This window comes from Marmota monax, unplaced genomic scaffold (genome assembly GCF_021218885.2).
Source record: "Marmota monax isolate L192 unplaced genomic scaffold, Marmota_monax_Labrador192_F-V1.1 WCK01_AAM20220418_F8-fsc00179, whole genome shotgun sequence".
Taxonomy (NCBI): Eukaryota; Metazoa; Chordata; class Mammalia; order Rodentia; family Sciuridae; genus Marmota; species Marmota monax.
Window position 1 is genome coordinate 1,229,734 of NW_026695200.1, and position 1,066,385 is coordinate 2,296,118.

Sequence of the window (1,066,385 nt, forward strand, 5' to 3'; positions counted from 1 at the left end):
GATGGTGTGAGGGGGAAGGAAAAAAACAGAGAGAGAAATGTGTCACAGTAGATTGGGTAGAGAGAGATGATGGGAGGGGAGGGGAGGGGAGGTGGGATAGGGAGGGCAGCAGAATGCAACAGACACTAGTATTGCTGTAGGTATATACTATATACGTGGCTGTATAACCAATGTGATCCTGCAATCTGTACATGTGGAAAAATGAGAATTCATACCCCATTTGAATCAAATGTATGATATGTCAAGATCACTGTATTGTCTCGAGCAACTAATAAAAAATAAAAATTAAAAAAAAAACTTTATTAGTATACTTTAATATGTAATAATTTACATAATTTTAAGTAAGTCAGTACTTAAGCTAAGTTAAAGGCTCATAAAAATGTGATGATTTAAAATGGAGATATTCAGTTTTATGAATAGTTTCATTATTAATGAATTTAAAACCATTCAGTACATATTTAGTGAATACCTCCTATGTGGCAGGCAGTTTTAGGTGCTTAGCATGCATCAATGAGCAAATTCAGGAGAAAGTTTTCCTTGGGGGAGGAAGAACTTGCATCCTATCAGAAGCAGGGATCTAATATTCTCAGTCCATGGGAAGTAGAGTTGATCTTCCATGTCCATGGGTTCTGTTCTGCAGATTCAACCAACAGTGGGAAACATTTTGGGAAAAGAAAAATTGTGTGTATACTGAACATATGCAGACTTTTTTTCTTATCATTATTCCCTAAACAACACAGAATGGCAACTACTTGCACAGCATTTACATTATATTAGGTATTATAAGTCATCTAGAGATGATTGAAAGGATACAGGAAGATGCACATAATCTACCATCTTTATATAAGGGACTTGATCATGAGCAGATTTTAGTACACGCAGGTAGTCATGGTCCTGAAAGCAATCCTTGTGGATACTGATGGATGACTGCAGCCCAGCTGCACCCTCCCCCACCCCCTAATAGTAAACAGTCTGGTTTGGAAAGAAGATGGCTTGAGGACACTAAGAACTGAGCCTTCCTGAGGGAAGGGCATTCTTGGCAGTGAGGAGCCAATCAGAGATCCCGAGTCTCTGGAGGCACCAGCATGGAATGGATGAGCTTGTGGAGGGCAGCAGAGAGAGATATGGGGCTGTGAACTATGGAGCCACCTCCAGTTGTTACCAAAGGAACAAAGGGACCTTACGTTTTCAAAGGGAAATTTAAAAAAGATTCAAACCTCTGGATTTAAGCATATTTCCTGTCTTTTAAAAGTCTAGATGAGCCAGAAACGTGTTAGATATTTTGATGATATTTTAACCAAATTAGATCTGTTGAAAAGAATGCAGGCATTAGTGACCAGTCTTTCAGGAGAGAGAGTGCTAATGGATTCTGGGGTCACGAGGGTTCTGCTGCTCAGAGTGCTTTTTCCGCCTGTTTTTTTGCTTTTGGGTATACAGTGGTAATTATCCTTTGCCCCAATTTTCTGTAATGGGCAGATGAAGAAGACTGTATATGGTCAATTTGAGAAAATAATTGGCAATCAAATTGAATTCTTCCTGCTGGGCAAAAAGCAATAAGTGACTATTTCTCTCATACCCTGGTTTTCTAAGTTATTACGTTCAAAAGTTGTGAATGGACTTCTAGTTTACCAAAACATCTAAGGGAGGAGAAACACTTATTTACTCATATCACTGCAGTTCCCTTAAACTCAGAAGATCCCCATCTCAGGCTTTCACTTATGATGTTGAATCTTGGGGGCCCCAACCATCCCTGTTACTTCCCTGGGTCTTCATCTCTACTTCTTGAGAACTGTGCATGTTGCCATGAACTGCCTTCCATAGGTCCCCTCAGACAGGGGTTCTCTTACTTGTCCCCATGCCCTCAGTGTTGGCACAGGACAGTTTTTGAAGTTGGAACCATTCACGTAGTTACATGTTTGTTTCTTCTTCCCCAAGTTTGAGAAGAGATGGATCCCTGTTCCTGGCCATTTTCACACATTCTCATGCATGATGGAATTCACTGTCCTCAAATTCAAGTTTCTCTCTATTGTTTTCAAGTATAAATTTTAACTCTTTCAGAAATGGAACATGATTATTGTGTACAACGGATCTGCATTTAAAATAAGACTGCCTCTTGTCAGCAAACCCATTATTTCTTAGCATGTTCATCTTATCATATGACAAGGGCAAGTGTCAAGTTCCCTGTTAGACCCTGAATAGTGTGTGTGATGATATAAGGTTCTTGCCTCAAAGTTAGGCAAAAGTGATTGAACCTCTTAGCAGTACTGGAATAGATCCCACACTTTTGTTTATTGATGGAACAAATATATGGATGAAAATGAGAGCTCACATTGGGGAGCCTGGCATGCTAAATGATGTTAACATAAATATCTAAGCCCTCAGAATTCCCTCTATTTAGAAAAAGTTCTTTCTGTCTTTCTCCTAAGCACAAGACACCCCTGAGCACAAGGCATCTTTTAACCTACACCCTGCCCCATGCCCAGGATTAACTGTCAATTCAACTGAGGACATTTAGGGAGATCCCAAGGGTCTCTTGATACAGCAGATACAAAGGAGTGATAAATGAGAGTGTAATGTTTGTGTAAGTCCTTCATGCTTCATTAAATCTAAGAAAGATGTAGTTCAGCATTTCTATCTATAAATAGCTTAACATTAACATCACAATATATTCATTTCTTATGAACTCTTTTTCTCCTTTTATAGGCAGATTGAGGCCAAATCCTACATAGACGATATATCTACATCTGCCACAAAAATGAGATACCAACAACATTTCCTTTTCTAAAAGAGACATATAATTTCACAGTTATATATACATCACAGCTAAAATAGCTATTCATGCTTATTAATATTTTTGCACATATAATTTTCTTACCAGTAAGAACTAATAGGCACTGTAAATCATAAAATCCACTATAAGTTTATGACAAAGTGTATGGGTTTTATGAGACCACTTTTAAAGGCATGGCATGCAAAGTATTGTCACCTTTTGAATTTTAAGGTAATGCTATAGGCAAGTGGAAAGTCAGTTGAAAGTGCAGTGTGCACACGCCAGGTGTTTGAAGGTAACTTATGACCAGTCCTGTGACACAGGTCAAGTCAATAGGAGCTGCAATGCCATTGTACTTATTAAGTGGATACATTTGATTTCAAAAATAAGGAAATTTATTAGTTAATATTAGGGAAAATTTGAAGAAAACATGGACTTCAAAGTTCGTTGATCCATAGCTGAGAGCATTCTAACACTCATTCTTACTGCCCATTCTATGTGTCAGTTTTAATATTGTGATGTTCATGTGTTTTAAGCATGGGTTGCTCTTGTTATTATTGCCCTGATAGTTTAGTTCCTACAGCACTTGTGATTAAATTAAAAAAGTAAACATTTGTTTTTTATCTCTGGCTCCTGGCACATGCTCAAAAAGCTCTTGGAATCTCCAGATTATAACAGTGTCTTTGTAATACTAACTAAGTGATTGATGGCAGGAGGCCCTAGATAGCTTTAGGACAGGGATGGCTGAAAAAAAGTTGGAAAAATGATTAGTGGGTTGAGACTTTCATCCCAATCTGTTTCAGTCAGCTTTTTCACGGCTGTGATCAAGAGACCTGTCAAGAACAATTTTAGAGGAGGAAAAGTTTATTTGGGGGTTCATGGTTTCAGAGGTCTCAGTCCATAGACAGCTGGCTCCATTCTCCAGGGCTCAAGGTGTGGCAGAACACCATGGTGAAAGACTGTGGTGGAGGGAAGCAGCTCAAGACATCACACCAGGAAGCAAAGAGAGAAAACTCTGCTCAACAAAGACAAACTATATCCCTAAAGCCACGCCCCCAATGACCCACCTCCGCCAGCCACACCCTGCCAGCCTTCAATCACCACTCATTTAATCTCTCTCCTTTTTAAATTTTTTTTGTTCTAATTTGTTATATATGATGGCAGAATGCTTTACAATGCATGTTACATATATAGAGCACAATTTTCATCTCTCTGCTTGTATACAAAGTATATTCACACCATTTGTGTCTTCTTCATACATGTACTTAGGATAATGATGTCCATCTCATTCCACCAATTTTTTTCACTCCCTTGCCCCCTTCCTCCCCCTCCTTCCCCTTTGCCCTATCTACAGTTTGACTAATCTTCCCATGCTCCCCCTCCCAACCCCACTATGAATCAGCCTCCTCATATTAGAGAAAACATTCAAAATTTGTTTTTTGGGGGATTGGCTAACTTCACTTAGTATTATATTCGCCAGCTTTATCCATTTACCTGGAAATACCACGATTTTATTCTCTTTCATTGCGGAGTAATATTCCATTGTGTATATATACCACATTTTCTTTATTCATTCATCTACTAAAGGGTATCTAGGTTGGTTCCACAATTTAGCTATTATGAATTCTGCTGCAATAATCTTTGATGTGGCTGTGTCCCTGTAGTATGCTGTTTTTAAGTCCTTTGTATATAGACCAAGGAGTGGGATAGTTGGGTGAAAAAAATGGTTCCATTCCCAGTTTTCCAAGGAATTTCCGTACTGCTTTCTATATTGGCTGTGCCATTTTGCAGTCCCACCAGCAATGAGTGTGCCCTTTACCCCACATCCTCACCAACACTTATTGTTGTTTGTATTCTTAACAGCTGCCATTCTGACTGGAATGAGATGAAATCTTAGTTTTGATTTGCATTTCTCTAATTGCTAGAGATGTTGAACATCTTTTCATATATTTGTTGATTGATTGTATATCACCTTCTGAGAAGAGTCTGTTCTGGTCCTTGGCTCATTTATTGATTGGGTTATCTGTTTTTTTGAGTTTAGCTTTTTGAGTTCTTTATATATCCTAGAGATCAGTGCTCTGATGTGTGTTTGTGATAAAAATTTGCTCCCAAGCTGTAGGCTCTCTATTCACCTCACTGATTTTTTTCTTTTGCTGAGAAGAAGCTTTTTAGTTTGAATCCATCCAATTTATTGATTCTGATTTTAATTCTTGTGCTATTTAGAAGTCTTGTTAAGAAAATAGGGGCCTAATCGGATATGATGGAGATTTGGGCCTACTTTTTCTTTTAATAGACACAGTATCTCTGGTTTAATTCCTTTGTCCTTTATCCACATTGAGTTGAGTTTTGTGCATGGTGAGAGATGGGGGTTTAATTTCATTTTGTTGCATATGGATTTCCAGTTTTCCCAGTACCATTTGTTGAAGAAGCTATTTTTTCTCCAATGTATGTTTTTGATGCCTTTGTCTAATATAAGATAATTGTAATTATGTGGGCTAGTCTCTGTGTCATCTAATCTGTACCATTGGTCTACCAGTCTATTTTGGTGCCAATACCATGCTGTTTTTGTTACTATTGCTCTATAGTATAGTTTAAAGTCTGGTATAGTGATGCCTTCTGCTTCACTCTTCTTGCTAAGAATTGCTTTAGCTATTCTGGATCTCTTATTTTTCCAGATGAATTTCATGACTGCTTTTTCTATTTCTAAGAGGAATGTCATTGGCTTTTTGATTGAAGTTGCATTAAATTTGTATAATGCTTTTGATAGTATGGCATTTTGACAATACTAATACTGTCCACCGAGGAACAAGGGAGATCGTTCCATCTTCTATTGTCTTCTTTAATTTCTTTCTTTAGCATTCTGTAATTTTCATTGTAGAGGACTTTCAGCTCTTTTGTTAGGTTGATTCCCAAGTATTTTAATTTTTTCGAGGCTATTGTAAATGGTATAGTTTTCCTCATTTCCCTTTTAGAGGATTTGCCTTTGATATACAGAAATGCCTTCGATTTATGGGTGTTGTTCTATATCCTGCTGTTTTGCTGAATTCATTTACTTGTTCCAGAAGTTTTCTGGTGGAATTTTTTGGGTCTTCTAGGTATAGAATCATATCAATGGCAAATAGTGCCAATTTGAGTTCTTCTTAAATTTCTTTTATCAGTCTGATTGTTCTGGCCAATGTTTCAAGAACTATGCTAAATAGAAGTGGCGAAAGAGGGCATCCTGTTTTGTTCCAGTTTTTAGAGGGAATGCCTTCAGTTTTTCTCCATTTAGACTGATGTTGGCCTGTGGCTTAGCATAGATAGCCTTTATGATGTTGAGATATGTTCCTGTTATCCCTAGTTTTTCCAGTGTTTTTAACATAAAGGGGTGTTGTATTTTGTCAAATGCTTTTTCTGCAACAATTGAGATTATCATATGGTTCTTATCTTTAAGTCTACCAATGTGATGAATTACATTTATTGATTTCTGTATATTGAAACAAACTTGCATCCTTGGGATGAATTCCACTTGATTGTGGTGCATGATCTTTTTGATATGCTTTTATATTCAATTTGCCAGAATTTTATTGAGAATTTTTGCATCTATGTTCATGAGAGATATTGGTCTGAACTTTTCTTTTTTTGATGTGTCTTTGCCTGGTTTTGGAATCAGGGTGATATTGGCCTTATAGAATGAGTTTGGAAGTGCTGCCTCTTTTTCTATTTCCTGAAATAAATTGAAGAGTATTGGTATTAGTTCTTCTTTAAAGGTCTTGTAGAACTTGGCTGGGGTGTCCATCTGGTCCTGGGCTTTTCTTGGTTGGTAGGCTTCTTTTATTTCATAACTTGAAATTGATCTGTTTAAATTTTGTATATCATCCTGATTCAATTTAGGCAAATCATATTATTCTAGAAATTTGTCAATGCCTTTGATATTTTCTATTTTATTGGAGTATAAGTTTTCAAAATGATTTCTAATTATCTTCTGTATTTCTGTAGTGTCTGTTGTGATATTTCCTTTTGCATCACGTATGTTAGTAATTTGAGTTTTCTCTCTCCTTCTCTTCATTAGCATGGCTAAGGGTCTGTCAATTTTATTTATTTTTTCCAAATAACTAACTTTTTGTTCTGTCAATTTTTTCAATTGTTTCTTTTGTTTCAATTTTATTGATTTCAGCTCTGATTTTAGTTATTTCCTATCTTCTACTGCTTTTGGTATTGATATGTTCTTCTTTTTCTGGGCCTTTGAGATATAGTCATTTATTTTTCAACTTTGTCTTCTTTTAAGGAATGAACTCAATCCGATGAACTTTCCTCTTAATACTGCCTTTATAGTGTCCCAGAGATTTTGATATGTTGTATCTGTTTTCTCATTTACCTCTAAGAATTTTTTAATCTCATTCTTGATGTCTTTTGCAACCCTTTGTTCATTCAATAGCATATTATTTAATCTCCAGGTGTTGGAGTAGATTTTATTTTTTATTTTGTCATTAATTTCTAATTTTATTCCATTATGATCTGATAGAATGCAGGGTAGTATCTCTACTGTTTGTATTTGCTAAGAGTTGCTTTGTGGCATAATATATGGTCTATTTTAGTGAAGGATCCATGTGCTGCTTAGAAGAAAGTGTATTCATTCATTAAAGGATGAAATGTTCTATATATGTCAGTTAAGTTATTGATTGTATTATTAAATTCTATAGATTCTTTGTTCAACTTTTGCTTGAATGACCTATCCAGTGGTGGAATAGGTGTGTTAAGGTCACCCAGAATTATTGTGTTGTGGTCTATTTGACTCGTGAATTTGAGAAGAGTTTATTTGATGAACATAGATGCTCCATTGTTTGGGGCATATAAATTTATTATTGTTATGTCTTGTTGATGAATGATTTTCTTAAGAAATATGAAATGTCCTTCATTATCCCTTTTGATTAACTTTGGCTTATTTCCCCTTTGATTTATTTATTTTTTTAGTGAATACCTCCCTTTGCTGATTTTCCTTGTTGTTTTTCAATTCCTCTTCATGGAATATTTTGTCAAGGATGTTTTATAGTGCAGGCTTTTGAGTTGTAAATTCTTTTAACTTTTGTTTATCATTGAAGGTTTTTATTTCATCATCAAATCTAAAGCTTAATTTTTGTGGATATAAGATACTTTATTGGCATCCATTTTCTTTCAGAGCTTGATATATGTTGTTCCAGGATCTTCTAGCTTTCAGGGTCTGGGTTGAAAAATCTGCACATAATGTAGTTAGTTTCCCCCTATATGTAATCTGATTCCTTTCTCTTGTGGATTTAATATTTCTCTCCTTATTCTGTATGTTAGGCATTTTCTTATAATCTGCCTTGGTGTGTATCTGTTATGACTTTGTACATTTGGCATCCTGTATGCCTCCTGAATTTGGTTTTCCAATTCATTCTTCATGTTTGTAAAAATTTCTGATATTATTTCATCGAATAAATTGCTTATTCCTTTGGTTTGGAACTCTCTAACTTCCTCTATTCCAATAATTCTTAAACTTGGTCTTTTTATGTTATCCCATATTTCTTGAATGTTCTGGTCATGGTTTCTTACCATTTTCACTGTGTTGTCTACGTTTTTTTTCAAGATTATATATTTTGCTTTCATTGTCTGACGTCCTGTCTTCTAAGTGGTCTAATCTATTGGTGATGTTTTCAACTGAGCTTTTAATCTGTTTTATTGTTTCTTTCATTTCAAGGATTTCTGTTTGGTTTATTTTAGAGCCTCTATCTCTCTATTGAAGTAATCTTTTGCTTTATGTATTTGTTTATGTAGTTCTTTGTCAAAATAATCTTTTGCTGCCTGTGTTTGCTCTCTTATATCATCCTTTAATTCACAGAACATTTCAATCATGTATATCCTGAACTCCTTCTTTGTAATTTTTTGTGCTGTGCTTGCCATGGATTCTAATAATGTAGTATCTTGTAATGTTTGGGGTACTTTCTTCCCTTATCTTTTTATATTGCTTGTGTGTCTTCCCTTCTAACACTGTGGATCTGAGTTGTTACCATTTTTACCCTATAGGCTTATAGTGCCCCTGTTGGGATCCAATGCTTCTCCTTTGAGGTGAAGGACAATGTTATCAGATCCCAATATAAACAGCATACACCCTAAAAACAACTGCTTACTATTAAGGTATTTACAGTTTGGTCACAATGCACAGAAATGGTGAATTCAATTATTATCTATAATATACTCAGTAAGTCTGTAAAAGGGTTTACAGTTTCTGATGGTGGACAAAGAACTGAGGGTGAGGAGAAAGATGATATGCTGAGGAGGTAGGAAGTGAGGATATAGAGTTTTTATATTGAAGTGGCACCCCTTTCTCCACAGAAAAGTCTTAACTGGCTTCTCCAGAAATCTTCACCATGGCTGATTTTAGGACTGTCAGCAAAAGAGTCTCTGCAAAAGAGTTCAATGTAGATAAACTTCCTATTTTCGTGTCGTCCTGTTTTACTTGGCCACTGGCTAAGAAGATACCAGCACTCCAGGAGCTGGACACTCCCTCACTAGTTTTTCACAAACATACCCTGTACAGTACTTTGTAGAAATGTGCAAACAAGGCCTTTGGCCTTGAGCTGGGCTTCATAGAGATGTCTACATTTTTAAGATAAGTTACCAACTGGGCTCCATGGTAACCACTGGCAGGGGGAGGAAAGAAAGGGGAGAAGAATTTCTCACCTTCGCAGGTGTTATCCTTGAAGGGTTAACTTGCCCAAAACAGTGAAAGAAAATGCCGCTTTTATGTGAACTTCTGCAGACTGTGAACTTCTGAGCCCCTCCCCTTACATGCTGGGTATAAAACTCTGAAACTACCTGAACTCGGGGTTCAGGGGATTGATTGATTACAGCAAAAGCTGTGCCCTCTGAACCTGGCTGCAGCCAAATAAAACTGCTTCCTGCTATCTTCGGTGCCTTGCCTCATTTGTCGCTACAACATTTTCTTAGTAAATGTGAAAGAGAAATCTAAAGAGGAAGGTTAGTAGCAGGAGAAGGGAGAGGAAGTAATTTTGGGTAGATAAGTAAGTGGGAAGACAGTAGAGTACATAAAACAAATACACATATATATTGAGAAAAACTAAAAATGTTAAAATAGTAGAAATTGGTGGGATAAAAGAATTTATATATATATACACACACACACACACACACACACACAACACTGCTGTAATATACTATTCAGATGTCCCCATCCTCAAAATTCTACTTCATGCAAAGTACTTTGTTTCACATATGTTGGGGATGTGAGGGTGGGAGAAAAGAGAGGGAGAGGGAAAAAAATCTTGAAGGAAGAAACAGGATTGTTTTGGTTGGAAATACATATCTTTCCTGCTTCCCTTCTAATCCAATAGGTGGGGTCATCTGTTGTTAGCTGGTATCCCCACCCTCAGGGTGGTGAAGGTAACCAGCTTGTCACTGTGCCAGGGAAGCGGCTGCTGGGGAAATGGGGATTTAGAAACTGGGTACCTGGCCAGCAGAGTTCCAAACTGGGTGTTGCCCCCCACTGAATAGGGTGATGAAGGTGGCCAAGATGGAGACACCTGCTTTCAGTGGTTGGCTGTTGGGTCATGTGACGGGAGCCCAGTGATGGCAGTGGAGGATGAATTCAGAAACGAGCTTGTGCAGTGTGTGGCTGTCGGCTGACTTCAGAGCCTGTGTGAAGTTCTCAGGTGCAGGCAGGCCACTGCGCGCAGTATTTCCACTGCTGCAGAGTCCCAAGATGGTGGTCATGGGGGAAGCCCTACATTGGTAGATAGGGATCCACACGGGAGTGGCAGCTTGAGTTCCTGCATGTGGGAAGCTGCCGGATATCCTGCACGGGAGTGGCATCGGTGATTTCTGCTTGGGTGGGAGGCAGAAAGTTCTGCACAGGTGTTGATGGTGTCCTGCATGGGCGAGTAGTTGGGAGGCCTACTCTGATGCTGAGGCCTGGAGCCCTGGATGGGCACAGTGGCAGTGATTCCTACACAGGAGCAAGAATATCGCTTGCAGAGAAGTAGTCTTCCTCACGATTTGAGTCCCAGGTCAGGAGCAACATAGAATACTACCTTCCTCTGGCCCACCATCTCATTTAATCTCTATCAGAGGATTAATACATTGATTGGGTTAAGGTTCACAAACACAACCATTTCACCTCTAAACTCTCATTCATTGTCCCACACATGAGCTCTTGGGGAATACATAATATGTAAACCATAACACCATCTCCAACCTCAGAGTGGCGAAAGGGACTGCAGATTGAGTTAATTATCAATAGCCAATGATTGTCAATCATGGCTACCTAATGAAACCTGCCTAGAAAAACTTACATGATGGGGTTTAGAAAACTTGCCTGGAGAGGGCATGGAAGCTCAGTTTACCTGCCACCCCACACCTTGCTTGACTTATCTCACCTCTTTAATTATAAACTGATTACAGTAAGTAAAATGTTTTCTTGAGTTCTGTGAGCCTTTCTAGCAAATTATCAAACTTGAAAGGAAAAGTTCTCATGGTAACCAGAAACTTATAGCAGCTCAATCAGACGTACAGGGGGCTCAGGGCTTGTGACTGGCATTTGAAGTGGGGACAGTCCTGTAACACTGAACCTTTTATCTGTGAGATCTGTGCTTACTCTAGGTAGATAGTGTTAGAATTGCATTGAATTGTTGAACGCATAGTTGGTGTCAGAGCGTTGGGCTGATAATTGGTGTTGGAAAAACCAATTAGTGCCAGACCATTTTGAGTATTAACACTATTAGAACTCTGATACTACCTATTTTTAAAATTTTACTTTGATTGAAGTACAAATTACAAAATGCTAAAGCACCTTCTCTTAGGTTTGTAGCTCAATGAATTTTTGCATGCATATTTTGTGGCAGGCAGAATAATGCCTGCCCTCATTCCCCAGATGTCTACATCCTATTGCCAATCACAGGAGCCCTTAAAAGCAGAGAACCTAAAGAATTCTGCTTAGGTGTAAGCAGAGAGAGAGGGCAGCATGAGAAGGTTTTAATGCTCCAATTGCTGGTTCTTAGATGTTGGGAACTGTGTGTGAGGATCTGAATTCTGCCAACAATTAAAATGATCAAGGAAACAAAGAAATGGGTCTTCTTAGAGCCTCCAGAGAGGATCACAACACATTGATTTTATCCTGGTACTTGAATGAATTATGCAAATTATCAAATGGGTTATATTAAAAATGGAAATGCAATTACCTAGGAAAGATTTTGGGGGCAAAGTTCTTGACTAATGAAGTGAATCACCATAATGTACATGTGTGACCCCAAGGTTCTTGAGAATCTTATACTAGTGGAAATAGTCGCAGCTTGCAGTGAATGTGGTAGAAAGAATAAAAATGAATTGGTAATAATACATTGTTAATTATATTAATCACCACAATTTATTATGGTAGCAATATAAAACTAATGAAATTAATTTTGGGAACGAGAGTGGAGTCGTGCTGTAGCAAATTCCTAAAACGTGCAAGTGGTTCTGAATTTGGGAAGTAGATGGAGACTAGAAGAAATTTGAGGTGATAAAAAAATCCCTAATTGCTTTCAACAGATTATTAGTAGAAGAAATGGATGTTAATAACATTGCCACTGAGAAATCAAAAGAGAGCACAAGGCAGAGTGAAGAAACCTATCTCCAGCTTAGAGATATCTAAATTGTGAACAGAATGTTGGTAGAAATATAGATATTAAACACACTGCTGGTGAGGGCTCAGAAGAAAGCAAGGAGTATGTTACTGGATACTGGAGTAGAGGGAGCTTAGTAATAGTGTAAGGGACCGGCGAACGACGGAGGAAGAGACCACCAAGAGACGGACTCATGCAACAGCAAAAGGGGGTTTATTGAAGATCCAGCATGCTGGGGCTCTGTGCTCACTAAAGGAGGGAGAGCAGCCCAGAGCCCCGAGCAGGGGTTGAGCAGTGCTTAAGTACACTTTTTTAGGGAGGGTAGGGACTTTACATACATCACAGTCTCCTTTAACAAATCACCATACACAGCGGGAAAATCAAACAACAATCCTCAAACATGATTAGTACATTCATTGGTGGGAACAGGTTGGGCGGGAGTGATAGGTCAGTCCTAAGAAGGGGGGTACATTCAAACTGATTGGTTTGGGCCCTGAATGCCTACGTGCCAAACTGTACAGGGCCCAGGTTATTTAACAACTAAATGGTCAGGGGGAATATCTACTGGGTAGTCCCGTGAATTGTCCTAACAGCTACAGGAATTTAAGGTTTTGAGTGTAGCATAGGAGCTTAACAATACCTGATCCTTTACATTTTAACTCAGGCTTTGCAGCTTAGAAACTTTACAATACCCGGTCTTTTACACTTTAACTTCAATTTATTTTACTCTTTCAATAGAACACTTGAACACAGCTTGTAACTCTGTGGAAAGCAGAAGTTGTTCATGATTTCCAAGCAAAGTGTTGAAAAATGCAGTCTGGCTTCCTCTTGATGGCTTATTGTAGAATGTAAGAGTGAAGACATCAACAGAAGTATCATCAAACATAAAGAAACCAGGACTTGATGGTTTGGAAAGTTCTAAGTCTATGCATGTAGCAAAGAATTCTCAAATTAAGAGATCCGCTCTCAGAAAGGCAAACCTTAAAGAAAAGGCTGAAGGTGTGATTCTGAGTCTTCTGTAAAAGTCCAGGGCATTGAGTCATGTTGAGAGCCACTGCCGGTCAGAATGACGGTTGGCATTTGCCAGAGGGAATGTTTGAAAGGTGACGCCAGTGGACCATTGAGATGATGATTTGAGTTAAGCTATATATAATTGCTGTGATGCTGGATTGATTGTATTGTATATTTGACCTTTACTGTTGGGCAATGGGGCAGCTCTTGCTGCCTCAGGCACCCCATACTTTGGAGTTCTCGCGGGGATTCCGGGAGAGTTCCCATTGGTTGGGGAAGTGCCGGAGGAGGGATTTCCAGTGTGGGGGTTTTCTGGAAGCGCTGCGTGGGTGGTGTTGGTGGAAAAGCGCTTCTGCAGTGCCAGTGAGAGTTGAAATAAAGTAGTTGCTGTTTGAACCTACAAGGCTTTGTGGCGGCTTGGTTATTCGTGCCCAGCCAGACTGTGGCAGAGTCATGCAAAATGCTCTTTGAAGAGATAAGGAATATGACTCACAGATGTCTCAAACCAAAGAACAGCATGCTTCAGGGCATTGTCCCTCAGCCATTCCACCAAAGGAAAAAAAAATGAAAATGGGATTACCTAGGAAAGATAAAGATACGTGGGCAAGCCTCTTATCAAATGGAGTGAAGCACCTAGGTACCGTGTGTGACCCATGAGTTTGTTGAGAAAGGGACAGAACGAGAAAGGGACAGAAAGAGAAAACTGAAAGAAGACTGTTGGAACCTTACAAATCTCCTGGCAGGAAACACACACTGATAACACTTCTCAGCTATAGATGGGTAAATTATTGTTATGGTTTGAGACTTAAATGTCCTCCAAGGCCTAGTGTTAAAAATTTGGTCCCCAGCCTGTGGTGCAATTGGGAGGTGTTCAAATCTTTAGGAGGTGAGGCCTAGTGGGAGGGAGTAAGGTCACTGGGATGGACCCTTGGAGAAGAATTTGGGATCCCTGCCCCTGCCTCTTGTTCTTTTTGCTTCTCAGACACCTTGAGGTGAAGAGACCTCCTCCACCATACAGTCACACCATGAGGTACTGTGCTTTATCTCAGATATTTTGTCACAGTAATGGAATGCTGATAATGCAGTGTATTGTGAAATAGTATGATAATTCAGAAGACAGGGTTGAAAGCTACAGGGGACTATTTTGAGGTCTCAAACCCTAATGGAATTTTCCCATCTTGATTTTAAAATTGCTTGGGACCAGTAATTCCTTTTATCTTTGCCTGGAATATCTATCACTCTTATCCTGTATCTGTCCCAACATTATATTTTGAGGACAGACTGCATGTTTTTTTTGAAAGAATTCCCCACGCAAAGACACTTCGCCGGGAGAATTCCAATTTTATTGCAAAAAGCAGTGTGCTTATATAGAACTAAGGGGGAGATGGTAGGGTTTAGATAAATGGCAGGCAACCTGTTTATTGGCAAGTTCTTTCAGATATCAGCTCTGGAGCCCAGGAATTAGTTCTCATTGGGGCTAAGGTTCCCCGCCAGGGAGATTTGAAATTGGCGCCGGCGGGAGAGTTCACACGGGCGGGAACTTTTCGCGCCACTGCAGAAAAGAAGAAGGTAGGAAGAAGAGGTGCTTAGGCGCCATGTTGGGGTTTTTTTCTCTGGCGTATGGCTGCCGTTTATACTTTTCCCAACATTTTTCATATCCAAAGATTTAAAAAACCCAGAATTTTGCCCCATTATGGATTATACTCAGAACCCCACTCATACCTGATTAAGCTGATAATATTTTGAATTTTTAGACTGATGATTTTTAGCTTAGAATATGAACTTTGAATTGATGCTATTATGCGTTGAAACGTTTAGTGATCTTGGGATTGGCTGAATGTATTTTGCATGTGTGCTGGACATGAATCTTTGGGGGTCAGACAGCAGACTAGCGTAGCTCTCCCAAAGACATCCTTTCTGGGGACCTATGAATATGTTATCTTATATAGCAAAATGGACTTCACAGATGTGATTAAGTTAAGGCTCTTGAGTCAGGTTATGTTGTGAAGGATCATTGTTGTTATCTGGATTCTGCTCTTACTAAAATTCCACTGAATCACCCCCTTCTGTGATCATCAGGGCAGGCTCTGCCGGTTGAGGACATCTATCTCACTATTTGCATATAAACTTATGTCTTTGTATTTGTTGTCTTCTAGTAAAGCTGTTAATCTGAATTCTAGACTAATTTTACATGCCTTCATTGTTCTTCTAAATATTATGGATATTTGTGGACATATTCTAATTTTATAAGCTGAACTGACACTATTTTGGTCTTCTGAGTTCTCACCAGAATTGCCCATTAAGCTCCACTTACAATAATCTGAAACTTTTCCAGCTTGCCTTGCTAAACTTTCCAGAATTCCTCCCAGAGATTCCAAATGTTCCAAAACTTCTGAAACACATGGTCAGGTTAATCACAGCAAAGACCCCACTTCTCAATGCCAATTTCTGTTTTGGTCAGCTTTTTTGCCACTGCAACCAAAAGACTGATGAGAACAATTTTAAGGAGTAAGAGTTTGTTTTGGGGGTCACAGTTTCAGGGGTCTCAGTCCAAAAATGTCTGGTTCCATTCTTTGGGGTCTGAGATGAGGCAGAACATCATGGCAGAAGAATGTGACGGAGAAAAGCAGCTCTGGACATGATGATCAGGAAGCAGAGAGTGAACTGTACTCAACAGGGACAAAGGCACACCCCCAGGGACCAACCTCCTCCAGTCACAGCCTACCTGCCTAAAGTTACCACCAAGTTAATCCCTGTCAGGGGATTAATTCACTTTTGGATTAAGGCTCTGATAACTCAATCATTTCACCTCTAAACACCCTTGCATTGTCTCATACGCGAGCTTTTGGGGTCTACTTCATATCCAGTCATAATAATGTCCTTCTCTTCCATCATCATTTTCTATATGGTGATAACTTCATGGTCACCACAGAGATCAAATGAAAAGCCAATTTTGTCTAGCTCTTATAGAAAATAAATTCTCACAAAATTCAAGTGAGGGATATAATTTGCCAAAATCTAAACAGGTCAATCGGGTTCCCTGTTTAAACCTGCCTGGGAGCAGGTTATTTATTATTTATTGAGCTAAGAATCACATAACACCATTTTCAGTCCTAAAATCTCTGTTCTTCACAAGCTTGCCTTTGTGCTTTCACTGTTCTCTCTTCTTCTGACTTTCTGGCAGCCCCCTGAGGTCCTCTGACCCATTTGCCTTGGTGGGAGGTGACACCTATAATTATGTCTCTGAAGCTGGCCCAATTTTCACTGTTGGGCAGAAGCGCTTGAAAAAAATGGGGCTCATAGTGTTTTCCCAGGTTAAAGTTGCCACTTCCACAAGAGTTCCAGGGTGAGACCCAGAGGCACTTGACTTTGGCTGCCCTGCCAGGTCCCCAAATTACTAGACTCTCAGTCAACTTAGAAACTGCTTCAGAGAGGGTTCTCTTCCTAATTTTTGCTCCAGTCTGAGTCTAAATCTCTCTTCAGAGAGATGTAGTTGAGATGCAGCCACAGCCCAAATGTTCCCATTTCACAGAGAGTCAGAAGCTGTGAGTCTTCTGCTGATGATTTGCCACAAGATAACCAACATCCCAGGCTTTCTGCCTTGCAAACAACTGTGTCTTTACTCCCAAAGCTGCATGGTGTACCTTCTGTTACATGAGCACCCCAATTTGAGAAGACAATTTCTTTACTATTTGGGATCTAGGATTGGCTGTCTCTAATGGAGATTCACTTCAACAGTGACTGAGGGGAGAATATTTATTTCTCATGCACCTTTCTGGAAGCAGATGGTCAAACACTGGATCAAGGCTCCTTCTGATGTATCAGCCCCACTCCTCAGGCTTTTGCTCAGGTCTGTACTCTTCAGGATGGAAGCCAGGAGAGAAGGTACACTCCTTCCTACTAGGGGGACAGCAGTAGCACAAGCCTCTTCCCCTCCCACCCCACTATTTAGACCTACTCACCCAGCCACACCTGACCACAGGAAGCTGGAGAATGCACTTTCTGTTCCGACTCCCACATATTTCGCTGAACATTGTGATTTTATGACACTGAAAGACAGGTCTGCAAGCTGCAGCCTAATCTGATCTGCAGTCTTTTTTGTATCGAGCCTGAGATAAGGTCAGTTTTTATATTTGTATATAACTAGTTAAAATCAAATGTTTGCAATTTTAAAAAGAGAAAGATATGTGACAGAGACAGCATATGGCCCACATTGTAGCAAGTTTGAAGGTGCCACTTCTAAAAAGAGGGCATAGATGATGTGGTTCTCTGAGATGCATGCATTCCATGACCTGGGTTAAACTAGAAATACTTATTAACTTCTTTTCTTTTCTTTTCCTTTACTCTTCTTCTTCTTCTTCTTTGTTTTTTTTTTTTTGGTACCAGAAATTGAACCCGGGGGTGCTTAAGAACTGAGTCACATCCCCAGCCTTTTTAATTTTTTTTTTTAATTTAGAGACAGGGTCTTGCTAGGTTGCTTAGGGCCTCACTAAATTGCTAAGGCTGGCTTTGAACTTTCGATCCTCCTGCCTCAGCCTTGTGAGTCACTGGGATTATAGATGTGCACCACCGCTCCCAGCTTATTAACTTTCTTTTGAGAACTTAAATCTCTCTTTTTGAAGAAGTAGAGTAAAAAGCTGGCTGTCTCCAAATCAAAGATGAACAGTGCCCATCCTTCCCTGACACCTAAATCTAAGAGAAGAAAGACCACACAGGCAGAAGCTCCAGAGTACCCCTGGAGGGAGGATTCATTGCTCCCTCTTGGTAGGTCCACATTAAAGTGCAAATTAAAAGGGTTCCAGGAACCTTCCTGATCCTGCCAGTTCTCGTTTTTGCTCCTTGTTGAATAGTGTGAGTCTTGTCTGGCTGGGTAAGGACAATGTTGACATGGTGGGTGCAGTGATGAGAGGTCCTGGCTGTGTCCTACAGCAACATCATATGCTGAATCTGTGAGGGATACACACTGGTAAAAATCTCATTTTGTTTGTTTCTATGTGTGTGGTCCTTACAAGGCTCTCTTCCTAAGCACCCATCCATCTTCCCTTACCTGCTCCACTGCTGAGCAGTTAGCTTCAGTTCTTGGCATTTGAATTGTTCTCCCTTCCTCAATTCCTGGGTTTAACTTGCTGCTTTGAATTTCCTGAGAGCATAAGTATCAATCATAGCCAATTGTCTCATATAAAAAAAAATACTGCTGTTTTATGGAACTGCGGTCAGACACGCTGTGCTTGAGGACCATTTCTTTCACTAGTATTCTTGGACAATGGTGAATTCCTGATCGACTTCACTGGAACCTCAGTTTTCTCATCTATACTATGTTTGAAATGCCTGTCGCATAGCGTAAGGGAAAAGAGTCAGGTATATAATATCTTTTTTAAAAAAAGTTTCCTTTTCCTCTTAGCCATTGAAAGAATAGGGCATTAAAGAAGTCAGGGTTCTAGTTTTTATTCCAGATTTCCAGGAGTTTAGGAATGGCAGAAGGGGACAACAAAGTATAGTCACATGGCCAGCACAATTGATATAAAGTCCCATGGATGTCTGCTATGGGGATGAATTATAGCCCCCCCAAAGATAGGTTGAAATCAAAACCCCCAGTACATCAGAATGTGACTAATTCAGACTTGGTCTGAATAATAGAGGTAATCAAGTTAAAATGAGGTTATTAGGGTGGGCTCTAATTCAAGGGCACCAGTATTCTTATAAAAAGAAGAAATAGAGACATGGAGACAGACCCTCATAGTGTGCAGAAGGTATAAAGACACAGGGAGAATGTCACATACAAGCCAAAAATAACTGAGACCACCAGAAACAAGGACAAAAGCATGAAACAGATTCCCCTAGGGGCCTCTGAGAAGGAAAACACCTCCTTCTCAGACTCTGGATTTCCAGACTGTGAGATAATAAATGCCTGTTGTTTAAGCTCCCCTGGCTGGGCATTTTGTAATGGCAGCCTGGCAAGCTAATATGTACACATTTAAAGCATGATCCATGCTGAGGCAGGGAACAGCCCCATGAGGCCTGTGATTGCAGCTATGACATCCCCCAGAGCTTGTCTAAGTCACTTGGTTTATGCTACTTTGTTACAGCAGCCCTGGGAAACTAATATAGGACTGCATGAAGACCTAGGAGCTAATCAAAGAGCAGGGCCGATCTGAAGAAGCAGTGTTTTTGAAGGACGCATCATGTTTCAGTTTGGATCTGAAACGTCCCTCAAAAGCTCACATGTTGAAGGCTTGGTCCCCAGTGCAGCCATGGTCAGGGGTGGGGGCCTTGGAAAGTGAATGGATCATGAGGGCTTTAACTTCATCAATGGATTAATTCATTGATGGAATCATAGCTAAATGAGCTACTAGAAGGCTTTGGAAACTTGAGGAGGTGGGACCTTGCTGGAGGAGGTAGGTCACGGGTTGGGGGGTGCTGGAGGGGCATGCCCTGCAAAAGGATATTTTGCCCCCAGCCTCTCTCTGCTTCCCAGCCAGCATGAGGTGAGCAGCTGTGCTCCACCAAGTGCTGTCTTCCATGATGTTCTGCCTCACCACAGGTCCAGAAACCATGGAGCCAAGTGATCGTGGACCAAAACTTCTGAATCTGTGAGCCAAAACAAATCTTTCCTCCTTTAAATTGATATGTCAGATACTTTATCAAAAGATGGAAAGTTGGATAATACACATTTCAAGGAGATTGGGGGCATAATGGAGCTGAGAGTACAGGTCTTGGCTTTGCTTATAAATATGCAATTTCCCATGTTTGGCATCTGAGATGTCTCTTCCAGATCATGTACCTCAGCAATCTGACTTTTAACAGATACCTTAGAGAATTCCTTTTATATGAAATGTTGACAACTATTGAAAGATAATTAAATAAGTCTAGTTTTCTGATCATAATGAGTTTTAATTGCATTTATAGAATTAGATAGCAACTGTTTCAGAATGTCCCATCCTACCACATGGGCAGGTTACATTTATAGCAAGATAAAAGGAAGTGACCTATGACATTGAAAGTGTCCATTGCTTACAGCTTGTTTCTGCCTCATTTGAGATGGTTTGGATAGTTGGTGGCTTGCAATTGGCTGAGAGTCAACTACTTGTTAAAAGTGTAGGTAAGCACTTGTTTACATGCCAATTTACACTGCAGTTCACCATGTAAGAAGAAATCCCTCGGCCAAACTTAAAACATTTATGGAAGCAGCTTTAGACCATATTTTACCAAGAGTTCAGTCATCATGACAAGATTTCTGAGTTGAGTTTGATGGATGTGAGGATGGAACTCACCAAGGACAGAAGGTAGAGAAGAAAATGTAAGGAGAGGTTAAAGCCACCCAGGAAGTCAATCATGTCACTCTGTTTCTCTCCAGAGCACCCATATTTCATCTGCCTTCCATTTTTTTCCCCTCCACATTGACTTCTGTTCTTCCATTTCTCCTCTGATATGTGCCCTCTGCCTTTTCCTCAGGTTGTTGTGACTTCCCCTGCACACATTGGCAACTGTGAGGATGTGGTTTATTGGATGTTTATTATGATTTCTAAGAGGAGAAAGAGAAAGGGAGAGTAGGGACTCACAGTTATATACTTGTAACGTGGACTTGGGCATGCATTTGTCTTCATTAGCTAATCATTAAGGAAATATTTATTGATTCCTACTATTTGCCAGGTATTATTCTAGGCAAGGGGGATATGGCAGACACATGAAAAACAAAGTCCCTGCTTTTTCAAGGTGGGAGGCAGAGGTAGGTAGGAAATTAGAAAAACAGATGCAGCTATAATACTGTAAATGCTGGTAAGGGGAAATATATATATATATAATTGGTTAGGAAGATAAAAAATGATGGGAATGGGGGTAGGAAGGTGTCATTGGGATCTTATGGTTTTTTTTTTAATGAATACTGAAAGAAATCTGGTTAAGTAAATGACATTGGGTTAAATTACCCATAGAGGACCGGGTGCTCAATGGAAGAGCACTTACCTAGTGTGAAGGCCTGGGTTCAATCCCCAGCTCTGAAACAAATACATAAATAAATAAATGAAGAAAGAATAAACTGCCCATAGCTGTCTTGGACACAGGGAAGAGGCACACAAAATCACTGCTGCCAGGCGTGCAAACAGAAAAGGCCTTCTGGCATTTTGGTAACCTGTTCTTATGTCCCAAAATACTTGGCACATGACCACTGATGGAGTGATTCGAGTCAGGAATTTATTCTGAACAAATGCCCATGGATATGTGCAAGATCGATGTGTTAGGGAATTTACAGTCACTTTATTTACCTTAGAAGAAGAAAACAAATGACCCCAACAATAGAGGCAGAGAAGGCTCAGCACATTCATCCACTGAAAGACGCACATTCTTGGGTCCTTATGGCATTTCAATAAACTGCTCTGTTCGTAGAGTTAAATATTATACAATAAATCCTAGTAAGTATACTTAACAATATGGACAAATGTCCATATATTATTACATTAAAATAGGTGGTTAGATCATTTTAATGTCATAATAATTTTATAAGATATAAAAATGTCTATATCAATTTTTTAGGAATAAACACCAAGTTACCCATAGACATCATCTCTCAGATATTTTTTAAAATGGGCACGTAGCAGGAGACTTTCTTTTCATAATGCCACTGTCTCCTTCCCACTGTGTGTTCTCATGTTGCCTTTCTGATCAGGAAAAAAAAAAAGGATTCCATGGCTATAAAAAGTATGATAATGTCTGAGCCACATGATTTATGCCTAAATAAAATTGTTGCTTTTATTTATAGATTTATGTAAAATACAAAATACCACCATGCTAGACATAAACCATGCTTATGTGAGATTATTGCAATCTGGATTTTATAGTTGGTAAATGTGATAAATGCCCTTTGGAAATATTGATTATACTTTACTTTCTAGAAGTTTTCACTAGAATTTTATTTGAGTGTAATATTTAACTTTTATCAAAGTGAAGTGCAGATGTTGCTCATAAAAAGCGATTTTTTCCTTAATAAAGGGATTTGAGATCAGATAATTCTTTAAAGAAGTTAAACTCAAAAAGCCATTTTTCCCTATATTAAAGGGATGTGAGATCAGATAATTCTTTAAAGAAGCTAAAATCAACTCAGAACAAAACAAAAGCTATCTAAAGTGTCTAGAATCAACTCACATAAAGCATTATAAGTATTTAAAGTATTACCGAAGAATAACTCAAAAGTTAACCTAATTATGGATGCTTATTGACTGCTGGGGATGACAGGTAAAAGTTGATCTCCAGTCGTTCTCTTCTCATTGCTGTGCATGAACTAACTAATGCAGACAGTTCTTAATAACTACTCAGGGCTCAATGTTAGAATAAGGGTTTCTGCTCTTTTGGGGAAATAAATATGGTCTGTGAGGGTTGCCTGTCAGAGATGTCATAATTGGCCAGAGTATAAATTCCATTTTAATTTTATTGAGATACCAGTGATGTACAGTAAACTGAACACATATGAAAATGCACAAAAAGTGACGTGTGTATACACTTGTGAAATGTCACCATAATCAAGATAGCAAGCAAGTTTGTCAATCCCAAAGCTTCATTGTGTCCCCAGACAACCAATCACTGGCTTAATTTCTGCCACTGGAATTTATATAAATAAAATGGTTAAGTGTGTATTCTTTTTTCATTCAGCATAGTGACTGAGATTTGTGTGTGTGTGTGTGTGTGTGTGTGTGTGTGTGTGTGGAGAGAGAGAGAGAAAAGAGTGTGAGTGAACTCATCTGCTTTACCTCTCTCTCCTTCTGTCCCTCTTTCTCTGTCCTTCTTTCTCTGTCGTTCTTCCTCTATCTACTAATAATATTCTATTGAATGAATATATCATAATTTATTATTCATTAACTTATCAGTGGACATTTTTGTTTTGTTTCAAGTTTCAGGTTATCATAAAAATGCTATGAAATCCATATTTGTTTGGATATATGTTTTCATTTCTCTTGGGAAAGTAGGAATAGCATTTTCAGGTTATATGGCAGCTGGATGTCTAATGAAAATACTACTACAGTGTTTTCCAAAGTGCTTGCACCATGTAAGTTTCTGACATATATGTGTGCTTGAATATGCCTTCATGTATACATATGTGGTATTATGGATTGAATTTTATCTCCCTAGAATTCATGTGTCAAAGCCCTCTTCCTAGGGCAATGGCATTTGGGTTATAGGGCCTTTAAACAGGTAACTAATGTTAAATGAGTTCACCTGAACTCATCATGGTACAAGGGATTCTAGGAAAATAAAGTGATTATGTTAGATGGTGATGTGTACAGCTAAAAGAATAGGAAATCTTATTGATACAAATGAAATACACAGAGCACAGAGTGGTCAGTTTTGCTGGATTCACCCCACCTTCAGCTGTATGTGAGAACGCTGTTGTAAGGCTATGTCTATTGCATTGAATTGAATAGGTCAATCTGTGGCCTTTTTGGTCCAGCTGCTTTTGATTTGAATAATGGTTCTCAGAGTGCAGCTCCCACCTGTAGCTTTAGCAGCACTTAGAAACCATCAGAACTATAGTTGCCAAAGTTTCTTGAAGCCCTTCCATGTGATTCTAACTCATGCTAAAATATAAAATCCACTGTGATGGCAAAGAAATCATGGAGGGACATATTGGGGCAAATGTAGACTAGCTTGTAGGAATTATGTAGAGGGATTATTCTAAAGTACAGAAATTCAAAAGTGATCCCAAAGGCAATAAAGTCAAGTTTTTGAAGAGAATAGATAGACATGTTTGAAAAAAATTGTCACTGTTTAATGTGTTATTTGTTCCCTTGTAAGTCTGTGACATCCAAAGGTGGCAAAACAATATCCACACTGGGATCACAGACCCCATAGCATCCGCATACTGCTTGTTATGCTGCAGGCACTTTATAAGATTATTGATTGAGTGGTTGAAACTGTAGAACAGAAAAGCATTATTTGGGTCTTTATCAGAGCAATAACCAATAATGTATGCCCATGAATTTCAAGAATTTATAAGTCTAAGAATGAAAAATATCCATGGTCAAGCATTTATTTTATAGAGCTCACGGTGGGTTTTATACACAGAGAGAACACATAATTACAAACATAATTGCAAAAAGCATTCATTGCTTGTCTCACTGAAAATATATCCTTTAATTTTTCAATTGCTGCCATTGTAAACAACCACAACTTTAGCTTAAATTTACCGTAAAGTAAGGTAGACTCAAAGTCCAAATCTGGCCTCTCATCAGGCTGTTGGTAGAGTTGTTCTGCTTTCAGAAGGAGGCTCCAGGGAAGATTTCATTTCCTTTCTCCTTCAAGTTGCTGGCAGAATTAAGTTTCTTGTGCTTGTAGGATTTAGATCCCAGTTTCATGCTGACTGAGAGCTGAGGGCCATTTCCAGATTGAAAGACTCTCTGCTTTCCTTGGCTCATGCTTCCTGCTGCATCTTCACAGCCAGCAATAACTGGTTGCATCCTATTCTCACTATATCCCTGAGTCTTTCTTATTCTTTCAGTATTTCTGTGGTGGGTCAAGCCTTCACTAGGCATTTTTACTTGAGATCTCTCTCTCCCCCCCCAGGGATTGAATCCAGGGGTGCTTTGCCACTGAGCTATATCCAAGTCCCTTTTTATTTATTTTTTTATAATGAGACAGGATCTTGCTAAGATTCCCAGGCTGGCTTTGAACTTGTGATCCTCCTGCCTCCGCCTCCTGAGTAACTGGGATTACCAGCATATGACACCACACCTGGCAAGAATATTGTTTGAGGGAATGCCTACTGCTTACTTAGTGCAGTGTGATAATGGCAACTTAAAGGAAGAGACTGGAGCTGCAATAGAAGAAGATGGACCGATAGATGCTGAAGGCCTATTCCATAAAGCTGTGAAGTTTCCCAGACTTGATGGGGTGATATTTTAATGAAATATTGGGAGAAAAAGGAAATAGGGTATCTTCTCTAGATTTAGCTTATAACATTGTGAATGGAAAAAAAATGCACCTGTCAAACTGTCAAGGACAACTTTATTCAGTCTATTGCAATAGGAGTTGTTCAACTTTGTTAAAACTGGGGTGAACTAGCAGAACATATTGGAAGACTTTAATGAAAAATTGTTCCATGGGATTGTCACTGGATGGGATTCCTCAAAAGGGAAAAGGGGACCTCAATTCACCCATGGCAGGTTCTTAATTTATAAAGCAGGAAGGAATTTGAGGATGCATTAAAAGCAGCACAAGCAGAAATTTATCCAGGAAAGCAAACAATAGGGCAGGGTATCCAAAGGAGAGACAGTGTGGGTGCTCCAAGAGACATGCTTTGGGGGCCTCAGACTTCTTCTCTAAAAGGAAACTTGGCAAATGGCAAACTAATTAGAGGTACACATGGTGACATCAGCCTAATGAGCTCAAGACTTCTGATTGTGGAGCACAGAGTGGGGAATGGGGGTCTGGTTCTTTCTGGAATCTTTAGGCTGATGTTATCGAGTCAATAGAAAGTGCTTGGACTGTACTCGTGTCATGGGTTTTGTGGGGTTTTTGACATTATCTCTTTCTCTCTAGGATTCTTTTAATCAGTCTAAAAATGCAGTCTGTAAACTAACAAAGTATGTAGGCACAAATTAATTAGACTATTTATATACTCTGAGATTTATTGGACCTTTTAAAAATTCAGGCCTGGAGGAAATCAGGCCTGGGAAGTGGAGGTGAGAGTGCTCATGGAAGTTTTAGATTTAAAGCTACAGTCCCCTTTTTTTCCCCTCCCATTTATCTCCTTTCTACCTGTTACCATTTCTTCTGCCCTGTCTCCAACCCATTCAGGGCCATCTCGGGCAATTCATAATCTTGTTTATAATGCCTTAATCTAGGGCAGAGTTTTGTAACAAAAGGGTGGAAGATGGTCCACTTTGACTTCTGGATCAGACTGTGAAAGATTGAGGATGAGGCATTTTGGAGGCCAGATGGGGCAGGAGAGGTGGAGAATGTCCCTGCCTGTTGAGAGCCATAGCCGAAGGGGCCCCAGCAAACTTCCAGCTGGAACAAGCAATGCCATTACTAAAACAACTGGCTTATGAGCAAGCGAATCGTTGGTGCAGAGATATCATTAGACCATGGAAACATGAAGATTTAAACACATATATTAAATTATGTAGAGACATTAATGAACAAGAGCAAGTCGTGGCAGCTGCAGTAAAACAGGCTTTAGATGCCAGAGACATTAATGAACAAGGGCAAATTGTGGCAGCTGCAGTAAAACAGGCTTTAGATGCCAGGCCAAGAACATGCTACAATTGTGAACAAACAGGACATTTTAAAAGGAATTGCCCCATTGGAGGAGGGTTTAACAAAACTAGGTATCAAAGGAATAGAATACCAGGTATTTGCCCACGATGCCGTAGAGGGAGACATTGGGCTAATGAATGCCGTTCTCAAACCACCATAGAGGGTACTCCATTATCAAAAAATGAACAAGGACCAGGTGTTTATCCACGATATCGTGGAGAAAGGCATCAGGCTCCATTGCCAAAAAATGGACAGGGGGGGCCCAATGCTCCAGGGACCACAACCACAAATATACGGAGCACTGGAGGGACCCAGCAACCCCATCAGGGTAGTGCCCAGGACACATTGTCCATCAGATCCCTCATCAGACAAACCAGAGGGAGCGCAGGGTTGGACATCTGCGCCTTCCCCAGAGCAGTACTAACTCCAGAAATGGGAGTTCAAATCATTCCCACAGGGGTAAAAGGACCTCTTCCCAAAGGAACAGTAGGCTTATTATTGGGACATAGTTCTTCTACTCTAAAAGGACTTATGATAAGTCCTGGGGTAATTGATCCCGATTATGAAGTTGAAATAAAAATTATAGCCAGTTCTCCAAAGGGTATATCAGTAATTTCACCAGGAGATAGAATAGCACAGTTACTAATAATACCCAGCCTACATGATAAATTTTCCAGTCGTAATGTAGAAAGAGGTTCCAAGGGATTAGGCTCCACAGGTGTAGATTGGGCTATGCTTTCTTTAAATTTAGATTCTAGCCCCATGCTAAAACTAAATATTCAAGGACATGAATTTAATGGGCTACTGGATACAGGTGCAGACCTTAGCATCATCTCTCATCAAGAATGGCCAAAACATTGGCGGTTACAACAAGCCACTCAAACGCTTCGAGGCCTAGGAGTGGCGACTAATCCCCATAGAAGTGCAATGGTATTAGATTGGAAGGATCCTGAAGGATGTGAAGGAACTATACAGCCATATGTATTGGATCATCTTCCCGTAAATTTATGGGGACGAGATGCCCTAGATCAATTAGGTTTGACATTAACAAATAACATCAACCAAAATGCACCCACTATTATGACTAGACAAGGTTTTAGGAAAGAAAAAAGATTAGAAAAACAAGAACAAGGTATAGCAGCACCAATACAAATAGATCAAGGAACAGACAGACATGGGTTGGATTTTCAGAAAGGGCCACTGAGACAATAAAAATTACCTGGAAATCAGAAAGACCAGTATGGGTTCCTCAGTGGCCCCTGACTAAAGAAAAGATACAACCAGCCCATGACCTGGTCAAACAACAATTAGCGGAAGGATATATACAACCTTCTGTATCTCCCCATAATACTCCCATTTTTGTCATCAAAAAGAAATCTGGTAAATGGAGATTATTGCAAGATTTAAGAGCCATTAATAATGAGATGGTTATTATGGGAACTGCTCAATCAGGGATTCCTCAATTGTCTGCTTTGCCAAAAACCTGGTATGTTTTAGTTATAGATATTAAAGATTGTTTTTTTTCAATTCCAATTCATCCTGAGGATAGTCCACGTTTTGCATTTACTATCCCTGCACTGAATCATGAAAATCCTGATCAGAGATATGAATGGAAAATACTCCCTCAAGGGATGGCTAACAGCCCAACTATGTGTCAAATTTATGTTAACAAAGTAATCCATCCACTTAGAAATCAAAATCCTGAACTACAAATATTTCACTATATGGATGATGTATTATTAGCACACAAAGATAAAAACACGTTGCTAGAATGTTATGCCACACTTACAAACTTATTAAAAAATTATAATCTAGAGATAGCAATAGATAAAGTACAATTAAATTTTCCAATTAATTATTTAGGAGTTCTATTATCCTCAACCATGGTCCGTCCACCAAAAATTCAAATACAAGTAGATCAACTCAAATCACTTAATGACTTTCAAAAGTTATTAGGAGACATAAATTGGATAAGACCTTATTTAGGTATACCAACAGGAGAGTTGGGACCTTTATTTGATATCCTAAAAGGTCCATCAGATCCAAATTCACCCTGAATGTTAATGCCTGAAGCAAGAAAGGCATTAAAAATCATTGAAACATATATGGAAAATATGCATTTGGATAGAATTGATATAAGTTTGCCTTTATTATTTATTGTACTACCAACAAAAAATATTCCTACAGGAGTATTTTGGCAAGAAGGTCCCTTATTATGGATACATTTATCTTATTCTCCTAACACTATTCTTACTAGGTATCCTGAGGCTGTAGGACAATTAATACTCAAAGGAATAAAAGCAGCAAAGGGAGTGTTTGGAATTTCTCCCAATAAAATTATTACTCCATATACTATGAATCAAATTGATGAGTTAGCTAATGAGTTAAATACTTGGGCAATAATCATGTGCAAATCTAATGTTTCATTTGATAACCACTTACCATCTAATCCTTTATTGTCTTTTTGGTCGTTGCATCCTGTAATTTTTCCAAAAATGACAAGAAAAACACCTATCATGAATGCTCCAAATATATTCACTGATGGGTCAAATAATGGTACAGCAGCAATAGTTACACCTGATCAAACTTTTACATTTTTAGTACCCAAACAATCAACTCAAAAGGTAGAGCTTAATGCAGTATTACAAGCTTTTGTGATGTTTAAAGATTCTGTATTTAATTTATTTTCCGATAGTCAGTATATAGTTAATGCTATAGCATCCCTTGAAGATGCTGGTAGGATTTCCCCTTCCTCTACTGTTTTCTCTTTGCTTTCCACTATACAAAGTCTAATCTGGGACAGAAAAGAACACATTCTTTATAGGACATATCAGGGCACATACAGGATTGCCTGGTGCCCTTAGTTTGGGCAATGATTTAGCAGATAAAACTACACATGACATACATATTTTCTCTACACTAGAAGAAGCTACAAATTTTCATAAAAAGTTCCATGTCAATGCTAATACTTTACAAAAGCGTTTTAAAATAACTAAGGAACAATCTAGACGAATAATAAAACAATGTCAAAATTGTGTGACCTTTTTACCACAAGTTAATCTTGGAGTCAATCCTAGAGGATTGATACCTAACCATATTTGGCAGATGGACGTCACACACTTGCCAGAATTTGGAAAATTAAAATATTTGCATGTTACAGTTGATACTTCTTCTGGATTTTTGATGGGCTCCCTTCATGCCGGAGAAAAAACTAAAGATGTCATAGCTCATTGCTTACAAAATTTTGCCACTGTGGGTGTTCCAAAACATTTAAAAACAGATAATGCCCCTGGTTATACTTCTTCCTCTTTTAAATAATTTTGCTCCTCATTTGGCATTACTCATATAACAGGAATCCCATACAATCCACAGGGACAAGGCATAGTTGAAAGAGCTCATCAAACTATTAAAATGTACTTATTAAAGCAAAAAGAAGGAATTGGGAAGGGGTATATATTCCCCAAAGATAAACTTAAAATAACCCTTTTTACTCTAAACTTTTTAAATTTGGATTCATCAGGACTTAGTGCTGTGGAAAGGCATATGTGTCCAAAAAATGTGCATAAGCCCAAGGTACTTTGGAAGGATATTCTAACAGGACAATGGAAAGGTCCTGACCCAGTAATTGTCTGGAGTCGGGGGTCTGTTTGTGTGTTTCCACAGGGAGAACAGCAGCCGATTTGGATTCCAGAAAGATTAATTAAAGCGATTTCTACAGATCAAAAAGAAGATGATTTGGCTCAAATCCATAACAATTGATACCCAAAACTCCAGTTTGGCTATTCTTACATCTGCGACAGAACCAGGATGCTTTTTTCAATATCTATTTTATTATTGCCCTTTGCCATATCATGAAGTTCTATTTTGTTTTTTGAGCTCATACAGATCTAGGTTAATGTTTTTGCTGATCAGTTCTATTTTTTTGACTATAGAGTTTTTAAACATTGCAATGGAAATTTCACCTGTAAAAAGTTATAAGGCCTTTACTATTATGTTATGTGTTGTATATATTATATTATGTGTGCACACTTGTGTTTTGTGTTATATGTTTGAATGTACGTATGTCCATATATCATATATGATGAGCGCTCATGAAAAAATGGATGCAAATATATATATTTTTTATATTCACGTGATTTAAATGGTTTAATTTAAATTGGGTAAACAACTGTTGAGGATTGTTTTAATATGTGAACAAAAAAGGAGGTTAACAGATCTGTTTGTTTACTTTCACCTTTCCTTTTCATTATATTTAATAATTCTCTTAAAGATAATGTAAATTGTTAAGAAAATTCTTTTCTTTTAGTGCCTTCTGGAATGTTACATGATTTTTTCTTTAGCCATTATTGCCAGAATTCCTATCTTCATCCCAGTGCCAGTGAAGACAATGTAAATTGTTAAGAAAATTGTTTTCTTTTAGTGCCTTCTGGAATGTTAAATGATTTTTTCTTTAGCCATTATTGCCAGAATTCCTATCTTCATCCCAGTGCTGGTGAAGACAATGTAAATTGTTAAGAAAATTGTTTTCTTTTAGTGCCTTCTGGAATGTTACGTGATTTTTTCTTTAGCCATTATTGCCAGAATTCCTATCTTCATCCCAGTGCTGGTGAAGTCAAAGATAAAACCAATCTACAGCTTCTGCAATAGTCATCACTGAACTGCTTGCAGAACTTGCCTGGACACATTGTGAACTCACCTGTATGCATTGTGAACTATCTGTTGGTGCAGCGATTTGTGGTAGTGTTGGGGTATTTTTGCTGATGATGTCATTGGTGGTACAATTTTTCCAAAAGGAGCCGTCAATTGGCTTGGTGTATCTTCCTCCCTTCTGCTTGTCATGATCGTCCAGCTAAAATTTGGGGGCCAACAGAGGTGAGGCAAAGAACCTCACCCCCCCGCTGGTACAAAGACCTCTCCACAGGTGTGGCTGTATACTGGACCGGTAGTCAGTGACGGGTAAGATCCAATTGCAATGGTACCAACCTAACGGGTAAGGACCATATGTACTATTGGACAACCTAAGGCAGGCACGGTCCCTAAGCCACATGCTTGTTGTTTAAACAGAGAGGGGGAGATGTTGAGAGCCACAGCTGAAGGGGCCCCAGCAAACTTCCAGCTGCCAGCAAACTTCCAGCTGCCGGCTGATGATTGGCTCACAGGGCCCCAGCAACATCTAGCTGATTGGCTCCTCTGTGGTGATGCTCATTGGGCTGTTTCCCTGCCCTTTCAGACCACGGAGCTGCTCACTGGGGGACTTTTTTGGCTCCGCCCACGTGACCCAGCCAATCGGCCTCAAGAGCAGGAGGATTGTGGGAGGTGGAGAGAGGCTTGTGTTGGAGAGAGAGGCTTGTGGGAAGCTGGTGGTGGCAGTTGGGGCTCTGAGGGTTTTTCCTGAGAGGCTGTTTTGTTTGGTGTGTGTGGTTCTAAAAATAAAGTTAGTTTCTTTTGACAAGTGGCTCCTGATTGTGCCCAGCCAGACTGCGGCACCTGCCTTATATCTTTGGGGTGCTGGGCATGCTGAGGAGTCAGGGAAGGCCGGACAGAGAGCCACTGGGCTTTCCTTTAGTCTTGTGCTGCCCCTCTGCCACTCCTAATAACCTTGCAATCTCCCTCCATGGAGACTGCATTTCTGGAAATTGAAAAGCTGACTAGAGAGCCTCCCCGCACTGAGGAATAAGTTGGCACAGCTGCTCAAGCTTGGATGGGGGAGGGGGAACTAAAGCGGCTTCTCTGCTCTTAGAAAGCACAGGCAACACAGCCCTGCCCCGCAAAGGAACATGGAACATGCCAGACACAGAAGCCTTCCTTGTTTCGGAGGAGAGCGAGGCTGAGGGAGGAAGGTGGAGCATGGTCACCCTAACCCTCCCTCCCAAGCAGTTGGCCAAGTAAAACTAGCTATCACCCAGACCCACTCAGAAGGGGGTGGAGCAACGCCTGGTGTCACCAGGGCCCCTCACTGAGTCTGTTAATCAGAGGCAGTCAGTGGAATGCACGGACTGACTGTTTCAACTAATTCACTGCTGGGAGTGCCCACAGCTCTGGGTGACCTCATCAAGTACTTGGAAACAGAGTCCTGATCAAGATACTCTGGGAAAATGGTTTGTTATGATTTATTCAATTAGAAATTGGATTCTAGGCTTCAAAAATTTAAATATAATATTGAACTGCTGGAAATACACTTGGAATACTATTTCAACACTTTTTTTCCCCCCAGGAGGCTGTAACACAGGAAACCAAGAAATAAAATCAAGCCACAGCTGTCCAGGGCACTACACAAATTAACCCCACAAAAATCTACACTAAGCTTTCATTAATAAAAGGAAGGGGTATAACTATTTCCTATTAATATTACAAAAAGCAATACACATGCATTCTCCAAAGATGTGTAAATTGTTTAAAATATCAGATTGTATATAATAACCCCATTTGGAAATTGCCCAAGTGTCCATCAACAATGGTGGATAAATACCTTGTAAAACATTCACACAAAGGAATAGTGCAGAACGATGAGAAGGAATGGCCTATGAGGATGCACACCAACATGGATGAATCTCCAGGCACAAACACTTACCTCAAGATTCTGCTTATGTCAGTTGTGAAAATGGGTATAGCTGGCCCAACTCAGGAGGGTGCAGGCAGGATGGTAACGGCCTCATGACCTGGGGTGGTACACAGTGCCGGGTGGGCTCTGTGAATGAGCCTGTGGGATCTGTTGAAGACCTCTCAAGCTTTCTATAAGAATATCCTGCCTTATTAGGACAGTGTAGATAGCCACACAGCTGGGGACTGACTACAAGTGTCCCCTGGAGACCAGAGAGCAGTGGAAAGCTGGACATCTTTGAGCTCTGTTGTTGACAGCCTCTGTGGTTCCCAAGTACTGTACAGCATAGGTGGGTATGTGATCTTTTATTTCCTGCAGCCTCAGTGGGTCACACTGAAATATGTGAGCTTTAACTTAGATTTGACTGGGAAATAAATTGGGGTGCAAGAAATACTACATGGAGGGAGCACTGAATAATGGGAGTGGGCTGTTCTTTCCAAGTTTAATGTCGCACAAATGAAAATGATACATGTGGAAGAGCCACAACTGGCTTCGGATCCAACTGAGAGTAATTAGGGACAGGGGAATGTCTGCCAAGTTTTGGAGCAGACTGAGAAATCTCAGTTCCCAAATTTAGAAGAAAATGAAAAACTTCCAGCCGTCAGAGTATTGAACTCAAGAAGAAATACATTTTCTCTCTCTTTTTAAAAATTGTGGTAAAATACATTAACATAAGATTTATCAACTTAGTCATTTTAAAACTTGTTTTAATAAATTTTATGAAGTAAGCGAGAGGAATATGCTATAGAGTAATTGGTGATGACAATAGTTTAGATGGGAAGGAGACCAAATTGGTAAATTACTTTTTTTTTTCCCCCACTGGGAAGTGAACATAGGGGCACTTTACTACTGAGCCACATCCTCATCCCTTTTCATTTTTTTCAAAATCTTGAGACAGGGTCTCACTAGGTTGCTCAGGGCCTTGCCAAGTTGCTGGGGCTGGCTTTGATCTTGTAATCCTCCGGTCATAATCTCCTGAGTTGCTAGGATTACAGGAGTGTGCCAATGTGCTTAGTGGTAAATTACTTTTTAATGATAAGAGGACCCAATTTTCTTTATAAATTTCCATTTGAGACATAATATTTGTACATATTTGTGAAATGCAGTATGTAATTCAATACATGTATACAACATGTAATGATCAAAGTAGGTAATTAGCATTTTCATCTCCTCAAACATTTATTGTTTCAATGTTTTGGGAATCTTAAGTTTTTTATCTTTATATTTTATTAACATATGAGTCATACATGCTATTGGACTTCAGTGTAATATTTCCATACATTTGGATAGCATGCACTTATCAATTCCAACCTTGTTTAATCTGTCTTCCCTCCTCATCCTTCCCTATCATTGTTAGTCACTATTCTATTTTCAGGTAAACTTTTTTTTTTTTTAGCCTCCATATAAGACAGAGAGCCAGTGGTACTTGTCTCACTTGTCCTGGTGTGTCTGGTTTATTTCACTTAACATAATGTCCTCCAGTTTTATCCTTTTTGCTATAAGTGACAGGAATCCCTCCTTTATAGTTGAATAATATTCCATTGTATGTGTTTTTTTTATCCATTTACCTGTTGATGGGCACTTAGGCTGACTTTTAAAATCTTAGTTATGGTGAATAGTGTTGCAGAAAACATGGGCATGTGGGTATTTCTTTGGTATGCTGTTCCTTTAATTTCCTTAAGTTATATAACCTGAGGTTGTCCCTTTAATTTCCTTTAGTTATATAACCTGAAGTAGGATAGTGTGTCATATGGCAGATCTATTTTCATAAAGGTAATCATTTGTATATTTTTTTTAGTTATTGGTAGACATAATATCTTTATTTTATTTTTATGTGGTACTAAGGATTGAACCCAGTACTTCACGAATGCGAGGCAGACACTCTCCCTCTGAGCCACAATCCCAGCCCCTATTTACATAAATGTAATCATTCTTAAATGTTGAATTTAGTGTCAGTGAGTACATTCATATTTCTGTGCAACCATCACTACCATCCACTTCTATAACTTTTCCATCTTCCTTAATTAAAATTCTGAGGAAATACATTGTCTACAGTGTGCTTTGTTAGTTACTCCCCTAGTGACCTGAGCAGCCCACTGGGAGGCTACTGGCAATTTTCTTCATGGCCTCTTTTTTCCTAGTGTAGTTGAAAACATTCACTTATTCATGTGTTCATTCATTCTCTTACTCAGGCGGCTTGATTATTTACGTAGGTATTCACATAGGCAGAGTAAACTTCAAGGAAGTTTTGAATAATTTAAAAACATTCTTTCAGCTGAAAAATAAGACTTTATGTATGCTTTAACTCAGAAATTATTCTGAATTATTAAAGTTGACATCCTGTGGGTGGAAGTTTCCAGATAGTCACCTATACTTCCACTAAATCTGTGCAGGAGTTTTAGGAAGAAAAATGAATTTGGGAAACTATAATAACACCATACATAGTTTTTATCTATTTTTATTTTAGTAGAAAAATTGATAATTAATATGAAAAAAAGACTAGAAGAGTTTTCAGAAGCCTGTGGCCATTGTTATGTAAGAAAATAAAAATGGAATAGCATTGGTTTGGGATTCTTAAAATGGAGTCAGGAAGCCATTGTTACCAGGTCTCAGAAGCGTCTGCAGCTGAACCTTTGAACTGAGCTGCAGACATGCCTACTCCCCAGTGTGAAATGACCTTTCAACTGGGCCAAACCTACAGTTTCCTGAAACATTATTAACCTCTGCTGGCTTTCTGTGTAATGGACCCCTCCCTTCAAACTGCCCAGAGACTGAGACTACACTCAATCCTTTTCTTATAAACCAGCTTAACTTTTGCCAACACTGATCATAATTCCTAATAGGTGATGTTTCCAACCCCCCTGCATAGGAAAGCTATAAATATAGCTGCCATTCTGTAAGACCTTGGAGCACATTTTCAAGATTGCTTGAATTTGTGTTTTCTGGGATTGTAACCCTAATTAGCCCTAAATAAATGTAATTTTCTTTGTTCTCAACAAGGTTGATTTTATGCTCAGTCGACATCATGAAAATCATCACAGGTAACTCATGAACTCTAGCAGGTGGCTGGGGGTACAAGCAGTGAATGAACCATCTTCACAGAGTAGCTGTCACTGCCTGTGATTAAAGCTTAACCTGCTCTTTCAGAATCACTGGTGCTGGCTGGTAGGTTTCTGAGCTCTTTAAACATGGTGAATGAGTTAACCCTGGAGGCCGGCTGAAGGTTGGGTTGCCATGGGAGCAGGCAGCATCGAAGGCCACCTGCTCCTCCATGAAGCCCCTCCCTATGCCAGACTAATAGAGCAGAAAGCACCTTTCTTTGTTGTTGGCATGGACGTCTCTGTCCTTCCTGAGCCAGTTGCACAAACCTGAGGTTTCTTACAGAGCATTTGGCATGGAGCATGCAGACCATGGAGACAAGGAGTTAAAGTCAACCCATGTCTTATCTTGATGACACTAAGGAATGTGAGATTGCATTTCAGACAGGATGGGGCTTAGAAGTGCTCCTGGGAGGAGCCATATAAGCAATAGGAATTAGGCTTGTGGGATTTCTCAGAGGTTGGGATCAGTATCCTTTGCCTGCATTAGAGGCTGCTGGGCCCAGCTTCTTGATGGGACCATCCTGGAGTAGGTGCTGAAAGGCACCCAGAAGGGAGCAAAAAGTCAACAAAACATGGAGCTGCTGCCTGTGTGAGGTCAAATGGTTAAAAGAGAAAGAATTATTGAGTCTCCCCTTCCATGCTGGAGGCTCTCTACCTGCATCTTTCTCTTTGCAATGCTCCTAGTGAGGTTTATCCTGTGAACATCACTCAACAAATAAAGTAACTGAGGCTCAGACAATTGAGAGATGCCTCAGCATCTCTCAAATCCAAGGCTCCTCCTGTAAATCTGCTCTGGTCCCTCACTTTCTCCTTCTGGCCTTATACTCTAGTGAAATAAGAGATATCCTTTCCCTCCCTCTCTCCTGGTTAGCTCCCTGGTCTATGCCTTCCTCCCTGCTCTATGGTCCTGATCTGCAAGGAAGAGGTACCCTTGGGGCTGCTCCCCTGTACTGAGCTAACTCTGCTTACCCTGAATAAGCCCCAGCCTAGAATATTCTATGAGGCTCTGAAGGCCAGCCCCCTTCCGCAGACGGCCCATCCCCATCCTTTTTTGACTCCACGTTTATCATATGTGCTTGCACTTGGGTTCTTAATGAGACTCCATCGCCTTCTTGTGTAACCTAAGGCTCAGGTAGAATAAGGCTTGCCTCCAGGACAAGACTGAAAATCGTCAACAGGAAGGATTATGGGTTTCTTTTGCATCTCCAATTCTCAGTGGGCTCCTTCATCTTGGACAGACCTTGAACAGAGTGAGTCTGTTTTTCACTTGGTCTCCAAATGTAACTTAAACGCCTGTGGCCATGAGCAGGGGCAGACAAGTGCACTGCAGAGATTCCTGCCCTTACCCATGTGTCCACAGAGCTGGGAGGCCTGAGCCCTGTCCTCAGCAGAATGTGGATAGCATCCTCTCAAGAAAGGATCAAACGGGCAAAGGGCACAAATAAAAATATTCAATAATTATGGTGAAAGCATGCATTTAAATCCACTTGAAATAGAAACGTGTGTTTTTCTATTGTGAGCATGGCACAGTGCCTGCTTCACAGTAAGCACTCAACAAATACAAGTTTTGTTATAATTTTTCCCAACTTAAACATGCTGGAATAGTGGAATTGAGGGGAAACATGAGGGGAAGAAAGGAAAGGCCAGGGAATCAGAAAAATAGGGAAAGAAAAAGAATAAAGAAGGCCAATTCCTCCTTTAGAATCAGGGGAAACTTTGGGATACTTGCCAACATTAACAGAGCCAAAATCCAAATGTGAAGAAGTCACTTTAGGATTGTCCAAGGTTGGGATGGGTTTAGGCTCTAGAACTATCCAACATTAATTAAATCTTCATCCTCTCTGGGCTTGTTTTTCTTCTTTCTAAAAAGACTAATGATAAAATTTGTCCTATCTTGCATAGAACTATTCTGAGATTTTTCTCCAATACTCTGTGAAATTGGAAGAGATGATAAAGAATTATAACATGATCTGTTGCTAGGAGGGCAAATGATTGCATGCTTTACAGACAACAGGTTGGCAGAATGTGTTAAGGAATTAAAATATGCATTTTTTTGACCCAGCTAACCACTTTTGAGAACTTCTCCTAGGAAACAATCAGAGAGATCAAGCAATGCTGAACAAAGATGCTCAGCACCATATGTCACCAATAGGGAAAATCTGGATGTAACATCTATCCAATAGAAATATCACAAGCATTCAACTAACTAGTGTGTAACTCTTAAAATGACAAGTGCCTGTTGAAAGGAAAAGACACTCTTAACAGAGAGTAAAGAAAATGTGAAGAATAACAGAGTGGGCCGGGTGTGGTGGGTGCACGCCTGTGATTCCAGTTACATGGGAGGCTGAGGAAAATGGATTAAGGTCAGGAGTTCAAGGCCAGCCTGGGCAACATAGCAAAATCCTGTATCTAACAACAAACAAACAAATAGATAGATAGATAAATACCCCAAAATAATAGAATATAAGAAGATTGGTTAAGTTATAGTTAGGAGTAAGAAGTTCTATTGCACAGAGGGTGGCTATAGATGATGATTATTTACTTTTTTTTAAGCTTGGAAGATAGAATTTTTAATGTTTTCATTATAAAGAGATGATAAATGTTTGAAAAGAAAGGTACCTAGACCATGTATACATGTATCAGAACATCACTTGGTACTCTATAAATATGTATAATTTATATCTAATCAGGTTAAAAAATATTGAAGTATAATTAAATTTTTTTTTAAATTTTTCTTTTTGATACTAGGAATTGAGCCCAGGAGCACTTTTCCACTTTTTATTTTGAGACAGGGTCTCAAAATCTTGTTGATACTTGGCAGGAATGATTGGTACTCCAGTCGCACTTGGCCCCCTAAATTGCGTTCTTCTAAGTTGAAGCATTCGTTTGCAGGAACATTTTCAATTTTTAGGTTTCACTCCGTTTTCCCCTATAGGGATAGATGCAGTTGGAACTTTAAATCAAACACGGTTTGAGCCAGCTTAGAGTTTCACTAAATTGCTGAGGCTGGCATCAAACTTGCAATCCTCTTACCTCAGCCTCTATAGCCACTGGGATTAAAGGCATACGCCATGGTGACTGGCTCATTTGATAATTTCAAAACAAATTCTGGAAGAATACACTTGAAAATATTAGTGCTTCTCCAGTTGTAGAGGTCACCACCCAGTGCAGAAGCTCCCTCTTGCTATCCTAGATGGATGGTCACTTAGGTATCATGATCACCTGCCATGATGTGAGCACCCTTCTCATGGGACAGCACACAGTTCCCAGCAGTCTCCTCTTGCTCACAGCCTGCCATTCCATCTCCCTGATACACTGGGATCACTCGGCTGTGCCTCTGTTTTCCCCCAGAACCCTCGTAAGCAAGCATGGACAGTTGTCACACACCACAAGTTGACCACCCCATGCTTCCAGTCTGCTTCCACCAACCAACAGGACCTTGTTTTGAGCACCTGAGGTGACTCATTTATCTTCACAATTCTTTTGCGAAGTAGTTGCTAGTCGCAGAAGGCTTAGTTATTCGATGGTTTTAGGGGAGAGTCAGAGTCATACCACACATTTCAGAAATCTGTGGCCCATTCTATGGGTCCCTGCTCTTGCTAGCCACTGGCCTCATGAGCCATCCCTCGGCTGTCTTCTATCTCCGGTCCTTTTTCATTCCTTTTCCCTTTCCCCAGATCTACCTTCTCCTGCACATGCATTATCTGGGTGCTCACTTTGTAGCTAGCAATATCTCTGTCCCTTCACTTCTGATTAGATTTTTAAAAAATCTATACCAGGTCACTCTGACCCACTGTAATCTGGTTCCATTTTTTTGGTGTCCCACTGAAACCAACCTGGTTAGGACTTTAGTAAAGAATACATTTCAATAGCTATACCTAGAGTATACAGTATACCTAATAGGAATGTGTGTCCTGTGTGATATATATATTCCCCTGTGAGAGCTTCAATAATGGAATATTGAGAGTGCTAGGAAGTCCTGCCAGAAAGAAATTGGCTGGATTTTGTTTAATTCTCCATTTCCCAGCTAATTTTGCTCACAGAGCATTTTCAGCTTTTGGGACATGGGTCCCATCCTATAGCTGTGACTGCCCCTTAGAACCCAGCCCAAAGAAAGAGAATAGGCTGTACCTTAACCTGTACATATCCCCACCCTTACTGGAACATCTCCAGTTTGAAGCCTTCTTCCTGGGGTTGTTCAGAGAGGATGAAGTACCTTTCCTCTTACATGACTCAGGCTGAGCAGGCTCCTCCCTGGGAGATGCACCCTCTTTCCAAGAAAGCCAAGAGTGGGCTTGTTTTGGGCAATGGACCAAGCTCCTGACCCAACCCTACTTTCCAGGTGGGAATACTCAAAGAACCAGTGGCTGCTTTTTATGTTCAAGCACCCAGAGCTGCACCTGACTAATACTGAATGAATGATAAAAAATGAAATTGAAGTTGTCCTTAAGCAGATTGGAGAAGAGTCAATGGAGTGAAAGCTAGGGGGTCATTCTGCATCTCCCGTTGTCTCCATGAGGACCTCCGCAGACACTTGCCCCACTCAGTAGCCCTCTGGCTACACCCCTCTGTGATCAAAGTACTTGTCCTGGTCTTGCAGACAATGATTATATATGCAGGTGTGGTGTCATATGCTGATGTGCTGTGGCTTTTGGTAGAGTAGGGATGGGGGCTGACCCCCACACATGAGCCTTCCAGGCCAATCAAATGCAGAGGGTTCCCCATGTTATGACTTCCTGAATTGCAGACCCCACCACCTAAGGAAGGGAAGTCTTAATTGTAGTGGGAGTAGATGTGTCACACAAATGGCTCGGTCTGAGGTTTTTGAACAGACTCGCAAATGTAGCTGGGCTTTCAGCCTGCAGATCTTTAAAGCATCCCATATCAAAGGAGAAAAAAATATCAAAGCAATGCTCTGTGATTCTTTTGCACAGAGATTTTCAAGATGAGTTTCCTGCAGTCTTCTTGAAAATGCTTCTGCTGCTCTGACCCAAAAGATGTCAGCTGCCCCAAATGCCCCAGGCCTGGGGCATCACCTTGGTAACAAGCCCATCCCCAGCTTCCTCAGGGCCTGTCTGAGGAACTCCCAGAGCTAGCGTTGTTGGGGGTGGTGGTTGGAAGCTTAACTCCCCAGAGTCTATGTTTTTCAGCAAGACTTTTATAATGCACTCTTCTTCTTCTCAATAAATGTTTATTAAGTACTGACTGAATACCAAGCACTGTCCTGGGTGCTGGGTACAAACCTATGAAGAAGTTGAAGTAGTGCCCTCATGGGGCTTTATGTTCTGCTGCAGAACATAATACATCACAAACAAATGGAGATTATGCAGAATATTTATGAGAAAAAGAAACAGCAGGGAAAGGGTGAGGGTGAAAGTGACTGCATTTCTAGGGTGGCTTGGTAATTTGCACTCCTCTCACTTGCCTTGCAGGGCCTCATGGTACTGTATAGTATTCATTTCTCAGAGATAAAACTGCCCTTCTAGGTGCAGGTATCACCCCCTCCACAGGATGGGGTGCTGCATTTACTGTGATCTGCCTGTGCCTGTGTGCACACATGGGGCCCTGTTGTCTGTCATCCTAGTATACCACCCATGTTGGGTACTGTGGTGGGGGGGGCTTCAGCATTTTCACCCTTGGAACATGGGGGAGGCTCTCTGATTAACTGGGACTGGTTTGGACACAGCACCTGTCACCAGGAGAATGGAGGTGAGCACAGGTATGCAGAGGAGGCTCCTGGCCAGGATTTGTGAGGTATATGGCCTGACTGGTCAAAAAAGCTTTTGGAAAACAAAATATAAGCTGATATATTTTCTTGTTTTAGACCATGGTGAGTCAGAAGTCTGCTGGAAAACCCAGAGCCGGGGACAGGGGACAAGGTCATCTTCCAAAGTGCTCTTCTTCTCAGAGCCTTGTTGTCTCTGGGCATCCAACAGGTGGCTCTGGCCTCTGTCTCACCCTCCTTACCACTGACATCATCCTCCCTTGGTGACACTTCTGTTCACAATGTACTCCTCAAAAACCTACAAGAAAAGAATTTAATGCTGTGAGAAAATAAGCCAGGGCCTTCAGAAAAGGATTTATACACATTCTTTCTTGCTAGTGTAATGATAAGCCAAATGCCTAATTCCTTGCAAATCCCTTTCTGTGTCACTTTGGGTCATTGTTGTGCTTCTTTCTATGTCTGCATGGGGAATGCTGTCAGGATTATTTTTACTTTATAGGAACCAAAGAATGGTATGTCATAGTAAGTGACTTGACGTGTGTGCCTGGAGTGTGTGTGTTGGGGGGGCAGTTTGTTTATGTGGGGTGTGGTGTGGGCATGGGTACAGTGTGTGTGTTGTATGGGGTAAATTTGTATATGGGTATGTGTGGTATGTGTGGTATGGCGTGTGAAATTTATGGAGTACATTATGGTGTTTGTATGAGTGGTATGTATGCATAGGATGCATGTGCATGTTTTATCTATGACATGAATGTGTATGTCTGTAGATTGGTATATACTGTGATGCACATTTTGAGTGTGTGTGTGTGTGTCTGGTAGGTAGTGTACGGTAGGACATGAGCATATGGTATGTGATATGTGTAGGATATTCTGTATCTATGTGTGTGTAGTATGTGTATAGCATGTGTGCATGCATGTTGAGAGTGTGTGATATGGGTATATGGTCATATGTCTTTGTGGTGTGAATGTTTGTGTGGTATATGAGGTTTGTGTATATGTGTTTGTGGCTTGTGTGTGTGTATGAGTATGTGTGGTATGACCTATGTGTGTGTGTTGTATGTGTGTTTTTGATTCTGAGTGTGTGTGTATATGTGGGGGCTCTGTGTGTGTGGTATGTAATTATGGTTTGAGTGTGTGTATGTTTGCGGTGTGTATTTAGGGTTTGAGTGTGTGTGTTTGTGCTGTGTGTGGCATGTTATTTCTGGTTGCTGGGATCAGGGAAACCAAGCTAGAGACACTCTGACATTTTCAAATGGCAGTAATGACTTACTTTCTTCCAACGTTTAGAAAGATTAAAAAAGAAAAGAAAAGAAAAAAAACACCTTGAAAGGAGTCGTTCAGCAGAAACAATCCCATTTGAACAGATTGGTTTTGAAACATTTCATTTTTCTCTCCTGTAAAACCCTCACACTATTTTAAGTGAATATCCATTGCTCCACTTTCTCTTGGATTAAAAGAGAATATTCTTTTCAAATAGGCCTTTTAAAGCCAACCAAACTTGGAGGCAGCTTCAATGCAAGTAAAGGTGAAGGAAAATAAAATGTGAAGTTTAAATGGCTGTGAAAGACTGAGATTCACCAAAATAGAAAATCAAACACTGGAGGAATTGTAGACATCTGAAATCCTAAATCAAGGCATAAAACTCAGGCTCCATTCAAAGTAGATGACGCACGCCCCCTCCCTGGGACTCACCCCTGCATGTCCTCATTCTCTTTGGTCCAGGGCTCCCTGTTGCTCTTCTCATTTCTGCAGCCTCACGACTGCACCTTCCACCTGTCTCACTGGGCCCTTTGTGACACTGGTCTGGCCTCAGCCCCATTAGGCATCAGGCGCACCTGTTCAGGGGTGTTTGTAGCTAAAGGCATCGATCCCTGTTATAATTTCATTACGCTTGTGAGAACTACGTGGAGTGGCAGCCCTTACCTTTTTCTTTTCTCCTGCTCATTTAAATTACATAAGAAGGAAAAGTGCCTCTAGTTATGTAAACGCAGTTGGGCATTCATGGCCAAGCTTATTGAATGGCTGGCGGGCATCCCTGTTCTTTCAGATCTCCAATATTTACCAAGTATGGACAAAGGTAAAAACTCAGTTTATGGAGACATTGTAGGCATGGATTGGCTTACTCTTTCTAAAAAGGGGTAGGCCAGACACATCTCTGTACTGACCGCTCAGATCTGCCCTTGCAGTGTAGAAGCCTCGTGGATCCATGGACACAAGTACAGAGGAGCAACTGTGTTGCCATAAAACTTTGTCGCTGAAACTTGAATTTCATGTAATTTTTATGTGTTATGAAATATTGCTCTTCTTTTGATAGTTTCATCCATGTGACAAGGTGGTACCATTCTTAGCTGGAGACGGTACACCAAAAGACTTGGCCTCTGGGAGAAGTTTGTCAGAGATGAGGGAGACCAAAACAACTGTGCCCCCAGCAATGGCCTCTCCGAGTCTGCTTCCTTCTCAGGGTCCAGTTCCAAGAAGTTCTACAAATGTTCAGTGAATAAATGCCCCATTTGTGCTGGTCCTGCACCATGCCCGCCTTTGTCTTTCCCAAGCCCTGAATATTTTAATCATGATCCCTCTCAAACTGCCTTCCTTTCTTGTTTTATCCAGCCCCTTCCCTGAGGACCCATATTCAGGCTTGTAGAATGTTATGTCGGATCATTGTATAGTCAGCAAGCTGCTCATTCACTGCATATGTTAGCCTAGGGAAACCATTAATTAAATTACAGTTTCAAAAGTCCTCAACCCAACTGTAGAAACCCAAGTCGTACCTACTTAGGTAACACTCCAATTTTTTTTTATTGCTGCAGAATAACTAGACAGAACAGTGGGATTCATTGTGACATATTTGCCTATGCATGTGACATTATTTGATCCATTTCAATCCCCAGTACTTCCCCTTATCTTTTCCCTGGTCTCTTTCCTCTGCCACATTGTTCTCATTTCTATTTTCATAAGATTCCCTTTCTTCATTTTTTATCACTTTTACAAATGAGAGAAAACTTATGACTCCTGACTTTCTGAGTCTGGCTTATTTAACTTAATATGGTGCTCTCTAGTTCCATCCATTTTCCTGCAAATGACATAATTTAGTTCTTCTTTATGGCTGATTAAATCTCCATTGTGCATATATATCACATTTTCTCTATCCATTTATCTGTTGATGAACACCTAGGCTGGTTCCATGATGTGGTTATTGTGAATAGTGCTGTTATAACATGGGTATGTATGTGTCTCTATGGAAAGCTGACGTTAATCTTTCGAATAAATACTGAGGAGTGCTATAGCTAGATTATATGGTAGCTCCATTCCTTTTCTTTTGAGGATTTTCCATGCTGATTTCCAGAGTGGATGGATTAATTTACATTCTTACCAACAATCTATGAGACTCCCTTTTTCCTCTGCTTCCTTGCCAGCATTTATTATTATTTGTATTCTTGATGATTGCCATTCTAACTGGAGTCAGATAAAATCTCAGTGAGGTTTTTATTTGCATTTCTCTGGTGGTTAGAGATATAGCATTCAGATTTTAGTAGAAGGGTTATAGGCCTTCACATTGGAGCTAGTTACTAGGTCAATTAAAGGATGCTATTTGATAGCAATGTCCACTTGTTATGGTTTGCGTATGCAATGTCACCCGAAAGCTCCTGTTAATGAAGGAATATTGAGAGGTGAAATGATTAGATTATGAGAGCTGTAACCTACTCAGTACATCCTAGTTTGAATGGACTTACTGGGTGCTAAGTGTAGGCAGTTGGGACCAGGCTGGACATGGTGGGTCACTGGAGATGGTTGGTTGCTGGGGGAGTGCTCTTGGAAGGTCTCATCTTTCTTGTGGCCCTTTCCCCACCTCCACTGCTTCTGATCCTTCCATGAGCTGAGCATCTTTCCTCCAGTGAGCCCCTTCCCCAATGACCTGCTGCCTCATCATGAGCCCAGAGCAATGGAGTTGGCCATCTGTGAACTGAGACCTCTGAAAATGTGAACCCCAAATAAACTTTCCCTCCTCTAAGTTGTTCTTGTCAGGTATTTTAATCACAGTGATGCACAGACTGACTAAAACATGTTCTCTTTATAAGCGCTGAGAGTGGTAGCATGTACTTGTAATCCCAGTAGCTCAAGAGGCTGAAGCAGGGAGATCATAAATTCAAAGCCAGCTCAGCAATTCAGTGAGGATCTATGCAACTTGGTGAGACCTTGTGTCAAAATAAAGAAATGAAGAAAAAGGGAGGAGGCTGGGAATGTGGCTCTGTGGTTGAGTGCCCCGGGGTTCAATCCCTGAAACCAAAAATAAATAAGTAAGTTGTTCAGGTGCCTCAATTGACTTCAGAAAGGTAAGCTCTTTGAGCTATCAAGCTTGGTTTCAAAGATCCTCTACCAACTAGCTGGAAGCAGCGTGAGAAATCAGTTGGTAATTATAGGCCATCTCCATTTATGCTGCCAAGAAATGGTGGAGCTCTTTGCTCTTCAGGAAGGGAGCATAATTTTTTGGTGGATATTTAGTAAAGGAACCAGGTAATCAAACCTGTGTTCTGGGCCCCTGGGACATCAATGATGAAACCCATGGAAGATGCCTCTTGCACAGTGTTCAGCTACATCCTAAGAAACACTCTATAAGTGTCCTTTGTCCAGTTACATTCATCGATTGCACGTGAGCAGTGCTCTCACACTCCTATGGGCCAACTATGTTTTTCTTATGGGATTCTTACTTGTTTCCAAACACAACATGACAGTGAATCCAGAATGTTACTGGAATCCTACGCCAGAGGGGCCCTGACTTCAGGGAGTCCCCCCAAAACAGGTCTGGCCATTCACCCTAGAAATTAAAAGGGAAAAACAAGGGTGAAAATCTGGAAAAGAATTTTATTGACAGATGGAAGGGCTATTTTCAGGGTGTAAATAGCAGTTTTGAGGTTATATAGGGGAATAAACAAAAGCCAAGGTTCAGGGAGTCTGCAGTGATTTTAGTCAGCTTATAGTCTGGGTGATCATCCTCTGGGACTGGTAGCACAGTCTTATCTATGCCAAGGAAATTGCCACTGCTCTTCTAGTTGAGGGAGTTGATTTCCTTGGCAGAATATTTATCTATCAGACCTGAAGTCCTAGAACTCAAGATAAACTGGGAGAAAGACAACTCAGGTTAATAATTGAATCCTCCTTAAAACATAGGCAGTATCCATCCCAATCCCTTGGCACCTTGGGATTGTGTCTGCATATGGACTGTTGGGATAGTGCCAGCCCTCAGCCCTTTAACCTGGGAGTCAGAAATGTTCCAGGGATGAGAAAACACCAATCCCTTGAGGTAGAGTGTGGCCATGGTCAATTTTCAGGCATTTGTTTTAATAGATTGCTGTACAATCATTTCTAAGTCGGTTTATTATTTCTGAGTTATTTGTGTCTCTGATGGTTGTGAAGAATTTTCTTTATATGTTGCCCAATTTCTCTTAGGGAGAGAAAATGTTTTTCTTAGGAAAACACCATGGTGATGCTTGGGATGCAGGTGAAGCACAAAGAAGGAAAGAAAAAAAATATGAGGAAGGGAATTATAAAGCTGATTCACTCTAAAATAAATCAGAAATTGGAGACTGAAAAAGGGAGGAAGAGAAAAGAGGAAGAATAACTGAGATGGCATTTAGAATAAGTATGACCAATGTGTTATTTTAGGTGGATAACTGCTAATTAATTCCATTTCCCCAGATCTTCTATAAAGTATTAAAAGTTGGTCACATGCATCAAATATGTAGGTGATTTTTTAAAAAATGGTTAAGGGCAATTAGATTGAATGAAAGGGAGAGATAACATGCCACATCTGGTTGACAGAATACCAGAGGGCCACCTGTGTTCACTAATCAGCAGGAGTAGGAAGGGGGAGATACCAACTAAGTATGTGCATCATGTTTAACAGACAAGAAAAAGAGGTACAGAGACCAAGCACTTGCACAGGATCACTGTGAGCTGTGATGCACCCACAGGTGTGGTAGTAAATAGGTCTGCAGTGTCTTGCTGCAGGAGTGGGGCAAGAAGCCCACTGCCTCTCTCTAACCCAGAAGGGGGCTGGACATTTGCTGGGCTGTTCTTAGAGACCCCTGTTTGCCATGGACTTTCTGATAACAATTCATGGACTACATCATCTGTTCCTCTCTGGGTGGTCTAGCTTGGCTGTCTGAATCTGTCTTTCCCAATAGGACAGGAGGCAATGCTACTAATGAGCTGGACTGGGGACTATGCACATTTACTTCCTGCTTCCTCCACTTCCTTTCTAGAGGGCTCCATTGTTCAGAATGCTTTCTTACAAGACAGGCTGGGGTATTTCCCCATGGAGGTGATCCTGGGGACAGTCATGGAGCCAACAGGTCTCTGGCAGGGTCCTTCCCAAAGGTCCTTTTACCTGGGACAAGTATAGCCTTCCCCAATTCTGTGACAATTCTTGTAGCTGTTAACTTTTAGGTTCAGCCTCTGAGGTTAGCAATGTTTTAAGGAATTTTTCTGGACAAGGATAATTCAGTTTGAGCAGAGAAAGAACAGGAGCATACATGAAAAACCACTCTCAACTATTTGTAAGAATAGAGTATGGACCAATTTTTATTCAAAATCCATGATGAGATAGAACAGATAATTCCAAGATCAATAAAAAGCAAGTCCCCCAATGCAGAACTTGTTGGCTGGAAAGTAATTTACCTCTAAAGGAATGTCTAAGGATCTAGTGAATTAAAAAGAAGGACATTTTCTCTAATACCTTCTGAGATGATTGTATGAATATCTTCAAGTTTTGAAAAGTACTTGGCAAAGTTTTCAGCGAGGTCTACTTAGCAGCAAATGACCAGAATAGAAGATTAATAGAAAATCCAAGGTTGCCAAGAAAGTTGCATTTATAGCAGCCTTCTGTTTTAGTCAGCTTTTTAACTACTGTGACCAAAAGATCTGCCAATAATAATTTTAGAGAAGAAAAAGTTTATTTGGGAATCCCAGTTTCAGAGGTCTCAGTCCATAGGCAGCTGGCTCTGTTGCTTTGAGCATGAGGTGAGGTAGAGCATCATGGCAAAAGCTTGTGTTGGAGGAAAGCAGCTGAAGACATGGCACCAGGAAGCAGAGAGAGAGAACTCCACCCAGCAAGCACAAAATATAAGCCCCAAAGGCACACTTCCAATGACCCATCTCCTCCAGTCACACACTATCTGCCTACAGTTACAGTGGATTAATGCACTAATTAGGTTAAGGCTCCCATAACCTAATCATTTCATCTCTAAACTTTCTTGCATTGTCTCACATGTCACCTCATATCTAAACCATTACACCTTCCATGGAGGATGGTTTCTGTCTCTACCCAGCTGTAAGTCAATTCCTTTAGATTGAAAGTATTTTTAAGAAATAGTACACCCTTCAATAATACATACTTTTGTAAAAGCTTGTATCTATAACAGCTTTATGGTATATATGCAAATGCAGTTTTATATTTTCTGAAAAGTTACAGGAACCCAAATTATATCATGCCTCCCTTTAATACATACTATATGAATTGAATACTTCATAGTGTTTTTTCAATTAGTGATGCACGAGGTGACCAGAAGGTAAATTTGTATGATTGCTATGGTTGTTTATCTTATCCTTTGGTCCTTAATACTACTTAAATGAATAAATTCATTTTGAAACTCAACTGTCCTCCTCAACCATTCCAATTAACTTTTCTACTTAAAAGTCATGGAAAAAAAGTGAAAATGATGTGTCTGATATTGGGGATGCACACTGAAGTCTGAGTAGATACTTGTTGTCTGGCAAACTGAAAAGGAACAACACAAAGCCAGTGGTCAGTAAGCTAAGGTAGGCTCTTCATGAGTTTGTATGAGATCGGAATGCTATGGCCACAACCACCTCAAATCAAATGGTTTCAAGAAGCAAAAATTTCTTCTTACACAAACAGTAGTTGTGTTTGGTTTAGGCGGGCCTCTAAGACACTGCCCTCTCTTCAGTGAGTCAGTGTCCAGGCTATAGTTGCCTCACTGGAACATATGCCTCTTTGATCAGGATGGCAGGAAGATACAGTGTGAATGATGCACCTTCCCTCTGCTAGTACTTTAGCAAATCATGTGCCTGAATTCATGTCTAAGAATAAGGAAGGAAGTACAGCTATGGTCTGTGTCCAGGAACGAGGAAGACCTGATACTGGTGAGCATTATGAAGTCTACTACACCTTGATAACACAGGGGTCACACTGGGGTGAAACGTGCTGTGCAATCCTGGTTTTAATGTGTGAATTTTGGTCACTTCACTAACTGCATAATGAATGAGTAGTCTATTGGAGAGGTCACATGTTTAAACTTGGATTGAAGGGACAAATGTAAAGTCATGGCTTTACCACTTATATCACCTGGTAGACTTTAGGAAAGTACCTAGCCTCTCTAAGTCTTTCATTTCTAAAATACCCAATAAGGAAAAAAAATAGCATTTGGTCAGGTGCAGTGGTGTATGCGTATAATCTCAGCAACTCAAAAGGTTGAGACAGGAGGATCACAAGTTCAAGGTCATTCCAAGCAACTTAGTGAAGCTCTCAGCAACTTAGGAAGAACTTGTCTTTTTTTCACATCTTCATACATGTATTTTGTATAATGATGAGGGTCTCCTTCCACCATCCATGCTAATCCCCTTTTCCTCCCTTTCCCTCCAACTCCTATCCCTACCTAGAGGTAATCTTCCTCCCTTGCTCTCCCTCCCAACCCCATTTTGAGCCACCCCCTTATATCAGAGAAGACATTCGGCATTTGTTTTTTTTTTGGGGGGGGGAATTGGTTAACTTTACTTAGCATAATTTTCTCTAATGCCATCCATTTCCCTGCAAATGCCATGATCTTATTCTTTTTTATTGCTGAGTAATATTCCATTGTGTATAAATACCACATTTTATAATCCATTCATCTATTGAAGGGCATCTAGGTTGGCTCCACAGTTTAGCTATTGTGAATTGTGCTGCTATAAACATTGATGAGAACTCTTTCCCTGTAGTATGCTGTTTTTAGGTCCTTTGGGTATAGTCTGAGAAGAGGAATAGCTGGGTCAAATGTGGTTCCATTCCCAGTTTTCCAAGGAATCTCCATACTGCTTTCCAAGTTGGCTGCACCAATTTTAAGTCCCACTAGCACTGTATGAGTGTACCTTTTTCCCCCCTCATTCTCGCTAGCACTTGTTGTTTGACTTCATAATGGCTGCCATTCTTACTGGAGTGAGATAGTATCTTAGAGTAGTTTTAATTTGCATTTCTCTGAATGCTACAGATTATGAGCATTTTTTGTATGTTTGTTGAATGATTGTATATTCTCTTCTGAGAAGCGTCTGTTCAGGTCCTTGGCCCATTTATTGATTGGATTATTTGGGTTTTTTGGTGCTTATCTTGTTGAACTCTTTATATACCCTAGAGATTAGAGCTCTATCTGATGTGTGAGGGGTAAAAATTTGTTCCCAGGATGTAGGCTCCCTGTTCACCTCACATATTATATCTTCTGCTGAGAAAAAACCTTTTAGTGTGAATCCATCCCATGTGTTGATTCTTGGTTTTCATTCTTGTGCTATAGGCATCTTATTAAGGAAGTTGGGGCCTAGCCCCACGTGATGGAGATTAGGGTCAATTTTTTCTTCTATTAACAGAGTCTCTGGTTTAATCCCTAGATCCTTGATTCATTTTGAGTTAACTTTTATGCATGGTGAGAGATAGGGATTCAATTTCATTATGTTGCATATGGATTTCCAGTTTTCTCAGCACCTGTTGTTGAAGATGCTGTGCTTTCTCCAGTGCATGCTTTTGGCACCTTTGTCTAATGTAAGGGAGTTGTAATATTGTGGGTTAGTCTCTGTGTCCTCTATTCTGTACCATTGGTCTATTAGCTTGTTTTGGTGCCATACCATTTTTTTTAAGGATATTGTGAATGGAGTAGTTTTCCTTTCAGTGGATTTGTCACTGATATACAGAAATGCCTTTGATTTATGGGTGTTAATTTTATATCCTGCCACTTTGCTGAATTCATTTACTAGTTCTAGAAGTTTTCTGGTGGAGTTTTTTGGGTCTTCTAGGTATAGGATCATGTCAGCAGCAAACAGTGCTAGTTTAAAGAACTTGTCTTAAAGGATAAAAATAAAAAGGACTTGGACTTGGGATATAGCTTAATGGTGAAGCACCATAGGTTCAAACCTTAATACCAAAAAAACCAAACCAAACCAAACCAGCATTTTTCCCTGGCAGCTCTTAAATGAGATGGCGCTTAAGCATTTGAATATGTTTGCAGAATGTCACCTTACTGTCCTTGTTCACCTGTATGCCCCACCTCTCTGTGCATAACAAGGCAGATGGTTATACTCTAGACAAATGATTTGCATTTATTGTCTGTTACTTGAGAAAACATGATTTCTAGGAGGAATCAGAGGAGATTCTGAAACATAAATGGCTTTTATACTAAAAAAAAAATGTGGTTTGCTTTTCTAGCTGGAAAACAACAGCAACAACAACAATAAAAATATCCTAATGCTCTTCCATGACTGTTTTCAGGCTGTTTTGGGAATCTTAGAACAGGAGCTCCTAAAAGATGAGTTTATATCTTCAGTATCTAGAAGAGCACTGGCTGGGAGGGTGCCCCAAATCTGAATCTCCACTCAAGTCCCTGTCTATATTTACTTTGCCGACTCATTATCCTGTTTACCTAAATGTGAGCTGGACAAGTCATCTAATATCACCTGATGATGACAATAAAAAATAGATGGATTTTATTCTTCTAATGGAGAACGTTTGCATTTAATTCACCACGTAGGTGATTGAACATGCAAATGTTTCAAGCCTTTCAAACGTGTGTAAATCCACCCATTCCTCAAATATGTGTCAACACCACCACATCAGACACAGGCCAAGGGCTTGCAGTGTTCATCAAAATCAATGACTCCATTTCATGAAATTCACAGCCTAGAGGAAGAGACAGACATTTAAATAGAGCACAATACACAATGATATTGAGAAATTGTAGCTATGATGCATGTTGTCAAAAAATGGTGCATCTGGCAGCTCTCTTTGTTTGGAAAATAAAGACTATTTAGTTTGTTTATGAAGAAAAGAAATGTTAGAGGATTTTAGGAGAACAGGCTGAAAGGTAACACAACACCATGGTTAATAGTCAAAGCAATTGTGAAAGAGCTGCCAGGGGCATTGGCAGGGTCCCAAAGGGCAGTTTGTTGGCTGCCAATGTGAAGCCAGGAGCTGGTTGGAACCTGGGGCTCAACTTCTCTCCTAGTGCCATTTGCCTTGCTCATCTGGATGATGGTGGAGCTTCACTTGTACCTTGGAACTGCCACAGATGTATTCATTTTGTGCAGCTAAAACAGAACAGCAAAGACTTGGAAATTTATAAAGAACAGAAATTTATTTTCTTGGTGTTCTGGAGGCTGGAACACTCAAGATCAAGGTGCAGACACACTTGGTGTCTGATTCCAAGATGGTACCTCATTGCTGCATCTACCAGAAAGGAGAAACAAATGAATCGCCACATAGCAGAAGAGAAGGGATAGGTGGCGGGGGTGGGGGGAGGGAAAGGGAGGGAGAGACCACTCTCACAAGTCCTTTTTTTTATTTTTTGGGTACTGGGGATTGAATTCATGGGCTTTCAATCACTGAGTCACATCCGAGCCTATTCTGTATTTTACTTAGAGGCAAGGTCTCACTAAGTTGCTTAGCACCTTGCTTTTGCTGTAGCTTTGAACTTGCAATCCTCCTGCCTCAGCCTCCGGAACCACTGGGATTATAGGCCTTCGCCACCAGACCTGGCCACAAGTCCTTTTTATATATCCTTAATCCATTCATGAGAGTGGAGCCCTCATGACCTAAACACTTCCCATTACATCTCCCCTCCCAACACTGTTGCATTGGGAATTAACTTTCTCAGCATATGTGTTTTAGAATGGATACATTCAAATCATAGCAAAGGGGAGTTCACCAACACAGGAAAGATGTGAATACAGCTGGGTGATCAGAAGCCTGTGACACAAGCAAAGTGGTGTGCTCCTCTCCCAGGAGGAGAAAGGCCTATGGACAGCCCTTAGCAGGACAAAGCAGCAGGGAGACTTCTCCAGGTGAGCATCCAGGAAGCAAAAACTGTGGGAGGATGAGCCACCTCAGCCTTCCCAGAAGGCACCTTAGGGTTTTAGTTTGCATGTTGGCCAATGTTATGTTTAAGAACAGTGTAGAAGGTGGGTGTAGGAGGTGACATGATCAGGCTTTCCCCGTGAGGTGTCTCTCTTGAGGTAGTGTGTGCAGTGTGCTCTCAGGATAGGGCAGGAGGGACTGGGGACACAGCCAACAGACCATCTCTGTTAGAGTGCCAGTTCCTTGAGCGTGGGGTTATCTATTTTTATCTCATCCCAGATGCTTACAAGGGTGGCAGACACCTGCTGGATCTTTATGGAAGTCTGTGGAGATGATGGGAATACTGTGGAATGCTCACAGGTCCAGGAAGGAAGTGGGAGGATTGAGGCTGGGCATGAGGCTGTGGGTGCACAGAGGTGGGTGGGCATGAAGGCCTGGGGCAGAGAAGTATCAGTGATTTCCTGGGTTTCTGGCTATGGGAACTAAGGGATGAGTTCTTAGAATCGGGTAACCTGAGGAACACCTATCTTGTTGATGAATTTTAGTTGTTTCCCATGTTCCTTAGTTGATTCCCTCTTGCCTCTGGAAATGAGGCTCCAAACTCTAAGAGAAATTAGTACACTGCCATGGCCTGACTGTGTGTGTCTCACCAAAACTCATGTGAAAACCTAGTCCTTAAGGATGGCATTAAAAGGTTGGGCCTTTGGGTGATGGTTAGGATGTGAGGAAGGAACTCTCACAAATCAAGTTAATTCCCTTATGAGAAAAGGCCTCAGAGAACCAGACTGCACTTTTCACTATGCAAGGATACAGCAAGAAGCCTCCATCTATGAACCGGGAAGAGAGCTCTCACCAAATCCTGAATCTACCATGTTCTTGGACCTTCTAGCTTTCAAAGCTGTGGGAAATAAAATCTTGTCATTTCTAAGCCACTGAGTTTATGATATTTTATTATAGGCGCCTAAATGGACTAAGACATAAAATTAAAATGTGATTTAATTCAGTGAGTTCTGAAGTTTTTTGATCATGCATAGCTGATAACATACCTATAAACTGGTTTTGTACATGAACTCTTAGTACATGCACATAAATGAATTATAACTGTGTGCTACTGTGTTCCTGAGACCATAGTCTACACATATGAAATGTCTGGATATTTTCTTCCTACATCCAACTGTGCATGGTCTTAGCTTGCAGGGATTCTGCTTCTCTCTCTCAGGAAGCTGCAGTGATGGTGCCCTGCCCATGTCTGTTATCCAATAGATGAGGTGGGGGTCCATATGCACTGCAGAAGAGAGACAGAAGTTGGATTCCTGGCCTGGCCTAGAGAGGAAGGATAGACTCAAATGTTCAGTAAGGCTGAAGAGCAAAGTGTAGGGATGTAAGTGAGGCTCAAGACCACCCTACTGGCCAGGTGGGATTATTGTGGAGGGCCATATAGTCATCTGTGTGCTGAGGACCCTCATGTACTGTGCAGAGAAAGGGGGTGTGCAGGCAGGTAGGCTGTCAACCACAACATTCTTCTCATCAAAACATTGTGTGTATGATTGCTGGGTTTCTGCGTATGCTTTCACTTGAACAATTAAATTTTTTTTAATTGGTTGTTCAAAACATTACAAAGCTCATGACATATCATCTTCCATACATTTGATTCAAGTGGGTTATGAACTCCAATTTTTTACCCCAAATACAAGTTGCAGAATCACATCGGTTACACATCCACATTTTTACATAATGCCATATTAGTGACTGTTGTATTCTGCTACCTTTCCTATCCCCTACTATCCCCCCTCCCCTTCCCTCTCATCTTTTCTCTCTACCCCATCTGCTGTTGTTTAATTCTCTCCCTTGTTTTTTTTTCCCCTTTCCCCTCACAAACTCTTATATGTAATTTTGTGTAACAATGAGGGTCTCCTTCCATTTCCATAGTTTGCCTTCTCTCTCCCTTTCTCTCCCCCCACTTGTCTCTGTTTAATGTTAATCTTTTCCTCATGCTCTTCTTCCCTGTTCTGAACTTAGTTGCTCTCTTTATATCAAAGAAGACATTTGGCATTTGTTTTTTAAGGATTGGCTAGCTTCACTTAGCATAATCTGCTCTAGTGCCATCCATTTCCCTGCAAAATCCATGATTTTGTCATTTTTTAGTGCTGCGTAATACTCCATTGTGTATAAATGCCATAGTTTTTTAATCCATTCATCTATTGAAGGGCATCTGGGTTGATTCCAAAGGCTAGCTATTGTGAATTGTGCTGCCATGATCATTGATGTGGCAGTATCCCTATAGTATGCTCATTTAAGGTCCTCAGGGAATAGACCGAGAAGGGCGATAGCTGGATCAAATGGTGGTTCCATTCCCAGCTTTCCTAGGAATCTCCATACTGCTTTCCATATTGGCCGCACCAGTTTGTAGTTCCACCAGCAATGTACAAGTGTACCCGTTTCCCCACATCCTCGCCAGCACTTATTGTTGCTTGACTTCATAATGGCTGCCAATATTACTGGAGTGAGATGGTATCTTAGGGTGGTTTTGATTTGCATTTCTCTGACTGCTAGAGATGGTGAGCATTTTTTCACGTACTTATTGATAGATTGTATGTCCTCCTCTGAGAAGTGTCTGTTCAGGTCCTTCGCCCATTTGTTGATAGGGTTGTTTGTTATCTTGTTGTTTAATTTTTTGAGTTCTTTGTATATTCTGGATATTAGGGCTCTATCTGAAGTGTGAGGAGTAAAGATTTGTTCCCAGGGTGTAGGTTCCCTATTTACCTCTCTTATTGTTTCTCTTGCTGAGAAAAAACTTTTTAGTTTGAGTAAGTCCCATTTGTGGATTCTAGTTATTAACTTTTGTGCTATGGGCGTCCTATTAAGGAATTTGGAGCCCGACCCCACAATGTGTAGATCGGAGCCAAATTTTTCTTCTATCAGGTGCAGAGTCTCTGATTTGATATCTAGGTCCTTGATCCATTTTGAATTTACTTTTGTGCATGGCGAGAGAAAGGGGTTCAGCTTCATTTTGTTGCATATGGATTTCCAGTTTTCCCAGCACCATTTGTTGAAGATGCTATCCTTTCTCCATTGCATGCTTTTAGCGCCTTTATCAAATATAAGAAAGTTGTAATTTTGTGGATTGGTCTCTGTGTCCTCTATTCTGTACCATTGGTCCACCCGCCTGTTTTGGTACCAGTACCATGCTGTTTTTGTTACTATTGCTCTGTAGTACAGTTTGAAATCTGGTATCACTATACCTCCCGATTCACACTTCCTGCTTAGAATTGCTTTTGCTATTCTGGGTCTTTTGTTTTTCCATATGAATTTCATGATAGCTTTATCTATTTCTACCAGAAATGCCGTTGGGATTTTGATTGGCATTGCGTTGAACCTGTAGAGAACTTTGGGTAATATCGTCATTTTGATGATGTTGGTTCTGCCTATCCATGAACAGGGTACATTTTTCCATCTTCTAAGATCTTCTTCTATCTCTCTCTTTAGGGTTCTGTAGTTTTCATTGTATAAATCTTTCACCTCTTTTGTTAGGTTGATTCCCAAATATTTTATTTTTTTTGAGGATATTGTGAATGGGGTGGTTTTCCTCATTTCTATTTCAGAAGTTTTGTTGCTGATATACAGAAATGCCTTTGATTTATGCGTGTTGATTTTATATCCTGCCACTTTGCTGAATTCATTTATTAGTTCTAGTAGTTTCTTTGTAGACCCTTTTGGGTCTTCTAAGTATAGGATCATATCGTCTGCAAATAGTTATATTTTAAGTTCTTCTTTTCCTATTTTTATGCCTTTAATTTCTTTTGTCTGTCTAATTGCTCTGGCTAGTATTTCAAGGACTAAATTAAATAGAAGTGGTGAGAGAGGGCATCCCTGTCTTGTTCCAGATTTTAGCGGGAATGCCTTCAGTTTTTCTCCATTTAGAATGATGCTAGCCTGAGGCTTAGCATATATAGCTTTTACAATGTTGAGGTAAGTTCCTGTTATCCCCAGTTTTTCTAGTGTTTTGAACATAAAAGGATGCTGTACTTTGTCGAATGCTTTTTCTGCATCTATCGAGACGATCATATGGTTCTTATCTTTAAGTCTATTGATGTGGTGAATAATATTTATTGATTTTCCTATATTGAACCAACCTTGCATCCCAGGGATGAATCCTACTTGATCATGGTGCACAATTTTTTTGATATGCTTTTGTATTCGATTCACCAGGATTTTATTGAGAATTTTTGCATCTATGTTCATTAGAGATATTGGTCTGTAGTTTTCTTTCTTTGAAGTGTCTTTGTCTGGTTTCGGGATCAGGGTGATGTTGGCCTCATAGAATGAATTTGGAAGAGCTCCTTCTTTTTCTATTTCTTGAAATAGCTTGAAAAGTATTGGTATTAATTCTTCTTTGAAGGTTTTGTAAACTCCGCTGTATACCCATCTGGTCCAGGGCTTTTTTTGGTTGGTAGTCTTTTGATGGCTTCTTCTATTTCTTCCTTTGTTATTGGTCTGTTTAAATTGTGTGTGTCTTCCTGACTCAATCTGGGCAGCTCATATGACTTAAGAAATTTATCGATGTCTTCACTGTCTTCTATTTTATTAGAATATAGGGTTTCAAAATAGTTTCTAATTATCTTTTGTATTTCTGTAGTGTCTGTTGTGATATTGCCTTTTTCATCCCGTATGTTAGTGATTTTTTTGAGGAATGAACTCCAGGAAATGAATTTCCCTCTTAAAACTGCTTTCATTGTGTCCCATAGATTCCGGTATGTTGTGTCTGAATTGTCGTTTATCTCTAAGAATTTTTTGATTTCCTCCTTTATGTCTTCTGTAACCCATTGATCATTCAGTAACATATTGTTTATTTTCCATGTGATGCAGGATTTTTCCTTCCTTCTTTTTTCATTGATTTCCAGTTTCATTCCATTATGATCAGATATGGTGCATGGTATTATCTCCACTCCTTTATATTTACTAAGAGTTGCCCTATGGCATAATATATGATCTATCTTTGAGTACGATCCATGTGCTGCTGAGAAGAACGTGTATCCACTTGATGATGGTTGATATATTCTATATATGTCGATTAAGTCTAGGTTATTGATTGTGTCATTGAGTTCTATAGTTTCTTTATTCAGCTTTTGTCTGGATGATCTGTCTAATGGCGAGAGCGGTGTGTTGAAGTCACCCATAATTATTGTGTTGTGGTCAATTTGACTCTTGAACTTGAGGAGAGTTTGTTTTATGAATGTTGCTGCACCATTATTTGGTGCATATAAATTGATAATTGTTATGTCTTGTTGGTGAATAGTTCCTTTTAACAGGATATAGTGTCCTTCTTTATCCCTTTTGATTAACTTAGGTTTGAAGTTGATTTTATTCGATATGAGTATGGCCACTCCTGCTTGCTTCCGAGGGCCATGTGAGTGGTATGATTTTTCCCAACCTTTCACCTTCAGCCTGTGTATGTCTTTTCCTATCATATGAGTCTCCTGAAGGCAGCATATTGTTGGATTTGTTTTTTTGATCCAGGTTACCAGCCTGTGTCTCTTGATTGGTGAGTTTAGTCCATTAACATTTAAGGTTACAATTGAAATATGATTTGTACTTCCAGTCATGTTTATTTATTTATTTGTTTTAGTTTGGCTAGTTTTTACTTTTTGGTTGTTTTCCTCCCCCTTTACTGAGATACCTCCCGCTGTTGGTTTTGGGCACTGTTTTTCCATTCCTCTTCTTGTAGAATTTTGCCCAAAATGCTTTGCAGTGCTGGTTTTCTGGCTGCGAAATCTTTTAGCTTTTGTTTATCGTGAAAGATTTTAATTTCATTGTCAAATCTGAAGCTTAATTTTGCTGGATACAGTATTCTTGGTTGGAATCCATTATTTTTCAGCGTTTGAAATACATTGTTCCAGGATCTTCTCGCTTTCAAAGTCTGTGATGAAAAATCAGCCGTTAACCTAATTGGTTTACCCCTGAATGTAATCTGCCTCCTTTCCCTCGTAGCTTTTAATATTCTCTCCTTGTTCTGTATGTTGGCTATCTTCATAATTATATGTCTTGGAGTTGGCCTATTACAGTTTTGGATGTTTGGGGTCCTGTAGGCTTCCAGGATTTGGCAATCCATTCCATCTTTCATCTCTGGGAAGTTTTCTAGGATTATTTCATTCAATAGGTTGTCCATTCCTTTGGCTTGAATCTCTGTGCCTTCTTCTATCCCAATGACTCTCAAATTTGGTTTTTTGATGAGATCCCATATCTCTTGGATAGATTGCTCGTGAGATTTAAGCATCTTTTCAGTATTGACTATATTCTTTTCAAGTTGATAAACTTTGTCTTCATTATCTGATGTTCTGACTTCTACTTGATCTAGTCTATTTGTAATATTCTCGTTAGCATTTTTAATCTGGTTTATGGTTTCTTGCATTTCTAAAATCACTGTTTGGTTATTTTTTAAGATCTCTATCTCCTGGTAAAGCTCGTTCTTTGCAGTTTGAATTTGTTTGTTTAGTTGGTTTTCAAAATATACTTTCAATTCTTGAATTTGCTGTCTCATGTCTTCTCTAAAATTCCGTTCCATCTGAGTTAGGTATGCCTTGATTTCTTTCCCTGTCCATGTTTCTGATGCTTCCAGGTCCTCCTGTAGATTTAAGTTGTCCTGCATTATCTGTACTCCTTTTTTCCCTGGTTTTTTCATGTTGTTCACGTTACTTTCCAGCTCTTTTTGACTTCTTTGTAACTGCTTTCTCCTATACATTTGTTTTGGCTTTGTTTATATCTGTTGTTTCTCCTTTGTGGTGGGAGATTATGCCTATAGATGTTGGGCTTTATTGTACTTTAGAGCTGATTCATTCAATTTATAAAGGGCTTCCGGATTTTGTATGCATATAGTGATTTGTTTTTTGTTCTTAGGACTTTATGTTGGGTGCTATGAAGGTATAAGGGTTAGTATGTCTTGGCTACTTTAGAAGATTGCTCTACTGAAGGGGGATGCTAACCGTCAATTGGATCAGGGTGTTGGTAGTAGCTCGGTATTTAGGAGCACTATAGACGGCCTCGAAACATTCACCTGTTTGCATTTAGACAGTTACACGAAATGGAGGACGTAATGCTTGGGATGAAAGTTGGGGGGAAGGGGAAGGAAGGTGCTCTTGAAAAGAAAGAAGGAGGGGGAGTTAGATAGCATAGAGGAGAATGGAAAGAACAATAAAACTTGGAAGGGGAGAGAAAGAGGGAAAAAGGGAGAGAAAAAATAAAATAAAATAAGAAATAAAATTAGGTCTTAGAGATCCATTTTCTTCTCTTCCCGTAGGCAAAGCTGTGCCCTCCGGGCTGAGATTTGCCCTCAATGTGTCAACAGCAATCCCTGTAAGGCGGCTCCTGGGAGTCTCTCAATCCTGTTGGTCCAGAGCCGTTTCACTTCTCCGGCCCCTCCTCCCCTTCCTCCTGCCAGCCAGCCAGGTCCTGTGCACCGGAGGAGGTTCTCCAAGGATTTGGTTACACTTTCAGCCCCTCTGGGTGCTCTATTTCCCTAATGACTGAGCACTCTCTCTGTCATTCATCTAAGCCCCAGTGCTGTGGAGCTGTGTTCTGGGAGTCAATAGTTTAATTTTTCCGGACCCCTTTGGTGGGCACACCTTCGGAGTCTGGCGGCTAAGACCATTGGTGTCGCCACTGGTGATAATGGGAGTCGGGGGTCGAGGATCCCATCTGCTTCCCTCAGCCCCTACAATCACAACCACTCCGCTGGCAGTAGGGGGAGTTGGGGGTCCGGAGTGTCCTCTGTTTCCCTCCGCCCTTACTGTCACGCCCTCTCAGTTGGCGGTTGGGGGAGTTGGGGGTGGGAGTCTTCTCTGCTTCCCTCCGCCCCTACGTCACTGGCAGTATTGGGAGTTGGGGGTCGAGAGTCCTTTGGCCCTTACAGTCACGCCCACGGAGAGATTTTGAAGTTTCCCGGTTGTTTGTATCTGATGCCGGTGGGAGTCACACACCTGCTAAAGTAGATTCCGCTGGGAAGGAATCTCTTTGGCGAACTTTGGTGACTTCCCCTCTCTGCAATGGCGGGCCCCTGCCTCCTTGCTGGAGTGTCCGAAGGGAGGGGTGGAACTGGCTTGTCTCTGGTCTGACCCAATCTCTGGTTTTAGTTCCCAGTTCGCTATTTCATAAAGGCTTGGTTAGATTTCCTTCACGTCGTCTCAGGGGAGGGCACAGGCCGTCTGCCGGGCGGGGACCCTTCTGCTGCGCAGGGCCGCTGGGGGCCGCCTGCAGAGCCTGGGGCGCTGGCCGCGGGCGGGGCGCCAGCAGAGCCCGGAGGGCGGGGGCCGGTTTGCCGGGTGGGCGGGGCCGTTTGCAGAGCCAGGCGGGAAGGGGGCCGTTAGCCGTGCGGGCGGGGCGTTAGCAGAGCCAGGAGGGCACAGGCCGTCTGCCAGGCCAGGCCGGGACCCTTCTCGCTGTTCGGGCCGCCGGGGGCCGCCTGCAGAGCCGAGCCTGCGCTGGCCGGGGGCGGGGCCGCCAACAGAGCCGGGAGGGGGGGGCCCCGTTTGCCGGGTGGGCGGGGCCATTAGCAGAGCCAGGAGGGTGCAGGCCGTTTGCCAGGCCAGGCGGGGACCCTTCTCGCCGCGCCGGCCGCCGGGGGCCACTTGTAGAACCCGGTAGGCAGTGGCCTCGTGGCTAAGAGCTGGGAGGGCGGGGTGGCCGATCACAGAGCGAGCGGGGCTGCCAGGAGAGCCAGGATGGCGGGAGCCATCTGCTGGGCCAGGCGGGGACCCTTCTCGCTGCCCCAGGCCACCGGGGGCCGCTTGCAGAGCCGGTTGGGCGGTGGCTGCGGGATTGGACCTCTGCGCCCGCATGGCCGGCCAAGATTCACTTGTCTGGGGCCAACTGTCACCTCTAATATAACTTACTACTTCCTGGCAGGTCTCCTTTCAGCGGAATTTTGCTAGAAGTTCCTCAGTAGGTAGAATGTAGCTGTTTTAATGGGTGTTTCTGATCCGGTTAATGTGGAGATATTGAAAGTGCTGCTTCCTTGCCGGCCGCCATGTTGGATCCCATCCTTGAACAATTAAATTTAATTGAATTTGGCCCAAAGTTGTCTGTAAACATATTCTAAGTTTGGCCTAAATTGGCCCCATAACTATTGACCCAGAACCTAGTTCTTTGAGAACTAGAACTTATTTTTTTAAACAAATAGCAAACTGACTTAAGAGTACATTCAGGTAAAGGGATAGCTGAGCCTCAACCAATCACAGCAATTGAATTTCAGTCAATTAAGTCTACCAATGGATCAGACCTTGTCCATACAAGGTCAGTACCTCATCACTTCTATAAGGCAATGGCAGACTGCAGTCAATAAAGTTGTTTCTGTATGTCACTTCCTTTTCTCTGCCTATAAATATAACCTGAATATCTGGCAGTGGGCGTATAGGAAACATTCTAAATTATTTCTTGATGGCTGCCTGATTCTAGAGTCACAATTAAAGCCAAGTAAGATCTACAAAACTAGATTTGTGGTTTTGCTTTATAACAAGGAAAGGGGATCCACAACAAAACAGGCTTCAGAATCCAGTGCTCCAGCCCTTGCTGCTTCCCTGTGGCCACACCCAGCTTCTCTAGCTCCTTCAAGTCACTCACAGTTCACAAAGCACTCTGAGGTATATTACTGAACTTTGTCACGCAGGGGGAAGGCATGTTAATTGCTAAATGTCTGTGAGAGAGCCACATAAGCCCAGCAGCCTCCCTGGCCTTAGTGTTCAGGGAGACTGGGGCAGGGGGCAGGCCTGGCCTTCATTGGTGGCCACCCCTCCCTCCAAAGGAGGTGAAACTCATCCCAGGATATCCAGCTCTGTTTCTAAATAACTCCTTTGAATCTCAAGTTTGCAGCTAAACCTAGAAAATGGGAACACCTTGGAAATGAATAGAGAACCCTCAAAGGCACCTAGAGTGGATGCTCCACTGTATGCCACTCTTAGAGGTCATTGAAGGACAGCACAAGAAATTGAGAGTTCTATGGTCTTATGCTGACTATTTTTGTCTCCAAGAATGAAGGTTTTCTTACAGAGGGCTAGCAGGTCGATGTGAGAAAGTGATATCTGCCAAGTTTGACAGGTAGGTAATTTCAAATTGGAATTTCAGATTTGGCCTTCCCTGTCTTTGCTTTGAAACTTCCATTGCATTTTTCAGACATTTATTGAGTCTACTTGTCAGCTTGAGGGAAAATAATGCACACACTTTCCTTTCTGATTCTCCTTTCAGCTAAGACTGAATGCTACTAATGGAAGATTATCTGAAAGTACCTTGAAGGGTGAAGTTGTCATTGACATAATCTGAGAAGTAAACCTCTGGCATGAATTACTTCACTTGAATCTGACTGCAGTGTAAACAGTGACAGGAGCCCATGAGTGAATACAATTCATATCTACTCAAGATTCTAATTATGTTCCATAAACTTTGGTGTCTCTGCCTTTGCTATCTTGTCAAATGTAAGTATATGCAGTCACTATTCTCTTTCCAGTCTATGAAATATTACCTTTTCCCTTTATGCACAAACAAGAGCATAAGTGAAATTGCCATGTCAAATTTCTAATAGCTCTAGTTCCTTTGGAACAAATACTAAGTAACATAAGGTTCAGACAAAAAGGTAAATAATTTAAAAATGTGTTTAATATAACTGTTTTCAAATTTCTGCTGTAAAAACCTATGTGCAGTTGACATGTATGGACATAATTTTGCCTGATGAGGATGGGATCAAGCTTTATGGATGGATTTTATAAAGAGCATGTATGTAGAAAATTGACCTAACATGTCCCTGTCACCCCAATGTTGCCATTATGTACCCCATATCATACAACAAAAGCTTTTTTCACAGTGTCTGAGGGGGCCTGAAGCTTGGCCAGAATGTGCTCAACAGTGAAGCAAGATGGATTGGGCTGGGAATGGGTGGTAGTGTTGGTTTTGAAGTTTCTTCCAGTAGCAAAACCACATATATGGCACAGAGTGTGACTATTGGGGGAGAGTTGGAAAGAAGAAGATACAAATAAAAAGGCAGGTGCAGGTACAAGGGCTTACAAATTCATCTTAAACCAGGGTTAGTGTTGATGAGCTTCATCCAGCTCTGCTAGTCTGATGCAGAGCACCTCAGCCAGCATATCTGGGTGCAGATGCACATAGAGGCTTATATTCTGAACTTGAGTTTCTTGAAAGTAATATAGACTATGTGAATATCCTGGCATGTTGGAAAAACAGGTGGTCAAGGTAGATTTTTATCACCAACCTGAATTTTTTACAAATAATTTATAAATATGCAATATTAACAAACAAACAAACACATAAGAATACTAAGATAGCCTAAGCAGTGGGAATTTCTCCTTCCTTCTCCACTCTTTCTCAGAACAGATGTCAAAGCATCTAAATGAACCAACATTGCATAATTTGGGAGTGGTTTCCACATTTCTAAGCTACTTTGTTCTAAATTTCAATCACCTCTTTTAAAGACTCCCTTTCCTTACACAAACAGCAAGCTTTGTCACTGGTAAGTCACCTTGAAGTTTACAGAGCAGAAGTGTCAGCATCTACAAAAGATCATGCTGCATAGAGTTGAATCCTGCCATTCGTCTTGCAGTAGTTATGTTCTATGGTCTTACTTGGAACACTGCATTAGAGAATCCTGAAATAGTATTTCCAGGGGAAATACAGGGTTTAGTTCTTGTAGGCCTTTGGCCACAATATTCATCGCCTAATCAATGTACAATCTTGTTTTATGTGTGTCTGGTTAAAGATATGTTACTTAATATATATTGTTGATTAATTAACATGTTGAACTCATGATCAGCAGCATTATAGCTCATACCTGAATAAAGCTTATCTAACACTGTGTTTTTCCCCTAGGGCACATCACAGTCTTACACTTGAGGATGCCAGACAGCACTTCAGTTCTATGCTAAATTATACTATGAAAAAAAGATACTAAATTATACTATGAAAAAATTATACTAAATTATACTATGAAAAAAGAGATACTAAATTATACTATGAAAAAAAATACTAAAGATACTAAATTATACTATGAAAAAAAACAGAAGCTCACCTTGTTCTACCTCAGCTGGGAATGGGTGCATTGGGCATTAGAAGCTTTGATGACTCTGCATGTGCCAGCAAATGACTGTGACAATGCCTTCTTGGGAGATGGATACCAATGCATTTTACAAGTGAATTTGCAAACATGGAGTCCATAAATAATGAAAACACAATTGTATTTATTTTATCACTGTCTTAGTCTCTTGGTGCTGCTATAACAAAATACCTTAGAGTGAGTGTAAGAACAATAGTTTTGTTTCTCACAGTTCTGAAGGCTGGGAAGTTCAAGATGCTGGCAGGTTCCATGTCAGGAGAGGGTTGCCCCATCTGTGGTATGTGTCTTCTTGCAGTAGCATCCTCAGATGGTAGAAGGAGAAGGAAAAAGCCAATGCTCATTCCCTCCAGTCCTGCTAGAAGTCACTGATCCATTCGCGAGGACAGAGTTTTCATGACTTAATCACGTCTTCAAAAGCCCCCACCTCTTAGTACCACCACATTGGTGACTCAGCTTCAACATAAACTTCAGGGGATACCATGATTCAATCCACAGCATTTGTTAACAAAGATCTTCCCAAAGAATTTCAAGAATATAAATTCTCTCATGTGACACATTTAACTCAAGATAGCATTTTATTTTAGACAGGTTGACTTATTTTTTTCATCTCTTTTCCAGATAACTAAATTCCATTTTAATTCTCATAATTCAAACAGGAGATCTATCCCTTGGTGGTCAAGGTTTAAGCCTCTCTCTCACATTCATGCTTTAGGTCTAAAATTTCTGAGGTTGAAGCTGATAAGTTAGAAAACATTTTTGTTTGAAGGGATCCATAGGCTGAACAACACACATACACACACACACACATACACACACACATACACACACACACACTATGCAAGAGCAGAGCTGGTAGCACTAGGGCTCTGGGACTTCTCTGGGACCTTAGCAAGCTTGGAAACCTCTTTGGGCCTCAGTTTACACACTTGTAGTTGAGTAATAATAGTACTATCAGCCAACAAGTCTCAACTTAGGTCAAGAGAACCTTCATCCTAAAGGATTATTGCCTTTCAAGGAGGAGGTTGTTGCTGTGGGGGAGCACGTTGACCACCCGATCGAGGAGCCTCTCAAAGTTGTGTGGAAAGGGATTTCCTTTTATGTGGCAGGGTGGAGCATGTGGAGATGGCTGGGAAAACCAGAGTGAGTATCATGACTCCAGGGTTAAGCAAGAAATGTCCTGAGGTGGGCACAAAGGAGGGTGGCTCTGCATTTGGGAGAAGAAGGGAATCTTCACTATGGTTTGATCAAGTTGAGTTTTTGGATATTTTGTCTTGATTGATGTATAGGGACAAGTTCAGACAATCCTTTGTGAATCTATGTTCAGTCTTATCTCAGCTATACAGGGGTCAGCTGTGAGCCTTATCCTAGTAACTTGGGAAGGTTGTTTTTCGTTGTAAGCCCTTTCTTGGGGAATGAAAGGTTATATGGATGTGGGAGTGGAAGATTTGGAGGTGGTTCTTAACCATCACAGTTTTCAGAAGCTCAGAGCTCAGGGAAAATTCAATTTTGTCAGTGTCTCCTTTTCAGAGTTGTTTCGAGGATTAAAAATTGACTCATGCTGTGGCTAGAAGTGTAGTTCAGTGGTCGAGTGTTCATCTAGCATGTAAGCATGAGGACATAAATTCTATTCCCAGCACTGAAAAAAAAAAGAAACCTATGAGCTATTCTGTATCCTACAGAAAATGAATAGGTTACTTTCATATTTTTATAGAAATTAATGAATAAAAAGCCTTTTAACTTAAAATTAAGGGAGAAGTGATCCCCGTGTGGTAGCACATGCCTGTAATCCCAGTGACTTGAGAGGCTGAGGCAGGAGGATTGCAAGTTTCAGGCCAATCTCAGCAACTTAGCAAGATCCTGCCTCAAACTAAAAGTTAAAAGGGCTGGGGAGGTGGTAGGGTGCCTCTAGGTTCAATCCCCAGTACCATGAAATGGATCAAGAAAGTCCAAGGACACAGTGATATTATGGTAGGAGATGATCCTGCCCTATTAGACAGGATTGAACAGATGTGTGGGCCTTGGGAAGACTGGGAACTCATTATAGATAACCTGAAAAATGATGCTTTTGGGGAAACTCCACTAGACAAGCACTCTCATTAAAATATGACTAACTTTCATTGCAATTTTCTCCTTGCTGTTTCCCCAGCTATTTTCTGGGACCTCATCCCTGTCAGTATGTCTCACTAAGATGTGGGGATGGGAAACAATTAACAGTAACTGCTAGGTTAGGGAACCTACAAGTCATTTTTATTATTAAAGCTCACTTAAAATATTCATTGTGTCCATTAAAACTAAATTTTGGGCTCAAATTGGAGAAGAAAGTACTGAGAACCCAAAATACTTTCTTGTAATGCCATTTCATTTTGAGGGAGAGTGGACTGAATGCCTAAAATGTAACATTATTCTCAAAGAACAGATCATGAAAATGTTTTATTTTTTAATAAAGGAGATCTGACTTTAGTTTGAATTATATGACCTACTTGAGCTCCTATTCCTGCACTTGTTAAAAATCTGAATTTTAGCTGGGTGGGTGTGATGGTGCACCTGTAGTGTCAGTTGTTACTCTGGAGGTTGAGGCAGCAAGATTGCCTTAGCTCAGGAGTTTGAGGCTACCCTGAACAACACAGAAAGACCCCATCTAAAGAAAAATCTGAATTTTAAGTTAATTTCTATAAAAGTATGAGAGTAATCTACTCATTTCCTGTAGGATACAGAATAGCTCGATGGTTTGATTATCATAAATCCTTTCTACTTACAGAAACTTGTAGAGTGCCTGCTTTGTGGCCCAAATTTCTTCCCTTCCCTTCTCTGTTATTTAGCATAGGTCACTCCATGTTTGACAGCTTTGTTCTGACAGAGGCTCAGTGTTTCCTTAGAGAACTAAAACTTTGCAGAGGCACTTGTAATGTTTTCTTGCTAATAATGCTCTTTGACTTCTCAGAGAAGAGTATAAGCTTTGATAAATCAGTGATTTTTTTTTTTCTTATGTGATGATCTTGCTTTTCTTCTCTTTCAAATCACTATCTGAGCCAAAGGTCATTTTAAGACATACTTTTGAGAAGTACATTTGTTTTGAAAAACAGACGAAGATAAAACTCTGCAGCATCTTTGAGCCTTTTGATCTTTGATGATCAAATGACCCATGGGCAGGTGCTGTTTCTATATCTTGCTGTTCGGGTTTTAGACTGCTATTAGACTACAGCCTTCTTTCTGATCCTACAAGCATGGAATGGCTTGCTTGCTATTTGGTGGGGGGTGGTTTCATGGCCATCATGCCTTGTTATTTTCCTTTTATATACAATTTGAGAGTAAGAGAATAAAGGCTCTTTCTCACTTGAAAGGTTAGTTGTGTTCTGAGGTGTATTATGAAGGGCTTGTCTTTGGGTTTTCCTCCTTTTTTTTACTCATCACTTCTTTTCTCCCTGGCACAAATACATCTTCTTAGAAGGCCCTTCCTACCCAGGAAAAGCACAATCTAAATAAAGAGAAGCCAAATTGCTATGCACAGGGCTGAGGTTGTGGCTTAGTTATAGAGTCCTTGCCTTGCACAAATGAGGCACTGGGTTCCATCCTCAGCGCCACATAAAAATAATTAAATAAAATAAAGATATTCTGTCCACCTACAAATAAAAATATAACTAAATGAATGAATGAGTGAATAAATAAATAAATTCAGGAAAACCAAATTGCTTTACAGGTACTACTACTACAGTAACTATCCTTTAACAGGTGCTATGTTTTTTGCCTGTCAGAGCATCCATAAAATGGAAATAATAATAGCAACAATAAACACTTCTTAGGAGTGCTATGATGATTTCGTGAGGTAATGTTTGTAAGGGCTTAGTTTAGAATAAGAGAAGGAAACCAAAATATTTCTCACCCAAATATGGGCTGAAGACCATCAAAATGCAAGGGAACTCCCCGTCTTCTCCGTTTGCCTGAAAGTAGGACAGAGATCTGCAAAGGCAAGAATCCTCCTCCTGCCTAAGGACGGATGTGAACTTTCCTTTGCAGAGCTTGCGTATCAATTTGAAGTCATTGCCAGAAGAATCTGTGAGTGGACTTAATTCCCCAAACATACCTTCCAACAAATTTCCTGCCTCTGAAGGCTAGAACTACCTGTCTTGTCACTTCTCTAAAACTTATTTTTCTGTTGAAGATCTTTTATAAGCTGGGATCCTAAGCACTACTTTGAGTTGCTTTTCTCCTGTGCAATTTGCACAGCATGCATTGATAAACTTGCTCATTTTTCTCTCCTTAATGTATCTTTTTTGCAGAAATCTATCCTAACTGTGAGCTTATAAGACTTGAAGAAAAAAATAATATTTTCTCCCCTTCATTTACCACCACTAAAAATGTTAGTTGCTCACATTATCAACTAAAGCAATTCATCCCAGGGATGTTCATTTCTGAGGCCGTATGCTATAGGGGCACGCAGATCAGTCTCTGATGGTCGGACTGCAGGTATGGTGATAACTTAGACCAGATTTGATTGAGATAATGCAACCATAGTCCTGATGTTGCTTTGATCACCATTGGTGGAACATTATACGCCTGGCTGGGGGATGGGATTGTGGTCACAGAAAGGGACATTGGAAGAGATATTGTGGAGAATACAATTTGCAGGTAAGCTCTTTACCCAAACTTAGCATGTATTTAAATCATCTGGGAGATTGTCTTTTCAAAAATAGAAAGGCACAGACTCTTAATCACAGTTGCTATTTTGAACAGAGATGGAGCCTAGTGACGTTTCTGTTGCTTGTTGACCTTGATGTACTTTGGGGCTTTCCCTCCCAGGGTCTCTGATTCTGGTTCTAACAGAACTGTTTTACCACTCAATAAGTTATAGACAACCGACAGCATTGAAGACATGTCCAGACTCTGGTCATGTAAGCTCAGTCTCATGGAGGCTCAGCTGACTTCCTCCTCATGATAGAGGAGGCCAGTTTGGCCACATTTTCACATTTCTGTCAATATTCCGGATTGATGCAAGTATCTATACTTGGGTTCTCCTTTGTTGTAACTGGCTGAACAGCTTACTAGATCCCTCATAGACAATGAATTAAATACACTCCTTCATATGTGTTCCTTCTATGACTTTATAGGAATAATGATCTTGGCTTTTTTTTTTTTAAGTTACTTGTTAACAATGCCCTGGTGACACAGCCCAGGGTGTCAGCATTCTTTTTGGACCCACTAGAACAAAACTACTTGAAGCTATCTTTTTATCAATTGGTAAAAAACAATTCAAGAAAGCTTCCCATTGTTATCAGCAGCACTGATTCTGGTCTGTCCTGCTCCGACACTCAGCAGCTCAGCCACCGTCCTTCATCTTGAAGGTTCACCTGTAACTGCACAGAGAGGAGGAAGGAGGGCATGAGGACTCAACCACAATCAAGAAGCTGAGGTCAACCCAGGATTACAAATAGTGGCTTCTTTATGACTGGCCTGTATTCGATTCCAAAATGTACATGATTTTTATAAGATTGAGGAAAATTGATTCAGTTTTGGTTGAGAATATTTGCTGAGTTTTGTTTTCTTGGTAGGTCTTACTTACATGGGCCTTACTTCCCATGTCTTCCCAGGGATCCTTGGCCAGGTCAGGGTGGGGTGGTGAGAAATCCTTCTGAGCTAGTCTTGCTGGTCTCTGGCTGAGACACCTATCAGCTCTCCCTGGTGAGGATGACCCTGGGTTCACCAAGGTTGCCTCAGCTCCAGTTAATGGAAAGGGGCTCTTAAGGAAAGCATGGTCTTTGGAACCAGGGCCCTGGCTAAGCCTTCAACCCGAGTATCTGTGCTCTGCTCTTTAGAATGGGATGCTTCCCCTTTTGTGGTTGTTGTGAGGATAAGAGCTCAAGTCCTGTCTCCATGGCCTGGAGCACATAGGAATATGTAGTGTGTGCTGCCAGCATGACTGTGGATAAGTTCTAGCCACAGGGGAACAAATAGAAATTCCTTGCTACTGTCTGAATAATTGTACTCCATAGTTCATGCAATTGGAGGCTTGGTCCCTAGGGTGGAATTATTGAGAGGTGGTGGAACCTCTAACAGCGGGGAGGTCTTTAGGTCGTTTGCATTATGACCTTGAAGGGTCATAATGCTCAGTGTGAGCATTCGCTATGGACTCATGCTCCCGCCACTGACTTCTACCCTCACTAGAACTGAGCCAATGCAGCTGCCATTCTTTTGAACCTCCAAAACTATGAGCTAAGCAAACCTTCTCTCTTTTTAAGTCAATTGCTTCAGGTATTTGATTGTAGTAATGCAAAGCTAACTGTTAACCTCAGATAGGTTACTCTTTACAGGAGATAAGAATAGCATGAATAGCAATCACCTAATATCAGAAGGCAGGAGGATCGCTACTTTCAGCAATGTGTTTCAGAGGAAATTGAAGGAGAGGACACCTCTAAGAGCTGGGACTATTGGATTGTTTGTCTGATTGTGAGATGTCTGCCCATTGATATAAGACCTCATTCAAAGATTAATTTGTAATAACTGTCACCAATACACAGAACATTGACAATAATGAAAAATAAGTGAGAAAATCAGGCTAAGAAAAAAACGAAGGAAGGGCTGGGGTTGTGGCTCAGTGGTAGAGCGCTCGCCTCACACGTGCGAAACCCTGGGTTCGATCCTCAGCACCACATAAAATAAAGAAGTGAAATAAAGGTATTGTGTCCAACTACAACTAAAAAATAAAAATAAAATATCAAAAAGAAAGATAAAAGTAATAATAATTTAGGGAAATATTTCTGTGCCATTGTACTTTGAGGGCTAATTTCATATGCTATATAGTAGTAGGATGCGTGCTGGTGCAGACTTTTTGGTTTCCTGAGTCACAGTTCCCATGTAGCAGACCCAGGATGAGCATGTTAGCAGGTGTGTGGCTGACCGGTGCTGAGCTGCACAGGTCCTCATAGCCCCTTTCTCCCCAGGGAGGATGTGGATGATCAGGGAAGCCATCCCAGGAGACATAAGGACTTGAGTTCCTGTGGGCCTCTGACCAGCTCTCCATGGCCCAGGCACAATGACCTTGGCAGACATTTGCATGTACACTCTTCAGGCCACCCCCCACATGCACACAACTTCTCAGAGCAGAGCTTTGGGCAGGTCTCAGGATTACAGGTATAAAGGGACATAGAATGCTGGGGTCTTGGAACAACAGTCTAAAGAAGCAACTCAGGAACTTTGAACCGCCATGGGAAAGGCAGTCCTGGCCACACATTGGCATTACCCTGAATTCCAGGAGAACAGACAGCTGTCTTTTAATTCTGTGGGATGTCAAGTGACTAGCTACCCTGTTTAGTAACTGTGTCCCATGGGAGGATGTCCAGTTTTGGCAATGTAGAGCCCTAGGAATGGCTGGAATTCCAAGCTCAGTCTCTACCAGTCCCAGGCCCAAGGTTATGAGGTCCTCTGAGAGGTGGTTGTTAGTTGCAGGCACATAATGGTGTCTTTCTATGTACTGAATGCTGAGAATATTGATGGGCTGTGTGTGCCACCTGGAACGTGGTGAGCCCTGTAAGGATTGGTTATCAAGGCTGTCATTACCGTTACTTCATGCAGCATCTGATGAGTATATAGGATACACAGTGTCAGTGCTGGATACTCCTTTAGCAAATACAATTCCACCATGTTCATTTTGTGCATGAGGCATTCTCTGCCAGGTAATAGGGACCTGCCCTGTGCATCTGCCACAAGACTGCCTGTTCAGAACCACATAACCTTCTTCTAACAGTAACAGAATGCCAAAGAGAGGAGTTCTGAATAATGTCATAAGGATGTTCTATACAGGGGAGTAGCTTTCTAGATACTTTAAGATGTTATGCTATTCTATCTTCAAAAGAGCTCTATTTCATCATTTAACAAAATGTAGGGGAAAAAAATCAATTACTACTGTTTGCCAAGTGGGTCCCAAGTGTCAAGAATGGTAGTAGTACACTGTATTGATGAAGTCTTATCCTTCCACCGAACCAGAATGGTGAATAGTATTTTCCTGGTTTACACTGCACTATATTACAAATATATCCAGGTAGAGTTCCAGGCCTTCTGCACACCTGGGATGTGATGTTTCCATTTATATCATGCTGTGAGAGAGGTTTATGGCATGCAGTGATCTTGGCCAAGTGTCTAGACCATGGTTTGTTAGAGTCTGTAAACAAGTCAGGATGGCGCCTGGCATTTTGCCAGAGAAATGTTAGAGTCTGTAAACAAGTCTGGACGGCGCCTGGCAAAATGCCAGAGGGAGTGGTTTGTGAAGTAACGCCAGCGAGCCATTAAGTGTGATTTCTTATTGGTTCAGTGCTGTATCGAGTTTATGTTAATTAGATAAGCTGTGTGGAATGTATAAATACCGCTCTTATCCTACAATAAACGTCTCCCACTCCTGCTGTATCAATCTACACAAGTTGTTCGTCACCCCCCGGTTATTTTGCTGCAGCCGGACTGCGGCAATGGTTCCTCCATGACAGAGTCCTATGTGAGCCCAGGAATTCATCTTACCTTCCCCAGCAACTGTGACTTGCCAACTTATTGACATGTAGTCTGCGCCCAGGGCAATAGGGATATCTTTGCCTTAATGTATTCATCGCATTGTATAATTTACAGAATGCTCACCAAGTATGGTTCATGGAAGGCTCAGAAGGTGAGATTCAACCCCATTTCTTTTCCTGTCCCTCATGGCAAACTCAGAGGGCAGATGTTACCCAGATCTTTGGATTCAAATTTCAACTTCTCATCATTCCACCTATAGCCCCAGTTGAGTTAAATACTAATAGGTGCCTAAAAAAGCTTACAGTGAGATAAGAAGTTCTCTAAAACAATGTGGTAATGAGGGGAATGAGAAGGGGGATCTGGCCACTTCCCTTATCTCCAATTTTTAGGAGAAGATCGAAACAGAGTGAGCTTGGTTGCAAAATAAGGAAATATATTTATAAAACATCTGAAGAAATCTATCTGCATAGTGGGCATCCAAACTATCCTCTATATTCTCCCTGCTTATAGGCATGGCTCAGTCCTCCATTGTATCCCAGTCCCCTGCCACCGAGATATAAGTAATAAAATGTCCAAAGGCTCTCTGTTGAGTCCTCCAATGCCTTCCTTTGGGATCAGTAAACAATGTGCTTGGGGCCTTTGCAGCCCTGGTGTTGAACAGCCCCAAGTTCGAGAGAAGATACTGAGCAAAATCTACAGAAGCTAGACCTCAACAGAGGCATAAAGGGCTTGAGCCCTTCACGTTTAACTTACCCCTTTGCATTTTATCCCATTCTCTCCTCTAAATTTGAATTTCACAAGAATATACTCTTGTGAGAAAAGTATTAGTTTGATGTGGAAGATATGAAATATAAAGCACTAATACCAAATACCTTCATCATTTCATTTCAGCTAATGTAATTGGACTTAGCTAAGCTTTTACAAAGAAACAAAATGATTTTTAGCTTAATTAACAAAGAAAGTTCAAATCTCTGGGTGTGTGAGTGTGTATGTATGACTGTGTGTGTGTGTGTGTGTGTGTGTGTGTATAGGGGGTTAAAATTGTAAGAATTGAAGACAAATGAAAGTAAAAATTATGTGTAACAAACTTGGTATCAGACATAGTAGATTTTAGGTTAAAAATGTGCTGAAAGAGACAAAGGTGAACACTTTGTTATGCAAAAGGCTGGTCACAGGCTGGCTGTGCTAACATTTCAGGACCATCTGCTCCCCTGTGATTCTGTACTGCTAATATCCACTTAGCTTGTGCAGCCAGCGAGTGAATAAATGTATGGCAAAGAAGGCTTGCTGCAGGCTGAGCTTAGCCAAGGACAGGCTAACTCTCAGAAATGGGTTCTGTCTCCCTCCAAATGCAGCAAACCAGTAATTTATGTGTCAGTTTAGCCAGACCGTGACTGTGTTATGCCTCAACCACACCAGTTAAACTTAGAAAAAGTAACTTGATAATCTGAAATGGGGACTGTTATTTTTTTCCTATCAAAGGAAGTAACATGCAATAAAAGTGACATTTCCTTCTTAGCTGCTTTCCAATGTTGCTGGGGTGCTGCTTACTCCATGCTTCCAAGCTACAAAGCTTATGCTTGAGTTATTTCTAAGGGACAGGTTGGAACTGTGGAATTAAGTATGAGCCTTCTGCAAAACTACAATATATCACAAGCCCAAAAAGGTATGTGGTTCTGTGTATATGTGCACGAGTCTGTGTGCATATGTACCTGTGTGGTATGTGTGTGTGGTATGCATGTGCATGTGTATGTGTAAATAAGCATGTGGCACATGGTTAGACATGTGTTCATGTGTGTATGTGCATGCATGTGTACCACATGTTGTGGTATTGTGTGTTCTTGTGCATGTGTACATGCATATGCTCAAGTGTACATGTATCTACACCTTTCATTATTCTCATTTTTCATTATTGCATGAACTATGGAGTACAATTATTCATTATTCTCATTCAGGACCTAAGGAAGTTCTGGAGTAGCTATTTTGGCCCCATCCAGAGACTGAGATAAAGATGCAGGCTTCCCTCCAAATCAAGCTTGGGCTCCTGAGATGAAAGCCCTGGGCTTTCAGAATAGCTGGACAGACTTTGCTGTTGTCCATCTTTCACACTCCTATCTAGTACACATCTGGAGGCAGGGCACTAGAAATTCTGAGAGCCATGCAAACACTTGATATTTGCAAGTGCTATTTAATGACAAACTTTGGAGACCTTCTGTTTGTCCTTTGCAAGATAGTTAGAAATGGAAATGACCTTGAATTTCCATGAGTGAGGTTGTAACTGTGCATGATTCTCTACTTTATTGTGTGATAATATATGCATTTATCATCTTCATCAGAAGGGCCTGGCCATTCCATAATTTTTCTGTAACTCCTGGTGATTAAACTTGGAGCAGAAACCTACCTGAGGTCAATTTATACTTTATTCCTACTTTCCAAAAGATACAGTTCATCTCACTTAGATTTATTTGTCCAGACTGCAGGCCATGCAATTACATTTTAGGTTTGAATATTTTGTATAAAACGTTGTTAGAATTATTCTTTGCATTGCGCATGCACCAAGGAGGGTAGTGGAAAACTGACTGATGCAGCATTTGATAAAGGATGCCCCTGATGATCCTCAGGGCATCACAAGCAGTACTAGAAATCACAGGGGTTGCAGGGAAATAAAGTAACTGGGGTTCCATCAGAAACTGGTGCCACAATCATGCTGTGCACATGCTGCCACCAAACCCCAGGCAGATGACTACACTTATTTTTCTCCAATGAGTGGGACTCGCTGGGTTTCATCAAACTTCTGCCCCATACAAGCCTCTCATGTCCCAAAGTGGGTCACAAACTCCAATCATGACTTGGGGCCAGGGCTGTGCTGAGCCAACAGAGGGTATTAGGAAGAGTGCAACAAGGGATGTCTTATCCATTCAGCCTACCACAGACTGGATGTCTTATGAACACCAGAAATCTGTTTCCCATAGTGTGGAGGCCAAAAGTGTGAGATCAGATTTCAGCATGGTTGGGTTCTGGCGAGGCACCTCTCCCTGGTTCATAGATGACTGACATCTCATTGTGGCCTCACATGGTGGAGAATGAGAAAGTTCTCCAGAGCCTCTTTGATATGGGCACTGTCTTAGTATATATCAGGATACTATCCATTGGGTGTCTTACAAACAAACAACAAAATATGTTTCCCATAGTTCTTGAGGCTGAGAAGTTCAAGCACCAGCACATTTAATTCAGCTGACAGTCAACTTCTTGGTTCATAGGTAGCTGTCTTTTGTGTCCTCGTGGGATAGAAGGGGTGAGGAGACTCTGTGGAACCTCTTTTATAAGAGGATCCCATTCCACTAATGAGGGCTCCACCCTCATGTCCTAATAACCATTGAAAGGTCCCTAATATTATCACTTTGGTAGTTAGAAATTCAACAAATGGATTTGGGGGTGGAAGCTACAAAGAGTCTGTCCATGGCAGAGGGGAACCACAATCTGTCTCAGCAGTAGGCTAAGCTCAAAAAGCTGAGGAAGACTTAGGAAGTGCATGTGGAGTATACTTATCAGAGGGAAAGAGAGCCTGATTCACCCTGAGAGCATGTGTATGTTTGTTAGTTTTCTGTTGCTAAAACAAATACCTGAGACATTGAATTTATAAGGAGGAAAAATTTATTTTGGCTCCCGGTTTCAGGAGTTTCAATCTACTGTCATTTGAGTCTATTGCTTTTGCATGGTGGAGAGACAGTACCTCATGGCAGGAGCACATAGTGTACATAATGGAGGAAGCTGCTCACCTCTTGGCTGCTGGACAGTGGGACAAAAGGGCCAGGAAGGGACCAGGGTCTCATCTCCATACAGGCCTCTCAAGGGCATTTCCCAATGATCTAACTTCCTCCCACCAGGTCCCACCGCCTTCCATTGGCACCATGGCTGGGCTCCAAGTCTTTATCATGAGAGACTTTTGGGGACATTCCAGAAACCCAGGATGGTGTTTCTTCTGCCTATCAGGTCAGTACCTAAGGCAGCCACTGATGGTCCTCTCCATGAAGGGAAAGGTCAGGATAACTTAGGAAGTGCATGTGGAGTGCACTTATCAGAGGGAAAGAGAGCCTGATTTACTTTTTGATTCAAAAGTAAAACTTCAGCCTATATTCTAGACAGAGGTTGGCAGCACATTCTTAGGGGGCTAGATAGCAAACATTTGGGGCCATCTGGTCCATCTGGTCTCTGCTGCCACTACTTACTGTGCTGTCATCTCTGGAAAGCAGCCACAGATGATAGGTACACGATTGGGCATGGCTATGTGCCAACAAATGTATTTACAGAAGCAGGTGTCAGTCTTCCAGATGTACCTTGCTGACCTGGTTTAGATGAAAATATTTGGAAGTGTATCTGTGGAAAGGGTTTCTCTTTTTGGTGGTGGTAAAGCTAGATAAGATCTTCCATGCAGGAAGCGAGGAGGAAGAGTCAAAGATGGTGAATTTGACTCTTGTCACAAGAGGGTTCCTCCACTTCAGAGGAGGTAGAGTTGAGGCTTCCACAGAGGAAACTGCTTTACTCATGCTGGATAAATGCATTTATGTTTTGGATGTTTAGGGTCTGGAAATAGCATGGACCTTCAAATTTGGCATCCATGTGTACAGGCTCTTAGTGGAAATGGACATATCATTAAAAACAACCACAACTGCATTGGGGATATAGCTCAGTGGTAGAATTCTTGCCTAGGATATGAAAGCCTCTGGGTTCAATACCCCCATTGTCCCCCAAAAGACAATAAAAACTCTCCAAGAGATGAATGTTTCCAGGGTGGAAGTCCCTTCCCCACTGAGGCTGAGGCTGCCACTTCAAAATGCCCAGAAGAAAGGAAGGGCAGTGGTAGTCAGCTTTTCATAACTGTGGACAAATTACCTGAGAAAAACAAAGAAGGAAAGATTTTTAAAGTTTCAAAGGTTTTAGTTCAATTGACTGGCTCCGTTATTTATGGGCTGAGGTAAGGCAGAAAGGGTTTAATGGTGCAAAGCTGTTCACCTTGTGGTGGTGAAGCAGAGAGAGAATGAGGAATGGGCTGGGGACAAGATATACCCATTCAGGGCACACCCCAGTGACCTCCTCCCTCCAACTAGGCCACACTTCCTACAGTTTTCATCACTCCCAATAGTCTATCCATTGATGACCCTGTCCATAGATTAATGCAGTGATGAGTTCAGAGCCCTCATGATGCAATAACTTCCCCACAGTCCCATGTCTGAACATCGTTTCATTGGGGACCAATCCTTGAACACATGAGTCTTTGGGGAACATTCCAGATCCGAACTATAACAGGCAGAAAAAAATCTAGAATTTAACTAAATGGAAGCCTGGAAATTTAGCAAGTAGCTCTGTATCCTGGAGGTGGCTAATTCTCACCACCATCATTACCAACATTATTATTTGCTCTTAGGTAGATGGGAAGATTGAGGTAGAAATTGGCTTTAAGTACAGGAACATGGTGCAAGACATATTTTTGCCAACAGGGGCAGCTCTGTGAATCACATAAGCCACAGTGCCACACATTTTTTGACTTAGGGTAATAAAGGGAAGAGGAGGCTAATGTGAAGCAATGTGCACGGGCTTCCATAGAGAAATACCTCCTTTACATGTGCTGGGTGAACCTGGGAGAAGGCTGGCACCTTCTGCTTTGGGTGGGAAGCAGAGTCTTTCCCCTAGAACATGCCAAGGACACCTCTGCACCTCCCCACCTACTGCAACTCAAGGCCAACTGAAGAAAGCCCACCCTATTGCACAGAATGCCCTCCTTCTAGCCAGTGGCCTCCAGCTTCCTAGTGCTGCAGCCCCCCACCAGGGGGTCTGGAAGCCTTCCCTTTTGTTCACTCTGCAGCTTGCCCACTCTCCTACTTACCTCTGTGTCTCTGCCAGTCAAAAGTGCTGGTGTCTACCTCCCTTGTTTTAGCCAGCTCTAAATAAATAGCCTCATCTTGTACTCACTTGCCAGGTCTTTGTCCATTTCCACACAGAGAAGTTCCATGGGGCTCTTGCCAGCAGAGCAAGGCCAAGGGGAGCTGAGGACACAGCAGGGGCCAGCATGCTCTCTCTTTCATCCTTCTTTCTCTCCTGCTTTTTTCTTGGAAAGTCTGGTGCCAGAGCATTTGGCTACTAAACACTTGTATAAAACAATTGCCTGATAAATAAGCAGTTCCATTCACTAGTTATATAATTATCGATAATTTTGGATACATCATGGAACAAACTTTCTGTCTGCATCTTTATTTATTTTTTTTAATTTACTTTTTAGTTGAGGTTGGACACAATACCTTTATTTTATTCATTTATTCTTATGTGGTGCTGAGGATCAAACCCAGGGTCTTGCACATGTGAGGCAAGCGCTCTACCGCGGAGACACAACCCCAGCCCTGCATCTTTATTTCTTAATTGATGTATTAGAATGTATTTTCTTGTTCAATTTCTGATTATTTTGACTCAAGTATGTAGGATGAGATTTATAACTTTGAATACACGAAATATACTACTTTCAGCAACTGGTGAGTGTCTGGAACAGCTGGAAAGTAGTGGAAGGGGGTGGGTGAGATTCCATGTAGCTGTGGGTCAGTGACACCCAGGCCTGCTGCTGGCCTCGCAGCTCTTGGGCCTGTGACCCTGTGCACATTTCTTACCAATCTATAAATTCGCTTGAAAAGTGTGTCTCCCTTGTGTGTGTTAGTGAAGGTTTACTGAAAATAGGGTTGATAAGACATAAAAATGCTTAACACAGGGACAGTATATGTTAAATGCTGGTTTTATTATCATTGACATAGTGTGGCTCTTGAGAATAAATGACTTGCTCATGGAAAGCTTAATTGTCCTACCACGAAATGATGCTCCTTGCCTTTTCATTTTTATTTTCTTTGCAATGTGGGGCAGGCAGGGGGGTGGGGGGTTCTATTTTTTTTTTTTTTTTTTTTTATTGTTGGTTGTTCAAAACATTACATAGTTCTTGATATATCATCTTTCACACTTTGCTTCAAGTGAGTTATGAACTCCCATTTTTAGCCCATATACAGATTGCAGAATCACATCAATTACACATCCATTGATTTACATATTGCCATACTTGTGACTGTCATGTTCTGCTACCTTTCCTATCCTCTACTATCCCCCCTCCCCTCCCCTCCCCACCCTTCTTCTCTCTCTACCCCCCCTATTGACCTTCATTTCTCCCCCTTGTATTATTTTTCCCTTTCCCCTCATTTCCTCTTGTATGTTCTTTTGTATAACCCTGAGGGTCTCCTTCCATTTCCATGCAATTTCCCTTTTCTCTCCCTTTCCCTCCCACCTCTCATCTCTGTTTAATGTTAATCTTCTTCTCATGCTCTTCGTCCCTACTCTGTTCTTAGTTATCTATTTACATGCTCTCAAAACCAATAACATTGAAATATTTCACAATTTGCAAAACTGAAAATTATTTGAGTCACGTCTGACAGTAACTGATCACCTCTGGCATGTGAAGAGGTTACTGGGTAGGGGGGAGGTTAAAAACACTGTTATGGTAATTGCATTGTTTTAAAATGCTCATTAGAACCAAGAAGAGAATGCCTGCTTTCCACAATATGAATGGTTACTTTGGTGTTACAAGGTCAGAATTGAGTAGTTGTGACAATGACAATATAACCCACAAAGCCTAAAATATTTATTATCTGTCTCTTTAAAGAAAAAGTTTGACTTATACAGGGAATTCACGGACCTGGAACAGCCCTTAAAATTATGGCCGTTGGGAGTTGTGCACCTATATCACAGCTGCCTCACTCCTGAGCAGAGGTAAGGCTGAGGCATTTGTCTTTTTGGCTCAGGATCCTCAGTGGGACTGAGCTAGTTGTTCACAATGGCAAAATACTTGATATCTGGGATGTGCTGTCTTCCTTCCTCTGCTTCTCTTCCACACTCCCTGACTGGGCTGGTACAAACTCCCCTACCAGGTAAATAATCTACCCTTGATTCCTCCTGAATTTTGGAAAAGGGACTTTTGAGTTGGATCATTTCTTACTAGGCTCTCAAAGCATTTTGATAAGGACTGGACTGTTTTAATGCAGATATTAAGAAGGTAGTAGCACTGTAATTTTGTGACTCATGACTGAATAAGAAGTGAGATTAGTGAGACTGTTTCAAAAGTAAAAAAGTAAAAAAAAAAAAAAAAAAAGAAGGGTCAGGAGTGTAGCCCAGTGCCCCCGGGTTCAATCCCTAGTGTCACCTAAAAAAAAAAAAAAATGTTGTGAACACTTCTGTCACTTAGAGGTCATTTGAAAGGGGCTCTGGCTCTGACTTGCCAGAGGTTCCTTTCTCTTGTTATAGGTGTGGTCTTCTGGGTCTTTGTGAAGAACTGGGTCACTCTCATAGTTGAGGGCAATGACTAAAATCTCAGTGAAGTCCCGCTCATCTACACTGCCCTCTGCTTTCTCGGCTCCTTACTCATTTTTGGCATCTCAACACAGCCACCTATCTCTTTTTCCTTTGGATGGATTCTGGGGATTAAACCCAGGGCTTCATGAATGCTGAGCATGTGCTCTACTACGGAGTTATATCTCCAGACACTACCTGCATTTTTGACAAATGACATTTGGACCTGTTTTTGCTATGGTGGTTTCTATTGGTCTGACCAAAACAATTGCTATGGTTCTGACGAGACTTTTAAAATCAAAATGAAAGCAGATAAATATGATTTTACCATTGAATGCTATTGTTGTTCACTTAATAGACACTTTTTTATATAGGATTCTCCTCCCCCTTACTACCTAACATGATTTAGTTAAATACTGCACAACAATATTTGCTGAGATAGGGCAGTCTACAAAGCCCTGGCCAGATGAATGCTAAATGACCACTCAGATTCTGTATGCGTGTAACTTCCCTTAAGTCTACTATAAGACTAGAAGATGCCGCACCACACAACACAGATCACCGAAGAGGTTCCACTTTATTACAAAAGGCTGTGTGTTTATATAGGTCTAAGGAGAGGTAGCAGGGCTGAGGCAGATAACAGGTCGCCCGTTTATTGGCAAGCTCTTCCATATGTCAGTTTCAGAGCCCAAGAAGTTAATTCTTATTGGGGCTAAGGCTTCCCATCAGCAGGATTTGAACATTGGTGCTGGTGGAAACGTTTCGCGCCAGTGAAAGAAAAAAAGAGGAGAAAGAAGGTCGTTAGGCGCCATGTTGGGGTTTTTCTCTGGGGTGCTGCTGCCATTATATGTTTTCCCAACATCTACAAACAGGAAGGCTGAAAACACTTGAAGTGAGATTGGAAGCACCCATGCCAGCCTTCTTCCACTCTTACCCGCTGCCCACTCAGAGTGACCCTGTGTCACCTGCAGTGTTTCATAGCTTGCAGGTGTAAGAGAGATTCACTGAGGTTCAAGGGCTTCGACTGTGGTTAGGCAGTCTGTATCTTCCTTCACTGTGGTCACGTCATCAATGTTTTACTCTCTCCTGTGCCCAAGACCTCCACAAGCCAGACAAACCTCAAAACATGGCAGAGAGTTAGAAAAACAGCTGATATCAACATAGCTACCTTCCAAATTAGAAATACACTGATGGTCTTCCTCAGTAGCTGCTACTTTGTATTTTGTTGAAAGTTTCCAAAGTGGTGTTGCCTGGTCCATATGAACAGAGCCAATGATTGATTTGGTGGAAACAGGAACACTAAGGAAGTAATTTTCTGAGACATAACAGAGCCACTCAAAACAAGGAAGATGGAGAGGCAATCATCTGCTCAAATGACCAGTACCTTGTAAGGGTACTGGGTCTAAATACATACTTAACTGACTGTAATAAGCCCATCATGCAGAAAATTGTCACAGATATATCTTTTTCTTAACTTTGGACCATAATTTTTTACTTTTTAAATAAGCGTTTTCTAATTTAATTCTGTTAATAAATGGAATTTTTAAAACAAAATTACAAACCCATTAAAATTCATTTTCTTGATAAAACAGTGCCTTGGTGATATTCTCATTTTGTAAGTAGTTAACCAAGAAGGTGACCTTGTTATGCCGTTACTCACCTCTGTGCCCAATTCTAAACATGCCTCTGCTTTCATCAGAGGCCAGTGGGGACCTGCCTGGGCTAATCCTGTATTTGGGGAATCAAGATTTTTCTCTGTGTCAAGACCCACTTAAGTCAGGTGAAAACTGAGGAGGGCCGTAGAGTAAATGATCACAAGCATTTCCCACCATAAACCCCTGTCCATATGTGTGGCTGGATGGAATAATAATGCTGATTCAAAGAGAACACAGCCCTGTGCTTTGTAATGATGCTTTCGACAATGCTGAACCACACAGACAATGGCCACCCCGTTCTCAGTTATGACGGAGCTGAAAAATTCCTATTGCCTAGTGATACTGAAGTCATTGTAACATCCGACGCCGCAGGAGGCCTTGTTTACCTGTTTGTGGTGATGCCAGTGTAAACAAACCCACTCTGCTGCCAGGTGTATAAAAGTACAGCACATATAATTATGTACATCACATAATACTCCATGACTGTGTTTCTAGTTTCACTATACTTTTTATTGTTATCTTAGAGTTTATTCTTCTACTATGTATATATATTAAAAAAAAAAACAGAAAAAGGGGTTCAGGCAGATTCTTCAGGGGGTGTTTCTGAAGGTGGCATTGTTATTGTAGGAGATGGCATCTCCTTGTGTCATTTTCTTTTTTTTCCCTTTAATATTTTTCCCCATAACTTTATTGAGGTAAAATGGAAGTACAAGGAAATGCACATATTTGAATTATGTAATTTGATCAGTTTTGACATGTATGTAACTAGTACAATCCATATAAAAAGCATTTCCATTATATTTTTGTAAAGTTTGAAATCATGCAGACTGTATTTCCTGCATGATTTATTACATTATAAATCAATCACCTTATAATGTACAGAACCTCACCCCCACATGTCAACTATTTCAAAATTAAATGACACACTTATAAATATCTCAGAGGTCAAGGAAGAAAGCACAAGAAAGGTAAATAAAAAGTGCTTTGAACTAAATGATAATAAAAGCTTAAAATATCAGGATCTCTGGGGTGCAACAGTACTAAGATGAACATTTGTATTAGAAAAAAGCTGGACTAACAATCAAATTATTTTCAAATTATGTAGTTAAAAGGAAAAAAAAAAGAGTAAGAGCAGAAATATACCTTGTGTCACTTTCCCTGGAGACCTTCCAGTGGGATGGGTGTAGAGTGGAAGACAGTGATGTTGATGAGCCTGACCCCATACAGACCTAGGCTACTATATGTGTTTGTCTCTTAATTTTTAATAAAAGAAAAGTTTAGATGGTGAAAAATAAAAGTAAAAATAGAAAAAAGCTTCTGGAAAATCATATTAAAATACAACTATATAGCTGTACAATATGTTTGTATTTTAAGCTAAGGGTTACTATAAAAGAACCAAAAAGTTAAAATATTTTTGAAAATGTATAAAGTAAAAATGTTATAGTTAAGGTTAACTTCTTATTAAAGAAAGAAAAATATTTTTAATACATTTAGAAACTTTAGCTACAGTGTGTATAAAGGCTACAGCAGAGTATAGTTAAGTTGTTGACCTTTACATTCATTTACCACATACACACTCCCTTGCCCAGAGTAATGCCCAGTCCTGCAATCTCCATGCACGGATGGTGCCCTATACAGGTGCACTGATTTATAAACTCTTCTGTACTGTATTTTTTTTTTAAAGAGAGAGAGAGAGAGAGAGAGAGAGAGAGAGAGAGAGAGAGAGAATTTTTTAATATTTATTTTTCAGTTTTCGGTGGACACATCTTTATTTTATTTTTATGTGGTGCTGAGGATTGAACCCAGCGCCCCGTGCATGCCAGGCAACAGCATTACCACTTGAGCCACATCCCCAGCCCCTGTACTGTATTTTTACTATTCCTTTTCTATAATGTTTAGATACATAAGTACTTACCATTGTGCTGCTTGCAATTCAGTGCAGTAACTTGCTGCAGAAGGTAACAGGCCAGGAATAACATGCTATTCCATATCACCTACACTATAGTAGGCTATGCTCTCTAGGTCTGTGTAAGTTCACTTTGTGATGTTTGCACGATCATGAAATTGCCTAATGACACATTTCTCAGAAGGTATCTCCACTGTAAAGCAACACATGGATGTGATTAGGTTTTCTTGCTTACTTGTGTCAGGACTCAGGTGAGGACCACAAATGGCCGTAGTACTGCTAGTCATTCAATAAGAATGCCTTACTGTGTTCGGTTAGGCATTAGCTGAAGCCTGTTCTGTGAACATTCTCCTTCCTTGTTTCTTGAATTGTGTACTGCAGTGCCTCTGGTCACCACTCAGCGTCTCACTGAGATAGTGCAGAGGGCTATATAATAGCAGCTGTCTCTTGGGCTTTGTCATGTACTTCATCTCCTTTGGGAAAATTTGACTTTCCTTGATGATGCTGGAGCTTCCATCACAATGCCGCATCCCCACCTGGGTCAGATCAATCAGAGTGCTCCCTTCCTAAGGCCAGCATGATTGGTTGAAGAGTGTGCAGGTGGCCCAAGCCAGCTCAAGCACAGTCTTGATAGGGGTTTTCAAATTCAAGACAGAGAAAATAAACTTTTGTCTTTGTGTCATCCTAAATTGGATGCCCACTGTACCTGTAAAAGAAAGAGGAGCTAAGAAGCTCAATAGAGATAAGGAGAGACAGAGTACTCCAGTAGGTTTAGTCCCATTATTTTTAAAGAATACACACTCCATGAGAATAAGCACTAGCTGAAGTTTCTCTAGAAATAATTCGCTTCTGTTTTGCTAACCTTGACAGTTAGGTTTTAAGAAAACGGTTTCATTGTGAAATTATTTAATCATTAAACACACACACACACACACACACACACACACCCATAAATAAACACACATACACCACCTGGGCACCACTCTTCTTCATGTATCAAAGTTCTGTTTGTTTCATGCCCACGTTGTGCCATGGTAGGCCCTGGTGACTCTGTGATGAAGCAGGTAGAGAGCTCCTGCCTTTACAGAGCACACAGTCCAGTGAGGGGCACATGTTTCATCACAAAACCAAACAAATCACAGGATTCAAATACATATTGTGGTTAGTGTTTATGGTCTATATGCCACAAAAGAACTGTGGTCAGAGAGTCAAAGTACCTAGGAGTATCTGACTTGGAGTGCAAACCCAGTCTGCATCAATGACTTTGAGATCTCATGTTCATTAATTCTTGAATCATCTAGTGGTTGTTCTGTACAAAAGCATGAATTAAGTTCCAATGAATACTGGTAGTTGAATGCAAGGATTTTACTATTGCTCAAATGGCATTACTATTCAAGGAGAAACAGCTTAGTGTAAAATATTAAGTCGGGCAAAACTCTAATCCACACAATCCAATATAAGGAAACGATGCTTGATGTCTCCACTTTAGGGGATGTTGAGCATTGAACTCAGGGCCTCATGCACAGGAAGTGCATATTCTACTGCTAAGTTGCACACCCAGACCTGCTGTCTTCATTATAATCAGTACCTACTTTCATCATTTTTCAGAGAGGAAAATTCATAATACCAATTATTTCTCAAGTGCTAAATGCTGGGACAAAAAGTTGTGACTCAGACCTTAGAATTGTACACATGGTACTACACTACTTGTTTATTTAACTGGTTAGCTTTTCTTCAATTTGACTTAAATGTGCAAGTATGATTCCTATAACTCAAGTCATATGTTATGTCATTCACCCATGCAATGATTTAATTTGTTCAAACGCATGTCTTTTGAGTCTCTACAATGTTCCAGACTCTGTGTGTATTTCTGTCATTATAGTTTGGAAGGAAATGGCCATGTTAAGGACATCACATTTGTCTTAAGGGAAAAATGGAGGGGATAAATATCACACATCAATGATAGCTTAATATATATTAACATAAATAACTAATATTAAATATATTTATTGATTGCCATATCAGCATCTCATAGCTTCATATTAATTTTATGTATATATACTTTTAGCTCCTTGGCTGTGCCATCTTTTGACCATAGTAACATCAACTAGCAGTGTCTGACTTTGTTAGGATGAGCAAGACTGAGGCTAAAATGAAATGGCACCCAGGAAGTTGGGAAAACATACTTGATTTCAAGAGAAGTTTATAAAGGAGCATTGCTAGGGTCCGGGACTTGAAGGAGGAGTATTGCATGACACCATCTTCTTGGCCTGGGATATGAGTGAGTGAAAAGTTCCATTGACTGAGATTTTAACCTATGCAGAGGATAATAAAAAGGATTGTGAGAAAATTTTAGTTTCAGATTTTTGAGGTTTTAGGTACCCCACAAGTCATCCTCATAGAAAGGAGAGTGGGCAAGTTGATAGGTCTTGAGCTTGGAAGAGAGAACCTGCATGTGAAATATGAGCACTGGATTTAGTCCTTCTCTTTAGTCTCAGACTGTTTGACAAGATTGCCTTGATTTTGTCTTATGTAAGAGTCTTTTTTATAACTTTAACCAATGCTGTTGCCTTATTAAATTCAACCTGAGACCTCATTCCCAATTTGTTTCTCAACAGGTGCCTCTCACATACCTCTGGAGGATGCAGACAAGCAAGGCCTCAGTGAGTTTCTGTTTGTGTTGTTGGGTCTCAGATTTGGGCTGGGGCAGTTAGTGGAGGCTCCCAGATATTGAGCTGGAAGTGAGGTTCTCTGGGTAAGGGTTGGGAGATTCTGCTAGTGAGAAATAGGTGTCACTCTCGGGGCCTCTGAGAGGTCCTGAGAGAGGTAGTCTGGGCTGGAGTATCTAAAGGAGAGAAGTTGACCCAGGTGAGTCCCTGAGAGCCCACAGGCAGGGAGATGCTGGGGGCTAAGTCTGCATCATACAGGGATGGATAGGTAGCGGGGGATAATATATGGAACTCTGCATTCATCAGGGTTTTTCAGAGAAACAGAACCAATAGGATGCATGTATGTATGTATGAATATGGAAAATTTGGACTTGCAGCATCCACAATCCTCGTTCAATTCCCTAAAATAAATCTATTTTATTTATGTCTCTATTTACATATCTTTATTCAGAATGTACACATATGCATGTATATATATGGATGAATGGATAGATAGATTGATTGATTCTAACAAACTGGCTCATGTGATTGTGGGGATTTTGCAGGACCCACTGGCACTCAGGGAAGAGTCGATGTGGCAGCTCTGGAGACCTAGGTAGTTTAGAGGCAGAATTAATCTTCTTTATTTTTTTTCTTAAGACCTTAAATGGATTGGATAAGCCTGTCTCACAACATAAAAGGGAATTTGCTTTACTTAAAGTCTGCTGATTTAAATATTAGCCTCATCTTAAAAATGCCTTCACAGTGATATCTATACTTGTGTTTGACCACATGTTTGTGTGCCATGGCCTGGTCAAGTTGACAATTCAAATTAACCATTGGAGTATCAAGTCATAGATGGAATCAAGCTTGGGCTCTGGAATCAAGTGGCTTGGGTTCTAAGCCTAGCTGAATCTCCTGACTTGTTGCTGTGTGGCCTTGGATTGTTTTGATTTGAAAATTAAGACAACAACAGTGAACCAGTCATAAGAGTATAGGAGCACTTGGCATTGTCTGAGCCACTCTGGATTCGCCAATAATGTTGACCTCTACCATCGAATGCAATAGACTCTGAAGTGTTCTAAACTTTTTTTGCTCTATAAAACATGGAGTGTATTTAATAGCTCTAGGGAAATAAAAAGCAGAGCTATATGCCTAAATTAAGGAATTAGGCATACTCTGATTAGACATTGGGTCTGTCTTACTTGAATTGCTTAATCTTTTAAGATTTAGCTTTCTTGTTCAAAAATAAAAATGAATATAACTACCTCATGGGGTATTTTTTAAAAACATTCTGTTTTGAAATAATTTTGAACTGAAGGAAAAGTTGCAGAGAGAATACTGAGCATTTGGGGTATGCCCTTTGTGCAGCTTCCTTGAATGTTAACATTTTACATAACCGTTACACATTTATCTAAACTAAGAAATTAACATGGTGCAGTATTATTCATTAATCTGCAGACTAACAGACTGCACTCGTCTCCAGTGATATTTGAATTTCCCAGCACATCCATTATGATCTTCTATGTGCTCTTGTGTTAGGGTAATGCTGACTCCACAAACTGAGTTGGGAAGCAATTTCTTCCTTTTCTATATCCCAGAAGAGGATGAGATGAGTATGACTTCTTCTTTACATATTTGGCAGAATTCACTGGTGAATTCTTCTGGTCCTAGAGATTTCTTTGTGTAAGATTTTTTTTTTTCATTTGATTTTGTTTTTGTTTTGGGAGGTTGGGTATAAAATCAATTTCTTCGAGCTATATAGGCTCTTTCAAGGCTCTGCCTTCCCTGTGATGCTGCTGGTGCTTTGGGAGTCTGGCTCTTCAAAGACAACATTAGGAGCCATAGCAATAAAAATCGTGACAGGCAATTAATTACTCATCTGATCACTGTATGACATATGCAGGTCCTTTATGTGGGGAGAAATTATATATCCACTACTAAAGTTTGGATCTGGAATATCCTCTAAAGAACTGGTTTTCAGCTTGGCACTTATTGGGAGGTGACACCTTTAGGAAGTGGAGCTTCTTGGAAGGAATTACTGCATTAGGCATGTTCCCTTGATGGGGATTTTGGAATCCCAGCTCCTGCCTATCTTTCTCTCTTTACTTCCTAGGCATCCTGAAGTGAACAGGCATCCTCTATCACATGCTTCCACTATAATATATAATGTACAGTGCCATCATAAGCCCAAAGCAACAGGGCCAAGTGGCCAGGGACTGAAACCTTAGAAACTATAAGCCAAAATAAACCTTTCTTCCCTTTAAGTGGATTGTCTCAGGTGTTTTGTCACAATAATGAAAAACAGACTAACTACCCCCTACACATGCACAGATAAAGGGTTTAATTGTTTTGTTTAAAATAATGCTATCTTATAGCTGAGATGAGTTTATGGATGATGATTATGTTTGATACAGAACTTGGTTTGCATTCTGCTCAGCAATTCCCCAGGAGCTACATTGTGATGAGTTATGAAAGAGAGTTATGCTAAAATCAATTTATTTGTTAAAATAGAGTATATCTTTTTACAATGAATAATCTGGTTCCTGGAGCTAAGTGATTGTGCCTCATAGCATGGGGGTGGGGTGGGAGGTCACATAAGACATTTATTTTTTCTGATGCTCCCTGAAAAGAGTGGTGCCGGAGGAACCTGTAACAATGCAGATCAAAACCACACCAGCCACAAACTAGGGCTAGGTGCAAACAAACAGCAGCTCAAACATCCACATACTGTTGATTTTTTTTTTTTGTAAGAAAGAATTTATTCATTCTTTTGAAAAAAAGGAGACTTGTAAACAAAATAAATGACCAAATGTCTGGTTTCCCCATTTTTTGCATTATTTAAATAGTACCCTGTAACTGACCAACACCTTGCTATATAGTCTTTGCTAAATTTCTCTCAAAATGGGCCAGTTTGAAGCCTAAATAATTTGAACATGTTTTCGTCAGGTATGAACCCTCTGATTCATTTTTCCGTCATCTCTCTAAGCTGCCTATATATATACCTATAACTGTTCTGAAGGCTCAAGAGTGCAGCCCCAGCATCCGCTTAGCTCTGGGGAGGGTCTCATGGATGACGGCATCACAATGGTGGGAGCATCACAGAGGAAGGAAGGAAAGACTGGGGAGGGGCCAGGCTAGCTCTTTTATAGCAACATGCTCTTGACGGACTTCAGTCACTCCTGTAAGCCCTAACCCATTCTACTAGACCAGCATGAATCCATCCACAAGTTCTGGACCCAGTCACCTCCCATGAAGCCCCACCTCTTAAATGTCCTACCACCTTTGGATACCATCACACTGAGGACCAAGCTTCCAGCCCCTGAAACTTTGAGGGATATACTCAAAGGATATTCTAACCCTAGCAATCTTCAATTTCCTGTTCTTTATAATTTTTCTTTATAAATTATTCCAAGACTTCTTCATAGAAACATAAATCCTGGCCCAAGTTCTTAGAGAAATCATAAAAGAAAAGCAAGGTCACAGTCATTGCTTGCAAAGAACGTATCTTACAATTAGTCAATAGTTATGCCTCGTTTAACTCCTTATATCAGAAGAAGTCTTTCTAGAGTTTTAAAAAGATAGACTCTTTCGAAATGTCTCCAGTTCAACAGTTGGACTCATTCTTCACCACTGGATTAAATATGGTTAAAGGACTGTGAGGGCTTTAAGGAACAGATGCTAGGGAAAATGAGAGACTGGGAAATTAATATGGCAAATTTCAAGAGCTTTAGTTATCTTCATATTCTGAATAATTCCTCACTGGCGCCATCTAAGGTGGAAGTAATTCAAGTCTCAATGAGTAGTGCTAGGAGATGCCTAGGCTCAGGGGATCAGAACATGATTCTGGAAGATGCATTCTCTCAGCAAAAGGGTGCTGAGAAGGCATTTATGGGATTGCATCCTACATGGAACCACAGGAACAAACTGGCTTGAGATTTAGGGAAAAGCAAGAGCAGAATATAGAAAAGGCAGAGGCAGCTTCAGATGGCTGTGCTTGAGTGGAAGGTCAAGAGCCCCAAACATAATTCATCCATCAGGAAAGAGCTACTATTGCCACTCATGCTGGTGGATATTGGTCAGCATGTTAAATTTTATTGTATATGACAGGGACCTCAGTGCCTACTCTTATGTGTTTAGTTTCCTGCCTTGGTAAACCCGAAAGTGCCCCACATGCTTGAGAGCGGTGGGCTTCTTCCTTTGACTGCACCTCTGGCTCCATGGAATAAATATAATGACTTCAATATTAACCAACCCCACTATGTGTGCACCCAGTAAGGAAGAAACAATAAAATATCAGCAACAATCACTAGCATGGTTTGTTGGAACTATGTTTATTGTACGTCAGGAAAAAGAGTGCACCAATAGTTTTGTTTTTAATTGGCTGATTAAATTCTCCCCAACTGAGCAGAGTCTTTTGAGAGGAGATGGTTAAATAGATCCATTGAGACCCCCATGAAGAATTACTTTTAATCTCTGTTCCCACAACTGCTCTCTTGTGAGTGCATTACAATTCTGGTCTGACTTTGGTGTGGATATCTTCATTTAGTGAGTCAGACTGATGCACTCATAAATTTCTGGGTCAGACAACTAATGAATGACATTATCTGACTTCTTGTCATTAAGAAGATTGATTTGCGGCGTGTGACATGAGATGAAACACAACCTTGCCAATTAGAAACGTGGTGGTAACTAGAGTCCAATGCAAGTACCAAATCATGTGGGTTTATTAAAAAGCTATAATGCACAGAGGCAGTTTGGGTGCAGTCTGATGCATGGATGTTAGATGTCAGCTGCTCTGCTTGCCATGAAATGTCCATCTGTCTACCTGTCTGTCTCTATCTACCCACCTACACAGGTCCCTGACTTGCAATGGTTCAACTTAAGAATTTTTTGACTTTTCAATGGTGTGAAAATGGCATATATTCAATAGAAACCATTCTTTAAATTTTGATCTGGCTAACAAAATGTAGTAAGATACTCTTTTGTGATACTGGGCAGAAGCAGGGAGCCCTGGCTCTGTCAGCTATGAGGTCATGAAGTGAGACAACTGAGACTCCACAGTATATTATGTTGCTAAGCGACAGGGTTTGGTAGGTTACATGTATTAAATGCAGTTCTGACTTAGAGTATTTTAGATTTTCTACTGGTTTATTGGGATGTAATCCTATCACAAGTGAAGGAGCATTTGTATACGTAGATGTGTGTGTGTGTGTGTGCTCTGTTGTGAAAACACACACACACACACACACACAGCTGTTATCCAGATTACTCAACTAGCTTGATTACAGCATCAGTCTGTTTGTTCTTCTGGTGGTGTAGTTCATTTGGTATTGTTCTTCTCTCTCTACCTCTTAAGACAACCACCATAAACCCAGAATTCAGACCTTTGGAACTGGGCTGTCTCTGCCACCCAGCCAGCCTTGATGTTTCCAGAATTTGCCAGATCAAGATTATTTTGTCTTGCTCCTACCTATAACTTGGCAACACCTATATATAACTTGAACACCAGAAAGCTATTGTTTCTTTATTTCTTTTAGGAATAGTATTTTTAAAATTTACTAATATTTTTCTGTGTTTGTGATATTAAGGCTCACATAAGAGTAAGAGAAAAGAATACAGCTGGAGAAAGCACAGAAGGTAACATAGACGGTTGGGCAGACGTCTGGGTCTGGGACCCTTGTGAACTCTAGAGTTGACTAGGCAATCATGAGGGATAGCCAGTCCCTGCTGGAAGCAGCCCTCAGGTCCATGGGACGGGATACTACACTATACTTAATGTCCTCATTTAAAGAGTAAATTACTTCCCAAAGTAGATATACAAAATATTAAAATTGTCTATCCACTTCAAAAGGAAATGAAATGAGAGTCCTAATAAATATCAGTCTTCAAATAAACCCACGTGAACTTTAGAGCTAAATATTAAAGGCTTTTTGGAAATTGCCTTTTAGAAGTTTTGCCATATTGTTAGTTCTCTCATTTGGCTTCATTTTATTTTTTAAAATAGATTCACTTTGCTTAGCCGATAACAGCCTCTCCTGGTAGAGGTAGTGCTGGGCTCTGACAGAGCTGACCTGCTCCCAGCCTGGCAGGTGCTATCACTTCAACATCCTCGTGTGCCTCTTGGTAATCTTCTCCACTCTGGGATTATGTTGATGCCACAGCCTTATCACCACTTAGCATTACACATGGATTCTCTTATATGAAATAAGAAGCTTTAAACTTACCTACTTTCTCTAACAGTTCTGGTTTTAGACAGGATTAGTATCCATTAATCTTACCTGTGAACTTCCATGTTTTGTCTCAACAATATGAAACCTTCTCTCATTACACCCCTCAAAAGAGCAGAAGGGTTTGGTGTCCTCATTTTCCCAATTCCCCTCCGTATGAACATTGACAAAATGTTTATTCTTTTGGTTAAACATTTAAGTCTGCTGCGCTATGTCAAAGCAAACCAATAAGGGCACTTAGGGGTTATCACCATGCCTTACTGCTAAGGACAGAGCCGGGAAGTGCGCTTGGGTTCCACATCCTTCCCTGTGGGACGTGGCTTGGCCTTTGAGGTGCTGGAAAGAGAATGCTCAGCCCCAGTGGGTTTTCTTTCCTCTTATCAATCGCTCACAGTCTCAACACTATGTGTTTATTTTTCATTTACATTTTCTCTCCTATAATCTACCTATGGTTCTCTTTTGGTAAACTTGTATAGCTTTTATTTTTTATTTACATTTAGAGACTATCTAATCTGAGGGTTGTGTTTTCACAGTGCCTTTTTTATATCTAAGTTTTTAGTTTTAAAAGAGTCAGATTACCAGTTTCTTTCTCTAAAACGATTGCAATTTAAAGAGAAGCATTCTGCCTTCCTGAAAGTCTTACAGATGGTCTCTTTTTCTGTCATTTTAATTTTGATATCAATCGTATAATTCATCTGGGATTTCCTCTTATAGATGATGTAAGGAATTTTACTGCTTTTTCCTTCCAAGTGCACAGCCAATTCAACTATCTCTATTGAATAAACTTTCTTTTCTTTATGGTTTTAAATGGCATCCTATGTCAAGTCCCTGAATTAATCATAATTCTATTTGGGGGATATTCTGTCACACTGACCTGCAGAGTCTGTGTCAATATTGTTTGATTTCCACAGTTTTATAATAGATTTCTATGTCATAAAGCTATGTTTCTCCTCATTTTAATTCTTAACATTTTTAAGCTTTTCTAGCCCATTTCCTATCCACACATGTTTTACAATTAGTTTAACAATTTCCACTAAAGACTCTCTAGGGACTTTAATAGAATTGCCTTGAGTTTGTAGATTAGTTTGGGGAAAAATGATACCTCTCCCCTGCATTGACTCTTCCTGCCCATTAATATAATTTATTTCTCCATTCACTCATTTATTCATAAGTGTCTTTTAGTAAAGTTTCATAATTTTCTCCATAAAGTTCTTGGCATCAGTTTATTGGCCTCTTCACCCTGGAGGGTGAAGCGATAAATACTTAAGAAGTCATTGATAAGATTTTTTTTTGTATGAAAATGATGCAACTAAATATGCTTAGCTTTAGTAATTTAAAGAAGTAAAGAGTAACTTGCTAGATTTGAAGGACAATTTGTCTTTGACTTGAGTATAAGTACAGAGTCATTTATAACATGCTATCTAATATCTTCCTAGGACACAAGACATGTGGACTGTCCTCAGGTATTGCACTTGTTAATTCCCAAACAGAATCTAACAATAACCTTTTATTTATATCTTGTTCACAGTCCCTCTGCTGCCTTTGCTAAAAGCTCTCCCAAAGAATGCTCCTATGTCCTCTATTTTTTTTTCCCTTTAAAAAATGTAATTATGGGGTTGGGATTGTGGCTCAGGGGTAGAATGCTCACCTAGCACGTGCAAGACCCTGAGTTTGAATAAGTAAATAAAATAAAGGTATTGTGTCCAACTACAACTAAAAAATAAATACTTAAAAAATGTAATTACATGTGGAGGCTTGGTGTGGTGGCTCATGTCTGTAATCCCAGAGGCTGGGAAGCTGAGATAGGAGGATCATGAGTTCAAAACCAGCCTCAGCAATGGTGAGGTGCATAGCAACTCAGTGAGATCCTGTCTCTAAATAAAATACAAAATAGGGCTGGGGGTGTGGCTCAGTGGTTGAGTGCCCCTGAGTTCAATCCCTGGTACCAAAAAAAAAAAAAAAAGTAACCACATGTGGAATCATTCTTCTATTTCATATATAAGCTTTTACTTAAAAAACGAATAAGCATGGGACTGGAGTTGAGGCTCAGTGGCAGAGTGCTTCCCTTGTATGTGTGAGGCCCTGGGTTCAGTCATCAGCACCACATATAAATAAACAAATAAAATAAAGGTTTCGTGTCCATCTACAACTAAAGATTATTTTAAAAAAACTAATAAGCACTTATTATGTGCCAGACACTAATTCTAAGTGCTATAAAATAAACATGAACTCTTTTCATTTTAAAAACAACTCAAGGCAAGTACTTTTGTTATCTCTAGTTTGCAAGTGAGGTACCTGAGCCTTAAGGGGTTTAGCAACTTGCTGTAGTTTACAAAGACACTAATATGGTGCCATCAAGCCCCAAGCCCAGGCAGGCTGCCACCTACTCTGGGCTCTTAGCAACTAGATGTCCTCCCTCCCTCCCTCCATCCCTCCCTCCCTCAAGTTCACTGCACAGGGAGGACACAAAAATGCCTGAGAATTTATTTTTCATTTATGCAAAAGAAGAATACAGTGAAGCTCTTGGAGTTTTAAAACTAGAACTAGAGATGAGGGCATAGATCCAATCCAGCCTCTTGACTCTGCAGCCAGGGCTGGCATCTTTGAGGAATTAAATGGCCACCAGAGTCCAGTGAAGGAATCTATTTATTCTTCATGTAGACAAATAAGGTTTTAAGAAAGAATAAGATAAATGCAAAGTATGAAAATCATAACCAACACTCATGCTGATAAATCACAAAGACTTCTGGGAAGCTTTTTCCTTCAGGTTAAAAATGCCAGAACAATGGCATAATGAATGGAAATGACCAAAATTGTCACTACACAGGGGCTAAGGAAGTGACAGTTTGAAAAGCATTTTCAGTTTAAAGAAGGAAACTGAACATATTCAGAAATCATAAAAAATATGAATGCTGGGAAATCAAGTAAGTAGTTTTGTAATTTTTTCCAACTAAATTTATTGTCTACATGTGGATTTTGGGAAAAAAAGAACATTCTTTAAGTGAATTTTTTTTAATCACCTATCAAGAATATAGTGATTAACACCATTTATGGATTATATAGCATGGAGTGTCAATGTTCTGGGGTCCCTAAATCTATGTTCATTGTTCACTACATAATATAATGTTTATGAAAGTCTTATATCATTTCAGTTATTACTAACATAGTATATATTACTAATTATGAGATATTATATCATTTTAGCTATTACTAATACATATAATTTTCCTCTATTAAAAACTATTACCAATTATTTTCTCTATATTATGTTTTAAAAACATAATTTTAAATGTGGTGAAATACACATAAAATCTGCCACCTTCCAATGCACTTTCAATTGTACAGTTGGTGGCATTAGCAGCATTCTATCACCACCATCCAACCCAGAACTGAAACTCTGTCCTATGGAACACTAACTCCTCATTCCTCCTTCCCCTGCTCCTGGCATCCTTCATCCTGTTGCCTATCTATGAGTTTGACCTCCTGTGAGTGGAATCATCCAGCATTTGTCCTCTTGTGACTGGCTTATTTCACTTAGCCTATGTTCTCAAGGTTTGTCCACATAATAGTAGGTATCAAACTTTCCTTCCTTTTTGTATTGAAAAATATTCCATCAAATATGTATATTGCATTTTGTTTGATTTGATGTATTTGTATATTACATTTTGCATTGATTGGTTTGATAGACACTTTGGTTGCTTCTAGCTTTCAGTTGTGAATAATGCTGTTATCAACACGGGTATGCTAATATCTTCTTGAGTTGCTGCTTTCACTTCTTTGGGTATGTACCCAGAGATGGAATTGCTGGGTCATATGATAATTCCATTCTTAATTTTTTTTTGAGGAACCGCTGTATTGCTTTTCTTTATCTTTTTAAAAAATAATTTTAAAATATTTGTTTTGTTATACATGACAGCAGAATGCACTTCAATTCATTGGACACAAATGGAGCATGGCTTTTCATTTCCCTGGTAGTAAACGATGTAGAGTTGCATCATATGTGCAGTCATACATGTATCTAGGGTAATGATGTCCATCTCATTCCAACATCTTTCCTGCCTCCATGCCCCCTCCTTTGCCCCCAATTCCTCCATTCTTCCCAATGTGCCCCCCACCCCCTCAGCATTATGCATCAGCATTCACTTATCAGGGAGAACCTTCAGCCTTTGTTTTTTTGGGGATTGGCTTACTTCACTTAGCATGATATTCTCTACCTCCATCCATTTACCAACAAATGCCATGATTTTATTCTCTTTTAATGCTGAGTAATATTCCATTGTGTAAATATACCACAGTTTCTTTATCCATTCATCTATTGAAGGGCATCCAGGTTGGTTCCACAATTTAGCTATTGTGAATTGAGCTGTTCTGAACATTGACAAGACTGTGTCACTATAGTATGCTGATTTTTTTTTTTTTTGGTGGTATAGACTGAGGAGTGAGATAGCTGGGTCAAATGGTGGTTCCATTCCAAGTTTTCTAAGGAATCTCCATACTGCTTTCCAGAGTGGTTGCACCAATTTGAAGTCCCTCCAGCAATGTAAGAGTGTGTCTTTTCCCCTACATCCTCTCCAACAACTATTATTGCTTGTGTTCTTGATTATTGCCATTCTGACTGTAGTGAGATGGAATCTTAGAGTAGTTTTGATTTGTATTTCTCTAATTACTAGTGGAGTTGAATACTTTTTCATATTTTTGTTGATGGATTCCATATTGTTTGTCATAGCAGCTGCTTCATTTTACCTTCCAGACACAGGTGTACAAGGTTCCAATTTCTCCACAGCCTTGCTAGCGTTGCTACTTTTTTAACAACTAAAAATTGTGAGGTAATATCTCATTGTGGTTTTTAAAACATATTGCTAAATCATTTATTATTTCTTAGACATTCTTAGAAATACTGAAGAAGACAATTCTATAGTATTTGCATCTTAAAATAGTTTTTCAATCATAGCTTAAATTTCTCTTATTGTGTTAGGTCTTTGTTCCAATTGATTATTTAAGTAATATTTAAAATTCCAGGGGTTACACACAGCATTCTTAGCCTAGTGAACTTAGCCAGCACTGGGCATCAGTGTAAGCAAAGGGTGAGTGCTGCAGTTGGGGTCAGGAACGTCCCCCAAAGGCTCGTTTTCTAAAGGCTTTATCCCCAGGGTGACCCTATTGGCAGGTGGTAATGCTTATGGGAGGTCTTAGGTCATTGGAGGGATGCCCTTGAAGGAACAGGGGAACCCAACCCCTTTCTATTTCTCTTTCACTTCTTTGCCAGGAGTTGAGTGGCTTTGCTTCATCACATATTCTCTGACTCTGTCACAGGCCCAGAGCAACAGGGCTAATCAATCATGGACTGAAATCTCTGAAATCCTGAGTCAAACTCTTTCTGTTTATAATTCTATTTAGCTGAAGCATTTGTTAAAGTGATGGAAAGCTGACTAACAGTGAATGAATAACAGAGTCTATTCACAAAGAAACATGTCAAGTAAATGTGAGAAGTGGCCTCTCCAGTTACAATGATTACATTTTTGTCTTGATTTTCTTTAAACAGTAAAAATCAATCACATACTGTTTTTTTTTAAAGTGCTGTCTAAGGAGGATATTGTGGTGTAATTCTCTTAAAAAACAAATCCAAATGGACTTGTGGATACCTATATCTTAAGTTGACCAGAGTGCTGTGAATAGATGCAGCTCCCTAATTTAGCATTCAGAGCATACATGATCTATTAGCCAGGTTAATAAAAAAAGACATCAGCTCAAAATGTGGCATATGCAATTCTGAAAATTCCTATATTCTGGATTTGATAAAGTCGATTTCTTGTCTATTTTTTAATCTCAGGATTTTTAAGAGACAGTCATAAGATTACTGAGTGGTTTTGAAATGTTTGGCAATAATCACTGGGGCTCTATGGGTTATTATGTCCATATTCAGTAAGTTATCAAAAACAAAAGACAAAATTGTAAAGGGAGAACAAGCCATGGATATTTATGACTTATTCTGTGTGCTGTTTCTGGTTTATGATTTCAAAAATAAAAGCACCAAAAATAAAGAGAGATGCTGGAGCTAACACAATGTTTTCTTGAAATGGCAATCAAAAATGTCATGCTGATTACCAGGAAGACAACAGCTGCTCTGAATCTAGAGTCCTTATCTATCCATCAGCTGTGGCTCCCCAAGGAGGAGTCCTGAGCTGCCCCACCCTTCAGAGCAACAAAGCCTGCACACAGGATGGAGAGCTGTAGGCTTCAGAAACTTCCGAATTATGGGCTCTATTTTTTTTTTTTTTGTAAAAAAACAAAACAAAACTACTCTTCATATAATAATATGAATATTCAATTTTAGAAAGTTATATGTATTTCCTAGGTGATAATAGAGCTTGTCTGTTCTTTTCATGTATTATTTATTTAATTTTTTTTAGTTGTAAATGGACACAGTATCTTTATTTTTTTTAATGTATTTATTTTTATGTGGTGCTCAGGATTGAGCCCAGTGCTTCACATGTGCAAGGCAAATGCTCTATAACTGAGCTACAGCCCCAGCCCTCTTCATTTTATTTTATCTTAGAGAATAAGGAAGAAAAAATTTATAAAATGCCACTTTTCCCAGAAGAGAAAGTCAGGTCCTAACTACTCTGTGCCTTCCAGAGCCCCTGTGTTTGCTGGTCACTGTGGTTAGTGCCTAAATGTTTTAGAAGTCAGAAAGATGAAGGTGTGGATTTTTCTCTGGACTGTACAAACCGTATCATGCTGATGACCAAGAAGACAACAGCTGCTCTGAGTCTGCAGGTTCTTGTCTACTGCCACCTGATTTCCCATCAATAAAACCAAAGCATAATAAGACTGAAAGGATGTTATTTGAGGGAGGAAGGCTGGAGGCCTTTGGCCTGGGCATGGTGGGGAGCTTAGCAAACACTGTTTTCTCTCATATTTGCTGAGACAGCCAACCTTGACAGGAGACTTATCTTGTAGAATCAGAATTGTTATGCCTCCTTGCCCCGCGGGCCCACCCTCTCTCTCCTGGGTCCTTTGTCCGGAGAGAGACCTTTCTCCTTAGGGATGTGGTCTTTGATTCTAATTGCATGGTGGTCACATGTGCACAGCATGTACACCCTGACTGCTGTGGAGTGCCTGTGTGAGTCTGAGTGACGGAGATGCTGTGAACCCACCGCACTCCTGTGCTCCTTCTCCAAAGCCTGGCTCTGCACAGTGCTCCTCGGGTGCAGCATTGCCTTCTGTCCTGGCCTGCTATCTCTGTGAGGACCGGGACCTGTTCTGAAGCAATAATCTGTTCAGTCCTGGTCACTGAGCACTTAATAAAGATTTTTTTTTATTGGTTTAATAAGCATGTTTAGTATTGTCTGGGTTAAGGGGAAGGAGAAAGTTTAAAGATGTCCCCTGCTTTGGCTGAAAGTCTGTTTCTGATACACAAGAAATTCATTTGGTTGTGTTTCTACTAAAGACAACTTTTGCGTGTATCTGTGTTTATGTATGTGTGTGTACAAGTGTTCTGAAAATTGAGCCCAGACATGCTGTGAGCTACATACCCAGCCCTTTTTAAAATTTTTAATTTTGAGATGGGGTCTCCCTAAATTGTAGAGTCTGCCCTTGAACTTGTCATCCTTCTGCCTCAGCCTCCAGAGTCATTGGGATGACTAAGGAGGTCTCAGCTAAGGACAACTTGTTAAAGATGAAGTCCTATATGTAGTGAAGAAAATACTTAAATCTATCTCTCGAACAAATGTAACAAACTTGAGGAAGTTCTTTCTCATTTAATGATGTTACTTTGAAATGAAGATTGTTCAATCATCTTGACTGTTTCCTCCAATTTGAACAAATAATTTACTCTGCACTACAAGAGGAGTATGTATGGAAAGGCATGGGAAATGGTAGCATCATGTTGAGAATATGGTTGTGCAGTTGATGCTTTTCTGAGCCTGCCTGTCTCTTTGGCTTTGAGCAGGATTATCCCAGCAGCCGTAGTCACTACCTGCCACAACCCATAACTATCTTTTAAGAAGTGTTTTGTTTACAGTGAAAGTAATGCATTTATATTAATGTCACTGCAAACCAATGGGAATAGTAATTTTTAAACAAACTTGCTAAATATTGGGAAATTAACCTACCAAGTTAATAAACTATATATAACAACGTAGCTGTTTCCCCTAGAAGGTGTCTCACAATGGATTTTGGTTGCTTGAATATTTTCTTAGTGAATATTTGAACTAAGGCAGTGACTGGGATTGGTAATCTGCCTAAGTATTTTGAAACACAGTTTGAATATATAGTGTTAACAGGGAAATAAAATATGATTTCATATTCTGTCTTTATACTTTGTGTTTGGAATTGATCATAAAAAATAATAATCTCCAAAAGAAGAAATATAGATGGAATCCTAATCTGAAAAAATAGAGTAGAACAGGTTCATATTTTAGTGAACAAATGTGAGAAGTAGAGAGTCCTGTGTTCTGGCTCCAGTTCTTTAGCTCTGAGGGTTCCACATACAGTTGTCACTGCTCATTGGTGGTTTTGAGTTCCATAGTTTCAGATACCTGTATTCTACCACAGTATAATAAGATGTATTAAGAGAGAGAGAGAGAGAGAGAGAGAGAGAGAGAGAGAGAGACCACACTTAAAGAAACTTTATTGCAGTGTATTGTTGTTATGGTTTAGATGTGTTGTCCCCCAAAAGCTCACATGTGAAGCAATACAAGGTTTGGAGGAGAAAGGATTGGGTCATAGCCTTAACCTAATTAGTGAATTAATCCCTAATGGGATTAACTGAATGGTGACTGGCCACTGGTAGGGTGTGGCTGGAGGAGGTAGGAATTAGGGTGTGGCTTTGGTGTATATATTTATATCTGGAGATGGAGTCTCCCTCTCTGCTTCCTGATCACCACGTAAACCACTTCCCTCTGCTACACTGTTCTGCCCTGTTGATCCTGGCTCACTTGGAGCCCTGAGAATGGAGCACGCTGTCTATGAATTGAGACCTCTGAAACCTGGAGTCCTCACGTAAACTCTTCCTCCTTTACAGTTGTGCTGTTTGGGTCATTTAGTCATACAGCAAAATAGCTGACTAAAATAATTATTATAATTATTCTATCTCATTTTTGGTGAGTTGTTGATTACTTATTGTGCGTAATTTATAAATCAAGCTCTATCATAGGTATAGACATGCTGCAATTTGGATCTGGAAAATCCCCAAAAGGCCCAAGGTTCAGTCCCCTATTTGGTGCAACTTAGAGGTGGTGAAGTCTTTCAAGATGGGGCCTAGTGGGAGGTGGTAAGTTATTAAAGGCACGTCCTTGGAGGATTGTGGTACAATAGTCTGTCTGTCTGTCTGTCTGTCTGTCTCTCTCTCTCTCTCTCTCTCTCTCTCTTGCTTCCTGATTCCATAAGATGAACAGGCCTCCTCCACCATGTTCTCTCTCCTCAGTGTCTTATGTCACCACCATGGGCCCAAAGTACTAGAGCCAATTGGTCATGAACTGAAACTTCCAAAACTGTGAGCCAAAATACTTCTGGCCTCTTTTTAAGTTGATGTAGCTCAATTATTTGTTACAGTAACAGAAAATCACTGTGACTGTATGTTTAGGGGAAGAGGGTAGTATATAAAGAGTTGGCTACCATCCACAGTTCCAGCCATCCACTGGGGGAATTTGGAACCCGTCACCCTCGGGTAAGTGGGTGCTACTGTATAACTTTGTGATAGGAAATAAGTCAATACATCTTTCCAAGTCTGTGCCTATAAATTCAAGCATGAATATGTGGCCTGGGACTGTGGCTTTGCTGTTTCAAAGTGATGACATAGAGTGAAGCACTTTGGAGTGTAAAGCTTTATAAGAGATTATTGAGGATATAAATCATGGGCCCTGTGTTCTGGTGGGGAGGTGTGAGGTGAGGAGGAATGTATGCTGTGGCGTTAATCCTTATTCTGTGACAGAAGGTACTTTTCAGCCCCGCTGGAAACCAGCGCTTTGCCCACACAGCTGGAGGGGGAAAACTGTGGGACCCACCACAAAGAAGAAATTGCTTTGTTAAGATCTTGTTTTTTCAGTGAATCGTCCAAGGGAGCTAGAACCACGTGGCTGTTTTATGAAAGGCTCTGAGCACCTGTGATTTGCCTCACAGAATAATCTCAAAATAGGCATTTATTAGTTTTTTCTCCTTTTATTTGTACATAAAGGACTGTGTTCTAAATTGGAAAAAACTAATATTCTCTTGATGGGATTGCTTGGGGGAATATACACCATACAACGAAATGTTTTAAAGGTGTCTTTAGAAGAGTCAGGCATGAGAACTTTTACTTCCGTTTAATCAAGAAAGTTTTCCGGGACAAACTAACATGAGGCTGTAAAGAACTAAGGGCAACAGAATGAAAATGCAATATTATGTTGAATGAAAGCAAGATTATATATCAGGATATCTTTTGGGGTGCCAAAAATATTTGGATAAATGTTGATGAGCAAATAATATATTATTGACCTGTATGCAAATAAACACATGGGATTCATCTAATTGTGATAATTATTTTTCCTTTTCATGCTTGGGATTGAACACAGGGCCTCACACATTTTTACCTCTTTTTTTTTTTTTTTTGGTCCTTAGCCTTTGTAACCATCTCTAAATAGAGTTGGAAGCTTTAAGGAGATAATGAACAGAAAATGCTGGAGAGACATACCAGTCGGGTTTTTTGCCAAGTAAGCAAGACCATCATGGGATTGCAAATTTCTGCCTTTAGCATCATCCAGAGGATTCCAGACCAGGCAGTGTTAGAAGGGTCATCATCCTACTTAATCCATGTTTGGAAGTCCTTTCCCTTTCCTCACAGATTTATGCCCCCACCCACCAAAAGAATGAACAATTTTGTGCAACTGACTATTGAGCTAAAGATTAAAAGGAAAAGCAAAGAAGAGATGTTGAAATGGGTGAAGGTATAAAAATAGTTCCTGCAAAGAGAGAGACACACACATAAAGGCCATTAGACTTCTTCAACATGGAAAATGAATCCCACCAACTCCAGTGGAGAGCTCAACTGGTTCTTGTGCACACATAGCTCACATCTTTTGAGGTCAATTTTAGACTGCTTGCATTTATTATGAAAATCCATGTTGTGGCCTTGGCCTTGATTTAAAAATAAGAGGAGGTTACCAATTATAGCAAAGGTCTTAGTGGGAAGGCAAACCAATCACACTTAAGTAGCTTCAAAAAGGCAAAGGCAATCTCCATTTCTGTGTCTTCAGGAAAAGAACTCTCTAGAGTTCAAGAAATTACATTAAAATTTTCATACATCTTTAGAACAAATTATACAATAATCATTTTCCAACTGAACATACCTGTCACGTTCCCTACTAAACGATTCTCCTCCTCCATGTTTACCTTTCTCTGCACATCTTTTCAGCTTCAGAGACCTACAACTCAGATTCATTTTTGGTTCTACATTTTCCCTTCTCTCTAAACCCTAGCAGTTGCCCCAAGTCTGTTCTTTCAAGTTATAATGAAAATGCCGAAACATTCTGCAAATGCTGTTTAACTATGTCACTATGGCATGGACTCAAGGCATTTACAGCCAAGGCCATTAGGAGCTCAGAGGAGAAAACTGAAATGGATCTGGAGTTGAAAATGCAAAATAAGAGATTAAAATGAAGACTGACCACTTATTTAATACAGACCATGGTTTATGGGAAATGACAAAAAAAGGATATTTACAAAAATTAAAGATAAAAAAGCCAACATGCCAGCCGGAGGGAAGTAGGAGGAAGATGGGCTTAATGGCAGGAAAGGAGAGCAGAGAGTGATCTCAGGCCAGAGGAAGACCTTGGGGTTCTAAGGAGGAGGGACAAAGCTTTGGAAGCCCACAGGAGAACCCTCTCCCTCAGGGAGAGGTAGGGTAGGTCTCTGAGAAGTGACCCCAGCCCAGGGGAACAGGGACCACCACTCACAAGACAAAACCTGTTGGTGCACCTCACCTGGCAGGAAGATCCTCTCCAGAGTCTGTCTGCTGAGGTGTTGAGAGAGATTCTCCATCACGTAATATGAAAATTCAAAATAAGACAAAAAATGTAGAAGAAAGCATTGCCCACAAAAATTTGAGGAAAGCAGATGCCATATGAGAGGATCCCCTAGCAAAATAAGCCGAAGAGATGACTCCCAAGGGGGCAGAGCTCACAAGCTCACAGACTAAGCAGAAGACTTGTCTGGCTGTTCTCACTGACAGGGTAGAGAGGCTTGTGCCAGCAATGAGCTCCAAATCACCTTCCCTTCCCTGCCCTGTGGTGACACCTGTAAGTATTGCTCCCCTGCAAGGAGTACCAGGGAGGTGAGTTGGAGGACCTGGAGGGAAGGAAGGGCTTCTGTGCTTGGTCTCTCTGGTTTTGCATCTTTATTGTTTCTCCTGCATTTCTGCAAGAGGCACCTGCTCCTGCCTTCCATACCTAGAGCATCAAATCTTACAGCTCAAGTCCCAGCCTGGCAACAACTTCCTGTGCCACCCACTTGACCCAGATTGGCACTGTGCACCTGCCTTTCTGCCTCCCTCAGTTGAACCTGTCTGCTCCTGTACCCTTCTCTCACTTGGCTGCAGCACCACTGTGTGCCTGCTCCTCAGCCTGGACGACCTGTAGCCTGAGATTTTTTGTGTGTGTACCCTCCAGAGTTTTTTTTTTTTCATCTAGTTCTTAATTTTAGTGTTTATTATTGCTTGCTTTTAGAATTTCTGTTTTTTTTAAAGAGTTTGAAGTTCAGTGCTTCAGTTCTGAATATTATTGTTTTGGGATTTTAAGTGTAGTTATTTTAAAGTCCATCTCTGGTAACTCAATTTCCTGAGAAGCTTACATGCTTTCTTCTTTTTCTTCTTTCTGTTGATTCTGTTGGATTTGTGACATATCTTTCTGTATGCCTCATTGTAATTCCTTACTGCTTTATTAATTGCATTCTATGTTTCGTTGTTTCACTTGTAACTTTCCATTTGGTTATAAATTCAGACATAAGAAAATCTGCAGAGTACCAAGAATTTCTGTAGAGTCATCATACTGGCTTTCCATTTACCCTTTTTGTTTCATTATTCTTTGTGTGTGTATGTGTGTGTGTGGCGGGGGGTGTGCGTGCCTGCATGTGTGATATGAAGTAATTTAGTGAAATAATTTTGTCATAGGCACTTCATATATTCTTTTTCTAAACCTTGGTACTCTTATTCACTTAACCTAATTAGCAGAGTTAGTCATGATTGTTATTGTTTAATGACCCTAAAATCACTTTTTATCAAACGTTTAAATAAATATACATTTACAGGAATAGGATAAAAATGACCAATCATGAAATATGAACTGTGGAATACATCTTCACTCGTTTCTATGTTTTGTCATGGAATGTAGAGTACAAAATCAGAAGCTTGTACATTAATTTTTCTTTTAAGAATGTTATTTATGATGGGTGTGGTGTTGCAGCCTATAATCCCAGTAGCTTGGGAGGCTGAGACAGGAGGATCCCAAGTTCAAAGCCAGCCTCAGCTACTTAACAAGGTTCTAAGCAACTCAGTGATATGCTGTCTCAAAATAAAAAATAAAAAGAGCTAAGGATGTGGCTCAGTGATTTAGTGCCTCAGGGTTCAATCGCTGGTATTAAAAAAAAGAAAAGAAAAGAAAAGAAAGAATGTTATTTATGCCTGAAATTAAGGTTTTGAACATGTTGATGAGTTGACTCTCAATAGCGAGGTAATTCTGTTTACTTTTGCTCATCAAAATCTATTTATTGTGGTTAATTCAGTTTATTTTTTAAATTTTATTTTTGACACAATACTTAAAAAATTTACAGGGCACAGAAAGATGTTTTGGTACATGTACATAATCATGAAATCCAGGAAATTAGCATACCCATCACCTCAAACAGTTATCATTTCATTATGGTGAAAAGTTGAAAATTCTCCCTTCTAGCTATTTTGAAATATACAATCATTACTGTTAACTATGATTAACTTACAGCACAAAAGAACATCAGATCTCAGTCCTGCTTTCTAACTGTATCTTTGTATCTGCTGACCAGTCTCTCCCCATTCCCCTCCCATCCCCTGGAAATGACTATTCTGCTCTCTACTTCTATAAGATCAACTTTTTCATATTGTACACATGACTGAGATGACTTGGTATTTGCCCTTTTGTGTCTGGCTTATTTCACTTAACACATTGTTCTATAGGTTCATACACTGTTGCAAATAACAGGAATTCATCCTTTTTATGACTGAATAATATTCCATTGTGTGTGTGTGTGTGTGTTTTTGTGTCACATTTAAATTTTCTTTTTTCACTCACCCATTCATAGACTCTTAGGTTGATTCGATATTTTGGCCTATTGCAAATAGTGTTGCAATGAAATGGGAGTGCAGATATTTCTTCAACATGCTGATTTCATTTCCTTTGGATATGTACCAAGCACTGGGATTGTTTCAAAACTGATTTAGAGTGTCCAGTGTAGTCCTAAAAATGATATATGTGATTATGAACAAAGAGAAACACAGCTTAAATCAGGGTAGCTAATAACATTGGTAGTATTGTCATCACCCAAGTTTTTTCCTGATAAGCTTTATAAGAGAGAGCAAATAAACTTTCATATTGCATTCATCCTGGTTTTCTTTCTTAGAACCAAGAAAATATTGTAATTTTAAAATGGGATTTTTTTCCCCCTGAGATGAGTGGCTTTCATCTTGTGGCTGATACTTGATTCAACCCCCCAGGTTGGCTTTGTGCTGTCTTCTATCCTCACTTACAATGTAGCTCCAACAAAATCCCTTTGTAATGGCTTAAAATATTTTAAACATACAAATATTTGCCAGCATTATCTACTTAAAGTTAAACAGAAAAGATTTAAGCTATATAATATACATAAATATAGAGTATTGAAACATTATGTGATAGCCCATTAATGTGCACGATTTTTATGTTTTTATGTGTCAGTTAAAAATAAATTAAAAATAAAAGTTTAATGTGTGCAGGTACATACAAACTGTAAAACTACACTCCGAGTGAGACTCTGCAGTCAGTTTCTTACATGTGCTTAAAAATGCAGTCTCTTCGTTCTGTAGCTATATATACAGCAAGATATTGAATGAAAGTACCGATTTTATATTTATAACTAAAAAAAAATCAGATTGCAGGATGAAATTTTGTCTTTGTCAAAAATATATGCATGTAAGTATTTGCATATAAGTATTTGTTGAAGACATAAAAGTTAACTTCTGTGGATTAAAATTTAATATTTAAATATAACCAAGCAAAGGATTTTTAAGTGAAAACTCCAATAATTAGCTTGGCAGCTTTGTTTAGAATTATATTGCAATCTAAAATACTCTATGCATTCTCTGCTCTTCCTCATTGCCCTTGTTCTTTCTGTCTTCTCTATACCCTTTTCCCTTCCCTAGCTCAGATCTTTTCTTTCTTCTCTCCCATCTCAGACACGAATTAGTCACTTTGAAAATCCCAATATCCCAGGCCTTTGGCAGCAAGGGCGTGCGTGGGGGTGCGCACTCGCGCATAGGTGGTGGTTCTGGGGAGCAGGTGGGCATGCTCTAGAAGGGTGTTCCTCGTCCCTTGCCCCTTCTTTGCTTTCTCTCTCTCTGCTTCCTGGTTATCATGAGATGGGCTCCTGTTCTACCATATGTCATTACCATGATGCTGTGCCTCGTCACAAACCAAGAAACAATGGAGCCAAGTAATCAAGGGTTAAACCTCCCAAACCGTGAACCCAAGTAAAACTTTCTTCCTTTAAGTTGCTTTTCTGAGGGTTTTTTTAATATCAATGATAATCTGACTAAAATATAAATTCAAGTTTCATTTCACAAGAAAGTAAAAAGTGATTTAATTTCATTTTAACTGAGATGCAGATCAGGAAGTGAATTTGTCATGAAAAGAAGTCAGGCAAGCTGGGTGCGGTAGTGTGTGCTTGTAATTCCAGTAATTTGGGAGGCTGGTGGAGGAGGGTTGTGAGCTCAAGACCAGGCTGGACAACTTAGTGAGATCCCGCGCAAAAAGAAAAATTTAAAAGAGGCACACAAATTTAATGTGAAATGTTACATATATTGCCTAGCAATATAAAAAGAAATGGTGATTTTAAAAAGCACCCAAATGTAGAAAATGAGCGTCTTTTAATATTAAAAAAGAATGAAGAGATGTCCAGGAAGTAATCATCAAATACAGCTAGGTATGGAGGAATGTGTGTGATATGTGTTTTATTAAAAAAAAAAAAAAACAAGAAAAAAATAAAATGGTATTTTTATTTACTTAGAAAATTCTAGGGAAAATATAAGAAACCAGTATTAGTGGTCACCTGTGAGGATGGAGGGAGATGGTGGAGGGAAAACATTAAGAGTAAATGCTGGGCTTGGCTGTAGCTCAGTGGCAGAGCACTTGCCTAGCTTGTGTGATACACTGGGTTCAATCCTTAGCACCACATAAAAATAAACAAATAAAATAAAGGCACTTTGTCCATCTACAATTAGAAAAAAAAATTTTAAAGAGTAAATGCTTTGTCCATTCATATTTTATATTGACTTTTAATTTTTATTTATTTATTTTTTAGAGCACAATTTTTCATATCTTTGTATATAAAGTATGTTCATGCCAATTCATGCCTTTATACGTGTACTTTGTTTTTTATTTTTATTTTGCATTGCAATTCTTATTACACATATATAATTGTGGTACATATATACTTTTAAACTCTGCATTGCCTACTGAAATATTTTCACAGCATTGAGTCTTATACTCTCACAGAAAACTATTTTTCTGAACATACTATTATAGGATGCTTTTATAAAATAAAGTTACCTGGGAGTACATTCAGAAAAGTAGTTGTTTGGAAAGACTGAAATGAGGTGGAATCACCCCAAGAGCTAATCTAGCCTGGGGATAGGTTTTGGTGGGTTAGAGGGAGAATGGTCTGCGGGACTATCAGGCAATCATCCATAGCAATGGCTTTGTACAGCCAAGATTTTGAGTGGGGACATTTAAATTGTAACATCATTCTATTTTGATCTCTTGTTTATTGTGACATATTTTATGTCTGGACAGATGATCAACTGTGGTTAATGCTCTATGTATATAAGAGAAGAACACATTTTCTGCAATCATTGGTAGTACTGTTCTAAAAATGTACACGAGGGAAAGTCACTTGATGTCCCACAGATCTTTATGTACTTATAGTTTTCACTTTCTATTTGTCCCATCAGTGACTAAGAGAGACACTTATATCATCTATTATTGTGGATTTGTCAGGATCCTGCTCTAGTTTATGAATTTTGAAGCTCTATTATTTGGTGAATACATATTTGTAATTTTTAGGAGTTTCTGAAGAAATTCCCCTTTTATCATTAGAAACCACCAATTTTTATTCATTTAAATATTATTTGTATTGATGTATATTCCATTGATATGGGCATTTTAAACTTTATAAGTTTTCCTATCGTTTCTACATACATTGTATATATTTTCCATGCAACCATTCAAACATTTTTTTGGTTTTTAATTTTTTTTTTGTAGATTCTATCATTGGAGCTTGTTTTTATACCCAGCAAGACAACCCTAGCTTTTAAATAGATTTTTAACTCCACTGACATTTAATGTAATTATTCATATAGTTCAGTTTAAATCTTCAAAACCATTTGTTTTCAAATTTCCATTTCCATTTTCTTTCTCTTTTGCTACTTTTTTACCTTCCCTGAGGTGGATCAATCTTTTTGGAACCTTAGCTATATGTTCATTTACCTGAAAATTGTCTTTATCTTTTTTTTCTTCTGAATAATATTTTGACCAGATACAGAGTTCTGAATTAACAATCATTTTTCTGTAAGTACTTTAAAGAAATTATTCTATTGTCTCCTGGTTTCTACAATTTCTGAGAAGCTGTTGTCTGTATTATTCTTCTGATAAACATTCCATCCTATGATTTTTAGAACTTTTAACTCTATTTTTCTGCTTTTTTTTCTTAAATTTTGAATTAGATCTTATTTTTAACCTGTGAATACCCTCAAAGAGTATTTTCTTTAACCATTTATGAGGGCCTTTTGGGGGTATTATAAAAATCAATTCTCTTTTTATTGTGTTGTGATCTGATAATTTTATCTTTTGCTACTCAAAAGAATTGTAAATAACTAATAAAAATGCTTGATATCTGTACTAGACAGGGTTCTCTAGAGGAACAGAATCAACAGGAAGTACAATTATAAAAAGGGGATATGAAAAATTCTCTATATATGTAATAAGAATTGTAATGCATTCTGCTGTCAGATAAGTAAAAAAAAACTAAAAAAGAAAGGTGACTGTAGTTAACGATATCATATTATATGAATAAAGATAGCTGGAAGATAATTTAAAAGGGGGGGGGATTTATTGGTTCGGCTTAGGGGAGCAGAAGCTGGATAGTCTACAGTGGCCATCTGCAGGTTGACAATTCAAATTCACCATTACAATATCTTTAGCCATCAAAGAAATCCAAACCAAAACTATAATGAGATTCCATCTCACCCCAGTCAGAACAACTGCATTAGTCTGGATTCTCTAGAGGAACAGAAACAACAGGATATATATGCCACAATAAACTGCAGGCATGATCAATCACATAAAGGGATTTATTAGATTGGCTTAAACAAACAGAAGCGGATAGACCTACAATGGCTGTCTGCAGACTGAGCAGCTTGAAGAACCAGTAGCTGCCCAGTCCAAGAAGCTGGAGCCTCAGAACAAGAGAGATTAATGGCGCAACACCAGTCCTGAACTGAAGGTCTGGAAACTCTCTGGACTGTCAGCAGTCAGAGTCCACTTTGGAAGAGTGAAAGAGCTGGAGTCCAAGGTCCTCGGGCAAAGGCAGCAGCAATTGAAGCACCTGCTCAAGAATAATTGAGCTTGCAAGTGCTCTTGCTTCCTCAGCCTTCCAATTTTGCTCCATCCAGACCCCAAACTGATTGGATTCTGCTACCCACATTTAGGGTGGGTTTTCCCCTCAGTTCGTTGCCCCACATACAGTCATTCCTAGAAATATCCTCATTAGCATACCCAGAAGTCTCTTATTCTTGGACATTTTTTAGTCCAATCCAGTTGACAATTCAGATGAACCATCACAATGAGTGTTATAAAAAATAATAACAAATGATGGTGAAGATGTGGAGAAAAAGGAAAACTTAGATACTGTTTGTGGGAATATAAATTAATATAGCCATGAGAGAGAACAGTATGAAAATGGAGCTACCATATAATCCAGCCATCTCACTCCTGGATATATATCCAATGGAAATGAAATCAGCATACAAAAGAGGCACTGTGTATGCAGTTTATTGTGGCCCTATTCAAAATAGCCAAGATATGGAATAAGCCTAGATGTTTGTGAACAGAACAGATAAAGAAAATATGATATATATATATATATACACACACACACACACACACACACACAATGGAATATTACTTAAGTCATATAGAAAAATGAAATTATGTGATTTTCAGGAAAATGAATGCAAAATGGAACATTGTGTTAAGTGAAATAAGACAGATACAGACAAGTTTGGAGTGTTTTCTCTTATATGTGAAAATTAAAAACAACAAAAAAAAAGGTAACCTAAAAATAGAAATAACATTAGGGATTAGCAAAATAGCCAGGGGTCTGGAGAGAAGGTAACCTAGTGAGGGCAGAAGAGTGAAGGAACATGATCTAGGCACAATACATGAAAATATGGAAATATTACAATGCATCCCATTAATTTGTAAAATTGATATGTGCTAATAATTATAATTTTAAAAAGAGAAATTTTTGTCTTAGCTGTTTCTACTTTTGAAATTTATTGAGGTTTTTTTTTTGTGGCTTACAATTTGCACATTTTCTGACAATTTCATGAGTGTTTGGAAAGGAGGTTTATTTTGTGCTTACAGAATGAACCATTTATCACATAGCAATTACACCCACCTTATTAATTGTCTTGTTTAGATCTTCCATAATTATTTTGTTGTTGTTGTTCTACTTGAACTGCTATGGATTGAGAGAGACAAAATGCGTTCTTTATTCCTAATGTTTTTTTTTTCCTTTCTATTTCTATCTCCCATAGTTTCTGAGTTATGAATATTAATGAATGTTACTTGGTGCATGACTGTTAAATCTTCACTGTAGGTTGCATCTTTTAGCATATAAAGTGTTGCCTTTGTTTCATTTAAGTGTTCTTTTTAATTGCATGCAAGTTTTAAAAACATTAAAGTAAAAAAATTAAAACTACTCTGGCTTTCTTTTATTTGCCTTGTATACTTTCTCCCATTTATTTTGGTCCATACTTTCTCTTCTTCTGTTTTTTTTTTTCAACTTTAGTTTTTATGTGTATGTGTGCCCTACTTGTGGTAATTAAGAGGCTTGTATTTTGGTTGTAGTGATTCACTATATTTTTTACTTTATAGACTATTCATAAGTTCTTTGTTTTTTGAGTTGGAATAATTCTTAATATTTAAATAAAAACGGTGAGCACTGACTTTTTTTTTGCACACCTCTAATAGCCAAAATGTGCAGAGGAAACTGAGCCTCTGTCCTTCACACTCATTATCCCCATTTGGTGTCTGAAGCTGCAACCAGCCTCCCTTCTCTCCAGTATTCCTGGGGCTTCCTGGGGCTTTACAAGACAGCTACAGTGCAATTTGTCAGTTTCATAATATGTGCATGTCTTCCCCCAGCATCTCCATCCATCCATCCAGAAAGAAAGAAAGAAAGAAAGGAAGGAAGGAGTCATTAATGGTCAGGGATCCTTCCCTCCCATTATGGGGCATCAGTTTCTACCCCTCAATAATATAGTGAGGAGATCTTCTAGTTAGGAGCAATTTACTAGAGAAGGTAAGATGGCCAGAGCTGGAACAACTATCTGCATAGCTGCACTCTGGTATCAGAGTGAGGACAGAAGAAACACTGAGGACAGCATGGAGGGCACAGTTGAAAGTTGGGAGTCTCTCCTTGAGAGGGTTTGGATCAATGTGCCACAGTTTCTTAAAAAAAAATTTACATATATATATATATATATATATATATATATATATATATATATATATATATATATATATTTCCCCAATAATCAGCAGGTCAAACACAATTAAATTTCAATTTTCTCCCATCAAGACATTTCAAATAGAGCAGCAACCATCTAGATCTTTCTAGGAAGTGAAGGCAAAGTCCCTGGCATTCCTCCCGACAGCCCTGTATTAGGCCCTAGAAGTATCTGCTGTAGCTACAGTTGTTGCTGTTTCTCCATTTGCAGCTTCTCAGTCTCAAAGACAACGGGAAGAACCAGCATCATAAAGGAGTGGTCCCAATCCACAAGGCTGCCCTGGAAAACCTGTGTACTTTTGAGTCACAAAGAGGGAGAGATCAAAAGTGGCTCTGGCCGCTGACCGGACCCTCTCCGGGAACATCTCCTTTAGACCCCTGAGTCTCTCTGACGGGGTCTCATCTAGCTCCTCATCGTCTTCCAGCTCTTCCTCAGTTTTCTTTGCCTCGCCTTTCGGGAGCAATTCATGGGGGACAGAGGCTCCCCAGCACAGGCAGCAGGGACAGCGGCAGCGATGGTTGTTATGATCATAAGTTCTCCCTTGTCGAATCCAGTGTTTTAAAATGGGAAACCTACTAATTTTTACGGGAGGGAAAATCTGCCATTGTACAAGACTGTCACAGGTATTGGAGGGTATTTTTCATTTCTTGCCCCACCCAACAAATGCCAAAAATGAACCCCACTTATTGTGATTATTGAAAAACATGTACATACATTATTAAATGTCCTTCATACTCAATAGTATTCTTCTGGATTAAGAAATACTCCTTTAGAAATTATGTATCAACTTTCACTTTCATAATTTGTTAGTTTTTAAAAATTGATATTTTTGTACTCTTGACAGGAGTTAGCTTCTAATATGGATTGATCAGCTCTGGAATCCTTTTAACTGTGAGGAAGCCATTCTACTTAGACAGCATCCCATTTTTTGGGCCCTTCCTCTCCCAAGTTTTGTTGGCTACCTCATTTCTTCCCTATCAGAGTTTAGAACTGCACCTTTTGCTCTACAACCACAATTGCTACATAGTCATGTGCCCCATAGTGATGTTTTGGTCAAGATTGGACCATATGTATGATGACAGTTCCATAAGATTGCACTGCCTAGTGACATCTTAGTGAAAGTATTTACTGTGATGTTTGCAAAATGACACAATGTCTGTCAGTGCATTTCTCAGGTCATAGCCCCATCATAAAGCAACATAGGATTGTGTTTGTTTTTATTTCAGTGCCAATGCCTTCTTTTCACCCTAATTTTTCAAGTTATTTCAAAAGTTATTTTAAAAGTGCTCATGTTGATCTTTATATTTGAAAGGCAGTTTACTGGCTTTATGGGTTATGTTTTTTATGGGAATGCTTCTCTGTCTAGAGGATTCTTATTCATTCATTTATTTATTTTTGACATGATTTCTGGCTATGTTGCCAGTCTAGCTAAATTTCTGAGCTCAAGGGATCTTCTTTCCTCAGCCTCCCAAGAAGCTGAGGCTACAGGTAGGTTCCACCACACCTAGCTCAGGATTCTTATTTTTGAGTTCTAGCAGCCTTAATTTTATTTATGTTATGGTTGAGTCAGGTTATTATATATTCTGGACAAAGTATCCCCTTTAATTTGTGGAGGTGTATTTTACTTGTTTTGAATTATGTCTTTAATTATTTGATCTGCTGCATATTTTCTTCTGGGGTGATTCCATTTATGAACATATTTAATCTGAAACCTATCACACGGATTACATTTTCTAATAATTTTTAAACAATTCATGTATACTTCATTGACTTATTTTTCTTTTTGCTTCTGACCTATGGATGGAAAAGTGTTGCAACTTTTTCTGTAAATGGCTCATATAGTAAATATTTTAGTCTTTGTAGACACACATGCTAGATTTCTGTTGCTTAAAAAAATATTTGAGATAATAAACTTAAAGAAGAAAGTTTTTTTCACCTTACAGTTATGGAGTTTTCTATTCATGATCATTTTCTACCCATTTCTTCTGGGTCTGTGACAAAAGTACATGGCAGAACCAATCCCTTTCTCTGCCCTTACTTTTATCTCATGTCAAAAAACAAGACAGAGGAAAAAGGGGACTGGGTCCAAGCTTCCCAGTTAAGAACATGCCCCCAGTGACCTAAGACCACCCAGTAGGCCCCACCTCCTCCTCACAGTGCCAAGTTGGGGACTAAGCCTTAACACCTGGGCTTTGGGGGAACATTCTACAAACTACAGCAACACACTGTCTCTGTCTCATGTTCATCTGTGTTTTTGTTTTATCAACCACTTAAAAACTATTGGCTGCAAGTGGGCCATATAAAGTTGAATGGGTTGGATTTGTACCTTGGGCTGTACTTTGATGAGCTCTATTCTATATTTTTATCATTGGCTCTTTTTTTTTTGAAATTTCTAGTTTCATTTTCTTTTCTGGGATAAATTTAGTTTCTTTCTTGAATTACTTTAATGACTGCTGCCAACTTATACTCTCTTTCCATCTTACCATTTCTTCCATGCACTTTAAAAACAATTTTCGTGTTCTTGCAATATAGAAGTGATTAACTCATTCTTCTTTTAAAATTTAGAGAAGCTCATTTTTCATAATTTTATCAACTCTGTGGAATCACTTTTCTAGTGAGAGTTTTCTAGCTCCTCCTCCACTTTCCCGGTTCTCTGTACAGATTATTTTCTAGGTCATCTATGGTTGCTTATATATGGGGATGTCCATGTTTCTAGACCTGGCTACTCCCAGGCTACCCATGTAATTGGAAGTAGGGATGAAAGGGCAGTCTAACAAGGGATCCTTCCTTCCTTCCTTCCGTTTTTCTTCTTATGTTGGTTCAGTTTCATGATAGACAATAAGAAAGAGACAATTAGACAACTATGATATTAGTAATAAAGTTCTCTGTTGCTGCAAAGCCATGCTATAAAGAAGGTTTCTCCACACTTCACCATTTAGATTTTCCTACTTTGCCTTCTACAAACAGGGCGCAGGGGAATTCTTACAGGCAGCCTCTGCCTCCAGCTGAGCAGGGTGTACATGGATTTAGGTGTTTGACCTTCACCACTGAGTGCTCCTTAAACGTCCTTGCTGCTCTGCATCTTAGGCACAGAGTATGGCTTTTCCACTTTTCCATAGTTTTTTTCCTGCATTGAAAGTAGATGTTCTGATTTTGTATGTTGGTTGCTTTTAAGGAATTTCTAGAAAATAAAAAGTCCTTGATCCAAAATACTCCTTAACTATTTTAATCTAACCGCTTTTATGACTTTCTACAGATTATTCTTTCTTCCATTTCCTGGAAATGTGAATTCTCCTGCTACTCTCCTTGAGGGTTTTTGTAGCTGCCTTGCTTTGGATGGTAGAGCTTTTGTTTTTTCTTGAATCATGGAAGTTTCCTTATAGAGTGGTTCTGATTAGATTTTGCCAGATCTCTTGATGATCAGCTGGTTAAACCCCAGCTTTTATGCCAATTTCTCTCTTTTCAATTCTTGTGGTACATGAGTATTATAAATCTGGTCTCAATATCCCTTGTAGGCTTAGAATTAAATTTATTGCTTATGATTTTTTCCTCTAACCCAGAGAAAGACGAAAAACTTCCATTGTATTTTATTCTGTTAGCAGATGGAATTTCTAGTTTCCATTTTATGAAAATGTGTAACCCTCTGAGATTGTTGGGTATAATATGCCTGATTATGGGCTGTTCTACTTGCAGTACTGAGGAAGGCCACAGAAGGGGAAAATTGTTTCTAAAACAGAACTGCAATTACACTGTTTCTAAAACAGATCTGCAATTAAATTTTCTTTCTGTTCCTTCCTTCTCTTCCTCAGCTCCTCCTGGGTGAGGACATGTTGATCATTCCCATCTCCCAAACTCGAGTCCATACTCAGCTGCTTAGGGCTCTATTAGCTAATGGTCATAATAAAATATTTTATAGGTTTAATTTTGCTACTACTAAGAAAGTAACATTGCAAATAAATCATGAATCAAAGCCAAGGCTAGTTACTTAGCTTTATTTTAAATTACAATGTCTTAAACTAATTTTACAGTTGTATGTTACTTAATGTCAGAAACTAGAGGAATTCTGCTCTGTGTCTTAAGGCAGTATGTGGAAATCCATAGGTATACAATTTTATTGACATCATGGTGGAAGTGTTTGTTTCATCTTTATTTTAATTCATGCAGATAGGATTCTGCATCGACACTGAAAAAATTAGCATTTTTCTATACAGAAATGCAAGAAACAGAATGGCATAGGAAGATAAACATACGTTAATGTGTTTATGGACCCTCTGGGTTAATAACTCTGCTTGTCTTAGTGATAAGAGATTTATTCTCATTACTTTCACACTAAAAAGGTGATCCTGTTAGACTGAGGTTCATTTTTACTAGCTTAATGTTAATTTCTGCCTACCTTTTTGGACTTTTTTGCAAGTGCAGTAGAAAATTGTGCATATTATTGAATGCAATCCCACCTACTAGGGAAGCTGGAGCAGGAGAATCATAAGGATAGTCTCAGAAACTTAGAGAGACCCTACCTCAAAATAATTTTTTTTTAAAAGGGCTAGGGATGTGGCTCAGTGGTGGGGGCATTTATTTTGAATGCATAAGTCCCTGGGTTCAAGTCTTAGTATAAAAATAAATAAACAAACAAATAAATAAGCCAAATAGGAGGTCTGTCTGTTAAATTATATAATAAATGGCCTCTTTTTTCTCATTTGAGCCTTCTAAGTCATTCAATAGCTATTAATTCTCAAGTCTAGGCAATATTGAAGAGAATGGTAGTTGTTTTGTTTTTTATCTACCAGTTCTCTTTTTCTCCTGCCATTTTGGGGGTGGGGATGTGTGTACCAGGAATTGAACTCAGGGACACTCAACCACTGAGCCACATCCCCAGCCCTATTTTGTATTTTATTTAGAGACAGGATCTCACTGAGTTGCTTAGTGCCTCGCCACTGCTGAGGCTGGCTTTGAACTTGCAATCCTTCTGCCTCAGCCTCCTGAGACACTGGGATTACAGGCGTGTATCACTGTAGGACTTTTTATTTGTACATTAGCCACACTTTTGCTAATGTACAAATAGTTTTACTATACTTTTGCATCTGAAGGAATAGTAAAAAGAAAACCAAACCATTAAACCAAAAGGTAGGCACAAATTAACATTAAACTAATAAAAACGAACCTCACTGCTTTTGTTTAAACATTTTTACAGAGAAATTGAGGGACATGGTATGTTAGGAAAACTGATTCCCAGTGATCTTCCTGGCCTTGGCCCTGAAGTAAGAGGAGGCATGCATGAACTAAGTACATCTTGGAAAGCACAGACCATTCCACAGCTTGAAAAAATCTGGAGTTTCTGCTTCAGGAGGCTGGGGACGTGGCAGCCATTGCAGTGGATTTCACATTCTATGAATCATGGCTCCTTTGTCTCCTCACAACTGGATAACATGATTCTTGATTGAAAGAGGTGAAAATGAAGGGATCAAATTCCTGAGCCATATTTTAAAAATGATTTCAAATAATCTCTGTGGACTTATTGAAAATGGCAACCAAAGCAATCTATTTGATGACAGAAAAGTCACACAGTGAGAGAACCCAAGACATTGAGTCCTGTGTTAGTCAGCGTTCTGTTACTGTAACAGATATCTGAAATAATCAACTGTAAAAGAGGAAAGGTTTATTTTGGCTCACAGTTTGGAGGTTTCAATTCATGATTGGTTGGTCTATCACTTATGGGCCTGTAGAGAGGCAGTGTACCATGGTGGAAAGTTGAGGAGGAGGAGGAAAAGGAGTGGGGGAAGAAGAAGAAAGAGGAGAAAGCTGCTCACCTCACAGTGGTTGGTAAGTGAAAGACAGAGGGGAAGAGATGGGAGGCCCACAGTTCCCTCATGGGCAGACCTCCAATGACCTACAACCTTCTACTAAGCCTCACCTCTTAAGTGTCCCACCAACTCCCAATAGCATCAATGTGGGGACAAAGCCATGAACACACGAGCATTTGGGAGACATTTCAGATCCAAACTATGTCAAGTAGGAAGTCACAAAATGGCTTGTGTGTGTGTGTGTGTGTGTGCACGCACACATTTCTGGAGATTGAAGGCAGGGCCTCCTGCATGCTAGGCTGACGCTGTACCACTGAATTATGCCCCCAGCTCCAAAATGGGTCATTTTGAAGCAAAATAGTTTTCTTTGATGATAATCATGTAAACCTGTGGACTGAATTTTGTTTAGCTTTTACTGTAGTCATTTAGAATTCAACCATTATTCCATTAATACGAACAAAAAACAAGGTTATCTATTAATTAGGTTTTATCCCAAGGTGGTTTGCTTTAGAGACAAATGTTATTCAACAAGGGATGGTTTCCTGAAGGTCTTGATTTTTGTTATCCATATTTGAACATGTCTTGAATCATTTAAGAAGTCTTAGGAGGCTTCTAGAAGGAATAAATATTTCCCTAAGAAATTAGAGTTGTGCTGTCATATTGGATGTCGCTTTATCTTTATGTGTCTGTCTTCTTCATAGTATTGCAAATTATTTGATGCAGAAACTATATTGTGATATTCTGTGTTACCTCTTTATGCATTAAATAGTGTATTGGACAGTGTGTATTTTCAATTAATATGTTTTTAGTAAAATGAAACTGCCAGGCACTGTGGCGCACTCCTGTAATCCAAGCAGCCCAGCAGACTGAGACAGGAGGATCAGGAGTTCAAAGCCAGCCTCAGCAATGGTGAGGCCCTAAGCAACTCAGTGAGACCCTGTCTCTAAATAAAATGCAAAAAAGGCCTGGGGATGTGGCTCAGTGATCAAGTACTCCTGAGTTCAATCCCTGGTATCCTCCCACCACCCCAAAAAATGATGAAAGAGTAGTTGTGAAGTGTTTCATATAAATTATAGCACAGTAATCTTTCCTCTATAACAGTATAATGGCAACCTTTCCTGGTAGTCTCAGGGGTTTTAACATCTCTTCACAATAGTCAGTTGTATGGAGTTCAATGAGTGTATAGTTCTTTCCACTATATGGAGATTGCTCTAGATTTATATACTACTATTATGTGTAGTACTGTTTCCTGTTTTTCTTGCTATTTCAGGGAAAGTTTTAAATTCTTTTTAATTAATAATTTTTTAATTAAAAAAAATTGTGTGTGTTGGGGATAGAACCCATGTCCTTGCTCCTGCTTAGTATGAGCCCCACCCCCCCATCCTTCAGTACTTGCTCACCAGGACCTGGTGAGTTAGAAGGAGAGGCCACATGCAGCATGAGTTGACGTTCATTCATTGGGTATGCTGAATAGGAATGCTGAAGGTTTGCAATTTCAGAATGAGTTCTTTTTTCCCTGGATGACAAAAACCAAAGGTTCAAAAATGGAATGAATGCTCCCGTTTAGCTAATAAAGCAGTATGTGCAGCGCTGGACTTAAAGTATGGGCAGCAAGGCAATTGTCCCTTAGGGGGGAAAAAAAGAAAGAAAAATGGCAAACAATTTTAGCTGTCAGTTTTTCCACATTAATTCAGTTCTTGGTAATAAATGTTCTACTAGCTGATTTACAACATAAGACATTCTATAAAATAAAAATGTATGCTTCCAACCTTTAAGAAATAAAAAGGAAAAACTTCAGAAGGATCTTTAACTTTTTTTAAAACTTTTAGTTGTAGATGGACACAATACCTTTATTTTATTTTGTTTATTGATGTGGTGCTGAGGATCGAACCCAGTGCCCCACGCATGCGAGGCAAGTGCTCTACCAGGGAGTCACAACCTTAGCCCCCAGAAGGATCTTTTTAGAATAGGGTGACCAGAACACATGTGGCAATCTTCTCTCCCTTTCTCTTCCTGCTGGGGGACTCAATGAGTAACCAGTGTGTTAGGGCTTGGAGCAGGGTAGAGATCTGAAAACTCACTTGAACCTGCCAAAAGGGAGAGCAGACGCAGGGGACAGTATTTGAAACATTGGTGGGGGTAGGGAAAGGTGGCATATGACAAAGAAACAGCAGAGGTCTGTGAGCCTGAATGCGAGCAAAATTGGCCAAGTGGCTGTGTCCATCCATCCTATGTTAAGCTTCAGTGGGCAGTTTCAGTTGTAGAGAAAATCAGATAGACCATGCCTGGGAGGCACCCACAAGGCCATTCTAGAAGGACAGGGTAGAGTGTGGATAGCAATGTTGTGAAGGGGTTTACTTCAAGATGAAATCATATACATCATATTCTGTTAGTTTTCTGCAGAAGGTTCTCTATTTCACAATTAAAATAGGTAATGTTACAAAGAGTTACATTGTGAATACCCTTAATACCTTTAAAGACCAAAAAAAAAAAAAATCTGATAATGAGAAAACCAACTATTTGTTAAGGAAATGCCTGGTTTAAAATTGGACTTAAAAATTGGCTTAAAAATGTTTGAAATTTTATTTTTAAAATAATTTGAGTTGACAAAAATGGTCTGGGTCAGGTGTCCGTCGCTCTGTACTCCCATAACATTGTAAGTCTAAAATTGGTGATATTTTTACTCACACTCCAGTATTACATAGTCTAATAATTAATCTTCAAATAAACAATTTTAGAATATCTTAAGATTTATAGAAAAGTTGCAGTATTGGTTAGTAAATTACCCTAAACCCAATGTCCCCTATTGACAACATCTTACATTAGTTTGATATGCTTGTTGCAACTTACGAGCTGATACTGATGTTATTATTAATTAAAGTCTCTACTGTGCTTGAATTCCCTTACCTTTTACCTAATGTTCATTTACTATCTAGATCCTGTGCTAGATAACATGTTTCCACTAGACCTCCTTAGGCTTTTCTAGGCTTTGATAGTTTCTTAGGCTTTCCTTATTTTTTGAAGATCTTGACAGGTTTGGGAGGGCTAGACAAGAATTTTAGAGAATGTCCCTCTATTTGGCTATCCTTATTTCTTTACTCATGACTAAAATGAGTTTGTGGGTTTGGGAAGTGAAGCGCTTCTCACCAAGCCTATTAAGGGTGTGAACCATCAGCACGACTCTTCATTGCCCATCTGGACTGCAATTATCTTGCTAAATTTCTACATTGCAAAGTTACCCTCCCCCAACCTTTCCAGGTTGTACTTGATGAAATAAGTCACTATGCTAACTCTACACTAAAAGGATGGGTGTTGTGGTCCATCTCCTTGAAGATGGAGTATCTATATACTTTATCTGTAATGCTTCTAAACAATTTATCATTCTTCCCTATTCACTTATTCATTCAGTTGTTTATTTGTGTCAGTGCAGATTGATGAGTGTTGATTTTATACTTTTGTTGTAATCTGATGCTAAATTTTCCAGGTTTCATCCCCATGGGGAGGTCACTCAGGATGCCACCTACATCCTTTTCATGAGGCACATCCCTGAGATCTTTAGCATTTTCTTGCTTTCTGATACCTCAGGCCACTCCCAGTTCAAACCATCTGTTTCACCTGATTCATCCATTTCTCCAAGGACTCTTGGTTCCTTTTATTGGCAGATAGTATCAGCAACTAAGCTCTAAGCCTAAGTGTGATTGTTGTTGCTAGGGTGTTGTTTCTTCTAGGTCTGCTCAGTGGATAGATCTCAAGAGTACATGTGGGCATACTAACTTGTCTGAACACTCACTTCATAAACATTTCTATGTGTACACATCTATATCCATTGTAAGCAAAACAAAAATTCATAATGATGCCACCCACTCTAATTTAGCACACATGGCTTATTCTAGACTTTTCCTTGTTCATCTGTAAGTTCCCACAACAAATGGTGAGAAATCTGACCCCAACCATCCACCACCTGTATATTATATTCAGTTTTAGTATGTAAATAGAGTGGTTTCTGGGTATCTGTTGGGCACTGGTTCTAGGACCTTCACAGATGTCAAAACACAGATGCTCAACTACCTTATATAAAATGGTCTGGTATTTGTGGATAACCTATGCACATCCTCCCATATATTTAAATCATCTCTAAATGACTTATAAACCCTAACATAATAAAATGTTGGGTAAATAGTTGTTTAGGAAATAATAACAAGGAAAAGAAAGTTAGTACCTGTTCATTAAATTTTTTAAAAATGTATCAGTTATTTAATTAGGTTCCTGGTAAGAATTCTAGAACACCAATTTGTGAGGATAAATTCCATTTGTTAGAGCAAAATCAAATCACATGTAGCCCTGGAGCTGAGGAATAGTTTTGATTTGGGGTAAAATTTGTGAGTCTACATCTTTCAGATTAACCTTGTGACTGCTCTGTAATCTCAGATTTCTCTTCCTCTGTGCCGGATTTCACTTTCTGCCGCAGTCTGGCTGGGCACAAATGCCGCAGTCTGGCTGGGCACACAATCACGAGCCACCACACAGCTTGTAGATTCAAACAGCAACTCTTTATTCCTGAACTCACACCAGCCGTCTACAATCACGTTCTGGGGAAATCCACGTTCTCTGCCCAAATCCACCTCCACTGGGCTTCTGTCTCCCCAAAAATACTGTCTGAATCCCGTGAGAACTCAAGGGGAACTCAGGCAGCAGGATATGCCCTATTCCCAGCAGGAATAATCTTAAACCTGGAACGCCCTAAACCCAATTATCCTAAACCGGGAACACCCTAATCCCGGATCCGCCCTGGTCCTTGAGCAAGGTCACCTAACTGCAATGTCACTGCAAAATGTCCTATTTCCACGAGTCCTTCCGCTAAGCAACATGGGGTACGCTGGCAAGGAAATTGTCATACCTACTTGGCTAATGGCTCCCAGCAACTTTCCTGGTGTCTGGGCTTCCGCAACTTCTTCTTCTTGAAGTAAGCATCAGTGAAGTGTTGTGGGATTTTCACGTTGCTGATATCAATCTTCGTGGAGGTGGTGATAACAAACTTCTGGTATGTTCTATGCAGAGAAACTCAGTTGAGGGAAAGAGGTCCCATCACAAGTAGCAAGCCTCTGCTCAGCTTCTTCAGCAAAACCACTCTCTTGTCTCTGTGGCGCCCAGTGAGGATGATCAAGACCGTCCATCCCAGGAGTGAGACTGGCTTGCAGTTTTCTCACATGCTGACTTGGGGGGTGGTGGTGGGGGGTTTGCTGTGATTCAACAGCTTTTGTGGCACATCTTCAGCGGAATAGTATCCAGGCATTTTGTGAAGCTTAACCACCCTAGTACCACCATTCTTGTTCCCACCAGCTGGTTTTGTGAGAGTAGCAAGAACCTTCTCTTTCTTCTTCTTTTCAACCTTGGATTTAGCAGCTGAGTACTTCTTCTTGTACATGGCCTTTGAGAATACCTAGCAGATCCGGAGGACCAACCAGTGGGGCTTCTCTTTCTTGAGTTTCTTATTCTGAGGGTCTCCTTTTTTAACCTTGCCCACAGCATCAGCCTTCTTGGATCCAGGTTTCTTCTCCTTAGTGTCCAGCTTCTCAGCCTTTTCACCCATCATCTTGCAAGCTAGGAAGGAAACCTAAGTACCTCTATTTTTTAAATAGTATTTTTGATTCACAGTCAGTTGAATCTGAAGCTGTGGAACTCACAGATAGGAAGGGCCAATTATACACACAGTTTTATAATTTTTAACCTGTACCCCCAATGAGAAATAGCTTTGCCAACTAGAATACTATGCTTATTGCAGTTGCTTTGTCCTTTGTCTTAACATCTCCACTCATTTCCACAGTTACCAAGGTCAGCAACTCTTCTCCACCTTCTCCTCAATGATGTTGTGTAAGATATTTTAGAGTTGGATTATTTTTTTGCAATAAGCATTCTATCCTGATATTTCTTGCCAATCTAACCAACTTTACTGTAATCTACATGCTTAGAAGTTCACTCTTTGTTCCATAAAGTTCTGTGTGTTTTCACGACATATTCAACAACAAAGTGCTATACAAAATAACTTCAATTCTAAAAATCCTCTGTGCTTCAAATATTCTTATTTGAGCCTCTCTCCTCCACAAGCCCTTCCAACAGTGAACTGTTTTCTCTCCATACAAGTTTGCCTTTTTCAAAATGCCAATGAATGAAGCCATATAATATATTGCCTTTTCAGGCTGGCTTGTTTTATGTAGCAGTTTGCACTTAAGATTCATCCAGTTGTTACTTGCATAGATTGCTAACTCTTTTTCTTTTTAATCACGGAGTAGTGTTTTTCCATTGTATATACCACATACACATTTCCATATGTATGTACCATAATTTGTTTATCCATTTGCCAACTGGAGGACATTTTGGTAATTTGCAAGTTTAACAATTACGAATAAGGAGGCTATACATATTAGTTCACAGATTTTCATGTGGACTGCAGTGGCTGGATTAAAAGATAAAACTTTGTTTAGCTTTGTAAGGAAACTGGTGAAGTACTCAGAAGAGACTGCAGCATTTTGTATTCCTGCCAGCAATGAAATGAGAGTCCCTGCTACTCTGAATTCTCACTGGCAATTGATATTGTCAATGTTTTTTTTTTTAACTATTATCATAGATGTGTAGGAAGAATCCATTGTTGTTTTAATTTGCATTTCTCCAACGAGAAGTGATATTAGGTCGTTTCTCATCTTCTTGTTCACCATCAGTATATCTTCTTTGATAAATATTGGCTCAGATCTTTTGCCCACATTTTAAATTGGGTGACTTGTTCACTTACTTGAGTTTTTAAATTTTTTTGTATATTCTAGATTCAAAAATGTGGTTTGAAAACACCCTGTGGCGTACCTTTCACTCTATTAACATTTTATTTCAAAGGGCAAAAGCTTTAAATTCTATCATAGTTCAACTAATGACATTTTTCATCATAGATCATGCTTTTGCTGTTCCAAGATCTCATAGCGAAATGTAAGGTCAATGAGATTTTTTTCCTGTTTTCTTCCAGAAATTTTATAATTTTCTATTTTAATTTTAGCACTATGGTCAATTCTGAGTAAATATTTGTGCAGGATGTTAGACCATTTTCTAGTTGCATCTTTCTTCATCTGGACAATGACGTTGTATAAGTGCCCCTGAGTTCAATCGCCAGTACCCCCAAAACAAACAACAATATGCCTGCATTGCAGGCAGTCTTTGTGGAAAGCATGTCTTTCCTCCATTGAGTTACCTTTGCACCCCTACCCCAAGTCATGTGTGTTTTTGTGGCTTTCTATTTGTAGCTTTCCATTCTGGTCCATCAGTGCTGCTTCTTTTCTCAATACCAAACTGCCTTGATGAATGTAGCTTTATAATAAGTCTTGATCAGACAGTGTCAGTCTTCCAACTTTGTTCTTTTTTAGAATTTGTTGGGTATTCTCAGTCTTTTGCCTTTCTGTGCAATTTTATAATCATTTTGTACTATCTATAGAAAACATGCTGGGATTCAGAAGGGGATTGGGTTGAATCAGCAGATCAAGTTGAGGAGAAATGATGTCTTAATAGATGAAATAATTTGAACATAGACTCTCTCTCCATTTAATTTTACTTTTTGTTGGGTGTTGCAGTTTTCTGTTTCTAGACTCTACAAATATTTTGTTGAATAAATACTTAAGAATTTCCCTCTTTGTATTACTATAATTTTTTAATTTCAAATTCTAACTCATTTTTTATATAATAAATGAAAAAGCTATATATATACACATATACATACATATATATATATATACACACATATATAAATTTTAATAAAAATGATGCTCTTGTTCCTGTCTATTAGTAGTTTGATAGTTTCAATCAAAGAAAGGTGTTGGATTTCTTAATATGATTATATAATTTTTAAAGTGTTATTTTAAATTAGTTTAGAAGCAAAAATACATTAGCCAGCTGGGCACAGTAGTACACACCTGTAATCCCATCTGCTCAGGAGGCTGAGGCAGGAGGATCACAAGTTCAAAGCCAGCCACGGCAAAAATGAGGCACTAAGCAACCCAATGACTAAAATACAAATAGGGCTTAAATAAATAAAATACACTGGGGATGTGGATCAATGGTTGAGTGCCCCTGAGTTCAATCGCCAGTAACCCCAAAACAAACAAACAACAAACAAAAATCTAAAAATTAACCTTATAAATCATCAAGAAAAACCCACTAACCTCATGGGGATTAGCATCCTACTTCAAATTCCAATCCCAATCTGAACCAACACTTGAAGTCTAATGTTTCCAAGGGACAAATAAAGAAGTAAGATGGTTTATCCTTCTGTGTGGGGAGCCACTCTGAATGATTTGTGTCTTCTGTCTTGGAGCGGAGAGGCTTTGAACATCTCTGCATCTCATAGTGACTTGGGCATTGATGGGTCCCGGAAGTTTGAGGACTTGTCTTCAGATGTAGGTGTTGCCCTATAGCCCTTGGGCCGAATTATACTCACATGTCCCTTTTAACTCTACCCCTTCTTATCTTTTTTGGATGGAACTTTCTAAGAATGAGGGTCCTCCCAATAAAAGCCCACTTCCGAAGGTCCATCAGTGCTCTCTCTCTTGCCAGCCTCTCCTGTCTATCCCTTGCTCTCCCATTTGGGGAGCTTGAGGCCGAGAGCCTTCCTGAAGCTTGTTTAAAGGTAAAGTGTGTGCCTGTATTTTATTTGGTGTCCCTAGAAATTCACATGATCGACCTTAAGTTCAACTGCCCCCACGGGCCAGGGGTGGCACTTCTGCTTTGTGAAATAAATATTTAAATGAAAATATAAGTTTGGAGAAGATGGCAAATAAGACAGATTCCAATTTGTCTAAAGTTATTCTGTTTCATTCCATTTTAAACATTAACGCTGAGAACAGGAGGGAGGTCAAGCCCAGCTGCTCCAATCCACCCACACCTGCCTGTGTGGGGACCAGGCTCATAGTAGATGCAGTCAAACCCTTCATCAGCAGGGCAGACACCTGCCAGAGCCTAGCCTCTGGCACAAGACTGCCCCTTTCAACCAGCAGACTACCATGGAAGGTCAAGCCCAGCCGCCCAGATCCGCCAACACCAACTTGCCAAGGACCCAGGTCCAGGATGCAGTAGCAAACATTGAGGGACACCAGCAGGGTCTGGAAGCACAACATCAAAGTGAGGTACAGACAATCTGCATGGATACTATAAGAATATAGGGAAGAAACTGTAATATCTCAGATCTACACTGTAAGAAAGGAAGAAACACAGGCAACATGAAAAAACAAGGGAGGAAAGTGCCCCAAACAAATCAGGATACTGTAATAAAAGAACCAATGAACAGTGAAATGTCAGAGAAGGAGTTCAGAAAGTTCATAATTAAAATGACCTGTGAATTAAAGAATGATCTAAATGAGCAAATACAGGCAAAAATTGTTCACTCCAACAATGAGATAAGAGAACAAATTCAGGTAGCAAAAGATCACTTCAAGAGAGAGATAGAGACTCTGAAAACAACAACAACAACAAAACAGTAATCCTTGAAATGAAGGATATAATAAATCAAATAAAAATTCAATAGAAAGCATAACCAACAGACTAGATCACTTAGAAGAAAGAACATCAGTTAATGAAGACAAAGTACACAATCTGGAAAATAAAGCTGATCACACAGTGAAGATAGTAAGAAACCATGAACAGAACCCCCAAGAATTATGGGACAGCATCAAAAGACCAAATCTAAGAGTTATTGGGATAGAGGAAGGCACAGAGTTTCAAACCAAAGGAAGGCACAATCTCTTCAATGAGATAATGTCAGAAAATTTCCCAAGCATGATGAAGAAATTGGAAAACCAAATACAAGAGGCTTACAGGACACCAAATGAACAAAATTATAATAGATCTAAACCAAGTCACATTAATGAAAATGCCTTGCATACAGAATAAGGATAGAATCTTAAAAGCTGCAAGAGAGAGGAATCAGATCACATGCAGGGGGAGACCAATTCGTATTTCAGCAGATTTTTCAACCCAGACCCTCAAAGCCAGGAGATCGTGGAACAACATATACCAAGCTCTGAAAGAAAATGGATGCCAACCAAGAAACTATATCCAGAAAAACTAAGTTTTAGATTTGATGATGAAATAAAAACATTCCATGATAAACAAAAGTTAATAGAACTTATAGCTAGAAAGCCTGTAGTACAGAACATCCTCAGCAAAATATTTCAAGAAGAGGAAATGAAAAACAACCATGAAAATCAGCAGAGGGAGGGAAAATCTAACCAGAGGAGAAACTAAGTCATGTTAATACCCAAAATAAACAAAAATTTCTGGGAATATAATCATGTCTCAATAATAACCCTGAATGTTAATGGCCTAAAATCACCAATCAAAATACATAGACTAGAAGATTGGATCAAAAAAAAAAAAGACCCAACAATATGCTGCCTCCAAGAGACTCATCTCAGAAGAAAAATCATCCACAGACTGAAGGTAAAGGGTTAGGAAAAATCATACCACTTACATGTATTGCAGAAGCAAGCAGGGGTTTCCATCCCCATATCAAATAACGTAGACTTCAAACTAAAGTCAATCAAAAAGAATAAAGAAGGACAGTACATACTGCTCAAGGGCACCATACACCAACAAGACTTAACAATTATAAATATATATTTCCCAAACAATGGAGCATCTACTTTCCTCAAACAAACTCTTCTCAAGTTCAAGAGACAAATAGACCACAACACAATAAGTCTGGGTGACTTTAACACATCTCTTTCATCACTAGATAGATCTTCCAAACAAAAAGATGAACAAAGAAACTATAGAACTCAATAATACAATCAATAACTTAGACTTAACTGACATATGTAGAATATTTTATCCTTCAACAAGAGAATACACTTTCTTCTCAGCAGCACATGGACCCTTTTAAAAATAGACCATATACTATACCACAAAACAACTCTTAGCAAATATAAAAAAGTAGAGACACTACCCTGCATTCTATCAGACTATAGATGAATGAAAATGGAAATCAATGATAAAATAAAAGAAATAAAATCTACTCCAACATTTGGAGACTAAATAATATGCTACTGAATGAACAAAGGGTTGCTGAAGACATCAAGGAGGAGATTAAAAAATTTTAGAGGTGAAGGAAAACACAGATACAATATATCAAAATCACTGGGACACTAAGGAAACAGTTCTAAGAGGAAAGTTTATTGCATGGAGTTCATTCCTTAAAAGAAAAAGAAAGTCAACAAATAAATGACTTAACATTATATCTCAAATCCATAGTAAAAGAAGAACAAGTTATCACCAAAAGCATCAGAAGACAGGAAATAATTAAAAATCAGAGCTGAAATCAATGAAATTGAAACAAAAGAAACAATTGAACAAAATTGAAAGAACAAAAAGTTAGTTCTTTGAAAAAAATAAATAAAATTGACAGACACTTAGCCATGCTAATGAAGAGAAGGAGAGAGAAAGCTCAAATTACTAACATCTGTGATGAAAAAAGAACTATCACAACAGACACTACAGAAATACAGAAGATAATTAGAAATTACTTTGAAAACTTGTACTCCAATAAAATAGAAAATATCAAAGCCATTGACAAATTTCTAGAGTCATATAATTCGCCCAAATTGAATCAGGATAATATACACAATTTATACAAATCAATTTCAAGTGACAAAGTAGCAGATGCCATCGAAAGTCTACCAACAAAGAAAAACCCAGGATTGGATGAATATACAGCTCAGTTCTACAAGACATTTAAAGAAGAACTAATACCAATACTCTTCAATTTATTTCAGGAAATAGAAAAAGAGGCAGCACTTCCAAACTCATTCTATGAGGCCAATATCACCCTGATTTCAAAACCAGGCAAAGACACATCAAAGAAAGAAAAGTCCAGACCAATATCTCTCATGAACATAGATGCAAAAATTCTCAATAAAATTCTGGCATATCGAATACAAAAGCATATCAAAAAGATTGTGCATCATGATTAAGTGGGATTCATCCCAGGGATGTAAGGTTGGTTCAACCTATGGAAATCAATAAATTTAATTCATCACATCAATAGATTTAAAGATAAGAATCATATGATCATCTCAATAGATGCAGAAAAAGCATTTGACAAAATACTGCACCCTTTTATATTCAAGACACTAAAAAAATTAGGGATAACAGGAACATATCTCAACATCATAAAGGCTATCTATGCTAAGCCCCAGGCCAACATCATTCTAAATGGAGAAAAATTGAAGGCATTCTCTGTAAAAACTGGAACAAGACAGGGATGTTTTCTTTCACCACTTCTATGTAACATAGTTCTTGAAACACTGGCCAGAACAATTAGACAGATGAAAGAAATTAAAGGGATACACATGGGAAAACAAGAACTCAAATTGGCACTATTTGCTGATGATATGATTTTATACCTAAAAGACCCTAAAATTTCCACCAGAAAACTTCTAGAACTAGTGAATGAATTCAGCAAAGTAGAAGGAAATAAAATCAACACCCATAAATCAAAGGCATTTCTGTATATCAGTGACAAATCCTCAGAAAGGGAAATGAGGAAAACAACCCCATTTACAATAGCCTCAAAAAAAAAACCCTTGGGAATCAACTTAACAAAAGAGGTGAAATCTATATAATGAAAATTACAGAACCCTAAAGAAAGAAGTCAAAGAAGACATTATAAGATGGAAAGATCTACCTTGCTCTTGGATAGGCAGAATTAATATTATCAAAATGTCCATACTACCAAAAGCATTATACAGATTTAATGCAATTCTGATCAAAATTCCAATGACAGCCTCATAGAAATAGAAAAAGCAATCATGAAATTTGTCTGGAAAAATAAGAGACCCAGAATAGCCAAAGTAATCCTTAGCAGGAAGAGGGAAGCAGGTGGCATCACTATACCAGAACTTAAACTATACTACAGAGCAACAGTAACAAAAACAGCATGGTATTGGAACCAAAACAGACTGGTAGACCAATTGTACAGAATAGAGGACACAGAGACTAACCCAAAAAACTACAATTATCTTATATTAGACAAAGGCGCCAAAAACATGCATTGGAGAAAAAATAGCCTCTTCAACAAATGGTGCCAGGAAAACTGGAAATCCATATGTAACAAAATGAAATTAAACTCTATCTCTCACCATGCACAAAATTCAACTCAAAATGGATCAAGGACTTAGGAATAAAACCAGAGACCCTGCGCCTAATACAAAAAAAAGTAGGTCCTAATCTCCATCATGTGGGTTAGGCACCCACTTCCTTGGTAAGACTGGCGCAAGAATTAAAATCAAGAATCAATAAGTGGGATGCAATCAAACTAAAAAGCTTTCTTCTCAGGAAAAGAAACAATCTATGAGGTGAATAGAGAGCCTACATCTTGGGAGCAAATCTTTACCCCTCACATATCAGATAGAGCACTAATCTCTAGGGTATATAAAGAACTCAAAAAGCTAAACATCAAAAAACAAATAACCCAATCAGTAAATGGGCCAAGGACATGAACAGACACTTCTCAGAAGATGATGTACAATAAATCAACAAATAAATGAAAAAATGTTCATCATCACTAGCAATTAGAGAAATGCAAATCAAAACCACTCTAAGATTTCATCTCACTCTAGTCAGAATGGCAATATTATGCATACAAACAACAATAAATGTTGGCAAGGATGTGGGGGAAAAGGTACACTCATACACTGCTGGTGGGACTGCAAATTGATGTAGCCAATATGGAAAGCAGCATGGAGATTTCTTGGAAAATTGGGAATGGAATCACCATTTGACCCAGCTGTCCCTCTCCTCTGTCTTTACCCAAAGAACTTAAAAATAGCATACTACAGGGACACAGCCACATTAATGTTTATAACAGCACAATTCACAGTAGCTAAACGTGGAACCAACCTAGATGCCTTTCAATAGATGAATGGATAAAAAAATATGGCATATATACACAATGGAATATTACTCAGCAATAAAAGAGAATAAAATCATGGCATTTGCAGATAAATGAATGGAGTTAGAGAAGATAATGCTAAGTAAAGTTAGCCAATCCCAAATAACCAAATGCCAAATGTTTTCTTTGATATAAGGAGGCTGATTCATAGTGGGATAGGGAGAAGGACCATGAGAGAAATAGGCAAACTCTAGATAGGGTAGAGGGTTTGAAGGGGAATGGAGGGGGCATGGGGTTATAAATGATAGTGGAATGTGATGATCATTATTATCCAAAGTTCATGTATGAAGACACGAATTGGTGTGAATATACTTTGTATACAGAAAAAAAAATGGCATAATGTAATCCCTGCGGCTCAGGAGGTTGAGGCAGGAGGAATGCAAGTTCAAAGCCAGTCTCAGCAAAAACAAGGTGCTAAGCAACTCAGTGAGACTCTGCCTCTAAATAAAGTACAAAATAGGGCTGTAGAGTGGCTCAGAGGTGGAGTGCCTCTGATTTCAGTCTCCAGTACCTACCCCCCCCCCAAAAAGAGAATGGCATAATGATGGTTTAATCTTGTATAAAATAAAATTGCAGACAGGGAAAAAAAAAAAAACTGAAAACAAATTTTTGAGTTCTCATTACCCCACATGAAGAAAGAGCTGTATATATTTTATCATTAGTAAGTCCAATAAACCATAAGGTCCTTCTCAGATAGTATTTTTTTTCCCATATTCTTATTGCTATATTATATTATTTGTATACATCAATGGGATTTTTTATTGCTTATTTGAAAATGCACACAATATAACAATGTAATTTGGCCACTGTGTGTGTGTGTGTGTGTGTGTATGTGTATATATATATAATCAGAACCAGGGATAGAACCCAAGGGCACTCAATCACTAAGCCACCTTCCCAGCCCTATTTATTTATTTATTTAAACAGGTCTTGTTAAGTTGCTTATAGCCTTGCTAGGTTGCTTTGAACTTGAGTTCTTCCTGCTTGGCCTCCTAGACCACTGGGATTATAGGCGTGCACCACCACACCAAGCCAGTCTGATAATGTAATGAGTTGTAGTAATTGATTACCAAACATAGGAACAAGCTTGTGTCCCTGGAATGAACTTCATTTGGTTGCAATGTATTATCTTTTTAATACATTGTTCATTTGAGTTGCTGGTATTTATTAAGAATTTTTGTGTTTATGTTAATTAGAGATTGGTCTGTGATTTTCTTTCTCAATAATGCCTTTGTTCTTGTCACTAGGATAATGCCATCTTGAAAAAGTGAGTTGAAAAATTTTTAATTTTTTTTTCCTGCAATAAATTATGAAAAATTTTTATTGTTGCTTAAATATTTGGTTAAAATTCGCTCTGGAAAGAATCTGAGCCTTGTTATTTCTTTTTGAAAGTTTTCTAATGCTAGTTAAATTTCTTTCAGAGATAATGGTTATTCATGTTATCTATTTCTTCTTGAGTGGGTTTTGGCAATCTGTATATTTCAAAAACTCAGTCTATTTATTAAATTTGTGGGCATAGTGTTAATTATTTAATTTCCTTATCATTTTATTATTATTCTTTTTTGATATCTGGAATTGAACCCAGGGACACTTAACCACTGAGACACACCCTAAGCCCTTTTAAATTTTTTGAGACAGGATCTCGCTAAGTTGCAGAGAGCCTTGCTAAACTGCTGAGGCTGGCTTTGAAACTGCCATCCTCCTGCCTTAGCTTCTGGAGCTACTGGGATTATAGGCATGTGCCACCATATCTGGCCCCTTATCATTTTAATATCCATTGAATTCACAGTGATAACTTTTTTTCACTCCTAATACTGTAAATTTGTATCTTCTCTTTTTCTTGGTTGATCCTATTAGAAATTTATTAACATTATTGATAATTTCAAAAATCCTACCTTTGTTTTATTGATCCTATTTGTTGTTTTCATGCTTTTATTTTCATTGATATGTGCTCTAATTTTTGTCTTTTATTCTGTTTCTTTCCATTGTATTCTTCAGGTTTTGGATTGTTCCTTTTCTTCTTAACCTTGTTTTAATTGTCTCCCATACATGATAAAGTTATTTTATTTTCATTTAGTTAAGAAATGTCTTTTGAGACCTCTTCCTGAACCTATAGGTTACTTAGATGCATATCGTTTAGTTCTAAATATTTACAGATTACTATTATATTTCTACTTATTGACTCCTAGTACAATTCTTATGTGAATATGTTTTATGTAACTTCTGCTGTTTTTGATTTGTTAAGGTTTATTTTGTGGATCATAATGTGGTCTGCCATGATGAACAGTCAGACTGTGTTTTAGAAGAATGTGTATCCTGCTGTTGGCACATGAAATGTTCTATCAATGTCCATTAGACTACATTTATTGATCATGTTGTTCAGGTCATCTAGATCCTGATTGTTTTTCTGCATGCTTGGCCAACCCCTGACAGAGAAGTGTAGAAGTTCCTCAATATAAAACAAATGTGTCTGTTTCTCCTTTCAGTTCTACCTTGGTTTTGTTCTGTGTCCTTTCACACTGGGTTGTATGGACACTTGGGGTTTTTGACTCCTTGGACAACCAACTCCATCATTATGTATCATTACTCTTCATTTCAAATATTCTTTGCTATTCTTAACTCTACTGTGTTCAAAATTAACATATCTAATCCATTTTTTAAAATTTTGACTAGCGTTAGTATGATGCTTAGTTAGGATGCTTAGTTCTTTTTTAAACTTTTAATCTGTTTCTTATAAGCAGTATATAGATAGGCCTTTTATTATTCAATCTGAAAACTTCTGCTTTTAATGTGGGACTTAAACCATTCACATTTTAAGTGGTTATTATTATACACAAATGAAAATGCCATTTTCATACTTATTTTGGATTCTTTGCATTTGCTCTTAGTTTTTCTTTTCTTTTTCTCTTTTCTGTATTTTTAAACACTGATTTTTTTCTATATCACCTCTCTTAGCAGATGATATACATTTATTTTTTAAATATTTCTACTTTTTAAAGATTTAAAGATTTCACAGAGTTTTAGGGTGGTGTTTTGTTTGTTATTTTAAAGAAATTTTATAATTTTGTTTGTATTTCTATTTTTTTCCCAAAACATTATGTAATCAACCCCACCATTCTTCATGTGAAAAATCACTTTAAATTTTGTTGCAAATTTTAAATTATTATGGCAACAAAGTTGTGGTGTTTGTGAAATTTCTACTAACGAACTTGCTGATTTTTCTTTCTCACTTTATGTATTAGGGGACAGCAAATAGCAGTCTTCTATTTTGTGTGATCCATGAGCTAAAAATTATTTGTACATTTTTGAATAATCAGGAAAAGTTTTACAGAATAATATTTCATGAAAAATATATGAAACAGATTACAGTGTTCATAAATTAAATTTTATTAGCATACAGTCATTCATTTTTGTATCATCTATGGCTTCTTCTGTGTGACAACAGCAGATTTGCAACATTTTATGGCCTATGATGCTTAAATTACTTACTATCTTTTCTATTATAGAAAAAGTTTACTGACTCTTATAATATGTAATTAATTTGGAAAAACATTATCATTATTTAAGAACTTGTATTTTCTTGTACCTGGGTATAAAATTTGATATAAAATTATATTGTTTATATTTTATATTATGGCTTGGTTTGTCCACTTGCTCTAACTTATTCTGAGAGTGACTTGGTAAAGTCTATTGTTACTCTGCATCTGTGTCTCCTCACATCTCCTATAGTGTCTGCTTTGCATTGGTGGTTGCTGTTTTACTTGGTGTATGAATATGTGTATTATATTGTCATTGTGAATTATGGCCTGTAATATTCAAAGGTACCTTTGCTTCTTTGGAGAATTAATGCTTTTGGTCTTTATTTTACTTTTTCTGCCTTCATGTGCACAACCAATGCTTCCTTTTTATTTTAACTAATTTGTTTTCTTTTATTTATGTTTCATTTACTTTTTATATAAATAAGGTCTCAAACACACAAGAAAGCTATAGAAATAGTACAAAGAAGCTCTGTTGGATGTAGTGTTTGTTTTCCTACATATGCATAATCTCAATTCTGTAGCATTCTCTCTCAACTTGTGCCAAAGTGGTGAGGTTTAAGTGATATTCTTTGTTCTCCTTGTTGATCTGTAGTTTTTTCAGAGGATGTGTGGAAGCTTTGGCTAAAGGTGACTAAAATTACCTTGGCCACTCATTTTTTTCTAACTATATCTTTTTTTAATTAAAAAAATCCATGAAACTTCTAACTAATACATCATGGCAAAATAACAGAGAATGGCTTTATTAGGATTCTATTTTTAAATAATTGTTTAGTATATTACACAAGTAGTACATAAGAAATCTATTTAAATTTTAGTCATTTAATTTAGTTTAGGCCATAAAGTCCTATAAAATCCTATTTGGCAATTATTCCCACCTTCTTAGGATGAATTAAAAACAGAATGTAAATTTTGTAAAATTTTGGTTTTATAAGAAAATAAAGTCATAGTTCACAACACTCTATGACAACTCATTTTTGATCCAAATGTAGTGAAGAGAAAAACCAGCTACTCATAACAGTTAATTTCAATGATCCAATTTTACGATAACAAATTTTAAGATAATATCTTTAAAGGCAATTTCTTATAAGTTAAAATCTGTAGAGGATGTCAAAATATTTAATTTTTCAGTAGTCAAAGATTAATTTGTCTTGAAATGTGCCCAAGGTAATAATCTGTGAAAGATAGTCCCCTTCAGAAAACATGTTACTAACATACTTTTTGAGTTATATTCTACTGTATATCACAACATTTGTGTCATTTTAAAAAGTGAGTTTAAAGTAAATGCCTGTTAGATATCACAATTCCTTAATATAGTGACCCAGGAGCTGAACAATGATTTTTTTCCTTATGTATAATGAGCATCCATAATCAAATTTATAATAATAATATCACAAGTATAATTAATTTTAATGTCTTTATGTATCGCAGAATTAAGTTTATAAAGGTGATATTTGGCTTTGGCTTTATCCATAGAAATTTTATTTTTAACACTTGTCTATTCAGAATGCGACAAACATCAGTATTTAGTATTTAGCTCATCCTCCATAACTGATGATCTCTATGGCACCCATGGGGCTGTCAATAAATGTGGTTTGGTTTTTGGAGGAGAAGAGGGATCTTCCTGTCTGGACATGAGCCCCTCACGCTGAGGGTGAGGGCATGATGGCTGTGTTGCTGGCCAGTGTGTGACTTGGATGAATCACTGGGCCTGTCTGAACCTGATTTCCCTTGTCTGTTTACTGATGGATTTGAGTAAAATCTATGATTTCATATCACCTAAAATTCTGTCCTTTTCTGATTGAACAAAAGCTTACTCATTGGAGAAACAGTCATCACAAAAATTCTTATCATGATGCTCTTCTCTGTAGGAAAATTAGAATGAGCTATTGAATAATTAATGAGAATGAAGTGTATATTTACTGCTGCCTTTCCTAGAGTCTATGGCAAGCATCAGCAGAGAATTTAAATAATTACTTTCTATGAAAATATTCACTTTCTCATAGTCAGGCTAAGGCAAATAAAAACAACTGGACATTAGTTTTTATTACTCAGAATCACAAAGTTAAATATCATTGGCATAATCCAATATTGACTAAAGTGTGTAGAAATAAAAATATTAATACACATTGGTGGGTTGTGAAGTTGTCTAGTATTTATGTAAAATGTACACCAAAAGATAATAATTTCCTATTATAACAAGGACTCGGAGGCTGCTTTATCTAAAAACACTGACTGTTCACTTGAACCTGCAAATGCGATGAAACTTGCCATCTCTGCCTTGACTTTGTATCTGTCTCCTTTGCTGTCAGTCACCTAGGATTCCAGGAATAATTGTTCTGAAGACAAACATCTTATTATAATAAGTGATGATTATTGCTCCCCAACAGCAATTTTCTTAACACAGTCATAAGCCCCCACCTGACCAACCCTGAGATAGTGATGAACCAGACTACTGTTTGATCAAAATCACTAGCTATGCATACTTCTGGTTCCTTCATGTATAAAATCTCTGAGCTCACGTCAGCATTCCAAAGACAGGATTATAAACACTGGTGTCTTTTGCCTTCCTAGTATATCTGTACCCATTAAAGTTCCTTTCCTGCTTTTTACCATTACTTTTCCAATTAGATTTTTGGGGTGAGTGACCAGACCTGATTTTGGGAACCTCTAGAATTGGGCTACTGGCCTAGGACTCTGGTAACAGTCTGAGCTACAAAGCAATTGGTTTACGGGAAAAACTGTTAAAATCATTAAAAATAGGGAATTAAGGTATTAACTGAAACACTGTAATAATCAACTACATGAACCAACAATTCAACACTAAGAGGTTAATTAATTAATTACAATACATCAAAATACTATGTAGGCATTAAAATGGCTATTAGGGATTTGTAATAACTTATCAATACCAAAAAAGATGTTGCCATCACCTTGCTTAGCTTTTTTTAAAAAGGTAGATCTTACAACATAGTGGACATAGATGCTATTATAAAACTGCTTTTATTTCATATGTCTGGATCTAAAAAAGATGCATGCTAGAAGGATAGAGCATACTGTTTTGGATTCTATTAACAAAATATGATTTCAAATTTCTTTTAATTCTCTGGATTGTTCTAGGCCATTATTATATGAAAATATTTAAAAATTAATACATAAGTGGATTTCCGTTTTGAGGTTTCGATACTGTTGGTTTGTTAGGGGCATGCTCTTTATAGAGGGATCAAGAAGGACATGCTCTTGATGTTGTGATGGCTTGGTTCCTCACAGTGACATAAACAAGACAGTCAGTACTGTCAACTCAGTGTGTGTGTGTGTGTGTGTGTGTGTGTTTGACAAGTTCTGGCTATGTTGCCCTGCTGCTGTAGAACTCCTGAGGTTTAAATTAATTCTTCTGTCTAAGCCTCCCAAGGAGCTCAGACTACAGGTGTGGATGACCATACTAAGCTTTCAAAATTTCTCTTCTTTAATATAACACTTTAATACAAGTTTGGAATTAAGGTTAATAGATTTTCCATATTTGATGATTTTATCTTCTGTTTTAGCACTCCTCTTCTTCCTAAAGGTGTTAAAATGGAAAAATATTCTTAAAATAACAAGTGATAATGGCTACTCCTTGAAGAAACCTTTAGGTGAAGCTCTTCCTGAAGGTCATTCAGATGCTAATTTGTGTTACACAGAACAAAAGCAGGCAGGCAGACAGGGAATTCAATGGACACATTATTTTGGGCAAGGACACATATAAAATATAAAACATTTTAATTTAACATACTTTCTGATTGCTCACAAACATTGCAAATCTCCAAGATGAAACACATTTAGGAGGGTTTCCCTAACTTGGCTGGCTATGCTGTCTCCACTTATGGAAGCTAAGAACTAGTGTTACAGAAAAAAAATCATCTGAGGACTGTGCCTGAATGGTATGTACATGTATTTTGGAGTAATCCTCATAAACAGTTTCCTGAAGATTTCTGTCTACAGAATGTCTCAACCATGACACTGTTACCATTTTGGATCAGGTATGTCTTTGTGGTGGGACCTGTGCGAGGTAGGAGTTTTGGCTCTGGCCCCTACCTTCTACATGACACTAGTATAGCCTTACAACCCAAAATGTCTCCAGACGTTGCCAAAGGTACCCTACAGGTGCAAATTTGTCCTCAGTTGTGACCCACTGATGTGTATGGACACCTGGGAAAGAAATAGGATCAATTTGGATTTATGTATACAGTAGGAGGAGGTAAATGTGGTTGAAAGAGCTAAGTGTGGTTGGAAAACATGGAAAAAAAATGTGTCCCAGTCTATTCTCTTCTTGGTGCTGCTATGAGGTCATACAGCTCCTCTTATCTGGGGGTGGACATGTTCTCTATCTGATGAGTATGGTAACAATGCCTCCCTAACTAAGCCATGAGCCTGGATGAGGTCACTGTATATATGAAACTTTTAAAATCATGAAGTCAGACTTAAAGAGACAGAAAAGCATTGATTATTACAGATGAGTCACCCTAAAATGATGTATTGGTTTAAATTCAAGGGAAATTGATATTACACACTTTCTTCTATTTGACATTTGCAGTCCAAGAATTATCTATTCTTGATGGAGAGTCTCTTAATGCTGGCAAGTTAAGGACAGACAATTCATGATCCATCCAATAAATATAGCCTTGAATTTTGAAAGGAATGGAAATTCTTAAGAATGGTTGTTTTCCAAGCATAGAAGAGGTATGTCCTTCTGGTATCCTTGAAAAACATATATAAGTATTTCCAGGAAGGTATACATAATTTAACATGCGATTTCTTTATTAGATTAACATGTATTTGTGTTCAAAATCAGGTAACATGATCTATTGCTTTTATGACATAAAATAAAACCACAAAGAGTTCTTGGTGATGGGCAAAGACTCTCCATGAGGATAGGAGAAAGAATAAATAATCCCACTAAAGGGGTTTCTGCTGCAGTCTGGCTGCAGCAGAATAACTGGGAGGTGATGAATAACTTGTGTACGTTGATACAGCCGGAGTGGAGGCCCTTGGAAAAATTATATCAGCAATGACACTGTTAGCAAAGATACCGAGTTACAATTTGTTGTAGATTACAGTTTGTTGAGGGCTGCGGCAGGTTTCCATCAGAAATTCTAGGGAAGTTTAAGAGTTTTAATGTTCATAATAGGGGACCTGAATTTTTTCAAAGTATTTTAAGTTCCACTTCCAAACAAATGGAGTGGACATCTTTTCTTCCATGAAGTGAAATTCATGGAAGAAGACTGTAAAAGGTAAAAAGAAGAAGACATAGAAGTTAAGGAAGTCAAGAAACAAGAAGATAGTGAGTTCTCTGAGTTTCCTTTTTACCTCTAATAACCAAGACTGTATCTAGAAGAAAACAGACAAAAACAAAAAATAAAACAAAAATGAAAACTAAACAGCCTGCTCTCTGTAGCCAAATGACTAGAAAAAGGGTTGCCTTGCAAACCAGAAAATGTTTAGACAATGAATGTTCTACTCCAGCCAACACAACAGACAGACTCTGGCCCTCCTTCCCCAACCCGACCAACAAGAGCCTGTGGACAGAAGGCTTTCCACCTTCAACAAGGTGCACCTAAGTGCCAGCACCCTTGCTATGGCGTTGTCAATGACCGGGTCACATCAGGAGCCAGGACAGAGAGCCCTTGCCAGTTGGAAATGAATTCCCCTTACAAACACGCAGCGTTGTGGATCTTCAGGTTGATGTTGTCTAGTTCATAGATGTGCTGCACTGTGCTTTCATCATGGGTTTCTCACAATCTCTTTCAATCAGTCTAAAATTGCATTCTATAAGCTAACAAATTATGTAGGCATACAATTAACTGGATTTGGAGTATTCTAAGATTTGTTGGACCATTTAAGAATTTAGACTTTGAAGAAAATAGACTGAGAGGTGAAGGGGAGGATATTCAAGGAGCTTATAGATTTAAAGTTACAGTCAACTCCTCTTTCCTCCCATTTGTCTCCTTTCTACTTATTCCTATTTCTTCTGTTTTACCTCAATCCCATTGTTCTGTCTTCAAGTTCTCTGTTTTTTCTCTTTATTTCTTTCATTGTGCTCTTGAACTCATTCACCAAACTTCTCATTTAGATCACTGTATTTTTTTATTCTAAAATTTCCATTTAGTTCTTCCTTATATCTTCTGTTTCTTTGCTAAGGCTGCTTTTTTCCCCATTTCTTTCAAGCATATTTTAATTACTCATTGAAGCATTTTTATGATTCTGTGTTTTTCCTCTTATCAGATCATTCTAACATCTCTGTCATATCAATGTGGATATTTATTGATGGTTGCTTGTCATTCAATTTGAGACCCCCCTGGTTCTTAGTTTGATTGGTGGTGGTGGTGATGATGATGATGATGATGATGGTTATTTTACCTAAATCCAGACATTTGGTATTATTGTTATGGCTTAAACATGAGTTGTCCCTAAAAAGTTTATGTGTGAGACAATGCAAGAAAATTTAGAGGTGAAAGGATTGGGTCATGAGAGTTTTAACCTAATCAGTGCATTAATCCCTTAATAGGGTATTAACTCTAGGCAGGTAGGGTATGGCTGGAGGAGGTGGTCTTTGGGGGCTGATATGCCTTTGGGGTATATATTTTGTGAGCTGAGCTTAGTCTCTCTGCTTCCTGGTGCTATGTCCTGAGCTGCTTTCCTCTGTCCCAGTCTTCTGCCCTGATGTTTTGCCTCATCATAGGTCCAGAGCAATGGAGCCAGCTGTCTATAGACTGAGACCATTGAAACTATGAACGCCAAATGAACTTTTTCTCCTTTAAAATTTTTCTTGTCAGGCGTTTTATTCCCAGCAGTGAAAGAGCTGACTATATCAATGATGTCTCAAGACCATGGAGCCCCATCCACATACTCTTTATTTTAGTGCCTCAGGATTGGGTCTTGAGAATCAGTAGTTTTAAAAGGTATTCCTAGTGGCTGTGACGCTCACACATTTGGAAGCATGACTGTGATATTCTTTGGGCCTTTCAAAGATCCGAGTTCCTAAGATAGGGTACACATCATTTTCTGCCAGGTATCGCAAGTAACCATTTTATTTACAAGGTCCTCGTCTCTAGATCAGGAACCAAGTTTGACACCTGTTTACATCCCTTAAGCATGTGCGACACATACAAGTTTTCAAGGAATGCCTATAATTGGTGACTGACACATAGCTCTTGGATGAGTGGTTTTTTCATTGAACTCTAAACATTTTGTATTATGTTATGAGGCTATGGAGTCCTTTCCACGCACTCTGACTCAGTGCCTGTGGGCTGGGTCTTCAGGATCAGTAGTTGAAATGAATTGATTCATTTCTCTCTGAGTGACTCAGTCGTAAGGGAGGGGACAAGTGGATCCTGAGGATGAGTCTCTGTGTCCTCCTCTCTCTGGGTCTCTATTGTGCCACCTCTGCTGATGCCACCTGGCTATTGTGGGTGGAATAAAGGCAGATGGGTGACACAAGGAATGATCTCCACTCACACACACACACACACACACACACACACAGACTGACACACAGTGGTAGCATATGACACACACATCCCTTTTAAAAAAATTGCTGCATAAAGGGAGGGTAAATAATGGGATTCCTTTTTTGTTGTTGTTGTTTCCATGCTGATTCTCTTAGGAAAATGAAGCATGCTCTTAGACTACCTTAGATTACAGAACTTTTGTTTAGACTCTCTGGTTTCAGTGCTCCAGTTCTGAAAAATAACTGCTATCTTTTGTGAAATCATTGGCAGTACCTCCTGCATCTGTGTCCTTCTTTAAGAACAGGTGTAATAAAATACCTTGTGAGGATTAATTGTGTGGCATTTCAAAACTGAACATAAAACAGAGGCGGCAGTAGCTTCATGTCTCCTTACACCTAAAATGGTAATATTGTGTTTATATGCCACTTTTTCATTGGGCTCAAACTACAAATCCCCTTTCCTGAAGATAAACAAACCTGTTTCTCAGGGGATCTGAAAAGCGCCTGGCATTAATATGCTCTATTATTATGCAAAAGATTTCTTTTTTGAATCTAGGATGATTTTTAAATGTAGACACAGATAAATAGTGGGAATCCAAAGCAGAAATAAAAGTTAAATATTGAAAAATTAGCATCATAATGTTTTATTTGCACCCTGTACAATTACATTTTCAAATTTTTTTGGCTCTATAGGGATATTTATTTTTCCACATCAGTTTAGTGTGTTTCTAGTTTCTCAAAAAATCCAAATGGAGTTTTTATTAATATTATATCTGTAGAATCACTTGAAGAGAAATAGCATCTTTGTAAAATTAAGTAAGAGCTTAGAACTCTGAGTGTCCTTGTGCCTGATGAAACTGGGGGAAGTCCAGTGATGTGACTTGGGCAAAACAAGAGAACACTTCCCCTAAATGAGCAGATCTACAGCAGAGAGTTCACAAATAGAGTTCAGTTCTTTCAATAAAGAGTCAGACAGAGCTTATTAAAGCATAAAGCTATGAATATATGTGACACAATTGGCCTTCCACATCCATGAGTCCCACATCCATGAATTCAAACACCTGCAGATTCAAATATTTCCTGATCAAAAATACGTTTTAAAAAAATTGTGTCTCTACTGAACATGTATGGTTTTTATGATATGTCAAGAAATTTGTAATGTTTTGAACAACCCACAATAAAAAATTAAAAAAAAAAAATTGTGTCTCTACTGAACATGTATGGTTTTTATCTCATGATTCTCTAAACAAAATAGAACTACTTATATAGTATTTATGTTATAGTAGGTATCGTAAGTCATTTGGAAAACAGTTAAAGTATTCAGGGAAGATGTGAATAGGTTATATGCAAATACTTCACTGTTATATAAGGAACTTGAGCACCTATGGATTTTAGTATCTGCAAGGGGTCCTGGAACCAACCCCCACGGACACTAAGGGGTATCATAAGAAATCTCAGTTGGGCATATATTGCTAGCGAGATGAATACAGGAGCATAGGACATGGCGTGGTGACCATGGCCTCAGGGTAGCCATAACCACACTGGAGCAGCTGTCATTTATTGGGCATGTCAGGCCCCATGTTAAATGTTATGGTTTCTCCATCCCAAGAAACCTGTGGGCATGGATACCACTGCTTTCTTCATGAGGAAACCCACAGAATTTACATGAGTCACCCGTGGTTGCCCAACTAAGAAAGATGAGTTTGAAGCAAGAGAACTTTGGCCGTAAAGCCCTATTTTACGCACTCTATCCAAGCTCAGACTCAGTTTGCCACGTGGGCAAGAAATACACATAGACTGTTGACTTATGAGATCAGGAGACATGCCAAGTGTCACATCAGTAGCCTGCTCTCTGGGTACAGCAGCATATCCACACCACTCAGAGCCATGTGAGGAAGTACTGGTTTCTGCCAGGAGGAAAAAGGAGAAGGAGAATATTGGCATACACCTTTCTTGTAGTTTCTGTGAAAAGCAACGGGAAAAGCAGAGCAAGAAGGTCTGGAATTGACTAGTTAGAACAATTTAGCAGGCTCTGGGACACAGGGACTATTCTTAGTTGTCTAGTTCTCTGACCTGGATTATTGATTAGGGTAGGTGGAAAAGGGGTCTGAAATGTGAGACAAAGGAGGTGCTTGGGGTGTTGGCTCTGGATTGTTTGGTTTGCCTATGGAAGGTGAGCTTGCAGGACAGTTGTTCACTATCTCTAGGAATTGGGTAGCCCTATTGGGAGGGGCAGTCCTTCATCAGCAAAGCACCAGGTTTCAAAGCATCAGCATATGGAAGTAAAAGACAAGGTTAATGCAAAAAATGGCAGCACGCTCCTGTACATAAAGGCATGAGTGGAGGGCACTGAAAATGAGCAAGCCAAGCAGATACTGCACAGGAGAGAAGTGGTTTTCATCTCCCAGGTGGTGCCTCCCCTGGCTCTGTTCCCGGGCATCTCCTGCACGAACACAACACAGTTTATGCACATACATCCTATACAGTCCTGCTAACTTTCTCTTTGTGAACTCTCCACTATATTTACATAAACTTCTTGTAAACTTTCTGTTTTATGAGCACTGGAGTAGGATAAATAAAGTGTGATTATTTTTATAAATGGTCCTCCTTATGTCAAACAGGCATATAACCTTCTTTTAAAACAACCTTTAAAAGAAAAAAAAATCACAATGAATGAATCTCAACTCAAAGATCCTTTTGTAGATATCCAACCCCCAAAGCCTTAGGACTGCCAGAGCAGACAGTAATTAGACACGAGGCCTTGCCTTCACGCCTGGCCCTTCCTCTACAGATCTAGAGCTTGAGGTCAGAGGCAAAGCTGTGTGCTTTCCATTGGCACCAGAGTCTTGGCTTCCTTTCTTGATCCCAGGCATCAGCACAAACCACAATCTGGTTATATTTGGCAATAGATGGAACTGAGAATATCAATGACAGGAATTGAGGATTTCTGGTCCAAAATAAATGCAAATCATATTGAAAAAATCCATAATATCCACCCTTGTGGTTTACTCCCTGACCTATTTGTTTGTTGACCCAGGCACACAAGACATATCTATGCCCCATTCCATCTTCTACCAAAGCTCTACTCCTTCATCTCAGCTGTGCATACATTCCCCACTATCTCCCATGCACCAAATTAAAACACCTTAAATGTCTCCTCTCCCTCCCACCCAGGATCCATCTTCCTGCTCTTAAGTGACTTTCTTCTTTCTCTGCTTCAGTCAGCTTGCTGATGCTCCACATCTTTTCTCATGATCGTCCATTCCCTGACCAACCATGCCACTAGGATCTACATTCTTCTTGCTTCCAGAAGACACGTACAATCACTGCCATTATGTCATCCTCAGATTCATGAGGACATTGCTCCACTGATCTCTGTCTAATAGGTCTTCTTCATCCAGCCCAGGATAATTCGACCATCATTTTAACCATACTCTTAATACAAGCAGTGTTGTGGCTCATACCACCTGGCACACCCCAGCCCCAGGAACACTTTCCCCTGTGTGTCTCCGGGGCAGCCCAGTCTCACTGGGGTGGTGACTCCACAGGGTAGTTAAACCTGGTGTCAATGTCCTAAGTGACCTGAAACTCTAGTGCCCGAAATACCATTTTCCCTGCCTTAACTCCTTGTCCTGTCTCCTTATTCTGCATTCAGAAGCTTCCACTCTCCTCCAACCTCTGGGACCCCTTTCTCTTCTCTCACTCTAAGCAATGACTTATACTCTAGGGAAAATAGGGATCACCAGACTAGAAAGAACGTTTCTGTCTCCCTTGTACAGACAACCCTCCCTGCACCTCGGCTTACCTGAGTACAGATCCCCGGTCTCTTCAGGGATCTCACACCACACACAGCCCCCTCTCCTCCCCTCTCCTGGACTCTGCTTATCTGCTCAAGTCTGCCATGGAAACAAAACTTCAACCTGCCCCTGGGGTCACCACCCTGTCCAGCTGTTCTTCCTCTTAACAGGGAAAGGTCTCTGAAAAATTGCTTGAACTTGCTGAGGTCTTTTCCTAAACTTCTAATTTAAGTCAGATTTTAATATCACTCCTTTATCAACTAGCCCTTGTTAAGGTCATCAGTGTCCTTCAGATTTGTAAATCCAAAGGATGCTTTATTTTAAATTCTGTATTGTGGTGATTTGACTTATCTTTTTAAAATTTATCATTTTGAACATATTTAATTGTGTAAAACAGTGGCATCAAGAGCATTCACCTCATTGTGCAAAGGTCACCACTATCCATTTCCAAAGCTCTTTCAGTTTCCAAGACTGAAATTTAGTCTCCATTAAACAATAACTCCCTATCCCCTGCTCCCAGGGCCCCTGGCAAGTGACATTCTATTTTGTGTCCATAAATTCATAGAGACTCTAGATACCTCATATAAGTGAAATCATACAATATTTATTTTTGTGATTGACTTGTTTCACTTAGCATAATATCCTCAGGGTTTATCCATGTGGTCATCTGTGTCAGGATTTCTTTCCTTTTTAGGGCTGAATAACATCCTTTGTGTGTATATTCTTCTTGTTTTTTTATTCACTCATCAATGATGGACACTTGAGTTGCCTTTCCCTTTTGGCTACTGGAATAGTGGTCCTGTGAACATGGATCTACACAGATGGGAGTTTTAAATCTTCATCCTTTTTGGCCAATCCCTACCATTATGCACATTTGGCCTTTCTTGTCTTTGAAATACTCTCTTTTGTCAGCTTCCAGGCATGATATTTTCCTAGCCTTCCCCTCAGTTTCTGACTGGTGCCTCCTTTGTCTCTTTCTAAGGTAGGTGGTCTTCAAGGCTCCTCTTTCTTTGCAGCCTACCTTCCAGAGACCCTTTCCATTCCAGAGCAAGAGGCACACAGACTGCCTGTCCTGCCTAGTTGGCTTCTCTGAGCTCCTTACTGTCACAACCAGCTGCATAACAATTTGGACCCCAAGTGCGTCCAACACACACCTCACTCACACACAAGTGTGCTGCCCAGGCATGCTCCATCTCTTCCCCTTTACCGTCCCTTCTTCTTCCCACCTCTCCTCCTCCTTTCCTCCTTCTCCTCTTCCTCTTCCCCTCTAGTTCTCAATGTCATCAATCAGTACTGGTCACTTAGACCCACGGAGACAGAGCCTGAGTCATCAAGTTGCTTCCCCACATCTTTTTCCAGAGGACAGAGTTTGAGCTATTAAGCTGCTCCGCTGTGTCTTTGTTCAGGCCACCCCACTCCTCTGCAGGTTGACTTTCCCTGCAGGGACAGCAGTCCTGTGGGTGTTGCTGTAATATACTCCTGACCTGCTCACGCTGGGCCCTCACCCCACCTCTAACCTGCCTGCCATGCAGCTCTCAGGTTTTTGGAAGTTTATGTGTCATGCCTGCCTTTCCACTTCTGCACTGGGCCCTTCTGAAGCCTCTTGCCCTTCACTCAGGAAGCTCTGCTGACCGTTAGCCAATGCCCCTAACTCAGGGCCCACCCCAGCTGCACAGGGAGGCTGTGCTCAGTGTGGCAGTTGTTTTAAATTCAGCTTTATTTTTGGGTTTCAGGCTGTTGTACTTGCACAATCCCTTCCATTCCCTGCTGGCTGTGCTTCCTTACCTCTCAGGTCCTGAGAATCTCAGCTAGTGACAATGACACCCTGCTAACCCCCACCCAAAGCCACTAGCCCAGTGAGAGGATGTCAGGGCCCTATATATCTCCTTATGTGAACTGTCACCATTGCCATTGTACCTGTGTGCTTGGGATTATCTTGTTGAATCTTTTCCTCTCCTCTACACTGAATAACATGAGGGCAAGAACAGGGCTGTTCTACAGGCCATTGTAGCCCCCGTGTCTAGCATGAACAGCCATCAGGCATCTCTTACATGGGGTTCCAATGTGCTTATCCCTGTGAAAAGTCACCTTGGAAGGCATCTCACTTACAGGAAAGCACTGCCATTGTCTGAATTTTTGAAAACTTCTTTCTGGAAGTGCATTCAGGCCTCTGCTGGCTTGTATGAGGCCAGGACATCTCAAGACTCCTCTGAAATCCTTTGCAGTCCTTTTATCTAGCCCAGACCTTGCCAGGTCAGATTCCCCATGAGCATGTGCACAAAAGTGGGATTCCTTGATCATGACAGTATCCCTTGGCCATGTCCAACTAGTCCTTGTGAAGAGAGAGAATGAGAGAGAAAAGAAGACAGAGAGACAGACAAGGAAATGAGGAGGACAGGCCTTCCAGGAGGCTGCTTGTAGCTGGCAACTGGCTAATAGCACTCCCTCTCTTGAGCAAGATGACCAGGAAGTATGTGTCATCAGATGAAGCCATCCCCCTGTGTCCCGGTTCAAAGCTGTGAGTCATACAAGTGACAGTGTGCAGTGGGTAGGAAAGTCACAAATTCAAAACCATTTTACTGGGAACAGATTGGGTCAGGCATTTGGAACTCGGTAGTTTCCCTTCTTTAGCACATAAATGCTTCTTATTACCCTAATCTTATACTCTATTTTTTTTTAATATGAGAAGGTTGCAAACCACTCATGTTCTTATTACCCTAATTTTATACTCTAATTTTTTTTTTTAATATGAGCAAGATGCAAACCACCTCTCCAGGTTAAGTCATCCCCTGGAGGCTGCTCAGAGTTGTTCTTGATCCACTACTTTCCTTTCATAAAACCAAAAGTATGAGGAGACTCATAGTGAACCCCTGGGGCCCATGTCAAGCTGCCTTTCTTTTTACTGTCCTGTGAGCTTCCTTTCCTTTCCCATGATAGCCCATAACCACTCTCCTATATGGTAGTTATTCTTTTCATTTTTTAAAAAGAATCTTCCTTAATTGCCACTGGGAAAGAAGTGTTGAATTTCCTCTTCTGATCATTTGCTTAAGGCAAAGCGCTAGTTTCTGGAAGTGATGTTTTTCTTTCAGTCATCTTAATTATCTCTCTACCATGGCCACTTCTCCCATTAAAGCACAATGACATCCAAGGCAACAGCAGCACATGCTTTGTCCATTAATGCTCTACACTCATGTAGTAGAACAACAGAGGTGCAGCAAGGGTTATGCCCATCAAAGGATGGGCGCTCTGTGCTGTCTAAAGCAGAGAAGTGAGAATTGTGCTGCATTCTGGGCACCCAGGCCCATCTTCTGAAGGAAGAATCGGGCCCGAGGCTTGCAGGAACACGGATCAGTGCTTTCTCACTTGTTCTAATGGAAAGGGGTTTGCTTTTGGCACATATTAAGGATACAATACTTGGGTTGGTGATGTTGCCCAGCGTGTGCAAGACCCTCGGTTCCATCCCCAGCATTGCAAATAAATAAATAAAATAACCACCACCACCAATAACAAAACCTCAATATTTGATAAGAAAAATATTTTTTCTTGTTTTCTCTAGGCCCTGCCCTGTTGAGATCTGAAGATCATCTAACCTCAATGCTCATACTTCACGCTCTCTAACAGAGACAAAAAAGAGTTTAGAGGCAGATTCTATAGAGAATTTAAGTCTTTGTGCTCAGGATTATGATTTTCCTTAAGGCTCACTCTCAGATGTACCTGACTGCTTTGGGTCCTCTGCTTATCCAGGCTCAGCAAGGAAATGGATGTGGTTATTGGGTGTTCCATTGATCCCTTGTGCTTCAGCTGTTCTGGGAATTATAGGCAAATTATCTTCCTGGTGCAGGCAAAATGCTGATGAAGTATAGATCTTTTGCAAGGATATTGGTTTTATGAGTTGCAGCAACAGCTTGAAGGATGATGGTTCTCCCCTTGATTCTAAAGTGCTTCCAATTTCATAATACCTGTTCCAAATGCACTCCTTTACGTACACAGCTAAATGTACAGTTATATCTGGAAAGTATAAGTGTGGCATAAGACCTAAAATTAATATTACATGCTAACTTGGTTTCTGGCAAAATCAAGAGGGATACAGATAACCGACACACAGTTCCCCTACCAATTCTGCTGCCACAGATAAGGTCCTGGGGACAGACAACCATCTTAGGTCTCCTAGGGGAACCAGCACAGATCCACCTCCCTGAGTAGTGGCCTCCATTGCCCTACCAGCTCATGTGGTTATTCAAACAAGGCAGCCCCATTCTCTTGTGAGAACCAAGGTTAACTCACTCTCTTGTTACTACAAAGCCTGCCTCACACAGACCCTAGTTGTTCACTCTGTTGCCAAGTGCATCCCTCGTGTGATTGTGCATGGCATGAAGTATGCTCCACCCCGGCCATGGGTGTATGTGGCTAATAAACGTAACCCTAAGAAAACAAATAACCCAATCAATAAATGGACAAAGGAACTGAACAGGCACTACACAGATGAAGAAATATGATGGGTCAACAAATATATGAAAAAACGTTCAACATCTCTAGCAATGAGAGGAATGAAAATTAAAACTACACTAAGATTCCATCTCATTCCAGTCAGAATGGCAATTATCAAGAATACAAGTAATAATAAATGTTGGTGAGGACAGGGGGAAAAGGTACACTCTTCTTACATTGCTGGTGGGACTGCAAATTCATGCAACTACTCTGGAAAGCAGTATAGAGATTCCTCAGAAAACTTTGAATGGAACCACCATTTGACCCAGTTATCTCACTTCTTGGTATATGCCCAAACGACTTAAAATCAGCAGCTACAGTGATGCATCTATATTCATATTTATACCAGCTCAATTCACAATAACTAGAACCAACCTAGTTTCCTTTTAATAGATGAATGGATATAGAAAATATGTACACACAATGGAATATTACTCAGCCATAAATAAGAATGAAATTATGGCATTTACTGGTAAATGGATGGAACTGGAGACTATTATGCCAAGTGAAATGAGCCAACCCTCCCCCCAAAAAAAACCAAAGGCTGAATGTTCTCACTGATATGTGGGTGCTAACACATAAAAAGGTTTGGAGTCAGGGAGTTAGAAGTTCTTTGGATTAGACAAAGGGGAATGAAGGGAAGGTCAGGGGGATGGGAATAGGAAATACATAGAATTAATCAGACATAAACTTCTCCTGTTCATTATGAATATACAATCAGTGTAACTCCACATCATATACAACCACAAGAATGGGAAGTTATACGGCATGTTTGGGTATAATATGTCAAAATACACTCTACTGCTTTGTATATCTGAAAAGAACAAATTAAATAAATGTTAGATATCTCATTTTTCCATTATCAGGTATCATGTGCTAGTCCTCCTCTCATAATTCTAGAGTGGGGATCCCCATTCACACCGTTAAAGAGGAGCTGATTCAAGAAACTGGCATTATGAACAGGAAGGTCCAACCACTCCTAAGAGCAGTTGGTCAGCTTGAACTAATCTGCCCTTTCTATTTAACTGGATATATGATAGAGTGATACAGATGCCACAGCTGCTGGTGGGCTTGTGCCTTAGCTCTTGGGGCATTGTGCTATTTAGTGCTATTTCCAAGACTAGGATTGTTGTTAACGGACTGTACTCCAGTGTGGTGTTCTGTCAGGCTCATCTGATGTGGGTCTAGTGATCTCAGGCTCTTGTCTGCAAAGACAGTAATAATAAAGTACCTGTAACACCTTGAACGTTTGTGTCTCTTGAAAATGCATGTTAAACCCTAAACTCCACGGTGATGGTATCATAAAGGTGGGGCCTTTAGGAGATAATTAGGTAATGCGTTGGATTAGTGCCATTAAAAAAGAGGTTCCTAGGTCTCCCTGACCCTATTCCTCATGTGTGGACCCATGAGAAAGTGCCATCCTGTGAACCAGAAGGCCCTCACCAGACACTGAATCTTTCTTATCATGGGTGTTCCAGTCGGTAGAAATAAACGTCTGTTGTTTATAACCACCCAGCCTATGGCCCTTTGTTACAGCAGCTAAACTTGGCTGGCCAGCTCTAACCCTACTTACCAAGGGTCAGGCTAGAGCTCCCTGTTTGCTGTGTCTACCCTGGTGACTGTCACTGACTGCTTAAGGTAACATACAATTATTGCTTGAGACGGTGCACCCCAGGGCAGGACTGAGGATGACCCTTTATGAAGTTTGCAGAAAGTTGGGAAATAGCACCTCAAGAAGGATTCAGCATGGCCCATGGTGGTGGTGGATTATGCAAGAGTAGTCACACTGCAGCTTCCTTTGTGTCTTGGTGCATGTCCTCCTGATGCACTGTGGGCATTGAGGTACATATCCACGGCAGTGCACGCCAGCCACTGAAGAGATGGCAGAGGGATGTTATAATTGGCTTTTGTGTTGCTGTGACCAAAAGCCCTGATAAGAACAATGGAGGGATTTATTTTGGCTCAAGACTTTAAAATTTTAGTCCATAGTCTGCTAACTCCATGGCTCTGGGCCTCAGATGAGGCAGAACATCATGGAGGAAGGCATGACAGAGGGAAGCAGCTCAGTACAGGACAGCCAGAAAGGAGAAAGACAGGGAGCACTCTGCCCACCAGGGTCCGAATACAACCACCCTACCTGCCTACAGTTACCACCCAGTTAATCCATATCAGTGGATCAATACACCAATCAGGTTAAAGCTCTTGTAATCTAATCCTTTTACCTCTGAACGTTTTTGCATTGTCTCACATATAAACTTTTGGGGGAAACCTTCATACCTAAACCTAACATTCTGACCCTGGCTCCCCAAATCTCACATCCATTCCACAAAGCAAAACATATTTAATTGATTTCCAAGAGTTTCCATATTCTTAAATCTTCTAACATTGCCCAAAAGTTCAAGTCCAAAATCTCTTCTGAGACTCAAGGCAAACTTTTAACAGTGAGAATAAAGATCAAAAGCAAGTTACATATATCTGATATACAATAGAACAGAGTAAACATTTCCATTCTAAATGGGAGAAATGGGGCCTAGAGGGAAGAGACTAGACCTGAGCAAATCAAAATCCAGCTGGGCAAATAACTCCTGTAGCTCCATTTTCAACATCTGGGGCACAGGGCACAAAGGGCTTGTGCAGCTCCTCCCCTATGGCCTTATTGGTGCAGCTCAATTTGCCTCTCTGGACTTGTCTCTGCTCAATTTCGTAGCAGATAGTCCTCAGTTTTGACATCTCATAAGCCCTTAAACTCTTCCCCGTAGCTTTGGCTTCCTTCTTACATCTTCATGCATCACCTTCTCAGGGGCTGCCTTCTACACTTTGCCTCCCAGGATTTCCTTTAAAACCTCAGTGGAAGCCTCCATGACCCCCTAACTTCAGCATCCTGCATTCCTACATAACCCATACCACATGGTTGATGCCAAGATCAGCAACCATTTAAAACAGCATCCAAGCTTCCTGAGACCATGGCTGTACCAGCCTCTTAGTACAAGGTGGCTGAGTACAGTGAGACAATTTTCTAAACATCTTTGAGCCTGAAATGGGTGTGGTCTTGCCAATCCTGAGATGCCCTCAAGCCATCTTTCCTATTGGGTCTTTGTAAAGTACTTAGTAAATTTTTAGTGACTATAATCTCTTTAACAATCTCACCTTTTTTAGCCCCAGTTTTACTCACACTTCTGGCCAAATTGCAAGTTTTCCAAATCTTTACATTCTGCTTTCTGCTCCTGGTTATCACAGTTAACTTGGCTAAAGCTTCCAGTAATATCCATGCCACTCCCTGAACACTTTGCTGCCTTGAAATGTTTTGCCCAATTCATTAGTCCATCACCTTCAAATTCAAACTCACAGAAAGTCTCAGGACATAGGCAAAATGTAGAACGCTTCTTTGCCAGAATGCAGCATGAATGGCCTTGAGTCCAATTTCCAATAGAGTCTTCCTTCTCCTCTGAAACCTCATGACCCCAGTCTTTACTGTCTACAGTCCTATTGGCATTCTGGTCTTTTGAACTCCCACCAGAATCACCCATTAAGTTCTGCTTACAATATTCTAAAGCTTTTTCGTCTCTAAAATTTTCAAAATTCCTCCCCCTGCAAATCAGTTCCAATGCCTCAAAAGCACATGATCAGGTTAGTTTAGTCACTGCGTCAACCCCACTTCCCAGTACCAATTTCTATTTTAGCTAGCTTTTGTGTTGCTTTAGCCAAAAGTCCTGACAAGAACAAAGTAGAAAAAGAAAGGTTTATTTGGTGTCACGGTTTCAGAGGTTCAGACCAGGGTTGGCTGTCTCCATAGCTCTGGGCCCAAGATGAGGTAGAACATCTGCTTACCAGGGTCAGAATGTACACCTCAAAGGCACTCCCCCAGTGGCCTATTTCCTCCAGCCATACCTTACCTGCCTACAGTTACCACCCACCCAATCCATATCAGTGGATTAATATACATATTAGATTTACATTCTCATAATATAATTTTATCTCTGAACACTTTTGTATTGTCTCACACATGAGTTTTTTTTCAGGACACAGTATATCTAAACTGTGACAGAGGAGGATTTGATACTCAACAACTCTTCCTCTCCAAACCCATACCCAGTTAATAGAATCCCTCAGAGAGTTCTGTTTTAATGAGCTCAATCCTGAGTGATATGCTGAATGATATACACAGCCATGAGTTGTGTAACTCAGAATGCAGTTTAGTGTGTTGTCATGAATTCTAGAGATAGAGAGACAATAAGGACTTAGTCTCTTCCAATCATGGAGAGTCTGTTAGTTCCCTCAGCAAGACAGAGTGGAGAAGTAACATGGCATTTGATAGTGAGGGTGCTGTTCATAAGGAACACTTTCTGTTTACCAATTGAATATGTACAGTCAGAGTCTCAAATTGTGCATTCTTCATCCAAGCACATTTTCCAATTACTTCCCACATTTGAAAATTATACAAACCCCTAATACTGTCACTGGCTTAAGATCATCTTGTTCCTTTGAATTTCCTAGTGCTTTGATGATGTAGCCAGCAACAATGACAAATTCACATGAAGTGACCAATAGTTCACATGCTTTTATTGATTTTGAGGGATATGCTGTCATCACCTCCAAATCTGATTTTCTTCACCTGAAAATTATTTTCCCAAGAGACTGTTAAAAAATTCAAGCTTCAAAATTTGGACACAAATGCTTATTGTATGGCACATTTGTTTTATTTATAAGTCTGCTAATGTTTTATTTTTTTCAGAAAACAGTCCATATGAGTCCCTCTGGATTCAACTTAGATGGCCAACTAGTCAAGCCTCCCCAGGGAGTCTGCCTGTTAATTCATTGTTAGTCACTGAAAGCAAGTAAGGACATGTGACTCACAGCAGTGGTTATTTTGAGGTTCCTGAGTGAATCCAGTTAAAACTCATTGAGCCTCAGGGGAAAAAAGTTTCTTTTGGTTTTGTCTTTTTTTTTCATCTGTAGTAAGTCAAGAGATGTTATTCCAGTTTTTAAAAACTCTCTAGGGAAAAGATGTTGACTACAATCTTAGTTTAGATTCATCAAATTCTATGAATCCTGGGAGAAGAGTTTAGTTATACCTATTGGAGAGTTTCTAGAATGTAATCCTAGATTTCAATATGCACTGCTTAAACTAGATTCTCTAAAGTGAGAGGAGCATCTCTGCTCCCTGGAGATGGCCCTTAGAAAAATACAGGTATAGGTGCTTGATTCGTGGTACAGCTAATTATTGAAGGGTGCACCTATTGAGTTCATGAAAAGAAAGGAGAAGTTAGAAAATTGCCATTGGTGCCCATATAATGGGATTCAGGAATGGAGCAGGGTAGACTGTTAAAAAGATTCATTTCCTGTCACAGAGTATTCTAAATACTTTGTTTTCTACCACTGACTGCTCATTATATTTCTCCTCTACTATAAAAATACATTGAGATATGAAATATAATACGAAACAATGGTATGTTAGTTTCTGTCCTTAGTTCCTGACACAGAATTCCTAGAATCCTTATAAATAATGATACTAAGAGAAAATGTGTTCTAATGCTTGTTTTTCTTGACCCTGGTTCATAGCACATAATTCCTAATTCCCTTGCAATTTCCTGGGTCATAGGAGACTCTTGTTCTCTTGGTATACTATTGGGTGTGGGCAATTCACCAGTAAGACCAGGCCATGACTAGAACCCTGGAACCTTTACTTTAGTCCTTCTATCTGAAGGGAAACAGAATGGCTAAATACTGAGCTAATAAAAAATCATGCCTAATAAGTTACCCATAAAAATCCCTGAATTACAGGGTTCTGGGTTTCCAAGTTGCTGAAAGCATCCAAGAATTGGGAAGGTGGTACAACCCAGTTCCATGGGGACAAAGGGTCCTGCACTTGAGATCCTTTCAACACTTGTTTGTACCTATTTATTTGGTTGCTCACTTTTATGCATTATAATGATGTCCTTTATAACAAACTGATAGCACCAAGTAATGTTTCCTTGAGTTCTGTGTGCCATTTCCTTGAAATGAGAAGGATCTATGGGGACATCTGGTTTGTAGCCACGTCAGAGAGAAGTTGTGGATATTGCTTATGGTTGGCATTTTCAGTGGGGGCAGTTTTGTGGGACTGAGCCCCTAACCTCTACAGTCTGATCCTGTCACCATGTAGATGGTGTCAGCACTGAGTTCAACGGTAGGACACCCAGCTGGTGTCCACAGAACTTGGCATGGGAAGCACTGACACATCTGGTGTCAGAAATGAAGTACTGAGAGGAGAAAATGCTTTGCTTTTTCATATATATGCAAACCCAAACCATTATCTTTGGTGAGATTCATACACCAACTGCTTGTGCATGTTCGAATGCTGGTGCCCACATTTATTCCATTGGCATTGATCAGCCACTGCACCCCTAAAGACACATCTTTCTTGCCTACCCTTGGAAAGATTGCTTCTCCCTACACACTTGCCATTTCTCTGTTTTCATCCAGCATACTTCCTTGTTCCCTCCTAGTTCTCTCCTCCCTCTCTGACCCAGCTTCCTGCTTGCACCTTGACTTCTCCCCATTGACTCTGGTCTCCTTTCTGGTGATCCTTAACCCTCACCACTCCCCACCAGACATGGGTCTTAGAAGTCTTCCAGCAGCTTTGTATTCCACAGGTAAGTTTGTTTTGTGTTCAACTTTTGTCCAGTGGAGGAAAAGCATCATCTCTCTTCACAGTGAGGAAGCCAGTGGAAACCACCCTAGAGAGTGATCTGAAAAAGCACTCCTGCTGAGAGCCATTGCCAAGTAGGAATGACGCATGGCAATTTCTTTGTCAGCCTACCCAATGTTGCTTAGAGGGAGGACTCTCCATTGTGGAAATGGGCTTGCCTTGGACCCAGGTCATTTGCAGTGACATTGCATGAATGTTTGAGAAAGGTGACCCTGCTCAAGGACCAGGGCGGATCCGGGTTTAGGGTGGGTCCAGGTTTAGGGTGTATCCTGCTGGGAATAGGGCGTATCCTGCTGCCTCAGGTGCCCGCCCGCTCCTTGAGTTCCCGTTGAGTTCTCTCGGGATTCAGAGAGTATTTGGGATGCAGAGCCTGGTGGAGGTGTGGATTTTCCCCAGAACGTGCGTGTAGAGTGCCGGTGAGAGTTCGGGAATAAAGAGTTGCTGTTTGAATCTACAAGGCTGTGAGTGGCTCGTGATTTTGTGCCCAGCCAGACTGCGGCACACTCCCTCCCTCCCTTCATGCGGATTAGCAATGTCTTATGTTACACCTGAAATAGTGTCCTGGGCATGAGGCTGAGCCTTCCCCAGGACTCATGTGGCATGTGTGTAAATTTCAAAAGTGCCATCTTCTTCTGCTGTGAGCTGGGAGGGCTTGGGAGTAAACCCAGATGTCGTCCCATTCATGGGACTGTGGACATTTCCCAGTATGCCATATCTCTTCATAGTTCATTTTGATATTGACAAGCAAACCCACTGATGTTTCAACTTTCTCAATCTCAAGATGCCTATGTTGAAAATTTTTTCTTGCCATAGTCAGTATTGTTGCATTATTTCAATTTCCTTTGGGTAACTTCTCTGTACGTATGTGATAGGGTGGGTGATATTTGTGTTTATGCTTGACATTAAAAAAATCTGGCCTCAAACCAACTTACATTTTGACATACAGCTGACATTCTAACTCTGATATCAGATTTCACAGAGCGCTCTTTTTATATCCTAACATAAAATGAATATCATAAGTCTAACCTGAGCCTGGGCAGGAGGCTAAAGCCAAGGCTGGTGGAGCTGTCCAAGGCTTTGGCTCTTGTTCTTCTGTGGGATAATGGTGGAACTGGGGAGTAGATGCCATATAACGTCTCTTCCTAGCACCTGGCCTTGACAACAGCTCCCTCACAAGAATCTCAAGAGACTTGTTTTGTTTTATTGGTTATTTACACTCTCAGGATTTAGCTCCATCATGTCTTTTGAAATTTAAGGGTAATTTTAATGAATGTGCTTTTGACTTTGAGTGGGGTATATAGTGTTTTACTGTTGCACTCAAACGTCTTGATTGCATGTTGCTGTAAGTTTGTCAGGTGATCATGCCATCACCATGCTAAGAAGGATGCAGTGACACTGCCTCAAGAAGTACAAAGAAGCTCAAGAGATATTCCAGGAGAGCCCCTCCCTTCCTTTACACTCTGATCTCCTCCCTTCTTCTTTTTTTTTTTTCACTCCCGTTGTGGAGTAACAGCATTAAATATCTGTGGCAGAGACTCATAGTTGTTCACTAGTCTCTACTGCTAGGCACACAGTAGCTAGCTAGCACTCTAGAAGAGATGTGGTTGGACTTTGACTCGCAGGATGCAGGAAAATGGGATGAACAGCAGTTTCAGGAATAGCCTATGATGATCCCACACTGTTGGGAAAAGCATAAACGGCAGCCGCACCCCAGAGAAAAACCCCAACATGGCACCTAACGACCTCCTCTTCCTACTTTCCCCTTTTTCTCACTGGCGTGAAAAGTTCCCGCCCGTGTGAACTCTCCTGCCTGCGCCAATTTCAAATCTCACTGGCAGGGAACCTTAGCCCCAATAAGAACTAATTCCTGGGCTCCGGAGCTGATATCTGGAAGAACTTGCCAATAAACGGGTGGCCTGCCATTTATCTAAGCCCTGCCATCTCCCCTTAGATCTATGTAAGCACACAGCCTTTTGCAATAAAATTGGAATTCTCCTGGCGAAGTGTCTTTGCGTGGAGAATTCTTTCACACACAATGAGTGACACTTTCTCCACGTTGGGTCCAGCCTGGGCCCTTTTGTATCCTCTCATGTGTGCTGGCTGGTTGACCGTGACATCTAGACTGAAACACTGGACTTTTTATCACCCTGGCTCCATGTTGGATTCAACCAACTGGGCACATCAGCAGGAAACCCAGGGGTGGCAGAGAGACATCAGGCTGATTCGACCTGTTCTTGCTTGACAGTAGGTCTGGCAATGACGTCATTCCTCTATGGTCTCAGCCCGAATCAGATAGCTCTACTTCAAGGTTCCAACTCTCACCAGCATTTGGTAACCATACTCTTCTCTCTTGTCCCTCCAAGACAAGATGGCTGCTGTCTTTGGGTATCTTCCTAACCTCATCATCTTCTCTGATGTGTTAACTCTGCGTGTTCCTCTATAAACTCTTCCATTCAACTGTCTGCATCTAGATGCTTTGTGAGTACCATCTGATTCTAGCCAGGATTCTGATTTACACAGATTTGGAACCATGAGTAATCCCAGGAATAAACACTCAAAGTGTGTTTTTGGAATTTCAGGATTTCAGAATTGGCTTATTTACATCCTTGATGAGTGATTACGGAACTCTTTTTTTTTTTTTCTTGCTGGGGAAGAAGTAGTAGCCACAATCCACGGTGAACAATGAAACATACCAGAGGAGACCAGGCTGGGGCAGATGAAGCAGCTTATAGCAGCTATTGCAGTGTGTGCGTATGTGTGTGTGTGTGCGCGTGTGCGCTTACATACACACTCCGAGGTAGACATCAGAAAGAACACCCAACAAAACAGCACATGTGAGGGCAGGGTGTTGACTGGATTTTACCCAATCTCTTATAATTCTTTTAGCAGTATGATTTTGCTACATGAGGTTGTAATATCTTTATATCACAGCAAGTAAAGTCATTTTCATTTTGAAGATAAATAGAAGAAATCTGTGTGTTCCCGTGTGACCCCCCCCTCCCAGAGGGCCTTGTATTGCTCAGGCATGAGTGAGGAGAAGGGAGTCAGGAAGATGAATGAGACAGAAGTTATTGAAAAACTAAAGAAAAATGAGAAAGTTCGGGAAAAAAATTAACAAGGCCCAATTTCAGCTCTCTGAACATACAGTCAAGTGCTGCTTTTGATGTTCTCACACTTAAACATGCTTTGATAGTTACTTTTTAATAAGAAACAATTATGAGAGTAAATGCTGATACTTCACTGGTTTACTAACGGGGAATTTTGCAAACATAAAAGGAAAATAACAGTTCAATTTATGCTTCCCTGAACAGTTACTCTCTACATCCTTCCCTCATCTAACTATCTTTTCTGATTATAAAAAAATAAAAAGGTAAATACATAGTTTAATGAAGAAAATGAATTTTTTCATAGTTCCATAAAACTACACATAGATATAATATGTAGACATAATAGTTTATGTTGTCTTTACACATATATTCTACATTTCATAGCTATCTTTTTTTTTTAAACTTAGCATTATAAAATAATGTTTTCTACTGAGCATCATAGAAAGGTAGTACATGAAGCACATGGAAAATCAGTCCCACCGCAAGAACAGTGGGCCCTGAGCATGTACAATTTCCCTTATCTGTAATGGTTCCTCCAGTTGCTCAAGTCTTCTCTCCCAGCCCCAGCCGAAATTTCTCCTGCTATAACTCAGCCAAAGTTCAACTGCCCGCCAAAAACCCACAAAGGTAGCTGGCTCCTCCCATCACCTGGCTCTGCTAAGGCCCTATAAAACTCCAAACTTTGTTGCTGCCCTCCCGCCATTTTCTCCCCAGAAAGTGTGCCCCTCTGATGTCTGACTGATTGACTTCCCTGTTTAATATAAGCGTTGCTCATCTGTGGAGATCTGCTCCTGTTTGGGTGATTTTTTGCTTACAGTATATGTTACTACAAATTTTAAACAACATTTTCTTAGCCATCTCATATTCCACTTCTGTGACTATATTATAATTTATTAAATTATTTTCCTCTTGGGGCGATTTTAAATAGTTATTTGTATTTTTAAATAATCTTAACAAATACTAAAACATTTAGCTATTATTTTAAAGGAAAAGGTCTCAGAAATTAAGGGTCTCTGAATTAATATTTATGGTAGTTACATCATATTCTGATAGTTTATATTTTACAAATTGTCAAAATCACTTTCAAATAGGTTTTAGCATTCTTCAGTATTGTTCCAACAAATATTTGAGTATCTCCTTTGTGTTAGATTCTCCTTTCCAGTAAGAATACAATTGTAAGCAAAGGAGCATCTGCTTTTAAGAAGCGAGCTGATGAGAGAAACAAATTGAACAAACAGGCCTGCAACAAGAGTTAAGAGCTAACTTCTGTAAAAGATAAAAATGAGGTTTTTTAACTTGTGAGAAATAAAAAGTTTGATGGTCTATTATCAAAATATACTTATCAAAATGTAATTAATTGGATCCAATTATATAGTCTTTTTAATTGTAGCCCTTCCTTTTTACCCACCCTAATGCTAAAATTAGCCAGTCACACAGATCATACCCCTGAGTCTTCCAATCAGAGTGAAGGGCTGCCCTGCCTTAGATATATAAACCCACAGATTGCATGCCTAGAGCATTTGCTAGCCAGGTTCCTATAGTGTGCCTTATGGGAGAAGTAAAATTTGACCTTGCCCACCCACTTTGGAGCACGTGTTTGATTTCTTGCAGCCCCTCATTTCTAACATAATCTATATGCCCTTCACAGCAGAAACCCAGAGGATCCTCTAAAATCTGTGTGCTTGTAGTAGTGCTGCCGGCCCTCATCCTTGCAGGTCATGGTCACAGCCCCCTCACCATGTAGCTTAAGTGTCCCCTTCCTGAATCCCAGCACTAAATCTTCTCTTGCTCCTGAAGTCCTCCCACTTTGCCCCTGGGGTTCCTGGTCAGTCAGTATCTGTGTTCCATTCATTCAAACTGTTTCTCTTAAAAACTCTTTCTCTCTCTCTCTCTCTCTCTCTCTCTCTCTCTCTCTCTTTCACTTTTTTGTTAGAATGAACATATTTCTTCCCTGAAAAGCATGTAGGCTCATTGAACAGAGGCTGATTTTCTCCCGGCCTTTGGGGTGGTCATCTTGTTGCCCACCATTGATAGTTCTGGACTAATTCCTCCTTTCCTCCCTGGGAATCTCCACTCTATCTACTGCTCTTAGTTGATAAAATTTACTGCTTTATGTTTACAACAATGGCTCCCATTCATTCCTTGTAAATTTTATCTTCTGGCTCACTACTGTTCAAGCCCTAAACTATTCCTGTCACAATTTCATTTGCTTCTGATCTATAATCTTATAAATAGTTGGACAAAAGCTATGCCAAGCAAACAAAAACATAATAAAGTTGGCATGTTTGTATTAATATTAGATAAAATATTGCCATTCTGACTGGGGTGAGATGAAATCTCAGTGCAATTTTGATTTGCATTTTCCTGCTGGCTAAAGATAATGAACATTTTCATATACTTGTTCACCATTTGCACTTCTTTTGAGAAGTTTCTACTCAGTTCATTTGCCCATTTGCTAAGTGAATTGTTTGATTTTTTTTTTTTTTTTTTTTTTTTGGTGTTGAGTGGTTCTGGTGATGGAACCCAGGTCATGCACATGCCAGGCATTCTACCACTGAGTCACACCCCTAGCTCAATGGTGTTGAGTTTTTGACCCAACTATACCACTCCTCGGTATTTATCTGAGAGAATTAAAGTCAGCATACTTTGAAGATACATGAATACTGGTGTTTATTGTGGCCTAATTCACATAGCCATGTTAAGGAATCAGTCTAGGAATTCATCAACAGATGAATGGATAAAGAGAATGTGGTGTAAACACAATGGAGTTTTATTCAGTCATAAAGAAGAACAACATTTATGTGATTTGTAAGAAAATGAACAGAACTGGAAGGCTTTATGTTAAGTGAAATAAACCAGAATCTTTGACAGGCATCAATTATTTTCTCACATATGTAGAAGCTAGAGAGGGAAAAAAGGTCATCATGAATGTAAAAGAGACCATTTCCATAGAGAAAGAGAACGAGGGTGAGTAGATGGTGAGGTTGAAGGGAGGTATTTAGGAGTGAAATTGATCAAATGTACAGATATGCCCAAATGAATCTCACCATTCTGTATAATTAAATGCACCAATAAAAATTAGATAAAATAAACCTCAATAGGGAATAGCATCAAAAAGACTTTTAATAATGCTAAAGGGATCAAGTTATCAAGAAGGTATATAAAATATAAATACAGATATTTCTAATCATGGATTTTCAGAATTCATAAATAAAGGCTCATTGAAATAAAAGGATAAATTCACAACCACAAATTCATAGTTTGAGATTTTAGCATCTTCTCTTAGCAACTTAAAAAATCCACAAATCAATCAATATGTCAGTTAAAACATGGATATAAAGAACACAATCAACTTCCTTGACTAATTTGATATTTGTAAAAATACCAAACTCTTACATGAAGAAGGTACTTTCTTCCCAAGAACACATGATAGTACTATTATCAAGATATTTTTGGTAAAATTAGAAAAATTGAAATCGTTTAAAGGATCTTATCTTCCCAAATGAAAGTTAACAAACTGTGTCAATCAGATGTCAAGGAGAAAAACAAACAAACAAAACCCCCCACAAATTAGATTAAGTTTTGAATATAGTTGTAATGAAAATGTATCATATCAAAATGTTTTCATAGGCTAAAGCAATGTTCACAGTAAGATTTATAGCTTTAGCCCCTTGTATTAGAAAAGATGAAAGTTGAAAAAGAAATTCATAATGTTACACTTCAAGAAGACGGGGAGGGGGAAGAACACAATAAACCCAGACAAGCAGGAAAAAAGAAATAAGTATGAACTATGAATCATAAAACAGATAAACAATAGAAAAAATAAACAAATGTTCAAAGCTGCTTGTTATGGTTTGGATTTGAGGTGTGCCTGATAGCTTCTGTGTTAATTCAGGAATACTCAGAGATGAAATTATTGGATTAGGAGAGCTTTAACCCAATCAGTTCATCATAGTTTGGACTAACTGGGTAGTAACTGTAGGAAGGTGGCGTGTGCTGGAGGAGGTGGCTCATTGGGGGCATGTCCTAGAAGAATTCATCTTCCCCCTTTCTTTCTCTGCCATGAAAGAAGCAGCTTTCCTTTGTCACATCCGTCTGCCAGGATGTTCTTCCTTACCTTAGACTAAGATCAGTGAACTCAGCTGACCATGTTTGAATCTCTGGGACCATGAGCCAAAATAAACTTTCCCTCCTCTAAGTTATTTTTTATAGTTGTTTTTGTCACAGCAAATGAAAAACTAACATGCTGATTTACTTAAAATAGTAATAAAATCAATTGAGCCCTTTCTAGGCTGATAAAAAGAAAGAGAAACATGAACTGCCTGTTATGAATAAAAGAGATTCTAAAGACATAAAAACATTAAATCAAGGGGCTGGAGATGTGGCTCAAGCAGTAGCGCGCTTGCCTGGCATGCGTGCGGCCCGGGTTCGATCCTCAGCACCACATACAAAAAGAGATGTTGTGTCCGCTGAAAACTAAAAAAATTTAAATAAATAAATATTAAAATTCTCTCTAAAAAGAAACATTAAATCAATATTATAAAAAACTTCATAGTAACATATTTGAAAACTTAAATTAAATGGTAAAAATTCCTTTATATGCATAACTTAACTAATGCAAGATTTTAGAGAAAACATAAATATCTCTGTGTCTATAAAAATAATTTTAAATCATTTTCAAAAATCTTCTCTTGGACATGGGATGTACTCAATGGTAGAGTGCTTCTGTAGCACACACAAGGCATTAAAAATAATAATAATATCAATTTTACACAAATAGTTTCAGATATAATATGTGTGGGAAAATACATCCTAACTCATTTTATGAAAGCATAATAACATAATAACTTTCTCACCAAAAAAGTGAGAAAGACCTTATGGAAAATTAAAATTTTAGGAAAAAAAATTACTCATGAAAAATAAACATCTGTAATAAAGAAAAATGGCATATTGAATCCTGGGATATATGAACTGGAGAATGGTAGAATAATTCCCAGGAGGGCAAGTCTTGGTTAGTGTTTAAAAATCCACCAATGTAGTTTGCCATATTAAATAATGAGAGAGAACTCCATGACCAACTTAATGATGCAATAAGAGCTTTTGAAAAGAAGTCAATACCCATTTATGACAAAAACACTTAGCAAACTAGGAATAGAGATAAACGTCATCAACAGGATGGACAGCTGCTACGTAAACCTACAGGTGACATCGCTTGTATTGCAAGCACCACACATTTCTGTCTGGGTGGTGATAAAAGAAAGAATATTTTCTATTGTTACATCTATTCAGTATTATACTAGAGAACCCACCATTGAAATAGGGCAAGCAATACAGGTAATAAGTTTGAAAAGGAAGTAAAACCATCTAATTTCTAAAGACATGATTTGGGGGATGATCGATATAATAAATAACACAAAGCTTACCATTTTGACCATATTTAAATTAACAATTTGGTGGCATTCACAATGTTGGATAATGATCACAGCATTTCATGTTCAAAATGTTTCAACACTGGGAATAGAAACTGTAACTATTAAATGGTTGATCCCAATTTCCCCGCTCTCCAGTCCCTGTTAGCCTCTGTTCTGCTCTCTCTCTCTCTCTCTCTCTCTCTCTCTGAATTTGTCTATTCTATATACCGTCTGTACGTTCAATCCTATATCTGTCCGTTTGTGGCTGCCTCATTTCACTCAGTGTAGTGTTTCCAAGGCACATCCCTGTTGTAGGGTGTATTAGAACTTTGCTCTTTTTTTTGTGGCTATATTTCATTCTGTTGGATGTATATAACACATTTTGTCTATACATTCATCTGTTGATGAGCCCTGGAGTTGTTTTTATCTTATGCATCTTGTGGTAACTTATGCTGCTTTGAACATGTTTTAAAAATTAATTTATTTATTTGTTCTCATTTGTTATACATGTCAGCACAATGTATTTCAATTCATAGTACACATATGGAGCACAATTTTTTATTTCTCTGGCTTTACACAAAGTAGAGTCACACCATTCATGACTTCATACATGTACCTAGGGTAATGAGTCCATCTCATTCCACCATCTTTCCTATCCCCATTCTCTGTTCCTTCCCCTCCCTCTTCTTTTCCCTATCCAAAGTTCCTCCATTCCTCTCATGCTCCCCACCCCAACCCCCATTATGGATCAGCATCCACTTATCAGAGAAAACATTCAGCCTTTGGTTTTTTGGGATTGGATAACTTCACTTAGCATGATATTCTCCAGCTCCATCCATTTACCTGCAAATGCCATGATTTTATTCTCTTTCAATACTGTATTTATACTGAAAGAATTCCCCACGCAAAGACACTTCGCCGGGAGAATTCCAATTTTATTGCAAAAAGCTGTGTGCTTATATAGAACTAAGGGGGAGATGGTAGGGCTTAGATAAATGGCAGGCAACCCATTTATTGGCAAGTTCTTCCAGATATCAGCTCCAGAGCCCAGGAATTAGTTCTCATTGGGGCTAAGTTTCCCCGCCATCGAGATTTGAAATTGGCGCAGGTGGGAGAGTTCACAAGGGCGGGAACTTTTCGCGCCACTGCAGAAAAGAAGAAGGTAGGAAGAAGAGGTCCTTAGGTGCCATGTTGGGGTTTTTTCTCTGGGATATGGCTGCCGTTTATACTTTTCCCAACATATACCATTTATACCATTATGTATTTATACCACGGTTTCTTTATCCATTCATCTACTGAAGGGCATCTAGGTTGGTTCCACAGTTTAGCTATTGTGAATTGTGCTGCTATAAACATTGATGTGGCTGTGTCCTTGTAGTATGCTGTTTTTAAGTCTTTTGGGTATATACAGAGGAGTGGGATAGCTGGGACAAAGGGTGGTTCCATTCCAAGTTTTCTAAGGAATCTCCGTACTGCTTTCCAGATTGTTTGCACCAATTTACAGTCCCATAGACTACAAATATTTGAGTCTGTGTTTTCAATTTTGGGGGAGTATATATTTAGTTGTGTAATTGCTGGGTCTTCTAATAATTCTGTCTGTGACTTTCAGGAGAAACATGAACCTGTTTTCCATGGTGGCTGCACTATTTTGCATTCCCATGCAAGGAAAACTGGTTCCAATTTATCCACATCTTTGCTGATATACTTGCTTTTTTAAATTTTTTTTTTATTATTAAGAGACATCATACTGGGTATAAAAGGATAATCCATTATGGTATTGATTTGCATTTCTGTAATGTCTAATGATGTTGGGCATCTTTTCTTGTATTCATTGGTCACTTGTACATCTTCTTTGGAGAATAGTTATTCAAGACTTTTGTTCCTCTTCTAAACTGTGTTGTTGGACTTTTTGTTGTGGTTCAGCTGTAGTTCTTAATGTAATCTGGACATGAATCCCTTACCAAATATTTGATTTGTAGATATTTTCTCTCATTCTGTAGATTCTATTTTCACTCTCTTGTGAAAACTTAATACCCAAGTTTTTAATTTTTATAAGTTTATATATTTATCTATTTTTGTTGTTGTTGCCTCTGGTTTTGATGTCATATTGAAGAATTCATTACCAAATCCAATGCTATGAAGATATTTTGCTCTTTCCTACTAACAGTAGTTTTAGCTCTAAGGTTAGGTCTTTGATCCATTTTGAGTTAATCTTTTTATGTAGCATGAGGTAAGGGCCCAAATTTACTCTTTAGTCTAAGAATGTGCAGTTTTCCCTGTACCATGATTGAGCAAACTATTGTATCTCCATTAAATGGTCTTGGTGCTCTTATCAAAAATCAAATGCAAGCATTTATTACTGAGCTCTCTTTTTATTCTATTTTTGTATATCTCTGTCCCAATTCCCATAACACTCTTTTGATTATTATAGTTGGTAGTAAGTTTAAAATCAGAAAGTGTGAGTCTCAACACTGTATCTCTTTTTTTAAGATTGTTTTGGCTATTGTGAGTCCCTTGAGATTCCATATGAATTTTCAGATGAGTTTCCCACTTCTGTCCAAAATGCCAATGGGAATTTGATAGGATTTTTTAATGTATATCCAGTATGATGGTCATTTTAATAATATTAAGTTTTTAATCCATGTATAGCTAATGTCTTTAATTTTTTTAGATTGTCTTTAATTTCTTGTAGCAATGCTTTGTAGTTTTCACTGTATAAGTCTTTCACTTCCTTGGTTAAATTTATTCCTATTTTGTTTCTTTTTATATTCCTATTTTATTTTCTTTCATTTTTTTTAAGAGTACATGCAGGGCTGCAGTTGTTGCTTAGCAGTAGAGCACTTGCCTAGCATGTACAAGGCCCTGGGTTCAATCCTTAGCACTACATAAAAATAAATGAAATAAAGATATTGTGTCCAACTACAACTAAAAAAAATATTTTTTAAAAAAGAGTATATGCAATTTTATTAGCATTACAATGGTAATGTATGAACCTTAGTTTATAAACTTAGATAGATGAGCAAGATGTGTAAATATTTTTAAAAGGGGGAAATTTATTTTCTGTTTAAATCCTATTTTTCTATGGTGATAGAAACTTAATTCTTTTTTTTTTTTTTGTAGACAAAGTATACTTACACTAATTCGTGGCTTCTTATATGTACTTTGGATAATAATCTCCATCACATTCCACCATCATTTATAATCCCATGCCCCCTCCTCTCCCCTCCCACTCCTCTGCCCTATCTACAGTTTATCTATTCCTCCCATGTTGCCTCTCCCTATCCCACTATGAATCAGCCTCCTTATATCAGAGAAAACATTCAGCATTTGGTTTTTGGTGATTGGCTAACTTCAATTAGCATAATCTTCTCTAATTCCATCCATTGTAGATGAAACTATTTTTTAAATTTCCTTTTCATATTGCTCATTACGAGCATACAGGAATACAACTGAATTTGTGTGGAGAGTGGTGACACAGAATGGGAGAACAATGTCTGAGACTGGGGTCTCTGATGACCTCATGCTTGATGCCTGGAAAGTTTCTGTGCAAAGGTGCAGGATGCCTAGCTGCTGTGGTAATGCCCTTCATGAGGAGGCTCTGTGCTACAGTCTTACCAGCCTCAACCTTGATTTCAGACAAACAGCTCCTGGGAATAAAGGAATTCTCTTACTGGACAACCACAACATTTTAGCAGCTCTGCTGCTAATGAACCTATCCACCAAACAGTAACTTTAAACAATTAACTTTCTTTAGAGCTACACAAAACTTTTAATATTGAACATTGCAACTGTAGAATGTAACTGCAGAATAAGCTGCATAATGTTGGTAGCCTTGTAACTTTCCTGAATACAAAGAATAATGATTGCATAGTCTTTAATCTGATAATGAGACATATATAAATAAAGATTGCCGGCATAATTCTTTAGACCTGTTTCTTCATTAGAGAGCAGTATTCCACCTGACCCCAGCCATATCTTCAAAAGCATCTATGTGTGTGTGAGTCTTTATTTTTTATTCCCTTTTGAGTCTTGCCAGAACCTGCTAGATTGGCCACACTGGTCCTGGCAAATTTGCATGCTGGTTTTATGTTTGCAACTTTGCTGAAAATTTGTTTATTGGCTGTAGAAGTTTTTGTTTGTTTGTTTTAATATGCTTCCTCATGTGCATGATGAGGGCTTTGGATTCGATAGCTACTGATATTCCTTCTAAAGATGAAAATTCTCTGATTTGTGTTTAATATATGGAAGCTAAAATGTCTGCACTTTATTTTTTCTTTTCTTCTTAAAAAAAGCCTTATCTGTGCTTTACTTATTATTTGATCTTAAGCCCTTGATCCAGGATGCAACTGCAGTAGCAACTTTGCTCCTCAGGGAAGAAATGGTCTAGATTCCAGCAAACAGTGCTAGCATTTCCTTCTCTGGAATTCTGTAATGTAAGGGTCCGGCGAAGCGTAGGAGGAAGAGACCACCAAGAGACTGACTCATGCAATTGCAGAAGGGGATTTATTGGGGATCCATTCCAGCGCGCTGGGGCTCCGTGCTCACTCAAGAAGGGAGAGCAGCCCAGAGCCCAGAGCAGGGGTTGTGCAATGCTTAAGTACACTTTTTGGGGAGGGCGGGGACTTTACATACATCGCAGTCTCCTTTAACAAATCATCATACACCACGGGAAAATCAAACAACAACTCCTAAACATGATTAGTTCTTTCATTGGCGGGAACAGGTGGGGTGGGGGTGATAGGTCAGTTCTAAAGAGGGGTACACATTCAAACTGATTGGTTTAGGCCCTGAGATGTCTACGTGCAAGGTCGCACAGAGTCCTGGGTTATTAAACAACCAGATGGTCAGGGGGAATATTTACTGGGCAGTTCCGGTATTGTCCTAACAGCTACAGGAATTTCAGGTTTTACATGTAGCCTAGGAACTTAACAATACCTGGTCCTTTACATTTTAAGTCAGGCCTTGCAGCTTAGAAACTTTACAGTGCCCGGTCTTTTACACTTTAACTTCAATTTCTTTTACCCTTACAGTAACATAAATGCCATGTCCTAGCAAGTAACAATTTTATATAATTACCATATCTTTATCTATGTACAGTATTGTTATACCTAATATTTCTTACAATGTAACTAAATTTATAAATTTTTTATTTTAAAAGTTTTTGTCAAAATAGCTAGCATCATTTTAAGTGTACTAGATTTTGAAAACATAGTTTTCTCTAACTAATTAAACGAAAATTAACCCAGCTGACATCACCAATACATTTGAGACAGAGTCCCAGTGAGTTAGGTGCAATTTTAATGAATAGAATGGAGGAAGTATTTAGAGAAATGGACTTATCAATATGGTAAATTGATAAGTATGGTATGGTATGGACTAGAGGCATCATCTCCAACATTTTTTGGAGGAAAACATCACAGATAGAACTAATTTTCTATTTATTCTTCACATTAATATCCAAGCTGTTACCCTCAGATGTTTTTTAAAGTGACAGTTGAGTACTCCAATGAGATTTAAATGCTTTCAGTGGCCACTGTAAATCATATTCTTAGTTTTTTCCTTTAAAAATGGGTTTCTATTGATGTTAATAATTTTGTTTTCTAATTTGTTACATGCTTTGCTACCTCCTTTTGAAGTAGGAAAGTAGAAATTTTTCTCCTAGAGACAAGAAAAGCATCGGGGTCAATTCAAATAAGGATGAGACTGATGAAAATCAGTGAAATGTAAGAATCCTACCCCTGTAGATTCCAGGGCTATTTGTGCTGCAGAATGGTCACACAGGTTCAATTATTCAAAAATAATACAGAGCCTATGGGCAGAAGGTGATGGGGAGAGAGGGGGAGGGAGATGGTAAGGGGCTGAGAACTCTACCCTATTGATTTCTTTATCCTTCTCACTGATAAAAATGACATTTCAGGATTTACTCTTCCTTTACAGAGAGAGAAAAGGAACTTTTTATGTATTATAAATTAGGAGCTGCATCTATCAGTCTAAAGTGACATCTCTGTTTTAGGTGAGTTTTCAGTGTTTTTGTATTGATGCCATTGACCTCTTGATTGTTTGTAAGATCTTCTGCTGAGATCCAAGAATACTTTAAAAGTAGGCTTTTGTTGTTATTCTTTTTTTTCTTTGATCAATCCATTTATTTTGTTCACTTTAATCTACCATGAATGAAATACCATGAGATGTTGGAGAGCTGTATGTTTGATGATGGTTGAGAGCTCTGTCTGTGTGTGTAAGCTCTCAGTGAGGACACATTTCTGCTACGTACTTAATCCTCTGTATCCCTATCTATCCATCAGAACTCTACAGGTCACCTTGGCCAGGTCTCTCCATGTGTGAGGGCTTGGCTGTCATAGTCAGGACCCATTCCATTTTTAAACCTCAGGTAATATAGCCAAAGTGTTTCTATACACTTTGGTGTATAACTACACACCAAAAGAATACTTTGTGTATCTATTTCTGACACTTTTTTCTCTCTTTTCTCAAAGTAATCTATTGTCTTTCCTAGCGAATCTCTAGAAGCCTGAACCAGTATTTTTGTTGTAGTTTGTGTTTATGTAGATAAGCAAAAGGAAAATGTAGATGAGGGGAGAGGATTATTCTTTCTCTAGTTGAAAATGACATGAATAGGGTTTTTTGTTTCTTTGTTTGTTTCCCATATGGTCAGCAAAATCAAGTTGTTGTAATAATTGAAACTCTCAGTTAGAATAGAGTGGTGATCACATCAATTAGTCCTATGTCCCTAAAACATTTGTGAACCTGCACAGTTTCAGACATTAGTTAGTCTTTTCTTTTCCTCTAACCAATGGCCAGTTCTCACTTGAGCTCAAGTCATAGATTCATTATTCACCCCAGAGAAGATCAGAGGAGAAGGACTTTTTGAGTTTATATCAAAGATCAGGTGAAAAGATTCAGGTGAAAGAAAAATCAATTTAAGATATATACATATTGTTATGCTCGAATTCGGGACCCCCAAAAGACCATCAGAGACCGAGATCAATGTAAACAGCAAAGAGGTGTTTATTGCGAGCTAGCTGGGTCCTCTGCCTGCACACAGCAACTGGTGATGCTGAGAGGCCCTGAGCCCAGGGTTTGCAGCAGTTTTATACATTCTTTGGAGAAGGAAGAGACCCCCACATACATCATAGCATCTCTTAGCAAATCATCACACACCCTGGGAAAATCAAACAATAACTCTAAAGCATGATTAGCACATTCACTGGCAGGAACAAGTTGGGTAGGGGTGATTGATTACTACAAGAGGGGGATTCGTTTGAACTGATTGGTTTAAGCCAAAAGGGGTGTTCTGCTGAACCACGTGGTTTCCCCACACCATAAACTACTGGGAGGGTCATCTGGCATCCCAGATATTTCCCTGTCTCATGCTGATTGGTGGCTGCTAGGGGGTTGCTATGGGTCCCCACCTAGCCTGAGTGAGTCAGGGACACCTGGCACAGCAGATCTCATTTGTAGATAAACAACTTAGCAGGGTGGGAATGTGCCTAGGAGTGCTCTGTGGGTCTTTCCAAGGACAAAGGTCATGTCCTTTCCTTGGACAGGCTTTGCTCTGAGGTAGAGGCTGGTTTTTCAATATATCTGGAAATAAACACTATCTAGCATAGTCTGCCTTTTTACCAATTAGAAAAACAATTTACTTTTATTTATTTATTTGATGTTTTAATTAGTTATATATGACAGAAGAATGCATTTATGCACTTTGATATATCTTACATAGATGCGATATAATTTCTCATTTTCTGAGCATACATGTTGTATAATCATATTGGTCATGCAGTCATATATATACATGTAGGAATAATGTCTGTTTCATTCTACTATTGAAGCCAGATTTACAGATAGGTAGTTAGTGTAGTTAGGTAAATCAGGTCTAATATCCAGTAGGATGAATAAAATGGAAGCTATTATTGAGAATGGAATCCAGGAAACCAGAGCAGCACTTGGGGAAATTGAAATGTTAATGTCCCCAAGGCCCTGGGGGCCCATCCCAAGGAAATGTTGATGAAGCAGCTCCCAGCAAACGTGGAGATGCTAATCCAAAAGCCACCAGGCCCTCCCTGCCCAGATTACTCCTTTATCCCACCTGTCCCCCACCCTTTGGGCTTCCCACCTACATCCATCACTGCAAGATAAGGGAGAACAAAGGACAGGAATGTGACAGGAAAGGAAAGCAGAAAGAAGACCTTAGCTATAAAAAAGGGAAGACCTCGCCCTTCCACCTTTTGGGTCTCCTTCCTCCTAGGGGAGAAGTCTTTTCTGCTGTCCTTCAATAAAGCTTCTAATTTCCACTCTAAACTTGCCTCGCATGCTTCTCTGGTGTTATACTTCAGCATTTGGGAAGCAAGGACTTGTCACTGGTAAACAGCGGGAACACTATCTTCCTATCTCCAAATAACCTACCCCCCTCCCATCACTTCCTCTACCTAATCTAAGGTAATGCTATTCTTCCCTAGTGCCCCCCACCTTATTGTGAATTAGCATCTTCATATTGAAGCCAGATTTAAAGTTAGGTAGTCAGTGTAGTTAGATAAATCGGGTCTAATGCCGAGTGAAATCTAAAATGGAGGCCATGCTGGCAATGATTCCTGGAAACGCAGGACAACTCATGGAATGTTAATGAAGTCCCAAAAAGGCCCTAGGCCAAAGTCCACCTCAAAGAAATGTTAATGAACAGCCCCCAGCAAAAAGGTGCTGACTCAAGTCCTTCCTGACCAGATTACTTCTTTGGCCCACCTGTGTCCCACCCCTCGGTCCTTCCCACCTACATTCCATCACTGAAAGAACTATAAAAAGGGGAGACAACATCCCTTCCACGGATTCCACCTCTTGGGTCCCCTTCTTCCTCCGGGAGAAGTCTTTTCTGCTGTCCTTTAATAAACTTCTAATTTCTACTCTGACCTTGCCTCGGCTTGCTTCTTTGGTGTTATTCTTCAACATTGGGGAAGCAAGAACTCGTCACCGGTCAACAGCGGTAACAATATTAGAGAAAACATTAGGCCTTTGGTTTTGTGGGATTGGCTTATTTCGCTTAGCATGATATTCCCAACTCCAACCACTCACTAGCAAATGCCATAATTTTATTCTTCTTTAAAGATGAGTAATATTCCATTGAGTATATATACCATATTTTCTTTATCCATTCATCTATTGAGGGACACCTAGGTTGGCTCTATAGTTTAGCTATTGTGAATTGAGCTTCTATAAACATTGATGTGGCTGTGTCACTATAGTATGCTAATTGTAAGTCCTTTGGATATAAACCCAGGAGTGGGATAGCTGGGTCAAATGGTGGTTCCATTTTCAATTTTCTAAGGAATCTCCATGCTGCTTTCCGTAGTGGTTGCACCAATTTGCAGTCCCACCAGCAATGTATGAATGTACCTTTTCACCACATCCTCGCCAACATTTATTGTTGCCTGTATTCTTGATGATTGCCATTCTGACAGGAGTGAGATGAAATCTTAGAGTAGTTTTGATTTGCATTTCTCTACTTGCTAGAGATATCCAACACTTTTTCATATATTTGTTGATAAATTATATTTTTTCTTCTGTGAAGTGTCTGTTCAGTTCCTTTGCCCATTTATATTGATTAGGTTATTTTTTGTTTGTTTGTTTTTTTGTGTTAAGCTTTTTGAGTTCTTTATATATCCTAGAGACTCATGCTTTATCGGAGGTGCATGTGGTAAATATTTTTTCCCAATCTGTAGGCTCTCTCCTCATGTTATTGATTGTTTCTTTTGCTGAGAAGAAGCTTTTTTAATTTGAATCCATCCCATTTATTAATTCATGACTTCTTGCACTTTAGGTGTCGCAGTCCGGCTGCTGCAGCAAAATAACCGGGGGGTGACGAACAACTTGTGCACGTTGATACAGCAGGAGAGGGAACCGTTTTTTGCAGGACAGGAGTGGTATTTATACATTCCACACAGCTTATCTAATTAGCATAAACTAGATACATCAGTCAACCAATAAGGAATCTCCACACTTAATGGCTTGTTTTTGTTACTTCTCAAACCACTCCCTCAGGCATTTTGCCAGGCACCATCCAGACTTGTTTACGAACTCTAACATTCCCCTGGCAAAATGCCAGGTGTTATTTTTGACTTGTATACAGACTCTAACATTTAGGAGTCTTATTAAGGAAGTCAGATACTAGGCTGACATGGTGAAGATTTGGGCCTGTTGTTTCTTCTATTAGGCACAGGGTCTCTGTTCTAGTGCTTAAGTCTTTGATCCACTTTGAGTTGATTTTTGTGCATGGTGTAAGATAGAGTTTAATTTAATTTTGCTACATGTGTATTTCCAGTTTTGCCAGCACCATTTGTTCAATAGACTATCTTTTCTCCAGTGAATGTTTTTAGCACTTCTGTCTAGTATGACATAATTATATTTATGTGGGTTCATCTCTGTGTCCTCTATTCTACACCATTGGTCTACCAGTCTATTTTGGTGCCAATACCATGCCATTTTTATTACTATAGCTCTGTAGAATAGTTCAAGGTCTGGTATTGCTTCACTTTTCTTGCTAAGGGTTGCTTTAGGTCTCTTATTTTTCCAAGTAAATTTTATGATGGCTTTTTCTATTTCTATGAATAGTGTCAGTGGGATTTTAATAGTAATTGTATTAAAACTGCATAATGCTTTTGTAGTATGGCCATTTTGACAATATTAGTTCTGCCTATCCAGGAGCATGGGAGATCTTTCTGTCTTCTGAGGTTTTCTTTAATTTCTTTCTTTAGTGTTCTACAGTTTTTATTGAAGAGGTCTTTCATCTCTTTTGTTACAATAATTCCCAGGTTGATCTAATTTTTTAATTTATTTTGAGACTATTGCGAATGAAGAAATTTTCCTAAATTCTCTTTCAATAGAATCATTGCTGATGTATAGGAATTTGTTTGATTTATGGGTGTTGATTTTATATCCTACTACTTTGCCGAATTCATTTATTAGTTCTAGAAGTTTTCTGGTGTAATTTTTGGATCCTCTAGATGTAGAATCATGTCATCAGCAAATAGTGATAATTTGAATTCTTCTTTGCCTATTTGTATCCCTTTAATTTCTTTCTTTTGCCTAATTGCTCTGGCTAGAGTTTCAAGAATGATGTTGAATAGAAATGGTGAAAGAGGACATCATTTTCTTCTTTAAAGCTGAGTAATATTCCATTGAGTATATGGAATGCTTTCAATTTTTCTCCATTTAGAATGATGCTGGCTTAACATCTACAGCTTTTACAATATTGAGGTATGTTCCTACTATCTCTAGTTTTTCTAGTGTTTTGAGCAGGAAAGGGTGCTGTATTTTGTCAAATGCTTTTTCTGCATCTATTGAGATGATCATATGGTTCTTTTCTTGCTTTTTAGTCAATTAATATTATGAATTACATTTATTGATTTCCATATGTTGAACCAACCCTGCATCTGTGGGATGAACCCACCTGATCGTGGTGCACTATCTTTTTAATATATTTTTGTATGCAATTTGCCAGAATTTTATTGACAATTTTTGCATCTATATTTGTCAGGGATATTGATCTGAAGTTTTCTTTCCTTGATGAATCTTTGTCTGGTTTTGCTATCAAGATGATATTAGCCTTATAGAATGAGTTTGAAAGGTGTCCCTCCTTTTCTAATTCATGGAATACTTTGAGGAGTATTGCTGTTAATTCTTCCTTGGAAGTCTTGTTGAACTTGGCTGAGAATCCATCTGGTCCTGGGCTTTTCTTGGTTGGCAGGCTTTTGATGGAGTTTTCTATTTCATTACTTAAAATTCATCTATTTAAATCATGTATGACCTTCCCATTCAGTTTGGGTAGGTCATACATCTCTAGAAATTTGTTGATGTTTTTGATATTTTCTATTTTTTAGAGTATAAATTTTAAAAATAGTTTCTAATTTTCTTCTGTATTTTAGACTTGTCTATTGTGATATTTCCTTCTTCATCTTGTATTTTAGTAATTTGAGTTTTCTTTCTTTTTCTCTTCATCAGCATGGCCAGGGGTTCATTGATTTTATTTACTTTTTCAAATAATCAACTTTTTGTTTTGTCATTTTTTCAATTATTTCTTTTGTTTCAATTTCATTAATTTCAGCTCTGATTTTGATTATTTCTTGTCTTATACTACTTTTGGTGTCGATTTATTCTTCTTTTTCTAGGGCTTTGAGATGTAGTGTTAGGTCATTTATTTGTTGATTTTTACTCTTTTAATGAATGCACTCAATGCAATAGTTTTCTCTTAGTACTGCCTTCATAGTGTCCCAGAGATTTTGATATGTTTAACACTATTTTCAAGATTATACATTTTGTCTTCATTGTCTGAGGTTCTGTCTTTCAGGTAGTCTAATCTGTTGGTGATGCTTTCTATCAAATTTATAATTTGGTTTACTGATTCTTTCATTCTGAGGATTTCTGCTTTTTTTTCATGATATCTAACTCTTTATTGAAGTGGTCTTTTACTTCCTGTATTTTTTTTTAATTTTTTCTCCTTATACTATCCTTTACCTCACCTATCAGTTTAACTATATACAATCTGCACTCCTTCTTGGACATTTCTTCTACTGTGTTATCAGTGGCTTCTATTGTGGAAGCATCTTGGTTTGTTTGGGGTGCTTTATTCCCTTGTTTTCCATATTGTTAGTGTGTTTTCCCATCCAAAAGTACAAAACTAAGGCAGGATAAATTCTACCCCATAGACCTATAGTGTCCTTGAAGGTTTCCAGCACTTCGCCTTTACTGGTGAGGCCAATATCAACAGCACCCAATGAACACAATATATAGCCTTAAACCCGATAGCTCCCACTGAGGCATCTACTGCTTTCTCACATTGAACTGAATGATGAGTTCAATAACTATCTATAGTACAAACAGAATATTTGTTAAAATGATTGATAATTTCAAATAGTGGATGAGAGAACAGAGGAAGTGTAGTATGCAATTTTCATGAGGGAGGAAGAGAAAAGCTAGAAGTAAAAATTCACAGGAGGTGTGGAAGAGGAGCCTACAGAGATTAGCTGTTGGTTGGAGAAAAGTTGGAAAGAAAATTGAAGAAAATAGACAAGAAAGAGGAAGAATATGAACAAACAGGAAAAATATAAGACATAGGGATACAACAAAAATGCAAAACAACAATTATATATCATTGTCCTCCACACATTGTTGCATAAAAAAAAAATCCTGTTCCAAATATGGTAGAGAGATTAGTGAATCAAAAAATAAAATAAATCTTGCTGGAAAGTCAAACTGTCTCTGTGATCTCAGGCTGGCAACAGCAAGTCAGATGCAACAGCAATGTCCACATCAGTTGATTGACAGGAGACATCTGCTTCAGCAGCAGTGACCACAGAGGTAATGTCTGAATTCACGTTCAAGGTAACCCAGGCCATGCTCAGATAAGTGACGTCTCCACACAGTAGTGGCTTCTGTGGCAGCCCAGAAAGAATACCTCCAGGTGACCTCAGGCTAGCTGAAGCAGAATCAGTAATGCTCTTATTTGTTTCTTAAATTTTAATTTGTTATATGGGACAATAGAATGCATGACAATTCATATTACACATGTAGAGCACAATTTTTCATATCTCTGGTTGTACAAAAAGTATAGTTACACCATTCATGTCTTCATATATGTACTTAGGGCAATGAAGTCCATCTCATTCCACTGTCTTTCCTACCCCCATGTCTTCTCCCTTCCCCTTTCTCTCCTTCACCCTATCTAGAGTTCATATAATCCTCCCGTGAACCCCCCAACCCCATTATGAATCAGCATCCTTATATCAGAGAAAACATTCAGCATTTTTTGGGGGGATTGGCTAACTTACTTAACATTATATTCTCCAACTCCATCCATTTACATGTAAATGCCATGATTTTATACTTGTTTAATGCTGAATAATATTCCATGTATATATACACCACATTTTCTTTATCCCATCTACTGAAGGTTAAATAGGTTGGTTCCACAGATTAGCTATTGTGAATTGTGCTGCTATAAACATTAATGTGGCTGTGTCCCTGTAGTATGTTGTTTTTAAGTCCTTTAGTTACAGACAGAGGAGTGGGATAGCTGGGTCAAATGGTGGTTCATTCCTAAGGTTTCTCTATACTGCTTTCCATATTGGCTGCACCAATTTGCAGTCCCACCAGCAATGTATGAGTGTGCCTTGTACCCCACATCCTTACGAACACTTATTGTTGTTTGTATTTTTAATAGCTGCCATTCTGACTGGAGTGAGATGAAATCTAAGAGTAGTTTTGATTTGCATTTCTCTGATTGCTAGAGATGTTGAACTTTTTTTTATATATTTATTGATTGTATATTATCTTCTGTGAAGTGTCTGTTCAGTTCCTTGGACCATTTATTTATTGGGTTATTTATTATTTTGGTGTTAAGATTTTTTTAGTTCTTTATATATCCCAGATTAGTGTTCTATCTGATGTGTGTGTAGTAAAAATTTGCCCCCTTTCTGTAGGCTCTCTTTTCACCTCACTGATTGTTTCTTTTGCTGAGATGAAGCTCTTAAGTTTGAACCCTTCTCATTTATTGATTCTTGATTTTAATTCTTGTGTATAGGAATCTTATTAATGAAGTCAGGGCCTAATCTGACATGATAGAGATTTGGATCTACTTTTTCTTCTATTGGACACAGGGTCTCTTGTTTAATTCCTAGGATCTTGATCCACTTTGAGTTAAATTTTGTGCATGGTGAGAGAAAGAGGTTTAATTTCATTTTGTTGCATATGGATTTCCAGTTTTCCCAGCACCATTTGTTGAAGAGGCTATCTTCAATTTTTCTTTTTTCTTTTTGTTCCTTTGTCTAATATAAGTTAACTGAAATTATGTGGGTTTGTCTCTATGTCCTCTATTCTGTAACATTGGACTACCAGTCTATTTTTGTGTCATTTCATATGATTTTGGCCTAGGGATTAGCATAGATAGCTTTTGCAATGTTGAAATATGTTGCTGTTATCCCTAGTTTTTCTAGTGTTTTGAATATGAAGAGGTTCTGTATTTTGTCAAATGTCTTTTCTTAATCTATTGGGATGATCATATGATTCTTGTCTTTAAGTCTATTGATATGATAAGTTACATTTATGGATTTCCTTATGTTGAACCAACCTGCATCCCCTGGATGAACCCCACTTGATTGTGATGCACAATCTTTTTGACATGTTTTTGCATTTGATTTGCCAGAATTTTATTGAGAATTTTTGCATCTATGTTCATTAGAGATGTGTCTTTGCCTGGTTTTGGAATCAGGGTAATACTGTCTTCATAGAATGAGTTTCAAAGTGCTCCCTTTTTCTCTATTTCATGAAATATTTGAAGAGTATTGCTATTAGTTCTTTGTTAAAGGTCTTGTAGAACTCAGCTGTGTATTCATCTGGTCCTGGGCTTTTCTTGGTTGGTAGGCTTCTGATACCATCTTATATTTCATTGCTTGAAATTGAACTGTTTAAATTATGTATATCATCCTGATTTGATTTGAGCAAGTCATATGATTATAGAAATTTGTTGATGCCTTTGATATTTTTTATTTTATTGGAGTACAAGTTTTCAAAATAATTTTTAATTATCTTCTGTATTTCTGTAGTGTCTCTTGTGATATTTCCTTTTTCATCTTGTATGTTAGTATTTAAGTTCTCTCTCTCCTCTTTGTTAACATGGCTAAGGGTTTGTCAATTTTATTTATTTCTTCAAAGAATCAACTTTTGTTTCAGTTTCATTAATTTCAGCTCTGATTTTAATTATTTCCTGTCTTCTACTGCATTTAGTGTTGATTTGATTTTCTTTTTCTAGGGCTTCAAGATGTAATGTTAGGTCATTTATTTGTTGACTGTTTCTTCTTTTAGGGAATAAACTCCATGCAATGAACTTCCTCTTGATACTGCCTTCATAGTGTCCCAGAGATTTTGATACATTGTATCAATGTTCTCATTTACCTCTAAGAATTTTTTAATCCCCTCCTTGATATCTTTTGCAACCCATTGTTCATTCAGTAGCATATTGTTTAGTCTCCAGGTGTTAGAGTAGCTTTTATTTTTAATTTTATAATTGATTTCTAATTTCATTCCACTATGATCTGAGAGAATGCAGGGTAGTATCTCTACTTTTTTATATTTGCTTAGAGTTGCTTTGTGGCATAGTATATGGTCTATTTTAGAGAAGGATCCATGCACTGCTGAGAAGAAAATGTTTTTGCTCGCTGAAGGATGAAATTTTCTATATGTGCCAGTTAAGCCTAAGTTATTTTTCATGGGGAGACACCTCAGAAACACTCTAAGTTTGAATTCAAATAAAAAATAGAGCTTTATTTTCCTGACCAGGGACTGTCACCCACCATAGAGACTCAAGCTTTGTGGGAGGATAGCAACTTCCTGGTCTGTTCAAGAAGAATATAAGGACAAAAATTACAACTCAGTGACTTGCTTATCATCATGTAAGTTAGCCAATCACAGAAATTAAAACATTAATAAGTGGGATCTGTGGTCTCTAGGCAAGACTGGAATTTTCCAGCCAGCAAGCAAGTGATAAACAGAGCTTTAAAAAAAGCATTAGCTTTGCAATTCAGTTGACCACAGCCCTGGGCTCAAGCAGGTGCTAGACAGTGATATCCTGAATTTGGGTGGGGCATGGGGAGGTCAGAATCTACTTCAAAGTCATGTATACCCATGAGGGTATTCAAACCCAGGATGTAGCTCACCATGACCACCACTGCATCCTGAGAAGGGTACAATTTGTGGGGTACAAAGTCTAGAAAAACAATTTTTTTATTATAAAACAACTTTCATTTCTATTTCCTAGAAATGGGTCATGTAGTCCTCTCTTCACAGAGACAGTAACATAGAAACTAAAATAGAGTGTCTATAGCTACAAATTTTTAATCAAATGACTGTGATGACCCTATCCCCATAATCCCAGCAAGGCAGGAATTGTTGCAAGTGACTAACAAGTCTCTACCATAGCAATTGCTTTACACACTCAGTACTAGTAACTTATTTGATGCCTGCTTAAAACTACAGTTATCTTATGGCCTACACACACATTTCATCTGTCCTTTTACTATTATCTATAAATCCTAAGTTCTTTATTCTATGCAAGGCTACAAGATCAAGTTGCTATGTTAATTTAAAATTATCTATATTAACCTACTTGCTTATTTTTCTATAAGTACACTGACACACTCACTTATCCTATGGCTTAAATCCTATGTTTTTCAGTTACATGATTTTTCTAGTATTACTTAGGCTTATTCCTGATAAACTTATGCCTTACTATCACTTATCTATGTTTTCTTGCCTTATTACTGTAGTCTCAAATCCATGTCTATAGCTTATTGATTGTCTTGCCTTACACCTATAACATATATCTATGACTTATTGATTATATTGATCAGCTCACACCATAACAATTGATTGCATTATTGAGTTCTATAATTTCTTTGTTCAGCTTTTTTGTTATTATTCTGGATGACTTTAACACTCCTCTTTCATCACTGGATAAATCCACCCAGAATAATTGTGTTGTGTTCTATTTGACTCTTGAACTTGAGAAGAGTTTGTTTGATGAATGTAATTGCTCCATTGTTTGGAGCATATATATTTATAATTGTTATGTCCTGTTGGTGTATGGTTCCCTTGAGCAGTATGTAGAGTCCTTCTTTATCTTTTTTTATTAACTTTTGCTTGAAGTCTACTTTATTTGATATGAGGATAGAAACCCCTGCTTGCTTCCACAGTCCATGTGAGTGATTTTTCCCAACCTTTTCACCTTCAGTCTATGGATGTCTTTTCCTATGAAATGAATCTCTTGGAGGCAGCATATTGTTGGGTCTTTTTTTAAATCAAATCTGCCAGCCTATGTCTTTTGATTGGTGAGCTTAGGCCATTAACATTCAGGGTTATTATTGAGACATGATTTCTATTTTTAAAGATTTTTGTTTATTTTTGATATTTAACTTGACTTGGTTTCTCCTTTGATTAGTTTTCTCCTTTAGTGTAATACCTCCTTCTGCTAATTTTCATTTTTTCGTTATAGAATATTTTGCTGAGGATGTCCTCTAATGCAGGCTCTTTTGTTGTAAATTCTTTTAACTTTTGTTTATCATGGAAGGTTTTTATTTCATCATCAAATCTTTAATTTTGCTGGATATAAGATTCTTGGTTGGCATCCCTTTTCTTTCAGAGCTTGGTATATGCTATTCCAGGATCTCCTGGCTTTGAGGGTCTGGGTTGAAAATTTGCTGAGATACGAATTGGTCTCCCCCTGTATGTGATTTGATTACTCTCTCTTGTGGCCTTTAAGATTCTAGCCTTATTCTGTTTGCTAGGTATTTTCATTATAATGTGCCTTGGTTTAGATCTGTTGTAATTTTCTACATTTGGTGTCCTGTAAGTCTCTTGTATTTTATTCACCATGTTTGGAAAATTTTCTGATATTATCTCATTGTGCATTCCTTTGATTTGAAATTCTGTGCCTTCCTCTATTTTAATAACTCTTAGATTTGGTTTTTGATGATATCTCATAATTCTTGGATGTTCTTATCACGGTTTCTTACCATCTTCACTGTGTGGTCAATTTTATTTTCCAGATTGTATACTTTGTCTTCATTATCTAACATTCTATCTTCCATGTGACCTAGTCTGTTGGTGATGCTTTCTATTGAGTTTTTTTTAATTTGATTTATTGTTTCCTTCATGTCAAAGATTTCTGATTTTTTTTTCAGAATCTCTCTTACTTGAAGCAATCTTTTGCTACCTGTATTTGCTCTCTTATCTCATTGTTGGAGTGATCAATTTTGCCTGTATTTGCTCATTTAGGCAATTCGTTAATTTACAGATCATTTTAATTATGAGCATTCTGAACTCCTTCTCTGACATTTCTTCAACTGCACTGTCCATGGGCTGTTATTGTAGTATCCTGGTTTATTTGGGGCACTTTCCTCCCTTGTTTTTTCATGTTGTCTATGTGTCTTTCTTTTTTGCAGTGTGGATCTGTATGAAAAAAACAGTTTCTACCCAATGATCTTATAGTATCCGTGCAGATTATCTGTAGCTTACCTTGGTGTTTTGCTTCCTGACCCTGCCGGTGTCCCATGATGGATGTTATGGTAAATAAAGGTGATGGCAGAAATTTGAAGATAACTGGAGATGGCAGTTGTGGTGAACCAAGATGGATATAATGTCTTTCAGAGATGGGGTTGAAAGAGTGGGTCTTACACCAGCTTTGGGATGACTGCTCCTAGATGCAGATGCTTCTAGGCCCCCATCCCTTGAGGAGGGGGCCTAGGAGGGCATCTCCTGAGAGGGGGACCCCATTCTTGAGTAGGGGCACTCCCTGAGAGGGGGACCCCATTCCTAAGGAAGGAGGGGCTGCCCCATCCCCTAGAGGAGGGGCACCCTCAGAGGGGGACACCATCCCTAGAGGAAGAGGGGTGGGGCCCCAAGCCCATAGAGGAGGGGCACCTCAAAAGGGAGGATGCCAACACTAGAGAAGGAGGGGCACCCCCTGAGAGGGGGACCACAACCCTAGAGGAGGAGGAGGAGTGCACGCCACCATGCCCTAGAGGAGGAGCATCCCCCGAGAAGGGGCACCCCATCCCTAGAGGAGGAGGAGGTTGCCCCCATCTCCTTAATTTGTTCTTGTCAGATCTTTTTGTCCCAGCAAAAGAGGGGGACCCCATCCCTAGGGGAGGAGGCACTTTCCAAGAGGGGGACTCCATCACTAGAGGAGTTCTCCCATCCCCTAGAGGAGGGGAACCCCTGGAGAGGTGGGACCCCATACCTGGAGGATGAAGGGCTCCCCCATCCCCTGGAGGACAGGCATTCCACAAGAGGGGACCCCATGTCTAGAAGAGTAGCACCCCCGAGAGGGAGATCCCATCCCTAGGGGAGGAGGTACTCCTCATCTCCTTGAGGAGGAGCACTCTCCAAGAGGGAGGACTCCATCCATCCCTAGAGGGGGAGTAGGGGTGCTCCCATCCCTAGAGAAGGGACACCCCCGAGATGGGGAACCACATCCCTAGAGGAGGAGGGGCTCCCCCATCAACTAGAGGAGGGGTACCCCTGAGAAGAGGATACTTCATTTCTAGAGGGGGAGGAGGGACACCCCATCTCTTGAGGAGGGACACGGTCTGAGAGAGGGACCCCATCCTTAGGGGATGCTCAGCTCATTAAAACACTTTTTAAAAATTTTATGAAACAAAGTGTGGCCCAATTCTGGAGTCACAAAATAACGTCAATTCAGATCATTAAACTAAATGGTTTCAATTTTGTCATTTGACAGGTTTATAACCCATCTACTCATGATCAGTGAATTGCTACTAAAATCAGTGATTAAAATTTTCAAACTAATATTGTATTTTGTTTTTCTTGTTAAGAGATCCCTTGCATGTTAAAAAGATGTATATAATCATTTGTCTTGGAAGAAAATAAGCACAGCAATAATGTTCTGTTTCATTAGTTTGTCCATAGACACATGGACATGTCAATAGGCCCAACTGGTAATTGATTAAATAAACAAAGTATTAGTTTGTGAGAATGAACCTTCCATCATATTCACTTGTAGACCAAAGATTGACATGATCGTTGAAATTCCATCATTGGTTGAGAGATACTGGGGCAGGGGGGAATCACTGCCACTACAACCCCAAAGGGCTCTTCTTCAGCCATCAAACAAATCCAGAGGGCTTCATGGAGGCCTTTGGCTTCCCATAATGGCCCCTCCCACCATCTGCCCTCAGTTATGCACATCTCTGGACCCTTCTGTATCTTCTCTGTGAAGTCCTCCTCTGCAAAGATGGCAGGATGTGAAACTCAGTAACAAAAATTTCAGCACTTGGCTGACTTTCACATCAGTGAGTTGGGAGAGGAATTCAATAGCAATCTGGAAAAGAGAGTGCTACACAGTTATGTTAGACCACGGAGAAATGTCCTGTGGACATAAAGCAGGTGGAGAACTGGGGTCACTCAGAGTGAATGGGCAACAGCCAGTGGGTGGTCAGGTATCCCCTTGTACACCACAGCCTTACTTTTCATACATCCCACATGCAGTTGTCACCAGACTTTTCTGAGGATAGCCCTGAGGTTAATCCCTGTTGATTATGGATGGACACAGAAGAATCTTCAAGTCTTTTCCCTCTATTTCTGTAGTCCTTATTAGATATGGAAAATGACAAACCCCCAAAGTAGTGAGACCTGGGGAAAAAGGAGTGAGAAGGAATGACATTCATTGAGAGCATTGATCCTTTCCTAATACATTCTTTCCCGGTGATAAAACAGACCCTAAGGAAGAGGTGTCCATCAAACATGGAAAGGCAGTCTCTGGGAAGAGGCCAAGGCATTAATCCTTCTATAAACAAATCCTTTCCAGATAACAAGCACTGACTCCAGGCCCCCCATGAGGTCCAGTAAGATAAATCCCAGAAACTCACCACTGACCCTATACTCCCTCCCATTTTGCCCCGTAAAACAGACCACAAATTCCTAAGCACTTAAACTGACACCTTCACTGATTGAATGAACAAATTCCAAATTCCTGAGTGCCCAAAGAAAATTGATATGCTCACTAGACCATCTGTCAGAATGACCTAGATAAGCCCAAGCCCTTTCTTTGTTCAGGAGCTCATTTCCCACCAGGAAATTTCCTACCATGGTGTCATGTCATCCCTGCATCCCCTGCTCCTGAGTGAAACTTCATTCCTGAATAAAGTGCTGAGCTGGTTTGTGAAGTTTGCATTCGTCCTGGTCTTTTTGCACTAACAGTCCTAGGTTCATTCTGTTGGCTTATCTGGACTTTCAATTCAGTAATGCAAGAGGGAGGTAGCCTGAATAACAGACAAGGTATTCTGATTACTGAAGCACAATGATTGCATTGGAAATTAATGTATTGGTAATCTGTCTTTTTTTCCTTTAAATTCATAAGACAGTGGTTAGAATGAAATAATTTGCCTGGATCCCATAACCTCTGGGACATCAAAGTGCTAAAAATAATCCTAAATGAAGCCAAGTCCTCCAAACTACTACCTTTATCATTACATAGTTTTTAATTTTTAAGTTTTTGTTACCCAGACAATTAATTACCTCAATTTATTCTATAAATTGCCTATATTACAAGGACCAATTATTTTACAAATTAAAATAGGGTTGTGAGTTTCCAAGAATCACATATTTTGCTTTCTCATTTACCTCATTTCCTAAAATGTCATTTCTATTGATTTTATATGTGTTCTTAGAATTCCTACAAAGTGATCAATTAGTCTTTACAAGCATGTGGTTTTGCCTAATTCTATCTGCCTGGAGAGTGGAAAATGGCATCATTTTGTTTTTAAACCTGTCCACTCTCCTCAGTGGAAAGACTTTCTTCATAGACATTTTGGACAGTAGCAATGTGATTTATAGCAAACAAAATCCAGTCTGTGAACTTACTGAGATAATAAAGTATTGGAAATCATTGGGATCTGCAATCAGATTTTTTATCATATCAGTTGAGAGAGATTTATAAGGGTGGACCACAGAATCATATCTGAAGCCTGACTGAACTGTTGGATTGGCAAGAAGAGGGCTCTGAAGAGTCTGCTCCAGTCAGCCCATGTAAGTATGTCTGACTGAGCCATGCCTACTCTGGAGCTCAGGAGGGACTGGGAGAAACCCAACTGTGCTCTGCCAGCATTTTTATCCCAGTCTTGAACTCTTAATAGGGAATATTGACTGACATCTTTCTATGCTCTGGACACAATTATTGTGTTATGGAGATGAAAACTCAAGAAAAGAGGATAGCAGCTGCAATTTTATTTATTTATTATTGGCACATATTCTACATAATTATGGAGTAAAGGGTGATACTTTTATACATGTATCAATCAGGACAATTAGCATATTGATCACATCAAACATTTGTCATTTCTTTATCATGACATACAAAATGCTCTTTTCTGGCTATGTTGAAAGATGCAATAAATATACTCACCCTACTATGGAATATAACAGGACTTATTCCTCCTAACTATAACTCTGAACACATTGGCCAACCTCTCTCCATATTCCGGTCTCTCTCCCTCCTCAGCCCTTGGTAACCACCATTGTGAGGCCAGGGCAAAAGGACTGTCAGAGTAGATAAAGAATGACTGGGTCAGGAAGAGGGGTGGTTCTAAAAAAAATAAAATGCTAACACCTTCAGGTCACTTCCACCTCCTCATTACCTGTTGTCAAGGTTACCTGCTTCTAGGGAATTGTTCTTCCCTGCAAGGAGTTGTTAATGAGTACCTCTGGGTGGCTCCCTTCCTGCCTGCATCCCTGGGCAGCTTTGTCCCTGCCCTTGGGTCACTCTACCTTTTGGTCACAAAGGCAGGATGGGAGGAGGGGGCATGAGAGCAGAGGAAATCTGAAATGTATAAAAGGGGCAGGACAGCCCAACTCCTTTGGGTACCGGATTTGGACCTCCTCCTCTGAGGAGTTTCTCTCTCTCTCTCTCTCTCTCTCTCTCTCTCTCTCTCTCTCTCTGTTCTATCTTTTAAATAAAACTTTTTTTTGCTCTAGCCTTGGCATTTCTCAGGTATTCAGTCTTTGACACCAGAAGAACAGGACCTGGATCCTGATTCACAATACCAGTATCATCTCTGGTCTCTCTTCTCTCTCTCTCTCTCTCTCTTTAAATTTAATTGATTTTATTTTTTTAAATACATGACAGTGGAATGCATTACAATTCTTATTACACATATAGAGCACAGTTTTTCATATCTTTGTATATAAAGTGTGTTCATGCCAATTCATGTCTTTATACATGTGTTTTTTTGCATTACAATTCTTATTACACATATAGACCACAGTTTTTTCATATCTCTGTTTACATATAAAGTAGGTTGACACTACTCTCAACTTCTAGGAGATCAATGTGTTTATGTCCCACATGTGGGTGAGCTCATACAATATAGTATTTGTGTTTCTGTGCCTGGCTTATTTCACTCAACATAACACCTTCTAGGTTCAAATGTAAATAGAGTGATTTGAGCCAGGGTTGGTAGACATTTCTATAGTCCCAGAAACTGAGGAGGCTGAATCAGGAGGCTCCTTTGAGTCCAAGAATTTCAGGTGTGTGGAGTGAGACACTATTTAAAAATAAATAAATAACAGTAAAATTTAAAAAAAAAAGACAGTCATCTGGGAAAATCCAGAGAAAAGGGGACACCTTTGCTAAGGTGAAAGACAAGACATGAAAGACAAGTGCTGTGAACTTTGAAGATACCCAGCAGCAATGGGGGAGACACTGTTGGGAGAAAGAGTAGATCAGAGCCTTCAGGAGGTGGTGGGGGGCGGTGCTTCACTTCTGTGAAGAAGTGTTTTATGAGATGGAGAGCTGATGGGGGTTCTACCAGGAGAATAACAAGTCACATAACAAAATTGCTGACAGGAGCCCATTTGCAGGGTGGGGTAAAGTAGCAAGATCTTTCTTAAAGGAAAATTAATATAAAGAAGAAAGAAAGGGAGCCAGAAAAATAAGTCACTCAAGTAACAAAGCCTTAATTGTTACAAAGTAACTTTCCTGACAAATGACTCTTGTGTCAATGCCTGGGCTTCTGAACACTCACCTAACTTTGGAGACTTCTGTGAAACCAGGGCCCCAACAAACCTTCCTACTCCTTGCTTAGGAGGTCGGTTGCAATGGAAGTCACTATGTTAGGTGCTTTGAAAAATCACCGTGCATGGTAAGAGCTTAATCACAGATATTGCTGTTATTTTTGTTGAAGGGAGAGAGTCATTTACATTTTGTATTGCACAATAGCATACACCTTAATGCTAAAAGGATCCCAGGGCCTCAGTGGCAATGCAGAGTGGAACAGGGTCAGGGTGGAGAGCAGGAACAGAGCAGAAACCTGGTCTCTATGTCCTGTGCCAGATACCTTTTGTGCAAAGGACAATAATTAATACTACAGTGGGGCTCAGAGTGTAGACCATCTGAGGGAAAGTCTGAGAGTCCCTCTGTCTCTTCCACATATACACCTTCAGGATTCCAAGTTCTTACCTAAGCAGATGGGTTCAAGAAGAACCAAAATTTATGTCATATTTGAATAAAACACATACCCAATAATTTCTTAGTGTCTGTTAAGCAGTAATTAATTATGAGGATAGATTTATAAGACTAAGGTCTAGAAAGTAGAATTGAGGAGTTGGGTGATTGGGAAATGTACTCTCTACCATTTTGATCCATTCTTATTTGATTTCCTGAGGAACTTAAATCTGTGCCATTACATGCTAAATTATGTTTGTAGAATATCAAAACATCCAGAGGTCGGATTCGTCAAACCAAGTAAACACCTATTGACATTTTAACTGAGGTGTCTGAGTTCTCTAAATATAATTTCAGTGTGGCAGAGTCGCTTCAGACCAGCCCTCATATTCTGTCTGCATATTGATCTGTGGATCACCAAAAAGAATAAAACCAAGGCAAATAAAAAACCAAGGCAAATTCTATTTTCAGAATAAAATATGGAGTAAGTGATTTTTTTATCCCTATAATAATCTCTACAGTAATGTCAGATAAAATAAATTTCAGAGCAAGGAAATTACCAGGGATAAAGGCTCTCATTGTATAATGACAGAATGGTAAATTCATTGGGAAGACATAATAATTCTAAATGTGTGTGTAACACAAGGTCAAAAAACATGAAGCTAGAACTGAAAGGAACGGCAGAGAAATCCACAATTAACAGTTGGCAACTTCAACACAGAGAAACCAGAATAGGAATTTGAAAATCCATAAGCTTATAGAAAAATGGAATGATTCTTCCAATCAACTGTATCTTATTAACATTTATAGAAAACTCCACCCAACCACAGCAGAATTCATATTCCTGTCAAAATCTCATAGAACACTCTTCAAGAAAACACAAATCCTGGGTCATAAAATAAATTTAATTTAAAAGAAATGAAATCATATGAAGTATGTTCTCTGGCCATAATGGAATTAAATAGATATGAATAACAGGAAGAAATCCGAAAAATTTCCCTAATATTCTGAAGTTAAATAACATATTTTTATTTTTCATGTGTTAAAAGAGAAGCCTCAAGGGAAATTAGACACTATTTTGAACAAAAGAAAAGTGAAATAAAATATTTCAGTATTTTTGGATACAGTTAATGCAATTTTTAGGGGCAATTTATAGCACTAAAGTTCATATTGATAAAGAAAGCCTGAAAATCAACTAAGTTTTCTACTTAAATTAGAAGGAAGACAAACAAATCCAAACCAAGCACAACAAACAAATAATAGTGATAAAGCTGAAGTCAGTAAACTTGAAACAGAAAGGCAATATAAAAATCATTATCAGCAAGTTGTTTAAAAAAGATTAATAAAACTGACAACACTCTCACAACTCCCCCCACACACACACTCTAAAAAAAGAGAGAGAATTAGGGAGGTCACAAGTTACATATCAGCAGGGATATTATTATATTTCCCACAGATAAAATGATATACTAATAAATAATATAGACAATAAGGATGATAAAGAAGTGGACCTGGTGGCTCCCGCCTGTAATCCCAGCGATTTAGGAGGCTGAAGCAGGAGAATTGCAAGTTGAAGTCCAGCCTTAGCAATTTCAACTAAGAGAGGCCTTGTCTCAAAATAAAAAATAAAAAGGACCAAGAATGTACCTCAGTGGTAAAGCACCCCTGAGTTCAATCCCCAGAACCAAAAACAAAAAAATTAAAAATAAAAATAAAACAGGACATTAAAGAAGTGCTAAAACAAGGCTGTTTGCATGAGTTTTCCAATTTTCATAAACTGTATAAGTCACAGAACAAAACTCACCCCCCAAAAAAAATTGACAACCTGTCTGATTTTATAGCTATTTTATTATTTGAATTCATAATTTAAGATCTTCTAAAAAGGATAATCACAGGTTCATGCAGTTTTACTAGGGAAGTCTATCAAACATTTAAATAAATAAAAAGAATACTTCTCCACTCACTTTATTTCTGATATCAGAATTAGGAAAAAAACTATAAAAGAAAACTGCAAGGACTGGAGGTATAACTCAGTGCTAAAGAGCTTGTCTACAATGTGTGCACCCTGGGTTTCATTATTATTTTCAAAAAAACCCAAAATAATAATACCGAAAATTTTAAAATATTAAAGAAAACTGCATTCTAGTATCCTTCATAAACTTAGGCACAAAAATCTACAACCAAACACATATCAAGTCCGGCAATGTATAAAACATTTTAATATGGCATGACCAAGAATTGTTAATTTTAGGAATGTAAGACTTATTCAGAATTAGAAAATCTGTCAATGCAATCCATCATATTAACAGATCAAAGAAGAAAAGCCACAGGATCACATTAATTGATGTAGGACAGGTATTTGACAATTTTATTGTCCATTCAGACTGTGAATAGAACATCCTCAGTTGGATAAAGAGCATCTGCAAGACAAATATGTAAACAAAACAAAACCAGCAACGTTCAAAACCAAAACACTTAGAGCAGACATTATATTTCATGGTGAAGGAATAAGAGTTTTCTCCCTACAATCAGGAAGAGGAAAAATATGTCTGCTCCCACCATTTCTCTCTAAAACATCCTGCTGGAAGTCCTCACATGGGCAACAGAGTGAGAAAAAGAAAGAGAAGATTGGAAGGGGCAAAGGAAGTCTTGTTTGCAGGTGACATATTGCCTACATAGAAAATTACAAAGAATCTACTTTCTCAGACTGACTTCTCTCTGCTTCGCTGCTTTTATAGACCCATGAGATTAGATTGGACTCACTTGATAATCAAGAACAACCTCCCTAAAATCCTTAACTTAACCACATCTTCCAAGTTCCCTTTGCTACATAAGATTCACAGGTACTGAGGATTAGGACGTGGACATCTTTGGGGATCATTATTCTGCCTCATTTTTTCCCCATTTTAGGGGTTTGCATACTCTCTTGGGCCTGATTTCTTCCTGGAGCAGCCTTATTCAACTCACAGCCTTTTCCTGAATCCAGAGGCACCTGGCCTCACTCCCCTGTAGTCCCTCAGGCATGACTTTGCAGGGCCCAAGACTCTCAGAGACAGCTGTAAACAATTAGCCAGGCTGGTCTAATTGTAATGGGTACAAAAATAATACAATGGCCCCAAATGGCCTGAGAAATCCTTCTGAGTTTTAAATGATTTGTTCTGTACAGTATTAATAGTACTTTCACCTTCATTTTCTTCTCTTCTTTTTGAAATATATAATACATAGTTGGACAATATGGTCACTCCATTGAGCTACAGACACTACAATTATTTCCTCCTAACTATAATTTGGAGCACACTTCCTACATACTGTTCACAAGCTTTTAGTGACCTCTATTTTACTCTCTACTTCTATGAGATCAACTTTATCAGCAATACATATAATATATAGATGGAGATAGAGAGAAAGATGGGGTGGGGTAGAACACTGCCATCTTTTGAAAAAATACAGTAAAGATCAATCAATGAATTAATTTATTTTAAATGAACTTAGCTTTGTTTCCTTCAGAATAAGAAGTGTGTGTGTGTGTGTGTGTGTATGTGCGTGCGCGCGCCTGCACAGGAGGCTGCTTAACCACTGAGTTACATCCCCAGCCCTTTTTATTTTTTATTTTAAGACAGGATCTACACTAGGTTTCTTACAGCTTCACTAAGTTGCAGACTAGCTTTGAACCTGTGATCCTCCTGACTCAGCCTCTCAAGCCGCAAGATTATAGGTGTGAGCCACCATGCCCAGAAATTTTAGTTTTTTATAAACAAAATTATGCAACATTTAAAACATCATTGTGTTAATTAGAGCTGGGCATGGTGGTGTGTAACTGTAACCCCAGTGACAGAGTCAGGAGGATAACAAGTTGAGAACTCAGCAACTAAACAAGACCTTCTCTTGAAATAGAAAATATGAAGAACTGAGGATGTAGCTTAGTGGTAAAACATCCCTGGGTTCAACCTCTAGTACTTATTCCCTACAAAAGTTCTGGTAATCAGAGAATGTGTCTGAATGTTAAAATTCTGTCTCTAAGTATTACATAAAGCAGGTATAAATGCAAATAGAAACCAAGCAAATGTTTATATCAATGTCAAGCTCAGACTAAATAGATATTCTCTGGGCTTGAATTCCATTTAGGTTTCCTTGCTTAGAGTCAGGCTGATCTCATCCTGACTACTGGGCATTTCTGAAATGGCTTAAACAGTTATGGGGGCTCATTTCAGGCATCATCACAATAAAGGGGTCCTTTTATCTTGATCAGAAATGTTAAGTGTCACTTGAAAGTCTAGGACATTTATTATTTACATTTGAACCCTCCAAATATCATTGAATTGATGTTCATTCTCTTAATGAAAAACAACAACAACAAAAAACAAATAAAAAGTAAAAAAAAGCAAATTTTTAAAAATTTTGATGAGATCTAAGATAATTTTTTCTTTATGAATCATGTTTTCAATGTTATTTCTAAGAAATATTTCTCTATATTAACGTCAGAAAGATTTTCACCTATTTTCCTACAAAATTTTTACAATTTTAGAATTTAAATTTTGATTTATTTTTGTACATTATTCAAGAAGCAATATGGGTTCAAGTTCTTTTTTTTTATTTTTCTTTAAGATCCTTGGCACTATTTGTTTTAAAAGATTGTCTTTTCTCCCTAAATTGATTTTATACCTTTGTCAAAAATATTGTCCAACTACGTGCAGGTCTATTTCTCAACCCTGTATTCTGTTCCATAATCTAGCTGGATGCCAGTACCACATAGTCTTCATTGCTTAATAGTCTTGAAATTGGGTAATGTAAATCCTACATTTTTCTTTATCAGAAATATTTTGCCTATTTTTTTCTTGCCTATTATTTTCTTCCATCAGTTTTGCTTCAGGTGTTTTTATGCCCTATTATTTAGTACATAAACATTTAAGATGGTTTTGTCCTCTGTTGAATTGACTTCTTTGTTAAAATATAAACACTTTAATTGTTCATGATGATATTCTTTGCTCTGAAATTTCCTTCATCTGACAGCCACTAAAACTTTTTTGATCAGTTTTAGAATTAGAATAACATGCTCCATGTTACTACTTTTACTCTTCTTGTAATATCCAAAGTTTTTCCTGGAGCCAGCCTATAATGGCATCTTGCTGTTTACCCAGGCTGACAAACCAGGTCTTAAGTGGCGGGTTTACAGTGCTTACCTCTCCAATGCTGTGTCCTCAGAACTCCAGCTATGTATCTGGTCACCAGGACTCAGCATGATTTGTTTCTTCTCCTCTACTCGGACCTGATATTTTTTTCCTCTTATTGTTTTTGCTTAACTTACTGAACTAGTTAGAACTTGCATCAGAATGACAAGAAAGGACAGCACCGCCTTGTTCTAGATGTGAGAGGGGAAGCCTCCAGTGTCTCTTCTCACTTTAGTATAATGTTTTACTTTAGTTAATTGCCATTTAAAATTTTCTGCCTTGTGATGGTGAACACACTTTTTTGATTCCACTTTATATATAATGGTCAATGTTTATTTAAAATTTTTAGTTTTAGCATTTGGCCAAAGGTTTACAATATATGGTCTTTAATTGGAGTCTAATTTGAACCACTTCTTGTGTAATTCAAGAAACCTAAGTTAATACTCCAATTTCACCCCCTTATAATTTTTGCCATATACTCAGCTTTTACATATGTTCTCTATATAAAATACACAGCTACTACTTTTGCTTTATACAGTTATCTTTTGAGTCAATTAAAAGTAAAACAAAATCAACATTACTTATTCCATTCCCTGTACTTTTCATTTATTTGCATAGATCTATTTTTAATCCAGTATTATATTATTTTTTGCTTGAAAATTTTCTTCTAATTTCTTAGTAAGTCTGCTGATATGGCCCTGCCTGGGTCTTCCCTCCCTGCACCACAGCCTGGAAACTCTCTCAAGGCACTGGAGCAATCATAGGATTCACCGTGACTATTTTCCCATCTATCAGCAACCACTGAATAGCATTGTTTCATGCCCAGTATCTTGAAAACTTATTTCAAATTCTGTTTTTGTCTACTCAGACATGAGAAGAAACCTCTTCCTGCTTACCATCTTGGTCTGAAGCAGAAGTACCTGTACAATGGTTTAAATTAGTCATATGTCTCAGTGTCCACTGAAGATTTGTTCCAGGACCCTCCAAGGATAATCAAACTTACAGATGCTTTAAGAGCCTCATGTAAAAAGACATTGTATTTGCTTATAATCATCTGTGCACATTTTCCAATATACTTTAACTAATGTTTAATTATGTACAGTATTATACATATAAATGCTATGCATATATTTTTTTAATCAAATTGTTTGGGGAATAATAAGAAGAAAAAATCTGTACATGTTTAGTACATAAACACAATTTTTTTTCCTGGCATTTCTTATCTTGTTGGTTAAATCTACAGATGTGGAAACTTCAGTTATGGAAGGCCAAATAATAATCACCTTTTCATATTGGACAAAGTGATAGACCCAACCTGATCTTTTCTTAAAATTGGGCATCTCCCCACAAAACCATGAAAAGATAATTTCGGCTTTACTATAAATTACTGCAAATTCTGAACCTGCTTGGAATGCCTACCCGTGCCTTGAACTCACCCATGCCTGGCTCTCTGACCAGATAGCAGCCCTCTCTGAAACTTAGTGACATCTCACAAATATTGGCCTTCCCTGGCCAGACAACGACCCTCTCTGAGGCTCTAATGGTCCTCATAAATTCTGATGTTGGGGCCAGCAAAAAATGTAGACTACCATTAGTGTGATGTTATCTGTAACCCCCCTTTGTATAACTTTCTGGGCTATAAAGCTGGGCTTCAGGAAAGCTGGGGTGCTGTCTTGTTCCTGCCATTTTGGGAGGGAGAGGCAGCCCGGCCGGTCGAAATAATAAGCTTGCTTTAATTTGATTTTAATTGGAGTCAGTGGTCTTTTCTTGCGTCCTGGTCTAACAAAAGTTCAGAGACATGGAGAAGATGCTTTCTGCCTCTGAGCTTTCTCTCCCGTCTGTTTCTGGGTTCTTCCTTCTCTTGTTCATTGAAGCAGGAAGTGGGGAGGACTTCTTTCTTGCCTGCTAGTTGTCATGGTGGTCCTCCATTGTCTTTCTCTGGGACTCATTCTTTTAGAAGCTCTCTACCTTGACTTGGGTTTCAACCTTCCCCAGTAGATGATTCAGGTTTCCCCCTTCTCTTTTCCCCTCTGGGGAGGAACAGAGGCAACAGCCAGGGTAACAGGACCAGTTCAGTAACTACTAACAAGAATGGGGTGTGTCTGAATCCAGGGGTAGCAGACATGAATTCTCTTAGTCCTCAATCTCCACTCTGGAACTAGGGCAATGGTCCTCAACCAGGAGCGGCTCCCTCCTCACCATTTCCCAGGGACATGTGTGGTTGTCAAAACTGGGAAGAATGCAGTCAACATCTAGTGGGTAGAGGCCAGGGATGTTGCTAAACATCATGCAATGCATGGGACAGCTCCCCACAGAAAAAAGTCAATTTTTAAATGTGCCAAGTTTGAGAGATCCTGGGTCCAGGGAATAGTTCTATTGAACACTTTGTATATTTGCTTTCCCTTCTGCATTGTTTTAGTCAGATTTTTCGTTGCTGGGACCAAAAGATCTGACAAGAACAAATGGAGGAGGTAAAATTTAATTTGTAGCCTAAGAATTCAGAGGTCTCAGTCCCTCGATGGCCAACTCCATTCCTTTAGACCTGAGATGCGGCAGAACAAGAAGGCAGTAGTGTATGGCAGAGAAAAGCATCTGAGGACATGGCACTAGGAAGCAGAGAGACAGAGAGAAGCCTCTGCTCAACAAGGAAAAAATATATGCCCCAAGGTTACACCCTCATTGACACAGCTCCTCGAGCCACCAGCTATCTGCCTGGAGTTACCACCAGTTAATCCCTATGAGGGGATTAATGCCCTGATTAAGTTAATTCCTTTCCTCTCCAAACTTCATTGCATTATCTCACACATGAACTTTTGGGGACACCTAATATCTAAACCATAGCATCCACTGTAGTTGTTTTATTCCTAATGCCTAGTTCATAATAGGTGTTATTTGTCTAATGAATATTTATGGAGTTACTATGGCTTAACTTAAATATTTCTTCATAAAAGTATGATTTTTTACTTGAAATAGTTATGTGTGGACTGCTCAGTCAAATACTCATCTCAGTGTTGAATTCAGAAAACCTGTGCCTGCACAAGAGCTAGTAAACTGAAAGGAACCACAGTAGGACCCTTCCTCCTCTTATTCTCCTTCCTTACTACTAGAAATTGCTGGGTTTGCGGGGAATAAATGTAGCTAGCACAGTACTAACAAGAGAATGGTTTTAATTCTGGTGAGCTTTAGATCAATTTTTTGTTTTTCCCCTTAAAAGCTCATTTTGGACACACCAGCACCCACAAACGGTTCAGCATACATTGGCTGTGCATCTCTCTTTACATATTAGAGGTCAGTGGAGTGTTCCTCACCAGCAACAGAGCACTCACCTACCCTCCTCTCTCTGCTGTAGTAGCTGGATTGAAACATTGAGGCCCTTTGGAAGCAGTATGGAAGATTCTTCCATTACCTGCACTCCTGACTCCACTCATCCCATCTTTGGGCTGCTGGGAAGGCATCTTTGAGATGAAGAGATGGGTCCGTGATTGATGAAAACAAGGATATTACAGCAATGCCAATAATTTACTATGGAATGGGGAACATACACCATCTTATTTCATCTTTAAAAGCCCTCTGTGTCCTATCTCTAGGTTACTTTTGAGGAAACTGAACTCAGAAGGGTTAAGCAAGAGTCCAAGATTGTCAATCTGTAAGCAATAGTTGGGGCTAAAGCCAGGCTCCTTCTCTAACACTTGTCTGTGCATACAGGCAGTGGCAGCCCTTTTCTGCTCACCTGTCGCAGGTAGTGGAGTCCCTTCCTGCCCATCTGTCCCAGGTGGGTAGAGTTCCTTCCTGCCCACCTGTCCTAGGTGGTGGGGTCCTACCCACTTGTCCCAAGTGGTGGGGTCCCGTAGCACAGGTTTCTTGGCTTCACTCAGAATGAGTAGGGTTCAGTCATCTCTGTATTTTACAAAACTGGTAAACTTGGTTTTGTAAGCAAGAAATTTACTGCAGAAATTCTCAATTTTATCTGTAACCCTGAACTGCCAGTCTGGTCTTCCCATGAGAAATTAACAGAAAATAAGAAGACTATACTAGAAATCAAAATATATTTCTACAAATAATAGGAAAGCAGAGGCATAAAATGAGTCTGTACTATGATTCTCTGACAAAGTCTCCTTGGATGAGAATCTTCTCATTTTTTTTCCTCTCCTGCTCTCAGAACTTTAATGAAAGGAAGGGAGGAGTGAATGAGAATGCACCTAAATGGGGCTTTAAACTTTAGGATTCCTTGGCTGCAAAAATGAACCAAAGAATAAGATGCTCCCTACCTGTTCCAATAAATTACAGCTCCAGCACATCACCTCAACGACAAGCTGATGTATCAGAAGGCTCTGAGAGTGGACTTAGCAATAGAAAATGGTCCTAAGCAGGGGAAATGCAGAACTTATGGGAGAAAGAGAAAATATAATTTATAATTCATTACAAACACACAAAGCAGCAAGCACTTTGTTTTGCACAACGCTTAAATATCATAGTTTTCAAACATACCTTGGGAGTGATTTTTTTTGGGGGAGAGGGTCTTAGAACTAGGGATTGAACCCAGGAGTGATTAACTACTGAGTCACATCCTCAGCCAATTTTTAAAAATATTTTATCTAGAGACAGGGCCTCCCTAAGTTGCTGAGGCTGGCTTTGAACTCATGATCCTCCTACCTCAGCCTCCTCAGCTGCTGGGATTACTGGCTTGCACCACCATGCCTAGAAGCAGGGATTTGTATTTTCAGGATTTCCTTGTATTGTGAGTAGTCAAAGGTCTTTTTTTTTCATGTTTATTGAGGATAGCAATATTAGCATTGGGACCGATAATTTTGATTAAGCACAATCTCTTCATTCCTAGAATGCCCATAACTGCAAATGATACCCTATAGAAATGCTCATTTCCTCTTCTCACAGACCTGCCCACCTACAGAGATCCAATTCCTGGAGGGCTTGTCTTTTTTGTTCAATCAATAAGGTGAGAAAAAGGAGAATAGGCCCTTAGGACTCCAGTGATGGGTCATGTCTAAAGGACCACGTGCCTGACTGATATCTTACCTGGGGGAATGATAGGAAGTTGTGTCCTAGATGAAGGAGGCATTGTAGGCAATCTCCATTTGGGTCTTAGAACTCAATGCAGCCCACACTCGTGACTTAGAAAATTAAACTAGGTACTATCTTTGATTTATTTCCAAAATATCTTGTTGGCAGCATCAGTGAGAATATTTAAAACTAGACTGGTGTCATGGAAAGGATGTGGGAAAAGAGTAGGGAAGAGGTTCCAGAGAACCTCTGCCAACCTTTTGGAAGTTGTGTAGGACAATGTTGGCAAAACCTTATGCATGAATCTCTATAGTCTTTTGGACAGAATTTCTGTCACCTAATTTGGCATTTAGTAGACATACCAAGAAGCAAAAAAAAGATGATAAAACAAACAACAAATTATAGGAAACCTTAAGTGCCAAAGTAATAAAGTAGATGCTATCCTTTAGTCAAAGAAAATTAATGAAAACAGCAGTGGCAATATCAGAAGTACATATTTAGTAGTCAATTTTAAAAATGGTAGACTTGAGGAGGAATCCTCAATGAAGGCTCAATAAGTAGCTGTTGAATTAATTCAACTACACAGTATAGTGATAAAACAAACAAACAAACAAATAGCAACAAAAATCCTCTCCAAAACCACCCACTAGTTCTGGCAAAACAGATTCCATCTTAGAGTGAAATATAATTGTAACATCAATTCTGGCCTGACACCTGGCTTTCTCTCTAAGAAGTTAGGAACTCTGGATGACCCTACATCAGCCCTAGCCTTTCCCTGGTTCATAGTTCTCCTACTGAAAAGAGCCCTATGCTATAACTTACTGCTATAAAAATTAATGTCCAGTCACTCTTGGTTCTAGCCCTGAAATCTATGTAAGAGATTTAATTTGCAGATAAGGAAGATAACTTGATAATTTGGGATCTTGGAGAATTGGGTGGGTGCCTCTTTTGAGGAGAGTCACTCAAGATAAGGATATTGCAAGAAAGGAGTAGTGTCTGTTAAGAACACAGCTGCAAAATAACTTCAAAAATACCAGCAAATTGAGCCCAATAACATGTAAAAGGAAAAAAAATTATTTGGAGACATCAAGAGATTCTGATATAGTTGGTATCGAGATCCCAATGTCCTGGAGGGAAGAAAAGGTTATTAAAGTGTTTTACTTCCCTTATAACAGGCAGACAGGACAAGAATCTGAGAAGAGGGTAGAGAAGACCTTCTAGAAAACAGGAAGCCATCAATCCTTCTGATAGTTATCTGGGGACTATGGAGACAAAACCTCATAGTTGGTGGCCAAAGCAGCAGGATCAGAAGTAGAGAGATCAAGAGCATTAAAGAGGGCTGGGGATGTGGCTCAAGCGGTAGCGCTCGCCTGGCATGTGTGCGGCCCGGGTTCAATCCTCAGCACCACATACAAACAAAGATGTTGTGTCTGCCGAGAACTAAAAAATAAATATTAAAAAAATTCTCTCTCTCTCTCTCCCACTCTCTCTTTAAAAAAAAACAAAAGAGCATTAAAGAGAAATAACGCCTAAATTTTACTCTAAGCTTTCTTTAAAGGAGTGTGCTTATTTTTAAAGCTTCACAGGAGGGGAAATCGCATTTAATACTGAACAGAGCTTCCATTGATTTCATGGTAGGGATTGGGGATGAGGAAAAATGGACTTTAGCATCCTCTATACCAAAGAGTCTCAGGAAACACCTCTGGCTCTCATATGGATCCCATAAGAACTAATCATAGAAATGAGAGATAAACAAATCTGGACCAAACATTGAAAAGTCTGAAACAGGGTCTGGGGTATCAAGTCATGCTTAAGTCAAAGAGATATTTCCTGTACTAACTACTTGTAGGGGAGAGGGTGAATCCTTTCATGGAAAAATTATCCACATAATGTTATTTTATATTTTATAGAGGATATAGTCCACTGGGCAGAATTTCTGTCACTTAATGTGGCATTTGGCAGGCATGTCAAGCAGGAAAAGAAGACAAAACAGACAATAGGAACAGGCTCACAGGTGATATACATCTATTAGAGTTCTAAGACATGATTTTAAAGTAATTTTAATTATTAATACTGTATTAATGTCTTTTCTGCTACTATAACAAAATACCACAGACTGGGTAAATCATGTATAATAGGTATTTATTGGACTCATGGTTCTGGAGGCTGGTAAATTGGAAATTAATGGAGAGGTCCTTTGTCTAAGCCATAATATGGTAGAAGGCATCAATCACATGGTGAAAGAAAAAGAGAGAGGAGATGAGAGCAGAGTTCCCTCTTTTTATAAATTAACCCATTCCTGTGATAACAGCCTTAATCTTTTTGTGAGGGTGGTACCCCACACCTAATCGACTCTGAAGGGTCTTACTTCTCAACACTGTTGCATTGTGGATTCAGTTTTCAATATATAGGTTTTGGGGGATACACTAAAATCAAGCTAAATATCGAAAAAGGGTAGATGAAAAGATGGAAAATTTTACTAGAGAACTGTAACCTGTCAAAAAGAATTAAATGATGTTTCTGGTCCTGAAATTAAGCATTTGTGTCTTTAATAGAAGATTTAAAACATCAGAAGAAATAATTAGAGAAATGGAAAGTGGGTCAAGAAAAAATGGTCATACTGAATATTACTGCAATTTTAAACTATGGGAATAGGGATATAAGGACAAGAAGTACAGTGAACATGGCAAAAATCTCAAACATATGCCCAGCATAAACAGTAGCAAAAGTGAAGGCTAAACAGTAGAGTAAGAAGAAATAGTATAGAAATAAAAATAATTGAAGAGATACTGGCTGGGAGTTTTCCAATCTCTTGGAATGGCATATGGCCTGAGATTCAAAAATCTCCATCAAACTCAATCAAGATAAACACAGAGGAGCCATGCCAGGAAATATTATCCTTAAACTGAAAAAAGTTAAATAAAAGAGAACAAAATTCAAACAGTCCAAATAAAACTACCAAATCTAATTTACCTTAAAAGAAACAACAATAAGACTGATCTCAGACATCTAAACAAAACTCAAAGCTCATAATCCAATGGAATCCACAGATGATGTTGAAATAGATATTCATGTGCAAAAAAAAAAAAAAAAAAAACAAAAAACCCTAAATTCATATCTGCACCACAGAGAAAACTAACTGAAATGAATCAAAGATGTAATTTAGAAATTTAAACTATAAATTTTTTAAGAAAAAAAAAAACACAGAAATTTCTTGGATACAACACCAAAAAATCAATAAATTGAGATGTAACAAAGTGAGGAAATTTACTCGATGTAAAACATTGTCAAAAGCATGAAAATCTGAGCCACACACTGGGATCAAATATTAACATATCATTTATCATAAAAAATATTGTGTCCAAATATATATATGAACTCTCAGTTCTCAAACATGAAAACAAACAACTCAATTATTTCAAAAATTGGGCAAAGGTCTTGAAGAGACTTTTCACCAAAGAAAATATAATGATGGCAATAAGCATATGAACAGCTGTTCAATATCATTAGCCATTATGGAAGTGCACATTAAAATCATAGTGAAAAATCAACACACAGTACTTAGAATGGCTAGACTAAATAAGACTGAAATATGCAGAGCTGGCTAGGATGGGATGCATAGATCTTTTTCCTAAGTTGCTGGTGGGAATGAAAACTGATACAGTCACTTTAGAAAATAGTTTGTCAGTTTCTTATAAATTTAAATATAAATTTATCCTTTAGTCAAGCAATCCTGGGTGAAGAAATGAAAATTTATGTTCACACAAAGCCTGCAAATGAATATTCATAGCAGCTTTATTTGTAATAGTTGAAAACTGGAAACTATCCAAATGTCTATCGATAGATAAACGGGTAAATAAACTAGAATATATCCATACAAGGGATATTGCTCATAAATAACAAGGAACAAGTGATGCAGTAACTGAGAGGCTGAGTGAAAGACACCAATTTGAAAAAAGTTACATAATGTATAATTTCATTTATATGACATTATTGAAAAGATAAAACTATATCTATGGAGAACTAATCAGACACATGACCTACAGAATAACAAGGGAGAGAATTTGCAAGATTCCTTACTTAAAGTTATGTAAGCCAGAAGACAACAGAATGATAATTTTAAGGTGCTCAAAGCAAAAACTGTCAACCCAGAATTCTATGTATAATGCTCCCCTGCCCCTCACCATTGAAGGAGAAATAAAGACCATGTCAGCCAAACAAAAATTGAGAGAATCCATTACTAAGAAATTAGAAGAAATTTTTCAAGCAAAAAATAATATAATACTGGATTAAAAATAGATCTATGCAAATAAATGAAAAGTACAGGGAATGGAATAAGTAATGTTGATTTTGTTTTACTTTTAATTGACTCAAAAGATAACTGTATAAAGCAAAAGTAGTAGCTGTGTATTTTATATAGAGAACATATGTAAAAGCTGAGTATATGGCAAAAATTATAAGGGGGTGAAATTGGAGTATTAACTTAGGTTTCTTGAATTACACAAGAAGTGGTTCAAATTAGACTCCAATTAAAGACATATATTGTAAACCTTTGGCCAAATGCTAAAACTAAAAATTTTAAATAAACATTGACCATTATATATAAAGTGGAATCAAAAAAGTGTGTTCACCATCACAAGGCAGAAAATTTTAAATGGCAATTAACTAAAGTAAAACATTATACTAAAGTGAGAAGAGACACTGGAGGCTTCCCGTCTCACATCTAGAACAAGGCGGTGCTGTCCTTTCTTGTCATTCTGATGCAAGTTCTAACTAGTTCAGTAAGTTAAGCAAAAACAATAAGAGGAAAAAAATTGGCAAGAAACTAAACTGTCTGGGATGCAATATTTGCTTATAAAAAGAATTCCAAATTATCTCCAAAGAATTATCTTAGACCTAAGAACAATTATTAAGGTTATTACTCAAAGCATTTAAATTTAAAAGTATAATACAATTTATGATATCACCAAAATTAAAATACTTAAGGGTATGCATCTCTTCAAATAAGATAACTGAACTGATAACTAAAACCCTCCTCACAAAGTGAGCTTCACGCCTGTCTGGCTTCCCCAGTGAACCCTTACAAGTATTTAAGATATAAACCATTTTGATTATCCTCAAACTCCTTTAAGGAATAGGAAAAGAGGAACACTTCCAAACTCATTTTGTGAAGTCCACATTACTTTGTCATCGTAATCTGTGAAGAACTTCATAAAATCAGGAAAGAGCAGCAGGAGGATAAGAACAAAAAAAGTAAAGAAAGAAATAAATTTGTCAATTATTACCACAAACATCTGGTTTTTTGCAGAAATCCAAGAGATTATGCCAAATATTAGAATAATTAAGTTCATGTCACTGGATTGAAGATCAGTGAGAGTGAACTTCATTTCCATGTTCTGGCAACAAATACTTATAATGGGAAATTTAATCTCATTTGCCATAACACCAAAATTCTTACATAGCTAAGAACGTATCTAATAAAATATGCATGTCTTTGTACAAAATGACCCAAGACTGTTGGGAGATATTAAATGTCTAAGTATAGCAACAGATTGCACTTTTTGATTATAAGATTTGATATGGTAGCAATATCAGGTCTTCTCATATATATAAATTTTCAATGCAACACAAGAAGAATCCCTGCATTTTTCTTTTTCTGGGAAATGACTAAATTGTAATAAAAAATGCAAGGGACCAAAAATATCCAGGACCATCCTGAGGTTCAAGGTAGGAGAGCTTTGCTAACACATACTTACTCTTTATGTTTTCTGCCTGAAACAACTTCCAATTTTGTTTTGAGTGATAATGTGCCCAATTCTGCCTGATGAGAGGAAAGCATTATTACTTTAGTATTAGTATTACTAATCAGACTACTGATAAAACTTTTTTCAAGGTTTTTTTGTTTGTTTGTTCACTTTCTTTTCTTTTCCCTGGAATGTGAAGGTATAGTGCCTGAGAATATAACACCCATGTCTATTGTAGATTATCCACAATATCTAATATATGGCATCAGTGAGGTTCCTTTAGACAGATGCAAGAATAAAGAAAATGTGTCTTCTATACTCAATAGAGTATTATTCGGCCATATAGAAAAAGTAAAAATTCTGTCATTTCTGGCAACATGGATGGAACTATATAGGACATTATGTTAAATGAAATAAGCCATACTCAGATAGACAAGTATCATAGGTTTTCTCTCATATGTGGAGGCTAAAAAAATATTATACTCCATGTATGAATCATAGTATAATGTCAAAATACACTCTACTGTCATGTATATCTAAAAGGAAGAAATAAAGTTAAAGAATTTTTAAAAAGGTGACTTGAAAGCAGAATAGTGAACACTAAACATAAAAAAAAGGTGTATGGGTCGGGAGAGGGTATAGAATTTTTGTTGGATTTGATGAGTTCGTGCTGCATGTCTGTATGGGAATATCACACTGAACTCCATTGAATATGTACAATAATATATGTAAGAGAAAAGAAAAAGATTGAGGGCAAACGTGCATAAAAACCACCCCTAGAGAGAGACTAAATAGAACAGGAAAGTAAACTAGGGTCCTTGAAATCATTTTGGAGTAGCTGTAGCAGCCCTGGGGCCCCAGCCTACAACTTCTTGCTGTATATGAAAAATAAGATGCCGATTTGCTTTATGCACTGTAGCTAGTTCTCTGTTATAGACAACCCAACTCCTAACACACAAAAAGTTTAAGTTTTAAATTAGATTTATTATGATGATTTAAGATCTCATATGAAAAGATGGGCTGGTCAATAGCACACACAGCTGGCAGCATCAATCACATGCTAATAAAACCCTCGTTTGTTACAAAATGACTCTTTTCCTGTTCTTTTCCATCCATGTAATCTTGGGCAAGTCTATCCTTATGATTCACTTTTATCACCCTGGAATTAGGAGCACAATTGACATTGATTTAGAGGGTTGAGGTAAGGATTAATACCTCAAAAATTAAATTAATACCAGAAAAGGGCTTGGAGTACTGGTTTGTCTTCCATCTGCCCCATAAGATACGTGAAGGTGAAAATTTTTGTTTTGTTTGCTATTTTCATACATAGTAATTGCTCCTTAAATATGCATCCCATAGGTTAGACATATGAATATCTTGACACTTTGAAGAATAAATTAAACTTCTTACCAATGTCCAACTTGTTATTATTAGTAATAATATTGGTAGTATATGTGGTATACTTGATACAGACTGAAGTGTTATTTTCTTTCTTTTCTGTGAAATATTTTGGGAAAGTCTGCATGCAGGTGTCATGTATTTTGCAGTATAGGGCAATCATTCAGGCCTAGCATAAGGTACCAAAATGGCTTGACAATAACAAATATGGCATGTCTTTAGAAGAACAATAGTTATTTTCTGCCCTGTGTCATTTAGTGAGCCTCTCTTTTTATCTAACTTTTCTAAAAAAGATCAAGGCTTAGAGCAGGAAACAAGTGCTTCCTGTGACTATTGCTTGGAGCCCTCCAGGCAACTCCTATGCCATACCTGGGCTTCAGGATAACCTGATGAGAGATCTTGGGAAGGGATCATTAGTCCCAAGGCTTATCTGGACTATTCTGTAAATACATGTATGTGTAGTCTCTTAAGCTGAATCTTCAGGCCCCTATCATCCAAACAGAAAAATTAGTCAGAAAATGCCCCCCGCCTACCCTCACCCAATTGTTGCTCTGGGAATAGGGTCATTCTGAGAGAAAGAACCATCGGGTATAAGGCATCTGCTTGATTCTGGCTAAAGCATTTAAGTGTTTAAGACATAATTCATTTTCATGCCACACCTGCCCTGAGGTCAGTGACTGCAGAAAGACTTTCCAATGGCAAGAACAGATGTGGAAAGCTAACTGAAGATTCATATCCTCATTTTCAGGAAAAAACTGGTCAGCTCAGAGACGAAAGAGACTAACAAAATCTCCTCTTTTCCTTTCTTCCCTCTGCAAATAAAACTCAGAAAATCAGAGTTGTATGCCCATTTGATTTTTTTCCCTGAGCCCTTTTCTTAGAGTCTCTAGTTTCTTTAAAAAATACACCATGTCTGTATATGACTACTGTGCATGTCTTGCTGGGGTCTGTCTAGTGGACCTCTTTAGAAAAGAATATTCCCCATTGTCAATGACAGCTACCCTCTCCAGCCTTGAGTCCTGCTTCCAAATGCACAGACACACATACAGAGTTACCTAGGAAGAATTGTGATGTCTGGGTGGAGAGTTTCAGCTCTGCTGGTCTTATCCACTTTGGCTTTCATTCACTCTGTGGACCCAGCACTATCAATGTGCCAGGCACAGTTCTTAGGATCTTGTCATGAAGAGATCATGACCATTGCTCTCAGGTTTCTGGTCCAGTCAACTGTGTTCCTCGGTCAAACTAAATAAAAAACAGGGAAAAGATTCTTTGAAGTTATTTATTAGGGAGTAGCCAAGAAGTATTGAAATATGGTATGTGTGTGGTGGTGGACCCGGGTCATATCTGAGGAGATTCAGGCAAGGGAAAATTTAAAGGTAAAAGGGAAAAATATGTATAATTTGTTTTGAGACAAAGAATATTGGCTACAGGAGCTTAAGGCAAGAGTTGATGTTAGTTGATTATGGAGACAACGTATCAGGCAAATGTTCTCACACATCAGCCAGCTGTCCTTGTGACTCAGGAGGCAAGTTGTAATTTGGAAAGTGCTTGGCAGTACTTGTTACAGGCATATGTGCTTAGGAGCCCTTCAGAGAGCCTGTAATGGTTCTTATCGTAGTCCTGTGTGCATGCGGGCCTGCTTTTTTTTTAACCTCCTGGCTTTATTTATTTATTTTGGTTGGCATTTGACACAAATGACTCCTTTTTGATTCTGACAATTTTCACACCACATGTCCTTGCAGCATCTCTCTGGGAACAATCTGTCTGACCTGGAGGCTGGGCTGGAAGCTCTGTTGTGTAGGGCCATGCCCCGTCCCCTCTGTGTGGGTGCAGACAAGGGCTACACCTCTTTTCTAAAGGAGCTCCTGTCAATCTACTGTTTTCTAATTTGTCTCTGCACATTGAGTTATGGAAGTAAATGGAACATGCCCAATATGAGGGGTCTGCGTCACTGGCTTGGTGCTGAGGTCCTCGACTTTGTGAGTCCTGAAGGATGATGTCAGAAGACCAGCTGCCAGGTGTCATTTCCATCACTGTATGTTTATAGCAAAAACTTGAAGTATGTTGTATTTATAATGACTCTATAGCTTAGGTTTGTAAAAGATGAACAAAGCTGGGCTGCAGTTACACCCAAGGATAGACTCCATTCGGTACCAACTATGGCAATAGGGAAGAGAGTCCACTGTGAACAGACTCAGCTTCACCAAAACAAAAGGCAGAATGATATTGAAAGGCTAAGAAGGGCTCAGGGAAATGCAGCAAAGGCTGTTAAGGGGGTTGGTCCCTGTGACTAGGTCACCTGGTTGTTCCATCTGATGCTTACCCAGAGAAACAGATTTCTCCATCTTTATGACGGGGGGCTATGGTTCAGGTCAGGGCCAGGGCTGTGCTCTGTCAGGCTTTTCCTCTCACCAGGACCAGGCAAGAGTCAGAGCCAGAGCATCTCTCTGGATATTTGCATTTCAAAGCCACAGCTCCCTGTCCCTCTGGAAATAGTTCTGGGTAGCAGAGCTTTACATCCTCAAAGGGGCACAGCAAGGATTAACATCCCAAAATTTCTACAGTGACTGGTATGAGGGTGTTCAGAGATCTTTCTGCCTATTACAGGTTGTTAATAGTTTGCATGTGAGGTGTCCCCCAAAAGCTGACATGTGAGAAAATGCAAGAAGGTTTAGAGGAGAATGATTTGGTTGTGAGAGTCTTAACCCAATCAGTGATCCTGATAGGGATGAACTGAGTGGTAACTGAAATGGTAGGGTGTGGCTGGAGGAGGTGGGAATTGGGGGACGTGGCTTTGGGGTATATATTTGTATCTGGCAAGTGGAGACCTCTCTCCCTGCTTCCTGATCATCATGTGAGCTGGTTCCTTCTGCCACACTCTTCCACCATGATGTCCTGCCTCTTCTCGAGCCCTGAGGAATGGAGCCTGCAGTCTATGGGTTGAGACCTCTGAAACCTTGAACCCCTAACTAAACGTCTCCTCCTCTATGATTGTTCTGGTCGGATCTTTTAGTCACAGTGGCAAAAAAGCTGACTAAAACACAAGCTTTGGCTGGGAAAAATACATACATTTAGCTGGGACAAATAAATCATGGCAGCACTGAGTTTTCACATGTAGGCATATTAAGGGACAGGGAATGGGGATATGTTTACCCAGGGACATGTCTGAATCCAGGCTAGTGTTTTGGGCAAATCTCTTAGTGCAGTGGTTTGGATAGTTGCTATGTGTCCAGAGTTATCAGGTTTCACTGATGTTTGAATTCCATCACTGAGTCCACAAGTTGAAAACAAAGAAAAAGAAGATTTTCCCTAAGGCTGGAGGAAATATATGTACATGTATGTGCACATGTGTGTGAGTGCACATTTGTGTATTTTCTTTTATAAGACAATCCACAGAATGTTTCAGTGAATTTAACATTTGCAAATTCTGTGTTCATATTTTTTTCCCTAGCTTTTTGGGTAACTTCATCTAACTTTTAGATTTGAAGAGAAAAGGGGAAAAAAACATTTAAAAAAAAAAACAATTATGGTGCCAAATCCCATTAAATAGCAATAGCAGTGACAATGGCAGAAGTCAGGACCCCCAAAATGAATTTCATGCTTTCAGCCCAAGAGGCTGTGTCCTAAGGACATCCAGGGTATCTGTTATTTCCCTGCCCAGTCATCAGATTGGTGGACCACGGACCTGAGAAGCAGGCTTGAATGACTTCATTGGTTCTCAAATTTTCTCTGTTCAGTTTTCCAGTCCAAGAAGGAGCCTATTGTGTAAAACCTTCACAGAGCTCCTCAGGCTGAGTCCTGGCTGGTATAATTCCCCAGTGCATCTCCCACAAGAACTCAATAGACCACAGTTTGAAAACTATAGTTTTCTCAGCTCCCGCGTCTTGTCTTCTCTTAAATGTTATATGTTTCAGTATCTTTATTTGTCTTTATTTACTAGAGAATTCCTCATCCCTTATTTGTCAAAGCGTAGCTCAAATTTCATCAATATATTCTGCTGGTATTCCCTCTCCTCAGATAAAACTGAATCATGTTTTAAAAGGAAATGGTCCATACTTACAAGGCTTTTTGTATCTGGCTTCCACGTGTTTGAATTGAGATCGCTGAGTCTCTGGTTGCTGATATGACACCAATGAACCAGTGATGAGTTTGGGCTCATAAGAATGCAGGTCAGATGTGTTCCAGATCGTGACCCTTTTGCCCAAGTTCATAGAGATCTTGGAAATATATGAGATCCTGAAATCTAAGTCTTTGATTTTACTCATGCCCTGACCATTCTGGTCCTAGGTCATGGTTTATGTTATTAGCCTTAGCAGGTTTGATTATTAATAAGAATTTATATTTCTTTTCCTCTTTATATGTTCACTTTCCTGGTGGTTTGCAGGTAAGATAAGTACTAAAGGAAGCATTGAAAATGATAAAAATGATGATAGTAATAAGAGCAATCAGCTTTTCGTGGCAGGCTTATAACCTATTACACCTGTATGCACGCTGCCCATGTTGGACTTCTTCCTAATGTCTGTGTTTTAAGGAAGATTTGCAGTATCCAAGATAGTGAAATTTTTGTTTTTCTAGAGAACATGCTTGGTGTGTACTTTAAAATTAAAACAAGCAATCTTATTTAGGGAGGGCAATTGAAGTACCAGAATGCCTTCTGTTATCCGCCAGGAGATTCTTTCCCCATGCCTGTGTAGACCGTCTCTTCTGTGTCTAATGGTACTGTGGCAGTGACTTTGCCAGGGAGCTTGCAACTCGACAAATGAGAGAGATTTTCCATAAAGAAATAATGCGATGCTGTCAATGCTGCTTGGCCAAACTTGGCATGCGAACTAAAGTAAGTTATGTCTGCACTCATGGGTGCTCAAAACTTTTAGTAAGCCTGAACTTTGACCCCATCACCAATTAATGTAACCATTTTCCCCTGTGCTTTGCAACTTACTGGTATAGGTTACTAATGGGCTGAATTTGATCTGAATTTTTCCTCAAAACAATCTCAAAGATCAAATAGACCTGTTTTCATGAATTCTGATGTTGTGTGTTCTTCATGCACTTACAGAATTTTTTTTTTTTTCTTTTTTTTTTTTTTATTGTTGGTTGTTCAAAACATTACATAGTTCTTGATATATCATCTTTCACACTTTGCTTCAAGTGAGTTATGAACTCCCATTTTTAGCCCATATACAGATTGCAGAATCACATCAATTACACATCCATTGATTTACATATTGCCATACTAGTGTCTGTTGTGTTCTGCTGCCTTTCCTATCCTCTACTATCCCCCCTCCTCCCTCCCCTCCCCTCCCCACCCTTCTTCTCTCTCTACCCCCCCTATTGACCTTCATTTCTCCCCCTTGTATTATTTTTCCCTTTCCCCTCATTCCCTCTTGTATGTTCTTTTGTATAACCCTGAGGGTCTCCTTCCATTTCCATGCAATTTCCCTTTTCTCTCTCTTTCCCTCCCACCTCTCATCTCTGTTTAATGTTAATCTTCTTCTCATGCTCTTCGTCCCTACTCTGTTCTTAGTTACTCTCCTTATATCAAAGGAGACATTTGGCATTTGCTTTTTAGGGATTGGCTAGCTTCACTTAGCATAATCTGCTCTAGTGCCATCCATTTCCCTGCAAATTCTATGATTTTGTCATTTTTTAATGCAGAGTAATACTCCATTGTGTATAAATGCCACAATTTTTTAATCCATTCGTCTATTGAAGGGCATCTGGGTTGGTTCCAAAGTCTTGCTATTGTGAATTGAGCTGCTATGAACATCGATGTAGCAGTGTCCCTGTAGCATGCTCTTTTTAGGTCTTTAGGGAATAGACCAAGAAGGGGAATAGCTGGGTCAAATGGTGGCTCCATTCCCAGCTTTCCAAGAAATCTCCATACTGCTTTCCAAATTGGCTGCACCAATTTGCAGTCCCACCAGCAATGTACAAGTGTACCCTTTTCCCCATATCCTCGCCAGCACTTGTTGTTGTTTGACTTCATGATGGCTGCCAATCTTACTGGAGTGAGATGGTATCTTAGGGTGGTTTTGATTTGCATTTCTCTGACTGCTAGAGATGGTGAGCATTTTTTCATGTACTTGTTGATTGATTGTATGTCCTCCTCTGAGAAGTGTCTGTTCAGGTCCTTGGCCCATTTGTTGATTGGGTTGTTTGTTCTCTTATTGTCTAATTTTTGGAGTTCTTTGTATACTCTGGATATTAGGGCTCTGTCTGAAGTGTGAGGAGTAAAGATTTGTTCCCAGGATGTAGGCTCTCTATTTACCTCTCTTATTGTTTCTTTAGCTGAGAAAAAACTTTTTAGTTTGAGTAAGTCCCATTTGTTGATTCTAGTTATTAACTTTTGTGCTATGGGTGTCCTATTGAGGAATTTGGAGCCAGACCCCACAGTATGTAGATCGTAGCCAACTTTTTCTTCTATCAGACGGCGTGTCTCTGATTTGATATCAAGCTCCTTGATCCATTTTGAATTCACTTTTGTGCATGGCGAGAGAAAGGGATTCAGTTTCATTTTGTTGCATATGGATTTCCAGTTTTCCCAGCACCATTTGTTGAAGATGCTATCCTTCCTCCATTGCATGCTTTTAGCCCCTTTATCAAATATAAGATAGTTGTAGTTTTGTGGATTGGTTTCTGTGTCCTCTATTCTGTACCATTGGTCCACCCGCCTGTTTTGGTACCAGTACCATGCTGTTTTTGTTACTATTGCTCTGTAGTATAGTTTGAAGTCTGGTATCGCTATACCGCCTGATTCACACTTCCTGCTTAGCATTGTTTTTGCTATTCTAGGTCTTTTATTTTTCCATATGAATTTCATGATTGCTTTCTCTATTTCTACAAGAAATGCCTTTGGGATTTTGATTGGCATTGCATTAAACCTATAGAGAACTTTTGGTAATATCGCCATTTTGATGATGTTAGTTCTGCCTATCCATGAACAGGGTATATTTTTCCATCTTCTAAGATCTTCTTCTATTTCTCTCTTTAGGGTTCTGTAGTTTTCATTGTATAAGTCTTTCACCTCTTTTGTTAGGTTGATTCCCAAGTATTTTATTTTTTTTGAAGATATTTTGAATGGAGTGGTTGTCCTCACTTCCATTTCAGAGGATTTGTCGCTGATATACAGGAATGCCTTTGATTTATGCGTGTTGATTTTATATCCTGCCACTTTGCTGAATTCATTTATTAGCTCTAATAGTTTCTTTGTAGAGCCTTTTGGGTCTGCTAGGTATAGAATCATATCATCTGCAAATAGTGATAATTTAAGTTCTTCTTTTCCTATTTTTATGCCTTTAATTTCTTTCGTCTGTCTAATTGCTGTGGCCAGTGTTTCGAGAACTATGTTGAACAGAAGTGGTGAGAGAGGGCATCCCTGTCTTGTTCCAGATTTTAGAGGGAATGCCTTCAATTTTTCTCCATTCAGAGTGATGCTAGCCTGAGGCTTAGCATAGATTGCTTTTACAATATTGAGGTATGTTCCTGTTATCCCTAGTTTTTCTAGAGTTTTGAACATAAAGGGATGCTGTACTTTGTCGAATGCTTTTTCCGCATCTATCGAGATGATCATATGGTTCTTATTTTTAAGTCTATTGATGTGGTGAATAACATTTATTGATTTCCGTATATTGAACCAGCCTTGCATCCCAGGGATGAATCCTACTTGATCATGGTGCACAATTTTTTTGATATGTTTTTGTATCCGATTCGCCAGAATTTTATTGAGGATTTTTGCATCTAGGTTCATTAGAGATATTGGTCTGAAGTTTTCTTTCTTTGAAGTGTCTTTGTCTGGTTTAGGTATCAGGGTGATGTTGGCCTCGTAGAATGAATTTGGAAGTTCTCCCTCTTTTTCTATTTCCTGAAGTAGCTTGAAAAGTATTGGTATTAGTTCCTCTTTAAAGGTTTTGTAAAATTCTGCTGTATACCCATCCGGTCCTGGGCTTTTCTTAGTTGGTAGTCTTTTGATGGTTTCTTCTATTTCCTTGATTGATATTGGTCTGTTTAGGTTGTCTATATCCTCCTGACTCAATCTGGGCAGATCATATGACTTCAGAAATTTATCGATGCCTTCACTATCTTCTAATTTATTGGAGTATAAGGATTCAAAATAATTTTTGATTATCTTCTGTATTTCTGAAGTGTCTGTTGTGATATTGCCTTTTTCATCCCGTATGCTAGTAATTTGAGTTCTCTCTCTTCTTCTCTTCGCTAGCATCGCTAAGGGTCTGTCGATTTTGTTTATTTTTTCAAAGAACCAACTTTTAGTTTTGTCAATTTTTTCAATTGTTTCTTTTGTTTCGATTTCATTAATTTCAGCTCTGATTTTAATTATTTCTTGCCTTCTACTTCTTTTGCTGTTGTTTTGCTCTTCTTTTTCTAGGATTTTGAGATGAAGCATGAGATCATTTATTTGTTGGTTTTTTCTTTTTTTAAGGAATGAACTCCAAGCAATGAATTTTCCTCTTAGAACTGCTTTCAATGTGTCCCACAGATTCCGATATGTTGTGTCTGTGTTTTCATTAATCTCTAAGAATTTTTTAATTTCCTCCTTGATGTCTTCTATAACCCATTGATCATTCAGTAACCTATTGTTCATTCTCCAAGTGATGTATGCTTTTTCCTTCCTTCTTTTATCGTTGATTTTCAGTTTCATTCCATTATGGTCAGATAGGATGCATGGTATTATCTCTACTCCTTTATATTGTCTAAGCGTTGCCCTGTGACATAATATATGATCTATTTTTGAGAAGGATCCATGTGCTGCTGAGAAAAAAGTGTAACTGCTTGATGTTGGGTGGTATATTCTATATATGTCAATTAAGTCTAGGTTATTAATTGTGTTATTGAGTTCTATAGTTTCCTTATTCAACTTTTGTTTGGAAGATCTGTCCAGTGGCGAGAGAGGTGTGTTGAAGTCTCCCATGATTATTGTATGGTGGTCTATTAGACTCTTGAACTTGAGAAGAGTTTGTTTGATGAACATAGCTGCGCCATTGTTTGGGGCATATATATTTATGATTGTTATGTCTTGTTGGTGTATGGTTCCCTTAAGCAGTATGTAGTGTCCCTCTTTATCCCTTTTGATTAACTTTGGCTTGAAATCTATTTTATTTGATATGAGTATGGACACTCCTGCTTTTTTCCGAAGTCCATATGAGTGATATGATTTTTCCCAACCTTTCACCTTCAGCCTATGTATGTCTTTTCCTATCAAATGCGTCTCCTGTAGGCAGCATATTGTTGGGTCTTGTTTTGAGATCCATTCTACTAGCCTGTGTCTCTTAATTGGTGAGTTTAAGCCATTAACATTTAGGGTTATTATTGAGATATGGGTTGTTGTTCCAGCCATATTTGTTTATTTATGTTACTAAACATGGTTTGTTTTCCTCTTTGATTATTCCCCCCCCTTTACTGTCCTACCTCCCACTGTTGGTTTTCATTGTTATTTTCCATTTCCTCTTCCTGTAATGTTTTGCTGAGGATGTTTTGAAGAGATGGTTTTCTAGCTGCATATTCTTTTAACTTTTGTTTGTCGTGGAAGGTTTTAATTTCATCTTCCATCCTGAAGCTTAATTTCGCTGGATACACAATTCTTGGTTGGAACCCATTTTCTTTCAGTGTTTGAAATATGTTATTCCAGGATCTTCTAGCTTTCAGAGTCTGTGTTGAAAGATCAGCTGTTATCCTGATTGGCTTGCCCCTAAATGTAATCTGCTTCCTTTCTCTTGTAGCTTTTAAAATTCTCTCCTTATTCTGTATGTTGGGCATCTTCATTATAATGTGTCTAGGTGTGGATCTCTTATAATTTTGCACATTCGGCGTCCTGTAGGCTTCTAGAATTTGGGATTCTGTCTCATTCTTCAAGTCTGGGAAGTTTTCTCGTATTATTTCATTAAATAAATTGCTCATTCCTTTGGTATGGAGTTCTATACCTTCCTGTATCCCAATGACTCTTAAGTTTGGTCTCTTAATGTTATCCCATATTTCTTGGATGTTCTGCTCATGGTTTCTTAACAGTCTTGCTGAGCTGTCTATGTTCTTTTCAAGTTGAAATACTTTGTCTTCATTGTCTGATGTTCTATCTTCTAAGTGTTCTACTCTGCTGGTAGTACTCTCAATTGAGTTTTTAAGTTGGTTTATTGCTTCCTGCATTTCTAGGATTTCTGTTTGTTTGTTTTTTATAACCTCTATCTCCCTGTATAGTTGATCCTTTGCTTCCTGGATTTGTTTGTGTAATTCCTTGTCGAAGTGATCTTTCATTGTCTGATTTTGCTGTCTAATTTCTTCCTTGATACTCCAGATCATCTGAAGCATATATATCCTGAATTCTTTATCTGACATTCCATCTGCTGCAGCTGTTACCTCTTCTAAAGTTGAGCTGACCTGCATTGCTTGTAATCCTTTCTTTCCTTGTCTTTTCATACTGCTTGCGTTTCTTTCTTCTTGGTGAAACTGTTGTGTTTTTGAAATTTTTCCCCCCCCTATATATTTATGTTGCTCTTGTATAGTTGAAAATTCTCCCTTGCAGGTGCGGGCAGGGGCTCTGCTCTGCCCCTCCTCCAATTGGTGTGAGGTGTCTACCACGCCCGCGGACCCCTGGGCCTGATCCGCTGTTCTGTCGCAGGTCTGCCTACCTTGCAGGTGGGGGCGAAGGCTCTGCCCTGCCCCTCCTACCACGCCCGGGGACCGCTAGGCCTGATCTGCAGGTTGGTCGCAGGTCTGCCCACCTTGTGGGCAAGGGTGTCAGTTCCGCTCCGCCCCCACTCCAATTGGGGTCACTTGACCACCACACAGGCGAGCCGCTGGGCCTGATCTGGGCGCGGGCTAAGGCTCTGCTCTGCCCCTACTCCAGTTGGGGTGGAGTGTGTACCACGCTGGCAGGCCGCTGGGCCTGATCCACAGGTCTGTCGCAGGTCTGCTTACCTTGCCAGCGCGGGCGGTGGCTCTGCCCTGCCCCTCTTACCACGCCTGCAGACCGCTGGGCCTGATCTGCAGGTTGGTCGCAGGTCTTCCTACCTTGCGGGAGTGGGCGGCGGCCCCTCTCCTCGCCTCTGGCTCAACGACAAAGCGAGAGAGACTCGGGTATCTGTGACTCACCCTCCCTACCAGGGGACCAACTGTTTCCGTCGCCGCTGGCACCGATGAAGTTTTCTCCTCGGCCGCTCTCCGATGACATCAGATCTCTGCCATGCTGGCATCCCCTGCTCTATGGCTGAATCCCATTTTCTTCTCTTCCAATAGGCGGAGCTGTGCCCTCTGAGCTGAGCTTCTGCCCTCTATGTGCTGACAGAAATCCCTGTACGGTGGCTCCTGGGAGTCTCTCAATCCTGTTAGTCCAGAGCCCTTTCACTTATCCGGCCCCTCCCCCTGTTCCTCCTCCCAGCCAGCCAGCCAGGTCCTGTTCACCAGAGGCGGTTCCCCAAGGATCTGATTACACTTGCAGCCCCACCGCGTGTCCTATATCCCGAACGATGAACACCCTCTCTGTCATTCAATTAAGCCCCAGTGCTGTGGTGGGGTGATCTGGGAACCAACAGTTAAATTTTTCAGGACCCCTTTGGTGGGCACGCCCCCAGAAACTGGCGGCTAAGATCTTGGGTGTCGCCGCTGGTGTTAAGGGGAGGTGGGGATCTGGAGTCCCCTCTGCTTCCCTACAGACACGCCCCCGGTGGTTTCCTGGCTGCTTGTATCTGGAGGGGGTGGGAGTCACACACCTGCTAATGTGGATTCCGCTGGGAAGGAATTCTGTCGGCGGAACTCTGGTGATGTCACCACTCTGCTATGGCAGGCCCCAGGCTCCTTGCCAGAGTGTCCGAAGGGAGGGGTGGGACTGGTCTGTCTCTGGTTGGTTTCAGCTCCCGGTTTGCTATTTCATGAAGGCTTGGCGAGAGACCTCTTCCTAGAGTCCCTGCACCACTCCTGCTGCGCTGCGCCTCGGAGGCTATCCGCCCTGACGCAGGGGCGGCGTGCAGGCAGCCGACAGTCGCCGAGTCGCGCGGGCAGCGGCTGGCGGGTCTGGACCTCTGCGCTTCGTGGCGGGGAGGCTATCCGCCCTGACGCAGGGGCGGCGTGCAGGCAGCCGACAGTCGCCGAGTCGCGCGGGCAGCGGCTGGCGGGTCTGGACCTCTGCGCTGCGTGGCGGAGATTCACTCGTCTAGCGCAGACTGTCACCTCCAAAAATCCTTCCAATTCCCGGCCGGTCTCTCTTTAGTGGAATTTTGCTAGGAGTTTCTCAGCAGGTCATATCTAAGCGTATCCATGCGTCTCTCTGACCCCTTTGTTGAGGAGGTACTGAAAGCGCTGCCTCCCCTCTCGCCGCCATGTTGGATCCCCCACTTACAGAATTTTAAAGATAATTATTAGGACTTAGAACTTTAGAAGCACACAAGAATCAGTAAATCTGAATTTGAAATGCGCCATCATGGCACATGTGAGATAATTATTCCAACTGCTGTTAAATTTGAGGTGACATGTCTGGCGAATTTTAATTGAATCAGAATCTTTTTTATTTCCATTGACCTTTAAAGTTATCATAAGATTCAACTATTTGGTGACAATTTTGAATTGGCAAGAACAGTAACTCTCACATTTTGATGTGCCTGCAAATTCAGATTTATTTCAGTAGATCTGGGATGGGCCCCAGTTTGCATTTCCAAAAAATGTTAGGTGTTGCTCCTGGCAGTGGTCCAGGAAGACCACATGTCATACTTATTAGCTATACGTATTTCAGATATTTACATTGCAAAACTTAACCCTTTAATTTCTATTCATCTATGTGGCAGAGACTCTCACCAAATTCTGTGCTCCCTTCTTTCCGGTTATGCAGCTGGACCACATTTTCCAGTCTCTTCTGCAGTCAGCCAGAAGTGACTGTATTCCTTGGTTCTGGCTAATGGAATGTGTGTCATTTTCAAGCCTCACCCATAAACATCTTCCCCCTGAAGGCCTCTCATTCCCAGCCACTGGCTGCATGGAGAAAATGGGAGAGTCACACAGGAGAAGAACCTGAGTCTCTGCACAGTGGGTTGAACTGGTTTCTCTGTGGATGAACCCTGAAGTGTGAAGCAAGAAGACTGAAATTATGTTCAGCAGCTTAGATTTGAAAGGTTAGGTGTTATATCAACCTACCTTATCAAATACAGTGTTTGAGGCCAGGTGGCTTAATTTCATGACCATATTGCTCATGGAGAAGACTAGTTGCTTTAATCTAATTTCAAATTGCTTGTCTGTCTTAAATATTTACTTATATAATTGATGGATTTGTTCCTTGTTCCATCCCTATTTTGCATTTTGAAAGGAGGGGGCTAAAAATGTTCCCTAAGCTATCTCTTCCCAACTTAGCTACACAAATGTTTCATAAATGCCTATTCCTGGGTCCTACCTAAGACTTAGTAAATCAGAATCTCCAGAAAAATCACTCAGGCACTTAACTTTAGCAAGAGCCCCAGGTATCATGCTTAGCAACAGCCCTGTTGGAGAAATGAGGAATTAGGCAAAAAGAACTTTGTCATGAAAGGGGAAAAATGTATTGGAGATTACTGCTTTTTAATTATTTCCATTTTAAAAGACCTTTTATGGAAAATTATTCCCCTCAGCTTTTTTCTCACTTGTTTGGTTCGTTGCATTACCCCAGCCCCCTTGGGGAAAAATGTGTAGGAGTTAAGTTCTTTTAAAATTTCACTTTCAGTCACCAGGTGATCTGTTCTCTTTTTCTTCTTGCTTTTAAAATGCCAAATGCTAGTTCTTTTTAGGTTTGATGTGATGATGTAAATTAAAATGAAGATTGGGCCTGTAGAATACCGGACAGATGAAGCCAGCCAGCTCTCAGGTGACCTTATCTTGCTTGATTTGTGAACATAAGAGAAACTTGGGTCAGTTCTTATGTGAAACAGAGAACTTAAGCTCCATGAATCAGAAGCAGCCTTCTAACTTATGATTAAATAGCTAGGGACTTTCTAGCAGAATACACCAAATAAGGCATGGTTATAACTGCAACCAATCAAATGTTTTCTGTGTTTTATTTCCCTGTCTGTCCTATCAAAGCTCCCCTTTACATCCCTTCATGAAGCTCCTGAATGAATACTTCTGGTTGGCAGCTGCCTGATTCATGAATTGCCATTTGTTCAAATAAAGTTGTTAAACTTTTCTTGCACTTAGTTTACTTTACTAAAAGGCACATTGGTTGCCTGCCTATGCCCATGTCTGCCATTTTACTTAAATTAACTGCAGTGGTTTTCTGCTCCACATTGGGCACATAAGGTAACAGGAGTCGTGCTTTATTCTGACCTTTCACAGTATGGCTAAGGAAGGGGGAAAGGACAGGTCAGACAAAAGCTTAGTGTCCAGAATATGGTAGTTCTTTTTTTGACAAATGTGCCTTTGTTAATGCCCAAAGTCCTCTGACACTTGTTTCTTTGGTCATTTATTTCTATGCTTTGATTCCCAATGGGTTACAGTCAGCATTATTGGAAACTACAACTTACCTGAACAAAGAAGTTGAGTATAGTTGTATGCCATTGATTGGATCAAGTATTGGTATTTAAACACTGAAATGCTATTGAAGGTTAGGCCCTGCCACTTGGCCCCACTCATCTTGGATTACATGATTCCTATTGAAACCCTGAATCCTAGATCCATGGTGGCATTCCCCACCATCATTTGAAGCCTGCCAGAGCTTTGGTGGTTGATGGGACTTCTTCACTAATGTTTTTCACATTCTTTAGGTGGGAGGGTATCCCAAGTCCTGTGGCCAGGTGGCAGATAATTAGTTGCATGTGCTTAACCCCTCCAATATACCCATCTTCCAGAGACTTAGACTTTTTCCTTTACATTGCATTAGGAAATTGCTAATCTCAATTTCTTTGGCTGTAAGTAACTGAGAATCTGGTTTCAATAGTCATTTTACTTGAATAACTGTTAAACATTACTTTGAACCTTGAACACAAATTCCCTGTGTTATTTAACCCCCTTATAAATAATACAGTCATATCAGCTTTAAAGCTGACCCTTTCTCATTTTCATACCCTTAAAATAAGTTACCATGCATATTCCCTGGTTTCTAAAAAAGTCTTAAACCTCTTAAGAGTGCCTGCTGCCTCCCCAGGGAAGAGATCTCAGGATGCGTTTTCTGGGCTCTGTTTGGATGTTTTGGGTCAAAGGTAATGAAGGAATGGTGCCATTCTTGAAAATGTTGTCCCTTGGGAGGTTACTGCCCGAGGGAGAGTCTTTGAAGGCTTTTAGAAAAGGCAAGATGAATTAATGTGGAGTAGAGACACATATCTCCTCACCACTTTGTGAAGTCTCTCCTTACTTGCAGAGGTAATCAGTACAGTCTGGCTCTGGGCATGACCTGCAGTCACTGCCACTCCATTTCTGTGAAAGAGAAAGTCCCTGTTCCTAACTCAGAAGTGAGAGAACAGTCTATATATTACTTTTATAGTTTAGAGTAGCTGTTATTGATTTATGTGGATCCCTACCAGACACAGTTGACCTCAGTGTGCCATTTTAACACATTTTTAAGATATCCCTTTGAAAGGGAAGTTCTTTCCCAAACAGAAGTATTTTTAAATGAATTAAATGTCCACCATATTAAAAGAATCCACTACAGTACACTCCACAGTATCAAAGTTTTGAAGATGCTGACTGGCAGAATGTGGCAACAAGAACGGAATTTTGAAGTGTTTGAAGTCTTATTTCTAGCATTTACATTTTGGGGGGTGGGTGCTGTGAATTGAATTCAGCTTTGAGCATGCCATGCAATCTACGTACCATTGAGCAATATTCCTATCCATTTAATTATTCTTTTCTGTATTTTACTAAGTTTATCTTATTGAGCATGTCGCAGCATTCTCATCAATTAAATGGTGACAAAACTAGTACCTCCACCATAAGGTGCTAAGGACTAATTCCATATGTGCAAAGTCAGCCTTCAATAAATGCCAACTATTATTGTGATTTATTTCTGGAGGGGCTGTGGCTTTGATCACAAAACAGGGAAACTTGCCAATTCTACTAAGAGGATATGATTAGTGAAAGTGAAATGTTCACTATTTTTCAAGCACAGATTGAAGTGATCCAAGGAATAATGCTGAGAACGCCAAAATAGATACTTTGGAGTAATATAACTAATGTCTAAAAACCCGATGTCTTGCATGCCTGGGAAGTGGCTTCTTTGGTCTTGGCATAAATAGAAGCAGATAGAATGGCCGAAAGATGTCTCATAGTCCCCAATTCCTACCCATCCCTGAGGAACAGTGCAGCACCCATCAGGGAGGAACACAACTCTGGTGCTCAAGTCATAATGGGTGAGCTAAGAGACTTGGGATTGCTCTCTTTTAGTAAAATTTGTTCAATTCATATAGACCAAAGTTCAGGACCTAAATCCTTTAATGTCTGCTGTCGGTGGTGGTCAATTTACCTCTGCTTTGCGAAGGTGTTCCCTTCCTTTAGTGTGGGGTTGCAGCACCTTCTCCAAGTGAGCTGCCTTTGGGATCCTGATGCCTTGATGTTGTAGGGGCTAGAGTGATAGAATTAATGCCTATAAACCCAATGTCTTGTATGCCTGGGAAGTGGCTTCTTGTAGGTCTTGGCTTGGATAGAAGCAAGTAGAGGTGGCAAAAAATGTCTCATAGTCCCCCTTTCCTACCTTCCTTATTTAATTCAATTGTGCATTGAACTTAGAGTTTGGGACCAGCTGTGTGACTTGGCTAGACTGGGGTGTCCTGTTTTCCATAGGTGGAGTGAGGGTCATGTTTATGGGCTTTTGCAGGAGTGGAGGAATGAGCTTCCCTTGGAAAATGGCGATGTCTAAGCTTTCAGCCAGAGGAACCCCCATAATCCGTCCCTAGGTCAAGCTCCTCAGAGGTGAGCATCTGAGCAAGGCCTTCGGTGCCACTCTCCTCCAAGGGAGGTAGGATTACAAGCAGACCTCTCTGACCTTGACCCCAGCCACTGCTCTTGGTCATCTACCCAAACCAGAAAGACACACACTTTCAGTATTTCTGACAACATGTGCATTTATTTGTAGTAGAAGTACAAACGTAGGAATCCAAATACAAATACAGAGGGCAGCTCAGCCACGAGGCCCAGCTGGCTCCAGGCAGGGCATGGCCCGGAGGGCACGGCGGGGACTGGACGCGCGAAGCAGGGCGCGGTGCCGCCCAGGTCGCCAAGGCACGTCGGGCGCGTTTGCGCCCTCGTTTCACTAGGACACCACGAGTAGCACGGATAGCGGGGTTCAGGTCCTCTTTGGAGGGGAGGAGGACAGCGGGACTTCGGAACCGCCTGAGACGGCCCGACCACCCAGAGCCAGGGCCTCCAAGCCCTCGCGGGACAACGGGAGAACGAGGGTTGTTGGAGGCCACTTGGTGAAGGCAGGGACCTTGATCCAGCCTCCACCCGTTTGTATGGTTGGGGCCAGACCCACGCACTTAGGCAGGGCAGGTCTCCCCTCTTAGGGGCCAAGCGCATCTGGATCGGATGCTCAGAGCCAGTTCCAAAATGCTTTCAGGTTCTGGAATCCCTACACCTTCATCTCACCTGGACAAAGACTTTCCTGGCAGGAAGGATTCCATAGAACAGAGAGCGGACCTGCGCCCCTCTGCTATCCTTTTCTGCCTGCCGCATCTCCCAAGACCCCTGATAGTTTTGATTTCACTGCCCATACAAGCTTCACAGAGAGAGGATCCTCCGCGTGCACTGTGGCAGATTCCTACACATGGCAAGGTTCAAGCCAGACCTGATGCTACGTATGTCATCTGTGAATGCAGCTTCCTAAACAGTGTGATGATGGCTATTTGCCATCTGAATCTTGAGAACTACTTTTAGCTTATCAGTTAAACCTGTCCATGATGCACAAACGACCAAGGAATGGCCCAGATGTGCATCCAAGTAAAAATGGTGATGCTCAAGTGCTCTTAAAATGAGACAGGCCTGTTTGGATTCCAGAGCAACTTTTGACCAAGTATAAAAGCTTGATTTTTTTTTTAAACAAAGAATGTGATCCCACATTTTCAGTAAATCTAAAGATTGTCGTTTTCTCTCTCTCTGTCTCCTTTCCTTCCTTTTTTTTTTTTTTGTCTTAACCAGAGGCTTAATAAGCTAATATGCTATCACTAGGAAACTGTGCTCCATTCTACTTGTTTCAACTAAATTTGGGGTGGGGGTAGAGTAATACACACGTTAATAAGTTGTCCAGTTTTACCACTGTACATACAGACACAAATACACACATCACTGCATGTAAACACAAGATGGCCCCTTGCTCCAAACAATATACAGATCCAATCCCTGAAAACTGTGACTCTCCTAGAATCTTCCAGAGACTCTGCACTCATGAAAAATGAACTTTTGGCTCTGTCCAGGAGCTACTCATAAAGAAAAACATGTAACTGTACAAACATATTAGCTTGTAAACATTGTTCACTAGCACAAAATTAGCCATTGTGAAGATCCAGAATGATTGAAAGTGTCTTTTAGAAGTTTTAATAAAAGTTATTCTAAACAGAGATAATATAATCGTAAATACTACAAACTTCACTAGTATATATTTTCCCATGTATATTTCTATTCAAAGTAAAAATGTCAAGATAAATTACTGAGAATTAAGTTCAGACCCAAATGATATGAAAAGAAGCTTAGTGATGTCCTTTCAGTAGCAAAGTTTACCATTTACAAAGATGCATCCATTGTAGGGAAAAGAGAGAGTTCTAAGTCAATTAAAATGTTTTCTTTAAGAGGAGGAATGAATTATCCAAATGAAATTTAAAAAATGAAGGTATCAAAAAAATTGGGTGGAATGCTCTCATATATAATGATGTCAGATTCTGCTTGAGTCTGGATTACTGAGAAAAGAGCAGGTCTGAAAATGTTTTAGGCAAAGTTTTTGACTGTGATTTCTTTAATACTTAAGTCTAAATAAAAAATAAAGCTTTTCCATTTTTTTCTTAATAATTAAGTTCAAATTTGGTTCTACATTGGAAAAGATATTCAACCTTTGTGTTGAATCAACCACTAAGGGCTAGAAAGCAACAGTGGTGGTGGTGGTGGTGGTGATGTAGCATAGTTTATTTCATCTAAAAATCTACTGGCCTATCTATCTGGCAAAAAAATTAAAATCTCAGTCCACAAGGTATTTGCACTTTCTATTATATTACTTATCTTTAATTACATTGAAAGTCACTTAAGAATGAAATTTTTCTTTTTTCTTTTTCAACCTTTCTCTAACTTCCTAGGCCACCCTAGGAAGGGTACCAGAAACCAATGATTGTGGTGAGTAAACTGATGGTTGGTTGGGACCCAGGATCGAGCAATCTTGTCACTCCATCAAAGTGTTCTGTGTATTGTAACTGTACAAACATAATAACATGTAAACATTGTTCACTAGCACAACATTAGCCATTGTGAAGATCCAGAATGATTGAAAGTGTCTTTACAAGTTTAGAAGTTTAGAAGTCTTTTCATTGATTGATACAATTGACCCCCCGAATCCTTCCTTTTATAAACATGGATAACACTTGGTTAAAAAAAAAAAACCAAAAACTTGTAACAAACACTAACCAAATCAAAGCACTCATCATTTGTTCCTGAAAATCAGAATTTGACAGTGGGTTAGGACTTAATATGTTCCCAGTACATCTTTTGTAAACTCAAATAAAACACTGTTCTTCCCAACAAATCTCTATAGATTAGGGAACAAGCTTTGATTTCCAATAAAATACTCTGGGCAGCCATAGCCCCATCTTCCTATTAATTACATGAGCAATTAATCAAGATGTGAAATTGATGGGGGTCTACTCCAGCCATCCTGGAAGACTCTTGTGAGCCAGTGCAGTTACACCCTGACTGGGAACATTTGTCTGCCCTGCCCTGCCTGAGGCATCAGATTTCCAAACTGAAAACTCAGCCTGTCTTAGGTACAATGAAGATGCTAGTGGACCCTCTTCCCTTGTCATGCCTATGAGTGATCCCTTCCCATATTATCACCCATCCTGATTATCACAATGTCCATTAAGGGACAGCTCAGTGTCTAAAACTCATTTTCCTGCAGCTGACCTTGCAGTCTGCTTTACCAACTGCTGTGTATTGGAAAAATGTTTCATGGAAAATGGGAACTTTAATCATGTTGTGAAAAAGAATTAGTGGCAATATTGTCATTTTGAGAAGTCTGATACCTTGGGGACTGAAATCAACATGCTGCAGGTTCCTGATCTAAGAAAAGCATATTTCAAAAAAATTCCAATTGAATGTGTTATGTACATAACCATCACTCACCAGGATAGGACTTCAGTAGGTGGGGCAACCAGGAGAAATTGGGGTCTAAGGCTGTCATAGCAAATGTAAACATTATGGTCTTCCTTTGAGATCTGCAGGAAACTGATTCCAGGACCCCCACAGATAACAAATCCAAGGATGCTGAAATCTCTTACGTAAAATGGTGTAATGTTTGCATAGAACCTACACACACATCCTTCTATATACTTAAAATAATCCACAGATGACTTATAATACCTACTACAATGTAGTAAATGCTGTGAAAGTAGCTGTTATATTGTATCCTTCAGGAAGTGACAAGGAAAGTCTGTATATATTTGGTACAGATGCAACTTTTAAAAAATATTTTCCATTCTTGGTTGGTTGAAACTATGGATTCAGAACCAGAGGAGTGTACTTTGCTGGGAAAAATGAAGAAGGAATCCTGAATATATAGAAGAGAGAAAATACAGCAACTACTTGCTCAATCCGGGAGATTTCATTATTGAGAATCAATGTTCTTTCCAGCCTATTCAATTTAAACTGTTCAGCAGTTATAGAAGATCTTCCTTCCCTGCAGGAACTGTTATTACCCTCATATTGTGTAGTCTGCTCACTGGACTGGGGAAATCTTATATTGTGTTTACAAATGCGAAAAATGAAGTGGTAAAAGTAGGTGCTTATCTGAATAGATCAAGCAAAGCAATTTACATTTGCCTCAATTATCTGAACAGTATATTCAAATAGTGCTTATTCTGGGTGGTGTGTGTGTGTATGTGGTAAGTGTGTGTGTGTGTGTGTGTGTGGTGTGTGTGTGTAAATATGTAATTTGTCTGTCTAATTATTTTCTAGCTTATGTACCTGTATAATGTAATCTGAAAAACCCATTTGATTAACTCAAACATGGAAAATTTATTAGTGACCATTGGACTAGCATTGATTTATTTCAACTGGTCTAATATTGGGATCTTATGTAATCATAGCAGTAAGAAGATTAAGGGATCTTTTTGACAACATAAGAAAATCAAGGTATCATTGAACTAGAGGACATTCTGAAAATTAAAAAAAAAAACAAATAATAAATAAATGGAAACAGTCTCCTTTTTGACCTTAACAAAAGTATACAAAGCTTTTATCCTGGAATTGCTGCCTTGTAATCAGAAGAACTTTAAAGAAACAGAAAATAGAAATGCTGTACTCTGTAGTCTTCAAAAGTTTTAGACATTAAAAACAGAACAAAACAACTTTTTATTTTTACAGAAGTAAAGAATGGCTAAGCTGTTACCCTACCATCTAAGGACATACATTTTTTTTGTCCCTGTAATCATAGAAATCTATTTTTTATATTAAAAGATAAGTCAGAGATGAAATTTATCATTTATCTTGAACTGTTAGTTAGTTTTTAGTCCTTTGGGTTTGATTATACAGATAACAAAGATGGAGGTACTTCTAACCTCTTTAAACCTAACTGCTTCCTACAGGCCAAACTGAGAAAAAGAAATATGTACAGATTATACACTTTCTAATTTAGGAAATTTGAAAGAGAACCAGCAGAAAATTATGAATTGAACATTTACAATGTATTCACAATCTGGTTCTTTACCCCCTTGTTTCCAAACACATCTCTGAATAATATTTTTAAAAGGTAGTGTTCTGAAGCCCAAAATGGACAGTTTAGAAACACAGATGGAGTTTAACATTTGAACATGTATGTATTTACATGAGATTATGTTTGTCTCAGGTCATTCACTATTTTTAATATAAATTGAAGGTGAAATCTCATATGTATACAGCTTATAAACTCTCTGAAAAAAGCTTATAAACTTTTGCAAGATCACAGAGTGGATTTGAAATGCTTGGTGCCTTGAAAACATTGAATTTATAAGGTTGTAAGAATAATGGTTGGAGACCAGTTATTATTTTTTCATTCTCAAAGGAAAACACAAAAGTGTTCAGTTTGGCAGCCAAGATTAAAATGACTGAGGAAGTAGAGGTTTGTCTGTGTTGTATTCTAGCCCTTTGGATAGAGTGGCCCGTTGCTTGCCAGTTGTGGCAAACAGTAGTCAATGGAAATGGGGTTACTGGTCTCCCTCCTCCATTGTTTCCAGAGCGTGACATTTTGCAGAGCTGTGAAGCAACTTGCCTCACAACTAATTTTTACTGCAGCAGGCTGTTGCCTGTTCAAATGAGTTGGTGTGAAGATTCTCTATGGACATTCACAGCCTCATCACAAGGACTAGGTTGCTGACTTTCAGATTGGCCCCAATTTCCCGTATGTAGCATATGAAAATGCTTGTGATCCAGGGCAAGCATTTCCTCAATTGAAGAATCCACAGAAACTTTTTAATTGAACTGATTTGATATAAAGTTGAGGATAAAACTGTTTGTCATATAAAGAAATGAAGTCCTCTTCTCATCTAAGCATAAAAGAGAAATAAAACCTGGAATGAAATATAGCTGACTGCAGGAAATGGAAAATCTTACAAGATGCATATTTGAGCTTTGTTTTATTTTAAGGCATATTTTGGGTAAATTGGGGGCAGTTTTGGCTGAGTCCACAGTAAATTATATTAACAGTGTCTTTCTCTGTCCAGTATCTGGAGAGTCTTCTGGCCTGTGGTGTTGGAACCTTTTAATTTCTGAAGAGGCATTTTGATCTAATTTTATTAACGTGTAAAATGCCTTTGTAAGTTTTTCTTTATCCCCCTCACCCAGAATGTGGCTTGAGAGAGATAGTCACAGTTTTAAGTTTGATCCACAGTGGTCAAAAATTTGCAATTCTTGTCCAAGCATGGAACTGTCATCTCCTCAAATTTTGAGTATTTCTAAAGTGAGGAGCACATTAGCACCTTCGGAATGCAGACCACTCAGATAACTTCCACTCAAAATATCCACCAATTCTACTGTAGGGCAAGGGGCAGGCTCTGTGGAACAGTCTTGGGTCTGTGTGCCCCACATGTCCTCCATAACCAATCATCCTGGTGAGGGAGAGTGGTTAAAGAGGATGCCCATAATCTCCTCATTCCCCGCCCCTTACCCCTCCTCTACTTTTTTCCCCAAAGTAAACACGTATATGCTCTGAAAGCCCCTGAGCTCTGCACCTGAGCAAGGTGCATGTGTCTCTCCTATATTGTGGACTGACAAGGCTCATCTCAGGAGTTGAGACTGATGTGGAGTATGTGAATTATGCAGAGAAATGAGCATTGGTATGCTCTCAGGGGATGCTTTGGTTCTTTTTAGTCAGACTTTGTAGATTGCTAACTGTGCAGGAATCTATTTTATGCTCTATTAGGTGAACACTGTTTAGACTCTCTTGAGAGGAAGGTTCTCCTTCATGGAGCTATGAACTACTGCATTGTGATCAGGTGGATAGCTGAGATTGAGAGGAAGAGAATGGCTGGATTCAGAAAACTGGGGCTATGGGTCTACACATTCTACACCTAAAATGTCATGAGAGTTTCTAATAACATTCAAATATTGAGTGCTTTTGAGATAAGAAGCATCTGTAGAATTGTTTTTATAGTAACATGGGACCAAACCTGGTTATAAAAATTGCTTTTAGGTTATTTATTTTCCTCTTAAGAAAAATTTCACTAGAAATTTTAGCTCTCTCCAGAACTTCTTTTAAAATATAACAGGTTTAAATTTTTCATGTTGTTAGAAATTATGTAACATTGGGGATTATGTTGGTGCTGCCTGCTCTCTGTACTCAAAGATTTAGTGTGCCAGGGAATTTCTTTTATCAGGGCACTTCCAGAGTGTGTCTGCCAAGGGTGAAAAGTGACCTTCATTCTTGACAGAACTAGGATACTAATTCTCCAATGGAGGAGAGATTTCATTTAAACTATTGTTTTCAACCTATTTCCCCACAAGTATTTATTACCTTATTTTTTAACTCAAAGTTGCTAAACAGAAGTCAATCGACTTGTTGCTTAAACAGCAAGTATCAAACCTAAAAACAGCTTTGCAGTAAGAACAATGGGATTGAGTATCTTGAAAACTGGGTGATCATATATTAATATATTTGCATTCACTTGATATGGACCAATGTTAATAAGAATAAACAGTCATATCTAATATTAGTCTTTCTGGTCTCTTCTACTTTCAACTCTTTCTCTGGTATACATTCAGTAAATTGTATGAAATTAGAATTTTATATATTTTATCTACATAATGTTTCACTTTTTTGAGTAATAATGATATGCACAATGGATAATTGAAAAATAAATTGTTTCCAATAAAAGTAATTCTGTGTGTGTGTGTGTGTGTGTGTGTGTGTGTGTGTGAGAGAGAGAGAGAGAGAGAGAGAGAGAGAGAGAGAGAGAGAGATGAGAAGCACAAAGATTCTGGTATTAAAATTTTAAGAATTCTGAAGCATTATTAACTAACTGGTAGGTCTTTTTTGTTTTTCCTACTGATGGAGGGAAACTTTAAAAGAGTCATATGAAGGTCATACTGGCATCTAGTTTTAACAAAGAACTAATATCAAGAAGCAAATTTTTTTTGTGTTATAAAAATATCAAAAGAGTATTGACTTGGGATTCTTTTTCTTTGGGATTTTGCTATGTATCCATATTTCAAAGTATAAAACAATATTAACTCACCAAAATATATAATTGATGATTGCCATTAACCATTTTTGCATCTAAAGTTGGTTTGACTTGAAAATTAATATTTGCTAGGAAATTTTTGAAATTCTATCTACATTTCTTTCACACTTTAGAATGTTTTCAAGACAAAGTCTTGTACATTCGGTATCTCTTCACAAGATGAAGACAATTACTGAACCCATAATAACAACATAAACTAGACACATACTCTGCAGTTGAGCCTTGGTCTAATAAAATACAGATTTCAAGGGGAAATGTCACTGAACTCAGGTTGTACTAGTCCAAGAACCCAAAGTTCAAGTACTGTTGATGTACAGTAGTTTAGAATAAAGTAATAACCTAATATCCAGAGATAATCAATATCTTTGAATTCAGCAACATGAGAATTTTGAAAATCATGATTTTTCCCCCTCAAATGGAGACTTGTGAAGTCCTCCCAGGCCTAGGGTGAGATTGTTAGGAAAAGGGAAGGCTAGCTAATAACGATGGTGGTGATGAAGCAAAAGAGACTGCAGAGGGAAGAAACCGGGATCAAAAATCACTGTAGTTTGCACTTGAACTTTGAGTGCCTTGTGAGCATGGGGATGAGGCCAGCACAAATGTGTCTTGGCTAAAAGGGATTCCGTACACTTGGGCTGTTGTGCTAAGACCTATGAAGGAAAGATACATAACAGGTGAGAGCCCGAGAGAGCTTCTCAGACATTTGCTTCTGTGTTTTACAGATTTCTTTGCAAGGGTAATAGGCAGCTGCTTCCAATATCCAAAACCATTCATAAATATCACCAAGCTACAGATGCAGTAAGGGATTAGTAAGAATATCACTCGAAAATTAAATTAATGTGTATATGTGTACATATTAGGAATATTTGCCAGATACTTCCTGTGCTGCTGAAAGGTAATTCATAACTTAAAGATAAAGTGAGCAGTGACCTTCCTTGCTATTCCCAACTGGTTACTACTAGTCTGGGGGTGATGGAAGGTGAAGGATGTGAACCAAGTGCTCCTCACTGATCACTAAGGGCAGCACTTAAAGATACAGGTATCCAACCCAATAGACCAGGTTAAAGAGCAGGAACGACGTGGGGAAAAAGACCCGGGAATACGAGTCCAGCTCCGAGATGTCTATGTGAATCCGCCCTTTCCTCCATGATCCTGATTTACATTCTTCATAGCAGCAGAAGAAGCTCTGACAGTCTTTGCCATCCAGACACTCATAGACACAGGTATCTTCAAATTCCTGCCAATACACCGAATTGTTTAAAGTGATCATAGCAGGTGGAGGTGGCCTCATATCCAGGAGAGAATAGTTCTGCAGGCACAAGAGCAATACATCAACCAATATGAAATGCAATAAAAACAGCCCAAAGTATCTCAAGCAATAGGTACCTGTTTTCTCTGCCCTAGACAGCTATATTTCCCATTGTATTAGTACTTCTTCTCAAGCATGCTTCACATTTGTCACAAATATTTCAAACTATGGCCAACATAGAATTTCAATGAATGCTTCCTCAAAGTCATCATTGGCCAAACTGGGTCCTAGACTTACTCCTTTTTCTGTTGGATAATGCAGCCTCATAACCTCCTGGAATATGGTATTTCTTAGGCACCTGGGAAGCACATAATCTTTGCATTTGATGGGTTTGGACATCAAAGCACAAACTTGCCCCAGACCACACATGAGATTGGAGCCCAAAACATCTTCTCCCTCTCTCAGGAGGCTGCTCATTTCTGCTTTTTCTTACTGGTAATGAAAAGGAGTTGAAGTGGTGACAATTTTCATCGAATAGCTGAAAACAGTCCTTTTTCTTTGACTAAAGTATAAGCTCTGTCTGAAAAATATCTCTGATTGTGTCTTCTCACTTGGTCTGGCACCCTTGTCTGTGAATTGTTCTCTGTTTTCAAGGGCATTAAACTTTTCCTCTTTAAAAAATTTTTTTCTAGTTTTGTGGAAATTTTATTTTTCTCTGTGTTAAAGGATTTTCACCCCTTCCTTTGGAAGTATAATTTCTACACCAAAGATGTCAATATTTTTTTCCCTTAGCTCCCAGCCCCTGGCTGTGTGTGAGAATGTGCTCCTTGGGCCTCAGGCTATTAGTTCTGACTTGGGTCTGTTATTCCACACGGCCTCTCTCCCTTATGTTTCAGTCGGATGCTATTTGGAAGCATTTGCTCGCTTCCCACAACTGTAAAAGTGGCTTGCCCACTAACCTTCTGTCAGAACTACCATGATATACACTTGCGAAGTACAGATAACTACAAGTCTCCTTATAAGAAAAAAGGCTGAAATGCTCTAAATATAAGGCATTGAAAAACAGAAAACCACCTGTGATGTATGGTAGAAGGGGCCTAAAACATTCAGTGTAATTAGGGAATTGATATGGTCTAAAGGAATAAAAGTCCACTTACAAAAGAAGCTTATTATATAAGTAGCAGTTCATATCAGTGATTTAAAATTTAAGTACGTGCTTTTGAGTTATCAAAAGAGGTTATAAAACAATATATAGATCATTATTTATTTCATCTAAAGTATATGAATAAATGTTATTTGAATGCTTAGAAAAAAGTGCATACTATACCCTAATCCCTGAGGAGAAGGATTATGGTTAATTTTGTACTCTATTTTGCAAATGTTCCAAACTGGATATTTAAAAAGTAGCAGCATGTACATCACTCATGGGTCTTCAGTACATGCATATGTAAACAGGAACATCACTTTCAAATGCAAGCTAGTTTAATAAAATTTCTCAGAAATATTAGCACCTATAAAGCTATACATACAGAGGGTGTTTGTAGGCTTATACGCTCAGGAATCCATCTTGAGGAATCTGGGTGTAATAACTGCAAGGAAAAAAAAAAGAAAGAAAAAATTAGCACACTGACATGGGCATCTGTACCCCAAATAACTCTAGTTAGAGAAGTCTTTAAGGCATGCCTAAACCAGTCCTTGTCACCTGCAGTGATGAGCTGGAGAGAAGTTGAGGGTTACATTCACATCTCCAGAATTGCTGTCTAGTGTTTTAAAGTCTTATCGAGTTAGCTATTTATATCATGTTTTGTAAGATCCTTAGGAACATGATAGCATTTTAGCACATGTTTATCTTAACATATCCTTACACCACCTCCCAGAAAATCTCTGCTATCTTTGCCACTCACCGATGTTTTCTTCTTCGTGACAGTTGGTTTTCTACAGCTTGAATAGTAATTGAGGGTGGCATATTCCATTAGAGCAGCAAAAACGAACAAGAAGCACACGGTCACAAAGAGGTCCATGGCTGTCACATAGGACACTCGTGGCAGGGACTTCCTGGCTATGGTGCTGAGCGTGGTCATGGTGAGCACTGTGGTGATGCCTGCGTGAGGGGAGACAGTCATCAGATGGTGAGAAGATGCCATGTGACAAAAACAAGAGATCACTCTACTGCCCCACTCTACTGTGACTGCTTAACAAGAATTCTTCTTGGCCACTGCATACCTTATGTAATCTTACTTTTAATTTTAACATCTATACAATTTGTAGGAGGTTACAATAACATTTCTTATAATCATCTTCACAATAACATTAAAATGTGGACAAGCTCTGACTTATATTCAACTTGAGAGTTTTCTTCTGTATGATGGCATAAAAGTGACATGCATTCAGTAGAAATTGTACTTTAAATTCTAAGGTAGATTTTTTTCCTTGAGTAGCAATATGCAGTAGATACACTCTCTCAATGCCCAGGACTGTCAGCGAGCTGCAGCTGCCAATCAGCCAGAGGATCACCAGAGGGAGCCCCTAAACACTTTACAGTGCACTCCGTTGCTGAGCTAGAAAGTTCAGTAGGTTAGGCATATTAAATACATTTTTGATTTATGATTTTTCAACCAATGATGGGATTTGGGGGGACATATCTCCATTGTACTTTGAGAATCCTCTGTACCTGAATTGACATATTGTTTGATTTAGTAATTTTCTCATTGTTTGACATTTTGTCTTTTAAATACTTTTAGTGAAGATACAATTTGCAGTTTTCCTGTGCATTCTGTGCTATTTCACATCTCACTTTTCTCGCACCAGATAAACCCTTTTCTTTCCCTCTCCTCTCCTCCTATCTTCCAATGTGTAAACTCCCACCATTCTTCAAGCCGGAGTCCAGCACCACTCTTTCTGAGCTGCCTTCCCTTGACAACATCCCAGACAGAGTTGATGATATGAGCATCTGCCATCTGTGCCATCCTTGTACTCTGTGTACTACTTTTTTTTTGCATTATCACAGTGAATTGCATCTGTCTTTACATGTCTGTCTCCTCAAATAGATTGTGTGATCTTCAAAAGCAAAACTGGATCTTTCTCTTCTTCATTTCCCTATCACCCAGTATAGAAGCCAGCACATTTTAGGTACTTAAGTGAACATTTTGCTTCGAGTGAATTAATTAATTGATAATACTCACTATTGGTTTGACTATTCAATTGATAATACTCACTATTGGTTTGACTTTTACTATTTCATATAGGAGAGTCAGCACTAAAGGAGTAATCAAAGACTGTGGAAATAATTAAGTTAGCAATGGATAGTTTAAAAGGAAAACAAATTAAAAAGGGGATGAAGACCATTGAACATGAAGAGTGAAATAAAGAAGACCATAACATGAGGCATGTTAAGGTTCAGTGCCTCCCGGAGGGACTCCTTGGGAAATCAGCCCTGCCAGAGCTATGGAATGGGGAAGGTCAGCATCATGGACCACAGAATCATAGGCACCTGGATGTTAACACTGCATTGCAGTACTACTCAGAATTAGGTACACATGACAGATGAATGACATGACTTCTCACCTTGCAGTTTTGTCACCCTCTTTTAGTTCTTCCCTGCACCTGCTCAAGGCATTTCGGCCAGGGGAAGTTGTGGAATGAACTCAAAGCACCAGGGTGGACAGTTTGACTTAGCATATTGACTTGGAAGTCCAAGCTCTTAGCCTTGCCCTGCACATTCTCTGTATTTGGTAATGGGGTATCAATTATCTTCTTTGATTTTTTTTAAAAGCAATATAATAAGAATAGGATCCCTGTCTCTCCTTTACATGAGGAAATTGCAACGCTTCATTTAAAAATGCTGTGTGAGTGGGACTGCAAATTGGCACAACAGTTATGGAAATTGGTATGGAGATTCTTCAGAAAACTTGGAATGGAACCACCATTTGACCCAGCTATCTCACTCCTAGGTTTATACCCAGAGGATTTAAAAATCAGCATACTGCTATAATGATACAGTGGCATCAGTGTTTATAGCAGCTCAATTCACAATAGTTAAACTATGGAACCAACCTAGATGCCCTCCAACAGATGAATGGATAAAGAAAATGGGATACATATACAAAATGGAATATTATTCAGCAGGGTGTGTGTGTGTGTGTGTGTGTGGTGTGAATGAAGGGATTGTGCAGAGGGGAGTGTTGGGAGGGGAGGCTATTTGGGGATGGGAAGGACAGTGGAATGAGATGAACATTTCTACCCTATATACATGTATGATTATACTAATGGTGAGACTCTGCATTGTGTTCAGCCAGAAGAAGGAGAAGTTGTGCTCCATTTGTGTACAATGTTTAAAAATCATTCTACTGTCATGTATAACTAATTAGAACAAATTAAAAAATCTTTAAAAAATGCTGTGTAAACTGGAAAAGTCTACATTAATTCCAGATGTATGTTTATGGGAAAAGCTCTTATAATAAATATCTAATTTAACCTAAAACATGGGGTAACCATGTCATGTCTAAAAAGAAATTAAAAATCTTAGTTTCTATTTCAGTGAAGTTATCTATTTTGTTCATCATTTGTCACTACTGGCCAGTATTCTGTGTGTAGCTAGTGGCTACCTCTCTGTTCCACTTTGCCATCCCCCCAGCCCCTGCAACCCACACAAACTATACAATGCTGAGAAGAAAATAAAAATTTGGATGGGGAAGTCTTGCTTAGTATGGTATCTAAGCTACACAGCCAACAGGGTTACTCTTGAAAGATCCTGGTTGGCACTGTAGCCTCATCTCCCTCCAATGGGAAAGCACCAGGGCAATCAGAAGGAATCTCAGGTGGTTCTAACACATGTATGATTATTTGGAAAACATCTGGCCTCACAGGACCCCAGAGCAACTTTCTTTTTGACCTCAGAGGGATGGATAAGTACAAATTCTCACATCTCATTTAAGTCAGAAACCAAGAGTATTTTTGGTGTCCCTCACTTCAGGGCAATGCCCTTGAGACCTGTTCAAATTGCTGCTGTACTAATAGTTTGTTCCTTTCTATTGGGAAGCAATGTTCATTCCATGTCTGGGTTGTGCCAGAGTTTCTTAATCATTATTTGTTGAGGCATTTTCCTGTCAGGATTTGGCTATTACAAACACAGTTTTCATGAAGATTTGTGTTAACCTACCTATATTATCCTACTTGAAGTGACTTTCTTATAGACAGATCATAGTTGGTTCTTGTTTTATCTTTTATTCACTGTCAACTTCTTTTTAATTGGTATATTCTGATGATTTATGTTGGATAATTATTAATGTTTAAGACATACAATCTCATTTAGTTTTGTGTTTTCTGTTTGTTCACTATTTTTTGTCTTGTTTTTTTTTTTTCCTGCCCTCCCGTGGGCACTGCACCAGTTTGTAGAATTCAGTCTTAATCTGTCTACTTTTTATTTGTTTATTTACTTTTTTGCCGCCCTAGGCTGAACCCACAATTCTGTGCCCACTGAGTTATATACTCAGTCCCCACAGTGTTTATGAATGTGTCACTTTGTGTAATTTTTAGTGGTTCCTCCGAGTATTAAATATATTATACATACATAATTTATAACCTATTGTCAGGTTTGCCAGTTTGAATAAAGAGAAGAAGATTCTAATGGTCTTAATCATTTCCCTGAAATATTTAAGAACTACAGCAGGCAGTATTATGATTTTGGGCTTCAACCATTACACAGATATTAGAAAACTCAAAAGGAGACTGAAAATCTATTTTATTTACTCATATTTTCACTATTTGCAATAGTTTTTCTGCCTTCTTCTTGTTCCAAATATTGTTTGCTCATTATTTCATTTCTATTTCAAGAAGTATTTTTGGCCATTATTCTGAGGTGCATCGATTGCTGACAGATAATATGTGGACTTCTTCTTTTTCTGGAAAGATAGTCTCATTGGGTGTAGAAAACTGAGTAAACAATCTTTTCCTTTCAGTAGTTGGGCTTCATGATTTGGGTGAGAAATTGTCATTCATGCTGTGTTTTCTTTTCTAGAGATAGTGCCATTAAAAAAAATTCTTTGTATTTATTTTGTTTGGGGCTTCCTTAGCTTCTTGAATATGCAAATTTATACCTTTTGACAAATTTGAGAATTTTTTAGCCATTATTCCTTTGAATACTTTTTCAGCTTCATCCTCTTCTCCTGGAATTTCAGTGACATAATGTTAGGCTGTTTCTGATCATCTCACAAGTCCCCAAACTCAATTTATTGGTATCTTTTCAGTCTATTTTTCTCTGTGTTGCTTAGATTAAGTAATTTTTTCTTGTCCTACGTCAAAGTTCACTGATTCTTTCCTTGGTCCCTCCATTCTATTTTGAACATTCTCCTAAGTTCTTAATTCTGGTATGGATATATTTGATTCTAAAACTTTCACTTGGTTCTCCTTATATCCTCTACTTCCTTGATGAAGCTTTTTATTTTATTTTATTTTTTTTTACATAGTGAAGCATATTTATGCTGCTACTTTAAAATCCTGGTCAGATAATTCTATCTGAGTCATCTCAATATTGACATAGTTTCTTGTATAATGGGTAATATTTGATGGTATCTTGGATATTCTGGGTATTATTTTATGAGATTAAAAATAATCATTCTGCTACAAAATTGAAAAGTACCCATACTTACAGCATATTTAGACCAGAACCCTTCAATACAAAGATTCATAAATAAAAATTTCTGTACATCAAAAACATTAAAAAAGAAAAAAGGAGAAACTATACATTGGAGATGATACCTTTATTGTGTATAAAAAACAAATCTTCATGATGTTATATTATTGTCTCCCCTAGCAAGAAATACCTGTTTGGTCAAGGTATTTTTATGTCATAAATGTTTCAAAGTTTTCTTCATTGGAGGTTTTTGTTTCTAGTCTAAGAAGTTTTTATTTAACCCAATATCAAACTCCTATTTTTTATTCAAGAATATTCACATTTTTAGCTTTTCCATAAATCTTTGATCCATGTAAATTATTATTTTTTTGAGTATGGTGAAGACACAAGTTTAAGTCCATTTATATGATGAATTTGGGGTTCTATAATATCAAATAGTCACAGACATGGATAGTATTGTGTAGATCCTCTATCCTTTTACTGATTTTTTGTGTGTGCTTGTTTATGCATATTCCTTATCCACAGGAGTTATATCCTAGGACCTCTAGTGGATACCCGAAACTGCAGATATTACCAGACCTTATATACACTGTTTTTTTCCTATACAGACAAATCTATGATAAAGCTTTATTTATAAACTAGGCACAGTAAAAGATTAATAATAACTAATAAGAGTGTAGAACAATGACAGCAATACACTATAATAAATTATCTGAATGTTCTTTTTCTCTTAAATATCTCATTGCACTGTACTAAACTTCCTCTTCCTATGATAATGTGAGATAATGCAATGTCTACATGATGAGATGAATTGAGGTGAGTGATATGGGTGTTGTGATTTCAGCATATGTCTGAAATCATTATTAATAATGATTTGTTTTTAAAAAGTCAGTTATTGACTTTTTTATTATCAATAACTTTCATCTTTTCACTTAAAGTAAGTATTTTTTGGCTTCTCATTGGCATATTCGAATTTCCAGTGTTACTACTTTTGCATTTTGAGGCATAGCTAAGTAAAATAAGAGTTATTTGAATAGAAGTAATTTGATACTATTATAAGTGACCTGATAACTGAGATGGCTACTAAGTGACTAATGGGTGAGTAGTATATACACTATGAAAATTCTGGACAAAGGGATGATTCACATTCCAGGTGGGATGAGATGATATGGTGCAAGATTCATTATGCTACTTAGAATGGTGTACAATTTAAAACCTATAAATTATTTATTTCTGGGATTTTTCAATTAATATTTTTGGATTATTGTGACTGTGGGCCACTGAAACCATAGAAAACAAAACTGAATTGGGGCTTGCTCATAATGATAATTAATATTTGTAATTATGAGGATATAAATCCAATAGTAGTTGCTAAATTTATGTTCATATCATTGCCTGCTGATTTACCAATTCTATCATGTATTTTCTATAAGAATGTGAAACTAATATTGGCAGAAGATATTGCAGGGTAATGAATCTCAGCAAATAGTACTTTACTGTCAAATAAAGAATAAAAAAAAATCACAGGGAAAACATAATGTAATATGAGAGACTTTGTGAGGATTTGGAATTGAGGCAGCTTCCCCTTTTCTGAAGAAAATATTTTTTTGGGAAATAAACTCTATATTCATTATCATACTATTACCTGTTACCACAAATAAAAACATTGAAAGCTAGGTGAAATTTTAACCATAAAAACCTGATATAAAATGTTGAATAAGCTGACATTACTATAATTTTGTGCTTTATTAAGAGGATTTTGAGGACCACAGAAAACTCATGAAAAGACTGAGATTTCATATGTGGATTATAGCTGGAAAGAATGATTATTTTCTTATTTGCTGCCCAAATTGCTAAGTAGAACTTCTTTTATTGAGAAACTATTTTACCAATATAGTGTCTTTCATCCTCAAATGTCTGCAGCAAGTTTTATTTTCTGAAACTGAATGAGACTTTCAAGTTGGCAGGTTATAAGATGAAACTATATTTTTTTGTGATGGCATTAATCTTAAGGCTTAGTAACAGATTATGCAGGTGATTTATTCCAAATACCTAATCTGTCTTAATTTAAGTAGCACACATGAAATTTCATTGTCAGAAAGAACAACCTAACTTAGATACTTCAAAAAATATTCTAAGCATGGTTAAGTAACTCTCAAATTAGATGAATTGCTTTGAACCAAATCTCTTTAATTGTAGGTATCTTATAAATATTTCTGAATTAAAATCATAAAAAAATGGTGGAATACTTTTTTTTTTACACTTACCTAATGCTGTTCTTGCTGGTGTAGCATCTTTTTTAATCCAAAATGACACCCAGGATAAAACCACAGTCAGTATACAGGGAATGTATGTCTGAATAGTAAAGTATCCCATTCTTCTGCTCAATTCAAAATATATAGTCATGACAACATAATCCCCTGTAACAAAATATTGTCAAAATTAAGGCAACTTTCATGGGTTAACAAATGGTTTGGGGGAACTAATTATAATGTGTTTTGAAAACAAAAAACAAAAACAAATGACTTGTATAAAAATGTACAACTACAACAATATCAAATCAGGTAAGTGATCAAAATGTTGGTATTCTCAAGCTGAACTTTTGTAGTATTCATGGCTTTGCATGGCATTTCTGGTTTACTGCAAAGGACACAAAAATAGACATATTAATTTCTTGAGGTGACGGACATGCACAAATACCCCTTGACAGGCCTCGACTTGATGAACTATCATTACCAGGTTCTATTTGTATGTTGCATGTTTAAAATCAAGGGTAGTAACCATCAAACAGATCCAAGGTCATTTTAAGGAGAATTTCCCCCCAATAATAAAACAGCTATCATATCATACATAAACTTGTGTAACCATCTTGCCTTTTTATTGTCATATCATGAATTTCAGCTTAACAACTTTATACTTCTCATTTTATTTACAAATTTTATATTTATCTCATCCTTTCCTGACTGTAGCACTTAGGCTGTGCCCACCCAAAAGAAAAAAGAATTTCAAGGCACTCTGCTCTCTTCTACTAAAGCAAAGCCATGCCATAAAGGGGTTGGGAACAATGTAGATGTTACTAGAGATTCCATAATTTTCCCTGGGGGTAACATTTTTATGTGCTATATGTTTCATACTAAAATATCTCTATTCATTTATTTCCTAGGTAACCTCCTTCTGAGATTTTGTTTCAACTCATCTTCCTTATTCAAATCCTCCACCTCTCAGTCTGCTGGAAAAAGCCTTGCAGTGTCTGCAAGTCACCATGTCCAGAATACAATCCCCCCACCGCCCCCCCCCACCAACCCCCTCCCCCATATCAGGTTCTCATTCTGCTCTCTTGCTCAAGGTGGCAACCCAGAAGACATCTTGGATTATTCCTCCTTTCTTCTTAATGGTTTCAGCTGCTACATCATCCTCAAATCCTCCAGGCTACCATCTCCTGTCATAATCCCAAGATTGTTTTTTAATGACAGTCTTGTTCTGCTCCAAAGAGAATCTATTATAATGCAAATACCATCATATTCTTCCCTTTATAATCCTTCACCAATATCTTGTCCTTGTACAATCATCACATTTTTACTGTGGTCCACAACATTCTGTATTAAACACTCCTTGTTCTCTATATTCTTGGCATCTATCCCAGTCCTCAGACCTGCCGGGATCTTTCCCCAAAGGCCACTGATTCCCTCCCCTTCTGCCTACAATGTTCTTCTTTTCCCTTTTTCTGTATCCAAGTAGCTACTATTTTTTAATATCAGCTTAAAATTTACTTAGTTCCCTAAGAAGCCTTTCCTGTACCCTCCTTCCCAAGAGTTCTAATGATTTATTTATTTATTTTTATTTTTGGTACTAACCAGGATTGAGCACAGAGGTGCTGTATGGAGCTACGTTTTCAGCCCTTTTAAAATCTTTTTACTTTGAGACAAGAGTTTAAGTTGCTAAGACCTCTCTCAAACTTGTGATCCTACTACTTTAGCCTTCCCAGTCACTTTGATGAGAGGCATGTGCCACCCTGCCCCATGATGATTTTGTTTTTATAAAACAATAAAATGTTGAAGATATAGAATTTATTACTCTTGTTCACTAGTACTGCTTAGTGACAAGCAACCAGTTAGTGTTTGCTGAGTGAACTGATCATCACCATAGCCCCAGTTTTACATAAAAAAATGACAGGTAAACTTGAGCCCACATGAAAACTTTCAATAAACTAGAATATTTTTGCAGGATGTGTTATTCTATTATAGTAACATTCAGGACTGTTGGTAGAAACCTCAATTTTGAGATCATTTTCTGAGAAACATTTACAATTTTTGCAAATTAGAATTTCAGTATAAAACAATCAGGATAATTAATCTGAGGCAATAAAATACCTCAAAAATAGGGCTGGGGTTGTAGCTCAGTGGTAGAGCACTTGCCTAGCATGTGTGAGGCCCTGAGTTCGATCCCTAGCACCAAATAAAACTAAATAAAAATTGTGTAAACTAAATAAAGTATTGTGTCCATCTACAACTAAAAATATAGTTTTTAAAGACCCTCAAAAATATTTTTCTAAATATTGTTAATGTCAGAGTTATATCATTTTCTGGGAAAATATTATTGAATTATGCTATTCTTTTAAAAGAGAGAGAGGAGAGAGAGAGAAAGAATTTTTTAATATTTATTTTTCAGTTTTCGGTAGACACAACATCGTTATTTTATTTTTATGTGGTGCTGAGGATTGAACCCAGCGCCCCGCGCATGCCAGGCGAGCACATTACCAGCCCTGAATTATGTTATTTTTAAAATGTGCATTAATTTTTACATAAAATTTAAGTCAAAACTGTATGAGAAAACAAACAAAAATAAAATGTAATGAATCACATCTAAGAGTTATGAAGACAGCCCAAATGGAATATTCAAAGAATGGAATAATTCATGAAATTACCACCATTGTAAGTTCCTGAAGAAGAACCAGATGGACAATTCCAGACCCGACGCACATTTCAGCTTAGCAAATCCATCTGCTTTCTCACTACTTGAGGGGATGAGACTCTTCACATCAGTGATCAGCATATTTATTTGCCTAACTCAGAGGTCTGCTTGGATGACCTATAGTCAGTCATCTCTCCCTGGACACTGGGTACCTTGACTTCCTTTCCATTTTATGACTATGGTTCTGCCTTACCTGGAAATAGGTGATTTGCAGGAGAAAGGCAGCAGCAGCAGCGGTATTGAGTATAAAAGTGAAGGTGTACATGACACTGTCAATGATGGAGGGAGGCATCAGAGTCCCAGTGATGGGTACATGAATGGAGGTGTGCATGACTCTGTCATAGTGCAAGGAGGCAGCAATGCCAAAATCCTGTTGTTGTTCATGAATGGGAAGCTGTAAAATAACTCCTGAATATGGTTCCTCTAAACATATTCAGAGGAAAGCCTGAAGCTGAAGCATAGATTTCAAGTTCCAAATAACTTGCTTTAATTATTTTATTAAGCAGAAGTTAATCCTACACAATTGCCCTTTAGCACTGAATCTATTAATAATAATTTACCCCAGGTCAAGGGTGACTATAAAGAGAAATTATAAAGTTGTTTTGAAGTATCACAGTGAAATAGTTAGGACTTGCCTTTCCTTTTCTTTCCTCTTCTTTCCTTCCTTTATTCATAAATTCTCTATCTGAAAGTTCCTAGAACTAAGGACAGAATGATACACATTTACTCTGATTCCAAGAAGGACTCTCCACAAGGTCAATTTCAGACAAGTCAGAGACAGCAACAAAGCCAGTCGTGTGGGACATTACAGTTGGTCTAGGTTGGATGACTGCTTGTTATTGGACAATTATACTTCAACTTGGGAAGATTCATGAAAGAAAAGGACAGTTTCCAGGGAGGTAGTGGATGGAAGAGCAATTTCCAGAAGAGGGGATACCATTCACAAAAGAAAGATAATGTGCTTGCCAGAGATTATAGAGATAATCTGACCCAGAAATATCATGAACAATTTTCTAGTCATTTTATTTAAATAAATCTATATTAAGGTATATGTACATGTTTTGCAGAGAAAGTAAAATCATTCTACACTTATGCTTTATGCAATTACCTTATTGTAAAATCAAAGGGCATGGTGACTTTAAAAACCTTTAAATTTCACTGAATTTTACGCCTGAAATAACATCATATTAATGAATCCTTAGGCAGATAATAAATTGTTACTGAAAAAGGAAGGTGATAGGAGTGTTATTTTTTTCTAAAAGTGTTCAGCAACTGCTGGATAACATCCTTTGGGCTATATTCACAAAATAACATGTATTTAAGCAAACTTACAATATTAAAATTCTAGGTTTCTGCCTTAAAATTTGCCAACAAAAATTATCCTCTTTTTAAAAGCATAATCTTGTTTTAGGAAGAGATATCTTCCCAGAAAATTAAGAAAAGAAAAATTTTTATAGAGCTCTTTAATATATTTCTAATGTGGATGTCTTTGAGATAATCCCATCTGGATTTGTCATCCCATTTTAGCAGAAAGGTTGGAGGCTCATAAATGTGTTTTCAACATTGTAACTGCTCCAGGGTCTCTAGCCACATCTTCCTGATGCCTCAGCATTGTTCTCAGAGTATACCATTTCAAAGCCCTTATTTATTCTGTGTCACAGATACCCTCAATTCTTTGTTACACCTTAGGCATCAAAAACATCCTTTGAATTTCTTGTCAATATCACTTTATTTCTTCTTCTGATGGTTCTCTCTTCTCTTCCTCTTACAGATATGCCTACCCTGGAGTCTTTTGAAAATCACCTAATGTCACTACTCCTTAAAGAAAAAAAAAAGCCACCCAGACCTGATAATTAGCAAGCAATACATAGCATAGTAAAAGCTTCCATTTAATCTTAAATTTTCCTTGGGAAGGCATTTTTAAATTTTATTTATGGTACACATTCATGCAAAAAGACCTTAATTTTAGGGAAATTGAATTCATCAACCTATTGTTTTATTGTGGTGTCCTTTATGACATCCTTGAGAATTTGTTCTGTGAGCCAATATCAAATTTTCTTGTATAAGTTTTACTTTTCTCTCCAGTTGTCCTTACATGCAATGGAGTCTTCTCCAAATTGAGTTTTTAAAATTCTATGATTTGTTGTCACAGCATTACTACTAGGTAACTACAAATATGTAGATTTGTGCTTGTTACAATTATGACATGCTTTCAACCATTCTAACGGTGGCAGACAATGCCCAAGGTGCCCTCCTATTAGTGATGCATTTGTGTAATTCCTTCCACCTGAGTGTGGCCAGAACCTGTGATTTGTTTGTAGCCAATCAAACACAACCTACCCCTGTCTTGATTAAATTACTTTATATGGAAATGGTGAATGTATTATGTAAGTGTAATTATGATAACAAACTTGCTGATATCAAGTTAACACAGAAAGAGATTACCCTGAGTGGGTCTGACTAAATCAAAATGCTCTTCAAAATAGGGTCTTTCATGAAGACAGATATTCTCCTCTATTGAGCTACATCCAGAACCTTTTCTTATTTTTAATTTTGAGAAAGGGACTTGCTAAGTTGTCCAGGCTGGTTTTGAACTTGCACTCCTCCTACCTTAGCCTCCAAGTCACTGAGATTATGGCGTGCCCCATCATGCATGGCTCTCCTCTGGTCTTCAAGAAGCCAGGAACCATTAGCTCTACAGCATCAGAAAATAATGAATTCTGTCTGCCAATAGTGTGCAGAAGTAGTTCAGAAGTAGTTTCCCAGCCACCCTCCTGGATAAGAATGAATCTCATCTAACTGTTCAATGGCAGCCTTGTTGGAGCCTGAAGAGGACCCAGCCAATTCATACCTGAGTCACAGAAATCATTGGACTATAAATGCATCTGTATTGTGCCACTATGTTTGTGGCTGTTTGTTTCAGATAAATGGAAACTAATAAAATGGCACTGATTGATTACAGAAAAGTTCCCAATCTTAGTATTCTTTTCCAGATCTCTCATGGCTACTTTTGGATCTTTGTGCTTCAATATAAATGATAGAATCATTTTGAAAAGTCCCTTAAGAAGTACTGTTTGCATCCTGATTGGAGTACATTTTTTTCATTTTTTTTCCATTTAAAAAAATCTTTATTTTCTCAATTTCTTTAAAAAAATATTTGTTTTAATTAGTTATACATGACAGCTGAATGCATTTCAGAATGCATACACAGAGTATGTGTACACAAATAGAACACAACTTTTCATTTTCTGGTTATACATGATATAGAGTCACACCATTCATGAAATCATATATGTACCTAGGATAATGATGTCCTTCTCATTCCACCACCTTTCCTATCCCTATACCCACTCCTCTTCCCTTACTCCCATCTACCCAATCCAAAGTTCCTCCATTCTTCCTTTGCCCTGCCCCCTCCCATTATGGATCAGCATTCACATATCAGAGAAAACATTTGGCCTCTGTTTTTTTGTGATTGGTTTATTTTACTGTTTCCTGCTTGCCCTGAGCTGAGCATCTTTCTTCTGTCACCCTACCACCAGGATGCTTTGCCTCACCTTGGGCCTAAAGCAATGGAACCAGCCAAACATAGACTGAAATCTCTGAAACCATAGCCCAAATAAACCTTTCCTCATAAGTTGATTATTTGGGTATTTGTCACAGTAACAAAAAGCTGATTAACATGCTATCTGAATGTAGTGCAGTTAAGAAAAAAAAAATTGCCATTTTTCAATGAAATATTGAATTGCTTCTAAATAGTCTTGGAAAATATTTTGTTATGTTTGGTTCTTAAAACATATTTATTTAGGTTTCTATAGATAATAATACTATTTTATAGATACCTTTTATAAAGTTGAGATATGATGTTATCCCTAGATTTTCTAGTGTTTTGAAAATGAAGAGGTGCTGTATTTTGTTGAATGAGTTTTCTGCATCTGTTGAGATGGTCATATGGTTCTTATCTTTAAGTCTATTGATGTGATGAATTACATTTATTGATTTCCATATGTTGAATCAATCTTGTATCCCTGGGATGAACCCCACTTGATCATGGTGTACTATCTTTTTGATATGTTATTGTATTTAATTTGCCAGAATTTTATTGAGAATTTTTGCATTTATGTTCATTAGAGATATTGGTCTGAAGTTTTCTTTCTTTGATGTGTCTTTGCATGATTTTGGAATTAGGGTGATACTGGCTTCATAGAATGAGTTTGGAAGTACTATCTATGCTAAACCCAGGCTAACATCATTCTAAATGATGAGAAAAATTGAAAGCATTCCCTGTAAAAACTGGAACAAGACAGGGATGCCCTCTTTTACCACTTCTATGTAACATAGTTCTTAAAACACTGGCTAGAGCAATTAGACAGATGAAAGAAATTAAAGGGATACAGATAGGAAAAGAAGCACTCAAATTAGCACTATTTGCCAATGATATGATTCTATATCTAGAAGACACAAAAAATTCTACCAGAAAACTTCTAGTACTAATAAATGAATTCAACAAAGCAGCAGGATGCAAAATCAACACCTGTAAATAAAAGCATTTCTGTATATCAGTGATAAATCCTTTGAAAGGGAAACAAAGAAAACAATAGCCACAAAAAATATTTGAGAATGAACTTGAATAGGCAGAATTAATATCGTCAAAATGACCATACTACCAAAAGCACTATACAGATTTAATGCAATTCCAATCAAAATCCCAATGACATTCCTCTTAGAAATAGTAAAAGCAGTCATGAAATTCATCTGGAAAAATAAGAGACCCAGAATAGCTAAAGCAATCCTTAGAAAGAAGAGGGAAGCAGGTGGCATTCCTATACCAGACCTTAAACTATACTACAGAGCAACAGTAACAAAAACAGCATGGTATTGGCACCAAAGTAGACTGGTAGATCAATGGTACAGATTAGAGAACACGGAGACAAACCCACATAACTACAGTTATCTTATACTAGACAGAGGTGCCAAAAACATACATTGGAGAAAAGATAACCTTTTCAACAAATGGTACTGGGAAAACTGGAAATCCATATGCAACAAAACAAAATTAAACCTCTATCTCTCACCATGCGCAAAACTCAACTCAAAGTGGATCAAAGACCTAGGAATTAAAACAAAGACGTTTTTAGAAGAAAAAGTAGGCCCAAATCTTCATCATGTTGGATTAGGCCCCAACTTCCTTAATAAGATTCCTACAAGGATTAATATCAAAAATCAGTAAATGGGATGGATTCAAACTCAAAAGCTGCTTCTCAGCAAAATAAACAATCTGTGAGGTGAATAGAGAGCCTACAATTTGGGAACAAATTTTTACTACATATACATCAGATAGAGCACTAATCTCTAGGATATATAAAGAACCCAAAAATCATAATACCAAAAAAAACGAAAATAAATGGTCCAAGGAACTGAACAGACACTTTTCAAAAGATGATATACAATCAACAAATATATGTTCAACATAATCTCTAGCAATTAGAGAAATGAAAATCAAAACTATTCTAAGATTTCATCTCACTCCAGTCAGAATGGCAGCTATTATGAAGACAAGCAGCAATAAATGTTGTAAAGATATGGGGAAAAGGCACACTCATACACTGCTGGTGGGACTGCAAAATGGCACAGCCAATATGGAAAGCAGTATGGAAATTTCTTGGAAAACTGGGAATGGAACCACTTTTTAACCCAGCTATCCCACTCCTTAGTCTATACCCAAAGGACGTAAAAACAGCATACTAGAGGGACACAGCCACATCAATGTTTATAGCATCACAATTCACAATAGCTAATCTGTGGACCCAACCTAGATGACCTTCAGTTGATGACTTGATAACAAAAATGTGGTTATATACACAATGGAATACTATTCAGCATTAACAGAGAATAAAATCATGGCATTTTCAGGTAAATGGATGGAGTTGGAGAATATAATGCTAAGTGAAGTTAGCCAATCCCCAAAAAACAAATGCCAAATGTTTTCTCTGATATAAGGATACTGATTCATAATGGGGTTGGTGGGGGGAGCATGGATGAATTAGACAAACTCTGGATAGAGCAAAGGGAAGGAAGGGAAAGGGAGGGGGCATGTGGGTAGAAAAGATGATGGAATGTGATGGTCATCATTATCCTAAGTACCTGTATGAAGACACAAATGGTGTGACTATACTTTGTGTACAACCAGAGATATGAAAAATTGTGCTCTATATATTAATATGAATTGTAAATTCATTTTTCTATCATTCATAACGAATTAGAATAAAATAATAATATTTTATTTATATTGCATTATATAACTCTATATTGCTGTTATATAGAAGTAAATTATTTTTACTTTTGATTTTACAAACAAGACTTATTAACTTTAATGTTTTCATAGATCATGTCTTTTGGATTTTCTAGGTAAAATAACTTTATGCTGTCAAGGGATATAGTTAAATATGAAATAACCTTGAACATACTTTTCTTGTTTTAATTTTCTCTTTCTTTTTGATTCACTGTAACTTTAATACATATCTGTCCTATTTGCCTTAGTTTAGTCTCCAGATTTATGTCTTTCTTCATTTCAGAATTTTTTTTCCATACTGCCTTTAAATATTCTTTTTGTTTTCATCTATCTTTCCCAAGAACATTAATTATGTGTTTGCTGACACTCTATGTTCAATTTATATGTCTATTATTCTCTTCTTAACTCTTAATTGTTTGGGTTCATTCCTCTGGTTATACTGCTAACAGATTAGATTTTATTTTTTGTTATTGCTAACATGGCTTTCATTTGTTTCATAATTTTATTTTTTCCTTTTATGTGTTTTTCATTTTTAATGATTTTATTTATATTTCCCCTGCCCTGACATCTCCCACCCTGCTTTATGTCTCTTCTCTTAGTATCTCTTTCTAGGTTTCCTTTGTCTTATTTTTGGCTATTTTAATGGTGAGCTCAAATTTTTTATAGTTAGTTTAAAATCACAGGAAAAATTCATTGGAATATTATTAGGACACCTATCCTCCACTGAATTTGCAGTGTTTCATATTGTCCTGTGGCATCAATGCATAGATCCCATGTGTATTACTAACTCCACTTTCACTGGGAGCATTTAATGGGAGATCTATTGTAAGGATCCCACCAGCAGAGATCATTCAACTCAGCCACAGTGGGTCGACTCAAAAAGCCCTCAACTGTCTAGCCCCCTGTAGGTTTTTCTTTGAGTATTCTCTCTTATCCTTATTTTTGGGTTCTCTTCACTGCAACCTTCATAAATGAGTGTCCCTGTGGCTCAGCCTTGAGATGTCCTCCCTTCTAGTCTTTTGTTTTCCAAAAGATCTCATCTAATTTCAGAATTATAAATGCTATCAATGTCTCAAAGCCTTGATCAATTTCAGGATCCTCAGACTTTTATATCCTAACATCATCTCAGTAATTTCCACAAGGGTATGAAAGGCATTTCAAATTCCATAGGCTCCAAGACCTCTGCTTCTTTTGCTTCCACTATTACATGCCTCTTTGTGTACAATGAATCCAGCTCTGCAAATGTCAACTCTGTCCTTCTTGTTACTCAGATCTTGATAAGGTTGGAATACTGGTTTCCCAATATTGGTATGTTGGAACCTAATAGCATTAGGGAGTGGGGCATTTGAAGCATGATTAAGTCATGAGGTCTCCACCCTCACATGTGAGATTAGTGCCCTTATAGAACACGTTGAAGGAAGAAGCTACCTTGCTCGTACACCATGTGGGCACACAGAAAGAAGACAACCTCTATGAGGAACAGACCATCACCAGCAGCAAGCTGGTGCCTTGATCTTGGACTTACCAGCCCACAGAACTGTAGGAAATGAATTTCTGGTGTTTATAAATTATACAGTCTAAGATATTTTGTTATAGAAATAAGAACAGACAGAACTTCAAAGTCACTTCTCTTCCCATCATCTTATATATTTAAATTATTTAAAAATCCTTAAAATATATTCAGATTCCAACCACACTGTATCCCCTCAAATACACCAGTGATATCCAACCTGATTAATCTGTGATTCTTATATTGCCTAAGTTGACCTTCTGCAGAAAATTGGCCATCAAGCAGGCAACACAATTCTTTCAAAATAGAGGTAAGATCAATCCTTGCCTAAGTTCCTGTTTCATTCAGACTGACACAAGGTCCAGGGCTAAAAGTCCTCCATGGTTGGGGTTCCTTCTCAGTCCGTGAACCCAACTTCTGCCATTCTACCCTGTATGCTGTCCCTCATACTCCTAAAACCTGTTCCCCCTACTCTTGCATCTCCAGTCCCCAGTGCAGTCCCCTGTGATGTCTTCTTCTGTATCACCTTGCATCCCTCTCAGTGGGCACTTGGGATCAGGAATGCTTCTGTAAGCTGCTATTCCACTTACCCCAACCAACTCACTCACAAACACATATACACATTGTTGGACTAGGTCACAAGTCTCTGAATGGATCATCTATTTTTGCAAAATTCTGCATGTTACAAAATAACTGTAGAGGAATGGGGGTATAGGTTAGCAGTAGAATGCTTTCCTGGCATTTGTGAAGTTCTGGGTTTGATCCCCAGCACTGCAAAAAGACCAAAATAACTGTAGATAATTTCAAGTGGTTTTTGCGGTTTTGTTTTGATTTTATCACTGTTTCACTAAGTTTATCCCCTTCTCCCAGGGTTGGCATATTTGTTATTACTTCCTACTTTCAGTAATGAATATTCATCTGCCTGCTTTGCATTCTATTGTTTCCAGAGAGGAATGTGTGGTAAAAAATATTTATACTTGCTCACATTATGCCATTTTAAAGGAGAGAATCACATATATATTTTTATTCATATAAAGTGTTGAATTCACACTCATTTCTTCATCATTCATGTTTCATCATCACTTAAATTAAAAAAAAATTAAAAACAGTTCATATCTTCAAGCACAAACACATAGTAATTTTTTGGTACCAAATCAGTTTTTACTTCATGCCTATAATCTTGTTTAAACACAAGTTAATAGCTTTTAGAATACGTAAATCTTATAAAAATTGAAGTATACTAAATTATATACAGAGATAGTTAGTAACATGTCTATATTTGTGTTATTCAGCCTTTTATTGGTGTAACCAAAATACTTAACAAGACTAAGAGAATAAAATGTTTATTTTGGGCTCACAGTGTCAGAGGTTTAGTGCAAGGTCACAGCTCCATTTTTCTGGGCCCAACATGAGGCCAAACTTCATGGCAGAAGGGCAATGACAGAGGAAAGCTATTCAGCTCATGGCAGCCAAAAAGAGAGAGAGAGAGCACAAGGAGCCAGGGACAGGATATAATAATCCCCAAGGGCACAGCCTTGGTGACCTACTTCTTCCAGCCTTGCCCCATCTTCCTGCAGTTACCACCCCATAATCTATTAAAATTATCAATCTATCAAATGGATTAATCCACTGATTAGGTTACAGCTTTCATAATCTAACCATTTCACCTCTGAAAATTCCAGCATTGCCAAATGAGCTTTTTGGAGGACATTTTATATTCAAAAAATAACAGCATTCAAATGAAGTGCTAGAAGAAGCTTGAAAAATTGCCTTACACAGGTCAATAAATTCTGAATAACCTTCAAAAATACAATTTAGTACTGTAAATATTTTCCCTTCACAGGCATGCTTACATAGTCCATGTGATTTGATCTACTTAGTTACATTATTAACTCGCTGCCATTTCCTTTTAGCACTGAGCTTTAATTAGACACAGCAACTCCCATTGGTCCCTAATCAGGTGAAGAACCAGGAACATGGGGTGACAGCATATGAAAATAGCATGGACTTCTGGTTTCAGCTTCAAAATATGAAGAACAGGGAAGTTGTCACTCCTGTCTTTACAAGAAGTTATCTTTAAAAACAAGGAATTTGTCTTTATAAACCAAAAATCAACTTTTGGGGAGATCCAACAGAAGAATGAAATTTTCATGAAAACCCACCATTTCAGCATCCACAGAATCAAGTGCTTCCAGAAAGATATATCACACGAAATATGCTCCCCTGGAGCAAAGCTGCAGGAAGTCATGAGATAGTAGAAATGCTAAAGTAGTAATTTTGACAGATTTCTGGAAGCCAGCATGAGAGTGAGAAGCTCCTGAGGGCAGCAGTCCCAGGACAGGGAGTGGAGGGTCACCAAGACCTACATAGGCTTTTCTTCAAGTTCCCACTAGGTTCTCAATGGGAGGATCTGAGAAAGCTCTCCAAGTGCTCTTGAAAAGCAGGGGAAGTGTATTGATCATAAAACCTTTCCAGCATGCTCCAAACTGTCAAGTTTACTGAAACCAGAGAAAAATCCAGTAAACTATTCAGATCCCATAAAGCCTAGGGAGATTGATGATGACATGTATTGTGGTGTCCTGGTTAGGGTCCTCAACAAGAAGAATATTATGGGGGAAAAGTGAAGGAAATCTAGATACTATGAAGGAAATTTAGATACTTTTACTTCATTAAAATGTATCATTATTAGTTCTTTGTTTTGTACATGTTCTATAATAATTTAAAGAGATACTACAGGGGAGCTGGGTATGGGATGCATAGGAACTCTATGCTGTTTATATCTTTTCTGTAAATCTAAAACTGTTCGAAAATAAAAGGCTTATTTATTTTTTTGTTTTTTGTACTGGGGATTGAACTCAGGGGCACTCAACCACTGAGCCACATCCCCAGCCCTATTTTGCATTTTAGTTAAAGACAGGTTCTCATTGAGTTGCTTAGCACCTTGCCATTGCTGAGGCTGGCTTTGAACTTGTGATCCTCCTGCCTCAGCCTCCTGAGCCACTGGGATTACAGGTGTGTGCCACCATGCCTGTTTCTTATTTAAACTTTAAAAATAGCATGGCTCAACAATAATTCCAGTCTAATTATTGCAGATTTTTAAAAAAATCAATGTTCACGTTAATTGGACTGAAGAAAACATTTTTATAATTTGTCTATGTCTGAATGAGGTATTTATGAAGTGGAAGTATATGCTTAATTATCCCTCATTATTTCTTATGGGGAGCAACTCTCTTCTACTCCACTTATACCAGGTGAGGCTGTCTATCATTGCTGTTGGCCTTTTCAATGATGACTATATAATCTACTCCTGGTCAATCGGCACTACCTATTCATTTGTCTATGGTAATTGCAAATTAATAACTTTATTCAGCAATATTTTTTTAATGTAATTGCTAAATGCTGGTTGTGGGATGGCACGAAAGTGTGCAGCCTCTGGAAGCTACAGAGCTAATTCAGTCAGGCTTAACATCTGGGAACTCCACCCGGTTTTCAAAGAAAGATCAGAGAGAAAATCCTGAGAGTCTCCACATGCAGTTACCTGTGGAAGAGCAACAGCATCCATTGCTACAACTGCATACAGGCCCATATCCTAGGGACCCTGGGAACAAATGTCTCAGTATGTGCAGGAAAGGGCAACAAAAACTCATTAACTAGGGCAGTGGTGGAAACCTACTACAACTATGGCAGAAAGAAGACTGGAAGATACAGAACACTTAGCCCCTGAGAGAGAGGAAGGAATACTTGGCAGGTCCAGAATTTCATCTGGAGGAGAAACAGGAAGACTTGTGAAGGTAAGACCTCAAGAATCAGGTTTGCAAATCCTGCCTATGGCTGGGTCTTACTTAAAACATCAGAAAACTCCCCACTTTTCCCTGCTTCAACCACCAACACAATATTAAGCATAAAGTAAAAACCATAGTATAGTCCAGTTGGAGTTGCAAGAGAAAAAATGTTCTCTGGGAAGAGTGCAATGGGAAGATGCAAAGCCAAGCCATAAAAAAGTCAAGACGGAAGCAAACTTCAAATGTGGCTTAACTTCTGACAAAATAAACAAAAAACATGGTGAGAGAGATGAAGCAAGCCTCTGAAGGGCACATCAGCAGAGTGATTACAGCCAAAGAAAGAACCACCAGGTGAACAGAAATTATCCAATGTGTTTATAAAGTGAAATGCGAGTTTAAAACATCAGAAAAGAGAAACAAAAGCTGGGGGGGAGGGTGGGGAACACTCTCTAGTATAGGTATAATTCAAAACCCAGAATAAAAATAAAAAGAAAATGGAGTTTTGAAGAAATAAAAGCTGAAATTTTGTGAAACTATGAGAGAGACCAAACCACAGATCCAAGAAGCTCAAACATCAGAAAGGATGAGTACCTAACAAACAGCAGCAACAAGAGCAAATATAAAATATACCAAGGTGTTTCATATTGAAGCTGATGAAAATCAGACACAAAGGAAATATTTTGAAAACAGCTAGAGGAAAAGAGATGCATTTTCTGCAGAAGAGCAAAGATAAGATTTGTAGGAGAATTTAGAAATCACACAAGAAAGATGATTATGGGATAAAATCTTCAAAGTTCTAAAATAAAAAAAGAAAACGTCAAGTCAGAATGAATCTCAGTGAGAAAAAAAAAACTTATCAAAAGTGAAAGTGACATAAAAACTTTCTCAGATAAACAAATACTGAGGGACTTCATCAACCCTGGATCTAATCAACAAGAACTGAAAAAGGAAAATTTTCAGAGAAAAAGAATACTATTTATTTAGAAACTTGCACCCATGCAAAGAAATTAATAATGCTGGAGATGCAATAAATGAATGTACTGAATTGTCTTTAAAAATAATTTCTTAGAGCAAAAATGATAATATACTTTATGTTTATTACACAAAAAAGTGTAATATGTATTCACAATTGTCCAAGAAATACGAGGAAGAAATTGAGAATAAATTGTTATAGGTTATATATATATATATATATATATCTCAGCATAATATTATTTGAAAGTCAACACAGATTGTTAATATATAAGTCCTAGCATGATCATTAAAACATTTTTTAGAATGGTTATTGTGTTAGTCAGCTCTTCATCATCATGACCAACATGCCTGCAAGAACAACTTAGAGTAGAAAAAGTTTATTTGAGGCTCAAAGTTTCAGATGGTTAGTCCATGGTCAGCCAATTTCACTCTTCTGGGCCAGAAGTGAGGCAGAACATCATGGGAAAAAGGCATGGTGGAAGGGCATGGTGGAAAGACATGGTGGAAGGGCATAGTGGAAGGGCATGGTGGACAGACACGGAGGAAGGGCATGGTGGAAGGGCACGGTAGAAAGGCATGGCAGAGGGAAACTTCTCAGGACATGGTAGCCAGGAATCAGAGAGAGAGAGTAGGGGACACAGGGAAGATGAAACCTTTCAGGGCCTACCCCTAGTGACTCATCTTCTTCAGCCTTACCCCACCTTCCTACAGTTACCAGTCCATTCAAACTAAGATGTACAGGTAAGGTTACAGCTATCACAATTCAGTCATTTCACATCCAAATGTTCTTGCATTAACACAGAAGCTTTTAGGTGACATCTCATATCCAAACCATTACAATTATAAAAAAGAAGTCAGGGGAGAAGATAAAATGGAAGCATAAAACTGCTTAATTAAATGCAAAGAAAGTAGGAAAAGGGGGACACGGAAACAAAAAGCTAATGTAGAAAATTAAACTACCAAGATGATATATTAACCACTTTATATACTGAAGAGTATATACACAGAAGAGCTAAATACACAGATTGTCAGCTTTGAAAAGAAAACAAGAACTGAACTATATGCTACATAATAGCCACTTTCAGCACAAAGGTACAGTTAGGTTAAAACTAAAAAAAAAAACACTTAGGGAAATGAATACCATGCAACATTAAGCAAAGGAGAGCTGGAGTCAAATTAATTTTGAACAAGGTAGGCCTCAGAACATGGGATATTTTTAGGAATAGAGACGTTACAGTTACATAATGGTAAAGTCATGAGGAATTCTACAAGACAATGTAACAGTCTTTGATTCTTACCAACAGAAACTTAAAATACATGAGAATAAAACAATAGATTTGAAAAGAGAACAGATGAATATGTAAATATAGTTGAAAAATTTAAGTCTTTCTAAGTAATTGAAAGAACAAATAATCAGAAAATTTGTAAGTACATGTGAAATAGACCCCTTTAAAATTCAAAACAGTACCTGATAACTGCTTTTACTTTATCATGCTTCAGAGGCGGCCAAGGAAGCTGAAAACTGACTATTCTCAGGCTACTTAAACCTGTGTACGTGTATTTCTGTCTTTTGTTCTGCTGGGCCTCCTATTGTCTTATTAAAGCTTTTCATGACTGAGTCCCCCAAAGATAGAGATTTGAGTCTAAACTCCTCTGTTTCCCCAAAGCTGGCTTTGAATAAACCTGTTCTCACCAATCTATTTCCTGTGTTTTAGTGGAATAACCAGTGTTAAGGCCTTTCTCCCACAGATAGTTTTGATAAACTGGTGGCCTGGAATAAGGATCCTGTCCTTGAGCAGCATGGTTCAATCATCTATCAGATGGGCCTCTATCAAAAAAAAAAGACAAAATTTATCTGCACTTTATATATTGAGTCTGGCTTTTAAAACTAGCAAATGATAAATCTAAGCTTCGAAATTTTCTTGTATGCACCTACCTGTTTACATGATTATACATGGTTTGTTTACATGTTACCAAATTGGCTTATAAATAAATAAGCACATAGCTTTGGAACCTGTTAAGTCAGCCCACATTCTCTCTGATACATACAGTTTTCATAAAGTAATTTAAGCATTTTGATAATAAGGATGTCTTTAAAACTTGGGAACACATTTTTTTTTCTGGTCTTCTATCCAATGGGATATTTTTCTTTATAGATTTGAAATATACTGTTCATTTCTTTTTATGTATAACAACTTTTAGGGTTTTAGCCAAGAAATAACTTAAAACATTAACTGTGTTTGATTTCCATTGGTAATCTAAAGATAGCTGTTAAAGTAAGTAAGTTAGATAAATATGTAGGACAGGCATTTATAAACGTTCAATCAGTTTTGTTAAAATCCTTTATTTTTCTGCAAAGCCCATTACTAAAGGATTTTCCAACTAGAATGGATCATTACCAAATATGCTTATTTATGTGGCTTACTAATACCAACAAAACTAAAGGGGCTTCTTTGTAACAGGTGAGCTACTAATATTTTTCCTATCTATACATTGCTTATATTAGATTCTTGAAAATGTAATTTTATTTTGTTTTTACAGGAAAATATTGATTGAGAGTTAAATTGTAGGCTTTTTACACCTCAAATATCATTTATTTATTTATTTGATAAATGGGTAATGATTATATCTATGTGACATTCATTATTTGTCTGGAATATTAATTGTTAAATAGATTTAAAAATCCACAAGTGAGCATAGGAACTAAAATGTATAGATTGACTTTTGACCAAGTTCAAAACAGGTTTATAATTAAATATTATTTAAAACATATGGGCAGAATTCTCAAATAATTTAATTTTATTTAGTATTTATTTTTTTGTTCCAGGTGTGAGATAAGATGAAGGAAATAACCAATGATATAAAATTCCAATAACTGACATATGGTTCCTGTTTCTGATTCCTAAAATAGCTCATTTTATAATGAGCTAAAATATTTTGGGTTGTTGTGGTTGTTGTAAATTGATCATATACCATAGCAGTACTTTCAGAAATGTATGTGTCTCTATCTTCATTCAATAACCTAAATGTCATGTGTACTTCCAGAATTTTGATTGCTCTATTCCATATATTGGATAAAAAAGAAATATGAATTCCCCTTCTCCCTCCCTTTCCCTCCCTCCTCTTTTCCTTGTTTCGTGGTAGTCTTCTTCTCAAGTTCTTCCTTCCTACTCTGTTTTGAGTCACCTCCCTTATATCAGAGAAGACATTTGGCATTTGTTTTTTAGGGATTGGCTAACTTCGCTTAGCATAATTTGCTCTAGTGCCATCCATTTCCCTGAAAACAGAAGGAGACCCTCATGGGTTCACAAAATACATATACAATGGTGTGAGGGGGAAGGGAAGAAAAAAAAAGATAAGTGTCACAGTAGAATGGGTAGAGAATAGTGATGTGAGGGGAGGGGAGGGGAGGCGGGGATAGGGAGGGCAGCAGAATACAACTGACTTTAGGATTGCTGTATGTATACACATGGATGTATAACCAATGTGATCCTGCAGTCTGTACACGTGGAAAAATGAGAATTCATACCCTATTTGAATCAAATGTATGATATGTCAAGATCATTGTATTGTCTTGAGCAACTAATAAAAAAATAAAGCTAAAAGTACACACATACAACACACACACACAAAAAAGAAATATGAAATATGATGTTTGATATGCTTTTAGGCATTAGCTTTTAAAACTAGTTTGCCTTATTAAATTTATTTCAAAACCCCTTAATTAGAAAACATTCATGTTTATATACAGGCCCTTAATTTATGATTGTCAAAGTAAAATTGGTGTTAATTATCCCTCAGTTTAAACAGATTAAAAGTCTGCTTACAATTCTCTGAAAACTAACATCACTCCCTTTGCTAACCTAGAGTTAAAAATGAGTGTATGTGGTGTTCTATTCAGCAGGATGATCACTGCTTTCTTAAAATGTCTCCCAAAGTTGTTAAATAGATTTTGTTCTATATCTGATGTCAAAAGTCTAATTTGCTTCAATTAAATGTTGCAAAATCTCTTTCACCAAAAATTAAGATTTCATCTTTTTTTTTCCAGGTTTATATCATTTTAAATATCTTTTATTTCCTCCATTTTTTAATTACCTAAAGACAGATAATAATAAATTTTGATGTTTTTATTAATGCTTAAACTCTAGAGAAACTTAAAATAACTTTCAAGATGCATTTACAGGTGGATTCGACGGTTCAACAATGGCTGATCTATTCTTAGCAAAGCTTACAAAGAACTGGCCAAAACCAAAGATTTTAGCTATATAGCTTTACAATATTGAGAAATGTCTCTTCAGGTCCTTGGCCCATTGATTGGGTTATTTGTTTTCTGGTGTTTAGCTTTTTAAGGTATCTTTCTCTTATCCCTAGTTTTTCTGGTGTTTTGAATATCAGTGGATGCTGTATTTTGTTAAATGCTTTTTCTGCATTTATTTAGATAATCATATGATTCTTGTCTTTAAGTCTATTGATGAGATGAATTACATTTATTGATATCTGTATGTTGAACCAACATTGCAGCCCTGGGATGAACCTCACTTCATCATGCTGCATTATTTTTTAAATATGTTTTTGTGTACAATATGCCAGATTTTTATTAAGAAATTTTGCATCTGTGTTTATCAAGGATGTTTATCTGAAGTTTTCTTTCCTTGATATTCCTTTGTCTGGTTTTGGTGTCTGGGTGATACTAGTTTCATAGAATGAGTTTGGAAGGGTTACCTCCTATTTTATTTCATGGAATAATTTGAGGAATATTGGTGTTAATTCTTCTTTGAAGGTCTTGTAGAACTCTGCTGAAAATCCATCTTTTCCTGGGCTTTTATTAGTTGGTAGGCTTTTGATGGCATCTTCTATTTCATTGCTTAAAATTGATTTGTTTAAATTGTGTCTGTCCTCCTGGTTCAGTTTGGTAGATTTATACAAATTTAATGTAATAATTTGTTTTAAATTCTTAAGGCCAACATAATTCTAAATGGAGAAAAAATGAAAGCATTCCCTCTATAAACTGGAACAAGACAAAGATACCCTCTTTCACTGCTTCTATTCAACATCATCCTTGAAACTCTAGCGAGAGCAATTTGACAGAAGAAAAAACTTAAAGGGATATGAATAGGAAAAGAAGAACTCAAACTATCCTTATTTGCCAATTATATGATTCCATATTTAGAAGACTGAAAAAAAAATCCACCAGTAAAGCTCATAAATGAGTTTGGCAAAGTAGCAGTATGTAAAATTAACACCCATAAATCAATTGCATTTCTATGTATCAGTGATGAATCAACTGAACAAGAAATTTGGAAAACTACCCTATTCAAATTAGCATCGAGAAGAAGTAAAATATTTGGGAATCAATCTAACAAAAGAGGTGAAAGACCCCTACAATGAAAACGACAGAACTCTAAGGAAAGAAATTGAAGAAGACCTTAGAAGATGGAAAGATCTACCATGTTCTTGGACAGGAAGAATTATCATTGTCAAAATGGCGATACTACCAAAAGATTTATACAAATTTAATGTAATAATTTGTTTTAAATTCCTATTAAGATCCAAGTGACATTCTTCATAGAAATAGAAAAAGCAGTCATGAAATTCATTTGGAAAAATAAGAGACTCATAATAGTTGAAGCAATACTTAGCAGGAAGTGAAGCAGGAGGCACAACATCAGATCTTAAACTATACTACGGAGCTATAGTAACAAAAAAATGGCTACCTGTAGCCATTTGGTATAGAATAGAAGACACAGAGACAAACCCACATAAATATAGTTATCTCATACTAGACAAAGGTGCCATAAACATACATTGGAAAAAAGACAGCCTCTTCAACAAATGGTAGTGGGAAAACTGAAAATCCATATGCAGCAAAATGAAATTAAGCCCCTATCTCTCACCATGCACAAAACTCAACTCAAAGTGGATCAAAGACTTGGGCATTAGATCAGAGACCCTGTGCCTAATCAAAGAAAAAGTAGGCCCAAATCTACATCATGTCATCTTAGGAACCAACTTCCTATACAAGACTCCTAAAGCACAAGAATCAACAAAAGAGATGGAATTAAACTAAAAAGCTTCTTCACAGCAAAAGGAACAATAAAGAATGTTAAGAGAGAGCTTACAGAATGGAAAAGAATCTTTGCTACCTACACCTCAGATAGAGCATTAATTTCCAGGATATATAAAGAACTTAAAAACAAACAAACAAACAAACAAAAAACTCAACACCAAAAAACCAAATGACACAATCAATAAATGGGCTAAGGAAATGAACACTTCACAGAATAAGAAATCTGATAGGTCAACAAATATATGAAAAAATGTTCAAAATCTCTAGCAATTATAGAAATGCAAATTAAAACTACTCTGAGACTTCATCCTACTTCAGTCAGAATGTCAATTTTCAAGAATACAAGAAACAATAAATGTTGGCAAGGATGTGGGGAAACAGGTGCATTTATACATTGCTGGTAAAGCTACAAATTGACGCAACCACTCTGTAAAGCAGTATGGAGATTCCTCAGAAAACTTGGAGTGGAACCACCATTTGAACCAGTTATCCCACTTCTTGGTTTATACCCAGAGGACTTAAAAATCACTATACTACAGTGACACAGCCATATCAATGTTTATAGAAGCTCAATTCACAATAGCTAAACTATGGAACCAACCTAGGTGCCCAAATTAATGGATAAAGAAAATGTGGTACGTATACACAATGGAAAATTGCTCAGCCTTAAAAAAGAATGAAATTATGGCATTTGCCAGTAAATGGATGGAAATGGAGAATATCATGCTAAGTGAAATAAGCCAATCCCCCCAAACCAAAGGCCAAATATTTTATCTGATATGTAGATGCTAACTCACAATAAGGAGTGGGGATAGGGAAAAACAGAACCCTTTTGGGTTAAACAAAGGGGAATGAAAGGAAGGGAGGCGGAAAGGGATTATAAAAGATAGTAGAATGATTTGAACATTACTTTCTTATATGCATATATGAATACATGACCAATGTAATTCCATATCATGTACAACCAGAAAAATGAAGTTATACTCCATATATGTATAATATGTCAAAATAATTTTACAGTCATGTATAACTAATAGAAACAAATTTTAAAAATGATTCTGTTTTATCAAGATAATTTCCTATGTTTTATAATGATTTTGTTAGGTTTTTGATTGCTTAACAGAAAATTAAGTCCTACAAGGGTTAGGTTTATTCAGATCTTTTCTGGTTCTAAAGTTTTTGTGTATAACTTTGATTAACTGAATTACTAGTTTTACAAAGATGTGATATGTTTTACTGAAACAAATGCTCTAAAGCTTTAGATATCTTATAGTCCAAATACAATGTTGCAAATTATGATTGTTGTATTAACATATAGTAGAGGTAAAGCTAAAGTGTTTTGCTAAGTTGCTAAACTCTGTGTAGTAATTACATACCATATTTATTAGTTGTAGTCATTTTAGATAATGTGAGCCATGTTTATAGTTAATAAGGGGTGATTCTGCTTTGTTCTTATTCCACCTCAAGACAAATTTAAGGTAGAAGATTTTCTATAAGTTATGTACAAAACTGGTTAAAGGGCTGTTTTCAGTTGTAGTGTTTGCATTATGACTTTATTTACAAAATCCAATATTTTATAAATATATATTATATATAACATGTATATATAATAACATGTATATGTTATTAATTGGTAAAATGGAGGTAGGATAGAAGAAATATGGGTAAGTAGAAAAGGAGACAAATAGGAGGAAAGCAGGACTGTAGTTTTAAATTTAAACTCCTTGAATGCACTTACCTTCATCTCAGGCTTCTTTTTCTCTGGGCTTGAATTCTTAAAAGGTCCAATAAATCTTCGAGTACTGCAAATCCAGTTAATTAGTGCCTATATGCCTTCTTTGCTTACTGAATGTGTTTTAGACTAATTAAAACAAACCTAGAGAGAAACATTGTTAGAGACCAAAGATTTTATGGGCATAGTCCAAACTCTATTAACTAGATGACACCAGCCTGACATTCTGAGAAGAACCAGATCTGGCCTGCTCCTTGCTCCACAGTCAATGGAACCCAGCTCCTTTAACTGACACCACTCCTTTGTGCTCCTCATATCCACCATTTACAAGGTTTCCTTTAAAAGAAGTCTGAGACACTGGCAGCACATCTCACTCTATAGTGCCGTACTCTCTCAACTTTGAGTAGGTGTCCTGCTCTATTATTTTCTTTCCTGACTAAATCTCTGCTTGTGCCTCTTTTGATGCATCCTGTAATTCCTTTGTATGGTGTCAGGTAAGAACCTGCTAAGGCTGATTTGAGGTCCCCCTTTTTCCTTCTGAGGACCTCCTTGGGTCCCATCCAGTGCAGAGTAACATTCATTCTTACAGCCTGTATTTGAAAATTTTTACAGTTCTGTAAGATATACCTGACTTGTAAAGATGTTATGGAAAACGGTGTTAAATTTTCTACCAGATGGTGATCAACCTTGATTTGCATAAGAAGAACCTAGCTAAAAGGCACTTTTTAGTGCAGATTTGACAGGATTGCTTTTCACAGAAAAGTTGGTTTTCTTTGATTAGATAAGAGTGATAGAACTACAGAGTTATGCTTACTAGTGCAAATTTGTTATACAAATGCATTGTTTTGCTCTTGTCAATGTTTTGTATTTTTTCTGGCCTAATAGCTAATTTTTCCAAAAACCTTCTAACCTTCTATTGCTTAAAATTTGACTAAAAGGTGTCTTTGGATGCTGACTCAAAAACTGTCACTTTTCCTCCAACATGGGGTCAAGACTCCTGCATCGTGGGGCAAAGATGCTTGACCGATAATCAGCAATATCTTCAGAGGAAATTGTTCAGGCATGGGGCCTCTCCTCAGGCCCCATTAAAAGCACACACTGGGAAAGTTATAGAAAGAGAGTTCTTAAAGAACTAGCAGTAAATTTCTTCCCCTAGGTGGAGCTATTAAATGTTTCAGACTTCATCTCCTTCAGGAATAGCACCTGACTCCTGTTTTTTAATTCCTTGGTGTGATCTACACACCTATCCAACAATAAATTGCCAACCAGATGACATGAAGCCGCTATTCCCTCAAGACTGAAGGATGATCTAAATGGAGTTGAGAATTTGAAACAGACCCCTTTAAAGTTAAAAGTAACTTCTTGACAACTGCTTTTACTTCCTCATGCTTATATGACCACCAAGGATTCTCAGGTTAACATAAATGCATATGTACATTTCTATCTCTTATTCCACTGGGCCTCCTCTTATAAAAGCTTTCACTCTCCCCAAACCTAACAAAGATGGAGATTTAAGCCAAGAAGTTTTCTTTTATCTTACTCCAAGCTGGCTGTGAATAAACCTATTTTCCTTGCCAACCTATCTCCTGAATTTTAGAGGAACAACCAGTGGTAAGGCCTTTACATATGCATGTCCTTTGATAATGACAACCAATTGGACACAACTTAAAATTATAAAACATTCCAACTAAAACAGCAGAACACATGATTCTTAAATAGATATGAAACAGCTAGATATGAAATCAGATATAAAATCAGAACACATTCTGGACCAATAGTCAAAACAAATAAATTTAAAGAATGTAAATCATACAAAGTAGGTCTTTAAATTACAGTGAAAACTAAAAATCAATAGCAGAAAGATATCTGGAAAATCCCCAAATATTTTAAAATAAACCAACACATTTCTAGTCTTATGTAGGTCAGGGAATAAATCTCAAGGGGAATCAAAACATATTTTGAACTGGAAATTAAAATAAAATCAATCAAAATGTATGAGTACAATGCAAGTAAAAAACCACTGAGATGGAATCTGTAGCATTCAATGCACATGTTGAAAAGGAAAAGACCTAGAATCAAGAATCCAAGCTACCATCTTAAGAAACTAGAAAGAGAAAAGCAAATTTAAATCAAAGTTATCAGAGAAACTTAAAAAAATTAAGATTGCAGGATAATGAAATTTAAAAGAAAAGCAATAAAAATAGTCAATAAGATCAAAAGCTGCTTCTTGCAAAAAAATCAATAAAGCCAACCTATTAGTTATATATGGCTTCAGATCAATCACAAACTTAGTGACTTAAGAAAACAAGTGTTATTAACAGCTGTCCAAGCAGAGAATTGCCAGATTCTCCACTGAGCACATCAAAAGCAGGAAATCAGCGTATCAGCTGGGCTGTGTTCTCCTCCAGCGGCTCCAGGGGAAAGACTACTTCTAAGCTTGTTCAAAATTCAGATTATTGGCAGAATTCAACTCCTTGTGACTGAATCCCTTGTTTCCTTACTGGCCATCAGCCATGGGTTTCACTCAGCTCCCTGATTCTTAATTCTTTACCATATGGCTGCTTCCATATTTAAATCAACAAGTGCACACCGCATCCTTCCTGTGCTTCCAATCTCTGAATTCCCCTTCTAGAACCGGTCAGTGAAGACTCTGTACAGGGCTCATGTGATCAAGCAAGGCCTGAACAGATGATTTTCATGTCTTATATTCATCCCAGAAAATTCTCATATTCGTATCTCAAATCCTATTTAAGCCAACAAGAGCACACCAAATCCTTCTGGTGCTTCCGATTTCTGAATTTCCCTTCTGGGGCCAGTCAAGAGAAGACTATTTATAAAAGACCCATGTGATCAAGTCAGCCCCATCCAGATGATTTTCAAATCTTATTTCAACTTTGCCATACAACATCACTGAATCAAGAGAATAAAATCATCCAGTTCACACTGTGGAAGATCATGTAGAGGTGAGAAATCCTGCAGGCCATCTTGGAATTCCCCCTGCCATAACTGATAAACTTCGAGATGGTCTGAACAAGAAAAAAGAGATAAGACACTAATTAGCAATAGCAGGAATGAAAGGGCAACGTTACTGGATGACAAGGAGAAAAATGCCGAAGAAACAATGCCATGCCTGCCGAGTCTGGCTGGGCACAAAATCATGAGCCACTCAAGCAGGAACAAACTTTATTTTTGAAACTGCCGCCAATGCCCCTTAGGCTCCTGGGAAATATGCCGACGGACACACGCGTCATTCTCCCGGACCCCAACAGGAAGTCCCTCCTCTGGAATTCCCTCCTACCGCACTTCCCCAACCAATGGGAACTCTCCAGGAGTCCCGTAGCAGGCCGAGGTGGACAGCAGGAGTCCAATATCCATATGAATGCAGATCTTAACATAATCATATCATCTCAATGGCTTGTTGGAGTCACCTTTCAACCAAAAATGCCATGCATCATATTATTTGGCTGTGGCTCTTAGCATATGCCAACTATTCAGGCAAAATGAAAGACACAAACTACCAAACTACCAAAACTAAGTCAAAAAGAAATAGGTAAACTAAATAACCTATTCCTATTAAAGAAGGTCTTACATTTCATATAAAGGCCTTCTACAAATACAAGTCCAATCACAGATGGATTCACAAGCCAGTTCTACTAAGCACCTAAGGAAGAGACAGAACCAATTCAGTATAAGTTTTTCCAGAAAAAAGAACAAAAGGAAGTTTTACCCAACTTCCGATATTAAGCCTGACTTACCAAATAGCAAAACCAGACACTGTTATTGTCTGAAAAACAGGCTAATATCCTTCATTAATATGGATGCAAAAATCAACAGAATAAGGACAAACTGAATCTGGCCACACACACACACACGCATACATATGCATACATATGTTACGCATGTCATGACAAGTGGGGTTCATCTCAGGAATGTGAAGCTGGGCACATTTTAAAAAATCAGTGTAGCACAACATAGTAACTGACTAAATAGGAAGCATTATATGATCATTTAGGAAATGCAGACAAAGATTTTGCTGAAATGAAATATCCATTTATAATTAAAAAGTCTTAGTAAACTAGGAATGGGAAGAAGCTTCATTAACCTATAAAGGGCATCTATAAAAATACTACACCTAACATCATCTCCTCTAATTGATTATAGGCAAGGCTTAGTGATTCACTGCCTCTAGTAGAAAATTAAAAAGGAAAAACTTTATAGTGGAAAAATCTGGTGGACAACATCTTAATCAAGTGGTCAAGGGAGCATTTCTAGAAATAAGTAATGTTGATAAGATGTAATCCCATATGATATAGGAAGAGTCTAACATGAGAGAAACATCAGGTTCAACTTGAGGACATTCTATAAAACATTTCAAAATGTTGAAATATTCAATATTCAGAAGTGTCAAAGAACAGTTCAAAAGCGTCATGGTCATAAAAACCAAATTATCATTGCTTTGAAGAGACTAAAAAATATGAAAACTAAATAAAATGTGGTATCCTTGATTGGATTCCAGAACAGGAAAAGTACATTAATGGAAAAACTGGTAAAGTCTGAGTAAAGACTAGGTGAGCTAGGAGTGTTGTCCCTGTGTTAAATTTTTAGTTTTGATAACCTCACTATGGTTATGCAATGTGTGAACATCAAGGGAAAGTGAGCAAAAGATAAATGAGAAGCTCCTGCATTATCTTTACAATTTATTTGTAAGTAAAAACTATTTTAAAATAAAAATAAAAATAAAAATCTGTCAACTTATAAATCTGTGCCTGGCAAAAGTATCTTCCAAGAATAAGGTGAAGTAAAGACTATTTCAAACATGAAAAACTTAAAAAATTGAATCACCAGCAGGCCCACACTACAATAAATGTGAGAAGAAATTTTTATTGAGGAAAAAAACCATGATACTAGGTGGAAAGATGAATTTATACTAATGAGGGGCAGTCCAGGAAATGATAACTACACAGGTTAAAACGTAAGTTTCATTTTCTTACAATTGAAATCTTTTTAAACAAAAATATTAATCATGCAGTATCTGGCATATAGCACATGTAAAGATATAAAGGTATATAAAAACAGTAGCACAGAAGTTGGGAGTGGATAATGGAAGTATACTCTTACAAAATTCTTATATATAAAGTGGTAAAAGGTTATTTAAAGGTAGGCTGTGGGAAGATCAAGCCGTTTATAAAATGCTCTAAAGTAAAATTCTAACATAATTAATCAAAGAGTTATACCTAAAAAGTCAACTATGGAGAAAAAAATGGAGTCACAAAATATGTAAATATGTTCAATTCATCACAAAGGAAGGCAGAAGAACAGAAAAACATACGTATAGAGAGATTGGACAAATAAAAAGCAAGATGATGTATTTGCAGGTGATGCTATCATATATGCAGAAAATTCCAAAAAATCTATAAAAATAATAAAACTAAGAAGTTAGTTCAGCAAAATCACAATGCACAAGATAAACATACAAACATCAATTGTGTTTCTGTATATGGGTTATGAACTCTGCCTCCTGAAATCAGAGCTACAATACAATTTACAATTGCTTAGAAAATATACAAATGTAAATCTAACAAAATATGTACAGGATCTGGATGCTGGAAGCTATAGTCATGAAAGAAATCAAAGAATTTATTCAAATAAATAGAGAATCAGAGATTAAAGGATTACAAAATCTAACATAATCAAGGAGCCAAGTTTCCTTACACTGACATGCAACTTTAATATAGCTCCTATTAGAATCCCTGCAAGATTCTTTGTAGACATACACAAGATAATGATAAACATATGGAAACATCAAGGGACCAGAAAAAAAATTTTAAATGGAATAAAGTCGGGAGGAGAAATCTACCTGTTTTGAAACTGTAACAATCAGGATTGTGTGGCAATAATGAAGGGATGAATAGAAAAATCAATGGAAAAGGAGAAGCTCAGCAATAGACTCATACAAATATACATGCTTTATTTTTTATTGACAATAACTGTACATATTTTGCGGTACAGTGTGTTGTTTCAAAATATGTAAACAAAATGTAATGGTCAAGTTTGAATAATTAGCATATCTTGTTATACAAAGAACTCTCAAAATTCAACAGTAAAAAAATTAAATGATCCATTATAAAATCATCAGAAGTCAAAGACATTTCAGTCAGGAGGATAGAAAGACAGCAAATAGCACATGTGAAGATGTTCATTATCATGTCATTAAGGAAATTACAAATTAAAACCATAATGACAAATTACTATATACCTATCAGAATGACTGAAATAAAAAAGAGTGACAAATGCCAGTGAGGATCATTTATACATTTTATACATTGCTGACTGAAGTATAAAATGATTCAGCTACTTGGGACATCAATTTGATCGTCCCTTAAAAAAAAGCACACACACTAAGCATATAACTACTTTATGACTCAGGTTTGAATCCCTGACCATTTACCCCAGAAAATGAAAATTTATGTTCATATAAATAATTATATATCTATTCTTTTAGAAACTTTATTTGTAATAGCAAAATCTATAAATAGTCCATATTTCCTTCAATGGGTGAATAATTCAAGAAATCGAAGCACAATAGCATAAGATAATGATGATGATGATGATGATGATGATGTCTTCATCATCAAGGAATAAATCTGACCAAACAGATGAAAGACCTCTACAATGAAAACTACAGGATACTGAAAATAAAAATAGAAGACACCAGAAAATGGAATGATCTCTCATGTTCTTCAATAGCAGAGTTAATATTGCTAAAATTATGGCCATAATTACCAAAAGTGATCTATAGATTCAATGCAACCTCCATTAAAATACCAATGCCATTCTTCACAGTCTGTTTTAGGAAAGAAACAGTCCTAAAATTCATATGGAAGAATAAAAGACCCAGAATAGCTACTCCTGAGCAAAAAGAACAATGCTAGAGGCATCATAGTATTTGACTTCAAACTATGCTACAGAGCAGGAGTAACACTGTATAGTACTGGTATTAGAACAGAAACACAGACCAGTGGAACAGAAGACAGAGACAAACCCAACACAGATAAAGTAATCTGATCTTTAGCAAAGGTGCACCAATACATATCAGAGAAAAATATGTTGTCTTTTTAACAAATGGTGATGTGAAAAAATGAATATTAATATGTAGAAGAATGAAACTAGATCCCTATCCCACCCTACATAAAAGTCAATTCAAAGTGAATCATAGACCTAGGAATTAGATTAGAAACTTTGCAAATGCTAGCAGATAACCTAGGGAAAACACTCCAACACATAGGCTCAGGCAATAACTTTCTCAATAGGACTCCTAAAGCTCATAAAATAATGCAAGGATTAATAAATAGAATGGCATCAAATTAAAACACTTCTTCACAGCCAAGGAAACAAGAGAGTGAAGAGAGCCTATAGAATGGGAAAAAGATCTTTGCCATCTACTCTTATGAGAGAGGATTAATATCCAGAATACATAAAAGATTCCAAAAGTTAACACCAAAACAAAAAAAAACCCAAATAATCCAATTAATAAGTGTGCAAATGAACTTAACAGATATTTATCAAAAGAAGAGATTCAGATGGCCAATAAATATTTGAAAAACCATGTTCAACATCTTTAGCAATCAGGGATGTGCAAGTCAGAACTACACCAAGATTTCATTTCAATCCAGTTGTAATGGCAATCATCATGAATACAAGTAATAATAAATGCTGACAAGGATATGAGAGAAAAGATACACTTATACATTGTAGGTGGGACTGTAATTTAATGCACCCATTATGGAAATAAGTATGGCAGTTCCTCAAAATACTAGAAACGAAACCCACCTATGACCCAGCTATACCACTCTTTGGTATTTATTCTAAAGGATTAAAAGCAGCATACTTGTGTGTGCAGCAGTACAATAGCCAAGTTATGGAACCAGACTAGGTGTCTTCCAATAGATGATTGAATAGAGAAAATGTAGCATATACATAGACTAGAGTTTCATTTAGCCATAAAAAGAATGAAAATATGTCATTTGCATTAAACTGGATATAATTGGAGAACATTATGTTGAACAAAATAAGCCTGAAAGAAAGTCAAGGGTCATATGTTCTCTCTCATATGTAGTAGCTTGAGAGAAAATAAATTAAAAAGAGATCTCATGAACATAGGGAGACTAGAAAATTTGAAAAAGGGAATCAAGGGAGGTAGGAAGGAAGGAAATGGGGGAGGTACTGGGAAATGAAATTGATCAAATTAGTTGTGTGCATGTAAGAACATGTTACAATGAATACCATTATTATATGCAATGCACAAATAGAAGATTTTAAAAATGCAACATGGCCTCAAATACTTTCAAGAAAGGAAAGAAGGAAACTGGTATATTTATACTATGGAACACTACTTAGTAATAAAAAGAAACACTTTATTGTATAATGAATCCCTTGGATGAATTTCCAGAAAGTTATCCTGAGTGAAAAAAAATTAAGCCTCAAGGTTCTGTTTTGTATGATTCCATTTATATAGCATTCCTTATATGATGATATAGAAATGGAAGCAGATTGATGATGGTGGATGAGCATTAAGCAAGTGAGTGAAGGTGGGAGGGAGGCAGGTATCATGCAAAATGAATTCTTGACTGGATTCATGCAAATATCCTGGTTGTGATACACTTTATTTTCTCCAGAATATGATCATTGGGGCAACTAGTTAGAAGGTTCATGGGATTTTTGAATGTAGTTTTTGTTCATGTAGTTTTCTTAAAACTACATTTCAATCAATGATCATTTCAAATAAAATAAGTAATTAAAACTACCCTATGGATGAAGGAAAAAAATACAAATATTATTTGGAAAGTACTGTTAATTGAATAAAAATGATGTTAAATATAAACATTGAATGAAAATGAGTTTAGTTAAAATTATCAATAATTGTAACTCAGACTTTCTGCCAAATTTGTTTAGCTTGTTTGGTCAAAATCATCTAACTTTTATTATATTGAAGCCATATAATCTCCTACCTTGAATATGACCCTTGTTTTAGAGAGGTCTGTTGCTGGTAATTGTGGCACCAGAGTGCTACTTCACCTTGTTACTTGTCTCCAATGGATAAGTAACCCCTTAGAATGCTTCAACATGGTGTTCATGACTTCTGGCCAATGAAGCAAATGTCAGGGTCCAAAGTTGGCATCTCCCCTCACAATTCTTCTACTTGCCAGAAATACCAATAGAATACATCATGATATAAGTAAAATTAAAACTCTTAGTTTCTCATCTCCAGTGTTCAAAGGTGCTTTCAAACAACCATGTAAGACTGAACTTGGGCACAGCTATAAATTCCTTAAGCATGCAGAAGATGAGGAAAGCTGGGTCAGCTGCTTCATAGGAATATATTCCTTTGTATCAAATCTGTTCAAATCCTGTGTCCTAAGGCTTTGAGATTTTTCACAGTTGATAGAATCTGTTCAACTTCAGTGTCAGATGAGCTGTCAGTTAGGAGGCTCAATTTAAATAGATTGCAGGAGAATGAACCTCTTTGGGGATAGAACTCATTATATCTTTGGTGAGGGTTTAAAATGTCTTTGAGGTGACTGAATTTGAGACTAACAGTCTCAAGGACTAGCCAGACGATCAGTCCATCACTGTCTGCAGGGAATATAGCAGGAAGATTTGTGGGGTTTCCTTTGGAAAAGACCCCCCCTGCTTCCCAGTACATCATTGTGGTTGATGCCTGCATTCCTTGGGGACAAACATGCTAATCTGCTTCTACCACCCGCCCTCAACATTTAGGAACATATATTTGTTCTTAATTTGCTCAGAAAAACTACCAGGCTAAAACTAATGTTTCTACCATTTTATTTCCCCTTACTATAAAATTCCTGGGTTAATTTGTTAATAGCAAATATGGATGATGTCTATAGATAACCAAAATATTATAAACCTGGTGATTCTTATAAATGCAGATAAAAATCTGATGCTGAACTCTGCACTCCACATGATTTAATATAACAAAGGAATGTATCCTAAACAAAAATGAATGATTATGGAGTAAGCTAGGCATATTTTTAGGATTTCAAATTGTCAGGTAGGATTTAACAGAAAAGATACATACCTCTCAAAAAAAAAAAAGGTGAATTGAGGGGGACTTAAGGAGCTGCACTGTAAGCACATGTTTATGTTATGTCTGTGCTAGTCTTGGCCTTTCTGCGGTACTACTCTGCACCTCACAGGGACAGCTCCCCAGCTCCTAGGTGGGAGGCTAAATGGAGTAGCCAGTGAGAAAGGTATTTGCCAGAGTGGGGAGAACAGGAGACAATAGGCTGCTTTCCCCCTTCCTGCCTGCCTTGGACTCTGCTGGTCTAGCTTCCTTGATGTTCCCCCGCTTTTTATTTCCCCATAGACTGGACTTCTATCCTTGCTGGTCTCCAGGTTGTATGGCTGGCTATTCCTTGTTTGTCTTCTCTGCCCTTCAGCCCATTCTCTCACCAATTCTCTACTTTCAACTCCCTCTTTCTCTTCTTTTCTTGGTTGCTGTTTGACCAGCTCAAATCAGTTGGTATGTAAGGTATACTTTACCTTACAGAGAGAAATAGGCTTACTTTTCCATGTTCTCCTGGCTTTCTGTGTCTCCCCTTTGTGCCTTCTAGACCCTGATCCCCCACCTTTTATCGTGCAGACACACTGTGCTCCCCCCTGCCAGGGGGACTTTGCTCTGTAATGGCCTGGCTGCCAGAGCTACCTTCTCCACCAGTTCCAGTGCAGCCTCCACCTGGCAAGTTCCTCCTTGACCTTCAGGTCTCAGTTCTAAGGTCTCATTCCTAATGGGGTGAGGTCAGCCTCCCTTGTTCATATCTGCTTACCATGAATAGGGCCCAGGGGCTCTCTTCCACTCACTACAGTTGTGATTTTGCACTACTTTGTCTCCCTGTCCATTTTCCCTATGAGACTGTGAACTTCAAGAGAGCTCTGCCTGTGTTCCCTTCATGAGCTATTTCATTCCCAGTGCCTAACAAGAGACATTACTTAAACCAGATGATCATTTACTGCCATCCAACAAAAGAATGGAAATCTGGATTGCTGCTTTAAAGTGTACCTGGGCAGATTTCTCAGGTAGAAACTGCTGTGGCCTCAAGCCCTGCCTTCACTTCTCACTTGTTTGGCCTATTCTTAGCACCTTCCAACTTTATGATGCCTCTGGGACTCAAAGCTGGATTTCCAGTATCCTAAAATTGATCTTATACCCTTGATTTACATAAATCCTAAAAGTTCTAAGAATTGTTTTAAGGTGCAATTATGAATATGAAAAAGTATATCCTAAAGCATACGAGGCCAATTATTGTGTGAATGTGAAAAAGCATCCTTTGAAGCACCATTATAACTGACCAGATCTGTCTGATGGGAAGATCCCTGTTTTCTAAATTATAGTCATTGTTTCAGAGATATTACAGAATTATTATAGAATTGCCTCTGTATTCAATTTGTCCATCATTGAAACTCTTATTTCACAAAGAAGCAGTACAGCATGGTATATAAGGTCACAGCCAAAGGGACCATGATGCCTGGGCCCATTTCCTTGTGCCCCACTTTCCTCATCTGTGCAATAGGAAAAATAATGGTATTTCTGTCTCTCATGATTGTGTGAGAGGATGGAATTAATAAACAGAAAGTTGTCAGGACAGGATGTAATTACAGGAAGCAGTCATCACATGTTAGTTTGTTTTTCAAGATATACTGGTGTGGTTGGCACTGTGTGTCACTTTCGGTGTTTTGCAGAATAAGAAACGGTGAAAGTTGTGATTTGTATCTAGTTTCTCCAATAAGAGTTACAGGCTTAATTGATCTAATGCTCACTTCTTGTCAAATATTCTTAGAACCATGCTGCGTCTTACTTGGAAATAAACATTTCCATTAAAACAATAGCTTTTATCAAAAGCGAGTTAGCTTTTGAAAACAAATGCAAGCAAGCCTACACCTCAGGTGGGAGTTGTAGTTGTTTTTTTTTTTAATTGAGTTGTTTCTCACCAATAAATGCATTGTTCATAGTTAGGGTCTCTGGATTTAGAGCTATTGTTTCAATAATGGAGGATCTGAATGGAAAAGTGGGTACTGGGAAGCCAATCTCGCTTGTACATTATAGCCTGTTTCTTGAGACTCCTTTGGGGAAATTTTCTCTCTGAGATCAATTAGCACTTAGAATGGAAACAAGTGACCTCTTCAACAAATCTGCATTTTCAATGTCTTAGAATCAATCTTATACCTTTGTATCAAATTAAATCTTGAAAGTGCTAAGCATTGTTTTAATGTGTAATTATGAATATTAAAAAAGTCTCTTCCCAGGCACCTGAGGCTAGTTATCTTGGAATGCTGAAAGCACTGTGCTCAGTACCATGGTAACTGATGAGCTTCATTTGAAAGTACTAATGGATATAAATCTTTTTTGTAAATTATTGTCAAAGGCTGGACTAATCCCAACCGTATCATAAAAAGGTGATGCACATTATAGAAGTCAGAGGAAAAGCCATGTGGATTAAGTAGTGGAAACTGACAATGATTACCATGAACACTGCAGCTGCCATCTTTCTGACAGGATGTATGAATCAGTTACCAGATATCTGGAGCTAAAGATTAGCCAACACTGAACTGGGAAAATGGAACTGGAGTTGGAGGTCATATATAATAACCAAATAAGTACAGAAGAAAATGGAATGCAAAATAAAAAAAATAAGAAACAATACCATCAAGAACAAAGTTTTAAAATCAGAAAGAAACAGGAAATTTAGAAGTAGGAGAGTGCCCTGCTTTCTCTTCAGAAGCCGCACTGCAGCTATGGAAAGGCCAGGTGTAGCTTCAAAGGCACAAGCACCAGTTCTATAGTCTGAGGGAAAACATAAGAAATGTACTCTATGCTCTAGCAGAGAAGGAAGAGGGAAGGGAAAAGTGAAGGAGGGAAGGGAGAAAAGAAACATCACATAAATGACAAATGAAGACATAAACCTAGAAGAACACACAACTAAACAAAAGAGAGAGAGAGCCATACATTGATTGTACTCACTCAATAGCACATGTAAGAAAAATTAATTTATAAAAGTAATAAGAATGGGATAATTAAACAGAATGAGAAGAACAAGATATCATACCCAAGAAAATAAATTTAGAGTTGTTACAGAATTGATTATGATTACTATACATAATCAAGGAGCAAAATAGATATTGGTAAAATTTAAATAACTGACTAAGGGGATTATAGAGAGTGCAGTAAATGCAGAAGAAAATGGACTTTAAGCAACCAGAGGTAAGATATAGATCTGACACCCCAAAAAGTGATCCAATCAACATAAATTTGACTGGTATTTTAGAGGCAGGAAGCATTGATATGAAATAAATAATATGTTCAGAGAAAAGATAGGAGAAAATTTACCTTATATAAGGAAATAAGAACATCCAATCCACCAAATAAAATGCTGCGTACTTTTTTTCCTGAGCTCAAAAAATTTTCTCATTTAAACTTTTTAAAAACTATTTTTAATATCTTTATTTTATTTATTTATTTTTTATGTGGTGCTGTGGATAGAACCCAGGGTCTCACACATGCTAGGAGAGCACCCTACCGCTGAGTCACAACCCCAGCCCCAACTTTTTTTTTTTTTAATATGAGCTTGTTTCAATTACAAATAAAAAATTTAGGTATAAGAAGTGTAAGAAGTCAAAATGGTTTTAATAAGAAAACATGAGATTGGCCTTCCAGTTCTTGAAAACAATAGTGGAGGCCAGAGGACATAGTGGAGGCAACAGAACAATGTTTGCAAAGTTCTGAAGGGAAGAAAAATATAACCTAGTCAAAATGTCATTAAATAATAAAGGCCTATGAAGCCATATTCCAACATAAAGGAAGTCATGCTATATAGTATCCATGGATCTTCCATAAAATAAATTACTTAAGAATAAAATTAACCCAACTGACTTTTGATTCAAGTGAAAAACAGAGAGGAGGCGAGCAGTACATTAGAGAGCAGAGAATTGTTGAATTCACTTAAATAAATCACTACAAAATAAAATAATTTTTAAAAATAAATTTAAAAAGATATTTTGACCTTTATAGAAGTGAACAAAGCAAAAAAAAAAAGAAAAGAAAAGAAAGAAAGAAAGAGTGATAGTGTCTCTGAGTAGGAGGAAGTAAGTCTGTGGCCTCTGGGAGCTGACCTGGTACAACTGGCAGGGGTTGCTGGGGCTGCAGGGAGTCCACCTGACATGCACAGTTAGACTCAGTGGTTTCCTTTTCAACATGAACATTCCATAGAACATGAGCATAAGACAAAGCTATTCTGTGACCATGATATACCAAGACAAAACAGAACAGCTTTATCTAAACTCAAAGCACAAACACTGTCTACACAAGAATGACCTGTTAGGAATAGCTGCAGTCTCTACTGAAGACAGCTTTAGCTTCAGACAAAGTTCCCTCCCTCCAGATGAGATTTGTTATAGTGATGCAATTTCCTGTTCTTTGGCATCCATTTCTGAGAAAATGAAGAATACGTACTTTATCCTACTTACTATGCTAGAAGTAATTTAACAACTGAGATGTAAATACAACATAAACATAGTAAGTCTGAAAGGTGGAGAGATGAAATGTACTGGCTAGGGACCAGAATGGTTAACTCCATGGATTGTCTTTTTGCCTCACGTAACTCAGACTAGAAGCAGAAAGAGCCTGGAAATACCAACAAGGTGAAGTTCAAAAGAAAAAAAAAATCCCATTAATGTTATATGATAAATGCTTTGACTCCTAGTGCCCAAGTTTTGATTCAGTGTATATAAGCAATCACACTCATTCTTTCTCACCCTCCTTTTTGTTTTTAATGATGTGTAAAGTAGCAAACCCATACTTTGCAAATCATCCATGTTCTTTCAGCAATTAATTTTTGCTCAGATGGTTGAAGAATGGTAGCTTACATCACAGCTTTTGTATTTGCCTCTCATATATGTTTCAACATGGTATGCAGTGCCTTGAGTTGCTACAGTTTTCTGGAAAAGCTGATTTTTTTTTTGGAATTATCTTTCACATCTTAAATAATTTTCCCCTTAAATTAAACAAAAAATAAACCTGGGAAAACATCTAATCTCTATGGCCAATTTAATAGAAATGGATGGAACAGTTGAACAAAATACTTTTAGATAGTAAGTGTCCTACTTTAGTCAAACACCACAGAAAAATCTTCAGCTTTAGCCTCATTCATATGAACAAAGACTAGATAAGAAAGCTCGACTTTCACCATTGCTATGCAGTAATATGATTTCCCAACTCCTCCTCTGGGGTAGCATGAGAGAAGGACAACAGAGGAACCAAGACTTCTATCCCTGCTAGCTGCTATGACTCCTTGCTCAGGGTCAGTGGAAGACATATAGGAGGCAGTGACAGCCAGAATGATATCAGCAGAGGTCTGCTGGGAAACTTATTCTTACCCCTGTCCAGGAATATCAAGAAGCACCTCATCCAGGGAGTGTCAATAGAGGTCAAATAACCTGAACTTCCACCCCACCTGTCAATGAAGTGGAAATGTCCCTCTTCTTCCATTAACAGTGTCAGGAGAGGCTGAATAAAACAAGTTTTAGATCCATATTTTCTTGCAAATGACATAATTTTGTTCATTTTTATGGCCGAATAATTGTGTGTGTGTATGTGTGTCATTGTCTTTATCCATTCATTTGTTTACAGGTACCTAGGTTGATTCCATAACTTGGCTACTGTTAATGGTGACAAAATAAACATGGGTATGCATGAATCATTATACTATGCTGGCTTCCACTATTCCAAATAAATACTAAGGGACAGTACAGCTGGATAATATGCTGTTTTAAGTGAAATAAGTCAGAAAGATTTTATATTTTCTATCATATGTAGATATTAGAGGAAGGGGAAAGAAAGAGCATATCATGGATAAAGAAGGCAGATGATTAGTATAAAGGGAGTTATTGGGAGGAGAGGGGAAGGTAAGAGGAAGTAATGAGGAGTGAAATTGATCAAATTATGTTACGTGCATGTATAAAACCCATATGCTCTATAACTTATATGCAGTAGAATAAAACTAGATTTTAGAAAGACCCCAAATGTCCAGCTTTCGAGTCATTTGAGAGATTCAACTTGAATGAGGAAAGACAATTAAGAGGTGCTAATGACAAAAGTACCACTATGTGAAACTTTGGTGTGGACTTCCTCATCTTATAACACTGAAATTCTGTATCTACAAAACATTAATTTCCACTGCCCCCACCCCATGCAGTCCTTGGTAACCATTTTATCAGTTTCCTTTTCTATGATGTGAATCCTTGAATACTTCATGTGAGTGAAGTCACACAGTATGTATCTTTTTCTGATGGGCTTATTTCACTTAGCATTCTGCTCTTGAGCTTCACCTCATTGAAACATGTGACTGGACTTCTTTCTTTTTTAAGGCTGATTGATAATCTCATTACATTTATACACCATCTTTTCTTCATCTGTCTGAACATTTGGGTTGCTTTCACCTTTTGGCAATTGTGGATCATGCTTCTAAGAGCACAACTATGCAGATATCTCTTTTAAAATACTCTTTTTAAGCAGGGCATGATGGCACATGCCCTTAATCCCAGCAGCTTGGGGGGCTAAGGCAGGAGGATAGCAAGTTCAAAGCCAGTCTCAGCAATTCAGCGAGGCCCTAAGTAACTTAGCAAGACCTTGTCTCAAAATAAAAAATAAAAAGGGCTGGAGATGTGGCTCCTAGCATCCCTAGGTTCATTCCTAGTACTAAAAAAGTAGAAAATTCACTGCTTTGAATTTTGGGGGGATACATTTCACTTTAGAACATCAAAGTTTCATCACATTTAGCAGGGAGGGCACAGTGGTGCACATACCTGGGAGGATACGGCAGGAGGACTGCTTGAGTTCAAAGCCAGCCTGTATAATTTAATAAGATTCCACAAAAAAAGTAAAAATAATAAAAAATAAAGGTTTTAGAATATCTGCTCCAATGATCAAATGTGATTTAGCAAACTCAAGACGAGAAGAAAAGGTTGTTGTATTTACCCTGATTTTTTTCCAGAGACCCTTCCACCTATTGTTGATGTCATTTGTTGAGTTTTTTATTTTGTTTATTGCACATTTCAGTCTTAAAATTTCCTCATGATTTTTCTCTTATCTTCTATTTCTTTGTTGAGACATTCTGTTTTTCTATTTGTAATTTGTAAGTATATTCAAATTGTGGGACTTAACACTATTGAACTGGAATGGTTAAGATGAAAAAAACTTTAGTGCTGTGCATTTTTACCACAATGTAAGTAGATAACATAGATTGATAATAAATAGAGTTTGTTGAAGAAAAACTTAAGGCAATTACAAATGAAGGAAAGTAAAGATACACAAAAGAAGGTATGGTTTCTACACCACATTTGATCTGATAAGATATCCGTATTGGTGCAGTATGAAGCATTAGGTATATATAATTCAAAGAATAGCACTAAAAATTATATAAAGAAATATATTAAAAATCATTATAGTGGAGATCCACTTCTGGAATAATAGAGTAAGAAACTCCATGTTTACACCCCAGCAAAGCAGCCAAAAGTAGTAGAAACGTCCTTGAAGTATACATAGAATGAAGACATTTATTCAAGAAAATCCACTAAAATTAAATAAAAGCCATGATCGCCTGTGGCTGCTCCTTCACATTCCCCTTCTCCAATTCATCATGACAGAACAGCCACTCTTGAAGGATAAGGCAAAGAAGATGGGACTTCTGTGAATTCCTAGTCAAGGGTTATATTATAACCCCAGGAGCGGGAGGCCACTAGCCTTTCTCATTGACCCCACCTTTGTATTGCAAAGGTTAATTCTCTGTGAGAATAGCTGAGAAGTTTCTGGCTTTCTTCTCATTGCTAGGGTGGAAGCTGTAAGGTAGGTACTGCAACCTGAGAATATGAGGCCCAAGAACCCTTTCTCTAGCTCTCAAGTAAGAGGTCCCACACCCACAGAGTCAAGCCTAGAGGATCAGTGTCTTCCGTCTCCACTCAATACTCAAGGATGCCCTTCTGTGAGACAAGGGCCATGGTCCGTAGCCCCAGCTCCACCGGAGGATCTCACAGATTATGCTCAGAAAGAGAAAAACACCATAGAGACCTCTGAAACTCTCACCAAAAGAAGACGATGTATTCAGGATCCATAGAATCCGAGGAATAAGAGTCCTCTCAAAAACAATGGGGACTTCACAGTAAGCTAATAAGAAGGGACTGGGAGCATAAAATGGCAAAAACCAGAGTGTAAGCCTGCTGGTTTATCAGAGACAACCAAGGAAAGACAGCTCAGGAGAGCCCTCCCAGGGTCAGGACAAATCTCTGAAAGTTCCCTTAAAGAACACCTCTATTAAAGGACTTGCATTTACTCAGGTGAGACCATGAAACAATTTATAACCCAGGACAAAGTTAAAACAATAAAGAAAGCAATGAAGTTGTATATATATCTAAGGTTTCCCTTTTGAGGAAACATTCAGAGACTTCAAAATGCAGGGGAAAGAGACTTCACTAAAATAGACAAGACTAACTAATAGATCAACACCTCAGCAAGCAAAAATTACAACAAATCTCTTAGGATGCAGAGTGGCATCAGGATTCAGAGGTATTCAAATATATAACCCAAAGTGTTGAGTTTTCAACAAAAATTATGTGATATGCTAAGAAGTAGAAACATGTAGGCAATGCACATGAAACAAACTAAGAAGCCAAACCAAAACCAAAGAAAAAAACAGGCACCAGAAACTATATATAAGAGGGTCAAAATGTCACACTTAGTGAAGGCTGCAAAGCAGCCATCAACAAATACATTCAATTCAGTAAAGGAAATAATGTTTAGGGAAATATGACAGTGTTTCATCAATGGAGAATATCAGTAGAGGGACAAACACACACACACACATACACACATAGAACAAAATGTATATCCACACATGGAACATGATCCAACCCTAAAAAGAAGTTCTTTTACATGCTATGGCATTAATGAAACTTGAAATATTAAGTGAAAGAAGCCACTCACAAAAGACCACATATCATATGATTCCATTCATATGAAAAAGTCCAGAAGAGGCAAATATACAGATACAGAAAATTACTTTGTCCAGGGCTAGGGGTCTTTGGGAAAATTGACAAGTGAATGCTAAAGGGCACGTGGCTTTCTTTTCTTGAGATAATGAAAGTGTACATGGGTGCTTAACCATTGAGCCACATCCCCAGCCCCCTTGTTTTTTACATTTTTTTTTTGAGACAAGATCTTACTAAGTTGCTTAGGGCCTCTCTACGTTGCTAAGGCTGGCTTTGAACTTGGAATACTCTTGCATCAGCCTCCCAAGCTGCTGGAATTATAGGTGTGGGCTGCCAGACCCAGCTTAATTGTATGCTTTAAATAAGTGCTATGTGCATTACATATCAATAAAGCTAGTCTATTTAAGCCACCATAGAAAATCAGAAAATTAGAATGGCATTTTAAAGTACATGTTCAATTAGTTTGGAGAAATGCAGGAAAAAATAAAACAAATGAAAGCAGGCAACAAAGTAAAATGAAGGAGGTTAAACTTTGATTTATTATTAATTACTTTAAATATGTATTCTTCTTATATTAATTAAAAGATTCATATTTGTAGAATAAATTACAAAAAAACCCTCAGCTGCATGTGGCCTATCTGAAATTCACTTAAAATATAATAGTAGGTAGTAAAATGGTATAGGAGTAAAGGATTGAAAACAATACACCATGATAGACTTAATCTAAAGAGAGAAGCAACAACCCCACATTAATATTATATAAAGGAGATTTCAGACTAAAGAAAACTACCAGGCACAGTTACTCAACTGTGAGTATAGTAATAAATCCAATTCTCTTCAAATAGGTGGATTGTAGGACTTGGCAGTTATATCTCAATAAAGCCATTATATTAGAAACTTACAGATAAACCAAAATGGTATTATATCATATAATAAAAGGCTTAATCCATCCAAATAGCAATCTATATAGCACCAAAAAATACTGCAACAAATATTATGAAGGAAATATAAAGGAACTTAAAAGAGAAGTAAATAAATCCACTATTATAGTTGGAGACTTCAACCCTCCTTTCCCAACAATTGATAGAATTACTAGACAAAGAAAAAAAAATCAGCAAGGTATAGACTAACTAAAGAGTACCACCAATCAGATCTCTTTAGCACCATAGAAAGTCTATTCAACAGCTGTGGATTTGGGCTCTGCACATTCCTCCTAGTGCCCAAGGAATGCAAATCAAGGTAGAGCACAACTAGGGTCACACTAATCTCAACAAATTGAAAAGAATTGAAACCAAAATGTTCTCTGATCACAAACAGGATCAAGGTAGAAATCTATACATAAAAATGACTGGAAAACCTCCAAATACTTATAAGTAACACAGCTGGAAGTCACAAGTGAAATAAAAATTAGAACAAACTAAATTAAAAGACCTCAAAATCCCTGAGAAATTTATAGCGATATATACTCATTAGAAAATAAAAAATGTCTGAAATCAACAATCTAAGCTCTTATTTCAAAACATCAGAAAAAGAAGGGTGAAATAAGCTTAAATTAATTAGAATAAAAGAAATAAATAACAGAAGTCAATGAAATTGTCAGCAGAATTCTTTGGGAAAAATCAATAAGATTAATAAACTACTAGGAAGATTGACAAAAACAGAGGCAACAGCAAATTATAAATATCAAAAATAAAACAGGAAACAATAAACTTTGCAGATTTCAGAGGGATAGTTAGGGAATAATATCAATAATTCTTCAAACATAAAAGTCACCATTTAGATGAAATAAACCAATTTGTAGGAAACTGCAATTACCACAGTTTACTCAATATGAGATAAATCATTTGAATAGTTCTATAACCATTAAGTAAATTAAATTCATGATTTAAAAATTATCCATTAAGAAATCTTCAGTACCAGTTATTTCGTAGAGAATTCCACCAAGTATTCAAAGAAGAATTTAAAAAATTCTATATAATCTCTGCCAGGAAATATGAGAGGAAGGAAGACTGCCGCCTACATTTGATGAAGCCAGAAGAATTACCTTGATGTCAAAGCCAGAGAAAGAGAAAGAAAGAAAGGAGGAAAGGAAGGAAAGAGAAAGAAAGAAAACTAGAGATGGAGATTGTTAGACTTCATGAACATTAAATGCAAAACTCTTAAAATATTGCAAAAATAGCTGGGCATGGTTGCCCATGCCTGTAATCCCAGTGGTTTAGGAGGTTGAGGCAGGAGGACTGTGAGTTCAAATCTAGCCTTAGCAAAAAGTGAGGCATGAAGCAACTCAGTGAGACCCTGTCTCTATATGAAATGCAAAATAAGGCTGGGGATATGGCTCAATGGTCAAGTGTCCCTGAGTTCAATCCCTAGCACCCCCCCAAAAAAAAACAAATAAAATCCAATAATATCTAGAAATAACTATACACAATGATCAAATGGAGTGTATTCCAGGAATTCGAGGTTGGTTCAATATTTGAAAATCAGTAAGTGTAATCCACCATGTTTTGAAGTTAAGAAGAAAAATCACATGGTCATGACAATTGATGCACAAAAAGCATTTGCCCAAATTAAATATTCATTATTTCATAAAATAGAATTATCACTGTTTCCTCATAGCATTCAAACCAGAGTCAAGCCAAATCCCCAAAACTTTTCCCTTTTATTTTATAACACTTGTATCTTACAATAATTCTTTAATTTACCTCTTACTAATATGCCCCATGGTTTTCTGTAACCCCTGTTCTCTTTTTGTAAAGATAATAATTAAGAAGTGAAAATCTGAACTTATTCAACTATTGGAAGTGTTCCTGACCATCTCTGGCTGGAGGGTATTGACATTATCTTTCTTCCTAGTGTTGAGACTATCGATTCTGTCTAAAATTGAAATAAGTAGCTAATAATTACTGTGCTGCTGAATCTTTTTAAAAATGTTCTTAACTTCAGAGGGTCATTTAGAAAACAACATATTTGTTAATAAAAAACATTTACTTTGTTTTCCCCCCTTTTTTTCTTAATAGACTCAAGGGAAATAAAACATGTTATTTAATTTTGAGAACAGTTAACAATAACAAAATTATTATAAAATATTTCTCTACTTTTATGTCTGTATATTGATCTATTAATCTGTGTGAATTAATCAAACACTGTTTTGGAAGACATCAACCTAATATCAAGTGTGGTTTTTACTAGGAGATCAAATTTCAGTTGTTCTAAATTCTCATCTTTGTACTTTTCTCCACTTTTGAGTTTTTAAAAATATGAGATCAACTCTATTATATTAAAAAATGTTTTATGTTAAAGCTAAACTTTGGAAACATTTATACTGAAATATTAACAAATATTGAGGGTAGAGACTTAATTCTACATATTTTCTGTGACTTATAAGCTTAAAAGAACACTGAAATTTTAAAATGGAATGGGCACTGATATTTTAGAAGAAAAGTAAAACATTATCTGGAGATAAAAGGCAAACTACCGTTATGAATTGTTATATTGGATTTCAGTGCATAACCACATGCCAACACAGACACATAAAGGTATAGAACATTTTATACAACTATTTTTGCCTACCATTCTATTATGAGCATATTTCTTGGTTTAAAATGACTACTCCTTTTCAGTCTTATTCAATAGAATTTACTTTTTTCTTGGGGGCTGTTGAACAGTTTATGAATTGAAGACACGGAATCTCATGGCTAACAGACACTTCAAATAACAGGTGTGGTGCCAGAGACAGTCTTTACAGACCCAGAGTGAATGCACAGATGTATTTTTGTCAGTTGTCCTTTCATCAATATAAAGAACAATATAAATATATGTCTTGAACAAAGAGTTGTTCTGCAGCAGGAAAATAAATTTATTTCTAAAATAAACAATATCATTCCATTGTATTCAAGTGTTGTTTTGAAGATTCATTCCATAGAAAACATTCTGGGCTATAGTTTAATAAAAATGGAACATGCAAAAAAAAATCAGTTGTGTGTTAGGAAGCAGTTGAGATGGAACATCCAAGTTCAACTGATTGTTCTGTGCTGGACCTACCATGCACCCTGCAAGCTCATGGGTTGATGAAGAGATTTACCCAACTGGACTATGGGCTAATCATCTTACAATGCTCTAGGAGCCATTAGCATTAACTTTACACCATCTTCAGATCCTTTCCAATTGACACTTAAGACCAAAGTATGTCTTTTCTTTTTTTTTTTTTTTTAAAAAAAAAACTCCTTTTATCTATGACTTTATTATATAAGAAAGATAAAGCTGTTGGAATATGTCCTCTCCTTCCACTTCAGACCTACTTAGGGAGCTATGTTGAATTCTTAGCCAACTCTGCATCTCCAAGTCCTCATTAAAATTGTGGGCTTGCTAGCTTCTTTTTATAAAAGAAATTTTATTATAAATTCAGCATAATTAGTCCTGACAAATGGGCTAATCATGACACTGTGCAATTCTGTGCAGAGACCAAACCTCTAGAGCTTTTCTTATTGATAAAACAAAAGACTCTTGTTATAAAGGAGCAATAAATTACCCAGACACAGTTTGATGGCAAAGTTTTGAAAAACAAAATCACACAACTCATATAAGATATTACTAAAAAAATTCTTAAAGCAGAAAATAACAGGGCTTTGGCATGTAGGAGTAATAAGAAGAAAATTTAGAGGTACACAAACAGCCAATGCTGCCCACACATTTTAAATAAGAACACAGGGAGTAACAGAATAACTCCTAAATCTCCCTGTAATTCTTACTTCAATGGAGCTTTCCCTCAGACTGTGTGGCTTCTTTTGGTTTGTCTGTTCTGTTACGATTTCACTTGTTTTTACTGGTAATTACTTCTTTGAGTAATATACATTTAAGCATTACAAAGATGTATTTTTCTATTTTTCCATTTTATTACACTTGTACACTTAAAATCTACCATTAAATACTAGCTGAATACAAGTATACACTAGTCATACTGATAGCTGTAGATTTTTGAGATGTAAATATTAATGAATAGATGTATTAAAGAATGTGATAAAACAAATAGCAGTCGTTGTAGAATCTGGATGGTGGTCTTGGTTCTGTGCTGTGACACATGAGGTGATGTTCAAGTAACAGCAAAAGAGACAGAAAGACAGAAGCAAAACTGCAGGTTGCAACTCAAAGGAAAACCCCATCCAAGACTGAAACAGGACTACCATGTATGAAGCTGAGAGATGGTTTAGTGCTGGTAAAGACAGACCATGGGGTCTCTTATTTTATTCTTTCCTTCCTGTTTTATCAGTTTTTTTCACTGCTGTGCCCAAAAGACCTGACATGAACATTTAGCAAAAAAATAAGTTTCTTTCAGTGCTCTAGGTTTCTGGGGTGAAAGTCTCCCCCCAGATAGCTGGCTGCATTCCTTGGGGCTCAAAGGGAGGCACAACATCATGGTGGAAGAGGACGGTGGAGAGAATGGAGGGAAGTGGCTCAAGACATCATACCAGGTGGCAGATAGGGCTCCACTCTTCAGGGACAACATACATTACCCCAAAGGCATGTCCCCCAATGACCCACCTCTTCCAGCCACACCCTACTTGCCTACAATTACCACCCAGTTAATACCTATCAGGGAATTAACACATTGCTCTCATAACCCAATCATTTCACCTCTCAGCTTTCTTGCATGAACTTTTGGGAGAAATCTAATATCTAAACCATAACAGTTCCCTAAGATGAGTAAGCAGATTGAGTGAGCAAACATGGCATGGGCTACAACAAGGGGCTGACGCTGCGTCACTCACTTGTTACCCATGTAGCCCAGCAGGAGTATTTCATCAGTAGAACAAGCAGAGAAGGCCATGGCCCAGGGCCAGGCTGGTAGACTATCACTACCCTTGTGTAACAACAGTGTTCTGCTGAACTGAGTAAGTCCCCTCCAATCAAAGGAAGGTGAACTTCTAAATCTGAAGGAGCTTGACTCTGATGATAGATTTCTTTGGTGGTCATGAAGACAGATGCAGGGATGAGCCAAGGGCAATATGAAAAGATGGCAAGGTTGTGAGAGAAGAACCCCCATGAGTTCCTCAGCAGTTCTCCATGAGTTGTGGAGAGGGAAGTGAGAACCAGAACATCTGAAGATCAGAGTTAGCCAAGCAAGGTGGTCCACTCCTGCAATCCCAGCAGCTTGGGAGACTGAGGCAGAGAATCACAAGTCCAAAGCCAGCCTCAGCAATTTAGCAAGGCCCTAAGCAACTTAGTGAGACCTTGTCTCAAAATAGAAAATAGAAAATAGAAAAATAAAGGTCTGGGATGTGGCTCAGTGGTTAAGTGCTCTGGGTTCAATCTCTGGTAAAAGGAAAGAAAGAGAGAGAGAGAAAAGAAGAGAAGAGAAGGGAAGGGAAGAGAAGAGAAGGGAAGGGAAGAGAAGAGAAGGAAAGGGAAAGAAAGAAAGGAAAGAAGAAAGAAAGAAAGTCAAGCAAGGGTTATTATTCAAGGAACAATTTGGGGTACACAAAATTTCTTGCACTCAAGTGTCTGACCAGTGACAACTAGTAAAAGTTAAAACAATATGAAAGTGTCATTGGACGAAGAGTAATACTGCCCAGGTTACCAGACTGATGGCATATCATGTTATCCTCATTATCATAAGGGACAATGGACACTAAAAACTGGAAATTCAGTTATCTTGAGAAACAGGCTTACATTTACCCAGATTCTATACTTATTAAGATTAAAAAATGGAAGCCAGATGAAAATCTTCCAGGTGAATTGGATGGACATTACCTATTTAAATTCCTGGACACTCCAGTGGTCTCCTAAAGAATGAACTCCCCATGTAGGGCATCCAGCCTCCAAATAGCACAGAATTAGAAGGGACTTCCTAAATCTGAATCCAGTAGAAAGGATTCAGTGTTTCCATAGAAAACAAGAATAAACTATGCATTGATGTGGAAAATGTATATATTTTTTAAAGAATTGAAATGAATCTCTTTTACTACTTTCACAAACTCTATTTCATACCTTTGTTTCTACATGCCAAAACTAGTTTTCATCTGTAAAGTACAAAGTAGATGAAAGTATCTTTTGATTAAATTTTAAATAATAAAACTATAAACAGAGGTGAACTAGAGCTACTACAATACCAAAACACAATAGTCTCACTCATAATGTGTCCATATTAATTTTTCTAAGATGTAAACTAAATGTTTTCAAAGTGATATATTTATCTTTTAGACTGATTTGCTAAACAGATTAAGCATTATTTTCTCTTCCAAACATTCAAATGCTTTCTTTGAGCTAATTATTTTGTGAGATTCCCTGGGATGCCAATGGGAAAATCTATTGGAAAACATGTAAAATTACTACTAGGTAAAGATTGCTGGTTGCTTTCAAGCTTATTTAATCCTGACTAGGTCCTTATCTAGGAAGCAAGAGCTAGTATTTTCCTCTCCATTCTGTGGAAGAGGAAACTGAGTCTCAGAGAGGTAAGACAACACGTCCAAGATGGCATATCCTGGGTGCCGGCCTGACCTTAAAGCCTAGTGAAGATGGCTCTGGAATTCACATTCTTGGACTCTGAGAATGTCTGTAATAATATGCAATGTGCATGTGCCATTGTGGGGAAAAATAAAGGCATTATGGACATAAATGACTGTCTACTTAGCCTAGTCTTTGTAAAGGAGGAGAAGTTCTTAAAATGGCTTCCTGGTGGAATGACATCCAAGTTTAAGAACTTAGTGATAACCGAAGTTAACCAGGTTGGTTGGGAGGGAATGGTGTGCATGTTGGACAGTAAAGGTGTCAAGTGCTTGTGAGGATGTGGGCAGAAGCAAGTGCTTCAGTTGCCTCAGCAGAGGACTTGAAGGGTTGTTGTACTTCCATCAGGTACAAGTCTCTCTAGCACATTCTAGTATGTTTCTCTCAAGAGAAGCACTCTATAGCTATCTTGAAGTGAATACCAGGATTTCTTGACATTGATTTTCATGAAGATACCTTTAAATCTCAGTTTGCTCTCTGTATAATGAGATAGGAACCTCACTAACTTAAAGACTTGGAACATCATCAAAAGATCATGTGAAATGATGAATGTCTGTGAGCATCTTGATCATGGTGATATCCTAGAGATATACTACTCACAGCTCTATATTACAACAATAATGTACTTAATGTTATAGATAATCATGTTGGTCAGATTTTCATTACAATTAATAATACCTGAGATAATCAACTTATAAAGAGAAAGTTTATTTTGGCTCATGGCTTGGCTTTGAGGTTATAGTCCACATTCAGTTGGCCCTAGGATGTGGAAGCACATTATGGCAGGAGTACAGGGAGTGGAGCAAAAACACTCACCTCATGGCCAGAGAGCAAAAGAAGGGAGGAGGAAGGGGTCAGGATCCCAAAGTCTCCTTCAGGGGCATGCTCTCAATGACCCAAAGATTTCCTAGACTCCACAACTTAAAGATTCCATCATCTCCCAATTGCATCTCCTTAGGGATTAATTGAACACACTGACCTTCGGAGTACATTCAAGATCCAGACTACAGCAATGACTTTAAATGATCATATTCTGTATGTCAGATTTAAGACTGCTTTTTTGATCCAATGATTTGAAGCAGTAATGTAACTCCATAATGGGAAAAAAGGAATATAAAATATCATCTATGCCAGTGAATATATCAAATAACGAAGCTTTCCAGGCACAGTCCAACACTGGACTAGAGAAAATAAAATGTTCTGAAAACTGAGGGTCAGTCGTAGGAAGTAAAACTCACTCTTTCTAGCAGTGATATCATGGAAAAACCATTGACTTCACAGTGAGATCCTGCTGTAGACCATGCCTGGAATCTGCTCAGGCTCAGTTCCTCATTGAAAAATAAAGATATTGGCATATGTCTTACCTTGCTCAAATTGTAGAGAAAAAGTAAATGAAAGCCACAAATGCTATGATGTATAAATATTATTGTCACCCTATATTACATACTATAATTTATTTTGATCTCATGGCAGAGTTATTGATTCAATATGATTTAAAAAAACAGATATTTTCAGATATGATTTCTATGCCAGAATTTCAATTTTTTTTAGCATATGAGCAGTTCATTAGACCAAGTAGAGATTTTTTTCCACATTTCCTCTCTGAATTAGAGATGGAGGATGATTCACAGTGGGTTTGAAAGATTCTTCACTTAATCTTGTGAACAAAGATACTGTCACTATTTTTAGAATGATGACTCTAAAACCCAGACTGATTTATTACCCAGATTGCATTCAGACAAATATGACAAAAAGTTAAGAAGAAACCACTTTTAGACTGTCTTCTACAGGAGCTATTTTAAACATATATTTCATTTGCATTCAAGATATAAATCTCACTATAGTTCCCTGTTAAAGCATGTCTCGTTGAATAAGATGCTAGCAGATGATTTAGTGGACTATTTACTAAGGAAAGCCAAGATGTAAATATCTCAATTCTCCCTCACAGGAAGTACATTAAGGCAATAATAATAGATAATATTTCTATTTATGGATGGCAATTATACACTTGGCATATGTTAGCTTACATAAATTCACAACAACCATATGAATGAGAAGGCAATTTCCTTATTCTTTAGGAAAACAGTACACAGATGGGTCAGAGTAAATGCCTGAGGTCAGACAGTAGGTAAGCAGTGCAGATGCACTCAAACATAGGATGTCTGATGCTAGTGCTGGAGCTCCTGCCTTCTGTACTTAACTCTTCTTGGTGGGCAGTCAGAGAAAATATTTTTCAAAAATTTAGGTGGAGTGATGACTATCTAAAAGTTCATACACAGAATTTATTTTTTTTTGAATTTGGAAACCATCTTAGAGGCTACTAAACTTAAAGCTCAAATCAACTTCAAAAATATTGTGCACATCAAGCTGTGTAACTTTTGCTGTAACTGTGAAAGAACAGTTTTTTTCTCCTGTTTTATTATGATTTTTCTAATTAATTTTTTAATTTATATATGACAGTGGAATGTTAAAATTCTTATTACACATATAGAGCACAATTTTTTATATCTCTGGTTGTACAAAGTGTATTCACACCAATTTGTGTCTTCATATATGTACTTTGGATGAGAATGTTCATCACATTCCACCATCATTTTTAACCCCATGCCCCCTTCTTTCCCCTCCCACCCCTCTGCCCTATCTAGAGTTGGTCTATTGACCCCATGCTCCCCCTCCCTACACTTCACTATGAATCCTTATATCAGAGAAAACATTCAGCATTTCGTTTTGGGGGATTGGCTAACTTCACTCAGCATAATCTTCTCTAACTCCATCCATTTACCTGCAAATGCCATGATTTTATTCTCTTTTATTGCTGAGTAATATTCCATTGTGTATATATATGGCACATTGTTTTTTTTTTATCCATTCATCTATTGAAGGGCATGTAGGTTGATTCCACAGTTTAGCTATTGTGAATTGTGCTGCTATAAACATAAATGTGGCTGTGTTCTCCTGTTCTTTTTTTTCTTGACTATGACAAAGGGAACATATGTGGGGCCTTATGATGAAATAAGATCCAGGAGGAGAGTCACTAATACAATTAATTTTGGGGTCCAGCTTCCAACTTGATCTCATCCTCAGATATCAGGCAGTCTTTGCTAGGAATGCTTCAAGCTGCTCGTATCTTTGCCCTGAGCCTGCCCTCCACATACCTTCAGATTGTCCTATCCACTGCAAAGCATGTTTCACATTTCTGGCCCTGTTTCACAAAGTTTGCTGTGATGAGTGTAAACCTGGGACCCAAAGATGCTGTGTGTCCTCCCCACATTATTTCAGACAATTGGACTCAGATTCAAATGGACATTTGGGGCAGCCTTAAAGTGGCAAAGAAATAGATTAGCTTGCAGATATCTTAAAGACTTTAGACAAGAGAGGAAACCAGCTTGCTACAGAGATCACAGAATTAATCTCTCTATTTTCCTTTAGTATGAGAACATTACTCTTTTGCCTTTATTTTTATTGGCTATTTTGTTTGATATAAATTTGTTTCTTTTCACTTTGAATTCCATTGTCTGCTGATTGTCCTGATTCCTGATGAAATGTCAGATATCATGTTACTTTTGTCCTGTGAAAGTAATGTCTTTTTTTCTCTAGATGCTTAAAGACAAACTTTCTGCCTTTGTTCAGCAGATTTCCTTTTCATTCATTCTCTGGAGGTGATAGACACTCTTGAGTGTGTGATTTCATGTTTTTCACCCATTTAGATGAAATGTAAACCATTCTTTCCTCAGCTATTCCTTCTAGCTCATTCTCTATGGCCACCATTTCTGGGAATCGAATTACATTTGGATTTCATTTCTTTTTCTTTAGCAATTACACTTATGTGGGAATTTTATATACTACCTCACATATTTATTGCATTCTTAGTTTTTAAATTATTTTTTCTCTGTTTTTTTCTTTAGATTTGATATTTGCTATTGATTGGTTATATATCTAACTTGTTTATTTTCTACTTTAATTAAGATTTAATTTGTCTTTGCATTCTTAATTAAAATTCTGAAATTTTCTTTTTAAAATTTCCATTTGGTTCTTTTTATGAATTCTGTTTTCCTGTGAAGTTAATCATTTACCCTTTTCCTCGGTTCTCTTCAAATTACTTTAGTTACTTCCATTCTAAACTCCTCATTGGATAACTCAAGTATCTTAATCACCTCTAGGTGTCTTGGTGTCCTCTATTATTTTTCCTTTGGGTTTTGGTCATTGTATTTTGTATGGAAATTTCTAAGAAAAAATGTTATTATCCTTTAGAGGGATACTCATCATTTTCCTTTCTGGGCCAATGTACTTGAAGCTAACCATGTTCTACAGTCAGCAGTGGGGAAAACTCAAGGTGGAGCTGCAGGGTTTTTTTAGTCTATTCACATTTGCTGTGGAGATAACTCTCCCAGGTTCTAGCAGAGCTCAGTGTGCTCACACTCCTTACTCCTGTGCACCCTCAGTGATAATCCTTGTCTTGCCAACACTGGTAGATTCTGCCTTCCAGAGGTTTTTGCTTTCCCCTCTCCTCCCCTCCTCACAGTTTCACAATCCAGAAAATGTATGGAGTACCGACTCTACCTTCCTTTTTCTCTTTCTCCCTGAGATAAAGCTGAAAGCCTCTAATGATTCAATCTCGTTGAGGCTACAACCCAAATCATAACAACTTCATTTCCAGATTCCTCACCTCAATTGTCCAATTCATGCTCCTTTTCCAGACACTCAGCAAATAGCTTGAAAGAAGAAGTTTTCAGATGGGTCCCTCTCTGTGCAGTATCTCCTTCTTCAGGATTCTGTTCCCTCAAGTCATGGTTGCCTCAGCACTTATCTGATGTCTTCAGACAGAGCTTAATATTATTATAACATTTTTTCCAGTTTATCTCTATGGCTCGTACCCATAAGCCAGTCAATACTGACTGGACTAGAACTTTTCCATTATATATCATAGATTCCTCCTTCCCTCCCTCCCCCCCTTCCTTCCTTTCTTCTTACACCAGGGCTTGGTACCAATACAGGGGTGCTTAACTATTGAGCCAAGCTCCAGTCTTTATAAATAACTTTTTAAAATTTAGAGACAGGGTCTCGCTGAGTTGCTTAAGACCTTGCTAAATTGCTGAGGCTGGTATTGAACTTGCCATCCTCCTACATCATCCTCCTAAGATGTTTGGGATTACAAATGTGTGCCACCATGCCTGGCACAGATTCCTTCTTTGAGTAAACTGTTCATTTGAGAACCATATTAGATTTAAAAAAAACTTGTGGAAATAGTACAGTGAATTCCTATACACCATACAACCAGTTTCCCCTATTATTAACACAGTACATTGGTGTACTCTATTTGTCACAATTAATGAATTAATATTGATACATTATTGTTAAAGTCTATATTTCATTCAGAGTGCCTCCGTTTTTCCCCCTAAAGTCTCTTTTTCTGTTCTAGGATCTTAATTAGGATATTGTATTGAACTTAGTAGACATTTTCCCTCAGGCTCCTTTTGATTCTGACATTTTCTCAATTTTTTTTTGAGATGACCTTGAAAGTTGTGAGCAGTACTTATCAAGTGTTTTGTAGAACATTCCTATATTATGATTTGTCTGATGTTTCCTTAGTAAGTAGCCAGAGGTTATATGTTTGGAAGACAGTAGAAGTACCAATAAACATCCCATAATGGTAAGAACACATAATATCACCTTATTCCAGCACTGGTGATGGTGACCTAGGATCACCTGGCTGAGGTAGTATTTGTCACTTGTCTCCACTGAATCATTCCGCCTCCTTTCTGTATTGCACTCTTTGCAAGGAAGTCACTATGTGCTGCCCATTCTTAAGAAGTGGAGATTATGCCTTATCTCCATAAGGGAATAATGTCTACATAAATTATTGGGAATTCTGCATGAGAGATTTGTCTATTTTCTTCCACTTACATACATATGTATGTAATCATTTATTTATGTCTATGGACACATTAATATTTATTTTATACCTAGGTTATAATCAATACTGCTATATACATTTTGCTGGTTACATTTGTAGTTTTGACAATTGGGATGTCTTTTATTTGGTCCTGTGTCCCCTTAATATAACTCCTGTGTACAAAGTGAATGTTTTAACATTATTTTCCAGCACCATAAGATGTTTCAGACTCATTTTGCAAATTTCCTACCTGGGATCTAGAGTCAGCCATTTCTCCAACAGGCCCTGATTCTTATCACTGAGAATGGTATTAGAAACTAAGATGAGTATTTGTATTGCTCCATGGGCAGCACTGCCTTTAGAATATCTCAGCTGACAGTCATCCCTGGGGAATAGTTGAGGAAGGCAGAAAAATTAGAAAGACTGTCTAAAAACATCAGTAACCTAACCAACACACCACACTGTTGAGCTAGTCAAAAGCCTTAGCAGGAATATTGTTGTTCATTAGCTATGATCCCATAGGAATATGATTTTTATATTATCTAACAGTTACAGACATTAACATTGGGCTAGCTTAGTGATTTTCAAACTTTAGCATTAGGAGTATCCCCCAGAGGGCGTGTGAAATACAGAGCCCTGGTCTCTACCCCAGGATATTCTAATGTGGAGGATCTGAGGTGGGGCCCAAACCCAGGAGTTGCCTCAGTTGCCATTCAGCAGCTCCTAGGTTGATAAATCCTAAATAGCACTGGCCCAAAGCCTGTTTTCTCACTGTATAGACAAACCATTTGGTAGGCTGGTGGAAGGACTGAAACCTGCTCAACACTAAAGAATACAAGTAGAAGGAATGAGTCTGGAGCAAAGAGAATATCTCCCTTCTAAATGCAATTGAAATGTTGCTTCTCTCAGTGTGCTACCCTTCCCAGGTTACTGCAGTGGATTAAATTTGTCCCCCCAAAGGGGTTGGAGTCTTGTCTCCCTGTACCTGTAGATGTGACTTTATTTGGAAATAGGGTCTTTGCAGATGACCAAGATAGGATGCAATCCTTAGGCGGGCTCTAATTCAATATGACTAATGAATGTCCTTATAAAAAGGAGAAATTCAGAGGCAGAGAGATTAGGAGGGAGGATCATGTGAAGACATAGAAAGAATACCATTAGAAGCCAAGGAGAAAGGCCCGGACCAAGCCTTGGAAAGAATAAGTGCTGCTAAAACCTTGATCCTAGACTTCCAACCTCCAGAAATTGAGACACAATACATTCCTATTAAGACCTTCAGTATGTGGCAATGTTTTTACAAGAAGTCCATAGAATTACTAGTTCTTGAACAGGCTTTATACATTTTAAGTAAACATATGCATTGTATTATGTCAAAGTTATTTACAGTGATCTAAAGAATATTTTTGATACTCTTGTTATATCAACACTTATAAATAAAAGTCTGTTTAGGGTCATGTCCAAATCAAGGCTGGAGTGACGACAGTGGAGAAGATGATGTGAGGCAGACCACCTCCAGGTACCTGGTGTTGGTGATGCACCTGGAGACTCAAGATACTGAAGTTTTTCATGGTTTTCCTCTTGAAAATAAATTTCCTAGCAGAATTATTTATGAAGACTTAAAAATACAGAATAAAAATATCTTCCATCATCCTTAAACTTCAAAATTATTGTGAGAATCAGCTAGATAGACAGTGCTGCCAATGCTTTAATCTTCTGGGAAGAAAGGGATTATGTAAGTATGTTTGGCCTTTCAACCAAGTACAGATCAAAAATATTCAGGAAAAAAACAGTGCCTGTACTGAACATATAGAGATTATGTTTTGTTGTCATTCATCAAACAATATAGTATAAGAATTATTTACATAGCATTTACATTGTATTCCATGTTATAAGTAAGTAACATAGAGATGATTTACAGTACATGACAGGATACACATAGGTGGTATGCAAGTACCATGCCATTTTATATAAAGGAAATGAGTGACTGTGGATGTGGGCATCTGTGGGATCCTGGAACCAATCCCCTAAGGATACTGAGGGACAACTCTATGTGTTCTTGCCATCATTATTTTGAATTATGAAATTGAAAACAAGGAATAGCATTTGTCTATGAAGACAATGATCTGACAGATCTTCTAAAATGCCAACAGAACACCATGGGTGATCCTCTACCTGGTAAAAATGGCAACCACATTTAGCAAGCAGTTGTGTTTTATGAATATTTATCAGTCTGGTAACACCTCACTAGATGCTGGATATGGCCAGAAAAGTATAGAGACAACAACACGCCCCAGCCATAGGCCCAATGTGATCTCTTGTGTTTGCAGGCTCCAGCTATCCCGCTCGTCTCTCAATATTTTTTTACTCCACAGCAGTGCTGCAGTTACATACAGGAAATAGTCTCATCCACCCTTCCTGCACCTTCCTGCAGTCCTTCATCATGACCAGTGGTTTAAGTTTTCCCTCTGAAAATTGGAATTTAGATAAATGAATAAATACATGGCCATAATAAAATGTTTTATCTACTTTTAAAAGATTATGAAAAAGCTCACCAACACGGCAACGTTAGTCACTTATCATGAAGCTGCTTTAGGGTAAGAATAAGCTCACAGTACCTCCTTTCAGATCTGTCAGGTCTGGACCTGAGTGCCATTAACCTTTAATTTCTAACAGAGAGAGGGACGACCTGGGAATTCCTTTAGTAAGAAGTGGATTATCAGGTCAGAGCTTCCCAAACAGAAACAATATTTCTAAGACCACTCTGGGGATCTTAAAAAGATGATGTGAAGCTAAGAATATTATTAAGAAACATTGAGTAACATGAAATCCACCTGAATTGAATTAATCTTCAGGGTACAAAGGCCAACTCTCGCTACCAGTAGTTAAACTTCTGCAGGTACAGGCAATTTTGTTTTTGTTTTTATACTTGGAGACATGACAACATAAGAATATGACTGACAAATAAGAGAATAATATAAAAAGAGTGCTATAGTTTGGATCTAAAATTTTCCTTAAAGGCTTCTGTGTTAAAGATTTGTTCCCCAGAGTGGTGCTGTGGGAGACGATGAAACTTTAAGAGGTAGGCCTCATTGGGAGGTCTTCACGGAGGGCATGGCATTGAAAAAGTAATAGGACTCCAGATTGTTCTTCTCTAGACTTCCCAGCCATGAGGAAAGCCGTTTTACTCCACCATGTGCTTTTGCCATGTTGTGTTGCCTAATTATTGGCCCAAAATTATGGGGACGATTGATTATAGGCTAAACCATCAACCAAAATAAATCTTTCTCTTTATAAGTTGATTTTCACAGGTACTTGTTACAGTAATAAAAAGCTGATTTACACAAAAGTTATTCACTTGTTTTTACTTCTTTTTCTCCTTTTCTAGTAAATACATATTTTAGTACTAATGAATCCATTTCATGGTTCGAATAATCTGGATCCAGCCAACAATTGACAGCTATCCTCTTGTTAGGTCTGTTATGTTGATGCTGTGATGGTAGATTTATAATGGCTAGCAATGCTTGGAAGATAAATAATGAACATATGGGTGGGATTTTTTTTAATCATCCAAAGGAGGTTTTTGCTTTTTATAAGTATAACCATTAAAACATTTTTGGGGGTTATTATACAAATTATACAAATGTTTATGGTTGTGAAACTTTCTTGGTACTAGGGATTAAACTCAGGGGTACTTAACTGCTGAGCCACATCCTTAGCCTTTATCCTTTTTTTTTTTTTTTTTTTGAGACAGGGTCTTGCTAGGTTTCTTGGGGCCTCACTAAGTTGCTGAGGCTGGCTTTAAACTTGCAATCCTTCTGCCTCAGCCTCCTGAGTCACTGGGATTATAGGTGAGCACCACCACAGTTCTGAAACTTTTGAAGACCATGGATTTAGATCCATTCTAATTTCTTTATGGGTCACAATCACATTAACACATTAATTGTTCAGATGATCAGTTCAACTCCATGGCTCCCTCTGTTGGTCACTTCCTTGAGCTAGTTAGTATTCCTTTACAATTAATTTCAATACCCCTGAGCAAATTGTTTACATTTCCTTTTGTTTAATATCTTCTTGCCAAGAACACCAGGACTTGGCATTTAAATACAGAATAATCCTCTATTTGGTAAAACTCTTGCAACTTTACACCCCACTAGTCTGCAGGTACGGTGCAACCTAGAGTGTTGGAGACTCATAACTGGGAAGAAACTTCTTTAAAACATTTCTTTTCATGCTGCCACAACAGTTCATTTAAGTAAGTTATGATCTTCTTCTAACCCTGTCATTGTTAAATATTTAAATATAGATCCCACAACTTCACCATCATGACAACCATAGGAAATCTTTGGTTTTCTTCTTTGATCAGGTAGCTTTGTCAGGACCATTCTTAATGTATGAATGGATCTCTATTTTGCAATTGTACCAAGAATTTGTAGTGTCCTTCAAGCATATTTACAATTAGTTGTAAAATCTGACACCTTAATCTAGTCATCAATGAAGTAAATTATCATAGGATTTTAAAAGTGAACAAATTACTCATATTAACAAATAATATCTGTAGAGAAGTTGACTCTAACCTTAAACTACACCTGACATCCTGCCCAAATACAATCAGTTGCAAACTAGTGGGCCATAGGAATACGTAAATACCCAAAATGAAAAGCAGACACAAACATAAAACATCAAAATTAAAACATATTAATACGCAAAGTGTCTCTTTTCATCTAATTACATGCTTTATAGTATGCATAAATGATCACTTAATAAAATAAAATTGGTAGGTAATTATTGTGCTCAATCAATTAAAAAAGAAATTCAAAATTTAAGATGAAATGGCCATAAAAAGAAGAAGCTAGAAATAAAAACTCAAATGACATTTCACACCAGCTCCTTTTATTTGCAAGTTCTCAGTGGTGTTTGATTCTTATCATGTATGTGGAAAGTTTCAGAACTCTCACCATTAGTATAATTGGTTTATACAAATATGGTATTGAAAATCTTAGTTAGGTTTATAAGCAATGCAGATACAGTTCCAATTAAAAAGTATAAATCAATTCTAATTATCCCTCTGTCATCCCAATTAAAGCACATAAAATATTCTCACTTTTGAATTAGTTGTTTTGTCTCAGATATCACTTGTATGTATCATGGTCGCCCTAATACAATTAGTTGAAAACATACACATGAAAGGATTCAACATTAAGTTGCTGACTATATATAGCCTTAGACCTCAGGGGGGTAAAAAGTAAGTAAAAAAATATTTATTTGAGAGCTATACCTTTTTAATTAATTCCTACCTGCAGAAGTTGTCACGATTTCCGTGGTGTTTCTGAGGCCCATGAAGTCAAACTGATAAAGCCGCCATGATTTCTGATCAGCTGCCTCAACTGAATTTTTTCTCCATCTATAAATCATTTCTTCTTTTGGGTAGCCATCTAAAAACACAGACCAAGATATCAGCACTTGGAGATGAAGGTTTATAAATCGCTAATGTCAAATTGTAATTCTGCTCACCTTTAAAAAAAATTTGTTCTTATTAGTTACCCATTAGTGTAATGTGTTTTGACATATTATACATATATGGAGTATAACTTCCCATTCTTCTGGTTGAACATTATATGGAATTACATTGATTGTGTGTTCATATATGCATATAGGAAAGTAATGTCTGATTCATTCTACTTCTTTCTTATTCCCATTCCCCCTCCCTTCACTTCATTCCCCTTTAATTCTGCTCATGTAACAGGACTTAAAATTTTAGGTCATGCTTGTTCTCCAGATTTTTTTCAGAGACATGGAAACTCCAAACAAAAGGGTAATGCCACCTAACCCTGGAGCAGATCTTCATGATCAGACAGGTGTTCTTTAGCCACAAGCCTGGCCATTGTCCATGGATGCAGTAAATGGGAGGTCACTGTCTTCATGTCTTAACCTTGGAAAGCCAGTGGCTACACTTGACCTTTCAAGAGTGAAGGTGCCTGTCAATATGTCACTGGCTCTCAGCCACCACAAATCTAACTGCATGGCCCACATTCATCACACCTTTCCCCCTTTCCCAGAATTTTAGGCATCCAGATAAATCCAGGAATGATAAGTTTCATAAGGCAATCACTCCCAGATTCAAGAGATCAGCAGACTCCCAGAGCTTGATATGGTTTAGAGGTGGTACTCCACCATACCATCACTTGGTCTCAGTGTAACAGTACTTTAAGAGGTGGGGACTCATGGGAGGTCATAGGGTATTATCCTCATGAAAAGATTAATGTCTTTCTCAAGACTGGTATGTTCTCTCAAGACTGGTTAAGTCTTGGGGGAGGGAGTCAAGCTTTAAGAGGCTGGATTAGTTAGCAGGAATAGGTTGTTAATAAAAGTGTATCGTCCTGTTTCTCTCACATACATGATTCTTTCCCACACTCCCACCTCCTCTTTCTACTGTTTTTCATGATCTAAAGCAGCATGAGGACCTCACCAGAAGCTGAATAAACAGTGAGGCTATACTCTTAAACCACCAGAACTGTGCTAAATAAATCTATTTTCTTCCAAATGATCCAGCTCCAGATAATTTTTACAGCAACAGAAAACTAAGTCAGTGCTAATATGATTAGTCTCCAGTTTTGATTAGCAAACTTTGACCTCTTCCAGAGAATAATTCCTGTAATGTTAGTTACCCCTGGAAGCAAGATCCTGGTGCTTCTGTTGCCTTAGGCCTAGCACTGGTGACCTTCCTAGAGCTGAGGCATCAGGTTTTGTTGCTCTGCCCCATTTCTGAAGTGTTCTAGGTTTCCATGGCTTTCTAAGCCTGAGCTAGACATCAACTAACTGCCTGCTTCCCTGACTACATTTCTATGTGTGGGTTCCCAACTACGAATCACACTTGGACAACACCATTCACTCTGTTTGAAAAGGCTGACTTGGTATGCATGAATCTTTTAGAAGTTCTGTCTTATCTCCAGGCTCTGCAGCTGGTTCTGCTCAACCCCTCACTCCTAGGAGCAGGCCTCAGTCCTAGTTGTTACCCAACACCCAACAGTATTGGTATTACTGGCCTTTTGCTAATCAATAGACACTGATGTCAGGATTCTGGAAGGAAGAAGTGTTTACACCATTTGTTATCCTGAACACAAAAAGCACTGGTGCACACATAATTATGCAAAAATATTAATAAGTGGTTGAACATTGCTGGTTAAACATTTGTAAAACTCTTACAGTCTACTTTCTTGATTGTTTTCCCCTTTCTGCCTGACATTGTTGGCTCCTTCATTGAAACAGTGAAATGAAACACAGACATACCTCTACTTTCTGTGTGTTACCCTGTCAACATAGCAGGACACTTTATCCTAACTTGATGAGGTGCAGCTCAAGTCTCTCACACTTAGACTGAAGCATTTCTATGTAGTCATGAAACATTTTACTTGGCTATTTGCCATTGTCCTGATTGACTTAAATCCTTAATAGGCTGACATACTTAGAAAAGATACTGTATGTTACAATTCTTTTAAATTTATTTTTTTAAATAACTTTACTGAGATGTAATTCACACATTAAATGTGCACAATCTGGTGGCTTTTAGTATGTTATAAGAGGTGCAACCATTATCATACTCCAAATTGGAATAGTTTTATCCCTCCAAAATCAAACTCCATTAGCAGTGACTGCATATTTCCCCACCCTACACCCACCTTGAAACTCACCTAGTCTCAGGTAATCATTAATATATTTTGTCTGTATAGACTTGTCCATTCTGTTCACTTCATATAAATGGAATCATAAACACGTAATCTGTAATTGGCTTCTTTCACTTAGCCTATTGTGCTCAAGTTCACTCATCTTGTAGCATACATCAGTGCTTTGTTCTTATTTATCACCAAACATTTCATTGTATGAATATACCGTTTTTGTTTATTCACTCATCTTTGACAGACATTTTGGTGGAGTCACTCTTTCATTATTATGAATAGTGCTGTTATGAGCATTTGTGTATCAGATTCTGTGTTGCCATATGTGTTGTTATCTTGGGTATGCACGTAGGAGTAGAAATGTTGAGTCAGCCTAACTCTGTGTTTAACACTTTGAAAAACTGCCAGACTGTTTTAAAAAATAGCTGCACCTTAAAATCCTACCAATGATATAGGAGGGTTCCAATTTCTTCATATTCTCTCCAACACTTCATTAATGTCTGTGTTTTTGATTATAAAATTTGTAGTGGGTGTGAGGTGAGTCTTACTGTTTTTCATTTTGCATTTCCCTAGTAACTGATAATATTGAGTATATTTTCATGGTTCTATTGGCCATATGTGTCTTCTTTTGGTGCTCAGATCTTTGGCTAATTTTAAATTAAGTTGTTTCTATATTGTTGACTTTTAAGAGTTATTTATGTATTTTTGGCTACAAGTCCTTTATTAGATATATGTTTGCAAATATTTTCTCTCATTTTCTGGCTCATCTTTTTTTTAAGCAACTGGATATTTTTATTGTGGTTATTATACATACACACACACACACACACACACACATATATATATATTTACCATTTTAACCATTTTACGTGCACACTTCTGTGCACGTAAAATGGTTAAAATGATAAATTTATAATATATATGTATATTAATATAATTAATTCACATTAATGCATTTATTTGACAATCTATCTTCAGGTTTCCTTTTCTTTTTAATTGACTTTATATACTGGAGAATTTCTAAGTTCACAGAAATCTAACAAAAATTACAGAGATAGCCCACACACCCCTTTCCACTATCAACTTCCTTTATCAGAGTGGTTACACTTGTTAACACATGATGAGACTACAGTGACATGTGGACTCAACCAGAGTCCATAGTTTTAGATTAGAATTCATTCTTGTTGTCTATTCTTTGGGTTTGGACAAAAGCATAATGACATGTATCCACCATTATAATATCCTACAGAGTAGTTTCACTGACCTACATGTCCTCTATGTTTCATTTATTCATCCCACCCTCCACCCTTTACCACTGGAAACCACTGGTATTTTTATTTCCTTCATAATTGTCTTTCTATAATATCATATAGTTGAACTCATAAGTGTGAGGCTATTTCATGTTTGGTTTATTAGTAATATGTATTTAAGTTTCTTTCATATTTTTTCATGGCCTGAATGCCTATTTCTTTTAATGTTGAATAATATTCCATTTTCTGGATGTACCACATTGTATTTATCTATTCTCATACTTAAGGACACCTTGGTTGCTTTAAATTTGGGCAATTATGAATGCAGCTGTTTTAAACATGCATGCACAAGCTTTTGTGTGGATGTAGCTGGTGTTTTGATATCCTCGTTTTCATTTTTGAAGGAAAGATTTGCCAAGAATAGAATTATTGGTTAACAGTAATTTTCTTTTGACAGTTTGAAATGTCATTTAATAGTCTTATGGTCTCCCTAGTTTCTAATGAGAAATCTCTTGTTAATTATGTTTCAAATTACTTGTGATACATTGCTTTTGTCTTGCTGTTTTCAGTTTTTTCCTCCTTGACTTTAATATTATTAACTTGACTATGATGTATAAATATCAATCTCAAAAGTTTATTCAAGTTCCTTAAGTATCTTGGATTAACAGACTGTTTTTGTCAAATTTTTGGTCATTATTTCTTCAAATAATTTTGGGCCTTCAAATAGTTTTGGACCTATTGCCCTGTTCTTGTCTGAGACTTCCATTATGTGGTTGTTGATAGGCTTTATAATGTGCCACAGACAGATATGTGAGTTTCTGTGCATTTTTCTCTATTCGCTTTCCACTGGGCAATTGCTTTCACTGGGCAATCTCTGTTGTCCTATCTTCAAGTTTTCGGATCCTTCCTTCTGTCTTCTCAGATTGTTATTATGCTCAACTAGTGTGTTTTCTACTTTAGACATTGTACTTTTCAATTCCAGAATTTCTATTGGGTTCTTCTAAAAGTTGTTTGTCTTTTCACTGATTTCATTTATTTTGTGAGATATTTTGTCATACTCTCATTGAATTCTTTAGACATGATTTCTTTTAGTTATTTGAGTGTATTTAAGCTAGTGGATTTAAAACTTTTTTCTAATATATCAACGTCATGGATTCATCAGTGATAATATCTATTACAGGACTTTCCCCTATGTATGTGCCACATGTTTTTTTTTGTTGTTATTGTCGTCATGTTTTGTAAATATTTTGTTGTGAAGTAAACATTTTAGAAAATATATTTTGATAACTTTGATATCATATCCCTTCCTGCATTCCAGGGTTTTTTGTTGTTCCTGGGGTTTGTTTATATTGTTTTTCTTCCTGCTTCTTATTTGCTAAGTGATTATCCCAGACTGATTTTGTAGATTCTAAACTCCAATGAATGTCCACTGATTTTTGGATAATTGATGTTATTGCTTTTACATTATTATTCTCATTTTTAAGCCTGGGCCCATTTGATTTACCCATCGTTCATAATAATTCAGTGATCAACAAATAATCAGTCACAACTATTCCTTAAATGCTTTGTCTTTTTCTTTCAACCTTTGCCATTATCACCATCACCATCATCATCATCAACAACAATAACATCTTTATCACCATCACCACCATCATCATCCTCATCTTCATGACTATCATCATCACCATAAGACCACCATTGTCTCATCACCATCAAAATCATCTTCATCATATTGTTGTATATTTAACTGCAATTGCAGTTCAGGAGCTCCTCCAAGGTGTTTCTGTACAGTAAGTCCCACAATTATCCTAATGACATAGGCACTATTTTATAGATATGGAAGATGAGGCACAAAGACACTGAATATGCATCTAAGGAAGAGCCAGAATAGAAAGTTTGATCTATTTCTTCACCTGCTGGTCTCATTTTTTATTCTCATTGTGATGTTCCCAATATCCATGCTCCTCAACTTATAAAGAGTTTCCTTCAAACTACATATTTTTCATAGAACACATCAGTCACTAAATCCATTTTTCTCAAAAGCAGTGAAGAGATTGTCTTCCCAAGGGCTTATGGTTTTGATCTTTGTGGAAATGCAGATAATGGTAGTTCTTTCAAAAGAACCTTACTAAGAATTGTCAGTGCTTTACAAAATAGCCAGTCAACCATATTTTCCCCAAAGACCTGGAATAAACACCTTTGTTCTTTGAAGGACATTTTATAAAACACTTCCTACTTCCAAGAAAGCTTCATAGCCAAGGATGAGCCAACCAAGGAAGAAAATGCCTTGGAGCAGAAATAGATAAACCACAGAGCCAACAAAACTGGGACTATAGAGACCTCACTTGCATGGGTCCTTCTAAAGGTCCTGGAGCTTTTTGTTAGTAATTTTGAATGATTAGAGACGGATTTCCATTTTCATTTGTTTCCTCTTTCCTGGGATTTTTACTGTATTTTTGATACGCTGAACTCTAAAATTTTTGTATGAAAGTCATCCCTCATGTTTACATTCATCTTATATTATGTGTAAGTAACATTTCCTTAAAACACGCTCAGATAAATATTTCCAAAATTTGATTGCAATTATTTTATTAATTAGTAAATTTTTTGAGGCCAGATCTCACTATGCAACTCAGGCTTACCTTGAACTCCTGGCTCAAGTAATCCTCCCTGTTCCACTTTTCAAGTAGCAAGGACTACAGATACAGACCAACTCATTTTTATATTTATTTTATTAGTCATTCTGAGGTTATTTTGATCAATACTGTCCTTATTAATTGTCCATTTTTTGTGATATAAAACAATACTATGTGTCAGTTTTTTAGAGATAATGCCTGTGGTTAGAAAAATAAAGTTTTCTTATCAGCAAAGGTAATTCCTATTCTTGTGCATCAGTTTATCTGACTGGTCTCACATTGTGGGAGTATTACTGATGTTCACACCAGGAAGTATGCTCAAAGTGGAAGCACCTTCTCCTCAGTCTCACTCCCTGGCTCTGATGATGAGGAAGCTCATCTTCAGACCATCTGTGTGGAGTCCCTAAAACAAAGCATTTTTTAAAATGTCTTAAAGCTAGAAACACTATTGAAAAATATCTAAGACATATAAGAGAAAGACTTCAACCTCTCCATATCATCTGTGTGTGTGTGTGTGTGTGTGTGTAGCTGTAACAAAAGGTTTGATATTGGGTACTTTATGAAGAAAAGAGATTTATTTAGCTCACAGTTCTGAAAGTTCAAGAGCCTGGTGCTGACATTGGCTTCTGGTGAGGCTCTTACATCAGGCAAATAGTATCACACTGTGGGAGCACGAGCAAGAGCAGTGAGCTACAAATTTTTAAGAGATCTCATGGTGAGAGAAGAAGGAAAAGAGTAAGACAAGAATCTAATCTTGCTTTTTAAACCCTCTCTCAAGGTTACCAGTTCAATCCTATGAGAGCTAGAACTCATCCCCTCAAGAAAAGCATTAAACCCTCTTAAGAACTTAATTACCTCTTACAGGCATCAACTCCAACACTACCACATTGAGTACCGAGCCTCAGATAAAGTTTTGGTGGGGACTAGCCCTATTCAAACCTTCAGCACATACATTCTGAATTTACTTAATGATTGCCTTGAGTTTTTATTAAAATTAAGGTATATTATTTCTAACCATTATTTGACACACATCATGAGATATAACCTAATATTTAAATTATAATTTTGTGAATAATATTCTCTAAAGTATACCAGAAAATCTCAATCCTAGTCATAATCATAGATCATTTTGGAAACCTAGTAAATCTTATTTCTCACCTGACTTGTTTTAGTTGCCTATGGTGAAAACATGGAAATCATTTCTTGTTTCTTAAACAATAATGAAATGTGCAAAATTAGATATTGGAAAGAAGAAAAATAACAACTGGCCAACTAGCTTTTTCTATCAAATATTTCACAGATTAAATAAAAATATCACTGATTTATGAGCCAGGTATTTGCAGTTTCAGTGACTGGTGAAAATCTGTCAGAAAGCTCACAGTCTCCTTCTTTAATACAATCAGAGTCAACAAACAACACCATTTAAAGATGAGATAGCATTTTCCCTCGTAAAACATCTCACTTTGCTGATTCTAATTCTCTAAGACAGGAGTATTTCTCTCCCTTTCCATATTTTCAAATTTTCTTTCAAAACAATCTAGGTTTTACAGAAGAAAAATAAAAGGTTAACAAAAGAGGACATGTGAGAGAAAACACCAGGCTCCAGTGCTGTGCAGGGAATTCTACCAAACCTTGAACAATCAGATGCTGTTGATGCTGTTTCACCAGTCTAGAGAGCAGTATATGTAGGAAATCTACCTAATTACATTTTTGTATAGTGAGTATAACAATTATATACAGCCTGATAATCAAGGCACAAGAGAAGCAATCTCACTTGCAAATGTTGATGCAAAATCTTACATGAAATGTTAGTTAATAGAATCCATCAGCACATTATTTTAAATACATTGCAGCCTAGTTGGATTTGTGCAGGAATGAAAGAGGAAAAATTAATGAATATGACCTATTATACATTCATTTCCATTGAAAGTAAAAGGCATTTGATAAAATGCAGTATACATTTATGTTAAGAACACTCAATAAGCTAGAAATTAAAGGATATTTTATATGTAGGTAGGTAAATTGATATGTAGATTTTCTAAAAGCCAATAATTTAATGCAAGAATTTTCTTTTTTAAAATTTGAAACAATTTAATTATCCATTATCTCTTGTTATATCATTATTTGAGATGTATTATTCAACAGACTCCCAGAAAAATAAATAAATAAAAAACTAGAGTCATACAAATTAGAAAGATATGTATCCAGATAACAAAGAAAGAATTAATGGGATGATTAGAACAAATAACTTGTCATAAAATATCTTGTATAAACTTAACAAAATGTGCAAACTTTGTAAAAGAAAGTCCATAAATTACTATTGTGCCAAAAATAGATTGAATAAAGGGAGCGACCATGATCTTGTATAGGGAGATTCAACAACATAAAGATGTTGATTCTTGCCAAGTAAAATTAGAAATTCAATGTGAACCTGATTGCAAGACTGTTAGTTTTTTTTTTTCTTTTTCTTGATTGATTGTTCTTCCAAATAAAATTTATAATCAATTTGTCCAGTAAATCAATCAAGAATAGCCAGGAGAAGTTCAATCCTAAGATAGCTTCTCTCATTAAATATTATGAAGACTTTGCCCTAAATACAAGTGTGCATCCATGTGTCTATCCTGCTTCATTGCACATTCTCTTGGATTTAGCTCATGATGAAGGCAGTAAATTAACTTAGTAGGAGGAAGAGGAAGTTTATGATCAGGGGAAGCCATATGAGAAAAAGATAAATTTGGATCTATCTCTATACCATATGCCAGAATAAATTTCAAATGGATTAGAGCTCTAAATAGAGAGAGGGAGAGGGAAAGAGAGAGAAAGAGACAGACACACAGCCGCTAAGATGGGGACATATGAATGAATTTCTTCATAATGCTGAACTTGAAATTTTTTTTCTAATGATGATTCCAAATCTAGAAGCAATTGAAAATATCTTTGTAAAACTGCAGCTTGAAAAATGATTTTGAAAGTAACATGGTAATAAATAAATAAATAAAGTGACCCTGCAAGGAAAATAAAACTGACAACAAAGTAGGGAAAATACACTTAATGGAAAATAGATTAATTACATTAATGAATAATACAAATATAAGAAAAAATAAGATAAAAAATCCAGAGGGAAAATGAATAAGTAAAAACTACGAACAAATAGTTAACAGAGGAGAAAATATAAATGGATCATAAGCTGATAAAAAAAAAGGCACCCAAGTTCAATCTTAACAAGAAAAAATGTATGTGGAAGGTACCTGGTGCAATCAAATTATACTGAAATTTGATAAGTAAAAGAAGAGAATTAAGTATATTCCCCTCTTTCAAATATGGGCTGAATTCCAGACTAAATAAATACTTATGTGGGAAAGTCTGTTTGTTGGCAGTTCTGGGGATCTAACTCAGGGCTTTACATACAGCAGGAAAGCACTCTGGTGCTGTCCTGCACCCCTAGTCCTGAAGCTTCCCCCCTCCTCCAGCTTTTTTAAATAAACAAACTACTAACAAAAACTGCTAACAAATGAAGGAAGAAAAATACCATTAAGATACACCCACGTGGCACCATCTGTTGGATCTGGGAGCCCAGAGGAAAAGGGCTGATACCCTTGAATTGTCTGTCTTCACATCACTAATGCAGCACAACCATGTCCCTTCTCTCATGAGGAAATAGAAATCACACGGGACTGTGGAACCTGCAACTACTAGGGCTCTAGAGTTAACCACCGCTGTACAGGAAATAGGAGGGATAGAGGAACACCTTCCATGACATCACAAGAGTGTAGTCAACCATCTAGGGTATGGGAGACTCCACAGGCACAAAGAGTCCTAGTTTCTATTCCAAATAAATAGAAGGATCTCTTATTGATAAAAAGGAATGAGAGAAATATCAACCAAATGCAATGTGTAGACTTCAGTTGATAAGGATTCAAACAAGCCAATTATAAAAAGGAAAAATGGAGCTGGTTGAGGTGGCACAAGCCTGTTATCACAGCAGCTCAGGAAGCTGAGGCAGGAGGATTGTGAGTTCAAAGCCAGCCTCAGCAACTTAGGGAGGCCCTAAGCAATTTAGTAAGACCCTGTCTGTAAATAAAACATAGAAAAGGGCTGAGGATGTGTGTGGCTCAATGGTTAAGTACCCCTGGGTTCAATCTCTGGTACCAGAAAAAAGAAAAGAAAGGTGGGAGGGGGGGAGATAAATTGTGTCTGGGTTGAGTGCTTCCAAGACATTAAGGAAACTGTATTCATTTTGGGTGATAACAACATTGGATTTATAGAAGCCCATATCTTTAGAGATTCCTAATGAAGTATATACAGGAGAGTCCATAGACTATCTAATACTTACTTTTAAAGTATGCTTTACAAACATGATAAGATGCTTTACAAACATGAAACTAAAACAGTAAAAACTGATGTGCCAGTAACTACTGGCATACTAGGTTTCATTACATTGTTTAATCAATTAAACTAAAGCCTAGGGGTCAGGGTTGGGGCTCAGTGGTAGAGAACTTGCCTAGCATGCCTGAGGCACTGGGTTCAATCCCTGGCACCACATTAAAAAAATGTGTCCATCTACAACTAAAAAATATTTAAAAAAAACCTTAAAGCCTATATTTAGTCAGTTAAATAGCTTTTTTGAAGTTCAAAAGATTTATTAAAATAAAAGTTGGTGTGTATGCCCAAAATAGCAATACTAGCAATCCTAGGCCCTAGATTCAAACTCTTATTTCCTTGCATGCCCTGAGAGTTTGACCCTATTAACTACTTAAGGCACTCTGCAGATCTTAGACCCTTTTCTGTGAAAAGGAGATTATGGAGAGTGGGGATAGGATTTTTACCTCTTAATAGTGCCACAGTACTGAGGATTGCACATAATTATATGTTACCAACTGAATTTTGTGCTGCACCTTCTGACCCAATTCATATATTGAAGATCTAGTCCACACTGGAGGTGAGGCCCTAAGGAAGCAATCAGGTTACAAGCACAGACACTCTCATGTCAGGATTAGTATCATAAAAAGAGACCCAAAGAGATGATTTCTCTATCTCATTAGGACACAGTAAGAAGGCACCTTTCTTCAGACTAGGAAGAGAGTCCTCATCAGATACCAAATCTGAAAATTCCCAGCCTCCGGAATTGTGAGAAATTAATGTTGACTGCTTACGGGCCGTAGTCTGTGGGGTTTTGTTATAACAGCCAAGTACCTAGCAGTTGTCCAGGTCATAGTAATTGTTGAGCTAATGTTCATTGTAGGTTTATTGTGCTACCAAAAAATCAAAATAACATCCCTTACTCAAAATACTATATGGGAAAGTTCTTCTGGGCTGGGCTTTCTGGGAACCTCTCTCTTGGTTCCCAGTCCTTATTTGCTAAAGGGGGAGGGAGGTGTAGGTTCACCAGCAACAGCAGCAATGCCACTGTCAGCATGATTAATCTTGGGGGGAAGCCCTGCAGCTCTCCTCTCTGGGTCTCTTCTCTCCCTAGGCTTTTAGGATACAAAGGATCAGGTGGCAGCAGCCTTAGAAAATCACATTCTGCATAGTCTTTTGTCAAGAGAAGAGTGGTGTTTGTTTGTATGATGAGAATTAAGTGGTAGTTTCCTTGTCTTTTGCTTTTGACCTACTTTGAGAAATGTTTAGAGGGAAGGAAGGCAGCCTTGATTGAAAAGATAAAATAGGAAGCTGTTCCAAATTTATTTTTGTTCCCATAGAAGAAAAAATAAATTCTGCTTTGTTAATTGTGATCAATTCCTTGTCTGCATTTTTAAATGTATAGCAGTAATCCAGGCATAATGATAATTTTCCTGATACTATGAAAAATGTTATTTTCCTAATGCAAATGCCACACAAGTACTCCAGAGATTGAGAGTGGCTTAGAAGAGCATCAGTAACAAATTTTACACTGTCAGGGTAGGAGGCTGCAGAAATGACAAGGCATGTTATAAAGTCTACCAAATATTTGAGGAGCTACTGGGTATTGTAGAGTCTACTTCTGGGTCACAAAACTTTGAACCCACTGTTAGAAACCATGCCAGATGCTTGCCTAGTGTGTGCGAGGCTGCTGGATTCAATTCCCAGTACTATGAAAAGCAAAAAAGATCCTTCTTTAAATCTCTTTATTCAGAGAGTTCTTAACTCAATGTAGTCCATCATTCAATGGTTCTTTATTACCAAATAAGAACACTGAGCTGGAGTTTATAATTAATTTAGTTTCAGCTTATGGCTTATCTGGTTTGTAGATATTAGAAAATCCACTTAATATTTTGGGTATATATATATATTATATGCAATATATATAATTTATATTATATATATTATGTTATGTATAATATATAATAAGTGGTGGTTTAAAACAATATTTTTGAAACACTGTGCCTATGGAATTACTTTAGTGTATCATGTTCAGCATTTTTAAGTAAAATAGAACTAAAAATAACATATCAGAAGGCACTTGCACTGTCTCATTAAATATTATTTTGTATTATTTTCAGCGTGTGCATATATGTGTCCTTGTTTTGAAATGGAAAATGCTTATTTTCCAGGGAGACTCAGGATGAAAAATTTGAAAGCTACTATCTAGAGGCTAATTTACAAATCCAGCACTTCCAAAGTAGAGGATAAATGAGAGAGGCCAGAGGTAAACTGGGATGAGGGGTAAGAGCAGCAAAGTTGTGGTCACACATCCTTATTCAGAGCAGTGAATACAAGAATCCACCCAGATTCACCAAATAATTTGAGCTTTCAAAAAAAGAAAAGCAGAAATCTGGAGTGCTGTAAAAAATCTCCCAGATTTTAAGCATTGGCAAAGAGTTCATTTTTTTATTTTAAATTAAACACAGAATGTCTATGGGATGAATGTTGTACTGTGGGACATTGGAAAACACAAAGCAAAGGTCTGCAAATTGTGTTTCCCAGGGTGGGGGAAGATAATAGTCAGCCACAGACTTTGGGCTTTTATTCTCTTTCTTTTTACTTTTCAGGGTTTCATAGCTTTAAAAATGTGGAAAAGCAGGTTTATATGTGATTATACCTCACTCTCTCTAATGGTTCTCAGGAGAGTGTCATTGATCTCATCAAATGAGAGTTAAAATGGGCTTGGAGGAGGCGGGCAGGTGCAAGTGTGCACTGTGATCTGCTCCCCACCCTCCACATGACCCATCAAACACCATTTGTTCCTCCCTCCTTAGTGCATCCTGGGAGGACACTAGTGTTCTGCACCTGTGTGTGTGTGTTTGTGTGTGTGTGTGTGAGAGATCCCTATATCCTTGGAGTATTTCACCTCCTTGATAGTTATAAAAACCGTGTCATGTTTCAAACAGTGCACAGGTGTAAAATGCAAACACTTCCGAATAGTGAAAGAGTCCCCAACTCAACTTCACCTGGCTGCATTCACAAATGGCCACAGTCGCATGGCTCCACTCCCCTAGATAAAGTGCTTGATATACAATGTGGAAAGAATCAGTGTGGTTTGGATATCTTGTTTTTGAAAATTTTGTGACGGTCTTTCCAGGGATGTTGGAAGGGAGTTTAAACTTTCATCTTCAGTCATCTGCCTCTGGCTGTTGAAATTAAGATCCATTCTCCAGTTACAGTAGCAAATAACACAAACAATTACACAGAAAAATCCACACCGTTTGAATTCTGATTGAAATATATTAAATACCAAATAAATTATGGAAGAACAGTGTTTTGATTTGGATGTAAAATGTCCCCTCCCCCTGCAGAGCCATGCGCTAAAGGCTTAGTCTGGAGTCTGTGGTGTTACTGGGAAGCGGTGGAAATGTTAGGATGGCAAAATTTTAGGAGGTGGATCTAGTTGAAAAAGGTGAGCATGGGGGGATGCCTTGAAGATATATTTTCCCCAGGACCTTTCATCGATCTCTCTTGCTGCTTCCCTGCTGCCCTGAGGTGAACAGCTGTACACCACCATGATCTTTGGGCCCCCATCTTCTTCCTCATCACAGACCTAGAAACAACAGAGCCAACGAATCATGGGCTGAGATCTCTGAAATTATGGGCCAAAATAAATATTTCCTCCTTTAAGCCGAGTTTCTTAGGTATTTTGTCAGAGCCGTAAAAAGTTAACACGGAAAGACAAGACATCTTTGCAATATCAGTTTTGTTTTCTTTTTTTCCCTTTCAGGTATATGTGCCTCTCTTGAAGAACTTGAGTCATTGAAATAGTTCAAATAGTTTTCTTCATATGTATCTTGTGCCTTTAATATTAAAAATGTCCTTAGAATATATCAGTGCATTTTTGCTCTCCTTTTTTTTGTGTCTATGTAAATAGGTGCTATTCATTTACATTTTTGCATAGATATTGATGATGCAAATAAAAATCATTAAACCTTACAAATTTATTGTGAATCAAGCCTACTTCAAAACTCATATTATTTCTAGTAATTTTGAGCATTTCAGATTATTTGTTCAAAATATAAAATCATATCATCAGGAAATAATGATACTATTGATCTTTCCAGTATTTACGGTAGGTATTTATTTTCACTTCCTTCATGTGTCACTGAAGCAGTGTCAACATTCCTTGTGTCCATCATGTGTCTGGTATCTAGTGTCTCTCCCTTTAATACACATTTAACATTTTTATTGAAATATGCTACGGAATCATGTTTTTACATTTTCAATAACAAATTATTTTAAAAGCTTTTCTAATGTTGCACAATCATCACATTTCTGGAGGAAATTCTAATCTGCTGGATTTTGCCATTGTTTAAAATAAATTGCTGTATTAGGTGTGCTAGTACATTATTAGAATCTTTCAGGTTTTACAGGACATTAGATTACGGTGTGCCATAATTTTCACATTTGATTTTAAAGGTTATTTTGAAATTCTCCATATCATGTAATAGCAGAAGTTAACATTGGAATAAAACACATTATTCCAATGTTATAATTTTAATTAAAATAACAGTTTTCTTAAAAGTTTGATAGAATTAATTAATTAATTAGTGATGCCATATATAGTTGGAACATTAAATCAATAACTTTTTATTGGAAAAAAACCTGCATATAGGAAAAGAAAACATGTTAAAAGTACTCAGCTTGATGATTTACAAAATTTAATATGCTCATATACCAAATACTGTAGTCAGGAAGTATAATATTGCAGATTCCAAAGGTTCCTCATCTTCCCTGACCCCCTCATGACTACCTCAGCCAAAACAACAACAAAATCTATATTCTTCAGCACATTAACTGTCCTTACTGTGATATAGGAATTCCTCCCTCTTCCTCCCAATCACACTCCATGGCAATGATAACCAACCTCTCAGTGCCTCTCAGCTCTGACTACTCTTGTGCTGTGGTTGGATATGGTTTGCTGCTATAACTCATAGTGGGGTGCAATTTCTCAATTGGCAGAGTCATGTTTTAGTGGGGTTGAAGCTTCATGAATAGTCTACTGTCATCTCATGAAAGTGAGCTTCTCTACCTCATAGGACAGTATTCATTATATTGAGAGAAACAAGGTTGTTCCCCATATTTTCTGTCTTCCATAAGTGTTTCCTTGCCCCTTCATTTTCTGCTATGAATTTAAATAGCATAAGGCTCTCATCAGATGTGGCCTCCCAATCTTGACCTTCCCTGCCTCCAGGACTATGAGCTAAATAAAACTTTTTCTTTATAAATTTCCAAGTCTGAGGTATTCTGTTATAGCAACAAAAACAGATTAAAACATCTTGTCAGATCCAAGGCCATCTTAAGCCCCAGGAGCTCCTTATGCACCTGCTTAATCCCTTCCTCACTGCAAGGATCATCAACACCTGAGCCTTTAAACCCACTTACTGTCCCATTATGGCACAGAACATTGCAAGCCACAGAAATCCTCAGGAACCCCTCTAATGACTCCTTTGTACAAACTGTGACCAACATCCTGACTTTCAACACCACTGGTTAATTTTCCATGTTTTTGCTCTTTGAAAGAAAGGAGTGAGTCATATGTTCACCACTGTGTCTGGCTTCTTCTTGGTACTTTTTAGAAAAGCATTTCTTCGTAAACCATTATTTTTTTCTTCAGTGATTGGTCTATCAGTGTTTTCTGATTTGGGGTTAACTTGGAACATTTATTTCTTGGAAGAAAACCATGCATGGTTCCCCCATTTTCAAATACATTGTTCTGTTTCTCAAGTATAGGTTTTAAAATAAGTATCTCTTATGTTTTCTCCCACAATTTCAGATATTCCTGATTTTTTGTTTATTTGTTTTGATTGGTTTTGTTTTCTTTTTATTTTTCTGTCTGATGGGTAGAGATTTGTCTCTTTTATTCAGTTTTCTTCCAAACTCAGAGTTTTGGTTTATTTGTTGCTCTGTTTGTTTACATTTCATTAGGTACCTGGATCCACCCCACATGTTTCAAAAAACCACAGGGGACATGGTAAAGTCCCTGCTGACTTGGCCATCTATTATATGGGGCACAGCACAACAGAGAGTGGTCAGTTTAGAGAGAGCTGAAGGAGGGTAAGGGGTTGCGGAGCAATGGGCAAGACTGGGGCTTAAAATGATTTGAAGATCTCTTTGAAAATAGACTTGAAGGAGGTGGTGAGAAACTAATATGACTCCATTTTTGAGAAACCAGCCTCTACCTCAGAGCAAAGCCTGTCCAAGGAAGGGGGCATGACCCTTGTCCTTGGAAAAACCCACAGAGCACTCCTAAGCACATACCCATCCTGCTGAGTTGTTTGTCTGTAAATAACAGGAGAGGTCTGAGGGGCCGGGTGTCCCTGACTCAGATAGGCTAGGTGAGGACCCATAGCAACCCCCCTAGCAACCTCCAATCAGCATGAGACAGGGAAAATACCTGGGATGCCAGATGACCCCCAAGTAGTTTATGGTGGTTGATAACATGTTGGGAAACCATGTAGTTTAGCATGAACACCCCTCGTTGCTTAAACCAATCAGTTCAAATGAATCCTTGTCTTGTATTAACCAATCACCCCTACCCAAATTGTTCCCGCCATTGAATGTGCTAATCAATGTTAAGAGTTGTTGTTTGATTTTCCCGCGGTATGGACTGTTGTGATGCATAGAGTATCCCCCCAAAACCTATAAAATCTCACTGAACAAAGGACCGGGACTCACTCCCTGGGACCGCTGGAGGAAAACTAAAGGGGAGGCAGATATCAATCTGTGAGCAGAGCAGGTTGAGGTGCTTTAGAAAGAACAGGAAAGACCACATGACTAGGAAGGATCAAGGAAGAGAAAGAATTAAGACACATGACTGAGGAAGCTGGAACTGGTTCACCAACCTGGCAAAAGAATCACCTATGATCATGGAAATAAAATCGAAAACAACCGAGGTTCGCTTTCCTCATGAGATTGGCAAAATGCTTAAAAATATCATGAAAACAGGCATCAAAATATTCAGTGTTGGTGAAAGTAGTGAAAAATACATCTTTATGCACTTTTTTTTGATACTATTACAGGTTGAGCATCCCCAATACAAAAATTTGAAATCTGAAATGTTCCAAAATCAGGTGCACTAGCTGACCCTAGCTGGAAGGTCACGTGGGCTGACATCAGGGCTCAGGAACTCAGCAGATGTGAGATGCCAAGGAGGGGAAAAGAAAACAAGGCACTCCTGTGGGTGGGTGGGGGGCAACTTTGGGACAGCCCCCTTTTCTCAACAGGAGAACAGCATTTCTGAAAGACAACAGTTGTTCAAGCTATCAAAATTTACATCTAAAAACTGTTGTGGCAGAAGTCAAGAAACACCAGCTTTTGAGATTCATGAGTGGGTGCTGAAGGGGAAGGATTTTTTTTTTTTTTACCCTTGAAATATTTTAAAATGTTTATTTGACACAAAATTGTACATATTTATGGGGCACTGTGTGATATTTCATGCCATTATTTTTCAGTGGTCAAAGCAGGGTAATTAGTATATACATCACTTCATTTATCATTTCTTTGTGTCGATTGCTAGCTATTGTGAAATGCACAATAAATTGTTGTCAACCACAATAAATTGTTATCCTGCTGTGTTGGAGAACATTGGAAACTATTCCTCCTAACCAATTTCACCCTGTATTCATTAACCATTCTCTCTTCACCCTTCCCCTTTCACACCTTTCCCAGGCTCTGTAAACTACAACTAACTATTTATAAGAGATCAATTTATTAAGCTTCCACGTATAAGTGAGAACATGCAGTATTTGTCTTTCTATGTCTGGCTTATTTTACTTCACCTAATGTATTCTTGGTTCATCCATGTCACTACCAATGCTGGAATTTCACTTTTTATGGCTAAATTATATTCCATTTTTGTGTGTATGCTACAAAATCACATTTTATTTATCCTTTCATTCAGTGATGGAAAGTTGGGTTGATATTATATCTTGACTATTGTGGATAGTGCTGCAATAAATGTGAGAGAGTGGATATCTTCTTGACATACTGATTTTTTAATCCTTTGGATACATACCCAGTAGTGGTATTAATGGATCATATGGTAGTTCAATTTTTAATTTTTCGAGGAATCTGTTTTACACAATGGCTGTACTAATTTTTATCCCCACCAACACTGTATAAAAGTTAAAAAGGAAGTATTTTTTGGAATACATAGAGCAGGAAGAAAGTTTTATAGAAGAAGATGTTGTAAGAATTCAGCAATGATGATAGGAAGGTTGGGGTATGGAACACTGTAACTAGAGAGGAAGACACAGATTCATGCTAGAAAGAGGACAAAGACATACAAAAAACCTGCTCAGGAGACGACTGTCATTGCAACCTTTTGAAGAGCCACTCTTACATGTCCAGTGCTATGTGAGCCAAGGGGACAATATAAAGAAATCTGGATAGAATAAGCTAACATCATGGCTCCCCTTGCTGTAAGCAATTTGCATCTATTTGGTGTACATAAAAAAACAATTGCCTCTGGGAAATAAGCCTGGATCATTTTTCTTTTGGTTATCTTTTGGCAGAGGTATAAAGAGAAAGTTTTCAGTTTCCAGAGACTTCCTTAAGAGGCACATTTTATTGCCAACCAATCTCTGATCCAAAGGAGCCACCAAGCATTGATTGCTTCTCAGTCAGATAATGAGATTGAGCTTGCATTTCCTCAAATCATGAGCCAGCTGTGGAATACCTCTGCAGACTTGATGAGCGTGTGAATGGGGATACAATTTCAGGGAAAGATGATTACATTCCCAGTAACCAGAATTCTATTAAATTAAACCATTTTGACTATTTCAATCAGGGTGAGAATTGGCTATACAAATATGTGTCACCTGTCAGAAGGTTCTATTGTTAAATGGCCTTGCATTTCCTTCCCCTAAATTGTAATGAAGATAAACAGCATAAATGGCAATAAGATCCACAAGGCTGGAATGATGTCATATTACATGTCATTTAGCGGCATTTGAAGAATGGGAGAGACACTTCTCCTAAAAGCTGCCTTTTAGCAGATTCATTACAATCTGTATTGGCTTTCTATGGCCATGTGGCCAGAATATGTGCACGCTTTGTGTGCTCCAGCATCCAAGGTGTGTGCACAGCTCATAGGGAATGAGATAGGCTGGGGTTCAAAAAGAGAAGACCCTGGGGTGGGAGGTTCCGGCAACATTTCTGCACTAATCCATTGTTCAAGACAAGGGAACAAAAGCAGGCCGCCAAAAGCCTCCTCTTCCAGGCTGTACCAATAATGATGACACATAGGAAACCCCAAAGTCCTGGACTCTTTGATGGTCAAGAGTTAGTGGAACCCACCAGTGGAAAATTGAAGTTTTCTGACAGTGCTTAAGAGTCATCACTCGGGCATCTTGATAGCTGTTCTTTTTCACTTAGAGCTGCTTGTCAGCCAGAGGCCGAGAAAGAAATGTGTACTGCTTATGCCACTGACCAGAAAATACCAATGAGCAGCAATAGGACAGGTCAGAGAAGAAGGCTCCACCAGAAACCTACATGGCTGCAGACCTGAAGTTGGCAGGGCTGCTATTGAAGGGCTAATCCTGGCTAATCTCCCTTAAATATAGGCCAGTGAATGTGTCCATATATGATTGCATATTTTGCTCTGCCAGACATAAATCTCTTTATTTAAAATCTGGCCCCATTGCTACCTTAAACTACTATTTTTTCCCAAGAAAGAAATGTGTCCAAGGAGATTGTCAGGGACAAAAATCAAGAGGAATACAGGGAAATGGAACAGAGAACCAATGAATTGGACGGAGATCTAAACATAATGTCAATACAAAGGCAAAAAGCAGAATTCCAAATGGTAACTGATGACCTAGTTAGTCAAGATATCTGCTGAGCCTCCTGCCTATGGGATGCAATTATAAAGAAAATATAATGCTGTGGCTTGAATCTGTCTTCCAGAAAGCATGTACTGAAAATTTAATCCCCAGTGCAACAGGTAGGGAGGTGGGGCATAATGGGAGATGTCCAGGTCATGACATCAGGGTCATGGATTAGTGACAATTATAAAAGAGCTGGAGGCTGCAAGTCTGATTGCTTGCTCTCTTTCTCTCATCCCTTTAAAAAGCCACTCTTACAGACCCTTCTGACATGGTATGATGCAACAAGAAGACACTCACCAGACGCCTGAGGATGTTGGACTTGTCAGCTTCCATAACCACCCTTTCTCTCCAACACTCAAACATTTCTACACTGGGCACTTGTAAGAACATGGGCTGTTCTGCGGCTTTATGTTCACCTCCAGACCAATCCAAAGTCAAACTGTGGCCTCTAATGAGCCCTGTGACTCTGTGGCCTTTACTACCACATACCCCAGGGATATCAAGGGCTGCTCAAGAGGGAGAAGGAACATCTTCAGGTTTCTCCTCTTTGTTTCTACCTCATCCCTCACCCTCACTCATGTCCTTCTGAGGTCCACAGGGTAAGAGGGGATAGAAAGAGTAGGAGCACCTGTGGGGCTAGAAGGACTCTGTTTGTACCTAGGCCTTGAGTTCATCTTTCACCTGGCAGCAGAAAGTGTCCCCTCTCCTGTTGCCACAGGTACCTGGAAGCCCCCATGCAGATGTCAGGCTCCTCCTGATCCAGGCATCCAGGGAGGCCCTCATCAAGAATTACCTCTGGGGTCCATGAGTGCCTGTGATCCAGAAGACTGGAATGATACACCTTTTCTCCCTGCTCTGGACCCCTGCAGTCTCCAATTTCCAGAGCATGCTTGTCAAATTGCCCATTTTGGCTAGACATTGGGGAAGCATTCTCCCTCTTTTGTGCAGGGGGAGGGGAAGGGATCCTTAACCTCTGCATTCTTGACCTACCAATGCATTCTGAGTCTTTCCTTGTAAAGTGGGAGCTGAATTAAAGGGGAGCCAAATAAGTATCACAATCTCTTTGCAGGTCTTGAGGAGGCAGTCCAGTGCCTTTCTGTGGCATATGAAGGTTCTCACAAGACCCCTGAAGGATGCCAGGAATTCACTTCATCTTCAGTTAAACCATGCAGGTCACAAATTATGCTCAGGGCTTAGTCATTGACTCAGTATTTTCACAGACAATTTTTCATCCATAGGTGTTATTACCAACTGTTTTCCTATAGTACTTGAAGTCTATGGAGAACAACAGCTGTCATGGGAATGATAAACCTTGAGGTTTGGGTTTATAACTATCCAGAGCAGTAGATATGATAGCCCAGGAACAAGCAGGCAGGCAGGGAGGAGGGCACCAGGGGGCCCAACAGCAGGTTAGGAGCTGTTACACTGAGTAAGAAAACTCAGTGGTTTGCAAGATCAAGAGATGATGCAGAACCAGCCATTAAGACAAGGTGGTAAAGGTTAGGGCAGCTGGAGTTGAGGGTAGGAGCTCAATCACAGTGAAATAAGGGTGGGCCCCAGGTATCATTGGGTATGGTGGGCCAATGTAGGTGCTGTGGCTCCTCATGGCAGGCTTCTTCAAATACCAGTATCTATTATGAGGCTTTTCCTATAGTCTGAGACACTTACAGAGCAGGAACAGTGAAGGGAGCCCCACTGGTCCCAGAACTGGAGAGGGAGCGCATCAGGTGAGGTTCACACACTGTCACACACAGCAACACACCAACCCACTCACCCATACCCACTGAACACACACACATACACACACACTGCACACAGAGACATTCCTGCACACATATCACATTCACACATTACAAAAAGCAGCACTCATACCACACACACGCAGACATACCCTCCACAGACACACCTACACTATACTGAAACACAGAGAAAACACACATCACATGCCATACACACACACAAACACATACACACACAAATACCATAAACACACATTCACACCACACACAGACACAACTCCACACACACACAGCAGACACAGACACTGACAACCTCATACACAGCAACACACCACATATATACTACACACACATACACAGCCATATTTGCATGCATGAAAACACCACACACACACACACACACACAAACACACACAGAGCCCTAATATACACAAATAGTAGATTAAAAGAAGGAAAGTACAAAGGCTAAAGAATGTTTTCCTGCTGTTGAAGCTGATTTAGACCCTGGACTGCTTATCAACTCCACATTCTGCCAGTCCACGTGATGGCGATAACCAGAAACATTAGCAGTCTATCACCTCATAAGACCTTACAAATTTAAGATTCTGTTAAGGTAAAAAGGCTCCAATGAAAAGAAAATTATCTTTAGATAGTTTCAGGCCTCAGGAAAAGCATTATTAAAATGATAATGGAAAATGTTTACTGAACTACCTTAAGAGGCACTAAATGGGAATGATGCCTATGTTTATTGAAGTCAAAAAGAATGTTCCAGAGCTAACTGCCTGCAGGGAGAGAGAACAGATTCATAATGACCAGGTAACATTCCAGGCGCTATGGTTAATACAAGATTCAATACAGAATTGACTGAACACATAATAGCTCCCTGCAGGGGCTACTGTTTAAGATTTTCCACTTTGTCCACAAGACACTAAAGCTTCTTTGCAGAGACAAAAATGAGCACTTTTCTAGGTGTGGACAAAGATGATTGCTAAGGACCGAAACAATGAACAAAGTGCAGATCCTAATACAAGTCACTTGGCTCCTAGGGTCTGAGTGTTCCAAACTACGCTATGAGGTTTGATGGGTGGGGTTCACATTTCTGAATGCTTCCCAAGTGAAAGAGATGCCATTACATCAGAGGTGCCAGATATCTGGATGGTGGCAGGATGTTTTAGCTATGAGAGGCCCTGGATCATTCATTGGGCGATGTTGCTCAATTTGCTTAAGAAATATTAAAATCAATATCATCAGTGTGATCAGTTATCCTTCCACCACATTCTTCAACTTAAAAACAAAGCTGTCAGAAATCCATGAATCAACTTTTCTGTATTATTTACTATGTTTACTTTCTGGCATTTTAACAAATACCTGAGCTAAACAACTTATAAAGAGAAAAAGGGTTATTTGGCTCTACAGTTATGGAATTTCTAGTCTATGATCAGGTGTCCTCCTTGTTTTTAGGTCTCTGATGTGGGGGTAGCACACTCTAGCAGATATGTGGCAGAATAAAGCCACTCACCTCATGGCTGGGAAGCAAGAGAAAGAGGGATAGAGAGGAAGAACGGGGCTGGAGTCCCACTATCCCCTTGAAGGACATGTGCACAATGACCTGAAGACCTCCCCACTAGGCCCCACCTCTCAAAGGTTCCACCACCTCCCAATAGTGCCATGGGCCAGGGGCCAGGTCCTTAACACAGGACCTTTGGGGGGACACTTATCCAAACCATTGATACTGCCAGGAGAGCCTTGCCAGGATCTAGATAAGGCAGGCCCTTGTGTCACGACATGACTTTCCTTCTCTTTCTTTTTATTTTTTTTAAAAATACATTTATTAGTTGTAGTTGGACACCATATGTTTATTTTTTTAAATTTATTTTTATGTGGTGCTGAGATCAAACCCAGTGTCTCATATGTGCTAGGGGAGTGCTCTACCACTGAGCCACAACCCCAGCCCTCATCCTGTTTCTTTGCAGACACAGTAACAGGCTGCAGAATCTCCGTAGGTCCACATCATACCACACATGTTTCAATTTTCTGAAGTGCTTAAAACATGGTAAATAATTTCTGTGAATATCTTAAAGGCATGCCAAAAGCCTTGTCTTTAAGATAGAAACAATGGGGGCATATACAGGCACATACTCAAATTGATTTTGTGAAGAGTATTTTTCCCTCTAATTTCTGCATGAACCTATTTAGTGTAGCAGCTAACTTTGTAGACCTGAGTTTCTGTATGGACTTTAAAAAGACTGTAGAATTCTCTAGCTTTAAGAGGACCATAAAGGGAAATACATAGGCATATCTAAGAAACAGAGGAAAGGAAAGGCATCACTGGAGATGAGAACAGCCATGTGAAACAAGGAAAGAGGAAGGAGGGCTTAAGATCACTTAAAATCCTTTGGTATCCCACTCCTTGGTATATATCCAAAGGATTTAAAATCTTAATGCTATAATAACACATCCATATCAATGTTTATAGCAGCACAATTCACAATAGCTAAGTTATGGAGTCAACCTAGGTATCCTTCCACCGCTGAATGGATAAAGAAAATGTGATATATACATAATGGAATATTACTCCGCTATAAAATGACATTATGATACTCACTTGCCAACAAATGGATGGATCTGGAGACTATCCTGCTAAATGCAACAAGCCAATTCTCAAAACCCAAAGGTTGAATGTTTTCTCTGATATGTGAAAGTTAACTCCCAATAAAAGTTAATTGGTGTGAACAAAGGGAATTTATGAAGGGAAGGGAGAAGGATAAGGAAAGAAAAAGACAGTGGAATGAATCTGACATAACTTTCCTATGTACAAATATGAAAACACCACAGTGAATCTCACCAACATACTCATCAACAAAAAATTAATGAAAAAAAAATAACTATGCGTAAGTGGCAGAAAGATCAACAAAGGGAAGGGAGGAGGGATAGAGGGAAGAAAGTGGAAGGAAAGGTATTGAGAACTGAATTAGAAATAAGATATATTTCATGCTTTTATAAATATGTCAAAATGGTTTCTACTGTCATGTATAACTAAAAAGAACCAATAAAAAGAAAGAATATGTATAAAATATCACCATAAACAAAAGTCAAACATTTGAGGAGATATATATGATCATCCTGACTTAAAAATTATACAATGTATAGATGTATTAAAACATTACATAATACCAAATTCATGTGTATAATTTTATATGTTTATGTGCCAGTTTATAAATAAATTTTAAAAAAGAATAAGATCATTGCCATCATCCCCTGGGACGGATATATGGCCTGGATCAGGGGCATCAAAACACAGTTAAATGGGGAGAATTAGTTCTGTTTTCTGTAGCACAGGAGGGCAACTTTTGGTTACAACCAAATGTGACACATTTAAAGATAATTAAAACAGAGGAGTATGCTGATCAAACACACAGGAATTATCACTGTTTGAGGAGATGGAAGTGTTTATTATCCCAATTGATCACTAAACATTGTATACATGTAGTGAATTATCATACTGTACACCACAAAGAGGTACAGATATTATGTCTCAATAAACAAATAAGAAATTTTAAAAATCCTTTGAGGGAATCTGTGAGATTTCAAAGGTAACTGAGGCTACTAAATGACCAGATTTTAACTTCAGGATACATTTCATTGTTCCACTTCCAGATACACAAATGACATGTATATTTATGTTTCTCTAGCTTTATTGAGATACAGTTGACAAAAAGTATGTATATTTAGGGTATAGAAATGACATTTTCATATAGCAGTACACTATGAAATTATTTCCATCCTCAAACAAATTAACCTATACATCAAGTCCCATAGTTATTTTTTTTTCATGGTGAAAGGACTTAAGATACATATTTTTAGTAACTTTCATACTAATACAACAGAGTATTATTAACTTCAATCACTATGCTGAATGTTAGATTTCTAGAACTTATGTATCTTGTATAAATTAAACTTTGTACCCTGGGACCAACAGCTCCACCTTTCTCCCACCCCCATCCCCTGGCAACTATGATTTTATCTTCTGCTGCCATGAGTTTGATTTTTTAAGATTGCAGGGAAATGGATGGCACTAGAGCAGATTATGCTAAGTGAAGCTAGCCAATCCCTAAAAAAACAAATGTCAAATGTCTTCTTTGATATAATGAGAGCATCTAAGAACACAGCAGGGAGGAAGAACAGGAGGAAAAGATTAACATTAAACAGAGACATGAGGTGGGAGGGAAAGAGAGAGAAAAGGGAAATTGCATGGAAATGGAAGGAGACCCTCACTGTTATACAGAATTACATATAAGAGGTTGTGAGGGGAATGGGAAAAAAAACAAGGAGAGAAATGAATTACAGTGGATGGGGTAGAGAGAGAAGATGGGAGGGGAGGGGAGGGAAAGGGGGATAGTAGAGGATAGGAAAGGTAGCAGAATACAACAGTTACTAATATGGCATTATGTAAAAATGTGGATGTGTAACCGATGTGATTCTGCAATCTGTATTTGGGGTAAAAATGGGAGTTCATAACCCTTTTGAATCTAATGTATGAAATATGATATGTCAAGAGCTTTGTAATGTTTTGAACAACCAATAAAAATAAATAAATAAATTTTTTTAAAAAAGATTACACATATAAGCTAGAGCATAGAATAGTTGTCTTTCTGTGCCTGGTTTATTTCACTGAGCATAATGTCCTCCAGTTTCAACCATGTTGATGCAAATGACAAGACTTCTTTCTTTTAAAAGACTGAATATAGTGTTCCATTGTGTCATTTTCCTGCAGACCCTTAGGTTGATTCTGTATCTTGACTATTGTGAGTACTTCCACAATGAACATGGGAGGGCAGATATTTCTTCAACATACTGATTTCGTTTCCTTTGTATGCATACCCAGAAGTTGGATTACAAGTCATACAGTAGCTCAGATTGTAATTTTTTTCCAGAAGCTGTATACTGTCTTCCATCAGGATTGTACCAATTTACACTCCCAGAAACAGTGCATAAGGATTCCCTTTCCTCCACATCTTTGCCAATACTCGTTAGCTTTTGTCTTTCGGATAATAACCCTTCTAACAGGTGTAAGTTGATACTGCATTGTGGTTTTGGTTTGCTTTTTCATGATTAGTAATGTTGACCATTTTTCATGTATCTATTAGTGATTCATATGTGTTCTTTTGAGAAATGTCTATTTAGGTTCTTTGCCCATTTAAAAATTAGTTGATTTGTTTTCTTGCTATTGAGTTGAGTTCCTTATATATTTGGAATATTAACCTTTTGTCAACTATAGAGTTTGTTAATATCTTCTCCCATTCTGTACTGGTCTCTTCACTGTTAATTACTTCATTTACTATACAAATTTTTTTAGTTTGATATAGTCTCATTTATTTCTGCATTTGTTGCCTGTGCTTTTGGAATAATATAAATAAGTAGTTGATCAAACCATTATCAAGAATCCCCCCCCCCATGTTTTCTTTTAGTAATTTTAGAGATTCAGGATATACAGTTAAAACTTTAATATATCTTGAATTAATTTTTTTGATGGTGTGAGATGAGTTCAATTTATTCTAATTCATGTGGATATCCAGTTGCTCCAATACCATTTACTGAAGATACAATTCTCCCCAAATGTGTGTTCTTGGAATCTTTGTCAAAAATCAACTGATTATAAATACATAGATTTATTTATGGGCTTTCTGTTTTGCTCCATTGGTCTATGTCTCTATCTTTATTGTAGTATCATGCATTCTGTCACTCTAGCTTTGTAATATAATATGAAATCAGGAAGTAGTATGCTTCTAACTTTGCTTTTATCATAATGGTGTTGGCTATCTGGAGTCTCTTGTGAATTTTAGGATTTTTTCCTGGTTCTGTGAAAAATGGCATCATGATTTTGATAAGAATTACATTGAATCTGTAGATTGCTTTGAGTAGTATGGACATTTTTGCAATATGAATTATTCCAATCCCTGAACATGATCATCTTTCCATTTATTTGTCTCTTCTTTAGCTGCTTTCATCAATGTTTTATAGTTTCTAGTGCACAAACCTTTTATCTGTTCAGTTGAACTTATTCCTAAGAACTTTGACACTTTTTGCAAATGGTAATGTTTTCTTAATTTCTTTTTCAGATATTTTATTGTTAGTGTGTAGTAGTGGGACTGATTTTTGCATATTTATTTTAAATCCTTCAAGTTTGTTTTATTAGTTCTAACAGTTTTATTTCTTGAGGCTTTAGGGTTTTCTATAATAAGACATGTTTACTTGCTCCTTTCCAAAGATTTGGATGCTTTTTAAAAATTTCTGTCATCTCATTGCTCTGTCTAGAATTATGTTGAATAGAACAGGCAAGAGTGGTAACCCTCATCTTGCTCTTCAATTTAGAGGAAAAGTTTCAGCTTTCACCATTGGATATGATTTTAACTGTGGACTTTCTATATATGGCCTTTATTGTGTTGAGTTACACCCCATCTATATCTTAATTTTTTGGGGAGATTATTAAAGAAAGGAGGTGGAATTTTGCCAAACGCTTTCTCTGCATTTGTTAAGACAATCACATGATTGTGGTCCTTTCAGAGTGGCATATAACACTTATTTTTTTAAAAATTTGGAACTATCCTTGAACACTAGGGATAAATCCCATGTAATTATGGCATATGGTCATTTTAATGTATTGAATTAATTTTTCATATTATTCTGTTGAGGGTTTTTTCAAATATGTTGGCCTGAATTTCCTTTTTTGTATTTTCACATTTTGAAGAATCATATGTAGTAGATTAAACATGAAATGAATGACAGCAAGAGAGGACAATGAAGAAAACAATTTTCTTTTTTTGTCAAGTCCATGAAAATCTACTTTCAAGGGCATTATGCTTGACAGAAAATAACCATGTTATTGTGGAGCAGGCAGAGTTTTTCCATGATCTCTGTTTATGAATTAAATATGTATTTGAGTTTTCTCCAGTATAAAATGCCTGACATGAGGGTGTTTCAAATATTTCAGGCATTTAAAGAACTGATGTATATATATTTATTAAAAAGGGATGAAAAGCAATCTTATCAGCACTTTCATATACCTTAAGAGGAGTGCCTCATTTTCTACTGAGAGAATTTGGCTATCATTTGAGGATATTAAATTATCTCAAACTGAGCATACATGTACTTTAAGAGAAGTGCCTCAGTTTCTTTTTCTTTTTTTTTGGTATCGAGGGTTGAACTCAGGGGCACTCTACCACTGAGTCACATCCTCATTTTATTTAGAAACATGGTCTCACTGAGTTGGTTAGTGACTCACTTTTTGCTGAGGCTGGCTTTGAACTCATGATCCTCCTGTCTCAGCTTCCCAAGCTGGAGGGACTACAGGCATGTGCCACCATGCCTGGCTTGGAGTGCCTCATTTTCTGTTGTGAGAATCTAACTATCATTTGAGGATATTAAATCATTTCAAATTGAACCCAGAAACTGTGATGATGACTACACTAGTACTCACCATGTAGGTGTTTTAACATTTCGGGAATCAGCTTTCATTGTCATAAACGGTGCTGACACACTAATATATGAGGGTAACTTTTCCTATACTACTCACATAAACAGACAAATTTTTCAAGAGTTGGTGCCAACATATCAATGAAATATTTGCCACCTCCACCCCCCCCATTTCAACTTGGGAAACCTGAAGTAATCTGAAAATAACCGAACTCTCTTCTAGCTTAACAACAAGAAATGTAAACAATTTTTCACATTTTTGTATTTTTGTGTGGTTTGCCCTCTTAATTTTTAAAAATGGAGTATCTTTTTTTTTTTAAAGTTTGGATTTCAGCAATATAGGATGGCTTATCCAAAATGAAGTGAGATTATAAGGAAATCTGCAAAGCTGGACTCTTGTTGAATGCATTCTGAAAGATTCTCTAGCCTTTCTGTCTCACCAGAGGTGCAGAGTTCTCCTGGAGAGGTGCCTGGATGTGGGTCAAGGTGAGATGGCCTGAGCACGGTATGAATGGGAAGAGCACTTTTTGAAAGGCTAAAGTTCCCAGAATGTTCCTTTATTTACTGTACAATGAAACACTGGTTGCAGGAGAAAACCAGGGAAAGGACGAGGGATTAGTGTGAAAAGAAAAGCAGACAGACCACATGCTTGTCACACATACACTTTGAACAAGACACACACTGTAGACTTTCTTGGAGTTGCCAGACACAATTAAATTAGAGGCTCTTAAAAGATTGGTATGAAATTGTACTATTCATGCTTTTCCTACACCTGTCTGAAAGAACTATGAAAGGCACATAATTTGGGAAATATTATACCATATATGATGGCATCTACTTTTGAGAAATTTTCTAATATGTGCATGAATGTGTGTATGACACTCCTGTATTTTCTGCATTTTCTGAAGTTCTGCAGTTTCTTTGAGGGCAATCTTTTCTATCAATAGACATCCCAGGAATATCCATGATGTGAAATATGTGTATTTGGGACACATCAGTGGACCTCACAGAAACCCCTGCTTTTTCTTTTTTTCTACTTTCCCTGGCAGAAATTATGTAGTATGCACTCATCATAGCTTTCCAAATTGATTTGAATCAGGTTCTTTAGAACATATAATACAGTATCATCAAATCCTAGTGCTATGTAAGTGCACTTAAACTGTATTTTTCAGGCATAATTATGTGGATAATCATGTCATAACTGGAATTCAAATGAAAATGAGTTGCATTTGCAAGTGATTCTTCTATATGCTCTTCCATGCCAGTTTCTCTGAGATCCTATGAAATGATGTTTTTCAGATGTATACTGTCCCCCATTCATCTGAAATCCAGATCTGATTTGTGATATTTCCAGTTAGAAAGCTCTAGACACTTGTAATAAATTAATTCTCTTGTAATAAAATGCCACTTATTGTCATTATCCCTTTCTTCTGGTAAAAATGTTACAATTTTCCCAGATATGCAGGCAAAAAAATATCCACTATCCATTATTTGTCCTTTTATTTAATCATTAAGATGTGTAGGTTTGTGTTGAATTCATCCCCACCTGTTCAACCCCATTGTTCCTATCTTGGTTCGGACCCTCCCCGATTCTCCTCCAGACTTTTCAGGGGTCTATTAATTTACACTTATAATTACACATTCTCCCCACTTTGAATACTTCAATTTCTTCTCTTAAGAAACATAATTTTATAATTTTTCTGATTAAAACATTCATTGACTCCCCATTTCTCACTGTATTAAACTCCCACCAGGTGAGACCACCTCAGGTCTATCAGTCTCACCCATAATTACATTCCATTTTCATGTCCATAACGAGCAATAACCAGAATGATAGCTCAGTTGCACTTTGATGAATAGAAGTTACTATTTTAAGCATTATTTTAAACTACTCTAAAGTCATAAATACAAGTGTCAAGAAGTTGACAATAATAACTTCTTCTTCTTTTAAAATAGGATGAATTTGACACTAGTGGAAAAAAAAAGTTTAATCCAATGTGCTTCAACATTCCAACAAGGGCCTAGTAGTTCCCAAAGTTTAAACTTTATATTAGGTGGCAGATGCTGGTCCTCAGTGAGGCAGGGCTTTGTAATGACCATGGGATTGTTGCAATGACTGGGGACTCAACTGTTATTTATTAGGAGGGGAGGACGTTTGCTGGAATGTTGGTGGACATTCTTCAGTGCAGAGGAAAACTGTCTTTCCTCCTACACAATGTTTAAATGCTCACGGGACACTGTGTGTTCAAAACAAGCAAAAACAAAAACAAGAAAACAAACGATCTTTGTTTATCTATAAGCAACTCAATACGAAATCATTTTGCACTGACATTTTCAAAAATTTTCAGGGGAAAAAAGCTGATGTATAAACTGAAGTAAGATTCTATTTCTGTCTGTTTTGAGATTAATCATTAATTTTTCATCATTTTGTCAAGTCACATCACAGAGGAAAAGTTGCTTGTAGTACCTAATCCACCAGGTCAGCCCATCTGCATTGCTGTGTTCATAGCTATATTCACTGGGATCCCAGGTACCTATATGCCTCAAGAAACCATGCCAAACATTTACAAACTGAAATACCTTTATTATTTTATTTTGAGTTGCCTTATTTTTCTTTTCCCTTGATGTGACACAGCATTATGTTGGATTTTTAAATTTTGTAAAAATTTGTGTTTAAGTAGGCTATCCTATTTGTAGGCTTTTATTTAAGTTAGGTAAGAAGAGGCATTATTAAGCACTCATTGTATAAAAGAGGCATGGATATTGTAGGTGTTATAGATTGATTTGTTCCCTCCATGGTTTTATATGCTGAGATCTTATCCTCTAATATCTGTGAATGTGACCTCATTTAGAGGTAGGGCTTTTTTTTTTTAAAGAAATCAAGTTAAAATGAGGTCATTAGGATGGGCCCTCACTCAATGTGATTTGAATTCTTATAAAAAGGAGAAAGTTGGACATGTAGCTATACAAAGGAGAAGGACAATATGAAGAAACACAAGGAGAACACAGCCATCGGCAACCAGAGGAGAGAGGCCTGGAACAGATCCTTCTCTTAGAGCAGAGAAATTCCTTCCTCAGAAGGAACCAAGTCTGCCAGCCCCTTACTTTCATAATTGCAGGCTCCAGAACTGGGAGACAATACATTTCCGTTGTTTGAGTCACCAAGTCCGGTAACTAAGGTACTTAGTTACTTTAGCATGTGAATCACATGTTATTATAAATCAGGGACCCCCAACATTGCTATAGACTGAATTGTGCCCCACTCCAATGCTTACTTTGAATCCTCTCCCCCTGACGTAATAGTGTTTGGAAAGGAGGTCTTTGAGAGGTAATTGGGTTCAGCTAAGGTTATGAGGATGGGTTCTTATGATGGTATTAGTACTCTGTAAGAAGAGACATCTGAGAGCTCACTTTCTTGAGACCATGGAAGGACAGGAAGCCTGGGTACAGGGAAGGGAAGGCACCTATGATGGCTGTACACCCAAATTTGCCATCATGCTGCCTGAAGTGACTCTCACTGCCTTTTGCAACATGACAAAAAGTCAATATTCTCTTTTATAGTCCTCAGACTCTCTAACATTGACATTTTCTCTTTTTAGAGCACTTTCCTTTCCCAAATACTCATTGTATTTTCTTCTGGACAGCTTGCAGCTGAGTACCAATTAATATCTTTTACGTGCTCCTACAGGAAAATGTAATTATACTGAAAAACAACATTCTTTTAAGAGGAAATAAAGAAGACATGTCCATCCGTATGAAAGTAAGAAGAGTGAAAATAGGAGTCAAATAGGCAGAAGACAATATACAGGAAGAGAGTAGGTCCTTGAGTTCTCCCTTTCCTCCTTCCTAGGCTGATGCTTGGCAAGTATGCACTGGCCTGATCCTACCAACTTCTAAACAATTCTGAATGATTCTATATTAGTTACAGAGGTATTCTTCCTGGATAATCAACCTACCAAGTTCCTGGGACCTTCCATCATCCTAGATGTTTCAGTTCTTTCCCAGGAATTCTGTGGACTCTGATGATTCAGGAACTTTAAGACATGCTCCTGGGCTTGGCAGGGGCTGGAGACCTGCCCCAGCACGGCTGACTGGCATCTGCATCTATGACTTGTTAAACATCCCACACCTATAACACATGCTAGATTACTAGCTCAGAGGGTAAGACACCCTGTTGGATGGGATTGTCCTTAGACAGTGGGTATATCAGCCTTGGTCAGAGGGAGAAATGTCATGCCCCACTCCACAGTACAAGATGTTCTCCCAGTGGCCCTCTTGTTCTGCCTTAGTAAATGAGGACAAGAACACCCCTGCAGCCTCAGAAGCAGGAGTTGCCTGAGGCATCCTGTGTGAGCATTAAGACCACAGAGGGCACAGCTGAAGTGTAGCTTGTTTGGAGTCCAGAGGCATCAAATCCACCTGATATTTCTACTAAGAGATTGCTACATGTTGGACTCAGTACAGATAAGCCCCAAGCCACTGTGATGGCAAATGCAAACCATCAGAAAATACAGCTTTGGCTTTGACCCAGGTAAGAAAGCTTTGAAACGTTTCCACATTCTTATCAGTTGTAGAGGAAACAAACACATAAATAAGTATATAATGAAAACTAGTGAATCTGAGGTACTATATTGCATTATTTAAAAACTAGTTATCTGTTCCCCACTTTTACCTCACTTGGGATTAATTCAATCCTATTATGGTCTTTAGAATCCATTTGCATGGCTCTTCTGTGCTTTAAAAGGGTATATAAGGTGAAGATTTGAGGATTCTTATTGATCTCTTTGGACAACATCATGCTAAGAGAAAGAAACTAGTCACATAAGACACCATGTGTATATTTATGTGAGGTATGCATAATAGGCAAAAATATGGAAATGAAAGTAGATTAGTGTTTGACTAAGGATAGGAAGTTGGAGCTAATGGAAAGTGACTTTTAATGGATTGGTACTTGGGGGAATGATGAAATTGTTCTAAATTTTTAGCAAATCTATGAAGATGCTAAAAATTGCTGAATTGTTCATATTAAATAAGTGAATTGTGCTGCACAGTGATGTATGCTGCAATCCCAGCTACTCAGAAGGTTATGTAGAAAGATCAGAAGTTTGAGAACAGCATGGACTATTTAGTGAAACCTGTGCCACAAAAAAAAAATAAATAAATAAATAAAAAGGGATGGGAATGTAACTCAATGATAGAGTGCTTGCCTACCATACATGAGGCCTGGGTTCATTACACAGTACTGCAAAAATAAGAACAAAAATATGTGAATCAAATGGGTTAGAAATGAGATCTTAACCAAGCTGTTTTATATATATAACAATGGAAACACAGAAGAAAAAATAGTGCTATTGAAACCAAAATACACTACAGGCAACAGAAAGTCATCACAGGGAATTAAAACAATAGACTTGCTAATTATCTTTCTTTAAAAAATAAATGGTTAATTTAACTATTTAAAAATTATTTTAACATATTTAAAGAAACCCTTTTATCTTTTAACCCTTTTATCTAAGGGTTAGTAATTTTGATACGAAACAGTAAATCTTATACAAGGTGGTAAAATGAAAAACTGTAAAAGCCAAATTAAGAATTCAGCAGATGACCTTGATAGCAGGTTGGACACAGTTGAATGAAGTAATGCTGAACTGGAACACAGCTTACCCCCCCCCCCAAAAAAAAAAAAAACGTGTCCCAAATGAATCAGCAAGAATCAAGTTCATTAACAAGGTGGAACTAATTAAATCATGATAGGACACAGTATAAAAAGTCTACTATGCATGTACTGGAGCATAAGAAGGAATGTAGAATAGTGGGTCAGAATAAATAATTGGAATAATGACAGCCATTGATTTTTCTAACACTTTAAGAAATGTATAAAATCATAGACTAAACAAGCTATGTGAGCAAGAAGTAAAATTTATTTATAAATATAAAGCATTCCCAAGTTTATGGCCAGCCTCAGCAACTTAGTGAGACTGTCTAAAATTAAAATAGAAGGGGCAGGGGAGGTATCTCAGTGTTAAAGCACCTCTGGGTTCAATCCCCAGAACTCAGATAAAATAATAATAAACAATAAGTAAATATAAAGGCACACATAGCCACATAATAATATCCTTGTCAAAAGCAAAGGACAGAGAAAACCTTAAAAGCAGTCAGACAGAATGGTAGCTGCTTTCAAAGCAGCAACTAGACTGACTGCTAACTTATTGTCAGAAAAACAAAAATCACAAAACAACCATAAAACTTCAAAGTAAAAAATGTTTCTGCAGATCTATAATTTTACATAGAGCAAATAATTCTACAGAAATGAAGTAAAGACATTTCCAGGAAAACAATTACCAAGAAAATGTGTCATCTGTGTACCTGAAGCAAATATTTTTGGCTGTGCAGAAAGAAATTATCCCAGAGAGAAGCAGTGAAATGTATTAAAGTATAAAGATTATGCAAAAGGGAAAGCATTCTGGGAAATATAATTGACAATGATTATATAAATCAATACTAATGTACTGTGGAAATTTAAGTGTACAGAGAATTAAAATGCATGACTATAATACCATACAAAGTGAACAAGGTAAATGAGGTTAAAGTGTTCTGTGGTCTTTTTTTTTTTATCTGTAAGTGAAGAAAGCACACCAATTATCATCAATTCTTGATAAGCCATGAGGTTGCTAGTAATTCATGAGATAATTTCTAAACTAATAAAAGATATTGAATAACTACCAAGATAATAGAAGAGGGAAATGTATCAGTAGAATGTAATCTATTTTAAAATGCCAGGAGATAATAAAGGGGCAGGGAATGCAAATTTGGGCTAATTTTAAAAATCAATAGTTAATTGATAGATTTAAATCTAGATCGGCACTAGATATATAATAAAGGACTAATAGCTGTTCTTAAAAGACAGAGTACTTATCAGACTGGCCTTTCAGAAACCTGAAAATCAATCATACACCATTCTTAAGTAGCATATCTGGAACATAAAAATATAGAAAGTTGGAAGTCAATGTTAGTAAAATATATATCATGACTTCATTAATCAAAATAAAGCATGCGTGTATGAATTATAACTAGAATACAAACACTTTAAGGAAAAAATGAAGACCATTTACTAGTGGTAACAATTTTTGGTTGGGTAGAGTTATAAAATTTTTAAATTTGCAAAATCCTAGTAATAAAGACTCACAATTCTTAGAACCAAATGTAAGAATAGAGAAATCCTCAGTCATTTGGGGGGATTTTAATATGCTACTTTGCATAAGTAGACACATAGATTGCCACATAGTTAAGAGGATTTGAACAACATGATTGATGAAGTTGATATACCTCTTAAGATTTCAGAAAAATAACAGTAAACCTTTCACAAGGCTACTAGGAAAAATCAATTGTTTCCAGTTCATTTTGTGAGGGCAGCATTACCACACCACCAAAAACAGATAAAGACATTTCAAGAAAAAAAAAATTTGTTGTGAAAAACTCAATAAAATGTTTGTTATTTGAATATAGCAATACCTGAAAATGTAATATATCATGGCCAAATAGAGTTTATCCCAGCAAATGATTTTAATTTGAAGATCAATGGACATGATTTAACTTTTTTTTTAAGAGGGAGAGAGGGAGAGAGAGAGAGAGAGAGCGCGAGACAGAGAGAGAGAATTTTAATATTTATTTATTTTTTAGTTTTTGGCGGACACAACATCTTTGTTTGTATGTGGTGCTGAGGATCGAACCCGGGCCGCGTGCATGCCAGACAAGCGCGCTACCGCTTGAGCCACATCCCCAGCCCTGATTTAACTTATTAATAGGAAAAAAAAAAGAACAGAAAAGTATGTTCATCTTAGTAGATAAGGGAAAGTATTTGATATAATCCAATATGTATTCATCATAAATTCCCAATAAAATTTGTAATTGAAGGAATTTCTTCAATTGGATAAAGGGCATCTGATCTATTAAATACTTATAGCTAACATTGCGTTTCATGGGAAAGACTAAAATTTTTTCCTCTAAGATCATGAACAAGGCAAGGGCATCTCATTCCACACTTATTCAACATTATGCTGGACATTCTAGCAAGTCTGATCAAACAAATAGAAGAAAAATCATACAGCTTACAAAAGAAGGAAAACATGAGCATGCACAGGGAATGCAAAGTTGGGGTAATTTAAAAATCAATCCATTTACAAAAATCTAAACTTAAATTTATAAAATTTAGTAATGTCACAGATATAAGGTTGGTAAACAGAAATCAATTATATTTCTATATTTGAATTAACAATTAAAATGAGATTTACTGTGCAATATCACTTACACTTGAAATAAATATAAAATCATTAGAGATAATTTCAACAAAACATATGGTGCAAGACATGTTTACCAAGCATTTTTGAGAAAAATTAAAGAATAGCTTACTAAATGAAGACATGTACCAACCCAATAGATGAAAAGACTCATTGTTCTTAAATTCTCAATAGTCTGAAAATTGGTTTAAGAATTTAATGTCATCACAATCAAAAAGCTGGCAGACATTTTTTGTGGACACCATCAAGCTAATTACAAGTTATATGGATATTTAATGGACATAGAGTGGCTGAAACAATTTTGAAAAAAAATAGAGAGGAAAGTTGGATTTCAAAACTAATGTAGTAATGGAGGAAGAATAGTAAAATGGATCATTGCAACAGAACAGAATCTAGGACTATACCCACACCTACATAGTCAACTTATTTTCAACAGAAGGGGCCAAGATTAGTCAATGGGGAAATAATATTTTCAACAAAAACAAACCTTAGTTCTTATCTCACAAAATATACAAAATTAAACTGGAAATTTAAAAATGTAATCTGATGTAGGTTTCCAAGTAAAAACTAAAGATTTAAATCTCCAAGATGAAAATACAGTATACAGGGATAGGATAAGATTATTTATTACAATACAAAAATTACTAATCATAAAGGAAAATTTTGATAAATTGGACTTCCTCAGATCAAAAACTTCTGCTCTTTGAAAGATACTGGTAAAAATTGAAAAGGAAAGCTACCACACATCTACTCCAAAGGCTCTTATTTAAATGACTAACAAAACCAAGTGTAACAACTGAAATTTTCATACTTTTCTGATGAGAATGCAAAAAATTACAAGTCACTGTGCAAAATTGTTTGACAATTTCTTATAAAGTTAGGCACACTTTTATATAAGACCAAACAATCTCACTCCCAGGTGTTTACCAAAGAGAACTGCAGAATTATACCCATGCAAATACTTGTACATGCATCTCTTTGTAGGTTTATTCTTCATAGTTCAGAGGGAATGCAATTCAGTAATAAAAAGGAAATTGAGTACTTTTATATGCAATATCATGATAAATTTTAAAAACATTAAGAGGAGTGACAAAATAGTATATACTTAATTTGTCCACTTGCACAAAATGCTAGAACATTAAAACTAATCTGAGGAGATAGAAAAAAAAATGGATAATTAATAAATAAATACATTTTCTTTGTAAATGTATTTTCTTTTTATGTACTCATGGTCAGTTATTAGGAGAAAAACCTAAAAGGCACAATCTTTAAGATAATTAAATTTAAAATTTTTGGCTACTAAATTAATTCATTGATGATATTAAAAATAAAACTTGAGAAAGAAAAAAAGAGAATTTAATCATCTCATACACTGGAATTTATATTCAGGGTTGAGAAAGTTACTTGTGTGTAGATGTCAATTTCAGTTATGTGTGGGTGTTCCACTCTACCCAGTTGCACCTATCCCATTGCCTACTTATTTCTCTGAACATCAGACCACACTTTTCTTTTTTGTGAGGTAGTCATAGGATTAAGGGGTTATTGCTGCTGGACACAGCTCTCCACCAATAGCTGTGGAGCTGCTGTATTAATGTTCCAATGGGGGAATTCAAAGGCATGTAGGCTATGCTGTTTCCCTGAATTTCCCTGCAAGTTGGTGACTTGCTTGATTATACATATACCCTTTCTCAGCTGCCTCCCTTTTCTCTAACATGATTCTTATGCTAGTGTTTCATGTCCCCGATATTATTGGCATCCATCCTTGGGTTTGCTCCTGGATGAACCTAAACTAAGGGATCAGTTCACACCAAGGTGATCTATTAATTTGAGTCATTCGAACCAAAATGCTGTGTGTGTGTGTGTGTACCAACAAGACGACTCAGTCCCAGATACCAAGATACCCTGTCAGTTTCTTCAGAAGCAACCAGGTCCTGAAGCAAATGTTGAAGCTGAAGTGTTTTTTTTTTTCTTTTTTAAAGAAAATGTTAGGAAATAAAACATGAGCCAGTGGAAGTAAGGACGGGGCTTTGGGTGGAAGGAAACAATTATGAGTGCACTGTCAAGCACATTTCTGCTAGAAGGAACATTAGCTCAACCCAGCAGATCACTTCAGAGATAGTGTGGACCATGTTCAAAGTTGAGAGGTAGGAGCTGGGTACTGATGCTTCTGCATTAGTCAGTTCACAGGGAGGGTGGACCTGGGAGGACATATGCTTTCTCATCACCATGGGGCTCATGTTTGGAGGCCATGCGGTAGGCTCTGGCAGCTTTCCTAGAGGTTTCAGCACTGGCTGTCAGAGTGAAATCATGTCTGTAGGACCCGAGAGGCACAGGGGAGCACACACAGTATGCACTGCAGTTAGAGGAATTTAGTGGAGACAGATGCCTTCTCCCTGGGAGATACCACTGACCAAAATCTCAGGGCTGATACCAGAAACCCTCACTTCACACAGCTGTTCTCAGGCCACCAGAAGAAAGGGAGAACTTGTCCCGAGGGACTTCAAATGGAGGATGTGTTTCCAAAAAGATAATGCGTCTACTAAAGCTGCTGTCATAAACAATTGCTGGCAGGCCTCTGTCCCTGGAGCCTCCCTTCCTGGCACATCAGATGATGCATTGAGCCACAAAACCTGTTCCATCCAGAGCCCTAGTGTCTGAATTTATCAGAGGCCACTCTAAATGTCCCTTGGTTTGGGGGTGAAGATGCAACTTGGTATCTGTAGCTCTGAACCACAACCATATCACTGAAACCAACTAAGCCTCAGTTTATTTTAAGGTTAAGAGATTGTCAGTAGAAACATACCTCATATAAGTGTGCCTCACTTCATTGCATTTTGAGGATATTGAGTTTTTTATAAATTGAAAGTTGCGGCAATACTACATTGAATAAGTCAGTCCACAGGCTCCACTTTTCCAAAATCATGTGCTCATTTCCCATCTCTGTGTCACATTTTGGTAATTCTCACGATATTTCTAACATTTTCATTATTATATCTGTTATGGTAGCCTGTGATCTGTGACCTTTCATGTTACTATTGTGTTGGGGGATGCTGGACCACTCCCAAGTTGAGAGGCAGGAGTTGGGGTACTGACATTAATTGATAAATGTTGTGTGTGTTTTTGATCACCCCAATGATCAGTCTTATTCCTCTTTTTTTTACGTTGGCCTCCCTCTTCCTTGAGACATAAAAGTGAAATTAGGCCAAGTAATGACCCTGCAAGGGCCTCTAAATTTTCAAGCAAAAAAGAAAGAGTCACAAGGCTCTCATTTTAAATCAAAAGCTAGAAATGATTAAGCTTAGTAACGAAGATGTGTTTAAAAAAACAAACAAAAAAAGAGGCTGAAAGCTAAGCCTCTTACACCAATCAGTCAAATTGTGAATGCAAAGTTCTTGAAGAAAATTAAAAGTGCTACTTCACTGAACACACAAATGATAAGAAAAGAAATAGCCTTAAGCTGATATGAATAAAATTTTAGGTGTGAATAGAAGAACAAACCAGCCATAGTGATCTCTTAATCTGAAGACAAGCCCAGGGCAGGTCCTCACTGTCTTCAATCCTGTGAGGGCTGAGAGAGGTGGGGAGGCTAGAGAACCAAAGTTTGAAGCCAACAGAGCCTGGTTCATGTGGTTTAAGGAAAGAAGCCATCCCTATGACATAAAAGAGTAATGTGAGCAGCAAGTGACAATATATTGACAGCTATATACCATCCAGAAGATCTAGTTAAGATAACCAATGAAAGTGGATACACTAAACAACAGACTTCCAAGGTTGACAAAATAGCCTTTGACTGAAAGAAGACACCATTTAGGACTTTTGTAACTGGACAGGAGAAGTCAATGCCTGGCTTCAAAGATTCAAAGCACAGGACAACTCTTCTTAGAGGTTCATCGTTGGTGGCATCAAGTTGAAGACACACTGCTCATTCAACATTCCAAAAATTCTAAGGCCCTTAATAATTATACTAAGTCTACTTTGCCTGTGCTCTATTCTGGAAGACCAAAGCCTGGATGACAGTATAGCATAGTCTTGAGTATTTCAACTCCACCATTGAAAACTACTGCCAAAAAAAAAAAGATTTCTTTCAAAAATTACTATTTGTTGATAACACACTGGTCATCCATGAGCTCACATGGAGATATACAATGAGATTGATGTTGTTTTCATTCCTATAGTCCATGAATTAAAGAAATTTCTTCTTCCCAATTTCTATTATTTAAGATATTTATTTTATAAGACTATTATAGCTGCCATACATAGTGATTCCCCTGTTGTATTTGGGTAGATTGAAAACCTTATGAGAAGAATTCACCATTCTAGATGTTTCATAAGAACATTCATGAATCATGGGAGAAGGTCAAAATATCAACTTTAAACAGAGTTTGAAGGAAGGTGACTCCAAACTTTGTAGGTGACTCTGAGGGATTCAAGACTTCAATGGAGGAAATAATTATAGATGTAGTGGAGGTAGCAAGACAGCAATTTATTGAAGCCCCAAGCAACTTAACAAGCCCCTGTCTCAATATTGAAAAAAAAAGGGAGGGGGTTGCTGAGGATGTGGTTCAGTGGTTCAATCTCCAGTCCAAAAAAGATAGAAAGAAAGAAATCACAAGAGTACTAGACCTAAATGTGGAGCCTGAAGAGGGGACCAAACTGGTGCAATCTTGTGACAAAACTATATGGAATGAGGAGGAGTTGTTTTTCATGGATGAGCAAAGAAAGTGATTTCTTGAGCTAGAATCTACTCATGGTGCATATACAGTAAACATTGTTGAAATGACATAAGAATTCAGGATATTTCTAAATATTACATACACTTAGTTGATAAAACAGAGGCAGGGTTTAAGAGGATTTTCTGCAACTACTTGCAAGTAGGTAAAATGCTATCAAACAACATTTCACACTGATAAGAAAACTTTTATTAAAGAAAGAAACAATCTGTGGCAAACTTAATTCTTGTCTTATGTTAAAGAATCACCACTGCCACCCAATTTTGAGAAACCAGCCTCTGCTCAGTTAGCAGCCACTGATATCCAGGCGAGACCCCCGATCAGCACAAAACTACACCTCACTGAAGACTCAGCCGATAGCATTTTCATAAATAAAGCATTAAAATTAAGGTATACACTTTATTTTTAGAAATAATGCTATTGCATACTTTGTAGACTACTGTATAGTATAGACTCAAATGTAACTTCTATGTACACTGGAAAACCAAAACAATTCATGTGACTCACTTCATTGCAGTATTTATTTATTGTGGTGGTTTGCAACAAAACCAGCACTGTTCCTGAAATGTTCCTGTATCTGTATCAGAAGTTTTCTCAGAGTATTAAATGAGATAACATGTAAGTATCTACTAGATTCCTCCAATCTTGTAGGTTCTCAATAAATAGCTCTTGAAGATTAGTTGAAGAAAGGCTTGACCTCTCACTGAGGCAAGAGAACTCATTTCTCTTTTGAAAGCTGGTGGTTTAATGTCAGATATTTGATCACTTGATTAATGATTGTAAGTTTAGTGGGTAAGACCTGAGAATAGAGGGCTACAATGATCATGCTTGCCATAATCCTAACCATTCTTACCACTATCAGGTGTTTATGCAGAACAAGTGGGTACTCGCCCCGTCTTCTCCCCAGAGTGCCTAGCTATTTTAAAAAAGGCAAGAAAGAGGAAACAAAGCTGACTTTAATATTTACCCAAAATTCCAGTCAGTTGAGAAAGTTTTCTGGTTTTACAACCAAAATGTATATGGTTGTGATTAAAACTGTGTTTCTATTTCATAACTCTTTGGAGAGTGAATAAGGACAAATGCATCAGTGGGATTCACTGGTTTTACTCTAAATTTTTTGCAAGGGGAAGAAATTAAAATTGAAAGCAAGAATAATCTCACATATGAAGTTTATAAACACTGCAAAGATTAAAAACTAACACCTGAGACAATCCAAAATCACTTCACTGGACACCCTGAGGAAAGGACTTCATACTAATTGGCTATTGCTGCCCTAAGAAAGTACCGCAGTGCGGTTACTTGAACAACAGACATTTATTTCCTCATGGTTCTGGAACGTGGAAGTTGGAGATCAAGGTATCCACAGGGTTGATTTCTACGAAGGCCTCTTTCCTTGACTTGTTTGTAGATGGCCTGTGGGGGTCTTCCTTTTGTGTGTATTTATGTCCCAATCTTCTCTCCTTATAAGGAAACCAGTTTTAGGGGATTATAGCCCACCCTCATGATCTCATGCAGTCTAAATTACTTTTTTGAAGGTTGTACCTTAAACACATTCTGAAGCACTGAGGTTAGGACTTTGACATGTGAATTTGGAGCAGGAGGCACAATTCAGATCTTAACAGATTTCATCTGGGGATAGCCAGGCTCCGGTCAGCACAGAAGGCACTGTCCTTTCTACAGCATGCAGAGAAGCCTCATGGCTTTGATGTTTGACAGTTATTATTTGCTTGGATGAACTGACCCACTGACTTTATGCAGTTTACCATTTAGAAGGAAGTGGTTGCATTTATGAAATATTGTCCTGTTTCTCTGAAGCGTAAGATACTATTATCATTTATAGTCTCACCATTTAAACTTACCTGTATAAAGGGACTAAGTTGCAGGAAAGGAGGATGAAAAGGGTGATTTGGGTGGTTCTTGGAGGAGGAAAAAAATGAGAAACCAATGCGGAATATGTGGAAGAGCTAACTCAGTTGGCTTCCAAAGTGTACTCTACATAAGGAAACTCCAGTGTGGTCTCTTTTTTAGGGTGTCCAAATGTGTCCAAGATGACTCAGTTAGACACCTGGTTAGGAGACTGTGTGTTGCTGTGCAGGTCTCCCTTTCCAGTGGTGCTGCTGCCAGGTGAAGCAGAGCTGTGGTACACACATTCACATGGCTATAAAGTAGATGTGCATACAAGAAAGTGTTCCATTGCTCATGTGGTCCATCTTCCAACCACTACCTCCTTGGTACTCCCTGTGCATTGGCCATCTTTCTGACCTGTGGCTATAAAGAGTGGTTTTTTTTTATTGTTGTTTGTTTGTTTGTTTGTTTTTGTGGGGTATGCACAGGACAATGATGATCATGAAGCCCCATGACATGAAGGAGATTTGACCTGGTTGAGCCTGAACTTCGGGGACCAATGGACTGGGGTAGAAGCTGAACAAAGAACATGACCTAGTACATCATCTGGGAGCTTCCCAAAACTGGGAGGGGAGTCACTCCCTCCCAGGGTGCTCTAAGTTATGTTGGGAGGAAGTAATGGGGAATGGGTTTTCCAGGTCTGGCCTTGTTGTTGTGGGATTCACCCTTTGATCCAAGAGTGAATGGGGAGTTTATGGCAAAATAATTTGGGAAAAACTGCATATTATGCTCTCTACTTGACATTTAGAGTTGGTGTGAGTATAGTAGCTCTTTCTTATCCAAGGTTTTGCTTTCCATGGTTTCAGTTACCTACAAACAACCTTAGTCTAAAATTGTTAAATGGGAAACTTCAAAAATAAACAACTCATAAGTTTTAACTTGTGCCCTATGTGAGTAACATGATGAAACCTTGCCCCATCCCCCCTAGGATGTGAAATATCCTTTTGTCCATCAGATCCACACTATATGCTCCACCCACTAATAAGACACTTAATGGTTGTCCTGGTTATCAGATCAACTGTCTCAGTATCACAGTGGTTGTGTTCAACACTTATTTTACTTGATAACATCTCCAAAGTAAAAAGTAGTAATGCTGACAATTATAGATAAGCCAAAGAGAAGCCATGAAATGCTTCCTTTAAGTGAAAAGATTAAAGTTTATCATAGATCTGTATGTAAATGGGAAAAACAGCATTTACAGAGTTTGGTACTATCCATCCACTGGGGTCTCAGAATGGATCCCATGTGAATTAGGAGAGACTACTGTAATCCTGTAGTAGCAATTTTGTTGAAATGTGTTCAATCCAGTGACATCCAAGCTTGGTCACAAGTAAAAAAAAATAATATTAAATACATTATGTCTTATGGGAACAATGATTAAGGCTGGATGGATATGTCTGTTTCTTCCCAGGAAGTCAGAGGCACAGAGTAGGAGACACAAGGGGAAAAGAATCAGTGGTGACTTTGGTTAACCTGGGCCTTCTCCAATTCATACCTGCTCTTAGGGTAGTTTGGGAACTTTCCTAGATTTTTCAGTTCAGGTTTGGATTTTCATCAAAATGAATGAAATCAAAGGCAAGTTCTTAAGGAAATTGTTCTGTGATGCCAGGAGAGAAAAAGAGACATGATTTATTGCTGTGCTCATTCAGGGAGTATGCATTGTGAATACCTGATTGCTTTGTGGTTGGAAGTTCAGGGACATAGAATAGTTGGGAATCTTTCCAAGGCTGTTCTCCACATGAAGCACAAAGAAGCAAAACATCTAAGTACTTTAACTACTAAATCTAGAGCACAACAATGAAATACTTGCCATATGGCTCACAAGGATCAATAACTTAACATGATAAACTTAGGGTGACACAGTATATTCCCCACAAGAGGTTTAAGTCTGCCATGGGCACAGGAAATTCACATTGTAAAAATGTCCTAAAGTATTCTATTACTTTGAAAAAGAAAATTGCAGCAATATTTCAGAAGCCATGTAAAATGGATACTTGAATTAAATGTTCAAAACAAATAAGTATCTGCCTTATTTTTGCTGTACCTTTGTGTCATGACTTCATAAAACAAAAATGAAACAAATCAAACCCCTAATCTTCCTCTCTCATTTGGGCTTCTCAGGTGGGATGCTGGAGTGGGGAAGGTGGTATGTTTTGAACTGATATAGTAGGTGGAAGTGCAGCTCCTGTTGACAAGTAACAACTTAAATATATGTTCCTTCCCAGAAGGACAGAATGATCTAACCTCATGCATTCACTGTGGTAAAGTCTACAGTTTACACTATGATTGCACTTTTTACATTGTTGATGAACTTCTTTTTTATGATTTTCTTAACTGAGTAGTTAATCAAATGATTGAGGTCTGTTCTTAACCATGTTTCATTTATATTTGATTTAAGGAATAACTGTAGCATACTTACTTTGGGCAAAATACTGGATCTCTTATGTCAGTTTATTTTACTGTAACATGAGGAATAAGCATTACAAATACCTAGTGCCTGGGTTTGATATGAGAATGAGTCAACAATGGATGTTAAGTGTGCTTAACCATGTGTGGCATAGGAAGAGCCCTGCATTAACATGAGTAGCTACATTAATACAGATTAGCATGGGTCTGTTAATATCTAGCAGAGACAAGTGACATCAAAAGATCCTTCTGTTGGAATCAGGTGTACTCCAATGCAGAGGCATAGCTAGGGATGAGTGCTAGCAAAAATGAATTGTGGAACCAAAAGCAAGAGTAGTTTACCAATATTCCTATCTTGGTAGAGAAAAAGGTACACTACTGACAACCTCAAACCCATGCATGTGAACCTCAGAAGTCATGAAAACATTTCCTAGATAGAAATAGATTCTTAAAAATAAACGATGATGATGGCTCAAGAGTATCTTCCACTATTTATTTGTTTCCATTTTAATGTTGGAAGGTCCTTCATGGTTAGTTTTGCAGAGAACACAAGGCATTGATCATAAATTCATGAGATTGTTGGGGGTGGATGAAAGGGTAGATAGAGATGGTGCCATAAAAGATCTGCAGTTTGAAGAACTGAGGTGTGTGGATGCCCAGGATGGGGCTGGGATTATGAGAAAAGTGGGACAGAAAGAGACAGTTTGGTCACAGAGTTCACAATTTACCAATGTGCAAACAGGTCACAGAATGTATAATTTATGTGCAGCAAAGTTCTTACACATGTCACATCCCTCAATGTAGCCCTCAATGCAGTGGGGGACGTAGAGGTGTGGGAATGTCAAAAGGTTCCTGGTGTTTGGCCATAAACATAAAAGACTTGGGGAATCAGATTATACCCTGGGAATTACACAGGTATACTCTGCACTTAAATGATGAGATTCGTTGTCTTGAATAATAATCCAGCCATCTGTCTGGAAATAAAAACAGGGAGATCTTAAATTGGAGTTGAAATCTCAGAAAAAAGATGAATGTGACTGTAAAGGGGAATGTGGAAACCGAATGCTATGTGTGCTCTCTTGAGGAAGACCATGCTGGAGGCTTATGGTCAGTGGAGGATCTAGAGAAAGCTGAGTCCTACAGCAAAACTCTACCATTGCCCATCCAGTACTGTCCAGTTTCTGAGAGGATCATGGGCCACCAATATGAGCCCAGGGATAACACCATTTCCTCTTTTTGTTTGTTTTTGTTTTGTTTTACTAATATAGGTTTAATAGAAACAAAGTTGTCTTCTCTAACTTATCACTATTAAATATAATACAAACAAGCAGTTTATTTAACATATCATTGGTATATTTTCCTAAGTATTTTTTTTAACTGATCACATAATATCATTCTCAGTGTCAATGAATAAACATATGTCATTTTGGTATACATGCTTTAACAGTGAAAGTGTTTGTCTGGAAAACTGTGTATGGAGTGATTCTGATGTCCTGTCTGGGTACAGAGGGACGGGCTCTCAACATCAATTTGTGGTTAAATGATCCTTATTTTATTGTTTCAAACAGTATACCATCTACTGGGAAATGAGACTTCTATGCCTTAGCCGCTAGTCAGATTTAATCATGAAACAGAGTGTTTTCAATGATGCTTTTCTCTAGCACCACTCACTGCCTTCATCTCTCCTTTGTCCAGCTTTGCTTGTCAACCACAAAAGGCAATTTCCTTCTCAGTCTGTCCTCAGCCTGTCCTCTGGCTTCACATCCTAGGGCCCTGACTTGGAAAGGGGTTGTGATTCATCTCCTGTTTGGATGAGTGACTTCCTGTTGGACTGAGATCCACTGGGAGGGGATGGCAGCAGCTGGCTCTGACCCTGGAGGAGGGCCCTTTCATTAGGAGCAGGGGGAGAGAGTTAACAAGCACAAATGAGGCTTTTCCTGTTTACCACCCCCACCCCGGTGTATTAAGATCTTCCTGGGGTTTCTCCACCTGATTCTGTGTGCATTCTGAACGCTCTAAGCAGTTGGTCTGTAATTCTAGCACTCTGCTGGGAAGTGCCCCCTCTTCCAGGGCAGAGCCAATGGCCACCAAGGAGAAGACAGACACAAGACTCTTCCAGGTGAGGCTGTGAAAGCTGCTGAGTGGATTGTGCTGAGCATCCCGGCTGTGTGCCATGGTCCACGGTTAGAGAAAGCGATGGCATGCTGCTGATGATTTTTAAGGTTCAGTAGGAATACAGGTGCTTCTTGGTGGGGTCACATCCTGACAAACTCATTTTAAGTTAAAACTATCCTAATTGGAGAATTCATTGAACACACCTAACCTACCAGACATCTTACCTTAACCACACTGTACCCTGTACTGTATTGGTTGTCTCCCTCATGATCTTGTGGCTGACCGAGAGCTGTGGTTGGCTGTCACTGTCCTGAATCACGAGAGTATAATAGCACATATCACTAGCCTGTAAAAGGATTCCAATTCAAACTTCAAAGTATGATTTCTTACTGATTGTGTATTGCTTTTGCACCATGGTAAAATTGAAATATCATACCTTGGGACGGCCTGTAATTTGAAAAGATGTAGAGCTCTGCTTTCTGTGGTGATTTGTCTTTTGTGAGTGTTTATAAGGCAGCAAAAGGTACTTCTGAGGCAGGAGCCCACTCAGACGGAGCAGGAGGCTGGCTCCTTAGATAGTCTCCTGCTCCTAGGTGTCTGGGCTGGAATGTAGAGACATGTTTTCACACATGTGGACTCCAAGCAGACAGGAGTGCTGCCCTGCCTTCCATCAGAAAGGATGGAAGAGCTTGATACATTTACAGGATTCCCAGGTTGACTGCATAGGCAATGTGGGCCTCACATTGTGTCTTTCGACAGTGAGCATAGGACTTTGAAGTATTAGCCTTAGTAAAAATGGGAAATGCACATAAAAATTATTAGCAAGGAGCTTTGAATTTATCTATTGAGAGAACATTGAACGGGTTTCCAGGAAGTGATAAAATCTATTAGAAGTAGTCCTGTCATTATTTAAAGGTTCATAGAATTTAAATGACTTTTGACTAAATGTCCTGAACAAGATAATGTCCTATGTATATAGGAGGATTCCTCCTTTTGTGGTCTTTCTTGGGTCCCCCCAAACTTTTGCTTTCCCTTGGTTTACCTTCCCCCCAATGCTGATGCCCATCACAGGACAGTGGCACCTAGGATTTCTTTCCACTGCACGTCTAGTTTTTGTTGCAGGCCTAGGCACAATGAGTACTGTACAGATATCTGCAAAATGAAGGAACCAATGCAATAAAATGCTTCTATTGGAAGTGAAAAGTGGGATAAGGATAAGCGGGAAGTTTAAAGTCGAAAAATTTTGCAAAAAAAGAAAAAACAAAAGCTATTTTCCTCCAATCTAAGTCAGGTAGCATTCCCATCAGTCTGTTTCTCAGATAGTAAGGAAAAATTATTTCTCTACCCCCAAATCCAATAAGAGCTAAAATTTATTTCCAGAGAAACACTCAGAGGTTTTGTGTACGGTAACTCTGAAACATGCAATCTCTTTTTACCTTAAAAGCTGAATAAATTGCATCATGTGAGAAAATTAGTTTAAAAATTGATTTTTCTTTCAACATTTCAAGTAGGTAAGATTTTAGAACAGTCTAGCCTGTGTGTGACAAATTTAAAATATGCTTGATGATAACCCATATCTAAGCAAATGGAACATGGAAACAAATATCATTACTGATGTTCAAATGAGACTGTGGCTCTAAGTTTTCCTCCCAACCCTGACTATTTTACCATTTACAGAAGAAGTCTACCAAATTATCAGAGAGAAAAATAAAGTAGCATAAGAGGGGAAAGAGAATCTAGGGTGGGGTCCTGTCAGGATATTGATATAGTATACAGTGTTTGGACCCTTCTACCAGAGACCTGCTAAAGCAGGGACATACACACATAAGAATGGGAAATGTGGTCCAGGCAAATAGGGAAGTGAGTACAATGGCCTGACACTAAGCAAACTTGGCATGTTGATTCTGGTCTGGAGGACCAGGGACAAATAGAAATGCATGAGAATATGAAGGAATGAAGGAAACTCAAATAAGTGTACAAATGGACACATGGCTAAACCTCAACTGGACTACAGATACTCCCAAAGAAGGATAATGTAAGACAGAAGGGAAGAAGATTCCCCTCCACCTGCTCAATATTGAATAACTTCTCAACCATAGTCTCTATCTGCTCCCATCAGGAGCCTCATCCTATTGCTCTGGATGGGTGTCCACCACCCTCAAATACAAGTGAAATTGGCTCTGATGGAACTGCTGTTATTTATGCAGGCTTATACTTAGATGGGTTAAGTCAAATTATGTGTTCTCATTTGTTTTAATTTTAAGGTATATTCAACATGAACAAGATTAATTTTCCATTCTGGATTTGCTGGTCAAATACATTTGTCATGATTGATTTTGTTTGCTAGTTACAAATGTGTTATTTATAGCATGTGTTATTTATCATAAATTATTTCACGTAAATGATGGAATTTTTCAATCCATTGCTGTAAACTGCATATTAAAAAGGTTGACAAGATGGGACCCAAGTGATAGGTAGAACAGTGCAAACCTCCCTGTATAATTCAATTTTTTTTTCTCTGTGCTTGAATTCTACTGGTACTCAAAGGAGAAGTTATTTCTTATCATTTTCTCCAACACTCTTATTATCCGTAAGTGCTCATTGTTCCAATCTTTTTCATAGCCAAAACCACAAATTTAAACCATTCTAAATGAATCTGCCATTAACATCTGCATAAATATGCCAAGCATTATTCTGAGCTGCTTCTAATGTGTGTGAACTATAGTGTCACACTAGCAATTTTCATGCTTATTTAGTCAAGCCAAAAATCAACCGCATGCAATTTGCTATACAAATATATTTCCTGGGAAAGATCACAGCTTCATATAGCAGCATTGACATGGATAAGTAATGAAGAAAATGCTATAGGCTAGTGTAAAGTACTATAAAAATTGTGTCATTTGGGGAAAAATAAACAGCTGCTATAAAATTAATTTTAGCTTCTTAGTGTTTTACAGAAGGCACAAACAAGGCCATCTTGGAATTCACCTTTTTCCAGAGATTTGGAAGTCTGGAAATTATCTATGATCATTGTTCCCCAAGAAGTTCTGGATCAGCATGTACAGGTGCAAGAAGCACTTCAGGATATCCATGTACCCTGCTCTGCTTCATTTAATAGCCACTTTCCATAATGATAGGGCAGATTTTTGCCCAGTGAACTGCACCCAAACACATGTAATAGTACCCTGGAAGTTAAGGAGGGCTGTGACACAGCATCTGTTGAATTGGGGAATCATTTTGATAAGCTTAATTAATTAGATTTTAAAATATTCATCAAAGAGGAATCTTTTCCAGAATGATAGAGTAAGGATTTCTGAAAATCCGTTTCCTTTTAAAGGCAAAGAAAACATTGGTAAAACCAACCAACCAAACAAAAAAACACACAATTAAAATGAAAATTAACCTTTGGCATTAACCAAAGCCTTGCAAGAATCCAAGGAGAATGTAAAGCCAACAAGAACACAGAGCTTCATCATGTGTCTCCCCAGATATCTATGGCTTTGAAAACCAAGAACTTCCCAATCCCATTAGCCATAAAAAATAGCACCTTAGCCATTATGGAAGGGGATACGGAACATGTTGTGAGATCCCCAAATAATTCCTAGACCCCCAAATTCAGTTTAACCAATATGGCAGTTTGGGTAGGAAGAATAGTGGCCCTAAAGTATGCCCACATCTGCGTTTCCAGTGTACCTATATTACCTTACATGGTGAAAGAGCTTTGCTGCTGTGATCAGAGGTCCTAGGGTGGGGAGAAGAACTTGAATGGACTAGGTGGGCCCAGTGTAAACATAATGATCCTTTTAAGGAGGCAAGAGGGTGAGACTCAGAGAAAGATGTCATACCTGCAGGAAAGATTGTGGTGATGCAGTCATGAGCCAAGGAATGTGGACATCTTCTGAAAGCTAAGGAAAAAAAGGAATGAAATCTGTGGAAGGAACAGAGGTCTTCTAGCACTTGGTTTTCAGCCTAGTAAGACCCATTTTAGACTTCCAACCCCCAGAGCTATAACATAGTAAATTTGAGTTCCTTTAAATCACACTGTTATGGGTAGTTTGTAACAACTGTGATAGAAAACACCCAATTTGGTATTTCCACAGGAAAACTACAAGAAATGACAAAGTTCAGTAAAGTTCCAACATAAAAGATCCATATACCAAGATGAGTTGTATTTACATATATTAACAATGAAGGATATGAAAGAGAAATTACAAAACCAATTTTATTTTTAAAAATTCCAGGTGGCATATTGCAGGAAGTGGAACTCTGGCTTTGGGGAGTAGGTAGAGGCTGGAAGCATTTTTAGGATCACAAGAGAAAAAGTCTAGACTGCCCAGAAATGATTATAAGTACAAATGGGTTTATTAACAATTCTCCTAATGTGCTCAGAGGAAGTAAGCAGCATGGTAGGGAACACCTATGTCTTCTGAGAGAAAACTTAAATCATCATAAGCACCCCATTGGTGGTGGTGAGGACTCAGAAGGTAATTAAAAATGTGTTATTGAAATTGGAGAAAAGGCACTTCTTATAGAGTGGCAGAAAGCTTAGCAGAATCATTTTCTATAGTTATCTGGAACAAAGAATTTGTAGAAGATGAACTGTATATTTAGGTAAGGAGATTTCCAAGCAGCATTGAAAGTACAATATGGTTTTCTGTTGCCAATAGTAAAATGTGATTTTTAAAAAGAGATATATTTAAGAGATAAATGGCTAAACAAAATGAAACCAGGATTTCATGATATAAAAAAACTCTCAGCATATCTAAATTGCAAAAGATACTAAATTTAGGAAATTTAATATTGGGAAATTATGTTCTGGAAAAAAAAAAAGCAAAGAATGTGACCAAATTACCCTTTGAACCTTCAGAGAATCAAGTGTAAATGATTCAGTCACACAGAACGCTTTTTGAGAAGATGAGGCATATGACTCTTGCATTCATTCACTTAGCCATCTTGGCAGATTAAAGAATATCAGAGGATAATTTGAACCCCCACAAAGAAAAACAAATTGCCAAAGGAGTTAACCACATGGGTAAATATAAAAGACAGTATAATTTTTTTTGTTTATAACACTTTTGTTCAACTAATTTAAAAGGCAACTACATAAGGCAATCTAAGGGTGTTTACAAATTCATAATAAATAGGTAAGTATTTTGTGCATTATTAGTGGCACAAAGATGAGGTAAGGGGAGTGAGTGCTTTTGGAGTAACACTTTCATACACTACTGAAATTAAATCAGTATTTATCTAACTTATATTGTTTTAAGATGTTAAATCAACTTAATAGACCTCTACAGAAAGCACCCCATACACTAAGACACTGCACATCTTTCTTAAGCCCAATGGAATACTCTCCAGGATGAGTAACAGATTAGTAATAAAATAAACTTCAATAAATTTAAAAATATTAAAATCATGCAAAATATGTTCTCCAAATAAAATGGAATAATGTTAGGGATTAAAAAAGGGACAAATTTGAGATTTCACAAATATGTAGAAATTAAATAACATGTTTATAAATATCAAAAAGTTCAAAGAAAAAATCAAGAGAAAAAAAATACTCTGCAGTGAGTGCAGTAATGTTAGTTGATTTAATACAATGAAAACACATTAACAAAACGATAAAAATAACACCATATCAATAGATTCAGGAAAAGTACTTAGCAAAATGCTTTTATGTTAAAGACAGTTAACGTGGAAAAGGAAATACCTTCTTCAAACAGATAAAGTCTGCTACAAAAAAAATGTACTGCTTACTAAAAAATGAAAAACGCATGCTTTCTCTCTTTGAACAAAACAAAAAGTCGCTTTCTCAACCACTTCTATTCAAGATGAAAGAGAAGGCTCTACACACAGCAGTTAAGCGTGAGAATGAAATGAGACATCCAAACTGGAAACAAATCAACAAAACTGTCTCTATTTTTAGCTAGCATGATATAATATATAGAAAATTACAGGGAATCCACAGGAATACTATAAGAAGTGACAAAGTTCAGTAAAGTTCCAGCATAAAAAAAATCCATATACCAAGATGAGTTGTATGTAATTCCATATACTAACAATGAAGGACATGAAAGGGAAATTACAAAATCAAATTTACTTTTAAAAATCCCAAATGGTATATTGTAGAAATTGTCAAACCTGTTCTGAAATTAAAATGGAAATACAAATGACAACCCAAGATAGACAAAACAATCTTGAAAACAGAAAAAAGTTGGAGGATTCACACATACCAATCCCAAAACTTACTAGAAAGCTTCAGTACTCAGTCTAGTGTACTATCATTAGACAGACATGTGGACAAGTGGAATGGAATGAGAGTCCATAAACAAGCCCTACTCTTAATGGTTAGGTTTTGAAAAGGGCATCATGAGGATTAAACAGCCAATACCACTAAGCACACAATGGGACGGCTAAAATAAACATGACAGTACTAAAAGGTTGGTGAAAATGTGAAGTAATCGGAACTCTCCTGCACTGTTGGTGGGATTGTGAACTGGTGAAGCTATTGCAGGAAACTGTCTCAAAGTTCCTAAACTATGACCATGGAGTTACTCTCTGACCTAGAGGTTCCAATATTAGATATATGTCCAAAACACCAAAAACACATCAAAACATGGACATAATAGAATTATTCTAGATAGATAAAAAGTGAAAATAATATAAATGTTTGCTATGGTCTGGATGCGGTTTGTCCCCTGAAAGTTCATGTATTTGGAGGCTCAATCTCCAGAGTGGCAATATGGGGAGGTCCTATGGGACCTTTAAGAGGGAGGACTTCATGGGTGGTCCTTACATCATTGGGAGTGCCCTTAATATGGATTAAGATAATTCTTGTGGGATCCCTTAGGATGTTGCTGTGAGAAGACTGTGATAAAGATCTAAGCCTGATCCCTCAATCCCTCTCTGGCTTCTTGTCTGATATTGTGATCTCTCCTTCTCCTATGTGATCCCACTATTTTGGTGCCATCCACAATGAGGTAATTGTGGGGTCCCTCACAAGGGCTAGTGCTGTGTTGTTTGGACTTTAAGCCTCCAAAACTGTAAGCTCATTCAATCTCTTTTCTTTATAAGTGCCCAGGCTCAGGTAGGTTGATATAATCATAAAATGTTGATTAATACAAAGTCCATTCATCAAAGAATACATAATAAAATTGGGTGTATCCATACAATGGAAACTTACTCAGCAATAGAAAGTAATGTAGTGCTGACACATACCATAATATGTACAAACTGTGAAAATATTATCCTCAATAGAAATCAACACAAATGGCCACATGCTATATGAAATATTCAGAAGAAGCCAATATAAGCACAGAAAGTGGTTGTTAGAAGCTGGAGAAAGAGAATGGGAAGTAACTGGAGATGTGTATAGTGTTTATTTTGGAAATGATAAAAATATTCTAAAATTAGAAAGTAGTGACGATAATATATTTCCATCACTAAAAATACCCTACTGAACTGCATACATTAAAATGATGAAATTTATTATATACAAATTAGTTCTCATTTGCTTTATTTAAATGAGCCATCATGAGAACAGTAGGTTGCAAGTCTAACACTAAGACCTGGATCTTAGTACAAGCCCAGCTACTAATTCTGCAGGGTTAACTGCCACCTACCAACGTCAAACTTGAATAAACAGTCTTTATCTAGAAAATGACAATGAGTTCCATTCCTATCAGTTCTGAATAATATGAATAATTTACCTCCAAATATTTAAAGTTTTGCTTTGAAACTGCTTATATGAACCAGCAATTCTTACCCCCTTGATTTTTAAATGATGAAACTAAATGTATTAGGAAACCTGGTGAGATGTCACTTTATATTGTAAAAAAATAGTTGAATCTTACTTATGTTTGTGAGACTAAATCTGTTTTGTTCATTCATGAAAACGTTCTCATTTCCTCCTTGTATTGCAAAAACTGAGTGGTTTAGACAAGGTGTAAGCATGTAGACACTTTAGTTATAGGAAAAACATTTGAAAATGGCTTTTACCCCAATGCAAATTGGCATTATTTTTCTTCAGTTTCAGATTACTTAGTTTCTTTTTTGCTTATTAAGTCAAGATGACTGACCATAGCCTCCTACTTGTTAACCACAAAAATCCACTATGGATGAGGTGAAGCCAGCCTTCCTTCTCACAGGTTTGTCTCATGGCTTCATTCCCACCTTGTGGTCCAATGAGGAAACTGTAGATTAAATTAGTGGGTCCAACCCACAGGATAATGAATGTGCTAATATATTTTATTCTTGAAAATGGTGCACATCTCATAAATAACAAAAAAAGAGTCAATAATAGGTCATTCTTGGTTTCATTTTAAGGTTACCCTCTTCCTTTGTTCACCTAATTAACCATTCACATGACAATAGATGGGGGACAATCCTCAACTTTCATTTTATTGAAAGTTCCAGTGGAGGAAAATAATACAACCAGTGTGAAAGTAAACATTGGCAATATATTTCTGGTGGTGTTACAAAGGAAAAACTCAAGAAAACCACCTGCTGGCTTCACTTGCTCTTAGTTGACTTAAAACTCACTACTTTGGAGGTGACACAGCTGGGCAATATATTATGACCCTCTCTCCAGCTTTTCTGTGGATTGCACCTCTGATAGGTGGGATATGCTGCTATTGTTTGCCTAGATTACTCTTTAGGGAACTAAAGGTCACTTTTACTGAAAATACGGACTCTTCACTTGGGCCTGCAGCTGTTCCCTGGGCGACTGGAATAGGATAAAAGGCTTAGCATCTGTGTCTCTACATGGTATCTGTCTCCTTTGCTGCCTTAACCTTTGGGTCAGATTCTACTCTGTTCTACATGTAGACATGCTGAACATTTGAGGAAAACTTCACTCAGAACTATAAATACAGTGTTAGTTTGCTCTAGTCTTGCCTAGTCTCTTTCCTCCCCTTTCAAAGCTAAAGACGCCCACCAGCTGCTATGATCAGAAATACCAGACCATGAAAAAAGTGAAAAGAGGTGACACACAAAGTCGTGGAAGAACTCCATCTATTCTCAGGAAAGACATGAATATTGCTTCCCTTTATTAGCCTATCCATCTCCTACATTATTGTTATGCTGTATTTATAACTCCTAAACCCCCTGGAGTGGATAAGTGTACATGCCAGCCCAGGCTCCCACTTCTCCATTCTTTGCCCACTGAATAGAGCCTTTCTTTTCTTCCCATGTGTATTTCTATGGGATGAAGTTTTGGACTAAGGTTCAGTAACTCTATGATTTACACAGAAGTACCCTCCATCATACATAACTGCTATATTTTCATATCTAGTGAAAGCCATTCATGTTGTAATGCCACATTATTGGTATTGGTCTGCAAACTGAAACCCTACTTACTCCCTATCCTCAAACATGCAATTTTAAGGGTTTGTTTGTTCAACTCTTTAAAATTTTAGAGAAGTTGAATTTGACAAGCTATTCAAAAATCAGATGATTACATCTTGATTTATGAAAATATTCAGACTTTACATTTGCGTATAAAGATTAAGAATGGAGGAAATCAAAAGTGAATGAGTGGAGTGAAATTTCTCTTCCATATACTGAAGAGACAAAATAGATTAAATCAACTCCTGAGTCACTGCACTTAGTCCCAGTTTGTACATGTAAGGACCTGTTTTCTGGAACAATGAAATGATAATTGGACATAAAGTTAGGGTTTTGAATCTTAATCTTGGAAATGATTTTTGTTAGATAAAGATCTGTGGCTAGTCACTTTGATATGGCTACTAATAATAACAAGGAAAATAATATAAACATTAATTACATCTTCTGTTTCAGGCATATGAGAAGCTATTTTTATAATGTATTTTTATTTAAAACTCATCACAGCCCTATGCAGAAGGTAGTCTCATTATCTGTTATGGTTTGGAAACATGATCCATGTGTCAAACACCTGGTCCTCAGGTGGTCCTGGTGAGAGTTGCTGGTGCCTTTAGGAGATGAGGCCCAATGGGAGTTCCTTAGGACATTGGGGTTGTGCCCTCCAAGGGGATTGTGGGACCTGGTTCCTCCCTTTCTGTGTCTCTTTTGCTTCCCGGATACTAAGTAGGTAAACAGTGTACTCTGTCATGTGCTCCACACCATTGCCATCTGACATGCCCACTATAGTCCCAAATCAATAAGTCTAAGCTTAGGTTGGAATCTCAAAACAATGAGCCCAAATAAAACTTTTCTCTTCGTAAGATAATCATCTCAGACATTGCATTATAATGATGGAAAACTAATTAACATATTACTGCTAATCTACAAATGATTTAGAAGAGGTAAATCTCTGACCCAAATGGGATAGGCAGAACTTGAGCATGGACTATCTAATAGCAAAGTCTTGGCTGCCACACTGCACTCTCTGTTGTTATCCATGTTGAGCTTTAGGTTCTGCTGTGGTTTGAATGTGGTTTGTCTCCCCAAAATTCGTTTTCCAGAGACTTGGCCCAGTGCAATGATATTGATAGGGTGTGAGACCTTTAAGAGGTGGGTCCAAGAGAAAGGTGTTTGTGTTGTGATGTTCAGAAGCAATTAATGCTGATCTCATGGAGTTGGGTGGGTCTTGAGGAGTAGATTAGTTCCTGCAAAAGAAGGTTTTTATAAAAGTGGTCCTGGCCCTTTACCATTCTTTTGGTTCCACTCTCACCATGTGATCCAGCTTGCTCGCTCTCTCTTTCTCACCATTTGATGCTGTCATGTTGTGTTGCAGTCAGAGAGGCCCTCACCAGATGCCAGTGTCATAGTTTTTGGATCCAGCCATTGAATTGTGAGCCAAATAAAACTCTTTTCTTTATAGATTATCCACAACAGATGTTTTGTTCTATAACACAAAAGAAACTAAAACAGGTTCCTTATCTTCAAAAATAAACTGGAAAATAAATACCTAAAGTTTTTAAATATGTAGATCAGAGAAGATTATATAGAGAGCATAAATGAGGACGAATTAAGATGACACATTTAAAATTATTGCACATTAAATATTAAAGGATTAAAACTAATTTACTATAAACTACAATTATAAAATGATATTGTTGTATAACAGCATCATAAATCTTATATTGACTAACATATTTTGAATGACATATTTGGATTATTTCCCAGAAAAAAAGTGTGGAAATAATAAAATTTTATTTCCTTCTGCTGGTGGAGTCCAAACATCAGATGTGTGGTTGTCATTCAGAGTTCTTCAGAAAATGTGATGCTTCTAAATGCTAATGTGACAGGCCTGGCTACAGATTGCCTGGAAAGTCTATGGGACCAAAACATCCATCAGGGCAAGCCACACCCAGAGAAGCACCAGAGGGCCCTTGGGGAAGGCTTTATTTGCTGTATTCTCTATAATTCAAATCTTGTGTTTGCATTTCCTCATGTGGTTGAGTTGGAAGCTGTGATTCAATATCCCCTGGGACTACTGAATCATAAGCTCTAAGCTTGGCCACCAGACTCCTGAAGGGCAAATTTGTTAAAATACTGAAGTATCCTTTTGGGGCCAACCAAGCTAAAAGCTTTTGATAACTTGTTGCCACAAAACAAGACCTGACTTCTTAGGTATGTGAGGTTAAGAGAGATGCCTTTGCTTCTTTTTTTTTTCTAACCCTCATTTTCATGATTACTACCCTCTTTCTCTGGGGACGATGTATTTGGTGATGGATTCTCAATTTTGGATCATACTTTTTTTCCTCCCAAGACATTCTAAGATCCATCTTAGATTGAGAAGCCCTCAACAGACACTGGACACATTGATCACCTTGGTATTGAACTTTCCAGTCTCCAGAACTGAGAGAAGTAAATGTGATGTTTATAAATTACCTAGTCTTGGGTATTTGGCTATAGTAGCACAAATGATACCTAACTCCATATACTGATGGCCATCATGGCCTCCATCTTATAGATAAGAGAATGGAGATGTAAATGTAATAAATTACTTGCTCAAAGTCTTACAGCTAATAAAAATATAGATTTGAAACCAGAAATTGCACAATACTCTTCCTGCATACTTATGTACAAACCATTCCAGTATGACCACAGAGACACAGGGAAAAAGAACACAGCAGGTCTGATGGATCTATATTTATATGCCTTCAAGGGAAACTGAAACCATCATTGAATTGACCCATGGTCAGGTCCTGTGGATATAGCTTTCTGGAACGTTTTATCATCACAATGAATAATGATTTCTTTATTACACCTGGGACAATGAGCATACCAGTTTTCCAGGTCTGCTTTGAGCAAACATTACGATTGATCAAGAAAGCCTGATTCCACTGTTGAAGTCTGATCTGAATCACCCCAGTTGCTCAGGGAGCAGGATCTGTTTTCCTGGCCAGCCCTCCATGAAAAATTCAGACCCCCTAGATTCACAATGGTTCCCCAGGGATATTTCACTCATGCTAGCAAGAAAGTGCTTATGTGGAACCCAGGAAAGGGAAGGACTTAGAAACCTATGCCTAACTGCTTGAACTCTGCTAAATGCATCTGTTTCTCCTGCTGCTCTTATTTTGTATCTTTTTGCTGTAATAAGCCATAGCCATGAGTGTATCTTATCTTTTGTCTTGGGAGTCCTTCTAGTGAATCAGCAAAACTGAAGGTGGTCTTGAGACCTCCTCACCCCAAACAGGACCAAATTCATACATTGTCTTCTCTTTAACGTTACCAACCTCTATCACATTATTGAATCCAATGTTGTACATTTTCTGCCTCAAAGGAGTTAAGGTGTAACTGATAAAGACCAATAGTATTAAGGAGGACAATATTAGTCAATTTAAGTGTTCTTAGAACATGATATTGGTTTACATACATACATACATACTCATGCATGTGTGCATACACCTGTCCCCTCCTTACATATGCACACGCACACAACCATTCACATGGATGACTAACCCTTTTGGAGAAAATTGGACAGTTTACCATTTTCCCTTTCAGAACATTTTTAAATGATGGAAACAGAATGGGGCAAACTGTCATTTGACGATAAATAACAACTAGTCCCTTTTCCTCCCCAGATTTACTTCTAATTTGAAGTGTGGTGTTCTTTACCATGAACTCCAGAAAACTGAGATGTTCTGCTTAGGGTTTACAACCAACTCAGCAGTAATGAACAATATCCATCTACTTGCTGTCTACTGAGGAATCAGCCTCTATGAAAAACCCTCCATTATCCACAGTGTGTGCCCTACTTAAGGGTCTCAGATGAATGCTGAAACCTGAATGGAGAGTTTTCTTTCCTGCTCCATAATAATCATGTTTTATTTGTTTTAATTAAAGTAGAACAAAGAAAGAAAAAAAAGGCTCCTTAAATTGTCTGAATGAGCAAACAGCATAAAGACCCTCAAACATCAATAAGATCCTCAGCTATTCACTTATTGCATAACTGTTTCTTCCTTATGCATTTATTTGGCACTGCTTTAAAAAATATAAAGATTTTGGTTTATTATAGTTATATAGCCTTGTCAAGGAAAATATGAAAAACTGTCAATATAGTTAAACTATTATGCTTGCATAACTTTATATTCACTGATTTCTTACCTTTGACCTCATTTTATAACTTTTCTCAGTTTTATTGAGATACAATTGAAAAATATAAATTACATATAAATAAGGAGTACAATCTGAATGCATTGTGAAATAATTGCCATAATCAAGCTAATTAGCATATCCATCACTTCACACAGATACCTTTTTATCTGTGTAATGTTGAACACATTTAAGATCTATCTGTTCACAAATTCCAGGTGTGAAATACAGTATTATTAACTACAATCACCACACTATACACAAGAACTTATCCTAACAGAACTGAAATTTTATATTCTGACCAACATTTCCTCAGTCCCCACCCCCAGGCCTCTTATAACCACTATTCTATTCTGTTTTAAGTGTAACTATTTTGGATCCACATAGAAGTAAAGTCATACAGTATTTATCCTTCTGGTCTGACTTACTCATTTGGACCTTTTTTATCATCATATTTTCTTCTTTTCCTTGTCCATTTTTAAAGTGAGATTTATCTTATTTTTAATAATTTAAAACATTATGTCTTTTTACTTAACCTCACTAATTTAGCTAAAAAGGTATTCAAAGGAAAGCTGAGAAAGAATTTGAGAAAAATGAATACTTGAAGAGAGAAAAAGAAGGACTCATAAGATGGTGTGTAAAATTTATAGAATACTGTGTTGAAGAAGTGTATTACTAATTTTTGTGAAAATGAAAGTTTTCAGGGGCAAAACCTCACATTCAATATTCTTGACAGCTTCAGCTCTTATATCCAGAACAGTATCACCCTAGTGTTTAAATTAACTGGAAAATAAATTATCCTCAAGAACTTTTTTTAAAAAAATCAAACACTTTAAAATGTATGACTCTTTGAGTGTTTTAAATACTTCAAGAACACTTTGTTCTTCAAGTGTCTCCTATGTCAGCAAGTTTCCAACCTATTTGTCAGAATTGAAAGTAACTTGACATCTTGCAATTCTGAATGCCAGTGATCAAAGTTCAATATGATTTTGAACCACTCTTGTGTCACATGGTTATAAAATGGGACTGAAACCTTGCTGGCTATCTGCCAACCATCTCTTCTTAACTTAAACTTGTATATTCCTTTTCAGTACAAATAATAATGGAGCAGTCTTAGGTATAATAAGTAGACAAATTTGCCTATGTAGGACCATCATTTGGCTAAGGAGGAGTTACTGAAATTCTAAACTGCTTCAACCTGGTTTGCCACCTCATTTACAATGGTATACCTAGAGGTTCCATTCTTTTATAACAGCAATGTGAATTTCTTTTTGTAAGTGCAAAGAACTCTCAGAAGAGGCAGAGGCCATGTGGAACCATTTATTCCTTAAGATTCATCAGTTTCACAGGAAAAGATTATGCTGGACAACTTAAAAAGCTATGCTGAAATAGTGTAAAAAACAAAGTAAGAAGCAGCAAACGTCAATATGTCAATGTGCCTGAAAAAATAAGTATGTGGGCTCAGTAGATGCTGTCATTGTGAGGCTCTGGAAAGGAGGAGATTGGTCAGGTGTCTGGACCAATAAAAAGGCTGTGGGGACTGTTGGGGCATAGCTAGAGGGTACACAAGGTGTAAAGGCATTTACTTGGTGTTTAGACAGAAAGCAAATAAGCTCATGATTAAATGAATTATTTTTCATTTCCAAGGATGAAGACCCACCATACTTTGTGGTGGTTGAAAAATTAAGTACAACACAAAGAGATCTATGCACATTATGAGAGAGAAGTACAGTATTTTTGCATTCAGAACTGGAACTGCAATGTGACCCTTGTGTTGGTAGAAACAATAGTCCAATGAACCTGAGCTGCCAGCCCTCCCAGCTTCTGGTAAAGCCCCAAGTTGTCATGGCAACCACTTCTGGAGAGGCGACATCTATGGCTTCAGACTTAAGTGGTTTAATTTTTTTAAAACATAAATTTATAGTGCAATAAAGCTTGTTTTACAGTTGTTCCAATTTGTGCAATAATTACTCCCCACTTTCTCCAGGTTTCATTTTTGGTAAGAACTATGTTTTAAACATTACTATGCATGTATTTGTTCACTTATTCCTTAATATACTCCTTCGCTACATGTTAGATAGGGACATAGAAATCTTTGGGGCTTGCTGTGACATGCAAGTGAAGATCTCATCGTAGGAGCTATCAGAATTCACTTGGTGTTCAGGAGGTGAATGGAAGTTGGTTCTACCATCCACATATTCAGAGGGCAGGGCATGCCCTTGTTTCTTTTAGGTAATTCCCTTCATCATACTGAGAACGGACAAGTTCCAAAGTGGTCAAGGAAAAGCCTTCTGTGTCCAAGCTTGCTTCTTGAAGCTATGCACCTATCTTTTCTGTGCTCTGTGGGTTGGTGTGAAATTGGTTCCCTAGTAGACTGCTCCTTCCATTCCTATTTTTCCCTCACTAGATCAGAGTAAAACCATGGGTAGCAGCACCATCTTCCATGGCCCAGGAGTGTCTCATGTTGGTGCCAGTGCTGGACTCATACCTTCTTCTGACCTTGAGGCCCCCTAAATCCATATATATATATATATATATATATATATATATATATATAGTAAGGCTGCTGTACTTCCTCTGCTTCTTCACGTAGTATGCAATGCTTTGTAGAAAGCAGTCATTTTTGCTCACAAAGTTGACCTTCAATTGAAGCTATCTCAGGCTAAATTTATTTAGAGTTGTTTCATGTGCTGAGCTAAGGTCCCAGTAGGGTCTCCTCACTGTATTTGGTTGGAACTCAGGCTGCTCATATCTAGGAACCAGACACTGGTAGTACAGTCCTTTCAGTTAACTGATTTCAATTGCATGAGATAGGTTCATTATCCAATTTTGCACTTCTGAAAAAAGATTCAGAGAAGAAACAGAGGAGGCAGGATTTGAATTCATATTTAGTACCAAAGTTGCTGGTCCCTACTGCTTTTGACTGCCACATGCAAGTTGAGATGTGACAAGACTCCTCCAGAATATAAAGAATGAGTCATGATGGAAGAGGGGACAGTGTCCAGGGTTGCCTAGAGTACAGATTTGGATCTAGGTTGTGGTAGGGAAAAGGAAATCTTAGGTAGCCTTCCTGGGAGGGTTCTTGGCCAATGGTGGAGAAGAAAATATTATAAACAGTTGGTACTACTCCAACTCATTTTCTTCCCTATTATTTAAGGTCTTTCCTGTCAAGAGTACTACCTCTCGCTAATGATTTTGAATATACCTTGTTGGGGGACATGCATGATATTGCAGTAGAGTATGTTAGGAATAAGGGGGATTCCAAGAAGACTGGGTGTTGGGAACTTGTTGAAATCCATTAACTTAAAAAATGAAGCTTGTCAGTGATATGACCAAAGGACACTCCTTATGGACATAAAAATGACCTTAAAATCAATGATAAGATGAGGAGTGACTCATGAGAGGTGGAAAGTAAGTCCATTGCCTGCTAAAGATAGCCAGATTGTAACGAACAGCAAGAAATAAGGTGGAGGTTTAGCAGAAGAGAGGGAAAGTGACCCAGTGCACCTTCTGAGCATCTAGAACATGAAGATCTTTCCTACTTGCCAAGTTGTCAAATGCTTTCAAAAGTCTAACAGGAAATTGGATAAATGGAGTCTGAGAACTAAGACTAGTTAAAGAACTAAGTTTCCAGGAAGCTACAGAACTCGACCAAGGGCAGACACATAGTGTATTATTAACTTTTTACTGCTGTGATCTAAATGCCTGACATGAACAACTTAAAGGAAGAAAGATTTATTTTGGTTCATGGTATCAGAGGTGTCAGTCCATGGCCAGCCAACTATTGTTCTAGACCCAAGATGAGGCAGAGGACCATAGTGGAAGGGAGTGACAGAGGAAAGATGCCCAGTTTTTGGAGCCAGGAAGCAGAGTGAGATGAGAAGGGATCAAGGACAAGAAATAACCTTCTAGGGCATACCTCCAGTTATCTACTTCCTTTAACAAGGCCCCACCTCCCACAGTCTCCACCACCTTTCAGTAGTCCATTCAGCTGTCAATGGATTAACTCATTAACGAGATCAGAACAATCACATACAATCATTTTACAAAATCCACCCCCCTCTAAATATTGTTGCATTGGAAACAAAGCCTTCAACACGAAAGTTTTTTTGGGACACCTCATATCCAAATGAGATTACATAAGAAATGATAGATATTAACCCATGTTTGCAGCTTTTCAAATTTGCACCTGACCCATCAGCCTCAGTGCTTTAGTGACAAGCAGCTGTTAGGCCTGATAGAAAACCACTGTGCAGTCCTAGGACAAGAAGAAAAAAAAGAAAAAATAATTCACTCGACTCAAGAATATCATGTGTCTGAGAGCACAAAGGTAGAGATGCCATTAGAGATACTAGCAGTAACTCTAGTGAAGGAATGTTCAAGGGAGCACCTGTGGAGGTTGACAGGGAAAAGGAAGAAAGGGACTGCCAAGAAAAGACATTGTGAATATTTATGACCAATTGAATGTGGATAGATGAACACAAAAGAGAAGACATACACTTTGTGAAGGTCAGTAGCCTGGGGAACTGACAGGAAGCTGGTCCTTGAAGCTGGTCCTTGTATGAGGAAGAGTAAAAGTGGCTTTTAGTGACGGACAATATTACTTACTAGCAGAACACTACATCCAGCACCAAGCCAAAGCTTTGGAGTCGGAATTGTAAGCAGAGGCAGCAGAAGTAGATTTGTGAGTTGTTGGTCAACTAAAGATTATTCAGAATATATTAAAGAGAGAATATTTTTAGAGGATTGGTGTCACCAAAGACTAAGCCACTACTACTTTTTGGATATGAGGTATCCCCTGAAAGCTTATGTGTGAGACAATTTAGGAATGTTCACAGGCAAAATGATTAGTTTATGAAAACTGTAACTTAACCAGTGCATTAATCCATTTAATGGATTAATATTTTGAATAGATTAATAGATAGACAGGTAGGGCATGGCTTGAGGGAGTAGATCACTAGGAGCATGGCCCTGGGTATTTTATTTTATTATCCCTGGCTCATTGCACTCAGGCTCTTTCTGCTTCCTGTCTTTTCATCAACTAAACAGCTTTCCTCTACCATGCCCTTTGACCATGATGTGCTGCCTAACCTCAGGCCTACAGCTATTGAATTGGATGACCATGGGCTAAACTTCTAAAACTGTGAACCAAAATAAATTTTTGTCCTCTAAATTGTTCTTGTCAGGTCTTTTGGTCACAGAGAGAAAAATCTAACTAATAGACATTGAGAACATAAACTAGGGAGAAATTTCCTGGTGAGGTCAGAAAACCCAATTTTAGAATGACTAGCAGGATCCTTTGGCTTTGTCTTCTAGACACCATTAGCACTTCTCTTCCCAGTTGTGGCAACCGGAACTGTCTCCAGATTTTTCCATAGGTCATCTGGGACAGCAACACTTCCTCTAGCTGACAACAAGAGAATTCTAGTAAGTGACTAAGCCAATATTTCATTTAACAATCACCTTTTATAATAAATTTAAGCCATTTTCAATGTTTCCCTATGGTTATTACCAGTTTTAATATACAGGTCTCTTATTAATATAAATTCCTAGAAAGAAAATTGTGAAAAAAAGTCAAATTATAAAAAAAAGTAAAAACAAAAATCGACAACTCTTGTTGGATCTATGAGAGAAGTGAGATGACAGGAAAGTCTGGTGTCTCAAAATGGAGATACTTACTGGTAAATACAGAGAGTGAGATTTACTATGACAGGAAACTAAAGCTCAGTCCGACTCTGTAAGGATCTGCACTCAGGTAGGGAAAATTGAACTAGAAGTGATGGCATTGTGGGGGGCTCAATGTGGAAGATTATTTGAAATCAAAATCCAAGGTGTCCTGATCACTGGGGATCCTTAATCCTTTTATTTTTAAAGTGCTTTTATTAGTGCATTATAGTTACAGATAATAGTTTGATTCATTTTGAAATAATCATATATGAATGGAATTTAATTTGCTCTATTTGAATCCTTAGTGCCTACTCTTTCACTCCCCCTTCCCCCTTCCCCATTCACCTTTCTTAATTCTACTGATCCTCCTTTTATTTAATTTTAAAAATTTGTTGTTTTGGGACATATATGAGAGTAGGGTGTATTTTGACATATTATACATACATGGGGTGCAACTCCTTACAATTTTGTTCCCATTCTTGTGGTTGTACATGATGTGGAGTATGCTGGTCATGTATTCATATATGAGTACAGGAAAGTTATCTTTAATTCATTTTACTGTCTTTCCTATTCCCATTCCCCCTCCCTTCCCTTAATTCCCCTTTGTCTAATCCAATGAATTTCAACACTTCTTCTCCCTACCCTCCCTTACCTCAGATAGAGCATTAATCTCTAGAATATACAAAGAAATCAAAAAGTAAAGGGGCAATTAAACAGAACAGGCACTTTATGCAAGAAGAAATGTAAATGGTCAAAAATATATTCAAATGGTAAAAAAGTTCAACATCTCTAGCAATTAGAGAAATGCAAATTAAAACTATGCTGAGATTCCATCTCACTCCAGTCAAAATGACAATTATCAAGAATACAAGTAACAATAAATATTGGCAAGGATGTGGGGAAAAACTTTCACACATATTTAATTATTTTAAATTGATACTTTATAGTATTCATAAAGGTGGAATTCACTGTGATATATTCAGGAATTAGATCAGAAACTTTGCAACTGCTAGAAGAAAAAAAAAAGAGTCATCACTCAAACATATTAGCACAGGCACTGACTGCCTTAACAAGAACCTGAAGCTGAAGAAATAAAATCCAAAATTAATAAGTGAGATAATACTGAATTAAAAACTTCTGCATAGCAAAGGGAATTATTTAAAGTGTGAAGGGAGAGCCTAGAGAATGGGAAAATTCTTTGCCAGTTACTTCTCTGAATGTGGTTTCATGTCCAGAATACATAAAGAACTGGAAAAAAAAAGGAACCAAATAAATAATGGACAAACAAACTACACAGACATTCTTTCAAAAGAAGAAATGCAATTGGCCAATAAATACATGAAAAAGTGTTCAACATCCTGGGCAGTCAGGGAAATGCAAATCAAAACTACATTGAGATTCCATCTCACTCTATTTAGAATGGCAATTATGAAGAATTAAGTAATAATTATAGTGAAAATGTGGGGGAAAGGTATACTCACACATTGTTGGTGGGACTGCATATTAATACAATCACTCTGGAAAATAGTATGGAGATTTCTCAAAAGAACAGGAATAAAACCACCAGCTATCCCACTCCTCAGTATTTATCCAAAAGAATTAACATTAGTATACTGTAGTGATACTGGCACATCAATGCTCATAGCAGCACAATTCACAATAGTCAAGTTATGGAACCAGCCAAGGTACTCAGTGACAGATGATAGATTAAGAAAATGAAGTATATATACAATTGAGTTTCATAAGAATGAAATTATTTGCAAGTAAACAGATGGAACTGGAGAACATAATGCTAAGTGAAATAAGCCCGACTAGAGAAATGAAGAGTTGAATGTTTTCTGTCATATGTGGAAATGAAAGCAAAGTATGGGGAAAAAGGAAGGATGGTCATATTTCATAAAAATAGAGGGAAGAAAAATACATTAAGGAGTCTGACCAGGATGAAGGAGGGACAGCAAAGGGGAGGAATACAGAACCAATTTGACAAAATTACACTATGTACATGTATACCCATACTACAGTGTATTTCCTTTATGAGTTTCAACTTCTGAAGCTCTACCAAACTCATGCAGTGAATACCAGAGAACTATTCACTCATGGTTTCAGCAGGAAGAGAGGAAAAGGAACCATTCTGAAATATGCCAGGGCACTCTGTTATTCATAACAAAGTTTGCCTTCAGTGGAAGCTAACCACAGCTTCACCTGCTTGGGTCTTATCAGAGTCTCCCTGACCTGAAGGAAGGGAAACACCCAACACCAGTCTACTGTGGCCAGTGTGTTCCACCTAAGGCAGGTGAGGGTGAGGAGAATGAGCAACACATATGAAGTTTACCATTCAGATATACAGACCTAATCCCAGGACTAGGGAAGGGTCACCTCCCCCACATTGTACCACCACATTATGAAAATCCTGTTTACCAGTTTTTTCCCCTCCAGTACATCATGTTATTAAGAAAAAAATATAAGACATACTAGCAGGGAATAAGCACGGCTTGACAGGACAGAAAAAGTATCAGAACTGAATCAGATATAGCAAGCCTTTGGAATTATTAGACTAGGAATTTAAAACAACTATGATTAATAAGCAAAGCGTTCCAATGGACAACATGGAAGAACAGATGGGCATTGCAGGAAGAGAAATGGAAATTCTAAGAAAGAAACAAAAAGAAATTCTATAGATAAAAGGCCCCACTATAACAGAAATGGAAATGCCTTTGATGGACTTGTTAGTAGATTGGACAATACTGAGGAAACCTCTGTGAGATTGAGTTTATGTCAAAGAAAGTTCTGAAATGGAAAAGCAAAAAGAAACCAGCCAGAATAATGGAATAGAATGTCCTCAAATTATGGGTTATCTGCAAAAGGTGTAATATATTTATAATGGGAACATGAGAAGAAAAGCAAAAGAAAAAATTTTTGAAACAAAAATGATTAAGAATTTCTCCAAAATTAATATTAGGCACAAAGTCACATGTATTAACCCATTTTCTGTTGCTAATAACACAATAACACAGACTGGGTAAGTTATAAAGAAAAGAGGTTTATCAGCTCCCAGTTCTGGCAGTACAAGTTTTAGGGGTGATTGCCATCACTCTGGCTAAGTCCCAGTGTATCACAGGATATCAGATGGAACAGCACTGAGAACAATGTACGTGTGTGTGACACGTGTGCAGGTGTATACACTCTCTTCTCCCTCTTCTTAAGCACCACCTGGAGTTGACAGGTAAGGGGATGGGCTCCACACTCATGACCTTTATCTAATCCTAACCAAACCCAAAGGCTCCACTACAAGTAGCTCTCCTAACACCTTACATTGGGGAATAGATTCCAACATGATCCTCAGAAAGGACAAACCACAGTGCCACAAATATAGGAAGTTCAGATAGCTCTAAGATAAAATAAATGCAAAAAACAGCACACGTGAGCATATTATTTTCAAACTGCAACAAGTCAAAGATAAAGAAAAATCTTGAAAGAAGCAAGAGGAGAGGGAATTGCTGTCATTTTAAAGGCTTTGATATCTATCTCCAAAAAGCTAAAAGGGCAGGGTTCAATTGAAGAGGTTGTCCATGGTCCTGAAAAACAGGAAAGCAAGAAAATGACTTGAAAGCAAATGAATTTGAACTGTGGAATGTCCAAACCACTCTGTATGGTGTATATCCAAAATCTGACGCCTGTTCATGAGAATGTTGTCTCTATCATGCCAGATAACTGGGTTGGAACTATCCAGTTAAGCCGTGCTGTGCAGAGCATGCCAATTAATTCAAGGTATAATGGAATTAAATGAATAACTCCCTTCCTTAGTACCCTCTAATTCCTGGATTTCCTTTGCATTTCCCATCTCTAAATGTTTTTGTGCTTAATATAAGAGGCAGGTTCCTCTCACTCAAGGCATCATTGTAGGCAGCTTCATGGCCTCTTTTAGACTTGGAAGGAGCTCTTTTTCAGATGGAAACTCCTTCTGGACTGTTCAGAATTTCATTACTCATCAGACTGAGGCGTGAGTTGTTCACAGAGATGGCTCCAGAAGATCCTAACATATGGGAGAAAGAGTGAGGTAATAACAAGAAACAACCAGGAAGGGAGAAATCAAGAGAGTTTAGGGAAACACACGAGTTAGAAAGATGTTATGAACTTATCTCAAGGGGAAAGAAAGGTAGAGATGAAATGTTTAGATTATTTGCTTTTAAAATAATTATTTCACACATTTACTTGACAAACTGTAGACAGCTTGATGATAAAACTTCGATTCAGTGTTGTTACACAGTATTTGAGTCACACAATTTCAAATAAGTATTGAAATATCTGTAATTCTTTAAAAATTAATAAGAAGACTCTGACCATTACAATTTCACAACGATCCACCTTGCATATTTGATCCATACAAATTTAATTTCCAAGAAGAAAACGGAGACCTAACAGTGCCTGGTAGAGCACTTCATTCAAATTATTCCTTCTAAGCATGAACGTTAGCTGAAAATATTTGGGAGAAAAATCAGAATGTAGAAAAATTGGTATCTTATTCCCTCTTTCCACCTCCCCCTAAAATACTTGTTGAATAGATAAAAACTAGACATCTTTAGTTACACATAAGTGCAAAATTACAGCATTGGATGAAGAAATAATTTGATTCTGTCAGCTAGCTTCAGCAGCTGAGACTCACTTTCTCAACTCCCTCTGTAATTCTCCATCTTAAAATTGACTGCAAGTTGCACACTGATATAAGCATAATTTTATTTTATTTTTTAAATGTTCATAGCAGCTTTATTTGTAATAACCCCAAACTAGAAACCAAAATAGTTGTCAGTAGGTAAATATTAAACAAACCAGCATATCTATAACATGGCAATAAACAACTTTTATGGATCTTAAGGGTACAGAGTAACTCTCTCTATTATATTTACAACTTTATGTGGATCTAGGCCAAAGTAAAAAGTTAAAAACAACCTCCCAAATGTCCAACTCTAATAATTTACCTGTATGCAACTAGTAACTCCATACTGTCCTATTTTATTTTCTCCATCAAAACAAACCCCAAATCCATAACATTCAGAAACTATGATATGGGAGCTTTCAGCATGTTTCAAAAGGTAAATGGAATCATGACTATTCATACACAATGGCCTGACTTTATATGAATTCTTGCTTTTATCTAATTACAGATAAATGAAAAATAAGGTATGAATAAGACATGGTGGTCAGAAATACTGAACATAATTTTAAAAGTAAGGATCCTACTAATAAAGTGTGTAATTAAATTACTCAAATACAATTTAAACTCTAACCATATTTTGAATATATGAAATTATTTGTGCTATATTAACTATAGGTAATAACTCCTCTCTAATGTTAGGACATACACATGATTTTTTTCTAAAAAATCCATTTTTCATAAATTATGTAATTTCCCAAATAATTGGAAATTGCTTTCTATTGCCTCTAAATTTTAAGAGTTCGCCATCGCCCGACTGACTTTTTTTAGTCAAACTCTTCTCCTCTTTCTTTTGCATGAATTAATAGCAAATTTATGTGTAAGAATAACATAAAATGATATGTCAGACTTTTATAATTATTTCACTGAAATATTTTAATCATGACTTATTGTAAATACAAATCTCCTTTAAAAGTATAGTATTATATGCTAATTTCTCTGAAAGTTGCTCAGATGGATAAGGTATCATTTATAATCTATTTTTGGTTCATGGGCTGTTTGTTCTCAAGGGATTATGGATCTTTCCCCTTTGGGGTTGCTTTAACTTGAAAAGCATTAATGCAAACCAAATTTGGACAAAACATAAAAGTGTAATTAATGTATTATGCAATTAATTATATTCATTTTCACAGTGACTTGCAATAAACACAATACAAAGGAAATGGTTTCCCTCCTCTGAATTTTTTTTAAGGAAGCAAATATATCATTTGTAACTTGACATGAAAGGTTGAATTCAGAGTAATAAATACTGAAAAAAAAAGAAAACTTTAATTTTTACTTTCTCAAGGGAAGTCATAATATTTGCCTTTTCCTTCCAAGAAGTGATATATGATACAAAGTCCTAGTCCTTAATGGAGTGGTACATGAGTAAAGGTGAAAGCTACATCAAATACAGAGCACTATAAAATTGATTTGCAGAATGCTCAACAAAAAAACCCCATAGCCCAGTCCTGTCTTTTCCAAGTTCACTTGTATGAGGATGAAAGAACGTCTCACTCCCCCTTCTCTGTACAACCTACTTCAAATGCATTAGCTTAGTTCATTGATTTGTGCTGTGAATGAACAATACAATGCAAGCATACTTAACATACTTTCTTAAGGATAGAGTTAATGCTGATTGAAAATAAGCCAATACAAAACAATGACATTCTGTATGTTACCACTGACATACCCATGAAATAAAGAAATTATAGAATAAAAGAACGAATGAGTGGTATTCAGTGTTTAAGGACAGGCGAAGTGAATATGGCTATAAACATGTGACATGAGGGACCTTGAGGATGCAAGGGTGTTCTGAGTCTTGACTGTGTCAATATCAATGGTTTGATATTGCTTTGTACAATTGCAAGATGGTAATTGTTGAGGGGAAATGAGTAAAAGGTACATGGAAGCTTCATTATTTCTTGAAACTGCTTATAAATCTACAGTAATTTTAAGTAAAAAAGAATTCAGTAAAACGTTGTATGACAGAAAACATAAAGAGAAAATTAAGGGACCTTCTCAGAAAAATATGTTAAAAGAAGTCACATAAGAAAAATAATATTGATAAAATTGTACCTACATATAAAGGGAATTGTAATATGAGAAAAGTTGGGGAAATATTTATTTTATTTTTTAATTCTTAATTGATCTAAACAATAACTGTTCAAAGTAATAATAGAAGCAATATACTGAGTGATTAGGCATCAATGGCATAAGCAACAAGAGAGAAATTGGGAAGACTCTTTATTAAAAGTCTCTTTACTATATGTTAAATTGTACGATGGTACTTGTAGGTGAATTTAGATTATTTAATAGTGTGCTGTAAATTCTATGGTTGCCAGGTAAAAATGGAAAAAAGAAAGTAGGGGCAATGACAACAGGGGATCTAATATTCACATATGCCATATTTAAATACTTAAACTTTCAATTCTCAAAAAAAAGGAGAGATAATGAATGCCAACAAAAGTAAATAAATAGACAAGTGTGTTCCATATTTGAGGGGAGAAATGTCAACAGAAACTTTTTTGGTGCAGCTCAGGAGATGAACTCACTAGATAGACCTTTAAGGAAAGAATGACCAAGAAGTTTCATAACAAGAGAGGCTATCAATAAAGGGTTTGGAATCAGAAAGAGGGGGTGGGGATGAAATTCTGTATCTGAAAAGTACAAACTGAAATGAAAATAAAATCAATATAGGAGCATAACAGAAGATTTAAGCTTATGGGAAAAACCATTGGATTTGATGATAGCTCTATTGAAATAATCTAATCTGAAGAACAAATGGGATTAAAGAAAAAAATGACAATGATTGGAGCCTTAGAGCCTAGTGGAACAACATCAAACATATCAAAACAGGCATAATCTGAGTCCTAGAAAGAAAAAAAAACAATAAGAATTTGTGACAAATTCCAAAAACTTACCTAGTTTGACACAGTCTTAATTGACACATCCCAGAAGCTTCATGAGCTTGAAATGGGATAAATGAAACTCAAGTAGGATAAATTCAGAGATCATAACTATATGCATCAAAGTCAAATTGGTAAACGTTAAAGACCAAGAGAAAATCTTAAAAGCAGAAAAATAAAATCAAGAGATTAGTGTAAGAGATTCCTAAATCAGACTATGCCCGACTTCTCATGAGAAACTATGAAGGCCAGATGAAATGGGAAGGCATATACATAGTGCCACTTATTGAGACCCTATCTCAAAATAGAAAATAAAAAGGGTTGGGGACATAGCTCAGTGGTAGAGTACCTCTGAGTTCAATCCTCAGTACCACCTTCTCCCCGCAAAAGAAAATAAGAGGGAAAAAAAAAGAATTAGTAAAGGCTAGAATTCACAAAAAGACACTGTTAAAAGTCACCATAGAAAACAGTTCCTCAAAAACCTAGAAATAGAATACCATTCCTGGATATATATCTGAAGGAAATTAAGTCAACATTATAAAGGGAATACCTGTACACCCATGTTCACTGAGGCAATATTCACAATAGCCAAGATATGGAACAAGCATAGGCCCTGTCAACAGGTGGTGGTTGAAGTAAATATATCTTGCTACAGTAGAGTAGCATTTAGACATAAAGAAGAATGAAGTTTTGGCACTTGCAGGGAAATAGTTGGAACTGGAGACTATCATGTTAAAAGAAGTCAGACATGGGAAGAAAGCACATTTTTTTTTCTCGTATGTAGAAGCTAAAAAAAGAAGACCTGAAAATAGTAGAGGGACTATTAAGGAAGGAAGGGGAACGGGACCAAGGGGACCCAGGAGAGGACAAGAGAAGCAGAAGAGAAGGTGGACATGATCAAGGCATGATAAATGCATATTTGGAAATGTCACAGTGAAACCCATTAATCTGTATGATTAACAAGTATTAATAATTATAATTAAGATGAGAAAAGACTTTTGAAAAATAAGTAAGAAATCTGAATAGTTCTTTCTTGCCAAAATTAAACCTACAATTGCAATAGCACCTGGGAAAGAAAACCCCATGCCATGATGAATTTAATAGAAATTCTACCAGATATTAGAATGATATTCTAATAATATCATTCAAAAAACAACCCCATAAAAATGGAACTGTTCTGAGAATATTTTATGTGGCCAATACTACTTAAATATCAAATCAGACAAACACAGTAAGAAAGTTAAAAATACCAATATTTTTCATGAACACAAGTGCAAAATAATTTTTAAAAATAGCAAATTGAATCCAAAAGATTGAATTAAAAAATGCTAAGTTTATCCTAGCAATAATTAAACATGTAAAATTCAATCAAATTGTCAATCAGTTATTCACCATATCAACAGGTTGATGGAGAAACATCACATAATTTCAATTGATGCACAAAACATGTTAGACAAATTTGACACCCATTTGTGACCAAAACTCTCAGAAAATTAGGCATAGAGGAAAACACCCTGATGTTAATAAATACCATTTATAAAATCTTTCATCTAACATCTCACATTATGGTAGAAGAATAAATGCTTTCTCCCCAAATTGAGGCATAAAAATAAAATCTAAGTCATACAGATGGAAAGTCTCCCTAATTGTTTATATACAAAATCCCAATGAATCTATATTAGAAAACCAACTTTTAGATGTATGAGTGAGTTTGACAATGTCATAGGTTTCAAGATCAACATACAAAAAAGTATTATTTTTAAATACTGGTGATGAATATATGGGCAACAAAAATTAAAAACAAAATAACATTTGCAATCACTCCAAAAAAGTTATTTAGCTAGGTATAAGCCTAGCACATTGTGTGTAATCTCTGTGCTAAAAGTTACAAAACACTGATGAAATAAAAGAATATTTAAACAATGTGATAAAAATAAAAGATTGAAATAATGGAGAGACATATGTCCTTTGTTTGGAAGACTCAGTACAGGAAGATGTCACTTATCCCCAGTGCCTTCCAAAATTCCAACAAGATTGTGTTGGACACTTGGACAGGCTTATTCTTAAAACTATACGGAAAGCTAGAGGAACTTAAATAACTGCAGTAATTTCAAAGTAGAGGAATTAAAGTTGAGGGAAGCACTCTACCCAAGTCAAGGTTTACTATGTAGCTACCATAACCAAGACTATTGGAAGGTAGACATAGATCAATGAAGTGGAATAGAGACCCTAAAATACATCCAAGTGATTTTCTTTTTACAAAGGGGGAAAAAATCAAGTCAACAGAAGAAATATGACCTTTTGACACAAGGCACTGGAGCAATTTGGAGCAATTAGACTTTTATGGGCAAAAAAAATTTGATCTAATTTTCATATCATGTGCAGAATTTAACTCTAAATAAATTTAATTATTAAACTTTTTTCTTTTTAGAAGAAAACAAAGGAGATCTTTCAGTCCAAAGTCTAGATGACAAGTTTTAAGATGTCATACAAAAGCAAGATCCACAAAAGAAAAAAAAGATATATTGAATTTATCAAAATGAAAACCTTGCTCTATCAAAAACCCTATCTATAGGATGAAATATAGGCTATAGACTTAGATAAAATATTTGAAATCCACATGACTGATAAAACCCTTATGCCTAGAATGTATAAAGATCATGTAAAACTTGTTAGTAAAAAAATCCAGTTCTATCCTAGGTTTCAGCACCAAAAACAAAACAAAACAAAAAAATCCAAACAATCCAATTAGAGTTTGGGCAAAAGACACAAAGAGACATTTCATCAAAAAGAAAGTATGTATGGCAAATAAACAGATGGAAAGAAGTTTGAAATAATCTACTGTCATGGCAGAGTAAATATATGATGACCTATTACTGCAAACCAATGTAAAAACTAGTGATAATTCCAAATACTGGCAAGGTTATAAAGAATCTGAATTTCTTCAAAATATAAATTTCTGAAAATAGGATGGGAACAATGTCCGAATCTGATTGTTGTTACTACCTTCCTTCTACCTATCAGAGACATGCTGTCCTCATGTCCATTCCATGGGTCATGGTGCATCCCCATTGCCCCACATTTTTGTGGACCTGTGTTTTCTCCTGTCCTATTAGCAAATTGTTGCCCATTATCCACCCTGTCTACCCTCAACCATGGCATATCCCACCCCTCATGCTTCCAGGATTCTGGGTTTTGTAGTCTCTGATCTAATAAATGACAATTTGGTATATTAATTTTGCACGTTGAGTGTAGAGCATTGAAGAGGGATGGGCCTTCAAATTATTTTTTCTCTAGGTCTGGTTACACTAGATTCTCTGAGCCTCAGATCTGTCAGAAAAGACTGAAAATATTCACCCAGCTCAAAGAAAGAGACTTCATGCTGATAATATGAGAACAGAGGAGAAACTAAGCAATTCTTCCTCTTTATCTAGCAAAACATATGTTGTCGTCCTTTTTTTTTTTTTAAGGGCTTGATTGAAGCAGAATTCTTCATTTAACTAATTATCCATAAAACTAAATATACTGCACTTGCTACTGTTTAAGAAATGCAGTCAATTCAGATAAAAGTTAATAGGGGAGGTTTGGGAAAAAGAAGGGATTTAGGATGTCTTCAAGTCTTCACACAGAGTTGTTGACTTCATCTGCCTGTGGGCCCTGGGTACGCTCAACTCCATATTATTCATTATTATCCATTTACTACTGAAGATGATTCTGCATTTTGAGGAATAACTTGACTCTGAGTAGTTCTGTTTCCAGAAATAGCCAAATTAAACAAAGTGGCCCTGATAGATAGAAGCCAACAGTAAATTTCACTCTCCCTCATCTTTGCTCACTATTTACAGAAGCTGGGTGAAAGCTGTATGAGAATCTTGGTGGTATGTGCACACTTATAATGGAAATTAGCATAAAGCAAACTGATCAGAGACTTGGAATACACATGCTGAGTCAACAGAACATGGAACATCAGTGCTCAGCAAAGATCATGTCATCAGCTGGGACCATTGCTGCCACCCGGGAGAGTCACTGTTTCAGAACTGAGAGAGAAGATAAAATGGCACTCACCCATTGGAGAGGGCTCATGGGAAGGCAATAGGTAAAGGCTCTCAAAACCATAATAATAGCTCCTAAATGATCATGTGCTTGTCACTCAAGGCAGCTAAGTCAAAAGACACCATTTTAAAAGTTGGGGGAAAATGATAGAACTGTGGAGATTGTAAGCATCATCAGGAATACAGAAGAGGAAAACTGAAAATCAGAATAAGGGATGGCTTGCTTTTAATTTTTTTTAAGGTTGTATTGATTCAAGTTTTGAGGTTCTAGCTAGAGTTCAACCAGTGGCCTTCTTGAATAGCTGCTTAAATTCACACTCAGAGGATTTCCCTTATTTAGATCTGAAAACTCCAGGTCTACTATACCTCATTCCTAATTGCCCCAGCTAGGTACCAGACAACCTGGGATGTACCTATGCTCTCGAGCCTGAGAAATTACACAAATAAGCCAATCCACTAAGGGCCTGTAAACCTCCTAACACCCACTTGCCATTACAGCTTTGGGCATGCTGTTATTCTGTGGGCCTACATGGTAGCCTTCTCTAGTTTGAACTGTAAGTAACAGAATTCTACCCTTCCTCTATCCAAGTATCAGGTATGTGCCCCATCAAAGAGTCTTTAAAAATATAAAACATTGCCCAAAGTTAAGATGTTAGACAATGGCCAAGTGGAGCCTAGCTGGAAAAATAAGGAAAATACTCCTCTTCCATCCACAAAGCCCTCTGGGTGGGGCACAGAGCCCCCTCAGTAGTTCACCTTTCTGATGGTTAGATTTGACTTAGGCAGCAGGAATCTTGCATTTTAAAAATCTCAGGTGCCTAATGTAGTGTCTGAAACTGTTTTTGTTTACTTAATGCTTTACTCATAGACTAAATGAATACTTAGACAACAATGTCATTTGACAACATCTGGAAATTAAGTAGAAAGAAAATTTAATGCCAAATGATTTATGTTAGATTGTCCTTATGCAAAAATTGTAAGACAAAATGATTTATAGCCTAGGAGTTTCTATGTCTTTGCTATCTCCCTAAGACTAGAACTTCTGTATAAAAAATACTTATCTTACACTTTTCCAATGTTGCAACAGACAAGAAACTTCCAAGTGTAATATCCACAGGTTTGAAAATCACCTGGACAAAAGAGAGGGAGAAGTTTTATAATGGGGGGGGGGGTATGGAGCTGGTCAGTAATCACGAATGGAGTTTGTAATATGTTGATTTGAAAGCTCTATGTTTCTGGGATGAACAGACCTATCATTGGGCAAGAAGTAAGTGTATAGAGAGCATTTTATATGGGAAAGGCACAAGCTTGTTCTGTGTGTGTGTGCTAAAAAAAGAGCTCCCTAACTGGGGCATGGTAGGTCCACAAGAGGAATAGAAAGAGCAGACAGCTGCAGACAGGGCAGAGAGGAGCCCCTGAAGCCCCAGGTGGTTTGGGTAACAAAACACAGAGGAAATTGGTCTGGTGACCTAGACAGAATCCATCTAAAAGAAAGTATGAACCTTACCCATTGCAGAGAAAGGGTCCTTTGGAAGGTTAGTCCAGAAAAGTTTCCAATGTGTGGAAATTCATTGAATTGCCTTAATATCTTAAGCTTTGTTCTGAAAAGCTGTATAATACCTAAATGTTCAAGATGTTTTATGAAACCTTAAAATGTTCTAGAGCTTGATCAATGGAAAAAAAATATGGCTGCACCACCCAAGGTAGCCCCTGTCCCTATCCCAAGCATAGCCTCCCCCAATATCATCATTTTCCATTAAATTGGTATACTTGTCACAATTGAGCATACATGGACCATCATCCTACGAATCCATAGTCTTTGCAATAAATAGTGTTGGCTCTTGGTGTTGCACTTTTCATACTGGACAAAATTATAACTTGTTAAGAAGTTCTTAAGCAATCTTTATGCATCCTCCACAACACACAGACTTGTCTCACTTAAAAGTTCATCTTTCCCACTCCCTAAGCCGTGGCAGTCAATGGTCTTTTTATGTCTCCATAGTTTTGCTTTTTCTGAAATTCCATGTAGTTGGATTCATGCACTATGTAATCTTAGTGATATGCTTCTACAGTTTCTCCATGTCTTTTCAAAGTTTTATAGCTCATATCCTTTTAGTGCTGAATAATATTTCATTGTCTGGCTATACCCCAGCTTATTCATCCATTCACCTACTGAAAGACATCTTGGTTGACTCCAAGATTTGATAATTAATAATAAAGCTGATATGAACTTCTGTGCTCAGGTTTTTTCTTTTTGTACAGAAAGAAGATTCTAGTTCCTTTAGATAAGTTCTAAAGAGTGTAATTTCTAGATGGTATGGTAGAAGTATGTTAATTCTGTAAAAAAACTGCTAAAATGTCCTCCAAAGTGGTTGTCCTTTATTGTATTCCTACCAGCAATGAATGAGTATACCTCAGCAGCATTTGGTGGAATCAGTGTTCTGGATTTTGGCAATTCTAATGGGTGTGCAGTGATTGTATATGATCTTTTAAATAAACAAGTACTTAAGAATAATTTTAGATTTACAGAAAAGTTTCAAAGATAATAAGGGGAAATATCCTTACGTCCGTCACCTTTTTTTCTCTCTTTTGGTTAATCTTATATTACCATGGTTCATTGATAAAGCTATCAGTATACTTACCTAGTTTCTCCTAGTATCCATTTTCCGTTCCAAATCCCATCGTACAATACCTTCCTTGTTCCTCCAATTTGTGAGTTTCTCCGTCTTTTCTTGTCTGTGATGACCTTGAGAGTTCTGAGGAGTACTAGTCAAGGATTTCATTAAATATCCATCAATTTGGCTACAATGGGGTCATGAGTTTTTGAGGACTCCCTCAGAGATGAGGAAATTGTCTCAACATGTTATCATATTCTCAGCAGGACTTACCACTGGCGAGGCTTTGATCAACTGGAAGAGATAATGCTTTTGGGGTTTCTGTATGGTGCTTACTTTACTGTTACCTTCCCTTCTCTCCTCTTTGAAAGAAAGCCATCAAATCCAGCTTGCATTCAAGCAGGGATGGGGTAGTATTAAACTCCTTCTACTGGCAAAGATTATCTACATAAATTATTTTGAATCCCTCTATGAGGAAGATTTTATTTTTATCCTTATTTTTGTGTGTGCGTTTAATCACTTGTATCAATATAGACTTGTATGTATTTTATTCTTTGGAATAAAACTCAAATCCAATTACTTATTTGGTTGTTGAAATTGTTTGACCACTGGAAACTCTCTCGACTGGCTCTTGTAATCCTTTGATGTGCTTCTACCACTTACATTTTTAGCAGTTTATTACCTTCTGATACTAAAAGGTGCCCCAGGGTGTTCCTGTATTTTCCCTGCCCAAGTCTTAAAATCAATGTTAAAGTTTGAATATGCAGGGATCTTATTTTAGGTTTAATGTGGAAAATGTAATGTCCTACTATTATGAACCTAATATTCTTTCAGCACTTCACATATTAGGTTTCCATGCAAGCAACAATCCATCTTTGTGATCTCTCTTCTATTTTATTTTCCTACCAATATCACGCTTTCTTCTTTGCTCCAAATACGTATTAGTTATCTGGCTCTGTTTTGATACAGACCACACTCTTGACTTCCAAGAATACTACTTCTGGTGTGAGGACAGAGTTATCATGGTAGACCTGGTGATCAGTCACCCTGAGGGCCAGAGGCAGTGGGTGTACAGAGTAAAGAATGCCTACTACCCTCGGTTATTATACACTGACACATGCGATCAGAACACACATAGGGATCTAGTCCAAGCCTGCTACTAACACAGATTTCTGAACTCTTCTTGTGTTCAACATGAGTAAGTGTCACTGAACATCACTGTTTCAACACTTTTCTTATAGTTCAAACTCATGCACCAGTAAGCAGGAAAAACATCTATTAACCACACAACCCTCCCCAGTCCAGGTTTGACCAAAACCATGGGGTGACACAATATACACAAGCTCTAAGATATGTGGTGCATTTTGGTTGACCATATATGAAGGGAAATCAGAAAGCACCTCAAGGAAGGAAGCTGAGCTAGGGACCAAGTGTGTGCACCCCAGTATCAGGTAGCCCAGCTAAGAAGCACTGATGATCCTGCTGGTCACAGCTACCACAGAGGGACTTGGACAATTCAAAGAGGGCATCTCCAGCAACTGGGATCCAAGCAGGACCTGTTTTGTGCTCTGGGTGCCCTGCATGTTTGGTATGGCCAGCCTCAGCCATCCCGGGTACAAGAGAGAGACTTGAATTTTTGAAAGCCCTCTAAAGTATGAGGAATTCTGAGGCATGAAGCCTAGATGTTAGTTATTTAAAAGCATTTTTAGTTCACATCATTGTCTTCTGAATTCCATCTTCTCTGTTGAGAAGCTAACTCTCAATCTAATGAGTGCACCTTTGATGGAAATGAGTGTTTTTGCTCTGGGTGCTTTCAAGATTTTCCTGTTTGCTCTGGTTTTCAGTTGATTACCTTGGTGAATTTAAGTATTTTTTAATCACTTCCATATTCAACATGATTAGAGTTCACAGGGGTTTTTGAATTTTTGATTTGATGTCTTTCATCCATTTTGAAAATTTGTCAGCTCTTATTAGAGCTTCAAATACTGCTTTGGTTTCATTTTTCCCTTGTTTATTTAACTCTATAAATATATATACATATATAATATATACATATGCATGTATGTATATATATAATGGATTTATACTGCATAACTTGTTTTCTACTTTTGTTTCTGTATTTTCCATTTTTTTGACTTTTCAACATTTTATTTTAAAACTTTTCTTCTGATCTATTTTATTTAGCAATTCTCTTATCAGTGCTCTGAAATTCCAGTTAGGATTATTCTTTCAGAATTTATTTTCTTTTTCTTTTTCTAGTGTACAATTCCAATTATATATTTTATCTTTTAATTATTTGAACATTGTAGAAATAGTCCTTTGAAAGTCTGGTAATTTATCTAAATCTTCTGTGCATCTGTTTTTATTTCCTGCATTCCTCCTGTTTGTTGTCTATGAATGGAAAATAGATCTCCTTTTATGTCTGCTCATTTTCTATTCACCCAGACATTGAATATGAAAAGTTGTAAACATAATTCAGGACCTATGACAGAAGTACATAAGAGAGGATTTGCATTTGATTCTGAGTAATTAGAAGCTCAGACAGTCCTGCATTCACTTAATGTGATTTTAGGATTGCATGATCTCCTGGGCTCATTCCTTGGAAGAGTTAGACTCTCATTCATTCTTACTCCTAGGATAGATGTATTTGGGATCCATACCCCAAATGGAGGATGTTTGCAGGATGACCCCTTGGTGCACCTAAGACCCATTTTGTCTTTTAGATTTGCTCATAGAAGAAGACTAACCCCAGGTGATCATCTTTCTAATTTTTTCCCTTTTTCTGAAGTTGGTCCCTGAAATCTTTATTCTCTTGTTAGCTCACCAAAATGTTTCAGCACTGTTTTAAGCTTTTTAAGTTTCTCATTCAGGTTAACTTGAATGATACAGTCTGCTATTACCAGTCTCAAAATTCTCATCACATGTATAATTTTTCCCCTTTGATTGGATGGTTTCTGTAAATACATGGGAAGAGAAATTAACTCTAATATTATTAATTCAATAGTAAGCAACGAATGCCTGAAATACTGCTATTTCATATTTTTCTTCTTTCTGAAAGATTGCCCTTTTCTGTACTGCATTTTAAAAATAAAATGACCAGAATAAAAATGGAGTTTAAAAATTCCCTTATAGTGTCAAAATTCTTTCCTGTCAGTGTTTGGGCTAGGGACCAATCATTTGAGTGAAGGCAAACACCAATATGTTAGAATTTAATTTGATGAAATGAATACAGCCTTATTTTTAAGTTTAACCTCATGTTAAAAGACATGATATTCTTCTTTAGTTAACAATTTACTCTTATCTTTTGCCTATTTATTTGAAGTCTGTGCCAACAAAGAGGTAGCAAAGAGACAGGAGGCATGAGCAGGGTAAGGTCAGGTCCCCACGGGAAAACTTTGTATATATCTATGAGAACAAACAGTTCAGAACAGAAGGACAGCAGGAGCACTGGGTTACTAATTTGATGGATAATGAGCACAAATACAGTAGCTTCTTCCCTTTTTTTGGTATTGGGGATTGAGCCCACAGGTGCTTTACAATGTAACTACATTCCCAGGATTTTTAATTTATTTTTATTTTTGAGACAGGGTCTTGCCAAGTTGCTGTGGTTGGTCTTGAACTCCTGATTCTCCTGTCTCAGCCTCCCCAGCTGCTGGGACTATAGGTGCTATAGCACTCAGGTAGAGTAGACCCTTCCCTTATTTGTGTTTCACTTTCCATGCTTTCAGTTACCTGAAGCCAACTGCAGACTGACAATATTAAAAAAGAAAATTCCAGAAATAATTGATGTTTTAAGTTGTGGGTCATTCCCAATAGTGTGATGAAATCTTGGGTCCTGCCTGGGACACAAATCATCCTTCTGTTCAGGGTATCCACGCTTCACTGAAGTATCTGCCAATGGCTAGTGAGGCCAGCACAAATCTATAGGAGGTGAACTGAGCCATTACCCAGGATTAAACAGACAGCACTCAGGTCATTTGGGTGAAGTTAAGGAAGTTAGTCATGTTTCAAGACCTGGGAAATAGCATTGGAGGTTTATAGGATGCTCTGACTCTAGAAGAAGTGAAGGCAGTATCTACAAAAGATTTCATTTTATGAACAGGATTAGATCCAGGTGTTTTATTACAATATAGTGGATCTAAGAATTTCGTTATTGGTATTGTTCATCTGAAAACAAGTTAATACCTATTCAAAGGCCACATATTTCAAGCTTGATAAATAAACTACTTTTATAGGAGCTTAGAGTAAAACTTTTGTATAGCCTTTAAAAATTTCAAACTGTTCCACAAAGACAGGGTTTTGTAACTCTTTGTAATAAAATATACTTTCAGAAATGTTCATCTGGTCACTATTAGAAGCTGAGGAGAAAAGGTAGGTAACTGAGTAAAGAACAAAAATAGGTAAATGAACTAAGGTTGACAAGAGTATTCTAGGAGGATGGATGAGAAGTCTGTGCCAACAAAGAGGTGACAAAGAGACAGGAGGCATGAGCAGGGTAAGGTCAGGTCCCCACGGGAAAACTTTGTATATATCTATGAGAACAAACAGGTCAGAACAGAAGGACAGCAGGAGCACTGGGTTACTAATGGGGATAAGGACTCAGTTACAAGTTTTCTGATGGGTGAAGTCTCATTTCAGTGTCACTTTCTGACAGCAGATATCACCTGCCAGTCTCTGCCCCATACCTGAGTAGGGAAAGCCCAGTGATTTACACATGGATCTTTTCAATAACTGACACATCTCCATGTTATCCATCTAAAACCTTTTTTTCCCCATTCAATAATTTGTCAGTAACCTTCAGGCAACTAAACCCTTCTGGTGACTTCACCAATCCTGTTCTCTAAAGGTCTAACCCAGGCGGCAAATGAATGCTGAAGAACCACAGTGCTTGAGTTTCTTTAGCGGTAAGGAGTTATGCAGACCTGGTTGTTTGGACTGTGCATTTTTTCACAATAATAAAATCACCATAAGTCTTCTGTGAACAACCATCGAAATATGGAGAAAGAGAGAAGAGCTTTAATTTGCCCTTGGACACAGTACTTATCCTAAGGATGAGTCTCCAAAGAGAAAGGCTAAAGTTGAATCTTATCTATGCTGCCAGACATTCTGTAGGTAGGTTAGAGACCAAGTTCATCTCTGTTTAGTGAGTATAGGACATAGTTCTCACTAATTGCACAATGAACAAACCAACCCCATACAATGACAGTGGAACTAATGACATCAAGAGAGGGAAGTTCTCTTTGAATCAATCTATTTCTTCTCAGTCCAATAAGTTCATTGGGAATTTGGAAACTTCATGTGTTGTTTTTTGAAAGAGCACAAAATGGGCACATTCTCATCAAATGATGGAAAATAATGAAATTATACAGTTATAAATCATTTAAAATTCTGCATATCTTCCCTTCATGATTTAGTTCTAAAAAATTTTTTTTCCTAAATATCTTTTAAAACAATAAACACATGAATGGAAAGGTAGCAAAGGGAAAAGAACTGGTCAATTCTTGATACAAAAGAATTTAGATATTAGTATCTTGGCAATGTATAAGGAAGGCCGCATTTTAATCGTATTTTAAAGTAAACAAATTAATTTTAAACATTCCTAAATAATTGCAAAGCACTTTGAAAAATCATGGCCAAGTGAATAAGAAAGTGAGGAATCTGGTTAAACATATTAAATTGCAAACTCATAAAATAAATGTGTTAATTACCATACTATAGATTAAGAAAAAAAAGCCCTGAAAGGATACTTTTAAATATAATGATGACTACTGATGACTGTTTAATATTCTAACTACTCATGACTGTCTAGTATTACCATTGTCAGGAGAAGGAGAAACAAACATTAATGCTCTCAACATCAACTCTTCTACAGAAAAAAAATATTATGTGAGAAATATAAGCTAACTTCAAAATGCCCTTTGATAATAAAAAATAAGAAATTTAAATTTTATATATAGCCTGGAAAACATAGAATGAAAATAAAATAAAAAAGTACATCCAACAAACATGGGTTTTAATTACATACATAGAATAGACTCTTATACATAAATATGTAACTCTCATTTCTCTTTTCACCAAAAAACAGCCCAGCTCTGTCATTCTGTACAAAGAGCATCTTAGTAAAATGGGTATTTAACTTCTGACTCAACTCTGACCTTTTCCGTCTTTGTGTGAAGATCTGGAAGTACTGTCATCACTCAGAGGAAATAACCTTAATAGTCTCGAGGCAGAAAATTGAAGACATTTTAAGAAAATGGACCAAATGCTCAGAGTCAACCACTCAAATATCAAGTATAAGATGATGCTTTAAGTCAACTCTAAAATAAAATACTCTCCGTCCTCCCCAAGAGTTCTGAGGTCAAGCACAGGCGACAGTCTCTTTTGGAAAAAAAAAATACTCCTAAGTTAAGGGTTTCTACAGATGTCAGAGCTGCAGCTTGTGTATTTTGATATATTAATTGAAAATGAATTATGGTTTGAACAAAGGTTACTAGGTATATCTAGGGAAGGTGAAGGTATTATGAAGAAACTGTTGCTATGTAATTAAATAAGGCACTTGAATATTGATTAACCATAGAGATTAGAAACCATTATTAAGCATGTTAAGCATAGGTTTGAGACCAGCAGAAAGAGCACTTGTTCATCTCTACAGGAACTAAGGGCCCTTTCTTTCCTGTGTTTCTTTGCACAGAATTGACAGCCATTTATATTTCCATTTTTATCTTAACCATTCTTATTTTGTTTTCAGGGTTTTCTCAAACAGCTTCAGAATGAACTCACTGCAAGTGTCCAGTAGAAAGTCCTTCATTACTAACTTGACTTCCTGCAGTTGAGGGTAATAAATAACAAAGTTTAGCTAAACAGACACTGTGCCATTCACTTAGCTTTTGAATTTATTCTCCTAATATTCTCATAGATTTATAAATGGGAGGAAAGACACTCCCTTCCCCCCCTTTTTTAAGACAGAGTCTCACTAAGTTGCTTAAGGCCTTACTAAATATAGAGGCTCGCTTTGAACTTGCAATCCTCCTGCCTCAGCCTCCCAAATTTCTGGGATTACAGGTATGAATCACTGTACCCAGCAAGACCCTCGCTTTCAAATGTTCAAAGTTAGAACTAAATTTATAAACTATTGCTGTGATGATGGGAAGGATCCCCTCACCATGGAGCAAACAAATTCCTACCTAGCTGTCAAGTGAGCAAATGAGACTCTGTCCTTGCCTTTCTAATGCTGCTTCTTAGCTTTTACCTGTAGTGTTTTCCCTGTCTCGTCTGTCTTTGTATTTACCTCTGACTATGCAGACTTTATTTGTATTTCAAAGAGTCCTGTGCTCTGTCTTCTGTCAAATTCAGTAAATAGTCAGGAAGAATCAGTAAGCCATTTTCTGAATTCAAAATTATTTAATTGTATAGTGTCTTGCCTTGTGCTTATAACAGGCATGTGTATGATGACAAAACATTTTGAATTCAGGAGTCCTTATGCACTTCCACTATACCATACTTGTATGAAACTAGTCTGTATAAGTTATTTCCAGACCTAATAAAAAAATAAACTAGTTATAAATAAATATTTTCTTTGTTTCTCTTACCATAATTTGCACTCGCATACACAGAAAATATATACAAATGTATATATTCATGATGGGAATTATGAATAAATATTTATAAACAATAAATATTTATAAATTTAAAAATTTATACACAATATAAGAAAGAAGATAAGTCAATTTAATGAGTATGGTTTTGAGAAGGACAATAAAATATCACTTGTTCTTTCAACTCTAATCTCTAAAAATTTACAACAGAAGACATCTATACAACTTGAAACATATCATCTTAAAAATAATTCATCTTAAATATTAGGTACTATGTAAGGCCTTGCCTTCCAGAAACTGCTATTCATAAAGGACAGTCCAAGGCCTTTCCTTAGATGGCTTTGTTTTGTAATTATAAGCGATGCAGATATAAAAGGGTTTGATTTTCATTTATGGATGGTATAGGTGGTAAATATTACTGTGGTTTGAATGTGGTGTGTCCCCCATGGGTTCATTTGTTAGAAGTTTGATTGTCAACATGGTGATGTCAAGAGGGAGCAGAACTTTTAAGAGGTGGAGCCAAGTGGGAGATCTTGGGAGTATGCATCGCCCCCCAGAAGGGATCAAGTGGTTCTCGTGGAACCCCTGTGAGTTCTCAGGAGAAGATTGTGAAGGAGCAAGCCTGACCCCAACTCACTCTCTGGCTTCCTTTCTCACCCATTAATATTTCCCTTTTGCACACATCCCACCATTGTGATGCCATCTATCAAGAGGCCCTCTCTTGAAACTAAGCAGAAGCCCTTACTATGCCCTTGAATGTCCAAAACTGTGAGCTAAATAATTGAATCCAGCCTTAACATTTCATTGAAGCAATGGATAATGTACTAATACATAGTAAAATTTCGGAAAAGGAAATGCCTTTGATAATGAGATAAGAACTGTGATATTGCAAACACCAAAAGAAAATACTGTTATAAAAATTCTGTATTCATATTAGCTATGTGCCAATCACTGTCAGCTGTATTAGGAGGTTGGAGGGGAATGTAGGAATTGGAATGGGAAAGGGATGGATAAGCAAAAGCAGAGGAAAATTTGAGAACAAGGCACATTAAAAATCAGGAAAAAATATGTCCTCTCTGTGCCAGGAAATGTGTATGTGGTATCTCAAGGGACTCAGGTGAGTAGAATAAGGGAGAAGTGTTAATAGAGAGATTAAACCAAAGTTAAATATGTAGGGTGGAATGTGATGGTGCTGAATATTGCCCAAAAAGCCACGTGGAGAATACTGGCTTTGATGAGTCAGAAAATATGGAGAAATTACAGGTTCTAGATATAATAACTGATTGCTAGAATTATAAGCTCTCATAGTCATCATTTTCTTATGTAACAAGGTTGGAACTGCAGAAACTGTAGAAGAATGCATGCTAGCCAAAATTAAAATTGCAGTTGTTTGTGTCTTTAGTTTTAGAGAATCATGTCAACACACTGTTATTGGGGTGAGCTCTTTGCTCCTTTGTCCCTTTTAGTGAAGTTGTATGTTTCACTTGTACTGAAATCACATTCATTTGCCAGAGTATCAATTTCATCTTTCCATTTGTCAGGGCTGATGCAACTGCTAGATTAAAACAGAGTCAACACTCTACCTTAGAAGAAATAAAACCAAGAATCAATAAGTGGAATGGCAACAGCAAAGCATAGCAAAGGAAGTGAGTGTAAAAACAGACCCTTATAGAATGTGAGAAAATCTTTGCCAGCTACTCTTCTGAAAGAGTATTAATATACAGAAAACATAAAGAACTAAAAACAATTAACACCAAACTAATAATAATAATAATAATAATACCACCCAATCAGTTAAGTGGGCAAATGAACTAAACAGACATTTCTCAGAAGAAATACATATAGTCAACATATGTATTAAAACATGTTCAACATCTTTAGCAATCAGGGAAATGCAAATCAAAACTATATTAAGATTTCATTTCACTTCAGTTTGAATAGCCGGCATCAAAAATATAAGTAACAATAAATGTTGGTGAGGGTGTAAGAAAAAAGGTGTATTTGTGCATTGTTGGTAGACTTCAAACTAGATAATTACTGTACAAATTGCAAGAAATTGGTATGAAGATTCTTCAAAATACTAGGAATGGGACCACATATAACCCAGCTACTCCAGTCCTTGGTATTTAATCAAAAGATAAAAAATTAGCGTACTATAGTGTTATGTGCATTCCAATGCTTATAGCAGTGCAATTCATAATAGTCAAGTCCGAAAACCAACATGTCTTAGATGTCCATCAACAGATCAATAGTAAAGAAAAAGTATATATATATATATATATATATATATATATATATGTGTGTGTGTGTGTGTGTGTGTGTGTGAGAGAGAGAGAGAGAGAGAGAGAGAGAGAGAGAGAGAGAGAGATAGTGTGTGTGTGTGTGTGTGTGTGTGATCCTAGTCACCCATAAAGAAAATTAAATTTAAATTTTGTAATTTGTTAGTAAATAAATGCAACTGGAGAATATCCTGCTAAGTGAAATATGCCAGCCTTGAAAAGTTCAGGGTCTAATGTTCTTTCTTATATGTGGAAGCTGGGGAGGAAAAAAAAAATACCTCAGGAATTTAAAAAAAGCCATCTTACAAAAACAGAAGGGAGAACAGTATAGTAGAAGAAAAGGACAAAGGAAGAGGGAATAGAGGAGGGAAAGGAAATGTACAGGGAATGAAATCAACCAAATCATGCTCTCTGTATGTATGGATCCAGTACCATGAATTCCACTTTTGTGTAAAATTTATAATGCACTAATAAAAACATTAAAATTATATATATTAAAAATATACATTTTGGTGCACAATTCTATTGAATTTGACAAATACATAATCTTATGCCCATCACCGGAATTCAAACACACCCCCAACCTTCCCTTGCTATCATTCAACTGAAAATACCTCACCCCCAGTTTCTAGCCCCTGGCAACAACTGGTTCTTTTTCCTTATATGCCTTTCCAAGAGGAATATAAATGAAATCATACAATAGGTAGCATTGCAATTTGACTTCTGTCACTTTAAGATTTGAATATCTTGTATATGAAACAATAGTGAAGCTTTATTTTAAAAGTTCCTGAGTAGTATCTCACTAAATGGATACATATCAGTTTACCATTTAGCCACTTACAGGAAATTACAGTTGCTTTTAAATTTTGGCAATTATGAATAAAGAAGCTCTAACTTTTCATGCATGGTTTGTGTGTGTGTGTGTGTTTTCATGTTCTAGAAGTGTGAATGCTAGTTATATGGTTGGTGTATATTTACCTTTATGTAAACAAATAAACTTTTCTAAACTAACTGTATCACTTTGCTTATCAGAAGAAATGCTCGAAAGTTCTCACTGCTCCACATCTACCCAAGCAGTCATTCTGTCATTTTAAAAAATGACTTCCAATAGTTGTGCATTAGTAACTCAATATAGTTTCAATTCAGAATTCTATAGTGATTTATCCTGTATATATTTTCATATGAATATTTGACATCTGTATGCCATCTTTTCAAAAAATCATTTGAGATATTATAGTTCCTTTGCCTTTCCATCTAAATTAGAATTATCTTGTATCTACAAGTCTCCAAGTCTTACCAAATGGAGGATAATTAAAAAGAGATACAATTTATATTACAAGAAACAAACAGACAATCCAGGATTGAAGAATATTTGAATGAGCGATACACAAAAGGGGATTCAATAGCAAATCTGAGTTAGCAGGATAAAGGATGGAGGAGATCTAAATTTAATATAGGCTAATTGAAATTATCCTGTCTGAGGAATAGAAAGAAATGAAGAAAACTGAGAAAAGCCTCAGAGATAGTGAGACACCATTAGGTGTACCAACATATGCACAATGGGAACCCCATAAGAAGGGAAGAGAGGAAAAAAGAAAGATGGCTTGAAGAAACAATTACCTAAAACGCTTCAAATATGATGCAAAAACATTAATCTGAAAAATCTTAGAAGCTTGAAAATTTCCAACTGAATTTGGATTTCAGAAAATAAAAACTCAATAGCTCATATTCAAACTGACAGAGGACAATGACAAAGAATCAATCTTCAAAGTAACAAGAGAAAAAACATCTCACAATGTCCAAAGGTATGTCTTCAAGAGTAAAATCTGGCTTATGACATTACTTCCTTTTGAAATTGGAATGTTTGTTTTATGTTTGTCTGACAATTGTATTTTGGAAGCATAAAATTTGCTTGGGGTTGGAAAGAAATTTTGTCTCAGGAGGAATCACAACTTGGGTCCACCTATATCTGATTTAGATGATATTTATTTTTTTATTTTGTTAAAAAATATTTATTTCTTTAGTTTTTAGGTGGACACAGTATTTTTATTTCACCTTTAAGTGGTGCTGAGAACCGAACCCAGTGCCTCCTGCATGCTAGGCGAGCACGCTACCACTTGTGCCACATCCCCAGCCTCTGATTTAGATGATATTTAGATGAGACTTTGAATTTCAGAGTTGAGAGCTGATGCTGGCATAAGCCAAGATTTGGGGGTTTGTTGGGGTAAATGAACACATATGAGGTATGAGAAGGACAGTGTGCCCCCCCCCACCCATTCATATGTTGAAGTCCTAAGCTTCATTTCATGGTTTTTTGAAGGTTGGCTCTTTGGGATTTCATGATGGATCCTTCATGACAGGATTCATGCCCCTATAAAGACAGATATGAGAGATGATCTTTTTCTCTCTCCATCATGTGTAGACATAGCAAGAAGACTGAAAACCAGTAAGCAAGCCCCTACCACCAGGAACCTAAACAGTAGGTGCCTTGATCTTGGGCTTCCACCCAGCACTATGGGAAATAAATGTTTATTGTTTAAATCACCCAGTTTTCTATGTTTTTTTTTTATAGCAGCAGGAGCTGAGATAGAAATTATCAAAAATGGTTTGTGAAGAATGATACAATGTATAAGGACTTTAAGAACAGGTAAGAGTAATCAATTAAGATAGAAGTCAGAATGCTAGTTACTTCAATTTGGGGGACAGTAGAGAATGGGATAATGTTGATGGGAAAGGACTCAGCAGACCCAAGTGGAGGATATATGGTGCATATATATGAGACAATTCCTCAACTTTTTCTCTTAAGACAGGTGCACCCTTTATGTATGTATTTTATATTATCACCTTTTAAGTTAAAAAGATACTCAAACCCCTTTATCTTTCATTCCTTTTTGTTAATATGGTGTTGGGCTTGTTAACACCTGTCATTCCATATATACGTCATTCCATATATCTTGATCTGAGTACAATTTTGTTTCAAAAAACACCTAAAATGAACTATCATGTGGGTGCAAGTTAGAATCATCCTTTTCAGAGTAGGCAACATTAGGGAACCAGGAGCCCTATGAATCCAGGCTATGCCTATTTGGTACAGAAGTAGCCCCATACTGTTTTGGAAAACTTGTTCTTTCTGCTTCTATGAAGTAGCTGATATAATATCTGCAAAACTATTTGGTAACAAATTAAAGTGCTTTTCTTTGTCAGTAAATATTGGTATGCTTAAGAAACATGGCTAAAGATATTTAAAAAACAGTATAAGAACAAATGTCTCGGTGTGGGAGCTTTCTCTAATGTTGGATGAAAAACGCAGCTTTCAGCTTTTGATATTTGCAAGCTAGTTTTTTTTGAGGACCCAAAATAAAATAAGCACCTGAGAAGAGGTAAACTTAGCAAATTACTTCCTATTTAGAAAATTTCATATAATTTCTACGTGGGAATACGTGTGAAATTTATTTGTAAGCCATTATGAATTTTATATATATATATATATATATATATATATATATATATATATATGGAAGTTGAAGCCAAAGTTAACAAAAAATATTAGAGGAAGTCAACTTTGTGGTTAGCATTTTCCTGTTTAAGCAATAATAGAACTTTTAAGATATTTGTGATGACATGGGAAATAAACAGGAAAATCCAAGTTACTTGCTATTTTCACATTTTTTTCTGAAATACAATTATATTCTACCTGACATATTACAGTGCATATTGTCTATTAATATACATAACTTTATCCTGGTCTTAAATATCATGGAATTAGAATTATCAATATGCACATTTTTATGTGTCTGATGCCTTTGATACAACATAATCTGTAAAATCTATCATATTGTTGAATTTATAAATAGTTCATTCTTTGTTTTATTGTTGAACAGGATTTAATTATGTGAATGGATTATAGTTCATTTATTCATTCTTCTGGTTGATGTGCATTAAGGACTTTTATAATCCAAGATGCAGTGAGCATTCTTAGTGGGCAGTGCTCTCAATGCCCTTGAATACATAGAATGAGATTGCTAGATTACAGGGTGGTAGCATATTTATTAGGTTTAGAAAATAGTGCCAAACAGTTTTGTAAGATGGTTGAGCCAGTCAGTTGTGAGTCTGTTTTTGTTTTCAAGAGTCCCCAGAAAATCTTATTTTCTGAGCCTGACTCATTTTATCCAAAGTATTAGATAATTGTCAATACTGACAAGAGACCCCTTACTGTCTGTTCCACTTGATAAAATTAGAGCCAGTAACAGTGAGAGTGAACTTGGAATCCAAGTTGGTCAAAGGAAACTTAGCTGCTTTACATGAAACTCTTCAGTTGATAAGCTCCATAAAGTACTGTTAATGAACATGGCAGAAAAATCCCATCCCAGTTCAGTAATATATCTGAAACCTAGCACCTATGAATGCTTCTACCTGCCTTTTTTATTTTTAGATAACAACAAATCAAGATTTATCTCTTTAGTTTTTGAGAATGATAATGATACATGCAGAATATAATGCCTTCATGTGTGGATTCCTATTAACTACACTAATGAAATAGCTTACTAGTTTTACTTTTAGCTTTTTTGTATTGTTTTGTTTTGCAGTACAATAATGCAAAATTTCTCAGAGCTAAATAAGCATCATCCATAGTATTTCATGCAAAAGCAATGTGGTATTTTCTAGTAAAACAAGTCTTATTTTAACAGTGGTTTGGAGCATATTGTGTATGAGGCCTCATTATATATTTTCAATTGACAAAATAACAATAGATAGTTACAAACATAAAACATTTGACATTAGATTTTCCCATAGGTGATAAGGTTCTTGGCCTCTAACCCCACTCCCCTCTTTGCCATCCTCCAACCCCAGAGATTCCAGAAATTCATGAGAACAATCCTGTGTCAGTGGTGTTCTCTGCCTGGGAAAGCTGCTTCACAGTATCTCAACCCCAACAGTATTTTCTCACTGGCTGAGCAAGAGCTGTTCCTGGTGACATGGCTGCTGAGAACAATGGTCTTGATGTCAGTTTATTTTATCAATCATCATTTCATTTAAAAATATTCCCATTCCTTGAGCTGTTAATATTTGAAAGCTGGATGTCAGCATTCCCTTCCGTTAGTGTGCTTCATAAACACTGTGTATTGGGACTATATTCTCAAGGATGTACATATTTGGCTCTTTTTTTCAGGAGTTTGGGAAAGTTCTTACTATTGAATTTAGGAGGAAATTACCAATTTTTTAAGCTACAGAGGAAGATGGGCACAGTAACCCAATTATATCAAACATGGTACTTAAAGCAAAAAAAAAATGTTCACTGTGTCTTCTATGTACAGACTTGCAGCCTGGGAAAGATGGACACAGTGGTGCATACCCAGATAGAGAGCACACAAAAGTCTCCATACCACAAAGCAAATCACTAGAAATCACTAGAAGGAAGTAAAATTTGTAATTGCACCAGAGAATTAAAGGTGATTATTTTAGATTCAATAAAATCAGGAAAATTCCTGGAGAATAAACAGAAATGAGTGTGGTTCTTTCTGGGAAGTATGATATCAGTGTAAATTCAAGCGGCTGGCATCTATGATGGGCATCTGAGATGATTTCCAACAAGGCTTGCTGCCCCATCCACGTTGGGAGACCTGGTGGCAACTAGGGGTAAGTTACTCAAAGAACTTTGGACTAACTCAAGAAAATTCTTTTAAGCAAATTAAAAGTGCAGTTTTCTAATATGCATACACAATCAAACATATTAATCTGCTGTTTTTAATGCACTTTGTGTTATGTGACTGAAATGTAGGCTCCTGGTGGACAATGTATTCCATGTTCAGCACCAGTCATGTGGTAAGTGCTCAACATAAAATACTATTTTGCTCCTTGGGAGGACCTGTGTCCAAAAATGGAATTATATGGATAAATTCATATCATCTACACATACATTTTTATTACTTGTTCTATGTACATACTCTATTCAAATTGAAGAAACTACTCAAGTTTTTGATGAGTAGTATCACTAAGATAATTTTTATATACTTCCTCCGGAATACTCATGAAAAAGATAAAATACTTAAATGAATAAAACAATTAAATTGGGGATATATTTATCATTCAAAATAAAAGGTAGCTTTGATTTTAGAATGTGAAGGACAAACATACATATCTCCAACTGCAGAAAAGAATAGCTTGATCAGCCACCTTATTGTTGTTATTGGTGGTTGGTCCTGAGTTTGCTCTTACTTCCATTCACAGTAGAAAGAGATGGCAGAAAATATCAACCATTATTTTCTTAGAAGTCCTTAATTTCCAGGCATTTTTTTATAGCACATACTTTTCTAAATAAAATATGAGGCTTTACACAGGAGCTCTATGCTCAATAGACTAAATGTATTCCAGCATCTATACTGAGGAAAATTAAAAGAAATTCATTTCCTTTATAAAACATAAAAATACCTAAAATAAGTAACCATAGAAATTTCTGCAGAAGCCATGATGTTTATTTTGAAGACTGTCCATTGATTAACAGATCTGTGGATAGGCCATTTCATATCCACTGCTGCTTGTTAATAGAGATATAAAGCTAAGAAACCAAAACCAAAACAATAAAGTATTCTCCAAATTTACTGACCATTAAACTCAAGTAATACAATTTGATTTTAATTCCTGATAGCATCAATTTGATTGGATCATTCTTGTTATGATCAAATCTAGGGGTGTAGATAATGTTCTGCCAGACAAAGAAAATCATTCTTGTTATGATCAAATCTAGGGGTGTAGATAATGTTCTGCCAGACCAACATACACCTACTGCTTTGATACTCTGTAATATTCTCTTATCATTAGACATAAAACTATGCACAACTTTATATCTTTCTCCTTTAATATAAAACAAAATAAATACATCTTTTTATAGCCCTAAAACACATATGTAGATGTGAATCTGCATTTTTATCCCATTTGAAACAAATCATTCCAGACCTGAATTTTCATGGCAGAGTCTGGTTTTCTTATTGAGTACATACATCAAATTACTACCTGTACCTCATAAATTTGTACAATTAAAATAATGAAAAAATAAAATATAAAAATAATGCTTATCATTCTTTTCTTTCAATAAGGATAAACATATGAGAAATTAAAACCAAAGATGCCTTTCTATAAAAAAGTCAAAACAAAATTGAGTCTTTTTCTTTGCTATTGGCCTAAGCAACCATCTTTGTTTCTGCAAATAAGTCTCTGGGGATTGTGAGATAGGGTGTCTAAAGTATGAGAGAAAAGACTCAGGTGCTTTCTCTAACTGGCTTGGAAAACAGCACTCCCACCTTGCTTATTGCTCAGGGACTTGAAAGAGTCTGATGTCCAAGTTCTTACTCAATGTTATCACAAGAAATCAAGAAATGCTCATGGCTTCTGGCCTTTGAATCCTCTGAGGATACTTGAAGTATATTTTCATAATGTTAATATATTCTGGCCAAATGATACTAATGTACTTCAGGGTGCAGCTCCCTTTGCCAAAGTGTTTAGAACCAGAAGGGTTTCAGAATAAGGATTTTCTTTTTCTTTCTTTTTTATAAATTTTGGAATACTTGCATATACATAATGAGATATTTTGGGGATGAGATGCAAGTCTGAACACAAAATTCATTTATGTTTCTTATGCGCAAAACCAATTTTTATATGATACTTTTAGTGCACCTGCATTTTGACTGATTCATCGTATGACATCAAGTGTGACATGTTCAACTTGTGGTGTCATGTTTGTAGACAAAAAGTTTCTGCTTTGGAGTATTTCAGATTTCTGGTGTTTGTATTAAGAATGCTTGTTCTGTAACATGAAAAATCTCTCTAGGCATCTTTGTTTTAAACGTATTGGCTCCAAATTCAACAATTCAAGATGAATGTACTGAGTCACTCCTAAAAACATGTCTCTTCCAAACAACCTTCTCTGCTTTAATGACAGACCCCTAACATAATATGAGTTAGGGTCTTCCGCATTGCTTAGGCAATTGAAGGGGGCATATTCACACATGGATCTTCATTTATACATCTTTTATCTTAATGTACATCATATATTAGGAGAATAAAAGTGGTAAACTCATCCCTTACTAATGGGTTTGCGATGATGATACCCACTGCTCCATCCCAAAGACAGGATGGGATTGTTCTTGTATTTTCCTCGAACCTGTAGGGTCCTCGAGGGAAAAATCCACCAAATGTTGGATACCCTAATACTGAACACCATGACTTTCTAACTCCTACTGTAGTGGAAATCCAATATTAGGGATTTCCACTCTGTGGATTTTCCTGCAAGGACTCCACAGGTACTCATCATGAAAATCCAAGATTGATTCCATTTGGCTTTGGGATGGGGCAATGAGAGGTGGGTTGAAATATTCATTGTGATCATTGTGAAATATTCTCAGAATCTTCTCCATATCAAAGACCAACTCTTCAGGATAAGAATAGCCTCAGTCACCTCTAGCCTTCCTATATCACTACAGGGACTTGTGAAGACAGTCAACCAGATCCAGGATTCAAGGAAACACACACAGGAACACTGAAGCCTGTGAGGAAACAGGGGGAGGGGCAAAAGAGCTACACCAACACTTGTGACCTTCGCAGTTTGGAGACAGACACCCACCAAAATACTACCAGAGGGAAGGTTACACAAAGCCTTCCTTTACCCACATTTTACCATCTCACAGTATAATAACAGCAGGCTATGGCTGAAATTGCTGCAAGAAATGGACATTTCTCAGGATCAGTAATGGGGAAGTTCAGAGTCAAGAGGGAGATAAAACATTGAAGCCTTTGGCACTTATACTACAATGAACAGTAAACACAGCACAACTCCTGGCTAGATTAACATAAATACATATAATAACCATTCATACAAAGGCCTTTTTAACTCACTTCCTCTGATCTCATGTGAGTCATCAGAGGAAGTGAGTTAAAAAGGCCTTTTTAACTCACTTCCTCTGATTTTTCACAAAGATACTGCAAAGCATTCCAAAAGGTAAGGGAAAAAATACAGTCTGAAGAGAAAAAGCAATTATTAGAACAAGACTCAGATATGACACAAATGTTGGAATTAGAGTCATGAAACTTAAAGTAACTATGACTGACATGTTAAGGGATCTAATAAAGAAGGAGGAACATAAGCACAGATGAAAATGCAGACAGAGGAAAGGAACCTCTAAAAAGAAAAGGCAATACTAGAAATCAAAACCACAGAAATACAAAGGAAGAATGTCTTTAGTAGATTCAATAAAAAAACTAAACACGGCCACAGAAAGAAGTGCGGATGAAGAGAGATCAATAAAAACTAAATTGAAAAGCAGAGGAAAAAAATGAAAATAATCATGACAGGATATCCAAGAATTATAAGCCCATTTCAAAAGGTGTAAATAGATGTAATAGGAACACAAAAAAATGAAAGAGAGAAGACCAGAAGAAATATTTGACATGATGAGGGCTGAGAACTAATTATTGACCAACACTAAACAACAGATCCAGGAAACCCAGAAAATATTGTGCAAAATGAAAAAAAAATATGTAGACATATCATATTCAAAATTCAGAGAACCAGAATGAGAAAGAAATATTGAAATAAGCTGGGATGGGGGAAGTCTTATCCATATGTAGACAAATATGGATAAGAATCGTAACAGACTTCTGATAAGCCATTCAAACAAGAGAATAGAGTGAGATATTTAAATTATTGGGGAAAACCCATACCATCATAGAATTCTATGTATCAAGAACTTAACCTTCAAAAATGAAGAATAAATAAACACTTTCACAGATAAACAAAAACTAAGGAATTTTACTAACAGCAGACCTCCTTACCCAGCAATGTTAATAAGAAATTCTTCAAGCAGAAGGAAAATGATTGAAGTCAGAAACTTGGTTGTAGTGAATGAAAGAAGAGCATGAAGTAGAAATAAGTGCACGAAGATAAAGGCATTTTTCTAAAAAATTATTGAGAATAATGGTAATAATTTGCTGGGTGATTGTAACATATAAATTAATGAAACATATGACAGTGATTTCTTAGGGACAAAAGCATGCATGTGGGCATATCATGTTAAGCAGCTGTACTGCACTTATAACGGGGCACAGCATTGTTATTTGAAAATGTACTTAACATCAATTTGAAATGCATATTGCAAACTTCAGAGCTATCATTAATATTTCTTAAAAATATAACTGATACATAAAGAGAACATGGAATATGGAATCATATGAATTGCTAAATTAAAACCAAGGGAAACAGAAAAGTGAAAAGAGAAATAAAAAATAAAAACATTGAATAGACAATAGTCACATATTAGTAATCCAGCTATACCAACAATTATTTTAATAGCCTATATTCTTTTAACTGCAAAAGTGTGTCAGAGCAGATTTTTAAAATAACAATCTATATGTTGCATATGAGAAATCTACTTTCCACATCACAAATAGGTTGAGGGGATGGAGAAAGATAAACCATGATTACATTGCTCAAAAAAGATGAAATGCTGGAATATCATCATTAGTTTTAGAAAAATCAGACTTCAGAAGAAGTTTTATCAAGGATTAAAAGGGACATTACATAATGATAGAAAACAAATTCTTCAAAAAGACTAGGAATTATATGCATGTATTTTAATAGAAAGCATCAAACTGCATGAGACCAAAATAGAGATTATAGAACTGAATCTCTGTGCTTTACCACCCCTCTGCTAGTAACCATTAGATCAGACAGGGAACCAGCACTTGAATGTTTATAGCAGTTGAATCATAGGTATTAAAATTTGGAAGCCACCAATATAGCCTTGAACAGGTAAATCAATAAATAATGATACAATAACATGGTAGAATATTTTCTGGTGATAAGAAAACATGAGTTATCAAACCTCATGTAGGCATAGATTAATTTTAAATGCACACAATTCAACTAAAGAATCCTATGTTTAAAAAAAAGAGCTGCATACTATACATTTCCATTTAGATGACATTTGGGGTGAGGTGGTAGGGGATCCAATTTTTTTTTCTTTTACAAACTTCTTTCTTTACAGAATGTAAAGAGGTCAGTGATGGCCAGGTATTTGGGGCGGGGGTAGGGTAATAGGACTAAATAAAGGAAGGACAGATTAATTTTTTAGGATGATAAAACTATTTTTATGATATTGTATAAAAATACATGATTTTATGTACTCATGAAAACCTACAGAACCTTTTAGCACTGAGTGGACCACCATAAATGCAAATTAAAAAAAATCACTTAGGTAAAAAGATCTTGGGAAGGAATACAGAATTTAACAAAATAATCTAACTATATTGCAAAAGCATGAAAGAGACGGGAACAAATGCATTGACTTATGTAAATTTGGGTGTGAGTGGAGCCTGTAAGTTAAAAGGGAAGGGGACTAAGACTACCATACAATAGTTGATAAAGTTGTTTCCGTGTGGGGATAGGGTAACAATTCTGAAACCACTGCACACATATACTGGAATTGAACAAATGGATGTTAGATGGCAGTAGCCAACATTCTACCTGTTGAAGTGAGAGTTTGTAGATCAGCAAAGGGAGCAGGTTCTAAGGATGCATGTCGTAAATGATTAGAATTAGAGAACTCTGTGTGACATATGTTTAGCTTAATAGAGATATAAAAATATTTATAGATATGGATGCATACATTGGTTTTTATACACACATATATTTTCTTGTTCTGACAGCAGGGAGGGCTTAAAAACCACACCCCTGTACAGATAAACACACTTCTTCACATTCTGATCTTGATTTCTAAACCAATTCTCTAATAAAAAACAATCAGGGCTCTTTGAGAAATGGCTACTTCTAGGGTTGGCATGGGAAACCCATTAGATGACCCTAGAGTATCATATAGTTCCAAAAAATATGAAAGAAAGTGCTTAAAGTAAAAATATTGAGTATGTCAAAGAATCAAAGGGATAACTAAAAATGTTCCTAATAGACAACGCTAGAACAATTTGAGTAACAAGATAAAGTAGTATTGGGTTATAACCCAAAGTATAAAACAAATATTTCTGAGTCTATACTGATTTAATCAAATGATTGAATCAACAAATGAGAAAGTAGAGATACTTTTCCTTTTCATAAGAATTCCAGATACTTAACATACTTTTCCTTCACAGAGGTGTTACTGCATAACTCCAAGACTCCTTAGTGTGACCTGGGTGTAGTGATTTCCTTCTGGAGAGTTTTCACATCCTCAAGAGAGCAACTTCACAGTAAAGAAACCCAAAAGACATGACCTCGACCAGGGAATCAAGGTCAATGTCAACAACTAAGGTGAGTTGAGCATATGATGCAATTAGAAATGCACTTTTCCTATGCGATCTTCCCCTCAAAACCCCATAGCCTTAGCCTAATGATGAAAAAAATATTCTACAAGTTCCAATGGAGGCGTGTTCTAAAAAATGCTTGACAAGGACTCCCCACAAATGTTAGATTCATCAAAAACAATGTGAGTCTGAGAAACAGCCATCTGCTGGCAGAACATAAGGAAATAGTATCATTCATTGTAATGTGGCACTCTAGCTGGGGTCCCCGAACTGAGAAAGGAGGGGAGGTAAGAAACTATAAGAATATAAAGTGTGGACGTTAGTACATCAATATTGTTTTTTTTAATTTTAATAAATGCATGACACTAAATGTAAGTTAATAATAGACGTACTAAGGATTAGGAGTGTGAGGACTCTGCAGTATCTGTACAATGTTTCTGTGAATTGAAAATTGTTCCAGAATAAAAAGATTATTTAAAATAAAAAAATAAAACAATGCTACATGTCACAGCATAGGTACCAGACCTGGGAATTAATTGTCACATCAGATTTCAAGCACATTATTCTTCTTCAAGCTTCTACTGAGTGTGTGGAGCAAGTCTTGGGCACTGTCTTGCTTCTCCCCCTTTCCTCCCCCAAGTTCATTCTGGTTGTCATATAGTTAATGAACAACATTGCCAAATGAAAAGATTTGGATTACATACTGTTTTAAACAAAAATCTTAAACGAATTCCTGTGAGTATGAAAAATGAAGTTATTTTTCTTTTTTACAAACACTGTTGAGAAGTTGTGTGAACATTTGGTCCCACTTCTACTGTAGGTGTCTTTTGTTATCTGAGGGATTTCTGACAGTGGATTTTAATTAGAATACCTTAGACTTTCTAGAAGTGGTGAGAAACTCCTCAGACAGACCTTAAGGGCCTGACACAGAATTTCCTCATCTCATTTTCTTGGCATAGCCATAAGATAGAAGATGAGGCGACCTTGGACTCTGATCTCCATCACCACAGTGCACCAACGAGGTGAACAGGAACAAGTGAAGTCAGGAGGGAAAACACCAGGCACATCAGAGTCACCAGGACTCACCAATGTCAGCAGGAGGCCGATGAGGGAGGGGCTGCCCACAGTTCACAAACTGCATTTCTATTGCTGGATATTATGTCTTTATCTTAGTCATGGGAAGTACCATGGTTTTAAATAATATTCTACGAAGTCTATATTTGCTGCATCAAAATAAGTAAAATCATGTCAGCCGTTTGAAGTCTGTGCTTCAAAGGAGAAAAACTACCAAACTTCATGTTTTGGTTTGTAATTTGTAATGTGCATATTACAGATTGTAAACTGTTCACTGTTTATAATGCATTTCTAGTGAAGTATAATTTCCACAGAGCAACAAATGCTAACAATAACAATATTGGCTTCATTTTCCAATTTTCAATGGTATAATGTGTCAAATAAGCAAAATCAACTTGAGATATTGTTTTGTGAAGCATTATTCATTGAGAGATTTATTACTCGATGTTTTTCCTATCTGATTTTATCAAAATGTGCATTTGACTTTTTAAAAAGTTACAACAATAAAAATAGCAAACACCTCCCTTAGAGCATCATGGTAAATTTAAAACTTTAACATTGACATTTATGTTTGTATATATTCTTTAATAGATTCCTGGCACACAAAGTTAGCATAAGAGGCGAGATAGATTACATTCTTTGTTCTATAATAATTATTTCCCTATTTCCTTAACTTTGTGACAATTTTTTTATGCCCTCTGGGCAGTTTTATGCTTCTGTACTTTGTACTGCTTTTAAATTCAACCATAAAGAAGGATACATCACAACATGTTCTTTTTGATTGTTTTACTATTTTATGTTTATTGAAGGAAAAGATGGAAACCAAATATTTGGTTGTTTGTTAAGCATTTTATACCAAATTTAATTCAACTTATTAGCTTGAAGATACCAAATATAATTCAACTTGTTAAATCAAGGTGCCATTTGAATACCTTGTTCTTAGATCATGTGACTATAATCCTTAAAGAGTAATTTGTATGTATATTTTACCAGTCAGGGTTAGATTGTGAGATGGGTCAGAAGCAAAAAGACAGTATTTTAGAAGATCAGGCAGCCAGGTGTGCTGGCATATGCTTATGATTCCAGCAACTCAGAAGGTTGAGACAGGAGGATCATAGGCTCAAGACCAGCCTGGGGAACTTAGTGAGATCCTGTCTCAAAATAAAAATGGACTAAAGATGTAGCTCAGTGGTTAAGTTTCCTTGATTTAATCCCCAGTACCAAAAAAAAAAAAAGTCAGACATATGTGGTAAGTGATAAAATGTGGGTAGGGGAGACCATTTTTTTTTTCCTGAGGAATACACAGGTGCCAATAATGTGGTACTTTTTTTTTGGGGGGGGGGGGTTGGTTTTTGTGCACTCAACCACTGAGCCACATCTCCAGTGCTATTTTGTATTTTATTTAGAGACAGGGTCTAACTGAGTTGCTTAGTACCTCGCCATTGTTGAGGCTGGCTTTGAACTCACAATCCTCCCATGTCAGCCTCCTAAGCCACTGGGATTATAGGCATGTGCCATTGCTCCCAACTAATGCTTAGTTTTTATGAAAATAACTCATTTGACTTCAGATAACATTAGTTGCATTGGTACAAAACTTGGATGGATGAGTATCTGGTCTATTCTCTGTGGTACAGGGAAATTTTTCCCACTAGAAGTGAGATTGCAGGTTTAAATGAATCCTGCACTGAATACCAAGTTACTTTTGAGATGACTGAATGGATTGAGGTATTGTAAAACTGTCCCTTTCCACATATACTCTTTTGGTTTTATTTTGATTTTTGTTTTTTGTTTTTGAACCAGGTATTGAACCCAGGGCACTTAACCACTAAGCCACATCCCTGGTCCTTTTTATTTTTTATTTTGAGGCAGGGTCTCTTTAAGTTGCTTAGTACTTAGCTAAGTTGCTAAGGCTGGGTTTGAATTTGTGATCCTTCTGTCTCAGCCTCCCGAATTGATGGGATTACAGATGTGCACCACCATGCCTGGCTCTATATAAATTCACCATTGGATATTTTTAAATAATTTAATTTTTCTAATCTTACAGTTTAAAATGCCAATTCACTGTTGCTTTCATTTATATTTTCTATTTTAGTGAGGTCAAATTTATTTTTTATGTTAAATGTTAAATATTAAATGTCTATCAGCATATCTGATTTTCTAGGTGATTTTCCTATTTCTATGTCCTTGATGGGGATATTGGGCCCCAGGCCTTTCTCTCTCGCTTCTTGGTTTCTGGCCACCATAAAGTAAGCAGCTTCCTCTCATATACACTCATTGCCATAATGTATGGCCTCATTAAAGTACATAAATAACAGGGCCAACCATGGATTGAAACCTCTGAAACTGTGAACCAAAATCAACCTAAGAAGGGAAAGGTTTATTTATCTCAGGTTCAGTGATGAGAAACTGACCAACATATGTTTTGACTAGTTTTCTATTATGTCATCTTTTAATACTAATTGATAGGAGCTCTCAATCTTTTCTAATGTCTAAACCTTTGTTAGTTGAAGTGTGAGGTCAATGTTTTATTCCATCTTGAGCTAAGTCTCTCTCTTGAATTTCAGTTTTATTTCCTGCAGGTAACACTTTGGTTTGCTTTGTTTCTCAAAGTATTCTTCAGCTTCATCTATCACATCACATCACATTATTGTCTCATTGCTATCTTGTCCTTTTAATGAACATTAATTTTTGAAAATTTGGCATTCATGTATTAAATTCTCCAAACATCTGTTCATCTGCTTTCATCTTTTGATAGACACCACTACTATTTCAGGGGTGGAATAGCCTCTCAAGTCTCTCTGCAATTACTGATTATTCTCAGTTTTCATTATGTGCATTGATCTACTTGTGTTCTAGTGGGTGTGATCTTCACTGAGTGTGCTGGATTCCACACTCACTCTGGGTGCCTCCATGTTCCCTGATTCTGAAGAAGTCCCCAAAAGATGCTTACCATAATCAAGGATCTCCAGGGACCCTCACCAAGCTTCTCCAGGAACCCCTGCCATAATTAAGCTTCTTATCAAATTAGGCCCTAACCAACTTAGTGAGATCCTGTCTTAAAAACTAAAAAGGGCCAAGGATGTTGGTCAATGATAAAGTGCCCCTGGGTTCAACCCTAGTGCCACCTCCACAAAAAGATGATATGTAGATTTATTTATTTATTTATTTATTTATTTATCCTGTGACCCAGTCTTCATTTCAGGTATTTATCTCAGAGAAAGGAAAATATATGCTCAAAAATGTGAACAACAATGTTCATAAAAAATTAATCTGGAAATAACCTAAATGTTCATCTACAGAAAACACATTTTAGTATTTTCATAAAAATAATGAAAAAAAAGAAATAATATTCATAAGAAAATCCAGACAACATGGAGTAAGTATGTTCCAACTTATTCTTCTGCTGATCACAATTCAAAAACTGTTCAATAAATAAAGAAACTATCACAAGAGGTGGAGAAAAGAAGGCATACTTGCTAGGGACTTTAGCATTTGGGGAAAGACAGCTTGGTCATATGGGTAGCTAGGAAATCAAGCACCCTATAACCTGGAAATTCAAGTCAGATAGATAGATACATGTACATACACATGTGTAGACATGTACATGCGAACAGAAACATGAGAAAAGATTACCACTTACTCAAAAGATAATGAAGAGACTGTGAAGGATGCACACTTGTGACCCACACATGCCCATTTTTCATGGTGAAAACCATGAAAGAAGCCATGTTCCTTGCCCTTCTTACCAGAGTTTGTGAGGAGAACACTGCAGAGGACACCAACTCTTCACTATCTCCAGCAGAGGGGTGCCACTCCCCTATCCACTGAAGCCTGTGGAGTTGTGGGACAGAAGTCAGACAGCCATCTCACTGTGCCAAAACACACAATCACAGAGTCCACTTCCTATCTCCTCCACCCTACAAGGAAGATGGAAATCCCATACTTTATGTATGTATATTAAGTCCTGAATATACACCCAAAGGCTTTATGAGTGAAACTGACCAGAATTAGCATAAAAGACCATGAGAAATGAAATGAACTAGAATATGTAATAATCTCCATTTACAAATGGCCTCTGGGCAAAACAAAGTAGGGCAGGCCAGAATAATGTTGAATAGACTCTGAAAATAAAATTAATTGAAATGGAAGCCCACGAGAGTGAGCCAGAAAATACACTTGGAAAATAATAGATTTATTTCTTGCTAAAATAAAAAATTTAAATAAGCATTGGAGTAAAAATTTTATACTCAAAATATCCCAGATACAAACTAAAAGTACTCATCTTATTAAAAAGAAGCAAAAATAAGCAAACAAAAATCAGGACAATCACATTGGAATGAGAAATGAAATCAGCAAACATCAACATCAAGAGAACACACAGGGTGGGCTTATCAAACAGGGATTGTAAGGCAATGCTCAAAAATGCTTCAATAAGTAATTATAAATGCCCTTTAAATGTGAGAAAATATAAAATCTCAGAAAATATACAGATGATACATTAAAGAACTAATTAAAATTCAGAATTTAAAAATGCATTAACTGAAATAAAACACTCAATAGATGGGATCACAATCAAAGTGGAAAAGACAGAGGAAGAAATAAATGAACTCAAAGAGAGATTAGAAGCTTTCTAATCTGAACAGGAATGAAAAAAATCAATAATAAAACTAAAAGATCTCAATGAGACAAATCAAGAGAACTAATACTAGTGCCAGAGAAATTCCACAGGGAGGAAAGGCAAAGTGATGGTAGAAAAAAATGTTTAAAAGAGACAACAGCTAAAAACTTCATGATATTGGTGAAATACATAAAACTACAGATTCGAGAAGTTGAGAAAATCTCAGAAATACAAATAGAAAAAAATTTGTGTATACATATATCGTAATCAAATTTTAAAAACTTTTTAAAAAGGGAAAAATTCCTAAAAGCAGCCAGCATATGAAGCCTTACCTACAGAGGAACAAATATTCAGATGACAACAGACTCTTTAATCATGTCATTGAGGTCAAAAGGAAGTTGCACATAATTTATCACACTTTGAGAGAAAACTGCCAACCTAGAATTCTATGTGTTGGAAAATATTCTTCAGAAATGAAGATGAAAAAGAGACATTTGTAAGTGAAGGAAGACTAAGGGAACATGTTGCCATAAGACTACTCTAATATAATTGCTAAATAGTATCACCCAGATAGATAAAAATGACAATGTAGGGGAATTTGGGACACCTGGAATTTAAAAAAAGACAAAGGACACCAAAATCATTTTAGTTATCATAATATACTAATCTCTGGAATTTTTAAAAATTATGTTGAATGCTGGAAGCAAAATTATAGCTTTGTCTGATGTACTTTCTCAATATTGGGAGGGACATGTTAAGACAACTATTATCATAAAATGTCAGAGCATAGGTAAAGGAACCTAAGTGCTGGTCAGGTTTCTATATTCTCTTGAAGTGTTGAAATGCTGACATAAGCCAACAGTGATAAATTACATATGTATGATGTGATCTGCAAAACAACTACTAACAATGTACGATGCCTATCAAAATACCAAAAGGATTTTTTTTCACACATACAGAAGAACTGAATCAAGTATTTATGTGTTCCTAAAGAAAGGTACTAAAATAAGTAAAATAATTTTAAATTAAAAACGTGGAGAAATTATACTACTTAACTTAAAGACTTACTATGTAGATACAACAATAGACATAGAGTAGAATTATGTAGGGATAAACTGGAAGCCCAAAGGAACATAACTGTGGGAGACCAACCTTGCACATGACTAAGTCACACTCCCCAGCTGGGTGCTGAGGCGCTCAGTCACAGAAATGTGGCAGAGCTTTCCCCACCCTTCTTGGGTTTGAGGGATGGTGTCTCGTGCATGGGTGTGTCTTGCTACAGCCACCATGGGTGAAGCTATGCTCACCTGTTCCTTTGTAATATAACCTCTTGCCTTGTTTAGGATAGAATCTTCCATGGAAGTGCCTTGTGTGTGTCCCCTTTTCTTACTGTGCCCTTGGGTGTGGCCTATCCAGATGTCAGTCAACCTGCTGACAGTGGACATCATTAAATAGACTCAGCCCCCTGAAACCTGACCCCTTGCCTCATTTGAATAGCTTCTCCTCAATAAAAGGGGTCAGCGTGTGTGTGTGTGTGTGTGTGTGTGTGTGTGTGTGTGCTCTCTCTCTCTCTTCCTATAAACCCTTAAGGTCAGAGGAGCCCTCACAGTGACCCCAGTGAAAAAGGTATTTGTGTCTCTTGTGTGGTTATTTTATGCAGCCCAGTTAGCCCAGTTCAACTGGAGTAACCCCTGAGCCTTTTAGCCGTGAACTGAAACCCAGCACAAAACGGATTCAGAAGAAACCACAGTTATGGATAGTTGATTTCTTACAAAGATATCAAACTAATGTAACAGAGGTTTGACAGTATTTTCAACACACCATATTAAAACATTTATATAAAAATTCAGAAAACATTTTAATTTCATTAAAACATGCAGGCTAAATTGAACCTTAAGATAAACTTTATTATGGTTTAGATATGGGGTCTTCCAAAAGCTCACATGTGAGACAGTGCAAGAAAGTTCAGAGGAGAAATGATGGAAATGTGAATGTCTTAACCTAATCTGTGAATTAATCCCCTGACAGGGATTAACTGAGTGGTAACTGAAGTGGTGGAGTGTGGCAGGAGGAGGTAGGAATTCAGGGACATGGCTTGGGAGATATATATATATGGCAAATGAAGACCTCTCTCTGTGCTTCTTGATCATCATGTGAGCTGCTTCCCCCTGCCATACTCTTCTACCATGATGGAGCTGACTGTATATAGATTGAGACCTCTGAAACCATGAGCCCTCAAATTTTTCCTCTTCTACAATTATTCTGGTTGGGTCTTTTAGTCACAGTCCTGAAAAGTCTGACTAAAACAAACCTCATACTTCATACAATGAAAATATTAATTCAAATAGGTGATAGTTCTAATGTAAAACATAAAATTATAATAGTTTGAAGAGAGTTCACAGAGAAAAATCTTCATGGTGTAGAATTAGCCAATGAGTTACTATGTTTGATGCAAAATCCATAAATGAAAAAAAGAGGTTGAATTCAATCAAAATTAAAAATTTACTATGTGAAAGACATAATGGAAGAAAAAAGTAAGTTATAGATTGAAAGAAAATATTTTAAAAATCACATATCTAGCAAATTATATTCAAAATACATAAAGAACTATCTAAACTCCATGGTAAGAAAATATATAGTATAATTACAAAATAGGCAAAAAGTTCACCAATTTAGACATGGATGCAGATAAATACTGGAAATATATCCAACAATACTAGTCATTATGGAGATTCTAATTAATAGAGAATGATAACATTTAAAAATTCAGGTGATGTCAGTGGTCAGAACAATACAGAAAAAGGTGATATTTTGTTGTAAGGGAGGAGTATTATACAGAGAACATTAAAAATTTCGATAATTTCTTATAAAATTAAATGTGCACTTTTCATACACCTAACCATCCCATTATTTAACATACAAAAATGAAAATCTAATTTCACATAAAAATATGTGCCCATATTTTCATAACAACTTTTGTTGTGAAACCTAAAAGGTAGAAACAACCTAAATGTCAAAGTGGGTTAATGAACACACGAACCAGAGTAAATCCACACAACAGAACACTGCTCAACACTAAAAAGAAGAAATTGTTGGTACATCAACAAATCTATGGTATTTTTCTGAGTGAAAAAAAAGACTGTCTCAAAAATACCTTAAATTTTTTGGTTATAGTTATAGATCATTTGGATGGGTGCTGGGGATACATTATTCTTAAAATGATAAAATTATAGCATTGAATAACTGACCAGCGGTAGTGACAAGTTATATTTGAGTAGAGAACATGAATACAAAATGATAATATTAGGATGTTTTGGAGGGATAATATAGTATTTCTGTATCCTGATTATGTTAAGGTTACACGAATCTATCCACATGGTAAATTTTCATACACATAGACGTGCATGCACATACATACCTGAATACTACATGATTCTATTTTTCTTAAATCCAAGGACACAGTAATCTATAGTGGAAGAGTCTGATTAAAGAATTTGGTTAATCCTTTCCCAATACAGCAATGATAAACTGACAAACATTTCATAAATTATAATTTTAAATTTCTGGATATTGGCCAAAGATTTTCATTCAAAAAATTGAGAAGTTTTCAAGAAAATATATTAAATCTTGGTGTGAACAGTGAGAGCCTATGACATTTTATCCAGGGTTGAGTCACACACAATCTCCCCTCAGTGACATGTAAGTCACTGGAGGTGCAGGAAAAGCACATTTAGTACTGGTTTGTTTCACTGATTTCAGTAGGCTCTGGGGAATAAGGGCTGTCCCTAGTATCTTGTGACGTGGTCCTGAGGTGATTACAGCAGGAGACGAGAGGTCCTGTGAGAACTTGCAGAGAAGTTAATTGGGGTATGGGTTTACAGATTGATTGGCTTCATATGAAAGGCATCCTTCTAGTCTTTTTTAAAAATTAATATGTGTTTAAATATACAGATTAATGTGTTCATCTAAAAAATTATTTTTCTTTTGCTAATGGGGATTGAATCCAAGGGTGCTTACTAAACTAGATCCCCAGTCCTTTGTGATTTTTTATTTTGAGACACGATCTCACTAAGTTGCTGAGACTGGCCTCAAACTTGTGGTCCTCCTGCCTTAGCCTCGGGAGTTGGTATTGCAGGTGTGTAACAGGGCACACACATGAGTGTAATGTTTCTATATATGCACATACTATCCACTAATTAAATTCCATTTCCCTTTTTTCCTTAATATTTTTAGCTGTAGTGACCGCAGGGTGAGCAGACCTGTGACCAACCTGCAGATCAGGCCCAGGGGTCCGCAGGCGTGGTAGGAGGGGCAGGGCAGATCCGCCGCCCGCGCCTCCAAGGTAGGCAGACCTGCGACAGACCGGCGGATCAGGCCCAGGAGCCTGCCGGCGTGGTACACACACCACCCTAATTGGAGTAGGTGCAGAGCAGAGTCGCCGCCCGTGCCAGGAACAGACCCAGCGACCTGCAGGCGGGGTAGTCACGACACCCCAATTGGAGTAGGGGCAGAGCAGAGCCGCCACCCGTGCCCGAAAGGTGGGCAGATCTGCGACCGACCAGCGGGACAGGCCCAGTGGCCTGCCGGTACGACAGACACATCACCCCATTTGGAGTAGGGGCAGAGTAGAGCCGCCGCCCGCGCCTGCAGGGTAGGCAAACCTGCAACCGACCGGCGGATCAGGCCCGGTGGCCTGCCGGCATGGTACACTCGTCACCCCAATTGGAGTAGGGGCAGAACAGAGCCGCTGCCAGCGCCCAGAACAGGCCCAGTGACCTGCCGGCGTGGTAGCCACGACACCCCAATTGGAATAAGGAGAGAGCAGAGCCGCCGCCCGAGCCTGCAGGAAAGATACGCAAGCAGTATGAAAAGACAAGGAAAGAAAGGACCACAAGCAATGCAGGTCAACGCAACTTTAGAAGAGGTAACAGCTGCAGCAGATGGAATGTCAGATAAAGAATTCAGGATATACATGCTTCAGATGATCTGGAGTATCAAGGAAGACATTAGACAGCAAAATCAGACAATGAAAGATCACTTCGACAATGAATTACGCAAACAAATCCAGGAAGCAAAGGATCAACTATACAGGGAGATAGAGGTTATAAAAAACAAATAAACAGAAATCCTAGAAATGCAGGAAGCAATAAACCAACTTAAAAACTCAATGGAGAATACTACCAGCAGAGTAGAACACTTAGAAGACAGAACATCAGACAATGAAGACAAAGTATTTCAAATGGAAAAGAACATAGACAGCTCAGAAAGACTGTTAAGAAACCATGAGCAGAACATCCAAGAAATATGGGATAACATTAAGAGACCAAACTTAAGAGTCATTGGGATACAGGAAGGTACAGAGCTCCAAACCAAAGGAATGAGCAGTCTATTCAATGAAATAATACGAGAAAACTTCCCAGACTTGAAGAATGAGACAGAATCCCAAATCCTAGAAGCCTACAGGATGCCGAATGTGCAAAATCATAAGAGATCCACACCTAGACACATTATAATGGAGATGCCCAACATACAGAATAAGGAGAGAATTTTAAAAGCTACAAGAGAAAGGAAGCAGATTACATTTAGGGGTAAGCCAATCAGGATAACAGCTGATCTTTCAACACAGACTCTGAAAGCTAGAAGATCCTGGAATAACATATTTCAAACACTGAAAGAAAATGGGTTCCAACCAAGAATTGTGTATCCAGCGAAATTAAGCTTCAGGATGGAAGATGAAATTAAAACCTTCCACGATAAACAAAAGTTTAAAGAATTCGCAGCTAGAAAACCATCTCTTCAAAACATCCTTGCCAAAACATTACAGGAAGAGGAAATGGAAAATAACAATGAAAACCAACAGTGGGAGGTAGGACAGTAAAGGGGGGGAAAATAATCAAAGAGGAAAACAAACCATGTTTAGTAACAGAAATAAACAAATATGGCTGGAAGAACAACCCATATCTCAATAATAACCCTTAATGTTAATGGCTTAAACTCACCAATTAAGAGACACAGGCTAGTAGAATGGATCACAAAACAAGACCCAACAATATGCTGCCTACAGGAGACGCATTTGATAGGAAAAGACATACATAGGCTGAAGGTGAAAGGTTGGGAAAAATCATATCACTCATATGGACTTCGGAAACAAGCAGGAGTGTCCATACTCATATCAAATAAAATAGATTTCAAGCCAAAGTTAATCAAAAGGGATAAAGAGGGACACTACATACTGCTTAAGGGAACCATACACCAACAAGACATAACAATCATAAATATTTATGCCCCAAACAATGGTGCAGCTATGTTCGTCAAACAAACTCTTCTCAAGTTCAAGAGTCTAATAGACCACCATACCATAATCATGGGAGACTTCAACACACCTCTCTCGCCACTGGACAGATCTTCCAAACAAAAGTTGAATAAGGAAATTATAGAACTCAATAACACAATTAATAACCTAGACTTAATTGACATATATAGAGTATACCACCCAACATCAAGCAATTATACTTTTTTCTCAGCAGCACATGGATCCTTCTCAAAAATAGATCATATATTATGTCACAGGGCAACTCTTAGACAATATAAAGGAGTAGAGATAATACCATGCATCTTATCTGATCATAATGGAATGAAACTGAAAATCAACAATAAAAGAAGAAAGGAAAAAGCATACATCACTTGGAGAATGAACAATAGGTTACTGAATGATCAATGGGTTATAGAAGACATCAAGGAGGAAATTAAAAAATTCTTAGAGATAAATGAAAACACAGACACAACATATCGGAATCTATGGGACACATTGAAAGCAGTTCTAAGAGGAAAATTCATTGCTTGGAGTTCATTCCTTAAAAAAAGTAAAAAACCAACAAATAAATGATCTCATACTTCATCTCAAAATCCTAGAAAAAGAAGAGCAAAACAACAGCAAAAGAAGTAGAAGGCAAGAAATAATTAAAATCAGAGCTGAAATTAATGAAATCGAAACAAAAGAAACAATTGAAAAAATTGACAAAACTAAAAGTTGGTTCTTTGAAAAAATAAACAAAATCGACAGACCCTTATCGATGCTAGCAAAGAGAAGAAGAGAGAGAACTCAAATTACTAGCATACGGGATGAAAAAGGCAATATCACAACAGACACTTCAGAAATACAGAAGAAAATCAAAAATTATTTTGAATCCTTATACTCCAATAAATTAGAAGATAGTGAAGGCATAGATAAATTTCTTAAGTCATATGATCTACCCAGATTGAGTCAGGAGGATATAGACAACCTAAACAGACCAATATCAATTGAGGAAATAGAACAAACCATAAAAAGACTACCAACTAAGAAAAGCCCAGGACCGGATGGGTATACAGCAGAATTTTACAAAACCTTTAAAGAAGAACTAATACCAATACTTTTCAAGCTACTTCAGGAAATAGAAAAAGAGGGAGAACTTCCAAATTCATTCTATGAGGCCAACATCACCCTGATACCTAAACCAGACAAAGACACTTCAAAGAAAGAAAACTTCAGACCAATATCTCTTATGAACCTAGATGCAAAAATCCTCAATAAAATTCTGGCGAATCGGATACAAAAACATATCAAAAAAATTGTGCACCCTGATCAAGTAGGATTCATCCCTGGGATGCAAGGCTGGTTCAATATACGGAAATCAATAAATGTTATTCACCACATCAATAGACTTAAAAATAAGAACCATATGATCATCTCTCGATAGATGCGGAAAAAGCATTCGACAAAGTACAGCATCCCTTTATGTTCAAAACTCTAGAAAAACTAGGGATAACAGGAACATACCTCAATATTGTAAAAGCAATCTATGCTAAGCCTCAGGCTAGCATCATTCTGAATGGAGAAAAACTGAAGGCATTCCCTCTAAAATCTGGAACAAGACAGGGATGCCCTCTCTCTCCACTTCTCTTCAACATAGTTCTCGAAACACTGGCCAGAGCAATTAGACAGACAAAAGAAATTAAAGGCATCAAAATAGGAAAAGAAGAACTTAAATTATCACTATTTGCAGATGATATGATTCTATACCTAGCAGACCCAAAAGGCTCTACAAAGAAACTATTAGAGCTAATAAATGAATTCAGCAAAGTGGCAGGATATAAAATCAACACGCATAAATCAAAGGCATTCCTGTATATCAGCGACAAATCCTCTGAAATGGAAATGAGGACAACCACTCTATTCACAATATCTTCAAAAAAAAAAAAAACTTGGGAATCAACCTAACAAAAGAGGTGAAAGACTTATACAATGAAAACTACAGAACCCTAAAGAGAGAAATAGAAGAAGATCTTAGAAGATGGAAAAATATACCCTGTTCATGGATAGGCAGAACTAACATCATCAAAATGGCGATATTACCAAAAGTTCTCTATAGGTTTAATGCAATGCCAATCAAAATCCCAACGGCATTTCTTGTAGAAATAGAGAAAGCAATCATGAAATTCATATGGAAAAATAAAAGACCCATAATAGCAAAAACAATGCTAAGCAGGAAGTGTGAATCAGGCGGTATAGCGATACCAGACTTCAAACTATACTACAGAGCAATAGTAACAAAAACAGCATGGTACTGGTACCAAAACAGGTGGGTGGACCAATGGTACAGAATAGAGGACACAGAAACCAATCCACAAAACTACAACTATCTTATATTTGATAAAGGGGCTAAAAGCATGCAATGGAGGAAGGATAGCATCTTCAACAAATGGTACTGGGAAAACTGGAAATCCATATGCAACAAAATGAAACTTTTTAAATAAGGATTTTTGAATCCCTTTCTCTCGCCATGCACAAAAGTGAATTCAAAATGGATCAAGGAGCTTGATATCAAATCAGAGACATGCCGTCTGATAGAAGAAAAAGTTGGCTACGATCTATATTCGGTGGGGTTGGGCTCCAAATTCCTCAATAGGACACCCATAGCACAAAAGTTAATAACTAGAATCAACAAATGGGACTTACTCAAACTAAAAAGTTTTTTCTCAGCAAAAGAAACCATAAGAGAGGTAAATAGGGAGCCTACACCCTGGGAACAAATCTTTACTCCTCACACTTCAGATAGAGCCCTAATATCCAGAGTATACAAAGAACTCAAAAAATTAGACAATAAGAGAACAAACAACCCAATCAACAAATGGGCCAAGGACCTGAACAGACACTTCTCAGAGGAGGACATACAGTCAATCAACAAGTACATGAAAAAATGCTCACTATCTCTAGCTGTCAGAGAAATGCAAATCAAAACCACCCTAAGATACCATCTCACTCCAGTAAGATTGGCAGCCATTAGGAAGTCAAACAACAACAAGTGCTGGCGAGGATGTGGGGAAAAGGGTACACTTGTACATTGCTGGTGGGACTGCAGATTGGTGCAGCCAATTTGGAAAGCAGTATGGAGATTTCTTGGAAAGCTGGGAATGGAGCCACCATTTGACCCAGCTATTCCCCTTCTTGGTCTATTCCCTAAAGACCTAAAAAGAGCATGCTACAGGGACACTGCTACATCGATGTTCACAGCAGCACAATTCACAATAGCATGACTGTGGAACCAACCTAGATGCCCTTCAATAGACGAATGGATTAAAAAAATGTGGCATTTATACACAATGGAGTATTACTCTGCATTAAAAAATGACAAAATCATAGAATTTTCAGGGAAATGGATGGCATTAGAGCAGATTATGCTAAGTGAAGCTAGCCAATCCCTAAAAAACAAATGCCAAATGTCTTCTTTGATATAAGGAGAGTAACTAAGATCAGAGTAGGGACGAAGTGCAGGAGAAGAAGATTAACATTTAATAGGGATGAGAGGTGGGAGGGAAAGGGATAGAGAAGGGAAATTGCATGGAAATGGAAGGAGACCCTCAGGGTTATACAGTGGAGGGGGTAGAGAGAGAGGAGGGGAGGGGAGGGGAGAGGTGGGGAGGGGAGAGGTGGGGAGGGAGGAGGGTGGAGGATGGGAAAGGCAGCGGAGCACAACAGACACTAGTATGGCAATATGTAAATCAATGGATGTGTAACTGATGTGATTCTGCAATCTGTGTATGGGGTGAAGGTGGGAGTTCATAACCCACTTGAATCAAAGTGTGGAATATGATATGTCAAGAAATTTGTAATGTTTTGAACAACCAACAATAAAAAATTAAAAAAAAAATATTTTTAGCTGTAGATGAACATAATACCTTTATTTTATTTGTTTTTCATGTGGTCCTGTGGATCAAACTGAGTGCCTCATACGTGTGAGGCAAGCACATTACCAAGTGAGCCACAACCCCAGCCCTCAATCTCCCTTTTTTATCCTTCCCCTACCCACTCTGCAAAGTCTTTAGTAATCACTATTTGACTTCAGATCAACATTTTTAACCTCCACATCTGAAACAGAACATGCAATGGCTGTCCTGTGTCTGGCTTATTTCATTTCATATACTGTTCTCCAGTTTCCCCCTTTTTTTGTTTTTTGTTATTTTTTGACAAGATTTCAGTCTTCTATATAGCTGACAGACACTTTATTTTGTATGTATACACCACATTTTCTTTGTCCATTTACCTGATCTTGGGAACCTAGCTGATGCCATATTTAGCTATTGTGAATACTGCTGCCATAAACATGGACTTGCAAGTATCTCTTGAATATGCTGATTGCATTTCCTTTGGCTATGTGCCCAGAAGTGGGACATCTATTTTTAGAATTCTTTTGAGGAACCTCCCTAGTGCTCTCCATAATGGCTATACTAATTTACATTCCCAACAACAGTATATAAGAGTCTCTTTTTCTCAGTCTCAGAAAGGCATGCTTCTAAAGGAGTTATTTGCTCTGTCTAGGAATTAGCTAACTAATCCTGGGGCGGGAGGTAGTCCTTTCCAATGTCAGCAAGGCCCCAGGATACCAAATTAGCAGAATAAAAAGATTTGTTGAAAACATAAAAGGGCAGGGAGAACATTTTTGAGATACTAGAAATGTTCTACATCTTTTTAAAATTTTTTTTGGATATTGTTTACACAGATGTAGGCAAGTTAAAAAAAATACAATAAACTGAATATCTAAGACCTATGGATTTTTCTCTATATCAACTATACTTCAATCAAAATATATAATACCATCAAAACTAAAAAGAAAAACAATCTGAAATAATAATACAAAAATTAAAACAGACTCTATATAATACAGTTAATATGAGGATCAGATGCTATGTATAGAAAGTTTCCAGTGAAGAGTTTGGTGCACACTAAGGGTTTATGATATTAGAGCTATTTCTATTTCTTATGTAATCAACAAGACTTCTTTATTCTCCATCATGTCTCCATATGTAATTCTAACCTGTAATTCACTAACCTGTGTTGCTGATCTAAAGCACAGAACCTTACTAAATAATTCATTAGTAACAACCATCACAGTACATTATAGTTCTCTCTTCTATGAATATTTCAAATTAATCTAAAGCATGAGTTAAACTATTCTATTGATTAAGTCGACTCAAAACATCTTCTTTCTCAAACAGTTGGGTGTATGAACATGTGTGTGTGTGTGAATTTCACTTTTTTTTCATAGTGGTTTCCAAAAATCCTTATTAAAATGTCTTTTTTCATTTTTTCCTGCTAGCAAATGAATTTTGTGAGGACACAGCCTGAATCATCTTATTTAAGGCAATCCTAGAGTCTCATTTTCTAGGCTTGTACTAGATTGGAATGTTCTTCTGAGACTCATTCTCTAGGACACATGATTTGCATTTAATCAAGAAAAGCTACAGATTCTGGAAGACTGAGCCATCTTCTTTGCTACCCTGTGCCCTGACAAATTTTGGTGTCCTGGGTATTTTCTGTTTCTTAAATAACTTGAGTCATCAGGGCATACAGTTTAAGTACCTCTTATCCAAAATGGAATCAGAAGTGTTTTGGATTTCAGAACTTTTTAGATTTTGGAATATTGGCATATTCATAATGAAATATTTGGGGGATAGGGCCCAAACCTAAATATGACATTCATTTGTTTTATATAAACCTTATACAATAACCTGAAGGCAATTTTGTACAATATTTTTTGTGCGCCTGTCACATGAGGTCATGTGTGGAATTTTCCACTTGTGATGTCATGTCAGTGATCAAAAGTTTTTAGATTTTGGATCATTTCAGATATTGGATTTTTTGATTAGGGATGTTCAACCTGTAGTCAACACCAATTGTGCACATAGCACTTAGCTTACATGTTTTTCTTTCTATTGAGAAAAATTAAACACTGTTCATTTATTGAACAGATTGTAATTAATTAAGATAAAAATAGCTGGGGAAGTCTATTGAGGAAAGTCTTTTACGTGGTCCTTAATTATAGCTGATTCCTAAAGAAAATCAGTAAAATTATCAACACAAAATCAGTCATTTGGCCTCAACCAACATTTCTCTTCTGAATTCATTGCGTGCTTGGGCTATCACAAGAATAAAACATGGAGATCTGTAGTAATCAGAACTTTGTCGGGCACTCTTTATTTTGCAAGTTATTTTATTTTCAAGTTTGTAGACACTTGCTAAAAAGGGATAAGCATTTTTACTATTCTAATTAACAATAATGTTAAGCAAAATAAATAACAATATGCATTCCTGTATGTTCCACATTCTCATTTTATAAGGCAAGGGTCATTTTTCCCTTAGGAATTCTCTCTTCCTCCCATTTGTTAAACCCTGTGTCCTGAGTTGCTTGGCACAGTTAACAAGTAGCTAGAAATATTTGGTTGAAAAATGGATAAAAATGAAGCAAATGCTGACCTGGACAGATATTTAGGAAACAATCATAAATTAGAATTGTTTTGGGCAACTAAGTGACCACTCACACTCAGATAGGTAAACTGAGGGAGAGACGAATTGTCCAGGCTACAGTTTAGACTTGCAGTCTGCTAGTTTCTATGAGGGGTAATATAGGAGTCTTAGACAAGGCTATGTCAAGATATGCAAAGCCTTTTTATTAGCCTAGATGGAATACGTGGAAGGGTATTCCTTTGTAATGGGATAGAAAGATAAGGCAGATTTTGCATATTCATGATAGATAGAGTACAAACCTAAAATTAAAATACTGTACTCAGATGAAGATAAGTATGACTTGGCTAAAAAAGTACTTAAATAAGCATGAAACATTCGTAAGCATTGTCAGGTCGTTGCCAGGTTGGGCCCTGGGGCATTAGCATCATCTATGGGCATCTTCTCAGCACCCTTGACTGCTTTTTTCTTATCTCCTTAAACCCTTAACACAAGAGTGATCCATAGAAATGATCATTAGATCATTTCTCCTCTCCCCTCACTTGCACGCTGGGTGATTCCATTTTGTTCATGACATTAAATTCTAAGTTTTTGATAATGACTTCTAAATTTACATTTGAACATTCTCACTGAATTTAGGACTGTTATATCCAACCATATTAAACATTTCTATATAAATATCTATCAAACATCTCAAACTTAGTATTTCTCAGAGAGAGCTCCTTATTTTCCCTTAATCCTTCCAACAAAACCAACTTCTCACGTAGTGGTCCTCCCTCTCTATCTCACAATTGGATGCATGCATGCTTCCCTTGCATGTTTATGTCACATATTCAAACCCCCACCAAGTAGTACCCACAAAGTGCCTGGCATACACTCAGAATCCAAAAACATTGCATCACTTCTGATATACATTTGTACAAACCACCATCCTTGCCTTTCATTGGTCTTCATGCATATACCCTTGCTCTCTTCCCATATGCTTTCCACACAAGTGTCAGAGAAAAGTTTCTAAAACATGAATCAAGTCTTGTCTCCCTTCTGCTGACAACTATGCAATGGATCTCACCCTTATTCCAAGTGAAAGCCAAATGTGACCTTTGGCTGTTTAGTATTCTCCGTATGATATGCCTTTGGATCTTTACACTTCTTTTATCCCCTATTCTGACAGCTTTTGTCACTTAACGAATCTGCCACTATTCCCACTTTAAGAAGCCACTCTCCCTTTACTAACATCTCTATATCCTTCCCCTAACTTATTTTTCTTCATGTATTTGGTCTTAATCTACAAACTGCACATTGGACATATTTGTTCTTTGATTTTTTTTTCCTAACAGAGAATATTGCATGAACATATCAAGAAGGCAGAATTTTTTTTTCTATTTTATTTACAGTTGTATTACCAGTGCCTGGAAATGTACCTAACATGTAGTAGGTACTCAATAAGTTGTTGTGAAATGCTAAGTGGAGGCTTGGTGATATCTCAATTAATGGTGGCTTAATCTTTAATAACAATTATAAATGCAACTCTAGCTTCAAACATCAGATTATATGGATGCTATCAGAATAACTCTATTGAACATCCAATAAATTCTGTTCTACAACTGCAAACATTTCTCAGCACACTTTTAGTTGGGATGTGAAGAGGCAGAAAGACAGGTTTATAAAGGTAGGAAGCTAAAAAGATTAATAATACTACTTCTATCTACCAAGTACAAACTCTGAACCGTGAAAGATGTCTCAATGTCCATATCTCACATTCTCCACATCTAACCAGACATATTGTTCGGAGGGAAAAAAGTGAAATTATCAGCCTTGATCCTACTCATCAGAAATTATCAGGAAAAATAAAGAAGGTATCTATAGTGTTGGAAGTCTTCACCTTCATCCTCATAATAGGAAAAAGTAAAAATTAAAAACTCTCATTAGATCCATTCAAAAATTGAGATCACACTTCAGTTAATTTTTATTGCTCCCAATATTGGACAATCAGAAAGGTAGATACAGAGAAACACAACTTACTGGGGCAGAAATTCAGGAAAGGGAACTCTGTTTGGTATAATAACAGGGTAGGAAAATCTGAACTACAACTGACAAATTGCTGGAGGTTCACTATGGACAAGTCTCAGAGTCAAAAAGTCCAGATAATCCAGTCATTAGGGAAATCCCCCAATATTCAGGAGTTTAGTTCCAGAAGTCCTATCAGTTTTTCATAGTAAGGATCAGAGAGAAATTCCCTCTTTCCCCCAGCAGGAGGAGGGGGAAAGTGGCCATTTGAGACAGGCATCAAGCATTAGGTTCTTGAAAAGGCCTTCCCTCAAGTGAACCGTTTTGCCATGATCTAGCTGGCTAGGGGATTACCCGAGTCTAAGGAAGTTTGAGGAAAAAAAACACACAAACCTAAGTGTCTTCTTTAGCCTATTAGGGAAGTGTTTGTAAATGATACAGCCCAGGTACATAGGCTCACAAAGAAGACTATAAAACCCTCTCCTCCCTGACACATTATCACAACATCAGTAGGGTTCCTATAAATATAGGGGATACAAATGAAAGAGCAGCATGTCTCAGACGTTATTTAAGAACAACTTCTTAGGGAAAACAAAAGACAATAGGAGTAGCCAAAACAAGGACAATGGAGTAAATTTTAGCCTTTGACATCTACAAATACAACTAACAATAAAAACATCCTAACTCCTAGCTGGATAAATATAAAGCCTATATTAAAGACTAATTTACTTCAGTTCCTTTTACATATACATCCATGTCTGTCTGTGTGATTATATATATCTGTATTTCAACAAAAATCACAATGCATACTAAAAGACAAAAAAATTCCCACAATTTGAACAAAATAAGTATCAGAACCAGAGGTAGACAAGGCAGAAATATTGCAATTATCAGATCACAAATTTAAAACAATTATGACTGATATGTTAATATGTCCATAATGGATCCTCTTATTAGATCCATTCAAAAATTGAGATCACACTTCAGTTAATTTTTACTGCTCCCAATATTGGACAAACAGAAAGGTAGATACAGAGAAACACAACTTATTGGAGCAGAAGACCAGGAAAGGGAACTCTGTTTGGTACTAATAACAGGGTAGGAAAATCTGGACTACAACTGACAAATTGCTGGATAAGGGAAAAGTGGATAATGTTCAAGAAAAGATAGATAATGTAAACAGAAAACTGGAAATTATGAGAATTAAGAGGAAATTCCGGAGAACAAAAACATATGCAATAAGAGAAGAATGCCTTTGATAAGTTCATCAACAGAGTGGGCACAGCTGAGAAAACAATCATTAAGCCTGAACAAATGTCAATAGAAACTTTCAAAACTGAAGTACCGAGGGGAAAAAAGAGGTAAGAGCACAAAACAGAATATCTAAGAATAATGGGGAAATTACAGAAGGTATAATGTACACATAATGAGAATATCTATCAAAATGTAAAAAAAAAGAGACATAAAGGAAAAGAAAAAATATTTAAAACAATAATGCCTGAAAATTTTCCAAAATTCATGATAGACATCAAACCACAGACCCAGGAATCTCTGAGAAAAGTGAGCAGGATAAGTATGAAAGGACTTACACCTTTGCATATCATATTCAAACAGCAGAAAATCTAAAATAAGAAAAATATCTTGAAAGATATGAGAAGAGGGAAAACCCACCTCAGCCATAGAAGAGTGAGAGTAAGTATTACATTGGATTTTTCTTCATAAACAATGGAAGCAAGAATGAAGTGGAGTGAATTATTTAGTTTTGAAAGAAGAAACAGTACCAAACTAGAATTCTGTAGCTGGAAGAATTATCCTTCAAAAGGAGAAACATAGATTTTTCTCAAACAAGAATTGAGGGAATTTGTCACCAATAGATCTGCCTTACAGGAAATGTTAAAAGTAGTTCTTCAACAAGAAAGAAAATGAGATAGGTCAGAAATTCAGATACACATAGACAGGAAGAGTACTACAGGAGGAATAAAGGAAAGAAAAATAAAATATTTTATATTTCTTATTATTAATTGATTTATAACAGTTTGTTCAAAATAATAAAAGCAATAATTATTTTAATGATTATAGCTGACGGATGAGTGATATGACTGTAGGAAAGGATGGGTAACCTCTACAAAACAAGAAGTATAATTGACATACTGAGAGGAAGAAAAAATGGAATCATATTAACAGGTTCAATTAAAACCTGAGAAGGCAGGGGAAAAAAGTTGAAACAAGGAAGGAGAGATGACATTTGGAGGCTGGGAAGGATTTAGTTCCTCTATACCTCTTCAGAGTAGGATGACTGGACTATTTGCAAACACAATAAAGAACACACAGGCAATATTCATATGCATACACACCCCATATTCACACACACACACACACACACACACAAAGGGATACAAACAAAACGACACTCTCCAAACAAACATGAAATGATTTGCTATTTCTGCTGATACCTTCAGAAAAGACCCTTTCAATTCCATTTTCTTTCTATATATTCCATAATCTCCTCTCCAGTCTGTTCACAAAGTAACTAGTTTTCTTTTAGGTACCAACTCCAAAAAATGAGAGTTGCATGATCCAATCTTAGTTTTCAAGGAAGATGAAATTCCTTTCATAAAAGTGAAATTTATATCCTAGTTTAAATATTAGTATGTTGTTTATTGAGGTTTTATTCAATATTGAAGATACTATGCAAATAAATTACAGTCAAAACATGAATTAGAAATAACCAAACTTGAACCATAAAAATGCTTAACATATGAAATCATTTGCCTAGTTACAAGACTATGCAATTTCAAAATTCATATCTAAGTCAAACAGGTATAGTAAAAATGCCCTCACCTCCTCCAAGTAAGATTTATTATCATTAGGTAGCTTTGTTTCTGTCAAATATCAGACTATTAGTCATCACTGGTCACCTCTGACACTTATTCAAAGGCCTCCTGATATAACAAATGGTCAGAGAATGTGGCCAATGTCCTGTCACTCCATGTTTGGGCTTCAAGAAGCCCATGTGTGGAGCAGGAGAGGTGATGGAGTGATTTGGAGAAAGCTGGTAAGAGAGAGCACATCCATCGTCCAAAGGAAGTAAAACACCAGACCATTTCACTTCCTCATAACTCTCCAACGCAACTGATACTGATAACATGGTTTCAGATGGAACAATCTTTTAAATCAGTGAATATCACATCTCACACATGAGCTCACCACTCACTGGATCTTTGGGGGCCAGTTACTCAATCATTTGTAAAACTATTCATTGAATAGTTTCCAAGGCCCCTTTCCTCACTGCCTACACCCATCAAGACTATAAGATCACTTAATTGCTTCCCACATTATCCACACCTTGTTCTAGTGAAAAACCTTCAAAGGAGTTTATAACTGGGTAAAGGCCAACTAAAATCTGGTTGAATAAGTCACGGCCATGAAGTATTATTCAAAAAATTCCATACACAAGTTCACAGAGTCACGTTTAGCCAGGCACTTTTATTGCTATATCCACATGTTGCCCACTTTGGCACTCAAGGCCCTACTATTTATGGAACCTGACCTGCTACTCTCTCTCCTGAAACAAAGTGCTAAGACCCCAGCAAGTGGCAGATGGAGTAGAGGATAAACCCTCAGCATGCATGCTCCGGGTCAGGATGACTCCACCCCAGGTGTCCATCATGGTAACCTGATCCACTATACTTCTGACTGGCTCTTTTACCTCTGTATCCCTTGTTGATACTTTCTGAGGTTACCTTCAAATACACTACTTAATACACAGTGTATCTTTAGGGTTATGCTTCTAGGCAAACCCACCCTATGACAAAAGAAATAGCTAGAAAATACAAGTAGGTTGCATGGGTAAAACATTGATTTATGTGTAACAGAAACAAACTCGAATTAGGCAAATAATTTATTAGATGGATTACTAAATTTCAAAATGTTAATACAAAAAGTCAACAACTTACCATATTCTACTATGCTGTGGTCAGGTTTTTCAATGCTATGACTAAAAGACCTGACCAGCACAATTGTAGAGAAGGAAATGTTTATTTGAGGGGCTCACAGTTTCAGAGATCTCAGTCCATGGAAGGCTGGCTCTATTCCTTGGGGATCCAGGTAAGGCAGAACATCAGGGTAGGAGAGTGTGGCAAAGGGCAGCAGCTCTCATGGTGCTCAGGAAGCAGAGAGTGAGAGTCTCCACTGGCCAGATACAAAACATATACCCCAAAGCTACGCCCCCCAATGACCCACCTCCTCCAGCCACACCCTGCCCACCAGCAGTTACCATCATTTACTCCTTATCAGGGGATTAATTCACTAATTGTGTTAAGGCTCTCATAACCCAATCATTTCTCCTCTAAACCTTCTTGCATTATCTCATAAATGAGCTTTGGGGGAAACACCTCAGATCCAAACCACAACAACATAATAATTTTTTCAACTTCACAAAGGTGCAAACACAATGCACGTTCAGTAGGAACTGCACTTTGAATTTCAAATTTGAATGGTTTCCCCAGGGTAGCAATCCCTAGGGTATTTGAGTGCAATACTCTCCCTCAACGCTGGGCGGCAGCAGTAAGCCACAGCTCCCAGTTGGCCGCATGGTTATGAAGGGAAACAACCAATGTTCTACAGTGTACCGTGTTGCTAAGCTATGACAGTATGTTAGTTGTAGTCTATGTTTTAGACTTGTGATAATTTCAATTTATGATGGGTTTAGCAGGAACCCCATGGTGAGTCAAGGAGTATCGCTGCATTAAGGAATATTCCATCAGGTGGAAGTTCTTTTGACAAGGATAATTAAAATGGCATTTGTGAAATAAAAAGAATTCAAGAGGATTCAGAATCTCCTCTGAGATGTGAAAATAAATAAAAAGATGTTCAATGGGAGCATTTTAATGTTACATGGAGATTGTGGTCAGCACATGATAATGATAAAGAAAAGTCAAAAGAAATCAGTTGACCTGACCAGGAGGGGGCAGCTGATGAGGAGGATTCTCTTCCCCTGATGTGTTCAGTGTGACTTGAGTGTTTGTGAATACGAGTATACATGTTTTACTCGTAAGTTATTATGAGAGAAAAATAATTCTCTTCTAATACTGAAGGTTAAAAATAACCCCACTAACTTAAATGCTAGCACTTGGAAAAGACTAGTTTCTCATACATTCTATTAGTAACTGAATTACCACTAATATAATTAATATTGATTAACAACATTTTGGAGTTGGAAGAACACTTCTAATGAACATTGTTAAGATTATTGATTCAATATCCCAGCAGTCATAGTAAAGTGACTTGCTAAGTGTATACTTTTGTCCAGTAGAGATACAAATAATATTTGTCTTGTATAAAAAAAGTATAACCAAAAGATTATAATTTACTTCCTGTAGAAATTTACTAGTTTTGAATCAAACACAGCTACCTTTATTCTTAACACTTCTTTATAAAATTTTCTACAAATGCATAGTTCTTGGAATGCTTCTTAACTGATACTGACATTTTACTGCTTTCCTTATTTATTAATGAATGGATTAACATATTTCTGGGTTTACTTTACATCTATGAGTCATTTTTAACTTTTGAATTATACTTTGAGTTCTTTATTTCATAGGTAGAAACACCCAGAAAGATTAAGCAACTTTTTTTGATCAAGAATTGGAGCTCAGGGCTGGGACTGTGGCTCAGCGGTAGTGCACTTGCCTTGCATGTGTGAGGCACTGGGTTCGATTCTCAGCGCCACATATAAATAAATAAAATAAAGATCTATCAACAACTAAGGGAAAAAGTATTAAAAAGAAAAAAAAAAAGAATCGGAGCTCAAACATCCTAAATTGTAGACTGGGATCTTTTTCGCATAGTTCATCCTTCTCCCACTACGTTTTACTTCATATTTGTGTCTTTCACCTTCACCAGACTGTAAGGTAGGCAACGTAATGTAATTGTTATTCTGAAAATGAAGAAAATTGAACCTAGTTGGGATAATAATACCTTGCTGGAGTTCACAGCGAGGTCATGTCAGGCACAGTAGCTTAGAGGGAGCAGCCATCACAATATGGATGATGCTCACAAGGAGTTCAGTCACAGACAAACATTCATGGTCATACGGTCTGGGACCTGGGGAGAGGTAGAGGCATAGTGAGTGTTGTTGGGAGCTTGGAGGGAGGGAGTCAGGTATCAGGAGAAAGATTCAAGAAGCAGGCAGCTTCTGAGCAGCACATTTAAACAGGCTCAGTGATGGTACCTCTTTAAATAGTGGTGGACTTAAATGTCAAGAAGTAGACTATAAAAGTTGGCCTTGTAGAAGTTGAGAGTAAAATGATGGTTACCAGAGACTAAGGAGATTAGGGGATGGGGGAAGGAATAGGGAAAGGTTGATTGATGGGTACTGTGCTGTAGTTAGATAGGAGTAAGAAGTTCTGGTGTGCTATTGCACATATGACCACATAAAATGTACTGTATACACCAAAAAGATACAGAAAGGATTGTGAGTATTTCATCATAAAGAAATAATAAATGTTTGAGGAGGTAGATGTTTAATATAATTTAAACATTACATAATGTATATGTACATCAAAACATCACATAGTCTCTATTAAATGTGTATAAATTTTCTGGTTTTATACATCAGTTAAAAATTAAATTTAATTAATAAAGATAAATTTTAACAAGTATACTAAGGCCATATAAAGTTCATTCTTCTGGATAAAGTATGGTTGTTGATCAAAGTAGGTTATAATAATAAAGGAGAAAAAAAGCGCACATTAAAAACATCATCTTCAACCCCCATCTAGTGTTCTGATATTACTTTAGCTATTGCTTTTTCCAAAAATAAAAAAAAATCGACTCTAATAACAATAGTATATTTCCTGTAAAATGTACTCAGCTAAAAGCTTGAGGTTGAGTTAATATTTAAATATAATTTTGTACAACACTTTAGGTTTTTATTAACTTAATAAAATATAACTAACATGTTCTAAGTCAATTAAAATAACTGAACCTGAAATGCAAATCTTTAAAAGCATCGAGGCACTTTTCACTGACTACTTTCTGTTGCTTAAAAAAAGAAAAATATCCAGAATATTGTTTTTCTTTTCACCAATCTAGATGGTGGACATTATTAAATTGCATGTTCCCCAACACATTTATGCTCTATTCTTTTAAGTTATCAGTAAAATACTTTGGTATTTTTAATATTATTTTGTATGTTTCTAAAATACGTTGAAGTAAAATGTTAATATCAGTATGGAGATAAATTCATTCTAAGTAAGTTTACAGAAGTGAGATTTAGGGAACTAGGTCATCCCTCTCCATTTCCTCACTAATGTATGGATTGTTGGCTATACACATAGGATGGTCAGAAACCATAGTTTGCCTCTGTAGATGAAGAGGCATCCAATCATTCACAGCCCTAGAAAATCATTTAACCTTAACTATAAACGGTGCCCTTGTACTGTGATTTGCATTATTTACCAGATAGCTCCACTGCCATTATAATATAGTGTAAGGGAAGAGAGCAGTAAAAACAGAAGGCTCAGATTTTCCTGCCAACAAAGGTGATTTAATTCCAATTTCAAAATTATCTTCCTTTGGTAGAATACTATTCAAAATTTACCCAGTAAATTTATTTGCATCCTCCTACCTAGATAAAGAGATTAGTGAGTAATGCACAAATGGGGAATTATAGACTCATTGTTTTATAAAACATGACACAAATTTTTCTAGAAAGTTCATGTCTTAGGAAAAGAGAGGCAGAAAAGTATTGATATATTTTATCAATGGTTAATTGTTAGCTTAGTCCCAGGACAAACACATTCAAAGCATGTGTTTAAATAGCATATGTTTTCCCCCACAAAATATTCTCTGTTTCTAATTCTGTTAGGAGTTTCAGATAATAGAACTTTGTGCACCTGCTATAAAAGCTGGTTAACATAGGATGATCATGGAAAAGCAAATCTTTAAAAGCATTGAGGTGCTCGCTGTTCACTGAATATTTTCTGGTGCTTAAAAAAGAAAAATATCCAGAATATTGTTTTTCCTTTCACCAATCTAGATGGTCGACATTATTAAATTGTATATTATTTGTATAAATGAGGCCACTGGAGTCATTTTAGAACTCAACAATGGACACAAGTGTGTATTTTTCCCTCCATTATCTTAACCTCCTGCTTAGGAAGGAGTGCATGAGAACCATGAGTGTTAGAGTTGCTCAGTGCAATTCAAATAACAAGTTAATCTATTTAGGTAAAATATATATGGAATTGTACCCATTTTTTGCCATCCTTTTATTGGCTTTTATTGGCTACTGGTAGCAGTGCAATGCATGAGAAACCCAGATAAATTTCTAGATCAAATAAGATTAAATAAGATTTAGATATTAGATAAATATCTAAATTTGCTAGATTAAGTATGGCAGGAGGGTAATGTACACAAGTGTCCACTTCATTTTGTTTGTCCTAGTTATTTTTTCAGAATATTAAAATTCATGGTGGGCTTGTTTTATTGAAATATAACTGATAGGGAAAAGACCACGTGGTTGTGTTAAACAAGCTGCGGATGAAGCAGGAGACAACTATCTTTTTTTCTAAAGTGATTTTCTGAATGGATTTCAGGGCAAAAACAGGTCCATGTCATGATGCCTCCTATTCTCAGACTAAGTGTGGAGACCCTCACAGTGGGTGGTCCCACCCTCTGCTACTGAAATCCAGAGTGGAATGACAGAATTATTTCACCAAGAGATTGAGATACTGACAACTTGAGATCATCAGGTGGTGACAGAAAAGAGCAAGAATAACCTGCAAAATGTTTGTGCCAGGTTACTGTCTGAGCAGAATAAATGCCTAGCTAGCAGGTTCTTTTCTGGGAACCTGTGCATTGTATTCTTCTCCTTAGATACCCTCTTAGCTCTGCTAAATGCCTAATCCAATCTTCATGATTGTCCAAGCTGAAAGATACTTCAAGATCACCTAGGCAAATATTTCATTTAATTAGAAACAGAAATCGAGGACCTGAAATTATTAGTGCCCACCCCAATATTTAGTTCCACCAAGGTATGCTGTTTTCAATGCTGGATTCCACTAAAGGTATGTTTTAAAAGTTTTTTTTTTTTTAATCTAAAGGTTCAGTTGATTAGGATGTGCTAAAGGTACATTATGCAATCACTGTTCTACATATCATCTCCTACATTAGAATTGATGGCCTCATCTGGGTCCCTAAAGAGGAAGGGTCAGATGGAACAATTCAATTTTGGTTTCTCCATGACACAAGAAGAAAACCAGATTTATTAATCAGCTTTTTGTTGCTGTGCACAAAATATCCGATGAGAACAATTTATAGGAAGAAGAGTTCATTTTGGCTCATGGCTTCAGAGGTTCAGTTTATGGTCAACTGCTCCAAGGCAGAAACATCATGATAGAAGAGCATGGCAGAGGAAAGCTGTTCGGCTCATGGTGGTTGGAAGCAGAGAGAAAGGATCCAGGGATCCACATACAGTCAAGGCCATGCTCCTCCAGCCACTCTCCACTCCACCTGCATACAGTTACCACCTAGTTGGTCATTAATCAAAAAGTGGATTAATCCACTGATGAGGGCAGAATGGTAACTGTTGCCTGAATCTCATTGTATTAGAGGCTATGCTTCCAAAACTTGAGTTTTTCAGGGGACATTGCTAGATCAAAACCATAATAGCAGATTTTGGACAATACTCACACTGGAAAGGTTTTCCTTGTGAGTCATAACTTCATAACGGGACAATTTGCTCATACACCAAATCTATTCCTAGAATCCCATCCTGCTTTTAGGCAGAACTGTAGCATTTTCTCCTGTTGAGACACAACTGTCTACACTGGCATCATTTTGTGTATTTATTCAGTCATCATTACCCCTAGAGATTTTTTTTTTTTGGTGGGCAACTTTCCTGCTGATGCTTCTTCAGCATTTTAAAATGAAAGGTCATATAAATGACCTTTATAGTGTGAGGTTCTCCTTGCTTTTGTATTCTTTTACCACCAGGTTATTTTGCTGAACAAATTTGTGTTATTTAGAACTTTCCGTTAACTAGTACTGTGTATATTTGTGGTGTAAAGTTATCTGGTGTCAGATAAAATGGTCCTCTGAAACTTTATAAAATCTAGAAATGCTTTGAATCACCAATATAAGATTAAGTTATTCAATCTATTTTAGTATGATACATATACAAGGTAAAATACAATTAAAAAGCAAAAATGCCAGAGGGGAAGTAAACATACAAAACCTTTTGAAATAATGAAAGATAAACAAGTGAATTAAAGTCAAATCTCAGAAAATATTGATGTTTTATTATCTGACCTTTGCCTGCCTATCTAAGATCATTTCAGAAGGTTGAATTCTTTAAATATAAGCTTCATAAGTAGAGAATTTAGTTCACCAAATAAGAAGCCTTTTCACTCTGTGTCTTCCTCATCTTCTTCTTCTGTGTAAGCTTTTGGTCACTACAACAAATACCTGTGATCAACCTATAAAGAGCAAAGATTTAGTTTGGCTCAGTTTGGAGGTTTCAGTTCATGAACAGTAGTAGTTCTATTGCTTTTGGGTCTATGATGAGGCAGGACATCATAGCAAGGAGCAGGCGATGGAGAAAATCATCCCACTTCATGACCAAGATGAAAAACAAAAAAAAAACAAAAAAAGGAGAGGAAAGGGTTGGGGTCCCACTATCCACTTCCAGGACATGCAGCAAATAACCTAGTGACCGCCCAGTAGGTCTCACCTCTTAAAGGTCCCACTGCATCCCAATCCTGCCAGGCTGGGGATTAAGCTTGAACACATGAGCCTTTGAGGGGCATTTAAGATTTAAGCTCTCTTGCTGTGTTTCCACCTAAAAAATTCCGTTTACTCAGCTTCTATTAAATATCCCAGACACTCAGGCAAATATGTTTTCATCTTCTTTATTGTTTTTACTCATCATTTTCAATAATTGAGAGGGTATATACCTGTTTCAGATGGTGTCTGGGCTCATCCTGCATAACCTCAAGTGAGTGTGAGTGACTACATCCCTGTGCTTTGAAAGCCTGCAAACATGGGGGCAATAATAAAGCCTCCCCTGTGAGGTGTATGAGGACTGAATGAGAGACTGCTGTAGTTTGCTACAACAATAATGGGCACATAGACTCTGTGTCAGATAGCACTCCATTAGTATCAATACTTTTAACCATTATTTGTATTATGCAATAACCTCATTGAAATGCAGTTGTTTTCCCAGAAAGACCATAGGCTCTGTGAGAGCCATCTCATGTCCCTTTTCTTATTCCTCATATCTAGACCATTTATTCTGTGACATTTTGGACTAACCATCCTCGCATAGTGTTAAGGTTTGAATATGAGGTGTCCCTTGAAAGCTCATGTGTGGAACAATACAAGGATGTTCGGAGGTGAAATGATTAGATTCTGAGAGCTAAATTTAATTCGTGGATTAATTCATTTGATGGATTAATAATTTGAAAGGACTACTTACTGAGTGATAACTGTAGGCAGGTGGGTGTGGGTGTAGTACATGGCAGGGGCATTACTGGGAGTTTGTATTTTGTCCCTGACTCCTTGCTTCCTGGATGCTTTGAGCTAAGTGGTCTTCTCCTCCATGCCTTTTCACCATGATCTTCTGACTCCTGGGGCCTACAGTGATGGAGTCAGGTGAGTTGTGGACTGAGCCTCTGAACTTTGAATGTAAAATAAACTTTCCCCCGTCTAAGTTGTTTTTGTTAAGATATTTAGTCACGGTGACAAAAAGCTGACTAACAGGTATACAGTGTGTTTTGTGTATTCACATGTTTTGACTCATACACATCCATCAGGTTTCCTGGTGATAAGATTTAGGAATGAGTTTAAAATATAGATTCCAGATGGTGACTGTAATATTTGTCCTTGTCTCCATTTCCCAAAACACAAGCTAGAATCTTGTCATTAAGCTCTGACCTTCCCTATGAAAGGAATGAAGAAGAGAAATAGTCATTTCACCTCTTTTCACTAACCCATTCCTTCCCATGCTGGGATCTCAGGAGGTGGTAGGATTCCAAACCCAAAAATATCACAGTGAAATAGGAGAAGGAAAAGACTGAGTATTTCAAGGGGAGACAGAGGAAATAGAGAAGGACCCTACACTTGTCTGATCACTCTCCACTTCTCCATCCAAGAAAACATTCCTTATTTACAGTGGTCAGAGTTTTCTTATCTAACATCTGGACTTGTTTGCATGGGTAAACAGAAGGGAAACTGGGGCATCCCATTGAGGATGATTGGTGAGGACCACATGCCATATGGTAGGTACTACAATTAATATATGATTATGTGATGAAAATTGAAATAGCAAAAAAAGCCACACAAAGTTTAGAAAAGTGGTCATATATATTTGTATATTAATATATTTAATTTTGTCATGATTTTTATAGACATACTATATTTCCAAGGATGTTTGAAAGTACAACTTCTTCTCATTCCTGTAAAACCTGGCCCCCTATACCCGCTTTCCATGTAAAGTCCAGGACACTATGAAAAAACAGAAATTATAAGAGTTATGGACTCTGTAAAATGATATGACATCTGTGCAGAAGAAAATGGTAGTCTTTCTGCAAATTCTCAGCAAGTTTTAGTCAACTGTTTTCTATAATGGAGCTACTTTTGGACACCATCTACTTTTGTTTTTGTGATAGCATCTTTTATTGTGCCCTTTGTCCATCCAGGATGGATCAAGAGATATGTTTTCCTAATGATGGAGGAGGAAGGCTATTACTTTCTATCCAGATGACTAAAAGTAATCTAAAATAACTAAGTTCTAGGGGTGGACATTAGGAAAATGTGTCATGTTACCACCAGATAGGAAGAACGCAGAGTGTCCTTATGAAGGAGGAGGGTGGGATCATAAAACGCTAGATGAGGGAAAAGATTGCCAGCATAGGGTTGAAAAGTCCACATAAGAGCAATCCAAAGGCAGTGAGTCCCATCACATAAGGAAGGCAGGAGAGAAGCTGTGGATGTGAGAAGGCTTAGGCTAAATAGGCAGGAAGCAGACAGGAATCTCCCTCAGACACTTTGATGGGTCCTGCTATCCAACCATTAGGAGAGAGGGAAGTTAGGTGACAGTGTCCAGCCAACGAGGCTCTCATAATACCACTTGGTAGGAGGTAGAGGTATCACTTGGACGGAGTTGCTACAGAAATGGATTTTCAGAGACACAGTTATTGCCAAGTCAAGGTCAAGTTATCCAAGAGTGGGGCTGGGGGCTGGGTTCCAGGTTCTATTTTAGTTGAGAAAAAAACATAAAGGTCTAAACAGGATGTAAGAGGAGCTTTGTGATGAGGGGAGAATAAGGTCACAGTTGCAGAGATAAGCAGAGACCTCAAGCATCATTACCTTGGAGGTCCAGGACTTCTTTAATCATTGTGAGGGCACTGCCTGGGTCCCTTAACCCAGGACGCCCATAGAGGCATGTTAGCCAGGAGAACAAGAATGAAGCTTGGAGAAGAACCTCAAAAGACTGAGCATCAGCCCCACAGGCAATGAGCTAAGCCAAAGCTAGAGAGATGATATTTTCATTGGCAAGTTGAAGTCTGTTCCCAATTCAGATGAATCGAAGAAAATAATTCCAGGAAGAAATTTAAACCAGTTATACTGTTTAAAGATAATGTGACTTTCTTTTCTTTTTTTCACCCTGGAGTTTTAGGGCATACATTTTATTCTATTTCAATTTTTTTCCTACATATGATGTAGGGAAAGGTCATGGGGTGCCAGTGTGGGGCCTAAGGGATTGCATGTCTGTGGTCACACCAGGGACCCTGGCCTTCCTGCTCTCCTTGTCTGCACTTCTTGAGTTCTGTGGTCCCTCCTCTGTGATATCCCATTAACTTCCTAGAAGAGAAACTTGGCAACCTGCCTTAACAAATCTTCAAAGTCAATGTCATCAATTAGGGGACAAACAAGTGTCATGTATCCCCTGATAGGAGACAACACTGCCAATGTTTCCTCTGTGGTATTCCTGCCAATAATGTGCAGCCCAACTCTAGGATGAGAAACATCACAAAATCCCTAATTGAGGACTACTCTACAAAACAACTGCTCTTCTCACTACAAAAATGTCAGCATCTTAAAAAAGACTAAAAATCAGCCCCTGGGAACACCACAGAGGACACACCAAAGAACTCAGGGAATGCAGACAGGAGACAAAAAGGACCAGCCTCCCTGCTGTGATCACAGATGTGTGGTCCTCTGGGCCCCACACTGCCTGCCTCATAACCTTTCCCTACATATGTAGTAAAAATAAGGAATAGAATAAAAATGTATCTCCCCAAAATTCAGATGGAAAGGACACTAAAAAGAAAAGCAAAATATTGCTTGTTATCTTGGACTGGGTTTTGGACTGGGGATGAGAGTAGAAAGTTAGTGTGTGTGTGTTCCTTAGCTATAAATGTCATTATTAGGACGAATACTGAATTTAAATAAGGCGTATTGATTAGATAACAGTATATCAATGTAATTTCCCAATTTTTCTAAATGTACACTGATTTCTTAAATAAATTCCTGGCTTTTGCGAAAGAGATATCAAAGTATTTAGGAGTAAAGTGAAAGCATGAAATACGTGTGCAATTTGCTTTCAAATGGTTCAACAAAACTAAAACAAAACCTTTTTGTGTGTGTGTATTTGTGTGTGTGTCTGTGTGTGCGTGGAGTTCAGCAAACAAGGTAAAATATCAACATTGCAAGAGTTATTTGCCCTAGTCTTGTGATTTTCCTACAAGCATGAAATTAATTCAAAGTAGTTAAAAATGTGATCATGCATATGTGATGAGCAGCAATATTATGTAGACTAATAGTCACATTTTCTTTGCATTAGGCTAGCTGTTCTGTGCTATGTGTATCACTATATTATGATTAACTTTAAATAGATAGGCAAATATGCTAGAAATGTTCTAAATGATCACAATATAGTTAAATTATAAAAAATATCTTTTTAAAAATTTGCTCAAAGCCAATCATCCCCCAGAAAAACTGACAAAAATAAAATAGTTCTGGAAAAATATACTGCCCTCCTCCCCTCCACTGCCTCTGGGAGTTACTAAGGATACTATTTTCAGTGTTAGAATTCTGAACATAAAACCCATCCATGTACTTATAGTAGGGATATGCATGCAACTTTCCTCTCTCTGAATCGAGCTGTGATTTTCCAAGTGATATTTGAATAGTGTCTTCATTTACAGTCATATCTCAATGTTCTGCAAGTCTTGCCTTCAAAGAACATCTTCCCTACTGTGATTGGATCACCTGTTGTCCAGGCAACATCACAGCTCCCCATCATTAACCAGAGTCTAACTGAGACTGCCTAGGGACATGCAGAAACTCAGCCTGCCCTATGAGATTATATTAATATCCAAGGAGGCACATTCACATGGTGCCTTAGCATAATTTAGCCATGTGACTGCCATGCAAATTAAATTTTAGAGACAAAAACTAATCACTCTAATTTGAAGCAATTTGTGTATTTAGTGTTTGCTTTGAAATATATAAAACCAGAAGGAGCTTTTCATAATGCAGCTTAATACAATGACAAAAATCTGGTTTCTAACATGTTTACCAAGGCCACTGTATAGAAGCTTTTCATGTTCAATTGTGTGTACACACCATGATATTGTCATGGTAAGAAATAATCAGAGAGAGATTCTCCAAAGAATGATTTTTTAAAAATAGCATTGCAATGGGGATAACATGCCACACAAACTATGAGATCATTCAAAGAGGTAGGGCAAGGGGACGTTTTATATTTTAGAAATTCTTAATGAGCCTTTTCAAACATTTTCTTATTTATTTTTATTGATGTATTATAATCATACAAAATCATGGGGTTCATTATGCCATATTTGTATATGCACATAACATAATTTGATCATTTTAATTGCCCAGTTCCTTCTCTATATCCTCCTCTGTCTCCCGATCTGCCTGCTATACTCTATTGCTCCCATTCTATTATTATTATTATTTCAATTGGTACATTACAATCATATATGTACACATATATTTATATGAATCATTGTGATATATTCATAAATGGACATGATATAATTGGGTAGACTTCATTCCATGTAAGTGGAATTTTCTAAAGGAAAAAAATGAGGCTTACAGAAATTGGGAGAAGATGGCACAGTAGAGAAAGTCTGAATTCCTAGTAGCTCCGTGGCTTGGGATTCAAGCAGGGTGTGTGTGTATTTGTGTGTGTGTCTGTGTGTGTGTCTCAGCAGGGTGGGTGAAAGAAGGATTTCATTGAAATTCAATATTGAACATTCAAATTGGCTTAGAGCCTCAGAAATTTGGATATAATAAACAACAACAAAAAAGAGTACAGTGGAACCAAGTCAGTTTCAGCACCAGCACTGGCAGCAGTAGTGATGCTGGTTCACCTCAGAGGAAGAGAGAACACAGGGAAACACAGATTTGGTATGGAAAAACCTGAGATCAAAAAACTGCCTGAATTTAGCTGACCCAGAGGCTGCACTGTGCACTGGTGCTTGAAAAGCTTGCTCTGTTTCTTAACTGGCCATGGAGAGCTGAAGTGGGAGCCATCTTGAGGTAATCTCATTATAACTGTGGCTGCAAGAGATGGAAGATCAGAGAAAACACTGCCACACTGTCCCAGGAAGTCACTATCATGTGGCCTATAGTGTACCTAGTGGAACATGAGTGAAAAAGGCACAGAGAAGATTGTACCAAGGGGGATTCAAGTTGGAAACGCAAAGAGAAGCCCAAGTTCATTCTCTTTTGAGTATAGTGGCTCACATGAACAGCTGAAGTGGGTTGGGAATTTGAACACATGGGTGTGAATACACTCAGGGACTAAACCTTGGAAGGCAGTGCTCATGGGCAGTGGAGTATGTGGCAGACTGGCAGATCTGCCCCACCATTGGAATTCTTGGAGGCTCCTGAGATCCAGACTCCCATTAGAGATTGGCAATTGCCAGGCTCTAGAGGCATGTCAATCTAATCTCCCCAAAGCAGACACCACACACCAAAGACCCAGAGTCCTTATTAGCCTTGAGTGCTGCTCACCAGAACTCTACTCATAGAACTCTTTAGAAGTGCACGGATCTGGTCTCTATGGACAAAACTCCAAAGGACAGTATTTCCTAATCCATCCCACCTCATAGTGGTGAGAAGAGAAGCTGAGATTTATTTCAAACAGCTTCAGTCTTAGACCACTCCAACTGGTATCTTGGAGAGCAACACAAAAACAGGTAGGGGTTAATAACGCCAGCCCTTGCTCGCTCTTTCTCAGTACATAGTTGAAGAAGAAATGTAAAGAACAACAGGCATAGACAGTGACCACCTATTCTAGTCAACTATTTGACCACCTCAGTGGAGTCATTTCCTTCAATTTTCATTAAGAATCTGTGTGTGTGTGTGTGTGTGTGTGTGTGTGTGTGTGTGAATCCCTGCTGTGTTGATTTGTTCAGGGACATATATACGTATGCTTACTTGTTTCTTTTTAAAAAATAATTTTTAGCATTGTGGGGGGGTACCAGGGATTGAACTGAGGGACACTCAATCACTAAGCCACATCCCCAGCCCTATTTTGTATTTTATTTAGAGACAGGTTCTCACTGAGTTTCTAAGTGTCTCGCTAAGTTGCTGAGGCTGGCTTTGAACTCATATACCAAGTCGCTGGGGTTACAGGCCTGCACCACGGTGTCCAGCTTTAACATTTTTCAATGTAGTTATTTTTCCTTACCTTTTCATTTTAAGGTTAGGATTTTTTAGTTTGTATATTTTAGTTTTGTTTTGTATTGTTTTCATTTTTCCCCTTGTTTTTCTCATTCGCTTTTTTCTCCTGATAATGGCCAAATTCTATTTTCTCTTTTCCTCTCTCCCTTTACTTTGCTTCTCCTATATTTCCCCTTCCCTCCTTTTAACCATCACTTGCTACATTTCTTCTGCGTTGGCTCTGCTTATTTTGAAATTGTAAACTCTTTTCTATCTTCCTAGCACATTTTCTTTGCTTCTAATCAATTTTATTTTTATCATATTTCAGAACTAATAACTCCTGTTCCTACCATGAATACTGATGCAATTATCATTGTTGTGGATCACATAGGAGACACTTGCTGTTTGCTTTAAAGTCAGATCTAGTTTATGGTTATTGTTTTTATTTTTGAAAATTGCCAATCCCATTATTCATTTTCTTTGTGGTATTAATGTTGAAGACATCATAGTAGGAATGTGTATTTTCTTTAATGCCATGTATCATTTTTGTTACTACTGTTTTTTCACCCTATTCTGTGAGGTGCAGGGACATTAAAAGTTCACATGGTAGAGACTCTGCAGTTGAACTAAACTCAAAGAGAAGTCAATGAAGATATTTCTAACACAAAAATTAATGGTACTAAATATCAGCCACTCTTAAATACAAAGGAGAGACAATAATAATTAGACTATGTAATCCCTGCCCAATTCAAGTTGGTGTTACCATTAATATAATAGATGACATTGTAGTCGTATGCTGTCAAATGCCTGATCTAGTTCACAACTTGTTATTTTTGGTACTATTGTTAAATGCTGACTCCATCATTCCTATGTATGGCAACTGGTGTTATGAATGTCAAAGTAGACACCAGACATTTATCTTAAAGCAATTACTGATATTTGTCATTCCTGGCTTCACTCTCCCTCTAAAAGTGGCTGGGAAAGGGATTGAGTCACTTCAAGATCAGAGTAGAGATACTGCTGTTGAGAAATACTCATATCTCAATCAAGCAACAGTGACTCTCACTCTGTACACAATCTAACCCCACTTGAGCCCTGACATTACTCCAACTCAAAGAATTGAGGACACAAAAACCCCAAACCAACAATAAGGACCCAAGTAAGAACAACTGGAAGATTTTGACATCTACTCATATATTAAAAACAGAGAAAAGTCCAAGAGCAAATAAGATAATTACACACCAAAGGACCCATGTTTAAAAAAAAAAAGAAGAAAAAAGGGAGTCTTCTCTCAATTGATGTGCAAGTCCATGACCTCTAAAAACAGGAGAAAACAAGGAAGAATATCTGCCTCCCAAATTCACAATGCCCCCAAAAATGATCTCACTAATAATGATGTGAATGAAATCCCAGAGAAAGATTATAAAATAGTGATTATTAAAACATTCAACAAAATAAAAGAAGATTTAAGGAAGGAATTAAGGGAACAAACACAGGGAATGAAAGACCACTTTAATAAAGAAATAGAAATAGTGAAAAGAAAGCATTCAGAACTCCTAGAAAGGAAAGACACTATCAATCAAATCAAAAGTTCACTTGGGCTCTCACTAATTGATTAAACTGCTTATTAAATAGGACTTAATACCTTAAAGACAGAAATTCAGGCCTTGAAAACAGAATATATGATTTTGAGTATACAGAATAGAATAAAAGGAAAAATGATAGAACATGATTAGAATATACCAGAACTCTGGGACAACATTAAAAGATCAAACTTGAGAATCGCTGTGATAGAAGAGAACATCGAGATATGAGCTGAAGGCATAAAGAACATTTTCAGTGAGAGTTACATAAAACATTTCCCATATCAGAAATGAGATATACATCCACACAAAGGAGGCTTACAGGACCCCAAATAGACCTACACAAATGAGACTCTCTCCAAGATATATCATCATCAAAATGCCTAACTTAGAAAATAAGGAAAGATGTTGAAAGCTGCAAGAGAGAAATACCAGGTCATATTCAGAGGCAAACCAATAAGGATCACTTCTGATTTATCAATTCAGACCCTAAAATCAAAGAGGATCTGGAATGAGATAGTCCAAGCACTAAAGAAAACAAATTCCAGCCAAGGTTACTATACCCAACAAACCCAGTTTCAAATTTGAAGGAAAAATAAAAACTTTCCATGACAAGAATACAACTAAAAGAATTCATGAGCAACAAGCCAGCACTACAAAGAACACTTGCATAAGTAGAAAAAAATCAAATATAAATAAATAGACCAGTGTAAGCAAGTCTAATTGAGTAGAGGAAGGAGGTGGGGAAAAGGGAAGATGGAAGGGAAAGGGAGAAGTCAAAGGGGGGATGATGGACTGTACTTGAACCCATGCATGTATGAAGTTGTTGGGATGAACCCAATTACTTTGTAACTATATAACTACAAAGCTCTAATAAAAATATTATAAACAAGAGATGGTGGGGCTTAGATGCAGGTGTAGTAGTGGAGGTCATGAATGATAAAGTTCAGGCTTATTTGGAAATTTTAACAGTAACATTTTTATCATATAAGATGGCGAAATATCAATGGATATGCTAAAAAATTCAAGATAATTTGCTTGCATAACAGGAAGGATGACGTTGCCATTTAATAAGACAGGAAAAAGCAGTTAGTTTAGCAGATGACATCAGATAATGAGGCTTAAGTTGAACTTTGAAGTCTTAAGTATTTACATTTGAGATGCCTATGAAAGCCTCAGAGAGAGAAGCCAATTAGTCAGTTGTAGGTACGAGTTAGGATCTCAGAGTAGACAGAAGAGTGGAGATACATATTTGGGATGAATAATTGTGAAAATAATCCTTAAAGGCATCACATTATATGTGAACACTAAGAGTGGGTGTAAAAAGAAAGAGAGATGTGAAGACAGCACAATTGCATTCCAAAGTTTAGAGACTGTGGACTTGAGAAGCTGTCTGTAAAGGACACCAAGAAGAAGGACCTGGAAGCCAGACGAGGACAGTGGTTCCAGAAACAGAAGTGGCTATCAGGGTTATGTAAAGGAATAGAATTGTGTACTGAAATAGAAGTGAGTGATGCTCTTATCATAGAACAGTTTCAGTGTAATGGGTATACATAGTTGTGTAGCCCCTGGGAATCCTGGGGAAAAAATTCTTACATTTGGCAGTTTATCAGAACCCATCAACTTCTGTTCTGGTGCATTTTCAGATGCACCATTGTGTAAAGAGATGCCCATCTGAAGCACTGATATCTGTGTCTGAAATCAAGGGTGTGCAGCTAGTTGGAAGCTGTGACAACTTATACCTAAATCTGATGATGGCAACAAGTAAAAGACATCCATAGCAGTGAAGCATACAGAGCAACAGGAAAAAAACATTTCCTGTTTTATGGTGGAGTTTCAAAAAGGGATGGATTAATCAAAGGGGAATGAAGGAAAGGGAGGGGGCATAGGAATAGGAAAGACAGTGGAATGAATCTGCCATAACTTTTCCATGTATGTATATGAGTACACCACAGTAAATCTCAACATCCACAAGACTGGCATCCTAATTAGAATAGATACCCTCCATGTTTGTATGTCAAAACAGATTCTACTGTCATGTATAACTAAAAAGAACAAACTAGAAAATCATCATAAAAAAGAAATTATTGGAAAAAAAGGGGAAACCATGTATATGTTTTGTGTTTTAAAATACTAGATATAAAGTCCAAATGGTACAACAGAAATTTCTTATTGTATAAAATCATGAGTAATATTAACAATTGAGGCATGAATTAAGTCTTATTTTCTTTTTTTAAAGAGAGAGAGAGAGAATTTTTTTAATATTTATTTTTTAGTTTTCGGTGGACACAACATCTTTATTTTATTTTTATGTGGTGCTGAGGATCGAACTCAGCGCCCCACGCATGCCAGGTGAGCACACTACTGCTTGAGCCACATCCCCAGCCCTAACTCTTATTTTCTTCTTAATTAATAGTCTTGAAAATCTCTACCTTTGCAAAATCATAAGGTCGCATTTTGATTTTCATTTTTCATATCTTTGGAAGGACATGTTCACAGTCTGATTCAATCCTCAACACCGTCTTTAATTCTATGACTGAACCTCAAGATGAATCTGACTGGGCATTTTCTAGGTGCTAACATTCACTCTTAGTGGAATCTATCTCGAGTCTACTTGGTAACCTAATTCTGTCACTGAAGTAAAATCAGTTTCCAGGAATTTCTGACAATGAACAGAATAGAAACATAATATTATAAACTGTATTTTTTTGCCTTTTTGTTACTGTTCTTGCAATAGTCTGAACATATATTTTAATTGAGCCAATTTGAGCTCCTAAAAGACATTCAATGACACTAAAATTGAATGGCATTCAATCTAGCACTAAATTCACCTCAGCAAATAGCACATCATTTTCAATCACTAACATGTATGGTCATCATCATTAAAAAATATGAGTCTAGAACCAGGAAAATAATGTATGTGTGTGCACAGCCATGTGCATGCATGTTTATGTACATAAAATATACTGTGTTTATTAATTTTTAAACTTGGTCTTTTCTCAAAAGTGAATAAAAAGAAGTTGTCAAATATCCTCAGTGGGGCTACTGAACATCAGTTAAATAAGTCCTAATATTTAAAGACAAGGAATTACAATCATTTCAGAAATGTTAAAATGACATATTGAATGGGAAATCTTGTAAAGTGACTTAATTGACACATCATCGTCTGTTAGCCTGACTCCAGCTGACGGCAAGCATTGCAGAAAGCAAATGACATTTCTATAAGAACAAATCAGCCCAGAAGAGATGCTTGTCTTCTCATCAATACAGTTATCCACCCACCCACACTAAAAGATGGTGTGCCCAATCCTGGGAACCTCCCCCCACAACCCTGGTTCTTAACCAAAAGGTGAAGTCTGCTGCAAAAGGTGAAGTCTTCTTCTGCAAAGGAGCTTGTCAGGGTGACAAGCAGACCAAACATCTCACTTATCTGGTGATGGCTAAATTCAATTTCATGGAAGTTTACTCAGAAAAATCAAATTATTCCTTCCACTCTTTCCTCTTAAATAGAAGGCTGTTTGGGGAAAACACTAATGCAGTCCTCAGTCTCGGTGTGGTAGCATCATTCTGAAAAGAAGTTATTTTGGAATCCTAAAACATTGCTCTTTTAATATACCTCTCTGGTAATTAGTTTTCTCTGGGGAATTAATCAGCATTCCAGAGAACTACACTATTCTAAAATCAGTGCCCCAATGACCTATCCACCTTGCATCAGGCCCCACCACCTCCCAATATCTCTACAAGAACCAAGCATCTAGCACATAGACTCAAACCATATCCAAAACAGACCAGCTACCATTTAGGTAAACAGACACCCAAGACCCAGAAATGTACTGTGCTAGAAGTGGAGGAGCACTTGGGAAGATCTCCAGTGCCACACCAGCTTATGCCATACCTCCAGGTGCTCTGCAGAGCCCAGCTGCCACACAGGTGTATTTCCTCCAAAGCCTTGGAGCCCCAGTCAACGCTCTCATGTGATCCTGTGCAACTGGGAAAGCTGAATGCCTCATCCTACCACAGGTAACATGGCTCACTCTTTGTCAAGCATTGTGCTGTATAGCATTTACACATATGACTTAATTTCATTATCACATGAAATGCCATTGAGATTAGTTACTTATTATGTCCTTTTCCCAGTTAGGGGAAATAAGGCCTCAAGTCAGCACACACACCCCCCCCCCCCGCCGAAATAAAGTTCACACTGCTCCTGGAAGGTGGAGGACAGCTCTGCATTTGAAAACTGAATCTGCACAATCCCTTAATACATGCTACACAACAACTGGATACCAACAATGGAAAGAGCAACCCATAAATTCATCTAGGAATCAAAAAAGCATGGGGTCCTCAGTCCAGAAGCAGTCAAGAGTTTAGCATTGTTGTAGCAACCTTTGGACTACTCCAGGGTCATCTTTGCAGTGTGTGCAGGGGTCCGGTTTGGGCAGGTAGAGGCTGCTCTTTGCAGAGCTTCTGCAGCCACTGCAGGGGAAATGGTGAGTGGAAAGAAGTGGTCTACAGCACTGTGCCTGGGGGGGTACACATCCAGGGGCAGTTTCCCGGAAGGAATATAGGGGGTTGAAGGCAGCTCATCCACGTCCAGGTGCCTGGACTGGGGAAAGCTCCTGAGGTCTTCTGACAACTGTGGTTATATATTAGGAATCACTCCTCACTGGTGGATCATGTTTTTTAAAAATCTCATCAAAGCAAGCACACTTTCTGAGGTGGATGATTGCTATGCCTTGGATTTGTTATGAGTGTGCTCGCCCCCCACCCCAAAGACTTGTTGAAATTTAATCCCCATTATGAAGTATTAAGAGGTAGAAACTTAATCCAACTACGGAGTTTAGAGATAGAGTCTTTGGGAGGTGGTTAGGATTTGATATGGCCATTAGTGGAGACCCCATGATTGGATCCTTTATAAGAGGGAAAGCAACCAGAAGAGATACAAATCATGTGCCCTCCCTGTCTCTTGCCATGCAATGCCCTGTGTTGCCCTGGGATGTTGCCAGCAAGGTCATCACCAGATGTGAACTCTCAACTTCCAGAACTGTGAGCACAAACCAACCTCCTTTCTTAGAACTGACTCAGCCAGTGGCATAGTGTTATCAGCAGCAGGAAATGGACTAACACAGCATTTCCACTGGCTCCTGAGGTTCCCAGGTAAAATATCTTTCTATCATAGAGATATAGAGCCAGAAAAGTTTTAACATTCAGAAGAAATGTTGGTTCCTTTGGATGTGGACTTTCTGACAAAAGCCAGGGTTAAGGTCTCCCTTATGTTTATTCTGGGAACCCAGGAAGAGCGGGGCTATCCATGATAGTGGTCTGCATCAAATCAATACCACTTGGGCCTACTCTGTTTTCATGAGGTCCTTCTGCCACAGCCCTCAAAGGAGCTTGTATATTTGGCCTAGACAGCTTTAATTGGCACAGGGACACCATTGCCTCCTGTCAGGAGTGTCTGGTGACCCCCACATATCTGCATCCCCTCAGGTAGCACTATTGACCCAATGTGGTCACTGTCCCCAGAGCTTACCACAGGGCCTAAAACATAGTTAGCACTCAAAAAATATGTTTTATATTGAGAAACAATGTAAGGTAAGTTAAAAATTACACACGAAAATATTTCTATCAGAACTAAATCAGAGAGCTAGAAGGTTTAAAAAAGATGTTCAGATAATCTTGGCATGACTTCTCCAACTTACATAAGCTTCTGCTTTGAATCTGCCTTACAGAAGAGAGAGTTCCGGATGTGGCTTAAGATAAAGAGCTGTGAAAATAGACGATATCTATTAAACATTCAAAAAATGCAACTTGCTATTTACTTATCCATACTTCATAGAAAGGTTCAGAAAAACATTCAGATGGGAATAAATATACTTGGTGCCTCCAGCCATAAAGATACTTTCCTTTGTATTTTAGGTTTTATTATATTGTTAACCATGGAGATAGATTGCAAAAGCTTGTTTTCTCAGCTTCAAATCAGAATTTATAATATCCTAGCTGATGTATAATGGTATTGTTTATCCTGGCTTCATTTTATGTTTAATTTGATGACTTGCAAAAATAAAGAACTGAATACATATATCTCTTCTCATTAAATGCAGTTTCAGTTATGGTCAATTTTGGTAAACACTGAAATTGATCAAAATTGAATATGCTGCCAAAAGATAACAAAAGAAAGGAAGGAAGGAAGAGAGGCAGGGAAGGAGGGAGAAGTCTGAGGGAAGTTTAACAACAAACAATAAAAAGAATACATTTTTTAAACAAAGTAGATTCAGGCTGTGAGATGGCTGAAAGAGCAGAAAGCCAGGGCAGGGAAGGGGCACCCAACATGCCAATCTCCTGAAGCTTCCCTCTTGCTGTGTTTAGGTGACCCTGTACCTCTTTGCCACCTCACCTGCAAACTTCAGGGTCCCTAAGAGGAACCTGCAGTGTGTACCCATCATCAGAAGGTGTCACTGCAGTCCTTGAATCCGCTGTGCATTGGCCCCACCCTCATTCATTGGCCCCACCCTCATTCTCATGCTCCCCACCCCAGAGCAAAGTTCAATTTAGAGATGAGTAGGCTTTCTGACCAGGACTCCACCAGAGAAGCTGCCCTCTGCACTGCGCTAAGCGCAGGGAGCTGGGCCTCCAAAGGGTCAAATGGAAGAGTTCCCAGAGCATGAGCAGTAACTAGCTAGGCCCACCTGCATTATGTGTGCCTCAGTTAAAAGTAAAATAGAAAGTCATTGTTTTTTGTTCATCCAATACTTCATTCATAGTAGGCTTTTATCTATGTGTGGTTGTTGTTGTTTTCGTTATTTAAAACACTCCTTAGTATGGAAATATTCCAAAGTAGAAAGAATAGCATAATAAATTCCCCATGCTCCCAGTGTCCAAATTTTACACTTATCTAGGCCAGTCTTGTTTTATCCACACTCTTCCTAGCCTTCCACTTCCAAGTAGGCTTCTTTGAAGTTATCCCCAAATATCTGACAAGTTCATTCATTTGTTCTTTATCACAAATTCTTCAATTAAGATAGATTAAACAAAAGCAAATATATTATGCTTAAAATCAGAGTAATGATTCTTTAATTTCATTAAATTTGACATAGATGGGATATAATTTCTCATTTTTCTGAGTATACATGCTGTAGAATCATATTGGTCATGCAGACACATATATACATAAAGTAATAATGTCTGTTTCATTCTATTATCTTTCCTATCCCCACAACCTCTCTTCTCCCCTTCCTTCACTTCCCTGTACCTAATGTAAGGTAATGCTAATCTTCTCTAATGCACCTCACCTTATGTGAATTAGCATTAATTTCCCCCATTGTGTCATGATTGTTTTACAGAGAGGTATGTGTTTGAGTGTGGGGCTAATCTTTTAGTATGCAGTCATTTCTTTTTGCAGTCTTTAAATATTCATCCAGGTCCCGTTTATCATATAATCTGTCTTCCTACACAGTTTTCCTTTTTGGATTCCAGTGGAAGTTGGCAGAAATAACAGAATGAAGTGCCACCATCTGACCTGCTAGCTTAGGGCACAATACATCTGGGGAGGCAGGGTGAGGGTGTGTCATTTCCAATCATGCCTTACTGATTGCTCTACTAACCACTGCCAGCCATTCTTTCCAGACTTCCTTGCCCATCTTGATACTGTCTGGTTTGAGTGGGAATCATATTTCCTACAGCTGGGAAGGAAATTCCCTGCAACAGTGAAGCTCTCAGAACAGTCTTACCAAAGGATTTAGAATGAATCAACAATACTTGCTATGATTTAAATGTGTTCCCCTGAAATTTCATGCTGAAGACTTCATACCCAATGCAACAACATGGGAACTAGAGCCTAATGGGAGGTATTCAAGTCCTGAGAGCTCCACCCTAGTAATTGGATTTGTGCCCAGGGAAAAGGCCTTGAGGTAGCAAGTATAGTTTCTCCCCCTCTCTTCTGTACCCTTTCCTACCCTTCTGCCTTCTACCACTGGATGATGTGGCAACAAGAAGCTCCTCACCAGATGTTGGTCCTTGGCCTTAAACTCTCTCTAGTCTCCAGAACCACAATAAATAAATCTGTTTCTTATTCATTACTCAGTCTAAGGTATTGTTATTGCAGCACAAAATACTAAGACAAAATTCATCTACAATTATCCTTAGATCCAGGGAGCTGAAAGACAAAACTTTTCTCATGAAATAGTGTTTTTACTGGTAACAGCAACAAACAGTGGTTATTTTCAGGCTTGGGTGCCCTTTTCTTAAAAACAAATGGAGTCTGTCACTTTTGGAAAATAATTAACAATATGCATAGCCAATACCAAAATTTGAGATTTCAAGTGGAAATATTGAGTTTAGAACATTTATATCTACCAGGATGAACCTGACAGATTCCCAATACTTAATACTTTCTTAATAAGATTGCTAAGAATATTAACAAATGTGTTTTGTATGATAATATGTCAACATTTGGATGATTTGGATAACTATGCACACCAGTATTTTTCTAAAGGATTAATACATGATGTCACACAATCATGCATAGATTAAAGGTATATTCAAAGCATAAGACAGATCTGTGGATAGTAAGGAAAAAGTATAACTAATTCCTGGTATAGTTTCAAGTTTCACACTATTACTAAATTTTAAGAAACTAGTAGTCAAGTTTAATGTGATATGAAGATAAAGTAGTCATGGTTATCTGCAAAGTCTAATAATATATCCATACATTTTCAAACTGTATCTATCTCAGGCTGGATTTTGTCTTCAGCCAAAATTACATATTACAACAGATTGGATATGGAAGCAGACATAAAAAATCATCTGTCTTTCATTAAGCCAGACATTAAAGATATTTGCTGAAATACAAATGTTATTGTTCTTGCTAAATTACTTTAATAATATAGTTATTATAGTTATTTTATAGAAATATACTATTTATGTTGCCTTTTTCATTTCTTTTTAATATTTATTTTTAGGTGTAGATGGACACAACACAATGCCTTTAATTTTGTGTGGTGCTGAGGATTGAACCTGGGTCCCACCTGTGCTAGGTGAGTGCTCTACCACTGAGCCACAATCCCAGCCCATTATGTTGCCTTTTTGTATTTCAAAGAATTAATAAGTACATAATTTATAGTACTTGTTTTTTTTTTCTTTTTGAGCATGGGTAATATGTACTTCAGTTTTGACAATATGACATGGTGTCTTTCTTTTTTAAACTTTAATTTTATTTGTTCTTTTTACATATACATGACAGTAGAGTGTATTTTGATATATTATACATACATGGAGTATAACCTATTTTAATTAGGATGTATTCTTATGTTTATACATAATGTGAGCTTCACTGGTCGTGTATTCACATATGAACATAAGAAAGTTATGTCTGATTCATTCTACTGTCTTTCCTATTATACCCCTATCTCTCACCTTGCAGAAAACTCAACTCAAAGTGGATCAAGGAGAGGCATTAGACCAGAGACCCTTGTGCCTATTAGAAGAAAAAGTAGAAAAAGTAGGCCCAATTTTCCATCAACTGTTTTAATTTTTAATTCACTAAATAATAAGAGATAATCCATATAAATAAAATTGGGAAAGTTTCAATAATTTTATGAGTTTTGTATAATTATATTGAGAGTATTTTTACTGTATTTGTGCCCATGGGCTGAGCATTTTGTGCCTTATGTCAATTTGCACATTTGAATTTCATACCTGCTAATGGAATCTTCCATTGAAATTCATTGAATCTTCAGAGACTCAGTTACCCACTAGAAAAGGTTCCAAAGGCAGAATGGGGAAAGTATATATTAGAAGAAAGAATATATGAGGACATATTCTATAAAAAGAGACTTCTTAATTTGGGGGAAGATAGAATGCAGCTGGACATGTAATACAATGAAGGAATCCTGCTTATAGGATGAGTCTTATTATTATACTTCATCATAGTAGAATCCCTTCCAGAATTTTAAAAATGTAAATAGATAAACTTCCTATTCTTGGGATCATTATTTTTATAAGTTGATTATGAAAATTATAAGCATGGAAAAACACTGAAAAGACTTTATAATGAACATCCATATATGTAACTAGAATTACCATTGTACTATATTAACTCTATCACTTATCTTTCTATACTAAATAGACCTGTGGCTATGTGATCCCTGCTGTAGTCTAACTGCATTCATCAATCAATGTCATATCAAGAAACTCCTTCCAGCCAGGCACAGTGGCACATGCCTATAATCTCAGCAGCTCATGAGACTGAGTCAGGAGGATTACAAGTTCAAAGCCAGACTCAGCAACTTAGTGAAGCCTGAAACAACTTAGTGAGTGAGAACCTGTCTATAAATAAGACAGGCTGAGAATGTAGCACCCCTGGGTTAAATCCCAAGTACAAAAATAATAAAGAAAAAAAGAGGAAAAAGAAAAGAAGAAAGAAATCCCTTCTATGATAAATACAAATCCTAAGGATCATGTTCAAAGTGGCAGCCTATTTGCTTTGTATGGATACATTAGGATTCTCTAACCCACCTCTGACCATGGAATATTTGGATTTGTTAAACTCTTTACTAATTTGAGAAGTGTTGAGATGAACTTGTTCTTCCATAATAATTATCTTTTATTCCTAAGTTAAAATCTAAGTGTTAGAATTCTTCCATGAATGAGCCCATATATTTTTAAACTTTCTCCTGTGTATTGTAGAGACTTTGTCAATGTGATTTCCCTTTGTAAACTCAGTCCATATATAGATCTTGAAAAAAAGGTAGAGATTAGTTTGAAGAAAAGAATTGAGGGGTCATGGTAGCACCTTTGAAGTATCCTGCAAGTCAGGTAGGTACTCAGTACACACCGTCAAATAATGAGTAATGATGAGGTATGGGGAAAGAAGAATATTTATTTCTGGAGCGCCTGATTGGGAGAATAAGAATCACAAGCAGAATTGCTGGGAGATCAACTTTGGTGACTCCTGCAGACTTCCAACTTCACCTTACCCCATCCTCATTTTCTTCCCCTTACCCCAAGAAGAAACACTCTTGAAATTGTTATGGAAAACAAAGGTACAATGTATGTATGCTGTATGACCATACAATGCATATGTTTAATACACTTTCTAAATCACTTACAATCTTTTTTTTTTTTAAATAATGCCTTTGGGCTGGGGGTTGTGGCTCAGTGGTAGAGCACTTGCCTAGCATTTATGAGGCACTAGATTCAATTCTCAGCCCCACATATAAGTAAATAAATGAAATAAAGATTCATCAACAACTAAAAAATATATTTAAAAAATAATGGCTTTATCAAGTTAAAATCACATACATAAAACTTGCCCTTTAAAAGTGGCAACCAGTGGGTTTTAGTACATTCACAAAGTTGGACATCCATTACAGCATCTAGTTCCTGAAAATTTTCATCGCTCCAAAAAGAAACACTATTTATGGCTTTTAATTACCAATTCCCATTTATCCCTATTCCTATTCTCTAGCATCCACTATGCCATGTCTGGTGTGGCCAAACTAGCAGGTTACAGTGAGGGATGATAGGAGATTGGAAGAAATAAGACTCACGTATGTAGATTGTGAAGATAAAACAGCTGGGATTGGGTGGAGCACTGCTCTCTGATGGAGAAGCAAGTCTAAAGAATTATGCCAGCAATCTTTATTATATATGTCTCATTAAGCACATTAAACACTATGCAAGCATTATTCTATGAATTCATGAAAGTAACAGAGTTTGCAACATTATGCAGTTTATTCCTCAGTTACATTCTACAGTTGCAATGTGCAATGTTAGGAGCAGTTTTCAAGAAAGAACATTGTTTAAAGTTACTATTATGTAGGCAGGTTCAGGAACAGCAGAGCTGGTGAAACATTGTAGTTGTCTTAGCAAGAGAATTCCTTCATTCCCAGGAGCTATGTGCCTGAGAGCAAGGTTGAAGCTGACAAGATTCTCCCATAGAGCCTCCCCATGGAGGGCATTACCATAGCAACTGGGCATCCTGCACCTTTGTACAGAAACTTTCCCAGACACCAAGCATGCCACAGCCATGAAGTCATCAAGGACCCCAATCTCAGACACTGGTCTCCCAATCACTGTTGCTGCTCTCCACACCACTATTATGGAGCCCATTTATTCTTTTTGTACATGGATAAAATAACTATTCCACATTTTATTTGAGTGAAATCATACAACATCTGTCCTTTTATCTGCCTTCTTTCACTTAGCATATTTTCAAAGTTCATCCATGCTGTAGCATCTTTTAGAATTTCTTTCCTTTTTAAGTCTGAATAATATTCCATTATATGGATATGCCATGCTTTATTTGGCCATTCTTTAGTGATAGACTCTTGGGTAGCTTCCCACTCTTGCACAGTATGATGTTGTGAACATCTGTGTACAAATTTCTGTATGAGTACATGTTTTCATTACTGTTGGGTATTTACCAAGAAGTGGGATCACTGGGTCACATAATATTTCCATGTTTAACTATGTGAGGAATTGCCTGTTTTGAAAATAAAGTGTGCTGGGTTACATATTCACCAGCAATGTGCAAAGTTCTAATGTCTCCATATCATCACCAACATGGTTTCTGATATCTTTTGGATGACAGTCATCGTAATAGGTATGAGGTAGTAGCTGATTGGGGTTTTTCTTTTACATTTCCCTATTGATTAATAACATTAGGCCTCTTTTCAAATGCTGACAGATTTGTAAATATTTTCTGGAGGAAAGTCTATTCAAATCCTTTGCACATTTTTAATTGGCCTTTTCATCATTTAATGGTTGAGCTGTACATTCAAGTGCTTTTATTCTTCTTCCTTTCATGGTCTGCTCATTTACATGCAGAAGATGGAGCCCATTTATTATTACTAAGAATCACTAAACAGCTCTCTTTCATGGCAGGTTTGAGACACAGGTAGAGTAGGAGACAAATAGGCTGAATCTCTTTGCAAACCAGTGGAAACACTTTTTCTGTCTAAGGTGACCAAACACCCTGGGGTATCTTGGTAAGGCACATCTGAGTTATATATAATGTTCTATCCTTCTTGAGGGTATTCTGATTAGAAACAGAAATCACCTATCATACAAGTCCTGAGTATACTCAGGAAAAGTTTATTTGAAAGTCTCAATGTGGGTTGGCTTTACCTGTGCTAACTAGAAATGTGGCACCAAATAGCAAGCACAGCCACTGTTCTCTGGGAAATTTTGTCCTATTAATGAATCATCTATAAAATGATGGTAGATACTAAGGATGTAGGAATAGAACCCTACTTTATTTGTGATATTACAGATTGGACCAATGTTATGGTTTAAACATTAGGTGTCCCCCAAAAGCTCATATATGAGACAATGAAAGAAGGCTTAGAGATGAAATGATTGAGTTATAAGAGGTTTACCCTAATCAGTGCAGTAATTCCCTGATAAGAATTAAGTTGGTGGTAAGTATGAGTAGGTGGGGTGTGGCTTGAGGAAGTGGGTCACTGAGGGTATGCCTTTGGGGTATATATTTTGTCCTTCTTGAGAAGATCTCTCTCCCTCTTCCCCTCAACCCTCCCCCGCCTCTCTCTTCCTGATGCCTTGTCCCCAGCTGTTTCCTCTACCAAGTACTTCCACCATGATGTTCTTTCTCACCTTGGATCCTGAGGAATGGAGTTGGCCATCTATGGACTGAGACCTTGAAAACTGTGAGTCCCAAAATAAACTTTTCCTCTTCTAATCATTCTTGTCAGGTCTTTTGATCACAGAAGTAAAATAGCTAGCTAAAATAACCCAGAAGTACTCTACCCTTACCTACATTCCCATTCCTTGTTAATTTTTATTTTGAGGCAAGGCCTTGCTAAGTTGCTCAGGCTGGTCTTGAACTTGTGATCCTCCTGCATCTGCCTCCTGACTACCTCATATTACATGCATGTGACACTACATTGGCTGAGTCATATGTTAAATTCATGTGGTACATTCACCCATGAACTGGAACTTTACAGTAAAACTGTTTATTAACTTTCCACAATAGTTTCTCTGTTTGGGGTGCACTGTTATTGTAACCAATGGCATATAAAGAAGGGCATCAACACTTCTTAAATTTGGCTGTCAAAATCCCTGTTCAAAGAATCAGTGCTTCACTTCACTTAGACTATCAGTATTGAGAGTGGAAGATACCCATGTAGTTCCTTAGCAGTGTAAGGAGTGGCCAAAGGTATATTTAATACTCTTTGCCAAAATACCAGAAAAAGATATGCTTTTGTTAATTAGAAAGGATGCAGGGTCATGGTGACCACTGATCTCCACTGAATTCCATCCCTACTCTTCTAAGAAAGAATGTGGAGGGCAGGAAATTGCATTATTCTCCTTATTGTGAAATTCAAAAATGCCTTCAGTTTTCTACACACCAAGAGCTAGCTCACCATTTTACTTGGGGGCAATACACTTCATCCTCCTGTTATTACCATAATTTTTCAGGCCATGAAATTGAGCCTTAGAGAGATACAGTAAATTGCCGAAAGCCATTCTGCTCCTCAATGCAAGCCTGGAGCTGAGCCAAAGCAATCCGACTTTCTAGTTACCCAGGTGTCCATCAAACTCTGTCTCCCTCCCTTTTGCCCTTCCTTCCTTCAAAAGCTCTTTGAACCTTGACATGGCCAGGAGCTGCCTTGAGGTTAGATTTATAGGAGAGAACAGAGCAAACTCCTGTCCTTATGGTGGATATGGGGTGAGGGAAGCATTGAACACAGCAAGAACATGAATGATATCTCAGAGGAAATAAGGCAGCCTGAGGTGGACGGGGCACTGCTTTGCATAGGGTAGTCTGGAATCCTGCCTGCATATGGTGACCTTGAAGCTGAGACCTAGAGAAAGTGACTGAAACCTGCACACAGTCTATGGAAAGATAATTCTACCAGTATAAGAGAGGAGCTGATGAAGAGTTGAGGCAGGTATGTATCCAGGTGTGACAGGTGTGCATCATGGCTAAGCCCCCACAGGAGCAGCAGAACAGCTGGGCAGAAGGTAAAAAGACCTCGGTGACTGTTGTAGGTTTAAATTAAAATTGTGAATAGGGCAGTGAGTGTTTGTAGAGACACAGCTGACTATTCTGCTAGCTCTGCTGTTAATAAGAGCCCAGGTGATGCAAGAGACAAATGCAGCATTCACACAAAGACAATGCAAGATGACCAAGCAAGAGCGCTGTGTGCCCTGCAAGTGGTCATAGACTCTCCAGGCTACATTGATGGGGTGTGAGGAAAAAAAACACCAAGGATGATCCTAAGGTGTGCAAAGATAGATCTTTTATTTGAGTAGGGAAAAAAAAAACAGGAAGAAACACATTTGGGTGGTTGGTAGATGCCACCCTTAAATACCTCATAGACACCAATGCAAGAAGCTGCCTACTCCCTTTCAATGCTCCCTTGTCAACTCTGGTGAAATAAAACAATACAAATATTAACAGATTACCAAGAGAGCACATTCTGGAATGTCTTCTGGGCATGTTACATGTGTGTCTTACGTGATTTGATGCCCACAGTCCTATAATCTTGCTGTTACTCTCTTGGTCCCTATTATGCTCTAAGCCTTCCACTGTGTTTCTCCTGCAGCTGTAATAAACGTGGACATGGGAAAGGCGTTGAGCTTGGCTGCTCAAGTTCAGCTTCAGCCACTGAAGGCTGAGTCACCTTCATCCTGACCCAAATGTGTGGCCCGTGGCCCAGGCAGATGCACTCTTGGCCTGTGTCCCCCCCAGCTGAGTGCAATCATGTGGGCATGCATTTCATGGGTCAGTGAGAATGTGTGCACAGCAGGCAGCACAGTTCCTGGTCCAGGTCACACATTGTCACCTCCTCACCTCATGTTGTCATCCTTATAGTTCAATACCCAATATTTTTCATTCTAATTAGCAGATGTTCATTCTGATTAATTCACCTTGGATTCATGTTTTGGGGAATTCTTGGATCATTTTACATAGTTTCAGCTAACAAATAAGCCAAAGATTTGTCCACACACATACAGAAGTGTTTGAGGGGCAAACCTCTCTGTCCTGGCTCTCTTTCTCTCTCTGCCTGTGTTGGTAGACATGGTGAAGAGTGACAGTGAGACAGAAATTAGATAACTAAATGGTTTTGGAGATTCCCTATGTGACAAGCAGTTCTAAAAGAACTTCGGGTGTCAGTTTCAACAGGAAAAAAGATTGGAAGTTGTAATTCTGATCTTTACAATGAGACAAAGCTCTTTCTGGATCCATCAAGCCACTACAGGGCAAACAGCCATCCTGAGCTCAGGTTAACAGAGGAGTCACAGTAGAGATCCATATGCCTGGAGCAGAACTGCAAGAGCTTTAAATGAATAGGGAAATTGAGAAAAAAATTTTGATGAATTGCTAGGGGCCAAGTGTGAACCAGTTCAACAGTGAGAAACTCCTGGGGCAGCAACCTCAGGAGTCCCCTAGTATATTCATAGGCTTTCCCTCCAGGACTTTATGATGCTCTCAGAGTGCAAATTCAAGAAAGATCCCTTAATTTCTCTGGAGAGACAGGTTAAGATGAATTGTTGTGAAATATACCCAGAACATTTTTCATATCTGAGACCTGTTACAGCAGAGAGAAGGTTCACTAAAGCCTTATTCTTCCCACTCACCCCACCCAAGTCTTCCTCTCTCACCTAAAGGTTTGGGGAACAGTCAACAGGAAACAGCTACAAGGAAATAGATTGGGACACTGTAGCTAGGGAAGGGAATAGGAGTAAAAGCAGAAAAATTTAGACCACTGGAGAAGATACTTGTGAAGATCAGAGCTCAGAAGCACCGGCCCACTGAAAGAGTGAGATTATCCATGGATTCTGCATCCACAGATTCAACCAATGACAGATGAAAACATTCTTAAAAAACTACACCTGTGCTGAACTTTTTTTCTCATAATTATTCCTAACAATCTGTATAACTTTATATAGTATTTACATCGTATTAGGTATTATGAGCAATTATTATCAAAAATTATTAGATATAATTTGTTTATTTATTTTGGTACCAGGGATGGAACCCAGGGGAGCTTAACCTCCGAGCCACTTCTCCAGCCCTTATTTTGATCATTATTTTTTACTTTTGGATAGAGTCTTGCTAAGTTGCTTAGGGCCGAGGTAAGTTGCTGAGGCTGGCATGAAACTTGTGATCCTCCTGCCTCAGCCTCCTCAACTGCTGGGATTACAGGTGTACACCATTTCACCCAGCTAAATACAATTTAAAGTAGACAGAAGCATGCACATAAAGTCTATGCAAAGATTATACCATTTTATAGAATTGATTTGAATGTCCATGGGTTTTGGTATCTGCAGGAGTCCTAAAACCAATTTCTTGTGGAAACAGGGAGACCATTACAATTCTAAAATTCTAGAGAGCTCCCTACTGACCACCTCTTACAACCATGTGAACAAGGCTCTAGACTAATAAAATGGATTAAAGCTGAAGAAGCTGAAAATGCAAAACGTCTCTGAGGAGCACTTAGGGATGCCCAACTCCAATGGGAAGATGAACACAAGGATGCTAGATGAATTTTAAACTTCTAGTGCTAAAGTTATCACAAACATTAAATACAGCCCAGCTCCTAGTCAGATTAATGTACATCCTCATACTAAAGGTTTACTTGGGTACCTATTAACCAATACTACATACCTGGTTTTCAGAAATTATTTACATGGTGGCCACAGTTAATAACAGTGCAGTGTATATTTCAAAATTGCTAAAGGAATAAATTTTTTAATGTTCTCATTGCAGAAAAATGATAGTTGGTGAAGTGATTACTCTGTTAATTAGCTTGATTAAAAATGTCTATGATATATTCATAGATCAAAACATCATGTTGTACTCCATAAATACAAGCAATTATTTTTGCCTATGTATATGGGGTAAAAATGGGAGCTCATAACCCACTTGAATCAAATTGTGAAATATGATATATCAAGAACTATGTAATGTTTTGAACAGCCAACAATAAAAAATTAAAAAAAAATAAAATAAATAAATAAACACAAATTTTTAAAAGTCTGAGGCATACCAGAAGAAACAAAAATCAAACAGACCAAAACAATCTAAAAATACAAATAAATTAGTAGAACTACATTCATATATGTCATAAATGTTGATATCAGACAAGAAATTTAAAATAACTGTGTTAATATGTTAAGAGTTCTAATGGAAAAGGGAGATAACATATAAGAACAGGTGATGAATGTAAGAAGAGAGCTGAAAATAGTGAGAAAGAATTAAATGGAAATGATTTAAATTTAAAAATTGTTTTCAACAGAAATGAAGAATATATTTGAAGGGCTTGTCACTACCAAGGAAATAACTGGTGAAGTTAAAGAGGAATTCAAACTTCCCAAAAAATAAAGAGAAAAAAAAATAAGGAAAGAACTATGCCATCCAAGAACCAGGGAAAAATTACAAAAGATATTCCATACATAACTGAAATATCAAAAGGAGGAGAGAGAAAAACAGCGGGAGGAATATTTGAAGTAGTAAAATACTGCTAAGAATTTATCAAAATTAAAGACAGGCACAAAACTACAACAGAGAAGACAAGAATTAAAATACATAAACAGACAAATATAAAAGAAAATGAAAAATACCACCTAGGCATATATTCAAACTACAGATTTTAGAAAAAGCTAGAAAATGGAGGGTGTAAATTTTAATATCAGATAAATCAGAACACTAAATACAGTGCACTTCTCATCAGAAACCATGCAAACAAGAAGAGACTGTAGTAACATTATTTAAAGTGTCGAAAGAAAGAATAAAACAACAGTTTAGAATTTAATATACAGATAAATCATCATTCAAAAGTGAAGAATAAATGGTTTTTCCTATAAAGAAAAAGCTAAGGGAATTTGCCAAGAGCAGATCTCCCATATAAGAAATCTTAAAAGAAGACAGAAGAAAAATTATATATCAGAAATTCAGATTTACATAAAAATGAGAATTAGAGATTTTTTTTTCATCTTAATTGAAGAAGATGACTAAAGTAGTAGTAGTATTGATGGGATTATAAAAACAGTTAAGTAAAAGAGAACAGCAATATCAAGAATTGTAAATTCTCTATTTAGGTTCCTGTATTGCAACTGAAACAGTATCTGTTTATTTACAAGTAGACTTTCTTTGTTAAAAATATAGTGTGAATTTTAGAGAGCTACTGTTATTTTTTATAAGTAGTATAACTGATATGCTAAGAGAGTATTTAAGATAGAACCACATAAAATGCTCAACTGAAACCAGAGAAGGCTGAAAAAAGGAGATAAATAAAGAACAGATGCAACCAACAGCCACTACTGACATGGTAGATATTAACTATATCAATAATCACTTTAATATAAATGCTTTAAATATGTCAAGAAAATTACAGAAATTGTCAGAGTGAATTAAAAACAAAACTCCCAACTATGTTTTCTATAAGAAATTCATTTCAAATATAAAGACTCATTAAGATTAAAAGGAAGATAAAAGATATATCATGTTAACATTAGAATAAGTTAAAATAGCTCTATTAATTCTGACAAAGCAGATTATCATAACAAGAAAGTTTCAAGAGATAAAAAGTAAGTGGCATTTCATAGTGATAGAGAGATTAATTCTCCAAGAAAAAAAGTCCACGATGTGTACATATCTAACAAGAGAACATCAAAATACATGAGACAAAACTGAAAGAACTGAAGGGGAAAATACATAAATCCACTGTTTTAATCAGGGACTTCAACATTCCTTCTTAGTAAGTTTAGAAGTTCTCTCAACTATAAAATGGCAGACACAAAACTCAAATCTAAATACAAAAGTCTGGTTTATCAATCAGCAATTTTCAAATTAGTTAATGAGCCTACAATCCAAAAGAGTGCACAAATTTGTGGCTTGAAATTTTTTAACTGTTTACAGAATTTGACACAATCATAAAAGTAACTTTATTATACAAATTACATGTCCTTACAAAAGGTTCAAAGTATTTAATACAGTTAAATTTACAGATCATTGCAGATAACTCTGTCCAATATTAGCTTTTCCATTACAATGAGACTTTAATAAAACTTCTTTAGAAAGACATCAACAGAATGAGGTATATGAGATATGCACTAAAAAGCAAAACTTACTTGTGTTCACCTTCACAATTTGAATTTTAACTATGAGAATTAAAACAATTCATCAGCTCACTTTGCTAAAGACTAGGATTATAAAGAAAATTCTTCATCTAAACTAGGCCTGTGGCTCCAAGATCACATCACCCCACATATGCTAATACAAGAATGTGGGCTAACTCAGAATACAACTGATAAGGTGAGAAAATTCATGACTCTCCTCATTGCTCCCAGAACAGATCATATTATTCACAAGATGATGATCTAAGATCCTAGCACACTTTATATTCTGTGGAAATATACCACTTACTATAAACTATGTGCCAAATATTTATAGAACCCTGAAATAAAGTTCTCCTCTCTCTCAGCAACTTTTTTACTTTTACTCAAGCTCAAAAATTGCATACTATCTGCAAAGTCACAACTTCTTTGTTAGCATAGCTCAAAAAATAAAAAAGCATGAAAATGTTAAGAATTATCTGCTTGTTTCCAGATCTTGGCCATCCAAAGGACATGTGGTTATAAGTATGGAATGTGGTCCATTTGACACAGTATATACTGCCCATGTTCTGTGTATGCTCTCCTAACTGCAATTAGATTAATTGTCTCTGTTCTCAGACAGTGACAACTAATCAAGTATGCATTTCATTGACATCTTTTTTTTAATTTTAATTTTGTGTCCTTTTCTTTGAGATGTGATGAGGAAACAACATTTTCCATAGGTAACAGCATAGGTTCTCAAAGTGAGCTAGTCACCTGCTTATTCAAATGGCATTTCCCAAAACAAGGCATTACATGAGTAGCATGGCCTTGAGCTGTTAATACCTTAGTCACCTACACAGAATAAAAATCTATCAAGCACCTACTGTGAATGAGACATTTAGGAGTCCACAGAAGATGTAACCCCTAGCCTCCAGAAAGCAATTAGACCAAACTTCTTTGAAAATATTGACTAAGTGTATAGAAAGAGCTATTTATAATCCAAATGCATTGATAGATATTCTACCCAATTATATTATGGCTTCAACAGCCCAGCAGGGGAAACTATTTGGTTTACAGATTTCTTACTTCCATTGTTTTCATGCTGTTAAACTGACAGCTAAACACCTGTCTGCCTGAGATGCTCTTGATTCACTGCAGAACCACAGCCCTGCAGGGCAGGCTGCAGGGTCTTCTGGATCCCATGACCTTCAGGTGCATCAGCTGAGGACTCGGATGGGCACTGACAGTTTCTCCTAAATCACAGAAAACTAATGTCTCTGTCCACATTTCTCCTTCCCTTTTCTTATCTGTGAATGGTCAGATAAGCTAGTGGCACTGGGCAATCCAGTTTTTTTTAGCCACTGAGATGAACAAGAGAGCTTAAAGGAGAAAAAAGGTAAGTATTAGAGTAGACAAGCAGGGTTTTAGAACTACTTTGGTATAAATTCTGTGTTCATGGATTATCTATGTATTGTGGTTGTTGCTTGCTGTGTGCACCAGCTTGCTCAAGTAATTATGAAATGGCCCCTACACTTTTGCTGAGTGGTGTTTTCACTCGAGAACAAGGAACAAAGAGCAGCTTCTCAAGAACCCAGACCACAGAGCAGAATCCAGTGAGACAGGAGTGCTGTTCTGTGTCCAGGGCTCACTGGTTCAGACAGAATCCTCTGAACTAGGATCCAGAAGGAAGCTTTCCCTCTACCTTTCACTTTGTGGGATAAGGATAAATCAAAGGAGAGAGAAGCTCCAAGAAACAGAATTTAATAAGTTGTGTACAAACAACAGCCATATGTTTTTGAGGAAGAATGTTCCATCTTCTCTCCTAAAAGAGATATCCTTTCTTAGGAATCCATGAGAATGCTGCAGACCCTCCCATTTATGAGTAGCCTTTCTGTCTGAAAAGTTTGGGGTAATCTGAGCAGTAGTGGTGACCTATCCTTCATGCTGATCCTTGCTTTTCATTCACCCAAGGAGGAGGCAGTGTGGTCAGAGCATGGTTGTGGATGTTGAAGAACACATTTATAGAATACTCTGAGGGGTCATTTCCCTGACATTTGGTTCTTGGCTAACAACTGCCCCAAGATGAAGGCTGGTATAATAAAGAGAATCCTAGACTCAGAGAAGCAAGCACCAAGTTCACATTGTTGTTCTACCATACACTAGCTGCAAGAGCTTTTTCCAGCACTGGCATTTTTTTTTCTGTAAGACTCAGTTTTCACATCTGTTAAAGGGGATGTGTAGGTGGGAAAGGGGCAGAATGTGCTTCCCTGCAGAGTGTCAGGAAGCACATGGACAAAAGGAACATCACTGTTCTCTGGCCACTGCATGGTCCTGGGGTTAGATCAGTCTCCAGAGAGAGCCAGCTGTGGCCTTGAGACTATTACATGACAGTGGTGGATTCAGACATGCTGACACTGAGATTTACTAACTGGCATTTATTCCTCTTTCAAATTAGTTTCCTTGGGAGAATGAAGCATTGCCTTTTAAAACTCTGAAAGCCATCCAGCTTTCACAGACATCTCCAACATCACTGCCATAGTGGCGACATTCTCCTAATAATTTCTCTAGCACCAACATGGTTCCAGCTGACACAGCTGTCAAAGATTTAAAAGTCTCATATATTTTTAAATTTTCATCCAAAATGGTTTACTGGAGCAAAGCCATGCACCAGCAAAATACATTCATATTTTGCATCCCAAGTTTATTTTTATTTATTTTTTTGTACCAATTGTCTACTTCCAATAATAGTAACAGTAATGATGATAGTAATGATCAAAAGCCTCTTTGGAGCAGTGTGTATTGATCAAGTGCATGGACACATGACAGAAGTTCTGCTCAGTTCAAACCTCAGCCCTGTGCCTGCTCCCTGGGTAAGGTTGGCAGACCACACCTTTCTAGGCTCAGTTTCCTCATTTGTGAAATATGCTGGAGAAAAACAGGGCCCCCAGGGCCAGTGTAAGAATGAAATGGGCTGATTATTGTGCTATTGTGTGGGAAGAGCTTCTAAATGCACCTATGAATGTGCTGGGGGAATCTGGGGACTCCCAGGTCCCAGCACTGAGTATCTGAGGGGGTTTGAACAGCAAGGCTGTGACTCAGAGTTCTCTAATACTCAGCTTGGTTTCAACTTTATTTATTTTTATTTTATTTTTTTGGTACTGGGGATTAAACTCAGGGGCACTCAACCACTGAGCAACATCCCCAGCCCTATTTTGTATTTTATTTAGAGACAGAGTCTCACTGAGTTGCTAAGTGCCTCACCATTGCTGACGTGGCTTTGAACTTGTGATCCTCCTGTCTCAGCCTCCTGAGCTGCTGGGATTACAGGCATGTGCCACAGCATCCAGCTCAACTTTATTTTTAAAGTTTAAAAAAATTAGGAATATTTTAGTAAATTAATGCATTATAAACAGTAAAACAACAAAAGCACACAAAGTAGCTAGAGTTTATCTGTGTTTTCTTCCCAAAATAATGTTTACTAACAAGATTTTAGGGGAAAGAGGAAAATAAAAAGAGTAAAGTAAGACAAATAACATGGTTTTTCCATAAAAATATTTAAGCTCCCATAAATTTTTTCAACATCCCATTCAATATACACACACACATATATATATATATATATATATATATATATATATATATATATATATATATAATTTTTTTGAAAGTCATGCATCAAAACAGAACAAAACAAATCCTGATCTAGACAATAAATACTCAAGTGGATTGTGGACCCAGGTCACTAAAGAGTGTGGGACAGGGAGAAAGAAGATGACCAAGGCCCATTTCACACACAGCACAGGTCTGCCTGCTGTGATTCGTAAAGGGACAGTTGATCCCCAGCACTCAGTAGTTTAAAGGGTCTTTCATGCCTCTTAAGTCTTTCAACTCATGTCTCAGCACAGCATTCCAGTTCTCTTGCCCTCCTTTCTCTCCAAAAGTCATCTCAAGAGAAAAGCGGGCATCACTGAGTCTCTGTTCCTAAGAAATCATTTTCAAAAATCAAGTACAAAATTATGAACTAGGACTATAAAAAATGTAGAGAAGTAGTCTTTGCTTTGCAGGATTTCTTTTGTATACTTTCCAGGGGTTTTCAGCCCCATGAGTAAGCACTGTGGGGTAATGTATGATTCCTATAAATCAAGTAGCTGACGACCTTGTGATTAAAATCCCAGGTCTTGTTGCCAAAACTTTGGTCCCATTTTTTTTTACTGACTTCAGTTTTAGCTTTATGCAAGATGGAAAAACATGAAGGTTTTCTGACCTTGTTAATTTTGCAGTATTTGCTTTTGATGGATAAAACAACACAGTAATGCCAAGAACTCTCAGTGGCTCCTTCAATTCATTAGTTCTATGGAGAAGAGAGTGTCTATCATACCCTGCTTTCATTTTAACCCCCTCGGAGCCTGGTGTTTGCAAGTAATCCATATAAAACACGTGCAATGTTGGGTAAATTCTCTAAAATGGTGAAGTAAGCCCAATGTGAAAAGTCTAGTGAGAGTCTGGCTGTTTTCTGCACCATTACAAGACCTTACCTGTGCAGTGTGTCAACCATTGCTGTGCACTCCCTTAGGGACTCCAAAGGCAACAGAGAAACTGTGGAAATATCTCTCACATTTAATCCTGGGTGGAAAGCCATAGCTCTCAAAAACAGCTGCACCATTGGAGTCAACAAATGTGCCCAGAGTTCCATTCATCATGTTGTAACTTGCTACCATTACCCCTCTGCAAATGGGGGGAGTAAAGGTTTATAGAGATGCAGAAAGTTCCAGGACAGGTGAAGGGGTCAGTCATTATATGATAAAATCGGGGACACTGAAAAGTTACCCTCTTCAATTCAACTCCCTAATCTTTCCTGCCACAGCACTGTCCTCCATCCTCCACCTGTGTGGGATGTTTGAGAAAGGGGCATGGTGCCTGCAGAGATCAACCATTACAGGGCACACAGGGCCACTTCAACAGAGAGAAGCTGTGCCATCAAAGTCAGCAGTCTTTACTGCAGTCAGCCTTTCTTAGTAATGTCATGACCAGATTCTTAAATTCAATGAACAAATTGCTTTACTTAAAGCCAGAAGAAAAAGACTAACATTCAAGACTTGCAAGAAGGAGCCAACAGAATCCTGTGTAGCAGTGATTTGCCATTTTTAATGAATTTCCAACCTAACTGAGGACAACAATGAGGGCTGGTGAGAGGAAGGATATCAGAGTCAAGCCTGTCCTTTGGGCTCAAGACTTCATCATTGTCATCTTAGAAGGACTTCATAGTCAGCTTGACCATGCATGTAATGGCCTCCTAAACTTCAAGCTTGACAAGTCTACAGGAAGAGGAAGGTGGAGGCAGGGAGGAGCTAGGAAAGACCACAGGAGCACTAAAGATTGATAGGCAAAGAGAAAATATGGCAAAAGTCCATTTCATTCAAAGCACAAGTCTGTCTGCTGTGGTTCCTAAAGGGAAATTTGGTTCCCGGGTCACCATCTTGATTGTCACTCACAGGTCATGGCTGTGGGACACCACCATGTCTCTCATAAATGATGAAAAGCTGCCTCCTGCTGCTTCCAAAGCATGTGGACACAAGAAGACACTTGAGCAATTGGAACTTTGCAGCCCACATGTCTGGTTGACTTTGGGATGGCGGGAACTCCCCTCTTCTTGGAAGACAGGTTTCCTTTTGGAAGTCTCACACCTGAACATTTGTTTCAGAGAACACAGGGATGCTGCTGGCATCTCACAGCATTTGCCCTTTGGTGACTAACACTTCCAACAGGGAGAAAGGACTTTCAAGGAGCACTATCTTCCTTTCCTTACAGGACAAAAGGCAGGGGAGGGAAGCCCCACCTGCTGGGTAGCTCCACCTGGCAAACAGCCCACCTCATTTATGTACTTGTGCAACAGGCAGGGAACAAAGGAGGTTTTTTAGTTGGCTTGGTTGAATAAAGACACATCAGTTATGAAGCATTTGGATGAATCAGGAATTCTTAGTTCTCTCTCCAGGTCCGATCAACAAGGGTTTAGAAGAGTTTTTTATTTGGCTGTTCTCTGCATGCTGTGCACACAGGAAGAAAGGAGATATTAGCATCTCCTAAAAATAAACCTTAGCTGGTTCGTTTGTATCTCTGCACAGGGAATCTAATGTTGCTGGAGCCTGAGAGCGATCAAGCTAAATGTAAGCTTCCTGTCCTGTCCAACCTGCTTCCTGGCCTCAGGGGAACAAAACTGACCATGAAACACAGATGGTGCCTCCTTGTAGGCGCTGGGCACCTAATTTGAACCACCACCCTCCTGGGATGCCTTAAAAAATCTTTTCCCAAATCAATGTCTTCACAGTCCCTATGGCCATGAGGAGACAGGAATGTGAAGAGCCAGTATCTGAATCAAATTCAGGAGCAATCAACTTAACCTTGAGCCAAAGATCTGCCACAGTGGGGAAGCTTGATCATCTTCAATTATTTTCCATTGTCTTTGGTCTAGCATCTCATCATCCAAAAGGAAAGGTGAAGAGGATGCTTGGCATGCAACACTGAAGGGGAAACAAGCAGCAACCCAACTTTCTACAATACCCCTGGTCAATTGCAGCATGCTGGCATGTTCACATGAATTGTGTTGACTGAGTAACATTTCTGGTCAGAAGTATCAAAAGCAACAGGTGATACTGACACCTGTTTACCTTTCCTGACAACAGGGCTCATTCTCAGAGTGTCCCTCTACAAGGGCAACCTGCAGATCTGACTCCATGATGCTAAAGTCCAGCAGAGTAGGTGTGTGGATTAGTGGCAAACTCTTCCCAGGGATCAGAGAAATAATAATAATGACTTGTATCTCTTATTGTTAAGAATCCCCTATTTCATATTTAGTGCTGAATGACAGACTTACGAATCTATAGGGGATGTATCCACAGGTTCTACATCTATAGATTCAACCAACCATGATTTTAAAATCCTTAGAAATCAAAAATCTCTGAAAGTTCCAAAAAAGGAAAACTTGAATTTTCCATGGGCTGATTTCTATGTTGAATCTATGTGAATTAAGTGATGTGTGGGCATTGATTAGGTATTATAACTAAACTGGATGTAATTTTTAAAATGCAGGATATGCACAAGCCATATGCAAATACACACTAATTTATACGACATTTAAGCATCTGCAGATTATGGTCTCCTGAGAGGGGCACTCTTGGGCTCAATCTCCTGAGGTTACTAAGGAATATCTGTATTTATTATCTGACTATTATAGTCAGTAAATTATGTCAATTTTCATGATAAAGAGAACACTATAAATGTTGGTGCACATGAACGTATCTTCCTTGACTCTGTTATCATGTGTTCTGAACAATGAATGTGCAGACAAGGGCTTAGCAAAGGCATCTGGGTGATTTGTAGCTCTCTGAAGCCTGAGACTTCTTTTGGTGTGAGAGATTCAGATTATACATATGCACATAAATGCACATTAGCATAGATTTGTGAGTCAAGACTGATCTCATGGCTGGATTTCAAATTTAGAACTGAGAGAGTAAAGATGCAGAGCATGCATCAAGAAAAGGGTTGGAAATAAAGAGGAGTCAAAAAACTGGGAAAGGGGAACTCAGAACATTACTAATATGGAATGAAATAGTTTTAAAGGTGTACTGTTTGCTCAACAACCTATGGGAGAGTCACAGACTATGATTTCTGGCATTTTGCTGATCATGAACTCAGATAGGTTACTGAGCAATTCAAACGTGGCTACTCCAAATGGAAATGTGCTGTTAGTAATAAAATCACATTCATTTTCAGAGTGGCTGACCTCAAAGAGAGCCTGCACAGACAATACCATGTCCTTGAGCAACCCTGAAAATGGGCAGGTATATGGATTTGTGTTATATATTGCAAACTAATAGGATAAATACTTAGGTGTTCAAGACTTAGGATTAAAATATTTCATATTAATCTATTTAAAGTAGCTCAATTTTTTCATATTTATTTCAAATTAGAATGGTAATGTTTGGGGCAGATCATATTAAATAAAATGGAGTGGTAAAATAGATACCTCCTGTTTCTTTTTACTTTTTCAAAATGTGATTCCTAGGAAATCTAAAATTAAATCTGTGACTTGCATTAAATTTATATTGGACAGCACAGATCTAAGAGAGATTGTAAAAGAATAAAAAGTGTGAATCTGGACATGGAAACTTTTAGAAATGAAGGGAACATGATGCCACTCAGGGGATAAGGGAAAAATGTCTGTTATGTTTTGAAAGGAAAGTAAACAGAGGAAGACTAATAGAGAGGCAGCGATGGAATCTGGCCCATGGATCTATTTTATTTGCCCAGTAGTATTAACCTCCAAATGTTCTAGTTATGCAAATTTGTTGTCAACTTTAAAATATTACTGGAAGCCTCCCTATAAAAGTTCAGAATCTCAGGTTCTTTTTTTTTTTTTTTTTAATTTTTTATTGTGGGTTGTTCAAAACATTACAAATTTCTTGACATATCATATTCCACACTTTGATTCTAGTGGGTTATGAACTCCCACCTTCACCCCATACACAGATTGCAGATTCACATCAGTTACACATCCATTGATTTACAAATTGCCATACTAGTGTCTGTTGTGCTCCGCTGCCTTTCCCATCATCCACCCTCCCCCCTCCCCACCTCTCCCCTCCCCTCCCCTCCTCTCTCTCTACCCCCTCCACTGTATAACCCTGAGGGTCTCCTTCCATTACCGTGCAATTTACCTTCTCTCTCCCTTTCCCTCCCACCTCTCATCCCTGTTAAATGTTAATCTTCTTCTCCTGTTCTTCGTCCCTACTCTGTTCTTAGTTACTTTCCTTATATCAAAGAAGACATTTGGCATTTGTTTTTTAGGGATTGGCTAGCTTCACTTAGCATAATCTGCTCTAATGCCATCCATTTCCCTGTAAATTCTATGATTTTGTCATTTTTTAATGCAGAGTAATACTCCATTGTGTATAAATGCCACATTTTTTTTATCCATTCGTCTATTGAAGGGCATCTAGGTTGGTTCCACAGTCTTGCTATTGTGAACTGTGCTGCTATGAACATCGATGTAGCAGTGTCCCTGTAGCATGCTCTTTTTAGGTCTTTAGGGAATAGACCAAGAAGGGGAATAGCTGGGTCAAATGGTGGCTCCATTCCCAGCTTTCCAAGAACTCTCCATACTGCTTTCCAAATTGGCTGCACCAATCTGCAGTCCCACCAGCAATGTACAAGTGTACCCTTTTCCCCACATCCTCGCCAGCACTTGTTGTTGTTTGACTTCCTAATGGCTGCCAATCTTACTGGAGTGAGATGGTATCTTAGGGTGGTTTTGATTTGCATTTCTCTGACAGCTAGAGATGTTGAGCATTTTTTCATGTACTTGTTGATTGACTGTATGTCCTCCTCTGTGAAGTGTCTGTTCAGGTCCTTGGCCCATTTGTTGATTGGGTTGTTTGTTCTCTTATTGTCTAATTTTTTGAGTTCTTTGTATACTCTGGATATTAGGGCTCTATCTGAAGTGTGAGGAGTAAAGATTTGTTCCCAGGATGTAGGCTCCCTATTTACCTCTCTTATTGTTTCTTTTGCTGAGAAAAAACTTCTTAGTTTGAGTAAGTCCCATTTGTTGATTCTAGTTATTAACTTTTGTGCTATGGGTGTCCTATTGAGGAATTTGGAGCCCGACCCCACTGACTGTAGATCGTAGCCAACTTTTTCTTCTATCAGACGGCGCGTCTCTGATTTGATATCAAGTTCCTTGATCCATTTTGAATTCACTTTTGTGCATGGCGAGAGAAAGGGATTCAGTTTCATTTTGTTGCATATGGATTTCCAGTTTTCCCAGCACCATTTGTTGAAGATGCTATCCTTCCTCCATTGCATGCTTTTAGCCCCTTTATCAAATATAAGATAGTTGTAGTTTTGTGGATTGGTTTCTGTGTCCTCTATTCTGTACCATTGGTCCACACGCCTGTTCTCAGGTTCTTTTGAAAAACAAAAATACCTGGCAAAATCTTCATTGTATCCTTTCAAACCTGGAGTTGGCCAGCATTGAGAGGCAGCTGCCTCACACAGTAATGGCTGGCCACAGTCCCCACTGTTCTTTCCTGTCTTCTGGACCCTTAGATTGAACATTGGCTGCCATTTACTACTTCCAAGCTTGTGCTCATCTTTCTTATTATACACTTGTGAGAAAAACGACATACATGTGCCAGTCATATATATGGGTATATTAACTGTTATTGAAAAGATAAACAAATTCCTGGCAAAACAATATCTCCTTCCTTTATAGAAATGTTATAGAAAGTGGCATATAGATGATGTTAACCATCAGCTGCCATTTCTCACTGAGCACACAGCTGCTCTGCTGAATGAGATACCAGATATGTGACCTGGAAATATTTTCTCTACTCTGGGGGTTGTCTTTTCATTCTTTTGATGGTTTCCATTGAAGCATGAAAGTTTTCAATTTGATAACATCCAGTTTATCTACTTTTTTTTATTGTGCTGTTTGTACTTCTGGTGTCATATCTAAGAAACCATAGACTAATCCAAGGTTACAAAGATTTATATTTATTTTCTTTAAAAAGTTACGTATAGTTTAGCCATTACATGTTGCCTATGGGGTGAGAATGCAGTTCCAACTTGATTCCTCTTGCTTAATTACATCAAATTGCCTCAGCACTGTTTGTTGGAAAAGCTATACTTTCTTTCAGAATTATTTTGGCAAACATTAAATGACCATAAATATGAGTTGTTTTGTTTTTGTTTTTGCTTTTAGGACTCTCAATTTTATTCCACTGATCCATAAATCTGTCATTTGGGCAATATCTTACCACACTGATCTACTTATATAGTAAGTTTTGAAGTCAAATGTGTGAGGCATCTAAATCTATTGTTCTTTATGTAAGATTATTTTGACTATTCTGGAGTTTTTGAATTTCCATGTAATTTTTAGGATTGCTTTGTCAATTTCTGGAAGGAAAAAAAAAAGCCAGTAGGGGTTTGTATTTGGACTGTACTGAATCTATAGATCAATTTGGGGTAGCATTACCATCCCAATAAGATTAAGTATTTCAGTTCATTAACACAAAATACCTTTCCATTTATTTAAGTCTTCTTTCAATACAGTTAACAATTCCACCTTAGCTTTCACTTCTTGTTTATTTCAATAACTTTACATAACTAGGATCATATATAACATAACCTTTTGAGATTTTCATTCAGTTCAATTCTGTGGCAGTACAATCAAATCGTTTCATGGATCAATAATGTGTTGCAGCATAGTATTTCTTGTTAATGATATAACAACAACTTGCTTACCAAGTCATCTACTGAGAGACATGAGGGTTGTTTCCAGATTTTGGCTCTTAAGAAGAAAGCTCTATGAATATTAATGGGCAAATTTTTGTGTCAATAAATCATTTCTTTCTCTAGGATGAATGTCTAATTATGCAATCACTAGGTCATATAAAAAGTATATTTTTAGTATTGAAAGAAACTTTCAGGGCTGGGGATGTAGCTCAGTGGTAGAGTGTGAGGACCTGGATTTAATCACCACTTCTAAAAAAAAAAAGAAAAGAAAATGCGAAACGTTTTTCTACAGTGACTGTGTTATTTTACATCCTAACCAACAACACCCAATTTTTCTACATCCTTACTGGTATTTGGTATCACCACTGTCTTTAATGTTAGCCATTTCTAATAAGGGTGTAGTGATAATGCATGGTTTTGATTTGCATTTACTAATAATTAATGATGTTAGTATGCATTTACCATCTGTATGTCACATTTGGTGAAATGACTGTTTATGTCTGTTTATATCTTTTACCTATTTCTACCTGGACTGTTTATATTTTGTGTAGTTTTGTTTTACATTTTTCTCAATTGTGATAAAAATGCATGGTGCAAGAATTACCATTTTAACCATTTTAAGTGTACAATTCAGAAATATTAAGTACATTTACAATGCTGACAACCCTCACCAAAATATATTTCTAGACTGTTTCATTATCCTAATCAGAATCTTTACTTGTTAAATAGTAACTTATTCTATTCTCCAATCCCTAGATACTACTATTCTGCTTTCTCTGTATATATGAATTTCCTCTTCTAGTTACTTCAGGTTATTAGAATTTGTTCTTTATTCTTAGTCATGCTCATTTCACTCAGCACGATATTGTCAAAGTCATAGAATGTTGTCACATGTGCTCAAACATCATTAGTCATTAAGGAAATGAAATTTAAACCAATGAGATGCAACTTCTTACCCACTAGGATGGCTGTTATCAAGTGTTGGTGAAATTGTAAAGAAATTGGAATCTCTGCATGGCTGGTGGGAACACAAAACTGAACAGCTGCTAAGAAAAACTGTCAGTTCCTCAATGAATTAAGTAGAGAGTTACAATATGATTCAGCAATACTACTCCTAGGCACATGTTCTTAAGAATTGAAAGCAAGGTCTCAAGCAGATTCTAGTACAATGTTCATCGCAGCTTTCTTCATGATAGTCAAAAGGTAGAAATATTTCAAGTGCCCACCAAATAATAATGGATAAATAAAATATGAAATTGCAAATGATAGAATATTTTTCAGTCATGAAGAGAAATGAAATTCTTTACTGATTAGTTTTTAGAGTTATTTACATAATATAGATTAAAGCCCTTTTTCAGATATGGGGTTTGTAAGTATTTTCTCCTAGGATGTAACTTGCCTTTCCAATCTTTTAGACTATAATTTTTCAACTTTGACAAAGTCACAAACCATTTTTTAAATGCATCATGCTTTTGATATCAAATCTAAAATCCTTCATTAGTTTTACATCAACGATTTTCTCCTATATATTTTTTATAATTTGTTGTGGTTTTATGGTTTTTTACTTTTAAATTTAAGGCTTCTATCCATTTGGAATACATATTTGTATAAGTTCAAGGTTATTTTTTCCAACATATAACCAACTGAATTAATTACTACTTTATTTGTTGTATGATAAGAGCAACCTAGAATTAGCATATTTCTCAAAATGTAGTGTTCCAATGATACGGTGCAAGACATTCCAACAGAAGCAAGACCAGACATCAGTATAATCTGTCTTACAAGATTTAACATTACAAAATAAACAGCAGAAAGTGGGGTACCATTTTTTTTTTGCTGTTAAAATATTAATTGAAGGAATGGGATTTTATTTGAGGTTTTATTCTAGGCCTTAATTTAATTTGAGAAATCACCTGTGAATGCTAGTTTCACACATACAATTTTCTAAATTTCAAAGTGACAGAAAAATATTGTTTCAGGGTCCACAATACCTACTTTAGTTTACAAAAAGTTGAATATGCATGTGAAGTGATCCCTATTTTTGAAAAACACAACAGCATAGGGTTGCATAACTGGCATTCCTAACGTTTTGTCATTGATTTAGACACAGATGCTATCTATGTATCTTGCATTGTTTACTTAAAGGTATATTGAGCGTACTTATTATGATGATTTGACTTAAAATTTTTCTACTTTATAATGGCGTTATAGCAATATGTATCCAAAAGAAAACGTCAAAGTTTTAGTTTTGTTCTTTTCCCATGCTAGTGACAGTCTGTATCATACTATCTGGTATCTGCCAAGCAGTAGTGGAGAGTCTAGCTTCCAGTCAGCCACACCATCAAGAGAATGAGTGACCAATGTTACTGAGCTAGGATATTGAGTAGGTTAGTTGTATTCAACACATTTATGACTGAGGATATATTAAACTTATTGTGGGTTTATAAGGACATAAATATATTGTAAATCCAGGAACATTTGCACACTGTGGCTATAACAAATTAGATTAACACTAATTCTCCAAAGGTCATACATCTTCTGGAAGTAAAATTATGAATTTAATAAAGTTCATGTTAATATATATTTTCAGAGAGAAATGTTTACTTCATAATGCTGATTTTTAACCAAAAGAAAACCAACAATGAAATAAATTATCTTCAAAATAACTAGAGAAATGAAGAATTAAAATACAAGATATATATTTTGTCTTTTTATTTAATCTCTTCTATAAAACATATTAAGATACAAGATGCACAATAAAGTTAGTCCTAATTCACTGGGAGATCATTTTTGAGCTTGTTCTGTCATGTAGATTCTCCCCACAACTTGAGGACTGTGTGTGATACATCTGTCAGCAGGTCCCTGGGCCTTAGAACACTTATGACACCCACAGAAACTCACAGCCCGGTCTCTAGAGCCTGATAATGTCACCTGACGTGGCAGAAAGGACTCTGCAGATACTATGAAGTTGGACATTTCAACTGGGGAGATCATCCTTCCTGTGGATGTGTCCAGTCTATTCAAAGAAGTGAACAGGTGAGAAGAGGAAACCTTTCCTATCTGTGATCAGAGAGACTGATTACAAAACAAGGATCATAGAAAAGCAACCAGCTGTTTTCAGAACAAAGAGTGGACACAGGATTAGGAATATGGCCAGCCCCTAGGAGCTTGGGGAAGTAGATTCTCCCTGGAGCGTCTAGGAAGGAATGCCACCCTGTCAACACCATGCCTGATGCCCATTTCAGATTTCTGAACTACCAAAATGTGAGATGGTAAATTTGTGTTGTTTTAAGCCACTAGGTATGTGGTCATTTGTTGCAACAGTCATAGGGAAGCAATAGAACCACCAATGACATCTTCAACTGAATATTCGTTAAGGCATAAGTCTTATGACCACACTCAGCATACAGAATATAGCCAAGTTCAACTCCAGATATTTCTCTCCCAGGATTCAATATCAGAATAAAGTTTAATTCAGTCATATATATTTTATTTTAAATTTTTTATTGGTGCATTATAATTATCCCTAATAATTAAATTCATTTTGCCTTATTCAAATGTGCACATAATTGATCAATATCATTCCCCAGGACCTTCCCTTACATTATCCTCCTCTCTCCCAATGATCTGCTTGCTCCATTTCTACTGATAACTCTTTTATTATTTTTTTTAATTTTCATTAGTGCATTGTAACTATATATATATATGCATATAAGCAGGATTAATTGTGGTACATTTGTACACAGACATAGAGTAACTTGATAGATTTAATTCCCCAGTACTTCCCCATGCCTCCTCTCAATCCCTTTCCTTTACTCTATTGGCCTTCCTTCTATTTTATTGAGATCATTTTTTAAATATCTTTATTTTGTATTTTTATGTGGTGCTGAGAATCGAACCCAGTGCCTCACACATGCTAGGCGAGAATGCTACCACTTAAGCCACATCCCAGTACCCACTTTTTAAAAAATTTCCCTTTTCTCTTTCTCTCCCATCCTCACTTTCCCATATGAAAGAGAACATTCAATCCTTGAATTTTTGAGTCTCACTATTTCACTTGGCATGATGATCTCCATTTCCATTTTTTACCAGCAGATTATATAACTTCATTCTTCTTTATGACTGAATAAAGGACTCCATTGTGTGTATATACCACATATTCTTTATACATTCTTCTATTGACAGACATCTAGACTAGTTCCATAACTTGGCTATTATGAATTGCACTGCTATAAAAATTGATATGTATGTATCACTATAGTATCCTAATTTTAGTACTTTTGGATAAATATCCAAGGACATAAGCAATTTAAAAATTATTTTCAATAATTTTAATCAATTGAAATAAACTTATAACAAGATATCTCTCTCTCTCTCTCTCTCTCTCTCTCTCTCTCTCTCTCTCTCTCTCAATTGGGATTGAACCCAAGGCCTTAAGCAAACACTCTACCGACTGAGCTATATCCCCAGCCCAAGATCTCTTTCAGTATATATTAGGAGTTTTGTAATTGTGATTCTGAAACTCAATAACTACAGAAAATACAATAAGTTTTTAATTTATTAAAATATTTCCCAAATCTCAACTACTTTAAAATATATATAAACCCAATTATTAAACAATAAGCCCAGGGCTGAGGGTGTAGCTTAGTGGTAGATTGTGTCTTTAGCATACCCAAGACCCTAGGTTTACCCTCAGTATCAAAATAATAAAATAGCAATAGTAACAATAAACCCAAACATGCTATATATCAGATGAAATTACCCAATCTCTGTGAATATATTGGAAAATTTTATAGAATTGTCATCATTTGAGAGGTTTTGCTTGTGCCAGTCAGATAGACTACTAAAGAAACAAAATTTATATTAGGGAATTTACCACCAAAAAACATTGGCACCAAAAGGAGGTACAGTCCTGAGTCTTTTAATTGAATTAAGAAGTTGTTTAATAATAAAGTAGTTTAATAAGTAGAAAGACTTTACTATCATATTAATGATCTCATTAAATTTACTATACATTTTAAGGAATTTTCCTAGCTTTTATTTATGACAGGAAATGTAAACAATTGTTCAGATTTGCTGCTGTTCAATTTTTAAATAGAAAAAAAAATTAGCTCCTGATTGCAAATAACTGAAAAGTACTATAATAATAATTCAAAGCAAGTGTTAACAAACACCACTTCATTTCCAATTGCTCATCAGTGTTATGATGAGGGTTTTCCTCATAATATACATTTATAATGTAGAAATAAGTTAGGTACTGAAATGTCATAGATAAAACTATCCTCCATAACTCCAAATCATCAAAGCACATTTTCCTTTAAAAAAGTGTTATTCTCATTTATAAAAAGTGAATAATATATACATGAATTAATGCCACACATGTAAATTAGTTCAGTAAATTTATTCTTTAAAGCAGAGCTTTACATTTTGAGATTCCCAGTTATTTTTTATTTGGGGCCTTTTCATTTATAATTGGAATAAATTCCTTCTCTACCTCCAATTGTTATTGTTTTTATTAGACTTTTTAAAACAGCTGTTTTAGGTTTGCTGAAAAATTAAGCAAAAAGTGCAGAGCTCCCATATACTTCTTTCCCTCTCTCCCTTCAGAGCCTCCTTGACAATTAATAGCTGCACCAGAGTGGTGTATTAGTTATAATCAATGAACCTATTGACACATCATGATCAACCAAGGCCCATGTTAACATTAGGATTCACTCTTGGTGTTGTCCATTTGGATAAGTGCACAATGTCATAAATTTAGTATTATAGTGTCACACAGAATACATTCACAGCTCTAAATATCTTTTGTGCTCCATCTACTCGTCCCTCATTCTCCAGCCCCTGACAACCACTGATCTTTTCCCTGTCTCCACAGTTTTGCCTTTTCCCCAAATGTCACATAGTTGAAATTATACAGTATCTAGCCTTTTCAGATTGGCTTCTTTCACTTAGAAATATGCATTTAAGTTTCCTCAGTGTCTCTCATGGCTTGATATATTTTTTTCTGGCATTGAATAGTATTTCACTGTTTGAATGAGCCAGATTGTTTATCCACTCACCTATTGAAGGATATCTACTTCTGAATTTGGGTAATTATGAATAAGCTTACTATAAATACGTGTACACAGGCTTTTGTGTGGAAATATGTTTTTTAATTTACTTGGATAAATATCAAGGAGTGCAAATTCTGAGTCATATGGCAAAAGTATATTTAATTCTGTAAGAAACTATCCAACTGTCTTCCAGAATAGCTGGACCATTCTGTATTCCAAAAACCAATGAATGAGAGTTTCTGTTGTTCTACTTCTTCACTTATTTTTGAACTTGTCATTGTTCAGATTTTGGCCATTCTAATGGTACATAGTAGTCCATATCCAGTTTTGTCATTTTAAATTTATTTTTATCTGGTTGTCAAACATCAATCTAGTCATTCAGTGCCCTGATTTTTCAGACATAGTTGCTTTTACTTGTCCACATGTAAAAAGGTCTTTGAAGCCAGGCACAGTGGCACATGCCTATAATCCCGTGTTCAGGAGGCTGAGGCAGGAGGACCATTCAGAACCAGCCCCAGCAAAAGTGAGGTGCTAATCAACTCAATGAGATTATGTCTCAAGATAAAATACAAAATAGGTCTGGGGATATAGCTCAGTGGCCGAGTGCCTTTGAATTCAATCCCTGATACCCAAATCTGATCATGCTCTACCACCACATGATATCAGAGACGTGAAAATACATGTGGATGGTCTTGCAAATCATTTTTCCTACCATGACAGACTTCTTCCTAGTGCTGTATGCTTTCTAGAAAGACATTGTTAGAGTTAAGCTTTTAGAATGGTGTTTCCCTGAGTGGTTGTTTATGTAAGTTACCTTTAAGAATTTAAATTATTTCATTTTTATAAAACGTTTTTTTAAAACAATCCATATAAATACTTTTCTTTCTGGCAGTATTGTAAACTGCATGTGTGGAAAATCTCCTCTTGGAATGAAACTCTTGAAAGGGCTTGTAAATTTTTTAGGCACATTTTGAAAACTTGAGGGAGTAAAGGAAACCATCAGACCCCAAGGAGCAGGACTATACTGGAGCACTCAGGAACCTGACAGTCTCTGCTGGTCTGGACCTCAGCCCCAAGTGAGCAAGCAACACAGTTGGGCCCCAGCAGAGAAGCCATGCTGGGCAGAGAACCCATTAATGGCTGCTGGACTGTGGAAGTGAAGAAACCTCAGCTGGAGGAATCTGGAAAAACTCTCCCTAAAAGAAGAGTCCCTGTCCATCTTTGTGGAAAACATGTAAGAGAAAAAAAATGAATTTCTGTGCAAAGAATTTATAACTACAAGCCTGAAATCATGAAGACATTTAGGTAGCTAGAGTTCATACCATCTATATGGCCCAGGTACTCAGGCTTAAATTTTAATTTACAGTGATAGAAAATAAATTATTGATACATGTACCAATATGTTTGAATCTCAAAGATATTATGCTGAGTGAAAGAAGCCAGACATAAAATACAAAATTCTAGTATAAACACCATTAATCTGTAGCAGTAGACACCAGATCAGCAATGCCGTGAGCCAGGGGTGGGGGAATTGTTTGCAAAGATGCAAAAGAGGGTTTGGGGATGCAGTTCAGTGGTAGAACATGTGCTTAGCATGCACAAGGTCCTACTGGGTTCAAGTCTCAGCGCGCGCGCGCACACACACACACACACAGACACATAAAAAAAAACTATCTGAACTAATGGGAATGTTCTATTATCTCTGTGTACTGGTATTTACATAGATATGTGAAATTCTCATAGATATGTGAACTTTACTGGAAATAGGTTGTTTTTATTGCATGAAGATTACATCCTAATAATAGGGATTTTAAAAAGGAAAGCACCAACATAAATTTCATACCAAATAGTAGTGAATTAGCAGCATCACATTCTGGGTAGTGAATCCAATTATTAGCAGTGTTCTTTAGTTTTATAAGTTTGAATAAAAATTAAAATGATAGTGATACCAGAGAGAAGCAGAGCAAACCATCTTTTAAAAAAATATCTTTACATACAAGACTCAAAGAAACACATAGAAAAAGTCCCAGAAAACATGAACTCGAATTAACAAATAACTAAATAAATTGTGCAAAACCTACCCCAAAACATATTGATATGTTTTGAAAATTTAAATAGTCATTATTCAAAATCTGGTGAAGAAACCAGGGCCAAAATTGCATAGAAGATGCAAAACTAATGTCTAATAATTAGAAAATAACCACTAAAATTACAAACTCAATAAATGAGTTAAGACCATATCAGTTCACTGGAAGAATCAACAGACCAACTTGGGTTAGCTGATAAATTATGAATTGGACAAATCACTCATAAACATTATATCGATATGTGTATGTGTGTCATACCAAAGTGACTCACAACACATTGATTTAGAGGATTCTGTAACTTTTAGAGTAAATAAATAGAGAACTTTCCCAAAAGGATTTGCAGGCAAGGTTACCAGATATTATAAGCATTCACATCCACTGGGTAGGCATGAACTGTTTGTGTTATCAACAAATAATAAGTTTAGTTTCAACTAATTAAGTGAATATTTACAGAAAAATATTTTAACCCAGTCTAGAAGATTACTAAAATTTACCTTTCCTTTTTGTCTTTTTCTGAACCTAAAAGGAATTATAAAGTGCATTCATCTTTTGTTTCATACAATGTCTGCCTGAGATTTCATCAGATTTGTTTGTCAGGCTCCATATGCAATTTTAAAGAAATTGAATAAAGTTAATTAAATTCCTGTGAGTCATACATAAGTACTAGTGATTAATATATTTAAAGTGAACCATCATAAATTCAGCAAATATATTTCCATATTAACCTTTACTTAAAAGCTTTGTGAGTAAGCAAATAAATTTGATATTTCCTTTATATGTACTCTTGTCTGTAGTATTAGATGCCGTCTTAAAGAATTTTTAAGTGATTGCTTGTTAGCTATGATATGAATCACAAATGAAATGTATGACACTATAAAAATGTTCCTTACAGTAGTACAATGAGACAAATACAAATAGATTTAAAAGACATTTTTCTTCCTATTTAGAAAACAATTCACCTTGCCTTAAAATATTAAGCCTAAAAATATTGCAAAAAATTCATATACTTCAAATAATATGCACATCTCATCAGCATAAATCTTTGGTAAGTCCACCGGTCATTAGTTTCTGAACACTTCAATTTTATGGTGAATGGTAAGTTGCTCATCACTTTATCAAATTTATCTATTTTGTAACATAAATCCTGTCTAAGAACATCTGGAATAAAAAAAGGTGGCTGACACCAAAAACCATCATCAGTTTTCTCTCGTTGGACAGTGACACTGTTACCAGTTGCATGACTGCTTGCCAGAAACCAGTACCAGACCAGTCACTCCCTACACAGCACTTATGCCCCACCAGGGTACTCACAGCTGGAGAAGATCAGAGGGCAGGAGTGCTCATCCATGGGGAAGTTGTGCAGCTGCAGCTGGCACTCTGCATTGATGGTGAGCCTGTAGAAGAGCCAAGCATCACTCTTGGGGTCAGAAACAACACAGCCAAGGCCCTGGGTAAGGCCCATGGGGTGGCTGAGGCACCAGGATGCATGGAGAGGGAGAGAAGTTCCATGATGCAGGGTCCAACACATGCAACTCACTCTGGGCAATTGTACTCTTCACCCAGTGAAGCCCTGTTGTTGTCTTTGTATTGTGTTATTTTGTTTGGCTTTTAATCAGAAACAGAGAATTCCAGTTAGTAACATTCCAACTGTGTCTACAAATACAAGCCAAGTCAGGGAGGAGAAAAAAACCCCAACTGTTGTTTTATAAGTTGTCGTTTTCAATCTGTTTGAATGAAATCCCTCCTCCGTTTGAAACTGGTATATTTGACTAAATAGCTATTATGCCAAATCAATCCACTTGTGGAGGGATTACCTACTTGGGCAATCCCCTACTTCGTGAGGAAGGTGATGGTTGTACTAAGTAGCATACTGCATCTTTCCAGAGCGACACCCTGTGTGACAGAGTTTCTGTACAGGATCCCAAGACCAGACATATCTCCATAAAGATTCACTGAGGCTCTATTTCATTCCAGCGTCTCATTGGTATTTCTTTAAAATTGATGAAACACCTGTTTCAAACTCTAGCTTTATCAATGTATTTCATCAGCAGACCTCACTATTGTGACATTTTTTGTTGTTGCTATTGTTCCCTGTCTGCAAAATTATTATTTCTCAGAAACTTTAATATTCTCTTATCTTCTGCTTATTTTGATATTTGTCTATGTCATTTGTGCTACAGGCACTTGTTCAATACTAGGAGTCACTGATTTCTTCTCAGGGCCACAAGCACCTGTAATTGAAAGCTCATGACACTGGATGTGTGTGTGAGAGGGGGGAAATTAAGGGATGTAAGGAAAGGGTACATGAGGAACTTATTGCGGTATGGACTTAACAGGGAGGACATGGAGCATGGGTCAGAGGTAGGAGAGAAGTCGTAGTCCCCTGAGCCATACTAAATTGAAATGCTTGTTAGCCTACAGTAGCAGACAGGCAGGTGGTCTCCAAGAACCTGGAGTCCAGAACAACCACCCGATCCTCAGCTTGGATATGACTTTAAAGTCAAGGAAGTAGATGAGCCAAGCCAGTAGGAACATGTAAAGTTGGGGGCCAGGTCCAGAGGTAGTAAGTACACAATGAGAAGCAGCCACAGGTCAGTGGAAAATGTGAAAGCTGTGCCTTTCTGAGTTGTATGCCCTCAGAGGCCACTGCCAGAGGGTGCTGTCCTCTTGACCCTAGCACTAAATAAGCAAAAAGGCGGCCTGGGGGGCACTATTTTCGTGGTCAGGTAAGCTTAGACCATTCTGGGAATGTGAGGAGCACTGTGGACTCAGACTTAGGTCAAAATCTGGTCACACTACTTCCATGCAGTAACTTTGGAAAGTCAAGCCACTTCTTTGAAGAAGATTCTCTCATCTCCCTGGGTTTCTGTGAGGATTACCTGGCTCTAAGAGGACACATTGCCGGGTTGCTGCATCTTCCTTTAGGGATGAGTTGGGGAACACCCACTTTGTCTTTTGTCCTGTGGTCTCAAATTTAACTATAATGACATTTGTTAATTAGGACTCCAAGACATCTGTATTTTCCCGGCTGAGTGGACTTATGGAGTTAAATATATAAAAGATAATTTTCACAACTAATTTCCAGCAGAAATGGATTCTGATGAATGAATTAGTTCCTATTCATTGCAGATCATTTGAATGCCTTTATTTTTACACAATTGCTATTAGGGGGACAGACTCTTTCAGAACTCTGTAGTATGTTAAACATGAGAAAGAACAGAACTTAAGAGATAAAAATAGGGTCTCATTTCAACAATAACTTAAATTAAGGATCCAAAATTAGACCATAAGTAATTAAAGATTCTGTAGTTAGATGGCAGGAATTAGTTGTAGTATTTTATAGCACAATGGAGTAACTATAGTCTGTGATTTATCATGCATTTAAAACAACTAGAAATATACAAAAATTCCAAACACATAGAAATGATAAATACTGGTGGAGTTGGAATGCTAACTACCCTGATTGGATTAATAAATGTATACATGTATTAAATTATTGTAATGTATTCCATAAATATGTACAAATGGCACATGTACTATGTGTCAGTTAATGATTTAAAGAAATCCACAGGATATCTTACCTTAAAGTGTAAAGGATTTTCCCATCATTCCAAATTCTGAGGAGTTGATTGGGAGTTGTGATCCAGTGAGCCTCTGCCGTTTTAGAATTTCGGAAGATTGTGTCAGGGATCCATATCAACCCAACCATGTTGCTGTTAAGTGTGAGGATTTTCATTGTGCTGTTGAATCGAAGACGACTGTCTGTCCAGGTCTGAGCAAAAAATATATCAATTTGGTATTCCTGAAACACAGGAGAGAGAGAGAGAGAGAGAGAGAGAGAGAGAGAGAGAGAGAGAGAGAGAGAGAGAGACCTATTAGTGGCTTTTCTGAATGTTTTATTTTCTGTGCCAAAGTTGTTTCCCCTTTATTTTCACCAACAAAGTCTATTTTTCCTCCATGTTTACATTTTCATGTTCTCATTCCTCTCTTTGTTCATGACTGATACAGCTCGTTGTTTATAACATAGTATGATTCAGCAAATGATAAATATGACTAATCAATAGTTTAACATATGAGATATTACATATTGCTTTGTAAACCTTAAATTGCAAAAGGATAAGGAGGGACTGAAGGAGACAGTAGAATATATTTCACAAGGTAGATGCAAACCTGTGTTCAGAGGTTCAAGCTTTGACAGAGTGTGGCCTAGCAGAATATATGTTCTCTGTGTTGTAAAATGAGGAACATAGTAATTTCCACTTCTTAAAGGTTTTGTAATGATACAAATTAGGGATTACATGTTAATCCCTAATTCCTGGCTTACATCTATAACTCAATAATGATAATGATAATGATAATAATAATAATAATAATAATAATAATAATAATAATTATTGTTTTTACTCAGATTCTTCTCCTTACTCTCCTCTTCTCCCTTCCCTAATCATTTTCCTCTATTTTACAGATCTCCCTTTGATTTTCATGAGATTTCTCTATACTGGGGAATGATTTTGAACAAGTTATATTGTGTGCATGTATGGATATGTAACAACAAATTCCACCATTATGTACAACTATAATGCACCAATACAAAATATGAAAAATAAAGGGTCTTCTTAAACAACCTAAAACAAAAAAGAAAAAAACCAGCAAAGAACAGTAGATAGAATAGCCATTCAAGCCAAATGCTGACTGAAGGCTGAGAGAGCTCAGGTTATAGAGGCAAAGGGCCAGGTTATAAATCACAGAACCCAATAAAGCTATGCTGAGACCATCAGATAATTAAGAAAGGCCTGAAACCACTATGGGATCTAAAATGTATCTCTCAAATGGCCCACCTCAGAGGTCATTCCCATAATCACAGTTTAAAGAATTACCATCATGCCCAGGGAAAGAAGGTTGTGGAGACTGATGGTTAAGGATCTTAACTAGCTTTCATACTTTCCACTAGGTACTGTAGGTAATTCTCAACAAATCCCATAGTTATCTTTTCCATTGGCAGAGGGCATGCTTGTTCTGTTTCACCATGTGATACCCTCTGCCATGTCATTGTGCAGCAAGAAGACCCTCACCAGTTACCGGTGCCATGCTTGGTCTTCCCAACATCTATAAGCATGTACCAAATAAATTTGCATCCTTTACATAGTCTCGAGAATTTTGTTATCGCAAAAGAAAACATAGTCTGGAAGTACCCAAGTACTCAATGTAGGAGGAAATACAGAACAAGGAAGCTGAGTCTTGCACAAGCTTTGAGCAGCCAGGGGAGCAAGTAACAGGGAGGCAGCAACTGGGAGCAGGTTATCAAGGGCACTTCCCCAGAAGCTTCAATTCTACAAAGATCTGCAACTGTAGTGAGCTGTGTGATAGCAGCAATCGGAGTCCCACTGAAGTCTGTGTGTCTCCTAAAAGTGCCTCTGTGGATTAATGGCTTCTGCCTTCTAAAGCAATCATGAAAGAGAAGAGAAAGATGAAGCTAATTCAGAGCCTGGGTAGGCTGGAAGAGGCAGAACTTGCATGATGCCCAAAGCCTGTCAAATCAACTTTGCAGAAATAATCAAATCTCTAAATGAATTAAGTTTTCATCCTGTAAAATCTTGTACTAAGTAACTATGGCTGAAGGAAAAGACAAAGCCACGATCTTCCACCAGAGACTGATGGGGCCACGTTACCTGTGCAGTCAGCCCTCCTTGGGATTCAACAACCATAGATCTAAAATATTGTTAAAAAATTGCATTTGTATTGATCCTGAATAAAGTTTTTATTCTTGTCATTTATTCTAAACAATACAACAACCATTTACATTGTACTGGGTAAAGGAAAAGGTGTGTGTGTGTCCGGGGGTCTCTGCAAATACCCTGTCATTTTATATGACACAAACACCTGTAGATTTTGGTGTCAGAGCAGGTCCTGGGACCAATTTCCTATAGACACTGAAGAATGATTGTACTTAAGATTGAAAGAAGGAAAATAACAGCAGGGGAGAGGGAGAAGTAACTGGCCTGCAATACCAAAGACACAGATGCCATTTCAGAATCATGTGGAGAAGTGATTTGCAAAAGTGGCTGAGCACTGGCTTCAATGGGAAGAGGCTTGCTATGATCTAAGAAAGTTCTTCCCAAGGAACCACAGGCTAGGAAGAAAAGTGACAATTTGAGACTCAAATGATCCTTTTTATTCCTATCCTTCATGGGCAAACAGCAGCCTAAAAAAACTGCTTTATGCTCTGAAGGAAGCCAATTCTCCAGTGTTCACTTCACAGTGACCAAAGTGATTAATGGATAAAGAATAGAATGGGAGACAATGGAGTCAGGAAGAAAACAGTACTCAGGAGCTCCATCCCAGGACCAGAATTACTGGCAGTACAAGGACACCCTGGCTTTACCCAGGGACAAAGCCCATTCATTCAATATTTGCCCACTAGAGTTTTAATTGCTACAAACCAGTGTGTTCATTGTGGCATGCTGGCCCTTTTCCATCCTGGTGTACATATTGCATGTGTGGGGAGGAAGAAAGCTTAGCAAGCTAGCTAGCTATTATTCTTAGAATATTGGTCAATGTACCAAAAGAAGCCATGTCCAGGTTTTATGTCTTCACAGGAACATGTATGTACATGTAGTCATCCTTTAGTGACTGCAGGGGCTTGGTTCCAGAACTCTCACCAATAACAAAATTTGAAGATGCTAAAGTCTCATATAAAATGGAGGTGCAGTATTTGCATGCTATGCACATCCTCCCCTATACTTTCAATCACCTCTAGATTACTTGCAATACCTAATGCAAAATAAGTGCTAGGTGAATAGTTGTTGTACTGTATTATTTAGGGAATAGTGCTAAGAAAAAAAAAAGTCTGAACATATTCTTTACAGATACAACCATCATGGGCTTAACTATACAGTACACAAAGAAGATGTGAATTGAATAACTAGTGCTAAAGGGAGACCAAGGATCTATGAAATAGTGGGAGGTGTGGTAGCCTTTGCCCACATATCACTTCATTCACAGAAACTCAGCTTACTGGTCTGCACACTGCAAATTCAAGTTTTTCTTTTTTTGAACTTCTTGGGATTTTTTTGTTGTTGTTGTTGTTCTTGTTCTTGTTGTTGTTGTTGTTGTTTTGTTTTTCCAAAATATTTGATCTAGAGTTTATTGAACCTATAGATATGGAACCCATGGATACAAAAGCCCAATCATATAATGTAAACTTGACCTTGGGGCTGGGACAGAGTTGGTTTTTGGATTGCCTCCTTCGAAGAAGAGGATGAGGGAGACAGGGCCGAGTATTTACCAATTATGATACAAATCATGGTGGTCATTGGAGCTGTTTAACAAACCATGCATATTCCCATCTGCAGCTATAGGGTAGAATTACTTCCCATTTGGGGATGAGTGTGGTGACTTCATTTAGGATAAGCTGAAATAAGAGAATAGTAGTGTGTGCCAATTCTGATAGGATTCTTGAAGAACCCATATGGAATTCATTTGCCCCCTTTTCAGGCCCTGCGAGATTATGTGGAGCAGAGCCTCTGCTGATACATGAATGGGCAAGAATTACCCAGAGCTATTTATGAGAGCAGCAATTCCCAGTCTTTACCAACTCATACAGTAGGGAGAGAGAAGACTCCAGGATGTGGGGTTCAAGAAGCATAAGAAGGCCTCTTGAGAAGGCAAGTTATGATTCATCCTAGTCCTTGGTAAGGTGCAGAGTGACCCACATTGACATTTACCAATGGAAGACAGTTCCCAGCAGAGGAAGCAACAAACTCAAAGAATAGACTGGATGAGGGAAAAAAAAAAAACCCTTTCCTCCTTGACGCCAGGATTTGAGCTTCATGATGATGATTTATGAGTAAATAATTATATTTGTACAGAGAGCACACTCAGTACTTTGAATAAAATTGAGAATGTGACACTGGACAATATGGCATTAACAGGCACTCATGAGTGTTAATTGCTTTCCTTTAACACTGGTTATTGGATTAAGGAATGAAAGCCATGTTCTCCCAGTGTGTCCAGAGCTCAACAATGGGTTCACTGATGCCCGGGCAGTCAATACTCCCTGTAAATGCTCCATATGATGTGTTATGGAAAGAACCTAAAGTTGTTTAAATCATTTTTTCTATTTGTTTATTTTAGTTTATGTCAGAGAAAATCAGAAATCTAAAAAAATTTTTACTAGAGTTATTTACTAGGTTGGGATTATTTTTTAATTTGCTAAAGAATAAACTTCTGGATGATCCTGTATAATAATGGTCAGATAAATATGAGTAAGGGCCCTCTTGTCTTCTCTTTTTGTCTTCTCGATTTTCCATCCCCATTAATGTACCTTTTCCATCCCCTTTTCTTAAGACAGTTCTTCTAAAGGCAGATTTGAAATTGAATGGCAGGATAGGCTGCATTACATTACCTAAAGTCCCTCCACCAGGCACAGGTGCATTCTTTACTAGGAACTTGAATTATCCAGACACAGACGATAAGTATCCTTTCTTGCAGAGGGTAAATGAGGTTTAAGAGATTAAGTAACTTCCATACATTCTCACAGGTACTGAGCACCAATTGTTCTAACTTTGCAGTCAAAATCTATTTCCTGCTTGTGAACTAGAAGAGGTACAGCAGCTGAAATCCAGGTGTTTGATTTCAGAACATGTGAAACAAAGAACACCTGGGAAAAATCATCCTCTACTTTTACTCTGTTTACAAATTGTATGATGCCCATTTACCTGCCTTAGTTTTAGTTGCCTCATCTGCCAAAAGGGAGCATTGGGGTAGATTGAATGCAAGGACCCTTCCAACTCTGACATTTATGTTTCTATATTCCTGCCCCATTAGCCTTTCATTGTGGAAACTAATTCTCCATTTCTCTCATTTCTGTATCTCTTGCGAGAAGGACACGAGAGAATGACTTCCTACATTCCATCTTCCACACTTAAGAGGAGGTTTTGCATGTTTGAAGTGTTCAGAAGCTATGTATGAAGCTAAGGCTTATATAGGCAGAAAGTGCTCCCTCCTCCATACTGTTTTCCCATAGCAGAGGAGCACATTATAAATGTCCTGGGAGCAAGAGAAGCGAAATTGCTCTTCTGTATAATGGAATCTTGCCACTACTCCAAGCTAAGAGGGCTCACAACTATGCGACTGTGCTTGGTGTGGATGTTTTATTGTGTCCATATGTGACTAAATGTTGGGGAAACACTTCCCACCCACTAAGAAATATTTTTCTTTCTCTCATAGATTTTCTTTGTAATGGCATTAATCATCTTTGTTCTGCAGAGGAAAAAAAGAATTGCTTTTACAATATCTGTCTAAAAATAAACAACTTTTTATATTCATAAATGGCAATGAAATGAAAGTGTCTAAAATACTAATAAATGTAACAGGTGAAAATGTGCAGAATATCACCCCCACCAAACTAAACCATCATGTTGGTAGAGGGCCTATGCTCATTCGTTTTAATAATTCAAGAACTTAATGATTCCTAAATAAGCCATGAATTTCTGCAGCATGTGGAGCATTTTGACAAAACAGAAGAAAAATCATGCTTCTTAATAATACCCATCTTTAACCCCCTAAAAATTCAAAAAGTTTAATTCTTCACACTTTTCTGCCTTTCTTTGCCAAAGAGGAAGCAGAAAAAGTGATAGATTAATAATGGACTAAGTCTTTGAGATCTCTGGTTGCTAGAGACACAAACTTCTGAGGGCAGTAGCCTCTCTACCCTAGTAAGGCTACTTCCCATTAGCATATCACCTCTTATTAGATAGATAAATACATCACTAAAAGATGCCATTGGAGTTGGGACTTGGCTCGGTGGTAGAGCTCCTGCATAACATGCATGAGGATCTGGGGTCAATCACCAGCACTCAAAACAATATAACTGCTGTCAGTTATTCTTTATAAAATAATAGTCACAGACTATCCACATATGTATGGAGAGACATTCATAGCTAATAAATATAAAAATGTTTATATCTATCTATTGAGGTATAAAGAAGCATGGTTACCCATGGGTAGAGTGAGAATAGAAATTCCACCCCTTACAAATATCCATGCTAGTTTGGTTCTTTCTCCTATTGTTGTACATTGGCAGAGACTTATGTTAAAAATTATTCCATACATAAAGAACATCAAACGAGGGAAGGTGGTTATAGAAGCTAAAATTTAATATCTGGTTCATTTGCATAAAGCAAGTTTTACTATTTATTTTGAAAAACAATTCAAATTATTTGCTTTCACTGTATAAAGTTCCCTTTCACATCTATAGATACAGACAGATATATAGAAAAATATAAATAGATATAGATATTAGATATATAGATCTGGATAAATAAAAAAAGAGATAGATGGGTTGGTGCTCATTGGTACAGCATGTGCTTAGCATGCATTAGACCCTGGCTTCAATTCCCAGTAATACACACACATACAGACACACATATAACAGAGGTATATAAATGAAGATATAGGCAGATATTTTAGAACAACAGGCTGGTTCAGACTATATGGATTGCTTGGCCTGGCCTGTAGGGCAACTGCTATGTACCTACTGGCTGCAGACCCCCATACTTCAGCATGAGTACCCATAGAATTGAGGGTTAGATCTTCTGGAATGAATTTCAGAGCCCTCTAGACCACTTCTGACACCCTTACTAAGATGTCAGAAAAGACTCAGGAAAGCCTTGTTTTCCTTCTTGAGAATTAAAGTGTTGACATGTACACTCTCATGCTTTCTGCAAGAGGTTTGTGCAAAGAACTTTCCTTCTGAACATAAAATGACTTTCCTAATATAGTTGCTGGATTTCTTCTCAAAATGTTGTCCATCTTTTTTCCTGGTATATCTTTCTTTCAGATAACATCTTTTCTTATGTCATTGTTTTTCATGAAATACAAGTTCTGGGAAGTTGCGGGAAGCAAAATGTCTATAACAAATGACCTTCACACTTTTTCCATGAGCCAAAAAAAAGAGAAAAAAAAAAGAATTTGAAAAGTTGCCACCATAAAGAAATTATACATATTTGAAGAGATAGGTGTGTTTAATCTGGTTTAAACATGATGCAATGTATACATGTATGGAAACATCCCATGATACCTACCCCATTGATATGTACAATTGTTATGCTTTTATATTTCAAAAATGTCAGAAGAGTAATCTGTGTTGTTAGAAAGTGGATTCCATAATATCAATAAGCTTACTTACACTTTTTATAGATTATATTCTTGTAATAAATCTGTATTCCAAATAAATGACACATACACAATTTACTTATTGTTCACAAAATATTAACAATCCCATTGCAAGACAGTGACTAAGAAGTATCATCCACATAGTGGATTTAAAATATTTTGGATTTTTTCTCCCAGCTTTATTGAAGTATAATTGACAAACAAATTGTATCCATTTAGGGTGTAGAACACATTTGACATATGTATACATTGTGAAATGATTGCCACAACCAAGCCAATTAGCAAAACCATCACCTTAAGGTCACCCTGTTTTTAAATTTTGTTTTATTGCTTTTTATTTTATTTTTTTCTTCCTTTTTGGTGGTGAGAACATTTATAATATTGTTAATTATAATCACACCTCTGTAGATTAAGTCTGTAAAACTTATTTATCTTAAAATTGGAGCTTTTCACACTTTTTTTAAAGAGAGAGAGAGAGAATTTTTTTAATATTTATTTTTTAGTTTTCGGTGGACACAACATCTTTATTTTATTTTTATGTGGTGCTGAGGATTGAACCCAGCGCCCCGCACATGCCAGGCAAGCACACTACCACTTGAGCCACATCCCCAGCCTGGAACTTTTCACACTGACCAACCTCTCTCCATTTTTTCCACCCTCTTGCTAGCCACCATTCTCTTCTCTGATTCAGACATTTTCTAATGGCTGTGCTCAGCTTTGGCCCCTCACCTTGGACCTTCACACTCTCAGGCAGGAATGAAGAGGTAGGAATAGGCAGGAGGTTTGACCTTAGGTACTATTGTGTCCTAATAGTTGCCATCACAAGATTATAAGCTTTATAGAACATGAAGAGGATACATTACAAATATTTGAAATATCTCACAAAATGGTGCAGACTTTGCATATAACTTAGGTACATCCTCTCCTATACTTCATATACCTTGGATTACATATAATACCTAACACAATGTCAGTGCTATGTGAAGAGTTGTTTTGCTGTTTTGTTTTGGTAATGATGATTAGAAAACTTCCTGTACATACAATACAGATGCAATTTTTTTTCCAAATATTTGTCTTGTTTTTGTGATGGGAGGTCTCACTATGTTGCCCAGGCTGGTCTTTAATTCAATGACTCAAATGATTCTTCCAGTTTAGTCTCCTGAGTGAACTATAAGTCAGAGCTACTGCCCCTAGCTCTGTTTGTTATTTTTCTTTTCCTTTTTTGGATCCAAGGATGGTTAAGTCTGCAGATGAAGAATCCATGAATTCAGAAGACTGACTGTAACACTAATTGCGTCATAATCTGACTTGATCTGTAGCATCCCATGGGCATGATCACTGTTGGGATGAATTGTGGTCTCTGACCCATATCAGAAGCTTATTTAGCTGCTGGCACCCAAGCCTCTCTGTCATTCAGAGAATCATACAATGTCTCAAGGCAGGTCTACAGGAATGAGGTGGGACTCAAGGTGTTTTTCTTCCCCTTCCAGGAGAGCACACATGCCACACTAATTCCATGTGGGGTTCCATATTCATGTTACGTCTCCAGGAGAGACCTGGTTTGAGCATCTTTCAAGAATTGTAAAGTGATGTCCCTTAAGACATATCTTAGAAGTACTTACTATCACCCAAAAGAGAATTGAAAGAACTATAGAAGCTGCTTTATCATGTGCTTTGCATAAGCATGTTTTTTATTGTTATTTGTTTGTTTAGGCCTGGGTATTTTTCCTGTCAGCAACAGTCAAAATCAGGGTTCCATATTTTTTTAAACATAGTGAATATTAAACATATTGAAAAATTATTTTTTGTTCTTGTTGCTTTGGAGATTCAATCCAGGTCCTTGCATGTGCAAAGGATTCACTTTACCAATGAGCTACATGCTCAACATGTACTGTAAGATTTCACAGTGCTAGATTTAAATTGCCTGAATAAAAAAATGTAGAGAAGTCTTTAGAGTTCTCTTCTGTCCACAGTCTCCAAATCAGGAAAATGAGGCCCTAAATGGAATTGCTTGAGACTTCTCAATCTCATTATTTTTAGCTCAAAACTGCTTGACCTTTTTATGGGAAATTGATTTAAATACATAGTAAATGTTTTGTTTTACAACTGACCCCAGCATGAAAGTGGTCACAATTGTTGATCATTACCAGTTGAAGTTTCTTGCTGAATCACGTTTTTGCTTCAGACTGAAATATTCTTTTTCTAAATATCTACATGGAACAGAGATAGATCCTCAGCCTTGCCTTTTGAGATCTCTATAGAACTTTGTGAGACCTCTCTGTGAAAACAGAGCTTTTCTGAAGGACTTGGCATTTCAGGCTGAGTCTGGTCAACCAATAGGTAAGTGAGAAAAAGTGAAACAGGGGACCTCTGGGGAAAGGCAGTAGCCGATTTCCAGGCTTGCCCCTTCTAAGGCTACTACCAGTAAACATATAAAACACATTAGCTGGAAGTAGTCCTAGAGAAGAGAAATTGTTAACATCATCCACAGATTAGAAAATCAGCCCCCACAGTGGAACTGGAGGCAGTATAAACTCTGAAACACAGTGGGAGGAAGGACACCCTGGGGAGGCCTCAGTGAAGACAGGAGAAGGACCACGATTATGATGTCGGGTTTAGAGGTCAGAAGCACAGAAAGGTCATAGGAGACTTACTAAAAAGAAGAGGAGAGGAAAGGGTGAGGTAAGCAATTATGAAAATGGAGAAGGGTCCCCAAAGTCTCCAGAGTTTAGAATGCCTGATCTAGAAAGTTTAAAAGAAATAAGTCAAGACAGTGTAAACTTTATAAACTCAGGGATTAAGATTAGCAGAAGGGAGTAGGATCTTATGCAAACAGTATTTCTGAAAGTCACAAGAGGGCAGTTCTAAGACTTCATTAACTTGCTCTTGCTAAAATTTTCAGATTCTCCATAAATATTTACAAATGACTATTGATTTGAAAACTGATAAAGAGAATAATATACTAAAATTAACTATTTTATCACATAAGCTAGTAGAGATAAAAAAAAAAAAACATCACTTCATAAAACACTATTAGTTTGAGTCATGGCCTACATGGAAATCACATGCCATGCTGGATATTCCACCTGCCTAAAATGCACTAGATGCTCATCATTCAGGGGAATATCTCTCACATGAAAAATGTACAACTATTAAAACAGATTTCAATATTGGATTACAATCTTAGACATTTTAAAGCATAAACTGTTCTCATTTACTGTGCACTTACTACTTACCAAATGTTATAAAGTTTGATAAGTATTATTTCTTTAACTGGCCCAACGAACTTGTGCCAATTTTCTATACAAAGATGGTGTCAGTACAGAGATGCACTTTCCTTTCATTTAGGAGGCAGCTGAACCATTTTCACAGTCTTAATTTTTGCCTAAAATAGCATTTAATTAGAAAGCAGAATAAAGGAAAGTAATTTGCAATGATAATAGAAGTATAATATCATTCAAAGTTGTCAAGGTACATTAGACAAACTTTTTTTTTTAATCTCATCATATTTTATGCTTAAGAATGTGAAATACTATATCCACAGAAGTCAGAATGCAGATATTTCCAAAGACATGAAATGAAACAGATGGTACTGTAACTGGAAAAGTGGACATTGAAAAGCAGAATTCAAACTAAATATATACTTTAATGGTGTACATATAGACTTTATGGGAAATTATCACATAAATCTAAGAATATTTTATGTATTTATAAAGCACTAACATTGGTATAATGAATTCATTAGTAAATAAAGATGGTAAATATTAACAAAATTCCTTTAAAGTGCACAATTTCATAGGACAAAAGGATTTCTATACATAGAAACAATGTTGCTTCTGTTCTTTGCCCCAAGAAGAGGAATGCAATTCCGGTTTCCTATTCAAGACTGATATACTTGTGTACTGTCATTACTGTTTACATATCTCTATAATTGTATTGTTCTGAAGTGTCTCAGAACATTCTAATGCATTTTGTGTCAGGTCTTCCTACTTCAATAGTCACATACACATGAAAAGAAATTTGGGGAAAAAAAAGCCTGCAATGCGTCTTCTAGATCCCTAGTTCTGTATTCAATTTGTAAATTTAAGCTATTCAGAAGTATTCTGACTTCTCTGATTGCTAATAGTATTGCATTATTTAATCTGTGACTCATCTAGACACTGTAAAGTAAGCACCTGGCACAATTTCTAAGTAGCTCATTTCCATGCCATGCTAATCTCTACTATTGATTATGCTATCGCATGTAACTTCAACCACTCTGTAGTTTACTTTTCTCCTTTAAATTCTAGTTTTGATAAAAGACATTATTAGTTTTAATAAAGTCCAATTTCTCACTCATTCACTTTAGGAAAAAAAAATTAAAAATTAAAAATTTGTTATTTTGCCAGAGGCAGTGACAAATGCTTGTAATCCCAGAGGCTTAGGAGGCTAAGGCAGGAGGATCAGAAGTTAGAGGTCAGCCTTAGCAGTTTAATGAGACCCTCTGAGACTTAGTGAGACCCCATCTCAAAATAGAAAATAAAAAGAACTGTGGATGTGACTCAGTGGTTAAATGCATCTGGATTCTATCCCCTGTGCCAAAAAAGAATATATATATATATATCTGTGGTAAGAGTACATAACATGAGATCTATCATGTTTAAAAAATGTTATACACTCTTGTTAACTACAAGGACACTGTTACAGAGTAAATCTCTAGAATTTATCTATCTTGCTAGTTGATAAAACATGCCCATTAATTATCAATTCCCCATTTCCCTCTACCCCAGCCCCTGACAACCATCATTTTATTCTCTAACTCTATGATTTGATTATTTAAAATAAGTCATGTAAGTGGAATCATGTTGTATTTGTCTTAAGTGATGGGATTATTTCACATAGCATAATGTCATTGAAATTTAACATGTTGTCACATATTTCAGGATTTCCTTACTTTTAAGGCTGAAAAATATTCCATTTATGTATGTACTACATTTTTTTTTTTTTTGATGTACTATCCATGTGGACTTTCACTTCTGTGTTTTGGCCCTTCATGGTGCTGCAGTGTACATGGAGTGTTAAGATCACTTTAAGATCCTGATTTCAATTCTTTAGAGAAAACACCCAGAAGTGGAATTGCTGGGCCAGACGGTATTTCTAGTTTCAATTGTTTGAGCAATCTCTGTAGTGTTTTCCACCATGACTGCACCATTTTGCAGTTTCCAAATTCTCCACATCCTCACTGATACTTGTTCACCTGTTTTCTTGATAGCAGCCATCCTAGCAGGTTTGAGGTCATCTCACATTGTGGCTTTGTTGTCATTTTCTAGAGGATTAGTAACGCTACATATCTTTCCACAGACTTCCTGGTTATTTGTATCTCTTGTTGGAGAAATGACTTGAAATCTTTGGCCCATTTTTCAGTTGGTTATATAGTTTCTTGCTATTGAATTACAGCAGCTTACTGTATAGTTGGGAAATGAACCCTTTATTTGATGTACAGTTTGTAAACATTTTCTCCTATCCCATAGGCTGCATTTTAAAAATTCCATTTTTCTCTCTCTCTTTGTTGTCAGAGGAATTTTAGTTGTTTTTTTTTTTTTAATGTTCCTACTTATGTATTTTTGTTTTGTTTCCTGGGCTTTGGTGTCATATTCATGAAATCTTTGCAAGACCAATGTCAAGAGAATATCCCCATGTTCTCTTCTAGAAGTTTTAGAGATTCTGGTCTTATTTTTAAGTCTTAATCCATTTTGAGTTGATATTCCTGGGTAACGTAAGTAAGATAAGATGCAATTTAATTCTTAATTATGTAGATATCTAGTTTTCCCAAAATATTCTCCACACTTGTAGAAGGTTAGTTAACTTGGCATACTTATAGAAGGTCAGTTGACCACACATGCAGAATTGATTTCTGTTCCATTCTAGTAGTCTAACTATGTCTGTCATTATGACAATATCATGCCATTTTAATCATTGAAGCTTTTTAATATGTTTTTAAATCAGAAATTATGATAATTTTTCTTTCTCAAGATTGTGTTGGCTATAAGTTTCTTTCATGGTTCCATATGAATTTTAGTACTTTTTCTATTTCTACCAAAAAAACAAAAAAAACAAACAAAACAAAAACAGTCTATTCTTGTTCTGAAACTATGGAGATCTCCCCATTTTTTTTAAAGAGATAGATAAGAGAGAGAGAGAGAGAGAGAGTTTTAATATTTACTTTTTAGTTTTTTCGGCGGACACAACATCTTTGTTTGTATGTGGTGCTAAGGATCGAACCTGGGCCGCACGCATGCCAGGTGAGCGCGCTACCGCTTGAGCCACATCCCCAGCCCAATCTCCCATTTTTTAAGGTTCAGAAGTTCTACTGTTTTGTCTTTCATATTTATATCTATAATCCATCCCAACTGCTTTTGTGTAAAGCCGAGAACAAGTATTCATTTTTGTCTCATGTGCAGATTCAATTGCTCCTCCACCACATTGAGAGAAGACTGTGTTTCACAACTGTTCTACAATGCCCTGTCTATCATAAACCATCTGTGCCTGGGCATTGTCCTAGGCTAACAGACTCCACTGACTTATTATTGTACCCCTGAACCAATAACACTATCCTAATTACTGTGGCTTTCTATAAATATTGATACCCAGAGAGCCAGTCTTTTGAGGTTTTTATTTTTATTAAAAAGTATATCAGCCATTTCTGGTCACATGCACATTACATCGATTTTTAGAATAGGCTTGCAAGTTATACACACACACACACACACACAGACACATTCTACTGGGACTTTGGCAGGCATTATATTGATTACATTTTATTTTGTGGATAATCATCTAGATTCTACTAGAATCTTCCAAACCATGAATATAGAATATATCAACCTTTATTTATATCTCTTTTAATTTCTTCAGTAATGGTTTGTAGTTAACTATCTTTATGAATCTTTTGTTTATTTTTTCTTAGTTATTTAATATTTGATGCTATTGAAAATATGGAGTTTTTACTTTAATTTTGTATTATCAAACGGTAACTTTTCTCATTTATGTACCATACTTGAAATTTGAATTTTAAACACATGTATATATCTGGGTAACTATCAACATAGAACACAAAATGATTCTTTTATTTAATAACATTCCCTCTGTTTTCTTTTGGTAGTCACCTTTTCTCCACTTACAACTCCTGAGAATTGCTGATCAGTTCTTCATCCTCATAATTTTGTGGATTTTTTTTTTGAGAATGTTACGTAAATGGGATCATATAATATACAACCTTTTGAATCTGGCTTCCTTCCCTTAACATAATGTCTTTGAGATTTGTCCAAGTTTAATGAATTGAAATTCATTACTTTTTATAAATATTATTCCATTGCAGGGATATATCAGAGTTTGTTATCCATTCACCAATTGAAGGACATTGGGTAGTATCCAGTTTTTAGCAATTATGAATAAGCTTATTCTAAATATCAATGTACAAGTTTTTCTAAATATTAATGTACAAGTTTTTATGTGGAAATAAATTTACATTTCTCTAGCATGAATATCCATAAGTGGACCTTTGGGTCATATTTTAGAAAATATTTAAATTTATAAGCAACTGTCTAACTGTTTCCCAGTGTAGTTGTATACTTCTGCATTTTAACGAGCAATTTTTAAAAGTTCCAGTTAACATCTTCGACTGTCTCTGCTGTTGTCAGTATTTTTTTAACTCTTCTATAGCTAAAACAATTAAAATTGGTGAGTGCAACATCACTGTTTTACTTTGCATGTCGCTGACAGCTAAGATGTTAAACATCTTTTCATGTGCCTATCTGCCATCTTTATATTCTCTTTGGTGAAGTGTCTGTTCCTGCATTTTACTAAATTTTATGTCTAAGGTATCGATGTAAAGGTTCCTTTTTTTCATATGGAAAGATAGAAGAACATGCATATATTTGTACTTACATTTCATATGGAAAGGAAGAAGAATAAGCAAATATTTGAACAAGAATATATTAACCATCATATTCACCATTTTTGCTTCTTTTCTTTCTTTTCCCCTGTGGAGTCAAGTTAGCATCTGGTGTCAATAATGTTACTCAGATACAATTTTGTGATTTTTTTCCCCACCCATTACTGAATTTTACATTTCTACATGTTATAAGCATAACAATACAATTAATTTCTCTCTCTCTCTCTCTCTCTCTCTCTCTCTCTCTCTCTCTGTGTGTGTGTGTGTGTGTGTGTGTGTGTGTGTGTGTGTGAAAGAGACAGAGAGTGAGGGAGGGAGGGAGAGATAGACATTGGGGATTAAACCCAGGAGAATTTTATCACTGAGCTATACCCTTAGCCCTTTTAAAAATTTTATTTTGGAAGAGTCTCATTAAATTGCCCAGACTGGCCTTGACCTTGTGATCCTCCTGCCTTAGCCTGGGATTATAGGTATGTCCCACCATTCCCAACTGCAGTTCCTTTTTAAGTTAAGGGGCAGGGGGCGGGGGGAGAAGAAATATTTCTACACTGTCATATTACATAATTACCTTTACTCATCTATTATTTTTTTTCATGTGGATTCTAATCACTGTATAGAGTCACTTCCTTTTTGCCTGAAGAGAGTCCTTTAGTATTTCTTACAAAGCAGGTCTTCAAGATAGGTGCAATGGAGGACAGAGGCTCCTTGTCCACTCAGCCCTTGCTCATAGGTAAGAACTTTATGCCAGGCATGATAGGCCAAGAACACTGGGGACTTATCACCTCTGTCATAGCTCACTCTTAGGATAAAGAGCAAAAAGAGCAAGAAGAGCAAGCCAAGAAGACTAGGGTCTACTGGTCATGGCTCTCCACTGGCTCATAGAGCAGGGAGTCACTCTGGGAGAAGCAGAGGGCCCCAGTCGCCAGGATTCACCCAGGGGAGAGGCAGGCCTATGGGTGAAGATTCTGTTATTGTACCTAAGGGACACCAGAAGCTGTGTCTCCCAGCTGAAACTGTAGACCTAGATTGGATCTAGGGCAAAGGAGGGAACCCTTGTCTTCCTAGCTGTGCCTGCACTGAGCACAATGCCTGAATTGGAGCTTCTGTAAGTTAAAGCAAAGCAGGGTGGAGAAGGGGCTTAAATGTCACAGACTGTTGTGGTTCTTCCTGAGATTTCTTTGAGGAATGACTCTCGAATTGCCCATCTGAATCTTGAAAAGTTCCAGAGACTTTAAAGGAGGGCGGGGGTTGGGGAAGAGATGCAAGTACGTATGTTTATCATTTCCTCCAGCTAAGTGGTTGTTTTTTCAGGGAAAAGGTCTGCTGAACTCTTTGCTTCACGCCAGAAGTGCAACTACATTTGTTATTACACAACTGCTCCTTGGTGTTCATGGGAAATTGGGTTCAGGGCACCGCAGATACCAAAATCAAAAGATGTTCAAGTCCCTTATGCAAAATGGCACAGTATTTGCATATATCCTAGGCATGTGCACCTATATATTTTATCTCTAGATTAGTTATAATACCTAACAAAATGTAAATGCTACATACATAAATGTTATACTAGGCTGTTTAGTGAATAATTAAAAGAAAAATATGTCTTCCTAATTATCTTTGGAAACTGGGTGACTGAATCTATGGATGCAGAATCTTTGGATATAGTGGGTCATCTGTATTATCTACAAAATAGTGATGGCTTTATTTGCTCCTTCCCAATATTTAGATTCCTCCTTTCAGGAATTGTACACAGTCTGGGCCTGTTTCTATTCCACTTTTCCCTCCTTGTCTGTAAAGTTGCAACCCAAAGTGTGGAGGTTTTACTAGACCTCATCATGAAAGGCCCTGGAATCCAACTTGCCCTATTCCAGGTCCTGGGGATGACTAGATTTTCTTCTATATCTCAGCCTGTCAATAGCCTCTTCCAAGATCAATCAGTGCTCCTTAAAGTAGCATGGCCCTAACTGCCCAGATACTCATTGTGATTTTTCCTTATCATCCGTATTTTTGTTCCAAAGACTTCATAGCCATGGTAATAGATCTCTCATCTCAAGCAGAAATTTTATATTTTGTCCTTCCTTTGTCTCTAGTGAGTTCCTTATTCTGGTCTCCCTTGTTCATCATTATCAGAAGCCTAACCCTTGGTTTTGAAATTTTTACATAAACCAGAGTTAGGGTCCAACATGGGTCAAAATTTAAAGATAACTAATGTTTTAGACCAATTAAAATGAGGGGAGTAGAAAGGTACAAGGTATCCATATACTATCCCATGCCAATGAGCATGTACATCTAATATTAAGACATGGAAAAGAAGATAAAAATAAGAACATTTAATTTAAAACTCACTCTGCCCCATATATGGTTGAAAACTGATCCAGTGATGACTTTTGGTAGATCTCTTATCAAGGGCATATTTGCTTTCAGATTGATTCTAGAAATTTTTGTTTGTTCCTTTGTTTCACTGTAAATGAAACTTTTTCTCTGCCAGAATTTCCTTAGGATTGGGTGAGGTGATGCCCCAGGATCTGCATTTGTCCTCTTTTAGGATCACACCTAACCAAGTCTTCATCTTTGGACAGCCATTCTGTCCTCATTCTGTTCAAGTGGAGCAAGTTGAAGGCATGTCTTCTCCATTCAGGTGCAACCGCATATTTTCTTCTTACAAACAAGTTGACTGGGATATATGTGTATATAAGGGCTAGAATCATGATTGACAACTTGCGACTCATTTATGAAAGATTTAGCAGGCAAGAGTCAGAAGTGAGGGAGGTAAGAGAAGAGAACATGTTAAGTATTTATAGATGTTTATTCTCAAAATGACCTGAGAGGCTTGTTAAATCACAGGCTATAGTGCCCCACCTCCAGAAACTTTCCATTAAGTAGGTCTTAGATGCATCTGGAGAATCTGCATTTTTAACAAGTTCCCAGTTAATGCAGAAAGCTCTTAGGTCCAAGGACAAGCCTTGTGATCAGTTAGGACAACTGAACAGGACATAATATTGGTAGGCAGTTGTTTAAGCAGGAGGGTAAAACAGGCTCCAAAACACAGAGCATAGGGCCCTGGGTTTGACCTGAACCTTCCACTGTCTGGGCATGTGATTTGGTCAAGCCTGTCGTCTGCATTCTATTGGGATGCTCATCCCAAGCATGTTGGCAGGATAGCTCCCTCAAATGTCACCTACTAGAGGGGGCCAACACCGATTCTCTTATTTTGAATTGCAATTCTACCCTCCCACCCTAAATTCTCTTCACTTAGCCTCATTTTATTTTATACCATTTCTCCCTCTCTCTTTCTCCACTCCTTGTGCGTGCATACACACACACACACACGTGCACTATTTATTTTATAATTTTGCTTTTTATTGTCTGTGTTTTCCCTTGAGAATAAAGTTCCACAGACATGGGGTTTCTTGTTTGTTTAGAGCCAGATGTGCTCCACATACTTAAAATAGTAGATGTTCAATAAATATGTACATGGAGAAATACCTTTCAAGACTTCATTTACAAGTTGAACATCATGCATAATCCCTAAATGATATTCATTCTTTTCAGTTTTATCTTCTGATTGCTCTTTGTCCATTTCCACCAACATTTACTCCCTATAAACACGCTCACATTGTTGTATCAAATATATACATATGCACGCACACATATACATATACATTTCTTTTATCAGATATTTTGCATGTAATGTGATTCTATTCAGATTTACTCCATGAATTGTAAATCTAATCGTTTTACATCCATTCTTTAATGTCTGCTTAATCTATATCTCATATCCATTGACCTTATTTCTTCTTTGATAGAAATAAGAAAATTGCTTCTGGGTTTTGTTGCAAATAAAAGGCAACATTAGTAGCAGTCAGTGATCCCTTAGCTTCTAAAAGTGTCAGTCATTCAAATTCACAGCCTCACCCCTGAACCTTTTGGCATTTTCAGTGAATGCTGTTCTCATGCATCATCTCATAATAATGCTTTAAAAAGAGGTTGAGGATCAAGGTTTTTTATATATCTATTCCTGCAAAATTATTAATGACTAATCTCAATATTATTAGGTAGAGAAAAGTGTAGTCTCCCTACATCAGATCTCCCTGTTGCTATGGAAATACTCCTGATTTGTTTTCCCTTTGTCCCTTTTCTGAAAGCACTTCTGTTTGCTGCTGGGATACAAATAGTCTGCGTCCTGGTATCCATGGCAACAACTTAAGAAAAGTTGCTTTTCCCATTGTTGCTTCTCTGCTCACCAGGACAGAGTTCTCATTTCAACTAATCGACATGGAAGATTTAGGAAATAATTAGTCAGATAACCTGTAGTAACCTTGATATACAAGTGTCTCAATGACATTTTGAAGTGTGGTTTACCTGAGGAGGCACCACCATATCCTCTTTCTCACACACATCTGACTTAGGCAAATGTACTAGACATACAAAGCAGAAAAGCATCAGGCTCTTCTCTATCATAGGCTGGTCCTACATGGCATAGGTACAGATGAATGCACATAACAGCGACTTAGAGAGGACGCTTTTCTAAAAGCAACAACTTTTTATGTGGGATTATGATACTGAGTGGAAGATTAAAAGCAGAATAAAACTTGGCATTCTCAGCTTTCCTTTTGTTTCTGTTCACTTTATCTTAAACTCTGTGACCTGCCCAGTTCTGCATGTAGGAACATTAATCATTTAAGGAATGTTCAGGTAAAGAGTGGTACTTTAATGTTTATTAGCCTAGAGTTTACCTAAACTGCCTTTCCCCATGCAAGACAGAGACAAGATGTATGGGGACCTTTAGAGCATCCTGATTCAGACCCCTTGATGACATTTGTCATCAAGATACCCCATGATGACATTTGTCTCACAGGAGCCAATTATCCTCTTCCAGGATCACACAGTTCTTACAGCATCAAATGCAGATTGTCCTCTCAAGCGATAAGGACTTCTCCAGAGCCACGTTGCAGAATTACAACTGAGAGAATGATCAGCTAGACAATGGGTAGTCCAAAACTGTTCCATTATGCATCTCTCTGGTCTCCTTCCCCAGTTCTTCCTCTATTTCAACTAAAGTCTACGTCAGCAACCCAGAGACAGGGTTGCGATGCTTGATCTCACTTTGAGTGCCCAGTAGAGCCAAAGTGATTGAAGTTCCTTTCCTGCTTTTCTTTTTTATTTTTTCAGCAGGGGCGGCAGGGGAGGGAGGCAGTAATGGGGTCCACTCATACTTTGAGTATAAACTGTACATGTGTGTTTTTCTTCTTCTTCCTCTTCTCCCTAACCTCAGGGGAAGCAAGATTAACATTCTTCCAGTCCTAAACTAGGTTTCCAGTTTACTGACCACAAAAATAAAGGAATCCAGACCTGGGAACTGGTGCACATAGGTCTAAGCAAGGGCTCCCTAGGGCCACCCTTTGGACATCAATCTCATCTATTGTCAGTCACCTGAGTTTTCCTTAATAAGCCTTTTATTCCCCTGGATAAGGAGGATGGCAATTCTTCAAATGTTAGTCTGCTGCTTTCCCCATTTGCTAGCAAATCAATAAAATTTATTTTTCCTTTTTCTCCAAAACTTGTCCTCATTATTTGGATTGGCGTCAAGGATAAGGACTAATCTTTCAGTACTGGGACAAGTGGCCAGAACTGGTTTGTTGGAACCCCTGACATCAGGCCTCTGGCCTAGGATTCCAGTAAAATGTTACCAACAGAAGTGAGCTGACTGTTTCAAATCTGCCATAGTCTGTCAAATATTTGTTTGTTCTCCACTTTAAATATCAAGATTCATAACAATCTAAAGTGAATTTGAAATAAATAACATCCTTAAACTGTAACTGATATCTAAAATTACATAGAAAACCATATTTACCCAGGAATCCAAAACCAACAACCATTGATGTATTTCCATGTGTATGAGTGATGTCTAACTTTAGAATAATCATTTATGGGAGGTTTTTTAACATCTTGGAAATTTTTAGAACAAATGGTTTGGCAAGAACTACAGCTTAGCAAAGAATATATGTGTATGTATTTATAAAAATAGATATGAAATGTCCATTTCATATAATATATATATGTAAATAATTCTCTGAATATTATTATTTCTATAATTATGTAAAGTCTTATAAGAAAACAAGGGAAGGTCTCTTTTTTAATTTTTTATTGTTGGTTGTTCAAAACATTACATAGTTCTTGATATATCATATTTCACACTTTGATTCAAGTGGGTTATGAACTCCCATTTTTACCCCGTATACAAATTGCAGAATCACATCAGTTACACATCCATTGATTTACATATTGCCATACTAGTGTCTGTTGTATTCTGCTGCCTTTCCTATCCTCTACTATCCCCCCTCCCCTCACCTCCCCTCTTCTCTCTCTACCCCCTCTACTGTCATTCATTTCTCCCCCTTGTATTATTTTCCCCTTTCCCCTCACTTCCTCTTGTATGAAATTTTGTATAACCCTGAGGGTCTCCTTCCATTTCCATGCAATTTCCCTTCTCTCTCCCTTTCCCTCCCACCTCTCATCCCAGTTTAATGTTAATCTTCTTCTCATGCTCTTTGTCCCTACTCTATTCTTAGTTACACTCCTTATATCAAAGAAGACATTTGGCATTTGTTTTTTAGGGATTGGCTAGCTTCACTTAGCATAATCTGCTCTAATGCCATCCATTTCCCTGCAAATTCTATGATTTTGTCATTTTTTAATGCAGAGTAATACTCCATTGTGTATAAATGCCACATTTTTTTTTTATCCATTCATCTATTGAAGGGCATCTAGGTTGGTTCCACAGTCTTGCTATTGTGAATTGTGCTGCTATGAACATCGATGTAGCAGTGTCCCTGTAGCATGCTCTTTTTAGGTCTTTAGGGAATAGACCTAGAAGGGGAATAGCTGGGTCAAATGGTGGTTCCATTCCCAGCTTTAAGGGAAGGTCTCTTGATAGTGGAACACTTATTTATTTTAGAAGTCAACAATTTCTAAATGTACTTTTTCATTCTTTTTATTTAATTATTTTTTAGGAAAAAAATTAGAATGGTTTCAGATTTACAGAAAAATTTCAAAGGTAGCATGCAATTCTTATGCTATTAATATCTTAGATTAATAAAAAAATAGATAATAGAAAATTCTCCCAAAATTTTAATTATCAAAGTTGACCTAAGAATAAATCTAAAACACCAGGTCACTATTTTCAACCAAGAAAACTGAAATTGCTGAAAAACACCTCTATGTATGCCTTACCCTAACCCTCACCCAAACTGCAAAAGCTCATGAGCCCAGGTTGTTGAATAAGTGGATGATCTCTCTCTTTCATAAACTGATTCAGAGGATTTAAAAACCCAGGAAGCTATTTAATTGATTTTACAAAGCTTCCTGAAACACTGGCAACAAACAAAACAAAGCAAATACAAAATGGCAATACAATTAAATATTCTTATTGCTGTTGTAGCAAATTGGCATAAATTTTGTAGCTTAAAACAACATTGATCAATAATCTTGCAGTTCCAACTCTTGAAAGTCTAAATTGGATAGCAGGGCTATTCTCTTCTGGGGGCTCTAGAGAAAAGTCATTCCCTCTCCTCTTCTAGTTCTTAGAGGCCACAGCATTCCTTGGCTTTTATCTCCACATCATTCACTTGCTGTGTCCTTCATGAGATCTGCTGTGACTGACATCCCTGCCTCCCTCTGATAAGGACTTTTGTGATTAGATTAGGCTCACCCAGATTACCCTGGCTAATCTCCCCAACTCAAAATCCTTAATCACATCTGTGCAGTTATTTTTGTTTTGTAAAGTAACATATTCAGTTTTTCAAGATTAGATTATGGACATCCTGGGGGGTGGGGGTGCATTATTCTGCCATTCACATACAAAGTAGAAAATCCATAAAACTGACGAATCATCTGAACAAATAAATACTAAGCCAGAAATGTAAGGTTGATTCAACATCAGAATAACATTATAAGGGAGAAAAATGGTGAGTGTCTTCATTAGTTGACAAATGTGTTCTTTCATTCATAGCAAATAGTAACACTTACTTATAATGTAATAGGAGTCCACTTCATGCTTGCCATGTTTTGTGTATAAACCTTACATGTTTCTCTGTCTTTCCTTCTTTTCTTTTTCTTCCTTCACTCTGTCTCTTCCTCCCTAACTACAGGGAAAGCAAGTTAATATTCTTCCTATCCTACAATAAGTTATCTTGTCCTTCAGTTGTCTGCCACAAGAATGAAGGAATGCAGACCTAGGACCTTTCGGCAGTGAGTCTGAGCAAGGGCTTTTTCAAGGCTACCATCTAGATGTCAATTATATCTACTTATAATTACAGTTGAGTCCTAGCTCCTGAAGGTCCCATTAAAAGCCTTTTGTTCCCCTCTTTATTGAGGACAGTGGGTTTTTTCCAGACATTGGTCTGTTGTTTTCCTCATTTCCTAGCAAATCAATAAAACTTCTTTCTTCTCTTTTTCTTAAAACCTCATCCTCATTATTTGGATTGGCACTAAGGACAAGAATTAAACTTTCAGTATTAATAATAAAAAAAACTTTTAATAACTGAGATTACAGTTGTAAATGAGTAAATGAATTTGGGGTTTATTTCAAAATGATTCCTGATAAATTATTCTCCAAAACAATTTATCAGTTTTCATTTTCTTCAGGAAAATACAGGAGTTTCTATTTTTATACTTCTTCATTTAAAAACTAAGACTTTTTAGCATTTGTGTTAGTCAGCCTGTCCATCTCTGTGACTAAAAGACAAGTGTATTTGGGTTCACAGTTTCAGAGGTCTCAGTGATAGATGGTTGATTCCACAGCTTTGGGTCCCATGTAAGGCAGAACACCATGGCAGAAGGGTTGGGGGAGGAGAGCAGCTCAGAACATGAGAGAGAGAGCTCTGCTCAACAGGACAAAACATAAATCCCAAAGGCATGCCCCCAGTGGCATACCTCTTCCAGCCACCTGCACCTACCTACAGTTACAGCCTAGTTATTCCATATCAGTGGACTAATGCATAGATTAGGTTAAGGCTCTCATATCCCAATCATTTCAACTCTACACTTGTTTGTATTGTCTTACACATGAGCTTTGGGGGACACTTCATTTCTAAACAACAGCAATATAATAAATGCAAGTCTTATTTCACTATTTATTTTTCAATACTGGTTTAATACTGGTTCAATGAGTTTCTTTCTTTTTCTTTTTGTTTGTTTCTTTTCTTTCTTTCTTTCTTTCTTTTTTTTGGCAAATAAGTAATTGCTGATTCTATTTCTCTCTTCTCCAAATTTTCTCTACAGATCCTTGGCCCATTTTTCTAGCATACTATTCTTTCATCTCCTTAGTACACTTAAGGGAATACTTCATGTTTTCTAAATAATAATTCTTCATATGTAAACTGTATTTTAATTTCCTGTAAAAATATTCCATAATCCATGAAAATGGGAAATATGGATAAGATTGTTCCCTGTTGGGTAATTTAAGCCTGAAAATGAAAAGTGAAAACCACCTGATTGGTTACTCAGGCAGAGAACAGAATACTTCATAGCAATAGGATGAGTAGATAAGACCTATATATATGATCCTGGCAGTTTTTTAAAAAACATAAACTTGAATGTAATTAAACATCTCATGGGATGGGGCTATAGCTCAGTGGTAGAGCACTCACCCAGCATGCAAAAAACCTTATTCTCGTTCTCTGGCATAGCAAAAACGCAGAACCAAAAAACTTTTATCTTATTTATATACGTTTGAAATCACCCTAAGTAATGCTATAGATAATATAATCAGAGCAGAAAAATTATAACAATTGATAGAATACATGCCAAATTCATGGGTATGGCTGGTTCTGGGGAAGTATAGAGAGGAATTAAGAGATAAGTGATTTTTGTTTTATCTTAAATATTCTATTTCATTTTGTTTTAAAAACTATATTGGGCTGGGGATGTGGCTCAAGCGGCAGGGTGCTCGCCTGGCATGCGTGCGACCTGGGTTTGGTCCTCAACACCACATACAAACAAAGATGTTGTTTGTGTCCGCCGAAAACTAAAAATTAAATATTAAAAAAATTCTCTCTCTCTCTCTCTCTCACTCTCTTTAAAAAAACTATATTAAATTATAAATATAAATGATTTCATCTCACTTATAGCATTATCAACAACTTGAAGCTATCTGAAAGGATCGATTTAAATTTTTAAAAGATCTCCCAAGAATAAGGCTGAGGTTGTGGCTAAGTGGTAGAGTGCTTGCCTCCTACATGTAAGGCACTGGGTTCGATCCTCAGCACCACATAAAAAATTAAATAAACTTTAATAAAAAGGAAAGATCTCCCAAGAATAAAAGAATTTTTTTTTATAATTAACAAAACTAAAACCCTAAGTAGATAGTCTTTGATCCTGGATACGGTTACAAATAAACTTACAAAGATGACTATTTTCAGGGATATCCATGAGCTATATTTTTTATAGTAGCAGAAAGTTCTATATAAAAGTTATAGAGACCTAAAACACCAATGGATATATTCATCATTCATGACAAAATTCACAAAGACATAAACATGGGTCTTCTTTAGTATTCTGTCACATTATTTAACATTTCATTTTCCTATTGTCTATTTCATAGATTAACTTTCCACCAGTCTTTGAAAAACTATTTGGAAAGAAAAACATGTATATGAAGAGTAAATTTCAAGTACACAAGAAGTTGAAGACATATAAAGAAGTAAGGCTTGGACCAAAGCAAACTCATCTTTCATTTGTTTTATTATAAAACTCTCAACTGTGTATCAAAAATAGTTACTAGTTACTTGATGTCTTTTATAATGTATTTATTATGGCCAGTAATTTCTTCAATGATCCTTTTGGTTTTATTTCACTTACAAAAAGCAGTGGGTGTGTATGAATGATGTCCAGCCTGTTGATGTATGTAACACTCACTGAATAGTGTATTTGTTGACATTGAACAGCTACTCTTCTTAATACCCAAACTAGCTACTACAGTGAGGATCTGGTTTGGAAATCTTATTAAGTTAAATTGATCTTTCATTTCTGCAGGAAGTGAAATAAAAAGTTGTGAAATCTGTTTATCAGCCTAAATAGTTAAGAAGGTACATTATTCCAAAAGTGAGAAAAGAATTGATGAATTCACTTCAAAGGAAAAGAACACGTCATTTTTAATGTTACTCAAATGAAACTAAAAGTTCATATTTGTTCACATTTAACTGGAACTTGGGGTTCATTAAGGAGCCAAGAGATTGTAAAGATTTTAATTAGCAGCTCATCAGCTTATGTAAATATTCAGGGCTGAACACAAGGCAGATGCTTATTCTGGTGTCCCATGCTATTGCAAAACTATTGAAAGGTAAGGCAAATTCCTTGCTCTAAGCTGGCCCCTTACAATATGGTCATTGTGCTCTAAACCCACCTGTACACTATGTTCTTCCTTCTCTTCTGATGGTAATAACCCTAAAACTATGCTTATCTGTTTATATATTCAAATACACAGACAAAGCCTTCTTCTTGACTGAGTATGTCTAACTAAGCTAACTCAATCATCCTTTTTTATCAGTAATGAATTAAAAATAATTTGTGCAAACATTTCCTGTACATGTTTCCTCACCAAAGACTTCCATTCCATTTTTATTGTAAGAAATTTACCAACAGAGGTGACCTGCAATGGAACAGTACATTCTGGAGGAAGAATTAAAATGTTAATTGTAAAAATAAGTCATTCAAATTCTCAAATTCAAGAGATCTATTCATGAAATAGTATGAATTTGCTTACAGAAACTGGCTGTTTTGGTTCAGTGGTAGAACCATTTAGAAGGTATTTATTGATAGACCATGTTCACTATAATCCATAATCCTTCTAAAAACCTTTTTTCACTTCAGGACTAAAATTCAAACTCCTCACTGCAAAAGATATATAAGTGTTTTTTAAAAATTGAGTTTACAGGCGATTGGGGTTTGGCTCAGTGGTAGAGCACCTGCATAGTATGTGCATGGCCTTAGGTGTGACACTGTGTGTGCACACACACCATATACACATGCAATTGATTTTACTGGCTCATATTTTTATCATTTATTTACATTTTGATGAGGGTACTATTCTTTAAATTTTATATAGAGGAAAACTTTTTTTTTTTTTACCATTCTCATGACTTTCTGCAATATGCTCCTTCAGAATTTAATTCTTCCTATTCTTTTCTATTAGTGCACTGCCAGAGTTTCTTAATCATGAAATGGTCAATGTTATCACATACTTGAACATATTACATAAGAAGTAATTTTTAAAATGATGAATGAACTTATTGTATTTTTCTTGGAGATGTCTTTCAGAGCCAACATGTGGTGGCTCATTTACTCTGGCTCATCAGTCTGTCTGTTACAGATCAGCCCCTGTGAATGTCTTCATTTGACTCATTTAGTCCATATTTCCTCATGCCCAGCTAGGACTTACATTGTGGTTATTAAAAATAATCCCTCTTAATTTCTCTCTTTCTTTTGTCCATTCTTGCAAAATTTCAAACTCCCTGTAGGACTCTCTCCTCTGGACCATCACTTTCTTGGATGGGGAGAACACATGAATGCAAATAGTGGTGCTTTCAGTCATCAACTCTGACATCTCACTCTCTCTCTCTCTCTCTTCTATCTCCTGGCCTCCACAGGCATCACATAAACTGCAGCCACCAACACCATGGCATGATGTAGCCCTGGAGTTTCACCAAGTGCCATCTGAGTCACACCTTCTTTGTCAGAGTGCCCTGCTCTGTTCCAAAGCCATTAAGCAGAGGTTGAGGGATGGAGAGAGATTCTTTCCTTGATAATGAATAAAATAGACCTTGGAGCAAAGATAGCTATGAGGAAAAAAGAGGACTCTTATATCTTGGTTATAAGACCAATCTATTAAGAAGATAATGATCTTCTGTGGAAGATTTTAGGAAATGATTTTACGTGTAAATGAAAAGTGAATGCAAAGCTCATTTAATTTGCAGTTTTACCTGGTGTGTTAGCACAAGATTACTCTGTTCTGTGATCTCTTGTGACTACTTATTGGTGAATGGATTATTTCTGAGCAAAATAAGATTCCAACCTTATTTATTAATTTATTAAATATTAATCATGCCCTACCATGGGCCACGTACCATATAATTGTTATAAAGGTGGGTAAGATACACTTTCAGCTGTCTGTGAGTTGTCAGCAGACATACTGAAAAAAATCAGAAAAAGACTTAATGAATGCAGCAACCGGGAGAGGTATGAGTTACTACCTGAGAGGAAGTGAGGCAGAACATTTGATGCAATTCACTTCCTGCCAAATATGAACCCATCTTCCTTGTGGATATCAGAGATGATAGGATCCATTTTCCCCTCAAACTCTTTCACTTTACTAAAGAAGATGAAGATTTTGTGGTCAGAAATAGGACCAGGATAAAAATAGGATGCATATCTTCTCACTCCATAACCTTAACATTGCATCTGTCATCACAATATGAATAGCTTCTCACAATTAATTGGCTACTCACCTGTGCCAAATGTTTTACATTTCTCACTAATAGTAACTAGTGTACTTGTTTCTCTATTTACTCTAGGTTTTGTTTTTCTGTTGAGGAATGAACCCAGGGCCTTGTGAGTATTAAGACGGCACTCTACTACCACAGCCCTTTAGTTTTTTTTATTAAGTGTCATTAATAATTCAAAGCTTGATGTGGAATTTCAGATACTTAAAATTCTTTTTCAACAAACTAACAATTTTTTTTTTCAGGAAAATGTAATCCCCTTTTTTTTCTGGTGAAAAAAATGAGGTCTGGGAAAGTAAAATGAGTATTTTGTTTTTTGTTTCTCAGCTATTGGTTACAGAGCTTGCCTTCTAACCTTACCCCTCTATGTCATAGCTGAGGGAGCTTCTTCAGGCAAAGAGGAAAACACATGTTCAACTTTGAAAATTCAGCAGATTCACGTGTGCAAACTGCAGCTACTGCAATATAGAAAGCACATTATAGAAAAATAAAGTCTCTCAAAATTCTTGAATTTACACCAACGGAGCTGAGTAGAGAGAGGCAGGTTGATTTGTTCTGACATTTACCAATGACAAAATCTCCAAGGTAACTACAACTGAATTCTTTATGGATTAGTGGAAACACTCATCATTGTACCAGAGTAAAAAGAAGCTATCCAGGTACATTTAAGGAAACAATTCAGATGTTAGGACAAAAGGCCTGGATTCATCAATAACTAAATCCAAACTCCACTTTCAACAATGTGAAGTCACCTTAAAGGGGAAAAAAAAACACATGATTTCCATAACAAATTGATTCTTTCCTGAGCAGACTCTCTTCTCAAGCTGTTATACTACAAACACAAGTGATTCTGCTTTCATCATTACGGACTATAACAAAGTAGGGAAGGAAGCCAACAGTCCTTTCTGTAGATCACTAGTCAAATTATCTAGAGCCTGTAGGACAGTAATGAGTTATATTCTGTCTCCATGGAAACTCCTTTCAAAGCCTGATTATCTTGACTGTGAGGATTTTTAAGGCTTATCCAAGTACCCATAATCTTTTCTTGCAGCCCCACTAAGTCCAGGTTCTCCCAGCAAGAAAATATGAATGAGGACACTATTTCCTCTGGCTCTATGGAGTGTGTGTGTGTGTGTGTGTGTGTGTGTGTGTGTGTTTATGTGTGTGTCAGAGAGATCACCCACAACACACACATACATACACATCCAGGTGTGTGTCTGTCTCTCTGTCTCTGTCATATATATATATATATATATATATATATATATATATATATATATATATACTTTCATTTATTATTTTTATTTATCTTATTCTGTAGATTACAAATTCTATTTTTTCATGCCTGTGATATAAAAAGACACCAGGAAAATATTTGGGGAATGTTGAAAGCCATGGCCTGTGTGTGGACCACAGCCTAATGAGGGGAATCTGGTATCTGGGAACTTCCACTGGACATTTCCTCTGGTTGACTGCCCAGACACATTGTGAGCCCTGTTCAAGCTCTGTCAGGTCCCACATAGCACCAGAGATGGGGTGACCTGTTGTGGCCGCATAGTCCCTCTGAAATGGGTGGGACCTGCCAAGATGCCAATCAACCTGCTCACTGCAAGACATCATGAAGCAAGATACCACCCCTGAAACCTTATCCCTGCCTTTGATGTGCCCCCTTAAATAAACCACAGGAGCCATTTTCTAATTGTCTAGCTGTAGCTCCTATATGGACTGGACCTATCAGGGGTTCCACTGTTTTGAAACTATCTTTCCAACTTTGTCTTTTATTCTTCACTAATTATTCTAGACTTTAATTCCTTAGGTAGCTTACACCTTGCTTGGCAGGAAGAAGAATCCCCTAATAAGGTGCTGGCCGCCTGCCCATGGGGGAATTTTTTGATAAAAACATAGATTTTTGCAAACAGATTTAATTCTCAAGAAGGCACATCCTAATTTTATTTCTACATATGTTTCTAACAGTCAAAACACAAAATAAGGTGGTTAACCTTTCATGATAAACTCTAGTTGTTAACAGGAAAGATGAGAATACTTGTGTTTCTGTTCATGTGTACTGCTCAGTTTGTAGTTAGATTTTCTGAGATCACAAAAATGGCCTAATGGAGAACTTTTAGTTCTGGACAAGATGGGCTAGAATTATCTATTTTTATCTCTCCCACTCAGAACAGCTAAAATCCTGGCTATTGACATTAAAGTGTGTGGGGGGAAATCCAAAACAAAACAGAGGACTCTAAAAGGTAGGGAGAAAAAGGTGTGAGCTGGTAATTCCAGGACTCAAGAACTAACATAGAAATGAGTTCCCAATTGTCCTTTTTGCCTTGTATCCCACACAGCATGATGATGGAGAAGACTGAATATAGGAAATTCTAATGTTCATAGATATTAATATCCCTAAGAAATACCTGTACTCTCTAAGGACATGGAAAAGAATATCCCAGCAAGATAATTTTTTTTTGATAATAAACATCCTATTCCATCAAAACACTGGGGAAAAAAACTTTATGCTCCATTCCTAACCCCATTGCCAAACACTTGACAGTAACACTTCTCCAAACCCTTCATGGTATTAGCAGAGGTACTAGCAGAGGTACTAGTAGAGGCCAAGTGAGTATCCTGGACTTTCACCCCCACCCACAAGTAGGAGGAGCCTGTCTTAGTCCATTTCCTATTGCTAAAATAGAATATCTGAGAGTAGGTAATTTATAAAGATCAGACATGTGTTTATTTTGGGTCTGGAGGGTTTAAAGTCCAATAGTATAGTGCCAGCATGTGGTAAAGATCTCCATGCTACATCATCCCACAGAAGAAAATAGAAAGGCAAGAAATCAAGAAAGAACCAAAATCACTTTGATTGGGAAACCATTCCCAAGAGAACTAATCCACTCCTATAATAACAATATTAATGCATTGCTTGCTGAAAGCAGACTCCTTGTGACCCAATCACTTCTTTAAAGTTTCACCTCTCAACACTGTTGTATTGGGGATTAAGTTTCCAACATGTGAACTCAAGCGAAACATTCAAATTAAAGCAGAGCCCTTCTTGCTCCCCAGAAGTGTCATAGTAGAAGTTGAACAGGCAGTCTAGATTTTCACAGGAACTCAGTAATACAAAGCATTCCCCCACCTCCTTGCAGCGTGGTATCATGTGAGTAAATATAATAGACTACCAGTTCCTCTTTGATTTTCTAAAAAAATATGTTATATGATTGAATAAAAGATTATAATATCATCTAAGTCATTCTCACATGTATGTAAAGGAAATAATTCTACCTAAAGAGACGTAATATACTATATTCAAATTAAAGTATAAAAAGTATAAAATATAAGCATATTTTAAAAAGTTACATGTATGTAATATAATATCCAAACAAACCACTAACAAAAAACTATACAAAGTGATAGTTTAAATACTATCAAAAGTGATAGTAAATCAGAAGTGTCATCGTAAAAGATAGGTGATAGAGAAAGAAAGAAAGATAGCAACCCGTAGAGGTCAGAAAAATGAAAAAAAAAAGAGGAATGCTGTACTCTCAGTTTTTCTATAAATCTAAAGATTTTCTTAAAAATAGGATTTTTTAAATGCAGATATGTATGTTTTCAGGATGGGAGGAGAATGACCCAGGAAAGTGACACAGAAAACAAGCAATAATGTAGTAAACTTAAGGCCTAACACATACATTATTATATTAAGTATAATGATCTCAATAAATGAAATAAAAGATTTTGGTAGAATGGATTTTAAAATATTAGCCAGCTATGTGCTCTTTACAAGAAATTAAAAAAATAATTATAGATTCAAAGTAAAAGGATAAATAAGAATATAAAATGCAAACATCAAACAAAATAAGTGTAAATAGACTTCAGAATAAAGAAAAATTACCATGAACAGAGAGGGACATTACTTACTGATAAAATGTTTAACCTCTCAGAAAAACACAGAATCTAAATGTGTATGTATAAACAACACACACTCAAAATATATGAAGCAAAAAACTGATCCAAGTGTAAGAAGAACTAGACACAGTCACTGTATAATTGGAGGCTTTAACACCCTTCTTTTTTAAAAGAACAATTAGTCAAAAAATAAGTAAGGATATAAAAAGAATTAAGCAACATAACCAATTAACAGGATTATATTGGCATTTGTAGAATATTCCACCACAAATAAAAATATATATTCTTTTCAAATAGCCCATGAAACATTCACCTACATAAACCATATCCTGATCCATAAAGCAAACTTCAACAAATTTAAAAGATTTGAAACCATGCAGTTTGTTTTCTGAGCACAATAGTTCAAACTAAAATACAATAACAGATAATAGAATAGTCGCCAAACACATGGAAAATGCAAAACATACTTTAAATAATCAATGGGTCAAAGTAAAAGAGGAAAATCAAATATGTCTCCAACTGAATAAAATTTTCAAAAATTATGTCAAGCAGCTAAAATGGTACCAAGGAAAATTCGTAGAATAAAATGCTTACATTGAAAAAGAAGAAAAGTCTCATATGAGTAATCTAACAAATTGAAAAAATAATGGCAAAATGTTTACAAACAAAGTTGAAGGAAACATAAAATAAAGATAATTGATGATTTGTTAAATAAATCAATGAGGTTAGAAAGAGAAAATTGGCAGGGAGAAAAGTCTTGCCCATTGAAAATAATCAGCAAAATTGATAAGGCTCAGACAAACTGATACGCAAAGGAAGAAATAAGACTGAAATTACCAGGATCAGGAAGGAAAAAGTGAATAACATTATAAATCTTGCAGATATTAAGAGGATAAAAAGAAAAGGACTCTACACACATAAACCCAACAACGTAGATGAGATGGACAATTTTCTTAAAAACACAAAATACCAAAATCAACATTAAACAAATAGCCAACAATCATAAATGAATTCAACTTGTAGTTTCAAGTCTCCTGAGCAAAAGAAATCCCAAGCCTACAGGATAAATTTTGATGAACATGGTCAATTCTACCCAATTTTCAAGGTAACAGAAGAGAATAAAACAATTCTCAAGTCATGTATTACTTGATAACAAAGAGTATAAAAAGAACAAAAATAATACCAAGATCCTTCATGATTATAAATACAAAAATCCTTAACAAAATTTTAGCAAATCAAATCCAGCAGTACACAAAAAGAACTATATGCCATGACCAAGATAATTTTATTTCAGGAATGCAATAAAAAGTACAAACACATTACATTCAGTCTATGTTTGGGTATAAGGGATTCCTTCCTCAAAAGCTCCTGTGTTAATGTAGTGATATTCAGAGGTACAGTAATTAGAATGTTAGAGCTCTAACCTAATCAGGCCATCCTAGTTTGCATGACTGAAGAAGGTGTGTCAACAGTGGTGTGCCCACAAAGGAATCATCTTCCTTGTGAGCCATTACCCCTTGTTCTCTCTGCTTCCTAGTTCCCATGAATGGAGCAGCACTCTTTTAACCATATCTTCCGCCATGATATTTTGCCTCAGCTTGGGCCCAAAGCAATAATGTCAGCCCACCATAGATTAAACAAAACCAAACAATCTACTTAGAAAATGGGTCAAAGTGACCCAGATGTTTAGAGGAAATACAGATAGCAAATAAGCATATGAAAAGATGTTGAACCTTATTAACCCACTAAGGACAGTAGAAAAAGGTAAAATGAAGAAAACATGAGATATTAACACATCTATTAAAAAAACTAAAATAAAAATTTTAAAAATGTAACACCAAACACTGAAAAGGCTGCAGAGAAAGTACATAGTGTGTGTGTGTGTGTGTATGTGTGTGTGTTAGTTACTGGGGATTGAATTTAGAGGACTTTGCCACAGAACTATACCCGCAGTCTTTTTATATTTTTATTTCAAGACAGGGCCTTGCTAAGTTGATGAGAGCCTTGCTAAGTTCTCCCCACTCCGCTGACCTCAAACTCAGGCTCCTGCCTCAACCTCCCAAGTCTCTGAGATTTCAGAAGCATGGTACCTGGTAAGAAAGTCCATTTATTACAGAAGACAGCTGGAAATGCAAAATGGTACAGCCAATCTGGGACATAGTTTGGTGGTTTCTTCTAAACAACAACAACTAAATTAAATACACCCTGACCATACTAACCAGAAGTATTGTTCCTAGGCTTGTATTCAGAGAAATTAAAACTTATGCTCACCCAAAAACCTATACAAGACTGTTATTCAGGGCAGCTTTCTTTCCCTTAATAAGAAAATGTAAACACCTATATTTCCTTCAAAGTGTGAATGGTTAACTATGGTACATTCATACCATGAAATACTATTTGGTAATAAAAAGGAATAAATATAAACAAAATGGACGGGACTCTAGAGAATTAGACTGAGTGAAGAAAGGCAACTCAAGATGTCCTATGCTGTAATGATTTGATTCATAAAATATTCTTGGAGAACACACTAGTGGCTTCCAGGGATTAGGGACAGAGAGGGATAGGTATGGCTATCAAGAAGCAGCATGAGGAGATAATTCTCCTGAGATCTTTTTGGTAATTGCATTTTCACACATTGGTGGTTTACGGACACATATACGTGTAATAAAAATGCATATAACTATGTACCAAAAAACACAAATGAGTGCATGTGAAACTGTGGACATCAAGTTTAGAATCAAGTTTATGAACAGTACCAATGTCAATGTTCTGGTTTTGAAATAGCACTGTATTTAGATGTTATCCCTGGGAGATATGGGGTAAAGGTTACCCAGTCCATTTCATACTATTTTTGTAATTTCCTCTTAATCAAGAATAGTTTCAAAATCAATATTTTAAAAAATGTTCCCCCTCTTTTAAAATTAGCAAATTTAAATTTTAGTTACTCAAAATTAAATTATTGCAATTGGAATTTAGGTCAAACTATTTTGTAATCATTATAACTAGTGGTTGTAAAGCAATAATAAGGAGAAAATAGCACAAATAAAGGGTGAATACATTACAGTAATCAATGTCAAGTTATCAATAGATCATTATATAATTATGCATTTTGTGTCCTAGAACAATGAAATTCTAGGAATATTTTTTACACTAATTATGTCTATCAATCTCCTCCAGTTAGGCATCATTGATTCTCAGAAGTCATCAAGGAATTTAGGATGACTAATTATAATCTCTGTCTTCATAATTATACAATATAAACTACTTTCTATTCAAATATCCATTGGACGCTGCAATATTACATGATAATTAGGAGAACATAAAAGCAATGTGGTTATAGACAGGAATGCTAGAAAACAACCGGTAGTCATTTGTTACTTTTTACATAATTGCAAACAGAAATCCTCTCCTGTAATGTTCCATTCTGCCTTCTTCTCAAAGAACTGCCTTTCTAAATTTCATTAAGGGAAAATATAAAATTGTTTACAAGACTTCTCTCTCATTTCTTGCTGGGCTGAACATGGATCTGCCACTTTTCCCAACTTTTCCAAAGGAAAATCAGTGAAGTTAAGCCCTTACTCCAGAGACTTGCCTTGCCCTGTCTTGCTCTTTCTTGGGCCTCTCATTGCTTACTGAGTTCTGCTTTTCCTTCATTTTTCTTTCAACTAAACAAATGACAAACATTTTCTTAGGTAGCCAATCAACCAAACTTCTGTATCTATTTCGGCTGAGGAAAAAATGGTATAGAATAGAAACATTAGTTTCACCCTAGTAAAATATGTGATTTCAATGACATCTACAAGGTGAATAAACTACTGGTCTCATAATCTCAGTTCAGAGCCTGCTTCGTGTTTGCTTTGTCAGGTTTTCTGACACTTTCATCCATTGTGTAGACCAGGCATTTCTGGTTCTGAGATGTTTCTCTCAAGATATCAATGCAGGTCTGGATCACACTTCTCTTGCCCCTTCACGTCAATTCTGCTATGCAGTTTAGAACAAAATTACTAAAATAGAATTGTCACCATTCTCGATCTCAAATTTCTTGGTAATTCAGCCCATCCTTTTTTTATGTCCTAATATTAAAAAATTAGAGTCCATTGAAACTTTGCCCTGCATGAGGTGCTGTACTGAGTGCTTGGTGGCATCTCATTTAATCCATGAAATTATCTAAAGATGCAAAGACTAAACTAAAAATACAAGTCTTTGCATCTTTAGACAATTTCATGGCAGAAAATATATAACAGGAATCTGAATTACAACCTCTGCATCAAAGAGCCTTGTAAGCTAAGCCACCATCTCTGCAGCCAAGGGTCCAGAACAATCAGGACTCAGCCAAAAATTTAAAGTTTCCTAATTTCGGTCCCCCAGTTCCATTTTAGGACTAATCTGAGAAAACTGAATATAATCCCCAAACCAATGGATAAGATACCCAGCTCCTAGTCAGCTGCCTGCAGCTTCCCAGGTCAACAACCTCCTACCACATCACACCTGATATCTTCCCCTTTTTCTCTGTAAGACTTTCCCACTCCCTGTCTGCCTCTGAGTGTCTGCCAAACCCATGTGATGGTGGCTGACCTTTCCATTCCCCCTACTATACAGCAAGCTCTAAATCAATAGTCTCTGCATTTTCTCATTTGGGTAAGCTTATTTACTTTCACAAGTCCTGTAATCAAGCAAGATCCTGTGTATCAGATGCAAATGCAGAGATCAACTCCTAGTGAGCAGAAGCATGCTTAAAGTCATTGTCAACAACTTAATGTCTTCAGCACTCCAGTCTCTGAGCACTCTTTATCTGAAATCTCTGTGTTGTCTATCATCATTTGTTCTCACTATTAAGTGATACCAGGGGCCTGTTTATCAGCCTTACATTACAGAAATCAGTGTCTAATTATTGCATTTCTCTTGGTGATCTTAATTTGAATGATTAAGGTTTTTACTTTTGTCATAAGAGAAAGGATGCCAACATCTGGCCATATACTGAGAATAGAAAACTATTTTTCTGATAGTTTTTGTAAGACAGGTTTTCTCCTATGTTTCAATTGGCAGAAAAACAGTGATAAGCCTTGGAAACTTTTAGATTTCTAGTGTATTCTCAGTGGGAAAAATGTTGGCTGGTCTGTTTGTTAAGGTTGAAAAAGGTATTCCAAATGGAGATGAACTTTGCTGCATTTTGCTCATAAAACACCATTTTCTTCATGTAGTTTACATAGGTCATGACATCACAAGATCAGTTACAAAGTTTATCTCAAGAAAATGTTTAGGATAATAAAACCCTTTTTTATTTTGGGATATTTAAAGTATTTGTTGTATGAAAGTTGGTCTTACCATTGATAGGTAGGTAAAACTGCACACATAACTCAGAGAAATAATAGGCAGATTTAGAAAGAACCATGAAATTTTGAATAACAGCACTCAGGTATAAATCAAATGCTCAAGGTTACTGACAGCCAGTAAATTCCTAAAATGCAGAGACTATAAATCTCCCCAATGTCTTTGATTGTAACATGCATGGTTGAAACCTTTAATGCACATATCATGGGTGTTACTCAATTCCTGAGGTCACAGTTATACAAATCCACTATATTGGTGCAGCACACGTAGGCTCCACACTTAGGAAATGTTAAGCTTATTGAAGCTCTAACTTATCCACTTACCCTTATTAGACTTCAATTCATAAACACTTGACATTTCTATGGTTTCTGCCTTCACATCTACCACAAACATTTTAATAATTCAAGGACTTGTGTGAAATATGCAATATTTGCATAAGACTCTCATAGGATAAGGCCTTTAAGGCTAATTTATGCTTTAATGAAAATGATATTACTTGTTATCACTAATTTTAGTGTTGTGCTAGGTAAGATGATATAATTGTTGTTCAGGCATTAAAAGTAATCAAAGGACTATGAATTTATAATATTTGTGTTATAGAAAGGAAGGATGTTAAATAAGGTAAGGACACAGATTTTCCATTAGAGGAGAGCATGATTGTTTGAGGGCAGGCAATACACAGGAAGCTAATGAGCATGACATAGATATGTACCATAGAATAGTACAGGATGCATCACTTCAAATAATTACTCTGTCCTTGACACCATGCTCCTGTTGGGACTGCGTTCTCCTGAAGCTTTGACTTCTCCTTCTCCAGAGCAGCATTTTACTGATTCATTCTCTGTAAGTAATATCTATGAAACCTTGCTAGAGGTTCCATAAAAAAAGATGTCCATGGTCTAGTAATTTAGAGGTACAATGCCCTCATATGCTCCAATCTTACTGAAATTCAAAAGGAATGTTATTATGTTAAAGACTCCAAAAAATCCTGAGATTATAAAACTAAAAAGCATCAAAGTTTTACTTTAATTCTTTCATGCAAACTTTTCTCACAGACCATGTTTAACCCACTGAATGGCACTGGTGTTTCTTAGGTCTCCTGGACTTGACAACATGTGATGTGTGGCACTTTTTGACACAGGGCTAGGAGCAGTAGGTAGACACAAAGATAGTCCCTAGAGATCCTTGTCTTCTATTATTTACAGGCTGTGTCTCCCTCCTGTACTCCAAGAAGACTGATCTGTGTGCCTAATACAATAGAGCAGAAATGATGGTATGTCAGTTCTGAAATGAGGTTATAGAAGACTGTGTTTCCCATTTGGAACTTGCTTTTCCTTGGATCTCTCTTTTTGGGACAAGTTGCGTGCTATTTTGTTAGGGAGCTCAGGCAGCCTGCAGAAGGGTCTCCTAGTGAAGATTGAGGCTTTATGCCAACAACCAATGAGTGAGCTTGAAAGTGATCCTTCTTAAGCTGATATTCAAATACAAGTTGATCTCAGACTCTTGAGAGACCCTGAGCTAGAACTACCCCTGAGTTCCTAAACCTCAAAAGCTGTGAAATCATAAATATTTGCTGCTTTGAGCTATGTTTTTGGGCAATGGCTTATGTAGCAACAGAGATCAAATAAAGTCGCTAGTTAAGAAAACCTCAGGGATGTGATATTTGCAGCTGTACTGGGGGTAAATAACCATTCATTCAATCAAGAGTGAGTATTATACTGAGACTATGAACCAGGCACTGCTGCAGACACTGAGAGCAACAATGAATTAAGAAGGCACTCCTGTCTTACATCCAGTTGGTTCTAAGCGTTTTATTTTCTTGGTAGAGAATACTTGTATTCCTTCAGAATTCCTCCTCCCCATAGTGACTGGACTTGCAACTGGAGCCTGGCTGACGCCTCTTTGCTGTTTGCCAGGAAGCACAATGCAGAGACACTACCTGTTTCTTGCCAATAGATTTGGAGCAGCTCATGAAGGATGGTCCATCCTCCTCCTTTTTTCTTGCTTTCAACTGATGCCCCAAAAGACAGACAGTACTCTAACTTCAAACATGCAGAATATGACAATGTCCTTGGGTGTGATAGATCAAAATAGAAGAAACCTAAGTTTCTGAGTGACTACATGGAGCATGTCACCCCACCAACCTGATGCTTAAGTCAAGGCCATTATATGGAAGAGGAATAAAAGTAAACCTCTGTTTTTCAAGCCCCTGTTTGGTTTCTTTGTTGCAGCAATATAACTTAAAACTTCTGATGCAATTAACAATCACATAGTCTAGTAAACAGAAAATCTAAGCAAACTATGTATGGTTATCCCTGAGCTCCTCATGGGAAATAAAAGTCTTCCATGTACCACAAGATAATTCTACTTTGGGTTTAGGGAATATATTTCTCCTTCTGGCATTCTCGCTTGCTTTAACCTTGTCTGTCTGTTTGTATTTATTTAGATCATTGTAGAATAAAAATCTAAAACTATGGCACAAGACTCAAATCTAGCTGGCTACTTGCTTTTGTAAATAAAGTTTTACTGGAATATAGTCATACCCGGTGCTTTTGCACTGTAACTGTAAAGGCTAAAAAAAAATTGAGACACACCCAATATTTACTATATGGTACCTTACAACAAAGTATTTCAAGGCCTACTGTACAGTGTATGTTACAGTGGTTAAATACTTTGTAAAAAACACCTTACCATTAGCTTGTTAATAAAAATACAGTTATATTACACTAGACAAAAACATTAAAAACATTCACTGGATAAAAGCTAGACTATTCAACAAATGGTGCTGGGAAAATCAGAAAGCCACAAAGCCACATGTAACAAAATGAAATTAAATCCCTATCTTTCACCCTGCATGAAACTCAACTCAAAGTGGATCAAAGACTTAGGCACTAGAACAGAGACCCTGTACTTAATAAAAGAAAAAATAAGCCTAAATCTCTACCATGTCAGCCTAGGATCTGATTTCTTTAACAAGACTCTTAAAGCATAAGAAGTAAAATCAAGAATCAATAAATGGAATGGATTCAAACTAAAAGGCTTCTTCTCAGCAAAATAAACAATCAATGAAGCAAAGAGAGAGCCTACATAAAGGGAGAAAATCTTTACCACATGTATCTCAGATACAGCATTAATCTTCAGGATATATAAAGAGCCCAAAAAGCTTAACACCAAAAAACCAAATAACCAAATCAATAAATGGGCTAAGGAACTGAACAGACACGTCACAGAAGAATAAATACAATTGTTCAACAAATATATGAAACTATTAATAATTAGAGAAATGCAAATCAAAACTACTGGAAGATTTCAACTCACCCCAGTCAGAAAGACAATTATCAAGAATACAAACAATGATATATGTTTCTGAGGATGTGAGGAAAAAGGTACACTCATACATTGCTGGTGGGAATGCAAAACGGTGTACCCATTATGAAAAGTGGTATGGAGATTCCTTAGAAACTTGGAATGGAATCACAATGAGACCCAGCTATCCAACTCCTTGGTTTATACTCAGGAACTTAAAACCAGCATATTATAGTGATGCAGCCACATCTATATTTATAGCAGTTCAACTCACAATAGCCAAACTATGAAACCAACCTAGGCGCCCTTCAACAGATGAATGGACTAAAAGATGCTATATATATATATATATGATGGAATCATGGAATATTACTCAGTCTGAAAGAAGAATGAAATTATGGTATTTGCCAATAAATGGATGGAGCTAGAGAATATCATGCTGAGTGAAGTAAGCCAATACCCAAAAAACAAAGGCCAAATGTTTTCTCTGATAGGCAGATGCTAATTCACAAAAGGGAGGCTAGGGAAGAAGAGAGTTACTTTAGATTAGGTAGAGGGGAGTGAAGGGAGGGGTGGGGTATGGAGGATAGGAAGCACAGTAGAATGAATCATACATGTATGTACATGTACATATATAACTATACAACTGGTGGGATTCCACATCATGTACAACCAGAAGAATGAGCAATCATATTCCATCAATGTATGATGAATCAAAAAACATTCTACTGTCATGTATAACTAATTAGAACAAATTTTTAAAAATCACAATGTCTAAAAATCTACTGGCCCTTACTGTATTTTGAATTTCTTGTCAGCCAGAAATACTATAAACTTTTTTGAGTGACTTCTATGACTTTCTTGAGTGATAAAAAGAAAATATGTAGTCTCTTTATGAAGGACTTCCCAGGTGTGACTGAGGCACAGCCCTCTGGTGCTCTGCTGCTTTTTGGGCAGCTGGGATGAGAACCCAATGTGGGCAGCCGTGGCTCTGGTTGGTCACTTCTTATCCTGCGGTGGATGATTCTATCCTGATAGCAGTCAGATTTCAAACACAAACAAAAACTCGAAATCTTACTTTTTTTGAAGAGCTGAAAGTATAGACAGTCTTTGAAAACATCATAAAAACAGGGACTCTGATGTAAATTAACCATCCCCTTAAGATTAGATGGAAACCTCAAAGGTAGTTAATATGATATAAAAGACAGGTTTTATTGGCAAAGCTTAACTGCATTTTATTCCTTGAGCCTCCCTAGCACCTTCGCATGTGTCCTCTGCCCTCTCTCCCTTCTTAATCTTCTGAGATGCACCAGTTAGCTATGTCAAGCGGTATGAAAGTATGTCACTTAGGTGCATTTCACAGCCACCTACATACCCTCTTTGATAAGCAATCCCTATAGAGCCTGCAATGAAGAGCAGTTACATAGCCGATGGCTGTCTTATTTTTCTAATGTTTGCAACAGACTCTGTGTTGCATATTCAACAGCTACCTTCCTCTCCATCTCTTGACCAAAGCTTCTGCAGAAGTCTCCCTGATGAATGTGGCATGGGCCTCATTCATCTCTCTCTGCAGTTCACTGCATATGACCAATCACAGTGGTGAATGTATTGGGAGTATGAGCAACTGGAAGTGAAGAGCATACAGAGATCAAGGTCTTGCAGAAATCAAGCATCTCAATGGTCTTTTCAGCAGGCCTGGAGGACTAGGTCAGGATGTCAGCTGGAGCAATTGCAGTGGGCAGGGCCAGTGTGTTAGTGTAATCTCATGGAAGACTGTCCTGGTTCTCTTATTTACTGCCTGGGGCCCCAACATAGAAGAGGAGAGATAGTGAATTCCTGGAGATTTAGCACTTGTGACCTCTGCTTAGATATCTCTATTGTGTTTTGCAACATTTTGAAATTACAGAAAAATAACAAATAACAATCTTCCCCACCCACGACTTTGAATTCACTTCTTGAATTTCCTCTGCCAGTTTTTCGTGGGTTGGCTCTTGGCCACCTATCTACACAAAAGAACAGTCTGAAATAATCCATCCCACTTAACAATTGTTGGTATTGGACAGTGACTACATGGTGCATCATCTTTAAATGGTACATTTCCTCTCTGGCTGGTATAATTTCTGAGTTGAGAAAACAGAACTGCACGACCAGGTATCAACAGACTGCTAAAGAAAACTAGGATGCTCAAGCCCCAAACTTCTGCAGAAGTCTCCCTGATGAATGTGGCATGGGCCTCATTCATTTCTATCTGAAACAGCATTTGTATTTTAAAATTATCAGAAAAAATTTCAATTATAAGGCATTCACATACAACTTCTTATGGCTTTTTCACTTTGCAATAAAGATGCTATTGCATTTCTAGATCTTAAGCCCCAAAACAGATCATAATATCATATCAATAGTTGCAAAAAAAAGAATTTGTCAAAAAACCATCAATTTATTCCTATAAGTTAAAAAAAATAATTCTAGTAGACTTAAAATAAAAGAGAATCTCCTTAGTCAGATAAATGGCATCTGTAAAAATCAGTGAGCTAATATACTTCCTGCTGAAAAGCTAGATGCTTCTTCCTCAGATCAGGAGGAAAATAAGAACTGCTCTCATCATCTCTATTGAACTTTTGCACTGAATGTTCAAGCTAATGCAATGACTTAGTCAAATAAAGAAATAGAAGACAGACCAACTGGGCATCAATACAGAAAAGAAAAGTTGTCTGGAGATGGCATAACTTACAAAAGCTAATTTAAAAAGTGTATTGGCCAGGTTGCAGGCTATAAACTCAATATGCACATGTAAATTGTGTTTCTATATCCCAGTTACCCAACAATTCAAAAGTCAAACTAAAAAAGCAATACTATTTATGAGACCACAAAAAATATGGAATATATGGGCATAAGTATAGCAGAAGTGAAATGCATGGACACTGACACTACAAAGCATTTAAGAAGTTTAAGAAGACTTGAATAAATGAACAAATGGGCCATGTTTATACATCAGAAAACTCAGTATTAAGATGTTAATTCTCCCAATTGATAGCTCTGATGCATTCGTAATCAAAATCCCAGCAGGATATCTTTTAGAAATTGACAAACTGTCTCTGAGATTTAAGGGGAAATGCATAGCACCAATAATAGTCAAAATGGCTTTAAAAAAGAAAACCAAATATACAGGACCAAAATCTAATTTGAAGGTTTATTGAAAACTTACAGTAATGCAGACAGTGTGATAAAGTCAAATTGACCAATGGAATAGGACAGAGAGTCCATATAATTGATTTTTTGACAGTAGTAAAGAAATAAGTAGATAATCTTTCCAACAAGTGGTGCTAGAAACAATGAATATCCACAGCCAAAAAGAACTCCAACCCATACTTCATATCACATACAAATTACTAAAAGTGGATTATTAATCTAAATATATAACTCTAAAATTTCTAGAATACATTGGAGAAAATCTTCATGACCTCAAACTTAATAATGTGTTTTCAGATGAAACACCAAAAGCAGGATCCATGAAAAAAATTAATAAACTAAACTTCACTGAAATTAAAAGCTTCTATTCTTCATTGAGAGAATGAAACTATAAGCCATAGACTAAGCAAAAAATATCTGCAGTGCACACATTTGATAAAGAACTTGTACCTAGAATAAAATTACTCACCATTGTTTTTTCAATCCTTTTCTCCTGATGAAACCATAATTATCCCCTTAAAATGCACATATGCTCATGTAACTCCCTACCCCAGACTTCCAGTGCTTCCCTTTGCCCTGTGCATAAAGTCCTAACCTCTCTTGATGGCCTGATCTTGATTATCTTGGTTGTTTCCTGCCTGTCTTTACAACTGTTTCAGGTGCCTCACCCTTTATTCTCTGACCATTGCCTGCCTCAGTATCTGCAGAGGCCCTTGTGTTTGTTTTATCTCACCTCCAGATCCACCCTCTGCTGTTCCCTCTGAATAGAATCCAGCCTTTCTCCATGCCTCTTCCCTGTTTAACAATTTCTGTTTATTTCTCAGTTGTCAGCTTAAACCTTAGGTCTCTGAGAGGCCGTTCCAATCCCCCCCAACTATGGCACAGCAGGTCTTCCTGGTATGTGTTCTCAAAGAATGCTGTGCTTGGCTTTCGAAGCATTTTTATTTTTTTTACCATTTAATTTATTAATTGATAGTTTATCCAGTGCTTGTGTGCTCAACATGAGGACCATGCCTACTGCCTCAGCATGTAGCATGGCCCAACTGATAAAAACGAATTCATAAATATGTATTTAAGAAATAATAAATGAGCACCATTAACTTGGTGAGATGAGTCTTAGGCATAGCATCATTGGCTTATAAATTAAAATAAAAATTATTCCCATAGATCAAAAGAAATAAAATGAATGGTTTAAATATTTTGGGTTCCATCTGTGCATCAGATGTTCCCATCTGCTCCTAAAATGGCTAACCACAGACTTCATCTGCTTGTTTGAGAAAGTATTTGACAAGTTCAAATCTCTTAATGTGTGTAAATATCCAAGTATCAGTCATAGCATTGTTTCTATGGAGAATGAATAGTACAGGAAGTTAGGACCTGGTGACTTCATCAAAACAGCACTGCATATTGCAGGTTAATTTTTTGGGGACTTAACAGTTTACAGATGACTGACCACTAGAGTTGAGATCAGTGTAGTACTAAACTTAGGAAACAAGGTTCTGACTGTGACATTGCATTTCTCTGATGAATTTAAAGCAACTTTGTTTCTCCTCATAAGCCCTGGTAGTAAATTTCTCACTGATGTTCTTTCAGTAAAGTTTATGATCAGTGTCACTTTGTCATTGCTGCTGAAGTACCACTGGCATTCTGCATTATCTGTTACAGCCCTTGGCTTTGATGGAAGTGGGTTCCAATGACTCCATTTCCAAAGAATAATTCAATTGATATGTATCCTTGACTAGGATGGGAATGAGAGTCTGGCTAATTTAAAACTAGTCTCTCTCACCTGTGCCAAACTGATATAGTAATCAGCCAAGGAATTGGGGGTTTTTATCTTGTGTAGAAAATAGTAAACACTAGGTATAGAGAAGAAATAAAGATAAAACATACAATATTTTGGATTCTAAAATTTCTCAAAATTATTTACTAGTTTCAAAAAGAAGAAATTCATGTTTCTTTTGTGTAGAAAATGGCACTAGACAGAATGAGGAAACAGATGTGTAATTAAGAGGACTCTTTTATTAAATTAAAATTTTTGAAATCTAAAATGAACCTTTGCAAATTTTAAGCTCAAAATTCATAAAATTGTAAATTTTATTTTCAAATTTAGAAGAACCTTTATTAAACTGATGTATCCTAAATCACTGAACTGTCTTTTGGTTCTACGCATGCATTCTTATAAAGTTCCCAAATTGGTGAAGACAATTCCTAAACCAGATAAGTATATTGTCCCTCATCAAGAAATTAAGAATGACAAAATGTAAAATCTGCCAACTTCTTCAATATTCAGATGGGAGTTAAATGAGATGATGGGGAGTAGGAACAAGGGAAGTTACCCAGGTGTCATCCTTCTAAAACTATTGAATGAGGTCCAAAAGAGAAACTGTTCATATAAGAGAGGATGTGGACATCTAGGAAACAATCACTAAGAACCATAGGGGATCCAGTTGCATAGGGGCCTTGAGCAGAACATTCTTACCACCAAATATTGCATAAATGGCTCTTGCTAGAGACACCTAGAATCACTGGGTGGAAGATACCACTGATGATCTCCATCTTTTGACTTCAAAAGGGAAAACAGATGACATCCAATGGCAGCCCTTTAAACTCTGATGTGCTCAGTTTCCCTCACCTGATGCATATTACCTATTCTCTCCACTCGAGAATACATGGAATTTTGCTGCTGCCCTATCAGTTATGCACAGACACAGGACTTGGATCATCACCTTCTAATCTAATGTAGAAAACTTGACTGGAAAGAATTTGAAAGAGAATAGCTGGCTATATGAATAGCATCAAAAACAAATTTTGACTTGCTACATATTTGTGCAACAGAAGGCAAGAGGGGCACTACTACTCAGGGATTCGTTAAAAGGGGCAGGGGATAAATAATTATAAGCAAGGCTATATAGTAAAGAGACTGTGGGTTAAAAGACTCAGTAAAAGTGGAAGCATGAGATTTACAGGGAAAAATAAAGGAAGAAATGATACTCTTAGTTGGAAAAGTGTGTGGGAGGGTCTTCTAAAAGGCAGTCATTCATAGAATAGAAGCTTTTTTAATCTGACATAAATGAGACAGTTTTATGGAAGTGACACACTGTTTCAATAATTTTGCAAGTCGAGAAGATGCTCCCTGCAGATGGAAATATACATAAAGAGGAAAGGAAACGGGTAGTTTCTGCTTAGCAGTCTGTCAATAACACTGTGCTAAACATCAAATGTATTTAATTACCAGCATTCAATATATTTATTTAATTAAATACATATGCAGCAAAAAAATTAGAATATTCTTATAAGGAAATATGATGGGGGGCAACATTTCTCTGGCTGTCTCACCAACCCACATCTCTCTATCCTGAGTGTTATTGAGAAGGTGGAAGGTTAATTCTTTCAACTCTTTCTAATTCTGAGGGTTTACTCCAGATTTGTAATGGTTAACTACACATCAACATTTTTTGTTTGTTTGTTTGTTTTGCTTTGTTTTGTTTTGCCATGAAAACACACGTGTGGGCAGGTGTGGTGGAGCTGGGGCCTCATGCATGCTAAGCTATTGCTCTACTGCTGAGCTTTATTCCCAGTCCCAAAGCATGAATTGATTTATTAATTTTAGATTCCATTAAATGAAAATCAACCCTTCCAATATGACTACCATTAGTTCACATACTGGTTACCTTTGTAACTGGATATAATTTTTTCCCCACTGTTTTCTTCTTCTTAGAGATGTCTCGATTCACCATACCATCAAACAAGCTGACTCTGCCCCCCCATCCCTTTCTTTCTACTCTCAGCTTCCAATTTCTGCCATTTATAAACACAATTAAAATTTATATATTGATTTTTAAAGTTGAAAAATCAATAAATAATTCTCTTTGATTATGCAACATGTATACTGTCACAGAGGTAGAATATTATCATGTGCCTTTATTTTTATACATCTTGTGTTTCTCTCCAGGATTTCATCGTTTTAGCAATGTGCCAGTGGCAGGTCACACCACTCAATACACACATACCTAGTCCCTATACCTCACTCCCAGTTTATATCCCCACCTGACTTTATATCTAGGGGTTCCTCTCACTGTGTGAAGCTGCTAAAGACCAGAAAATTGCATCTTCTCCTGTGAATCCTGAGGCAGAGTCTCTACAGTTATTAGAAGAATCCAAGAACTACAGGAAAATAAGTTCTCCATGGAAACCCAGGGATCCTTTAAAGCAAAGTGAGTATAGTCAGTAATTTGGAAAATTAATTTCAAGCATGAGATTAGGTCACTCTATTCATATATATTAGGGGGAGGAAGTCATTGAGGAGTGACATAATCTCTGAGAAAGATTTACAATAAGAAATTAAAAATAATGCCAACTCATAATTTATTTCTTTACTCAAAGTGAAATTTAGTTATCTAAAGAAGCTGAGAATAAAAGAACCAAAATTCAATACATGGTAGATGGGAATGACTCCTTCCCATTTCATTATATTGTAAAAGACAATCCTAGTGGCAGATAGTGTCAGCCTCGGTGGGTCTGCAAGATCAGAGGTTTTGCCTTTTTTGATGAAAGTGAGCTCCTGGAGTGTTAGGAGGTGACAAGAACACTTGCACCTCTAAGCCTCAAGTAGCCACTCTCCCCTCTGCATAGGGTGCTTCCCAGAGGAGGCTCAAGTCAGAGGGAGGCCTTTAATCATGCATTTCATAACTAAGAGCAAAAGGAATTGATGTGTACAGGGACAGGAAACCCTGGGGCATGTTTTACCCTATGAGTATTTCTCCTGTGGCAATTAGATTTTCAGATTTGATAATGGACAAATCCACTGACTGGGTAGGGACTGCAGGGGAGAGAAGACTGGGAAGCACAGAGGAAAAAAGGGTAGAAAACTTCCAACCTAAAGGCAATGAATAGAACAGGAAAGAGGATAAGTGAGCATGCAATTAACTCTTCAGGTCAACTTGTAGCACCCAGGAGGAAGCTGCTGTGCACATTCTTAAGCAAGTCAGCTTCTTTAATGTCCAATGCTTCTCATTTATACAGTAAATGGTTGTGTTGTTTGCAATACCTTACTTCTGTGGTACTAGGGATTGATCTATAAAGGCTCCCATTTTTATAACTGGAATTATAGGTATGGTCCACCACACCTGCTTGTACTAACTTCTGACAAGGCCCTTTTCTGCCTGACAGACACATACTCCTTGAGTTCTTCCAGAAGTTTTACAATTAGATAAACTATGCCACAAGGAGCATTCAGAGTATGTGTGTGTGTTAGAGTCTGTAAACAAGTCTGGATGGCGCCTGGCAAAATGCCAGAGGGAGTGGTTTGTGAAGTAACACCAGCAAGCCATTAAGTGTGGAGATTTCTTATTGGTTGACTGATGTATCTAGTTTATGCTAATTAAGATAAGCTGTGTGGAATGTATAAATACCTCTGTTGTCCTACAATAAAGGGCTCCTACTCCTGCTGTATCAACGTACACAAGTTATTTGTCACCCCCCGGTTATTTTGCTGCAGCCAGACTGCGGCATGTGTGTATGGTGAAGTCCCAAGGAAATAACCTTATAAACTGATCTTGAAATCATCTGAGAACCAAGTTCAAGTTAAAGCCAAAGTTTTTACAGTGAAAGAAAATGGACCTTGTTTTGGTTTAGTTATGAGGTATCCCCTAAAAGATCATTTGTGAGACATGCTCAAGAATGAGAACATTTGGAGGTAAGATTATTAGATTATGAGATATGACCTAATCAGTGGATTAATCCACTAATGTGGATTAACTGTGTGGTAACTGCAGGCAGGTAGGGTGTAGTTGAAGGAGTTAGGTGATTAGGAGTATGCCTTTGGGGTTTATACTTTTATCCTGGAGTGCAGAGCTCTCTTTGCCTCCTGGTGCCACGGTTTAAACTGCTTTCTTCAACCATGCCCTTTTGCCATGATGTTCTGCCTAACCTGAGACCCAGAGCTAAGAAGTCAGCCATAGATGGCCTGAGAGCTCTGAAAACATGTGCTAAAACTTATCTTCCTCTAATTGATTTTTTTCATGTCTTGGGCACAGCAACACAAAAGCTGACCAAAACAGAAATTGGTACTGGGAGTGGGGTCATTGCCATTATTAACCTGACCATGTGGTTCAGAAGATTTTAGAGCTTTTTGGAGTTTGTGGGAGGATTTTTTAAAAGTTTAGAGATGCAACCTGAAAGAAATTTAGAATGCTGTAAGTGGAGTTTAATGGACAATTCAGGTGGGAGCTCAAGAGTCCAGAATGCCAGTAGGACTATGGACAGTAAAGACTAGGTTTATGAACATTCAGAGGAAAAGGAGGACTCTATTGAAAATTGGATGAGAGGCCATTTGTGCTAACTTTGGCTGAGAAGTTGTCGATAATTTTCCTGTGTCCTGAGACTTTCTGTGAGTCTGAATTTAAAGGTAATGTACTAATCAGTCTTGCAGAGGAAATTTCAAGGCAGCACAGCTTTCAGGAAGTGTCATCAATAGTGCTGATGGCTTTAAGCCAAGTTTACTGTGATAATCAGGAGCAGAAGGCAGAACAGAAAAAATTGAAAATCTTGCAGTTTGGCTAGAAAAGTGTAAGTAAAATTGAGGCTAGGAAAATTGTGGTTCTTAAAGACATTACAGCTACTAAAGAGATGCTAAGTACATTATCAAGAAACAATAGGAAAGCTAGCTGAGGGCATCTCAGGAAATGTTAAGACCATACCTATCTCAGGCTTAAGGGTGTAAAAGTAAATATTCCTTTGAGAAAAGACCACAAGGGCTTGTAAAGGGAGATTAGGAATTTGTTTCACTACTCAGCCACCCAGAAACAGAAGGTGCTTCAGGTCTCAGGCAGCTTGGTTACTGCTTGAGATAACAGAAGACCTTGGCATCAACCACATGGTGTGGGTTCTGCAGGATTCCAGGATGCTGGAGTTAGGGGGTTATAGGGGTTTCCACCAAAATTTCAGAGGAAGGTCTGGGAGGCAAGGCAAAGAGCAGCAGATGTGTGGTCCCTGCAAGCTGTCCCTGAGAGGGCAAGGCATGAAGAAGGGAGAAAGAATCCAAAGCAGCAGTGGTGACCCCCAAGATTAAAAGATATGTGTGACATCTGTTGAGAAGAGCTACAGGAATTGAGAAGAAGCAAGCCACCAGAGAGGTCATGTGGGTTGCAGCCAGCAAAGCCTTAGGTGTGGATCTACACAAGCTTCAGAATAGAAGAGCATGATCCATGTGCCCCAGATGCTTGACATGAAGCTATAGAACTTGTTTTCCCAGCTAGATTTCTGTCTTGCTTTAGTCCTATCCCTTCTTTCTATGCCTTTATAAACATGAAAATGTTTATTCGGTGCTATTATATATTGGTGATATGTAACTTGCTCTTGATTTTTACAGGGGCTCTGCTGAGAATTTCTTGAGTCTTACAGGATACTTTGGACTTAGACTTTTGGGTAGTGCTGAAATTGTTAAGACTATGAGAAAATGGACTAAATGTATTTTACATTGTGAGATGAGCATGAGCTTTTGGGACCCAGGGACAGAAAGTTATAGTTTAGATATGAGGTGTCCCTCCAAAGTGCATTAGTGAGGCAATGCAAGAATATTCAGAAATAAAATTATTGGGCAATGAGAGTCTTAGCCTAATCAGTGTACAAACCTACTACTATGGATTAACTAAGTGGTGACTACAGGCAGGGAGGGTGTGACTAAAGAAGGTGGGTCAGAGGGACATGCCTTGGGGATTTATATATTGTCTGTGGCAAACAGAGATCTCTCTGCTTCCTGGTGCCAGATTATGTGCTGGTGGCTTTCTTCCACCATGCCCTTCTGCCATGAAGTTCTGCCTCACCTGGGCCCCAGAGCAATAAAATGGCCCTATATGGAATGAAACCTCTGAACCCATGAGCCATGATAAACTTTTCCTCTTCTATTGCACTTGTCAGGTCTTTTGGTCACAGCAAAGCAAAAGCTGACCAAAACAGATCTCAAATACATTATCACAGCCCTTTAAATTACATTTATGAAGACAAAGCCAGACTTGGAGATAAATATATTAATAGAGTTTAAATTTTTAAATTATTTGACAATGACTATGTTATTGTTCCTTTTAAAACCCTCCAGACATGGACTTTTCTTGATCCTGAGTTTCTCTGTCCACCAGATGATGAGGTTGGATTATGAATATTTTCCATATTTAAGATTCTTCCAGCTCTTCTTAGTGTCAGATCTGTAAATGGAGAGACACCCCTTTTCCCAGAGTAAAATTTCCCATCCAGAAGAATTTACCCCTTGTGGTACTGTAAATGTCTGTAATTTTTGTCATTACACAGAGTCCTTGGGTTTAAGGAAGATGTGCACATTCCTTAGAGGATCAACAAGTTTGCCTAGGAAGAAAATGTTGCCACCATATCCTATCAGGGGATGGGATGGAGGCAGGTAAGTCCTGACCAACCAAGACATGATACTCCCCCAGGACACTTGGCAGAGCAGCTGGAATGGCAATCTCACAACAAGCTATGCCAGGACAGCATTGGAGATTGTGAGGTGGTGCTGGAACAGAATGAATGAGCAGACTAAGGGCTAAAGGAACCAGACCAATTCAATGGGAAACACAAGTATCATTTTTTTTTCAAATATGGACTAAAGTGGACTTGTTGGAATGAAAGGGGGTAAGGGCAAAAACAGTACACCAAAGAGAGGATTCTGTCCCTAATTGTCTCCTATGCATAAATCTGAAAAATTACTTTGAATTTTTAAATCACTTTGGGACGTATGAACATTTTAAACATAAAACTTTGTTTTTTCCATTTTTTGTGTCCGCTTCACTTTTGCTCATCAATGTTTTATAGTTTTCATTGAAGAGATCTTCTGCTCTTTGGTTAAATTTATTTGTAGGTATATATAGTAGCTACTGTAAATAGGATTGCTTTCTTTATTTGATTTTCAGATGCCTATAGAAACATAGCTGATTTTCATATATTGATTTTGTATCCTGAAACTGCTTAATTTATTTGTTCTAATAGTTGTCTCGGTGCAGTCTTTGTTGTTTTCTACATATAAGATCATGTTGTGTTCAAAAAATAACAATATGATTTCCTCCTTTCCCATTTTGATGCTCTTTATATATTAATTTATTTTTTTAACCAGATTATTCTGGTTAAAACCAGAGTTCTTAAAGGGAAATAAGTCAAAATCTCACATAAATTTTTGAGTTAAGAAACAAAAAGTCCAATTGAATGATATTAGAACCCATTAAATAATTTTTAATGAATTTTGTTAAAAAAAGCACTGCAATTTATCAGCAATAGGTTTCAAATCAGAATGTTAATAGTTATATTCACTGAGAATAGCACTATTTAAATCAAACAAGCAATGGAAAGAAAAAAAAGTGCAAATAAATGTACCAAGTACAGCAGCAGACACCTGTAATCCCAGCTTCTCAGGAGAGAATTCCAAGTTTGAGGCGAGCCTGAGCAATTTAGAGAGACCCTGTCTGAAAGTTTAAAAACAAACAAACAAAAAGAGGCAGGAAGCTGGGGATGAGCTCAATGGTAGTGCTTATCTAGTATACCTGAGGGCCTGAGTTCAATTCTCAGCACTGGAAATAAATAAATAAATGCAAATATAAATGCATACAAAGATCTACACTTTGTAAATCTCCTGTGTTCTCTCTGTTTTGCTGATGAAGGAGTGGAAGTGTTCCCCTTCTTCTAACCTATCTAGGAAAGTTCTTGACAACTGTTCCCTTGGAGATCAAGAACAGAAAACTGATGTCTGATATTTAGTATTTGTTGGTGAATAAAGTACCAGGAGGCAAGAGTCAATATAGAAACAGGCAGAACCAATGACAAGTGATGCAGAAAGAAATGGAGTCAAGCCTGATTCCCCAGTTTTTAGGAGATCACATCAAAGAGAAACATCACCCCCCAAAACACATCCTTGCTATGATGTGGATAAATATTCCCCAAAGGCCCATGTGTTGAAGATTTGTTTGGCCATCTATTGCACTAATAGGAGGCAGTGGAGCCTCTAAGAGTTGGGGCCTAGTGGGAGGGAGCTGTGAGGAGAATATTATAGATCTCCTTCCTGTGTCTGCTTCCTGGTCACAATCAGGGAGCAACCTCCTATGCCACATGCTTCCACCATGAAACGGTCCCAGAAGCAATGAGGATAGCTGGCCACAGTCTCAAGCCTCCATGACTGAAGCCCAAATAAATCCTCCCTCTTTTTAAGATCATCATCTCAAGTATTTTGTTATAGTAATGGACATATGACAAACACAATCCTTTCTTAGGAGAACTTTAGGAAAATCATCCAAGTAGAATAAGGATGAGCAAGTTTACCTTACCAAAAACCACCACAATGTCCTAGTGAACAGTCATGACTTGTCAATTCCTTCCAGAGCTGTCTTATCATCAGAAAAGCAGTGGCATGATCTCTGCTTCCTGCAAGCATGGACTGTACTGTGAAGTTGAGCAGTTTGCAAAGTTCAGCTGATGGTTTGGGTCTTTCTAGACCTCCTAAAGCCAAGATAGGGAATAAAGGAGCAGTGCCAAGGAAAAAGTTAAAACCAGCACATTCTGCCCTGGGGATACCTGCCAAGAGAAACAGCTGCCTCTACTTCCTCCTCACTCTGAACAGTCTCTACATTTGCACTCTTCCAACCTTCCATCTTTGCTGACTAGGACAGTGTGATGAGACATTTAGGTACTCTCATGAGCACTGTCTAAGGCAGAACTTTCTGTAGGGCTAGAAAAGTTCATACAAAATAACAACTACATTGAACTCGAAACACAGCAAGTGTCAGCAGGAAAGTGAGTTTCCCCTTTTAAAATTTATTTAATACATCAACAAAAATTACTTACAATCCTAAGACTGAAAATAATTAAAGTGTAAGAAAATACCCACCTCTGTCCACTTGTATCATTTTGTCTCAGTTTTTCCAAACTGACACACAAATTTGTATATATTGATGGGTGTCATATGATGTTTTGAGATCTCTCTCTCTCTCTCTCTCTCTCTCTCTCTCTCTCTCTCTCTCTCTCACACACACACACACACACACACACACACACCTATATGTGCATGCATACACACATTCTGTAAATGTTTAAATCAGGGTAAGCATAATTCATCTTCTCAACCATTTATCATTTCATTGTGGTAAAAACACTCATAAGCATTTCTTCTAGTTTTTCTTTTCTTTTTTCATTTACTCAGGGTTTGAAGCCAGGGCCTTGTGCATTATAGACACCCTTGAGTATACCTCAATCTCTAGGGTTTTTGCTGTTGCTATTGTTTTTGTTGTTTGTTTATTTTAATATACAGTACTTTGTCATTATCACTTACCATGCTACTGTGCAAGAGAACACCAGACATTAGGGATTTTTTGTTTTGTTGCTGGAGATGGAATCCAGGGCCTCACACATACTAACCATGAGCTCTACCTCTGAGCTACATCCCCACACAGAAAGCATATTTTTAGCACTACTTACTTTAAATGTAAACACCCTTTAGTGACTTGGACAATATAGATTAATCCATTTGTGAGCAAGGAAGAAGGCAGTAGCTTTCAAGTGGGAAGCAAACAGATGCTCTTCAACAGGAGAAGAAGGGGAACTGTGATGGGTTTCACTGAACTGACAGAACTTTGTGTCCAGACATATAGACTTAAACTTTCAAGTGACCAGCCAGCCCAATGGAAGTGAGGGGCATGTGGTGGTGGTGGAGGGGTTCTATAGGCATGAAAAGGAGGGAAGTATAGAGAGGAGGGTGCAACATCTACCCTCTCCCCGGGTAGTCCATAATAGGCTGACTCCTGCTTCCCACCTCATAGACTTTAGCATCCTCTTAAAGCCAGCCCAAACTGAGGAACAGACCTGACTGTTGACTCCCTCAACACCCAACTGCTCAGCCTTCATTAATTATGAAAATATAATTATTTTAATTCACCTAATCAAGGTATGAAAATACTTCTCTCTGAATGGCTTGCTAAGTGCAGCTTCATTGGGATTTATTTATTTATTTTTTTGCCATTTCTTCTCCATGGTGTCTGATAAAAGGTTTAGCAACTCAGGTAGAACAAACTGGGATGATTTTAAGCAGGTAATATCCTTTCAAGTCATATTATTTTGTTAATCCATTTACTGATTCATTCCATGTGCAACATTGAACCCACACTCTGTAATACTGTTGAAAGGGCTTGAGATGCAATAGTTCCCACTTAATTTAACTGTGCACAAAGAAAGAAAGAAAAGCTATAGTGTGTGCATTGGTAATATAGAACCCTGTGGAAGAGATGCTCAAAGAGGAATCAGCTGCCCATTTTACTGGAGCTCTGGGCTCTCTGAAAGTCTAAGACAATGCTTTCTTTCACTGATGCAACACAGATGGTCTCATTTGGGAGTAAGGATCCTGCATGATACTAAATTGCATTTTTCCTTTCACTGTGGGGAATGAGATAAATGTGGGCTTAAAAAAAAAAAAACGCATAGCATCTTCACAGGTATGAGCTGCTTTTTGTCATTTGTTTGCTGCCCACCACAAATCAGACACTGAAGCCTCTTTATTCTCTGTCAAGAACATTTGCTCTGCGTGTCACATCTGGCTCTATATCCAATTCACATTAATAAACACTCAAAGGGTATGCCTTTCTTCTTGGCATGAAATTTCTGACAGGGATAGAGTTTTCTGAGCAAGGCTAATTTGGCACAGGTGTTAGAGTGGTTGGCAGGTAGCAGACTTCCCTGAGATGCAGGGCCTGGTCAATTCTGCCCTCCAGTTTGAAAAGACCAAGGATGAGTGCTGTTTGGTTTTGGTCCCTGGATCTGTTCCTAAGAGGCCTTCCAGGAGCAAGGCTGTGAGTCTAAATAACCTGGGATGGTTACCATGTCTCTGGAGGCCAGAACATTCAGGCCAGGCATTTTTTTGTGACCTTCTCTCTAGATGTGTTACTTGAGGACAGAATGGGTCACTGTCACTTTTCTAACTACACCACATTTGTCATGTATTTAAATATTCTCCCGTGTGGGTGGTCTTCAGCTATTCTAGCCATTTTATAAATCAAAGGCATCAGCCAGAGAGAAGCTCAGCATGGCTCAGGATCTGGGTCTGACAAGACAATAGGATCATGAAGACTGAGAATTGGAGGAAGAAAGTGGGAGGGTTCCAGGACTCACCGGAGAAAAGTGGAAAATGTAAGATAAAACAGCATCATTTATGTATGTATTTGTATTTATGACACTCGTTTTCATATGAGCATCACTTTGGTTTAAATGTTTCCCAAAGTTTATGTATTGGAAACTTGATTCCCAAATGTGGTGGTATTGGTAGGTGAGAACCAAGGGGGGTTGTTTTGGTCATGGGACAACACCTACATGATTAGGTTAAGGCTGTTATTTCTGGGATGAGTTTCTTCAAAAGGACAAAATTTGCCCCCTCTTTTTCTTTCTCTCACCTTTTCTTTCCCTTCTGCTTTCTACCATGTTATGATGTAGCAAAAAGATCCTCCACAGATGCTTGCCTCTTAATCTTGTAATGCCCAGTTTCCACACTGATGAAATAGTAAATAAGTTTTCATTATAAATTACCCAGTCAACGATATTTGCTTATAGCAACACAAAATGGACTAAGACAAGTATACACAAACAGAACACAATCACCAAACTAAAGAGATACTTGTAAATCACAATACTCCTTAATACATTTATATATTCAGGTCACACTGTTTTTATTATTCTGCTGCCTTTCAATATTTATAAAACCAGGAGAAATTTTCTTTCATGAAATGTCTTTGCAAATTGCTGCTTAATAATCAGATCATGATAACCACCATGTTTATCTAATTAGCTCTGTGGTTATTTTAATTCAATGCAACTAATGATGCTAGATTAGAAATCCTAATGTTAGGAACCAGAGTTTTGCCTTAATTAAAACATTGGCACAAATTTAACATTGCTTAAAGCTAATTAAAAAGGTTTTTAATGTGAGAAAGCCTTTCTAATAGTTTCCTTCAAAGAAAACATTATATTAGATTTATGATACTGAAACCCTAGAAAATGACAACAGCAGGTTACTTATCTATTTATCTTTGCACTTTGATATCCCTTTGGAAATGTAAAAACTCTTCACAAAAAAATGACATGATTTATCAATATTCTTCTATCTATTCTAACTTACTCTCCCCATAAAAAGAGTATACCATGTCATGGAATTAAAGTTTCCTAAATTATTTATATTTGCATATTGATTAGGGAGACAGATAGATAGATACATGCTAGGGTAAAGAACTGCATCTACACAGCATCAGGTCCTTGGAAATCCAGTTCAGTTCTTGGCAGTCTTCAGAATTCAGCCTTTAGGAAGATCTGCTTTTTAGTTAAATGATTCTCAACAATTTCAAAAATTCTTTAAAATATTTTCCCATGTAATCAATGCATTTGTCAAAGAGTTAACTAGGCACTAGGCATTTGTTTTATAATTTATATTGATATTATTTCATTTAATTCACACTGCCCTATGAGGACTTCATAAAGGAGAAAGCAAACAACTTGAAACATCATTTTCTTTTTTTTTCCAGGTTATCTTAAAAAATTTTTTTTTAATTTTTTATTGTTGGTTGTTCAAAACGAAAATACATCCTTGTAACTTCTAATCTCTTTTTTGCACTTGTCATAATCTGATCTCCAATATCCTCTATAGTTGAATCTTGAATGTACCCCAAAAGCCATGTTGAAGGCTTGGTACCCAACCCATGGTGCTATGGGGAAGTGGTGAAATCTTTAGGAGGCGGGGCCTAGTGGGAGAAAGTTAGATCTTTGGAGGGGGTCAGGAACCGTAGCCGCTGCCTCCTCCTCTTTTGTTCTCTTTCTCCTCTTCCTCCCCTTCCCCTTCCTCCTCCTCCTCCTCCTCCTCCTCCTCCTCCTCCTCCTCCTCCTCCTCTTCTTCTTCTTCTTCTTCTTCTTCTTCTTCTTCTTCTCTCTCTCTCTCTCTCTCTCTCTCTCTCTCTCTCTCTCTCTCTCTCTCTCTCCTTCTCTCTCCTTCTCCCTCTCTCTTCCCCCTCCTGGTTTCCACGAAGTTAGCAGCTTTGCTCTACCATGTACCCCTCCTCATCATGGTATGCTGCTTCACAAGAGGCCCAAAACAAAAGGCCAAAAGAACATGGACTGAAAACATGGGCCAAATTAAACCTTTCCTTCTTTTAAGTCAATTACCTCAGGTACTTTGTTATACTAATAGAAAGCTAACTGTATGGGAAGCTGACTAACACATGTTGCTTGCCCTCACTTTGTTATGGTACTAACTCCACAGATTTTAATAAGTCTGTTAACATATTTGTTTACATATGAAAATCAAGAGCCCCTATAGCAAAGGGACCCCCTTCTCTTTCTGTTTTATTTTTCAAGAAAGACCTGATGCATAGCCTTGTCCCCTGATGCTCAAAAAGATAAGTAACGCTATTTTTTCAACTTTGCTTCATCAAAGTTTCCACATCTACATGCTCTTCATCTCCAAGAAGATTAAGACATGATGTCTTCTTTATTTTTTCTACAATTCTCCACAGTGACCAAAATCTAGTATTCAACACTCCATATCCAATAAGTGTTGTAAATTCTTTTCTTTCCAACTGCATTAGCTTCAGTCTATCAACTTAAGATTAAACAAAACCAAAATAAATAAGTAGAAATAACAAACACTGGATGTTTAAGAGTAAGAAAACTTTTACTTGCTGGTAAAATTATGATTTGGGGTCCCTTTTTCCATAAAATTTTCTACCATCATATTTGAGAAAATGTTTTTTAAGCATTATTAGTACTAACTGATGTTGAAATTGGCATGAATAGACTAAATGGGCAGTTTCCAGACCATATATAACAAAAGAATTCTGATCTATAATCTTTGCAACTACCCAAACCAAGAAGCCAAATCACAATGTATGCTGCAATGATCCTAAACATTAAAAACTTTCATTAAAAACTTCCAACTATGGGGCTAGGGAGATAGGTCAGTGGTAGAGTGCTTATCTAGCATGCATGAGTTCCATTCCTAGCGTGCACAGGCACATGCCTGCACACACACACACACACACACATTTCAAAATGTGGGCAACTTCAATAGTTTTTGCTTCTGCTTATAACTTAACAGTCACTAGAGAAAGTCAAATATACTTCCATAAGCTATTACATACAATGCCAGGCTTCCAGATAGCTGTCTCTGACATCATCATGCTAAGAGCTTCCAGAGTATACCAGAAGTTTTCCTTTTCTCTGCAAAGTGACTGATGGCAGTTGGCCCCTCGATATAACAAATTCCAAATAAAAAAAAAATGTTTGATTGTTCTTTCTGGGATTCTGCTCATTACTGTAATAATGGTGACTTTCAAGTGGCTTTCTTCTTGCATTTTTATAAAAAAACAGGCGCCCTGCTTATCAAATATTTATTCTTTTAGTGATTATAAGAAGACAAATACATTATGAATTTTATCTCTAGACACAGAAATCATCTGTAAAAAGTTGACATGATTGGCTGCAGAAATTTGTCATCCCCAGAAGAATTCAAAATGCCATGGCTCACAAGTATTTATAGTGACTGTCACCACTCCATTACTCTTTGGATTCAAGCAGCTGCAATGTCTTTCATTTCTTAATGGATGTTGAGGAAAAAATAGTAATACAGTCATAAGTAAATTAAATATCAGTCTTAAGTGCCTCAATTCATTCATTGATTCTTTTAATTAATATTTATAACCCAACCAATATTTATGTACCAAGCTCTCTGAGAGATGTGAGATTGCTCATTTTTAATTATTAAAGTAATCTGGTAGTTATCAAACAGAAAATTACCCCAAATTAAGTATTTGTCACCCACACATTTTTTGTTGAGACTCTTTCTGTGCTTCTTAGCAAATGATGCCCCTAACTACACTGTGTTAATCCTGTTCTATCAAATCAAGACCTAACGCACCAAACTCTCAGTTTCAACTGAATAGAAAGTAATTTGAGCATTGGCTTGATAAATACACCAGATTCTTGAAATATCTTTGCTCTGATTGGTAATTATTAGCAATGAATCCTTTCAAAGGAAATGAGATGTTGAGCTCATATTTTTTAAAAACCAAAGTAATGTAAATTTTAATTTCTATGTAAATGAGGACCCACTCAGGTAAGACCTAACTGGATTGTCCCTAGTTAATTAATAATTTGACTAGGGACAACCTAACTTAATCACAAATATGCAAAGATTTTACAAAATGACTCTTTTAAGCCCAAAGCAATTAAATTAAGGTCCCATTAAGGCAGAGACCCCTGGTTACCTCTCATTAACCCATTCCTCCCACTGCCCTGTAAGAAAACCCTGAGAAATGCATCCAGCTTAGGGAACATCTTCCAGCCTCCTTTACAGCTTGGTGTGGCCACAAGTCAGAGTTGTAACTGGAAGGACTACTTATTGTGTAAGAATTTCATGACTCATTCTCACACCCTCCCTTATTCCTGCTGCCTTACTTGCAAGTGGGTCCCTTGGTCCAGGTAAGCAGCACATCTTATACCTGAAGAGTGGAAGAGCAGCTTCCACAGAGCAAAGCCACAGGTAAAAACATGGGTCCACAAAGATTTTATGAAGCCACAAGATACCTCTGACCTGTGTACCTACAGATTCCTCCAGAAGAATAATCCTTTGTGTGATTAAGACACTGATACTGAGTCTCCATTACTATTCACCAGATTCAATTCCTAACAGGGAAAATGACAAGTGCTAATACTGAATCTGGTTTTAGCTCTTGTCAAAAGTAGACATCTATGTGCTTGCATTGAAACAATACTTGATATCCCATAAATATGCGCAATTTTTATGTGTCAATTTTAAAAAGTTTAAAAGGTTAATGAAAAAGCTGACCTCTTTTGAGGAAAAAACTGAAACAGAAAGTAATATAAAAGCTGTTATGCATTTGAGGGGAAGAGACATATCAAGAGAAAAAAACTCTGGCATTCCTGGATTAATCACCTTTTAAAAGACAGATGTTCAATTTAATTTTAGGGTTCTTGTTGACTATCCAGCATGCATTAGAAGATTGGTCAATGTGTGTGATGAATTAAACAGTGCATGAAAGAGAACATTTAAGTGGAAAGTGTGACTTTTGATGCTGCATCCAAACGTTCTTAACTGGAACACATCCCTGTCACCAAACACACAATTTGCAATGCTCAATGAGAAGATGAAATGAAAGTCATGAAGTCCTACTGTTGCTCAAGCATGTGCATTCACAGTCACATAAATAGTATAGTTCTGGTAAAGTAGCACCATTCTTTTACCCAAATAAGGAATGGAAATAGGGCCGTTCTTGGCTTAAGTAATTTATGACTTTCTATAACATTTCTGGAAAGTGTTAATAAATGCTTGCTTGATAAATGATGGTGCTAGCAACATGAGGACAAACAGAAGACGGCACTGTCACCAACCCTCATTCTAGGTAATCCAACTCACTCACACTCACATGGACACAAATCTTGACAACAAATGACCTGTTATGTGTCAAATTGTTGATCTTGAAGACACTTTAAAAAAACAAAACTCATATTTGCCTCTTCAGAAAGAGGTAAACCAATTACTACAGTGTGTGTTAAAACAGTTTTCCTCACCATTTCCTTAGGTGCCCTGGACATCTGGAGTTCCCTAAAGTGTCCACCCAGGGGGATGGATGGGCTTAATTTCACCTCACTTTCAGAAAGAGCATCTTATCTTTTCCCAGAGTTCCAAATAAAATTTTACTGGATGAAAACTTTCATAGTCCAAAATTAATGGGCTGGAGTGTAGCTCGGTGGTAGAGAGCAAAAAGCTTAGCATGCTGGAGTCCTTGGGCTCAATTCTTGGCCCAAAACAATAAAAATAAAACACTACTATCCTGGGAAATCACAATGATACAAAAATGCCAACTAACCATATTCAGTTCATTTGGAACCAAAATTTATACATGATTTTACCAAAGTAATAGAAAGTTTTAACAAGTCATTCATCAAATAAAAAAGAAAAAATTAAAATGCAGGGGGTTGTTTTAGTCTGCTGTTTCATTGCGGTGACCAAAAGACCTGAGAGTAACAGTTAAAGGAGGAAAAGTTTATTTGGGGCTCATGTTTTGAGAGGTCTTAGTCCATAGATGGCCAACTCCATTGCTCTGGGCCCAAAATAAGGCAGAACTCATGGTAAAAGGAGGAAAGCAGCTTAGGACATGACAATCAGGAAGCAGAGAGAGTTCTGCTCACCAAGAACAAAATATATACCCAAAAGCACACCGCCCCCCAATAACCCACCTCCTCCAACCACACCCTACCTGCCTATAGTTATCTCCCAGCTAATCCAAATTAGGGGATTAATGCATTGATTAATTTAAAATTCTCATACCCCAACCATTTCACTTCCTTGCATCTTCTCACAATGAGCCTTTGGGGGACACCTTATATTTAAACCATAATGGGAGATACTGGAAGTATCAAACATCTAATTCTTAGACTCAAATTAGTGTACTTAATAGTCATAATTCTCTTTTACTTTTAAAAATACCAAAAATATAGCAGCCCTCCCTCCTCAATGGGAAATATATCCCAAGAACCTAGTGGATGCCTGAAACCTCAAAGAGTACTGCATCCAATATATACTTTCTTTTTGGCAGTGGGTATTAGGAATGGAAGCCAGGGACTTGCACATGCTAGGCATGAGTCTACCACTGAGCCACACTACCCAGATCCTATATATACTATTTCTTTCTTAAACAAGCATACCTATGAAAAAGTTTAACAAGTTACACACAGTAAGAGATGAAAAAATTACAATAAAACAGAATAATTATAACAATACACTGTAATAAGTTATTTTATAAGTTTATGAATTATTTATGGAAATTGAATTTTCCATTTATTTTTCAAATTACGGTGAATTACAGTTAATTGAAATCATGAAAAGCAAAGATTCAGATGAAGGGAGAATACTGTAATCACAGAAATATTCAAAATAATTTTTTTAAACAATTCAGAGGAATGCAGAAATATTTCATTATTTTATGTACATTATATGAAATTTGTATTTAGGCCCAGTTAGCTTCTTGGGACCCTTTTTGTTGAGTCTGTTTTTCTTGAAGTTTGTAATTTTTTATAGTAATAAAAACATTAATTATGAAGTACTTTCTCCAAATTATATAACTTGTCGTGGTTGGAAATTACCATTTGCCTCTTTAAGATGCCCTTACTGGTCAGGAAACAAAGTTTTCACCACCTATAACTTACCTCCTCAGCTTCTGGCACTAGGAACCTGCTTCTGCCTGAAGGGTTCCGAGCATGTGTGTGCAATGGCTCTGATCTTTGCTCTAAGGGATCTGCTGCTGTCTTGCCAGCTAGTTCATTTTTTGAAATTATAGAGTGATCTTATGGGGACTCAGAAAGGAAATCAACATGACAATATAATAGAGCAAGTGAGATTTCTCAGTAGGCCTGTATGAGCTGCCATTATGAAGTTAAAATTTCAGGAATATTATTAAGTAATTGATAGCACTAATTCATTTGGCATTTTCATAAGATTTCAAAGCATCAGTGCTAAATGATTAAATTCAACATCCACTGTATAACCAGTCATTAGTAGTATTATAATAAGAATATGGTAATTTATCACAATACAATTAGCTGAAAGTTCAAGCACATAAATCAATACTATATAATGTTAAGAGATCTTAGATAACTGCTGTGAAAGCTTGGGCAATGAAAATTCTTATGTAAGAGAATGAATGAATGTTAACTATTATTTCTTTTTTAACAATCACTGAGAAATCTTTTTTTAAAAAAATAAAAAACTGCTAGAAATCCATATATTTAAGCAGACAAAAATGTTTTCATTCTTTAATCCTAAATGCATCTCTCTACAGCTTTGGGGATTTTTTTTATCACCCTCATATAATATATATGATTTTTGAAGAATCATATGAATGTTTAGTAGATATCTGCTATTTTTTAATTTTTTATTTATTTTTATTTATATATGACAGCAGAATGCATTACAATTCTTAGTACACATATAAGCACAATTTTTCATTTCTCTGGTTATATACAAGATATATTCACACTAATTTGTGTCTTCATACCTGTACTTTAGATAATAATGATCATCACATTCCACCATCATTAATAACCCCATGTCCCCCTCCCTTCACCTCCCACTCCTCTGCCCTATCTAGAGTTCGTCTATTCCTCCCATGCTCCTGCTCCCTAACCCACTATGTATCTGCTATTTAAACAAATGTTCTAATTCAGTATTAGAAAAAAAAATATTTAAATGCTATTGAGTAAATTCAAGCAATTCAAGCAAATCTTTGTGTTTAAAAATGTGCAAAATGTGCAAATGTTGAGATATACAAGACTAAAAAATGCAAAGATGGTCCTAAACTATTTGAAGTACTTTTTTATTACTATAAAAAATTACAAACTTCAAGAAAAACAGACTCAACAAAAAGGGTCCCAAGAAGCTAACTGGGCCTAAATTCAAAGTCATTTACTGACTAGGGTTCATACGTAGTCTGTGTTTCAGAAACACAGACTGAACTTTTGCAGCCCTTGCTGAAGCATGCTCCTCTTTTAATTGCCAAAAAATAAATAGGCTGGGAAAGTCCCATTTGCCACCTGGGTCTGACCAATGAGCAATCACCCACAATCAACCAACCAGGATTAAGCTCTTCCCAAAAGGTTTGTTACCTTATTCACAGAGCACACCTGGGTGGGAGATTACTCTCTATAACACAGCCTCTCTCTGTCCTTCCCTTCACACTTTTCTCTTGTATGGATGGTTGCTTCTTCCTAGTTTGCACACTACTTATTGGAATAAAGCCTCCATTTTTATCTTAAATTCTTTCCTGTAAATTTTTGTTGATAAGCTTATATTGTTTTTGAAAAAACAATATTTTAAAATATTCTAAATCCAAAATTTTGGCTTTGTGTGTTATTTGTTCGAAGATTGGGATACTAATAATCATAATACAGAAGTGTACAGTCCAAATCACTCCAGGGTAGTACAGCACAAGTGTGTTGCCAGATGTTCTTTGGAAATTTAAATAAATGAAACCATATTACTTGAGCAACTGCTAACTCAAGGGAGCATTGCTTTGCCTTGTCACAATAATCAAACAAGTGATGAAAAATTTCACAAATTCCCAACTCACTCACAAACAAGAAAGAGAATGGGAAGATATGTGGAATAAAAAAGTAATAATTATTTAGTCAGTTACATATCTGACTTAGAGAGTGGGGCTTTATACTCTCTGCTTTTTTCTCTTCTATTTTCCACATTCTCTAGATCAGAGAAAAACAATTTTTTTTTTCCGCTGTGACTTAAAGACCCGACCAGAAAAATTGTAGAAAAGGAAAAGTTTATTCGAGGGCTCATGGTTTCAGAGGTCTTAGTCCACAGAATGGTGGAAGAGTGTGCCAGAGGAAAACAGCTCACATCATGATCAGGAAGCAGAGCGAGGTCTCCACTCTCCCTATACAAAATATATACCCCATAGCCACACCCTCAATGAACCACTTCCTCCAGCCAAAACCCCCACGCCTCTAGTTACCACTCAACTAATCCCATCAAAGGATTAACACCTTACATGGAAACCATAACAATGAGGCCAAGGCCAGCTGCACAAGTTAATAAGATTCTCACCAGATCTGTTTAACCTCACAGTATCTTCTCACATCCTCCTTGTTGTCTCCCTAACTTGAAATAACAAGTATGAGGATGAAATAACAAGTGTGCTCTCCCAGGTCTCCAGCTCAGGCAGTGCCAAATATGGAACATGCCATCAAATAGGTGGAAGATTTGCAATTCCTGCTCAAGGTGTTCTGCGGACCCTTGGTTGGACAGGAGTTTCTCTCCCAACTTCTCTTCAATTTAAGCACATCAAATAACTGTAAGTTTTGTCATTGTTTCCTTTTGAAGGATAAATCCTTAAATTCTTAAGGTCACATTTATCATGAATCCAGTAAGGAAGAAAAGTGAAAGAAAGAAGTGGCATAACTCCACTGCTGCCCACTGGACACGGAGCCTGAGGACCATTCTATCATATTAAGTCCAGGATGAAGGATTGTTTCATCTTCTGAACTTCAAATTGATCCAGGCTTTGAATTAACTCTCCTCTCCTCCTCACCCTTTCCTTCTTGTTTCCTTCCAGGCATAATAGCAATGTTGCAGTGTTCATTAGGGCCATGCAGAGTCTAAGCAGAATAAGTATAAACATACTTAAATTCATGCAGAAACGTATAATTCACTTAATCATCAGAAAGAACCTAAAAGTATGATGCTATTTTTACCCTGATTTTGTAGATGAAGAATCTACTTCTCTGGCTGAAAAATCAGTTGAACGATCCACAACATACCAAGACCCAATAAATAATGGTATCAGCCTAGTGAGGAAAGCTGTCCCTCACCACTCCACTGATGTACCGGTTTTATGCTATGGATGCAGCTGACATGGAGTAACTTGTCAAAGCTGACATAAAGGAATACACTTTGCTTTTCATTTATTCACATTGGGTATTATATATTACTTTGTACTGGTTCTGTGACACATTTTGTTTCTTAGACCCACTGACTTATTTCTAGTTTATCTTAATTTCTGCATATCATTTAGGCCTGTGGAGTGGTTTTCTTTTCATTTCTGGGACAGGCCAAGGTCCTTCTTCCATGGGTCTTTATGGCAATTGCTGCTGCTGGCCACTGGCTGCAAAGTCCAGTGTAGCACCTAATCTGAATGGCATCTATCTTGATCCGACAAGCCCAAAGTTAGACACATTTTAAAGCTCTTAGAAAAAAAAAACAACAACAAAAAATGATTTTCTAGCTGTTGTCGTTGGCAGGACTTCAGAAATAGCAGGGTTTAAAAAAATACTTACATATTTGACCTCTTTCCTTTACATTCCTTCATTCATAACAGTAACTGAAACTTTGCTAGTGTTTTAATACTGAGTTCAAATGACACATTACTTAATTCCTCTTCCAGAGAAATGAAAAACATATGAAGAAGGCTCTAGCCTCTTACAGTAGCTCTAGTCTTCACTTTCCTTTGAGTGTTCCTCATTTGCATATAATTTATGGAATAAAATTGAAAGGAATCATTCGGAGTATGCATCAAAGGAGTTGAATTCTGCCCCTGCATTCATCCTTTCCACTGCTGTGGCTACACATGAAAACATCAATTAGACACCAAGGACCGGCTGACTTCATTCATGGAGCTCTCTGAGGACAGCTGAGCTCCCACAGGAATTGGCATGTTATCTGTTGAGAAGTTTCCAGGCACAGGAGACATGTTTTATGCAAAGTCTTCTGAGTGTCTCCCATGGAGCTGATGAGGCTCCCAAAATATAACTGGGAGCCCAGACTGTCACCCCAAATATGCCTTTTTTACATAAGGATCATACTGAGAACATGCAGACACTGGAGAAGCCCTGCAAATTACCCTATTGTAAGAGAAATTCACATCAATAAAGAAATCTCCATTTGTAAGGCTATCTCTGTGCCAGGAACAGAAGGAGGACTCTAAATTCCCTCAACATTCTTACCAAAGAAGAAAGCACCAACCTAGATCTACAGAAAAACTCTTTTTACCTGCTTTTCCTGGACATTTTCTGATAGCTGGCTTCCCTAATACCTTTCTTTTTGCTTCAGAGAACAACAGTATTTAGGCCTGAAGTCCAGGACAATTCATTGATATCTATTATTTGAGAACTTCTTACTACTCTGCTTTATAATCCATGTAAACATGAGGTGTACATGTCAATAGACTTCAGTTTTCTTGTCATTTATTAATTTTTGTAGCAGGGAGTCCCGGTTAAGGACCCACAAAAGGTGGAAAATTAGATACTGTTTCCTCCCCTACAGACCACCAAAATGGCATGTAATGCCACACTTCCATAATCAAACCTGAATGATCCAGAGCCAGGAAGGGTTGTCTTCATTTGAATGCTGCCACTTCCCACTCATTTTCTGTAGTTAGGAAGTTATCACTTTGTCACTGTGCTATGTACTTCCCATTTATTACATAGAATCAATTTCATCAGGGTATATCATTAACTCTCATGAATGATGTCAGTTTATAACTGTTTCACCTAAAGATTTTTCAATTCAGCAATTATCCAATCTAACAAGTGTTAGTTGGAAACCTTCTCTCTGGGTAAAAGCTGGATGTACTACAAAGTGTTAGATAGACAACATAAAGATCCAATCCAAAGTCAGCTCTCTTTGGTCTTAAGGACTGTAACCGAAGTTATAGTGGTATCAGAACTCAGAAAAGGATGCTGCAAGGACCAGCATGTTGGCAAGCCAAGAGGCCTTGGACTTTGACTCAGATAGACTTTGACCTTGACTTGCTTTCCTTCCCCAACTGAAGGGGAAGACTCTCCCTGGAAATCCCTTATCTGAATGACAAAGTCCCCCGTCCCCCCCCCAAAAAAAAATGCAACTGTCTTAACCCCCCTCCCTAGAAATCTTATCAAATGACAAGGAAAGTTTAGAAGAGGGCAAAGTCTGTACTCTCAGGACAGACCTTTCATCTCTTCTTCTCAGGGCTGCTCTGAGAGATGACCTAAGGGATTTAATCCACATAGGAACCTCTGCTCCACCATCATCTCTCTCCTGACCCTTAGGCAGCCTGTCCTCACCACCCTCTTGGACTCTCTAAGCCCTTCCCAACTGAAACCTCTATCACTCTCTGTAGCTTAGGAAATTGTTGAAGCCTCATTCGTCTGGCCTTTGGAGAGATTCTACTCTTTATATGACTTATACGACTCCAGTCCTATGATTTTCCACCCATGCATGTTGATATACCTGTATACCATTTTTCTCCTATCAGTCTGCCTACTGTGAGTTCAATGTTAGTGAATCTTTAAAGAATGAAGGGAAATCTGTCACACCTACAATAGAAAAACATGTATGAGCAGATGCTCTTTTCAAAGAGCAGTTTCTTTCATTATTCTACTCTGTAGCGTCATCAGTAAGAGGAAAGGAGGAAAGGAGCAAAAGTGCACCCCTGGGGGGCAAAACAGGGTAGGGATTAGTTTCCAGCCTCTGAGAGTCCCAGTAAACCCAAGATATCATACCTTAGAGTATCACATCAGTGCCTGCAGCCATTGACTATTTTGGAAGCTCTAAAAATAGTGATTTAAACTTAAAACCACTTATATGCCTCCTTTTGTAAATGGCATGATCATATTGTCAACCTAAAATAAGAGACTTCTCCAAACTTGGTAAGTTTATTTCAGACTAGCAAAGAAAGTATGCATTCCATAGTAAACTACAAGCATATTCAAGGCAGGGGTCAGAGACAAAAGGAAAACGATTATTGTGTTAGTCAGCTTTTCCTCAATGGGACAAAATACCAGAGGTAACTTAAAAGGAGGAAAAACTTATTTTGGCTCACAGTTTCAGAGGTCACAATCCACGAGTAGTTGGCTCTTTTATTTTGGGACCTATTTCAAGATAGAACATCATGGTAGAGAGTACATAGCAGGGGAAGTCTGTTCACCTCATGGCAGCCAAAGAAAGAGGGGCAGGGAAGGAGAGAGGAAGGGGCCAGGGTCCTAATATCCCCTTTTAGGACAAACCCCCAATACCATAACTTCCTCCCACTTGCCCCACCTGCTAAAAGTTCCATCTCCTCTCAGTGGCAACCATGTCTTTAACATGTGGGTTTTGGGAGACATTTGCTATCCAAACCCTAATAATTACATAAGATATTTTGAAATAATAATCCTTGACTGCAAAGACCTGTACTAACCTAAGAGGCCTGTGTTTCTGTTATTTGTGTCATATTTGTTGTGGGCTAGAGAGTCCGTAAACTCATTGTAGAACTGTACTAGGGGTCTACAAAAAGAATGAAGAATAAGTATGTCATATAGGGAAGTTTATCTTCCTTCAGTGTAAATTACATACAAACAGGAACACAAGATTCTAGGAGATGGGATATGCGGGACCAAGTAATCGCTAGCATCCTTTTTATTTTTGAGAGTCACCTCCGTGATGGAATATACTGATTTTCAACTGTCTAGGTAAAATTCCAGTGTGGGCTGGTGATGTCTGACCCACCATGCATAGCAAGAAGTAGACGTAAAGAATATGCATGTGACTCATGGGTTTTGGCTTCACTTTGTTTTTAAATTTCATTTTACTTTATATTTTTTAGGGAAAGTATGGTGCCTCAGGCAGAAGTCTGGTTGATGGAATTTAGGATTTTGTTGAAAAAATCCAACTACTCAGAGTTACCAAGCGAAAGTTCAAAGTAAGCCTTCACATAAGATTCTATAAGAGTGAGATTAATCTTTTCCTCAGACTTCCCTTTCTTTCTCCTATTCTTCCTATTTCTTTCCTTCCCAATTACTGTGAACTTGACTTTCAAAATGGTCTACAGTTCACTGAATACTCTCCACTGTGATCAGCATTTGAAAGGTGGTCCCCCATATTATATGTATTTCAGGGCAGGGTACTCACTGAGAACCACAGGGAGAGTTCACATTCTGGCCAGGTTGTCTCCCACTGCTTTGGAAATAGGATTTTAGATACCATCAGGAACACTCTAGTGTTTGCTAATCACACAGTCAGCCACCCTTCTCTGTATGTGGAAAGATAAGGAGACTGCTAGAGGGAACAACCAGGATTGGCTAAGGGTCATTCATATGCCATCTCTTCTGTGCTCTATCAAAATGCCTTGGAACTTTCTTTTCACGGGGAGAACCCAGGGGTCAGGAATTAGGGCTCTACTTTTGGCAAATTATTTCTATTTACAGGCAAATAGTTGATAAGAGATAAAGGATGCAAAAGCCCTTTGTAAGAGGAGGAATTTAAGAGAAAGCTGAACTCAAAGGCTGACCAATGACATTACAAAATGGGTAGAAGATCAACCCAGGTACCTGCTCCTTGCCCACTACAACTCAATTTAATCACTGAGCTGCAAGGATTTATAGGTGCTGAGTTGTTGAGATCTTAAGATTAAACTTCTTATTTATTTTTACTGAAATTGTAATTCAAACAATTTAATTTGTTCCCACCTCCACACTAAGGTTGAGCCAGCTCTGCCAGAGTTCGCCACACTTCTGTGGCTTCATATTACAGTCTCTGCTTAGAGTAATAATTATAGACCTTCTTTCTCCCAACACACTGGGTAGTTTTCAAGAGTCACATCACATTCAATGTGAAGTGACTAATCAACTCATAAAATCATTGAGTCTCTCATTTTTCTATTGGTGAAAATTAGTTAATTTGATGTGCTTCAGTTGAATTATCCATAAGGAAGTATATAGAATTCCCCCTCTCCCTGATTTCGTTATGTTCTGAAAATCATTGTAATAAAAATAAGATCCTTTCTGTCTACTCCAAACAAGATAATAACGATGATAACTAAATAAATAAAGCAAAAAGGTTATGAACAAGAGCTCCTGGCTTATATGCCTGATAACAAAAGACTCTGCCAGAACCTTGATGACCTTGAATAAAGGCCATTGCAACTTTACATAAAGTATACTTCCACAAGGACCTCTGTCCCACAACTGCTTGTCCAATGTGTTAGCCAGATTTCTGTCACTATGGCAAAATACCGAAGGCAATCAACTTGAAGGAGGACAGGTTTATTTTGGTTCATAGTTTTAGAGATATCAGTTCATAGTTGCTTGGTCACATTCTTTGGTTCTGTCCATCATGGTGAGAGCACTTGGTGGTAGCTCATGGCAGTCAGGAAGCAAAGAGAGAGAAAGAAGCCAGGATCTCCATATCCCATTCAAGGACACAATCCTCCAAAGTCCTACCCTTATTCCATTAGACCCTTCCTGTTAAATGTCCCACCACCTCCCAATAGGACCACAGTCCAGTGATTGAGCCTTTAGCATGTGGGCCTTTGGAGACATTTAAGATATAAATCATGACATCCATCTTTGAATTGACACCATCCATGAACAGATTCAGGATTTGATATCTCAAATACGTCACCTTGAGATGAGAGAAAATACAAACAGTAGGAAAGTCACTCTCACTTTTCTCCTTTCTCCCTTGAAGCAGGTCTCAAACAATGCCTAGGAAGGATTTCTCTGGTCTTTTCCTGAAGTAGGTCTTAAGACCCTACTGTGAGAGGTGATCATTCTACATCCACCTGGAAGCAACTGCCTTATCTTTGAAGGCATAGTGCTATGGTTTGGATATGGTTTCTCCCTCAAAGCTTTGTGTGCTGGAGACTTGGTCCACTATGTAATGCTATTAAGAACTGTAATCACAAATAACCAAAAATGGGATCAGACGTCAAATGGATCAGCGAGCTTTCCTTTATTGAGCAACACAGTCAGCAGTCCATCAGTCAGGCATCAGAGAGGCTCATTTTCAGGGTGGAAAATGGCCATCAGTTACAGAGGGGCTCTGAGTTTTATAGGTTACAATGATGATGAATTAATCAGTGGAGACTGAAACAGAACGCTTTGGTTTGAGCAGTCAGGAAGAGAGTTGAAACAGTCTAAAACATTGTTATTGGGAAGGGATGAAAGCTCAGAACTCAGTCGGAATTCACTGTTTATCTTTCTCCTTTGGACCCAGTTGTTACCCAGAGCTTAGGTATTTGCTTTTCTACTTCCAGGACTCATTGGCAATGGGAAAGGGTGAAAGTTCATGGCCTAGCCTCAGTCCCTTCAGGACTCACGGTTACTGGGAAGGGTTAATTTTGCCTTATTTTTTCCTCCCTCCTCCAGGGCCATGTTACCCTCTGGCTTTCCCCAAGGGGTGTCTTGGGGGATGTTATTTTCCATGATCCTTCAAGAACTGAAGGAACCTTTAAGAGGGTCCACTAGGAGGGGATGTGATCACTTTGTGCACCATCCTTGTAGGGATTAAAGCCCATGTCTTGAGTTAGATTGGTTAACGAGGAGGTGGGTTCTCCTAAAGCACATGCAGCTTTTTCAGTGTACTCCTTTATTTCCTTTCTTCCCATGTGACCCCATCTCTCACAGGTGCTTCTGCAATGTGGTGCTATTATCTTCCATGAGATCCTCACCAGAATCTGATACTAGCATCATACTCTTGAACCTCCAAAACCATGATCCCAAATAAACTTCTTTCCTTTATAAAGTGCTCAGCGTAAGGTATTCAGTGATAGCAATACAAAAGGAATAAGACACACAGAGATGCCAAGAAGAATCTAAGAGACAGCTCCTACTAAGGTCCCTGGGTTTAGTGCCATTGGATCACATCCCATTTGTCTTTCTCATACTTCTTTGCCACAATCACTATTCATCAAAGTTATCAATGAAAAATACTCAAGTTTATGCCACATTTGGGGTCTTCATTTCCTTATGAAGGCTCCAATTTAAAATCAACCTTATTAAATAAATTTGTATGTTTTTTTCTCTTGTTATTCTATTGTTATAGTAACCTTAGTCATGAACCTAGCAATGGGTGAGGAAAGAATATATTTCTCCACTATGCAGATGACACACTCTCTCCTTGTCCAAACTTCAGCCAGGCTCCTTGTGCCCACTTCTCTGTTTGGCCTTTACTGCTGGATTCATCTTGTCTCTACCAGGCCCACCCATTATAGTTTCAGCAAGAATCCTGCTATGTCAGTTTAGCCTGAATCCCTCAACCCTGATATCTGACCAACCCATCAAGAATCTGATCAAGTTCCTAGTCCCCCACCTCTGCTGTACAAGTCCTAGGCCTGTCTTTAGCATCTTCAGCAAGAACCCTGTTAGATCAGGTTAGGAATTCCCCTACCTTGACTCCTCTTAGAAAATCTTTGTCCAGTGACCGACCCCACCATGCTGTTCATTAGCTATAAATCCCCAGCTGCCTTTGCTGTATTAGGAGTCAAGCCCCAACAATCTTCCCTATTGCAATACTTCTGATTAAGGTTTCTTTACCTATTTCTCTGTGAGTGGTAGGAATTGAACTCAGGGCCTTGCATATGTAAAGCACATGCTTCACTACTGAACTATACCACCAGCTCCCTTTTCTTACATTTTGAATGAATGCTAGAATTATTTTTTATTTAACAGGCAATTTGTATTTGTCATACATTTATTCCTATGCTTGGGTTTGATTTTGACCCTGAATCCTGGGGTAGGTGCACATATTTCTCTGTTAATTCTCAAGACACTTAGATACTTCACATGGTGCAGTGTTTCCAAAGGGCAGACTCCCATGCACAGCAGGTACCAAGGCCCCTCCTGTATCAGGTCTGCTTATGATCTGGTGGCCAAGTGACCAGAAGTTTAAACCCAGAATCTGTGCAGGAGGAGCTATCAGAAGTGTGTCTTTGGGTGGCTGTTAATGAAATAATAAGCCACAACAAGTACTTCTAGAGCCATCTGTATGACACAGCAGGCACTTTAAACTGTCTTCCTTCAAAAAAATAGTAAGAGTTGTGGCAACATCTGTAGCAATCCAGTTGGAGGTACTTCCATTGTTAAACAGATGTTCTGGCTTTGTTTTGTGTAGCCTTGTGAGTGCTTTGACCAAGGAGCTTTGTGTCTCAGAGCTTGCCTTTCCCCATCACAGGATTTAGAATCTACGACATTTACCTGGCCGAGGAGTAGCCTTTATAAATGGTGTATAAAGCACCATGCCAGTGTGAATTATGACTGACAGAGAAGCAGAGTTAAGGAAACTATTGTGGCACATACTTTAAGGCTTGCTTTTTTTTTTTTTTAATAGAATTTGTACAGGGAAACATGTCCAAGCAGGAGCACCTTTCAGTTAAATAGGACTAAAACATGATTTTATCAATTCACTATCCCAAAATGAGGAGCAAGAAGATAGGAGCTGCAGACCATGCTCTATCTATTGATTGAGGTAGAATAGAAGAAATTTAAAAATTCGGGGAAAGGAGACTAAAGGAAGGAAAAGGAGACTATCTTTAATCTGAAAGCCTTGTGCTAAACTTCTTCATAGGAATTTTGTTCCTCCCAGGCCTGTCACTCTCAAGTTACTGCGAAATCTGCATTATCTATCAGTTTACTCATGTATGAAAATTGCCTTGTGCACTGCTAATTAGTTTATGTAATGTATTAACACATGCATTTTAATAGATTATACAAAGGGAGATATGCTGTTTTTTAAAAACCTATAACATAGGGTACATTCCAAACTTTATCCATTGATCAGATATGGAGACATCATCAACCCAAGAATCCTGAGAACAAACAGCCCATCATAAAACATCTTGTGATCACCAGGCTGACATCAACCCACATACCTTCCCATGCCCACCCTCACAAAGATTCCTTTAAAAAAAGAGCCTGAGACCCCAAAACTCTTCGTCTCACACTCCAGGTAGCTCACATTCTGCTCTAAGAATGCACATCTTCACCATTTTGCTTTCTAATAAAACTCTTCCTTTTTTGCTAAAACATGATGTGTCCATTAATTCTTGAATGTAAAGTGTCAAGAGCCTGGAATGTCTGAGCAAAGGTCTCCTCTACCTCTAGAGAGATTTCCTCAAACTCCCTCATGGTGACATAGCACCCAACTGCTACGTGACTGGTGAGGCATGAGCTTCAGCTTCTCACCTCCCCAACACAGATAGCCTCCCACAGCCTGAAAGGACCTTTGCAGTGTGTACACATAAGCATGTGTTTTATAAAATTTGCCTTGGTTTTCTTGGAAAAGTGACAGATTTTTATAAATTGTCTTGGGGCTCAGCATGTATCACCAAAACATGACTGTAGGAGAGCAGAATGTGCACCCCAAAATATATTTCTTTGGCATACTTTGAGCTGGATATTCTGAGAAACTAGATACACAGGAGTAGCTCTGAAATGCTTTCCTTTGTTAAAAAAATTACATTTCTAAGGGAAATCTACATCATTAAGATACCTTTATCAGAAATAGAGCTTCTGTGAGATAATGGTCTGCTACCTAAGAGACTCCATCTGCTTGGAAGGACAGCCCTTGCTCACCAATTACATCCTTGCTCTGCTCTAGCTTGCACTGACTCCCCGCCACCCACCACAAGGCTCCAAATCCCTACTCTGTCTTGGAACTCAGGATGTAATATCAATTTCAATCATTTGGCCCTTCTTCAAATCTCATATTTTATGGGACTTCCATGTGTATACTCATAATTAAGATGGTTCCTCTCCTATTTGTTTGTCTACTGTACATGTGTTTATTTCTTAGACTTAATTATGGAACCTGCTTCAGGGGGTAGAAGTGACAGTTTTTGTTTTATTTTGTTTTGTTTCCTCGTCAGTTGCATGCCTGACAGAGCCTGCTTCCCACCCTGAATCTAGGATGCATCTTTATGGTCCAGGAGAAGCTGAAGTAATTCACAGCAAATGTGAACCTAAAGTGAGAAAAACACTGAAAAATGTCAAAAATTGAGGCCATGTGGGGTCATCTGATTGTCATATGATTGTCAGCATATGTCCCACTGAATCCCAGTGGGAGTTCTTATCTAGTAGACATAAAATGACATTAGAGAATGGGTCCTGGGAATTGCTTGTAGATATTGTGTTTCAAATGTATTGAGGACCAAAATACAAGTCCTATGTCTTTGTGCCAAATAAGATTTAAGCTGCCTGTTCTCTAATTGACTTTATACCTTAACTTGAATTAACACAAAGCTGATAGATTCTTCCTGTTTGCTGAGTCCCACTGCCACATACAATTCATTTCCTATGACCATATAAAAAAGAGATTTTTTTTTTCCTTCAAACCCAGCCTAAGGAAGACAAAACTCCCACCCACACCTCTACTTCCCACATACCAGTTTTAAGAAATAAGTCTAAATTGAACTATGATTTATAAAGATAAGTATATAATCTCACAAATACACTGAGTCATGTGGAGTAAATGCCAGAATCAAAGAGGGATAGCCCAGTAATCAGCCCTAGTCATCTAAGAAAACCTGAAGAGTTGCTGGGCTGTGGGCCTTAAGTTATGAAGGGCTGTCTCTCTAAATTCCCATCTTTCAAAAGTGAGCAAATTGACCTGCTGCACAGGAGCAGAGACAGTGGCCATACATGTTTTCACAGAATCAAATCTTAAAACAAGTACAAAAAACCCTTAACTTACAATTTAAAGGTTTTTGTGAGTCTCTAAGATAAAACAAGTAAGAAAGAACTTCAAGGACATTGGAGTTTCCAGTGGGGCCTCTGTGAGTTACAACAATTGAATTCTCTGTGGAATTGAAGGCCATTTTCTCTGCCACCCTATGAGGAGAGGATCAAAACATGCTCCCATCCAAGCAAATGGGCCAGAAAAGTGGCCAGTTGGTGCTGCAAAGGCATCAGAATAGGACTTTTTTTTTTAAGAGAGAGCGAGAGAGAGAGATAGAGAGAGAATTTTTTTTTAATATGTATTTTTTAGTTTTCGTCGGACACAACATCTTTGTTTGTATGTGGTGCTGAGGATCGAACCCGGGCCACACGCATGCCAGGCGAGCTCACTACTGCTTGAGCCACATCCCCAGCCCCAGAATAGGACTTTTTAATTATTTCTCCACTGAGCAGGCAATGCCCCTCCTGCTTTGTATGCTGCTTCTTAGTGGAGTCACGAGCCAAGGTTGAGTTGACAGCCACTCTTGAAGTCCTGAATCTTCCAGCTACCAGAGCCCAGATAGCCTCTCTTGGCATCCTAGAAGCAGTCCTTTAAAACAATGCATACTTGCACTTCTTAATTATTATATCACTCACAGGAGCGGTCCCTTGCACATGGGTCAGAATTTATCAACAAGATAAGCTAATCAGTCTCAATATAAAGATTTCATAATTAATCATATTCAGAAAGACTCTAAAAGAGACAACAACGTGGTAACTAAAAGATGTTAATTCCGAGCACCAGAGATGAGCACTACCACCTAGTAACTTGTAGGTCTGAACAAAGAGGGCTCCAGATTCAAGGGTGCATCCCCTCCTTTCAAGTGTAAATTATGGGGAAAAAAAGGAGAAGAAAGATGAAGGACAAGCCTGCACCTGTTAAGCAGCAAGTGGGAGCTAAGATTAAAATCCACACGGCAACCCTAGGAAGCAGGCATTATTATCCTTTCTATTTTTCAGGTATTATTATCGTTTCTATCCTTTTCTATTTTACAGATAGAAAGGTGAGGTTCAGAGAAGATCCCTCAGCATGTAAAGATCCCTCAGCATGTAAATGGCAGAGCTGGGATTGGGTCCCTGAGATATGTGGCGGCAGAGACATAGAATTGTCCACTGAGCAATAGCTGTGGTGAGGGAGATTCCTTGGGGAGAAAGTGGCAATAGTTCTTAGGGGCTGTGGGAAGCTTGTCTGGGTTTCATCTTTTTAAGTAATAAGGGTTTTCAGTCCATTATTCTATCAACCAAATGTTATAGAAGTAGACAGAAGACCAAAGAATAGAAGTAGCCAGAATAGCAGTAGCTGGTTCTAAATGATCTTTGGCTCCTTTTTGGACCCAATTATAGAATTTTATTCCTCACTTTTCAATCTCCTCATACTAATGAGGAATAAAAAGGAAAGAAAGGCAGGGACATATTCTTTTGTGGAGCTCTATGGCGTAAGGTGTTTCTCTGAATTACAAATACTTGGTTCACAGTATGTAAAGAGGGGGAAAGGTCATATTTTAATTAATTAATCAATGTTTTGGTGCTAGGGAACCTTGCATAGACTAAGCAAGTGACCTACAATGAAGTGCATTCACTCCTTTACAAATACCATTATAGACTGAATGCTCATGTCCCAACTAAAATTTCATCTGTTGGCTGGGGACATAGCTCACAGGTAGAGCATATGCAAGTCCCTGAGTTGAATTCCCCACATCTAAATAAATTAAGGAATAAAGTTCATATGTTGAATTTACTCCCAAATGTGATGGTATTAGAAGGTATCAGTGTTGGAGAGATGATTAGGTCATTAGGTGGAGCCCACATGCTGGGATTAATGCCTTATGAAGAGGAAATATGAAAACAGGAGCTCTCCCCATCTGCCAGGTAAAGTGATTTTCTGTAAACCCACAAGTGAGACCCCACCAAGAACCCAACCATGCTGGCACCCTGATCTTGGACTGCCAGGCTCTGGAACAATGGGACATACCTGTCTGTTGTAGTCTACGGGATATTGCTAGAGCACTCTACACTGACTATGACAGACATCGTTGGTGACTTTTGCTCACTGGCAAGGCTCAGTTAAACAAAACCACCAGAAATTTAAACAACCAGGATGATTAACAAATAAGTGTGTGGGTATAAAGCCAAAGATAAGCCTATCAATTTTCACAAACAGCTCTTCTCTTCCTGACCTACCTTATTTTATCTTGTTTGAGAAGGAATGTTCAACTAATGGTAACATTTCTCAATGACAAAGTTTATTACTAGAAAAGTTTCTGAATTCATAATGGACTTAGAGTCAAAACATATTCATCCTAGGAGATAAATCATCTCCCCCTTTTCATTCATGCCTTCCTGCATCCTGTCCTCAAGTCATGACTAAAGGATCACTAACAGAGTCACAGAGAATATCTTTTGCACATGGAATATGACACGTCAGGAGAAGAGTGGCATCTGTTTACCCCCAAGGCAGAGAATCCTTACTGCTGTATTCTGGGTCTTTTCCCACCCACCACATGGCCAAACCATCTTTTGTTCTACACCCAGCCAGCAATAGATCCCATGCAGGAGTGGCCATGAAGACAGCTTCTCCAGGGGGCCATGAAGGGAACAGCAGGGGGACCAGGCAGATGCTTGCTGCTTGCACAGTCCCTCCTTAGTTGCATTTCAGGTCAGAGGCATGAAGAAAATGGGTTACTTTAAATACCAATTGAAGTCAATATAAGGCAGATCCACTCTATTTTACTAAGTTATTTTAAATTTGCAGCATCTGCCCTCAATTCATATTCCAGGTGGTTAAGCACCATTTCTAAACTCAGAGTTAGATAGAGTTATGACATACATTTTCCTTCAATGAAATTGGATTTTACTCCATTTAACACAGTACAATTATTATAATAAAACATCTAATGTTTCCATTTTCCCTGAGAAAACTAATCTCTAAGATTGTTCCACTTCTTATAGATCATTTTCACATATTAAAAATGTACTTTTACCTGAATTATAAGAGGTATAATACAATTTATTGTGAAGTTAACTTTATTATTTACCTTGATAAAAATTAAATTTTTGTTTAAGAAACTATTATGAACCTTATGTAATCAAGAGTCACATTATAGTTTTTCTATCTATTATTTGGTCTAGTCAATGAAGTGGAAAGAATCTTCTTCATTAAGTTTAAAAAAAAAAGGTTTGCAAAGTTCAGAAAATTGGACCATTCTTCCTTTCATATAACAGTGAGAAAGTGGATACAATTTAGATATTCTCTATCAATCAAAGCAAAACTGTAACCACATCAAGAAAAGAATTAAGACAAAAGAATATGACAATAAGCTTAAGCCTTCTGTTTTCATATCCACAGCTAGGATGTTAGGGAAATTTCTAGGTTGGCAATCTTACTAGTGAAGCCAGAATTAGACAGGCAGTAGGTATAGATAGGCAAATTGAATCAGGTTGGATCAAGGAGGCCAATCTAAGTTGGAGACTGTTGGCTGAGGGATTAAAATGCCTTCAGAGCCCTTTCTTCACCTTTATCAAGATAACCTGCCCTGCTCCAACTTGTTGCTAAGGTAACCTGTCCCAGGAATTGCCCCTCCCTACAGGGAGTTATAAAAGTTTTTAATTATGTGTCCTGGGCTGCTCCATCAGGCTCTTCCCCTGTCCATCTGCTTCTCACCTTTTGGCCATCCCTCCAGCATCTCCTGGGCCTAGTGACTTAGGCAGAATGGAAAGAGATAAGGGGAAGAGAGCAGGAGAACAAAGGCCTAAGACATTTAAAGAGGCAGAAGACTGTCACTTCTTGAGATACCAGGATACCAGCTATGGCCCACTTCTTTCTCCAGGGAAAAGTCTATGTTACCCGCTTTTAAATAAGCCCACTTTATATGTTTGCCTCAGCGTGCTTCTCTAATGTTATACTTCAACATGAGAGGGAGCAGAACTTGTCACCGGTAACCTGCGGTATCACTAGCCTCTACCTTTCTTCTTCAAAAAACATTTTCAAAGGGGAAAAAAAGTCACCAAATTTTGTTTTATAACTCACATCCTGATTTAGAACAGATAATCCAATGATCTTTAAAAATTGGCTGTTAATCCTTAAAGTTTAAAATCTCAAAGAATGTTCTGAAAAAAAAAAATCGCATATCAAGCAGTCTCCAAAATGATCAAGAAAGGACACTGTCTGTCAGTTCTGGAGGCTTCTGGCTAAGTGTTTTTCTTTCTTTCTTCCGTTCTTTCCTTCCTACCTTCCTTCTTTCTTTGTTTTCTTAAAGTGCAGTTATCATTAGCTTACCTATAATTATATTATTATTGAGCATATTCATTAAACATGTAGAATTGTTTTTCCATATTGAATTATTTTTTTGAAAATGTAAATGCTTAGGAAATTACTTTAAAGTATAAAAGTAACTTTTAACCTCCTTGGTTTATTCATATAAATACATGTAGCTTCAGTATGTATGTATATATAGAAAAATAGATTTGATACTTGCCTATCTGATTTCATGTAATTAATAAGTTCATTAAGGGAGTTTCTTTCTTTGAGTTACTTTTAATACTAGGAAAAAATGCATGTTTTAATGTTTTAAATGTGGCCCAATCATTTAATATATACTTTAAAAACTACATTCACTATTCAAAGGACTCAGATTTTTAGCTGTTTTGCAGTCCACTGCAAAGCACTTTGCAACCAGTTGTTAATGTCATGCTATGACAACAGCATGAAAAACTCAGGTCTATAATTTGCAAAGTTTATTTTTAGGACACATTAAAATTTTTTAAGAGTTAAGTCACTTGATGGTTTAATGCCAAAAGCAAAAAATAAATACATAAGAAGTCCTCAAAAAGAAGGTGGGATAATATAAATGAAGCAAAGGAAATGTATTTACCAAAAGCAAAAACAAATTAACAAACAAAACAAAACAGTATATAAAAGATCCACAGCTACATTTTGACAGGAATACAATGGTCAAAATGTGAAAATAAGCTGTATAATTTAAAAACCAACTCAATGTGTATATGGTTTAGGCAATTAGCATCATACTATATCTCAGATTCATTTTATAGATTTGATTTTATTTGATTTACAGAAAATTTAAAATTCTGTTACTTTGTGCTAAAATGTTTTATTTTTGTGTGAAAACATCCTGAAAATGATCCTTTAATTATCCCTTTTAAGTATTTAAAAATTCTAAAGTATGTGTCAAGAGAATTACAAGTTTTATTCTCAACTATGAGCAAAAATAAAACCAGGGATTTTGTATGACTTATCAAGATTATGAGGAATAATATGCTCAGGAGGCTAGAATTATTCAAATAAATACCTCAGCATCTATGTTATTTTTCAAGAGTAGTTTTGATACAAGGTTTGTCTAACAAACACTTGATAAAATTAAATTTCCATGTTTTTTTGTTGAAACCTAGTAACTGATTTTTTAAGACAAGAGATTATCTGGATTGTTTTAATCTATTAATGAATTATGTGGTGCTATGTTTTCTCATTTCTGTGAGTGAACTTGTTGGTTCAGTGTTGAACCAACAATGTGTTGTATATGTGAACATCCAAGGACTCTGAGAGCTTTGCCTCGCAGGCCGCTGACTGGCTTTGCATCTTTTGTGGAATGTCTTCTTTTTATCTTTATTTATATTTTGGAATTCATGTTTTATTAAGGGAGAATAAAAAGTTCTTTGGGGATAAATTGTATTGTGTCAGGAGGCAAAGGTCTGGGTTTTGTTGCAGTTTTGATTGTGAAGGATCACACTCAGAACCAAGGCCAATTCCCTTTGGGTTTCATGTTTTGAAAACCTTTAAAAGATGTGATGCCACGATCAAAGGGACAAGGTGCTCCACCATGAATAGGTGAGCATTCTTCTGTCCCCATATTTAGGAAGGTGAAAGGAGGAATGTCTGGTCCAGGGAGTTAATGTACTTTTGTCTGTGAATGGGAAATATTTTTTTCCTGGCTGAAAAACTGATGCAAAATGCCCTGCACAGCCTTTGTATGTAGGGGGAAATCACTGGCCCTTACAGGGGCAGGTAGAGCACGCCTGTGACAGTGCAACTGGTAACTCCAGGCATGTTTTACCAAATAGGTTACAGAATCCATCACATCTTTCCTGGTGAATTAAGACTGGAACAGAGAGAGGCTTCATAAGGTGGCATTTGGTGAACAAATAAAGATTCTGATACTTGCATATTCATCCCTTTGGGTGGGAAACAGTTTGAAAGTGTTGAGGAATTCAACCACTCACTAGTTAGGCATTTTGGAATTTTTAGATTATTATTCTCGAGACAGGAGTGAAAAAAATTTTACAATGAATCTTCATTCATAAGTACACTTATTCCAACTTTAATAGTAAAGTCCTCAGAGTAAATAATTTATCAGTGGGGAAAAGCTTGACCACAAGGCCAAAGAAACTTCTTTTCCAAATTGGAGCTTTGGTTCTGGATCCTGGAAGCTAAGGATCCTCAGTGTTAGTTGATGGGCACTATCACGGAAAGGACAAAAGGAGAGGGCTTTCAGATGTATCTGTTGCTTTAATTAAAATTATAAATTTCTCTAAGCTAAGTTTTAATAATTTGAGGCTAATAAAATTAAGATAATTTGGTAAAAATAGATAAAACATTGAATTCTGGATGAATAAGTAAATTTTATTAACTTAATCAATTTTCCATCATTGTGACAAAATACCTGAGAAAAATCAAATTTAAAACATGATAAGTTTATTTTGACTCAATAGTCTCAGGAGTTTTACTCTATGGTCAGTTGGCCTATTGCTTTTGGGTTTGTGGAAAGGCAAAAACATCATGGCAGGAAGTGGGTGTAGAACAAAATACACAGAGGAAGAAGGAAAAAGCCTTAGTGTTTGCCAAAGCAGCAGAGCTTTGTCATTCCTAGGCAGGGAATTCAGGCCACAGGCCAATGACCAATGACCATTCCCTAGTTACTGAACAATAACATTCCGTTTTGTCACTGGAAGGAAATTTATGGTTATACCGAAAAACACGTCCTACAGAAATGACTGAAATGTTTTGCCTTGTAAGTCAAAGAAGAGCTAATGAATTGTAGCATTACAATCATATATGGAAGCTGGGCATGGTGGTGCATGCTTGCAATCCCAGCAGCTCGGGAGGCTGAGGCAGGAGGATCATGAGTCCAAAGTCAGCCTCAGCAAGTTAGTGAGGCCCTAAGCAACTCAGTGAGATCCTGTCTCTAACTAAAATACAAAATAGGGCTAGCGATGTGGCTCAGTGGTTGAGTACCCCTGAGTTCAATCCCCGGTGCTCCACCTCCCCCAAAATCATGTTTGGAACAAATTAAATCCATCCTGAATCCACACAGCATGAGAGAATGTTACACTTCTAAGTATTTAGAAATAATCAAAACTGTCACTTTTTAACCTTTTCTTTGCTTTTCTTTGTGAAAGATCAAATACATTCTCTAGCCATTTTTGTGGTGCTTCATTGCTAGGAGAAGGGAGAACACTACAATAACAAGTTGTTGCCATCTAATCCACTGACTTTCAGATGGGAAAAGTGAGGCACAGAGTAGAAGCACTGTCCCTGCGTGGTGTCACCCTGGGCTTGAACATAAGCAACCCGGTGCTACCCTTTTGGTTGGCATTGTCAGTGTGGGTCTGAAAGGTTAAAGAAATTGAAATGTAAAGGATAAGATTTGTTTCAAGTTCTGTAAAAACCACTCCCGGAAAAGCCACTGAAATGTATGTTGAAATCTCCTCTGACCATCTGGTTGCTCTGTAAAAACAAGCCCCCCACCCAGAAACCGTGCAGTCCGGCACGTACACACCTCAGGGCTTAAGCCAATCAGTTCGAATGTATACCCTTCTTTGTGCTGACCAATCACCCCTACCTGACTTGTTCCCACCAGTGAATGTACTAATCATGGTTAAGAGTTGTTGTTTGATTTTCCCGCGGCGTGTGATGATTTGTTATGCTGTATGTGAAATCCCTGCCCTTTCCAAAGAATGTATATAAGCTCTGCTCAAGCTGTTCTGGGGGCTCTTGGCTCTTTACCCCTGTGAGGTGAGCTTGGAGCCCCAGCATGCTGGACCCCCAATAAACCCTTTGCTGTTGCATGAGACAGTCTCTTGGTGGTCTTTTCCTCCGACGTTCGCACGACCTTTACAGGTTGGAGAAGGGGCAGGCCCAGTGAGAACCCGCTTCCTAGGTAGCCATTGGATCATGTAAAAGTATGATCTAGTAAGTATTAGATGATCTAATAATCACTTCCTTTACAGCTGTTAAGACTAGTTAGCACTACTGAGACTCTCAGTGTTTCTAAGAAAATTATTCTGCATTTAGAAAAACAAAAATCCCAATGAGAATTTATCAGTTTGGTCAAAACATGATTTTTTTTTTTTTTTGGTGCTGACAAACAGACAGCACAATGGGAAGGTGAACACAGGACATTACCAATACCTCAACTCAGTGAGTTCCAGACTAACCATTAACCATGCAGCAAGCTGGCACAGGAAATTGGAGGATGAGATGCACTCTGGGCTCTGTTCACAGTCCCCATCCTGGATGCTCCACCTGTCACCTGTACCCTTCCCAGCCCCAGCTACATCAGGGAGAAGAGAAATAAAGGTGAAGCAGATTTAAAGTTTAGAGAAATGTCAATCTTAAACTCAGATAGGTTCTGGGAATTTCTCTAAAGGACATGGTTCTAAATATGGAAAAGATTGTGTATAAAAGCATTCTCCAACCTGAAGATGTGAGCAAGCAACCTGTTCTGCCAAGAGGCTGCAGGTCAAGTGGATTGTGGGCAGCTACTCACCAGATTCAACTAACATTTTCCAGCAGGCAAAGGATGCATGATCCCCTGCTAAAGTGTCAGGCTGCAGATAACTTATTTAAATCTTTCTTTCTTTCCTTCCTTTCTTCTTTCTTCCCTCCTTTCTTTTTATCTTTCTTTCTCAATTCTTTCTAAATATCTATCCATCAATCTATATGCATGTGTGTGTCTATCAACATGGATTGTTTATTTTAACTATTTAAAAAAGACAACAAATAAATATAGGGTAGAATGTGCAAAAAAAAGAGAGAGCCCTTGTACACTGTCAGTAGGAATGTCAATCAAAACAACTATTATGGAAAATAGTGTAAAGGTTCTTCAAATCTAAAAACAGAACAATCCTTTGACTCAGCAGTCCCACTTCTGGGTATTTATCTAAAGGAAATGAATCAGTATGTCAAGAGTGTCTTCATTATCATGTTTACTGCAGCATTATTTAAAATAGCCAGGACAGGAAACAATCTAAATGCCCTTCAACTGGTGAATGCTTAAAGAATACATGGGACACTGGCACAATGGAATATTATTCTGCATAAAAAAGAATGGAATCCTGACACGTGCAGCAACACAGATGAACCTGGAGACTGTGTTAAGTAAAGTGAGCCAGATACAAACACAAGTGCTCCATGATCTCATATGTGGAATCCAGGAAAGATGACTTGAAGTTGAAAGTAGGGTTGGGGTTGTGGCTCAGTGGTAGAGTGTTCGCCTAGCATGTATGAGGCCCTGGGTTCAGTCCTCAACACCACATAAAGATAAATAAATAAAGGTATTGTGTCCATCTACAACTAAAAAATATTACTAAAAAAAAAAAAAGTTGAAAGCAGAAGAGTGATTGCCAGAGACTGGGGAGGGAAGAGGGATAGGAGGATGAGGTTAATAGGTTTAAAGTTACAGTTAGATAGGAATAGTAGGTTCTGGTGTTCTACTACATAGTAAAATTACTATGGTTATTAGTAATGTATTACATATTTCAACATAGCTGAATTTAATAAGCACAAAGAAATGATCAACATTTGAGGTGACAGATATGCTAATTACCTTGATTTGATCATTGCATGATGTATCCGAGTATTGAAACCTCACACTGTATTCATAAACATGCAAAATTATTATGTAAAAATAATAAATAAATTTGTTAAAGACCAAAATGCTAAAAGTAGTTGTGTTAGGGTAGTAGAATTGTGAATGTTTTAGAAATTATTTTTCTTTTATTCCTATTTTTTTGGTCATAAATTTCTATTATTTTAGTAAGAAAAAGAACCCTTTCAATGATAAACTATTTTCAAATTTCCACACAGTAAGCAAAACATTTTCATTGTTTGTGAGAGCATTTTGTGAAGTCCACCCCACATTAATTTGGATTAAAAAGAAATGCTATAAAGACTCAAATGGATGTTACACCTTTAAATTATTCACAGCCTCACTTTTCCTGCTTTTAAAAAGAATGAATCATGCATTTTGATTACTTCACATCTAATCTCAAGACAATATATAAGAATCAACAAAAAGATGCAAACAAAGAAGAAAGAAAAAAAATCTCTTAATTTTGGTAATTGTTTTTTTAATTACACTTTGCTGCCCAAATATGTCAAGGAATCTAAAGTGAGACTGTATGGAGAATTAACTTGGAGCCACTGTGCGCAGTCTAGGTTCTAGTGAGCAATTCCCAGGACAGTGCAGTCACTGTAAAGGCCTTGGACTTCAGCCAGTGGCTCCCCAGGATCATCACTGCACAGTCAGAACCAGAGAAACACAGACTCTGATTTGTAAGGGGTCATGGAAAGAATGAGGTTCAATGTTAGAATTCACTCCAGTGCTTTTTAAGAGCCTCGAATTCTTATCACATTCAGGGTATGGGTTCCCATCTCTCAGGGTTGTACATTCTGTCCTTTGCCAACTCTAATTTTTACAGCATGGTTTATGCAGAGAGGCTTTATGTTCCTGTGATAATATGCCCATGACAAAAGCATAGGCATATAACTACTTGGAATCCAAAACCACATTTCCCCCTCACTCATTTTAGTAAATAAAGAGTTTACTTTGGAGTATTTGCAGGAAGTTCCACCATGAAGTTCAAGGGAAGAAATGAGTCGGTAGGAATTGTAACAATAATAATTATAACTAACACCTATGTGGTATTATCTTCTAGGTACTCTTTCAAGAACTTTGGATATAATTTTCAGAGAATCCCTGCAAAAGAGCGTCTTCTACTACCCCCATTTTACATATGGGGACACCACCGCCTCTGCTAATAGTGACAATAAATGATGGAGCCAGTATTCAAGCCTATACAGTTGGCTTGGACTTCTATGTCCACAGACTCTCAAAAGTCGAAGGGAAGTGTGGGTTCCTGGCATAGCACTCAAAAGTAGAGAGCAAACTGGGGAGGCTTCAGTAAAAGAACATGCTGGATGAAAGGAAGTCTAATAGAGCAGAGGAAAGATAATGGGAGTGGAGAGGGAGAATAGGAGATAAAAGCAAACTCAATAGATTTCCATCATACAGTCATCTGGGAACACTAAAAAACTCCCAGTGTATGACTTAACCCCCCCCCCCCAAAGAAAAAGAAGATAGAAAACAACATCTTCATCATCATTATTTGCCATTTGAACAGAGGAGATCATTTTGTTGACCTCAAATTTGAGTGCTTGAGAAATAGAGGAAAGAAACATTTTCTGAAGCTAAAATGGGCTGCATTTATTCAGACACACATTGGAAAAATTATGAAGGACCATTTAAGCATTCTAGAAAACATCAACTTGGTTCAAACATGGCAAAATTTACAGAGGCAACTGGAAATGTAATTTAGGTCAAAGGTTGCTGAACAAGCATATGGGAATCCCCTACCTAGTCCACCCAACAACCTGTGCACATAGAGGGGCCCTCCATGTCCCTCAGGGTCTTCTGAGAGGCTGCCATGAGAACAACATCATTTAAAACAGCCTAATTTTCTGGGTACTTTAGAATAAAAAATTAGCATCCAGTTGGTCTTATTTTTGTTTTCTCATTTCTTCAATTCTTCTTTAAATCATGTGGTCACTGATGCTTTTTGCAATTTAAAGAAATATAATGAAGCAACATAAACTATTAACACACCAGAAGCTGACTGGGCTTTAGACTCTTCTCCAAGCAAATGAGGAGAGAAGGAGGATTCCCTCTTTGGGCAGGCAGATTGCTCACTGGGGAGCACAGTAAGTGCCTGAAATAAAGGGCACTATAAGGAAAGCATAATACTGCATCTCTCAGGAGGTGAATCTCAGATATCTTATACAACTTTAATCATTTATTTAATGAAAAACCTCATCTAGTTATGGCATGTTCTGATTCTCCTTAATTAATCCTGTATGCCCAAGCAATTTTTCTCTTTGAAGGTGATTCATTAAATGCACCTCTATACTTGTTGAGTAAAATATAGAGGAAAAAAAAGGAAGAAAAGAGAAAAGAAAACAATTAAGATTCATCCAACTGAAAGTTTAAATAATGACTCACATAGAAAGTATAGTGAATTTTTTTAAAATCGTGGACTAATAATGACAAGATGTATCCCTGACAACACAGTAAAGTGGCCACATTACTTTATTAAACATGCAATCTGGAGTAATCCTTGTAGAAAACAGTTTGTTCAACTCATAGCAAAGACAGACTGATCCAACGAAAACATTTCTGAAAATCTATTTTAATAAAGAATATTACTTGTAAGGAAATGCTTTATAAACAAAGTGAGGACAGAATAGACATTAAGTTTCACCTGCTAATCTGTCTCTTGTCACTTCAATTTTCAGGGCCTTGCCACTGAAATTAAGAGGACAGAGAAAAATATTTCTTCTTCCCATCATGATGAAGAGGTGGGGCCACAACCTCAAGTTTTGAATTCCAGAAAGACTGAGAGGACCCAGGAACCCGGGAGGCACGTGAACTTCTTAACAGCTTGTCACTTCCAAAGACTCAGAGACCCCATCTCTGATAAGAGAAGTCCTCTTCTCTTATCCATGCACCGAAGTTTGCTTGCTGCTCACCCTCCAGCTCTCAGCATCTATAGCAGAGAGAGGCAGAATAGCTCTGCTTTCTAGGAGGATCCCCTCAATGACTTGGTCAGTGTCTATCCTATTGGGAGTGCTCAATAGACAATATTTGAAGAGAATGGCCCTGGTCCTTTGCCTGGCATTGTATGCATCTTTCACTTCCTGGTCTCCATGAGGTGAGCATCTTTGCTCTATCATATGCTCCCCTCATGGTATGCTGTTTCGCTGCAGGCCCAAAAGCAACAGTGCCCATGGACCATGGACTTAAATCTCCAAACTTGTGAGTCTTTTCTCCTTTTGATTTTCTCAGATATTTTTTCACAGTAAAGAAAAGGCAACATGTAAATCAATGGATGTGTAACTGATGTGATTCTGCAATCTGTATACGGGGTAAAAATGGGAGTTCATAACCCACTTGAATCAAAGTGTGAAATATGATATATCAAGAACTATGTAATGTTTTGAACAACCAACAATAAAAAATTAAAAAAAATAAAAATAAAAATAAAAAATAAATAAATAAACTAATTAATTAAAAAAAAACAAAAAAAAGAAAAGCCAATTAATAAAGTCCCTCTGTGTGATGTAGTAACCATCAAATCAGAGTGAAAGCATATTTACTATGATACATAACATTTGTAAAACATTGCCATTCACACAAGCACCATATGACATGAGCAGGGGTTATGTGCAATATCTCAAAACCTTGTAGCCATAACATGCAGCAGGATCTGTGAGGTTGCCTGCTGGCCTGGGCACAGTTTTTCTTTCCAGAGACTAAAGAGGAGCAATCCACCCACTGGTGAATGAGAAGAAGCAGAATGAAACAAGGAGCTCTTAGGCACACATACAAAACTGTGGAACCAAGGGACTTCATTTCTAGCTATTGATAATATTACTAAAGTCCTTATCCATAAAATAGCTTTTGCCTCCGACTGTATCCAGAGCAGTGGTTCTGCCTTGAGGATGCAGCTGTTGAACACCTACTTCCTCCCTGACTCCAAAACACTGTGAGTAACCTTGCACTCAGATGAGGCCGGGCTGGGCTGGCAGCCTCTGGTGTTCACTGTCTCCAGGGTTTGTGCTTGTTCCCAGTACTCCTTTTTCTTTCTTAAAATGTAGGTGAGCTTCATCTTTATCAATTTACCATAGACTCCACAGCTTTGTGTTTCAACCCATTTGTGCAGAGGAAGCATTCACCCACAACTATCTGCAATGCCTTTATAGCCTTTCTCCCCATCTTTTCTTGTCATCTGCAGGATGCTCAGTCTGTCAGTGTTATATGTAACATGCTGCAAATGAGCAAACACCCCACTGGAGATCTTCACTGAGTCTCCTTGATTTGGTGCAGATTTATCCTAGTCAGTTCCTTCAGATCATTAAGCTACTTGTAAATGTGACTGAGGCTACACTTTCATCTCTTCCGGGGACAGTAAAGTCAGCCAAGGGAAAAATACATAAATTATTTTTAATTTGCACCACTAATCTTAGATAATAGCATCCAGATATTTTCCACTGTCCAAAAAGGACAGGGAAGGAGAGGACGTGGCTCAGTTAAGTCTATCTCCAGGACTAGAAAAACACAGCAAACCTCATGTCCTTGCAGAGGGCCACTGCCCATGTTTGTCCATCATGAACTAGTCACTGCATGATCCATACTGCTGACCCAAGTGACTTGCAATGTCCTGGTCTAGACCTTGTAATTTGTGGCTGAGATTGAAACAGAGACTCTTTAAAATTAAAAGCAACTTTCTTATAACTGCTTTTCTGTATCCAGAGTTGCCTCCACCTGAGAAATTACCCCAAAAGCCCAAGAATGCCAGAAAAGTTTGTAAAACAGCAAATATGACATATTCTCTGGTTAGCACTGCCAACCCAAATCTGTATTTGTATATTTTCTGGCTTTTGTTTCTATATATTCTAAGTTCTTCTATAGGACTGGAGGAGATAGGTTAGCTGCTTCTCCCTAGTTTGGCCAAAACTGCAAGCAAATTCACTTTCTTTCCCTTCTTACATTGTTCACTCATTTCTTATGTGGGCAGGTGATGGAATCCAGCCAGCTGAGATCCTCGCAGATTCCCTGGCTTGGCTACTAGTAAAAAGAGGACTCCTTCCTTTCTTCCATAAGAGTTTTACAGATGTGTTTAATAATGTGAGATCAGAAAAGAAGAGGAAAACTGAGACTTTGCCATTGAATAACGGGGGTCTTAGGGTCCATGCAATGTGCAGGACCAGGTTAGAAAAACCTATTTAGATTAGTCATAAGGGGCTGTGGATGTAGCTCATTGGTGGAACACTTGCTTAGTCTGTGAGGGCCTGGGTTCAATCCTTAGTACCACCACAAATCCAACCAACAAAAATAGTCATAGGGCTTCTGTGGAGTCAAAGCACATAGAAAGTTAAATTGCATAAAAGTACAAAGAGGATTAAATGGCAAAAATGGGGTGCAAGAGGGAATGACCATCCCCTCTCTCTGTTCCTTTCTTTTAAGAAACACACTGAAGTTCATAAGGACTGGTCTTCCCATGAGGTAGGGATAGTAGTAGGACAAGGAGTAAAGAGGGTAAACTGAGGAACATCCTTTTATTCTTCTACATACAGCTGTGCACAGCTCTTCCTTACAGGATTTTCTGGTAGGGCACATCTTATACTCCTAACCTGTTAGATCCTGTCAGGTTCTTGCCAAGCTTTCTGCAGCATGTTTATGAGGGTAGTGAAGCCACAGACAAAGCTGTTGAGAAAGAGGGAGAGGCTAGGGCACTCCTAGGCTACTAGGAGCTGGAGGTCCCAAGTCATCTGGCCAAGAACCTTGCTGTCTCCTCCTCCTCCAGGATTTCTGACCTGTCCCTGCAAGGGGTTATCTAAAAATGCCCGTTGCTTCATTTTAAAGGCATATTGGTAGAATATGACATAGAGTGAAAATGAGCCAGAAGGCTGAGAGATATATCCAGGACAAAAAGGAAAAAAAAAAGAAATGGGAAGAAATACAAAATGCAAATCTGACACCTGCCCATTTAAAAACAAGTGTGTATTTACACATTATATCAATGATGTCACTAGTACAGAAAAGTTTCAATGCAACTTATTCTAATATTCACAGCATTTGGACTTTATGGTTTTTACATAATTTTTTTTAAAATTTATTTCTTTTTAGTTGTTGTTGAACACAATACCTTTACTTTATTTATTTATTTTTTTATGTGGTGCTAAGGATGGAACCCAGGGCCTTGAACATTCTAGGTGAGTGCTCTACCACTGAGTCACAACCCCAGCCCCCTTTATGGTTTTTGTTAATGTGTAGAGGAGAGGGCAGGCAGAGAGGGAGCATCACTCTCCTGGAAACTGTCCACTGAAAGCCGGCCTTCATCCAAAGGGAGAGGTGTTGCCTCACCTAGCCAGCAGGGGCTGTGAAACCCCTTCACACACCAGCCTGTGGCATTTCAATCCCAGCAAACAGGGTTTTCAAAGCTTTATTTGATGAAACAAGTCATATGCCTCCCACAGAGGAATGAAAAAAGTGGATATAAGTGTTTCAATTGGATTCATACTGAAACATGTTTGGGAAATTTCTAAAAAATAAATTTTATTGTGTATATTTAAACTATACAGACTGGGGGTGTAGCTATATATATATATATATATATATATATATATATATATATATACACACACACACACACATACACACACACATGCATTAAAATGTTACTATAATGAAACAGATTACTGTATCCATCATCTCACACAGTTATCCATTCACCTTTTCCATGGAAAGAGAAGCTATGGTCTACACATTTAGCAAAAATCCTGAATACAATATACTATTAGTAACTACAACACTTATGTTGATCTTTTTTGACTTGTTTGTCCCATATATTTATAACTTAGTACCCTTTGTCTTGTATCTCCCATTTCCTCTCACTCCTACCCCCAATTTTGGATTACATGAAGCTAGTTTAAGGACTAAATTTATCTTTCTAATTCATTTAAGTAATAAGATAATTTGTTTATATCTTAAAAGCTTTTTTCCTGATGTGTGTTTTTCCCCAAACTGAAAAGTTAAGTTAGGTACTGCAGCCCTTCAACTTGAATTTTTCCTTTCTCGCCCCTGGCTTTGGGGACATAATCCTGGAGCTTTGTGCATGTTAGGCAAGTTTTTCACCATTGAGCTATTTTTCAGACATGGTTTCATTAAGTTCCAGATTGGCCTTGGACTTGCCATCCTCCTGCCTCAGCCTCCTGAGGGACTAGGATTACAGATGTACACCACTGCATCAGGTTCAAAGAATATCTACATTCCTGAGTTTGTATATTTAACTGTAAACTTTGCTTTCAGAAGTGGTCAAGGCTTGTGTAGGGCACTGACTCCAGCATGTACTATGCTACCCTCATGCCCACCCATAAGGATTTCCTTTTGGTCAGCAAGGCCACCTCTTGAAGTAAGTAATCCTGAGCATGGACCTCGAATCTGATTAGAATGTACTTTAATGGATTAACTATTATTTCACATTATATCCTTAATAATACTGCTGTACCTATGACTAACATCACTAGATAACTAGCATTTTCCACCAACTTTATAAACAATAATGATGCATTTAGTCTTCATGAAACAAAAAGAGTCCTTAACTGAGCCCTTAGAAGTTAAATTAGCTTCTAGAGGTTAGATAATGTGGGAGAGTAAAAAATCCCACCCCAAACATGTTCCTTTGTCATATTTTGTTGGTTATTCAGAGGAACTGCAGACTTCTGCAGAAAAGGGCATGACTGTGAAAAGGTGTCTTTTATAAAAAAGAAATCTACCTCTATCTACATTAGTAAAGTAAATCATAAACGCAGACAAGTTCCCATACACCTTCTGCATGGGTGGGATATTTCACAGAAAAAAAGTGTGCGGTGTCTGACACCTGGCACAGACAGAGATGACCATAGGTGGCATCCCCTGCATCACAAGACAACCCCAGCTGGTTGTGTACATTCTCCCCCAAATTTCCAGAATGGAGCACCTCCCTTCACCTGAGAATCACAAATCCCTATCCCTTAAGGGCTATAGAGGGGTCGGCTCTTCTATTTATTTATTGGGTCTAACATGAAAGTAAACTTTGTGACTTCCTTTTTCTATCTCTCTATTGTCTATTTATTTCATATACTAGAACTACCTAACTTCAGAGGGAAAATGGTAAATTTAAGACATCCCAATAGGATCTTCTTCAAAGTGCCTCAATTAGCAAGTTGTGGATAGAGACTCACACATCTTAATGATACCAAAATCCATGATTTTAATTGCTAAAAATATTTATTTTACGGACTACATGATCAGTAATGGACTATTTCATTAATAGGTAGTCTATAACAAACAGTTGAAACTTTGAGATTCTACCTCGGTTGAAAGTTTCTTTCAGGCTTAGGTTGAAAATAAGCAAGCGTGTCAATGTGCTCTGATTTCTCCAATGCTCAAGCTGCTTGCATTATGAAGGCAGAATTGGCCCCAAGTAGTAATTAAGTTTGGAGGCAGGTAGAGCTAGACAAGATTGAAATAAAGTTTTTAAAGGGCTCATGGTTCCATTTTGGAAATATAAATTCATGGGATTGATTTTCTTCAACAACTTTTGTTCACAACTGTAAAACAAATTGTATGGGAGACCACTGTTTGGGACAAGCCTCCAGGACTAGGCGTGAGAAGATAAAAACGAACCAGAGTGGAGACACTTATGACCTATGAAACCAAACCAAACTTTAAAATGGGCCAGATTAGGCAAGCAAACAACAGCATAGAGGTTTCAGTTTACTTGGTCAGTGTAGTAGGAAATCAGTTTCAACACTACAAGAAAAGTAACTTTGAAACCATCAGTTTGCTTTCTGTACTGTTTTTGATTTTCTTCAGCTCTTCTCTACTTCACAGAATGAGGTGTCAAGGTTTATGGTAACAGGCCATCTCTTGGTTTACATTATAATGGTTGGTCTCTTTCTCCTCTCTTTCATTCTTCTGTACATTTAGAAGCCACCTCAATGGGAAATTTGTTAGTCAAGTCTTTTTTTTTTTAATTTTTTATTGTTGGTTGTTCAAAACATTACATATTTCTTGATATATCATATTTCACACTTTGATTCAAGTGGGTTATGAACTCCCATTTTTACCCCATATACAGATTGCAGAATCACATCAGTTACACATCCATTGATTTACATATTGCCATACTAGTGTCTGTTGTGTTCTGCTGCCTTTCCTATCCTCTACTATCCCCCCTCTCCTCCCCTCCCCTCCCCTCTTCTCTCTCTACCCCCTCTACTGTCATTCATTTCTCCCCCTTGTATTATTTTTCCCTTTCCCCTCACTTCCTCTTGTATGTACTTTTGTATAACTCTGAGGGTCTCCTTCCATTTCCATGCAATTTCCCTTCTCTCTCCCTTTCCCTCCCACCTCTCATCCCTGTTTAATGTTAATCTTCTTCTCCTGCTCTTCATCCCTACTCTGTTCTTAGTTACTCTCCTTATATCAAAGAAGTGTTAGTCAAGTCTTTAAGCTAAATATATAACTTCATAACTTTGGCCCTAACTATATTTCCCTATGCAATTGCATTAAAATAAAAACAGTGATAAAATGATAAAGGGATTATAAAAGCATAAATTAAAATGGGCACAAAGTATTTAAGGAGAAATGGATGAAGAAAATGTGGCATGTACATACAATGGACTATTATTCAGCCTTACAAGGGAAGGTCTGACACATGCTACAGCATGGGTAAGAACTTTAAGGACATTATGCCACATGACAAACACCATTTGATTCCACTTATGTGAGTACCTAGTGTAGTCAAATTCATAGCAACAGAAAAGAGAATGGTTGTTGCCAGGGGCTCAGGGTATGGGAGAGGGGAATGGGCATTTATTGTCTAATTGTCACAGAACTTCAGTTTTTCAAGAAGAAAAGAATTCTGGAGATGAATGGTTGTTATAATTACATAACAGTATGAATATACTTAACACTACTGAGAGGTACACTCAGTTGCTAATATTGTAGTTGTAGTTATCAGAATTTTAAAACTTGGCGTGGGACTGCGGGTGTAGCTCAGTGGTAGAGAACTTTCTTAGCATACAGGAAGCCCTGGGTTCCATCCCCAGAACTGCTTTAAAAAAAAGACATAAAGAACTTCTTAAAATTTTCATTATGATTAACCTACCATTTATGCCCCCTGAAGTGCAGTAATGAAGTGAAGAAAGTGGACAAGAATATCATATACCTGATAAGTAAAATATCTGATGATTGAGTTGAAAACACCTGGAGATATGCTGAAGTCCTTAATTCCTATTGGTATTTAGAGTTATGCCACTTTTATGTCCCAATGGTCCCCTTGACACTGCTACTTTCATACTTATTTTGTCTTTTTCTCTAGGCCCTGGGATCACAGGGTATGTAGAATGACATTGGTTCACTTCTATAGACTTGACATTAGCTTGAGAAAAACCACAGTTTACACAACAATTTTCCTTTCATTCCTTGGGTCTAACCACCACAGCCTTCTGTTTTATTTTTCAAAGGAAACCAAGAGCAGAGGAGGAGGAATATTCTGAGCCCAGTAAAAAATCCAACTTTCACCCTGATGGGCCAGTCTCCAGGATCCCACAGAGGCTTCTGGAACAGTTGGCAATAGCAAATGTAAATTAGCTTCTTATGAGTATGACACCATAATTCATCTAGGAGATAAGTCAGATGGGTGCCACCCTCTAGGAGAAAGCGCTCGATGTTGTAACATAGGCAGACAGATGATAATAATTCATGCAAACTTGGGACTATATAGTAAGTCCTGCCCAAAATCACAAAGTACAATTTTAGGCAAATGAGAAGATAGACAAGACTCCTCAAATGGGTGAGTGTGGATGTTTCTTACTTTTATTAAATTCACAGAGGGCTTAGGACAGTTAGCTGGTCAATCTGTATTTACAAAATAAATAAATAATTATTTTTAAACAAGAAAAAAAAAGGAAAAGGAAAAAGGAAAGAAAAGTAGAAGATGTCAATCTAAATTATGCTGTCAGCTCAATGAAAACATTTTAGCACTGCTGTTAGTCAATTTTCAATGTATTTGTGTATAGTTATAGAGAAACAGTCTTCAAATTTAATTCAACATGACTACGGTATTAAGTGATACATTTTTAAAAACTATATTCTGGTTTAGGAACATCTACATTCAGTTACTCTGGAGTGTGTTTGTTTTGGGGACAGGAGGTTTCCACAGTTCACATATTGTTTCCCAAGCAATATTTCTCTCCTATCAAATGTCTTACTTATCCCATCATGAATGACTTCCAGATACTGTCAAAGCATTTTATTTTTATTTAACTGTATGTAAGTGTTAAATAATAAATCATGGCACTGGACTTCTGTGATGTGGTAAGAGAGCCTGATGAAAGCAGGGTATCTAGAGGCAGTGTCACTCCCAGAAAGCCTGGGACTAAGTCTCAGTATTCTCCTCTGCAACATGGATTTCTTAGCGGTTCCCCTCTGAAAAGACCTTAGGAAGGTTATATGAAAGGGTACGTGTGCAGCCAGCCCAAGGCACAATCTCAGCAAGGGTGTGGGTCTTAACATAATTAATAACATGTAGCAAGAGCAAGAAGCACCCCTACATTATAAGCCATATTACCTAACATAAATTTAAATTACTTAAGCTCTCAATCTTATTTCTTCTTATTTAAGGTTTGTTTTTCTGAGTTTCAGGCTACCAAATGCTTAGAAGTGCCAACTAGAAACGTTGGGAATTGCACCCCTATGATAAAATGTAGGGTCACCACTCCAACATACAGGCATAGGTAAGGATTTTCTCAACAGACCCCTAAAGCTCAGGAAATAATGCCCAGAGTTAATAAATGGGATGGCATCAAAATTAAAAGTTGCATAGCAAAGACAACAAAAATGTAAAGAAAGAACCTACAGCATGGGAGAAATCTTTGTTAGCTACTCTTCTGACAGAAGACTACTACTATCCAGAATATATAAAGAACTCAAAAAATGTTAACACTAAATTAAAAAAAGAAAGAAAGAAAGAAAAGAAAAAAAAACCAATAAACAAATAGGCAAATGAACTAAACAAACATTTCTCAAAAGAAAAAAAAAACAAATGGACAACAAATATGTAAAAAGTTCAACAACATTAGCAATTAGGGAAATACATATCAAAACTACACTGAGATTCATATCATTCTAATTAGAATGACAGCCATCAAGAAGATGAACAAATTCTGGAAAGGATGTGCATAAAAAGAAACACTTGCACTGTTGTTGGGATTTTAAATTATAAACACCATGGAAATCAGTATGGAGGTGCCTCAAAAAGCTAGGAATGTAACCATTATATAACCCAGCTATACCACTCCTTGGTATTTGTCCTGAAGAATTAAAGTCATCACACTATAGTGACATATGCATTCCCACTTTTATAGCAAGACAGTTCATAACAGCCAAACTATGGAATCAGTGTACGTATCTATCAACTGATGAATGAATAAAGAAAATATGATATATATGTCAGCCATAAAGAAGAATGAAATTTTGTCATTTGCAAGAAAATGGATGGAAATTGAGAGCATTATGTTAAGCAAAATAAACTCAGAAGATCAAGCGCAGTATGTTTTGTCTAATAGGTGAAAGCTAGAGAGGCAAAAGGAAAAGAAATGTGGTGGCGGGAGGGGAACTCATGAAAATCAAAGGGAGATCAGTAGAGGAACCAAAGGGAGGGAGGAGAGGTGGGAAAGGGGAAATACTGGGGAATGGTATTGTCCAGATTTTATTTTGTGTGTGTGTACAAATATGTAACATGAATCCCACCCATTATGTACAACTACAGTACAACAATAAAAGGTGGAAAAAAAAAAGAAACATGGAATTTCAATTGACAATGGTGCTGACAGCATCATAATGATCACATTACAAGAGCAAGGAGGGACACAATGAAGTGATAAAGAGCCAAGCATCCGGGAGCACTGGTGCTGCAGCTGGCACTGTAGTACCCCAGGGGATCCTCTAGCACCACAGGATACCATGGAAGTCCAACCAGACCTCTATTCATGGACCACAGAGCAATTTTTATTTAATAAACTGTCCTTGAAAAGGCAAACAGAGCCAGGGTGGTGACAAGTGTCTGTAGTCCCAGCTACTGGGGAGGCTGAGGCTGGAGAATTGCTTGAGCCCAGAAGTTAGAGAGAAGCCTTAGCAACACAGGGAGACCTGTCTGAGAAAGAGAAGGATAAGGACAAGAAGAAAGAGAAAAGAAGAAAAAAAGTGAAGAGAAAAGGCAGAATTCCAAAAAATATATATATGAAAACGTGCTACCAAAAGGTTGTCATGAAATCTCTCAATATCATTTGGGGATAATATCTGTGTATTTATATTTACGAGTTCCATCCTTGTGGCTCTGGGTCCCAGAGCATTTGCTTAGGTCTTGTGGAAGTCTTCATGACCGAAATGGGGCACAGACATTACAGATCGCCCCCTGCACGTGGCCAGTTGTTAAGGACGGGGCTAGCTGGGAGGGATCAGGTGGATACTCAGCACTAGGACATTTGGGCCTAGGTGGCTCTTGTATTTCCTCACAGGCTCATTTCTTTCCACATCTTTTTCTTCTTCTAGCTCTCATAACAACATAAATATATCCCCTCACATACTAGGACAGACTCTGGTAAGTTTCCAACCTTGCTTGTATTTCTACTTTCTGGCGAACAGAAAAATGGCCCTTAAGGACTGGTAACCTTATGTCCTGCCATCATTGTTCTGAGTTATCCTTCAAAGATGTAGATGAGATGACATTAGTTTCTTTATTTAGTATCCTTCTAGACTTCCAATTGACTCTAAGATTAAATCCAAGTTCTTTGTACCTTTCATTCACTCACTTAACCAATATTTATTTCACCTGTTATGTTCCAAATGCTATCTTGGTTAGGAGGAAATTCTAAATGGAAAAAAAAAAGGAGAAAAGGAACCAAGATTTATGTCTTCTATGGTCTGAACCCTATGTTCCTTGGCTAGAGCCAGCTTTTCCAGCACATATAAGCTGCAGGGCCAAGCTCTCAGTGCCCACTCCTTTTTGGACTAATGAATCTCTCAAAATGTAAACGTTGCAGCCCCTTCGTGAAATTTTCCTTTAATTCTCAGCACATTCTTTCTTTCCCTCCCTCCCCTCCCCTCTCTTCTCCTCCTCTTCCTTCTCTCTCCTTCTGTTTTCCTCTCAGTGTTTAACTCTCTCCTTCCCTCTGTTTCTTTTCTTCTTTTCTATCTTCCTTTTTTCTTTCCTTCTCCTCCTTTTCCTCCTCCTCCTTCTTCCTCTCTCTCATACACCACTCAGTTAGATGTCATTCCCTGTATTCCAGTGGCCTCCTGTGGAACCCCATATGGCTCAGGAGGGACAGTAGCCATGCCCTGAAGCTGTGTGTCCTGAGGACAAAGGCCACTTCCAGGAGCCCAAAAAGTATTCAACTTAAAATCATTTCCTTTTAAACCCTTCTTTGGAAATCAAAACAGATGTGGTTAGTCAAAGACCAGACAGGGGATACAGACAAATATTCTGCTCTATTTCTCCTCTCCACTCTATATTTGTTTGGATTGATGGGGATTATTTCAGGAGAGCTGCATGGAGAAGGCTGGGCATCTATATACAGAATGTGGGAGACACTGTTCTTTGTGTTTCATAAAGTATGGATGAGCTAACAAAGCTGGAAGCAGCTAAAAGGAGTACACAATGCAGGCAACATCAATAAAAAATTTAAAATGAAGTAAATTTTGAAGACTTACATATGAATTTTCCTGGGGAGTAATACCTAGAGCCAAGGGACAGCATACTGGGGCAAGAATTTCTTCCTGGAGAGGGAAGATGGCGGCGAGGGGAGTGCATTACCCCCGTGCGCTGCTTCACTGTGTGGGAGTATGACAAGTCAGGACGGCTAAAGGATATCTTGTTAGGAATTTCCAGCAATAGTGGGGTGCGCCGGAACCTGGAGGAAGGATTTCCATCGCATGAGGATCGGCTACGGGGACTCAAACGCGAGAGGTTTGTCGCACGGAGGGTAACACTGCTTATTAAGCAAATCGCCCCGCGGCTAGAGTCTGCAAGGCGCGCTGGGATAGAGACGCAGGGTTACAGCGCTGCAGTTTCTGCCAGACGCGCAAGCACCGCACTCAGGGCTGAATTCTGGGTTCGAGACGGGGGAAGGAAGCGGTCCATCTCGGTTCTCCACACCGGTCAGACCACAGAGGAGGCCAGCAGCCACCATGTTGGTAAACTGACGTCACCACACCTGTTTTTGACTGACCGCAGCTCATTCAGCCATAGAACAGGTAATTTCAGGCTGCAATTCGCCTGCGGCTGGCAGACAGATTGCTAGGGTTCAGCGCCTGGGGGCTTCTTAAAATCTGATCTTATCGGAGTGAACACCGAGCGCGGGGCGGCCGAGTTCCGGCTCCCGGAACCGTCCCGGAACCGCCCTGGCTCAGGGCTGCGGAGCCCGCGGAGGCTGCTTCTTGGACCCTGCTACTATCAGAGCATACACCAAGCACCAAGCGGCCGAATTCCGGCTCCCGGAACTGAGCCCGCGGGGACTGCTTCTTGGAGCTTACACTTATAGGAGCTTACACCGAGCACGGAGCGGCCGAGTTCCGGCTCCCGGAACTTCCCTGGACCGGGGCTAGGAGCCCGCGGAAACTGTGTCTCGGTCCGGGTCCTGCTGAGGGCAGGTCAGGACTCACCCATTGCTTGGGTTGCCAGGCAAGGGGAACGAAATGCTGCCATTCGCATAGGATACCAACATGGCAGAGATCTGATGTCAGCAGAAAGCGGTGGAGGAGAGATCTTCATCAATACCAGCGGTGACATAAGCAGTTGGTCTCCTGGTAAGGGGGGTGAGGCTCAGTCACCCGAGTCTCCTCAATTTGTCCTCGAGCCAGAGGGAAGGAGCCGGGCCGCCGCCAGCCCCCGGAGCAGGCCCAGCGGCTCGCCAGCGTGGTGACCGCGTGACCCCAATTGGAGAGGGGGCGGAGCGGAGCCGCCACACACACCCGCCAGGTGGGCAGACCCACGACCCAGTAGTACATGGGCGTGGTAGGAGGGGCAGGGCAGAGCCGCCCTTCGTGCTTGCAAGGTAAACAGACCTGTGACAGCCTGGCGGGTCAGGCCCAGTGGCCTGCCAGTGTGGTACACACGTCACCCCAACTTGAGTAGGGGCAGAGCAGATCCTTATCCCACGCCCGGATCAGGCCCTGCCGGTGTGGTGGTCACGTGACCCCAATTGGAGTGGGGGTGGAGCGGAACCGCCACCCGTGCCCCCAGGGTGAGCAGACCAGTGATCAACCTGCAGATCAGGCCCAGGGGTCCGCAGGCGTGGTAGGAGGGGCAGGGCAGATCCGCCGCCCGCGCCTTCAAGGTAGGCAGACCTACAACAGACCGGCGGATCAGGCCCAGGAGCCTGCCGGCGTGGTACAAACACCACCCTAATTGGAGTAGTGACAGAGCAGAGTCGCCTCCCTTGCCAGGAACAGACCCAGCATCCTGCAGGCGGGGTAGTCACGACACCCCAATTGGAGTAGGGGCAAAGCAGAGCCTCCACCCGTGCCCGAAAGGTGGGCAGATCTGCGACAGACCAGCGGGACAGGCCCAGTGGCCTGCTGGTACGACAGACACGTCACCCCAATTGGAGTAGGGGCAGAACAGAGCCGCCACCAGCTCCCAGAACAGGCCCAGTGACCTGCCGGCGTGGTAGCCACGACACCCCAATTGGAATAAGGAGAGAGCAGAGCCGCCGCCCGCACCTGCAGGAAAGATACGCAAGCAGTATGAAAAGACAAGGAAAGAAAGGACCACAAGCAATGCAGGTCAACGCAACTTTAGAAGAGGTAACAGCTGCAGCAGATGGAATGTCAGATAAAGAATTCAGGATATACATGCTTCAGATGATCTGGAGTATCAAGGAAGACATTAAACAGCAAAATCAGACAATGAAAGATCACTTCGACAACGAATTACGCAAACAAATCCAGGAAGCAAAGGATCAACTATACAGGGAGATAGAGGTTATAAAAAACAAGCAATCAGAAATCCTAGAAATGCAGGAAGCAATAAACCAACTTAAAAACTCAATGGAGAATACTACCAACAGAGTAGAACACTTAGAAGATAGAACATCAGACAATGAAGACAAAGTATTTCAACTGGAAAAGAACATAGACAGCTCAGCAAGACTGTTAAGAAACCATGAGCAGAACATCCAAGAAATATGGGATAACATTAAGAGACCAAACTTAAGAGTCATTGGGATACAGGAAGGTACAGAGCTCCAAACCAAAGGAATGAGCTGTCTATTCAATGAAATAATACAAGAAAACTTCCCAGACTTGAAGAATGAGACAGAATCCCAAATCCTAGAAGCCTACAGGACGCCGAATGTGCAAAATCATAAGAGATCCACACCTAGACACATTATAATGAAGATGCCCAACATACAGAATAAGGAGAGAATTTTAAAAGCTACAAGAGAAAGGAAGCAGATTACATTTAGGGGCAAGCCAATCAGGATAACAGCTGATCTTTCAACACAGACTCTGAAAGCTAGAAGATCCTGGAATAACATATTTCAAACACTGAAAGATAATGGGTTCCAACCAAGAATTGTGTATCCAGCGAAATTAAGCTTCAGGATGGAGAATGAAATTAAAACCTTCCACGATAAACAAAAGTTTAAAGAATTCGCAGCTAGAAAACCATCTCTTCAAAACATCCTAGCCAAAGTATTACAGGAAGAGGAAATGGAAAATAACAATGAAAACCAACAGTGGGAGGTAGGACAGTAAAGGGGGGGGGAAACAATCAAAGAGGAAAACAAACAATGTTTAGTAACAGAAATAAACAAATATGGCTGGAAGAACAACCCATATCTCAATAATAACCCTAAATGTTAATGGCTTAAACTCACCAATTAAGAGACACAGGCTAGTAGAATGGATCACAAAACAAGACCCAACAATATGCTGCCTACAGGAGACGCATTTGATAGGAAAAGACATACATAGGCTGAAGGTGAAAGGTTGGGAAAAATCATATCACTCATATGGACTTCGGAAACAAGCAGGCGTGTCCATACTCATATCAAATAAAATAGATTTCAAGCCAAAGTTAATCAAAAGAGATAAAGAGGGACACTACATACTGCTTAAGGGAACCATACACCAACAAGACATAACAATCATAAATATTTATGCCCCAAACAATGGTGCAGCTATGTTCGTCAAACAAACTCTTCTCAAGTTCAAGAGTCTAATAGACCACCATACAATAATCATGGGAGATTTCAACACACCTCTCTCGCCACTGGACAGATCTTCCAAACAAAAGTTGAATAAGGAAACTATAGAACTCAATAACACTATTAATAACCTAGACCTAATTGACATATATAGAGTATACCACCCAACATCAAGCAGTTACACTTTTTTCTCAGCAGCACATGGATCCTTCTCAAAAATAGATCATATATTATGTCACAGGGCAACTCTTAGACAATATAAAGGAGTAGAGATATTACCATGCATCTTATCTGATCATAATGGAATGAAACTGAAAATCAACGATAAAAGAAGGAAGGAAAAAGCATACATCAATTGGAGAATGAACAATAGGTTACTGAATGATCAATGGGTTATAGAAGACATCAAGGAGGAAATTAAAAAATTCTTAGAGATAAATGAAAACACAGACACAACATATCGGAATCTATGGGACACATTGAAAGCAGTTCTAAGAGGAAAATTCATTGCTTGGAGTTCATTCCTTAAAAAAAGAAAAAACCAACAAATAAATGATCTCATACTTCATCTCAAAATCCTTGAAAAAGAAGAGCAAAACAACAGCAAAAGAAGTAGAAGGCAAGAAATAATTAAAATCAGAGCTGAAATTAATGAAATCGAAACAAAAGAAACAATTGAAAAAATTGACAAAACTAAAAGTTGGTTCTTTGAAAAAATAAACAAAATCGATAGACCCTTAGCGATGCTAGTGAAGAGAAGAAGAGAGAGAACTCAAATTACTAGCATACGGGATGAAAAAGGCAATATCACAACAGACACTTCAGAAATACAGAAGATAATCAAAAACTATTTTGAATCCTTATACTCCAATAAATTAGAAGATAGTGAAGGCATAGATAAATTTCTTAAGTCATATGATCTGCCCAGATTGAGTCAGGAGGATATAGAAAACCTAAACAGACCAATATCAATTGAGGAGATAGAAGAAACCATCAAAAGACTACCAACTAAGAAAAGCCCAGGTCCCGATGGGTATACAGCAGAATTTTACAAAACCTTTAAAGAAGAACTAATACCAATACTTTTCAAGCTACTTCAGGAAATAGAAAAGGAGGGAGAACTTCCAAATTCATTCTATGAGGCCAACATCACCCTGATACCTAAACCAGACAAAGACACTTCAAAGAAAGAAAACTACAGACCAATATCTCTAATGAACCTAGATGCAAAAATCCTCAATAAAATTCTGGCGAATCGGATACAAAAACATATAAAAAAAATTGTACACCATGATCAAGTAGGATTCATCCCTGGGATGCAAGGCTGGTTCAATATACGGAAATCAATAAATGTTATTCACCACATCAATAGACTTAAAAATAAGAACCATATGATCATCTCGATAGATGCGGAAAAAGCATTTGACAAAGTACAGCATCCCTTTATGTTCAAAACTCTAGAAAAACTAGGGATAACAGGAACATACCTCAATATTGTAAAAGCAATCTATGCTAAGCCTCAGGCTAGCATTATCCTGAATGGAGAAAAACTGAAGGCATTCCCTCTAAAATCTGGAACAAGACAGGGATGCCCTCTCTCTCCACTTCTGTTCAACATAGTTCTCGAAACACTGGCCAGAGCAATTAGACAGACGAAAGAAATTAAAGGCATAAAAATAGGAAAAGAAGAAATTAAATTATCACTATTTGCAGATGATATGATTCTATATCTAGCAGACCCAAAAGGCTCTACAAAGAAACTATTAGAGCTAATAAATGAATTCAGCAAAGTGGCAGGATTTAAAATCAACACGCATAAATCAAAGGCATTCCTGTATATCAGCGACAAATCCTCTGAAATGGAAATGAGGACAACCACTCCATTCAAAATATCTTCAAAAAAAATAAAATACTTGGGAATCAACCTAACAAAAGAGGTGAAAGACTTATACAATGAAAACTACAGAACCCTAAAGAGAGAAATAGAAGAAGATCTTAGAAGATGGAAAAATATACCCTGTTCATGGATAGGCAGAACTAACATCATCAAAATGGCGATATTACCAAAAGTTCTCTATAGGTTTAATGCAATGCCAATCAAAATCCCAATGGCATTTCTTGTAGAAATAGAGAAAGCAATCATGAAATTCATATGGAAAAATAAAAGACCCAGAATAGCAAAAACAATGCTAAGCAAGAAGTGTGAATCAGGCGGTATAGCGATACCAGACTTCAAACTATACTACAGAGCAATAGTAACAAAAACAGCATGGTACTGGTACCAAAACAGGCGTGTGGACCAATGGTACAGAATAGAGGACACAGAAACCAATCCACAAAACTACAACTATCTTATATTTGATAAAGGGGCTAAAAGCATGCAATGGAGGAAGGATAGCATCTTCAACAAATGGTGCTGGGAAAACTGGAAATCCATATGCAACAAAATGAAACTGAATCCCTTTCTCTCGCCATGCACAAAAGTGAATTCAAAATGGATCAAGGAACTTGATATCAAATCAGAGACGCGCCGTCTGATAGAAGAAAAAGTTGGCTACGATCTACATACTGTGGGGTCGGGCTCCAAATTCCTCAATAGGACACCCATAGCACAAAAGTTAATAACTAGAATCAACAAATGGGACTTACTCAAACTAAGAAGTTTTTCCTCAGCAAAAGAAACAATAAGAGAGGTAAATAGGGAGCCTACATCCTGGGAACAAATCTTTACTCCTCACACTTCAGATAGAGCCCTAATATCCAGAGTATACAAAGAACTCAAAAAATTAGACAATAAGAGAACAAACAACCCAATCAACAAATGGGCCAAGGACCTGAACAGACACTTCACAGAGGAGGACATACAGTCAATCAACAAGTACATGAAAAAATGCTCAACATCTCTAGCTGTCAGAGAAATGCAAATCAAAACCACCCTAAGATACCATCTCACTCCAGTAAGATTGGCAGCCATTAGGAAGTCAAACAACAACAAGTGCTGGCGAGGATGTGGGGAAAAGGGTACACTTGTACATTGCTGGTGGGACTGCAGATTGGTGCAGCCAATTTGGAAAGCAGTATGGAGATTTCTTGGAAAGCTGGGAATGGAGCCACCATTTGACCCAGCTATTCCCCTTCTTGGTCTATTCCCTAAAGACCTAAAAAGAGCATGCTACAGGGACACTGCTACATCGATGTTCATAGCAGCACAGTTCACAACAGCAAGACTGTGGAACCAACCTAGATGCCCTTCAATAGACGAATGGATAAAAAAAATGTGGCATTTATACACAATGGAGTATTACTCTGCATTAAAAAATGACAAAATCATAGAATTTACAGGGAAATGGATGGCATTAGAGCAGATTATGCTAAGTGAAGCTAGCCAATCCCTAAAAAACAAATGCCAAATGTCTTCTTTGATATAAGGAAAGTAACTAAGAACAGAGTAGGGACGAAGAACAGGAGAAGAAGATTAACATTTAACAGGGATGAGAGGTGGGAGGGAAAGGGAGAGAGAAGGTAAATTGCACGGTAATGGAAGGAGACCCTCAGGGTTATACAGTGGAGGGGGTAGAGAGAGAGGAGGGGAGGGGAGGGGAGAGGTGGGGAGGGGGGAGGGTGGATGATGGGAAAGGCAGCGGAGCACAACAGACACTAGTATGGCAATTTGTAAATCAATGGATGTGTAACTGATGTGAATCTGCAATCTGTGTATGGGGTGAAGGTGGGAGTTCATAACCCACTAGAATCAAAGTGTGGAATATGATATGTCAAGAAATTTGTAATGTTTTGAACAACCCACAATAAAAAATTTAAAAAAAAAAAAAAAAAAAAGAATTTCTTCCCAAGCCAGGTTTATGAGAAAGGTTTGTTTGCGGACCCCACCATGCCCATCGCAAACACGCTCCTGCAGCTTTCAATACCCAGGCAAAGAAGAGAACATGGGGCAGAAACCCCATGGTCCATCAACCCTGAAGGATTTGCTGTCTGGTCCTTCATAGGGAAACTCGGTTGACCCCTCTAAGAGGTAAGAGGAGCTCCTCCTTCACCTTCACATGCCAGAGTGAGCTTCATGAAGAAGGAGGGAGTCAGCAGCACTGTGCTCAGGGATGCTGAGCTCCTGGGGAAGCAAGGTGGCAGTAGTCTTGATTCAGAGACTCGTACCAGAAATACATATACGATCTTCTTATTATATTTCACATAAAACTCCCCAAAGGGAGCATATGTTTTAACAGTGAAGAGTGACAAGGTGGTATTTCTAACATGGCTCACAGAAGACCACCTCAAATTATGGCTAGATGATTTGGAGTGAGTGTGCAGTCACACCACCCCACGTTAACTACAGGTAACACGCTGACAGCTGTGCAGAGCCCAAATCAGCCAGCAGGACCTGACTAACTGCCTACCATGCCCATCCTCATGCTGAATCAGGCTGCGGCAAACTCTTGGTGCTAATGGTCACAAAGCAGTTGGCAGATGTTCATCCTATTTGTCATTTGATTTCTGTTTGGTAAAGTGCAATGTAGACACTAAAATCATGAGAGGGAAGGAGGAAGAAAGAAGAAGGGAGGAGAGGAAAGAAACAAAGGATAAACCAGTCACAACATTGAAAAGGTTTGTATTTTCCTTGGATCTGGAGTTTTCAGCCTCCCAGGGGAGGCACATCCTCTTTTGCCCAGGCCCCATGATATGAAAATCAACCCGGCATTTGAGATGTATTCTGGAAATTTTGTTTTGTTTCAATAAGAAACAAGTTCACTTTAAAATAAAGGTACGTTAGGAGCAGACTAATATAACTGCTGTCCTGAACACGTAATAAAAAACAACATTCTGTCAGCAAGTAGTTCTTTTGTTCCACTACACTTTGGCTTAGTTTGTCCTTAATCCTTCCTTTCTGTAAAATCTTACATGAGGTGTATATTTGATGTTCATGGCTCTTGTGCTTGATACCACCCCTAGCTCAGGCATGAACTCACTGGCTTTCTTCCTAGGTGGCATCAAACACAAGGGCTGCTCCTTCCCTAGCCAAACACAGCTACTACCTTACCTGCATAGCCTTGAAGTAATGGTAAATCCAGGTTCAAGGAAAACAGCAGTCAAAGGAAATAGAGTAACTGCTTGTTTTGCTACTGAAAGAGTTTGGTGTTCTCCTCAAAAGCCCTTTAATGAAAGCAACTTCTTACTTGCATAATGGATTGAAGAGGCAACTTTCATTGTGAAAGCTGTTCAGCGCAGATGTAAGTACCTAAAATCTCAATTTTTAAATGGAAGGTACATTTCAGTCTTTCTAGAGATTTCATATAAGTGTATACCTGAGAGAAACCTGAAGGATCATTCCATCTACACCTTTCCTCGCCTTGTATTTCCAACATTGCAGTGTGACACTGTCTTTCACAGCTTAATAGCTGTGTGCTCTCAGGCTACTTGTTTCAGCTCCCTGAGCCTCACTGTACAGAAAGGCAATAACACTAAAACTCAGCAACAGCAGCAACAACAGAACTGACTAACCGCCTACCATGCCCATGCCTCATGCTGAGAGTTCTCATGCTTTGGCTCCTTGAAGCGTCACAGCAATCCTAAGGCTACTGCCCATATTTCAGGAAGAGAAGCTATGATCCAGATGGTCCTGCACCCCACCTAGCAGTGCTGAGTTGGGATTGGCATGCAGTGTTGACACCTCCAGAGGCTAGAGTTTGAACCTCTTCCAATATCTGCTATTTCGTGATTATCATGAACATTGAGTGAGATGGTGAGATTTAGGACATCACCAGAGCCTGGAATACAGCAGACACACAGGAATTATTGTTAAATAATAAGGTCTTCCTACAAATATACTGTCCTGAGAGATTTTTACTTTAAGAATAAAGAAAGCAGAGAGGAAATATGGAGCACATTTCAGAAACATAGACTTTAATTCCCTGAGAAGGAGCTTACACATAAGCCACACTCTGTGTTCTAAGCAAAGAAATGCCATGATTGGCACTATACTTCTTGCAATTGGTTCATCCATGGTGGGAGCTGCTGGTGGCATCCAGTGACCAGAGTTTGAGCAGATGATAGTTATTACAGATAGAGTCTGAGGAGGTACAGGCAGGAACAAGACGGTTCTGGGAGACCCTAAAAGCTCAACATTAAGGGTACTGACACTGGTATTGATAATAAGGTACATTTATAGGCAAATGAGCTGGCCAGGAAGGTTTGAGCAGAGTTAGGAAGAGCTGACACTCCACGCCACCCATCAGCACTGAGGCATTGGGTTAGTGTTCCATGCTTGTGGTCAGTCGGGGGATACTAGTAGCTACTCCTCAACAAAGGATGCCTGCTAAGACAGATTACATAGGATCCAGAGTCTCCTAATATAATATTCAAACTTTCCAGACTACAAAAAAATTACTTATTATAATATGAACCACAGAATAACAAGGCATAGGAGAAAGGACAATCAACAAATGCAGACTTTGAGTTGACTCAAATGTTGGAACTATCTAATAAGGATCTTAATGCAGCCATCATTTATCCCCTGAGAATGCCATTTTTGCCACCAAGCCCTCTTGCTACTTGGTATCATAACAACAGAGACCAAGAAGAATGGACTTGAAGTTTGGTCTTCTACCACCTTACCAAGCACTTTTGACTACCAATGATTTGATATCCAAACAGTGAGAATTAAAACAATAAGGAGATGTGGCAACAGGGTAAGTTTTATAAAACATTTGGTAAACAGATAAACAAGAAGAAACAAACATCGGGGGAAAAAATCAAACACTGTTAAAGAAATGGAAAAAAAGGAAAAAAATTGAAACTGGACATTACTGAAAGCTCAAGAAAATATATTTAGTTATTGAGGGAATGTAGACCAAAATTAGATATAGAAATCAAATGAAAAATCAGTAAAAAATTAAATTCTCTGATTGATACCAGCAGTTCAGTCTTTGTCTCCAAAGCCAATCTAATAGTGTGAATGAGATTAAGAGAACAAAGGGAATTGTATTGATTTGCTAGAAAATTAAAAAAAAAGACATGAGCTGAGATCTTAAAGGCTGCAATTCTAACTGCCAGGGGGAACAGAGGACTTTTAAAGGGGGGACACTGTTTTTCTAGTATCAGCAGATATAATTAATGTCCAATTTGTATCCTTGAGAGAACTGTTGTTCCATTTTTCAGGTCCTGAGATTCTTTATTCCTGTTGGTAGTGAGCTGAAGAATAGATAACTAGGCTTAGGAAAAGAAGAATATTAATCTTGCTTACCCCATGGTTGGGGAGGGAAAGAAAGAAAAGAGGAAGGAGAAAAAATGCTAGTTTTAAAATAAGCCACCAATGGCTAAGCAGCAAAGTTTACATTTAAATCATGAGAGAGACCCTATTACAGGACACCCATAGCACAAAAGTTAATAACTAGAATCAACAAATGGGACTTACTCAAACTAAAAAGTTTTTTCTCAGCAAAAGATACAATAAGAGAGGTAAATAGAGAGCCTACATCCTGGGAACAAATCTTTACTCCTCACACTTCAGATAGAGCCCTAATATCCAGAGTATACAAAGAACTCAAAAAATTAGACAATAAGAGAACAAACAACCCAATCAACAAATGGGCCAAGGACCTGAACAGACACTTCTCAGAGGAGGACATACAATCAATCAACAAGTACATGAAAAAATGCTCACCATCTCTAGCAGTCAGAGAAATGCAAATCAAAACCACCCTAAGATACCATCTCACTCCAGTAAGATTGGCAGCCATTATGAAGTCAAACAACAACAAGTGCTGGCGAGGATGTGGGGAAAAGGTTACACTTGTACATTGCTGGTGGGACTGCAAATTGGTGCAGCCAATTTGGAAAGCAGTATGGAGATTTCTTGGAAAGCTGGGAATGGAGCCACCATTTGACCCAGCTATTCCCCTTCTTGGTCTATTCCCTAAAGACCTAAAAAGAGCATGCTACAGGGACACTGCTACATCGATGTTCATAGCAGCACAATTCACAATAGCTAGACTGTGGAACCAACCTAGATGCCCTTCAATGGATGAATGGATAAAAAAAATGTGGCATTTATACACAATGGAGTATTACTCTGCTTTAAAAAATGACAAAATCATAGAATTTACAGGGAAATGGATGGCATTAGAGCAGATTATGCTAAGTGAAGCTAGCCAATCCCTAAAAAACAAATGCCAAATGTCTTCTTTGGTATAAGGAGAGTAACTAAGAACAGAGTAGGGTCGAAGAGCATGAGAAGAAGATTAACATTAAACAGGGATGAGAGGTGGGAGGGAAAGGGAGAGAGAAGGGAAAATGCATGGAAATGGAAGGAGACCCTCAGAGTTATACAAAAGTACATACAAGAGGAAGTGAGGGGAAGGGGAAAAATAATATAAGGGGGACAAACGAATGTCAGTAGAGGGAGCAGAGAGAGAAGAGGGGAGGGGAGGGGAGGGGAGGGGAGGGGGGATAGTAGAGGATAGGAAAGGCAGCAGAATACAACAGACACTAGTATGGCAATATGTAAATCAATGGATGTGTAACTGATGTGATTCTGCAATCTGTATATGGGGTAAAAATGGGAGCTCATAACCCACTTGAATCAAATTGTGAAATATGATATATCAAGAACTACGTAATGTTTTGAACAGCCAACAATAAAAAAAAGAGACCCTATTACAAAAAAGGAACCTCTGCTACATGATAATCTATTTAGATAAGAAAATAATGTAGGGCAAACGACAAGGAAAAAGGAATGGATCAAAAGTTTAATAATTTCTACCTGGTGTTGTGGTACACACCTGTCATCCCAGCTACTCAAGAAGCTGAGGCAGAAGGTTCACAAATTTAAGGCCAGTATCAACAATTCAGTGAGACTCTTTCTCAAAATAAAATTTTAAAAGGGCTGGGAATATAGCTCAGTGGTAGATCATTTGCCTGGCATGTGCAAAGAAACCCTAGGTTCAATTCTCAGTACTGCAAAAAAAAATTAATAATTTTTATTATAAATAAGAAATGAATTGTTCATGTTTCATGTATTTGTTATATTGAACACCCAGCTGAAACTTAAAATCTGCAATTTAAAACCACTATGGAGGGGCTGGGGATGTGGCTCAGTAGTAGGGTGCTTGCCTAGCATGTGCAAGGCCCTGAGTTCAATCCTTAGCACCACATAAAAATAAGTAAAATAAAAGTATTGTGTCTGACTACAACTAAAAAATAAATATTAAAAAAATAAAACCACTATGGAATGCTCGCTAGGATTTCTGTAAGCCATTTTGTGTCTTACAAAACAATTCTAAAGAAAAATAAATAAATAATAAAAATACAAGCAATTATAAGTTCTCGTCAAAGTGAAAGAAAGAAAGAAGGAAAGAAAGAAAGAAAGAAAGAAAGAAAGAAAGAAAGAAAGAAAGAAAGAAAGAAAGAAAGGGCTTAGAAAATAGTCAAATGGAAATCATATTAAAATCCAATAAATAAAATTTTGAAAATTCACTAGATGGGAACAATAGCAGAGTGAAAATACTATAAGGTACATGCTGTAAAATTGAAGACGGACATTTTCCATAAATGATTCTATCTAAACAATAAAAAGAAAGTAGAAAACAAACAAATAAATAAATAAATAGGCTTGGGGTATAGTTCAGTGAAAGGACATGTGCCTGGCACATACAAGGCCCTGGGTTCCATCCCCGGCACCAAAGTAAATAAATAAGTAAACAAACAGACAAACAATAAGCAAACAGAGTCTTAGGGAGTTATATGATAATTATAAGACTTAATTTTCAAGCTGGGCATGTTGGCACACACCTATAATTCCACTTATTAAGCAGGCTAAGGCAGGAGGATTGCAAGTTCAGGGCCCAACAACGCAACTTATTGAGGCCCTATATCAAAATAAAGAAGTAGGTAAAAAGGGATGGGGATATAACACAGAGGTAAAATGTTCCAAGTTTCAATTCTCAGTAAGTATCAGAAAAAAAAAATGTTAATTTTCATAGTATCAGAAACCCAGAAGAGAGAATGAACTGAAAATGTGACAAAATAATGGTTAGCAAACCTCTGAAACTTGGTGAAAGACACAAGCCTACAAATTCAATAGGCTGAACAATTACCAAATAAAATAAACTGAAAGAGCTTCATATCGTGAAATCAATCAGAGAGGAATGGCACATTGCATATAGGTGAACACTAATGCAATTGACAATACATTTCTTATCTGAAACCATGGATGCAAGATAGAGATTGAAGAAATATTTTAAGTGTTGAAAGAATAGAACTGCCAAATCTGAATTCTATATTCAGTGAAAATACCTCTAGAGTCACAGGACAAAGTATATTCATTGACAATAATTAAAACACCCCAACCCCAAAATTAAGAAAATGTAAGGGTGGTAAATATCCCTTGAAGAATGCTAATGGAAATTTTCTGAACAGAAAGGAAATTATAATAAAGGAGAGTTTGAAATTTTCAGAAGAGAGGGGAGTAGTAGAATGGTTAAGGGTGAATATAAAAAATAAAATTGATAATCCATTCTCTAATGAGTTTTTTTATTTAATTGATTTTATTTTTTTAAATACACGACAGCGGAATGTGTTACAATTCTTATTACACGTATAGAGCACAATTTTTCATATCTTTGTATAAAGTATGTTCACACCAATTCATGTTTTTATATATGTACTTTTTTGCATTACAATTCTTACTACACATATATACCACAATTTTTCATATCTCTGTTTGTATATAAAGTAGGTTGACACCCAATTTGTGTCTTCATACATGTACTTTGGATAATGATGTCTATCACATTATGCCATCCTAGCTAATCCCCTGCCCCCTCCCTTTCCCTCCCACTCCTCTGACCTATCTAGAATTCATTTATTCCTCCCATGCTCCCCCTCTCTACCCCACTACGAGTCAGCCTCCTTATATCAAGAGAAAACATTCAGCATTTGTTTTTTGGGGATTGGTTAACCTCACTTAGCATTATCTTCTCCAATGCCATCCATTTACCTGCAAATGCCATCCATTTACCTGCAAATACCATGATTTTATTCCCTTTTATTGCTGAGTAAAATTCCATTGTGTATATAAGCCACATTTTTTTTATCCATTCATCTACTGAAGGGCATCTAATGAGTTTTTATTTAATATTTGATGTTTAAATCACAATACCATCTGATGTGATAGTCAATGTATGTATGTGAAATACCTAAGGCAACTATATTTAAAATATAAGGAGAGTTTAGGGAGCTAAATGGAAGGAGGAATTTTACACTTTACTCAATGTGTCAAGACTCAAGACAGTTACATATTAATTATGTATACTAAAATTCTAACAGTATCTATGAAGAAAGCTACACAAAACAATATAGTGAATCAGGATGGAATCCTAAAACTATTCAAGTAACCATATGAGGGAAGTCAGAGAAATAGAGGAATGAATTTTAAAAAATTCTTTTTCCTCCACTATAATTTAAGCTCCATCAGAGCAATGGTCACATCTACATTTTCGGTACAACCAGGGTAGGAAATGAAAATATGTTCCCCCAACAGCCTTTGACAACAGGATTACTTTGATCAGAAGGCAACTGAGAAGAATCAGATACAAGAAAAGCTCTCTGCCCTCCTCCTATTTGCCTAAGAACAGGATTTCTTTAATAAATTTACAAAGGTGTCTTCCTCCCCCTCTCTACCAGAAAGAACATAGGTTAACCATTAAGAAGACTTACGAGCCTCATCTGCTTGGAGATATTACTGGAGGAAACTGCAAAATCAGCTACACTAACCAGAGGTAATCCATCAGGGATTTGCCTTCCCTAGAGAAGCAAGGCACTTTTTGTTTATCTTGTCCAAATATTTATTGTCCTTTGTGAAGACTGATATAAGCTGGAGTATTAAGCCACTTGTTTGAGAATTACTTACTCCCTAGTATGTCCCATGTACATATGAAATATGCATGTACATAACCTTTTATTTTTCTCTTCTTAATCTGTATTCTTAGCCCCCAAATAAGAGTTGAGAGCTCATAGATTAGAGGAAAAAATTTCCTTTCTTATACCATCAAAGTGCCTGGATTTGAGTAAGTGGTCAATAAATATGTGGTGAATGAATAGCCATGCACAGGAAATTCTGGCAAAGAATATGGTATAGTACTGTGTGTGCAGAGTGCATGCAAAATACATATAGTAAACCAAGCTTTAAATAATCTGGTAGATATACAAAAAAAATGTGTTTGTCCTTGGGATGGGAGTAGGATGATGTGGGTGAATGACAGGGTCAAAACTCATTTTTTTTCTGTGTAACATATTTCCTCTGTATGGTAGTTTTTCATTTGAGAGCACATGGTCATGCATTACTTTTGAAACTCAAAATGTTTGTCTTTTAAATAAACCAAATATGCTTCAGTTGTCAAATAAAACACACTTCAACAGTTTTTTTAACGTCCAGAGCCATTTTTAATCACCTCTTCACTTCCTTCAAAATAATACTTTTGTTAATTAAATGTGCAGTGTAGTGAATAAAATTACGGAGTGTGTCTTCAAGCCGCCTGGCTTTTAGTCAGCTCCCCCCTCCTTAGCTGTGCAGCCTCAGGCATGCAACTCCATCACTGGGTTCCCCCAGTTTCCCTGTCATCATCTCCTGGCCAGGAGCTAAATATAAGCTGCAAAGCCAAGCCTAATGTTTTGTTTTGTTTCATTTCCTCCTTTCCAGTCTGTCTGTGGCCCCAGGAAAGTAAGACAACTTTTTTATTACTATTATTTCTTATCATTCAGAAACATAACAGCACATCCAGATACATATTAAAAAAGAAAATAAAGCATGGTGATCATTCATTCAAAACTCAGTTTGATCATTTCTGTCAGCAGAAAAAAATCATCTATAAAATGATATTTTAAAACAAAGAAATCGAGAGTTTAAAGAAAACCACCACCTGCAGCTCTTCTCTCTTAAGATGAATTGATCATTCTCCATTGTATACTAAAAACTCGTAAAAGAAGAAGTTTTATTTTCTATTTCTTGTTTTTGTTCTGTGTAGATTGACCTAAGACTACATCTGTAGCTATAAAAAGATGGTTTTGTAGGTTTCCAGTAACCATTAGTTGTCCATCAGCTGCTTGAGCTAGCAGCAGCTTGTTTAGGTCAAGTGGACATCCTGTTCATTTGGCTCTTGAGCCTCCACATTACCCAGTCCCCAGCAGGACCTCTTTTGATTCCCGGCAGTTGCAAATTTAGCTATGAAAAAGCATGTTCAGTAGAGCCACTTGACTTCAGCACAAAACTCTTGTTGGCAGCCATGTGGGGGATGCTTTTCTGAGTAATACCAACTTCTCAGCTAAATGTCCCCCTTTTGTGTCATTTTATTCAACTCTAGGACCACACTGGGAAGTGGGAAACCTTACCTTCACTCTACAGATGAGGAGGAGAAGCAGAAGGTCTATAAGGTTATCAGTTTTCACATGGCAGATCCAGATTCATGGCAGGGTCTGTCCGATTCCTGTGTACACACCCTTGAACATCATTTACAAAAAATTATATATATCTCCCAGTCAAACTTGTACCATTCGTGGATTTGGTGGTCAAAGACTAGAGTATTTGGAAATAAAAATCTCTGGATCACTATAGTGACACAGCCACCTTAATGTTTATAGTAGCTCAATTCACAAGAGCTAGACTATGGAACCAACCTAAGTGTCCCTCAATAGATGAATGGATAAAGAAAATGTGGTATATATACTCAATGGAATATTACTCAGCTTTAAAGAAGAGTGAAATTGTGGCATTTAAACCAATCTACAAAACCAAAGGCTCAATGTTTTCTGTAATATGCGGATGCTAATTCACAATAAGGCGGGGGGGGGGGGCACTAGGGAAGAATAGCATTACCTTAGATTAGGTAGAGGGAAGTGATGGGAGGGGAGGGGAGGGGATGTGGGAATAGGAAAGACAGTAGAATGAAACAGACATTATTACTGTATGTATATATGTGACTACATGACCACTGGATTCTGAAACATGTACATTCAAAAAAATGACAAATTATATCCCATTTATATATGATATGTCAAAGTGCAGAAATGCATTCTACTGTCATGTATAACTAATAAAACAAATTTAAAATTTTTTTTAAAATCTCTGGATCATACCATTTTACAATCTATAATTTTGAAAAAAAACTACACATTTATATAGAATAACACTAGTGAGTGGGAGTAAATTACTTAACTCCTACCTCCACCTCATTCTCAAGCACCAGCCTGCATTCCAGCCTACAATGTGTGGTCTAAAAGTCAGTTGGAGAATCTGTAACACAATTATGCCAGGGACAATCTCCAGAGCAAAAGTGAAACAGTATTTCAGAATCTGCATTTTATTGGCTCCCTCTTATCACTCTAATATCTGTCTACATCAATTTTGTCACTTTCTATTCACTACAAACTTTCAATAGGAGTTCGTTTTTTAAAAAAGTTGCATTCAATTGCATGTTATAGTGTAAAGGCTATTGTTTAGTGGTGTTTGGTAGTTTGAAAAATTCACTGTGGTTTCTTATGTGCAGAGATAGATGGCAAATGCTGCTAAATACCTGGTAAAGTTTTGTAGGAAAAAAATTCCAAAAATATATTAGCTATGACCTTGTGATCCAAAAATGACCATAAGGCATCACTTTTGAGTTTCAGGATCTTTGTTGGATTCACCACTGTTTACTTAACATTTATAACAATGGTTACACATTCACCAGCATGTGTTTCTTGTCTGAATGAATAATTATTTGCCACTAATATATAACAAAAAATAAGAGGGGGGCACAAGTCCCTCTAGAAAGATATGTCTAGGATGTCCAAGTACACATATTAGTGCATTAGCATAGAACAAATAGAATTAGAAATTCACTGAGACAGAAATCTTTGAATACTTCTTCCAGGTCCTATCATATGCCAGATCAGTTGAGCACAATGGCTTTGGGTGACTAAACATCTGGAACACAGGCTTCCTCATCTGGTGAGCCCCTTACCATTTGCATTAGGATACATGTGTTACACAGATCAGCCCCACAATCCCCTAACAGGAGTTTAGATAAAACCTCTGGAGAACAAGGGTGTGTTGGGTAAGAGGACTGTCTCCTGGTTTTCTCTCCCTCGTGGATAAGGTCTGGATTAAAGAACTTTGGGAACTTGATATGGAACAGCATGAAAATAGGTTCTCTACAGAAATGCCCTTTGATTGCCTGTACTGAAAGGGCAGCTCCTGTTGGTTCCTTCCCCTGTATACTTAACGGCTGCTCTTAACAAACTACTCCTAACACATGCCTGCTTGCAATGTCTTACCTCATAATGCATTGGTGTTATGGTTTGGATGTCAGGTGTCCCCGAAAAGCTCACATGTGAAAGGATGCAAGAAGGTTCAGAGGAAAAATGATTGCGTTATAAGTCTTAATCCAATCGGTGAATTAACCCCAGGATAGGGATTAACTGGGTAGTAACTGAAGTAGTAGTAATGTGGCTGAAGGAGGTGGGAAATAGGGCATGGCTTTGGGGTATATATTTGTATCTGGCAAGTGGAGACCTCTCTCTGTTTCCTGATTGTCATGTGAGCCACTTCCCTCTGCCACACTCTTCTATCATTATGTTCAGCCTCACCCAGAGCCCCGATGAATGGAGACTGCTGTCTATGGATTGAGACCTCTGAAACCCTGAGCCCTCAAATAAACTTTTCCTCCTAAAATTATTCTAGTCAGATCTTTTAGTCACAGTAATGAAAAAAACTGACTAAAACAATTGGGTACAAAGTATAGTAAAATAAAGCAGATAAAGTCTGGTGCTCTTTACATAGTAGAAAGACTAGAGTTAAAAATAACGTGGTGTACAGATCAAAAGAGGTAGAACAGAGGTTTTTGAACATTCTCATCATAAAGAAATGATAAATAGGATGGTGGATATGTTAATTATCCTGATTTGATTATTATATAATGTATACATACATCTAAATATCACACTATGTTCCAGTAATTTGTACAAATATTGTGTCAACCATAAATACTTTTCTTTTTTAAATGTTGACATGTATAGATTTGATGACAAGCTGTTGATTACATAGTTAGTTTTGGCCTCATATCCATTTAGGCCCTAACTGTCCTTTTCCACACCATGAAGTTGAAAACTATGGCTCTCACAGGTGGAAATCAGTACAACCCAACAACTGAAAGTAACACTATGGACTTTAAAACCCCAAAATATTAAATCAAAAGAATCCTGTGTGCTATATTGGTTAGGGAAGTCTCAAGCCTTAACTACAGAGGGGATAGACAATTTACAGTGGCCACAGAGGGTGCACACATAATGGCAGTGATGAAGCAGAAACATTAAACACCTAGGCTAGTGGGCTTAGGGCCAGGGAGGACCAAGTAGAAAACAAAAGAATAAGGAGAGAAAACAGTGTTTTGTTTTGTTAAATTATTGCTGGAACTGACCATGGTTTAATGCATAATCCCCACTAAATACATAGGCTCACCTTGAAAACAGAATGCAAATTGGAGTAAAGCTAAAGGGTTTAGAGATGATATAAAAGGAGAAATGAGTTGAGCTTGATGGTGTGAAATGAGAAGGGTTGCCCCAGGAAAGTGGGGCACTTGGTGAGTAGTGTAAGCTGAAGGCAAGGTACAGGTACAGGAGAGTTTAAATATTACTATTGTAATAGTGGTTCCTTCACCTTCTGAATATAGCTCTCATTGCTTTAAGGCTTGTTTAAAAAAAAAAGGTTTTTCTCTCTCTTCTCTCCTCCTCCTACCAACAAAATTAGGGAGGCAGTTTTCTTTTCTTCCCCTAGTTTTAAGGCCCTTCAATACACCCACTACAGGAAGGAGATGCTTGCTGAGGATTTGGGAAGTGAATATCTCTGAAATTAACAAGCGAATCCTACACTTCATCAGGGTGCCCAGGGACCCCCTATCAGAGCATACCTGGAATGTAACCCCTGAAGAGTTCCATTAAAACCCCTTCCCTCCTGAGGGGAAGAATCACAGCCTTTGGGACAGGAACCCCATATGTTTCTCTTTTGCTAGCAAAGCACTAAACTTTCTTTCTCATTTTTCTCAAAAGCCATGTCCTCATTATTAAATTGGCATTAATTGGCATTGGGGATGTGGATCGTGCTTTCAATTACACTATGGGTTCAGAGTGGATATCCATCACCTAAAAGCAACTGACAGTAATAATTGGAAGAACTTCATTAATGCTCTTCATTTATTATCATTTTATTTTCCTTCATTCAGGTCATTTACATATTTATTCTCAGTTGCTGTCAAAGTGGTACATCTAGTCACTTATCTACACCAATGGTTTACAAATCTTTGCTTAGAGAGAGCTAAGGTCTTTCAGAAGAAGTGTGTGTTCTTGGTGGATAGGCTCAATTCATCTCTAAATAACTTCTTAGTGACCTCTATGATCGTAAAAATTTGGCTATGAGCTTCATCATCTCCTGGGGAAAGCTGAGGACGCCTGGAGATGTTCAGTTAGGCAGCACTTCCATGGGAGGTAGGTTAGACCTCTCCATATAACAATGTGAATACAATGTACCACAACAGGTGCATGGCTGGTTAGGAACAACTTCCACTGCTCTGTAGCACAGGAAGATAACTGTGGTTGATAACAATTTTTTTAAAAAATATTTTATTAGTTGTAGATGGATATATCTTTGTTTTTATGTATGTATTTTTATGTGGTGCCAAGGATCAAACCCAGGGCCTCAGGAGTGCGAGGTAGGTGCTCTACCACTGAGCTACAATCCCAGCCCAGTTGACAACAATGTTTATGGATAATTTGAAAGACCTGGAAGAGAATGTTGAATGTTTGCAACACAAAGAAATTTTGTATGTCTGAGGTGATAGATATTACATTAACATTGTGTGTGTGTATATATATTTATGTGTGTGTGTGTGTGTGTGTATATATATATATATGCCACACTATATCCCATAAACATATAACTACTATGTGTCAATTATAAATTTAAAAAAAAACATACTTTAAAACCATACTCCATGGAATATATTTTTTTTCAAACTTGTGCTGCAATTGTGTACAATGAATCAAAATGCATTCTGCTATCATATATACCTAATTAAAATAAAATAATAATAATAATAATAATAATAGTAAACCATACTGCAAAATAGAACTCTGTGGCCAGGCCCAGTGGCACACGCCTGTAGTCCCAGCGGCTCAGGAGGCTCAGAAAGGACAATTGCAACTTCAAAGCCATCCTTGGTAACAGCAAGGCCCTAAGCAACTCAGTAAGACTCTGCCCCTAAATAAAATACAAAATAGGACTGGGGATATGGCTCAATGGTTGATGCCCCTGAGTTCAATCCCTAATACTCCATTGAAAAAAAAAGAACTGGTATGACTTCAGAGCCATATCCAGCTACATCTAGGAGGTGATGGACTGACTGTGAACCCAGAGAACACTCTGGCAATAGGAGAGAAATATAGAGCTGATTTTATGCTCATAAGTCTTTGAGGGGATCTCCTCCCATCCACAAACCCTGAGTCTTCCAGCCCTCCAATCATCATAGTTTCTCTTTCCAAAGACCCGGTGTTTCTTCTGGCCTCCATTTTTACAATAAGGATGTGAAATGCATTCCATGAAAAAAAATATCAGACAGTAACAAATGGGAATCATACCTGACTTCCAAAGATACAAGACAAACTGGCCCCCTGGCAGGGCAATAGAACCCCAGGGTGCAGTGTTTCTTTGTATTCTGAAAAGGATGAATGCTGAACATTTTAAAACTGAGAAATGTTTGCTTGGGGAGTTCTTGCTTAAAATCTTTCTACTCTACCAGAGGGGAAAATGATAAATTTCTTAGAGTCAGAATAAATATCAAGCCAGTAGGATTTCACTATAAAAGAATTAGAATTTTTAAATGCAACAAGTTCATAGACTGAAAATAATAATTATGAACGTGGAAGTATTGCTATCCACAAAAAATGGCAAAAAGTACAATATACCTTATTTTTAAAATATCTTTTTAGTTATACATGGACACAATGTCTTTATTTTGCTTATTTATTTTTATGTGGTGCTAAGGATCGAACCCATGGTCTCACACGTGTGAGGTGAGCACTGTACCACTGAGCCACACCTTCAGCCCTTGTAACTTATATTGTATATGGCTAAAATACTATTTTCTCAGACACAAAATGAATGCATAATGGTCACACATGGGAAACTACAACCTGATTCTGCAAGGAAAGTGGACAATATTGTATCAGTAGTCTATTTCATGGGACATCATTTTAAATGGTAAATTATGTCACTTCAGTGATGATAATATTTTAATTTAAAGAACAAGTAATATTTCTCTTTCAGTATTGGCTTGAGTTTCTGATGAGGGTTTTCAATTTCTAATTTTTAAGTTTGCATTTATTTCTATTGTTTTTTTTTAAAGAGAGAGAGAGAGAGAGAGAGAGAGAGAGAGAGAGAGAGAGAGAGAGAATTTTTTAATATTTATTTTTTAGTTCTTCGGTGGGCACAACATCTTTGTTTGTATGTGGTGCTGAGGATCGAACCCGGGCTGCACGCATGCCAGGTGAGCACGCTACCGCTTGAGCCACATCCCCAACCTCAATTTCTATTGTTTTTACTGACGATATTATTTTTATTTATTTTTAGTATTGGGAATTGAACGAGAGGCACTTTACTATTGAGCTACATCCCAGTCCTTTTTTCTTTCTTCTTCTTCTTTTTTTTGAATCAGGGTCTCTTTAGATCATAGATGTCCCCAAAGTTCATATGTGAGACAATTCACATACATTCAGAGGTGAAATGATCGGGTATAACAGCCTTAAATGTCAATGAACTAATCCCCTGTTAGGGATTAACTAAATAGTAACTGAAGGCATGTAGGGTTTGGATGGAGGAGTTGGGACTTTGGGCATGTGCCTTTGGGATATACAGTTTCTATCTGGCAAGTGTAAGTTCTCTCGGCTTCCTGGTAGTGTCTTGAGCTGATTTCCTCCATAGCACTCTTCTGCCATGATGTTCTGCCTCATCTTGAGCCTCAAGTAATGGAGCCAGCCTTCCATGGACTAAGACCTCTGAAACTTTGAGCCCCCAAATAAACTTTTCTTCCTCTAATTGCTCTTGTCAGGTCTTTTGGTTGCAGCAATGAACACACTGACTATAACAGTCTCTCTAAGTTGTTGAGGGTTTGACTAGGGTTTGACAAGCTGGCCTCTACCTTGTTATCCTGCTGCCTCAGCCTCTCAAGTTGCTGAGATGGCAGGAGTGTGCCACCACACTTAACAGAACGTACTCCACAAGTCAATAATAATTGCCTTTTGGAGAATCCATGATTATGACAATCATGATTTTCCAGGATTTTATTAAGTTAGTCCTACTGGCAGCCCTGCAAAGTTTTTAAAAAGAGACTGACATGCCCATATGTGTGGTTATGGAACATCCTATAGGAAGAGAACCATAGAAACAATTCATATAGAAAGGTAGGTGTGACTGCTACAAACCCGGTCACCAACTCTTTCCACACAATATACCACTAATCCAAGAATTAGACTCAGCACTATTGACAAAACTTCCCTGTTTGACCAAACATTAGTCAGGCTCCTGAACCTTCTTCTAAGCCTCCTCTTAACATCCAGTTTTACAAGGCAATTGAGTTATAAGGGCTTCCTCTATGAATGGGATTAGGTAACCTTAAAGGATTTGACAAAGGGAGTTTGTCCCCCTTTGCCCTTCTGCTTTCTGTCATGTAAAGACACAGCATTCAAGCATCAATTTGAAAAAAAAAGGCCAACCCCTTATCAGATACCAAACCTGCCGGCAACTTGATCTTGCACTTTTCAGCCTCCAGACTGAAAAATAAATTTCGGTTCTGTTTAAATTACCCAGCTTTAGGCAATCCTCATAGAAGTGCAAACAGACTAAGATACCTATGCTGTATTCAGAGTTGAGCCCAGTTATATTTTGAGGTCCCTTCCCCAATTGCAATAGTCCCAAATAAAATCCATTTTTACTGTTTTCACTACTGCCCAGGTCTAGTTGTCTTTGACACAGTCACTGATGCTATTTGCTACCTTATTTAAAATCAGGCAGTGAGTTCATTCTTTCTAAGCTCTCTTTCCACTGGAAAAGCACATGCTAGTAAACGTACTTAGCCAGGTTGCACATTCCCAACCTCTTCAGCTGCCCAGCATATGGCCAGGCCTTATGCCTTCCTTCTTCCTTCTTCCTCTCTCCCTCCACTCCTCTCTCTCTCTCTCTCCCTTTCTTTATTTATTCTTTCTTTCAAGATAAGACACAGCTTTGGACACATGCTTTTGGAAATATGAACAATTAGTTTTTAGAATAATTACACGTTAGGGGTTGGGGTGCAGCTAATGGTAGAGTGCATTCTAAGCATGTGTGAGGCCTTGGATTCAATTCCCAGCAACAAAATAAAATACAATAATGGCATGTCCATAAGATTTTGTTTGTGTTGGTAGCTAGAGATGAGCATGAATGGAAAAAGGGGGAGACAAGAAAGGGCAATGGTGAAGGGTCCCTGAACAGCAGCTAACTGACCCAGAGGACCTATAATGTAATGTCATGAAGACATAAAATTCTCCCTCCCTTATGTGGGTGGAGCTATAGAAGAAATCCATCTTGGATAGGTAAATATACTACTCAGAACCACGAATAGCACCACTAGTCACCTCCAATTGCACCAAAAAGGACCATCATACTCCTCCACAGATTTATGGGTAAACATCATGGTACCAAGGTAATGCATGCTCCCACAGGCTGATCCAAGGGTTGTCATATGATCTTCCACTGGTGGCACACTGGACCAAAAAGGTCAAAATGACCCAAGTATGAAATCCAGGCCCTCAGTTTTCACACTGAGGCATGTGACTTCTCCTGGCCCAAAGAGGCTTAGTTACCTGCTACTCCAAGGCTTCTGGCACTGAAAATCCCCACCCACTGTTCTAACAAAAGCTCAAAGCCTAATCAAAGCTGTAGCTGATCTATCTGCTCACCCCTCTCTCTTTGGTGTATCACTTTCTCTCACCTTTACCTCACTTTGTAGTAAACCTACTCTAATTGCTACCACTGCTTTGCTATACTTCTGTTTCTGGGATGGGTAAGGCCCTAACCTTAAGCAATTCATCCAATGATGGAGGATCAATCCAGAGTTGACTCTCAACCTCTGGTATCAATCCTATACCACATAATAATGTGCCTGAATCTTATCTGCTTATGGAAAGGCACAAAGTCCCCAAATCTTATTAGTTTGTTCAATAGAAAGGAGGTTTTTATTGCTGCTGGCAGGTTAATAAATAAAAAGGCAGCCAAATGAGATTGAAAGAAATGTCAAGAAAACTAAGCATCTCCATTAACTAGGACCTGTCCCTATACTGAACTTCTTGAATTTACAATAACCATATTTATAGAATGTTTTTTATGTGTCAGCCATGGTTCTAAATTCTTAATTATTATCTTTTTCTTTTTCACTGACACATAATAATTGTGCATATTTATGAGGTACACTGTGATCATAGAATAGGAATTTAAAGACGATGTTTTTTGCTAAAAGCAGTGACTCTTCAGCGTGCAGATACCCTATGGATAACTAAAAGCAGAGTAGAGCGTGGCATCTCTGACTTCATCTTGTATCTGTCTCCTTTATTACCTTAAACTTTGGGTCAAGTTCCTGCTCTGCTCTGCATATAGGCATGTTAATCATATAAGGAGTGTTTATTTAAAAACTAGTAAGGCTGGGACAGTGGTGCACACTTGTAATACCAGTGGTTGAGAAGGCTAAGGCAGGAGGATCACGAGTTCAAAGCCAGCTTCAGTAAGGCCCTTAGCAGCTCAGTGAGACTCTGTCTCTAAACAAAATACAAAATAGGGCCAGGGATGTAGCTCAGTGGTCAAGTGCCCCTGAGTTCAATCCTCAGTACCCCCAATAAATAAATAAATATCAACAACTAGTAAGACAAAGTTTATTAGCCCTAAATTTATCTAACCTATGGTGCTCCTGTTGAAGAATGAGGCTAGACTTGTAGCCTTCTGCTTCAGACCCCTGCAGTGGTGCCTAGAAGTCTCCAGCCATCTCTTCCTTTTCAGGATCAGAGGTCACATAGGCAAATACCATGAGCAAGAAGTGGAAAGTGTCCCCTCAAGTGATAAGGACTTCTCTGAAGCCACCTCCTTGCAGAACCAGAGCTGAGAGAATGATCAATCAGATGTGATTTGACCAAGACTGCTTAATTATGCATACCTCCTACTCCTGCCCCAATTCTTCCTCTGTTTAAATCTAAAGCTCCTCTCAGCACCCAAGACAGGGCTGAGATCTTAGGTCTCATTTTCCTTTCCCAGTATAGCCATACTGATTAAAGTTTCCTTTTCTGCTTTTCACCATTATATTTTATGTTTGGTGTTTGGGGTAAGTAGCTGGACCTGGTTCCTTAGGACCCTTGGAATCAGATGTCTGACCTAGGACTCCTGAAACAATAATTCAGTGCATCTTTTGCAACTTGCAATGACCAAATCAGGATAAGGCACATTTCCATCTCCTTGTCATTGTTTTATGCTTAAGGCCTCAAGCTCTTCTCTTCTAGTTTTTCATAAAATATACAACAGATTATTGAAACTATTATTAGCTTACTGTGCTATGGAATGCTGAAGTGTATTCCTATGATTTAACTTATTTTGACACACTTTTCAAAAGTCCCCACATCAGACTCCCATGATGGTAGCCTTCAACAGGATTTGGCCAGGGTGAGGGCAATGCAGCCCAGCACCTCCTTCAGTTAAATTCTGAAGTTAAATTCTGGGACTCGGACCCTCTCTCAGTCATCTTCTCTTGGAAGCCTTCTTGACTGTCCATCACTGCAAATCAAATGGAAATGCCTGAAGCGACAACTGAATTATCTTAGCACAACTGTCACTTGTTCTTTTAATTATGGCCCTTTATACTCTATAAATACTAGTATTCATCATATTGTAGCATAATGATTTATTAACACTCTGTGTCCTTGAGAATAAGGACCTGAGATTAAGTTGCTTTAGCATAATTAGCATGATGTAGAATGACACCAAGCTATTCAGGAGGCACTGGTTCAAAAAAATTAGGAGTTAAAGAATAAATCTTATTCCTTTCCTAAGCTCATATAGTTCTTTGATGATAATAAGCTTTATGCCCCTTATAGCATTCATTTTGCATTAGTGTTTCTTGGGGGCACAGATTTGGCAAGAGGTGGACCTCTCAAAATAAGAGGTATAAAAAGGGCTGGCTGAGTGGTCAAGCTAGTTTGGATACTAGCTCTTTCTTTAAGCAATTCATAATATACATTAGCATAATGAAGGTTCTGTGATCTCTTAAAAATTGTGAAATAAAAACCAAATAAATAAATAATTGCAATTTACAGCCAAGTTTGATTCAAATCACATGTTTTGCTTGTTGTTACATTTTTCAGCATACTTATTTACATAGGTCAGAATAAATTCCCCTAACACCAGCTAAAGGCATCATGCCTTTTGGATACAAGATTGCTAACAGCAACCTCTCCAAGTCTTTTTTTTTTTTTTTTTTTGGTGCATAATTTCCCCAGGAAGGCTGCTCTAGGCCATACTGAGGCGGCTCTTCAGGCTGCTTAAAGGAAGGGACAAAGGCTCTTTTCTTTCATTGTAACCAGCAGTTAGAGGTGAACTACAAATGTTTAAAGCAACAACTGAATTATTCTTAGCATAAAGGTCAGAAAGCATTGTGAGGAGAAGTGAATAAAAGCTTCCCTTCTTTGGTACAATTCCCAGAGGGATGTCTGACCTACCCAGAGTTCATTTGTAGGGTTTTATGCCATTTGCTTTGTTTTATTGTCTCTGTCAGGAACATGCCTGTAAATGTCTCCATGAGAGGCTTATGTCTATCTTGTGTCTAATCAAAGACTCTCTCTCTCTCTCTCTCTCTCTCTCTCTCTCTCTCTCTCTCTCTGTGTGTGTGTGTGTGTGTGTGTGTGTGTGTGTGTGTGGTACTGGGGATTGAACCCAGAGCATTGTGCATGCTAGACAAATTCTCTACAACCAAGCTATACCCTTAGCCCTCATACATTGATTTTTTAAGTAGAGACATTATTAAAAAGTGGAATCAGGACAGCTACGTCATTTCTGGGTTTCCCCAAATTCCTCCTGTAAGTCAAATGAATGAAGATAATGAAAACATTATTGGGCAGTGTCTTTAAAAACAAAGTTCAACTCCTGACACTGGTAGTGGGCCCCAGCACTTACATTAAGCTCTGGAAGGGGTGAGCATCAAGGCACCTGGGTGGTGAATGATGCAAGGCAGTACCTGAGGCCCCATAGACCACCTACAAACAAGCCACACAAATTAGTGCAATTGCTCAGCACATGATGGCAAAACTGGGAGAAGTCTTTGCAGGCTCCACATTCCCAGTGGAGGAAGAACCTGCCTTCTCAAGCAGAGTAGGGACTCCAGATTAAATAAGATGGCAAGTTCCCTTGAGGTGGCAGGGGTACACGGGAAACGTATCCCAGGGAGATGGAGAAACAGCAAAATTGATTAACCTCAGTGGCAGGCCCCATGGAGGGCCAGGGAACACAAGACTAGAGACTGACCTTAATCCTGATTGCTTTCTTTAAATCCTATCCATTTCCAAGCTCTGAACAGTAAAATGTTCTAGAAATAGTGATAGAATAATAGCAATACCCACCCCTAAATATTAGATGGTATTTTCTAAATGCTGGTCCCATATACACAGCAGAACTCCTTAGAGTACTGACCAAGTCCAGTGCTTGGAAAAATAAGGAACAGAGATCATAGGATGAGGTGTGACAGCTAAGGACCAACAATGGCATATCTAAAGTCACGGAAGCCAACTTGCCAAAGATAGAAAAGTCTAATTCTCAGAATCAAAAATATTAATTACTACAGTTGACTAAAGTGCATTGAAAATATGAGGATGTTTGGGTTCATAAAATTTAGTAAAGAGACAGAGAGAGATAACCAGGGCACCATTCATTCTGAAAATTGTCAATTACAAGGAAAGATTTCAGCATTTATCTTCCTTTTTGTTGTGCACTTGTCTCGCAGGGAAAACAAATACCTCTAATTGATGAGGGAAAGTAGCTTTGTACCAAAGAACTCGGCTATTAAAAGAAATGACGTGATAGAATTCAAGGTATGAAATGCAGACAACTTTTTCTGGGAAATATAACACATTCAATAATACTAAAAGAAAGAAAGCAGACCACTGACTTCAACAAACCCATGCTCAACAATCAAAACACTCAAAAGACATGTGAGTATCACTAAATGCATTAGATGCTCTGATCCTGATTTACGCAAAGCAGCCACAGGACTGTGTTTGGAGGTGGCTGGGAATGATATGATGCCAGAAAAGTACTGTGAACTTTGTTGGTATTATAAACATATTGTTGTTAGGTTTCAGAAGTCCATTTTTTAAACAATGAATTCTCAAATATGAAGGGTAAAAATATTGAGAGGCCTGGGTTTTCATGAAAATATTTCAAGATTAACAAAATGTTTGAAGAAATTATTAAGTATTGAATCAAGTGATAGGTCTATAGGGTTTTATGATCCTGTTTTCTCTGGTAGTATATGTATTTTTTTTCAAAATGAATTTTTAAAAAACATTATTGCAAAGAAACAGCCCCAAATATTTTTTTGTGTGTGTGTGTATGTATGTAGGATTTATACACACAGTGATGCTTTACCACTAAGCTATACCCCTAGTCCTTTTTTCAAATATTGTTTTGAGACAGGGTCATCTGGCAGTTGTGCAGGTTGACCTTAAACTTGAGATCCTCCTAACTCAATCTACTGAGTTGATTACAGGCAAACACCATCACCAGTCATGTTTATATAAATATAGGAAAACGTAAACAACTCTAAAAGTATTTTGGATCAAGGAATATTATTTAGCCTACTAGGTTCTCTCTCAAGTACTTGTGCTCTCCACATCTATCTATTTGTCTACCTATCTATCTATTCACACACACACAGAGAGAGAGAGAGAGAGAGAGAGAGAGAGAGAGAGAGAGAGAGAGACTTTAAATAAAACTATACCCACCCATATCCAGAGGGCTTGGGACACTACCCAAGGTGCAGGAATAATGGAAATGTAGGTTTGGGTTAGAATGCAGACAGTTATCTGTGTATTGCTAATGGGACCCTAATTGCATACAACATTTCTTTGCATCCATAAACAGGATCACCTCTAGAACATTTTGAAATGAAATAGGTGGTTAAAATGCAGCAAGAAGGAAGCCCTGCCATATCAACTTTAGAGCTAGCAAATGATTATAGACTTTTAGAATGGAGCGTTAAGATGCCCTGTCACAAGAGATGAGTCTGACTGTTTGATGTGATGTTGCCCTCCTAATCCCTGAGCTAGGTTTGTAAGCAGAGGGAGTGTTTCTTGAGGTACATTTACAGATGTGTAAGTGAATTTCAGGACACTCAGATGATGCTGGGTATAAATCGCTGCTGGTAGCCTGACAGAGCCCCCTCCATCAGGATGCACTCAGGGTGGCTGGACAATTTGCCCAAAGTTGCCAGACTCACAATCAATCTTGAGGCCACAACTGGCCTGAGCGAAACAAGCTCCTGCCTTTGAGGAGTAACAACCTGGAAAATGGGATTGTCTACAGAGTCTCTAAGGTTTGGAATACTAGGGCCATCCTAGGATCCCTGGGGAGGTAGAAAGATGTCTGCCTAGTAATGACTCTTATTAAAATTTATCCTGTAATTCATTTCTCTCCTTGTTTATTTTCCCCCTTTCCCCTCACAACCTCTTATATGTAATTTTGTATAACAATGAGGGTCTCCCTACAGTAGATGGGGTAGAGAGAGAAGATGGGAGGGGAGGGGAGGGGGGATAGTAGAGGATAGGAAAGGTAGCAGAATACAACAGTTACTAATAGGGCATTATGTAAAAATGTGGATGTGTAACCGATGTGATTCTGCAATCTGTATTTGGGGTAAAATTGGGAGTTCATAACCAACTTGAATCTAATGTATGAAATATAATATGTCAAGAGCTTTGTAATGTTTTGAACAACCAATAAAAAAATAACCTAAAAAATCTACAATGAAAAAAAATTGGCTTTTTGTTTGGGGAAGACTTCTAATATTTTGGGAATGGAACTCTAACAAATATTTTTTAATGTGAACTTTAATCCTTAATTCAGAATGTCTGAGGTTTTTCCATCATTGATTTTTCTTTCCTTAAATAATTTTATCTTTTACCGAGAAAAGGAAATGATAGTAATCATTCAGTTTTTTGCATATTATCATTTTTTTTAAATTTACCAGATCTAATAAATGGTAACAGTATATACAGATACCAAAAGAGATTTAGTGGAAAATAAAAATAAAGAAAAAAAAATTTATCCTGGAAAATGGGAGTTGCAGTCATCCTTAACTTGAATACAAGAATGCGGTGAGGTTTATGGCTGACCTTGTTTGTGGTTGCAGGTGTATGTCTGAAGGGGACACTGCAGGAGGTGATGTTCACCCTGCCTGTGTATCTAGAGAACTGAGGATGTCGGGTACAACTTCCTGAGTGCATAATAGCCTGCAGAAGTGGTCAGAAAGGGTTTTAATATGCAAAATTTCAGGATAATGATTTGGGGGGTAAATATTCCAAGTCATACATGTCAAGAAAAGTCCCCCAACCCATGAGTTTCAAAGGAAGAGAAGGTGATGGGGTCATTGTGGAAATCTGTCCTAACCATCCCGAGAAACTCAGTAACCAGGGAAGCCACCAAGTGACAACCATGCTGAGCACTAAGAAACCTTCCAGGATTTCACAAGGGTATTTCCATGGACACAAGCCAAGCTTCACTCTTGGGAAGCACTTTCTCCTATGACACACCTGTCCACATTGCCCTACACTGTCATGTGTTTTTCCTCTGCTTATACATGTTTGTCCTTCGGATTCCTTGGAAACTAAGACACCCTTATTCATACTATTTTTACACTGTACCCAGAACATCAGTGCCTGTCTCAAGTGTTTTGCTTGACTTAAAACTTAAGTAACATATCTAATAATAGGCATATACACTTAACAGAAACAGGCAAAAACTGCTGAGCCAGGTAGCAAGGTAATAACTTTTTTCTTTTTACGATATTCTTAATTGTTGCTATGATATCTCTCTCCCCCAACTCTTTCCACATAACTACATACATCACATATAAATGCACAATTTGAGGAGAAAGACTGTGACAAACAATATACTCTTGGGTACTTCAACAGGGAATGAGTGAGTTAACTAAGACATCTATGTGCAGCAGAATTCCTTGATTTCCACTTTTGCATTGGTAGGGGAAAGAAAAAATAACTTTCATTTAATGATGAAAAACATAGTTAACTGAAAGATTTTATGATTTAGAATTTGAAGCAGATACTCAAAGCTATAGTTTCCTTCTTAACTTGGGGACTTGGATTCTAAAATCTTAATATTTTATCAATCTAACCAAAAAAAGATAGACTCTATATTAAACAGTAATGTCTTTATGCCCTAGCTCTGACATCAAGGCCACCCAGTGTACCCTTTGGGCAGAGTAACCATGAAAGATCCAGGCTGTGAGACCCGTCCTCTCTTTCCATTCCCCATCCCTTCTTGGCATCAGATGGTGCCCAGCTTCCTGCTGATCTGTCACCTGATGAATAGTCTGAGTCAGCTACAGAGCGAGAGCTAAAAGCCCAATCTGGAAGGGACAGACTTGAAAGTAGTAATTATATATTTTCAATTTGAAAATTGCTTGAGATGAGAGATTCAAAATCTATTTGGAGACACATAAATAATATACTGGTAATTGGCACATTTTTACATCAGCTTTCCCATTTTAAATACTCACTTAGGACAACTAAGGAAAATGCTAACAAAATGAAAATGAGATCCTAGTCCTTGCACACATCTTACTTGTCACTTTCTTTGTCTGGTTCATGTAATATACCTCCACTGTCATGTTCCCAAAATAATCAAGAGCACTAGTACCTCCAATGAAAAGTTGATGTGTTGGACTACTCATGTGTTTGGTCCATTTACACTCAGTGTGATTACTGATGTTTCTGTTTGCCTTCCCTCTTGATATTTATTTTCTATTGTTCCATTTCTGTTTTGTTCCTTGTATTCTTCTTTTATTTGCCTCCTTTTGGATCAATTGAGTATTTTTTTATTGAATCTGTTGTATTTGTGGTACTGGGGATTTGCGTATGCTAGACCAGAACTTCACTATTGAGCTACACACCCCATCTATCTCTCTGTTATTTTTAATGGTGAGTCTAGGATTTATGGTATAGTGTTAATATCTACTCTAAAAATACTAGATTATTTGCATAGTATCATTTAAAGAAACTTAACAATAGTGTATTTCCAAATTCCTTCTCTTTTCCTCTGTGCTATTGTCACATTATTTCCATACATATTACAAACTATATGCATTGTTATTATTTTTGCTTTAAATGGTCAATTATTTTTGAAGAAATTTAAAATTTAAAAAAATCTTTTTTTATTTGCTCATGCAGCTACATTTTTCGGAATGCTTCAACCCTTCAGTAGACTCCAATTTCCATATGATATTAATTTTCCATCAGCCTGAAAAGACATTCATTTTTTTTGTAGTGCACTTCTGTTAGTGATAGATGCTCCTACTCATTAATTATAAAATACTTTTATTTTACTTCATTTCTTAAGGATAATTTCCTGAATATAGAATTTTTTTAGTTGAAAAGATTTTTTTCTCTCATTTTTTTCTTGTCAGTACTTTAAAGATGGTATCAATTGTTTCATGGTTTGCATGTAATATACCTCCACTGTCAGAAAAAAAGAAAAGAAAAAGAAAAGTCAGCATATTTTAGCCAATATTATCCTTTGTGTGATTTTAAGATTTTTCTTCTTTTTTTGTTTGTTTGTTTGTTTCAGCAATTTGATTATAATTTCTCTAGATCTCCAGAACTGTAATAAATAAATGTATATTCTTTAGGCTGCCTAATCTGTGGCATTCTGTTGTGATGATCCAACTGACCAAGACAGGAAGGAATCGGGGACTGCTATAAAAGAGGTTGAGCTATATCCACTGAGGCAGGAGCACATGCTATTCTGATAGCCAGTTACAACATTTCTCATGAAAGAAGGGATGTAAAACACAATTTTGATTGCATTCCCATTACCATGTTCTGATTTCCAATGGTTTCCCAAAGTTTTCAGTCCCTACCAGCCGTGGTGGATCTATTCCCAACCAACCTCTCTAGATCCATCTAGGAACAACCCCTGATTTTTATACAGGAAAACATAAACGAAAACACACACACAAAACTTATCACATGCATAAAGCATGAACATTTTAGGCTCACAGGGACAAGGGAAATGATCTTTACATAGAGCTTATTTCAATAGGGGCTTGGGTTTCTGAGGTGAAATGTGATGTTTCACTCTGTGGAAGTTTGGGGGAGGATGTGAACAACCATCCAGGGTTTTCTTGTGATACAACTGAAGTCCCCCAGGTAACAGCCACCTGTGGTAACTCTGTTTGGACCAGATATCAGACCTCTTGATGTCTTCTTCCTGTAGAAAAATCCTTCCCTGCTATGCACTCAGCTGACTCCTGTCTTAGCATTCATTCGCAAGAATTAAAATTGTTCTGAACTAAAGATATAGAGCAAAAACACCAGGCTTTTTTTTCTCAATGTAGACCTCCAACAGCTTGATTCTTAAGGAGGATCTCAGAGTCTTCTAATACTTCTTTTTTTTTTTTTTTGATAGTGGGGATTAAATCCAAGGACACTCAACCACTTAGCTACATCCCAGCCCTTTTTATATTTTATTTTGAGACAGAGTCTGGCCATGTTGCCCTGGCTGATCTTAGTCTTGGGTTCCTCCTGTCTCAGTTTCCTGAGTCACAAGGATTATAGGCATGCACCACTATGCCCATCCTCTTAGGACTCTTGACCCTGTGGAGAGCCAAATGGAAAGCATTCTGCCTTTTTGTCTGTCTCTAGAGGAGCCAGAAGTCTGTCTTCTGCGGTCTCAATACTCTCCTCTATTCTCCTCTTCAGTCTTACTGGCCTTCAGTGAGTTCTTTCAATAGGCTGTGCTTGCTCCAGCTTCGCGTCCTCTCATGTTGTTCCCTCTGCACAAGGCGAAATTCCACCGCAAGTACAGCTCACTTTCTCAATTCATGTTATTCCTTCAGATTCCAGCATATCCAGTTCTTGCCTGGGGGGAGACTCCTTTGCCTTTCCTAAACAGATTAAATTATCCTTTGTACACTTCATGAAATCTGACCAACATCTGCAAATATTTTTTGTGGATTTTTTTTTTTGTGAACAAGAGATTAATGGTTTACCCATCTTCTCCCCTTGCTCCTCAAGGACAAGGGCCCCCACATCTGTTTTGTTCACCAATGTATCCTCATCCTTTGACACAGAACTTGATGCACATATCTATTGTGAGCTCAATTTAGCAATTCCAATAGAAACATTAGTAAAGAGCAATGAGGACTTGAACTGTTCACACACATGAAATCATGGGTGTACCATTCTCTCTTCAGGACTGGGCTTTATTCCTTTATAAGAACCTTACTAAGTGGGTTATCTAGGTTTCTTCAAGCAGCTAGAATGAAATACCATGATTCAGTGGCTTATAAGAAACAGAAACTGATTTCTCACAGTTTGAAAGGCAAAGCGATTCAACATCAAGTGATAGATTTGGTGTCTGGTGAGGGCTCATCTCATTACTCATAGAATCTTTTTACTGTGACCTCACATGGCAGAAGAGGTAAAGGGTTTCTGAGGTCTGTTCAATAAGGGCACTATTCCTGTATATAAGGGGTTCATTCTCATGATTCATCACTTCCCAAAGACCCCATCTTCTAATTCTACTGTCTCCTGTGGGTGAGGATTTCAACCTAAGAACTCCGGGGAGGGGGCACTCAACCCTTCAGTCTATCACAGGAGTCATACTGAAAAACAGAAAGAGAAACTTTTTAACCAATAACTGTGTTGTGCTTTTCTTGGGGGAACTGCTTCATCACATGAGTTCAGTCATGTTACAAAAAACAACTGTTGAGAAGTAGACCATGGAATTTAGATAATGAATGAAGGATCTTCAACTTGCTAAATGTTAGGCCCCTTCTGATTGATTGATCTACTTATTTGTGGTGCTGGGGATCTAACTCAGGACCTCACACATGCTAATGGACCCTTCAAATTCATGTACTACACAAACCCCATCTCAACTCCATCTCATGACATCAAGTGACTTTGGACATCGAATCATTTGTTAGATGTCTATGCTTCTTCAATTTTTTTTTTAAACTGAGAGCTGCTTTATGAGCAAGCTGCTGCTATCTACACAAGGAACCACGGACTTGGTAAGTTGTTATCCCCTCAGAGTCCTTAGTAAGCGCTGCAGTGAGATTCTAGTCCAGTTCACCTATCTCTCCTAATCTTATACTAACCACTGGACTGATGGTGAGTCTCTGTCTTCAATTCAAGGCAGCACTGGAGCCAGTACCTCCCATTGTGCTATATACAGAATGAACAGAAATGGGAAACACATGTTTATCAAATGTCTTGGCACCTGACGCAATGGGGTGTGTTGAATGTTCCTTACTGACCCTTGCAGCCTTGTCAGGAGTCAAGTTGTCCTCCAGTTTGGGAAGCATCTGTTGTGCACCTCACTGGGCTGTACTTTTGTATGGAGAGGAGGCTACAGAGTGACAAAAAATCACTGGAATGAGGACAGTGGAGGCAGAACAGCTATTTCCTTTGCTTTGTATTTCCTCCAGGAGACTCACTCCAATCAGGCACCCTGGAGAGAGATTTTAGTTTTGAGCTTCCAGTAGGGGTAGGTGATAGGGATTCATTATTTTTAAAATCTTATTTGCTTGAGCTTTTTTTTTTTTGATGAAGGACCTCACTGCTGCATTTCCCCAATTCTCTGTTTCACAACAAACCTGCACATGCAGACAGCTCTACAGCTCTGTAGAGGCTGTGACAGAGTTCAGCAGAGCCCAACAAGGATATCTTGGTATTGATTTGGGGTTCTGCACCTCAGATGACCTTTCTGTAAATGGGGACTATCTCCCACATGCTAATGGCCTCTTCAAATTCATGGAGGCCATAATTAGATGAGTTTAAGGAGAAGAAATAATTTTCAAATTATTAAATACTCTAAAGAACAAAATACAGATGTAGTAAGTCTTCTATATCTAGGGGTCCTTCCTCTGGAGATTCAACCAGCAGTGAATAAAAAATATTGGCGGGGGGATTGCATCTGTGCTGAACATCTACAGACTTTTTTCTCCATCATTATTCCCTAAACAATACATGACTATTTCCATCGAATTTACATTGTGCTGTGTATTATAAATCATCCAGAGATTATTTAAATCATACAGGAGGATGTGTGTAGGTTCTGTGTAAATATGACACCATTTTATGTAACAGTGTTGAACATCCATAGATTTGGGTCTGCATTGGGGTCCTGGAACAAATCCCACACAGATACTGAGGGATGGCTATATATCTTACTGGAGCAGAAACAGAGAGAGAGGAAGAGAATCCTGGGACCCCATGATGGCAGAGGCACAGTGGCTGTGGTATGTGATATCTGCAGTCTTCCCTCCGACCATCGGCCCAATCAGCAGGTATGAAGCACTGTGGCTGAGCTTTGAGTAGTAGAGGAATTGGTGACAGAGATAAGCAGACAGCACTTGCTCTACAGGAGCACATGAGCTGATAATCCAGTGACCTGGAGAGAAGGTCTAATAGTTTAAGAAGTGTTAATTCAGAAGAGCTGAGCTATCTGGGCAAGGTGGAGTGCATCTATAGTTCCAGCTGTTTGAGAGGAGGAAACTGGATTATTGCTTAAGCCAAGTTCAAGGCCAGCCCAGGAGATATACCAAGACCCATCTCCAAGGAAAAATGCCTGAACAAAATTAGTGTAGGTCACACTGAGCTGCAGATTTAAACCCTGGGAGAATAAGGCTCCATTTCACTTGGATTTTCAGTTGAGTCTTACTGCAGCTTAAAGTTCCCAGAAGTAACACAAGAGTAGGTTTCAGGCTTGAAGAGATGACTTCCTCCACTGGGTAAGATTTTAATTTTTATTTACATACTGTATTTGTAATAATATGTTTAGTATCTTCATACCTCAGGAATCAGCAGGATCTGTTTGCCTCTGCAATGCCAGCAGTGACATTGGGTGCTGGAACATCATGGGCATGGCCAGCGTTGGCTGGTGCCACAGGTGGGCTGCAATGCACAGGACCAAGAGGCTTCATCCCACATGGTGTTCCCCATGTGTAGGCCCAGGCAGGGTAACAGGTAGGAGCATCCTTACAAGAACTTGTCCTATTCTGAGACTCCTCCAAAGACATCCCTTTTCAGGAAAGGAGAGAAATAAATGCCTTTACCTATTCTACAAAGTCTCTAAAACCCAAAGAAAAAGGGTTAGGTTATTTCTTAATGTTTGCTTTATTTTGTTTTTTGTTTTTTAGAGCAAAGACAAAAATAAAGTGGAATTAGTGGTGATATTGTTTCCAGTCAACTGAGGTACTATATATTAAAAAAGAGATTGTATGTATTTTCTTTTTTTCCTCTTCAATATATCTAAATATTAGTTTAAAAAGTACACTAAGACATATGTAGAAATATACAATGCATTTTCTGTGGTTCATCCTTCTAAAGGTAAGTTTATCTCTGTTACTACTCTGTAATATGAAGCTCATTCTGTAAGCTTCCTATTACCTAAGGACAGGTTTGGAACCACTGAGACAGATTCAATAGCCCCCCTACGTCTTACAGCTTCTTCTCTATCCCATTCTTCCACCACCCTACATTTTCCAATTTTTTAGCTTTGCTTATCTTCTTACATCCCCCTCCTCCAACACAAACACAGGATTTATGCTCATCCCATTCCTTCCTAGAGGATACCCATTCCTCCAACAGAGTTGTGTTTTTGTTATATGAAGCTGCCAACCACCTCCTTTGTTAGGTGTCACAGACATCCCAGTGTGCTGCCATCTTACTGCCATGAGCATCTTCTGCTTGTCTGATCTTTCACCTACTTAACTGTGAGCACCCCTAAGGATGAGAAGTCCACAAAGTTTCCACATGCCTGGTGAGTGTGTGGTGTTTGAGGAAGGAATTGAGAGTCCAAGTGGACTAGAACATACATTTTCACAAGGAAGAAAGTAGAAAGCACATACGCAGGGGACGTAGTGGGAGTGGCAAAAAGAGCTTAGGATATTAAAAAGGGAAAAGAAGATTCTCCTGAGAACACAGAACTGTCTTCACATATTAGGTAGATAAAGCATTATAATAACTAGAAACTGTTGTTTTTTGTGTTCTTTATATATTCTAGATATTAATCCCCTGTTGGAGAAGTAGCTAACAAGATCTGTTCCCACTTGTGTAGGCTCTCCCTTCCTGTTCTTGTTTCTTTTGCTCTCATTAATTTGAATTTGATGCCATCCCACTTATTGATTCTTAGTTTTATTTCTTGAGCTTTAGGGACTTGTTAAGAAGTTGTTTCCTGTGCTATGTTAGAGTGTTGAGGCTGTGTTTTCTTCAAGCAGTTGCAAAGTTACTGTTCTAATTCCTATATCCTTGGTCCACTTTGAGTTGATTTTTAACACCAAAAAAAAAAAAAAACAATCAATAAATGTGCAAAAGAACTAAACAGACATTTTCAAAAGAAGAAATACAAATGGTCAACAAATAAATGGAAAAAGAAAATTCTTGTCACCCCTAGCAATCAGTGAAATGCAAATCAAAACTACACTGAAATTTCATCTTGCTCCAATTATAAGGGCAATCAGTAAGAAAACAAATAACAATACAGGTTGGTGAGGATGTGGGTGAAAAGGTATACTCATCAATTGTTGGGAAGACTTCAAATTAGTACAACCACTTTGAAAAGCAGTATAGAGATTCCAAAAACAAACAAACAATGATACCACGATATGACCCAACTATTCCACTTCTTGTTATTTATCCAAAAGAACTAAAATCAGCATACTACAGTGATATTAAGTACAAGAATATTTACAGCAGTACAACTCATGACAGCCAAGTTATAGAACCAGCACAGGTGCCCATCATCAGATGAACAGATAAAGAAAATGTGACATATGTACACAATGGAGTTTTGCTCAGCCATGAAGAAAAATGGAATTCTGACATTTGTTGGTAAACTGATGAAACTGAATAATATCATACTACGTGAAATAAGCCAGACTCAGAAAGTCATAGTCAAATGTTTTCTCTGATATGCAGAAGCTAGACCAAAATAAGGGGAAGAAAGGCAAGAGGAAAGGGAACCCATAAACATATAAGGGAGATCAGTGGCTAGTGGAAGGAGTTTGAAGAGGAGAGAAGAAGGAACTGGAAAAGGAAGGAATTGTGTAATGAAATTGACCAAATTATGCTCTGTACACATATGACTATATCACAGTGAAATATATATATATATATATATATATATATATATATATATATATATATATATATATATAAAGCATTAATTAAACAAAACAATAGATAAATAGAAAAACCAGTAGAGTAGAGGAAAGGGAAACAGGGAAGGAGGAGGGGAGGGAAAGAGGAAATATAGGGACTGAAATAGAATAAGCATGTATGATTATGTCAAAATGAACCCCCACTATTACACCAATAAAAACATTTTTAATTTATTATTTATTCTACTTAGTTGTACATGACAGCAGAATGCATTTCAATTCATTGTACACAAAAGGAGTGCAACATTCCAATTCTCTGGTTGTACATGGTGTAGAAATGCACCATTCATGCAATCATACATGTACCTAGGGTAATGATGTCCATCTCATTTCACCGTCTTTCCTATCCTCTTAACCTATCCCCACCCTCCCCTTTGCCCAATCCAAAGTTCCTCCATTCTTCCCATGCTCTCCCCCCACCATATATCAGCATCCACTAATCAGAGAAAACATTCAGCCTTTAGTTTTTTGGGATTGTTTTACTTAGCATAATATTCTCCAATTCCATCCATTTTCCTGTAAATATCATAATTTTATTCTCTTTTAATGCTGAGTAATATTCCATTGTGTATATATATATCACAGTTTCTTTATCCATTCATCTATTGATGGGCATCTAAGTTGGTTCCACAGTTTAGCTATTGTGAATTCAGCTGCTAAAAACTTTGGTGTGGCTATGTCACTAGAGTATGCTGATTTTAAGTCCTTTGGTTATAGACTTAGGAGTGGGATAGCTGGGTCAATTAGTGGTTCCATTCCAAGTTTTCTGAGGAATCTTTACACTGCTTTCCAAAGTGGTTGCACCAATTTGCAGTCCCACCAGCAATTGGGAGCAAATTTTTTACCACACTTACGTCAGATAGAGCACTAATCTTCAGGATATATAAAGAACTCAATCAACCCAATCAATAAATGGGCTAAGGAACTGAACAGACACTTCTCAGAAGATATACAAGTGATCAACAAATATATGAAAAAGTGTTCAACATGTTTAGTGATTAGAGAAATGCAAATCGAAACTACTCGAAGATTTCATCTCACCCCAGTCAAAAAGGCAGTTATCAAGAATAAAAACATTTCTTTAAAAGGAGAAAAAATAGCTATAAACTCAACTGATATGTGTAAACAGTGGGGAAATGTTTATGAAAGGAATTTTCTAATATTTCAATGGCCAGTGGTGCCACAGCAAGGAGACCTTGGAAGCTGGGGTAGGGGGGGGTGGCTTCACTTAGTAGGGGGTATCCAGATCTCAGCAAAGAGTTAGGGTGGGGGAGTCAGAAGGCTAGAATGCATTACCTGGCAGGTGCCTTCCAACTGAGAGTCTGTTTGTACATAAACATATTATCAATCATATGAGACTCTACTATGAAACCCTACTCTATTCACCTCATATCAGACAAAGGGGAAAGAAAATGAACCAGAAGAATAAAATAGCCCCTAATGATTTCTTTCTACCACTATTAGTTTCTGTTATGTCAAATTCTGGATTTTTATTTTATTTTAATATTTAGAGGCACTGTTCCATCCTAGATATCTTAGAGAAGATATATAATAGCAATTTGAAAACAAAAAAAAATTATGATCCAAGATTGATTATTGACCTGGTTTTGGAACTGCATTTCTAAACCCTTCAAAAGCAACACCAATTTTATAGGAGAGATATCACTTCCATTCACAGGAGGTCCACATAGGTTAACATCTTTCCCATATTTTGCAGAAAGCTAATGAGCACAGTCAGATTACAATGCCAAGACTCCCTTTCACAACAGCAATCAGTACATTGGCATTTAATGTTTAATCTAAAATGATTTCACTCTTATATATTTCTACAAAATAAATGTCCAGTGTAAATCTGATCATTATGAAGAGATCAGGTATTCTAGAATGTGGAATGAATCTATCATTCTTGCAGAAAACTGGCCTTCAAAATAGTAAATGCACAGCAAATACAACAAGTCAAAGTGAAGGGTGCCAGCCTAGATCAAAAGCCACGGAGGAGACATAGTGAGTAAAATATGAAGGCATGATCTTTGATTCCTGGATCAAAAGAATACAGCTATGAAAAACATTTTGTACACAGGTGAGAAATTTAGACTGTATACTAGATACTAAATGATAACTTTGATTTCCTTGGTTTGTGAGTAGGTAGGAAAATGTTTTCACCCTTAGGTGATGCGTGTGAAATTCTCAGGCCTGACATGTTATGATGTCTGCAATTTATGTTCAAGGGATTACCAAAAGAGGTGTGTAAATGTGCCTGTGCACACACAAAATGTGTGTGTGTGTTCAAAGCAAGAGAGAGTAATTGTATTAAATTAGATTAAAATGTAAGAGTTAGATTAAAATGTAAGACTTAATCTAGGTGAAGAGTTGGTGGATGTATATTGTACTGCTTTTTCAGCTTTTCTTTTGAAAATGTTCTAGATAGAAGTGGGGAAAAATATTTGGAATCTGATGCATCAAACATGTTGATTTCCAGTAAGTGCAATGACAACAAAATTTATTTGAGGACATGAATATGGGTCCCTCTGGCATTTCCCATTTTTCCTGTTCCTCCAAAAGCTGGATCAGATAAGAGTCCACACCAAAGGTGTCACCAAGCAGTTTTAGGGGGAGCACCTAGGATGCTGGGACTGGTCCCCTCCACATAGTAGGTAGTCATGCTTAGGAGAGAGATGCCAAGGAGATTTTCACAGTCCCTGACAAATGGAGTGTTCTCCTTTGGGAGTGTGAAGGTAAGCAAACCCAGTAACACATAATAGAAAGCTTGGCTTGCATTAAAAGAGAAGACAACACTAGTTCACAAAAGCTTTAAGAAACTAAAGACAATAGAAACAAACAACATGAAAATGTATCCATAGATCCAGGCTCTGGAATGGAATCACCTGCTGAGAGATTAGGTGAATCTCATCATCTCCATGTGACCACATGCATCTTCTCATCTTGGAAATACCTGCAATCTCTTGCATTATCACAAGGATGAAATAAGTTAGAGCATTTAGATGTTTAAATTCTAAGAATGACACTGTCTTAGACTTATGACTTCAAGGTAATTTCCTGCTTGTCCTTTATCAAAACTACTAATGTGGGATCCCTACATCTCCTGCCACCCTTCCTATGTTCAAGATGATAGGAGTACCCAAGGATGTTTTGCACATGCCAGCAAAAAAGCAGTGAACTCTGATAAATTGGTGTTGTGTTTTGGATATGGTTCCTCCCCTAGAGGTCTGTGTGCTGAAAGTTTGGTCCCTAGTTGTTAGTCTGTAAACAAGTCAGGATGGTGCCTGGAATGTTAGAGTCTGTAAACAAGTCAGGATGGTGCCTGGCATTTTGCCAGGGGAATGTTAGAGTCTGTAAACAAGTCTGGATGGTGCCTGGCAAAATGCCAGAGGGAGTGGTTTGTGAAGTAAGGCCAGCGAGCCATTAAGTGTGGAGATTTCTTATTGGTTGACTGATGTATCTAGTTTATGCTAATTAAGATAAGCTGTGTGGAATGTATAAATACTGCTCCTGTCCTGCAATAAAGGGCTCCTACTCCTGCTGTATCAACGTACACAAGTTATTTGTCACCCCCCGGTTATTTTGCTGCAGCCGTACTCCGGCAGATGGTGGCCCGTTACAGGGAGCCCCGGGACACTCGGGGGGTAAGTGACTAAAAAAACCTGCCCGTCCATAGATAGGACGGGAGCAAATCTGCTCGTCCCTAAGCAGATAGGGCGAGAGGAAAAATGGCCATTTTGAGAAAATGGAGAAGATTGATACAGTATGTTTGTGTCTTGTTTTGTCTTGATGTATTGTATTGTCTTTATGATGAAAATATGGAAGGGGTGAGAAGTAAATTACTAAGGGAAGGAGGCACCCCAGTGGAACCAAGAATAGTTAGGGCATGTGTTGATAAAAGCCCAAGAACTCTAGTCAGAAAGAAGAAAAAAGTTCAGAGGAGGAAGGATTATCAAGAAAGAAATTGCAAAAGGCTACTACTAAATACTTTTCCTTACCGGAGGGTGCGTGAAGCCGCATGGAGGCTGCCCCATATAGGAGCCGATCATGGCGCAGCAAGGAATTTCCAAGCTACAGCAGCCGGCTCTTCCCCGCCCCCCACCCGGGAAGCAGAACGCCACTGCGAGAGCCCAAATCTAGACCTGACCTGGAGGCACAGTCTCGCAGGCTCTTGCTCCCTGTGCCCGGAAGCAGTTTGAGTCTGGGACTCTCCCCAGGGCCATCTGGGGCTGCCTGGGACACTGCAGGAGGAAGATGGCCCGCGACCCTGAAGTTTAATGTTTCCAAGGCCAATAACTACAATGGTTCTCCCACACCTGGAAGCTAATGAGTAATAGCACTATTAATTCTTATTTCAAATGTAAAAAAACTTGAGATAATGTACTAAATTGTTCAGAAGGTTGTTTTCTTAGTAGAATGCTACAGGATTTTCTTTAGCCATCCAGAGTTCCTGCCTTCGTCCCAGTGCCGGTAAAGACCAAGGTGGAAGAATTTCCAGTGTTGCTGAAAACCGGACGAGACTTCGAATCAAGCTAGCTGCCTGCAGAACTTACCTGGACTGTGATTTAAGCTAGCTGCCTGCAGAACTTACCTGGACTGTGGTTTACCTAGACTGTGAGTTAATCTATTGAGACACTGCTTTACCTGGACTGAGACAACAAACTGTAATCTACAACAAATTGTAACTCGTTATCTTTGCAAATGGTGTCATTGCTGGTATAATTTTTCCAAGGGCTTCTTGCATGGAGCCATCAATTGGCTTGGTATTGTAGTATGTTGTATCCTCCCCTTCTGCTTGTAGCAGATTATTTATGGTGTTTGTGTAAACACCACTATGGTCATTATTTAAATTAAACAAAAGGGGGAAATGTTAGAGTCTGTAAACAAGTCAGGATGGTGCCTGGCATTTTGCCAGGGGAATGTTAGAGTCTGTAAACAAGTCTGGATGGCGCCTGACAGAATGCCAGAGGGAGTGGTTTGTGAAGTAAGGCCAGCGGGCCATTAAGTGTGGACATTTCTTATTGGTTGACTGATGTATCTAGTTTATGCTAATTAAGATAAGCTGTGTGGAATGTATAAATACTGCTCCTGTCCTGCAATAAAGGGCTCCTACTCCTGCTGTATCAATGTACACAAGTTGCTCGTCACCCCCCCCACCCCACCCCCCTGGTTATATTGCTGCAGCTATACTCTGGCACCTAGTGTGTGGTAGAGAGGTGGTAGAGTGATTGAAATGTGGAGCCTACTAGAAAGTAATTAGATTATGAAGCTCCATCCTCATGAATGGGTTGATGCTGTCTTGGGCGGTGGATCAAGCTGAGTGGGAATGGATTCATTCCTCTGACAATAGATTGTTAGAAAAAGGATAACTCTGGCGGCTCCTTGGTCTCTTACTTCCTTGCTCATACACATGCCCTTTCTGTATGTATCTGCTTCTCCTTCTGCTTCTCTTTCATGTTGTGATGCAAACAGGGGGTCCTTCATCAGGTTGCCAGTGCGATAATGTTCAGAACTCTCAGCCATCAGAACCATAAACCACAACTTTTTTCTATGTAAGTCACCTAGTCTTAGGTATTTTCTTATAGGAACAGAAAACAGACTAAAACAATTACCATGTGGTGCCCATATTTTCTAGAAAATCATGGCTACACTCTTACGTTGGACATGCTTTATTCATTGGTTTCATTTCCACTATCACTGGATATTGCTATCCTTGAACCTACCATATCAACAAAGGACCACTATTTCCACTTAGCTTTCTGGCCCTAATGCTCTTAGAAGAACAATGCTGCCCAGTGGTCAGTAGTAAAGTAAGGAAGAACTAACTTCACTCTTTTATATAGACCCTTATGGTCTTTTATATAGACCCTAAGAAGTCCTAATGCAGGGCTGCTTGAATCAAAATGTCTTACCACAGTTTCAGTGAAATAGCATTAACTGTGTCCTCCCTGCCTTTTTTCTTAGGTATCTTAGAAGCAAATGGAGTTCCAAATGGTACACTCAGAATAGTACCTTACTTCTGTTAACCAAAGCTTTGTTAGTGAGTCACATTTACTAGGTGCTGCCTGAGTTGTGTTCTCTCCCAGGGAAATTCTCTAAGATGTCATGGAAAACAATTTCTTAATTTTCCCTAAGTGTGCTCAAATATTTTGGGTCAGATGAGACAATTTTAGTATTAATAATCATATACCCTTGTAGCTGTGAATAGACTAAGAGAACCATGTTATCAGTTCTACTGTAACAATTTCCCTCCACTTTTATAAATAATAGTGGATGTGTAGAACTTAATGCTATCCATATATTTATAAGCTCCTTAAAGACAGGAAGGAGATCTTTCATCTCTTTTTCCTCCCCTTGAATAGCCTAATCTTCATTGATAAGCATAAAATAATGGCAGCTGCATTTGTTCTCACATCTTTTGTTTCTAGATGCAATGATGTATTAAATACAGTATCACCCTCCCTTAAGATGTTCTTTCCAATGGGTTCCCTGTAGTGACTGACATAATTATGAGGAAAAAAAGTGAACCTTGACTCCTATCTCATACCACAGATAAAAATTAATTTGAAGTGGATTACAGGTCTAAATGTGAATGCGAAAATATTCCAATTTTTAAAAGAAAGCAAGTGGAAAAAAAATTCCTGATCTTGAGGTCAACAAATATCTTTTAAATGGAATATCAAAAGCACTAAACAGAAAAAGAAAAAAACAAAATGACAAATTGAACTTCCTTAAGATTAAGAACTTTTCTTTACAAAAAAATCATTAAAAGGTATATAGATATTTTAAAATATTGAGGATTTCAAAGCTCATTGTTTCTCTACAATGACACCATTCCTTGGTTACTTCACATTGCCCCATGGAACTTTGGGGCAAGAGAATCAAATGCAAACAAGAAGCTCATGATGCCTGCGCTAAGCCATGAATCATGAAGTTCTTTCTTTGTCTATGTCACAAGGATCTTTTTTTTTCCTTCCTTATCCCAGTGGGGGAAAAACAAAGAGATCCTTGAAGTGCACAGGACTTGGAGTTTCCAAATACCCCTAGTCAGTAACTTGCAATTAGTCCAGATGTGAGAAAGAGAAAGTAAGGTGGTCCATTTTCAGAATATAGTATTTAGTCTTAATTGGATCCAATTGCAGCCATTTTAATTATAGCCCTTTCCTTTACCCAATCCAATTTTAAAGATTAACTAACTGAGTAGATTGTAACCCCTGAGCTCCTCCAATCTGGGCAAAGTGCAGCATCCAGTTATGATTGCACAATCTCCTTTCCCTGATTGGCTCCCAACATTTGGTCCACAAGTTTTCAACTTTTCATACAACAACAACAACAAACAACAACCCCAACACCATAACCATCACTTCCATCTGATGAAACTAACAAGCAAAAAACAAAAAAACACCTAGAAATCTTAAACATCCTAATTTCCCAGTTTCACCCCAATGTTAATCTCACTGAGAGTGCCAGACAGCTCTGAGTGTTTTATATCTATGTATTAATGAAAAGCCAGTAGGAAAATGTGTTATCATGAAAGATGTACCCCCAAAACAGAAAGAAAGCATATCAAAGGATACAGAAGCAATTGAGACCAGAAAACTACAAAGAAATTACAGTTAATATCCTCAGACAAAGGAATGAAGCAGATGATACTTTGAAATAACAGATGATGCTGGAAAAAGGAATATTCCAAAAATACAAAGATCCTTTGGAAATTTCAAAAACAATCTGTAGAATGGGCTCAGGGCGGTGGTGCACGCCTGTAATGCCAGTGGCATGGGAGGCTGAAGCAGTAGTTCATGAGTTCAAAGCCAGCCTCAGCAAAAGGAGAGCACTAAGCAACTCAGTGAGACACTGTCTCTAAATGAAATACAAAAAAATAGGGCTGGGGATGTGGCTTAGTGGTAAAGCATTCCTAAACTCAATCCCTGTTACCTGCCCCCCCCCACCAAAAAAAAAAATCAGTAGGATGATAGGAAGGTAATTTTGAAAGGATTTCTCAAAAAAAGAGTACAAACGCAAAAAAAAGAAGCAGTATAAAAGATATTGGTAATAATATAGAAGACAAAAATTTATCAGAGAAATAAATACACAGACCCCATGAAAATCAGTATTGAGGTACCTCAAAAGACTAAAAATGGAACTACCATATGATCCAACTATACCACTCCTTGATATTTGTCCAAAATAATTAAAATCAGCACACTTGAGAGATGCATACATATCTATGTTTACTGCAGCACAATTCACAATATCTGAGTTACGGACTTAATCTAGGTAATCAGTGGGTTACCTAGGATTTAAAAATGTGGTATAAGGGGCTGGGCTTGTGGCTCAGTGGTAGAGTACTTGCCTAGCAGGATTTAAAAATGTGGTATAGGGGCTGGGGTTATGGCTCAGCGACAGTGAACTTGCCTAGCATGTGTGAGGGCCTGGATTCGATCCTCAGCACCACATAAAAATAAATGAATAAACAAAACAAATGTGTTGTGTCCAGCTACAACTGAAAAGAAAATATTTTTTAAATGTGGAATATATGTACAATAGAATGTTGTCTAGCTGTAAGGAAGGATAAAGTTATGTCATTCACAGGAAAATGGATGGAACTGGAGAGCATCATGTTAAGCAAAATAAACCAGATTGAGAAAGTCAAGTGCCATGTGGTTTCTTTCATATGTGGAAAAAGAAAGGAACAAAAAAGGACATCATAAAAGTAGAATGCAGACAATAGGGTAGAAGAAGGGGACAGGGGAAGGGAAAAGGAAATGGGATAGGGAGGAACTAGGACATGACATTGACCAAATTATGCTACATGTTTGTACCAATAAGCTACAATGAAACTCTCCATAATCATAATTAATATGCACCAAAAAAGAAATAATACAAATTTTCATAATCAAAACACTTTACAAATAATAAAGACATGATTAGTGCTTAATACAATGAAAGAAAAGATAGCAAGGAATATCTATATTTAAAACACATCACCTTGGAGTTGGGAGGGTAACTTAGCAGCAAAGTGTGTATTTAGCATATGAGAGGCCCAGGGTTCAATTCCCAGCAACAACAACAACAAAAAAAAAAACCAAACAGGACAAAACAAACAATAGTAACACCATCCAAAAACAAAAGAACCACATCATCACAAAATTCCAGAATGCCAGGGGAAAAGATGGAGGGAGTAGATGGAGGGAAAGCCATTGAAAGGCTGTGGCTATAAAGGTTACCAGAAGTGTTCAAACCCATGCAGAGTTGCCAATAGAACACCACAGTGCTAGCATATTAGGAAGTAATTAGGAGACTATCACTTCCTGTATAAATACTTCACCTTGTGAGCAAAGTAAGCAAACACTATGCCATTTTGCCGAGTCCAGTAATTACATGATTATAACACTATGAATGGGGAATATGTATTTAACCAAATTTTGTTTTATAATTGTTTTGGGAGAATATGGGAGGTGGGGAGACAATGTGAAAGAAATAAATTTTAGATTTCTCCAGTAGGCATTGAAGACAATATATATTATCTTATAATACATAGTATGGAAGTTTTCATAAGTGTATTACTAGGAAAGAGAAGGAAAAGAGAAATTCCTAAGGAATGGCAAGCAGACTCAAGTTCAGGCAAGGTGCAGCACGAGGAAGCTCTGCTTCAAATTCATTTTACTGTTATTTTATCCTTAAACCATGAGAATTAAATTTCTTTCATGAATATAAGTTTTAAAGTAACAAGTCAAAGGGGAGAAGAAGTAGGGAGAGGACAAGGGGGAGGGAGAAAATCAGGATGAAGAGGAAGACAAGGAGGATGAGAAAAAGAAGGAGAAAGAACATGTTGTGGTTGGGATGTGAGGCGTCCCCCAAAAGCTCATGTGTGAGACAATGCAAAAAGGATTATAGGAGAAACAATTAGGTTATGAGAGCCTGAACCCAAACAGAAAGTTAATCCCCTGATAGGGATTAACCTAAAGGTGGGTAGGGCTGGGTTGGAGGAGGTGGGTATTGGGGGCGGGGCTTTGGAGTATATATTTTGTATCTAGTAGTGGAATCTCTCTGCTGCCCAATCATCTGTGAGCCACTTCCTTGCACCACACTCTTTTGCAAAGATGTTCAGCCTCACCTGGAACCTGGAAGAATGCCTATGGACTGGGACCTATGCAATGGTGAGTCCACAAATACACTTTTCCTCCTCTAAAATTATTCTTGTTGGGTCTTTTAGTCACAGCAGTGAAAAGCTGACTAAAACAGAGAGGGGGGATGAGGAGGAAGAGAATAAAACAGAAGGTCCTTGGCTGGTGGATAAGCAAAGTGGGGAATTTGGAGAGAAACCTCCCCTGACTTCATGATAACCTGACCTTCTGTTGGAGGAAGTAAATCATTTTGGTGCACTGTGTGTGGAGGAAGAATATGTGAATTACAAGGTCAATGCCTTTCAAATCTGACAGAATTGGAAAAAAAAATTCCTAATATTCAGAGTTATTTCTCCATATGAAAAATTTTAGCTGCAAAATACCTTTATGTAAAAAGGAAGTACTCCTCCAAATGCCATGGTTTATCAGGGAAATAAGGGAGGTTTTCTTTTCCTTTTATCCTTTGTATCTAACAATAATGCCATTTCCTTGTCATTACACTTTTAATTTAGAAAAATAGTGGTTTATCCTAACCTCTGGCTCATTATTAAAAAGGAAACTCAGCCCAGGTCCATTCCATTGTGAGGATAAAATGATGCATCAAACTCAGATAGAAACCTCATGAAAGTAGGTGTGAGGAGCGTAATTCTTTTGTATTGCTGCTATAATTGGAAAAAAAATGTTTGACATAAGCAAATTTAAATAGTATTTGTGAATGTAATTTGAAAATTAGGTTTAAGTGTACATGGAATTAAAAAAAAAATAAAAGGGGCTTTGACAGCTGTTTTAATTGATTGTACTGATTATGTATTAATAAAAACCCAAACTGAGATGCAGGATCAGTTTGGGTTTTGATTAATACATGCTCAGTCCCAGATTTCAGGCATGAGAAGTCCATTGCCACCATGGGAGCTATTCTTCCATTGGTGTTCAGTGTCTTGTTTATGGCTTCAATGCATTTTGACTTTCCTTGGCCTCTCTGTCCTGGTGGAATTTACCCAAAAAATCAACCAGACTTTATTCTAAATGAATTTTAAACACAAGCCTTCTTCCTCACAACTGTATTTCCCATTCCATCTGTATCCTTGAAGTCCCTGTCCACCTGCAAACCTTGCCTGATCCAAAGGGACAGAGAAAGATACCCAGAGAGCCAACCTGAGATCTGGTGCACTGCTTCATATCCAGGGCCTTGCCTGCTCAAAGTGAGTGCTTGTACACTGACCAACAATGTGAAGAAGTCTACCTGTCTTATTCAGCAAAGCGTAATAGGAATTCCAAGCAATGTGGATGACTACACATGGAGGAGGCGGGTAAACATTCAAATTCAGCAAGAGAGCTCTAAGCATAGGGAGTTAGAGGAGCGACTATCAAACATGAGAAAACCTGATGCCATACACATATTTTTACATATTTTACCTTGTATGTTGTACTAATTCACTCTATCAGTAACTGTAATGACCAGGACATACACATCTCATATTGGAAAATTCCTGAGAATTATTACTATTATAAAGAACATAATATAATTATCCTCAGTTAGTAGGTAAGAAAATGGAAATGTGGTAAGATTAATGTCCTACTTAGGGCTATTTTTTGGATGTGGTTTGTCTTCCAAAGGCTCATGTGTTCCTGCTTTAGTTCCCACTGTAAAGTGGCAGCTGAAGGAACCTTTAAATAGTGGGATCTAGCTAAAGTTCTTTAGGTGTTTGGAGAATGCTTCCCAAAGAAGAGAATACTTGTTAGCTAGGGTGAGTTCTTGCAAGAATGGTTGTTATACATAGCAATATATAATGATCTACATCAATCTTCAAAAATATTCTTGAGTTAAATAAAAAAACACAATTCCAAAAGATTACATTGTCTGTTATTCCCTTTATGTAATATTCTGGAATGAACAAAGCCCCAGATATGAAAGACAGATGAGTGATTGAGATGAGTTAAGTAGGGAAACATGTGTACAAGGGCAACAAGAAGAATCCAGTGGCAAAGGAAATGATGTGTATCTTGCCTATGTCAATGTCAATATCCTGGTTGTAATACTGTACTGCAGTCTTGCAAGATCTAACCACTGAGAGAAAGTGTGTAAAGGGTACAGGGTTATCTTTCTATATTATTTCTTCCTATTGCATATTGATCTATAATTATTCTTAAAGACAAATTTAATTTAAAAACATCTAAAGTATGTTGGGAAAAATCAGTAAGGTTGTGAGATGCTTCAGAGGATTTCTTAATTAGCACCTGAGACCCAGGGGGAAAAAAATCACTGCTGAATTGTTTCTTCTGAGAGCTGATAGTGGATTCAGCAGCTTGGCCAAATTCCCTACTTCCTGAAGTGGGTGTTCCTTTCCAGGCATCCACAACACCTTGTGCTACCAAAGATCACCCTCAGGGAGGCAGAGGTGTGGGCTCCATCAGAAAAACAAATAGGCTGAGAAGTCCAGGTCCCTCATTGGCATTCTGCCAGCAACAAATTGGGCGTGTATTAGCCATAAAATGACCAGGCACTCAAAATGCATTGACAGGACTAAAAAGGAGTTAGTTGGGGAATGGTTAGGGTTAGGAGTGAAATCATTTTTCATTTTGGCTATGATCAAACTACTTAATGGAGTTCTTTCTTTCTTTATTTATTTATTTATTTATTTATTGGGTAGTCTTAAATATTAAAGTTGTTATGAGTGACTTAGGAAAAATTAATGTTATTTGACAATGGAAACTGGCCAGCCCACCTCCACATTTCTTTTAATTTCTTTTTTTCCCTTACTATTTTTTTCCTAACTATTTTCAAGGGACTGCATTTTGGAAAATGCAGAACTAGATAAAATGAAGGGATGTCAATACTGTTTTATAATGTATATTTATTATTTTTTAATTTTAAAATAATGATTGGTGCTTGTAAAACATTATAATACTATACAAGCACAAAAAAGTTCAAAATGTAAATACTATTTCCTTTTCACATCCCAGAAAGAAATCATTTTAACAGTTCAGTGTAAACATGTTCGCATTATTTTTCTGTATATAAAAATATTTTGGTTTTTAAAATAAATAAAAATAAATAACTGCTATAAAAAGGAAAGAAAGGAAGCCAATCTTTTCTAGTCCCACAAGAGACATCCAAAGGATGGCCAAATCATACATGAACTCTCCAGGAAGAAGGAGTAAGGCATAGCTATTGAACTGCTAACATCATCTCAAGTTACTCTTGTCAGAAAGATATTATTATTCTCATTTTACACATAACAAATCTAAAAATCAAACATATTAATTGATTTGTTCATGATCATACAATAGTAACAAATGACCACTTAGTATGTGTTAGATTCTAAGTCAAGGAAATGTTTAAAAGCATCTTCCTTTGGAATACTTATGACAACCCTGTCGAGTAGATACTCCTATCATCCTTCTTCAAAAGGAAACTGAGGGCTCCAGTAAGCCAGATTATTCTTTCCTCCATTAAACTAACTTGAACCCTTGTCAAAAACAATTGGCCATACATGTAAGAGTTTATTTCTATATACTCAATTGTATCCAATTCATATGCATGTCAATCCTATGCCAATACCACACCTTTGTGATCACTATGGTTTTGCAGTAGATTCAGAAATAGTGAAGTTGAAAGTCCTCCAATTTTGTTCTTTTTCAAGACTGTTTTTGCTATTCTGATTTGCTTAAAATATCCATATGAACTTTTGAAGCTCCTTATTAATTTCTTCAAAGAAAAGAATAAATGTAAAAAGGAGGCAGAATAGTGATAGAATACCACTGAATCCAAAATCAATTTGGGGATATTGTCATCCTGAAAACATTTGTCTTTCAATCCATGTACATAAGTTGTCTTTCCATTTATTTAGATCTTTTCATTTCTTTCTCAATTATTTTTCTAGTTCACAGAGTACAAGTACTGTATTCATTTTCTTAAATTTAATTCTAAGTATTTTAATCCTTTTGATACTATTAGAAAATGGAATTATTTTCTAAATTTTCAGATTGTTAATTGTAAATGTATATTTTATTTCATATACTGATCTTGTATCCTGCACAACTGTATTGCTTTAATTTATTATTTCTAAAATTTTCAGTAGGTACTTGTAACTTTTTATATAAAGGAGTATGTCAACTGGAAATAAAGATTGTTTTACTTTTTATTTTCAATGAGATAACTTTTATTATTTTTATATTAAAAGATACCCAATTACATTAGTTAGAACTGCCAGTAAAAATGTGGAATATAGATAAATAACAGGATGCAAGCTTTCAGATTTTCATTAAGTATTATGTTAACTGTGGGTTTTTCATAGTTTAAGTTTACTGGGTTGAAAAAGATATCTGCTGTTTCAGTTTGCTGGGAATTCTGGTTTTTTTTAAATAATGAAAGAATGTTTGACTTTATCAAATTATTGTTCTATATGTAATGAGAATAATGTGATATTTTTGTTTATTCTATGAGTATGAAATATTATATCAAATGATTTTTTGTTGAAACATCCTTTCATTCTTTAAATAAATTGTATTTAGTCATTGTTGTACAATCAGTTTTGTATGATGCTGAATTCAAATTGCTAGGGTTTTGAGAATCTTTGCGTTGATATTTATGAGAGATATTGAATAAGTTTTTGAACAAGTTTTTATTTCTTGTGCTGTCTTTGTGTGGCTTTATTATCAAGATAACATTGGCCTCATAGGATGGGTTTAGAAGTATTCCCTTCTCTTCAATTTTTTGGAAGCATTCCTGAAAGAACAGTGTTAATTCTTCTCTAAAGGTTTGGTAGAATTCACTAGTGAAGCCATATAGATCTATTCTATTCTTGATGGAAAGGTTTCAGTTACTAATTCAATCTCTATTTACTGAGATTGTTATTTGTTATTTTGTTATCTGTTATTTGTTATATATCTATTTTACTTCTTACTGAGTCAGTTTTGGTAATATGTGTTTTTGAGGAGTTTGTAAATTACACCTACGTAATTTAATTCATTGAGATACAATTGTTCATACTACTCCCTTATAATCCTTTCCCCTGTGAGATCAATAGTAATGCCCCAATGTTTATTCTGTAATTTAATAATTTGGATACTTTCTCTCTTTTCCTTGGTCAGTACAGCTATGGATTTGTCAATCTGGTTGATTTTTCAAAATAATAACTTTTGATTGTGTTACTTTTTTTCTGTTACTATTTTCATTTATTTGTCATACAGTCTTTATTATTTCCTTATTTTTATTTGTTTTGGCCTCATGTCACCCTTCTTTTTCTACTTTCTTAAGATGGAAGGTTATCTATATGTGGTATTTCTTGTTTTATATGATAGATATTTGCAACTATCCATTGCCAAGCAGTGATTGATGTCGAAGCATCTCATCAATTCTAGAATATTGTGTTTCTGTGTCCATGTACACCTGAAAAGAGTGTGTATTCTGCTGTTGTTGGATTCAATGGATGTCTGTTAGGTCTGTTAGTTTACAGCATTGTCCAATCTTCTCTTTCCTTTTTCATCTTCTGTCTAGTTTCTCTATTATTGAAAATGAGTATTCGTATCTTCAACCATTCTTATTGAATATCCATATCTTCCTTCAATTCTTTCAATTTTTGCTTAATATATTTTTGGGGCTCTCAGGTACAGGTACATTTTTTATCTCTTGTTGGTGGATTGACTCTTTTGTAATTATAAATTTTTTTTTGCCTCTAATAACATTTGTCTAAAAGTCTGTTTTATCTAATGTTAATAGCTATCCTGTCTCTTTTTATAATGTTAGAATGGCATATCTTATCTCTATCCTTTCACATATAATATTAGATTTGTTTTTAAATATAAACCATGTCATATTGACATTATTTATTTGGGTCAAATCTTTTAAAGTCCATTCTGCTAATCTCTGTATTTTGACGGAAGTGTTTAAAACATTTACATTTAATGTAGTTATTGATAAAGTAAGATTTATGTCTGTCATTTTTCAATTTATTCCACATGTTTGTGTTCCTATATTCCTGTTATTGCTTTCTTTAACAGTTAACATCTTAATTTATAGTAATTTAGTTCACATCAATACCAACTTAATTTCAGTAATATACAAAACATTGCAACTGCATAGCTCATTTCCCACTCCACCTTTGTGATATTATAGTAACATTAATTGCATAATTTTACATTATGTATGTCAACAGAGAATATAATGATTGATTTCTGCATTAACTAAATGCATAAATTAAATTTAGTTTAGATGGGAGAAAAAATATAAACATAAATGCATTTGTACTGGGAAGGGAATTTGCATTTAAAAATTTAGCTACCTCTACTAGTTATTTCTTCCTATAGAATTTAGTTATTCATTATTGCTTTTTCCATTAAGTATCAAGGATTATTTTAGTATATCTTATAAATAAACATATTAGTGATCATTTTTTATAGTTTTTGTTTATCTAAGTCTAAATTTCTTCATTTTCAAAGAAGAATTTTGTGGTATATAGAATTATTATGTGATACTAGGAATTTGTATCAATTTCTATAAGGTCTTTTTATATCCATGACTTTTCTTTTTATATCAGGGATTGAACCCAAAAGTGTTTTACCACTAAGCTATATCCCCACACCTTTTATCATTACTATTTTTCTGATACAGGTACTCACTAAATTCCTGAGACTAGCCTCAAATCTTTGATCTTCCTGCCTCAGTCTCTCATGTAGCTGACATTAAGATGTGCACCACAATTTCCATCCTGATTTACACAATTTGTTTTTTATAAGAAATTAACTGTTAAGCTTACTAAGAATCCCTAGTATATGACAAGTTTCTTCCTTTGCTGCTTGCAAGTTTCTCTTTGGCTTTTTTCAGGTTAAACTGTATATGGTATTAATCTTTGAGTTTTTCTATCTAGTGTTTATTGAAATTCTTAACTGTAGATTAGTTTTTCAACAAAGATGGGAATTTTTAGCCGTGATTTATTTCAAACATTCTTTCTGTTCCTTTCTTTCCACCACTTCTGATACTCCTGTTATGCATATGTTTATGTAGGGTAAGTAGTGAGTCATAGTTCTCTGAGACATGATTACTGTGTTTGTTGCTATTTGTTTATTTAGTGATTTCCCTAAAGTAATTCTGTAAAGGCTATATTCTTTGTTGTACATGACCACTGATATATGTCTGCTAAGTTGGCTTAATGGTACAGTGTAGTGGTTGGACAGAGAGTTCATTAAATGCCTAGAGGTAACCTACCAGCTTTTGTCAAAGTGTTCTCTGTCACTGGGGGCACAACTTCAATGTTCAAGTTGACACATTACTCTTCTGTCTTAACATTCACTAACTACTATGTAGAGCTTCAAGATCAGTCTGAGGTGAAAGCTTAAGGCCTTCTTAGGTCACTACAGGGACTGTACAGCATTAAGAATTCTCAAAGCCCTGCTAATATACCATATATGTGACCTAGATTTCCAGGAATATGCTCAGTCTTTTCAAAGTCTCTTTATGTATATATCATTTCTCATATTTTTCTTTAAATTTTTTGAGAGTTTTGTTAGTCACAACTTTTGTTCTGCATCAGGCAGGTGTTGTGTTAAATAATTGTTTTCAACAAAACCTTTGGGGAAAAGTATATTTGCACAGGGAAAGCTATGATTTAGGTCAGATAAAGACATGACCAGTGAATGGTAGTTTCCTAGGATCAATCAAACAGTTTTAATAATGACAATTCCCTGAGACTATGCTTTAGGAAACTCTGAACCCATTCTGCCTCTTCCAGTAGCTACTAGGAGTCTGATTTTTACCATAATTTCAGGGATGTTGATTTTTAAGGCCACTACAGAGTTGAAGAGGGGACAATGAGAACAGGGAAAGTCTAAATGCCACAAACTCCATGTTCTCACCAAAATTGAGTCATTTTACTTTAAAAAAAATGCTAGTCATATTATTGTAAGATTTGGGTTAATTTCTATTTCTGTAATAGGTGATTTGACAATTTTTGTCAGTATTCTCATTGATTTTATGAAGGTGTGTAAGTTTGAAAGTCCTTGCTTCATCATTCTCAGGACAGATCTTAGGGTTCTTAATATTTCATAAGCCCTTTTAATGATGACTCTCCATGTTGTATTGACATGCCTTTTAACAAGTGACAAAACATTGTCTTTCATGCTGAGAAATAAGTTTTCTCTTTTCTAGTTATTTCCCTACATTATGAAAGAAATTCTATTTCTCTTCATCACAGTAAAGTTTATGGTGATTTCATTTATGAGAGATGATTGAGACACAGATACATAAATATCCAAATCCATTTTTACATAAAGATATATATATATACAGAGATACATAAATATCAAGAATCCAATGTTATTATCAATCCAACTTGTTATTTTTTAGATGCGGTTATATTATAGTGAGTCATTTAACATTTTACATTGTTATTATGGTCACTCTCCCTAATACAACCTTCCAGTATTCACACATCAGTCATTTCTCAGGTCTGTAGAAAAGATCCACTCACAGCTTTTCACACCATCATCTCAAATGCTGTTGTGAAATATCATCCTGTCACCAGAATGTATGATTTGATAGGCCCTTATCTAATAGCATAAAAAAAATTCTTCAGTAGAATTCTCTTTTGAAAATAGAATGAATCTGAAACTGGTAGAATGACTGACAAGTAGTCATGAGACTAATCTGATTTTTGGGGCAGAATTGCACTGAACACTCTCTTGCTACATCTTTGTAAGAAAACCAAATTACCCTTCTCTGTGAACACAAAAGGGGCAGACTAAGGTGATAAGACTCAGTAGTTTGTAGGAAAGACTGTCTTATCCAAAACATTGAATATCTAACCATATGAATTCAATCTGGATGAAAAAGTCTTGTGCAACCGAGAAATTTAAGGTGGCCATGATGTAACTCATTTATAGTAAAATATTGATCAGAGAAAATATATTAACAATAAATCATCAAATTAAAAGTTAAAAAGTTATATGGATTTTTAAAGTATTTCATTTATATATGACAGCAGAATGCACTACAATTCTTATTACACAATTTTTCATATCTCTTGTATATATGGATTTTACAAAATACAGGGACTATCTAGAAAAATGTTATGAAATTATAAATTATGAAATAATGATATAAGTTCAAATTTAAAAGAAACCTGAAATAGTTTTAAAAACAAGGTGGAAATATAAAAACTTTTCCACTCACTTCTTTTCTCAAAAAAAAAAAAAAACTCAAGGAAGAAACAACTCTAGAAAAGTACAAACTTTACCAAAACCAGAAATATTTACAACCCATTCAAATATTGAAAACAATGCAATGGCAGAGATGAATAAAAGATGACTGAAAGGCAGAAAAAGTACACAATTCATAAAAGATAGTGTGTTGATGTAAACAGGTCTTGAAAAGAGTAAGATATATTTATGCTCTAGTACTTCCGTTGGGCTTTTAATATCTTTATTATCATATTCTAAATGTGTACCTATGCTGTTCAAGATCAGAGGGAGATTTCTTATTAAATACTTTACATTAAATATTTCTGTTTCCCCCCTATACCCTAGATCTTAACCCTAGAGTGATGGTATAAGAGAAACGTCAATCATCCCTTTTATGTGCTGAGGGCCTTAAAGGTAAGAAAGAACGAAAATTGACTTTTTCTGCTTATAAAACGGGAAGGAAGAAGCTGCCCCTCATACACCCTCAGAGTTGTATGGAAATGTCATGGAACTGAGTCTCAAAATCAATCCCATGGTATGTGAAGCCCTAGAGATATCCTCCAAACTCTCCAGTTTATTCTTCCTTGAAATATGAATATCTAAGAAGATGGATATTGCAGTCCTGGTATTTTAAATTGTAATCCAGCATCTAGTCTGAATTAACCATTTATAGCCATCTTTATAGAGATAAAATCTGTTTTATTGTACTTTTAGATCAGAACAATTTACTAGAAAAATGGCTAAAGATCTAATTCACATGATATGTGAGGGCTGGGGCTCTTTTACAGAAGCAAAAAGAATTACAAGCAAGTTTTATTCCTCCATGATGCCAAAAGCTGAGTACATCAGATGTGAGAACCTAAGCCTCCTTTCCTACTATTTCATCAAAACACCCCTCCAAGGCAGGATACTGGAGCCCATTTTTCTGAAAATATGAGCACAGAGCAATGGTAACAAGAAAAGAAATCCTACAAAGGCTGACCGTTTCGGATCCCAGATAAAAATTTAGGGGGGAACTCCCTAATACCATTATAATACAACTCACTGGTCTCTCCATCCTATCCACCAGCACACATGCAAATATTTTAATGTCTCACTTGTCAAATGGGCTACCAAAAATCAGGGAATCAGAAACATGAAACAGAAATAAAAATACACAAATAATACAAAGTGCATACAAAAACATTAAAGCAAATTTTAGTATCCTCTAAGAGATAAAAAAATAAAAACTTGGTACATTCAAGAAAAAAGAACAAACAATTTTAAAAAGGAACAATAGTATTGCAAGAAAATAAATTTTAGAATGTACAAGATAGAAATTTGAAAATTAAAGTGGGAGAAATTTCCCAGAAGGTAAAACAAATAGAAAAGCTATGAGAGTTATGTGGATTGGGCCAAATCCCAGTTCTAGAAAGGGAGACCATAAAGCAAGTGGCTTTTGGGGGGAAAAATGTCAGAACAGAAGAAAAAATACCTGTGATTTTTAATTTTAGGTGTCAACTTGACTCAATTAAGGAATAGCCATATAGGTGGTAAAGCATTACTTCTGGGAGTGTATGAGGGTATTTCTAGAAGAGATTGGCATTTAGGTGAGTGGACTAAAAATAGAACTGTGTTCACCCAATCTGAGCAGACACCATCCAATCAACTGATGTCCTACATGGAACAAAGGCAGGGGAGAGGCAAATTCACTTTCTCTCTTCTAGAGATGGGACCCCATTCTTCTCTGTCTTTGGCTATTAGAATTCTTTTGTTCTCTAGCCTTTGAACTCTGGAACTTGCTCCTGTGGTGCTCCCCATCCCCCAAGTTCTCAGGCCTTCAACCTTGGACTGAGAATTATACTATCATCTTCCCTAATTCTGATGCTTTTAGAATTGGATTGAGCCACACTATCAGCTTTCCTGTTCTTCAGGTCACAGACAGCCTTCTATGGACTTCTCAGCCTCCATGGTTATGTGAGCCAATTTCCTTCATATTTCAACATTTCTCCCTCCCCCTCCTCCTCCTCCTCTTCTTCTTCTTCCTCCTCCTCCTCCTCCTCCTCCTCCTCCTCCTCCTCCTCCTCCTCCTCCTCCTTCTTCTTCTTCTTCTTCTTCTTCTTCTTCTTCTCTCTCTCTCTCTCTCTCTCTCTCTCTCTGAATGTGAGTGTATTATTTGTTCTTTTTCTTTGTAGAATCCTGAACGGTATCACATCCAAGATAGAATGTTTGCCTAAAATGCTCAAAATCATGAATGAGGGAAAAAAAAGTCATTCCCATAGTACAACTGAAGAACACCAAAAATTCAGGAAAGTTTGCAAAGTCACTAGAGAAAAGAAAAGCCACACAAAGGATAATTGATACAAAACCTTATAAGTGATAAAGAATTTTCAGAAAGTAAAATCAAGAGACAACAGAATAATACCCACGGATTATTCAGTTCCACTGAAGGGTTGATTCTCAGCCCTTCAGTGGAACTTCACCAAGGCTGAGGAAGGCCACATTTCAAGATAAATGTGCCCAGAACCAGGGATGGAGGCAACAGGAATCCTTGAAGATTATAGTAATCAAAAGTCTACAGGAAGCAGGAGAGAGCTCTAAGAAGTGGAAATGGATATACCATCAGTCAGAATCAACTGCATGGAAAACTCTTTTGAGAGATATGTCAAAACCTATAGAGGAATTGAGAAGATTTAAATGATGTGTTTCAAGAAAATTTGCCCTACCGTAGGAAAAAAGACAAGTTGCATTTCAAGAAAAAAAAATCAAGGAATTTGATGAGAAAGGTCATATAACTCCAGTACACTATTTAACCCAAGAGTGACCAGCATTACATGGTCACACAAATGAACTCTTACTATATGCTTACCCAGTTGAAATGCAGTGATCAGGAAGTGTTGAGGGAGGGGTGGTGACTTACCCACAATCCTTGCAACTATAAAAAAAAAATAAAGTGGTTTTATCTAAAATGAATCAAGGAAGCAGAATATGTAGATTATTCGAACTACAAAGATAAATATCAGGAAAAAGTAGCTGAAAAGTGAAAGATGGAACAATGGGAAGCAGGATTAAGAAAGGAGGTCTAATTTTTTATTGTTATGCTTTTAAAGTATTTGCAGAGGTAAAGTCATGCCCCCTTCATGACGTCTGGATTGTCAACAGAACATATACATGACAGTGGTCCTATCATATCACCTAGTGACACAGCCATCTCAGTGTGTGCAAGCTCACTCTGTGGTGTCCTATACAGAATCCCCTGACAACACAACTCTTCAGACAGAGTCCGTCCTTAGGTGAAACACAATGAAAATAAAGGTAGGCATAACAATTCAGTTATATGAACAAAAAAGTGAATTTAGAAAAAGTATAGGCATCTTCAAAAGTGCTGTCGTACCACCTTCATTCATGACAACGGGAGATGATATCAGATCCTAAAAAAGTACTTTGTAACAGTCCTCAAGAGATTCAGATCAACAAGCAGAGAGTGAAAAGTTTATTTACCCTAGAGAAAACTGAAAGCAACTTTTGCCAACTCATCACCACTAAAAAAAAAAAAAAAAAAGTTGAGAAAGACAAGAGGAAAAAGTTACCTGAACACAAGTTCATTTGTCATGGAATATCTAAGACTTTATAAAAGGGAAAAACAAGAGACAGCTACAAAATCCTGCAAATAGAGATGATCAACCTTTCTCAATTCTTAAAAAGTAAAAAAAAAAAATATTGAGTCCATATTATTAAATGGTGGTCACAGGACTTCTCTTAGTATGATACAGGCCCAGTATATCATGCTAAGCTCCATTGTCCAGAAAGGATGCAGGATGCATGCAGAGTATTTAGAAGATTTAATATTAAATGGATATTGATCTTGTTATTAAACAAACAGAAAATTACATGACTTTGTTTTTCTATGTGTCATATAAGTGAAGTTTCAAACTTACAAGTATAATTTTTCTTAAATAATCTTTTCTTTTCTAGGATACAGAAACCATAAACAAACAAGATAGTAGAGGAAGAACATGGCACTGGATTAGTTTCTTTCTGTAATAATTTTCAGACTTATGTTCATATTCCTTCAGACCACCCAGAATGTGATATGTAATTACTTATGTGAGGGAAAGTTGGGTGTCATTTTCCTAGTGATATGCTCATAGGTATTGGATCCCCTCTCCTCAAAACTGCAGTTACCTCCTTTCAGCCTAATCCCATGTTATTTCACACTACATATCTATTTCTCCAAAATTCATTCAGAACTTAGCATTTATTTTGAGACTTTTCATCTACTGCTTTTCTTCATCACAACCCAATCATGCATTTCCTCAAGCTTGGGGTTATATTGCAGAGAAAAATCATTAATTTATGCAGAAACCTAAGTGTCATTAATTGGAGGCAGCCACAGGGATTATGATCGAGTTTATGATCTAGTTCAGGAGAAGCAAATGCTACTATTAAATAGATGCTCTTAAAGAAGTTATAAAGACTAACTTTGGAAGTGTGCAGAAGGGTTCAGAAAAGACTTCCTGAGATGCTGATTACTGAACCATGAAGACACAGGTTGGGAGAACACCCAGGCAATAATCCAGGTTGTTAAGTTAACATAAAACCTCTATAGGCAGTCTGGGTCTGTTTGGAACTCAAGAAACTGGGGGAGTGGTGAGAGGTGAGGCTTGATTCCGGTAAAGGAGCATCTTGCAAACTCTGGTCAGACACAGGGACTTTTAATGAAGAGGTAAATGGGAGATGTTGCGCTGTCTTAATTAAGGGTGCATCTGGAGGTGGGTGGATCTGGAGGAGTAACAAGGGATCAGACCATGTCAGTCTACAGGGAAATGACAAGGTCTGGTAGAGGGAAGGCAATTCTGTACTGGGTGGTATAATTGTAGACCTTGTGACCTACTGATTGATGTGGATAAGAAGGAAGAATCTAGGACCCATTCACATGCACATTTTCTTTCCTTTTTTTTCACAGCTTAATTGCTCTATGCATTTTTTATCTATCATTAATGCAGAAAGAGGGGACAAAAAAGCTCACAGTCAATCCCAATAATTTCACAGGGTGCATAGCAGTATGAAAAGTGACTTAGATGAATCAATAGTATTCTAGGGTCTTGATGGACACATTCTTGGGGGAAGTGGTAGACCTTTAATTCCTTGTGGTGGAGGCCTTATTTCAGGAGAGAGTATGCCTATTGGCATCCCTTAAGCAGTGGGATGCCTAATTGGTGGGCCCATGTGTGGTCTTATACCAGTTGAAGGGTCCACAATGCCTGGTGGTGGGGTTGCTCTACCTATAGGTGGGGGATGGAGTCCTTGGTCCTGGTGGGTATAGCCCATTCACATTTTCTAGGCTAGGAAATAAATTAGGGATATTATATCCAAGAGAACATATTGGGAAGTGCCACTTTTTAATTCTTTAAGAGGATTTATACCCACTTCTTAATAATCAGTGTGAGGCAACTCATCTAGGACCACATTCCAAGAGATCATGTGCCTGAGAAATGATCTTCACTGTCCAGGACTTATGCCATCCCTTGAACACTATCACTTAAGCATTTGGGAAAACGCAAAGAAGTGCATGGATTCAGCATAGTCACTATGCCATAATGTCAAAAACCAAATTTTGTCTGAAAGTGATTTCAATTATGTTCAGTAATAATTCAGAGATATTAAAACATGAAGTAGAAAAAAGATTTGAAAATCACTTTTTCAAAGCTTATATATGTCAATTTTATATCCCATATCAGCCATTATAGAACTCATTTTCAAATATTTACTTTTGAAGACCAGTCTAAATGATCCCCAATGTGGCAGTCATTCTAACAAATATAGCTTTGCAGAGCCTTAAAAAAGGATAAAATGTTTCATCCTTGGGTTCACAGCTAATTCATGATCTTAGCATCAATTTTTACCTGGAATGGCCAGAACTAAAAGGAGGGAATTACTAATAAAAAAATTAATAAAAATTATTACTTTTGCTCTAGGACACTCTGTGGTTGTGGACTTCCAGCCCTCCAGGTCCCACAGTGCTTTTAGCTCTTTAGAGCCCCTCTTAGAGGAAAGGGAGGAACTAAGGTATACTCTGGTACAACACTGCACCTTTTGTCCTTTAGTTCTTTTAACTATAACAAGAAACAAAGTCACTGCAGGGAAGTATGTGGCATTGTGTGTCCTGGCTCATACAGCTAGCACTGAGGCAGGGTCTGTCTGAGCATTAACATAATCCCTCTTGAATGTTTGGACTAAGTGCTGGGCAGCCAGAGCTACAGGGAGGGAATTGCTAAAGAAATCAAGACAGGGCACAGAATGTCCCTTGCTGCTTATGAGAACACATTGGCTTCCAGTACACAAGAATGGCCACATAGGAAACAGCCTTCATGTATTCATTCAAGGATGATCTACCTGGCCATTGACCACACGTTGTTTAATTTTACCTATTAGGGTTCTTTGTGTGTGTGTGTGTGTGTGTGTGTACTGAAAATTGAACCCAGGGGACTCTACACTGAGCTATATCCCCAGTTAATTTTATTTTTTGTTTTGGGACAAGGTCTCACTAAATTTCTCAGGGTGTCCTGAAACTTGCAATCCTCCTACCTGAGCCTCCTCAGATGCTGGGATCATAGGCATGCATAAGTTCTGGTGTTATACTGTATACTATAACTCTAGTAACAATAATGTATTATATATTTTCTAAAAAACTAGGAGAGAGGATTTTCATCACAAACAAATGCTAAGTGTCTAATTCAACATATGTGCTAATTACCTAGATTGTATCATAACATAATATAGAAATATATATCAAAATATATTGTACTGCACAAAATTTTATTTATTGTATATTAATCAAAAATAAAAAAAAACCCTTAATTTAAAAATATCAGTTCTTAGTTAATTGATTAAATAAGTAGAAACACAATACCATGTATCCACTGCACTTATCTAAACTGGTGAAATATGCTGTGATAGAAAAGAGATGTCTCTCCCTATATAAGCCACCTATCATTTTTCTCTTCACCATAATTGAAAACATGTTTGCCCATCAATATCATAAAATGTTAGAATTAAAGTTTTCAGAGGAGATTATTAATCTTGCCTTGTGTAATGCCTGAAAATCATGTCATCATCCCTCATGGTCATCATTGCTCTCAGCCCACACTGAAAACATGACTCTAATGTGGGGAAGTCTATTAAAGCACTCCTGGAAATGCAATTCAGAAGTATAACACAGTAGCTTCAGAAGTGGATCTCTAGCTTCCAGGACGTTTTCATTTTCTTTGAGACAAAATTGTTCTTTCATCACATCACATGCTTTGGAAAAGGTGTTAGAGTGCACCATGCCAACAATGAGCCCAGAGGAAGAGACCAACATAGACAGTAGAAGTCCAGGAAGGCTTCCTAGAGATGGAGGGATGACAATGTGCACTGAGATCATTCAGAGGCAGCTGTGCACACTGGGAGGGGAGGAGGTGAAGGCAGAGGCTAGGCATCATTAGGATTATGTAGTGCCCAGTGAGACTCTGGGACCTCAGCAATTGAGGGTGAAGAGCAGGCATCTGTAGGTTAGTGGGCCATCACACTGCAGGAGCCAAACAGAGAAAGCTAAGCAAATGGCCACTGTGGTGGTTGATCTTGAGAAGGAGAGTGAGGCTAGAAAAGGGAGCTTTGGAGGATTCCCTGGCAAAGAACTGGAGATGGGAGAGGTCCTTTCAGGATGGTAAGGAGAAGTAGCAGAAAATGGGTGCACTTCAAGAACTAGGGCTGTTTTTTCTCTTGGACAAATTTTGTGCTTTGCATATGCTATCTACTTTTTAAGTGATATGCAAGTTAATGACATTTATTTTTCATTCTTAAAATTTAAGTCAATCAGTATGCTTATAGCCAAGGTCATTTCCTAGCCTTTGCAAAACCCCCTCCAAAATAAAATCAAGTGAATGTCTATGAACAAACTCAGCCAAGTGAGATGGCTTTCCGTAGGTAGTAAGAGGTAAGTAGTAAAGTATTTCCTTACAGGGAAATACCCAGATAACCTTCTGGGTCCATGTATAGGGGAATCTTGATTTTTTTTTAATGCAATTAAATGATTAAAATGTAAGTAGCCCAAAGATCTAGAGATATTTGTTACTCTGTGAGAATCATTTTACTTGCTGAGGTATATGAATATGTTTAAAATGAGAAATCTGGTAAATGGATACTATATAAGAAACTAGACAGTCACATCAACAAAAATAATTTAGCAAGTTCAAGTTCAAGTAAAGAGCCTGACTGCATTTGTAGCTTATAATAATTTGCTATCTGCCAAAGTGACAAATTCAACTAACTCCTGACAAATTGCCTAATCAAGAAAAAGTCATTGTCAGAGGAATTAATAAAAAGCTTTCCCAGATACATTTGTATTTGAATTTTAAAAAGCAGACTATACATTTGTAAGCAGAACAATCAGCTTTTATCAGTATGAAAGGATTTATTAGGAATTTGTTCCAAGGATGGAAAAGCATAAGGTGGAGAAAAAGAAGAGGCAGGAAATGCATTGATCAGAACTGAGTTGTAAGTAATACCTTGTGTATTGGGTATAGGAAGCCATCCTGTAGATTCTTGAATGAGGGTGCAGGGGCTGGGGCTATAGCCCAAAGATTGGAGGCTGATCTGGAAAGCGGGAGGCCCATGGAAAATAAATAAATAAATAAATGCAATATCACTCAGGGAGAGGGGTTTCTGTGAATAACAAATGGTTAAGTATAAAAGGAGCATTGATATGGAGAATCTGAATTTTTATAAGCAAATATTTCTAATAAGTGCTAAAACTAAATCTGTTATTTTAAAACATCCTAATTTGTCAATAGGCTTTCCTATCGCATCCAGCTTTATTTTAAGATTAAAGCATGGGGGCTGTGGTAGTGGTTCAGTGGTAGAGGGCTTCCCTAGCACATGTGAGGCACTGGGTTCGATCCTCAGCACCACACACACAAAAAATAAACAAATAAAATAAAGGTACTGTGTCCATTCATTAAAAAAAAAGATTAAAGCATGGTCATATTCACTTTTCTGTTATAACTCATTTGGGGAGTGGCTGTTAATAATAATGAATTGGAACTAGAAATCAAAAGCAAAAAGAAAACTAGAAAATTTACAAAAATGCAGAAATTAAATAACATACTCATAAACAACCAAGAGGGTCAAAGAAAAAAACTCAGAAAGGAAATCAGAAAATATCTTGTGATGACTGAAAATGAAAACACAACTTACATGATACTAATGGAACATGTAGAAATAGTGCTAAGAAGGAAATTTAGAGCTATAAATGCTTACATTAAAGAGAATGGTGATTTCAATCAAAAACCTGAGTTCACACTTAAGTAACTAGAAAAAGAAACAGTACGAGCAGGTTTGGGCCAGAATGTCCAGATAAATATTATCTTGAAGGACACTGGCTTTCTCTTGTGCATGCTGGGAAGTAGAGCACATTAGTGTTATCTGAAGAAACCTGCTCTCTAACTTGCAGGCCAGTGCCTTGGGATGCTAATTGTACAGTGGGACAAAGAAAGAAAAGCTGGTAATGTCACTGTTTCAGTAGCCTAGCTTATAAAACCCCTCTCCTTGAGATAATTGGTACAGAATTAAGGGCACTAAGGAGAGGACAAGTGTCCCTTATGCAGAAGGTTACCACCTGACAAGGCATCAAGGGGAATGGAGATACTATTTTCTGAAATAGTGTTTCCAGGAATGGAAGTACCATGAGGGGTGAAACTGCTAATCTGTCCAGCTTGTCTCTCATTGGACCACCCCTATAAGCACTTTTCAATAAACTTTATACCTAACACCTGTGTCCTGGTATCTTTGTTTTGTTTTGTCTTTGGTCTCTTGGCAACCTATCCCTTGCCCTAGCACAACTGGGCTGTGCATGGTATACCTTTTGAAGCTGAAATAAGAAGAAATAGAAAATCTGAAAAGACCTATATTAACTAACTAAGAAGATTAAATCACTAATCAAAAACCTCCAAACCAAATCCCAGGACAAGGTGCTTCCCTGGATAATTCTACCAACATTTGAAAAAAGAATTAACACCGATCCTCCTCAGAATCTCCAAAATACTGAAGAACAGGGAATACTTCCAGACTTATATAAGGCCAGGATTATCTTGATACCAAAAACCTGATAAAGACACTTTATGAAGAGAAAACTACAGATTAAGATCTTACATAAATATCAATACAAAAATCCTGAATTTTGAAATAGTATCAAACAATTCAGCAACACATGAGAAGGATCAGAAACCATAACCAAGTGGGATTCATTCCTAGAAAGTAAGAAGTGTTCAACACTATATTAACAGAATGAAGGAAGGACCCACATGATCATCTCAGTTGATACAGAAAAAGCATTTGAAAAAGTCAACGCTCTTCATCACAAAACACTTAAAAACTAGTAACACAAGTTAATTACCATAACATAATAAAATCAATGAAAATCCCACAGCTGATGACTGAAAGCATTTCCACTAAAATCAGCCAGAAGACAAGGATTCCCACTTTGCTACTTCTCTTCAATGTAGTATTGGAATTTCTAGAAAAACAATCGGAAAAAAAATTAAAGTCATACAGGTGGAGCATGTTAGCACATACATGTAATCCTAGTTGCTCAGGAGGATCACAAGAATGAGGCCAGCCTGACAACATGAGGCCTGAACTCAAAATAAAAAATAAAAAGATCTGGGGATGAGCTCATTGGTAGAGCATTTTCCTAGTACATGTAAGGCCCTGGGTTCCATACCTAGTGCCACACACAAAAAAAAAAAAAAAAAAAAAAAAAATTAAAGGAATAAAAACAGGCAAAGAAACCGAAAAACAAGGAATAAAATTATCTCATTTCATGCACAACATGATTTCAAAAGTAAACATCTAAAGATTCCACCCACCAAAGAAAAAATACTATTAAAACTAATAAATTCAGAAAAGAAAGTTGCAGAATACAAAATCAATTCCTCAAAACCAGTTGTGTTTCTAAATAGTAACAGTAAATAAGCCAAAAAAGAAATCAAAGAAACAATTCTATTGATGACAGCACTAAAAAGAATAAAACACTTAGAAATAAATTGACATTGAGACTTGTGCACTGAAAACTACCCAATACATATTACTGACAAAATTAAGAAGTTACCTATAAAAGGAAGCACATTTCCATTTCTATTTCATGGACTGAAAGACTCATTACTGTTAAGATGTCAATATTCCCCAAAGTGATCTACAGATTTAATACAATTTCTATCAAATTTCTCAATTTCCACTAATTATTAGAGAAATATAAATCAAAGCACATTGAGACACCTTCATACTCATTACAATGGCTATTATGAAAAAACACCAGAAAATAACAAATACTGGAAAGAATGTGGAGAAATTGGAACCTATGTAAACTGCTGATACACGTATAAAATGCCATATTTCTATGGAAAACAATATGAGGTTTCTCAAAAAAAATTTTAAATTATCATATGATCCCTTAATTCTACACAAAAGAATTGAAAGCAGGCATCTTGACAGATATTGTGACCATGTGCTCATTAGCAATCTTTTTCACAACAGCCAAAAGTGGAAGCAACAGAAATGTCCATCAACATATGGTGTTCCGCCTTAAAAAAGAAGCAAATTTCAGTACTTCTGCAACATGGATGAACCTTGAAGACATTTTTTTAATGTGAAATAGCCATTCAAAAAAATAAATAAATACTGTGTGATTCCACTAGACTTCAAAAAAGAAACTGTTTTCTGCCAACAAAGAGACATAACTTCCAATGAGACACAATATTCATGAACAGCCTTGCTCCAGGGTTGCTGACAAGGGGCTGACAATGCTGTACACTCAGTGGCCTCTGACAACCCAAGCCATCTCCTGTTGATGCTCTAACCACCTGCTAGGGCTGCCTGAGGCTGCTTCCACCTCTTCATCTGGGGCCCAGACTGCTGGTACTTCACTCTCTTGTACGTTATTTCCCAGGTCAGAGGAAAAGTGAACTCTAAAGGGTCTCTAATTGACAAGTAAATATGCAAGTGACATCAGTCTTGATCTGACCTGGTCCTCCAGCCCCACTCAACTACATGAGTCTAGGAAATACAATTATACCATGTACTAGAAAGAAAGAAAGCTAACAATATTTGATGAAGGCTCTCACGTTACACAGTTTGGCTTATCCTCCTTCCTGAAGGGAAAACAAACTCATTCCGTTTACAAAAGGAGACAACTCACAGCTGTTTATTTGAAGTTTCAAGTTCCAGAGGTTCTGTGCAATGTTGAACAGTCCACTAAGTCCCAGATGCAGTTTTTCTGGATGGGGACATTTAAAACTAAAAAGACCAGTCACCTTCCTTGTCTCTCCAACACTAGGTCACAACACTGAACCCTAGAAGATAGCAGTAACTGTTCCATGTCAATGCTGTGAGGGTTGCTAACCTTAGGAAGGTACAGTACCTGCTAGTCTCTGAACAGAGGGTCCCTGGTTCAATGCTCCAAAGTCCTTTTTTTTTTTCCATTATCTTACTTGGTGTTTCTGCATTGGGCATCAAAGAACATTCCTTTTTAAGGGAGATGAGAAGCTTTCCTATTCCCTGCTTGGAGAAGTTGCATGCGTCGTTTAAATTGTAAATAATCTCAGAAAAATTGCTTGTGACTTGAAGCATGTATGTCTTTTTTTTTTTTAGCAGCATAACTCTCCTGGAATCTAGCAGATTACTTGCAGCAAGATTCCATTAAGAACATGTGCCCACAACAGGGCCATATTGCTCTTTCTAGATATGCTGGTTAATTGTATTGTTTCTTTGCTTCCTCTTCCCCACCACTTGAGCCTCCTGGACTTCCTTTTCTCTCATGACTTCAGTGCAGAGCCTTTGAACTATCCAACTTCGCTGGAAGAACCACAGCCATAGTTCTTTTTCTGAGCCATTAAATGAGTTTGGTAGGTTTACCAGATGTAGCAAGTACAACAGCCACACTTTTTTTTTCTTCAAATTTTTTATAGTTGTGGGTGGACACAATACCTTTATATTTTTTATTTATTTTATGTGGTACTGAGGATCGAACCCAGCGCCTCACACATGCTAGGCAAGCACTCTACCACTGAGCCACAACCCTGCCCCAACAGCCACACTCTTGATGAAGTGCTTGCCAATGGTCTATTTTAACCCACCTGTGTTCATCAAAACATCTCTGAATGCTATACTGTAGAATTTAAATTTGATAAAAAAATTTTTCCTACCTTATAGCTTCCTAAATTTTGCACTTTGTAGAGCCTTATACTTCTACTTGCAAACAACCACTTATTTTTATGTCCATACATTTTTATTTTTGTGACATGATGACCGTCTAAGCCTTTTTTCTTTTCTTTTCTCCTTCCTTCCTTCCATTTCTCCTTCTTGTTCTCTTTCTCCCCTCCCTGTTTGTTTAAACAATAATTAAATAAATATTTATTTCCCACAGTTCCGGAGACTGAAAGTCCAAGATCAAGGTATCAGCAAATCTGACCTCTTCGACGGTTTCCTTCCTGGTTTGCAGATATCCACCTTTTTCCTGCTATGTCCTCACATTGTAGAGAGCAGAGAAAGAGAAAATAAGCTATCTGTGTTTCTTCTCCTGCTCCCAATGTTTTTATTATATTGCAATGCAATCAAACTTAGTGTCAAAATCAATTTGTTTTTCAATATTTTTGATTGAACTCAGGGCTTCACACATGCTAGGCAGCTTTACTACTGAGCTACATATGCAGCCTGTTTTATATTATTGTGAGATGAAGTCTGGCTAAGTTTCCCAAGTTAGCCTTGAACTTTCAGTCTTCCTGCTTCAGACTCCCAAGTAGCTGGGATTACAGATGTGTGCCACCATGCCAACAAAACCATTTTTTAAGTGTATAGTTCAGTGGTTATAAATACACTCCTAATGTTATGCAGCCATTACCACCACCATCATCAAAGATTTTTCGTCTTCCCAAATGTAAATTCTATGCCCATTAAACACAAAATCTCATTCCTTCCTCCCCTAGGCCCTGGCAACCACCAGTCTGTTACTTGTGAATTTGACTACTCTAGGTTTTTCATGTAAGTGTAATCATCCAATATGTGCCTTTTTTTTCTTCTTAAGCCTTGTCAGAAGCAATCAATACCAAGCAATGTGCACTACTGACAATCTGTTTTGCAATCTCTTCCCTGGCCATGAGGTCTGTAGTACCTGATCTGTCCAAGTTATTGTACATCAAAACTGAATGTTACATAAATGCATACATGGATCACTGAGCCCTCAGACTCCCTGGGTCTCCTTCATTATCCACCCTCAGCCCTGAAACCAATGAAACATTGCCACATATGTTAGACTTTGGGTTATTACTTAACCCATTCTGAGGATCTATTCATGAATCCATCCTAACTGGCTAGATTTACAATATGGCAAAGACAACCCCACAATTTCAGTGACCTAAACAACGAGTGACATTTCTGCATTGCTCTGCACTGTGCGGGTTGGTGAGCATTCAGAGCTATGTCATCCTCACTGTGGATTTGCTCCACCATGGAGAAATGACTCACCATGGCAAGGGTAAGAGAGCTCAGAAAGGCCTCCATCATCCATTCAATGCTCAGGCCTAGAAACAACCCCCATCAGGTCCATGGAAAATCCATGACCTCACCTAATCAGGTGGCCACATCCAGTGACAGTGCATGCACAGTCAGGAATTTCAGTCCTGAAAATGGTAAAAAACTGGAGAACCAGAAGAACATTGAGAAGAGTACCACTCTTAGACTTATCAGAATGAGAGATTGACTAAACACACCTCAATGCAATTTTGGATTGACCACATCAGACAAGTCAGACAAGACCTGGTTGGCAGTCCTATTTCTGTTGACATAACCTCTCCATGCCCCAATTTTCTCATCTGTGAGTTGGACAATAATATTATACACCTCTAGAGTATTTATGGCGATCTAATAAGATCATGTATCTAAAGTGTTTAGTAAACTGAGAATAAAATTAAAAGTTCTATCCTCTCAATTTACTATTAATTGAGCTTATGTCAGACTGCTGATTGATATAATCACCTGATATTTTCTTGATGGAATTGACTTAAGAAAAGGCCCCTTTATCACCTCTGCAAGTATACAGTAGTTCTTTATTTTCTGCAATATGTCATTCTGAAGCTCTAAATATATCATATTATTTGCTCTTGCTCTGCCAAGGAAAACTCAACTACAAAGTTGAATTTGTTGTTGTGTTTGCTGATTAAAATGATCCAAAACAGGCTCTGGGATGCCTGTACAGAGTGCACTGGCCCAGCCTCTTGGCTGCTGGGGAACCCTATTTCTATGTGGCATATGGCTACTGTCACCGTGTTTTGAGCTGAAATACAACTTCCCTCTTGGGAATGTGGCACTCCATCTAACAAAACTATTTCTTTACCTACTCTAAACTACCCTTTATCACCCAACAGCGGCTGCAAAAATCAGTGCTATATTTCACTTTGGCTTTGTTTTTCTCCTAAAAAAAAGTCCTTTGGCATATCCTCACACTGAATCTCATTGAGATGAAAAAGATAATATAATTAAATGGCAATGTTTAACTGGTTCCTGTCATTAAAAGCCAATGTCTTATGAATATTTGGGGAAAAATAAGCCCACACTAGTAAGCAAGAATGAAGAATCATATTAAAAAATTAAATGTTGTAGAAAAGAAAAACCAAAATTAGAGTGAAAATGTAATTAGAAGGCATCAAACAGGTAGTCTTGGTACACTACAGAAAAAGAAAAAAAGATAGGACAAGCTTCCAAATATTGTATTTTTTTAAGGTACCAGAGGATCTTCCTATAGGGTTTTTATAAGGGAGAAAACCTCTAGTCAGCCTTGCCTGAGGCAAGGAGCTGATGTTGTGATCCAAGTTTACTCAACACACCCACAGCTGTTCCCACCAGAGAGTTCTCTGTGCCTTCTATCCCTCCCTCCTCCCCTCCAAGAGATGTTATCCAAAACAAGTAAGCACTTAGTCACACACTGAAAGACTGAAAGACGGATACATTACCATGGTTCATGAATGGTTTCCTTTTTAATTGAAGTCAAAAGGCCGTGATAATTAATCAAGGATGACAAGACTTCAGCAGTGACCCTGGTCAAGGCTCTATTGTGGGTGGCCTCATTTCTCTCTCCATTTCCCTGATCACACTAAGCAGCAAGTCCAACAATCTTGTCTGAATGGAAAGATTGCTTGGCTCTAGATGCTGAGAGATAGGACAGTTTGACTGTGTGCAGCCTTGACTTAGAGCCATGAAATACTGATACTGGGCTTTGGTTCAGTCCAATCTAACTCCAACTTTCATTCCCTCACCTGTAAAGTGAGTATAATGAGAACTCACAGGATTGTTGTGAGGTTCCCAGCAGACAAAGCTCTGGCAAACTAGACACAATGAGGTAAATATGATTTCTCATTACAGTTTTTCAAATGATTCCGCTTTACAAATGTGTTTAATAGTGACAACCATGGCTTTACAACATCAAAAAGTGTGTATAACTATGTCAATAGAAATCACGGTCTTCAGCATTTGCTCCTAGACTCCAAAAAGATACAAACACAGACCATTCCATTTGACCTTATGTTGAGTTGAACTGGTGAGAGTTGGCTTCTTCATGATACCCTATACATATCTCAGGCACCTGACCTTTATCAGTATGGATTGTAGGCCATTTCACTTAAACATAAGCTTCCTAGTCAAGTCTACATTGGTCATCAAGAAGAATGTGGCCAAGCTGTGTTCAGAAAATATCTGGTGAATGAATGAATGGGTGAATGAATGACTCCTTCCACAATAGGGTCAAAAAACCCTTTTCCTTATCCCTTCAGTGACTGTGGGCATAGATTATACCACAGTGACTTCAGTGTTCTACCTTTACAAGATGAGCAACCTCAAAAGAGTAAAGGTTTATTCTGGCTCATAGTTTTGGGGGTTTCAGTTCACAGCCCCATTGCTTTTGGATCTGTGCTGAGCCAGACCATGATGGCAAGAGCATGTGGTAGAGCAGCTGCTCATCACATGGCATTGGGGAAGTAAAGAGAGAAAAGGAGGGCAAGGGTCCCGTTAACTTTGTCAAAGGCACATCCCAATGACCTAACTTCCTCAGTAGTGCAAGAAGAGAGCAAAGAAAGTCAACCTATTTAAGACCCAAACAATAGCACTCAGCTTCCTCTTCTGCCTACACTCACTCCTTTGAGTTCTGTTTTATCCACCTTCAAGATCTAAGTTATTATTTTTTGTGAATATATTTCACTATAACTGAACACTTAAATATTTGAAAGCAAGGGTTGGATACGAGTCATCTTTATTTTTTTCCAATGTACTAGCCATTCATTAGTTGATTTAGCCAGGTTTTTCATTACTATGACTAAAGGAACTGACAGGAATACTTTTAGAGGAGAAAAGTTTATGTGGTACTCATGGTTTCAGAGGTCTCAGTCCATGGATGGCCAACTCCATTGCTCCATGCTTGAGGTGAGGCAGAACATCATGGCAGAAGGGTGTGGTAGAGGAAAGAAGCTCAGGACATGGCAATCAGGAAGCACAGAGACATCTACTCACCAGGGACTAAAATGTATTCCAAATGTCTTAATACATCCAAATCTTCAGTGACCTACCTTCTCCAGCCACATTCCTGAAGCCATTTCCTACCTTGGTTTACACACTCAACAGAACTTTTAGCATCAAGTCCTATTAATACTATTGGCAGAAAGCTTTCAACTGGAGGTTGTGGAGACAGATTAGACTAGTGCAGTAGAACAACAGATTTCCTGGCACAGGAAGTGTGTACCTCCATTCTGTAAGAGAGGATATTCTCTGAAATGTTGGTGCTTCGGTTTTCTGTATTTGTTGCTTTTCTTTTTTTCTAAATGCGAAGTAAGGTGACATGGGTGAATAAATTCTAATACACACTTAATGATCTATGGTATATTGACTAGCAGTTCAGATGCTGGGTTTGAACCCACTTCCAGTTCTGGGACTCTGAACAAGTTACATCACCTTGGAAACTGTTTCAGTTTCTTCATTTGTAAAAGAAAAAGATAATAATAATATTATTTCTCATTTTACAAGGTTTCTCTGATAATCAGTGAGTACTACGTATGGAGCACCTAGTGCAATGTCTGGTAAATAAGTGTTTGAATTTGTATTCTGTAGCTGTGTTAGTCAGCTTTGCATCACTGTGACATAAGTAACCAACAAGAATAACTTAGAGGAAGAAAATTTTGTTTTAGCTCACGGTGTCCAAGATTTAGTCCATGGTAGACTGAGTCCATTTCTCTCAGCAGAAAGTAACGCAGTATATCATGGCAGAAGGGCATGGCAGAGGGGAGCTGCTCCCCTAATTGCAGCCAGGAAGCAGAGAGAGGGCGAAGGGGGAAGGAGTTGCAGGGAAGATGTACCATTCCCAGGCAGACCACTAGTGACCCCCCTCCTCCAGTCACACTTCACTTGCTTACAGTTAACACCCATTCAGTCCATTTAAACTAGGGTGACTAGGTTACAGCTCTCATAATCTGATCATTTTACTCTGAATATGTCTGCATTAACACAGAAACTTTTGGGGGACACCTCAAACCATAACAGTGGTCAAAGCAAATCTTATATATTGAATGTTTTAGGTTTATAGGTAATATTGTAGTGTAGTCAGACTGCCTGAGTTCATATCCTTGTTCAAGTATTCTTAAACTTTATGACCATGTGCAACTTCTATAACCTTTCTAAGAATGTAAAGAAGTTAGAAGAGTAGGCATCACAGCATTCACCACTGTGCACAGGGGTGGTTAGCTGAGCATCCCTGTGTTATAGCCTTTATAGTTAACATTAGTCACATTAGCTACACAACCCTAGATTCATTCAGTAGTTATGCTATGGCTACTGACTGAAAATCTGAAGTACCATCTGCTCAAAGGCAAATTAGAAAAGATGGAGCCAGTAAGGGCATCATCAAAGGGAAACTGAGCCAGGTTTATGATTTTGACTCTCTGAAACTGTTGGTTACAAGTCAGAGCACTCTCTAAGGACAAAGGCATCTGGAGTTTCTAAATGTCTATTTTAAAGCAATCATAAACATCTCATTTCATCTCCAAAGACTGAGCTGAAATGCAGGTTCCATTTTGCTAGTATGAAAGTTAACCAGCTTCCTGAATAAGTAGATATTTGAATCTTTTTAAAAATTTATTTGTTTATTCTAATTTGCTATATGACAGCATAATGCATTTCAATTTATAGTACACACATAGAGCACAATTTTTCATGTCTCTGATTGAACACAAAGTAGAGACACACCACTTGTGTCCTCATACATGTACGTGGGGTAATGATGTCCATCTCATTCTACTGTCTTTTCTACCAACATGTTCCTTTCCTTTCCCTCCATCCCATTTGCCTTATCTAAAGTTGCTTAACTCCTCCATGCCTCTCCATCCCCGTTATAGATTAGCATCCACATATCAGAGAAAACATTTGGCATTTGTTTTTTTGGAATTGTCTTACTTCACTTAGCATTATATTCTCCAATTCCATCTATTTACCTGCAAATGCCATCATTTTGTTCTTTTTTTTTTTTTGAGAGAGAGATAATTCTTTTTATATTTATTTATTTATTTTTTAGTTTTCGGTGGACACAACATCTTTATTTTATTTTATGTGGTGCTGAGGATCAAACCAGCACCCCACGCATGCCAGGCGAGCTCGCTACCACTTGAGCCACATCCCCAGCCCATTTTGTTCTCTTTTAATACTGAGTAGTATTCTATTGTGTATATATACCACATTTTCTTTATCCATTCATCTACTGAAGGGCATTGAAGTTGATTCCACAGTTTAGCTATTGTGAATTGTGCTGCTATAAACATTGATGTGGCTGCATTGCTTTAATATACTGTGTTTTTTAAGTCCTTTGAGCATAATCTGAGAAGTGGGATAGCTGGGTCTTCAAGGAATCTCCAAACTGCTTTCAATACTTATTGCACCAATTTGTAGTCCCACCAGCAATGTATGAGTGTGCCTTTCTTTCCACATCCTTGCCAACACTTATGTTGTTTTATTCTTAATAGCTGCCATTCTGACTGAAGTGAGATGAAATTTTAGAGTAGTTTTGATTTACATTTCTCTAATTGCTAGAAATGTTGAACATTTTTCCATACATTTGTTGATTGATTATATATCATCTTCTGAGAAGTGTCTGTTTAGTTCCTTAGCCAATTTATTGATTGGGTAATTTGGTTTGTTTATGTTAAGATTTTTGAATTCTTTTTTTATTGATTTAATAAATAAATAAATAAATAACAGCGGAATGCATTACAATTCTTATTATACATATATACCACAAATTTTCATATCTCTGTTTTGACAGAGATTAGTGTTTTCATACATGTACTTTGAATAATGATGTCCATCACATTCCACCATCCTTACTAATCCCCTGCCCCCTCCTTTTCCCTCCCACCCCCTTCCCTATCTAGAATTCATCTATTCCTTCCATGCTCCCCCTCCCTACCCCATTATGAGTCAGGCTTCTTATATCAGAGAAAACATTGGGCATTTTGGGAGGGGATTAGCTAACTTCATTTAGCATTATCTTCTCCAGTGCCATCCATTTACCTGCAAATGCCATTATTTTATTCTCTTTTATTGCTGAGTAAAATTCCATTGTGTATATATGCCACATTTTTTTATCCATTCATCCATTGAAAGGCATCTCCACAGTTTAGCTATTGTGAATTGTGCTGCTATAAATATTGATGTGGCTGTGTCACTGTAGTATGCTGTTTTTAAGTCCTTTGGGTACAGTCCGAGGAGAGGGATAGCTGGGTCAAATGGTGGTTCCATTCCCAGATTTCCAAGGAATCTCCATACTACTTTCCATATTGGCTGCACCAATTTGCAGTCCTACTAGCAATGTATGAGTGAACCTTTTTCCTCACATCCTCACCAACACTTATTGTTGTTTGTCTTCATAATAGCTGCCATTCTGTCTAGAATGAGATGATATCTTAGAGTAGTTTTGATTTGCATTTCTCTGATTGCTAGAGATGCTGAACATTTTTTCATATATTTGTTGATTGATTGTATATCCTCTTCTGAGAATGTCTGTTCATTTTTCTTCTTTTTGTGTTCTTTATATATCCTAGAGATTAGTACTCTATCAGATATGTGTGTGGTAAAAATTTGCTCCCATTCTGTAGGCTCTCTATTCACCTCACTGATTGTGGCTTTTGCTGAGAGAAGGATTTTGGTTTGAATCCATCCCATTTATTGATTTTTTATTTTATTTCTTGTGCTATAGGAGTCTTATTAAGGAAGTTGGGGCCTAATCCAACATGATGAAGATTTGGGCCTGCTTTTTCTTCTATTAGGCGCAGGGTCTTTGGCTTAATTCCTAGGTACTTGATCCACTTTGAGTTTTGTGCATGGTGAGTGGGGTTTAATGTCATTTTGCTGTGTATGGATTTCCAGTTTTCCCAGCACCATTTGTTGAAGAGGCTATCCTTTCTCCAATATGTTTTTGGTACTGTTAACGATAGTTGTATTTGTGTGGGTTTGTCTCTGTGTCCTCTATTCTGTGTCATTGGTCTTCAAGTCTATTTTGGTACTAATATCATGCCATTTTTGTTATTATTGCTCTGTAGTATAGTTTAAGGTCTAATATAGTTATGCGACCTGCTTCACTCTTCTTGCTAAGGATTGCTTTAGCTCTTCTGGGTCTCTTATTCTTCCAGCTAAATTTTGTGATTGCTTTTTCTATTTCTATGAGGGATATTATTAGGATTTTGACTGAAATTACATTAAATCTGTATAGTAAACTTTGGTAGTATAATCATTTTGATAGTATTAATTCTGCCTATCCAAGAACAAGGGAGATCTTTCCATACTCTAAGGTCTTCTTTTATTTCTTTGTTTAGCATTCTGTAATTTTCATTAGAGGTTTTTCACCTCTTTCATTGATTCCCAAGTATTTTCTTTTCTTCTTTTCTTTCTTTCTTTCTTTCATTTTTTTTTTCGAGGCTATTATAAGTGAGGTAGTTTTCCTAGTTTCTCTTTCAGAGGATTTTTCACTAATGTACAGAAATGGCTTTGATTTATGGGTTTTGATTTATATCTTGCTACTTTGCTGAACTCATTTATAAGTTCTAGAAATTTTCTGGTGGAATTTTTTTGGATCTTCTAGGTACACACGCATATCATCGCAAATAGTGATAATTTGAGTTCTTCTTTTCCTATTCGTATCCCTTTAATTTCTTTTGACTATTTAATTGCTCTGGCCAGTGTTTCAAGAAATATGTTAAATAGTAATGATGAAAGAGGGCATCACTGTCTTATTCCACTTTTTAGAGGGACTGCTTTCAGTTTTTCTCCATTTAGAATATTGTTGACCTGGGTCTTGGCATAGATAGCTTTTATAATGTTAATATATATTCCTGTTATCCCTAGTTTTTTGTTGTTGTTGTTGTTGTTTCTTTGTTTGTTTTGTTTTAAACATGAAGAGGTGATGTATTTTATCAAATGCTTTTTCTGCATCTATTGAGATGACCATATGATTCTTATCTTTAAGTCTATTGATGTGATGAATTACATTTGTTGATTTCTGTATGTTGAACCAATCTTGCATCCCTGGGATGAACCCCACTTAATCATGTTATACTATATTTTTGATATGTTTTTGTATTCAATTGCCAGAATTTCATTGAGAATTTTTGCATCTGTGTTCTTTAGAGATATTGGTCTGAAGCTTTCTTTCTTTGATGTGTGTTTGTCTGGTTTTGGAATCAGGGTAATATTGGCCACATAGAATGAGTTTGGAAGTGTCCTCTCTTTTCCTATTTCATGAAATAATTGGAGGAACTCAGCTGATTTTATCCATCTGGTCTTGCCTGGGCTTTTCTTGGTTGATAGGCTTCTAATGGTGTCTTTTATTTCATTGCTTGAAATTGATCTGTTTAACTTGTGTATATCATCCTGATTCAGTTTGGGCAAATCATATGACTCTAGAAATTTGTCAATGCTTTCAATGTTTTCTATTTTATTGGAGTATAAATTTTCAAAATAATTTCTAATTATCTTCTGTATTTCTGTAATGTCTGTTGTGAAATTTCCTTGTTCATCATGGATATTAGTAATTTGAGTTTTCTCTCTCCTTCTTTTCACTAGCATGGCTAAGAGTTTACCAATTTTATTTATTTTTTCAAAGAACCAACTTTTTGTTTTGTCAATTTTATTCACTTTTTTCTTTTGTTTCAATTTTACTGATTTCAGCTCTGATTTTAATTATTTCCTATCTTACTGCTTTTGGTGTTGATTTGTTCTGCTTTTTCTAGGGCTTTGATATGTAATGTTAAGTCATTTATTTGTTGACTTTTTCTTCTTTTAAGGAATGAACTCCATGCCATGAACTTTCCTCTTAGTACTGCCTTATAGTGTCCCAGAGATTTCAATATGTTGTATCAATGTTCCCATTTACCTCTAAGAATTTTTTAATCTCCTCTTTGATGTCTTTTGCAAACCATTGTTCATTCAATAGCATATTATTTAGTCTCTAGGTGTTGGAGTAGCTTCTATTTTTTTATTTTATCATTGATTTCTAATTTCTTTCTATTATGATCTGATAGAAAGCAGAGTAGTACCTCTATTTTTTTGTATTTATAAAAGTTACTTCATGGCACAATATATGGTCTGTTTTACAGCATGATCCATGTGCTGCTGAGAAGAAAGTGCATTCACTCATTGAACGATGAAATATTCTACATATATCTGTTAAGTTTAAGTTATTGATTGTATTATTGAGTTCTATAGTTTCTTTGTTCAGCTTTTATTTGGAAGATCTATTCAATGGTGAAAGAGGTGTGTTAAAATCACTCAGAATTATTGTTTTGTGGTCTATTTGACTCTTCAACTTGAAAAGAGTTTGTTTGATGAATGTAGTTGCTCCATTGTTTGGGGCATATATATTTATAATTTTTATGTCTTATTGGTGTATGTTTCCCTTAAGCATTAAGAAATGTCCTTCTTTATCCCTTTTGATTAACTTTGGCTTGAAATTTACTTTATGTGATATGAGGATGGAGACCCTTGCTTTTTCTGAAGTCCATGTGAGTGGAATGCTTTTTCCCAACCTTCAGTCTGTGGATGTGTTTTCCTATGAGCTGTGTCTCTTTAAGGCAGCATATTGTTGAGTCTTTTTTTTTTGTTTAGTCCAATCTGCCAGTCTATGTCTTTTGATTGGTGAGTTTAGGCCATTAACATTCATGGTTATTATGGGGACAAGATTATTATTCCCATTCATATTTGTTTATTTTTGATATTTAACTTGATTTGGTTTCTCCTTTGATTAGTGTTTCCTTTAGTGTAATACCTTCTTTTGCTGATTTTCATTGTTGCTTTTCATTTCTTCCTTATGGAATATTTTGCTGAGGATGTTCAGTAGTGCAGGCTTTCTAGTTATAAATTCTTTTAACTTCTGTTTATCATGGAAGGTTTTCATTTTGTCCTCAAAGCTAAAACTTAATGTTGCTGGCTATAAAATTCTTGGTTGGCATCCGTTTTCTTTCAGAGCTTAGTATATGTTGTTCAAGGATCTTCTAGCTTTCAGGGTCTGGGTTGAAAAAAATCTGCAGTTATCCTAATTGTTTCTTCCCTATATGTAATCTGATTCTTTTCTCTTGTGGCTTTTAATATTCTCTCCTTATTCTGTATGCTAGGCATTTTCATTATATTATGCCTTGGTGTGGATCTATTGTGATTTTGTATATTTGGTGTCCTGTAAACCTCTTATATTTGATTTTCTAATTGATTCTTTATGTTTGAAAAGTTTTCTGATATTATTTCATTGAATAGATTTTTTCATTCCTTTGGTTTGTAACTCTATGCCTTCCTCTATTCCAAAAATTCTTAAATTTGGTCTTTTTATGTTATCCCATTATTCTTGAATATTCTGCTCATGGTTTTTTACCATCTTCACTATGTGATCAAAATTATATATTTTGTCTTCTTTGTCTGAGGTTCTATCTTCCCAGTGATCTAATCCATTGGTGAGCTTTTAATTTGGTTTATTATTTCTTTCATTTCAAGGATTTCTGTTTGGTTCCCTTTCAGAACCTCTATCTCCTTATTCAAGAAATCTTTTGCTTCCTGTATTTGTTTATGTAGCTCTTTAATGAAATGATCTTTTGCTGCCTGTATTAGCTATCTTATATCATCCTTTAACAGAACATTTTAATTATGTACATCCTTAGTATATGTCATTTCTTCTGTTGTGCTGGCCATGTCCAATAATGTAATGTCTTGGTTTGTTGGGAGCACTTTCTTCCCCTGTTTTTTCATGTTGTTCTAGCACTGCAGATCTGACATATTACGGTTTTTACCCTACAGGCTTGTAATGTTCCTGCAGGTTTCCAATACCTCTCCTATAAGGGGGAGAACAATGCGATCAGATCCCAATACAAACAATATACAACCTTAAATCAAATAACTGCTATTTACAGTTTTGTCGCAATATACAATAATGGTAAGTTCAATTATGATCTACAATAAAAACAGTAGGTTTGCAAAAGGGTCTGCAGTTTCTGAGGGTGGACAAAGAACCTGGGGGAAGGTGCAGGATGAAATGTTTAGGGGGGAGGAGGTAAGGATATAATTATTAGATCTTAGAAAGCATGAAAGAGGAATCTAAAGAAGCTGGTTTCTCTTTTCAAGAGAAAAGAGTGGAAGTGATTTTTGAGAGACAAGTAAGTGGAAAGATAGTAGAGAACAAACAAACAAACATAAATACTAAGAAAAGTAAAAAATGGCCGCCCCCCACCCACCGCGCCTGCCAGGTAGGGGAACTGTGACCACGGACAGAAAAGGCCCAGTGGCCCGCGGCGGGACAGAGCTTCCAATCACTCCTGCAAGGTAGGCGGGCCTGCGACCCACCAGCAGAGGAGGAGCAGCGACCTGCTGAGAGGCAGAGCCGCCCCCTCCCCCTGCGCCGGCAAAGTAGAGGGAACTGTGACCACGCACAGAGCAGGCCCAGCGGCCTGCTGAGGGGCAGAGCCACCCCCCATCCCCCGCCCCTGCCAGGTGACCACCGACAGAAAAGGCCCAGTGGCCCGCGGTGGGACAGAGCTTCCAATCACTCCTGCAAGGTAGGCGGGCCTGCGACCCACCTGCAGAAGAGGAGCAGCGACCTGCTGAGAGGCAGAGCCGCCCCCTCCCCCTGCACCGGCAAGGTAGAGGGAACTGTGACCACGCACAGAGCAGGCCCAGCGGCCTGCTGAGGGGCAGAGCTGCCCCCCACCCCTCCTGCCTGCCAGGTAGGTGAACTGTGACCATGGACAGAGCAGGCCCAGCGGCCTGCTGAGGGGCAGAGCCACCCCCCACCCCACGCCCCTGCCAGGTGACCACCGACAGAAAAGGCCCAGTGGCCCGCGGTGGGACAGAGCTTCCAATCACTCCTGCAAGGTAGGCGGGCCTGCGACCCACCTGCAAAAGAGGAGCAGCGACCTGCTGAGAGGCAGAGCCGCCCCCTCCCCCTGCGCCGGCAAAGTAGAGGGAACTGTGACCACGCACAGAGCAGGCCCAGCGGCCTGCTGAGGGGCAGAGCCGCCCCCCACCCCCCGCGCCTGCCAGGTAGGGGAACTGTGACCACGGACAGAAAAGGCCCAGCGGCCCTTGGCGGGACAGAGCTTCCAATCACTCCTGCAAGGTAGGCGGACCTGCGAACCACCAGCAGAGGAGGAGCAGCGACCTGCTGAGAGGCAGAGCCGCCCCCTCCCCCTGCACCGGCAAGGTAGAGGGAACTGTGACCATGCACAGAGCAGGCCCAGCGGCCTGCTGAGGGGCAGAGCCGCCCCCCACCCCTCGCGCCTGCCAGGTAGGGGAACTGTGACCACGGACAGAAAAGGCCCAGTGGCCCGCGGCGGGGCAGAGCTTCCAATCACTCCTGCAAGGTAGGCGGGCCTGCGACCCACCTGCAAAAGAGGAGCAGCGACCTGCTGAGAGGCAGAGCCGCCCCCTCCCCCTGCGCCGGCAAAGTAGAGGGAACTGTGACCACGCACAGAGCAGGCCCAGCGGCCTGCTGAGGGGCAGAGCCGCCCCCCACCCCCCGCGCCTGCCAGGTAGGGGAACTGTGACCACGGACAGAAAAGGCCCAGCGGACCTTGGCGGGACAGAGCTTCCAATCACTCCTGCAAGGTAGGCGGACCTGCGACCCACCAGCAGAGGAGGAGCAGCGACCTGCTGAGAGGCAGAGTCGCCCCCTCCCCCTGCGCCGGCAAAGTAGAGGGAACTGTGACCACGCACAGAGCAGGCCCAGCGGCCTGCTGAGGAGCAGAGCCACCCCCCATCCCCCGCCCCTGCCAGGTGACCACCGACAGAAAAGGCCCAGTGGCCCGCGGTGGGACAGAGCTTCCAATCACTCCTGCAAGGTAGGCGGGCCTGCGACCCACCTGCAGAAGAGGAGCAGCGACCTGCTGAGAGGCAGAGCCGCCCCCTCCCCCTGCACCGGCAAGGTAGAGGGAACTGTGACCACGCACAGAGCAGGCCCAGGGGCCTGCTGGGGGGCAGAGCCGCCCCCCACCCCCCGCGCCTGCCAGGTAGGTGGAACTGTGACCACCATCAGAACAGGCCAGACCTGCAACCGAGAGACAGAACAGGCCCAGTGGCCTGAGGAAGGGTAGAGCCGCCCCCCCCCCCGCACCTGCAAGGTAGGCGGACCTGCGACCCACTGGCAGTACAGCCCCAGAGGCCTGCAGAGGGGCAGTGCCGCTGCCTGCACCTGCAAAGTAGACAAAACTCTGACCACCCACAGAACAAGCCTAGCGGCCCGCAGAGGGACAGAGCCGCCGCCCGCGCCTGCGAGGGAGACTTTGCAACTATACAAGACCAATATAAATATATAGGGCGAAAATTCAATAACACAACAGTTTCACTAAGTAGAAAGGAACGCAAACAGTATGAAGAGACAAGGAAAGAAAGGACCACAAGCAATGCAGGTCAACTCAACATTAGAAGAGGTAATAGCTGCAGCAGATGGAATGTCAGATAAAGAATTCAGGATATACATGCTTCAGATGATCTGGAGTCTCAAGGAAGACATCAGACAGCAAAATCAGACAATGAAAGATCACTTCAACAATGAATTACATAAACAAATCCAAGAAGCAAAAGATCAACTACACAGGGAAATAGAGGTTATAAAAAACAAACAAACAGAAATCCTAGAAATGCAGGAAGCAATAAGCCAACTTAAAAACTCAATTGAGAATACTACCAGCAGAGTAGAACACTTAGAAGACAGAACATCAGACAATGAAGATAAAGTATTTCAACTTGAAAAGAACATAGACAGCTCAGCAAGACTGTTAAGAAACCATGAGCAGAACATCCAAGAAATATGGGATAACATCAAGAGACCAAATTTAAGAGTCATTGGGATACAGGAAGGGACAGAGTTTCAAACCAAAGGATTGAGCAATCTATTCAATGAAATAATACGAGAAAACTTCCCAGACTTGAAGAATGAGACAGAACCCCAAATCCTAGAAGCCTACAGGACGCCGAATGTGCAAAATCATAAGAGACCCACACCTAGACACATTATAATGAAGATGCCCAACATACAGAATAAGGAGAGAATTTTAAAAGCTACAAGAGAAAGGAAGCAGATCACATTTAGGGGTAAGCCAATCAGGATAACAGCTGATCTTTCAACACAGACTCTGAAAGCTAGAAGATCCTGGAATAACATATTTCAAACACTGAAAGAAAATGGGTTCCAACCAAGAATTGTGTTTCCAGCGAAATTAAGCTTCAGGATGGAAGATGAAATTAAAACCTTCCACGATAAACAAAAGTTAAAAGAATTTGCAGCTAGAAAACCATCTCTTCAAAACATCCTTGGCAAAACATTACAGGAAGAGGAAATGGAAAATAACAATGAAAACCAACAGTGGGAGGTAGGACACTAAAGGGGGGAAAATAATCAAAGAGGAAAACAAACCATGTTTAGTAACATAAATAAACAAATATGGCTGGAAGAACAACCCATATCTCAATAATAACCCTAAATGTTAATGGCTTAAACTCACCAATCAAGAGACACAGGCTAGTAGAATGGGTCACAAAACAAGACCCAACAATATGCTGCCTACAGGAGACGCATTTGATAGGAAAAGACATACATAGGCTGAAGGTGAAAGGTTGGGAAAAATCATATCACTCATATGGACTTCGGAAACAAGCAGGAGTATCCATACTCATATCAAATAAAATAGATTTCAAGCCAAAGTTAATCAAAAGGGATAAAGAGGGATACTACATACTGCTCAAGGGAACCATACACCAACAAGACATAACAATCATAAATATATATGCCCCAAACAATGGTGCAGCTATGTTCATCAAACAAACTCTTCTCAAGTTCAAGAGTCTAATAGACCACCATACAATAATCATGGGAGACTTCAACACACCTCTATCACCACTGGACAGATCTTCCAAACAAAAGTTGAATAAGGAAACTATAGAACTCAATAACACAATTAATAACCTAGACTTAATTGACATATATAGAGTATACCACCCAACATCAAGCAGTTACACTTTTTTCTCAGCAGCACATGGATCCTTCTCAAAAATAGATCATATATTATGTCACAGGGAAACTCTTAGACAATATAAAGGAGTAGAGATAATACCATGCATCCTATCTGATCATAATGGAATGGAACTGAAAATCAACGATAAAAGAAGGAAGGGAAAAGAATACATCACTTGGAGAATGAACAATAGGTTACTGAATGATCAATGGGTTATAGAAGACATCAAGGAAGAAATTAAAAAATTCTTAGAGATTAATGAAAACACAGACACAACATATCGGAATCTATGGGACACATTGAAAGCAGTTCTAAGAGGAAAATTCATTGCTTGGAGTTCATTCCTTAAAAAAAGAAGAAACCAACAAATAAATGATCTCATACTTCATCTCAAAATCCTAGAAAAAGAAGAGCAAAACAACAGCAAAAGAAGTAGAAGGCAAGAAATAATTAAAATCAGAGCTGAAATTAATGAAATCGAAACAAAAGAAACAATTGAAAAAATTGACAAAACTAAAAGTTGGTTCTTTGAAAAAATAAACAAAATCGACAGACCCTTAGCCATGCTAGCGAAGAGAAGAAGAGAGAGAACTCAAATTACTAACATACGGGATGAAAGAGGCAATATCACAACAGACACTTCAGAAATACAGAAGATAATCAAAAATTATTTTGAATCCTTATACTCCAATAAATTAGAAGATAGTGAAGGCATAGACAAATTTCTTAAGTCATATGATCTGCCCAGATTGAGTCAGGAGGATATAGACAACCTAAACAGACCAATATCAATTGAGGAAATAGAAGAAACCATCAAAAGACTACCAACTAAGAAAAGCCCAGGACCGGATGGGTATACAGCAGAGTTTTACAAAACCTTTAAAGAGGAACTAATACCAATACTTTTCAAGCTACTTCGGGAAATAGAAAAAGAGGGAGAACTTCCAAATTCATTCTACGAGGCCAACATCACCCTGATACCTAAACCAGACAAAGACACTTCAAAGAAAGAAAACTACAGACCAATATCTCTAATGAACCTAGATGCAAAAATCCTCAATAAAATTCTGGCCACTCGGATACAAAAACTTATCAAAAAAATTGTGCACCATGATCAAGTAGGATTCATCCCTGGGATGCAAGGCTGGTTCAATATACGGAAATCAATAAATGTTATTCACCACATCAATAGACTTAAAAATAAGAATCATATGATCATCTCGATAGATGCGGAAAAAGCATTTGACAAAGTACAGCATCCCTTTATGTTCAAAACTCTAGAAAAACTAGGGATAACAGGAACATACCTCAATATTGTAAAAGCAATCTATGCTAAGCCTCAGGCTAGCATCATTCTGAATGGAGAAAAATTGAAGGCATTCCCTCTAAAATCTGGAACAAGACAGGGATGCCCTCTCTCTCCACTTCTGTTCAACATAGTTCTCGAAACACTGGCCAGAGCAATTAGACAGACGAAAGAAATTAAAGGCATCAAAATAGGAAAAGAAGAACTTAAATTATCACTATTTGCAGATGACATGATTCTATACCTAGCAGACCCAAAAGGGTCTACAAAGAAACTATTAGAGCTAATAAATGAATTCAGCAAAGTGGCAGGATATAAAATCAACACGCATAAATCAAAGGCATTCCTGTATATCAGCGACAAATCCTCTGAAATGGAAATGAGGACAACCACTCCATTCACAATATCTTCAAAAAAAATAAAATACTTGGGAATCAACCTAACAAAAGAGGTGAAAGACTTATACAATGAAAACTACAGAACCCTAAAGAGAGAAATAGAAGAAGATCTTAGAAGATGGAAAAATATACCCTGTTCATGGATAGGCAGAACTAACATCATCAAAATGGCGATATTACCAAAAGTTCTCTACAGGTTTAATGCAATGCCAATCAAAATCCCAACGGCATTTCTTGTAGAAATAGAGAAAGCAATCATGAAATTCATATGGAAAAACAAAAGACCCAGAATAGCAAAAACAATGCTAAGCAGGAAGGGTGAATCAGGCGGTATAGTGATACCAGACTTCAAACTATACTACAGAGCAATAGTAACAAAAACAGCATGGTACTGGTACCAAAACAGGCGGGTGGACCAATGGTACAGAATAGAGGACACAGAAACCAATCCACAAAACTACAACTACCTTATATTTGATAAAGGGGCTAAAAGCATGCAATGGAGGAAGGATAGCATCTTCAACAAATGGTGCTGGGAAAACTGGAAATCCATATGCAACAAAATGAAACTGAATCCCTTTCTCTCGCCATGCACAAAAGTGAATTCAAAATGGATCAAGGAGCTTGATATCAAATCAGAGACACGCCGTCTGATAGAAGAAAAAGTTGGCTACGATCTACATACTGTGGGGTCGGGCTCCAAATTCCTCAATAGGACACCCATAGCACAAAAGTTAATATCTAGAATCAACAAATGGGACTTACTCAAACTAAAAAGTTTTTTCTCAGCAAAAGAAACAATAAGAGAGGTAAATAGGGAGCCTACATCCTGGGAACAAATCTTTACTCCTCACACTTCAGATAGAGCCCTAATATCCAGAGTATACAAAGAACTCAAAAAATTAGACAATAAGAGAACAAACAACCCAATCAGCAAATGGGCCAAGGACCTGAACAGACACTTCTCAGAGGAGGACATACAATCAATCAACAAGTACATGAAAAAATGCTCACCATCTCTAGCAGTCAGAGAAATGCAAATCAAAACCACCCTAAGATACCATCTCACTCCAGTTAGATTGGCAGCCATTATGAAGTCAAACAACAACAAGTGCTGGCGAGGATGTGGGGAAAAGGGTACACTTGTACATTGCTGGTGGGACTGCAAATTGGTGCAGCCAATTTGGAAAGCAGTATGGAGATTTCTTGGAAAGCTGGGAATGGATCCACCATTTGACCCAGCTATTCCCCTTCTCGGTCTATTCCCTAAAGACCTAAAAAGAGCATGCTACAGGGACACTGCTACATCTATGTTCATAGCAGCACAATTCACAATAGCTAGACTGTGGAACCAACCTAGATGCCCTTCAATGGATGAATGGATAAAAAAAATGTGGCATTTATACACAATGGAGTATTACTCTGCATTAAAAAATGACAAAATCATAGAATTTACAGGGAAATGGATGGCATTAGAGCAGATTATGCTAAGTGAAGCTAGCCAATCCCTAAAAAACAAATGCCAAATGTCTTCTTTGATATAAGGAGAGTAACTAAGAACAGAGTAGGGTCGAAGAGCAGGAGAAGAAGATTAACATTAAACAGGGATGAGAGGTGGGAGGGAAAGGGAGAGAGAAGGGAAAATGCATGGAAATGGAAGGAGACCCTCAGAGTTATACAAAAGTACATACAAGAGGAAGTGAGGGGAAGGGGAATAATAATATAAGGGGGACAAACGAATGTCAGTAGAGGGAGCAGAGAGAGAAGAGGGGAGGGGAGGGGAGGGGAGGGGAGGGGAGGGGAGGCGAGGGGAGGGGGGATAGTAGAGGATAGGAAAGGCAGCAGAATACAACAGACACTAGTATGGCAATATGTAAATCAATGGATGTGTAACTGATGTGATTCTGCAATCTGTATATGGGGTAAAAATGGGAGCTCATAACCCACTTGAATCAAATTGTGAAATATGATATATCAAGAACTATGTAATGTTTTGAACAGCCAACAATAAAAAATTAAAAAAAAAAAAAAAAAAAAAAAAAAAAGAAAAGTAAAAAATGTAAAAATGGGAGATAAAAGAATATACAACATAACTGTAATATACAATTCAGACATTCCAGTCCTCAGTAGCCTAATTCATGCAAAGTATTTGTTTCACGAATGTTGGGGATATGAGGGCAGGAGAAGAGAAAGAGAGAGGGAAAAAAAATTCTCAAAGGAAGATACAAGGATTGTTTTTATTGAAGATCAGTATCTTTCCAACTTTACTTCTCATCCAATAGGTGTGGTTGTCTCTTGTTTGTTTGTATCTCCAACCTAAGGATGGTGAAGGTTATTAGGGTGGGATGGTTGGTCTTGGGGGCATGATTCCTAGAGGTGGGGTATAGTTCTTGCCGTCCAATGGGAGACTGCAATCCAAGGATATCCCTTGGGGCCCACTCCTGTGGTGTGGACACCTGGTCTTATCTGCTTATATCACCTACAGACCTCTCAATTCCTGGTCTCTAATTTAGTCTCTAAACTGTATCTCATTCACCCCCTCCCTTTCTACTTCCCAATCAGGATCCTTTCTTTCCAGAGGTCTTGTGAGGTGCACTCTGGGGGCTGTGCACCTGTCTTGGAGAGCTGTTTTATACTGGGAAGTTCAGGACCTGGTTTTGCAAGCTATGGACTGGCACTGTGCCAGGTTAGAAGCTGCTGGGGAGAGGAGGTGTTGAGGGCTTTCCGTACCTTTATATTGTTTCTAAGCCCCAGCTGGTGTTCCAAGCTGGGAGTTGCCCCAACTAAAGATTGTGACGAACTGGTCCCAAAATGGAGGTGGCTACTTTCAGCGATGGGTGTAGGGTCAGGTGGGGCCAGCGGTGGTGTTGAGCAGCATGTACAGAGATGCAACTCTGTGGCATGCAGTATTGTGTTTGGCGGCTGTCACCAGACCCAATGCAGTGTCCGCAGGTGCAGGCTACTGCATGCAGAAGTGGCAGTGGTTGCAGTGCCCCAAGATGGAGGTGACCAGAGTAGCGAGCCCCATGTTGGTAGATGGCAGTCCACATGGAGTGGCAGCCGGAGCTCCTGTGCATGGGCTGCAGCCAGGAGTTCTGCGTGGGTGCTGATACCAGTGTTCCTACTTGAGCACCCGGAGGACCTGTATGGATGCATGGCTGGGAGTCCTGCACTGACGCTGAGGCCTGGAGACCTTCATGGCATGGTGGCTGTGATTCCGGCGCAGGAGCAGCTGTCGAGGGTTCTCTAATCACTGGCAGAGAAACAGTATTTCCATTACTTAAATCCCAGATTCCAGAGCCATACAGAACGCAGCCTCCCTCTAGACTGCCATCTTGGTTCTCAATATTTGAATTTTTATATAGTCGCCATTATGGGCTCATGCTTGCAGGCCACCAGAATGATATGCTACTCTGTAGAAATGCCACCTTCTTGCTGCCTAAAAGAACTTTGCTAGCTAGAGACAATAAATAAGGTGAAACTGTATTCCAAACATTGAACAACATTTCTTCTCTAAGGTAGCACTCTCTGAATTCTAGGTTCTGGATGACATCAGATTATATACCTTGTTATTTAAGGTGAACTAAGTTTAACATAAGCTTGAGCAAAAAATAGCTTAAAAAATAAGCAGAATATCCCCCAAATATTGAGATATTGGCAACTGGAGAGATTAACTGACATTTTTATGACAATGAAGCTAATATTTCCAGTTATATTTGACTAAAATGGATATGTATACTGAGACCTATGCAAATAAGTTAGAGATTTCAAGGAGTTTCCTAGAAGTCAATCCTCTAATAACAAGAATATGTGCTTTTAGAAGTTGGCCCCATCAAAAACAATATTAATTGGCAATAAACAATCGAGCAGCCTGGATCTGGAAATCCCAGTCTAAGAACAGTAACTGACAAGTACAGGGCCCATTCATAATTAAAACTTGCTTTTCTGCTGCAAAAAATAAAATATCACAACCTTCTCTACAATAATTGCCACAAACAAAGGCCAGAATTCTATAAGCACTAAAGGTGCAGTGAGCATGCATTCCTAGGGAAGTAACAGCACACCTTTAGGTTAGGCCTGAAATAATACAGATTCAAATGCCAAGGGGCCAAGGAGATAGCACATGTACCTGAAGCAACTAGAGATAGGAAAAATGACTCTGCATGCATATTGATAAATGGCAACAAATAATAAGAGAAGAAATTACCGCAAAGAAATGAGAAGAAATAGACGTTTTCAAAGGGAATCACTCTTTCTCAACACACACAAATATTTGCTATGAAAAAGTATACCTAGTATCAGGCTTCTTAGGGCAGCACACAGATTTTTAATAAGAAATTTCCTAACATTTAAGTGGTATCCACAACTTTAATTACTTAAACATTATGGGACAAGATAGGCTCAAAGGCAGCCCTTAATCATTGCCACCCCTGGTGTTAAAACCTGTCCAGTCCCTACTCTTGGGTGTGAACAGAACCTGTGGTTTCTGACCAGGAAAGCATGGTGAGATGATGGGATGATTCTATCACATTGCATAATACTCTGCCTTATTAATAGACATGCTCTAGAGACTTTCCTTATTGGGAAGGCCCAAGGAACTGCAGGTGTCCTCTAGGGACTGCAGTACTTCTCAGAGCTGAAGGTGATGTCTGGGAGTTGTAGAGAGTCTCCCACTGATTTACAGCAAGAAACCAAGGATCTCAGTCCTGAAAGCACAAGGACATCAACAACTTGAGTGATTTTAGAAGCTACTCTTTCTCAGTTGAGCCTCTAGGTGAGAACACAGCCCAGCAGCACCCATACTACAGCCTCATTATACTCTAAGTAGAGAACCCAGAAAAGCCATGCCAGACTCCTGACCTATAGAAACTATGAGATAAAGTATGATTGGAGAAAAGAGGGTCTGATCTAATGGTAATAAACTAGTAAGAATTTAGTAAGGCCTGTGAGTTCAGACTCATCTTGGCACTTCTGTATCTTCATTTGTTTTTCTTTTGGGTTCAGGAAGGGCTTTGGAAAAAGGGTGTTATGACCTACGTTAGTGGAAGGTCAGATAATTCTTTTCTTGCCTGCTTCAGAGAAGAAAGTTGGAGAAGTTCAAAGTAACGTTCCTGCTTTTCCTATTTCCTCAAACACCAAGATGCCACATTTGGGGGCAACAGGTACCGAACTCCATCAGACAACTAATTTGCAACACTTGTATTCAATCAAACCTAGCATTGCTACTTGCCAAAATAATAAAATTCTCTACACCGGGATTTGTAAGCATCTATAAGAAACAGATGAACTCTGAAAGTCATAATAGAACATAAAAGGTACATTTTTTAAAATTCCACTTCCTCATTAGTGAATCAGATGAATGAGTGATAAGTGACCCTGGATTTTACGATTTGGTAAATTTATTTTACTTGGTAAAAATTTATGTAGTCGTTTGTACCCAGGAGACTACTATGGCAAAAATAATAAAACAAACACCTTTAGAATGGAATTCTTAAGGGACTGAGTGACTCACAAAATTAATGGAACCAGATGCAGAGCAATTACACGTTAAGTAAATGCACATATGATATTTAACGGACAGGTGCTACCTTGGCAAACCTTAGGTGCATTTCTTGTTCCATACATTTAGAATAACAGAATTAGTAACCTAAAACAGAAGTTCTGGATACCAGCTTCATGAGTGACATATTGTTTGGCAGAAAAACAAATGAGATGAAATACCACATTAGGTAATGTCGTCTTCATTTCTGCATTTATCATATAATACACATGCACACACATGAGCCATGCTATCAGAAGATCATTCATCTCAATTCCAGGCCTGGGAGAATCAGGTTCAATTTGGATAAGTACCACCAATTAGAGCCCATCTGGAGAGGTCAAGCCAGCATGGCAGCACTGTTAACAATAAATGTTTCCTGAATAACTACATTATGGGTTGAATTAATGGATGTACTGTAAACTAAAGCCATGAGAAACTATTTGTAAAAGTGATATGTTCAAACTGGTAAGAGAAGCTATAGTGACAATTTAGCTTGTGGTTATAGTGTACTGGTTAAGTACAAGAGCCAAGTGATTAAGGTTCAAATCCCAGTCCTGCACCTATACTTACTAATTTAACCCTTTACTCTTATGTTTCCCTATCTGTAAAATGAGTTTTAGAATACCAACACCCATCTCAAAGAAGGCATATATGAAAACATAATGTGTTAATACAAACGGGTTAGATAAAAGTACAGGACCTAGTTAATTTGGGAGATAGTCATTTCTGGATTGCTTCCTGCCTATGGTACAATGTACTAGAGGACAAATAAATCTGCCTAAAATGGGGAAGAAAAGGTAATCCTGTTTCCACTGAGATTAGAGAGGGAGAGAGATTAGGGAGGAGCTGGAAGAGAGGAAGAAAAAGAAAACGTGTCCATTTTAAAAATAAGTTGCAGTGGCAGAGTAGCAAGGGCTATAATCAAAGCATAAAGTAGACCATTGATACAGACTTAGTCTAAATCATTTCAAAGATCACAAATGATATCACTGGATGAATGAAAACTTTCTAATAATCTGCATAGTACTGAAATGGAAATAGGATTGTTTAGAAGTAAAGAACATTTCACCCCTAGAAATTTGAAAATAATTCTCCATATTATTTTAGAAACACAAATTTATTTCAGTGACTCAGCAATATTTCAGTGTCTCTCTGACACAACAACCCTGACCTCGTGCATCTTGGGGAGAAGGCAGGAATGGCATGACCAATTCAGAATATGGAGAGAGGACCTACTTCTCTGTGGTCTGCTAATATTTACATCTAAGTAATCTCAAAATCTTGAGTGTTCTTATTTAGGGGAGAAGACTCCAAACTGAAAGGTGGGGCTCAGACTCACAGTAAAGGAAGAAAATAAAGGAAATTTACATATGTAAGACTTTCAAAGAGTAAAGTTTCAAGGAAAACACTTCAGTAAATTGAGTTTTGGGAAACAAAGGGAGTTCAAAGTAAGAAACAAAGAACTTGGGATTTAATGTCAAACCACCTGGGCTTAAATTCTGTCCCTTTTCCCTATTAGCTTTGTGATATTGAGTTATTATCTACTTCTAACTGAATTAGCTTATCTAAAAATTCATTAAAAGTATTTATCCCATAGAATTGTTGTGAGAATTAAAGTGTCTTAGTCCATTTTTGTTCCTATAACAAAACACACACAACTGCACCATTAATAAATTCTAGAAATATATTTCTCACAGCTCAGGAGGCTGGAAGTCCAAGGTCAAGGTGCCAGGAGAGCCAGTGTTTGTTGAGGCTTCTCTCTGCTTTAAGGATGGCCTTTCTTCCTGGATACTGACTGCATCCTCCCATAGAAGAAGGGATGAACACTCTTATTGGTAGATGGCAAAAAAGATGAGGAGCAAAAATGCTGAATGTTGTGAGAAGCCTCTTTTATAGGGCCTTAATTTCTTCTTTTTATTTCTTCTCTTTCTCCTTTTTCATAGTAGAAGTATATATAAATATATCTACCAATATTACTTTAGTAGAATTCTTCCTTATTCACAGTATCTGCCTTGGATAAAATAGGTAGACAGTAGATCTTTCTAGTTTATTTTATCCCATGAATGTCCTTAGATAGAGAAATACAAGTATGACATACCCCAGGGATGTGTGAGGAAAAAAAATTAAAATACAAGTTGAAGAGATTATGATTTTTATCCATAAAGAGGAAAATGATGAGGGAATAGTGATAAATTCTCTTTTTGACAAAACTTTAGTCAGACTCTAACTGTCCTTGGGCATGTCTTCCAAGAGCTTAATTCTGGCAAAAATCCTGCTAAATCAGATTAGCAACTTTGATATATGACCCAATCCCTCATCTCTCACCATCTACTTGCTAAGGTCTGATTATACTGGCCAGTCCTTAGCAGAAATTTTATTAGGTCATCTTAGTCAGAATCTTCCTGACCCCTCAGGTTTTCTTTTGGTAATTTTCCATCCAGTGACCACCCACCTGCTCTTTGGCTATTAACTCCTGTTTTCTTTTTTGCTTTCAGAGTTCAGCCCAATTCTATGCTGAGGTCTCTTTTCCCATATCGCAATACTTGTTTCTGAGTAGCATGTTTTTATCATGTTACTGTGAAATTCTGGTTTTCCTTTGACAAATGTCACCACCAGATCCTATTTTCAAAGATTTGTAAATCACTACCTTGATTTGAAAATTGAGAATTTTGAAAGTATTAACTATTTATAATTGTATGAAATATATTTGAAAATACTTATTAATAAAACATTTACTTAAAACATATACTGAAACAATATTAACATCAAAGTTATGTTGTAAGGAATAATTCCAGACTGCTTATTTTACAACAAATGCACTTTTAAAACCCAGAGTATTAAAACCCAGTCAAGGAATGCAACATAACAATTGAAAACAATGATCAAAAACACAGATCTTAAGAAAATTGGGGGGTTTGCACTAACTTTTCATCATTGTTCATTGATAATAATGATATTGATAAGTCACACCTGCACACCAGAAATATCTGTTATTGGGGTTGGACGTGTGGCAGGAGAATGCCCATGTCACCAGAAGAGTATAAACAAATCCTGACTAATTTCTATAGATCCAAGATGTTCTGTACACACATCAGTGGTCCCTGATCTAAAAGAATGTGTGTTTTAATATGGCTAAGTGGAGCTTGCACCCGGCCTTTCTGGACCTGTGGATACCCTCAGACAACAAAATGTAGTCTTTCTTTAATATTACTGTTAAATTAAAATCATGTTCCTCCAATAATAATAATAATTATATCTTTATAATCTTGGCCATTTTGGGTCCTCTGAGGCTCATTGGCAAGAATTCTACCATCATTAGTGAAAAAGTGCAGACTACTTGCAAAAAATAATAGTATAGAAATAGCTGTTATCTATTTGCTCTTTTTAAAAATATTTTTAATATGGCCTGGCTGTGATAATATGAAAGTAAACTAAAAATGATTTCAAACATCAAATAGTTATCAACATAAACCTAAAATTATTTCCAAAATTCAAAGGACCAATAACATGCATCTGCTTATAGACTTTGTCTATGTAATAATAATAATAATAATAATAATTTTGTTTTGCAATGAAACCTAATATTGTTACTTACATCTGAGTTCTGTGTGATGGTACATTTCTACAGGCAAACAGAACAAATCTTTTGAGTACACATTCCTTATTCCTCTTTTATTATAGAGTTGATTAACTTTATCTTCTGCTTTCAACTTTAATCACTATTCTCATTCACAAGCTAAAACTGTCCTGAAACTTAGAGCAGAATGCTTACTCATGTTCATTCAGCTATTTTCAAGACTATTTTTTAAATCACAATTTGATTTACAGCTGGGTGTGGTGCACACCTGTAATCCAGGTGCTTGGGAGGCTGAGACAGGAAGTCTGCAAGTTGGACGCCAGTTTGGACAGCTTAGTGAGACCCTGTCTCAAAAAATGTGTCTTGGACTGGGGATGTGGCTCAAGTGGTAGCAGCTCGCCTGGCATGCATGAGGCCCGGGTTCGATCCTCAGCACCATATACAAAAACCAAGATGTTGTGTCCGCCAAAAACTAAAAAACAAATATTAAAATTCTCTCTCTCTCTCTCTCTCTCTCTCTCTCTCTCTCTCTCTCTCTAAAAAAAAAAAAGTGTCTCACTGGTAAAGAACTTGTGTAGCACGTGTGAGGCCCTGACTCCAGTAAACCACTCTGACTCTAAAAACACTTATTTTCCAGGCAGAGTACTGCAAATGACTCTTCAGAATTCAAAGCAAAGCAAATTTAAAAAGAACAAAACAAAAACCAGTACTTCTTGGTATTATCGTACTGGGACTATTATGCACATTGTGGAACAAAGCAAATGAGGAATTAAGTCTGGGAACTGGGATCTTCATTCATGGGAGAGAGAATATACTGCTATAAAACTGATAAAGTTATCAGGTAGTCAAATTTGAATTCAAATAGTATGAACTGATGATATATTTTAGTTAAAAAGTACTTATTTGCTAGAAAATACCACAGAAAAGCCTAGAACCAATATCTAACCTAATGTCAATAAGTATGCCTCTAAATACTATTTAGTGGTAAAGGGAACTTGTAATGCTTGAAGAAATGATCATCCTATGTTTAAGGCAGGAAATGTACAAGATAGGCATAGAACATTGTGTTCTAATGGAATGCAAATAGTGTACTAAAGAAAATTGAAAGTGTGCAAAATGTCTTAGAAGAAAAATTCTAAATATTCCCACTAGCTAAAATAAGTTTCAGTAACAATAAGTGCAACGAATTGAAATATATATTAATGATAATATATATTTACAAACATTTAATAATATATATTTTATATAGTAGGTATATATTGAATAATTATATGTATTTATCTCTTGCCTTTGGAATATTTTTAAATATATTGGTTGTCTATGCAAAATAATGAGTTGGTTCCTTAGCAGCTTCCAGCTGATAAATTAACATCAAACATGTGTCCACCTTTCACATTGCACCAAGGTATCTAGGCAATCAAATAATTGATAAGAACTTTTTCAATATAGAAGCATCATACCCTCTATTGCTATTAAACATAATTCTGATTATGTAGAAGACCATATTCTAAATCAGTTTTTAAATTTTGGTGATCAGGTTTCTCTTGAAAGTGAATACCCAGAGATGCCCATTTTTCAAAAAAAGACACAAAAGTCCTTGGGTTTCAGGCTCAAAAGACACATTTGTTCAGCTAGGGGCACACACCTCTACTAGAAATGCATTAGGATGTGATTGTCCAACACAGCTACCTGACTCAATTCTCTGCTCAGATCTTTAAATTCAACAATGTATTTTTGCCAAATTAATCAAAGCTTTGCTGATTCATGGCCAGGATATGCCTCCAAACCTCCAACTGAACAGCCACACTGGCATGTGACTTCCTCCATTCATCTCCCAGTAACTCACTGCCTGATATTCCAGGTAATGATATAATTTGGATCTGTTTATTAAAAGCTCTATGATTACATCACAAAGAATCACCAGAGAATTCAAAATGAACAAATGCACACACACACACACACACACACGCAAAATATAAATAAAATAGGAAGAAAAACAGGCATGGAGCAAATAAAAACAAGGCCCAGAGAAATGGCACACAATGAACCATTATTAATAATTTCAAAGAAATGAAAGAAATTATTGTATTGAGATAAATTTTTCATTGATTTTGATTGATTTCATTGATAATGATTTGAATCAATGCAAGAGTAGCCCCAAAACAGAAGAGGAAAGAATTAGTGCAGTTGAACATAGTTAAATATAAACTTCTCCAACAGAAATGAAAATGTGGTGGAGGAGGGGAGATAAAAACTGAATAGAATATCCAAGAATATGCAACATCATGTATGGATGGAACACAAATATCATTTCAGTATTAAAAGGAGAAGAAAGCAAAAGCCTATTTGAATTAACAGCAAAGAACTTTCCAAAGTTATTGACAGATATCAAATCATGAATCTAGGAAGCTCAGAGAACATCAACAAGTATAAATACCAAAACTAGCAAATCTAGGCTGTCATTAACCCCACCATTTCATCTCTAAACTTTATTGCATTGTCTCACATATGAGCTTCTAGGCAACTCCTCATATCTAAACCATGGCTGGCAAGGAACACCTAACTAAAGAGGAATAAGTTAGAAATTACAGTGGTTCATTACGAGGGACCATGCAAGCAAGAAGAATGAAGTGGAATATTAACAGTGTTGAGAGACAAAAACCCACCACTCAAGTTTCTATATGCAGTGAAATAATCCTGTGAAAATGGAGGAAAATAAAAACTTTATCAGCCAAACAAAAATTGAGGAAGTTTTTGCTAGCATATCTGCCCTACAAGAAATATTGAAAGAATTTTAACAGGCAGAAAAATTATACAGGTCAAAAATTAAGATCTATATAAAGAAAGGTGAACATTAGAGGACCAATTAATGAAGGTAGAATAAAAATATTTTATTATTTTTAATTGTTCTAACAGATAACATGGAAGAAATAATAGAAATAATGGATCAGTATTAATGTCTAGCATATATAGTGGTTAAATCAATAACAATAATGTATGAAAATGAGGAAATAAAATTTAGATTTTTTGAGAGACAGAAAGAGAATGCAATGAATAGAAAACAGTTAAAAGAAATTAGATGTATATCTAACTATATTAATAATCATTTTAATGTGAATGGTCTAAAGCAATAATTAAAAAAGGAAGAAAAAATGAACGTAAAAATTAAAAAAAAAGATCCAACCAAATGCTTTCCATTAGAAGATCACTTTTATATATAAAACTCAAGGCAGTTAAAAGTAAAAGGAAGAGAAAACTGTGAAGAGATTGAAAAGGTCAGTCGTTTCCAGGAATTTGTGGGGAAGGAAGGATAAATGTGTTGGACATGGGGCGTGGGGGCTGTAAAAAATTTCTGTACAATACTGTAATAATGGTAGACATATGCCATTATACAGTTGTCAAAATCTGTAGGATATATGACAAAATTTGTAGGATATAACATCAAAAGAGTGAATCCTAATGTAAATCATAGACTTCAGTTAAAAAAAAGGTATCAATATTGGCTCATCAATTATAGCAAACAAACCAGGCTAATGCAAGATGTTACTTGTAAGTGGAACTATTTGTAGGGGAAGAAGAAATATATGGGGACTCTGTACATTCTGTTCAATTTTTTTTTCTACAAATCTAAAACTGCTCCAAAAATCTATTAGTTTTTTAAAGTACATATCTAAAGAGAGACTTTTGAGTATGGATATATTCTATAACCCTAATTTACAACAAACTAAATGCCTAACAACTGAGAAGTACTTAAATAAATTCTGATATATACATCTTATGCACACATGAAAACAAGTAGAGAAACTGTTATTAATCTCAGAAAATCAGACTTCAGAATAAAGATCATCATAAACAGGTAGTCATTTCATTGTGATGAAGGCTCATACTCTCTAAAGAGACTTAATAATCTGTGTATATAGAAACGCAAATATGGAACATCATACTACATGAAGAAAAAAACCTCTAGAAATAAGAGGAGAAAGAGACACGTCCATTGTTATAGTTGGTCAAATATCCGCTCCCCTTCCCACCTGCCATACCACTAATTGATAAATGGAGCAGGCAGAAAATCAGTAAGGCTATACATGATCAGAGAACACTATCAATAAATTTGATCTTTTTGACAATAAATGAAAAATGCCATCAAACAACAACTGACAAGCATCTTTCTCATGGAATGTTCAAAACAGACCATTCACAGGACCAAATGTGCATCTCAATACATTCACAAAAATAGAAATCACATGAAGCTTATTTTCATACTGCTGTAGAATTGAACTTGAAGTCAGTGACTGATAGGTAACTAGAAAATTAACAAATATTTCAAAATTAAACAATGTACTTTGCAATAACCTATAAATAATAGAGGTCTCAAGGGAAATTTGAAAATAATGTAAACTAAATGAAAACAAACATAACTGATAAAAAATTTGTTAGCGACAATTTAAGTAGTAGGAAAAGGGAAACTGAAAACATTCAATGGATATTTTAGAAAAGAATAAAGTGTCTTAAGCTTATACTTTAGGGAATTAGAGAATAATGAGAAAATGAGACCTTAATCAAGCAGATGAAAAGAGATAATGAAAATTAGATGAGAAACTGGTCAAATTGAAAATAGGAAAACAACAGAGAAAAATCAACATAATCAAAAGTTTGTTCTTTGAAAAGATTAATAAAATTGTTAAACTTCTGTTCTATTCTAGTTTAGCCAAGAAAAAAAATGGAGATGATACAAATTACTAATATTAGAAATGAAAGAAGGGTCATTGCCATGGATCCATAAATATTAAGGAAATAAGGAAATGCTATATACAATCCTATGTGCACAAATATAATACTGATGACATGAACCAATTCCTTTAAAAATGTTAACTACCAATATTCATTCAATGGAAAATAGTCAACCTGAATGGCCCTAAATTTGTCAAAGAAACTAAATTAGTAATCAAACACCATCCATAAAAAAATTGACCAAACCCAGATTATTTCATTGGCAAATTCCAGCAAGCATCTAAGGAGGAAATAACATCAATACTTTACAAACATAGAAAGTGGAGGCTGAGGGAACATGTGCAATTCATGTGAAGAAGTAAGTGTTACCTTAATATCATAATTATTACAAGAAAAATCAGAGGTCCATATATTTCATGAAGACATATGCCCAAATCATTTCAAAATACTATTAACAAATTGCATCCAGAAACATAGTCCACATCTAATTGATGTTCATTTCCAAAATGTAAGCCTTGTTCAATGTTCAAAATCTGTCAATATAAATCATATATGAATATATCAAATAAGGAAAAAAGCACATGATTATACCATTAATGCAGAAAAAGTATTTGACAACACTGAACACCCATTCATAAAAACATCAGAAAACTAAAAACAGAAGGGAGCATCCTTATATAATAAAAGGTATATATGAAAATTAATACCTAACATCACATTTAATGATGACAGATTGAAATATATTTTTTGGGAGGGATATAATAAGGGATAAAAGTAAGGTGGGGATATAATTTCTCACCATTACTTTCGACATCTTACTTGAAGTCCCATAGGGGGGTAAAGAAAAAAAATCTAATTGTTTTTATTTTCAGAAGACACAATCATCATTTATGTAAAAAACTACCACATTTACAAAATCTACAAAAATTCTCACATAAATAGGTAAGCAAATACAGCAAGATTTCGAGAAACAAAGATAATAAGTCAATTGCTTTCCTATGTACAAGGAATAAACAATTCGAATTTTAATTTCATAGATATAGATGTAAATGTAGATGTCTATAATTTTTCTATTTTCAATTGCAATGATCTCTTCTTTTACCTTTAGTTTTGTCTCCTTGTTAATTCTCTATCTCTATATTATTTAAGTTTACACATTGGTTTGTGTATGTATATATATATATATATATATATATATATGCATTTATTTTCTTGCTCTTTCAGTGGAGAGTGTCTAAACACAGTGATACTTCCATATAAATGAGCATATTTCATACTTAGCTCCAGAAAGTAAAAGAGCATTGTGTGGGGAGGTAAGAAAAATCAACTTAAAACGGAGATATGACAACTAAGGTTCATGTGGTTTCCTGAATGGGATTCAGGAACAAGAACAAAAAACAATGAGAAAGTATGGAAGTCACTGCTTTTTATATTCTGTTAGAAAATGCAAATAAAGTATAAACTTGAATTACTAATTTGTCAATATCAGCTCATTACTTGTGATAAATGTACCATATTAACATAAGATGCTAACAATGAGGGGAACTGGGCATGTAGTAAATAGGAACTCATGGTGTTATCTTTGTAACTTATATGTAATCTAAACTTTCCTAAAATTTAAAGTTTTTTTTGTAGAAGTCAGAGATGATATGATCCTGATTCTATTTGCTAGAAAGATTGTAAAATTGGAGCAATTGTATAGCATTGTTCTGTAAAAACTATCTTGGCTAAGATATTTCTTTTAGGAAAGGATCGTAATCACAAATTAAATTCCTTTAATGGTTATGGGGTATTTTAGTTTGTCTAACTAATTCTGGGGAAGTTTTGGTGGTTGTAGTTTGGAAAGAACTAAACCATTTCCTTAAGCTGTTAAATTTATGAGAATAAGGTTGTTCATAGCATTTTCTTAGTTTCATTTCAATAGCTACATTTCTATAGATTTCACTGCTGATAACACAAGTTCATACGATCTCTCTTTTTATTTTTGACAATCCAGCTAAAGAGCTGCCTATTTTATTGATTTCTTTTAAGAACCACCTTTTTATTTTATTGATTTTTCTCTATAATTTTTCTATTTTCAATTGCAATGATCTCTTCTTTTACCTTTAGTTTTGTCTCCTTGTTAATTCTCTATCTCTAGATTATTTAAGTGTTTTGCTTTATATTTTAGATTTTATATGTGAGATCATAAAATATTTATGTTTCTATGCCTGACTTATTTCATTTAGCATAATGTCCTCCAGTCTTATCTGTGTTGTGGCACATGGCAGGATTTCCTTTTTTTATCAAGGCTGAATAACATTCCATCACACAAACATATAACTTCTTTGTCCATTTACCTATTGATGGACACTAGATTGTTTCCACATCTTGGTTATTATGGACAATGGTACAATAAACTTGGGAATGCAGATATCTTTTATGAAATGGTGACTTCATTTACTTTGGGTGTACACCCAGAAGAGAAATTGTTGAGTCATATGGTAGTTCTACTTTTAATTTCTTTATAAAATAAAACAATTTGTCCATGATTTCACAAAGCCTCTGAAAAGCAATAGCATTTGGACTTGTGAATTAGCCTATCCTTGCATCTAGCTCTCAGTTAGTCCATTGTCATAGGCAAAAAACAAAAAAGAAAAAAAGAAAGAAAGAAAATGTGATATAAGGCAGCAATAAAATTATTGAAATCTTTGTTTTGAGGTAGGAAAAAAGCTGCACACCCCATAAACAGGAGCTAACAAGGGCTATTTTTCAGGTGATTTCATACTTCATTGGTAGATTTTTTTTTTTCTCCAAACACTAAAAGGCAAGGAGCATTTCATTTTCTATGGCCGCTACATGTTTGTTTGGTGCAGTAAAACTACTCAACTTGATACTTTTCAAATATCAAGCCCCATAGTTCCATAGGGTTCAGGCTGAGCTAGCCTTTTGTCATTAACACAAGTGCTTATTTATTTTCCCACTCACCATTAAAGAAAGTTCCCACCATAAGAAATATATATGTCAAAAGACCATTTAAAAGGTAGTTATTTAAAAGGCATATAATTCTATATTTGAAAGCATTTGCAGGAGCAAGTAGAAAACTGTGGGTAGACATACCCCAAGCTATTGATAATAGTCACCTCGGGTGGGCAAAACTGGGGAGTGGGGAGGGAAGTTGATTGTCTTTAATACACCATTGTATTGTGTGCTTATTACAATGGATGTGTAAAATGTTTGTAATCTTAAAAAAATGAATAAAGAAAGATTTAAAGGGAGGGAAATGATTCCTTTTGCTTTATTCTCCAAACATTCTGCTCACACTTTGATATTTATAAATGTGACTTTGTTGTTTCTTCTTCACCTCTGCAGCAAGAGCATCCTTCTATGGTCTGGTGCCAACAGGCTGGCCATACTGTGTGGACATTAGTGGGAATATCTGGGGGTCCATGGTCCAACACCTGAGCATCAGACATTGACCTGAGGCTTTGGCTGTAAAGAATTTATCTTTAAGACTTAAACCCAGTTTAAGTGACTTTACTAACACCTGACTCTTTATCAAGAGCCAGTCCCGAGAAGCAGGATTCTGGAACAAGGCAGATGGGTGTGCCTGGTTATGATACCTTGAAGAAGAGGCAAGATCTCTGGGCAAACCTGAAACCTAGGGCTCTCATGGAGCACCAATGAATGAGTTACTACAAGATTAAGATCATGTGACTCTCCTAAGTATCTGTTAAATCTTCAAAATTCATTGAGGAGTAGGAAAGATTATGGATATGACTAAGATTTATTCCATAATTCGTCGGGCTGCATATTTGGCACTATCATGGTTCTCTATTTCTTAAAAGATAGTAATATGAAACAATTAAAGAAAACATTAGTGATGTATCATTTTTATCAGTTGCAGTTTTCTTTGTTCTTCGTGGCATTTTTTTTTCTTTTTGTGGTACTGGGGATTGACCCCAGGGGGCACTTTTTCACTGAGTTACACACCCAGTCCTTTCTATTTTGAAATTGGACCTCACTAATTTACCCATGCTTCCCTCAAATTTGAAATCCTCTTGCCTCAGCTTCCCAAGTAGCTGGAATTACAGGTGTGTGTCATCATGCCTGGCAGGATTTTCAAAATTGAGACAGTGAATTTTATACAGGTACAACCATTGGAAGTACTATGCAGGATAAAGTACATAAGCATGCACATGTTACATATTTATATTATTAAATAAGAATTTTGCACCCACACACACTATATTTAATAAGAATTATTATGTATGTGCTGTCAGAAATTTTAAATGGAAAAATAAGCTCATCAGTTAATGTGGTAGAAATTCTGTAATTCAATCCATAGCATCACATTCTTGAAGCACATGATATAGAACACAACACATATAGTTATGTGACTATAGAATAATCTCACCCAAAGATTTTATAAGTTGAACAAATAGACTTTGTTCTATTTGTAAATAGAACTTTGTAAAATCATCTTTCCCAGATGGCATAAAGCAAAATGATTGTCACCAAACTTGGTTTCACAAAATATACTATTAAAGGATAATGATGGATGAAGAAAAGGAAGAATAGCAGCCACCAGGCCAGGACATTTATCTGAACACCATCTATGAGAAGGAATATGCCTCCCTATCATTTTATAGAGCTCAGTGTCTAGCTGATTTCAGGGGAAATCCTGATTTATTATTCAGAATCTTTCCAATAATGAATGAAGTCATGACAAAACCAAAGGCTCTCATTTCCAAAACTGTGTAGAAATGCTAGTTATACCAATTTGTATTTTTTTAGATTACAATGAACTAACAGCTCTTCCAACTCCTAACATCAGAAATAGCCCACATATTTAACTTAATACCTGAACTCAGCTGAAACAGCTTGAGAATGACACATCTACTTTCAAGACATCCACACAAGGACATCCTATGACATCTTGGATGTGGACATAGGGAACTCAGACATGACGTATTTCACAAAATTTATTTACAGTTAATTTTTTATATAAGGTGGGAAGTTAAAGACTAAGGTTTTGTTTTTATTTTGCCTATGGATTCCCAATTGTTCTTGCACACTTCTTCCTCTAGTGAGGCAAAAGCTACCTCAGAAAAACTATGAGTTTATTTCTCGAATTCTCCATTTTGGTTCTTTGTCATACCTTATGTTCTTTTTTGTTAAATTATTTATTTATTCTAATTTGTTATACATGATGGCAGAATGCAATTCATTTCGTATTACACATATAGAGCACAATTTTTCAAGTCACTGATTGTACACAAATTTATTTTCACACCATTCGTGTATTCATACATGTACTAAGGGTAATGTCTTGATTACTGAAGCTATATAAATGGCTTGAAATCAGGTAGATTAATTCCTCCAACTTCATTCTTCTTTTTCAAAATTGCTTCAACTTTTCTAAATAGTAAATTATTCCATACAAATTTTCAAATAAGCTTGTCTGTGCCTATAATAAAACATTGATGGGATTGTTAGAACTGAATTAAACATACACATCAATAGGAGAAAATTGATGTCTTTACTATGTTAACTCTTCCACACCATGAACAAATATATCTCTCCATTTATTTAGGAATTCTCTGGTTTACTTCATTAACATTTTGACATTTTATATTATGTGTTTAGTTGAATTTATACTTGTATATTTTATTTTTAGAGCAATTTAAAATACTGTAGTGATTTTAATTTGTTCTCCATATATTTTTCATTTTATATAAAAGTGTTATTAAATTTGCATAAGATCTCTTTATCCAGAAACCTTTTTGAATTCAGGAAATTTTTTAAGAGTCATCTTGTAGGTTCCTTGTGATTTTTATGTCATCAACCAGATGATCTAAAAACTGAAGCAATCTTTTTTTTTTTTTTTACTGTTTAATCTTTTATTTTACTGTTTCCAATCTGTACTCTTATTTCTTGTTCTTGCCCTATGCAATACCGAGGACATCTAGTACCATGTTGAACAAGACTAGTGGAAGCACACATCCTCATCTGATATTGTCTTTTGCCATGAAGTATGATGCCAGCTGTAGTTAGTTTGGATTCAGCAGATGCTGTGCATCAAGTTGAGAAGTTTTCCTCTTCCTAGTTTGATAAGAGGTGTTTTTTTTTTTTTTATCATGAATAGGTGTTAGATTTTGTCCAGTTCATTTTCTACATTAAATGAGATGATCAAATGGTCTTTTTACTTTTGTCCATGATATGATAGATTACACTAATTGATTTTGAAAGTTGAAACATTCCACCATACCTGGATTAAATTCCACATGATCATGACAAATAATTCTTTTCTACTTTGCTGTATTATGTTTGCTAATATTTGTTGAAGAATTTTGCATATGAACCCATTAAGGAAACAGCTTTATACTTTTTCTTTCTTTTCATTTTGTTTGTTCTGCTTCCATCTTTATTTCCATTGCAGATAAAACCTCAAGGCCTTACATATGCAAGACAATTGCCCTACTACTGAGCTACACCACCAGCCCTTTGGTTTTCCCTTTTTTTCTAATTTTGTATTAGGTAATATTAGTTTAAAAATATTTTTTTAAAAAGGTTTGGAAGTGGTTGCCCCTTTTCTATTTCCTGGAAAAAACGGTAAGATTTTAATTCTTCTTTACCTGTTAAAATTATCCAGTTAAATGGGATTTGAGATTTCTGTTATGGGAGCTTTTAATACTAATTCAATTACTTAATGGTTATAAGAATATTCAAGTTTTATCTTTGTGTGTGTGTGTGTGTGCTTTTTATGATAGTGCTAGATTTTTAAAAACTGGTCCAACAATTCTGATTCTCAGAATAAAGTCAAGTTTGAGTTAAACATGGCCCTTAGCACTCTCTTACTATCTCTTTAGTGGCTGCAGAATCTATAGTGAAGTGCCTCCTTGTTTTCCTGACACTGGTGTTTCATGTCTGTGGTTTTCCCCACTTTGTTTCTCATACTTGTGTTTCTCTTTTCTTGCTAGCGATCCTTGAACATTTTTAGATTCTTTGTTTTATACATAGTGCCTTTACTCAATTTCTTGTTTGGTTTTCCTTGTGGTTGTTCTAGATATAGCCACATGAAGACATAAACTTGGTGATCCAAAATTATATCCCCTTCAAAATGCATACATTGAACTCCCTGTTCCTAGTACCTCAGAATGTGACTGGATTTGGAGACAGGGTCCACAAAAGGGTGATTCATTAAAATCAAGCCATTATTGGATGAGTAAGTCTTAATCTAATATCACTGATATCCTTATAAAAAGACAGAACTTGCTCACAGACACATTTGGATTGAGAACAATGTGAAGACACAGGGAGAAGATGGCCATTCAAAAAACTATGGAAGGGACCTCAAAGACACCAAAACTGATGATAACTTGATCCTATACTTCCAGCCTCCAAAACTAACAGACAATATGTTTCTGCTGTTTCGTTTTTGTTGTTGTCTTCCCAGTCTGTGGTACTTTGTTATGGCAGCCCTAGCAGACAAATATAGTAACTTATCATGCTTTACTGGTACAAAGTGTTTTTAGCAATTTGGGTAAAGTGTAGAAACTTATTTCTGTTTTGGTCTTTTTACCTTCCTCATTTTAAAAATAATAATTTTCTAAGGATTTCCTCTCCCATGACATATTTCTTGAATAAATGCAACACCATATTCATCCTGGTGGTTGCATCTATTATTCTCTTCTCTCACTCAAGTTGCTATTTTCCTGTTATATTATTGACAAGTGAATTTGGTCGTATCTCTGCCATGTTGGATGTCATGCTATGGGGCCATGGCTAACATATCAGGCATCTTAATTCTTGAGTCCTAAGGTCCTCAATAACATGCCTTCCTTTCACACTTTTTGGTTTTTCTATGCTTGTGTATTTTGTTTCACCCAGGGATTTTTCAGCAGTGAGAAGAGGGGTCAGAGGAATGGGTCTGCTCTTTGTTAACTGAAACTCAAAGTCTCTAAATATTTTTAAGCATTTTATCTAGTACATGGTGTGTTTTTGCCCTTCTTCAATCATTTCTTCTTGTCACTTTCCATACAGAAATTTGCCATATCTGAATTCTGTCAGAATTTCTGATTTATGTGAGGAAAATCTCTGCTTGTCCTTGGGGAGATCTTCATTTGATATCTTTTAAAAGACTGAATCTCCTCCTTATTTTTTTCAGACAATATGAAGATAAAAAATACTAAAACCATGATGTCAAAATTACTGAAGCCTAACCCTACCTGTGTGACTTTATTTTTAATTTCTTTCTCTTATTATTTTTTTTATTTCAATGCCTTATAATATGTCTGATTTTTAAAATAATACAGTTAAGAAGGAAAAAAAATTAGCTAATAACAACAGGCTTGAAATATCATCATGATGTCCTTTATCTAGGATATAATTCTCCAGGATGGCATTTCTCAAAATCTTGACACTGTTGACATTTTGGAGCCAGATAATTCTTTGAATGGGGTAGGGGAGGTTGTTCTGTGCACTGAAGGATGTTTAGCAACACTCTTTCAGAGGCTGGTAGCAATCCCACACCCTGATTGCCACAACAAAAGTATCTCCAGAAACTGACGCGATGTCCTCTCTATTAGGGGGGTGGGGCAAGAAGGTAATTATTCCAGTTAAGTATCTTTGCTGTAAGGTGAACAAAAAAAATTAGAGAATATTAAAGTTTAAACTGAAGTCTTGAAAAAACATAAAAAGAAATGATTGGAGAGGGTGATGGAGAAAGGAAGGAAGGAAATAAAGCAGGAAGAAGGGAGGTGGGCAGAAAGAGAGAGGGGAAAAGAAGGAAGAAATGAAGAGAAGAAGGGAGGAAGGGAGGAAAAAACTAAATACATAAAAATTTTCTGTGTGTCAGGAAAAATTGTGGATGATGTGAGCTGTATCCACAGACTCACTCTTCCTAAATTTTTTTTCTACCTTCTACCTTATGACTTCACTCCAGGTAAATAGGTACTTCTTTTTAAGCCCTGTGTACCCAAGGCTCCCATTAGCCCATGCCTTTACCTCAAACCATTTCTATCCATTCATCCAGGGCCTTCCCTAATCAGCTTCCTCTGCATTTATGTTTCTTATGTACCAGAGTCTCCAAGTACCTGCCCACTGGAGATCAGAACTGGTAGAAGGCACCGACACAAACAGTGTGTTAGCATGAGGTTCACAAATGCTTTAATAGAGAGATGGACACATACAGCAATAGAAAGCTAACAACAGCACCAAAACGAAAGAGATAGGATCCAACAATTACCCCTTTCCTAAACCAGTTTAAATTTACTAATAATTTAAAGGTGGTCCTGGATTTCAAAAATACAATTACAGAGATGAATTTGTGCTTCATAATTATTTGTCCCTCCAAGAAAATAAATAAATGAAATATATTCACAGAGCTGCACAATGAGAAGATAAATGCTGGTTCTAATTCCATACATTTTTTTTTGTTGTTATTGTTGAAGATCTCTGTCTTAAGAGGAATTTGAGCCTCAAGCCCAGCATCCCATCCTTCAAAGTGCAAAGATGTAACAACTGTGAGCACAACAAAGGTGAGTAATAATTTCATCATCTCTGCACTATAAGATTCAATTATTTCTGACCTCTCAAATACAATATAGGTGCAATTACTCATCTGGTTTACTAGATGTTTGTGGACACACTTCAAAAGTATGAAGTATCTAGATACTCCTGAAGGACAGTGACTTTCTCTAACCAACTTCAGTATCCTGTAAAACGCTGAGCATAGAGCCTCTACACAGTTGTGTTCAATAAATATTTGTTAAATTGAATGTCAAACATGAGGACAGAACACATGGGAACCAGAAATCTGCTATGTATGATGGCATCTACTGTGAATCCATGAAGGAACAATTTGTCATGGTTTAGTATGAGCCAGTTGTCTGTATTTTGCTGGGAACTGTATGTAATGAATTGGAGCATTTCCGAATGCAAGAATCTATAGCCTGCCAGGGTGGCCATATGGTAGCTGTTCATCAGATGTGATAACCCAGGTCAAGCTGAACTGCTGAAAATTGAAGAACTGTCATGGGCACGTAGGAAAGGGAGATGGGGCCCTGGGGGAAATACAATATCTGGGAGGAACTCAGTCTCAGAACATAGAGAAGGTATCAGGCATCTGTGTCTGAGGTTGGTGTGAAAGAGGAAGGCAAAAGAGACAAAGCCAGGAGGGATGTGTGTTCTTTCTGTCTTGCAGCTCTTGTGGCAGAAGGCAGAGGTGTAGGCTGCAGAGTCTGGGGTCTCTCTTCCTGTGAAGATTCTGAAGGCTTCACTGTGATGAAGCTAAATTCCCAAATGCCTGCTCCCTGGAGTGTAACATCCCAAGGGGAAATCCTAAATTTAGTGAAAGAAAGGCTGGAAAGCGGATGAGATCATCCTAATCTTCTTTCCTTCTCCTGCACTGCATCATCCTCTGCTAGAAAGTTATGAGTAACAGCTTAGTGATGAGAATCATGGAAAGGATTTACACATTATTTAGTTATGAGAGACAACCATATGTGCTTCTGGAAGGAAGGACACTCACTGTTGGATTCCACTCTCTTCCTGCACATCACCAAATATTCAAAATTGAGACAGTTTTACTCAAGGGAAATAATTTTAAATGAGAAAGCTTGCATTTCCCACATTTGATGCAAGAAAGTGTGTAGTGATAACCACTGAGGCTGGGTGGATTGGATCCCCAAAACTCTCCTTTGTCATTGTAGAAGAAAATGTCTATGTGTGTGTTTGTTCAGGTGTGTCTGTGTGTGTGTGTATGTGTGTGTGTGAGTGTGTATCAATTCTTGCACAGGTTGAGCATCAAATACTTTGGACCAGAAGGTTTCAAATTTAGAAATATTTGTATATACATAATAAGATTCATTTAGGTTTCTTGCACATGTTATGCATGTAACTTAATTCTATACAATATTTTTAGTGTGCCTGTATTTCGAAGTCAACCCATCTTGAGATCAGGTATGAAATATTTTTATTTGTATCATTATGTCAATACTCAAAAGAGTTTGGGATTTTAGAACATTTTCATTTGAGGACTTTTAGTTTAGGGATGTTTAATCAGTATTTCTATGAATTTCTGTAATATCCATGCACATGAGCCAAAATAACCACATCAATGCCCTCATTCAACAGAGATGCTGAACCAGCCACACAAAGGCCTGAGCCAACACTGTTGATACCATGGTGACAAAACAATCTAAGTCCAAGCCCTTGCAGAATTTATTACTGAAATGTAATTTAAAAAAAAAAAAGTTGACAATGGGAGACATTGATGTGGCAGAGAACCCAGCATTTTTTGTTTGCAGAGATATCTACCTATCAGAGGATGGAGACTATACTGGGTTCATATGTACAGGCCGAAGCTTTGACACATGTCTGTAAGAAAAATGGTGTAGAAGATATTTCCACGGATACTTATGATGTGTTTTGTGCACAAAGCATACTAGAAAATTCTGTTTTCAGTATAAAATATGAGTTTGTGTCTGTGTTGTATATGTTGTCAGTGTCTGTGTTGCATATGTTGCCATTATAGATACATACACACAATTAATTATAAAAAAAACTCTGCACTAAAATGTAAAGGATGTTTCTAGGACCATCTTTGTATCTCTGCTTTTCTGTATTATCATACTTCAAAACTAATCATTTGTTACTTTTAGAATCAGGAAGAAATTTTTCATGACATATTTTTTAAAATTAATATTTTTTTAAAATTTTAAAATTCAGAACCATCTGGCTGGCTGGATCCCCTCCAGCTTGATCACTGCCCTCCTGTCCTTAGCTTGTCAACCCCACCAGCCTGCTGGTGGCCTGCTCCTCTTCCATGTATATTCTTATCCCTTCCTGTTTCAAGCTGGGCCTTCAACCCAGCACCAGACAAAGGCACCACCATAGGCTGATCTCCTAAAAAGCGCTCACTCATCCCAACCATTGAACATCCTTGTTTCTTTGAGTGGGGCAGCAGGCCTGGAAAATGTGTTAGGGAAGCCAACACCTCTTTATTTCCCAGGAAATCACACCACACAAGAATCTGAAATCCTGGATACCAGACCAGTGTAGTGAAAACCCAGTAGAAGGACTACCCTATTGGAGACAGCAGCAATTACCTGCATCGAGAGGTGCACTTGTCTGAAAGGGAGGGGTCTTCTGCCTGAAGCACTTCTGTGAATTCCATTCTCTAGTTTATTAAATAATGACACTAACAGGTGATCTCAAAAGTCCCTTTCTGTTCTGAAAACGCTATAACTCAACTTGCACACAAATAAAACAAATATTTAACAAGTGCATCCTATAAATTTCCATGGCTGGTTGGCCTGTTGTTTGCATCAGCATTAAATTGTCAGAAATTGAGTCCAATCAGTTGTACAAGCTGCCACTATGTACTGGGCAGCCCAGCAGGGAGCCTGCAGAACATAAGTGGTTGTTAAAATAAACAAGAAAAACCATTAAGTGTGCATGTTATGGATCCTTCAGTGGCTATGCATTGGCAAACAAATTTAAAAAGCAGGCATGCCAAAACAGAATGAAGTCTGAAAAGTGGAAGGTCAATGTATGTGGGCAGTCCAGGAATTTCTAAAATTACAGTAAGAGAGAAATCCCATGAGAAAAATCATTCCCTGCAGCATATGCACATATATTAAGAACTTCCACACACAAAGAAACATTCTTTATAAGACTCAAATCAGAGCGATCATTTCCCCTAAGGTAGACTCCCAAAGAAGAAAGAACTGGTAAACCAAGTCACATGGTTGGTATGATCCAGACCAGAAGCCATGGATAGAATAGAATGCTTTCAGCAGATGCTCATGTAAGAGAGAAAAATGATGAAGATTATCTAAAAGTCTAGATGAAAAGAACTGATGTTAAAGAAAGCAATGACTATGTAACTAAATTTTATTTAATAGGTGTGACACAAGCAAAAGTGGTGTATCACCGCTAGCCTGTTTCTCCCCAAGAGACTTGGAAACCTTGGGCAAACTGTCTGAATCAACTTTATCTGAATGATCAAAGATAATCAGATATTTACAGCAACCTAGAGCACATTAGCCATTGAAAAAGCAGGAGAGCACTGTGGCATTTTAACCTGCCTTTGCTTACCCCGACCCAGTCGGACAGTGGTTCCTCATTTTTGTACTTGGTTTTGGAGGGAGCAGAGTAGACTTATACCCAAGGAGTCACGTTTGTTGGTTTTGATTTGACAGGTTTCCCTTAAGGACTGATGCAAGGGTTTGCCTCAAAAAGAAAATAGAAAATCTGAACAGAAATAGAACTAGCAAAGAGGTTGAATTGGTGATCAAATCTGTTCAAAACAGAAAAGCCCACAATCAGATGGCTTCCCTGATGAATGCTACAAATATTTAAAGAAGAATTCATACCAATTCTTTTCAAGCTTTTTTTAAAAAATAAGAGAAGCAGGATCACTTCCTAACTCCTTCTGTGAGGTCACCATTACAAAGCTAGACAGACACAGCACAAGCATCAAAAACTAGAGAACAACATCCTTTATAAATATACAGGCAAAAAATTTTAACAAAATGCTATCAAACAGAATCCAGTAGCATATTAAAGGGATTATACATCATGATGAAGTGAGATTTAGTCCAGGAATGCAAGAATCATTTCATAGACAAGCTTAATATATAATACATTACATTAGACACAAGGAAAAAATGAAAGAAGATATAAAGAAAATCAACACGATAATCTCAACTGATGCAGCAAAAGCAGTTGATAAAATGCAGCATCTTTTAATGATAAAAAGACACTCAAGGTGCTAAAGATATTGCTCAGTTGGTAGAGTGCTTGCCTAGCATGCACAAGGCCCTGGGTTCAATCCCCAGCACTACCCCCCCCGCCAAAAAAAAAAGATACTCAGTACAGTAGATACAGATGAAATATACATAATACATACAGAAATATCCTCTATATGATAAAAAGCACATATGAAAAACCTGAAGCCAACATCATACTCAGCGGCAAAAGACTGAAAGCATTCTCCCTAAGATCAGGAACAAGACATGAATGAACTTTCATCAATTTAATAAACATTTTAATTTAAATTTCTAGCCCATATAATTAAGCAAGAAAAAGAAAAAAAAGTATCAAATCTGAAAGAAAGAAGTAGAACTATTTTTATTTACATAGGACATGTTCCTATAAATAGAAAATAATAGAATTTTCACACACACATACATCCAAACCCAGAGTTAAGGACTAGTACAGTCTGCTATTATGGACACAAAATCAACTCTCCAAATGTTATTGCATTTCTATAGACTAGCAGTAAACAATCTGAACAGGTAATTAAGAAACAATGCCATTTACATTACCATAAAAATTTAGTAACAAATTTAATGAACAAAGTACAAGTGTTACATACTGAAAACTACCAAACATTGCTTAAAAATTAAAGAAGACACAAATAAATTGACATAGATGATGGGGTATCTTATGTTCATGGATTGGAACATTTAATATTGTTATGATAGACATACCACTCAAAGCAATCTACAGATTCAATGCAATCCCCAGAAAACACCAAAGGTCTATGCCAATATGAAAAAGGTATTTCAAATTCATATGGAATTTCAAGGGAACCCAAGTAGCCAAAACAATCTTGAAAAAGAACAGATTTGGGTATCATACGTTGCTCGTTTTCAAAACTAACTACAAAATACAATAAACAAAAGAATATAGCATTGAAATAAAGATAGACATATAGATCAATGAAAGAGAATTGAGAGTTCAGAAATATACTCATATATGAATGATCCATTGATTTTCAACCAATGTACCAAGATCATGTAATAGAGAAATACCAGTCTCTTCAATAAATGGTGCTAGGACAAGTGAATATCTACATGTAAATAATAAATCTGGATTCTTACCTGACACCATATTAAAAAAAAAAACTGAAAGTAGATCATAGACCTAAATTTAAGAGCTAAAGCTATCAAACTCTTAGAAGAAATAGGGATAAGTTTTTATCACCTAGATTTTGGCAATTTTTAAAAATAAAACACCAAAAACCACAAGTATTAAGTGAAAAAAATGCTATATGATTTCATCAAAATAGTTTACTTTTTGCATTGAAGGATGCTACTCAGAGAGTGAAAAGACAACCAATAAAATGGAAGGAAATTTTTTGCAAGCCATGTATCTGATAAGTATCCAAAATATATCTAGGAGAGAAAATAATTCTTGCAACTAAACATTAAAAGCAAGTCCAATTTTCAAAATGGACAAGGAACTTGAATAGATATTTCTCCAAGGCAAATATACAAATAGCAAGTAAGCACATGGAAAAAAAACGTTCAATGTTACTAATCATCAGGAAAATACAAATCAAAAGCAAAAGATATCACCTCATACCCACCTAGATAGTCACTTACAATAAATAAAATAACAACTGTTGTTGAAAATGTGGAAAATTCCTTGTTGGTGGAAATATAAAGTGATGCAGGTTTTGTAGACAATTGTTTGGCAGCTCCTCGATGACTGAAGCATAGAATTACTCATATGGACCAGAAATTCCACTACTAACATACACTCAAAACAAAACTGAAAACAGGTATTCAAACAAGAACTTGTAGACCAATGTTCACAGTAGTTCTATTGACTATAAATTAAAAAGTGAAAATAACTTAAATGTCCATCAATGGATAAATGGATTTTTAAAAATGTGATAAATTCATACAAGGGAATATTACTCATTTACGACAGGGAATGAAGTCCTGGCACCTGCAATAACATGGATGAACCTTGAAAACACTATGCTAAGAGAAAGAAGCCTGACACCAAAAAACACACAGTATATGAATCCATTTATATGAATTATTCAGCATACAGGCAGAAAACAGATTAGTGTTTGCCATCCTGGCAAGACAGCCTCCTGTCTCCTACTCACATTCTTTCTGCACAATCTTCTGGTAGGCCCAGTGCACAGAACTCTCCAGTCTAAGATCTGCTCTCCACACTTCCCACCTCAAAGGTTGGAAGGGGTTTCTACTCTAGTCACCCATGAGGGAATCCTGTGCAACCACAGGCTTCTCTCTGAACTATCTATGAACTCCAAGTCTAATTAAAGGTTCTGGAACTTGGCTGTACCCAGAGTCATCAGCGGAGATTGCTGACCCACACCAATGCTCGGGAGATTAGACTGGCATAAAATGGGGGTCAGAGGGACAGTAATATGCTCCATAGAAGAACACAGTAGCCCACAGCCTTCCACAGGGTGATTCTTTGATTCCCAAAGCATTTGTGCCACAGGTAAAGGAAGGGCTTGAGGCAGCAGGGTCCTCCTCATTCCTCCCAGATGCCCCCAAACAGGCTGTCCTCTCCAGTCAGAAGGGAGATCTACACCTTATGGATTTGACCTCTACTTTCCAGACACCTGGTCACATCATTTCCTTCCCTGGGGGTTCTTCCTGTCTTCTATATCCCCTCTTCTGCCTCATTTTTGGGTTCCAGGAACCTGGTCTTTCCAGAGTTCCTCCTGAATCCTGGTTCCAAGACTTGGAGCCCCTCTCTGCCCAAGGGATCCTGATCACTTCCCACTAGTCTGGCCTTGACATTCTGCATCCTGTTTTTGAACACCTTCTTGGGGCTCCAGGATTGGTGCAGCAAACCTGTGACCCCTCTAGGCCCCTCAGGCTGCTAATGAATTCTTACTGCCTTGACCTCATCTCCCTCTCTCCCCAAGGAGTTTGGCGTCCTCTCCTGCATCCTTCCACCACCTGCCCTCTTTTTCTTCATTGTCTTTTACTACAAAAAGCAAAACAGCTTCCTCAGACAGTGTGGCCTGTCCCACACATGGCATCCCAGAATGGCAAGAATAAAACACCCTGGAAAGGCACAACATATCCAAGGCACCATTCCTCCTGGATTTGCACAACTTTTCTTCCAGAATTTCACCAGGGTGCTCAAGGGCCTTTGAACTAGAATTACCCCTCTAACTAGAATATCTCTCTCCATGTACACTGGTCTCTGTGCTGTTCTGGAACACTTTGGTGTGCTCCCATCTCAGAAACAAGAGTCAATTTCAATGCTGTTTCTCTAGAGCCACATAATTGTCCTGTGACCGCTTCAGGTCTCTCTTTATATGGATGAATATATACACACACACTCATATATACACATGCTCACATATATACACACCCCACACTCTCTCACATACTCATGAATACACCTCATAAACACACATGCATACCACACTCTACAATACTACATACATGCCACACACTTATTCACAAACACCAAACATTCACAAATACACTCATGCACACTCACATTCATGCAAATGTTTTCACACTCAAACACACATGCATGTGCACCCAAGCTCACACAAGCATGCATGCACATACATATACACTTATACATATTTTCAGATGCCTACACACCATTCACAAGTATATACACACATAGTCACTTATACACTTTAGGCTTTCCTTATTCCCATTTGTTATGATTTGAGGTGCTTTCTGCTCCTGATGATAAGAGTAATGAGGTGTCCCTGAAATGTTCCTGTGAAGTAGGCTAAATAATTAGATTATGAGAGCCATAACCTAATCAGTGGGTTAATCCATTTTATAGATTAATTTAAATGGATGACTGGGTACTAAGTAGGCAGGTGAGGTGTAGCTGGAGGAAATGGGTCAATGGGAGTGCACCTTGGGATTATATGAATCTTGTCCCTGGGTCCCCTGCTCTTTCTCTTTCCTGGCTGCCATGAGGTGAGCAGCTTTCTTCAGCAATGCCCATCCACCATTGATGCTGTGTCTCACCATGGGCCCAGAGCTATGGAGTCAGCCAACCATAAACTAAACCTCTAAAACCGTGAGCCTAATATTAACTTTTCCTTCTCTAAATTATCCTTGTCAGGTGTTTTGGTCACAGCAATGCAAAACTAATATACCATTTTTTGCTTTACTTTTCCACATAGATTTTATCACTGTTCCATTGAAATCCATCATTACTTGAGGTCTAATCAGCTCAAAAGTTGTTGAAGATATAAACTGCAAGCGGCCTCCAAAGTCATCTAAATCATCTCTCTTCCTCCAGTGAACAAACCAAAAGTAGAAGTTTAACCCAGTGCAACATGTTATTCCAGAAGATATGGGGATTTGTAAGGCAACAGCTCAAAGACATGACTTAGGCATGGCTTATTTCCTTTCATCTTTGAGGTCATTCTGAGAAAGTAAGTCCTGGTTTCCCCCTGAAGGTGTGATTATCCCATTGCCTGTCTTTGTCCTGGATCTTGATAAAAATATAAACATACACACAGAGGCCTACACAAACAGCCTGGAAAAAAGAATTTGTCTTATCAGGGGTCTGAGAAGTTATGACATTCAGTCAGAGGAGGCCTCTAGAACTGAAACTCTACACACTAGAGGCTAGCACAATGAGCCATCAAATTCAAATACACTAGAATATTTTTGCATACTTTATCTAGCAAATAGCAATTTATAAATTGTCTACTAAAGGTATTTAGAGTACACTAACCTAAACTCATAAAATGTGTGTTAGTAAGCTTTTCATTACTATAACAAACACCTGAAGTTATCAATTAATAGTGAGAAAGAGTTTATTTTGCCATGTAGTTTTAGAGTTTTCAATCCATGACTGGGTAGATGCATTGCTTTTAGGCCTGTGGTGGTAGTGCCAGATAGCAATAGTGGGAGTTCATGGTGGTACAAAAACGTGTACCTCATGGCCAGGAAGTGAAAGAAAAGGAGAGGCCATGGTCCCATTATTTCCCTCAATGACTAGGGAGCACAGCATTCAGGGGTAGTATGGATATTGCTGGAAGCTTTTAACAAAGTTTACTCTTATAATCAGGAGCAGAAAGCAGAACATTAAGATTTGAAAAACTTACAGTTTGGCCAGATACTTGTGAATAAAACTGAAACATAGGAAAGTGTGTTAAAGAGATTATAGCCATTAAAAAATATGCTAAATACCCTACTCAAAGACAGTAGGAAGGATGACTTAAGGGTATCTCAGGAATTGGCAAGACCACACCCATCACAGCTCCTGGGTATAAAAGAAAAATTCCTTTCATAAGAGAACAGTGGGGCCTCCTGCTTATTACACAGGGGGCCCCCAGGGGAGTTGCTCCACCATGCTCAGCCGCCCAGTCACTCGGAGGCTGCCGCAGCTGTGGTCCCAGAAGACTTGACTACTGCTTGAAATGGTGGCAGACCCAACCTTCCTGATGGCCATGTCCTGAGTAGCTTCCCTCTGTGATGTCTTTCCTCCATGATGTTCTGCCTTACCTTGGACCCAGAGCTATAGAGTTAGGCACCCATGGACTGAACCTCAAAAACTGTGAGCCAAAATAAACTTTTCCTCCTCTATGTTGTTCTTGTCAGGCCTTCTGGTCACACACAAAAAAAGTTGTCTAAAACACTTAGTTTTCAATAAATCCCAGAAAAATAGATGGGGTAAAAATTGTTATTCTCATCTTCAGAGAAGAAGTTGGAGCTTAAGGTCAGTAGGATAAGCCACTCGTTCAAGTTATGCAGACACAGAAATGGAAATGGAATGTACCTCTTTTAGGTCTCAGTGCAGCATGGTCTTCACAATAGGAACAGGTTGAGGGGCAACTGCCTTCCCTCTCTTACCTCTTGCCACTAGGGAATTTCATAAGTTTCCAGAAGCAGTGACAGATATGCTCAGATCCACAAGTATTTCATTCCCATACCCATGTCCTTATGGAAGAAAGAGAACTCTCAAAACTACCAAAAGTTTGATTTTTTAATTTCATATAATATTTTATCTTAAGAATCAAGGAGGAGAAGCTGGGAAAACAAGTTCTTACATCAAGTTCTGCTACTTTGTGATATACATTTAGAGTTTTGAGGGCTTTAATGAAATGTTTAGAATGTTAATTACTTTATAGTTACTACACAAGTCACTATTTCCCATCTCAAATCAGAATACATCCAAATAGCATAAATCAGGATTTTAGATTAAGGAGAACAGTAAACTGGAAAGTTTGAAGACCGTAAGAAGGTTACACAATATGTTGAAATACTATATGCCGGGCATAAATATGTGGCAGAGAATTTTTAGTTACATTTAAAATTGACATTTACTATTTTTAAATTAGCTGAAACTTGTTGCTGCCTCTCTCTAATGCACAAGTATACAGTATTACATTTATCTCTCTACCACAGGTCATAAGCAGAAAAAGGATCATCACTGATCACTAGATTAGCAATTTCTAAGTTAAAGGGCATAAAATCCAGTAACTGGGATAGGGGAAATAGTGACCTTCTACACTGCTGATGGGACTGATTTGAGACATAAGTTTTCAAAGGCAGTTTGGCAATAACTGTACAAATTCAAATGCACAGACCTAGAAAAATGATAGTTGTATTATTGGTATGTCTCATACAGAAATGTCCACCACATGTATACTAGGTGACTGTGTACATATATTTATTTCTAACAGATTTGTTTGAAGAAAAACTGGACTGGAAACACCAGTTTTTTAACATACTGGTTAAAAAAAAAACAGTGTATCCTTGCTATAGAGTATTTTAGTAGAATGGGCCAGATCTATTAAATTAATATAAAAGATGATTTATTGTTTCAAAACCAAATGGGCCTTAATGTTATTTGATGCAAACAAATTAACAGTTAAAAAAACATAGAACCAGCAACTTGTCATCCCATGTGGTTGGACTCCATTCATCTCTAACTCTGCCTCCAGGGGGATCAGGATAATGTAATATTGACTACTCAAACCAGTCTCAAAATGAAATGTTTTATGTGGTGTGTGTCTATTTGCATTCAAACTGCACTTGCTGAGTAAGAAATAAGATTCAAGTAGTTCTTGACAAATTCTGCCAAAAATCACTCCTATGAATTGCTGAGATTAGAGATCCTTCAATTATTATAAATATTCTAGGGACTGTGACAGGCTCCAAGAACTGAATAATCAGACAACTAAAAAACACCAATAGTGGACCAAGAGTCATGTTTATGTTAGATGCTCGGATTCACCAGTGATGGATACCAATGATCACTCATTAAGTACAGCCAAAATAGCTTAGTGTCTTCTCCATGTAACTGAGGGTTGTTTTCCTACATTGTGTTGAAATTTGTTAGCTATTTATTCCTGTTCCCCAACTTACGATGACTTGACTTCATTTTCATTTCCTTTTGTTATTCTTGTTGTTTTCTTTATAATGTTGTAAAAGTAGAAATTCAGGAAGAAAATCTTTGCTACCGACACCTCAGAGCATTAATTTGCAGAATATAATAAGAAGTCAAAAAACTTAACACCAAAAAACAAATAACCCAATCAATAAATGGTCAAAGGAATTGTACAGGCACTTCACAGAAGAAATACAAATGGTTAACAAATATATATAAAAAGTTAAACATCTCTAGCAATTCAATAAATGAATATTCCATCTCACTCCAGTCAGAATGGCAATTATCAAGAATATAAGTAACAGTCAATGTTGGGAAGTATTGGGGAAAAGGTTCATTGGAAAAAAGGTTCACACTTTGTCAGTGGGAAAAAAAGGCTGTCAAATTGTTGCAACCACTATGGAAAGAAATATGGAGAGTTCTTAGAAAACTTTGAATGAAATCACCATGACCCAGTTATCCCACTCCTCATTATATACCCAATGACTAAAAATCAGCATACTTCAGTGACATAGCCACATCAATGTTTATAGCTGCTCAATTCACAATAGCTAAGCTATGTAACCAACTTAGTTGTCCTTCAACAGGTGAGTGGATAAAGAAAATGTGGTATATGTAAAAAATGGAATATTACTCAGACATATCAAAGAATAGAAATGTGCCATTTATCAGTAAATGGATGGAACTGGAGGCTATAATGCTAAGTGAAACAAGCCAATGCCCCCAAAACAAGGTAAAATGTTCTTTCTGATATATGGATGCTCACACACAATAAGGGGCAGAGGAGGGAAGAATGGAGGTTCATTGAATTAGACAAAGGGGAATGAAGGGAAGGGAGAGGTAATGGAAATAGGAGAGACAATGTGATCAATCAGACATAACTTTCCTATGTTCACATGGGAATACATGACCAGTGAAACTCCACATCATGTACAACTCCAAGAATGGGATCCTAATTATAACAAGTTATACTTTATGTATGTATAGTATATCAAAATACACTCTATTGGGCTGGGGTTGTGGCTCAGTGGTAGAGTGCTTGCCTAGCACATGTGAGGTCCTGGGTTCGATCCTCAGCACCACATAAAAATGAGGTAAAGATATTGTGTTCATGTACAACTAAAAAAATAAATATTAAAAAGCACACTCTATTGTCATTTATATCTATCTAAAAATAACAAATAAAAAAGAATAGAAATTCAGATGCATTTGGTAGAAGCTAGACCTTGAATTTTGAATTTTTTTTCCCAGACTAAGGATGTTATGATGCTCTCTCAAAATGTGGCACTGTTGGTAAACAACCGCTCTCAGTCAGCTATAAAAACACCAGAAGAAACAACCATTACTGTATAGTATAATGGGCTGCTAAGCTATGTTAAGTAGGTTAAGGGTATTAAAAGCATTTTTAATTACATTACTTTCAGCTTGAGTAGGTTCATTAGAACATTACTGCATTTTAAGTCAAGGAGCATCTGTATTTGGTTTCCATGATCTAAAAAAGACATAATTAACTTGCTCACTGATAAGCATTTATCAGGTGAGCCTTAAATTTTCTAAAACCTTCTGACTCTTGCATCATCCAGCCCTAAGCTATCCCAAAGTATCTACCCCGTGTCCACATTGGTCCTGATTTCTGTTTGCTTGTTTATCTCACTGCAAAAGCTCCTTGGAATAAAGCCCAGGGTAACCTCAACTCTATGCCACTGATGTAGCTCAGGGTCAGAGAGGAAAAGACATCTATTTCCATTTAGAGGGACTACAGGTGCATGGAAACACAGATATTAAGAATTTCATCTTATCCAGAAAATGAGAAATGTTTTCAGGAAGCTAAAAAGGAGAGGATAAACACTGCTACCAAAAGGTCTCAGAAAGATACAGTAGCCTGTGAGAACTGAGAACTGAAAGACATCAGATAGGGATAATCAGACAGTCTCAAGGGCAAGATAGCATCTGAATCTGGACTGAGAGAATGAGCATTTTCAGTGGGGTCAGTTTATTCAGACAGGTTTTCAATTGGAGGAGGTATGAGCAAGGTGACTGAGGCAAGAGCAAGCCTGGATGTGTATAATATGATCCTACTTGGACTCAGGGTCCCTGAGGGCTAAGAGAAGCTGAGCCTCTCCACTATACCCTCAGCCCAGTTATCAAGCCAGGCTTCCCTTCACACAACTTTGTTATGGATGATGTAATGGACAAATTAGTACAGGCTGAACAACTCTAGTCCAAAAATTATGTCTGCAATGCTCCAAAATGTGAAAGTTTTTGAACTTGGATAATATGCCACAAGTAGAAAATGCCTCATCATGAAACTTTGTTTCATACTCAAAATTATTTAAAATATTACACAAAATTACCTTAACATGATGTATATAAGGTGTGAAACACAAATGATTTTCATGTGTAGACTTGGTTCTCATTCCCAAGGTATCTCATTATGTAGAAGCAAATAATCTAAAGTGCAAAAAAAAAAAAGAAATCTCAAACCCAAAACACTTTTGGTCCTAAGCATTTTGGATAAGAGATAGATGCTCAACCTGTGTAGACAGATTGTGATGGTATGGACAGGAAAAGCTTAGCAGTTTGTCTTCACAGCATGTAAAAATGAGGTTTGTTGAATAAATATCATGAAAATTGTAGAAAGCAAACATTTACTTAAATTCTATTCACAGACTCTTAAAGCACCCATACTCCACATTTATGGCAAAATGATACTGCAGATGGAGTCTGATGCTTTGTGACACTCTGAAAAAAATCTATTTGGAGACTTTGACATCCTTTATGATATTGCATTTGTTTGGCCTTGCATCTAACTACATGTATTAGAACTGAGGAAAATGTCTTTAAAAAAACAGCCAATGGCTCTTATTTTTCAGTAACTCAAATTTTGCCACCCATCCATTCAGATGACTAATATGTTGATGCAGTTATGTAGCTTCCTTTACGAATAAATTCAGGAAAAATAGACTTTGTTAAATGGAGGTTATTTGCTTGTCTGCAAGTATTGTTTTACTAATAAAAACTGTCTTCCATTTTTTTCCTGTCTCATTTATCTTACACTACATAAGCTCACTTTGTTAATATTAAAAACACACACAATATATATTTTAGATGGTTTAGGCTGGTTTGATATTTCCTGACAGTATAAATTGTAATTATAATGATAAAGCCTAATGATAATGATAAACCCTGTATGAAGAGCAGAGCTACAGGGAGCTCAAAGGCACTCTATCCTGCAGGAGACATGGCAAAGGAAATGGAGGACATGGAGCAGGTACTGCCAGGGAACCAAGCCCTAGCATGCTCATCAAAATGCCTCCTGCTATCTTAGCTGGTTTTTATTCTCCAGGCCCATGGTCTACTGAGACTTTCATTGCAGGGAACTTTAAAAAGGCATCACATGATTTCTAAGTGTTGTTTGTCATCCTTCTGACTATGAGCTAAATAAGCTTTCTCTCTTTATCTGCTCCACATAAATCACATTTTCTGCCCACTATTTAATGACTCTGTGGTTTTGCCTTGATCGTAAATGCTTTAGGACATGCTTCTTCAGCTGTGGGGGTGGGAAGCAAGCCCAGCCCTGTATGAGTAACTTTGAATCAGGCTCCACTTAATGCAGGCACAGTTCATCATGATTCCTCTTAAAACATTTGTAATCAGAAACTTTGCTCACAGAAGTTTCTTGTTTTATTATTTTCAGAATTCAGTTATGGTGGCTTAGGAGGCTGAGGCAAGAGGATCATGAGTTCAAAGCCAGCTTCAGCAATGGCGAGGCGCTAAGCAACTCAGTGAGACCCTGTCTCTAAATAAAATACAAAATAGGGCTGGGGATGTAGCTCAGTGGTTGAAAGCCCCTGAGTTCAATCCCCAGAACCCCCCCAAAAAATTCAGTTATGAATGCTAATGAATGTCATGCCAGCTCATGTATTTATTGTTCCCCAGATATATAAAGTTACGCATTAAAGAAGCCTGGGTTCTTCCTTCTATAATTATACCTGCAACTTCATTATTGACTAAAAGCAAAATAATATCTTCAACTTCATTTGAGAATTTAGCAAGGTTTTAAGACAGAGGTAACACATACTGTGAGTCATTTTTCCACAGTGTTTTTGTGCCTGGTACTATATAGCTCAGCAAGGCAACAAGCAGGACTGCTTCCATCATCCCAGGACAGGACCTCATGCCAGGGTCAGAGCTCAGTCTAGACTCTACTAATCCAGATTGGGATTCAGGAAGAAAGATGGGCTTCTCAGAATGACAGTGAGGCATGCTCTTTGTAACGTGGTGTGACTGGTTTCCTTGCCTTACCACTGAAAATTCACCAGGAGATAATATGATAAAGGCTATAACCTATCACTCTCTGGGTCCTCAAGATAACTCTCACTGATTAAAACTCAATTCAGTGAAGTGTACCCAGTTGACAGTCATTGGAGGGATTTGCCACACCAGCAAATACAGTTCCAAGGGCCTTCTTTGAAATTAAAAATATATTTAATATCCATGGGGTGAAGTTATGAAACATGTCTCCCCCAGGGAGCAGGGTCAGTCATAGCAGATAGGTTCAGTAACAGCTTGTTAGACTGGTTCTGAGAAGAGTGTGCTATTGATATTATAACAGGATAGAAGAGTCCTCAGTCCTGCCTGATCACCCAGCATTTGTCCCAACTTCTCTCCCTCTTGGCTTGCAGAGCAGAGGAGTGTTTCACATCATGTATGTGCTCTGACATCCATCAGGGACCAGCTTCTTCTAGTTCTCTGGTGGATAATATACATACACAATGCAACACTATTGAGCATAAAAAAGAAGGAAATCCTGTCCCTTGTAGCAACATGGAAATACAGTACATTTTATTAAATGAAATAAGGCATAATTTATTTATACAGTTCCAAGGGCCTTCTTTGAAATTAAAAATATATTTAATATCCATGGGTGAGGTTATGGACTTTTGAAACATAGAGAAAAAGCACATGATCTCAGTTGTATGCGGAAGCAAAATAAAATGATTCCATAGAAATAGAAAGTAGCACAGAGGTCACTGGAGACTAGAAAGGGTAGGGAGGGAGGACATAGAGGAAGGTTGGTTAATAGATAATGAAATACTAAAGAGAAGAAATAACTATGATTGCTCTATAGCACAGTAGGGTGACTAGAATTCACAACTTAACTATAAAAGAAAAGCTGAAAATTTTCTAGCACACACCAAAAAAATGATGAATGTTTACCTAACCCATAAATATATTCAGTTAAAATATTAAATTAAAAACTTTAAAGGGTGAAAAATATATAAAAATAATGTTGTCACTTATCACTCATTCCCCAGGGGGCCTTTCTGGACAATTTCTTTAGCAAGTAGTCCCCCAAAGGTTTGCAATCTTCAGAGAGAATGAGTCTATTCTGGGAAGATTACTTTCTTCCAAATGCATTTGATTCCTTTGAAATGTTAACATGCCACCTGGCATTTTACCTCATCCCTAGAGACTAGGCTTAGCCTAAAACTGATGCCCTCAAAAACTTAACCTCTATATGCTGAGAGGTAGCCAGGGTTTATTTTAGGATGATACTTTTCTTCCAGGAATAGGATCAAGGGAAAAGTAACCCTAGAGGGTGAGAGGTGATCCTTATTTAATTTTCCAATCCATCCTTTGCTTTTAAGTGTCCTAAGAATGCTTTGTCTGAGGCTGGCATGAACCAGTTTTCTGGATGCTTTGAGACAGTGTCTGAGGCTGTGTGTGCAATTTACATTGCTTTTAAGCAAGGTAAGCCTTAGTTCTTTTTAATAATGTCTATGAATAGCAGGCCCTGAGGCTGGGTCTCACTGCCTGAGAAAGCCCAGTTTGCTGCCAAGTTCTTTTAAGACCCCTTCATGAAAGGGCTCCACTGACATTCCGTCCCCTTTCATCCCAGCCTGCCGGCCGCTGGATCGATTGTTGTCCTTTGCCAAGATGTCAGTCTTGCAGTGAAATCCATTCATAGCATACACACGCACACAACACCTTCTGAACTCACTCTGTTTATGGCTTTTGTATGAAAATCATAATGATGAGCTGCTTCTCTAAACATCTGTACTTGCTTGACCCCATTGTATTTTACATCCTACTTAACTTAAAAAGTGTCATTATGACTTCCAAAAGTCCTTCAATTTTATAGAAAACATTTTTTCTTTTTTCTTTCTTTCTTTTTCTTTATTTTATTTTATTTTTATTTTTATTTTTTTTGGTTACCTCCCTGTGGTAATTTCTGGCTTCTTTACTTTTACACTTGCATTTTCTTCAGCAAACATCAGCTATTTAGGATGTGAGGAAATATCTCACTGTTTACTATGCATTTCTTCCTAAGTGTCAGGGTTCTGCTTACACCTGGCCTTTCCCGCTGTCCAGAATCAAGGTGTTTGTGACCATGCTCTCTCAAAGATCTAGGGGAGAAAAATTCCATGTCTTTCTTTTAGATCTTATGTTGCCAGAAACCCCCTTTTTTTCCTCCATGATGCATTGTATCCTCTCCTGTATCTGTGTTTCCTCCTCTTCTCATTAGAATACAAGACATAATGGATTAAGAGCTCAACCTACTCCTCCAGTGTGACCACATCTTCACCAATTTCTTCTGCAATGACCCTATTTCCTAATACAGTCATACTCTGGGGTTCCGGGAAGAACACCCATTTTGAGAGGACCCCATCCAGTCCAGTCCAGGCCTCTTTATTTGACCACCTAATGTGAGCCTTTCATGATGAAGCTCTGAACAAGACCTCCTTTCCTGTTGACGACACTAGTCTCAAGCCTAGCCTCCACACCTATAATTATAATTATGATTCCCTATATACAGTTTAAAAGACTGGGCAGTGATCAGTGATGACTGGCGTGACCCTCTACAATGGAGGTACTTTTCTTTTTGCAACTTCAGTATTCTACACACGGCATGTATTCTAGTTTCTCTGCCATTCTTTCATCTTACTTCTAGATAGTTCTATTAATATGTTGGGATAAAAGCTTATTTTTCCTTTTATAAAAATGGACTTTTCCATATATCATAGAATAGCTAAAAACTTGGCTTTCCAACTTTAGAAATATCATAAAAACTGTGTGCTATGGTTCAAATGCCCCCTCTAAAAATCATGTTGAAATCTAACTGCTATAGTAACAGTATTAAGAAGTGGGGCATTCAAGAGGTAAGTAGGTTATGAGGGCTCCACCCTCATGAATGTGTTCGTTGCACCTGCTATCATGGGGATGGGTTAGTTAGGAGAAGGTTCCTGAAAAAAAAATGTGTTGGGACCAATTTCTTCTTGTTTTGTGCACTGTCTTCCTTGTAATGTGACACCATCTGCCACATTATGAGGCTGCACAAAGGCCCTTCCCAGATGCTGCACCATACCTTGGACTTCCTAGCCTCCACACCTATAAGAATTTTCTCTTACTTACAAATTACCCGGGTTCAGGTATTTTGGTAGAGCAACACAAAACTGACTAAAGCCGTAAGTAAATTATCAAGACCCCAAATAATAAAGTGAAACAAGTTTTATTAGTCAGAATTCTCCAGAGAAACACAATCAATAGGTATCTTCAAAGAGAGAAGTATTATAGGAAAATGGCTCACACAATTATGAAAGTTGGTAAGTCCTAAGATCTGCCGGGTGAATTTGCAAATCTAGAGACCCAGGAGAGCAAATGGTATAGTTTAGGGGAGGATCAGTCCTTCTGTTCTATTCAAGCCTAAAACTATTTGGATAGGGCCCTCCCACATTGGGGAGAGTAATTGCTTTACTCTGTCAACTAATTCAAATGTTGATCTCATACAGAAATACCCATGTTAGTCAGATTTCCATTACTGTAACAAATTCCTGAGATAATCAGCTTATAAAGAGAAAAGGTTTATATAAGCCCACAGTTTTGATGGTTTCAGTCCATTAAGGTTGGCCCTCATTGCTCTTGGGTCTGTGGTGAGGTAGCACATCATAGAGGCAGTAAGGAGCAAAACCATGAATTTCACGACAAAGATAATGAATGACAAGTGAGCTGAAGAGAATAGGGTCCTTCAGTCTTCTTCAAGGACATGTCACTCATCCTGTCATGAGACCACACCTATTAAAGTGCTCATCAATCCCAAATAGTGCTCTAGGTTGGGACCCCAGCCTTTAATACATGAACCTTTGGTGGACACTCCAGATCCTCATAGCCATTTCCAGAATGTCTGGCAACCCTGTGGCCTAGTCAAGTTGAAACAAAACAAAACAAACAAACAGAAATGAGGATCACACAAGGAAGACCCACAGCATGTGTATTAGGCACCACTAAGAGACCTGAGGAAACATAAACCACGGCATATGTTTTAATACTAGAAAAGACCTCAGCTTAACACCAAGTTGAGAGGCCTTGACCAGCCTCTGCAGGCCCAGGCCTGACCAGTGCTGTCTACTTGTTTCACAAGGACCTGCTGGGTGAGTGATGCCCAGAACTGCCCTCCAGAGTGCTTCACTCTGAGTGCTGTCTTTCTTGCTGGTTCTTGCAAGCCTGAGCCTTAAACATTGTTTAGGAGACAAGAGCAAAAGTCCTTCTTTTGATTTCCAGAGTGACCCACAGCTGAATAGGAGGAGTGATGGGGTGATCATTACAAAGCCTGGAAAATCACTTGCCATCCCAGAACATGGTTTTCTTTCATTTTTACCCAATTTCCTCAAAATATCCTGGAAATTGACAGGGTGACAGGGAAGAAGTCTCGCAGAGACCTGAGGAGGAGGATGTTCATTTTCCTGCTGGCTGCTCTTCCCCACAAAGGTCAGTGCAGGAAGCAATCAATTAAGCTGTAAGGGGCATTTGCAAATTAATCCCCATTTGTCTTGGCATTTCTAAATATAATGTACCCCAGAATAGAACAGAATAGAAAAAAAAATAATGAGAGAATAAGAGGCCAGCTCACCAGGAAAATGCAGCAGACTGGAAGGATCCTAATAAGCCAGTGTGTGGCTCCTCGGGCACATGGATGCATGTGGGCCTGTTATCACTAATTGTCTTTAAAAGAAAGACCTCATGAAACAGAGAGATGCTAGACCAACTGGAACCAGACGGAAGATGAAGTATCCACCAAACACGTCTGCAGCACAGTGCCTGCCTTCTGAGGCTTGAGAGGCAGGAGCAGGCTGGAGACTGCACCTCTCCAGCAGATGCTGCTCCACCAACATCAAGCCACTGTCTTGCTAAGACTGCCTACTGATTGGCCTCAATGGATGGCCTAGTCTGGAAAGTTGAAAAGGAAGATACACAAGACAGTGGAACTTTGGCAGAACTACAGAACCTAAACTCATAGGCCTATTTACCGTCTACCCAGAGGGAGGCCTCAGGTTGGGGCAGGTCACCTGAGCTCTCTGAAACCAGTTTCTCCATTTGTCAGTAAAGAAAATGTATTAGCTTTCTGTGGTTGCCATAATAAAATACCACACATTTGATATCTAAAAGTAATAGAAGCTTTTTTCTCCCTCATAGTAATGAGACGAGGTCTTCCATGAAGTTGTTGGCAGGGCCATATTTGTCCAAAAGGCTCTAGGGCAAGACCGTCCCTGTCCTTTCCCAGCTTCTGCTGACTGTTGGTATTTCTTGACTGACAGACACATCACTCCAAGCTCTACAGTCACATTCTCCTTTCCTATGGGCTTCAGATCTTTATAAGCACACTTGCCATTGGATTTAGGGCCCACCACATAATCCAGGATGATCTAAAGATGGTTAATTCAATCCCATCATCAAAGGACCTTCCACATATTCATTAGCACCCCCAGTTTCTAGCACACCCAGGATTTAAGGTAGGTATTTTTGGCCTCTGGCAAAGGATTGGGTAAGAAGATCTGTAAGACATAGCATAGGGACACCCAAAACTGTACATCTGAGCAAACACTAAGAGCACTTCCACTGTATGAGTCTCATTTCCTGGATAAAGGCACTAGCACATAGTAGAACAGGTACAGATGCATCTGGGCCACAGTTCCCATCATCAGGACCTTCATACTATGGTTACTATCATGGAATCTCTCACACTTCCCAAGATCTGATGGGAAACTTGTCCTTCAAGCACAAATATCATCCCCACTGAGAAGGCAACATAGCACTTCTACAGCAAATTTAGCTTATCCTCAAAAATATGACTTGGAGATCCATTGACTAATAAAGCTCACATTTCCTTATTATGTGTCTTTTAAAAAACTGTTCAAATTATACGACTTTGACTATCTTTCTAGCTTACTTCCTTTGTTTTTGGATTATTTCACTTATTCGATCTAATGAATTATTCAGAGGACAGAACGGATTTCTTATGCAGACACCACGAAAACGTTCTCTGCTGGCTGCCCAAAGCTTTCTGTTCCTGGGGTCTGCCTTCATTTTTGTGCTTGACTGAGGATGCATTAAATAACTTATTTCTTCCATGAGCCAGCATTGAATGCCTATGATGTGGTAGACATTGCCTTTGATGCTGGGCTGCAAAATAAACAAGATTCTATTTTTTTTTTCCCTGTTGATGCATCCTTCAACGTAGAGCCTGTGCACTTAAGAATTTGCAAGTAAAATGATTTTTACAAGTTTTTATAGCCTTTAAAATTGACACAAACCTATCCCACTACATGAGATGATTTGCTCAAAAAAGATAAACTTGTTTGTAAAATAATTTTCATATAACCTGAAGTATCAATAGTTAGTTACACACTCCAAACAAATGAGAAAAAAATAACTGATAGTTAAGCAAATTGTTTAAAAAATGTTTTAAAAATAATGTTCATATTTCACTTGAAGTTGATCATTTCAGACTCATACACTGGTATATAGCAAAAATATTCTTCTACCTCAACTTGAATATAAGCTGTGAGATGTGACTATGTTTATCACTTAAAACTAATTGAGGGGGGAAAATATTCAGTCCTTCAAACACAACAGCTTTTTCAGGTGCTTTGGAATAAAGCCTCAGTGTGAAATTCTCTACAAAACAACCCCAGTTCTTTTCAGCTTCACCTCCTTGTACTCAGTTTCTACCTGTTCCCTCCCAATTACTAAACACACACACACACACACACACACACACTTGAATGTGTTACACTAAATTCTAAACTGGAACCCCAGCTACACAAGATACTAAACAATATGAATTTTAATTTTTCTTATCTATGAGATAAGAATAATAATGGTTGTTTCAAATTTTGTCATAGAAAGTAAATGCCAATGTAAATAGTCACACATAGTAGGTTATCAATAAAGATTCCAATAAACTTAAAAACAAGAATCATATGATCATCTCAATAGACGTAGAAAAAGCATTTCACAAAATACAGCACCCTTTCATGTTCAAAACACTAGGAAAACTAGGGATAGTAGGAACATATCTCAATATTGTAAAAGCTATATATGCTAAACCCAAGGCCAGCATCATTCTAAATGGAGAAAAAACTGGAACAAGACAAGGATGTCCTCTTTTACCACTTCTATTCTACATCATCCTTGAAACTCTAAACAGAGCAATTAGGAAAAAGAAATTAAAGGGATACAAATAGGTAAAGAAGAGCTCAAACTATCACTATTTGCTGATAACATGATTCTATATCTAAAAGATCCAAAAAAATTTTCACCAGAAAACTTCTAGAACAAAATAATTCAGCAAAGTAGCAAGATATAAAATCAACACCCATAAATCAAACACATTCCTATATATCAGTGATGAATCCACTGAAAGAGAAATTGGAAAATGACTCCATTCACAATAGCCTCAAGAAAAATAAAATACCTGGGAATCAATCTAACAAAAGAGGTGAAAGGCGTCTATAATGAAAACTACAGAACACTAAAGATAGAAATTGAAGAAAACCTTAGAAGATGGAAAGATCTTCCATGCTCCTGGATAGTCAGGATTATGATTGTCAAAATGACCATACTACCAAAAGCATTATACATATTTAATGCATTTCCTATTAAGATCCAATAACATTCTTCATAGAAATACAAAAAGCAATTATGAAATTTATTTGAAAAATAAGACACCAGAATAGCTAAAGCAATCCTTAGCAAGGAAAGTGAAGCAGGAGGCATCACAATACCAGACCTTAAACTATACTAAAGAGCTACAGTAACAAAAATGCCATTATATTGGCACAAAATAGTCTTGTAAACCAATGGTACAGAATACAGAACACAGAGACAAACCCACATAAATACGGAACACAGAGACAAACCCACATAAATACGGTTATCCCATATTAGACAAGGGTGCCAAAAACATTCACTGGAGAAAATATAGCCTATTAACAAATAGTGCTAGCAAAACTGGAAATACACAGGTAGCAAAATGAAATTAAACCTCTATCTTTTACCCTGCACAAAAATCAACTCAAAGTGGATCAAAGACTTAGGTACCAGAACAGAGATTCTATGCCTACTAGAAGAAAAAATAGGCCCAAATCTTCACTTCTAGAGACACAGATGTGAACTAAAAATGTAAATGACTGCAATACAAAAGCTCATTAAAAATTCTCAAACACTGTAGGATCTGACTTCCTTAAAAAGACTATAAAGTGCAAGAAGTAAAATCAAGAATCAATAAATGGGATGGATTTAAATTAAAAAGCTTCTTCTCAGGAAAGAAAACACTCAATAATGTGAGGAGAGAGCCTACAGACTGGGGAAAAATCTTTACCACATGCATTTCTGATAAAACATTAATCTCTAAGACATATAAAGAACTCAAAAAACTTAACACCAAAAAAAAAACCAATCAATAAATGGGTAAGGAATTGAACAGACACTTCGTAGAAGAAGAAATACAATTGATCAAAAATATATGAAAAAAGTATTCAACACCTCTAGCAATCAGAGAAATGTAAATCAAAACTACTCTCAGATTTCATCTTACTCCTATTAGAATGGCAATCATCAAGAATACAGGCAACAATAAATGTTGATAAGGATGTGGTGAAAAAGGTACACTCATTTATTGCTGGTGGGACTGAAAATTGGTACAACCACTATGGAAAGTAGTATGGAGATTTCTCAGAAAATTGGAATGGAACTACCCTTTGACCCAGCTATTCACTCCTTGGTTTATACCCAAAAGACTTAAAATTAGCATACTATAGTTATGCAGCCACATCAATGTTTATAGCAGCTCAATTCACAGTAGCTAGACTATGAAATCAACCTAGGTGTCCCTCAATAGATGAATGGTAAAGAAAATGCGGTATACATATTCAGTGGAATATTACTCAGATTTAAAGTAGAGTGAAATGGAGCATTTGCCAGTAAATGGGTGGAGTTGGAGAACAGCATGCTAAGGGAAATAAGCCAATCCCCACAAAACCAAAGGCTGAATGTTTTCTCTAATATGCAGATGCTAATTCATAATAAGGCAGGGAGAGGCACTAGGGAAGAATAGCATTACCTTAGATTAGGTAGAGGGAAGTGATGGGAGGGGAGGTATGGGGATGTGGGTATAGGAAAGGTAGCTGAACGAAACAGACATTATTACAACTGTATGTATATATGTAATTGCATGACCAATATGATTCTTCAACATGTACACTCAGAAAAATGAGAAATTATATCCCAAACTATGTAAGATATATCGAAGTATATAAATGCATTCTACTGTCTTGTATAACTAACTAAAACAAATTAAAAATTTTAACAAATAATAAATAAGTAAAGGCTCCAGGCTGGCCAGAAGTTACATCCACTTGCTGGTCTGCCTGTCTTGTGTAGTCCTTTCCCTGTAGTATGGGCAGGATCTGAGATCTTTTTTGTTTTAAGCAGAAGCATACATAGAGTAACAGAATACCACTGCAGTGACTGATTATAATGTTTGTCTTGTTGGGACACTCTTTCCCTTGGGGCCTCTGATGACACAGCCTTCTGAGAGGTCCAGGTAGCAGATACTGGCCAAGAAGCTATTGCCATAGCCTGAGAGGAGTCACATCAGGATAAGTCACCTGGGTTTGTCAGTAGATCAGTTCTCAGTGGAGGCTTCAGATGAAACTCAGCCCTGGCTCTCACCTTGAACTCAGCCTTGCAGAGTACCCAGCACAGCAGTGCTTGAACTCCTGTCCCTCAGATATTGAATTAATAAGTGGGTGTTTTCTTAAACTACCAAGCTGGTGCTAATATTATTAAACAGCAGCAGTATACTAGTTTGCAAGGTGAGTTCCTTCAAATATAGCACAAAAGCAGAAATAAATGTTGAAGACAAAGGGAATCTAGGAATGTGGGACCTTTGGGGACAGTAAAATCAACTGCTTCTAGAGACACAGATGTGAACTAAAAATGTAAATGACTGCAATACAAAAGCTCATTAAGAATTCTCAAACACAGTAACTAGAACTTTTTAAAAGATTAGGTGAAGTGACATCTTTAAATCAAGCTTCTGTTTTGAATGGCTTTCACAGCCACCACCTAGCAGAAGCACATTGTACCAGCTTATACCACATTGTACCAGCTCTAAGGAGGCTTGTTGCCAATGTCACCTCACTGGAGGTTGTGAAGGATCTCAATCAAGACCTTGGACGAGGACAATCCCCTAGAAGCAGAGCTATATTGGGGGCTTTCTCTTTTTCAGGGCAGAGATACTTCATGTCACATGAGGACAGATTCCTGAAGGTTGTGTGTATCTCTGTCCTTTCTTTTCCACAAAGGAGTTTTTAGAGATAAAACTGTCTCTGCGGCCCCATGGCATATTGGATGGATGTGCTAGGGGTCATAAACTTCTAGGAATGAGTCACATCAGACTGGACAAATTCCCCAGCAGCTTGGGCCTTGAGCTGGAAGCAGTACTGAACAAGAATGTGATAATCAGTTTAGGAATGTTCTTGTGCTGTGTCTGATATTTGTTGGCCAGAAATGGAACTGTTACAGTGATGGCCAAAGACTCATCAGAAGTTCATGTTTCTCAATCCACTGAGTATGGTTGTCCTTAGGAATTGACTTCTAAGGCTGCCTTGCAGTTGGATGAGTCCATTGGTGGAAGAGAGGTGTGGCTCTAGCCTGACCCAGAACACCCCTTGCAAATTCCACTTTTTCCTTTGTGGTGGCCTGGCATTGAAACAACACCAAGGAAAACCTCAAAAGCCTCCCGCAATGTCAGTTGGTTGAACTGCTGCACCATTGATCTGTTATTCACTAAAATGTGACTTCAGCAAGAAAGAGACTTCTGTTGTTTGAACCACATCTATTTATTACATCCTAATTAAAAGGATTCCCAAAGTCTGATATTAAATGACATGAAAATGTCCTCTGAGAGCAGTGATATTTGGGACTATTTTGAATGCCCTGCAGACTCCTAGAATAAGATGAATATGCAGGTGGTTGGGAATGAGTTTCAAAGAATGAGGAGAGTGTTTCAGAGATACATGATAAAGACAAAGTTATCTACTTCATGATATTAAAAATTACAATGGGTCCAGACAGAGTAAAATTATTTTCACAGAATAAAACACAACTAATGTGTTTCCTTGCAGGTCAGAGTTTTTAGATGGAAAAGGACTTAGGAAGATAGCACCCGTCCTTCAGAGGCCTAGACAAGGAGAGGTAGAGAGCTTCTAAATAGCATAATGGAGAAGACTGCTATAACAGGTTCCTACTTCAAAGGGTAGGATGAGAAAACAATGAAGTATGAACTAAGGTCCAGTTTTGTTTATGGCTTAAATGCTGTCCTGATTTAGTAGGACATGACCCAATTTGTCATTCATACCCTGAGGCTGGGCAGTGGATAGAAGAATCAGTGAGGTTTTCACTTGCATGAATCTTACAGCCTGGGAGGAGGTGTCAAGACTGTTTTTCCTTATTCCCAAATCCATGAAAGAGTAAAGTCATTACTATTCACCAGAAAATTTGTATCAGAACTCCTGAGTAAAATGTACAAGCTCTAAGACACACTTTGAGAAGGTAGCATCTGAACAACTCAAACTCAGAGTAAATATTTATATCTAATTGCACACATGACATCTTTGACATCTATGGAAAACAGGTCTTCAGCAAAATTAGAGTGCATATTGCCTTATTATGGAGACAGAAAAGTCCACTCCAACCGTTCTAAACCCAGAAGAGGATTAGAACTGCTGGCAGTGTTCTTGTGTTTGTCCTTCCCATAGCTTGCAGATTGTCCCAGTTAGTGACGAGCAATCCCGTTTTGGGGCATGGCATTGAAAATCAGACTATTTTTCAAGCTAGAGTGCCATATCAGGACTGTAAAATGGCTTCCCTAACTAGGAGCACTTGAGTTTGTCACATCACTGGTATATTCACCAATGAAGACAGTAAGGCAGAGAGGAGGGAAGGACATCAGTCACTACAGAATTACCACAGTACCCTCTCAACCTCGCCTTGCTGCAGTTTGGGGCCACAGGACTAGACAAAAGGAAAAGAGAGGAGAAGGGGTAGGACTGATAATGTCCCACTTTGGTCTCCATGTGCAATACAATGCCACTAAACAACACTGAGTACTGGCATCTTTGGATCCTAAAGGTCACAATGACAATATCAACACAGTCACTACCAAGAAACTAGGGTTATGATATAAACGCACAGGAGGCCTCTCACTCTAGGTTATCCCTGCTCCAAATGGTTGCCTAGGATACAAGGGAGCCCAGACTCTGAAAAACAGCACATACACTGAATGCAAGATCAGACTTCTTTGAAGTTAGTCAGATGGAAGAATTACAATGCAGCAGCCAAGCAATTCTCTGGTGCTATGGGAGAGCCTTAGGTGGAAAAGGAACTTGCAGTTCTGTTTGCATTTGGAAAGTGGAGCTGGCTTAGCCAGTTGTGGGCAGCTAGGAGGGTCTATGTTAGAACACAATGAAGTCAAATGAGTAGTAGTTTCTAAAACACTCAGAATAAAATATGGCCATCCATCATTGAGACATTTACTTTAGTGATTTATTCCAAATAGTGTTAGTTATTAAATAAATACACCATGCCAGTTCTCTCCATGTCTGGCTTCCCAGATACCTCTAAAGTCATTGCTTACTTAAGGTCAAGCAGAAACAGATTCTGACATTTTCATTTATAGTCATGCCCTAATGGAGACACATTTTTAGAAATGCTTTGTTGGGTACATCTTCTCATTGTGTAATATCTAGGCTGTTACTGAAGCTAAGAAGGGCTTCAATATCACCATGGGACCACATCCAGTCATATGTTGCATGTGACATATGTGGTACCTGACTGAACACCCATGATAATAAACCTTAATATTTCATCAAATCCTTCACTTTAAGCTCTAAAGTAAGAAAGGGCAAGGATGTTAACTGAATAAATGTTCTTCAGATTCTTGATATCAAGCATGATTCCATTCCCTAAGATGCAGGAGAAGAAATTTTATGAATGCAAAAAATATATTTAAAAACTCACTCATGTTATAGAATGAGTCTGATTGAGTAGAAGAAAGTATGACATGGAATGAGTTCTGAATGATGAAATAGTCACAAATGAACAGCAGACCATACCACTTGACAGTGTTCCAGAACAACCTGTGCTGTATACCAAATGCACATCTGACCAATGAGAAGCAATATTCCTAATTGATTTTCTGTCTCCTTTTTCATAACACTAAAAACACAAGGAAAGTTCTGAGCTACATTCAGAGTGTTGCAAAATGTTCTGCTGTGCAGATAAGTGACATTAGTAAAAACTGGACACTTTCCTTTGGTTATGTTTTTTAATATATTCCCCAAAAATATGTGTGTTGAAAACTTAATACCCACAATTTATATGTTGACAGTATTTGAAGGTGGGCCTTTTGAGAGGTAATTGGGGTTTGATTAGGTCATGAGAGTGGGATTCCCATGGTAGCATTAGTGGATTTACAAGAAAAAGGAAGAGAGATCCAAGCTTGCATGTTTACTTTGTTTGACCACGTGACACCCTCTGCTATGTCATGATGCAGCAAGAAGGCCCTCATCAGATGCCATGCCATGCTCTTGGACTTCCCAGCTTCCAGACCAGGAGCTAAATAAGTTTCTATTCTTTAAATTATCTGGTCTCAGTTATTTTTTCATAGCAGTAGAAATAGACTAAACTAAGACACCTTTCCTCACTTGGGGGATGACTCCCATCCAGGGTTACTGGATAGCCACTCTTCCTCCTTAATTTGCTTGCTTTTCATAATTCACTTAAAACACTCTTTCTCCCTCTGTTAACTCACTTTTTCTGCTTCTCCTTGGAAGGACAGCCTGTATCATCTTCCCATGGGAATGATGGAATTACCAATGAGATAATAAACAATGGAGAATATTTGAAAGAGGCTTCTTTCTAGAAAACAAAATGATATATGGAGAAAGGACAGATCTACAGGCCCTGTTGCAAGTTTTCTGTTTGGATTCTACCAGTGAGTATGGATGATCAAGGCTTTTGATTTTTGCACAAGTTTTAACATGAGTAGATATGCTCTACAATGTGATGAGGTGAATATTAATTCTAGATCAGTTCTACTTTTCTTTTCATAATTGTGATGCATCCAGATTATGTAACATTTGGAAGATTTGGTAAGGTATACAGATGGAAATTTAAATCCTACATAACCCTACATCCTGGAATAACTTAAGTTAACATTTCTTCTATACCCTGCCAGAAGCCTTTCCCTCCTAGACTTACAGACATGTATGCACAGAGAGTGAGTGAGAGGTGGTATATGCAGTTTTGAATCTTACACTAGGCTTTCTAATAGTGTACAAGTTCTTGATACACAAACTATGGAAACACATGAAACCTTAGATTTTTTTAATACATCTCACTCATTTTATGAATGCAACAATAAAAAAAGTTGAAAACAAGAGGCTTTCCAGGGTGCCCCAGCTGAGAAGTGAGGCTATCACCTCCCTCCAAGTCCAATGCTTTCCCAACTGTGTGAATGTTTGGGCCAGGTGTCTCATGTGTCAAATTTAAACTCAAGAGGTATGACTCACTGTTAAAAAGCATCAAGGTGCTTAAGGACTCAAGGTACCCTGCACCTAGTTAGCCACTTCATAATACAGACCTGCAAGTTCAAAAAATAAGAACAAGGGCAAAATGATTTCATGCAAAGAATGAGTGTTCCTCCTCTCAGTTATTTCTCTGGAGAGATCTATTTGATAGGTGGAGAAACAATGTCCAACTTCAAGGTAGGAGTTTCAGCAGCCATACCTGAACTGCGTTTGCTGGAAAACAGTGGTTATATGGCATCCAGACCACTAGGTGTCATCAATCTCAGAAGTCTTAGAGAGATTGGCAAAGGGAGAGATTAAGTGGCTTTGAATAAATAAAATGCTCTTATTAGAGTTTCAAGGTAAATGTTTTCATGGTTTTCTTCCTTTCTTGTTTCTTCCATCCACACCTCCCTTGCATTCCTTCTTAGGTTAGGGATGACATCTAGGTCCTTGTGCATGCTAAGCATGTAGTCTACCATTGAGGTGTAGCCCCAGCCACTTCCCTTTTTAAGAGTTATAACTTATCTCCTTAAATGTCCTCCTCTTTTGTAATTCCATTGTGTATTTAACACAGACACCCTATCATATGTGTGACCAGGTAAGAGATCCTGTCAGTGTATCATGAGAGGAAATAAGACACTGCTCCAGTTATCAATTTATTATCTCTCAGTTCTGAATTCATCTTTCATTGCCTGTTTCATGAAAATAGATCTGGCCCCTATAAACATATTTTCTTTGCCAATGGCAGTATGTTTTGTCAGGAGAGACAAAGGAAATGGGCATGTGCAGGCAGATCCCTGCAACATGACTGGTTTCTCTAGTTCCCAGTTCCTGTAGCATGGCAATGTCTTTAGTGCCCAGCTCTTTTCAATGGACATGGTTTCTCCATCTCCAGACTCCTTCAGCACAAATGGTTTTCCTCAGTGTTTGGCTTCTGCTGTGTAGTTGGCTCCCCTACCTCTTATACCCTGTAGTTCATTGCAGTCAGTAGCACCTGGTGACAAGCAGTCCCCCTCCCATCACCTTCCTTGGGTGGTTTTCTAGTGGAATGACTTGCCAGTGAAACACCTCCATTTCCCCAGCAGCTTGGATGGCAGATGTCTGGTGAATTCCATGGGTGCAGCACCACAGGGGCCCCTCTCTGTCATCCACAGAGCTACAGTGATGACCTCTCCAACAATGTCTGGAAGTCAACCCTGGGAGTCTTTACCCTCAGGATCTGTCTCCTTTTATTTGCTCCTTTTATCTACAATTCCTCTAGTTCTTTGCTCTCTTTACATCTTACTAGAAGGTACTGCTTTACTCCAATCTCCTATTACAATTAGCCATTCTCTATTAAATGTTCATGTGCTGTACAGTTTCTCTCTCCTGATCTGACCCTGATAGATACAGGCATAAAGCTGTTAAAGTTCTGTGATTGCAAGCAGGAACTGTCAATCCTAAGTAACTAAGAACAGAAAAGAGATTATCAAAAGAATTTGGTCTTTTACAGAATGAAGGGGAAAGCCAGGCTTCCAAAGGAGAGACAATTGGCAGATGGAAGGTTCCAGGTATTAAAGATGACAAGTGATCTCCACCTTGTACCAAACTCCCTGAAAGTAGGCCTGAGATGGGGGTTTCAGGAGAGTCAAGAGCAGAAAAGTAGGATGAGGGATATAGGGTGGGAGCAAGAATGTGACCCTAGCTCGAGGTAATCTGGGTGTTCTAGAGGTACATGGGACCATAGAATTATCTATCTATGGCAAAGTGGCAGCCTTGTGCCCACTTACCAGTCCAACCCTGACTGTCGACTACCCTGGGAGGGTAGTACAAAACCTCTCAGGTATGTTGGCTTCATGTTCTCTGGAGAGGGGCAGCAGTGAGCTCTTTGCAGGCAACACAGCTGCAGCTTCCTATAAAATACACTACGAGAGTAATGAGATGGATCCAGGTATGGTGGTGCATACCTGTAATCCCAACTGCAAGGGAGGCTGAGGCAGGAAGATGGAGAGTTCGAAGCCAGCCTCAGCAAAAGGAAGATGCTAAGCAACTCAGTGAGACCCTGTCTCTAAATAAAACACAAAATAGGGCTGCAGATGTGGCTTGGTTGTCAAGTTCCTCTGAGTTTAATCACTGGTACGCTCCCCACCAAAAAAAAAAAAAGAGTAATAAAATGGAAATAAGGCGCCTCAATGGGACACAGAGGATGGAAGGCATAACCCTTCCATAGTCAGCTATGAAGTGAACACAGACATGATTTTGAAACAAATGCTCATGGTTGAAATCCTTCTTACCCTTCTTGGTTAGTTTTATCTGGTTGAATCAAGGTCTCTTTGGCTTTAGGGGGCACTGAGTCTTTAATAAGCCTTGGATCCTCTCATTGGGTGGACCATACAGCAGTGCTCCTTTGGCAGGAAAGATGGAGTTACAGGAGGAAGATTACTGAGGTTGTATTATGTTCTGATGTGTTTATGTTATTTAAAAGTCCAGACATATTTAATTCATGTATCTATCAGCATTTTCCTTATTTGTGGCTAGAAAGAAACTAGCATTCAAATGAGTCCTCAGGTTCCTCGAAGTCAGTTTCATGTTAAAGTTATCTGTGTGTTTGTTACTGGTTTTGGATTTTGTCTAGCTCACCCTTAACATGCTAGGTGTCAACATTTCAACAACTGCCATGATTATACCTGTTTGATATTTTAAATAAATATAAATGTATTCACTCCTAGAACTTGAACTGGAGAATTTGACAGGATAAAATCAGGAAAGGAATGATTCTGGAAATACGCAAATTAAATTTATGTCCTTTGGGGAGATAAAATGGAGTGGGTATCCAGGAAAAGTGACCCATACGAGGCACCTGGATTCTGATTGGGCCCACACCTCTCTTCCAGCTAACACTGCCTCTCCTCTGATGTGATGGTTGGCCTGCCAGTTCTATAACAGCCACTCTGATATTATGAGTTCTTTCCCTGCAACTGTGGGCCCCACTTGTCTTTTCTCAAAGTCCTTCAAATAGCCTGGAGTCCATTTTTGAGTACTTCCATTCTGATGGTGCCAATCTTCCTTTTTATTCCAAGAATATTTAAGGTGCAACATAAAACAGGTATTAGCATCTCATCAAAAGCAGCTCCAACTCTTCCAAAATATTAGTGAAGAGGTTTTGGTTTGTGTTGTTTTGTTGTTTGTTGTTGTTGATGTTTTGCCGAGGTGTGGAGCAAATCACTCTTTCAGAGCATTCAACAGCCAACATTTAAGAAGCATTCTCCCTCCAAAGCCATATACACAGAATAAAATGTCACCATGAATACATGAACATTCAGAAAAGGATGGGATACCTACAACAGAGGACATCTTTGATACTCAAAAGATACACAGTTAGTATTAAACATGGTTCATACAAACATAACTTTATAGCATAGTAAGAACTTCTAGCTCTATAAGGGTTTAGGAAAAAAATCTCAGGGAAATCTGAAATATGAACATAAATAATCAAAGGATGGTTCCAAGAAACCTAACTTTTAATCCTTGAAAATAGTCAATACCACTTTAGCTCATTTATTTAAGCTATCATTCAGCAATAATATAGGGTTATGATCATGCAAAATTATTCATTTCTGAGAACAGGAGGCAAATGCCACCTTCCCGCAGAGAATGTTTTTCCCTTTTAAAGTATAAATCCAAGCTGACACATCTAAATTGACCAGGATTTTCTCTATATGAAAACTAAAGTCCGCACAATGTTGTAGCTGTCTAGTTAAATTCCCCACAGAGGATTCCAGTGGAAATAAAAGCCAAAAGAATGCACAGGCTATTTTTCTACTATTTTTCTAAAAGAAGCAAGTGAAGTGCTGTTACCCATGGTGGGCAGTTTGGTTGTTAACAGTAATATCAAGGGGACCCCAGTGACTCCAGAATGTTGCTTGGAAGACAGCTAAGTTCTGTTTTATCTTCTTTTCTTTTCTTGTTACTTCCTTGGAAACAAAAATCTTATACCACCCACCTTGGACCAAAACAACACAAAACATATAAAGATAATTTAGGTTGACTCCCAATTTTCTTATAAAACTTCTGGTCCAAACTCATGTGGTGACATGGATGGAAGGAACAATCCTATCTGTTATTCAAAACAGTTTTTCAGGAAACCAAAAGAAAGGAGACAAATTGGCCTCTTGAACCTTCACCAGGTATTCACCAAATATTATGGTTTGAGTATGAGCTGTCCCCCAAAAGCTCCTATGTTAATTCACCGAGATAAAATGATTAGATTATAAGAATCATAAAATAATCAGTGGATTAATCCATTTGATGGGTTAATAATTCAAATGGATTACTGGTGGTAAATAGGCAGGCGGAGTGTGGCTGGAGGAGCTGGTTCATTGCAGGTGTGCCCTGAGGATTGTATATTTGTCCCTGGCTCCTCACATTCTCTTCTGCTTCCTCATTGCCACCAGCTGAGCTGAGCATATTTCCTCCACCATGCACTTCTACCATGATGTTGTGCTTTACCTTGGGCCCAGAGCAACAGAGTTGACTGACCATGGACTGAACCTCTGAAACCATAAGCTAAAATAATTTTTTCCTCCTCTAAATTGATCTTGTCAGGTATTTTGGCCACAGTGATAAAAAAACTGATTAAAAAAATATCACCAAACAACCAAAGGAAAACTTACATATTCCTGGAATTCTGCCTTAAATTTGTGCCATAATGATTTAACAATTTACTATCATTTCAAGCTTTAAAATTTATAGATGGATGTCTGCCAGTAGGTTTCTGAGGAATCTCTCTACACTCTGCATTAGCAGAAAGCTCCAATCCAAAAGCAACCAGCCAAGACCTGCTTAAGAATTTTGCTGTACAATTAATAAAGAACCAACTGTGCACCTTCATTTACTCAGAGTTGCATTTATTCATACATTTTTCTAATCCATTCAGTATGACAAGCACAAAACATGCAGCTATTTCATTTTGAAAAGATTCAAAAATGAATCTTTTCTCCTAAATTTATCAGTTGAGAGGGGCTTACTCTTAATTTTTTTAAGTTATAAAGGAAACAACAGGTGTGTCAAAGAGACTGTGTGAGATCTATGTGTTATAGTTTAGATTTCATGTGTCCCCCAAAAGCTCATGCATGGGACAATGCAAGGAGGCTTAGAGGAAAATCTTTATGAAAGTCTTAACCCAATCAGTGAATTAATTCCCTAATGGGATTAATTGAGTGGTAGGATGTAGCTGCAGGAGTTGGGTCATTTGGGGCATGCCTTTGGGGTATATATTTTGAATCTGGCAAGCTAAGTCTCTCTCTTTCTGCTTCATGATCATCATGTGAGCTGCTTCCCTCTGCCACACTCTTCCACCAGGATGTTCTGCCTCACCTCGAGCTCCAAGAAATGCAGCCAGCTCTCTATGGACAGTTACTCCTGAAATCGTGAGCCCACCCAAAAAAAAAAAAAAAAAAAAAAAACCTTTTCCTCCTTCACAATTGTTTCAGTCAAGTCTTTTAGTCACAGCAGTGAAAAGGCTGACTAAAACCCTATGTCATGGAATTTAGGCCTTGTTAGAAGAGAAGACAATTTAAACCCCATACTAGGATGAGTGACTAAGGAAACCTAAGATAAGCAGGTAAGATAGGAGGGCCCGCAGGACATGACAACTGTCATCCATTGTGTAAAAGACAACTGCTACTGATAGGTTATATTTATTCTGTAAGAATGTAGAAGGCAAAATATAGAAGCAGTGGATGGAAGGAAAAAAAGAAGCACATTTCAGTTTCAAGAGAGAAATTTTTTAGTAATTAGAATAATGCAAGATAGAAGTGTCTCCTACAAATGCTAAAACAGAAAGCAGATGATACCTCTCAGAGACAGGGCAGTGCGCTTTCTGCACAGTGGAGGAGAATTGATGCTGAGGCTTCCTCCAGGGCTGAGATACCCTTTAAAAACGGGCTTGCTGCTGGAATGTAATTTACTCATGGTTATCGACTAAGCTGGGTCAGAGCTGGCATTTCAGTCAGCAGGGAAACACTTCTTTTCTTTTTTTCCCCCTTTGGTAGGAGAAGCAGTAAGAGAGTAGGTAAAGATACTGCTTCTTTTTTTTTTTTTTTTGGTGGGGGCAGGGGGTACCAGGGATTAAACTCAGTGGCACTTGACCACTGAGCCACATTCCCAGGTCTATTTTGTATTTTATTTAGAGACAGGTCTTACTGAATTGCTTAGCAACTTACTTTTGCTCAGGCTGACTTTGAACTCATGATCCTCCTACCTCAGCCTCCCTAGCCACTGGCATTACAGATACGCACCACCGCGCCCAGCAACACTGTTTCTATAAATCAATTTGAGCATTAAAACTGATACTGACTATAAATCTTTACTCTTTCTGACTGGCATGTAAGAACATTACTAATAAGTGCTGGGATTAAACTGGAGAGAGAGATGCAATATAATCTGTATATAACATTTATGTAGTTGAACAAACTGTTTTTTAATTAGATGGCGAAATCTGACATTTAATTTTAACAAAAAAATGCATTTACCTAAATGGAACATTGTTTTGTTAGCATTGAAATATTAAAAATCATTTGGATGGGCAGAGTTCAGCATGCAGTGGTATAAGGCCAAACAGAGAAGTGTTCTGCTGCCACTAACCTCTGGAGCTTCCTTCACTGAGCAATAAAACTAGTGCTCATTGCACTAGTGAGATAGGAACATATGTTTGGTGAAAGTTCTCATTATTACTACAAGTATACAGAGAAAGGTCTCAACAAACTGACCGTTCACTTCTTGTCAATCTAGGTACACTCTTCTATGTATTTACCCTTATTGGAAGAAGAAAATATTAAACACAGGAAGGCAATGGTGAGTTGCCTTGTTCTTAATATATTCCTATTTTGCATTATGACCTTCCCATCTATTAAACTCAAAATGTTTTATTTATGGTTTCACACATTTGAACTGTATGGAGGCACTTCCCATTGCCTTATTAAGAAGAGTTCAGAGTATTTGACTGTATTTAGCATTTTCCCTAGAAATTCATGGGCCTATTTCAACCAAATGGGAGAAACAATAGAATTCTAATCAGAACTGCTACGAGGATTCAGAAGAGTTGAAGAGAGAAAGACAAAAATGTGTCCTATCTTATCATTCCCTTTACAGAAAGGAGGGAGCTCTGTGGCTATTTTCAATCACCTAAAATAATCAGTGAGATTGGCAACATGGAGTTGCCCAAGGAAAACATTTCTCCCTTATGACTACACAACTCAGTCCCTGTACTTCTTAGCACATGACACTTTCTGCCTTGTAACTGATGCTACTTTTGGGTCAGGGACACATCATCCTAGCCCCACCAAACACTTAACTCAGAGTAATTCCACAAATGTTCATTGAATTGCATTAGCTCAATAAAGCATGTATCCATTGACATTCTAGAAGTCCCAGGGACCTTCTCAAAACTGAGAGAAGTCCTTATGGGAAGGGACTGTTTTGCAACATGTGGCGATGACAGTCTGTTAGTTCTGAGAGCCTGCAGGGCTGCCAGCTGTTTTTCTAAGAGCAGTTTCCTGAGCAGCAGGCCATGACTTTATATACTTGTGGGCAAAGTGAAGCTTCAGCCCTGCTCAGGGGCTAGGGCAGCCAATGAGGAATCAGGCTGGTAGGCTGGCAGACACACTCAAATAGGTACCACTCCATCCCTTTTAGCAGCAAAAAAGAGTGGGGCTTCCCCTTGCAGAAAGTGCTTAACAGACCCACCCAGTCTCTCCTGGGAAAGCTCATGGCCTCAAATGGTCTGATAACAAAATTTTACAAACCAACTGTATTTTAAATCCCTTCTCATGTCACCAAAATTTAAGTACACATTTAAAAATAATGTAGTTGTCATTTTTCTTCATTGTTTGGTTTACAGTCACCTTGTTCACAATTTGATTTTATAGCATTGTAAAGGGTTACAATTAATGACATCATCTGTTCATTTTCATTTATGAGAAAAAAACCTAAAAAGGAAAATTTTTTCAATAAGTTTTGATGCTACAGAGATACATTTTTGCTACCATGGACTACAAATAAAGAGCAAACCTTTGCAACATTTTGGTGATTGGTGAGGACATTTATATTCTATGTGGTGTCACCTAGTGGTTAGGTCATCTAACTGCATCTTTATTCAGTCTCAGGGAAAAGCTCTGCATTTGGTTACAAATTCTTTCACTCTGTGTTGTACAACCATCCCATCTCAAGACTCCAGTCTTGAAATACATGTTTCCTCTCTTGGATATCTCAGGTAGAAATGAAAAAAAAGTTATTTGCCAAATATCTTTAAATTTCTTCACAAGATACAGTGCACTTGGTATCAAAATACCAATTGTCAATAGAATTCTAATCTTGTCCTAAGGAATAGTCATTAGAAGAACCATCTGACTAACTTCAATGACATCAAAGAGATGTTGGCTTTGGTCATCCACATCCCCTCTGTTAGCATAATTTAAAAATAGATTCAGATGATCTGAAAACATTCAGTCAAACCTTCACCAACACAGTCTTACCTATCTGGAAGCTGTGGTGCACATTGCCAAGGAAGAAATGAAAAGGATTCAGCTTTGCCAGATGAGTTGGTCTTGAGGGCACCACCAGGGGTCACTGTCACCACTACACTGGGGATAAGATCAACTTGAGAGTGGACAGTGAAAGAAGGGGTACTAAGCTCAGGTTTACACGCTGTTATAAGATGTTAAACTGGTGGAATGAGACTGGCCAAATTATGCTATGTAAATAACAATACGCCACCGTGAATTTCACCTTTATGTGTATCTGTAACACCCTTATTCAAAAATAAATAAATAAATAGAAGGAAGACCAGACTCGAGGAAGGAAAACAGGAGGAGGGGAGGGAAAGAAGAACTACTGGTGACTGCAGTGGAACAAATTATATTCCAAGATTTTATGATTGAGTCAAAATGAATGAAAATAGTATGTATAAGTAGAATTCACTAATAAAAATTGGAGACACATTATTGATTTGGAAATACATATTTAACTTCATATTTATTGACACAAATTTTCAAATTGGAATAAAGGTTGAAGTTATCCTAGTATGAATAGCAATTTAGAATTCACAAACAACATAATATTCTTGTAACTTGGATTTAATCTATAAAACAATTCAACAGTGGTGGAGACTACTATCCAACCAAGATACACTTTCCTCATTTTCTGTAGTCATCGGGTTTCAAGTGGGAGGGAGGAATCTGCCAGGCAGGAATAATGTTTCCTAGATTCATAGGCAGCTGGTTGTAGCTCAGTACTCTGCTGGATTTAGTCCTCCCTGAGTGCACATGCTCAAGGCCTGATAAAGAAAACTGTGCTTGTAGGTTTTCTCTCTGGCTGTAAAGATGACAGAGCAAACTCATCTTGGAAATGATGGAGCCTCCTGTCTTCCCCGAATGGCTGAGGAGACCAGAGCAGCCTACCAGCTTCAGAAATCTTATTGAAGAATGTCGATATTCTTTAAATTACTAAATTACTCTTGAATCTCCTGTTATAGCATCTTAGCACTCCCTAACTGACTAATTGAGCTCTAAAATTATTTTCAAGGTGGCCACATAATCCAAGTTATTTGTGTGTAAAGTTCCTTAATTTTTTTATTAGTCACAAATGGTGACAGTGGTTGCATGTATCCCAAGAGCTTTTAAAAAAAAATGTACATTGCAGAAATACAAAGGCAGTTAAGAAACGTAATTTTATTTTATACAAAATGACAAAGCCAATGACCTTTCTGGATTACAACAGAGTGAGTTAATCTTAAGAACTTCAGATAGGACATCCATAATCTAATTGCTTATGAGGTAACAGAAATTGGTTTTCAATATGGCAATTTTTATTTTTAATTTTTTGTCTTTATTATTTTTATTTTTTGATTGAAACAATTGTACATGTACAGAGTATAGTGTTATGTTTTGATACATGAATACATTGTGAAATAATAAAGCAAAAGTAATGAGTATACCAACCACCTTAAACTTTTAAAATTTCTTTGTGATTAAAAAAAATCCTCTCTTCTAAATATTTTGAGATATATAGTGCAGGATTTCCACTTACATTCATCCTAGTGTGCAATATATCACCAGATATATCCCCAGATAAATCTAGTTATAACATTGCATACATTGGCCAACATTGCCTCATCTCCCTCTATGTTCATCTCCCCAGGTACCTAGCAAACACTAATCTACTCTCAACTTCTATGAGACCAGCATTTTAAGATTCCACTAATAAGTTAGATATGTGATATTTGTCTTTCTGTGCATGGCTCTTATTTCACTTAATATAATGTCCTCCAATTTCATCCCTGTTGCAAACAGCAAGATTTCACACTTTTGTGTATGGCTGAGTAGTATTCCATGGTGGATGTGTACCACATTTTCTTTATCTATTCATCAGCTGATGGACACTTGGGTTGAGTCTATATCTTCACTGCTGGGAACAGTGCTGCAATAAACACAGGAGTGCAGGTGTCTCTTCAACACACTGATTTCATTTCCTTTGGATATAAAAGTACTTTCACAGATTACAATAGATCAAAACAATAAGCAGACATTGGACATGTAGGTGGAGAGTTAGGGAATCATAAATTAATTTCCAAACTACAGAGGTGCTGTGTCTTCTGAATGAGCATGACAGCTCACTTCCTGTTCAATAGGTTTCTCAAAGCTTAGTCAGTCACTGTTTCAGATCTCTGTTGAGCATTTCACCCATTAGACTTTTAAGTTTAAGCATCCGAAACTGAAAATTTTAAACATTCTAAAAAGTCTGTACCCTCATCCACATTGATCAGCAGGGTTCTGCGATCTGCAATTCCACTGAGCACAGCTCTGTGGAGAGTGCTGGACATGGATCCTTGTCATCATGGACTTTGTTCTCAGATAGGTATAACCTGACACCTGGACTTGCTGGGAGAAATCCGTATTTCTCTTGTTCTATCCCTGAATATTTAAGATCTATGTGGTTTGATGTCTTATCACTGTGAGTCACCACGGGCATCCAATAAGACAGGACTTTAAATTTAAAGGCTGTTTTTGCAGATGGAGCAGATTAGCACGCTCTGCAATTAGAGACCATGGCTTCGTCATCTGTTTGCAAAAATCTGTATGCTTCTTCAGCTTTGGGAACTATCCTCCCAGATCCACAGCAAGCAAAAATAAACAGGACACTTCTCAATTGATCCCATGAACTCTCACATCATGAAACAAACTAGGCTGTGTGAGGCACAGCAAAGTCCGCCTGGAGTTGCAATAGAAGCTGAGTAGAATGACTTTTGTCCTGGATATACATGGAAACTTCTTTTATTTTTGTCACTAGGACATTTTCTAGGTTTTGCTTGTAAACTTAGCCTTGCAGTGATTAAATTAAATGGCAAACATGTTGAACAGCATGTAGCCATTACCTACCAGCATGATAGGTTTCTAATGAACAAGGACATGGTACATATTATAAAGCAGCAACACATTTTATGTGTGGAATACCACAAAGGACACACACAAGGACTGAGAGTGACCTCATGATTAAGGCACATTCTCTCCATCTCCAGCTTTCTCTGACCCAGAGGGTCTTTTTAGACAGAATAGACTCATCATTTATGATTGTGCAGTCCTATAGATGTACAAGACACCGGAAATTGAACAAACCTCAAATGACACCATGATTCATTTTCTTGAATTCTTTTGTTTTAATAAATCTTAGATGGTCTACTTATTTGTCATTTGCCATTTTCTCCTAAAAGCCAAAAGCATAAAAAAACCATAGACATTAAGTCTGTTTTAATTAATTCAAAACATTCTCTTCTGGAACTAGAAAAGCAGATTTTTTATTAGTTGTCAGTGGACACAATACCTTTATTTTATTTATTTACATGTGTTGCTGAGGATCAAACCCAGGGCCTCACAGGTGCTAGGTGAGTGTTCTATCTCTGAGCCACAATCCCAGCCCAGAAATGTTTTAATCTGTAAAAATCTGTATGCCCAGTGACATTTGTCCTGACTGGCTCAATTAGTAAATATCTTTATTGAAGTTCTTGGACACTTCAGAGCACAAAAAGTTGAAGGGTTTCTTCTAGATCAAATCAGTTCCATGTATTCCCAACTAGGAAGGAAGAACTACTCTTGGGAAGAGTACCAGATAAAAATCTGGTAACTGGGCTGGGGATGTGGCTCAGTGGTAGAGCACTTGCCTATCTCAAAGCCATGGGTTTCATCCCCAGCACACAACATCCCGCCCTCCCCCCCCAAAAAAAAAGGAAACTGATCACCAAGAAAATCAAGTACTGAACCCTTCAAGAAGGATCTTGGGTTATAAACTTCTGGTCACTTACTAGGGTTTATTTTTTCATTTAGACAATGCCTATGGGAGAGCAATATCTACTCAAGACCCTGTCTCTACATTCTCAATAAGCAGGAAAGTGTACAGAGCTGTAGAAGGACAGAACTGGATAACATTTTCATAGAATGTTTCTTTATGAAGTATGTGAATACATGTAGGACAGAGAGTCACTGGGTCATGTGCTGTTAATTTTTCTTGACTTAGGTCTGGGGTCAAGGGAGGAGTCAGTGAAGAAATCAAGAAGAATGTGCCAGAACCACCCTTGAAAATCCACTGCATATTTAGTTTCATTTATTGAAGAATAAAGTGACAACCTAATGAAAAATCTTATCCCTACCTCTCCCATCCTGCATGTCTACTGGTTTTCTGTTTGCTATAGATACCACCGTGGGAGGGCAGGGTCTCAAGGACCTGCCATTCACCTTGGGCTTAAAGTGCCAAGGGACATGACCTGAGCTACTTCCAGGTGGGGGCTTCTGGAAATTGACCTTCATGCACTACAGTTTTATTCTCCCAATAACACTGACCACTTCTCAGTTATTTCCAAAACCGTTTCTCTCAGGCTGAATGTCGGGTGTTAATTTTCATTTCAGCATCCAATACCATGGCTGACTCAGAGAACGTTTACACATATAATTTCTAAATGAGTGACTTTCTTTGATCAGCATTCTCAGTGTTTATTTTCTATTTGTGATACTTCTCTCACATTTTTTTCTAAATATATTTCCCTTTGTTTCTGAGGTGACAGTGTCCCTCTCCTTCACTTTTGAAAGTTCTTTTATTTTGTTCTCAAAACTTTTGATAATCTATATCATTACGCAATGAATTTATTCAGTTCCCAAAACACATAATCAGATAGCAAAATACCAGGATTTTACAATTAATTCTCAAAGTTATGCTTCTTATAGTTCAGGCTACTTTTTATTGATTCATCTTAGCATCCAAAAAGATCCTATGAGCCAAAGGTAGTATTATAGTTTGGGAAACTAAATAAGCAGTGGAATGTCTCCCGAAGTCTCTGGAATGTCATTGAAGGCTTGGTCCCCACCACAGACATGTTCAGAGATGGGGCTCTTAGGAAGTGACTGGATCAAGAGGACTCTGATTTTATCCGTGGACTGATCCAGTGAGGAAGTCATAGCTGAATGCATTATAAGGTGGGGCATAGATACAGGGAATATGTCCTTGGAGACTGTATTTTACCCCCTGTATCCCCTTCTCTATGTCATGGACACCATAAAGTGAGCATCTATGCTCTTCCATGACCTTCCACCAAGATGTTCTGCCTTACCACAGACTATGAGAAAATGGAGCCAGCTGATCAAGGGCTGAAACCTCTGAAACTGGGAGCCAAAATTAATCTTTCTCCCTCTAGTTTTTCAAGTATTTTTTCACAACAACAAAAAACTAACTAACATGGGTAAAATGCTGGGGTTCTCTGGAGTAGGTGCCAGTAAACTATGAAATGCCAAATAGCAAATACATCAGGTTTTGTAAGGAAGAGTCTCTATCACAGGTTTTCCTTTTGTTTGAGACTATTTGTTATGTTATTCTTATAGTTTTTATAATCCTTTAAAAATCTAAAGATTATTCTTAACTGACAGACAATTTAAGAAAACCAGGTCTCAGTTGTATTTGGTCCTTGGGCTGAGATTCACCAACCTTGCCCAGATTCCCTCAGCTTTGATGGCTTTGCTTCATTCCACAGAAACTCTTCTCTGGGTACTTCTTAGAATGAGGACAGTAACTTAGGGTTTGGAGTTGATTTCAGTGGATTTAAATGCTTCCTCTTTGGTTTCACATCTTTGATGTGTTGCAGGGTTGCTCCTTCTATTTCAATACAAACCTACCATACAATCATGATGAAGTCCCTGGGATCCACTGCGTATCTTTTCAAGGTAACATGGTGTTTTCTTTTCAAGCATCATTCTTTGCATCCGGTGTGCTCTATATTCATTCTATTAGATGATCTGCAGTGATGCGTTTTCCATATCAAGCTTCTGGATTAGGGTCATGATAGCACCACAGGAAAAACAGAAGCATCTTCCCCATCCTTGGAATGTTTCATATAGGTACCTTGAGAGGGTGGATCCTGAGAAAAATCTGAAAACCATGAATTTGACTTGCACAAATTTATTGTGAGAATTCTTAGATTACTTTTACAATTTTTTCCAATATTATTGTTTCCCTCTTCTCTTGATCCAAGTTTTACAATTTATCTTTTCCCCAAATTTTCCATTTTATCTAGACATTTCAAACTGTTAGCATAGCTATTCACTGATATTTTCTTCATCTATTTTCTGATTTTTTGGCCACTTATTTTTGTTTGTCTTGATAAGTAAAATTGTGTTCTAGAAGCAGTAGGGGAAGTAAGAGAGCTGCATCAAGGAGAGTTTGTGGGCACTGGAAGCTTTATCAAGGAGTTTCAGGGAGAATGTTCTCAAATGTTCTGTGATTCGATAGGATTAATGTTCCAACTTGGACCATGGAACATTGAATTGTTCTTCCTCTTGGGCCATATCCCAAGGCTGTCATTGGTGGCAGTGACTGAAGACTAAGTCCTTACTCATGACCTCGTTTCCATGTGAGGCACAGAAGTGAGTCTTCCTCTCAAGGTGGCCAGTCATTCTGTGATGCACACAATGCACCTCACTAGACAAAGCAAGACTGGCCCACATCAGGGCTTCCTGAGGGTGAGATAAGGGAATCAACATCATTCCTACCAGACGCCCCACTTTTCATGTCTATCACTTCTTTCAACCAGGAAAATAAGATTAAATGTCTGATACCACCTCAGTATGTTTAATTTACTATAACAGAATACCATAAACTGAAATGTTTATTGACAACAAAATTTATTTCTCTTAGTTCTAGAGGATGGGAAGACCATGATCAAACTGCCAAGAAATTTGGCAACAGATGACTCACAGAGAGTGACTTTATGCTTTGTCTACACATGGTGGAAGGGACAAGGCAGCTCTCCAGTGTCCTTTTGTAAGGGCACTAACCCCATGCATGAGGGCTCCACCCTCATAATCTAATTACCATCAGAAGATCCCACCTGCTAATATCATCATTTTGGAGATTAAGATTTAATAGATGAATTTTAGGAGAAAAGAAATATTCAGTCCATAATATACATACACAAGAAAACATAGCTGAGAATTTGACTCAGTGGTAGAGTATTTGCTGGGCACACATGCAGAAGCCCTTGGGCTTCATCCCCAGCATTGCAAAGAAGAAGGATATAGAGAAGAAAAAGAAAATAAATTTTATTTTAATTCATTATTTTAATGGTCAATTCAGTTATTTTTTTGAATGAACATTCTGTAGATAGATGCATTTTGGGGGCACATGATCTCAATAAAAAGTAAAAATCAATACACTGCATTTCTTATGATGTTCTTTTTTTTTAAATTTTTTATTGTTGGTTGTTCAAAACATTACAAATTTCTTGACATATCATATTCCACACTTTGATTCAAGTGGGTTATGAACTCCCACCTTCACCCCATACACAGATTGCAGAATCACATCAGTTACACATCCATTGATTTACATATTGCCATACTAGTGTCTGTTGTGCTCCGCTGCCTTTCCCATCCTCCACCATCCCCCCTCCCCACCTCTCCCCTCCCCTCCCCTCCTCTCTCTCTACCCCCTCCACTGTATAACCCTGAGGGTCTCCTTCCATTTCCATGCAATTTCCCTTCTCTCTCCCTTTCCCTCCCACCTCTCATCCCTGTTTAATGTTAATCTTCTTCTCATGCTCTTCCTCCCTACTCTGTTCTTAGTTACTCTCCTTATATCAAAGAAGATATTTGGCATTTGTTTTTTAGGGACTGGCTAGCTTCACTTAGCATAATCTGCTCTAATGCCATCCATTTCCCTGCAAATTCTATGATTTTGTCATTTTTTAATGCAGAGTAATACTCCATTGTGTACAAATGCCACATTTTTTTTATCCATTCGTCTATTGAAGGGCATCTAGGTTGGTTCCACAGTCATGCTATTGTGAATTGTGCTGCTATGAACATCAATGTAGCAGTGTCCCTGTAGCATGCTCTTTTTAGGTCTTTAGGGAATAGACCGAGAAGGGGAATAGCTGGGTCAAATGGTGGCTCCATTCCCAGCTTTCCAAGAAATCTCCATACTGCTTTCCAAATTGGCCGCACCAATTTGCAGTCCCACCAGCAATGTACAAGTGTACCCTTTTCCCCACATCCTCGCCAGCACTTGTTGTTGTTTGACTTCATAATGGCTGCCAATCTTACTGGAGTGAGATGGTATCTTAGGGTGGTTTTGATTTGCATTTCTCTGACAGCTAGAGATGGTGAGCATTTTTTCATGTACTTGTTGATTGACTGTATGTCCTCCTCTGAGAAGTGTCTGTTCAGGTCCTTGGCCCATTTGTTGATTGGGTTGTTTGTTCTCTTATTGTCTAATTTTTTGAGTTCTTTGTATACTCTGGATATGGAATGTCAGATAAAGAATTCAGGGTATACATGCTTCAGATGATCTGGAGTATCAAGGAAGACATTAGACAGCAAAATCAGACAATGAAAGATCACTTCGACAATGAATTACGCAAACAAATCCAGGAAGCAAAGGATCAACTATACAGGCAGATAGAGGTTATAAAAAACAAATAAACAGAAATCCTAGAAATGCAGGAAGCAATAAACCAACTTAAAAACTCAATGGAGAATACTACCAGCAGAGTAGAACACTTAGAAGATAGAACATCAGACAATGAAGACAAAGTATTTCAACTGGAAAAGAACATAGACAGCTCAGCAAGACTGTTAAGAAACCATGAGCAGAACATCCAAGAAATATGGGATAACATTAAGAGACCAAACTTAAGAGTCATTGGGATACAGGAAGGTACAGAGCTCCAAACCAAAGGAATGAGCAGTCTATTCAATGAAATAATACGAGAAAACTTCCCAGACTTGAAGAATGGTACATTATAATTGTACATAATGATGCAATTTGTTTTTACATGTTTAAATATGCACACAATATACCCATATAATTTGACCAATATAATTCCCCTGCACTCCCCTTCTTTGGTCCCTTTCCTCTACTGATCTCCCCTTGAATTTTAGGAGATCCACCTTCACGTTTTCCTTTTTCCTCTCTAGCTTCTGCATATGAGAGAAAACATACAGACTTGAACCTTCCAAATTTGACTTATTTTGCTTAACATGATGGTCTCTAGTTCCATCTATTTCCTTGCAAATGACATAATTTCATTTTCTTTATGGCTGAATAAAAATATATTGTGTATATATACCACATTTTCTTTATTTATCCATCCATTGATGGATACATAGCTGGTTCCAGTCTGGCTTTTGTTAATTGTGTTGCTATAAACCTGGGTATGCATGTATCACTATAGTAAGATGACTTTAATTATTCAGAATAAATAGTGTGGAGAGGTACAGCTGGGTCAAATGGGGGCTCCATGCCTAGCCTTTTGAAGTAGCTCCTCTTTTCTAGTAACAGTTTTACTCTTGGTAAAACTCACAGACCCTCCTACAAACTTCCTAGATGCTGGTTTATCCCAAAGCAGGAAGATGGAAGGATGTATTCTCTGGGAGAAAGCATGTGCGGTGGGCTACTGTTCCTACTGAGGTGAAGGGAGATAGCTATTGTCTGCTCCTGAGAAGTTCTGGCCTTGCCTGCTGGGGATTAGCCAGTGATTTCATCCACCCAGCGGAACACGGGTGAACATGGTGTGGAGCCACCATCACTAAACTAAGGTACCAAGGGACACAGTTTTTCACAGGCATGAGATTATAATAGGAATAAAACAGCTCAATGCAAATGCATTTTTTCATACAGGAAATAAAATATTGTGTTTTCTCACAAAAACTAATGTCTCCATGTGTCATCAAAGAATAAATGGGCACCATCTGAATCCCTGCCCATTAAAGAGACTAAATATCAATGAGGCATCTGCATACACGTAGGAGTCAGAATTGGATGTGTCACACCTTAAATTTAAACCTTCTTCCTATACCAAAAAGACTCTTGCTTCCTCTCCATTTTAAAAAGGCCCATTTCAGGACAGGGAAGAGAATGTTATTTATTATAGTTCTTACCAACACATGTCAGGGAACTTCATAGGCACTTGACATAATATCTTATTAACCTGCACTTTCCCATCTTCAATGAGATTTAATAAATATAAATGGAGTCTTGAAGAGGAGACACAGTATCCTAGTGTCACAAAACTGGACACAGCCTTTTACTTCCCCTACCATTCTGCCTCCTTCCCCCTCCTACCAACTAAAACTTATCCATGGACCCTGCTTCTTCCTGTGTCAGCAACTTATACATGCCACTCATTCTTTTTACTTACACATTTTAGGGAGCAACTATTAGTAACTGAAACAAATATGTGATCCATTTATGAATATTTGATGTAATTCTCAAATATATTTGTTTTATGTTTTACTGTGCCAACTTCTCAAATATGGGAAACTAGAAGAATATTACTCAATAATTGTGAGGAAGAATTTGATAGAATTGGAACCAAGATTTGCATTAATCTGTCACTCACAATGACTCTCAGCATCACTCTTCTGCACTGTACAGGTATCCCAACCATGCCTGTGGCTCTCATTACTACATAGTAGTTCCCCCTAATCCACAGAAGACACATTCCAAGACCCCAAGTGAATATGTGAAGCCACAGGTAGTACCAAGACCTATAATTTAATGCCTTTTTCCTTCTTAACTGAGCACTTACCATGCATTATGGCAATAACTTTTGCCATTTGATATGTGTCAACAACACTAGCATAAATTTCTTTTTTCTTCTTTTTTTCCCTCTTTGTTTTATTTATTTATTTTATGTGGTGCTGAGGATCAAATCCAGTGCCTCATGCACATGAGCCAAGTTCTCAACCACTAAGCTAAAATCCCAGCCCCTTTTTTTCTTCTTGACAATTTCAGAAATAAATAAATAAATAAATCTGGGTAGAAGATTTATTCTTGGAATAAATCTTAGCAATCTCAGCATATATTTTTTTTTGTTTCTTAAAGTAGAGAACTTTTACCTTTTCACTCAAATGAAGCACTTTATGCCTTTTCTTGGGCATATCCAAATCACCAGCATCACTATTCTTGTGCTTTGGGGCCATGACTAAGGAAAATAGACACAGCTTAAACACAAAGACTGAAATACTGTAACAGTACTAAGTGACTAAGGGTAAGGTCACTTAGCATGGACACAGTGATGATTCAAGTCCTAGGCAGGAGGGAGTGGGGTGGCACATCATTTGATCATGATATTAAGAATGGCACACATTTTAAAATTTGTAAATTGTTTATTCCCAGAATTTTCCACTTATTATTTTCAGACCTCATGTTACTATGGGTAACTGAAACTATTACAGATATAGAGACAAAACTATGGAGGTGGAGGAGGGGAACTTCGATAGTGAGTCCCCAGCTCAAGTGAATGATTGATAAGGTCTCTGGAAAGGAAGTCAGCTGCTATATTCGAAGCAGTAAGACTAGAAACTGGAAGACACAAAGTCAACAGTATGAAGAGAAGATAGATAAAAGGTTCTCCAAAAAGATTTTGAAATTATATGATGGAATGATAGTTTGCAGCATGGTAAGATCATACTCTGTGGACCAATGTAAAGTAAAATCAGGAGCCATTTGAAGGTAAAGATTCATCAGAAGCTGGCCTGATACAAAATAAAAAATTTCAATTTCCTTACTCAAAAGTTAAGAACCTGAAGACAGAGACATCAGAACATTAAAGCCCTTGTCTATGCAAGAGCCACATCCTGACACTTACCTGAAGCAGCTGGGCACTTCTCATTAGTCTCTGACTTCTCCAGGCCACATTCTTACTCCAGTCTCTTAGTGCATATGTCCTAAAAAGAGCTGCATGCCAAGTCTTATGGGCACTGAGTCAGAAGCAAGAGGAGACCCTGGTGTGGTGAGTAGCAGGACCCAGGCACATGGAGGGAAACAGGAGCTGTACTAGAAAAATCTGGTGAGGATGGGGACTTGTTTCCTCTTGCAATGTACAGGGGAGGGAGTTGAAGAGATATAGAGACAGCAGGAATTGTGAGGAGCAGGACCCTGCTATTTAGGCCATAACCAGGGCTTGCATTTGCCTAACTGGAGGATTCTGAACCACAAGAGGTTACATCAGGGTGACAGCAGTAATCCCTTATGACTCTGGGAAGAAATTTTACATTTAAAGCAAATTTCAGATGGTCATTTGAGAGGAAGACATCTTTGTTTTAGGTGGAAAATTACAATGCCTGCTCTCCCTCAGGGAGCTGACTGATGTTACGATTTCAAGGTACCCTGTGATTGGTGACAATGTAGTCTCCGGGGGCTGAAACCTGCACGTGTTTCTCATACAGCTACGATTTTCATTTTGATGAAGCCAGGAACTAGGTTTAAGAGTGTAGAGAAGTGAGAACCCCAGCTTCCCTTCCAGCCTTCCCTGTGGAGGGTCCAAGATCTGGCTCCTTAGGCTACAAGCTCCTCAGCTCTCAGCCTGAGTTCTCCAACAAGAACCAGTCAAAAGCCCTGTCTCTGAATGTAACCATGTCGGCCCACAGGGTCTACTGTGGCCCTGGTATCTGGAGTTAAAGAATGTTTCTGATGTCCACCTGGCTCAAGTCCTAGCCAGGTTCTAACTCAGAGGATGGGCTAGCCTAGAAACCAGGCTGGTGTCATCTCTTAAGAAGAGAGAAATTGGGCCTCCTTGCCCTCACCAGAGGAAATTCGCACGTGAGCAACATAAATGAAGTTCTTGGGTAAGACAGTGCAGATGTAGCCTGTGGGCATTGACACCACCCCCACCCCTGTCCCTTCCCTAGCAAGGATCCTTCCTGGTACCTCCTCCCAGGATGGACAGCACAGAGCAGCTCTCCCTCATTGACTGTTTGTTTTAACTTTACCAGATGTAAACAAGATATTCTCAATACATTTGCTCAGACCCCTGTTCATTGGATCCTCTCCTTTTCTGTAATTCAGTTATTTCACAAATTAAATTCTTATCTGGATTCAAAACATTTAACAAAATGACCTCCAATTAAAACCTAATAGATCCAAATAAAGACAAAGTACACAATTAAAGATTGTCTCCCAGGCAGAGGTAATCCATCTTGACTCCACTTTTAGCTCAGAAATAGATTTCACAAGACCTCTTCCAGATCAGCAAAGTCAGTAGGAACCCAAGAGCAAGTACAGTATAATTTTCATCTCATGTTGCTTAAAGCAGAGTCTCACCATAACTCTCAGGAGCTAAAACTTCAATGTTTTAAGGACGTTTGCAAAGTACAAATATGAAAATCTTAAAAGTGTGCCCTGCCCAACATGTGCCAAGGATTGAAAATTCTCTTGGCCTTATTCAATAAACACAGTGTTGATATAAGGGGAACTGACGGGCCTTTTCTTCTGGCTGAAGTTTTTTACATGCAGCAGATAAATGAGAACTGAGAATCATGAACACATATCTGACTTTTATAATTAATTATAATATGACCTTGGGGCTCCCTCTAAGCCAGGCTGTGGGCACATCTTTTTAATCAAAATGACAGTCAGTACCTAAGAATGGCAGTAATGAAGAAATTGAACCTCAAATACTTCAGTGGTTCTACAGATAATTATGGCCCTGTGGCACTTAAAAGAAGGCAAAAGTGCATCCCTGGGTTTTCTATATCCCTCTATAATGTAGCCACCAAGGCTACAGAGTCTCATTGAATAAAGAAACACATGGTCAGAATATTCCTTCGGAGCACAGCAGTCTGAAGATACTCAGTGTTGGGTTTTAAATGAATGTTTGGAGTCTTATCTCTGAAGAATAATGGAGCATGAAAAAGTATGCACCAACTAGCTGAGTAAGCCACTGATACCATATGGTCCCTCAGAAGATATTATCTTATGTCGTCTTTCACTGTCTCACAGCGTTGAGAAAGAGTCGCCAAAGAAAAATTTTAAATAAGTAAAAATCTATAAAGCAAGAAATAAATGTAGCCACAATAACACTTTCACTTGGATATTATTTTGCCTGAAAGCATTAAATTACTCTTAATTTTGTTGGAGGGCTGCAGATGTGCCTGATTCTATTCTACCTCCAAAAGGAGAAAACTGGATGACACAAGATTTCTCTTCCACTCCAAGACCAGTGTGATGTCTTAAAGGCATGCAACAATTTTCAGATCTCCAAAAAACATACCTCATATGTTCAAGAATGATGAAACACCAACATGCTGTGACTTTGAGACAGGAGTTCACAGAATGTGCTACTAATATATTAAAAAGCCAAAGAAGTGTGAAGTATCAGCTTTTCCCTGCAACATGGAGCTATGAAACAAAGATGAAAGAAGCAGGAGGGTGTGTACATAAGATGATAAGGATGGATGAGACCAACCACTCAGTGTTCAGAGATTGAACACACAGTCTAGGAGAATCCATAGCTATTTTCATGTTGCTGGAGAAAATAGGACTGAATGGGGAGACACTGAAAAAAGTAGAAATGATTTTTAAGAGTTTTAAGCACTCAACAGTATCCCATCCTATTCTCCAGCCCTTACTCATGATGCTCCTGTCTGAACCTGACACCCTGTACTGTTCTCATGTCTAAAGCCACTGCCTCCTATGGCACAGCAAATACAATCAGTATCACTATGTCCAGGGAGACTGAAACAGTACTCCAAAATTAGCCAGTGGTTCTCCATGCATACTGGGTTGATTGGCCCATCGGTGCACTAAGTTTTGCTGCAAAGGGAATCAAAGCCTTAGGAGCCAAGATGCTTACACATGTGTATATGAGTCTGGACCATGTTCTCACTGCCCTAGGTTCCCTGCCTCTGAAAAGATGCCAGAAATTCTGGTATCACGTGCTCTAGGAGGACTAAATGAGATAATATGTGCAAAGCATTTAACACACATTGGAAACTTGGTAAACGCTAGTTACTTCCTCTTTCTTCTTCACTGAATGTGCCTCTGCTTTTGATAAAGCGAAGTAGCACTATTGCTGACATCTTCTGATATCTAGCAATTTCAGCAGATTTATGGTTTTGTGTTTTAGTGGAAAGCTGCTTAAATTGATTGTTGCCAAAGCATATATCATTTCATTCATTCTAGATAGTTTATCTTGCAGTAGATACTAGGAGCACTCCAAAAAGAGAAAATTGATGAAGAGACCCTATTAGGCTGTGTGCAAACTAATAAATTTGGAGCATAACGAACTAACTTTCGGCAGCTTTTACCCTGGTCAGAACAATGGGATTTTATCCTTGTTGGAGTTTCTAGGGTGTGCCCTGCTGCACCCAGCACAAGGCCTTTGCATCCTCCATTTCCTTCTGTTGAGGGAATCCTGAACATGACAGCCATCACTGGCTGACCTCTGCTCATTCCTCAAGTCCCTCAGGGAACCCTCTGGTGACCTCTGACCTCAGTCCAGGTCCTGAAGGACATCACTACAGGACAGGTTTTCACCCTACTTCCACAAGTGACTCACTGGAACCTAAATAATCATCTATTTTTGTGTTTATGTGAATTAATTAATGACTACTGCATCTTCTAGGGATTATCATCTTGGTTTCAGAGACCACGTCTCACTTTTCTCTTAGAAGAGGCACTGGCAAAAAGCAGATGTGTGGTCCTTATCTTCTAAAACAGCTTCCAAACATCTCCCCCACAAAGCATTCAATCCTCAGGTATATGTTCATGTGTGGGCTGGCACTAGTGATATGCTCCTATCAAACAGTATGGCCAAATTATAAACAATTGCTGCTAGAGTTTGAATTGTCCTCCAAAGTTTGTGTATGCAGTGTAACAGTATTGAGAGGTAGTGCCTCTAAGAGGAGATCCATTAGGAGGGCTGTGCCTACATGATTGGATTAATATCTCAGTATAGTTTAATTATCACTGGAGTGGGTAGCTGATGAAAAGATGAGTTTGACCCCTTTCACTTCCCCTACCCCTCTTTCTCCCCTTTTTTCTCTCTCCTATACTTGTATATTCTCTTTTGTTCTTCTGTCTTCTCACATGGACTGACTCAAAAAGAAGGTCCTGGCCATAGGCTGGCTCATTTCTAAGAAAGAAATCCCTGTTCTTTATAAATTACCCAGTCTCAAGTATCTTGTTGAAGTAGCATAAAACAGTCTGACATTTTCTTCTTCTTCACCCTCCCTTTCTCTCTCTAAAAAAAAAAAAAATCTGCTTTGTGGGGAAGCTCATGATCAAGGAACTGAAGAAGGCCATGCAAGTCCAACTAGGAACTCAGGCTCTCAGTCCAGCAGCCGAGGAGGAACTAAATTCTGCCAACAACCATATGAGTGATGCAGGAAATAGCTTTTCCCCATATCAAGACTTGAGATGACCACACATCCAGCTTTGTCTGAAGCTTGGGAGAGACCATGGAGCATAGAAGCCAATCAAACCATGCTAGAATTCCTGGCTACATAAGCTGTGAAGTAAGAAATGTTTAAGGTCAAGGTTATGCAATTACTCTGATTTGATCATTATACAATGTATACATATATGAAAACATCACAATGTTCCCCATGTATACATACAACTGTGAGATCATGGATGTGTTCTAAGTTGTAAGAAACTAAATGTCCCAACAAATTTGATCTAATCAATAATTCTTCCTGGGTTTTGCTAAGGAAGACTTCATTAGAGAGTTAGTGAATATTATAATTTGATGGAAAAGATGGAAATAATTTCGCTAGGTGCAGAACTTCCAGACAGGGAAAGGTAGGTTCAGCTGTAAAAAAGAAAAAAAAATGTAGTCATTGAGCATCTGGTAAGGGTCAGTCATTGATCCAGTAGCCAGTGGTATAGCTGCAAGGTCCCTGCCCTTGACAGCATACAACACAAATGCAACACAAGTCCTGTAGACAGGAAGGTGACAATGATTCTCTGATAAACATCTGGCACACATCTCCTAGGGCTTTACAGTCGCACCAGCCTAGCCTAAAGTGACAAGGAAGGTCTTCTTGGGGGGAGGTCAGCCTGATTTAAGTCTGGAGGGCCATAATTATCCTGCTAAGCATTTAGGTACAGCAATAGCTAAGGCAGAAAACTTCCAAGTGTACGGTGGAAAGCCTGATACCCAAGGAGTCAAGGCTGACTGTAGAAGTACCAGGAGCATGGAAAGATGTGAAATGGCTATAAGGAGTAACCAGGAGCCCCAAGGTGGGGAATGCTCCTGAAACACCACACCAAGACTTAGTGATGTGTTGGATGAGGTGGAAGGGAAGGGGAGGAACTAGGGATGATATCCAAAGAAGGTAATGGATATGAGATGGGCAAATGGGCATCCCAGGGAGACATTTTCTATCAGAAGGCTGCCAGGCTCACTTTGCCCAATCTGGGAAGTGACATGGCAGGCATGTTGATGAGGGAGATCCTGTTGTAGTGGCACACACCTGTAATACCAACGGCTCAGGAGACTGAGGCAGATGGATCATGAGTTCGAGGCTAGGCTCAACAACTTAGCAAGACCCGGTCTCTAAATAAAATATACAAAAGTGCTCGGGATGTGGCTCGGTGGTTAAGCACCCCTGGGTTCAATCCCTGGTACCAAACAAACAAACAAACAACAACAAACAAACAAAACAAAACAAAAAAACGGAGGGATGGAGAGGGAGCAGCAGAAGGGGCTATGGTGTTCTGGCACAGGGATTTGCAGACTTGTCACCTGGCCAGCACACCTGGTAACAGGATACACAGAAAGTAAAGGCACTATCAAAGACGATTCCATGTTTACTGCTTTGCTTTCTTTATTTTTCATTAATTTTATTTTTGATTGACATACAATATTCGTACGTATTTATGATGTTACATTATTTTAATTAGCTAATTCGGTAAATGGACCTGCTGTTAAAAATATGGAAACCAACAAGTAAAAGTTTACTTAACAGAATGATTTAGGATGTTCAGTTAAAAATCTGTAACCTCACAAAGAATCCAGAGCCCTCTCCTCAAGCAATAGGGTCTTTCTGACCAATTTCATTAGTCCAGAATTATTCGGAACAATTTCAGAAAAAAACACAGGGGAACTGACTTCACATGGTCACTTTTTATATCATGTTAAATTCCTTTTCAGTGCTTAAAACTTAATTGATTTATTTATTCACATATCTTTCTCAAAAATTCTAACTTATAACTTTGCAGGCAAGGCGGGAAAAAAAAGGAAAGAAAGAAGCCACTATGTAAATACTTTCTTTGATAACTCCAATTCATTTTCAATTTCTGGTATAGTTCAAGGATGAGTCTATCTTTTAGACTGCAGTATTATGAAAGAGAAGGTTGGAGCCAATTAGGGTCAAGAAACAAAAGATGAGTGACTGCAAATCACTGGCAAAACTAATTGTTGGCAGGAAATTTTTAAAGTTTCTTGAATATTAGAAAATCAAATTTCCTTTATATATCACAGACGCATAGAGTCACAGGCCATTAGCCTTGGAAGAGACTAGAGATGCTGCCATAGGGGCAAATTTCTTCTCCCCAGCAACCACCCCCTCCAACATTTTGGTTTCCCTGAGTCACCCCCAGCGATCTGGCAGCAGTCAGCTCTGCCTTATGGAAGGAAATGTGCAACATCCCGCCATCAAGGCTCAGATATTTGATCTGTTCAGCTTTGTCTTCTTGCAGAATTTCAAGGGCTCTTCAGTGGACAACAGGTAGTAGGCAGGAGGTTGATGCAGATGGAAGCCTGGCAGCCCAGCACCTCTCACTGCCCTGAGAGCACTGGGTGCACCAGGTGGAAGTGCATCCACTGGACTCCACCTTCCTGGAATGCTTGCCTCGCCTTAACAGGCCCAGCCCCTCTCGGCCATCCCAAGCTCTGGAACATCATTAGGTACAGAGACATAGGCAGTGGAGCGGCTATTTAGCCAAAGTAGAGATAGCAAAGGCAACAAAAGGAAACCAGGGAATGAACAGAAGTTGGCAGAAGTGGAAATGGGAAAAGCATTTCAGTGAGGAAGAAATAAGAAGAGAGTGTCTTATGTGAGTAGCTAAATAAATCCAAGAGACAGCCACAGTAAGATTACAGGGGAATTGTTGAACCACAATGCATCATCAACGGCAGCCCCTAGGGGATGGACATGAGAGGCAACTGTTCTTGCCTGCAAGATCTGCTATTTGTTTAAAACAAGCCCGAGAATAGAGTTTTGCCTTGTAAGAATACAAAAAACCGACAGAAAAAAAAAATCTGAGCTTCCTTGACAGTAGTAGAGTACTGTAACTAAATATTGGATCTCTCATTAGAGTTGAGATAGAAAATGGATTTGGTATGCTCAGTGTTGTGAAGGGCTCCTTTTCATGTCTTCCTGATATCTTTCCTATGGAATGGAAGACCATTGGATTCAGTTTCCTTCTGGTGCTGTGATTCCTTATACACAACCACTGAGACACAACAGGGACTGGAGGCCACTTCATGGTGCTGGCCAACAAGACAGTGGTGCCCAATTGTGAGAAGATCTACCCTCCTGTATCTTTCTCTCTTATTCAACAGGAGATTCTCAACATTTCTGGAACAGGCAAGCCTCAGAGTCCAACTCTCATATCCTGTTCTCAACATAGCAAATAGTCTCTGCTTAGCCAAACATCGATCAGGTTCAAACTTTCTACTATGATGATACATTACCTGTAAAATGCAATTTTAGCAAAGACCACTACTAAGTCCATTCAACAAGAATTTCCCACCGTCAACCCATGATCACCCTCAGATTCTCATTCTCCAACCTTTTAGCTGATTACATTGGCCTGGACTTCAGCAGGAGCCCTGATAGGTTGGTTCCACTAGAATTTGTCTCCTCTTAGTAATTTTCCACCTGCTGACTGCTGCTTCTTGGCATTACACCATGACTTTTCTTTGTGGTATGAAGAATGGAGCCAGCTCTACACTGGGGTCACCTTTCCCCTTGGAATAGTCCTGAATAAAATGTGCCTTCACCACTTTCCTTATTATCTGCTCTGGCACACAAGTGTTTTTCCTCCGAAATGAGGAGAGTAGAGACATCATGCTAGTGTCCAGAGACTACAACTTTTCAAAACAGTTACTAAGTAGGTATAGGAGAAACATCATCAAAAGGCACTGAACTAGATTTTTCTTGTTGACTTTTACCACCTTTTTGCAAGGACCTTCAAGACTGTTTAAAAGGAATTATGTACATGTGAGTATATGTATATACACACACAAATGTATATAAATATATATAAATGTGATAAATATACATAAATGTGTATATATACAAAAATGTGTGTGTGTAAAGGTACACACAGAGGTTCTTAAAATGTATTTATTGACATATTTATTTTTGTTGCAACAGTTGCTGATAGAAGGAACATACTCAGTGGTGGTGGTGGATAGACTTCTGAGAAGAGAAAAGGCATCAATGTGAACCCTGAAGAAAAAATACAGTATGTACAGAAAGAAAACTAGAGAGTTTGCAAGAATTTATTGTTCATTTCAAAATAGCCAAAGGAGGATTCTTAATGTTCCCAACACAAAGATTTAATGAATGTTTGAGGTAATGGATATGCTAATTGCCCTGATCTGATCCTTATATGTTATATATGTATATTAAAACAACACATGGCATCCCCAAAATATACACAAGTATGTGCCAAATTTTCTTAAAAATATATTTTATACTGCCAAAATGGAAAAAGGAAAGAATAAAGAAAGAAAAACTAGAGGATCTTTCCAGGAGGGGATAGGATGAGAAAGGCATGTATGGAAAGGAGTGTCTGGGGAAAAGCTGTGGGATCTGCATGCATAGAACACTGTGTATCTGAGCGCGTGGTGGGGAGGACGCTGAAAGGAGGCTGAGGTGCACTGCAGAAGAGCCCCACTGCAGGCCAAGGAGACTTCACTCCACAGGCACCTGGGAGTCTCCCAGGGCTTTGGAACAAAGGGGCAATGAACTCAGACCAATCTGCTCGATGGAAACAGTACACTCCTATGGAGGTTTTATGAGTGAGAATTATACACAGAACAGCAGATGAGGAAGCTTTAAAGCTAAACACAATGTAAGCCTGACAAGGGAGCAGGAAAAATAAATAAATAAAGATACTGAGCAAGCAACTCTTTGAACAAAATCCCAAGTGTCTACTGTGTCATTAGGAGATACATTTCAAAACCCACAGTGGTTGCCTGAAACTTCAGATAGTACCGAGCCCTATAATTTAATGCCATTTCCATCTTAACTAAACACTTATCTTGTCCTGCCACTGTAACATTTGCAGTTTGAAGTGCAACAGCAAAACTAACATGAATTTATTTTTTTCCGCAGATATAAGATTCATTCTTACCATAGATCTTAGTAACTTCAGTATATGATTTTGCTTTTTTCGTTTTTTTTTTTTTTGTTGTTTTGTTTTTTTTAATTTAGTAGAGAACTTTGGCCTTTTCACTTAAAGGAAGCAATTTACAGCTTCTCTTTGGTACATTTGAACAACCAGCATAATTATTCTTTGTGCTTTGGGTACATTATTAAGTAAAATAAAAATTACTTAAACACAAGCACTGTGACACCAAGAGTCATTCTGACATTTAAGATGGCTACTCAGTGACTAACAGACAGGTAGATATATAGCATGGAAATACTGGACAAAAGGGTGTTTCACATCCAGGGTGGGATGGAGTGGGACTTCATCCCACTGAACAATTGAAATTTAAAACATATGGATTGTTTATTTTTTTAAATTTTCCAATGGATATTTTCAGACCTTTGTTGACTCAAGTAATTGAATATCAGAAAATGGGAGGTACTGCATTGGAAGGGAAGAAGGGCAGCAGGTGGCAGAGGGAATGAAGAGGACCCTCCCTCCCCAAAGCAGGTGGGAGAAGGATGGGCAGTGAAGAGAGGCAAGTCACTGGGAGTCAGAGTGTGAGCCCAATAGCTCCACATGAGCATGAGGAGACTTGAGAGGCAAATGAGGTTGTTACTCTTCACAAGGGCTACATGGGAAGAAGGACATGCCTTACCAGACTACAGGTGGGGTAAAGATGTGTGCCCCATGATGTTTCACATTGAAGAGAGAAAATACGCACGGTTTTCACTCTTTCTCTGGAAAGATATTTTTCCCTCACTCATTCTTTGCCAACAGTTCTGTACCTGAGCTCATACTATATTGACATCACACTGGCACCTCATCCCCCTCCTGTATTTTTAACCCCTTTAAGACAGACTCTCACAGTCCTGAATGGCCACACTGTATTGCTCACACTATGTCCCTCAGGCTGCTGCGAGAGTGGGGGTTTCCTGGAGAAAATGTGGTTCTTGTTTCTAAAAAGCATGAAATTCCATAGTGTGGTTTGTGCAGCTTCTCCTGGCCTGAAGACCATTATGCTGATCCTGACATGAGGACCAGGTGAAAACACTGGTGTCCAGGAGTGGTCAGCACAGGGAAGAGAGTATATAGCACCAGGGATTGGGGGGGGGGGGTAGGCTCACTTGCAATAGGACCAGGAGAGATGATGATCCCTTTGATGCTGGAATCCAGAAGAATGCCTGGACTTGGGAAGTAATAAGACCTTGGCAGAAAATGCCATGACTGAGCGTGAGACCCTGGGCAAAGTGATGTGTTGGTGATACCATGTTAGGTGGCTTCTGCATATTTCAGAAAATTCCTGACTACTCAATGTAAGTTATTTCTGTTATTCTCAATTTGGAATGATATTTATGGTCTTTTCTATAAAAATTATCAAGTTATTAGATGCTCTGATAAGTAAATAGTCCTAAGTCATTGCACCATAACCCAAAAGAAAACCATATTTAACTAACATGCTTTTGAACTGTGGCTTCATTTCCAGAATCCTAAATCATACTAGAAGTTTAAACTGACTGACCCACATATGCACACACTCCTTGCTTTCTTCCATTTTACACATGTTGCTGGATCTCTCCTTCCAACTTGTGCAATGAGGCAGGCACACGCACACTGGTATACCCCTACCTAGTTTAAAAAGTGTCTTACACATGACCCACATGGTACAGGCAGCAGGTGTTATGAAAGACACAAAGATGCAATGACAGTCTTTGACTCTGGTCTCTGAAAGCTAAATTCAAAGGATAAAGATGTGTACTTCCAGATGACCTATGTCTTTAGTGCTCTGTGCCTCACATTGTTCAAATGCCAGGTTGTATTAGTGGAAAAAGATGATCATGGTCCTGTCTTCCAGAATTTACACCCCTAAATACCACCCACATCCCAAGTCTGTTATGCTGCTTCTTTTCCCAAACTGCTTCCTTCCTCCCTCTATAGATCCATGTTTCCCCACCCATCAACTAGAAGTCAGCCCTGATTCATACATCCCTATTAGATTGGGAACAAAGAGAAAAACAAATTCATTCTCTGGAGGATCTCCAATTCTCATAGAAGAAACGGATCTGAAAACGAATGTAGTTATCAGTCATGCGGGGCATCCTGGTTGCTCTGATGCTGTGATTTAGGGGTGGTGTGGTGCTTATTTTGACATGGGGGATTCAAGACCCATGAAAATTTCACTATAAATATGAAGAGGGGTGCCGTAACCAGCAGGGTTGACGACAGCAACCCGTGCAAGGCACAACCTCTGTGCAAGGCACAGCTGCGCTCTTTTTTCCATAAGTCGCTCTCAGCTCACATCTTGTGATTAACCCCAACACACCCCCGCCCCTTCAGAGGACATGAACAACTTTGCTTCTCAGAATGGAAATTCCAGGAATTATTTTTCATATCCCTGGACCAGCTATGGGTAAATTTAGGCCCTGGATTCAAGTCCTATTTCTGCTTACCCTCTGTAGGCAAGTCTCGGGTTCTTGATTTTTAAGTTTGATGGAAATCCCCAACTCAGTACAGCTTGCTTGGGTATGAATATTGTTATCGCCCCCCACCCTCATTCATACGTTAGAACCTGGTATTCAATGGGATTGTATTAAAAGAGCATTTGGGGAAGTGGTTAAGTTATGCAGGTTCCATCCTCATAAGTGGGATTGGTGGCCTTATTAGAGAGGTTAAAAGGTATTGCCTTGTCTCTTTTGCCATACAATGACACATAGAAGGCACTTTGTTGGAAGCATAGTGCTGGAGAATTGATCTTGGACTTCCCAGTCTTCAGAACTGTGAGAAATACATTTCTGCTGTTTATAAATTCCCCAGTCTAAGATTGGTTGTTATGGCAGCCTGGACAGACTGAGACAGGGCTACTCCGATGACAGTGACAAAGAGTAGGATCAGAACCTGGCTGGAAGAGCTCACAATATTGCTAAAGAGTGATACAAATAGGGATGCCATGGGCTGCTCTGTGGCACCTATCACAGAGCACACCAATAAGGACGCCAAGGCCTGCTCTATTGCACCTGTCATCAGATCTGTCTAGAACTCTGAATTCTAAAAAGGGAGCAAGGATAGGCAGTGAACTCCAGCCTCCTAGGCCAGTAGCCAGCCAGTACCTTGTAGGATATAGCAATCTCTCATAAATGAAGAGAACCTGCGCCTGGCATTAGGGCCAGGGTTGCCATAATGAAGTACTACAAAGTGGGTGGCTCAGGAACTCACTGTTCTGGAGCCTGGAAGTCCAGGATCCAGTCAGCAGGGTAGCTTCCCTCCGAGGGCCATGAAAAAACATTTGGCCCATGCCTGTCCTTTAGGTGCTGGAGGTTGCTGGCCGTCTTTGACATTCTGTATCTTATAAATGCCTCATCTCAACACCTTCCATCATGTTCACACTGTTCTCCTTATGGTGTGTGTGTGTGTCCCCAAATTCTCTCCTTTTGTAAGTTATTTTGGAATAGAGCCCACCTTATTCCAGCGTGACCTCATCTTACCTAATTATAACTATAACAACCCTATTTCTAAATGAAGTAGCATTCTAAGATATTGAGGGATACAACTTCAACATACAAATTGAGGGTGGGGGAGACATAATTCAACCCACAAAAGGTTCCATGGATGTGATTTACAGATGTAGATGTAGTCTTTCCTTCAAAGACCAGGGGCAAGTCTGGTCTTTCAACTGTTTGCATAGTCAGGGTAAAGCATTATTTTTAAAGGTAAACCATGCTGCGTAACTACTGTTTAAGCACCTTTCATGCATTTCCTCCTGAACCAAGAGTAAAATGTAAACAACTCACCATGGTGAGTCTACAAAGCCCTCCTGTGATCTGGCACCTATAAATTCTTATATCTAAGCTCTCTCCTTCTTCTTCCCAATTCCTATGTAGGAAACCTTCATGGTGTAGTCATACCTACATGTTTAATTTATATAGGTCATACCTATCTACTTGGAAATGTTCACGGTTTGAAATAACATTGTGCTTGCTTGGTGTTCCAATGTCTTAAATTATAGGGGTTAAACTTCATAAAATGTTTTGTCTTCATTTGTTCCATTCACTATTTTGTTCCCCTTATCTTATTTAGTATCTGCTCCACTGCAGATACCTAGTAATATTTATTGAATTAATAAACACTCTTAGGATGTGAACCACCTTTGACTTCTCCCAATCCTTATTGCCTACATGTATTTGATCATATCTTAGGAATTACATTTCTCCTCTCCACACCCTCCTCTATAGTACACTGACACTACTCAGATTCAGAACTCACCACTTCTCACACTGAAAATTCATAAAAATTCCTACCATGTTTCCCTAACTCGGTCTTCCTGGTCTCTACTGTCATCATCTACAATGCTAGAGATATTTTTCTAAAAGATCCATGTGACCAATCACCCTTAGGATCTTGTCTCCTGAACCAAATCCTCAGCACAGAACAGCTGTCCACCTATACTCCAAACTCACTGCTAGTATGCACTCTGATCATAGCAAATTGCTACCCTATCTGGATTGTGCAAGGGCTTGCAGGAACTTCCTCAGGGTGAAATGGAAGCAATTCTACAGATGTTTTCACAAGAAATCCAATGCAACAGCCATACCTTTCAAGAAAATGGGTTTTTTTAATGCAACATAAGGATGTTCTTTTCAGAGACACACAATGTAGTGTGCAGAATGAGAAATATCAATTGTCAAGTATACAATTGAAGTGGAAAAATTTAAGATGAAAAGTAAAATAAGAAGCTATTCCTTCATTTGAAAGAGTTTGTGCATGAGATGACTAGTAACAAAGGCCAGCTGTTTTATTATTGCAGATAGCTCAGTGTTCTTAAATTGCTGAAAAGTTCACATCCATTTGTGTAGTGGACATGAGTGCATATTACAAAGTAGTATCTCTAATGGCATTTTCTATAAAATAGTGAGAAATTCCAAGACACCAAGAAGAGGAGACGTGATATAAGTTTAAAATTCATCAGTTTCTACAGTTAAGACATACCCTTTAGAAGAGTTCTTACTGATTCCACTGTTCTTTTAGGGATAGAAAAGATAATTTGGTGGTTTGAGCTTTGTAAGCCTTAACTCCATCAACCTTAAACTTGGGTGATTATAGCAATGGCCTCTTAAGTTTAATGTTAGGATTAAATTCTGGAAACACTGTGCAATAGTTTGGATTTTGAATATCCCACAAAGGCCATGTGTTAAAGGCTTGGTCCCCAGGTTATGGTGCTACTGGGAAGTGGTGGGACCTTTAAGAGGTAAGGCTTATTGAAAAGAAGTTAGGTCACAGGGGTATATCTTTGAAGGAAATATTGGGATCCTAGCCCCTTTCTCTCTTTGCTTCACAGCTTCCATGAGGTGAACAGACTTCTCCACCATGCACCATGATATACTGTGCTTCCATAGGACCAAAGCAATGGGATCAAGTTCTGAACACTGTGAAGCCATGAGCCAAAATAAACCTTTCCTCTTTTTAAGTTGATCTATCACAGGTATTTTGTCTCAGAATGGAAAGATAACACACAGTGGAAGCAGTGAATAAGTTGAGCTAACATTATTAAAGCAAGAAATATGCATCTTTTAACTGAAGAAATGGTACCCTAGAGACATGGCATTGGGTATAGGTTTGCAGAGCATGTGTGCATTCATATATATAGACACCCAATGGGGCATGCATGTGAGAGGCAGAGGGTGAAAATGATGCTTTATTGATTCATTCATTTGACAAACATTTATCAGGCCTCTGACTGAATCCTAGGAATAGACATGTGACTAAAGAGACACTCGGGCTTTCAGCCAAGGCTCATGGTCAAATGAGCACCTGCTATAGACAGAGATTCACTGGATCTTAGGTTAAAAGGGCCTTTCAAGGGAAGATTTTCCTTGGAGTTTTTTTTTTTTTTCTTTAGTACCAGAGATCATTCCCACATGATTTGTGTGGCTTCTCCAGAATATTCTATTGATCAATGGAGCAACAAGCAATTTTTAAATACTATTATTTCTATTGTTATTAGCATGGAAAGAGCTTTCTTTTATTGATAAATCACATCTTGAATATACAAGTTTAGTGTGAAAAAGTATTATTTTTAATTTCTTAAAATAATATTAAAACTACATATGAGACCATCCTCTTGAACAACTGATAATGGGCCAAGGCTATGTTCCTCTAAAGCCAATATTTCTAGAAGAAATGCATAATCAATTTCTATTAGTTTATTTTAATCAATGCATCAATATTCTCAGGGAAAAACTAAAAACACTGGTCCCTAGACCACTCTTCTTAAATAACCTGAGGGCGGTTTGGGAGGTTCACCATGCAAGAAAAAAACAATTTTTCAGTAAGGTTCCTTTGGGCTTTACTCTTGCCCCAAATTACTCCTTGCTAACTATTCCAAATTAAACCTTATTCCATATAAACTTAAAATTTTGAACAGTTTATTGAAGAAGCTGTCCTTTCTCCAATGTATGTTTTTTTGTGCCTTGGTTGAGAATTAGTTGGATGTAGACACAAAGGTTTATTTTCCAGGATCTCTCTTCTGTTCCATTGTTAAGTGAAATAAGCCAGGCACAGAAAGACAAGTACCACATGATCTCTTAGGTGAGATTTTAAAAAGGCCATGTTCCATGGCCTGTTTTTATGCCAGTGCCATGCTATTTTGGTTACTATGGCTCTGCATTATGTCTTTAAATCAGGGGTTGTGATGCCTCCAGTTCTGTTCTTTTTGTTCAGATTGCTGTGGATATTTGGGGTCCTTTGGGCTTCCACATGAACTTTAGGATTATTTCTTCTAGTTCAATGAAGAATACAGAGCAGTGATTAATAGAGGTTGGGAGGAGTTGTAGGGGGTGGATAAAGGGAGGATGGATTTGATCAGTTATCACTCTGTATATGCATTTAAATATCACTGAACCCTACTGATATGTACAATTAATATGTTAATAAAAATAAGATGTTTTAAACATTTTTTTTCAAAGGTTCAAAGTTTTGATGGCATGTCTTATATTAGACCAACACTCCCACTAAGAAAAAATATAAAACCTAGACAAAGTACAAGTTAAAAAAAATCTTTTTAAAGAAGCCAAAAACAGAGCAGGTAGGCTCCCAGGGTGGTGGGGGGGGGGTGTAAACCCCATATCGCAATGCTGTTTCTCCCAGGAACTTGTCTCTTGTTGGCCTGGTGCAAAATGTGAAGGAGCTGGGCAGAAAGCAGCTGCTAAGATGAAAAATCCAGTTGAGCTTGAGGCAAAAACTACAGTTCAGTCAAAACAGGAGAGGCTGTGGTTTCAAAGAACACAATAATAGAAAAGTGAGCCAAGATTAATGGTTTCCCCCTTGATCCATTTTCTGTCCACGTTGTACAGAGTAAAGGGTTGAAAGCAATTATAAAAATGACTAAAAAGAGGAGCCAAATTTTAGACATTTTATGGAGCTTTAATTGGGAATCTCTGGGGAACCAGATTGGGAAGACCAGAGCCCAGCTGAGCTTCAACAATGCAGATCAGCTGCACAGTTGAAGACCTTCAGAGAGGTGGGCAAACATCACATAAAACCTCTACAAATTTTTGTGCACAATCAAAATTGCTAGGCATGTCAAGAAATGGAACCAAGCAAGAAAACAGACTATAGAAATGGAATCAGAGCCCAGATACTGTAGTTATCAACTGTGAATTTAATGGTTAATGTGTTCAAGAACACAGTTTACAGAGTGGAGAATATAATCAGAGAAAAGACATCTATTAGAATCAAATAAAATTTGAGAGCTGAAAAACACAGTCACTGAAATTAAGAACACAACTGATAGCTTTGACAAATCACTGGACTCAGATGAAGAATGACTTAGGATGCTGAAAGAAAGGCCACAAGGTTTCCCACTAGTGAAGCAAGGAAGGCAAAAGGAAAGAAAGGATAGTATAAGCAGTGGGACAAAGGGGACATGGGAGAAATGTGTAACCTTCAAGTTCCTGGAATTTCAGAACTTGAGAAAAAGAAAATGGTGTTGAATCAATACTTTAAGAAACACTAGTTACTTCTTTGTGGTAAGAACATTAAAAATCGTCTTGTGTAGCTCTTCGAAGCTTCCAATGCATTAATGCTAAATTTATTCATTCTAAGGTACAAACAGAACCCAGTGTTTATCCCTTTTATTTAACTGTAATATTGTACCCATTGACAACTTCTCACCTTCCTGCTACTTGTCTCCCCTACCCAGGTGCTGATAATCACCATTCTACTGTTCTTTGAGATCAACTTTTTAAAATCTCACCTAAGAGATCATGTGGTACTTGTCTTTCTGTGCCTGGCTTATTTCACTTAACATAATGTCCACCAGTTTCATTCATGTCATTGCAAGTAACTGAATTTCATCCATTTTATGGCTGAAAAAATAGTCACTCATATGTCGAAAGACACTTAAGTTGATTCCATATCTTGGCTATATTACAAGTGTTCTCACTACAAAGAAATGGTAAATATTGAAGGTCAGCATATAGCTACCCACCCTTGTTTGATTTTTACACAATGTACACGTGAATCTAAACTTGGTTAAAATACACCATAACCATGTACAATTATTATATGTCAATCAAAAATAAAAAAAGAAATAATGAGCAACAGTTTTGATGGAAGGTATCAAACCACAGATGCAAAAATTGCTACGACCCTTTTATGGAATAAATATGAAAAAAATCCTAAACAAAGTTGGCAGCATATTACAGTAGCCAGCACTTCTTTTGGACTTTCCTGAAACTAAATGCCTTCAAGAAAGTTCTACTAAGCAATAAATCATCCTCCAACAAGATCAACTTTTCTGAAATGGAGTTTATCTTCTACAGATCTTAATAAGGGCATAGCTGCCTGGTATCATTTCTTAAAGTTTCAAATAAAAGGGGAACAGAGCAGCATGATGTTGGAGGTCCTCACATTTTCCCCCATGACTCTTGTTGCTACATAATATCCCGTGAGTTTTATTTATCATATAATGAAATTCTGGTGAAGTTTAACTTGTTCCCATGACTTACACATCCACCCCCCATTAATTTATGGGTAACTCACATTATAGTTACATCATGCTGACTCACTACCTGTCTTGGACTACCTCAGTCTGGAGAAGCCACATATGGTATAATTCCAAATATGTGATATTCTGGAAAAAGTGAAACTATGAAGAATGTAAAAAGATTGGATCTCACCAAAGGTCATGGGGAAAGAGGGGTGAATTGGGAGAGCACAGATGATTTGGGGGGGACTATGAAAGTTTTGGGTATAATACTATAATGGTGAACACATATCAGGATCCTTCTGTCCAAATCCACAGGGTATACAGCATTGAGAGTGAACCCTAATGTAAAGGGTGCACACTGAGGATTCTCTGTACAGTCTATGCAAATTTTCTGCAATCCTAAAGCTTCACTAAAAAAATAAAATCTACTAATTAAAGCTTTTTTAAAGGAAAAGCAATCCTAACACTAGATTCATGCTGAGTCCTTTTCATCTCAAAGGTCTTGGTTAAAGCAGCAGCTATACTGGTGCATACATAGAGTTGCATTATCACCAGCCTAACCAGAGAACAAGCCTGGGTTACCACCAAGTGGGTCATAATGAAATCCTTGTTCTGGAATTTCAATGAGCTTCAGTTAACTCAACACAAATAAGAATAGATTCCCCACTATGATCTATAGAAGACTAACTTAGATGAGACCAACAGCATAGAGCAGGTATGAGAGCACCAGTTTTCTTCTTTCTTTTCCTAAAAGGCTACTTTAAGTGGATATTCTCAAAAATAAACCCACAAGCTCCCCTGCATGCCGCTTTAAAAAAAGAAAAACTGCATGGTCCTGAAACAGTTCGTGCACAATTCTGATGAGAAACTGTACACATTTAGAAATGTTGTCATGACAAAAACAGAAGCTGCTACGAAAGCACTGTGCAAAACAATATTCTCCTGGTCCCATCTGAACGAATTCTAATCTCCTTGATAACCAGCAACAATGCTGATAACTGCAGAATAAACAAGACAATCAGAGTCTACCTATTCAACAATATTGAAATGAACCTTCATTTTCATTTAGCAGGAGGAAGGTCTGAAATTAAATCTTCAATCTTAATAATGTCAACAAAAAGCCAAATAGGGAAAAGGCAAAGAGGAAGAAATAGTCCTTGTCTTCCCTAAGTTACTGATTGCTAAGTGGCTGTTTGAGGGGAAAAAATCATCATGCTATCAGGCTTTCGCTTTATGGTAATATGCCAATACAAATTTACATCCTGAAACCCTGCACACATCTCTAAATGGTGCTTTTTCCTGTAAATATTCTTTGATTGTTTTAAGTCTCTCACATTTTTCTGATTATTTTTTTTTCAATTGATGATTTTGTCCTCAATACCCATTTACATAGTCAGTTCTCTACTTTTAAATTTTTATTGTTGGAAGGCCCAAATTTTGCTTTTAAGCATTTTATATTCTTTTACAATAGTATAATGTGGCTTCACAGATACAATGGGTTTATGTGATGTGTTCCCCAAGGAAAGAAGCAGTTCTGTAACATTTTGACTTCCCAGCAAAGTGTTCCAAATGCAAAGGTAAGAAATTCTCATCCTTCAAGAGGCAGTATGGAGGCCCTCGCCTCAAAAGGCCTTGAACACCTCCCGAAGGTCAGCAAGATATTTCCTCCTCTGGGGAGCTCAGCATTGAGCTTTATACCTGGCACCTAATGCATTTGTGCACTTGCTTGCCCCAGGGTAGAAATTCCTTCATCATATTTTACCTGCATCCAACACAGTGCCCTAACACAGTAGCAACTGTTTAGTGAATGAACAAAGAGAGATACATAGAGATTCACCCACAGAGAACATAGAAATTATATGTAGTAACGTGTGTGCGTGTGTTTTAAACAAACCCTTGCCTACCCCATGCTTTGCTGAGCTGAGGTATGTCAGTAGTATATTACCTCTTCCTCATGAAATTAGATGCAGGTTGGAAGGACAGCAGAATAAAATAGACATTATTATTGCTGTGGGTATATACGTGACTGCATGACCAATGTAATTCTGCAACCTGTACACTCAGAAAAATGAGAAAGTATATCCCATCTGATTCAAATGTATGATATGTCAAGATCATTGTACTGTCATGTGTAACTAATTAAAACAAATTAAAAAAAAAGAAATTAGATGCAGAAATGGCCTAGATTACCTCAGCTCTGCCAAGAATGTACCGTAAACATGCCACTATTTCCAAAGTAAAACATTTGCTATTGATCAGCTTCTCTACTGTTGCCTGGAGAGCTGCTTTGGTTTCACGAAATAAAAGCAGCAACATTCATTGGTCCATCCTTTCACTACAGTAGAGTCACATTCTTGAAAGAAAAACATGGACTAAATGAAATTTCAAGACATTCAGGGCATATTTATTCTTGTTGTTGTTGTTTAAATAAGGGGGTTAACTGAAAAAAAAGCTTTATGTTCCTATCCCTGTTCCCAAAAAACCCTAACATTAGTAACTTGCTATATCTGTATCAGGATGTATATGTTGCTTAAGCCCAAGGATTTTTTTTTTTTTTTTTGAGAAGGAGGCCTTAAAATGCCTCAGGCCATTTTGATTAGGAGGTTCCTTGTCTTTATATGAAAGGGCCAGAGTTTAAGATTTTAAATCCTTAATGTCAAGTGTGTGTCCTTACGTGGTTGTTTTTTTTTTTTTTTTCTTTAAAAGGGCGAAAGGAGGTTTGACCAGAGATTTTGCAGGATTGAATTAAAAGCTAATCTCATGAAGTATGATCTGCACATATCTAAGGTAGAAGTGGGTTTTGCACTTTTCCAAACACTGTGATCTGTTTTGGACAAACCTTTGGGCAAAGTCAAATCTTTGCCATGGCTTCAAGGCCTCAGCCTGAGAAGAAAGGGTGATACCCCATGCACCCACCCCCTGGGCATTCCTTGGGACATAAATCTCTCCCCAGTCCTGTCACACACTGTTACACTGTTTTGTAACTAGAGACCTTTCCATACTGTCCTACCCAGCAAACTTTGCCCTGTCAGTCAAGTTTCAGATTGAGATGACCTCAATGAAGAAGTGTGTTCTGTTCTTCCAATTTTCCTGTGGAAGGTGCCTAACTTTAGCAGAGTTCTTATCATATGAGGGTGATATCACACACTTTGCATCCTCTTCTGACACCGTGATTTCCCAATGATTTCAACAACAAAGCTTAATACTGAGCACAGAGTAGATTTCAAAGCTATAAGAAATCCCTACATATACAAATGTGAGAACACTTTGTTAAAATAATTAGGTAACTATACATCTACAGAGGTACCTTTGTTTTCAGTGTTAGGCACAAATTACTGTTACATATAAAGCTGCTAAATAAAATGCTGTGTAACAAACATAAGCAAATAAAACTCCAGAATAATAAATAAATACATTAAGAAATGATTACTCTCACGCAGTCGACTAAGTAATTACTTATCAGGAAAGGGACTATGAGATTTGTAGCTTGATTTTATTACAAAAGCCATCTGTAGTCCATGGGCTGTATAAAGTAATTCTCTTTTATTCATTTTACCTTTATGTTCCAGTTTATTAATAGAGGTTATGGAGATTTTTTATTAATTGGGTGATTGAACCCAGAGCTTCAAACATGCAAATACATGCTATACCACTGAACTACACACACCCAGCCCCAAGAATGGTTTTTTGAAGGATTTACCCATATGTATAATTTTACCCCTCAATGGAACCTTCATATCACCAAAAATAAGAACACTTTTAAAATCTGGCAGTGCAATCTTGCTACTAATTGTGGAGGGTTTATTTCCATCCACAGAATACTGCAATGAAAAGAAGATATGTGACTTAGCATTTTGGTTATTCCCTACTTTCAGTCTCACACGTCCCCCTTTCAGGACAAAATGTGTAGGAATGAGCACAGGAAAGGCTCCCAGCATGAGGCCATCTATGACATGGCTTGGGGCTACAAATGCAAGCCTGCTCCAGGAAACCTTCATATTCCCACAGGTGGAACACACGGTATGCAGCCTGAAAGAGGAGGCTTGTATCTTATTTTCCAGCATATCAGCACTCGCTGAGCAGCTAAGCACCTTTTCATGGGGAAAGACTTCTTTCACAGTAAATAATCCTTAGCTCAATTTGCTTATAAGTCTGTAGAAACACCCTTCTCAAGGAAAGCATATACTTGATCCCATACTTTCTCCTGAAATAAATAAACAATGACAGCTGATGGACCCTCAGACATTTCCCTGAAGACAAGAGTATAAGCTGGGTAATCACCAAAACCTTCCTGAGAAACACTTAAAGGCAGATCTCTTGGATTTTGTTAAAACAAGAAACCAAAAGTAACAAGCTGACATTTATATTCACTCCTAATATTAAATAGCTCAATTAAATCAGTGATCACACAATTGCAAGTAATCCCATCTGAAAATCTATGTGCTGTAAATACCTGAACAGAGAAGAGAGCAGTAGGAACATTTCTTAATCATCAGAGCAATGTCTCACTGCTTACATCATACATTCTACCTCTTGATTTTTTTTAATCATCTTCAATATTTAAACTACCAACAAATGCTATAGATTTAAGAAGTGAATTTTGAGTTTTAAATCTACATGGTAAATCTCAAGCAGAAATCCACAATGATAATGTAAACCAAAAAGGGTGCTATAGCCATCAGATCAGAAAATAAAATCTTCTTACCATGTTTATTGATGACACAGGACCAATGCTGTTAACATAAATGTCAACATCAATTACAGTCGGTTTTACTGTGGAGAAAAACACACATATGTTAATACTTTATGGTAGAAAGAAGAAGAGAGCACAATTCAATGCCCCAATGACTCATTCACTCACATCTCAAGGCTTGTTGGAAACATATGGGTGAATTTTTCTTTGGGATCTGTCTTGCATTTGCAATGCAAACCCTGCCTGTCTTACTTTTTAAAATTTTCAAGGAGAAAATCCTACTTGTTTTTATTAAGTTCTAGGAAAATAAGACTTTACCCAAAGCAAGTTGCTAGTGATGAATGACTACAGATATTCTATAGCAGTAGTTAATTTTATACCAAATATATGAGACAAAATACAAGACATTATATAAGTAATTTAATGTTAAAGCTTTGCTATAATACTAAATACACAAGATAAGCACTATCAGGAATGTACCAGTATTCAGGTTAGTTATCTATCACATGGCTGTCTAGCAAATTCCAAAGCAAAGTAACTCAAGACAAAGTTCTAGTAAGTTCATTGCCAAAGAAAAATAAAAAACATTGTTTATTGATATTATTATGTCTTAGAGTTAAATTCTATAACTTAAAAATGAAGAAAATGTCAGTAAGTCAAAGAATTTCTCTTCCAAATCGTCTGTGCATTAACTTATGAGCACATAAATGTTATATGATCAGAAGATGTGATAGCTAATGTCCCACATCAGGGATAAATCAGTTTGTTTGTCTAACGAAAAAACAAAACAACAATAACAAAAATAGTTTCTCCTTTCATGTCAGAAATCAAAGTGAGTGAGTCCAGTAATGAGACTGCCAAATCAGCAGACTTCTAAATCAGGGAGCTGAAATCCTCTGAAAGGTAGGACATTCCCTTTTTCACCATTTAGTGACTGGCAAAGGAAAGGACAGAGGCAATTTCAGAATATTTCTGTCCAGAAGGAATATGAACAAGACTTAGGAAAATTTCTACATCGAGTTTCTATGGAAACAAGAGTAGTTGTATCTGCAATTATTTCAATGAGCCTTCTTCAATTTTGCTAAATATCTGATCATTCACAAATCGACTCTGCACTCCACTTTTCAGACTATGAGTAGCACCTCTGAGCTCTCTATCTCTTGTAAAATTGTGTATCCAGTATAACTTCGGCAATAATTTTCATATTACACAAAATGGAACAATGATTCTGAATTTGAACCAACTCCTCAAACATCTGTCAGCACAATGAAGTCATATTAGCTCCAAAAAGCTACTAGCATTTTTGGAAAGAACAACCCAACAAATGCTATGCACTACGTTGCTAGTGCCTGAATTTCATCAAAGCAGTATTCTACATTTTAGATTAAGCTTTACTAACAACTATGAGAATTAAGTATCATCTTTTTTCAACCTCACTAGATTCGATAAGTGTTCTGTCTACAAACATTGCATAAACTTTATACCATACAGAAGGCTGTGAAGTCAGTCACTTGGGTACTTAACTTTTTCAAGAGACATTTCTGGCAATTCTGCAATATTTACTAGTCTTTAGGTTTTCAGAGCTTTTTAATCTCATCACATTAATAGGACCTATAGATATAAAGCCTTAACAACTTAAAGTAGGAAACAACAAATATATTAAGTACAATAAAGGTTTTAAGAGATAGAAATGTGGAGTAAACACACATGCACAAAACCTGAGGGAAGTTAATTGTTTTGGTACATTATCTCTTAAGCAGAATCATGCTAGCATGAATGAACCATTTACGAAAGTTGCTCTAACAACAGTACTCAGGAAAGAGACTGGTGGTTTAGGCTCTATCTCAAAGACTCAAAATTCACCTCGGACAAATTACCTTTGACAAGGGTGCATGGTCATCCAATGGGGAAATTAATCTTTTCAGCAAATGAGGTTGGGAAAACTAGATATCCATAAGCTAAAGAATAAAGTTGCATCCTTACCTTATGCCACATACAAAAATAAACTCAAAATGGATTTAAGACCCAGATGTAGACCCAAAACTACAAAAGTGTCAGAAGAAAACACAGGGGAAAAACTTTGTGACATTAGCCTTGGCAATAATTTCTTGCATTTAATACCAGCTCTAGCAACAAAAGAAAAAAATTGGATGAATTTGACTCCATCAAAATTAAATCTTTTGTGCATAAAAGGCACAGCAGAGTAAAAAGGCCACCCAGAGAATGTTTAAAATATTTGCAAATCATATATTTGACAAGGGTTGCAATTCAGTTCAGAAAGAACTTCTACAATTCAATATTAAATGTGCAAGGAATTTAAATAGACATCTCCAACAAGGAGATAAATAAATAACCAATAATCACATAAAAGAATGATGAACAACTTTAGTCACTAAAGAATATAAACAGAAAACAGGAGATACCATTTTTATGCTTTATGAAGGTTACTATTAAAAATAAAACAAAAATCAGAAAATAACATGTGTTGGCAAGGATGTAGAGAAAATTGGAATTCTTGTGCACTGGTACTAAAAAGCAAGATAACACAGTCATGGTGGAAAACAATATTGTGGTTCCTCAAAATTAAACAGAATTACCACGTGACCTTGTAATCACACTTCTGGGTATTTATATAAAGGAATTAAAAGCAGGGATTCAAAACAGACATTGGTACACCTATGCTAACATCAGTATGATTCACAGTAGCCAAAGGTTAAAAGCAATTCAAGTGTCCATCAACAGATGAATAGATAAACAAAATGTGGAATACAATAGAATGTTGTTTAATCTTTAAAAGGAATTAAATGTTGGCACATGCTACGACAGGGATAAGCATTGTGGACTTGATTTTGAGTAAATAATGCTAATTACAAAAGGACAAATACTGCCTGAGTCCATTTATATGAGTTATCTGGAGTAGTCAAATTCACAGAGACAGAAAGTAGAATGGTAGTTGGCAGAGACAGTAGAGAGGGGGATGGATACAGATTTTAAGATGGGTACAGAGTTTTAATTTTTCAAGATAAAAAGAGCTCTGGATGTGGATGGTGGTGATGGCTGCACAACACTGTGAGTGTGGTTAACATCACTGAACTGTGCACTTGAATATGGTTAAAATGTGGCTCAATTGTAGAGTATTTGCCTTGCATTCAAATACTGCCCTGAGTTCAAGCCCCGGTAACACACACACACACACAAACACACACATACACACACACAAATGGAAAAGAAGGTAAATTTTATGTTTTGTTTATTTTACCACAACAACAATTTTCAAATGCTAAATCCTAGAGTAGGAAGAAGGATAAAGAATTGCACAGAGGTAGAAAATCTAAGCATGGCAATGAGAAAGAGCAATTCTCCCAGAGGAAAGAAAGAGTGGACTATCTTCAGTGTTCTGACTTTTGTGGGGCTGTCCAAGGGATTGGTTTCTGTGTTGTTTGAGTATACATGCTAAAAGAAACAAGCTAACAGGTTGGTGAACTCTGAGAACAAAGTCAAGGATGGCTTGGTTTCAACACCAGAGTCTGTAGAACTATTGACAGATATTAAGGAGAGCTCCAGTACATCAGTTTGTTATAACACCAAAGAAGCTGCAGTACTGCAGAGATATATTAGCAAAAGCTTCTGAGTAGGAATCAAAACACTTCTTCAATTACTTTAAATGAGAAAGTTCAGAGAGGACACATCTAAAACAAAGGCTTGAGAGGTCTCCAGAACCTCTGGCCACTCTCATTGATGAAAGTCCTTTCTGTACAAAACTAGACCACAAAAAAAAACTAAGAAAGGTGGCTGATTTTTCAAATACCAAAGTCCCACAAAAGATAACAAGGCAAATACAAATAAAGGAAAATATGATACAGTCAAAAGGATAAATTAAATCTCCAAATCTGACCCTAAAAGGGATCTATGAATTACCAGACAAAAAATCAAAAATACTGTCACAAGGATGACCAATTATATTTTGAAAAGCACAAAACTAAATGAAATCAGTGAAATAATGCATGAACAAAATTAAAATATCATTAAAAAGCTGAGAAGAGTGAGCAAACAACAACTACAGCTATAGAATACAAAATTAATTAACTGAAAAATTCATTAGAGGGATTCAACAGCAGACAACCAAGCAGAAGAAATCAGCAACTTCAAAAATAGTACTTTGAAATTATCAAGAAAGAAGAATAAAAATAAAAAGATAATAAAGAAAAAGGGCCAGAGGCAGAATCACACACCTGTAATCACAGCAGTCGGCAGCCTGAGGCAGGAGGATAACGAGCTCAAAGCTAGCCTCAGCAATGGCAAGGCACTAAGCAACTCACTGAGATTCTGTTTCTAAACAAAATACAAAATAGGGCTAAGGATGTGGCTCAGAGGTTAGTGCTCCTGAGTTCAATCCCTGGTAACCCCCCTCCAAAAAAAAATAGAAAGAAAAGAAAAAAAAGATAAAAAGATAAATGAACAGAGCCTACAGACTTATGTACACCACTTTGGGAGTTCCAGAAGAGGAAGAAAAATAAAACAGGTACATAGAGAACTCTTTAAAGAAAATATGTGTAAAAACTTTTGAAGTCTGAGGACAAAAACTGACATATCAATCAAGGAGATAGAAGAACTTTCAATAAAAATCAATCTAAAGAGACCTACATAGAAATACACAATAAGCAAACTGTCAAAAGCCATAGACAAACAGAATCTTGAATAAAGAGACTTGCCATGTACAAGGATTAATTGTCATTAGACTTCTAAGTAGTCAAAAGAACAAATTAAATCTCGAAATCTGACCCTAAAGGGGATCTATGAATTACCAGACAAAAAAATCAAAAATACTATCACAAGGATGACCAATTATATTTTTAAGAGCACACAACTAAATGAAATCAGGAAAATGATGCATGAACAAAATAAAAATTACAAATGGAACATTCTCCAACTTTGCAGGCTAGAAGAAAGAAAAAAAATAATGTCAATCAAGAATACTATATTCAATAAAAATTGTCCTTCAGAAATTAGGGGAAAAGTAAAATATTCCAAGATAAACAAATGCTAATGAAGTTATCACCACTAGATGTGCCTATAAATAATGCTGAAGGGAATCCTTCAAGTCAAAGCCAAAGGATGAAAAAAGCAATATGAAAATTAAGACTTGCTTGTAAAGGTTAATATAGAAAAAATACAGAATCCTGTAATTTTGTAACATATGTGCACAAATCACCTTTAAATCTAGTATAGAATTTAAATACAAAAGCATAAAAATAATAACAAACAGATATTAGTTAACATAATGTACAAAGAGATAATTGTATCATCAATACTATAATGTGTAGGGAATAATTTTAAAGGAGTAGAGTTTTTATATGAAATTGAAGTTGTTATCAGTTTAAAATATATTATTATAATTTTAAGATATTTTATTTAAGTACAATGATAACCACAAAGAAATAAAAATGAGAAGAGAATCACAATATATTACTCAAAAAATCAGTGAAATAAAACAATAGGGCAGCAAGAAAGGAAAGGAGAAAAAGCTATAAACATGTAAAGAGAGGAGTAAACAAAATAACAATAGAAATTCCTCCCTTGTTAGAAGTTACTTTAAATTGAACTGGATTAAAACCCTAATGTAAAGTCATAGATTGGCTGAATGCAGGAAAATGAAAAATCCAACTAATTATGATCTACAGTAGACTCACACCTTAGATACACACATAAGGTCATTAAACATTAAATAATGTTTAAAAGATCCATGCAAATGGGCATCGGAACCTAACAAGAGCAGGAATAACTATACTTCTATCAGACAAAAAAGACTTGAAGACAAAACTGTCATTAAAAAAAAACAAAGAAATTATACAATGGTAATGCATATAATTCATCAGGAAAACATAATAAGAATAAATACAAATGCACCTGTATTAGACAGTTTACATATATATGAAGCAACATCACCTGAACTGAAGGGAGCAATAGGAAGTAACACAATAAATGTAGGACAGTCAAGACACCACTGTCACATGTTAAAAGAACAACTAAAAAAAAGATAGACAAGGTAAAAGAGAACTCAAACACTAGAGACCAACTGGACTGAACAACCATACACAAAACATTGTGCTTGACAAGAACAGAATATGCATACTCTCAATTACAAATGAAACATTCTCCAAGATAGACTACATAGTAAGCCTCAAAACAAGCCTTAACAAATAAAGAAGCAAAATAATGCAAAGTACCTCCTCCAAAAACAAAGGAATGAAACTGGAAATCAATAGCAGAAACAAGAAAATCAATAAATACATGAAAATTAAACAACTCCCTCTTAAACAACTAATGGCTCAAGAGAAATGACAATGAAATTTAGAAAATAGCTCATGACAATGAAAAAGAAAGAGCGACATACCAAAACTAATGGAATATTGTGAAATCAGTAATCTCCTTTAGGATATTAAAGCAGTAAATGCTTACATTAAAAAAAAAAGAGCAAAGACCTCAAATCAACAACTTAACTTTATATCTCAAGGATCTAGACACAGAAAAAACAAAACAAGAAAATTTAACTAAAAGAAGGATATAGTAAAGATAAGACAGAGATCAATGAAATAGACAATTAAAGAAATAGAAAGGATCCAAGATGGCGGAGTAGAGGAGATACCATTTCTGGCTGCTCTGTGCATGAATCCGAGAAAGCAGTCAGGCAGCTTTTTTCTTTCTCTCACTTTCTTTCTTTCCTTTTTATTTTTATTTCTCCCTCTTTCCCTCTTTCAACCTCTTAATTTTTACTATTTTTACTTCTTGTAATTTTCTAAATACATATATGTGTTTGTTTTTATGCATTCTCCTGTCCTCCCACATACTTGTCTACCCTAAATTACCTCCTGTCTATTCCCTGCTACTAACCCTCTTCTTTAAACTTCTCCTCCAAATTTCCTAAGTTGTATTAGCTCCATCCCCTCACATCTTTCCCCTTAACATAACATATATGCCCGATCCCCAGTTCTCTGTCCACCACCAGAAACTGTACACCTTTTATGAGACTACTGATTATATTTTAAATAATAATTGAATCCAACTTTTCTATTAAGACTAACTATACATGTCTTAATAACATAATTTGCTCATACATGATGTATTGTTGATATTGGGAACCGTCAACATTGTCCTTCCCCACAAAGGAAGGATCTTGGAACTATATAAGAGCACTACAAATCTATAGGGTAAAAACAATAACACACCAGTCCCACAGAGCTGGAAAGAAATGCGAGCAACATGAAAAGACAAGGGAAGAAAGTACCACAAACAATTCAAGACAACACATCATTAGAAGAATTAACAGCTATAGCAGAAAAAATAACAGATAAAGATTTCAGGATATACATGAATCAGATGTTTTAGAATCCCAAAGAAGAATTGAGACATAAATACACTTTGACAATGAGCTACATAAACAAATCCAATAAGCAAAATATCACCTTTACAGAGAGATAGAGGTTATACCAAAAAAAAAAGAAATCCTTGAAATGAAAGAAATAATAAACCAAATTAAAAATTCAAATGAGAGTATCACCAGCAGAGTAGACCACTTACACTTAGAAGACAGGACATCAGACAACAATGACAAAGTATAACATCTTGAAAAAAATGTAGACAGCACAGCGAAAATGATAAGCAACCAGGAGTAGAACATCCAAGAATTATGGGATAGCATAAAAAGACCAAATTTAAGAGTTATTGGGATAGAAGAAGGCATACAGGTCAAAACCAAAGGAATGAGCAATCAGTTCAATGAACTAATATCAGAAAACTTTCCAGACATGAAGAATGAAACGGAAATCCAAATCCAAGAAGCCTACAGTACACCAAATGTGGAAAATCACAACAGATCCACAACAAGACACATTATAATGAAAATGCCCAACATACAGAATAAGGAAAAAATTTTAAAAGCCACAAGAGAAAGGAATCCGATTACATATAGGGGTTAACCAATTAGGATAATGGCAGATTTTTCAACATAGACCCTGAAAGCTAGACGATCCTGGGACAACATATTTCAAACTCTGAAAGATAATGGGTGCCAACCAAGAATCTTGTATCCTACAAAACTAAGCTTCATATTTGAAGATGAAATAAAAACCTTCCATGATAAACAAAAGTTAAAAGAATTTACAGCTAGAAAACCTGCACTAAAAAACATCCTTGGCAAAATATTTCATGAAGAGGAAATGAAAAACAATGATAAAAACCAGCAGAGGGAGGTAGTACACTAAAAGTAAAACTAATCAAAGAGGAAAACCAAGTGAAGTTAAATAACAAAAATAAACAAATATGGCTGCAAACACAAACCATGTCTCAATAGTAACCCTAAATTTTAATGGCTTAAACTCACCAATCAAAAGATATAGGCTAGCATGTTGGATTTTAAAAAAAGATCCAACAATATGCTGTCTACAGCAGACTCATTTGATAGGAAAAGACACACAGAGACTGAAGGTGAAAGGTTGGGATAAACCATACCACTCACATGGACTGTGGAAGGAAGCAGGGGTTTCCATACTCATATCAAATAAAGTAGACTTCAAGCCAAAGTTAATCAAAAGGGATAAAGATGGACATTACATACTGCTCAAAGGAACTATATGCCAACAAGACATAACAATCATAAATATATATATTCCTCAAACACTGGTGCAGCTATGTTCATCAAACAAACTCTTCTCAAGTCCAAGAGTCAAATTGACCAAAACACAAAAATCTTGGGTGACTTTAACATCCCTCTCTCACCACTGAAGAGATCTTTCAAAAAAAGTTCAATAAAGAAACTATAGAGTTCAATAACACAATTAATAACTTAGACTAAACTGACATATATAGAATATATCAACCAGCATCAGGAAGATACACTTTCTTCTCAGCAGCACAAGGATCCTTCTCAAAAATAGACCATATACTATGCCACAGGGCAATTCTTAGCAATACAAAGGAGTAGAGATACTCTTCACACATGTCACATCAATAGTAATTCATCATCATGCATTTTATCAGATCATAATGGAATGAAATTGGAAAGCAACAACAAAATAAAGAATAAAAATTTCTGCATCACATGGAGACTGAACACTATGCTATTGAATTAACAATGGGTTACAGAAGACATTAAGGAGATTAAAAAATTCTTAGAGGTAAATGAGAACACAGACACAACATACCAAACTCTCTGGGACACTATAAAAGCAGTACTAAGAGGAAAATTCATTGCATGGAGTTTATTCCTTAAAAAAAGAAAAAGTTAACAAATAAATGACCTCACATTACATCTCAAAGCCCTAGAAAAAGAAGAACAAATCAGCAGCAAAAGCAGTAGAAGGCAAGAAATAATTAAAATCAGAGCTGAATCAATGAAACCGAAACAAAAGAAACAATTGAGAAAACTAAAAGTTGCTTCTTTGAAAAAATAAATAAAATTGACAGACCCTGAGCCATGCTAATGAAGAGAAGGAGAGAGAGAACACAAATTACCAGCATATGTGATGAAAAAGGCAATATCACAACAGACACTACAGAAATACAGAAGATAATTAGAAATTATTTTGAAACCTTTTACTCTAATAAAATTGAAGACAGTGAAGGCATTGATAAATATCTTAAGTCATATGATCTGCCCAGATTGAGTCAGGAAGATATACACAACTTTAAACAAAGCAATATCAAGTGAGGAAATAGAAGAAGCCATCAAAAGACTACCAACCAAGAAAAGCCCAGGACTAGATGGATACACAGCTGAGTTTTACAAGACCTTTAAAGAATAACTAATACCAATACTCTTCAATTTATTTCAGGAAATAGAAAAAGAGGGAGTGCTTCCAAACTCATTCTATGAGGCCAATATCACCCTGATTCCAAAACCAGGCAAAGACACATCGAAGAAAGAAAACTTCAGACCAATATCTCTAATGAACATAGATTCAAAAATCCTCAATAAAATTCTGGAAAATCAAATACAAAAACATATCAAAAAGATTATGCATCATGAACAAGTGGGATTCATCCCAGGGATGCAAGGTTGGTTCAACATATGGAAATCAATAAATGTAACTCATCACATCAATAGACTTAAAGATAAGAATCATATGATTATCTCAATAGATGCAGAAAAAGTATTTGACAAAATACAGCACCCCTTTATGTTCAAAACACTAGAAAAACTAGGGAAAACAGGAACATATCTCAATATTGTAAAGGCTACCTACTATAAGCCTCAGGCCAACATCATTCTAAACAGAGTAAAATTAAAGGCATTCCCTCCAAAATCTGGAACAAGTCAGAGATGCCTTCTTTCACCATTTTTATTCAACATAGTTCTTGAAACACTGGCCAGAGCAATTAGAAAGATGAAAGAAATTAAAGGAATAAGTATAGGAAAAGAAGAACTTAAACTAGCACTATATGCTGATGATATGATTCTATACCTAGAAGACCCAAAAAATTCCACCAAAAAACTTCTAGAACTAGTAAAGGAATTCAGCAAAGTAGCAGGATATAAAATGAACACCCATAAATCAAAGGCATTTCTGTATATCAGTGACAAGTCCTCTGAAAAGGAAATTAGGAAAATAACTCCATTCACAATATCCTCAAAAAAAAATAAGATACTTGGGAATCAACTTAACAAAAGAGGAGAAAGATCTATACAATGAAAACTACAGAACCCTAAAGAGAGAAAACAAACTAGACTTTTAAAGATGAAAAGATCTACCTTGCTCATGGATAGGCAGAATTAATTTTATCAAAATGACAATACTACCAAAATCACTATACAGATTTAATGCAATTCTGATCAAAATCCCAATAGCATTTCTCATAGAAATAGAAAAAGCAATCATGAAAATCATCTGGAATAATAAGAGAACCAGAATAGCTAAAGCAATTCTAAGCAAGAAGAGCGAAGTAGGTAGCATCACTATACCAGAACTTACAGGACAATAGTAACAAAAACAGCATGATATTGGCACCAAAACAGGCCAGTAGACCAATGGTACAGAATAGAGGACACAGAGACTAACCCATAAAATTATAATTATCTTATATCAGACAAAGGTGCCAAAAACATACAATGGCAAAAAGATAGCATCATCAACAAATGATGCTGGGAAAACTGGAAATCCATATGCAACAAAATGAAATTGAACCCCTATCTCTTACCATGCACAAAATTCAACTCAAAATGTATCAAGGACCTAGGAATTAAACTAGAGACTCTGCGTCTAATAGAAGAAAAAGTAGTTCCTAATCTTCATCATGTGGGATTAGGCATCAACTTTCTTAATAAGACTCCTATAGCACAAGAATTAAAAACAAGAATCAATAAATGGGATGGATTCAAACTAAAAAGTTTTTTCTCAGCAAAAGAAACAATCTGTAAGGTGAACAGAGAGCCTACATCCTGGGAGCAAATTTTTACCCCTCACACATCAGATACAGCAATAATCTCTAGGGTATATAAAGAACTCAAGAAGCTAAGCACCAAAAAAATAAATAACCAAATCAATAAATGGGCCAAGGACCTGTACAGACACTTCTCAGAAGAGGATATACAATCAATCAACAAATATATGAAAAAATGCTCATCATCTCTAGCAATCAGAGAAATGCAAATCAAAACTACTCTAAGACATCATCTTACTCCAGTCAGAATGGCAGCTATTATGAAGACAAACAACAAATGTTTGCGAGGATGTGGGGTAAAAGGTACACTCATACATTCCTGGTGGGACTGCAAATTTGTGCAGGCAATTTGGAAAGCAGAATGAACATTCCTTGGAAATCTGGGAATGGAACCACCATTTGACCCAGCTACTCCTCCTCTTGGACTATACCCAAAGTACTGAAAAACAGCATACTACAGGGACATAGCCACATCAGAGTTTATAGCAGCATAATTCACAATAGCTAAACTGTGGAGCCAACCTAGATGTCTTTCAGTGGATGAATGGATAAAAAAAAAATGTGGCATTTATACACAATGGAATATTACTCAGCATTAAAAAAAAAAATTAAATCATGGCGAGAGCAGAGCCGCCGCCTGCACCTGCAAGGTAGGCAGACCTGTGACCGACCAGCAGAACTGGCCCAGCGGGCCACCAGCGTGGTAGACACATCACCCCAACTGGAGGAGGGGCAGAGCAGAGACGACGCCCGCGCCTGCAAGGTAGGCAGACCTGCAACCTGGAGAACAAGCACAGCGGCCCGCCAGAGTGGTAGACAGATCAAGTCTATTGGAGGAGGGGCCCAGCTGTTGCCCACAAGGTAGGCAGAACACGCGACCTGAAGAAGGGGCCCAGCGGCCCGCCGGCGTGATAGACAGATCACCCCAATTGGAGGAGGAGCACAGCCGCCGCCCGCCCCTGCAAGGGAGATTTGCAACTATACAAGAGCAATATAAATATATAGGGGGAAAATTCAATAACACAACAGTTTCACCAAGCAGAAAGAAACGCAAGCAATATGAAAAGACAAGAAAAGAAAGGACCACGAGCAATGCAGGTCAACTCAACTTTAGAAGAGGTAATAGCTGCAGCAGATGGAATGTCAGATAAAGAATTCAGGATATACATGCTTCAGATGATCTGGAGTCTCAAGGAAGACATAAGACAGCAAAATCAGACAATGAAAGATCACTTCGACAATGAATTACATAAACAAATCCAAGAAGCAAAAGATTAACTATACAGGGAGATAGAGGTTATAAAAAACAAACAAACAGAAATCCTACAAATGCAGGAAACAATAAACCAACTTAAAAACTCAAATGAGAATACTACCAGCAGAGTAGAACACTTAGAAGATAGAACATCAGACAATGAATACAAAGTATTTCAACTTGAAAAGAGCATAGACAGCTCAGCGAGACTCTTAAGAAACATTGAGCAGAACATCCAAGAAATATGGGATAACATAAAGAGACCAAACTTAAGAGTCATTGGGATACAGGAAGGTATAGAGGTCCAAACCAAAGGAATGAGCAATCTGTTCAATGAAATAATACGAGAAAACTTCCCAGACTTGAAGAATGAGACAGAATCCCAAATCCTAGAAGCCTACAGGACCCCGAATGTGCAAAATCATAAGAGATCCACACCTAGACACATTATAATGAAGATGCCCAACATACAGAATAAGGAGAGAATTTTAAAAGCTTCAAGAGAAAGGAAGCAGATTACATTTAGGAGTAAACCAATCAGGATAACAGCTGATCTTTCACCACAGACTCTGAAAGCTAGAAGATCCTGGAACAACATATTTCAAACACTGAAAGAAAATGGGTTCCAACCAAGAATTGTGTATCCAGTGAAATTAAGCTTCAGGATGGAAGATGAAATTAAAACCTTCCACGATAAACAAAAGCTAAAAGAATTTGCAGCTAGAAAACCATCTCTTCAAAACATCATCGGCAAAGCATTACAGGAAGAGGAAATGGAAAATAACAATGAAAACAAACAGTGGGAGGTTGTACAGTAAAGGGAAAAATAATCAAAGAGGAAAAACAAACCATGTTAAGTAACATAAATAAACAAATATGGCTGAAAGAACAATCCATATCTCAATAATAACCCTAAATGTTAATGGCTTAAACTCACCAATTAAGAGACACAGGCTAGTAGAATGGATCAAAAAAAAAGATTGAACAATATGCTGCCTACAGGAGACGCATTTGATAAGAAAAGACATACATAGACTGAAGGTGAAAGGTTGGGAAAAATCATATCACTCATATGGACTTCGGAAACAAGAAGGAGTGTCCATACTCATATCAAATAAAATAGATTTCAAGCCAAAGTTAATCAAAAGGGATAAAGAGGGACACTACATACTGCTCAAGAGAACCATACACCAACAAGACATAACAATCATAAATATATATGCTCCAAACAATGGTGCAGCTATGTTCATCAAACAAACTCTTCTCAAGTTCATGAGTCTAATACACCACCATACAATAATTATGGGAGACTTCAACACACCTCTCTCACCACTGGACAGATCTTCCAAACAAAAGTTGAATAAAGAAACTATAGAACTCAATAATACAATTAATAACCTAGACTTAATTGACATATATAGAATATACCACCCAACATCAAGCAGCTACACTTTTTTCTCAGCAGCACATGGATCCTTCTCAAAAACATATCATATATTATGTCACAGGGCAACTCTTAGACATTATAAAGGAGTATAGATAATACCATGCATCTTATCAGATCATAATGGAATGAAACTGGAAATCAATGATAAAAGAAGAAAGGAAAAATCATGCTTCACTTGGAGAATGAACAATAGGTTACTGAATGATCAATGGGTTATAGAAGACATCAAGGAGGAAATTAAAAAATTCTTAGAGACAAATGAAAACACAGACACAACATATCAGAATCTATGGGACACAATGAAAGCAGTTCTAAGAGGAAAATTCATTGCCTGGAGTTCATTCCTTAAAAAAAGAAAAAACCAACAAATAAATGATCTCACACTTCATCTCAAAATCCTAGAAAAAGAAGAGAAAAACAACAGCAAAAGAAGTAGAATGCAAGAAATAATTAAAATCAGAGCTGAAATTAATGAAATCGAAACAAAACAATTGAAAAAATTGACAAAACTAAAAGTTGGTTCTTTGAAAAAATAAATAAGATCGACAGACCCTTAGCCATGCTAACGAAGAGAAGAAGAGAGAGAACTCAAATTACTAGCATATGGGATGAAAAAGGCAATAATACAACAGACACTTCAGAAATACAGAAGATAATTAGAAATTATTTCGAATCCTTATACTCCAATAAAATAGAAGATAGTGAAGGCATCGATAAATTTCTTAAGTCATATGATCTACCCAGATTGAGTCAGGAGGATATAGAAAACCTAAACAGACCAATATCAATTGAGGAAATAGAAGAAGCCATCAAAAGACTACCAACTAAGAAAAGCCCAGGACCGGATGGGTATACAGCAGAGTTTTACAAAACCTTTAAAGAAGAACTAATACCAATACTTTTCAAGCTATTCCAGGAAATAGAAAAAGAGCGAGAACTTCCAAATTCATTCTACGAGGCCATGATCACCCTGATTCCTAAACCAGACAAAGACACTTCAAAGAAAGAAAACTACAGACCAATATCTCTAATGAATCTAGATGCAAAAATCCTCAATAAAATTCTGGCGAATCGGATACAAAAACATATCAAAAAAATTGTTCACCCTGATCAAGTAGGATTCATCCCTGGGATGCAAGGCTCGTTCAATATACGGAAATCAATAAATGTTATTCACTACATCAATAGACTTAAAGATAAGAACCATATGATCATCTCGATAGATGCAGAAAAAGCATTCGACAAAATACAGCATCCCTTTATGTTCAAAACTCTAGAAAAACTAGGGATAACAGGAACATACCTCAATATTGTAAAAGCTATCTATGCTAAGCCTCAGGCTAGCATCATTCTGAACGGAGAAAAATTGAAGGTATTCCCTCTAAAATCTGGAACAAGACAGGGATGCCCTCTCTCACCACTTCTGTTCAACATAGTTCTCGAAACACTGGCCAGAGCAATTAGACAGACGAAAGAAATTAAAGGCATCAAAATAGGAAAAGAAGAACTTAAATTATCACTATTTGCAGAAGACATGATTCTATACCTAGCAGACCCAAAAGGGTCTACAAAGAAATTATTAGAGCTAATAAATGAATTCAGCAAAGTGGCAGGATATAAAATCAACACGCATAAATCAAAGGCATTCCTGTATATCAGAGACAAATCCTCTGAAATGGAAATGAGGACAACCACTCCATTCACAATATCTTCAAAAAAAATAAAATACTTGGGAATCAACCTAACAAAAGAGGTGAAAGACTTCTACAATGAAAACTACAGAACCCTAAAGAGAGAAATAGAAGAAGATCTTAGAAGATGGAAAAATATACCCTGTTCCTGGATAGGCAGAACTAACATCATCAAAATGGCGATATTACCAAAAGTTCTCTATAGGTTTAATGCAATGCCAATCAAAATCCCAATGGCATTTCTTGTAGAAATAGATAAAGCAATCATGAAATTCATATGGAAAAATAAAAGATCCAGAATAGCAAAAGCAACTCTAAGCAGGAAGTGTGAATCAGGCGGTATAGCGATACCGACTTCAAACTATACTACAGAGCAATAGTAACAAAAACAGCATGGTACTGGTACCAAAACAGGCGGGTGGACCAATAGTACAGAATAGAGGACACAGAAACCAATCCACAAAATTACAACTATCTTATATTTGATAAAGGGGCTAAAAGCATGCAATGGAGGAAGGATAGCATCTTCAACAAATGGTGCTGGGAAAACTGGAAATCCATATGCAACAAAATGAAACTGAATCCCTTTCTCTCGCCATGCACAAAAGTTAATTCAAAATGGATCAAGGAGCTTGATATCAAATCAGAGACACGCCGTCTGATAGAACAAAAAGTTGGCTACGATCTACATACTGTGGGGTCGGGCTCCAAATTCCTCAATAGGACACCCATAGCACAAAAGTTAATAACTAGAATCAACAAATGGGACTTACTCAAACTAAAAAGTTTTTTCTCAGATAAAGAAACAATAAGAGAGGTAAATAGAGAGCCTACATCCTGGGAACAAATCTTTACTCCTCACACTTCAGATAGAGCCCTAATATCCAGAGTATACAAAGAACTACAAAAATTAGACAATAAGAGAACAAACAACCCAATCAACAAATGGGCCAAGGACCTGAACAGACACTTCTCAGAGGAGGACATACAGTCAATCAACAAGTACATGAAAAAATGCTCACCATCTCTAGCAGTCAGAGAAATGCAAATCAAAACCACCCTAAGATACCATCTCACTCCAGTAAGATTGGCAGCCATTATGAAGTCAAACAACAACAAGTGCTGGCGAGGATGTGGGGAAAAGGGTACACTTGTACATTGCTGGTGGGACTGCAAATTGGTGTGGCCAATTTGGAAAGCAATATGGAGATTTCTTGGAAATCTGGGAATGGAACCACCATTTGACCCAGCTATTCCCCTTCTTTGTCTATTCCCTAAAGACCTAAAAAGAGCATACTACAGGGACACTGCTACATCGATGTTCATAGCAACACAATTCACAATAGCAAGACTGTGGAACCAACCTAGATGCCCTTCAATAGACGAATGGATAAAAAAAATGTGGCATATATACACAATGGAGTATTACTCTGCATTAAAAAATGACAAAATCATAGAATTTGCAGGGAAATGGATGGCATTAGAGCAGATCATGCTAAGTGAAGCTAGCCAATCCCTAAAAAAACAAATGCCAAATGTCTTCTTTGATATAAGGAGAGTAACTAAGAACAGAGTAGGGAGGAAGAGCATGAGAAGAAGATTAACATTAAACAGGGATGAGAGGTGGGAGGGAAAGGGAGAGAGAAGGGAAATTGCATGGAAATGGAAGGAGACCCTCAGGGTTATACAAAATTACATACAAGATGAAGTGAGGGGTAAGGGGAAAAAAAACAAGGGGAAGAAATGAATGACAGTAGATGGGGTAGAGAGAGAAGAGGGGAGAGGAGGGGAGGGGAGGGGGGATAGCAGAGGATAGGAAATGCAGCAGAATACAACAGACACTAGTATGACAATATGTAAATCAGTGGATGTGTAACCCATGTGATTCTGCTATCTGTATACGGGGTAAAAATGGGAGTTCATAACCCACTTGAATCAAAGTGTGAAATATGATATATCAAGAACTATGTAATGTTTTGAACAACCAACAAAAAAAATTTAAAAAAAAAGAATTAAATCATGGCATTTTCAGGTAAATGGATGGCATTGGAGAAGATAATGCTAAGTGAAGTCAGCCAATCCCCAAAAAACAAATGCCTAATGTTTTCTCTGATATAAGGGTGGTGACTCATAGTGGGATAGGGAGGAAGAGCATGGGCGGATTAGATTAATTCTAGAGAGGGAAGAGGGGTGGGAGGGAAATGGAGAGGGAAGGGGATTAGCAAGGATGGTGGAATGTGATGGTCATCATTATACAAAGTACATGTATGAAGACTTGAGTTGGGTGTTAACATACTTTATATACAAACAGATATGATAGTACTTTGTTGCATTACAATTCTTAATACACATATATACTACAATTTTTTCATATCTCTGTATATAATGTGTATTATGAATTGTAATGCAACAAACAAAGTACACGTATAAAGGCATAAATTGACATGAACATACTTTATATATAGAAATATGAAAAATTGTGCATGACATGTGTAATAAGGATTGTAATGCATTCCACTGTTGTCATGTATTTAAAAAAAATGGAACAGAAATATTAGGAGAGCCTGGGTCCCTGATGGATGTATTGAACAGTTTATTTAGGCCTGGACTGCCTACCTTTGTATGGCTCATTTTGTAAGAAAAAGAAACCCCTATTTGTTTAAGTCAAAACACACACACACACAAAAAAATGCTGATTGTTTTCTCTGATATAAGGAGGCTGATTCATAGTGGGATAGGGAGCAGAAGCATGGGAGGAATAGAAGATATCTGGATAGGTCAGAGGTGTTGTAGGGGAAGGGAGGGGACATAGGGTTATTAATGATGGTGGAATGTGATGATTATTATTATCCAAAGTACAGGTATGAAGACATGAACTAGTGTGAATATACTATGTATACAAACAGAGATATGCAAAATTATGCTCTATATGTATAATACGAATTGTAATACATTCCACTGTCACATATAAATTTTAAAAAAGGAAAAATATAGAAAAAATCAGTAAAACCAGAGCTGGTTTTTTGAAAAGATCAACAAAATTTACAAGTCCTTAGCTAAACTAATTAATAAAAAAAGAATGAAGACTCAAGTACCTAAAATTTAAAATCAAATGAGATATTGCAACTGATGTCACAAAAATAAAAGGTTTATGAGAGCATTGTGAACAACTATATGTGAACACATTTAATAACCTAGACAAAATGTATAAATCCCTAGAAACATACAACCAACCGAGAGTGAATCATCATGAAATTTTAAAAAAAATCTTAACAGACCCATAATTAGCAAGGAGATTGAATCAGTAATAAAAACCTCCAATATAGAAGAGCTTAACACCAGATGGCTTCACTGGTGATTTCCACCAAACATTTAAGGAAGAATTAACACTAATCCTCCTCAAACTCTTCCAAAAATTAAAAATAGGGAACATTTCCAAACTCCTTCTATGAGGCCAGCATTGCCTGATACCAAAGCCAAAAACACTACAGGAAAGAAAATGATAGGCCAATATCCCTGCAGAATTTCAATGAAAAATCACCCAACAAAATACTAGAAAACAGAATTAGCACATGAAAATCAAAATACACCATAACAAAGTGGAATTTATTCCTAGAATGCAAAAACTGTTCAAGATACAATAATCAATCAATAAAATACACCACATTATAAAAGAAAGAAGGAAAGCATAATCTCAATCGATTCAGAGAAAGCATTTTACAAGATCCAACATATTTCATAATTAAAAACCCCTGATAAACTAGGATTAGAAGAAAAGTACACCAACATAATAAAGATGTACATAACAAGCCCATAGCTAACAGGAAGTTAAAAGACATTAACAGGAGTTCACAGAAAACATAATCAAAAATGTAGAAAACTTAACATTACACACACACAAAAAAATCTATTCAAACTAATAGAAAAATTCAGTGAGGTGTCAGGATATAAAATAAATGCTCAAAAATCAGTTGCATTTTAGCCAGGTGCAATGGTGCACATCTGTAATCCCAGTGGCTTGGGAGGCAGGCTGAGACAGGCGGATCAAAATTTCAAAGCCAGACTCAGCAAGCCCAGGTTCTAAGCAACTCAGTGAGACCCTGTATCTAAATAAAATACAAAATAGGGCTGAGGATGTGCTCAGTGGTTGAGTGCCCCTGAGTTCAATCCTCAGTACCCACCCCCCCCGCAAAAAAAAAAAAAATCAAAATGGATCAAAGGCCTAAATGTAGTACCAAAAACTATAAAATTTCTAGAAGGACATATAGGGGTAAACTTCATGATCTTGTATTTGGCAATGATTTGTTGACTATAACAGCAAAATCCCAGGTAATAAAGCAAAACATAGACAAAAGGACTACAAAAGTCCTTCCCATCAAAATAGCCAAGAGGAAGAAGCACACATTAATAGATTAAAGCATAAATAAAACATGATATAGCTATATGATGGAACATTATTCAGCCTTCAAAAAAGAAGGAAATTCTGTCACATACTACGACATTAGGATATTGTGCTAAGTGAAATAAGCCAGTCACAAAAAGGACAACTACTGGGTAATTCTACTCATAAGAAATATCTAAAGTAGTAAAAAAATCTAACTGTGAAATCCTGTGATTTTATTACAACTAATTCAGTATAATTAGTACAAATTGTTCATTTTCATTGAACTATTTCAAATTTATTTCACATTCTACTCTTTTACCATTTTCCAGTATTACAAGTTGATTGATTTTTTTTCATTTGGTCTTAATAATAATAGCCTCATACAATGGTTTGGATTTTGAGCATCCCTCAAAGGCTCATGTGTTTAAAAGTTTGGTCCCCAGCTTGATGATATTGGGAGGTGGTGAAAAGTTCTAGAAATGTGGCCTCTTGGAAGGTGTTCAGGTCACTGGTAGTATGACTTCAAAGGGGAGAGTTGCATCCCAGCCACAAGGTGAGTAGTTTTGCTCCACCATGCATTTTCTGCCATCTCCATGTGGTGTCCCTACCAGAGGTCTGAAAGCAGTGGGTTTACCTGAACACAGAGTGGAACTTCTAAAACCATGACCCAAAATAAGCCTTTTCTCCTATAAGTTGATTGTCTCAGGAATTTGATATCTTTACAGAAATCTGACTAATGTACTTCCTTTCTAAGCATAAATGGTAAACCTTACTCTTGATTTCCTATGTGCCTATCTTAATTCTTTCAATGCATAATTAGTGGGTGACTGCTGAGCTCCCAGAGTTCTAGAGTCTGAGACTAAACCATAATCCAGGCATAAATCCCCTACTTTTACAGAGTTTAAGTTTTACAGTAGAACAGACATTAAACGGATAAAATAATCAACAAACCAGATATTTGAGATAGTGATATATACCAGAAAGGAATAAAACAAGGTATTGAAATAAAGAGTGACTCTAGTGTAGGAAGGAATCCTGCCTTAGATACAGGAGTTTGCCCCTGCCACTCTTACAGCCATTCTACCCTGTATGATTAATACTGCATTAACTGCAATTGGTTTTGAATAAGCATATGACCCGGTTATATCTAATGAGTTATGAAGAAATATATATATATACAATTTTCATTCCAGAAAAATATTGAAATAGGAAAAAATATTTGAAGGGATTACAGTAAAGAACTAATAAAAACTGATGAAAGACATCAAATTACAGGTCCAAAAAAATCCAAGCCCAAATAATAATAAACATAAAGAAACCCATAACTGGGCATATAATTATCAAACTGCTGAAAATGTCAGTAAAGAAAAACAATCTTAAGAGTAAGCTAAAAAAAAAGAAAAGCAGAAATACCACATAAAAAAGGAAAATTTATCAAAATAATGGCTGTTGTCTCATAAGAAATAATAGAAGCCAAAAAACAATAATGCAAAGTTCCTGAACTTGAAATGCTATGGAAAAAAATGTTAAGCTTTAATTTTATGCCCAGAAAAAATGTCCTTCAAATATCAAGATGAAGAACACATCTTCAGACAGAATAAATTCTGAGACTTAATCTCCATCAAATATGCACTATAAAAAAAATCAAGGAAATTCTTCTTATTAGTAGTAAATTATAATACATGGGAGACTAGAGTTTCATGAAGGAATGAAGAGTACCAGAAAAGATGGACTTGGCACTTGTTAGCCACTATTTAATTTAATTCCATCAAAATTTATTATGGCCACACTAGAACAAGTGATTATACTAAGGGAAAAATAAATAAACACTAAATGTAATGCCTTAAGATTCCTGCTGAAGTAAGGAAAATAAGGTGTACATGTTTGTATAGAGAACAAAGCTAAAAGTAATATATTCTAATAAAAACTGCACATGTAGTATGGAGTTTACCATGGTTTGCAGAGAAATCTTCATTGATGAAGTGACCTTTTGTAATGAAGATATAAATATAGTAAAAAGAAGATAGCCCAGGCAATCAGACAGCAGAAATAGCTGCATAATACCAAATATAGATCATGGTTATCAAGTAGACTCCCCTGTCTTTAATTTAACTAGTATTAAACATGCATGAAAAAAGAAGGGGAAATATTTTTAGATGAATAGCTTAATTACTATGAAAATTTATTTACAGAAGAAGCAGCTTGCATTTTATGTTGCATAATTTTAACAAGGAAAGTCTTTGTGTCATGAGTGACTTTGTGAGATTTTCATTATGTTTTGTTTTGGTAGTAGTGGTGATTGAACCTAGGGTCTCATGAATACTAGGCAAACAATCTGCTACTGACCTACATACCCAACTCCAAATTATTTGAGCAGCAGTAGAAAGCTGTAATGATAAGAGATGTGTAATCACCAGGCCAATTGGGACCTTCCATATATGTGAAGTTCAAGACCTTGACAGACTAGCCTTGGATCTGATATTTCCAGAAGTAAATAAGTAGTAATATTATCTAGACCCAAGCAATAGGTTTGGAAAATAAATATTAATACATGGAGATGGTGGTTGGTGCCATAAAAGGCTATATAAACAGAAGAAGCTGAAAGCTCACCTACTGAAGGACCAAGTGATGTCAAGAGAAAGAGAAGCCAGAAAGGGGTTAGTGGGTTAGTAGTAGAGAAGATAATTCATTGAAGTAGAGAAAGGTTTTAAAGAGAAATTACCAAGGATCTACACGATGCCATAAAGAGAAAAGAACATTTTCAAATGGGGTAAGACAATTGGAGAATTGAAAAAGGAAATTATGAGTAATACTCTCTGCTCTGAATTATGTCAAGGACCAAATGCTAAATAGAATGAATTAAGCTCTTTAAAACTAAGAGGGTTCCGTATTTGTGAGGAGTAGTTTGGGACATCAGTGTGTTGTAAAATAGGGAGAAACTGAGAGGAGAAAAGGAAGAAGAGTGAAATTAAAGTAAACCTCAAGGGATAAGAGGTGACGGGGAAAACTCAGAAAAAGGTGTATAAATGAATTGATACCGTGAAGCTTACCAACCCTAAGTAATCTAACTGCTATTTTCCAATATCTAAACTAATGTTATCCAGGATCTTTTCCTAAATTCAGTAATGCCTAGGGGTATTATTTTGATAGTGAAGCTACTTCAGTTTTTCCAAGTTAAAAAAGAAAACAAAGTTAATATATTTCTAGAATAATTAATTAGCTTCTTATTCCAACTTCGGAGTTGGAAGCCTTTCCATCCTTGTGATCAGGGCATTATATGATTGGGATCTTTCAAGTCAAAGTATTAACAACAATGGGCCAGGATTCCTGGGCAGGGGCACCTGTGGGGGGTGGGGGTATATGGTTCTAAGTGTCCAACAAATCAGCCTAGGATGTAACACATCAGCTTAAGTATGTAACATATGAGCCTAAGTATGCATCATATGTAGCCCTGTTTGCCTTTTAAGATTGTGGGAAATTAGCAAGGGAATATAGGATTCCTACCTGAAGAACTCTTTACATCTTTGAGGAAATGCTTCACTCTGGTGTATGCATGATCACTGCAGTTCGTCTGACGCTTCCTGGCTGCACTTTCTCATCCAGCTTCAACTTTGGATTGATGTCACTGTGCTTGGAACATCAGACTCAAAATGAGGTCTGTCTTAACCTTAAGGGCACACCACAGTTTGAATGAGGACAGTCCTAAATGTAAGACCAGCACTCATTAGTTGTCCAGTGGCATTTATATAACATGATGATGGTCTTTGGCAGTAGACTCATTCAGTAAAGTCTAAGGCAAACGAATACATACCAGAAGTTGAAAAATACTTAAGTTTTCCCATACCTTTCCCAACTTTCTTTTTCTACCTGTTTACAGCTTTTGGTTGTTGTTGTTTATCTATATACCTATATAATTACACAGGCAGGTACAGTTATCTATATTTATTAGTGGAGTTTTATGGACCCCCCCTGAAAATAATTCCATGAAAACTCAAGTCCCGTATACAAAACAGGTATAGTATTTGTATATAGCCTACACAACACACAGCTTTTTATATACTTTAAATAATCTCTAGATGAATTGTAATAACCAATACAATGTAAATGTTGTGTAAATAGTTGTTATAATATGTTGTATAAGAAATAATGAAAAGAAAGTCAAATCTGTATATGACAAGTCTGTACATGTTCAATACAAAGCACTTTTTTCCAAAATACATTTAGTCTGTGGTTCCTTGACTCCATAGATGCAAACCCTTCAAATATCAAGGAAAATGGGTATATATGTCCCTATATATGTACTTAAATATAACAATATTTTAATCTTCATGTGTTACTTAACAAAATACAAATACCTTGGTAAAACTAGTACTTTCCTATTTAGTCGAGAGCATTAGTACAAAATGAAAGGAAAAGTGAAGACTCTAAAGACAAATCCTCCTCACCTGATTCCAGCACCTCTGGATTATTCTACATGGTTTCTGATCAATATCCAAGAAAGGGAAAGAGTAAAGTCCAGACTTTGTGTCTTCTAGATAGTACCCCGGGCAGCATCTGAGCAGAGTGTGGGGCTGGCTCACCAGCTTGCTCTCCCTTCTTACCTCCCTACCTCTCTTCTCTGAGTATTCCCCACACCATGGGGGCTAGAGATGGACTGGGAATGGGAACAAATTCTGGATTTTCCTGTGACTCAGTCTCTCACTAGGGGTGGCTGAAAAGGCTCATGGAACCCATCATCATTTAAGCTGAGTTTTACCACAGAGCCGCGAGGCAAGGGTCTGCTCATGGTGACACTGAGAGCAAGCACAAAGCTGTTCTGATAGCCTCATTTACTGCATTAATATTATCTCTTTTTCTTTTCTTCCAACTTCAAAAAAACTTACGTGTGCATCTTTACAAGGGGAAGTTAGTGGTAAAGGGAATTTGTGAAACAAAGTAAAAGAAAAAAGAAAGTTGCCAGTACCCAATGATCAGGCAAGCAATATAAGAATTTAAGTAAACAGCCAGATTCATTAGTTTTATTTACAGAAGCCACAGTGGCCTGCCAACTTCTAGTACAGTAGAATCCAGGCCACTATACTCTGGATTCAACTTTTCATTAAATCTCTGAGTGATTATCACTCAAAAGATTCCTATCCCATTTATATTGAGAGAACAAAGAAAAACAATCATATTTGGGGAATTAAAATTAAGAGCATGTGCACATACTTTGAGTGATAAAAAGTATTCACCTGAATATGCAATCCAAATGTTCAGACTATTAACAGTTAGCCACTGAGACAGCCCAACACAAAAGTCCCTGTCATGTATTATTCCACTTTATTGTGTGTGCAGAATAGAAAAATCTATAGTGACAGAAAGTAAACTAGTGGCAGCCAGAGACTGGGGACATTGGAAGAATAAGGAGTCACTTCTAATGTGTGGTGGGAGTTCTTCTGGAGTTCTAAGAATATTCCAGAATAAGTAGTGAGTGTGGCACAGTTTACAAATACACTAAACCATCACTTCACTGTACACTTTAAAATGATGCATGTTATGTGAATTAAATTTCAATTTTTAAAACAGGAGTCAGTCATGGCTTTTAGCATTTGGGGTTCATTTTTAGCCTTCTAGAATAAACACTGATGCTAAATATTTAGTGACTATGTGCTAATAATGTATTTTATCAAGTTGATACACATTTTCAATATTTATTGTAAATGTAATTTTTGTGATTTTTAAAATGTATCTAAAATATGATTGCTTAGCTGGATTCTTCTAAATGACCCATATAATGGAAATGCTTAAATAATCTCAACTTTCTCCCAGTATCATAGATAACAGTAGCTGTGATATGTTTAATGATTATTTGATATGAAAGAGAAGATGAAAAATAGATACAATTTACTAAACATGCTTTTCCAAGATTTTGCTTTTGGAAAATATATGAGTAGATAAAGCCTGAAAGCCCTGGGACAGAAGAAGAGTGGGCAGCTATGTAGGAGACCAAATATGTTATCCCCTTTCACCAGCAATTGTTCACTATGCTTAAGCTTTTGCTCTAGAATAGAAAATACGAACAGAAAACACCACTGAGTGTCCTCAGGGTGTGAGTCCAGGCAGTAGCCTCCAGCAAACTGTGTCACGTTTTGGGTCTGAGTAATGTGATGGCCAGAAGGTTCTGAATTCTTAAATAAAATACTGATTATTTCAAAACACTTGTTTTGTTGGAAGATTAGTTTTATTGGTGGGAATATTTTAAAAGTTGAAATGTTTTTGTTGGTATGGTTGGGAAAGGTAAAATTGTTTCTTTTTTTTAAAAGAGAGGGAAAGAGAGAGAGAGAGAATTTTAATATTTTATTTTTTAGTTCTCGGCGGACACAACATCTTTGTTTGTATGTGGTGCTGAGGATGGAACCCGGGCCACACGCATGCCAGGCGAGCGTGCTACCGCTTGAGCCACATCCCCAGCCCTAATTCTTATGTCATCATTTTAAAATGTCTATACCCCACACATACAATAGATACTACACAATATTGGTTACTGGTCTATAGTCTGGATCTGAAGTCCCCTAAAGGCACATGTGTTAAAGGTTTGGTCCCCAGTCCAAAGTGGTATGGAGAGGTGGTAGTGAAAGCTTGGGAAGGAGGAGCCTTATGAAGGTCCTTGGGTCTCTGGGGCCATATCAGGTTCCCAAAGGGATCGTGGGACACAGTCTTCTCCCTCTCTTTGCCACCTGGCTGGGGACGTAAGCTATTTGGCTTGCCATATGCATCCTATTATTATCCAGTATCCCCCTCAGAGTTCTAAACACAATGTGTCCACCTGATCATGGACTGAAATCTCTAAAACCATTAATCAAAATAAATCTTTAATTGTTATAAATTATTTAACTAACACACTAATTCATAATACCCTCTAAACTGTCTACTTTGCCCTGACCAGATCCTAAAAGGCTGAGTAAAGGTACCTACCTGTCTTCAAGGGAAAGTCCATCTTGCCCCAAGGTTTTTTGTTGTTGTTGTTGTTCATTTGTTTGTTTGTTTTTTGTGGTTCTGGGGATTAAACCTAGGTCCTTGTCCATGTGAGGCAAACACTCTGCCAACTGAGCTACATCCCCAGCCCTTGCTACTACTTCTTAAATTAGTCAGTTGGTTAATTCAGGCTCAAGGACTGCAGAATCACATTATCCCACATTTGCCATTCTTCCCACAACCTACATGATGCTTGTTTGGAAATATAGGGAGATAAATATTAAACCAGCATGAGTACAACTAAACTAACAAATGTACACCCCTGTCTTTGACAAACATGGCTTAATAAGGAGTGTCCCAGTAAGAAAGTAGCTGAAAGGAAACACATAAATCCTCCTGCTACTCCTAAATTAAACCCCTCAAACCAGTGACTAAGAGATATAAGGTCCTGCAGAGAAATAAACAGCTTGCAACATCAAACTCAGCCAGGACGAAGGACACTTCAGTTCCCACTCAAGATGGAATAACGGGAATTAAATTCACTTTCTCGTATGAAGCAATCAAAACTCAGAGAAAATATATGAAACAATGGGGCAGGGGATTAGCAAGGATGGTGGAATGTGATAGAAATCATTATCCAAAGTACATGTATGAAGGCATGAATTGGTGTGAACATACTTTGTATACAACCAGAGATAAGAAAAATTGTTTCGTATACATTTAATAAGAATTGTAATTATTCCACTGTCATTTTTTTTAATCAATAAAAAAAATGGAGTATTAGGCAATGAAAACAGTGGTCACTGGAATTGGAAACAAGCAAAATTAGCTCTACAATTACCCAATAATATTACTTTCAAAGTTTCTGGCTTGAGACTCACAGCAAGCCACTCACACAGAGTTCAGTTGACTCCCCGAGTTTAGGGGATGAAGTTCAGAGTTTAAGCAGACCAAAGCAATGATAAACAAAACTCAGAAAAGGAAAGAGCTCTGCAGCGGGAATCACAGAGATCTAAAGAGGACCCTTCTTGGGAAATCAGTGCAAGTATGTGAGGAAGCCACCTCAAACCTATGAGAGAACAGTGTTCATAAGATAGAGTGAAAACAATCATAGTGCACAGGGATTTGTATTGAATACTCAGGAAAACCTTGACTCAGTAGTGGAAAACTAGTAGCCCTAGAGTCTGCTAGAACACATCTCCAGATCTGCTTCCTAAACTTAAAAGGCAAACTTCAGAGGAGGAAATTGCTTCCAAGTAACTTAAGTACACCTCAGAATGACAATCAAAAATATTTGTAAGGGGGATCCAAGATGGTAGGCTAGAGGGAGGCTGTGACCTGGGAATCAAACAGTGGGAATAATGTTTCTCTGTGATCTCTGTTTCTCAAAAATTAGAGGATCCCTGACAGCTGCTCCCATGCAGGAATCCCAGCTGCCGTGTCTGCACAGGTCCCCCAGCATCAGCGCCCACACAGGGCCTCCAGCCACTGCTCCAGGGTGGACCTCTATGTACTAGCATGGGGCTCCCCAGGTCATCTCCATATTGAGATACTGCAACCACTGCCATAGTCCCCTTAATGAAGGAGCCAGCACCTGAGGACACCATACAGGGTCTGGAGACAGCTGTCTGCCACAACACTACACACCACAGAGCTGCATCTCCAAACACACCACCCAACACCATCACCTGGCCCACTCAAACACCTCATCTCTGAAAGCAGCTGCTTCCATCTTGGTATGCCTTTGCTGCCATCTTGGGTTATCCTTTCTACCACCATCATCATCTTTAGGTGGGGGCAACTCCCAGCTTGGCATACCAGCTGGGCCTAGAAGTAATATCTGAGGACCCCCAACTCCTCCATCTTCCCTGCAGCCACTAACCCAGCACAGTGCTTGCAGCTATGTGGCTAATCCGTAGCTCACAAAGCCTGGTCCTGATCTGCCTGATAAAAAACAGCTCTTGGAGACAGGTGTGCAGGCCCCAGAGCACAGCCCACAAGACCTCAGGAGAGAGGTTCCTGATTGTGAAGTAGAAATGGAGGCGGTAAGTGAGATATAGTCTATAGACTGAATTAGAGACCAGGAACAGTGAGGTCTATAGGCAATATAAGGAGATAAGACCAGATGCCCACATCACACAAACAGGACCCAAAGGAGATCCTTGGGTTGCAATATTCCAGTGGGGAATGGAAAGTGCCATACCCCACCTCGAAGAGTTCTGCCTCCAAGACCAAACCTCCCACCCAAATAACCTTCACCATCCTGAGGGTGGAGATACCAGCAAACAACAGACAGCCCCACCTACAGGATGAGAGGGAAAGCAGGAAAGATACTGAACTCCAACAGAAACAATCCTTTCATTTTCCTTTGAGATTTTTTTCTTTTCTCTTTTTTTTCCTTTCTCTCTCTCTTTCTTTTTATTTTTCATTTTGTTTTGTTTTCTCTCTCTTTTCTCGCCCTCACATTCCCAACATTTGTGAAACCAAGTACTTTTCATGCTTAGGTTACTAAGGACTGGGTTGTCTGAATAGTATATTATAGTTTGTTGTATATTCTTTTATCTTCTATTTTTTTCACTTTTTCTCTTTCTTAATTTCTGTGTTTGTTTGTTCTTTGTACTCTATTGTCTTCCCACTTACTTGTCTCCTCACAATCTCTTTCTTTCCTTTCTCCTGCTACTAGCCAACTTCATTTGATTCTTCTTTCACACTTCCTAAGATCTAATAATTCTCTATATCATCATCTCCTACCTCCTTAACATCTCATCCTACATCCCACCTCTGTTTCTCTTTGTTCACCATCAGAAACTGTGGACGTTTTTGCAAACCAACTGTTTATATTGTAGATGATAACTGAATTTACAATTTCTGTATATTGTGACAAAATCATAAATGTCTCAATAGAAGCTATTTGGTTTAAAGCTGTTTATTGTTTATATTGGAATCTGTTAATAATGTTCTCCCCCTTAAAGGAGAGGTATTGAAACCCTGCATGGACACTATAAGCCTATAGGGTAAAAACCATAATACCTTGGATCCACAGTGCTAGAAGGGAAGACACATGAAAAAACAAGGGAAGAAAGTGGCCCAAACAAACCAAAATACTATGTTATTAGAATCCATGGCCAACACAACAGAAAAAATTATAGAGAAGGAGTTCAAGATGAACATTAAATTATTTGGTTAATTAAAGGATGATATAAGAGAGCAAATAAAGGGAGCAAAAGATCATTTTGATAAAGAGCTACATAAGAAAATAAAGGAAGCAAAAGATTACTTAAGTAAGGAGACAGAGATTCTAAAAAAAAATCTTTGAAATGAAAGAAACAATAAACCAAATTTAAAACTCAATAGAAAGCAATACCAACAGATTAGATCATTGGAAGACAAAACCTCAGATAACAAAGACAAAATCTAAAATCTTGGAAAGAATGTTGACCACACAGTGAAGATAGTAAGAAACCATGAGCAGAACATTCAAGGATTATGGGATGATATAAAAAGACCAAATTTAAGAATTATTGGGATAGAGGAAGGCATAGAGCTTCAAACCAAAGGAATGAACAATCTATTTAATGAAATAATATCAGAAAATTTTCCAAACATGAAGAATGAATTGGAAAATCAAATATAAAATGCCTACAGGACACCAAATGTACAAAATCACAACAGATCCACACCAAGACACATTATAATGAAAATGCAAATCATACAGAATAAGAAGAAAATTTTAAAAGCCACAAGAGAAGCGAGAAGATCCTGGAACAACATATACCAAGCTGTGAAAGAAAATGAATGCCAACCAATCTTATATCCAACAAAATGAAGCTTTAGATTTGATGATGCAATAAAAACCTTCCATGATAAGCAAAAGTTAAAAAGAATTTACAGGGTCAGGGTTGTGGCTTAGTGGGAGCGCTTGCCTAGCATGCATGAGGCACTGGGTTCGAACTCAGCACTAATAAAAATAAACAAATTAAATAAAGTGTGCCCACCTAAAACCAAAAGAAAAGAGAAGAAAAATTTACAGCCTGCACTACAGAACATCCTTAGCAAAATATTCCATGAGGAGGAAATGAAAATCAGCCAAGAAATGTATTACAATAAAAGAAAAAAATCAATCAAAGGAAATACCACATCAAGTTAAATGCCAAAAATAAACAAAAATTTCCGGGAATAAAAATCATTTCTCAATAATAACCCTGAATGTTCATGGCCTAAACTCACCAATCAAAAGACATAGAATGACAGAATGGATCAAAAAAAAAAAAGACCCAACAATATGCTGCCTTAAAGAGACTCATCTCATAGGAAAAGATATCAACAGACTGAAAGTGAAAGGTTGGGAAAAAACATAACACTCACATGGACTGCAGAAACAAACAGGGTTTACATCCTCATCTCAAATAAAGTAGACTTCAAGATAAAGTTAATCAAAAGGGATAAAGAAGGATATTTCATACTGCTTAACGGAACCACACATCAACAAGACATAGCAATTATAAATATATATGCCCCAAACAATGAAGCGTCTATGGTCACCAAACAAATGCTTCTCAATTTCAAGAGTCAAATAGACAACACACAATAATACTAGGTGACATTAACATTTCAAGAGTCAAATAGATCACAATACAATAATACTGGGTGAAATTAACATGCTTCTTTTGCCTTTGGATAGATGTTCCAAACAAAAGGTAAACAAAGAAACTATAGGACTCAATAATACAATAATAATTCAGACTTAACAGACATAGATAGAATATTTCATCCATCAATCAATTAATAAACTTTCTTCTCAGCAGTATGTGGATCCTTCCATGTACTGATAAAACAGACTATATACTATGCCACAAAGCAACTCTTAGCAAATTCAAAAAAGTAGAGATACTACCCTGCATTCTATCAGAACATACTGGAATGAAATTAGAAATCAATGATAAAATAAAAAAAATACAAGCTACTCTAACACCTAGAGACTAAATAATATGCTACTGAATGAACAATGGGTTGCAGGAGGCATCACAGAGATTAAAAAATTCTTAGAGGTAAATGAGAACACTGATACAAAATATCAAAATCTCTGGGAGACTATGAAGGCAGTACTAAGAGGAAAGTCCATTGCCTGGAATTCATTCCTTAAGAGAAGAAAAAGTTGAAAAATAAATGACCTAACATTAATCTCAAAGCCCTAGAAAAAGAAGAACAAATCAATGCCAAAAGCAGTAGAAGACAGGAAATAATTAAAATCAGAGCTGAAATCTATGAAATTGAAACAAACATTGAAAATTTGACAAATGAAAAGTTGGTTCTTTGAAAAAGATAAATAAAATTGACAAACCCTTAGCCATGCTAACAAAGAGAAGGAGAGAGAAAAATTACTAAAATTCACGATGAAAAAATAAATATCACAACATACACCACAAAAATGCAGAAGATAATTAGAAAATATTTTGAAAATATGATTTGCCCAAACTGAATCAGGATGATATACACAAGTTAAACAGATCATTTTCAAGTAATGAAATAAAGACACAGAAGTCTATAAATAAATAAATATTGAAAAAAGGAAGTCTACCAATCAAGAAAATCCAAGGACAAAATGGACAAAATCGGCTGAGTTCTATAAGACCTCCAAAGAATAACTAATATCAATACTCCTCCAATTATTTCATGAAATAGAAAAAGAGAAAACACTTCCAAACTCATTCTATGAGGCCAAAATCACCCTGATTCCAAAAACAGACAAAGACACATCAAAGAAACAAAACTTCAGCCCAATATCTCTAATGAACATAGATGCAAAAATTCTCAATAAAATTCTGGCAATTGAATACAAAAAAATATTAAAAAGATAGGGTACCATGATCAAGTGGGTTCATCCCAGGGATGGAAGGTTGGTTCAACATACAGAAACCAATAAATGTAATTCAACACATCAGTAGACTTAAAGATAAGAATCATATGGTCAGCTCAATAGATGCAGAAAAAGAATTAAACAAAATACAACACCCCTTCATGTTCAAAACACTAGAAATAGCAGGAACATATCTCAACATTGTAAAAGCTACCTATGCTAAGCCAAGACCAACATCATTCTAAGTGGAGGAAAAAATTGAAAGCATTCCCTCTAAAAACTGGAACAAGACAGGGATGCCCTCTTTGACCACTTCTACTTAACATAGTTCTTGAAACTCTAGCCAGAGAAATTAGACAGATAAAAGAAACTAAAGGGATATGGATAGGAAAATAAAGAACTCAAACTATCACTATTTGCCAACGACATGATTCTATACCTAGAGGATCCAAAAAATTCCACCAGAAAACTTCTAGAACTAATAAGTGAATTTGGCAAAATAGCAGGATATAAAATCAATACCCATAAATCAAAGGCATTTCTGTACATCAGTGACAAGTTCTCTGAAAGAGAATCTAGGAAAACTACCCATTTTACAATAGCCTCAAAAAAAACTTGGGAATCAACTTAATGAAAGAGGTAAAAGACCTCTACAATGAAAGCTATAGAATGCTAAAGAAAGAAATTAAAGGAGACCTTTGAAGATGGAAAGATCTCCCTTATTCTTGGATAGGCAGAAATAGTATTTACAAAATGACCATACTTCCAAAAGCACTATGCAGATTTCATGCAATTCCAATCAAAATCCCAATGACATTCCTCATATAAATAGAAAAAACAATTATGAAATTCATCTAGAAAAATAAGAGACACAGAATAGCCAAAGAAATCCTTAGCAAGAAGAGTGAAGCAGGTAGCATCATTATTCCAGACTTGAAAATAAACTATAAAGCAATAATAACAAAAAGAGCATGATATTTGCACCAAAATAGACTTGTAGACCAATGTTACAGAATAGAGGACACAGAGACATACCTACATAAATACAGTCATCTCTTATTAGACAAAGGCACCAAAAACATATTTTGGAGAAAAAATAGCCTCTTCAACAAATGATACTGGGAAAACTGGAAATCCATATGCAGAAAAATGAAATTAAGCCCTGATCTCTCACCATGCACAAAACTCAACTCATAGTAGATTAAGGACCTAGAAATTAAACCAGAGACCCTGCACCTAATAGAAGACAAAGTAGGCCCAAATTTTCATCATGTCAGATTAGGCCCTGACTTCCTTAATATGATTCCTACAGCACAAGAAATAAAATCAAAAATCAATAAATTGGATGGATTTAAACTAAAAAGCTTCTTCTCAGCAAAAGAAACATCAGTGAGGTGAATAGAGAGCCTACAGAATGGGAGCAAATTTTTATCACAAACACACATCAGATAGAGTACTAATCTCTAAGATATATAAAAAAAAGTCAAAAATCTTAATACCAAAAAAACAAATAACCCAAATAATAAATGGGCTAAGGAACTAACAGACACTTCTGAGAAGATGATGCACAATCAATCAATAAATATATGAAAAAAATGTTCAACATATCTAGCAATTAGAGAAACGCAAATCAAAACTACTCTAAGAATTCATCTCACTCTAGTCATAATGGCAGCTATTATGAAGACAAACAATAATAAGTTTTGGTGAGGATATGAGGGAAAAGGCACACTCATACATTGCTGGTGGGACTGCGAACTGGTACAACCAACATGGAAATAAATATGAAGATTCCTTGGAAGACTTGGAATGGAACCATTATTTGACCCAGCTATCTCAATCCTCAGTTTATACCCAAAAGACTTAAAAACAGCATACTACAGGGACACAGCAAATCAATGTTTATAACAGCACAATTCGCAATAACTAAATTGGGGAAACAGCCTAGATGCCCTTCAGTAGATGAATGGATAAAAAAAATGTGGTATACATACACAATGGTATATTATTCAGCATTAAAAGAGAATAAAATCATGGAATCTGCTGGTAAATGGATAAAGTTGGAGAATATTATGCTAAGTGAAGTTAACCAATCCCAAAAGAACAAATGCTGAATGTTTTCTCTGATATGTGGATGCTGATCCATAATGGGGATGTGGTGGGGAGGACATGGGAGGAATGGAAAAACTTTAGATGGTACAAAGGGAAGAGAGGGAAAGGGAGGGGTCATGGGGTAGGAAATACAATGGAATGAGATGGACATCATTACCCTGAGTACATGTATGAAGACACGAATGGTGTGACTCTACTTTGTATAGAACCAGAGACATGAAAAATTGTGCTCTGTATGTGTACTATGAATTGAAATGCATTCTGCTGCTATGTATAAAATTAGAATAAATAAATAAACTTTAAAAAAACAAATAAACAAGAGCTTAGAATGTGCAAAAAAACATAAAAATAGTAAATTAAATGAAAAATATACAGAAGTGATAATACAGATCCAAGTAGAAATCAATGAACTAGAAAACAGAAAAATAACACATAGTCTGAGGGTTTGTGTGCTGGCTTCTGTATTTTAAAAAGCACTTTTTTCATTAGTGCACATTATATAGAAAAATGTTTTTTCCTGGCATAATCATAAGTATTTACAACATATTTTAATCATATCCATCCCCCATTCACCTTCCCTTCCCTTATCCTCTACCTGTTCTCCTTCCTTTTCTCCAATAGTTTACTTTATATTTTCATGTTTTCTTCTTTTCTCTCCTAGACTCCACATATGTGATAAAACCTATGATGCTTGTCTTTATGAGTCTGGTTTATTTCACTTAACACGATGATCCCCAACACCATTCATTTTCTTATCAATGGTATGATTTCATAATTCTTTATAGCTGAACACTATTCCGTTGTGTATCTACATCACATTTTCTTTCTCCATTCATCTGTTGACTGGTACCCATACAAACCTCTCCAGGCAATTCTGGTGCTGTGCCAGATCTGTAAGCTGCTAAACTAAAATTCCTTTAGAATCCCTTCATGGCACAATAATGTAGGAAACTATATTCTTTGTTTCTACACTGTAATTTGTGCCTGTGTGCATTATAATGCTTTCTAAAGGGATCTGGAAAATATTGTGAATCCAGATGTTAATTGTAGAGTGATGAAAGGCAGGTGAACAGAAGTCTCAAGCTAAGACAAAGCTTTTATGATGGCAGAGCAATCTAAGGGCTCTCTTCCAGCTCTCATGAACCAAACTGAAAGAGGAGCCAAAATAGTGTGGGTCTGGGAATAACGGAAGGTGGATACCCAAAGTGGCCTCAACCGCACCCTGGGACGGGAGTGATTACTTGTAATTCTTACAGTGGGGCTTGGATGCAGGTTTAATTATCCCTTTAGAGACAAACCTAAATGGGGTTCTCACTGTGAATCTGCTGGTAACTGGTGGGAAAGCCCATGGACTCTTTCTCCCTAAAATGCTGTCTAATCCACATGAAGCTATTTTGCTCAATTCCTGGACTAGTCATGAACAAACAAAAAATATATCATCTGTTATTCTATAAACAGAATGGAATGTTCAAATCAAGGCCAGTCACTAGATTATACTTAGGAACATGTGACTAGAGTGGTTTGCCAAATCACATATAAGGAAAAAACAAATTACTTATGCAATGAGTTCTCATTATACATTCCCTATAAGAAAAAAATCCTAACACAAATGATTAATGAACTGAACTGTTGGATGGGCTCTAATGCACAGGATTCAACCTAGATAAGAGTACCATGGCAAAATCCTAAATGCTAAGGTGTGTTTGAAGGACCCTTGCCCCATACCATGGGGAATGCACAAAGAAAGGTCACCTGCCAACAGGTATGTAGCTGAGGTCTTAACCCAGCGGCCTGAAGATGCCTAATTAGTCTCTCATAGAGATGACAGTTATAATTTCTCCATAAAATTGATTCTCCACCTCCCCTATGCATTTGAATTAACTTTGTGGGAGAATCAGTTAACTAACTCTACAGTAATAGCTTTTACTTCAAGCACAGCAATTAAGAATGTCTGTTTCCTCTCCTCCTACATCTGTTCTGAGAGTGGAGTGAATACATTTGAATTATTTTCTGGATATACAGTAATTGCTAGAAAATGACAACTCACCCGGCCGTATGGTAGGCTGTGCATTTTATGGGAAGACTAACCAGGCTAAACTATATGTACAGATTGGCATGGTTACCCGATGTGCATGGAAAAAGGACAGGCACGTTGGACTTGAGCTAGCTATAAGGTCATCCCACAGTCAGCAACAAGCCTGGGCAACTGGTTGTGAGCTATCAGTGCCAGTGGATGCAGGGACACTAAAATATCTAGTGCTCTACCTTCAAACTCCCTTTTCCTCAAACATACAAGCCCTTACACTTCATTTGTATTTGTCCTTCATTCTTTTGAATAAAAACATTGGTTTACCTATTTTTCTCCCATCCTTCCCCACCCCCCATGCTGGGGATCAAACTCAGGGCTTCATGCATGCTAGGCAAGTGTTCTAACACTCAGGTCCACTCCAGGTCCTCCTGCTTTTTTTTACAATATGAAAAGAGTAATAATGAAGGACAGTGGTCTACATCCATGATCAATCATAAAACTTAATAAAACATTTGATTCTCTGCAGAGCTCTCTTTTTACACATTTCAGAATTCTCTCAAATGAATTATCCCAACCGACACTCTCAAAACCTGGTGGCAGGACATGACAGGAGTGTTCCATTTACACTCACCAGGATCAGCTCAGAAAGAGCAGGGAAGGGTGGCTTTCTCTTTTTTTCACTGGCTAATCCAGTTCTCTCTCAGAGAGATTACATCTGTGACCAGTATTTCTGAAGTGTTCAGCTTAGAGTTGATGGCAGCTCCACTATGCTTATAATTTTTCACTGAAAGATATCAAAGAGCTGCATAAAAAAATTGTTGAAAACTATCTCTCACTCATACTTGGAATCAAAAAACATTGATCTCATAGAAGTTGAGAGTGGAATAGTAGTTACCAGAGATGGTGGTAGGAAGGATGGGGAGAGGTCAATGTGAACTAAGTTACAGTTAAAGAGAAATAAATTCTGGTTTACTATTGCACAGCAGGGTAACTAGAGATAGCAGTAATGTACCATACATTTCAAACACCTAAAAAGGATTTTGAACATTTTCTCCACAAAGAAATAAATGTTTCAGGAGATAAATCTGCTTACCCTGATCTGAACATTTAGCAATACAGTCATGTACCAAAAAACACATGATGCCCCATAAATTTTTACACTTTCTATGTATCAACTAATTTCTGTTAATCATAGTTTAAGGACCACTTTTTATTTATTTGAGCTGCTTTAAAATACATTATCTGCAACAAAACTCACTCCTGACCTACTTGGGTATCATGGCACCATTATTTGGTCATTTTCTCTTAACCCTTTCCCTTCCAGGAATACAACTGTGCTGTGGGCAGGAGCTTCTGCTGATCTTCCCAGTTGGGATGTAGCTGTGTCACCTCAGTTCCCCTGAGCAAATACCTGGGTGTCATGTCCAGCATTGGCAAGCCTAAAGAAAAGCAGTCCTGAAGGGCATCTCCCTCCAGTGTTCTGATTCAGATGGGGTAGGTGCGTACCCCCAGAGCACCTCAACTCCTCACACACGCAAAGAGCTTCCTCCTATATAGGATAGTTCTTCATTTTGTATTTAGAAATTTTAACTATTCTGGGAAGATACACTTTAGAAAAGCCCAGGAAAGAAGTGCAGATATGCAAACACCCAAGTCTTCTGTCCATGGACATATCCACGGACATGGCCAAGAGAAGATTATTCAGATGTTCAGCCTGAATTAAGCAAAACTGTCATTCACTTCTACACATTGTCCATATCTCCTCAGAGCATTATCCATTCACCTTTAAAAACAAATACATAATTTATCATTTTTCTGAACATGATGTATTTGGCACAGACTGTCCAGATAAGAGGGAAGGAATTTGTATTCTCTAATAATCTGTATACAGGAAAGTGGTTTCTTGAAATCAGAAGAGAAAGAAATTCTCTGATTTTCTGCAATTCTTTTATTAAAAGGTTTTTTTCTCCATCAGCCTTTCCCAGCTCACATGACAAGATCTGCTCTATAGACAAATGACACCCTGCATGACCCTGAACCAGTTAAAGGACATGGCTTTAGCATTACTTAAAATGATGGATAACTAAAGGAAGGGAACTGAAACAGATACATCCATAATTTAGAAGTTGGTTGAGGAGATAGAATAGCTAGGAAAGTAGCAAGTATTTTTAAAACATAATGATCACAATTTGTAATATAAAAACTCATTGGAGGCTTCCACGCAGATACATTACTTCCACGCAGATACATTACTTCCACGCAACATCAATGAAACTGCACAATCCCTTCTATTTATTGTTAACAATAACAGTGATGAGACATTTAACGTACTTCCTGATGTTGGACCTTGGGGCTGGCATTGGACTACATATGTCGGGATGTGGCAATGTATACAAATGCATTAATAATTAGGAAGTGGGAACTGTGTCCTCAAAAAACACAAGGACAAATTCTTGGCTGGGAATTTTAGAAAGTAAGTAATAATGTTGTAGAAACAAGTTCTGTGATCACACCACATCATATCATCCTCAAAGCAGCACTTCTAACTTTGTTCACCCTCTTGTAAAAATGAGGAAAGAATGGTAGAAGAAACAAGGGAGTGACTGCCTCTTGATGTACCCAGTGGGGAGGTAAGCGGGGGACAGGTTTTGAAGGAAGAATCCGCCTAGGAGATGACAGCAAGGCTTAAAAAAAAAGGTACAAGAGCGCTCAGTGAAGAAGTGTGAGACACAGGCCAGACAACAACAACATTGAGGGTCCAGATGAGGGAAACAAGTTTGGTGTGCCTACACACCAGAACATGTGATTCAGAATGTCTGGAAATGGAAGTGCAGAAGCCAGGAAGAGCCAGATAATAGCTTGCTTCTTTGCATCATTAAGGGACTTGGACTTTATCCTAGAAGCAAAGTAGAATTTTCAAGGGTTTCAAATTAAACAGACTTAACTGACTCCAAAGTGGGAGCGCCAGTATCTACTCCTAAGCACTCTTTGTAGAGCCCCCCCCCCTTCGTACACTAAAAGAAGAACACAAGTGCAGAAAGCATCCAGGTTACTACCCAGCTTCCCCACTGTCCCAGGCCCAGTATAGGGCTTGGGGCAGAGACAATGTTCAGGACACATTGGATGACTACCTGATGGAGCAAATAATGATAAGGGAGATGAGCAAATAAACTGGTAATTACCATAAACTAATGATAAATCAATTTGAGCACATTATGTAAATATAAGTTCATGGTACCTTGATGAGAAAGCATGATGGTTAGAGCAAATAAACTTGATTTGAAAAAAATCATGAGAAAAGGAATTCAGATATTTATGGGAAGTTTGCCTTAAAGCACAGCTCTTCTGAGTTATAAAAAAAAAATGGTGTCTAATTCCTTCACCAAGAGACCTGTTTTTTGGCTATTATTGTTCTCTAATTGAATATCTGCAAGTTGTTGGGTTCTGTTAATCAGACACTAGCATTCAAACAAGATAGGAAGACGTATTTTGAGAGGACTCAGTGATGATGAGCTTTCATCAGGCACTCTGCTGCCCCAAGGACCATGACAATGTGCATGGTGGCACTTTAAAGTCAGGAAACCAAACAGCAACAGCATGCTTTATGGATTTATATTTAATTGTTCTTTTAAAATCTCTTTCACTCAGAAAGCACAAGTCCCTTCTCACATGTAACAATGAATTACAAGAACCAAGTGACAGCATGTTATTTGGATATGGATGCTGTTTTATTTGGAAAATTCACAATTCTTCATGTGCACATTGAGAAAATACCGTGGTCTTCCATTATCTTGCCTTCTTGTGGTCAAGGACTGTCCAAAAGTAGGTGAGTACAGTATAGTAAGATTATTTTTAAGAAAGAAAAACAGAGACTACATTAATGTAACTTTTATTCCAATATATCATTATAATAATTTTAATACTAGTTATTGTTGTTATTGTGCCTAACTTATAAAGTGAATTTTACCATAGGTAGGTATTTAGAAGAAAAAGCATAGTATGTGTAGGGTTTAGTACCACATGAAATTTCAGGAATCCAGTAGTAAAGGGTCTTGGAATATACTGAGTGGATAAAGGAAGATGGCCATAAAATCTCTAGAATTATGAATTCTGCTTGCCTATTTCATCTTTAAGAACCTTAGTAATCTCCTTCCAAGTTTTCCTCTGTGTGTCGAGTTGGGGGTTACCCTGTTTCTTAATAGGCTTGCCTTGTGTATTCTATAAATAGTGCAGTGGATAAGTGATCTTGCTGCAGTCAGAGAGATCAGTGTTGGAAGCTGAGCTCACTCGTTTTCTTCCCATGTCCAATTTTCCCACCTCAGAATATGAATGTAAGGCACTTCACTGCATCCTAGCACACAAAGAGCAGAGTACCAACTAGACTAAACTTGCCCACAAATGAAGAGTGTTTCTTGCTCAGGTTTGTTCTAATGTCAAGTATATTGTCTGACAAACAGTGATGAAATTAGTAACATTCTCTAAATCATCTCATCTATGTGAATGAATAATAGCTGCACACTTTTCACACTGGATAGACTTCCTTTATGATTTTTATGGGAAAAACTGATGACAATTGAATTTATGAACCTTCTATAATGGGAATTTAGATGTACCACTCACTAAATAAATGTTTTAAAGCTGGAAGGAAGGTGAGGAGTAATTTAGTACCTTTCATTCATTGTACAACAGAGGGAACTGAGGCACAGAAAGACATTATGACTTATCCAGTGTTTACTATAATTTGCATGCATTCTTAAACTCTCCCCACACTACCCACAATGACTTTGAAATTTTATGCCTTTTGGAGTCAGGGTAATTCTAGGTCTTGTTATAGGTAAATTGGAGTCCTGGGCTTAGAAAATTGGAAGGATGGTGTGGCTATATAGTATGAACACTGGCAAGCTTATGTGCTGTAAATGAAATAAAGCACCATGGAGAAGAAGAAACAAACCGCAGACTGGGAGCATCCTATGAAAAATAGAACATATCTTGCAATCCCCATGTTTCTCACTACTCTCATGAAGACGATGTAGAGCTATACCTGCTTGTGTGCACCAATTTTCTTACAGCCAAACACAGTATTCTTATTTTGAATTAGAAAGTATTTTTCAATCAAACAAGTGTTAATCTATCAAAACAAACAATAGAAAACGAGGCAGAAAATAAACAAAGACACAGAAGAACTTAACACTTTTCAAGTGCTCTAGAACATTCACCAAGATTGATCATATCCTGGGCTATAAATTATATATTAACAGGTTGAAAAAAATGAGCTTTTATTTAGAGTATGTTATTGAATCAAAATGGAATCAAAATAGAAATCAATAACAGAAAACAAGAAAATTCCAAAATTTTGAAAAAAAAAATTGTTTCTAAGTAATCTATGTGTTAAGGGACAAAAATCTTGGGAAATTTTTAAAAATACATTGAAATAAATAAGAATAAAAATACAACAAATCAAAATTTCTGGAATGAAGTTAAAAAATGCTTAGGGGACAGTTTAGAGAACCAACACTTACAAAAGAAAAGAATGTCTCAAATCAAGAATCTAAGTTCCAAATCAAGTAGAAGACCAAGCAAGCAGAAGAAAGAAAATAATAAAAAGAGCAAAATTTAATTAAATGGGAACATTAAAACAACAGAAAAATACTGAAACAAAAAGTTGATTCTTTGGAAAGGTCAGTGTAATAAGCTTGTAGAAAAAATGAGAAAAGATGATGCAAAGTACCAAGATTACAAATAAAACAGGAGGTCATAATATGCCCAGCAGACATTTACACACAAACTTGACCACTTCAAAGAAATTGACCAATTCCTTGTAAAGCACAAACTACTGCAACTTAACCCAATATGAAATTGATTATTTGAATAAACTCATTATTGAAATAAATTTGTAATGGAAAATGCTCCCAGAGAAGGCATTTCCTGGCCCAGAATGTATCATTGGAGCAGTCAATCAAACATTTGAGGAAGTAACACAAACCCTTACATGACACAAAATATGTTCCAAAAAACAGAAGGTGAGGGAGTACTTCCATACATATTTTATGAAGCTGGTATTGCCTGGCACCAAAACCAGTTTAAAAAAACAAAAGAACAAAGAAACCTATAGACCAAAGTCCCTCATGAACAGAAATGCAAAAATTCATAATCAAGTATTAGCAAGTATTTGCAAACAAAAATTCAGCAAAGAATGAAAAGAATTTTTTTTAAAACAGTATGACTAAATAACATGACCGAGTTTATTCCAGGTATGTAATACTGGTCATGTACTGGAAAAAAAAATCAATCAATACTATCCACCCTGTTAACAGGCCAAAGGAGAAAAAAAAATCACATGATTCTTTCAATTGATACAGTAAAAGCACTTGGCAAATTTCAATACTCATTCATGATTAAATAGACAAATAAGTCAGAAAACTAGTTATTTAGGAAAATTTTTCAATTGGACAAAGAACATATACAAAATACCTCCAGCTGATATCTTATTTAGTGTTGAAATACTTACACTTTGCTCCTAAGATCTAGAAAACAACAAGAATGTCCCCTCACCTCAGTGCTATTTATCATAGTGCTGGAAGTTCTAGCCAGTGTAAGTCAGCAAGAAAAGGAAATAAAGCACATACATATGGAGAAACAAGAAATAAACTTCTTATTTGCAGATGACATGATTGTATACATAGAAAACCCTAAGGAAATCTTCAGAAAAAAAAATCCTAAAACTAGCAAAACTCCTAAACTTCAGCAAGTCAGAAGATACAATATCAACACACACAAAAATAATTGCATTCCTGTATACCTGCAATGAACAGAGGAAAAATACAATTTGAAAATACAGTACCACTTACAATCACTCTAAAAAATAAAATACTTTGGTATGATCTAATAAAATATTTTAGAACTCATGTTAACCACTGATATAAGAAGTTAAAGATGATGTAAATAAATGGAGACAGATTATGTTCATAGATTAGAACACTCAACACAGTAAAGCTGTCCAGTTCTTTTCAAATTGACATGCAAAGTTTCAACACAATTCTCACCAAAGTACCAGCAAGATTTTTTGTAGATACAAACAAGTTATTCTAAGATTTATATGGAAAAGCAAATGTACTATAAGAGTTAAAATAATATTGAAAAGAGGAATAAAGAGAATAAATTACTCTATCCAATTTCAAAACATATTGTACAGCTGCAGTAATCAAAACTGTGGGTACTAGTAGTGTGGCAGACACACAGACAAACAGAACAAAATAGAGAACACAGAAAGAGCTCATACTAATCAAGCCATCTGATTTTTGACAACTGCCTAAAAACAATTCAACAAGGACAGTCTTTTCAACAAATGCTTCTGGAGTAACAGGAGATTCATGGGGCAGAGGGAAGATAATAGATCAAAACCTCATACCTTTATTTTACATAAAAATTAACTTCAGTAATGATTTACAATGTAAAACAGAAAAGGATAAAATTTTATAAGAAAATCCTAGGAACTATAGCTACACGAAGAGTTCTTAGACGTTAGTCTAAAAAGCATACTCCATCAGCAGAAAATCAAGAAATTAGATTCGTCATCAATATTACAATCTTTCCTCTGTGAAGGAAAGATCCTGTTGAGAGTATGAAAAGGCAAACTACAGAGAGGACTAAGGACTCATATCTGGAAGTCTCAATAGAACTCTCAATACTCAAAAGTAAAAAGACAAATAAATAAAACCAAACAATCCAACTTTTAAAAGGGCAAATAACATGAAAAGACATTTCAATCAAGAGGATGTGCTCACAACAAATAAGCACATAAAGAGAGTTCAATTCCACTAATAATTAGGGAACCACAATGGGATATTAACCTATTAAATATCATATCTAATACAGCAGCTAAAATAAAAAATGGTGACAATGCCAACTGCTGGAAAGAACACAGAGACGTTGGATCCCTCAGATATTGCTGGTAAGGATGGAAAAACAGTCCAACCACTTTGGAAAAGAATGTGAGGGTTCCTTGAAAATAGAAGTTGAGAGTAGAATGGGGGTGACCAGAAGCTGGGAAGGTGGAATGGAGGGATAAATGGGGAAAGACATGTTCTATGGTTTAACTGGTAGGAATAAGAAGTTCTCATGTGCTTTTACATAGCAGAGTGACTATAGATAACAAGTATATACTATTTATTTCAAACATCTAGAACAAAGGATTTTGAATGTTTTTACCATAAAAATATAATATTTAAAGAGATTAAGTTTACCCTGATTTAAATATCACACAAAATATGTGTCAAAACATCATATGGAATCCCATAAGTATGTATTTTTTGCCTCTATATGAATCAAATGTATGATATGTCAAGATCATTGTATTGTCTTGAGCAACCAATAATAAAAAAGTAAAGTTTTCAGTGAACAAAATAAAAAAAGAGAATAAATTGAAAAAAAAATACAGTAATCATAGCAATTATACTCCTGGGCCTTATCACAAAGAATAAAATCTTATGCCCACACAAAAATCTGCATACATGTGGACCTATCATTTTACTTATAATAGACAAAACCTAGAAACAACCAAAATGTGCCTCAATTGATGAATGGATAAACAAACAATGGTACATCCATGCCACAGAGGACTATTCAATGATTATAATAAATTACTGATACACAAAACTGCTTGAGTGGATCTCAAAATTATTTTGCTGAATGAAGAAAAGTCAGGGGCAGGGGATATAGCTCAGTTGGTAGAGTGCTTGCCTTGCATGCACACAGCCCTGGGTTCAATCCCCAGCACCACCAAAAAAAAAAAAAAAGTCCAACTCAAAAGGTCAATGACTCCATATACTTAACATTCACCAGATGACAAAAATATCAGAGTGGAGAACAAAATAGGGGCTTGTGTTAGGAATTTTAGGAAGGAAGGGAGGTGTGACTATAAAGTTACAGCAAGAGGGAATCTTTGTGGTCATGAATTAGTTCTGCATCTTAATTTCAATGGTCATCAGACAAATATATATGTGATAAAATGACAGAGAACCACACATAGACACATCAGATCCATGTTAAACTTCTGGTTTTACTATTATACTATAGTTAGGAATTGTGTGATGAGTACAGAAAACCTCTGTGATATCTTTGCAACACTTTGTAAATTGTATAATTATTTAAAAATAGAAACTTTAAAGTTTCATAATAGTGTTTCCTATTGCAATAACAAACAATACTCACTTCCAATATCCGGCCTCAGCTTTTTATCATATTCTCTTAGCAATTTGTTAAGAATAAGAGTTACATCAGTGTCTTGGGATTTTGGAGCCAAGACCCACTTTTGGTTTGATGAAGAATCTTCATATTCATCCTCTTCCACCTTTCTGGACCTGTAATAGTAACACAAAAATGTGACATATAAGTTGCAGAAACAGCAGCAGGAAGTGCCTTAAGTTTATCCTTTACAAGTACCACTGAAATGGGTAGAAAGTTCCCAGTTCCCTTATTCCAACCACTCACATCAACTACAAAATTTAAAAAGTAAAATGAAGTACACATTAGAAAGAATTCAACAGGAAAAATGCAACTGCTACTAATATGGCATAATGTTTTCATTACATGTCACAAGACCATTCCCTGTCCATGTTAAACTACAGCCACTGTGACAGGTAAATTAATGTCAGAATAGTCAATAGGCAATGGGCCATCCTTGAATGCATCTTGAGAAGCTCCCAAGGTCAAGGCACTAACCTTCCAGGATTTGTCAGAGTTCACTTTATCATGTTGTCTCCACTTCCCACCACCAAAATCTCATTCTACTTGAAGGTGAGAATAAATTTTGCAGAAGGGACTCATTAAAAATAGTTGGTTCTGACTATGCTTTTCTTGGAAACTGGAATCTAGGGCTTGAGGTAGGCATGCAGACATTCTGAGGTATCTTGCTTTACCAGCACTCTTGCCAGGGACAACAATCAGAAAAATGGTTGGTGAATATCCTCTGGCAATTTTACATGTTTAAGTAAAACACAAACTGATTCATTTCTTGAACAGCAGGCTACAGAGACATTAGGAATAAAATTTAATACGTCTTCCACATCTTGGGTTCTTAATAAGTGGATCCCAATGAATGCTTGGGTGTCTCTGCTTGTTTTGCAGGGATGAACATGGAGATTCCCTCTCTCAGCTGATAAACACCGACAGAGTAGTTGAATTCAGAGGCCTCAAGACGACAAAGAAGTTTTCTTAGTGAGTGAAGCCATCTCAACCACACAACCATTTGGGCTTGGAAAGCACAGTCTCTTCTGCCCTGAAGCAGCATTTACTTGCAGGTGGACTGTCACTGGCTGGCAGGAAAGCTTGTAAAACAAACCAATCACCTCCTTTCCAGTTTGTCAGTGTATGTGCCTTGACTATTTTCTCCTTCACAAGAGAACAAAACACAGAAAAGAAAACTGCATTGAGGTGGATTTGTCCTGACTGGGTATAGGCTCATTTCTGTTCATATTCTCGGCCAGGAACCAAAAATACCAATGCTACATTAGGGCACTTGGGCTCTGGGAGATGAGTTTCCTGAAGTGAATATTTAAAACTGACTAAATGATCTATAGTGAACATGAAATTAGTGAAAATTATAAACATTTTAAAGTTCAACCCTTCTAAAGTCTTCAGAATCATATGTGTATATACTGTAATACATAAAATGTATATATGCATGTAAATGAGTCTTTTATGAGTATTAAACCATATGGTAGACCAGAGCAGTTTTCAGATACTCTAAACCTGGATGAAAACAGTTGTCTCTCCTTATATCCTGCAGGACTCCTACAGATATCAAAATAACGGGATGCTCAAATCCCTCATATATAATAGCATCATATTTGCAATAATCTCCAGATATTTTAAATCATCTCTAAATGACTTAAAGTTAATAAAATATAAATGCTATTTATATAGTTGTGACACTATATTATTTAGAGAATAATGACAAGAAAAAAATCTGTATGTGTCTATCAGAGATAATTTTTTTTCCAATATATTCAATCTTCAAATGCAGAATCCCTGGATATGAAGGGCCAACTGTAATATGTTTATGAGATGCTGATAATGAATATATATCATTTCTTGTAGAATGACTTCTTGAATTCATTCTAGGCTGATCTTAAACTGTAATTGTATTTCTTGAATACCTATTTGCCACAGGTCAAAATAAAGCATCCACAGAAAATATAAATTGCTGTGGATTTTTATTCACACTGAACACTCACCATCAATAAGAATTTATAACATTTAGGACATATATTCAGTAAGGAATAGACTAAACTGGAAGCAATGGTGCATACCTGCAATCCCAGTAATTCTGGAGGCTGAGGCAGGAGGATCACAAGTTCGAAGCCAGCCTCAGCAACTAGGCAAGATCCTAAGCAACTTAGCAAGACTGTTTCAAAATAAAAAGAATTGTGGAAGTGGCTGAGTGGTTAAGCGCCCCTGGGTTCAATCCCCAGTGCAAAAAAAAAAAAAAAAAAAAAAAGTCAACATTCATGAGACTGATTTTTTAAAATAAAAATAGCATTACAGAATTTTAAATGTTATTATAAGATTTTCGTGTTATCAGGGGCAATATAAGGAACGTAAATTTTTATCATCTTGCAAAAACAAAATGAAGCGTGGTTTTACACAACTGGAAGCCAAGCATTGCCCACAGGATCTGGCAAATCATTTCAGATTTGGAGACTGTAGAAAGATGTTTGGAGACTGTAGATGGTGTTTGAAGACTGTAGAAAGAGGCGTAACTCTCCTGGTGGATCATGCACAACATTCTCAGGACACCTTTCAACTCAGTCACATGCATTCCTCTCTCCCTCGGCCATGTCTCTCTCCTTTATTCTCTTTCCCTTTCCTCCCTGCCACCTTCCCCACTACCCACCACTACAGAACCAGATTATGGTCTCTAGATTCTGCTATTTTCTACTGCCTCACTGGTCACATGTACACAGATGGAGCACACTCACCGGCTCCTCCTCATTACATACACAGCTTTAGTTTCTGAAATTTACTTTGATCTACTTCAATAAGAGGTATTATAATGAGTCTAATTCTCCCTCTAGTGGTGGTGAGAGGGTTTTCCTAAAATTGCATAAGCTTCTTCCTAGTGTCCACACGGCAAGTGGAAGTGGGGGAACTGAGAAAGGGAAACTAGAAATGTTTTGTCTCACCCTTTCAGGAGGGACAGTCAGGCCTCCAACTCTGAAGCTGAGTGGCATAATGCATAGTCCGGGCAGGGGGAGGGGCTTTGACCCCTCAGCTGCAAGCACTGTGCTTCTCCTGATCCTGAAAATGAAGCCTTATACTGCTCAAACCAGACCTCCCAGCCCCACAGGAAAATTCCTGCTATGATAAAAAACAAATCTCACCTCAGTGGACCTACAAGGTGGATAAAACAGAACTTTTCTGTCTTTCTGAATTCTGAGTGAGTTACATATTATCTTTATGAACATTTTGTTACTTGGATTGTGGGATCTTAAAAAAAATCACTGAAATTCACTTCAAAAATAAATCAGTGATGTACTGTTGTTGTCACACAACTGTTCAGTGCTCAGATGTTATTCTCATGCCATATACCTTCTCTTCATCCAGAAAGATAGAGGCAAAGTATGAAGTATTTTTAGACATTGAAAAGAGCTACTTAACCTCAGAAAGTAGGTAAGCATCCTTAAGGCATCCTCAATGTCCAGGTGTGATTCAGTGTGTTTTACTGTATAATAAATTTACCAACGAGGGGCTGGATGGGGAGCCCCCATAAACTCAGAGAGTTACTGATACACCAAGCACAGGGGTCAGAATCTTTTATCACAGAACTTCAACTCTAGGAAAGCATGCCAGAATGTAAATGAGAACACTTTCAGAATTAATAGTTATTTTGAAAGATGACACAGGGCATCAGATTATTTTACATGTCTGTAAAACCCAAAGAACAAAAGCCCTTTTCATAGGAGAGATGCATGCAATAAAATTAGTATAAAATTTAGACTTTTTTCCCCAAAATGATGTGCAATCATGACTAGCAGGCTGGGAATTCAGATAAAGAACATATGAAAATCAGCAGTACATTTGCCTTGGCCAAATGAAAGGATTCAGAATCCTAAGAGTTTTTATGTGTGTTTGGGAATCCCCAGAAACCTGGCTGCTAACAATCAGATATTATGATATCTTCCTACTGAGCACAATGGATAATGAAAATAGGCAATTCTAGAATGTTCATCTATAGATCTAATAGTGGATTACCTAATGCTAAACTACAGGTCACTTCTTTGAATTGGTGACAATAGAAAGGTCATGTAGATGTGACTCTTGGCATTTAAGTTGTGCCCAATGCTATCTACCTCCAAACAGACTTATCTCCAGGCACAGAAGACTGCAAACACCACATTTCCATGTGTCTTACCAGTCCCCTACTTATAAAGGAAGAAACTTAGTCTGAAAGGTTCAAGGGGTGCTCTGCCTCATTGAGAGTGCTGCCTATGAGTCATCAGTGGAGTTTGCCTTTTACACACAGAACTCAGCAAAGACCAGTGGTTTGAAGGAGAGGGCCAGGGTTTTCTTCCCGCATTTTTATCAGAGAGAGAAAGAAAAGAGTACCCTTCAGATTTTGTAGAATTTATTAATGTGTGTTCCTAGTTCCTTGTTACTTCATAAATATGAATGCAAATGCAAGACCTCCTAAGCTGCAGAACTTGTGACCCACCAGAAAGCTCTGCAATTCTCTGAAATGAACAAATGTCACAATTAGAGTGTTTGGGGAATAGAGGTGTGCTGTGATTCCTAGGGTTAGTGTAGGGGAAGAATCAGGGAGCTGCACTGATTTTCAAAGCGCAAGATAGTCTGCAAGATTTAGCCAGAGATTCAGGCTTGGAGACAGATTAAACCATACCCAGAATTTCTAGTGTGTTCACAGCAACAGGGCTTAACCCTTTGGATCCTGCTACCTATCTACCCTCCTGAGCCCTTTCCATCTCTTCCTGGAGGGTTTCTAAACTCTCATTAGCTGACTGATGTTCTGGGAGGAAGACTAAGGGTATTTAAGTGGAGATCATTTTTTATATTACTAGTTAGAAGATTTAATAGCAATGTCAATATGCTTGCTTTATTGGGATAGGTGTATGCTTTTTTTATGTGTGAGAAGCGGCTGATCTAGAAGGGCAGTGTGTATGTTTTGAGTGTCTGCAGGATTTGGCAGGGGTGTACTTTTAGAGAAGCAGAGCTCTAAGATGCCCACCTGGCCCCAATCCCTCCACTTCCCTCCAAACCCCTTAGCTGGTGTGGTCTAAACCGGGCAGCCAGGAAACCACCATTCCTGGGGTCCTGGAAAATTTTCAGAATGACGGAATTGATTGAGAATGTCGGTCAATGCCTGTATAAGTCCCTGGAACATTTGGGATGGAGACAAGAGGTAGACAAGGAGATAGATGCGGTCAATGCCATATAATCTTGTTTATCAAACCCCCTTAAAACCACCAGATCCTAAAAAAGGAAAAAAAGAGTCAATTTATTTCTGAGTCTCCATATTTCCGGCTGAAAGGGGCTGCAGCCACCCAGCCTGGAGAGGCAGAAGGCTTTTCTGGGGATAGATGGGACAGCTGAGGTGCGGGCTGACTTCCCTGTCTCTGTGCTGCAACCTAGCCGACGGCCGGGCGCAGCACGGACTCCGAGCCGGCAGACAGCGCCCCCCGCCGCCCTCTCGCCAGGCTCCGGGCCTCCGGAGGACGCTGGGGACCCCGCGCAACTTACCGTGCATGCAAGCCCGAGAACAAGCAGAGGAGGAGGATCATCTTCGGGGCCATGGTGTCCTGGAGCTCGGGGTGTAGGGTCCCAGGCCTCGGGCTAAGGCTGCTTACTCCGGAGCGTGGACTTCGTCTCCACAAGCTCTTCCCTCGCTCGTCGCCTCCGCTGCCGCTGGCTGCTGCGCGACAAGGGCTCCGGTCCACTACAGCGGGACAGGTGTCTGCTCCCTCTGCTAGCCGCGCCCCCGACGGCCGGCGGGTGTGCGCGCGGCTCCGCGGGGCGCACACTGAATGCCAGGCTACCGCGGCGCGCCAACCCCGCCCGCGCTCTGGCGCCGGGTCTGCGCAGCCGGGTGGCGGGGGAACCTGGCCTCGCAGTCTCTAGTCCCCACGCGGCGCCGCCCACCCCACCGGGAGCCAAGAACCAGAGCCAGGCGCTGGAGCCTGGCCGCAGGCTCTCCGCGGTGTGCGGCCACCGCGCGCTCGGAGGTGGGGGCAGCGAAGCGCTTCCTTTGGTAGCGCCTCTGAGGCGGTCCTGGCGGGGAGGAGTTTCCCAAATTACACGCTTGACAAGGCGCAGGGAAGACAGCCAGGTTTGAATGGACTCAGAGTTTGAGACCACAAAGGGGGCGGGGCTCCGTGGGGGAGGGGAGGTTGGGCATCCTGCGGGGAGCCTGAGGAAATGTCCCGGGGATGGGGATTGACACTTGTGGAGAAAGCTCCCGAGTTGGCGTTCCTCCTGTCATTTCAACACGAGGTAGTTTCTCACCAGCGCTCCCTGACCTCCTGTTTCCCGCCTCTGCCCTTAGTCTTCGTTTAGAGACGCCATTGTAAAACGGTTAAGATGGCTAGCCGAAACCGTCCTTCCATCCCACACGTGGTGCTAAGTCGCTGAACTTCTGTGCCTTCCTAAGATTCCGTGGCTTATTGGGAGCAAAGCACGCCCGCCCGATGTGTCCCTTGCTCATGGAAAAGAAACGAAAGCATAACAATTAACAGTAAAGGTGAAAAATACTGGTAAAGGCAGGGAAGAAGGATCCTAAGTCAAAAAGGAAAAGATGTTCTCTTGGTTGAACTATGAAGTGCGCTTCATTCGATGAGTTTTCATCAAGATTGAAAGTTGCATTTTAGTTTTCATTGGTAACAATCACTCAGAAAACCAGTCCTTTATTATGTAAATATCACAATATCAACACAGTAAACCCACTAGGAATTTTGCTTTTTTATACCCCCCCCCAAAAAAAACACAAATAGTTCTTAGAAAATATTTTATATTTTCAACTACCACGCATAGAATCATGGAAGGGTGTGATAACTGTTTCTTCAATGGTTTTGTTCATAAAATATATAGAATAGTAAGTTGAGTTTCTCTGATGCTCTCCTCCTTGTTTCTGGATTCATCAACATGAACAGGAGCATGAAGTGGAGTGAAGTTATTGGTGATGACTATATTTTTGTTTGTTTATTTGTTTTTAATAATAGTACTGTCACCTTGGCATTGTGATCTTCCTGTCTCTGTGAGGTCCTTTCCATGCCCAGCCTCTTCCCTTCCAAGGGCTCTTTCTAACATCTTCTGCTTGCCTGTCACTCGTAAGTCAGTGCACATGCCCACCTCAGATCCTGTCTTCTATTGAGACTCCTGACATTCTTATATTTTTCTAGGGCCTAAACCTTACCACTTCTTGAAGCTTCAGGTGATTATAAACCTTAGCATAGTGTACCCTACTCTTTAATTTCTGTACCACACAACTGAGCCCTCTAAAAATCAGTTGAACACAATGAAACCCATTATTCTATATAACAAAAATGCACTAATAAATTAGTTAAATGATGACTTGTTCCTTAATTGCTTCCAGAAATACAGTCATCTCTCAATGTCCTCAGAGGATTGGTTCCAGAACCTCTAGGTATAACACTATGTGAGGATGCCAAAGTCCCTTATAAATAAAATGGATTAATATGTACAGTTAGCCTCCTCCCATTACTTATAATACCTAATACAATATAAATGCTATGTAAAGTTATTACAATGTATTGTTCATAGACTAGTAAAAAAAATCTATAGCTGTTTAGTAGAGATATTTTTTAAGAAAATATTTTCTATCTGAAGTTGGTTGAATCTAAGATATGGAGGACTGCCTGTATGTCAAGTCTGCACATATTTTAAGTGTGCTATGATAAAAGGCTGCAAGTATAAAGAAACATTTTTATGTTTTCATTTTTAACATATTAATAGGAACATAGGTAAAAAAATAATCATTAGACACTGATAATTTAAAAGAGGCCAAAAGCCTATACAATTAACTCATTTTAACCCTCATAATATTGTTCCCATTTCACAGGTGGAGAAAAGGCACAAATAAGTTGAGTCACTTCCCCAAGATCACACAGCTTGTAGACAGCTAATGGAAAGGGGGCAGAGACCTGAAACCAGTCATTGGTGAGGAAAAGTTAAAATCCAGGCAGTTCCAAGCATTCAGATGTTGAGTTCAATAAAACCAATATGTTAGTCTTAATAAATATGCCATACTGCCTCTCTGAATGGGAGCTCAATAGACATTGATTAGTTCTTTGAGCAAAGTTTTAGACTCTTTTCTGTGTTCTTTATTTTGGGGGCATAAATACAAATGCTTACAAGTGGTTTATAATAGAAAGAGATTGGTTCTTGAATGGTTTGTAAAATATCAGTATAATGAGAAGTGTACAGACACTTTTTGTTTATTTTTCGTAACCCAGTCTATGGAAAAGAAAAAGTAATGTTCCTTTTACATCCCTTTGTTGTTATTCTTTTCCTTTCTTGCATATGCTAAATGTTATTATATTATGAATGAGTTCAACACTGATTACTTCTGGGCATTGAAATGCTTTGCTCCATTTATTGGACATAGTGGGTCATCTTGGTACACCTAATATTTTTACCTTGGAAAGCCCTCCTTGCCTGATGGTGTCTGAAAAAAAGGTTTGTGTGTGTGTTTCGTTTTCATTTGTTTTAAAACTGAATGAGTTGAGAAGGAGAGAAAATTCAAGGCGAGTTTTCTGTACATAAGTGTGAAGGCAAAATACAAGGTCAAGAATTTTCAAAGGACAAGCTACCAAACTGATTTTCCTCCCTTGCCCAAGTTGACCGGCGGGGATGCTTTTCAGAATAAGAGCATTATGCACCCTCCATCCTGCCCTACCCTCACCACCTGTAGCAGAAGTTGACAGTTCCACTCCGGGCTCGGGCTTTACATTGCCCTCTCCTAGCTCTAAGGAAAAGAAAGGGAGATTAAAAAAAAAAAGAAAGTAAATAAAAAGATCGGTACTTAATCATAAGGGGTAAGGGTTGGAGATCGATCAACAAAAACGAAGCACTTATATCTCTATAAATATCGAATGCGCCCAAGCCATGAGCACTGTTTGCCATTCTCAGGTCCTCCACTCAGAAGGTTTCTGGGGAAGACCAGGGCTGGCCCGCGCTGCATGTGGGTTGAGCTGCAACGGAGCTGGAGGCGGGAAGCAACCTAAGGGGGGCGGGAAGACTGGCCGCCTTGACTACGGGATCCTCTTGCGGCTTCTGCGAGAAATACCTCAGGATTCCTTTCATAGCTTCCCTTCACCTTCTACAGGCGCTAAGGAGCAAAGCCAGCCCTAGAGCTCAATGCACTTGGACCAATGTGTCCCTGATATTTTCTTAGTGGCTTCTGAGTTCTCTGTTCTGAATAAAATCTGCCATTCCAAAAATTATTGAATTAGGATGTTTTATGCTTTAATCCTTAAAAGAAAAAGCACCTTTCCCTCCTCAACTTTAAAGAAACTTATTATCGAGGAATAAGACTTATAAAAGAAAATGCACTAATCTTTAAAGTATGCCTTAGTCATTATGTAAAAATTGTGAATGTGTAACTGATGTGATTCTGCAATTTGTATTTGGGGTAAAAATGGGAGTTCATAACTCACTTGAATCAAATGTATGAAAGATGATATGTCATGAGCTTTGTAATGTTTTGAACAACCAATAAAAAAAATCTGCTAAAAAATAAAAATAAAGTATGCCTTAGTGACTTTTTAAAACAAGTATATATTATAGGTGCACAAGTATTGTTTATATATTATCTATATTACCGTATAATACATTTTGTCCCTGCCTCTTCCCAATGTCTGGACTGTCTTGCAAGTCAATACTGACTAGGCAACACCTATTTGTCTTCTGTCACAATAGACTGATTTTGCTCACTTTTTCACCTCATAAAAATACAAGCTTGTAGTTTCTTCTATTTAAAGGCTTTCTCTCAGCAGATACAATATGTGTGAGGTGTTCCCATATTACTGTATGTAGCAATCATGTATTTTTTCTTATTGCTGCACATAGTATTTGATTGTGTGAATATACCAGTCAGTATTTATTTGTTCTCATGCCAATGGGCATTTGGATTGTTTGAAACTTTGAGATATCATGAATAATGTATCATGATGTAAACATGCATGTAAAGGTATTTCGGTGAATATATGTACTCAGTTCTCTTGGCTAGCTGACTAAAATAGAATTTCTATGTTGCAACGAAGGCATATGTTTACTGATAATAAATATTCCTAAAGACATTTTCAAAGCAGCTGTATCCCTGTATCACCCATAAGCAGCCTTGATAAAATGAGGCCTTGCCATTATTTTTAATTGTAGCCATTCTGATATTTCCTTCTAGCTTTAACTTCAATGAAACTCCTTTCAAATTCTTATTAGCCATTGGAGTATCTTCTTATATGAAATGTCACTTAAGTCTTTGCCTAGTCTTCCACTGAGACTCACTTCAGCCCCAAGTGCCTCTTTTGCCTCTGTCCATTTCTAAATTAGATTGTTTGACTTCTGTTTAATTGTAGGAGTTCTTAGTGCATTTTGATGATGAACCCTTTAATGTGTGTGTGTGATGAATATCCTTTTTCAGTGTATTGCTTGCCTTGTGTGCTGGTCAGCTTTCCAGTACTGTAACAAATACTTTCAAAAAGTTTTGTTTATCTGGACTCATAGTTTTGGAGCTTCCAGTCCATGATATATTGGCCCTTTTGCTTTGAGTATGTGCCAAGGCAGCACATCCTAGCAAGGAGCACGTGGTAGAGCAAAGCTGCTCACTTCATGGCGACCAGGCAGCAAGAGAGAGGAAGAGACTAATGTCCAAGAGGACTACCCCAGTGACCTAAAATATCGCATTGCGCTCTACCACTTTTTAGTAGGACCAACTTAGGGACCATGTTTTCCACATATGGTCTTTGGGGGACTTTCAGATTCAAATCAGAACACCTTCCCCAATCATGTTTTTTATGATTTTTGTCCTTCGTAACAAATCATTGACCACCCAAAAGTCATAAAGATATCCTATTGTTTTCTTTCAAACACTTAATAAGAAAGTCCCCCTTTTAAGAATAAGTTCCATTTCTAATTAATTTTAGTATGTTACCTGATGTGTGAATCAATGTTTACTTTCATCAAGATAAATAATTGATCTTATATGGTATATTTAAACATTGTACTGAATTCATATAAATTATTTCCCATATAGGTTGCATCTTTCTCTGGACTTTGTTCTCTTTACCTATTTGTCTATACTTGGTTCAATACTATACTTTTTAAAACTGTTATAGCTTCAACTGCTCTTTATATCTATTACTTTTAGTAGTATGAACTTATTTATATTTTCACTATTCTAAGTTCTTTACATTTCAACATAAATCAGCTTGTAAGTTTTTCCCAAAATTTTAATTATACAACAAACTATTCATAAGCTTACAAATAAATTTTTTGGGGAATAATGTTTTAAAATTCATGTAATATTATCTAATCCACAGCTCGAAATCTGATTTTCCTATTGTTCCAATAATGTCTCCAATAGCCTTTTTCCCAGATATTCCAAGATCCCATTTGGAATCAGACGATTCTTTAGGTATCATGCCCTTTCAGTCTCTTCTTAGTCTGAATTAGATTGTTAGCCTCTATTGATCTTTCATAATATCAGGAGTTTCAGTGGACATGAGATTTTTGTAGAATGCACCTTAAGTCTGAACCTGGCTGTTCAGATCAGACTCAGGTTATATATTTTGGTCAGAAATATGACATAAGTAATGCTGCCTTTTTTTTGAATGTATCACATTAGGAGGTACACAATGTTGATTTGTCCTGTCTCAGTGCACACTGATTGTTTGGTTAAGTTGCAGTCTGCTAGCTTTCTCCACCATGAAGCTACGTTTTATTTGTGTTTTACATTGTTAACTAACTATTCTTTGGGGAAATTATATGAGAATACTCAACTATTTTAGTTTTAACATGCATTGGTTGTTCTTGTTTGCTAGTTGTAAAATGGTGATTTTCTAGCTTTAATGTTCCCCCACATTTATTAGTTGGCTATTATACTATAATGAGGAGTTTCTCTCTTCCTCTATTATTATTTTCAGTACAGGGCTCATGACTTCTTGTTTTATCCACTGTACTTTAATCCATTTTCATCAATAGCTATTGTTCATACCATAACATCAGTCTCATAACTGTTACCCAAAACAGCGAGTAGAAGCCTCTTCAAACTGACTCCTAACAATTCTTAGATTTTTTTAACCTTTTTCTCAATTGAAAAAAATTAAAAATTGAAGTATTTTCTATCTTTATTGATGTGTTGTCAAATGAGACTGTAGGTAATAGTAAAATCATATTATATATATTTAAAGTGTATAATGTATGTTTTGATATATCCATTGAGTAATGATCATCACAATCAAGTCAGTTAACACATCTTTCACACGCACCCCATAGTTATTTTCCCTACACTGTGTTCTAAGATGTTCTAAGCTCACTCATATTTTCTTTCCTTCGACCCTCAATTTTAAACTTTCTCCATGGTTCTTTTTTATGAAGAATGAAGTTTAGAAAACAAGATCTAATTGTTCTGAATTATTGTTGACTGCTTAAAGAACAGAAGAAGAATATGTTTGTCATATATTGGGATCTAATACTGCTGTTTTATTATCTATTAGGATTAATGGGCTTATACTGATGTTGTTCATAGAATTATTCCTTGCCCTGCACATTTCCTAATTTATAATTCTCCTACAGTGAGATTCTCAGTTCTCAATAAAATTAATTTATTTTCAAATTTACACAACCTACAGTGCACACAACATAGTATCAGAATGAAGTGACCATATTGCAGTGAATAAAAGACCCTTAGAATGAGTTTCAGATTGTTTTCAACTCTTCTTATTCTCTTCTTTAAGAACACAAAACAGTAATTAAACTATTGTGCTCCAAAGCTTTTTGGTTTAGTTTATTTTTGTTTTCTCCCTTTGAATTCATCTGTTTCTATTTGTGTTCAAATTTAGAACTTTTCCCACATAATTTTGTACTTTAATACAATTTTATTTTTGAATATAAAAAATTTAATTTTGAAAATGAAAAATTTTAACTTGATTCCAAAAATCAAAACTACTCCCAAAGGAATAAGAAATGCCCAGAGAAGTGTCATTCCACTCCATCTTCCACTTGCTCCCATCACACACACACACACACACACACATACACACACACTCTCTCTCTCTCTCTCTCTCTCAATCCATTTCTCATTTCCCTTTTTTGCCATAATATTTAAAACTTTTGAACATTTCTGCTTTAACTTCTTTAATAATATATTCAGAAATGCTCCTGTTAATACAACCTTATTCATTCTACAAGTGTACATAGTACTCTACCTGTGTAAATATAATTTTAAATCAATCTACTTTATTTGGCTATTTTAGAGAAACAGAGTCAATTTTTCATTATAGTGGAAATTAGAAAGGGAGAAAAATATCCCTATGGGAAAGAAATTTCCCAACATCTGACTAAAGTATATATGTGCCCTTTGACCTAGAAACTTCTAGCAATTTGCTCTGAAGGTTCATCTCCAGAAGTATGAAAATAGGCATGCATAAGGCTATATGTGTATTATATACAATTGTAAAATATCAGAAGCTACTAAAATAGTAACAACTCTGTGGTCTTGTTAATAGAGTAAATTTTCAATTTACTCTGTGTTAAATTTTGAATGTTATATGTTAATATGTTATGCTTAACATTTATATGTTAAATTTTACCAAAGGTCATTTTATATTTTAGCAAATTATTTTTTCATGCTTTGCAGTTTTTCTATCAGATATATTTTTGTCTTATCCTTGAATTGTAAGAATATTTATTTTTATATGTTATAGGTGGGAGGCATTTTTCTATGGTATATTTTGCAAATAATTTCTTCCCACTTGTCATTAGTCTTTTGGTTTTGCTTATATTTTTCTCCTCATGCAATTTTAAAAAAGTATTTCTCTAGTCCAATTTATCTGTATTTCATTGCATCTGAGTTGGAAACAGAAACTTTTCCCTTAGCCCAAAGTTATCAAAAATATACCCATGTTGTATTCTGCTACCTATCTGATTTCATTATTTTTTGCATTTGTATATCTGATCCACCTGAATCGTACTCTATGTGAGAAATGGATGTAACTTTAACATTTTCAAAATGGCTTCCAAATACCCCCACACTGTTGAAACCTTGACTTTGCCTCACTGATTTGAAATACCACCACCATCGGGTACTACATTTTCATATATACATGGATTGATTTTTAGATTTTCCTTCTAATTTACTGGCTGATTCTCTACCAATGTGCTAGCCACAATTTTGTTTATGGAGACTTTATGCTATGTCTTCATATCTGTTTGGGCTAGTGTTAGCTCAGCGGAGTCTTCTTTTTCAGTATTTTCATGTTTGCATACTCATTTTTCAAAATTCTCAACTTCCATAACTCCAAAACAAAGACATTTCTGGGGTTCTATGAAATGGATAAATTAACTTATGGAGAATTGACATATTTATATGTTGTCCTATAAGATAACAAGGAATATTTTTTGCTATTTATGAGTGTATTGCATAAGGGTTTCATATTTCTTGTTAAGTTTATTGGTAAGATTTTTAAATTTTTTTTAGTTGTAGATGGACACAACACCTTTATTTTTTTTATTTATTTATTGATATGCGGTGCTGAAGATCAAGCCCAGTGCCTCTCACATGCTAGACAAGTGCTCTGACACTGAGCCACAATCCCAGACCAAGATTTTTATATTTTTGTTTCAGTTGTCAGTAGTGTTTTCTTATGTCTTATAATGGCTTAATTATTTGTGATGAGAATGCAATATCTCAATGACTTTTTTTACACATGTATGTTTTTCTGTTATTTTATATTATTTCTGCTATTTTATATTATTCTTATATTTTGCTCACTTTCTGAATTTTCTTAATATTTATGATAGTTTTGGCATTGATTCTCTAGTGTTTTCCAGATTTACTAGCACATTCTCTTCAGATAGGGATAGATGTATTTCATTGTTCCCAATGTAGTAGTTTTCTTTTATCTAATTGAACTGACTTACTCCTTCTGAATGATAATAAAGAGTAGAGAAGACAGTGGGCATCTTTTTCTTTTTTCCTATTCCAAACCATAGTGGAAAGGTCTCTAGGTGTGCAGAGTGACAGAAGAGGAGGCCTATAATTAACTGTTTTGAAGGTTATTTAAAATTAGGAATCAGTGTTGAAACTTGTGAAGACTTTTATCAATGGAAATAATCAGATAATTTTTCTCCATAGGAATATTATTAATTTACTATTGTTGAAGCATTGTTATATTTATAAAATTGAATTGTAAGTTTTCTGTGTTTTGAAATAGTTTATTTGGCATTAGGATTAGGTGATCTCCCACCCAAGTCCCATGCGGGTGGTGGGAATGGTGTTCCCCTCTGTGGAATGGGCTGGCTGAGAAATAAAGGCTAAGAGAAATAAAACAGTGAAAAAAACCACAGACACAAGACAGTAGTGTCAAAGCTGGCTCAGGATGGACAAGCTGATCAGATGGATTGAACTTCAAGACAAAATGGAGCCCATGCCTGCTTTATTTATATCAGGAAACATCAAAGAGATCCTATATAATGTTCTTCTCTAAAAAACGTTAAAGGTGGGTTGTTCAGTTCCTAACGGATTAGGCCCATCTCTGGAGCTACTCTGAGGAACCTTCCTAGCAGAGCAAAGGGAAAGGTCACATGCATTGGGTGACCTATTACTGTGGGAGAGCCACAGAAATTTCCAAATGCCAGGCCTATCTCTGCCTAACTACCGTGAGAGAAGATCCTCATGTATTTCTCAGATGGCTTCCCATAGTGATCTTTATATGTGTGGTATGATTCCTCTCAAGGCATCTGAACTTTGTGTGTGTATAAGTTTCTTAATAATTTTCTCCTATGGAAAACGGACTCCTTAGCCATTCTGTGCCTAATTGGGTCAACTTCAGTATTAAAGTATATTTTCCCAAGAAATTGTCCATTTCATCGACATTCCAAAGTTTTTGAGTGCTGATGTGCTACATTGTTTCCTATGACTTCTTTTTCCTATGAATTAATAGTATCATATATTTCATATACTCTCCTTTTCCCTGATTAAGTGAACATTTTATTGATCACCAGAGTTTTGATTCATTAATTACATCCATTGTTTTTGTATATTCTATATAATTAAATTCTACTTTAAACTTCATTTACCTTGTTCTTTCTTTTGATATTTTTGTTGTTGTTCCATAAAGCCTTTTGAAAGGGAATTCAGGTGTTTTGGTTATTGTTGCATTTTTCATTTATATTAATACATGTTTATATGAATATGCTTCTAGTATGCTCCAACTCTAAATCTTAAACCGAGACAGTCTAAAGTCAAGGGGATGGTAAGCATGATTTTACCAGGTATATTCCCCTAGCTCATACCAAACTGAGATTTCAAAGGTCATTCTACCATCCTATCAAACCAGCTGTTCTGGGGAGATGAGGAACATAGCAAGTAAATACAGTATAGTAAATATATAGTAAGTACAGCAAATTCCATAAAGAAGGGACCCACTGCCATACCTCATCTATTGTGAAGTGAGCTGCTTGATCAGAGGCAACACTATGTGGAATACTGTGGCATTGGATGAGTTATTCCCTGGTGCAGAGAAAAGTGGCTATGGCAGAAGCATTATGGACAGGGAAGGCAACTTTATAACCAGAGGTTCTACCCCAGGAAGAACTGAGTGCTGCCCCTTCCAAGATAGAAAGAGTTCATTGTAATCAACTTGCTACCAAGTAGCTGGCTGATCATCCTGAAATGCCATATCTAGGCCTCTGTGTTGGTCTATGCTACTGGCATGTTGAGAACTCCGCAGTGTCTATAGTCAGGCTGATGTTAGTAAATGAAAGTCCTTATTGCTGAGTCCCTGTATGACTTCCATGCCTTCAACTATGGACACTTTGTTTATAAGCCAAATGGGCAATGACAGTGGTAGTTGGAGAAACAGGCTGAGTGCTAGCCATAGAATGAGTAGTCTATCTGCCTAATCATTAATATTCTCCCCTGTTAGACCATCTGCTGGTGAACACCTACAAGGGATGTGTGTGTGTGTGTGTGTGTGTGTGTGCTGTATCTTCACCTTCTGTGCACACAGTGAGAGATCTATCTACCACCTTTCCCCCAGATCACCTTGTCAGTAATATTCCAATTGTGTTCCCTTGAAGTAACTGACTGTCCAGTCATTAGGGATCCTCATGCTCTGAGTCAATAGGCAAAAGACAGCAATTGATATAATGACTGAAGTGTTCAATTCTGACTATCAAGGGAAATCTGGGCTATTACCCAGTGGAAGTAAGGAAAAATATATCTGGCATACATGAGATGCCTTGGGCCTCTCTTAGTGTACTGTGTCCTCCAATTAAAGCCAATGGAAGACTCTAGCAATCCAATTCAGGCTGGACAGCTCATAACCAGTGCCTTTCAGGAACAGGTCTTTGGGTCATCCCATTAGGCAAAGAACCATAAGCAGTTGAAATTCTTGATGAGTCAATATGAAATGATTAGTGGAAGAAGGTCCTTAAACATATCAGCTGCAACCACATGGCCAGTTTCAGACGTGAGAACTGAATAATTATAAATGTTTGCTCTTTATTTTAGTATAAGCATGTTTGTGTATATATAAAAGTATTTTTGTTTTCTTCCCTCTACTATCCTCTGATATAAAATGTGCTGATGATAGTCATTTTACATCTCACTCTTTAAGTTACAAGACAGCAAGGTATAAGAACGCATATCACCCCAAATCTGCATTCCCAGAATGGGGGGAAATGTTAGCATATTTTTTGTTGTATTTAGGTTAGTTGCATCATGTTAAGTAGAAATATGATTTTGTTATGGTCTTTATTTGGAGACAAAGTATAGTTTAAGGAGATATGTATGGTGTCACATTGACAAGGGGTGAACTATAGTGGCATTTTTATATGTCAAATGGCTAGGCTACAGTCCGCAATTATTCCATCAAACACTGATCTAGATGGTGTCATGAAGGGATTTTTGCAGACATAATTAAGGTCTCTGATCTGGTGACTTTAAATTGGAAAGATTATCCTCAGTAGACCTAATTTAATCAATTGGAAAGACTTAAAAGCAAGAATGAGGCGAGAGAGAATGTGTGTTCCAGCCAGCTCCTGATCATTTCTTCCTGATGACTTCCCTGATGACAGGCTTTGGACTTGCTTAGCCAGCCCTCACATTAGGGAAGCAATTACATATCTGTATCCATCGTCTATATCCATATGTCTCCTACTGGTTCTGCTTCTCTAGTTTTGCTCCCGGTGAATATAAAAGCATGAATTATCACACATATGGAGTGTGCTATTAATTCTAGCAGCAAGTTGGGGGGGGGTCACAAAACAGACTGTGCTTCCTCTCACAGACAATGCCCAGGAATCAGGAAGAAGAATGGGTTCACATGAGGAGAGAGCCTACAGATTGGGAGAAAATCTTGATCACATGTACCTTTGATAAAGCATTAAACTCTACGATATCTAAAGAACTCAAAAAAACTTAACACCAAAAAAATAAAAAGAAGAAAACAAATAACCCAGTCAATAAATGGGCTAAGGAGTTGAACAGACACTTCACAGAAGAAGAAATACAGTTGATCAACAAATATATGAAAAAGTGTTCAACATCTCTAGCAATTAGAGAAATGTAAATCAAAACTACTCTGATTTCATCTCACTCCTGTTAGAATGGTAATCATCAAGAATAAAAACAACAATAAATGTTGGCGAGCATGTGGTGAAAAAAGTACACTCATACATTGCTGGTGGGACTGCAAATTGGTGCAATCACTATGGAAAGCAGTATGGAGATTCCTCAGAAAATTGGGAATGGAACCACCCTTTGACCCAGCTATCCCACTCCTTGGTTTATACCCAAAGGACTTAAAAATCAGCATACTATAGTGATGCAGCCACATTGATGTTTATAGCAGCTCAGTTCACAATAGCTAGACTATGGAATCAACCTAGGTGTCCCTCAATAGATGAATGGTGAAGAAAATGTGGTATATATACTTGATGGAATATTACTCAGCTTTAAAGAAGAATGAAATATGGCATTTGCCAGTAAATGGTTGCAGTTGGAGAATATCATGATAAGTGAAATAAGCCAATCCCACAAAACCAAAAGCTGAATGTTTTCTCTAATATGTGGATGCTAATTCACAATAAGGTGCCGGGAGGGGGGCACTAGGGAAAAATGGCATTACCTCAGATGAGGTACAGGGAAGTTATGGGAGGGGAGGTATGAGGATGTAGGGATAGGAAAGATAGTAAATATATGTAATCTCTGACCTAAGTCTTTTATCCACTTTGAGTTGATTTTTAAGCAGGGTGAGAGAGATTTAATTTTATTTTGCTACATGTGTATTTCCAGTTTTGCCAGCACTATTTGTTGAATAGGCTATCTTTTCTCCAGTGAATGGGTTTTGGCACCTTTGTCTTCATGAGCATATTCCTGGTGATCTCTCTGCAAGTAGGAGCAGCATTGAGATCTTGGGTCTGCATATCTGTTTTTAATTGTTATGTTTTCAGATATATGAACGGTTTAATCATTTTTAAATGTCCCTCTTTGTCTCTAGTAGTATTTTTGTGTACTAAAGTTATTTTTTTCTTATATTGATGTAATCATTCTAGAACTCTTGGGGTTACTGTCTTCATGGTATATCTTTTTAGTCTTTCAACCTAAACCTATTCATGTCTTTGAAGTTAAAAATGTGTCTCTTATTGACAGCAAGCAGATAGTTAATTCTCCCCCCACCCTTTTTTTTTGAGAGAGAGAGGTGGGGAGAGAGAGAGAATTTTTTTAATACTTATTTTTCAGTTTTAGGTGGACACAACATCTTTTATTTTATTTTTATGTGGTGCTGAGGATCGAACCCAGTGCCCCGCGCATGCCAGGTGAGCGTGCTACCGCTTGAGCCACATCCCCAGCCCCCCTTTTTTAATTCAATGTAACAACCTTTGTCATTTATGTGGTTGAGTTTATAACAGCCATTTTGCTACTCATTTTCTAAAGGTCTTTTACTTTCTTTATCTATGATTTTCTACTTTTTGGCCTTATTTTTATTTAAAGTTTTATTTCCCTTTATCTCTTTTCTTGTCTTCTAGGACTCTAAATATACTGCTGGTTTATATGATAGTGTTACATCAGTCTTTTATGCTGTTGATTTATTTTTCCATTCTTCTTTAATTTCTGTTCCTCAGACTGAGTAATACCTATCGACTTAATTTTAAGTTTGCTACCTCTTTATTCTCCCTGCTCAAATCTGAGACTCTCTAGTCAATTTTTCATTTTAGTTATTATACTTTCTAACCTCAGAATTTCTATTGGGTGATTTTTAAAACTCGTTTTGATCTCTTCTCTCCATTTGCTAATACATTGTCATTGTACTTTTCTTTACTACTTTAAACATAGTTTCTTTTACTTCTTTGAATGTATCCATGATAACTGATTAAATATACATGTTGAATCCAACATCTCAACACCAAAAGGGCCAGTTTCCTTTGATTGTTTTATTTCCGCATACAGGTCACACTTATCTATTTCTTTTCCTGTTTCCTAATATTTTCTGTAAACTGGACACACTACACATACATCTTAAGAGATTCAAAATCTAATCATTCTCCCCCTGAAAATTTATTGCTGATCTCCTCTAATTTTCCTCCTTCCTTCCGTTTTTTTTTTTTTTTCTGTATTTTCATAGGGCTTGTTTCTTATTTTTTCTAATAACTTTCCTGGACCCATTCTATAGTATTTTCATTCACTGTATTGAGGTATTTTTAAATTTTAACTCTCATTTTTATTTTTAGTTCTGGATTTGTACAGATTACCTTCACTTCATGTCAGCTTAATATAAAAAATTAAGGTTCGGCAAATGATTAGACACAGTATTTCCTTGAGTGCTTTATGTTAGCAAGTTTCTCATACTTCATTATGAGAATCAGTATGTGGTTTGTAGCATATCTTCAAAGTTCAGATAATCAGCACTTTTTTGGACACTTTACTGACTGTACAAATATCAGTGTACATGCACACAGGCTTGCAGATTCTCAGGAGCATGTCAGAGGTTTTGATAGCCCCTATGGACTAGATCTGATTCCCTAGATATTTCTTTTCTTTCCTTTTTCTTTCTTTCTTTTTTTTTGAGAGAGAGAGAGAGAATTTTTAATATTTGTTTTTTAGTTTTCGGCGGACACGACATCTTTGTTTGTATGTGGTGCTGAGGATCGAACACCAGCCGCACACATGCCAGGCCAGCACACTACTGCTTGAGCCACATCCCCAGCCCCCTAGATATTTCTTTTACCATTATGGTTGACTTCTTTTTTGCCCCAACTTATATCACTGCCTTGGGAAGCTGCATCATCGACCTCCTCTAATTGATGCTGATTGCTGTTGTACTCAACAATGCCTTGGGAATAAGATAATTCCATAGAGCTCCAAGTCATGTCAAATAGTGGCAAGTCTCTGGGAATGAAACTTCTTATAGAATTCCAAATTAAATCAGCTCCCTCTGGTGGCAGCAAGATTGCTGGTCTTCATGGTACCATATCAAGGTCAGGAGATGGGAGTAAAATAGTTTGATAGTTATTTTCATCAAACACTTAAAATTCAGAATTATAATTTTACATTTATAATTTTATAATTTGTTGTATGTTATTTGTTATACTTTAAGAGTTCTGAAATGACTGTTTTGGATTATTTTTCCAGTTTTTAAAACTTTTGACAAGGAGAGGACTACTAAGAACCTCAGTTCACAATTACAAAAGTCTCACATCTAGATAATAAATTTACATGGCCACCCCTACATAAAGGATCACACCATTACTCAAATCCAGACAGTTGTTACCACATGGTATTGCATTGCCAGAATTGTTAGGTCAATGATAGTTAAATTTATAAGATATATGAAATTTTCATTTTGTAACTCGTAAGAAAAAATTTTCCTTGGATAGGATATGACCACTATTGAAATCCCTACCTGAAGGGGTTTCATCAACTCAAGTCTACCCACTTTCCAGTATTCATTCCTTCAGTCAGTCCATCTTCACTGAACACTTAACACTGAGATGCTAGAGAGATGGTGGAAACAACATGAAGAAAGTAGAAATAATATATTCTGTATGAGGTCAGTTAGAACTCATTACAGATTTTCCTTTCTAAGATATCACTTTGCAATATATACTGTTTGATACTTGGTTTTGCTTTTCAATTTGAATGCAGAAGAGCTATGTAATCCTATTTCTTCACAGATTTTTTTTCTGAGTATGTCTTCAGAATTTTTATTACAGAAATTGTGAAGAGAATTTTTTTTGTGTGTGGTTCTGGGGATCATAACCAGTGCCTTGAACATGCTAGGCAAGCATTCTACCACTAAGCTACCTCCCCAGCCCAGAAAATATCTTTTGAATTTCCATAAAGATCCCATGCTTATTTCAAAATAGGCTATATAGAGCCTTTGAGTTGAGGGTTGATAAGACTATTGAAAATGACAATGACAAACAGATAATCATGCAAATCTTTGATGAAATGAACCTTTTTGCACACTTCAAAAGTTCTCCCTTTCATCCCTGCCAACCTGGTAAGTAATTGCTGTGATCAGAGTAATTCATATTCAAATACTCACCATGTTTGCTCAGGGCATTGATTGTCCCAGATGTGCTAATATTGTAAAAAAAGACATTAAGACTAATTTTTAAATATTTTAAACACTGTTTTCACAGAGTAAACTGTGCCATTTCCAATTTTCCAAGGAAATGGTTCTTTTTAACGTGAAGCTAGGTCTTACAATGAAGGCTAATGTTGATTAAAGACTCAGTGTCATGGTTAGTTATGGTTTCTACTTGAGGTAGATCATTCCTGACTCAACCACCATAATCATTCATATCAGTTCTCTGGAAGGAGCAATCTCATCAAAATACTTGGCTTCAGTCAGTGCATTTCCCCCACGCCCCCTCTCTGATGGGTAGGGGAATGTTACCCAAACTTATGACCATTCCATTAAGACCTGTTTCTAAGATCACAGTAACACAAATTTTATACAAGAAAGGACAGATTTAAACATCATGTTTTCAGTATTAAAAGAAATTCTTTGGGACATTTTTTTAATGTAGTACCGGGGATTGAATTCAGGTTCTTGTACACTTAGCTCCAGCCCATTTTAATTTTTGAAACAAGGATTTCATTAAGATATTCATTCTGGCCTCAAACTTATGCTCTTTCTACCTCAGCCTCCCAGGAATCTGGGATTTATAGGAGTGTGCCTCCAAGATGCTACCACTCTCTCAATAGAGTTTTCAAACAGGTCTTGAAGCAAGATTTTTCATTTTAGGTTACAATTTTGCTCTACACCAGCAACATTGTAGAAGCAATTGCATGGTGTTATGAACCGAGACTTAGGAACTCAGAAGTGGAATTGAGACCTCCATTTTTTTCCTAATTTCTGATACAATTTTGAGCCCATTCATTTTCCTCCTTGGGTTACAGTATCCCAAATTTATAAAACAGAGATTTCCCATTTAATGAACCTACTTCACATAACATGTCCCATGAGAGACATACAGCACTCAGCACTATATCTAAGGCATTAACATGACAAATAGATGAGAAGATTTATAATATCCCTACCAATCTTTGACAGAGAGCATTTGCAGTATTATTTTAGTTTCTCCAAAGCATTTAAACCCAATTATTGAATGCAAAACAGAACAAGTTTATCCAAGGTTTTCCTGAGATGGACCTGTTGATTTCTAAGAAAGTACAGAATTAATTCTGATTATGGACTTGATATCTTCTATTTGAAAGGGATGTTTGAATACCTTCATTCTAAAAATAGGGCATTATAATTTATAATTACTTTCTGAAGATTTTATTTCTTTCCCTGTTATCATTTCTCCCAAGCTTATTCTTTATTATGTTCTAATTAAAAATAACAAACCCTGAAATATCTACAATACAAAATCAGAGATCTGAAAAGGAATATGCTCTTTTTTTTCACTAAATATTTAACAGTTTAAGTTTTCAGCAGCATGTAATACAGTAAGCATATTTCTAAACTGAAGCTCAGCAAGGGTTTTCTGTAATAAAAGTTAGAACATGTAAAAAAAATCACTACAACTTGATAAGGAAGACATCACATCCCATCAGGACTGAAATAGTCAAGATATACATTTGGTTGTAACTTACAGTATCTTTTTCTCCAAACTGCAGTACAAAACTGCAGTTAAAGAACATATAAGAGAAATATAACAATGAAAAATGAAAACAGGAACTTTATATTGAGTTTCAGGTTTGCTGTTTTTGTGACTTTTATGTTGTAATGTAATAGAAAGCACACTATTGTAAAAAAAATCATCACTTGTAATAGGGAAATGCTTTTTATGGGAGTACTTTACCATATTATTTGCGAAATCCTAAAACCAGTTATCCATGAGGTGATGGAATATTTGCATATTTAAAGAACCAGGGCATGTGATCCATTTAGACAGGCCTGCTTTTATATTGTTGGTTAGTAGTCATAACTCCATTTTTATGAATCTGGAATTCCAAGTGAGCCATGGAAGGGGCATGCCTGTTGATACTTATTCACACAGTAAGGAGAAGGTCCAATTGTAGTACTCTGCTGAGTGTTCACAGACTGCTAAAGGAAAGTGCAGAGCTAAGACCAGCAGTCACTAGACCCACAGAAAACACAATGGAAACACGCTGCAGGAAGACTGCATCAAGTAGAGGCCTAAGGGGCACTGCATCACTGAGATGTAACAGGAGAGACTATCTGGCTGTACCTGTGTGCCCACACTATGGTCTAATCAAGTTTTCTCTCCAAGTCCTACTCCACAGAATTAGGTTGGAGCAGGGGGTAGTGGTAAGTTTTAGTTTCTTTTATTTTTTTCCCTAAGTAATTTCATGATAGGTTTCTTGTATGTTGTTTTAAGGAAATGAGTTCACTTAAATGTGAGCTTCTTTTTTAAAAAAAATGATGTATGCCCAAAAGATCAGTTCATTTATTGTTTTTTAATGAACATTGAAGATTCATATACAAAAGCTAACAGCAGTAAGTCAATCATGAAATACATACAAGGAAGTAAAATGGAAAATAACTCAGTTACAATTTCTCACCACTGAAGCACTACACGCTGATGGCAGCGGGAGGTGGTCAATGTTCTGGAGACTGTGAACATGTAGGTCAAGGCCAAGAATGTCATCAAACCTCTTTTTGTTTTAATATCTCCTTTTCTTTCTTGGTCATTGTTCAGTTAGTGGAGGGGTTAAAGTGGGGTGGGAAATAAATTTCTTCCCTCCCCATCCACGGGAAAAAAAAAAAAGAATTTTTAAGCCTAACTGCTTAGAAATTTTCCTTGGGGAAATATTTGGTAGGCTAATCTAGTATACTATATATTTCTGTTATTAAATTTCTCTGCATAAATGTTTGCCTATTCTATTTCGTAATGTCAGATCATGCAGTACTTTTTTCAAATTTCAGAATAGTAAGAATTATCAAAGGCAATTGATTTTTGGACATAAATGTCCACTGTTTCCCTTTTAATGAAAAATGTGCTCTCTGTGATCTTTGTCTCTTGCAATAGTTGGTCAAGTATTAATCATGGAGCATTTCCTAAAATATTTATCTGTTGGGAAAACTTGTATGAAATGACATTCGAAGTATAAAAAACATTGTTAGGTAACACTTGGAACAGTTAAAAATATACTTATCTTGTTGTAAACTATCGATGTTGAGATACTGAGCATCTGAGTGTCAGAGTCATTGCCTTCTGTTTTTCTAGAAAGTTGTTTGCTTTATTTACCAATGAGACATCTTCAAAACATCTGAAGTTACATATAGAAACATCAAGGCAATATTATTTGTACATATTATTAAACATGCAAAAGTTTCCTGAAAGTGCCCAAATATGGAGAGTCCTCTTAGCTCATCCTCTCCCTTGTACCATTTTGCTGGAAGTATGGCTTCCTTGGTGTCTGGGAGTGTGGTGGCTTACTTTGGAGAGGCAGCTCCTTTAATCACAGGCTCCCTATTCAAATATGTCGCCCAGTAAACCAGGTTGAAAGTGCCAAACAAGACTGGGAATACAATTCGGGACATTTTATCAATCTTGCTGATGCTGTTGTAAGTCTTTTTGCTTTCAGAAGTCTTCTCTTCAGAAGGTTTTACAGAGACTGAAGATGCATTTGAGGTCCCAGCTGGGGTTTGTTCTTTTGGGATGTTTGGTGGGTGGGTCATCTTCCCAGTAGTAAAAGCATTTGTTGACTTATTTAGTATGAGTTCACGTTCCTTTTTCTGCAAAACATAATAAAAATGTAAGGATATGTCATTAGCAGGCAATTGTCCGCTCACTTTGAAGGTCTAAAGGTATACCTTTCAAAAGATAAAGAAATATCAGTTCATCCCTGATAGACAGCAAGCCTCCTTGGAATTCTAAGTCTAAAAACCCAAAGAACCACCACCCAGGGAACATGTCATGAGCAAGAGTCAGTACTGATTTTAATGTTGGACATTTTTTAGAAACCTAGCATAAACTGAAGACTTCTCTTACACCAGAAATTAATCATCATTTCTTTACCTTTAGGTGCATCAGTCAGATGAATGTGTGTGGTTATAAAGGAATCAATAGGAGAGCTCTAGAGAATGGGTGCTTAAGAATCATTATGAAATCTTTACCCTTTAGGGTAAGATGTCTTTCACTCAATACAGTGCTTCTGAGAATCATTCATGTTGTTGCTTATTTCAGTAATTTATTTCTTTGATGGTTGAAGGGCATTTCTTTGTATGAATATACCACTGTTTGTTTCTTATGGATGGATACCTAGAAAGTTTCTGATCTTTACTAATATAGATTCAGCAGCTGTGAACATTCTGTGACATATTTTTTGCTAGCATGTTTCAATTTTTTTTAGAGTTAACATCCTTGAAAAAGGTTTATAAGGATCACAGTAGGATGGGAGATGGGGGAACATATTAATACATATTGACTAGTCTGAATTCTGACCAAATTTGACATTTTTAGAGAAATGAGAGGTAGTCGCAGCTGGATTCAATATAAGTGCCAGTCTTAAATATAAGTAAATAAGACAACAAGATACAAACTTTTCATGGGGTCCCTGGACAATCAATCCACACCACTGACTACCTTGTCTCTCTTAGAAAGTGGTTGGAGACATATAAGAATTCTGAGCTGGAGATAAAGATTTGATGGATGCATAGGAGGGGACCCTGGGAAAAAACATATTTTATGGGAGGAAGAAGAGAAGCCTGCAGAGTATTTGGAGAAGGAATTGTCAGAGGTAAGAGAAGTATGGAAGGAGGTGTGAAGGGAAAGATGTCGACCCTGGAAGGCAGTTGCTCCCAGCTCCCTACAGTTGGCTTGTGAACTTATCACCCACACTCTTCCCTCCTTGGTTTGTATCTGCCTCTGGCCTTTGTCTTTGCTTTAGATTTATATATCCAAGCAGGGCTGAACAAGGAGTCAGGTACTTTAAAGTCTACTTCTCCATAACTGAAATAGAAATTTTCCTTCTCCTCCTACCACAGCTAACCTATTACTTCTCCTGTGTCTTCTGCCTCAGGTAATGACATCATTCAAGCTAGAGTTTATACACTCCAGATTCTTCCCTCACCTTCCCCATCCAGTCACCCCAACTGGTCTTCAAATATTTCCTTTAAATGATTCCTACTATTTACCTCTACTGCATATTGCCACACTATTTTAGGCCTGCATTATTTTTTAAACTATTTTCCATATTTGGGCAATTTTGCCTCTTTCGACTCCAACCTCCTTGATGTTACCTGGTGATTGATTTCTCTAAAATGGAAATCCACTCTCCACCCCACCTTCACTGTGGTGCCACCACACATAGGAAAAAGCCCTATGGTACACACAAGGCTCTTCCTGCCCATCTCTTCTCCCCCAGCCTTACTTCCTGACATTTCTCCTATTTTACTTTTAACAATACCACATCAATCTATGTGACATTTAACTGAGCTTATAGCATGTTTCATTTTTCTTGGGTTTAAAATTCTAGAGCAAGTAAGATCATTAATGGAGGAAAAAATCAGGATAGTGATTACTTTTGGAGAGGTGGGAACAGGAGCTTCCTGCTAAGAGGCATAGTGAACTTTCTGGAAGCTGATGATGTTCTGTACCTTGATATAGCTCTGGAGCACAGGGGTGTATGAGTTTGCCAAAATTCAGCAAAGGTAATCTTAATAATGTTGTCTTTAATGCCATATGACTTTTACTTCAAAAACAATAAAACAACAAACCAACATTGAATTCTAGTTAATGATCTACATAATGATGTATTTCTTTAGAAGTGTACTGTCATCTGAAATTCATTTTGAAATGCATCAACATATAAGATGGATTGATAGATGGACGAAGGATGGACGGAGAGAGAGAAGACAGATGGTGATGACATAAACATAGTAAAATATTAATAGTGGACAGGTGTTCTTTGTAAATATTTTTAAACATCTGTATGTTTTAAACTATGCATAATAAAATGTTGGAGAATAGGTAGTTTAATTACCAAAATAATGTAATCTCATTAAATTAAATCTGTAAAACAGGATAGAAAGTGAATGGAAATATATAATCCATTAAAAATAGGGGAAAGATACAGGCTAAGAGGATAAGAAAGGAGGGAGTAAGTGTAAGCAGGAAGAGCAAATTCTGGGCCAGGTGCAGCTGTAAGGAGGGAGTGGGAGGGAGGGGGCCACACATCAGAAACTGGCTGTGTACAAACATGCACTATCATCTGAGCACCATACTAGTCTGCCAGAAGGAATCAATAACCTTGCCTTACTGCTTTGGATGGTTCCATCTCTGGGTATAACCAGAGAAAGAGGCACTTGAGGAGATACAGTGGTCCCTCAGTATTATGAAGGGATTAGTTCCAAGATCCGTCTCATCATCCCACAGAAATCAAAATCCAAGGATACTCAAGTCCCTTATATAAAATGGCTTAGTATCTGCCTGTAACCTAGGAACAACCTCACATATACTTCAAAACATCTCTAGTTAACTTATAATACCTAAAGCAATGTAAATGCTATGTAAATAGTTTCTTTACAGTAGTTTAGGGAATAATGACAAGAAAACAGTCCACACATGTTCAATGCAAACATTTTTTTTTCCTCAAATATTTTAAATCTATAATGTTTGAGTCCAAGGATATCATACAAAACCCATGGATTCAGAAAGTTAAAGGCACATCAGTCATGATAATGTGTGTTTTTAATTATGAAGCATTAGCATCAGGAAGGAGCAACTACTCAAGACTCAAGAGAGTCTAGATTGTTATGGTGGACATGGAGATGTGTTCCAGAATCCCCTTCCAGAAAGAGGTTGCTGGACAGCTATGGTCAGTGTTATTTCTTTCAGGAAACACCTTAGCTGCAGAAGCTGCCTGTCTGAGTCACATCATTCTTGAGGAATCAGATACCTGTGATGACTAAGTCCTGGCCAAATGCTTCCTCCAGAGCTTCCCAGTTATCCTAGGCTTTGCTGGGCCTGCATCACCCAGGGGAATGTCTTCTGCTGAATCTCACTTCCTCCTCTGTGCTTTCTCAGGTCCTCACCCCTGAAAACTACTTTGCACCTAAACCCTGATCTGGTGTTTGCTCCTGTAGATCCCAGCATGGGACAGTGGTGAACACAGTCTATTTTCACATCTCTTATATGTCTAAGGGCAGTTTGCACAAGTAGATAAGCACTAGGCTTACTCAGTCATGGGCCTCCCCCCAAATCTGATGATTTCACTGCACAAAGCCCTACTGGAAGGAAGGCTGGAATCCCAGTACTGTGGTCTTCTGGGGAAAAACACCTCATCTCAACATTCTACAAGACTGATGGAGGCTAGTTGGTTATTCTCGAACCCCCCTCCTTCTTCCAGGTCTCCATTCAGATCTAGAACAGTAGGCTGGCTGAGTGTGAATGTGTCAAATGATAGTAATGGTGACGCTGTTGACAACATTCAACAACATTTCAGGTCTCTCCATTCACCCTGGGCTTTACTTTCCTACTAGACTCACAATCATGGACCAGACAACTTCAAGTAATGCATTGGTTTCTTGATAGCTCTTCTACTTATGACTTAGCCATCTTCACTCTGTTACCATGCAGCATGGAAGACCCAGTAAGTTGGTAAGCATTTACCTTCCAGCAACCCAGACCTAGGTGCAGGAAGCATCTTTTCCTCAGACTCCTTTCTCGTTCCTTCCCCCATTAAATATCCTCTTTGGTTCCCCTTCATCTGTAGGATCAAGTTCAAATGGTTTGGTCAAGAACCTTCACAATCTGAGAACACCCAGTCTCTTCTCAAATGTTTTCCTAGCTCCCTACCCATTGTCCACTGCAGTCAGATCATCCCTGTTCCTTGTAACCCTCTGACACACCCACCAAACAGGTTCTATGTGGTAGAAACATCCCACACTGGGGTAGGCACACACACAGGCAGCAAGCAGGGAGAAGGAAGCCCACCATTTGCCTACTCACATAAAATACTACTTAAAAGTACAGAGACTGTTAAAATAGACCTTATGCATACACAACAGATTTATTTGTTCTGTGCATGATATAATTAGCAGTTTATCATATGCTGTTTAATTTTCTATCCATGTACCATACTCTCCTACTCAGGCCTTTCCTTCCCCTCTTCTGTGACAAGGCAAGTTCTGCCTAGCCTTCTTCCAACAGAGTGAGTTGAACTTGGAAGTGGCACTTCCATGAGTGACAATGGAGCACAGGAGTGCACACTTGGTCTTGAAAAATGAGAGAGTCAGATGGGTAAAGTCAAGTCAGACCTTTTGAGTTTCCTTGGGAAAGGAAATGTGTCAACTCCAAGAGCATACCGGGCTGTGGATGGGTCAGCAATGAGTGCCCTCAATAGAACCAGTGTCCTGGGCTGGCAGATACTAATTTGTGGTGCATGGTAGGGAAGTCAGGACATATAACTCGAGTCTTCTATAATGCTTCTGGGACTCCTTTCAAGCAGATTTTCCAAAGGAAAGATCGAAGCTTATTTCTAAGTCTTCCCCAATGACTCTGACCTCTTCTCTCAGTGCAAAGGATTTATTTGTTCTGTGCATGATATAATTAGCAGTTTATCATGTGCTGTTTAATTTTCTATACATGTACCATACTCTCATCTCCCAAAGGAAATGATTCAGCTTAGATTCTTGTGTAACTCTTTTTCCTTCAAATGTTCCTTAAATCTGGGCACAAGTCACCTGTTAAATACTTGATGATTAGTTGTTTTGAACAGAGGAATACTTTTCACAATGCATGTTTTAAGTGAGCCAAATCATTTAGTCAGTGGTACTAGGCATGATTGACTGATGGATGTTCCCATTAGGCTGTGTGCCTTCTCTCTGGTTTGAATGCCACCCCAAAGAAGATACACTGCATGGGGAAGTGGCAAAATAACAAGCAGGAAAATGAATCAATTAAAATCTGGACAAGTCATACCTGAAGAGGTAGAAGTTATTTTTGCAAAAGTAGGCATGAATATAAACAAGTCCAAACCATTTAGCTAACAACAATTTTGACTGAATAAAATTGGTGATTTGAAATATATTAGAAAAGTGATCTGCTGTTTAAAAAAAAAAGAATTTGTAAGGGACTTGAATATAAGGGAAGGAATCATTCTGAGGTTGAAGAAGAAGCAAGAAGGAGAAATTTCTCATCTCTTATTTAGACACAGATTCAGGTATGCTTTCTTGATCAAGGGAACCTGAAAGAAAGGCAAAGGAAGAAATTAAAGCCAGTACCTTGATCTTGGCTGCTTCCAAGGCTTTTTTGCCATCCCAGGCCCAGCCTCTCTTTGTAAAGTAGTTGACTGTGGCAAACTCAATCAGCGCAGAGAAGACGAATGCGTAGCACACAGCAATGAACCAGTCCATGGCAGTGGCATAGGCCACTTTGGGCAGGGAGTTCCGAGCACTGATGCTGAGTGTCGTCATGGTGAGCACAGTAGTCACCCCTGCAGGTAGAGTGGAGAATGGAAACAGATCAGCAGGGCCCTCGTCCCCTGCTACAACACTGCCAAACATGACAGACAATGACACAATTGTAACCCCGGCCTATACCTGCCTCTGTCTAGATGTGTTCATAATGTTTCATGCATTCATTGCATTTTAAATATCACTTACTCAGTATGTTTCTTTCCTCTAGAAAACAAACTGAGGAGGGCAGGGATTTTGGTCTGATATCTACTTAGCTGTTTCTGCTTTTGCTTGGACCAAGCCAAGCAAATCATTGGTGCTCAATGAGGACATTTTAAGTGAATGGTGTGTCTTTGTGGCATTAGAGCAATTTCCATTGGAAAAATGGAAGTTATGTTCACACAGCATTTAGCAAAGTGTGTCACAAAGATTTGCTATATGTTTTATAAGTAGTTGGTACAAGGCAAATTGATAAGTTGGACTTTCTTTCCTTTGGATTAACCCAACCTGCAGAGTGCGACTGGAACACTGTATCAGTCTGAGCATGTCACTCCCTCAAAGAAGGAAAAACATCCCCTCAAGCTGTTGTGCAAGGCACCTGCAGCCTCTAGGGAAATGTTATAGTGACCATACAACAAGGCCAAATTCCTTAGGGGGAAGCATTCCTTTAGAACTGCAAAATTATGGGTCACCCTTTGGAATGGAGTCGTGATCGCCATTTTGCAGGAGAAATCCTGAAGATATAAAGGCACTTAGCAATGTGCCCACATTCCCCAGCTGGTAAAGGAGACATCCCATCTTTGGAGCCAGGCCTATAGCTTCAGTTCGTGTGCTTTCTACATGCTAACCCTGCCTCCCTTTCCAAAAAAAGTTTTTTCTGAATGGGTGTGTAACAGTGTTTGGGATGTGGGTATAAACATACTTGCTGTGGGTCAAACAGTGAATCCCTTAAACTTCATATAATTAAGCCCTAACCTCTAGGAACTCAAAATTTGATCCTATTTGGTAATATGGTCTCTATAGAAATAATCAAGTTAAAAATAAGGCCATTAGTTTGGGCCTAGGTCCAATATGACTGGTGTTCATTACAAGGGGGGAAATTGGGGGCTGGGGTTGTACCTCAGTGGTACAGCACTTGCCTACCATGCTCAAAGCCCGGGTTCCATCTCCAGTACCCTCCCTCACCATAAAAGAGGAAATCTGGAGACAAATAAGCACATGCTATGAACACTAGAGTTGTGCTACCACAAGCCACAGAGCTACCAGAAGCCAAGGACAGAGGCTGGAAATAGATTCTCCCTCACAGCCTTCAGGAGGAACCATCCCTACCAACATCTTTATCTTGGACATCCAGCTTTAAGAACTGTGAGACAAGAAAGCTCTGTTGCTTAAAACACCCAGTCTGTGGAACTTTGTTATGGAAGCCACAGGAACCAATATAGGACCAAGAGAACACAATCTTGCTGGTGGTCAGAGCAGTTATCTGTTTTCAGGCCAAGTCATTCCTTAAAGATATTTACGTATATTCATTGAACATAAATCTCTGCATGGAATTAATGCTTAATGAGACATCAGTAGACATCTTTGATTTTTCTTAGGAATCAAATAATCACTGTGCTTGGAGGAGGAATTCTGTGCCAGCCCCTTAAATCTTCTCAGGTTGTTTAACATCTTAACATGCATTGGGAATCTCTAAGAGGAAACAGACTCTACCAGGCTTGGTCCCCAGCCCATAGTGCTATTGGGAAATGGTGGAAATTTTAGGATGTAGAGACTGGCAGGAGGTCTTCCAGCATTAGAGGCATCTGGGATGCAGATACTGAGATCCCAGCACATTTTCCTCTCTATTTCATTCTCTATCTCATATTCTGATTATGAGGTGAATGTTACACATTTCTGCTATGATGAGCTGCCTCATGGAAGGCCCCAAAAGCTACAGGGTCAACTTACCATGGACTCCAAAACTCAGAGTCAAAATGAACCTTCCCTTCTTTTAAGTTAATTTTTATCTCAGGTATTTTGTTACCATAGTAAAAATCTGACTAACAATGAATTTTAAGGTGAGAGTCAGAGATGTTCAACTATGTCCACTGTGCCAAGATACCTACTGAGCTACATCTTTCTGTACTGAAAGTCTTAGGAATATAAAATTATGTTGTTCTAGAATCTTATTATATACAAGCATCCCTCAGGAGATTGGTTCAAGGACCTGCTCGGATTCCAAAACCTAAGGATGCTTAAGTTTCTTATATAAAATGTCAGAGTATTTGCATATAATCTATATGCATCTTCCTATGCACTATAAACCATCTCTACATAACTTATAATACCTTATACAATGTAAATCCTATGTAAATAGTTGTTATGCTACATTTTTAGGGAATAATGACCAGAAAATTTTATGTTCAGTAAAGTCGCAACTATTTTTCAAATATTTTCCATCTATATTTGTTGAATCAAGGAGATGGAATTTTTGAATAAAGACGGCTGATTGTGTGTGTGTGTATGTTTAATTTATCACTACCATATTAAATATATAAACTGCCACATGGTGGTTAATTTTAAAGTAGTATTTACACTTCAAAGGAAATGCCTGATAACTTACAAAGTAGTACTTTATGAGCACTGTAAAAACACTACAGCAAAATATCACCTAAGAGAGATATATGCAGGTAATTTCAAACCTTAAAAAGTACTACCAATTAAAGGCTTTCCAAAATGGGAATAATTGTCAAAAAAACTATGTATTATTCTCTAAACTATCATTCAGAGAGAAATCCTAAATCCTAATGCTTAACCTTAAATTCTGAATTAACTTGTCAATTTGTTTCCCAGGTCACAGAATGGACAGGCAGCACTTGATGTCTGATGGATGTGTTAGCCAGCTTTCCCTTATTGTAACAAAATACCTTAGGTAATCAACTTAAAAAAAGGAAAGGTTTTGGGCTGGGATTGTGGCGCAGAGGTAGAGTGCTTGCCTAGCATATGTGAGGCCCTGGGTTCAATTCTCAGAACCACATAAAAATAAAATAAACGTATTGTGACCAACTTCAACGAAAAAATAAATATTAAAAAAAAAAACAGGAAAGGTTTATCCTGGATCACAGTTTTGAAGGTTTCGGTCCAGAGTTGCTTTTGAGCCTGTGGTGAGGCAGCGCATCTTGGAAGAAGTATATGGTGGAGCAAAGTTGCTCACCTATGGTGGCCAGGAAGCAAAAGAGAGAAAAGGAAGAGACCACTGTCCCACAATTTCCTTTGTGGACACAGCTCCCTCCCATTACTTAACTTACCCTGTCTCACAGGCCCCACCTCCTAAAGGTTCTACTACTACCCAATAGTGTCACAGGCTAGAGACCAAGTCCTTAACATGGGCCTCTGAGGAACAATTGAGTCCCAAATTATAGCAGTGGCAGTGCTTTTGTTACATGGAAGGTGGTTATATCAGTCACAGAACACTGATGTCCAAGCCTGGTTTAGGGACACTCACCAAAAACTGTCCTGGCTGGGACGGATTCTCTGTTTAGCCAAAAGGATACCTGGGATAAGATCACTGTCATTATGCAGGGAAGGTAGGTCTGGATGACAAAGTACCCAATCTTCCTTTTCAGGTGGAAATGGGCCGTCATAATTGTGTATTCACCTGCAAACAAGCAAATTAATGCACATCAGGCCTAGCTGGTTCCAGCTCTAGTCAGGGCAGTCCAGGCCCCTCCCTCTATCCCTCCTTCATCTTGGACAAGGGTTTATTTGTATTATTTTGGTTAATGAGAGGACAGAGGAGGATGTATAAATTTCTTGACAGTCCTTTTATAAGTCCTTATAAAGTCCTTACTTATAAAGCAAGTCCTTTATAAGTAAGTCTTTTGACCCTCAGCCTTTGAATAGCCTTTGCTGATGGATGCTTTTCCTAGGGAAAATCAGATTTGTGTGTTTTACTAATCCCTGGTCACAATCTGTGCCATGTTCTGACCCGCCCCCTCGCCTGCTACTGCAATCAGGATTTCAGGATTTAACCTTTGTCGAAATAGCTCGGGGTATCTCAGAGCCCTGTTGTGGGTGTACAGATTCTTCCTATTTCGCAGCTGAGGAAACTCCAGGAAGGTGGACCGACCACCATCCCCCAAGGGCTCTGTGCTTGCCCAGGCTGGTTAGAGGGTAAAAACAGCAGCTCAGGAGACCTCACTTCCTGACAGCTCCTCTCTTGACTGTCCTCTGTTCTTTGAAGTCAGGAACATTTCCTTGGGGATGTCCCAGAGCCTTCTCTGGATTTGCCTGGCTGTGTGGGAGGCAAGAGGGGACCTCCCACTCTTTGCAGAGAATGATGCTGTCCTGATGGTTAACTGGTAAGGAGCTGAGGTGGGTGGGCTGCCGGTCGGAGGGAAAGTGAGGCCTACTGGGCCAGAGTCTTGTTGCCACTTGAATGTGCATCTCCCTGGAGAGATGGGAAGGATGCTTTGAGAAGTGTATGCTGAGCTAACCTGATCTAAGGATGACACTTCTTTGGTTGAATTGCAAGGAGTCTATAGTATGGCTTGGGAGCTGGGCTACCCTGTGGACAGGGAGAGGGCAGGCTTGGAGGCTCCACTAACCCAGACCCGGGGTAGGGTATCTCCCATGAGGGGAGTGGTCTGCTGGTGGCATGTGTAGTGGGCAGTGTGCTGGGAGGTTGGAGGCCGATGCCAGGGCCAGTACTTACTGTGGGCTGAGTTATGTGTATGCTCCCGATTGCTTTTACTTACAATATGTCAAGAGGTGAAGGAGTCATAAAGGCAACATGTAGTAAAAATCTGCCCTCTTATAGACAGGGAGTCAAATTCTCAGCAATGTCTGAGACATACTGCAGTGATGGGACATACTTTCCCCATAACCCCAGGGCAGGCGAGAGCAGACGAGAGGGGCTGAGTGGGCTCCAACATGGAAGAAGGAAACAGGGATAAACTGAAGGGTTAAGGGATAGGTTTAGTGGAAGGACTGGATCATTAACAATGATCCAGATTTTCCTTTCCTTAATACTTGAAGAACATGTGAAGTGCAATTCTACTTCTGTACAGTAAGGTTTTTAATCACTCTCGTACTTTTAATTATTTTTGTTGTTTTCAATTTATTTTTGAGTTGGAAGTAGTAAAATCAGGTGACACTTAAACAGATGCTCTTTGGAAGGTGCAAATGTGGGCAGAAGCCCCAATTATCAATTTTTAAAGAGCTACACGAAGCAAACCCAAATGGTATCATCCTGTGTTGACACCACAGTTCCAAACTTCTGCCATACCACCTTTTCACTCATTTTCATAAAATCAGACCATTTGTTTCCTTGCCCTTTTTCATGGTAACAATTGGTGAAGCTATCCTGCCAGGCTCTCCTCTATCCCTCAATGATGCCATGCACAGGGTCCATCAGTTGGCCAGGACCTGACCCTATGCAAGTGCACGTAGAGGAGGCAGACACAGACCTAAATGCCCTATGTTGCAGACACACAGACACATGGTGATGCTGACAGGGCTCCCCTGAGGACATACTCTGAGACTTAGAACTCATTTGTACTTAGGACTTATTCCATCCTTTGGGCTTTTTTCCCTCTGCTATATGGGGACTCTCTGTACCCCCTAAGTCCTCTGTCCCACCCACAGCAGCCTTGTGACTGCTAGAGTCTGACCTGCTCTCAGGAGATGTTTGACCACACAACTTCAAGGCCCCAGAGATCAACTGCATGACATTCCTTTGCCCTCCCCACTCACTTTAAATCAGGTGAATTCGGGTTTGGACTGGCCCTGCAGGTTCAGGCCAGCCCCCACAGCTGGGATTGACAGCATCTGCTCCCTTCTCAGTACCAACTCAGCTATTCCTTTTATGCTGCTTGGTTATTTTTTCCCCAGATTCAACCCCAGGGAGATCTTCTCTGAAATGTTCAGAGCAGAGACAGGAAAGCAGGTGACAAGAGTATTTGTAAGAAGTCGTTTCCCTTTTCTGAAGAGACTGCACCTCACTGTTCAGGCAGGGGGTGTTATATAAGCAGGTCCACTCACCCCCAGGCAGGGCTTGCTTACACCGTGGCAAATGTACTACAGATTAATGCCTCACATGCTCCTTAATTCCCCGGATGCTGCAGCTGGTGCCTCTGTGTGTGTGTGTAGCTGCAGGGAGGGGTCCGTCCAGGAGCCCTTTTTTTCAGCCAGCACTCATGACAGCTATGCTGCCAAGGATAGTGCTGCTGGCCAGGGCATGATGTGCATGGTCCACGCCCCCCCTCTTGTGGGGCCCCTGCAAAATGGGACACAGAACCCTGAGCTTCCAGACGGTGTGGTGTTCTGCAGGTCCTGGCTGCACAGCCCTCAAGGGCTCTCACCTGTGCTGGTGCTGATGTTCTCAGTGCCCACTGTCTGCCCCATCAGGTGGTACTGGTTCAGTCTGGAGCCATCTTCTGCCACCACCACAGACTTGGTGGAGCCATTGGTCCAGACATACACGACCTCAGAATTAGGATATGCATCTATGGGGCGGAGGACAGAAAGTGTTATGAATATGAAATCACTCCCAGCCTGGAAAATATAAAGAGGTTGAGAAGCAAGAGAGAGAAATGATGGGGACATTTGGAAAGTTAATGGTGAATGACCTAAAAAGTGCAGGGTGGTCAGAATAGGGCCACTGAAGCTCGGTCCTTCCCACTTTTGAAATGCAAAAGGCCTGGGTGTTCAGAAGCCAGTGCCCCCTTCTACTTAGTATGTATTTTCTCTTTTAATGAAGCAGTGAGAATATCAGCTCTGAGATCAGATTACCTGTATCTTCTCCAGCTCTGTGACCTTGACAACCCACTCACCCTGTGCCTCAGTCTTTTCACTGATAGAATGAGCTAATAAGAGCACCTACTTTAGAGTTCTGGTATGATTGTGTGATCTACATAGTGAAATATATGAATGGCACACTGGTGACTTTTGCTACTCTAAACCTTTCACTCTGCAACAGGCATGTGCTAGCAACACTGTCCTCAGGAGAAGGGTAGATGGACAGACAAGACCAGGTGCCCCCATGAATGTTACCTTACATGGCATGGGCACTGTGCAGATGGAAAGATGGTGCTGTATCTTAAAATCAGGAGATCATCCTGGATTATCCCAGTGAGCCCAATCTTATCACAAAACAGAGAACTTTCTCCAGCTGGAGCCAGATGAAGAGATTTAAAGCATGAAAAATGTACTCGACTGGCCATTATTGACTTTGAAGATGGAGGAACAGAGTCCCAGGGAAAGAGAACTCAAGGTGCAAAGGTCCAGGGCAGCAGCATGCCTGAGATGCCTGAGGCAAAACAGAGCACACCTGGAAGAGGGCAGACCAAAGGCCAGAAAAAACACAGCTTTGAGGCATTTGACTTTTCCTCTGAGCCAGGAAGACACTGAAGAGGAGAGTGAAGCCAATTAAGTAACCTATTCAAATTTATGCAATAAAAGGACCACTCATATGAGTGAGTCAGGAGAGCAGAATGCAGGTGGAAAAGGGACAGAAATGGGAGAGTAAAATTAAAACAATCCAGGTGAGAGGCAATGATGGTAATAAATAAAGAGGAAAATAGAATGCATTTTTCTAAAACATGCTCATGTAAGAAACATGACGTGAGCTTTGAGAGGAAGTGTGTAGTTATTTGCACCGAGTAGAATGGCGAGAACCTGGAGGGCACTGACCTCTAGTGAAAGAGCAGTATAATGTGTTGGAAGAAAGAGCTCTATAACATGTGAAGCTGAGGGATGCTGATGTGTGTCAGAGTCGGGGCACACAAGCCCTGAGTTCATAGCAATGGTCTCATTGTGATGTCACCTGAGGCACTGGGCTGGGAGGTCACCCAGGGAATGCTGATGAATAAAACAAGAGGATGAGGCACAGCTTCCCAGTGTGCTGCAGGGTCTAGAGTTGAAGGAGATGAGGAGAGCGGAATTGCAAGTGGCCACCACAGCTGGGGGGCACAACAAATGTGTTGTCACACGGGCTGCACGTGATAGCCAAGGGGTGGCCAGGGAATCCAGCAGGGTCACCTAAGCAAAAGTAGGTGTGTAAGAGCCTGTGTACTTCAGTGGTCTCTTCAGGACCCTTCAGGTGAACTGGTACACCTGCCTCAGTCTAGCCTCAGAACCTGCATAGATGCCATGTGGAGCCATGGCACCTTCAGAACAAGGCTGTGTGCCTTCACTCCCAGCTCCTCCAACAGGGCATGACACTAACTCCTGACTGAACAAAGCCAAGCACTGTCATACAAAAAAATAATAATAATAATACAAAAAACAAATGCTTCTGGAGCTGGGGGAAATGTTAGAGACACAGGCTACAAGGACAGTCTCCCTCAGTAGGACACGTGTTCTGGGATCCCCCAGCAGCTGTGGCAGCTGAAAGTACCTACAACAGCCATTCTTAGTTCTTACATGCCAAACCATGTCCTGTCAGAGATTTCAAAAGAGAGAAGCCAGAGGAATGATGGAGATTATGCTCAAAGTGTGGAAGCTTCTTTGCTAATACACACAACAATCCAAATTCTTATTCTATGTGCAAACAAGTATTCATAATAGTCAAAAATTATAAAACAAGCATGTATATAGCGAACACAGGGCCATCCCATGCGCAGCTCACCAATATAGCTCACCATCCTGCTCTCCCAAGGAAGTAGTCCAAATTTTATGTTTCTAGAAGCATTTACATTCTGGGCAGGGATTTACCCATATCTTTTCTATAAGATCTGTGTTTTTATGCCCATTTGATTAGTATCTTTTCATTATAGAGTTTGATACGCATACTTTTGGATATATGCATCACAAATATCTGCTCTAAATATGTAGCTCTTTCACCTTGTTCATGGCATTATTTTGGAGGGCAGATAAATATTAATTTTAATGTAATCAAATCCATCATGTTTTAAATTAAAGTTTGCTTTCAGCATCTCTTTCCAAAAGCCCTCCCCATTGCTCTCTCATATACAACACTTGAATTATACAAGGTTTAATATGTTGCCTTTTACACATGGCCTTAATTATCTGTATTTAAGTATCAGATACCATTTCCCCATGTGCATTTCAGTGTGACCACACTATCATTAGCTTGTCTTCCCCCTTCCCTCACTTGAAGTACCTGCTCTGGCAGGTAAGTCTGCATATATCAGGAGCCTGCTTTCTCCTCCCCTGATTCTCTTTCCACTCCCTTTTCCTGTCCCTGTTTCAAAATATTGCAATCAATCATATGTCAGGAGAACATCCAGAGGTAGGAGGGTGAGGCCCCACCCTTCCTTCCTCAGGGGATCCTGGATGTTCTTGGCCCCTGTCCATCCACATACATGATAGAATCAGCTTGTTAGGATTTATTTGAAAACAAAATCCTCAGGAGATCTATACTGGAAACCAGTAGATCTAGAATATAGGTTATAGTTTGGGGAAACAAGACGTCCCACCTGGAGTCTTTTCCATTATGGCATGATGTGTGCACTCATGAGTTTACATCATCTATACTGAAATATCTTTCAGTAAATTCATATCATGTCCTACACAATCACCTTGCACATCTTTTGATAGATTCCCCCCACCTTGTGATATGCAACACTCTTTTTTCATAACCAACATATCCTGTCTGAAAATGATGGCCATGTGGGGGGGCCAACTTACAAGTTTGCTGGGCTGGGGGCGTGAGAACTAATGATAGGATCCTAATGTTCATGTTCACATTAGTAAGATCTATACAGAAGTAAATAGAATAGCTATTTATTTATTTAACAATTGATGAAACACCCTGGAAGGCATGCTTAGCTCTTTTTTTAAGTGCATGTTGGGCAGTGTTCTTGTCAACCTTTTTCTAAAATTAGCATGACCTTCTGTTTTCAAGTTTTAGGTAATATAGAAAGGTGTTTTCAAATGGACAACATTGGAGTTCTCCTAATGAAAATTTTTCCATTGTAATTTTCTTGTCTCCTGGGAAGATGTGCGTTTCAGGGTGATGAATGTGTGTGGGGGGTAATGCTGCTCTCCCCCTTGGCAAGTGGCTTTCTAAATGTCCAGTCACAGGCACCGTTGGGCATATTCTGCAACTCCAATGGCCCCCTGGGTTCCACATAAATGATAGTGAGATTTCTTTTGCCTATTATGTAAATGTTGCAGAACCTTGAATAATGCAGGCCTGTGGATACTCAGACATGGATTTGAGCAAAGCAGTCTGGCTGGATTCTGTCCAGGCTGTAAGTGTGGATTGGATAGAAGAGGCTAATGAAGCAGTGTCCTCTGGGTAGGGAAAAAGCCCTGCTTCCTGCTGTCTCCAGACTAGCTCAGGCTGGTCTTGCACCTGTTATCCTGAGCACCTGTTCTGTATCTTCTCCTCAGCTCATCTGTCTCATATCAGAGAAATCTCCTGCACTGCAGCTGGCCTTCTAAGGTGGCCTCAGTCATAACTGTAGGCTTCCTTAACCACCCCTTCTTTCCATTTCCGTATCCACAGGAGACTGCGAGTTTGTTCCCTGGAGAGAAGTATGGTAGATCCCCACATCTCTTCGAAGATGTAAATGGGTTGGGAAACATGAATCCCAAAGCTCATGAAAGGAGCTCAAAGCTTGGGGAAGTAAGTTTTGATACAAAACAGTTCTGAGACTTAGCTAAGATTACAGAAATTCATCTCAAGAGAGCCCAGAACACAGAAAATATTGTTTTTCTCATAGGTGACTACTTGATGCCAAGACTGCTAAGAAAAAAAAGGAAAAGGAGTAAGGACTAGCGTGAGATGCTAGGGAGACAGGCAATGCCTGGGGCACGGGGTGCTCTGGAGAAAGCTGAGATCCGGGGGCATAGATGGCTCCTAATGAGGAAGCAAGGGTGCTGATGGGAATCATTGCATCTCGGAGGTACAGAGGTGGGAGTGGTGGCTGGGACAGTCTTAGCCTGGTAGGGCCACTGACCCCCTATCCCATCTGCCCTCCTGAATTTAGAGCTGCTCATCATTTCCACTGTAGAACTGGGGTGGCACATAGCTTCCGATGGCTCCTCCTCAGGCTCTGAGGCTGAGCAGCATGTTGGCCAGGGTGTGCTTGTGCACTGCCAGCAGGGAGGGCTGAGGGATCACTGGTCCAGGTGGAGGCCCCTGTATGTTACTTGGACCTTGCTAGGCATGAGTCTCTCCATTGTTGTGGGGTGGACAGGAGATTAAATTAACAATATGTGCCTTCCAGTCAAGATCCAATAAAACAGCAATTGTAAGTAGATAAAAGTCATTTGAAAGCACAGCAGACACTATCTACAACACATTATAATAATTCACATGTTTTTGCTTTCTTAGATATTAAAAGCTCTTTTGATGTGGATGATGTTAATAGCATTGATAATACCAACAGCAAGAGGCACTGTGGCCTCCGGCATGTCTGGCAATGTCAGCACAGAATCCTGAGTTTCACTCTCATCAAATTAAGGGTGGAAATAAATGACCACTCATGTCCACTTCAGCTCAGGTGTTTAGCAACCAACACTAAACTCTTCTCTTTGGGTCAGTGATGTGGCATTCAATCTTTCAGCTGGGACAACAGTAAAGGAGGCAATCAGGTTTACTGTGCTATCATTTTTCATGATTTAGAGTCCTGGAAAACAACACTCACCTCCTCTGACCATACATCAGCAGGGCTGTGCAAGAAGGCTTGAAACATGTTCACTCACAAATGACTGGGGAATTCATCATCACTGCCCTCAAGGACTCTCCCCTCTGGTTGACACTTTCTGACCTCTTCTAGCATTGCTAATCTCTAATAGAAGGAAGTGATGGCACAATCGACTGCTTTACATAGAAGGCCTTTCAGAAGTCATGTGTTTTTGTTTAACTATTAATGAAATAAGAAATTGTGATTCTGACATTCACTATCAGAATGAACTTGGACAACCTGTTTGAGCTCTAAGCCTCTTATTTTCCCACCTGTAGTTTTTGCAAAAACAACACCCATCTCCTAAGGGTTGTAGTGAGAACAAAGTGTATGCGTGAATATTAAGTATTTAGAATATGCCCATCACACTGTAGATGCTTAATAAATAATAGCAACAGTGAGTATAACCATATGTCAAGAAGGATTTTTGCTTGGTGTCTAACCCAGTCTAAAGAAAAGAGATTTCTATTTGAATTTTCTCCTCCCTTATTCCCTCCCTCCCTTCCTTCCTTATTTGTGTTGTGGACTGAATCCATAGGTCTCATACATGGTAAGCACTCACTTCACCTCTAAGCCTCCAGCCCTGAACTGAATTCTGATTGTCAGCAGATCTAAGTTTTGAGGAAAACAGTCAGTCTTATTTGACAGACTGTGCAGGGACATCCAGGAACTACTAACAGCCACCTAAAAGGTCTGTGTTGCTCTGCATTAATTACATATGATGTTGCAGATTAGAATGCCACAGGTAACTGGAATCTTTGTGATCTGAAAATGTACAGCATTTGAGTTCTCTGAAGCCTATGTCTCTAGCTTCCCTTTCTCTTCTAAAACCAGGGTGGGAATGAGCATAGCAACTACCTAACAAGACCCTGTCACACATTACCTGAATGAGTGTAGTCTCCTGGGTTGGAAACTAAATCCATAACTGACATTGTGGCTTGCATAACATAGAGAAGAAAAGTTTGCAAAATATGAATATATTTAGATGTGGCATCTCGAAGGGTCTACCAGAGGCCCAATAATCTTGCTTTAAATTTAAGAGATAAAATAAATCAAGAGGGTATCGCACACCCTTTGCCTTATCCAGAACCAGTTAAGAGGTAAGTGAGCAATCAGCAGATGGGATGAACAGATAACACATCTGCCTTATTACCAACTATGCCACCACTGTATATCATGAAGCACATCACCAGCTCATAGTTAAGTCCTTGCAAAATTACACAGGGTCTGAGAGAACATGATAAAGAAACTATGATCGCTGTGTTTGTGGACTTTTAGTAGAAATAGATCAGGAAAGAAGGACTGTCACCCTCCCAGCAGAAAGATGCTCTGCCTCAATGACAGGAGTAAGAAGCACCGAAGGAGGATGGGAGTCCTCAGAGAAAATCTCTTACATAATTTCCTCACTTTCATGAACCACTTCACTTTTTTACCTTCAAACCAGCAGCTTCTCCCAATTACGACCAGCTTTCACGTCACCTTGTCTTAAAATCACAGTGCTATCTTTGAATCATGCCCCTCTTTCATCCTACATATTCTCTTTTCATATCTGGCCAACAACTCCTCTCAGGTCTTATCTCTTCTACCTGCTTCTTGGGAATTTCTAGCTCTTGATGTCACCTCCAGGAACAGTCAAATCAGCATGTGGTTCCTTTGTTCGATACGCTTCACCCACTCTGCCTGCTACTTTTAGAAATACTTTCGTATTTATGGTCTTTCCTGTTTAGCTTGTAATGCCATTCTGCCAGTTCCCCAAAGGAGGCTTCCCCTCTTGTTAAAATGTATTTTTAATTGACAAATAAAAATTGTGCAAATTTATGGGGTACAATGCGATGATTTGAGCTATGTATATAGTGCAGAAAGATTCTGTCAACATAGTTAATATATATCTATTACCTCACTAACTCATCATTTTTTTATGTGTGTGGTGAGAACATTAGCAGTCAATTTTATCAGCTTTGAAATACACATTATTATCAACTGTGGTCAGCATTCTGTGTAATAGACCACAAATTCTATTCCCGTGGTCTACTGAAATTTTGTACTCTGAAACCAACATCTTCCTTGTGCCCATCCGTACCTACCCACACCCAACCTCTTGGAACAATCCAGTCTCTTTGTTTCTATGAGAATGACATTTTCAGAATCCACAAAACAAGCAAGATCATACAGTATTCATCCTTCTGTGACTTGCTTATTTCAGATGAGGTTTCTCATTTCATTCTAGACCTGGACTAACAGACCAGGGGTTTTCTGTGTTTAACCCTTATTTCCATTATATCTCCTTATATTCAACTCCTACCAGGTTCATTTCAGATCCCCATGGTGAGCTATCTTTTGTGTGAATCTCAGATGGCTTTAAGTTGCACAAAGATATTTAATCCAATGATCTACATGTGTCCATCAGCTCCTCAGGAGAAGCTCATGGTTGATACTTATGTGTTGCTCCTTGCCCCAAGCAGAGTGCTGAATGCTTTCCATGCCTGCTACAGATCCAATGTTTGTGTCCCCCAGAAATTATATAGAAATGGAATCCTAAATATGATGGTATTAGGAGGTGGGCCTTCACAAGGTCATCAGAACATGTGGGTGGAGCCCTCCAAATGGGATTAGTGACCTTATAAAACAGATCCTCTTGCTCCTTCTACCCTCTGGCATTAAAGTGAAAAGACAGTCCTCTCTGGAGAGGAAGCAGGCCCTTAACAGCCACCAAATCTGTCATCAACTTGACCTTGGACTTTCCAGACTCCAGAATTGTGAAGAATAAATTTACATTGCTTATAAGCAGCTTAATTTATGATATTCTATTTTAGCATCCCAAACAGACTAAGACAGTCCCTTTAAAACAGCAGTTCTTTTAAATAGCAATTTTCTTAGTCCATTTGAGTGCCTTCTTATTGTGTCTTCACATGGAAGAAGGGCAATCAAGGCTCTCTGGGACTCTCATCACCCCCATCATCTCCTGAAGGCCTCATCTTCTAATGCCATCACATTGGGGATTAGGTTTCAATACGTAAATTTTGATGGGACACAAACATTCAGACCATGGCAAGAATCAAGTTTAACTAATTAACCAACACAGTTGTTAAAACAATCTAAACTCAGGCACAACACAGAAAAAAACTTCACTGTGTTTCCAAGGCCTCAGGGACTGTGACATATTCACATCAGACTTTGAGAAACCTGGGTTCTAGACTGTGCATACTCATGCTGAGTTGCTACATACTGGAGATGATGAATGCAACAGCAGGGTCATGATTCCACACATGTAAATATATTTACAGCTCACAACAGGGAGACTGATCCCTGATTTCCTGGATGCCTACCAAGGAAGCCTTCAGTTCTAATTTAGCATATATTTTCATAAATCCAGATAAATCTAAAATTCAATGTTCATAAATCCAGATATTATCTCATAATTTAATATTTAATCCATTGTTCTACAAATAAAATGAGCAAAAGAATCAAGACATTTTCTTTTTTGAACAATTTTGATGTGTTTGAGCATTTAATTTCAAAAGGAAACCATGCCATTATCTTTAAGGATTTCTGTATAGACTAGGAAACATCCTCTACAGGCTAGGACTAATTTCAACATTTGTTTGAATTCTTGAAGCTGGAGGCAGCAATAACAGAAATGTCTGCTAATTCACTTCTGCATTAGAGAAACCAGAGCATGTGGCTCATTACAATAACGACACATATTTGCATTCCTTTGTCTCCTAATAGCAGAGAACTGTTGGATTGGGTAATTTGAAACTCATTATACTATCACATTTAGCCTATGCATACTCAGATGCCTGTGGTATAAGTGAGCAACTTGGCCAAGCATCTATTTTTAGAAAATCCAAAGGATGAAAAAGGCAAATAAGAAAAACATTTAGTAGAGTGGCATTTCTTCTCCTAAAATAATTATGTCTTGAACTGAAACTATATAAGCTGACAAAAAGCTATATTTATACAGTTTTCTATCTCTTGGTCATTGTATAAAACATGATATCAATAAAATCCTTTGAACTTTTTGCATATTGTGGTCATTAACAGTAAATATACACCATTGATCAATATCTGAATCAACTCAAATCCATCTTCAAAATACTGGGCAGATAAAAAGAAATCTGGCAGGACAGTTCAAAACATCTACTGAGTTCGAGAAGTGCCTCTGCTAGTTTTATTCTATATATTTTGTATGATAGTGATCTTATTTAGTTTCATTGAATGTAGAAAGAGAAAAGATCCCACCAGCTGATTACTTCAGCTTTGAATGTGATAAATGATTTAACTGCAGTGGGTTGGCTGTCGAGTATGATATAATTTAGTGAAGAAAAATTAGGTTGTCACATATTTTTCATCACCAAAAATTGCTCTCGAGTTGCTTGCCCTGAACACAATTACCATTAAATCTAGGCTTCACAGTGACTTGAACTTATTTAACCAAAGGACAGAGTACCACCACAGTATGAAAAAAAAACAAAACAAACAAACAAAAAACCTTCAACTTTTCAGTGTTCTGTTTCTGATCAAATCAAAGCATAATTTTCCTATACTGAGAATGGTATAATTTTAAATTATACAACTAATTTTCCTTGGGAGATGTGGACCACTGATCTTCCTCCAGAAATATGAATAAGTAATTTCCTACAAAAATGCCTTCCGGAATCTTTAGTAGGTCTTTTGTCACAAGCAATGATGTTCATAGTCACCCCCCCCCCCTATAAGCAAGTGATTTAAATATATCCTGGTGACAATGCCCTTCTATTACATCATTCCCCCAAAGAAATGTATATGCTAATCTCTCTTTAGCATTTGAAGACCATAGTTTGAAAAAAGACCAGTTATTTCCATCTCACTTTACTTTTGGTTCATCACTCATACTTACCTCTCTTAAATTCAAAAGTCCCTTTGAAATGACAAAGTAATATAAATAAAACTCTTGGAGTCAAAAAAGGCTCCACTTCCAGGAATGGCAAAGTGGTTGCTATGAGGTAACAACCATTAAGTCTGGACACCAATAAAAAATTACCCCCTGGAGGATCTGGAGAGAGAACAAGTATAGGCAGAAACTAAAGGGTGACACATGGAAGAAGCAATGGCTTTTCCCTTAAAAGGCTGTGTGTCAGTACTGTGACGTGGCTAAGCTGCAGACAGGATTCCTCAGTCTTGTCGGTGTGAAGAATCAGAGGAAGAGTCTGTAGTCGCCAAGGCAATGCAGCTGGAAGGTGAGGCATCAAATCCTTGAAATTAAAAGAGCCATGGGGAGGAAGCCCCAAGTGTTATATATATATATATATATATATATATATATATATATATATATATATATATATATATATATATATACTGATGTACAAAATCTGCACCCAAATTTCTGTCTTACCCCCACATGGTATTTGCATGCATGGAGCATGGTCCCACCAGCCCAACAAAGGTCAAAGAAATACCTGACATGTCAGCTGCTGCTGCCTGCCAGGGAAAGGCAGTCTGGAGTTTGAACTCAGCCAAGTTAATTGGTTTTATATGTAGAAATATGATTATAAATAGAAGTGCAAGTGTAAATGGAAGTGGAATATATAACTAAAACTCTATAGACTTAACAGAATCCAGAGTCCTTATAAAATAACCAAGTAGATCATGCATCCAACATCCAGGCTTTGAATCCTTCCCTAGGGACAGAAACCTCACTTCACCTCATACAGTTGATGAGGGAATTGGCAGAGTTAGAAAATCTAGACACCAACAACTGGGAACTAGGAAAAGGAGTAGGACGAGGGCCTACTTGGACTTTCAGTCACCACAGTCCCATACCCTTCCCAGGCTCAGCTCAGTGTAAGTGGATGCAAAACACCAGCTCCCAGATTCTTCCTAGGGAGGGAGAGGCAGATCATGGATCCAGCATCCCAACTTTCTGGGTGCTACACAGATGTCTGGCTTCCCATGGAGCCTGCCTTTGAGCACTGAGGGGACTCAGCACTACCCAGTCACCTAAGAGCCAGTGAGAACAGAGATGGCAACTGGTCTCACAGCCCATGCCACTGGTTCAGCACACAGCAAACAGGGAGATAACCCTAGACCTCAGCTGCTCTCTGGAAAAGAAAATAGTTGGATGAAGCATCCAATAATCCAGCTTTTCTGAGATGCCTGAGGAAAAGTTTCAGTCTTGTCTGTTTCTGAGTACTAATGGGACCCCAGCATACTCGACACCCTGCGACTGTTTAAAACAACAACAAAAAGACAAAGACGTAGATTGGATGAGACAGAGATCTCCAGAGCATCTTGCCAGAAGGACTGGTGAAGGTCTTCTCCTGAATGTAGTCAGCTCAGGAAGACTGGGAAACCTCCTTCCCCTTAGCCCATGTGTTAAAGGCTTGTCTCAAGGGTGGGACTATTGGGAGGTGGTAGAGCCTTTGGGAGATGGAAACTTGTAGGAGGTCTTTATTTCTCTGGAATACAAACTCAAAGGGGACTATGGAGCCCAAAGACTTCCTTTTTTTCTTGCTCTCTGACTTATGATATAGGTGGCCATATTTTCACTTTAAAGACAAGGAAAGTAGTGTGGCAAGGACAAAGCACTCTCTAGTCTTCTCTGATTGCACCATACTGTGCTCATACACAACCTACATTCTTCTCAATGAATGTGGAATTGATCTCAAAAGTATATTCATGGTTCTTACTTGTGAAAATAACTTACAGCTGCCAAATTTCAGAGGGCAAGCATGGGCATCCATCGGGAAGTCTTCAAGTTGCATGGGGCACTCAGCAGAGATCGTCAAGCTAAAAAAAAAGAGATCAGACCTTTAAATGATTGTCCACTGAGCAGCTACTTTGTCCCAGAAAGCCATAGCAAATACTAATTTTAACAAATACCTTTTGTGATATTGTTTAAAATGCCTTCACTAAAGTACTGAAATTTTCGTAGTAGATGAGTATCATTCAGAAATAAGGCTTAGAATCAAATCCACTCAGCTTGGTATGTGTGTTTCTCCCCTCCCATCTATACACATAACTGCTTGTAAAACAACTAAAGATGCACTTAAAAGTATTTACTCTTTGTTTCCCATCCCTTATTCATCATTATCTAAAAAGGTTACCTTGATGAGGCTGAAAATATACACATTATCTAAAATAGCTCATGAGCTCAAAAAATGTAAATGTAGATAAATGCACAAAGTTTTACCAGAACCTGGCTATACTCATTGTTTAATAGATTGATATGAAACCGTACAGTAAGTAAATGTATGTTGCAATAGGAATGCTCTGGTAAAACTGGATTTGCTTTTTAATTCAAGCCTAGTTTTCCAAATAATAACACCAACAACCACAACCTCCACCACCAATAACTACAATAGTGATAATAATGACAGTGGGCCTGTTTTTGCCAGGAACTCTTTTGAATGCTTTACCTACATTCACTCATAAAATCATAGCAGCATTATGAGATCTCTTGCTATTATGACTTCAGTTCATGGAGGAGGAAATTTAGTGTGTAGAATAAGGAATCAGTCCCTAAATGCAAGGCTATCATGGCAGGATCCTCTGCTGCCAGCTTTTGATTGCAGGGGCTCCCTAAAGGCATCTGCTGCTTGCCACACAGCCACAGGCTCTGCTCTGGAAGAAGCAAGTGCACTTACAGAGCTACCACACATGGGAATTCCATGGTCTGCACAGGGCTTGAGGGTGCTCCCCAAAAGTTCATATGCCTGAAGCTTGGGCCCCAGTGTGGGGTTATTGAGGTGGTAGAAGCTGTAAGAGGTGGAGCCTAATAGGAGATGATTAGGTCACTGGTGCCACTGCCTTTGTAAGGCCTTAATGTAGTTCCTACAGGACCCCAGTTAAAAAGTGAGAGACTGACCCCTGAATCTGGAGTCCTGTCTTACCACAAGGTCACTTCTGCTCATGCCTCCACCATTGTGATGCCATCTCCATGAAGCCCTCAGAAGAGGTTGAACAGATGGAATCACCTGACCTTGAACTTTCAGTCCTCAAAACAAATCTCTTTACTTTGTTCATTACCCAGCATCAAGTATTTTGTCATAGTCACAGAAAATGGACAAGAATTTTTATTTATCTTACAGACCTTTTTCTAATTAAAATTCCAAATTGTATTGAGCTTATATTCTGTTTTTTGATTTTCTTTCCATTATTTAAAATAAAATGAATTATATAAAATAAAATCATAAGACAAAACATTTGACTTCAAATGCATGTTATCATTCTACTTCTAAAGCAAATAATAATTCCATTTTAAATAGCACTGTGGTCAATGCCTCATTGTATTATATTTGAACACTGCTTAAGCATCCAGGAGGAGAATCAAAATGAAAAAACATTAATTTTTACCTTTATTACTTCCTCTTATTAATATAGATTAAACTATAATTATTAGATTGGGCACATAATTCACACTTGCTGATTGTAGACTGAGTAGTCAATGCATGCATTGTCTGATTGAAACTAAAATGTGATCAGTGGAAAGAGGTCTGTGCTCACTCCATCAGGAGTGAGAATTCTCCATTCACAATACTATGAAGGACAGTCTCTCAAATACATAGTGAGTCCTAGAGAGCTATAAGTGCAAATAGACAGAAGTCTCATGTTGAGGCAAGGAGATGATTTTTAAAATGGTATTCCATGTATATTCATAAATTATGAGAAAATACAGAAAAAAATATAAAGAAGATAATTACAAATACCTACCATTTTATTATGAATTTACTTGGTACAGGTAGCCCAGAGTTCTTCTATATGTATGTATATTTTCTTTTCATTCCTGGTATTTAAAATGTATTCTTTTTTTTAAAACCAACATTAGAGCTGAAGTATTTCCCACATTACTAAAATCTACATAATTGTGACTCTGAGGGACTGAATATTTAATTCTAGCATGCATGTGTATGTGTAGTAACAAATAAAATGTTGTTAGATTTTTACATTATTTTTCATGACTGATAATCTGCAATGAATCTCTTCAATCATAAACTATGAAAAAAGGTACATTCTAAGAGACTATGAAATGGGTGAGGTAAATAGAGATTCACTTATTATAATTATGAAAATTAGGAATGAAAAAGCATACTCTGTGAGAGTGGTATTCAGACAACACAAAGGAAATAATATTTTTTTTAACATGGTTGTTAGCAAACTTAAGCAATTTGTTGAGTAAAACAATAACCAACAGAGAATTTAAATGACTCAGATATAATCTAGAGAATAAAATCACAAGTGAGCTCAGAATATCTAGAATTTCCTTAAGAAGCAAAATTTTAATAGAGAACCAGGACACACACACACACACATACACACACATACACACACACACACATATATATATCTGTAAGAGCAGGTTCAAAGCAATACATGTGACAAGGAGCACATGGAAAGACAGTGTTGTAGGGGCTCTTTGGGTGGGTTTATGGCCTCCATTCTAACAATTCACGGAGCAGGGAGACAGGAACACCCAGGGCCCACCACTGGAGCAGTGCGGGGAGTTCAGGAGGAGAACTCAGCTTCAGTACTGAGCCTGCAACCAGCAGACCCAGCCCTGAGTCGCCTCCTACTAACGACATCATAGGCCCACTCCCATCCCCAGGGCAGATGTGGAGATGGTGCCTCAACGGCAGAGACTTCTTTTTAGTCAAGGACATGTCTCTAAGACACCTTAACTGGAGTTCTGGTTCCAGCAAACACTCAGTTTCCACAGGATCTGTAGATTGCCTGGAAACCAGGTCTGTTGGCCGGGTTCTTGACAACTTGATGACTTGTGGTTAGCTCCTCCTTTCCTTGCTCTGTGCTGGTCTGCTTCAGTCCACCTTCCCACTCCAGGTACCACAGCTCAGAACCTCTGTTGTCCGTCCCTGTTTGTCAGCGCAAGCCACCCCCTACCATACACACACGTACCCAGGAAACTTGATACCCCCCTTGGGCATTCCACCCATTCCTGGATTACAACTGGTTTCCTGGCCAAGACCATCACGCGCTTACAAGGGGAACCAGAGCCCTGTATCTGTCATGGTGGGATTCATTCTGGCCGGTTGATTCCCAGAGCTACCCATCTCTGGAAAATCACTGCACTGACAACATTTAAAGGTGGCATTCTGACAAGGAAGGCACACCAAGGTCTACTTTTAGCATATTGTAGGAGTGAATGTGTATGCGTGTGCATGCATGTGTGTGTATGTGTGTGTGTTATAAGGAGGACAGGGGATAGTAAGAACGTGCAAAGACAGGTCAATAGAAATTAGCTGGATATTATGGTTTAGATATGAAGTATCCCCCATCAGCTCATGTGTGAGACAACACAAGAAGCTGAGAGGGAAAATGATTAATCAATGTACTAATCCCCTGATAGGGATTACCTGATAACTGTAGGCAGACAGGGTGTGGTTGGAGGAAGTGGGTCAGTGGGGGAGTGCTTTCGGGGTAGATATAGTTTGTCCCTGGTGAGAGGAACCTCCCTCCCTCCCTGCCCCCCCCCTCTGCTTTCTGGTGCCATGTTCCCAGCTTTCCTCTACCACACCTTCCACCATAATATTCTGCTTTAACTTGAGCTCTGAGGGATAGAGCCCGCCTTCTATAGACTGATACCTCTGAAACCATGAGCCCCCAAATAAACTTTTCCTTTTGTAATCATTATTATCAGGTCTTTGGGTCATAGCAGCAAAATAGCTGACTGAAATATATATGTTTATATATATATCCATATATAAAATATATGGATCTACATTAAAAAGATTCTTTAAAAAAGTTTCCAGTAAAAACATAAAAAAGAATGCTTTCTATAATTACCACCTCAATAAATGTTATTATTAGAGACTCAATGATTAGTCCTCAGTTTTACAGAGCTCCTTAGAATTAGAATCTAAAACCTCAGAAAAGCATACTTCATCTATGAAAGTGTCTAACAAATGAAGTAATTATTCAGATAAGTCCTCCAACAGCAAATGTTTCAGCCTGAGTGAGAGAATAAATCTAAAATTTTTGATGCCTTTAAATGTCTCAACAATGGTCTGTGCTTATGTCTCTGGAGGGAAACTTCTATTCATGGGGTCTTTGAAATGTAAGGGCCTTGATGTATGTCCAACCTCCTTCACAGAGAATTGAGATCAAAGCCCTCTAGGAATGGTTGACTGTCATAGCTCAAAAGTGCCAGTCAGGTTACTGAGTCAAAATCTTCACTTTTTAGATAAAGAAAATGAAGCCCAGAAGGCTAAGAAACCTGCTTCTGGCAAAAGTTCACTGATTTTCTAGTAGATCGAGGAATCCAGTTTTTTTTTTTTTTTTCCAAAGGTCCAATTTATGTTTTACTTCTAATTTCTGTTAAGACAGTTTAAGCACTGACTTATTGGAGCATAAGGTCCCATTTGTGAACAACCTCTTAATTGTAGGGTAAAGAAAGACTATTTTGTCAGTTAAGATCATTGCTCCGTCTTGGATTTTTATCATCCTAATTGAGATCTAACCAAAAGCAGCAGCTCACAGGTGAGCACTTTAAGACAGATAAAACAACCAAATTCTAGAGAAGCTTTAGCATTAATTAACTAACTCTGCCTAACTCCTCTGATCAAGTCTTCTCATTTGAAAAAGAATGATAACAGCAGCTGCTTTTATAACCAGAAAGAAATAATTAATAGGTATGAAAAACTGGTTAAAAGTGTTGGTCCAAGACCAGAAATTTAATAACAATAAGTAATTGAAGAAAGTGTCCAGATTCCTAGCCATATTCTCTTCAGATTTGAGACCTTCTCACCCATGTAGAAATACAACACTAATGCAGTGGAAGGTAGTGCCATGCTGGGCAAAATAAGAGCAATGCTCATCTGTTTATGTTCTCATGCACAGAAACCCCAAGCCTCTGAATGCAATCTCACACGGAAAAATGCTCTGCAGATGTGATTAGTTTAAGGCTCTTCTGAAGGAGAGGTTTTCCTGGATTATCCATGTGGGAACAATATAATCACAAGGGTCTTTATAAAGGGGAGGCAAGAGCATCAGTTTCAGAGATGTGATGAGGGAAGCAGAGGTGGGAATGATGTGGTCGAGAGCCCAGGAATGCAGGTGTCCTCTAGAAACTGGAAGAAGCAAGGTAAGGATTCTTCCCTAGAGCTTCCAGAAGGAATGCAAACCTGTCAACACCTTAAATTTAGCCTTATAAGATTCTTTTGGGGTTCTTGACCACTAGAACTATAATATAATAAAATGTGCTATTTTAAGCAAATAAGTTCTTGACAATTTGTTACAGTGCCAACAGGTAATAACTGATACAAATTTTGATATCTGGAAGAGGGAAACTATTGTAATAAATTTCTGAAAATGTGGAAATGGCTTTGGAATTTGGTAGTGGGTAGAGGCTGGAAGGAAACTGAGATAAATAACAGAAATCCTACATTACCCTAAATAGACTGTTCCTAGACACATGGGTGTTAAGGACTCTGTACTGAGGATTTGCAAGAAAGTGATGAGCATGTATAGAAAAACGTATGCTGTCACTGAGAATAGCTAAATGGCCAAAAACATATTGTTGGTAGAAATACAGAGATCAAAGGCTTTGCTGGTGAGAGTCTGAAGGAAATGTAGAGCATGCTGTTGGAAACTGTAAGAGAGAATATGACTGTTGTATAGTGAGAGAAAGCTTGGCTGAACTGTATCTACAGTTATACAGACAGCAGGACTTACAAACAATCATAGTAACATAAATAATGGCTCCTGACAATATAAGGTCTTCATTCCTGGAGCATGTAAACATTACCTTTCATGGAAAAAACGTCTTTGCAGATGAGAATAAGTTAAGGGTCTTGAGATGAGGAAGTCATCCAGGTGTGCCTTAAATGCAATCAGCTCTTGAGACAGGCAAGAGATGAAACACAGAAGAGAGAAGGAGATGAAAACAGAGATGACAGACGTGAGGTGCTGAGTTGCTGGCTTGAAGAGGTAGGCAGGAGCCTTGGGCCAAGGAATGCAAGACAAGGACTCTAAAAAAGGTGATGAATTTTTCCCAAGAGCCTCCAGAGAGAGTGTGTAGCTCTGCCAACATCTTGATTTTTGCTCCAGTGAAACTGATTTCAGATTCATGTGCTCCAGAAGCTTAAGAGAATGAATTTGTGTTGTTTAATGCCACCAAATTTGTGGCAATTTGTCATAGGAAGAAGTCATAGGAAGCTAACACAATGATGAAACTTCATACCTACATGAGGATATTTCTAAGACAAGTGTTGAAGTTGTGGCCTGCTTCCTTTCTGCTTCTCATAGTAAAAAGTGAGGGGCAGAGGAGAGAGATGGAATGGAAAGTTGCTAATAAAAGAAAAGAGCCAGAATCAATGATTTGGATAACTCTTAATTTATCTAGGTTGCAAAAAAAGGAAATATACTAGAATTATGACATTCAGTGTCAAAATGGCCTGGTCTTAAGAGAAAAACAAGGGAGTCATAGGACAATGTTATGCTCATGCATCTGAACAACACAGAAAACTTTTTGAGATTATTAAGTGTGTGACTCAGGGGTCCCCTCAGTCATGTAAGTGGAAGCCAGATATAAAGAGGGGATTATCCATGAACAAGCATGGAAGAGCTGCTTGTCTAATGGCAGGAACATTTGAGACATCTATGGGAGACCCATGAGATTCTCAAAAATTTTACATTAACAGAAACACTGCTGCATTGGACTGAAAGGGACAGAGGACACAATGAAAGAAGGTACCAGACTCCCAACATCCTAGAGGCAGGAAACAGATTGACAAAACTCAGCTTCAAATATGTGCTACCCTATGGAAAAGGAAGGAGGCTCCAAGGCCACAACCTCAGACACACAGGGAAGGACCTCATATCACAGAGCTTTAGTGCCAGGCCTTGAAACCCAATGTCGTTTGTATGGCTGGATTTAGAAATTGCTCGGAAATGGTGCTTCCTTTTTTCCTACCATTTTCTCTCATTTCAAATGGGAAGGTCTATTACTGCTCCCTTATTCCTGTTTCAGTATTGCATTTTTGGAGCAAAGAACTTGCTGCTTCCTAGGTTCTACAAATTCACAGATGTAGAGGAAATGTGCCTGAAGATAAATCACAGCAGATCCTTACCCAAAGCTGATTTAGACGATTCAGATGATGAGATTTGAAACTTTTGAGCTGATAATTTTTAGTTGAGATTTTGTACATTAATTTGATGCTGTAATATATTGAGTCTTTTGAGGATATGCAGATGGATTTAATGTAGTTTGATTGTGGGATGGACATAAATTTGGGGGTCCAGACAGTACATGTGGCAGGAAAACTAATGCCCTTAATCCTAATGCTCCCTTACCTATGAATATATCCTTATGTAGCAGAAGGGCAATTTCAGATATGATTCAGTTAAGGCTCTTGAATACTTGCAAATGATGTTTATTATGTCTCTACTCACAATAACCAAGACATGGAATCATTCTATGTGCCCCTCAAGCTGCATAGAGAAAACAGGGTCTATATATACACAATAAAGCATTATTCATCCATGAAGAGGAGTGAAAATTATGCCATTTGGAGGACTATGGATGGACATCATGATAAGTGAAACAAGCCAGACTCATGAAAACAAATATTCCATGCTTTCCTTCATACATGGAAACTAAGAAAAGATAACCTACAAGTAAAAGAGGAACTTTTAGGGAAAGGGAAGAGTAACTGGGAGTAGAGAAGCAAGAGGGAAAGAAAGGGAGGGCATGCTCAAAGCATGATATATGCTTGTGCAGAAATGTCACAGTGAAACACATTAATATGCTTTAATAATTATAATTTTAAAAGTTAAGACTCTTAAAAATGGGGACACTATCTTGGATCCTCCTGGTGGGCCCAATGTCATCAATTGCAAGCTACTGGAAAGGTAGAGGCTCATACTGGACGTAGGAAGTGAGGTGAGATGTTGGAAACACAGGAGGGTGAGCAGCATCATGACCCATGGAAACAAGCAGCCTCCAGAAGCTGAGAAAGAGAAGAAAGTGGGATCCTTCCCAGTGAAAAGCAACTATGTGGAAATCTGTCATGGCAACGGTAGGAAATTTATACAGCAGTTTCCATACAATAAGACAGAAGTCATATTTATTAATTGTATAACCAGTTGCAACTATGCTGAATGTTCCCTAAGTTTTATTGTTGTTCTGGAGTTTTAGGGGTTGAATCCACCGGACTCTCATGTGCTTAGTCAAGTGCTCTACTACTGAGCTGCACCCTCATCCCCACCACAGAAGTTTTTCACAAAGCTGACAAGGAAATTTGGAAATGTTAGCCAATTTATAAATACCCACAAAGTGTTCGTGTCAATGAAAATACAGACTCGGTTAATGAAATCAGTACTTCACACAGTGTCCTGACCTGGTGAGTAGTGGCCAGCATACCACACCTCTCTGGAACCTCACAGGCAAGGCACTGCCTTTCATAAAGATGCTACCAGTGACTCTCAGGCAATATTTGAAATCCTTGCTGGGGGGTGGGGGTGGGGTGGAGTTCTGAAAGTCAATATTAACATGTATAAAATGACTGATGCTATGGAAAAGAAACACTGTTTATTTGGTCATGATGTTTTTCTAGCCTTACAAGCCCTAAAGAACACACCAATGCTTCATTCAGGTGCCTTTCTAGTCCCCAGAATTGTATCCATCTGAAAGACTGCAGGGCTCAGAGGTGCAGTGGAACTGGTACTGCCCACCTGGCCTCAGAGGAGGAGCAGGCTTATCGCAGTATGGCCTTGTATGATGCCTCTGGTTTACCCACACATGTATAAGGTTGAACAAGGCTTTTCAATACTCTAGCAAGGAGGAAGCCACAGAATTCTCCTGGCTCTGTACCTGAGTCACATCCTGAGATATCCTGGAACTATAGATCCACATTTTGTGCTATGGCAAGGGGGCGTTGAAAGGAAGCCCAGCTCTGAGAATCACATATTCATTTTTCTTGTATTTGACTCATCTCAAGATTGGCAAATGAAGAGACATCTATCCACATCTTCATTTACATAAAACTGGCACACACACGCACACACACACACACACAGAAGGCCACTGTATCCACAGAGCTTCCACATCCGTGAATTCAATAAACTAAGGATAAGAAATATTCTGAAAAAAAAATGCATCTGTACTGAACATGTAGACCTTCCCTTGTCACTATTCCCTAAACAAAACTGTTTAACAATGATTTAGATAGTGTTTACATTGTGTTTGGAATTTTTAGTAAGTCAGATGCTCTTTTAAAGTACATAAAAAAAAATGAGTACATAGGTGTTATACAAACACCAAGAATTTTGGTATCTATGCAATATTTTCGTATCTGTGGTATCTCTAGAACCAACCCTCCCAAAATAAAGACAGGGTGTGTGTGTGTGTGTGTGTGTGTGTGTGTGTATGCAGGCATATGTGTGTGTATAAAAAATTAAAGCCACCAGTGCTAGGAATATAGACATTCTTTTTTCTCCTTCAGAAACCTTCCCAGGTATGCTGCCTGATGCTAAAATCCCGCCCTGTTGGAGTTTTCTCCCTTACACTCCTTCACTAAGGGGAAAAACAAAACAAACAAACAGACCTCAAATTGTCTTCTAAAGAAAAGAATGTATGAACATATTTGTTTTCTTATAAACAATCACTAACATGATGTTCTACTTGTATTATTTTGTGTACCTGCTAGGAATTGCCAATATTCATGGGAACCTAACTACAATTTAGAATAAAAATTTTGAAGAAAAATGCATTCTAAAGCTTAATTAAATATGTAAAAATTGAACATTTTAAAATATAAATGTTGATCAGCCAAGAACAGTGTCTGTATCATCAGGAAGATCACTGCCAGGCTGATCTTATTACTGATGGTGTGGGTACTGGTTGTGTTCTGTGATGGTTGTGCATCCACTGTAATGGATTGTCTTGGATCCAGGCTGACTGCACGCCTGGTTTCTTTCAGGAGCTGGGCACTGTACTTGTTTGCCAAGCTCCTCAGGGATTTGTGCCTTAGCATTAACCCTGAACCCACCCAACTCCAAGGCCAGGAGTAGGGTTGGCAGGAATTGCCTGAAATTAAACAGAGGCAAGTCCCGCAGGGGCTGTTGAGGTGGGAGAGTAGGAATAAGCAATAGAGAGCCGGAATAAAGTTCACAGTGACCTATTTTAAACAATAGAATTTAAATTTGATGAACACAATCTTTTAAAAAAATAGAACAGGGTATTATTTGAAATTTTAAAGTCTTTCAAGAAAGATTATGTTCAGATGATTCATGTTTTCATTTATACAATTGTAGCATTCCATGCTTTAAAAAAATTGACTACTGAGATGACACAAATGTCTTTTTGGAAATGGATCTAAATTCTACAACTCACTTCAAGCTTGAGTTACAGGATTCATAAGTTGTTTTATGGCTAATTAATTTCATATACTTGAATATAATAGGATGTATGGGACACCAACCAGCAGAATTATACTGGACTAAAAGTGAGGTCTGCACTATTTATTAGAATTTTCATTCCCCTTCAACTGTTGGAAAGATGTCACCAACTGTTATTGATGTTGGGAAATTTGATAATTTTGAAAAGCTAACATATTATCCTACAGGGACATAAGCTTTATTGATCTGTTTTGATTAATATCACTATTTGTTTTTTCATTACTCATGTCCTGAAGAAGGCATCATAATGATGGGTGTGAGAGTGGGAATATTTTGTTTATTTTTTTATGTGTATTTATACACTCAGCAATAAATATACCTTAACAGGTCAAATGTGGAAAAATAAACATAAGCCTGAACAATAAAAATTGCTGCAAAAGAGGAATATCACAAATATGCAAAGGAGTTACTTTCTCAAAATGAAATTCAAAGTTTAACTTTGAGAAATTCTTTGAGATATTTCTTTAAGAATAAAGCATAAGACAAAGAATAGCATGACATAGAAGAAAGCAGATGGACAAGTCTATGGAATCAAATAGAGCCAGCTTCTATGATTCAAAATTCTGAAACAGATTCCATTATATAGGAGCTATCTTACAGTATTATTTAAGGTATTGCCATACCAATGTAAAATATGCAGCACAATGCATGACACACAGTTGATGTTTTTAAAACTCTACAGAAGAAATAAAGGAGATATCAGAAACATCGGCAGATTGGGGGACTCCAAAAGTCTGTCCATCCAGAATGACCTGGCAAAAATTATAAACATCAACCTTTGTTTGAATTCTGGAACCTACAAAAAAAAAATCTTACAACAACTAGAGGGATCTCAGTGAAGACAAAAGCACCTGGTCTTCAGTAAGCAAGTTCTGAGGCATTTTAATTTACCAGGTACCATCCCCTGCTCTCCAAGTCTACCATAATCCTTGGCAATGGCAGCCCCATTCCTGGTGCAGGTGAGTGGTAACAGGAGCAATTCGAACCTTATTATCAAATGATATCTGTTACTTGTTTTGATCTATCTGAGGTTCCCTGCTTTTGTTTTGCCTGTATCAGAGATTTCCCAGACTGATGTCCTTTCCTAGACAGCATTTGTCTAAAATCTATCCACAGACTCGGGGAGGTTTTCTGATGCTTTTTCCCCCAAGGGGGAGGAGATAGTTTTCATTTTGGTTCAAGGCACTTAAAAATCTGTAGGATAACTATGTAACCACTAAGCTAAAGAAACAATGGCCCCACATGACAAACAATATAGAATTTACAAAATTAATGGAAAAAAAAAAACCTCAGCAAGCATTCAATACCTATAACAAGCACAAACAACAAATACTATGAAGGTGATGAGGATAGAATTTTCAGAGTTACCACATTATAATTTTTTAAAAATGCCTATTTTTAATTAAAAAACAAAGCCCATGAAGAAACAAAGATAGTCTATTTAAAGTGAAAATAAAAATTAACAGAAACTCCCTGAGAATACAAAGACATTAAACTTCTAGGAAACAAATTAAACCAATTGTCTTAAATACCAAAGAACTAAAGAACACCATGCACAAAGTAATAATAAAGGAAGCACAGTACACAATATCTCAACATACAGAGTACAAGTAAAGAGAGAGAAGTTAGGAAAGCACCAAACAGAAACTCTGGAGGATAAAGACAAGCAAACAAAACAAAAACACAACTGAAGCAAACAATGTGTGGAGAGTTTCAACAGCAGAATGAAAAATATTCATCAAACTTGGAGGTAAAGTAAAATGAAATTATCCAGTCTGAGGAGGAGGAGAAACAGAAAAGAATGAATAAAAATGAACAGAGTCTAAGAGAGGTCTAAGACACCACCAACATTACCAAATCAAGGACACGGGAAGTCCCAGAACAAGAGAAAGGGAGAAAAGAGAAGGAATAATTGAAGAAATAATGGCTCAAAAAGTTCTAAATTTTATAAAGAATATAAATTTAACATCTAAGAATCCAGTGAGCTCCTAGTAGGATAAAGTCAAAATAGATATAGATTAAAATACATTATATTAAAATTGTCAAAAGCCAATGATGAAGAAAGAATCATGAAAGAAGCAAAGAAGAAGCAATACATAATGCACAAAGGTTCCTAAATAAGATTAAACTGCTGATTTCCACCAGAAACGATGAAGAGCCAGTGCAATGGATTACTGAATGTGTTTAAAGAGAAAAAAACTATCAACCAAGAATTCTATTTCCAGCCAAACTATGCTTCAACATTAAGGAGAATTTAATATATTCTAGATTAAAGGTCACTGAAGAAACATTAAAAAGTCAATTAATGTAATCCATCAGATCAACAAGCTAAAGAAAAGTTGTACAATTTTACATTAGATGCAGAAAAGGCATTTGACAAAATCCAACAACCATTTGTGACAAAAACTTACAGTAAACTAAAACTATTGGGGAACTTCCTTCACATGATAAAAATTATCTCCAAAACCCTACAGCTAGCATAATTAATGGAGAGAAATTCAAAGTTTGCTTCTCAGTTCAGAACTGAGCAAAGATATCTCCTCTCAACACCTTTTCAACATCATTCTAGAAGCCCTAGCTAATAAAATAGGATAAGAAATGCAATTTAAAGATATCTACAGATTGAAAAGAAAATTATAAAATTGTCCATAAGCACAGATGATATGACTTTCTATGTAGAAAATATAAAAGGATCAACAACAAAAACAATAAATTCCTGGAACTAATATACAAATTAAGTGAGGTTAGTGGATCCAAGATTAATATGCAAAATTCAGTCATTTTCTCACATATCAGCAATGAGCATATAAAATTTAAATGAAAGACATATTGCCATCCAAAATTGAAATATTTATGTAAAAATCTAACAAAGATGTACATGATATATGTGAGAAAAACAAGAAGACTGATGAAAGAAATCAAAGAACTAAATAAATGGAGGGAATTTCCATCATCATTTATAGGAAAATTCAATATCACTAAGATGTCAACTCTTTACAACTTGATCTGCACACTCAATGCAATTTCAACTAAAACCCCATAAAGTTATTTTGTGGATTTAAACAAATTGATTGTAAAATTTATCTAGATAGACAAAATGCCATGAATAGTCAGCACAAGATTAAAGAACAAAGTAGGAACAGTGACAGGACCAAACTTCAAGGTTTATTACAAAGCAACAGTGGGTAGAGGATGGGGCTCAGTAGTAGAGCACTTGTCTGGCATGCATGAGGTTTTGGGTTTGATCCTGAGCATAGAGAGACAGATAGACAGATAAAGTGACAGTAAGCAAGTCAGTGCAGAATTTGTGAAACAATGGACAAAGAGATTAATAGGAGAGAAAAGAGTGAAGAAATGGACCCACAAAATATTGTCAACTAATATTTGACCAAAAAGCAAAGGCGATGCCCTGGAAAACCATAATCTTTCAATAACTGATGCTGGGACAAATGGACATTCACAAAAATCCATTCAAAATAGATCACAGGACCAAATGGGAAATGCAAAACTATAAATCTCTTATAAGAATAAATGAATAAATTTATTATCCTATGAGAATAAATGACCTTGAGTTTGCTAAGGACACCTCAAATATGATAATAAAGGCACACTCCATGAAAGAAAGAATTGATAAGTTAAAATTCATTAAAATCAAAATTTTCTAATCAGAGAAAAAATTAAAACACAAGTCACAGATGGGGAGAAACAAAGTGCAAAGACATATCTGACAAAGGACTGTTAAATGAAATATTCAAGGAATTCTTAAAACTAGACCACAAAAAGGAAACAACCCAATTAAAATATAGTTTAAAATATCTAAGCAATTCTCCTCAAAACTATCAAGATCATCAAAAACAAGGAAATTCTGAAAAAATATCATCACAGCCAAGGGAACCCAAGGAGATACAAGGACTAAATATAATGTAGCATCACAGATGAGATCTTGGAACAGAAAAAGAACTAAGATAAAAACTGAGGAAATCAGAATAAAGTACGGACTTTTAGTTAATAATAATAATAATGTACCAATATCAGTTTGTTCATGGAGACAAATGAAGTATACTTATGTAATGTCAGTAATATGAGAATTGGTTGTGGGGCATATGGGAACACTAGACTGTCCTTATACTTTTTCTGCAAAACTAAAACTATTCTAAAATAAACAGCTTATTTTTTTTCTAATTAAAAAAAAAAAAACCAACCTTAGAACTACCTCACCAAAGAAGACATAGAGATGACAAACAAACATAGAATGCTCACATCATATGTCATCAAGGAAATGCAAATTGGAACAATGAGATGTCACCACATATTTACTACAATGACCAACTCCAGTACACTGATGATAGCAAATGCTGGAAACCATGTGGAGAAAGAAATTCTTAGTTTTTGCTATCGTAAATGCAAAATCATACAGCCAGCCACTTTGGAAGTTATTTTGGCAATTTGCCACAAAACTAAAAAAAAAAAAAAAAAAAAAGAAATCTTACCATAAGATCTAGCACTGTGATCCTCAGTGTTTATTCACAAGAGTCAAAAAGTTGTGTCTACACACAATCCTTCACAAGAATGTTTATAGTAGCTTTTTTCACAATCACCAACACCAAGCAACCAAATATGTGCTTTCATAGGTGAATGGATGAAGCATACTATATCCAGACATAGCAATGTAATCTTATTTGGTACTAAAAAGAAATGAGCTTTCAAGCCATGAAAAAATATGGAGGAAACCTAAGTGCACATTAGTAAATGAAAACAGACAGATAGAAAGGTTTCATATTGTATGATTCAAACTACATGATATTCTAGGGAAAGGCAAAACTATGGAGAACATGACTGCTGGGGTTTGTGGGGAGAGAGGGATAAATAAGTGGGGCACAGAGGATTTTTAGAGCAGCAAAAATATCACATGTGATACCATAATCTAGGTACATATCATTCTAATTTTGTCCAAATCCATAAAAAGTATAACATGAAGAGTAGACCCTAATGTAAACTATGGACCTAGGGGAATGATGGCATGTCAATATAGGCTTGTCTATTAAAACACATGTACCACTGTAATGGGGAGAGGGAGGCAATCCCTGTGTGGAGGCATGCAGAATAAGGGAAATCTCTGCACCTTACTTTCGACTTTCCTGTAAATCAGAAACTGGTCTGAAAAATCAATTATTTAATAGGACTTAATAAGTTGGAAGAGAGTGTATAAAGGAGGTTGCATTTGATTGTGGTATGCTCAATACACATATGAATATATTATACTAAATTCCATTATTAGGCACAATGAATACATGTTAACAAAAAGGAAAATGAAATCAATTATAAAATTTTAAAATATGTAAAAAATTAATTTTTTTAAAAAACTACTAAGTTCATTACTTAGTAAACTTCCATATACTAGACTTGACATATAATAAATGATAAAGGCAGTCCTGTATGAATAATTTAAAAAATACTAGACAATAATTCAAAGCTACTGAAGAAAATAAATGACAGAAATTATACACGTAAATACAAAAGATGGTACTATACTATTATATTTTTAGTTTTTAACCCCTGTTTTATCCTACATGTTTTTTAAATTTTTTTTTAGTTGTTGATAGACCTTTATTTTATTTATTTGTATGTGGTGCTGAGAATCGAACCCAGTGCTTCACATGTGCCAAGTGAGTGTGCTACCGCTGAGCCACAGCCCCAGCCCTATCCCACATGTTTTAAAAGACAAATGCATAAAATGATCATTGTAAATCTGTAATAATGAACATACTTTATACAAGGATGTAACCTGTGACAACGAATAACATAACAGGGGACACGGCATAGCAGCAAAGTTTCTTATATCATAGAAAATAAGTTAATTCAAACTAAGTCGTTATAAATTTTGATGTTAAACATAATCCCCAGACAAAACATTAAGAAAATAATTTTAAAATATACAAGTAATTGAATGGGAATCAAAATTATATACTGGGAAAAAATTAACCTCAAAAGAAGGCAGTAACAGAAGAATCATAGAACAAAAAATGAATAAGACATATAGAAATAAGCAGAAAAAAATGAAGAAGTCCTTCCTTGTCAGTGATTATGTTAAATGTAAATGGATTAAGCATTTCAATTGAAAGGCAAAGATTGGCAGAACTGCTGGGCACAGTGGTGCATGCTTGTAATACCAGAGGTTTGGGAGGCTGAGGCAGGAGTATCATGAGTTCAGAGCCAATCTCAGCAAAAAGTGAGGTGATAAAAGCAATTCAGTGAGACCCTGTCTCTAAATAAAATACAAAATAGGGCTGGAGATGTGGCTCAATGCTCAAGTACCCTTGAGTTCAATCCCCAGTACGAAAAAAAAAAAAAAAGATTGGCAGAATTGATAAAGAAATATAAATTCATTATATACTGCCAATAAGAGACACATTTTAGTTCCAAAATATGTTAGAAAGTTGAAAGCGAAATGAAGGAAATGCATTCCATGCAAACCATAATCAAAGAGAGCTTTAAGACAAAATTTGTTCAAAGAAAGATATTGTATAATTTTGATAAGAAGTTCAATTCATCTAGAATACACAGAAACTACAAACATAAATGAAGCTCACAATAGAATCCCAAAAATATCTGATGGAAAAAAATGACAAAATTCAGAGAAAATGGACTATCCTATAATAATAGTGAGACATCAATAACCCATCTTAAATAATGGGTAGAGCATCAAGACAGAATATTGAAAAGAAAACAGAGACTTCAGCTGCACTATAAACCACCTGGACTCACAGTCACATAAAGGACACTCGATCTAACAAGGGCACAATACGCATTGTTCTCAAGTGTGCATGAAGCATTGCCCAGGATAGACCAGCTGGCAACAAAACAAGACTCAAATTTAAAAATTGTGAAATAATACAAAGTATCGCTTCTGACTGAAACATGGAATGAAACCAGAAATCAACACCAGAAGGAAAACTGAAAAATTAATGAATATGTGGAAATTAAAGAACACACTTCTAAAGAAGAAATGGGTCAAAGAATATATCATAAGAGAAATTAGGGAAAAGAACAACTGAGATGAATGAAAACAAAAATATGACCTATCAAAATTTATGGGATATGGAAATAGTAGTTCTCAGTAAAATTTATACCTAGATACAGTGACATTTAATAAGGAAGATCTCAATTCCATAACCTAACTTCACATACAAAGGCACTAAAACAAAAAGAATGAGCTAAATCTAGAGCTAAGTGAAGAAAGGAAACAAGAAAGGCTAAATAAATAAAGCAGAGAATAGAAAGAGAAAAGCTTTCTGGGCTCACAGAAGGGTCAGAGGAGATGCTGACTGGTGATGGGGAAGCCTGAGTCCCTGGACACAGGTGCCAATCTTCTGTACTATAGATGCTGCTGCTTTCAATATTTAAATCCCTTCTTCCAGATTTCTAAGGACCTCAGATAACACACAAGTGCTTCTGAGTTGCTATTTATGCCATTTTATGTGTCTGCTTTAGCAACCCAGAATCTTTCAAATGATGACCTCAGGTTCTTCCTTCGTAGAGCTGGTAGGAAGGGTGTGTTGATGCATGTGGATATGAAGATGAAACTTTATACACTAAGATTCTCAGAAGGTGGCCCAAGAGCAACCTCCCCAGAGTGGTGGTGCAGCAGTGCAAGGACTGGGGGGACTTCTTCCATTGCCTTTACTCCCTGGGCAGCCAGACTTTGTTTTCTATATTCAGAGGCTGGATGGACTGCACTTTCTATCTGCCTTTTCAGAGACAGCAATAAAATTCATGGTTATTCAGGATCATCATTAACACATGTACACAAAGACACCTCGGAGCCTTTACACAGAAGGAAAATACATTCCAAATTATCCTTAGGTTTCTGTGTAATGTAGGGCAGAGAAGTGATCAAAAGGTACAAGGCTCCAGAGCAGTGTGAGGTTGGAAAATAACCCAAGGGACAGAATGATGTCCATTTGATAGCCCAGGAGGGAGAACTGGGAGGTGGGGAGAAGAGCATCACCCCTTGGCATGGAAGGAAGGAAGAGGTGTGCTGGGCTCTCATGGAGACCCTGGACCCAGCCTGGCTCACAGGACTAAACGGACATCTCCTCTGGGCTGAGCACTGTGAATAGGCTCTTTTAGCTTATATTTACAACCCTAGGGGACAGATACTTTAATTGTCATAACATAAGGAGAAATTTATTAGTAGCAGAGCTAGGATTCCAATCCAAGCAGAATAGCTCCAAAGCCTACACCAAAGTTAAGAGTAGAATCCAAAATTTACAAGTTATTTCACAGGCTATAAATCCTGAACATTCTAGAGATTCCTGCAAGGAATCAGGAGGACTTTTACAGTTGTCTTTGCACCTGTATTTAGAGGGAATAATAAGAGAAACCAAGAGCCAGGCATCAGCTGAATGACGGTAGCAGCCCTCTGGGGAAAGGTGAAGAGTTCCAGTGGATGGAGGGGAAGCTTTGGTAGATTTGGACAACAAAGAAAGGCCAGTGTTTCATGGCAGAAAGAATGGAAGGGGGTCAGCAATCGACAGAACCAGCTGGTTAACAAAGAACTAAGCAAGCAGCTACAATGTAAGAACAACTCTGGGCTGCTGCAGACCTCAGCGGAGGGCACAAGAGAGAAGCCTGCAGTCCACCGAGAAGAAAATCAGGGCTTGAGGGTACTTATTTGAAGGCATATAAATAAACAGAAGTAAAACCCATGGAAACAACTTATTTTCCAGAAGAGCAACTCTGAGATTGGAGGACAAAGCCTTGCAGGAAGCCCATGTTCTGTTCATCCAGCTATGTCTTAGGTCCATGCAGCTGGGCAAGGTCCCATGTCTCTGTTCAATCCTTTACCAAGCAGGGCAAAAACGTGTGCCCAGGCTCCTCATGGGGGAGCACAGCACCCACCTCCGGTGCCTCAAAACGGCACCCTCTCTGTAGACCGGGGAAAGCAGTGGTTCTGATGACCAGAGAGTACAGGAAAACAGGTCCACGCAACCAAGAACGGTGAAGGCAACAGATTCAGGGGAGGGAAAATGGGAGGACAGACTCTAACCAGGAGAAGATCCTGGGCAATGTGGAACTAGCTTTTATAAGTGGGCAACAAGGGAAGAACCACAGTCTGAGAAAACTGCCTGTTGTGTCTTTTGGGAAGGCAGACAGGAGCCTCTCTGTTATGGTTTGGATGTGAGGTGGCCCCCAAAAGCTCAGGCGTGAGACAATGCAGGGAAGTCCAGAGTTTCAATGATTGGGTTAAGAGAGCCTTAGCCTAGTCAGAGCATTAATCCCCTGACAGGGATTAACAGGGAAGGTGTGGCTGGAGGAGGTGGATCACTAAGGGCGTCTTTTGGGTTTATAGTTTGTCCCTCGCGAGTGGGGCACTCTCTCTGCTTCCTGGTTACCATGAGCTGAGCTGCTTTCCTCCTCCGCACCCTTCCACCATGATTTTCTGCCCCACTCTGGCCCAGAGTAATGAAGTCTGCTGTCTAAGGACTAGGACCTCTGAAAGAGTGAAAGTCACAGATACTTCTCCTCCTCTAAAACTGTTCGGGCAGTTTTTTAGGTCCTAGAGGCAAAACAAAAAGCTGACTAAGACACCTTCACACAGGAGGATCACAACATGGCCCTCACCTGTATCACCTCGCTGATGCCTCTTCCAATTCAAGGAGACGCCTAGAGGGACCATCCTAACTTTCAGATGAGGGTGGGACTCAAGGATGACGTTGGGTGTGCAGTGGTGGAACCACCCACAGACCCTCGAGGGGTCTGGAGGGATCCCTGTTCCAGACCTCTGCCAGCCTCACTTTAAGGAGTCATGTGAACACTGGGGCTTGCTGACACAGAACTCCAGGTGCATGACTTCCTCCTAGGGTGGCCTGGCTTTACCCTCCAACCTCAGGATCTCCTCACCTGCAGTGAGGAACAACTGTAGCTACTCCACCACTTCTGAGGGGTAAGGGGACATGCGTGGGAATTGTGTGGCCTGAGAAGGTGGTCAGGAAAGCCTACAGAGGTGGTCCTGGCCTACTTTCCCCGAGGCCAAACCAAAAGGAATCGGCCTCGCCCTGATCCTTGTCCATAGAAAGGTCTTAACTCCTGCTGCTCCCTGGCCTTCTTCCCAATAGCCTCAAGCACACATTCACATAACTGCATACTGACTCCTGAAGCCATGTTTTTGCACACGCTGGTCTCTGTGTCCAGAAACACTGGCAGCCCCAGCTCAGGCAGGGCCACATTACCTCCTCCACCCAGTCTCACTCTCTGATGTCACCCTGTGGACTCGCCCTGCTCCCCAGCCCCTAAGGCTGAGCAGGTGGTTCCATGGGTGGTGCTGGTTCAACTTTTTCCACACGACTTTAAATGGGTGAAGGGAGGGAGCAAGTGGAGAGGAAATGATGGCTTAAGGATGGGCTGGGCCCTGTGAGAGGCAGGGCAGAGCCGAAGTAGAACCAGCCCGGGTCCCATCAGGGCTAGGTACATAGGTTACACAGCAGGAGACTGGCCAGACTGCCTTCCCCCTTATCCAGTAAGAGTCGGGTAATGGGAGCCCTTGTTCTCATCACACACCACACATAGCACACAAGCCACTCACACAAGCTACACAATCACAAACACACCCCACGATCACCTTCATGCACCATACACACATGCACACAACTGTACACATCACACTCACATACACACCCACTCACACACAACTGCACCCCACACACACCCCACATACATACTCTCTTTAACTATTCATTATACCCATACACACACCATACACTCCCACACCCCCACATACCCACTCAGATACCACACTACACACCAACACTTACACAGCCATTCATGCTCACTCACACATCCACACTCACTCATATACCACAAAGACACACTCATACATACAACCACTCCCACAAAAACACACATTCTCCAACACCTATACATACTCTCTCACACACATGTACCCACACTCCCTCAAACACGACACACACCCAAACCACACATTCTCTCCCTCTCTCTCTCTCACACACACACACACACATACCCATGCATACTCAAAAAACATGTACACACTCATATACCACAATCATACACAACACTCACACACCTACATACCGATACATATGCACGCTCACACACACCACTCCAACTCTAGCACTACTATCCTCAATGATCATTCCTCCCTGCAGAGGGCAGGGAGGGGGGTGTCCCCAGCATTAATGGAAATCCTGGGTCACCCAGGCAGGAAACAACAAGGCCCAGTGCCTTAGGGGCTGATGGAGCACACTGCATGCAGGCTCAGGTCTGCAGCTGGGCACCCAGGGAAAAGCTGAGCCACACACCCTCTGGCTAACAGTCACACAAAACGTCTCTTTGGATTGTTTTTATCTGTGCTGTGATATCTTCATTTAGCCACATCAGAGACTGCACAAGTGTAACATATTGAAAATAGAATTCAACGTTTCAGGAAAGCCCTGGTGCCTTTCAAATGTTCCCATTCGTTCACCCATTCCTTTGTGTCATTATCATGGGGAATGGTATCACTTGGCAAGACAGACCTGGGAATCATTTTTGACACCTCCCATTTGTCACCAGTTTTAAATCTATCAAGTCCTGTCCATTCACATCCAAAATGTCACAGACATGGGCCATTTCTTCCATTTCCCTGGGGTCACCTTTCATCCCTTGCATGGATGTCATAATCCCCTGAATTCCTGTTCCCTCTGAGAATTCTAATGCTTCCAATCATTTTTCCCCCCATGCAAAGTTGTCTCAGGTTTGATTCCTCAGCCTCATGCCCAGTACACAAGGATGAACCCACTCAGTCACTGGACTTCACCCACCTCCTTAAACATGTGCTCTGTGGACAGCCACGCACACCCCTCCTCCACCTACCCAATGCCACATCATCCCTGAAGTGACTCCCAAAGGAAAGCTTTACCTGACCTCCCCCAACCCCAAGGGCCCCTCCTATTAGTCCATCCTATGTTCTTTTTCTTCTCTGTGTTTTAATTCCAACAGACTAACAATGTAATGCTAACAATTAATAGTGTGTGTTCATTGACCTTATTAATATTGTGTGAAGCACTGTAGAAAAAAATTACCTTCAAGGGATAGGGGCGTAGTTCAGTGGTAAAGAACTTGCCTCGTATGTATGAGGCTATGGGTTCAATCCCCAGGATTGCCAAATGTAGAAAAATAAAAATCAACTTCAATTAGGAAAAAAAGTTCAATAACAAAAATTAAGTTGGCAATGTACTATTTTCTTATTAGATGTCTAGGAAAATATTTATCAGTTTGACCATTCATACTTCTAGAATGCTTTAGAAAAATCAGCCTATTAAAAGACTGTAGCTTCAATACTTTTAAGTTTCCCTGAAATACTTTGAAACTTTGCTTAAGTACAAAGATTCCCTGAGTCTTTGTTAACTGCACATGTGACACAGCTGAGATCAGCTGGCTACCACTGGTCTAGGTAGGGTGGACACACATATGATCAGGGCTCAGAGTGCAAAAAACAGGATCCCTAAAAATGCTTCTGATTCTGAGATTGGGCTGAATTTTCAGAGGAACTCTGTGGCAACACCAATGTCCTATACATGTGCTGCCCATTGTGGAAGCCACCATTCACATCCGGCTATTGATTGAGATGTTGCTAATATGCTGAATTGTTAATTTTATGTAAGGTTCATTTTTAAATGTCATAGATTGCTAGTGGCTATAATATCAGACAGCACAAATTATAAAAGGCAAAAGCAAGACTCTTGAGATTCCAATCTCCTTGGGAAACACTTTGGGCATGGATAACTCTACTGTATCTTCTTCCACTTCACATCAGGCAAACACCTAATCATTTTCAGGGTAAATATAGAAATCCTCACTGCATTAGCTGCATTACTATGAGACCATGACTTCTTAGAATTTTCTAGTGCCCATTGTTGTTGGCTGATCTGAGGGTCAACTCAGACTCGAGAACCACATGGATGACAGCATGCATGAGATGAGACCATTGATATCTGCCAATTAAAAGGACCACACTCTTAGTTGAGATTAGGAGGGCTGGTCCTTCAACCCTTCCCCATGTGAAAAAGAGGATTCTTTTTTTTTTTTTTTAATTAGCTTTTGACATTGACTCAGAACCCCTGTTCCAGTCCCTGGGGTGCAGGTACAGGCTGGCTGCATGACAGGAAGGACTCTAGGCTAAGGACAGGCTTCCTGTGTCCTTCAGAGGAATGTGCTACAGAACCACAACACTTTTCATTTCCCTGGAAGTGCTTCAGTAGAGCCAGTACTTCAGCAGGGCCCTCTGGAGCAGTCTGGCCCGTTTTTTCCTCCATGCAAATAGGCATGGCGCCACCTAGTGGATATTATTTTCAGTCTGTTAGCTAAACAGAGAGTGCGCAGGTTGCTTAGGTATTATGTTACAATAGGGACAGGCAAGCAGGTTTGGGCATTTGGGCTTTATTGATGGGTGGATTCCTGTGTATGCACTTTCACCTGCTTCATGGGATTTATTTATTAATTGAGATAATGATGGCTCCAAATTCTTATGGTGTTGTGCACATTCGATGAATTTGTTTTTCTGAGGCACCTGGCTAATAACAAAGGGCACAGACATTTTTGCAAATTAATGAGCTCATCAAATCAAGTGATCCTTTCTATTCAAACATAACTGAATTCCTGGACTTTTGTGTGTGTGTGCATGGCAGAAGGGTATTCTGGATCAACGCCCAGAGCTGAGACTCTAGTCAGCTTGGCTTTCAACCAAGAATGTTGGAACTTGTGGCCCTATGCATGAAAGAGGCTCTCTCTAAGAAGGTCCCTACTCAGGCAAGGGAGCCTGACATGTCAGCCGTGCAGAAGCTACAGCAGAAACCTGGCTTCTCTATTACTAGGACTGGATGTGTCCACAGCCTTTGAGATACTGTAAAATACTTTGAAAGAAAGCAAAAATGTGTTGGAGATGGTCCATTTGCAAAGTATGGGGAGGTCCTTTGTTAGATGTGTGCTCAACAGTCCAAAACTATGGACTAACTGTAGAAACTGTGAAATAAGACCCTCTACAATAGACCAAGAATAATTCTAGTCATGTCTTTGAACCAAATATGCAAGAAATATGTGTTTAAAATGATTTCATTTATATGCTGCAAGTACAATGTTTTAGCCAAATATAAGCTTGAATCTTTATGAAACTGGCACAAACCAAAGCACTGAGCTTGTTTGCAAAAGAGGAATTTCTCTGGGTCTCCCTTCTGAATCCCTCAAACTGAGGTTGAGCAGAGAGACAACCTCACTTAAGAAAAAGTGGTCTCATTCAGTCCATTACTGTTCATTCCTTCACAAACATGCATTTAGTTCGTCTTTATTGCCAGGTGCTGAGATTATATGGAGTACAGCTGTCTGTCAGTAGCTGCAGGGAATTGGTTGAAGGACACTTAATTTTCACATTCAAAGTATCAGAAAGGAAGTAAGAGAGATAATCTCTACTCCCACTGTTGGTTAAAGTCAAATTCGTACAAATTTTACAGAGAACAATTTGAAAATATATATAAAAGATTTATCTTTTGTCCAATTCCTGGAATTGACCCAAAGCATATATTGTGTGCTGGAATCACAATATTATTTATCAAGTAAAAAAAGGAAATAGGATGAATTTTTGTTATAGATACAGATACAGAATTTTGTTACAGAATATCCACATGATGAAATGTGATGTATCATGTTTCAGAACAAACTCTAAGACACAGAAAAATGTCTTCAATACATTTTAAATAAATATCTACCTAAAGAAGTTTTCAGACATTGATACCACTTAAAAACTATAGGAGACGCTGTAGGTGTTCACACAGAAATGCACATATGTATGTATGTATGTCTATACACAGAGACACAAGCACATGACCCACCCCCAAATATTAACATTGATTCTTGTTGGATTTGATATCATACTTCTTGAATTTTTGAATCATATTTGTTTCTGTCATTATAAAATAAGTGTTACCTTGAAATTTCAAGATGAGTTGGTTCACAAAAGCAGACTTTAACTGGACATTGGTGTGTATATGTATATATGCTTGTTCATACACACACATATCAGTGTCTAGTTAAAAAAATTCTAGCTGTATGTATTCAATTCCTTCAAATACATTATCCATAAACCAAACACGTGTAACAGAATTTCTTCCAAGTTAGTTTCTTGGGTTACTTTGGGTGTTGTGAATCACCAAACATAAATGTGACTATGCTACCCTCCAGTGGCCATTCGAAGAATATGCTTATTTGCTAGCTGTTCTCAAAAGAGTCTTAGACCCTATAGCTCTTCCGCATTGACGGGAAAATAATTAATAATAAGGCAACACGAAGGGAAAAAAAAGTGATTCTAAGAGAGTAATATGAAATGATCAAGGATTCCTGGCCACTAAATGCAAGAACTTGAAGTTTAGTCAGCTTAACCCCATGATCTTCTCGATACCTCCTATTTCTTCAATGTGTGGCAAATATTTGCCCATTTAATGATGAAAGTCTAAACAGAATATAAACAGACATAAGAACTTGTCTTCCTCAAAATAAAAACATCACAGAAGAAAACACCGTGCACAGAAGATGATGCAGAGTGGCATTCGATACCTGACTCTGGTGTTAGGCTACTCAGTGCTGTGTGCTCTGCTACAATGGGGAAATGGTCAACGTTCTAGAACATTCACCCAGATCTTTCCCTCAGTTGGACAGAGTGAGGGTGGGCAGAACAGCTCTTCTGAGACAGACATAATCATGTGATTCTAGCGAAGCCCGCCTCCTAAGTAAGTTTGCTCTTCTGACACTGAAGACTGAGAGGACCCTCATGGTGCATCCTCACAAGAGTTTGCACTTCTGGAGAGTGCAAAAGAAATGGAGATGAAAGACAGCCATGTCTACCAGCCATGTCTACCTGAGGTAATTACCCTGCCATAAAGCGCTTGTCTAGCAGGGAATCAGAACCCATCTACTAATGACCAAAAGTTCTATCCGGAATCAAAAGCAACTATGAAAGTCGGCCATGGTGACAATCATCCATCAATATCCTGGATGGACTAAAGCTAGTCTCTTACTCCTCCATTCCTGAAAAGGAGGCCAGGATAGAGTGACTGGGCCACCATGCCTAATGTTTGAAACTCAGCTTTGGGGACAGCTTTGTAAAATAGATCTATTTGCTGAAAGACTCTCCAGGAGTAATTGTTCAATACAGATGACTTTACAATGGTGTGAAAGTGATACGCATTTAATAGACAATATATTTAAATTTTGTATTTAGCCTTTTCCTGGGCTAACAACATGCAGTAACACACCAAATCACAGCCTCCTGTCAGCAACAGGATCATGAGGGAAACTGACATTCCACTGTGTGCTGCGTTGCTAAGCTATGACATTTGGGGTAAGTGCATGAAATGCATTTTCAGCTTATGATATTTTCAGTTTACAACAAGTTTATGGAAATGTAGCCCTATTGTAAGATTGGGAGCATCTGTACTGTAAAATGTCCTTTTGAATAAATTAATCCATAGCTGGGCACAGTGGCAGATGCCTGTAAACCCAGTGACTTCCAAGGCTGAGGCAGAAGATTGCAAGTGCCAGATCAGCCTCAGTGACTTAGTGAGGCCCTGAGCAACTTAGAGAGATCCTATCTCAAAATAAAAAATAAAAAGGGATGGGGTGTGACTCAGTGGTTAAGTGCCCCTGGGTTCAATCCCCAATATCCAAAGAAAGAAATAAAGACATTAGTTCATATTAATTTTACAGAATAGTGGGTTTCATTGTGGCATATTCATATGTGGGGGGGGAGCATGGCAAACTTTAGATAGGGCAGAGAGGAGGGAGGGGAAGAGAGGGGGCTTGGGAGTAGAAAAGATGGTGGAATGAGATGGACATCAGTACCCTAAGTATATGTATAAAGACATGAATGGTGTGACTACTTTGTGTATAACCAGAGATATGAAAAATTGTGCTCTATTTGTGTAATATGAGTTGTAATGCATTCTGCTGTCATATGTAACAAATCAGAATAAATAAAATAAAAAATAATTTGATCAATATTATTCCCAGAACCTCCCATTCTTTCTCCACCACTCTCTTTTATGGTGATGGGGATTGAATCCAGAGCCTCAGGTATACTAAGCACTTGCTCTACAACTGAGCTACACTTCCAGCACCGAGTGTTCTCTTTTGGAGGATCCAGTGGGAAATGTTTGTGTCTCTCTTTGGGCTTACACTGAGTAGTTGGTGAACTATATCTTCAAACTCTGTAAAGAATGACCTATTGGTCATAGAAAATTCTTCAGAACCAATGTTGTCAACTAACTCTAGGCAAATGCCTAAGGCTGTTTGACAGGTATATTAGGATCAAATGGCATCAGCAGCTGACTTTCTCTTGGCTTCTTTTAAATCCCCTATGAAAAGAATTCCATCCTGCTAAATTGTGTGTATCTTTGAATACTCATTTAAACGACTTCTGGGGTGTGATGGGAATTTTACAATACAAATCTTCTCCAGATACAATTACTCTGAAGCTACATTTTTAAAGATGATAACTGCACTATTTTTAAACATTTCTAGATATTTGTCTTAGACTAAAAGGGCATCACACAAATCCTAGTTTGTTTTACACTTTCATGTTTCATTAATTACAAAGTTTAAAGACACAAGATGTAGCTCCGTGGTTAAAGCCCTTCTCTAGCATGTGTGAGATCATGGGTTCAATCCCCTGTACCAGACACACACACACACACACACACACACACACACACACAAACTAAAGACACAATGTTATTTGAAAAATTTATCAGCTTTTATATTTCTTCCAATGTTTGACATCACAAGTAATGTCACAGCAGATACCTTTGTACATGAAGCTTAGTTCATGTTTCTAATGATTTCCTTAAGATGGAGACTAACTGGGAATCACTGAATCAGGATACCATTGGTTTTACAAGGTGTTTTTGTCAGCTTTCTGTTACTAGAACAAATACTTGAGATAAATAAACTTATACAGAGAAAAAAGGGGTTTTTGGCTCATAGTTACAGAGGTTTCAGTCCATGACTGATTGTCCCCTTTGCTTTGGTCCTGTAGTAAGGCAGTACATCATGTGGAAAGTGTGTGGTGGAGTCAACCACTCACCTTATGCCAGGGAGTGAAAGAAAGAAAAGTAAGGATGGGGAGTGCCACAATCCCATTCAGGGGCACACCCCCATTAACCAGAATACCTCCGGCTGGACTCCACCTCTTAAATTTTCCACTACTTCTCAGCAGGGTCACCCTAGGCATCCAGCTTTTATCACGTGCACCTTTAGAGGACATTCAAGATCCAAATTAGAGCACAAGTCCTGACAGGTGTGGCCCAGTGCTGAAGCCAGAGGCCATGCCCGAAATGCCCCATGGTGGGGTGGGGCACTGGGACACCACTTCACGTGATTTTTAACAGGTTTGTGTTGCCCTCTCATCATTTTGGCTAAGTCAATAACATGCAGTATCACCCCCTAGCTCTAGCTTCACCACATTAAAATTCATAGCACCTTGAAGAGGAACTATTTCCAATTCCCAAATGTTGTATATGACTGAAAAAGAAAACTCATTATCAACTTTGCAGCTCATTAGCAGAATTCTCTGCATAAACAACCACTCATTACTGCCGACAAGTTGCTCCCATTCTCACCTCTCACTGACTTCCTTCTAGGCATGACACTCTGAAGAGGGTACTAAGAAATCTATCCTACATCTAATAGTGCCACATCCTTCCCATTGTCAAATATGAGCTCAGACCTGAGCTCAAATTCTCATCCCTTCACTAGCTGTGTGACCCTAGGATAATTACCAAACACTTCTGAGCCTCGCTTTCTCTGTGTGTTAAAGGTCATGGTGTCATCTGGCTGGCAGGGTTCCTGCAGGGCCGGCACACAGTGCTCAATAAGAAGCCCCTCTCCCACCTCTGCCCCTTCTAATCGGTGGCCCTACCTCCCCACCAGATTCAGGCAGTGATACACCAATGGTAGCCTCCCAGTGTCTTCCAGAAATAAAATCGCTCATTTCATGCTGCTTTGTTTAGGCTTTGCTCCTGACCCCTGTGACGGGGTGATGAGAATCAAGGACAACAATCCAATGGGGTCTATTGCATCCTACAAAAAACACACAGGCACCCCCACAATGATCACACCGAGACAATCACCTCAACCCGGCACTCTGTGTAGACCCAGCAGACTCCTCTGCCACCACACCGGGCTCTGCTCACAGGCTGAGATTGCACTGGCTTCTCTCCATACCCTTCTTTTCCTTGGGAAGATGACCAAGACCTTATCCTCAACTCGGGCAACATTTCTTAGTTTTTCAATACACTTTGCTTCATGGAGAAGGAACTGTACAAGGACAGTGATGCTCACAACCCACACATCCATCAATGGGAAGAACATGCACAAGATCATTATAAGGAAAAGCAAGGTACAAGAAAAAAGAATGAAATGCACGGGTTGTGTCTCAAGACTGCTCATCGGAGCTCCTTATGGGGTGATGACGAGAAGGAGAAAGTTCTGTTGTCAATCACGTTTGCATGTCAAAGTGTTACTCAGAAAATACATGAGAAAATACAGCCTCCAAAGATGACAAGAGCAATAAGAGTTTCCACTATGATTACTTATTTTACATACGAAGTTTAAGAGATTGTAGCAAGAGACAGGGAATTCCATAAACCTACATCTATCCGTGTGCTTTCCTTCTTTCTTTATTCATTTATTTATCAGTTGGCTTTGGTGACTTTTTTTACATTAAAAAAAAAAAAATTCTGAAGCTGACTTAAGCCCACCATGGAAGCTTTGAGAAATTATAAAGGAGCCTCTCTTGATGGTCAATTTATTGATTTACTGAAGGAGAATGAATAATGCAGGGGAAAAGATGACTAGTGAACATTTCAAACCAGAAATACTGAAATTTAACCTCAGCCGTGCAATGTTATCAAAGTTTATGAGAAATGGACTTTTAAAACTTGAAGAGGTTGCATGACTACAACATAAAAAAGGATTCTTTAAAGGTTTCAATGAAATTTTTATAAAATAAATTTTCCCTATCTTACATTATTATCTGGGTCACTAATTCCAAAGATGCTCTTGAATTAGAATAATTAAAAAAAAAAAAAGTACAAATAACTAATGGCTCTGAACCCACAGGCGCTAAAGCAAAGAACTGTCATGAGCTGTGGCATGGGAAGAGCAGAATATGAAAACACTGAAACGCACCACGCAGGCTGCAGTCCTGAAACCCATCCTCAGAGAGACTGGACCCCAGGACCTTGGGACTGGTAGGGTTACCATGTCCCTGCACTGAACCCTTGCTCGCCCAGCTTCCCCCATCCCATCCCCTCGCTCACCGCATGGTGTAGAGCAGAGTGCCATCGTCCTCCAGCCGCAGCAGCTTGTTGGGTGTGGTCATGTTGTGCGCGATGGACTTCTTCCCGTTGTGGAAGAACGTGTCTGGGGTCCAGATTTTGCTGGCAAGGAGGTTGTTGAGAGGGAGGCGCTGCATGGGCCCCTTGAACCGAAGCCTTTCGTCTTTCCAGCTTTGCCGAAAAAACACATCTATAGTATATTCCTAATGCAAAGGAAGGCAACGAGGGGACATCTGAGCAGAAGAGGCCAGCGGCGGAGTTCTTGAGGGGTCTATTTAGAATGATCTATGCGGGGCCAGGCCCCGTGACCTACCATTTCCGTGTCGGACACAGGACCGAAGCTGGTGACGTAGATGTCAGTCCGCACCTGAGTGATTCGCTCTGAAACAGAGACACAGGTTGCTCCGCGCACGGACTCACCCTGCACCTCCATCACACTGTATTTGGGCATTTATGATGTGTTTGGTAAATCTAGAGGACTGGTCAGAATACCCAGTGGAACTAAGCTGCTCCAAACTATAATGCAAATAAAATATCCATCACATAAAGAAAGCCCAGCTTGGTTGTCATTGTACTTCTGCCCCCAGCCCCCCCCCCCCCCCCCCGGGCTGTCTTTCTGCATAAGGGACCTGCTGAGTCCCCGGAATGGGAGTTGGGTAGTAGCATAAACACCTGAGCTTCAGCTTCTTCCCCCATAAACCTGGAGTAAGAATGCTAACTTGCAGTGCATAACTTTGCCCCTTCCCATAAACAGTGGTTTTGAAAGAGTTGGACAATTCAGGATGGGGGAAGCCGATTCAGGGGTAGCTCCAGTAAAAAAAAAAAAAAAAAAATGGAGCCACCATGTAGTCTCCAGGGAAAGGAGGAATGAGAAAATGCTCTGGGTGTGCTCTCAGACAAGGACAGCTCTCAGAAGGGAAGACCCACTTCTCCACGGATGGCATTTCAATGGTTAGAAATTTCTATCATGGGAGACTACTCTATCAGCTAAAATTATTAGAAAATACATAAAGTGATACAAGTGGTTAATAATATTGGGGAAATTTTTGTGTGTTCTCTGGGCACCACTGAGGCCCAGTAACCCCTGTGAGTACAGACCACATTCAGAATGTGCTACATCCGGTGTTAAAGGACCCCAGACTTCCTGATGATATTCTCTCCCAGCATCTCCTTGCAGTGGACATCTACTTTTATGATGTGTATTTGTACATACACAGATGTTTGGTGCTTTGTGGTTCTGGTGCCTGTCTCTCCACTGAAACATAAGCCCCACTGCACCGTGAGATTCAGGGTAGCCCATTAAGCCCTCCCGTGTATCCTCAGGGCCCCCAACCTGCAGAGTTGTAAGGCAGGCTGCAAGAACTGAGGACAACTCAGCAGGTCTCTATGCCTTGATCTCACTGAATATGTCCAAAAGGGACAGGAGTGCTGAACACTGAGGCCTGGGAATGCCATTCAGAGGGCAGACCAGACATTGTCAAGGAATCTTTTCCTTCCTGAAAAGGCTGAGAATGGCAATTAATGCTTTAAGTGAATCTCCCTTTAAAAATGCAAATATCAGAGAACTAAACCTTTTCCTCTAGAATGTGTTTGCCAGAGGGTGTCTACTTCACCTAATTAAGCAAGTTCAAATGCACTACATCTAAACTGGTTACAGCCAAATGCATTAAACGTGCCTGGAAACTGCACACATTCTTCACCATAAAATTAAGCTGTGCCAGTTGTGCCCTGGAAGAACAATCCATTATCAAGTTTTGTTTTGTTTTTTATCAGTTTCTCTCAAAGCACAGTTGTCCTTCCCTTATCTGTGCTTTAACTTTCTGAAGTTTCAGCTACCCAGTGTGAGCTGAGATTCAAAAATAAATTTGAATCTCAGATGGGGTTGTGGCTCAGTGGTAGAGCACTTGCCTAGCACATGTGAGGAACTGGGTTCCATTCTCAGCACCACATATAAATAAATGAATACAATAAAGGTCCATCAACAAATAAAAAAATATTAAATGGGAAATTCTAGAAATTAAGTAATTTGCTCTAAAATAACTTTTACTACAGTCTATTGTTATAAATTGTTATAATAGTCTTGTTATAATACATTATTGCTGTTAATCTCTTACAATGCCTAACTTATAAATTAAACTTTATAATGGGTATGTATATACAGAAAAAAATCATAGTATATATAGGGTTTTGTAGAACCTACCAGCAGGCGACTACTGGGAGTCTTGGAACATACTCCCATGGATAAGGGGAGACTATTATAAATATTATAATTATGGCCAAAGTCAAAAATTAAATTTACACCCTGTAAAGATGCAAAGAACAATACTGGACAGTGGATTCAACACTTAAGAACTGCTTCTCAAGATAAGCCAATCCCAAAATGTTTTCTCTAATATGCGGATGCTAATTCCCAATAAGGTGGAGGCACTAAAGAAGAACAGCGTTACCTTAGATTAGGTAGAGGGAAGTGATGGGAGGGGAGAGAAGGGGATGTGAGGATAGGAAAGATAGTAGAATGAAACAGACATTATTACTTTATGTATATATGTGACTACGTGACCAATGTGATTCTGCAACATGTACACTGAGAAAAATGAGAAATTATATCCCATTTATATCAAAGTGCCTAAATGCATTCTACTGTCTTGTATAACTAATTAAAACAAGTTAAAAAATTGAAAAAATAACTGCTTCCTCAATAAGTGAATAGGACTTCTGGGAAGAAGAGTTTGCAGGGACATTTTAGGGAGACACTTCCCCAGCACTTTGCATCTGGGAAACAATAATAAAGGATACAGGGTCCTTGGCAACCAGAAGGGAGCAACCATCTCAGGACATCCAGTTGTGATGGTTCTTTCAAGGGTTGTTTGACTCACAGTAACCCAAGCTGTAGACTGTGGTTAGGTTTTTCCTGGGGCCTGGCTGGCCTCCTCCAAGAACAGCACACTTACCTCCGAGCCCAGGCCGCAGTCTGTTGTCATAGCCATCCAAGAGCCCATCCAGGATCCTTGTAAATATTGTGATGTTGTCATTGGTCTCATCTTTTCCAGAACTGGTTGGCATTTGTGAAAAGCTTTATGAAAGAGAAACAAAAGAAAAGGTTAAAACTTGTATTGTTTCTTACAAATTCTTCACAAGATAGAGAAATCCAGGTATCCTATGGCAACTTTTCTTAAAGGGGGACATTGGGGAAAGGGAGCTTCCATACCACCTAGTTACTATTTTGCTGTCATAAGCCTTAGTTCCTGAGTATCCTAAGTTCTGTTCTGGACTGAATGTGCATCACCTAGCATGACAATCAAAATCTACCATTCTTGATTCTGAGGAGCTGTTTATTACCAGTGTTTTAGCTATTTAAAAAACAAGTTAGGCACTGCACATGGACTAGCAGAATTTACTCCACTGATAGGGGATTTCATAAATTTGGTTTAAACACAGAAAATCAGGGTTCAATATCACTAGTAAGCCTTCTTCAATGAGCACTGAGGTGAGGAGGGGGATGGTGAAAAACTTTTACCCAGGTTGAAAGATAAGGCTGGTCTTACTGAGTCTTTAGTTGAATTGGGAGCATTTTGTGCTGTGAATAATACACCAGAATTCAAGTATTTAGTGACACAAGTGATTGAGTTTGTGATATATCTTTGGGCTTCTGCAGCCTTCAGTGCTGCCAGCTCATGGCACATTCTCTGTGTGCCCACACATCAAGAGCCAAAAAAAAAAAAAAAAAAAAAAACCTAGAAGAGCAGACTGAACCTTCAGGGATGATACAAGAGGATCATTCTGAGTTTGTTCAATGGAGTGAAGTTATCCAGGCTCAAAAAGCTTATGTAGATGGAACAGATGGAAACCAGAATGATCTGCTTAGATGCAATCAATGAAAATGAGCAATTTTCAAGAACCGGATGGGACAGACATATATAGATTCTGACCTCAGTGTCTGCCCTTGAGCAGATCTGGACAAGCTAAAGAGGTTATTTTGGGGAAAAGAAGGTCTACCATCCCAAAAGACAGTAACATGACTAAAGAGCATGGTTTCCACCTCTGGTTCCTGTAGATGCTTTGAGATGTGCCAACAGCACTTGAATTACACATTGGGCTTGGCTGCAGAGCTCAGAGGACTCTGAGCTGAAAGCCAGACGTGACTCCCAGAAGTAAGCCCTCTTGGCAACTGGGAAAAGAATGCCCTATTCCTGATACTTCCCTTAAATGCTCAGCTGTGAGGTCTCAGCTGTACTTCATAATCATTGAAATTAGAGCCAAGAGCCACCATCCCTCTGTGGAGGGACACTGAAGTCAAAATCAATGTTTGCCTGCCCCACCCTGTTCTTGAAAATTGGTCATTTTCATTGATTGCATTTATACAGATCAATTCTTTACTGACCCTAAAGCTTTTCCTTTTTGAATGACACAGTAGAAAGATCCCTTGATTTAATTTTTACATTGCCATTAAAACACATATAGAAGTTCTAGCAAGCTAAAATTTAATCCTGTTAGTAAAGAGCCCACAGATATTTTACTCAGTGATTCAGTATTTAAAAATATTAAATTTCCTTTTTTTCTAGCATCCATGGTAATTTCACACTTCAGAAAGACAAAAAACTAAGCCACACAAAGCTAATGCCAGAATGAAAAGTCTTCCCATCATCTTGGGTTGTGTATGAATGAATGTTATATTTGGTACTGTCTCAGTTAGTTGTGTAATGATTGGTCAAACAGATCTGGTCTCAGGGTCCACTTCTCATGGTGTTCAAATTCTAAACAGTCCAATTATTCAATTTTAGGCTATGTCCAAGTGCCTAGTATTTAGAAGGTACTTGCTGCCTCTTTAACATACAAATATACACCAGTAAAAAGAAAAGCAAATTCTTTCTGTATTCATGGATTCATTTTCTGCTGTTTCAGTTATCTGAGGTCAACCGCTGGCAAAAATAGTAAATGGAAAATTCCAGAAATAGACAAATCATAAGTTTTCAATTATGTGCCATTCTGAGTAGCATGATGCAATGTCATGTCAACCCACCCAGTATCTGAACCATCACTTTGTCCAATGTATCCTGCTGTATATAATATCTGCCCATTAATCTTAATAATGGCCCCAAAGTCCTAGAGAAGAGATGTTGGCAATTTAATTGCTGTATAGTATTATAATTGTCCTATTTTATTATTAGTTATTATTTTTTATCTCATGTTGTGCCTAATTCATAAATTAAACTTTATCATAAATATGTAGATATAGGGAAAAACATCATACATATAGGATTTGATACTATCCTCAGTTTCAGGCATCGGCTGGAGTATTGGCATGTATTTCCTGCATTTAGGGGAGAAGTACTACATCTTAATGTTTCAAGAAAATTTTTCTAAGCTATTCCATTATCCGTTGTGAAATATTCTTAAATTACATTAGATCTGAATAGCCCTGGCTGTTAAGAGACAAAGACTTGCCTACATTATTGACCATTCTGAGGCTAGATCTGTAGAGATGTCTTTTGAGTGCCACTCTCCTTGGCTTTGTCCAAGAGGAAAGACAAACGTTTACTGGTCCACTAGTTTCAGGGAATCACCATTCCACCCTGAATTTCACTTCACAAATACCTAAATCATGTCTGATAGCAACAGGATAGGATTAAGAATTCCAAAGCTCAGCTTTCACTTACTGGCCAAAACAAGAACAAAACAAAAAAACAGAGTTTAAATATGCACGTAATCATACTTTTTCTTGGAGAAAGAGCTGTAGTTAACCCTGTCTTGCCATAATCACTCCTTGTATTTATCTGTGGGCCTGCATATGTTAGAAGCCCTGGCTGAGGACCTGCAGGGTTTTTCCTTCACTGTATTAACTAAAGATAGGTGCTGAAGTAAGGAACAGATTATTCCAAAACTCCCTGAAAATGCCTCCTAGGATAGGAGCAATATCATTTTATTGTTTGTTTGCTTTTTGTTTTTTCCATGAACAATTGGGAAGCTCTCCACATCCATAGATCAACCTCAAAAATGATTCAGCCACAGAATATGGTTATGAAATACACCACGTTGACAGCCCTGAAGAGAAAGACTCTTGCTTGATCCTGAACACAAATGCTGTGTTTTCTTAGCCCCTGGCACTGTTGTCCCTTCAGGAGAAGCTCACAGATGTCAGGGGAACTTGCTGGTGCTTCTACCAAGCTGCACAACCTTTAAGAGCTTCTTCTAGGATTAAGAGTAACCTCAGCTTGCTTTGTTCCATTTGGGCTCAGGGAAAGTACTTGAAAAACAAAATAACAGAGACATCCTGGGCTCTGCCATCAGTGAGTAACACCGAACACAGCAGCATGTAATGAGTGAGCCCTCCCACACTCCCCCTTCCCATTGAACACTCACTCCCGTTAAGGTCCAAGGGCAGGCTTGGTCCACTGGCATTCCCATTCAGCTTTTGTTAGCCATACTGAATACAACCCAGGAGCTCTGCTCACCTTTGGGTCCACCCTGAGTGTATTCCTGCCTCAAGGAGAAGCTAAAGGCTCTGCTCTTTGGGGAGCAGATTTTTGTAAGATGTTATTTATTTAATGGTCTTCAACATAAAAGGAATACTTGAAAATTTGGGTGACTAACACTTGATTTTAATGAGAGTTAATTAGTTAGGTTCTCTTGAAATATGAACTATTTCCTTATATTTGCATATACTCTCTTTCAAAACTGTCATATTTACTCCATGTTTTCTGTTCTAATATTTTCAGATTATTGATCTTTCAGAAAAGAATAGTGTCATATCTTGGTACCCATGGGGGACTGGTTCCTGGACTCCTTTTATGGAAACCCAAATCCATAGATATTCAAGACCTTTATATAAAATGGTGCTATATTTGCATATAACCTGTGCATCTCATCCTACACACTTTAAATCATCTCTAATTTAATTATAACACCTAATACAATGAAAATGCTATCTAAATAGTTATGTTGTATTATTTAGGAAATAAAGATGAAGGAAAAGTCTGGATATGATCAATACAGATGAAGTTTTTCATCAGTATTTTCAATCTGAGATTGGTTGAATTCACAGATGCAGAATCCATGGATATGAAGGGTCCACCATGAAAAACCCATCCTTCCTGTTAAAAAAAAAAATCCCATTTTTTTTTTTTTACATTTCTTTGTGTAAGTATTACTAGTCTATACAAAAGATATAAGGAATGGATTCCTAAACTTTATGGTGATTTGAAATGAAGACTAGAGATGTAGCTCAGTGGTAGATTACTTTCCAAGCTTGTCTTAGATCCTGGCTCAATCCCCAATACTACTGGAAAAAAAGAAAATGGAACAGCAGGAGGAGGTGAATGAGGTGGTGGTGGTGGAGGAGGAGGAGGAGGAAGAAGAGGAGAAGAAGATGGAGAAGATATAGAAATGAGGTCAAGGGCCTCATATTGTAGCCTGAGAAAGATACTGGTTGCAGGATCAGCAGGGACAGGAGTAAGGTGCTGAAGAGCCATGGAAATCCCCGGGGTTTCTTAAAAGGCTATATACCATGGCACCCAGCCTAATGTGAACTTCTGGGTCATTTACAGACTTTTGATGAAGTGGAGTGGGGAGCTGGTATCCATGAAATTTGATCCACTAATGGGTTTATTTCACCAGCAAAGTGCTAAAGAAAACATAAATTGTTCAGGAAGGGTAAACCTTTGCCAGCTTCTCACCTCTCCCTGTTGTCCCACACCTGGCCTTTTTGAAATTTTGATTTTGAGACTCTTGCATTAGCTTCTTCCTGACTTCTTGGCTCTGGAAACTTAGTTTTAATTGATCCAGGAGAAAACAGGCATCAGTAACTTTTAATCCCTCTCCCTGCCACCACCCTTGTGACCCTCCTGTGCAGCCAAGGTGGAAAGTGAGTGCTCTGAGGCTAAGCTAGAAACAGAAAACTGCCTTGTGAACCAACTGCCAACAGGACTCCAATGGCCTCCGAGATTCTCTCTCCTCCATTACATCTTCAGAGAGGCCCTGATTGGGCTTGGTACTTATTCCAGCTCTATGACTACTGAGTCCACCATGTGCCAGGTGTTGTGGAGAGAACTAGGGACCCGAAAATGACCTATAGGACATGAGTGTTTTCTGCAAGAACCTTTTGTGTTCCTGGAGGTTTTCAGTAGAATATGGTAGGAATCCAGTGTCACTATGCAAGACGTTACAGGAACACAAGGGAGAGAAGATTCAACCTTTGCCTAGGTTCAGGGGAGAGGAAAATGAACCCGAAGCTTTAAGAATGAAGACTGTCTCTTATGTCAAGGAAAGGGGTGCAGAAGGGAATTGTCAACAGTGACCCTGAAAAAAGAAACTGTAAAAAAAGAAACATACCCTCTTTGCAGAGGGTATGTGAGAACTCTGCTGAAAAGGGCAACATGAGGATTAGCTCAGTGTAGAGTTCTTGCCTAAAATGATCCAGGCCCTCGGTTCAACCGTCAGCACCACAAAAGCCAGCAATTGGTGGGCAGGTAGGCACACACTAAACCATGACCTCTGTATGCCATGCTACACATCTAGGTTCTTCCTGGGGGTGATAGGGCCCCTAAGCACTTTCCTGGAGCACTTGGGCAGCTTACAAATGACAGATGTGGACAAGGCAAGACCAGAGGCACAGAGATCAGTTACTCAAGCCATGGTAGTGGAGATAAGAGGTGGGATGAATGAATATCATCAGCTGGATTTTTCCCTTCCATCCCTTCTTTTTTCCTTCCTTCTTCCCTTTCTTCTCTCCCTCCCTCATTACTCCCTCCCACCACCACTACCTTGTTTTTTTTTTTTTTAGATGAGGTCTTATATGTTTCCCAGACTGGCCAGAAATTCCCGAGCTCAAGAGATTCTCCCACCTCGCTGTTCACATGGCTGGGACTGTAGGTACATGCCACCAAACCCAGCTCATCAGCTGAATTTCTGACTGGGGGGTGAGGGAGAAGGAGGGGTCTAAATATTAGGACTGGAAGTGCAGAGGAAGCTTACTCCCAAATAAGCCAACTACCAACACAGGGTGAACTCTGCTGCAGAATTCACTTATTACAGTCAGCCTCCATATCTGCAGGCTCCACATACTCAGATTCAAGCAACCACTGATGGAAAATGTTCAGGGGAAAAAAATGGCAACTATACCAAACATATACCAAACTTTTCCCCCTTTCCATTATTTCCTGAACTACACAGTATAACAATTATTCAAATAGAATTTACTTTGTATAAGTAACCTAGAGATGGTTTAAAGTATACAGGAAGGTATGCATATTATGCCATTTTATGTAAGGGTCTTAGCATGGTGGATTGGGGTATTAAGGGGGGATCCTGGAGCCAGTCCTCCACAGACACTGAGAGACAACTGTACCCTGGAGAGGGGAGTAAGCAAGGAGATTGACTGATTCATTGATTGTACCAGGGATTGAACCCAGGGGTGCTTAACCACTGAGTCCTATTCCCAGCCCTTTTTAATATTTTATTTAGAGACAGGGTCTCATTGGATTATTTAGGGTCTAAGTTGCTGAGGCTGGCTTTGAACTTCAAATCCTCCTACCTTAGCCTCCAGGGCTGCTAGGATTATAGGTGTGCACCACTCTAGGTATGCTGGTTGGGTTTTGTTTTTTACTAAGATATAAAATGATCTTTCTTTTTGAGAAACTTTCAAGGATTCTCTGTCAATGTGACTGATTCATTTATCCATTAAGGTTATAATCTCTGATAAGAGGAGTAATGTGTTGTAGATTCCATCTTTAAAGGTGCTTTATTCTACCAAGATATTTCCTTACTATAGTATTTTAAAGGGTACACTTTAGCTCAAAATTTCTGGTGAAGAATATTCTTCTGAGTGTTGTCAGACCACAAATTGCACGTGTAAAGACAGGGCATGTTGTATTTCTTGATGGTACAGTCTCTGCTTATATTGACAGCCATGTTTTATTTACATAAAATGGGATTGATAACGGCTACTGCAGATAGTTTTAATGTGAAATTACTTTGGGGGTCGAGCAGATTGGTTTTATGCTTCAGCTTATCTGTCTTCTGAAATTGCATTCTTCCCCCCAGTATTTGATTGCTTCTGGGAAATATATCTTCACTTGTTTGTTACTTGAAGGTCGTTACATAAGCACCTCTAAATGGCACCATTTTGTGATGTGTTTCCTCAACTGTGCATTAGGCACTACTTTAGCTAACCATATTTAAAACAAAATGCTATGTAAAAGGGGAGCGGGCAGCCATGGTGGACACTAGCTGGATGATGAGATTAATTCCAAGTTTCTAGATAAGAATTTTTCCGATTTCAATGTGGAAAACTCAAAACTTGAAACACTTATTTTATGTGGCTAAATTCCTGTATCATGGATTACGCCAGAACTCTTAAGTTCCTCCCACTCCATATGAAAGACCCTCCCAGTCCTGCCCTTCAGTTTCCCAGATCAAGCACAAGTCCATCCCAGCTCACTACCTCCCTATGAACTCTCTTGTCCTTGACTCTTCTGCCTGGCTCAGAATCCTGTAGCCTACAACATAGAACCTAAATCATACAAACCTACAGGCCACACTGCACCCTACCCCACCCCACATCACACCACCCATGTTCCCTGGCTCAGCCCCTTCCTTTCCCCAACCCACATATGTGTTAGTGCCACATGCACCATCCCACATGCTATCCCTTGCTCCTCATCATTGCCATCAGCAAGCACATCTGATATAGTACCATGGGTCTTCAAGTCATTCACCCATGTTCCCTTTCAGCTGTTCTCTGTGATTTGCTCCTCTTCTCATCAAAACTCATTGGAAGAGTTATTTGCATTAGAAATCCCTACTGCCTCTCCTTCCTTCTCTTGCAGCAGCTCCTCTCTAATCTCCACTACCTGCATCCCAAGAAAATCTCTTTCCTGAAGGCCAGGAATGAACTCATTGCCAAACCCAAAGGTCAAATCTTGATCTTCATCTCAGTGGACCTGTGAGCCACAGGTCTGAGCGTCCCCTCCCTACAACACTTTCTCCACTTGGCCTCAGGATACTATTCTCTTCATTCTTCTTCTTCACTTGGGCACTTCACTTTTGGTCTTGCTGTTACCTTCTCTGCTCTTACCTTCCTGTCTCCAAATACTATAATATTCCAGGATGCAATCCAGGGAAGTCTTTTTCTTTCTGTCTACACTCAAACTTTACTCGATCTCATCCAACCCAATGGCTTTCCATATCTTCTACCCACAGAAGTATATCAAGTTTATGCATGCAGTCCAGTCTCTCTTTGACCTCCAGACCTCTATTTCCAGTGGCCTGCCTGGCTTCTTCGCCTTGGTATCTAACCCATATCTCAAAGGGCTTAACATGTTCATAACCACACTTAGGATTATCTCTACCCAAACCTCTTCTCCACTGCCTTTTCTACTCCACGACAAGCAATTGAACCCATCAGGTTTTCATGTCAAATACTTGGTGTGGAGAGGTCATCATCGTTGTCCCCTCTTTTCTCATGCCCACATCAACCCATCAAGAAATCCTACTGGACAAAATAGTTTCTCCCCAGGGTCATTATGACCTTGTTGCTTCTTCCTTTTCTCCCCTCTAGCTCCACGCCAGATTCTATTCCATTTTATTTACTCAGCATACTGAGTGAGCTTTAAAATCTAAATGGCATCATTGCCACATTTAAATTAGATCCCATTTTTCTCCCACTCCAAAACACTCCATGAACTGGGCCAGGCATCCTGTCACATAATCTGTAGTCCCAGCTACTCAGGAAGCTAAGGCAAGAGGATTACTTGAGGCCAGAAATTCAAAGACCAGCCTGAGCAAGACAGTGAAACTATCTCAAAAATAACAAAACACCACTCAACCACTCTCTCTGATCTTCAAGATAAAAGTCAACTGATGCTATAGTCATCATCTACAAGGTCCTCTGACCCAACTCCACCCCTTCTTCTGATTCTGCTTTCTACCAATCTCCCACTTCCCCATATCAGTCCCCTTGTTGTTCCTAATATGCCCAGCAAGCCCCTGCTACAGCACCTTTGCCTTTGCCACCATCTCTCCCACCTGATCTCCCACCTGATCAGTCTTCCCTACAAATAGCACTGTTCACGTCCTCACTTCCCTGGGACCACTGCAATAGCCTTTCTTCCCTGCACATCCATTACCTCTACTCTGAATTGTTTTTTGTAGCCATCATTATAACTCAACCGATACTTACTTCTCTATTACCTGTCTTGAACCAGAATATACCCTCCATGAAGGCAGGCTCCACTTTGCCCCCTGTGAGACCTCAGTATCTAGTATAGTGCCTAGTATGTGGTGAGGACCCCATACATGCTATAGTAGCAGCAGGGAAATAGTCCCCAAGAAGCCCATGCAAGGGAGGCTTTGCATATGTGGTTCCATTCATACCCTTACTGCACTTAGGCACAGCTTAGACACCACATTCACACTCTGGGTCTAGTAAAGGTCAGGAGTGGCCTGGTTATAATACCCAGAAGGAGGGATGGTATGAACTTAACACAAACACACATGCACACGCACACCACCCCCATGCCCACCTCTGTTTAAGCACTTGTTTAAGCATTTGGCATAAGTTAAACAGTTGACCCTCGCATCAGTCCTGCAATATAGGATCCATTACTATCCCCACTTTGAGATTCAGAACTGAGATGTAGACAGGTTACATAACTTTTGATGTCACAAACGTAATGTGTAGAAACAGAGATCACCGTCAGGCATCAAGACTGCCCCAAACAATACTTTACGCTCCCTAAATGTTTGGCAAGGATTTTGAAACAGGAAGCATACTGATAGTAGAGTGATGACCCATTTTGTTGTTGTCACTAAAACTAAAATGAACTGGCCCTGGGTTTCATTAACTTCTAGATTCTGTCTTTTTGATTTTGAAATGGCTTTTAAAGAAATACACATAAAATGGATTTCTCAGGGAATTGCTAACACCTGTTTCATAGCATGACTTACTTTTCTGGGACCTTCTTTACACCATTAAATTTCATAATCCATATCCTGTACTGGGTTTTATTCAGGCTGTGTGGTAGACCAACTGTTTTTATATTGGTGTTATTTGAATTCTAAATTAAAATATTCTTCTGTTACCAATATGCAGATTTCCTTCCCATTCATTCCCTTTTCATGGCACTATAAATATTAGGACATTCTGGAGAAGGCTTCAGTATCTTTGAGATGGACCCTAATACTTCCACTTTCCAATGGCAAAAAATCAGACGCATCTCTCTAAGCTCTTGAGCCTGAGCTCCTTATATCCACAATTCGAGGATTTTGTGAAAATTAAATGGCACACTTCTTAAAATGCATTGTGAAGATTAAGGAGACACACCTATAGACACACCTATAACTCACTGCCGAGAGGGTTTTATGATGAGATGTCTTGTTGCTTTCAATTCTAATACTTTCCTCTGAAATTCCACATCAACTGAAATATACATCTTATGCCACTGAATCTTTATAAAAATCAAAAACCCCACATTCTCCTTCTCCCCTTGAACTGAGCCAGTGACTCATTCTGGAGCTGATTGCCAGCTGGTGTCGGCAGAGAGCCGTATCCTTCTGAGCTCTGCTCGCTGCCTATTGGCATGATGAACATGTAAAAAGTTACCTTTATAAAGTATATAATTCAGAAGTATTTTCTATCGGTGCCTTAAGAAAGAAAAAATGTTGGGCATGACGTTGCAGCCAGGTTGCGGTCACCTACTTGTCTTGCTGGAGCTACCTATTTTTCTGATCTCTAACTCTCCCTGAGCCATTGATTCTGTTCCTGCTGACTGCTTCAGTGCTGCTTTCTGAGTGTTTTCATAATTGTTATAATGACTGTTTGTCCTGGGCCTTATGAACCTGCAGCTGTAGGGCAGGAAGAATTTGTCATCGGGGATAGAGAAGAGAGAACTTTCCATTTAAGAAGACATTGTGAGTGCCTGCATGATTCAGAGAAAATGTACTTTCTGCTCTAGTTAAGAGAAGGGAACTGTCCTTGAGTATGTGTCTGCAAAGGCCCTGTACATGAGACCTAAGGTCCAGGCTGGCACACTTGTATAAATAAAGAATAGCCCTCTCTGTTTATGTATGTAAGGGACTTCTGCAAGGACCTGTTTTTAATTCCCAATTATAAAATACTGTTTTCTGAAGTCTGTCTGAATTGCACGGCCCACATAATAAAATCCCAACACATTCTTTTTCAATGGATAAATCCATGAAATATATTTAATGCAATTAAATGAATGGAATTGGACTTAACCTTATGATTGAGTGAATAATCCTCCAAAGTATCTTGCAATTATCATGGGTCTTCCAAGTTGGACAATGTATGATTTTTTCAAATTATGATAAATTAATTCCAGTTCAAACTTAATAGTATATATTTTGGCATGACATTGATTGCAATATTGTTTCACTGCTATTTTTCCTCTCCCATGTACTTTAGGATACTGGTTTCATTAAAATAATTATAATGGCTTAAATAATCCCACATCTTCAAACGGGCCATTGCATAAGGCTGACTCTCAAATAAGATCTCTGCTCTGTTGTATGCTTGATACATGCTCTGTTCTATAATTTAACACTAATAGCAGAATTATAAAGGCTATTAAAAATGAGCTGCTGGTGACCAAATAAATTCAAGAATTATGAGGGGGAAAAAAGAAATAATACTCATATTATTTTCAAAGCAATTTCACATTAATTATCTTATATAATTTCAAATATATTTCCCCTCTCACAAATATATTTCCTGGTTGCCAGATACACATGCTTTTCAAAAACACTGTACATCAACTCTGTACAAGCACAAAACCTTACACATTGCCTCTTTCCTTCCTTTCCCCTCTCTGATTCACTCCTTACCCCCTGCCAGTTCTCTGACCTCTTTTGTGTATTTACAGGTATCAGCATTTCTTGGGGCCTTTGTTACTTCCCTCTTGCTTTTGTTTTGAGCCTGATCACATAAACTCTTTCTCTGGGGGAAACAAAAACAGAGTTTACTTTAAACTCAATCCCACCCCTAATCTCAGAGTACAAAATCCTCTCTCTGCTGTGAAGCAAAAGAATACCTTTCAGAATTACACACCCCCATCTATATTAGTTTGCAAACCAACAGTAGTCAAATAAGGCAGCACAGGAAGTAACCAGACACAATCCCATAAAGCCTGCTGAGTAAGGAATCCCAGCAGTTACTGGCTTTATGAACTCCCCAAGTTAGCTATTTCTCCATCCCATCTTCCATAGCTGTCAGAAGAGGCTAAGGATGTTCATCTCATAAGACTGCTCCTAAGATTCACCTAAAACATAGTCATAAAAATAGGGGCTGTACATTGTAATAGCTGCTATTCTATGAAGATTTAAAGTCAAGCAAATGTTATGAAACTTTGGGATTTGACAAAATTATTCTTACATATGTTTGGGTAAAGGGCAAGTGAGAGGAGCCTCATATAAGAAGAGAAATAAGTAGACATTTGATATCTTTTATGATAACTTTTGTGGCTGTTGAAAAGTACATCCTGCTGGACAGAATGTGTGCAACTCGGCTTCCTACTTCACTAAAAACCCCACTTTATCAAAAGCAGCTGAACACCCAGGGTTAAGCATTAAAAGCACTCGAAGAACCTGTAATGATGTAATGATGTAAAATTCCACTTATAGAGATATTCTCTAAATGAAATTGATCTCAAATAATTTAAAATATTGTAAGCCAAATATGTTCACTACAAGAAAATCTATAACAGCAAAATAAGAAACAATGTAAACATCCCAAATTAGGGAAGTAGTAAACAGAGCATTCATGCACAGTAATAAATCCATCCCTTTTAAAATCACACATCTTAGATTTTGCAATAATAAAGTAACAAGTCTGAAAAAAACTACACAAAAGTTAATGTGATCCCAACTATATAAACGTATGCACAGAAACAAGCATATTAAAATGTGAAGGGTGATTGTCTCTGGTGGTAGAATTATGGGCACTTTCCATTTTATTAGGTACGGTTTTATCAAAACAATCAAAATTAAAATCTTCTCCAACAGCTAACTTTTTAGAAAGATTGAGGAGTACCTTACCACTTTCTTAGTGTTTCTTTCCAGCACATAATAATTACCTCTCTTATTTTGAAAATGATCTTGGAAATCTATAGGGTTAATTAAGGAATAAAGTATAACTGCTTCTTATGGCTACACTTATATGTTACTTCCTATTCTAGACTTGAACCTTCCAGGAAGTGTAATAACTTCTTACCTATTCAATGAAAAGTCACAATAATATGTTGGCTAAAATATTGTAAAGAAACTATATGTTGCCAATCCTAGCATACTCTTCATTTCCAAAATATCACTAAGAATATGTAATATATCAGTAAGCAAACTGACCACACAATGCATTAACTTGCAAAGTTGAATACTTGGTAGGATTTCATTTACACGCCTTCCATTCAAAACTTTGTGAACACCACAGTTTATAGAATTTAACACTTGGAGAGAACTTGGAAAGAAAATCTGCATTTAACAGTTAACAAAGACAAGGCCTGGGAGGGGAGGTGTCCAAACAAGCAAGGAAAAAATAACATACAACACTTCTCCCCAGAGAATACTCGATTGGCTGCAATCTATACCTGTTTCCATTAGCAAACATGGGCTGTTGGGCTCTCGTGCTGGTGAGGGATGGGCATGTCCTTAGATAAGCTATGCTGGAGAAAGTCCTCCTTGAAGACTCAGGCCTGTGCCCAGGTCCCAGTGCACCTGGGCCGCAGTCACAGCACTTGGAAGTCTTAAGTTTCTACCTGTCTGTCTGTCTCTTTCCCTCTCCCCTCTCTCGTCGTCTGCTCACATCTGGAAGGGTCAGAAGAGCAGAAAATGCCCAGAGCACAAACAAAATGTCACAGCCCCCAAAAGGATCATCTCTGTTTGCCAGACAGCAGGAGTTTCTCCAGGCTGTTGGAGAGCCACTTAATAGTCTCCACCCTTTTAAGATTTACACATGTGCAGAGTATAATGTGAAACCTCTGGAGCCTGTTTTTTTGGCGACTTTAATCCTGAAATTTAATTTCTTAATCATATTCCATAAGCTTCAAGTTGCAATCCTTTTGATTAGCCAGAACAGTTCTGGAGTGGTGGGAGAGAAGAGGGAGAGGAGGAACATTGGCCTCCTAAGAGCATGCATATGTCATGTTAGTTAACAATAATTTGATGAAAGAGAAAATCAATACACAGAGACTAATAGCCAAAATGAAAGGTTAATGTAAATGATAATGCTAGAACTTCAGGGGTATCTTTCAGATTTTCAGACGTGTAGTTTATGATGTCTGCCCATGCACTTGAATGGGCTGTTCCAGGCCGTTGGCTCAGGCCATGACTACTTTGAGTCCTTTTTCAATGCCACATACATACACAGCAAAGACTGGGCTTGAAAGGCAAATTCAATTGCATAATGGAACCGAGGAGAGTGATCAGAATGTTGCATACCGACCGCCCTGTCTAATAAGCAGTGAATGTCAAATGTTTTAGCCCAAGTAGGAGGAAACACAGCTTTTACTCTGAAACCATATTTGGTTTTCATTTCTGAAAACATTATCTGCCTCTTTTCTTGGACATACTGCGGAGATCCCACACCAGGGGCAGCCTTGCTCAGGAAGAAATCATAGGTCAGGAGCAAGGACCCTTCATATATTTACAACAAACTGAAGGGCAGCAGACTGCAAAGGTAAAAAGCAAGGGCTTGCTGAATTGATGTTCTGCTCTACAAGGTTCCAGAAAGGTACCATTGGCCCCAAAATTGTAAAAATTAAAACTGGAAGGGATAACTTACCCAAAGTGACTGGATAAGTTCATGGAAATACAAAAAAGAAGGAGGTTTTTAATCATGATAAAGCTAGAGAACATTCCATTGTCCATTCCCAATAAGATTATAGTTGAAGCAGATGAATTTGGAAGAATAACTGTTCTTTTCTCCCAACTTGATCTTGAAGCTGAAAAATACACAAAAAGGAAAAACATGAACATGAAATTTTTGCGTCACTACACTGGAATCAATCATAACAGCTCCCACACAACCATCGACAAAGAAAGGAAACCTGGCTGTCAATCCCAGGACAGGCATACACCAGGTGTTTTCTACTTCACTAGGCAGTTAGGTGGGGTGTAAAGAAAAGTTACAATACGAATCAATTTTCATTTTTAACTCAGAGTGCAGAATCATTTTAATTCATTTTCCCATACCTCAAATCCTATTTTACTTTTCAGTATGTAATTAAATGACCCATTAGTCCTATTATTAAAATAAATCTGAGCAACTATATTTTGTATGCGCCAAATCCACAAGTGGAATACATTTACCTTTCTGAAATGTCTGCCACGCGTTCAAAGCCAGCCAGCTACTCCTTGTTCTGCAAGGTGCTGAGAGAAAGTATGTGGAAAGAGGGGGAAAAATGGCACGTTTAGGAAACAAGTCTTCTACCGGATCACGATAATGTAATAACTTTCCATAAGACAGCGTTGCCACTTTCTCAGTATCCTGCCTCCATCACTAATTTAATAATCACTGCATTTGGGAAAGTCTCTCAGTTCTGTTCTGAGCCCTAATCAATGCGTTGAAATCCAGGCAGACACCATCCTTAGGCTCAGCAACTAACCTTAGAGAAGGCATATGTTTCTCAACATGCGCATAACGCAAATAGGTGTTCATGATGCATGAACAGCCCAGAGTTCGAAAGGAACGTTTTTTCCTAGGAGACCCCCCCCCCAAAAAAAAAAACTCCAGAATTGGGAAGTACACAACAGGTACTTCCACCTCAGAAGCGAAGGCCTTCTGTGACTCCGGTAAAGAAGGACAGTGTGCCATGCGGTGGTCGCCTGACCCGGGGCAAGTCGGAACAGCGAGCACGAGGCGCTGCATGCGGGAAACCCGGGCGGTTCCTCCTGCAGCCCCTCAGCTCTGATCAGTATACCCCAAAGGAAGGCTGTACTCCAGGGTCCCCAGGTTGCCATGCAGGCTTTCCAGGGCTGGTGCACCGGGGCAGGTGGGCGCGGGGGAGACACTGCAGAGCCGCAGCCTCCGCTACTCCGGTACCCGCCGCCCGACAGGGTCAGCCACCCGCCGGGTCCGCAGCGGCGAGCCTAGCGTTTCCCTCTACCCAGCCCTTCCCGGCTCGCTCCCGCTCTCGCAGACCTCCCTTGTTCTTGCCCCGAGTCCAAGCCCAGTGCCCCGCCAAGCAGTACCTTCCTCCTGGGCTGGGACCGCTCGGTGCAGTGGAGGCTCCGAGTACCCTGGCCTCGAGCAGCCCTCGCGACACGCGCGCGACACCCCTGCGGGGCCCGCTCCCACCCCGCAAGTAACACCAGGACGCCGCGCGCCTCGGAGCCCCGGGGCTGGTAGGGGCCTTCCAGGTGGGCGATTTCGTCCCTCCGATTCCCGCGACAGCGGCTGCGGGGGTATCCTATCCCCCAGTTCCTACCAGGGACCCGTAGGTGCTGCGCCCTGAAGCCCCGTCTGGCGGAGCTGCGCCGCCCAGGATGCCCATGCCCTCCCGCGCCCGGGGTTGTACCCGCAGTCGCCGGGGGAAAGTTTGCGCTGTGGCTGCCCCTGGCGCCCCGCCTGCTCTCCACTTGTGCTCCCTAGCCATGCAACACAGGCTCAGGCGCCGCGAGGAGAGTAGTGCCGGCGGAGCCTGAGCTGCCTGTCCTTTCCCCCCTGTCCGCATCTTCTTACCCCACTGCCCCGGCCCGGCGCGCCCGGGGCTTACCCTGCGCGCCGGCCCCGAGAGGCGAGCCGTCGGCGAGGGTGCATCCTCCTTCTCCACCGCCTGCTCTCGCCCCGTGGCAGGAGCAGAAGGCCGGTGCGGCGTCACCGCCCCATGCTGCCAGCGCGAACTTCCCCAGCGATCCCGGGTGGAGTGGATCCGGCGCCCCGCGTTCCCGCCGCCGCCCTGCGGCTGGGCTCTGCGCCGCGCCTGAGGCCGCGCGCTGCCCCGCTGCAGATCCCCCCAGCGCCCCCAGCGCACTCGCGCGCTTGCTCTCACCTCTCCTGAGCGCCACATGTCGTCTCTGGGTTTGGAGGAACGTCCCTCTGCAGAGACGCTCCGGCAGAGGCCGCCAGAATCTCATCAAACGCGCTCTGGGCCAAACTCATGAAGGGGGAGGGCTCAGGGCCCCGCGGTTTGGCCTGGTTTGGGATAGGCCATATTTCTAATGAAGTTTCTTGAGGCCCCTAGGAACATATTCTGTACTCCCCTGTAATAACCACTGGTCCCCTTTTTAGAACAGAAATAGAAAGATCGTGTCAAAATCAGCAGCCTATTCTATGATAATGGAGGCCTTTGCTTTGAGAGCTTTCCTCTTCTGGGGCCCTGCATAGCACCTCCGTAACATGACCTCAGTCCTCAGTGGCCCCCCTGTATATCCTCATCTCTTATTCTCTTCAGAAAGAGACTGGCTTGGGAGAATCCTTTTTATTCACTTCATAGATAATTATTAATTAATTGCTTCGGAAGGAAAAGCCAGAGTAAAACTGGGGATTGGAGGAAACCCTTGCTTGATTCCAGCATACAGTTGAGGTTTTCTGAAGTACCGTTTCTTGCGGAGAAGCCATGGTATGATTAGGATGGGGCTCAGAGCCATGGCCTCTCCAAATTTGAAAGTGGGTCTGAGTCAAAGAAAGGGATCTCCCCAGTAAACCCTCTGGGGACACAACATCAGGCACTGACTTCAGTTGACAGAACATACATGGGCTTTATTGTAATTATGTGGGTCTCCTGTGTCAGTGGTATAGTTTCTGAGACGTGAAGGAAGCACTAAGGACACCTGGGCAGACAGAGGCCTCCCTACAAACAACACCAGCACTAAAGCAACACATTCCCCTACTGCAAGACCTTAGCGTGCTGTCTCCACAGGAAGTAGGTGCTTCTTGTTGATGAAAACATCAGGGAGTAATATTTTAAGATTTAAAGTAAAACCCCACCAAGACCATGGGAAATTTGTATTATTGCTCCATATCTTTTGAGAAACTGCATTGTTTAACAGTTTCTTGTAGGACAATGATTATGAGAAAAGGCAAATTTCTAGAAAAGATCTTCATATTTTCCAGAATATGAAGCCCCTCAGTTTTCCAGTTATGTTTAACCCAGAGTATGATAAATCTTAGCTACCTGTTGTTATTTTTGAACACATTCCAGAAATTACAAATTTCTCCCCAAAATGAGAAATTGCAAATAAATTCCAGGAACAGGATGTGAAGACATAAAAATGTGGGAAAAAAATATATGAATTGTTATTCTTATGACATCTTTAGTCACAGTTATTACGTAATTATGGGTTCTTAAATATAAATAAGATGCTCATTTGAAAGGGTTTTCTAACTCTAAGATGGATGAATTGAACACACATTTCTTCATTTTCTGAGTCCTCAAAAGATTTATCCTAAGATAAAATTCCTTGAAATTTGCTGTAGTTTGTCTTATGTGTCCCTCAAAGGCTTGTTGGTTACAAAGGCGTGGTCCCCAACCTGTACTGCTATTGGGAAGTGTGGAACCTTTAGAGGTGCAGTGTAGTGGGAGGAAGTTTAGTCAGTGGAGGTGAGTCCTCAAACGAGATATTGGGATCCCTTCCTTGCCTCTTCCTCTCTTTTTCACTTCCTAGCCTTGAGGTGAATAGTTTGGTCTACTGCATAGTCCTGCCATGATGTGCTGCCTCATTGCACACCCAAGAGCAGTGGGGTTAAGCAACCATGGATCGAAACCTCCAAAACTGTGAGAAAAAATAGACCTTTCATCCTTACAAGTTGCTTAATCTCAGGTGTTTTGTCACAATCATATAAAACTAACAATAGTCAAAATTATTAAATTAAAAAGAATCCATATGTTTTTCTAATAAGAATAATGTACTTTTCACCTATTAGGTGTTGGAATTACAGGTTTAAGTATTCCAAAAACAGATGTTATTCTCATAGAATTAAACAACATAATGCAAATAAATAGGTTCAATTGATTAGAAAATTTAAATCTTTATAGATTGTCACACAAAGCCATCCAGCTTATTTTTGCAAAACAAAAAGTAAATAGGGATTGCTTTCATATTTGTAAGTCACGGATGTTAATTCTTACTGAATGAAATATCAATTGTAACTGAATGTGTTCTTTTAATGGAGGGCATTTAAAATTTCATTGGTTATTTTTGAAAATTTTCTCAGTTTCAAATTAACACATATTCTACATATGAAAATTACATTAAGTAAGATTTGCTATTTAAAACTGTATTTAAGCATGTTTCTTAAATGCTTTCCTCCTTCCTGTGATGAAGTGGTATCTCAATCTTTCCTCATTATGTTCATGTAACATATAAGAGGGCCTCATGTTAGATCGGCTGATTACCTAAGGGGATGGTGAAATGATAAGACAAACCACAGTATCGTGGAAACTCACATTAATAATACTTACTAGCATTTCAATAACTTTTGGTTTAATGTGGAATTCAATGGTTGTCCTGAGAAACAATGGTCTATCAGTTGAATTTTCATTTGTTCCATTCAAATTTTACCTTTTATTGAATCGAATTAAGTCACGTAGTTATACTTCTGGAGAACAGTAGAGGGCACCCCAGTTTCATACAACCTCAGTATTGGTGGTCTGTCATTTTTGGTTTGGAGTAGGAAACCTTAAAATAGCTGAACTTGGGGAAGATGGGCAGTGGCTTGACATTTACCCTAAAAACAGTAACAGTAACTTTGTACCTCACAAGACACCAAGCACATACTGCATCTAGAACAGAGGCTGAGAAGAGTGTTTCTTTATGTGAGTGGGTGTGGCAGAGGTGCTGAATACAAGAAAACCAAATCATATTACTGAGATCATGAAGAATCTGCCCTTCCTCCAGCCTCATCCACGTTATGGAAAATGGTAGAATTTCCTTCTTTGTTAACACTGAATAATATTCCATTGCCATCCATTGTACACAGCACATTTTCTTTATCCTTTCACCCATCAACATTTGAGTTGCTTTCATAATTTGGCTATTGTAAAAAATGCTGAAATGAGCATGGTCATGCAAATATCTCTTTCAGATAATGCATTAATTCCCAGAAGTGAGGGCTGAGGTGTAGTTCAGTGATAGAGCCCTTGCTAAGGATGCATGAGGCCCTGGATTTGAAACCCAGCGAGATATATATATATATATATATATATATATATATATATATATATATATATATATATATGGTGTGTGTGTGTGTTATATATATATATATATATATATATATATATATATATATATATTCATTCCATTTATTGCTAGATCATATGATAGGGCCAGAAGTTAAGGATAGGGGAAAATGGGGAGACGTTGGTCAAAGCGTACAAATTTTCAATTATTCAGGATGAGTAAATTCTGGAGACTTAATTTAAAATTTGATAAGTGGGTAGATTTAGGAGTTCTCATGACAAAAGAAGAAGGGGAAGAAGATGAAGAAGGATGAAGGGGAGGAGGAGGAGGCAAAATGAAATGATAACTATATGGGAAGATATATAGGTTAATGAACTTCATTGAGGTGATTATTGTACCCATGTATATTAAATTGTCACGTTGACCACCATTATACTTCAATATATACTTATATTACAATATAAGTATAACACCAGTTATACTTCAATAAAGAAAAAATAATGTCCTCTGAGGAAGAAGAGCTTGATTAAGATGAGAAGATGAATGTTCTAAGCTGATAGTCCACACTATAGAATAAGACACACACATGGAACTGTGTGCAATTTTGTATTACTGCAGAAGCGAAAGCAAGATAAACACAGAGATAAGAGGAGTCAGGTGTACAGAAGCCAGGCTTGGGAAGACAGGACATTTGGAACTAAGAGGTGGACTTCCTCCTACGAGCCTTAGGGAGCCATGGAATGTAGTTTTGGTGTCATGAGAAAAACAAGATGCTGGAAAAGAATCACCCCAGCAACTATGTACTGAGAAAGCTTTAAGAGGAGTCAAATCTAGGCTAAAAGCAAATATGGACATCACAGGCACAACACAGGGACAGCCTATTGGAGGAATTTAATGATTGAGTTACTTCATCAATGGAATGATAAACTCCTCGATTGACCTGTATTCAAAGCAGACTGACTTATGGGTTCTTCGCCCAAACAGAAGCAAGTGGGCCTTGCTTGTTAAGGAAAAAGAAAGGTGGAGTCTGACTGGGAGAAGCAGGACAATTCCTAGGAAAGATGGCATCTGATTTGGAACCTAAAAAAAAAGAATGAGGACCAAAAAATAACAGAAAAAGCAAAAGGAAGAGTAGGAGCAGAGGCATGAACGTACAGGACTCCAGGTGATAAATGCGATGTTTATAGGAAGCACAGTCTGGGTATTTTCAATCCATGCTTTATTTCTTTATTTTTCTCATTATTTAAATTAGAACTCTCAAATTAGTTATTTCAAGGGTACATGTAGATGACAGACATGTTTTAATTAGCTGACAATATTTTAAAATACAGTATTTGAAAACCAGATTTTCCATAAATGAATGCATCCATTCATGAATATCTCTAGATCTCTGGATTTAAAAAGGGAAGGAAAACCCACAGATTCAGCAATGTTAAGAACAACTTCACATCTTTTTGCCTCACCTCCACCTACTTATATTGGGCATGGGCTCCTCAGAGTAACATATTCTTTTTTATACTGAGCTTCATTTATATAACTTGGAAAACAGAGGCAAATGAGGTTTTAAAATATTTAAGAATTTTTTAAATTCTAATTTTATCTCCATTAGTAGTTATATCTTTTTAATTTTATATTATTTTTATTTTAGTGGTGATGCTAGGGTTATACACATCTTTAACATATCACAGTCTACTTTTTAAGTAATATCATACCATTTTATGCATAGTGTGATGGAACTGGCAAAAATGATAATTAAAATAGCCATTACAACAATGTGTTTAGGTTTAATTTATATAGTAAATGAATAGTATACACTATAGCATATGAATCTTACAACACAACTCTATCACGAAGTATAGTATATCAGTCTTGTAGCAATTATACTTCTATTTTTCTTTCCTGTCTTATTTGGTAGTGTTGTAACTTATTTCTTCTATATTCAACAAATTGCATTTCACTGTAATTATCGATTATTTCTTAAACAGATTTTCAAATGAATAAAAATGTTCATATTGAGTATCATTTTAATTCTACTTATAGAAATTCCTTTTTTGTTCTTTTTTATTGTTGTTCTTTTTAGTTATACATGACAGTAGAGTAGACTTTGACATATTTATTCAAACATGTAGTATATCTTATTCTAATTAGGATCCCAGTCTTGTGGCTGTACATGATGGGGAGATTCTCTGTGGTGTATTCATATATGATTACAGGAAAGTTATGTCACATTCATTCCACTGTCTTTCCTATTCCTGTCCCCCATCCATTCCCTTCATTCCACTTTGTTTAATCCACTGAAATTCTGTCCTTCCCTCTCACCTCCCTTATTGTATGTTAGCATCTGTATATCAGGGAGAACAGTCAACCTTTAATTTTCTGAGGTTGGCTTATTTTGTTTAGCTTAACAGTCTCCTGATCTATCCATTTACCAGCAAAAGTCATAAAGTCATTCTTTTTATGACCAAGTAATACTCCATTCTGTAATATACCATATTTTCTTCTAATATTCCATTTCAGTAGATATACCTGAAGCATTTAAATTGGTTCCATAGCTTAGCTATTGTGAATTGAGCTGCTATAAACATTGATGTGGCTGTATCCTGAAATATGCTGATTTTTAAGTCCTTTGGGTATATGCTAAGGAGTGGGATAACTGGATCAAATGGTTTTTCCATTCCATGTTTTCTGAGGAATCGCCATACTGATTTCCAGAGTGGTTGCACCAATTAGCAGTCCCACCAGCAATGAATGTATGAGCATACCGTTTTCCCCATATCCTCACCAATATTTATTGTTACTTGTATTCTTAATAATTGCCATTCTGACTAGAGTGAGAAGAAATTTCAGTGTAGTTTTAATTTGCCTTTCTCTAATTGCTGGAGATGTTGAACAATTTTTCAAATATTTGTTGACCATTCATATCTCTTCTTCTGTGAAGTGTCTGTTCGGTTCCTTTGCCCATTTATTGATTTTTTTTTTAAAAAAATTGTTATTAAGTTTTTTGAGTTCTTTTATATCCTGGAGATTAACACTCTATCTGAGATGCATGTAGCAAAGATTTTCTTCATTCTGTAGGGTCTCTCTTCACACTTGATTATTACTTTTGCTGTGAAAAAGCTTTCTAGTTTGATACCATCCAATATATTGATTCTTGATTTTAGTTATTTTGCAATCTTGTTAAGGAAGTCAGTTCCAAAGCCCGCAAGATGAAGAGTTGGTCCTACATTTTCTTCTAGTAGTTTCAACATCTCTGGTCTAATGCCTAGGTCTTTGATCCACTTTGAGTTTTGTGTAGGGTGAGAGAGAGGGATTAAATTTCATTCTGCTACATACTGATTTCAATACTATCCAAAGCCCTGTGCACATTTAATGTGATTCCTATTAAAATTCCAATGACGTTCTTCAAACTAATAGAAAAATCCATTATGAAATTCACTTTGAAAAATAAGAGACCCAGAATAGCCAATGCAATCTTAGTCAGAAAAGTGAAGCAGAAAGCATCACAATGCTGGACCTTCAATTATACGACAGACCCATAGTAACAAAAACAGCATGATATTGGCACCAAAACAGACATGAAGACCAATGGAACAGAATAGAAGACACAGAGTCAAACCATTATCTTTCTTGTATCACCAACCATCTGTAATGAATTGTGTAACTTTTTCTTTCTTTGAAATTTTTTTTTCATCTTCAGTTTTGACATATACTATTTTCTCAGGTAGACTTATGGACTGATAAGTGTTTTTGTATACAGTTCTTGTGTGCTGTTGTTGTTGTTGTAGACAGATACCTTTATTCTATTTATTCATTATTATGTGGTGCTTAGGATCGAATCCAGTGCCTCACATGTGCGATGCAAGCACTCTACCAATGAGCCACAAGAAAAAAAAAAAAAAAACATAGTTCTCTATGTTTGTTTTCTGCCTTGTGATGATTTTGACCAGATGTCTGTTATTGTTTTTCTTTTGATTTCTCTGTACATAATATGTTATTTGCCTCCATGTCTGATTTTATCATTTTCTTTTTAAAAAAATTGTTATATTTGACAGCAAAATGCATTGTAATTCATATTACTCATATAGAGCACAATTTTCATATCTCTGGTTGTACACAAATAGAATCACATCCTTCGTGTCTTCATTACTTAGGGTAATGATGACCATCACATTCCACTGTCTTTCCTACCCCCATGCCCCCTCCTTTCCCCTCCCACCCCTTTTCCCCTTTGCCCTACCTGGAGTTCATTTAATCCCCCCATTTCATCCCACCCCCCTGCAGCAGATTATGGATTACATCCTTAAATCAGAGAAATCATTCCACATTTTTTTTTGGGGGGGGATTGGCTAATTTCACTAAGCATTATCTTCTCTAACTCCATCCATTTACCTGCAAATGCTATGGTTTTATTCACTTTTAATGCTAATATCCCATTGTTTATATATGCCACATTTTCTTTATCCATTCATCTACTGAAGGGCATCTAGGTTGGTTCCACAGTTTAGCTATTGTGAATTGTGCTGCTATAAATACTGATGTGGCTGTGTCCCTGTAGTAATCTGTTTTTAAGTCCTTTGTGTATATACTGAGGAGTGGGATAGCTGAGTCAAATGTGGTTCCATTCCCAGTTTTCCAAGGATTCTCCATACTGCTTTCCATATTGGCTTCACCAATTTGCAGTCCCACCAGCAATGTATGAGTGTACCTTTTTTCCCACATCCTCACCAATACTTATTGTTGTTTGTCTTCATAATAGCTGCCATTCTGAATGGAGTGAGATGATATCTTAGAGTGGTTTTGGTTTGCATTTCTCTAATTGCTAGAGATGTTGAACATTTTTTCACATATTTGTTGATTGATTGTATATCCTCTTCTGAGAAGTATCTGTTCAGTTCTTTGGCCCTTTTATTGATTGGGTTATTTGTTTTATTGGTGCTAAGATTTTTGAGTTCTTTATATATTCTAGAGATTAGTGCTCTATCTGACATGAGTGTGGTAATGATTTGATCCAAACTAGTAGGATCTCTATTCACCTCGATGATTGTTTCTTTTGCTGAGAAGAAGCTTTTTAGTTTGAATCCATCCCATTTATTTATTCTTGATATTAATTCTTGTGCTATAGGAGTATTATTAAGGAAGTCAGGCCTAATCTGACATAATGAATATTTGGGCCTACTTTTTCTTCTAATAGACACAGTGTCTCTGGTTTAATTCCTAGATCCTTGATCCACTTTACGTTTAGTTTTGTGTGTAGTGAGAGATAGGGGTTTAATTTCATTTTGTTGCATATGGATTTCCAATTATCCCAACACCATTTGTTAAAGAGGCTATCTTTTCTCCAATGTATGTTTTTGTCAAATATAAGATAACTGTAATTATGTGGGTTTGTTTCTGTGTCCTTCTGATGTTTTTGTTACTATTGCTCTGTAGTATAGTTTAAGGTCTGGTATAGTGATGCCACCTGCTTCACTCTTCTTGCTAAGGATTGCTTTAGCTATTCTGGGTCTCTTATTTTTCCAGATGAATTTCATGATTCCTTTTTTGTTTCTATGAGGAATGTCATTGGGATTTTTATGGGAATTGCATTAAGTCTGTATAGTGCTTTTGGTAGTATGGTCATTTTGATAATATTAATTCTGCCCATCCAAGAACAAGTTGGATATTTCCATCTTCTAAGGTCTTCTTTAGTTTCTTTCTTTAGCATTCTGTAGTTTTTGTTGTAGAGAACTTTCACCTCTTTCATTAAGTTGATTCCCAAGTATTTTATTTTATTGATGCTATTGTAAATGGGGTAGTTTTCTTCATTTCCATTTCAGAGGATTTGTCACTAATATATAGAAATGCCTTTGATTTATGGGTGTAGATTTTGTATTATGCTACTTTGCTTAATTCATTTACTAGCTCTAGAAGTTTTCTGGTGGAATTTTTTGGATCTTCTAAATATAGAATTATATCATCGGCAAATAGTGCTTATTTGTGTTCTTATTCACCTATCTGTATCTCTTTAATTTCTGTCTTCTAATTTCTCTGGCCAGTGTTTCAAGAACTATGTTAAATAGAAGTGGTAAGAGAGGGAATCCCTGTCTTGTTCCAGGTTTTACAGTTTTTTAATAATGCTTTCAATTTTACTCCATTTAGAATGATGTTGGCCTGGGCTTAGAATAGATAGCTTTTATGATGTTGAGATATGTTTCTTTTATCCCAAGTTTTTCTAGTGTTTTAAACATGAAGAGTTGCTATATTTTTTGAATGCTTTTTCTGCATCTATTGAGATGATCATATGGTTCTTATCTTTGAGTCTATTTATGTGATGAATTACATTTATTGATTTCCGTATGTTGAACCAAACTTGCATCCCTGGGATGAATCCCACTTGATTGTTATGCACTATCTTTTTGACACATTTTCTTTATTTAATTTGCCAGGATTTTATTGAGAATTTTTGCATCTATATTCAATAGAGATAATAGTCTGCAGTTTTCTTTTTTTCATTTGTCTTTGCCAGGTTTTGGAATCAGGGTGATAATTGGCCTCAAAGAATGAGTTCGGAAGTGCTCCCTCTTTTTCTATTTCCTGAAATAAATTGAAGATGGTATTAGTTCTTCTTTCAAGGTGTTGTAGAACTCAGATATGTTTCCATCTGGTCCTGGGCTTTTCTTCTTGGTAGGCTTTTGATGGTATCTTCTATTTTATCACTTGAAATTGATCTGTTTAAATTTGTATATCATCCTGATTCAATTTGGGCAAATCATGTAACTCTAGAAGTTTGTCAGTGTCTTCAATATTTTTCTATTTTCTTGGAGTATAAGTTTTCAAAATAATTTCTAATTATCTTCTGTATTTCTGTAGTGTCTGTTGTGATAGTTCCTTTTTCATCATAGATGTTAGTAATTTGGGTTTTCTCTCTCCTTCTCTTCATTAGCATGACCGAGGGTCTGTCAATTTTATTTATTTTTTTCAAAGAACTAGCTTTTTGTTTTGTCATTGTTTTCAATTGTTTCTTTTGTTTCAATTTCATTGATTCCAGCTCTAATTTTAATTATTTCCTGTCTTCTGCTGCTTTGGGTGTAGATTTGTTCTTATTTTCCTAGGGCTTTGAGATGTAATGTGAAGTCATTTATTTGTTGAGTTTTTCTCCTTTTAAGGAATGAACTCCATGCAATGAACTTTCCCCTTAGAACTGCATTCATAGTGTCCCAGAGATTTCAATATGTTGTATCAGTGTTCTCATTCACCTCTAAGAATTTTTTTAATCTCCTCCCTAATGTCTTCTGCATCCCATTGTTCATTCAGTAGCATATTATTTAGTCTCCAGGTGTTGGAGTAGCTTCTACTTCTTATTTTATCATTGATTTTTAATTTCATTCCATTATGATCTTATAGAATTCAGGGTAGTATCTCTACTTTTTATATTTGCTAAGAGATGCTTTGTGGCATAATATTCTATTTTAGAGAAGGATTCATGTGCTGCTGAGAAGAAAGTGTATTCACTCGTTGAAGGATGAAATATTCTATATGTGTCAGTTAAGTCTATGTTATTGATTCTGTTATTGAGTTCTATAGTTTCTTTGTTCAGCTTTTGTTTGGAAGATCTATCCAGTTGTGAAAGAGATGAGTTTAAATCACCCAAAATTATTGTGTTGTGGTATATTTGACTCTTGAACTTAGAGGAGTTTTTTTTTTTTTTTTTGAATGTAGGTGCTCTATTGTTTGGGGCATATATATCTGTAATTGTTAAGTCTTCTTGGTGTACAGTTTTTCCCTTGAGCAGTATGTAGTGTCCTTCATCCCTTTTGATTAACTTTAGCTTGAAGTCCACTTCATTTGATATGAGGATGAAAACCCCTGCTTGCTTCTGCAGTCCATGTGAGTTGTATGATTTTTCCCAACTTTTCACCTTCAGTCTGTGGATGTCTTTTCCTGAGATGAGTCTCTTGGAGGCAGCATATTTTTAGGTCTTTTTAAAATCTAATCTACTAATCTATGTCTTTTGATTGGTGAATTTAGGCCATTAACATTCAGGGTTATTATTGAGACATGATTTTTATTCCTGGAAATTTTTGTTTATTTTTTATATTTAACTTGACTTGGTTTCTTCTCTGATTAGTTTTTCCTTTAGTATAATACCTCCCTCTGCTGATCTTCATCATTGATTTTCATTTCCTCTTTTTTAATATTTTGCCTAAGATGTAGTAGTGCAAGTTTTTTAGTTGTAAATTCTTCTAACTTTTGTTTATCAGGGATGGTATTTATTTCATCATCAAATCTAAAGTTTAATTTTGCTGGATATCAGATTCTTGGTTGGCATCTGTTTTCTTTTAGAGCTTGGTATATGTTGTTCCATGATCTCCTGCCTTTGAGGGAGAAAACTTTGCTGAGATACGAATTGGTCTCCCCCTATATATGGTTTGATTCCTCTCTCTTGTGGCCTTTAAGATTCTAACCTTATTCTATATGCTAGGCATTCTCATTATAATGTGCCTTGGTATAGATCTGTTGTAATTTTGTACATTTGGTGTCCTGTAAGCCTCTTGTATTAGGTTGTCCAGTTCATTCTTCATGCTTGGGAAATTTTCTGATATTATCTCATTGAAGAGATTGTGCATTCCTTTGGTTTGAAACTCTGTGCCTTCTTCTATCCCAATAACTCTTAAATTTGGTCTTTTGATGCAGTCCCATAATTCTTGGGTGTTCTGTTCATGGTTTATAACTATCTTCACTGTGTGATCCACTTTATTTTCCAGATTGTACACTTTGTCTTCATTATCTGACGTTTTGTCTTCCAAGTGATCTAGTCTGTTGGTGATGCTTTTTATTGAGTTTTTTATTTGGTTTATTGTTTCCTTCATTTCAAAGATTTCTGACTTTTTTTTTCAGTCTCTCTTTCTTGAAGTAATCTTTTGCTACCTGTATTTTCTCTCTTATCTCTTTGTTGTATTTGCTCATTTAGGTCATCCTTTAATTCACAGATCATTTTAATTATGAAACTTCTGAACTCCTTCTCTGATATTTCATCAACTTCATTGTCCATAGGTTCTTTTATTGTAGTATCCTGGGTTTGTTTGGGGCATTTTCCTCCCTTGTTTTTTCATGTTATCTATGTGTCTTTCTTTCTTGCAGTTTGGATCTGAGATATTAAAGTTTCTACCCTATATTCTTGTAGTATCCATGCAGATTGTCTGTACCTTACCTTGATGTTGGGCTGACAGACCCTGCTGGTGTCCCTCAATGTATGCCACTGCAACTAAAGGTGGTGGCAGCAATAGCCAAGGTAATACGAGATAATAGTGGAGGTGCCCCAAGATGGACGCAGTGTCCTACAGAGATGGGGCTGAAAGGCTGGGCCTTACATTGTCTTTAGAATGCCTGCTCTGAGATGCAGCTTCTTCTAGGCCTGTCTGATGTCAAGTTAGGGGCTACTGTGTGGGGAAGACTATGGCCATGTCTGCAATGTCCCAAGATGGAAGTGGGTTAGACTTGGGCTCCCTGGTGAACTTGGACCTACCCTGGGCCTGGGTCCCACGTATCTCGGTGCGGGTGGATGTGGGCCAGGCCTGAGGTCCTGCAGTGGTCTGCTAGTCAGAAAGAGGTGGTCCATATCTTATTTTTTTGTATTGTAAGTTATATCATGAGATTTCTTGTTTCTGAGTTTCTAGGTTTGGTTGTTTCCCATCACAATGTGAACTCTGAAAACTATTCAGCTTACAGATTCCCAATTATTCTTCACTCAGCCTATGGGGTTTCCTTATATGAATGCATAACTTTCTACTCATGAATAAACTCAAGGCATTTCTATTACATTTCTGCAATTATAACTTCACACTGTCCCCTTCTGTCATACATTTTACCTCAAAAGTTTCAGTTTTCTTATCTTCCTGATGCTAATATTTGTATCTTCATCGGAGGGATTCTGTGTGTGTGTGTGTGTGTGTGTGTGTTCTTTATTTAAGAACTACTTCCACGCTGGGTGCTGTGGTGTATGCATATAATCCCAGTGGCTCAGGAGGCTGAGGCAGGAGGATCACAAAAATCAAAGCCAACCCAGGCAATTTAGCAAGCCCCTAAGCAACTTAGACCCCATCTCTAAATTAAAAAAAGCCAGAAATATGACTCAGTGGTTGAATGTCCCTGGGTTCAATCTCTGGTTAGAAAAAAAGAATCTACTTCCTTTCAGAAATTAGGACTAAATTTTGGATTTACTTTTTTTGTCTTTCTTTTCTCAGGGGCCATGCTTCTACAAACTCTTGCTTAGTGTTGGAAATAATTGTTTTTTGTATCTTGAATAGTTTTCCATGTGTTTATAGAGGGAGAATTGAGTTGAGTCCTAATTACTTAATCATAACTCCATATCTTCAATTTTTCGAGTGTGTGTGTGTGTGTGTGTGTTGGGGGAATACTGGAGATTGAAGTCAGTGTACTCAACCATGAGCCACATCCCCAGCTCTATTTTGTATTTTATTTAGAGGCAGGGTCTCACTGAGTTGCTTAATGCCTCAATTTTGCCAAGGCTGGCTTTGAACTTACAATCCTCCTGCCTCAGCCTCCAGAACAGCTGGGATTACTGGGCAACTGTGTTTTAATACTCTTCCCCAACGAACCTTTTACAACAGAAAAACATGCAAAATATTCTTCTGTCATAGATAACTATCCATTATTTTATTTACTTTTGATAAGCAGAAAATTCATCATTCATTTCAAAGTTGGCTGGTGATATTTTATGAACAAATAATTTTCCCTGCTTAGAAACAATTCATTTCATGAACTGAACATTGCCATTTGCATACCTTCCTCTGTTGGTGGTCACTTGAGTTGTTTCCAGTAGTTTGCTATGGCATTCTGGGAACATTTGTAAAGGTTTGTTTTGTTTTCCACATTTTTAATTGGTGCATTATAGTTGTACATAATGATGGGATTTGTTGTTACATATTCGTATATATATGTATATGTATGTATATGTGTGTGTATCTGTGCATATATATATATATATATATATATATATATATATATAAAATGACAATATATATATGATTTGGTCAATATCACTCCCTAACTCTTCCTCTCTCCTTCCTCACCTCCTACTCATTGGTCCCTTTCCTCTACTGATTTCCCATTGATTGTCATAGATCCACTTCCATCTTTCTTTTCTTTTCTCCTGTCTAGTTTTTGCATATGAGAGAAAACATACAACCCTTGACCTTCTGAGTTTGACTTATTTTGCTTTACATAATGGTCCACAGTTTCATCTATTTTCTTGCAAATGACATAATTTCATTCCTTTCTATGGCTGAATAAAACTCCATTGTGTATATACACCACTTTTCTTTATTCATTCATTCGTTGGTGGACAAACAGGCTGGTCCCACAATTGTGAATTGTGCTGCTATAAACATGGCATGTATCGCTGTACTATGATGACTTTAATTCTTCAGGATGAATAGTGTGGAGTGGTATAACTGGGTCATATGGTGGTTCCATGAGTAGACTGTGAGGAACCTCCTTAGTGATTTCAGTAGTGGTTGTACTAATTTAGAATCCCACCAACAGTGTTAAAGTGTTTTTTTTCTCTACATCCTCTCCAGCACTTATGATTTGTGTTCTTTATGACTGCCATTATGACTGATGTGAAATCAAATCTCAGTGCTGTTTTGATTTGCATTTCTCTAATTATTAGTGATGTTGAACAATTTTTCATATATTTGTTGGCCATTTGTATTACTTCACTTGAGAAATGTCTATTTAATTAATTTGACCATTTGTTATATGGATTATTTGATTTTGGTTGTGAAGTGTTTTTTTTGAGTTCTTTACATATTCTAGATATTAATCCTCTCTCATAAAAGTAACTAGCAAAGATTTTCTCCCATTCTCTAAGTTCTCTCTTCACATTCCTAATTATTTCCTTTGTTGGGCAGAAGCTTTTTAATTTGATGCCATCAAATAAGGGTACTTATAAGGCAGGATTTCTCAAACATTTTGGCCTTAAAACCTCATTATATTCTTATTTATGACCCCATTATTCTTTTATTTATGTGTATTATAGCTATCACTTTGTTTGGAAGAATTTTTACTTTATTATACTTTGTTATGTATGACAGCAGGATGCATTACAACTCATATTACACCTATAGAGCACAATTTTTCATATCTCTGGTTGTACACAAAGTAGAGTCACACCATTTATAGCTATCACTTTTAAACACTAAAAATAAATTGAGGTTAAAAAAATCTTGTTTATTTACTTAAAAATATCATTATGAGCTGGGCACAGTGGCATAGGCCTGTAATTCCAGTGGCTCAGGAAGATAAGGCAGGAAGATCATGAGTTCAAAGCCAGCCTCAGCAACTTAGGAACTCAGTGAAACCCTGTCTCTAAATGAAATATAAAAAATGTATAATTCACTGACCAAAAAGAAATGGAGATTTGGCTTAGTAGTTAAGTGCCCTTGGGTTCAAACCCAGCACCAAAACAAACAAACAAACAAACAAACAAATAAATGAAAATAGCATTATGTATAAAGATGAATAATATTTTTATTAAAATAACTACACATTTCAAAACTTTAGGACAAGTGACATTGCTTTACATTTTGAAAAATCTTTTTCAGAAAAAAGGTCTAATTGAAAGGAATTGGATTCTCATATCCACTTCTATATTCAATGCCCTCTTTTGGTTGAAGTACTAAAAATTAATCTAGCTTCAAACTAATATGTAGTTGTAAGAGGAGGAAAACTTTAAAAAGATTTTCAGTAAGCCAGTATTCTTGAATATTGCACCAAAATTCCACAGTTGGTAGTTTCTGTAGCTTTATTAATGAATAATTGACAAACAAAAAATTTATATATTTAAGGTATATAATGCAATGAATTGCTATAAATATACATTGTAAAATGATTACCAAAACCAAGCTACTTAATGTATCTGTCATCTCACATAGTTACCTTTTGTTTGTGTTTGTGTGTCTGATGAGAATATTTAAGACCTAGTCTCTTAGCAAATAACATATTTTCTAAAATGCTAGTAGACACTTATAATATAAAATAAACTTTTCATACCTTGTTTAATAAAATTCACTGGCCAATTCAACATTGAGTCAAGAATTCTCAGGAAGCAAGAATAGAGGCAAATTTCCAAAATTTCAAAAGACCATCACCAAAAACAACAAAATCTTACTTATAATGTCATACTTAATGTTGAAAGACAGAGTGCCTATTCCCTTAAAATTAGGAAAAAGGCAAAGGATATCTTATCTCATCATTCTGTTCAACTTAAACATAGCACTAGGAATTATAGTAAAAGCAACAAGGAAAGGAAAAAAGATATGTAAATTGGAAAGGAAGAAATAAAACCATCATTTTGTGCATATGACATTATCATCAACATAGAAAATTACAGGGAATTCCAAAGAATATACAAGAGAAATGAATAGTGATATATTGATTGATTTACTACTATTTAAATGAATGAAATGTATCTATTTATAAATAGTAATAAATGGATTCATTTCTGTGTATTAGCAATTAATATGTGGGAACCAAAACTGAGCACTTATTACCACTCGTGAAAAATAAAATGTATACGTAAAACTCTAAAAATCATATACAGGACATTTTGAAAACTGAATCACTAATGAAATAAATTTAAAAAGCTAAATACATAGAGATGTGTTTATACCTAGAAAGACACGATGTTGGAAAGATATCTTATTCTCAGATTGACATAATGTAATTTCTATCAGAATGCCAGCAAGATATTTTGTACACATAACCTTTTTCTAAAATCTATGTGATAAAAAAAATATCAGAAACATTTTAAATAGGTAAAACCGTTTTGAGAGGGAAAAATAAATTGGGAAGAATTGCACCATAATTTGAAGACTTACCAGGTAAGTCTTAATCAGAACAGTATTGTTTTGATAGAAGAGTTACATAGATAGAACAGAGTAGAGAATGCAGAAGTATACCCATGCATGTATGACCAATTTATTTTCCCCAAAGGAACAAAAGCAATCCAAAGGAGAAAGGACTGATTTGTCAAAAAATGAAAATGGAACAAGTGGAAATTCAAAGGCAAAAATAATGAATCACATACTAAAACTCATGCTGTATACATAAGTTACTCAAAATGGATCGTAGACTTCAGTATATAACACAAACTAAAAACTTTTCAAAAAAAGACAGGATGAAATTTTGAGGACCTAGGACTATGCAAAGGACTCATAGAAATGAAATGAAAAGCACACAAGAAAAGCATCATTGATTAGATTCACCAAAATTAAAAACTTCCATTGCATGAAAGATCCTGTTAAGAGCATAAAAAGGAAACACTGGAACAAAATAGGAGAATATATTTGCAAAGCACATGTTGGAAAATGGAGTCCAATCTAGAATATATGAAGGACTCTCAAAACCCAACAGCAACAAAACAAGACAAAAAAAAGTCAAATTTAAAAAATGACAAAATTATATGAAGAGATTATTTCAATAAAGATGATAGGCAGATGGCAAAAAGACATTCAATGTATTAATTCTTAGGGAAATTAAAATCATAATGAAATATCACTGTACACCTATAGAATGGGTGGAATAAATAAAAATAATATTATCAAAGGCTGATGTGAGCTGGGGCTGGGGCTCAGTGGTAGAGTGCTCGCCTGGCACACATAAGGCCCTGGGTTCGATCCTCAGTACCACATAAAAATAAAGGTATTTTTTTTTTAAAAGAATTCAGAATCTATAAAAAAAGGCTGATGTGGATTCAGAGCAACTTGATGGCTTTTGCATTGCTGGTGGGAATGTTAAATGGTACAGCCTCTTAGACATGAGTTTGGCAATTAAAATAAATAAAATTAACATTTATTTTTCCATATGGCCCATGAATTGAATTCTTGGGTCTTTATCCCAAAGAAACAGAAATATAGTTACATGCAGAAATTTGCAGAGAAATGTTCATAGCAGCTTTATTTATAACAGCCCAAACAAGAAACAACCCAAATTTTCTTCAACAGGTGAATGGCCAAACAACTGGTATATCCATACATAGAATATAGGTTGAGTATGTCTTATGTGGGGCCAGAAATATTTCAGCTCTTTATGATTTTTTTCAGATACAGATATATTGGGGATGTGTGTCAAGTCTATATATGAAATACATTTATGTTTCATACACACCTTATTTATCTGGACTGAATTTTGTACAATGCTTTTATGCACGAAGCAAAATTTCATGGTGTAGAATTTTTCCACTTGTGGTGTCATGTTTGTGCTCAAAACGTTTCATATTTTGGAACATTCTGGATTTCAATTTTTTTCCTCTTAGGAATGCTAAATCTGTACCACTGAAAAACAAAAAGGAATAAATCATATCAATAAAAACAACTTAATTCCTTTCTTCAAAATCTATATACCTTTTGTTATGGGCTGATTTGAGAGTTAAGTCAGACTGACCCCATTCTGCTCAGATATCTCACCCTGAGTGGGCAGTTGGCTCCCCTTCCTGTAAGAGCCCACTCTAATAGAAGCTGACATCTCTACCCACTTGCAACCCAACACAATCTTTAAACTATGGAGCTTGTACTGACTTACTTCCTGAGGGGGTACAAGAGGTGCAAACTTCTGAGAATGTACTTATGACTCTTCTTGCTTCTCCCATCCGCCCCCACTTCGTTGTTTTTCTGTTTAAATGACCAGTCCACCTGCAATCATTGTCTTGGGCTACAGAACTGTCTGCCTTCTGCTCCCTTGGCACTGGCCAGAATAAGTCCTTTGTCTTTTTTTAAAAAAGGCATGGAGTTTTATTTGGAATGTTAGAATCATACCTTAACACTTTTATTTCTTTTTCTTGTCTTACTGCACTAGCTGGGATGTTTCGTAGGACATTTAGTGTAAGAGGTAAAAGAGAACACTCTTTCCTTATTCCCACTCTTAACTACTTTATTTTTTAATTGTAAGTTTAGGCCAAAAATCAGTAAATATTGCCATACTGTGCAAATGTAGACTATTGCTTATTTTTGTAAACAAAGTCTTTTTGGAAGACAGCCATTCATTCACATATTGTGTACAGATGTTTTTGTGCTGAACAGCAGAGTTGAGTGACTGGATAGAAACCAATAGCCTACAGAACTACTTATTCTCCAGTTCTTTACCAAAAGGTTTTTCTGATTTGTTTATACTGTTTGCAATGGTAAAGATTAATTATATGTTTGCACTCACTTCTTCATCTATCAGTGTCTATACTGATTCTACCCTGTTATACTGTTTTTCTTCTTCCTTTCTTCTCTTCTTCCTTATTTGTCAATGTTTCCTGTAATGATTTGAACAATTTCTACTTTAAAAATGTTTTTCCATTAAAATTTTTAAGTCCAACATTAATCAGAATCCAACTTTCAGATTAAGCGCATTATGGAATGTAAACACCTATCATTCTGCACATACATGCCATTTATGTTCATTATTTTTAAATTTCTCATTTTAATAACACCATGAGTTAGACCCTAACATTATTGTATATTTTGTGCAAAAAAAATTGATTTTTGTTTTTACCATTTTTCTCAGTATTTTTGCCTGTTGAAACTTTTTGAGTGTTTTATATTTCTTCTTTAGTTCTGTTTTGATTTCCTTGGCATATGTCAGCTGAAGTGAGTACCCTCTGTTTTTGTTTTGTCTGGGGCCTTGTTTTCCAATCTGAAAACTGTCTTGAGTTCTTATTGTTGAAAATCAGTTTTGCTAGGACTGTAATTCTACATTGGCATTTATTATCTCTCAGCAATTTAAATGGTTTTTCGTGAACTTCTGACTTGCATTGTTGCTATTTCAAGAAATTTTCTATCTTTTCTCTTTTTTAAGGTAATATAACATTTTTTCTGTTTAAATGTGTTGTATGCTTTTGTTTTTATCTATGGCTTTTGTGTATTTTAATAAGTTTAGAAAAATTTGTGCCTCTCCCTAGTTCTACTTATTTTCTCATTTTGGAATATTAATGAACTATCATTATGACTTCTCACTCTGTCCTCAGTATGTCTTAAACTTGCATATTTTCTACTACTAGCTTTCCTGTGCTACATTTATTTTCGTCAGTTTGATCATTTTCCCTCCTGCTGTCTCATTTATTTAAGACATGTATAAGAATTCATTCTTTTTTTAAAAAATGTAACCATTTTTTATTGGTTGTTCAAAACATTACAAAGCTCTTGACATATCATATTTCATACATTAGATTCAAGTGGGTTGTGAACTCCCATTTTTACCCCAAATACAGATTGCAGAATCACATCGGTTACACATCCACATTTTTACATAATGCCATATTAGTAACTGTTGTATTCTGCTACCATTCCTATCCTCTACTATCCCCCCTCCCCTAATGAAGGCATTTATTTTCTAAAAATTGTATTTGGTTTATTTGTTAAATCTGCCTTATAAGTTTAATAGTTTTGTATTCCTTACAGACTTTTTATTTTATCATTTTATACATATATTCAGCATAATTTTGTTTTTGTAATGTATAATAAAGCCTGTATGCTTATTTTATATAGATATCTGCAAAATTTGATATCTAAAGTCCTAATGTGTCCAAATTATTTTCCCAATGATTATCTCTCTCTTAGTGTCTTATTTACTTGGGTTGCATAATTGTGTATTTATCTATCTAACTGATCCTACAAACTATAATTGGGAGTGCTCTTCTCCAGTGGGCACTTGATTTTTATTTTCTATTTGTGTTCGGTTTTTCAGCCTGGGTTTACATTAATTTAATTTTTGTTGTTGTTGTTGCTATTTTGAATTTGTTTTTCTGACCAAGCGGGAATGTAAGGTTGATTTGTAAACTTAAAGGCAGTCCCATGGTCTCATATTTCCACAATAAGCACATATTGTTCCCCTCTTCCTTCTATTTTTTCTTGTTGGTTTTATTGCTGTTATTATTTTTTCTCCCAGAAGCCAGAACAAAATACTTTTCATACCTTTCCTTTGCTGGGAAGAAACTTCCTCACTAAGATTGCAGAGGTTTACATGCTTGATTTCATGTAGGAATATCAGGTTGAGTCCCAACTTCCCCCTGGTCCTGTGCTTGGCTATTTGAGCTCAGTGGTTCCTGCAGTGTTATTGTTTGGATATGTCCACCCAGAAAGTTCATGTGTCAATTGAGGAATGTTTACAGCTGAAACAATCACACTATGAGAGCTGTAACCTAGTCAATGAATTAATCCATTTGATGGATTAGTAATTTGAAAGGAGAACTGTATTGAGGATAACTGAAGGCAGGTAGGGTGTAGGTCACTGGGAGCATTCCCCTGGGTATTGTGTATCTACTACCAATCTGCTTACTATCTATCTGCTTCCTGGCCGCCATGAACTGAGAAACTTTGCCCCGCCATGCCCTTCCTTTCTGCTATGCTATCTTGGGCTCAGAGCAATGGAGACATCCACCCATGTACTGAACCTCAGAAATCGTGAGTCCAACATAAATTTTTTCTCTCCTAAGTTGTTCTTGCCAGTTATTTTTGTCACAGTGATGGAAATGTGACTAACACATGTAGTATACGATCTTGGAATTTCACTTGCTTTCTAATAAGTACATCACTCCTGGTTTGTCATAAATTATCCTTTCTTTATTTTTGTTGTGTAGAGAACCATTTAGAGCAACAGCTATGTTTCTAAAATAGATGTCTCTCTTCTTTTTAATGCCTTTTCTAATGTGGGTTGCATTTTAAAATGTCTGGATTTTTGTTTTGTTTATGCAATTATAAATTTAACAAAGGCAAAAACACTGGGCTTAATAAATGTATCAGCATTTTGATGATAAATTTGGAGTTTGTACCATATAAGTTGTGTTTTGTGAGCTCCCGTTAGCCAATACAATGTAAAGCTTGTGAGCATTCATGTTTAGCTATGAATAAAAACACAAGAAGCTCAGATAGTTCAGCAAAAAGCTCAATGAAATCAGAGTCAAGATCACTATATTAATGCAAATTTTATGGCTATGACATCAAATAGCTACATTTCTTCAAATTGAAAGGGAGGAATATGGACTAAAATTACATTTCAATATCAGTTAATTTTAAGGGGAAAAGTGAGACCCAAGTCTGTTTTTCAACATTTGTATGAGAAGTAGAAAATTAATTATTTATCTTGGACCTTATATAGCAAGATACATGAAATTCTGATGTAACCACTCACAGATACTAAAGATAACTTCCATATGTGCTGCTAAAAGAAATACTCTTCAAAAACAAGGATCTGGAAAGTCTGAAAGTGAAGGATAGAAAAGAAAAACTATATAAACACTGACCAAAAGAAAGCCAGTATAACCGTATCATATCAATGTTAGATAAAGTAGACTCTAAGACAAGGATTATTTCTAGAAATAAAGAGAGGTATCTTGTAATTTACTAGGAAGATGTAATCATTCTAAATTTGTAACATTTTAAAAAATAGGCTCAAGTGTGTTTAATGTGTCAAAATTGTCAGAACTAAAAAGAGAAACAAGAATCTCTAATCATCATACAAGGTTTGTATTTACTTTCCTCAGCTACTGATATTAAAAAGAGGGCTGAATAACAGAACATTTAAATAATTTAATTTTTAAAGCTGATTAAATTTAAACAGCCACCCAGAAAGAACCACACCATAAAATACTTCAATTTGGCCACAAAGCAATGAAAAATATGATTTCAGAGTTCAGTGGAAGGAAGCTGAAGATCAAAGCCAAAAAATACAAAAATCCCAAGGAATATTTAAAAAGAAAACAGAAGTACCTCAAAATATTTGGCTATTAACTAAAAATATATTTGTAAGTAACTCACTAATCAAAAAAGAATCTACAAAAATAATTTAATTGAATGATTTTTTTAAAAAAGATTCTACATCCATACTTTTGAAGACAAATATACAGAGAAAAATAGCCCTAAAAATCACGAGGGTATGGATAGAAAAGCAAATTAAATACAACCAAAATAAAAAAGAATATGTATATTAAAAGGAGCATAAACAAGAACAATATCTAATAGAAAAAGTCAATAAAGTGAGAAATTGGTGTAAGGAAAAAAATCAAAATGATTCACCCTCAATAAGGCTGATCATGAATACAGCAGAAAAGGTACAAAGAATTGCTCTTCTGAATGATAAAGTATAAACATTATAAATCTCACAAATGACAAAACTTACTAAAAGGACAAATTAAAAAGATAAGTATGAATGCATTAGAAATAATAAAATCAAATCCTTGATAAAAATGTACAAAGGCAACTCTAGGCCTGGATTCTACCAAATATTTTTTTAATATTTATTTTTTAGTTGTACCTAATACCTTTATTTTGTTTATTTATTTTTTATGTGGTGCTGAGGATCGAACCCAGGGCCTTGCACATGCTAGGCAAACGCTCTACTGCTGAGCCACAACCCCAGCCCCTCTACCAAATATTTTATGAAGACAGAAAACAAATATTTCACAGTTTCTACCAAAGAATAAAGGAACACTTTCTAACATTTTTATGAGGCCAATCTGTAACACAATACCTAAATGAAAATTTTAAAAAGGAACAGTTCTGGATAATATTCTTCATAAACATAAGGATACAAAAATGTAAATGTTATTGTTCAACAATATTCAGCAGTTTATAAGACCAACTGGGGCTTATTTCAGGAATCTTAAGTTAGTCTAACAGCTGCAAATCAATTCTTTAATTTGCCAGTAAAAGTAGAAATGAATAAATATTACTTTCACTTCTGTAAATAAACATGCAGTTTAAGAATCTTTCATAATTAAACCCTTAACATGACATATTTAAAGTATAAACCTAAATAGCAATCAGAGAGGTTTTCCAAAGTTTCATGATATTGAAAACAGTGGAGCACTGCATTGTGATGGGAATACACACATCATAGTTAACTACGGGCATATTCAAGGAGGTTAAAGCAAGGGGAAGATTTTAAGGGCAAAAAAAGGGAGAAATTTACACAAGTTATTTTGATACTCTTATGGTTTAGATATGAGGGGTCCCCAAAAGCTCATGTGTAGGATGATTCAAGAAAGTTGAGAAGTGAAATGATCAGGTTCTGAGAACTGTTATCAGTAGGTTAATCCACTGATAGGGATTAACTGGGTGGTAACTACAGGCTGGTAGGGTGTGGCTAGAGGAGATAGGTCACTGGGGGCATACCTTTGTGGTTTATATTCTGTCTCTGGGAGCTGAGCTCTCTTTTCTGCTTCCTTGTTGCCATAGCCTAAGCTACTTTCCTCCTCTGCACCCTTCTGCCATAGTGTTTTGCCTCACTATGGTCCAAGCAATGAAGTCACCCATCCACAGACTTAGACTTCTGAAACCATGAGCCCCAAATAAATTTTTCCTTCTTTACATTGTTATTTCTGAGTTCTTTTGGCCATAGCAGGGAAAAAGCTGACTTCAGATACAAAATCCATTAGCCTTGCAGACTCAAGGGAATAGTTGGCATGAGCTTATTGGTGGAGGTGTCCTTGTTGGCAAATATTCTGCCCAGAGCATCTAGTCTGAATTGTTGCTGCCTTAGAGAATATTAAACATTGTTATAGAAATCTGTGCAGACATGAAAGACAAAGCATCAAGTGCTTTTACAACTTGAAGAAGTCTCTTTTGGGCTTTTCTGGAGTCCTTGTGAAGAGTCTTATGAAGAGCTCTCCTCTGCATAACTACCTGGCTCTTATTTTGTCTGACAATAACAATTTTGTTTAGGTATCATCAACTTTCACAAAGGGAATTTTTTTAATTTGACAAAAGATTTGATACAAACAAATCTATTAAATGAAATTAAGTTAATTTAACAAGGGCATTGTAGACAAGGCCAGGATAAAAATGTAATTTTAAAAAATGATATAATTATGTTAGAACTTACATTCACCAAATAAGCTAGGAAAAAAATCAAACAAATGTTTAAAACTTCGTCACAGAAAACCATTTAACATTATTAAGTGAAATTAATGAAGACCTACATCAATGAAGGACTGCGTCATATTCCATGATTGAAAGACTGACAATGAGTTCTTCATTAAGATGATCAATGAAATCTCAGCAACTCCATAGACATCCCAACAGGATTTCTGAAAGTAATATTTGAAAAGCTGATTTTAAAATTTATATATGATCAAAAGGGGCAAAGCTGACCAAGGTAATCTTAAAGAAGGACTCTACCAACAATCAAGACTGATTATAAAGCTACAGTACTTTAAATAATGAGGTACAGACAGACAAATGGGAACAGAAATACGTAATTAATTGTTACAATGGAAAGAGAACACTGTGGCGGTATGGAGAAAGGATGGTCTTTCCTAATAAATGGTATTTCAGTTTGATATTCATACTGAAAGAATTAAACTTGCTCCCAACTTCATCTCACTCACAGATGTCAGTACATTACTCATAATGTCACAATGAGAGTAAAGACATGATAGGGTGCTCTGTGTCATTATTCTTCAGAGGAATATGCATTAAACCACAGTGAGAGATCACCCTACATCCATGAGAATGGCTTACAATAAAAAGACTGGCCTTTTCAAGCACTGGAAAAGATATGAAACAATTGGAATTCTTGTATACTAATGAGAATAAAAATTTATGTAACACTTTGGAAAGTTGCTTGATGTTATTCATTAAGGTTGAATATTCATATACACTATGAAGTCATACTTTCAATAGTCATACTTTGCAATAAAAATGCATATGTGTGTGCCCCATAGGATAGGTCCAAGAATATTCTTAATAGGATATTGACAATCACCAAAATCTGGAAAAACTCAAATAGTCATCCATAACAGTATGGATTAATAAATGATGACCTGTTCATGCATTAAGTGCAATGAAAATCAATGAATGACTGTTTGAGGTAAAAATATGCAAAAATCTCCCAAAGAAAAGTCACAAAGAAATCATGCATTTCCATTCATACGAATATATAGAACAGGCAAAGATAATACACAATTTTAGAAATCACTGTAGATGTTTTCTTTGTAAGGGTGGGGCATTTTAGTGATTGTGAAGAGCGCATGAGGCTAGGGATTTTCAATTACTTTGGTGGTGGTTACCTGGTACTTTTCTTGCCACCATGTCTCCATCTTGTGTATTTATGACTTCAGCATGTTCTCATATTACAAAAGTTAGTATCAGAATTCATTTTTGTTTTTTAATTCAGTGGATTTTGCAATTGCTTTTTTAAAAAATCAAACAAATAGGAAAGTATAAAAAGAATAAGTAGTGCAGAATAGACTTGCTAAAATTGAAGACTCAGATTGTATGGGCAGAACTCTGCTCTTAAGTGTGTGCATGGATCTGATTCACAATCGATATACACCTCAGTGGATTTGTCACTAGTTATCTCTAAGATCTCCATGGCTTTCTCAATGCCTTCATTCTGCCCTCTTAATCTAGCACATCTGGGGTTCAGAGCCCGGGTTTGAGATGGGTGTTCCCATAGGAGCCTGAACTAAAGTGCAAAAGAGGAAAGAAGAACTTGGAAGCTGCCAGAGAAAGGGACCTGCCCTGGGACAAGTCCTTTGACCCTCTTTAATCTTCTGTTTACTCCCTTTGTTAATTGGTTCCATGTATTCAGACTGGGATGCTTCTGTAAGGATTAGATGAATTCATATCTGACATAAATAACAGATAAATTCTAGCTTTTCCTTTTAATACTTGAGGTTTAAATTTAACTGTGAAAGAGGACAGCTTGTTAGGATGCAACATATATTTGAGATTTCCATGTGTAAGTGTGCTCTGTATGGAAAGGTAAAAGATGCCATTTATCAGATCTGCTCTAATAAGATGGGGTCAGCTGCCTCTGTAAAACCCAGGGATGCAATTTCAAGTGCAGGGATTACATTTATGAAGACTATGACATAGAAAAATAAATAAAGATGAACATTTTCTTTACTGCCCACATTTGGTGGGCATCTAAGTGCTTTTGCTTTATCCTCAAGTCAAAATAACTGGCTGACTAAAGCAATCCATTATAAAATTAAAACAAACAAAATTGGACCTATGTGGCTGTAGGATTGGATGAACTTGTCATTCAGCTGATCAGGTAGAGAAAATTTACAAATATTTTCTTGGTGCTTTATTGGATTTGTCTCTGTTATTGCCTAGACATGCTGGAGGATCTTAAACCATCTTCATATGCTTTTATGAAATGTTCAATATTTATTTTTCTTGGCTTGTTTGAAGTAGCCAACAGTGTATGTGTGTGTGTGTGTGTGTGTGTGTGTGTGTTGTATAAGTTCAGGAGGTTGGGAAATACATTAATTATGTGGAATTAAGTTAGTCATGGTAGTGCATACTCAGGAGTCTGAGGCAGGAGGATTTCAAGGCCAGTCTGGATGATGTTGCCAGAACCCATCTCAAAAAAAATTACTTATCATTTCTATTATACCTAGTCTGAAGAAATAATTTAAAAGGGGCATTAGAGAGAGCACTCAGTTTGCAAAAAACTCCTAGATTTTAGTGCAGCCCCTTTTCTATCCTATAAGTATCCTTGGAAACTTCACCTCTCTCTCTCTAATTTCTCTAACTGCTTTGTGAAAACCAAGGGCATAGCTTTTCCTCAGAACTTGCTAGAGGAAAAAATGTAGTGTTGTGTATGAGAGCACTTTTATAGTTACAAAGCAATATCTAAATGTGAAGACATTCTTACAAAACTTAGACCACCATTCACATTCAAAGACCAATATCTTGCATCATGTAGGAATTTTCATAATTGAGAACTTGTTTTAGTATTCAAAGTGACAGAACTATTATGCATCAATAATGTGCTCTGATAATTACTATTTTGTTGTAGTTTGGGTATTGACTCATTGCCAATTGGCTTGTTGACCACATTCAACAAGCCTAGAGTGGCTCTAGCACCGATGATGCCCTGTGAAGGGCACCAATCACAAGTGTTGGGTGCTGTAACCTTATTGACTTGCTCTACTGTATGTCATCTTCTTGGGCCTCAACACAGAGAAATTCTGTCATTTTACTTTGTCCTAGCAATTATCAGCACACAGGTGTGAACTTGCTTGTTGCTGGCCTCAAACACATGCTAATCTGAACCAGGAAAAAAAAAAGACGAAAAAACAGCTCCAAACTTTAATATTTTCATCCTGTACAGAAACTAACATTATATTTGGATTTATTTTTGGATCCACAATGCCAATTCTATCAAATAATTAACCAGGTGGTAATATAGATTGAATATATAAAACCCCAAAGTCCAAAATTAAAAATATTCCAAATTTAAAACTGTTTGAGCTCAGATGTAACACTTCAAGTAGAAAATTTCACACTGTGAATTTGTTTCATGCACAAAATTGTTAAAAATACTGTGCAAAATTACCCATAGTATATGTGTATAAGGTGTATATACATAAATGGATTTTGTGTAGACTTGCGCCCTGTCTCCAAGATCTCTCATTATGTATATGGAAATATTTCAAAATCCAAAACACCTCTGGTCCTGAGCATTTCAGACAAAAGATATTTGACCTATGGTAATATTTTGGTCACTTTCCAGGAATATTTAATGTAGCTAAAATTCTAAATTCCTTTAATATAAATACCACCAAAAAACTGAGTAAATGATACTGGGTACAGTGGTACATACCTATAATCCCAGCTATTTGGGAGGCCTCTGAGACAGGAGGATCACAAGTTCGAGGCCAGCTTTGGCAAACTAGTGACTCCTTGTCTCAAAAAAAAAAAAAAAAAATAGAAATGGCTGGGGATACATGTCCAGGATAGAGCACCCCTACGTTCAGTACTCTTTCCACATAAACAGTAAACAGGTTAAAATTATTTAATGTATGAATGAAATTACATTCTTTACCCAATTGTAAGACTATAAAATTTAGACTACTTTCTATCCTTTGAAAAATATTTAAGTAAAAATATAAGCAATCTGTCCAATGATCTTTAGGAAAATTCCTAAAGACCTTATACATACTTGAGAAATATTAAAACTAAAAGCAAATGAAAGAGTTAAAAAAAGTTTTAAACAGATCTAAATCATCAGGTTGGTTTTCCAAATGTATTTTTACTATAGATTAGGCCATTTTCCCCAGAAATTTATACCTCTTAAAATGTGAATTCAAGATCCCAGTATGATACATTTACTCATCTGTTTAAAAGAGAAATCTCAGTTCTCCCATGTTCATTTGTATGGACATGAAAAACATAGAGAATGATTTCAATTAAGCTCAGTGTACTTCGTAAGGAAAGTGACATATGGTATTATAGATGAAATTTTACTTCTGAATTAAAAATGATCAGCATTGAATGGGAATTAATCTGAAAATTTATACAATGGCCTGAAATGGCCATCTCAAAAATTTTGGTGGGACAAGAAGTTATAAAAATAAACAAAGAAAGAGTGGGGAAAAAAGGCATAACATCAACAATGAAATAAGGCAACGATATATATAGCTCCTGGCTGTAAGAATGCTCAAGTGGTAAGAATGGGGCAGGAGTCTGTAGGTAAATGTCAGAGATCACCTGCTTTATTAGTACCTCTTTCTTGATGTAAGTTGATAGTGGTTCTCAAGGTCTATAATGGTTCTTGGTGGTTCCGAGAACCACCAAGTGATAGGTAGCCTTTATAACTTCTAAAATTCTCTATAAGTATATAGATATGCAGCTGTGTTGAAAAACAGTATTATTTTTGATATTTGTAAACCCTTAAATTTTTAAACACTTCACATAGTAGACATACTGAGCAGACAATCCACGGCAGTCAAGATTCATGTGACAAAAGGTAGTCACATCTTTGTTTAAACTCAGATTTGCTTCCTGGTTTTAGTTTGTTCTTCGATGGTCCTCCAAAAAAAACCCATACATTTGTTTACTTAATATTGTAAATAATCATGCATAGTCATATTCTTTTTTTTTTTTTTTTTGGTATCAGGGAATGCACTCAGGGGCACTCAACCACTGAGCCACATTCCCAGCCTATTTGGTATTTTATTTAGAGACAGTGTCTCACTGACTTGCTTAGCACCTCACTTTTGCTGAGGCTGGCTTTGATCTCTCAGTCCTAATGTCTCAGCCTCCTAAACTGCTGGGATTACAGGCTTGTCCACCATGCCTGGCTTGCATAACCACATACTTATTAAAAGTTATATAGTTTACTGATGCAAAATATAGTGATTTCCATAAAATTATAAGGGCATAGGTTGTAATAGAAATGGTTTTGAATATGTGTTTGTGACCAATTGCTGTCTGGGAGGATATAACTAACCCTATGCTATAAAGGAAACATAACTAAAAACGGACAGATGCTGAAAAGTGCACAAGTTTAGGACAAAAAGCTGGATTAGGAGTAATGGACAACAATATACCAATCAGTCTTCTTTTGGCATTTGATTAAGCTACCATTTACAAGTTCATTGCCTCTTGAGGGACTTATATGCATATTCTTCCATGACTGGGAATAGTATTGCCTTTCAATAATAATAAAAAATGTACAAGGAATTAGCTGAGATGAATACCTACATTAAGAAGCCAGTAAGCTACTTCTAGTTCTCTAAAAAGTAAAATGTTAAAGTACACAAAAAAAGATAATACACTTTGAAAGAAAGCAGGCTTCCATTTACATTTCCATAGGCTATTCACACTTTGGGGGAGGGGAGGGCAAAATGGTGTTCCAGGGATCTTCACCAAGTCCTTCTTCCTCAACTCTGATTATGACATTAGCATTAGTGTCTTTAATCTGGGGACCCATGCACGGGCCCTCACCAATCAAATCATCCACCAGTTTATACTCCCCCTTCATGGCTTCTAGCACCTGCCCTCCACTGATGCCATTTGGTGTCACTACCAATGCCCATTGTGGCCAAATCTCTAAGGGCAACCTTCCCTCTCTCTGTTCAGTTAAAGTTTGTTAGAACACAGGTCTGTAGGTTTGCATACTCTGACATACTTTGCATGTGTATATTCTTGGGCTTAGCCATGTATCTGTACAGAGAGAGAATCTAAAGGCCATCCGTGTGATAGAGGTAAGACTGACTGGCACCCACTCTCTCCTCTGACATTGGTATTCTGCTCATCCCTCCTTGCATTACATACTTCATGGAATCATATGTTCCCCTGAAGAAATGGACTTTCAGCAAACCCTTCCTCACCTGGACTTTAAAAGTGCCAGGTATGAATCCTAGAGAGATCAAAGATTATATTTACATTGAAATCCTTGATTCAAGAATTTATTATATAACCGAAGTTGAAAAGTTCTTGATCACATATGACTCTGAGATCATATGTTTCTAAAACTTATTTCCTATGATATTATAAGAAAGAAATAATTTGATAGTCATAACTATTATAGTAAAAGAATAAATCAAATAAATGTTCTCAAGTTAGAAGATGTAAATTTATGACATAGATGAACAAAGATCCATTGTTTGCTTAGTCTTACTGAACAAGAAAAAAAAATTGTACTTTTTTTATGTACTATAAAAAGTGAACGGAAAACAAAAACCTAGAAGACAAAGACCTTGCTTATTTTTGAACAAAATGGTAAGACAATTATTTGCTTTTCATTCTGTACAAAAGTTACATGTAAAAATGGTCCTTTTCTGCCCTTCCAAGCATATATTTCTCTGAAAATTCAAGTATTAATGAGTTATGATTCAGCAATGGCCTGGTAGGAATGGAATACTCCTGAAAGAGACCTGATATGGTATAAGGTTGCAAAGCTGGAGAGTGAGAAAGATTTCATTTTCTCTGTTAAAAGTTCCACTGTGGGTTGAGTATCCCTTTTCTGAAAGCTTGGGACAAGAAGTATAACCAATTTTAGACTTAAAAAAAAAATTGGACCATGATTGTGGTGTAATCAGGCATCTTTGGGGTGGCGCCCAAGTCTAGCCATTTATTCCTATATTGTGTCACAGACACCTCATATGCATAGCCTAAAGTTTATTTTATATAAAAATTTTAATGTAGCTGCATACATGAAGTCAGGTGTGGAATTTTCCTCGTGTGGCATTGGCCCACATAAGTTAGTTCACTTTTTGGAGCATTTCAGGTTTTGGATTTTTGGATGAGGAATGCTCAACCCATACCACCAACCTTTCCAATGTTTTGTTTTCAGGGGAAAGGGAGAGGTAGCAGCCATAAAACCAGGAAAGGCAGAGGTGGAGGTAGACAGGAAGGGCCTCCTCACCTCATGCCCTGAGTAAGTGATGCTGTTTCTGAGCACTGTCCAGGGGCTGTTCACCTCTCCAAAACTGATTTGTTCCAAAATACAGCAGATCTTTGATTCCTGGGAATTGTTCTGCACCTAATTTTTAAATGTATTTATTATTTGGGAAGAAATTATTTTGGTCTGATTCACAGCCTTGTTTTTCAGTTGAGATTGTGTTGCTTAAAAACTTATACAGAGTAGTGCTCTTGTCATTAAAATAAAAATTTCACTGGCAGGATGGTGTGTAACTGTATTCCTTGCGACTTGGAACCCTGAGTTTGGAAGGAACACTTGCGCTCAGGAGTTCAAAGCCAGCCTCACATAGTCCAATAATCATCATAATAAAACACTTACACAAAGTTAGATTTGTAAAACCTAATGAGCTTTCACAGTTCCAAATGTTTTTTTTCCCCCTCAATGAAGGAGATAAATTGTCAGTGTTATAGGCTCCAAGACATGTGGCACAACTTAGAAAACATTCAGCAACTGGCACTTGTCCTTAATATTGTCATTTTTGCTATTAAAATATGTGGTCCTTGTACACACACACACACACACATACACACACACATAAACAAGAGGCCATTATGTCCAACAGAATTACATAAATAAAGAGCTGAATCAGGCAACCACAGGATAGGATGGCATGCAGAGTGATACTGGTAGTATTCATAGCAAGGCCAAAGGACACAAAGAAAAAAGGGACAGAGGCATTAGAGTGGCCAGGCTTCTTGAAGGTGTGTAAGTTGCTCTAGGTAACAACATAGAATCAATCATTACAAAGACGTGAAGAAATTCAAACAGCGCATGACCCCTTGAACAAGTTATCAGGGCAATTATAATGAAGGAGGGTGAGTGCTTTGCCTGATATGGTGATAATAATCAAAGGGAGCACAGAAACATCACATCACTATAGTCCGTGATGCACATATTTATTTTAATAAACTATATTTGATATTTGCCATTTCACAAGATTAAATAATCATTTTCATTGAAAATTCAAGGGAAAAAACACAGTAAAAATAACAAGTATTTTACTATGTTGGTAAGATTTTGAATAATTTAAAAACAAATATCTAACAGCAAAAAAAAAAAATACAATTTTTAAAATAGGTAAATGACCTGAATAGCTATTTCTAAAATGAGGATATGCAAACAGCCAGCAAGCACATGAAAAAATGTTCATCAGTAATCATCAGGAAATGTCAGTTAAAACCACAATGAGGTATGATCTCACCCCAGTTAGAATGGCTAAAGTAAAATTGGCAAATGTAATAAGTGCTCATGAGGAGGCAGAGAAAAGAAAGCTGTCCTACGCTATTGATGTGAACATAAATGTGTATGGTTATTAAGGAGAATGACATGGAAGTTCCCCCCAAAACAGAAGTAGGACTACCCAGATTCGGCAGTAGTCAGGATGTATAACCAAAGGAAATGAAATATTTTTGTCAGAGAGATTTTCATTCCTTTTTTTATTACAGCACAATCCACAATAGCTAAGAAATGGAAAACAAAACAAAACAAAAACCGAAAGTGTCCATCAGTTGATGAGTAGATAAAGAAAATATGCAGATTCACTATGGAATACTATTCAGCCATAAAGCATTCTGTCATTTTCAATAACATAAATGGAACTGGAGAATAATATGTTAGTGAATTAAGTCTAGTACAGAAGGACAACTATTTTCTACTTAAATATGAAAATTAAAATTTGATCTTAAAGAAGTAGAAAAGAGAATACTGGTTACGAGAACCTGAGAAGGATGTGGGGGAGAGAGGTTGGTTAACGGTTATAGGGTGTTATGACTTGGATATGAAGTATCACCGGAATAGCTCATGTTTTGGACACATGATATTTAATAGGAATGTTCAAAGGTGAAATGATCAGAATGTGTGAGCTATAACTTAATCAATGGGTTAGGATGAACTGATAATTTGAAAATAATACTGCACTGGGTAGTAATTATAGGCAGTTGGACTGTGGCTGGAGGAAGTGGAACACTGTGGACATGTCCTTGGGGATTATATTTTGTTCCTGGCTCTTTGTGTCTCTTCCTCTATGCTTCTTGGCTGCCATGGGCTGAGAAGCTTTCCTATATGATGTTTCCACCATGATGTTCAGCCTCACCTCAGACCCAGGGCAATGAAGCTGACTAATTATGGACTGAGACCTATGTAACCATGAGCCTCAAAATAAACGTTTATCCTTTAACTTGTTCTTGTCTGGTATTTTGGTCACAGGGACAAAAAGTTGACTAACACAGAAATTGGTACCAGTAGTGGCATTATGGCTGTAACCAACTTGACAATGTTGTTCAGAAGCCTTTGGAACTAATATGAAGGGAGATTTGGGAAAAGTTTGAAGGTGCAGACTAGAGAAGATTTAGAACCTTATACTCAGAGCTCAATGGGTGATTCTGGAGTAAGTTTAGAAGAATAGAATGCAGACTGAAATGTGGACGGTAAAGACCATACTCATGAGGTTTCAAAGGAAAACAAGACTCAATTTGGAATTGGACAAGAGGCCATTCATGTTACATTCTGGTGAAGAACTTCTCTATTTTTTTCTACGTCCTGAGACTATGTAAGGCCAAATTTAGAGGTGATGGACTAAGTAATCTGGTGGAAGAAATTTCAAGGAAGTATAGCATTCAGGCAGTGGCACAGATATTGCTAGAAACTTTTAGCCAGGTTTACTGTGAGAATCAGGAGCAGACAGCAGAGACAAAAGATTTTACCAACTTGTAGTTTGGCCAGAGAAGCATATATAAAACTGGGATCAGGAAAGTTGTGTTTGCTAAAGAGATTACCACCTCTAAAGAGAAGCTGAGTATTTTTCAGAGAGACGATACAGAAAGATGTTTTGAGGGCATCTCAAAAATCAGTAAGACCATATTCATGACAGCTCAGGGGTGTAAAAGTGAAAACTACTGGAACCCTGGGGCATCCTGCTTGCACAGGGGGCGTCTAGGAAGTTGTTTCCCTAGGATTTATTTATTTCACTGTATTCAGCTCTCCAGGCACATAAAGACCAATGCAGCTTGGTCCTAGGAGTCCTCGCTTCTGCTCCAGCTGGACTGGTCCTGGCTTCTGCTCCACCTGGTTCTGCAGGAATCCCGGTTGATAGAGTTAGAGTGTCATGGAGGTTTCTTCTGAGATTCAAAGGAAGGCCTGGGAGATCAGGCAGAGTGTAGGGTAATCAGAATCTCTGTGCAATACCCCTGAGAGGGTGATGTGTGAAGCAGTGAGAATGAAGCCAAAGTTGTAGTAGAACCCCTGGGATTAAGAGATGCCAGTAATATGGAACATCGGCCAAAGAAAACCCCTGGTCACTGAGAGATCCAGCCTAATAGATCTTAGGAGCCATAACCAGAAAAGCCATGGGTGGGGCTACCCAAGCCCATTGGAAATCACATTCCACAGCAGCATGTCCCAGGTGCCATACATGAAGCTATTGAACTTGTTTGTCCAGCTGGATTTCAGTATTGTTGTTTTTCTGATTTTTTTATATACCCCTATTCCTCTATCTTGAAATGAAAATGTTTACTGTTTATCGTACACTGGATATATGTAACTTACTTTTGATCTTAATAGTGACTCACAGCCAAGTCTGCCTTGAATCTCAAGTGAGACATTGCACTTGGACTTTTGAGTAATGATGTAAGTTTTAAGACTAAGAGAACTCTTCTCGAGAGTAGACTAAATGCATTTTGCATTGTGATCTGGCCTGAGTTTTGGGGGGCCATGATAGAATGTTTTAGTCTGGATACAAAGTGTCTCCTAAAAAGTTCATGCATTAGGAACACAACATCCAACATATCAATGTTGAGAGGTGAAATGATTATTTCATGAGAACTGAAACCTAGTCTGTAGATTAGCCCATTTGATAGATTAATAATTTGAAAGGACTACTGTACTGGGTGTAACTATAGGGAGGTGGGGGGTGGGAGGAAGTAAGTCACTGGTTGCCTGCCTTTGAGGGTTATATTTTGTCCCTAGAGGCAGCAGAGGCTTCTCCTTCTCCTCCTTCTTCTCTCTTTTTCTTTCTCTCTTTGCTTCTCAGCTGCCATGAGTTGAATAGCTTTCCTCTACTATGACCTTCTGTCATGTCCTGCCTCACCTCAGGCCCAAAGCAATGGAATTGGCTGACCATATACTAAGATCTCTGAAACTGTGAAATCCAAATGACCTTTTCCTCCTTTAAAGTTGTTCTTATCAGATATTTTGGTCACAGTAATGAAAATCTACCTAATACACATGGATTCTGTTAGATGGGAGGAATAACTTCTAATGCTCTATAGCAAAGTTGGAAAACTATGGTCAACAACAATTGATTTAATGTTTTAAAATAGCTTGTGAAAAAGATTCTGAATGTTACTAACATGAAGAAATGATAAATGTTTGAGGTGGTAGATACACCAACTATGCTGAAATTATCATTTCACATTACATATATATATGTATATATGAACATACATACCTATATACACATATACACATATATATACATATACACACAAATATACATATATAAACATATATACGTACAGATTTACTGAAATGACACATTGTACTCCATAATTGTGTATAATACCAATGTGTCAATTGAAAATAAACTATATTTTAACAATAAATAATATTGGTAATTAGTTCTCCTTTAGAAATAAGTGTCATTGTAAATTAATCAAATATTACCTCTCAGAACTTCAGTGATGGTGAAGGTTTTGTCTTTCACTTTGATTTTTCAGTAGAAAAATGACCTCATCAAAGGATCTTCTATGGATCGTTAATATTTGAATGAACTAGGGTCAAGAAATTGAAATGCTAAATGGAATAGGAAAGAAAATAAAGAGTAAATGGAGAGATATTCACTTTCAGCAGTGGCAAACTACGTAACTCTAACCAACCCTTTCATGGAAAATAATTAGAAGAGCTGCATAGATGGTTGAAAATCTGCCTGCAGGCAACTGAGACTTCATAAGTAAGTGAAGAATTAGGTCAATATCCAGAAGATGAGATTGTGGCCCATGTAGTCAGTCGGGAAAAGAATAAATGTACCAATTGCCAATAGAGTTTGATAACTCAAAATAACATAGAACTATTAAAATTTATTCTAAAAACTTAAACAAGGCATAACATTTTTGAAAATCAGTAAGTATAATTTACTACATGATGTAGACCATTAGAAAATTATCATTAACTCAAGAAAACATCAAGAGAATTTACTTAATATAAAGGAATATGTTTTCTTTCCTAAAAGTTGACAGCAAATATAGAGATAAAAGAGTAGAAATGTTTCTTTTAAAATGAGAGGCAAAACAAAGATTTACATGATTCTTATTTTTATTCAGCTTTGTACAATAAGGCAAGAATATAAAATATAAAAAATAAGAGAACTATAGTTTTAATTAGATTTTATTACTATGTACACAGAAAATCCAAAAGTATACAGAAATAAATTATTAGAAATAGTAAATAGGTTTAATAATTGCTGAATAGAAGATTAATATATAAAGCTATTTTTCACTTCAATATGTCAGCAAAATGCAAGTTACCAATGCTATAGGCCATCTTGACTTAATTATATTTACATAACATTGCAGCCAAAATCTTCAGAAAGTACCCTCTTTTTTCATTTTTATATTGTACATACTACTTCACCAAAATACAGCGTATGCTGGGCTAAACATGTCTCAGTAGTTCAAAAGAACTGAATCATGTAGAATATGTTCTCTGTCAACATGAAATTAAATTGGAAGTGAAGAGCTAAAAGATTTCTGGTAATGCCTCTAAGTATTTGGAAATTGAAAACACATTTCTTTGTGTTTTGCAGGTCAGAAAAGAAATCAAAAAGACCATTTAAAAAATAACTTAAATTGAGTGATCATAAAAATATATTAAAATCTGTGGGTTAAAGTGGTCCTTACAGGAAAATTTATAACTTTAAGTGGTTCTTATAATTTTAAGTTTCCTAGCCTGTGCTTGTAACTCAGTGGTAGTATACATACTGACCACACATGAAGTACTAGATTCAATCCCCAGGACCAATAATGATAAATCAGATAAATAAATTTTATTTTCCCAAGAATTCACTTTAGAAGCTAGAATTTTTCATTTATGCTTTTAAAATCAGTAGCTTCAAAGTAAATAGGAAAGACAATAAAAAATGCAAGAGCAAAAATAAATGAAACAAAAAATTTAATTTAGAAATCATTTGTGAGAAAAGATTAATATAAATTGATGGAAAACAAGAATATACATACCAGTATTTCCTGATAGATAGATGTTAAATTAGCTTTATAATAAAATGTTGAAGTAAATATTTTTGTTTTACATGTTTAGTTTTAACAAAAGTGTTCTCAAAAATAGAAGGAAACAACACATATATGCACTGTCACGGCAGTGCATATATGTGTTGTTTCCTTCTATTTTTGGATGTGGAATATCTTCCAAAATGCTCATGTGTTGAAATCACAGTGTGCATGGCAGATGTGGGGATTTTAGGAAACAATTGGGCCATGAGAGCTGTAACCTCACCAATGCATTAAACTATTTGATGGATTAATAATTCAAAAAGAGTAGGGTACTCTATCAAGATCTTACCAAGAACCAAGAGGAATTTCAATCACATCAATGTGAAAGGCGCCTTCCTTGGAAAGAAAAAACAATCAGCTCTGGATTGACAAATGGTAAGGGAAGAAGGAAATTGACTCCTTTTTGCACTGTATATTGTCCTGGACAAAACATAAGTGAGAGTGTTCCTGGTGCTTCCATAACAATATGAGATTCGCCTATACTCATTTTTCCAACAAAGTTATTATTCTGGAGAATGGGTGTCTTAGGTGAAAAATGTATCTGCAGAGTTTGGATGAGGTCAGGTCTTGCTTGTTTGAAATTTCAAACACAGAAAAATGAGTTAATTCCTGAATGAAATGACATCAGGTTTACATCAAGCTCCATTGATTTAGCAAGCCATGCAAGTTTTTCTTTTCTTTTTTAAGTATCATAAAATTTGGAATGGTATCTGTTTCTGTAGAAAGCACGTTTATGGATGGGTAAAGGAGTTATTCCCTTACCTTTCTCAAAGGAAAGGTACCACCCAATGCAATGTTACCTTTGCAAGCTTTTAGTTTTGTTTTGATTGAATGTTTTCCAGGCTTTGGAATTCTGAATTACTGTCATCTTTTGAGATAATGCTGTGCTAATTCAAACACCAGCATAAATTAAGGAGCTTCTTAAGTGCTTAGAAGAAATTAACATCAAAGAGCCATGCAGTTAAAAAGAAACATAATGGGTTTCCCTAACTAACCAAAGGAGTCTTCCAATATGTACTTAGTGTAAGAAGCTGTTGTACAGAGACTATAATAAAATGACTCTGGAAGTTCCTTAGGCTGTTTCTACCAGAAGAAGAAGAAGGGGTACAGGTTTGGGCATCAGGCAGATTTGGGTCCAAGCACTGATACTGCACCCGGGTAACATTGGCTAAGTGATTGAGGACTTTCGATCCTTCATTTATAAATGGGGCAATGACGGTGGTCTCATAGGAAGAAGGTGAGGATGTGAAGACAGTGTGCTCACATCACTCATGTCCCCAGTGACTACAAGTGTTCCCCCAGACCACTCTTTTGCATGCTTGTCACTTCATGTTTATGCAGGTTTTGGCCCACATAAGTGGGATGCACTTTAACACTAAAAGGGAGAGAGGTTCAAGCCTACAATAAAAACAAACAACCTTCCTTCCTCCCAAAACAGCATGACTTACTGTAACCTTTTTGTAGTGCTACAGAAAACATCATCCCATGCTCTGGATCTATATAAGTTCCATGCAGTTACCCATCTTGTCTCTAAGGCATCTCTTCTTAGTGGAAATCAGGGAGAGACCCTCTCTTGATTCCAGGCATTTCCATTTACTAGTTCTGGCACATTGTTCAAATCATTTCAACCCCCCACGTTGCAGCGTTTGCATTTATTGATGCAAAACAATGCTTGCCTCATTGAGTTTACATTCTAGTGGAGAAACATTTTTTAAAAAAGAAGGGGGTGGGGAGAAGCTGCCTATATACAGTCAGACACCACTTAATGATGGGGATTTCACTTTGGCAGACTCAAAGTTTTCATCATTCGAAGAATCTTCCCATGTCTGTGATTATTTGTTAACCCCAAGGCTGGAAAAGACCCAAGCATACTGTTTACTGATCCCAAAGAGAGAACTTAGAGGACTCAGCAGTCAAGTTTTAGACATTTTATAACTTACTCATTCCTCAATGGTGGCAGGCTGGGATGCAATGGAGGATTGCATGGTGCCTACAAGCAGGGAAATATATAGAATTGGTTGCATGCCCACTGCACAGATGGCTTTCTTCAGATGCTTTATGAGTACATTGTTTTACTTAACAACCAACTTAACTCTTCAGATCCTCTCCCAAGGACTGAAGATAAAGGAAGTGGCCAGGTTCCCCTTCTCCATTTCCCTGGTTCCACATCTTTTAGAGATCTTCTTATCTCAGGAACTGATAAGTGTTGAACCAAACATAATTTTTAAAATATTCAACATGAAGTGACATGAAGTGGGTTCATAGAGGAGATACAGACAGGTTGAACTTGCAAAGATATTTAAGATCTCTGTGCCTTGTCTTCTTCCAGTATAAGGAAAATATCTTTTCAGGAACAATAAATAAAAAGCATAGTGAATTGTTTGGCAATTTCTAAATATGAGAGAAGTAAATTTATGGTAATGTCATTAGGTCATTGTGCCACCCTTTCCCTGAAACATCAGTACAAGTGCAATTTAAGATAGTAGTGACCATGTCAAAAGAGAAATTAACAGGGTTTGGATTCAACTAAGTTCATCAATTTCTGGTTTAAAGAGATACAAGATTGAGACTCTCAGAGGTTATATGCAAATGAGTGTTGTGACCATTTAAGAGGGGTGGAGGGGAATGGAGTAACTCCTTCAGTAATTTAGCACTAAAATCTCTTTTTCAAAGAGAATTCACAGGGAAAAAAAATAGGTTCTTCTTCTTATTTGATGTATGCATAACAGATACCAGGTGAAAATGATCGTGCTCCTACTAGCAATGTAAGTGTACTGATTATGACTCCTGGGTCAGGTGTGGTGGTTGTGGCAGCCTGGAAATGAGACCAGGAAGTCAGCCACATGCCTTTGAGTGCATCCATTCTCTCTTCTTTACTTTAGAAATAATACCAGTGTCTGGTGTTGAGGCTGTGGTGAGGGGTATAGAGTTAAAGTACTGATAGCATTTGTACAAGTGCCTTTGCCATGTGAATGCTACGTGACAGATATCATATTAGTCCTCTACAAACCTCTGTGAGGTGGGTACTACAATTATTTCATTTTTATATTTGAAGAAAACAGAGCATAGACATTTAAGTAACTAATGTGGAAGACACTCTTGTAAATACAAAGTAGAAGACCAGAATTTATATGTATTCTGTGTGAATACACTCTATCAAAATAAACGGCAGCAAACTCATGTCATATTGGGGATCAAGCTTTGCAGAGGGGTACTGTGTGACTGCCCTGGGGCTTGTGACCCATAAATACTGGGCAACCATTTAATGTACATATTAGAATTAACTTGTACATTTCACACTTTGGGGTGTCAGTGGAATTTAATACTTTTCTACAAGACTGGCCTCACTTCTGGAAATGGTAAAAGAATGTGATAGGGATACTATTGGCAGTAGCTTGCAAATATTAAGAACTCTGGGTTTTAACTGGGGCCTTTCACAGTCCCCTGGTGATTCACTTTTCTGTTATATGTTTCTTCCTGTTCCTTTTCTTTTGGTTTTTCTTAATAAGAGAATATTTATTCTGTACATTCTAAACACTTTGTGTTGCAATTTCTCTTGGTATTATACAATATAAAAGTGGAAAAAAAGGAAATAATTTCTAATGTCAGAATTTAATGTGTTAGGATGTAAGTGGGGCCAAACACATATTTTAAGTATCAGGTCTTTCTCAATATCTTCAGAGCATAAGGGAAGTTAGCTGTAATGCTTTTCTATCCACAAGGCTGGCTTCACTGTACACATATGGTGTGGAAGTAACCAACCTCTGAGTGTTTTGAATTGGATTTTAAGACATTTTTTGTAAATGATAAATTAATTATAATTTAATAACAATGCTAATAGTTAAGAATAAATAATTTTCATATTTTAAATATTAGATATTATTAGGGACATTTTAATATTACTAAATGATTTTATTAACTAATGCTGCTAATGACCCTGCATTGAACATGTGTTCTGTATGTGTTCTAGATATGTCAAGTGGTCATTTTGTTAATCATCATATTCAAATTTTTTATAGTCCTAGTAATGTTTTGTCTCTTTATTGGCAGATAAGAGAAGTATATTAAAACTATCCTAGTATTATTGAGGATTAATTTCTTTACATATGTATGTGTATATATTTCAAAATATATTTTTGGTATGTATTATTATATGGATACAGATTTCAAAAATTTTCTTCCTTTTTTATTTGTATATGATAGCAGAATGCATTACAATTCTTATTACATTTATAGAGCACATTTTTTCATATCTCTGGTTGTATACATAGTATATTCACACCAATTCATGTATTCATGCCTGTACTTTGGATAATAATGATCATCACATTCCACCATCATTAATAACCCTATGCCCCCTCTCTTCTCCTCTGACCCCCCTGCCCTATCTAGAGTTTGTCTATTCCTCCCATACTCCCACTCCCTATCCCACTATGAATAGGCCTCCTTATATCAAAGAAAACATTGGGCATTTGTTTTTTTCGTAATGGCTAACTTCACTTAGCATTATCTTCTCCAACACCATCCATTTACCTGCAAATGCCATGATTTTATTCTCTTTTATTGCTGAGTAATATTCCATTGTGTATATATGCCACCTTTTTAAAATTAATTCATCTATTGAAGGACATCTAGGTTGGTTCCACAGTTTAGCTATTGTGAATTGTGCTGCTATAAACATTGATGTGTCTGTGTCCCTGTAGTATGCTGTTTTTAAGTCCTTTGGGTATAGACCAAGGAGAGGAACAGCTGGGTCAAATGGTGGTTCCATTTCTAATTTTCCAAGAAATCTCCATGCTGCTTTCCATATTGGCTGCACCAATTTGCAGTCCCATCAGTAGTATATGAGAGTGCCTTTCCCCCCACATCCTCGCCAACACTTGTTGTTGTTTGTCTTCATAATAGCTGCCGTTCTGACTGGAGTAAGATGAAATCTTAGAGTGGTTTTGATTTGCATTTCTCTAATTGCTAGTGATGATGAACTTTTTTTCATGTATTTGTTGATTGATTGTACATCATCTTCTGAGAAGTTTCTCTTTAGGTCCTTGTCCCATTTATTGATTGGGTTATTTGTTTTATTGGTGTTTAGCTTTTTGAGTTCTTTATATACCCTAGTGATTAGTGCTCTATCTGATGTGTGAGGGGTTTACTCCAAAGATGTAGGCTCTCTATTCACCTCACAGATTGTTTCTTTTTGCTGATAAGAAGCTTTTTAGTTTAGTCCTTCCCATTTATTGATTCTTGATTTTAATTCTTTAACTAAATTAGAGACTTTTCCATTCTAAAACATCCATTTGATCTGAAATAAAATTTTTATATTTAATTTTCAGCTATATGAAATTGCCACTTCTATGTTTTCCTAATAAAGACATCTCTATTCTCTTTTAGTATTATTTTGGATGTTGTCTCTGAAGCAATCAGGCAAAAATGGAAAAGGAAGACAAGAGTGTCATTTTCAAGTGGAAATGTATTTTCAAGTACTATAATTATATATATATACATATTTTCAAGTATTATAATTATAATTAGGAAAACTCAAAGAATAAGCTGAAATAAATATTGGAATTTACTTTTAACCATTTACTAGCATGGTTAGATACACTATTAATATATGTTCCAAGGGAAGCTTTATACATCAAAAAGTAGGTAAAAAGACAAAGAGAATAATCTCCTTCATATTATCACACAATTAAGAAAACACCTTAGAGTAAGTGTAAGTTCTCTGTAAGTGTAAGGATCTTAAGAAAATATAATCACAAAATTTCATTGATGTAAAAAAATAAAAGGAGAAAAAATATATGTATGTATGTATAAATGTATACATATATATATGGGAAACGCATCAATAATATATAAATCAATTCAATTCATTTCAATTCATTCTCTTTCTCCACCACAACAACTTTTTAGCACTTTTCCTCATTGCTGAGTGATGCAGTTCTAATTAATGGGGCACAAGAGAGATGGCCTGGGACTTCCATGAGGGAACAGCAGTATCTGCTGGCGCCATCCTGTGGCCACTAGGAAAACTGCATAAAGGACGGCTTGAACCTTGCAGGGGGCAGATGGAAAGATGGGCGAGCTGCCAATCAACCTATTCTGGAGCAGTCCTGGCTCTGGTCTTCTTGGTGTGGAAATGGTAGATGCTTGCTGCACAAGCCAAGAGAGCTTAATAAAGAAACTTGGGCATCAGAAGATATATATTGAAAAAAAAGTATGGATAAAATAAAATATATAAAAACTTTTCTGTGAGACACAGAAGAAGCAACTGTATAGAGAGACTGGCTGCCACAAAGTGAAGCTGTGAAGAAGCTCGCTGTCTGGCAGATTCCAAGAGAAATTCTGGACTCACAGGAAGCAGAAGTGCTAAGAGGCAAGAGGGAGAACTGGGGCTGAAATTGAGAGATTAGCCATACATATGAAAAAGCCACACAAAATCACCCAGAGCTGGATGTTCTCATAGAAACAAAAAAATAGGAGGCTCATCCTCTGAGGCAAATGAACAGACATAGGTAGATACCTGATATGTATTTATTGAAAAAATGAATTAAAAACTTCCTAAAATTGATCATATGCCAGCCTAAGGCTTGATAGAAGATGTCAAAAAAAATCAGGAAGAATATATCAGATTTAAAAAATATCCAGATTCTCAAATACAAACACTGCATTTAACAATTATGCACTATACATTCTTTTCAGGTACACATCCGATAATTCCAAAATTTGGTCATATAATGAGAGGGAAAGAAAGTATCAGTAAATGTTAAAGAACTAAAACCACACCTCTTGTGGTTTTTGACCACAATGGAATTAAAATAAGATATGAGTACTCCACACTTACACCACTAATGACTTAAAAGTAGTTATTTGAGAAGACAATGCTTTTAAGGGTGGGAATGTGGCTCAGTGATAGAGTATTTGCCTAGCATATATGAGACCCTGAGTTAGATCTCCAGTATACGGGGGGAGGGGGGGGGAGTCCCCAAACCCAATGATATTAAATGATGCAAGAGAAAAATATTTTTAAAATTCACAAAGTAATAGAGGAAATATCATGAACCAAATAATAATGTAAATAAAAGATATCAAAAGTCATGATATGTATTAAAGTTATGTTTCTATAGAAATTTATAATCTTTTTAAAATATTTATTTTTCAGTTGTAGTCAGACACATTCCTTTATTTCACTTATTTAAAATATTTTTATGTGGTGCTAGGGATCCAACCAAGCGTCTTGCGCATGCAAGGCAAGCACTCTACTGCTGAGGCACAACCCCAGCCCCTAGAAATTTATAATCTTAAATGCATATAAAAAGCAAGGAAATTTGAAGAACAACAATTCTGTCAAAGAACTTCTGATACCTTTAAAGATGGAGTTTCAGGATCAGACTTTATCTAAAACAAAGGATAGTCAGAGACAAAAGTAGAAAATGTTTTCAAAACATATACCCATGAAAGACGTATCAAGAATATACAAAGACCTTTCAAATTCTGGTAATAAGAGAGCAGATAATGAAGTAAAATAATGGGGAAAATACTTAAACAAGTACGCCAACAAAGGAGACATGATTGTGGCAGATAAAATATGGAAAAAATACTCAATATTATGGGTTGTAAGAGAAAAATATAGTTGCACTGACATAATAATAATCTATTAGAAGAGATCCAGAAGACTGACTATATCAAGTGTTAGTGATATTGTTGGGGAATTAGAATTGGAATGTAAAATCACACAATATTTTTTTTTTGGTAGTACTGGGGATTGAATTCAGATCCTCTCATATTCTAGGCAAATGCTCTATCACTAAAATACATTTCCATCACTTTTTAAATTTTATTTTGAGGCAGGGTATCATTAAGTTGCCCAGGATGGCCTTGAACTTGTGATCCTTCTGCCTCAGCCTCCTCAGAAGCTGGGATTGAAGGCATGCAACACAGTGCTGCATAATCATTTTGGAACACAGTGTGCCAGTTACTTAGAGAATTAAACATAGTCTTACCATGTGATCCAGCCTAAAGAAATAGACAAAAATCGCTACTATCACTACTTCTCTGTAGCTCTCTATTGGAAGTTCCAACTACAGCAATGAACAGAGAGGAAAAGATGTAAGAACTGCAGAGGAAAAAAATGATATAATCATGTACATAGAGAAAACAGAGTAGAGATACAGGGCTATTGTTTGGATCTGGAGTTTCCCCAAAGTTGAAAACTTGCTCCCCAGTCTGTGGTACTACTGGGAGATGATGCAACCTTTAAGAGGTGGGTCCTCAGCCCCTTACCTTTTCTCTCTTTGCCTTCTGGCCTCCATGAGTCAAACAGTCCATCCCCACCATGTGTTCCCTGTCACATTGCGTTGTCACTCCTCAGGTCTAAAAGGCAAGGGAATCAAGTGATCATGAAGTATAACTTCTGAATCCATGAATCAAAATAGACCTTTTCTCTTTTTAGCTGATTACCTCAGGTATTTCATCACAGTGACAAAAAGTGGACTAACAAAGTTAGTCAGCTTTCTGAAAAGTATATTATAATGAAATATACTTGTGAAATAAATTATGAAGGCTTGATGCTGGCAACCAAGGAAAAAATATCTTTTAGAAAACCTACTTGCAGTCTGATGAAAAACACATTGAATTTTAGTAATAAACAAAGAATAAGATGGAAACATTCCAAATAACCAAGAACATCCTCCACTCCTCCAGCACCAGGCAAATAAGCATTCTCTAAGAAGTAATTTGTAAAAGACTAGCCCTGCCTGTGGCATAGCACCCATGATGGAGAAATCGTAGGTGGTGGGGTGGTGGACACACCTCTAGCAAACCAACTCCTATCCCAAATATATGATATCTCTGGAAGGATTTGAAGCCTCCCTTAGTCCATTTTTCTGTTACTATATTAGAATACCATAGACTGGATAATTTATAAAGATGAAATAGTTATTTCTCACAGTTCTGGAGGCTGGGAATTTAACATCAAGTTATCAACATCTGAAGAGGACCTTCTTGCTGCATCATAACAAGGCAGAAAACATCATATGGCAGAAGGGGAGAGAGAGAGACAGAGAGACAGAGAGAGAGAGAGAGAGAATGAGAGAGAGCATGCAAGGAGGAAAAACCCATTCCTGTGGTAACAAGTCCACCTTCATGATAATGGCATTAGCCCATTCACAAGGACAGAGCCCTCATAACCTAAACACAAACACTACCACAATGGCTACTAAATTTTGACATGAATTTTAGAGGGAACAAACATTCAAATGATAGATAACAAGCCTATTTTTGGTACACTGAAGCAAATCATGCTAATAACACACATCAAATCCACATCAGGTCCTACCTAGGTTAAATCAAACCACAACATAAAGGTACTCTTTTCTAGGAATAAAACCTATTTATCTCCTATTCAGTTGTCCCATAAAATATCCAACTCTCAACACTAGCAACAACAATAAAAAAATTCAGCCAGAAAAAGACAAACTGATTATTAATAGTTGGCTAAAACTTGACACAGACCTTGAAACTATCACAGAGGGAATTCAAAATGACTATGATTAATGTGATAAAGTCCGCAGTAGAAAGTGTTTACAAAATGCAAGATCAGACTACAACAAAGCTGAAAACTACGAGAAGCAAACAGAAAATGATGAGACTAAAAACCAGTCTCAATAATAAAGAATGCCTTGAGTAGGATCACCAATAGATTTAACCAAATGAGGAAAGAACCAGGGAACCAGAAGAGAAAGAAATAGAAATGACTCAAACTGGAACACAAAGAGAAACAAGGGTGAAATAAACATAACAGAAGATCTAATGGATAGCAGGAATATCAAAGTTTCAATATGTTTATAATTGGAATCCAAGAAGGAGAAGTGAAAGAGCATGCAACAGAAGAAATAGTTGAAGAAATAATGGCTAAGAAACAAAACATTACATTAAAAGATACAAAGACAGGCAGTACTGAAAACTTTGGACTCTATGCAGCTAAAAGACAGTGGAGTGACACTTTCAAAGTGAAAAAAATAAAAGAATGAAGAGAGGCAGGGATGTGATGATGGAAGTCCAGTACAATGTCTAATAATTTACAGTATAAATTTTCTATTTTAACAGACAATGTAATTTCCTATTTTAACAGACTAAAATGACAAACATATGATCATCTGAATAGATGCAGAAGAAGCACTAGATAAAATTCAAAAGCATTTATGATAAAGATTCTTAGCAAAAACCATTTGATTATATAAAGCCCATGAATAAAGAGGAGGGGAAAACACGATCATCTTCATTTATGTAGAACAGTCTTTCAAAAAGATACAACATCTTTACATAATTTTTTTTTTAAAAAGGCCACACAACATGTTCAGAACAGAAAGGAACTTTCTCACTTTGATTAAGGGCAACAGTTTAAAAAAAAAAAAAACCTCTGATAACTGAGACTGTGATCAGGAATAAAATACTTATGAATATATTCAATCAAGGAAATGCAAGTCATGTCCATTGAAAACTATAAAACATTCTTCAAAGAAATAGCAGGGGAACTAAATGATTGGGAAGACATTCCATGTTCACAACTGAAAGATTATTTTCTTTCTTACTTTTCCTTCCATTCTTTTCTTCCATCCTTCCCTCCCTCCCTGCCTTCTCCTCTTTCCCTTATTTCCTTCCTTTACTCCTTCCTTCCTTCTTTCTTGTGGTATGGGGGAACCAAACCCAGCCTTGCACATACTAGGCAAGGTGATTTAATACTGTTAAGATGGTAACACTCTCCTAATATGATCTACAGATTCAATTTGATCCTTGTAAAAATACCAACTCTTGTTTTAAATTTTTTTCAAAAATTGATGTATTGATCCTAAAATCAAGGGACAACAGGAGCCAAAACAACCTTGAGGAAGAAAAATAGAGATTGACAACTCACATTTCCTGATTTCAAAATGTATACAAAGCTACAGTAATCAAGACTAAGTGACATTGGCATAGGCTATACATATAGATCAATGGAGCCAAATTAAGAGTGTAGAAATAAAGCCAGGCATCTATGGTCAATTGATTTTTTTGACAAAGTTATCAAAAGCACTCTGAGGAAAAAGTTTTTTAAATAAATGATAATGGGACAAATAGATATCCACATTTAAAAGGATTTGGACCCACAGATCACCCTGTATGTAAAAATTAACTCACAATATATTAAATCTAAGTATAGGAGATAAAAGTATAAAATTCCTAGAAGCAACCATAGGGATAAACATTCATGACTTTGAATTTGGCAAACATGACATTAAAAGTATAAGTAACCAAAGGATAAAAAGATAAACTGAGCTTCATCCAATTCAAAAACTTTTGATCATCAGTGAATGCTACCTAGAATATTAAAAGACAACCCACAGAATGATAGAAAATATTTGCAAATCATGTATTTGATAAGTGCCTTGTGTCCAAAACTCAACAATAAAAAAAGATGAATATCTCTACCTTCCCTCCCACCCCAGTGCTGAGGATTAATCCCATGGCCTCTCACATGCTAAGCAGCTGCTCCACCATGGATTTACATCTCCAGTCTCACCTAATTTTTATAATGCACAAAGATTTGAATAGATATTTCCCAAAGAAGTTATTCAGATGGCCAACAAACATGACAAGATGCTGAACATCACTAGTCACTAGAGAAATAAAACCATGAGATACTATTTTGTACCCCCAGTGTTGGAGAAGATACACAGAAATTGGAATGCTAACACATTGCTGCTAATAAATGTAAAATGGTATAGCCATTGTGAAAAAAAATGGGGCTGAGGGTGTAGCTCAGTGGTAGAGCACTTGCCTAGCATGCACAAAGGCCAGGATTCTTTGCCCAACACACACACACACACACACACTCACACACACACACACACACACCAAAGAGTTATGATAGAAGTAAATTATGACCCAGCAACTCTACTCCTAAGTACATACCAAAAATAATTGAAAACTTGCATTTATACAAATATGTGTTTATGAATATTCATTGAAGCATTATTTATAACAGCCAAAACCAAAACAACAGCAGCAACAACAACAATAACAACAAAACCAGAAAACAAATGCCCATCAATTGATGAGCAGATAAACTAAACATAATGTGGTATACCTATAAAGTGGAATATTTATTTCAGCCACAAAAAGCAATGAGGTACTGATACATAATACAATAAGGATTGATCCCAGAAACATAATGCTAAACAAAATAAGCCAAGTGCAAAAACCACATATTGTATGATTCCATACATATGAAATACCCAGGATATGCAAATCCATAGACCTAGAAAGTAGGTTTAGAAGATAGTAAGGGAGGAATTATAAGGTATGGGGTTTTAGTGAGAACATGGACTTGTTCTGAAATTAGATAGTGATAGTTGCACAACACAGTAAAAAACTAAAAATTGATGTTATGGATTATAATAATTAAACTGATGAATTTTCTGTCAAGCAAATTTTATATGAATAAAACAAATAAATAGAAAAATCCTAGCAAACTAACTATATGAAGGCATCTCCTTAATCTGATCAAGGTCATCTGCAAAGAAGCTGTAGTTTATACCAGTCTTAACAGTGAAGAAATGAATGCTTTGGAACAGAAAGACAGCTAAGAAGCTCCTTCACTTTGCTCCTCAGCAACATTTTCATGGTATTCCTAACTAGTGCACTGAGTCAAGAATAATTCTACATATTCTAATTGAAAAAAAAGACCTGTTCACATTTATATAAAGTACTTGTTTAAAAAATTCAAAGTAATCTACAATAAAGCTTTCAGAATGAGTTTATTGGCCTAATAAGACCAATATAGAAAAGTTCCTATTATTTCTGTACACTAGCAATTATCAAAGAATATCTAAATAAATGCTTATGTTAAAAGGTCAATCCTCCCCAACTTGATTGATAGATAAAATATAATTCTAATCAAAATCCGAGGGAAGTTTTTGTTTCATACTTACAAAATGATTTGAAAATATAAGGATAACCAAAGGAAAGAGCATAGCCAGCACAATTTTTAAAAAGAACAAATTTGGAAGGTTAAAACTCCTTGACTTTAAGGTTTACAATAAAGCTGTAACAACCAGGAGAGTGTGAAATTAATGACAGTTTCCTCACTTAGATCAATGAAACAGTAGAAAGTCTAGAAATATACTAACATAAGTCAAGTTAACCAACTTCTGGAAAAAGCATGGAAAAAATTCAATTGAAAAATAATGGTACTTTCTCCAAATGGTGCTGGGAAAATATAATATGTATATATTTTTAAAAACTTTCACATACTTACATCTTATTCAAAATTATTCCAAATTGGATCATGAATGTATATGTAAAACATTAGATGGTAAACTGACAAGAAGGAGGAAAAGCTGTATGAGTTTGAATTTGGAAAAATATATTTTAAACATGACTTTAAACACATGATTAAAGTTGCTTTGGCAACTTTGGGCAACATTGGCTTTCAGGAAAAAAAATTCTCTTTGAAAATAATGTTAAAATAATAAGTCAAGGCACACGCCTAAAAATATTTTGAAATCACATATCAAATAAAAGAATTTACCAGATTCAGTATCTATTTAGAATATAAAAGCTAGTTTTAACACTCAGAATTAAGACAAACAACCCAATTTTCAAAACTGGGCAAGAGATTTTAACAGATATTTACCTAAGAAAATATGTGAGTAGCATATAAGCATATGAAAAGGTATTCCAGGTCATTAGTCATTAGAGACGAACAATGTAACCCACATTGAATCACAGTTCCACATCTATGAGATTGGCCACAATTAAAACAAAAGCAAAAACTGACCAAATGTCCAGTGATGATGCAAAGAAACTGGATCTATCATACATACAAAACAGGTGATTATATGAATTCTATACCTCATTTGCCTATTGGTAGGTGGGACTTTACAGTGAAATGTTAATTTGAAAATTAATATTAATGGTACAGTAAAGTATTAATTAGAATTAACTAATTGTATTTGCACCCCAGAGTTTGTTACCTTAAAACTCAGGGTTACTAATGCTGTAAGAAGCACAAACTAGTTTTGTGATCAGAAAAACAAAGGTCATTGAGAAGAAGGCAGCAGGAAGTTACAGAAAGAGGTAGAGATCATTATGGAAATGGAGAGAGAGGATGGCTTTTCACAGAGGAGCATAGTAAGGAAAGGTGTTAAATGTGTTGTGAGGAAGCTTATACAATTGTGATCAGTCATAATAATTTCCTTGGCAATAATCACTAGTTTGATTTTACAACAAATATTTCCATTCCAAGATTGATTCTGAAGCTTTTTCTCTGATGTGTTACTGGTGATGTTAGACTTTCAATGGCATCTACCACTTACATTGCAATTGATTGCATTAAAAAGGCTTTGCTAGGCAGAGAAATTCAATTTGCTAGTCATTTACTCCAAAGATATTTTCCTTAGCAAGAAAAAAAAATCAAAAGGTTTCTCATCACTGAGAAGATTAAGAAAGTTTCAGGGCCTGAAGATGGGGGAGGTTTGGGGTGGGAAGATGGGAGGGGTGGTTGAATATAAAAAGGGGAACAAGAATCAGAATAAAAAATTACGTTTTTGAAGAGCAAGTCTGTACTATCATTGACGCCTTTTCTTTTCCTAATCACTGTTGAATGTTCAACATTGTTAAAGATTCCATAATTCCAAGAAAAATAAATAGCAGTGTGACTGCTAATATGCTTATTATGGACTATACTTGGTTTTTGATATGGTCATTGTGTAACAGGTACTCTTCTAATTGTTTTAATTTTTCTGAATATATGCTTGAAATCACAAGTTTTTAAAAAATTTTAAACTAAAATTACTTATAATAAGTTCATTTTAAGTTAATCTATAATTCATCATCCTTTTGTTATGAAATGGCATATTGCACTTGTATACTACAAAAATTAATTCTTTATTTTAACACTCAGGGTTATATTAAAGTTTTGTATTATGATGTCATTTAATAGTATTTTATGAGCATTTTCTTATGTCATTAAATATTGTTCAAATAGATTTTATTATGCTTTGTTAATATCTTTTATGTCTGTTTCTTTATTTTATTCACAGTTTCTGTATTAAGTGAAATAGTACATATGTCTAGGGATTTAGCTTAGTGGTACAGTACTTTCCTGGCATGTTCGAGGGTCCAGGTTCAATCCCCAATATCCCTTGAAATTAAGTCAAATATTTTCTTTATTAAATAAAATATTTTATTTCATTATGTGTATTTATATTTTTATATTTATAGGTTCACATATTTATATTTTTATATATCTATGAGTAAAATATAGTTTTTTAACAATTTCTGTATTGTTGGATACATACTACTGCTAGTATTTTATTAATAAAAAGTTTTTAGATAAATACCATTGACAATTAGCTTTTTTTGCAAACAGAAATTGCCTCATGATATTTTCTGTAGACAGATGCTATTACTGGTTTAAAGTACACAGAATTTCTTGAGGCTCAAGTAGACATGAAAAGAAGTATCATTTATCACAACAATGTATTGGAGCAATTGGATTACAGAACACTTGGCAGCAATAGTTAAGATTATTTTTTTCAGACTCATTGATAGGAACAGTATCATTATTTTGAATTTCGTATAACTTTACACAATACTGAATTTGCATCTTTTAATTTTATATTCTTATGTGTTATTTTTGTGAATCTATATTGATTTGTAAGTTTTTTCCCCAGTTTTATGGATAAATATGTTTCATATAATGATAAAATCAATTCTTAGTTAAATACATGTCTACCAGTTTTCCAGAATAATTATCTGCCAAAACATTCCTTTGTGCCAAATTTTATCACATTTTCATCAGCAATGCATGTGATCAAGTTTCCCAAAATCATTTTCAGCATTGAATGCTGTCAGATAATTACTTTAGCCATTCTGTAAAGTGCTTTGTTGTAATTCTAGATTGTGTCTGCCCCACAGCTAATCATCTTGAACACATTTTCAGGTGCTCAATTGCCATTCATACATCCTGTTCAGTGGAGTCTCTCTTCATGTCTCCTGATTGGGTTGTTAGGCTTTTACTGTTGAGTTGAAAATTTTTTCATTCAAAATTGATACCAGGGCTTTATTGGAGATGTGGCTTGCAAATACTATCCCCCACTCCATCCATAGTCCATTTCTTTATCCCACTGACTGGGGCTGCTGTAAGATAAAAAGTTTTCAAACTTTAAATATTCCAATTTATCAAACTTTCCTGATATGGATTGTACCTTAATGTAATATCCAGAAAGTATTTTCCTAGCATTAAATCCCAAAGATTCTCTTGAAAGTTTTCTTTCAAATTGTTTATAATAATATCTTTGAAACCTAGGGTAATGACCCACTCTCATTTAATTTTTGAAAAGTTTGAAGCAGGTCAAGGTTCTTTTTTTTTTAACCTATAGATATCCAATTGTTCCAGTACATTGGTTAAAAATATCGTCATTCATACTTCTATTCAATCAAATGTTTTTGCACTATCCTCAAAAATCAATTGGTCTGGGGCTTGGGATGTGGCTCAAGTGGTAGCACACTCGCCTGGCATTCGTGAGGCATTGGGTTCGATCCTCAGCACCACATAAAAATAAAATAAAGATATTGTGTCCACCTAAAACTAAAATAAAATAAATATTTAAAAAATATCAATTGGTCTGATGACAGTGAAAATGGCAGAGTAAGGAGCTCGAAAAATTCTCTAGTCCAAGAAAGCAAAGAGAAAACTGGCAAAATTGTCAGAATCAAGTTTTTCAGAACTCTGGAAATTCACCAAAAACTTGGAGCAATCCAATGAGGGTTTATTAAAGGAAAAACAAAACAAAACAGAATATTGACAAGGATAGCAAGCTATGTGGCATTTTAGCTTGCCTAGTTTCCATCCTCTCTCTTCAGCTCCAGGGTACCCTTGAAAGCAAACAGCCTGGCAGTCAGCAGAGAAATCAGAATGGGGTTTTTAACTCCTTCAAAATCTCATTCCTAGTAAATGTTTTTTGACCAGTCTGGTGATTCTCTATAACCATGGGCTAAACCAAAAGTCTAAAATAAAAAACTGGTTAGTGAGATGTCCATGGGAACTCTGAAAAACTCTGACATACTGCTAGGAAGAAGGCCACATATAAACACAGGTCTGTTTGCAAGCTCAAGCTGTGACCATGCACAGGGGAAACATCAGAAGGCCTTCAGCAAGCTCACAGTTCTGGCTGACTTTACCCTTGCTCATTCAGGAAGTAAAAACTAAAGTTCTCAAATGCCTGCCTGAGAATTGAAGGTTAGCATATAACATTCACAAAGCCATTTGGCAAAGACCGGAAATATTTGATTCCAAGCATTCAAAGAAACGTCTGCTCAAGCATTAGCTGACCGCTGGTTTAACTGAGCAGAGATTTCAGCAGCTACAAACAAAAAAGAAAATAGAAAAAAAAAAAAAAAAAAGCAAACAGATTTTACAAAATTAGTTCAGGAAATTCACTGAGCAAACTGAGACAATATAAAACTCTTGGGGAGGATGGAAAATATGATGGTTAGAGACAGTACATTATATTATTTATTTATTTATTTTTTAAATTTTTTATTGTTGGCTGTTCAAAACATTACATAGTTCTTGATATATCATATTTCACACTTTGATTCAAGTGGGTTATGAGCTCCCATTTTTACCCCATCTACAGATTGCAGAATCACATCAGTTACACATCCATTGATTTACATATTGCCATACTAGTGTCTGTTGTGTTTTGCTGCCTTTCCTATCCTCTACTATCCCCCCTCCCCCCCTCCCCTCCCCTCTTCTCTCTCTGCCCCCTCTACTGACATTCATTTGTCCCCCTTGTATTATTTTTCCCTTTCCCCTCACTTCCTCTTGTATGTACTTTTGTATAACTCTGAGGGTCTCCTTCCATTTCCATGCAATTTCCCTTCTCTCTCCCTTTCCCTCCCACCTCTCATCCCTGTTTAATGTTAATCATCTTCTCATGCTCTTCCTCCCTACTCTGTTCTTAGTTACTCTCCTTATATCAAAGAAGACATTTGGCATTTGTTTTTTAGGGATTGGCTAGCTTCACTTAGCATAATCTGCTCTAATGCCATCCATTCCCCTGTAAATTCTATGATTTTGTCATTTTTTAATGCAGAGTAATACTCCATTGTGTATAAATGCCACATTTTTTTTATCCATTCGTCTATTGAAGGGCATCTAGGTTGGTTCCACAGTCTTGCTATTGTGAATTGTGCTGCTATGAACATCGATGTAGCAGTGTCCCTGTAGCATGCTCTTTTTAGGTCTTTAGGGAATAGACCGAGAAGGGGAATAGCTGGGTCAAATGGTGGCTCCATTCCCAGCATTCCAAGAAATCTCCATACTGCTTTCCAAATTGGCTGCACCAATTTGTAGTCCCACCAGCAATGTACAAGTGTACCCTTTTCCCCACATCCTCGCCAGCACTTGTTGTTGTTTGACTTCATAATGGCTGCCAATCTTACTGGAGTGAGATGGTATCTTAGGGTGGTTTTGATTTGCATTTCTCTGACAGCTAGAGATGGTGAGCATTTTTTCATGTACTTGTTGATTGATTGTATGTCCTCCTCTGAGAAGTGTCTGTTCAGGTCCTTGGCCCATTTGTTGATTGGGTTGTTTGTTCTCTTATTGTCTAATTTTTTGAGTTCTTTGTATACTCTGGATATTAGGGCTCTATCTGAAGTGTGAGGAGTAAAGATTTGTTCCCAGGATGTAGGCTCTCTATTTACCTCTCTTATTGTTTCTTTAGCTGAGAAAAAACTTTTTAGTTTGAGTAAGTCCCATTTGTTGATTCTAGTTATTAACTTTTGTGCTATGGGTGTCCTATTGAGGAATTTGGAGCCCGACCCCACAGTATGTAGATCGTAGCCAACTTTTTCTTCTGTCAGACGGCGTGTCTCTGATTTGATATCAAGCTCCTTGATCCATTTTGAATTAACTTTTGTGCATGGCGAGAGAAAGGGATTCAGTTTCATTTTGTTGCATATGGATTTCCAGTTTTCCCAGCACCATTTGTTGAAGATGCTATCCTTCCTCCATTGCATGCTTTTAGCCCCTTTATCAAATATAAGGTAGTTGTAGTTTTGTGGATTGGTTTCTGTGTCCTCTATTCTGTACCATTGGTCCACCCGCCTGTTTTGGTACCAGTACCATGCTGTTTTTGTTACTATTGCTCTGTAGTATAGTTTGAAGTCTGGTATCACTATACCGTCTGATTCACACTTCCTGCTTAGCATTGTTTTTGCTATTCTGGGTCGTTTATTTTTCCATATAAATTTCATGATTGCTTTCTCTATTTCTACAAGAAATGCCGTTGGGATTTTGATTGGCATTGCATTAAACCTATAGAGAACTTTTGGTAATATCGCCATTTTGATGATGTTAGTTCTGCCTATCCATGAACAGGGTATATTTTTCCATCTTCTAAGATCTTCTTCTATTTCTCTCTTTAGGGTTCTGTAGTTTTCATTGTATAAGTCTTTCACCTCTTTTGTTAGGTTGATTCCCAAGTATTTTATTTTTTTTGAAGATATTGTGAATGGAGTGGTTGTCCTCATTTCCATTTCAGAGGATTTGTCGCTGATATACAGGAATGCCTTTGATTTATGCGTGTTGATTTTATATCCTGCCACTTTGCTGAATTCATTTATTAGCTCTAATAGTTTCTTTGTAGACCCTTTTGGGTCTGCTAGGTATAGAATCATGTCACCTGCAAATAGTGATAATTTAACTTCTTCTTTTCCTATTTTGATGCCTTTAATTTCTTTCATCTGTCTAATTGCTCTAGCCAGTGTTTCGAGAACTATGTTGAACAGAAGTGGTGAGAGAGGGCATCCCTGTCTTGTTCCAGATTTTAGAGGGAATGCCTTCAATTTTTCTCCATTCAGAATGATGCTAGCCTGAGGCTTAGCATAGATTGCTTTTACAATATTGAGGTATGTTCCTGTTATCCCTAGTTTTTCTAGAGTCTTGAACATAAAGGGATGCTGTACTTTGTCGAATGCTTTTTCCGCATCTATCGAGATGATCATATGGTTTTTATTTTTAAGTCTATTGATGTGGTGAATAATATTTATTGATTTCCGTATATTGAACCAGCCTTGCATCCCAGGGATGAATCCTACTTGATCATGGTGCACAATTTTTTTCATATGTTTTTGTATCCGATTCGCCAGAATTTTATTGAGGATTTTTGCATCTAGGTTCATTAGAGATATTGGTCTGTAGTTTTCTTTCTTTGAAGTGTCTTTGTCTGGTTTCGGAATCAGGGTGATGTTGGCCTCGTAGAATGAATTTGGAAGTTCTCCCTCCTTTTCTATTTCCTGAAGTAGCTTGAAAAGTATTGGTATTAGTTCCTCTTTAAAGGTTTTGTAAAACTCTGCTGTATACCCATCCGGTCCTGGGCTTTTCTTAGTTGGTAGTCTTTTGATGGTTTCTTCTGTTTCCTCAATTGATATTGGTCTGTTTAGGTTGTCTATATCCTCCTGACTCAATCTGGGCAGATCATATGACTTAAGAAATTTATCTATGCCTTCACTATCTTCTAATTTATTGGAATATAAGGATTCAAAATAATTTTTGATTATCTTCTGTATATCTGAAGTGTCTGTTGTGATATTGCCTTTTTCATCCCGTATGCTAGTAATTTGAGTTCTCTCTCTTCTTCTCTTCGCTAGCATGGCTAAGGGTCTGTCGATTTTGTTTATTTTTTCAAAGAACCAACTTTTAGTTTTGTCAATTTTTTCAATTGTTTCTTTTGTTTCGATTTCATTAATTTCAGCTCTGATTTTCATTATTTCTTGCCTTCTACTTCTTTTGCTGTTGTTTTGCTCTTCTTTTTCTAGGATTTTGAGATGAAGTATGAGATCATTTATTTGTTGGTTTTTTCTTTTTTTAAGGAATGAACTCTAAGCAATGAATTTTCCTCTTAGAACTGCTTTCAATGTGTCCCATAGATTCCGATATGTTGTGTCTGTGTTTTTATTAATCTCTAAGAATTTTTTAATTTCCTCCTTGATGTCTTCTATAACCCATTGATCATTCAGTAACCTATTGTTCATTCTCCAAGTGATGTATGCTTTTTCCTTCCTTCTTTCATCGTTGATTTTCAGTTTCATTCCATTATGATCAGATAGGATGCATGGTATTATCTCTACTCCTTTATATTGTCTAAGAGTTGCCCTGTGACATAATATATGATCTATTTTTGAGAAGGATCCATGTGCTGCTGAGAAAAAAGTGTAACTGCTTGATGTTGGGTGGTATATTCTATATATGTCAATTAAGTCTAGGTTATTAATTGTGTTATTGAGTTCTATAGTTTTCTTATTCAACTTTTGTTTGGAAGATCTGTCCAGTGGTGAGAGAGGTGTGTTGAAGTCTCCCATGATTATTGTATGGTGGTCTATTAGACTCTTGAACTTGAGAAGAGTTTGTTTGATGAACATAACTGCACCATTGTTTGGGGCATATATATTTATGATTGTTATGTCTTGTTGGTGTATGGTTCCCTTAAGCAGTATGTAGTGTCCCTCTTTATCCCTTTTGATTAACTTTGGCTTGAAATCTATTTTATTTGATATGAGTATGGACACTCCTGCTTGTTTCCGATGTTCATATGAGTGATATGATTTTTCCCAACCTTTCACCTTCAGCCTATGTATGTCTTTTCCTATCAAATGCGTCTCCTGTAGGCAGCATATTGTTGGGTCTTGTTTTGAGATCCATTCTTCTAGCCTGTGTCTCTTAATTGGTGAGTTTAAGCCATTAACATTTAGGGTTATTATTGAGATATGGGTTGTTGTTCCAGCCATATTTGTTTATTTATGTTACTAAACATGGTTTGTTTTCCTCTTTGATTGTTCCGCCCCCCCCTTTACTGTCCTACCTCCCACTGTTGGTTTTCATTGTTATTTTCCATTTCCTCTTCCTGTAATGTTTTGCTGAGGATGTTTTGAAGAGATGGTTTTCTAGCTGCATATTCTTTTAACTTTTGTTTGTTGTGGAAGGTTTTAATTTCATCTTCCATCCTGAAGCTTAATTTCGCTGGATACACAATTCTTGGTTGGAACCCATTTTCTTTCAGTGTTTGAAATATGTTATTCCAGGATCTTCTAGCTTTCAGAGTCTGTGTTGAAAGATCAGCTGTTATCCTGATTGGCTTACCCCTAAATGTGATCTGCTTCCTTTCTCTTGTAGCTTTTAAAATTCTCTCCTTATTCTGTATGTTGGGCATCTTCATTATAATGTGTCTAGGTGTGGGTCTCTTATGATTTTGCACATTCGGCGTCCTGTAGGCTTCTAGGATTTGGGGTTCTGTCTCATTCTTCAAGTCTGGGAAGTTTTCTCGTATTATTTCATTGAATAGATTGCTCATTCCTTTGGTTTGAAACTCTGTCCCTTCCTGTATCCCAATGACTCTTAAATTTGGTCTCTTAATGTTATCCCATATTTCTTGGATGTTCTGCTCATGGTTTCTTAACAGTCTTGCTGAGCTGTCTATGTTCTTTTCAAGTTGAAATACTTTGTCTTCATTGTCTGATGTTCTATCTTCTAAGTGTTCTACTCTGCTGGTAGTATTCTCAATTGAGTTTTTAAGTTGGTTTATTGCTTCCTGCATTTCTAGGATTTCTGTTTGTTTGTTTTTTATAACCTCTATCTCCCTGTATAGTTGATCCTTTGCTTCCTGGATTTGTTTGTGTAATTCCTTGTCGAAGTGATCTTTCATTGTCTGATTTTGCTGTCTAATTTCTTCCTTGAGACTCCAGATCATCTGAAGCATATATATCCTGAATTCTTTATCTGACATTCCATCTGATGCAGCTGTTACCTCTTCTAAAGTTGAGCTGACCTGCATTGCTTGTAGTCCTTTCTTTCCTTGTCTTTTCATACTGCTTGCGTTTCTTTCTTCTTGGTGAAACTGTTGTGTTTTTCAAATTTTCTCCCCCCTATATATTTATATTGCTCTTGTATAGTTGAAAAGTCTCCCTTGCAGGTGCGGGCGGGGGCTCTGCTCTGCCCCTCCTCCAATTGGTGTGAGGTGTCTACCACGCCCGCAGACCCCTGGGCCTGATCCGCCATTCTGTCGCAGGTCTGCCTACCTTGCAGGTGGGGGCGAAGGCTCTGCCCTGCCTCTCCTACCACGCCCGGGGACCGCTAGGCCTGATCTGCAGGTTGGCCGCAGGTCTGCCCACCTTGCGGGCACGGGTGTCAGTTCCGCTCTGCCCCCACTCCAATTGGGGTCACTTGACCACCACACAGGCGGGCTGCTGGGCCTGATCTGGGCGCGGGCGAAGGCTCTGCTCTGCCCCTACTCCAGTTGGGGTGAAGTGTGTACCACGCTGGCAGGCCGCTGGGCCTGATCCGCTGGTCTGTCGCAGGTCTGCTTACCTTGCCGGCGCGGGCGGCGGCTCTGCCCTGCCCCTCCTACCACGCCCGCAGACCACTGGGCCTGATCTGCAGGTTGGTCGCAGGTCTGCCTACCTTGCGAGAGCGGGCGGTGGCCCCGCTCCTCCCCTCTGGCTCGACGACAAAGCGAGAGAGACTCGGGTATCTGTGACTCACCCTCCCTACCAGGGGACCAACTGTTTCCGTCGCCGCTGGCACCGATGAAGTTCTCTCCTCGGCCGCTCTCCGATGACATCAGATCTCTGCCATGCTGGCATCCCCTGTTCTATGGCTGAATCCCATTTTCTTCTCTTCCAATAGGCGGAGCTGTGCCCTCTGAGCCGAGCTTCTGCCCTCTATGTGCTGACAGAAATCCCTGTACAGTGGCTCCTGGGAGTCTCTCAATCCTGTTAGTCCAGAGCCCTTTCACTTATCTGGCCCCTCCCCCTGTTCCTCCTCCCAGCCAGCCAGCCAGGTCCTGTTCACCAGAGGCGGTTCCCCAAGGATCTGATTACACTTGCAGCCCCACCGCGTGTCCTATATCCCGAACGATGAACACCCTCTCTGTCATTCATCTAAGCCCCAGTGCTGTGGTGGGGTGATCTGGGAACCAACAGTTTAATTTTCCTGGACTCCTTTGGTGGGCACGCCCCCAGAAACTGGCTGCTAAGATCTTGGGTGTCACCGCTGGTGTTAAGGGGAGGTGGGGATCTGGAATCCCCTCTGCTTCCCTACAGACACGCCCCCGGTGGTTTCCTGGCTGCTTGTATCTAGAGGGGGTGGGAGTCACACACCTGCTAATGTGGATTCCACCGGGAAGGAATTCTGTCGGCGGAACTCTGGTGATGTCACCACTCTGCTATGGCGGGCCCCAGGCTCCTTTCCGGAGTGTCCAAAGGGAGGGGTGGGACTGGTCTGTCTCTGGTTGGTTTCAGCTCCCGATTTGCTATTTCATGAAGGCTTGGCGAGAGACCTCTTCCTAGAGTCCCTGCACTGCTCCTGCTGCGCTGCGCCTCGGAGGCTATCCGCCCTGACGCGGGGGCCGCGTGCAGGCAGCCGACAGTCGCCGAGTCACGCAGGCAGCGGCTGATGGGTCTGGACCTCTGCGCTGCGTGGCGGAGATTCACTCGTCTAGCGCAGACTGTCACCTCCAAAAATCCTACTGATTCCCGGCCCATCTCTCTTTAGTGGAATTTTGCTAGGAGTTTCTCAGCAGGTCGAATCTAAGCATATCCATGCGTCACTCTGACCCCGTAGTTGAGGAGGTACTGAAAGCGCTGCCTCCCCTCTCGCCGCCATGTTCTCTATTGATGAAGAGTTCTTAATTCAATAAAAAGTGGTTTTGTTTTCATCCTTCCATTACTATAATGAAATGCCTGATGCAGGTAAACATTATAATGAAAAAGGATCAATGTTGAAAGAGGAAGAAGAGGAAGCCAGAGACCCAGTTGCATAATTACTTTCAAGAACTTGTCCCTGATTAACTCAAGGACTTCCTACTGGGCTGCAGCCCTGAAAGATTCCATGTCCTCCCACTACTGCCACTCTGGAGAACAAACCTTAAATATAGGAAACTTTGTGGGGACAAACCTTATACAAACTATAGTATAGAGGGATACAACTTCATAGAAATTTTCAAAATTTTCTATCTGAAAAAAATCTGAAAACTCAACCTTAAAAATTCAATTAAAAAGTGGAACACAGGTAGACATATTTTACCCAGTGGGTATATGGTTGACTAATAAATACAGGAGAAGGTTTTTCAACATCACCATCCATCAAAGCACAAACTAAGACCACAATGAGATATACTTCTGCCTATAAGAACAACTCATTTAAAAAATAATAACAACTATTATGTATCAATCAAAAGTGAAACATAAAAAGTAGTGACAACATCATGATGGAGAGGATGTAGAGAACTGGTTCTCTCATTGTGGTGAACATGTAAAATGGTACAACCATTTTGGTTAAAAGTTTAGTAGTTTCTTTTAAAACTAAGCATGTACTTACAATGCAGCAATTTCACATCTACACTTAAGAAATTAAAATTTATGTGCACATAAAATCTGTACAGGAATGTTCAAAGCAGCTTTATTTTTGTAATAACCAAAAACTAGAAGCAACTAGAATACCCCCAATAGATAAATGATTAAACTGTGATATACCCATACCATGGAATACTGCTTAATATTACAATAAAAGATATGGGTTGTTCTTCCAGCCATATTTGTTTATTTATGTTACTAAACATGGTTTGTTTTCCTCTTTGATTATTTTTCCCCCCTTTACTGTCCTACCTCCCACTGTTGGTTTTCATTGTTAATTTCCATTTCCTCTTCCTGTAATGTTTTGCTGAGGATGTTTTGAAGGATGGTTTTCTAGCTGCAAATTCTTTTAACTTTTGTTTATCGTGGAAGGTTTTAATTTCATCTTCCATCCTGAAGCGTAATTTCGCTGGAAACACAATTCTTGGTTGGAACTCATTTTCTTTCAGTGTTTGAAATATGTTATTCCAGGATCTTCTAGCTTTCAGAGTCTGTGTTGAAAGATCAGCTGTTATCCTGATTGGCTTACCCCTAAATGTAATCTGCTTCCTTTCTCTTGTAGCTTTTAAAATTCTCTCCTTATTCTGTATGTTGGGCATCTTCATTATAATGTGTCTAGGTGTGGGTCTCTTATGATTTTGCACATTCGGAGTCCTGTAGGCTTCTAGGATTTGGGATTCTGTCTCATTCTTCAAGTCTGGGAAGTTTTCTCGTATTGTTTCATTGAATAGATTGCTCATTCCTTTGGTTTGAAACTCTGTCCCTTCCTGTATCCCAATGACTCTTAAATTTGGTCTCTTGATGTTATCCCATATTTCTTGGATGTTCTGCTCATGGTTTCTTAACAGTCTTGCTGAGCTGTCTATGTTCTTTTCAAGTTGAAATACTTTGTCTTCATTGTCTGATGTTCTATCTTCTAAGTGTTCTACTCTGCTGGTAGTATTCTCAATTGAGTTTTTAAGTTGGTTTATTGCTTCCTGCATTTCTAGGATTTCTGTTTGTTTGTTTTTTATAACCTCTATCTCCCTGTATAGTTGATCTTTTGCTTCTTGGATTTGTTTATGTAATTCATTGTTGAAGTGATCTTTCATTGTCTGATTTTGCTGTCTGATGTCTTCCTTGAGACTCCAGATCATCTGAAGCATGTATATCCTGAATTCTTTATCTGACATTCCATCTGCTGCAGCTATTACCTCTTCTAACGTTGAGTTGACCTGTATTGCTTGTGGTCCTTTCTTTCCTTGTCTCTTCATACTGTTCGCGTTCCTTTCTACTTGGTGAAACTGTTGTGCTTTTGAATTTTCCCCCTATATATTTATATTGGTCTTGTATAGTTGCAAAGTCTCCCTCACAGGCGCGGGCGGCGGCTCTGCCCCTCCTCCAATTGGGGCAATGTGCCTACCACGCTGGCAGGCCGCTGGGCCTGTTCTGCCGGTTGGTAGCAGGTCCGCCTACCTTGCAGGCGCGGGCGGCGGCTCTGTCCCTCTGCGGGCCGCTAGGCTTGTTCTGTCGGTGGTCGCAGTTCTGCCTACTTTGCAGGCGCAGGCAGCAGCACTGCCCCTCTGCAGGCCTCTGGGGCTGTTCTGCCAGTGGGTCGCAGGTCCGCCTACCTTGCAGGCATGGGGTGGGGGCGGCTCTACCCTTCCTCAGGCCACTGGGCCTGTTCTGTCTGTCGGTTGCAGGTCTGGCCTGTTCTGATGGTGGTCACAGTTCCGCCTACCTTGCAGGCGTGGGGGGAGGAGGCGGCTCTGCCTCTCAGCAGGCCGCTGCTCCTCTTCTGCCGGTGGGTTGCAGGCCCGCCTACCTTGCAGGAGTGATTGGAAGCTCTGCCCCTCCGCGGGCCACTGGGCCTTTTCTGTGGGTGGTCACAGTTCCATCTACCTTGCCGGCGCAGGGGGAGGGGGCGGCTCTGCCTCTCAGCAGGCCGCTGCTCCTCTTCTCCATTATATTATTTAAAATGCCTATTTTACACATTTTATTTTTTTAAATTTTTAATTGAATTTTTAAAAAATAAATGACAGCAGAATGTATAGAGCACAATTTTTCATATCTCTGGTTGTATATAAGGTGTGTTCACACCAATTCATGTCTTCATGTACTTTGTATAATGATGTCCATCACATTCCACCATCCTTGCTAATCCCCTGCCCCCTCTCACCCCTCTGCCCTATCTAGCGATTGTCTATTCATGCTCCCCCTCCCTACCCCACTATGAATCAGTCTCCTTATATTGGAGGAAACATGTGGCATTTGGTTTTTCTTTGGATTGGCTAACTTCACTTAGTATTATCTTCTCCAATGACATCCATTTACCTGAAAATGCCATGATTTTATTCTTTTTTATTGCTGAGTAATATTCCACTGTGTATATATGCCACAAATTTTTTATCCATTCATCTACTGAAGGGCATCTAGGTTGGTTCCACAGTTGGCTGTTGTGAACTGTGCTGCTATAAATATTGATGTGGCTGTTCCCTTGTAGTATGCTGTTTTTAAGTCCCTTATAGACCAAGGAGAAATGTTGGTTCCATTCCCAGTTTTCCAAGGAATCTCCATACTGCTTTCCATATTGGCTGCACCAATTTGCAGTCCCACCAGCAAAGTATGAGTGTTCCTTTTTCCCCACATCCTTGCCAACACTTATTGTTGTTTGTCTTCATAATAGCTGCCATTCTGACTGGAGTAAGATGATATCTTAGAGTAGTTTTGATTTGCATTTCTCTAATTGCTAGAGATGATGAACATTTTTTCATATATTTGTTGATTGATTGTATATCACCTTCTGAGAAGAGTCTGTTCAGGTCCTTGGCCCATTTATTGATTGGGTTATTTGTTTTTTTTTTGATGCTTAGCTTTTGGAGTTCTTTATATACCCTAGAGATTAGTGCTCTATCTGATGTGTGAAGGGTAAAACTTTGCTCCCAGGATGTAGGCTCTCTGTTCCCCTGAAAGGTTGTTTCTTTTGCTGAGAAGAAACTTTTTAGTGTGATTTCATCCCATTTATTGATTCTTGGTTTTAATTCTTGGGCTATAGGAGTCTTATTAAGGAAATTGGGGCCTAATCCCACATGATAAAGATTAGGGCCTACTTTTTATTTTATTAGACATAGGGTCTCTGGTTTAATTCCTAGGTCTTTGATCCACTTTGAGTTGAGTTTTGTGCATGGTCAGAGATAGGAATTTAATTTCATCTTGCCTATGGATTTCCAGTTTTCCCAGCACCAGTTGTTGAAGAGGCTATCTTTTTTCCAAGGCATGTTTTGACATGTTTTTGACATCTTGGTCTAATATATGATAATTGTAATTTTATGGGTTAGTCTCTGTGTCCTCTATTCTGTACCATTAGTCTACAGTCTGTTTTGGTGCCAATAGCACGCTGTTTTTGTTACTATTGCTCTGTAGTATAGTTTAAGGTCTGGTATAGTGATGCCACCTGCTTCCCTCTTCTTGCTAAGGGTTGCTTTAGCTATTCTAGGTCTCTTATTTTCCATAATTTCATGACTGCTTTTTCTATTTCTATGAGAAACACCATTGGGATTTTGATCGGAATTGCATTAAATCTGTGTAGTGCTTTTGTTAGTATGGTCATTTTGATAATATTAATTCTGCCTATCCAATAACAAGGTCAATCTTTTCATCTTCTAAGGTCTTCTTTGATTTATTTCTTTAGGGTTCTGTAGTTTTCATTGTATAGATCTTTCACCTCTTTCATTGATTCCCAACTATCTTATTTTTTTTTTGAGGTTATTGTAAATGGGGTAGTTTTTCTCATTTCCCTCTCAGAGTATTTGCCATTTTATTTTTTATTAGTGCTTTATATTTATACATAGTAATAAAATATGCACTTTAAACAAAAAAATTGAAAGACATCAAAAGAAACTATATATACGTATGTGTGTATGTGTGTGTATATATATATATATGCATGCAAGATATACAGATATATATTAAAGATAAAAAGATAATACACAAGAAAAATCAATTCATATAATCTGTCCCTGAAAAAGAGATGGTAAACTCACAATAGAAAGACTTTGTTTTTAAAAAAGCTATTTTAACTATCTTCATATAATTAATGGAAATTATTTTGACAGAATTAAAGGAGATTATAAGAACAACATCTTATCAGATAAAATAATTATAAATAAATGTTCTTAGCTATATATTATTGTAAACTCAGTTTTTCATGAATGATATGTAATATTAATAAAAGTATGAATGATATTAAAAAAATTTAAAAATAAATAAATGAAGACATAAAGAACAATAATTGAAAGGAAAAATTCACTACAGTTTTTTCAGCTGCAGATTTGAACTCCCAGAAGAAAGAATTAGGAAAATCAAAGACATAATCATTAAGATAAACTATTCTAAAAAAGAGAAAGAAGAGAGTAACATGACTGAAAAGATCTAGGAGACATAATCAAGCATATCAACACATACAAAATGAGAATGCTAGAAGAAGAAAAGAAATTTTTAAGACACAATGACTTTAGATGCCCCAAATTGTGCCTAAAGATGTTAATGCACACATGGAAAAAATTCTGAGTAGGATAAACTAAAAGAATTCTATAACTAAATTCATCATAATTAACCTGTAACAGAAACAAATCCAACAAGTGAATCTCAAAGATAGAAAAGTTGACATAATTCATAATGTACTTGGGATGCTCAATAAGGTTAACAGATAATTTCTCATCAGAAACCATGGAAGGTAGACAGCAGTTGCATGACATATTCAATGAAACAAAGAGTAGTCAAAGAAGAATTTGATATCTAGCAAACTATTATTCAAATCTGAAGAAAAATTTGAGACATTTTAACAAAAATTAAAATTGGGAGAATCCATAACTTGCCCGTCCAACCTATGAGAAATATAAGAGAAAAAACCACAGGATAATATGAAAGAATATCAGAAAATGATTTAAAATGAGAAGACATAGTGAGCACTAGTAAGGAAGATATACGCACATGTATGTGTAGAAGAGATAATATATGCTTTTTAAAATACAGTTTGTGTCCTATCTGAATTTAAAACATGATTGCATAAAACAATAATTATAAATCTAGATTAAGGAGCACAAATTATATAAATAAATCGTTTGAATGAAAATAAGAGCACAAAGGGGGGGGGAATGTTAGAAGAGGACCAACTTTTTTTATACCACTACAAGTAGTTGATATCAATTTAGTATAGGTAGGATAATTACAAATTAGCATGTTAATTTTAATCTCCTGGGCCATCACTAAGAAAATAAGTTTAAAAATCTAAAATAAATGAAAGAGACTTCAAATGTTGCATTAGAATATGTTTATATAACACAAAAAAGTTGTGATCAAGGCATAGAGCAACAACAAAAGATCTAAGAGGTATAAAAAAAACATCAAAAGGCAGAACTAAATCTTACTGCATCAGTAGGTGTGTAAGTATTAATGTATTTCACACTCCAAATAAAATGTGGAATTGGCAGGGAAAAAAAAGATAAACATGGTCCATCACTATGGTGTCTGCAAGAGAAACACTTGGATGAGAAACATTTAGATATAAACAGAATTCATATTAAATTAATGGATGAATAAAAATCACAATGCAGAAGTAATTAGAAGAAAAGTAAAGCAGCTACAATGATATCAGGAAAACAGACTTTTAAGAGAAACATTTTGTAATAATATAGAATAAAATTTTATAAAGATAAATGAATCAAGCAATCAGGAAGATATAACAATTATTAACAAAACTGAATCTAAACATGAAACCCTTATTCATTAAAAATAGCCAGTCTTCAATACCCCAAGCTTTATAATGATAGTACAACTAGAAAAAAATCAACAAGGTAATAGAAGACTGTACAGAAGAATAGACCTTCTAGACAGATGTGTCTAAAATACTTTATACAACAGTAAAATAATGTTCTCCTCAATAGAACATTATACAGAATACTTTATATTTTAGCTCACAAGTTAAGACAAGAATTTGAAAGTACAGAAATCATGAATAGTAAATTCTCTAACGAAAATGGAAAAAATCAGAAATCAAAATGGAAAAAAATCAGAAATTTGAGAAATTAATGAGTTATATGGGAGTTAAAGGATATAGTCCTAAATAAAAATGAGTCAAATAATGATTTACAAGGGAAATTATAAAATACTGTAAATGAATGTAAATAAAGAAATGATACAACTTATTGAATGCTACTAACCCACTACATAGGGAAATATAAAGTTGTTTCAACACACACACAAATACCTTTAAAAAAGAGAGAGAGAGAGAGAAAGATAAGCCAATAACCTCACCTCCAGTCTTAAGAAACTTGAAAGAGAACAAATTAAACCCAAAGCAAGCATATAAAAGGAAATAATAAGATTAAAATGGAAATAAGCAAAACAGATAATAGAAAAATTGTGAAGAAGATTAATTAAACTAAACGCTGGTTCTTTGCAAAAGTTAACAGAAAAGATAATAATTTACCTAGACAGACCAAGAATAAAAGAAAGAAAACTCAAATTGTTGGATTTAGGAATGAAAGAAATAACAATACTACTGACTTACAGAAATAAAAATAATTATATGGTACTACTGAGAACAATGTTATGGTATCAGGTTAGAAAGGCTAGATGAAATTAACAAATTTATTTTAATATACAAACCACCCGAACAAACTCCAGAAGAAATGGAAAATCAAATGATACCTATAGCAGGTAAAGACCTTGGGTCAATAATCAAATTTGCCTGTTGAAAACCGAAGCAAATGTGATACATTCTGGATTCTACAAAATAATTTTTAAAATTCACATCAATCTTTCACAACATCTCCCATGAAAAAAAAAAGGAGAGAACACTTCCAAATTCATTCTATGAAGCCAATATTTTCCTGTTATCAAAACCATATACAGACAGCACAAGAAAACTATACATGGGATTTATGAACATAGATGTGAAGATGCTCAACAAAATGCTAGCAAATCTAATCCAGCAACATATAAAAATAATCATGTCATGAACCATTGGTATTTACCAAGAAATTTAAGGTTGTTTGAACACACACACACACACACACAAAATAATCAGTTTGTTTAAATTATCATGTTAGTAGAATACAGGACCAAAGCCACAGGATCATCTCAATGGATAGGAGAAGCATGAGATAAAATCCAACACATTTTTCATGATAAATAATTTATTAAAATAATAATAGTAGGCAAATCCTCAACCTCGTTTAAAAAATTACAAAACCTCACAGATAACATAATATTTAATTGTGAAAGATTGAATGTTTTCTAAGGTCAGAAATAAGATGAGAATATCTTGTGATTGACTGCCACTTCTAATCAGGATCGTATTAAGCTTCATGTGAGAGCACTATTTTCAGAAGGGAAATAGAAAGCATCCAGATTAGAAAGAATCAAATAAAACTCCATTTGTAGACATGACATGATCCTCTCTATATAAATCATGTGAGATACAACTAAAAACTGATTAGAACTAGGAAATCAGTTCAGTAGGTTTGCAGGAAATAAGAGGAAAGTCAATTATGGGACTATACAATAGAAATGAACAACCCACAATGAAATATAAATTCCATTAACAATAGCATCACAGAGAATAAAATACTTAGAAATAAATTTAATGAAAAATGTGCAAAACTTATACTATGCAAGATGGTGCACTGAAGATGTACCAGTATGCTCAATCTGATCCAAACAAGGGAAACAGGCAGGGAAAAAAATGAGTAGAGGTCATAAGAACAAATTTTTTTTTCTGTAAATGTCCAAAAGTATTCTGTTTCCAGAAAACTCATTTCAAACAAAAGGTTAAAAATAAAACAAAGGAAAGAGATATACTAGGAAAGAAAATATTATCTTGAAGAAAAAAATTTATGCCAAATTTCAACAAAGAGAAATATCATATATTATTTTTAAAATCTAGAAAAATATATTATTATTTTGAGCATATGCACCTAATAATATAGCCTATTAATGTATATAGGAATACTGAATTGAATTGCAAGGTTAATAAACAATTTACCTCATTCCTTTCAGAATTTATAAATAAAGCAAGCAAAAAGAAGAAGAAAAAAGAAACTCTAAATTCTACAATTAATATCCATGAACCAATAGATATACTTTGAATACAATCTATAGCATAGAGAAATTACATCATCTTGTAAAGTATGCATTATTTAAGTCATAAAGAACAAGCTTCAAGCAGTTCCAAAAAACCATATCATGCAGATATTTTTTTTTAATTTTTTTATGCTTAGTCTGTACTGGGGATTTAACTCAGAGGTGCTTTACCACTGAGCTATATTATCATTAGTTCTTTCAATTTTTTTTTTTTAACAGCGTCTTACTAAACTTCCAAGGTTGGCCTCAAATTTGCCATCCTCTGGACTTGAACTCCCAAGTAGCTAGGATCATAGGCATGTACCAGTATGCTTGGCCAGATTGTTGTTTTGAATATAATAAAAAGTTCTTGTTAAAATCTCTCATTTGAAAAAAAAATTGTATTTGTGATTTTGCTTTTAATATAATTGCATTTATCATAGTATTTACAAAATCATTGTTGAATAAAAATGAAATTTTTATTTACAATTCAATGAATTTTCACCTATTTATCACTTTGTATAACCACCACAATTAGGACACAGTATAATTCTGTCACTACTTTTTATAAACTGAGTGTTTATGCATAATCCAAAATCTATATTGACATCCTAATCTACCACATGACTGTGGAGAGAACACTTTAAGGTAGTAATTAGGGTAAAATTAAGTAATGAGTGGAATGCCAATTCAATAGTTAGTGTCCTCGTAAGAAGAGACAAAAAGGAGTTTGCGCTCTCTCTCTCTCTCTCTCTCTCTCCATACATTGAGGAAATGTCACATGAAACACAGAGGGAAGGCAGCCATAGGCAAGCCAGAAAGAGAGCCCTTACCAGGAACTGACCCTGCTGGACCTTAATGTTGGACCTTTAGTTTCATGAGTGTTGTTTACTGTTGTTAAATTTCTGTTGTTTAAGCCATCCAGTCTATGGAATTTTGGCAGCCTGAACAGATGAATACACCATTCAAAACTCCATCTCTGACCCCTACTAAACACTGATTAGATCTCAGTTACCATAGTTCTTTTTGAAAATGGCATGTACCTGGAGTCATGTGGTATATAACAAGAATAGACTTGCATATTTTATTCAGCATAATGTCTTAGACATTCATCCAATTATTCAGTGCATCAGTAAAGAATTTCTTTTTACTAGTAGATAGTAATTCATCCAGTAAACATAGCACAGTTTGTTTATTCATTACATATTGAAGGAAATGGGGTGTTACTAGGTTTGCGTGATTCTGAATACAGCTACTAAGCGGGTTGTTGTGTGAAAATACATTTTTATTTCTTGAGAGTAAGTACACAAACGTGGAATTGCTGATTTTAGATTAATGGTATCATTTTTAATTTCATAAGAATTTACTCAACTGTTTTGAATCACTATGCTTTATTTAGTTTTTTTTTTTTTTTTTTTTTTTGTCACTGTGACCAAAAGACCTGACAAGAACAATTTTACAGTAGTAATAGTTTATTAGGAGCTTACAGTGTCAGAATCTCAATTTATAGAAGGCTGGCTCTATCGCTCTCTGCTCAAAGTGAGGCAGGACATCATGGCCTAATGGTTTAGTGGAGGAAAGCAGGTAAAGACAAGGCCTCCAAGTAGCATAGAGAGTCACTGCAGACCAGACACAAAATAGACATGCTAAAGGCACTCCCGAATGACCCTCACCTTCTCCCAGCCCTATAGTTACCACTCAGTTAATCCCTACCAGGGGATTAATGCACTGATTAGGTTAAATCTCTTATAACCCAGTCATTTCACCTCTAAGATTTCTTGCATCATCTCCCACATGAACTTTTGGGGAACACCTCATATATGAACTATAACACATGGCTATCACATTTTGTACATCCCCATACCATCTCTGATAGTTTCAGCTGCTCTAAACCATTGCCAGTATAATGTTTTTAAGAGTTTCTAAATGCTGAGTAGTTGTCCACATGGGATTTTAATTTCTATTTCTTTCTCTTCATGGCTAACAAGTTTGAACATATTTTCATGTGTCATCTACATTATTTGGTAAAATATTCAAGATATTTACCCATTTTTAATGAGGTTGCTTGATTTGTTACTCAGGTCTTTTTGATTTTATGACTTTCTTATATTCTGGATTTTCTGTGTATGTGATTTGCAAATAATTTATCTTTAAAAAATTTTACATGACAGTAGAGTATATTTTGAAATATTACAAATACGTAGGATAAGTATAACCTGTTTCAATTAGGATCCCATTATTGTGATTATTTATTATGTGGAGTTACAAGGGTCATGTATTCATACTTGCAGATAGGAAAGGTATGTCAGATTCACTCTACTGACTTTCCTATTCTCATCCCCCATCCCTTCCCTTCTTTCCCCTTTTACTAGTCCAATGAACTTCTAACCTTCCCTTCTCAGGTTGTAGATTGCCATCCACATATCAGAGAGAACCTTCTGCCTTTGGGTTTTTGGGACGGGCTTATTTCACTTAGCAGTTATATATTGTCCCAGTTCCATCCATTTACTGGCAAATGCCATAATTTCATTCTTTTTTAAGGCTGAATAATATTCCATTGTGTGTGTGTATATATATATATATATATATATATATATATATATATATATATATATATATATATATCACATTTTATTTATCTTTTAATCTGTTGTAGGGCACATAGGTTTGTTTTATAGCTTAGCTCTTGTGAATTGAGGTGTTATAAACAAGGAAGTGGTTGTGTCACTGTAGTGTGCTGATTTTAAGTCCTTTGGATAACTGTGGATAACTGTGTGGGATAACTGTGTGGTTCCATTACAAGTTTTCTGAGGAATCTCCATACTGCTTTCCAGAGTGTTGCATCAATTTACAGTCCCACCAGCAATGTATGAGTGTACCTTTTCCTCACATCCTTACAAACATTTATTGTTGCTTATATTCTTGATAATTGCCATTCTGACAGGGGTGAGATGGAATCTCAGTGTAGTTTTGATTTGCATTTCTCTAATTGCTAGAGATGTTGAACATTTTTTTATATATTTTTGACCATTTGTATTTCTTCTGTGAAATGCCTGTTCAGTTCCTTAGCCCATTTATTGATGGGGTTATTTTTTTTTTTTGGTGTTAAGTTTGCAAGTAATTTATCTTGATATGTAGTGTCATATCAGATTCTGAATCCTTCATTTCTTAAAACAAGTGTTTAAATTTTTTATTAAGTACAATTTGTCACTTTATAATGGCTTGGACTTTTGGTGCCATACCCCCAAAATTCTTTGCTGAATCTCAGATCATGAAGATTTTATTTCGTGTTTTCTTCTAAAAGTTTTTATAATAGAAAATTTTAGATGTATGATTAATTTTGAGGTAGATTTTTGTGTGAGTTATTCTGTTTATTTGAGGCATAGTTTTGCATATTAATGTGTAGTTATTGCTTTTTATTTTTTAATTTTGAGACAGTATCTTGCTATAACTGTCCAGCCTGGTCCCAAACTTGCAGTGTTCCTACCTCAGCCTTCTGAGTAGCTAAGGTTAAGGACATGCACCACCATGACTACTGACAACAATCTTTTGCCAGATATACTTTGGTAAATTTCTACACTCCATAATTTGTCCAGTAGTTTTTCACTAATAAAATACCATTTAAGTTAGTTTACTTTGGGATTGTGCTGATGCTAAAAATGTAGTGATTTCTCAAAATTTATTCTTACATTTAAAATTGTTTTAACTGTCCTATTTCCCTATTATTTTCATATGAGTTTTAGAATAGCTTGTGTAGCAGCACAAAACAATCCTACTGAAATTTTCCATGCATCATCAATTTGGAGAGGATATAAAATCTTAAATATTAAAACTTCTAGTCCATTAGCATGGTTGGTTTTTACATTTATTTATCTTGTTTTTATTTATTAATGTCTCATAGTTTCTAGCATAAGTATCATGTACCTGTTTTGTTCCATGCATATAGAAATGTCATATTTTCAGAAGTACTATAGTTGGACTTGTTTCTAATTTTTTAAATAATATATTGCTTATGTAAAAAATGATTGAATTTTGTTATAATGATGTATCATGTAATATTGTTTGATTTATTTATGGGCTGTAGAGAAGCTAGATTGTAGATTCTATGGGATTTTCATTTTTTTGAGTTTAAACTAATTTCTAATTTCAATAGATATTTTCTCTTTGGCCCATAGATTTTTTAAATAAATGTATTATTTGATGCTTTTATTTACATATATTCTTGTTATTCTTCTGTTATTGATTTCTAATTTAATCCTTATATGCTCATAGAATATATTTTAACTTTTCTAAAATATCTTTAAATATAGAGAATTTGAAAATATATGCATCTCCATTTTGCGGGTGGAAAGTTCTATAAGTGTCAATTATATCCAATTGGTTTAAGGCACTGAGTTTATATCCTTACTGATTTTCCATTATTTTTCTGTTAGTGCAAGAGGAATATCAAAGAGGATTTCAAATTTAGTTTTCCTTTACACTCTATCAGCTTTTGTCTCATGTATTTTGAATCTCTGTTGTTAGATGCATGCACATTTAAGATTGCTATTTCTTCTTGATGACTGGTTAGAAATGATGGTGGGACATGATGATCATTATTATCCAAAGTACATGTATGAAGACACAAATTGGTGTGAATATACTTTGTATTCAACCAGAGATATGAAAAATTGTGCTGAATATGTGTAATAAGTATTATAATGCATTCTGCTGCCATATATAAAAAATAAATAAAATTAAATAAAAAATGAAATTTATTATCACTATATCCTGTTGTCTTTATTATTGGAAATTCCCTCTGCTCTTAAGTTTACTTTGCCTGATAAAGTCACTCTAGCTTTCTTTTGATTGTGTTTGTATAATATATTGTCTTGCATCATTTCACTATAAATCTATTTGTATCTCCATTTTAAAAGTTAGCTTCATGGGACTGGGCATATATCTCAGTGATAAAGCACTTCCCAAGTGTAAAGGAGGCTGTGAGTTTGATCTGCAGCACTATGATAATAAACAAATAAATAAAACATTAAATAAATAGCTTCCTGTAGGCAGTGTATTATAGGGTCATTTTATTAGTTTATTCTAATAATTTCTTTCTTTTAATTTTTGTGTAGACCATTTACACTTAATATAAATATTGATATGTTTGAACAGAGTTATTCCATTTTATTATTTTTCCTTTTTACTTACTCTACATTGATTTATTTCTTCTTTTAGCCTTCTTTAGGTTCTTTGAACACTTTTCTTTTGGTATTCCATTTTAAATGGCATTTTAATTTCAAATATACACCTTTGTATGGGTAGTTTTGTAATTGCTCTAGATATTACAATATACTGAATTTTCTATTATTTAGAATCTTTTTAGGATAAAAACTTTGCCTGTTCAAGTGGGATATAGGTGCCTTTCCAGGTCCCTTTACTTTAATTTATTTTGGGTACGTGCCTTGCATATTTTCTGTGTTCTACAAGTCTATTTATTATAGGATGTTACTTTATTAATTCCAGAAAATCTATTCTAGTTTTACCACATAACTATTTACCTGTGTTTTTCCTGAATTTTGGGTACCTCTCATTATCTAGATGTTGTTATCTGTACCTACATAATCCATTTCTCTTTGCTTTTCCTTTACACTGTTATCTCCTAATCCTTTCATTCTGCCATTGAGATGCCTTCATTTGTTCTTCGGTCATTTACATTTTGTTTACCCATTTTAACGCATTCTTTCTTAAAACCATCACATATTTCATGACTAATACTTAATGGAATTCTTTTTTATATCCCCTTTTCCATCCTACGACTGTTTCTTGTTTCTTTGGTATACCTAGTTTGCTTATTTTTATTCTTTTTTTTCCATCTTTTTCTGTAATTTCACTTAATGTGGAAAGTGATGTCGAGTTATTTCTTTTTAATTTTGAATGTACTTCTTGGATATCCAGTGATTTTGTCACCAAGCTCATACTCTGCCAAAGCAGCAGCTCACTGAGCTGGTAGAGGTTATTGGAGGAAGGCTGTAGGCCAGACTTCAGGTTGTGTCCTTCCACATATTTTTTTCACTATCAATTATGGTCTTATTGCCTTTAATTATGCATTTTTCTTACATGGATTTACTTTAGTTATTTTTCTTATTTTAAATGACATTTTAGCATAAAAATACAGTGCCCTGTACATAGGAATCAATAATTTGTGTTCATGATGACAAAGATAGTGATGACCTTTTTTCAAATGCACTTGGTTCATTCTCACTTTAAGAACTTGAAACTTAGAATTCCTTTTGTTTCTCTGTAAATCTCATAGATAACTTCTTCCATGGCTCAGATTTCAATTAAAAATATGTCTCCTGCAAATTTCTTTTTTTTTATTCTACTTATGACTTCTCTTAAGTAATGTTATATTAGTTTCTTTTATACTTTTTATAAATTTTTTAAGATAAGAGAGAATTTTTTTAATATTTATTTTTTAGCTTTTGGTGGACACAATATCTTTATTTTATTTTTATGTGGTGCTGAGGATCGAACCAGCGCCCTGTGTATGCCTGGCGAGAGAGCTACCGCTTGAGCCACATCCCCAGCCCTTCTTTTATTTTTATTGATTAAAAAAAAATGACAGTGGGATACATTACAATTCTTATTACATGTATACAGCACAATTTTTCATATCTCTGGTTGTATATAAAGTATGCTGACACCAATTTGTGTCTTCATACATGTACTTTGGATGATGATGTCCATCACATTCCTCCATCCTTGCTAATCCCCTGCCCCCTTCCTTTCCCTCCTACACCTTAGCCTTATCTAGAATTCATCTATTGGACCTACCACTTTTTGAAATTGTATTTTTTATTTATTTTTTCCTTATGTCTCATCTATTAGAATTTAACCAGTGATTCAATACCACTTTAGCTATCATTAGAGCTGGACACAGAGCCTAAGCCAAACTAATGTATGTGTATTTTTTTTAACAATGTGTGCATGTTTCTTTGATATTACTTCTTGGATTTTACAGGGACTTTTTTCACTAATTAGACACAATTTGAGAACATATATATTAAAGGAATTTCAGAACTTAGCCATAATTTTGAAGCTTCTATTTTATCTTTCTTTGTATTTTTTTTTCCAGGAATGCAGTCAAAGAACATGGGAAACTTTATGCCATTTATGAAACCAGGTAACTCTATTATACCTGTATTTTATTATTTAAAGTTTTAAATTTCTTACTGATGCTGTAAGTATTAATTGTCATTGTATTATTAACTTGTAAGTTATCTCAACATTTTGAATTTTGTTTGAGACATCTACCAAAATCATTCTAAAGGTTATGCAGAGACTAGTCAATAAAAAGTATAAAATAATATCACCTTAATTTATCTTTTATAATTTTGCTATGATTTTAAATAAAATTAATTGAATTCTAATGGAGAATGTGATACTAGGAATTGTGTATCCAGGCTTAAAATTGAGTGGGTTGGCACTGGAGGAAGCTTTAGAAATCTTCATTTCAAGTATTTGGAAAGATATCCTACAATGGTTAGACTTGCCCAAGATCACACAGCTTCTTAGAAGCAGAGTTAGGAAAAGAAAATTCGTTCTTTAATTTATTACCTTGTCTTCACATTGTCCCATATTTTCTAGAAAACATACTTATCCAGTGATTTTGTGTATATAAAATCACATTGGCCAACTGATATTCTATTGGAAAGGAATGACTCTGAAAACAAAATCTTGTGTGAAGCCCTGTATTTAAAGGAAATTAATTGAGTAATAATTCTTCTTTATCTTTAAAGATTCAGCTACAACACAGATTAACATTTAAAAATTCTCTACATATCATCTGTTCCCAACCTTTGCACCCAATTAGTTAGCATCCAAATTTCATCCTGCTCTGGTCTCACTATTTATTAATGCTTAAAGCTTTTCTGTGTAAAAAACTAATAATTTCCTCCCCCTCTCCCTCCCTCCCATCTTTCTTTCCATATATCCAGATTGTAAGTATTATAGTACTATAGTTTGAACTATAGTAATTGGTCAATGGTTTTGGTACAATTAAAAATCTGTTATTAAACATTATGAAATATAATCTATTAATAAAATATTATTAAACATACATTTATAAAATTATTATTAAACATCATTTATTAGATAATATTTTGTTTTTCATCTCAATATTTCTTTAGGACAATTTCTTTTTTTCTTTTCTTTTGTTTTTTGCAGTACTGGGAATTGGACCCAGGGACTCATACATCCTAGTCAAGCACTCTAGTATTGTGTTACATTCCCAGCTCTTTTGTTTTGAGACATGTTTTGCTAAGTTGCCTAAGTTGCCCTGTTTGCTAAGTTGACTGTTCTTGAACTTGTGATCCTCCTGTTTCAGCCTCCTTAGCAGTGGGAATTATAGACATGAGCCACCATGCCTCATAGAACAATTACAAAAGCAGAATTTTATGATGAAAGAATAGGAAGAGTTAAAATTATTTATGTGTTTGTGCAGAAGTATGCTTAGTTATCATTATAGAAATAAAGAACTCACAGGTAAACACCTGTGAAGTGGCCAGCTAGGTTAGGAAATAGAATATTAGAGGCAGTCAGAAGCTTCACTCCATCCAACCCCAGTCTCCCCTCTCCTCTTTACCAAAGGTAACCAATATTCTCTCACTATGTGTTTCAGGATGGGTTTCCTAGAAGCAATATTCTTCCCAAGATGAGAATTCTTTTGTCACTGATTTATAGGGGGACCACTATTATAAGAAGCATGTGTGGGTAAGAAAACAAGTGAAATATGACAGGTGAAGAAAAATGCAGGAAGACGTGTTTTGGAGAGGACTAGAAATTACAGATAATCACTTAGACACCCAGAGATTAGACACCATCACCACAGAATCTTAGAAAAGGACTGCTTTGGGGAAGGGACATAGCTGCTCGGGCATCTCCAGGGGAGCCAACACCTGGGAAGATTCTGAAGAATAGTACAGTTTGATGTGATTAGCACCAACAGTGCATCTGAGAAACGGTGAAGGAACAGCACCAGTATCATACACCATAGTCCATGCTTTACCCTATGCAGATCCATTTCCTTCTCAAACCAAGTCTCTGCTATCTAGCCAGTTTCTCAAGAATTCTGAATGGTCACAATTTCTAGGAAGGCTTAACAGAAGAAGTTTTGGGGACAAATCACAGTCCACATTGCTACCATTATCCCAAAGGCCATAGCTGATAGGCATAATCTACATTTTTCACCACCACATATTTCACTGCCACCTCTGCTGGGTCATAGAGTCTGGGGAGTCCAAGCCCATGATCATTATAATCTTGTCAGACCATTTTTGCTATCCTTGTCAACTGGCAATTAAAACTTGACATGTGAGCATCAAGAGATGCTCCAATAGGTCATCTACAAATAAAATGTACCCTGTCTGAACTCTTCCTCTTCATAATTATGTGGATCAACTTTGCTTCCAATATGGCAACAGTATTTTTAGCCCACTGGTTTAATGCCACCAGAATCCCAAAGTAACCAGACAGCAACCAAACCTTAATCTTACTGAGTTTACTAATTTGTTCACTGGAAGAATTGTTCATTCTCTGTGGTCCATGGCATGCACATACATAGAATTCCATAGTTTGCATTAGGTTTCACTCTCTTTTGTATATCCTATGGGTTTTGACAAATGCATCATTACATACATTTACCATTACTGTATCGTACAGAGTAGTTTCAGTGCCTTAAAACCTCTTCTTTCTCAGCCTTCCTCATCCCTGCCTCACTTTGAGAACCACTGGTCTTAACTATCTCCATCATTTTGCCTTTTCCATGTCTTGTAGATGGAAACATTTGGTGTGTAGCTTTCTCAGCATGGCATTTTCAGGGGAGGCAGCACCTGGGAAGATTCTGAAGAATAGTACAGTTTGATGTGATTAGCACCAACAGTTGCATCTGTTGGTGGGTCTTTTCACTTAGGTTGTTCAGCTTCTTTTGGTGGCTTGATCACTTGTTCCTTTTTAAAAATATATATATTTTACATTTTTGAGATGGGATGTCACTATGTTGCCTAGTCTGGTCTTGACCTCTGGAGCTCAAGCATCCCATCTCAGCCTCCTGAGTAACTGGGACCACATGTGCATGCCACCATGCCTGACTAGCTCATTCTTCTTTTATCTTTCAATGATCTTCCATTGCATGAATATACCTCTGTTTGTTTATACTTTCACCCATTGAGGGACATCAAGTTTTGACATTTATGGGTGAAACTAATAAAAATGTTCTTGTGCAAATTTTTGTGTGAGCATGAATTTTGGTCTCAAATGAGTAAATACAGAGGAGCAAAATTGCTGGATCAAATGGTTAGAGTATGTTTAGTTTTAAAAGAAACTGCCAGTCTTTAAAAGTGACTGTACCATTGGGTATTTAAATCAGCAATGAACTAGGTCTCCTGTTGATCCACATCCCAGCCAGCATTTAGATTTGTCAGTTTGGGGGTTTAATCGTTCTAATAGATGTATAGTGACATCGCATTGCTGTTTTAATTTGCAGTTCCCTGAAGATGTTTGATGTTGAACATCTCTTCAGATGCTTATTTGTCATCTGTGTGTATTTTTGGATGAGGTATTTGTGCAAGTCTTTTGTCTACTTTTAATTGGTTACTTAGTTTTCTTATTGTTGAGTTTAAAGAATTTTTATAGTTTTTCGATACCAATACTTTCTCAGATAGGTTTTACCAAGATTTTCTCCCAGTTTGTGGCTTATCTTTTCATTCTCTTAACTGTGTTTTTTACAGATTAGAAGTTTTTTTTTTATTAAAATCCATTTTATTAATGTTTTTCTTTCATGGATTGTGATTTTGTATTATATATAAAAAGACAACACCAAGTTCAGGGTCATATTAGCTTCAGAGTTTGTATTTTTGCATTTTGTATTTAGGTCTACAATTCATTCTTAATTTTTTGAAAGAACTATTTGTTGCATATGGATACCATTTTCTAGCATCTTGAAGAGGCTGTCCTTTACTGAGTTATACTTGCTCTATTGTTTAATGTCGGTTGATTACATTTATGCCTTTGTGTGGGTCTACTTATGAAATCTCTATTCTCTCCCTTACTCTTCCACCAGACACCACACTGTCTTGATTACTATGGTTTTACAGTAAGTCTTCAAGTCACTGATGTCAGTCCATTGACTTTGCTTTTATCCTTCACTATTTTGTTGGTGATTATAGGTCTCATGCCTGTCCACATAAACTTTAGAATCAGTTTGTCAAGGTTTATAAAACAACTTTCTAAGATTCTGATTGTGCTGTGCTTGATCTAACCTATAGATATAGTTAGGAAGAACTGACATCTGAAAAACTGACAATGGTCTTCTATTCGTGCACATGAAATATTTCTCCATTTATTTAGATTCTCTTAAACTTTTTTCTTCAGGTTGTAGTTTGTAGTTTTCTTCACATAGCTCTTGTACATATTTATCCTTACATTATTTCATGTTTATTATAATGATTGAATAACTTTTTGGTCATACTATTCTTTTATCCATCAACATAAAAATTATAAGAACATTCTTCTACTAGTCTAACAGGAAGTATTTTTCTACTACCAAGGCAAGTATTATTATTAACTTTAATTCTATATACCTTTAAGTTCCCATAGTTATTGTTATATTTGCATTAGTATATGTTTTATTCATTTGCTATTTAATAAGAATTGCCTATTTACCAAATACGTAGCTTTCAATTCCTTCCTATATGACCACATTTCTCTTAGCAATTATATTTTCTCTATTGAAAAGATTCTTAGTGTATCACATACTATGAATGTGCTGGCAATTTCCCTAAGTTTTTTTTTTTTTTCTCTCATGTATCTCTATTTTTCCTTCAAAAGTGAAGACTGTTTTTAGTGAGTATAGAATTCTTTGTTGGCACCTGTTTTCTTTCATCATTTTAAAGATCTCCTTTCACTGTTTTGTTTTCCTGTTTCTATTGAGACGTTGACTCTCAGTCTTATTGCTGCGCTGTAATTTGTCTGTTCTGGGATGTGTTTGCAATTTTGTCTTTGATTCTGATTTCCCAAAGTTTTACGATGATGTGTTTAAGTATGATTGTCTTTTTGTTTAAACTGCTCTGGTTTCACAGTTTTTGAAAATCTATGCCTTAATCTCTTTTACCAATTTTAGAAATGTCTTAGTCATTAACCCTTCGAATATTGCCTGTTCACCATTATATTTGTTTTTCCTCTTCTGGAACTTTAATTATGACTATGTTACACTGATTTTTACCATGCTTGACACATTTTCTTTTCTTTTGGACTTTTTCATTCTTCGTGATTCCATATAGCTACTTCTTACTGGTCTACCTTCCAGGTAAATATTTCTACCTTCATCTTTCTGAAATCTGCTTTTTGATCCATTTCAGTTTTAGAATTTCTATTTACACTATGTTTACATTTTAATTATTTATTTTTATTGGTTCTAGATTTTGGAATACTTTTATAGTTTCGAATAATGTAGATGTGTTTTAAAACTTACAATTCTCAAATAATTGTTCTCTGATACAACATTCAATATGGTAGCTATTAGACACATGCTGTTACTTAACCCTTTAATATGATCTGGATGACTGAATAAATAATTTTTAATTTTTAATAAATTTAGATGTAAATGGTCACATGAGATGTGTGGCTAAGATATTGGACAATATAGTGCTAGGTAAAATTCTTGCCTAGCATTGTGTATTAAATACTGTAAATGTTCTATCTGATATTTCTTCCACCAGAGTGGTAGATAGAGTAGGAGCTCACTTCAATGCAATCAAACATGGAGCTGAGTTTCATTGTCTTTGCTCTTTTTCTGTTTACCTTTTGTCTTAGTTTGTATTCCTCCAGGGTCAGAAATTAAAGTCCAGTGTTTTCACATTGACATCTCCAACCCTCCTGGCTCCCAAGTCTAGTTTTTGCCTCTTCAGAACAATGAGAGTTCTGGTGGCCCTCTAAAGCCTTCCATTCTGGTGCTACCAGCATTACACTTAGCTTCTCTGCCTCTTGGCCCATGCTGTGTAGAAAATGAAGAATATTACGAGACTAATAGGTCACATTCTTAGAATTATTTTTCTGTGCTCCTCTTTTTTACCCCCCAGGACCTTGGTGTCATAGATATTGAGCCTGTGGTAGCTCTGATCCTCAGTTTTTATCTCGTCAGCCCTGTGAGACGTCTAAAAACTCTTTTCAGCCTATCTTCCCTGTTAACAGAAGCTTTCTATCCACCCTCACAGCCTTCCCTGCCCCACCATAGCTAATGAATCACCAGTTGGGCTGTCTTAGGACAGACCTTAAGATAAACATTAGAGTAAAATAAATGTATTTGGGGGATGCAGGGTATACTGGTCGTGGCATGGAGAAGTGATATAGAAAAGGGAAAATAACTAATCGATGTTCTATTGTTAAGTCAGTTACCACGATAAGCAATTGGAGTTGAGTCCTTCAGTAAAACTCTAGAATGTAATGAAAAATACACTTCTCGTTTGTATCATACCCCAAACCTGAGGAATTTAACATGTTTTTAAATCAACTCCCCAGGTTGACTTTGGGAGAAAGGCAGTGTCAGTATTTGCCCCACCTTTACCCTATGTCCTACTTGGAGTAGTCTTTTAAGGTTCCCCAAGCCTCTAAATTTTCAGACCCTGAACTGCACCTACAGGCAATTGGAAATCTGATGAAGCAAATCGAAAGGCTGACAGAGAAAAACCCACATGGCACAGAAGGTTAGGCTCCCTAAATAGATATGTGTTCTTTTCAGAATTTTGGCCCCTCAAGTCCTGGCTTCCTTAATAGCTCTCAAGAACTCTCTCACACATACATATACATGTATTCTATTTTTAACCTTTTTTTTCTTCTTCTAAGTGGGAGGATTGGCCTGAAAGCTAGTCAGTTATAACTGACAGTTGAAAGCTCGGTTGTTATATTTCAGATTCTAAAAGTATTTTACTGAATGATTTATGTGTCTGGACACTAAAATATCTTTTTATTGATTTGGAATTTGGATAACTATGACCCCAATTGGTACCAGTTAAGGTATTTTTAGAGACCATCAAGCCATTTTTAACAAATATGGATTCACTATAAACTCATTTCCTTATCTGAGTGACATACTGCTGTGTGCTCTTTCAGTTAAAAAGGTTTTCTACTGTGTTTTTCATTTCTTCACATGTGATTATATATGAAAAACTAAAGAAACAGTATAAAGTACTTGTCTGATATTGTCCTTCTACACATTTCATTGAGGGAATTACTTGGAAAACAAAATGGAAAATGCTAAGTAAGAGGAAGATTTCACCCTGGTCTGTATTGTTTATGCTTGCAGAATTTTAATGTTCTTGGGCTTGGTTCCAGACCAGAACATCATCCTGTTGCTCAAAGATCCAGGCCTCTAACTTGCTGAGAGCTCAGTTTCTCTTTTGGGTACTGCAGTTGGTATCAATTCTCAAACTCCCTGAGTATTTGCTGCATCTTGGCTGAGTTTTACCACCAAGTGACAAGTGTCATGCACACCTTCATTTGGTGTCCCTGAAACTCCCCACTAAGCTAATTCCCTGTTCCCCAGATAAGCTGCCCATTACCTGGCGTGATCTGGATCACAGAGCATGCCCAGCAATAGAATCAAAGCAGAGAGTTTCTATTTCAGAAGCCACTGTGCAGCAGAAGGACAACTGTCATGGCGGCAAGTTCAGGGAATATGTATTAAGCAAGGAGTAATTTGGTGGACCAATTGTCATCAAGCATTTTTGATTGCACACACAATCAACAAAAATGATTCAACACTGCCCATAATCACATATGCTTGTCATGAAAAACATTCTCATAGATGAGATTTTTTTTTAATGTCAAAAAAATTCTGTTTCCCTCCCTCTGGGGACCAGAATATTGACTTCCCATAGAAACTATTGACCTAGACAAGGAGAAAGTTGGATACTAGGAAACTCAAAGGCACTGCAACTAGAAGTGTGCCATGGCAGGAGCAGCCAAGGTCAGGTCTTGGGATAGAAGTGACAACAGGCAAAGTTCCTGAGAACACAATCACTGAACTAGCTTCTCCCAGGACAAAATCCAATTTCAGAGGAGCTTAACTTAGTCCTGTAAGCAGAATAGTTAATGAGCAGCTTTGAACTAAGTGGAATATTTAGGGAATTAATGTTGTTTCCAGTGAGCAAAACCCAATAAATCCTGAGCTTTTGCTGAGCTTCTTGGCTTTCAAAACCGCTCATGCAATGCAATACATCTTTGACTCTGCAAATACATTTGTATCTGTTGTACAACAACTAACTACATGTGGGTGAATTTATTTTATCCTGTATGTTGTAATTTAATCTAATTTTTCCTTATAGCAGAAATGAAGTATAGCATGACTTTTATATTACATTATTTGGATTGAATGAGTGAAATCTGATATTGGCTCTTGTAGTTAATGTTAAATTGGGAGACAAATAAAGCTATGGATCATAGTTATAAATACTGGAGTGGATTTCCAGGGAAACTTTGCATTTATGCTTCTGCTATTCAGTGCTTCTTGTATCATCCATCTTTAGCAGTAACAGCAACAACAGCCCTAATACTGTGAAGGTCCCACTAATATATGTGCTAAAATGAACCAAAGTCAGAATACAGTACAAAATCCCTGAAGGAGGAGATGTTAACAAGGATTCTTGCAAATATTTTTGTAAATGTCATGCACAACAATGCACTCTGCCACATGATTCTTTTCACATTCAGTTTAAAGGGATAACATCAGGTAGCTTCTGTTTAATTTACCTTTATTTCTGGTGCTTATCTATTAATACCATTCTTACGACAGTTTGATTTAAGCAAGATCATATAATGAGAAAAACTACAACTATTCTCAAACCAAAGCACTGGAGCCATGAGAAAGTAGCATGTGTTTAATTCATGGTTGTGTGTGTCTGATATATCATGACACGAATCATGAGAAAGTCTGGTTTCAACATGACAGAAGTATGTTTTGTTCTGAGAGTATCTGCTTCCCCCAATTTCAAAATATGTATACATACGCTGTGATTATTAAGAGATTAAGCAAAATCTGTTATTATTACAACATTTTTTTTTATTTTTTAAAATCTGGAGACAGCATCTCACTGAGTTGTTTAGCACCTCTCAAAGTTGCTGAGGCTGGGTTTGAACTTGTGATCCTCCTGTCTCAGCCTCCTGAGCCACTGGGATTACAAACATGTGCCACACCACCCAGCTGATTATTGCAATGTTTCTATCTACTTTTTCCCTACTTAATATCCACCTGAAAACTTTTCATCAAAAAAATTAAATATCAGAGTTGTGTTTAGTTCATACATTTAAGAGCATTAGGAAATGAGCCATAGAAATACATAAAGTGATTTGAGGTTCTACATTCAGTCTCTCTATGTCACCTGATCTGTGTCATCTCTGGAACATGATGGTGGGACAATGATGTTTCCAATGCTTATGGGGACAAGTGCATGGAGTACGACATACACAGCATACGGCAAGGGCCATCTGAGTGGCAGGCCACTCCCCTCATGCTAGGCCCCTGAGCGGCAGGCCGCTTACCCCGTAGGCACAGTCCCTGCACTTGCTCCATGGCCCACTTCTCGATTGGTCGCTGCAAGGACAGTTAGCAGAAATTGCATTGGTGGCTGCCTGTAATCTGTTTAGCTACTTCCTGAATACATATACATGGTAACTGCATAATAAAATCAAACCTGCTTCCTGCTTGGTCTCCAGAGGTCTTGATTAGCGACTCTGCAGCCACACTCTCCTCTACCCTGTTCTGTAGACCACCTCAATGGATGAGAGAGAGCCCACACAAACAGAAGCAGCTTATCTGTCCACTCCCTTTAGGAACTTTGATGGGCTCAGAATTATGATCCCCAGACAAGAAAGCAAAGAAAATGAGCCTTATAATCACTGAAAATTCTACTCAGAGGTAATTCCCAGACTTTGGCATTGAAAGGGAGGATCCAAAGGCAATCTGGCAACTTTGTGAAGATAAGGAGTGGGAATGGAAGATTGGAAAGACTGAGATTAACTGAATTGGGACAAAAGTCTGAGAGAACCTGAAGATAAAGAGCTTCAGAAATATGGCTAGAGATATATTTAAGTCTGTGGTTGAGCACTGGTCTGCACATACTTGAGGTAAAACTCCATGTAGCCAGGCAAAGAAAAACTTGAAGAAAAGATTAAGTCCTAGGGAATTCTAAGTCAAAAACAAAACATAAAACAAAATTGAATAGCAAGCAATGACACACACCTATAATCCCAGCAAATGGAGGGGCTAAGTGAGGCTGAGGAAGGAGGATTGTACATTCAAGGCCAGCCTGAGCAACTTAGTGAGACTCTGTCTCAAAATAAAGAATAAAAAGAGCTGAGGATGTAGATCAGTGATAGAGTTCCCCTGGGTTCAATTTCTGGTACTGAAAAATCTTCAGAGATCACATAGGACCAATAATTATTTGAATTCCAAAAGCCAGAGTGGAGACCACTCTCAAATACATGAGGTATTAGTAGAACCAAGAAAGATAATGTTGGCTAAGTCAGACCTAGAGGAAAATCCACCTAGCTCATAATGAAAATAGCTCAGAAGCAAGTTTCAAAGGCATCAAACTTTGAAAAAATCAGAAAGTTCAATCAAGTCAGAAGGTTCAATCAATCTTTATAGGAATAAAACAAAGCTATAACTCAAATATGTACAGTTTGAAGTTATAGCTCAGGTGTAGAATATTTGCTTAGCATGCATAAGGCATGCATAAGGTTTAAAAAGAAAGAAAGAAAGAAAGAAAAGAACAAAGTAAAATTCACAATATGTGGTATATCACTGCATGTAAATTATACCTCAATAAAAGTTGACTTTAAATTAAGAAGTATTTCATCTCAACAGATTTTTTAAAATTGGTAGAATTTAAGGGGCTATGGTTAAGCTAGTGTGGGTTTAGCATGTTCAGGGCACTGAGTTCTATACCAGCACCACCAAAAACTAATGAAAACATCCAGGCACAATGGCACACTCCTGTAATCCCATCAATTTGGGAGGCTGAGGCAGGAGGATTGCTAGTTCAAAGTCAGCCTCAGCAACAGGGAGGTGTTAAGCAACTCAGTGAGACCCTGTCTCTAAACAAAATACCAAATATGGTTGGGGATATGGCTCAGTGATTGAATGCCCCTGAGTTCAGTCCCCAGTACCCACCCTTCCCCCCGAAAAAATAATGAAATCAAAGTTATAAATTTTAATACCTGTTAATTTTTGTAAAAGTTCCAATTTACTAATAAGACATTGCTTCCCAAGCCCTATAATGGGTCATATATCTCTACTTCCATTATAGTTAATAGTGTAGAATTAGACAAATACCCTTTAAATCATTAACACCTGCTACTAGTATTTGTGTTTAATGGAGTACTGGAGTTTCTAACCAGTATTAAATAAAGAAATTAAAGATAAAGAGAAATAAGATGAAAATTAAAACTTTTATATAGTTATTCTCTACATATAAAGTCACACATTAACAATAGCAAGGCTTGATTCAAGCCTAGGTATTCTAACTCTGGAATATTTGAATTCCCCACTAGTAACTAATTGGAAAATTTAACTTTTAAGAAAGCTATGGTTTATAGTAACCAAAACTCCCACCAGGGCTTGTGTTAAAAAGCACTTTTTTTTAACAACTGAGAAACATCATTACTAAACACAGGTGAGACCTTGGGGAAAATATCAAAATATCATTAAAAGTCATAGAGAAAGCCTAAATAAATGAAGAAATATGTAAATATTTCTCCTTAAAAAGAGTAAAAAATATGGCATTTCTCCTTAAAAAGAGTATAAATTCAACATAATATCAAGTACTCCACATGGCTTTTTGTGAAACTTGATCTGATGATAATATGGATGTATGGAGATGTATGGAACCAAGAAAAGATGAGAGAACTGGAGAAGTGGAAAGTACACACCCATCTTACCACAGTTCAGGGGTTACATCAGACCTATGCTAAATTAAAGGTGGTACAAAACAGATAGTAGGCTGATGCAGTAGATTTGAGACCCTAAGATACAGCAGCAGGAATGCATAAATGTGAGGACGGAAGGGGTGATGCTACAAAGCACAGAGTTTAGACTTATTGAGACATGATGCTGGGACAACTGGCTACATACATGTGGAACAATCACATTAGAACTTTTCACCTTCCCCCAAACTAGCACCAGATAGACTAAAGACATAAAATCCGGAAGTAATAAATCATACATCTTCATACATCTCCATACATCCATATAGTGAAACTTAATAAAACAAAATAAAGGAAGGGCTGGGGGTGTAGCTCAGTGATAGAGCACTTGCCTGCATTCTAGAGGCCTGGGTTTAACCTCCAGAACAACAAAGGGAGTTAAAAAAAAAAAAAACCTTGAAAAACAAAAGGAGAGTGTCTTCTTTTAAAAAATTATATATATATATATATATATATATATATATATATATATATATATATATTTATTTATTTATTTTTATGTGGTGCTGAGGATGGAACCCAGGGCCTTGCACGTGCGAGGCAGGTGCTCTGCCGCTGAGCCACAACCCCAGTCCCAAGGAGATTGTCTTGATAAGAAAAAGATAAGTTTCTTAAGTGAGACAGGCATCAAAGCACACTCTGCAACAGTGAAGACTGATCAAATTGATTCTAGTAAAAATTACTACTTCTGTATGAAAAATGTGAAAAGAAAGCCCAAATTAGAATATATATATATATATATATATATATATATATATATATATATATATACATGTTATTATTTTTAACAAATATGAAAGTAACTGCAAGTTGATCGGTAATGTATTACCAGTTTGTACTTACATAATTGCAAAAATTCTCTGATAACAAAAATTCTCTGATAACTACTTGTGATGAAGTAGGGAATATAGTAGTTTATAATGTATAAGGGGCTGTAGTTTATAAATAGGTACAACCACTTTGGAAAGCAATTTGCCAATGCTAGCCAATTTGAAAATATATGTAGTTAACAATTCCATTTCTTGGGCAATTTTCACCCACCAAGAATACTTACTTCAACAGCATATAACAGTGAAAACTAAGAAAACAAAAAGAACTTCTCAAACCCTAACCCTTCTTGTAAGAACACTATGTTAAAAACTTAAATAAGTAGGGGCTGGGGCTGTAGCCCTCTGGTAAAGGATGTGCTTAGCATGCACATGGGCCCTGGTTAAATCCCCAGAACTCCAAATAAATAAATATTCTGTGGTAGAAAATTAACATCTTTATGATACTGGATCTTTCTAGGCAGGAATAAGGTGTTAACTTATTTTCTTTTCTTTAGCCTATCTTTTATTTAAGTTTAAGCTTTGTGGTTAAGTTTATTCCAAGAAATTTTGTAGTCTTTATGGTTACTTTATTTAAAAAAAACACATACAATTTTTTAGACCTTTATTTTATTTATTTTAGGTTTTTTTAATGTTAACTTTCTAATGTCACTTTCTTCCCTTCCTCCCGTTCTCCTTTCTTCCTTCCTTCTTTTTTTGCATTCTTTCCACCTCATTTAGTTAAATTTATTGTTCTTTTAAAAATGTATCAATTTGAATACTCATTTAGTTCCCGAATTTCATTTTTTTACGGTCTAATAAGCTGATTCAAGGCACTAATGTTTATATAAAATGTGGGTTTTGGGGGGAAGGGCCACTTTTCTGACAGTTTCTTCCTTCTAAATATTTAGTTATTTTAGTTTTTATTTCTCTTAGTGACTTCACTTTTAGGTGAAGAGATATTTTGCCTATCCTTTAGTTGTAAATATGTTTTGGGTATTGCACATTGATTCTGATTTTAAAAATGTGTAGATATTTCCTTTTGCATAATACATAGTCAATTTTGTGACTAATCTGTGTGTGTTTGCAAAAATTATTTTTAGTTTGCATACATGTATAATTGTATTAGGTTATTTTTTCTCCAAGATACTTAAATTCGTTATTCAAATCTCTTATATTTTTATTTATTCAAAAAGAACTAGATTACAGTTTCCCAATAATTGTGTGGGCCTGTCAATTTTTCCTCACATTATTATTTATCTTTACATTTACTTTATAACACTATACTAACATCTTTACAGAGGTAAAATAGGAATCAGAACACATGTTATATGGGAATGTTGGTGATAAATCATTTCCAAAAAGAGTGTGTATTTCTTATGTTTTAGACAAAGAGTTGGTGATCTTGGAAATAAGTCATACATTTGTCCGAATTAAAAAAAAAGTTGAAGTAATATACTAAAAAGCAGGATGGTCATGCTAAAGAGTGAGATAGATATGTATATATTTGGGGTTAGAAAAAAATTATGGTATAGAAGTATTAAGTGTGAAATTTTACTTTTCTCCAGACTCATAGCATGATTCAAAGATTAGGAGAAACAGAGGTGAGTAGTCAGTGGTTCCCTCTTTAAACCTCAGCTTCCTCTCTTGTTTGATGGGTATTAGAGATGAAACCCTTCCTGAATTGTTAGCAGGTTTATTTGGGGTGAGATCCTGCATAGGAGAGAATATCTCAATGCAGGATAGTCTGAATCTTCATGGTAATAAGTGTTAGCCATTCATCTCATAAACTGAAGTATTTATGACAAAGATTTAATTGACTTAAAAGGTTCTTACAAATCAATAAGAAGAAATACAAAAAACAAACAAAAAATCAATAGAATCATGAACAAAGGAATAGCAATTCATGAAGTACAAATGGAGTATGAATACATGAAGAAATGTTTGTGCAACAAACATGCAACAATAGATGAATGAATACCTCAACAAATAAATAAATATAATACACCTTATATTTTATATAATAATTAAAAATCCAACTAAGACTAAAATTAAATTCTACAGGCAATGTATAAATTATACACTAACAAAAAGGGTCATCTTTTGTTTCCAGTGTGAGCAGGACACATACGAAACTTGATTTTCAAGGAAGGAAAATTGTCAGCAGCCTCCTGGAATATCAAATCAGTACCTTCTGGAAGCCTCAGAAGAGCACATCATTTAAACTCACAATGACAGTTTCAAAATTTTATCCCAAGGAAAAAAAATATACAATATTAAAGTAATATTTAAAAAATAATGGCATCATGATGCGGTAGTTATAGGAAAGAATTTGAAATGAATTATGGATCCAAACATAGCGACTTTGAAATAGATTGTTATAAAAGAATTATTATTTAAGTATTATTAATGATTGTGAAGTGTGTTGAATGGTATATATTTGAAAATGTGAACATGCTTAGGTCACTGGTATATAATACATGATGAATATTAGAATAATACTAAATAGCCACATTGATATTTAAAAATTTGGCTATGAATTTGAGATTAAACAAAGATGCAAAAATGTGAAAGGGCTATTCTTAGGAGAGAATAAGCCAATTTGTAGATCACCTTCAACTAACCTATGTATTAGAGCTGGAGGTGTAGGAAAATGGTGGTAGAGCATTTGCCTAGCATGCTGAGGTTCTGTGTTTAATCTCTAGTTCTGAACCCATTTTTAAAAAGTGTACCTTGATCGATATGCTGAGCTGAACAGTGTCCTCCACAAATTTATGCTGGCACAGAACCTCAGAATATGACCTTGCTTGTAAGTGGGATTTTTGCAGATTTAATTAGTCAAGAGAAGGCCATGCTGGGTTGGGGTGAATCCTCATTCAAAGACCGATTTCCCTGTAAGAAGGATTTGTGAATACTTGGGGCATAGAGATCAGAGTCTCTGCTTAGGAAGCCTGGCTACACTGGTTCTCCAAAAGACTAGAATCCTCAGGTTGTTCCTAACCACTTACAATTTTGGCTTACGGGTTGAAGAAAGTATTTCATAAAGTCTAAAGGGATGTGACAATTAATCACAATGAAATTGTCCTTACAATATGAATCTCTAGAGAAAAACACATATTTTACTCCCTTTTTATGCACCGTTTCAATGTCTAATAAATAGCATTCATATGTAATTCTTTTTTCAATTTAAGCAGAAGTGTTTATTTGTTGTTGTTGTTCAATGCTGATGATTGAACCCAGGGCTTCATGCATTCTATAAGTGTTCTACCATTGAGCTACAGTGGCAGCAGAGCAGAAGTGTTAGCACTGTCTTGATTAAGTCTGACATAATATTGTGAATGTTAGTACTTACATTTCAGAAAACATTGTTTCATATAATAATCTTTCCTGATTTTTAAAATTATTTCCAACAGGTAAGTAAATCCATATTCTGCTATGCAGAATATCACTACAAATGGTAAATCCTAAAAACAACTAGGGAAATAAAACTGATTCCATGAATAAGAACAAATTTCAAATAAGATAAAACCAAATGAATCCAAGGAAAGACAGAGTAAAATAATGATGAAACTGAAATTACTTTCCACAATAGAAAAATGAGGCCCAGAGAAAATGAATTAATATCATCAAACTATTAATAAAACTAACTAGCACCCAAGAATTCTATGTTTAGCTAAATAATATTCCAATTAATATAAATTAGAGTTTATCACTATAGTTTCTCACTGAAAAGGGAAAGGGAAATAAGTGAGGGAGAAATCAAGTGAGAAGAAAAAATATAAATGCAAGAAATATGGCCACAAAGAAGCTGTTAAGTATGGTAGTAATTCTAAACAATTATTGCCTTTAATATATGCAATAATGAAAATCATATTGATACATGAGGCATAAATTAAAATCATATACTATGAATAATTATGGTTTGTTTCAGGAATACTAGAATGATATAACATTAGAGAATTTATTAGTGGAACTGAAAGTTAAACAAGAAAGATTAAATATATGCATTTCTCTTTCCCCTTTACTACCCTCTTTTGAAGGCTAGAATGACAGAAATATTTTAAATGTCGCAAAAAAAGAATAAAGGGCTGGTTGAGGTGATGCACTCCTGTAATCCCAGCAATTTGGGAGGCTGAGGTAGGAGGCTTGCAAGTTCAAAGCCAGCCTCAACAACTTAGGGAGACACTAAACAAGTTAGTGAGACCCTGTCTCAAACATTTAAAGACCTGGGGTACAAAGTTATGAAAAATGGTGTTGTGGATGGATAATTATGATTGTAAAGCATTCCACTATTGTCATGTATGTAAGAAATAAAAATAAATAAATAAATAAATAATAAAAAAGGCCTGGGGATGTGGCTTAGTGGTTAAATACCCTTAGGGTAAATCCCTGGTGAAAGAAAAAAGAGAGAAAGAATAATAAAACAAAGGGAGGAAATAAAAATACATTATTTACTGTGGAGAAAATATGATTTCTTATCCGATAATAAAAATTACTAGATATTATAGACATATATGAAAACAAACATAAGAAGACCATTTAAAATTAGAGAGAAAAATGCAGATTATCTAGGGAGCTAAAGAATGATACAGCAATGAGTTATCTGTTTTTTTATTTGGTCTTATATAGGTCAGATTGAGTGCTAGAGATGCTAGCAATCTGGAAATGCTTCAAGGTACAGATAAACAAAACAAAAAATGAAACAAACAAAAAACAACAAGAAAAGTCTATACTTTTAAACAAAATATTAGGAAAGACAGAGTTTATTAACTTAGACCAAAAACTTTAAGACAATCATAATGCTATTTCAGTCAATTATCACTGAATACTGTGGCCCCACCTCACTCCTGCCTTCACAGGCTGAGTGTCTAGTCTAACACCTTTGTGGTGGTGAAAAAGGAATGCAGTGCTCCCACAGGATAATGTCAAAGGAAGACGAGCTTCATCCTATCTGGTAATAACAAAACAACCTTAGTACCTTCCTTGTCATTGGAGACTCTGTGGGGTGTGTGGATTTCCTTCCCACCTTGTAATAATGAGGGAATCCTTTCTTCCACACAGGGATGGTGATAGAGAAGGTTTAAAATTTCCTATGGAGACTCTCTAAAGTCTGTAGTGGAGTTTTTATCACCAGTCATATGTAAGGAAGCCACCCCCTGCAGTGTCAGTGACGTCCACCTCCTTCTGCAAACTATAATCAGCAGAGAGTTTCAGGGGAGCCTGAAATATTGCACTGGGAAGGACCCCTCACTTCTCTGGTTATCAATAAAGATAATGAAAATTCTGAAATTCTACCCCTGTCTGGCAGCAGTGAGGCAATGTCCCATCTCTCCGCCATAGTAGAATTGTAGGAAACTAGATAAAACAGAGGATTTCAACAAGATCTAGATTTTTGTGACATAATATACAAAATATGCAGGCTTAAATGGAAAATTACTTGTCATACCTTAAGTACATGAAAGCTTTTAGATAGAATGAAAAAATACCAAATAGATGCTAGAAGATAGCAGACATGTTAGGATTACTTCACAAATATTTTAAAGCAGCTACCATAAAAAGGCTTCACAAAAACTATTAACACACTTGAAATGTATGAGAATGTGGAGGGTATCAATAAAGAAATAGAAACTATTGAGAAAAAGTAAATCGAAATTTTAGAACTGAAGAATACAGAAACCAAAATAAAAGACTCAATAGACAGCCTCAACAGTAGCATGGAGAGAACAGAAAAAAAATCAATGAACCTGAAGATAGAATGAAAAGGAATAGAATAAAAAATTAAAATGCCACTAGTAATCCCTATCAGATCAATAATTCTGTCAACTATTCAACAGTCTAAATACACCAATTAAATGATGAAAGTTGGTGGAGTATATTTTTAAAAAGATACAATTATATGATGTCTACAAGAAAGGAAGGGAAGAAGATAGTTGTAGCTATCAAAGCGTATATGATATGATGGAAATGATATACCACACAAACTCAAATCTAATGAAAGTATGGATCGATTTCAGAGAAAAGAAAATTCTCAGGGGCATAAAGAGACACCACATAATAATAACTTTTATAACACTAAATTATTACAAAAGGGGAAAAAATAATCTACAAGAGGAAAAAAATCTCAAAATAAATAATCTAAACTCTCATTAAGTTAGAAAAAGAATAGCAAAATAAGTCCAAGAAAAGTCTAAGAAGAAAATAAGAAAAATAATAGTATATATGAATAAAATTGAAAATAGAAAACAATAAAAAAGACACATCAAACAAAACCCAATTCTTTGAAAAGACAAGCAAAATTGAGAAGCTTCTACCAAGATTAACAAACATGGAGAAAGAAGATATAGAATAATAATAGTAGCGAAACAAGGGATATCAATAAGGTTCCACATGTATCAACAACATGAAAACCTACCAGAATTATTCAATATAAAACAGATAATTTAAATAGTCTTGTAAGAAGCTTAACTAATGAATTAAAAATGACCAAGTAAGAAATAGCCAGGCCCTGATGGTTCCACTCAGAAATTATTCCAAAAGTTTAAAGAAAGAACCCAAATTCTACACAATCTCTCCTAAAGAAATAGAAGATGAAGGAAGTATTTCTAGCTTCTTCTATAATGGTAATATTGCCTGATACTGATACATAAGCCACACAAAGATATCATGAATCAAACAAAGCAAAATAACTAGACATCAATATCCTTCATGCTACAGTTTAGAATGGAATATCCCCCAAAGGCCCATGTGTTAAAGGATTAGTCCCCAACTTAGTGCTATTGAGAGGTAGTGGAAACTTAAAGATGTTAGGCCTAGTAGGAGGTCCTTATGTCATTAAAGGTGTGAAGGGGAACTTTGTCTTCTCTTTCCATGTCCTGACCATTTTGCTCTGCCATGCAGTCCTACCATGATGTGGCACTGCAATATCAGGGCCAGGCAATCATGGACTGATGTCTCTTAAACCATAAGTCAAAAATAAACCTTTTTTCTCTCTAAGGTGATTATCTCAGATATTTATTATACTAATGGAAATCTGTTTAACATACTTAATAAATACAGATAGGACATGTTTAGTGAAATAAGCCAGATACCAAAAGTCAAGGTTCTTCTCTTTCATTTGTGGAAGCTTGGGAGAAAAATGTTTTGTTTTTTCCTCTGCTCTTAGAAACACATAGAGGACTTCAAAATTACAGCTTCAGGGACACAAAATCTAACTCCAAAATCTGCTGAACACCCTGGGGAGAGCCACAGTTCAGGAATTTCTAGGCATAAATGGCAGAATAGGGCTGGGGGGTATAGCTCAATAGTGGAATACTTGTCTAGCATGAGAGCGCTCAGGGTTCAATTCCCAGTTCCAAAAAGAAAAAAGAAAGAAAAGAAGAAAAGAAAAAGAAAAAAGGGTAAAGAGGTTTGAATATGCATCTTACATCTTATACAAAAGATAAATCATGGGTGAATTATAGATTTTAAATAGAAAATGTAAAGCCATAAAATTTTTAGGAGATAACACAGGAGGAAATCTTTAGAAGCTAGGGATTGATGAAGAGTTCTTAATTCATTAAAAAGTGGTTTTGTATTCATCCTTCCATTACTATAAAGAAATGCCTGATGCAGGTAAACATTATAATGAAAAAGGATCAATGTTGAAAGAGGAAGAAGAGGAAGCCAGAGACCCAGTTGCATAATTACTTTCAAGAACTTGTCCCTGATTAACTCAAGGACTTCCTACTGGGCTGCAGCCCTGAAAGATTCCATGTCCTCCCACTACTGCCACTCTGGAGAACAAACCTTAAATATAGGAAACTTTGTGGGGACAAACCTTATACAAACTATAGTATAGAGGGATACAACTTCATAGAAATTTTCAAAATTTTCTATCTGAAAAAAATCTGAAAACTCAACCTTAAAAATTCAATTAAAAAGTGGAACACAGGTAGACATATTTTACCCAGTGGGTATATGGTTGACTAATAAATACAGGAGAAGGTTTTTCAACATCACCATCCATTAAAGCACAAACTAAGACCACAATGAGATATACTTCTGCCTATAAGAACAACTCATTTAAAAAATAATAACAACTATTATGTATCAATCAAAAATGAAACATAAAAAGTAGTGACAACATCATGATGGAGAGGATGTAGAGAACTGGTTCTCTCATTGTGGTGAACATGTAAAATGGTACAACCATTTTGGTTAAAAGTTTAGTAGTTTCTTTTAAAACTAAGCATGTACTTACAATGCAGAAATTTCACATCTACACTTAAGAAATTAAAATTTATGTGCACATAAAATCTGTACAGGAATGTTCAAAGCAGCTTTATTTTTGTAATAACCAAAAACTAGAAGCAACTAGAATACCCCCAATAGATAAATGATTAAACTGTGATATACCCATACCATGGAATACTGCTTAATATTACAATAAAAGTGAATGAACTTGGATAAATTCCAATGCATTATTTTGGGTGAGAAAAAATGCCAATCAGAGTTTGAGTCCACGTTTATAACATCCCTAAAATTATAGGGATGAAGAACAGATGGGTGGTCTCCAAGGACTGGGAAAGGAGGAAGGGAAGAAGATAGTTGTAGCTATCAAAGTGTATCACATGGAATCTTTGTGATGTAACTGTTCTGAATCTTGACTATGGTGATAAACAAATTACTACTGCAACTAAATTGAATAAAATTAAACATACACACACACACGCACACACACATAAATTGTGTACATGTAAAACTGAAGAAATTTGTACCAAGTATATTTTTAGTAATAATAGCCATTTCCTGATTTTGATACTACATTTGTGTTATATGTAAGTAACCACTGGGAGAAACTGACTGTAGATTGACAATAGCCCAAGCAATGTCCATAATGTGATTGTTCATTCCAGGTCCATAACATTTCCTTAGGAATTCTCAAGGTAGGCAGTTGATTCTGATTCTGGTCTCTTATTACATAAAATATTAGAGATGACCATAATGGTGGCAGAGTTAAGCTGGTGGTTCACATTTGCTTTGATTCTTTATCTCTTGTTATTATATTAAATCACCAGGGCTATTACTAATAAGATATGGTACCTTCCCTGCAATACCTTTAAGTGCCACAAGATAATGGAACAGTAAGCATATCAGGCTGTTGCCTAAGAGTTCATGTACAGTTATATTACTTTTAATTTGCAATTGCAAAAGAAATATTTTTAACATAATAAAAAATTTCATAGATTTTGTTTGCCTCTTTAACCATTCTTTAAAAGATTTTAAACATTCATTAAAAAAGGAAAAAAGACTTAGTATGCTCTAGGAAATAAAAAAAAATAAACAAATAAAATAAACTCAGGGTGGATTTTTAAAAATAAAAAGTATCAGGGATGATTTATTTAGATTATATATATATATATATATATATATATATATATAGAGAGAGAGAGAGAGAGAGAGAGAGATATTCTTTCTTCCAAGTGATCTAGTCAGTTGGTTATGATTTCTATTGAGTTTTTAATTTAATTTATCATATATATATATATATATATATATATATATATATATATATATATATATATATATATACAATGTTTATCTAAGGTACCAGAAAGAATGTATTTCAAAAATATTTAGAACTAAAAGAAAAAGTTCACCAAGCTTTGCATTTGCAAAATTAGGTAAGAGTCAGTAGATTTTTTTCACACTTCCACTGTACGTTTAAAAAATATAATTGGAACTGGGCTCAGAACCTGCCTATAACCCCAGCTACCTGGGAGGCTGAGGCAGGAGGATCACAAATTTGAAGCCAGCCTGGGCAACTTGAACACTGTCTTTTTTTTTTCTTTTTTTTTAATTTTAATTTTAATTTTTTTATTGGTTGTTCAAAACATTACAAAGCTCTTGACATATCATATTTCATACATTAGATTCAAGTGGGTTATGAACTTGAACACTGTCTTAAAATAAAATAAAAAGGGCTGATGCTGAAGCTCAGTAGTAGAGCACTTGCATGATATGGTGATTAGTGAGGATAAGATGACTGATAGAGGTTAGAATTTTTCTTATTGAAGAGATTGTGCATTTCTTTGGTTTGAAACTCTGTGCCTTCCTCTATCCCAATAATTCTTGTAATTGTTCTTTTGATGCTGTCCCATAATCCTTGGATATTCTGTTCATGGTTACTAACTATCTTCACTGTGTGATCAACTTTATTTTCCAGGTTGTATACTTTATCTTCATTATCTGATGTTCTTTCTTCCAAGTGATCTAGTCAGTTGGTTATGATTTCTATTGAGTTTTTTTATTTAATTTATTGTATCCTTCATTTCAAGGATTTCTGACTGGTTTGTTTTCAGAGTGTCTATCTCTCTCTTGAAGTAATCTTTTGCTACCTGTATTTGCTCTCTTATCTCATTGTTGGAGTGATCAATTTTTGCCCATATTTGCTCATTTAGGGCATTCTTTAATTCATAGACCATTTTAATTATGAACCTTCTGAACTCCTTCTCTGATATTTCGTCAACTTTGCTGTCCTTGGGTTCTGTTATTATGTGTCCTGGTTTGTATGTGGCACTTTCCTCCCTTGTTTCTTCATGTTGCCTGTGTGTCTTCCTTTCTTGCAGTGTGGATCCGAGATATTATAGTTTCTTCCCTCTATTCTTGTAGTACAGCAGATTGTCTGTACCTCACTTTGATGTTGGGCTTCCAGAACCTGCTGGTATCCCTCAATGAACGCTACGGCATCCTGGATCTGGGTCCTCTGCAAATTGATGTGGGTGGATCTGTGTTGCTGGGTTTGACCTCCCTCGTGGCCTGCTGGTTGGAAGGGTTGGTCCTTCACCAGAGGCTAGGCTCTGGTGGGTGTCTGCCCCACCTGGGGAGGTGTGGACTGAGCCTGCTATGAGCCTGGGACAGGCCAGTGTGGGTAGATCTGGACTGCAAGGCTTAACCTTCGGTAGTCTGTTGGTGAGAAGGGGCAGTTTTGCCAGAGGCTAGGCTCTTGTGGGTGTCTGCCACGCCTTGCTGGGAGGGGGGGTGTAAACCAGGCCTACTATCTGTCACACCTGGGGGGGAGGTGAACCAGGCCTGCTGAGAGCCTGGGTCCCAAGAAGGCTGGTATGGGGGGTCTGGACTGGATCTCTGCTGTAGTAGTCTGCTGGTGGGAAGGGATGGTCCTGCACCAGAGGCTAGGCTCTGATGGGTGTCTGCCCCACCCTGGGAGGGGCGGACCCAACCTGCTGTGCGCCTGGGACTGGCACAGGCCTATGTGGTTGGATCTAGAATTTTTCTTAGATGGATGAAAATGTTCTAAAATGTTTGTGATGTTGGTTGTAAAACTCTGTGAATACACAAAGTTTAAGGAAAAAGAAAGAGGAATAACATAGGGAAAAGCATATAAAATATTTTTTATGAAAAGCAGAATATGATGATTTATAATGCACTAATCAATAAGAAAAAAAGCTGTTTGTTCTTGTCTAAGGGCACACTAGATACAAGTGGTCAGAAAATATGGAAAGATGTCTAAAATTACAAGTGAACAGGGAACTGCAAATTTCTACTACACTAATATTTCTTTTTTTTTTAGCAGTTTGGCAAAGATGTAAGTCTTGTATTACAGAGAATTAACAATTGCTTAGATCAAAGGGAAGTTTCAGTATCTGCTCCCATAATTAAAAATTGATAGAGTCATTTTGTAAAGTAACATGTCAATATTTAGTAAATGTGGAGATGCATATATTCTTTGATATAACATGCTTATTTGTGTGCTTGTGTAAATGGACTGGACCAACTTATTAGTAAGGATAAATCTAAAAATCAAAATCAAAAGTAGGAGTTCTAATGATATGTAAAGCCTTTTGTTTACCTGGGAACCATCCCTGTACACATTAGTTTGTCAGTGAAAACCCGCTGCAGGTGGTCTCTTCCAAGTCCCTCTCTTTTCTGGATTTCACTGATCATTAGTACCCTGTACTTGAGTCCACTGAAGTTACTAGTGGGGCAGGTGGAGGTGGAGGGTGGGGCTGGAGGAGGGGGAGGAGCACGTGGATTCCTCTGATAGAAATGTGAATGTCTGTTACTCTGCAAGTCAGATTCCCCTGATGTGGTGGAAGGAGGCTTGGGAGTCCTTCCTCCCTCACTACCTGGGTGACTTTTCTTGGAAGAGAAGTCACTGCCATTAGTAATGAGTACAGGACATCCGCAGCTCTACTCTTCTGGTGTATCTGATCCTTCTCTCTCTCTCTCTCTCTCTCTCTCTGTGTGTGTGTGTGTGTGTGTGTGTGTGTGTGTGTGTGTATGTGCGGGCCTCAGTAGGGTTCCGATGTTAACACTTCTGTAAAGGGACTCCCAGTTCTTTCTCAATTCAGCCTCACCCCATTTTTGTGCTTCTCTGGTTCAATCTCAAGGAAGGAAATGCTCTCTGCAAGGTCTTATCTCAGATTTAGTTATTTCAATATATCTCAAGGCACTAGAGGGGAAGAACTGTTTCATTCATGTTTTTGTCTGACACATTTGTTCTCACAAAGTCTAGGATAAGGTAGTTCTCAAAAACCACTTGCTTAGCTTAAATTGACGTTTGAATAAAGAGAGGAAATCTAAAATAAAAAGTCCTCAGACTTGCTCTTAAAAATTCTGGATAACATTTAAAAATGTATTTGCTTAAACTATACATATTTCAACATTTTGTTCTATTATAGAGTGAAATAATAATAAAGTTGAAGCTTGGAAAAGTAGTTTGTGTTCTCAATATGTATAATGTATTATATTGTATACTGTATATATGCATATATAAAGAATAGATTGTTCTTTTAAAACACACAATTTACTAATATTGTATCATGTAATAATATAGAATGTTGAAATCCACAGTGTTTATGTTCGTATATTAAACTTAATAGTGTATCAGTGTCAAATCACTTGCCTAGCATGTGTGAAGCTTTGGGTTAAATATTCAGCTCCACAAATTAATTAATTAATTAATGAAATGAAAAATAAACTTGTGTCAATTCATTATTCATATGATCTCAAAGCATTAAAACATGTATTAATTTGGCCTGTGTCTTCCTAGTGAAAGAATTCCCCATGCAAAGACACTTCGCCGGGAGAATTCCAATTTTATTGCAAAAAGCAGTGTGCTTATATAGAACTAAGGGGGAGATGGTAGGGTTTAGATAAATGGCAGGCAACCCATTTATTGGCAAGTTCTTTCAGATATCAGCTCCGGAGCCCAGGAATTAGTTCTCATTGGGGCTAAGGTTCCCCGCCAGCGAGGTTTGAAATTGGCGCTGGCGGGAGAGTTCACACGGGCGGGAACTTTTCGCGCCACTGCAGAAAAGAAGAAGGTAGGAAGAAGAGGTGCTTAGGCGCCATGTTGGGGTTTTTTCTCTGGGGTATGGCTGCCGTTTATACTTTTCCCAACATTCCTCCCTTTTTGTTTTCTTAGGAAGTGGGACGTCGTTGGTCAGATCCGGCTGCTTCCTGCTGTGTGGGGGCGCTGTGGGGCCTAGAAAGGGAAGTGGAGGAATGCTCAGGGGGCAGGTCTGGGGATATCGTGGCAGCCAGAAATAAAACCCAGTGGCTATAGACAGCTACTTCCGTAGGGGTGAAGTCTGTGAAAGTTCCCTGAAGCCACAAGTTGTTGATGGCATCGAACCAGTCCTGGATGGAGGAGATTGTTGGTATCAGCCACTGGTCCTGTAACAGAGACTCTAGGAAATACTGGAAGCTTTGCCTGGACATGGCGTCATCAGCACCTGAAGAAGATCAGAGCAAATAAAAACAGAATGAAGATAAAAATTAAAGTAAAGGTCAATTTTTGGCAGAAGTTCCATGTTGGGGGACTGACAGAGAAGAGGCCAAGGGCCATGAGGAAGCTTAGAAGGACATAAAGACTCATGAATCCAGGATGGTAGATTAAGAGGTTCTCTGAGCTCGTTGTCTCCCGCTGTCTGATGTCCGTTGCATTCCATCATGCCTGGTAGTGAGCTTCAGCACTGAGTGAACTGTTCTCTTGGAGATGTTGGGGGTTCATCGGTCATCAGAGGCTGGTAGTGCCTAAGCAGAAGCTGGTTGAAAGTTTGATTAGAAATTTTTTGTAATTGGGTTTGAAGGAACTTCATTATACAGGGCAAGAGAACACAAAAAAGGAGCATCCCAATAAGGGGCCCCAAGATAGGTAGTAAGTACGTGGCAAGAGAGGATTGGAAGAACCCCGTTATGGGATTAGAGGAGGTGGGTTTGAGCAGTTGGGTCGATAATTCCTGCAATTTAACAACATTTTTTTCTATTAGCCCAGACTCATTAACATAGTAGCAACATTCCTCTCTGAGGAACAGGCATGTACCCCCTTTTTCTGCAATGAGAAGATCAATCGCCCTTCGGTTTTGTAAAGCCACTTGTGCCAATGAAGTAACCTGTCGCTGCAAGGAGCCCAGAGACTCAGCAGTGGTATCGAGTGCTTCCTGCAGTTTTTGTTGCAGGTCATTGGATGCCCACAGAGCATGACCTATAGCTCCACCAGAGAGTCCGAGACTTGCCACTGACGTTGTTAAAGTGAGGCCTACCAGAACCGGCAGAAAGACTGCCCTACGGGTGCGGGAAGGTAGGGCCAGCTGCCGGAATTCAGTGGGAGTATACAAAGACAGCTGAGGAACTACAGTAACCAAGAAACAGGTGCCAGAGACATTGATTGTTGAGGTACTTAAAGACCTGTTACACCAGAGGAAATGTCCAGGTTGCATAAACGCAGGGCTCAATGGGGTGCTATAGCTCAAGGAACAAATGGGTAAAGGATTCATTGCTGGCAGGTGGAAACAGATGAAAGGAAATGAAGTATTGGTGGAATAACTTTCCCACAGTGGGATACGTGTCACATGTAGGGGTTGTCCTTTCTTAGAGAAATTGTAGGTTTTTGCTGAAATATTTCCTGCCACTAATGGGACTGCTGCTAGAAGTGGACGACTAAGTGAAGCACAGAGAAAGCACTGAGAAGTAGGCACAGAAAGAGGGGTGGAGTTTAATAATCGAAGAGTTTGGTGTAGCAAATTGAGCCAAGTGGGAGGGGGGCCTAAGGGGGTTGAAGGCTCTGAATCTTCTTTGGATGGGCTATGGATAAGATCTCTAAGTTTTGATTCTGACTCCTTGATGTGTTCGACTACCTGGATGGTTGCTTTAGGTGGCGTAATCAGGGTGCAGCCAACAGTCATCCACCCTGTGGGTCTGGCTGAGGTTGTCCGAGCATAGACAGCAAACTCAACATAGTCCCAATGTTTGGCCTTGGGGTCAGGTATATCTAAAGTATACCATCCATTGTTATCGGATGAAGAGCCTTTATGCCACTTTAGGTAACTAGAAGTCCACCCTTCAGGGTAACCAAGTGAGTGGTAAGAATAGCTACCACGTTCATCATGGAACCTGCATGACCAATAGGGGCACCCATTATATATCTCAGGCCACCAATGACAATAGTCTTTGGTTTGATCAAAAAGGAAGCAAATGAAAGGCCAGTTCCAGCTACCAGGGATGAAGGTCCTTGAAGGTGACAATTTTAGGGAAATAGAGGTGCAGTTGTGGATGAAGCAAGTAGTTGCATCCACTGCGCGGACCTTCTGCATGCCATGTTCTGAGTATCGTTCCCGAAGCGTGAATAAATACATGGTAGGAGAGGAGGGTAAAGGCCAGTCCCGACAGAGCACAGAAAATAAGCAGAGCACAAAAAACAAGCAGAGAGAGAAGACTAGGGTGTTGGGAGAGCTCATTGTGCCTTCTTTAAGAGGAATTGGGCTGCGGAGAACACCGTGTGAGCCCAACTTAAAGGGGTGAGATGGGTGTGGATAGCAGGAGTAAAGGGGAGGTTCAGGAGGTGATTCTTGGAGTTCCTCTGGGGTGGTCCTGTCGTCAGCAGGTGGGGCCTCCTGGTGATATGGCTTCAACCTAGAAATGTGAATCCAGGGAGTGAGACGGTTGTCTGGTAAGGAGAGTTTGGCGGCGGTGGGGGTACAGAGAATGACAGGATAGGGGTCTTCCCATTTTGGGGCAAGAGGCCCTTTCTCCTCTGGGGTATTATAATAGACTAGACTCCCAGGTGTTAAGGGAGGAGTGTTTGGAGAGGAGACTGGGTCCGGAAGAAGCCAGTCCTGATATTTCCAGAGTTCCGAGCGGAGATGAAACAAGAGAGGCAAAGACAAATCCCGGGTGAGAGGTCCTTGTGAAATGACCAGCCCAGGGGGTATAAGAGGTCTTCCATACATTATCTCAAAGGGAGACAGTAAAGATGGTTTCTTAGGGAGAGCTCTGATTCGAAGCAAAGCCAAGGGAAGGAGTTTGACCCAGTCTAACTTTAATTCCATTGTCAATTTGGTAAGGACTTCCTTTAGAGTACGATTTACCCTTTCCACTTTCCCTGAAGCCTGGGGGCGATATGGACAGTGGAAATGCCACTTGAAGGAGAGGGCTTGAGAGACCTTTTGTGTGATCCTAGAAATAAACTCAGGGCCATTGTCAGATTGTAAGGAAGTGGGCATACCAAACCTGGGGATAATGTCTGTCAGTAAGATTGAAGCTACAGTGGAAGCCTTTTTATTGGAAGTGGGAAATGCCTCAACCCAACCAGAGAAAGTGTCCACAAAGACAAGGAGGTATTTAGTGCGCCGTACTGTGGGCATGTTGGTGAAGTCTACCTGCCAGTCAGCAGCGGGAATGTGTCCCCGGGCTTGGTGGGAAGGGAAAGGTTTGGGCCTTAAAGGAGTATGAGGGTTGGTCCGCTGACAGATCTGACAATTAGAGGCTATATTTTGGAGCATGGCTTTGTCAGAGGGGGTGAGGGAGAAGAAGCTCTGTAAAAAGAGGGTTAAAGACTGAGAATTGGAATGGAATAGAGTATGAAGGAACTTGAAAAGATCCTTGTTTTTACTGGAAGAAGTAGGGGCTTCAGATGAGCTGTCTAAAGTGGCCATTATATGTCCTCCAGGGGGGCCATAATTGGAAGTGGTAGCAGCTATTTGTGCCACCTGGTCAGCTTTGGCATTGCCCTCAGTGATGAGAGAGCCGTCCTTCTGATGGGACCTACAATGGACAACTCCCAACTGGGTGGGTAAGTGGGAGGCCTCTATCAGATTGGTTATAAGAGCCGAATTAGTGATCGCATTACCTTTGGTGGTAAGTAGGCCTCGCTCCTTCCATATTGCAGCATGGGATAATAAGATATGGAAGACATATTTTGAGTCAGTATAAAGGGTGAGGGATTTGCCTTGTGCTAGAAGGCAGGCACGAGTGGCTGCTATAAGTTCAGCCTGATGGTTGGTAGTTCCTGAAGGCAGAGCTTTGGCCTCTATAATCTCAGTAGCTGAAACTACAGCATATCCAGAGTAATGAGTGCCATTCTGCCTAAAGGAACTGCCGTCAGTGAACCAGATAAGGTCAGGCTTGGTGAGTGGTCCCTCAGAAATGGAAGAATGACAGGGGAGGAAATCATCTAAGGTTTCCAAGCAATTATGAGTTGGTGTGTTAGACGTGGGAGTCATTGGGAGCAGTGAGGCAGGGTTCAGTGCAGAGCAGGGGAGGAAAGTAATATTAGGGTTTTCCAGAAAGGAAGTGAGGAGCGACAGAACTCTGGATGGAGGAAGGGTTTGAAGGCCCTTATAAGCTAAAAGATCCTTCAAGTGATGTGGGGAGTGGATAGTTAAAGGGGCCCCAAAAGTCAGCTTAGAGGCTTCTTTGTGTAAAATTTGTCCAGCAGCCAGAGCTCTTAAGCAAGGGGCCCACCCACAGATGGTAGGGTCTAGTTGTTTGGACAAATATGCCACAGGTGCAAATGTAGGCCCATAGTTTTGACCTAAGACCCCAAGTGCTTGTCCCCCTTTTTCATGGACATATAGATGAAATGGTCTTGAAAGATCAGGAAGGTGAAGGGCGGGTGCCTTTAGGAGGAGTTGCTGAAGCCTGCGGAACTGGTAGTTGGGGGAGGAGGCAAGAGATTCACTAGGGGCTCCCTTTGCTAGGTCATACAGGGGTTTGGCTAGAAGAGAATAATTTGGGATCCAGGCCCTAAAATAACCTGCTAGTCCTAGGAATGATAGTATTTCGGCTTTCGTATGGGGCACTGGAAGATTAGAGAGGAGTTGTCTCCTATCCAGTGTTATTTCCTTTTTCCCAGGTGTAAGACAAAAACCAAGATAGGTGACAGGAGACTGGGAAACCTGGGCCTTGTGGGGAGACACCCTATATCCCTTATCTGCTAGGAAATTGAGAAGCTGGGCGGTGTGGAATTGAGAGTGTTCCCAAGAGGGACTACATAGAAGAAGGTCATCGACATATTGAAGGAGAGTAGAGTCAGGACAGGTGGGGTGAAAGGATGTGAGGTCCTGGGCAAGAACTTGGCCAAAGAGATGGGGGCTATCCCTGAATCCCTGTGGGAGGACAGTCCAGGTAAGCTGACGAGAATGGCTTGTGTGAGGGTCAGTCCATGTAAAAGCAAAGATATCCTGAGATTCTGAGGACAAGGGAATAGAAAAGAATGCATCTTTTAAATCTAGGACCGAGAAGTGGGTAGTAGTAGCAGGGATCTGAGAGAGGAGGGTGTAAGGGTTGGGCACTAGCGGGTGTATGGGGACCACAGAGGAGTTGACAAGGCGAAGGTCTTGAACCAGCTTGTAGGACCCGTTAGGTTTCTTAACTGCCAGAATGGGGGTGTTGAAAGGAGAGTGTGTAGGCCTAAGATACCACTTTCGTAATAAATCCTGGATGATGGGTTCTAATCCTAGGAGGGCTGTGGTTGTGAGTGGATATTGTGGTTGACTAATATATCTTGAAGGGTCCCGTAAGACAATATGAATAGGACTGCATTTAGCCATAGAGGGTGTAGTTGTGTCCCAAACCTCAGGGTTAACTGGTTTAGATAGTTGTGGAAGAGTGCATGAAGGAGGTGTATCTGCCCCTAGGAACATCATGAGGAAATGAGAGGTAGGAGAGGTGTGGGGTGATATGTGAATGGTGACTTTCAATAGTGAGAGTATGTCCCTTCCCAGAAGGGGAATGGGGCAATGGCTCATAACAAGAAAGGAGTGTGTGAAGGACAAAAGGGATCCCTGCATATAACATGATAAGGGGGGGGGGTTTCGAGGGAAAATCTGTTTACCTCCTACCCCGACAATAGGAGTTTTTGAGGGTGTGGTAGGACCCCAATACTCCCTCAAGACCGAAAAAGCGGCACCAGTATCCAAGAGGAAGGTAATGAAGCGTCCATCCACCAGGAAGGTGACCCTAGGCTCTTGCTTCTTGATGGTAATAGTCGGGAGGAAAGGCCCAGGGCTCCGTCAATCCTCCTCTGCCAAGCCCAGGGGAGGCTGGGGTTGCCGGGCAGCTGACCAACCTCCCTTCCGGGTTGTTGGGCAGTCTGCCCCCCAGTGTCCCCTTTGATGGCATTTTGGGCAGGGGTTGGAGGGTGTCCTCGGCGAAGGACAATCCCTGGCCCAATGTCCCTCCTTACCACATTTGAAGCAAACTCCAGGGGGTGTCTTATTAGGACGGCGTGGTGATGACCTTCTCTGAATGACCTGGGCCAACATTTGGAATTTGGCATTTTCAGCCCTCTGCCTACGGCGTTCACTTTCATCTTCTCTACCATGAAAGACCTTGAAAGCGACAGGAGGATTTCGGTCTGAGGAGTAGCAGGGCCCTGTTCAAGCTTTTTAAGCTTGGCTTTAATGTCAGGGTAGCTTTGGGCCAGAAAACATGTCATTAAGACATTAAGGCCATCAGGGGTTTCTGGGTCAAGGTTTGTGTACTGTTGAAGGGCCTTGGTTAGTCTATCCAGGAATTCTGAAGGTGTTTCCTCCTTCCTTTGAATGACCTCCTGCACCTTTTGAAAGTTAACAGCCTTGCGGGTGGCCTTTTTTAGGCCCGCCAAGAGGCAGGATGTAAAAAGGTCACGAGACTGTAAGCCTTCAGGGGTGTTGTAATCCCATAGGGGATCCTGCTCTGGGACAGCATGAGGGCCCGTGGGGTGGTTAGGATTGGTCCTATGATTTTCATCAGCATGGGCTTGGGCTAGCTCCCAGACCTGTCGCCTTTCTTTGGGGAGAAGTGTATTGGCCAAGAGCATGTAGATGTCATGATGAGTGAGGCTATATGCTTGTAGGACCCATTGAAACTCCCGAATGTAAGTGGTGGGGTCAGTGGTGAATGAGCCTAACTTCCTCTCTAGCTGAGTAATGTCCGATATGGAGAAGGGCACGTGGACTCTGATGACACCCTCGGGACCAGCTACCTCACGAAGGGGTGCGATTGTCTTGGGGGTGGGAAGGAGTCCCTTAGACCTGGTAACAGGAGGACTGAAAGAGGCAGGCGGCGGACAGGAAGGAGAGGGAGGGGAAGGGAGTGTCTCTGTGGAGGAGGAGGAGGTGGAGCAGGCAGAATAGGGCGGAGAGGAGGGGGATGAAATGGAAGGCTGAGGATCTGTGGAATCAGGCAGAGGAACTAGTTGTTCCTGAAATGTCAATGGAAAAAGTAAAATAAATATGACCTGCTGAAATTTGTTTTTAATTAACTGAAGAAAGAGCAGACAAGAATTGCCCTGACAAAAAAGGATTGTCAGTGATGATGCAAAACATTTTTAAGTAAAAAAAAAATACAGTTTACTGTTATCTTCTAAACCTGAAAACTTTTACTTCCTAAGGTTACCAGAAGGTTCCCTAAGATTTTATTTATTCAAGAAATACCAATGGAAAGGTCTAAAATTAATGATAATTTAATGTGTATTTCTGAGATATTATATTAGATAATAAAGTATTTAAAAATGGCCTTAAAAGTCTATCATTCAATCATCTTTTTCAAAACTACTATCAATTTCTTTTAAGATTGATATCATGGTCCTCCTTTCCTTCTATCATATCTTTCTCTGTACAAATCACTTTCCTAACCTGATTGTAATAATAAGGAAGATCAGACACATTGAAGAGATGACTGAATAACTCACCAGTATAAACTGGATACTATGTGTTGGGAAAAGTATAAACGGCAGCCATACCCCAGAGAAAAAACCCCAACATGGCGCCTAAGCACCTTTTCTTCCTACCTTCTTCTTTTCTGCAGTGGCGCGAAAAGTTCTCAGTCAATTATACTACCAGCGATACAAATGGACATTTCAAAATATAGAAGAGGCAATTTATCAAAAGGATAAAACAATTCTGCATGTTTATGCAGTTTCAAAAATACATGTAGCAAAATCTCACAGAACTGAAAGAATAGACAAATAAATAATGACATATAAAGACATCAACACTCCCTTCTCCATAACTAATAGGACAATAGAAGTGAACCACTGATGGGATCATCAAAAAATAATAAATTCCGGTTAGGATGTAGAAGAAAGGAAACTCTCATGAACTACTGGTGAGAACATATGTTAGTATAGCCAGGATGGAGAATAGTACTGAGGTTCTTTAAGGAGCTGAAAATAGCCAGGTGTGGTGGTATACACCCGCAATTCCAGCAATTCCGGACTAAGGCAGGAGGATTGCAGGTTTGATGACAGCCTGGGTAACTTAGTGAGATCCTGTCCCAAAATAAAGAATACAGATAAAGCCCCCCCCTGGATTCAATCCCTGGTACCACAGGAGGAAAACTGAAAATAGATCAACCATATGATCCAACTATTCCATTTCTGGGTGTACATCTAAACGAATGATGTCAGCATATCAAAGAGATACCTGCATGCCCATGTTTGTTGCACTGTTCACAACAGCTAAGCTGTGGGAACAACCTAGATGCCCATCAACAGATAAATGGATAAAGAAGATCTGGTACATATACACAATGAAGTATTATTTAGCAATAGAATAAACATCCCTCTGTCATTTGCTACAAAGTGGATAGAACTGGAGGACATTGAGTAAAATAACACAGACACAGAAAGACAAATACCACATGTTCTTTTTCATATGTGGATGTCAAAAAATGTTGATCAAAATGTATAATGGTGATTACTGGGCACTGGAAATAGTAGGGGTTAGTGGGAGGGAGATGTAATCTCAGATAAAGGCCACACAAACAGAGTTAGGTAGAGGTATTAAGTTCCATTGTTCTATAATGCTTGCAAAGAGTTAAATTGGAAATTAATTGAAAATATTTCTGAAAAATTCACAAATATTTAGAAATTAAATAGCACTTAAAAATAAATCTTGGTTAAATAAAAAATCAAAAGTGAGGAGATTCCAAGATGGCAGGCTAGAGGGAGGCAGCATCCTGTGTTGCTCTGTGAGCAAGATCTCACCTAGTCGGAATACTGCATCTCAGAGAGTGTAAGAGGATCCCTATACAGCTGATTTCTGCAGAAATCACCAGCTGTGTGACCCCTACACAGGGCTCAGAGCCTCGGTGTTCAAGTAGGACTCTGGACCCCTGGCTCCCGAAACCCAAAGCCCACAGTTCTAGCCCACACACAGCTCTCAAGCGGCTTATCAGAATCACCTATCAGCACCTCTGCAGAACTCCAGAATGCATTCTGCTTCCACGCAGGTCACTTGGCTACTACCTATTCACAGCACAATGTCATCGCCCAACTTCCCCCACCTCATCAGACACCCTGGTGCTAGAAGCAGACCAACTCCATAACCTTTCTCACCATATTTCATGAGGGCAGCTCTCAGATAGGATCTCCATCTAGCCAGGTACCAGGTATCCAAGCCCCACCCCCAGCGGCAATAACTCAGCACCGTGACCAATCAATACAAAAACACTTCCCAGTTGGGCAGGTGTACAGTGTGACCAGGGTGCCGCCCACCTGGTGTGATCGATCCTGGGTGTGAGAGGTTCCACAGGTGGGAACTGCTAAGTGAGAGTGGATGAGACTAAAGTTTGGAGCCTAACAGAGAGACCAGGAGCTGGTGAATATCCAGGCAAGAGAGAGAGACAATATGGGGCACTCAAGTCAGATGAGCGGTCCCAAAAAGAGACCCAGGAGGTGTAGTCTCCCTGTAGAGACTAGTGGGTGGCACTCCCCACTTTCAGACACCTTACACCAGGACCAGTCTTCCCATCCTGGTTACCTACACCATCCTGAGGGCAGTGACACAAGCTTAAAACAGACAACCCCACCTATTAGATGAGAAGAGAAACAGAAAAGAAATGGATCTCTAAAACTAGCAGCAACCCTGGTTTCTTCTTTTGAGTATTTTTTCCCCTCTTTTTCTTCTACTCCTCTATCCTCTGGCCCTCACATTATCAACATATGTGAAACCAAGAACTTTGCATGAAATAGGATTTTAAGAACTGAGTCATCTGAATAATATAATATAGAGATGTTGTATATGCTCCCCCTTTTCACTTTTTTCTTCTTTCATTTTTATTTCCCCCTCCATTTTACTATTTTAATATCCTGTATTTCTCTAAATACATATGAGTGTTTGTTTTATATACTCTACTGTCTTCCCACGTACTTGTCTACCCTAAATTACTTCCGGTCTATTCTCTTGCTACTAAACCTCTTCATTAGATTTCTCTTTCATATTTCCTAAGATATATTAACTCTATATCCTCACATTTTCCCCCTCAGCATATCATCCTACACCCCCCCACAGTTCATTGCCCACCATCAGAAACTGGAAACCTTTTTATGAAACTACTGATTATATTTTATATAGTAATTGAATCCAACATTTCTGTACATTGAGACTAAACTTTAAATATCTTAATAACAACAAATTTTTCATAGGTGATATATTGTTGATTTTGGGATCAGTTAACATTGTCCTTAACAAAGGAGGGATCTTGGAACCCTATAAGAGGACTACAAACCTATAGGGTAAAAACAATAACACCCCAGACCCACATAGCTGGAAAGGAGGACACACGAACAACATGAAAAGACAAGGGAAGAAAATACCACAAACAAATCAACAATCATAAATATATAGGTCCCAAACAATGGTGCAACTATATTCATCGAACAAATTATTCTCAAGTTCAAGAGTCAAATTGACAACAACACAGTAATCTTGGGGAACTTTAACACACCTCTCTCACCACTGGATAGCTCTTCCAAATAAAAGTTGAATAAAAAAACTATAGACTTAGACTTAACTGACATATATAGAATATTTCAACCTTCATCAAGCGAATACAGTTTATTCTCAGCAGCACATGGATCCTATTCTAAAATAGACCATATAATATGCCAAAATGCAACTCTTAGCAAATACAAAAAAGTAGAGAAACTATCATGCATTTTATCAGATCATAATGGAATGAAATTGGATACCAATGACAAAATAAAAATTTCTCCATTACCTGGAGACTAAACAACATTCTACTGAATGAACAATGGGTTACAGAAGACATCAAGGTGAAGATTAAACAATTCTTAGAGGTAAATGAGAACATAGATACAACATATTGAAATCTCTGGGACACTATGAAAGCAGTACTAAGAGGAAAATTCAATGCATGGAGTTCATTCCATAAAAGAAGAAAAAGTCAACAAATAAATGACCTCACACTACATCTCAAAGCCCTAGAAAAAGAAGAACAAATCAGCAGCAAATGCAGTAGAAGGCAAGAAATAATTAAAATTAGAGCTGAAATCAATGAAGTCAAAACAAAAGAAATAATTGAAAAAATCATCAAAACAAAAAATAAATTAAAAAATTGAAAAAAATAAATAAAATTGACAGACCCTTAGCTACCCTAACGAAGAGAAGGAGAGTGAAAACTCAAATTAGCAGCATACGTGATGAAAAAGGTAATATCACAAGACTCTAAAGAAATACAGAGGATCATTAAAATTATTTTGAAATCCAATAAAATAGAAGACATTCAAGGCATTGACAAATTTCTTAAGTCATATGATTTGCCCAGATTGAATCAGGAAGATACACAATTTAAACAGAGCAATATCCAAGTGATGAAATAGAAGATGCTATCAGAAGCTTACCAACCAAGAAAAGCCCATGACTGGATGGATACACAGCAGATTCCTACAAGACCTTTAAAGAAGAACTAATACCAATACTCTACAATTTATTTCAGGAAATAGAAAAAGAGGCAGCACTTCCAAACTCATTCTACAAGGCCAATATCACCCTGATTCCCAAACCAGGCAAAGACACATCAAAGAAAGAAAACTTCAAACCAACATCTCTAATAAACATAGATGCAAAAATTCTCAATAAAACTCTGGAAAATTGAATACAAAAACCTATCAAAAAGATTGTGCACCATGATCAAGTGGGATTCATCCCAGGGATGCAAGGTTGGTTCCACAGAAATCAATAAATGTAATTCATCACATCAATAGACTCAAAGATAAGAATCACATGTTCATCTCAATACATGCAGAAAAAGCATTTGACAAAATACAGCACCGCTTCATGTTCAAAACACTAGAAAAACTATAGATAACAGTAACATGTCTCAACATTGTAAAGGCTATCTATGCTAAGCCTCAGACCAACATCTTTGTAAATGAAGAAAAATTAAAGGCATTCCCTCTAAAAACTGGAACAAGAAAGGGATGTCCTCTTTCACCACTTCTATTCAACATAGTTCTTGAAACACTGGCCAGAGCAATTAGACATATGAAAGAAATTAAAGGGATATACATAGGAAAAGAAGAACTTAAATTAGCCCTATTTGCTGACGATATGACCTAGAAGACCCAAAAAGCTCCACTAGAAAACTTCTAGAACTAGTAAATGAATTCAGCAAAGTAGCAGGATATAAAATCAACACCCATAAATCAAATGCATTTCTGTATATCAGTGACAAATCCTCTGAGAAGGAAATGAGGAAAACTACCCCATTTATAATAACCTCAAAAAAATTAAGACATTTGGGAATCAACTTAATGAAAGAGGTGAAAGATCTATACAATAAAAACTACAGAACCCTAAAGAAAGAAATCAAAGAAGACCTTAGAATATGGAAAGATCTACCTTGCTCTTGGATAGGCAGAATTAATATTATCAAAATGACCATACTACCAAAAGTACTATACAGATTTAATGCAATTCCAATCAAAATCCCAATGACATTCCTCATAGAAATAGAAAAAGCAATCATGAAATTCATCTGGAAAAATAAGAGACCCAGAGCTATCCTTAGCAGGAAGAGTGAAGCCGGTGGCATCACTATACTAGACCAACAGTAACAAAAACAGCATGGTATTGGCAACAAAACAGGCTGGTAGACCAATGGTACAGAATAGAGGATACAGAGACTAACCCACAAAATTACAATTATCTTATATTAGACAAAGGTGCCAAAAACATGCATTGGAGAAAAGATAACATCTTCAACAAATGGTGCTGGGAAAACTGGAAATCCATATGCAACAAAATGAAATTAAACCCCTATCTCTCACTATGCACAAAGCTCAACTCAGTGTGATCAAGGACCTAGGAATTAAATGAGACTCTGTGTCTAATAGAAGAAAAAGTAAGCCCTAAACTTTATCATGTTGAATTAGGCCCCAACTTCCTTAATAAGACTCCTATAGCCCAAGAATTAAAACCAAGAATCAATAAATGGGATGAAATCAAACTAAAAAATTTCTTCTCAGCAAAAGAAACAATCTGTGAGGTAAACAGAGAGCCTACATCTTGGGAACAAATTTTTACCCCTCACACATCAGAGCACTAATATCTAGGGTATATAAAGAACTCCAAAAGCTAAGCACCAAAAAAACAAATAACCCAATCAATAAATGGGTCAAGGATCTGAACAGACACTTCTCAGAAGATGATATATAATCAATCAAAAAATACATGAAAAAAAATGTTCATCATCTCTAGCAATTAGAAAAATGCAAATCAAAACTACTCTAAGATATCATCTCATTCCAGTCAAAATGGCAGCTATTATTTAAACAAACAACAATAAGTGTTGGTGAGGATGTGGGGAAAAAGGCAAACTCGAACATTGCTGGTGGAACTGCAAATTGGTGCAGCAAATATGGAAAGCAGTATGGAGATTCCTCGGAAATCTGGGAATGGAACCAACATTTGACCCAGATATCCCTCTCCCCTGTCTATACCCAAAAAACTTAAAAACAACAAACTATAGGGACACAGCCACATCAATGTTTATAGCAGCAGAATTCACAATAGCTAAATTATGAAGCCAACCTACATGCCCTTCAGTAGATGAATGGATAAAAAAATGTAGCATATATACATAATGAAATATTACTCAGCAATAAAAGAGAATAAAATCATGGCATTTGCAGGTAAATGGATGGCATTGGAGAAGATAATGCTAAGTGAAGTTAGCCAATCCCCCCCCCCCCACAAAAAAAACAAATGCCAAATGTTTTCTCTGATATAAGGACAACTCACAGTGAGGTAGGGAGGGGGAGCTTGGGAAGTATAGATGAATTTTAGATAGGGCAGAGGGGTGGGAAGAAAAGAGAAGGGGCAGGGGATTAGCAAGGATGGTGGAGTGTGATAGACATCATCATCCAAAGTACACATATGAAGACATGAGTTGGTGTCAACATATTTTACATACAACCAGAAAAGTTGTGCTGTATATGTGTAATAAGAATTGTAATGCATTTGGCTCTCATTTTAAAAAATCAATTAAAAAAAGAATCAAAACTGGTAAAACAAACAAAAAAATGTAAAAAGTGTTATAATTCAGCAGTTAGTATTATCAAGGAAATTATTTCACAATTAAAAAAAATGTCCTAGGGATGCATAGAGATAGGAAAATAGTAGAATAACCTTGAATTTTGCATGAAAAAAAGTGAGAAACCACTATGAACTAAATAAAAATTGAGAATACAATTCACTAAAATATTTGAAAATACCATTAATATCTTTAAATTTTCATATTAGAAAAGAAGACTTAAAATCATTAGTCTAAATTTCCATCTTAAGCTGGAAAAGGAACAACAAAGGAAACCCAAGGTAAGCAGAGTAAAGGAAATGAAGATAAGAGCAGAAATCAATAAGATACAAGGTAGATAAGTGATAGAGGAAATCAATAAAACTAAAAGTAGATTATTTGAGAAAAATCAATAAAAGAGAAAAACCTGTAGCTAGATTTATAAAGAAAAAATGATACAAAAATCCAACATAAGTAAAAAAAAGAGGGAACATAACTACATATATTATAAACCTGAAAATTCTAGTAAAGGAATGTTATGCGTATTTTTATTTTTATTTTTTTAGTGTTTTTATTAATAAATTGAAAACTCAGACAAAATGGAAAAACTTCTTCCAATACATAAATTAGTAAAGCTGCCATGAGAAGAAGTAGATTTCTAAATAGGCTATGCCTCCTAAAGATATGGTACTTTTTACCAAAATATAGAAGCCCAGAGGACTTCATCACTGATTTTGGAAGATGTTTAGAAGTATAACAATCCTTCAAAAAAAGAAAAAAATCTTTCTGTGCTTGACCTGGTATGCAAACCTGAATCCAAGCAAATCTGGAGGCTGAGGCAGGAAGATCTCAAGTTCAAGGTCAGTTTTGGCAATTTAGCAAGACCCTGTTTCAAAAAACAAAACAAAACAGAAGGTCTTGGAGATGTAACCCAGTGATTGAGCATGGTCTGGTTCAACCTCCAGTACCAAAAATACAATAAGAAAAAAATCTTTCAAAAATTAGAGGAGGAACAAGCACATATGGAACTTCACTTTAGGATATGAACACTGGACTGATACAAAAGCCAGACAAGAAAAAGAAATTATACACTGAAATGTTCATGAGCACAGACACAAAACTTTTTAACATAAATATTAGAAAAGTGAATGGATCAGTATGTAAAAACTACTAGCAATATGGCTAAGTAGTGTTTATCCTAGGAACAAAGAGATTGCTTAACATTTGAAAATCGATGTAATTTTTCATGTTTAGAGAATAAAAGAAAATAAACGTACAACACACACACGCACACACACAGTAAAATACAACACTGTTCTTGATAAAATATTTCCAGAAAACTAGGACTAGAGGGAGATTCCTTAATGTGATAAAAGGCACCTGCAGAAAATTTCTTTTGCTTTATTTTTTTTTTTGGATATGTAAGTGTTTAGCCCTTGTATGGACTATGGAGTCAATCAATTGTGGATTGAATATATCTTTTAAAATTTTCTTCTTTACTGAACACAGGCAGACTTTTTTCTTATTATTTTCTATACAATAGAGTATAGCAACTATTTATAAAACATTTACATTGTTGTAGATATTATAAATAATCCAGAACTGTTTTAAAATGTATGAATGTTTGTGTTTGCATTATAGGCAAATACACATCCATTTCAATACAAGGAACTTGAGCATCTGCAGGTTTTTGGAACCAAACTCTCACAGACACAAATAATAACTATAGACACACACACACACACACACACACACACATTTATATTTATTTAAATATTGTAAAAATCATCAGTTCACACTGATGCTTTCTATTGTAATCTCACATCACATGGGTTATTTGTCTTTCACAGTTTCATCTCCCATCATCAACAGATAGAAATCTGGTTTCCATGATCCTTAATATATTTATTTATTTGATCAATTCTTTACTATGTAGCCAATCTTGCTCCTTCCACCTGTGAAAATTCTCCCTTCCTTGGGGAACTCCCTATTTTGAGCCATACCAATATTATTGATGCCATTCTTACTCTGCTAGGGCTGTTTTTCTGTCAGATTACCCAGCCACATGGATGCCTACCTTATCCTCTCATCTTGCACATGTCTATCCATGGGGTATCTTCCTAACACTGTCTGTATTCTAATCTCTTATTCCAGGCTGAGGCACCCTGTGTGGATGTTTTTCCCATCCTGCTCTGGCTTAGACCCTCACATGGGCAGTTTCCATGTGTGAAAACTTTCCTTACCCTCTGAAACTCTGACTTCTAGACTCGATTAACCCTCCATGTGCTGTCTTCATCATTTTCCTTTGGCTATGATTTCAAACTCAGTCTTATTGTCAATACCCATGCTAGGCTCACAATCTCCTTCTTACTTCCTTTGTTTTGACTGTGTTATAGTTTAGAACTGAAATATCCTTCAAAGGCATAAGTATTGCAGGCTTGGTCCCCAATGCAGGTTATGTTCAGAGGAGAGACTATTGGATAGTGAGACCTCTAATCTTATCAGGGGACTAATTCATTGGTAGGTTTATAATTAAACCTACTAATGTGTGTGTGTGTGTGTGCGCGCGCGTGCAGTTATTATGAATTATATGTCTGCAGTTGAATGAATTATTGAGAATTGGTGGGAACTATAGGAGGTATGGCCTTGTTGGATGAAGAAGGACACTGGAGGTATGCCCAGGAAGGGTATATACTATCCCCATCCTCTTTCTTACTCTCTCGCTCTCTCTGGTTATTGGCCACAATGAGGTAAGCAGCTCTATTTCACCATTATTTCCCCACAATCATGTTCTGCTTTACTACACATCACAGTGATGGGGCCAAGTGGTCAAGGACTAAAACCTCAATTCAAGGTACAGGGGCCATAGAATGTTTTAAACAGATCTTAATGTATTATTTTGAGGGAGGCACAGAGACCAGAAGGTTGATATGAATGCACACAGTATTGACTGTGCACATGAGGTTTCAGATGGAAATGAGAACTCTGATGAGAATTCATTCACACTACGTTGTGGCAAAGAACTCATCTACATTTTGTCCAGGTTCTGAGACTTTATGAGAAGCTGAGTTTAAAGGTGATGGACAAATTAATGGACAGAGTAAATTTTAAGACAGCACAGCATTCAAGCTGTGGCATGAGTATTATATTTTTCCAGAAAAGATAGAAAAGGAGGGAATAAAACTATCTATATTCACACACCAGGCAGGATGTCTCTTAGATACAATACTAATGAATCTACCAATTCTATTAAAATAATAAGTACATTGAGCAAAGTTGTAGGATGTAATGACATACAAAAGTTAATCATATTGCCTTATGCTAGAACCAGCAAATGGAAATTGAAAATTACTATGTGAATAAATTTTATGAATCAAATGTAGGACTTCTACCCTGATATTTTTGTCATTTTTTTCATTGATATGACCAAAAAACCTGAGAAACATAGACAAGGAATATGATATTTAGGCTCATGCTTTCAGAGGTTCAGTTGATAGTCTACTGACTCCATACATCATGACAGAAGTGTGTGGCAGAGGAACGCAACTCATGACATGGCCACTTGGAAGTAGAAAGAGCTCTACTCATCAGGAGCAAAATATAAAACCCACAAGTACACTCCCAGTGACCTACCTCCTCCATTCACACCCTATCTACCTGTAGTTATCACCCCAGTTAATCTGGGTCATTAGATTAATTCCCCGATTAGATTACAACTTTCATAATGTGATAATTCCACCTCTAAATGTTGTTGCTTTGTCTCACACATTAACTTTTGGGGGACACCTTATATCAAAATTGTAGCATTCTGTCACTGGCCCCCCAAAATTCACATTTATGCATACATTCATGCCCATCCCACAATGCAAAATACATTTTGTTCTTTTCCAGGAGTCCCCAGAGCCTTAAAGAATTCTGGCATTACCCAGAAGTCCAAGTCCAAAGATTCCTGAGACTCAAGGCAAACTATCAGCATAAGCCCCTATAAAAATCAAGAGCAAGTTACATATATCTAATGCATAATGGCACAATAGAAAGAAACATAGAGCATAGAAAGAAGGAATGGAATCAAAACAAGGCTGAAATCCAACTGGGCAATCTAGTCCTGTGTCTAGCATCTGGGGCATACGGCACTCTGATGTTCACTCCAAAATGTTTGCATAACTCCACCCTTAAGACTTTGCTGGTTGCAGTCCACTTGGCCTCTCTCTTGGCTTGTCTCTGCTTAATTCCTGCAGGGTTTGGCAGTCAATCCCTCGTTACTGGCATCACTTAATTTTAGGAGTCTCAATAGCAACTTCAGCTTCCTTTTCACATCTTCATGCATCATTATTTAAGGAGAAGCCCACAGGGACTCTGCTCCTGCTTCACTTTGCCTGGCTTCTTAGGACTTCCTTTGAAATATCAGTGGAAGCCTTCACAATCCCTTAACTCCAGCATCTTGCATTCCAGCAGAACCAGCACCATGGGATTTATGTCAAGGTCTTCCACCATCTTGAATAGTAACCAAGCTTCTTGGGATCATGGCTGTATCAGCCTCTGAGTTCCTGGATGTCTGAGCCTATGGTGTCTTCTCAAAGACATTTTCACTCTTATACCCTTGAGCCTGGGGTGGGTGTGATCTTGCCAATTCTAGAGATATTCTCAAGTCATCTTTCTTATTGTTTCTGAATAAAGCCCTTAGTATCTCTTTAGTGGCCATAATTTCATTAATAAACACACTTTCCTTAACTCATAGTTTTATGGCCAAAATTCAAGTTTTTCAAATCTTTCTGCTCTTCTTTATGTTTCTGATTATCACAGCAAACTTGGCTGAAAATCAGCATCACTTGAATGCTGTGCTGCCTTGAAATTTCTTCCACTAGGAAACCAGCGGCCACCATCTTGGAGAGCTGAAGTAACCACCGCCACTCTCCGACAGATTGCAACAATAAAACAGGTGTGTGTTACTCAGTTCAGCTCCCATACAGCAGGGAATTCGCATAAAATCTTTCCTAGGCTTTCCGGGGATGGGATTATCAGAGCAAGCCTGCATAAAGACATGGGGAAAACTAGAGACACCTGACCTTCAACTCCCCCTCCCATTAGCGGTGAAAAGGAAAACTGTCTAGCCAGCGCTGGGGGAGGTGCAAGTGGAAAAAATCAAAACAATAGAGTGCCAGTGTTCCCAATAGACACCCTCCACACCCAACAAACGGCAGGCCCAGAGTACAGTTTGAACTGCTGAGAGGCATCACTCAGGGGAAATTTGGCCTAGCAGGAGAAACCAGGACTAGCAGAAGAAACCAGGGGACTAGAGGCCAGGCCCTCGCGACTGGGCGGCTGGAGACCACACGCCCACCAGCGACAGTCCACCCACTGCCCGCGTGACTGGGTGGCTGGAGAACGTCCGCCCACCTGCGACAGCCAGCCCAGTGCCCAAGTGATTGGGCGGCTAGAGATCGCCCGCCCGCCGGCCACAGCCCACCCGATTGCGCAACTGGGCGGCTGGAGACCGCCCGCCAGCCGGCGACCGACGGCGTGACTGGGTGGCTAGAGATCGCCTGCCCGCTGGCGACTGATCACCCGCATGATGCCTGTGCGACTGGGCGGCTGGAGACTACCCGCCCGCCAGGGACCGACCACGCGACTGGGCGGCTAGAGATCGCCTGCCCGCCGGCGACCAGGAGCTGAAACCAACCAGAGATAGTCCAGTCCCACCCCCCCATTCGGACACCCCGGCTAGGAGCCTGGGGCCAGCCATAGCAGAGAGGTGACTTCACTGGAGCTCGGCCGTCAGAATTCCTTCCCAGCAGAATCCACTTTAGCAGGCATAGTCTACCAACACAAAGGAGAGACACCAGAGATATACAAAACCAAAAAAAATCTATAGAAGAGAGCAGAAACACAGCAATCAAATAGGGCTGAAAAGTAATGTGAACATAATGAAAAAACAAGGGAAAAAAGGAGTACAAACAATGCAGGACAACTTAATTCTACAGGAGGACCTAGAAGCATCAGAAACAGGGATAGGGAAAGAACTCAAGGCATACCTAACTCAGATGGAAAGGAATATCAGAGAAGACATGAGGCAGCAAGTCCAAGCAATAAAAGTATATTTTGAAAATGAATTAAACAAACAAATTCAAATGGCAAAGAACGAGCTTTACCAGGAGATAGAGATCTTAAAAAAAATCAAACAGTAATCCTAGAAATGCAGGAAACTGTAAACCAAATTAAAAACTCAAACGAGAATATTACAAATAGATTAGATCAAGTAGAAGTCAGAACATCAGATAATGAAGACAAAGTTTATCAACTTGAAAAGAATATAGTCAACACAGAAAAGATGCTTAAATCCCACGAGCAATCTATTCAAGAGATATGGGATGTCATAAAAAAACCAAATTTGAGAGTCATTGGGATAGAAGAAGGCATAGAGATTCAAACCAAAGGAATGGACAACATATTAAATGAAATAATTCTAGAAAACCTCCCAGAGATGAAAGATGGAATGGATTGCCAAATCCTGGAAGCCTACAGGACCCCAAACATTCAAAACCGTAATAGACCAACTCCAAGACATATAATTATGAAGATAGCCAACATACAGAACAAGGAGAGAATATTAAAAGCTACGAGAGAAAGGAGGCAGATTACATTCAGGGGTAAACCAATTAGGTTAACGACGGATTTTTCATCACAGACTTTGAAAGCGAGAAGATCCTGGAACAATGTATTACAAACGCTGAAAAATAGTGGATTCCAACCAAGAATACTGTATCCAGCAAAATTAAGCTTCAGATTTGACAATGAAATTAAAATCTTTCATGATAAACAAAAGCTAAAAGAATTCACAGCCAGAAAACCAGCACTGCAAAGCATTTTGAGCAAAATACTACAAGAAGAGGAATTGAAAAATAGTGCCCAAAACTAACAGTGGGAGGTATCTCAGTAAAGGGGGAGGAAAATAACCAAAAAGTAAAAACTAGCCAAACTAAAATAAATAAATAAATAAACATGACTGGAAGTACAAATCATATTTCGATTATAACCTTAAATGTTAATGGCCTAAACTCACCAATCAAGAGACATAGGCTAGTAACCTGGATCAAAAAAACAAATCCAACAATACGCTGCCTTCAGGAGACTCATATGATAGGAAAAGACATACACAGGCTGAAGGTAAAAGGTTGGGAAAAATCATACCACTCACATGGCCCTCGGAAGCAAGCAGGAGTGGCCCTACTCATATCGAATAAAATCAACTTCAAACCTAAGTTAATCAAAAGGGATAAAGAAGGACACTATATACTGTTAAAAGGAACCATCCACCAACAAGACATAACAATTATCAATTTGTATGCACCAAACAATGGAGCTGCAACGTTCATAAAACAAACTCTCCTCAAGTTCAAGAGTCAAATAGACTACAACACAATAATTATGGGTGACTTCAACACACCGCTCTCGCCATTAGACAGATCCTCTAGACAAAAAGTGAATAAAGAAACTATAGAACTCAACAGCACAATCAATAACCTAGACTTAACCAACATATATAGAATATATCAACCATCATCAAGTGGATACACGTTCTTCTCAGCAGCACATGGATCCTACTCAAAGATAGACCATATATTATGCCATAGGGCAACTCTTAGTAAATATAAAGGTGTGGAGATAATACCATGCATCTTATCTGATCATAATGGAATGAAACTGGAAATCAATGATAAAAGAAGGAAGGAAAAATCCTACATCACATGGAAAATGAACAATATGCTACTGCATGATCAATGGGTTACAGAAGACATAAAGGAGGAGATAAAAAAAATTCTTAGAGACAAATGACAATACAGACACAACATACCAGAATCTATGGGACACAATGAAAGCAGGTTTAAGAGGGAAATTCATTTATTGGAGTTCTTTCCTCAAAAAAAAGAAAAAACCAACAAATAAATGAACTCACACTACACCTCAAAAACCTAGAAAAGGAAGAGCAAAACAACAGCAAATGTAGTAGAAGACAAGAAATAATTAAAATTAGAGCAGAAATCAACAAAATTGAAACAAAAAAATTGAAAAAATTGATAAAACTAAAGTTGGTTCTTTGAAAAAATAAATAAGATCGACAGGCCCTTAGCCATGCTAACAAAGAGAAGAAGAGAGAGAACTCAAATTACTAACATACTGGATGAAAAAGGCAATATCACAACAGACACTACAGAAATACAGAAGATAATTAGAAAGTATTTTGAAACCCTATATTTCAATAAAAGAGAAGATAGTGAAGATATCGATAAATTTCTTAAGTCATACGATCTGCCCAGATTGATTCAGGAAGACACACACAATTTAAACAGACCAATAACAAAGGAAGAAATAGAAGAAGCCATCAAAAGACTACCAACCAAAAAAAGCCCTGGACCGGATGGGTATACAGCGGAGTTCTACAAAACCTTCAAAGAAGAATTAATACCAATACTTTTCAAGCTATTTCAAGAAATAGAAAAAGAAGGAGCTCTTCCAAATTCATTCTATGAGGCCAACATCACCCTGATCCCAAAACCAGACAAAGACACTTCAAAGAAAGAAAACTACAGACCAATATCTCTAATGAACTTGGATGCAAAAATTCTCAATAAAATCCTGGCGAATCGAATACAAAAGCATATCAAAAAAATTGTGCACCATGATCAAGTAGGATTCATCCCTGGGATGCAAGGCTGGTTCAATATATGGAAATCAATAAACGCTATTCACCACATCAATAGACTTAAAGACAAGAACCATATGATCATCTCGATAGATGCAGAAAAAGCATTCGACAAAGTACAGCATCCCTTTATGTTCAAAACACTAGAAAAATTAGGGATAACAGGAACTCAACATTGTAAAAGCTATATATGCTAAACCTCAGGCTAGCATCATCCTAAATGGAGAAAAACTGAAGGCATTCCCTCTAAAATCTGGAACAAGACAGGGATGCCCTCTATCACCACTTCTATTCAATTTAGTTCTTGAAATACTAGCCAGAGCAATTAGACAGACAAAAGAAATTAAAGGCATAAAAATAGGAAAAGAAGAGCTTAAATTATCGCTATTTGCGGATGACATGATAATATATTTAACAGACCCAAAAGGGTCTACAAAGAAACTGCTAGAGTTAATAAATGAATTCAGCAAAGTGGCAGGATATAAAATCAACATGCATAAATCAAAGGCATTCCTGTATATCAGCAACAAAACTTATGAAATGGAAATGAGGAAAACCACTCCATTCACAATATCCTCAAAGAAAATAAGATTCTTGGGAATAAACCTAACAAAAGAGGTGAAAGATTTATATAATGAAAACTACAGAACCCTAAAGAGATAGAAGAAGATCTTAGAAGATGGAAAAATGTACCCTGTTCATGGATAGGCAGAACTAACATCATCAAATTGGCGATATTACCAAAAGTTCTCTACAGGTTTAATGCGATGCCAATCAAAATCCCAACGGCATTTCTTGTAGAAATAGATAAAGCAATCATGAAATTCATATGGAAAAACAAAAGACCCAGAATAGCAAAAGCAATTCTAAGCAGGAAGTGTGAATCTGGAGGTATAGCGATACCAGAGTTCAAACTGTACTACAGAGCAATAGTAACAAAAACAGCATGGTCCTGGTACCAAAACAGGCAGGTGGACCAATGGTACAGAATAGAGGACACAGAAACCAATCCACAAAATTACAACTTTCTTATATTTGATAAAGGGGCCAAAAACATGCAATGGAGGAAGGATAGCATCTTCAACAAATGGTGTTGGGAAAATTGGAAATCCATATGCAACAAAATGAAACTGAATCCCTTTCTCTCACCATGCACAAAAGTTAACTCAAAATGGATCAAGGAGCTTGATATCAAATCAGAGACACTGCGTCTGATAGAAGAAAAAGTTGGCTATGATCTACATACTGTGGGGTCAGGCTCCAAATTCCTTAATAGGATGCCCATAGCCCAAGAGTTAATAACAAGAATAAACAAATGGGACT

The 1,066,385-nt window shown here is 37.7% G+C and overlaps 2 protein-coding genes and 2 pseudogenes across 5 annotated transcripts; all 4 read right to left on the minus strand.

The window, feature by feature from the left end:
* Positions 1–116,741: 116,741 nt before the first annotated feature.
* LOC124082354 (mitochondrial import receptor subunit TOM22 homolog) lies at positions 116,742–117,176 on the minus strand (annotated as a pseudogene).
* Positions 117,177–126,724: 9,548 nt separating this feature from the next.
* On the minus strand, positions 126,725–128,039 carry LOC124082322 (large ribosomal subunit protein eL6-like; annotated as a pseudogene).
* Positions 128,040–231,468: 103,429 nt separating this feature from the next.
* On the minus strand, positions 231,469–841,440 carry Gabrg3 (gamma-aminobutyric acid type A receptor subunit gamma3). Its single transcript, XM_046428836.2, has 10 exons — positions 840,982–841,440; positions 835,438–835,586; positions 789,075–789,142; positions 496,717–496,937; positions 494,447–494,529; positions 309,097–309,234; positions 248,292–248,444; positions 241,298–241,494; positions 240,923–240,982; positions 231,469–239,453 (listed from the first exon to the last, which is right to left on the minus strand). Exons 1-10 carry the CDS (start codon positions 841,032–841,034, stop codon positions 239,172–239,174), a joined length of 1,404 nt encoding a protein of 467 aa, XP_046284792.2. The 5' UTR covers positions 841,035–841,440; the 3' UTR covers positions 231,469–239,171.
* An 18,829-nt stretch (positions 841,441–860,269) lies between these two features.
* On the minus strand, positions 860,270–936,850 carry Gabra5 (gamma-aminobutyric acid type A receptor subunit alpha5). Of its 4 annotated transcripts, none has more exons than XM_046428815.2 (11): positions 936,774–936,850; positions 935,092–935,151; positions 934,565–934,724; positions 919,728–919,849; positions 917,090–917,157; positions 916,759–916,979; positions 885,687–885,769; positions 873,704–873,847; positions 870,847–870,999; positions 867,186–867,397; positions 860,270–861,695 (listed from the first exon to the last, which is right to left on the minus strand). In XM_046428815.2, exons 3-11 carry the CDS (start codon positions 934,648–934,650, stop codon positions 861,393–861,395), a joined length of 1,392 nt encoding a protein of 463 aa, XP_046284771.1. In that variant the 5' UTR covers positions 934,651–934,724; positions 935,092–935,151; positions 936,774–936,850; the 3' UTR covers positions 860,270–861,392. The 4 variants fall into 4 exon arrangements, with proteins under 4 accessions (XP_046284771.1, XP_058430052.1, XP_058430054.1 ...); XM_058574069.1 differs by lacking the exon at positions 936,774–936,850 and adding an exon at positions 936,498–936,690; XM_058574071.1 differs by lacking the exon at positions 936,774–936,850 and adding an exon at positions 936,464–936,482.
* Between the last annotated feature and the right edge of the window lie 129,535 nt (positions 936,851–1,066,385).

Coding starts and splice junctions, on each gene's coding strand:
- Gabrg3 (XM_046428836.2), bottom strand. CDS start 841,034: ATGGCCCCGAAGATGATCCTCCTCCTCTGCTTGTTCTCGGGCTTGCAT. Junction 789,143..835,437: donor GCTGAGGCCGGATATTGGAA/GTGAGTATTGTT, acceptor TTTTCTCCACAG/TAAAACCGACTGTAATTGAT. Junction 241,495..248,291: donor ACCAGCAAGAACAGCATTAG/GTAAGTGTAAAA, acceptor CCCCTCACGCAG/GCATCACCACAGTGCTCACC.
- Gabra5 (XM_046428815.2), bottom strand. CDS start 934,650: ATGGACAATGGAATGTTCTCTAGCTTTATCATGATTAAAAACCTCCTT. Junction 916,980..917,089: donor CTGTGTCCGACACGGAAATG/GTAGGTCACGGG, acceptor CCTTTGCATTAG/GAATATACTATAGATGTGTT. Junction 867,398..870,846: donor CCCAGCCAGGACAGTTTTTG/GTGAGTGTCCCT, acceptor CTCTACCTGCAG/GGGTGACTACTGTGCTCACC.